The sequence below is a fragment of the Ursus arctos genome, unplaced genomic scaffold (assembly GCF_023065955.2).
Source record: "Ursus arctos isolate Adak ecotype North America unplaced genomic scaffold, UrsArc2.0 scaffold_3, whole genome shotgun sequence".
Classification (NCBI taxonomy): domain Eukaryota; kingdom Metazoa; phylum Chordata; class Mammalia; order Carnivora; family Ursidae; genus Ursus; species Ursus arctos.
The window spans coordinates 29993793-31147225 of record NW_026622985.1 but is presented as its reverse complement, the minus strand read 5'-3'; the positions used below and the strand labels follow the sequence as shown (position 1 = coordinate 31147225).

General features: G+C 36.9%; 3 protein-coding genes, 1 non-coding gene and 1 pseudogene across 4 annotated transcripts; 3 read left to right on the top strand and 2 right to left on the bottom strand.

Annotated features, from left to right (window-relative positions):
• Positions 1–346158: 346158 nt before the first annotated feature.
• On the bottom strand, positions 346159–1058439 carry ZNF804B (zinc finger protein 804B). Its single transcript, XM_057304168.1, has 10 exons — positions 1058350–1058439; positions 1053172–1053319; positions 1006817–1006904; positions 954919–954963; positions 886723–886806; positions 843994–844033; positions 664506–664578; positions 441321–441464; positions 356161–356291; positions 346159–350294 (listed from the first exon to the last, which is right to left on the bottom strand). The coding sequence occupies exons 7-10, from the start codon at positions 664506–664508 to the stop codon at positions 346637–346639; spliced, it is 3936 nt and encodes a 1311-aa protein (XP_057160151.1). The 5' UTR covers positions 664509–664578; positions 843994–844033; positions 886723–886806; positions 954919–954963; positions 1006817–1006904; positions 1053172–1053319; positions 1058350–1058439; the 3' UTR covers positions 346159–346636.
• On the bottom strand, positions 764583–767700 carry LOC130542042 (40S ribosomal protein SA-like; annotated as a pseudogene).
• TEX47 (testis expressed 47) lies at positions 805030–805791 on the top strand. Its single transcript, XM_026505139.3, has one exon. It carries the CDS (start codon positions 805030–805032, stop codon positions 805789–805791), a length of 762 nt encoding a protein of 253 aa, XP_026360924.2.
• LOC113267319 (U12 minor spliceosomal RNA) lies at positions 996398–996547 on the top strand. The gene has a single exon (XR_003320705.1). It is a non-coding gene; the product is annotated as a U12 minor spliceosomal RNA (small nuclear RNA).
• Positions 1058440–1076913: 18474 nt separating the features above from the next.
• LOC113266265 (60S ribosomal protein L35a-like) lies at positions 1076914–1077283 on the top strand. Its single transcript, XM_044389406.2, has one exon. It carries the CDS (start codon positions 1076914–1076916, stop codon positions 1077244–1077246), a length of 333 nt encoding a protein of 110 aa, XP_044245341.1. The 3' UTR covers positions 1077247–1077283.
• Positions 1077284–1153433: the final 76150 nt, after the last annotated feature.

Below are 1153433 nucleotides of genomic sequence, written 5' to 3'. Positions count from 1 at the left end.
TCCCTCTACATTTCTAAACCATTTTACTTGCTTTTTTCCTTTGAACCCAATTGCTCTTTTATGACCTTCAAGCCTGTGGGGCGATCATCAAATGAGAGGATTAACTTCTGAAGGTTAAGAGTGAAGATGGTCATGAGAATAGACTCTCTAATTATAAGGTTGAATATGGCATATTATACTACAAAATCCTAAATAGAATTTATTAACTAATAATTCAGTTCTAAGTGCTGCCTTCAGCTCATCGCCTCTTTTAGGGCACTGCGGGAAGGGGCTGTGGTGGGAGCAGTAAGTCCTGTGCAGTCTCTCGTGGTCATTCTGCTACACACTATACGATGCTCGTGTTTGAATCTGCTCCCTGTTCTCAAGACTCGCATCTCTCTGTCTGACATCTTTAGGTCAGACCCGCAGGGCACAGTTCAGGGTAAGAAATAGCCCAGACCAGGATGCCTGGGTGACTCAGTCGGTTAAGCGTCTGCCTCCAGCTGGGGTCATGATCCCAGGGTCCTGGGATCGGGTCCCGCATCTGGTTCTTGGCTCAGCGGGGATCCTGCTTCTCCCTCTGCCTCTGCCTGCTGCTCCCCCTGCTTGTGCTCTCTCGCGCTCTCTCTCTCTCTCAAATAAATACATAAAATCTTAAAAAATAAAAAATAAAAATAAAAAAAGAAATAGCCCAGACCTACTACAGAGAACACCTTATTCCATTTATTTTGCCTCAAGAGTTCACTTGTAAGTCTTGCGAGATGATGGTATTCAAAGGACTAGCAGAGGATTCGCTATCAGAAATGTTTTCCTGGCCAATCTGAGTTTGAGTCAGACTGTTGGTATTTACTTGGAAACCTCTCTTGGTGCCAGCAGCTTCTAATCTATTAAGAAGGGGATGCTGATAAACTCCGCCTCATAAACTCTGATATTCCAATTTAGTTCGATATAAACTCTGCAAGTGATTATCAGACATGCCTAAACTAACACATATAAAGCAGGACTTGCAGACAGTGCTGAAAAATACAAAGTAGCTTCCCCCAGCACAGGACAACAAGGCAGTGGCTTTGGCTTTGTAAACACTACTAAAAAAGACAAGCCCATTAAATCACAGAATTCACAAATTTGTCTGCAGAGTATAGACTTCCTTCAATAGAGGATGTATTGGCTATTATAGGAAATGCATCGAGGCACAGGGAAGATTGCATGAATGCTCTCGTGTTTGTGTGACATGACCATCTGGTAAAGGAAGCAAATAGAATAATACAGACTTGTATGTAAATTTGTTAGACTCTGAGTCTCCTTGCTATCCAAAGCCCACTTCTACTTGAATGTTAAGTGCCGGTAAGTACAGATACAATGTTAAAGAGAGTTCTAAATGACCCATTCTTAAACTCAACACTTGGAATATATTTTTGTGCACGGAACAAAATCATATTTATGGAAATGGGGTTTTGTTATTTCTCACTTATCGGTGATCACGTTTGAGTCCTAGCCTGGTTTCTCCTGCACATCTGTGGCACATGTGCATTAGTGCTTGCCATTTGTTGTTTTCCATTCTGAGCATGAGAACACAGTCCCATTAGGGATTCATTAGTCCCACAGTCCCATCAGTCCCACCAGTCCCATTGATGACATCTCAACAGTTCTACCTAGCTCCGAATGGGAGGAACATCAGAGTCCATAGAACTGCCAACATAAACTTCAGATTTTCTGTGTTTCTAAATCATCTTTGGTAGCACACCCCTGAGATCTTTCCTTAGAATTAGGTATTGCTAGCTTCTTAGATAGCATCCTTAATTTTTTTTTTTTTACCTTCATTTTTGGGGACAGGAAAACGCCACCACCAACAAAACCAAAACCTGCTTTTGCCTTCCTAATGACTCAAGTAAAGCAAAAGAAAACATAACCTAAGGCTGACCTAAAAGTCAGTTTCTGAACTTAGCTCAAGAAAGAGTCTGTGGGGGCGCCTGGGTGGCTCAGTCGTTAAGCGTCTGCCTTCAGCTCAGGTCATGATCCCAGAGTCCTGGGATCAAGCCCCGCATTGGGCTCCCTGCTCAGCGGGAAGCCTGCTTCTCCCTCTCCCACTACCCCTGCTTGTGTTCCCTCTCTCACTGTATCTCTCTCTGTCAAATAAATAAATCTTAAAAAAAAAAAAAAGAAAGAGTCTGTGTTTATGACCCAAATGCAGCCATTGAATGAAGAACTAAGCAGAAATAAGTCTTTCATAGCCAGTAGAGCAGAAGCAGTAACACTTTCCGAGTACAAGAGAGAAATTCTCTTCGTTCATTCTCCTCCTGCCCCACCCAATTTGAAAGAATCAATTACCTAACTGCCCATGTTATATGGGACTACCTATACATTATATAGACTTCTGTATAACTGTACAAAATATTCAAGAAAATCTGGTGCATGGTTTACATTCTGGATGCCTAATGCCAGCAGAAGTTTTCCTTTTCTCATGCCGCTTTTCAGGACTGTCTACAAGCATATATAATTTTTAAGGAACACATACTTACTTTTATACAATTTGATGTTTTGTTTTTTATTTTCAGCTTCATCTTACATCAGACACATTGTCTTGACTGCTATCTGCATTTCATACTATTTTTATGGCAGCATAATTGACCATTGTATTCATATGTACATAAATCATTTCTGGCTGATAGAACCTTCAGGCTGAATCTAGTGTCCTGTTATAGGTGATGCCACGATGAAGATATATGCTTGCATAGGGTACTTGCAGTATCTTAGTTTTATACAGTAACAGGATCACATCCTGTTACTCTACATGTCGTTTGGTCTTCTCTGGGGTTCTGGCTGGCTATTTCTGTGTTATAAATCACTCTCCATTTAGTGGCTTAAGGCCACAACAGTTTTATTATGCATATGGAACTGGTGGTCAGAAATTTTGACAGGACACTCTGGAGATAGAATGTTGTTTAGGGCCTCTGCTGGGAAGACTGAAATGGTGGGGGGTGGGGGGTAACTTGAATGACTGGAGACTGGAATCATCTAGAGGTTTCTTTACTGCCATACCTGTCTACTGGCCTGGGATGACTTAAAAGCTGGGTTCCACTAGGACTGGCCACCAGAATGCTTACCCACGGACTCTCCACATGACTCGGACTTCTCACAGTATGGTATCTGGGTTCAGAAAGAGAATGTCCTGCAAGGGAACAACTGGCATGGTGTTGCAAGTGTACAAAGCAGAACTCAGTCATGTAGGGCTTTGTCGGGGACAGGCTCCTTGAGACCTAACATTAGAAGTCATTGAAGTTGCCTCAGTTCCGTTCTCCTGGCTACAAGTGTGTCTGTTGGTGGAGCCAGCTGAGATTCAAGGACATTAGACTCCCTCCCTTAATGGGGGACTGATTAGGTCCCATTACAGAAGAACAAATGGGATAGAAGTTGCAGCCGTCTGGGCCATGCATGAGTTGTGACAGTATTATTTCTGGGGGGACAAGATTTTAGGTGTATATATTGTGTGGTTGAACTGTGGAACTGAAGTTTCATTTGGGTCAGAGGGTTTCTACAAACCACTTTCCCAACTGGGAGAGAAACATGGCTTTCATTCCGTTCTGTAAACCACTAACAGAATGTGGATTCCTTCAGCCTTCATCACTCAAACCTCAGAAACAACTTTTCAGTGGGGCCACAGTGTTTCTGATTCACCTCCTTGTTTTGAGTTGGAGCCAGATCTCTTCTCAACGTTCAGTTCTTTTTTTCCAATTATAAAAGTAAACATGCCCTCAGACATACGCTTATCATCTCCTCTTTCAACCTGAAAGCTGATGGCTAGGATTATGCAAAGTACCTGATTTAGTTGATTAAGTAATCCATTTAGTTCTTCCTTCTTGCATGAATGCACCAATACATACATTTATTCCTTTAACAAATGTTTATTGAGTAGTTTTTTGCTAAGTTAAGTACATTGTGAATAAAGGTATGATCCCCACTCTCTCGGAGCTTAATGGATTTTAGGGCAGGGTAAGAAGACATATTAAAAATGCATATCATAGTACACATACAGTAGCGTATTGTGATAAGTGCAGTGAAAGATAAGTGATGAGAGTGATGTGTGAAGAATGAGGAACCGAACTGGTAAAGAGGGAGAAGTAAAGTGTTTGGGACAGGAGACAGCATCTGGAAAGGAAGTTTATCACTGAAGAATGGAAGGCAGGGCAGTTTCACTAGTATAGCCAGTAAAGACAGAAACAGGGCAAAAGCTTAGTGAGGCAGGCGATGGTCTGGTCCTGCAGGTCGGTTGAACAGTCTGAATTCTATTCTCAGCATAAAGTAAAATTATTAAATGATCTGAAGGGAGAGGTGTTCTAATTAAAAAAAATTTTTTTATTGAAGTATAAGTTCTACTAAAGTGAAGACACGCGATGTTATGTTAGTTTCAGGTGCACAGCCCCGTCATTGGACAGCTCCGTTACGCTTTGCTCACCACATGAATAGCTGTCATCTGAGAGGCGACACAATTTGGCTTATTCCTTAAGGGCTATTTGGATAGAGAATAGTGTGAGGAAGGTCGGAAGGATTCCACAGAGATCGGTAAGGTACCAACCCAACAATTCGGTTGCAAGATAATCCGGGTTGGTTAGAGGAGGTAGAGAGGATTAGAAAGCTTTCAGGTGTGTCTTGACGTGTAAGAATATTGGTGATAAATGAGTTGTAGGGGATATGGATAAATTGCTCAGTGTGGCTCCTTCGGTGGAGCTATCTTTAATGACAGGCAAAGCCATAGAACGATGAGTCACGCTCTCCTCCACACCAGTCAAACGGCAGGTGGCGGCTAATGACTTGAGGAGGCAGCTCCGGGGTATGGAAAGGAAGATGCCCTGTGGGCTGAAGTTAAAACGTACTGCCAAATTCTTACAGGCTCCCCAAAGCCCTAAGGCTATTATGGCTGGAGGAAATAAAGCATAGGTGAGTAGCAGAAGATGAGGTCAGAGAGATAACAGGGACCCACACTGTGTCAGACTTTATAAGTCAAAATAAAGACTTAGAATTTCCGTAGGAGTAAGATGGGGAGCCATGGCAAGTTTTCATACAGAAAATAGGCATGATCTCATAATGTTTTAATAGAGTTAGTCTGTGTTGAAATGAAATTACAGATGAACAACATCAGATTGAGGGGCACAGATGAGGAGGAAAATGCAGAAATTCGTGGAAACAGATGACGGTAGCTTATACTGAGATGTTGGTCCTGGAGGTGGAAAGCAGGGGTGAATTTCTAGAAAATCTTTGTAAGCCATTTGCTTCAGAAATAAACAGTTTGGTAACCATAATTCCTTGCACTCTTCCAGAAAGCACAGGTTAAAAATATCACTCTGCGGTTTACTGAAACAACATACCTAGCAGGAGAAGCGTTGTCATACTTCGTGTTAACATGTCAAAGGATGATGCTACCACACCCATTTTGAGTATGAAAGTTAATTTCTTCATGAAAGCACTGAAAACAAGAAGCTGCGAATACTTTCCACTCGTGCTTTTCTTCCTTTGCAATGCAAATTTCCTATATGTATCTGTTTCAAAGTAGAATAAAAGGATTATTGGGGATATGCCATCGTATGCACGATCTTCCTTTAGGGGATAACAAAGACCTTACCGTGTTCTTAGCTGAGATGCTTAGAAGTTCTATGTGCAGTGTATATATCTTGTTGGATTCTGAGTCAAACGCATGAACTTAAAGAAAAAAATCTGGTAGGCAAATATAAGCAACTAATGAATATTTGATCATTTTAAGGAATTATAGTCATAATTTTAGGTATGATTAGTGATATCATAGTTATGTTTTCAAAATGTCCTTATCTTTTAGAGGTTCATACTGAAAAATTGACTAATGAAACTATAGAATGTCTACGATTTGTCTGAAAACAAGCCTTTATGTGGATGTGTGAATGTGTGTGCATGTGAGTTGGGAGGTGAAAGGAATGGGGATATACAAAAACAAGACTGGCCGTGAGTTTCTAATTGGCAATACTGCAGAATGTGTTTGTAAGGCTTTATTACACTATTTGGTCTGCTTTTGGTATTTTGCAAATTAAAAAGTTTTTAAAATGAGATGTTACATTTATAAAACAAGTGATGTGATAAAGAAAATGTATGAGATTGGCTAGCTGCCCAGGAGTATCTCGTAGTGTGATAATAATCAAAGATGATCAGCTCAGTCCGGGGTACAGCCCATAGGTTGAGAAATTCCATTTTCTAAGGCATCCAGAATTAGTGGAATGTATGTGACTGATTCATATTACTCAAGTTCAGAGCATTAATTTAAAATTGAAGATACTTTTTTCTAGGGCTCAAAATTCTTGGGCCTTTTGCTATATGTACCCCTTGCACACATCAGAATAGGAGGTTATAAATGTGCAAGGAGCTAGAGGAAAAAGAGGTACACTATTTTGAAGGATATGTTACTCATGGCATTGTGAGGACTGCTGAGCCCTCTCTGATCTTCAATAAAGGGCAACTCTCCAGGGATCAGAGGCCAGTATTGTTTCTCCAAATCACTTGGTCTGTGCTTGACATACACGCATTGTCAAATTCTATGCTTTTATATCCCATGCTTTCAGGCCCTTTTGATGATATTCAATGGTGAAGTTATTTAAGTGTTTTAGACAGATATTCTAATTTACTCACTGACTATGGGTCAGGAAGCACGCTAGCCATGTGTCCATGGGTTTCTTCCATAGATCTCATTCACGAATTGTTATTCCTAATATCATCTTGAGGTAGTTACCATGACATTTGGTCATGCCTTGCTGTTGTCACAGAGGATGGAGATCCAATGTATAGGTACCCTTTCATGTTTACAGATTTCATAGATGCGGGCTGGACATCTTTGGAAGACCATCTGTCCGCTAGAGTAATCCTGATCTACAGCCTTGCATCTGCATCTAAAATAACTACCCTTGAATTAAGTATGAAGTTACTTTATTGAATTTATAAAATCTCTATCTTTATGAAAAACATGCTTCCCAAAGGAAATAGTTGATATTGTTATGTTTGTAAATCTGGGTCTTTCAAGAATGTTAAGGTTATACTATTATTATTTTCATGAATACACATGATTTACTATATACATTTTACTATAAAAATTTACTGTATATATAATTTCAGTGTATAATTGGAAGGAAATTTTATACCAACTCTATTTGATATAGAAGTGTCCTAGATGGAGTCATAACTTTCATACTCATTTCCAGCTCCCCTTCCCAGTTCACTCTTCTTATAAACTCAGTATAAGACCAAGTATATTACTATCAACAGCCTCACATAGAATAAAATGCACATGTAAGAAACGGTAACAACTTGTCTACCTAGCATATGGTATGTGTGTATCATCATTATATATGAATTTTTGGAGGGATGGCAAAAGTAATATAACCTCTTTATAAAATTACAGAAATAATAATTTAGAAAGAGAAAAAAAAACCCTCAAATTCTAAATCCAGTGATAACCATTATTAAAATTGTGCATGAATTTTTCTGGTTTTCTTTTTCTTATGCATCTGTTTACATACATATTTACATATAAATATAGTTACATATTTTTAAACAAGAGTGATATTTTTTATTTATTGAGGTGAAATTCATATATAAAATTAAGCATTGAAGGTGAGCAATGTCATTGGCATTTAGTACATTCACAATGTTGTACAAAATCCATTTCTATCTAGTTCCAAAACCCTGGCATTTCCATCACTCCAAAATAAAACCCTATATGCGTTCACACATTCTCCCCAATTCCCTCTCCCCACCCCCACCTCCTAGCTATCAATAATATGCATTCTGTCTCTGTGAGTTTGTGTATTTTAGACAATTCATATCAAAAGAATAACACAATACCTAACTTGTGTGTCGGTTTTCTTTCACTGAGCATAATGTTTTCTTTTTTAATTTTTTTATTACGTTAGTCACCGTACAGTATATCATTAGTTTTTGATGTAGTGTTCCATGATTCATTGTTTGTGTATAACACCCAGTGCTCCATGCAATACATGCCCTCCTTAATACCCATCACTGGGCTAACCCATCCCCCCCCCCCCAACCCCTCAGTTTGTTTCCCAGAGTCCATAGTCTCTCATGGTTCATCTCCCCCTCTGATCTTCCCCCCTTCGTTTTCCCCTTCCTTCTCCTAATGTCCTCCATGCTATTCCTTATGTTCTACAAATAAAGGAAACCATATGATAATTATCTTTCTCTGCTTGACTTATTTCACTTAGCATAATCTCCAGTTTCATCCATGTTGATGCAAATGTTGGGTAATCATCCTTTCTGATGGCTGAGTAATAGTCCATTGTATATATGGACCACATCTTCTTTATCCATTTGTCTGTCGAAGGCCATCTCAGCTACTTCCACATTTTGGCTGTTGTGGACATTGCTTCTATGAACATTGGGGTGCATGTGGCCCTTCTTTCCACTACATCTGTATCTTTGGGGTAAACACCCAGTAGTGTAATTGCTGGGTCATAGGGTAGCTCTATTTTTAACTTTTTGAGAAACTTCCACACTGTTTTCCAAAGTGACTGTACCAACTTGCATTTCTACCAACAGTGTAAAAGGGTTCCTTTTGCATAATGTTTTCAAAGTTCTTCCACTCTATAGCATGTATTGGTATTTCACTCCTTTTTCAAGGCTGAATAATATTCCATTTCATGTATATACCACAATTTGTTCATCCATTAGTTGATTGATGGACATTTTGCTGTTGCTTATTTTTCGTTATTGTGAATGGTGCTATTATGAATATATGTACATACACATCTTTGTTAAGCACCTGCTTTCAATTCTTTGGGGCATATAACTAGAAGTAGAATTGTTGGATCATATGATACTTCTATGCTTAATTTTTTGATAAATAAGAGTGGCTTATTTCATACACATGATTGTGCAATGTGCTTTATCAACTTGATAAATACTAAATGTCTTTTGATAACATTCTATGTTTACTTTAAAAGTTCCTCAATTTTGGCCACAAGTGCTATGTAGTTTTTATCATGATTATAGTAGGGGAAAATATTGTTCTTTTTGTAAGCCTGTATTTCAGAGTATATCATCTGGAACTTAATTGAAATCTGTTGTAGAAAAAAATGTCTTTACAACAAGCATTCAAAGAAATACAACTGTTACCTATTTGTTTAGATAACAGAGCCATTGAATTCCATTTCATGAATTTTTCAATTTTCATGTACTGAATTGAATGAATACCAATTTTTTTTGATAGATACACCTTTTTCTTTTTATTCTTCCAAAAAAAATGGGTCCAAGGTTATAACATTGTATAAAAATCTTACCATTTACATCATTGTAGGTGGAACTGGAGGGTATTATGCTGAGTGAAATAAGTCAGTCAGAGAAAGACAATGATTATATGGCTCCTCTCGTGTGTGGAATATAAGAAACAGTGCAGAGGATCATAGGGGAAGGGAGGGAAAAGTAAATGGGAAGAAATCAGAGAGGGAGAAAAACCATAAGAGACTCTTAACTATAGGAAGCAAACTAAGGGTTGCTGGAGGGGAGGAGGGTGGGTGGGGTGGGGTAACTGGGTGATGGGCATTAAGGAGGGCACGGGATGTGATGAGCACTGGGTGTTACGTGCAATTGATGAACTACTGAACTCTGCATCTGAAACTAATAATGTACTACTTGTCGGCTACTTCAATTTAAATTTAAAAAGAAAAAAAAATACATTTGTCAGATAAAAAGTCAGTTGAAAAAAACGGAAGCTTGTCCCCACAGTTAGTGTATTCGGGCTATGAATCAACTACAAGAGTGAGAGCACTGTGTATATGTGTATGAGAAAGTACCTATACAATTCTTACTCATTTAAACCATCCAAACATTATTTGTCAACTCTGTGCCACATACTTTTGTAGGCAGTTGAGGTTCATCGGTGTTTAAGAGACAAACATGGTCTCTCTCAGAGACTATGTAACATGTTTACATTTTCCATTCTTTTAATAAGTATAATTATGATTATTGACATATGCTAAGGATATGGAGTTGGCATTTTCTTAGAAAATAATTCCCTTGACAAATGCAAAAAATCGAGTTAAATACAAATGTGTAACCTAAGAATCATTCAACATTTTGCTTCATTTGAGCTATCAGTAGTAAATCTGAATAATTCAGAGAAAGGACAATTGTTATCATAAGTCATATCTTTATTGTCTGTTATTTCTCAAAACCTTTAGTCTTCTCTTCCTATTTCAGAGAATGGCTGGCTGTTTCTCAAGTCAGTTTCACTCTTTTTTCAATATTCCTGGACTGCATTTCTCTGCCTCCCTTGCAGTTAGGTTTGGCCGTGTGAATGAGTAAGTGAGCAAGTGGAATGTTGGCAAACGTGCTGTGTACCAGTTCGAGCCATGGCGCATGCCAGTCTTCCATGAGAGATCTTCCTTGCTCTCTCCCTCCATGCCGGCTTGATGCAGATGGGCCCAGTAACCTTGGAAGCCATGTTGGATATGGTAAAATCAAAATCTGGAAGGAGCATGAGGGTTGGTTCTCCACTGGAAGGAGAGCCACCTGCTGAATAGAAATACCCACGGTAAACTTTGTTTTAGGACATTTTGTGCATAGCAGCAGCTGGAGTTACCTTAACTGTTATACTTCCCTCCCTAAATGGCAAAGGAAAGCAGAAGTGTCAATGCGTTGGAAAGAAAAGAGCTATTTCGTGGTTTAGAATTGAATATAAAAATAGGGTTGGTTGCTCTCAAAATCTCTTTTCTTTTTTTTAAATATATATGTAAGTAGGAAGCAACCTTGCTTAACTCGTTCCCTCAGAATGAAAGCTTAAAGAGAGCCAGACAAATTCATGAATTTACTTTTTAAGTTTTACTTTCATTTTTTTAGTTCTTTTAAAATTTAACTGAACATCTAAAGGAAGAGAACGAGGACACAATGAGCAGAAAATGAGACAAGTAATTTTCTATATTTTCCAATTGTGCAAAACTCAGTTGAAAATAACTGAAGAAATGCAATACTTGTAATCAATGTGATTTGAACTCAGTGGCAAGCAGATATAGGTGAGTTTCAACATATTAATAAAAATGAAATAATCCGGTTTAAAAAAATTTTTTTTAATTTTAGTGTCAAAGATGGTGTGAGTCAGAAGGTTAAAAATTAAGTGGCAAAATAAATGAGTAATAGGTCATATTGAGGGAGAAAAACCCTGAAAATTGAATTTTGGAGTTTTGGATTTTGTAAAGTAGTAATTGATAAAAAATAAAGAACAGTGGGATTTATAAACAACAAAAAATATCCAGGACTTTCTTTATTATTGTTCTGATTCTTAGATAGATGGGCACTGTATCTATTACTGGAAATGTCTGAAAATGCACCAGAAGGGTAAAGGTGGACAAGTAGAAAGATTTTCCAGATGGGAGTAAATTAGATTTCAGAAGCTGAGAACTAGAGAGTTTGGGGTTGATTTATGCTAACACTTTAGAATGAATTATTAAGCAAATGGCTTGAGTGTTCTTAGAAAAGAAAATACTAACCATTAGCTAACATCTTTAGTAAGTTCAAGTCTTGCCAAATTAACCTGCTCTTCTTTTTTAAAGGGTAATTAGGCTGACAGTTGAGGAAATTGACGGAGTCTTTATACATCTTAATGTAAGCCAGGCATCTCACAAAGATTGCTTATACACAGGAAAGAATCATATGCTGTATAATATCACCCTTAAGTGGAATTCTGGTCAATTTATAAGTGGATGTGGAAGCCACTGTTGCAAAGCTAACTAAAGTTGTGGTTTTTCTTTCTTTTTTTCTTAAGCTTACTTAGGAAAAAATTCCACATTCAGTGGAAAAATAATCTTTATTTTGTTTGTAAGAGAACATGACTATATATACATGATTTAATATTATAAAATAATGTTTTATGAAATTAGTAATTACTCAGTAATTTATTTTAATAGTATATTACAGTTTATTTAAATGTGAGAATTCACAAGCAGCATACCACAAATTAAGTGCCATTCTGGAAGTTAATTTGGTATAAATGTATACATATGTGTGTACACACACACACACACACACACACACCAGCTTCAGCAGTAAGAAAATACATGACTCACAAGTAAACCGTGATGTATACATATCTTATCTAACTGAAAAATCATGAACTAAAATATGCAAAAGATTGTACTACATATTGTAGAGATAGCAAACAATCCCACCCAATAATCTAATAATAATGGTGCAAAATTAATACTGCTTTAAAATCAGAAAGGAAGAATGATAGCAAATGAAAATTCAGATGATAACTTGGGACAAGAGCGATAATGCCTAGTCAACAGTGTTCATTTTGAGCATTTCAGAATTTCCAAATATCTGCACATGAATTGATCTGGTAATCTGCTGTGTGACAAATCACTTCAAACGTAATGGCATAAAACAGCTGTCATTTTATTATGCTCATGGAGTCTGTATCAAGAATTTGGATGGAGTCTGTATTTGTTACCTAAGGCTGCTGTAACCAGTTATTACGTAATAAAATATGGTCATTTAAAACAGCTGAAAGTTATTCTCTCATAGTTCTGGATGCCTGAGGTCTAAAATCAAAGTTTGTGTAGAGTGGTGGTCTCCCAGAAGACTCTAGAAGGGAATCTGTCCTTTACTCAATTTCCAAATGGAAAATCTAGAGATGAAATCATAGTAATTGAACTGGAAATTTCACTAGATGAAATTAACAGCAAATATGGGTTGGCAGAAGAAAGAATGTATGACCTTGAAGATAGATCAGTAGACATCTAAACTGAAGAATAGAGAGAAAAAGCCAAAAGGAAAATTAACAGAAACTTAGATGTTCAGATAACATGTGGCGAAAACCTAGTCTTCATCTTATGTTAATGAGAATTCCCGAAGAGGAGAAAGTGAAAGGACCAGAAACGAAGAAATAATGGCCCCAAAGGTCCCAAATTGAATAAAAATCATTAAATTATAAGATGTTAAACGAACCCCAGGGACAACAAATGCTAACACAACATTGTAATATCTTCTGGACATGAACTCATTCCTTGCTCCATAAATACTTTATAGATGCTGTGAAACAAGATCTCCTGAGTTTGACTTGTGTCATCCAGCCTCAATGTGCCACAATTTTTAAAATTACTTTCTTTTATTTAAACCTCAGACCATGATGGTAGTTTGGGTTTTCACTTGCAGTAGAATTGTTACTTGTCCCAATGAGTGAAGGGGCATGGGAGGTGCAGGACGTCAGTTATGGAATGAATAAGTCACGAGGATGAAAGGTACAGCGCAAGGAATTTGTGCAATAACATTGTAATAGTCCTGCATGGTGTCAGGTGGTGGTTACGCCTGTGGCGAGGGTAGCATCAGGCATAGCGTTGAGTCACTGGCTTGTATCCTGAAATTAACGTAACATCGTGCGTCAACTATACTCCCCCCCCCAAAAGTGAAAATGCAAGAAAAAATAGTACTTCCCAATTAATTCCATTTCTTTTCTTCTCATTTATCTAGGGCAGGAACTGGCAAACTTTTTCTGTAAAGTGCCCAGAGAGTAAATATTTTCAGCTTTGTAGGCTACGTGGTATCTGTTGTAACTACTCTATCATTTTCATGTGAAAACCACTGCCGACAATATGTAACCTAATGAGCAGGGCTCGTTCTAATACAGTATTTACAAAAATAGAAAGTGGGCTAGATTTGGCGTGCGGACAGGCTGTAGTTTGCTGAGCCCTGTCTGGGATAATAAAAGATGTGCTCATCGGGTGGGAAAAAAGGAGGAAATTTTAGCCCTGAAATGACATGCCCTTATCAAAAAAAAAAAAAAAGATTGTGATCCACATAATTTTGAAAATGCTTATGTTATGGTTTTGTGTTATTAGGAAAAGCATACTTTCCTCTTTAAAAGAAAAAAATGATCAAATTTGAGAAATACTGACCTAAAGGAAGATCTCTACTGGTGAACTATAAGGTGAACTTTTTTTTTCAGCAATTTGTCTCAGTAATTTGGATGAAGTTTAAAAAAAAAACATCTTTCAAAATGGCAAAAGACACAAAAATAGTAAAGATACGTAATATTCTGGAGAGGAGAACAATAATTCACCACAATGAAGCCATTAGAATGATCTCTTAAAAACAATTTAACATGGTGGGATATTGCATAATATAACATTAAGTGAAAACAATAGGATAAAAATACAGTAAAATCTCAATTGTGTACAAAAGGTATGAGGAAAAAACACCAAATTATGAACAGTACAATAATATATCTGGTAATAACAGAATTTACTATTTGCCTTCCCTTTTTAAGCAATTTATAAAGTTATTTAATGCTCACAACTAACTTATACAGAGGCTTTTATCTTCATTTCTCAAAATGAGAAAGCTTAGGCAAATAAATGACTTGCTCATAGTCCATATATGGATCTGGATTTAAATTTAGTTTTTGTTCTGACTATAAAGGCAATGGTCTATTTGCTAGACTTAAAAAGTGGAACTTTGGCAGACTTTACTTTTATTCTCTATATACCATATATATTTTTGCATCTTTTATATTATCTACCTTGAAAGTATATTATTTTAATAATAAAAATACAGATTTGTTGATAATAGCAAATTGACATTTTACAGTCATTAATGTATGAAGATTACTGAATTCATATTCTCAAAAGAAATTCAGCAGTACAGATCTGGATGGAATAACATTGTATTAATGTAAATTTGGTTGACAGAGTTCAGGGAAAGCATTTACTTTCAACAGTCACACAAGCATGGTTACGTCAGCTTAAATACAGCATCTGTTACCTAGAAAAGTACTTTCAGTCCACAAAAGTTCGTTACTGATTTATGATGAGATAAGGAAAGAAATTAAGAGAAAGCAATTGACTGAGTAATTTTATATGAGATCAATGTAATAAGAAACAGCTTATATTCTGCATCTTTTTTCTCTCCTCTACCAAAAATTTTTAAACGAAACCTTGGTCCTCAAATAAAGAGAGGGATAAAAGACTAGTGGTGTTTCACTAGAGATAGCATGAGATTTACTGACCTGGGAGCTACTGGGTGGTACTGGTTATACGTGTCTTTGCTACTTACTCATACCTGGAGTCCTGGTACTTTCAGAAAGGAGAAATTAGGATAATGCAGAACCTGGAAATGACATGGCTTGATAAGTGGTAGGATATGGAAAGGTAGCAACAGGTGGTCTGATTGAGGATTCAAAGAATCATCATTGAAAAAAGGAGTGAGAGCTTATGATGTGTAGCGAGAACTAGAACCAAAAGGTGGAAATTAGTAGAAGAAAGATTTTGGCTCAAAAATCAGGAAGAAGCCTAATTCTTAGAATAGTGAAAGATGAACTTGTCCTCCTGTAATATAAATTATTCTGCAACATTAGAGCCACTCAAATAATTTCAGGGGATAAGGTGAAAGACCTTTTGGATAAGAGTTTTTCTTAAAAGTTCTTGCCCACTTCCGAGATTCGGTGTGTCTCAAAATAGGATAAATAATCTGGTTTGGTAGTTCTGTACTGGCTTATGCTGACCGTAACTCTCATTGAGGTCTGAAACCAATCGTGCTGCTGTCCGTGTAACTTCCCGACCTACTAATTAATTGGGTCAATCTTTCTTTTGTGATATGTTTTGGTCCCCTTAGGGGTAGCATTTTGGCTGCCCTCTATTAAAAAAAAAAAAAAAAATGTCGCTTATCCTGAAATGGTATCTGTAATCTCCATACATTTTCTCTCTAAGTCTTGATTTTTGTTCAACAATATACTTCTGGCCTTGAGCTATGCAGATATTTTTCTCAACATTATATCCTTACTTTTGCACCTGTATTCTAAAAGAACAAGCCGGTCTTGAAATAGACTCGGGAACGAACCGTGAATCTGACAGCCCTAGGTATAGCTAAGAAAAAATGAAATATTATTTTATATCCTGAAATACCCTCCTCTCTTCTAAACTCTCATAGGAACTTCTTTATACTTTATTTTCCTCATTGCATTATATTCATCATTCTTCTGCAATAAATTCATGCCACAGCTTAGTCTTTTCTCTTCTTGGTCTCTCCTGAAATCAAAAGGCTCATATACAATTTTCTTTTCACATAAGAGGTGGAAAGCTCCCCTTGAATGGTAAATGCTTCTTCCCCTGCAATTTTTACTATTTTGGCACTCGTTGTGACCCTAAATGAACAGTGAATGTTTACGGAGCCATTGCTACATTGAGGCTTTGTGCTTAACATACTAATTGTATCTCACTATTTATCCTTAGTCATGATTTTGCTCTGCCTCTAACATGGGTAAACTGGTGATTAACTAGACTTTACTAAAATGAAACTTATTTTTGGTTTCTGTGTGACAAAATAGGGAGTTTGGAATCTTTTGACTTGCCCTGGGGGAACCACGTATATTTAAGCCATTTATATATATCTAACAGCTTTTACATCCAACAAGGCAGTGGTTGTATCATATTGTTACATTTTCTTAAAAGAATAAAAATCCCATACACGAGGATGACTCAATAAACATTTATTTTATGACTTATTAATTTTAGCCTGACATACAGATGGGTTGTATAAGATTCTCCAAGCCTGCTGGAGAGTTACACTCCACGGAGAAACCACCCCTACGTGGGTAACTTACAAAGCGGGGCCAGGGATATGGAGCAACAGTGACCATTTCTGAGAGTGGACCATTTGTAAACAGAGTGTAAGACTGCAGATGCTTGTAAAACAATCCTGAAGCTGAGGTGGAAATTGAATTCTGTGATCAGTCTTCTCTTGTCTTGCTGCCAATGCCACATTTACAGCACAGGCTTGAGACTCTCACATGCCCGGGCTTCTGTTCTATTTACACTGCTTAATTTAAGGATCCATAGACAAGTCATGTAATTTACCTGTTTCTCAGTTGCCTCATTGATAAAATGGAAACAGTAATACCTCCTTCAGAGTTGTGGTGAGGATTAAATGAGGTAATCTGGGTGAAGCAGAAACAGAGTATCCAGCACCTAGCAGGCATTCAGTAAATAACCCCCCCCCCCTTTTTTTTGTTCTTCCATAACTGATTCTGGAATATTTATTTGGCTCTGGCTCATTGTTCACCTATGATATTCCTGCTTCTATAAATCCTAATTTTAACATTTATGTTTTATTTTTGACCATATTCTAACTTCTAGAATTCATCTGCACTGCTTGTCTTAGCTCTTTTTGGTGGTGGTAGTGTTTGGCTTTGGGCGTTCAGCTTCATAGCTATCCATTTCTCACAACTTCATCTCACACAGTCCTCTCGAGAATGAAGGAAAAAATACACACTAACACAAACATAATAACACAAAAGAGATCTGACTTTTCTTTAGAGAGATATCTTTTATTCACTTGAATACCTGATGAAATCTGTTTTCTCTATGTATAAATAATATTTTAACAAGCCTTATGCTAGCTTCATAAAAGTGTCTGTACTTTTTTTGGGGGGAAGACTGTTTTGCTGATCATAAAATGATACTAACTGAATATGTTCTGATGTCTTTCTATTTATGCTGTTTTATCTCAATATTTTTCTGTTAGAGAAGAGTGATAATGACTCAGCCAGGTAAAACTTGCCAGTATGGGAACCTTGGATTTAATATAGATAAATGTTCTAGTTTATGTAGCTGTGTAATCATTGTAACCTGAAATTATGGTTTTGTGGACTTGAACTCTGCTTTAGATAAATATTGTATTTTATAAATGAATAATTGTGTAACATATTCAGTAACGTACCAAATTAAGGAACCTGAATATTAAATAGGTTTCCTTTAAGAAAAAGAGAATTTACAAAGTGCTACAAAAACTGGTTAGATAAGCCCATAAATCATTCTAGGTTTTTGTAGATTTCATGCATATCCAAAAATGACCTGGATTGAGAAATTGCAATTTATTTTAGTTTGTTTATTCTTACCACAAGGAGAGCCTCAAATATCAAGTATATTAAGCCTTTAAATGTAGTATGCATTTAAAATCAGAGAATGAAAAAGTATGGTGAGTAAGTATCAGTGGTTTATTTCGATACATCAAATACTCATATGAGACTGTAGTAAATGAAATATGTATCTATATTTTAAGTAAGAAATATTTATCAGAGAGCATCATAATAGAGATATTTTATTTTTAAGAATTTACCCTATTTACAAGTTGAACCTTACTGAAGAACTTCCAGGATAAAAGGAATGTGTTGTAAGGACTTGCACCTTACTGAATGAGTGTAGCCCTTCACCACTTTGCTTAAGTATTAACAGTTCACACAATACTGTTAAAGTTCATGTTTACGGCAAGTGCTTTAGTATAATCAATCTGAAAGAATCCTGTGATTATTCAAAAATGACAGTTATCAGGAGATAAAAATACCAGACTAAGTTACTCAGTTCTCAGTTGGTAATTTGAGCTGGGTTTAGCTGAACAGTTGTGGGATTAGTGAGGCTCCCTTATGCATCTACAAGTGTTTGGGAGATGGTGGTCTAAGAGATCCTTAATTCCATGGCCGACTCCCTTAGGCTAATCCACACTTGTTTACATAGAGACACATTTGAAGAGCAGCGAGAGACCAGTATGTTTCAAATCTGCGTACATATCATGTTATATTCCATTATATCCTATTCCACCCCATTGGCCAAAGCAAGTCATATGACCAGGCATGACAGTCACTGTGATAAGGCATCAATCAACGTGAGTACACAGGACAGCATGAGTCAGTTTGGGACTGTAACTGTAATAACGTACTATAATGAGGTCTGAGTCATTTACTGCAAATAATCTCTTCACAATAGAATAGTTAAAACACAAAATAGAAACATTCCTTTTTCAACTTGAATTTCATTTCAACTTGAATTTGCTTGATGCCAAAAATATGTGGTTGTTTGGTAACTTACCCCTGTAGAGATAAGCATTTCCTAATGACGCATGTATCTCCACACTGTATGTAGGAAACTCGAATCGTCTTCCTTACCCCCTTCCCTCCCTGCCATCCCTCTTTACTGACCCCTCAAAAAATTAAATATGTCTAATGTGTTTCTTCCGAGGTAAAATGAATTTCATACAACAATACACTAAACAACAAAATAAAAGCCCTCAAACTTTTACAAAAAGTTGGGTAAATGTATTTCCAGAGAACATTTACATTTAACGCACATTTTGTGTACCCACATTTCAAAATTATGGTTTTTTTTTTTTTAATTAGTTTCAGAGGTCGAGTTTAGTGATCGATCAGTTGCATGTAACACCCAGTGCTCATTAATTCAAGTGTCCTCCTTAATGCCTATCATCCAGTTACCCCATCCTCCTACTACCTCCTCTCCAGCAACCCTCAATTTGTTTCCTGTAGTTAAGAGTCTCTTATGGTTTGTCTCCCTCTCTGATTCCATCTTATTTTATTTTTCCCCTCCCTTCCCCTATGTTCATTTATTTTGTTTCTTAAATTCCACATATGAGTGAAATCATATGATATTTGTCTGTCTCTGACTGACTTGTTTAGCCTAGCATGATACTCTCTAATTTCATCCACATTGCCGCAAATGGCAAGATTTCATTCTTTTTGATGGCTGAGTAATATTCCATTTGTATATATGAACCACATTTTCTTTATCCATTCATCTGTTGATGGACATCTGGGTTCTTTCCATACTTTGGCTATTGTGGATGTTTGGCTATTATAAACATTGGGGGCCATGTGCCCCTTCGAATCACTAAATTTGTATCCTTTAAATCACTATATTTGTATGAACCAGCAGTTTACTACTAGGTATGGAGGTTCTCAAAATTAAGATTGTTTTTAAAAAGATTTTATTTATTTATTTGACTGAGAGAGACAGCCAGCGAGAGAGGGAACATAAGCAGGGGGAGTGGGAGAGGAAGAAGCAGGCTCCCAGCAGAGGAGCCTGATGTGGGGCTCGAGCCCAGGACCCTGGGATCACACCCTGAGCCGAAGACAGACGCTTACCCAGGCGCCCCTCAAAATTAAGATTTCTAACATGAAATTAAGATCCATACCAAACAAATTCCAGAATTTGGAAATTTTAGGTAAATGCTCACATATGGTAACTGTTGAGTGACAACTCCTTATTAATGTTTGGGGTTTGTTGAGGAAGTAGAGCTCATTAAGTACCTTGCTAGTCTAGCAAAGACATTTTACCGTCTTCTACCAGCACATTCCTTCTCTCATACTTGCAGAGCTTCTTCTCAGTATCTTCTCTTTCTGATCTTCATTTATTAACAAATAATTTTGATTGTTTACTGACCTGAAGATTTGGGAAAATATCTGAGTGAAGAGAGAACAAGAATTATAATTCAAGGGGATAATAAGGTCTCTCAGGAAGATTTTTAGATTAAGTAAACTGAGTGTGTTTGTAGGCAAAAGAAATGAATCAGGAGAAGAGTGAGGCTTTGCAAGAAAAAAGAGTGTAATTACGGGACGAGTTCCCAGGGAGCATAGAAATTATTCTTAGAAATAGGACAGGCTTCTTCCTCTATGGGAGAAGAGGAAGGCAATACAGGTGTAGAGTGAAGAACAAGGCTTTGCGGGAGAGCCGAGTGTGATGTAAAAGGGATGTGTTACATTGAAAGGAAAGACGTTTTTCTTGTTCATGCATCTGAGTAGGATCAGAGGTAGGATCACTTATTAAGATGGAAAGTCCAGTTCATTTCAGCTCACCTCACATTATCTGGGACTCTCTTAGGTGGCAAGAATCCTAGTAGGTACCTGTGTTTGAAAGAGAACAATGCACAGTCCCTGCTGTGAAGGACACTACAATCTAAGGGGAGGAGGGTCACATAAACCCAGTGTAATGTTCGTAGGGGCTCTCAGAGAAGATAACACCTATACTTGTTTTTTAAGATTTGTTTGAGAGGGAGAAGCGGGAAGAGAGGAAGAGGGGGTGCTCGAGCAGCAGGGGAAGGGCAGAGGGAGAGGGAGAGAGAATCTCCAGCAGACTCCCCAACGAGCATGGAGCCTGAGGTGGGCCTTGATCCCATAACCCTGAGATCACGACCTGAGCCAAAATCGAGAATCAGAGGCTTGTCTGACTGAGCCACCCAGTTGCCCCTAAGCTTGGTTTTAAAGGATGTCTAGACATTGACCATGAGAAAATGGAGAAAGCAATTCCAAGTGAAGGAATAGTAATTCCAAATCAGCCAAAATGGACAGATAAGTTTTCATTATTGATAGAAGTGTTTCTCAGTTGTTTTTCACCCATTATCCCTTTGATGAACTTGAAAAATGTTCGCATCCCACTGCCAGAGATACTGAATGGCCTCCCGCCAAGGAAGAGTCGATTTTCCAGTGTAAAACCTCGTGTTTCTGAGCGGTAGGACTCTGCCTGAGCAGACCGAACTGCCAGTAGGAATAACGTGTATGTCTTTTCATCAGCCGTTCTGTGGGGGCTGAATGCTGAGGGGACAGAGTAGTAGAGTATAAATAGAAAGGGAGTAGAACTGAGGGTAGCAAGACCTCCTACTTTTCGCTCAGAGGGGCCACAGATGACTTTACTGAGACAGTAAACCAAGGTGCTTAAAATGTTCTACCAGTAAACCAAGGTGCTTAAAATGTTCTACCAGTTGAATTCCAGTGTACCTCTCCGGAAATACCAGTTGATGAGAATAAACCACCACATAGGAACTGCATTCTTTGTTCTACATGTTTCAGAAAACTTTATGCCAATATTCTTTTTATCTGCCTATGAGGAAAGCCCAGCCAACACAATTCACTTGTATTGAATTGATCTTCTGGCTGTCAAACAAGCAAAACCCCAGATTTCCAAGTTTCTGTTAATTAAATGATTTTAGAAGCTGTTTGGGTAATCAATTTAGGCTTCTCTAAAAGCTACTCTTTTAGTGACGATCTCAATAGGGGAATAATGTCCTTAAGCCAGTTTCAATTAAACACAGTTATTCATAATACCATAAAGTCATTCTTATGTTATTCAAATATTCCATAGTTTTATATTTTTACATTTAAAAATCCGCTGACTTGGGTATTTTTACAGAAGGGGTAAACATCTGGACTAAATGGTTCACGGAGCTTACCTGTCACACCTATTTGAGACTCCAGAGTTTACAACATTGAAATGGGCAGCCTGGTTAGGTTGAGAAATCTTCTTTTGATGGTTTTAATATTTCTTTCACTTTCCTACTTAAAAAACTATTTTTTTAGTATCTATATTGAATAGAATCATCAAATCAAATTTGAATTTTGATAATCTATCTTAATTTTCACCTACCCAATATTGCTCTCCTGTGTCTGGAAGTAATCTAAAATGTAGTTAGGAACTTGAACTTTGAAATTAGACAAACCTGGATTTTGGTTCTATGAATTTAGGCAAATTTTAAATAATGCCTTTAACCTGATTTGTTTCCCTCCCTCCCTCCCTCCCACCCCCCTTCCTTACTTTCTTTTGTCTTTCTTTTTCTATATCTATCCATCCATTTACCTAGCTATCCTTATTTATAAAATTGATATAGTAGTACCTACTTTGGAGGGTTGCCATCATGATTTATGAGATCAGGCACAAAAAGTGGCTTTATTTTTTTGGTTTTGTTTGCTTGTTTTGTCTTGGCCAGAATAGACTTTCAATGAATACCAGCTGTTAATAATAAAATAATGCTGAACTTTCCTCTTTAGGCAAACATCTCCTCACTTAGTCCTGAGGGTATCATGCTCTCTTGATCCCCACTTTCTTGTGCATGGTTACTCCTTCTTTCTATTTATATTAGAACCCCTTGCTTGAGACCAACCCCAAACCCCACCTATTCCATGAGGCTTTGTCCCACCAATGCAGAATACACAAGTTTCTGAACATGCATATACTCTTCGGTCCTTAATTGGAGTCATAGCCCTCGATTGTTTGTTGATTTGGCCTTATAGATATTCTTTTCCTGAAGAGGTTTTAAATTCTTAGACCATAAATTACGCTAACAAAAAACAACAAACAAAACAAAAATACTAGCAACCAAAATAACCCTCCCCTGCAAGATACTTCCAGAATGTATTTTGAGTTTCAGACATTTACTGACTGAATATTTGAATGGCTGTCTTAGAATATTAGAAATGATTCTCAAGTTCAAAGGGGTATTGAATATACCTGAAATGCAATATTGTTCTTTCCTTAGAGTTCTTGTCAGTTAAACCTTTTATTGATGTAGAAAAGTGGGTTTACGTCACAGGGTAAAAGCAACCTTAACTCCCCCAAGTTGGGTGCTGCTTTTTTGTTGTTAAAGATTTTATTTATTTGAGAGAGAGAGATAGAAAGCATAAGTGGGAAGGAGAAGGAGAAGCAGGCTCCTTGCGAGCAGGGAGCCTGATGCGGGGCTCGATCTCAGGACCCTGGGATCATGACCTGAGCTGAACACAGACACTTAACCTTCTGAGCCACCCAGGCGCCCCTGGGTGCTGCATTTTGATGTGTGGGCTCCTACTAAGTTGATTGTGGCAATATGGCTGATCGTAAAGATGGGCAGTGGCTGGTTTGCTTTTGCTGGCTTGCTTCAGACCTCCTTTTATTACCTTTCGTTGCCTAGTAACAGATAAGGTTGCGCTAAGGCCAGATGATGCCATCTAGGCTCTTCCCTGTGCTACAGTTTTGAGTGTTCATTCATTAACCATATTTCTTTGATGTTCACATAAAGACCCATATTAGTGGAAAAATGGGAAAAGAGTGATTTGGCTAATGGAACAGCCGCACATTATTTGAATAATATGGAGTGAGTTTGTTTAAAGAATGTGCTGAGTAAACTTCTTTGATAATTTGAAGAAAAATAATTTGGTGGTGACTTACTATAATTTAAAAAGAAGTGGAAGTGATTTCTCTATAGGTGGTTTCTTTCGAATTGCAGGTTTAAAGGTGTCTGATCACAGTAAGGAACTAATTGTCTGGTCTTAACTAGGCTCACTGCTGTAAAAGATCTTGGAAACATTTCTTCTCCTGGTGTTTGTATCACCTTGAGCTCCATTTTAATGATGCCTTACTCTTTTTGTATTGAACTTCGTTTCAACAGAAAATGTGAACTACTTTGACTTTTATTTTAAAGAAAAGTTGTATATAAAAAAGTTTGAATTGGCTGGAGTTTTTCATTTGTTCTAAAAATTCTGCTCAGAGAGGTAGATTTGTCTTGTTAATTTTTTAACAGTTAATAATACTTCGTGACAGCCACTATCTTTAATAGCTCTGTGATATTTTCCTTTTTTATCTCAGAAATATAATTACCAGTGCCATTGGAGTATTATTGTATAACTGTATTGATGGAGAACCATGAGAATCTCAAATTTATGTAATCCAAATTCTAAAATTAAGTTTAAGGCGTTCTGTATGGTTTTATAACTGATTCTTCCACCTACCCAAAATTTAAATTTAGAATGAATAAAATCAGTTTGAAATGTTTAGTATTTTTTAAAAACAGCTGGCTTCTAATCCAATCCAACACCCCCTACTGCATGTTTGTTATGTTTATATGACTAAGTAAGGTATTTTAGTTCTTGCAAATATGAAAAAGACTTAGTCTTTGTTTTCGGGTGATTGATGATTTATGGAGGAGACGATAGTCATGCAGGTGAGTATAAAGCAGTGTAGAATGTGGTCACAAACAGAAACCTATGCAGGCGTAAACATATGTACTAGGTCCATTCAGGAGACAAAAGGGCTTAAGTTGTCTAGGACAGTGATTCTCAAACTTGCACACTGGACCAACCAGCAGTGTTGGCATCACTTGAAAACTTTTTAGAAATGCAAATTCTTGGGACTCATTCCAGACTACAAACTCAAAAAGTCAGGAATAGAGTCTGACTGACTGTTTTCACAAGCCTTCTGGGTGACTCTGAGGCATGATAAAATTTGAGAACCAAAGTTGTAGAGCAAAGTTGTGCAATATGGTAGCCACTAGCCACATGTTGCTACATAATTTAAATTTAAATTAAATAAAATCCGGATTTCAATTCTTCAGTTGTATTAGCCTCATTTCAAGTGCTCGGTAAGCATATGGGTCCAGCAGCCACCATATTGGGCAGAACAGATATAGAATATTTCCATGGTCGTGGAAAGTTTTATTGAACAGCACTGCTCTAGAACATGGAGACCTCATGGGAGATTATTGAGAAATGGAAGAAAGTAGATTTAGCTCAGATTGTAGAGATTTTTAAATGTACCGGTCGGTAAGAAGTTTGAGCCCTATCCTGCTATCAGGAGAGAATGATGAATTTTTATTTTTTTGAGAAAAGGACTTAAGAAGCCAGGGGCACCTCGGTGGATCAGTTGGTTAAGTGGCTGCCTTCAGCTCAGGTCATGATCCCAGGGTCCTGGGATCGAGTCCCCCCCTTTGGGGGGGCTTCTCCCTGTCCCTTTTCCTCTGTCACTCCCCCCTGCTTATACTCTGTTGCTCACTTGCTAAGATGCCTGGACTTTGTTTACAGAACATCACTCTTGCAATCAGGTTCCTGACGCTTCCTAGGAGGGTAAATGGAGGAAAGCAAACACCAGGTAGACTTGCACTGAGACTGTAATATAATAGTGGGAAGGGAGAGGAGAAAGTGTGTTGATAAAACATTGACAGACTAAGTAGGAACTATTTTTGAATAGGAATTTGTCAAAGAAGTAGAAAACTTGAACACGATTGGATTTTGAGTGATTAACTGGGATAAGATTAACGCCATTACCAATGACCAGGAAATAAGAATAGCAGTTTATCAGATTATGTGAAAAAAGATCATGGGTTTGCCATGCAGTTGTTTTAATCCCATAGTTTCTGTATTCATCCAGAAATGTTCTTCATTGCTCTTTTTTTTTTTTAAGGTTTATTTATTTTAGAGAGAGCGCAAGTGCTTGGGGGGGGTGGGGGGAGGCATAGATGAAGAGGGAGGGTCTTGAGCAGACTCCCGCTGAGCCCCAAGCTGGACATGGGGCTTGATGTCATGACCTGAGATCAGGATCTGAACTGAAACCAAGAGTCCAACACTTGGTCCCACCCCGGTCCCCCATCTTCGTTACTTTTAAACAGTTCCATTCTTTACTTTCCTTTGCTATCTACTGATTTTTTTTTGGATAAACACTTTTAATGATGAAAATGAACATTATGCCATAGATTATTCTGAATGATTTTTAAAGATGAAGGGGATGGAAGAAATTTTATCTATGTATTTGCTACAATATGTGAAAATAATTTTGTTTTTTTTGATAGAAAATACTTTTTCTGAGGGGAAGAGTTGCAAAGAAAAAGAACAACAGGTTATATATAATGTGTTCTAGGAAAATACTAGGTTGCTGAACATTATGGTTGGATTTTGGTGCAAAATTGAAATGATTTTCAATTTTGTGTGAAATGGACTATTTATTTTCAGAAATAAACAAAGTGCTTAGAGCGTCATGCATTGTTCTAGTTCTTTTTATCTCAGAAATTTCATATTAGTATACACCTTTATGCATATTTAAATCCCTGTGGGTTAATTTTATTTTTATTTTGAAGATTTTAAAAAATTATGTTGGCTCCCCTCCTGTGAGAATATTTTGTTCATATTAGACCAGTTCTTTACAGAGATAAATTAATTGGTATGACTTAAAGGATCATAGTAAGGTAGAGAAGAATCGTTCTGTTAGGTGTCTGGCCTCCCGTGTTCTTCTAGTATTTTTAGGATGGTAAGTAAAGAGTAAAATCCCATAGGCTAAACTTTCCCCATTTGTGAAATAAAGAGCTTGAACTAGATTTTCTTGCTTTTTCTGGCCTTAAATGGGACAAAGCGTGGGAACATAATTGCTTGCAAATTGTTTATTAGCTGTTATTTAGCAAAGAGCATGCCTCTTGGGTGAGAGCAAGGTACAGGGCAGGCAAGCTGCTGGGAAGTCAAGGAAAATAAGATTTGGGGCAGGTAATGGAGTCGATTGTGTCAGATTGGACAGCAGCAACTGGAGACTTTGAGGACTCTGAGACCTGGGGTAATGCTTTAAGTAGGGGAATTAATTTTCTTGTATAAATGTGATTCTAATTGGTAGTGGGTGGTATGTCGGAAAATAAAGGAGAATGTTACTTCGATAGGGTTGGCAGGAAGTGGAATGAGAGTTTTTTGTAAAGCTGACCGGTGTTCATCTGACTTGGCCCTGGCCTGCCTCCAGCTTCTGTGTATGCTGTTTAATGCCTGTAACTCTGCGTCTGTGTGATGTGGAGTGACTTGGCAGATACATTCACAGGTGAATATCTGATGGGGTAGAAAGAGCACTGGGGATGGAATCAGGAGGTCTTGCGCCAGCTCTTCTAACTAATGCCGTAGGGGGTTTAGGAGCTGCTTATGTTGACGCCTGGTTCTACGCAACTACCCTCTCCGTAGACTTGACACTCTTAGACGGACCCCAACATCAGGGAGAGCAGTCTCAGCAGCGGGTGGTTAAACTGCTCTAATTTCCAGCCAGGCTACCTCGTTCACGAGTTCATTGAAATTGGTAGCACCCCAGATCAGAACTCTTATTGGTAACAAGTAGTCCCAGCCAGGCCACGTGGATTTGTGAGGATTCAGAAGGTTGACATTGACTGTTTCCAAACTGGAAGCAACAGTAGGTTATGTGGAGGAGTCAGCAGTGACTGATCATTCGGATCGGTTTAATGCCTTTTATAGAATGCCTGATTTTTTTGTTTTGTTTTGTTTTGTTTTGTTTTGTTTCGTAATGTAGTCCTTCATCTGCACCACCAACACTTATTAAATTTCTCTCCAGGCCTTTCCAAAGGGGTCTTGTTAATTGCAGTTTCTGAGCCTCCTAATTAGTATTAACTGCATTTATGTAGAGTCATTTTGTGTTGACCCAAAGAGGATGCCTGTTATCAGGGAACCAGAGGGAGAGATAGGAACAGTTAAGTCTATGCTGGAACCTGGTCACACTCTGTGTTTTTGCTTTTCCCACTCCTTTGGCTACACATTGTACAGTGACAATGCATTTAGTCTTGTCCTCTGTATTTCACTGACCAGCAATTTCTCAGTGATCAGCAGTTGTGAGTCTTACTACTTTAAGAAAGAACTGAAAGTAGTTTTTCAAAATCATTTACAAGATTTTCCATAAAAGGTGTTACTTGTTAATTCTTAAAAAGAATTACTACACTGATATATTTTCCTTTATATAATCATTACTCTCATTTTAATGTAACACAAATCCTAATCCTCAATTCTTCCAGCAGCTTAATCTCGAGGCTGTTATTCCCCCCACCACCACCACCCCCGCAAAGAGAGTAGTTCAGATTTGGTGATCTCTGAGTCCCTTCAAGCTCTGAGACTAAGTCTGAAAGTTAAGGATGATAATAGGATTTTCCCTAGTTTCCCGAGATTGAAGTCGTGAAAAGTGTCTACTGTGCTGCTTTCTAAAACGTCCCTTAGATTCACTGAAGTGAATAGACCATGGCAATAGTCTGACACTGAATGCTATTTATCTTCTGATATTCATCAAATGGTTGCCTCTCACTCTTCCATGAAATGATTTTTCAGGCATTCAGTCCTTGAAGCAAGTGGCATTTTTCTAATTTTAACTCAGGTCAGTCATTTGGGTGCGTATTGATGAACAAGCATTTGTTAAAACCATGTCTCAAGTATGTCAATCTGGATTGAACATGTGCCATGCCTAAGAGATTTCTTCATTAACCTGCTGACACTGCCAATGAGAGTTCAATGTGGTTTCAGGAAAGAGTCCCAGGGGCACGTGCCCTTTGCTATTTTTACCATCTACTCTGGCAGTCCATGAATATCATGTCTTTTATTTTTCTTATGAAAGCTAAATAATTTATGAAGACCATTTCAATACATGATATTTCAATTCTTTAAAATGCTGATGACTATATAATGTTGGCTTGCTGGGCTATAGCTGTATTGAGATACAGGGATATGGAGGTCACCGTATAGGACGCAATGAGCTATTTCTAGGGTTTCGATTATTTCTTTATTCACTTATTGATTTTAGAAAGGCCTGTTTTGAAGCCACTTATCTGAAAAGTATTGCCTGAAAATCCTGTCCTGAGACCCTCTCCTAGGGACTAGATAATGTTCATTGTGTCATTTGTTTTTTATTGCAATATCCTATTTCAGGTGAACATCATAGTGATTTGATATTTTTCTACATTACAAAATGTTCCCTATGATGTCTAGTTACCATGTGTCACTATACAAAGTAATTCCAGTATTATTGACCATATTGCCTATGCTGTACATGACATTTCCACGACTTATTTTCTAACTGGAAGTTTGTGTCTCTTCATTGCCTTCATCTGTTTCACCTGCCTCCCAACCCGTCCTCCCTCTGGTAACCAGCAGTTTGTTTCCTGTGTCTGTTTCAGTTTTGTTATGTTTGTTCATTTGTTTCATTATTTAAATTCCACATATAAGCCATATCATACGGTATTTGTTTTTATCGGACTTATTTCACTTAGTACAATACTTCTAGTTCCATCCATGTTGTCACAAATGGCAGGATTTCATTCTTTTTTATGGCTGAGTGATATTCCATTGTAGTTACCTACACCACATCTTCTCTATCCATTCATTTGTCAGTGGACACTTGGTTTGCTTCCGTATCTAGAGTATCATAAATAACCCTGCAATGAGCAGGGGGTGCATTTACCTCTTCAAATCGGTGTTTTCATTTTCTCGGGATAAATACCCGAAAGTAGAATTGCTAGATCATACAATAAATTTATTTTTAATTTTTTGAGGAGCCCCCATACTGCTCTCCACAGTGGCTGCACCAATTTACAATCTCACAACAATGTACGATGATTCCTTTTTTCCGCATCCTTGCCAACATTTATTACTGTTTGTCTTTTTGCTATTAGGCAATCTGACAGGTGTGAGGTGATCTCTCATTGTGGTTTTGATTTGTATTTTCCCAATGGTTAGCGATGCTGAGCATTTTTCCATGACCATCTGTTGGTCATTTGTAAGTCATCTTCTTGCCATTTTTGAAAACAGAGCAACTGTTGCTGTGGCTTTCGCTCCGGAAAACCTCGTATGTGCCCATTTCCTTTTCTGTCAAATTTGCTTGACTTAATCTAAAAAAAACTGTAATAAAACATCATATATTCCACTAAAAAATAAAACTGTGTTTCTCAGAGATTAATGCATTAGTATCTTTAAAAAGTGGATAATTAAAATACAAAAAATCCATGGAGTACATTAATCCCAAAGGCACAGCTTGATGGTTTCTATATATATATACTACCCAGATCAAGATCGAGAATATTTTCCAGCTCTGTAAGTTTTCCTGGTGTCCCTTCGCAGTATGATCTACTTCCGTCTCCTGTTGAGGTAACAACTGTTGTGATTTTTATCATTGTGACTAATTTTGCAAGAACTTTTTATTCAGATGCAGAGACATAAGATAGAAGCTATTTCTGGCTCACAGTATGATGGGGGGAGATAAGAGCCACGAAGAAATTAGAGTACAAAAGTAACCCCTGAGTGCCATACATTTGTAAGGGTAGTCATGCCATCTCAGATTTTACAGTATTTTCTTTTTATAAATATGTATATCCTTGCAATCATAATCGACCCTCAGAACACTTCTGTACCATGAACGCCATTGTCTCCGTTTTACAAATGAGACAACTTGTGGTCATAGAGGTTAACTCACATGCCTGTATTCGTTTTCTGTTGCAGTGTAACAAACTAACACAAATTGAGCAGTCTAGAGGGATCAAATTTATTTTCTCACACTTTCTATGGGTCAGGAGCTCAGGCACAGGCTAGGAGGTGTGCACCGGTAGGCGGGCATCTCTGGAGGCGATGAGCCTACCACAATGTCAGCAGTGGTACACAGATGATAAGAAATGAACTAAACCTGGCTGCAGGTCCTACTTACCTTTCCGCCATTCTTCTCTGTGAATTCAGAATGCAGTGATATTAAAAAAAAAAAAAAAAAAAAAAGGCTCCTCTGGCCAGATAAATCTATCATTTATTGAATTCTTATGTTCCATGACCAGATTTAAAGATATTGGCAATCTTACGAGATAAAATTTCCGTCTCACTTTAAAGATATGGAAGCAGATGCTTGGAGAATTTAATTAACTTGCTTAAGACCACACAGCTTGTACACGGAGAAGGCAGGATTCTAACCTAGTTCTTTCTCACTCCACATTCTCTGCTCTTATCAACTCTATGACATGCCTGATAGTAATATTTGAACTAGCCTTCAAGGATATGTAGGTTTTCCACAAAGATATAATCAGAAATTATCAGCAAGAATCAGAAACAGCAATAAGAACGAAGGTAAGGAGTTGGGGAAGTGTCGGATACGATGTTTGGTCTGTGGCATTCCGCATAGGAGACCTGGACCGTACCAACCAAATTGTCACCTTGCCTTACGAGAGCATGTGATTGGCTAATGCTTTATTTTCATACCAAGGACATTTTTATGAATACTGCCAATGACCCTATAGAAAGGTGCGGTCTCACATGTACGGAAAGTGTTCATTTCCTATGCAACATCTTTTTCTTCAGGACTTTTGGGAGGGATTTCTTACTAGTTCTCAGATGAAAATGAGCTGAGCTCACTGAACTGAGATGCAGTTAGCTTTCCTCTCGGCTTGCTTAGAAATCTTGGCGCGGAATTTGTGGCCGATACTAACATGCATATGACTTCACGATCAGCGTGCTTTCCTTTTTGGTTTTACTCTCCTTTAATGTATTTCATCTCTATAAGCCGCCTTAAATTCTTCTTGAAATGAGTCAAGGTATAAATAAACAAGTATATGAATAAAATTTGGGTAAGCAGTTTATAGGCGCCACTTCCAAATTTGCGGGTAGGCAGAATTCCCGATGCTCAGCTCTCAGTCGTCCTGCGCTGAAGCAGACTGGGTGCCCTGGAATGCTAAGTCATTAGCTCGGTTGTTACGCTGTTGTCAATAGATCCCAATGGCAGGCCCAGACATTGCGTGACAAAGATTATGATTTGGACCTACTGATAAAGATTCCACTCTGGTGTCTTCTTCCTTTAACTTAGACAGTAATTTCATTCAAAGGATGTAAAATGGGCGTTGTAAGAAATTAAAGTCCTTCCACAATTACTTCAAAAGCTATGTCAGCTCAATTTAGATAAAAGTATGCTGGCACAGACTCACAGAAAGTGGTACATCAGCAAAGTGACGATTGTTACAAATAAAAGCTCACACCTCTCACATTTTCAGAAATGTAAACTATATTAGAAAAATGATGCGATACGACTCTGCTGCAGATAGGATGCAGGGATTTGTTGTCATGCTAAGCTGTTTGGAAGAGCTCAAGCAATAGCTAAACACAAAAACAGCCTCATGAGTGATCATCAGCAAACAAGGTTAGTTGGAAAATGTCGGTCCCCCATAAAAATTTAAGGAAACTAGAAGGAGGTGGGTTACAAAGTGGTTAAAGGATCAAATAATACAAAAACATGGAAAAGATGAGAGTTGAGAAGAGGTTAATGTCCTAGAAAGCTTTGAGGAGAGAAGCACAGTGAGAGGTGAGTGGGAGTGGCACACAAATCATATGGGTAAGGAAGAAGCAAGCAAAATAGTCAAGGAGACACTAAGAGGCAGCATTCATACATGCATTTGACATATGTCGTAAGACGAACAGTGATGCAGCAGGAAACTGAGTTGGAACAATAGCAATGTCACCTGTAGTTAATGTTCTTTCTTGTGAAATCAAGGGGAAGATAAGAGGCTCTTCTATAAGGGACACAGAAATTGTAATGTACTAGATTTCTTTTAACTCTGGACATTAGATAGCAAGACACTAGGGGACACCGATGTTCATTTAATCACCGTCATGAGGCTAATGGGCCCAGATGTAATAGACATTCAGTTCAGGCTTGCATTACTTTACTGTGGCTGCAGTTAGAAATTGTCATAAATGCCATGGCTAAAAGAGCAGAAATTTATTTTCTCAGAGTTCTGGAAGCCAAAACTCCAGTTTTCCTGAGCCAAAATCAAGGTGTTGGCTGGGCCACACTCTGTCTTAAGGCTCTAAGAGAAAATCTGTTTCTTGGCTTTTCCAGGTTTTGGTGGCTTCCAGCATTCCTTGGCTCGTGGCTGAAAAAAACTTCCAATTTCCATGCCAACACCTTCCAATCCCTGTTTGCTCCTCTGTCACATTGCTTTTCTTTTGTGTGCATAAAATTTCTCTCTCTGCCTCTGCCTCTGTATCTCTCTCTCTCAAGCATACGTGTGGTAGCATTTAGAGCCCACCTGTATGGTCCTTGATAATCTCCCCATCTCGAGATCCTTGACTTAATCACACCTGCAAAGTCCCTTTATCCAAATAAGGTAACATTCACATGTTCAAGAAGAGTAGGACCTGGTATCACCCGAAACCATTATTTAGCCTATGACAATGCCGACTTTGAACGTAAGATGGTGTCTTGGCAACAAAGTAGGACTTTGATGTAAATTTCCTTTTTCTTAGCCTCTTTAGGCCCTGATGAAGGTCATCCTTCACCGAATATGGTGTGATTTGCATGACTATCATTGTGAAAAGCGAGTGAAATCATGTTTGTGAAAGTGTTGCCTAGGTGATAAGGTGCTATACAAATAGAAAGCAGTGTAAATATTTTAATATCAGTCTATTATAGTCCAATACAATATGAGTAATATTTTGCTGGATTAATAATGTAATAACTGTGATAACATAATGATAGGATTTGAGGGAATCTGGGAAGACTTACAGAATCAAAAATAATCCTCTCCTTTGTCCTCTGTTTCCTTATCTTTCAAATGGGAATGATGATAGCACCCACATCCTAGGATTGTTTTCAGGATTTAATGAGATTAGCTGATGTGTATAAAATACTCAGAAAGAGTTAGGCCTATAGTACAGTTAGTAATAATGACAATAACAGCCAAAATGAACTAAGGCCTCTGGGTAATTGGTCTGAAATTTGGGAAAAAGGATATACATGGATATGCAAAGGAGACTCTGGAAGACATGAGATTGTCAAAAAATGTTTTGATATAACCCTCATGTGGCAAATATTGTTTTGGGTTAGCACTGTCTTTAAAACTTTTTTTATTATTTAAAACGAGCACATCCTGTTTTTAGTATTCAATATTTGTGTTAGTTAATTGCCTAATGGCAAAGAGAAGTGCCTTAAATAGAACTCGTAGAATACCACTTGGGTTCTATGCAGTCTATAAAATAGGCCATTGAGGGATTAGGATGGAGGAAGTATTAGGATTTTTGACCCTCATGTATCATGAGCCTATGACTTCCTACATAGAGTAGAAAAAAGTCACATGACACAAATACATGTAAATAAATCATTAGAAGACTATCGAATAAAGAAGCATTATGGGAATCCAACTATGGTAGATGGGCCAGAAAAATTTTCATAAAATAGATGATACTGGAACTGCGTCTAGAAAGGTGAGCCGGAGTGTACTTCTAAGGCAAAAGCGGAAGAACGTGCTTCAGGCTTAGTGGGCAAAATGCGGGGGCACGAAAGAGCGTGGTAGGTTCAGGACACTATGACTAACTGCTGAAAGTAAAGTTCCACGAGTATTTGTAGTGTTCTCGAAAATGACTTGGAAAAGAGAGCTGTCAAGCAGCTTGCAGTTCGAATGAGTCTGGCCCTTTTCATGAGCGGCGTGGAATATGTTTACATAAAAAAAATTAGGAAGTTTCCACTGTAGAAAGTAAAACTTGGCATTGGAATCCACCGCTCAAGATGGTATACGGAAGCCATGATACTTTGTATTATATTTCTCTTTATTTTCTACTAAATGCGTCAATGAACGTATCAAGAGTTAAGGCATTCTTTAATAGCTAGAAAACAGATGCTCCGCTCACATACATGGTATTTCCAAGCTTATTGTCAGTAAATGCTACAGTTGATATTTCAGGTGGAAGAAAGTCCCCAGGGGAGTGGGTAAAGCGATGCCTTGATTTCCCCCATCCACCTTCTCTAGAACCCCAGTAACATCTTTTAATTCAAAGTGAACTGTGAACAAAAAGTTGGACTTTGAAGCTATGGCAGGGAGTTGGGGAGAGGATTCCAGGCTTCTAGCTAAGTGCCAGAAGCTTCAAAGTGAAGAATCCCAAGGAAGTCACATAAACTTTGCTTGGCATCTGACTCACGTAAATAAATTTCTCTGAAATTGTAGTTGTCTTTGCCTAAAACTCTATCCCGTTTCCCATGGCATTCACGCTGGATCTTCAACTTTCAAAAAAAAAAAAAAAATTATAAAGTAAGCTTAAATTTTAAAAATTTTTATTTTTTATTTCTTTTATAGTTTGTTTTTATTTTACCTGGGCCTGAGAAAACTGAGATGTGATGACAATTGCTGACAGAGCTAATGATTACCAGTATTAAATTAGTTAGAATGAGTCACAGTCTACCCTGGAGTTCAACATTGTGGGCATCTGAGCACTGAAAGAACTTTGAATGAGAAGGTTTAAATTAAATATTACTTTAAATATTTAAATATTTCATTAAATGGTGAGAGTGACATTTACAGAGCATAATACAATACTAGCATGTTCCAAATAGAAAACTAAAGAGTTTGGAAATTAAAACAATGGTAATTGGAAAGATTCATTCCATGTAAAATGTAGCATGTATGGTAGGAGATGATTGATGAATTTGATGATTAGAAGGTGAGCTTGAGTGGGGCACCTGGGTGGCTCGGTTGGTTAAGCTTAGGACTCTTGATTTCAGCTCAGGTCATGATCTCAGGGTTGTGAGATCAAGCCCTGTGTGGGGCTCCATGCTTAAGATTCTCTCTCCCTCTTCCCCTCCCTCTGCCCTCCCCCTGCCCCCCCACTGCTTCTGCTCTTTCTGTCTCTCTCTCTGTCTCTCTCTCTCAAAAAAAGAGATGAGCTTGGAGAGGTTCATAAAATTCTGAATGATTGAGTTTGAAATTATAAGGGAGCACTAGAACAATAACTTAAAAAAAAACTAAGATATTATTGATTCCTAGAAGCATTTTTTTCCACATATACTCTGGAAATAGGATGTGTCTAACAGTCCATGCCCTATTATAATTCCTGTTGTCTGATTTGTTTTATGCTATAGTACCCGTGAAATTAAGTTAAATCTTATTGCGTATGGCATCATAGATTTGCTGAAAATGGGAACTAGCAGTTGCAGGAGTGTTAAAAGCAATTTCAAAATGGGGGAGTGAGGGAGGAGCAACAGTAAAAACTTAGTGATGAGAAAACCACCTATGAAAAGGCAAGGGACTCTGAAAGCTAGGAAGGATAAAAAAAAAAAAAAATAGACCCACAGTTGGATGTATTTTGGTAAATTCTGTTAATTTCCATGATGAAGAGAGAATCATGCAATCATACGAAGAGAAAACAGCACACACCTCCCCACACACACAACGAATGCAAGAATCAGTTTTTCATCAGATCGCTCATCCCCACCCCTTCCCATGGCCGGTGCTGGGAGCCCTAAAAGAGCACTTGTCTGTATTGGATCTTGCCAAAATCTTCCCGTAGGCTCTTTTTTTCCACTTACCTTAAACTGCATCCTCTCTTTACCTCATGTGATGTCTCATCAAATGATTGGAAAGAATACTGGACTGAAAATTAGAAGGTCTGGATTCTGGTTCCTGCTCTGTTGGAACAAAACTTCCCCATTTGCAATTAGTGTGTTGTCATTTGGGACTTCGGTTTCCTTGCATGTTAATCAATTTGAAGTAGTTGATTTATAACAGCCGTGCTACCTGTAACATTTTTTTTTCTTTTTGATAGTGAGGTGGTCCACAACATGTTCACAATTGCTACAGAAGTTGAGGAGTAACTTTGTAATTTGGAAGCAGGAACCAGAATGCCATGGATGTATGAGGATTTTTTTTTTCTTTTCTTTTTTTTTTCAATGATATTGTTGTTTCATTCAAAAGTGCATCCCAGTAATCTTCTAATACATCTCAGACTGGCCATAAGATATGGAAGCACCTATTAGGCTTACCCAGAGTTTTGGCATTATTGCCATAATTTTGACTTGAATAGAAATTTCTTGAAAGTAATTACCATCTGCAGTTTTAAGACCCCTGACTTCTAGACCAATTAACAAGCAATTTTCTGATTAGTAATATTCTAAGTCAACAAAAAAATGCTGAATAATTTAAAAGAAAAGCTAAGAAATCAAAAATATTTTAAGCAGTCTGCCTCATTGTAATGTTTTAGTACGGTGTTCAGTATTCCTCAGTGAAAGCAAGAATTTGATATCAACCAGTGTCTTCATAAAGAACAAGTTCCTTTCTTAACTTTTGTCTCTTTTCAATGAATAATAGCCTTTATATATAGTCATAACCTAGCTATTTTACAGAGCTCTGACGCTCCCTTCAAGATGAGTATATTTAACAACGCACCAGTGTCAGCATTTAGGATACAGCAGTCGAGTTTGGCATAGAGCAATCTTTCATCAGTGACTAAATGCTGGAATAAAGGCTTTGATCATTAAATTTATAGATTATCTCAGAGTGGGCAGGGAAGTAGGACCTAATTCCAAAGTTATCTTTATAAATTGGAGAGATCATCAGGAACCGGGCAGATTGAAGTTCATTAAAGTTAAACGCACCCCAGACATACGCAGTCGCCGAGCCTGCGGTTAAGTAGGCTGCTTTAGCCTGTGCGGTGTACAGTACGCAGATGCCACTTAGCCTAGACGACAGTACGAGAAGGGTAATTCAGTCATTGCAGTGGGCCTCGCTCTGATGCCGTGGGAGGCAGTGTAAGGAAAGGACTCTGTTTTAGAATCATTGATTTTGAGGACTTTAAATGACCTCAGAATTCACTTTGGCCAGTACCTTAAGTGCTTTTTACTATTAGCCCAAAGGAAAATCAAAAGTGAGAATAGGTCATTTATAAAAACCAACCTAGAATTTTAATTTTCCCCAAATGATTTTGGATTCACAAAGTACAAAGCAAGAATATATAATGGATAGTCTAATTGTATCAATAGCCACATGCTGTAACTCAAAGAATTCTTTGTCTCTCTGACTGATAGAAACAAAATCACTACTTTCATTCAGAGTGGTATCTATTAATGTTTAGCCACTTTAATTATAGAAGAAAGTAAAATGCATAACATTATATATGTTACATATCATAGTATCCTATTAAGTTGTAGAAGAATATTATTAATTTATACCCCTATATCCTCAAAACAGTTTTCTTATTAAATATTTGTAATAATGTTTGTGTATTTGAAATGCAGTTTTGGTGATAAATCCATAAAGAATTAAAAGAGATTCTTATATGACTTGTTTACTGATTTTCAGAGCTCTTCAAAAGTTAATAATAAAATACTCTGAATTTGTGAAATAAAGCATGTAATGAGAATGTCACCCAGCAGCACTTACACATTTTAAGCAGTCATTAAAGTGACTTAATATGATGGTGATATACAGTAGGGAAAAAGGAAAATACAATTCTTAAAATCAGGCCATCTACCAAGAGTAATAGCTTTCATAAGAGGAATTTGAACACAGATAGACAAAATATGCATGCACATTAAATACAACACTGCAGAGCTCAGGAAAAGACCCGCTAAACTAATAAAATATGATAATAGAACTCAGTTGGATTAGTAATGATCTTATAAGATGAGAGTTGCTGGTACCTGAATGTGATAGACCATATTGAATTGAGACCAGTATAAACCTTAAGTGCAATTATGCATTACTCCAAATGGTAATAGAATAGCAGGGGCTATTGGCTTATTTGGGGGGGACAACACAACTCTTCTCGGTCTCTTGAAGCCATTGTTAAAGATGCAATTCTGTAGATAATCTGCAAACATCCTATAACTGTAGAAAGAAAAAAAACAATCTTTTCTGCTTTTGAGCTCCATACTCTAAGTTTTCATAGTAAATATGTGTAGGTGATCGTCCTGTTACACCTCTGCTCTGTTCCCAGCTTTGGGATTTGTAGAAGGCGCATAATGAAGCTCTGTTACTACTAAAGGAATGAACGATCTAGTTCAACAAACGTTGATCAGTACTACATAAAGTAACAGCATTCAGTTTGGGGATTTAACTGCTCAGTTTTAGGATTTCACTACTTAATAATATTGTCATTCAGGCCTCAGGGATTTCACAGTCTTCTGGGAAAGTCAGGCTTCGAAACAAATTATAACAATATGGTGTGATAATTAAAGTTTGTACTAAGTACTCTGCCAGTATGGGATGTGCAACTCCTGCCTTGGCAGGTTGAAAAGACTTCCCAGTGAGGCTCTTCTTGAATGTCTGTGTCTTAAATGAAAATAAGTTTGATGAGTTTCTGGTAGATTTAAATTTTATTAGATAGAGAGTTAAATCATTGCCTACCCCTTAACTATTTATCCAAATTTATATCCATTCATTCGTGCCCCCAATTTTTTTTTTTTTTTTTTTTTTTTTACTATTTATGTTCCGGTGCTTGAGATAGATAAATGAAATGACTCCCCTAGAAACTAGATATTAAAAAAAATACTAATCATGTTTCCTATGAAATCTCTAAAGCAGAGGCAGGGACATAAGTCAATGCTATAAGACGTTATACGCTTATGTATAAGTTCCCAAGGGGGAGTTAACTCAGCCTAGTTGTGGGGTAAATGGTATGGAGTGGTTAAAAAGGATCACCAGATGAGATTATAGCTAAAATGGGACTAAAAGGAATTAGCAATTTGGCTAAGGAAGAGGGATGAAGAAAGGGTGACAGTGTCTTGGTTTTTTGCTTGGAAAACAGACAAAACCAATTCTTCTTTACTGAAATAAGTGGTAACATGGGGAAATTGGCTTACCTGGGGAAAACAAGTTCATTTGTGTATATATTGAATTTGAGGTGTGGATGAATCACCCGGATGAGAATGTTAAAATGACAGTTGGATATTTTTGCTGAAAATTTAGGAGGATGGTTTGAGTGACATTAACAAACACATGGTGTAGTACCACTTACGGGCATCAAAACCTCCCAATGAAAGCTCTCCCAAAGCTTAGTGATCTAGAACAAGTACTTACTTTTTGTTCCTGGACCGGTGGATTAGATGTGGCTCTGTTGGAGTAAGTTAACACTCGTCTTTGGGCTGTAACATCTCCGTACTACTTCATGTGTCTCCCTATCCTGGGACTACACATTTCCCAAGGAATGCTCCTCTCACGATGGATGGCAAAGATGCAAAAAGAGCTAGTGAAAGCCCATGATGTGTCTTAAAGCCTCACTGTACACTTAGCAAATTACCTTGTGTTCATCCTCCACTGAGCAAAACAAATCACAGGGCCCAGCCAGTCCTCAAAGGAGCCAGAGGACACTATGGAAAAAGTAGGGAGCATTCTAAACAAAAATACAATCTCCCGTATATAGTGTTCGGGTTAATAGCATTGGATGGCATCACTCAGTGAGAGGGGTAAAGTTAGAGAAGATGATGATAGCACACTCAGAAACACTAATGTGTAGGGAATAACCCCAAGAATGAAAATAAGGGATGGAATAAAATTAGGAAAATAGAGCCTCTGAAGTCAAAGAAGGGGAACTTCAGTGAGTAGGATAAAGAAATATTATCTCATCCTATGCAGAGTTCAAATCAGGATTGAAAGTGACTTGTTTAGTCATTTGGAATTAAATAAGAATATCAGTTTCTGGATAATGGAGGCAAATACAAATTGTAATAAATTGAGAAGTGGAAGGGAAATGGAGAGGGGGTCACTGTAAACTACCCCTTTGAAAAATTCGTCAGCAAAGGAAAAGTGTGTCAGAGTCTGAAATGGACAGACTACCTATGTTGAGAAAGTGATATTCCTCTAAAACCTCTTAAAATGTTAGACCAGTTGGAAAATAATTTCTTAATTGAAAATGATGATAAATCAAAAACTCTACCCTTTGATGGTCATATCTTGAAATACACTTAAGGTAGTTAACTGTATAAAAACCAAATTGATTTATTGTGTTTATCATAGAATTTAGTCACAAAAGTTTTATTCCTGTGTACCAAGTATTACATTATTAAGATGCAGATGTACAAATATAAATAAAACCTGATTCTGATTTCAAGGAAATTCCCAGATGAAATACCTGTGTGTCTAGAGTTATGGTAACAAAACCTGTGTGTGTGCCCATCAATTCACCTGAGAAATTCAACTATCTATATATCTATATCTATGTATATAAAGAGAAATTCAACTATATATATATATATATATATATATATATATATATATATGAAGAGAAATTCATGTGATTTACTCCAAATACTCATTTTCCAGATTTATTCCAAGGAATAAAAATTTGGACCAATTTTGAGGATTTCCATTACTATAAATTTATTACTTCACATCTAATATTTGTGGCTTTATTTTTTTTTTTAAGATTTTATTTATTTATTTGACAGAGAGAGAACACAAGCAAGGGGACTGTGAGAGGGAGAAACAGGCTTCCTGCTGCACAGGGAACCCGCTGCGGGGCTTGATCCCAGGGCCCTGGGATATGACCTGAGCTGAAGCCAGACGCTTAATGGCTGAGCCACCCAGGCGCCCCTAATGTTAGTGGCTTTAAAATGTAGAGTATGGTGACTAACATAACATAATAAAAAATTATTATAAAATGTAGAAATGTCAGCAAAGATTGCTGCTCTCTTTGGTGGAAACCATCAAGAAAGCAGGGAAATGTGTGGGAAAAGTGAAAGAGAAAGAAAATTTTGTGTTTCAAGTCAGGTCTGAAAGGATGAGTTCAAAGTTAATTATGCATACATATGCATATGCTTAAAAGTCAAGGCATTTGAAACCCTTACTTAGCTAGAAAGACTAACAGGTGATGGTATTTATAAAAATTACTGTTTTTAAATCTCTCAAACTCCCATTTATCGCTCCTTAGAAGCATCTAAATAGGCTTTTCCCCCCTCTAAATCTTTGATACTCTGGTTTATCCAGTGCTACCTACAATCACCCAATCATCAGATAAGAGTGATAGGTAGCTGTAACTTAAATTGCTCAGTTTCTAACATTCTCTCTTTTTTGCTCATGAGTTTCAGACCATCAGCAAACAAATTTTAACACTGAAATAACTAACAACTTGTCCTGATTTTTTTTTTTTTTAACTTGAGTGTAGTTGATATACAATGTTACATTAGTTTCAGGTGTCTAAAATAGCAATTCAACATCTCTATACATTATGCTACGCTCACAAGTGTAGCTGCCCGTCCGTACTAGACAAGACTGTTATAATATCACTAAAGGTATTCCCCGTCATGTGCCTTTTATTTCCATGACTTATTCATTCCATATCTGGAAGCCTGTATCTCCCACTGCCCTTCACCCATTTTGCCCATGTCCCCAGCGTCCTCCCCTCTGTCAACTGTCAGTTTGTTTTCCATAGTTATGGGTGTGCTTTTGGTTTGTTTCTTTTGTTAGATTCCAAATATAAGTGAAATCATATGGTGTTTGTCTTTTTCTGTCTGATTTATTTCACTTGGCCTAATACCCTTTAGGTCCATCTATGTTGTTGCAAATGACAAGATCTCATTCCTTTTTATGCTGAGTAATAATGCTCTGTGTGTGTGTGTGTGTGTGTGTGTGTGTGTGTGTGTCCAGGCGCACGTGCGTGATCTTTGGTGGACATTTTAGGTTGCTTCTATATGTTGGCTATTTTATTTAATGCTGCAGTAAAGATAGGGGTGCATATAGCTTTTTGAATTAGTGGTTTTGTTTTCTTTGGGTAAATACCCAGTAGTGGAATTACTGAATTGTGTGGTGTTCCTATTTTTTTCCACAGTGGCTGTACCAGTTTAGATTCCCAGTGAAGGAGGGTTTCTTTTTCTCCATATCTCTGCCAACATTTGTCATTTCTTTTTGAGTCTACTCTTTCTAACAGGTGTAAGGAGTTATCTCATTGTGGGTTTCATTTGCATTTCCCTGATGATGAAAAGAAAAAGAAAAATGCTGATTAATCCAATTTCATCAATATTGAGAACTTAATATTTGGCCTTTAAAAAAGTATTAGGGAAATAAAAGCACAAGTCAGACTGGGTGAAAATTGTGTGTGTGTGCTGACAAAACGCTTGCATTCATAACATAAATAATTTATTTTTTAATATATGAAGAATTCTTACTGAAATAAAGACAACCAATAAAATAAAGACAACCCAATAAAAATTTTTGAGTAAAATCCTCATAAAAATACTACTGGCAAATATGCATGTTAAAAGATATTCAACATTATTATCAGGCATTTCAAAGTAAAACAAGATACCACCACCCATCAACTTGAATGGCTAAAGTAAAAGACTGACAGAATGGCAGGCAACTGGAACTCTCATATATTGCTGGCAGGAGAGTAAAGTTTTCCAACTATTTTTAGTATGAGTTTGGTATTTTCTTATATAACTTTGTGTGGGGACAACTACACTTACCATGTGAGCATTTTGTCATGTGTATTGTCAGATCATTGCATTGAAGACCTGAAACTAATAAAGTATTGCATGTCAACTATATGTCAATTAAAAACAAACACAGTTTTAAAAAGTTAAATGTAATCATATGAAAAAAATAATAAATAAAAACAGCTCCAAACCAGAAACAACCCAAAAGAAATGTCAGTCAACAGGTGAACTGATAAGCACTTTTGTATATTCACACAATATAAAACTACTCAGAATAAAAAGGAATGCTCTATGTACTAAGTGTAGACAAATTCTACAACAGATGAAAAGAGTACATATTACGCATTTATAGAATTTTAGAACAAGAAAACCAATCTACAGTTAAATCAGATCTGTGTTTGAGAATATAAATAGAAAAGATTTACAAGGGAAATTAGAACACTGGGTGACAGAAACATTCTATATCACGTGGTACAATACTTAAATTGTACACTTAAAATGGGTACATTTATTTTTTGTAAATAATGCTGCAGTACAGCTGAAATGACCGTAAACAGAGTCAAAAGGCAACCACGGTGTCTCAGCCAAATGCTGAATTGTTTATAGGATAAAGATGATTAATAAAAAATTTAAATTCTTGGGGCGCCTGGGTGGCACAGCGGTTAAGCGTCTATCTTCGGCTCAGGGCGTGATCCCGGCGATCTGGGATCGAGCCCCACATCAGGCTCTTCTGCTATGAGCCTGCTTCTTCCTCTCCCACTCCCCCTGCTTGTGTTCCCTCTCTCGCTGGCTGTCTCTATCTCTGTCGAATAAATAAATAAAATCTTTAAAAAAAAAAAATTAAATTCTTATAACCCATAGAAAAACAGACAAAAAATACGCATAAGAAAGATAATATATAAGGAGATGTTCAGTACACCCTTAATGAAAATGTAAATGACAAGGAGGAAACCTGTTTACCTACATAATTATTGGACATCAAGACATTTGATTATACTGTCGGTAAAATTTAGGGAAATATTTTTTTATATATTTTTCATTGGATGGCATTTTGACAAATTTGATCAAAAGAGCCAGAATCTTTGAGTTAGACATTGTACATCTGGGACTGTTGTTGCCAATGAACTCCCATATGTCTGAGTTGATTTACACACAGGACTATTTGTTGTGGTGGTGTCTATAATCTCATAATGAGGGACATAATGATGCCCACAATAGCAGAATAAATTATGTAAAGTCCATGCCTTGGATTACTACAGGGCCATTACAAAGAACGAAACAGCTCTTCATGAACGCAAAGGAAGGAGCTCCCAGGTCCGGATACAAATGGTTGAGGGACAGAACCAAAGTGCAGGATTCTACACGCAGACATGCTTGCACACATGCACACTTACTCTATGTGCCAGGGGCAGTTTGGTCAGATAGAAAAGCTGAATATGCTTTTCTTTTGGCACTCTTTGCTCAGATCATAATGACAAAGTTGACTTTCTGAGGTGTCTTGAGATGGAGGGAGAATCCAGTTTTCTAGAAGAATTTATACTTGGAATCTTAACTAATTTTCAACACTCAATAACTGATCCCGGTTCACCCTTCAGATACGTATGCCTATGAGAACAGGACAGAAATACTGTATCATTAGTCATCACACATCACCATTATGCAACTCTCAGGGGCATTTTTCCTGGATTCATTGAGCCTTTTGATTCATTAAGAGTCCAGTCTTTGCCGTGGTAAATCCCTGCTGCTGCTGCTTGCAATGTCTTTCAATTCATAAGGTTATTTTGTAGCTTAATGTGGTAATCCAATCACGCGATGTCAGTTGTGCAAGGGGAACTTTGTAATTTACCTCTAAAAAGAGCTGCTTCTTTTTTTTTTTTTTTTAAGATTATTTATTTATTTATTTGACAGAGACAGAGTCAGCCAGCGAGAGAGGGAACACAAGCAGGGGGAGTGGGAGAGGAAGAAGCAGGCTCATAGCGGAGGAGCCTGATGTGGGGCTCGATCCCACAACGCCGAGATCACGCCCTGAGCCGAAGGCAGATGCTCAACCGCTGTGCCACCCAGGCGCCCCCTAAAAAGAGCTTCTGATTGTGCCAAAGGAGGGAATGTGCAGTTAAATTCTGACTGTATAGAATATTGCCCTAACTGTAGGTGTTGGTTTGCTGATAGTATAAATGTGCAAAATGCTTGAATGACTTTTTAGTGCATCCTGTTTGAAGTGTTTGTATTAAGAGCAAAGGAGGGGAAAGTCCCATTAGTGAAAAAAGAAAAATAGATTTGAGAGATTTAACACAATACAGTTAGAGTTATTTTTTCTACTTAGTTTATTTCTGACTCCAAATATTAGATAAAAATTCCACAAATTACACAGAAAATGTTTAAAACTGACAAAAGTCCAAGTCCTCATTCTTGCCATAAGATTTAATTATGCCAAAAGTATATTTTGCTACGTGTACATTAAAGTGGGGAAACTTTTTTCTATCGTAGGTCACTCACTATATTGTGGTATTGTAATGAAAGGGAAAGGCAAATTAATTTAATTAGAATTCCTACAAAGAAACCAGAGGTGACATTTTATTGATCTGAATTTTATAATAAAAAGAAAGTGAAGTGTTATTCTGAAAAGTACAATAAATATTTAAAGTTCCTTAAGGAGGTTATGGATTTAGTAAGAAAGAAAATACAAATTTGGCATTAATGTGAGAGAGGGACTCAAATTGCAGAGACAGACTCAGACAAATTAAGAAGTCAGGGAACAAACTGTGGAGGCACATTCCCAGAATTAAAGAGAATGAATGGAGAGAGGGTGGATAAATGAGGGGAAGGGAAGGCAGAGAGATAATTATTAGATAGACTCCAGAGGTTCCAAAGTGTTAGGTAAATTAGTCTTGTCAACTGTTTCCCTGAGGCTGTGACTTCAGGGTGTCATTAATTCTTCTTATCTGTTACTCCTGTTAAACACTCTAAGATTTCATTTGCTCTTTAGCTCAAGGAGTTCCCCTGGTGAAATGTTTTTTAATGACCTCTGGGTGTGACCACATCAATTCCAGCATAATGATGCCGGGTCAGACCTCCAGACTAGAACCTCATGCCCCTGCTCTCATTTTGCATGTTTCTCTTTCACTTACTGAAATTTAGGGGGTTTTTTTCTTTTCTTTTCTTTCTTTCTTTCTTTCTTTTTTTTTTTTTTTTCATCATAAAAGGAGTGGTGCATAGAAGGGACATTATGGATTGTAAAAGGGAAAAAATTAATTTATTATTGCCCAGGATCTTTGAAGCACAACGAACAAATATTTTCCTCTCATAGATTTGATTATATCTTTGGTTTAAAACCACTTTGTGTTGGTGTCTGGCTGGCGTAGTCTGTTAAGCATCTGACTCTTCATTTAGGTGCAGGTCATGATCTCAGGGTCGTGAGATCCGGCCCCACATTGGGCTCTGGGTGCTCAGCGTGGATTCTGTTTGAGATTCTCTCTTTGCACCTCCCGCTCGTGCACGCTCTCTCTCTCTCAAATAAATAAATCATTATAAAACCACTTTGTGGGGAAAGCATTTGAGCCAAAAAACCAAAGCTGTGCCTATTAAAGGTCAGGTGTAACATTGCCTTATTCTATTATTCCTTATATAGACACTATATATTAAGGTATAGTTAAAAATGAAGGACTCTCTAATTGGAGAGGATTGTGACATTTGGGGGTGAGTATGAAATGCTTATATTTCATACATGTATTGTCTAATTTTTTCTTAATTACATTTTTAGCACATGCCTGACTTGTACTAAATAGATTTCACAATAATATTGTAGTGTAGACTCCAGACCAAACTCCCACGCTAATGTACTCGGTCTCTGCCGCTACCTTTAAACATGTATTTGATATAAACTTTATGAAAACTAGAGGATTTCTTTAGACATCTTAAATCCAATCTGCCACTACTTAATGTAATTTAATTTCACGGGTTGTATTTAGAAGTCTTTTTTGTTAAACAGAAACTGGATTGAACCATTTGAAAATGTCATTTCTGAGAACATGTTTAAAAAATGGGAGCATCATATGGTTTAGTTGTCTATAAAATGATGTTTTGGGTTACATTCAGACATTCTTGAAGACAATATTCCTAAAAAAGTACAATTATAATAAATGACAATATAAACAAATATTATTCCTCAAAAACATATTTACACTGCATCCAACTACCTGTGAACAACTTACCATCTGGTCATGAATTAATTGATTTTAGAAAATTGTTTAAGGACAGAATTTAAAATTTGGAGAAAGGCAAATTTTATATCTGAGGAAAAGGGTTTGATTCTTGATTTTTTCTTTCCCACTCTTTCTCTTTCTTGAATTATTCCTCAGTATATTCAGCAAGTAAAAGATTTCCAGATCAAATCACTAAACCTCATAAAATGCACAGAGTCATTTCAGACCTCTCTCTGTTGGGTACCTTCCTTTATTTACACGATTCGTGTTTACGTAGGCAGGCAGTCCTATTGCTTTAAGAAAACATAAATGCAAATGAATTACGATTTTACAGAAAAGTCTGACTTCTTAAATTGTGCCAATACCTGTAAGTCCTTAAGATTTCCTAATACGTGATTCAAACCAAATCAAACCAAACCAAGACAACTTGTTCACCCAATGTCTCTGTTAAAGTGCTGCTTTCCATGTTGGCCGTACAGTTTGGATAGAGGAATCAAATGCTTATCAGATTACATCTGAAGACAGTCATCAACAATCATCCCAATCTCTAGGAGACAGTAGGTACCAATAAGCTTCAGTAAGAGGAACAAAGGGAACAAATTATTCTGGTCAGTTTTCATTGATTTTAGTCACTAGCACCATTTTCTCTTTCATTTGAAGTGTTAACTGTGTATGAATTATTGACAAATGTACCTTAAATATTAGCATTCAATCCTTTTTCCAGTTTGTGCCCATTGTTTAACAACATATTTCCACAATTAAAAAGATATGAGAAAAATAAGTGAGATGGTATATTAAGAGAAGATTTTTAACATACTCCTAATTGGCTATACCAACACCAGTCAGACCTTGCTGGAAAGAAAATGTATTCATTTCTTTTGATTGTGACCCAAAATATTCACACTGCATGATTGTGAGATACCTTTTGATGCTGTAAGCTTTGAGTTTTCTTCCTCATTGAGACATCAGCCCATTCTTCACAAAATATTCTGACCATGACTTGGGGAAGATGGAGGTAGTGAAAAGGGAGACGTGCCTTTTTTTTTTTTTTTTTTTTTTAAACATGGACAATGGAAAGGATCTGATTCATTAGAAGACACGGTGACTGTGTGCATGGGCATTTACTACGTATTCAAATAAACTTTCATGCGATAAATGACAGCTTCCTATCTGTAATGCCGTGACCGAGTTTCATTTAGTCTAGTTGCTGCTTTGTTCTAATGAAGCACAGGTGGTCTTAGTGCCGTGCGGTCTAAACAGTACAAGTAGGTTCTAATTCCCCTGTCCGTTGATCAGCGGCTAGTGGCTACTGGTTGTGTGGAGCGGGATCCTCAAAGCCGGCCTGGCCTCGCAGCATTCCATGTGCTAATTGCTTAGAGATGGATGATAGATGTGTGAGTGGTGGTACTCTTATCTTCCTATCTTACTTGGCATTTCTGATCTCGTACAGTTTTTTGTTTTACGTCCGGGGGACCGTGTTGGGCAAGATGGATGGCATTTATTGAGACAGTACTCTATTCTAGATCAGGCGCTCTGCTAAGCATGTTGTGGCTATCACTTCATTTACTCCCAATAGGAACGTTTGATGGCACCGTCTCAGCTTACAGAGGAGACGATGGAGTCTTACAGAGGTTAAGTTGCATGCTTAGGACATGGAAGTAAAGTCAAAACAAATTCAGTGAGGATAATTCCAGATCTCCTATCCTGAATCATTTCACTCTGCTATCATTACTTAAACTGGGTCAACAGTATCAGAATTAGAACCCTGTTTCTGGGTTAGGATCTACTGTTTTGTTTTTTTCCACTATTTTTTTTTAGTGATCACAAATAATTGGTCGATAACACATAGAGCAGTGCTATTTTTTTTTTATTAAAGATGCAAGTCTCTGGGGCGCCTGGGTGGCACAGCGGTTGAGCGTCTGCCTTTGGCTCAGGGCGTGATCCCGGCATTATGGGATCGAGCCCCACATCAGGCTCCTCCGCTATGAGCCTGCTTCTTCCTCTCCCACTCCCCCTGCTTGTATTCCCTCTCTCGCTGGCTGTCTATCTCTGTCAAATAAATAAATAAAATCTTTAAAAAAAAAAAAAATGCAAGTCTCTGGGGAAAAATAGAGGCACGGACTTGCCCTGTCGAAAGGAACTTCAGCTGTTACCTACCCCAACCATTGTTTTTATGCTCAAAACTTCCCTCCTCTATCATTAATAAAAAACCATGAAGCTAATGATTGAACCACTGTACTAACTCAAAACTGATTCAAAGAAACAATATTTTTATACTTATACAATATTTATTTTGAATTTAAATCATTTGCTTATTCTGCCAATTACTTCTAATTCTTAAGAATTTGTAAATATATTACTTTGTATCAAAAAACGTTCAGAAATGCTATTGGTGGAAAGAGCTTTACTCAGGGTATCAGTTAGGTAATTTCTAGTCCTGATGATACTACCTATCAAATTTGAACTTGTAAGTAGATCCCACCCTTAACCTAGGATTCTAATTTCTAAAAGATATTTGATATCTACTACCACTATTCCAGTCTATTCAATTCAGTAAATATTGGGGGTCTTCTGTGTGATGGGCATAATAGAGTTATGATATCACCTGAATAAACCAGAATCCTTGTTGGTGTGGGAAACAAACATGTAAATATAGAAAACTATTAAGTTTTGTTCTATGAGAAAGATGTTTATTATAAGGGGACATGAAGTAAAAACAAAACCTTAAGTATGCTCCTGAGCCTCAAGTAAGAATAAATGTTTATGTGCTTCAAGAATAAAACTACACAGACAAGTAAAATATTATAATTATCATTACCCTGTATATACTTCTTAGTCTCTTAGCCCCCAGAAAATAGCAGAAATTCATATTGTCTTGAGGATGAGATTAATTATTTTAAAAACACATGGAGGTGAGTGCAGTAGGAGCCACAATTAACATAATCATCTTTAAGAAATACTCTAAAATGATCGTGCCTTAAAATGATGGTGCTTTGGAGAGTGCAGTGGTCAAGCCATCACTCCAGACTGGAGAGTTTGCAGTTTTCAGGAAGTAGAATCTTCACACTAGTGATACAACATAAAGTTGTCTCTCTCTAATACAAAATAACACGTAAACAGAAAACAAATTGTGAATGCAAAAATTCATACAAATTTCATTATTCCTTGAAAACACATTCAAGTGAAAAGTAGAAACCCACAGTAATACTTTAATCTCATTGGTCACAAGTCACCTCTAAGATCAGAAGTAATATTTACCATTAGAGCATGAGGACAATCTAGTATCAAATGTACTTCATTTTGTTTTCTTGAACCCAACATGTTGATGTTTGTATGGAATTAATGCAGGCTGATCTGCTTTCCCTCAGCTGTAATTCCTCTTTCAACCAGTACCTATTGATCATCCTGTCTAGCCAGTGTTTCCATAATCTGGAATTAAAACGGACAGATCAGAATACTTACTATAAAGTAGTAGATTTGTATTCATCAGTTTGTATTCACTTAACTGATTGTGACAAAAAAGTATGGCAAAGTATCTGTCTCTGGTTAGAAAACACTGACCATTAAGTTACATATGTGTTCTTTCATTCATGCATTCTTCATTTAGTCAACCGTTCAACAAATATTTTTTGAACCCTGGGTGGGTGAACAGTCTCTGTAAGGTGTTAGGGACACAATAGTGAGGAAGGAAACTGACATGGCCTCTGTCTTTACAGAACTTAAGTCCATGGGAGAGAACCTAAACTTAACAAATAAAGGAGAATATATTATAAGTTGTGATATAGAGGAAAACAATATGAGAGAAACTAACAAGGATCTACTTTAAATGGGGGGTCACAGAAGGCTTTTGTGAAAATTGGTATTTAGTGTGAGATCTGTTGAATAGAAAGGAGCTCACAGAGTGTGGAAGAGAAGGTTAAAATGGAATTAGTCAATGTGGGTTGTATAATGGGCAGAGACATTTGCAAAATTACTAAGACAAGAATAAAGAATATTGACTTTGAGTAATTGCAAGATGCTTAGCATGCTGGAAAGTGGAGAAAAGGAGCAGGGGGAAGGCGGAAGTGGCTGGAGTCAGCTTACACAGGGCGCTGTTAGCCATGGTCAGAGTTGGGATTTTTGTTGCCACAAAACATGTTGAAAGCTAGAGGTCTGCACACAAATTGAACTCATGAAATCATTTGCGTGCCCTATATTGTACTTTTAAAACTCACACTCATCTTTTGTTCATTCACTAATTCATTAAGTCATTTCTTGATTCTTCCGTTGATTTTCTGAGTGCTAAACTCGAAGTACCAGGAATCAAAGAAGTCGCAAGATAGGTCTCTCCTCCTCCTTCCATGAGACCATAATCAAATAGGGAGAGGAAGATTTTAAAAAATACAAATTATATCATAATATAAATTGTGTTAATAATAAAATTGAATAATAAAATTGTTCAATATTTCATTAAACAAAGTGGTTAGACCATCAGGGATGGAATCTGGAGTCAGCAAAAGCTTTTTAGAAAAGATGTTCACCCTGGACCTCCTGAAGTCCATAGTAGATAATATGCCCAGTCAGTCAGGCATTCTACTCGGTGGGCCTAGCTCGGGTGAGTTTGTTCAGGGAATGCATCTGGCATGTCCTGTGCAAGAGGAGGAGATGAGGTTCAATAAATGGATTGGAAACAAATTCTTAACCTGTTTTAATACCAGTATCCATGTTTTTAATTGTAATCTATTAGGCCAAAGATTTTTCAGGTGGAAACATGCCTAATAAGGGGATGGATTTTAGGAGGAGTGCTCTGGCCTCTATCTCAGGCCACCATTTAGCTCCTAGAGTCTAGATGCTATTCCCTTCACGTGCATGTAGAGATTTTGTGGTACTCATACTTTACCATGGCTGTCTTCCTCATGAGATCCCTAAACAGTCACAAACCTAAATTCATGATGGACACTTGATACATAACTGGTTCTTGTGTTAGTTTCCTATGGCTGCTGTAACAAATTACCACAAACTCAGCATAAAAAACACAAGTTATATTCTGATAGTTCTCAAATCAGAAGTCTGAAATCAAGAAGTTGGCAGAACTAAAAAAAAAAAAAAAAAAAAAAAAAAAAAAGTTGGCAGAACTGTATTCTTTCTGGAAGCTTCAGAAAAAAAACAAACAAACCAAAAAAACCTGTTTACCAGCTTCTAGTGGCCACCTGAATACATGTGCTAATGGCTCCTTCTTCCATCTTCAGAGCTCATCACTCTAACCTCTGGCTCCACAGCCACATCTCCTTTTTCTGACGTGAACCTCTTGATGACTTTGGCCCACCTGAGTAACACAGGTTAGTCTCTCCATCTCAAGGTGGTTAACTTAATAACATCTGCAAAGTCACTCTTACCCTGGAAAGTAGCATATTCCCAGGACCCAGGAATGAGGCTGTGGACATCTTTGGGGACATAATTCAGTCCTCCACAGTTGTGCAAATTTCATTGTCCAATTGTGAGTTCTGGACGCTTGAGCCCAATACTTGATTGAACATTTTTATCTTCTCAACAGAGAGTAGCAAGGCAGAGTTTCAGAAGTGCCGAGTAGGAAACAAAAAGCTGCATGATTTTGCTTTACTTTTCTACCTCCTTGCATTTTACTAAAGGGACATTGTCCCATTGAAGGGGGTAAGGGAGCCTTTGAAATACTGCCATGTGCCGGATCCCGTGATGTTGAGATCCGGAAGAGCTTTCATTCCCATCGTTCTTCCTCAGAAGGGAGTCTGTCACTCTGCTGGAAGCCTCTTTGAAGCAGCCACAGCTTTGGGGTTGCTGAGTACAGGGACTTCTCAAAAAGAAAAAAAAAACCTGCTCTTTTCATTTCCTGTCAAGGAAAGGAGTCCAAGTTCAAAAGAATGCTCTCTCTTTCCTTGGTTTTTCATATGTCTATTAATAGGACAGTGCCAGGCTCTGACCAGGGTTGATAGTAGATTCATGGAACTAATGAGAATGGAATGAGGTTACTAGCTTTCTTGTCTCATTTGTGCAACTATGAGTAATACAATGGAGGTGTAATGACCCCATGCCTTTGAGTAAGATCTGATTCTTGAGGACACCAAGAAGCTTTTAAAAGCAGGAAGCCCCTAATCTTTATTCTATAATTGGCAAGCATGTGGGAAAACTGTTATTTCAAAAAAATAAAGGCTACATCTGGACAAGTGGCCAAATCAACCAGCCTGAAGATTTATTTTTTCCTCTTTTTTTTTTTTTTTAAGTTTAAATCATTTAGCACCATGTCTGAAACACATGTGAAACAAAGGAGTCATTGAGCAGGTCTACGCCTAGTTATCAAGTCACTGTGGCTGAGGTATGATAGCTCGTGTACCTGGAAAAAGCGGTCGCTATATTTGGAATAATAAATGAAGACTTGCTGAGTATTGAGAGAGTTAAGGTCAAGAATCTGGGTGTTCAAGTAAACAGCAAATATTTAGGAATAGTACAGTGTCTTACACTTTGGGGCATGGACATAACTCTTTCTAATTCCCTATTAAAGATAGGTGGTTCTGGACTTACTAGTTAATGACTGAGAAAGGGCCAGAAGCTCTAAGTACGGTTTATTAGGAGGTTAATAAATTGATTCCCAAGTCTAGAGTCCTCTCGACTCATTGCTTTTCCTGGTTTAATTTTAAATTTTACTACCAACTTGTGAAAATTTGATCCATTGTCCACAATTCAGTGGACTATTATTATGACTTTAAAGAAGTATTGATTTAAACCCGGTCCCTATCATAACCCATGTCTTCCAGATCAAGTCAGGAGTTTCAGATTTTCAATCTCCATGGCAAACCAAATATAGGTCCCTCATTCTCAGAATTGAATCACATTTTTCCTCAAGTTAAAGAGGAAGTCTAATATTCTATTAGTCAAAGTGTTTTCTTTTTAAAAAAACTTGTAACTTACGGCAGTATGTTTGGAAATCAGAACTTTTTTTTTCCAGGAAAATGTAAGTCATGATTAAGGAGATTGATAAGTTTTTGAACTCACACTGTGGCTTAGCTTGTAAGCCTCTGAGTCCCTTTGAGGTTTTTAATGAGGGAGGAGATGAGGTGTGAAGAGGTTCTAGTTTCTGGTGGAAGTGAAAATGGAGAAGGCATTGAGGTGTGTAGGGTTTACAAGTCAACAGGGACTTAGAAATAATTTTCCATTCAATATGACTTTTATTTCTCTGGGTAATAACCTCTGAGAGTCCAGCGTAAGCTGTGATAAATGGGTTTGCTCAACTTTGGTAGATGTTTTGGTAGACTAAGGGGATGCTGTTAAACAATCTTAGCACATTTTTTTCTTTCGTCCTTATAAACTGCTCGTTATAGGTAATGGGACTTAGGCATCCTACACTTTCCTAGAAGTATATTTGATTACATTCTTTATATTCTTCTGGAGGGTATTTTAGAAAAATACATCGAAAGGCTTAAAAATGCACATAATTTTTGAAGTAGCAATTCCTCTTCTAGAAATTTTTTCAAGGAAAATAATCACAGACACATGCAAAGATTTAGGATCAAAGATGTTGTGGGACGCCTGGGTGGCTGAGTCAGTTAAGTGTCTGCCTTCCGCTCAGGTCATGATCCCAGGGGCCTGGGATCAAGTCCCGCATCGGGCTCCTTGCTCAGTGGGGAGCCTGCTTCTTCTGCCTGCAGCTCCTTCCCCCTAACAAATAAATAAATGCAATCTTAAAAAACAAAACAAAACAAACAAAAAAAAACATTCTTTGTTTTTCTCATGAAAATAGTGGAAAAATTAGAAGCAACATATATGTTCACCATATGAATTAGTTAAATACAGTATACTTTTCTGGATCTAATCAGGAAATAAAACACATAGCATATTAAACGGGTGGTTTGATATAAAGAAATATAAAGAATAATTAAACTCTGATAAAGAGTAAATTTTACATGTATATTATATATATGTAAATATAACTATATAATTATATATAAATATATACAACTATATAAATCATACACACACATATATATACACAGACAGAGACAGAAAAAGAGAGGGGCACAAAGAAAGGGAGATAAAGAGATTGATTCGGACCTCATTGAAGAAGGTGTATTTCAGCACAGTGGACAGCAGAGACAGGCTGGAGCTGATCTGTGCTCACTGGACCAGCAGGAGACAGCAGGCATGGAGGAGGCCTTCAATAACTAACAGTAGACGTGTGCAGAGGGGTGGCAACACTGTGGGCTAGAGGAGAGCTATACAACGCCAGTGGAGGCTCAGTGAGAACCTTGTGGGTCATAGGCAGGCTGTGTAAGGGACCACAGAGAGAAAAACAACTCCCTGGGATCCTCCAGGTTACAGGCTTGCTGCTCAAGGAACTTCAGAGGGAATCAGGGTACTCATGTGGGTGAAAGGGCTTTAGAGCAACAGTTTTCTGGGTCAGGTGAGGCATAGAAAGTATCTACAGGCTAAGCCTGTAAGGTTTCCAAAAGCTCTCATTTTTTGGGCCAATTGCTAACAGCAGAACTCCGTGTAATATCCTGTCAGCCACATTTCTGACACGCCCACCCTGTGTTGCAGCTGGAAAATGCTGGAGCGCTCCTTCCTCTGCAGTTTCCCTCCAGCATTCTGTGAGAGAGGTTAATATCATGCTCGCATTAAAGGAGAAATATTTAAAGGAATTACACCTGTTATCCAGAACATATATTGAAGGGTGAATTCAAAGGTCAGAATAACTAACTTACACATGACGGGGAAGTATGAGATAGCATTATGTAACCTGTACAACCTTGGAATACATATAGTGTATATATCATGTATTCCTTTTGAGGCAAGAGGTTTTCTTAAAGTCCAGTATCAAAATTTTGACTTCCCTAAGCTGAGAATTTTTCTTCTGTAACACAACTCACTCTGTGTTCAGGTTTTATCTGACCCTCCTTGAGTCAACCTAAGAAAAATGGAGTTTGGGTAACTGACATATGGTGCTGCCATGAATACTAATGCACTTTGTCTTTCACCCAGGAGTGTCTTGTCTTCTGTGAGCAACCATAAAGATGTGACATTAAGATGTTAGGTTGAAAGTAACTTCTTGTTCTTGACTCACATTAACTACCTAACTAAATATACTAGAATATTTTCCAGAACCTGCCAGTGGTATTAAAAAGACAAAATAGAAGAATAGCACAGAATAACTAGGGGTACTGCCTTAGTGAAGTGGGTAAAAAAAGGTGCTTGAGGGCCAACTCAGGGTTGAAACATGAATAATGAGAAAGACAATGCCACAGTAAAATTTCAGTGAAGAGAATTATGTGACAGAGCAGATGCAGAGCCCCTGAGGGGGCATCAGTGTTGGCCTGTTTGAAGGACAGCTAGAAAGCTGACGTGAATGAGCGAATGACAGGCGTGAAATGAGCTTGGGAGGTAAACAGCAGGACCAAACCCTGAATATCCTGTAGGCCTCAGTAAGGATAAAAGCCAATGGAGGGTTTAGGGCAGGATGATCTGATTAATGTTTTTAAAGGTGACTCTGGCTGCTATAAACAAGTAGGAACAGAAGGATTAAGGGTTGATCAGGAAGCTGTTAGGAGAAAACCAACATAAGGAGAGTTTGGTGATTGTGGCTTGGATCAGCATTATCTTATCACTGAGAAAATAATCCAGTACAAAAACATTAACAGCAGCATTTAAACATAACGGGTGGGGACTTTATGACATAAGGTCTGAAAAGTAATGGCCAAGGAGAAACAATGATTTTATTATGACTCTGCAGTGTTGGAAGGTGCTTAACTCATACTCGGAGACGAAAAATACTTCTGTGAAAGACGATAAATCAGCAAATCCAGTAAAGTCTTAGAGGGTTCATCCGACATAGAAAATAGGTATGAAATGTCTTGGAGAGCCTATGTATTTGTAGAAAATTTCGATGGGGCTTGATACTTTTAGGAGAAGACAAAGAAGAGTTGTTAGAACTGATAGCACAGAAATACAAAGGATCATAAGACACAGTAATGAACAACTATATGCCAACAAACAGGAGAGCCTAGAAGAAGTGGATAATATCCTGGAAACCTGTACCCTTTACAAAGACTGCATCAGGAACAAATTGAAAATCTGATCAGACAAATACAGAGATTGAATCAAATAAAACATCTCCAAACGAAGAGGAGCCTAAAACCAGGTGACTTCCCTGGTGAATTTTACCAAACATTTAAGGACGAATTAACACCAATCCTTCTCAAACTTTCCAAAACATCAAAGAGGTGGGAACATCCCCAAACTCATTTTTTCAGGCAAGCAATACTCTGATACCAAAGCCAAATAAGGACACAAGAAAATAACGCTATAATGCAGTATCCCTGAGGAGTACAGATATGAAAATCCTCAACAAAATATAAGCAAGCTGAATTCAAAAGCATGCTCAAAGTCCTACACCATGATCAAGAATTCATCCTTGCAAGGCAAGGATGGCTTAATATAGGCAAACCAACAAATGTGCTACATCCAATTAATAGAATGAAAGATAAAAATTATATGATCATTTTTATGATTTTAATGATTTTATGATAATAGATGCAGAAAAAGCATTTGACAAAATTCAGTATTCATTCATAATAAAAACTCTCACCAAATTACTTACAGAAGGAACATACTTCAACATAGTAAAGTTCATAAATGACAAGTCCAAAGCTACCATCATACCTAATAGTGAATTATTGAAAGCTTTTCTTTTAAGAGGAGGAACAAAATAAGAGTGGCCACGCTGACTACTTCTATTCAATATAGTACTGCAAGTCCTAGCTAGAGCATTCAGGCAAGAAAAAGAAATAAAAAGACATCACAATTTTAGAGGAAGAAGTAAAATCATCTCTCTTTATGGACGGCATGATTGTATATACATTGAGAATCCTAAAGAATCTACCAAAAACTATTAGATCTAATCAATGAATTCAATAGTTACAAGATACAAAATCAACATATAAATCTCCATTGCATTTCTATATACGAAGAGTGAATTATCCAAAAGAAGAAATAAACAATCCCCTTATTGTAGCATCAAAAAGAATAAAATAGTTAGTACAAAATTTAGCCAAGGATGTTACAGAGCCATACACTAAGAACTATAAAACACTGGGGAACAAAATTAAAGATACAGATAAATGTAAAGATCTCCTGTCTTTGTGTTTTGGAAAAATCAATATTATCAAAATGTCCATACTATCCAGATCCATCTACAGATAGAATGTAATCCCTATCAAGATTCTAATAACATTTTTCATAGAAATTTTAAAAAAATCCTAAAATTCATATGGAACCACAAAAGTCTCTGAATAGAGCAGTCTTGAGCAAGAAGAATAAAACTGGGGGGCATCACACCTGATTTCAAACTATATTACAAAGCTATAGTAATTTAAACAATGATATTGGCATAAAAATGCATGCAAAACAATGGAACAGAATAAATGACTAAAAATAAATTTCACATACACATTTAACTAATTTTCATCAAAGTCTCCAAGAAAACATAATGGGGAAAAATAGTCTTAATAAATGATGTTGGGAAAACTGGGTAGCCACATACAGAAGAATAAAATCTGATCTTTATTTTACAATATATTTATATATTACAATATATTTTACAATATAAACAAATATCAACTCAAAATAGATGAAAGACTTGAATATAAGACCTGAAACCCTAACCTCAGAGAAGAAGACGGGGGAAAATCTTGATAATGGCCTTGGCAAGGGTTTTTGTTATTGTTGTTGTTTGTTTTTTCTGTGACACCAAAAGCAAAGGTATCAAAAGCAAAATTAAACAGGTAGGGCCACAGCAATCTGAAATATTTCTGCACAGCAAAGGAAACAATCAACAAAATGAAAAATCAAGCTATCAGGGGAAAATATTTGTAAAGCATTTATCTGACAGGCATTGCTATTTAAAATATATAAAAGAATTTGTCCCAAATCAACAGTAAAAACAACCCAATTAAATAATGGGCAAATGTCCTGAATACTTTTTTCAAAGAAGACAGAGAAATCACCAACAAGCACATGAAAAGATGCTCAACATCACCAATCTTCAGGGAAATGCAAATCAGAACCACCATAAGATGACACATTTGTTAAGATGACTGTCATCGAGAAGTAAAACGATAACAAGTCTTGGTGAAAATGTGGAGAAAGGAAACCCTTTTGCACTGCTGGTTGGAGTGTAAATTGGTGCAGCCATTACGGAAAACAATATGGAAGCTCTTCAAAAAATTAAAAATAGAATTACCATATGACCAAACAGTCCAACTTCTGGTTATATATCTGAAGAAAATGAAATTAGTATCTCAAAGAGATATCTCCATGTCCATGTTCATTACAGCATTTTTCACAGTAGCCAAGACATGGAAACAACCTAAGGGTCCAGATGAATGGATAGAGCAAACAGATGAATGGATAAAGCAAATGGAATTATCTATATTCAAATATACACATGCAATGGAATATTGTTCAGCCTTTAAAAAGAATGAAATTCTGCCATTTGTGACAATATGAATGAACCTGGGGGGCATTACGTTAAATGTAGTAAGCCAGACACAGAAATACAAATACTACATAATCTGACTTTTATGGGAAATCTAAGAAAAAAGGTCAAACTCATTGTAACATAGAGGAGAATGGTAATTATCAGAGGCTAGGAGGTAGGGGAAAAAGGGAGATATTGATTAAAGGGTACAAACGTTCAGTTATAAAATGAGTAATTTTAGGAGACCTAATGTAGAGCAAGTGACTACAGTTAATAATATACTGTATCTTGAAATTTGCTTGGAAAGTGCGGGGGACCACCGGGGAAGGGAGGGAAAACCGAATGGGAAGAAATCAGAGAGGGAGACAAAACATGAGAGAATCGTGACTCCGAGAAACAAACAGGGTTACAGAAGGGAGGGGATGGGGGGATGGGGTAGCTGGGTGATGGGTATTAAGGTGATGAGCACTGGGTGTTATATGCCACTAATAAATCGTTGAACACTACATCAGAAACTAATGATGTGCCGTATGTTGGCTAATTGAACATTAAAAAAAGTAGATCTCAATTGTTTTCACCACACACACATAAAGGTAACTATGTGAGGCGATAAGTATATTAATAAGCTTGATTATGGTAATCATTCAACAGTGTATACATTTGTCAAAACATCTCAAACATATATAGTTTTCATTTGTCAATCATACTTAAATAACCTGGCAGTGGGATGGAGGTGGGAAAAAAATGAGGCATTAACTGTAGAGTTGCCTTTATATACCTTACTACTCTCTTACAATCTGTACTTCTGGCAGTTACTTAAAGTTCAGTTGTAGATACTGATTTTCTGCTTAAAAGGTAGAGAATTAAACCTTTTTAATAGCTCTTGCCATGTTGTTTCAATTCCTAGTTGCAATTTCATACATGGATGCCAGGCAGGAACTTTAGGGTGTGTAGTCCTCTGGGGCCAGTGCCATTCAAGGGTGCATTTTCTTTGCTTTGTTCGCTGTAGCTCTAGGGGCTGTAGTAAAATATTTAGGCATATATATAAGACAGTAAAATGACTCTTCTGTCTGAAGGATTCACTGCCATGCTATAAAAGCATTTTAAATTATTGTTGCTCTCTGTATTTCATCACAAATGTTTTCACTGCAGAGTTAATTACCTTGACCTATGAAGAAGGTATGGCCAAATGAGTAAGACATTATCATTTACATCTTTCACAGTCACTGCATATAGCGTTGTCCATTATTGGAAGAAAAAAACAAAATAGTAAGTTTTTTGAACGCATTTTTGGATAAGGGGAGAGGAAATAAAATCTGACACATAATTTGACCTTTTCAACTTATTTTTTCAACAAGGATATTTTCAGAAGTTAGTATCTTATCCACCATCACATATTAGTTTTTATACGAATCTATCCATCCAAATATCTAGCACCCTTTGATTTATAAACTTTAAAGATCATATATCAGCAAAGGGTCAGATCACAAGGGCTGCAGATGGAGAAGAACGGATCCAGAATATATTCATGAATACCACCCCCCAAAAAAAGTTAAAGACAAGTTTGTAATTTACAGCTGCCCTGAGGCAGCAGTAGCTAATACACTGGAAATTTACCCATTTTATGCATCTATTTTGCTTGTTTTACTACTTTGCTTTTCATAAAAAACACATTTATTTCAGCAACTGTCACTTCTTCTGGCATTTATGTGATCTCTGAGCTATGTGTGAAAATACACATATTTCTACATTACAATTTTTATTGGAAAATTATTTCTTTTACAGATTTATGTCTGCGCTTTTTTGTTCCATGCTAGAATTATTTTCATTATTCTTTTTTTCCTATCAGTCACCTCAGAAAATCAGTCTTAAAGCTTATTTAGTTTAACATCTGCTTTAAATTCTTTTTCAATTGCTGCTTGAATGACATTTTATCATTAACTATAAAGAGAAACAAGTGGAAATGTTCAGAACACAAATCAGAGCAAAAATGATTAAGAATAACACTGTAAATATTGAAGTGGACACTACCCCATAAATACGCCATGCGGTTCACAGCTGTAACCTAATGAGTCCTCACATTGTTCCTGGGAGTCAGCGGAATAGTGTGAACGGTGATTACTTTCAGATATATGGTGATAGTATAAACTTGAGTAGGGTAAACAGAAGCAGGTGGCCCCGGTACTTCTCTAAAGAATGGCCATGAAGAAACCAAGGCTTGGATTTTATGATAATTCATTGAATAAAACTTCAGACAATAAGGAAGGGAATGGTAGCAGATATTTCCTGCTTTCTCTCCTTAGCATTAATTCTGACATCTTCTGGTAGGAGCGTCCACATTTATATTTCTTTTCAGATAGTGTATTTCAAATGTGCCTGTCTGTATCCCAGGTTTCAGAGATGGTACCTTGATGCAGGCCTAGTCCTTTAGAAGCTTACTTCCTATTAGACGTAATAACTGATTTGATAATTTACAAGTAATCTATCTCTTCACTGTTTTGTCTTCCATATCCCTCTAAGTCTTTCTTTGTGGCGTATTCCCTGTTGTAACAGACTTGAAAACTACTGAAGTCAGAAGGAGTCACCTAAAGGGCTTTGGGGTAAAGGGGGGAATATAGCTACCCATCCTAGGCTGTCATGCTTTGCACTTTCTGAGAAGTCTAGACTGAAGGCATTATGCTGAGTTCTTGACTGGGGAGTTGGGTAGTAGGGTGGTGGGTTGGCAGTAACACCAAAGCCTGTTACTAACAAAAACAATTTCCACAATTATCTGTAGAAATAGGAATTGTGATTCAACAAGGCCTCTGGGATGGAACCAATACAAATTGATCTAAGTGTTTGTAAACCTTGTAGGGAGTTGTATTGACAAGAAATTTGCATATAAAAAAGCTGTGGATTTTCATACCCTATAGCAATTCCTGAAAAGCAGTCCTCCATTCTTAACCCACATCAGAGTCAAGGAATTAGTAATTGGTAAATCTGATATCCACAGTAGGTTATTTAATGCCAGAAATTGGGTTTTTAGCAAATTTGCAGATTACATCACTAAGGCTGGGAAGCTCTTATTCATACACAATTTGCCACATGCAAAGAAAAATGCTCCAAAATCTTGGGATTGAATTTAAATGCAACTTTGGTGTGACATTGTATTGTCTGTCTTTCGGAAGTAAGTGAATACATTTTTAGTTACATGTGGAAATTTTGCAAAAGTTTGAGAAATATGTGCTTGTTAGGCCCATGCATTTTTTTAAAATGAAGTTTTTATTTCAGAGTAGTTTCATATTTACAGAAAAGTTGTGAAGGTAATAGCGTTCTGGTGTACTCCATGCCCAAGTTCCCCTTAGTATCTTGCATTAGTATAACACATTTATCCCAATCAGTAAAACAATATTTGTACATTATTATACACTAAAGTTAATACTTTATTCACATTTTCAAAGTTTTTACCTAGCTAAGTTCCCCTATGATCCATCTAGGATATCACCTTACATTTCGTTGTCATGCCTCCTAGAGTTCCACTTTGTTTTGACAGTTGCTCAGATTTTCCTTATTTCTGATGACCTTGACAGTTTGGATGAGTATTGGCCAAATATTTTGTAGAATATCTCTCAATTGGGATTTGTCTGATGTGTTTCTCATGATTAGATCTGGGCTTTAGGTTTTTGGGAGGAAGACCACAGAGATTAATTATCATTCTCATCACATCAAGGATATATACTCTAAACATGATTAATGACTGTTAATGGGTTGACCTTTATCACCAAGACTGAAGTAGGGTTTGTCAGGTTTCTCCAGTGTAAACTTACTCTTTTTTTTCCCCTTTTGGGGAAATTCTTGGAAGAAATTCACTCTTTGGAAGAAATTCATTGTTACACAGCACAAACTTAAGTACAAGAGAGTTACGCCTCACCTCCTTGGGAGAAGATTATCTACATACATTATGTAGAACTCTTCTGCAAGAGAGATTTGTCTATTCTTTGTTAATTTATTCAATCATGTATCTGTATCAGTATGAACGCCCAAGTATTATTTTATAATTTCAGTTGTAATTCAATATCACTTGTTTGTTTGTTTGTTTCTTGAATTGTTCCAGCTTTGGCTATTGGGAGCTCTTTAAATTGACCTCTGTGTCCCTTGACATAGCCTCATCATTGTAGGTTTTTTCAAGAGTACTTCTTTACTTTCCGGCATTATAAGACGCTCCGCACTCATTTCATAAGTTCCCTGCCCCAACGCCCAAATCAGCCATTTTTCCAAGGAGAGTTGGTTCTTTATGTTAGAGAATGGTGTTAGAAACAAAGGTCTGACTACTATGTATGTTTGTTGCTACTGGGGTGCTTCACTTGTCATATTAAAAAATCATAGCCAAGACCCATATCAACGACTTTTATTCCCATGTTTTCTTATAGAAGTTTCATGGTTTCAGGTCTTATACTTATGTCTTTTATCAATTTTGAGTTAATTTTTATGTGTGGTGTAAGATATGAGACCAGTTTCATTTTTTACATGTGAATACCCAGTTATCCCAGCACCATTGATGGAAGAGACTGTCTTTTCTCAATTGAATATTCTTGGCTCCCTTTTCAAATATTAGTTGACCATATGTGCTTGGGTTTATTTCTGGGCTCTTAATTCTGTTTCATTGGTTTGTCTGTTTTTATGCCAGTACTGTACTGTTTTGATGACTATAACTTTACAGCATATTTTAAAATTATCAAATGTGATTCTTCCTGCTTTGTTCTTTCTTAAGGCTGCTTCTTCTATTCAAGGCCTTTTATTCTTCCTTATAAATTTTAGGAGTTTTTTCTCTTTCTGTTAAAAAATGCCATTGGAATCTTGATAGAGGTTGCATTTAATCTGAGACTGCTTTTGGTAGTATTGACATTTTAACAAAATTTTTCCAATTCATGAACATCAATTCAGGGTCTTTTGTGGTTCTATAGAAATTTTAGGACTGTTTGTTCTAGGTCTGTGAAAAATGCTGTTGGTATTTTGATAGGGATTGCACTGAATATATAGATTGCTTTGGGTAGTATAGACATTGTAACAATATTTGGTCTTCTAGTCCATTAGCAAGAAATGTCTTTCTATGTCTTTGGGTCATCATAAGTTTCTTTCATTGGTACTTTATAGTTTTCAGAGTACAGGTCTTTCCTCACTGTAATTAGGTTTATTGCTGTGTATCTTACTGTTTTTAATACAATCGTAAATGGTATTATTAATTTCACTTTTTGCTGCTTCATTCTGTAGGAATGCAACAGATTTTGGTACATTGCTTTTGTATCCTGTGACTACTGAATTTAGTATTAGTTCTAGTAGTTTTTTGGGGGGAGTCTACAGGGTTTTCTATATAGAGTATCATGTCATCTGCAAATAGTGACCGTTTTACTCTAGCAATTTGGATGCTTTTTATTTCTTTCTGTTGTCTGCTGTGACTAACACCTCTAGTACAATAAAAGTGATGAGAGTAGACATTCTTGTGTTGTGCCTGACCTTACAGGAAAAGCTCTGTTTTTCACCATACAGTATGTTGTTGGCTAGGGTTATTTCTTATAAGGCCTTTATTTTGTTGAGGTATGTTCCCCCTAGACCTACTTTGTGTTGAGGATTTTTTTTTATCATGAATGAACACTATTTTGTCAAATGATTTTTCTGCATCCTTTGCAACCATGTTTTTATCCTTTCTCTCACTGATGGGATAAATCATGTTTCACAAATAATGAACTACTCTAGCATCCAGGGAATGAATCCCAGTTGATTGTGGTGTAGGATTTTTTTAAATGTATTACTGGATTTGGTTTGCTAATATTTTGTTGAAAAATTTTGCATCCATATTCATCAGATATATTGGCCTGTATTTCCCCTTTGCTGTGGTGTCTTTCTGTGGTTTGGGCATCAGGGTAATACTGGCCACATAGAATGAACTTGGAAGCTTTAGTCCCTCTTCTATATTTTGGAATAGTTTGAGAATAATAGGTATTAACCCTTCTTTAAATGTTTGGTGAAGCCATTTGGTCCAGGACTTTGGTTGGGAGTTTTTTGATTACTGATTTAATTTCACTGCTGGTAATTAGTCTGTTCAAATTTTATATTTCTTCCTCTTCTAGTTTTCACAATCTCTTAGAATTGTTTATATTTCTCTGGTGTCATTTCTTCTCTTACATTAATGATTTTATTTGGTTTTTCTCTCCCCCCCCCTCACCGTCTGGCTAGAAGTTTATTCATTTTGTTGATCTTTTCAAAGAACCAGCTCTTGGTTTCAGTGATCTGTTCTATTGGTGTTCTTTAGTTTCTATATCATTTATTTTTGCTCTAATCTTTATTATTTCCTTCCTTTTGCAGGGTTTTGTTCTTTTTCTATCTCCTTTAGGTGTTTTTGGTTTTTATTTTGTTTTGTTACTGAGACTTCTCTTGCTTCTTGAGGTAGGCCTGTATTGCTTATGAACTTCCTTCTTCAAACTGCTTTTGCTACATCCCAAAGATTTTGGACCATTGTGTTTCATTGCCCTTTCTCTTTATTTTTTCTTTGATTTCTTGGCTGACCTATTCATTGTTTAGTAGCATGTTATTTCTTTATTTAGTAATTTTGAATGCCTTTTATTAGGATGAAAACTGCAGAGGTTGTGGAAGACGCTAGGTACCATCCCTGCCTAGCATACCACTGACTTCTGGAGAGCCACTCCTGATTACACCCCTATAAAGGGAGAATTCCATTGCCTTTTAGGAGGGTCTCCCTTCCTGTAATTACTTTAGTTCAGCCTTCATCAGGCCTTCCTGGTTCTGTTTCAAGAAAAAAACATAGGAATAAAAAATCTTGAGCTTGCTTGCTTTGTTTATCCTACTTCTTTCCTCAACCAGCAACCTCTTCTAATCTTTCTATCCTGATAAGCAGAGAATTTTTACAGGACAAATTGTTCTTTTCCACTTTATCTGAGCTTGATTTGTTTTGGTTTCAGAAATAGAATTTAGTGACTCATCACTTACATGTAACACCCAGTGCTCATCACAACACGTGCCCTCCTTCATCCCCATCACCTATTTAGCCCATCCACCTGCCCAGCTCCCTTCCAGCAACCTCAGTTTATTCTCTATGATTAAGAGTCTCTTATGCTTTGCCTCCCTGTTTTTATCTTATTTCTCCTTCCATTCCCCTATGTTCATCTGTGTTTTGTTTCTTAAATTCCACATATGACTGAAATCATATGGTATTTATCTTTCTCTGACTGACTTATTTCACTTAGCATAATAGACTAGTTCCATCCACAGTGTTGTAAATGGCAAGATTTCATTCTTTTGAATCACTAATATTCCGCTCTGTGTGTGTGTGCGTGTAAGTGTGTTTACCACTTCTTTAGCCATTAATCAATCAATCAATGGACATTTGGGCTCTTTCCATCATTTGGCTATTGTTGATAGTGCTGCTATAAACATTGGGGTGCAGGTGTCCCTTTGAATCTGCATTTTTTTATCCTTTTCAAAAAATAGAAATGGAATAGAAACTCATCCTATTTATGCAGAGTTTAAGAAAAATAGGTATTAATTATTCTTTGAATGCTTGGTAGAATTCCCTTGGGAAGCCAGTGGCCCTGGACTCTTATTTGTTGGGAGATTTTTGATTACTGATTGAATTTCTTTGCTGGTTATGAGTCTGTTCAGATTTTCTCTTTCTTCCTGTTTCAGTTTTGGTAGTTTAAATGTTTCCAGGAATTTATCCGTTTCTTCCAGAGTGCCTAATTTGTTGGCATATAATTGCTCACAATATTCTCTTACAATTTTTGGTGTTTCTGCAGTGTTGGTTGTGATCTTTCCTCTTTATTCGTGATTTTATTTATTTGGGTCATTTCTCATAAGTCTGGCTAGGGGCTTATCACTTTTGTTAATTATTTCAAAGTACCAACTCCTAGTTTTGTGGGTTTTTTTCTTTTTTTTTTTATTTCTGTATCATTGATTTCTGCTCTAATCCTTATTGTTTCCCTTCTCCTGCTGGATTTAGGCTTTATTTGCTGTTCCTCTTCTAGCTCCTTTAGGTGTAAGGTTAGTTTGTGTATTTGAGAATTTTCTTGCTCTTGAGGAAGGCCTGTATTTCTATATACTTCCCTCTTAGACCACTTATGCTGCATCCCAAAGGTTTTGGACTGTTGTTTCCATTTTCATTTGCTTCCTTGTATTTTTTATTATTATTTCTTCAATTTCCTGGTTAACTGATTCATTCTTTAGAAGGATGTTCTTTAACTTCCATGGATTTGTGGACTTTCCAAATTTTTCCTTGTAGTTGACTTCAAGTTTCATAGCATTATGGTTGGAAAATATGCATGGTTGTTCTCAGTCTTTTAGTACCAGATGAGGCCTATTTTGTGACCCAGTATGTGATCTACTCTGGAGAGTGCTCCATATGCACTCTAAAAAGAATGTGTATTCTCCTGCTTTAAGATGAAATGCTGTGAATATATATGTTAAGTCCATCTGGTCCAGTATGTCATTCAAAGTCATTGTGTCCTTACTGATCTTCTGCTTAGGCTCTCTGCCCATTGCTATGAGTGCTGCTTAAAGTCCCCTACTATTTTTGTATTATTAACAAACTTAAACCCATTAATGTTAATTGATTTGTATATTTGGCTGCTCCCAAGTTAAGGGCATAAATATTTATCATTGTTAGATCTTCTTGTTGGATGGATACCTTAATTAGGATATAGTGCTCTTGTTCATCTCTTATTATGGTCTTTGTTTTAAAATCTAGTCTGATATACATACGGCTAGTCCACATTTCTTTTGATCTCCATTAGCATGATTAATGGTTCTCCACCCCCTCACTTTCATTCTGGAGGTGTCTTTGGGTCTAAACTGAATCTCCTGTAAAAGCAAAAATGAACTATTGGGACTTCACCAAGATGAAAAGCTTTTACACAGCAAAGCAAACAGTCAACAAAACTAAAGGCAACCTACAGAATATTATAGTGAAGATATTTGCAAATAACTTATCAGATAAAGGGCTAGGATCCAAAATATATAAAGAACTTACCAAACTCCACACCCAAAAAATAAATAATCCCGTCAAGAAATGGGCAGAAGACATGAACAGACATTCCTCCAAAGAAGACATCCAAATGGCCAACAGGCACATGAAAAAAATGCTCAGCATCACTTGGCATCAGGGAAATACAAATCAAACCCACAATAAGATAGATACCACCTCACACCAGTCAGAATGGCTAAAATAACAACTCAGGAAAAAAAAAAGCATTGGCAAGGATGTGGAGAAAGGGGACCCTCTTACACTGTTAGAGCCACTCTGGAAAACAGTATAGAGGGTCCTCAAGAAGTTAAAAATAGAGCTATAGTGTTACCCTCTGACCCAGCAATTGCACTACTAGGTATTTACCCCAAAGACACAAATGTAGTGATCCGAAGGGGCACCTGCACCCTAGCATTTACAGCAGCAGTGTCCACAATAGCTAAACTGTGAAAAGAGCCCAGATGTCCATCCACAGATGAATGCATAAAGATGTGGTGTACACATGTGTACACACACACACTGGACTATTAGCCATCAAAAAGGATGAAATCTTACCATTTCATTGACGTGGATGGAATTGGAGGTATTATGCTGAGTGAAATAAATCAATCAGAGAAGGACAATTATATGGTTTCAGTTATAGGGAGAATATAAGAATCAGTGCAGAGGATCATAGGAGAAGGTAGGGAAAACTGAATGGGAAAATATCAAAGAGGGAGACAAACCGTGAGAGACTCTTAACTATAGAAAACAAACTGAGGGTTACAGGTGGGGAGATGGTTTGGGTGATGGGGTAACTGGATGATGGTCATTAAGGAGGGCAGGTGATGTGATGAGTACTGGGTGTTATATGCAACTGGTAAATAACTGAACTCTACATCTGAAACAAATGATGCACTTGAGGTTGGCTAATTGAATTTTAATTTTAAAAAAGTCTCTTGTAAGTAGCATATTGATGGGTCTTTTTTTTTTTAATCCATTACGATATCCTGTGTCTTTTCATTGAAGCATTTTGTACATTTACATTGAGTAATTATTGATAGAAATATCTATCAATAGTGCCATTGTATTACCTGTAAAGTCATTGTTCCTGTAGATTGTTTCTAGTCTTTGTTGCTTTTGGTCTTTCTTTACTACTCAAAGTGTCCCCTTTAATATTTCTTACAAAGCTGGTTTAGTGTTCAAGAACTCCTTTAATTCTTGCTTGTCTTGGAAACTCTTTATCTCTCCTATTCTTAATTACAGTCTTGCTGGATGAAGTATTTGTGGCTGTATATTTTTCCTATTTAGCACGTTGAATTTATCATGACACTATCTTCTGGCCTGGCATGTTTCTGTGGCAGGTCTGCTGCAATCCTTATGTGTCTGCCATTGTAGGTTAAGGACCTTTCATCCCTAGCTACTTTCAGATTCTTTGTGTTTTGCAAGTTTCACTAAAATATGTCTTAGTGTTGATTTTGAGGGGAGTTCTTTGTTTCTTAGACATGAATGCTTGTTTCCTTCCCCAGATTAGGGAAATTCTCAGCTGTAATTTGTTCAGTAAACCTTCTGCCCCTTTCCCCCACTCTTCTTCTACTGGGACTCCTGGGATACAGATATGCTTGTGCTTTATGGAATCGCTGACTTCCTATATTTGTGATCTAAGAGTTTTCCTTCCCTCTTCTTGTCAGCTTCATTATTTTCCATAATTTTATCTTCTGTATCATGTATTTGTTCCTCTGCTTCTTCCATCCTCATTGTGATTATATCCTGTTGTTTTGAATCTCAGTGATAGCATTTTTTATTTTGGCCTACTAGATTTTAGGCCTTTTATATCTGCAGCTAGGGTTTCTCTGGTATCTTCTATGCTTCTTTCAAGCCCAGCTAGTATTCTTATGACTGTTGTTCTAAATTCCTGTTCATATATATTGCTTATATCTGTTTTGAGCAAGTCTCTGGCTGTGATTTCTTCTTGATCTTTCTTTTGGGGAGAATTCATCCAACTTGTCATTTTGACTAAGTTTCTTTCTATCTTTTGCATTTTATGAAGGCTTGTTATGTTTCCTGTTTCTGAGAGTAATGCTGTACTAAAAAGTCATCATACACTCTCCAGGTCCTGGCACTTCAGAAAAGGTTATGTATGCTGTGTGCTCTGCTGATGTGTTTTGACTGCTAGTTCCCACATGTCCATCATCTGCAGAGACCCTCCTTGCTTGCAGTGGGGGAGTTTTGGGCCTTTAACTAGATTGCTTTATTTGTTAAGATAAGCCTCATAAAAGAATAAACGAAACAAAACAATACCTAGTCCAAAAAAAGAAAAAAAGCCTGATCCATAAAATGACTAAAGGGAACAAAGAAACAAATAAAGAACTGTAAGTCCGAGTCCAATGAAAAAAGAAAAAAAAGGCAGGGGGCTTGGTCCTGTTTCCCTCAGGACTAAAGCTGATTCTGTGATCAGTCGTCTTGGTACATGTGGGGGGCCTGTGTTGGTGTCCGAGGGAGAGGCCAGCGGTGCTGGCTCACAGTTAGTCTTTCCCTGGTAAGGATGCCCTGCAGAGCACAGCAGGGCTGGGGTTGTTGGAAGCAGCGCCAGCCTCCGCTGGAGGTGCTATGCTTTTCTCTGAAGTCTGACCATGCTAGTGGGCAAGGTGGTGGGGGGAGGGGAGATGGACAAGGTGGTGGGGGGAGGGGAGATGGAAGATGGCTTCACATCCCCCCCCTCTCATCCTGGGGAGGAGAACATCCAGCTGCCACTGCTCAGGAAGCCCTCACAGAAAAGCCAACAACCTCCGCTCCTGTGGCCCAAGCCTCCCTCTGATCTCCGCCCTGTCTGTGCCTGGGCCATTTGCACATCCGGTGCCACAGTTCTGTGTTCTGAATCCCAGTTGCATGTCAAAACTCCAAATCTTAAAGGGCCTGGCAAGGTGGGGACCTGTTCTCCTCCCTTGGAGGAGAGCCTCCTAGGACTGGGCCTGGCGCTGCTTAATAGCATGCTGTTTAACTAACCTCATAGATTTTTCAGGTAATTTTTTCTGCTCTTTCCAGATTTTTTCTTGTGGTAGATTTCTAGTTTCATAGCATTATGGTCAGGAATGGTATGACTTCATCTTTTCTGAGTATGTCAAACCTTGTCTGTGGTGTAATATTGTCTATATACACTTGAAAAGCATGTGTATTCTGTTTTAGGGTGGGATGTTCTGAATTTTCTGTTAAATCCATCTTGTCCAGTGTGTCATTCAAAGCACTGTTTCCTTGTTGACTTTGTTTCGATGAACTGCCCATCCAGTGGGGGGTTAAAATCCCCTACTGTTTTTGTGTCAATCATCTCCTTTGTTATTAACTATTTCATTTATCTGGGTGCTCCCATTAGGTGCATAAATATTTACAATTGTCATGTCTTCTTGTTGGATTGTTCCCTTAATGATTATATGGTGTCCTTCTTTCCTCATGTCACAGTCTCTGTTTTAAAGTCTATCTTGTGTGATAGGAGTTTGCTACCCTGACTTCCTTTCGACATCCATTTGCAGGATAAATGTTTCTCCATCCCTTTCCTTTCAATGTGCTGCTGTCTTTCAGTCTGAAATGAGTCTCTTGTAGGCAGCATTTAGGCGGATCTTGTTTTGTTATCCACTCTGTCGCCCCATGTCTTTCCATTGGAGCGTTTCGTCCATTTACATTCAATGTAATTATTGATAAGTATTTGCTATTTTGTTACTTGTTTTGTGGTTTTGTTCTTTCATGGTTTATTGACTTTCTTTAGTGATATAGATTCCTTTTTCTTCTTTGCATATCTATTAGCGGTTTCTTCTTTGCGGTTACCGTTAGGTTTGTACATAACGTCTTCTGCATAAAGCAGTCCACATTAAGTTGATAGTCACTTAAGTGAACCCATTCTTTACTCCCCTCCCCCATTTTAGGATATAAAATATAACACCCTATCCCTTTTACTTTGTCAGTCCTTTGACTAGGTACTGAAATACTGAGTTTTACTTCTTTTGTTTTTTACTTTTCATACTCTCACTTATGGTCTGTCTTTTTTTTCTCCACTGAAAGAGTCCCCTTTAATATTTCTTGTAGGGCTGGTTTAATGGTCATGATCCCTTTTAGTTTTTGTTTGTCTGAGAAACTCTTTATCTGTCCTTCTACTCTGAATGGTAGCCTTGCTGGATAGAATATTCTTGGTTCTAGTTTTTCCCTTTCAGCCCTTTAAACATATCATGACATTTTCTGCTGACAGCCTCATGGGGTTTCCCTTGTTTGTAACTGCTTTCTTTTTCTGGTTTTGAATTGTTTTCTTTATCCCTAGTTTTTGCCGTTTTAATTACTTGTGTCTTGGTGCGGCCCTCCTTGGGTTTTTTTTTTTTTTTTTTTTTTAAAGAATCTCTGTGCCTCTTGAATCTGGAAGTTTTCAGCTATTATTTCTTCAAATTTTCTGCCCCCTTTATATCTCTTCGTCTGAGATCCTTTGAATGTTCCTAAGACTGTTGCCCTGTTGTGGGCAGTGTTTGGTTACCTGCAGTGGTGGAGTGCCTTTTCACGAGGTGTGCAGTGGTCCGCTTGCAAAATGTGACCTGATCATGTTGCCACCAGGGCTGAGGTCCTGCAAAATGCACAGGTCAGGAGATGCAGTGTTGGGTGAACCTAACTCTTCTCATTCATGTAAATGCTCTTCTGGACCAGCTACCTATTCTTATAGGAATGGGAGAGACAATGTTTATTCTCTTGGTGCTTTTACATACAGTGTTGTCAGAGGATACATTAATTCTTTTCTTTTTTATAATGGTAAAATCATAGTAGTTCAGAAAATGGAATTATAACAAGCCTGCTCCAGAATCCATTTTGGTCAAGTGGGTAAGGTCTGCCATCACCCACTACTTCTGAGACTAGTGTTGGTTTTATCCATTCACAACATTTTCTTGAGGGTTAATTTTCCCTTCTGTAGTAGTTCAAAGCATCCCATCATGATGCCATTCATCACTCCGTTCTAGAGGCACTGTACCTTCAGATCGTCCTGTCTAGTCATGTCCCTAAATTCATCAATATACCTCTATCCCTTCCTGTATTCATAATCACTGTTCACATGCAGCGCGCAAGCTAGTAATTCCTGGATGAAGAATAACTTGCAGCCGCTCTAACAGAATACCGTAGACTGGGGGGCTTACAAACAGAGCCAACTTCTCAGTTGCTGGAGGCTGGGACACCGAGACCAGGTTGTCAGCAGGGTGTGAGGGCTCTCCCTGTCTGCGGAGCGTCAAGTTCCGTCTCGCAGGGCAGAAAGAGAAGGAGCTAGCTCTCTGACCTTTTCTACTAAGTCACCTACAAACAAACAGCATCACCATGGGAATCAGATTTCCACATATGAATTTGAGAGAACATTCGGTCCCCAACAAATACATACATGCAAACATTCTCAATTGGAGCTAACTGACCTTTTTCCTTCAGTTACTCCCATACCCAAAAGTCCACAAATTGAAACCGTGCTTTAGCAAACTTATAAAAGACTTCGGAGTTGAAAGTCTGATTAGAAGTTGAAAATGGGTATTTCTTGTCAAATAACTTTTTGCTTTTATTGAAGAGCTAAAAAGAATGATTATAGAAAACCTTAATCATAGAAGAAAATATTTCACTCGTTTTCTGTTCTGACCCCCTTCACCCCCAACCTAGGCTCAAAGTTTAAGCAGGTCTAAAACCTTGTTTCAAGAAGAACGACGTTTATGGCCCGGCTTGCCCGCGGCAGACTGAGGAAAATACTGAAAACCGAAGCACTGCTGCTTCTGGCCTCTCAGACCGCCACACACACAAATCCAATGATCTTCTCTTTTTAGGATATTTTTTCCCCAACAGTCAGGTTAGCTTGTGCTTTAAACCGACTCTCACTTGTGACGTGCACTTGTTGTGCTGCTCTGGCATCCTCTGATGAGAGGGGTACACGTGCCCCTTTCAGAGAATGCTGCTGGACTTTTCCTCGTGCTGAACAAGTCCTCTCCGGCCTTTGAAGGAAGAAGGCGGTTCTCTCTGCCTGTTGCGCGAGTTCAGTTTAAAATCTTGTAGGGAGAATTTCACAGCATGCAAGCAGAAACAGTCTTATTGCCTCTATTTTCAGAATCTCTTCAAATTACAATAATACACCCAAGTATGTTGAGCTAAAGCAGAGCTTTTACCTTTTAAATCCAAAGAAATCACTTTGCTCTCTTAAGAGTTTTCCAATTTTAAATTCCACATTTCAGGAAATGTTACATTCTTGTGGGAGCAGAGAAAGTTCTATACATATTTGATTCTTACAGATTAAAAAATCCTAACTTACCACTTGTGTAAATAGGATAAATTTTCATATACCCCAAAATATTTTTAAATGCATATTAAACTCTTTATCCAGTATATCTTAAATTTATTTTCAGGGGCTCCTGGGTGGCTCAGGTCAAGGTCTCGGGGTCATGAGTTCAAACCCTGCACTGGGCTTGAACCTACTTAAAAAAATATTTTCAAATACATTATATATCACTAATTTTTATTCATCATCCATGTTTCATAATCCTCTACGAAGTTTTTCTTAATTTTCTTGAGGGAAATCAAAGCATTCTGATTTTAATTGACGTGACTGAGGATTATTATAGTCTAAATGAAGGTACAATGTTACATATTGTTTTTCAAGGGGTAATTTAGTCGCATGTTTTAATATTCACAATGAGAGGTAAGCCTGAAAATGAAAGTTGGATGAATCTGTGTAGAAAACTCAAAAACAGGCAACATAGGAGACAACTACCTTTGGATATTTGGGAGTTGATTAATCAATTTATTTTACACATCATCTATTCCCAGAGTGAGAAATGTTTACATATGCATTTATATAATGATGAATCCAGGCACAGGAAAATTGGGTACTAACGGACCAGGCAATGAGCAATTAGTAAGATACCCACTTCTTTTTTATCATCAGTAGAGTCTATAGAACTTTGCTAGGGTGGCAAGGCTCTTGAGAATGAAAGCCAGTATTTAGAGGCTCAGCCATTCTACTGCTAAGACTTCAAGGATTCACTCTTAAATCATTTTTCTGTATGGGATAGATGAAACCAAATTATTTTCTGATTAAGTACTTGGCCTTGTTTTGCAAATATAGAAAGACAAATCGTTTATAGCTTAGCAAAAATGTGAAAATAGATATCATTTTTGCTTTTTGGAGAAAAACTTTATAAACTGAATATTAGAATTATACCAAGCATAGAAGCAGTTTTAAACATTATTTAACATTAATATTTATTAATCTTTTTAAGACACTAACAACATCAGATCTCTAGGAAGTACCTAAAACTCTGAAATAGGAGGGGAAAAATCTTCCTAATAGTCATCATACAGCTTGTCTGATAAAACCAGCAAAAAATAATTTATACAACCCCATGAACAAAAAGCCAAAGTTTTTCATCTTTTAGATTTTATTCACTCATTTGAAGGAGAGAGAGGTAGACGGAGAAACAGTCTCCCTTGCTGAGCAGGAAGCCCGAGTTGGGCCTCGATCCCAGAACCCTGGGGATCATAACCTGAGCCAAAGGCAGACACTTAACCGACTGAACCACTTAGGCGCCCCCCAAAGCTTTTTTTAGAAGGAGGAGTCCTAATAACTTAGAACCAGAGATCTAGGTCTGTCCATCCATATTTCAAAGTAACAAGATGGCCTGTGTTGTGATGAGCACTGGGTGTTAGATGAGCACTGGGTGTTATATGCAACTAATGAATCGTTGAACACTATATCAAAAACTTATGATGTATTATATGCTGACTAACTGAACTTAAACATTGGTACTGGCATAAAGTAACAAGAGTGGCTATTTCACTTCCTAGCTCACTGCCAGGATAGTGGTACCAGGAGAGGCACCTGTAAGGATGAAAAGAAAGTCAGAAACCTGACTTTGCTTATATTAAGTGAGAAGGAAAAATTGTTCATCCCTGTGCTACATGGTCTCAGGTTACCTTAAACAGCCTAAGAAGTCCCAGTTACCCCAAGAATACCCCTGAATGGTGCCCAAGAGGAATATGCATAATGGTAAAAAGAATTTTTCGTACTAAAGGTTAATCTATTTTTAAAAACACATTTTTGACAACACCCACCTTTTTTAGCATATAAAAAGCTTGTACATTTATTACGTATCATTGCTCTGAGATCTTATTTCAAATGTTCTGCACTAGCAAAAATTAAAGTCTAAAAGTCTAAAATTACCAAGTGTCTTGACAATATAGTGTAATGCAAACTTATACGCTGCTGGTAGTGGTACTGAAAACAAGAATCAACTAGTAAACTTGGACATGTGTATATGTAGCAATACAACTTCACATAGAGAAAAATCACTCAAATGTATTTGGATTTTTGAAAGAAAATGTCCTTAGCACTGTTGTAACTCAAAGACCTGGCCATCACAAACATTGGTTAATAAATTATAGTACATATACTCAATTATATAATTCAAAGCAGGGAAAATACAGCTCTTTGTAGAAAACATGTACATATCATAAATTAACTATAATCTGATTCCATTTAGTAAGTAATATGGTGGGTTAATTTGTGGCAAAATACATAGTTGAAACGTACTCTGTGAAGAGAGACCCGATTTCACTGTATAGAAAGTTTACTCCAAAAGTAATCTCCAATGTGGGTTGCAGGTTATTTTTTGTTTTCTATGAAAACATTTTGTGTCACACATTTTTTGTGATGAGAGTTACTTTTGTTCTACTTTCAGCTGATAAATGTTGGCTCCTATATTTTATATATTTGATAAATATTTCTATAGATAATAAATTTATGAACTAATGCAGTTTGGATGTGTTGGTCAGTTTCACAGAGGAACAGCAGGAGGTTAGGCAAATGTTCTTAACAGTTACTTAACCTATAGTAAACTCAGTTTTTACAAGCTATAGCTGACCTTCTAATAGTATACATTTCCAGATGGTAATCATATTCACAGAGGTGAGGTGTGTGGACTCGTGGCATTAGAAAAGGGGGTATTGGAGAGAAGGCAAGTGTTATCTATATTTATTTTTAAAAATAATCCATATATCCAATATAAAAGATTTTCCTAACAGTGGTGCCATCTCTTGATCAGATAGTTTGATGCCAAATGGAGCTCCTGAGCTGTTGTAAGGAAAAAGTAGGTTCGTTATTATACAGAAGGGCAGTTTTCATCGCCATTCATTATAGTTTCTGTCATCTAGTTGCATTAATTTATGGATTATACTACAAACTAAATTTACCCTCACATTATTAGTAGTGTATGTATATTGTGTAATACGTAATGTAGATAGTAGTGAATAGAGATGGTGATTCATTTAGCTCCACAGTAGTCTCTTATCTCTATGTGAGATTAAAAGTAACCTAAAAAATAGCAAGAAGTCTGAAATTTCAAAGTTACCAAAAAGATTCTTGAGTAGTCTATGATTAACAATGAACCTTGTTACTTGTATTCACTGCTGAGCTAATGACAATATGAAGTCACCCTGATTAGTGAAGTTTTAAAAAGCTGAGCACCAGTAATGTGAGACGGAACTTGGGTTAGCTGAAATTATGTCAGCACAGATGTACTTGAGGGTATTTTCAGTAAACCTGATGATGAATGTTTAGCAAACCATTTACAAGTTTCTGAGTAAGGAAAGGTAAAATACCGGATCATATTGGAGAAAATTGAGTAAAAGTTCCTTAAAAGATACATTAAACAAACACTTGGTTACCTAACTAGTTGCATATTAGTTAGCATCTAGTGTTAGAAAACAAAACATTTCTGAAATTTAAAGAAACAAATATATTTAACAAATGTACTAAAATAATGTATTTTCAGCCAACATATAGCAAAACTCCCAAACTGAGTAACATGTTTTAATACAGATTGCCTTTTTCGCCTCATAAATCATTATTTTTCTATAGGATGCTAAAATACCAGGAAAAAAAAATATTGACAGTCACCATTTCACTTCATAATATAGTTTTAGGTACAAATTCGCTAATGTCATCATCAGTGTTTGAGCTCTTTTATCTGGGCCTTAAAAAATTTTTTTAGTATAAATTTCCAGCTGTAACTATATACCTGAAATGCATTCCTTACATCAGTCGGAGAAACACTTCACAAAGCGAACAAAATCCTGCAGGATATCATCTATATGGTTAGTTTTATAAAAACAAGGCCTTTGATAGTAATATCTTTAAAATACTCTAATGATATGGGGAATAGCTTAGAAACCTTTGTTATCTCAAAGAATTGGCAGAATTAAAGATAAGTTCAACATTTTCTTTTCATGAAACCAGGTATTCAAAATGAGCTGACATTTTGTGTGATGTTGTAGTTGTCAGAAATGTGCTAGATTTCTTTCCCTTTAAATTTAGAACAATTTTTCCCTATAAAATATAGCTTAGTCATTTTAATAGAACTTTTGGATAGGAAATTTATGTGGTTCAAAATGCAAAAATAGTATTGTAGAGTGAATACCTTCTTTTCTTATACTTCAACGAGACAGTTTCTTAGTCTTCCAGACATTGATTATATAAAAAAATAAGCATTTTCATCTCCATTTTTACACAAAATGTAGTTTTAGAGCTCTTTCCATATCAATATGTATACTTTTTTTTAAGCTGCTTGATATTCCTTTATATGGATTCACCTTAATTAATTTACAGTTCCCCACTGGAGAATAGTTGTGGTAGGTTTTGTCAGTGTTCACCAATATCCCTTTCCTATCCCTTGATACCACATTTCTCTATCCCTATGAAGAAAGACCCTATGAAGAGTGACAGAGGTGTCCGTTCTGGAGACACTTTTAGAGAGGGAGTGAATGGTTTGTCATGTGCTCGCCTCCTCCCCTCTCTTCCTTCACCAGACAGTGAAACCAGCATAATTGCAGATGTTTTCTCTTTTTTCAACTGGGGATCTAGAAGGAGTACAAGAATTAGGACCCATGTTAAACACCTGCTGTGAATGAGAAATATACTTATCCATGAAGAAAATATGGTATCGCAATGTGTGCTACCATAACATAGAGCCTATGGGTCATTTTTGTCTTGGGTAGAAAGAAAGGCGATGTTAAAGCTGGAAGGATGGAGATCTATGTTTATGCTTTGGAGAAACAGTGATAAAACTGTCACCTTCAATAACATGGAAAGTCAGTAATGTCTTTTATAGTTTGTTGGAAAACAGAATCCTAGTGTTGGCTATGCTTGAAAAGGAATTACACGAAGCGCTAAGCCCAAAGTAGAAATTGCCAGTTTGAAAGGAGAAATGAAAAGGGTGAGAGACAGTCCTAAAGGTTAGAACTTGAGGTTTGCAAAGGAGATTGTGTCTAACAGGAAAAGTTAAAAGGCTTTGAAATCAGTCTTGGAATGCAGGTTGTGTAAAACAGATGGACCATCTAACAATTGCTAACCTATCTGAACAGGATAAGTGGCGGGTAGTACATTCTTTTCATCGGAAAGGTGATTTTTCTGAAAAAAGATGAAGAATGTGACTTTCTTCAAGGTATCTGAAATTCAGTTTATGTAGAGAGAGGCATGTCTTGAGAAAAATTGTGAGTGTGGTGGTTTGTATATAATACTGATTGAAATTAGAGAAGAGGTCCATAAATTACTTGAGAGAATTATACTATCAAGAGGAACACTAGCCTGGACTAAAATAGACTGTTGTGCTCCCACCTCTCCACGGGCAGCAAATGGGCTGAGAAAGGTTTTCACCACTTGTAATGTTGTCGCACGTCGTCTTCAGTTGCATCATAGCATGATAATGGGTAAAAAATTACTTCGAAGCGAATGGATTCAAGGACCATCGACAACAATGGACTGGCGATTACCTTTAGGAGGACAAATCAGAGCCCCATTTCTGTATATGTGTTTCCATCTGAATGGAAGTGTTCATAGTAGGTATGCTCTGAATCTGATTGATCTGGCAGACAGTGTCTGCAGGTGATGAATTCCTAGAAAGAGGAAATGGGTGGGAGGGTTGTGTAATTTTTCTTGGGAGAAGGTGAGTATGTAAGCAAGAGAGGGAGGGAGCCCAAAATGTGCTGATCTGAAAGGAAGCCTGTGGTAAATCCTATTACAGTTCGAGAATTATGTTCAGATTCCTTGTCTCATTAGGGCCAAAATTGGCCCTATGCCCTGTTTTTGCTAAATAAATGTAAACAGAATTACTGTATAATAAGAATTTTTATATCATAGGGCATACATTGACATTCCTTTTTCTTTTTTCACTGCAACCCTCAATGTTCCAGACAATTCCTTTTCCAAAACTTGATTCTAGAGGGAGAATAAATTCTTTAAGCTGTAGCCCTGCAAAAACGTCCACTGAGTATATACCACAGTTACAAAACTTTACTGTTTTAAACCATTAAAATTTGGGTTGCCTCTTACTTGAGCATAACCTAGCCTATCCCGATACGGGAGTTATCTCCAGACTTTTGCTGTAACAGGCTTTGAAGACATGTCAGTGGACTTGAAGTTTATGAAGACATGTCAGTGGACTTGAAGTTTAAAATCTCAAAAACATAGTAATTTTGCTAGATGGGTGTCATATGCAACTAATGATGTACTATATGTTGGGTAATTGAATTTAGATAACAAACAAGAACAAAAATATAGTCTAATCTAAACATAGTTTCGGATAGATATGGCTGCACTGCCTCCAAACCCTGTGTTAACGTTGTTATTTACTGGGAGCTTTATTCAAACTTGCCAAGAACATGTATTGTCAAAATTTTAAATGAGCAAAGGTAAATTGGAGAAAGCATTTGTAAAATGGATATTTAAAATATTCTCACTCTTACATCATTTTGGAGCCAATACATATTACACGGAATATCAAAAGTCTCCTATGGATTTATCAGTGTAGACACATATACACAACTATCTAACATAGATAAAACCTGCCATGTGAAGAGTTTTAGTGGGTTTTAAATCTAATTTAGAAGTGTATAATGTCTGACTGGAAAAACTACTAATTTCAGGAGCTATACACATTTACTAAGCATATTAAGGTACTAAAGGAGAAACATATGATCACATTGCTAGAAGTATAAATAGTATTTGTTGTTAAGGTTGAACACTCAGTAGTGGAAAAAATCAACTAAAGTAATTTCCTTAATTTGATAAATGTTATCTGTAAAAAGAATGTTTGACAGACAGTGGCAAAATACTGAAAACCTTCTACTTGAGATACTTCTGTTAAACATCTTAACCAGTGCTGTAAGTCATGAAAAGGAAAAAATACAGAAGTGAATTTATATTAGAAAGATAAACTATAAAATGAATAGGTTAATTTAGCAAGGTCACTGGATATAAGATTAGTATATAAAAATCAACTACATGTTTATATTTCAGTGACAAAGTAGAAATGGCATTTTAAAAAGTTAACTGAGTAGGGAAAATACTATCTTACAATCAATAAAACCCAACAAACATCTGTGTCTCCACATCAAAATTTTTCAACAGCAACACTATGAAACTACCCAGTCCAATACAATACAAACTATACAAAAGTGGTGTAACATCAAGAGAAGACCTATATACGGGTAGTCTCCTTTTGAAAGTTTGCGTTCTACCACTTTACTTTTACAAAAGACTTACATTACTACTTTTGCTAATCAGAGAAGAAATCTTGAGGATTTTCACTTTTACAACAAAAAGTTGAAAAGGGAGGACAGTGCCACCAAGCATGTTCCTGAGACCTACACTTAGCATGTGTGCTTTATCTCAACCTATTTTATGCATCTGTTATAGCAAGATGTGTCCAGAAAAGCCAAAGATAGGTTATTTTGGGGGCTCGGGAATGCTCAAAAAATTTTCCATATAATGGTAATTGCTTCTTTGCTGTATGTCATTGCAGCATTCGAATTATTTCATGAGGACACTCTAAAATAACAAGGGAAACCTGTATAGGAATCTATGATGTTTGAAAGACTCAATAGTATAAAGATATGTCTTACAAAAATTGACATATAACTTTAATATAATTTCAATAAAACGTCTACCTGTTTTCCTTTATTTGGAAATTAACAAACTGGTTTTAAAATTTATATAAAATGCCAAGAAGGATAATTCCGGTAACAGAAGATGAATTTGATCTGCCCTGTTATTCTTGCACTCCCTAGAAAGTGCTTTTTCTCCTCGGAAAAATGAGGGAAATCCAATTTGGGGGGGCACCATAGTTTGTCAGAATACTTTTACTTCCTCTTCTCTGTTGACAATCTATCTCTGCAGTTCCCTTATTAGAGGGGTGAGAAACCACTTCTGTTGTTGTTGTAGTCTGAGGATTCTTTAGGGAAGGTGGGTGGGTGGATTAAAGCTTAAGGTTTTCACATCCTTAAAACTTATATTCTTTAAAGAATAACCTACTATATCTTATGGACAAAAAAAAAAAAAAAAAAACCCTGCTTGTAGTTCTACTTTTTTTTTTAACCGAATAATCAAATTAATACATCCCGGTAAGACCAACTAATTGATGTCTGCTTCCTAGAATCCAAAGGGCAAGAAATTCACAAAAAAATCCTGGCTTCTGATCTTGTGTGCATATATAGATGACTTTTACTTTCAAGAGTGCCTTTCCCAATAATTTGCTTTCTTCAAACTCCCATTCTCAATTTAAGATGAACTTCTGGGAAGCCATCTCATCCTGAGTTAGGTGCCGCTTCTCCATAGTATTTTTGGACCCTGCTTCTTTATCTTTCATGGAACATTGTATGGTAAATACTGTTAATAGGAATTTTAGATTCAATACACCTTTATTCAGTTCAGCTAAGTTCCAGAACCAAATGTCTCAGAAACACTAGAGGTTTACTGATCATTCAGATAACAAACAAAGGTAAGTAGATCTGGTTCTCATATCTTATTCATGCGCCGAAGCATCATCCACTCTCTCTAGGACAGAATCACTTGCATTAGCAGCAGAAGGAGAAAGAACAAGAAATATGCAGAGGAGGATGTTTTGGTCAGACTTGGAACTGGTACACTTCACCCTGGTTATACTTCCTTGCATAGAGCTCAGGGCCATGGTCCATACAACAAGGGACTCTGGGAAATGTAGGCTAGATATGAGGCTGAGTTACTCAGATCAATGTTAGAACCAAATTTTTTGTCTTTCCTGGTAGCATTTCTGTAGTCCTAGTTTAATTTCCCTTCACTCATTAAGATACAGTTTTCCTTTGACTCCATTTGACTGTGGAGTCAAAGGAAGACCAGCCAGCTCTTTGACCCTCTTCCCATCAACCTTCATTCGTCTAGATGATTCCCCCATTTGGATCAACATTTCTAACATAACCTATTTTGAAAGCCAGCTTGTTTGTTTTATCACCATATAAATGCTGCTTTATTAAAAACATTCTGCATAGTCTTAGCAATGACTTTAAAAAATCCACATCCAACAGCTTTTCTTCTCCTTACCCCTCTATACTCTGACCACAGGATACTATTCCCTGCCCCCTGAATAAAACATACAATTTTAGCTCTTAGATTTTTTCCTTTCTTGGCCAAATATAGTCTTTCCTTTTCCTTCTCTGCCTTCTTGATTTAACCGTCCTTAAAGGCATAACTCAAACATCATATCTTGTGCCAGGCTTCTATTTCTTAATATCCAACACATAATTTTACTCACATTTTCCTTTTTGCTCCCACAGGAAATGTTTATAATTGTTGTATTTATCCCTGTGAACTTGAATTGAAATTATTTGTGAATGTGTCTCTTTCTTTCCCTTCACCAAGGATAGACTGAGATTCTGGACAGCGGTTAGAGCTTTTTATCCATCTTGGTCTCTCCAGTATGTGTACAAAAATACTTTTCGGGACTTAATTTTAATAATCAAGGTACCTATTCATCAGTGTTTAATTTTTTAAAAAAAAAAACGCTTGTGTGTTTCTCCTTGATTCTTCAGAAATGGTTCTCAGGAATTAAGAGAACATTTTGTAAACAAATATAAAAATCCAGGTGTGAAAAGGGTAAAGAAAATGTATTACACATTAAGTGAAACTACCTAAATGAATCTTTTAGAATAGTATTAACTGTTGTAAATGGATTTTGCTTATCTATTGCTATAAAGCCATATGATCTAAGTCATGCGGACTTTACTAAGAGTATGCAGTATTTTAAAATACTTGAGTATATAAGTGATCTATACTAACCATATACTTTCTATGGTTATGAAAGAGAGAAAAGCTACTGGAATATATATGAATGAATACAAATTTGCTTTTAAAGGGCTTATGCAAGAAAAACTGGTAAGGCAGCGAGCTTAGTGACTGAAAGTCAGAGGACTTTCATAGATGCCAGAATTAGAGGTTGGAACAGACTTTGTTCAATGGACAATGCCAACTTCTGCCTTTCTCCAGAACTTCTCAGCCTCTACACACAGACTCAGCCTAACTAATCCCAACCTTAGTTAAGGAGTATATATAAGAGCTCCAGCTCTACCAGCTGGTGAGTATGCCAGAGGTATGTTGTCCAGTACATATAATATGAGCCTTGAATATCCACTTTGTCCCTGACAATCAAACCTTCACAACCCCATTGCCCTGGCCCGGGGTGCCGCTGAAGCCTCACCTTATTGTCTGCAGTTCTGACATTTTAACACTAAGGCCCTGTCTTCCAAGGTGATGAATCATTTTTTATACTTCCTAATACTAATGAAGACCTGATAGTGACAGGCTTTCCACCCGAGACTTGTTTTTCTCCATCACCTGCTTTCTAGGCTCCGTTGCCTATGGTATACATTCTGGTTCGGACCTCAACTTCTGACTTGATTTCTTAAGCTTTGTTTAGCATGATTCTCTTCTCTCTTCCCATCCTCTGTGTCTGTAGCTTGCCCTTTTATAGTATCTGCCTGTCTCACCCCTAGTTGAGAGGATCTCAGTGTAAGTTTCTGAGCCAATTTTGGTCTTAGTTATTACAGAACATTGTGGTTTTTATTTGCCACCACTCTCTTGTCTGCAAGTTGGCATATTTAGCCTCTTGATTCCTCTTAGACCAGTGACCCAGGGTTTCAGTTTGTGTATAATCATATTACCGTTTGCAGGCCTCTGCATAGCAGACGGAGACATGTTTATTAGCTTCCATTCCTATTTCTGTAGCAGAGGTGAGCTTATCTATTATTCTCTGACATGTTTCATGTCGTATTAATTTGTAGCTACTTTCTTTTCTCCTCATTCCTTCTCCACCCAGGCAGAGAAAAGGTACCAAGGTGGCTGGAATAAAAGAAGTCTTGCAATGGTGAAGAGAGCAGATTATGTTTAGTCATTGAATCCCAATTCAAAAACTGGCTTTGTTCCCTTTAGTATGTCATCTGCCCTCTCCATCTCAGCTTCCTTATCTGTAAAATGGAAACAATACTATCTTTTGTTATGGGGATTTTAAGACAAAGTGAAGAACCTGTTAGTATATGAAAGGCTTCGTGTTTGTTACATAAGTAGCTGAGCTCAAAGAAGAAATCAATAAGTGGAAACTTAGTCTAGGGAATATAAACAGAGTAAGACTATCTGTGTCCATAAAATCCAGGAAGATGTAAAAAGAGGAGGTATCAGAAAAACATTATCTGCTTCTGTTTGCTAGTAAGAAACAGGAGAAAGGTTATCAAACATAGGAAAGTTGGTAATTACAGATAATTATAGGAATGATGTCAGCATCAAAGTCATTTAAGACATTCGTTTAAGACATGATGCCTTTTAGTCACCCATTTTTAACAAAGAATAGGACATGTATTCATGATCAAAAGTACCTCTGTGGAAGTTGTAGGATCCAGCACCATATGCTGAGGGACTTGAGAGGCATCTTGCTCACCCGCACATCCAGTAACAGTCCAGTATGAACTGTGGAACCAGCAGATCAGCCAACTTGCTCCAAACCCCTCTTGTTGAGGGGGAAAAAAACCTGAGAGTGCTAACCTGGGCCGATAACCACAGACAAGAAGGAAATTTCAGAAGTCCACTCTCTCTGAAGGGAGATTCCAGCACACCATTGGCATGGATGCACACACGTGCACACACATATTACAAGTTTAGATGCAGTACAGGTGGTACATAGAACTTGACGAGCGCTCTCCCCGACCACCTGCACAGGCACTATTGCCTAATGCTGAACTATCAAGTGGCAGCAAGGGAAAAAAGAAGAGCAGTGAGTAAGTGCCTGGCTACCTCAGTGATGTGGGACACAGCTGGGAAAAAAGAAAGTTTCTCTCCAACACCACCCAAAGTACTGAGTTGGGACCTCCAGGGCTGGCTGGAGGGAAAGGTCAGGAAAAAATGCAGATAAGAATAAAAAGACACAGTTCCTGCAGAAGGGACTCTGGAGGAAGGCTACACCCAAGCCTTGGGGAGTACCATTCATGGTCATACAGTGGGGCTATCTGCAGGCACCTCTTAACATCCTGAGTGCTACCCACACCTCCTGAACTCTGCAGCATCTTGTAGGTGCTTCTGAGTGTATGGGTGAGAGGAAGCTGCAGTAGACAGAGAATTTGCTCAGGAAATAGGCCAAGGTCTCTATGCAAGGGAGAAGCCACAAGTTTGAGCCAAAATACCACCTCTGGAAAATAGAAGTTTATAGTAGCCTCTATATAGAACTAGAGAAGTCATGAAAGTTTAAGAATTCCCCAAGAAGGAACAATAAGAAACAGGTGTATTCAAAGACAGAGAAAACCCCCAAATATTATAGACAGAATACCACATCTGAAGGCAACTAACAAAGAGGTGGCTGATACTTCAAATGTGAAAGCAACAGCACAAGGAACATAAAAAAGAAACAAGAAAATAATTAGAAAATAGTAATACTACTCCAATAGGCATGAAATTTTATAATCTAGTTAATAAAGAATTCACACTGTTTTGAAGATACTCAACAAGCTATAAAAATTAAAAGCAATTAAATGGAATCGTGAAAAAAAAATCTTTAAAATGAGATATTTCCCAAAGAAATAGAAATCATGAAAAAGTAGCAACACACCAGTGTGGAGAAGATGGAGATCCGAAGCTCAGCTTCTCTCATGGATGCACCAACATAACAGCTGCATCTGTGCAGCTAACTCAGAAAATGACCTGCCAAGTGGCAGAAGAGACCTTCCACAGCTTATCGTAGAGACACAGATGCGAAACAAAACAAAAACCCAGCATGACTAACCACAAATGGGAGAGGTGTCACAAGAATGGAGGAGAGGATCGGACCACACCCCAGGCACTAAGGACTTTCATTGGGAAGAGGAGTTCCCATGCTGTCTGGCTTTGAAAACCAATGGGGCTCAACTCCAGGTTGGGCAAGGGGCAATAGGAAACTGAGGTATCAGAGCCAGCAAATAACATGGCCCAAGATGCAGCACAGAAGGAGAGGCTCAGAAAGTGCCTGGAGTATACCTGAAAGACAGTTATTGACTAATCCTAAAATGTGTGCCAGAGAAGCAAGGATCTGAGATTTTTCTAGGCACAAAAGGGCTAGTACGTGCCATTTCTCTCTACCACCCCCAGATAGATGATGGTGGCTCTCATAAGCATCTGAGTAGAAATATCTACCTTTTGTGGCACTAAGTCCCTGCCCCAAGATTGCCCTATGGACCCACCTCCATCCAACTCCACCTTCCTTAGCAGGTATTCCTCCAAAGTTACTTATGTTCCACCACACCTGCAGGCAGCTCCAGCTAGGAATGGTGTCATGCCAAAGTGACTCCAGCCCTGTGGAAGGGGAGAGAGAAGACCATTCACGAGCACGCCCACAGTTCCTGCAACTGAGCCCTTTGCTATGCCTGCAGAGAGGTTAAATGTGGACAGCTTTCCTGTCAACAAGCCCACAGACCTCTCAATAGCATGGGGAGTAAACCCTGCCCTATGTGCCCACAGCATGCAATGTGGGTCACTGCAGCCAACTGGACTGAAGGCAATTATGGCTCAGCCAGAACAGGAGGGTGGATACAGCCCCCACACACAGGGGGCACCTCTGGAGTGCCCAGTTTTGGTGACCAGGGGGGATTATACTATAGGGCACCTAAGGATCTCTTCTACACAACGCCACTGCTATAAAGACCAGAAGATGTAGCTGACCTATAGTATACAGAAACAAACACTAATACAAAATGAGGAGACAGGGGAATATGTTCAGAACGAAAGAACAATCACAGTAAAAAAGCTAAATGAATCAGAAACCAGCAATATGCTTGATGAAGAATTACAAGTAGTGTTCATAAAGATACTCATTGGACTACAGAGGAGAGGATGAACTCCATGAGAACGTCAACAAAGAAATAGAACTCAATAACCTAAATTTAAAAGTATACTAGAGCAAATCAGCAGATTGGAGGATGCAGAAGAATGGATCAGAAATCTGGAAGGGAAAACAATGGAACATAACCAAACTGAGCATCAAAGAGAAAAAAATAAATAATAAAAATGAGAATAGCTTAAGGGAATTTGGCAACATCACTGAGAGAAAAAAATAGCTGTAAACTTCCCTAATCTGGGGAAGGAAAAAGATGTCCAGGAAGCGCAGAGCCTGTAATAAGATGAACCTGAGGAGAGGCACAGCAAGGCACATAATTAAAATGGCAAAATGCAGTGGAAAGGGAAAATATTAAAAAGACAACAGTTGGGAAACTGCATAAGACTATGAGATTTTTCAGCAGAAAATGTGTAGGGTAGAAGAATGGCATGATATATTTAAAGTGCTGAAAGAAAAAAATCCCTGCAATCAAGAATATTCAGCAAGGTTATCATTCAGAGTAGAAGGAGAGATAATGAGTCTTCTAGGTGAACAAAAGTTAAAGTTCATCACCACCAACCCAGCCTTACAAGAAATGTTAAAGAGAATTCTTAAGTGAAAAGAAAAGGCCGTAACTGTAATTAACAACATTTTGAAAGGAAAAAATATCACAGGTAAGAGGAAACATATAGTAAAGGTAGTAGTATAACCACTTACTTATAAGGCCAATATGGATGTTAAAATGCAAACGTAGTAATATCAATTATACCTACAAAGTTGTCAAGGGCTACATAAAATGTGGAAGGGGTAGTAAAAATTTAGTTCTTGTAGAGTGTGTTCAAACTTAAGTAATTATCAACTTATCATGAACTGCTTAATGCATAAGATGTTCTATATAAATCTAATGGTAACCACAAATCACAAACCGGTAACAGATACACAAAAAGAAAGGAATTCAAGCATAGCATTAAAGCCATCAAACCACAAAGAGCAAAAGAAGAAACAAAACTACCAAAGCAACCAGAAAAAAATTAACACAATGACAATTGATAGATACCTCTCAGTAATTACCTTAAATGTAAGCAGCCTAAATGTTTCAATCAAAAGACATAGGGTGACTAAAGGAATTTAAAGCAAAACAAAAAACAGTCATCTATATGCTGCCTAAGAGAGACTGACTTCAAACCTAATGACACAAATAGACTGAAAGGAAGTAACAGAAAAAGATATTCCATGCAAATAGAAGCAGAGGGGGAAAAAGCTGGGTGTTGCAACACTATCACAAAATAGACTTTAAAACAAAGATTGCAGTAAGAGATAGATAAAGTAAGGGGCCATATAATGATCAGGGATCAAATCAAGAGAACATAAGTGTAACTATCTACACACCCAACATAGGAGCATCCTATATACATAAAAGAAATATTAACGGACATGAAGGGAGAAACTGACAGTAATACAAAGTAGTACAGGACTTTAACACCCTACTTACATCAATGGATAGGTCATTCAGGCAAAAAATCAACAAGGAAACAATGACTTTGAACTATACATAAGAGTACATGGACCTAATAGATACAGAAAAGAGCAGGGTACATATTCTCTTCAAATACACATGGAACTTTCTCCAGGAGAGAGAACATTTAGTACATAAAATAAGTATCCATACATTTAAGAAGGCTGAACTCAAACAAGCATCATTTCCAACAAGAATGTATGAAATGAGAAATTACAAAACAAAAAACAAAAAAAAAAAGGGAAAACACGAATGCATGGAGGCTAAGAAATATGCCACTGAACAACCAAGGGGTCAAAGAGGAAATTGAAAATGAAAACACAATGGTCCAAAATCTTTGGGAAACAGCAAAAGCAGCTTGGAAGTTTTTACTGCTGCAGGCCTACTTCAAAAAAAAAAAAGAAAAATCTCTACCTAACCATACACCTAAATAAGCTAGTAAAAGAACAAACTCAAAGCTTATAGGAGGAAGGGAATAACAACAACAAATAGTGGAAAAGATAAAGATCAACAAAATTGGTAAACCTTTCTTCAGTCTGGCTAGACGTAAGGGGGAAAAAAAGACCCAAACAAAACTGAAAGAGAAGAAATAACAACTGACATCATAGAAATACAAAGAATTCTAAGACAATATTATGAAAAATTATATGCCAAAAATTGGACAACCTAGAAGAAGTGGATAAATTCCTACAAACAGAAGGTTCTTCAAAACTAAATCAGGAAGAAATAGAAAATGTGAACAGACTGATTACTAATAATGACATTGAATCAGTAATAAAAACCTCCCACCAAACAAAGTCCCAAGACTGGATGGCTTCACAGGTGAGTTATACCAAACATTTAAAGAAGAGAGAAGAGGAAGGATAGCTTCCAAATTCATTGTATGAGGCCAACATTACTCTGATACCAAAACCAAATAAAGACACTACAAAAATAGTGAACTAAAGACCAATAATTCTGATGAGCATAGGTGCAGAAATTCTCCAAAAATATTAGCAAATAACATCCAATACATTTAAAAAGATCATTGACCATAATCAAGTGCCATTTATTTCTGGGATGCAAATGTAGTCTAATATTTGCACATCAATCACTGTGATATAACACATTAATAAAAGAAAAAATACCATATAATCATCTCAGTATATGAAAAAAAGCATTTGACAAAATTTAACACCTGTTCATGAAAACTCTCAGGTAACTGGTATTAAAGGGAACATATCTCAACATAATAAAGGCCATATATAAAAAAACCACAACTAACATCATGCTCAATGGTGAAAAACTGAAACATTTTCCTCTAAGCTCAGGAAAAGACAAGGATGTCCACTCTTACTACTTTGCTGCAGCTAGGATTTCCAGTACTATGCTGAATAAATCAGACAAGAATAAGAAATTAAGAGATCCAAGGAAGAAGTTAAACTGTCGCTATGTGGTATGATATGATGCTAGGTATATCGAAAATCCTAAAGACTTCACCAAAACCCTATTAGAAGTTACAAATGAATTCAGTAAAGTTGCAGGATACAATATTAATACAAAGAAATCAGTTGCGTTTCTGTACAGTAATGACAGAGTAACTGGAAGAGACATTAAGAAAACAATTCCATTTACACTTGCAATTGAAATCATAAAGCTCGTGGAAGAAAACATAGGCAATAATCCCTTTGACATCAGTTGTAGCAACATAATTACGGATATGTCTCTTCACACACGAGAAACAAAAGCAACAATAAGCAAGTGAAACTATATCAAACTTAAAAGCTTTTGTAGAGCAAAGGAAACCAACTAAAGTAAAAGGCAACCTAGTGAATGGGAAAAGATATTGCAAATGAAGTATCTGATAATTAACATTGAACTATATAAATAATTTACACAATTCAACACCAAAAAAATCCTATTAAAAATGGGCAGAGGACCTGAATAGTTACTTTTCCAAAGAAGTCCTACAGATGGCCAACAGACACATGAAAAGATGCTCAACAGCACTAACCTTCAGGGAAATGCAAATCAAAACCACAGAGATATCACCTCACACCAGTCAGAATTGCTAGTATCAAAAAGAGAAGAAATAAGTGTTCACAAGGATGTGGAGGAAAAGGAACCCTCATGCACTATCATTCTCTCGGGAGAAACCCTACAGGCCAGTTGAGAGTGGAATATCATATTCAACGTGTTGAAAGAAAAAAAACGAATTGTATCCAAGAATACTCTATCCAGCAAGTTAGCCTCCAGATTTGGAAGAGAAATAAGAATTTTCCTAGACAAACAAAAGCACCACTATACCCACTTTGCAAGAAATGCTGAAAGGATTTCTTCAAGCTCAAATAAGAGAGGCTAATCAGGGCCATAAAAACATAGGAAAGGATAAATATACCAGTATACAACACACTGGTAAAAGAAAATATAGAGTTGGACTAGGAAACTCTAATTTTGTAATAGCATGGTGTGTTAATTGCTTAACTATAATATAAAGGTTAAAGAAAAAGTGTTAAATATATTTACTATTAAATATATTAAAAAATAATACCTACTATAATTTGTTAATGAACAAATGATGAAATAATGAAAAAAGAGGTATATAGTCATATCAGAAATGTGCAAAGTGGGAAGACAGGGGTGAAGCTTTTGTACATAATCCAAGTTAAGCTGCTAACAGTTTTAAAAAAAGGCTATTTTATCTATGAGTATGTAAGCTTCATGGTGACCATAAAACAAGAACCTAGAGTAGCAAAACAAAATATAAAGGTGAAACAGCATAACATCACAGAAAAACACTAACTTACAAAGATATACAGAACCATGGCGGGCGAAGCAATGGCAAAATTAATTAATAAGATAGCGTTAGTAAGCCCTTACCTACCAATGATAACATCAAATGTAATGGACTGAAATCACCAAAAGACACAGAGTGGCTGGATGGATAACAAGACAAGACTCAAATACATGTAGTATACAAGAAACATGCAAAAGCTCTAAGGATACACAGAGGGTCAAAAGGAAGGGATGGAAAAATACTTTTATGCAAATAGGAAACAAATACAGTGGGAATAGCTACAATGATATCAGATAAATAGACTTTAAGCCAAAAATAATGAGAACAAGTTCACTGTATAATTACAAAGGGGTCAATTTATCAAGAAAATAATAACAATAGTGAATATATGTGTACTCAACATTAGAGCATCCAAATTTATTAAGAAAATTCTAATAGATCTGAAGGGGAAAGTAGCAATACGGTAATAGTAGGGACTTCAATAGTCCACTCAGCAACAGATCATGCAGACAGAAAATCAATGAGGAAAGGTTGAACTTGAACCATATATTACACCGAATGAACGTCACAGATAATTATAGAATATTCTCTTCAACAGCAGCAGCATACACATTCTTCTCAAGTGCACATGGAACATTTTCCAGGACAGGCCATATAATAAGACACAAAACAATTCTTAGCAAATTTGAGGAGACTGAAACTATACCAAGTATCTTTTCTGACCACAATGGTATGAAAATAGAAATTACCAACAAGAGAAAAACCAAGAAATCTACAATTATGCAATAATGAGAAAACATAGTCCTGACCAAATAATGGGTCAACAAAAAAATAAAAAGGAATTAATATATCTTAAGATAAATGAAAATGGGAACCCACCATACCAAAAGCTATGGACTGCTACAAAAGCAGTTCTGAAAGGGACATTTATAGTGATAAATACATATTTTAAAAAAATAGAAATATTTCAAATAACCTCAATTTACCCCTTAAAGAACTGGAAAAGAGAAGAAGCTAAGCTCTAAGTTATCAGAAGATAGGATATAATGAAGACCAGAGCAATCGTTAATGAAATTGAGATGAGAAAAAAAATAGAAAAATCAATAAACAGCTGGTTTAAAAAAAAATCTGACAAACCTTTAGCTAGGTTAAGGAAAAAAGACAAATAAAACCAGAAATGAGAGAGAAGACATTACAACAGAGCAAAGAAATACAAAGTTTCCTAAGAAACTACTATAAACTGTTACATGCTAACAAATTGGATAACCAAAAAGAAACGGATAAATTCCTAAAACCTACCAAGACTAAATGGGGGAGAAATAGAAAATCTGAATAGACCAATATGAGCAAGAAGATTGGATCAGTAATCAAAGACCTCCCAATATAGAAACCTCAGGACCTGATGGCTTCACTGACAAATTCCAATGAACGTTTAAACAAGAATTGACACCAATCCTTTTCAAACTCTTTTATATTTCCAAACTCATTTTACAAGACAGGATTACCCTATTATCAAGCTAGATCTAAGGACACATTTCTTAAACTACAGACCAATATCTTTGATACAAAACATAGATGCAAAAGTTCTCAACAAAAAATTAGCAAACCAAATTCAACAGCACATTAAAAGGATTATTCACCATGATCAAGTATAATTAATCCCTGGGATACAAAAATATCTCAACATATGCAGATCACCACATTAATAGACAGTAAAAATCATAAGATTATCTCAAGAGATGCAGAAAAATACAATATCCTTTCATAATAAAAATGCTCACAAGCTTCGGTACAAAGGGAATGTACCTCAACATAATACAGGCTACATAAAACAAATCAATAGCTAGCATTGTATTCAATGGTGAAATATTGAAAGATTTTCCTCTAACACAAAGAACAAGACAAGGAGACCCACTCTCACTCGGCTTATTCACTCTAGTATTAGTAGTCTTAGCTGTAGTATTTAGGCAAGACAGAGAAAAAGAAAGCATCCAAAGCAGAATAAAAGAATTTAAATTGTCTTTATTTGCAGATACTATGATCTTATATAAGGAATGTCCTAAAGATTCAACCAACAAATTGCAGGAACTGATAAATTCAGTAAAGTTGCAGGATATAAAGTCAACATACAGAAAATCAGATGCATTTCCATACACAAGCAACAAAGCTGAAAAATAAAGAAAACTATCTTATTCACGATAGTATCAACAACAAGAATAAATGTAACCAAGTAAAAACCTGTACATAAAACTTTGATGAAAAAACACACTTATTAAATTTATAAATACCCAAACACAAAAATATCCTGTGTTTGTGGGTTGGAAGAATTGTGTTAAAATGTCCATGTTACACAAAACTATCTATAGACTCAAAGCAATCCCCCCCATTCCAATGGCATTCTTTACAGAAATAGAAAAATAAATCCTAAAATATGTATGGAACCAGAGAAAACTCTGAATAGCCAAAGCAATGTTGAGAACCAAGAACAAAGCTGGAGGAATCACACTTCCTGATATTAAACTAACACTATAAAGCTATAATAATCAAAACATGCATAAAAAGATACATAGACCAAACAGAATTGAGAACTCAGAGAAAAAAACAAAACAAAACCCTTACTGCACATTTATGATCAACTAAGATTTGACAAAGAATCCAAGAACACTCAGGGGGGAAAGGATAGTCTCTTCAACAAATGGTGCTGAGAAAACTGGATAATCACATGCAGAAAAATGAAAATGGACCCCGTCTTACACAACTCACAAAAATGAACTCAAAATATATTATAGACTTTAACATAAGATCTGATACTATAAAAGTACTTGAAGAGTTCATAGAGAAAATGCTCCTTGATTTTGGTTTTGACAATGAATTTTTAGATATATATCAAAAGCACAAGCAACAAAAACGAAAATCAACAAGTTGGCTTATATCAAACTGAAAGGTTCTATACAACAAAAGAAACAATCAGAAAATGAAAAGAAAGACAACCTACAGAATGGGAGAAAAATATTTGCAAACTATTCTTGGATAAGGGGTTAATATCTAAAATATAGAAAGAATTCATACAATTCAACAGGAAAAAAAAATGGGCAGAGAAGCTTAGTAAGACATTTTTTTCCCCCAAAGATGACATCCAAATAGCTAACAGGTATCTAAAAAGATGTTTGAAATCACTAACCATCACAGAAATGCAATCAAAACCACAATGAGATATCACCTCACACCTATTAGAATGACTATCATCAAGAAGAGATGTGTTGGCAAGAATGTGGAGAAAACGGAACCCTTGTACACTGTTGATGGGAATGTAAGATGGTTCAACCTCTATGGAAAACAATATGGAATATCCTCAAAAAATTAAAAATAGATCTACCATATGATCTAGCAATTCCACTTCTGGTTATCTACCAAAGGACATAAAAACAGGATACTGAAGAGATATATACACTCCTGTGTTTATTGTAGCATTATTTATAGTACCCAAGACACGGAAACAACCTAAGTGTCCATCAGTGGATGACCAGATAAAGAAGATGGGCTCATTCCCTCTTTCCCCCATGCACACACTGGATTACTATTCAACCATGAGAGAGAAGAACATCCTGCCATTTGTGACAACATGGATGGACCTTGAGCATATTATCCTGAGATAAGTCAGAGACCGACAAATACTATATGGTATCACATATATGTGGAATTTTTAAGAAGACACACTCATAAAAACAGTAGAATTGTGTTACCAGGTGCGGGAGTATAGGGGAACTAGAAAGACACACTGTTTAAGGTACAAATCTACAACCAGTAGATAAATAAGCCCTCGAGCTCTAATGCACAGCACAGTGATTATAGACAACAACACTATATTATAAACTTCAAAGCTGCTAAGAGACTAAATGTTAATTTTTCCCACCACACAAGAAACTTCTGTGAAGTGATAGAAGTGTTAGGTAAAACTAGGACGGTAATCATATTGCAATATATAAATGTATCAAATCAACATGTTGTATACATTCAATTTATACAATTATGTCAATTATGTTCCAATTTAAAAAATACAAAACACCAAAAAAAAAAAAAGCAACAAATTATACAAACACAATATACTCTAGACCAGCCTGCTTAGTACAACTCTCCACGTTGATGAAAATGTCCTTGGCCTGCATTGGTAGCCACCAGGAAGAATTGAGTGTTTGAATTATGGCTAGTGGCACTAAGAGCAAAAATTTTTATTTTAGATTTTAATTATCTAGAAAAAGTTAGTGAGTAATAATAGAGAGTTGATATGTCTTGTTTCTAAAAGTGGGTAGCTAGCAGACTTAAAAATAGCACAGAATCTTTTAATATAAGATCCGGGAAAAAGCATGGTTTCTGAAGAAGAAACCGTAGCATCAGTAAATTTTACTTTTTTTGAATACAATCAACATATATGATGAGACATTAATTTATATTTTGCTTCAATTTTCTGACAAGTGCTGAAATGCTTTCACATCCAAAGACCAAACATTTTTTACTTATCATGCAGTTAGGGTAACTTTTTATTAATAATCTAGAGATTAATGATGTTTGAATATTCAATGGCATTTCTTTTCACTTTTTTAAGCCTCTATATTTACATCCCATTGACATGTGTAGGGTGTTTACTTTCAGAAGATTTTAAAAAATTAACTCTACCAATGCCCTCCCCTGTTAGCACTTATAAATTCTATCCTGTCTATAAACACTGAATTCCTTACTGCCTAGTTTAAGTAAATAACACCCACAGAATAAGGCGTTCTCATCTTGTGTTTCCATCACCTAGCCTCAAGTCCATTCCTTTTTTGTTTCCTCCTCTACTACTTTCTTTCTTCCATGCCTTTGGGAACTTACCAAGCCTTTTACTTAAGTAATTAATATTTATATTCTTTTAATCCATAGATACCAGTAGAATTTAAAGTTAATCTTAGAGAAAATAATATTCTCAGAATCATCTGTTAATACACATTTATTACATTCTTAAGCACATTAATGTAATAAAAGGGTTCTCTATTTCCACTTTATGTACTGAGAATTTATTTTATAAACTACCGATGCACTAACAGGAGGGTTTTAATTTGTCAAAATTTCAAGTTAACAAAGTACTTCAGTTCTCTGTTAACAATGCAGCACAGCAACTTTCCACTTGTCATTGAAAATTCAATGTGATTTCTCACAAGAGCATTCTGTTGATATTTAGATTGTATCAACAGGACTAAAAATGTTAGATCTATAATGCATATATGGTTTATGACATTTCTTTAATTCATTTATTTTTCCGTTAAATCATTTTTTTCTCTAGGCTTTTATTTTTTCAAAGGATCATGTTCTTTTTACTTTTCAATCATTTATAAACTTTTCATATCTCATGGTTCAGAATGTTAGACGTTATTTTTATTTTGCAACTCTCTATAGTTTTAATTCTTCTGAAAATCACAGTAAAACCTAAGTAGGTGGAAGAAAAATTGGCAGCTGCAAGAAAGTTTGAGTTTCAGATCTGCAACAGACTGTCTCTTTAAAATCAAGATCATGTACTGAATTTTCAGTGAGTTTATCATGAATATTAAAAAAATCCCTTTGACTCTTGGTTAGAAAATATCAAACTATATGCATCCCTGTGTCTTTTCAATTTTTTAAAAGACAGCAGGTGATTTTCATAAAGCTTGTATTATGTCTGTAGAGCTGTCTACATTTCTTTAAAGAACCTAAATACTGACCTAACCCAGAAAGGCATAGATTGAAACAGGCTTAAGATTTATTCAGCTGTATTACAAAATCCCTTCTACTCGGTCAGATTTAATGTTTTATAAGAAGTATTTTAGATCACAATTTTAAAACATTATTTCCTTAATATTATTGAAATTATTTGTTGTGTCAAGTTCATTCATTTCACAGTACACATGTATGACTATTGAGACATCCATCCTTGCTTCTCTCTAAACACAAACACTTGGATAATAGTGTATCCCAGGAAAGTCTGTCTTTCTGGGAAGTTATCATGCGCATCTAATCATACAGAAATTCATCCATGAAGTTCCAGCTTAGTGAAATAAATGAGAACATATGGAAGCACAGGTGTTCGGTTCTCCATGAATGAGTTATATCTACATCATGCATTATCTGTACAGAGAAACTTTTAAAACCACACTCAAGCCTAGGTCTAAAGCTTATATGATAACTATTTCACATAGTTCTACTTTTTTATCTACAGGAATTATCTTCACTGTAAAAGTAGCATTGGAAGAAATTGTGGGGGAGAGATCCCATAGAAAAATAATTTTATGTTGAAATGCGGCAAATATACAAAACTTCCATGAAACAGCAGTATAAATTCGTAAATGTTCAATTCATGGTTCTTTTTATTTTGCTAGAGGGCAATATTAAAATACTTTCATTTAGACACAAAACAAAGCAGTCATAGAAAAAACCCAGCTTCCCCATCTCCTCACGATGATCAGTGACTGGACAGCTATCCATGAACAAAAATAGCTCCACAAGACCTTGAAAGCACATTTAGGAAATTTTAACCACAGCATGGAACAACAACAGCAGCAGCAAAAAAACTAGAATAATTACACAAGAAGCAAAGGAAGACTTCATCTGACCTGCATCATCACACTTCCCAAGTTGGCATTGTTGTCCGCCAAGAAGGACTTTCCCAGCTAGAAAGAGTTCTCACCAGGAAAGGAAGAGTGGGGTGACTGACCAGCCTCTTTGGACATTATGCAAAGGTCCTGCTTTGGTTTTGTACCACCCAGACTGGCAAAGATGATAAATATAAAGCAGATTAGGAACAAACAAGAAAAGCAGAGACTATTATTAGCAGATAGGCAGGGGTAGTGTTGAAGGTTCACAGAGATCTGCTCTGCAGGCAAACTCAGCAGCTTCAGGCTCTGACAAAGTCACCAGCCAATACAACCACTGTGGACCCCGCACAGATCTTGCCAGTTCTGGTCCCTTAGGTGTTTGTGTTTGCTAATATACCAGATACCTCGGTCCTTCCCTGACCTTCCCACTGTGCACCTGCATATTCTCAGCCTGACCCTCATCACCACCCTCCATTACAGTGCACATGCCCAGAGGGAGAATGTGCAGACATAGGAGAGCACGTTGATAGCTTGGGCCCCCACAACTGCTTGCAGGCCCAGATCTGGTTCTTCCTTCTGTCACTGGCTAGCAAAACCATGACAACATACAATTAGCCCCTCCCTCCATCTGTGTACCTGCATACTCCCTGGTCTGACTCTTGTCACTGGCTTTCACTAGAATGTGCACACTCAGGGTTAGTCCCAACCCTAGGAGGGCACGCTGACAGCTAGGGCCTCCACAGATGCCAGTGAGCCCATATTTGGTTCCAGCTTTGCTCTCCGCCCTGATTTCCATCACTATGAGTGTGTCTGTAACTGGCCTCTGCCATGACATAAGAACGTACAGCTGGGCTCCTCAGCTAACTGTGTGAAGACCACTGGCTCTGGCCACCATTGCTCCCTGCCCTGGTTCCTAGCTACTGGACTTGAGCACCACTTAGGACCAAAGAGCCCTTGAAGTCTTAGGACCAAAGAGCCCTTGAAGTCTTTGTGGACTCCCCACAGTGACTGACAAGAACAACATAATTGTTGATATTATGTACCCCAGTGGCTTGAGTTGAAGAGACATCATACTCCCTGCAATGGCATGCTCCATGATTAGACCCAGGGTCACAGAATGATATAATATGCCCCTATCTTCAGGGGAAAGACTTCCATTATCAAAATCAGTCCATAAATCTGGAAGAGGTGATTGTTTCTTCAAATGTGCAGACATCTACACAAGGCTGCAGGAACCACAAAAAAATCAGGGAAACACATAGTCCAAAGGAATACAGTAAACCTGTAGTAACTGACCCCAAAGAAATGGAAATCACAAAATTTAAAGTAATTGTTATACAGGTGCTCAGGCTGTTACAAAAGAACTCAAGCAATTTAATATCAGAAACACAAGCATAAAATAGAAGTTCAATGAAGAGAAAGGAAACAGAAAAAAAGACCCTAACAAATCTTGGAGCTGAAGAATATAATGACTGAAGAATTCAATACAGAGTGTAATAGCAGCCTTGAATGAACAGAAGAATCATCAAAAGAAATATATGCATTATCGGAGTCACAGAAAGAGAATAGAGAAAGGGAGAAAGCTTATTTAAAGAAATAATGGCTGAGAACTTCTCAAATCTAGGGAGATTTTTGGACACCTAACTTCAGGAAGCTAATACGCCACCTTAAAATTTGAATCCAAAACCTTCTCAAAGACACACAATAAAAACAAAAAACAAAACAACAAAACAACAAAACTGTATGAAACTAAAAACAGAACATTTTAAAAGTAGCAAGAGAAAATAAAAGTCTCATAGAAAGGAACCCCAATGAGGTAATCAGCAGATTTCTCAGTAGAGTCCAGGGGAAAAAATGACATTATGTACTCAAAGAGCTAAAGAAATTGCCAATCAAAAATATTTCACCAAAGTTGTCCTTCAGAATTAAAAAAAGAAATAAAGACTTTACCTATAAACAAAAGCTAAGGGAATCCATCACTACTAACCTGCCCTAAAATAAATGTTAAAAGAAGTTCTTCAAGCTGAAGCTGAAGATCACCAGTTAGTATCATGCAAACATATGGAAATATGCTACACTGGTAATCATACAGGCAGATTCAGAATACCTTAACTGCAATATGGTGATGTGCTAATAACTACTTAACTCTAGAATAAAAGCTAAAGTGCAAAAGTATTAAAAATAGGTATAGCTTAAATGATTTGTTAATGGATACACAGTAAAAACTATGTAAATGGTGACATCAAAACATAAAAAAGAATTTTTGTTTGCAATAAAAATTTAATTGTTATCTGCATAAAATAGACATATATGATTGTTTAATATATAAAATATATATACTATATTCATATGTAAGATTTTTTCCTGCAAACCTCTTGGGAAATAGAAAAATCTACAATACATACACAAAAGATAAAGAAAAGATAAAAGCATACACTATGGAAAATCACCATATTATTTAAAAAAAAAAAAAAAAAGGCAGCAGAGGACCAAGGGCAAGGAAGAACCACAAAACACCCAGAAAACAATTAAAGAGATGGCTTTAGTAAATCTTAAATGTCAAATACTTTAAATGTAAATGGATTGAATTTTCTAATCAAAAGATACAGAGTGGCTGGATGAATTAAAAAAAAAGAAAAAAAAGACCCAACTATCCACAAGATTCACTTCAGCTTCAGGATGTATATAGGTTAAAAGTGAAGGAATGGAAGAAGATACTCCATGAAAGTGGAAACTAAACAAAGCGGGCATAGCTATACTTTTACCAGACAAAGAGACTTTAAGTTCAAAACAGTGACAAGAGAAAACAGAAGGTCATTATATAAAGGAGTCAATTCATGAAGAACATATAAGAATTATAAATATATAAGTACCCAATATTGGAGGACCTAAATTTATCAAGCAAATGCTAACAGATCTGAAGGGAGAAATAACAATACGATAATAATAGGGGACATCAATAACCCACTTTCAGCAATGGATAGATCACACAACCAGAAAATCAACAAAGAAGCTCTGGACTTGAGCTATTTATTGGTCCAAATGGACCTAACAGACAAATATAGAACATTCCATCCAATAGTAGCAGAATACACATTATTCTCAAGTGTACACAGGCATTATATAGGATAGATGACATGATAGGTCACAAAACACTTTTTTAGACATAAATAATACCAAATATTTTTTCTGACCACAATGATATGAAACTAGACACTAATAACAGGAGGAAAGCTGAATAATTTACAAGTGTGTGGAGATTAAACAACATACTCCTAAATAATCAACGGATCAAACAAGAAATCAAAAGGGAAATCCAGAAATACCTTTAGTCAAATGGAAATGGAAGCATAGCATATCAAAACTTATGGGATGCTGCAAAGGAAGTTCTAATAGGGGAGTTTATAAACCCCAACATTAAGAAACCAGAAAGATCTTAAACAACCTCACTTTATACCTCAATGAACTGGAAAATAAAGAACAAGCTAAGCCCAAACTTAGTAGAAGGAAGGAAATAGAGTTCAGAGCAGAAATAAATGAAATAGAGTCCAGAAAAAAAGGAACTGATAAAATTTTAAGAGCTGGTTTTTGAGAAAAAAAAAAAATCAACAAAAGTAACAAAACTTTAGACTAAAAAAAGAGGACTCAAAATCAGAAATGAGAGACATTACAACTGATAATATTGAAATACAAAGGCTCATGAGTTAGATTGCTATGAACATGTACATACCAACAAGGTGGATAACCTAGAAGAAAAGATATTCTAGAAACATAACCTACCAAGATGGAATCATAAAGACATAGAAAATCTGAATAGATCAATTACTAGTAAGATTGAATCAGTAGTCAAAAACCTCCCAACACAAAAAGATTATCTCACTGATAGATTCTACCCAACTTTTAGAGAATAATCTAGTCAACACTTCTCAAGTTTTTCCAAAAAATGGAAGAACAAGAGACATTGCCAAATTCATTTACATGGCTAGCATTACCCTGATACCAAAACCAGGTAAAAATCCTACAAGGAAAAGAATTACAGATGTATCACTGATGAGTATCAATGAAAAAAAATTTCAATAAATTATTAGCAAATCACATTCAGCAGTCCATTAAATTTAATTTACCATAACCAAGTAGGATTTGTGCCTGGGATACAAGGATAATTCAACACACATAAATCTATACATGATAACACCACATTAATAGAAGAGACCTAAAAATCCTATGACCATACCAATAAAAAAGCATTTGATAAAATATATCCTTTCATGATAAAAACACTCAATAAATTGGATATAAAAGAAATATACCTCATCAAAATAGAAACCATTTATGATAAACCCACAGCCAACATGATATTCAGTGGCAAAAGGCTAAAAGTTTTTCCTCTAGGATCAGAAAAATAACAAGGATGCCTACTCTTGCCGCTCCTATTCAACATATCACTGAAAGTCCTAAACAGAGCCATCAGGTAAGAAAGAAAAGACATCCAAATAGGAAAGTGATAGTTTTTATATTATATGATCTGTATAAAGAAAATTCTAAAGAAGCCACCAAAAATCTGTTGGAACTAATCCATAAATTTAGCCAAGTTGTAGGATATGAAATTAACATACAGAAGTCAGTTGTATTTCTGTATAAGAACAATACAACTGAAAAAGAAAATCCTTCATTCACTATAATATCAAACATCAATAAAATACCTAGAAATAAATTTAACCAAAAAAGTGAACTGTACAATGAAAATGACAAGACTTTGATGAAAGAAATGAAAAAATACACAAATAGATATCCTTTAATCATAATTTGGAAGAATATTGTTAAAATGTCCATACAACACAAAGCCATCCATCTATGGATTCAGTGCAATCCTTATCAAGATTCCAGTGGCATTTTTCACAGGATTAAAAATCTTTATATTTGTATGTAGCTAGAAATGACCCCCCCCCCGCAGTCAAAGCAATGCTGAGAAAGAAGAACAAAGCCAAAGACACCATGCTTCCTGATTCCAAACTATGCCGCAAAGCCTTAGTAATCAAAATAGTATGGTATTGACATAAAATAGACACATAATTTAATGAAACAGAACTAGGAGCCCAGAAATAAACCCCCACCTATAATGTCAACTAATATTTGACAAGGCAGCTAAGAACCCTTAATTGGGAAAGGATAGTCTCTTCAACAAATGGTGTTGAGAAAACTGGCTAACCACATGCCAAAGAATGACATTGGATCTGTCTTACACAGCTCACAATAATGAATTCAAAATGAATGAAAGACTTAAGTCCTGAAACCATAAAACTCCTAGAAGAAAATATAGGGAAAATGTTCCTTGACATGGGTCTCAGTAGCAATTAACTGAATATGACACCAAAAGCGTAAGCACCAAAAGCAAAATAAATAAGACTACATCAAACTAAAAAGCTTCTGCACTGCAAAAGAAATAATCCACAAAATGGAAAGGTAACTTGTGGAATGGAAACATATATTGACAAATCATGTTATTTGATAAGAGGTTAATATTCAAAATATAAAGAACTTTGATAGCAAAGAAATCTAGTAACCTGTTAAAAAATGGGGAGAGGAACTAAACATTTTTCTTAAGAAAATATGCAAATGGCCAACAGCTACATGAAAAGATGCTTAACATCACTAATCATCAGGGAAGTCTAATCAAAACCACCATGAGCTATCACCTCAAACCTGTTAGAATGACTTATCAAAACAACTAGAGATAACAAATGGTGACGGTATGAAGAAAAGTGAACCCCTTTGCACTGATGGTGGGAATGAAAATTGGTATAGCCTCTTTGGAAGACAGTATGGAGTTCCTCAAAAAATGAAAATAGAACTACCATAGGGTCCAGCAGTTTCACTTCCAGGTATATATACAAAGGAAACAAAATCAGTATCTCAGAGAAATCTCTGCACACCATGTTCATTGCAGTATTATTTACAATAACCAAGATATGAAAACCTGTGTCTGTCAATGTATATATCACATCTTATTTATGTATTCATATATGTACATACATACACACATATACGCATACACAATGGAATATTTTTCAGCCACGAGGAAGAAGGAAATCCTGCTGCTTGTGGCAAAATGGATGGACTTTGAGTAATCATACTAAGTGGAAGTGAAATAAGCCAGAGAGAAAAAGACGAATACTGCATGGTATCACTTACATATTGAATCTAAAAAAAGCCAAACTTACAGAAAAAAAGACTAGAATGATGGTTGCCAGGGACTGAGGTCAGTCAAAGGGTACAAATATCCAGCTATATGATGAATAACTTCTGGGGATCTGATGTTTAGCACAGTAATAACAGTTAATAGTACTGCATTATATACTTGAATACTGCTAAGAGAGTAGGACCTTATACATGAAAAGATTCTCAACATCACTCATCTTCAGGGAAATGCGAATCAAAACTACAATGAGATATCCCCTCACACAGTCAGAAGGCTAACATTAACACAAGAAACAGGTGTTGGCAAAGATGCAGAGAAAGGGGAACACTCTTACACTTTTGGTGGGAATGCAAACTGGTGCAGTCACTCTGGAAAATGGTATGGACGTTCCTCAAAAAGTTAAAAAGAGAACTGCCCTATAATCCAGCAATTGCACTACTACGTAAGATTACAAAAACACTAATTTAAAGGGATACATGCACCCCGATGTTTATAGCAGTATTATCAACAATTGCCAAATTATGGAAAAAGCCTCGATGTCCATGAAATGATGAATGGATAAAGAAGATGTATATATATATACAATGGAATATCACTCAGCCATAAAAAAAAATGAAATCCTGCCATTTGCAACAATGTGAATGGAACTATCGAGTATTATCCTAAGTGAAAGAAGCCAGAGAAAGACATACCATATGAATTCACTCAAAGGTGGAATTTAAGAAACAAAATAAATGATCATAGGGGAAAGAAGAGAGGCAAAGCAAGAAACAGATTCTTAATACAGAGAACAAATTATGGTTACCAGAGGGAGGCAGGTAGGGGGATGGGTTAAATAGGTGATGGGGATTAAGAGTGCACTTATTAGGAGGAGCACCTGGTGTTTTATGGACTGTGGAATGACTATATTGTACACATGAAACTAATAGACACTGTATGTTAATGGGATTTACATAAAAATTTTTAAAAAGTTTTAAATGGATGAAATAATTTTAAATGGAAAAAAAAGTAAGTGTGATCTTAAATGTCTTCACTGCAAAAAGAAATGATAACTTTATGATGGAATGGAAGTGTTAGTTAATGCTATGCTGGTAATCATTTTACAATATAGAAATGTATTAAATCAAGACTTTGTATGCCTTAAATTTACAAAATGTTATGTATCAGTTTTATCTCAAGAAAGTTGGGGAAGAGGGTGGGAAGACAAAAGGAAAACAAAAGAAAGCATAATTTCTTAATGAGCTCTACTATTAATTATTAGAAATCTACATCTTTCCAAAGTAATTTCAAACTTACAGAGAAGTTTCTAGAAAAGTCTATGAAATTGTGTATGACCTTCAACTACATTACACATCTGTTAATATTTTCCCTATATTTTATTTATCTTTCCATGTATAATTGAATATTTTTCTGTGAACTATTGGAGAATAAGTTGCAGATGGGACATTTCATTATCCTAATAAGTTATTATATATTTCATAAGAAAAAAATGTTATTCTCTTTTATAACCATTATGCCATGATCAAAATCAGGAAATTATCACTGATATAATACCACCTAAACTACAGACATTATTGATATTAAACAAACTATCCCAGTAACATCTAAAGAGAGCAAAAAAAGAGAAAAGTTACTGTGGTTCAGGGTCTGTGATTCACTTATTTTCATGCCCCTTTAGACTCGTTTACCACAGAACAGTTCAAGTTTTGTTTTGTTTTTTTGTTTCCTTGTGAGTTTTTTTGTTTTTGTCTTTCACATCTTTGACAGTTTTGAAGAGGCAGTTATTTTGGTAGAATGTCCAAAAATTGGATTTGTTTACTGTTCCTTATGATCAGAATCAGGTGATTCATATTTGGCAAAATTATCACAGAAGTAGTGTTGTGTCCTTTTCAGTGCATCTTGTCAGGAGGCACATATCTTGTCTTAATCCTGTTTATGACAAATTTAATCACAGGGTTGAGGTGGTGTTTGCCAGCTGTTTCTATTTCTGCTTTTGTAATTTATAAGCATTTCTTGGGGAGATATTTTCAGACTGTATCTTGTTCCTCATCAAACTTTTACTGTTAGTTTTAGCATTAATTTAGGGTCATTTTCTGAATAAATTAGTGTGTTGATTGCCAAAATGTGATTTTCTAACTGCATCATTTCTTCTACATTTATGAGTTATTATTCCACTGGAGGGAGCAAAGGAGGGAGGAAGAGGGAGAGAGAATACACACACAAACTAACTGGAATTCAATATTTGTTTAAATAAACTTTTTAATTTTGGGTGTTAGGATAAATAGTAAAAAACTGTATTCTAAATGTACTTGTGTTCAAAGTTCCAATTTTAGTTAGGATGTAGAATGCTGTAAAAGGTTCCACACCACTAAATATAAAATCTGTAACCTATGCAAATACTTTTAAAGCTCATTAGCAAGCTACTAACACCAAACAATAAGTTGAACTAAATTTCAAAGAAAATAAGACCTCATGAGGAGATGGAGAGAGAGAGAGAGAGAGCATATAAATCGTGTCTCTATTAAACAGAAGGAAGAAGTAACATATATAAAAGCAAGCGGGGGAAGAAAAAACAGTAAAAGTTTAATAAATTCTTAAATGTCAAGTGTAAGCCTGCCTGACAATTGGAAATCACTGGGAGTTCCAGACACAATAGGAGTTAGCATCTATTTGACAGTTTTTTAGAAGGCCTCGCCGGAAAGATTATGGACAGAAAAGAGAATGAAGTGGCAGAGTGACACAGACATGCACATAGTGCTTGGGTGATATGCTAACTTATTTGGTACCCTGAATCTTTTGCTCATATGAGGTAGAAAAAAAAAAAGGTTATTGCAGAGGGAGTAACAAAAAAACCTTCTTTCTTCTCTTTCCTCCTCCTAGTCTCTCTAGAGAGGGTCAGAAAGATGACAAGATGGCAAGTTCCTGAGCTCACTCATCCCATGAACACACCAAGGTAACAGCCACATTTTTACCACTAACCCCGAAAACAGCTGAAGACCAGAAGAACAGACCTTCAATAGTTAATCATAGGGAGGAAGCCACATTAAAAAGGGTAGGAGAGGCAGACACCTAGTTGGGAACGAAACTCCTGGTGAGACTAATCACAAATGGGACACCACAAGCATGGAGAAGCCAGAGGATCACTGCACTGGGATGACCACTCAGCCCGACATTAGATTTTGAAAACCAGTGGGTCTTAAATTCATGAGCTTTTAAAATCAGTGGAGATTAACTCTGGGTACTTTAAAAATCAGCAGGCTTAGCTCCAGGGAAGCTGGAGGGCAATAGGAAACTGAGTTCCCACCCTTAAAGAGGCAGCATAGTAACTCAGCTGAGACACAGGATAGAAGCAGCAGTTTTAAAAGCACTTGAGTTACATGTGAAGGAGTTATTTACTAATCTCAGAAAATACTTTAGAGGGGCAGGGACTTCAGAAGACTCCACCGAGAACAAAAGTACTGACAGGCAACATTTCTTTTTCACTCCCCTCCGCCTAGATAGTGGGAGACTTGAGTGAACCAGCAGGAACGCTCTCACACTCTCCACTTACTGCTAGTACTGAGTGCCCTGCCCCTGTGGTCCCCTGTGGATCTCCCTCATCCAGCCTGCCTGCCTCAGCGTGTATCCTCCAAAGCAGCTCCTGCCTTGACGCACCCAGAAAGCAGCCCAGGCTGGGACCAGTACCACTCCAAAGTGACTCCTGCCCAGAGGAGAGGGGAAAATGACCACACCCGCCAGTGCACCAGCCGTCTCAGAAGCCTAGTTTCCTAGCGGGCCATTTGGGGAGAGTACCCTTCCATTCAATAAGCCTGCAGCCCTAGAAAACAGACTGAATGCAGTTATCTGGTCTGATTCTCAACCCTGTCCACTGTTGAAAGTGTCTGAGGGAGATTTACAGGGAAAGTACACAGCCATTTGAGGCACATGCTCCTATGGCAGGTATACTGAGTGCACACAGCCAGCAGACTGCTGATATTACCTACCTACAAGCCTCTGGCAGCCTCAGACAGGACTTTTAACAGTGCAGGAACCAAACTCTAACCAGTGCAACCACAGCGGGTAAACTGCAGCTTACTGGACTGAAAAATGCAGTTTTGCCACACTAGTAGGCAGGCCACACAGGAGACACCTGTGGAGCACCTGGCTCTAGTGTCCAGAAGGCCTTGCACCACGGGGTGCCACAGGACCTTTTCTTCAGAAGGCCACTAATTTTAGACCAGGAGATGTAGTTGATTTTTAATACACAGAAACAAATACAGAGAGACAAAACGATGAAACACAGGAATATGTCCCAAATAAAAAAACCAAGAAAAAAAATCACAGCAAAAGACCTAAATGAAACAGAGATCAACATTATGCTTGATAAAGAATTCAAAGTAGTGTTCATAAAGATACTCACTGAACGTCAGAAAAGAGTAGATGATCTCACTGAGACCTTCAACAAACAGAAAATATTAAAAAGTACACAGAACTGAAGAACTCAGTAAGTGAAATAAAAAATACATTAGAGGGAATCAGCAGCAGATTTGACAATGCAGAACATCAGTGATCTGGAAGACAAGGTAATGGGAAGGGACAGAACAGAGAATAAAAAATCAGACGACGTTAAGGTAACTCAGTGATACAATCAATCGTAACATCTGCAGTACAGAAATCCGAAAAAAAAGAAGAGTGAGAGAAGGAGGCAGAAAACATATTTGAAATAATAGGTGAAAACTTTCCTAATTTGGGGGATGAAATGGACATTCAGATCTAGGTCTCACAGAGAGCCTCAAACAAGATTAACCCATGGAGGGCCACACCAAGACACAGAATTAAAATGGCAAAAACCAGTGAAAAACATAGAGTGTTAGTTAGAGAAAACAATCTGCATAGAAGAAATCTTGATAAGGTTATGAGCTCATTTTTCAGCAGAGAATTTATAGGCCAGAAGAGAGTGGCATGATATATCCAAAGTGTTGAAAGGGAAACAAAACAAAAAACAAAAAAGCCTGCAACCAACAGTACTCTACCTAGCAAGGCTATCATTCAGAATAGGAGAAATAAAGAGTTTCCGAGACAAAACAAATTTAAAAAGTTCATCACCATTAACCCACCCTTACAAGAAATGTTAAAGGACACTATTTGAGTGAAAAAGCCATAGCTACAAGTGAGAAAATAATGAAAGAAAAAAAAAATTTCACTGTTAAGTGTAAACTATAGTAAAGTTAGTAGATTAATCACTTACAAAACCAGTATGGAGGTTAATACACTAAAGCAGTAAAATTAATTTTATCCATAAATATCAGCCAAGGGTACACAAAATAAAAGGATGTAGACTAGGACATCATATACATAAAATGTAGGGTGAGAGTAAAATTTAGTGCTTTTAGAATGTAGTTAAACTTCAGCAACCATCAACTTAATTTAGACTGCAATACACAGAAGATATTATGTATGAACCTAATGGTAACCACAAATCAAAAATCTGTAATAGATACAGGAGAGAAAGGAATCCAAGCATAACATTAAAGAAAGCCATCAAGCCACAAGGAAAGAGTAAGAAAAGAAAGGAACAAAGAAGAACTACAAAATAACCAGGAAATAATTAACAAAATGGCAATTGGTACATACCTCTCAATTACTTTCAACATAAATGGACTAAAGCTTCAATAAAAAAAAATACGATGACTGAAGGGATTAAAAAACAGGACCCATCTATACGCTATCTACCAGGGACTCACCTCAAACGCAAAGACATATGCAATTGAAAGTAAATGGATGGGAAAATATTTACCCTGCAAGACTGTAGCAAGAGGCAAAGAAAGCCACTACATAATGATAAAGGGAACAATCCAAAAAGAGACTATAACAATTGTAAATATCTATGCACTCAACATGGGAACACTTAAATACATAAAGTGAATATTAACAGAAATAAAGGTAGAAAATTGGTGACAATACAATTATAGTAGGGGACTTTAACACCCCACCTACACCGATGCATAGATCACACAGAGTGACACATTAGACTACCTGGACCTAACAGATAGATACAGAACTTTCTATTCCAAAACAGCAGAATACAATACGTTCTTTGAAGTACACATGGAAACTTCTCCAGGGTACAGAGGCCACAAAACAAAATTCAAGAAGATTGAAATCATATGAAGCTTCTTTTCTGACAATATGATAAAACTAGATATCAATTACAAGAAAAAAATATGGAAAGAACACATAAAGGCTATGCAACATGCTACTAAACAACAAGGAGGTCAATTGAAAAATCAAAGAGGAAATTAAAAAATACATGGAATAAATGAAAATGGAAATACAGTGGTCTGAAATCTTTGGAATGTGGTAAAAGGAGTTCTAAGAGTGAACAGGCCTACCTCAAAATATAAGCAAATCTCAAATAAGCAACCTAAACTTACCCCTTATAAGAGCTAAAGAAGAAAGAAAGCCCAAAGCTACGAGAAGAAAGAAAATAATAAAGATTAGAGTTTAAAAAAAAAAAAAAAAGGAATACAGACTAAAAACTTAATAGAAAAGATCAATGAGGGGTGCCTGAGTGGCTCAGTCAGTTAAGCATCTGACTCTCCATTTGGGCTCACATCATGATCTGTGTCATGAGATCAAGCCCCGTGTCGTGCTCCAGGCTCAGCACTGCATTTGCCTGAGATTTTCTCCCTCTCTGTCTGTTCCTCCCCCAGCTCATGCTGTCTCTCTTTCTAAAAAAAGAATAAAAAATAAAAACAAAAGACCAATGAAACCAGTATCTGGTTCTTTAAAAAGAGAAAGAAAATTGATAAAACTTCAGCCAGACTCATCAAGAGGAAAAAGAAAGAGGACTCAAATAAATAAAATAAGAAATGAAGGATGAGAAATATCACCTGCCTCTATGGCTATACAAAAGGATTATAAAGGAATATTGTGAAAAATAATATGCCAACCAGTTGGACAACCTAGAAGAAATGAATAAATCCTTAGAAACATACAACCTTTCAAAAGTGAATTAGGAAAAAATAGACAATCTGGACCAACTGATTACTTGTAATGAAATTGAATCTGTAATCATCATCATTGTCATCATCATCTCCTAACAAAGAAATGTCCAGACTAGATGGCTGCACAGGTAAATTCTACCAAACACTTTAAGAAAAGTTAATACTTATTCTTTTCAAACTATTCCAAAAGAAATAGAAGAGGGAGAAAAATATTCAAATTCATTCTTCAAGACAATATCCTGAGTTCAAAGACACTACAAAAATAAATAAAACTACAGGCCAGTGTCTCTGATTAACAGAGATGCAAAAATCCTCAACAAAATATTAGCAAATCAAATTAAACAACATTTAAAAAATCATTTGCTAAGATCAAGTAAGATTTATTTCAGGAATACAAAAGTGGTTCATTATTTGTAAATCAATGTGATTATGTCAATAAGAGAAAGAATAAAAACTGTATGATCATCTCAATAGATATAGAACAAACATTTAACAAAGTACAACAACCATTCATGTTAAAAATGCTCAACAAAGTAGGTTTAGAAAGAACATACTTCAACATAAGAGCCATATATGAAAAATCCACAGCCAATATACTCAATGGTAAAAAAATTGAGAGTTTTCCTCGAAGTTCAGGAACACGACAAAAATTTTATAGTCAACACTTTTATTCAACATAGTACTGGAAGTTCTAACTATACCGACTAGCCAAAGAAAAGAACTAAAAGACATTCAGATTGGTAGGGAAGAATAAAACTGTCACTATTTGCAGATGACATAGAACTATATACAGAAAACCCTAAAGATTCTACCAAAAAAACCTATTAGAACTGATAAATGAATTCACTAAAGTTGTAGAATACAAAATTAATGCACAGAAATCTGTTACGTTTCCATACACGAATAATGAAACAGCAGAAAGAGAAATTAAGAAAGCAATTCCACTTATAATTTCACCAAAAAGAATAAAATACCTACGATTAAATACAGAGAAGAAACTGGTGGTTGCCAGAGGGGTGGTGGGTGGGAAGATGGGTGAGCTAGATTAAAGGGATTAAGAGGTACAAACTTGTTAGAAATTAAATGTCACAGAGATGCAAAATAAAGTATAGGGAATATGGTCAGTAAGATTGAAATAATATTGTTTGGTGACAGATGGTAATTACAGTTATTGTGATAAGCGCTGAATAATATGTAGAATTATTGAATCATTACATTATATTCCTGCAACTCATATAATGCTATAGGTTAACTGTACTTCAACAGAAAAAAGGAGAGCATTAAGACTCTTTCTAAGAGCATTAAGACTCTAAGTTCAGATATGCTGAGTCCATTGAAAATGGAGGTGTGAGCAGGAACAGAAAGGCAAAACATTCCCATATCCCAAAACTCAAACTAATCACAAAATAGAAACAGTCCACTGTTGGAGAAATGTGAAATGCATTATGCTAAAGGAAATTATAACAAGAAGAAAACCTAAAGCCAGACCAACCAGTGACTGGATTAATTAAACCCTCCATACAAATAGCCTAAAGAAGAAGAGGTGGGCCTATTTTTGTGTGTAAATATTATTTAAATCAGCCTCTACTTTTAATTACAATTTCTAGATTTTATTCCAAAATTTGAGGCATAAAATGTCAGGGAGGGAAAAAAGGACCCATTATCAAGAGATAAACCAATCCACGAAACCATACCCAGAAACAGCCCAGATAATCAAAACACCAGAAAATTTATTTAGTTAGTTAGTTAGAGAGCAGGGGAGGGGCAGAGAGAAAGGGAGAGAGAGAATCTTAAGCAGGCTCCACACTCAGTGCAGAGCCCAATGCGGTGCTCAGTCTCATGACCCTGAGATCATGACCTGAGCCAAAGTCGAGAGTTGGTTGCTTAACTGACTGAGCCATCCAGGCAGCCCCAAAACTTCAGAAACTTTTTAAAAAAAAACTGTGATTAATATATTAAAAGGTAGAGTAAAAAAAAAAAGGACAACATGCAAAAACAGATGGAGAATTTCATCAGAGAAATAGAAACTATAGAGAAACACAAGAAACTTAAAAAATAAAAAGGTTATTAAAATGAAATATTCCACTTATAGGTTCATAAGTAAAAATGGACATGTTTCAGTGTCTTTAAAAGAAGTTTAATAGAAATTATCCAAATTGAAAGACACAAAGAAAAAAAAAAGACAACTGAATAGAGCATTCAAAACCAGTGGGATATTATTGATATGAGAAAGTAAAGAGAATAAGAACAGGACAGACAGAACCACTATTTTTAGAACTAAGAGCCCAGCAGTTTCCAAAATCAATGAAAGGCATTAAGTCAAAAATAAAAGAGGCTCAATAAAATCCAAAAAAAAAAAAAAAAGGATAAACATGAAGGCAATCATACCTACGCATATAACAGTCAAAATGCTGAAAACAGAAAATAAAATCTTGAATGTGTACTGTGAATCAAAAACAAAGATAAGAATATAAACAGAAGTCTTGTGAGACATAATGCTAGCCAGAAGACAATGGCATGATGTCTTTAAAAATGGGAAAAACAAATAAAAAACCAATCAATCCAGATTATATACCAAGAGAAAATAATCTTTCAAAAGTGAGAAGAAATTAATATAGTTTCAGATTAACAACTTCCGAGACAATTGCCCGGATACCTGAATTATATTTTAAAGAAAGTTCTCCAGGCAGTAGCAGGACACCAGATAGAAATCTGAATACACGCACACACACAAACAGAAATGAGTTGGAGAAATAGAAAAACATGAGTATATTTGAAATACAATGATTCCTATAATTAAATGGTGTGAAAGGTGATTGTTTAAAACAATATAGCAATTTGAATACCAAATATTCACTGTAGGGTTGGTAGCATATACATAAGTACAATGCATTATAAGAACACCAGGAATGAGTGGGAAGATAAAAATCAAAGTATTATCAGGTTTATTTAACCTCTGTGAATGGGTATAATATCTGAAGTTGCATTGTGATAAGCTAAAAGTGAATTTTTAAACATCTATAGCAACTATTAAAAATAAAACAAAGAGGAGCACTTTAAAAGCCAATAGGAAATAAAATAGATTAAGAAAACAAAAAAAGACAGAAAAAGAAATATGGGACAGATTTTATTTTAGCAATATCAATTTTTTAATTACACATAAGCTAGTTAAACACTAATTCAGAAGCAAGAATTACTAGACTTAGCAAAATATGCTACCTAAGTATATGCTGTCTACAAGAAACTTACTTTGAAGAGAAAAAAAAAAAACAGGTAAAATTGTTGTGAAGTGATGGAAACTATGTACCATGCAAACATTAATGATAAGAAAGCTCGAGTGACTATGTTAACATCAGATAAAGTAAAAGATTGAACAATACATGACATAAAACAATCGATGAATTAAAAATAAATGTCCCAAATATACGTGCACCTAATAAGAGAGCTTCAAACCTATGAAGCAAAAGTGGTAAGCAGAAAGTGGAAATAGATACACCTACAGATATAACTGGAGAATTTAACACTTTTGTCTTAATAACTGATGTAACAGGCAGAAATCTTTGAGGATATGGGATACTTGAACAACTTCCAAAACAACATAACTAAATGATATAGATAATTATATCAAATATCAACAAAGGCAATTCTTTATAAATACATATGAAATAGCTACTATAATAGATTATATTCTTAGACATAAAGTACATCTAAAAGTTATGTGATCAGATATGATGCAATGTATGTTCTCTGACTATAACGGAATTAAACTAGAAATCAGTAATGGCAATCTGGAAAATACCCAGATATGTGCAAATTAAACAACACAATTTTTTTGTTTATTTTTTTAAGATTTTATTTATTTGAGAGAGAGAGAATAGGTGAGAGCAGGGGGAGAGGGAGGTGTAGAGGGAGAGGGCGAAGCGGACTCCCCACTGAACAGGGATCCCATCTGGGGGCTCCATCCCAGGACCCTGGGGTCATGACCTTAGCCAGAGGCAGACGCATGACTGACCCAGCCAGGCACCCCTAAACAACACGTTTTAAATAACCTATGAAACAAAGAAGAAATGACAAGGGAAAACAGAAAAATACTTTTGAATAAGTGAAAATAAAACACACACGTAAAATTATTTTGATTAAGCTAAAGGAATCCTTAGAAGGAAATTAATAGCTTTAATGGCTTATATTAAAATAAAGGGCTTAAATCACTTGAATTTTTATTTGAGGAAACTTCCATTTGAGGACATTAGAAAAATAAAAGGAAATTAAATGCTAAATTAGCAGAACGGAAATAGTATTAACAGCTGAAATTAGAGATTTATAGAACAAAGGAACAGACAAAATCAATGAAATAAATATTAGTACTTGGAAAATATCAGGAAGATTGAAAATAGTATTCACACTATCCAAATATGTGTGTATGAAAGAGACAGGCAGAAAGACAGAAGAAAATAATTACCAGTATTAGAAAATATCACCTCAGCTTCTACAGACATAAAAAGGATAAGGAAGTAGTATCAGAAACAATTTTTCACCGATAAATTTGGGTCAATTCCCTGAATGACACAAAATTCATTCAAGTAAACAAAGAAACACAACCAGAACTTCCCTCTATCTATTCAAAAATTAAAGTCACAGTTAAAAACCTTCCTACAACAAAGACTCCAGATTCAGGCGGCTTCAACTGTGAATACAAAATATTTAAAGAATAAGTAATACCAATTTTCTAAATAATAGAAGAGAGTAAAGATGCCTTGACTTGTTTTATGAGGCCAGCATCACTGTTTTACCAAAAGCAGACTAAATTACCAAGAAAGAAAACTAGAGAAAATACCTTTATGAAATAGACAAAATTCCTGAAAATTCTTTTTAGCAAATCAAATCAGTAAGGCATTTTGTTTTCAAAACATAGTGTAAGTCATGCATTAGTATGCACAATTACAATAGTAAAGGGTATGCGATCAATCTGGAGAGTCAAACACGGTATGGAGTCCAAGTCCTGTACTATTTTCAATTCAAATACCAACTATAATCCTGACCTCGTATGACCATGGAGTTTCTCTAAACCTCATGCTACATATCTGTATGACAATGATGAATATGTTAGGATTATTGTGAGGATTAAATACAGCGTTCCTAACACACTGTCTAGAACAGAGTAGGTGTATGTTTAAAAATCTATAATTAGACTGTAAGCTTACTGAGGTAGATCCTTCTTTGAACTCCCTAAGAGTCTTAGCACACAGTAACTTCTACAACTAACGGATCTACTGAATAACTGGTTAGCTGAAACAGAATTTTTCAAAGTGTATTCTGCTGATTTCTTAATTGCTTTTTAGTTTGTATAGAAAATAATTTTTATACAACTGGAAAAACAAATCAGATTCCTGAACATATTAAACAGAAGGAAACAGAAGGAAATGGGAAAATAAATGATTGACTCAGGGACCAGAAAATATTTTTTAAAAAGTAGGTGAAGGGAATACAGAATTAAATTTGCATTCTGGTCCCTTATCACAATTGAATAACATGTGTTATAGAATATTGTAAAGAAGAACACCAGACTCATAATTGAGAAAGCATTTGTTCTGACCTAAAACAAAATAAAACAAAAACTTGGAGGAAATAATTGTTAGGGAAGTTGAAAAACTTTTGACTGTATTTTCACTTTAATTATGTTTGAGGAGCTTGCATTTATTTTGAACCAACAGAAGTGGGAACTACTTCATCCAGGAGGCTGGTGTGCAACATTTAGAATTACCGGCAGGGGTAAAACCAGACACTCTGCATGCTGCCTTCAGTAGATTATCACATAATCCTTACAGCTACGCTGTGAAATGGAGATTATCATCATTGATTTAGTGATTAGAAAACTGAGGCTCAGAGACGTTTAGAAAATACGCCAAGCTCATATAGTTAACACGTGCTAGAGTTCGAGTTAGGACTCACATTTAAGTTTCCAATATTCTGTGTTTTTTGGGGATGCTGTTCTCATGTAGTAGTCTGCAATATTTTATTTGGTTTAAAACTTTACGAAGTACTCTCATAAAATCATCTTTAACCCCACAAAACTCTCTTCTGTGTAGTTAGGCTTTTATTACTTCATGGTTGACAAATACCGAGGTCAAGAGAGATTGAAACTAAAGGGAGGCTGGGAAGATGGTGGAGTAGGAGGACTCTAAGCTCACCTCGTCCCAGGGATACAACTAAGTTTAACACTGACATCAGTATACGTAACCCAGAAAATGACCAGAAAACTGGTAGAACAAACTCCACAACTAAAGGCAGCAAAGAGGCTACACTGAGGAGGGTGAAAAGGGTGATATATGGTGAGGAACTAAATGGATAGACCATCAGCAGGAGGGAGAGGCCTGTAAGCCCAGAGAAAGTAGAGAAACAGAATATCAGACCAGAGAGCTGCAGGGGGAAGATGAATCCACATGACAGCTGGCTTTGAACACTAGAGGGGTCAAATTTTTCGAGTTCTTACATCCAGTGGGACTTAAAGCCTGGAATTTCAAAAATCAGTAGGCCCAGGTCTGGTAAAGACTGGAAGGCAGTAGGACCTGAGTCCCCACCCTCAAAGAGACAGCACAACAAACAGGCCCGCGGATAGAGCACAGAAGCAGCAGTTTGAAAAACACTTGGGGGATACAGGAGGGAGAGTTATTTACTAATCTCAGAGTGTGTCCTGGAGAGAAAGAAATTGCTAGGAGACTTCTCCAGGAACAAAGGAGCTAGCAAGGGTCATTTCTGTCCTCTGCCCCCCAGCTTAAACGCACAGCTACCTGTGGGAAACAGCTAGACAAGAATCGGACATTCACTCCCTAAATTGCTTACACTAAGCCCTGCCCCACCAGGCGTCTGTGGATCCACCCTTTCCAGTCACGTTTGCCCCAGTATAGGAGCTTCAGGTCCCTCCCCCAGGAGGCCAGCACAAATCCTGCCAACACCACATTTCCCAACCCACACACGTTGTGGGGCCTTGGTTGCAGCAACAGCAGCAGTAGGCCCCCTCCTTTGGAAGACTGCATGCACCTTATTAAAACTGCCCCACCCCAACTGACCTGGTCCTGGTAGCAGCACATCCCCTCTCGCCTGTGCAAGACTTGTGAGCACTGTACGCCCTGTCCCTTCCAATACACTCTTGACTGGAGCCCATTCAAACGGGGGCCACAAACCTGGCAGTGTGCTAGCAGCTCTGACAGCCTCCAGTACCATTCCAACAGTGTCTCCTGCCCTGGGAAGAGGGGAAGAGAACCACACACACCTGTCAGGCTATGGCCCCAGCAATGGGTTGGGGGCAGAAAGTTGGTCTGATCGCAGGCCCTGCCCACCAGCAAAAAACTTCTCAAGGACCAACACAGGGAAAACACCCTGAAGTTTGGTGCCACTGCATCGCTAGCAAATACCTGACTAATCTCAAGCTCAAGGCGGCCCAAGAATGGCTTGCTAACATGACAGGGACCAGACACTGCCCACAACAGGCAAAGAGAGCCCTTGCAAATGACTGGACTGAAGGAAAAAAGTCACTCAGCTACAATAGCAGGGTACACACAACACACATAGGAGACCTCCTAGAAGTGCCAGGTTCCGGTGAGCAGAGGACACTACATGGCAAGGCATGACAGTACCTCTTCTTCCTAAGGCCATCACTTTCAAGAGCAGGAGACATAGCTGAGTTTCCTAACACACAGAAACACACACAGAATCAGACAAATTGAGAAGAATATGTCCCGAATGGAAGACAGGACAAAAACCACAGCAAGAGAGCTCAGAGAAATATTTAAGTAATATGCCTGATACAGAATTTAAAGTAATAATCATAAAGATACTCACTGCACTTGAGAAAAGTGTGGAAGACATCAGTGAGACCCTTAACAAATAGATTAAATAAAATCTATCAGAGATGAAGTGCACAATACACAAAATTAAAATACAGTAGATAGAATAAAGAGAAGACTACAGGAAGCAGAAGAACAAATCGGTGATCTGGAGGACTGAGTAATAGAAAGTAATCAGGCTGGGCAGGTGAGAGAAAAAAAATATGCAGAATGAGAACAGCCTTAGAGAACTGTGTCACCATCAACTGCAATAACATTTGCATTTTAGGGATCCCAGAAGAAGAGAAAGAAAAGGGGACAGAAAATTTATTTGAAGAAATAATAGCTGAAAACTTCCCTAATCTAGGGAAGGGAACAAAAATCCAGATTCAGGAGGCACTGAGATCCCTGAACAAAATCAACCCAAGGAAATCCACAGCAAGATATATAGTCATTAAAATGACAAAAAGTAGTGACAAAGATATAACTTTAAAAGCAGCAAGAGGAAAGAAGACAGTTATATACAAGGGAAACTCCATAAGACTATCAGTGGATGTTTCAGCAGAAATTTTGCACTCAACAAGAGACTGTAAGGATGTATTCAAAGTGCTGAAAGGGAAAAATCTGCAGCCAAGAATACTCTATCCAGCAAGGCTATCATTCAGAATGGAAGGAGAGATAAAAAGTGTCACAGAGAGACAAAAATTAAAGAATTCATGACCACTAAACCAGCCCTACAATGAAAGGTAAAGGAGACTTGTGAGTAGAAAGGAAAGACCAAACCGGGGATGTACTGTATGGTGACTAACATAATATAATAAAAAATCATTTAAAAAAAAAAAAAAAAAAAAAGAAAGGAAAGACCATAAGAAGGAGTAAGGGAAGAAGGAAGCACAAAAGCAGTAAAAATAAGTACACCTATAAAAATCAGTCAAGGACCTCACAAAATAAAAGGATAATAAAGTATCACACCATATACCTAAAACATGGGGGAAGAAGAGTAAAGGATGGGTTCAAACTTAAGTGACCATCAACTTAATAGAGACTGCTATATGCAAAAGCTCTTATATACAAACCTATTGGTAAACATAAATCAAAAACCATTAACAGATATGCAAAAAACAAAGAGAAAGAAATCCAATTATATCATTAAAGAAACCAGCAAACTATAAAAGAGAGCAAAGGAAGAAAGGATCAGAGAAGAACTACAAAAACAACCATAAAACAAGTAACAAAATGGCAATAAATACATAACTATCGAGAGTTAGTTGAATATAAGTGGACTAAATGCTCCAAGCAGAAATCATAAAGCAACAGAATGTATAAAAAAGCAAGACTTACCTATAGACTGCCTACCAGAGACACATTTGAGACCTAAAGACACATGCAGAGGGAAAGTGAAGGGATGGAAAAACCTTTATCATGCAAAGGGATGTGAAAACAAAGCCAGGGAAGCAATACTTCCATCAGATAAAATAGATTTTAAAGCAAAGACTACAACAAGAGACATAATATGGCCATAAAGGGGACAATCCAACACAAAGATACAAAAATTATAAATATATATCCACCCAATATGGGAGCACCCAAATAATTAGATAGTTAATAACAAACATAAAGGAAGTAATGGATAGTAACACAATAGTAGGAAACTCTAACATCCCACTTACATCAATTGTTAGATCACCCAAACCGAAAATCAACAAGGAAACAGTGGCTTTGAATGACACACTGGACTAGATGGATTTAACAGATATATTCAGAACATTCCATCTTAAACAACAGACTACACATTCTTTTCAGGTGCACATGGAACATTCTCCAGAATAGATCACATATTAGACCACAAAACAAGACCTCCAAAATTCAACAATATTGAAGTCTGTCTTTGTTTTCCCTTTCCTCTCTGATTCTTTTTTTTTCTTTTTAAAAATTGTTATTTAAATTTAATTTAGTTAACGTATAGTACATTACTAGTTTCAGGGGTGAAATTTAGTGATTCATCAGTTGCATACAACACCCAATGCTCATTATTTCAAGTGCCTTCCTTAATGCCTATCACTCAATTGCCTCACCTCCCCACCTCCCCTCCAACAACCCTCAGTCTGTTTCCTGTAGATAAGAGTCTCTTATACTTTGCCTCCCTTTCTGTTTTTATCTTATTTTTCCTTCCCTTCCCCTGTGTTCATCTTTGTTTCTTAAATTCCACATATGAGTGAAATCATATGATATTTGTCTGTCTCTGACTGACTTATTTAGCTTAGCATGATACTCTCTCGTTCCATCCACATTGCAGCAAGTGGCAAGATTTCATTCTTTTTGATGGCTGAGTAATATTCCATTTGAATATATGGACCACATCTTTATCCATTCATCTGTTGATAGACATATGGGCTCTTTCCATATTTTGGTTATAGTGGACATTGCTGCTATGAACATTGGGGTGCAGGTGCCCCTTTAAATCACTATTTTTGTATCCTTTGGATAACTATCTAGAAGTGTGATTGCTGGGTCACGGGGTAGCTCTATTTTTAACTTTTTGAGGAGCCTCCATATTGTTTTCCAGAGTGGCTGCACCAATTTGCTTTCCCACCAATAGCATAAGAGGGCTCCCCTTTCTCCACATCCTCACCAACATCTGTTGTTTCCTGAGTTGTTAATTTTTGCCATTCTGACAGGTGTGAGGTAGTATCTCATTGTGGTTTTGATTTGTATTTCCCTGATGCCAAGTGATGTGGAGCATTTTTTTCATGTGTTTGTTGGACATTTGTATGTCTTCTTTGGAGAAATGTCTGTTCATGTCTCCTGCCCATTTCTTGACTAGATTTTTTGTTTTTTGGGTGTTAAGTTTGATAAGTTCTTTATAGATTTTGGATACTAGTCCTTTATCTGATATGTCAATTGCAAATATCTTCTCCCATTCTGTAGATTGCCTTTTAGTTTTGATGATTGTTTCCTTCGCTGTGCAAAGACTTTTTATCCTGATAAAGTCCCAATAGTTCATTTTTGCTTTTGTTTCCCTTTCTTCCAGAGACGTGTTTAGCAAGAAGTTGCTGCTGCTGAGGTCAAAGAGGTTGCTGCCTGTGTTCTACTTGGCAGAATTTTGATGGATTCCTGTCTCACACATAGGTCTTTCATCCATTTTGAGTTTTTGTTTATCGTGCATCTTTTCTAACCAGAATGCTATGCAAGGAGAAATCAAGCATAAGAAAAAATCTTGAAAAAGCACAAATATGTGGAAGTTAAATAATATACTACTAAACAATGAATGGTCAACCAAGAAGTCAAAGAAGAAATAAAAAATTACATGGAGACAAATGAAAATGAAAATGCAACAATCCAAAATGTTTGTGATGCAACAAAAGCTGTTTTAATAGGCAAGTTTATAGCAATATAGGCCTACCTCAAGAAGCAAGAATAGTATCAAATAACCTAACCTTATGACTAAAGGATTTAGAAAAAGACAAACCAAACCCCAAACCAGCAGAAGGAAAGAAATAATAAAGATTATAGCAGAAATAATATAGAAACTAAAAAAACCCAATAGAATAGATAAATGAAACTATGAGATAGTTCTTTGAAAAGATTAAAAAAAAAATAGATAACCTCTAGCCAGGATCCAACATACAGAGAAAAAGAGAGATAGAGAGTGTGTGTGAGAGAGAGAGGAATCAAACATAATCAGAGATGAAAGAGGAAAAATAACAACCAGCACCACAAAAATACAAAGGAATGTAAGATTATGAAAAATTATATGCCAACTAACGAGACAACCAAGAAGAAATCAATAAATTCATAGAAACATATAATCAAAACAGTATGTCAATGGCACAAAAATAGACACATAGATCAATAAAAGAGAAGGCAAAACCCAGAAATAAACCCAAAATTATATGGTCAATTAATCTTCCAGAAAGAGGCAAGCATACGTAGTGGGGAAAAGACAATCCCTTCAACAAATGGTGTTGGGAAAACTGGACAGCTACATGAAAAAGTATGAAACTAGACCACTTTCTCAAACCATACACAAAAATAAATTCTAAATGGATTAAGGACCTAAATGTGAAACCTGAAACCATAAAATTCCTAGAAAAGAGCACAGGCACTAATTTCTCTGATCTCAGCCATACCAACATTTTTCTAGGTGCGTCTCCTGAGACAAGGGAAATGAAAGCAAAAATAAACTATTTGGACTTTATCAAAATAAAAAGATTCTGGACATTAAAGGAAACAACCAACAAAACTAAAAGATAACCTACTGAGTGGGAGAAAATATATTTTCAAATGATACATCTGGTAAGGAGTTAGTCTCTAAAATATATAAAGAATTTAGAAAACTCAACACCCAAATAGTCAAAAACCAAACAATCCAGTTAAAAAATGGGCAGAAGACATGAACAGACATTTCTCCAAAGAAGACATCCAGATGGCCAAAAGACACATGAAAAGATGCTCAACATCACTCATCATCAGGGAAATGCAAACCAAAACCTCAATGAGGTATGACCTCACACCTATCAGATTGGCTAAAATGAGAAACTCAGGAAACGCCCAGTGCTGGTAAGAATGTGGAGAAAAAGGAACATTTGTGAACTGTTGTGTACTGTTGATGGGAGTGCAATCTGGTGCAGCTACTGTGGAAGACAGAATGGAGGTTCCACAAAAAATTAAAAATAAATCTATGGGATGCCTGGGTGGTTCAGTCGGGTCAGCATTTGCATTTAGCTCAGGTCATGATCCCAGAGTCGTGGATGGAGTCCCGCACCAGGCTCCATGCTCGGCAAGGAGCCTGCTTCACCCTCTGCCTGCTGCTCCCCCTGCTTGTGCATGCTCTCTTTCTCCTTGACAAATAAATACAATCTTTTTAAAAAATTAAAAATAAAACTACCCGATGATCCAGTAATTGTTCTAGTGGGTATTTACCCAAAGAACAGGAAAATAGTATTTCAAAGGGATACATGCACCTCTGTTTATTGCAGTATCATTTACAATAGCCAAATTATGGAAGTAGCTCAAGTATCTACTGATAGATGAATGGATAAATATGTGGGTGTGTGTGTGTGTATTTATCTACCTATCTATCCATCTATACACACCCAATGAAGTATTATTCAGCCATAAAAAAGAACGGAATATTGCCATTTGCAACAACATGGATGGATCTAGACAGCATAATGCTAAGCAAAACAAGCCAGTCAGAGAAAGACAAATACCATGATTTCACTTGTATGTGTAATCTTAGAAACAAATGAATAAACCAATTTAAAAAAAAAAAAAAAAACAGACTTGTAACTATAGAGAACAAACAGATGGCTACCGGAAGGTAGGTGGGTCAGAGGATGGGTAAAGTAGGTGAAGGGTATTAAGAGTACACTTAGCTTTAGAGCACTGAGTAATGTATGGAATTGTTGAATCACTATATTGTATACCTGGAACTAATACAATACTATGTTAACTACACTGGAATTAAAATTTAAAAAAAAAAGAGCGAGAGATATTGAGACTCTTCTAAGCAACACTGTGTTGGAGAAGTAGAATTCAAACTCAATTTCTACCTCTCTGACTTCAGTCTGAATAATTACAGAATTTTCGGTTGAGAATCTCCCCCTTCCCAAATGCCTTTTACTTGTGAATCTCTGTAATTTCCTAACGTCTGGTCTCTTATTCTGTTCCTTCTCGGATTTTTTTTTCCCTTTAGTTGCCTAGGTGATAGCTATGGAACCATGGGGCAAATTCAGTGCAATGTAGAAGCAAGACTTCAGAAATGACCAAGCCCTGATAGCTCTTTATCTCTGCCCCAGGCAATGTTTCTGAGCTGTTTTATAAAGTCCAATTCTATGCTTACAAGGGCACACGAGATTATGAGATGCACTAAAATAATTATTAGGAATGCCAAACACAAATAGGAAACAGTAGCAGTTTCTAGACTGAAGGCAAGGATTATGAATCTCTGCTTGATAGGAAATTAAAAAGAAATAATAGTTCAATATTGATACAGTAAATATTTCTATATCATATCAATATGTTAACGTATTGCTATGATTTCATGTCACTTAAATGTTTTCTTATAAAACCTTTGAAAGGTGCTTTATGATAAACAGTAACATGAAATAATAATAGTATTGAAAACTCTACCTAACTTTTTACCTTTCTGTTAAGACTTTATATTAAAACATCCCTATCTGAAACTTTAACAGTTTGCTAATACAGGAGAAGACTAATTCACTGGGGGCTGCAGAAGCAGCTATGGCCTTTTCAAAGCTCCAAATCCTTTAAACCTCTTTTCTCCTTCATATTAGAAACACGAATAGCAAGACACAAATCTTGCAGCCAGATTTTTGCAGGGTATTTTTTTTCTCTCACAATTTGAGTAACATATTTCTTATAACAGTCTTTACAATAAGCAAATGCTTGTGGAAAAGTCAAGTGTTAAGGAAGCCATGCAAATTAACCATCTGGAGAGAACAACATTGTCTTGCCTAATATTGAGTTCAACAGATTTATAGGCTTATAAAATATCTTCATCTTTTAGCCTTTGCAATATTTTGGGATATATGACCAATTGTTATGATTCATCAAATATAAATTAACCTTGAGAGATGGGAAAATAGTTGACAAAGCCTTCATGTTTCCATCTAAGTATCAAGACAATTACTTTGAAAACCATGACTAAAATAATAGGCAATGCCTAAAAATATATTTGAGAAAAATATTTTATTTATACTCAATGCATTTTTTTTTAAGAAATACCTAAAACGTACCATAAAGCTTCCATGTGGTTGTTCGAACACATATATTTAAGCGCTCTGCTGATGGTAATTGTGAGGAACTTGGACATGATATAAACAAATGAGTATTTTGACTTGATGGAAAGGAAGCTCATGCATCTCAAGAGGCCAAAGAGATCCTACCATTTAAGGAGGAATCGTGGCATTTTTCCTCTCATGGTTTGTTGGAGACCTATCTGTGTACTTGTCTGAGAATGTTACTTCAAAGGCTAAAAAAGGAACGGAAGGGCAAAGGGAATAAATTGATACCCTATCATCTGTTCACAAATATTTGAGATGTTTATTCTGATATTCATGACCTCACTTGTTCTAACTCTGTTTAACATTCCAATATGTCCAGCAACAATTCCTGTTCGTTTATCTTTTGTTCTAGTCCTGACACTCAGCACGGCTCCATACCATACCATACACCATATGCTTTCCTCTCTAGGTGCCTCTGCTCACAGGTTTACCTTTTCCTATCTATCCCCTCTGGCCAGCAACCAATCTATATTCAATATTTATTTATTTAGTTAACGAATAGTGTAATATTGGTTTCACGAATACAATTTAGTGATTCATCACTTACATATAACACCCAGTGCCCATCACAAGTACCCTTCTTAATAGCCATCACCCATGTAGCCCATTCCCCACCCAACCCTCTTCCAGCAACCCTCAGTTTGGTCTCTATGGTTAAGTCTCTTACGGTTTGCTTGCCTTTTTTTCCCCCCTTCTATGTTCATCTGTTTTGTTTTTTAAATTCCATATATCAGTGAAATCATATACTATGTGTCTTTCTCTGATTTATTTCGCTTAGCATAATATACTCCAGCTCCATCCATGTCATTGCAAATGGTGAGATTTCATTCTATATTAAACTTAATGGGACACCTGGGTGGCTCAGTCAGTTAAGCATCTGCCTTCGGCTCAGGTCATGATCCCAGGGTCCTGGGATCGAGTCCTGCATCAGGCTCCTTGCTCAGTGGGAAGCCTCCTTCTCCCTCTGCCTGCCCCTTCCCCTGCTTGTGCTTTCTCTCTCTCTGGCAAATAACCAAATAAAATCTTAAAATAAATAAATTTAAAATTTATTGAAGTATGATTTACAAATAAGAAAATATACTGATTAAAATATACTCATATACTCAGTTCAATGAGTTTTGGCAAATTATCCCCACATTTGAAATATAGAACATATTGACTAAATTTTACACATAATTCTTACTATCATATCTGCTTTAACCCCATACCTCTTCAGACACACCCTGAACCCAGGGTGAAAACTAATGTGCTTTCTGACATTATGAGTTTTGTCTTTTCTGGAATTCCTCATAAATGAATTTTTGTAGTATATACTCTTTAGTATCTGGTGTCTAGTGTTTAGCATGTTTTTTTTTTTTTTTTTTGAGATTGATCCTTGTGGTTACATGTGTTAGTTTTGCATTCTTATTTATTCTTACTACTCCATTCCAATTATTTATCCCACAAATAAATATCACCAAAATTTATTTATCCATGTATTAGTGGACATTTGGTTGTTTCCACTTTTTTAATATTGTGAATTAGAGTTTTATGAGTATCATGTATAAATTCTTATGTGCACATATGCCTTTTATTTCTCTTTAGTAAATGCCTAGGAGTAGGATTGATGAATCATATGATAAGTGTATCTTTAGGCTTTTGAAAATTACAAAAATTGTTTCCCCAAGTGGTTGTATCACTTAAAATCCTACTCAAAATGTATAAGATTTTCAGTTACTATGCATATTCAACTCTTGATATAATGAGTCTTTAACCATGCTAATGGATGCCCAGTAGTACAACATTGTGGCTTTCAGTGTGCATCTTCCTGATGACTAATATGCCAAGCACTTTTTTTCATGTGTTTTTAAAAGCAATTTATGTATCATTGTCTTTAGTAAAGTTTCTGTTCAAATCATTTATCAATTTTTCCTGAATTGTTTTTATCTTGACTTTGTTTCTTCTTATGCATTCTTTAGAATTGGGTCATCTAGGGATAAAGACAGTTTTTCTGCTTCTTTCTACCAACAAGCCATGTGTATTTTCTCTTGTAATATTCCACTGGCTAGAGCCTCCAAAACAATATTGAGTAGAAGTATTGAGAGTAGATAGACTTGGCTTTCCCTTGATCTTGGGTGAAAACATTTGGTGTTTCAACATTAAACATAATAGTAGCTAGTTTGCCACAAATTATTGTTTTGTGTTTGATGTTTATCATCACCAAGCTGTTTTATTTTGGTAACACATTTTCTGTATATATTGAAATAATTTTAAGTTTTTTAAAAGTGTATTGATACTTTGAATTACACTAATTGTACTGTTAAACTAACCTTGAATTCCTGGAATTGCATATTTGTCAAAAATCTTTGAGCTGTACACTTGTCCATGGGATATTTTTTTTCATATATTGCTGGGTTCAATTTGCTAAAATTTTGCTAAGAATTTTGATTTTATGTTCACAAAGGATATTGAACTGTGTTTTAAAATTTATTTTTCCAGCTTTGTTAAAGTATAATTGATATAATAAGATATTTAGAATATACACATGATTAATTGATATACATGGTGACAGAATCTCCCCATCAAATTAACACATCCATCACTTCATATATATATATATATGAATATATATATGAATATATGAATATATATTTAAATATATATATATTTAAATCATGTCTGTTGAATTTTGTTATATGGTGACATTAGCTTCATAAAATTAGTTGGGAAATAGTTCCTCCTCTCCTGTTTTTTTGGTGAGCATGCATAGAATAGATATTTCTTCTTTATTTTATAGCATTAAACATTGGATCCAGATGGGTCTGGACTTCTCTTTGTTCAAGGTTCTAACCTACAAATTTAATTAACTTAATAGATAAAAACACTGAATAATTTCTAAGTGTTGGCAGTTTGATACTTTCCCATTTTTCTTATGCTGTTGAATTTATTCATAGGAATTTGTTCTTAATGACCTCTTATTATGTCTTTATCATGCTGGGTTTGTAGGATCTCTTTTTTGGAACACTGGGAGTTTATCAGGTTTCTTGATATTTCAAAAAATATATTTTGAAATTTCAAAAAATATATTTTGAAATAATATTTCAAAAAATATATTTTGAAATAATATTTCAAATTCATTTTCCTTTTTTATTTTACTAATATCTGTTCATTTAAAAATTCTTAACCCCTTCCTTCTACTAACTTAGAGTTTGATTTTTTTAATCATTTTTAAGGTGGAAATTTAGATTATTATTTTAGAGTTTGTTTTCTATGTAATGCTATAAATATTTTTCTAGGCATTAATTAAAATGCATCCTTCAAAGCTGAATAGTTTATGTTTTAACTGGCATTTTGTTCAATATATTTTCTCATTGTGCTTGTAATTTCTCCTTTGACCCATGGGCTATGTAAAACATTGAGAGCGAAATAAATGTTATTTGGAACTCTGAGTAACAAATGGGGTAGAAAATAAAGGAAAGTTGGCTTGATTTAGCCTACTTATAGCAGGAATGATGCTTAAGGAAACTGCATTAAAAACTCCTGATTAAAGTTACTAATTTTACTCAATGTAAATTTTACATACGTTTGTGTCAGGATTTTCACTACGTATTAGAATAGTAAGTAAAACAATCCCTCTTCTCAAAGTAACTCTAGTAGGGCAAAAATGGCAAACATATGGGGCAGTGGCTGCACACCAGAAATAGTTTTAATTTTTAACTTTGTTTAACTTCGTAGCAATGATATTAATAAAAGAGGTTAATAATAATACATCTTATTTAGCCTTATATATCTAAATATCATTTCAACATGCAATTAATATAAAATTAAGGAGACGTTTTATTATCTTTGTCACTAAGTCCTCAAATAGTTGAGAAGTATTTGATATTTCCAGCATATAATAATCAAATTAGCCATATCTCAATAGCCACAATGGCTGGTAGCTACTGTATTGAACCTCAGTATGCTTGAAATATACAGAAAGTGCTAATTTAGTTTTTACAGGAATGTATCACAATTGGACAAATTTCATGTCAAAGAAATTAAGTAACTGGTCCATGATCTTTCAGCAAATAAGTAAGAGATGTGATTTGAACCAAAAACTTTTAACTCCACATCTTGTGTTATTTTTATAACCCTCGCTACATCTACAGTTTCTGGTGTTCTTGCCTCCTATGAACTCCTCACTCTTTTAAACCAATATTTGACATTGTGTAATGAAAATTGATGTGCCTTAGAACTACTGGGCAGAGGGTTGCAGCAAAGAGCTCATCTCATTAATGTGAATACAGGGTAAGGACAGGAAAGTAATGACGCTTCTCTTGACGTGGCTAGGGAATCAAGCCCTATTGTTTCTATTTTCTTCATATCTCAAAGAAGTATAAAAGTACATTGCAAAGTTTTAATAGTGTTTTCTGGCTGTTCTAATGCTCAATTGGTTTTACTGCATAGGATTTTAAAGAATAATTGGGAAAATTCTGTTTGGACAAGCAGGATAATAAACTGGATTGTACTTGGTTAAAATCATCAAGATGGGCTTGCCTATACACAATTGGATAAAAAGTTTTCTTTTTTTTTTTTTAAGATTTTATTTATTTGACAGAGAGAGAGAGAGAAAGACAGCCAGCGAGAGAGGGAACACAAGCAGGGGGAGTGGGAGAGGAAGAAGCAGGCTCCCAGCTGAGCAGGGAGCCCGTGGATAAAAAGTTTTCTTATTAACCAAGAAGCTCAGAACAGTTCATAGATTTAAGGGCCTTAGACTTCAAGATGTCACTAGTATGGTCTAGACTTATTTTTAAGCAAATAGATCTATGTCATATTTTTGGGATAAACTTTATGTCCCTGGAAAGAAGCTTTTACATATTATGGATGTCACATCTGCAAAATCCCATGCTAAAAATAAACTGACTTGCGGAATAAATTTAGACTCATTAATCCAGCCATTGATACACGCACAATTGACTCTTGAAGAACATGGTTGGAACCATGCAGGTCCGTGTATGCAGATTTTTTTTCAATAAATACAGTAGAGTATTAGGAAATGTATTTTCCTTATAATTTTCCTAACATTTTATTTTCTCTACCTTATTTTATTATAAGAATATAGTATATAATACATATACAAAATATGTGTTAATCCATTGTTTATGTTATTGATAAGGTTACTTAGTCAACAGTAGGCTATTAGTAAATAAGTTTTTCAGCTCAAAAATTATATGCAGATGGGGAGGGGGTCAATGCCCCTAACCCCCGTCATTGTTCAAGAGTTAAGTGTATGCGTATTTATTAAGCATGACTGACTTGAGTCCTGGAATTGCTTACTGAAAGCACAAGAGTTCTGATTTCTAACGCTGCCTCAAGCTAAATGTCTGATTTTGAGAAATCTCTTAACTTCTTAGGGCTTTCTTCAGCCACTACAGCCTGAAAACTATGAGCCTATGGCTCATATTCCATTGAGCACTTGAGGAACAGACAAAAACATGTTTCCACTGCAGTCTAATGAGATGTATAGGCACAAATGATTGATTCCTCAAAAAAAAACTCCCATGAAGGGTTGTTTCTGAGATTTCTGTTTACTAGCCCTCAGATCTTGCCATACTCCTAAACTATGTGTTTTTAGCACTTTCTGAAAACTTTATTGAAAAATATTTAAAACGGCTAAATAAATAGATTGAAAAGCCATATTCTTGGTAGGAAAGATTCAGTATAGCTTATATATATATTTCTACATATCTAGATTCGTATAGTATATGTGTGTGTATGTACATACACTATATTCATATAGTATATATATGTGTATATATACACATATATAAATGTTAATTTATATAAATGTTATATATATGTAAATGTTAATTTCATTGACCTGTAGTTTGAGTGAAATTCCAATTAAAGTTCCTGAAATTTTATTTTGCTGCCTATAATATAAATTGTTCTTGGAACGTTTTATTCTAAGAATTCTGCTCATATAATAAATTTGTTTTGAACTGGCTAATGTTGTGAGATTTGACTGCTAGATTTTACCTCCAGGTCAGAATAAGAATTTTGGAGGAAAAATGCTGTACGAAAGGTGTCCACTAGCCCTGCTTCCTGAAATACTATGTAAGGCAGCTGACTAGGAACATCAATTGATACATTACAGTTAGTTTAACTCACTTCCGCTATGCTGTGGTTTTTTTTATATAATTTTTATTTTGTTATATTAGTGCTATGCTGTTTCTAAGCCAGTTTAAATTTGCTAAGAAAACCAAGTTGTGTGTTAGGGTAGGTTTAAGGACTAGTCCTTTATAGCTCATTTTGAGAACTAAAGAACTTTGCTAAACTTTAAGAATGAATTTCAGCATATAAAATCCTTCATCAAAATCCTGTTCAAGATAAAGCAGACATGTTGAAAATGGAGTCTTAAGAAAAATACTGATTGATAGATAATCCATGTAGAAAACAGGCATGATCTTACAAGTATTAAACAAAGCAGTACATGACTGGGTTCAGAGTGCTGTTGTTTGAGGCAATGAAATAGCTACCTGTGCTTGGGCAAATGTAGGTGAAATGAGGTGTAGAATGTGCTTTGCAAGAAGACATACCTAAGAAGAAGAATAAAGATGTGAACATTGAAATGGAGACAAATAAGGAAGGCAAATCTTATCAGAGCTGCTGATTATAGATACAGGTCATGAAACTGCAAAATAGCTTTTACAGGTAGCACCAAAAGCAATTTCACATGGCAGTATTCATTCAGATATAACCAGAATCATGCAAGCTTTTATTTCTATTGCAAAGATCATCTCTCTGCTAGTACAAAAGTATGCTCGGAAATACTGAATTTGCTAATCTGATAAGTTGCTGATACCTTCACAAGTGAAACGCCTGTTCTTTCGGGGAAGGTTGGGAGCTTCTGTGGGAAGTGATGGTGGTAACCATGGGAATGTCATGGGTGGAGGATATGGCGACCAAATACTGAGTTTATATTGCCATTGAGATGAACCAGAGAGAGAAAGCTGCTTAATGAAAGCTGTCCTTCATAGTCATGACTCCCAACCAATTATTCCTTCCTTCCTACCTAACTGCCTCAAACAAAACAAAACAAAACACACACACACACACATACACACAAACATCTCCGTATTAGTCATTGTTCTTAGACAACAGTGCACAAACCAGATAGTATTTTCTCTATCTTATAGAGCTTATATTTGAATCAGGACAGACTGATTACACTTAAAAACAGATAATATGTATTCATATGTAAGTTACTAATAAGTAAAATTTTAAAAGAGGCAAGGAAAAGCATGGTAAAGAGCTACTCCCCAAAGAGTCATCAAGGAAGGAGTCTCTGTCTAGTAGGGTGACATCAGACACCTGAATGAAGTGGGGAGTAAGACACCATATTTGGGGGAAGAAAGCATGAGGCAGACAGAACTTGCATATAGGACTTCGTTTATACTGTTATTCTATTATGTATGTCAGGAATGTTCTTGTATCTTCTCTGCCTACCAGTATCATATCTTTTAAAGCTGAAATTGAGTATTATTTCTTCTTTGGAATTTTTCTTAATTTCAGCCAGTTGATAATAGTTGTCACTTGTCAGGCTAATACAGCCTTTTATACATATGCTAGAATAACATTTATTTAATCACCAAATAATAAAGTATGTGCCAGAGACTGGGAATGTGAAAAATATGAGTTCTTTTTCTCCTTAAGCTAGTGAAATCACACTCCCCTCAGCGAACTTAAGCTGAATTTTAATTTTCTTTTTTTTTTTAAAGATTGATTGATTGATTGATTGATTTGACAGAGATAGAGACAGCCAGTGAGAGAGGCAACACAAGCAGGGGGAGTGGGAGAGGAAGAAGCAGGCTCCCAGCGGAGGAGCCTGATGTGGGGCTCAATCCCAGAACACTGGGATCACGCCCTGAGCCGAAGGCAGACACTTAACGACTAAGTCACCCAGGCGCCCCTGAATTTTAATTTTCTATCATCCTGTCCTCCTCTTTATGAGACTGTAAGCAGCTTGAGGAGAGAGACTAGGTCTAATTCATGTTAGTATTGCCATATAATTGTAGCATGCCATGTGTTGCAAAATCGTGTATAGTCTAAAAATACTGACTGATATCAACAGAGAATAACACTAATATTCATCTAGTAGTATCAAGAATTTGCTGTCGGGGGTGGGGGTGCTGAGGGCTCAATTGGTTAAGTATCTGCCTCTTGATTTCAACTCAGGTCATGATCTCAGGGTCAAGAGATTGAGCCCTGCACCAGGCTCCATGCTGGGTTTGGAGCCTACTTAAGATTCTCTCTTCCCTTCTTCCTCTGCTCCCCTCCCTCCAGCCCCACTCATGTGTGTGATCTCTTGAAGAAAAAAAAAAAAAAAAAGCAGCAGCAGCTGCATGTCAGGATATAGTTTTAGCTCTGGCTCTAATTAGAAAGTGGTTCTTTCTGCTTACAGAAATAAAATAAACTCATCTCCTTTACAGTGAAGAAGATAAACTACATGGAGGAAATTTAATGGTGGTACAGCTGAGATTCTATATAAAAGACATAAGGCTTAGCATGTAGAAAGCATTTTGAAGAGAGTATTGACAGGATCAAAGCTGCTATGGAAATCAGTTGAAAAAGTCCGTTCTTAAAATCAGCTTTGAACAACTGCGAAAGTGTAGACCAAGAATGCAAACAGAAAGAGCCAAATCCAGTGCAGAGGACTGTGGAACAAGCTTTACAGAGAAAGCTCAGCAGCAAGATTGCCACTTGTTCCTATGCAAGCTTCATTCACTGCGCAACAACAGGGGGCGATGTTAACCCACAACACTCTGAATGGGGCATTCTGGAGTTGTACAATGTGGCAGTTATGACTCTTCTTGCTCCAGCACAGCCCCAAAGCCTCAAAGTCCAGAACAGAATGCGACTGGTTCCTTCATCACCCAGGCTAAAAATTTTCCCCATTCATTCTGACGGAACACTTTGTAATTAGCATTAGAATTCTTTTATTCAAATTCATTTTCAAATATGACATTCTCTGTTTTCTATGTGATTATTGTCAATGTATAATAAGTTTTCTATTTTTACTTAATCTCACATTAAAGATTGCTTATTCTATTGTCATAAATTGCTTCCTGTATAGAGAGAACACTTCCTTATTACTATGGAAAAGATCTGGGAGCTCAGAAAAGGTAAAAACAATGTGGCAAGTTGCTATTTCAATAAAGTTTATTTCTGTCTAATGAGCTGCATATTACAGGCATTCAATACAAATTGTCAACTTAGGATGCTTCGACTTGCAATTTTTTGACTTTACAATGTTGCAAAAGCGATACACATGCAAGAAGGCTGGTGAGTCCTTTTGGGGAATATGGTGGAGTAGGAGAGCCCGAGGCTCACCGCCCTCCCATAGATATAACAAGAGAACACTCACATCAGTATAAATAACCTATAAAACGACCCAATGACTGGCAGAATAAACTCCACAACTAAATGTAGTGGAGGTCACATCGAAGAGGGTAGGAAGGGCAAAGACATGGTCAGTAGCTAAGCGGACTCCTAGGACTGTCCATGGAAGGGGTGGGATGCCACTGAGGCAAAAGAGGAGAGAAACAGACTTCCACACTAGGGCACATGCAAAGGGAACATGAGTCTCCATAACATTTGGCTGTGAAAACCCCTTAGAAGGGCTGCATTTCCCAAGTTTTTATGACCAGCAGGACTTCAGACCAGGAATTTTTAAAGAAATCAGTAGACTGATTCCTAGGAGAGCCAGAAAGGTGATAGGAAAGTGAGGCTCTGCTCTTAAAGAGAGACCACAACAAACAGCCCGTGGAGATACAGAATAGAAGCAGCAGTTTGAAAGGTGCCTGTAGCATATGGGAGGGAGTTATTTACTAATCTCAGAGGCTGGCGCAGGACAGAAATCTCTGGGGAATTCCTCCAGGAACAAAGGAAATGGCAGGTGCCATTTCGCACCCACTCCCCAGAATAAACACACAACCACCTGAGGGACTCACTCATTACCTAACTTGGTAGCACTGTCACCCGCCACACTGTGCCCGTACTGTGCTTCCCTGGATCCAGCCTCTCTGATACCTTCCTGGCCACATCCCAAGGTGGTGCCACAGGCCTTGCAGTGTACAAGCAGCCCTTACGATGGCCAGCACCACTCCCAAGTGACCCTTGTCCGGGGAGAGGAAAGATAACTACTTACGCCAGTCAGACTATGGCCCCAGCAGTGGGCTGGAGGCGGATAACTGGTCTCACTGCAGACCATGCCCACCCATGAAAGCTTATCAAGGGACCACACAGAGAAAGCACCCTGCAGTCTGATGCTACTGCCTTTCTGGCAAACACCTGGTCTGACTCAACTCAAGCTCCAGGAAGCCTCACACTGGCCTGCTAACACCATAGGGACAAAGCAGCGCCCATAAATGCAAGAGAGCAATTGCAGACAACTGGACTGAAGGACAAAGGGACTCAGCACAATAGCAGGGCACATAAAACACACATAGGAAACACCCCAGAAGTGCCAGGTTCTGGTGAACAGAGGGCATTACAGAGCAGGGCATGAGAGGACTTCTTGTTCATAAGGCCATTATTTTCCAGTGCAGGAGACAGCTGTCTTTCCTCACACACAGAAACACACACAAAGATTTAGACAGGAATTTAGAGGAATATGTTCCAAATGAAAGAACAGGAGAAAATCACAGCAAAAGACTTAAGCCAAAAGGATGTAAGTAATATGGCTGAAGGAAAATTTAAAGTAATAATCATAAACATTCTCACTGGACTCGTGAAAAGAGCGGAGGACATCAGTGAGATCCTTAACAATGAATTTAAAAAGAGAAGAACACAAAAAATTAAAAATACACTAGATAGTATAAGTAGTAGACTACATGAAACAGAAAAATGGATCAGTGACTTGGAGGACAGAGTAATGGAATGTAATGAAGCTGAACAGGTGAGAGAAAAAATATGCAAATGAGAAGAGACCAAGAAAACTCAGTGATGCCACTTAGCATAATAACATTCACATTATAGGGATCCCAGAAGAAGAGAAAGAAAAGGGGATAGAAAATTTATTTGAAGAAATAATAGCTGAAAACTTCCTTAATCGGAGGAAGGAAACAAATACAGATCCAGAAAGCACAGGGATCCCCCAACAAGATCAACTTAAAGAGGGCACACTGAGAAACATGGTAATTAAGATAGCAAAAAGTAGTGACAAAGAGATAAGTTTAAAAGAGACAAGAGAAGGAGTGGCTGGGTGGCTCACTCAGTTAATTTTCCGATTCTTGATCTTGGCTCAGGTTTGTGGCCCTGAGCCCGGGATCAGACTTTGCATTGCTGGGTGTGGAACCTATCTAAGATTTTCTCCCCTTCACCCTGTGCCCCTCCCCACCCCAGCTCGTGCTCTGTCCTCTCTCTCTTAAAAAGAGAGAGAGAGAGAGACACAAGAGAAAAGAAAGCAGTTCCATACAGGAGAAAACCCCTAAGGCTGTCAGCAGATTTTCCAGTGAAAACTTTGCATGCCAGAAGAGAGTGGTCTGATATATTTGAAGATTCAAAGTGCTGAAAGGGAAAAATGTGCAGCTAAGAATACTCTATCCAACAAGGCTATCATTCAGAATAGAAGGAGGAATATAGAGTTTCCCAGACCTACAAAAGTTATAGGAATTCATGACCACTAAACCAATTCTACCAGAAACATGAAATGGGACTCAGAAAGGAAAGATCATAAGGAAGAGTAAGAAAAGTAGGAAGCACAAAAGCAGTGAGAATAAATATATCTATAAAAACCAGTCAAGGGAGTCACAAAGTAAAAGCATGTAAGGTATGACAGCATATGCCCAAAATGTGGGAGGAGAAAAGAATGGGTTTAAACCTAAGTGACTATCAACTTAATATTGACTGCTATATAAAGAACATGTTATATACAAACTGAATGGTAACCAGCAATCAAAAACCAGTAATAGATATGCAAAAAACAAAGAGAAATGGATCCAACTGTATCACTGAAGAAAGCCAGCAAACCAAGAGAGAAGAGAATAATAGAAGAAATGAAGAAAGACTACAAAAATAACCATAAAAAAGTAACAAAACGGCAATAAATACATACCCATCAATAGCTACTTTGAATGTAAATGGACTAAACACTCCAATTAAGGACATAGTGTGATGGAATGGATTTTAAAAAGACCCATTTATATAGTACCTACAAGAGATTCATTTCAGAGCTAAACTTACGTGCAGATTGACAGTGAGGGGATGGGGGCACCTGCGTGGCTCAGTCCATTAAGCATCTGCCTTTGACTCGGGTCATGATCTCAGGGTCCTGGGATTGAACCCCACATAAGGCTCCCTGCTAAGCAGGGAGTCTGCTTCTCCCTCTCCTTCTGCCCCTCCCCCCACTCATTCTCTCTCCCTCTCTTATTCTCTTAAATAAATAAAATCTTAAAAAAAAAAAAAAAGAAGAAGAAGAAGTGAGAGGATGGAGAAACATGGGGGAAAAAAAAGCTGGGGTAGCAATACTTATATTGGCCAAAGTAGACTGAGCAAACTGTAACAAGAGACAAAGAAGGACACTATATAATCATTAAGGGGACAATACAATAAGAAGATATAATAATTGTAAATGTTTATGCACCCAATATGGGAGCATCCAAATACTTAAAATAGTTAAACATAAAGTAAATAATCAAGAGTGATACAATAGTCCTAAGGCAACTGTAACACTCCATTTACGTCATAGATAGACCATCCACACACCAAATCAACAAGGAAATAGTGGCTTTGAAAGACACGCTGGAACAGATGGACTTAACAGATATATTTAGAACATTCCATCTTAAAACAGCAAAATACACGTTCTTTTCAAGTGTACATAAAACATTCTCCAGAATACATCACATATTAGGCCACAAAGCAAATCTCAACAAATTCAATATGATCAAAGTCATTTCCTGCATCTTTTCTGACAACAACACTATAAAACTAGAAATCAACCACAAGAAAAAGTCTGGGAAGACCACAAATACATTAAGTAACAAACTACTAAACAACGAATGGGTCTATGAAAAAATCAGAGGAAATGAAAAAAAATACATGGACACAAATGAAAATGAAAATACCACAGCCCCAAATCTTTGGAAGGAAGTTGATAGCAATATAGGACTAACTCGAGGAGCAAAAAAAAAAAAAAAAAAAAAAAAAAATCAGATAACCTAACCTTACACCTAAAGGATCTAGAAAAACAAGAACAAGCAAAACCCAAAACTAGTAGGAGGAAGGAAATAATAAAAATTGTAGCAGAAATAAATGAATAGAACCTAAAAAAAAATAAGAGAACGGACCGATGAAACCAGGAGCTAGTTCTTCGAAACGATCAACAAAATTAATAAGCCTTAAACCAGACTCATCAAAAGATAGAGGACTCAAATAAACAAAATCACAAATGAAAGAGAATAACCAACACCAGAAAAACACAACAGGTTATAAGAGAATATTATGGAAAATTATAAAACAACAAATTGGACAACCTAGAAAAAAAAATCAGTAGATTCCTAGAAACATGTAACATCCCAAAAGTGAAGCAGGAAGAAATAGAAAATTTAAACATATTGATTACCAGCAATAAAATTGAATCGGTGATAAAAAAAACTCTGAACAAACAAAAGTCTAGGACCAGATGGCTTCACAGGTGAATTTTACCAAATATTTAAAGAGGAGTTAATGCCTATTCTCAAACTTTTCCAACAAGTAGAAGAGGAAGGAACACTTCCAAATGCATTCTTTGACGCCAGCATTATTCTGATACCAAAACCAGATAAAGGCACTATAAAAACAAAAACAAAACACAAAAACCTTACAGGCCAATATCTCGGATGAACATAGATGCAAAAATCCTTTGCAAAATACTAGAAAACTGAATCCAACAATATATTAAAAGAATCATTCACCACAATCAAGTGGGATTTATTCCCAGGACACAAGGATGGGTCAATAGTCACAAATCAACCAATGTGATACATCAATAAAAGAAAGGATAAAGACCATATGAGCATTTCAATAGATGCAGAAAAAGCGTCTGACAAAGTACAACATCCATTCATGATCAAAACCCTCAACAAAGTAGGTTTAGAGGGAATATACCTCAATATAATGAAGACCATATATGAAAAATCCACAGCTGACATCATACTCAGTGGGGAACTCCCCTATCATCACAAAGAAGACTAAGATGTCCACTCTCACCACTTTCATTCAAGAGTACTGGAGGTTCTAGCCACAGCAATCAGAAAACATAAAGGAGTAAAAGATATCCAGATTGGTAAGGAAAGAGTAGAACTTTCACTATGTGCAGATGACACGATACTATGTACAGAAAACCATAAAGACTCACAAAAACTGCTAGAACTGATAAATTCAGTAAGGTTGCAGGATACAAAATCATTGTACAGAAATACATTGCATTTCTATACATTAATAATGAAGCAACAGAAAGAGAAATTAAGAAAACAATCCCATTTATAATTGCACCAAAAAGAATAAATCAGAATAAACTTAACCAAGGAGTTAAAAGACCCACATTTTGAAAACTATAAAGCATTGACAAATGAAACTGAAGAAGACACAGATGGAAATATATTTCATGTTCAAGGATTAGAAGTACAAATGTTAAAAATGTCTATACCACCTAGAACAATCTACACATTTGATGCAATCCCTATCAAAATAAGAACAGCATTTTTCACAGAACTAGAACAAACAATCCTAAAATTTTTATAGAACCCCAAAAGACCCCAAATAGCCAAAACAATCTTGAAAAAAGAAAAATAAAGCTGGAGGCATTGGAATTCTGCACTTCAAGTTACATTACAGAGCAGTGGCGATCAAAACAGTATGATACTGGCACAAAAATAGACACATAGATCAATAGAATAGGACAGAAAGCCCACAGACAAATCCATGATTATATGACCCATTCATCTTTGATAAAAGAGGCAAGAATGTGCAATGGGAAAAAGTCTCTTCAACTAATGGTTTTGGGAAAATTGGACAGCTACATGCAAAAGAATGAAACTGGACCACTTTCTTACACCATATACAAAAATAAGCTCAAAATGGATTAAAGACCTAAATGTGATATGTGAAACCATAAAAATCCTAGAAAAGAGCATAGGCAGTAATTTTACTGACATCAGCTATAGCAACATTTTTCTACATATGTCTCCAGAGACAAGGGCAACAAAAGCAAAAATAAACTATTGGGATTTCATAAAAATAAAAAGCTTCTGCACAGTGAAGGAAACAGTCAATAAAACTAAAAGGCAACCTACAGAATGGGAGAAATGCAAATGACATGTCCAACACAGGGTTAGTATACAAAGTAAATGAAGAACTGCCTAGACCTCAACACCCAAAAACCAAATAATCCAATTGAAAAGATGGGCAGAAAACATGAACAGGCATTTCTCCAAAGATGACATCTAGTTGGCTTACAGATACAGGAAAAGATGTAAAACATCACTCATCATCAGGGAAATGCAAAACGAAGCTACAATGAGATAGGACTTCACACCTGTAAGCATAGCAAAAATAAAAAACACAAGAAATAACAAGTATTGGTGAGGATGTGGAGAAAAAGGAATACCCCTGCACTGCTGGGAGTTCAAACTGGTACAGCCACTGTGGAAGACCATGTGAAGCTTCCTCCAAAAATTAAAAATAGAACTACCCTACAATTACTACAAGTAGTAATCACGCTACTATTGCCCTCAAAATACAAAGACACTAATTCAAAGGGTACATGCACCCCTGTGTTTATTGTGGCATTATTTACAACAGCCAAATTATGGAAGCAGCCCAAGTGTGCATCAATAGATGAATAAAGATGTGTGTGTGTATATTCCACACACAATGGAATATTATTTGCAACAACACGGATGGAGCTAGAGAGTCTAATGCTAAGTGAAAAAAGTCAGTCACAGAAAGACAAATACCATATGATTTCCCTCTTACGTGGATTTTAAGAAACACAACAAATGAACAAAGGAAAAAGGAGATAAATCAAGAAACAGACTGTGTTAACTGTAGAGAACAAATTGGTGGTTACCAGAGGGGAGGCGGGTGGGGGATGGGGGAAATAGGTGATGGCGATTACAGAGTATAATTATCATGAGCACTGAGCAACATATGGAATTGTTGAATCACTATATATTGTACACCTGAATCTCACAGATCATCATATGTTAACTACACTGGAGTCAAAATAAAAAACTGAAAAGTGATACACATTTAGTAAAAGCTGTCCTTCAAATTTAGAATTTTGATCTTTTCCTGAGCTACCTGAATGTCATATTGTACACTTGTGATGCTGGGGAGAAAAGCAAAGCCGCAGCTCCCCGTCAGCCACACGATCACAAGGGTAATCAACAGATACATTTACAACCATTCTGTACACTTACAGCCATTCTGATTTTCACCTTCTGTATTCACTGAATTATATGAGATATTCAATCGTTTATTATAAAATAGGCTTTATAGTCGATGATTTTGCCCACCTGTAGACTAGAGTAAGTGTTCTGAGCACAGCTCAAGTAGGGTAGGAGTACTAAATGCATTTTTGACTTTTGCTATTTTCAACTTACAATGGGTTTATCTAGATGTAACCCTGTATGTCAAGGATAATCTGTATTTGAAAATCACTGAGCTTCATAATTGTTATAGCCAGCATGTGGCCCCTGAAAATCAGCCTGTGCACTGTGCTATGCTCTAGGCTTCCTGCTGTCGGGTCCTGATGTGCTTCTCCCTCCAGGCCAACTAAATGTGGCCATTTGCACTTGCTACACTCAGGTCGCACAAGCTGGAAGGTGGTTCTTGCTTCATGAAAAAAAAAAAAAAGTCTTCAAATGAAGTAGAGTGTTAGAGCCGTATCACAGGAGGGTAGATTGCCTTACTGCTGTTCACATCTCTTTGTCTTCAAGACCCACTTTCCTGGGCTAGATTCTGTCCTTTTAATTGTTGAGCCCCTGAATCCTGCTATGTCTCTTCCTAGGCCTTTGAGATTAACTGGTTCTTGCCAGTTCTGTCCGGCTACCTTGAGCATCAGTGACCACTCTCATACTTGAGTTCTAATTCCTCCTGGGTAGTAGGTCCTCAGCTCACCAGCCTCCAGACTCATGGACGGCCTTTCCCCAACTTTCAGTTCCTGCCTTCTGGGGATATCAGCTGGTTGTCCATGGCCTGGTACAGATGGCGGAATTGTACTATCAAATTGTCAAACATCTTGGTGCCATCAGGATTGACTCAAAGGTGATTCTGAATGAGGCTGTTATATAGTTCAAAAAAAAAAAAAAAAAAAAAGCTTTGGATCTTGGAAAAGATGAATAACCAGTAAAGTTATAGAATTTTGGAAGTGAGTATGATAATCTAATCAGTTCTCCTCTATATTCATAGGTGAAAAGATGTGTTTATGGTGCAATTTCAGTAAGGAAAACTTTTTTATTGAAATAAGAAAAAACATGAAATGTTGACTGTGAAAAAAATAAAGTCCTATGATTATATAGACAGAGGGTGTGTGTGTGTGTGTGTGTGTGTGTGTGTGTGTGTGAGTTTTCTGTGTAAAACTAGACATGCTAGTCTATATAAAGAGCCAAGCAGGGTTGTTAGAGCCAAACATTGTTCCAGGGTTTCCACACATACGGTCTATGTAACCAACCTGGTAGGTAGACGTGATTATCAGCCCAGTTGCAGAAATGAAGAACTACTGCAAAGAGAAGTAACATGCTCACATTTGCAGAACTGCCAAACAGCAGAGAGATTTGAACTCAGGCAGTCTAGCTGGCTGCATGATATGGTCTTAACTGCTCCTTATATTGTTGTCCTCATGCTAGTAAATATAGGAAAAGCCCATGAAGGATGTGCTCCAAAGCACTGTGTTCATTACTGGAAAGTAGATTGGGAAGTAGGGAAAGTATGGGAGGAACTTTAGTTTTTACTCTATCTAATTCTGATTTTCACTGATAATATACTTAAAAGAAAGATGTAAAAAAAAGTCCTTAAATTAGGAAGGTCCTTCCCATATCCTCTTTAATAAAAAGCTTTGTTTACATATTTATTTGACATATATTTGGTTATGCTACAGCATAATTCTTATTTCACTTGAAATATTTCTGGGGTTTATTTTTCCTACTTTTCTTATTAGACACTATTGTGAAATTTCACATATTCAACTTTTGAATAACTTTTTGAACATGGTACATCCAAACCATTAATTCTATAAATTTACTTTAATACATATTTGTATATCTCCATGACCAAATATGGGACTCTCATACATTGTTTGATGAATGAACACTGAAGATGAATGATTCCACGCAGAAAAATGGAAGTGCACACACTCCTTATATATAGTGTAAGAGTCAGAAATTAATACAGTTGATAAAAGGGTAAAAAATATTTTTATCTTGAAAACAGAAAACGTTTACCTTCAATGAGATGAAGGATTTAACTTATTGATGAAGTATGCAATTAAACCCAGAATGCAATTAAAGAATATACATAGTGTCTAGAAATATCTTGAAGATGATACCTAAAACATGAGGTGTAATTAAGAATGTAACATATCTGAACTCTCTGAAAACAAAAACATGCATTACAACATGCAAATATATCATCTAATGAGAGCCCACGGTTCCAGAAATGCATCATGTATAAAAGGGGGTGGTGGGCAGGTGAATTACATCTATGAGTTCTTTAAAATAGAGCAAAAAGGGGGCTACTTTCCACATAAGTTAGTATTTTTTTTAGTTTTTTAGTTGCAAATAATAGAAACTATTGAAGTAGAAAAAAGAATTGAGTGGAAAGAAGAATTTATTGCCAGAACAGCAGGTGACAATCCCCACTCATAAAGCCAGGGAGGAAGGCTTCTGAGCAGGGCTCCTCAAAGTGTGGTCCACCGCCCAGTGTTAGTCCATTCACGACCTGATGTTGTCTGTATCTTTCCCCAGCTTCTGAAGACATGAAAGTTTATCCTTATCAACGTTGTCCAGTCCTATATCCCAACACCCTGCTCTGAGCTGAGCCTCATAGCATGCCTTCTAAGGAGAAGCAGAGAGCTTGGCTTCTTCAAGAGTTGCCATTAATCCTCTGTGAGGTGGTAGCAAGGGTTAAATGGATTATTATACACCAAGGGCTTGGCCCAACCCTAGCTTGTAGAGAGCAGTCGATCTCTGCTATTATTATCCCAAGCAGCAACGACCAGCCAGAGTCCAGGATTGGGATTAGAGTGGAGTTATGGGGTCCAGCTTCCTCTAAAGAGACTCATTCTAGAGGTCCAGCAGCTGCAGATGTGCACTGAGGGCCATCCCCTCACTTCTATCTTAATTTTTATTGACCAGGATTTGGTTTTGATAGAGGAGATCCTGGATACTGACAATCACGAACCTACAGAAAAGTCACATGTGCGTTGCAAAGATTCCCCCACCCCCAATGTTATCTGAGAATTGTAACAAACCTGATGCCTTCATTATTTTAGTGTGTCTTTTTACAAACAATACATTTTCCTATGTAACCACAATATAACCATCCAAATCAAGAAATTACCATTGGTAAATTGCTGCCAATTAAGCATCACCCAGAAGTCATTCAGATTTCATCATCCAATGATACCTTCATAGCAAAAGAATCATATAACACATCTGAACAGTATTTGCCTTCAGTTTCTTTCAAAACTGAATAAGTCTCTCAGTCTTTCCTTGGCTTTTATGATTTTGACACTTTTGAAGATTACTGACCAGTTATTTTGTATTATGTTCTTCTACTTGGAATTGGCTCACATTCCTTAAGAAGTACATAAGATAGTGGTTTTTCTCACTATATCTCTTAAAGTGGCAAATTATTTCCATTTATCTGGCTATTGACGATGTTCACTATGATTGTTAAGTTGGTGTATGCCAGGGTTTTTCACTGTAAAGTTACTCTTTTTCTCCTTGGAATCAATTAGCATTTTGTGAGGAGCTGCTTTGAAACTATATAAATATCCCATTTCTCATTAAACGTCCTATTTTTCCACTTATTTATAACATCATAGACTTATAGATTATGATTCAATGGGCTATAATTAATTTTAATAGTTAACTATTTTTAATATTTTTATTTTAAATTGTTCCATATGTGACTTGTGGGAGTCACCTCAGGCTAGCCCCTATATCCTTTCGACACATCCCAAACATTTTTGGAGCACTTCTTTACTTTATGGCCCAAGATGTTCTGGGTTCATCTTTTTTTTTCCGCTGCCACAGTCATGTTCCTTTCTATGAAGTAGTACTACATGGACCCATTCCTTTTGAGGTGAGAAACATTGATTTTTCCTGAAAAAAATTGTGGAATCAACTTCTGGGTGGAATTTAAAACTGAGATGATATAATACAAGTATAGCTTTTCAAAGACAAATCTAAACAAGATTGACTACAATTCAATTTAGATTAATTCTAAAGTCCTTCTCAGAAACTGCTCTTGGAAAAATTTTATTTTTCTTCACCTTTATCATCACCAAGACTTTTGGTGTCTGAGGGCTCTTGACTGATAATAGCTACTATTTTAAATCTCAGGACCTTAGGAGAAACTGTTGGTCTAAAAGCCATAGACTAATACATAGATAAAGGGAGGACCCACAAAAGTGAGAAGATGGAGCACAGACCTATTTAGTCATTGCCCTATTCTTTGACCCAAACAAAAGAAACCAGTTTTCTGTTGATGTCTCTAAATATGACCTCAAGGCAAAATTGAAGGCAATTGAAGGCAAGGCTGAAAAGTAGTATTTATTTTCCTTTCTTATGACTTGCTGCAAAATCAATAAATGGCATTGAGTAAAAATTCTCAGTTTAAAAAAGAATCTCAGCCTGAATTATGAATAGAGAAATAGTTATTGACTGGTTTTCTAAAAATAGTGTTATAAACCCCCCCCCCCCAAATAAATGTCTCTTGGGTGTTAGGCAGCTGATTCTGATGCATAATAAATTTGCTAGATAGAACTATGATTTTTGTAAGCTATCCTACAATTACATATACTTTACCTAAAAATTCTGCAGTCTTGGGGTGCCTGCGTGGCACAATCAGTTAAGCGTCGACTATTGATTTCAGCTCAGGTCCTGATCTCAGGGTTAGAAGATCAAGCCCTACATCAGGCTCCACACTGGGAGTGGAACCTGCATGGGATTCTCTCTTTCCCTCTTCCTCCATACTCTCTCTCACTTTCTTTCTCTAAAAAAGAAAATTCTGTAGTGTTACTGAGTAATAGATAATGTAAAAAGGTTTCTATAACTAAAATATATACTCATGTATTTTATATTCTCCCTGAGCAACCTGGTGAGACAAATATTATTCATCTCATGTCACAGATGTGGAAGTGAATCTCCAAGAGTTTAAGAGATTTGGCCATGATCACTAAGCTATTGTTGGTAAAGCAGCATCTTCTAGTTCCAATTTTTACTTCTATACTTACCTCTACACATTGCTTCCCAACTTTTACCTTTTCCCAGTCCCCACTTGTTTTAAGACTGTTTTTCTTTTCTAGATCAGTATTAGGTTTACAACAAAATTGAGAAGAAGAGATTACCCATATACTGCTTGCTGCTACCCATACGTAGCCTCTCACATGATCAGTACACTGGCAAGAATGGTGCTTAAAAAAAAACAAAACAAAAAACCAAGGGTAAACCTACATTGATACATCAGAGTCACCCACAGTCCATAGTTTACCTTGGGATTCACTCTTGGTAGTGTACATTTAATAGGTTTGGCTACCACTCATCTTTTAAATTTTCCCCATAGTTTTGCTTTTTTCCAGAATGTCATACGGTTGGAATCTAAGTAAAGTTGACCCTTGAACAATGTTAGGGTTAGGATCATTGACCTCCCATGCAATTGAAAATACATGTATAATTTTTAACTCTCCCAATACATTACTAATACAATAATGTTGACTAGAAGACTTACTTGAACACAAACCATTGTTTAACACATATTCTGTATATTATATTATGTATCATATTTTACAATAAAGCTAAAGAAAATATTCTGAAAATCCTGAAAGTATATAAACAGTACTGTATTTGCCGAAAGAAATCCATGTGTAAGTGGACCCACACAGTTCAAACCTCTGTTGTTCAAAAGTAGCTATACAGAGGGGCTGGGGTGGCTCAGTTGGTTAAGTGTCTGACTCTCGCTTTTGGCTCAGTTCATGATCTCAGGGTTGTGAGATCAAGCCCTGTGTCAGGTTTGAGATTCTCTGTCTTCCTTTCCCTCTGCCTCTTCCCCTCCTTGTACTCCCACACACTCTCTCTCTCTCTCTCAAATAAAAAACTTAAAAAAATATTCAACTATACATAGCCTTCTCAGATTTTCTTTCACTTAGTAATGTGCATTTAAAGTTAGTCTTTGTTTTCCCATGGCTTTTTAAATCATTTTTTTGTAGCACTGAATAATATTCCGTTGGATATACCACAGTGTATTCACCCCTTCACCTACTCAAAGACATCCTGGTTGCTTCCAGGTTTTGTCAATGACGAATAAAGCTGCTATTTTGTGTGCAGGTTTTTGTGTGGATTTAAGGTTTTTGGTTAAGCACCAGTGAGCACGGTGGGTGGATCATAAGTTAAAAGTATGTTTAGTTTCGTCAGAAACTGCCAAACTGACTCCCAAAGTGGCTGCACCATTTTGCATTCCCACCAGCAAAGGGAGTTCCTGTTGCTCCACATCCTCAACACCACTTGGTATTGTCAGTGTTCTGGATTTTAGCCGTTCTCATAGGTAAGTAATTACTTCTTAAGAAATAACATTTTAGTAGAGTTCAGTTGGCTGGATTTGACAATTCAGCTCAAAGTTATCATCCAAGTAATATTAAAGCATTAAGAGGATTTTTAAAAAAGAAAGTTTGTGATCTTTGCCCCAAACAGGTAGAATCAGTAGGTCCATGATTGTTTCATACACAGTACCTCACGGGGCTTTGTAGTCATAAGAAGTGAACATTTCTGCTCTGTGAGCTTTTACTCTGAAAGAGGGGTGTAAGTTGCAGTATAGAGAGGAAAAAATGGAAAATTAAAACTATGATTTCTAACAGGAGTCACTGTGGCAGACAAGATTCTATAGATAAAGAATAGGCTGAGATCTGGCTACTCATGAAATTAGATGTTGATAATTTGTTTATTCTAAGTATTGTTTTAGTCTCTGGTATGTCAAGCACCATTCCATCTGTTTTAAGAAAGCACTTTAACAGTTAAAAGTCAAGAACCAATGGAGAACTTAAAAGCCATGTTTGTTTTAGAAATTTTAACTAATTGGACAAATAATTTAAAATACTCTTATCAACCAGTGAGTTAAAATGTCATATGGAGCCTCTTTGATCATATTAGGCCTAACGGGGGGGAACAAGACTTCACAGCCTTTATTTAATTAAGTGTTATCTTCACAGCATTCCCAAATACTCAGAAAGCTAAAAGATACATTTTCAGCATTGACTCCTTCTCCAAATTGTCTTTTCTACAGTAGAAAAATGAAAGACATGTTTTCTTAACTACCACATGCTGCTCAGAGCACCACAGTTTGTGAATTTTTAAGTGAAAATGGAAATTGTTTTTATTTCTCTGATTTTTATTTGCAAGTTTTATGCCCCAAACCTGTGTGCCTTCTGATGAAAAGTGACAGCTAGAAGTAGCAACTCACTGAAGAATGACATACTGTGTTACACTCAGCACATCTCCAGTTTAGGAAATTAAAGAACAAAAAATATGCAAACAGAGGAGGGAAGATGGCCATTTATCTTGATTTTCTTCCCCCTCTACATCCAAGTTTAAATAAAGGTAAACCTACATGCTGTGACAACAAACATGATTCAAAATAAATAAATGAATAGGGTTAGGAGCCCCTGTATACATCCCTTTTGCCTCTTTCTTGAATATTCTATCTCATTTTTTCTAAAACTCTCTCCCCTCAAATATAAAGAAAAAAAAGCCACACACAAGATTAGAGAAAGTAGGAAATATTCTCAAAGGATTATCTGATTTGTGTTTTCATCTGTAAAAACCAAATTGCCTTTGAACTTAATTTCTTTACACAGAGCTACAAAGGCATCATTTAAGTAACTTGAAATTACATCAAATACTGCTGACATGCTCAGTTTACAGATTAGTTTGATTGCATTTGATTTCTCAGTGTATATTAAATACATTATCCCCTCATTCTTATGGGAAAGAAAGGGGATTCATCATTCCCTATTTTTTGTTGTATTTTAAATTATTTTTTTAGGGGGATATTGTTTCTTCATAAATAATGCACGCAGAAAAAAATCCTTTATTTTTATCTTGGAACATTAGAATAATACAATTTTGTCTTGTGCATTTAAAGCATTTTAACAGGGTATCTAACATTTGGTTCTCCTGAAATACGTCTCGGTATTAAATATTTGAATAAGGTGGTGTTTAGGGGGAGGTAGTCCCAGAAAGGCAAACTGATAGATGAGGAGAGTAAAATGCAGAAGGAAAAGCAAATAAAAGCCTGTGTAAATTAGTTGGCCATCACTATGGCAACTAGCACTCTCTCACAGTTGCTTCTCAGAGGTCCTGTGTATCTGGAAACCATCTACCCAGGTGAGGAAAAGCAAACACATTTAACCAACAGTTTTGGATCACATGGTTGGCCCTGGAAGTGTTAATTACCGTGGACTTCCTGGGTACATGTGCCTGAGTGCTGATCAAGATGCTGTAGGGTTTCATACACAAGGTGTCAAACAACGTATCACAGCATAAAACAACACGTATTCAGTATGTTCTGATCTGCTTATTGGCCTATGCAATACATCCTTTAGTGATGTGTGTCAGCTGGCATTTGATACGCTATAGAAAAGAACTCATAGAATGCTACATCGAAAACTAATGATATTCTGTATGGTGACTAACATAATATAATAAAATAAAATTATTTAATTAATTTTTAAAAAGGCTAGAGAAGGGGGTGGAATTAGCTGTGACCAGCACTCAAATCTTGACAGAATGAATTTCTACTTGTAGAGGCACCCAAAGAAAAATCCCTAACAATGGCTTTATGCCTCTCTGTAGATCTAAGATGGTGACCCCACTGAACAGGGAAACTGGCGTACAGTTTCTGTTGACCCTGGAGCCTATTCTACTGCACCCAGACAAGGAAGTTAATTAGTAGCACTGTCTACTGCTGTGTGCCACCTGAGCCCCACATGACTAGGAAACCTGTGGCCAGAGCACCTGGAAAACTATATAGCCCAGAACTTGAGCTGAAAGCTGGTCAGCAGCACTGCCCTTTTGCAGAACAAAGCCAAAAGTCTTCTTTGACCAGGGAGCTTAATGCACAATTCTGCCTGACTTGGGATCCCAAAGAATGAGCTTTGCCAGACTTAGGGAAGATAATCTGTAGTGCCACTAAGTCATGGGAACAGCTTTCCCGAGCCCCACCTGACCAGGAAACCTAACCAGACCAACTAGAAAGCTGTATAGCCCATCTATGGAAGAGAGCAAAGAAGCCAGCCAGCAGCTCTGCCAGTCTGTAGAATGAAGACCAGTGGCTCTGTCTGGCCAAGAAGATCATTGCACAGTTCTGCATAATTTAGGTCTCCAAACAACAAATCAGGTCAGCCTTGGGTTTGAACTTCTACGCTGGCCAGTGAAGCTAATTCACAGGCCTGCCTACTGCTGAGTACAGACTAAGGAGCCTGACCTGACAATCCAGGCAACTTCATTGACCATTCCCAGGCAGAGAACCAGAAGTACTAGCCAACTTTCCCATCTAGTGGTACCACTTGCCCTAACCTCAGAGCTTCGGTAGTGGCCTCAACCAAATATAGCCCCTGATAGCAAGCCACACCTGACCAAGGTTGCTACCAGCTTACCAATCCAGAACCCCAAGCTAAGTTGACTGGTAAGATTCCACAAAAGCAAACCTGTGAAGTATGGAAAAGGAGACCATTTACTCAAATGCGCAGATACCAATATAGGGAATCAAAGATCATGAAGCATTAGGTAAACAAGATACCATCAAAATTATTGCAGCTTGCTGCAATAATTGACCCTAAGGAAATGGACATCTATAAGCTATCTCACAGAACTCAAAATAATTCTCATAAAAAAGTTGAGTGAACTAAAAGAACACAGACCAGGAGAGAATGGGATGATATATTAATAATATTGAAAAAAACCCTCTCAACCAAGAATATTATTCCTGGCAAAGCTGGCCTTCAGAAATGATGAAGAGATACTTACTCCAACAAATAAAAGTTGAGGGAGTTCATCACCACTAGACCTGCCTTACAAGAAATGCTAAATGCAGTTCAAGCATAAATAATGTTAATTAACATCATAAAAATGTATGAAGTTATAAAACGTACATGTAATAGTAAATATACAATCAAAGATTCTCTAATATTGTAATGGTGGTATGTAATTCAATACAACTTTAAGTTAAAAAACAAATGTATTAAAAGTAACCATAATAATTTCTTATTGGATACACAATATAAAAATAGATAACAAGTGTTTGCTGAGGATGTAGAGAAAAATAAAACCCTCATGCACTGTTGGTGGGAATGTAAATTTGTACAGCCATTATGGAAAACACTATCGATGTTCCTCACAAAATTAAAAATAGAAATAGAAATACCATATGATCCAATAATTCCACTATTGGATACATCTGCCCAAAGAAAATTAAAAGACTAATTCTAAACCATATATGCACCCCATATTCATTGAAGCATTATTTACAATAGCTAATATATCTAAGCACCCTAAGTATCCATCAATAGACAAATGGGTAAGGAAAATGGGGTATTATATACAACAGAATATTTCATAGCTATAAAAAAGGATGAGTTTGCACCACTTGAGACAATATGGATGAACCCAGAGAATATTATGCTAAGTGAAATAAATCATACTGAGAAAGACAAATACCTTATGATTTTACTCATAAGTGTAATCAAAAAATAAATAAAAATAAAAAACAAACCAAAAGCAGAATCATACTGATGAATACAAACTGGTATGCCAGAGAGGAGGGTTGGGTGGTTGGGAAAAATGGGGGAAGGAGAGAGGGAGATACAGGCTTCCCGTTATGGAATGACTAAGTTATTGGTATTAAAGTCACAGCCTAAGGAATACAGTCAATGATACTTTAATAGTGATGTCATAGGATAGATAGTCCCTACACTGGTGGTGAACACAGCATAATGTATAAACTCATCAAATCACTAAGTTGTACACCTGAAACTAATGTAACATTGTGTCAACTATACTCAGAAAATCAGGTAAATTGTAACTTCAATAACTTAACAGGTATGTGATGGGAGAGAAGTAAAAGCGTAAAGTTTAGGAATGCTATTCTAGTTGTTAACAGCTTAGAGTGTAATAAATATATTTCATGTAAGTCTCATGGTAACTACAAAAGAAAATTATGTAGTAGTTGTGTGAAACATTATGAGAAAGGAGTCAGAGCAAACTTCTACAAAAAGTTACTAAATTCACAAAAGAAGACAGCAAGATGCAATGGAACATGCATCTACAAAACAGGAGAAAAATGGCGAAATGACTATAGTCAGCTGTCACCTATCAATTACTTTAAACGTAAATACATTCTGTAAAGACAGTGTGGCTGAATGGATTAAAAAATATTCCAGCAATATGCTGCCTATCAAAGACTAACTAGAACTTTATTTTTTAAATTTTTATTATTTATTTGACAGAGAGAGAGAGAGTACAAGTAGGCAGAGCAGGAGGCAGAGGGAAATGGAGAAGGAGGCTTCCCCCTGAGCAGAGAGCCCAATGTAGGGCTTGATCCCAGAACCCTGGGATCATGACCTGAGCTGAAAGCAGCTGCTTAACTGACTGAGCCACCCAGGCGCCCCTAAACAGAACTTTAAAGACACCTAGTAAAAGGGTGGAAAAAGATATTTCAAGCAACTGATATCCAAAAGAAATCTGGTATAGCTATAGTTCTATCAGACAAAATATATTTTAACCTAAAAATGATCAAAAGCAACAAAGATGGTCATTATTAAGGGATTAACCAACCAAGAAAATGTAAATTTTTATGCATACAACATTGGACAACATACACATATAAAGCAAATACTAACAGAACAAAAAGGAGATAGAAATGTCAATACAAGAGTTGGGGACTTTTGTTTTTATTTACTTATTTATTAAAAAACTATTTATTTATTTATTTATTTATTTATTTAAGAGAGAGAGAGAGAAAGCACACAAGTAGGGAAAGGGGCAAAGGGAGAGGGAGAGAGAGAATCCTCAAGTAGACTCCCTCCTAAGCGCAGAGTCCAACTGGGGGCTCAATCCCGGACCTCAAGATCATGACTTAGGTTGAAACCAAGAGTAGGCAGCTTAACTGATTGAGTCACCCAGATGCCCCAAGAACTGGGGAATTTTAAAACTCACTTTTGACAATGGGTAGATTATCCAGTCAGAAAATAATAAGGAAAGAGCAGATGTGAACAACACTCAGATCAAAAGGACCTAATAGACATATACGGAACACTCCACACAACACCAGAGATCATATAATTCTCAGATGAACACAGAACATTTTTAAGATCATGTGTTATACCACAAAACAAATATTAGCAAATTTAAAAAGACTGAAATCATACCAAGTAGGTTTTCTGGCCATAATAGGAAACTAGAAATCAGTAACAGGAGGAAAGCTGAAAAATTCACAAACACATGGAAATTAAACAACATACCTCTGAATAACCAATGGATCAAAGAAGAAATGAAAGAGGGCATAAAGTTTCTTGAGACAAATGGAAACACAACATACCAAGTTAATGGTATTCAGCAAAAACAGCTCTAATAGTGGAATTTATAGATATAAATGCATACATCAAAAAATAGACCTCAAATAAACCACCTTCATACCTAGAGGAGTGGATAAAGAAGAGCAAATGAAGCCCAAAGTTAGCAGAAGGAAGAAAATAATAACCAGAACAGAAATAAATGAAATAGGGTACAGGAAAACAATAAAAATGTCAATGAAACAAAGAGCTGGTTGTTTGAAAAGATGAACAAAGCTGACAAACCTTAGCCAGATTCACCAAGAAAAAAAAAAGGACACAAAGTTATAAATGAAAGAGGAGACATTACAACCGGTATCACAGAAAGATCATAAAAAAACTATTGTGAACAACTATATGCCAACAAACTGACTAAAAGGGAAAACTTCCTAGAAACATACAACCTACCAAGACTGAATCAGGAAGAAACAGAACATCTGAACACTCCACTAAGTATCCCAAGAAAGCAAAGCCCTGGCTACACAGTTTCACAGTGAATTCTACCAAACATTTGAAGAACTAACAACTTTTCCCAAAAAATTCAATAGGAGAGAACACTTCCAAATTCATTTTACCAGGCCAGCATTATCACAATACTAGAGCTGTAAGAGGGCACTACAAGAAAACCATGGGCTAATAAACCTGATATATACGAATGCAGAAATTCCCAAAGGAATAATAACAAATCAGCAGAACATTAAAAGGATCATACACCATGATCAAGTAGACTTCATTTGTGGATATAAAAATGGTTCAATATGGGGTGCCTGGTGGCTTAGTTGGTTAAGTTCCTGCCTTCGGCTCAGGTCGTGATCCCGGGGTCCTGGGATTGAGCTCTGTGTCAGGTTCTCTGCTCAGTGGAGTCTGCTTCTCCCTTTCCCTGTGCCCCTCTCCCTGCTCATACTCATGCTCTCTCTCTCAAATAAATTAAGTCTTAAAAAAAATGAATAGTTCAATATAGGGAAATCAATCTGATAACCAATCTGATACCCTACATCTATCACCCCATCTGTCCGATACCTAATAGATATGATCTATCATTTGATTAAAAAATATGATCTCAATAAATGCAGACAAACTATTAGATAAAATTCAAGATCCATTTATGATAAAAACTTTCAACAAACTAGGTATAGAAGGAATGTACCTCAATATAATAAAGGCTTTTATTCTCACCAAAAAAATGTGAAGTGACAGATGTGTATGTATTAATTACCTAGAAAGTAGGAATCCCTATACAATGTATTAAAAATGATTTTAGAGGTATTAATGGAAATTTCAATTTGTATAATTTTCCCTCAGGGGCAGCTCCAGTTGTTCTGGAGACGCAGTATACAAAACTCTGATAGGAAACTCACCATCTTTCAGGTTAGAAGACCATAGGAGAGGGATTGGAGAAAATAAGGTAGTTGAAGAATGAAGAGGGGAACTTCAGAAGACAGAGGCAGAGAACTCCAAATGTAAAATCTACAATTATAAAATTTCTAGATGAAATTTAAAAAATTCGATGGGATAAAATCTTTTCGATGCTGGTTTAGACAAAGATTTCTTAACTACAACACTAAAAGTGCAATCCTTGAAAGAAAAAATAACAAATTTGACTTTACCAAAAAAGAACTTTTGTTCTTTGAGAGATGGTGCTAAGAATAAAAATCCCAGCTACAGACTGGGAGAAAGTATTTGTTAATTACATATCTGACGAAGGACTTGCAACTAGAAAATATAAAGTCCCCCAAATTCAAGGACAACAACTCAAGAGAAAAAAAAAAAGGCACAAGAATTTGAATACTCACCAAAGAATCTATATGAATGGGAAAAATGAAATGATGTTCAAAATTAGTCATAAGGGAAATTAAAACCATGATGATGTTTCATTATACACCAAATAGGATGCCTAGCATTTTTAAAAAAAATGTCCTCTCCAACTATTTGTAAGAATGTGTGAAGCTGGAACTCATATACACTGTTGGTGGGGTTGTTAAAATGAAAAAACTCTTTGGATAGCAATTCTGCCATGTTTAAATATGTACCTATCTTAGCTCTTACCATTTCAGTCCTAGGTATTTCCCAAGAGAAAAGCAACAACAACAACATATCCAAAGAATTGTACATGAATGTTTACAGATTTGTAATAGACAAAATTGGAAAATATGTGAATGGATGAACAAATTGAGGTATAGTCACATGATAAAATATTACTAAGCAGTGGAAAAATGAACTATTAATACTGGCAACTGTATGGTTGAATCTCAAAATAATTAAACCGAGTGAAAGTCCAGACAGAAGAGTACACATTGCACATTGCATTAGTTTTCTATAAAATTCTAGGGTATGGAAATGAATGTTTATTAGCAAACAGAAGATAAGCAGTTGCCTTGAGATAGCAGGGGGTGGAATGCAGAGATGCAGGACGTAGGGATTTCAAATGGACATGAGGAAACTTTGCAGTGGGGTATATGTTTCTTGTCTTAATAGTGGAAATTATTTCAGAATGCATACAAATGTAAAACTTATAAAATTATAAATTTTTTACATGTTTAGTTTGTTTTATTTCCATATATTTCAATAAACATACTTAAACGGTCACTGGATATAAAAAGAGAAGCTGGGAAAATGGAGTTCATGCAAACTTGAAATTCAAAATATTATTTCTAATTTTCTTAAAGAATCCAGTATAGAGGCTGGAAAGATGGCAGAGTAGGTGGACCTAAACTCGCCTCATCCCATGGATACAAGTAGATATCACTAACATCAATGTAAATAACCCCAAAAAAGATCCAAAGACTGGCAGAACAAACTCCACAACTAAAGGTAGAGAAGAGGCCACATTGAAGAAGGTAGGAAGGCCAAAGACGCGGTTTGGGAGCAAAACAGACAGTGGCTATCCATGGTGAGGAGGGAACTGAGGACACAGAGAAGACAGAAAACAGATTATCACACTGGAGAGCCTGCATGGGCAAGACAAATTCTCCTAACATTTGGCCTTGAAAATAAGAGGGGCTGATCTCATTATTTCTTACAAACAGCAAGACTTAAACCATGGAATTTTAAATATCAATCGGCTTGGCTCTGGGAGACCCTAGAAGGTGTCAGGAAGCTGAGTCCTCACCCTTAAAGAGACAACAAGACAAAGAGCCAGCAGAAATACTCTGTGGAAGCAGCAGTTTGAAAAAACGTTGTGGGTAGATGGGAGGGAGAGTTATTTACTCATCTCAGAGCATGGCCTGGAGAGACAGGGATCACAGGGAGACTACTTCAGGAACAAAGGAGCTGGCAAATGCCATTTCCCTCCTCTGCCCCCCAGCATAAACACACTGTTACCTGTGGTGACCAACATGGTGTGGACACTTGCTACCTAACTTGCTTAGACCAAACCCCCTCTCCCCCACCTGCTTTGGTGGTCTGCCCTTCCCAGTCACATATGCCTCAGTCCCAGGGGCCTCCTACCCCAGAAGACTGGTGCAAACCTCACCAGCACCACACCTCTGATCTGCACCATTTGCAGGGCCTCAGTTCCAGTGGCAGTGGTGGCAGGTCACATTTCACAAGCAGGACAGCACACACCTTGGTAAAATGTGCCACACTCAGCCAAAGACCAAACACTGCCCCGCAACAAGCAAAGAGAGCCTCTGAAGACAATTGGACTGAGGAAGAATAAGTCAGGACTCAACAGCAGAGCATATGCAACACACATAGAAGAGACTCCATGAAGCACTAGGTTCTGAGGAACAGAGGACACTGCACTGCAAAGCACTATAAGATTTCTTCTTCATAAGGCCATTACTTCAAGAGCAGGAGATGTAGCTGACTTTCCTAACACACAGGAACAGTTAGAGAGAGTTAAACAAAATGAGGACACAAAAGCCAGCAAACCACGAAAGAGAGCAAGAAAAACTACAAAAACCACAAAACAAGTAACAAAATAACAACAAATACTTATCAATCAATCAATAATTATTTTGAATATAAATGAAATAAATGTTCCAATCAAAAAACAGAGGGTGAGAGAGTGGATAAAAAAAACAAGAGCCATCTGTCTGCTGCTTACAAGAGACTCATTTCAGATCTAAAGACACCTGCAGACTGAAAGTGAGGGGATAGAGAAACATTTATCATGCAAATGCATGTCAAAAGAAAGCTGAGGTAGCAATACTTATATTGGAGAAAACAAAGTTTTAAACAAAGACTGTAGGGGCACCCGGGTGGCTCAGTTGGGTAAGCATCTGCCTTTGGCTCAGGTCATGATCCCAGGGTCCTGGGATCGAGCCCCATATCGGGCTCTTTAACAAGAGACAAAGAAGATGCTATAGAATAATAAAGGGGACAAAACAAGACAATATAAGAATTGGAAATATTTATGCACTCAACATAGGACCACCTAATACATTAGAAAGTTCATAACAAACAAAAAGGATCTAATTGATACAAGTATAATACAATTATAGTAGGGGAGTTTAACACTGCAGTTACATCAATGGACAGATCATTGAAACAGGAAATCAATAGGAATCAGTGGCTTTGAATGACATGCTGGATCACATGGATTTAACAGATATAGTCAGAACAGTCCACCCTAAAACAGCAAGAAACAGATTCTTTTCAAGTGAATGTGAAACATTCTCCAGAATAGGTCACATATTAGGCTGCAAAACTAGTCTCAAAAAATTCAAAAAGATCAAAATTATACCAGGCATCTTTTTTGAGCACAAGGCTATGGAACCAGAAATCCATCACAAGAAAAAATCTGTAAGAGTATGAATACATGGAGGTTAAATGACGTGCTACTAAACAACGGATGCGTCAACCAAGATATCAAAGAAGAAATAAAAAATAACATGGAAACAAATGAAATTGAAAACACAATGGTCCAAAATCTTTGGGATGCAGTAAAAGTGGTTCTAAGAGGAAAGTTTATAGCAATATGGGCCTACCGCAAGAAGCACGAAAAATCTCACACAACCTAAACTAACACCTAAAGGACCTAGAAAAAGAACAAGCCAAACTCCAAACCAGCAGAAGGAAGTAAATAGTAAGGATTTGAGCAGAAATAAATTATATAGTCAATAGGACAGATCAATGAAACCAGGAGCTGGTTCTTTAATATCATCACAATTGATAAACTTCTGGCAAGACACGTAAAGAGAGAGAGAAACAGAGAACCCAAATAAACAAAATCACAAATGAAAGAAGAGAAATAACAACAACCAACACCACAGAAATACAAACAATTGTAGTATCATGAAAAATTATGTGCCAATAAACTGGACAACCTAGAAGAAATCAGTAAATTCCTAGCAACATATAACCTCCCAAAACTGAAGCAGGAAGAAATAGAAAATTTGAACACATGGATTACCAGCAATGAAGTTGAATCAGTAATCAAAAAACTCCCAAAAAACAAAAGTCTAGGACCAGATGGCTTCACAGGTGAATTTTACCAAACTTTTAAAAAAGATTTAATATGTATTCTTCCCAAACCACTCCAAAAACTAGAAGGAAAACTTCCATATTCATTCTATGAGGGCATCATTACCCGATTCCAAAACCAGATAAAGACACCACAAAAAAAGAGAACTACTGCATATTCTGAAGAACATACATGCAAAAATCCTCTAGAAAATATTAGCAAACTGAATCCAAAAATACATTTAAAAAACTCTTGACCACAATCAAGTGGGATTTATTCCCAGGATGCAAGGGTGGTTCAATATTCACAAATCAAGCAACATGATATATCATCAGAGAAAGGATAAAAAACATATAAGCATTTCAGGGCGCCTGGGTGGCACAGCGGTTAAGCGTCTGCCTTCGGCTCAGGGCGTGATCCCGGCATTATGGGATCGAGCCCCGCATCAGGCTCCTCCGCTATGAGCCTGCTTCTTCCTCTCCCACTCCCCCTGCTTGTGTTCCCTCTCTCGCTGGCTGTCTCTATCTCTGTCGAATAAATAAATAAAATCTTTAAAAAAAAAAAAAACATATAAGCATTTCAATAGATACAGAAAAAGCGTTTGACAAAGTACAACATCCATTCATGGTAAAAACCCTCAATAAAGTAGGTTTAGAAGGAACAGACCTGAACATAATAAAGACCATATATGAAAAACCCACAGCTAACATCGTACTTGGGGAAAAACTAAGAGTTTCCCCCCTAACATCACAAAGAAGACAAGAATGTCCACTCTCACCACTGTTATTTAACAGAGCACTGGAAGTCCTCGCCACAGCAATCAGACACCAAAAAAGGAATAAATGACATTCAGATTGGTAAGGAAGGAGTAAAACTTTCACTATGTGCAGATGACATGATATTATGTATAGAAACCATAAAGACTCCACCAAAAAACCTAGAACTGATGAATGAATTTAATAAGGTCACAGGATACAAAATCATTGTACAGAAATCTGTTGCACTATACAGTAATAATGAATCAACAGAAAGAGAAATTAAGAAAACAATCCCATTTACAATTGCACCAAAAAGAATAAAATAACTATATGGTCAACTATATGGTCAATTAATCTTTGACAAAGGAGAGAAGAATATACAATGGAAAAAGTCTCTTTAACAAATGGTGTGGGGAAAACTGGACAGCCACATGCAAAAGAATGAAACCAAACCACTTTCTTACACCATGCAGAAAAATAAACTCAAAATGGATCAAATATCTAAATGTGAGACCCAAAACCATAAAAAATCCTAGGCAAGAACAAAAATTATCAATTGGGTCTACATCAAAATAAAAGCCTTCTGCATAGTAAAGGTATCAATAAAACTAAAAGGCAACCTACTGAATGGTAGAAGATATTTGCAAATGACATATCTGATAAATCGTTAGTATCCAAAATATATCGAGAACTTATACAGTTCACCACCCCAAAATCAAATAATCCAATTAAAAAATGAGCAGAAAACAGGAACACATTTCTCCAAATAAGACACACAGATAGCCAATGAACACAAAGAGATGCTCAAGGTCACTCATCATCAGGGAAACGCAAATCAACACGACAACGAGATAGCACCTCACACCACTCAGAATCACTAAACTCAAAAACACAAGAAACAACAGGTGTTCGTGAGGATGTGGAGAAAAAGGAACCCTTGTGCACTGTTGGTGAGAATGCAAACTGGTGCAGCCACTGTGAAAGACAGTATAGAAGTTCCTCCAAAAGTTAAAAATTATAGTACTGCCCTATGATCCAGTCACACCACCAGGCATTTACCCAAAGAATACAAAAACACTAATGCAAAAGGATACTTGCACCCTTATGTTTATTGTAGCATTATCTACAATAGCCAAATTATGGAAGCAGCCCAAGTGTCTATGGACAGATGAATGGATAAAGAAGATGCGATACATATATACAATGGAATTCGACTTGGCCCTAAGAAAGAATGAAATCTTGCCATTTGCAACAACATGGATGGAACTAGAGTATATAATGCTAAGTGAAAAAAGTCAGAGAAAGACAAATATCATACCATCATTTAAGAAACAAAACATTTAAGAAACAAAACAAAGGAACGAAGGAAAAGAGAGAAAGAGACTAACGAAGAAGCTGACTTAACCATAGAGAACAAACTGACGGTTACCAGAGGGGAGGTAAGTGGAGGATGGGTGAAATAGGTAAAGGAGATTAAGAGCACACTTAACCATGACGAGCGCAGAGTAATGTATAGAATTGTTAAATCACTGTATTGTACACCTGCAACTACTAGAACACTGAACGTTAACTACACTGGAATTAAAATAAAAAACTTAATAAAAAAAGAATCCAGTATATAAGAAAGTTTAAGGATAACGAGTCAGAATAAAAACAAAATATGGTTTTGTAGCATCTAAAGGGCCATTCTTTCCTTTTTGGTAATAGCATATTGAATTCTGTGTGGGTAATGGACTCTTCCCCATTATTGCAGTCCCAAAGTCTCCCTTCATTAGAGGGGAGGCACATAACCCAAATAGAATTAGTGGATTCCTTAATTCCCTCGGTGTTAAATCTTAAGAAATTTAAGAGTATGAAAACCATTAGAATTCATTGCAGAGAATAAGTAGAATGTAGTAGAGACTTAAAAAACAGAACAAAAACAAAAACAAAAAAACAATGAAACAAAACCAAATACAGGTGAGTTTCTGTAACTACAACTCTGAAGCTTTTCGATTTCCTATTGTTTCTGGTTCTATAGCCTTTTTAAAATTCTGTGAGTTAGTTGCTAACTTAATAGATTATTTTTATAATTTATCCTAGAAAAACAACAAAAATTGTTAAAAGGAAAAAAATGGGAGGAATGTGTTCATTTTAGTGTCTCCCATTCAATATGATTGAAACACATCTTTGTTTCCCTTAATATTTTGATGAGTAAAACAAAACATTTGTAAGGGAAATAATGAAGACTGATATGGTGGAGAGGAACAAGAGCTTTCAGCCTTCCTCAAGTTAGTAAGAGGTGGGTCAAGGCCATTAAAAGAATTCTTTCAGAGGAAGAGTAAGGCTATTTCTACTACTGCTTTTTTATTTTCTGCTTGTCTTTTTTGGTGATAATGATAGAAGTCAAGAGGCTTCATGTATGTTTACCAATCATTCCTCACTTTGGAACACTTGCTTTGCTAGGCTCACCAGAAACAAAGCTAGAGATTTACATGAAATCCATGACCTTTCCTTAGTGGTCTCCTTCATAATTATCTTCCCTTATTTATGCCCTGTATGTTTATTTTTGTACAGAGACACTTCGTGTTCCTCTTAGTTCCCTGTACACACCCTACTTGTGTAACCTCATCTATCTGTAGTCTTTGATAGCTATGTTTAACTTTGTGACCCCTAACTCTATTTCTCCCTTAGATCCCTCTCGGAGCTCCAGACTTGTTAAACCACCTGCTTGTTAGATATCTTGCTTTAGGGGCAACATGACTAGAACTGAACTCATCATCTATCCCTATACACAGCCTGACATCTATTCCTAACTTCGTGTTTACTGAATCCAAGGTACTCAGCTCTCTTTTTTCATACCCCAAACCAAATAATCACCAAGCATTATAAATACTCTTAATTTATATTTCTATTACCTGTGGTGATTCACTATTATATGCACAGTATATTGTCTGAAAGATAATGACTCTTCAGTGAATAACTCCTGAATGTATTAAGGAATGTTCCAGATGACTTTTTCCTCTAGCTTACTTTCAACCACCTATTAACTTTCTTCCTGCCTGTTTTAAGTCTTATTCTATTCTTATAGATATTCCATATTTTTTCCAGAGTGATTTTATGAAAACAAAGTTGATCACTCCTTTTTATAAGGCTTGCCAATTCCCTGCCCATTCCTGGCAGACTCCTTCGTTGGCCCTAGCTGAACACTGTTTCTCTTTCATCTCTTATCATCTTGACCCTTCTCCATTATGCCATCTGTACTTAACTGAATTTAAGTTTCTTAAATGAGTCTTAATTTTTTTTGTTTCAATAATCACCGAATATGATGTTTCCCTGCTGAAACAATTGTACTTCCTGGAAAACCCTTATCGCAATTAACATATCAAATTAAGTATCGTTCTTTTCCATTCAGCCTTCCTAGATTTGATTAAGTGGGGTCTCATTTTGATCTCCTATAGCCTTCTCTATTTCCTTGTGCTTAAATTAAATACCATTTCTAATTAAGAGCAAGTTCCATGAGGACAAGGGGCTGTGCTCATTTATTCACAGATACATCATGAGGACTTAACACAATGTCCAGTGCATAGTAGACCTTGTTTCAAGATTTTATTTTAGAGAGCAGGAGAGAAAGCACAAACAGGGGTGGGGGAGAGGGAATGGGGGGGGATAGGAAGAGGAAGAAAGAATCTGAAGCAGATTCCACACAGGGCTGATCCCATGACCTGAGCCAAAACGAAGAGTGGGACACTTAATCGACTGAGCCACCCAGGTGCCCGCATATTAGACATTTTTATCTTTGTTGTTAAATAGAAGAAATTATCCAAAATTATTTTAAATGTCTGTGTTTACAAAATTGAAAATTTAAATCATTTAAGATCTTTTACATTCTTCAATTTCATATGGTCAAAGTTGTAATTAGACAGTTTGCCTATTGTAATGGTTAAGGTTTATTCAGAAATTTTGGGACTAAGAAAATTACAGGAACAAATAAAATAAAAGCAATGCAGTTATTTCTTCAAATATATTTCACAGTGCCTAGGGATGTGGGAAGTGTTAAATCGGAAAACAATGGAACAAACTAATGGATGTGGTATTACTCATTCCAGTAGCAACATGAATAGACTTTTAGTCCCAATACACAGTTACTCTTAATATTTTCCCAGTGGTACTTAGGTCAAGTGCAAAAGATCTTGGTGAAAGTGATCCTAGAGGAAAGGGCTAAAAATTCAATTTCAGCGAACAAAGGAGTCAATAACTCAAAATCTTTTGATAGTTCAAACCCTCCAAATGAATTATCCAAAGTTCTGAATACAAGTTTTCAGTGCATTTGGTGATTGCTTTTAAAAACCTGAAAAGTAACACAACTTTGGATACCACCATCTTATAAAAAATTTGCAGCCCTCTTGTCAATAAACCAAAACGTTCAGTTTTATTTGTGTGATATAGTTAAATGTACCTCTTCCCTATTGTATTACTGTGAATTTTTTTTTAAAAAAAGATCTATAATATAAACAATCACATCTTGAAGGATTTTTTCAGCTTAACACAAAATGAATTATTTCAATTTTTTAGAAGTATTCTTATTCTGGGGAGCAATATTGATTCACTTTGTACAATTCTGACCTGACAAAAATAATGCAAAACCACAATAAGTAAAATATATAGGTTCCTTGTTCATTTTCTTATTAGAGTTACAAATGTGGAAAAGATTCATAAGGTCTTTCTAATTCAATTTTTATTGCTTTGAGCTATTTGACCTCATCTCCAGGGGAAGTTTTCTCCATTCTACCTCAACCATCCATTACTACATTTGTACCCTTTACGTTGACATCGTCAATAACAGAACACCTTCAACATTCCAGTTCCAAGCCCTACCTTGGGCTTTTCTCCTCCTCCTCCTCTCTCATTCCAAATGGATTAATTCACTACATTTTTTTTTTCCTAATCAAGCTTCCACGTTAACTACCAAGTCCAGATTCTACGTTTCATTATTAAAATCCTTCACTTGCAAAAATCTGTATCTCTTGACATCTTCCCTTCTTTTTGTTCACCTGGTTGAACTGCAAATCTAAGTAATTTAACACTTTTCTTATGTTAGACCTGCAACCAGGAAGGTGAAATTTGCTGTAGATCATTATACAGTCATGTTAAATGGACTTTCAGTTCATAACCACAAGTCACAAATTGGCACTCAACACCATCCAGACAATTCTGTTATATTTCCATAGTAAGTGAGAATTCCCATTCCCATGGACAACTATTTTATATTTATTCTCTCCTCAAATCTGTCATATCTTCCAGCAATTCTCAGATAATGATCTCACCTGATGTTTATTTACCAAGACAGAAACAGAAAGGAATGACTTAATCTTTCTGTAAACAAACCTCTACCTACTTGATTTGGTAGGTTTCTCTATTCCCTGTTTCTCTTCCTGACACGGTGAATATATGTCCATGGTCCTACTAACAGCCAATTCTGCACTTGTGACCTGAATCCTACCCTTTCCTGTCTTCTTATTTCAGTCTTTCCTTATCTTTTCTTTTTCTCTCGCACCAACAATTTCTTCTGCTTACTAAATAATTACACCAGTGTGCTCTGGTATTTCTTTTCTTTCTTCCTTTTTTTTTTTTTTTTAAGAGAGAGAGGGAGCACAAGTGGTGGTCGGGGCGGGGGGAGAGGAGCAAAGGGAGAGGGAGAGAATCTTAAGCAGACTCCGCACCAAGCACAGAGCTCAATGCAGGACTCGATCTGAGGACCTTGAGATCACAACCTGATCCAAAATCCGGAATCAGACACTTCACCGACTGAGCCACCCAGGGACCCCTGGTATTCCTAATCCTGAAGAAAAAAAATGTAATTTCATTTAAAAATACTACCTTTTATGCTGTAGTACAGTATTTGCTCTTTTCCTTACCCTTTTACAGCATAAGGTAAAAGCAGCTATAGGTGCTATTTCCTTACGTCCATTTTCCATTTTCTTTCAAATCCTTTTCTATCAGGCTTTTGTCTTTTCTGCTTTGCTGAAATTGCTCTCATTAAATTCACTAGTGATCTCTGTGCTTCTCAGCAGAATACAACTGCCAACTACCTCATTCCTGCTTTGTTTCATTTTTTGTGAAACTACACTTTCTTGACTTTTTTCCTTGCCTTTTTGGATCATTCTCTTCTTCTACCCAATCTTTGAAAACTGAAGCTCTATTCTGTTATTTCTCTAAAGAAGTCTCACCCAGTCACACTGCTTAAAACGCCAGGAACTGGGCAGTGAGTTCCAAACATATGTCCTCCTATCTAGCTTTTCCCCTAAGCTTCAAAGTCATAAACCCAACTGTTAATGACTAATAGGCATTTCAAATTAAACATGTTTAAAAATATCGCTTTGTGATTTGTGCTTCCCTTTCCAGCACGTGATTTTCCATCAATCTTCCCTATCCCAGTAAAGAGACTTTCACTCAGTTCCTCAAACCAAATATCCCTGCAGTCAATCTTAGTATCTTCCTTCACCTTACCACCACTCCCCTACGTGTGGGTGAGCGTGCACACGCACACACATACACACACACACACCCCACTATTAAATCATGTCAGATCTACCTCTAACATACACACCAAATTTGACTACTTTTTTCCTTCTTTACTCCCATCGCCCTAGTCTAAGTCACCATCATTACTCACTGGGCCATAGCACTGGCGCCTTAACTGAGTTTCCCACTTAAGTAAACTTTGCTGGATAAAGTTTAGTCATTGATAGCAACCACATTCATCTTTTACAATGAAGGTAAAAATTAGCTAATTTCAGCTTGCTGAAAACCTCTGAAGAGTTGTTCTGGGCAGTTAAAAAAAAAATCCAGATTATTACTGTGGTTTACACATCATTTTGCTCTAGGACCTCGGCCCCGCCAAGCTCTGGCACCTGACCCTTTAACCACCACCTCCTCCTCATTTTAGGTCTACTGGTGTCTGATTGGTCCCTCTAAGCCAGTGCTCTTGCCCAGCATCCTGCCTTTGCCTTTGCTCTCCCTCCTGCCTGGAATACACTTTTTTGGTTTGCTCCTTCTTGTCATTCCTGTCCCAGACTGACAACCATAAGCAGTGTGCCTTCTCGTGTCCTGCTTTACTGCCCAGCTTTAATTTCTTCACAGTGATTTCCAAAATCTAAAATCATCTCTTTGTGTATTTGTTCATTTGACATCTTTCTCCCTTCCCCAGCACTTCCTCCAGGATATAAATATCACAAGAGCAAGGACCTTGCCTGTTTCCTAATCCTATTTCGAGTGCTAACAACAGTAGTAAAAATTAGTTGAACTATGGAATTGGTAGAAAATATGCAAAACTATGGAAAAAAGGGTTCTTACAGGGATGTTCATTTCAACAGCCAAGTAACCATATTTTTGAAGCATTTGAAAACTTAATTTTGAACTATTAGAATTAGCCATTTCAAAGTGGTATTTTGTAATTGGGATGTTCTGCTTAATCCTAAGGATAATATTATTAGAAAGTATGGTACTTATGTAAAAATATCTTTGAGAAATATCATACACATGGGGACATGCATTTATATTATGTAACTATTCTTGATAGAATAGTTTCAAAAATTCTTAATTTTAATGATTAAAAATATCACAGGCATTTCTCCCTTTATGATACCTTTCCATAATATTTCAAGTAATTTCCTTTGCTACCACTCATGAATAAAGTGAAAGGCTTAAAAACAGACTTTTTAGATTACGGCAAACAACTTAATGTCCAATTTCTATCATAGCCATATCCAGCTGGAAGAACAACGTACAGAGAAAAAAAGGGAAATTTTGCTTTGCTGCTTTTGTTGAAGTATCTTTAGACATCTACAGACATGCTTGTTCAAGTCAAGTCAGGCTTAAGGGAGGGAATCAAGAGTTGCCAAACATGAAACAATGATATGTAAATTTTTGAAAATTTCTTAATGGCAAAGTTCCACATATTAAGTCACATTGACACTTAAGAGATTCAAGGAAACATCTAACATCCAAAGTATATGGCTGTAATCAATTAGTTTTAAAATAGTTTTTATTCCTGTTTAGCATACATTATACTTACTCATGGATGTCCCCTTTTAAAATCCTACATGTCAAATCATTTCTCTCTAGCAGTTGAAAGTGCTCAGCTCCTTATAGGAACTACAGGATGTGTCAGGATGTATATCAAAATTCTAACCTATGGGAAATATTTTTCTACAAATGAATTAAGGCACATTTAAGATATAAAGTTTTTAATTTTCTGAGCTTTAAAAATTGATATATAAAGTTCTGGGTTTTTTTTAAAGACAGTAAATACACTTTTAAAAATGGGTTTTTTGTAACTTGCTTGATTTCTATTCTTTAGGACAATGGAGATAAAAATATTATTGTCATACAAAGAGACTCGAACAAGTTAGCATAGCCAATAAATCTTGGAATGTTAGACTATTTCAAGAAAATCCTTCGTTTTGTAAAAGACACTTGGACAGCTTCCTTACCAGTATTTGTCTAACAATGCATGCAGCTTTCCTCTGCCAAGCATTAATTTATACCTGTCATCTGGTTCCTTTATTTATTAAATTATTTTTATTCTCTATTATTCATTTTGAACTAGGCACTGACATAGGCACTGGGGATAAACACACAAATGAAAAATACTGTTCTACTGGAGAAGTAGTTTAAAATCTAGTAGAGTCATAAATGTACCTAACATCGCGTACTACTACTAGCATTGCTGCAGCGTGTGTATGTGCTCACAGCATGTTTATCCAGTTTATGTCTATACATTTGTAATACAGTAAGAGCACAAGATAGGATCTCCTCATCTGCTCAGAGTAATCAGGGTCGGTGTCCCAGAACTTGCTCACACCTGTGCAGCCCAGCCCACCCTCCCTGGAAAGGAGTCTTGTCTGCTCCAGTGTGGGCTTTCTAAAAAGGACCGAAGGTGGCTTAAAGCAAAAACTGGGTAGCAAGGACATGCAGGAAAACGAAGGAACAAAACTGCAAGAACTAGAGACCAAAGCAAGTTGAGATTTCTCTCATCCGCACCAGCAGGCTGCAATTAGGTAGTATGTAATAGTTTAAAGAGTAGAGTCAGGATGGTGGTCAAGTGACTACAGATAAAGGGGTGTAAGGTGGCAGGCTTAGGGCACAGTCTCAGCAGCCAGGGAACCACCGTACTGCTGGCAATTTGCTGCTTGATCCCATCTGCCTTGTATCTTTCATCCATCTGACAACCAGCTCTGAAACAATGCGGTCACGTTTGCTTTTGATCACTTCAAACAACTGGGGAATGACTGTAGAAAGAATCAAACATCTTCCAGGCACAAGTTCTGACGGTTGTAGTTGTACAGAAGTAAAATTTAAAATCAAAGGCAGAGTATACCGCAGTAATCAAGTTCCAGAGATGCTGGCATTGATCCCGGCTCACCGTTAGATCCTGCTAAGTTCCCGGACCTTAGCCAGCCTCTCTGTATCCCACCTTGTACGTAGATCTGCTCTGTCTCGTTTTGCTGTACTACATTCGAGAGGATGCCCAGAACCTGAGCCTCATCTGAATGTGGTTTTTGGTTGGTGCCTTGGAAAGACTACATCTCCTTCATTCTCTATATCCTGGAGAAAGAGGACTCGTACCACTGCTATAACCCGGTCTATGCCTTTTTGCTTGTCTGCTCCTTCCTCTATCTATCTGGAACCAGTTATTAATGTTTCCTTGGATTCCCTCTCCAACAGTTTTTCATGTTTTCTAATCTGGATTTTTGCAGTGAGTAAAAATTTCTAATGTTAAGTAAGGATATCCATAAAACCAGCTGCTTGATTTTCTATATGGATATAAATACACTTACACACATACACACGCACACACATACACACATATATACAAATGTACACACATAAATGACCAAACACAGGCTTCCTACCCTTGTGCAGGTCATAGTATTAGTCTTTCTTTTATTCTTCTGTAAAATAATGCCCATATTGCTTACTCTGTACCACTACCGTTAACAATTCATGTATATTAACTCACTGAATTTCTCTAACAACCTTACTGAGTTAGCTAATATTATTATTTCTATTTTATACAAAGGGGGGGGGGAAACCTCTCAAAGCACTAGTAAGTGAACTGACTTTGTCAAAGTTCCAAAGCTGCTAGGTAAGAGAGCTAGGATTTACATCCAGGCAGTCTGGCTCCGTGTTCAAAATTTTAAGAGTGACTCCATCAGACAGGAGTTTTAGAAAATCCTTATGAAAGCACTAAAAATGGACTGGTTTTGAGGGGGAGAGAGATTATGATATGGAAGGGAAGAATGGAAATAGAGATAACAGTGAGACTACTTAAATCAAGGCAACATTTTGAACTTAGTGTCATTAGAGGGGAGAGAAGCACGGAGATGAAATCAATAGGACACAATGACTGACTAGTAATATGGTCTTGACTTGTCCTGACATTCTTGATGGCATAAGAATAATAATACAAAAAAAAATCAAGTGACTGACACAATTTCTGTCACATCAAGGAATAATACTTCACTTGGTTTCAAGAATTATTAAAAATTCCATCTCTCCTGTCCTCTAAGAATAGGTTGATACCTTTCCCCTCAGGGCTTCATTTCTACTAGTCTGATTAAACCCTTCAAAGATCACATCTAAAATAGTTTTTGCATTCCAGCTTTATGTTGAACTAAAACGAAACACACGAACAGTAAATGACATGGCATTTTGCACTTGTCATTGTTAACAGGTAGTAGATGCTATTTGAATACAAGAATTTAAATTTAATAAACGTGTCATTTTCAAACATGTTTGCTCATTTGATCTTTTAGATTCTTATGATTTTAAAAAGAAGAGAAGGTGTAGTATAGGTTCTATTTTATGTACAATTATGACAAGATAATAAATTAGTCATGATTATGTATTTTATTACATGACAACATCATTCTTGTCACATTTCTGTAGTTAGGCATTTTGAAAATACTTTTCTCTCAGTTTCCATATATGACAACCTTTATATGCTACAAGTAGTTAAAGAGTATCAGGGAAGTACTCAATTATTAGTTGAACTAGAAATACTCAGATATATTGAATAAAAAATGAGGAAAGTATTCCTAGCTCACAACAATCACAGCACTGTTATTATCTTTATTAAACTGCACATTTTTAGTTCTTAAAGCAACTGTATGTGCCAGTAGCTCTCACTGATTTTTAGTGGTATGGAGCATAGATTCTCTTTTTACAATCCTCCTACCATTCTAAGATGCAAATTCTTTTTAAAATAAACTTTGTCAAAATATCACAGCAAAGCAGAATGTCATAAATTTAGTAATTAAACAGTAAAAGATGTTTTACACTTTTCAATGCATTACATGCAAATTTGTCATTTAAAACATTTATAAAAACAAAGATAAAAATTAATCATGAAATTAAGGTAAAAGGACCACAAAGTAAATACTACCAAAACCGTGTTCTGGTGGCATCACTTTATACTCTAGGGCCTTAGGTAAGTTGTTTAAGCTTTCTCTGCTTTAGTTTATTACATTCAAAATGGAGATACTACTGCCTGCTTCAAGGGTTTATTTTAAATGAGTTACAATATCTAAAGCACTTAAAATAGTTCTTGGGACATAATGGATATTAAGGAATGGTTGCTACTGTTGGTATATTCTGGGGATAAATCTCATCTTGTAAATTGCTTTGCGAAATAAAAATGAACTGTGAATGATATAAAATATTTCTTTAAAATTGTATTCTAAGAACTAATTACATAAATGCATACTCATATGTTTCACGAGAAATCACTGTCCTGCTAAATCACAAGGACTTCTTAGCTTTTTGGGACAGACCCTAAAGAGGACAGATCCTAAAGAGGACACACAGAAAAAAATGCTCTGGGACAAAGCATAGTAATCAAGTATAAAAACAGTAATTTATCCCGGAAAATTTAAGATACTACAAAGTGTCCTAAAAAGTTAAAAGTGTGAGTAGACTGACTAGTATCTATTTCTAATGGTTAAGCACATGGGAAGTTGAGTAGAGAGCTAGGTGGAAGGAAATGTTTAAGAGTTAGCAAAGCAAGGCAGAAGAAAGGAAATCAGAAAATCAGTCAAGTTTCCAGAACTCTCTCTGCCAAGATCAAAGACAAAGAATAAGAATACCAGAAACAAAATAACTCAGTTAAGGATAAAGAAGAGAAAATATTCATAATACTCTTTTTGTTAATCAAAGTATAGACTCTTTAGTTTTTAATAGAGACCCTCTATAACCTAGCCGGTTATGGACCAGTTATAAATCTAGACCTGCTTCCTGAATAGGAAATGATTGAAATCTCTGAGAATACATCAAATTATCTAAAAAGGATTCTAACAGGCAGAGAGTTCTTAAATTAGAATTTCATATATTTAATTGATAAAATTCCTTCGAAAGAAAAATAACATTTTGTAAAATCTGTACATGATTTTTAAATTTATAGGAATCCTAAAAACTACGTATTTATTAGTAAACTTATCCCACTTCCACCATCCATGAACTGAACTTTGTATTTGGTAACTGCAGACATCTGTATGCATTTATGAAGATAAAATAGAGATAAATATAGTTGACTATATAATGGTAACAACTGATACGTAGATAAAGGGAATAATTGAACCCTCGGTAAAAATATACAGTATTTAATTTCTTAAAAATTTTAGTTGAAGTGTATTGATACACAACATAATGATTCAACATTTATGTACATTACAAAATGCTCACTGTAAGTATAATTAATGTGTCAAAATACAAAGTTTGTACAATAGTGACTATGTTCCCTAAACTGTACTTATCATTTCCATGACCTTTAACTGGAAGTTTGTACCTCTTAATTCCTTTTTATTTCACCCATCACCCCACCCATTATCACCTCTGGCAACCATCAGTTTGCTTTCTGTATTTATGAATCTATTCCTTTTATTTTTAAATTCCACATATGGGTGAAATCATACGGCATTTGTCTTTCTCTGACTTATTTCACTTAACGTAATACCTTCTGGATCCATCCATGTTACCACAAATGTCAAGATCTCATTCGTTTTCATGACTGATATTCCATTATACATGTACACACCCCATCTTTATCCATTCATGTTTAGGTTGTTTCCTTATCTTGGCTATTCAAAAATTCTGCAATAAACATAGTGGGTGTATATATCTTTTCAAATTAATGTTTGCATCTTTTTCAGGTCAATATCCAGAAATGGAATTATTGGATGTGGTATTTTCAAGTTTTCGAGAAACTTACATTGTTTTCTATAGTGTCTGCACCAACTCACGTTTCCACGAATAGCGTGTGAGGGTTTCCTTTTCTCCACATCCTTGACTACACTTGTTATTTCTTGTCTTTTTGATTCTAGCTATACTGCTGGGTGTAAGGGGATATCTCACTGTGGTTTTGATGTGCATTTTCCTAATGATTAATGATGTGCATCTTTTCATGTATCTGTTGGCCACTTATAGGTCTTCTTCGGAAAAATATCTATTCATAGGGTCCTCTGCATTTTTAAAGCAAGTATTGTTGGTGTTGTGTATGTTCCTTACATATTTTAGGTATTAACCCTTTACTGGATATATTGTTTGCAAATATCTTCTCCCATTTGGTAGGTTGTCATTTTGTTTTGTTGTTGGTTTCTTTTGCTGTGCAAAAGCTTGCTAGCTTGATGTAGTCCCACTTGTTTTTGCTTTTGTTTTCCTTGCATAAAGACACACCAATCCACAAAAATATTGCTAAGATCCATGTATAAGAGTTTCCTGCTTATGTTTTCTTTTAGGACTCTTATGATTTCAGGTCTTACATTTTGTGTTTACTTTTGTAAATGTTTAAGGAAGCGGTCTATTTTATTCTTATGCAAGTAGCTGTCCATCACCACCTATTGAAGAGACCATCTTTCCCCTATTTTATATTCTTTCCTCCTTTGGTGTAGATTAATTGATCATAAACACATGAAATTATTTCTGGATTTATATTCTGTTCTATTGATCTATGTGTCTATTTTGTGTCAATACCACACTGTTTTGATGACTACAGCTTTGTAGTATATCTTAAAATCTGGGATTATGATACCTCCAGTTTTTTCTTATTTCTCAACATTGCTTTGGTCATTCAAGGTCTTTTGTAGTTCCAAAGAAATTTTAGTATTGTTACAGTTGTTTGAAAATGCTATTGGTATTTTGATAGGGCTTGCATTTAATCTGTAGATTGCTATTTGGGTAAAATAAGGGCATTTTAATAATACTCTTTTAACCCATGAGCATGGTAAGTCTTTCCATTTGGTCATCTTCAATTTATTTTACCAATGTCAGAGTTTTCAAAGTCTTTTATCTTCTTGGTTAAATTTATTTCTAGGTATTTTATTTTTAGTGCAACTGTACATGGAATTGTTTTTCTCAATTTCTCTTTCTTTTTGCTCCTTAGTGTGTAAAAATTCCAAACATTTCTATATGTCAATTTCATATTCTGCAACTTTACTCATTTTTTTCTAATAGTTTTTTGATGGAGTCTTCATAGTTTTTTAATATATAATATTATCTACAAATAGTGAGTTTTTATTTATTTTTTTAAGGTTTGAGATAGAATGTGAGCGAGAGCATGAGCAGGGTGGAGGGGGAGAAGAAGACTCTACACTGAACAGGGATCCTGATGCAGGGCTCAATCAGAGGACCCCAAAATCATGACCTGAGCTAAAGGCAGTGGCTTAACCAACTGAGCCACCCAGGTGCCTCATGAGTTTTACTTCTTATCAATTAGTAAGGTTTTGTTTTTTGTTTTTTGTCTGATGGCTGCAGCTCACACTGTCGGTACTATGTTAAATAAGTGATAGATTCGTCTTGTTCCTGATTTCAGAGAAAAAGCTTACAGCTCTTCATTATGATGTTACCTATGGGTTTGTCATATATGGCTTTATTAGGTAGAGGTATGTTCCCTCTATACCCACTTTATTGAGTTTTATATCATGAACAGATGTTGAATCGTCAAATCTTTTTTTCTGCATCTACTGCAACGATTTTTAACTTCATTTTGCTGATGTCATACTGGTTGATTTGCATATATTAAACCATCCTTGCATCCTTGGAATGAATCCCTTTTGAACAGAATGATCCTTTCAGTGTATTCCTGAATATGGTTAGCTAATATTTTGTTGAGGCTTTTTGCATCTATGTTTATCAAGGATACTGGCCTCCTCTTTTTTTTTTTTTTTTTTTTTTTGGAGTTCTTTGTTGTTGTGGGTGTGATTTTGATATCAGGGTAATGTTAGCCTTACAGAATGAATTTGAAAGCATGACTTTCTCTTCAATTTTTTCAAATAGTTTGAGAAAACTATATAACAACTTTTTTTTTTTTTTCAAATGTTTGTTAGAATTCACCCATGACGCCACCTGGACTTATGTTTATTGGGAATTTTTTGATCACCAATTCAATTTCATTACTAATCAGGCTGCTCAGATTTTCTGTTTCTTCCTGAATTGGCCTTGGAAGTTTGCATTTCTAGGAAATTATCCATTTCTTCTAAGTTGTTCAATTTGTTGGCATATAATTTTTTTTGTAATTATCTCTTAAAATCCTTTATTTCTGTGATGCTGATTTTAACTTCATTTCTGATTTTGAGTACTCTTATTCCTGAGGAGTCTGATTAAAGGTTTATTAATTTTCTTTTCAAAGAACCAGCTCTTAGTATTACTGATCTTTTCTATTGTTTTGGTAGTCTTTATTTCATTTATTTCTGCCCCTATCTTTATAATTTCCTTTCTTTTACTAACTTTGGGGTTGGTTCGTTCTTCCTTAGTTCCTCTAAACGTAAGTTTAGGTGGCCTGAGATTTTTCATGTTTCTTAACGTAGGCCTCTATTGCTATAAAATTCCTTCTTAAAACTTTTTTGCTCTACCCCAAAGATTTTAGACTGTTGTTTTTTCATTCTAATTTGTCTCTGGGTATTTTATTTCATCTTTTATTTCTTCATCCACTCACGGATTTTTCAGTAGCATGTTATTTAGTCTCCACCTATTTGTGTTTTTTCCCCCATTTTTTTTTCTTGTAATTGATTTCTAGTATCATACCATTGTGGTTCAAAAAGACACTTCAGTGATTTCAATCTTCTGAAGTTCATTGAGGCTTGTTTTATGGTCTAACATGTGATCTATCCTAGAGAACGTTCCAAGCACATTTGAAAAAATGTGTATTCTGTTGGTTTTCGACAGAATGTTCTATATATATGTTAACTTTTTCTGGTCTCAAGGATCATTCAAAGCCACTATTTCCTTCTTGATTTTCTGTCTGATCTGTCCAATGATGTAAGTTGGGTGATAAAGTCCCCAACTATAAAATTGTCTTACTGTCAATTTCTCCCTTTATGTCTGGTAATATTTATGTATTTAGTCACTCCTCTGTTGCATGCATAGACATTTACACTTGTTATACCCACTTGTTGGAATGATCTCTACCACCATGTATGCCTTTTGTCTTGTTAGATCACGCAAAACAGATTTTAAAACAAACACTGATCATTGCTACCCAGCTTTCTGTTTCCATTTTAATGGTATATGTTCTATTCCTTCACTTTAGGCTGTATGTGTCTTCAGGTCTGAAACGTGGGTCTTGTAGGAAACATATAAATGGGTCTTTTTTGTTGTTGTTGTTTAATCTTTTTAATCTCCTGTCTTTTGGATTGGAGCCTTTAGTTTATCTACATTTAAAGTAATAATTGATAGGTATGTACTTACTGCCATTTTGTTAATTATTTTCTGGCTGTTTTTGTAGTTCCCTGTTCCTTTCTTTTTCTCTTACCTGTGACTGAAGACTTTTAGTGTTCTGCTTGGATTCCCTGGGGGTTTTTTTTTGGCAGGCCGGGGGAGGTGGTGGTGTTTATCTATTACAGGGTTTTGGTTGATGGTTACCATGAGGTTCATAAAGAACATCCCATATTTAGGATATATTTATCCTCTTTTCAATTGGTCACCTAAGTTTGAACACATTTCAACGCACCCTATTATATTCCTCCAATTTTTAATGTATATTAGGTCTTAATTTTTTTTGTGGTATCCTTTAATTTTTGTAGATGTAACTGAGTTTGCTAATTTTATCTTTTTACCTTCATATGCCAGCTTTAATTGCTTTACCCTTTTACTTTTTGTCTGCTTTTACCAGTGATAGTTTTTTCTATCATAAATTTTTTTGTAAGATTTTATTTATTTATGAGAGAGAAAGAGAAGGAGAGAGAGAGAGAGAGAGGCAGTGAGAGGGAGAGCACGAGCAGGGAGGAGAGGGAGAAGCAGACTCCCAGCTGAGCAGAGAGCCCAACTCAGGGCTCCATCCTGGGACTCTGAGACCATGACCCAAGCTGAAGGCAGATGTCCAACTGGCTGAGCCACCCAAGTGCCCCTCTTTCATAGTTTTCCTACTGAGTTCCTGAGTTAAGCCCCACTAATTTTCAAAGGCAGATGTTTTGGGGGCACATCTTCCCAACGAAGATATCCCCAAGACAGAGGGTTCCCAGTGCAGGGCTTGATTCTCTCCCTCCTCAGGGAAGACCTCTGCACCTGTGATATCCCTCATGCAGGTGGGTTGCCATATCCTGTTCCCAACTAGGTCTCTGCCCCTCCTACCATTCTCAGTGTGACTTTTCCCTTCTATCTTTATCTGAAGTAGAGCTGTTCTGCTAGTTTTTAGGTCATTTTCAGAGGGAGTTATGCTATATATTTAGTTGCAGCCTTGATGTGTCGGTGGGAGGATGTTAGGTCAGGATTATTCTACTCTACCATATTCCCAAACTCCCAGAGTGACTCATTTTTCAATGTCTCTAAAATTAAGTGCAGAAATATTAAAAATATTGAAGTGTTATTTTTAAAACTTCAGCTTTTAGAGAATTGACTGACTTCTTGCTATGAACTATGAAGAAATAGTAAACATATGCTCCTAGACACTCCTCTGTACCATCTTCCTCCAGGGATAAATATTTTTAATGTAGTTTTTTTTTTTTTAAGGCATTTGCAATTTTTTATAGGTCCATCAATTTAATCGATTTAATGCTCAATAGATTTCCCTCAAAATGTAGTTCATAATTGCTACTACATTCCTTGAGTCCCTTCATATTTGTGAATACCTAATTACATAGAAGCTTAAATACTTCTGATTGGATAATTTTACTGCATACTGTTCAATTATTTTTGGACATCATATGCTGATATAGAAAAGTCTGAGCCCAACTTGATTTTTTCTCCCTTGTGAATTGTTATGTCTGGAAGCCTTAAAAATTGTCTTGAAATAGAAATAGTTAATATGCCAGTATTTTGATCAGAAATGACATCCAGTAATGTCAACCTACATTTAAAAATCCTAAATATCAGTGGAGCATATAAGTGTATTTTTGGAGGTTAAGTTATTTGTCATACTTTCCTGAGCCCATCATGGGCTGTTCTGAGTTTACTCAAGCAAGTAAGTAATTTTTAAAGAACAAGATCCTCCAAGGAGAGACAGGGCAAATCCATTCTTTCACCCATGGCAGAAAGTGGGTGAAAGATGTAGCTTTTATACAAGCAATTAAGAAATCAGTTGAATTTAAAGACAATCTTAAAGGCCACACATGGGAATTTATTAAAGGTCAAGTTTAAAACACCTGAAGAACCCGGGGGCGGGGGGGGGGTGCGGGGGGAGAAAAAGAGGCCTTCGCATTCAGTTGCAAGCTCTTCTTTAGTGGCCTCCGAGAGGCACTTACAAGACCTGGGAGGAAGCAGGAGATCAGAAAGTCATAGCAATGCAGAGGCAGTTGCTAAGGGTGGCAGAGACAGACCCCCAAAGTGTTCTTTTTTCCTAGACCTTCATTTCAAACCAAAATAACAAAAAAATTGCTACTCCACCGGAAAGCAGAACTTTTCACCATCAGGACACAGGTAAAAATATTCATGATTCCAAGAGACATATGAAAGATCCTTTGGAGAAAAGGTATGAAACCAGCTGCAGCCTTGGAAGCTACAGAGAAACCCCACTGGAGTAGAGAGCGAACTCCTGTCCAAGAGGAAGCATAGATACAAAGCTCAGTTTCAGTTACAGAAGGAGACAGTATAAATGTATAAAAGGCTTTACCCCTGGGGTCCAGGTTCTTAGTTTCTCTGTGAGTCAGTAAGTAGAGTGAGATAACAGAAAATAACTTGTTTAAAACAAGAACCTAGGAGTAAGAAACATCCCCAGTCTTATCCTGAGGGAAGAGAAGGGGTGTAGAGACCCTTATCTGTAGCCCAAGTTTGAAGGAACTGCTAAAAGCTCAAACGGACTACTATGACGTTGAAACAAAATCCTCTGGCACCCCAAGCACGCATTAAGAACAAAATAAGAGGCAGCATACCATGGGAGCAATTGGAATCATGATAAATAATATTTAAGCCAAACTCACTTGACTAGATGGACTCAAATCTTATTCCAGATGCCTGATGGAAGAGCTGTACCCATTGATGTGCATAAACTTTTCATCGCGATTTTCTGTTCTTCATTATAGAATATCTGGCATTCCATTAGGAGCAGAGATACATAATCTAAGCAAGAAAATGTGGCCCATTGCCAATAAATGAACAATCACCATGATCAAAGTAAAAATGATCCAAAGGGTGAAGCTATCCATGTAGGATTTTGGAATAACTATCATTCATATTAAAGGATTTAGTGGAAAAATTGGAAAGCATGAATGGGCAGAGATGCAATTTCAGCAGAGGGATTAAAACCACAGACAAAGGCAAGTGAAAGTGCTTGAAACAGAAGCATGGGGTCATTGATGGCAAATTCCTTCTAAAGGATTATGAAAGAATGAACAAACCTAACAATCAGGAAGCTTCAATATATTGCAATAAAAATGACCCAAAGTGAAACAAAGGAAAAGAGTGAAAATAAAGTGAGTATCCATGAGACATTATTCAGACCATTTAAATCTAACATATGTATAATTAGAAGAAGACAGAGGAATATACAACATCAGACTTTTCATCAGAAAGGATGCAGAACAGGCATAAAACACTGAAAGATAAGGAAAAAAACACTTTCATCCTAGAATTCTATTCGAGCAAAAATATCTTTAAGAATAAAAGGACTTGGTTAGACAAAAACAAAAACAAGAAACCAAACACCTTTGAAAATGTACTGTCAAAGCTGTGCCTCAAGGTAAGTTAAAAGACATTCTTCCTTCACAAAGAGTAGGATCCTGGATAAAAACCTGTATCTACACAAATAGAAAAAGAGTGCTTAGCAATGTAAAAAGACAGTAAATATAGAATACCATTTTTCCCCTCCTTTTACTTACTTGAAAATATAATGGACTATCTAAATAAAAAATACTGTCTTCTTGTACTTACAACATATGCAAAATTCAAATTTATGACAGACATAGCATAAAGGAGGACATGGAGGAGAAAGTATAATGTTGCGAGGCTTCAACACTATGTGAAATGATACAATATTACTTAAAAGTAGACTATGATATATTAATGTTGTATTGTTTGTGTTGATGAAACCATTAAAATTTAAAAAGAGAAAACTAAAATCAATAGTAGAAATAACATAATCATGATAATCATTGTTTTGTTTTTGTTTTTTTGTTTTTTTTAAGATTTTATTTATTTATTTGACAGAGAGACAGCCAGCAAGAGAGGGAACACAAGCAGGGGGAGTGGGAGAGGAAGAAGCAGGCTCCTAGCCGAGGAGCCTGATGTGGGACTCCATCCCGGAACGCCGGGATCACGCCCTGAGCCGAAGGCAGACGCTTACGACTGCGCTACCCAGGCACCCCTGTTTTGTTTTTTAAAACAAGGATTAAGAGGAAAAAAGGCAGATAAGCACTAAAAACTAGCAAAATAAATTTAAATTCAATTTATTAAAAAGCTATAGTTTTATATTTGACATTCTAAACACCCAACTGGAAACAGATTGTCCAATTTAAAAAAATCTGTTTAAAATAAATCTACTTAATATATATAAAAAGAGTATGTTAAAATTAAAATTGGGAAAGACTCTTTAAAATTTTTATTTATTTGACAGAGAGAGAAAGAGAGAGAGCACGAGCATGCACAAGCAGGGGGAGCAGCAGGCAGAGGGAGAAGCAGGCTCCCCGCTGAGCGGAGAGCCCGATGTGGGGCTCGATCCCGGGACCCCGGAATCATGACCTGAGCTGAAGGCAGACACTTCACTGAGCCACCCTAGCACCCCAGGAAAGATGTTTAATACAAACAGTAATTAGGGGAGAGAGGAGTTGGCTATATCATTATGAAACAATGCAGACTTCCAAACAAAACATATTATCAGAGATAAGGAAGGAAAATTCATAATGAAAAAGAAATCGTTAAGAGAATACAATTTTATTCTCTCTATATAACTATGTATATTCACAGTTCCCTCAAAATATATAAAGAAACTGAGAGAAATGGAAATAAAAAACGTTTTACACTCACAAGTAGAGACTTCAATCCGCTCCGAGAGGCAGGAATACATGAAGACTATCATCGATCAACCTGAGCTAATTGAACATGTCAAACAACAGAACACACATACTCAAGCATTCACGAAACTCTCACCAGGTGACCATATTTTGGACCTTAAGATAAACAAATAGATTTAGAACATTGTAAACAAAAACCAAATTCACTACAGTAAGCAATAAAAAGATATCTCAGACATTCCCCATACACTTGAATATTAAAAGCGCACTTAATAAGATTGGGTCAAAGAGAAAATCACAGGGACGTTAGTAAACATTTGAATTGAATAAAGATAATGAATATTTTTAAGATGTGTGCAACGCAGCTGTAGCGCCTACAGTTTACACATCATATGCTTATATTAGAAAACAAGAAAAATCTCCAAGTAAATCTAATCCTGTACCTTAGAGGAAAATTAAACAATAAAAATTTGACCTAAAATGAATACAAATACAGCTATAAAAATAGAGAAGTGTTTGCCAAAGACACTGATAAGTGACTTGTACACAAAAAATATAATGAACTCTATAAAATTTTCCAAAGAGAACATAAACATCCAGTTTAACACACACAAAAAAATTATAAAAGGACAAAGACTTGCTCAGACATGCTGGCAAAGATACGGATAGCAAATAGGCCTATGAACATCAGTGTGCTCAGGAAACTAGTCATTAGGTACGTGAAAAACAAAACCAAAGTGAGATATCACTACACATCTATTAGAATGTCTCTAAAACAAAAGGAAAAAAAATCCCTGACAATTCCAAGTTCTGGTCAGGATGAGGTACAGGTAGGGCTGTCAGACAGAGTTGTGAGGATGCGGAAGGACAGCACTACCTTGGACAATATTTTTGCAGCATCCTATGAAGTGAAACACCCACTATTGTGTGTGACAGCAATCCCACTGGTAGGAATGTCCTGTTTCTCTAAGAGAAAGTTTTTCCAAGAGAAATGAAGTGAGACTTGCAAATAAAAACCTATTGCTGAATGTTTTTAGAAGCTTCGTCATTGCCAAGAGGAGGAGAGAATCCAAATGTTCACTGGTGAAAAGATAAATCGTGATACAGCTAAACAGTGACAGAACATTTAGCCAATGAAACAAGTACTAACACATGCAGTGACACTGACGAAACTCCACGACATTATGTTAAGTGAAGAAAGTGAAATTCAAAAAGTCTATGTATTTCAAGATTTCATTTATCTAACACTTTGTAAGAGGCAAAAGTGTAGGTATGGAATTCTTATCAGTGGTTGCCAAGGAATGTGAGTGGACGAAGGGAATGACCACTGACTGGCCCTCAGGAACCTTTTGATGTAACGGAAATATTATCTTCATCATTGTGGTGGCTATGCAAATTATTTATCAACACTAAAAACTGTACCTTACAGGTGACTTTTACTCTATGTAAAGAAATTACTAAAAAATAAGAGAACATGGGGAGAATCTAGGTGTTTTTCCCCCAAAGGAAAAACAAAGATCATCCCCCTAAAGGAAAATCCTTATGATGAGACCAAGAGAAAAAAGTTAGCAAAAGGCAAAAGAATTAAAAATGAATTAGAATAAAGTTACAAAGTATATCATTTTCCACTTCAGGGTCATGGGAGCAAGTAATAGACTCCAGATAAGATGCCCTATTATGAACCTTAATATATTCATAAAAATTCATATTTGTATTTACTTTCAAGTTTATATACTGCGTTTTACATATATTATCCCTTTTGATCTAAATAATTAAGTGAGGTAAATGGCATTACATTCCAGATCCAGAAACTGATGGACAGAGCAATTCAGTAACACACACCAGGTCTATAAACCAAGGCCTGTAACTCCAAATCCAAGTCTTTTTTTTTCTGTATCTTTCATATTGAAGAATATTCAGAAAGGTGCACATAGTGAAATGGAATGTGTGCTCAGAGAAATGCAGATAAAGGTACAGTTCAATGGATATTCACAAACACCCATGTAGCCAGAACAGAGATCAAGTGTAAGAACATCCCCAGCATACCAATGGTACCTCCGTCTTTTTAAGGGGGAGTCAGTATAGGAAATGAAGCCTTCATAAAATTTTAATTCTGTGGTGCTATTATCAATATAAATAACTCTCCTTTTAAGAGTTCTTTAAATAGTCAACTATTTTACTATATTTAAAATGATTACTTATAAAATATTATTTGCATATAGCCTTTTAGGAACATAGATAAAGGCAGAGCAATAGGAAAACAGCTCCCAAAAAGTATCAATGGGTAGTCACCACTTATAAAATTATTAACAGAGTATATTTAAAAAGTTCTATTGATTCCTTGTAACCATAAGCATGGTCAAAATGCATTGACTAACGGGATTCACTTCACTGGTCAAACACAATTTTTAAGATATTTCTTAAGCATGACTAAGATGACCTTAATGTTTCTTTCATCTTGACTAGACCTTAGACAGGTGTCTTCCTAACTATGGAAATAAGCCCAGAAATAAACTCATGCATGTAAGGTCAACTAATATTTGACAAGAGAACCAATAGTATTCAATGAGGATAAGACAGCAACTTTAATAAATGTTCTGGGAAAATTGGATCGCCACATGCAAAAGAATGAAAGTACATCTCTATCTTATACCATCAGCAAAAGTTAGCTCAAAATTAATCAAGCACTTAAACAGGAGACCTGAATCTATACAACTTCTAAAAGAAAATAGGAAAAAAAACTTCCTGACCTGTCTTGGCTATGGGTTTTTTGTTTGTTTTTTGTTTGTTTGTTTTTGGATAGGACATCTAAAACACAAGCTACAACATTAAAATTAAACAAATGGGACTAAACTAAAAAGCTTCTTCACAGCAAAAGAAATGATCAGCAAAATGAAAAAGCAACCTACAAAATGGTAGAAAATACTTGCAAACCACACATTTGACAAGGTGTTCATATCTAAGGTATAGAAGGAACTACTACAACTCAATAGCCAAAAAATAATTAATAAAGAAAAAACAAAACCCACAAATTACCCAATTTTAAAAAGTGCAAAAGACCTGAGTAGGCATTTCTCTGAATATACTCAAATGGCAAACAGGTACATAAAAAGGTACTCAACATCACTCATCAGGGAAAGGCAAATTAAAACCATGAGGAGATCTCTCCTCACACCTATTACAATGTCTAGCATCAGAGAGATAAGAGGTAACAAATGCTAGTGAAGACGTGGAGAAAAGGGAACCCTTACACACTGTTGGTGGGAATGTAAACTGGTGCAGCCATTGTGGAAAACAGTATGGAGGTTCCTAAAAAGTTAAAATTAGAACTACCACACAATCTACCAGTTCCGCTTCTGGGTATATATCCAAAGGAAACAACAATAAAATCACTATCTTGAAAAGTTATCGGCACCCTGGTATTCATTGTAGCATTTATAATAGCCCCAACCTGGTAACAACTCAAGTGTCCATCAATTTATGACTAAGAAAATGTGATACACACACACACACACTGGAGTATTATGTAGTCTAAAGAAAGAAGTAAATCCCCCCCCCCCAATTGTGAGAACAGGAATGGACCTTGAGGGCATAAAGTGGAGTAAGTCAGATTGAGAAAGACAAATACTATATGATTTCAGTTCTTATATGTGGAATCTGAAAAAACAAAACCCAAACTCCTAGATGCAGAGAGTATACTGGTGGCTGACACAGGTGGGGAGGGGGGTTTGGGGAGATTAGTGAAATGGGTGAAGGTGATTAAAAGCTACAAACTTGCAGTTAAAAGTTCTAGGGATCTCATGTACAACATGAGGACTATGGTTAACAGATTGTATTTCAAAGTTGATGATATTAGATCTTAAATGTTCTTATCCCAAGGAAAGAAAAATCATAGGAAGTGATGAATGTTAATTAAATTTGTAACCATTTCACAATACAGACATCAATCATTTTGTTACGAACTTTAAACTCACACCATGTTAGATGTCAATTATATCTCAATAAAACTGGAAAAAAAATTTTAAAGACCTGGAAACTATCTCCTGGAAACATCATCATCACAGAAGATGGAGCCCCTGTATCCCAGTGTCTGTGGGAGGGTGAAGACCCGACTTTGAGAACTGCCAATTAGCCAACATAGGTGGCAGTCACCACGTGACCAACTCCGCTCCTCCCGCGGGCTCCAGTACTTTTCCACTAGCTCACCCCAGTGTTCAACAACTCTCTCACATTTTGTTGCAGGGGAGTTGACTTTTCTCTCTCCCTGCCTTCAACAATCTTGAGGAAAGTTTTTCTTGCCTGTTTAATTTCCTCCGGTGCAATTCTTCTTTGCTAACCATCTCCCGTATTCTAGGTGATAAGTCCTAACCTCAGACTTTTGTTTCTACTCAGCCAGATAACTAAGCAAATAATGAGTGTGCAAAGTGCAATATTCACATTTACAAATATGCTGTAAAAAGCAGCTAAGCCAGGGTGTTCCCCACCCCCGGAGTACAAAGAGCTTTAAGTTACAGATTAGAAGACAAAATTGAACCACGAAGGATTTGGGGGGGGGGGGGGAAGCTTGCCTAGTATACATCCTATGAAGGAAATGCTAAGCCAAAAATATATGAATGACAACATGGGCACAGAGGTTATGCTGTTTGGGGAGGAAGAGGTCAAGAGTTGCTGTAACATAGTGTCAGGATGTTTCCTGAACCAAAAAGGAGAGTTGAGGTAGCTGGTAGACAGACCACATTCAATTTATGAAAATTCTAAGTAATCCTGAGGAATGAAGACTGTAGGAATTGCAAAGTGAGTAGAACTAGATCGAAAGTCAGGACGTAGGGGTATCTGAATATTCTTCTACTAGCCGTGTAAAGGTTGAGGTGCTGGTAGACCGACTCTTCAGCAGGATGTGAATGGAAGAAAGCCCTCACCTTGCAGACCTCCCTGGTGTAAATACTCTCACTATGGCTGATATCAAGCTGCCAATGGTTTAATAATCAGATTTCAGAATTCCCGACTTTTAACAATTGTGTTCTCATGAGCCAGTGCCCTTTGCGCTAGAATACCACTGGTGTCAGGGCAAGAGAATGGCCTTTGTCTAGGTGAAACGGTAAGGTTACTAATTCAAACAGCAGCTGTGGCTACGGGCAGGGGGGCATCTAATCAGGGGCATTATAAGAGTAAAGCCCACAGCCCATGTGAGAGGTATTATTCACATTATAAACAGTCTTTTTCTTAAGGGTCCTTTAAACAGTCAACTATCTAAAGGTCAAATAATGTGTGTCAGGGGTCAAGTAAGGCACCCATGGTCTCCAACTTTGTCAGAGGCAACGCCTAGATTTAAACCCAGTCTGCTTGATTCCAAAATCCCACAGGTAGGATTAGGAGCTTGACTCAGGTTCACCTGGAGAGTGAGCCTAATACATTGCTCTAACAATTAACATAAAATATATCCTAACCTAAAACGACACCTGATACCTGAAAACACATAGGAAAAGTCAGCTAGCAATATATTAATTACCACTACCCCGGTTTTGCCACACCCCTTATGTGTAGTGGCTTGTGTTAGGGTAGAGATGCAGCAATGAATCACGAGGTGTTAACACAGAAAGCAATTTTCTGTACTTAAAAAGTTTACAAGCTGGGGAGAACAGTACATTTAAAATACTGGGGATTTTGAATTTTCTTTCATAATCCTTTCTCCTCCGAGTATAAACTAAATCTTCTAAAACAAATCTGTGTGAATTGGAACATCAGCTTCTTTTCTAGCATCGCAGTGTGGGATAGGCTTGACTGGTTATGATAAGCTCATCAAACATTCCCTCGGGTTACAAGGTAAGATAATGGCCCTGTAAACAAACATTCTGTCTCCTACTGTCCTGCTAAAATCCGAAGTAGAACTGCCGTTTTGCGTTATGCAGGTAATGATTCATAATCCTCAAGTAACTGAAAACTCTTGTTTCCCCTGGAATACCTCCCAAAGGGGAAAGACACCAACGTTCGGCCCAGCTTTGACCACTGGAAATTACATAACCTGTTGTCCATGTCACACACCATTGAGTTCAGCATCCGGGCAAAGAGTTAGCTGCACCTCGGGTGAGGTAAACCTTTTAATCTACATAGAAAGTAAGAATCTTGTTGGCCACAGCTTTATAACCTCTGGTGCTGCGGACCCACAAATAAATCACCCAGAAGATAGAAAATTTGGCAGAAAAATTTGGACTCTAAAATAGCCTGCAAATTATTTAACTTTAGAAATTCAATAAGTGCTATCAAACGCGCATGATGAAGATAAATGTGTCTCCTTCAAGTTTCACAGTTTGGCACACCAGGGAGCACCGGAACGGCAAGGTCACCAGAGCTGGGACTGCGTTCGCACTTTTGAATTTGAGTCCTTGATAAATAAAATATCTTCACTCAGAATCGAAACACACATTTATGAACAAGAATCCGCAAATAAGGTATTGCTTCTGACTGAACAATACTTAATCCTCAATGCAAATCAACGCCCAAGAATGCGTGTCACATTAATTCTTGCAGGAAAATTGCTAGGTTACATAATTACATTCTTCTGACATTCAGTATTTTTGTTTAATGTTTATTATTCTTTATCGCCCTAAGTTTTAGCCTTGGCATAGACACACTCACTGTGAAAACAAACAGCAAGTTGTTATTTTGTTCTGACCAAAAATAAATGTACTACAGCTTTTGTAATAAAAATTAGAACTGCGTTTTGCATGTAAACATAAAAGAGATGTGCAACCAAAGCGTGATGTTCCGGAAAAAAAAAAAGTTATTTAAGTTTTGGCACAGAGGGCAAGTTGAATTTCTTTTCTCAGCAAGGTCTCAAGTGGAAAACAAATATTTGCCCTATCTCTGTAGTGAACTTAGATTCTGTTTGTTTTAAAGGAAAGAGGGTTCACAATGTGAGAATTATGTGAAGACTTTATATGGCATCTGCTTGAAATCTGTTTCCCCTAAACCACTTCAAACTGAAATTTTCATTCAAGTCAGTGGAGGGGAACTGCCAGTTGCCCTCACACGCTGTGGCGTGACTCTTTAATCTACTTTCTCCATCTTTTGCTCATCCCTTATGAAGTGGATTCTGACGAAGACCTTTTTTAAAATACAGCATAAGTATAAAATACAATAAGAAAATATCACTCACCGTTCCCCAAACGAGGAGGCAGGACAGGCCACAGGAAGCCACGCAGGCAAGCTCGGAAAGCAAGGTCCATCAGCAGGGCCTAGGGAGGGAGGGGAATTGTGGGTAGGGCTATTTATTGTTGTTTCCTCGGATAGGAACAGGTGAGACAGGGCAAGCTGATTTGCTACTGGCTTGTTTGAATAATTTCACTGGGCTCTGGGGCAAAGGGCTATCCCCAGTTTTCTGGTGCCTGGCCTTGGGGTTCTATAGGGGGTATGCGATGGCCTGGAGTATAAGAGCCCAATTGGTTGGGCATACGGACTCTGGATTGGTTCGTTTTATTTGAAAAATACATCCTCAGGAGGCAGACTCCTCCTGGAGAAGGGGGGTGGGGACGGCAGGGAGGCAAGGCAAAGTGATCTTAGCATCTTATCCAGTTTTCCAGAACGAGGCAGGTCTAGACATGCATGCAGGGCATGTTTACAAAAGCTACGAACACGGTGCACACAAAGGGGTGACTTCCTCTCACACAACTGAAGCCTGGAACACGCGTATGGGGGGCTGTTGGGAGCCCACTCTGACTCCCTTCACGGGGCTGTTGAATCAACACCACTGTGAGGATCAGCTGCTGAGAGCTCCCAGCTTTCTCCTCGGCAGATCTGCTCTCAGTGCGCGGTGCTCGGAACGTGACTGCGTATCAGAATCACCTGAGGAGCTCGCGAAACCTAGATCACGTGTGCCTACCCCCATGCCCCCGAGTTTCTGATTCAGCAGTTCTGGGCTAAGGTCCAAGAAATGATCATTTGGAGCAAGTTCCCTGGTGATGCCCAGGTGCTGGTCTGCGAACCGTACCTACACTGAGAACAACTGCTCTAGACCGACAGGAGTCACCTCCCCCAGGGATTATACCCTCTGGAGTCAAGGACTGACTGACAGCGGGTGTAAACGTCCAGCTCCCTTGCCTCAAATCAGGGTCGCTCTGCGCCGCCGTCCATTCTCCAAAGCTCCACAGAACAGGCTGTGGCGGCTGACGCCCACATTTCCCCAGTCCTCTTGCCCTCCCCACAGCTGCTTCCCTCAGTCCCTTAAGGGTTGCTCGTTAGTAAACCACGGACACGGTACAGACTACTGAGTTTTTGTTTTGAGGAAACCCAACTTAACACAGATTTTTACTCAAACTATCTTTTTACTACTGAAACTTCATCTGAGAATTGTTTTACCATTTTAAAGTTTATCTTCAATATTCTTGTTGATCCTTAAACACAGCAAAGGTTTTGAGGGTGGTCAGTAGAAGTCAAAATAGTGGAACAATTGGAGGTAATTGGGGCTATTTATTTGGACAGTGGAAGGCAAAAGGGGAGATTAGTTAGCCATCCCGGTCAAGAGCATCCCGGGTCTACTTACTGATGGCATTTTTGTTATAAGACAAATTAAAAAGCAATGATTCTACCTTCTGGCACTTTCCGCTATAAGGTATTGCCTGAAAATGAATTTACATTTTGGGAGGGGATGAATTCATGCATTCAGTATTGTGGGCAATATTTTGATATCTAAACTAACTCCCCACAGCAGATTTGTTTCAATTAATGAAATGTAATTAAATTATATGCATGAATGAATAAATGAATTAATATGCATTTAATAATCTAAATATATCAGATACCAGGCTAGCCACTTTTTCATATACCGTTTATTTAATTTTTGTGATTAAGGACTCTAAACAGGTTTTCAGAAAACAAAGAAATTTGGTGTATTTTTAAAAGATAAAGTAGAGAAAGAGCACAAACCTGTTTAGTGTTCCTGTTTTCCTGTCAATAATATAATTCTGTTAATACTGTTAAGTGATTTTAATGAATTAATATGATTAGTGTCATAATTAATGTTGCGAATGCCTGAATAATTAATGTCATGCCTACCAATGATTTTGGTAAAACAGTGCAAATTATGGGACTACCTCTCCTTCACCCTATTTCAAGCTTTTGAACAGAATTGACCACATTTAACTCCAACTCTAGAAGGAAAAAGGACAAGTATTTTTGACCTGTACTTTCTTATCAGAAGCCAGAACATGTGATGGGTGAGGTGGAATAGTATGAAACAAATTTGAGTTGATGCTTCTTAAATTACTACTAAGAACAATTCATGCCGTGGATTTATGCAACTCATGCCCCCACGCTATGGTTTAAGAAAAATAGTTTTAGTTTCATCAGACTGTTTTAAGATGCAGCACATCGTAGTGGAATGAGTCCAATATCATGTGTTCAAATTCAGGTTTTTGTACTATCTCTGTTTAATCTAAACCAAGTTATAATTGTTCTGGTCTCAACTTCTTTATCTCCAAATGGGTGATGATGATGCCCATCTTGGTAGTATGTTGTGAAGACGAAGTTGGCTACGTAAATTTCTATACACCATAACCAAAACATCACAGGTTCACAACAAACATTAATTTCCCCCACTTTTAATTCTGTCTTTAGCTCCTTCTTTTAATCAGCACATATTATGCGCTCCAGTCAAGCTAAACTACTGCCATCTGGAAACAACTCCTGTAGTTAGCTAGCCCTCGTACCTCTTTACACCTCATGCCACTCACCTTGATTGATTTTCTCTCTATTTTTTCCCAGCGTTTTTGACTGGCCTCCTTGATTCTCTAATACGCTGTGGTTTATTCCTCCTATGAATATCCAAGGATACGTCTCTGATGACATTTGACCCATTTTGCCATGTATTATTCTTGTACACACATTTTTTCTTAGATGCTATTGAGTGCAGGGGCACCTGGGTGGCTCAGGTCATGATCCCAGGGTCCTGGGATGGAGCCTTGGGCTCCTTGCTCAGCAGGGGAGTCTGCTTCACCTCCTCTCGCTCCCCCTGCTTGTGCACTCTCTCTGTCAAATAAATACATACAATCTTTAAAAGAAAAAAAAAGATTTATTGAGTGCAGTGTTTCATTCTACCAACAGCCAGTGCCCTTTGTATATGTCTCAGTTGAAATTATGACAAGAAATATCATAACTATACTAGTAGTTGTTTGTTTGTCTGCCTCCCACACTATATCATAAGCTCTTGGAAAGGATGGTGCATTGCCTCTACTTCCTCTTTATATTTTCTATTTCTCTCTGTATTTCTCTACATACTCTATTCCTCTATATTTCACCTCAGTGCTATACTTTCATTGCTACTCCCACTTTTGGAACAATATGGAAGTTCCATTGTAGAGGCATATATTTCCGAGTCTGTGTTTTATCTTGCCAAATTCAGTGGAAGTTTTAATATACTGAATAAGTTAATGGCTAAAATCAGTGGCCAGTAACCTGAAAGAGGGCCATTTGATAGCAAAGCTTCAGACATTATGGGAGAACTCTTATTGTGTTCAGTGTTCTCTATGAGACAATCATAGTTTATGGGGGCCATAAACAATTAGAGCCCAAGGGACCTGGAATCTCCAAGAAGCAACTTATAAGTTACAATCAGGTGGAGTCAAAAGTACCCACCAGGTCATTGGGGTCAGAGCTCCTAGGCCCCCTTCTCTTAGCTGGTGCCTGTCCCATCTTCCTCCTGATTTTCTTCAACCTCTGAAGCTATTCTTGCTGCCTTTTACTTAGTGGATCTGACTCTACTTCCCAATGTTTCTCATTATTACATGTTATCCTCATTTGGCTCTCCTGATTGCTGTATGTTGATTGGTGTGATTTGGACCCCATATTAATGCCTAATTCCAGACTGTTTTCCATTTTTCTTGTTTAGTACTGATCATAGTCTCACTGTTCAATCCGTCTTAGCATTACAACCAAACGTGATCTTTTTTTTTTTCTGTAAAAATAACCTTTTAAAACTATGGACATAGAATATTTCCCTTTCTTTGCCAGACATAACATAACTTGAACTTATTTGGGTCCTTGTCATCATCTTGACAAGAAATAACCTGAAGTGTCAGGTTATTAATTTTGTGTGTGATATTGGGAAAGAGGAATGTGCTTTTCTATAGACATCTTAGGGAATAGGGACTCTAGAGGCCTCCTCAGGTCCTCTCAGCATATAACTTTAGAAACTAATTCATAGGCAAAATTTGAATCTGAATCTGCCATGTCGAAACCACAAAGAAACATCTGGTTGAAATTGTTGAAAACATGCAAGCTGTGGCTATGTGTTTTCAGAATCACCCATAAAGAAGGCATAGGCAGTGTTGTCTCCGGCAAGCACGGTTTCCAAAACTGTAGTTATGACACCTCTAACAACACTTAGAAGTAAATGGTCAACATGCGTGGACAGGTAATAGAACACCTTTTGGCAGAAACACAATCTGAAAGCAGAAAGTGTGTTTGTTTGGTTGGGGTTTTCTTGAGAAATACGCAGCATCAAATTTTTCAATACAAACGTGGACTACAAAAGACTATGCATTGTACTGCTGGGGAATATGCTGAAGACAAATCTTCATAAGGGTAAATGGAGAGTTGAGGGGTATAACCAGATGTTTCAAGCAAAAGAACATCACAGAGAAGACATTTGATAGGTTATGTTAACATGAGCTACAACAAGGCCGAGACCAAGGCCATGCCCGCGGGAAAAAAATATCAGAGATGGAACGAGGGGTGAGCAGAAGGAGATGATGCCGTCATGCTCAGTGCTAAATGGCATAACCTTTTCATAGACTAAATCTGGGCATGCAAGAAAGCAGCACCATACCAAACAAAAATCCTCTTAGACAGCCCCACACTCCAACTTCAACAAAGTGACCAATTTCCAATTTTGGATATTGTATAAGCACGACTCCAAGCGTTCTAGATGGTTGTACTCCCATTGTTCTGCTGAGCTTTGTCTTTGTAGACAGATTGTCTGGGTCTCATTTGAACCTATAGCTCTTCTAATAAACATGTACATTCCACTCTCTGAAATGCAAATCACCTTCGTGATCGCTGGGGAAACACGAACTACAAGCTATTTTTCTATTTCATCTCATTAGCAAGAATTCATTTTCCCTTTAGATATAAATATGATGTTTGGGTAAAAAAATAAAGGATTCTGTGAGATACATATTTTTAAGTTATATTTGCGGTACAGTTATTTTTAAATTTAATTCCATTTTCAAAGGAAAATAAGGCAATCTGGTTCTTCATTGAAATATATTTTAACTTCATGAGTTTATGTGTCTTATAGACAAGGCTTGAATAATACATGAAAACTTGACTTCACCCTTTGTTTAAAACTTGAAATCAAGGTGCATTTTACTTTCATCTCAAGCATTAGTAGAGGAGGCGAGAAACATCATTTTCTTAACTCTAAAGTCAAACTGCATGGCCAATCAAGGTTGATTGATTGAAGATGTCTAAAGACTGGCAGCCGATATCCTCCAGTCTGCTGACCTTGCGTTTCAGAAGACAGATTAAAACAGGCTGTCTCTTTCTAAATTCAAATGGATTGGGGGGAAAAAATCTTTGTGCCTTGATCCGTTATGGGGTTTGTGCTTAATTGATCTTTGACTCATTACTGCAGCTGAACATCTTAGTGATGCTGACATGAATACTTGTTTACAAAATAGTAAGTCAGGATAGTAGATCATCTTCACCTTTAAAACAGAGTAACAACATAATAAGGCGATGAAAACAAACTATACAAAAAATTATAAAACAGCTCCGATCAAGCAGTACTCTATTCGATTACCTTCATTTAAGAAGTATCAATAGCAGTGATAGGTTGCTGACATTGGTACGCCCCATATCCATACACCTAGCATATTTGCTGATGACTTTTTCAATATTTAACCTCAATATTATTTTCAATATTTATCATCAGCTTGCTAGAGTACAAAAACAATTCCTGTATAGCTACTGTACAATGACCATATGTACTGTAACAACTCACTACTCTTTGGTAAAATAATGAGTTGTTTGCTTCTTCAAGTTACATAAGAACTTTGGATGGCTGTATAACCTGAAGTAATTTTTGGTGTCAATTCCATTTATAAAAAGCAATTCTTGGAGCACCTGGGTGGCTCAGTGGGTTAAGTGTCTGCTTTCACTTGGGTCATGATCCCAGGGTCCGGGGATGGAGTCCTGAGTCAGGCTCCTTGCTCAGCAGGGAGTCTGCTTCTCCTTTTCCCAGTGCCCTGCCCCTACTTGTGCTCTCTGTCAAAGAAATAAATTCTTTTAAAAAAAGTAATTCTTAAAAGTTTTAAGGTAATATTCTGATGTAGAGCAAAAAATTGCTAGTGTTCTTCCATGGCCATGATTTTCCTTTATTTACAGCAAATTGAAACACTTCTATTGCTTTCTATCAAATTATATATTCATGGTGAAATTTACAAGAATGTTTCAAAGTTACTTGATTGATAGAGGAATGAATTGTCATTGAATGGATTTGTAAGCTGAGCGTAATATGTTCACCATCAAATTATAGATTTTGCATGTAATAAGAAACATCCAGATGATATACCACGTGACTTTAGAATATCCTCCTTCTCAAATATCACGGGTAGGGCTTCATTCGTTTCCCATTATTTTATGTTAAGAAAATAGAATTCCCTTATGAGATCCTCAAGGATTCCCAAGAAAGAGTATTCAAATACTTAATACACTTAACGATGTGTGTGTGGGAGAGAGAGAGAGAAAGAGAGGAGTTATATTAATTTCTTCACGTGTGTGCTTCTGTTGTATAGTCACCATAATAAATTTCATTAGATCTAAAACAGCATCAATTAATTGCAAGACGCATTATTCTATTTACTGACACTAAAGAGAAGATCTGCCAATTAAACTATGACAGCACTGAGCTGCCATCAGTTATAAGACGCATCTGATTTCAGAGGTGTCAAACGTGCACAAGAAAGTGCATCTTAGACTACATGAACTATGGTAACTCCATCCTGCAGGTAACACAACCGTGCTCTTCCCACAGTGATTCCTGTGGCCGCTAAGAGTATGAATAAGGAGCACTACCCAGGTGCTCCTCCTACTTCATTTGGGCTCAGTCTCCTCTGGTGTGTCATCTTCTTCATTGTTCCTCATGGTTGCAGCGCTCCAGAGTTCAGGCCTCAGATGTCTCTTCTACTGTCTTTCACTCCATACGTGATCTTACCTAATCCCTTGCCTTTAAGTATCACGTATGTGGCAGACAGATCAATCTTCCATCGTGAGATCATTTCTAACCTCTCTCTGACCAGCTGCCAGCGTGATCCTCCCACAGGAGACCTGAAAGACAGCCCGTAATTCTGAATCTAACACAGAATTCTTGGCTGCTGCTACTTCTAGTTCTCCTAATCTTAGTAAATGGCGCCAGCCATCCAGCAGTTTAGACCAACAATTTAGGAGCCTTTCAAGATTGTTTTCTCAAACCCCCTATTCTCTCTTCTCAGGTCTAATTTCAAAATTGGTTCAAAATTGGTCAGCTTTCGGTCACCTCTGCCACCCTCACTCAAGTCCTAAGTACCCTCAGCTTTCTCAAGCGCTGCTGCCTTGGACTCTCCACTGGTCTGTTTCTGCTTCTATGCTTTCCCGTTCTCCGCAGTGTGGCCAAAGGAATATTTCTGCAAAGGCAAAGTAATGTGCTTCTGCTCAAATCCCTTCATGAGCCTCCAAACTTAGAAAAGTCTGAACATTTCTCTTCTATGGCATATAAAGTCCAACATTATCTGGCCCATGGGGACCTGTTAGAATCATTTCCTAGCACTCTTTTATGTGCACAAACACACACACACACACACACACACACACACACTCACCATGACTCCACTCAACTGTAGGATTCCCAATGCATGATTGCTACTGGAACTTGGTTTTATCTTATTTGCCCCTTGATAGCCAGTGCTTGAGACACTGACTGATATATCATAGATGCTGAATAAATATTGATGACTGAATGAAAAAAAAAATGATCGGATGGACAGATAAAGCAGGAAAAGGCTTTGTAAACACGGATTCACTGTCTCCCCTTCCCTGGGGTCTGGTGGAATACGGACTGGATGCAAATCTGATGCTGAGTCTGGGAGTGCGGAAGAAATGTACACTTATGAAAGTCAAAGGCTCTTGACTTCTGCCCAGGAATAGAGACATTTTGCTTAGAGAACTGACTCGAGACTGTTGGTGTTTTTAGATCAGCGCTGTCAACGTCTTCAGTAGCATGGTCAGTTACAATATTTGCTTTTAAAAGTCCCTAACTAACATTAAAAACATGCTATTCCAAATCTCAGGCACTCTTCAGATGATCGTTCCCCATGTTTGTCAGCCTGGCAATTGGGAAGTTAATGATCTGCCACCTATCAAGCATGGAGGCGGGGAAGATGTCTACGAGGCATTCAACTCGATTGCTGTCCAGACTGCTGAACCTAAGGCTAGGAATTTGATGTCAACGCTCCTCACCGCCGTCTGGCTATTAGGCTTGTGAGTCGCGGAATAACTGTTGTTATGAAATCCATCACAGAATGCTCTGTCCAAAACTTACATTGAGGCAGTCTGTGAAATCTGTCTCTGTGGGGCAGAGGGTCATCTGTCATTTTGAAAGAAGCTTATGTGAGCTCTGGGGCTCTGAAGGGGTTTCTCTAATATGAAATATTTATGTGCGAATGGGGATTGGGTGTGACTTTGGGGCTGTGGAGCAAATTATGGCACTATTTTTGCTGAAAGTCAGAATGTCATGGCAGTAGATAAAGCAGTCTGGGGTTCTGAATCTGTTCTGGTCACGTGGTTTCCTGGCTTGCAGCTCGCACCCAATGCTCTCTGCTCCTCCTCCATGGCTCTGAGCTTCTTAGCCTCTAACACTAAGGGCAACCACCAGCAGATCCATGCAAGGAGAGAGACACCAATTATGAAGACTCTCTAATACAAATGTCCATCTTCTTCCCTTGGTAGAAATTATGTCTCCTACAGGTTCGGTGATAGTAAGCTATCTTTATGCTGGTAACTGTGATCCATTTTAAAACCATTTATTTTGGGTGGATATGAGGACCTTGAAGGTTTGGGGAGATGGGGAACTGGTGACCCTATCTAGGGAGGCCTGGATGACTCATTTAGTCTCAGGATACTCCTCAGTCGAAGGAAGAGAAAACAAAAGATACCTTGAGAATTTGATGGGTAATTACAAGGGCAACCAAATGGTAACTGTTAGTGGAATAATCAGTTTGACAGAAATGACAGAGCAAGTCAGGCTCACTTCTCAGAACTTCTAGGAAGTTCTAGGTTGAGACCTGAACTTAAAGTAATTGGAGAAGGAACTGTGTCTCACAAACACTTTCTCGTGTGAAACTCTGGGATAATGATGGCTAATTCACAAAATTGTTGTGAGAACTGAAAAGAAAAAAAAAAACACACACATAAAAGTGCCTGGTAAATTGTGAATGACATAACAATATTTGAAAGTATTTTTTTTGTTGCTACTTTTGTTCAGTGGGAATGAACCTCAGTTATTGTCATAGCCTCCAGAGAAATGTTGAACTTCAGCTTAAGAAGGAAGCAGCTAATTGGACACATTCAGGTTTAGAGCATCAAACACAGTTTACATTTGTATCTACATCTCTCAGTCGCTCTCTCTCTTTATCTGACAAATATATATATATATATATACACACACACACATATACATATATATATATACACACACACATATACATACATATACATATATATATACACACACACATATACATACATATACATATATATATATACACACACACATATACATACATATACATATATACACACACACATATACATACATATACATATATATATATTTTTTTCTCTGTTCTTCTGGGAAGATAGAGATAATTGGTATGTGGTCTGAAGAAGGGACATTTACTTTAGGTGAGCCCACACAATAAGTTTTAACAGTTCAGTCTTAGAATGTATTTAGGAGAATATTTAAACTCTGTAGGTAAAGTATCTAGGAAACATGGACAGCATGTAGCAATACTTTCCTGCTATCTTCCTAGCGTGGGGCATATACAAAGTGACGCCGTGCGTACCGTCCACAGCTGTAACAAAGGAGGCTCCTCACAGCTGGAGGCAACGGGTTAGGTGATGAGTGGCACCTAAACTCTGCCAGCAGCCTAAAAGCCGAGGTGGGGCACCCTGCTTAGAGATCGCTGGCTTTGGATCTACAAAGCATCAGATGCCGACAGGGTCACTTACTACCTTGGGAAAGTAGCTGAATCTCTGCGAACCTGCTGCCACACTTGTGAGACTCGCGTAATAATCCGTTCCCCTAGGTACGCTACACGAGGTTCAAATGACACGGTGTGTGTGAAAGATGAAAAAGTAAAGCAATGTATAAATTTGTGATATTAATACCAAAGATCATTTGAGCTTTTTACTTATTTGTCAAGGTTTGGATGCAATTGAGCAACTTGGAGCTGTAACTATACTTAAAAATAAAGAAGTTCTATAATGGAAAGTGGGAAAAGCATATTGGGTAGGGTGGAAATGGAAGAAAATGAACACGATTTTATTCACACATTGGTTGCTGAAGTTGTCACCACGCAAATGAGGTGGAATTATAAAAAACGAAAGAACATTATTTCCCCATGTTTCCAAAACATAAAATTTCTGCTCTTATTTACCATCTTATATTTAAATATTTAGTCTCTGAATGTCAATCCAGAATATGCCATGTTGAAATGCTGGGTCAGCATCTGAATCCTGTTCTTTTTCCAAGAGGACAACTGCCCAATCTCCCCTCCAGCCAAAGGATAAAGGAAGGTTTTCTAAAAGAAACAAGTTAAACTTACTTTCTATTTCATACACTAAAAATTCCTCATTTAATTTCCCCAGTCAATTACAGTGCTAAAAGATTTACTCCAGGAGTCAATAAGTAGATTGGTTGAATAAAGGACTTACTATTTACAATCTCTCCCCACTTTTTCTTACAATACCAGCAAAAATAATAAAGGGAGGAGGGAGAAAAGAGGGGAAAAAATCTGTTTAAATTTCTGTCAAGCTGGCCCAGCTAAAAACTCCAGCAGTGAATGGCTTGATGGCTAAGACTGATGAGCGCCATCTCCCTTGGCTGAATATCAAGTCTTGTCTCCTTTGTAATTTTCTCAGCACCTTTGGCTAAGGAAGAAGCATTCTGAGGTTGATCACACCTGCTTCCCCCCTAGTCCCGGCGAGAGCAACCTCTAACTAGGCAGACCCTCTTGCCAGATGAGAAGAGAAAGCAAAATATACAGAAAAAAATCTAAAAGCCACACAATGCCACAGTGGAGAGAGCTGAAGAGAGATGACATGGTTTTATTATTTCATTTCTAACTTCACAGCGACTCATACGTGGATAAATCAGATATGCACTGTCATTAAAATGTAGAAAGCCTCTTTGGAGGTAGTGAAGAACATTTTTGCTAATAAAAGCAGTGATGGGGCGCCTGGGTGGCACAGTGGTTAAGCGTCTGCCTTCGGCTCAGGGCGTGATCCCAGCGTTATGGGATCGAGCCCCACATCAGGCTCCTCTGCTATGAGCCTGCTTCTTCCTCTCCCACTCCCCCTGCTTGTGTTCCCTCTCTCGCTGGCTGTCTCTATCTCTGTCGAATAAATAAATAAAATCTTAAAAAAAAAAGCATTGATAAATTAATCATGTCACCAACATGAAACTTTAAGTAGGTGTTTTATCATGGTCAGCCATGGTGTAATATTTTGAATTTGTAACAATGGAAAAAATAAGCCATACAACCTATATCCCAAATACATGATACGACATTGCTTTTAGGTTCTTTAATATAAGACGTATCATACGTTCACTCCACTCAATTAGAATAATATATGTTTGTTCACACAAAATAATCGCAAGGAAGAAAACTGTCTATGGATTACAGAAAATGGACTAGGAAACACTACAAGAACAGGATAGGAAACATATGGGGTCAAATATTCAGTCCGAGATCAGCACAATTTTGTTTCTTCAGCAAATTCTTGGGCCTTCTCTTTCAGGTTGCGCTGGAATCTCCCTTCCAAGTCACTACAGCATAAATCAAATTTTATCATTTGTACTTCTAACAAGTAGAAAGAAGATGAAGTTCTCGTACGCTGCAGAGAGTGTATCAGTGCCTTGCTAAAGATGACCACGTCTGTTTCCCACGTGTGGGTATAAGTGGAAAGAAAAACATAGCCCCCAGGGGTTTTATTTTACCAGTTGACATACTTACCGAGAAGGGTTATTTCTTGGTGATTTTCTTAATTTCACATGACTCACACATTTTTTTTTTAACACCATATCTTTAAGCTCTATGCACTGGTGAAACGCCTATGATGATATAAACTAGAAAGATGTTTCCAATGACCATTCTTAATCTTCTTTTATCTTCTCTTCTGAACTTCTGTTTCTTTCCTAATTCCACCATAAAACATACTTTTAGAAGGATCCCAGAGGAAGCAGTTAGTTTGGATAAGAGAAGATGAAGAAGGATCTTCGGAAACTCTAAAATAGGAATGGGGAGCAGAAAGGAAGAAAAACCAGGCACCCAGATTCAAAACATTATAAACCCGCTTTCTCTGGCCACTCAGGACTTTTGCTTAGGCAAGTACATTCGGGAAAATGACTGTGATTATTTATTTAGCTTAACAAAATAGATATTCACTCTGAGAAAACCGGTGACCCAAACTGATGGGAACCACACAGTTACCTGCCTTTGTGAGAAACTGCGTTGTCCAAAGATACGGCAGAGAGGAAGATAAGCAAACCTCGGCTCCCTGAAGAGTCTAATCACATAACTTACTTAGAAGCAACTTCAAAGCTGCCAGGGAAACAATCTGAAAAGCCTGCCAGTGAGTCAGATCCTGCTGCTAGTAAAAGGTCTTTCAAAGGCTGGCATCTGGGTCCTGTGATTGCCATTCAGAAAGGGCGGCTGGGACTTCATGCTTAATCTCTGGCGATCATGTGCTCCGGCCATTACTGGACTATTTGGACTGTGAAGACTGTTGTCTGGATTCACGATGAAAGCCTATCTTGTGGTTTCACTTCGGAATAAGATTCTCTCACGCTATCCTTTTAATTGACTTACCATTTTGCATTGACTTTAGCATGTGTTGGCTCTGTGCTATGAATTCAGTAAACTCTCTTCTTTACAAAACTGGGGCAAAGTTAAAAACCCAGCTTTTTGCACACGTTGGGCTCATAAATCTCATAAAAAATGAGCTTCACGGGGCTCCTGGGTGACTCAGCCATTAGGTGTCTGCCTTCGGCAAGGGTCATGATCCCAGGGGCCTGGGATCGAGCCCCACATCAGACTCCCTACTCAGCGGGGAGCCTGCTTCTCCCTCTCCCTCTGCCACTCCCCCTGCTTGTGTTCCCTCCCTCTCTCACTGTCTCTGTCAAATAAATAAATAAAATCTTTAAATAAAAATGAGCTTCACATCCTCTTTTTAAAATACTATTTTGAGACAGTTCTTTCATTATGACAAAGCTCACATTTGTTTTATTCAGAAATTTCTTTAATTCTTCTCCATATAGCAGCTACTATCATGTAGCTATTACAGACATTTGAAGTCATGAAAAAGCCTGTTGCATCTCCTGGTCCCTTCCCACCATAATACTCCGAATCATATCTCACGTTGACATGGTCTCCCCTGAAAACGGTTATGTCAGTAATGGAAATACTCATGCCAGTATTTTGGGGAAAAAATGTATTCTAATCTCTCTTAGGCTTGCCTAAGGAGGTTACCAAAACGGCACTTCCCCAATCAACCTGCATTTAGCCACCTGTGGAGGTAGCTTGCAGACAACCCAATTCACTCTCTTCTTTCTGCATGGCTCACTACCGCCGTCACCTTCCCTCAGCTCACTCCTAATGACTTGTCATACGACATCCTCCCCAACCGCACATAGTCCAGTAGACGATTGTATCCGCTTGGAATCCCTTCACAGAAGGTCCTACAATTCTCCTACAAGTGCATGCACCATTAACTGCCCCATATTTCAGTGGTCTTCTTCCTAGGTCTCAGTTTTGTTCTTGGCTACAGACCATCCTCTCTTTCCAAATCTCAGTCTGTGGTTTTAGCCTATTGTACTGAACCAGTCACAGTCTTGAGATGGGCTTCTTTGTGATAAGTCTCACTAGCTTGAGCGTTCTGCAATAATCTTCATGCAAGTGTGTATAATTCATATAAAACTAACATAAAATTGAGAAAACTCCACCTGAACACTGACACTTTTCTGAAGTCCATTAATTTTTTTTATTGAGACCATAATTATTATGCACAAAACTGTAGAGAATTACTGAACTTTAGAGGATTTTGAAAGATGACTGATTTCTAAGATATTTACCAACCAATATCCAAAGTTACAGAATTATAGCCATGAGACATGTAAATGTTATAGCTGTAGGCATTTGTTTGTGTCTTGAAAATTGTAATGTTAACTGAAGTTTCAACTCCAATTTAAAAGAGAAATAGGGCTGTAGATGAGGGTTTTGTGACCCTTAACTAAAATAAAACCCTTGACGTTCTGGTGTCTGTGGCTTTCCAAATACTATCATGACCACTTAGACCTGAAGCAAAGCATGATGGCTGATAGGCCACACCCATTTTTATAGCATGTCTAGCTAAACTGTTAATTTTAGTATGCAGCTGATTAGGGAAACAACTTATATACACAGCTGCGGTGGAAATATGTACCTGCTATTTAGATTAACCCAATTTTTAATTCTTAAAATATAACTGAATGGTCAAGTATAATTAGACAAATGAGAAAAATCAACAGCATTGGCTAGCCAGAACTGTTGACCCAAAAGACCAAAAATCTAAGAGGTAATTCAGGAAATAGAAGAGATTTGAAAAATTCCAATTTTTTAGAATCAAATGCTATCAAAAGGTAACAAGGTAACATTGAGGGACCAGGAAAGGGTCCTTTGAAATTAAAATAAACACACACACACACACACACACACACACACAGATTGAGAGAGAGAGGGAAAGAGAGAGAGAAATCTGGAAGAATGCAGAATGTAAAAACTGATAAAAAGGGGATAGAATCTTAGATATAGAAGATTAATACAGGAAGTAGAATATCCAGCTAATAAAAATATCAGAAAAAATTGAGGGGAATATTGTCTAAGAAATAATTGAATTAATTGTTCATAGTTGAAGAAAGACAAAAATCTTTAGATTATATGGTCGCCCAGGGGCCTGAAGAAAATCCCACATATTAATAAAACCTGAACTCTCAGAGTGCAAAGATAAGAAAAAACAAAAGATTGTAAAAAAATTTCCAGAGAAACAAGGCATGTCTCCAATAAATGTACCAGTCATCAATTTGCACTACAGTTTGTGATCACTGATGTGATACGTTGGAAAACAGAGTAGTATCTTCTGAGTTTTAATAGAAAATTTTGTATACCAAAACAATATAGCCTGGGTTATTTCATTTAAAAGAGGTAGAGAAGGAGGATTCATGGCTGTTTGTATAATTATGTAAAAATATATATATATAAAGACTCAATAGAACCTTCGTTAGTGTCACAGTATTACTATTTATTTATCTTTTTTTTTAAAGATTTTATTTATTTATTTGACAGAGACAGACAGCGAGAGAGGGAACACAAGCAAGGGGAGTGGGAGAGGGAGAAGCAGGCTTCCCGCCAAGCAGGGAGCCCAATGCAGGGCTTGATCCCAGGACCCTGGGATCACGCCCTGAGCCGAAGGCAGACCTTAATGGCTGAGCCATCCAGGAGCCCCACTATTTATTTATCTTAAAGATTTATTTATTTATTTATTTGAGAGAGAGAGAGAGCAAGCAGGGGGAAGAGCAGAGGGGGAGGGACAAGCAGACTCGTGCAGAGCAGGGAGCCCCACCTATGGCTCCATCTCAAGACCTTGAGATCATGACCTGAGCTGAAATCAAGAGTCAGTTGCTCAACCCACTGAGCACCCAGGTGCCCCTTGCAGTATTACTATTCAAAAAAAAAAAAAAAAAAGAATCTTGTTTATTTCAATAATCCTCACAATCCTAGTTCCCTTGTTTTTGAAACCGTGACCACACCTGTTCCACCAGCTGATGACATAGTTGTGAGGAGGATGTGAAGTCATCAGTTTGAAAATACTTTAATAACTGTTAAACATAGTTTAAAGATAAGTTTCTCACCTCTGTTTCTTGTAACTCTCACTCAGAAACAAGCCACTCACTCAATATCACTGTTTTATTTCTGGAGCATTCTTGGATAGACTGTTTCTTTTGAAATTTTGATCTTTAGATGTTAGTAAGTCTTCTGATCACTCGAATGGGCTGGTCACTATGGCATCAAAAGGGAATGCGAAGTGTTCTGCGGTGCTCTGTTCATTGTCCATGTTGTGTATCCATAAAAAGTCTGATTTTTGTTTCAAAATTTAGGTTAAAATGAACAAATACTACTGTTACCTGCTCACTTTTGAACCCATATTTTCTAGTCTTTTTGCAATGAACTAATGAAAATACAATACTTTCTTGGGTACTGAGATAATTCTGTGGCCTAAGAGAACTAGGGTGGCTTTCCTTCTCTCTAAAACACATGGGACAATTTGGGAGCACATACGGGATTCTGGAAGCGATGCAGATTGTTTAGCGTACAGTGAAATGTTTTTCCTTATCTTAAAGCCTTGAAACATCCCAGTTCTTAGAGACAAATGCCAGCCTGCTTTACTCAAGCCTGCTGGCCAATCTCTCTCTCTTTACAATTTCTTTCCTGTAAGAAGAACAGATGCATGTATCGCTTTCATTGAAATTTTAATCCACTTCCTGTAAGTGCTATCCAGAAGCTGCTATTTCTTATTCACTTGAAGGGTCACTGGTGTGTCAGTACACATCCCTTTAGCCATGGCAGTTGCTTTTTGATTATAAATGGATGAGGGTTTCAGATGGATTCCTTTGATTGGAAGAGTGCCGGTGATATATTGCTTTGTCATCAGAACATAATTTCCTTATAGGAATAGTGAGTGGCCACCGAACATTTTTCCTTTGGATGTCTACAAGTACAATGCAGATTCCAGCAGGAGGCTGAGTAGAACATATAAATAAGCTATTACGTGTTGAAAAGTAGTCAGAACAGGGATTAGCTATTATAGATTGTCTATATCGATAAATGGTTTTTGCATATAAGTGATTTTCTGTGGGAGTCTATGATTACCTAGATAATTTCCCCAATTTACTTACATTAAATTTCAATTGTCTTTTGTGTTTCAGCAATCCCTGAGGGGGGTTGGGTAGGTGGGTGTGTGCAGGTGCCCTTCAAAAGAAGTATCATTTAGTCTCTGCTTTCAAATACAGAAACGGGAACATAATATTCTTTGCAATAAAAAATCAATCTAGGGGCGCCTGAGTGGCTCAGTCTGTTAAATGTCTGCCTTCTGTTGGGGTCATGACCCTGGAATCCCGGGATCCAGCCCGCATGGCTCCCTGCTCAGCTGGAGTCCGTTTCTCCCTCGCCCTCCTCCCATGGGCTCGTGTTCTCTCTCTCGTTCATTCTCTCTCAAATGAATAAATAAAAATTAAAAAATTAATCTATATGGCAGCTACATTCTTTTCATAAATGAATTGATGTGTCATATTCAAAGCACTATATTGCTTTTCATCTAAGAGAGGGTGCTTTGGCCAGAAGGAGAAGTTACCCTGTACCATCATCAGCCATTCGTTTTATCAGGTGCTTTTGAAATGTATCAATTCTATCTGCTTGTCTTTGTGCAGAGCCCCTGGATGCACTTTCGCTTCTCTGGTGGTCACTTCCGTTTGAAGATTACATGTTTCTTTGTAAGTATACTCTCCTGATCTGTTCCCCATTATCTTTGTGTGACTGATAAGATACGTTACTTTTTTACCCTTAAGACCTTTGGAAATAAATAATTCACATGAATAAATTCCTTATGGGAATACATTAGGTAAGCAACTCTCTAATTTAAAGGAAGGTGACTTGTACATTTAATTGAATCTGATAAAGTAGTTGCAAAATACATTTTTCAACGGAATTCTTCTTATGTATATATTATTAATTCCCTGCTTCCTTACAAACATGTCTGTTGCAACTTTAAAATAAAAGACATATCAACAGATGCTAAGACAAAGGTTAAAGAATAAACCAGTATTATGTCTGCTTCCTAAACTGCACAGATATGTTCTTTTTGTTGTTGCTTGTTTTTTAGGGAGAGAGAGGGAGAGAGCATGCTCCTGCAAGGGGGGGGGGGGGGCAGAGAGAGAGAATCTCACAATTTAAGGTTCCATCTCACGACCCTGAAATCAGGCCCTGAGTCAAAATCAAGAGTCAACACTTAACCAATTGAGCCACCAGGCACCCCGCACAGATATGTTCTTAAAAAGCAACTTGGATAGAATACATGTAACTATTCATTGTCGTTATCCCTGAATCACAGTAATGTCAACAACTTAACTTTTCTTTTCCATAACTACTGCCTCAAAAATGTTCAGCAAGGAGCATGCAAGACTTTTATGATCAAGTTACTATTTTAAAAATGAATAATTTTTATTTAAAATTTAAATAAGGAAATTATTTGAAAAAAAGAAAGCTTACCTAAGCACTACAAAAAGTATGGCTGTGTCAAGGCCCTGCGGTCTTCTACTACTTAAATTATAGAAATCTTAGCCTATTAAGATCAGATCATGAAACTGCCTTTTTTTTTTTTTTTTTTTTTTTTTTTGCAGATGAGTAGAGTGAATAGGTGACAAAAAAGTTAAATTCTTTTTCCAATGGCTCAGTGGCTGGATCTAGGATTCCCAACCTCTGACAAGAGGTTTTCCATAATGAAAGCATCCTCTTGTTGAGGGAGATACTTCTAAGAATATGATAACAGCTTAACTAAAGAAAAAATTCATATTCATGCCTGACCTGTTATTCCTTTATTTCTTATGCTTAATTTTCATTCTCAAATAAAACTATCCATATCTGTCTCCACAAGAGCAGACAGTATAATAGAGAGATCACACTTAATAAATATTAATTTTGCCACGTATTTTCATTCATTTACCTCTTTCCAAGAGTCTAATACAAGTAAAGTAATGGGCAACAATGCAGGATAAGATGGGAAATACAGTGTACGTTGATAAGAGTCCGGGAAGAGAGAGGTAATTTAACTTTGCTTGCTAGCCGGAGCTCTCCGAAGTCGACTGGTGAGGGCGCATCTCCTCTCTCATGTCTCAGAGCCTGCCAGGGACGGGAGCCAGCACGGAAGCAGCAGCACACTCCCCAGAGCATTATTTAACTGCTTGAACCAAGATGTTCTTGGGAAATGCACATTCCCGGACTTTTCATTTGCCTGATCTTACAAAGTTCCTCCTGAGGTGTATGATAACAGGAGGGATTTTGTTTTGTTTGACCACTTTTATTTAAAATACTCTTTTTTTAAAATTCTAAATATTCTTGACAAATACATGGACCTTCTTGTTAGCTTCTGCATTAGTTTGCCAGGACTGCCAAAACAAGGCACCATGAACTTCGTGCCTTAAATAACAGAAACCTATTGCTTGCAGTTCTGGAGAGAAGGGCAAGGTCAAGGTGTCAGCAGAGCTGAATCCTTCGAGGGCTGTGAAGAAGAATTTGCTCCAAGCTTCTTACTTTACTTGCTGGTTTGCTGTCAATCGTTCATGTTCCTTGGCTTGTAGAGATCTCGCTCCAACGTCTGCCTTCCTCTTCATGCAGCGAGCTTTCTCCCCGCACATGGGTCTCTCTCCACGTTCCCCTTTTCATCAGGATACCAGTCATATTGGATGACGTACGGTTCACCCTAATTTCAACTTGATTTAATTTCAACTTGATTACCTCTGTAAAGACCTTATCACATTCTTGTCACATTGTGAGATCCTGGGGCGGGGGGGGGGGTGGTTAGGATTTTAATATATAAAATTTTGAAGGACATGATTCAACCCATAACAGCTTCTGCTTTAAGACCCAACTGGGCTGTGCCTTTCATACTTCTAACCTTCAGAGAAGTGAAGTCCAGAGACTCTCAAAATCTGGATGTCAGAGACAATTCCTTGTTTCTGCAATGCAGTTTTGAGAGTGACTGTTCTCCTAAGGGTTCCCTCCTTGGCTTTTATTTTGCCTTCTCTGTTTCCCATTCTTGCCACTGAGATTCAGTTCTGGCGTCTTCAGTTCCAGGGAGACATGTTGCCCACAGGACTTTTGGGTCCCACTGCTAGTCGCGGGCCCTCCTCGGGCAGCTGCTCTGCGTTGGGACCCAGCAACCGCCATTGTATCACATGAGTATGGACTGTCTATAAAATCGACCCTACCTTCCAAGGAAGACTATTTCAAACTCTATTTTCGCTTCCCTAGCAATCACCTTTGGGTACTTTGGGTGAGTTTGACAATCTACCTTCTCTGCACTTAGATCAAGGGTCACTTTGTGGTCTCCTTCGTGTACCCTCCCTCATTCCTGTCACCACTGCAAATGAGTCCGCCATTTTGTGAGCAGAGTTAGTCATTTCACTGCTTCCCACACCAGCAAGTTCTCAGGCACCCACCTGGGAACAAAACCAAGTCCACTTGATCTAATTGCCATTCATATCCTAGTTACAGAAACCAACATATATTTGCTTGGTGAAACAAACACTCTCTAACCCTCACTCTTCTGCTTTGATTTCTCATCTCGCCAAAGCTCACACAAACTAGCACTGAGTACACTTAATCAGTTAAACCCTTCCATAAGAGCAATAGCAGGAGGTGCCAACGATATGCAAGAAACTCTCTGAATAACACTTTATCGATATTACCACTTCAGTCCACAGAAGATGCTCACGAGGGATGCATTATTGTTTACTGTTTACACATGTCACACGGAGACATTACTAACATTTGTTGAAGGTTTACTACAAACAAGACACACGTCTACACATTTCACGTATCTTATTTAAGCCTTACCAAAAAACAGGAGGCAGGTTTAATTTGTGTCAGGCAGGGTCTCTGCAGGAAAAGGATGGCTCAAACTGAGATATTTTAATGCAGAGCTGTGACAAAGAAATAACACTGAGGTACCCAGATCATCTTGAGATGGTGAGATGTATCAGCCCTGAGAGCCAACTGGACTAAGGAAGGAAGATAATTGATAGAGCCAGAGAGCAGCTGGGGCCCCATGGGAGCCGGAGCATGATGTAAGGGTCGACTGGAGGTGCCAAAGTCTGGAAGGGATGAAGATGCTGTCGAAGATAAGACAGGGCAAAGAATGAGCAAATTATCTCTTTTAAAGACTGAATCCTGAGGTTGTGCACGTTATTTCTGCTTCTGCCCCATTGATCAGAACTTAGCCTTGATCCCATGTCTAGATGCGAAGGAGCTTGGGGAATTCAGATTCCACTGTTAATTATGGACAGTCATGTACCTAAATCAAATCTGGAGAGAAAGGATATTTGAAGGCAAAGGGAAATTTCAAGCAACTGGATTGAAATTTGTTGTTGCCTTAATTTATTCCAATACATTATTGCTCTTAGGATGAATTAGTTTCTTTCCTCTAACACTGACTTCAATACTTCCACTTTGTTTCAACTTTTAAAAACAGTTCTTCTCTGCTCTCCTTCATAAAAGAGTTTTCAATATATACACCTCCTGGACTTGTTTACTTTTGATTAGCTTCTAAGCACCTTTCACCTCTAAATTACAACAAAGGAAACATACACTAAAGAAGAGAGACCTTAAATAATTATAAATAAAAATGCATGTCTGTGTTCATTCTAAGGGCTCAGAACCATCTTAAACCTTTTTATAAAAAAATCTACTTAGTTACCTTTCACAGGTAACAGGTACTTGTCAGTAGATATGAGTTTCTTGTGCTAAAGAAAACCAGGGTTTATGCCTACTTATAAAATACTTTCCTGAACCCTGAAAGCCAATTTAGCATTTCATGTCACTTTCAAAGTTTTTCTCACTTCAACAAGAGGCACTCATGTTGTCTGGGATGTTTGGTAATTGAGTTTCTCAAGGAATATGTGACACATTGTGATGTAGTGTAAAAGGATTTTAGAGCTACCCATTCCCAGACCCTTCATACTCGGCTAAAAATATATCTGTGTCCCTTGCCTGTGCCTCGGGAGGCCCTACCAACCTCATATTTCTTAATCTGATCTTATTTTCTGGCCATCAATTTGATTTCTCAGCAACTGGCAGTGCCTGGTCTTTTTTGAATAGCCTCATGTCTATAAATCTTTATCTCTATTTTTTCAATTTTCCTCCCAGTCTCTGTTGATCTTAACCCCTAAATTTTTATCACTTGTAGCCTGAATTACAGGTGACCTTTTCATTGCTCTCGGTCAAGTTTCCACTTAATAAGGCTGGAATGGCCCTTGTCATTTAAAAAAGAATAATGAACAGTCCTGAATGAAAGGTGAGGAATAGAAATACCCAGGGAGAGGGAAGGAGGGAGGGAAAGAAAAAGAGAGAGGAAGAGAGAGAGAGAGAAGAAGAAAAACCCCAGGGCCTTAAAAGTTGAGTGCTTCACTGCCTGTGTATTTTTCCTTCTTCTTCATATTCAATCTACTCCACTCCCTGTTTTCTGGAGAAATAGCTGATAAACTTGAATCTCTCTCTTGAGCCACTGTGAATAGACCAAGCACTTCATATGGTAGATAAACTATGATTTGAGGGAGAAAAAGACTAATACTTTTTCTGTTGACCTAAATGTACCTTTTTATAATAGCAAAAAGTAAATCACTTATAATTTTGTATTTCCTGTGTAATTTTTTTGATATTTATGGAATGTTTTAAAAGTGCTTTAAAGAAGTGACTATCTCCTTGTATAAAACACGTCTAGTCCCTTCCAAGCTACTTTGAACCTGACAAATTTAATTATGATGCCGGAGAGCATGTGGTAGACATCACCCTATGCAAACAGTTTTCTTTTTAAGTGTTCACCTTCTTTCCTGATTCTCCGATAAATCTGTCAGATTTGTATTTCGTTGGTCAACATGCATGAAGCAGGCATTTGAGTGAGTCGACGGTAACTGCTATAAGATTAAACCACTGACAGGCTTCGCTGTCTGGGAATTTGGGCCCATGGGAAATACACACATGGTTAAACGAGTTCACCAGATGATGCTGATACTTCAACTTACTTCTTTAGATATAATTTTTGTTTTTGTTTTTTGAGATTTATCCATTTAGGAGAGAGAGAGCCCAGGAGGGGCAAAGGGAGAGGAAGACATTCAGACTCCCCGCTGAGCAGGGAGCCCCACAGGGACTCTGATCCCAGGACCCTGAGTTCGTGACCTGAGCCAAAATCAAGAGTCGGCCACTCAGTCAACTGTGTCATCCAGGTGCCCCTTTAGATACACTTCTTATTGCTTAATATATGAAGCAGTAACTTAACAATGTCAGAAGAAAATAAATCTACATGTTTCAGAATATTTTGGCAACATGAAAATCGTGCTAGATTGGAGTACCTGGGTGGCTGTCAGTGAAGCATCTGCCTTCAGCTCTGGTCCTGGGATGGAGCCCTGAGTCACAAGTCCGGCTTTCTGCTCAGCAGGGAGTCTGCTTCTCTCTCTCCCTCTGCCCCTCCCCCATGCTTGTGTGCACTCTCTCTCTCTCTTTCTCAAATAGATAAAATCTTTAAGAAAAAAAGAAAGAAACTCATGCTAGATTAAGATAATGACAATCAGTACAATTAGTAAAAAAAAAAAAAAAGATTATGCGCTTAAAGGGCCTCAATTTGAATTCTTGTTCTACTATCTATTTTAGATAGAAAGATGATATTTCACAGTCTTAATGAAGTGATAAATCTAGAAGAGTGATATAGTGTGATGTGTGTGTAACAGCCCCAGCAATGACCACCCCCCCAATCCCATTGCTGGGTAACCTCTCTTGAGCATTGTGGAAATGGGGCTACCCTGTGGCTTCATTCAATGCGTGTTTATTAAACAACCACCATGTATTTGGGCTTAGTTAGGTCTAACAGAGGAATAAAAATATATCTGGAAAACTTGCTAACTTGCGTGACAATCTGTAGCAGCTGTTGAGGGAAATGGTATATATCTCTAAAACGATCAACAAAGAACATGATCTCTGTCATCACGTCAAATACCATAGTGGGTAGAAAATTAGAAGATACGCCAGAGCACTGTGACATGAAAGAAACTAGAGCAATATTATCCAGACCACATTCCAAGGTATCTCGTAAGAAAATCTAAAAAACAAAAGTTCCAAGATCAAATATATGTGGGAAATCAGAGTGCTATAATACTGTTTTGGAATTCAAGACATGCCCTTGAGAATTGCTCCAGAGAGATAATCTTTTAATATTTGTGACTTGAATTGCTAGTATCTAAAATGGCATTTGCTTGCATTATATTATATATATAAAATATATAACATGTAATATATATCATATATATTATATGATATATTATATAAATAATATATCAGATACATATACATATATATCTTACAATATGTAATATTATAACCTATATTACATATAATAAATAATCTAAATATAATATATATAAATATATATATAATATACAAATAATATAAATCTAGGACTCCAAACAAAAGGATCTACTGTTTTCTGGGAAGCCCACTTGAATCATTAATCAAGATCCCATAAGCTCAAGGTAGGTGTTTATATATATTTTAAAATGCTATCAAGGAAAATGTCTATTGTTAAAACTATAAAAAAAAAATCCATGCTGTCAATTGAACTATAACACGTTTTCTTACTACAAAATTTCACTTTGTACTTACTGATATATTTTTATGGAACTTTATTACATATTACTTCTGTACATGCAAAAAAATATATCTGAAATAAATTGAAACTTTCCTAAAAAAATCTTCATATTTAGAGTTTGAAATTTGGAATCCTTGTCTGTCTAGTCGTGAATGTCCACATTTTTCACAAAATATCAAAAGCATTGGTGGCACAGAATTTCTTAAAATAATCTAGAAGCACTAAAAGTCCTTAGAGATGATTCCGAAGGTGGCTTTGCACCTGAATAAAGCTAGCCCGCTTGCTTTCTTAATTTGGGAATAAAGCACAGCCCTTCACTTGACCACCTGTTCCAGCTCAGCTCACAGTCTTTTGAGGGTCATGGTATCGTCTGTGAGATTCTCTTCTAAGCTACCGACACCCAACATGCACATTTTGATCCCGCACTGCACATGTGCAGGCAATGACAATCATCCCCTCACCACAAGTGTAAGACACATTTGATTTCAAGAGGTGGTAACAAGTGGGCAGAAATGCACAGCAGAACTAGGAATGCCCATCATTCCTTTTAAAAGTCAAACATGGCATTTGAATGGGGATGTTTTGGCCCTCTGAAATCAATGAGTGTGCAAAGGAATGATGGCAAATTTCCTTCAGTGAGTTTGACCTCAACGCCACTATCCTCTACCCAATGACAGAGGATTCCTCTTGGGGGGGTCAACATGAGAGCACAGCAGGAGATGATCTGTAAGAAATACTGTAGCTTCTTTCATGTATTTAAATGTGAGTAATTTGTTTCAGATATTCTCAATACCTATCTCTAGGACTTGCCATTAGCTTCAAGGAAAAAAAAGTTTTCTTTTTTAAGAGTTGATGTATTATTGTTTAATAATGACACATTTTTCAACTTATACAATATGTAAGTTACATTGAGCAAAAAAGTGAAATTAACATTTTGAATTTCTGAGTCCTTTCTGTGTAGAGTGGGTTAAACACAAGGGACTCCTAAGAGAAAAAGTTAAAATTTTTTTCAACATTTAATAGATCTACTTCTCAGAAATAGAAATGTGCTTGACTCTAGCCAACTTCTGTTTCCAAAAGGTTATAGTAGATGTATTGTTTCCTATTCCTCTCACAATACAAAAGAAAATGCTGGACATTATATATAAAACAATCATTCGAAGAGGCTAAAAAGTAGAAAAAAAACAAAGCAGATTGGCTAGGAAACTTGCAACCTGAAGAATGACACAGTGGTGTGTTCCCTGGATTTTCTTTTGGCTTCATATATCCCAGAGTGGGAGCAGAAGACATTGACAATCTGGAAATGCCAACAGGTGCATAGAAGAAAACAAAACAAAATGGGCCAGAAAGTGTGCTTTGTTTAGATAAAGAGACAAACTAGGGCAGTCTAGCAAAACACACTTTTAGAAAATAACCACTCTACTCCAGCCATACACTGCAGAAAAGAACTGGGGCTCCCCACCCCTACTCACCCAACTTAGCAATGGCTAAGTGGTTAGCCTAGACTTCTACCCTCATTGAGTTGTCAAAGGTGCCCCAATAACCCCTGGGTTAGTGTCAGAAAAGGTTAAGAAGGGAGGCCAGACTTCCATTCCCGTCAGCTGGTAATGAGGCTATTCCATACTTATGACATTGGTGTTGACCACATGGATACCTTCATGTCACCACCATCTGGCAGTAAGGAGGTGTCCCTCTCCCTTACACTGGGATGATGTGAAGGAGAGGCCTGGTGGACACTCTTAACTCCCACAATTTGTCCTTCCTTCTTGGTCATCGCAAGCTTCTAAGGGATGCCTCCTATCTCAAGAGGCCTTGTCTCCCGCATCTCTAGTCTACAGCTTTCAATGCTCTGCCTTCTGGCTCACAGTAGCCAGTGCTATGCTTTGTCAAGTTTCATTCAACACTGATGGCAACCGTAACAGTATGTGCTTTCTCTCTGGGCTGCCTTCTGTTACCTGATTTTGAAAGTTTTGTGCCAATATAGCCTGCAATGGAATTTTACTTTTTTTGAGAATGACTCTTCTCAAATGTTGGTTGTGTTTTGTTTAATGTAAAATTTTGAAAAAAAACCGAGGGGAAAATTTGAGAACAAAAGCCATTTACTGAGGAAGACTGAACAGAAAGCTTGAAGGAAGCTGGATTTTAAAGGTTCTGTAAGGACAACGGTGGATTGCCAACTTCTTATTGACGAAAAGAGAGTAAATTGACGAGTAACTTCAGCCACCATTGTACAGATTGTCACTTGAAGAGAAACGCAGTCCTGCTACACTCGCTGTTCTGTGTTCCTCACCCTTGCAGAGGTATGGCTTATCTCGATGTTTCCCTGAGCTCTTAAATTAAGGCAGTAAATTAGATTTGAAAGGACCCTGCAGTTATTTACATATTCAAGGGAACGGTATGAACCAGCTTTCTGGAGTCCACAATATTCCACACATGGACTAAGATGGGGTGTAGTTAAATCCGAAGTGAGATGAAAGTCCTGAATTTGGCTCCATTTCAGGAGAGTAACATGGATGTGTGACATTCTAAAAGAAACAATTCTGTGGTGGCTTGGGCTCCATCTCTTAACATCAGATTGACAGAAGTTATTTGTCAGTCTGAACAAAACCAGGGTATTCAGGGAGGAAGACACTGTGTGGCCTAACTCCCTTTGATTCTCAGAGCAGCACGGGGCTGAGGGACCTAAAAGTTCCTCAAGGTCACAATATGAATAAAGGATTACTGTGGGACTGTCCATGGGATTAGAGGGCTGCAGAACCATGGAACCCAAGTTAAAGGAAATTATAATTATTCTATTCTGAGTTTTTAATCTTGAAACAGTTGTTTTGTTCTTCCATAGATTATTGCTGTCATGAAATAGCCCCATTTTCTTAATGAATACCTATTCATTAGGAAAACTCCTTAGAAAATAAATAAACACCAGCTTACTGTTTCACGTTTTACACTCTCCTGTAGAGCAATTGTTGGAGCTGTACTCCTCATTTATTGGGTGGTACTGGGTCCCATAACTGTCACACTCTTTAATGACATATGTTCATTTCCTTCATGGCATCCATCATACTCTCAGGTTATTACACATATTTAATTACCTGCTTATTGTCTCATGCTTCCAACGTGAATATTAACTTTATCAGGGCAGAGTATATCTAATTTGTTCATCCTTAACTTTCCAAATCTTAACACGTAGTAGGTTCATGATGCATTTATTGAAGAAGTGAAGGCATGGGTTATTAAGCAAAAATGAAAGTCAGAATTTATGAGAAGCTATTAATTTCAGGAATAAATGTATAACTTTGGAATTACTGTGAAATGACTTGAAAAATTATTTGAGATCCTGACCTACCTGGTATTATAAAAACTCACAGAATCCTTAGTGGCATAAGAAATGGAATGTTCCTGCCGAGTGACCACTGTAATCTTTGAATATGCTTTTTAAAAAAACGTTCTAAATGGCTTAATAATACTTTCAATTCTTGTATGTAGTTTTGAGAAATGTGTTAAGTTACCTGGATTTAGTCAAAAGAATGTTGTTACAATGGCCAAATCTATCTCAGCTGGAATACTTTACTGCAAAGCTACATACACAAAGAGACTTGAATGAAAAGTGACAAGATAGCAGAAAACTCTAGTTGATTGATCTTTTTCCCCAAATTCACCTGAAACCATGTATCTGTCCTTTGAACGTAGTCTTCAAATCCATCATACAACTTCATAGTAAGAGAATTTTAGTCTTATTTGAAAACTCATGGGATTTCTGACAAGTTCCAAAGGGGGGGGGATCTATTCAAGCAGAATTATAAAAAAAAAAAATGCAATTCTACAGTCTACATATAGCCACAGACACAAAAATATTAACCCATAGAGAGTCACTCCTTTCTTGGGGAGAAAATACAATTTTTCCTCAAAGTTGGTTAACAGAAAATCATTCCTGTGTCCCTACATCCCATTGACATGTATGGTTTCCTGTGAATACTTTCAGGGAGATCTTTTGTTCTCTCAGGCAACATGAATATTACAAATGTGTATTTTGTGAAATGACAAGGCTTCTTTTAAATGGGAGGCTAAATAATTTACCAAATTCTGATATCGGACCATTATACACTTTCTGTTATTTTTTAAACATTTCTCAACAGACAGTGTTTTGTTCCGGATGCTGAGTGGCTTAAGAATAGGACTTATGGGTCTATTAATGTCACATTAAAGCCCCACCTTTAAAGCTTGAATTATAGTGTTGCCCAGAGATCTGTGTGAAAATCCCAACATAACACTTTGGGAAGAATAATCTATTAAATGTGTTCAGCAAATTCTGGCCCATCAGCCAAATCTGGCCCACTGTCTACTTTTGTACATAAAATTTTAATGGAACACAGCCGTGCCCGTTCATTTGCAAACTGCCTATGGCTGCTTTTGTGTCGTGAGGACAGGGCTGAGTAGGTACAACCGAGACCTTACAGCCTCAAAACTAAAAATATTTACAGTCTGGCCCCTAACAGAGAAAGCTGCTGACCCTGTATTAAACCGTTAGTGACAACTAACCTGACACTTAACTACGCTTTTGAGATTCCATATATTCCACGCCCTAGAGGACAAGTGAGAGTACAAAAGAACACTACGAATATGGGGCTGGCCATGCCAACTGGGAATCCTGGAGAGGCACATGCGGTACAGGTGCCCTCACGGGGTTAATGAGGAAGAGGGGTTGAAACCAGCGGGAATGCACCAAAAACCAACTTCAGCCACGCCATCATTTTGCCAATCAAGGTCTTGCAAAGCAAAGGGGTAAAATTAAAAACAACAACAATGCGGGGTCTTCAGTAAGTTTCTGAGTCACTTGGGTCACTACGGCTGTTTAATGATGCCCAAATTACACACATACATTTCTACGTGAAGAACAACACCAACGACATATCCAAAGACTTACACCATTTGGTTCTCTGCCAAATGAAATAAGATGCAAAAATTTTTTTAAAAAGTGATTAAAAAAATTAATACTACCATTATTTTACATTCGGGCATTGCACACTTTATTCGCTTACTCAAAGTCATGTGAAATTTAAGTTAAAGAACAGCTTTAGTTTTATAGCATCTTAATTAGCCATCAGAAGCACTTTCTAGAGTTTTCTCATAAAACTTAATAATCCACAACAATAGCATTTTCTGACGTTATCAACATATGAAAACATAAGGAAAGCAAGTTCAGATATGTGGTCTCATTGCAAACCCCCAAACTAAAATCCAATTGTCAGTTAGAAATTTATATCTCCTTTCAGGGGAAATAGAAGCATGTGTTTATAATAAAGAGTTGTTTTTTACTAAATACATGGAAGGAAAGCTTTCTTCAGGTTCCTGTCTACCTCCTGGGAAAAGAAAAGACAAATTCAAAAAGTCAAACTAACAATCCAACTACGTATGGATTAGCAGCTTTAGATGATTGGCAAAAATTCCTGGCACTGGGACACATGTCATCCCACAGGAGTGCCATTCGGGTGACAGCAGCAACTTGTGCTGTGACTCAGCAGGCAGATGGAAAGAAGAAGAAGAGAGACTATGAACTCTGGGAAACAAACTGAGGGCTTCAGAGGGGAGGGGGGTAGGGGATTGGGATAGGCTGGTGATGGGTATTAAGGAGGGCACATATTGCATGGTGCACTGGTGTTATACGCAAGTAATGAATCATGAAACATTACATCAAAAACTAGGGATCTACTGTATGGTGACTAACATAATATAATAAAAAAATTATAAAAAAATATATAGAAAAATACAACTGTTTTCCTTCTGAAAAAAAAGAATTGACCAAATGTCACTTAAATTTAAAAATAAGAAATCAACAACAGAAAGCTAACATCCATGCTCCAAGATATTTGGAATAAAGATAATCATGCACAATCTTCCAAGTAACTAATGAACCAAGTAACAAGTTATAGTAGAGATTGAAACATATTTAGAACTAAATTAGCAATGAAAACACAACGTGTCCAAACCTGTTAAATGTGGATAAAGCGGCAGTTTCACAAAACTTTTTGGTCTTAAAGTTTCTATTCAAAAATGATAAATATGGAGAATTAAACTTTTTTTAAAGATTTTATTTGTTTATTTCAGAGAGAGAGGGCCCACAAGCAGAAGGAGGGGCAGAGGGAGAGGGAGAAGCAGACTCGCAGACTTGCAGACTCTCAGGGGGTAACCTGAGATCATACCTGAGCTGAAGGCAGCCACCTAATCAACAGAGCCTCAGGCACCCTGGAAGATTAATCTTAACCAAGAAATCAGGAAAAAGAAAATAGAATAAACCTAAAGAAGAAGATGAAAAGGACCCCCCCAAAAAATAAGAGCAAAAATTAATAGAAAATAGTGAAGTGGCACCTGGGTGGCTCAGTCGTTAAGCGTCTGCCTTTGGCTCAGGGTATGATCCCGGAGTCCTGGGATCGAGCCCCACATCAGGCTCCTCCGCTACGAGCCTGCTTCTTCCTCTCCCACTCCCCCTGCTTGTGGTCCCTCTCTCACTGGCTGTCTCTATGTCTGTCAGATAAAGAAATAAAATCCTTAAAAAAAAAAAAAAGAAAGAAAATAACGAAAACACAATTTTGTATAGAAAGAAGAAATGAAACAAGTTGCTAAAAGATACAGAGAATGTATGATACTATGATACCGTTTATGCATATTTACACTCTTTCAGCAGTAATTCATATTACTTATGGACACATACAAATGCAGGTCACCTATAGGGCAGAACGTAAGGCAAAAGCAAGAAGATGAAGTGTTTGAAACATGCACCTAAGGTCTCTAACATATTATTTTAAAAGAAAAAAGGATTTCTGAATTAAATATGCAAAATGTTCTAATTTACTAAATAAAATATCAGTGATGTACATTAGATATCAGTTTCATTTTTTCATATTTCTATATTTTAACTGTTTGATAATTTAAATATTAGTTTTAATAATGATAAAATATGTATCAGAAGTTATTTAAACGTTCAAACTATTAATTAATTCCATTCTTGACAATTTATTCTAAGAAAATTACTCATTAAAAGAAAAGGAACAAAATCTATGAAGAGAATATATGTATTTCCTGAAAATCTCAATGATTTTTTTAATTCATAAATCATCTATGTTCCAAAATAGAGGAATAGTTAAGTAAATTATGATATATAAACTCAATGGACCGTTATACACTATGTTTTATTAAAGCAATGTAAAACAGTGGAAAATATTTAACATATAATCCTATTAAGCTAAAAGCACAAAATTGTTGATATTCTATTATTGCAATTATCTGATACTATAAATCCATGTAGGAAAAATGAAACAAAAATTGTTCTAATTAGAAAAAAATAGATGAAATATGAAAGCAACACTGAAGGGAGTGGGAAAATCAGTATGTAGATACACAGGTTAAAAGCGGATAAAAATATCAATATTACAAAGTAACATATGTCTTTGTTCTGAGCAGTGACAATCAAACTTTGGAAATGAATACTTTGCTTCTCTGAGTTTTGATTCTCCAGGAAAAGAATGAGGAATGTCAAAGCCCTCATCAGCTATGGTTTAGTGAGGTAGGTTGTGACAAAGTGAAATGTTATTTTATAGCTATAAGAAATATAATTATCACCTGAAAACTACGTGAAGGAAAATGAATGGAATCTCAGTTGCAGGGCACTGAGTGTGTAATGTTAATAGATACGAGGAAAACTTAGGGCTGCGAACTGACCTGGTCCCAGGGTCTAGAGTAGAGCAGGTTGGGTGATAGACCCCGCCGTACAATTTGCCAGAACTCTCCCAAACACAGCTGCTGCACAGACAATGCTTCACTCACCATCCTAAACAAATAGTATAATCATCTTCACCTTCACACAGGAAGAGCAAGTCCCCTGGCTTTCTGCCCAAACCCAAGCTAAATACCAAACGTTCTCAGAATACTCTTTAGTACAATGGTTTCTACTGCTATATTCGGAGTGTGTGAAATGGAAGCAAACTTTTTTCTTCTAAAAAAGGAATTAAGAAGAGAAAAATTGAGTTTAAAATGGAGTTAAAATTGACACATCTCAGGGTTGTTTTTGTTATTTCAACTCTATGACATACAAAAGCTGAAAAAACATCAATAAAATTTAAAGGAGCTATGAAATTGATTTGATTTGATACAATCCTAAGTGGTAGCTTTAAGTAAGCCTCCCCCTTTCTTGTAAATTACCTTGAGCAGAGCTTTTTATGAAATAATGTGCCATTTGCCAAAATCCTATCTTGGTGTTCTGCTCTGCTAGTGAATACCTTCCATTAAGGTTGGGCCAATTACAGAGTACAAACGTTTAATTTTTTTTTTCTTCTTGCCAACACAAAAGCCAAATGTCTGAGAACCCTTTGAGTGGAATGAATTTTCTTCTTGTTTCAAATGAGACTGTATACCTGTATTTCTTGGGATGCTCCCAATTTCTTTCTTTCTTTCTTTCTTTCTTTCTTTCTTTCTTTCTTTCTTTCTTTCTTTCTTTCTTTCCTTCCTTCCTTCCTTCCTTCCTTCCTTCCTTCCTTCCTTCCTTCCTATTTATAAAGATCTTATTTATTTGTCAGAGAGACAGAGAGAGAGGAAAGAGAGAGCACAAGCAGGAGGAGCAGCAGGCAGAGGGAGAAGCAAGGTCTTCACTGAGCAAGAAGCCCGATGCAGGACTCGATCCCAGGACCCTGGGATCATGACCTGAGCCAAAGGCAGATGCTTAACTGACTGAGCCATCCCCAGATGCTCCCAACTGTTGAAAAAGGCTTCTAAAGCTCACAAAATCATGGTGACACCCTTCTTCAGGCTACAGCTGAACAAGTGATGGGTTAGCTATACGGATTTTTGCATGGTGTAGCGACTCCTCTATCTAGTGGCATAGTGGGTAGTAACAAGGGTATTTCCCAGCAGAAATTGTTGGTTTTCCTTCAGTTAGCAAAATTAATTGAAGAGAAGCGGTAGCTGGCTAAGATCACTCTCTCAGCAAAGAGCTGAGAGATTTTTATTAGTAGAATTTCATGCAGTTGGATACTTAATTGCATGAGATTCTATTGTTGATATCTCTTTGGCTAGAATCTTTCTGACCAGAATATTTTACAGTATTCCAATCATATTTTTATGTGGTAATTTCATGCATTCCAGTGAATAGCAGATTTATATTTCCTATTTGGATATTGTGAAGAAAAAACTTAGATTTTTTCCTTCCTATGTAAAGAAAAACATAGTTCTTCCCCTATTATGTCTTTCTTCCCTGAGAATCTCCTTTTCTCCTCACACAGAACACTTCTGACACTTCTGGTCACCAAATGTGTGTGTGTGTGTGTTTTTCCCTGCAACGAGCCAGTCTCCAATATAGGTGGGCATCCTACAGTTTTCAATTCTGACGCTATCTACCTGGAGATACCATCAGATCTCACAAGCAGGGGCTCAGTCCCACAAGACTGCTCCCTGCCCCAACTTCAGATGACGGTTACCACCAGGTTTCTGACCAACTGGCTATAGATCGGAGCCTCCAACCACCTCCTATTCAGGTTTGATGAATTTGCCAGAGAAGCTCACAGAACTCAGGGAAGCACTTACTCAACGTTTATCAGTTTATTAAAGGATATGATGAAGGATACAGATGAAGAGATACGGAGGGTAAGGTCTGTAAGGGTCCTGAGTGTAGGGGCTTCTGTCCCTGGGGAGCTGGGAAGCATCACCCTCCCAGTGTGAATGTGCTGGCCAGGCTGGAGCTTTCCAAAGCCCCCACTATTATGATTTTGTGGAGGCTTCCTTCTGTAGACACAACCAACCATTAGCTCCATTTCCAGCCTCTGTCACCTCTCTGGAGGATGAATGGCAAGGCTGAAAATTCCAAGTTTCTAATCATGGCTTGGTCTTTCTGCAGACCAGCCTCCTTCCAGGAGCCCACCAAGAGTTACGTCAATAGAACAAAAGATGCCCCTAGTTCTGTTAGGAATTTATAAGGGTTTCGGGAGCCCCATGTCAGGAATGGGGTCAAAGACAAATATCAGAAAAGCAGATGCAATTAGTGTTCTTACATCACTTAGGAAATTATAAGGACTTTAGGAGCTCTGTGCCAAGAACTGGGGACAGAGACTGATATAGACATATATTTTTTCTATTATCTCACAGATACTAACCTCAACGACTTGAAATGATAAACCTTTTATAAATTGTATCTGAGAAGAGATGAGGGAAATAATAAATAAAAGACCCAATATGTTTAATATGCTTGATGAGAGGTTATCATTTCTACTGGGATGTGATCCCCAAAAGATTGACATTTCCATGTCCATAAAAACAAACTAGAATAGCAAAGCAAGTGTAGGGACACATTTAGTAAATTCCTGCAGCTGACTCTTTCCCATGACTGGTGTATTTCCTTATTCATTTGTGTACATACAAATTCAATGTTTCTGTCAGCAGTGGAAAGTTAGATACTTAATTATTCAATATGGTTTCACATTTGAGTGTCAATAAACATTCCTGCCAATTTCTAGAGATAACTTTGTGATGGCCCTTGAAAAATGTGATGAAAATGCTGTGTTTGGGCAAGCTGTGATTTCAGCGAACCCCCCTTTCCCGTGGCTAATGGAGTACCATGATAGCAGAGATAATCCAGGACACGGGGATAATCCTATGTCATATAGATTTGACTTGAAGAACATCATATTTTCTAAAGCAGATTTACTTTTTTGGTTCAGCTGGGTTGAGGCTAACAATCAAACGTGTTGGTTTTTCCTTGGAGAGTGAAAGCTGAACTATTAGGTGCTAGAGGAAATGAGCTTGTCACTGCTACGTCTGTGGCTCCCTGTCCACGGAATTGATGGGCTGTATTTGTTCACAAATGCTGTTCAAAATATATTAGATGATAATAATTTTCATTAACTTCATTGTTCTTAATGCATTTTAAAGCACTTTCAAAATGATCTCATTTGAACCTTTCACTAAATTAGTGAGGATTTAAATTTGGCTTTAAAAAAGAAACAATTCGAGAAAAATTTTAGCATATGTCGTGGCCATAAAAAAAATCCCCTTTTCGTATGTAATAATGCCACCTTTTTCTTCTAGAGAATTATTTCAAGAATGATCCTAGTAATGATCACCAAATTACATGGCACTTTTAACATTTCATGTACTCTGAGAGTTTGATAATTTCCACTGCAGGACTGTCAACTTTTCTGCTTGTCAGCACTGGGTCATTTTATTATATAAAATGAGAAATATCCTTGTCAGATGCTCATTTGTCAAACTTCTAGGAACATGATGATTCAGTTTCCTATAGGAAAAAGCATTATTGCCTACTCCAATAATCATGCCTCCTGTGTTTCTCACAGGTAAGTTCTTCTCCCTGTGCTGTGCCATTCTGGAATCCCATCACCCATGAGGTACCCTGATTCCCCAGAAGAATCTCTCACAGCCTCTGGGCAATAGAGGAGAGCCATCACTGAAATTCCCAATTTCAGATGCCTCCTTTATTAAAGCATTCCTTACTACTTTATAACGATTTAAAAGTTTCATGTAGGCTGACTTTGTACAAAGAGAAAGATTTGTCATTCTTAGGCATTACAAGGTAAATCCGTTTTAACTTTCCCAACTCCTAAAGGCTTCTGAGTCCTTCAACACATGTCAAAAAATGTACAGCATCTCGGCATCTCCGCCTCATTTGCTATAGGCTGTTCTCATGCTTAGGCTTCAAGGAGCCATTTCTGAAAATTATTCGGTCCAGCTATAGGCATTTATGCTGACATTTTGAATCCAGAGTCATGGGCAAATACACTCATATGAACGAATGATCTTCTATTTAGCTTTATCTTTCGTGTCTTCGGCTCTAACACCGTCAAGGCCCATGATCATGCATATTCACTCAGTAGCTGCTGGTTCATATCTTCCAGGTGTCCTCTTCCTTTCACACATTTATAGAATTGCTTTCCAGTGCACTTGGGACATGCTAAAATCTGATTCTGGTTATTGGCCTGGAGGCAATAAATGGTGGTGAATTTCAGGAGAATGGTAACATTCTAGTAGACACTGGAGATCTTCCTGTGGTTTCCATGTTGACTTCAGAGATTCAATAGTCTTGACTCATCCACTCAAATTTTCCCATTCTACCCAACTTTGCTATTATGATACTGGCATTGACATCAAAGACCTTTGGAGACTGCTCATTTATTTTCCATGGAGGCTCTGATAACTTTATGATCATAGCCTGGGCCTGACTTTAATCATGATCTGCTATGTGTCCGCACTATATTGGAATCTCCTTTAAACTGAATAAGTTTTCTAGCTTTCATAGCTTCCCTTATGTTAGCTGCATTGCTCCTATAATTTTATTTTGCAAGCTCTCCGATTTAATTAAAATGGATATCTCCAACCACAGTCTTCATAATTAGCATTGTCTCCATAGTGATTAAATGATGTGCCCATCTGATCTCCTTAAGCCTTAGATTCCACTTGCATCTCATCAAAATTAATGCACAGGTCAAAATTTCAGTAATTGTGGTGTCACTTCATGTCAGGGGTTACAATCACCTCACTTATCACAAGACAGGTGAGCAAGCCAACCCTAAAATCTCACTCTGATATCTGCATTTGTGGGATATTCCCAGTACGAATTGTCTTAGCCCAGATTCCTTAAAGTATAGAGCCTGAGGTAAAGATTGTGAGCTGTGGCTTTATTTGGAAAAGCAACCCTGGGGCTGCGAAACTAAAGAGTGAGGAAATGGAAGAGTGAGTCAGGGAAGAGAAAAAAAACAACACAGATGGGTGCATTACCCACCTGGCCACAGCTTCAAAAATAAAACACAGTTTCTAGGCCATGAGGGTCATCTTCAAGACGGGATGTGTGAACCCAACTCGGCTTGAACAGTTTTCCAGGAAGAAGAAATGAGAGGAATTGATCATTCATTTCTCTAGTCTGCTTTTGATTCCCAAAGTGGGTCATATTTCCCAGACTTCTGTGTTATGTTACAAGTCTCTGGGAGACTGAGTTAGGAAAACCAGATCCCATGAGCTGGTGGTTTCCAACTAACTCAGGAAGTGCTACAGGGAGCCAGAGACTCTGTGAGTCTGGCCAAGTTGTACTTTATTGTCACAGGTATTAGGAAAAGAGCTGAAGACAGTAATAACAAGGGATTTTCATTTATTCAAGATTTTGAGGAGGCAGAGATGACCTATCTGGAGAGACATATTAATTCATTTTGGTTCATTATTAATTTTTCCAAATCTCCTTACATTCCTTTTTAACTTCTTATACCATCTATATATTATGCAGATCATTGAATCAATTTTAATGAAACAGAACATATAGCACAAATTTGAGATGTCTTGAATTTGAAGCAAATTAATTATGAAGTACAGGTAGAGCACCTAGTTGAAGATTTCTGATATATAAGATGGGAATTCAAAGCCCGGGATCAGAGCAGAAGATGCAGATTTGAGAGTCAGAAGTTGAAGATGTGCATCTGAATGAAAGTGATGAAAGAGAGATCACAGAAAGAGAGGGGGAAACTGCCAAAGGCTGAAACTGTATATTTTAGTGTATCTGCTTATATGGATTTGCAAAAGTGCTTCTTCAAGTTTACACAGGTCTGAATTCTAGCAGTAAAACTAACTTGTGAATAGTAGTTAAGGAAACATTACCACAAGTATTATGTAATTATTACCACATATCTAAAAAATAAGTTTTAATGTGGTAAGTGCCGCGTATGGCCTCTGAAAATAACCATTCCCCTGCCTTCTAGGTAGAGAGGTTAGAAATTGAAAAACTGATTTTCAAGGGTTCCTTAATCTTGACTACTGGATATACATTAAGTTTCTCCAGTTAGTTTTACCGCTTGAAGTTTAAAAGACACAGGTGTGCTAGAGATGGTTGTCCTGGCGATATGACTGTGAAGGCTAACACAGATGCTGAGATCTGGAGATTTGGAAATAATTATGGTGACTGAACTCATGGATTCAGTGTCTGGTGAGCCAAAGGCATCACAGGAATCTCTCATCTTTCTTTTTCATAATTAGACCCCTTTCTTTCACTCCCACTCATTCCTTAACTCTGCAATGACTAATATGTTTTCCATTTCTGAATTTCCATTCTGAAATATTTTTTCATTTCAGTTATTCTATTGCTGGCTAAGGCTACCATAACCAAGCATCACAGACTGGGTGGTTTAAAAAAAAAAAAAAAAAAACAGCTTATTTCCTCATGGATCTAGAGGCTAGAAGTCCACGATCAAGGAGTCATCAGGGTGGGTACTTCTGAGGTCTTCTCTTCTTGACTTGTAGATGGCCATCTTCTCCTTGTGTCTTCACGTGTTCTTCCTTGTGTATTTGTCCCAATGTCCTCTTCCTATAAGGACAGCGGTTATACTGGCTTAGGGTCCATTCTAATGACCTCATTTTATTTCAATTACCTCTTTACAGACTCTTTTTCCAAATACAGTGACATTCCAAGTACTAAGGATCCGGATTTCAACAGACAGATTTTGGCTGGGAAACGATTCAGCCCGTAATAGTTATGTAAATGGAATCATACAGTATGTTATCTTTTGGATTGGCTTTTTTTACTCAGCCTAATTCTCTGGAGATTTATTCAGGCTGTTGTTGTGTTAAACAATTTGTTCATTTTATTGCTAAGCAATATTTCGTGGTATGCATATACAAGTTTCTTTACTCATTCGCTCCTTGAAGAACATCAGGGTTGTTACCAGTTTTTGACTGCTTGGAATAAAGCTGTCATAAACAGTCACGCACATGTTTTTGTCTGAACATGAGTTTTCATTTCTGTGGGATAAATGCTCAAGAGAGCCATTTCTGGGTCATATGGTAGTCCACTGTTTCGATTTTTAAGAAAATGACACAATATTGTTTTAGAGTGGCTGGACCATTTGTATTCCTACAAGCAGTATAGGAATGAACTGGTTCTCCGTATCCTCACCAGCGTTTGGTGTTGTCACTTTTTTCTTTTAGCCATTCTGATTGATGTGTAGTGATATCTAATAGTGGCTTTAATTTGCATTTCCTTAACAGCTAATGATAATAAATGGCTTTTTCATGCACTCATTTTACTTAGATCTTTGATTTTTTTTGATCAGTCTTGTTTAGTTTTCAGCATATAGTCACTGCAAATGTTTTGTTACACTTACACCTAAGTATTTCTCTTATTTAGCTTGTACACGGTATTACATCTTCGATTTTGGCATTCATCTGTTTATTGCTAATATGTAAAAATACAATTGATTTTTGTAGTTTATCTTGTATCATGAGACCTTACTAAACTGACTGTTCTAGGAATTTTTTTTAAAGATTCCTTTGGAATTTTTGCATAGCCAATTATGTTATCTGCAAATAGAGATAGCGTTTTTTTTTTTCCTTATCAGTGTGCCTTTAATTTTTTCTTGCTATATTCCACTAGCTACAACTTGTAGCACTGTATTGAATAAGAGTGAGGAAAACAAATATACCTGCCTTGTTACAGATCTTAGGGGGAAAGGATTCAAACCAGAGAAAAATGTTAGCTGTAGGACTTCTGTGGATGCTTTTTACCAAACTGATGAAGTCCCCTCATTCTTATTTTTCTGAGCACTTTTTATCAAGAATGGATGTTGAATTGTGTCAAATGAAATTTCTGCAATTGATATGATTATGTATTTTTTCTTAATTAGCTAATGCCGTTGATTGACTATTGAATATTGAACTAGTCTTTATCCCCAGATTAACTAACTATTGACCTAGTCTTACATGCCTCATCTTAACATCCCAAGGATTGGATTACTTGGTCATGGTGTATAATTCTTTTTATATATTGCTGAATTCAATGTGCTAATATTTTGTTGAGGATTTTTGGATCTATATTCATGAAGCATATTGGTCTGTACTTTTTTGTTTTTTATTTTGTACTGTCTTATCTGATGTTATTTTCAGTATAATGCTGGCTTCATAAAATAAAATGGGATGCTTTACCTCTTTTATTGTCTGAAGAGTGCATACAATATTCGTATGGGTAGGATTCATATTAGGCATTGTATGACAGTTTGGCAGAATTCTTCAGCAAAACTCTCTGGAGCCTGGAGATTGTTTTTGGTGGGGGGGGCGGGGTGAAGAGTAGTTATACTCATTAGATTTACTTAACAGCTCTGGGCTATTCGAATGGTCTATTTCATATTAAGTAATTTTTAGTAACTTGCGTTTTTCAAGAAAGGGTCAGTTTCATTCAAGTTGTCAAATTTTCTTTCTCTCTTTTGCTCAGTCTTACTAGAGGTTTGCCAATTTTACTGATATTTCCCAGAGTTATACCTTTGTTTTATTGTTTATACTCCATTGTTATTGCTCTCAAATTCATTGATTAAGGCTCTCATCTTCATTATTTTTCTCCTGCTACTTGGTTTAGGTGTATTTTGTTCTTCTTTTTTATGTTTTTGCGATAAGAGCTTAGAATATTGTCTCTTTTCTAATTTGTATATTCAGTGCTATAAATTTCTCTCTCAACACTACCTGTGATATGTCATGTAGATTTTGATATATTGTATCTTCTTTTATATTCAGTTCAATGTATTTTTAATATTTCCCCTGAGACTTTATCTTTTAATCATGGGTTATTTAGTAGTATGTTGTTCAGCTAAAAGTGCTCATTAAATTAATATATTAAGCTGTAGCTACTGTGCTACGTACCTGATTATGGGACATCAAGTCATTATGCATGATATGATAATACTGGCTGGAATTTATCTGTTGCTACATTATCATCCCATTAAAGGGTTATTTTTAAAAACAGTGTAAAGAAACATTCTTCCAGTGGCTAAATTTGTGAGCAGTACACTTGAACATCTACTTCATATGGAGAGAGAAACAGTCATAGATACAGATATGCACTCATGGGAAATAATGAACACCTTAGCTGTTTGGCCAGGAGCCTGAAAAAACAATGAAACATTAAAGCAAAAGAGGCCTAGGAAGAAGTGAATAGACTGACATAAATAGGCACGAAGTCTTCCGATCTTTATATCTTGTGTAGATGACTCCCAGAAGGCAACCACCGTAGAAGGAACTCTCAACGGGATCGACAGATGACCTGACCTCTGGAACTTACTCCTTGGCAACTTAATGTCTGTGTAATGGATCTACGAATGGAAGCATCACAGTGGCATCATTGGAAGCTGTACAAGCATACCTCATTTTATTGTGTTTCACTTTATTGTGCAGACACTGAGTATTTTCTTTTTAACAAATTGAAGATTTGTGATAATCCTGCAAACGTCTATCAGGGCCAGTTTTATAACAGCATGTGCTCACATCATGTCTCTCTGTGCCACATTTTCATAATTCTCATAATATTCCATACTTTTTCATGATTGTTACAGTGATCTGTGATCATAATCCTTGCTCTCACTATTCTAATTCTTCAGGGCACCATGAAATGTGCCTATACAAGACAGCAAACCTCATCGATAAATAGTGTGTGTGTCCTGACTGTTCCACTACCTGGCTGTTCCTCCTCTTCTTCTGCCTCCCCTGGGACCTCCCTATTCCCTGGGAGACACAACAATATTGAAGTCAGGCCAATCAATAACCCTGCAATGGCCTCTAAGTGTTTAAGTAAAAGGAAGAGTCACATGTCTCTCCTTTTCTTTCTTTCTTTCTTTCTTTCTTTAAATTTTTTGTTTTGTTTTGTTTGAGAAAGAGCATGCATGCACAAGTGGGGGGTGGGGAGGGTCAGGGGGGAAGAGAGAACCTCAAAGAGACTCCCTGCTGAGTGCAAAGCCTAACATGGGGGTCAATCTCACAACCCTGAGATCATGACCTGAGCCAAAATCAAGAGGCAGATGCTTAACTGACTGAGCCACCCAGGCACCCCACTCTCCTTTTAAATCAAAAGCTAGAAATGATTCAGCTTAGGAGGAAGTTGTGTTGATAGCTGAGATAGGCCAAGAGCTAGGTCTCTTATGTCAAACAGTTAGCCAAGTTGTGAATGCAAAAGAAAAGTTCTTGAAGGATATGAAAAGTGCTACTCCAGTGAACACACAAATGACAAAAAAGCAAAACAGTCTTATTGTTGATATGGAGAAAGATTTAGGGGTCTGGAGAGAAGACCAAACTAGCCACGATATTCCCTTGAGCCAAAGCCTAATCCCAAGCAAGGCCCTCATTCAATTCTATGAGGGCTGAGAGAGGTAAGGAAGCTGCAGAAGAAGAGCTGGAAGTTAGCCGAGGTTGGTTCACGAGGTATAAAGAAAGAAGCCATTTCCAGAATGTGAAAATACACAGTGAAACGATAAATGCCGATGCGGAATATGCAGTGAGTTATCCAGGCTGTCTAGCTAAACAATGACAGTGGCTACACTAAACAACATTTTCAATGAGGATAGAACGCCTTCTATTGGAAGAAGATGCCAGCTAGGACTTTCATAGCTAGAGAGGAAAAGTCAATACCTGGCTTCAAAGCTTCAAAGGACAGGGTGACTCTCTTATTAAGGACTAACGGAGCTGGTGACTTTAAGTAGAAGCCAATGCTTCTTTGCCATTCCAAAAATCCTGGGGCCCTTGAAAATTAATTGGAATCTAGTCTGCCTGTGCTCTATAACTGGAATAACAAAGCCTGGATGACAGCACATCTATTTACAACAGGGTTTACTGAATATTTTAAGCTCTCTGTGGGAACTCATACTCAGAAAATGAAGATGTTTTCCAAAATAATATTGTTCACTGATAATGCTCCTGGTGCTTCAAGAACTATGATAAAGATATACAATGAGATTCATGTTGTTTTCATGTCTCTTAACACAAGATTCAGTCTGCCACTCATGGATTGAAGAGTCATTTCAACCGTCAAGTCTTATTATTTTAAAAATACATTTTGTAAGTCTAAAGCTGCCATAAATAGTGATTCCCTCTGCTGGACCTGGGCAAAATAAAGGATTCACCATTTGAGATGCCATAAATAACATCCATGATTCATGAGAAGAGGTCAAAATACAACAGGAACAGGAGTTTGGAAGATGTTGATTCCAACCTGCATGGATGACTTTGAGGGATTCAAGGCTTCAGTGGAGGCAGTATCGGCAGGTATGGTGGAAAAAGCAAGGGGACTAGCCTGAGAAGTGGAGCCTGAAGACAGGACTGAACTGCTACAATCTCATCATAAAACTTAGAAGGATGAGTTTTTTGCTTCTTATGGGTGAGCAAAGAAAGTGGTTTCTTGAGATGAAATCTTCTCCTGATGAAGATGTCAAGGTTGTTGAGAGGACAACAAAGGATTTAGAATATTACACAAACTTAAACATTGGCAGGGTTTGAGACTACTGGCTATAATATTGGAAGAAGTCCTACTGTGGGTCAGATGGTATCAAACAGCATCCCATGCTGCAAAGAAATGATTCATGAAAGGAAGAGTCCATTCATGTGGCGAACTTTACTGCTGTCTCCTTTTGAGAAACTGCCATGGTCACCCCATCATTCAGCAAACACCACCCTGATGAGTCACAGCCATCAACATCAAGACAAGACCGTCCACCAGCAAAAATATTATAATTCACTGAAAACTCAGGTCATGGTTAGCATTTGTTAGCTATAAAGTATTTTTTAATTAAGGTATATATATTTTTAAAAACATAATGTTTGAACACTTAATAAACTACAGTGTAAGGTAAACATAACTTTTATATGCCCTGGGGAACCAACAAATTCATTTGTCTCACTTTATTGTGATATTTGCTTTACTGATGTGGTCTGGAACCAAACCTGTAGTATTTCCAAGGTGTGCCAGTTCATGACCCAAGCAACATGAATTCCCATACCTCCACTGATCTAACTACTGCTACTGATGACTACCCAAACCACTAGTATCATTGATAGACTGATACTTAACCACTGATATGGTACAATTCCTCAGTGAGACCAAATAGCTTACTAGGTGGTAGGTTGATTACACTGGACCATTTCTACCATGGTGGAAGAGATACATTATCTTTACTGATACATACTCCATTACCAGTGCCTCTACCAGCACCAACAACTGAGATTATATGAAATACCAGATTTAGGGGAGTCCTAATATCCTATAACAATGCTTCAGTTCAAGGGCTCATTTCATGACCAAATAGTTACATTGATAGATACGTGACCAAAGGATTTATTGGAGAAGCAGCCAGCTGGATAGATGCATGGAACTGCCTGTTGAAGACAGATCTTGTATCAACTGAGCTTAAACACATAGGTTTTGAATATTATCTTCCAGGATGTGGGACAGCATCTAAACCAATGGCCAATACTGTGTCCTGTGTCTGGGCCAATTAGAATAGATGAGTCTAAAACCTATGGGAGTAAGTAGGAATAATCTCCTCACTATAATAACTACTGCCTTTCTCAGGGAATTTAAACTTTCTTTCCCCCAAAGTTGTAATTTTTAAGCTCCAATAGAAGCTTTGATTCTTTGTCAGACACAGGGGAATTCTTCCACCGTAGAACACAATAAAGGTTTCACTCTTTTGATACCTGAAATTATCACCTGATTATTTTGACTTTTCATGCCAAAAGAATAGCAGGCTAAGAATGGAGTTACTTGACTGGAAAGGGAAATTGACTCCAATCTCTAAAAAGGCCTACAGTTACAACTACACAAAGAAAAGTCAATCCCAGTTGATTCGCTAGAATGTCTTTTGGTGCTGCCATGACCGGTAAAAACTGTGAACAGATAGATCTCTGAACAAGCAAGAAACCAGACTCCTCTGAGTTTGAATTTAACATCTAGGTCACTCCAGAAAGCAAGCAAGCCAGATGAGAGAAAGTAATGGCCAAGGAAGAGAGCGATCGTGAATGGGTGGTGGAAGAGGGAGATGATAAGTCTAAGTGTTGGCTGCGGGGCTAGCTGCAGCATTGCAGACCACAGTTTCAATTTTCTGAGATTCGTTAATACTTTAAAAGAGACAAAGCCTGTGCATTCCCTGTTAGAGAAGATATGATAGCATCCTGTTCTCACATGAGCTCTAGATATCATAAAAGGCTGTAGGCAGATCTGAAAGGCACAATGGTGGACTCTACCAGACTCGGTGTGCCTGCCTCTTCAATCTCAGTCTTGTGCTTAATGGAGAATCCTGGACTCCACTGCCTTCACGTCTTCTTCTGACACTACCCGCAGCGACAGCCTGCCTTGGGATAAGAACTGAAATTTAGCACAGCCCCTGCTGCTATGGTGACAGAGGGGGCTGCAGCAACTCTAGTAGTAAGTCTCATGAACTGGACCCACAGGGACTCTGTTTCCTTCCATCTCTTTCTGACTCAGCAGAAGAACTAAGACTCAGGATATAACATCTACCTCGTCCAGCAATTGCTTAGACAGGCTGGGAAAGGCAACCCAGACCAGGCAATTTAATGCCTGTGGAGAGAATCTTAAAATGAGGGACAGAAAATTCTGAGAATCTGGCAGGTGAATATCCTTCCCTTCCTCCTCCCAGTGGACTTTACTAAGGCAAAGCGATTCCACATGGCTTTTCTGGAAGACACTTTTCATGACAGACAACCAGCTGTTTGCCTTCCCTCATTCTTGCCTCACTTCCTTTCCCCCCAGTCCTCAGCCTGGAACTGCCCCGCTCAATAAAGTCCTAGCACACAAGCTTTCCTCATGCCTTGTTTTCCAGGGAACGCTTGATAAAGTAAAATAACAGAAATAAAGTTAATATGAGGTAAAATATGTAAAAAAGTAAAATAGTGTATTTATCAAACAAAATGCACATCTTACATTCTACAAAAACATTGGAGATAGGATTTTTAGAAATAAACATAAAGAAACAAAATCCTTGCCTAATTCAAATGTCCATAAGGTAATAAAAAACATACTAATCAGGAATTAACTGTACTCTGCAAAGTGGGTAAAATGGACAATCCTAGATTTCATAAATGACAGAAAGTACCTTGTCTTCTTCCATTTGTTTAAATTTGTGAGAACTAATACCATTTAGTGGTATCCTAGAGAGTTACCAGTTATTTTCATGAAGATTGGAAAATAATTCAGAGAGTATTTTGTATATGGAAGAAAAATCAATTTCAAAAAAAAATGTTTTATGTTAGGTGCTATAGTACATACTAGGTTCTGTTGAAACAAGTATTTCTGATGTCAAGAACTCATATAAACCAATGCATACATGTGTGGGTACATGTATAAAGTAGAATGGCATAGTTTCTAACTCAAGTACGTCAGGGAGCTTTGGGGGGGAGAACAGTGAATGGATTAGTTAGTTCTGCATGAGGACAGCAGGGGGGAAAAACACCACTTCACTAATGACGTGAACTGTAGAATGAAATTTGAAAAAGGAAATGTACAACCAGGGAAATAAATTGCACAGACACACACACACACACACACACACACACACACGCACACACACTTTTTGTTTTCCTGGCAAAGGGATCCGTGTGAGACATGAAACTGTGAAACATTTTGGGAGCTTTGAGGAACTGAAAGACGGACCATGGGGTCCCGGAAAACCAGCAGAATGGCGGTGGTGAGAAAGAATGTTTAATAGGTTAACAGGGCTGACTGCCAGATAGCAAAGAACCCTTTACACCACATCAGAATTCTAACCTTGTCCTTGGGAAATGGGAGCGGTGAGAGAGGATGTTTAACAAGTAAAGATACAGCAGGTAACACAGGACTGGTTACACCATGAAAGGATCTGTACCTTCCTGCTGGGAACCACTGAGGGGTCTTAAGCAGTGGGCTATAACATAAATTTCATTTTGGAAAAATCCCAGTGACAGTAACATGAAGAATGGAAATGGCTTTGGGAAGAGGTGGCAAAACTAGGGGCAAGAAATCATTTGGACATTGTTATGATAATCAAGCCAAGAGAGATGACAGAAGCTTGAATTAAGGTTGGATGGAGCGCTGGAGAAAGGAGCTGCGGAGCTGCTGGGCAGGTAATAGGGAGCGAAGCAGAGCGCTCCCTGGATGCAAAGGAGAACTCTGATAGGAGGCTGCTCATCAACGGAGAGCTCACTCGGCGTGCGGTGTTGCAGTAACCGCTCTGCATAAATTAATACGTTAATGTTTATCTTAGTTTGGTGACCGGATGGATGACAGTTCCATCTATAATTCAGCATACCTGGGAAAAACAAGTTTATAGGACTCACCACATTTCTTCCGCTTACTAGCAAAGTCAGACAACTCTGAATCTCAGTGTTTATCAGCTGAATATAATTTCAACCTTGCAAAATCACCGGGATAGTTAAAGGAGATATAATACAGAATGCGCCGTAACACACAGTAGGCTTTCAAAAATACTATTGTCCTCCCTCTCTTCTTTCTACTTTTTAATTTAAAAATTTATCTACAACAGAACGTGCTTTTTTGATAAAAGGAAGAGACTTTAATCATAATATTAAATGGCTAGATTATGCTAATATTGTGTCACGGTTTTCAAATTTGGGTTCATGACGGCAATTCCAGCTGTTACTACTACATATTTCAACTTGTTTTTTTTTTTTTTTTTTGGATAAAATTTTACTGGAATAAGTGAAAAAATATACACATTTTGAGTTTGAAGCTATAGCAAAGTTCCTGCAACATTATATCCCAGTAGGCATAGGACACATTTATTGTGGTTGTAGTACAGATTTTTTTCCTTTTATTTTTTTTATAAGTCAAAGCATAGCTTTGGATAAGTCTGAACGATTATGTAGCCTATATATCTTATTGGAACTGTAATTTGTGTTTAAATAATTCTTTCTTCTTTTCTTACTTCTTTACTTTCTTACTTTAATTTAACATCTCATTAGTCAGGTCAGTCGCTGTTTTACCCATTAAGCCTTTCATTTAAATTTACGAAACAGTCAGGCTGTTACGAAAATATGAGATACCATAAAACACCCTCACTGGGTGGGTAGCACGGCTTAATTGTCCAGAGCATGGATTCAATCTCCTTGAAAAGTACCGCTGCCCTGTGATAGCTCGCTATTATTGCCGAGTAAATTATGTCTGTGTCTCTAGCACCTGGAAATGTTAAGAATGCAGTACATCCATTGCGTGCATTCATTGCTGAAATGCTCATGACCTTGACTGAGGACAAACAGATCGTTTTTACAAATAATACTCTTTGTTCGCCAACAACTCTCTGAAGGGAAAAGAAAACATCCCGTGGAGTCCCCAGGGATGACCAACTCACCATTGAGTTCTCAGCCACCCTCTTCTGGCTTTCAGCTCTTCATAGATGGCCAGGCGCTCCTAACATGGCAAGTATTCATTGAGATTACAGTATCTCTTTTGGAACCTATGACCAAACTACCAATTAGCCCATTGTTATCAGCACGGACTAAATCAGACAAACCCTGTTTTTCTGAAAACAATCAGCTCATGGATATTTACTGAGGACAAACCGAGTTAGTCACTCTATGTGTCTTGGCGCAGACGTTCCAGAGGTAATGTGGAGATTTCCAAGGGAAAGCCGGCATCGTAAATTGTCAGGTACAAGAAAGAAAAATAAAACCTTGAAATCAATTATTCCTGGAGACTTCTGACCAACAAGGTTTTGTGGATACTAACTGGGAAGTGTCAAGTGTGAGCCAACACATCTATGTTAAAAAATACAGGCAACCTGTCTATATGATTAATCTATTTACACAGCTAAGATATTTATAGGCTTAGAAGCGATAATTCTGAAAAACAACTGTTACCTCTCTGGAGCAACCTAACCTCATGAGTCAACGTATTTTAAGCATAGAATTAGCTTCATCTTGCTCTATTTCCAAATTGAAAATAGTTGATCTGATTTATATATATGATTATTCACACTTTTTAAAAATTTTATTTATTTTAAAAATATTTATTTGACAGAGAGAGAGAGAGCACAAGCAGGGCAGCATCAGGCAGAGGGAGAAGCCGACTCTCCACTGAGCGGAGAGCCCAAGGTGGGGCCTGATCCCAGAACCCAGGGATCATGACCAAAGCCAGAGGCAGACGCTGAACCGACTGAGCCACCCAGGCGCCCCAGGTCACACTTTTTTTTAAAGAAAAACAGAACTCTATATACACTTTAGCTCCTATTATTATTATTAAATCATACTACACATCTCATCAAAATTTGTTTTGACCAAGAGTATCTGACTTATTAAGAATACTTCTGCTGGGGCGCTTGGGTGGCACAGCGGTTAAGCATCTGCCTTCGGCTCAGGGCGTGATCCCGGCATTCTGGGATCGAGCCCCACATCAGGCTCTTCTGCTATGAGCCTGCTTCTTCCTCTCCCATTCCCTCTGCTTGTGTTCCCTCTCTCGCTGGCTGTCTCTATCTCTGTCAAATAAATAAATAAAATCTTTAAAAAAAAAAAAAAAAAAGAATACTTCTGCTGAGGAACAATTAAGCCTTCTGTGAATTTTTAATGATAGAGCCAAAAAAAAAAAAAAAAAAGGACTAAAGTGATCTTTCTGTTAGTACCGGTGTTAAAATAAAAGTATCTATCTCGTATGGATACAGCTTAAATAACTAATTGCAGATGGTGCTGGATGCGGGCTACGTTCTTGTTTTAATCAATGAGAAGTTAGCCACAATAACAAGAAGAATTTTGTGCTCCTGCTAAAGGAAAGTTTATGTTTGGGGAAGCGACAACATGGAGAACCATGTTCTACAGTGTCAGTAGTTTTTTTGTTTTTTATTTTTTCTTAAGTCTACAGCAATCATCCTGCCGCAAGTTTCCAGCGGGAAATACCAGAGCTGATACTAACAAGGTACATTTGAGATACAAATTGAATGAGAACTAAATATTGCAATAAATAAAAGAGCCCGCTTTTCCTTAAGTGAACTGTGGGTAGGAACAATTCAGGGGGTAGAAAGTGGAGTCACTGTACATTTATTAATACTACCATCTTATAAAACATTTACTTCTTCCAACTTCTCAGCCCAGGAAAAGAACTGCTAATAAATCTACCTAGCATTTATTTATTTATTTATTTATTTATTTATTTATTTTAAAGATTTTATTTATTTATTTGACAGAGAGACAGCCAGCGAGAGAGGGAACACAAGCAGGGGGAGTGGGAGAGGAAGAAGCAGGCTCATAGCGGAAGAGCCTGATGTGGGGCTCAATCCCAGAACGCCGAGATCACGCCCTGAGCCGAAGGCAGACGCTTAACGCTGTGCCACCCAGGCGCCCCTCTACCTAGCATTTAAATTGTTTTTTTTCGGTTTTACAGAAGAGTTTCTGGTTTTGTTAGGGAGTCAATTACATCTTCTATAATGTGTCTCTTAACGTAATGGACCTTTCATATTGTAGCTGTATAATAAGTGCATTTTAATTGTATTTCACTCAGTTTCATAAAAGTGTAATTAAAGTATATACTATAGAGTACAGAGAGTTTTAATTTTCAACATATCACTATTGGTTAAGATGTAAAGGAGTCTGAATCAAAAACAGAATTTTATTCCGCATGTGTCCTGCGGTATGTTTCATAAAATTAGCATGTCTAAAAATAATCATGTCTTAGGGATAGGAATAATTGCGACCAATCAAAATAGTTACACCTATTGGCAAAATGCAACTGGAAGTTTTACTTCAAATATATGAAAACTTACGGGACAATATTACCAAGTCCAAAGCAAGCAGTCGTATATGGAGGGGCCATTATAAAACATATTATAGCTTTTTAGGTCATGCAGGAAAGTGGTATATGACACCCTTTTATAGAAATTCTTCCTTTTGGCTACCTTCATGATGCATAGAATAGCATTTTGCAGCATAGCGGAAAAAAAGAGATTTAGCTTACCCACTTGTGCAGAGAAAACATTTCCCTGATTTTGGAACTATGTCAAAATGTCTGGAAGTTGGGTCCCTGAATTAAGGCAGAATCCAGAAAACCATCAACACAGACTATTCTCTTGGATTCTGTGCCAAGGTCTCTTTTTCCAAAATTTCATCCAGTTATTTTCCTCTTTGCAAGATTCTAAAGTATTTATAATGGCTATAGATCTAGGTCCCTGATGCTCACGAGCAAAGGAAGGTTTTACAGATAAAATAGGGTTATGCATAAATTAGTTCATACTCTGTATATAAGATCATGTTACTGACTAGGAAGCCAAAGAAAATTCTGAGCATTATCTTCCTGGGTTTTGTGAAAGGATTTGACTGGCTCTGATATGAACAATTGGTGCTAGAGATGTTATCACACACGATATAAATGGAGTAAGAGATTTGTAAGCAGATCCAGTGACAACCGTGCGGCCAACATACGGAATACACGGTAAACCTGAGATAGAACAATGAACTCTGTGCCAACGTTGGTAATCATCATAGCTTCCCTCACTTTTTAAAAAAATGTATGAATTTTCGAGAAAAATAATGCCTCAAAGATTTTGTAATCAAATCAAATTGTAGTTATGAAAGTGATTTGTAAATTTTAAGGTCATTTATAAATTTTAGTTGTTAGTAAGGCATATAACATGGATAAGGACTTAATACCCAATAGCTGATAAACTTAGCTATGCACGTCACATAGGAAGCTATAAGAAATACTGATATGTGGGGTCCACTCCCACGTATTCTGGTGAATTTGTCTGGGATACAGCTGGACATCAGATCTCTCAGTAATTCTATTAGGTGCTCAAGGAGAAGAACTTCATTTTGAGCATATAATACAGACGAAGTAATTTGCCTATGTTATTTCTAATAACTTTAATGACTAGAAGTCACTATTATTCCCATTTTTTAGAATGAACAAACTGAAAATCAGAGAAGTTAAGATAAATTTTCAAGTCCACACTGGTAGCAAATACAGAATCTGGGTTTGAACCCGAGTATCTTTGTCCTTACACTTAATGTGCCATTTTGATTATATCATACTATATATGTGATTATAAAACAAAATATATATGAGAAATATTTCCTGGGTAAAATAATCAAACATTTAAAAGGCAGGACTTTATTGTTACTCATTGCTAGTGCAATGTGGATTGCTACAATCATTTTGGAAAGTCACTTGCAAAATCTGCGAAAATATTCATAGTTGTTTTATGATAATTATCAATAATTGCATGCTTACTCTTCGATGATCCATTCCTAGGCACTGCATTTGGATTACCTCATTTACTTACCACAGGAACTTTATAATACAGATGCTATTATTATTCCTACTTTGCAAAAAAATAAAAGAAAATGCTTGAAGGGTTTAATCAGCTACTTGGAAATAATACAGGCAATCAATGACAGAACTTGATTCAAACCCAATGGCCTACAGTTTGACCCTATTTTCTTTTAACCAAGTAATTTTTGTATTTATGAATATGCCCTAGGGAAATAATCCTGAATAAAAAACAAGCTATGCACATAAATATTCTTACTGCAATATTCTTTCTTAAAGGTAAAAAACAGGAAAAAAATATTCAGCAACAGTGGAATAGTCAAGTATTTATGCTTAATATTTAAAAATGGAATATTACATAACTACTGAAAATAACATATACGAAAATTAAAATTATGGACAAAAGTTTATGAGGTCACTTCCACCTGTCCATGGGAAGTAGAAAACTGTAAAGATGGTCTCTTCTTCACTTGCGATAAGAAAAACCCAGATAATCGGTAGAATCATAACTTTCAAGGTTCACTGATTCCAAAGATGGACAAGTCTTTCCAAGGAGATACAGGGCTTGCAAAATATCTCACTTGTGGCAGAGCAGGGTAGAAAGAGGTGGCTGCCATACAAATGAGTATGGAACATAAGAAGTAGGAAGATCGGTAGGAGAAGAAAGGGATAAAGAAAGGGGGGTAATCAGAAGGGGGAATGAAGCATGAGAGACTATGGACTCTGAGAAACAAACTGAGGGCTTCAGAGGGGAGGGGGGTGGGGGAATGGGATAGGCTGGTGATGGGTAGTAAGGAGGGCACGTATTGCATGGTGCGCTGGGTGTTATACGCAATTAATGAATCATCGAGCCTTACATCGGAAACCGGGGATGTATTGTATGGTGACTAACATAATATAATAAAAATATTATAATAAAAAAGAAGAAATTAACATTTTAATGAATTACTAAAGGTCAAATAGGTGTCAACTTGTCATTTGGACCTAATGGGGCCCCAACACTCACTCTACATTCACTTGAAAGCACTTCTCTGTGGGCATCTACCCGATACTCATTTAGTGCAACGCTCAACACTAGTAAAAGTTCCCTAAATTTGGTTGTTGTTATTAGGTGGGTGGGAGACAAGAGAAAGAAATCAGTTTAAATAATTAGTAGGTGCGCATTTGAGCTATTAGGAACATTATTATCTATTATAATATGAAAACCGTATCATTCCATGGTTTTGGTGTTTGCTCCTATTGCATATTCCATCAGCTTCAGGCGACAGGATTAGAGGTACCTGCCTTACCAAGGGAAGAATATTGACCTTTTTTCAAAGACTAATTTTTTTAGCAAGGTTTTAGGTTCATGGCAAAATGGAGAGCCAAGTACAGATATTTCCCTTATACCCTCAGCCCCCACATACGCATAGCTTCCCCCATTATCAACATCAGTCACCAGAGTGTTTTTTTTGTTTTTACCAAAGATGCACTTACATTAACACATGACAATCGCCCCAAGTTCACAGCTTACATTATAGTTCATTCTTGGCGTTGTATGTTCCATGGGTTTGAACAAATATATAATGACATCGCTCCAGTATAGTATCAGACGGACTATTTTCAGTACCTTAAAAATCCTCTGTGCCCCAGCTATTCATCCTTGATCTTTGCCACCCTACCCTACAATCTCGGATCTTTCTACTGTCTTCATAGTTTTGCCTTTTCTAGAATGTCATATAGTTGGAATCATACAGGGTGTAGCCTTTTCAGATTGGCTTCTTTCACTTACTGATGTGCATTTAAGATTCCTCGTGTCTTTTCATAACCCAATACTCATTTGTTTGTAGTGCCAGATAATATCCCATTGTCTGGATGTATCATCATTGATTTATTCATTCATCTACTGAAGGGCATCGTGGTTGTTTCCATGTTTGGACACTTATGAGTAAAGCTGTTATAATCATCCATATGCGGATGTTGTGTGGACACAAGTTTTTAACTCCTTTGGGTAAATACCAAGGAGCATGATTGCTGGATCTTATAGTAATAGTATATTTAATTTTGTAAGAAATCACTGAAATGTCTTCCAAAGTGGCTTTACCATTTTGCATCCCCACCAGCAGGGGACGAGGGTTCCTGTTGCCCTGGTGCTCATCAGCATTGGGCGCTGCTCTCTCTTCTGTTGTAATTTGCACTGCCCTGATGACACTGGATGCGAAGCTTCTCTTCATATATTTGTCATGCATGTATATATATTTTTTTTCTTTTTTCTTTTTCCTGGAGAGCATTGGCTTTTGTTTAAACCCTATTTATTCAAATCCACCTTGAAAGGAATTAGTGGTACTATAAATATTTGTAAGTATTATGTTCTAGGTTCTCTAATTCCATATTCTACAATGGATTTTGTCAGTTCACAAGGAAAAGCCAGACAGCGAATCAAATGATTGTTTACTATTTTAATTGCAACATGCGTGTTGTGATTTGGCTCCTTAAACAGTTAATTATCCATTGATTTAATTCTGGAACAACTTAGTGTAGTTTCAAAAGATGGCTATATTGTTTCTCAAACACGTTGCATATCCTCTAGTGGTGAGTGAAATCATTTCACATAGCGTTTGGCAATAAGATCGTCCTTTCAGGAAGGCTAAGATAATTTTTTCCCATTTTATTACATTGATAGGATAAAGAGGAGATGTGTTTATATGCAAATGGATCACCCAAAAGGAAAATCACATCTACACACACAGTAGGCACATATAATGTTACACCAGCACGAATTTTCTTGAGCTAAAGCTTTCCTAACACAGATTTGGGGTAATAGCATTTCTGCCATCTGTATACAATATTTAGAGATGGTGAGACATTGCAAATTCAGATGACAGTAAGTTCGAGCTCTTCACACTCATTGCATCTGGGAGACAGGTTTGAATTAATCTTGAGTAGCTTGACTGCTATGAAATAAATCTTCAGAATAAAACTGAATTGACTGTGTCTGTGTTTTTGCAAATGTCTTTTCAGAATAAAATTTGACACTTTTCCCTTCTCCAGGGGGTGGCGGTTTACTGCTGGTTGTCATTGCTGTTTAATGAAAGGGCTTTCAAATAAAGAAACTAATTACTGTATAATTTCAAGAGGCTTTCATTTTCCCCTCTCTCTCGTCCCCCCCCCCCGACATTCCACCCCATACATGCAATACAGGAGAATAGAGTTACATGTATTCATATCGAATAGAAACACAGTCTGACAATAAGGTATTTTTATAATGTATGAAGATAAGTAATTGAGAAGAGGTATAGTGTCAGTTTCTCAGGAACCTAAGCTTGGGTGTAGCTCAGGGAAATGTGAATGACATGGGAGTCTGCCCCTCTGGGCTCCCTTATGACTCTTTAAACTAGCAGAAGCCAAATATACCCTGGGTTTCTTTGAGCTGACAATTTAAATTCTAATTCTGGCTATTCATCTTTGAAGAAACAGGAGGCACCCAGCTCGGGCCCAGCGTGTAATTGGACCTAAGTCACAGTTTCTGCCTGTAATTATGTCCCTGAAGTCTGATGGTTTAAACTGAGATCAAGGCCATGTTTTTAGCTTCTTAAGTGTAGGCTTATATTTTTGGAATTAAAAAAAAAAGTTGCTTAATTTCTAGGATGTATGCCCTTTGAATATTTAAAACTGGACGGTTTAATTATAATAATTAGTAAACTGGAATCAGAGGTGAGGGGTATGAAGAATAAACATAGAGAAATAAAAACGAAGCACACCAACGAAAACAAGACCGGCTATTAGAATTTAGCTTTTGGAGAAAGAAATGGCGACGGACTTAGTCAATATTGAGATACTGTAGACCGGTAAACTATGCTGGAAGTTTATACTTGGAACGACAGGCTGGAGGCTTTGGATGTGGGCTGGAATTAGCAATTAGTTTTATTAATACTGGATTACACTGTGAAATCTGGACAGCCCATACGCACCAGCAGAGGTTCCAAACTCCAGTTTTAATCCATTCTGATAGTCTGAGAGACAGATTTTGATGAAGCCCCAAAGATACTCTCTCCATATCCCTTAGAAAATTCCAAAGTGGAGATAAATCCTATAGTACAGTAAGGGGAAGTACCAAGCTGGGTAAAGCAAATGGGGGACTAGGTAATGAGCACAGAGGTAAAAAAAAAAAAAAAAAAAAAAAAGCAAATACAGGTGGCATATCTTCTTAAGTTTGAATTAATCTTGAGTAGCTTGTCTACTATGAAATAAATCTTCAGGATAAAACTGAATTGACTGCGTCCATGTTTTTGCAAATGTCTTTTCAGACTTGCGGATGATTCCTCACGTTTACACAGAAACGGAGAATCGAAACTCTTCTAAATACTGGGAGCATTTCTCCTCTAAACCTCAGTGTCTCAGCGTATCTCAGTCCACAGTATATCAGTACGTCAGCCTAAGGGGAAATACCGTGACCTACATTCCTGCTTATTCTGGGAGGCTTCTAGGGCAATGGTGTTTTTAACAGTCTTATTTTTATCTTTTAGGAAATCTTACCCAAGGGGGTTGTGATTCCTAAAAATACTGAATTTCCTCTATATCTGATTTCTCTTCCAAAACAAACAAACAAACAAACAAACAAAAAACCCTAGAAATCATTGTTGTCATATTGTTAATCAAGTTAGGAATACCGTAACAACTTAGACTTATTGCCTATTTAGACTTTTCGCAATCCAATTCATGTGAACTCTTTCTATTTGAAAGGTAAGATTTATGGGACTCCTGATGGCTTTGGATGTTTACAGGAGTGATTTTACATGAGTAAAGAGGATGTCTTTACTTTTCAACAATTTCAGCTTCAAGTCATATTTGTATTTGACCTGTTTATATTGGAATTTGAGAGCTAATCAAGGAGGGTTAAAATGTTTGTGAAGGAAAGAAATTGTCAGTCATCAAATTAAAAATATTTTCTACTAATTAGAAAACTATGAAAGCAAAGGAGATAGAACAAGGTTTATGAACCAAATTTTTTCTTTTGCCAATCAGGAAACTAGTGTTGCAGCAAATGTGTGTACCTTCCTCTAAATCTCTGGGGCTTTCAATCCAGTCTATAGTCCCCATTAAAATGCTGAGCCGAGGTCATTCATTTACTTCCTCATCCCTCACACGTGTCCATCAACAAAGGGGTTTAATGAAGGAGATGTCGCTGCTATAGATACAAATAAGTGAGATACTGTGCAAAAAGTTCTTTGAATTAAATGAATGGAAGAAACAGTGTTAATTGTGATCTAAATCTCAGCAATATAGTTGATATTTCTATTTTAGAGGACTAGAAAAATAAATCCAGTCACAGATGAAATGAAGGGGTCTGAAGTCTGCTAAAGATTAGTGGAGATTTGAGGCTTTGGTCTATGGACTATGAGCCAGGAGCGAAACCAGACCCCCTCCTGGGTTGTACTCCCGCTTACATCACTGCTACCTCCTAAGAACAAAACAAAACAAAACAAAAGAGTGTTCTTCTGTGGATTCTTGGACGTAGGGCTAGTATAAATCTAATTTTCCCTGGTTTCTGCTTCTCTTTTAGAATAAAATGTTAGGTTAAACAGAATAAAACAACTTCTTTATCTTCTAAACCTGTGAGGCTGGGCCAAAGAGAAAGTTAAGATTAGGAAAGAAGTGAGGGGCTAACCCTGGCGTTCTCCCTCTATACCATCCAGGTGGAGGACGGCAGGCACCCGTGGATGGAAACCTCAGGCACCAGAAAACATTCACTCTTCTACAAGATCTGCAGTTCAAGTACTTCTGGCTCCAGATATCTGCTCATTTCCTACTTGTTATTGACTAGGTTATTTTGGCCAATGAGAGGCCTAGCAGGCTTCAGAAAAGAGGCGAACTCTACACACTGGACATATCTAATGGTTATTTTGCAAGTACTTCCACTAATTAGCTTAGACATGTGATCTACAAAGCAACACATAGCATTTTTTTTTTTATATCCACAGTCATATGCAAGGTCCCTTTTAATGTACCTGAGATTGCTCTGGAATATCTGGTCGTCCCACATAACTCAGCCAAATCAATGTTGCCCCTGTCTAAACAGGTCCTGCGGGACTGAAGGAGTTTTCTCATTATCTCTACACACACATCCGTGGAAGATACTGTGGGTACAACCCAACTCTCTCTTCAGGGAAGAGAACCGGCTGCCCCAGCTGCTGGGAGCGATGACAGCAGACAGTGTCTCCCCAGCAGATCCTTCAGGGACGGTCTTAGCTGCAGAGAGCTGCCCTACCAAGGTCATGTCCCTTCTTAGGATGATCCATGTGCAATGACTACACAACGTGGGTATGTACAAGCTTGGTCATCTCAAGCCACCTTGGACCAACTCTGAGGGACCATTTAAGTCCAGAACACCCTCGGCCAATCCTGTGGTTGGGACTGCACTGTACCCTCCCTTCTCTCGCTGCTCAATCCTGCTTTCATCCCTGCCTTTCCACAGGTGTTAGTGGACGCTCAAGTGCAAGGTCAGCTCTCTCGAAATCTTCCTGGTGAACATGCCTGTGACAGTATCTCACCATTTTTTTGTCTGCCTCAAGCTCCTTCGGCTAGGATCTACTTCCTTTTTTTTTTTTTTTAAAGATTTTATTTATTTATCCGACAGAGATAGAGACAGCCAGCGAGAGAGGGAACACAAGCAGGGGGAGTGGGAGAGGAAGAAGCAGGCTCATAGCGGAAGAGCCTGATGTGGGGCTCGATCCCACAACGCCGGGATCACGCCCTGAGCCGAAGGCAGACGCTTAACCGCTGTGCCACCCAGGCGCCCCCAGGCTAGGATCTACTTCTAAAAGCAAATCGTTATAGCTTCTGGAGAGGATGTCAACCTAAGCATGTCTGTCTAAGCATCTCTGCCCATCTCCTTAAAATGATTCAAACAACGTTCAGTAGAATCAAAAAATAAGAAAAAAAAATGCCACATAGCTAGATTCCAGAGATTAGTGGCAAGCAAAAATTGTTAGCTTAAAAAAAATAAGACAAGTAATTATGATCCAGAAATGCAAGAAAGATTCAATATTAGAAAATGTAACACTACTAACATACAGAGTTAGATATTAATAAACAGTATATGATTATATTATAGTTACAGAAAAAAGCATTAAACATATCTCTACATTGATTTTTAATTTAAATGATCATAAATGAGGAATGAAAAAACTTTCTTAATTTGATAAAATATATTTGCTAAGACTATAAAGAAAATATCTTACATAATTGTAGAACTTGAGACATACTTGCATTAAAGTTAAAATTGAGTAATTGTATTAGTTTTCAATTGCTGTATAACAAATTGTCATAATCTCAATGGCTTAAAACAATACTCCTTTATTAGCTCACAGTTCTGTAACTCATCATATATATTGAAGATCTGTATTTTAAAATGAACATCATTCTACCCAACAGCAACACTCAACTAAAAATATAGTAAGTGAAAAAGTTATAATCTGTAATAGTATACATTTTATATATTTTATCACTCTATTTTTTCATGTTCATAAATTGCATTTTGATAATTTTTCCATGTTTTATTTTTCAGTAAATACATGTATATATATTAATAATATATAATATTATGATTTTATTACTTATTTCATTGAACATAATATATAATAAAAATACAAATATATATATTAATGTATACATATTCACTGGGAAATAAATAAAACATGGAGAAATATCCGAAATTCTATTTGTAAACATGAAAAATCCATAATTTGGGGCTTATATCATTTCTGTTGATAAGAAGACTCAATTGGTCTCAAGTTATTGATGTATTTTACAAAAGGAGGATCGAATTTTTAGTTTTCCATGGAATACGAAAAAATTATTTTTAGGATGCCTGAGTGTCTCAGTCGGTTAAGCATCTGTCTTTGGCTCAGGTCATGATCCCAGGGTCCTGGGATCAAGCCCCACATCCTTGCTCAGCCAGGAGCCTGCTTCCCCCTCTCCCTCTGCCTGCCACTCTGCCTGCTTGTGCTCTGACAAATAAATAAAAAATCTTTAAAAAAGGAAAAGGAAAAAGGAAAAATTATTTTAAAATTTATCTAGAGAATTGAAGTTCAAACATCATTAAAGACTAGACTCGAACTAACAGACCCCTACCTTTTTCTTGGAAAAACATAATATAAACATACCTTTTAATGAGAAACTGTTCAATATTTCAACAGAGAAACAAACAGGTAATTAAAAGAAGAGGAAAGAAGAATGGCCAATAAAAGTATAAGTAATATACGATCACACAGGGAAATACAAATTAAACCAGTAATGAGATAAAATTTTATACCCACTGAAGTATCTAGAAAGTGTAAAAGCCTAATACTACTAAGTATAGTCAAGGAGATGGGGAAAGAGATAATTGCATATATACTCGTACACAAACACCAAAGTCTATTCTGGAGAGTAACTCAGCATTAGCTAATATTTAAATGTGCATAAATGATTACCTAACAATTACATTTTTTGGAATGTACTGTCACTCTCCAAGACAGTATAGCTACTAGCCACATGTGACTATTTAAATTATGTATATGTAAAATCGATGGGCATTAAGGAGGGCACGTGATGTGATGAGCACTGGGTGTTATACACAACTGATAAATTATTAAACACACGTCTGAAACTAATGATGTACTATAAATTGGCTAACTGAATTTAAATTTTAAAAAATAAAATAAAATCAATAAAATTAAAAATTCCATTCCATAGGGGTGCCTGCATGGCTCAGCTGGTTAAGCATCTGCCTTTGGCTGAGGTTAGAATCCTGGGGTCCTGGGATTGAAACCTCCGCATTGGGCGTCCTGCTCAACAGGGAGTCAGCTTCTCCTTCTTCCTCTGCCCCTCCCCACTGCCCGTGCTTGCACTCGCTCCCTCTCTCAAACAAATACATTGTTAAAAAATCTTTTTAAAACATTCCATTCCATAGTCTCACTAGATACATTTCAAGCCCTGGTGGCCACCTTATTTGACAGCACAATTTATAGAATAGTTCAGGAACAGGAAGTTCTTATTGCCCAGCCTTGGAGAGACCCTGAAGGAACTCTCATACGTGTATATTGAGAGTATCAATATATAATATTTTATATTTTGTCGCTGCTTGTAATTACACAAAAGTAAATAAGGGCAGAAAGAAAGGAAAACAAAAGGAAGGAAGAAAGGAAGGAACCATGAACCAAAAAAGTGGTGAAAGTTCAAAGTACAGTAAATTTGCGGAGGAAGAAGATAGCTATCAGTAACGCTGTGTGGGGCATGTTAAAGTCTGACATGCCCATTCATCACCCCAGTTAAGAATTACACAAGGTTAGGACTCAGGGGAAATGGGACTTAAGGCTGCAATTAATACAGTTCGATTTGTTCAATGGACCCTTGACAAAAAAGAAGTATTCATGAATGGGAGTTATATCCCCATATAGTTTTTTCCGTAAAATGAAATAAAAGATTCAATGTTTTATGACTTTTTCTTCCATCACTATCAAGAGGTAAGGGTTTGTGAGTGTGTGTGTGTAACTTACGCATACGTGCACTGAGGGGAATGGAAACAAAGTTAATAATGAGACTTTATTTTTTAAGTAGATACATTGCAATGCAAATGCTCCAAACCTCATTTAAAGAATTTCTTTACATATAGCAAACCTGCTCAAATGCTATATCTGCAAAATCACTCAAATGTCATATCCACAAAATGAAAAGGTGCACTGTACACTCTTCCCAAACATCAAATAATTAGAAATATTTGTTCTTTTCCCTATGAACGTGAGGTGGATGAAAGTGATGGGATTATTCTCATGTTCAGTTATTTTCAAACATGCAGGCAAAACACAGGAGTCCATTTCCATGAGGTATATATACTGGAATAAAACCTAAATCACTTTTAACCCTGTTTCAAAAACAGCATAGAATTTTACATCTGCTTTGTAAGGTAATCTTAAAAAGGCATGCTGGCACTGTGTCTAAATAACAGTATGAGAAATTCTGATAAAAGGCTTAAGGATGACTTTTCTTTTGACTACGAACAACGGTTTATATTGAATAATAGGTGAATAAAATATAAACCTCTGATGGCTTACAATGTAGCTAGAATTTGTTAGTTCTTCTGCTGATGTATTCTTTGTAAACAGCTTCCAGAAATGTGTTCCCTGAGGCTAGATACCACTGTTTCTCCCCCCTTTTTTTCCTAATGAAAAATAAATAAATAAATAAAACAGCAGGGGCTGCAAAATTCCATATCCCTTATTCTTATCTAGCTTCGGCCTGATGGAACTTTTGAAAATTTTCATTAGAGCAAAGATTATTTTTGTCACTGTAGTCAAATATCTATTAGTACTTCCATTCCAAAGTGCTTACGCCTCTGGTTTATAAATTTAGGTCTACACATGTGGCACGTGCCTCATAAAAGACTCTCCTGGTTTTCTTCAGATGCTCCCATCTGTTGTACACTGTTCAATGCTAAATACGGTAAATAAGCCGTAATTATGTGTTATGCACAATTCACTACACATCTTCATTTTGCAACATTAGGCAAGAAAACAATGCGCTTTCTCAAAGGAACTTGCCATCTGCATTTTGCACTCCAAGTCCGGAACAGTGAATGTAAAATGTAATACGATGCTAATGAAAATGTGAATTGTTATAGACCTCATAAATTACTGAAATTATCTGGCATTACTGCATTGCTGCTTGTATGTACCATCTATAAGAACCCCGGAGACCAGGAAAGAGACTGGTGCGCGCAGGCAGAAGGACAGAGGCGGTCGCAGCCACAAAACATGGCCTCCCACTTCCACTTCCTTGTTTTTGCACCGTTTCCTTTCCCTTTTTTTCCTCTTTGGTTCTCTTTCTCTTTCTGGGACTTCCTTCCACCTTCCCACCTTCCTCCTCAAACTCAAAAATGTGTGTGTTACTAGGAGGTTAGGGGGGACGATAATTATTACTCGATTCTCCATCCTGACTTGGAAGTTCTGGGTCGCTGTTGGAAGTGATTTTAGCTGCGATCTGTTCTCCAAGTGTTTATCATCTTGCTTCAGCCCAAAATCCACAAGTGGAAACGACACCCAGAGATGAGTTTCCACAGGAGGAAACCTTATCTTTGTGTTAGAACTGCTTCTTATCAGGCGGCTGAGCCTGGGTGGCTCAGTCAGGCGTCTGTCTCTTGGTTTCAACTGGGGTCATGGTCTCGGGGTCCTGGGATTGAGCCTCTGGGTGGGCTCCCTTGCTTAGCATGAGTCTGTTTGTCCCTCTGCCTCTGCTCTGACCCTGAGCTTGCACTCTGTCTCTCTCTCTCATAAAAAAATTTTAAAAAATGTAAAATAATAATAATAATAATAATAATAATAATTAAAAACCCCACCTGCTTCTTGTCAGTCCTCTTGTAACCCAATGGGCAGCATGTCTTTCTTTTTTTAGTCTCTCCTTAGGGAAAATGGAGTCTGAAATGACATAAATTACAGAAATAATTGAGAAGTGATTTCCAGTTTTTTTCCTAAACTTGCAATTCTTCTACCCAGGAAGTCAATTATGTCATTTTCTCATTTTTTAAAATTCACTAATAATTTGATGAATAAGTTGAAGGGACATTAGCCTATCAGCATAGGAGTCTGAACATGGCTGCATTAAGTCTTGTGTCTATGTGTTATTAGAACAATATTTTCAGAATTTATGATCTTTCATGGCATGCAATGCAGGTAGCTCTGTTTCCTACACATTTTTGGAACATGAGCTTATAAACAGTTTTGTCACAGACAGAAGTGGGGGGAGCAAGTAGTGGTGAGGTCATTTCTCAAATTTTAAAATATAATTGTTCACTCTTACTCATCAGCGCCCAGCTGTCTCTCATCCTGCCAATCAGTCTACTTCATAGTTTTGGGGGAAGGAGAGCCAGATTTTGTAACATTACACATCCTTATTTTGTCATCTAAGCATTACATGATGGCCCACATCTTTTGATATTCCAAGCTAAGCTTTTTGAACTCAGAAAACTCCTTTTTACCTTTCAAAAAGGTATATGATTGAAAAATCAAAAAAAAGATTTTGAAAGTGGTAACTTGCTACAAGTTACAAGAAATACATTTAGATTCTCAGCTAACTCTCTTATTTTTATTGGATTATTTTATATCTCCCTATCCCTGGGGCAAATGTGTGCTTCATAAAGTAATAAAGACTTTTAATTCAATAGGTGGTGGTTTGTGAGGCAATGGCAAAAATCCGTGAAGGAATAGCCTATGAACTCGGTGTTATATCCCCTGCCCCATTAACATTGTCATAACCCAAAGAACTAATGGAATCATCCTTCATGAAGGTCTCTTTGCTGTTCATCCGGACGGACCAAGAATTCTACAAGTTAGGTAGAGTGATCTCTAAGAAGTGTGGTGGCAAATAACTGCTTAACTTCCACCTTACTTCTTATTTATATTATTTCTACAAATAACAGTGTTTTTCAAACAAAATTATATTTTTTAATTACAAATAATCCATTGGGAAAAAATACAGACATTTCTATAGTATATATTAAGTAGGTAATGTTTAATTGATTTGTAAAGTAAGATAGTATGTTACCAAAATTAATATAATATTTGAAAATATATATATGCCTATGAATATTCTAAGATTTCTCCTTGAGTTTTTCTTGAGTTTGGGACACAATTTTCAGGTGAGACTTATTACGAAGGGGTAGGCTTCAAAGAAGAATTTCACATTTTTACCTGTATAAGAATTATATTGTTACAAGTACATGGAAGAGCAATTGACCATTTTCTAAGTTTTCATGCTTGTTAATGTTGACGTTTTAAGTTCAAGTGAACAAAAGTTCACTTGTTTGTGAAGGTTTCCCAGGACCCAATACAATAAGTCTCTTACTAGCATTCATCTCTTAATTGTCTATTAATGGGGGCTATACATTAAGCCCTATCTATAAACTTACTTATGCCTTATTAACTTGTTTTCAGAATATTGCTGGCAAGTAGCAAAGGTAACTAATTTTCCATCTTACCACTCTTTCCCTTTTCCTTATGGTGGACATAATAATCATTAATCAAATTATTAAGACACTGACAGCAGGAGATGAATACTAGTAAACAATAATAAACTGAATTATATGGAATTTAATCATTGAAAGCAAAATTCAAGAGATCCAATTTATGAGTTTTACAACTTCTTAAAAAGCTCTCCTTTATGATTAGATCTCTAGCTCTCACCTAACAGATTACTGCATGGTAAATCATGATTTAATTTTTCTCAAAGACATAGGTATTTTTCCAGGAAAAAACAGCCTGGGAGATCTTTGGAATGATGTTTACTTTTCTGACAAATTTTACTCCCTCCTTATAAAATGATCACCCACCAGCCCATGTTTTTTCTGCCTTCAAACTCCATTCATTCTACCTCTGTAACATTCATATCCGTCTCCTCTCTGTATTTTCACTGCTACAAAGCTCATTCCTTTATCTTTAGGGACAAATCAGTGCCATGGCTTCTTAACTAGACACCTTTCTTCTATGTTCCTATAGTCTCATCTCTTTTTTTTTTATGTTTTTTTATTATATTATGTTAGTCACCATACAGTACATCCCTGGTTTCTGATGTAAAGTTCGATGATTCATTAGTTGCATATAACACCCAGTGCACCATGCAAGACGTGCCCTCCTTAATACCCATCACCAGTCTATCCCATTCCCCCACCCCCCTCCCCCTGAAGCCCTCAGTTTCATCAACATAATCTTTGTACAGTAGATGTCAGATGACGTCCCTACTTAAAAAACTTTTTTTCATCCTCCTCATTAGCTGTTGACTAAAGTCCAAACTGAGTAAACGCATTTAAGAGCTCTTTGCAATATCTACTTCATACGTGAACTTTTCCGTAAAGACTTCCGCAGTCTCCATTTGTTTTATTATTAATTTGATTACTAATTTAGCATTTTGATTCAATTTGCGCTTTACTTTTGTGAAATACCATAAGGCAGTTTGTGGTATAACCACTTCAGTTATTACATATCATGCCCACTAAATATAACCTATTCCGGAACAGACCAGCTCAAACAAAATTACATATCGAAGGTACCAAAACATGCTGAAATATGCTTGTGTGCGCATGCGCTCACGTAGCCCAACTGATGACGTGTGACCTTTCGTCTTTGTAACTTCCGCTTGCTATATACCATTTCCCAGAATTGGATTCATTCAATAATCATAAATGTTCATGTTTTATTTATATAATTGCCTAGACGTCTCTTTTTTTGTTACTTATGATGAGGTTGTTCCCCACGGTGATGATACAATTTGAACAAGTAGGAATTGCCTGCCAAAATGATTATACCGAGTATGTAAGGCCCTGCTTACCATTTATTTATGTCTTTATTTTTCCATTTCAAGCACTGAGCTCCCAACATGTACCAGACATTATATTAGATTATATATATATGTATATATTATTTTGCATTATATATATGCATATATAATATATAAAACTTTATTTATCCCAACAATCCCATAACAGATATTCCCATTTATAGATACTAAAATTGAAGGGTTTTTGTTGTGTTTTGTTTTGCTTTTTGATTTAGAGAGAGGAGAGAGTGGGGTGGGGCAGAGGGAAAAGGAGAGAGAGAGAATCCTAAGCAGGCGTCAGGCTGAGCGCAATGCAGGGTTCGATCTCACAACCCTGAGATCATGACCTGAGCTGAAATCAAGAGTCTGATGCTAATTGACTGAGTCACCCGGGTGCTCCCAAATTGAAGTTGAGAGAGTATAAATAACTGCCCCACATCGCAGAAATGGAATTTGAATCTCCATTTTTCTGGCTTCAAAGCTTACGCTTACACATCATGCCTAAACTCTCTTTTTATGATTTTCTGCTACTTCTACTCTCCTTCTCTTGTTTATTTTCAGTTTTCTAACTTTTCCCATTCTATTGTCACTACTTTGAATTTCATTGCTACTGGCTAAGTCTTTTACCAAGACCCATCTTCTACAGAAACTTTCTCTGATTCTCTTAGTGCAAATGATGATGGAAATGATGGCTACTCTACTTTACACTATTTGTTGATGCTTGCTATGTGCTAAGACTTTCATATTCGTTATATCTTAACCCTTTCTTAGAATTTTGAGGATAACACAAATATCTCAGTTTGCAGATAAGAAAACAGGCTGAGAGTGATTTTGTAGGTGCTCAGTTCACCAACAGACATTATTTCTTTTCTTTGTTTTTTTCAAAAGACTCTATTTCTTATCTCACTGTAAGACCTATATCTAGCTACTGTTCATTTTTTAACCCTCCTTTAAGCTTGATTGCTAATTATTTTGTGTAATTTTAGCTTGATTTCCCAAAATGAATTGCAAATTCTTTTGGAGTCTAGATAACCTGAGCAAATAACAAAGGGGATATTGCACAATTTAAAAAAAAACTAGTTAAAAATTCTTACTTTTGGACACATTATGGACACACAGCCATCTAAATACATATGGTTAAAAGTTGTAATTGTTGGGACACCTGGGTGGCTTAGTTGGTTAAGCGTCTACCTTCGGCTCAGGTCATGATCCCAGGGTCCTGGTATAGAGTCCCACATTGGGCTTCTTGTTCAGTGTGGAGCCTGCTTTTCCCTCTGCCTGTCACTCCCCCTGCTTGTGCTCACTCACTCTGACAAACAAACAAACAAACAAGCAAATAAATAAATAAATCTTTTTTTCTTTTAAGTTGTAATTGTTAATAGTTTAGATTTTTTAAAATGAGAAAATTAACTTCTAGGGCTTAAAGTCCTAATGACAACATCAGGTTTGAGTAATTATTTGACAGAGAACTAAAGGCAATGAAAACCATGACCCCAAGAATGATATTTTTTTTCTTTAAGACGGTCAGTGATGTTTCCACCTGGTCACAGTTGGCATTCCTTCTATGTTCTGTCAAACAAGGGCATCTTTATTTGTGCAGGCAGTTCTTCAGTGGAAGAAGTAGGGCTGCACGTGTAAGAGGTCTCCATGGGCGCACCGAGAAGACTCTAGTTTCCCTGGTTCCCAGCCTAGAGGTGATTTATCAGCATAAAGCACACTATCAGCATTACATGGTTTAAATATTATCAGGAACCTATTTCGATTTCTATAAATAAGGTAGGTTATGATATAGCAACAATTAGACCCTCAAATGTCAGTGACTTAACAAATGCAGGTTTATTTCTTGCTCATGTTACGTTTAATGTGGATCAAGCAGCTCTCCCAAAGGGTTCTCCTACAAGGGATAGTTCATGAAGCCAAGACCCTCCCATCTGTAGCTACACGCTACCTGGAACACAGGACCACAAAAGCCACAGCAACAGAGAAAGAGAGAGGTGGAAGAGGCCATGGGATGTTTTAGATGGCCGGGCTTAGAAAGGGCTTATGTTACTTTCTCCCACATACTTTGGTTATGACGAAGTAGTGTGGCCCCAAAGAATTTCATCTGACGAGCACTCTCTCTGACACATGATATTAGTTTCTTACTACTCCTGTAATAAATGATCATAAACTTAGTGGATTAAATACAGATTTATTATTTTATATTTCTAGATATCAAATCTCTGGGTCTCAAGAGATTTGGACTGAAATGGACTGAAATAAAGGGGTCAGTAGGGCTGCATTCCTTCTAGATACCTTAGAGAAGAACTCGTATCCTTCCCTTTCCCAGCTGATGGAGGCTACCCACAGTCCTTGTTTTGTGACCTCTCTCCTCCATCAACATCGGGCCAATTCCACAAGGTACCATCTCTCCCGACTGCCTCCCTCTTCTACTTTTAAGGATTCTGTAATTACAGTGAGCCCACCCGGATAATCTAGGTTAATTTCCTTATTTTAAGATCTATTAATTAAATCAACTAATTCCATCTGCAATCCTAATCTCCTATGCCATGTAACCTAACAGATTCAAAAGTCCTATGGATTAGGAGGTAGCCATCTTTGGAAGGTCTTTTTTTTTTGCCCACCACACACATTATCATTTTATCTTCAATTTAAATGGTATGTATTCCAATTAAAGGGTAGAGATTACCGTATTGCATAAAAATAAGCAAGACTGAAAATATCCTGTCTAAAAGAAATCCATTTTAATATAAAAACATAGAAAGGTTAAAAGTAAAATAATAGAAAATGATAAAACTTGCATTCACTAAATAAAAAAGAGCTAGAAGACTATATTAATATCAGGGAACTAGTACTTCAAAATAGACTATTATAAGGGATAAAGAGAAATTTCATAATGATAAAAAGTGTATTAAGAAAAGACATAAAAATATCAAATATGTATGGAACTAATAACAGAGCTTCAAAGTAGGGTTGAACTTTGAGCAATGTTGGGGGTTAGGGGCGCTGACTCCCCCACAAAAATCTATATATAACTTCTGACTCCCAAAACGTAATGACCAATAGCCTACTGTTGACTGAAAACCTTACCAATAACATAAACAATTAACAAATATTTTATATGTTATGTGTATTTTTTATTATATTCTTCCACTAAAGTAAGACAGAAAAAAGAAAAGATTTTTTAAGAAAATCATAAGCAGGAGAAGTATTTTTATAGTAGTATACTATATTGATTGAAAAAAAAAGAACACATATAAGTGGACCCACGCAGTTCAAATCCATGTTGTTCAAGGGTCAAATATATATTAAAAATCTGATGAAACTAAAAGGAGAAATTGATAAAGCTATAGTTGTATTTGCAGAAATAAACACTCCTTTTTCAGTAATTGATAGCATAGAAAAAGTAAACAAAAATCTGCAAGAGTGTAGAAGGCTCAAACACCATCAACTAACGTGCTCAAATAGAGATTTACAGAAAATTCTATCCAAAAAAGCAGAATATGCATCCTTCCCAAGTGCACATGGAGCATTCAAAAAGTAAGATCATCTTCTGTGCCACTAAATAAATTTCAAAAAATATTAAAAATTGAAATCATACAAAGTAGGCCCCATCAATACAACAGAATTTAACTATAAATCAAAAACAGAAAGATATCTGGAAAATCTTCAAATGTTTAACAAGGTCACAGCATACGTCACCAGAGAAACTATTTACCCCAAATATGTGAAAATACATGTTGATGCAAAGATGTGTACTCAGGAGTTCATAGCATTCATAGCAACTTTATTTATTATAGCAAAAAATGAAGGGGAAAAAAAACCAATGTCTATCAACTGGTAAATTATACAAACGTACAATGGAAACATTCCTTAGCAATAAGAAGAAAGCTTCGTACATGCAGTGACGTGGAGAGAGAGAGATTGAGAGGGAATGTGGATATGTTTGTGTTTCTGGGGTAAGCGCAGGCTGGAAACTATCTACCTGCTTTGGACACGATTTTATTACCCATGTCACCTTTAACTAGATATTATGCAGTTTTCCCTATTGTCTGATACAGAATATTCTTTTCAAATGCTTGGTTGCCTTTTCTGCTTCTCCCAAAGAACCAATAAGAAGATATTAATTGCCTTAAAAAATTTCTCTCAACTGACACTTTACAGTCTAATCTCTTTTTTAAAAAACTGCTTGTATATGGGTGGGGTTTGGTTTGGTTTTCAACCTGCTAAGTCTACAGACATCAGCTTAATGGACTGGGAGTTCCAGTAACTTCTAGCTCAACTCACCCATGGCCAATTGAAAGCCATTCTTGTCTCCATCAAATGATTGCTTACATTCATGAGAGCCCTTATGATGTTTGCTCAGGAAGGAAAATGATTGTTTCTTTTAGATGGAGACTTGATTGTATGTGAAAACTGCAGGCATTGTGCAGACTATCTTTAGATTCCGTGGAGCCACTGGAGACACAAAGCATATGGAGACTGATGGAAAACTTAAAATTCTTCAGCAGTAAGGTAGGAGCACCGTCGCCATTCTTCACCTTTGTTTTCGTTGCCATGTCTTCACTCGGGGCTATTTTTAAACGGCTTTAAACTTTTTATTCTTTGCAGAAGTTATAATTTCTTGTTATTTCCAGGTGGCTGCAGTACCATTGAGAATCAAATAGTGGATTTATTTCATGATTTCCTTTTCTTGAGAACCTGTGAAGTCTTCTTACCCTCTCATTAGACTTTCACACATAGACTAGTGGAACTCAACGTGAGAACACCACAGTTCCAGTAATCAAGGAACAAGGATTTCAAAGACATTTATAATTTAACATACCCACGCATGTACACACAGACACACACATCACCACCATCGGCACCTTCACAAACACAACCAAAAACCTGGGGTTTGAAAGCTGAAGTGGATTTGCTTATTCAATATTTACAGTTTGTTTTTATGAAGATATTTTAAGCACAGTTTTTTTTTCTTTCCCGTTCTCAGTGTTTTATGAGTTTCTTTGGAATAAAGAACACATTTAAAAACTCTTTCCAAACATTCACAAATTGTTGCCAACTTATGAAATAAACAAACTGGGGAAGCAGTATTTTTTATTATTCTGTTGAACTTTTTTTATATCTAAATTTATAAGGATTTCTGAAAACAAGTATTCAACAAAAAGATATCCTCTTACATGACCAGATATACCAATGTCTACATTCTCGGTCTGCTTAGCATCACTATAAAGTTCTATGTGAGGCCCCCGTGAGCCACGAGCTGGGGTGCGCGCCCGCGCGCGCGCACACACACACACACACACACACACACACACACGCAGTGGACTGTTCCCTTCTGACTGATGCTGGACATCCTTTACCTAGGGATCCTTTACGATATCCTTATAGTTATATCCTTATTCTATTCTTTACATAATCCCTAACCCACAATTTTCTTAATTAGAAATAAAACCTTAATGTCAATATATCTGATAATGGTAACATGGAAAGGCTAACAGTGTTTGTAAGAGAACAGAATTTGAGTGTAGAAGACCTAAAAATTCTGAGAGTAGTAGAGAGGGTCTAATCTATAGTGAGAAATAGCACTGAACAGAGTACTGAGGAACCCGAGAACAGTCGTTACTTATCAAATTTGGTCGCGATTCAGCTTTGCCAAGGCATGAATGAAGTAGTAGAGGCTACTTATTCTCTCTTGAAAGGGTGCAAGTGCTCAAATATCACCTTACATAGAATATTCTGGAGGAGAGCCATCTTCGTCTTCTCTTCTTTCTCTTCCTCATCTTCCTCATCTTTTTTTCTCTTTTTACTTTTATTCTAGGCAGAAGGATCATGTTATCCAGAGGCGTAAGGTTATAAATAGAGTAACAGATCTCTCCCTTTCCATTTCAAATTGCAAGTTGTAATGGTTATTTTTAGAGGAAGATATACCCGGGAGAAGATTTCAAAATTTTAGTAATAACTAGTTATGACTTATTGAATATTACCATTGTACATTCTTTATATTGATGAATCAAATTAAATATCTCAACAGCCCTGCCTGTCAGGTATTAGTAGATCCATTTCACAGGTAAGGCAACTGAGATTTAGTGAGATTGTATAACTAACTGAGGTCACATGGCTACTGCAATATTCAAATTCAGTAAGGCATCTTTGTCTCTAAAAGCCATGCTTTTCTATGTAAGAATTTTAATTACTTTTTCTCAATGAGGAGAGACAAGTTTGTTTTGTTTTGTTTTATAGGGAAAGTACACATTTTACCAGGAAATTAGATGTTGGTATTTTCGTTTTGTCACTATGTTGGGATTGGTATGGGCAAGTGACACTCTCTAGAAAAATCTCTCCCCATTCACAGGATTCCCTGTAACTTTAATATTCATGATCACATTTTAGTGTTTTCTTTTACTATGCTTGAATGTCAATGGGTTGTGTAACCCAGATAGAGGAAAATGAGGATACTGAAGCATTACAGATGAAAAACTCTGAGTTCTTCAAGAAATGAGAGAATGTTTTACTTCAGAGACGATTCTTCTCTGGTTGGAACAGGTGGTGTGTGAAACTTACTAAAATGATGAATAATGAGTCTTTTTTCCATCTGCCTGTATTAAATTAAGTAACTTAACTGAGATTAATATGATCAATTTCATCTGACCAGCTTTATATTTTAAAGTAGAAATAATTGTACTCTTGATAAAATGTATTACTATTATGTTTCTCTCTAATTATCCTAGATTAAAAGAAAGGCTTCCATGAAAAAGGAGAGGAAAAGGAAGAAGGAGCAAGGATCATGGAAAAGAAAAAGCAGCAGCCATGGTTATTTTCTTTACTAGTACTGAATATTTTCCCATTTTTCAGGTCTGAGGTTCATTGAGAAGGTGCTGATTCTGGGACCATATTTAAAGTTTGGCTTATTTGTAAGAATTGATACTACTTCCTTTCCCCCCCTCCCTTAGGATTTATTTATTTATTTTGAGAGAGAGAGAGAGAGAGAGAGAAAGCAAGTGAGCAGAGGGAGGGGTAGAGGGAGAGAGAAAATCTCAAGCAGACTCACACTGAGCACAGAGCCTGACACGGGGCTCTTTTCACAATGCTGAAATCATGACTGGAGCCGAAATCTAGAGTCAGACACTTAACCTACTGAGCCACCCAGGCGCCCCTGAGGCTACTCCTTATAGAGGGAAGAAATCTGCACTGGGAGTGAGTGAGAGCTGAGTTGTGAGTCAACGACGTCAACTCCAGCACTCCCCTGACATACCCCTGCTCTCTCTTTTGTCCACCACACAAGGAGAAAACAGGAACAGAAAAAGGAACCTTGGTACTATTTTTCCTGAGTTTGATCAAAATATCTGAAAATGAGTAACAGACCGATAATTATTATTTTATCTTGTAGGAATATCAAAGACAAACTATGCTTTCAACAGTGAATGGAATAAAAACAGAATATGAGCTCTACTTCCAATTTTGGTCCAAACATGTATAGAGCTTATAACCTGTACTCTTGTCCTTACAACAAGAAAGAGTTAACAAAACAAAATCACTCACTTTTTTTGGACTCATCAGAGACTTGATGTTGAAGGGAAAAGCATTACCCCCATATTCAGAAAGTCAGACAATTCAGAGTCACAGGAGAGAACTGCTTACCAGGAGCAGAAGCCCCTGGCATCGTAATCTGATAGAAACAAGTTAAGTGGTAATCCTGAGGAACTTCTGGAGCCTGAAGGGGGATGACCCTTGGAATGAGAAATTTTTGAGGTCCAAGCTTAAGGGGTATTACCTCTAGGAAGCAAAGATTCCTGCCAAGCTCTGGTGGTGGAGGAGGAAAATTAATGATTGTAAAATATGCCTAACATATTCTCTGTTTCACTTCCCTTTTTTCCTCTCACTCCTTTTCTTAGACTCTGTTTTTGATGAAATCCTAGACTGTGGCCTCAGATAGCACGTTTCCTTTAGAATGGGATTTTGGATTTGGAATCTCTACCTGTCTGAAGGCAATAGTGACCACAGGGCTCATGGTTAATGAAGGAGGGTAATAACAGTTGATATTCAGAGGTAACGTAATTACTAATGTTTTGACCTATGGTTGATTGAAATTGAGTATAAACAGAAGGCAAGGCACTGGAAGATTAAGGGGCTGCATGCATTGATCATTATGGGGACAGTGATAACTGATCTTTTGGTACTATTGGAAACTTTGAGAAAAATAAAAATGACAGGCTTACAGCAGCTATTTCCCATGTAAACCAAAGTATCTTCACGGAAGCTTTCAGAAAGTCTCTCACATATTAGTCCTCCAGTAGATTGTGCTGAAAATTAAACCTAAGATCTGAATATAAACTGGCAAATCTGGAAAGGAGACTAAATGTGTCATCTTAATAAGCCTTATATGTTAAACCAGTCCTGGTTGGGAAAGAATGGGCCCCTAAAAGCCAAGACGGTTATGTTTGGATAAATGAGCCTGAGAAGGTCAACTCGCTGAATTTTCCATAATATTCTTGGTCTGTAGAGACAATCCTAATAGAACTTGACAGAAGAGAACAATCTTGCCCTTTCCTAAGAACTATGTACTACCTTGACCTAAAGCAGGGGTCTCAAAAGATAATGTTTTTTTTCTATAAAATCTGTCCCTAATATGCTTCACTGGCTCCATGCCAATCAACTCTCATCGCAGTCCAAACAGAGGAGAACAGGCTCTGCTTTGGGAAGAAAAGGGCTAAATGTCACAAAAGTGAAAGTCTGGTTAATGTGTGCCAACAACAGAGAACCAAACATGGGACTGGTCCTAACTAAAGGCTAGAGACCAGAAACGTAAGGCTGGATATGCTTGCCATTACACAATGGAGGCAGAATGGAGTATGTCTGGGTCCCAGGAGAGTCACTAGTGCATATTTTGATGCTTCTAAGCCCACTGAGGATTATGAATGAAAATTTTCTGCAGCTATGACCCAACAAAGGCAAGTGAAGATTTCAAACCCATGAAAAATGAGTGTTGTGTCACTTCCCGAGACAGGCGGGCACTGATTTGTGGAAGGGCTGTGAGAGGGTAAGGGAAGATCAGAAAGTTTGGGTGAAGAAGCATGATGGGAAATATTAATTCTATACCATGAATGGTTTGAATATGGCTTTGTTTTTCAAACCTCTTTATGTCTGTTTGGGAGACTGCACTGACCTTGAAAGACGAGATTTACGCCTCCCTTCCCAGGGAAGAATTACATGCAGTGTTCCCATGTGAAATCTGAAGATCATTAAAGTCTGTGAGTAAATAGGAGGGGTTTCTGCTTTCTGAATCTACTTGACCTCACCCGACGCTCAAGTCTTGGCAGTTTACCCATTGTGGCCCAAATGGGCTTAGGAATGACTCATGCCATTACCTCAATCATAAAGCCAAGGTCACTGCCACAGCCATCAGTGCCACCAGAACCATCACAAACCAAGTAACCCCCGTGCCCCAGACACACACATACACACAATCTTGGGGGAATCCATTGCACCAAGCACTGGCTGGACTGGACCTTCTGGAAGCCCTCATTTCCTCCATACTTGCCCTGAGAGCCCACGTGACACAACCTAGATGTAGAGGAGAAATAACTCATGAGCTGTGCTTTGGAAATAGGAAGCGGATGTCAAAGAGGAGTCAGTAGGCAATTCACTAGCCTTTCCTCCGTGCTTCAACCTCCAAGCACAAGATCTACCCAACCATAGAGTTCAACAACTCACGTAACAGAGCTATCCACTGTGCTGCTCTTGCAGCTGTGGCCCTGGGGGGTAATAAGCCAGCTTGTATTTGCTCTCCTTCCGTTATGGCCTCTCTTCCTTTTATCACTTACTTTCGTTACCAGGGATTGCCCCCTCAGCTACCCCCATTAAAATGGAAGTGCTTCACGTTTTGCCTCAGGTTCTGTTTTCTAGGAAACTCAGATTAACACAGTCTTCTTTCAGTCCTGGCCAAGCCAATAATAAATCAATGTCAGGGTTTTTTGTTTGTTTGTTTGTTTGTTCGTTTGTTTTAATGAAAATTGGTGATATAGCCAGAGCAATGCAAATTCACTCATAATACCTCTTTTCTATTATTTCTTAAAAGTCAGGACTTCTTAATTTTATACCATTTAGTACACTTTGAGTTTTATAATATTTTTTAATTTAATTATTTGACAGAGAGAGAGCATGCACAAGCGGGGGAGCAGCAGAGGGAGAGGGAGAAGAAGGCTCCCCCCTGAGCAGGGAGCCTGACATGGGGCTCGATCCCAGGACCCTGGGTTCATGACCTGAGCTGAAGGCAGTCATTTAACTAACTGAGCCACCCAGATGCCCCTAAATTTTATAATATTAATGTATTTTCATTCTGTTTTCTGGTCAGCTGTATGTCGTAATTTAGCTAGCTCTGTAGATAAAGATATACAGAACAATATAATTTCTATATATTTCTTTCTATATACATATGAAGGCATTTCTCTTAATTTTTAAGAAAATTTTTATGATTATTTTTTCTGTCACTGGAATCTAAATGAGAAATTAATCCATGTTAGTTTTTAAATGCTTGCTTTTTTTTTTAATTTTTTTTATTATTATTTTTTTTAATGATTTTTTATTATATTATGTTAGTCACCATACAGTACATCCCCGGTTTCCGATGTAAGGCTCGATGATTCATTAGTTGCGTATAACACCCAGTGCACCATGCAATACGTGCCCTCCTTACTACCCATCACCGGTCTATCCCATTCCCCCACCCCCCCCTCCCCTCTGAAGTCCTCAGTTTGTTTCTCATAGTCCATAGTCTCTCATGTTTCATTCCCCCTTCTGATTACCCCCCCTTTCTTTATCCCTTTCTTCCCCTACCGATCATCCTAGTTCTTATGTTCCATAGATGAGAGAAATCATATGATAGTTGTCTTTCTCTGCTTGACTTATTTCACTTAGCATTATCTCCTCCAGTGCCGTCCATGTTGTAGCAAATGTTGAGAACTCGTTCTTTCTGATAGCTGAGTAATATTCCATTGTATATATGGACCACAACTTCTTAATCCAATCATCTGTTGAAGGGCATCTCGGCTCCTTCCACAATTTAGCTATTGTGGACATTGCTGCTATGAACATTGGGGTGCATATGGCCCTTCTCTTCACTACGTCTGTATCTTTGGGGTAAATACCCAGTAGTGCAATGGCTGGATCATAGGGTAGCTCAATTTTTAACTTTTTAAGGGACCTCCACACTGTTTTCCAGAGTGGCTGTACCAACTTGCATTCCCACCAACAATGTAGGAGGGATCCCCTTTCTCCACATCCTCTCCAACAATTGTTGTTTCTTGCCTTGTCTATTTTTGCCATTCTAACTGGCGTAAGGTGGTATCTCAGTGTGGTTTTGATTTGAATTTCCTTGATGGCTAATGATTTTGAACATTTTTTCATGTGTCTGTTAGCCATTTGTATGTCTTCATTGGAAAAGTGTCTGTTCATATCTTCTGCCCATTTTTTGATTTATTTGTTTCTCGTGTATTGAGTTCGAGAAGTTCTTTGTAGATCTTGGATACCAGTCCTTTATCTGTAGTGTCATTTGCAAATATATTCTCCCATTCCGTGGGCTGCCTCTTAGTTTTTCTGACTGTTTCCTTGGATGTGCAGAAACTTTTAATCTTGATGAAGTCCCATAAAATTCATTTTATCTTTTGTTTCTCTTGCCTTTGGGGATGAGTCATGAAAAAGGTTGCTTTGGCCGATGTCGTAGAGGTTGTTGCCTATGTTCTCCTCCAGGATTTTGATGGATTCCTGTCTCACATCGAGGTCTTTCATCCATTTGGAGTTTATTTTTGTGTATGGTGTGAGAGAGTGGTCAAGTTTCATTCTCTTGCATGTAGCCGTCCAATTTTTCCAGCACCATTTATTGAAGAGACTGTCTTTTTCCCACCGGATGTTTTTTTCTGCTTTATCAAATATTAGTTGCCCAAAGAGCCGAGGGTCCATTTCTGGGCTCTCTATTCTGTTCCATTGGTCTATGTGTCTGTTTTTGTGCCAGTACCATGCTGTCTTTGTGATCACAGCTTTGTAGTACAGCTCGAAATCCGGCATTGTGATGCCCCCAGCTTTGTTTTTCCTTTTCAACAGTTCCTTGGAGATTCGGGGCCTTTTCTGTTTCCATACAAATTTAAGGACTGTTTGTTCCAGTTCTTTGAAAAATGTCCTTGGTATTTTGATCGGGATAGCATTGAAAGTGTAGATTGCTCTGGGTAGCATGGACATTTTAACTATGTTAATTCTTCCGATCCATGAGCATGGAATATCTTTCCATCTTTTTATGTCTTCCTCAATGTCTTTCAAGAGTGATTTATAGTTTCTAGAATATAGGTCCTTTACGTCTCTGGTTAAGTTAATTCCAAGGTAACGTATGGTTTTTGGTGCTATTGTAAATGGGATGGATTCCCTAATTTCTCTTTCTTCGGTCTCGTTATTCGTGTATAGAAATGCAACTGATTTCTGAGCATTTATTTTGTATCCTGTCACGTTACTGAATTGCTCTATAACTTCTACTAGTTTGGGAGTGGCTTCTTTTGGGTTTTCCATATAGAGTATCATGTCATCTGCAAAGAGAAACATTTTGACTTCTTCTTTGCCAATTTGAATACCTTTGATCCCTTTTTGTCGTCTGATTGCTGTTGCAAGGACTTCTAGTACTATGTTGAATAATAGTGGCAAGAGTGGGCATCCTTGTCGAGTTCCTGATCTTAAGGGAAAGGCTTCCAGCTTTTCCCCATTGAGAATAATATTTGCAGTAGGCTTTTCATAGATGGCTTTTATGAGATTGAGAAATGTACCTTCTATTCCTACACTCTGAAGGGTTTTAATCAGGAAAGGATGCTGTATTTTGTCAAATGCTTTTTCGGCATCGATTGAGAGGATCATATGGTTCCTGAGTCTTTTCTTGTTGATATGATGTATCACGCTGATTGATTTGCGAATACTGAACCACGCTTGCATCCCAGGTATGAATCCCACTTGATCGTGATGGATAATCCTTTTAATGTACTGTTGGATTCTATTAGCAAGTATCTTGTTGAGGATTTTGGCGTCCATATTCATTAGGGAAATCGGTCTGTAATTCTCCTTTTTGATGGGGTCTTTGCCTGGTTTGGGGATCAAGGTAATATTGGCCTCATAGAATGAGTTTGGTAGCTTTCCTTCTGTTTCTATTTTTTGAAATAGCTTTAGGAGAATAGGTATTATTTCTTCTTTGAATGTTTGGTAGAATTCCCAAGGAAAACCATCCGGGCCTGGAGTTTTGTTATTTGGAAGGTTGTTTATCACTGACTCAATTTCTTCATAATTAATTGGCCTGTTTAAGGAATCAATTTCTTCCGGTTTCAATCTTGGTAGTTTATAGGTTTCCAGGAAGGATTCCATCTCTTCCAGATTGCTTAGTTTATTGGCATATAGCTGTTGATAAAAATTTCTAATAATCCTTCCAATTTCAATGGTGCTCGTTGTGACCTCTCCTTTTTCATTCATAATTTTAATAATCTGGGTCCTTTCTCTTTTCTTTTGGATAAGTCTTGCCAGTGGTCTGTCAATTTTATTGATTCTCTCAAAGAACCAGCTTCTAGTCCTGTTGATCTGCTCTACTGTACTTCTGGTTTCTGCTTGATTGATTTCAGCTCTAATTTTGGTCAACTGCTTCCTCGTGCGTGGATTAGGCCTGTCCCTCTGTTGCTGTTCCAGCTTCTTGAGGTGAGAATATAAAAACTGCTAAATGCTTGCTTTTTAAGCTATAGACAGGGGGATTGTTAATAAAATTTTGAAAACTACAAAACTTCCAAAATGCAAGAGTTGGCTTATTGTGCGTACATGGGTGATGAAAGCATAATGAAAGACGTATGAGATTCTATAACAAAAAGGATTTTAGATACCACTTTACTTTAGTATTATGTTACATAAATTTATTTTATTTTATATAAAAGGATAATGCGATCCAGAAATAGGACTAGAAGTCAGGACGACAGCCCGGCATCACCAGTTTTTTGGCCTCCTTATTGCCTGGCTCCAGCTCATACTCATACATTTCTGTTGCCATTTTTTAATTAAAAAAAATAAAATGGGAAAGAACAAGAGATTTATTTCACAGAAAGAAAGCTTCATAGAAGTCCGGTACTGAGAAATGGCTCTGCTCTGCTCTTCCACCATTAGGGTAAAATTGAAAGATGAGATTTCTTTTGTGGCAGTATTTATTAAGAATATTTAAATAATGACAAATCCGAGGGGGCAAGTTAATAGAGACTTCTTGGAAATCTGTGCAGTAAACAGTGCTTCTAACATCAAACACAGTCCTCCCATGTACTGCGTGTTCACGAGTATTGCGGAGTGACAGTTTTCAGCCATTAGGGATATCAACATGCTTCTTTCTGTTTATCAGACAAGAGCATTGCCCGATGCTAAAGCCAAGGATCTTGAGATCCTCCCAAGTGTGTAGACTCTTCAGACAGGTTTTTAGGCTGTTTCTTCAAGTACCTTCTCACACTTTTTTTTTCTTTTTTTTCCCAGAGTTCGTTTCTCAAAGTAGATTAGGGAATGAACGATAATGGGAAAGCATGGTGAAAAGCTTCGGAATGTTTCACATTAGATTCCTTCTTTTCATGGGCATGGTATGTAATTCCCTTGAGCTCAGTGGTTTGTGAATTTTGGCTACCCTTCTTAAAGCTGCTTATTCCCACTATGCCTTCTCTGTGCAGAGTAGGCAAGTCCATTTCACCTGGCCATGAAGCTGAAGAAGTTTCTGACATTGTATCCTAATTTGAAAGGCATGCAGCATACACTGTGGCTATTGACCAACTTGGCAGCTTTCAAACTACAGAGGGCATGGTGATAGACACCCCGAGAAAGGCAGGCAAAGAAATAATTTTAACAGTTGGCTTTCTACCCTTTCCTTGGCATCTAGACTGTGTTCTTCCCATGAGCGGAGCCACCCAAATGGCAATTTGTTACGAATTCTATCCATTCTCAAAACAAACGAATTGAGATGATTACTTGAATATGTTTAGAAAACACCTTTAAGATGATTGCTTTGTGCTAGCTGGGTCGACAAAGCCAACTAGTGCTGCCCGGGTCGTTCCTCTCTCTTCACCCAAGGCTGTTCTCAATTTCTTTCCCAACAAATTGTGGAAGATGGCTCCTCTTGCCCAATCTAGACTCACAGGCCAAAAATCAAACACAAAATAAGCTTTTCCCCAAATGTCAGTCACCTTGGGCAGAAAAATATTGAATTCATTATGTAAATTAAGAAGCGAAAAATTATTTTCTAGCATTTGATCAAGAGCAGAAAATGGGAGGAGGGTCTAACACCTGTGTTCTCTCTGTTAGAGAGTATGTATTCACCAAATTTAAATCCCAAGAACATTGGTCAATCTAGCACCTATCCTCAGTACGCGGCCACAAACTGAGAGGGAGCTTGACTGATCAAAACAACACCCATGGTACTTTTTCTAGCTCAGACTCTAACTTGAGCTAGAGATATGAAATGGTAAAATCATACCACGCTCTGAAAAGCTGATGAAAAATTTGCAGACACTGCATATTTTAACACCACTCTCCTTTAAATTCTCAGAGGGAAATTCTCCTCTGAACTTGACGTTTCTGAAATAATTCCTTTAACTGAAACCGGTTAAAACTCTGGGAGGAGCTTTAATGCCCAGCATAGCTCCTGAAATGTCTGAGCACTGGTAGGGAATTATGATACCATGTTAATATTTCCTCATAGAGAACACAATATTTACCTTCGAACTTGAATGGAAATAATTTGAAACAGGAGATTAAAGTCCTACTCTTTTCTTGAAGAAATATTAGGAACACCCTCTTTTTTTTTTTTTTTTTTTTTACTAAAGACCACATCCTGTCCCTATGCCTTATAAAATTTGACATTCTTGAGGGATCATGATTTAGTTAGAAGTAAAAACAGCTAATAACATGGTAATATGATTTCTTGATCTTGAACATCTTCCTTATTCCAGAAAAATGGATAGAAGAATACAAAATCATTTAACAAGGTATATTATTTTGAAGTTTCAGAAAGAGATGCAGAAGTATCTAAATTTACTTGTATGTAGGATTACGAAAAGAGACGTTCGTATTGACTTTCTAAGAGTATCAATAACAAAATAGTAATACTAACTTTATTACTTTAAGTACCTACTGGGTACCATACCAAGAAATGTATTCATTATTTCATATGTTCTTTGAGATAGGAATGATTATTTCTACTTATAGCTGAAGAGTCTTTACCCAAGGCTATACTAACAGTTAAGTGGAAGAGGCAGAATTTGAACTTATCGTGTCATGATGCCAGTATATTATACATCCTGCCCTGCAACGTAAGCTCACTAGTTACACTTTATTAACTTAGTGCAACACGAAGTTGCCATGCTGATTGGAGGCTCATATATGCCCGCCCAAAGCCCACCACCAATAACTCCCTCGCGCTGTGTTGTGCTAAGGAACTGCTTGCACCGTTAGCCCTTTGGTCCATTAAAGAAGTCCATGTCTTTCCCCCAAGTCTGGTAGTATTCTCCATGTGATGGGAAAAGCCTGCTGATCACGTATTTTATCCAACATCCCCTGTATTTATAGTCCCTCACATTTTCCCTATACTGTTGAAGTATTTTACATATTTGTTATTGTTTTAGTGGTACATTTTAATTTTTTACATTTCTGAATATGACCTCTTTTCTATAGATATCTTTGTGGATCCCTGAGATTCCTAATAGTTGTAACTTTATATTGGCTTCTCGTTGGCCCCAGCCCTGGATGGCCAACATGTATCCAAATATGTAAATCCTAGCTTGTACTGGAGTGCTATGTGTCCTTAATGTTAGCTTCTGAGCTTTTCCCTCACCGGTATTTTCCAAAAACTTACAACGTCTACTAAACTTACCTACCAGTTGTATTAAAAGCCAGTATCTCGAGCTCATTCTCACACTACATTCAGGTGAGGGACATGTGTTGATTTATTCCTATCAGCTTTTATATCCCCCAGCTGCTTTGGAGAGATAGGGAGCCCTAAAATGATGCCAAGTTCAACACACACTCAAAACCTATGGGTTTTATCAACAGATACGAAGCTCTCAAGATACACTATAATAGGGAAACTCACAAAAAGGTTTCTTATTAAGCAACTTCTTTGCTTTTATTGTTGCAGTTAAGATTACATATTATTCTAAGCATCCTTCTCTCCTTGTAACTTCTCTGGCAGCTCCCGAGCTATGTTATGAAACAAACAAAAACATAAAAATTTTTTAAAAAGAGAACTAACATATATAATTGTGTAATTTATGGGAGCCTCCTAATTTGTTCCTTAGAGGTAATGCCTAATTTAATATTTAAAACAATTTTGTATAATATGCTTATTTTCCCTAGGGTTACAGATAAGGGAATTAGAGCTGAACATGAAAATCACTTCTGCATGGTCACGTGGGTTGTAGAGGGCGGAACAAAAGTGGAAACCAGGTCTGAGAGAGTTGGCATTTCATTGTCTTTCACTAAACCACATTGTTTTAAATAGAGGAGTGAATCTTTGTAAATGTCCAATTAATTCTGATTTTTGTTCACTCTTCCGATTGTGCATTGCTCATCAGTGTAGTTCTCAAGCTGTTGCTACTAAGCGTTACCTAACTGCAGAAGATACTGACATGAAACCTTGCATCAAAGGGAATTTGGGAAACTTACTCTAATTGTCTACAAACTTAAACTATCTGTAGGGTCTCCTGTAATAGCTTTAAAATTCATGCAAAATTTGCATCCTACCATATATCTCTTTATTTTAGTGTAAAAACTATTTTAAAGTTCTACTAACTCATAAAAACACAAAAACCAACCTTTCTAACCTGTCACACTGACTAAGGGGATTATGTTGTTAGATTCATCCTAAGGATTTTGCAAAATGGGCTGAACAAAGACTCAAATAGCATCCCACACATAGGAGTCCTTATTATGGTCTACAAACTCAGATGTGCTCGCCCTGGGCTATTTTTCAGACCTCATTTCCTCTAAATTTCTCTTGACTCAGTTCAGCCACATTACGATTTTGCTCTTCTTCAAATATTCGAAGCAAACTTCCAACGAGCACCTTTGCATTTATAGTTTCTCTGCCTGATATTCAGATAGTTCACTTCCTCTCTTCCTAGATTTTACTTAGGTTTAAGTGCTGTCCTCTGTGGGATTTCTGCTATTATCATGCCTTATAAAATAGTATCCTTTCTTTCTCTGTCCATGCTCTTTTTAAAAAAACAGCCTCATACTACATTTTATGTTGATCGGTTCATTAGTTTATCTGTGGCCCCTCCTGGGATGGCAGCCCCATGAGGTCAGGAACTATTTTCATTATTTATATAAATCGTGGTAGGGTTAATTGTAAAAGGACCTAATCCATAGTTACTGTAGGAAATAATAAATTTAGGGGCACTTGGGTGGCTCAGTTGGTTAAGCGACTTCTCTCAGGTCATGATCTTAGGGTCCTGAGAAAAGCCCCATGTTGGGCTCTGCACTCAGTGGGGAGCCTGCTTCTCCCCCTTCCTCTGCCCCCTCCTTCCCCCCACTCATGCTGGCTCTCTCTCTCTCAAATAAATAAAATCTTAAAAAAAAAAAGAATAAATTTTTTAAAAGCTTTAGGTTGCTTATGGACTCTCCAGAAGACAAGATTATCAGGTTCGGAAGCTAAGCCACCAGCAACAGCACTGCCACTATGTCACCACAGGGATATTCTGACAAAGCCCCACCCCCACTGAGGCCTGAGTCAGACAGTGCAATCTACACGCTGGTTACTTGCTACCCCTGGAAGCCCAGCTCCTCCGCTGTGGGCTCTGACTTAACACGTAAGACATTTCAATAGGTTCCCCTTTGACTCTTGCTTCCTCCAGTCATTTCTTTCAGGACCAAAGTCCTGAGTGAGCGCAGCTGATTAGCACATTCTAGGTCACACGGCTGAGCCCCCGATCAAGGGTGTCAAGAAAAGTGTTTCAGGTTTCTAATTTGAGAAGTGTTTCTTTTCTTTTCTTTTTTTTAAGATTTTATTTATTTATTTGTCAGTGAGAGCGCACAAGCAAGGGCATCGTTAGGCAGAGGGAGATGCGGGACTCCATCGCAGGACCCTGGGATCATGACCTGAGCCAAAGGCAGACACTTAACTGACTGAGCCACCCAGACGTCCCATGAGAAGTGTTTCTTAATGTAGGAAATCCTCTAGAAAGGAGAAAGTTGCTCGGAACGTGTGGCGTGGGCCAAAGCAAGAAGCACCCGTTACTGTCGCCACTGCAGTCCCAGCACCTAGAAGTGTGGGACACACTTGAAGTATTCCATCATGGTTGTTAAGTGAATCAATGAACACATCATGTTCACGTTCCAGGTAATGTATTTTTCTCACGTTGGGGTCCAAATATTTTGAAAGCTGAATTTACACGGATTTGGAGCTATATATGGTAACAGGTTTTTTTTCACTATTTTGGAGATTCGAAGTACTGCCAAATAAATAGAAAGGTGATGTTTTTCAGGTTTCCTTTTGGTGAACAGTTTCAGGCATCGCCTTGCTGAGTTCAAATGAATCGCACCTTCGAGTGACAGAAGTGAGCTGAACTGGCCGGTCAGGCCCGTTTACCATCTTAGGGAAGCCCACCCAGGTCAAAGATCTTCGCAGCCTAGAAAGATAGCTAATGACTCCTGTAATTTATTGTACATTCATCATCTGAGCAGGTCAACAATTTGTTTTCTCAGTTTGTGGGGCAGACATGCTTGGCTATTCAGAATTTGTAGATATCCGAATGTTTGTGGGTCCATACGCCACATATTGCATAACATTCTCAGCTGTGACGAGGGCAGCAGCCTATAATCGAGCCTGTTACTATTTCTGCAGCGAAACATAACATATCCTACTTAGTAAGATACAGACTATAAATAGCCTTACATCTGTTCACAGCAGGTTTTGTTCCCAAATAAGTGATACAATTGTTTTGATTTTCAGAAGATTTGGGATTTTGGAATTGAGGATAGAGTGCGCGGACCTGTAAATTTATCACGGGTCTGTGAATGGAGACACTGCATGCTCATTGTTGCTGGGATCGACACTCTTCATTCAACTACTCAACTTACTTTTAGTGCTCTGATTGGACATGGAAATTGAACACATCCCCCCCTTTTTTTACCTTTTGATTTAGAATATTCAGCTCAGAAAAAAAAATCAATAAATTTATACTTCCAACACACACTTTCCTCCCCTTAAATATTAAACTCATGTCTTACTAAAGCTTCTAACCGCATTCCGCAGTTTTCAGATTGACTAATTCTGCTTTACTTCACTAGCTCCTTTGAGTGCCTACCTGACACCATCATTAACAATTTTTTTTCAGATCTTCTTAGATTCTTGCATTACCTTACTCTATTTATTATTTGAAGATTATATTTGAATTTATTGCTTTTCAATACTTACTAAAGTTCCCAGATGACACATCAAGAGATGGTTTAAAAAAATAACATTTCCAAAATAAAATAAGGTATAAAGTGCAAGAATGAGCAATAAACCATTCTCGCACCTGTTCATTGCCCATCTAGCCAGAATTACCTCAAATAACACTGTTTCATGATCTGAAAATCTTTTTAGTAGGATATTATTTGGCAAGAATTGCATACCACACCATAATTATTAATTCTGATTTTCTTCCCTCTACATTATTAACTGATAATGACTGGAAATATTCCTTGATCCTCAGTACCCAAAGTATATCTCTTTTATTTACAGCAGTTTTTGTCATTATGTATTAAACAATGTTCACTGCTATTATCTGATCTCTACAAAGTGTAGTGCTGTTTGAATAGGAAAAATCAATTTCATTGTAACAATAGGCTTGGCATCTAATATTTTTAAACTATCAGTAGTGCAACAGATATTAAAGTCTTTCCTAGCATATCTAATTTCTAACTTTCATAGTGAACAAAGCTACTTTGGACGAGGCTTCCGAGGGAATGTTGACTACATGATAGTTTTATTTACATTTTACTGAATTTGTTTATGGTTTTGTTTATAGAGTCCAGAAATTTTGTAAATTAAATTTTTAGAAGACAGATGAATTCAAACTACATGGATACAGATATAATTTCTCTTTTTTGCCAAAAGTCTCAAAGAATTCTCCTTTGAGAGTAAAGAATTCTTTGACCACAGTCATTGGAAAAGAAAAGGAAAGTAGTTAAAACAAAATTATCATAAGTCCCACCTGCATTCTCTGAATTCTCTTGAATTCTGAATATCTCAACACAGACCAACATATCCTATTTCGAATACCGCCCATTGTCCTGAACATTAATATGTAAGAGGTATGGAGAGACACAAAGCCGGCCACAGGTTATCAAGTCTTGATTAAAGCCTCTCGATACTAATAATTGGACTTGTCACTTTGTTCCTTAGAAGTTTTTTCACTCCACCACCACGCAGCTCAGAAAGGTTTTGACAGGCTGGGGGGAAAATGCTTTTTTTTTTTTTTTTTTGTAGATTAAGAGAAGAGAAATTGTGAAAGGAAAAAGGGGGAGAACCAAGAAGAAAACTAGATGGCAGTTATATTTGTTAAGAAAAAATAAATATGAAAAATTTAAATTTGAATATTGTCTTAATATTAAAATATTAATATTGTAAAGGTTTTCTGTAACCCGCAGCATGCATATCCTAATTTGAAGACTACATTTTAGGATGACATTTATCCTACATTTTAATAATCTATTCTCTCCCCTACAAAACCCAACGCTTAAGTGCCTTGATTTAAAAATCCTAGATTTAGGGGCACATGGGTGGCCCAGTCAGTTAAGCACTGGACTCTTGGTTTCAGCTCAAGGCATGATTTCAGAGTTGTGAGATTGAGTCCTGGGCCCAGCTCCTTGCTCAGCAGGGAGCCTGCTTGAGATTTTTCTCTCTCCCTCCACCTCTGACCCTCCCTCCACTCTTTCTTGCTCTCTTTTTGAAAAAAGAAAAAAAAAAAAAAGAATCCTGCATTTAGATTTTTGACATTAGTGGAAATTGATTTCCAGACTACCTAGCAGGGCTTGTCATGGGCACAGAACCCAGATGTCATTTGTGTAGAAAGCCCTAGTCTTCCAGCCCAAACGGTGGTCACATTCTTTTTAAATATAAAAATGTAATAAAATAGATAAGGACTCCAAACTGTAGGTTTGTATAACTCTCATTCCTTCTTTCTTCTGTATGTGGTCGTTCTCTTATTTTTGTCGCAGGGCAGGTCACATCTTGTCAGCCTCCTTCCCTGGACTCCTTCTGACCTTCTATGTTGCTGGGGTTCTTCTTTCCACAATTCATCAGGTTGTCCCAAGAAACTAAAAATTCCTCAACTTTAATCATAGTAATTCAAAGATTTCTTTATCCCCATTGTGACTATGGAGAGGGGCACAGATCACATTTTAGACTCAAAAAGATTTTCCACAAATTTTCCTAAGGGAAAAGGAGTTGTCTTCCTAAGAGGAATTCTTAACATGAGCATATTCTGTTTATGCCTCTGCTCAGTACGGGTCTGCTATTTTTTCTTTCTTTTCTCTCTCATGACTCTTCATGTTCTTGTTTTGTTTTTTAGCTAAAATAATGCAGACCCTATTATCCAGAGAATTTTCCGTTATTGCAATATTTCGAATAATATAAATTTGGTCTTATGTGGATTCTATTAATGGACTTTCTAAGAATTTGGACGTTTGTTAAATCATTAAGCCCATGCAGAGTTTTTATTTTTCCTTGATGAATATTGTGTTGTGTGGAATGCTTAGTTTTGCTTCCCATTGTACACTAGCTAGTGACTTGGGTTTACACTTCTTCAAAATACTTTTTCTCCTTTAAAAACCTGAAAATTAAAATGACATTATGTTTGTATACACTTAAAGATCTCTTATGGGAAGTTAATATTGAATTATAATGTTTGATCTTTTAATTAGCCATGAAATGTGGAGGATCTAGATCCAAGAATATATAAAAATTAAAGTCTGGGCCTTTGATATGTTAATTATCACCTAAGAGTTTTGCTTGTTAATATGTTCTTTTAAGTATCTTTATGGTTGCTTTCCTGGGATGTACTCCCCTAAAACTGTGTATTTCAAGACTGGCTGCATATTGGAAACACCTAGGGGAAAATTAAAAGAATACAAATATCTGAAACCCCCGCCTCCCAGAGATTCTGAATTAATTGGTGTTGGATCAGGGCCCAGTTTTTTACAGGTTTTCTGTTTTTGTTTTTCTTTGTTGTTGCTTTTTTTTTTTTTTTTTTTTAAAGAAAATTAGGCATTTCTAATGTGCAGGAGGGTTGCAAATAACTGTTTTAAGGTGAGGGTATGTTTCCATTTTTCCCCCCATCATGGCAACTTCTAATTTTAAAAATTATTATTCACAATAGCATTGACTATATAATGAATGCAGAAAATAGCAAAATGCAAGAACTTTATGTGCAAAATTACAAAATGTTTCTGAAGTCAATTAAATAAGATCTAACAAATATTTGTGGAGAAGAAGGTTCAATATAAATATTTCAGTCTCTTCCAAGTTGCTGTGTTCTTTAAACACCAACCCACCAAACAGGGTTTTTTGTGTTTTTTTTTTTTTTAATTGTAAAGCTAATTCTCCAATGTATCTTGAAGATCAAACACTCAAGCCTAACATACTCTTAATGAAGACCAGGTAAAGGGACTGAGGTATAAAATATCAATTGATTATGAACAGTAACAGAAACAGCTTGTATCAGAATAACAACAGGCATGTGGACTATCAGTTCAGTACAATTTTACATTTTTTTCAACACCTACTGAAGTCTGATTTTGTTTAAGGTTAGGTGACACAACAACAACAGAACAATCAAAACTCCGTCCCTGTGGAGTTTAGGTGTATCTGAGAGATGGTAAGTAAAGCATATAATATATTAGCTGGTGGTAGGTGTTCTGGAGAGACACTGAGCAAGGAATGTGGGTAGAAAGTACATGCGTCTTTGTTGAAGGGGTAAGTGAGATTCAATTTTAGGAAGGGAGACCAGTGAAGGCCTCACAGGGAAAGTGCCACTGGGCTCAAAAACCAGTAGAAATGACCAACGACTGAGAGAACTCTGATACATTACAATGGACATCAGTAGAGAAATGATTATTAAATAAATGGTTCTGAGACAATATTTTCATGTTTTTCTTTACATTTTTTATTAAGGTCAATTAGCCAACATATAGTACATCATTAGTTTTCAATGTAAGTTCAATGATTCATTAGTTGCATATAATACCCAGTGCTCATTAGATCACGTGCCCTCCTTAATGCCCATTACCCAGTTACCCCACCCCCCCAATTCCCTACCTTCTGAGCCTCAGTTTGTTTGCCAGAGTCCAGAGTCTGTCATGGTTTGTCTCCTCTGATTTCTTCCCATTCAGTTTTCCCTCCTTTCCCTATGGTCCTCCGTGCTATTCCTTATATTCCACCTATTAGTGAGACCATCTGGTAATTGTCTTTCTCTGCTTGACTTACGTCACTTAGCATCATCCCCTCCAGTTCCATCCATGTCCATGTAAATGGTGGGTATTCATCCTTTCTGATGGCTGAGTAAAAATGAACCACATCTTCTTATCCATTTGTCTGTTGAAGGGCATCTCAGCTCCTTCCACAGTTTGGCTATTGTGAACATTGCTGCTATGAACATAGGGGTGCATGCGCCCCTTCTTTTCACTACTTCTGTATCTTTGGGATAAATATCCAGTAGTGCAATTGTTGGGTCATAGGGTAGCTCTATTTTTAACTTCTTAAAGAACCCCCATATTGTTTTCCAGAGTGGCTGCACCAGCTTACATTCCCACCAACAGTGTAAGAGGGATTCCCTTTCTCTACATCCTCACCAACATTTTTTTTTTTTAAGATTTTTATTTCTTTATTTGACAGAGAGAGAGAGAGAATACAAGCAGGGGGAGCGGGAAAGGGAGAAGCAGGGTCCCCACTGAGCAGGGAGCCCAATGCAGGGCTCGATCCAGGACCCCGGGAATGTGACTTGAGCTGAAGGCTGCCACTTAACCAACTGAGCCACCCAGGCGCCCCCTCACCAACATTTGTTATTCTCTGTTTTATTAATTTTGGCTATTCGAAGTGGTGTGAGGTGGTATCTTGTTGTGGTTTTGATTTGCACTTCCCTGATGGCAAGTGATGTGGAGCATTTTTTCATATATTCTTAAAAATATATAAAAGGTGAAATTTGTCTTCTCACATATTTTTAAAAAATTTAAATAAAAAAAAAACCCAATCGAATTCGCAAGTGTGAATGACGAAACCTCAAAAGTACAAGAAAACAATATTAAAATATATATCTGGACATTAGAATAGGGAAGGATTTTTAAAATAAGACCCTAAAAGGGTCAAACCATCAGGGTAATGATTCACAGATTGGACTACTTTAAAATGATTCATACTATAAGGTGAAGGGGATTTAGAAGTATGAATCTGCAGTTATTGAATAAATAAGTCACAGGGATAGAAAGTACAGCAGAGGGAATACAGTCAGAAGCACTCTGGTAACTTTGTATGGTGACACCTGGTGATGACACTGTGGTGACCCTTGCATCTTGTAGAGAATTGTCCAATCACTGCGTTATACACCTAATCTAACATTGTATGCCAACTGTACTTCAACTTAAGAAAAAAAGATACCCTAAACTTGGAGAAAAGGTTTTAAAACACTTTCAGTCAAAAAGGAACCGGTATCCAAAATGTATGAAACATCTTACAAATTAACAAGGAGCTAACATTAAACAGAAACTGTAATTAGGAAAATTAAAAATTAAAAATTAAAAAAATTAAATAAAAAAAAACCAAAAACCAAAAAAACACGAACAAGCATTTCACAAGAGAGGGCATATGAATGGTTACTCAAAATATGAAAAGACTCACAAGCTCAATTGTAATCAAGGATAGTAAATTTAATTTATAATGAGATGCCCTTCTGTACTGACTAAACAGGAGAACATAAACAATTCCATACAAAATCGTGGTCAGGTTATGGAATACTGGAAACTTCTAACAGACTCTTGGTAGGAGTGAATATTGGCACAATCATTTTAGAACACTATATAGTGTCTCTCTTAGATGTATCATTTTTCATAGGAAAAAAAATAATAGGCAGAGCTTCTAAGACATCAGGAAGGCTTTGGCTTTACCCACTGGAAGATAGGAACAGAGGAGTGCTGTGATCGGGCACGTGCTTTACAGGCACAGGCGGACTGGCTGCTCTTCAGACCACATATTCTAGAAGAGTCAGGCAGAAGTGCAGCAATTAGTTGGGAGATGCCTGGTTCTAGTGTTGTAGCCATGGAAATAGAGAAAGAGGTCCAACACTTGAAGACCGGATCTGGTATGCGAGGCAAAGAGGAGTTAATAACTCCAAGGCTTTTCTCTTGAATAACTAGCAGATAAATTGGCTACCTGATGTAAACCACACATTTTCCTTTAGCGTTCTCCTCCATATTATCTGCTAGGCTGGTGAGAACCCATTTCCCTAGGTTTATTCAGTAATAGAGAAATCACATCATTTTAATGTTCACTTTAATGACATTGGAAATTAAATTTTAAAACTTCTCTAAATTTGTGAAAATATGTGGAATTATAGGTACCCACTATTAACGTTACTGATAAACCTTTTCTAACCTTGAAGATATACCAAGCAGAGTTAGGGATAAAAAAGAAAACTGTCCTGTTCAGCTCAGCTTTGAGATCTCCCTTTAATAGAAATTTATCTTATTGAAAGGGAAGGACCAATCTCTGGGAATGGCTGGTGTCAGCTGCTTCAGGCAACAATGATTTCCTTCACTTGTTTCATAAAGGTCAAAAGACTGCAGGCAAGACCCCGCATGGCAACTAATATAATTAGAAGAGAAACCGCCTGCTCTCTAGAAAAGTCCACATCCCATTAGGTATTGTGCTATCATGTTTATGCCAAAACATTAAGACCAATGCAGGGCGTGAACTCACGACAGAAGAGGGCAATTTGGGACAGTCTTTTTTGTCTCCAGAGGGTGTGCTTCAGGGGAGAAAAAGGTGAGAGGCGAGGCTAAATGAGATAACGTGATTGAATTGTTAGCGGCTGTTTTACTGTTTTTGATCCATGTATTAGCGAACTGCATCAGAGTAAGGTGCTTAATATCTTCTTTTATAAAAATAAAATCTTTTGAGTAGATGTGAAACCAATTTGTAGACGTGGAACTGTACTGTGAGTGCAGCAGGATTTTGCCAGCAACAGTTTCCCAAGTCATCACCACTGATTAATGCTATTATGTGGCTCATTAAAAAAAAAAAAAAAAAAAGGTTTTCAGGTCTTCTGTACTTGAAGTCTCTTTTTAGAGGGGGTGGGGCAAAGGGAGAGAGAGAATCTCAAGCGGACTCTACACTGAGCACAGAGCCTGACAGGGGCTCGATCTCAGGACCCTGAGATCATGACCTGAGCAGAAACCAAGAGTCAGATGCTTAACAACTGAGCCACCCAAGTGCCCTGTAGAGAGAGAGAACCTTCAGCAGGCTCCATGCCCAGTGCAGAGCTCAACACACGGCTCCATCTCAGGACCTTGAGATCATGACCTGAGCCCAAATCAGGAGTTGTACTCTTAACCAACTGAGCTACCCAGGTGTTTTCTTTCTTTTCTTTCTTTTTTTTTTTTTTAAACAATCTCCGATGACTCCATTTCCCTGAAATTCCTTGATTGCTGCCTGAGGTTCCTTACTCTCTTCAGCCCCACGCATCCATTTTCTACTATAGATTAGGTCTCTATTCATCTTCATCATACTTGCAATTGTGCGTGCGTGTGTGTGTGTGTGTGTGTGTGTATGAGAGAGAGATAGAGAGACTGCTCTCCCATTATATATGCTTCTTGTGTAATCAGTCATGCAAAATTTCTGTTTTAACACTAATCCTTACTGACTGAAAGTCTCTTTCTTATTTTCTAAGCAAGAAGTAATTGCCTTTTCCCTTATAATATTAAATTTCCTCTTAATCTCTCCTGAGTAAAATAATATAAATCCTGTTTCAATGTGGTCCAGAGAAAACAAAAACAAGGCTATGGAGATACAAGTCAGCAAGTGGATTCTCTGCTGGGGGCAGGGATGGAGGTGTGGGGGGTTGTCTGGAAAGGAGAATGAGAATCCTTTCTGAAATGATGGAAATGTTTCACTTTGGATGGTGATTTCACAGGTTTTTGGACTACAAAAAAAATTACTGAGCTGAACAGTGAATACCTGCACATTTTAATGTAGGTAAATAAAAGAAATAAAAAGAATAGAAAGAGTATAAAAATAAATTTTAATTATTTTTCCTGTTCATCATTCTGCCTATTAACTCTTGTCTATTTAGCTAACACAGTCACTTCTTCAGGTGTCTCTATTGTTCGAAACACATTTTTGGTCTCTGCTTTCTCCAGACACACTTCATAGGTGGCAAATATAAGAAATAATAAGTAAATCATTTAAAGTAATTGGCAGGGACTGGACATCTGAAAAAAGACAAAATTATTGAAGATTCAAAACACATTTTATGATACCACACGAGTATCATTGCATATGGAAGTAAAAAGCAGCACAGGGAAAATCTCTCATTTGGTAGCTACAAAAGGCTAAATAAACACAATCACCCATCCCTGGAAATGCCCAATTTCCTTGATTGTGGATCAGAGAGGAAGTCCTCAAAATGTTTCTTCTAAATTTCTTTTGACCTATCCATGTCTATCGTCCTATCTGTATTTGTGTTTTATCTATATAAAGTTGTATAAAGAAAGAGATTTTTGGAGTTTAGAAAAATTATTAGGAATTAAATATCTAAGGTATAAACACAGAAATGAGTGACTGAGATGAACTGGAAGTCAAAGTCATTGGAGAAGAAAAGGTCAAGGAACTGAGAGGTCAATTTACTAAAAAATGTCTTCTAAATGAATGTGGAAAAGATTTGGACCAGAAGATACCATTATCTTTGATGATAGGGAGTTCAGCTTCTAAAGAAGAGGGCATCCTTTGGAACTCATGCCATTTAAAAATTTGCTTGGTGAATACATAGGACTTTTCATAGCCATGTGTATCTGTTAGCAACAACTACACTTGATGAATCACATTATATTGAGCCAAGAACTAAAATCACCAAGGAATGAGTCATCAGAGGTTTGTAGAAGACGGCAATGAGGGGAGTAGTCGGGACAGAGTTAACGGGCTGTAGAGCAGCAGCGGGGAGGAAGGCGATGGGTGCCAAGGTGGGCATCCGTCTTCATACTCAGGGACATAAGAGATGTAGAAGACAAAATGACCTCCACGTGAAAGAACTCTCATGAGGTATGACTCTCAGAAAACCGGGTCACAGTTAAAACAAGATACTTCGAGAAATATTCAGAAAAAAAATATTGAAGAAACACAAAATTGTGTGCATTATAATCTCTGAGGGCTAAGAGACACAGAATATTAGGCACTTCAGGAGGGATATAGACTAAGACCAGATGAGGTGACACTGGAGCTCCGGAACGAGGGTCTGACTAGAGAACAATGGCATGGCACTTTTTTTTTTTTTTTTTTGCACTTCTTGTGATGCCAGGATAAAATTCACCAAAGGAGACTGTGGTGGCGAGACTCCGGGTTTGGAAGAAGGTTTGGTACAGACAATGTTCCAAGAAGAGGACAGGAATGAATGATGAAGCTATCACAAAGATCAAATCATCAAATCAGACTCGTACACAGCAGGTATTACGCAGAAACACAATTTGCCAATTAATTCAAGGATACATTCAATTAAGACTCACAAGCAGCACAGGAGAAGTTTGGACTCTCAAGTACAGCTCCCCAAATCCTCATAACAGACCTGTACTCTGGCCAAGAGAAACGGATTTGATCTCTAATGATGTGTATGAGTTACATAATGAAAGAGGGAGGTTTTAAGTCATAAGACATATACGTTTTATACCCAGATAGCTATGCGGAATTTTCCATGGAGCCATGTCACCTGAATGAATAGATTCCAGATTTTTTTACTGTCAGGAATCCTGAACCAGGAGCAGCCCACTAAAAACAGCCCATCGTTAAGGACTCTCCGCTAAGCAAACAAAAGCAGTCTGTACGTCAGGGGGTTCAGTTAACATCAAATTTAAAAGGGGGCTAGACTGGGACAACTTCTTGCCTTCCCCAGAGAGCTTTTCTCCAGTGACAGGAAAGAAACTGATCACAAGCAGCTGCTTTAATGGCTTCCTCTAAGACAATTATTATTTAATGGGCACTTTTTCATTTTAACTTTCAAACCCGGTTATTATTTTCCCCATGAAGAGAAATGGTGAACAAATATCTGAGAGTTTATTTCCTGATATTGATATAAATCCCAAGTGAGAGCAACATGGAAGCTTCTTCTGATTTGGAGTCAGAATGAATATGTCATCTCTGCTTACAGTGGAGTTATAACGAATGATTTATTTGCATTGGAATCTTTGGGGGAAATAAAACTAAGTTCATATCAGCTAATAGCTCCATTTTAAGCCTTTGAGAGTTCATTCAAAATAGTTTTTATTTTTTAATTAATTTATTTTTTAAAGATTATTTATTTATTGAGAGCGAGAGCGCGCGTGCGAGAGAGCGAGAGCAAGCATGAGCGGGGGGGAGGGGCAGAGGGAGAAGCAGGTCCCCACTAAGCAGGAATTCTGACATGGGGCTCAATCCCAGGACCCCCATGATCACAACCTGAACCGAAGGCACATGCTTAACCAACCAAGCCACGCAGGTGTCCCTAAAGTAGTTTTTAATGACAAAAACTTACTGACTGATGTTTTGTAGAAGTACCTATAAAATTTGGGGGAATGACAATGTTATATATTGTTGAATATGTAAAACTGATGCAAGATGGACAATATTACACAAATTTGTTAAGTGTGGGCTGAAAATACTGGAAACACTTCTCCAATTTTTGACCATGCTTTTATATTCTGGTTTTTACTTAACAGTTGCTTGCCGGATTCTCTTTGGCTAAATGTGTATGTGTGTGTGTGTGTACATGCATGAAAGTGTGCAGGGTATAGCGAATACCATTAAAACTTCTATTTACCGTATTTTTTTTTTTAAGATTTTATTTATTTATTCGACAGAGATAGAGACAGCCAGCGAGAGAGGGAACACAGGCAGGGGGAGCGGGAGAGGAAGAAGCAGGCTCACAGCAGAAGAGCCTGATGTGGGGCTCGATCCCAGATCGCCGGGATCACGCCCTGAGCCGAAGGCAGACACCCAACTGCTGTGCCACCCAGGCGCCCCTATTTACCGTATTTTAATAATTTTGTTACCATATAAATAGCTCAGTAACACAAAGGTGTCCACTTATGTCAATAACATGTATATAACAATAAGATAAATACAAACTTTTAAACAGAACTTTACTTAAGATTTACTAAACTATAAAAAAACACATCTTTACCTTCAGACATTAATTTCCTGCTTTTACCAATACACATACACACTCATCAAAATATTTTCCTAAATATAATAAACTTGTAGAGATCACATGGACAAAACTGTCCTTTAAAAATCTCATTTTCTGCTTTAAAATTCTCCACATGCAAAGAATATCCAGATATCATGAAGATAGCAGAATAGCAACGAAGACTGAAGAGGTGGGGAAATGTGCCCCAGAATACAAATAAGAAGACTTGAGTTTTCATTTTGGTTTAAACACTGGACAGTTGTGGTCTGTGCCCATCAAGTGCGTTTATCCATTTGAACCTCAGAGTTTCAGCTGCTGCTGTTGTTCTGTTTTGCATTTTATTTATTTTTTTTATTATAATAATATTTTTTTATTATATTATGTTAGTCACCATACACTACATCCCTGGTTTTTGATGTAAACTTCAATGATTCATTAGTTGCATATAACACCCATTGCACCATGCAATAAGTGCCTTCCTTACTACCCATCACCAGTCTATCCCAATCCCCCACCGCCCTCCCCTCTGAAGCCCTTGGTTTGTTTCTCAGAGTCCATTGTCTCTTTTGCTTCATTCCCCCTTCTGATTACCCCCCTTTCTTTATCCCTTTCTTCTCCTACCGATCTTCCTAGTTCTTATGTTCCATAGATGAGAGAAACCATATGATAATTGTCTTTCTCTGCTTGACTTATTTCACTTAGCATTATCTCCTCCAGTGCCGTCCATGTTGCAGCAAATGTTGAGAATTCATTCTTTTTGATAGCTGAGTAATATTCCATTGTATATATGGACCACAACTTCTTAATCCATTCATCTGTTGAAGGGCATCTCGGCTCCTTCCACGATTTAGCTATTGTGGACAATGCTGCTATGAACATTGGGGTGCATATGGCCCTTCTCTTCACTACGTCTGTATCTTTGCGGTAAATACCCAGTAGTGCAATGGCTGGGTCATAGGGTAGCTCAATTTTTATTTATTTATTTATAATTTTTTTTTTTTAGATTTTATTTATTTATTCGACAGAGATAGAGACAGCCAGAGAGAGAGGGAACACAAGCAGGGGAAGTGGGAGAGGAAGAAGCAGGCTTATAGCAGAGGAGCCTGATGTGGGGCTCAATCCCATAATGCCAGGATCACGCCCTAAGCTGAAGGAAGACCTTTAACCGCTGTGCCACCCAGGCACCCCGTCAATTTCTAACTTTTTAAGGGACGTCCACACTGTTTTCCAGAGTGGCTGCACCAACCTGCATTCCCACCAACAATGTAGGAGGGATCCCCTTTCTCCACATCCTCTCCAACAATTGTTGTTTCTTGCCTTGTCAATTTTTGCCATTCTAACTGGTGTAAGGTGGTATCTCAGTGTGGTTTTGATTTGAATTTCCCTGATGGCTAATGATTTTGAACATTTTTCATGTGTCTGTTAGCCATTTGTATGTCTTCATTGGAAAAGTGTCTCTTCATATCTTCTGCCCATTTTATGATTTGTTTGTTTCTTGTGTATTGAGTTTGAGAAGTTCTTTGTAGATCTTGGATACCAGTCTTTTATCTGTAGCATCATTTGCAAATATATTCTCCCATTCTGTGGGCTGCCTCTTAGTTTTTTTTTGACTGTTTCTTTGGCTATGCAGAAGCTTTTTATCTTGATGAAGTCCCACAAATTCATTTTTTCTTTTGTTTCTCTTGCCTTTGGGGATGTGTCATGAAAAAGGTTGCTGTGGCCGATGTCGTAGAGGTTGCTGCCTATGTTCTCCTCTAGGATTTTGATGGATTCCTGTCTCACATCGAGGTCTTTCATCCATTTGGAGTTTATCTTTGTGTATGGTGTGAGAGAGTGGTCAAGTTTCATTCTTTTGCATATAGCTGTCCAATTTTCCCAGCACCGTTTATTGAAGAGACTGTCTTTTTTCCACTGGATGTTTTTTCCTGCTTTATCAAAGATTAGTTGCTCAAAGAGCTGAGCGTCCATTTCTGGGTTTTCTGTTCTGTTCCACTGGTCTATGTGTCTGTTTTTGTGCCAGTACCATGCTGTCTTTGTGATCACAGCTTTGTAGTACAGCTCGAAATCCAGCATTGTAATGCCCCCAGCTTTGTTTTTCCTTTTCAACACTTCCTTGGCGATTCGTGGCCTTTTCTGGTTCCACACAAATTTAAGGGCTGTTTGTTCCAGTTCTTTGAAAAATGTCATTGGTATTTTGATTGGGATGGCATTGGAATTGTAGATTGCTCTGGGTAGCATGGACATTTTAACTATGCTAATTCTTCTGATCCATGAGCATGGAATATTTTTCCATCTTTTTGTGTCTTCTTCAATGTCTTTCAAGAGTGATTTGTAGTTTCTAGAATATAGATCCTTTATGTCTCTGGTTAAGTTCAGAATTGATGGAGAGATAAAGACCTTCCAGAATTGCCAGTCACTGACCAATTTCGTAACCATGAAACCAGCCCTACAGGAGATATTAAGGGGGGTTCTATAAAAGTAAAAAGGCCCCAAGAGTGATACAGAACAGAAAGTCACAATCTATAGAAACAAAGACTTTACAGGCAACATGGTATCATTAAAATCATATCTCTCAATAATCACTCTCACTGTTTTGCATTTTAATTTACAATCTGAGAGACTTGGAAAAATTGGCTGTGAGCCCCTCAAGCACTAACATTCTGTACTTTTGTCAGGCAGGTATTTAGGCATGAGCGAGGAGGGATAAAGCAGATGCTGGCCACACCCTCGGAGCCACCTCTAAGGGCTAGCAGAACAGGAAACGCCTGGCCTCAGGACGGGCTCACAAGCCACAAGGGGACTTCCAAGAGCTGAGCGTGCACACACAAGGGGCAACTTGTCCCTTAAGGTCACAGCAGAAGCTCCTTAGAAACTCATATACAACACATAAATCAACGATAACAATGCATCATGGGTAGGCATATGCGCAGAACCTGCAATGTATATAACCACCAGCTGTCAGTCAAAAATGTCCATCAAAGCCACATTTACATGTACACCAAGCAGGCTTAAAAAGATGCAGCTAGAGTTTCTTGGTGCCACTGCCACTCTTCCTCTGAGAGTGGTCACTTTCTCTCTTGAAAGTGTACTATACTATCTGCTCAATAAACTCTAGCTCCACATTCTGGTCTTGGGTCTCCAATTCTTTGGTGCATCTGGGTCAAGAACCGAGCGACCCCGTAACACTTTGATCATCTGGAAAGTACTGTAGCTGGCGCAGAAGCACAAGCAGGGCTGATCTTAAGAATTCCATGCAGCCCATGTCCTAAAAAGCACCTACAATGGCCCTTTGAGAGTCTGTTTGTATTCTTTGGGTTAAGCCTTTGAATGCTTTTAAAATATAAATAACCCTGAGAACACCATTAGTATGTGTGTAAAGATTTCAGCTTTTTTCTCCAGAAAGATTTTCATACAAGGAGTGTAGTGAAGAGATTTTCAAGATTCTGGATGCTTAAGGATTGTTTGGGGTAAAAACCAGAGATGAGTGTAACCAGGAAGACAGGTGGGGGAAATCTTTCTCTCCACCTGATCGGTGTCAGGGTCTTCATAGAGATGAAGGGAGTGCTGAACCTTAGCCAGACTGGGCCATTGTCTGGCTGTAGGTGTGCTGCCCTTGACCTCCAAAGAGCCACAATACAGGCTATGACATTCCCTGCTGAGGAAGCCGGGGAGCAAGGCTCCTGTTGGACTCATGAGTGGGAGCCACTAACTCATTCAAGGAGAAAAGATAGCATCTTGTGACTCACTGAAATTTACCGAGCTATACTAGGCTATCCGGAGCTAGCAATTTCATCTTTAAAAAAGATGTATCAGCTCTGCTGTTTTTAGAACCCCTGTCATTCATTAGGTAATTGTGTATTTCCTTTGGTTCAAGAGAAATCTCACGTATCACCTGCTCCAAGCCCACATAACTGCAGATTCTCTTATTAGATCTAAAATGAGTCTCCAGTCACAAGGTGATACGTTAATGATGTGATATCCTATACCCTGAAGAACTTCCTCAATGCACAAGATTTCTATTATCTTATGCAGAGCGCAGTGCACCAGCCAAAATTTAACCCGCCCAGCCCTGTTAATGGTAAAATGCTAATGGAGGACAGGTTAACTTCTCATTCTCTTTGAATCCTGGATAATGTGTATGTGTGTGTGTGTACATGCGTGTACACTATACTATGGAGAACTAATCAAATGAAAGTAGAACAATAAAAGCTATATAAATTTTGGCAACATCCTACTGAATTGGTTTTTTAAATTATTTATGTAGAATTCATAAAAATGTAATTTAAGAGAAGAAAACATATTTTAAAAATTGCTCTCTGGAAACTTTTGGGAACTCTTTTTCAGCCAGCTGAACCATCTGGACAAATATCTCTCTGTAAGGTAAGAGACCACTGAGGCCAGAAATGTTACTATAAGTTGGTATTTAGTTTAATGACATTGCACAGAATGTTAAACTTCAAAAGTATCTTTGATATCATCTTGTTTGACCTTTCAGTTTAGGAATTTCTTTTACAACATCCTGCTGGAATACCTCATGTGACAAAGAACTCACTACCTTGCAGGACAACCCTGTTTATTTTTAGACAGAATTTAGCAATTATTATTTTTTTTAAAGATTTTATTTATTTGACAGAGAGAGATAGCCAGTGAGAGGGGGACACAAGCAGGGGGAGTGGGACAGGAAGAAGCAGGCTCCCAGCAGAGGAGCCCAATGCGGGGCTCGATCCCAGAATGCCGGGATCACGCCCTGAGCCGAAGGCAAACGCTTAATGACTGAGCCACCCAGGAGCCCCGGAATTTAGCAATTAACACTAAAATTAGAGCCACTTTCTTTCCTTCAAAAACTAAGTTGCTTTTTGATCTTTTTTGTTTTTTCTTTTTCTTTCTGGTTCTAGTTTTGCCCATTACAATTAGGCAGGGTAAGTTTTATTCTAATACCTAATTCCACTGAATTTTTTTTTCTTCTCTTCCTACATAAATATCTCTGTTTCTTTCACTTGTGTGCAGTCTTTCAGGTTATTACAGTTTCTACCTGGCTTTCTCTGGACACACACATGTTGGCCAATGACCCCTTAAAAAATATAACCTCTAGAAATTAGCCCAAAGAGATCAGCATTGGGCAGAATGTTATTTTTTTTCAAATAAATATAAGTTAAAAACATATAGCCAAACTGTGGAAGGAGCCAAGATGCCCTTCAACAGACAAATGGATAAAGAAGATGCAGTCCATATATACAATGGAATATTACTCAGCCATCAGAAAGAACGATTACCTAACATTTCCAGCAACATGGCTGGGACTGGAGGGGATTACGCTAAGTGAAATAAGTCAAGCAGAGAAAGACAATTATCATATGGTTTCACTCATTTGTGGAACATAAGGAATAGCAGGGAGATTGTTAGGAGACGAAACAGAAAAATAAAGGGAGGGTAAACAGAGGGGGAAAAGAACCACGAGAGACTATGGACTCCAGGAAACAAACTGAGGGTTTTAGAAGGGGTGGGAGTGGGGGGATGGGCTAGCCCAGTGAAGGGTATTAAGGCGGGCACGTATTGCACGGAGCACTGGGTGTTATACGCAAACAATGAATCATGGAACACTACTTCAGAAACTAAGGGTGTACTGTATGATGACTAATATAATGAAAAATGTATTAAATGATTATTATAAGTTTATCTTAAAACATTCACCAGGTTTGTCTCTATTCCCCATATCACGCTATCTTGTATTTTTCCTTGATTTGCCTTCCCATTGCCTCTTGCAGAACCGCATCCACTGGGATCGCCTCTCTCATTTCCATGAGCAAAGGACACTCCACCACACAGCGCTTAGCTAGTATACCCCAGCGGCATTTAGTGCTCCGGACCCTGCTTGCCTGCTGGAGCGACAAGGCCCTGAACCCAGAGAAAACGAACCATAACTGAACTGGGCATTTCCTTTCACTTGTTAAAACTCTGCCGCTGGGCTCTTAAGGCTGCCATCTGCTTCACTGTATGCTATACTGAAAAGGCAACTAGTGTGGGAATCCAGAACTCAGGAGTTTTGGGTTGACAGCCGTGTGGCCCTTCTTACGCCACTTGAAGTCTAATTTGCAGTGACATCATTCCCTCTCTTGCTCTCCTTGCCCCTCAAGCCCAGAGGTACAACGGCGCTTCACGGCTACTCGTCTTGTGCTCTGTTGGTTTCCTTAACCCTTCCCGTGTCTCTGTAAATAGCGCATTCAGCTACCTCTTTCACTATTGTTTGTTTCCTAACAGGGTCAGTCAAACAGGGTCCTGACTGACGACTTCTCTAAGCCACAGTGTTCTCATCTGTAAAACTGCATAACAATTCTACTTTATAGCATCACCCTGAGGGGTAGTGAAATGCTATGAACATTTAGCAGAGAAGCTATGTATTGTGTAATACATGTGAGATATGCATAGTATTACTGTTGTTATTAAGAAGCATTTACAGAGAATATATTTTAGCTATAAGAAATTTTCTTGGGATGGGGCGCCTGGGTGGCACAGTCATTAAGCGTCTGCCTTCGGCTCAGGGAGTGATCCCAGCATTCTGGGATCGAGCCCTACATCAGGCTTCTCCACTGGGAGCCTGCTTCTTCCTCTCCCACTCCCCCTGCTTGTGTTCCCTCTCTCACTGGCTGTCTCTAACTCTGTCGAATAAATAAATAAAATCTTTAAAAAAAAAAAAAAGAAAGAAAGAAAGAAATTTTGTTGGGAAAACTGCATAGTCCTTTCAGTACAATAATTTATTAAATATCTCACTTGTGATCCTTGCCCAACAAATAAACTCAGTTCTCAATATCAAAGGCAAATAGAGTGCTTAGCGATGACCATTAGGGTTATCAGTGTCTTGCAAGAATGCTATAGGAAAATTAAGATTTTTCGAGAAAGAAAAATGGCACTTTTTGGTTTTAGAAAAATCGACATGAATGTTTAGCCAGTTTCACAGTCATGTTCCATGGGAAAGTGGGTGTGTATTGCCAGGTACAGTAATGACTCTACCGAGTGAATATGCACTTACAGTCTTCTCAAAATTCCAGTCAATGCTTGGTCCATGTTCCCAAAGGGACAGCTTAGACTCCGGTGTTGTCATCTCATGGTGTGCTCCTCTGTGTCCCGGGTAGTTATCGTTGACCAACGGAAAGACCAAGATCCAGGAGTCCTTTCTGTAAGGTTCTTGTCTTTACATTTTATCGTCAGTTTATGTAGGGGTATGCTCCTTGCTAATACTTGCTGCGACAGATTTGTTATATACTTGGCAACCTGAAACTACTTTCCTACGTTTTCCTCTTTCCATCTCTATTGTCTGCTGCTTTCAGTGCTTTCACTGATGGCTGCACCCCCTCTCCCCATGGCTGGGGTCATGTATTCTGCTCTCTTTGGCAGGAAGAGCATTTGGCGTCTCTATTTCGCCTGAATGCAGACAGTCCACTGCCCGGCACTCAACACTTCTGACGTAGCAGCAGCATTAAGCATTCCCTCAGCAAGAGTAGTCTAGAAGCATTTCTGCTTAGCCGTCATGCCCACGGCGTGTGTGCTATACTGGATACTGAATGCATGTTCGCTACGTTGCCACATGCACATGTGGTTTTCACAATTGGAAAAGGAGGTGAGCCTCAGTAACATAAGAACTAAGAAAAGTAGAGTCGCTATTGATCTTTGAAATCCTGCTTGCTGTGTTAGCTCTCACCTAGCACTCAGGGCCGTGTGAACAGACTGTTGTAAATATTATAGTTTCCTGAAGCATCTTACTTTAGGCCTGCTGAATATAAAATATCAGCAGGAAGAGTTCCAGACAATCTATATTCCCTATTCTCAAGCTACATGTGCACACTTCCCGGGTATCACTTGCTCCTGGGACAGCACCTGTGCGGTGTGGGAGGTGGTTTATGACTTACTCGCCTGAAGCACGGATGTCTGGGCTCCAAGACAGGTCCACCCAGACCAAAGATCTCTGTAACAGTATTTAGGAGGGTTTGCTTTACCGCTGTTGTTTTAAAAATTCAGAATTTTATAAAATGAAACAAAACAAAATGCTCAGGTACAAAAGAAATAAATGGCCTGTGGAAGTGAGACTCGCTTGCACGTAAATGTATAGTCAGCCGGGTAACCACAAGGTACAAAGCTATTAGCATACAAGCCACTGCCATTATGAAGTCGTCCTTTGCTCACAGCGCTTTCTGATGTCACTGCACAAAGTAGCCTGTGCATCTCACTCCGTGGTGTCACGGCTATAAGGACTTGGATATGCCCCGAACCAGGGCAACCAGCACCTGAAACGGACTGAGTTACCAGGGTTCTTTCCCCTCCGAGGTCCATAAATTAGACCACCGACAAATTCAGTGAGATTTCTATGAGCAGAGGGACTAAGAAACGAAGATCGTAGAGACTCCCTGCCTCGCAGTGGTTTCATGGTGGCCATGAGGAGGCACAGCATGCTATCGGTGACAGACGGCGGACTTGGACAGAAAAGAGAAGGGAGGAAATATCAGAGAAGCTGAGAACGCAATCTTTCCGGAGTCGGTCAGAGAGGAACAAAATGCCAGCCCCAACCCCAAATTTATAAAGCCTGACACAAGGACGTACATTTCATAATTGTTTTCCTCTTCTTTGCTTAATCAAGAGTTTGTAAGATTTTATCCCTTGAATTTAAAAATCTTTTTTTAAAAGAGACACACTGAATTGCTATTGGGAGGAGTTCATATTATATTCTAGCATCTGTTTACTATGAAACAAAGTTTATTTGCACCAGACAAGGGTCTGAAAGTCTCAGCCCCGCCTTTATTTTCTTCTAGGTGACCACGTATAGTTCTTGTGTCATTCTTTTTTTTTAAATTTTATTTATTTATTTGACAGAGAGAAAGAGAGAGAGCACAAGCAGGGGGAGTGGCAGAAGACAGACTCCCCGCTGAGCAGGGAGCCAGATGCAGGGCTTGATCCCAGCACCCTGGGATCACGACCTGAGTGGAAGACAGACGCTTAACCCACTGAGACACCCAGGCGCCCTCTTGCCTCATTCTCGTTCCTCATGAGAAGTAACATTCTTAGGCCAGCCAGGGTGCTTATCTCTTTCTCCATAGGAACTTATTGTAAATTCATTTAGGAAAAAATAAAATAAAATAAAATAAAATAAAATAAAATAAAATAAAATAAAATAAAATAAAATAAAATCACTTGGGGATTATGATCTTAATTACTTGTGCTTCCACAGTCATTTACTGTTTTCCAGTGTTGTACAAAATGTCTGAAATTGACTATTTATGAAAAATATTAGTAGGTATGATATACACAGAAACAAATCTCAAAACATATCAAAGTGTATAGTGTAAAAATAGTCTTCTCTCACACCTCTGTGCTATCACCACTCATGCCTCCTCACTCCAGAGGCCACTGCTCCCTCTCAGACTCTCATCCACCCCCAAACTAACAATATTTTCAGTTTTTACAGTTGTTAACTTTAACATTTCGAGCTTGCACTGCACTGTGGTTCAAAAATGTAGTAACAAAAAATACACAATTTTTTTTTCTTTCACCCTTCCCCATCGGTCACGTAACTTTCTCTCCTGGGGGAAATTAATCTTACCATTTTTTGTGTACTCTTTTGGAATTATTTATTTTAACAGTTTTTTTTTTTACCAGTTTTGCAAAATAATGGATATACATCACTGTATAAGTTTAAGGCATATGGCTTGATTTACACATACTGTGAAATGATTACCACAAAAGGTGTAACTAACCTCTACCTTCTCAAATAGATACAACAAAAAGAAAAACGAAAACAAAAAGGACAGAAAAAAAAGGAAAAAAAGTCTTATGACAAGAACTCTTAAGATTTACTTTCTGAACATCTTTCCTGTATCTCATATGGTGATGTTCGCTACCGTCCGCGTGTACAGTACAACCCTAGTACTTATTTATCTCATAACCAGAAATTCATACCTGCGGATTACCTTCAAGCCCCCTCTTCTGATAACCACATCTGATCTTTTCTATAAGTTTGGTGTTCTGTTTGTTTTGTTTTTCAGTTTCTACATTTAAGTGAGATCACACAGTATTTGTCTTTCTCTAACTTTTCACTTAGCGTAATGCCTTCCAGGTATTGAGATGCGTAATTCCTTCTACGCCTAATTTGTTGTGAGTTTTTATCATGGATATGGATGGGTGAAATTTGTCAAATACTTTTTCTACATCCATTAAGATGTTTCTATGATTCTTTTGTTTCATTCCATTAATGGGATGTATCATGTTGATTGATTTGCATATGTTGAACCCAGGGATATGCACACTGGGGATAAATTCCACTTGATCATCGTGAATGATCCCTTTAATGTGCTGCTGAATACAGATGGCTAGTGTTTTGTTGAGAATTTTTGCATCTATATCCATCAAGGACATTGGCCTATAGTTTTCTTCACTAGTAGTGTCCTTTCCTGGTTTTGGTAATGGGACAATGCCGGTCTTGTAAAACGAGTTTGGGAGTATACCATCCTCTTCAATTTTTTGGAAGAGTTTGAGAAGGATTGGTGTTAATTCTTCATTAAATGTTTGGTTAAATTCACCTAAATTCAGCCATCTGATCCCTCCTGGGCTTTTCTTCACTGGGAGATTTTTGATCACTGATTCAATCTCCTTTCCAGTAATTGCTCTATTCAGATGTTCTCTTTCTTCCTTATTGTCTTGGTAGGTGGTATGTTTCCAAGATGTTCCATTTCTTCTAGATGGTCCAGTTTGTTGGCATTTGTGTGCTCATAGTAGCCTCCTAACAACCTTTATAATTCTCGGAAATTAGTTGTAATGTTTCTTTTTTCACTTCATAATTTTGATTTGGGTCCTCTCTCTTCTTTCCTTGGTTAGTCTAGCTAAGGGTTTGTCAATTTTGTAGATCTTTCCAAAGAACCAACTCTTGGTTTTCTTAAACTTTTCTATTTGTTTTTATTGTTGCTGTTGTTCTCTATTTTTTTCTGCTCTAATTTTTATTATTTATTTTCTTCTGCTAACTTTGGGCTTAGTTTGTTCTTTTTCTATTTCCTTAAGATGTAGAGTTAGGGTCTTTACTTGAGGTATTTCTTGCTTCTTAATATAGGCATTTACTGCTGTGGATTTCCTTCTTAGCATTGCTACTGCTGCATCTCTCATTTCTGGTATGTTGTGTTTTCTTCTCAAGAAACTTTTTTAATTTCCTTTTTTTTTCTCTTCTGTGATCCATTGGTTGCTCAAGAGAGTGTTTACTTTCATGTGTTCATAAATTTTCTACTTCTCTTTTGTTGTTGATTTCTATTGTGGCCATTGTAGTCAGAGAAGATTCTTAGCATGACTTCAGTCTTCTTGACTTTACTAAGACTTGTTTTGTGGCCTAACGTATGGTCTACGCCCCTCAGAAAATGTTCTTTGTGCTCTTGAGAAAAATGTGTATGCTGCTGTTGTTGAATATTCTTTTTTTATCTGTTAGGTCCATTTGGTCTATGGTGTTGTTCAAATCCACTGTTTCCTTATGATTCTTTGTCTCAATAATCTATCCGTTCTTGAGAGTGAGGTATTAAAGTCCCTAATTATCATTGTAGTAGTTTATTTCTCCCTGTAACTCTGTTTTAGCTTTAAATATAATTTTTTATTTAAAATGTTAGACACGTACTTTGAATTGTTATCTTCTTGATGGATTGACCCCTTTATCACTATATAACCACCTTCTCTATTTTTGCCATTTTTAGTTTTAAAGGTCTTTGTTTCTTCCTAAGTATAGCTACCCCTGCTTTTCTTTCATTGCCATTTGTTTAAATTTTTTTTTCCATCCCTTCACTCTTAGTCTATGTGTGCCTGTAAGGCTGAAGTCAGTTTTTTATAGGCAGTGTACTACTGGGTTTAGCCATGGAAATATTTTATGAATATACAGATTGTCTCTTAGCTTACCCCACTCTTAACATGAAGTGATGCTGTATTATGCACATTTATGTGTCCTTTGCTTTTTCTACTTAATATATCTTAGAAGTTATTCCATGATGGCATATAAAGAGCTTCCCCATTCATTTTTATGATTGGTGCTCCCGTGTTATGGATTACTTAAATAGCCTGGTGACTGGCATTTAGATTTCTTTCATTCTCTGGGAATTATAAACAGTGTTTCACATGTTTAGTTTACATTAATGTTATGGTCATTTGTAATATTGATAGATATTACTAAATTGCACTCTACAAAAGCTATATCAATTTGCTCTTCAACTATGAGTGTGAGTCTGTTTCCTCACAGTTCCTAATGTAATAGCATATTATCTATTTATGTACCTATGTATTAATCATATTATATAATTATATATTCCTAAATATATTATTAGATATAAAATTATTTGATATATAATTCAATATATTATCTTTGCTAATCTGAGAGGTAAAATATTATATCTGTAATTTTTTTTTGTTTTTTAATTGAGGCTTATTTTGTATATAATAAAAGTTCAACTCAATGAATTTTACATATGTGTACACCTGTGTAACCACCACCTAAGTCATGACATGCAACTTAACCAGTATCTCAGAATCTCTCTTGCTCATTTTCCATATCCAACCTCCCCAGAGAAAAACACATTCTGACTTTAACCACAATAGCGTGTTTTGCTTATTTTTTAATATAAATATAAATTACTGAATATAAACAAAATCGTGTAATATGAAGATTTTCATTTCCAACATTTTTATGCAACACAACATTCCTGCAAATGTTGGAAATTCATTCTTTTACGTTGTATATAGAATTCCACTTGTTAAATATATCAAATCTGTATCTTTAATTTTGTTTTTAAAGTTTCAAAATAATTTCTATTTAAATGAGATTGAGCTGGAATCTTGTTTCTTAAAAGGAACATTTGCATTTTTAATAAACTTTTGATAAGAGTTATTTGCTCCTTTTTCTATTATTTACAATGACTAAATATTATACATATATAATATACAATCATACATATATTTAGACATTGTTTATGTCACAACTATTTTTTTCCTGTTTGCCAATTATCTTTTAATTTTCTGTGTGGTATCCAAATATCTCACCTTTCTTATAAGACTTTCATCAATTTTTAACATTCTTAGAAAGATCTTCCTTATTCCAAGATTATTTTTAAAAATCAATGCTTAGTGATTTTATAGTTTTTCTACATTTAAATATCTGAAAAACTTAAACTGTATCCTACTGAAAAGTGTAAAGTATGAGTTCAACCCGTCCCCCTGGCAATTTCCCTCCTTCAGAACTTGACTTTCAGATCTTGCCTTAGAAGAAAGTTGTATGGATGTGGTCTCTGTGTTGACTACTCATCACACGGAAGCAAAATTCAGCCTCAATGTGAGATTCAGGCAGGAAAAAGGTACTTCTTTTCCTCAAATGAATTTCAAAACTGTGTAATGTTGTGTAATTAGACCACAAACTAGTACAAGATAATTGCTTCTGAATATTTTTTTCACAAACCCCACAAAAATGAAACTAGAAAAAAAAACACCAAAAACTTTCAGTAAGATACTACCTTTCTCCTTGCAAAAGATTCTGTGCTGAGTCCCAAATCACCTCACTTATTGACCATGGGGACTTAACGTAGCAAAATACCCCTGGTGATGAACAACTGGGAGTTTATCATGTATTATAACACTAGATTCATCAGTTTGCATTCCAGAAAACATGGGCCCAGTTATTTCAAAATAAAACCAACCAAAGGAAAAAAAATAAGTAAATAAAAGCTTCTCAGTGTCTATAAAAAGTCTTATGTAATCAATACATTCACCACAGAAACCAAGGAAGTGGAGGAAAGGAAAGAGATGAAAGTCTAAAATTGCAGTAGCATCAATCTGATGTGATTTATCTGGTATAAAATGGAATTAAAAGACCACTATTTTAACATTTAACTGCAGTATTACTCAATTTCTCCAAGCTGCTCTATCTCATATTTAAGTAAGATGTACTTTTGAGAAAGTATATCATCCAAAATCATTCTGTGAACATATTGGTCATTGGCCTGTGGCCAGTATTTTACAGAATGCACAGTATTTAGAGGAAGAATGAGCCCAGAAATTTCGAGAATGCACTGGCCTGAGCTAGAAGAACTATTTGACCTGGTCTGTAAAATATTACTGCAAGTTTCTCAAACTAGGTTAACATTTTTCTTACCATATGGTCTCTCTGTGGTTCAAACTAGAGGAAAGAATGTTGTGCATGTGAGAGGTGTATTAATAATCTGCCATTTGCTGAGCAAGCCCAATATGTGAAAATACTAAATTGCTCAGACACTTGAAGAAATGATTATCTTTAAACAAAGCTAACTTCAGAGTTCATCTCAAAAGCAAACTTCTCTGGTTTATCTTCAGGACCAATCCTATTACTAGGAGCAAAGTCTCTCACAGAACTTATGGAACAAGAAACAAGTCAAGTGCAATCATCAGAAAAAGGTGCCAAGGTAGGGTGGGTTTCCAAGCACGGCATGTGTAACATTGTTGGTTACACCGCAAATACTATTAGAAGAGACAATTCCTTCCCCTTGCGAAGTAAATGCCAGTTTTGATTCACAATATCCAATTGTGATTTTTGAAGAAGTCAATGAAAAAAGACATACTAAAAAGTTACCCATTTTTCAGTGTAAAGGGCAGATGACTTGTGAAAGCAACAACAAATGAACGCTGGTTACAATTTCCATGTAAAGGGCATGCACGTCATGGGTCTAGATGCTGTGACTGGGGCGTTGGACTGTGGCATATTCTGCGACCTAGTAAAGTAAATAAATGCCTTTGTTTCATGATAAGAATGAGTCTGATCTGGAAATGAATAAAGGAATGTTTGATTTTGAAAATGATGAATGTGATTAAGTATCAAGATTTTTGCTTCTTAAATTTAATTGTCTGAAACAAAGTTCAGTTCAGTGCAACAGACATACAAGGAAATGAATACGTTTCAGGCACTGTGTAGACACTTTAAACCTAAAAACTTTTTTTTTTTCATTATAAAAGTAATACAGTAATTTTCTATTTTTGGAAAGTAAACTCATGTTCAGATCTCCCTCACGTACATGCAACCTGAAAAATGACAGAAAATCTATGAAAATTAAGCTTAGTGATACACAGACAAACTCCTGAAAAGTAAGAGGGACTCGATTCAGAGGAGACTGTAGTTATAGGGCATGCCTGGCCAGTGATACTGCAGGGTCGGCAGGCCTTGGCCTTAGGTAAGCCATCCCAGTAGGTGGCAGTCCCAGGTGGGAACACTCAGAGGACAACCATCCCATGACATCGCCCACTACAGCGAGAGAAAACACTTACAGCTACTACCAGGCAGGATGTTAAGGATTCACAGAAATTTAGACAAAATAAATAAATAAATAAATAAATCTGAGGAAGGCCAATATTATCATAGAGGCACAACTAGAAAAAGATCTTAAGTTGAAAGAAAGTAGAGTTATTATAAAAATCAGAAGAGAGCTTTAAAATGACTGTGAGGGGCTCCTGGGTGGCTCAGTTGGTTAAGCATCTGCCTTCGGCTCAGCTCATGATCTCGGGGTCCTGGGATCGAGCCCCGCATCAGGCTCCCTGTGCAGCGGGGAGCCTGCATCTCCCTCTGCCTGCCGCTCCCCCTGCTTGTGCTCTCTCTCTGTCTGACAAATAAATGAAATCTTTAAAAAAATATATAAAAAATAAAATGACTATGTGAGAGATGAAAGGAATCATCACTGAAATTAACACAGGATGCTATAAAACACAGATGACAAGAAAAGAAATGAATGAAGAATTTAATTGATATAAAGACAAAATAAATAGGTAAAGAGCACATTTTACATAGTTGAAAAATTAATTAGCGAACCAAAGATCAAACCTAGAAATTCTTCCAGAATCAAACAAAAACCTAAAAAACAAACACATTAGAAATGATAAAAAACAAAAGAGCAGACAATTATGGAGAAAATTAAAGGTTGTATTTGAAAAGAACAATAACTTAGAAATTTGCAATTTAATCACTGAGGGAGAGGAAAGACACCAGGAGCAATTACAAAGAGGAAAAAAACAAAAACAGTAATTAAGTACCAGTAGAAAAACGAACTAAAAAATTGAAGAGCAATGTTGGTAAATTTATACCAGTAGAATTGAAAACCTAGTAAAGATGACAAAATGAATACATTTCTAGAGAATACCAATACTAAAAGCAAATTTGAAATATTAAAACCTGCACACATATACAAAATCACCAAAAGTGTAGCTATCTTTTTGAAATCTTCAAGGAAAAGATAATTATCATCTTACACAAATGGTTTCAGAACAAAGAACTAGTTCTATTACGGACCAATTGATTTTACAAGGGGCGATTTAAGGCATAGTACCCGCATCAAAAATAGACAACAACTGAATAAAAGAAAATATATAGCTTTCTCTATAAATGTAAGTGAAATGAATCAAATTTAAAATGCAAAGAACTAATAAAATTCAATAAGACTGCTGGATACAAATTCAACATTCAAATTCAATGGTCTCTATGCAAAAGCAACAACCAAATAAAACTTGAGAGTAGAAAACGATGCATGTCATCATAGCAACAAAACCAATGTATTGTACATTTATTAAATGCAAAAAAGTTTATAAATTTTAGTAAGTTGTACAAGTATTTTATGAAGACAATCCAAGAAATTTATAAGAAGACAGAAAGAGTCTTAAAGTCTAGAGTTAATATAATTATGGGGATATGTCAGTTCCATGTGGATATCAATTCTTTGTAAATCTCTCTATAAAGCCAAATTAATACCTTTTAAAATCCCATCAGAGTTTCATGGAGCCTCACAGCCTAGTTATAAAATTAACTGAAAGAGTAATTGTGCAAAAAATTAATCAGGAATTTTTTTAAAGCATGAGGATGGGTTGATATGAAATCATTTAAAGAAAAATCAAGATATGAAACTATACTAATTAAAACAACAGCATTAGAGCAAGAGGAGGAGACTAAATGTTGCTGAGATTGCTATTACTATCAATACGGATATTTATTTTATGCATAGTCATAAACAATCACATGTGAGCATATTTGCAATCTGTATGTATCTATCTTATACTCTGACAACTTGCCTTTATTTTTTTTTAAAGATTTTATTTATTTATTTGACAGAGAGAGACACAGCCAGCGAGAGAGGGAACACAAGCAGGGGGAGTGGGAGAGGAAGAAGCAGGCTCATAGCGGAGGAGCCTGATGTGGGGCTCGATCCCACAATGCCGGGATCACGCCCTGAGCTGAAGGCAGATGCTTAAGGACTGCGCCACCCAGGCGCCCCAACAACTTGCCTTTATAAAACATACTGCAGCACTCTTTTCTATACTCATAATTCTATTTCATACCTCTTGATGACAGTATAATATTCTATTTCACAGGTACAACTTTACATTAAATAATTTCATTATTTATTTACCATTACATTATTTTCAGTAAGCAGTCTTGTCCACAATCTTTCTACCTAATACTAGGACATAAATAAGGAATATTCCCTTGAGTGGAACTTCAGGAACAAGGATATACGAATTTTAAGTTATACAAAAGAGTATCTCATTTTCTTTGCAGAAGATCACATTTATGGTCCCACCTGCTGTGGTTATAATACCGTCTATTTAATACCAGCCTTCATTCGGCTTATCCATGTTGAGTTACACTGAGAAACTCTTTCCCTGGTCTATGCGTAGGTTCCTCCGTATGTTGTACTCAAGATACCTACAGTTTAATTCTAGAGGGTGACAGGAGTATGGCCTTCTATTATTTTTTCCCGTACAGCTGGACAGCTCTTGAAAAGTTTATTGAATGGTGGTTAATTTTTCCACTAGTATGAAATACTACCACTCCTACAGCTAAAGAGCCTTGTAATGTTGAGCTATACCATAAGTCTGCCTAGTTTCCTACTACCAAACTCTGTTTATGGTGACGTTTCATTTAATATATTTTAGTAACAGGTCGGGCTACCATATCCTTTCCATTCCCACATTCATAATCAGATTTTTTAGAGTATCTTTTGCATTTTTCAGTACTTATAAAATAAATCCATACCTTTTTTCTTAAAAAATGTTAATTTATAATATAAATGTTATATCATTAAAAATATGCCTAGGAATAAACTGAACAAAAATTTCAAAACCTATGTTAGAAAAAACTTTAAACGCTACCTAAGTACATTAAAGACAATGCAAGGAAATGGGAAGGCATTTTTTCTTAGAAGGAACAGTGGTATTATGTCACTTATGTATAAAGCAATCAATAAATTCATTTCTACCTCCAACAGATGAGCTAATAGGTATTTTTATCTTGATAAAATTATAAAATAGTTCCAGAATAACACACACACCCACACACACACACACAGACACACACACACACCACCACCACCACCACCACCTCTAACAACAACGGAATAGATGGACTAATTGGATTACATTAAAACAAATTCATGCAGTAACATTCGCAAGACGGCAGAAGGAAGGCTTCCTCACTTGTATCCCCCCTCAGGCATACTAGTTTGGAGCTACTCATGGACAAAAGCCCATTTGTGAGAGCTTTGGAATCCAGATTTTAGAGAAGGCAGGCCATGTGGGGTGGCAGGCTCACAGACTGCGGTCCTGGTTCGAGCCCTAGAAACTGTGCTGACCCCTGTGGATTCAGCAACAGCCTGTTTGACTTCGGTTCTGCCGCCAGTGCCATCTGCCAGGGACCTAGCTGGGAAGAGTCCTGTGTCCCTGTGCCTCAGCCAATAGGCTCTCCAACCTCTGACCTTGGTTTTGGCCCCGAAGCATCCAGTGACCTGGCTCTGGCTCCTCTCAGCCATGGTCCAGAAGCAGTACGGTCCTCGCAGGACAGCACAGAAGGAACACACACCCATACTCCTGAGGCAGCCCCATCCTGTTGTCTGACTGCTTATCCTGGAACTGCTCTTCAACTCTGCTCTAGGCCCTGTCCTCTGGAGTGTGGGAGTGGTCCTGACTGCACAGAACCCACGCAGGAAACACTCACCCACACCCGGGCAGGCAGACCTGCTGACCTCAGTTAGACAACACGGCCTGGATAAGTCCTATATGCAGCCCAGCCCCCCTCAGCCACGGTCTGGCAGCAGCACCGTCCTCTCAGAGATAACGTGGGAAACACCTGAAGACAGACACACCAGAACACAGCATGACTTCGGACCCTGAAGCAGCCATGTGACCGACGGGAGGCCAGCTCAGCCACGGTCTGAGAACATTCCTGCCCATCCAGGAACCTGGCGGGAGGCACTCTCATCCGTGCCCTGGAGGCAGACCTACGCACTGCAGCCCCAGCTCTGAGCCCTGAAGCAGCCCTGTGACCCTTTCCCAGCCGCTCTCAGCAGAGGTCTCGGGTCATCTGCCTACCCAGGGGCCTACCCCTCCCCGACCAGGCAGAAGCCACAGCCATCTGCACCCCTGGTAACGGGTCCGTGGTCTGTGGATCCAGCTGCAGACAACGAAGCAGACGCCCGTCCCAGTGCTGGCTACTGGCCAAGACCATAGATGCAGGTCTGTCTGTCCAGGAACCAGACAGGATCCATGGCCACATGAGGCCCTTGGAATCGGGTCTACCAGCCATGGACCAACCCCATAAGCGACAAAGAAGGTAGTTATATGAGGATATCATCAAGATGATATAAAAGTTGTAAACATATATGCTACCACCTTTAAGGACTTCAATGTATAAAGCAAATATTCACAACTGAACATGCACTATCTTAATATAAAAAATGAGAAAATAACCCTGAAGGTCTAAGTAAGAGTTTAGAGGTAACTAAAATACAATTATAATTGCCTTTTGTTATTGCATATTTATCACATGGAAGAAATTATTCCACTACTTGCCATAGTTCTAGAAACTTTTTCCCATACCCTTTCCTTTAATTTCAAGCCCTACCTAATCCTTTTCAGGGTTACTTTCTCACAAAGGAAAGGTTGAAGGCAGGCCTTAAAAAAGGCATCAAGGAAACAGCAATCAGTTCTGACATTAAGGAAGTGAAAACAGGCTCGCAAAATGGTAGATCATGTACCAAGTAAGCAGATTTCCTTAGTTAAAAATAACATCTACGTCCATCGGAAGCCTGGACGCAAGGTACACATACAGACAAAACTCTCAAAGTACATGAAATGTAAAAGTGTCATATGATCTGGTGATCATTACTAGTACCATCTTTGGCGTAACTAGGGGGACAAAAGTAACATTCTTACATACAAGAAGATGCTGTTTTATGACCACTAATATAAACTAAATTTTTCTTAAATTGTTTCTTTTTTCCAATGGTCAATTATAAAGCCTCACCAATTTATTGAAATATTCAAAGGAGATCATTTCGCACGTGTTTTAAAATGCTTTAAGAACAATGGATTTAGGGCGCCTGGGTGGCTCAGTAGGTTGTATGCCTTTGGCTCAGGTCATGATCCCATGTCCTGGGATCGAGCCCCATATCAGGATCCCTGCTCAGCAGGGAGCCTGCTTCTCCCTCCCCCTTTACCCCTAGCTCCTGCTTGTGTTCTCTCTCTCTCCCTCTCTTTCTCTCTCTCTCGCTTTCTCTCAAATAAATAAAATCTTAAAAAAAAGAACAATGGATTTAATGAAATGTATTATTTAATGTATTAAGAAAAGCCATACTATCGTTTGCTCTCATTTATGAACGAATAAAACCCAGCCGTTCTGTAGACAGGGAGCCACAGACATAGCAGTGACAAGCTCATTTCCTCTGGCACCCAATAGCTCAGGTTTCTCTCTCCAAGGGGAAAATGACACATTGACAACTAGCCTTAGCCCAGCTGAACCAGAAACGTAAGCCTGCTTTAGAAAATACAATGTTTTCGAGTCAAATCTATACGACATAGAATTATCCCTGTGCTCTGGATTACCTCTGCTGTTGCTGTACTTCACTGGTGACGGGAAGGGGGTGTTCACTGAAATTGCATCTTGTCTGTAGACCCTATTTTCATGATAGTTTTTCAAGGGCCTTCACGAAGTTATCTTTAGAAATTGGCAGGCATGTTATTTACATTCAAATGTGAAGCAGTATTGAATAATTAAGTATCTAAGTATCCGATGCTGACGGAAACATGGAGTTTGTACGTACACAAGTGACTGAGGAAATAGCCAGCAGTGGGAAGCAGCCAGATGCATTGGTTTACTAAATGTGTCCCTGCATCTGCTGTTCCAGTTTATTTTTATGGAAATGGAAATGTTAACCTATTGGGGATCACATCCCAATAGAAAAGCTAACCTCTAATCATGCATATTAAACGTATTGACTCTGTTACTCATTATTTCCTTTGAAACCTCTCAGATAGGGTTATATAAATAGTTGATGGCGTCAAGATGTTGAATTTGTATCCAAATAGTAACAGAAACCTGGTATTCATTGGAATGAATAAAATCACCACGTAAAAATATTATCAGAATACTATAATATATTCTGGTTGCAAAGACTCTAGCTGAAGATATGTCAATAGCACTAGAATCTTATGTAATTAAGTATAAAACTGCATGAAAATATATGAATAAAAATTAATGTGTCAGCTCTGTAATAAGATTTAAAAAATGATCTTAACTAGCTATAGCTTCTCCTCAATTAATTTTGCAAATTGAAGGAAAGCCAGCAATTTGTGCCGGGAAATCCCTTCTTTACCGTCCACTGTAGCACTAGACAGAGGAGCTGCTCCACCACACAAAAGTCCTTGTAGCTAACCCATCGCTTATTCAGCGGTAGCCTGAAGAGCACGGTTAACAGTGATGTTATGAGCTCTAATACCCTTCTCCAAGAGTTGGGAGCATACTAAGAAATACCGGCACAGAGTCTCATTTGGAAAAAGAAGAAAACTCATTCCACCCAAAGATTTCTCAGACATTTGACCTTTGTGTTGGCAGAAAGGGGAAAAAAAATTAAACAGCATTTGTACTCTGTAATTGGCACAACCTCAATGGAAGTCGTTCACTAACAAAGCAGAACATCAAGCAGGATTTTGGTAAATAGCACATTATTTCATAAAGAGCTCTGCTCAAGGTAATTTACAAGAAGGGGGGGAGGCTTACTTAAAGCTACCGCTTAGGATTGTATCAAATCAAATCAATTTCACAGCTCCTTTAAATTTTATTGGTGTTTATTTCAGCTTTCGTATTTCATAGAGTTGAAATAACAAAAACATCTCTGAGATGTCTCAATTTTGACTCCATTTTAAGCTCATCTTTTTTTCTTCCTAATTTCTTTTCTAAAAGAAAAGGTTTGCTTCCATTTCACACACTCTGAATATAGCAATAGAAACCATTGTACTAAAGAGTATTCTGAGAACGTTTGGTATTTAATTTGAGTGTGGGAAGAAAGCCAGGGGACTTGTTCTTCCTGTGTGAAGGTGAAGATGATTATACTATTTGTTTAGGATGGTGAGTGAAGCATTGTCTGTGCAGCAGCTGTGTTTGGGAGAGTTCTGGCAAATTGTACGGCGGGGTCTATCACCCAACCTGCTCTGCTCTAGGCCTTGGGACCAGGTCAGTTCGCAGCCCAAAGATTTCCTTGTATCTATTAACATTACACACTCAGTGCCCTGCAACTGAGATTCCATTCATTTTCCTTCACTTACAGCTTCAGGTTAATTTGGGGGTAATTATTACCTTTCTTGTAGTTATAAAATAAGAACATTTTGCTTTGTCACGGCCTACCTCACCAAATAATAGCTGATGAGGGCTTTGACATCCTCATTCTTTTCCTATAGAATCAAAACTCAGAGAAGCAAAGCATCAGGGTTGGTTTCCAAAATGTGATCATCACTGCTCAGTCTGTGCAATACCACCAGGCCAGAGACCCAGCGGAAGATACTTCTCTCTGTACTCCCAGGAGAGTCTGAAAGGGCCCTATCATTGATTTCCGCCCCTCCCAGCCAAAGTCCACAAGCAGTGATGTTGGCCCAGGGGCCAGGTGGGAAACCCTCACATCTGCACCTCAGGAAATCCTGAAAGTGTTCTATACTTAGTTTCAGCCACTCCATAATCTGTTAACAGATTCACAATATTTAAAGAAATAGATCAGATATGACCTCAATAGCGTAATATGTGGGGAATAGAGAAGGAAAACTGTACTTCTTGTATACAACTGAAAATAAGCTGTTATTAGCTTCAGATAGACTGTGAGATCTATAAGATGCTTCAAGGAAATCTCACGGTAACTACAAAGAAAAAACTTACAGTAATTACACAAAAGATGGAGAGAAAGGAATTAAAGTATACTCTAATAATAATGAATAACAAAGGAAGACAGCAAGAAAGGGAAGAAAGGAACAACAGAACAAGAATACAACAGAAAGTGTTAACAAAATGGCAATTTAAACTCCTTACGTATAAATGATTAATGTAAATGTAAATGGCCTAAATTATCCAATCAAAAGACACAGAGTGACTAAAGGGATTAAAAATAAGATCCAAGGAGGTGCTGCCTCCAAGAGATACACTTTAACTTTAAGGACACACATAGGCTGAAAGTTAGGGATGCAAAAAGATAGTCCACGTAAATGGTAAATAAAAGACCTGAGATGGCTATATTATATCAGAATAAACAGATTTTCCGTCAAAATCAGTTACAAGAAACTAAGTAGAACACTATATAGTGAAAAGGGTGAACAATTACAAATATATATGTTCTGACATTGGAGCAATGACATATTTAAAGAAAATATTAACAGAACTGAAGGGAAAACCAAACAGCAGTACGATAATAGCAGGTTATTGCAATATTCCATTTCAACATTGGATGAATCATCCAGAAGGAAAATAAGGAAACAGCAAACCTGAATAATATTATAGAACAAATGAACCCAACAGACATATATGGAACATTCTATCCAACAGCAGAATGATACACATTCTTTTCAAGGTAACAGTCTCCAGAGTAGAACATACATTAGGCCACAGAGTAAGACCTTAACAACAACAACAGCAAAAGCTGAAAGCTTTTCCTCTAAAATCAGGAGCAAGACTAGGGACCCATTCTCACCACTTCTATTCAATATAGTACGGAAGTTCTAGACAGAGTCATCAGGCGAGACAAATAAAGATCACTCAAATCAGAAAATAAAAGTACAACTGTCTCTGCAGATGACATGGTCATTTATATAGAAAACACTAGAGTCGCCATCAAAACACTGTCAGAACTAATAAATGAATTCAGTGAAGTGGCAGGATACACAATCAACAGTCAGAAATAAGTCACATTTCTATACAATAACAAACATTTGAATGATAAATAAAGAAAGCAATCCTTTTTATAACAGCATCAAAAACAATTAAGTACTTAGGAATAAATCTAACTAAGAGGTAAAAGATCTCTACACTAAAAACCATGACACCGATGAAAGAAACCGAAGACACAAAGAAATGAAAGATATCTGTGCTTGTGGATTGGAAGGAGTGATATTGTTAAAATTTCCATAGCACCCAAAGCCATCTGTAAATCCAATGCAATCACTATACAAATTTCAGTGGCATTTTTCACAGAAATCCAAACAGTCCTAAAATTTGTATAGAACCATCAAAGACACTGAAAATCCAAAACAAACCTGAGAAAGAAGAAAGCTAGAGGTCTCACACTTACTAAATTCAAAGTATACTACAAAGCGCAAAACTTACAGTAATGGAAATAGTATGGTACTAGCCAAAACAAAAAACCAGAACAAAATACCAGACGCGCAAACTAGTTGAGTAAAGTAGAAAGCCCAGAATAAGGCCATGTATATACAGTCGACCGATATTTGATGAAGGAGCCAAGAATACTCACTGGGGATAAGGCAGTTTTTTGAATAAATGGTGCTGGGAAAGCTGGAGAGTCACAGGCAAAAAAAAAATGAAATTGGACCCATATTTTACACCATTCATTAAAAATTAATTCAAAATGGATTAAAAACTTAACTGTAAGACCTGAAAAAAAATAGAGAAAAGGCTCTTGACATGGGTCTTGGTTACGGGTTTTGGAGTATGACACTCACATACAAACAAGAAAATAAAAAATAACCAAGTGGGACTGTATGCTTTAAGTGTCAAGTGGAGGGGTTTGAGAAATATAGCTGGAGAATTAGGCAAGGCGTCAATAATGGAGGACCTGACGTATGCCATGTTTGGAGGGTTGATCTTTTTCTATTGATTCTGGGTAGCTATTAAAAAGTTATGAGCAGAGAAGAGTCGAGACGAGATCTGTCTTTTAAATAAACACTACAGAATTAAAAAGGAAGTTTGGGAGCCCTGTGATAAAAACAGAATATGGAGATAAATTAATTTCTTTTCTTTCCTTAAGATTTCTCACAAGCTAATAAAGAGAAGTCATAAGAGATCAAGAGATACAAACATCATCTGGCTCCTGAATAGCCAAAAAGATGGTTTTGCTTTGAGTGATTTTTTTCTGACATTAAGCAGTAGTTCATGTTTGCACTAACTCACCCACACTTTATCCAATTTCCTGTTTATTAGTGACATATTTGCGAATAGTTTTAAACCATCAGCACTGAACACATTAGGTGCTCAATAATTACATTGTTGATTTGTTGTGGTTGCTACACAGGGTTGAGAACAAGGCATGGAGCCATGTAATAGTTGGGTTTTTTTTCCCCTCTGTGTGAAGTTAAATGGACTATGTAGAAATTCAATTCTCAACTTGGACTTAAAAAAAACACACACACACACAAAAAACCCTCTTTTTATCGTCTCAGTAGGAAACTCATTTTAGGCTTTTTAAGCATACTTTCATGATTTTGATGAGATTATCATTATCATAATCATTATTATTATCCCTCATTAAGCTCCTGGAATACAAGGACATAACATCTCAAGACAGGAAGCTTTTTAAATAGCCTTCACGATTTTTTTACTGCAATAATTACAGCAAATTCTGAATTCCAAGACTCTCTATATGGTCTGGGTTAAAATCCTTGGGTCCTTTGGTTAAGAGTTGTCTTCATTTTTATAGAGATATGTTGATAGCCTTAAGCAACCAAATAAGACTTTGTAAACACACACACACACACACACACACACACCCCTAATAACTGCTGTAGAAATATGTATAATGTATGATGCTTAACAGGTCTTAAGGAATAGGTTTCTCTTAGCTAAAATTCTGTTTCCAGTCTAAGCAGCTCTATCTTGTACAAAAAAATATAACAAACCAATATTATTCACATGATACAGGAAAAAAATAATCTAATATTCTTAACTGAACTCTGTGCCAGGATCTCTGCTTTCTAATCCAGACTGCATGTTGTCACCAACAAATGGAATGTCCCTGAGGCACAATTCTGGACACGTGCCCTCCCACAGCTGGAGCAATTCCAATAGATCCCTCTCATGCACCTGAAAAAGTGGCGTTCAAAGCCCTTTATTGTCAGGTGTCCACACAGTTACCATCTGCCAGGAACTATTCTAGGTGAAGTGGATATAGCAGTGAAGATGGCCGACTTGAAAGAGTGTGTATATGGTGGGGGAAATGGATGGCAACCATGAGGAAACATAAACTATTGCTCAGGGCCATGAAGACTACGAAACAGGATCATGGTATATGATGACACAGGAGGTGCCTTCAGTTAGGCAGTCAAGGAAGAATCTCTGAGGAGAGGATGTCTGAGTTGTGTCTGAAGGGTGTGAAGGAAAAATACATGAAATCATACAGATAAATGATATCACAAAAGGAAGGAGCATCGAAGACTTTGATATGGAACAGCCTCACTATAATTGAGGCAGAAAGACAAGAGTGGTTTGGCCAAACCTATCCTTCCACACATCAATTCTTCCTTCACTGAAAACCCAAACCCCAAACCCCAAACTGAAATATGTTTCTCACTTTCTCTAAGTGTTGCCAAAGGGGAAAAAGAAGTATAGCAGTGGAGAAGGAACAGAGAAATGGACACTTCCAGGTTCTTCCAAGGCTAGTGTTGTACTCAGCCTGCTAGAGGGAGATTAGGAAGCAGAGCAGATGGAAGATGAAGCGCCAAGCAAGTGTTCAGGAAGCAGGGGAGTCAGCAGAGCTCACCACTGCTCATGCCCAAAGGAAAAAAATATCCTCATTGCCATGATTCTCAAAAGGCCATGAGTGATGGGGATTGCATTTTAGAGAGCGTAGTGTATCAAGAATCTTCGTACTTACATTCTGTTCATGATCTGATGATTCTTGTGCATTTCAGTACATAGATCGTGTCTGGGTAACTTTATCTTGGAAATACATTAAAAAAAAAAAGGAGTGTTGGCTTGTGATATCTCCCAGTTGTGTTTGAAGGATATTAACTGAAGAGAGCTCACCTGAACTGTCATCTATGGTCCCATGATTAAGGGCAAGCAAAGATCATAAGAAGTGGATTTTTTTTTCTCTCAAGGCACTTCATATACCATTTTCTAATATCATGATTCACTTATTTACTTATGTATTAAGTTAATAAATATTGAGGGCTCACTATGTGCCAAAATCTATACTGTTGTCTGGAGATAGGATGGTGAGTGAAAGAAATAGTGGCCCGTGGTCTTTTCTTCTGGATGAAAACGGTCTTAACTTTAAGAATCCAATTTCACTCCTCATTATATGCCCCTGTATTACCTGTTCACACATTCATTTGGCAAGAACCTAATAAATACTCGGAGAATACCTGAATTTAAAAAAAGCAAAAAAAGGAAGAAGCATACAACGTGAATGTATACCTAGGTTCAAAGGCTACGCAGAAACCCTCGGGAAAGCTGCAGGCTTAGGCTCTGCTGTGGAAAAGCCTGGGCTGTTTTTAACAAATGCATTGGAATTTGAGAGGCAGAACGGGGACAACTCCTCTAAATGTATTGCTCGGGAAGTCCACAGGAGGGGAGAAGACTAACCTCATGGTGAAGCCAAGATTCTTAGGTGCTTTCTTGATACTCTTGCTGCATTGACATTCTGACTCCCAGATAGAATTTCCTTAGGAAAATGTTTTCATAATCAAAGAAAGAGGCATGTGTGTCATTGGTCTTATTTGCAGAAAGCTGCCTTCCAACAAAGTTATAGAGCGTTATGCTTACTTTAGGTTTCTAGTCCTGGGGACTTAAAATAGTTCCACTGTCATTTTAAGTAGAACCACGCCCCTCCTGGGGTTACACCGCCCCTGAACTAAAAAGCTAAGACTCATTATGACTGAATGGTTTGCGGTATTACCCACTGTCAACACAACTGAGATGTTCTGCATGGTGTGTGTGTGTGTGTGTGTGTGTGTGTGTGTGTGTGTGTGTTTAAGATTTTATTTATTTATTTATTTGACAGAGAGAGAGAGCGAGGGAGAGGGAGAAAGCATGAGCAGGGTAGGGGCAGAAGGAGAGGGAGAAGCAGGCTCCCCGAGGCCAGACGCAGGGCTGGATTCCAGGAACCCCAGATCATGACCTCAGCCAAAGGCAGATGCTTAACCAAATGAGCTACCCGGGTACCCCTTTAATACTATTTACCAACTACGTCAACTTGAAAATGCAGAGAATGTTTTTCTATAAAGAATAATTTCCTGATCCTCAAGAATACACTTCTGTTCATGAAAACAAACAAACAAACAAACCGTGTGTGCTAAAAGGCTGGCTTGCTCAGTATTGTTGAAGGCAAGGGGTGGAGGGGGGTGGGCGAGCTGTGTGAAGCCGGACTGCCGACGGTCGCCAGCCTGGCCCCAGATGAGGGAGGGGTTCTCCTGGGCATCAGCAGGCGTGGCCCCGAGCAGGGGCTGCTGCCTCTCTTAGATCCAGACATGTCCATTTCTCAGGGGTACAGTGGCACCCATGATTTTGGGGGGGGGCTCCTGAATGTTTCTAAGGGGTATGATTCCTAGAGCGGCCCCCGCTGCAACTCTTAGTTTCTAATGACATGTAAAGACAAAATGTGAGCTTTTATTTTACAGCCTTGTAAGACAGGTCATCTTGTGGTACTTGTGGTTTTGCGGGCAGGGTTTTTCACTGGAGTTGCTAGTATTCTTCACTGAAATCAGAGAGTGAGGAGGTTGGCCTCACTTGCTCCTCGTGCGCTGGGAGCAGCTCCTGAATCTGTAGGTCAGTTTGCAGCCCAAGGCCAACTGGGACCTGGGTGGTGGGCGTGCATTTCTCACACAAGTAACTACAAAATCATCCAGTTCGTGCATAACTTATGCTTAGTTACCTACTTTGCTAATGGAAGATTCCAGGTGTCTTACCACTGATAAACTTGTTATACTTAAGAGTGGAAGGATATATTATATTTGGATAGTATTTTATGATTTACAAAGATGTTCACATTGTATTATTTCAGATCATATACATGACAACCCAGAAAAAAGAAGATACTTTTTCCATTTTGCCGATAAGAAGCTAAGGGTCAGGAATGCTAGATGTTCACAGGAATACAATTAGAAATTGAAAAGGACTCAAACCCAGGCTAACAGCCTTGGGCGTCTCTCCTTTTACCTGCGCTATACCTTCTTTCTAACACGGGTAGAGCCCCAGCAGATCCCTAGTTATAGGATAACCTGCAGTGCACTTCTTGCTCTTCAGGGCCAAAGGGAGTCATCCAGGCTTACACCCGTGACCACACGCAGGAGGGGGCAGGAGTGCGCTGAGGTTTCCTCTGGGGCAGGAGGCGGGGAAACAGTGGGCGTGCCATCACGGAGCGGCCCCAGGAAAGTACAGACACTCTGCACGGGCAAGTCCGTATCTAGTGGCCCCTGAGAAGCAGCTAGAATGCAGTTTCGGCAGCCCCTTACGGTTCTTTCTAAAAACGGAATACTGATGGAGCACGGGCGGCGGCCCAGGACTCGCTGGGTGCTCTGGAGAAGAGGATGTGCTCTCTGCCCTGGAGGAGGCTATAATTTAGGGAACAAGACCAACACGCCAACTATGGAATTGTCTCCTAGCAGGGCGCGCCAGAGAGACAGCAAGAGGGACAGAGGCAAGTTTTCTCTGTTCGGATTTGCTACTTTGAGAATCGCTGCTGCAGTGCGATGTTCCATCCTGTCTGCGCCCTCTTTTCTGAGGACTTGAACAGGAGAAGCTATTTTTTTTTTCATGAGAAGAAATAAAACTTGCGGAAGCCAATATGACACACATTTCAGATTCCCGAAAGACGTGATATAACCCAGCTTCAATTTCGGAGCTGAGTTTTTATGATAAAATTAGACTACCTAGAAAACAAATTCGGCATCGACTGAGTTCAAACGGGGAAAGTTCACAGCAACCTTCTGATTGATGTTAAAAGAAATGCCAGTGGTTCAGGAAGTAGAAATGAAGCTGAAGATGGAAAGGCAACATTAGGCTTTACGACGAGAGCCTGGTGAGACTGGCCGCCTTTCATCTTAAGCAGTGAGCACTGGAGAGCGGCTCTCTAGACGCTTCTCTCTGACTACCATGCCCCATGGGGCAGGGGCCAAAAGGGCAGTGGCCTTCTGTGGTACACCAACCCACCCTTCTCATCACCAGTCCTCGGTTTGCTCGCAAGTGCACACCTCTCGGCTCCTTTTTGGGCTTTGGGCCATGAAGGGACTTCATGGCTGGGTGCTGAGCAGGCCTGGGGCATTCCTGCACCTGGGTGCACCTGGAACCAGAACGGCGCATTTCGCTGGAGCTCAGGTGCCTGCCGTCGGTATTTCTCACATGGGGAGCTTACTTTAAAAGCCAGACCTATCGACATTAAGGGTTAGAGAGTGGCAGCAAATTGGTGGCAACTGAAGTATCCAAGCAAATTGGGGGAAAGTACGTACTAGAAGTGTCATGATTTTTATTCCGTTGCTCTTCAACTTTCTAATGTAGCATGAACGTGGTGAGAGGTAAAGAAGTCCAGAGTATCCAAGCTATTTCCCGAGGGCACTGTTAGCTTTTGGTTCATAAGATACGTTTTTTTTTTTTAAATATTAAAATATTAGAATTTCAGAGTAAAAACCAGCATGTGTCCGTCCGGCTGCCTGTCGACCTATCTTGGTATAAGGCAGGTACTCATGACTATTACTGTGAAGAAGGGTAGAGCGGGAACTTCTGGCTGAATGTGACATCAGATCAGTTTTGCCAATAAAGTCTGACCTTTCTATCTGAAATCGTATATGTGTTAAAATGTATTGAATTAAACAGGTGAAGTCTGACTAAGCAGTATAGCGATCCAAGGCCAGTGAGGCCTCTGAGATGAAATTAAACCTAAGGGAGAAAGGGTCTACACTTGGGCATGGTACTCTATACCCTCTGAGTGTTAGGGCAAAGGGGGTTTGAACTCTGCATTGTAAGTGCCTACTGATATCACCTTGGGCGTCTTGTTGGAAAAACAACTGTGTGTGTGTGTGTGTTTTTGTGTGTTGCAGGTGTGTGACAGTCTTAATGACAAAGAAGTGTAACAGTCGGGGCTCAAGTGGGTTTTGCTGTAGGATTGCGCTGACTGAGCTGGGTGCCCGGGCCGCTCGCCAAGTGCTGGGAGAATCAGCAGACTCACATTAGCACCAGAGGCAGCAAGAGGGTCCATGGGCCTGCAGTGAGGGGTACTGCAGACAGGCCGTCGCCTCACGGTGACGTGCTTTAATCCGTAACCCTAAGATCCTACTTTGGCCGTGGTGGCCCTGGAAACAACCAACACCAGCAGACCAAGAGGTCACATTCATAGCAACTGGCTTGGAAGAACACCCCTGAAACCTCAATTTCACAGCACACCGCTTTCAGTGCAAAGAAGAAAGGAAATGCTGATCTTTGTAAAGAACTTGGGGGAGTCCATGAAAGAATTTGGAAAGAGAACACAGAAGGAAAAGAACATACCTGTGGCTAATTTGCAAGGTATTGTCATTCGACCTGCTGTGAACGTAGGCTTTGTTATAGATGGAGATCTGAGGGTATAACAATTACTCTATGTGATGGACTGAATGTTTGTGCCTCACCCCCCAAATTCACATACTGCAGCCCTGACTTCCAATGTGATGGTATTTAGAGTTGGGGCCTTTGGGAGGTAATTAGGGTTGGATGAGGTCATGAGAGTGGGGCCCCTGATGGGATTAGTGCCTTATAGGAAGAGACATCAAAGGGCTTGCTCTCTTCATCTCTCCACCTGTGCACGCAAAAAGGTCCTATAAGCAGGATGGTGGTTGCATACAAGCTCAAAATCCACAGCCTCAGAATGAAGCCTGTTTTGTTGGTACATTGATCGCGGACATCCTACCATCTAGAACTCTGAGAAATTTCTGTTGTGTTAGTTTCACTCAATCTGTACTATTTTGCTATGGTTGCTTGTGCTAAGATGCTACAGAAAAAATCCTGTGATTCTTTACCTTATTTGGGAAAATAGAATTAATAAAATTAATTGCAAAGCACTGTGAAATTAACTCTGAGTTTGTCTCTTTCTGTTTCTCTAGCCAGAGATTGACTACAAATCCTTCTTTTCATACATCATTTACAACTTGCTACAAAATTGTTCCGCATCTGAATGTTCTTGAAATGTTAATGCGAAAAGTTTGGCTATGTACATTTGGAAGCTTGGTAAGTTGATTATTTTCACTGATTTGAAGTTTAATGCTCTTTTCTGTAAAGTCAGTGTTGTAATTGACTTTATTATCATCATTGTTCATCATATCGCATCATTGCTTAAATTAGCAAACCCTGATGAAAGCGAAAGCAAAACTCAAGGGAAAGAGTACTGTTTATAGATTTGGAAAGACTTCGGGATGTTTGAATGTTCACTTAGTTTTACAATCAGATCACAAGCAGCATCAATGAGCAAAGCACAAGAGTGATGCAGACCGTTGCCTACACCCTGTTTCCACACTCCCATGTGCCTTTCTGAGTCTCTAAAGTTTCATGTGAGTAGTCCTCTACTGTAATTTGTCAGTCTTGGCGAAGATAAATGACAACCGGAGATCATGCTTGCCCTGGGAATTGTTATTTACATGCTGTATCTCTAGTGTTTGGCGAATCCTTAACCCTAAGTGAAAAATAATTTAAACCGCACAGTTGTCTTTGGAGTTTATTGTAGTTCTCATGATCAGAGTCATCAGGGGTGTCCTGGAAATAATTTGAGATGAAAGAAAAGACAAGGAGAGCAAAGCAGGGCAAGGGGGCTAAGACAAACTGGTGCCTGAGGAAAGGGGGTGAGGGAATTCCAGAATTGCAGAGAGGAGATATGTAGAAGAAGATTTCAAGCCCCAAGTGATTTGACAGCCATGAACTACTGTCTCATGTATCTCATGACAGGGAGCATAATTGACCGATGGACCCAGGTGACACCCTCAGAAATCCACTGCTGTGTCTGCTTCAGGCCCATGCTTCCGACCAGGTGCTCCCAGCCAGTGATTGAATGCTACAGGGACACCTAGCCAGGCACTTCCTGGGAGATAGGAGACTCCTATAACTGGTGACTTTGGCTCAAGTGTTCCTCGTTGGCTTTGCTAAAACTTTCTTCGAACTGCATTACACTCTAAGACTTTTCCTACTCAACCTTCCTTGCTTCTTTCTCTCTTTCATAGAAATTAGACCTGTATCTTGGTTTGACAATTCTCTCCATCTCTTCTGACTCCCTCCTGATTTTTCCTCATAGGCATTTTCCCCAATAAATTTCTTACACAGCTAATACCAGTGTCACATCTGCTTCTCAGAGGACCCTGATACATACAGGTGGGAAGATAATAAAAGTGTTTAATAATAAGATTCTGTGATCTTCGTTGTTATCAAGGAGATCAGCTGCCCATCTAGGAATTTTCCTCAAGATAATTAAAGCTGAATCTCCAGGATGTGTAAGGATGCTATTTTGTATATTAACACCAGTGTGATGTGGGTTTAAAGAAGCAGGTATGTTTGGAGCCTGGTCAATCAAGGCAGTTGAGGAAAGCAGGAGGTCCATTCTGACCTTACCGTAACATCCATAGATAAGCCAGGGAGGAAGACAGGGAAGAAATGAACTATCTGATTCCATCTAGGAGGGTAGAGAGGCTCATTGTCTTTTTTTTTCTTTTTTAAGATTTATTTATTTGAGAGAGAGCGAGTGAGTGCGTGTGAGCATATGAGCGGCGGCGGGGGGGGGGGGGGGGGATCCTCAAGCTGACTCCCCGCTGAGCACAAAGCCTGATACGGGGCTTAATTCCAGAACCCTGAGATCATGACCTGAGCCAAAATCGAGAGCCAGCCACTTAACCAACTCAGCCATCCAGGAGCCCCTCATTGTCAGTTTTTAAACACCAAACCCAAACTTAGGGTTTTTCCTCCAGTCTCATTACCTTGGTAAAATATTTTGTTTTTATTTTTTTTTTATTTTTTTATTTTTTTATTTTTAAAGATTTTACTTATTTATTTGACACAGAGAGAGACACCTAGCGAGAGAGGGAACACAAGCAGGGGGAGTGGGAGAGGAAGAAGCAGGCTCATAGCGGAGGAGCCTGATGTGGGGCTCGATCCCATAATGCCGGGATCACGCCCTGAGCCGAAGGCAGACGCCTAACCGCTGTGCCACCCAGGCGCCCCAAATATTTTGTTTTTAAATGGAAGGTGAGCAGTCTCATCAGTAGTCAATACTTACTAAGCCCTTGTATGTGCCAGACACTTTCACTAAATGACTTCAATTACAATCTCATGAGGCAGAAATTGTCACTACTACTCTCTGACAGGAAACAGAGACACACAGAGGTTAAGCAGTTTGCCCAGTTTCCAGAGCTAACAAAAAACTGATGGAATCCTAACTTGGGCAGTTGGAGCCCAAAGTTCTTGTTAACCTAGCACTAAGGCATATGTAGCAGAAGTTATACTTTCCAAATACAAATTTTGGGGGCAAAACAAATTAGTATTTTCAACTATCATGTACCAGTTTGTTTTAGTCCCATTGTATATAAAGTGCCCAAGACAATCGTTATCTGGAGCTTTCTGTAGCGCCCGCAATCCCAATGTTTCCAGAAATAGTGCAGAGACACATGCCTGAGGGCAAATACCTGCCTGGCACAGACTACTCACCCTTGAAATCAGCCAGAACTTGACCTGAATGTATCCTTTTAACTGGCTTAAAAGGCTATTAGCATATTATGCAAATTTGCATGGTTTATGAACAGTTTCTTTTTTCCCTGACATGTAGCCCAACATTATTTTTTGTTTTGTTTTTTAAATAGTGCTCAAATTAACTAGAGTGAGGAGGAAACAAAGCTATATGTTTCATAAGAGTGTGAGATTGAGAAACAGACACAATATCAAAATATTCTCTCAACTGATCTGAATCTGTTCAGGTCAGATTTTTTAAAAAGAAAATCTCAGTTTTCCCCTCGTTGGTTTTTAACTTTCCTTTCATCTTTATTTCTGCTTGAAACCAAGCTGTTATAAAAGAAAATGACTTTATAGTGTATCTTTGCATGTGTGTATATATCTATATATGTTTATGTAGATAAAAAATCCTAAATGAGAAGGAAACCAAATGGATAAGAAACAAAAGAAATATTTTGGGATTATTATTATTAACAGACCAAGACACTTCAAATGTATGGTTTTTCTTTGAGAAAAATTATCAATGTGAAATTTCATTGCCTTAAATTCCTACCATGTAATTTTTTAATGTATTTATCTGCTCTTCTATTAATTTTTGTTGTACTGATAATTCTAAGACACTATTTAATGTATATTCTGAAAAAAGTGGTGGCAATGTCTACATTTATCATCTAAGAATACACCACCTTGCTGGAAACCACTGACGGGAAGTAATTCTCCCCCCTCCTCCCAGCCTCTGGTTTTCACCTTTATTCCACATAGGCTTTGTCTCCAGGTATGAGATCTGCAATGATGATTCTGAGTAAGATTCTGCCTCCAACATTCTTACCCCTAAGACAGGCCACATGCCACAAAGGGTCCAATGTAGCCTTGACATCCTAAGTGCTCATTTTGGCAATTCTTCCCTTCTGCAACGCAAGTGAGATGAAGTTCTCATTGAAAGGGAACTCAGCCTGATTATATCTGTTCACTTGCCAGGGACTTGATATAAAATAAAAAGAAATATTACAGCCATAAGCAATGTTTGTCAATTATAAGTATGTAATTTCGTAGGTCAATTGGACAACACCAGGAAAATTCTTACAAGAATTGTAATAAAGCCCATGGTTGTCTATTGCAGAGGTTTTTGAAGTAAATCTGAAAGACGAGGAATTTCGTAGTGAAATGCTGTATTCCTCAATGAACTGGGAAATGTGGTATGGGAAATTTAGTAATGAATACAATGTTTAAGAAAATTCTACTCTGCAACAGAGCAAGGCTAGGTCTTTTAAGAAAAAAAATTTTTTTAAATAATATTTTGGAAGTACAAAACAGCACACGTCAGGAGAAAGGGTGGTGGGAGTCAGAGGCTGCGTCTCTGACCTGCTATAAAATAGATGCCTGGACCACCTCACACTATTGGAACAGCACGGCTTTCCATCCCCAACCCCAGGGTTTTGCAATTGTAGATTTCCATGAGACTACCCATCCCTCTACCCTCTTCTTCTTGCCACAGGATTTGGGCCAAGAGAAGGAGAAAGAATCCCAAGTACTTGGGTTTAGGAAAGCAAAAAAGACAAGGAAGGGAAAAGGCAAGTGGAATCTTCATTATTTTGTTTTTTGTAACTCAGAAGAAGAAATGAATAATTTGTGAGAATCAGAACGACTATTTCAGGCCCCTTTGGGAAGTCAGGGCAGGCAGCATGTGTGATGGAGCAATTCACTTTGTGATCTGGCTACTTAGGTTTCTCCCCGCTCCCACCAGTGAAATGACTCTTTCAATAGGCAGGAGCTAGTAGAAAAATGTCTGACAAACTCATCTTTTCCAAGGTAGAAATGGTTGAGGAGATTTTGCATTTCGATAGGGAATTAAGCCAGAAATGCCTATCGTGAATGTCTACAGTGAATATCAAAAGCTTGAAATTTGTATGGGGGAATTTTAGGCAAAAAGGTCCAGTCAGTGAAAAAGAAAGTTTTTTTTTAATGTGAAAAGAGCGCGCGCACACACACACACACACACACACAAAGAAAGAAAAGAAAAAAAAAAGAGAAAAAAAGTTTTCTTTCTTTCTTTTTCTTTTTTTTTTTTTTTTTTTCCAGTTGTGGTAGGCAAGAAGGGAGAACTTTAATGAAATAATCACTGGGCATTTAATTGTTATTGAGTATTTTCTGCATGGACTTAATGGGCCTTCAAATAAATTATATGAAAAATTAACAAAGAAATACATGCATTTTCTCTTTTCTTCTACAGCTGTGCTACATTTCCCAGCCTCCCTTGCAGTGAAATGTGTCAATATGACTGAGATCAAGGCAATGGAATGTGAGCTAAAATTACTTCTAGGTCTAACCCATATAAATACTTCATATTTCTGCCTCATCTTTTTCCCCCTTCCCTATCCACTTGAACTCCAAATGATACCCAAGGAAGCTTTGGGAGCCATCAGGTGAAGATCAGCTTGGTTTCTTGAGTATAAGAAGTCAGCCCCATGGATGTATTTATTCACCTAGTACTTCTATTAAAAATAAAGTTTACCCAAAGCAATCTACAGATTCAATGCCCTGCCTGTCAAATTACCAACAGTGTTTTTCATAGAAACAAAGAATCCTAAAATTTGTATTCAACCACAAAAGACCCCAAATGCCCAAAGAAATCTTGCAAAAGAACAAAGCTGGGATCACAATCCCAGATTTCAAGATATGCTACAAAGCTACAGTAATCAAAACAGTAAGGTACTGGGACAAAAATAGACCCATCAATGGAAAAGAATAGAGAGTCCAGAAATAAATCTATACTTATATGGTCAATTAATCTATGACAAAGGAGGCAAGAATATACAACGGAAAGAACACAATCTTTTTAATAAATGGTGCTGGGAAAAATGGACAGCTATATGCAAAAGAATGAAACTGGACACAAAAATAAACTCCAAAGGATTAAGAACCTAAATGTGAGACCTTAAACCATAAAACTCCTTAAAGAAAACATAGATAGTAGTCTCTTGGACATCAGCCTTAGGAACATTTTTCTAGACATGTCTCCTATGGTAAGGGTAATAAAAGCAACAAAACAAAACAAAAACCAACTATTGCAACTACATCAAAATAAAAAGCTTTTGCACAGCAGCAGAAAACAAAAAGGCAATCTACTGAATGGGAGAAGATATTTGCAAATGATATATCCAATAAGGGGTTAATATCCAAAATATAAAGAACTTATACAACTTAACACCAAAAATTAAAAAATTAAAAATAAATCCAGTTAGATTATGGGTAGAGAACCTGAAAGACATACAGATGGCCAATGAACACATGAAAAAACCTTCAGCATCACTAATCAGGGAAATGCAAATCAGAACCACAATGAGATATTAACCCCATACCAGTCAGAATGCTAGATCAAAAAGACAAGAAATAACAAATGTTGGTGAGGATATGGGGAAAAAGGAACCCTTGTACATTGTTAGTGGGAATGTGAATTGATGCAACCACTGTGGAAAACAGTATATAAGTTCCTCAAAAAAAATTAAAAATAGAAATACCATCCAGGGGTGCCTGGGTGGCTCAGTCATTAGGTGTCTGCCTTGGGCTCAGGGCATGATCCTGGAGTCCGGGATTGAGCCCCACATAGGATGCCCTGCTCCGCTGGGAGCCTGCTTCTTCCTCTCGCACTCCCCCTGCTTGTGTTCTCTTTCTCACTGGCTGTCTCTCTCTCTGCCAAATATATAAATCAAATCTTTAAAAAAAAAAGGGGGGGGGGGCTTGGTCCATTCAAAAAAAAAGAAAAAAGAAAAGAAAAGAAAAGAAATACCATCCAATCCAATAATTCCACTACTGGCTCTTTACGCAAAGACAATGACTATACTAATTCAAAAAGATATGTGCACCTGATGTTCACTGTAGCATTATTTACAATAGCCAAGATATGGAAGCAACCTACTGTCCATTGATAGATGAATGGATAAAGATATGACATGTATAACAATGGAATAGTACTCATCCCTAAAAAAAGAATGAGATCTTGCCATTTGTGAAAACATGGATGGACAAAGAGAGCATTATGCTAAGTGAAATAAATCCGAAGAGAAAAATAAGTACCATATGATTTCATTCATATGTAAGATTTAAAAAAACACAATAAATGAACAACAACAAAAACAAACAAAAAACAGAAAGAGAATAATAAATACAGAGAAAAACTGGTGTTGGCCAGAGGGGAAGGGAGAAGGAAGAATGGGTGAAATATGTGAAGAGTATTAAGAGGTACAAACTTCCAGTTTTAAATTAAGTAAGTCATGGGGATGAAAAGTACAGCATTAGAAATACAGTCAATAATATTGTAATAACTATATGGTGAGAAATGGTAACTAGTTGTGGTGAGCACAGTATAATGTAGAGAATCACTATGTTGTACACCTGAAACTAATGTAACATTTTATTTCAATACTTCAATAAAAAAAGAAAAAAGAAACTTTCATAGTTTATTAAAAATAAACTTCTCTTAAATATGCATCATTGTAATTTCTGGAATCTAATTGTTATGACAGAGAGCCCAGCATTCTATACAGTGGGGCACTGAGTCAGCTCAATTATTATTATTATTATTATTTGAGTCAGATCAATTATAAGAAAACCTAGAGGAAAACTTTTTATTCCTCCTCTTTTGCCAATAAAACATCAGACCTAAGTTTTAAATGATTATAGCTGTCATAGTTTCTTCCGGAAAAGGAGTTTCCAGACTTAAGCTTACTACATTGTAATAAGAACCATAGACGTTTGTGTGTCTATTTTACCATTTACTGTGTTTCCTTAAACAAACAATTTGAGAAAATAACCTTATAATAGCATCTCACAGAATATGCTACAGGTTAGATAAAACATAGTATGTGAACAAAACTCATAGCTAGTATTCTTGCTAGTATAGTTATCAGTCATGAAGAATGAGAACTTTTAATAATTGTAATAGCTAAAACTTGTGGAGCATTTATTGCATACCGCTTACTATTGGAAGCATTTTTACATATACTGAGCCATTTAATTCTCATAATAACTATGAGATATTGCAAAGATTTTTGACACCAACCACCTACAATGGTGAGAGACACCCCAGATGAAGGGCACAGTCCTCCCCAACACCGCCCTCCCTTTGGACACCAGTCCAGGGTCCCTAGGCCATCCTTACTTCTGACCGACCACAAATTCAGAGATTCCTATGACCTCCTCAAGTTCAAAAATTTGCAAGAATATGAGGAATACAATGGCAAGAGACAAGATCCTAGAAGATATTTGATTCCTGGTCAGTTAATTAGACACTTGGAGGGGTATAAAGTATAACTATGCAAGGCAACAATAAAAACATGAAGCATGATGATTAAGGCATGATGCTATCTGTAGCCTATTGAAGAGCAAGAACTATATGCTCTCACAAACATACTCATTTCATGTAAATTTCCAAATGTATAATACAACTATATAGTCACATAAAAATGTACTTAAAACTATAGTTAAATGTAGTTAAAAACTATAGTTAGGAGAATTTTTAAAAAATATGAGGGAAATGACATCACCAAGATGGCAACATAGGTCGTTCCTGACTCTGCTCCCCATCGAAAGAACTATTCATGCACAACATACCATGGCGAGAACCCTAGAACACAGAGGTGAGGCTGAAGCACCCCTCTGCACCACCAAGACCAAGACAAACTGCATCAGAAGGTAAGAGGAGGAGCCACAGGCTGATTTGACTGCCTCTCCTCCAGACAGGAAGAGTACCATGGGGGCTCTCCCCTGAGCTGGTTCCTCCAGTGGAGAAAGAGAGCATAGGATGAACATTCAGCTACCTCCTCCTACACTGTGGGTTGCTTTTTGGGAACATGCACTCTGGACTCACCCCACGGGGAATGCAGGAAAATCTGTGGGACTTGACCATAGGGCATCTGGTTGGGATGGAGAAGTGGGGGAGGGGCTTTCACCAACCAGCGCTCAGATTTTGGCAGACTGGGTTCCTACCTGCAGTGCCCAAGTAGGATTCCCGACCGGCAGCTTCTCATCTGCAGAGCCAAGACGATAGCGCAATCTCACCAGGAAACGTGGTGGGGAGCAGGCTTGCCTGAGTTAGGTCTGCAAACAAAGGACTCTGCCAACCCTGGAGCCTTGTCAGCCTTCCCCCGGCCCAGGCAGGGTTGCCGGGTTATAGTTTGGCCCCACTGCTGAGGGTGGCTTCCGGCCCCGCCCGACCAGAAAGCCTGATGGGGAACACCTGGAAGCCGCAGAGCGCAGCAGTGCTTGAGCGGAGGGTGTGGCAAGCAGAGCTGATCATCCACAGAGCAAATTCAGTGGCACCATGTGGCCAGGGAACTTGGGGATTGGGTCAAGTTGAGTGAAGACCACAGGCAAAAGGCTTTGCTGGGCTTGGAAACCTCCCTTGCCTCAACCTGCCTTGGGATCCGAATCTTAGCCTGGCCTGCAACTGAGTAGCTCCCAGCCTCTCCTGAGCAGAAAGCCTGACTGGAAACACCTGGGAGGCTGCTCGGGCGGGACTTCAAGTTCTGACCCCATGAAAAACCTGTCAGATCTAATCAACCAATCAGTCAAATTCCAGGATACAAAATTAGCATACAAAAATCAGCTGTGTTTCTATCCAACAAGGAATTATCTGAAAAAGAAATAAAATGATCCCATTTGTAGTAGCATTAAAAACTATAAAATACTTAGAATTTAATACTTAAAATAAAAAAAATACTTGGAATAAATTTAACCAAGGAGGTGAAAATTCTCTCTACTGAAAACCATAGACACTGATGAAAGAAATCGAAGAAAACACAAATAAATGGAAAGGAGTTCATGGATCGGAAGAATTAATATTGTTAAAAATCTCCATATTACACAAAGATTCAATTCAATTTAATCAAGATTTTAACTGCCTTTTTTAACAGAAGTAGAAAAAAATCTGAAAATTTACATGGATCCACAGAAGACCCTGAATAGCCAAAGCAAGCCTGAGAAAGAACAAAGCAGGAGGCATCACACTTAGATCACTAAGCAATTAGATCAAGCAATATTATACAGCTATAGTAATCAAAACAGAATGGTAATGACATAAAAACAGACACATTGACCAATGGCACGGAGTCAAAAGTTCAGAAATTAAACCATGCATGTATGGTCAGCTAATATTTGACAAGGGAGCCAAGAAATCTCAGTGGAGAAAAGACATCTCTTCAATACTTGGTGCTGGGAATATTGGATATTCTCATGTAAAAGACTGAAACTATTCCCCTATCTTAAACCATTCACAAAAAATTAACTCAAAATGGATTAAAAACTTCAATGTAAGACCAGGAAAGTATAAAATCCTTAAAAGGAAACACAGGAAAAAAGCTACTTAAAAACTTCAATGTAAAACCAGGAAAGTATAAAATCCTTAAAAGGAAACACAGGAAAAAAGCTACTTGACACAAATTTTGGCAATGATTTCTTGGATATGATTCCTCAGCCACAAGCAACAAAATAAAACCTAAACAAATGGGGCTAAGTGAAAACAAAAAGCTTCTGCACAACAAATGAAACCATCAACAAAATTAAAAGACAACCTATGGGATGGGAAAAAGAAATATTTGCAAGCCATGTATCTAATAAGGGGTTAACATAAAAAATATAAATAGAACTCAGACAATAGCAAAAAACAAATTAATCCAACTAAAAATATGCAAAGGACCCCAGTAGACATTGTTCCACAGAAGATGTACTGAAGGCCAATAGGCAAGTGAAAAGATGTTCAACATCACTAATCACTAGGGAAATGCAAATCAAAACCACAAAGGGATACCACCTCATACCTGGTAGAATGGCCATCATTAAAAAGACAAGAGGCAACAAATGCTGGTGGGGATGTGGAGAAAAGGAGACCCTTGTGCACTAATATCTGGATTTCAAAGTGGTACAGCCACTGGGGGAAACAGGAAGGAGATTCCTCAGAAAGTTAAAAATAGAACTATCATGTGATCCAGCAATTCCAATTCTGGGAATATATCTGAAGGAGATGGAAACACTATGTCAAAGAGATATCTGTACCAGCATGTTTATTGCAGCAGTATTTACAGAGTAGCCAAGACATGGAAATAACCTAAGTGCCCCTCAGTGGATGAATGAATGAAGAAAATGTGATCTGTATATATATCAGAATACCATTAAGTCAGTCATGAAAAAAGGAAATCTTGCCATCTGTGACAACATGGATGGACCTTGAAGGTATTATGCTAAGGGTAATAATTAAGCTATACGCAAGTAATGAATCGTGGAACTTTACATCAAAAACTAGGGATGTACTGTATGGTGGCTAACATAATATAACAAAATATTATTAAAAAAAGACAAAGACAAATACTGTATGATCTCATTTTTATATGGAATCTTAAAAAAAAAAAAAGAACGAAAGAAAAAGAAAAACCAAACTCATAAAAAAAGAGATCAGACTTGTGGTTCCCAAATGTCAGGGGTGAGAGGAGAGGGAATTAGATGAAAATGGACAGAAGGTACCAGCTTTCAGTTATAAGGTAAATAAATACTAGGGATATAATGTACAACAGGATGATTATATTTACCTCTGTTATATGATATACATGGAAGTTGAGAGAGTAAATCCTAGGAGTTTTCATCACAAGGAAAAAAACATTTTTGATGATGAACGTTGACTAAACTTATTGTGGTAGTCATTTCATAACATATGTAAGTTAAATCATTATGCTGTACGCCTTAAGTTTATATGCTACTGTAAGTCATTTATCTCTCAATAAAACTGGAATAAACTAACAAAAATAAAATAAAAATAAATATTTATAAGGAAAAAACAATACACTAACATCTTTTTATCTTAAGTTCCATATCATTATGGCATAATAATAGTATAGATGAAATAATAATAGTAGTAGCAAAATAATAATAATTGGCAGAAGAAGAAAGACTTGAATAAATTATAGCACATTACTGTCAAAAGTTTTAATGTATTTCGGACCTTGATAAAACTCACTGGAATGAAATTGGGTAGTGTACAAAAAAACAAAAACAAAAACAAAAACCCAGCAATATATGTGTGCTTTAATCCCCATTTCCAAGAACTGAATTTATATAGATAATGAGAAGAGAAAAACTTCGTTTAAGAAAATGTTCAGTGAAGCATCATTTATATTAGCAAAAAGGGGGGGAGAGTCTAAATAACAGTAAAATGGGGCAAGGTCGTGTAAATTATGGTATATTCACTCCATGCAACTTTCTGTGTAATCCAAAATGCTGATTAAGAAACAACGTAGCATGAAAGAGTTATAATAGTAGGTCAAAAAACAAGTAGGATACAAAATCACGAGTTATACCATTACTCTAGAGCTTGACAATCTGGGCATAGCCAAGTACCGTTTTTATCATTCTTGTGGGTCTAGATGGGACAAATAGATTGCAACAATTGTCTTTTAACCTTCTGGTCGGCTATGGTTGCTATGCTCTTTCCTGCTATCTATCTGCACATCATTATTGAGGAAACATGAGTAACACTGGCAAATTTGAATTAGCTAACTCTGTGAAAATATTTAAATGTCCTTCTCTCTAAAATCTTGACTAATGACAAGTCCCTCAAATGGGCACCTGAGCTCATTGTATCTTAATGAACACTGCCCACGGCACAGGATCCCACATGGAGACCCAAGCAGACAAAGTAATCGCCTGGTCCCAAACACTCAATCTTTGAGAATTTTTCTCCCTGTCATAGCCCGTTACTGAATTCTCATGCAAATACCACCTCCACAACCTCAGCCAGCAGATTAAATCCCCACTGGTCAGGGTTCAGGATGCATTTGCTTCTTCGAATTTGACACAATGATTGTGAAAAGTCAACTCTGACAGGATTGGCATGTGAGGAAAATTGATGAGGGCAGAATATCTAAGAAACACAAGGAGAAGAGGCATGCCCAGAATGGGCAGTCTCATGCTTCAAGGACATGCCAGAACTCAGCCCGAAGTGCCGAAACATCTCTATTAGTAGTGACAGAACCAGCCCTCGCTGCCATCAAGGTGGGACAGCTTAATTTGAAACAAAGAGACCAAGGCTGGTGCTGCAATTCAAAGTACGACCTTCCAAGGAGAAACACTGGATATGGACCCAAAAGACACCTTTGCCTGTGTAACAAGGATGCCAAAAAGTCTCACCTGTCAGCTAGAGTTTATTGATAATAAATTCCTTGGGGCGCCTGGGTGGCTCTGTCGGTTAAGCGTCTGACTCTTGACTTCGGCTCAGGTCATGATCTCAGGTTGTGAGATTGAGCCCCCCATTGGGCTCTGCGCTGGGCAGGGAGTCTGCTTAAGATTCTCTCTCTCTCTCTCTGTCCCTCTGTTTCAACCCCCACACACTCTTTCTCTCTAAAAATAAAGAAATCTTAAAAAAAAAAACTGACTAAAGGGTTGCTGGCTATCAGATATGTAAGAGAAGGGACTGCACATCAGAGACGTATGAAACAGTCATGACTTAATAATACAGCAGCTAGTTAAGCTGAAGAGGAACAAGTCCGGAGCACCTATCCTCTTAATGAAATGTAATTTCTCTGGAGAGTTTGCCAAAAGCTCAAAGTTTGCCTTGTACAAAACTGCTTTTCTAAAACCAAGATCTCAAAAGGCAACTTCACCTTTCTCTGAAATCAGACATTTTTTTCCCCTCCTTCTGGACACGCACTGATTGTTGACAACAGCAGTCGGAATCTAACTGTAACTATATATCTATGTAAATATGTCATCTGGCCATACGTTATTATTCTCTTTCCGATGCATATCCATCACATTTTAAATTATTCAATAGCAACAGATTTTGTACTAGTCACAGGACTCCAGTCTCAAAGTCAAGATAGGCTTAACATGAGTGACACCTCGGTAAAATTTAAGAAGATTCTCTGAAACCCATTGGAAAGAGATGGTTTTTTCTCATGATCTTTCTTTGAAGGAACTAACCAAACAGGCAATTATCTTTAATTAACCAGACAGTAATGTCTATCTTATACTGTTTCATGAAATAGACCAAATGTGGTTTTTGGGAACAAGACAGAGACCTAGGTACAAATACAAGCTCTTCCTTTATACACAGAGGGCCACTAACTTCTTTAGCACCGAATATTATTTATCCTAACTCACGGTTTGTTTTTTGTTTGTTTGTTTGTTTGTTTTTTGTTTTCTCTCTCTACTAAAATATAAGCTCCATATGAACAGAGCTTTTCGGCTGTTTCTCTATTGCTATATCTGAGGCTTGCATCTAGTGGCTACTTTATACATATTAGTTGAGTGAGTGCAAGTCACTCTCCAGAGAATTTCCAGCTTTCCCTACCACGTGTAGAGAGCAGTAGGAACATTATGTATGGGGAAGTAGAAATATGCACCCAAATGATACTGGTAACACGGCCCCTGACAGGATCAAACATAATCCCTGAATTTACAGAGGTTATATGGTAAGCACTTTTACAAATCAATGTAAAATGTAAAGAAGAACATTTTAACACTTTATGCATGTCTGGAAATTTCATGTCTTTAAGGAAACACATCATGACCTATGGGTAATTGAAAAATTAAAACAACAACAAAAACCAAACAACCCAACCTCTCAAATCTGACAAGTATTTTGTCAATTATTCAAGAAGTTTCATTTTTTTCCCCCACATTTACCCTTTGGTTGAAACTATATGGGGCGCCTGGGTGGTTCAGTCATTAAGTGTCTGCCTTTGGCTCAGGGCGTGATCCTGGGGTCCTTGGATCGAGCCCCACATTGGGCTCCTCTGCTGGGAGCCTGCTTCTTCCTCTCCCACTCCCCCTGCTTGTGTTCCCTCTCTCGCTGGCTGTCTCTCTCTCTGTCAAAGAAATAAACAAAATCTTAAAAAAAAAAAAAAAGAAACTATAGGCTTTAGTTTTGAAATTATAATCTATTTAACAAATTGCATCAAACTTGGCACACTGGTGCTCAGTAAAATAACATTGACTCAAATCAACCAGAAAGCTGAGAATCTTCTAGTTCTGCATTCATTATATTACTCAACAATTATTTATCTAGTGCCTAGTATGTTCCCAGTATGAGTCTCAGAAAGAAACAAAAAGCTTGAACAAAATTGAACAAAATATTGAACAAAAGAGGAAAAAATCCTTCTCCCATAAAATTTCTCCCTCCGAATTTTATTTCTTTTAAGATGAATTTTTAAAACGTATAAACAAAGACATAAAGTAAATGCATAATAGAATAGTATGGTATTAATTGTAAGAAACAATTCAAAGTGAAAGATATAAATAGTAAAGTAGATATTCTCTCTCTCTCTTTTTTTTTTTTTGAGATAGAGAGAGAGAATGCAAGCACACACACAATGGGGGGATGGGACACAGAGAGAGAGAGAGTCCCAAGCATGCCCCATGCCCAGCAAGGAGTCTGACATGGGGCTTGATCCCACAACCCTGAGATCATGATCCAAGCCAAAATCAAGAGTCAGAAGCTTAAATGAGCCACCCATGTACCATGTAAAGTAGATATTCTTTTTAGACTGGGTGGATAAGAAAGGCCTCTCTGAAGAGAAGTTATTTTTTAAAACACCTGAATGAAAAAAGGGAAGGAGTTGTGAGAGTAGCTGAGGAGAGAACAACGTCATCAGAGAAGACAGCAAATGCAAAGGCTCTGTGTGGCAAACGCTCCCCCCTCCAGAGCTTCCTTAGGATCCTAACCCTTAAAGTAAGGAAAAACAGTTCAATCATATTCCACCCTATCAGTCACGCTTGACTAAAGAGATTTCCTAGTGAGTTGAGTCCTTCTGGAACAAGAGCTTATTGGGGTTATTAATTAAAGTATTTTCAGAGTTTACATTAAAATTATTATAAATGTGAAGAATACCATCATGTCTATCTTATCACTTAGAGAATGCATTCCAGAAACTAAGCTTTGTTAGAGCATTTCAAAGTACTGCTTATTTTTGAAGCTACAACAAACAGAAGGACTTCACGTAGTATTTGTATAATGGGTTTCAACAAAGAATACATCTATAGAACTTTTAAAATCATATTTATTTTTAGTTTGAGGAAACAGCTTTATTTTAGAACACTAAAATTTTAAGAAATAGTCTAAGAAATCCCAGCCTTTAAATATATAATATAAATATATACAATAATAAATAAGATGTTAAATGCATTTTAAATTCAGTAGTGTAAAATACAGAATATTTCCATACCATTTTGCCTTTGATTTCATTTTTATATTTTGGTATGTTTTTGTTAGAAATGCATGACTAATACTCTTATACCATTAAGCATTTTATTGAAAAAAAATATTATTGCATTGAACTACAGTCCAAGTAATTTATTGAATAACCTAAAAAAGCTGCTTTGCATGTACAATAGTGCAATTTACTTAGCCACACTATAATTAAAAAAAACATTTTGTACAGAGAATACAAAATAAAATTATTGGATTATGCTTCATATTGCCAGACTATCATCCAGTTTAATTACAAAGTAAATACTTTAAATAGGATTAAGGTAGGAGTTTGTTTTAAACAGCCACATAACCAATTTACATTACCAACTATTTTATAATCTTCCACAAGTAGAAGGAACTGACAATTTTGAGCATGGTGGAAAGGAAATCTTTCTTGAAGTTGATTGTTTCAATAAGTGAATATGGTTTGAGAAACACGATTTCGAACACATTTTTTGAACAAAGATAAAGGTCTACAACTAAAGACTAGAGAATATTCATTAAGAACCACAGTGGTATACACACTCACATGTACATATACACGTATTTTGTATATTTCCAATTTGCCGGCATTGTGTTTCTGCCAAGATGATCTTGCTATTTAAGAAGGGCAGTGAGGTGCAAAAGGAAGGGAATTAGGAAAGTGGATTGGGAGGTCGTCCTCCGACACAAAGCTGCATAAAATGAAAAAAAAAAAATGACCCTTTGGCTTATCTCTCCAATATTGGTTTATTCTAAACCCTACCGATTCAGCCACTGCTTCCATTTTAATATAGCTTAATCCAAAGCAATACAACAATCACCTTCAAATGTCTACCTAATAGAAGCAGTGGATAATATTTTTGCTGGAATGAAATGATAACCTTTGAAAATCCTCTAGACCCAGGTTTATTGGCTGGGAAACTCATATTTTGGTAGGAAACTCCTATCTTTTGAAGTAGTTCCAGTCTGAGACACAAAGGGAAGTAAACTCTTTTCTCGACTACTCTATGGAAGTGGTCACTCACTTGCTTTTTAATAATTTTTCTATTTTCCAAGGAGAGCACATTTCTCTTCAGGAGTTCACTCATTTAAAGATTCAGAATTAAATCTCTTCATGAGTCCTGCTAAGCCAGAGATAAGCACGAGGCCAGTTTTGCCCCTAAGTACATTAGCTACATACACTGATGTGTGAGATTTGGGTTCTTTCTATTGTGCTTTTAGAAAATTGGATTTGACATTTACATATTTTTCTTCAGAATGTTTAACCACCTTTCTGAAAACTTGTGGGGAAATATTTGGGGAAAATTGAAAAATGTGCTACCTATTTGAGATGACCCACAATGTTATTTCACTAATAAGGAGGCAGCGAACTCCCCACGCAGCCTGGGGAGGGCGTCCGGATGTTTCGTTCATATATATCTAAAACACGGGGATAAAAAGTGGTCCCCTAAAGGCTAGAGCATCTTCATATCTCCCATTAGCGTTCCAAATGCTTGAAAAGCATAATATTTTTGAATCATTTAAAAGTATTATGGTAAAGTTTAGAAGCCGTGTTGCCTTCATTGGGACCTGTGCAGGCAAGCAACGACTTCACACACTAAGGAAACAGCCCAAACCAGCAATATGATCTTGAGTTCTTTTATTGATTAAATATTCCATTCAGTGGGAAAGTTTTTATAGGATTAATTTCTTTGAATATATTTCTATTCAGAGATAACAGGGAGATTCTAAGTCCTGGCAGAAACTGAAGGAAAAAAATGTCACTGTCAAATCCATGTTCTATAAATGAAATCAAAAGTTTAGGGGATCTCTCTGTGAAACGTCTAAGGAAGAAAAAAAAAAAAAACCCTGGGAACTGGGAACTTTCCAAATTGCTTCTTATATTCTAATCATTTCTTATGTGTTATAACATAATATAATATAAAGGTGAACTCATAGAGAATATTGAAATACAGTTTTTAAATCTCACGGTCTTCTTCCTTGCTGAAGTGGGCAGGGAATTAAGAACATGAACTTCCCCAAATTTCCCATTCCTTGTACAAAGAATTATTTCGTTTAATCACACCCTGAATTCAGGAAGGCTATCTACTGGTGGACTGGTTCTTGGTGTCTCAGAAAAAATATATAGCGTGCATGTGCATATGTGTTTGTACATGTGTGTGTAAAGATTTCACAGACTTTCTTAAAACATTTGCAGTTTTTAGTTAAGCATTTATCATTTAAGACAGATACAAAAAAGTACTTCAATGAGCCAAATGTGAAAGAATAATCCCATAAAGAGAATTGCTCCATAAATACCAGAGAATGGCCATAACAGACGTTGAATGCTGAAAATCAACTGTCAAATAATTGTGTAAATGAGAGGAAACAATCCTGAAAATATCATCTATCACAGTGACATTTTTAAAAAAGAGGATCCATTTTAGAATTTAATATATATTTAGAATTCTATTTCATTTTCTTCTAGACTGTGTTTCATTTAAGTAAAAAATAAATTGTTCAGACCCATACTCACTAACTGTGAGAAAGTAATTGGTTCAGAATATTCTCCATAGCAGGAAAGGCATTTTGAGTATTATCAGAAGAAAAAAATTAGTCCTAAACTAAGCACTATAAACCAGCCACTTGAAATTTGGAAATTACCCTAGAGGATAATTGACTAGGTCATTGGTCACGAGCAAAATTCTAGGAAACCTATTCTGAAAATCCTTAAGCATTTTACTCAACCAAATGTGCAAAAGTTCTTGAATATTTCAGTGATGGAAATTTTACAACTTTATACGAATAATTTGTCAAGGTTTTCTTCATGTTGAATCAAAACCTACCTATTTGTAGTGTGTACCCCTCCGGCCTAAAGAAAATAAAGATGATCTTCCACGAACACAGCTCTGTGCTGCTATCCGGATATCTAAAGTTAGGAAGGTTAATTCTCATCTTCTTTCCCCACCAAGTGTTCTTTTCTTTGGAAAATGCATATTAGTCTTTGTTTATCACATGGCATCTACCAGGTTCTGTTCTTTAGAACATTAGTTCTATGAGATGATCCATAGGGGGGAAAATGTTTCTGACATGATTATTTTTGGAAATTCAATATAGTCTATCCTCCTCCCGGAAAAGTCTGGTAAATATTGCCTCTCAAATGGTCTGAGATATGTTGAAGTAATGAAATAGGCCATGTAACTCAACATCCCCCTGAAATATACGAAAATTGATTTTTGTCAGTTAATTTTTGTTAATTCATAAAAACTCATATTATTTATGAGCGTAAAAATGTAAGATCGATTTGGTCTCTTAATCAGTCAAACCTACCATTTATGGACATATTTCAGTTTGCCAATAGCTCTCTTAAATTGTGGCCCAGAACAACACTTAGTTTTCCACAAGCGGTGTATTTTTTTTTTCAAGTTCTAAAGAACCCCCTTTTCCAATTCTGTATAATTTCTTTAATACAACCTAATACTTCAAAACTTTTTCACCAGACTTTCCACATCATTGGGTTATATGGACTTTATAATTTACTAAGCCCTTCATATTATTGATGAATCAGAATTAGGCTCTATGTATATAAGATTTTTAAAATTGAAAATAAATACAGGATCTGATATCTATTCATGTTAAATTCAACCTTTCAAATTTTGTCCTATTATATACCTTTAAAATTTTTTCACATTGTATTTGGCCATTCACTACATTTGCTAGTCCTTTTGGGTTTGTGTTTTTCTCCTCTTTGGTACATATTGTTCCATGATTTTGTCCATGTTTTATGAAAGTTTATATGACAGAGTACAAATACAAAGCCTCATAACCAATCTCTACAACCCTCTCTCCAGTTTGGAATTAATCTAAGTTTTACTACTCTCTGGGTATAGTTGTTTAGCTATAAAAACACATTTATCACACAGTGCTATTATCCATAAGGATATTTTTAAGAATCAGAAAATGTCTCTGTGTAAAATTCCCCATGTATTTCACTATTTTTTGTTCCAACCACTCCACCACAATGTCTCTAGGTAAGGCAGCAAGTGAACCCTACGTAACTGAAGGAATCCTTAATTCTCTATCATCTTCTTGACTCAGCAACATGTGACAAAATTGTTCATCCTTGCTTCTTTGAATCACTTTTGAAATTTGCCTTATGTCATCCTGAATTTTTCCTATGTAACTTGAAATTTCTCCATGGTCTCATTGTCCTGATTTTCTCCTACATAACTTGAAATTTCATCATGGCCTCGTTTCTTAGTTCCTTCCGTTACATCCATTCTTAGAGTGACCTAGGCTCAGTCTGCAAAACTTATATCTACCCTACCTACTCCTGATGACAGTATCCAAGCTAATGGCTTCTATATACTTACTATACATTGATGGTTCCCAAAAGTGTATGTCCTTTTCACACCTCTACTCAAACTTCAGACCCATATTTCCAACTACCAACTCAATACCTCCACTTCTATAACTTAAGGCATCTCAAACAGACTACTTAAACTGACCCTCTCCTACCCTGCCACCCCCCACAGTGTTCACCATTTCAGTTAGCAGTAAATCCATCCTTGTGCAAAAACTATTACATCATTTCTAATACCTCTTTGTCTCATACCTTACACTCAATATGAAGCACATTTTCCCAGCCCTACTGTCAAAATAAGTCTAGAATCTCAGCACTTCTCAACATTCCCACCAGACTATGGCTGAGCATGTCACTGAATTCTCTTGTCTGTTTCCAATCTACTAATCAGCCTCCCCACCCCAACCTTGACGCTCCTGGAGATTATTCACAACGCAGTAGCTGAGTGACCCTGGTAAAATCCAAGACAAATCACATTTCCCCTCTGCCAAAATTCTCCAGTAGATTCGCATCTTACAATAAAAGCCAGTCATTCCAATGGTGGCCAAGATCCTACGTGATTTTGCTCCACAATTATTTCTCTGACCTTATACTGTAATACTCTCCTGGAAACCCGGAAACCGTTCCCAGCCAGTGTTTTCCTGCCATTGCTTGAGCATAGTAAGCACCTCCAACAGGTTGTTGAAACTTTGTCTTGTCTTAATCTGGAATGCTCCCCCTCTCGTCTCCTTCAGGCTGAAAAGACACTTTCACAGTGAAACTTGCCCTAACTCTTTTTAAAAGAGTGCTTTACCCACTACTTCACCCAAGTCCCTTTATTTGCCCTTCTGATTTATCTTCCTCCACAGCATTTATCATCATCTGGCATAATATATATTTCACTTGTCTATTCTGGTTTTCGTTTGTATGACTCAACTAGAATTAAACTACATGACATTATTTTTGTTAGTTTTGATCATTATTATATCTCCAGCAGTTAGATTACTGCCTAGAGTATGGCCCTAAATATATATTTGTTGAATAAGAATGAAAATAGAGTGGACGAATGAGAAATAAATTATTTTTATTTTTGTAGTCTTTGTTCTTAATATTTACCGGTGATTATCTCTTCCTTTTCATTAAGCAATCTGCTTAACATTTTATTTATAAATATGCTAACTTTTAAATCAGTAATATCTGTATTTTACATTCCTACCTTTATAAATTTAAGATATTTGTTTTAGCTCCTCTTTGATTCTGCATGTTTTCTCAAGGACAACTGATACCATGATGCCCTATTTAAGCAATTCTGATTATCTATGGTAAAATTCTTTTAATCTGAAGATTCAAAATCATTTGTAGTGGCCAGGAAATAATTTTCGATGTTCCAAATTCCTTATCCATGTTTGTTCTACAATTTCTACTTTGAAAAACTTTCTGCTTAATAGAGAAGGTGTAACGAAATCAGATTTAGGTAACACTTCTTTCTTTCTTTCTTTCTTTCTTTCTTTCTTTCTTTCTTTCTTTCTTTCTCTTTCTTTCTCTCTTTCTTTCTTTTCTTTCTTTCATTCATTAGATTATCTTCCCCAGCAGTAAGCAGCAAGCAAAATATTAACTTCTTTTGATATTTCCAATAAATGAGATATTAAAAAGACATTAACTTAATCTCTGTTTATTTTGATCCATGGATGTATGGCATCAAACTCATATCTACCCTACCTACTCCTGATGACAGTATCCATATGCCATAATTTTATGGCATAAAAATTATTCTGAATGTTTTCCCCATTCATTTTACATTGGATTGCTTAAAGGACTAGCTTTTTTTCTCCTTATTGGGATATTTTATAGTTACCTTTCTTCATGTGATGCCACAACTTAAAATTTCTCACTCTGCAGTATAGGTTATCTCTTATTTAAATGGCAGAGTCTCTTTCTTTTTTTTTTTTTTTTTTAAAGATTTTATTTATTTATTCGACAGAGATAGAGACAGCCAGCGAGAGAGGGAACACAAGCAGGGGGAGTGGGAGAGGAAGAAGCAGGCTCATAGCGGAGGAGCCTGATGTGGGGCTTGATCCCATAACGCCGGCATCACGCCCTTGAGCTGAAGGCAGACGCTTAACCGCTGTGCCACCCAGGCGCCCCGGCAGAGTCTCTTTCTGATAGTCCAAGATAGTATAGCCAGTGAACACTGTCATCACTGATAATACAAGACAGTCATTTCCATGCCATCAACTCATATCAATCTGTCCTTGTTAGTCAAAATGAAGTGCCCAATAGAGGTTCTCTGGTCTAACCTTCGGAGAGATTAAATTGTCACAAAGACAATTATAAAAATTAATCAGGTACTTTCTTTTTCATAATAGGACTTTTAGTGTGTTCCCGTAATTACTCTGTCTTGGCTCTCCGTCAACTTTGCAATCTGTTTTAGGAAATTGTCATCTACATTATTTTTTTTAATCTGCTGGGCCATTTGTCATTTATTTTTTATAATAAATATTCTATTTATTTCACTTCAATTGGATTCACTCAATGTTTATTAATGTTCTTTTATAATGATTTTTATGAAGTTCCATGCAAATATAGAGGGCTTTCTTTTTTTTGCTATTTTGATGCCTTTCCTCATTTTTTAATATTTTTCAGATAAGTTAGACATTCTTACTGCCATATCTCAGTCAAAATCCCCATCCTGCAACTTTCTGGCAATATCTGGGAAACTACCTATTTTCTTTATGTTACAATTTCAAAATCATGTAATCTCCTTTCTCTGTCTCTGCCTCTCTGTCTCCCTCTCTCTCTCCCCAGGATCAAGAATGTCCTTTTCTATCATTTACTGAGTTTTAAGAATTTATCCTTTCAACTTCATTTTCCTCATCTGTACAGAGGAATGATAACATTGATCTCAAAATACGTTTGTGAAGATTAAGTGAAATAACAGACCGGGCGCTTAGCCTGACTGCCTGATGCACTGTGGGACTTCAGTGACGATGGCTCTCTTCCCTGCGAAACCCGGGCTGGATAAGACGCCCACCTCACGTAACAGAAGTGTTGACGTCATCATACATGCAGTCGATGGCTGATCACTCCATTTCTGTTTAGTTGACTTTCTCTGAAACTCGTATTTACAAGAAGTGTGCAGTCATACCAGGTTTTCTTTCATTTTATGAATAGAAAATAATAAATCTAGCTTGAGAGCATTCAGAATACCGATATAAGAAATGCAGATTCTGTGGGCCAGGAAACATTTTGATAAATGTTTAAGATCATTTGCAAAGTTATACGAAAGGTGATTTTATTCATCACCATTCACTGTGTTCTACTGATATCTACTACAATTGAGTAAAATACACAAAATAATTTATAAGATTTTTCTCGATAAATCCGTAAAAATTCTGACACTTCCAAACCTTCATCTCTCTACTTATACATAATACTGGCTGAGCACAGTAAGATTTCTTGAGTAGAAGAATAAAGAAAACTTAATATTTTAATCCCTGTAATGTTTGAGAGATTAAGCAATATATTCAAAATGGTATTGAGTATATTTTATTTTTTGTTTTGCATTATCAAATACTAATGATAGCTGATATATGTTTTCTTATACAAAAATTAAACATTCTTATTTTAGATGTTGGTGATTCTTAGTTACAAAATTCTCTTAACATAGATGTGTGTGAAACGAAGATAACCCAACTTTTCACAGAAACTCAATGATACAATCTGTGTAAAGATTGTTTTTCATTGAATAGCAATTTTCAACTTGAATTAATCAGAAAACTTCTTGCATCTCTTATTTCCTATGAAAATTTAAATTATTTTGATTGAAACAGATTATATTGATTGAAACCTTAGTCAGTAGTTAACCATAGGAGTTATTTTTAATAAGCAGTTTATTTCACTGACCTTTTATTATTTTCTGATGCATAAAACCAAATGTGCGATCCATTCATTCACTCACTCAACAAACACCTAGAACAGACAATATTATGTTCCCTTTGATTTTCTTTGTAATATCAATGATGGGCCTAATATCTTCTGTTATCATTTTATAACATTATATGAGAACTCATCCACACACACCTTTAACACGTTTTCCTCTAGCCTTCTGCAAAGTTATTTTAAATTTGCTCTGTTATTTATGTAAGTTAAAAGAAATTCCTAAAACACTCCTAATTCGATATTGACAATTCAGTTCATGTTTATATACTGGTCACATTTTGAATTGGCACCAACACTTAGAATCTTAATAATAATCAGATAGACCACTTTAAATATATCATTTTGTAGGTAGTGACAACGTGTTTTATTTATCTGCAAGAGGGGCTTCGACACCTATTAGTTCAAGTGCCCTGAAACATTTAAGGCCTCTTTTACTCCGTGTAAGGGCTGCATCTGACTGGAGCAAGAATGATGGCAAAGATCTTGACCCTGAAACACTGGTTGAATTAAAGGGTTCAAGTGGATGATGGAAGCTGCGGCTGGGTTTAAGTGAGGGCCAAACAACGCGGGGATCAATGCGGCCGAGGGCAGGGGCTGAAGCGTGATGTGAGGCGGGTGGAAGGGGGCCGCGGTGACCAAATGCAGGGGATGGCCTGCTAAGAAAGTGGGGTGCGCCGGGATGATGGTGGGAGTCAGAGGGGAAAACGTGAACGGAGTAAAATGTGGCTGGGAAAGAGGATGTAGATGAGCTATGGGGAGGGGACCACCATGGGAATTTAAGGAAGCAGAAACAGCAAAATGCTGCAGGAATGTGTGGTGGATGGTGGTGATCGATGCGTGCTGGTGAACCGGGACCGTCTGGACGGCTGAGGCCGGGGAGAAGGCAGCAGGCCCCGAAGCAGGCAAAACTCGAAGATGCTTCGATAGGAGCTGTTTCTGCATGTGCTGCTGGGCTTGTAGCTGCAGGAGCTTGTATTTATCTATTTCTTCGGGGGAGAATGTGATTGGCTGTTGAATTAAAGGGGGCGAGCTAGATTTATGGCACAGTTCTGATTCATCTACTTTGTCACGCTTCTGCATAGTTCTGTCAGAGTAAGAGTTTATACTCCCCTCTCCGTGATTCATAGGCATGCTCACATCCTGCAAGTCTAGATTTATTTGGTCCTCTTTGGTCTCTGTTGAATCAGTAATACCGGTATATCTGTTGGATGGAAGAGCACCAGGGAAATCATTTGGTACTGGGTCACGGCTTTGAATAAAATGTTGGACCTCACTAATTAAAGGTTTTACTTGTTCTTTTGTCGTTGGGTTCTTTTTCATGTTTGGTGACTGAGAATCTGCTACCACATGAATCAGACCTTTAGAAAGATGGTTATCACAATCAGGATCTCCTAAAACAACGACATTATTTGTCTGTGAACTTTTGACTTGGTCTTTCTCTACAGTCCTTTGATTCGCACCGCCTTGATCATTCCTTTTTTTACTTGTGTTCTGTGTTTTTTCAGACAAAGGCAATGCTGGTCGGTGACAGCCCAGTGGTGTGAACTGAATTGTGCGTTGAATTTGTGAATGAGCCTCTGATTCGTTTTTACGATTCTTTGAAGAGACCTCGAAATTAGTTGATTGTTCCTGACACCTCTTGGCTTGCACTCTTTCTAAAAGGCTTTTGGCTGTCAAGGGGGTCCTCTCTTCTTCTGTCAATTCTCCGGCTTCGGAAGGGCTGCTGGAACAGTTCCTTAAAAGGCAGCTGATGTTCCCAGAGTTATACTGCATGGCATTTACTTTTCCCAGGTCGCAAATATGAGGACCACCCAAAGACTCTTGACTTCTCTCGCTTTTATTTAAGCAATAAATACTCTCTCCTGAGTAAGAGCCCAATCTGCCGTGTCGAGGTCCCTGGCAATTTGGTGGTTTCTCACTGTTCCCGGAGCAGGACACCTGTGAGCTAGAATCACAGTGGGGGATTCTCCTGGATTTGGGCCCTGAAAACTGCTGTTGATTTTTGCCCAGTTTAGATCTCTGTCTGCAGCGACCGTATCTATGTGTGGAGTATTTTTCATTCTTCACTGAGCCCCACACCCTGCAGTTCCGATCTCTTTGTATTTCAGGTGGCAGGCAGGTGCCCTTTGCCATCTGCTCAGACAGGCAGACGCAGGTGTGTGTTTGGTGTCTCCCTCTGTGCCTTTCGACGGAGTTGTGTTCTCTTTTGCAAAAGAAGAGCAAATTACCTCTGCCATTCTCCCCTGACTTAGGACTTGAACAAACACTTCTCAGGCTGGATGTGCTGCCAGGGCACGTGTCTGAAGGGCTAGAAAGTCTGTTCAGAGACACGTTTGCAGAATCGCTCTTGTAAGTTTGGTTTCTACATCCAGAAACCCTGCTGGTCATGCTGATGTGGTTACTATTCAAAATTACACTAAAGTCCTTCCCATGACCACCGTGACCCCTTCCTGAGTAAGGACTCGAATTCCAGGTGAATTGATTTGCATCTTCAAAACCCGAATGTGGATCGCAAGGAATCAGTTTTGGCTTCTTAGTCCTCGAGATGTAGGGAGAAAAAGCTAGGCCCTCATTTGCCTCATTAACGACGACCCTTTGGCAGCTTTGCCAATGGGCCCTTGAAGGTTCCTGAAGTTCATTATCACTATTGTTGCTTTTGACACAATTCTTTAGAGACATATCAAGGTAAGCAGGCACTTCAGGATTTTTCATTTCCAAATCATTTGCACTAAAATTATGTTGACTCATATTTGGTTCAGAATCATTGTAGCCCAAATCATATTTTCTCTGCAAATTTTCCCAATCTGGATTAGCTATCATCATCTTTGGTTTCAGAGATTGATCATCTTCTTGGATCAATTTTTGTTGGTCTTCAATTAAACCTGAGACTTGGCTCTCTATTGTTGTCTTCATTTCTGAGGGCTCCTTCATCAATTCTGTTTTTAGGTCCTCTGAATCATGGTCACTCTTTGCGTTCCGAGAAAGCTTAAAATCAAAATACAATGGGTTGCATCCATAAGAGATGCAGGGCTCTGTTTTTGTGAAGAGCAGAAGTTCCGTAGGCCACTGGAGAGTGGTGTGGCCATCCTTACTTTGTACATGGAGAAAAGGCAATGGTTTTGACTTTACATCGTGGGGACATGCGTCTCTTATAAGCCTCTGTACATTTTTGCTAACTCCTTCTATTTCATCTGAAGGTTCTTCTCTCTTCTCCATTCTGGAGTTGGGATTCAGATGCACTGTACTGTTTGGCTTACTTGGCCCCAGTGATGGAAACTCATCCAGACATTCAAATATCCTGGCATCACTGTGCTTATAAACGTTTGGTGGGCTGGAGGAAGCATTTGCTTGGCATGAGCGATGAATGCAGTTCTCTGAAGTGTTCTTCAATATACTTCTAGTTTCTTTTTCTCTGTTGCAAGGAGTAAAATCCACATCTGAAAGATGAATATCAGATTTAGAGAATGAAGCATGAAGGCCAATTGAATCTTCTAGCATTTCATCGATAGAGTCATTTTTGTCTTGCAAGATTTGAGAGCTTATGGAGAAGGTATTGTGTAAAACACTTTCCAGATGGCTTGGTGTGATGTTTATATCTTTTCCCTTAGTGAGATGTGTATCCTCATTTGTAAACCTGTAGCACTTGCATTTCTCAGCAGTTTGTTTTGCTTTATAGATAGGTGACTTGTTACAATCGTGGGTTTCCTCTGTGTTCTCACTGAAAACGGATGCTGAAGATTCTAATTTCAGATGCACTTTTTTGGAAAAAGAAAATGATACTCCTGTCCTGTGGTTTGCATTGCTGAGATCTGAAGAGGTCTGTGGTACCCGATTTCCAAACAAATAACGTCTGTCCATTTGTAACTGGTGTCGGTTTTGCGCGGTGGACCGCTGTTTCTCAGAAATGCTTCTGGGCAGATTCTTTCCTTTAAGGAGAAGAGTGCTCTTCATGCACGATACCTTTCTGCCATTCTTAACTGTGAAAATTCCTTGCTGAAGTTGCTTTTCTATGGCTACCCTGGGAGCTTTGTATGCTGGTCCATTTCCAGAAACACTGTAAACACAATAAATATTTAAACGATTAAGACATTAGATTTGAAATCTTATCTATATGTGAAAGTTTGTTAGAGTTTCTAGGATGAGTTATGGTACTTATGAAACTGTGTCTATTGTAGTGTAACCATTTCACTGTGTTTCTACAACTCAGTACCCCCATGTTTCATAGTGACTGTTTGTAAACTGCATCACTTAAGTGTGTTCTTTTGAAATTAGGAGGAAGCAATAGCAGGTGAATATCTTATGCTAGTGCTGCAAAAGAAAATAAAGTGTTGCATTTACATCCTGAAAGATGTCCTGCAGAACCTTTTTTTTTTTTTTTGGAATGTGGATTTAACATTCTTTCACAAAGAGTTTTTCAATTGGTAACTTCACATTAAATAAGAAATTAAATGGAATTAAAAGTCACTTCCAAAGCATCAAAATATAGATTTCATTTACCTTTTTGCGTAAGGGCTACCAGTTTATAATTTTTCTTCCCCCAGTTTTAATTTTTTTTTTTTTTAAGATTTTATTTTATTTATTCGACAGAGATAGAGACAGCCAGCGAGAGAGGGAACACAAGCAGGGGGAGTGGGAGAGGAAGAAGCAGGCTCATAGCGGAGGAGCCTGATGTGGGGCTCGATCCCACAACGCCGGGATCACGCCCTGAGCCGAAGGCAGACGCTTAACCGCTGTGCCACCCAGGCGCCCCTCTTCCCCCAGTTTTAAAATTCCTTCCTGTTTGCTTCCCTTTGAAACAGTGTGGCTAATTCTTTCTTCATGACTGGTCACTACTTTGATCAATTATAACAAATGCATAATAAAGTAACACACATCTACAAGCCATCTCCATTGCTTCATTATTTTGAAATCTTTTCTTTTGCATCTTGTTCACCGAAATACTTTCTTTCTACCTTTTATGCATATATACGTTTTATCTATTTACAGTTTTATAAAGATTATTCATTCTTAAATTAGTAATTCAATCAGAAAACTGGAAACAGCGGTACACATAAGAGATGAAACTCTTTAGATTAATATTGTCTCTTTAATGTTCTACCTTTAAAACCTCTACTAAAAAACAAGGCCATCCTGGGGGAAGGGCAACGCAAATCACACCATGTATCTGATCTTTTACTTTGACATGGCTTTCTTCTCTTTTTCCTTTTCTTTTCCCACATGCTTGGACATGTGTCTGTTTGCTTTTTTCTAGTGCAGGTTTTTATTTTATTTTTATTCAGTCGTTTGTTACCTGAGTATACAATACTCAAACAAGTGATATCTTTTCCATATGGAGCTTCAACTCTAGTGGACAGTGTGTTTTCTGAGCGCTTCTCTGAGAAATTCTTTCTTGTTGTCTTCATGTATGACTATTTGGCCAAGCAGTGTAGAACTCTAGAATAACATTCCTTTTTGTCCACCAAATTTCATATACTTTGCTTCCATCTGTTTACATGTTTAATGTTGTAGAAAAGTACTTAACTAGCTTCCTTTTATTCATTTTTGAAATGAATCCACTGGTGCACTTGTATGATTTTGCAATTTTTCTTTTCACTTATGTATCTATATTTATTATGTTTCTGATCTATAATGTATTTTTATTATATTTACCATCTAGGATCTATTTTATTATATATATGTATATAAATATAATGCAAAATTATATATACAATTATTTATAAATAATATATATATATATATCACATTTTACCAGACCATAGTGACAGAATGATTTCTTTGGGTTAATTTTTGCTAGTACTGCTGGGTACTTTTAATTCAACTTCTTCAGTTCAGATATATTGTCTTCTGATTTCTCTGATTATTGCTTCTTCCCTGCTTAGCTTTTCATCCTGGAATTTATATGTTAAGTGTATTGGCTCTCCTGAATATATCTTTTAGGTCTTATTATTTATCTCAGTACTTTAGTGTCTTTAGTGTATTTCTCTCATTCAGAAAGAATTTCTTGTTTTTAATTTCTATTTTACCAATTTAATTTTTTACAATACCCAATCCTCCATTTACTATGCCCATATGGATTTTAATTTACAATAGTTTCAGCCACCATTCAGTCTTCAATACTTTCAGATTGTTCCCTCTTCATAAACGAATGACTGTAGCTTTAGAATTATAGCACTCCCCTGAATCTTGTGAAAAATAAATTTTGAAAATATCCAGTCACTGTTTCATAATGAAAACTTTCTTCTTATCACATTAATCTTCTTTTTTTGGATCATTTTTAAAATGATTTTTAGAGAGGGTGTTTTGCCATATTTAATATGAGGAATGGAAAGGAACACGCTAAGATAGGGCACTTGTGGTGGTGACTACTGGGTGTTGTATGTAGGTGATGAATCACTAAATTCTACTCCTGAAACCAACACTGCACTGTATGTTAACTAACTAGAATTTAAATAAAAACTTCAAAAAAGAAAGGAAAGGAACACTCTAAGGTAGTGTATGGCTTATTAAATATTTCATTCAAACATAAAGGAAAATAGAAAACACAGAGATTAATTATAGTTATTGGTCTTTTAAAGGGCCTGCAGTCTGGGGATAGAAGGATGAGGACCAGAGACATTGCTGCTCTGGATTTTGCCTCAACACCAAAGAGACGCTTTAGATTAAGTAGGAGCTGTGCTTCTGTTAAGTTACCTTCTCTAGGAACATCAGTTAATCTGATTCTACCTGCATTTAGCAGAAATTATTTCAAAAGCCCGATGTACAGATATTATCATTCTGCCTCTCATGATTCCATTACGCCTCAGATATTTTACTATTTTTATATTGTCTCTGTTTTTCCCTTAATAATATTTTTGCTTATTATCCTGGCACTGTTTTGCGTGTTTTCTCGCTTTGATTTATGTTAGTCTAAACGTTCCTCTCTGTATTGCTGTTTTATTTTACCATTTATCTCTCTAATGTGTAAGCTTCTTTCTTTTATATTCTTTTAAATATTTTTAATCCTCTTTACTCTTATTGTTTTTGTATTATATTTTGTTCTTCTTGTCCTTAATTCTTGTTCTCACTTTATAATCCAATCTACATTTATGATTATATTTTTTCACAAGTTTTAGCATTTTACCCTCATTATTAATCTTTTCTACCTCCAATGTTTCTGCTTTAAACTCTTTATCTTATTGCTTTCTAAACTTTAAATTCCCTTATCTTAAAATCTAGTTTATTTTTATTACTTTGGAAAATCCTACTTTTCTATCTTTGTGGTTTTCAATTCTATTATTTTAATAGAAGTTTATGCTTTTTAACATAAAGGTTTAATTTTCATAGTTATACCCTTATTTATGATTTTACTCCTTTTCCTAGAACTTTCTTTAGTTTCTCTCTGTATTTTTTACCTAATTGTTTTTATTTATAATAAAAAAGTGACTATACAGGTACACCTTTGTTCTTATTAAAGATTGTCCATTCCAATAGCTCTCCCAAAATTCTAATTCTTGGCAACTAAACACATGCACAATTTAATTATCTTCTGTGTAAAAGTATACTTTCCAAACAGGAAACAAGACATATCAAAACAACATAATTTCTTTAAATGATATAATATCCTAATGTCCCTCATTATCCAGTTCTTATATAAGGAATCCCATATTCTCAGAGTCAATGGCCTTATAATTTTTGAAATTTGGAAAAATATCCATATCAATATGCACTATACTTAAATTTATATGCGGTAGAAGTTTGCAAACAGAATGACTGCACCTCCACACGATAACTAGGCTTGCTGAGGAACCAGGTTGAGTTGAATTACCCAAGAGATGGGCAAACTTGACTGCCCTTCCTAAGATCCATTACCAGTTTTCTGCCAACGTTTTTTTTCATCAGTCCGATTCGAATATTCTTACTACTAGTAAATTCTCCTTTCTTCTCCAAAGGATCATACAAGAATTTTCTTGTTATCTGCATCATCCTGCACCATCCAGCCTTTGTTCTGAAGATAATGGACAGAGAAAGGTTGTTCAGGAGGGGGTAGTAATATAGATGATTTTTTTTTCTTTTTCATTCTATTTCTTCCTTTCATTTTTCAATTCAGCAGCCAAGATGAAAATATTAAATAATTCTATTAAGTGACTTCCCCTTAGGCCATGAGGCTGCTTAAACACAAAGAACAATTGGCTGGAGGGCAGACGGCAGGTAGCAGAAAAGAATGCAATAATTTTCCTAGTTCCAAGTTTTGTATGCGGAAAGCTAAACACCTATTATCTCCCTAACAATGCGGGGGGGAAAATGGAACCTAGAGAGTCTGTCTATTGTATAAGGTATGTGCTTGAGTATGTGTTTTTTTAGTTAATATGATTTTCAGCTCAATCTGAATTGTAGATCTTTTAATTTTTTTTAATTTGGAAGACACTTCATGAATAGCTTTGCAAACTCAGAACCTATAAACAAAAGCATCATAACCATCACCACTATTTCTCCCAAAGGAAAATATGGAATGGGTAAGTAGAAACGGAGAAGTGTGACAACTTTCTACTAATAAAATAACCAAAATTATGTTTATTAAGGCTACTCAGATTTTTTGTTGTACGGCCTTAAAGGACCTACCTAAAGGTTGTCTCTCTATAGTGAGGTTTGCCTCTTTGTTACAATCTTATAATACCATAATAAGTCACCAAAGATTTAACATATTCCTCAGATTTTTTCCTTCATGCTACCACAATTATCATTAGACTTTTCCTTCTGAGTCCTGTTTTGACAAGGACTATCTGTCGTCTTATTGATAGCGTGTTCAAATAGCATAAGATCCTCATTGTGCTGGTAGGTAGAAAGCTCATTACCAGTTGTGTGTCCCGTTTCTGTGATTGCAGAGGACCTCAGAGCACGCATTTTTATATTAACCTCACCTTTGGACACATAGTTTTTCACACTTTATTTTTTCTTTATACCAAATTTATCACTTAAGTTTTGCATGATTATCTTTTATGTATTTTGATAAGTTAATTAAATTATTCTGAAATAGCGGTACAAATACATGAATATATGTAAGGTGAATACTGTGTTTTAATTCATAAATTGATCCTTAAAATAAATATTTTCTTAGAATCAAATTTGAGCTCTATTAACTTATGGTACTCAATAATACGAGTCATTCATTCCCAAATTTCTTGCATGTTGTTTTTCATTTCAACAACAGGGGTTTAAATTGTGGCACAGAGCTATATATTTCACAATTCACCAGGTTGCTGTCAACGGCATTAATTAGCTACATTAGGTGTTCTGCATTATGATTCATAGGAACACAAATCACAACCTGCAAATTTAATTGAGTTCCAGGTAACAATCTCCTCACTGAAACATTCGGCAGTTCCAAGCTTATGTACAACAGCTATTTTTCAGCTACAAGAATGTATTAGTATAACGTGTGTTATAATTATCAATTTAAATGGCACGGTGTGTTAAATTTAACTGCATTAATTACATCTTCTTTTGTCATCCGGACAATGATAGTGCTATTTATTCCAGATTCAGGTGTGTACAGGGAAACAGAAAGATTAATTTTCTTCCCAAAAAGATGCACTGTTCTTTATGGTTTTTTAAATTATTATTATAAAACTTAAAATAATTACTAAAGATCTGTATGTGCCCATTTAAATAAATTGGATAGAATAAGGGCCAGCATATTAGAATCATTCTTAGATAATTTCATTAAAGAGCACATAAAATTAACAATATTGGGAAAGAAAAAAGTCAGATACCAAAGGAACTAACTTATGAGCCTTCAACGACTAGAACCATTTGCCCTCAAACATATCTTTCAATTAATTATAATTCGCTTACACTGTAACAGTGAGTCAGGTAAATTTATCTTTGACATTTCCCCGATGATTGAAGAGTTTTGAACGACCCGAGATACCTCTAATTCTTACCATTCTGACTGTTGTCTTAACTCAGCGAGCTGATGAAGCCGTTTAAGTGCTTTTTCCTGCTTCTTCTCATCTTTCCATGACTTGGAAGCTACGTTTCGAGCAAATTCCCGTTGCTTTAATTCCTTCAGTCTCTATGGACAGAGAAGAAAAGCAGAAAGGGTACTATAAATAAGTAATTTTTTTCCATCCATAAGGCTCCTTATTCAACTTTGTCCCAGGTGGTGCAGAGGTGACTTTCCGGATAGAGTAAAAAAGTGCCTTTTCCATCGATGTTATTCTCTTCTCCAAGACAGACGTAGTTGTCAACTGGTTTATTTATCAAAGCTTGTCACAACCACTACAGAATTGTGCTGCCAAGCTGAACCCCAGTTCTTTTTGGGACCACCCTGGCTACATATCTGCAATCATTTACGTGCCTGTGAAAACATGTCAAAAAAAGGGTGATATATGAATGAGTGAAGGGAGAGGAGGTTATAGGCTGCACTTTCCTCTTGAAACTGCCCCCGCCCTCTCACTTGTAAAACATAATTACTCTTCTTCATGAAAATTGATGTTATTAAATACACTTGGTGAAATGAGCTTGTTTCATTTAAGAGCATCTGTTACATTGTGAAAGATTTAGTTCAAAGCTCTAAATGGGATTCTTAACTCATTTTTTCCTGGTGGAGGTATTTATCCAATGCAGATTTCTATATTGTATCCAAGAGGATAAAAATGGGTCAGGGATTGAAACTCAGGATAGATGTTTGGCTTGCTTGATTTAAATTAACCTACCACTTCTTTTAATTAATCTTTTCTCTAAAACAATGCAAATTAGATGTTGCTCATTACCTGTTTGGATTTCTACTTCAGAAGTGGCCACTAAGCACACCTAATGATATTAAACAAATGGAGAAACAGCCACAATCAAATGAGCATCTTGAAGTTTGGCACTTAATCCTGAATTGAGATTAGTCTCTCTTAACCCGTACAAAATGATTTTAAACTGTCTGAAATCTATATCCATTTAATTTGTTTTCATTTTCCAAATCAGGTAGAGAAGATATTTCCCAGGAATGGCGAAAACCACATAGCTCTCCAGTGAGGTCATAATGCAGTACTGGACTATTGCCCATCCATAAAGCAAGAGCCCCAAACTTTAATGATCATCAGCTTTTTCCCGAAAGGGGACATGCCTACGGGAGATGGCGGCCAGATAACTATATCTGGGCTAAGTATCTGAAGAAGGAGGCAAGACCAATATTTCAAAGAGAGGGTATTCTAAGCACAAACAACAAGGAGCGCCTGGGTGGCCTAGTCGGTTAAAGGGCCAACTCCTGCTTTCAGCTCAGGTCCTGATCTCTGGGTCCTGAGATCAAGCCCCGCATTGGGCTCTGCTTGAGTGTCTCTTTCCCTCTGCCCCTCCCCCCAGCTCTCTCGTTCTCTCTCTCAAATAAATAAATACATAAATAAATCTTTTAAAAAAAAAAAGAGTTTCACAGAACTAGAAACAGCCACAGGGGGAACAGTGGAGTCAATCTGGATTCGATTTTTGACAAATGGTTCAGAGAATTTAAATAACAGAAAATTTCAAGAAATGAAATTATGGCCCATGTGTAAAAAAACTAACGCGAAGCAAAGCAAAACAAAACAAACAAAACCCAATCAACAGTTCTCTAGAGCTGGGTGTCTAAGCCTTAAGAGACAGCTATGGTCAGAAGGGAGAGAGGTTTTTAATTCTCCATTCCTACTGACCCTCTTACACTTCCTTAGCTTCCATATACATAATAGTATAACATGAATACTCTATGTTATATTTATTTAATATTTGATATTACTCGTATGTAAAACTTGAATATCCTAGGAGAGGAAATGTATTCATTTGCTCACAACAACTGACACTTGACTGGAATCTTGTTTGAAACTTCCAGGTATGCCTCTGTTTCTTTTACGAGCATCCCAGATTCCCGAACTGCACTGCTATCTCTGAGTTACAGAAATGATTGCGAATTCTGTCCTACTTACCCAACAACACATACTGTTAACTACTATATAATAGGGACATCAAATTGTCAAATCAATAGTTTTCCCTTCAAGGAAGACAGACGAGTGAATAGATATTTGTATAAGACGGTACGGAGTTTCTCAATACGAGTGGACACAAGATGTGTTTGAAGCATATAGGAAAAGTTAAGACAGACCGGGGACACAGAGATTTGTTGTGTTAAGGAAGTCAGCAAAGTTAAACTGTGTTTAAGGAACACAGAAAACTAGAAGGGATTTTGTTTAAAGACATCTAGCCACAGGTTTGGCTTAGCAAATGCTGAGTACTCAAGGCTGCACAGAGAAAAACCCCAGAGATCTACGGAGGGATCCCCTCTAAATTTCAGCAGGCTGAATTGCAGTGAAAAACTACTCAAAGCCGAGAAAAGGGACACCTGAAAGAATTAATGGCAGCAGTGCCTAGCATTCATATAGGGTCAGGAATAGCGCCTGTTCTCACCAACAAAACTGGAAAAACTCATGGAACATTGAATTTAGAATTCAGGGAAATTTTGGGGCACCTGGGTGGCTCAGTCAGTTAAGCATCCGACTCTCAATCTCAGATCAGTTCTTGATCTCAGGGTAGTGCCTACAAGCCCCATGTTGGGCTCCACACTGGGCATGAAGCCCACTTAAAAAAAAAATTTTTTTTTTTTCAGGAAAACCTTGTTTCAGTAGCGAATAATGTGCTGTGGGTTGAGCACTAATTTGGATTTGGTTAGCAAATCATAAAAGCAAGAAATCCAAGTATAAACGTGACTGCAAGTAACTTAACTGCATTTCAGAACCAAATTTAAAGAAATTTATATGAATACAAAAAATTCATCAAAAACTAGGAAAAATTAATAACATCTAACATCCAATCAAAGATTATCAGGCATGCAAAGATTATCAAGAAAGCACAGCTTAAAATGAGGAAAATAATCAATTGAGACCAATACAGAACTGACAGAGATTCTAGAATTGGCAGAAAAGTATATTAGGACAGTTATCACTGTATCCAATGTGCTCAAAAAGTAGATAAAAAATGGTGATCAACTAGACAATGGTGCAATTGGAGTCTCTGAAAAAGGGAGAGGGAATATTTGCAAATACAATGGGTGAAAAATTTTAAAATTTCCTGAAAATTAAAAACTCACAGAGCCCCCCAAAATCTCAAGCACGAGAAAACTATACCAACACTTACTATTATCAAATTTTTTAAAAATCAGTAAAAAAGTGGAATTTTTTAAAAAACATCTAAAGAGAAATGACATATTCGTATATAGAACAAAGAGTAGGATGGCAAAAGAGTTCTTATTGGAAACAATATAGCAGAGCAACATACTTAAATTTCTTGAAGAAAATTAAAAACTTCTCAAAATAAAATTTTATACTTAGTGAAAATACTATTTTTTAAGATTTTATTTATTTTATTTTAGAGAGAGAACATGAGGAGGGGGAGGGGCAGAGAGAGGGGGAGAGAATCTTAAGCAGACTCTGTGTGGAGCATGTATCCTGACATGGGATGCAATCTCATGACCCTAAGATCATGACCTGAGCCGAAACCAAGAGTCCGACACTTAGCCAACTGAGTCACCCAGGTGCCCCCCAAAATATCTCTTTTTTAAAGCAGATGATAAAAATATTGTAAGACAAGAAAAACTGGAAAAATTCAGGAGTACATCCAGAGAATATGTTAAAGAATATCACTGGGCAAAAGGAAAATAATACCAGAGAGAAATGAGCATCTGCACAAAAGAATAAACACTGGAAATAGTAACTACAGGATAAATAAGAAATATTTCTTAATATTTGAATGTATTTAGACAATTTAAGCAAAAACAATAGCTATGTTTTAGGGGACTTATAACAAATTCATAATTAAAATGTTTGACAACAATACCACAAAATCTAAGAGGGGAGAAATAACAAATATATTGAAAGGTCTTATTCAATACATGAAATGGCAGAATAACAATTGAAGGTAGACTGTGATAAGTAAAGAACTACACAATCTGCTCTATGGCCACCATGAGTATAATAAAACAAAGTGTTTTAGCCAATAGGATAACAAAGAAGATAAAGGGAAATCGCTACATTTACTCAATCCAAAAGAAGGCAGAAGAAAAGAAAAAAGGAAGGTAAAATAGATGGGACAGTTACAAAACAAATAGCAAGGTAACAACTAAAATCTAAACATATCACTAATCAAATTAAATGTAAAGGGTCTGAACACTGGAATTAAAAGTATCAATTTGGATTAAAAAGTAAGCTCCAGCTATATGCTGACTACAAAATCAAACTTAAAAATATAGATAAAATGGGTTAAAGGAATATAAAAAGATATAATATGTCAACAGCAGTGAAAAGAAAGCTGGAGGGGCTCAATCACAATCAAGCAGAGTAGATTTTAGAGCAGATTTATTACCAGGAATAAAAAAAGGGTTATTTCATAATGATATGGAGTAAATAAATCAGAATGACAAGCCTAAGTGTTTCTATGCCTAATAACAAAGCTTCAAAATAAGTGAAGCAAAAATGGGTAAAACCTCAAAGAGAGAAAGTTAAATCTACAATCACATTAGGAGTTTTCAAAGACCTTCCACCAAACAACAGAATGTTAATCGCGAATACCATACTTCTGGAAATGGTTACACCAAGGTGATCATGCCTATTATGAAAGAGCCTTCCAACAGCTGACTTGTCTAATGAGAAGAGAACTGGACAGATAAGGAAAAGTTCTAAGAGTCTACGGGTCAAATTTTGCCAACCTCATATTTTAGTTTGGGTTTTCCCAAATTTCTACTTTTCATCTCCCGTTCTAATAAAAATCCACTTACTTAAACAATGGCATGTACTATATTTGTCAGTTATCTTACTCAGATTAAACAGAAAACAAACCAGCTGGAAATAAAAGTTCTCACTGAGAACAGCGCAAGACAAAAGTATTTCAGAAAAAAACAAATTGCTACCTCACACATTTACAAAGAACTGTAGAAAGCTCAGTCATCGTTGCTTATCAGCAGGGACTCGGGGTGAATAGGTTAGAGCACCTCCCTGGGATGGGGCGTAAGGAAGACAGAGAGTAGCACCTAACAATAGGAGAGCAATAAAACAAAGTGTCTGGTGTTGAGAGGTGCTGGATGGTAGACAGCACGGTGCAGGGTTTACGAGAAGGATTCTGAAATCAGTCAGACTTGAGTTTGTATATTGTCTCTGTTACTCACTAGCTTTGAGTCTCTAAGGTTACTGAATCTTCCCAATCTTCAGTTTACACATTTGTAACTTGGCAAACTATCACTATTTACCATGTAGAGTTCTTGGAATTATTATTTGAGCTGAGAAAGGTAAAACACTGAGCACAGCACCTGATATATGGCAAATGATTGATGACTATGAACTCTGATCACTTTTCAAGGTCAGGAATGGTCTAATTTTATGGATGTTTGGGAAGCAGCAAAAATAAAAAGCCCTTGATTTACCTGGCAATTGGGGAGCCATTAAGAACCCTAGATTGATATTCTTTTTTTTTTTTTAAGATTTTTTATTTATTTATTCGACAGAGATAGAGACAGCCAGAGAGAGAGGGAACACAAGCAGGGGGAGTGGGAGAGGAAGAAGCAGGCTCATAGCGGAGGAGCCTGATGTGGGGCTTGATCCCACAACGCCGGGATCACACCCTGAGCCGAAGGCAGGCGCTTAACCGCTGTGCCACCCAGGCGCCCCCCTAGATTGATATTCTTACTGAAAACGTAGTGTTTGAGTGGTTTTCATCTGAATTTTACAAAACTGGTAGGTGTAGACTTTTCTAAAGGAGAAGACGGGAAAACAAAGCATGCTGGGTATGTTCCTCACCCTTGTCTTGAACAATTTATAATGTTTCATTGAAAAATGTAATTTCTGTAAGTCCATGATCTTCACTACTGAAGAAAATTATAAATTTTGGATTCAAGTATGATATATTGGCTGACTTCTCTTTGATAAATCTTATTTGAAGTTTGCTCTTGGGTATTACCAATATCTAAAATGAATCTCAATCAAGAAAGAGGGTAAAAGTATTTCCTAGAGGGAAATGGGGACAACTAGTTCATGTCCTTGTATTTTGTACAGGAATTTAAAAGAGAAATTGCAGAACAGATGGTCTTCCTGGTCCTGAAGAGAGGCTACCTGCCATGGTCCCTGCCCAGATCAAAAGCAATTTGATAAAGGACAGATGCAGGGGTCAAGTTAAAGGAAGTAAAGCAGTCCTCACGTAGCTTTTCTAGTTTCACAATGCATTTCATTTGCTCTCAACAAAAAGTAACATGAGGCTTATGGAGATATAGTTGCTAAAACACACTTATGAAATATTTGGAATTTAATTTCTCAGCTTCATTTTGAAAGCACAAACTAAGCAATCTTTATTTCCCTACCTGCCAACATGAGTGTTTGGCACATGAATTGCAAGTGGAATTCAGCCGTGAATAAATAAATGAAGAGGCAAATTGAGCAGGTCGGTGAACCTCTGTGTGCTCGGAATGGTAATATCCCCAATACTACTGCGTACCAGTGAGAGCATGCATGTGAGCCTCTGCCCACGCTGGTAACCACTCTCCCTTCACCTTCACTGGAGCAGAACAGCATGTGTGAAACAGATTTACTCATGTGTATCTACTTTTTTTCCTCTCTTAAATAGAATAATTCCTTCCATCCCTGCACTTTCGTCTATAGATCCCAGGGTACTTTGCTGGCATTCATGATTTTCTTCAGAGAGGAGCAAAACCCCAATGCAAAAGGTCAAAATTATTAGCCTCAGTTTAGAGACGAAGAAACAAATATAGAAGGTTAAATGGCATGATCCACGCCAAAGCAGACACTAAGCAAAGAACTGTGACTGGAAAACAGAAGGTCTGATCTTCATAAAAATAAGGTAAGTCAGAAGAGCTTATGTAAAATTCTAGACACTTACAATAGTTTCTCTTTGTGAAATCAAAAGTCTATCCAGTTCTTAGATATTGTTCATTGTTTGGAAATGTTTTTATCAAAATGATTTGGAAGACATTTATAGATAATTAACAATAACTTGAAACAGGAGAGGGCATAATTTAAACAATATGATCAAGATAGAAGAATTATTCTATATAAAAAGTCTTTGTTTATTTCTCAGAAGAGAGATAATGTTGAAATGGGACTTTCCTTATTTTCTGCTTTTTTTGCATGTCGCTTTTTATGTGATCTGGGAGCTATACAAACACAGATACTGAAATGAGCTAAAATATTTTAAGGTCTCCCCTCTTCTTAGAAGATACAGTCTGTGCTACTTACCAGGATGAGTCCCCTGCTGTGTTCTGGAATGAATGCATCTGAGCATATTTCCTTGGTAGAACTTACTCCGCTGAGGACCAGCAGAGCCACAGGCAAGCAGGAAATAGGTGAGAAGAAATGAACCCGGAGCTGATCCTCTGCCTGCATTCGTTTCTTCACAAATGCTAAGTTAAATACTTTACAGCAGTATCTGGAGGATTCTTCATATCCCTGCTGAAATAGGAATTGCTGGACTCTAAATCTAATTGCTGATGGTCAGCCCACTGTGCTTGGACAATCAGGACCTAGAGATGCCTCGTGGGCTTCTTTCTGGACTCTTTCACTGGCTAAGCCCAATATTCGGGAGAGATATGGCCAGGTCTGAAGACACCACTGATAAGTGCGAGTTTGGGGATATCTGTAGATTCTAAAATAACCTAAAAATGTGGTTAATATAAAAGACATTTCTTTATAGCCCCAAATAACCTGAGGTACCTCTGTGGCTTAAGGAGGGGAATATACTCAGGTGTGTAAGGCAGGTGCCCCTGACAAGCCACCATGCCACCTCCTTCCAAAGCCCAGGATCCCCTGAGAAGTCCTCAAACAGCAGATAGACAGCTCTGGTGTTCCCGTTTCTTCTGAGGAGTTCCGTTCATCCTCTAGCTATTAGAGGCAGGATTCAAGTCAGTTGTGATACAAGGCATGAACATTTATTGGATTTTTAATGGTACGATTTATTTATTTTCTGTACCATGGCATAAAGTTTTTAGTACTTCTGTGAGCCACATCATATTAGGCAAGAATATAGCCTGTAAGATAGCAATGTCAGTATCTCCAGCCATTGTTGTGAAATGATTAGCAGCATTACAAAGGAAGTGCTTTGGTGATAACGGAAATTGCTTTTCAAACTGGTTTAGTAGTAAAATTCAAGGAGCTTTTAATCTCCACCCTTCTTCATGTTTACAGCATGATAAGAACACACCTGCCATATACGAATAGTATTAACTCCCATTAAGTGTCTGCAGAAAGTATGTCTAATTTTGAAGAAATACAGCCTTTCTGGAATGAACAAATTGAAATTCATTAATTAAAGGTTATGACTTGTATAAGCATCTGATTAATGTTAGTTAATAAGACCTCAAAAATAATTTTGCATTCTATCACAGTCTAGACCACGGTGAATAAATTCAATGTAAGAAACACAAGAATGTAGATTAAGAAAATTCAGACACTTTTTCCTCATGCGACATGGTCTCAAAACTGCAACTATTTCCTTGGAGAAAACATAGAATGTCAGAATATCTCAGACATTTTTTATCGTCTAGTAGGTAAATTATTTATAATTTATCTTTAAAAAGTGTTATTCATGCTAAAAAAGAAAATGTTCAAGTAAAGTTTACAAATCTCTGTCTTTTAGAAACACCTCCAAGTGTCAAAATATAGAGTTAGAATGGGTCTCAAAGGGTTAACATGTTAAAGTATCAAATGGGTTAAGGATATTTTTGTGAGGTTCATGTCTATCTCTGGCATCCCTAGTCACATGTGGACCAGAACAAGGCCGTAGGGAATATTTTATCTGTTTATTTTTAAAGATCAAGAGAATTAGTCACGTTCTTTATGGGAAAGTTTTAGGCAATAACTGATTTGCACTGAGCCCCATGAGTCTGAAAAGGAAATCTTGATGAGAATCCCATGCCAAACGTCTGTCCTCCCACAGACTGTGTGGTTGCTGTCATGATGCCATCGTCATTTAGCAGGTTGTTATCTGCTCTGCAGCATTATTTCCCAGCTAGATGACTCCTTCATGGTCACCTGCTCCCCATTCAGTTCCTAAGGAAAACGTGACCCCATGCCCACTGACCCAACCACCCCACTGCTTCTTTAAGAGCAACTACTTACACGGCAGCATCCTGTACAACCTCACATTATACTGATGTTCAAAAGCTCTTTCAATTTCTACTTCATCCTCCTACTCTTTCACACCCGAGTTTAGGGTCAGCGATATCTGCTGAGAATATTGCAGGCACAATTATTTAATTCTGGACATACCTGCAAACAAAGACTGTCTTAGTACAGGGCAAGTGTTTTCGAGATTTCTTCGATTTCCTAACCAAATGCTATTTTGAAATAGAACTGTTTCTGAGAAGTAACTATTCAAATAGAAACAGAAATAGAAATGAGACATTAATGAAATTAGACTCTGGTGTAAAATTGAATTTTGGATCCCATCACTCTCACACGATAAACAGAGACGATATTTTAAAGCTAAAGATATCAGTGTTCAGTGGGGCTGTGTGTATCAGACACTTAGCTGCAGTTGCTTAATTTAATCAGGTTAATTTTACCCTAATCCAAGAATCTATACTCAAGCATACAGCACAGTCCTTCCGCCTTCTCTAGAAAGGCCACAGCTCAGTCTCCTTTCAGCTTCGAGTTTCCTCCAACTAATAAGACTTGTGGCTTTATCATCCTGGCTGCAATACACCCGAGAAATGTCAGAGATCAAAACTGCATTCCAGGTAAGAAGAAAGGGGAACTAAAGGCAGGAGCTGACGCTGTACTTTTTTTTCAAGTCCTATAAACACCAGCTTTTTGGAAGCTGCATCAAGCAGACTTCACTTGCATATCATTTGCTGGAAGGACATCACCTGCTGTTAGCATTTAGGTAGGGAGTAGAGTGAATGCAGGTTTTCAGCGAGGCATACGGCCACCCCTCAAATCAATCCCAGCTCTGTTCGTCAGGAGAGAGGGTGGACGGGACACTGACTAGGTAAACACAGCATCCCTTCTACTAAATTTGCTAAATGTTGACAAAAGGGATGGCTGCAGTTAGTGTTCAACTTAGGGCACTGCCTCTTTCAGATATAAAATCCCTTTCTACAAGCTCTAAGCCATTGGGCCGCGAAACAGGATGTGGAGAAGTTTCCAGACCATTTTACTCTCCAGCTTATAAAAGCCTAAATTTAAAGGTACCAATTCTCTTAAAAGATTTGAAATTGATTTACTGCTTTAGTGTATTGAGTTGGAAGCAGAGGTCAGCAAACTAAGGCCCCTTGGGCCAAACCCGGCTCTCCTCCTGTTCTATAAACAAAGTGATACTGAAACACAGCCATGCCCCTTGTTTACATCTCGTCTCAGGCCAATTTCAAGCAGAGTTAAGTTTTTGCAACAGAGACCATATGACTTGCAAAGTCAAAACTATTTACTATCTGACCCTTTCTAGAAAGTTTGCCAACGCCAGCAAGAGAAACAGTCCTGCTCCTGCTAGGTCAAGATGAGGGAGGTGGTTAGTTCTGTATTTACACACCACATGGGATGTTCTCACAGAGAGAAATAACGAGATTCAGGGAAAACAGGAAAACAGGTAATAGTGGGAGAAAGACATAATGGTATTTGGAGGGAAATACCAGTTTTATTTAATGGACAATAATAAATTTATAACTCTGAATGCGAAACTTCCAGTACTTCAAGGATAACGTCTAGTGTTCCTATGAGATGTTGACTTAGCTTTAACATTCCCAGTCTTCCTATGGGAAGTCTCACTGAATCAAGCCTGACCTTATTAACAAATCAAGCCCTGAATATTCTCACTGACTAGGATCCCGCAGAGCTATTAAATGCACAGCTAATTTTCTGAACTCAACAGATTGAATCATTTTTTATTTCAAGTGTTTCCCTGATAATGCTCCCAGAAAACATTAGGCAGATAGGAGATTCGTGGTCTTTTCTACACTTTGCCTGTCTTTGCATGGAGGTGCTGCTGAGGAAAGAAATGCGGAAAATGTAGTTAGTCCAGTCCAGAGTGTCCAGATGTGCCAAGAATAAAGAGCATCATATTTGAATAACTCTAAAAAGACTCCCTGGTTCTGGGGCATGGGAGTTTTGCAAGTGAAATTGATAAGTAGTCTTTTAAAATACTTTTATTCTGTTCCTGTTTTTCAAAAGTATAACTCCATTTATTAAGTGCATTATGGGAAACTCATGATAAATGCCGCATTGCTAATTGCAGAAGGTTTGGGAAGCTAAGGTTTTAGCTGAGTATGTACTTGAGAAAAAAATAGATTTTAGGCAAGACTGTGCAAGTGTCTCCTTTAATTTGACTCTTGATTTCTTTATCTCTTAAATAAACTATTTATTTTTGGAGCAAAACTTATTTTCAAATTTTTCATTTCCTAGACTATAAAAAAAACAAGTATTTCCTTAAGTCCACTTTAGTTATTTTCTCAATAATTAGTGCTTCTTTGACAAGCAAATAATTTGATTAGAAATGCATTATTTTAAAGATTTTATGTATTTATTTATTTGAGAGAGAGAGAGAGTGCACGCAAGCGGGGGAGAGGGAGGGAAGGACAGAGGGAGAAGGAGAAGCAGACTCCCTGCTAACTTGGGGGCTCAATTCTCATGAGCCGAAGGCAGATGCTTAACAGACTGAGCCAGTCAGTCTCAGAAATGTATTATTTTTAAAATCAAAATTATTGAATGTGTTGATTTGTATTATTTTTAAAATCAAAATTATTTGAACAAAACTTTATCAACATCCATAGTTGCTACTACTGAAAAATAGCATTTCATATGTTCTTTCTATTAGTGATTGCAAACGCTTCTTGGAAAAATACTCCAAATGAATGTATTATTACCACTAAGAACCAATTTATACTTTAATTTGAAGTGACAAGGCACTTCATAAATTAAACTTCCAAAACACTGACAGAGTTGCAATGTTTCAAAAGTGGCCACTCTCAGATATTTTAGTTAAGTATGACATTTAAACAGAACATAAGCATAAGTGCATTTATGAAAATTTATAATAGTTGTGTAAAATTTGACCAGTGTTTAACTGACTTAAAAATTTGATGAATGCTATTCACAATTTCAAAAATATTATTACAACAGATGAAATTTTTAGTTGTGTTTATGCTTTTTCTAGCATTGTATGCATTATTCATTGTGTATTTTATATCTTCAAATATATTTATGACTTAAAACTTCGAGGTTGAATGCAGGCGCACTAAAAAAGACTGCTTAGATTCACTTTGACTTTTAAAAAGAAAATAATCTCATTCACAAAGACACGTAATGTAACCATCAAAGAGACCACAGTTTTTCAATGATCAAACTAACGAAGTTATAATGTTTTATAGTACCCAGTAGCATTGGGTATGTGAGAACACAAGCACACCCATTCACTCTCGAAGTGAATTACAGGCTGGTGCAATCCCTTCGGAGGGTAATTTGGCGATAGCGATTGCATTTCTATATGTGCCATCCCCCTGACTCAGCAATTCTACCTAAAAATGCGTCCCTCAGATATAATTACACATCTGAACAAAGGCTGTTCCTTGTAATGTTGATGGAAGTACGTTTAGAAAAAAGGAAAAAAAAAGCTGTGTAATTCCTGAGTCCTGTTCTTAACCACTACACAAATCGCCTGTGATAGCTTCTTTTTGGGAATGATACGCAGTTTTAATCCCGTCTGTATGCTAGATTACTTTCTATTCCTTTTTATGCAAGTCTCTTCCTTACACTTGGTCCTGAGATTAGTCAAATTAAAGTTTTAAAAGAAGCTTAAAAAAAAAAAAGAGAGAGAGAGAAGTCTACCGTATTACTTTTCTTATTGCCTTAAGAAATATTTGAATATAGAAAAGAATTCTCCCAACTCAGGGCCTAAAGAATCAGTGGCCTCAAATTTTACCTTCTTTTTTTTTTTTTTGAATTTTACTTTCTTAAGACCAGAGTCAAATAATGTAATAGGCCAGAGTCAGATAATATCACAGCCTTTATTCTCTAGAAGCTTTAAACTTCTCTAGAAAATAAAATAAAATAAAATAAAATAAAATAAAAGCCTCAGTTGAGATGAGGATGTTTTAAGGAATTAAAAATTAAAATTTACAGCAGTGAGTCAAAGTAAAGTAGAAATAAGGATTGCAAGAGTTGGGCAGAGTAAGAGCAGGGCGAGATACAAGGAGATACAGGCGAGGTCAAAGGTAGGATTCTTGGCCTCAGTGAAAGTATCATGGGGTTCTTTCTATTTGCTTCCTTTGGAATGTCCAACTGGCTGTTACATTCAAATCTCCAAAAAATATCACAAAGATACAATTAATGGAATAAGATATTTAATGTGATAATACAATTAACTGAAATCTGTAATTCAAGCAAAAACCATCCACTCTGACATTTGAATTAGTTGTTGATTGGGGACAAATTATGGCTGGAGATGAACTCTGTTTGGATAATTCAGCTATCAACAGCTGTTTAATGATGCTGTTTATTTACCCCTAATTTCATTTAGCCTAGTTTTAACCGAATTCCCTAAACCTTACTAACCATGGTAATTTAAAATTTGGACAAAAATATTATTAAATTTATAAGAAGTGGTAATTTCAGAAGGCCTAAATTTTCCTAAAAAAAGTCATCTAACCATTAGTTGTTCTACAAAGTACTAGAATAAACATAGACATCATAAAAAAGCAGACATTGTTATTCAGTATAAATAAGTAGGTAAGAAACCAAGAATGCCTAAGTTTCACATGAACCTTCAAATGAATATGAGTGGAATCAGCTCCCTTCAAAAACTAATACCAAAAATAAGAAAATATATGAATTATAAAATACTCTGCTGAAGACTGAAGCCTTATCAGCAAAGCCTTTATTTCCTTTGAGTTTAGATAATATTTATGTTTATCATACTTATTATCATGATGAAAAATTGAAAACAATCCAGAAGTGCAAGAATAGACTATGGGTCAAATAAGTTGTGATATCGACATGTGATAAAACACATGCCACCAAAAAAATCTATGCTGAGGAAGAACACTTAATTACCCTGGACACGTAGATTGTGACAGATACACTGTTCCCTCAAATATTACATGCTCTTTCCTTCCATCTTCGCTAACATTACTTTTTTTTTTTTTGAGGTATCATGTAGATTTTTTTTTTTTTTTTAATTTGAGAGAGACAGAGAGCAGAACTAAAGCGATAGAGCAAGAGCAGCGGGGAGGGGCAGAGGGAGAAGCAGGCTCCCCACTGAGCAGGGAGCCTGATGCAGGGCTGAATCTCAGGACCCTGGGATCATGACCTGGGCCTAAGGCAGACACTCAACAAATTGAGCCGCTCAGGCGCCCCTGCAATTTTTTCGACCTCAGATGTACATGTGACTGTGGTATTGCCATGGTCATCACAAAATTCCTACAATTTGGCCATAAGAAACTCAAAAGAGATTTAGTTCCCATGTTCAAATCAAGTTGCCAGTGGCCACTATGTTCCTCCTTGCAATGTTTTAATATATTTAGAAGTACAATAATAAAGCAGGGCTGACATCAAAGTACTATGTACAAGGCTCAGTTAAAAGTACAAGTGCTTTAGGGGCACCTGGGTGGCTCAGTCAGTTGAGTGTCTGTCTTCAGCTCAGGTCATGATCCCAGAGTCCTGTGATCAAGTCCTGCATCGGGATCCTTGCTCAATGGGGAGCCTGCTTCTCCCTTTCCTTCTGCCTGCTGCTCCCCCTGCTTGTGCTCTCTTTCTGGCTGTCTCTCTCTGTCAAATAAATCAATCAAATCTTAAAAAAAAAAAAAAAGAACAAGTGCTTTATGCATATTAATTCCTTTTACCGTCACAACAAATCTATGATATAGATATTGTTATTATCATTCCCATTTTACAGATGAGGTGAAGACAGCTAGAGGCAGAATACTGGCACCCAGGTCAGTTTAGAGTGTGACTGGAACCAGCCAGACTGTGGCCTGTAATGCAAATCTATTTTGCAAACTAATGGAGGGAAATTCTTTCTAGGTGAAAATATGTTCTGCTTTTTTGAATTTCTAATTCTGCCCTTCTTCTCAGAACTTTTTCTCCCTTTCTCTTCCGATATAGGAACATGAGGTCCAGGGAGGATGCAGACACGTCTTTTGCAGAATGCCACTCTGTAAGTCAGTAGCCAAAAAGGACTTACTTGGACTTAGACTGCCTTAGAAACCTATCAGCTGTCGAGCCTCTGGGGCGGACACTTCCACGCATCCCTACAGCCGAGTTTTTGAAGTTGGCAGTATTTGCTGAAATATAGTCATTAAAATCTACTAAGAAACAAGTTTGAGGACAATGACTTTAAAGAGACTGAACTTCAGTTCCTCTTTAGAATTTTTAGCTAACAAACATTCTTTTACATCTACACACATACACACAGACACACATGCTCAAAAATATACCCTGTACTTTCATTTTTACCATAATTATATTTGTAGTATAAAAGAAAAAAATTGCACTGCACAGGCTAAACTTTATTCAAAACTATTGCAATAGGGAAGAGAAATTGAACACAACTTTGCTAAAAAAAAGGAAGGAGGATTTGTCAGTGGCTGGGGTGAGGTAATGGAGAAGAACTGGAGGACATTTCACGGAGGTCTCTCAATGTTATTAGGCCATCTGTGTTTGCTAATTATCTCTTCTTGAAGTTAGATTCCTATCCTCCCATAGAGACGTGGAGATTGGAGCTCTGTGCCCTTCAATAAATACATTCCAAAGGTATGCTCCCATGTCCTGGGAGAGACATTTTGAATTATGGAAGATTTACATCTCTAAGTGACAGAGAAAGAATGTACAGTTGCAAGTTTTCTCAAGTAAGTGTTCTAAGAAGAGGACAGTCAGGGCCCTACGGTCAGGAAGAAACAGTCTAAAGTTTAATCAAGCTGAGGGGAATGTGAAGGCCTTCTTGGTCAGGAGAGAGTTTGGAAAATGTAGTAGAAAGAATTAAGAATATGCATTACCCTTATTTCTTAACAAAGATGTCTATTAATATTTTCAATGATTATGCATTGCTTATTTATAAACATAAATTTTGTCATACATGCAATTTTATAGGCTTTCCCACCCAATTCTTATCAGAGCCATGGAACAAGTGAACTCAGGTGAAAATGTGTCTATAATGATTACAACAAAACAACAATAATAAACCTACATGAATTATGAGATTTTTACATGCCAGGCATTATGGTAAGCCCTGTACTTAAGTAATCTGATTAGGTTTTCCCAAAAAGCTTTTATTTTTTATTTTTTTAATTTAAATTCAATTAATTAATATATAATGTGTTATTGGTTTCAGAGGTAGAGGTCAGTAATTCATCAGTCTATATAATACCCAAATGCACATTACACCATGTGCCCTCCTTATGTCCATCACCCAGTTACCCCATCCCCCCACTAGCAACCCTCAGTTTGTTTTCTATGATTAAGAGTCTCTTATGTTTTGTCTCCCTCTCTGATTTTGTCTTGTTTTATTGTTTCCTCTCTTCCCCTATGATCCTCTGTTTTTTTTTTTTCTTAAATTCCACATACGAGTGAGATCATACGAAAAGCTTTTAAGTATTACTTGTGCCCATATCCCACTTTTTTACATGAGGAAATTGGGTCTAAGAGATGCTGACTAACTTTCTCAGAATTATATAACTAATGATCAGTTTTATAGAACTTATTTAGTTTTATAGATTTTACAGAATTGAGCTGCCTCACTCCCAAGCCCTAGCTAGTAACATCTATTCTTTATTTTCTCTGATAGATTATGTACTTTGCAACTTGTCATTAACTCTCCCTTAGAATGATGACATTGCCATCTTCACAGGACCAGGACTTTTCGATTATATTTCAAAGTTTTATTTTCTACTCCACATAAACTGTAGTTTATAAAACATACATCCATGAAAGCCTTGAAATATTCATTTGGGATTTAGCATCTGAAATTTAGAATGTTTCTGTGCCAGTAACATAGAAACATCTGCTTTCTCCTTGGTTAACAAATGAAACCTCTGGAATACAAATCAGCTTCAGAAAAATTATTATTTACCAGGGTAAGATTACGATCCAGGAAATATCCTTGTTTTTTTATTCCACATGCACATGACTTACTATAAGAAAAGCCAATTATACTCATTACTACTCTTTAGTCCAATTTAGTAATTCCCAACTCAGGTTAACCACAATCCAGGAGGCCTTAAGAGAAAATCTCAATGCTACCACATTTCTCAGAGGAAATTAGTTTGAATTCACTTTTAAATAAGTCTAATCCAGCACTGTGAGCAATATGGTGTTAAATTCAAGATTATCAAGAAGTGGTAAAAATAACCGAGCACTATCTGGATTGTTACTGCCATCCTGTGTGAGGCAACGAGGGAGGTGTTGCGGATGAGAGAAGATGAAAATATGGCATGCAGCAAAGAGCACGCAGAGGGAAAGGAGATCTGCACATGGTCTCCATCAGGAATGGTTTACTTATTAGCAAGAGAAACTACTAAAGCTAAGGATGGTTTCTTGGAAGGGCACGGGGTATCTTACTCAGAGACCTGGCAAGAAGGGTAGGTAGGTTGAATTATGGAATGACATCAGAACAAGAAAGCTATGACCAAGATGATTTTACCTGCCCATAGAGGATTGCATCCCATTTATGGGCATACAAATGACATTCCTCTGTCACTGTCCAGCATGTCTTTCTCTATTTAGGAATGTATTAGACTGGAGCATGGCCAGTCTAAACTGGCTCTTCTGTGCCAGTTTAGCCTGGTACTCTGTATCTGACTCTAATTTCTAAGTCATGGAAGGAAAGAATGTACCTAAAAGAACTAGGGCCAAAGCTTCATCCAAATCCAATTACCTGCGACAGAGTGGGTGAGAGCTGTGGCTTAACTCTCATTTAGAAGGAGGTGCAGGTACAAACAATGTAAAAAAGGGACATAAGCAAGTTCTCTAAGAATTGCATTGTAAGGCAGAGGAGAAAATGTTCAGCACAGGAAATTACTGTGTGCTTGGTACACACACAATCTTAACGCAGAGTGGGATGTGCTAAGAAGTATGCAAGAGATGTAGACATAGTGCTATGATAGTGAAAATGTAAAAGATTATTTTTGGTCATTTATACGTATATGATGCAGGTATTTATACAAACATATATGTACAATTATAACACATGACATATTCAAGTTGATAGTACAAACTGAGATCATGAGTTTTTCACATATAGTTATAGCATTTGAAATCAGCATTAATAAAGATATTGATACCTATCATTAATTTTGTGCCTAATTTATGTGAAACACCATTATGAAATACATTCATGTGTTATATCATCTCATTTTTAGAGCAATGCTGTAAGTAGACACTACTATTTTCCTCACCCTAGAGAAAGAGTAATTGACTCTTAAAAGAAGGTAAGAACTTGTTGGAGATTACACGTCTAGTAAGTAATAGAGGCAAAATTATAACCCAGGTTTCTTAAACGAATTCTCCTAATTGCTATGCATTACTGTCACTCCAAGCCCTGATGATGGTAGAACGTTTTTAGAGAGATGGCATTCTAATACATCATTTGGAAGACTATGGGAGCAAAGACAAAAGGATGGTAAAATTCTGGAGAACTCAAGGAACACAGAGGAGTTATTTTTAGCTGAAACATGGGGCGTATAAAGAGAAGAGAGAAAGCAAGCCTGAAAGACAAATCTGGTTCTGAGTTTGGCTCATGAGAACCATGTTGGGCAGGAGAAAAAATTAATTGAAATAATTCTTGAGGAAAGTGTGATTCCCCTGAAGTGAGAATAGGGTGGGTGGGGAGGAGAAAATAGTGAGTCATGAGAATCTGGTGAACTACTGCACTCTCCTGTCAAGATCAGCCACTGCAGTCCACTTTATTTAGTTGATGTAGATAATAAGCATCTTGTAGCCATTCATGAATGAATGAACTGTGTAGCCAAGAGATCAGCTAAACTAATAAGGTGAAAAACTGTCAAAATAAGTGAGTGGATGCTTAGGGTGTCTGTTACTGCTTCTTTTCTATCAGTTATTTCAGAAGAAAAGAAAAAATATAGAAAAATACCATTCTCTGAAATTTTCTGCCTAAATGCAAGGCAATTTTTCTCAACTTCCTATCTATCACCAAGTCCTATTTGACTTCACTTCCAAATTACAGCCTATATTAATAGCTTTTTTTTATCTCCAATGCTTCCACCTTAACCCAGTCATCATCATATCCTTCCTGGATACCATAATAACTTTCTAGCTAGTCTCAAAACTGCCAATTTCACCCTCCCTTATGTCTATCCCTGGTTCACAAAGCAAACAGAGCAATCAGTTCAAAAAAACCTTTCAGATTAAACCTCTCACCCGATCAAAATTTATCAGTGGTTTAGAAGTGATCTGAGATTAAAATCCAAAATCAGTGGAAAGGTCTGTGATACTGTGATATTGTGATTTGTAAGAAATATACATTTGGTGTTCATCCATAGTTTTTGGCTCACAGCTCCCAAAACTTTTGGAGTTACCTAAGTGTTGAGAGTGATAATGCTACCTTTTGTTATGTAAATGGACTTACTTTTGGGCTTCACCTAAGGGTGGGGGCTGGTTGCCAGGAGAACTAACCACTTGATTGGATGATTGGAAATTTAACTCCCACCCACCTGACCTCTGGGGAGAAGAGTGGCTGGAAATAGAATTAATTGCCTATGGTCAATTATTTAATTAATCATGACAATGTAATGAAGCTTCCATAAAACCTTAAAAGAACAGGGTTCTGAAAGGTTCTGGGTTGGTGAACATAAGGAGCTTAGGGAAAATGACACCGGAGGGGGCATGGCAGCTCTGCTTCCTTTCCCTACAGGTTGCCTTTTTTGGGGGGTGGGAGGTATATCTTTTTTCCTTTTTTTTTTTTAGGTTTATTTTTTTATTTGAGAGAGAGAGAGATTAATCAGGAGCAGGAGGGGCAGAGGGAAAAGGAGAAAATCCCAAGGAGACTCTCACTGAGCACAGAGTTCAATGTGGGGCTGGATCCCATGATCTAGAGATCATGACCTCAGCCAAAATCAAGAGTTAGATGCCCAACTGACTGAGCCACCCAGGTGCCCCTGAGTTGTGTCCTTTTCTAATGAACTAGTTTTCTAGTGGGTTTCTGAGTTCTGTAAGCTACTCTAGCAAAGAGGTTATAAAAACCTTTGATTTATAGCCAGCTGGTCAGAAGAATTGGTAGCAACCTTGACTTGTGATTAGTGTCTGAAGTCCAAGGAAGGGGTCATGGGAACCTCCAATCTGTAGGCAGTCAGTTAGAAGCACAGGTAACAACCTGTCTTGCAAATGGTATCTGATGTGGGAGATTCTTGTGGAACTGAATCCTTAGCCTGAGAAATCTGATGCCATCTCTGGATAGACAGTGTCAGAATAGACTTGAATCATAGGTGTATGGAGCATCGCTTGTTGAAATGTTGGAAGTCGGGGAGCCTCCCTACCCCACATTGAAATTGGGTTTAAGAACACTATGATTCAGACACTCTGTACTCTTCTAGATTCATCTTTTATCATTCTCCCTACCGTGGTCTCCCCATTCTATTGTTCTTCAGTTATACTGACTTTCTATTATTTAAATACTCCATAATCTTTCCCACTTCAGGGACTATGCCCTTGCTGGACTCTTCCCATTTCTTCTTAGATGGCTAATGTATTCTCATCTTTAGAATCTAGGACTATGCTGCAGAGAGGCTTAAACTAACCAATAATTTAAAACAATTTCCAAACTTCCACCTCCTTCCCCTAATTATTAATACATCACAGAAGAGGAGTATTCATTAACCCATAAAGAGCAAAAGCTACTGCACAGTGTTCAAGATTAAGGAAAGGACGTGCATAAAGATCCATGAGTAAGAGAGGAATTCTTGTAAGGCTAGAATATAGATTCAAGTAGAGTAGAGATAAAAAGTGGGGGAAAGTAAGAGATGAGATAGGAGTGGTAATTGGGATATGCAGAGCTTTTTAAGCCAACATAAGAAGTTAGGCTTTATTTTGAACTATACGGTGATTTAAGAGAAGAAACGTAATGAAATGCTTTAAGCAGAGGAGTGTGGCCATGATTGCATTTTAGAAAGATGAAGGGTACGAGTGTAGATAAAGGGAAAAGGGATAGGGAAGACTGGAGACCAGGAAACTAAACATGCAGGAGATGGTGTGTCCTGCCATAAAATAAGACGCAGTGTGGGGAGGGACTCGCAGAGGGGAATACTTTGGCTGCAGAATGAATTGTTGGGAGATTACTCACCAGTCAGAAATCTATTTGCACTCTTGACACTTCTATTACCAAAACAAATCGCCTATTTCAGTGAGATGCTTTGGTTTTGTTTTTTGGTTAAGGTCATTAACGGTTTAATTAAATGAGTAGCTCTATTCTTATCATAATGAGAAGGAGATATTGTGAACAGGTTGACACATTTATTTTTAAGAGCTAAAAGGGAGGAAGCAGTTAACTCTCAACCCTTAGGGAAAATAAAACAAAACATTATTTCAGGTGCTAGGGACTTTAGAGAAGTGTTGAGTCAGAGGTTTTAATCCAAAATGATAACTAGATATTCCCAAAACGAACAAATTGCTGAAAGGTACTCAAAATTATGCACCTGAGTCTTGCTGTTACTGTTGTTATTTTGGAATTTTTTTTCACATTTGATTTTGAAGTTTTAAAAACATGATATCTCACTTCTGAAAATGCTTTCGGTTGTCATACATGAATAAAACTTAAAGCAGAATCGGAAATCAGAATACTAGAAAGGAGGAAGAAGCAAGTATTTCCATTGTAAAGATCAATACAGATTTCAAGAGTGACATCACCCAGATGGTGACAGGGAGAACTAAGCCTTTAACCCCCCTACAAAGATCAACAATTAAATAGCTATCCAAGAACAAAAATAGCTCTGGGAGAGCTCTAGAGTCCACCTAAGAAACTTCAACATGGTAGGACAAAATACTTGAGAATAACTGCATAAAAAGAGAAGGAAGACAGCTTCATTTGCTTGCATCATTCCATCCCCAAGCTGGCGTTGCTCTGTGCCAAGAGGGAAGCCCCCAGCTAGGAACAGCTAGGAAGAGTCCCCCCCTCACTGGGAAAGGAACATGCACAGAGAGCGTGGCAAGTAAGCAGCTTTCCCATCATAGCTGAGATGTATAGAACTAGCTAGGGATAAGGAAAAAAACCAGGGGTTACCAATAATAGCCATGAGATAAAAGATTTATACAGATTTATAAGACAATGAGGAAAGAAGTGAAGAAGACTCAAAGAGACAGATATTCGTGTTCATAGATCAGAAGAGTTTAGATCATTAAACTGTCCATACTACCCAAAGCCATCTATAGTGTCAATGTGATCCTATAAAAAGTCCAATGGCATTTTCCACAGAAACAGAAAAAAACAATTATCTTGAAGTTCATATGGCACCACAAAAAGACCCGCATAGCCAAAGCATTCTTGAAAATAAACAAAGCTAGAGACGTCATACTTCCTGATTTCAAACTATATTATGAAATGATAATAATAAAAAATTATTGTACTGGCATAAAAACAGACACATAGATAAATAGAACAGAATCAAGAACTTAGAAAAATGCATGCACACATGGGCAACTAGCATTTGACAGAGTAGCCAAAAATACTGAATGGGGAAAAAATAGTGTCTTTGATACATGGTGTTGGGAAAACCAAATATTCACATGCAAAATAATAAAACTGGATTCCTATCTTATGTCACTCACAAAAATTAACTTGAAATTGATTGAAGACACAACTAGAAGAAAACACAGGGGGAAGCTCCTTAACATTGGTTTGGTGATAATTTTTTGGATCAGACACCAAAAGCACAACCAACATAAGCAAGAATCAAGTGAGACCACATCAAACTAAAAAGCTTCTGGGTAGCAAAAGAAACAATCAATAAAATGAAAACACAATCTATAGAATGGCAGAAAATATTTGTAAACCATACATCTGATAAAGGGTTAATATCCAAGATATATAAAGAACATATTCAACTCAATAGATGCTAATCAGTAATTATCAAGGAAATGCAAATCAAAACTGCAATGAGATATCACTTCACACCTGTTAGAATGGTTATTATTGAAAAGACAAGAGATAACAAATGTTGGTGAGGATGTGGAGAAAAGGGAACCCTTGTGCATTGTTGGTGGGGATATAAATTGGCACAGCTGTTATGGAAAACAGTATGGAGGTTCCTCAAAAATTAACAACAGAAGTGCCATACAATTCAGCAGTATCACTTCTTGGTATAATCAAAGGACATGAAATCAGTATCTTGAAGAGATATCTGTACTCACATGTTCACTGCAGCAGTATTCATCATAGCTAAGACATAGAACTGACCTAAGTGTCTGTTGATGGATAGAGGAATAAAAAAAATGTGGTGTATATCTACAATGGAATATTATTTAGCCAGAATAAAGAAGGAAATCCTGCCATTTGTGACAACTTGAATATACCTTGAAGGCACTATGCTAAGTGAAATAAGCCAGAGAAAGACAAATAGTGTATGTCCTACTTATACATGAAATCTAAAATGGTTAAACTCATGAAAACAATAGAATGGTCTTTACTGGGAGCTGAGGGGTGGAGAAACTAGAAAGTCATTGATCAAATTGTACAAACTTTCAATTATAAGATGTTCCAGGAGAACTAATGTACAGGATGATGAATAAAGTTAATAATGCTATGTTGTGTACTTGAAAGTTGCTACTGAGTACAGCTTTTATGTTCTCACTGTAACAACAACAACAAACTTGTAATTATATGAGGTGAAGGCTGTTAACTAACCTTATTGTGATAAACATTCACTATCTTTCTCTCTCTCTCTCTCTCTATACACACACACACACACACACACACACACACACACACACACATATGTATCAAATTTACATTGTATACCTTAAACTTACACAATGCTATATTTCAATTATTTTTAATCTAGATAAAAAAATCAATAAACTTTCAATCTTGAAACAACAAGAAAAAAATTAGGGCTTTATGTTAAATTGCAGATGGAAAACCAAATCAATTCTATGGTGATAAAGTAATATGTTCCAGATACCTGGTATTTGGCTGTCTAACCTGATAATATAAAATCACAGAATTCCTGAGGTAATGCAGGAATAGTTAGTCAAATAGACAATCTTCCTTGAATATTAATTTTCTCAGTTAAGCTTGTCATGAGAACTGGAGAGCAGACCATTAACTCTTAAGATCTTAGGCAAGAATGTACAGTGCCAGCAATTTATATAATTGGTAGGTCAGAAGTTTTGAAAAACAGAGAGGTGGAAAGAAGGGCTGAATGTTTATTATGAAATTTGAGAAATCTGACTAGTACTCTTATCAAGGTATAGGTATGTTTTCTGTGAAAATGGGTCATAAGGGTACCCAAGTCTAAACCCTCATTTTCTTAAGTAATTGCTCTGCAATTACCCCAATTCTAAAACAAACCACTTCTTGAATTTCTTTTTTTAACCTGTTCTAGAACTGGAAACTCTCACGCATAGATGGTAGGAATGCAAAATGAACTAACCATTTTGAAAACAGTGTTGCCAGGTTTTTGCAAAAATTAAGCACATATTTACTATATGATACAGCAATTCCATTCTTAAATATTTACTCAAAAGAAATAAATATGATACAAATTATACCAAAGTTTCAAAGCAGCTTTATCATAAAAGGCCAAAAGGGGGGGGGAACCAGTTTCCAAAAAATTAAAATTGTAATCAATAGCAGAATGGATAAATTATGATACATACAGAAAATGAAATACTTTTCAGTAATATAAACAGCTGGTACCTGCAAAAACACAGATGTATTACAAAGTCTTTGCTCTGAGCTCAAGAAGCCAAACACAAAATAACACATCCTGTATGTTTCCCCTCATAAGGAGAGCTGAGATGATAGAAATATTCTATATCTTTATGACAGTGCTGATTACAGAGGGCGTGTATTTGTCAAACCCATTAAATATATATATATATATATGAATATAACCTTAAAAAATAACTAAACAAATAGAGCATGGATTAGCAGTATTTCAGGTCAGAGGAGACTAAAAAGACATAAGGGGATTAGAAATTAGTGTTTATCTCAGTCTTAAATTTCCTGATGTTATAACTCTTCTATGTTTATGTGTGAGATAATATCTATACTCTTAGAAAATGCACACTAAAGTATTTTGAGCTAAAGGGGCGTAGGATCTCCAACCTATTCTCAAATGATTAGAAAAAATTACATCTATATTTCTACAGAGAAAAAATAATAAATAGTACAGAGAAAATAGAAAAAATTGGTGAATCTGGGACATATGGGAGATCTTTTACTATTCTTGTAAATTTGAAATTAAATTAAAATAAACTTTCCTCCCACATGGCCCAAGAAAATAAGTAATAAATATGCAATTGAAATCTCAAAGTTCTGTAGTATATATAAAATATGGCAGAGTTAATGTGAACCTAACCCCTTCTAGAAACTATTTTACAATTTACCTATCATAGATAATAGCAGAATCTCAGACAAGCCTCTGTGGACTGTGCTTAATCTTATGGCTGGGTTTCCAGAACTAATGTAGGACTGGAGTGAACAATTAATTTGGGAGAAGAGATTTTAAGGGTGATGACTATAACTCAGTATAATTAATAGTAAGTGATTCTTATCTACTTAAATATGAAGACCAGTTGCCTCCGGAAATAATTTGTAGTCCCTAAAGAGAAAACATTTCATCAACACAACACAGAGAAACACACATATTTCTAATTTTATTACTCCAGGATAGCATGTGTCCAATTAGTTGAACTTAGTAGGAGGCCACTAAAAATGAATTATAGAAAAAGGGAATTAAAACATAGTCCTAATATATATTTGCAATTGTGACTTGGTCAGGCCGAGAAACTGGCTACTATACTAACACAATGGTATTAAAAGATTTAGATTACATGAAAATAGTAATAACGCAAGAGCTATGTTAAGTGTATATTACTTGGCACCTAGCCCGATTGTACACAAATAGCTATGAGCTAATGCAAAGCAATAAAAGCTACAAGCAGTAATATTTGACTCTTAATTGATTTCTTAACAAAGTAAGTATATAACAAATCAATATTAAAATAGTTGAGGCAGAAACCCACGCTCTCCTCACTTAAGGTAGGAGACAGGAGTCTTGGGATAACAGCTCATTAAAGACAAAGCTGTGTGGCTCTAAAAAATGAAAGAGAATTCTGTGCATCCAAACATTTCCTAAAGATACACCTTAAGTTAGTATATCTTAAAATAGATCTTCTTTTTCAGCCCCCGACTATTACCAAACATATAGCTTTTAACACTGAAAATTAGATGAAAAAGATCAGGAAAAATATAATGGAAATCTAGACAAACGGATGGGAGAGTAATATGTCCAGACTCTTGTTTGTTTTATCCGGAGTAGTCCAGTTTTAAAATATTAATTGATTTAATTAACACGAAAGTTTAGTGTTCTAAAAAATCCAATTTTTACTATAAACAAAATATATGTTTTAAAAACCTTGAAGGGTGTCTGGGTGGCTCAGTCAGTTAAGTGACTGCCTTCAGCTCAGGTCATGATCCCAGGGTCCCAGGATCGAGCTCCTCATTGGGCTCCCTGCTCAGGGGAGAGCCTGCTTCTCCCTCTGCTTCTCCCCCCTGCTCATGCATTCATTCTCCCTCTCTCAAATAAATAAATAAAATCTTCTTAAAAAGAAAAAAGCAAAAATCTTGAGATTGATTCAAATTTGCATGCTGTTAATATAATCTGTTTTTCATTCTGCCCCAAAACCATTGAAATGAGAGAATTGTGATTTTATAAACTACTACATTTTTGATAACTGGGGAAAGCAAATAAACAAAACAAAAAGTCCTATTACGGTACCATTCTGACCATTTCAGGAAGATGAGAAACAGAGAGAAATCATTCAGTAGGTAATGGGAGCACAAAACAATTGCAGAAAAAGATGACCTCCAAGGTGAGAAAATTTCTAGGTCGTATGCAAAGCCCAAATCAACAAGAGAATTTTAAGAGTGAGTCACTGCTGAACCGCCTTTTCAGTAACCGTACTACCCAACATCTTGTACTGAACGGTGGGCAGCAGTGATATTTGTTCCTACATCAAGGATGCGGTACAGGTGTTGACCACGGAGGTGTAAAAAGGAGCCCCGCGAGTTACTGGCTCTGAGAAGAGGCAAGAAGCTCTTACTTTCCAAATAAAAACGATCAGAATTCTCAGATAATAACACATTGTGATCTACAAAATTACCAGAGGCAGGCTAACACACACTGAACTACCAACCAGTCAGCAGGAATTCTCAAATACAGAAATTATATACTGCCAAGAATAGTCAAAGAGTTGAGGAAAATTAACACCATGAAACTCTTCACACAGAAGAACCTGAGAAAACACACTTCTCGTTATCCAAATTGGTTACTAGGCTACAATGGAGCAGCATTATAAATGGTCTGAAGGAAAATGATTTTAAATCTCAAATTTTGTACTTGGTTAATTTAGCATTCACTTGTGAGGGCAAAATACAACGATTCTCAAAAACATTTGGAATTAAAATCGAAAATGGATTTTTGGCTTCTGCTTAGAATGCAGAAATCTGGCAAGGTCATGGTGTCCACAAACCATAAGAAAAGACCAGAAAATCTCAGTAAAATTAATTTCCTTTAATTTCCTCTTCTGATTTGTTTTGTTAGCTGTTTCTTTATTGTATTAGTTTCCTATGCCTGCTGTAAGGAACCACTGCAAACTAGGTGGCTTAAAACAACAGAAATATATTCTCTTATAATTCTGACAGCCACAAGTCTGTCATCAGTTTCACTGAGCTGAAATCAAGGTGTTGATAGGGCCAAAATCCCTCCACAGGGCTGAGGCGAGAATGCGTTCCTTGCTTCCTCCAGCTTTTGATGGCTGCCAGCATGCCTTGGTTGGTGGCTGCATCACTCCAGTCTCTGGCTCTATGATGATACAAGAGGGGAGCGTCCTCTCGTGTTCTTCCCTTAGAAGGATACATATAATTGTATTAAGGACCGACCCTGACAATGCAGGATAATGTCCCCATTTCAAGATACTTACTCAAATCTGCAAAGTGTTTTTTTTTTTTTTTATTTTGTTTTGGTTTTTGTTTGTCTATTTGTTTTATCCAAATAAGGTAGCAATTACTGGATGTGGGGATGAGGACCTGATATTGATATTCTGGGGTGCCATTATTCAGCCTATTACACCTATCATTTGATTTCTTCATTGTTTGGGTATTTTGTTTTGAGGCTCACTGGGAGAGAAAAGTCTTGTGTTTGTTATTGTTGCTTTCTTCTTTGTTTTTGTCAACTCTTCCTGTTCATCACTTCTTCTTCTTTTTTTTTTTTTTTTAAAGATTTTATTTATTTGACAGAGATAGAGACAGCCAGCGAGAGAGGGAACACAAGCAGGGGGAGTGGGAGAGGAAGAAGCAGGCTCATAGCAGAGGAGCCTGATGTGGGGCTCGATCCCATAATGCTGGGATCACACCCTGAGCCAAAGGCAGACGCTTAGCCGCTGTGCCACCCAGGCGCCCCCCTGTTCATCACTTCTTAAGCTACCTGTGTCAGGGTTTTCCATCCTAATCAGGTCTTGTTATGGCAATTGGCTTTTCAGTCTCCCTGTGGTCTGTACATTATTGCAGGCACCTGCACAGCTCCTAGTGATCAGGTTGGTAGTCTCCCTGTCTAGCAGCTTGTTAAAAGCAATAGGCCCAGTTTGTGCTTTGCCACAGTTTGAGTTATATTTTTTCAGTCTCTTTGATTCTTTTCTTGTGTGGGAAGCCTACTCCACGGCCATATTTCAAGCAGAGAGTTACAGACTCCATCTGAGTGGATTGCATTACTCTTTAAAATTGTGGAACTGATTTTGCTTGCTTTAGCATTCAGGGCCTATCAGGACAATGTCATCCTTGTGTTTCTGGTCTATTTTCAGACTACAGAGATGTTTATTTCATTTAGAATCTTGTTATTTCACTTTTATTGTTGTTGTCTATGTGAACGCTGCGCTTGGCTTTGCCATATGTTTGAAGCAGAGTGTTGGTGTCATAACCTAAACCTACTATGTGATCTAGACCAGGGTCTCTAGTTGTTTTTATTACCGTGTGGTCTTTAATTGTATTAACTAGGGGGAAAAGAAAAAACTAATATGAGTTTTCACAAATTATCCTAAATTATCCTGCTTGAAATGCATTCATGTTAATGTTAGATATATATTTCCTTAAGTGTTTCACTATAATTTAGAATTAGTTATAGACATTTAAAATGTTATCATAGCATTTGAGAAAACAGCGGTGAAAATCCAGTTCTCCAGAAGTTGCTAAGACTCTCACATAAAAAAAATTAACATAGAGCTATTGCTTTCTCTCCCCTGCAAGCCAAATAAAGGATTATGAATTAACATTTGAAATTCAACTTGGATAATAAATTTATAATCATGCCAACCTATCATTTATAGCTATCATAATATGCAGATCTTAACAAAGCCCTTAAAGAAATATATTCTACAATACAAATCCATTAGCACCAAGATATATGATTAGCTACACAGGACACAATTCTGCCACTAAATTCTCAACATCAATCATGAAGCGAAAGATGCAGATGGTCATGATATTTTTGAAGTTAACTACAAGACATTAATGGTTGAACAAAGATAAGATATTATATCACAGATACCCTAATGTAAGAATCTTGAATAAATTCTGTGTATGTTTCTGATGTGGGATCTTAGCATCATATAGGACTGATAAGACACGCATACATAAATAAAATACACACACACATGCACATATTAGTACTAAACCGAAAAAGTCAATGAAATTTGTCAACCAATCAAAATTGTTTTACATTATGGGAGTATACACACCCAAGTGCCTATGCAAGAAAATTCAGGTTATACATGTAGTCTATACACACACACACACAAATGTACTAAAATACAGATATAATATTTTTCAGAGGGAAAAAAACAACTTACAAACATAGCTTTTGTGATTTAGCAAATGCTATCTACATTATTCAACAGACTGAAGTGATAAAAAGACTCAGGGGTGTTGCAACATCCGTAGGTTCATACAAAGTACAAATACACAATAAAATTTTAAAAATAAGTTCTCCAAATATTTTAATACTAGTTTCAAAATTAATTTAAATATGGTCAAATGTCCAACTAAAGGGGTGCTGTGTTATAATCAAATTCTATTATAATTACTGGGTTAAATTCTTATGATTTTATTTTGACTGTCAAAATGTATTTAAATCCTTTCTCTTGAAATGCACTTACGATAGCTTTTAAAATATATCTTAAATTTACCTCAGAGTTTCCAATTGGATTGTACTCTCAAAAATAAACATACATTTTGTTGTGAATTTGAAATTAAGTTAGTGTTTATGTTTAGTGAATCCCCCCCCCCCATAAAAACACAATAGAGCTTTTGGGAATTTGCATTTTTGGGTCAATGTAACACTCAACTTCTAATTACTGGAAGTGAGTATACCCAAGTCTTTTATATTTACATAAATATAAATTATTATTACGTACATATTTATGTAAATATAAAAGACTTTTGTGTGTGTGTGTGTGTGTGTGTGTGTGTGTATTTACATGGGGTAATTTATGCAAAACCAATAGATCACTTTTAGAATGTCTAGTAGGTACTGGTAAGCCTTCTTAGATGGTGGGGAATACATTAGCAAAAGGAGCAAAGAATAATTTTTATCATCATAGGACTTACTTTCTGTGGGAAGAAGACAAAAAATAAATGAATAATTAAAATATATAGCATAACATGAAAATAAAAGCAATAATGTAGGAAACAAGAGATGTGAAATAACAAAGGGATAAGTTGCAAATTTAATAGGCAGTCAAGAAAGGACCTATTGAGAAAGAAGGAATTTGATCAAAGATCTGAAATAAATAGAGGAATTAGCTATGTGGGTATTAGGGCAAGAACATTCCAGGCAGAGAGAACTACAAGTGCAAGAGTCTGAGGGCAGGGTAGCTAGAAGGGATGTGTCTACAGAGCAATAAGTTAGAAAAAAGTAGTAGGAGGGGGTGACTTTGACTTCTACTTTGAGACTGATGCAAAAGAGTTGGAGGGTTTTGATCCAAATAATAAGAATGATTTGACTATTCTTTTGAAAATAGACTAAGTGGAGGATAGGCAAGAACAGAAGTATATTGACTGGTTAAAATGCTATTACAGATATTCGACAGGACCAGGGTGGTAGCCAACAAGGTGGACATGTTTTCCTGATTTCATGACCAACGAGAGAGAAAGAGAGAAGTCAAAGTTTTGGGCCTGAAAAGCTGGAAGCAGAAATTTCTACATTCTGAGAAGGGAATACCTCAAGGAAAAGCAGCTTTTTGAGACGAAAGATCAAAATAAGTTTTTTCATCTCTTTTAAGGATATTTTGAGATACCTATTAGAGATCCGAGGGCAGATACCAGTTTATTAATTTGCATAACAGTCTAGAATCAGAAGAATGGCTCATTCTAGAGGCATCAATTTGGAAGTTTTCTATTCCCTGTCTCAGGGAGACCAGGAAAAATCACCAAGGGACTACATAAAGATAGAAGAGAGAGAAGGGTCCATGGCCTGGGGGCCGGGACATTCCAACATTCAGAGATTGGGAGATAAGACGGAATCCACAAGTGAGACTGAAGAAGAGTGGTCAGTGAGTATGGAGAGACATCAGGGTAGATTCGAGTCCTGGAAGGGAAACTCGAGTAAGTAGATAGGTAAGTAGGCAAGAAAGGTGAATAGAGGACTTAATAGAAAACTTTGGATGGAGGTACAGACTTTTTCATAACTGGAGTGAAAGCAGAATAGGTGATCACAGAAGCAGACCAGTAGGTTGTGTGATATTAGGAGTTTGGGAAATTCCATTTCTAAGTGTATCTATTTTCTTACTTCAATAGAAAAAAATGTCATCAGCAGAGAACGAAGACTGGTGAGTAATGATGGTGATTTCAGCAGGGAGAAGATGAGGTGGAATAGTCCTCTGTCAGAGTGGGAGAGCACATGAAGAACAGACTTCTCATACGACTGCTCTTTTTGACCAAGACACAGGTTTGGAAGGTCCCCGTTTGGAATATTAGGTGCAGAATGTGGTGAAAAACTTAAAAAAGGAAAACCTTTCCCCGAGATTAATATATAACTTTAGTGATTCAGAAAAGAACTGCCTCAAATATGTAAAGGCGTTTTTATCATTCTTCAGAGAGATGCCAATACTTTGTTTTGTTTCTTCTTCCATGTTTCGTTGGTTGGAAATACTGATGACCTAAGAAGTGAGAATTAAATAGGAGCTCTGGGGAAAATGTGAATCTTTCACCCAAGACACCCACCATGCAACTGCAAATCAATAAAACATTAACTATTTGAGCTTTTAATATGTGCTAGGTATCAAGGTGAGATTTGCAAAGGGAGTTTCTTGAATAGGAAAAATATTCCAGAAATAGTAGATTAAGTCCCATTTATCTTTCTCAGTTGTCAAATTTCCTAATCACGTTATACTTGGCAAATGGGAAATATCAAACTGAGCAAATTGAGAGTTTCTGGCTGTAAATATTTATAAATTGCCTAATGTGGATAAAATTCTAATACTGAATCAGAACCTGGCCACTTCAAATAATTTGAAGTTGGAAATTAATTGTAACAAAGTGAAACATTTAATCAATAACCCCACCTAGCCATTTGCACTTGCCTTTCATCTGTAATCCAGGAGATGTCATTAGAAATCCTGATGAAAGCATTCTTTGAAAGAAAGAAGAGTAACTTAGTGCCTTTCTTTCATTAGACTTGGCATGATTTCCATTTTGATGGCTGTATTGTCTCATGTTGCCCCTTTGTAGTTAGTAGCATGAGGTCACTGCTTTAGTCTGTCCTTTGAAGTTGAATTTTTCTTTTAAACTCTAGTTTTAGTAAAATATCCTCAAAATTACTTGCAGAGCTTTGCTTATTTATGAAGACACAGTGCTTAGGGTTGTTCTAAAAACCAATTAATTCCTTTTTTGTAATTATCTACATGTGAGAAGTTGTCTTTTAAACAGCCGAAACATTTTTTAGAATCATAAGAAAGTACTGTTTTATTTTTTAAACCTGAAGCTATACAAGCGTTTGAGAAGCAATTTAACAGTATTTGTTTTTGTCTGCTTCACAAACAGTGTCAGAAAACACAAAGGCACCATAAATGCAACATTTCTCCAAAAATTGGGGAGTGGATAAATGGAATTAGAGTTGGCCTTTCCAAAGTTCTGGGGGAGTTAATTAAATGCTTCTTTGTTTTTCTTGATCCGATGGTGGGTGGTATACATAAATATTGTTTCTTTAAAACAAACAAACAAACAAACAACAACAAAACCTTCCACCTATAATCTAAGAGAGAGAGAGAGATGAAGATGAAAGAAATTTTTCCTTGTACAACTCTCAAAGAGTTGCTGTGTTAAAAATAAAGTTCAAAGGATCATTTTAAGAGTGACGGGCACGTAGAAGGGCATAGAGGAACACAGAGCCACAAAACTCAGTAAGTATTTTGTGGAATATACTAAAAAATCATACTCCAAGAAGGTATCTGTTGTTTTGAACCCACCTTCAATCTCAATTACCTTTATTTGGAATTAAACACCACTCCAATAATTAAACCATAGATGTGTTCATTTATTTTTTTTTGGCTCCTACTTTATGTTTATGGAACAAGTTCATCATGTTATGTATCACGTTACCACATCATTTAAACAGACAGTAGTCCCCCTTTTCCATGGAGAATACATACCATACCTCCAGGGAATGCCTGAAACTATAGATAGTACTGAACCCCATATATACTATGTTTTTTTTCCCCCTACACATACATACAATAAATATCCTTCCTTAGGATACTGTTCTGGGCAAAAGATACAGAATTTGCTTTTATTGTCACTTAGATATATTCAAATCCACAGAAAATAAATCAAGCACAAAAGGAGATTGCATATTGGAATAAAATATTAGAAATCTGGAGAACATTCATTTAATGAAGAGATAGCAGAAGAGCAAAGGAAATTAATTCAAAAGCAGGTATAAGTTACAAAGATATGCAGGATAGATATGTCTTATAAAGACTAAGGAAGGAAACAGATCCAGAAAAGAAGGAGTCTTGAACTAATGCCAAAGACAGTGTGATCAAGTACTATGAAGAAAGAAAAGCAGTCACTGATTTTAGAAAGGTTGGTGTCTTTAATAAACACAGGAGGAAGACTTTCAGGAGACTGTTGAGCCAAAAGATTCGTCACAGCAAGATGAGTAGCAAAAGGTAGGTGAAATGTAGGCAGCATTTAGATGTCCAACGAGAAAGAGGAGGTCATTTGCAGAAAAAGGGAATAATTAAATAGGGAGAAATATAGGAAGGTTAAGAAACAAATGTATTTAGAAGACTCCTGTATATCCCTTCTTCTCTTCTTGTAATAAAGAAACCTCCTTCTTTTGGGAAATAAATTCCTCCTGCATTCTGTTTGAATCCGGCAGCAGTTCTAACCCAGGGCACATTAGCCGGCTCTAGACAACCAAAGTCCTCTCTTGTCTGCAGTTCCTGGCTCGGAGCAAGTAGCCCAGAAGCCACACTGGATCCCATGTGAGACTAGACCATATTTGGTGGCAGCAAATCTGATCAACGTACAGAAGGAAATAAAGATGTAAAAGAAAGATGTTTTCACCTGAGCCCCTGGATGCAGTAGTGTCAAGTAGCTCTTTCTGTGGTCTTCAAATTCGTGAGCCAATAAATTCCCACATGTATTTATACTAGTTTGACTTGTCATTTGCTACCACCAGAATCCTGATACTATAGCCAGATGTCAAATAGCTCCCACAAATAAGGTACAATACACAAAACAGGGAAATTACAATGGATGGAGTCATTTCACAGAGGAGGAAAGAGGGGATCCAATCACAAGCAAGTGAGAAGTATATTCTTAAAAAGAAGGAGGGGCACTTCATAGTCTGAGGGGACAAAAAGATGAAACAAAGTGTCTCTATCAACAAAATGAAGGGAGGGAATACAAGGATATCAAACAGGGTTTAAAAGACTTGAGGAATGATAACAAGTCGGCCAAATTACTCCCAGTAGCCAACTCCTCTATTCTAAGAAAATTCCTTTCAAATAAGTAATGTGTCCAATTTCGGAGCATACTTCCATTCCAATTGAGTTTTAAGATACTGATGCAACTTAGTATACACAATTTTAGTAAAAGTCTTTGCATTGGTCCCCCCACAAATAGTATCACCAAATTTTTGAGCCCCTTTCTCACCTGTTTTACTTCTTGATGAAGAGATCTACATTTGTAAAATAATATATCTGATAAAAACTCTGCTTTTCACAATCCAATAATTTTGGAACCAAATAAACATAAAGAGAAAGGATGTGTGGGTCAAGTAATGAATGAAGTACAAAATCTGATTCCCCAAAGTGAAAACAGAGCTCACCTTGAAGTTAACTAAGAGATCAAGGTTAGCATGACACCTGTGGGAGGGTGGTTCATGCCAGAGGGACTTTAGAATTACTTGGACTATACTTGCCACTTTGGGTTCATGTGAACTCTATGATTAAAGGAACTGTATGGGAACACTGTGTTAGAGGAAAGAACACCATAACTGTTCTATCTGCATCTTTGTAACTATAAAGGATCATAGATAAGTAGCTCTTCTTACTGAGGTATATATATATATATATATATATATATATATTTACAGTCAATGCTACTTGCAAATTTGGGAGTTCATATTATTTATAATACACATTAACATCTGGTAGTACAGAGACTCAAAATTCTGAAATGTAAATATGACCTTTATCATGAGCTGTATGAGAACAGGAAAAAGAGAAAAAAGTAAGTCAACCTGGGTGCTGGACTGGTAATATCAGAAATAGCAACAATAAGTGTGTTAGGCCAGCTACTCTGGTGGCTTGTTAAAGACAAATAGGCAAGTTGCTCAGCAGAGGGACAGACCTATTCCAGAGTCATCGAAAGCCCTGACTGACATCTTCAGGAATCTATTTGGAAACCTCAAATCCTCTGACAAATAGTGGGAGAAAAAAAAAATCCAAGCATACAATAGTGTAAACACTTGAATCAATTACTTGTGCGCATGGCTGGAGAGAATCCAGAACACTCTCACTTCTTCCATTAGACGAGAAGTGTGCGGTAGAACAGAGTGAGCAGAGGTCTTTTCCTGAAGGATGGCGGTGTGGGAACTTACTCTGACGCCCTAGTGAAAATTAATGTAGCTGCACCCACTGGAAGGCTGGTTTCCATCTCCGCCTGAAACTACTGCAGGGGAGCGGGGGTGTCAAGGAACAAACAGATGGTGGGTGACATTGCAGATAGAAGATGTATTACTCCTATTGTTCCTATTTCTTAATTAAAGTGGAAAAACAATTTGTATTTTCACAAAATGTTTCTGTCTTCTTAGCACAATAATTATTAACGTTGTATCATTTTATCCTTTCAAATTACCTTGTAGGAGAATTTTGTTTTAAATAAATTTAAATGGAATAAAAAATAAATTCCAGTGATACAAGAAAGGATAGGATTCTATTATCTTTGTGTTAGTTTAAATACAAACTGTTTAAGTTGGCATGAATAGCCTTCACCAATTAGGGTCCAACCTAAACTTCTCCCAACAACTGCATTTGAACATGGGATTCGGCTCCTTAGTATCACCTCAATTCCACCATGCTCCTTTCTGATTTTGTTTCCACAGTCTAAAACACTCTTTTTGTCCTCATTTACTATAATAATTTATCATAAATCACAAACACACAAACACACACTTGCCCTCTTTTATTCTACGCTCCTGGAAAAGAGATTCAGGGCCAGATGCTGCCGTTCTCCCCTAGCCTGGCCATTTTGTCTAGCATCAGCCACAGCAATCTCTCTTCTGACTCTGGAGGTGACCTCACTATGCTTCCTAACCCTGTTCTTGAGGAAGCCCCTACAAATCACTAGGACTTGGAGATTGAGATAAAAACTATTTATCATTCTAGATACAATTTTTACATCCCCCACACAAGAATAAAGTAATTGCTTAATTGGGTACAATATTATGATATGGGACAGCACACAAAGAGCTTCTTGATGCAGACAATATTCTGGTTTTTTTTTTTTTAATTGTTTGAATAGAGAGTGTGTTCACTGAAACACATAACACAGAGTAACGGGTTTAGAGTAGAGAGAGGTCAATGTCAACGATAAAGGTCAAAGTTTGAAATGTCCTTGGATCACCCTAATGTAGATATGTAGGTGCCAGTTAGATGGTCAGGACTGAAGCCCAAAAACAAGTTCTAACTTAGAGGATATACTTCAGAGCTCCCAGTGTAAAAACTTAAGAAAAATCATGGGCATGGATGAGGTCATCCAGAGATCAACAAAGATGGAAACTTAAATAACACTCCTGATATTTAAGGAGGATCTGGGGGGGGAAAGAAGCCTGTATGTGATCAAGAGGGGACAGTTAGCCAGTCAGCAGAAACACGAGGGAAGGCTGAGTAGAGATTGAATCTCCCTGCTGGGAGCAGTGGTCAGAGTCTAATGCCAGAGTGAGGTCAATTGAAGTAAGAATCAAAAGTGAAAGTGTATTTAGGCTTTGGGAAAGTGTAGGGCACTGGTGTTGCTAGCTTTCAGAAGGCTCCAGAGAGAGATAGTACCAAGTTGAGATGTATGATGCAGAAAGGACAGTGACTGCGGGCTACTCTCTCTCAGAGATTGGCTATGACACCAAGGCAGAAGGGAGGGCGGAAGTTGGAGGATGATGTAATCAATCTGAAGGAAATTTTTTATTTGAAGAAGCCTTGGCCATGTTGATAGGCAAAAGGAAATCTCTACTAGATTATAAGGCTGGGCCAGTTAGTAAAGCGGAAGTAGGAGTGAAAGAGGGTCAACTAATACAAAACTGGCTTCCCATAATAGAAGGACAAAGGAGGTAGGTATGGATACAGATAAAAATACATTCATAAGTGATGAAGAGGAAACTGAGGAAGCTTTTGTGTACCGGACTTAATTTTCTCTGTTAGGTAGGAGGTGATATTTTCTGGTGCTGTGGATGTTGTGGGTATTCGTGGAGTATTTATGGAGGAGGGTCTCTGTGTTAGTTTTCTGGGGCTTCCCTAACAGGTTACCCCAAACTTGGTCCCTTTAAACAACAGAAGCTTATTCTCTCACAGTCTGGTAGCCAGAAGTCTGAAACGAAGGTGTCAGCAGGGATGCTCTCTTTCTGACAGTTTAGGAAGATTCCTGTCTTGCCTCTTCCAGCTCCCGCGGTTCCGTGGCTTGTGGCTGCAGAACTCCAATCTTTACCTTCGTCTTTACATGACCTTTTCTGCCTTCTCACTGTGTGCCTCTTACAAGGGCATTTACTGGATTTAGGGTCCATTTATATAATCTAGGATGATCTGATCTCAAGATCATTAACTTATTGACATCCACACAGAATTTTATCTTTTCTTTTCTCTTTCTTCCTTTCCTTCCTTTCTTTCTTTTCTTTTCTTTTCTTTTCTTTTCTTTTCTTTTCCTTTTCTTTTCTTTTCTTTTCTTTTCTTTTCTTTTCTTTCCGAGACAGAGTGGGGGCAGGGGAGGGGCAAAGGGAGAAGGAGAGAGAGATAATCCTAAGCAGGCTCCACACCCAGTGGAGAGCCCCATGCATGGCTGGATCTTAGGACACTGAGATCATGACCTGAGCAGAAATCAAGTCAGATGCCCAGCCGACTGAGCCACCCAGGTGCCCCCAGACCTTTTTTTTTTTTTTTTTAAATGTCTCACTCACAGGAGAGGGGTATGGGGGGGTGTATCTTTTTGTGGGTCACCACTTCAACCCACTATAATATCTACTGAATTCTGTTTCAAGAAGGAAGACTTGAATACATTTTATAATTTTCTCCCACTTCAAATTCATAGACATGATTTTATCATATATAAAAATAAATACATAGTCTCATGCAAAAATGGAAAGGAGTCAGTCTAGATGAACTGGAAATTCTAGCAAATCACTGAGAAATAGAAAGAGAAAAAAGCCACAGAGCAAACCACAGTAGCAAACTGTAAAAGCAACATCTTGATGGTCTGTGCTAGGAGGGCATGGAGCCTGTGAATATGAGGGGACCGAAGGGGACAGCAGAGTTATTCCTTATGGTGTCATAGCAGGAGCAGTCAGATGGGTCAACCTCAGCAAGAGCAATGGAAAGTTCTCCATTGTGAAGGAGATTAGGAAAAGAGAAGCAAGCACACACATATCCTGAATGGTTAGCATTAGGTTGTGAGTACCCCTCAGAAAATTAACTGCTAAGGGATGCTGCTCTCTCAATCACTGGGAAAGAGAAGAGTCACAGATTAGCTTGCATGTGTCTCTCTGAACAAGGAGGAGACAGTCATACAGGATATCTCAGTTACAAAGATAAGTGCACCAATGAGGAACAAATATTGAGTAGAATCCTGAAAAAGACACAGACAAGCTAATCAATGGAAAGCTTACATGTGTCAGAAGAGTCAATAGCAATCAGAATAGAGTTTTAGAAAATGCACTTAATATATATTAAATATTACTATCTACAGAGAGATATGGGAAAATATCACACCCACAACGAGAATAGGTCATTGTGAAATAAGAAATGGATAAAGATTATTGAAAAGTAAAAATACCATTGTTGAAATAAAAAAAAAAAGAACGAACCCAGACTAGAAAGGAAGGCGGACACAGCTGATAAACACCTGAATATCCCAAAGCTCCAAGCCAAGGAATAAGCTTACAGTTTAACTCCAAAGGTTCCATAGATGGAAGACAGGAGAGAGACATAGAGAATGGATGAAAAATTTGCACATCTCTATAAAAGTAGTCTTAGTTGTAATTAAAGTGAGCACTTGTATACTACTGAAAATGTACTAAGCACAGATTTAAGCAATTGACACTACACCAATTTATTTAGTCCTCAGAACTAGACTTTGAGGAAGAGAAGTTAGTGACTTACCTCAGGTCGTACAGCTAATAGACAGAGAAGCTGGGAAATGAACCTTTGCAGCCAGGCTCCCGAAGGCAGCTACTCACAGTGAGGCTAAGCTGCCAGAGCATGAAAATAATAAGCATGGACAGGAGACCTAACTGAATAAGTGATAGTAGAGTATCTACGGAGGCTCTCTGAGGACAAAAACAATAGAAATATAAAACAAACCAATTGACAAATGGCCCATCTCTAGTCCATTTTTTTTTTTCTTCTTTAGCATCCCAGACTAAAGGGATGGAAGAATGTTGTGTGTTTGGGTGATTCATAAGGTATTTCCATTTCTTTAAATGATTTTCTAAAACTACCGTCTTCTTTAAAATCAAGGTTAATTACGGGGATATGGTATAATGAGTATAATGACTACGGAATAAAACACCATCCCTCAGCACAAATACATTTATAAATTTTCTTATTATCTTTACCTGTACTTGATTCTCCAATTACAGACGGTGTTGCCTTGCCAATAGAATAGTTATTTATTCAATCCATTTGATATTTCTGAAATTATTTTATTTCAATGCAACTACAGGCACATCTCATTTTATGGTGGTTCACTTTACTGCATTTCACAGATAAATTGGCGTTTTTTTTTTTTACAAACTGAAGGTTTGTGGCAACCCTGCATTAAGCAAGGCTGTCTGCGCCATTTATCCAGCATTCACTCACTTCATATCCCTGTGTCACATTTTGGTAATCCTCACAGTATTTGTAACTTTGTCATTAGTATTAAATTTGTTCTGGTAAACTGCGATCAGTGATCATTAGTGTTACTATTTTAATTGTCTTGGGGCACCATGAAGTCATAGAAGACTACAAATTCAATCAATAAAGATCACGTGTGTTCTGACTGTTCCACCTACCAGCCATTTTCCCATTCTCTCCCTCTCCTCAAACCTCCCTATTCCATGAGACGCAACGACATTGAACAACTAGTAACCCTACAACGGCCTCTAAGTGTTCAAGTGCAAGGAAGAGTCACACATCTCCCACGCTAAATCAAAAGCTACAAATGATTAAGCTTAATGAGGAAGGCATGTCCAAAGCCAGGATAAGCTGAAAGATAAGCCTCTTACACCAAACAGTGAGCCAAATTGTGAATGTGAAGGAAAAGTTCTTGAAGGAAACTAAAAGTGCTAACCCAGTGAACACACAATGGTAAGAAAGTGAAACAGCCTTATTGCTGATATGAAGACAGGGTGTGTGGTCTGGATAGAAGACCAAAGCAGCTATAACATTCCCTTAAGCCAAAACCTAATCCAGAGCAAGGCCCTAAGTCTCTTCAATTCTCTGAAGGCAAAGGGAAGTGAAAGAGTCACAGCAGAAAAGTTGGAAGCTAGCAGAGTTTCGTTCATGAGGTTTAAGGAAAGAAGCCATCTTATTAACATAAAAGTGTAAGGTGAAGCAGCAAATGTTGATGTACACACTGCAACACATTATCTAGAAAGTTCAGCTAGACAAGTGATGCAGGTGGCTACACTAAACAACAGATTTGCAGTGTACACACAACAGTTTTCTATTGGAAGAAGATGCCATCTAGGGCTTGCTTAGCTACAGAGAAGTCAATGCTTGGCCTTAGACTTCAAAGAATGATCTGACTCTCTTATTAGGGGTGAATTTAAGTTGAAGCCAATGCTGTTACTATCCCAAAAATCCTAGGGTCCTTAACAATTATGTTAAATCTATTCTGCCTGTGCTCGATACATAGAACAAAAAAACCCCTAGAGAATAGCACTTCTGGTTACAACATGGTTTACTGAATATTTTAAGCCCACTGTTGAGACCTACTGCTCAGAAACCAAGATTTAGGGGCGCCTGGGTGGCACAGCGGTTAAGCGTCTGCCTTCGGCTCAGGGCGTGATCCCGGCGTTGTGGGATCGAGCCCCACATCGGGCTCCTCCGCTGGGAGCCTGCTTCTTCCTCTCCCACTCCCCCTGCTTGTGTTCCCTCTCTCGTTGGCTGTCTCTATCTCTGTCAAATAAATAAATAAAATCTTAAAAAAAAAGAAACCAAGATTTATTTCAAACTGTCATTGTTCATTGACAATTCACCTGGTCACACGAGTGCTCTGATGGAGGTGGACAATAAGATGAATGTTGTTTTCCTGCCTCTTGACATAACATCCATTCTGTTAACACAGCCATCCACCCATGGATCAAGGAACCATTTTGAAGTTCAAGTCTTATTATTTAAGAAATGCTTTTCATAAAGCTAGAGCTGTTATAGCTAATTATTTCTCTGATGGATCTGGGCAAAGTAAATCAAAAATCTTCTGGAAAGGATTCACCATTCTAGATGCTGTGGAGAACATCTGTGTTTTGCGGGAAGAGGTCAAAATATCAACACGAACAGGAGTGTGGGAGAAGTTGATTCCAACCGTCAGGCATGACTTTGAGGGGATCAAGACTTTAGAGGAGGAAGTAACCACACACGTGGTGGAAATAGCCAGAGGACTAGAATGGGGAGTGGAGCCGACTGTGACCAAACTGCAATGCCATGTTCAAACTTTAACAGGTGAGCTAAGAAAGCAGCTTCTTGAGGTGAAATCTAGTCCTTGTGGAGATGCTGTGAAGACTGCTGAAATGACAGCGAAGGATTCAGAATATGACATAAACTTAGTTGATCAAGCAGTGGCAGGGCTTGTGAAGATCGACTCCAAATTTGAGAGAAGTTCTACTGGGGGTCAGTGCTATCAAACAGCATCTCACGCTACAGAGAAATTGTTCATGAAAAGAAGAGTCAGGCAATAGGGGAAAGTTTTCCATTGTCTTATTTTAATAAATTGCCACAGCCACTCCAGGGTTCAGCAATCACCACCCTGATCAGTAGCAGCCATCAACATGGAAGCCAGACTCACCACCAGCAAAAAGATTACAACTCACTGAAAGCCCAGATGATGGCATCAATTTTTAGCACTAAAGTACTTTTTAATTGAGCTATGTCCTTTTTTTAGACATAATGCTATTGTATACTTAACAGACTATAGGAAAGTGCAAATATAACCTATAGGCACTGAGAAAGCAAAAATTATTTTGACTCAGTTCATTGCAATATTTGCTTAATTATGTTGGTCTGGTACTGACCCTTCAGTATCTCTGAGGTATGCCTGTATGTAGCCAAAATTAATTACACCATCATGCCATTATTATACATAGCCTCACTCCATGGACAAATGTTTATTTTCCATCAGCCCAAAAGAGCAAGATCCTGAGCAATTATGGGGAAAAAAAAGATATATTCTGATGCGGTATTATTCAAGGTTGGCATATTTGGATGGCATGACTTTATAAGGCACTGAGGGCTATATAATGCACCTAAAAAAGATGTAGGGCTTCTCATCGAAAAAGAAAAAGTGATTAAAAACAAATAGTAGTAATTCTTTTCATGTATAAAGGGAATTGCTGTTAGCATCATTTCATGTGACTATTTACACAACACAACAAGCTATGGGCATTAGACACATGATGAAATTAAAGTGGAGAGATTAGGTTTATAAAAACTAACATGAACTGAAATGAGGCTTCCTGTCCCCGTGTTCTTTCCACTCCACCATGAGATACAGCATTTTACTTAGGAACAACCATGCAGAACTTTATATGTAATATGCTAATTTCAAAGCAAATTTTAAAAGAATTGATAGAAGGATATTTGATAATTTCCTTTAGGAATTAATTCCAGTATTCAACGCCACTGTATAATTGAGGGAAATTTCTCCTGCTACAGGAGAGAATCCAGCCTCTTAGTTCAGGTTATTATGTGGGTTTTTAATTAAACTCAGCACAGTTGATGAGAAGAAAACATCCTAAAATTTGTTCTTTAATGAGCCATTTTATGGAGCGCTAACACCCTGGAAACTATGGCAACTTGTCTAACTCAATCACCTGTCCACAATGGCATCTGAAATTTCATATACATATACTATTTTTTAAATTAATTCTGATATCTAACCAATTAAAAGTAAGCTAAAATTAAACATATACAATTTAGAGAATAATAATTTTAAAAGCACCTATGAAATGACCACTGGATTTAAGCAAGTGAACGCTATCAGCAGCCAGCCCCCTAAAGGCCTCTGTTCTAACGAACTGCACTACTGTCCTAAAGAGTGTGCCAACCATTCACTTGATTTTCATTAAAACCTGACCACCTCTGTATGTAAGCCCAGACAGTATGTGGTTGCCGCACACATTTTGGAGATTTCCATGAACTGAATTAGTACTGTGTGCATTCTCCCATAAGCTGGTTTTGTTTGCTCATTCTTCTGTTTCTGAGGTTCATCCTTCTGGCTGTAGTAATGACAGGATGTTTATTTTCAATGCTTTATAGTATTTCACCGTATAACTGATGCTCAGTACATTTTGCCAGCCACTTTTGATAGCATATTGGGGTTATTTCCAGTTTCTTGCTATTAAAAGTAATTTTACAAGAATTTATCCTGATGAGTATCTCTGGAGGCAAACAGAACAAGAATTACTCTAGTCTATATGTATGGGGATGGATTTGCTTGGTCACAAACATACTCGCGCCAAGCGACTGGCAGTAAAACTCACTGAAGGATTTTTTATGATTTATATTTATCCTATCATTAATATTGAATGAATTTTTAGTTTTTGAAATTTGGTGGCTTTGATTTGGAATTGGGTTGTGTTTTAATTTCAAGTTCCCTGACTACTATTAGAAGTTGAGCTTTTTTCTTTTTTTTAAATATTTTTTATTATGTTAGTCACCATACAGTACATCCCTAGTTTTTGATGTAAAGTTCCATGATTCATTACTTGCATATAACACTCAGTGCACCATGCAATACATGCCCTCCTTGATACCCATCACCAGCCTATCCCATTCCCCCACCTCCCACCCCACTTTCAATGCCATCCCGATCAAAATACCAATGACATTTTTCAAAGAACTGGAACAAACAGCCCTTAAATTTGTGTGGCAACAGAAAAGGCCCCGAATCGCCAAGGAATTGTTGAAAAGGAAAAACAAAGCTGGGGGCATCACAATGCCAGATTTCGAGCTGTACTACAAAGCTGGGATCACAAAGACAGCATGGTACTGGCACAAAAACAGATACATACACCAATGGAACAGAATAGAGAACCCAGAAATGGACCTTCAGCTCTTTGGCCAACTAATCTTTGACAAAGCAGGACAAAACATCCAGTAGAAAAAAGACAGTCTCTTCAATAAATGGTGCTGGGAAAATTGGACAGCTATATGCAAAAGAATGAAACTTGACCACTCTCTCACACCATACACAAAGATAAACTCCAAATGGATGAAAGACCTCGATGTGAGACAGGAATCCATCAAAAATCTTAGAGGAGACCATAGGCTGCAACCTCTTTGACATCAGCCACAGCAACCTTTTTCATGACACATCTCCAAAGGCAAGAGAAACAAAAGAAAAAATGAACTTGTGGGACTTCATCAAGATAAAAAGCTTCTGCACAGCCAAGGAAACAGTCAAAAAAACTAAGAGGCAGCCCATGGAATGGGAGAAGATATTTGCAAATGACACTACAGATAAAAGACTGGTATCCAAGATCTACAAAGAACTTCTCAAACTCAATACATAAGAAACAAATAAACAAATCAAAAAATGGGCAGAAGATATGAACAGACACTTTTCCAATGAAGACATACAAATGGCTAATAAACACATGAAAAAATGTTCAAAATCATTAGCCATCAGGGAAATTCAAATCAAAACCACATTGGGATACCACCTTATGCCAGTTAGAATGGCAAAAATTGACAAGGCAGGAAACAACAAATGTTGGAGAGGATGTGGAGAAAGGGGATCTCTTCTACATTGTTGGTGGGAATGCAAGTTGGTACAGCCACTTTGGAAAACAGTGTGGAGGTCCCTTAAAAAGTTAAAAATTGAGCTACCCTATGATCCAGCCATTGCACTACTGGGTGTTTACCCCAAAGATACAGATGTAGTGAAGAGAAGGGCCATATGCACCCCAATGTTCATAGCAGCATTGTCCACAATAGCTAAATCGTGGAAGGAGCCGAGATGCCCTTCAACAGATGACTGGATTAAGAAGATGTGGTCCATATATACAATGGAATATTACTCAGCCATCGAAAAGAACAATTTCTCAACATTTGCTGCAACACGGACGGGACTGGAGGAGATAATGCTAAGTCAAGCAGAGAAAGACAATTATCATATGGTTTCACTCATTTATGAAACATAAGAAGTAGGAAGATCGGTAGGAGAAGAAAGGGAAGAAGAAAGGGGGGATAAACAGAAGTAGGAAAAAAAAGTTGAGGTTTTAAAAAATAAAGTTATGAAACATATTTCCTCCTCTCCAAAATGCCTCTTTATTAAATCTCTTACTCATTTTTTTATGAATCAACTATTCTTCCTGTTTATATTCTGAATACTAATTATCTGCCATTTATAAATATTAGAAATCTTTTACACATTATCACTTCTATTTTCCTTCTCTGCATGGTATCTTTTGATAAACATAAGTTGTTTCCTTTTTTCTATCATGAACATTATCAATCTTCTTTAGGCTATGTACTTTTCACTATTTGATTAAATATTTTTCTTCCACCACAATTATAAAGATGTTCTTTTATAGCTACACAGCAAAGACTTTAATTCATCTAATATTTATTTGGGGAGAGGGTGAGGTAGGAATCAATTTCATTTAGGTATTCTAATACACGACCAAATTTTCCAATATTATTTATTGAATAGACTCTCCTTTCCTCACTGACTTGCAGCACTCACTCTTCCATAAATCAAATCTGCATTGATGGACAGAATGCTTCCTGGGATTGCTATTTTATTCCATTCATTTACTTGTTTCTCTCTTCATCAACTCCACTATGCCTTAATCACTGTAATTTTTAATAAAAGTTGGTGCTTAAAAGGAAATTTCATCACCTTATTTTTCTTCTTTAATAGTGGCCTGGCTGTTTTGGTCTTTCATTCTTTCATATAAAATCACTTTTCCACATTGCACAGCAAATCCTGTTGAGATTTGGTTTTGTTTCCTAATTTGAAAGGGTATTTTAAGTTGATGGCACATATATATTATTGAAATCTCAAGTAGAAGAACACATTTCTTTCTTTTACTTAGGTTTTTAAAATACATCTTTCAACAAAATAAAAATAAAAAATCCCTTTCAATATAAGTATATATATTCTTCTGCCAAAAGGTTTAGTCCAATAATTAGTCTAATTATGAGGTATTTTACATTTTTGATGTTATTAATAATTTTTATGTTAATACATTTATATTTTCCAACTGATTTTTACTGTTGTAAACTCAACAGTAAATCTTTCCTTTAAATATTATTATCAAGTAACATGACTGTTTTCTAAATTAACTCTAATAATCGTTAAGTTCAATTATGCTATCTAGATGTAATGAAAGCACTATTTCTTCCTTTCCAATTTTTATACTTTTTTCCTATTCTCAAGACATTAGCTAGAATGGAAATTGTGATAATGAGAACCACTGGCTTGTTCCTTCTTTCTAATTTTAAGGGAGAGTTTTCAACATATACCATTAATATGGTATTCATTTTGTTTTAGTCAGAATCATTTACTATGGGACACCTGGGTGGCTCAGTTGGTTAAGCATCTGCCTTTGGCTCAGATCATGATCCCAGGGTCCTGGGATCGGGTCCCATATTGGGCTCCTTGCTCTACAGGGAGCCTGCTTCTCTTTCTACCTGCTGCTCCACCACTTGTGCTCTTTCTCTCTCTGTGTCAATTAAAAAAAAAAAAATCTTAAGAGAAAACAAGAATCATTTACTATGCTAGGAAAGTTCTCTTATGTTTTTAATTTTCTAAGGATGCTTATTCTCAATGGATAATAAATGTATAAATTTCCTCAAATGTCTTCTATAGAAATAATGAGGTGAATTACATTAATTCATTTTCTAGTAATAAATGGTCTCACATTCTTGGCATAAATCAAGCTTAGATTATGCTATATGTTTTTGTTTTATAAATTGCTAGATTTAGATGCAAATAATGTATTTAGTATTTTTGTATATGTTCATGAATCATTTTTAGCCTCTAATTTGCCTTTTCATTTTTTATACTCTCCTGTTTTTGTCAGCCTTTCTTTTTATCTACGGTCTGGAGGAGTTTGCATAAATTGAAATTATCTTTAAAAAACTTATGCTGCAGGGGCGCCTGGGTGGCTCAGTCGTTAAGTGTCTGCCTTCGGCTCAGGGCATGATCCCAGGGTCCTGGGATCAAGCCCCATATCAGGCTCCTCTGCTGGGAGCCTGCTTCTTCCTCTCCCACTCCCCCTGCTTGTGTTCCCTCTCTCGCTGGCTGTCTCTGTCTCTGTCAAATAAATAAATAAAATCTTAAAAAAAAAAAAAAAAAACCTTATGCTGCAAACCACCGGGACCTGTTATTACCACAATGAGATTTTTGAAAAATGTGTCTATTTTTTTGATGGTGATAGAACCATTCAGATTTACCATTTCTTCTGGAGTCAGTTTGGATGAGCTGAGTTCTTTTAAAATTCATTCATTTCATCTAATTTTTAAATGTATCAAGTTTTTATAATGTTTTTGTATTAGCTGCCTATTATTAACAGCATCTTTAGTCAGATCTATTTTGTTTTTCAAAGTGGTATATTTTGGGTGCCCTTTTTATTAATCATCCAGAGATTACAGATTTCCTTAGTTTATTCAAATAGCACTCTTGTTTGTGTTGATGCTTTCTGTTGCACTTTTTATTGATTTTTACATTTTATGTTTCCTTTTATTGGAATTATCTTTTTAAGTTATCTAGTATTTAATTTAAGTTGGTTACCTGGCTTATTAACGTTTAGCCTTATTTCTGTTCTAAATTAGACCCTTACAGGAGCCTGGGTGGCTCAGTCAGTTAAGCAGCCCACTCTTGATTTCAGTTCAGGTGATGATCTCACTGTCCTGGGATAGAGACTTGCATTGGGATCTGTGCTAAACTGGGAGTCTGCTTGAAGATTCTGTCTCTCCTTCTCCTCCTGCCCCTCCCCCAGTTCATGCTCTCTCTCTCTCTCTCTCTCTTTCTCTCCAAAGTAAATAAATACATCTTAAAAAAAAAAAAATCTCTTAAACTATACATTTCCCTTTAAGTACCTCCTTAGGACATGCCAGAAGTTTTGAAATGCAGTAATTTCATATTTATTTAATTACAAATAAATATTTAACATTTCTTTTAATTTTGATGCTTTGATTTGTGAGATTTTAGGTATAATTTTTTAATCTCCAAGTATGTGAGGTTTTCTAGTTGCAACTTATTATTGATTCCTAATTTAATTCCATTGTGATTAAAGACTGGCCATTTTAATTCCTTCTACTGTTTAAAGAGATATAGTCTTTACAGCTTATTCTTCTAGTAATTACCTTAGCTATTTTAACATGCACTCTAAACTAATGAAGCGCCACAATTAGTGTATTAACTCACTGCACAAAACAAAGGCTTTATATTTCAACTCTAATCTTACTCTCCTACCTTACATGTTACCTTTGCCTTGTATTTTAGTTGTTATTTCATTCCCACATTTGGGAGGTATTATTACTATTTTAGATAGTGATTTTTCTTAGAATTTATGCACACACATTTCAACACCTTTTTTTCCGATTTGTTATTACATTTCAGACTTTACTTCTGTTACCATTTTTCTTACATCTGAAATTGATTCATTGTAATTTAAATTTAATGTAGTAAGAATCTATAGGCAGAGCTCCTGGTTGGCTCAGGTGGTGAAGTGATGCCTTCGGATCAGGTCAGGATGCGGGAGTGCCAGGATAGAGTTCCTGCATCAGGCTCTCTGCTCAGCGTGGAGTCTGCTTCTCCCTCTGGCCCTTCCCCCTCTCTTGCTCTCTCTTTCTCATTCTCTCTCTCTCAAATAAATAAATAAAATCTTTTTTTTTTAAAGAATCTATAGGCAGCAAATTCTTTCAATGTTTATTTTTTCCTCTGAAAATTGCCTGCATCTGTCCCTTATTCGTTTTTTCTTTTAAAGATTTATTTATTTATTTATTTATTTATTTATTTATTATTTGAGAGAGAAAGAGCAAGTGGGGGGGAGGAGCAGAGGGAGAGAATCTCAAGCAGACTCCCCACTGAGGCTCCATCCCAGGACCCCAAGATCATGACCTAAGCCAAAATCAAGAGTCAGCTGCTTAACCAACTGACCCACCTAGGCAACCCATTTCTCCCTTATTTTTAAAAGATAGTTTCACTGCATCTAAAATTCTAATTTGACATTTATTTGTTTCAACATATTAACAGTAATATTTCATTGCCTTTTGTCCTTTATTCTTCTGAGAAGTCTCTTTTTCAATAATGTTGAGAAATTCTTATTTATCATTTCTTTGTATATAGATTTCCCCCCATTACCTATGGTAATTCTTTCTAGAATTCCAATTAGATACAAATTAGATTGTCTCAATGTCTTGCATTCCTTTTTCATATTTTCCAGACAAAAGTCTCTATGATAAATTCTGAGTATTTTTCAAATTCATCTTTTTCAAATCTCCATAAGATCATGGCTAATTTTTTGCTGAGGTTTATATTATTCTTATTCTTTTTCTTATTATTATTACTATAGTTCTTATTTCTAGAAACTTATTTTCCAAATATTCCTGAATCTCTTTTTACTTGCTTGTATTTTCAAGCTTTCCCTTCATTATAAAAATTCTAGTCATAATTAGGTTTATAATTTGCTGTGTGGTATTTTCAGTTTTACATCTTGGTGGGTATGATCCTAACATTTGTTTAACTCTCATTCATAGAGACCTTTTGCTATTGTACTATGTGACTTTTGTCTATGAGTTGTTCATTCTCCTCAGAATTTTATCTTACGTATTATGTGAGACCATTCTCTAGAAAAGCATGTCATTACATGTGTAAGTTACCTGGCATGATCTTTAAATAAGTAAATTTGAGATTTTTCATATCATAAAAATTGTGAATTACAATCCAAGAAGAACTTAATTTTTTTTTTTTCCCCAACTCCTGGCACCATGATATGATGGACAAGTTTCTTTGGAGTGTTTTTGGTCCATACTTTACAATACTTTAATTTTGCCCCCCTTCTCTCACCCTGCCCTCCCCTCCACCACCACCACACAGAGGATGGAATTGTTAAATCCCATGTTTATGTTCCGAATTCCATACCTGAGGCACTCCCCAGCCTTTATCTTTTGTTTCCAGGTCCCACAAAGCTGTTTTTGAAAAGGTCAGGTCTCCAGAACACCACAAAATTCTTCAGGTGAAGACTATTTTGATCCTCACTTTCCACGTAAGAGTTCTAGCTTTCTTCACATGTTGGCCTTTGTGAATTTCCCATTTTTGTGCAATTTTAGCAACGGATTTTATACCTTACTGAGCATTATCATTAGGTTGTACAGTGTATCTGGAGAAACAAACTATCTGAAAAGGAAAGACTTATGCCATTTGTCAAATATATTAATATCTTAAAGCTTATATATAATGTAATATGGAAGTAGCTAGGGTTTGCAAAGCACTAAACAGAGTGCCTTATGTGTAGTGAATTTTAAAGCATTTTATCTCTATATGATGATTATAATTGAGATGTGGTAGATGTTGAACATGCACAGCTATACAGAGATCACATGTATTCCTCCCAGTTTCACGACTGCTGAATATCACAAACCTACAGCGTTGCAAACAGCATCATAAATGTGCAGATCCGTGTTACATTTATATTATTAAATAAATAAAACAATTTGATGGGATAATATTTTCAGTTCTGGCTTTCCTACTTTCAATTACTTTATATACAAATGAAAACAATGAAAGAATTTTCAAAGGGTAGTAAAAGAGGAGGTGTAATCTCTTTTCCTCTGAATTTACTATACAATAGATGTGTTAAAACTAGTTAAAATGTAAACACTTTCTAATCTATACCATATGTATTCGGAAGTATAAAAAGCTGCCTGGACGTTTGATACTAGATAAATCAGCCTTGAAACATTGTTCCTTAATTTGCCTTTCAGTGTTTACCATGTGAATTTTTTTCTAACTTAGGTGTAACTGACATACAACATTATATCAATTCCATATGTACAACTACATGTGAATTTCTGACTCCAAAATAAATTTATATTGTATGCCCAACAGCAATAGAAAGCTGACATTAGAAAATAGCAAAATTACTACTCTTTTTCCTGTTAAGCTTAACATAATGGCTAAGATTGCATTCCAAACTTCCCTTGAAAAGATCTCAGATATTTCTTCCTTCAAGTTTCCTTAATTGCAAATTAATAAAGTTATTAGAATAATCAGCTTTTTAAAAATCCATACAACGTCATTTCCCTATATGTAGGGTTGCCTGATAAAACACAATGCCCAATTACATTTAATTTTAGATGAAAAGTGAGCTTTTTTTAGTGTAATTATGACCCATGCAATATTTTGAGCATTCTATACTAAAAAGTATTTATTGTTCCTATGAAATTGAAATATAGCTGAGCATCCTATTTTTGTTGTTGTTGTTATTGTTTGCTAAAAATAGCAACCCTACTGGTATGGCAGCATCCTATACTTGCATAATATGTATGTACACTTTTTCTACAGTACCAATAAATTATGTCCCCATATCCTTTCTTAAATGTTTAGCTGGCCCCAAATGATTAATTTTCTTATTTGTAACAGCTTGACCTCATTTATGTTTTAGTCATACATTTAAGCTTATTTACAGAGGCCAATTTCTACAATATCAAGAGTAATGAGAGGGCCTCTTTTAATTAATTAACAAGAATTTTACAAAAGGCCAGGTGTTTACATTAGAAAATTAATGACTGCATTAATCACATTGCATTTTGTAATCCCACAAAGTCAGCAAATACGATTCTCAAGCACTCATCTCAGCATCTATTAAAAAGAAAACAAAAACTTCTCTCATATATATCATCTCAAATATATGTAGTATAGACTATATGTACCATATATATCCACTATATATATATATACATATATATCACTATATCATATACCACATCTATACACCATATAATCATATATACCATATATTTCATCTCATATATATCATCCTGATAGCCAAATCTCCTAATACATATGAAAATTTTGATTTTTTTCAGATTATTGTTATATTCTTAATATCAAAATATATAGCTGGCAGATTTCACCTATGATCTTCATAACGACACAAGTAAGTTCAATAAAGATCCAGGAAAATATAAACTTTACATATTGTCCAAGAAATACAATGTATTATGGCAGGAATACCACCTACACACATGGGTAACTTGACATTCAGATTATGCCTAAATATCAAAATCACACCCTGAGAACTGTTGAAAAGTCTAGCAAGCATTTTATGGGTGTCTGTGTATATGTATGTGTGCACATGTGTAAACATAATGACTACCCTCTTATTTATTTTTTTAAGACAGGATTGAGCAGATCAATCCGTTGTTTAGGCATCAAGAAAACACATCTAATTTGCCCTTGGTATGCAATTATAAATGTATTTATGGAATACAAATCTGAGTGCCACTTATAAAAATAAAGGTTGTTATCAGAAGGGGATTCAGAAATCTAGCACAACCCCCTCACTGTCTTGATGACAGAAGCCCTGGGATGTTACCAGTCTCCTAGCGCTCAGGGCTGTTCCCCAGAGCCTGGGCTGCTGGCGGTCCCCCAGGTATTGTCTTCCTCTTATAAAGCTTCTTCTTGACTGTCTCCTTCTAGTTCATTTAAACTAGAAAGATCTGTGAGATAAGATGAAAATACACTTTTCAAATTATTTCGTTCATATGAAAAGACCGTCTTTTGGCTTCCAGTTTTGTTCATTGGGTTCATTTGAGGACAAAATAAGTATTATCAGGCTGTGAAAAGGTACCATGACATTTCACAGACTGTCTGGAAAGATTTTAAATGTTAGGCAACCATGTTACATCCCTGAGTGCCAGATTCAAAACTACTGGATTTTTGTTTGTTTGTTTTATTCATTCATTCATTTACTTATGGGTATATGCATTTAGTGAGGGGTAGTATGGTTTTCTTAAGAGCATATAGACTTTTGTGTGGACAGAAGAGGGTTTGAATCCCAGCTCTCTCTTTTTCAGTATTTGGCACTACTGACCTTTCTCTTTGTGTGGAATAGCTCTCCACCTTCACATACCGCGGGCATTTCTCCATTCCCTCTGGGTGCTCCATATAAAAATGCTGATGCTTCCTTCTTTAGCTAAACTTAAATTGTTGTGATTTCCTCAGGGCTGGATGCTAGGCCGTCTTTTGATTCAATAGTTTCTCCTAGGTGATCTTCGGCCTTAAACTATATTTAACTGCTGGTGACTTCCAGGAATCCTGACCTCTCCTTCTAAGAGCCATCCTACACGTCCACACAGACATGGAGCTGCACAGCTTGCTGCCTTTGGTCTAGGATGTACAACCTGCGCCACTGTACATGGAAGTCCTCTCTGAGACCTGGAACTCCCTATATAAGTGTGAATTTAGCAGATCCACTTGAAATGACTCATAGGCACTTGATTGGTACTTAGATCTTTGATCTTTATCTTAGAGTGAGAGTCATGGCTTGTTTAGAGTCTAGGGAATAGAGCTCACACACCCTCCCTAGTTACCTTGGTGAATTACAGCATGCTCTGCATATACTTAGTTTTCAAGGAAAAACCTAGCTTCAGCATACTGTGATCACTCAGAATGTAAGTTTCCATTAGTCATCAGTTTAAGGTAGCTTTTCTCACTGGGACTCATAGGGTAGACCAAACGTAGCTGGGATATTGCAAGTGCATAGTAACTAGGTGTTGAAAGAAATATTCAGCAAATGAAAAAACGACAGGTCAGGCTTGAACCAGCAATATAGAGACATCAAGACCTGAGAGATAGACTGACATGGTGGACCTCACTGGCATCTCAGATCTTCTAGCTCTTTCTAGTTCTAAATATGTGATGCTGGCCAGCATCGGAATGTCAAAAGGCTTTGTTAATGAGAGATACATACATGCAAAAACCCAAAAGGTCAAGGAAGAGGGCAGGCCTACCTTTTGAACTAGAACAGGATTTGGGTCAAAATCTCAGTGCTTTAGGTAAACTCTGTTACCTGAATTTACCCCAAATCTTAGCTGTTCACTGGGATACTGCTGAACAGTACTGTCACAGACATTGTTCTGGTACCACTCCCCCAACTAACACATTTATGGTTTTCAGAGCCAGATGTTTTTGTTTTGACTCTTTGGAAGAATGAAAACATCAGGATACAAAGGAAATAATACAATATTCTCTGCCAGTGAGGGTTGTCATTCATTCTGTTCTAAGTACGAAAGTCTGATAATATGTTTCTGTAATTTCTTATATAATGAAATACAAAGAATCATCCTGCAATAATTTGGCCATCGCTAACAGCTATGAAATTAACTGTCCCAAGGGTTTTTCCAATTTAAAGAGGGTTAAATTGCTCATTTGCATGTTGATTAGCATTCACTTTAAAAAGTGGCAAATGTAATTCCTCTGCATCCAACATTTAATGATAAACTTAGCATATCTAACCATTAAATTTAAAGGGATCACTACTCTGTTTATTAGATATTTTTTGGATAATAAGCTCATTATTCCATAGTATCTGCAAATATTAAAAATACTGATTTATTTGCTTTCCTTGACATAAGAAAAAAAAGTGTGGCAGGTACAACATTTCACAATAAAACCCAACTGTCTTCACAAATGTGTATGTTTAAAATAAAGAATCATGCAAGCTGACATTTAAAACTGGAATTTGCTGCCATAAGGCAAAAGCAATCACTGGCCTGTGTTCAGTGGCATTTGATAATTTAAGTTTTTCTCCCGCAGCACTGCTATAATACACAGTTATTTAATGAGCAAATAAAGAACATTATTTAACCCTTTATCAAACTCATAAACTCTACGTTTCAACATTTAGAAGATCAATACATAATTAAGTAATAAATTATTATAAACATAACACAAAAAATTAAATGTAATTTTCATGTTATATATGCTTTAGAAACAGTAAGCATCTTAAATCTAGGGTTTTTTGCTTTTACTTAAGCAGAGATTAAATTCAAATATTGTATACTTTTAAGTTGTCTTTTTAATTTTATTTAATTTTATTTATTTTATTATAGTGCCAGAGATAAGCTAAAGGCTTCTTATAAATGGAGTAAAAAATATTCACAGATTTACCACCAGAAAGTTCTACATTGGTCATACATTGGAAACAAGGGAAATTATGATTAATTGCTTAGTGACATAAAAGTAGGCATGATAAAAGAGAAGATAGGTAATTATCTATACCCATTTGAAGTAGTGGCAGAGCCAAATATTCTGTAACTATATAGATTTCATTGAAACCACTTGAAAATCTAGTAATAACTTACTTCCACCAATACTCATATACGTAGTAATGACTACGTATGTCTGTATGTACTCAACACTCTTCTAGGTGCTGGAGATGGAATAATAAATAATCTAGTATTACCAATTTCAGATAAACAAGAAGTTAAGAGTTAAGTAGATTACATGCTCTGAGAGGACTAAGTATTGGGGGCCATGTCAGTTTCCAGTAAAGGGATCAAGAATGCTCTGATGGATCAGGACAAGCTTGGTAGGGGACCTGTAAATCGAGTTTTACAAGATGAGGAGGAAACAGCCTGAGGAAGAGAAGTTGGTGGGAAGTGTGAAAGATCACAGTGCAACGCTTTTCGAGGGGGAAAGTTAAAAAGAAAAAGATGGGCTCTTCCACAGCCTTTCCCTGAATATTATCCTTCCTCTCTGTAGTGTTTGTAGTGTTTCAAAAGGACTGCAGGGAAAAGAGATTTCCACTGGATGAAAATGTATGACTGGTGATGGAATCATAGACCACAACATCAGAGAAATATGTGAACTCTTCATATGCAACCATCACATTTTGTCACACTGGGGACCACTAGCAGGACTGTGTCCATGCAGTGAGAAATAACTCCTCCTACTGGGCTACAGAGGAAACAAAATTATATCTGGGAGAGAGTACTCAGCAGTAAAAGGTAACATTTCTTTTAATTAGATGTGATGTTAATAGAAGATGCACTGTAAGCCAGGATTTGTAGTTATTTAATTCTTTCCAAATCTAGGTGTTTTTACTCCTTAATAAATGAGAGACCTATTCCTGCAAGAATATTCGTGAAACAGACTCTGTATAGGGATTTGAGGGCAAAGAGTGCATTTGGGAGGGCAGGGGAAAGCTGGCGGGGAGCAGGGGCGGGGGTGCAAAGAAGGGAAGAAGACCAGTAAAGGGTGTGCTAAGAAACTACCCTAGTGAGCAAGTGAAGCTTCATTGCACGGAAGGTCCTTGAGAAGGGAGGACACCCACGTCTCCAGATTTCTCCTGTTTACAGAGAAAGGGACTGGGATATTTATACTCAGGAGACTCATTTGTTTGGGATTCCTGGGAGTGGAATGGTGTTGTCTAGCCTCTTAACTCTTATACATAAAAACAGCATAGCCTTCTGTGGTTTCAGGTACAAAAAAGAAAACGAACGACTCAGGCACAGAGATGCAGGCACTGAGGGCTGGGAGAAAGTCCGAGAACACTGAAAGCTCTGAGTGATGGGGACGGGGCACTGCCACCATCTGCTACAGATACCGTACAGTTTGGAATAGACATTAAAAACTAAATAATAAAGAAAGTATGGCTAGGAATGAGTTAAAACACAGTGAGTCTATCGTGCCTTTAAAACAATATGCCGAGTACATTTTGAAATACTAAAGACCCATCTTCTTAAAACCAGTGGCTAAAGCAATTACACATTACAATGAAATAGGAAAAATTTTAAGCGCTGAGCAAGAAATTACGCTCTGCCCCCAAGGTTTGAGATCGTCTAATATTAATAACTTGGAGTAGAGAGTTGAGGAAGATGAATATGAAATTAGAAAAAAAGTCTAAGGTTACAAAAAAAGTAAAAGCAGTTGAGATATAGGAAATATAAAATGAAGAGAATATGCAGAAAGTATAAGAACTATATTAGTTATGAATCAAGCAAGGGGTCATTTAGGAAAAAATTCACTTCTAAATTATAAATAGCAGCCATTATTTAGAGAGACAAGATAACATGGCCAATGATAAAAAGATATTTCACTAAAAAAAAAAAAAAAAAAAAAAAAACGTAGCCATAAGACTTAATATCGGTGGCACAAAGCACACACTTTTTCTAGAAAAAGAAGAGAGGGAAAAGGCCTTTCACCTGACCATGTCTGTATAAACAATCATAGTCAAAGCTCACATAACCATGAGGGAATTTATAGACATATCCCTTCTAAAAGTACTTCAGGATTAATTCACAAAAATTGGAGGGAAATAAAGTGTGTGTATATATACATTCAATGTGTATATATATTCAGTATATATACATACATACACTTTATATATATATATACACTGAATATATAGATAGATATGTATGTATTCAAACTAGGAAAAAAGGCTAGGTTCTCTCAGTACTAACTAGAAAAATGACTTCAGAAAATTATTGCACATCTATAGGACCCAATTTCCTATTTACAAAATGATAGTTTGCTATCATCAACATGCTTTTTAGGGTAATGTTTAAGAGAGAAGCCTTCTAAACATACTAGTAATTAGAACTGGAACAATTTATTCAGTATATTTATAATTAACGACTTGTTATTTCATCTCCATTGAATAAGTAATTTATGGTAAAAGGATGCAGAAGTATATATTTTAATTTAGAATTTAGATATGATCTATCAATGTGAGAATGTGCTTGCCTAAAATGAAACACTCAATGAATAAGAAGAGAACATGTGTCATGAAAATGGTCTCAATAAAACTGAATATTTTCAATACAATTTTCAACACCACTGGAATAGTCAATCTGCTACATTCTATATATATATCAAGAAACTCCGCGTTGTTAAAAAAGTAGTAAAAATGCAAGCAAAACTTGTATTCTCCATGTCAGTGTATCTCTAGGCATAAATAAATTGATCTGTGCATCAGAGCCCCTCTGGTCTATCACGATTACCAACCCCAGAATCAGTGAGTCAAAAACAGCTTACAAATCAGAATGCTTTTAAAGAGCTTAATTTGAAATTCAAGTGACACATACCTTACTGTATGCACAAGCACCATAAACCAGCCAGTCTCATCCATCTGAGTCATTTAAAAAAGAACAGGATTGAGAACAGTACTTAGAAAAGTTGAAGTGTGATGTCCCTCTAAGGACATGGGAAGGGCTGAAAAACCATGATTTGATAAAACGCTGAAGAAAAAGGAGGAATGAGGATATAAACCAGTCATGCCCCTGAACCCTGGCGTACCAGCCCTCTTCCAAGGCGGGGCACCTCTTCAAAGAGAAAAGGTAGAGCTCAGACAATAAATCCTGTGGTTTCTACTTTGTTGCATGATTTTCATCTATGCTTGTGTTTGGCCTCTGCTGATTCGCATACCTATTCCATAGACTTTGGGCATCTGCAAACTCATTCAATTCTGTCCCTCGCAAACCAGCGCCTTACCACACTTAGAGCTTCAGCTCATTTATTGTACCCACCTTTACAAGTATCTTGGCCTTTGAGGCTCTCAGGTTGAGCTTCTACATTTAGACCCAAATAGATCCAAGCGGCAACAGCTGTCTTTAGATACATAAAAATCCTAATTGTACAGAAGTGAGGAGATATCCAAAGTGTGGCAGCAGAAGAGAGAACCACAGATATTACAGGTAGACATTAACAGGAGGTAAACTTGAGGCTCAACGAAAAAGATCTTTTCTAACAGCTAAAGCTGCTTAAAAATAAATGGTCACCCTGCACCAGTCTGGAAACTCAGGTCCGCCACCTTAGACCTAGCCTCAACCACTGCAAAGGCATCTTCACTTCCCCAACAATTAAGCCTCCACTGGGTCCAGTTTCTCACCTTTGATCAACATCACTAGCTCCTTTCTCTGTCTGTGCATCTGGCTTCCTGGGGGCCACTGGAAAAAGGCAGAGCATTGTAGTGACTAGTCCAATACAAATCTCAATCAGCAAACTGTATTCCAGCTCTATTTGCCTCCTGGCAACATTTTTTATTCAGTTCGCAGAGATTCAGTGGCTTTTGGAATTTTTTTTTGAAATTACACTCCACAGAAAGAAATCCATTTTATGTCACGACCCAGGATCTTCATACATATCTATTTAACTGTAACAAAAGTTTATGAAACAAAGTTTACTCTTATAAAAGGTAGTGCACTCTAGTATTTTCTGTTGTATTCTATTTCATTTTTGCATCTACTAGTTGCAACCCACAGAATGATTATACGACCCAATGATGAATCATGGCCCACTAATGGATCACATACCTTTGTTTGGAAAAGTACGTGTTTCATGACTTAGGCATGTACGTTCAGTAAATGACTCCTAAAGTCAAGATAAGTCATAACTGTCTTCATCTTTTTCTTCTATACTTCAAAACATACTTTTACGGATGCTCTTGTTCTCACAGTTCTGGTTCACCCCCTCCTCTCTAAATCTGCTTTGCTCAGCTTTGCTCTGATCCCACTTTGCCTACTGAAAACTTCTTGTTCTATTACTCCCATCCTCCTGGTCCCCAACTGCCCTTGTATCTTGGATCTCTTTTCCCCACTTCGTTCTTCCCCTCTATAGATAGAATTTGTTCAGGTTAGAACTCTTGTATTTTGACAAACATGAAAACAACAACAAAAACTTCCTTTGAGGGCACCTGGTTGGCTCAGTTGGTTAAGCAATTGCCTTTGGCTCAGGTTATGATTCTGGAGTCCTGGGATCAAGTCCCGCATCGAGCTCCCTGCTCGGAAAGGAGTCTGCTTCTCCCTCTGACCCTCCCCTCCACCATGCTCTCTCTCTCATTCTCTCTCTCTCAAATAAATAAATAAAATCTTTTTAAAAAGTCTGTTTAAAAAAAAAAACAACTTTCTTCGAGTCAGCCTTCTGTGAAAAGAACCTATTTTCTTAACTCATCATTTCTCAGTTAATTACTCTTGCTGAAACTTGATAAGTGGTTTTAAATCCTTTATTCTTACTATAATTTTTTGTGTTTGTGATTTCTCTGCCTGGATTGGAAATGCCTTGAACGCAGCAATGGCGTATTATAGCTCTTTGGTGTGTAACTTCCCTGAATCATATGATGCAGTGCGGGCAGCGATCAGCAGGCACCAAACGACTGGAATAGCTGGAAAATGTCATGACAAGCAGTTCCCATGGTCCAGCTTCTCTGGAACATATGCAACTCTGAACCCCAAAATTCTACAGGTCTTAGGCATGGAAGCCACTGACTACCTCACTCCAGTTTTTCTGGACTGTTCTCATCCCTACACCTCCTGCCTAGAACGAGGATACTACACAAATAGATTTCTTTAGAAAGCCAAGGTGAGAAAAATAACGTTTTGTTTGGAAATGTGTGAAGTAGTTTACCATGAATCATCTTGACATCATCATCATGTCAGCCTTCCCAATGAAGAGGGCAGATCTATGAGCCCCACTTCACATTTGAGGAAACGGAAGGGATTCATTGAGGTAGAAAGACTTGGCTCAAAATACAAAGCTGTCAAGTGATGGAGCCAGGACTCCAATCTAATTCTGAGTGTGAAATCTTGGCCTCTGTCCTATGTCAGGGTTCTTCTACAATCAGGAATCAACTACAAGCAGATTTTCTTCTAATCAACTATGTATATACGTATGTGTTTTGAAAATTACAATTTCCACATAAACAATGAGCTATAAATGTTTTGGCTATTCTTGTTCACATAATACTTCTAGTTTTAGAGCTCTCCTAAGTTTCTTCACCATTACTCTCTCCCTGTGGGATAAGCGAAACAGGTCTTATTACTATAGCTTTCAGGGGAAGAATTGAAACTAAAAGAAATGATGTAACTTCCCCAAATTCTCACTGCTCGTTAGCAGTGGGGGTCACAGTTTTAGGTTCATATCTGGGGTTTCTACTGACTTTTTCACATTACCTTTATGTCTTTCACAATGTTAAAATCCTTCCTAATGTCTAGCGTAGAAAGCCTGAGAAATAGATTTGAATTTTAAGAATTAATTAATTAAAAAACAACATTCTAACCCTAAAAACAAGACTGCAGAATTCTAAAATTACTGATCAGAATATTTCAATGGAACTGCAGAAAATACACTATGATATGGAATTTTCTAATATAAGCCTTATTCACTTTCTTATAAAATAGCATCAACTCTGAAATCCGAGAAAATTATTTTATAAAACTAAAATTATGCATGGTTATATATATATTTTATTTTCATACACATGAACATAATTTTATTTATTTTTTAAGATTTATTTATGTATTTGAGAGAAAGAGAGCATGAGTGGGAGAGTTAGAGGGGGAGAAAGTGAGGGAATCTCAAACAAACTCTCCACTGAGCATGGAGCCCAACATGGGGCTCAACCTTAAGACCGTGAGATCATGATCTAAGCTGAAATTAAGAGTTGGATGTTTAACCAATCGAGCCACACAGTATCCCCTACACATGAATGTAATTTTATTTTTATTTTTTTACTTTTTTAAAGATTTTATTTATTTGACAGAGAGAGAGAGGAAGAAAGCACAAGTAGGGGGAGCGGCAGGCAGAATAAGGGGAAGAAGCAGGCTTCCAGCTGAGCAGGGAGCCCGATGTGGGGTTGGATCCCAGGACCCCAGATCATGACCTGAGCTAAGGCAGACGCTTAACCAACTGAGCCACCCAGGCGCCCATGGATGTAATTTTAAATCACACTGCAATTTAGAACCCTGAAAGCCTTGTAGTTTACCAAGAAATGAACATGATAAAGTGTATATTTCTAATAATACTAAGTGGCCAGTGGAATGTCATATATACTTCAGATAGACTGGAAAGTTCCACTTTTAATTATCTTGAGAGAGAATCAATTCTTCTCTCTATATGTATAATGGAACTTTGCTCTATATTCGTGAATTGCATACTGATCCTGTTCTCCTTCCCTTCAATCTCCATGGAAAATTTGTAACTCTTATAACACTTGGCTTAGGATATTAGAATTACGTGTACAGTTGTCTTCTCCTGTTCTTCTCACCTCACTTCTCTAGGCATCTCCACATGTACCCAAAACTTCACCAGTCATCATGTATATACAAGCTTCCTGAAGACCAAAGACACATCTTACTCCAATTTTCCTCTTGAACCATGCTAGATCTCTGCAAATGGTAGGGGCTAAATAAACATTGGTTGAATTTAATGAAATTTGAATGCTGAACTATAATAATTTATTCATGGTTATTAGCAAATACAATTAGACTCACTGCACATTATAACTCGATTTGTATTTGAGAAGGTCCAAAAATGTAGGAATCAGCTGTAAAAGTAGACATGTGGTTATGGAATGAATAAGTCATGGGAATAAAAGGCACAGCATAAGGAATATAGTCAATGATATTGTAATAGCCTTGTATGGTAACAGATGGGAGCTACACTTGGTGAGCACAGCATATGTATGAACTTGTCAAATCACTGTGTTGTTTACCTGAAACTAATGTAACACTGTGTGTCATCTATACTCAAATTAAAATATTTATAAAAATAGATATGTGATCCCCAAAGAAAGATTCAGAAAGGAAGTGGTTTTACAGAGTGGTTTTGATTCCAAATATTTAAACACTTTTATTTTTTTAATAAATATTTAATTAGTACCTATTACTAAACACTTGTTCTGAGTGCAAAAACATTGTGAAAAGTGTTAAAAGAAAATCATTTCATTTCAGTCCAGCCAATTGTTTCATTCTTCAAAAAACATATTTTGGCCCAAGTTAAAAATCTATCAGGATTTTCCTGCACAAGAAGAATACATTTGCTATCCATAACCGCTTTTTAAAAGACTGTCGTAAAGAATAGGTGGCTGTCACTGATAGTATTATGGCCAATTAAGTCATTTTTTTACATTAGAAGTCTTGATCCAGAATGTTTTTGTAAAGGGCAGCTTTTACACAGCTCAAATTACACACATCAGCTTATTCAGAATTGAATCTCAAATGCATTTCAGTTTCCTTAATGAGGCATAGAACATATGGACTTCCATAAAGTCTGAGGATCATTCAAAATTTCAGTACAGATTAACCCCATATTTATCACCATTGCTTTATGGGAAAATCTCTTTTTGTTTACGTTCCTTTAGCTTGAATCTAGGAAGACTTGGCCACGAGGGAAGAAATGACAGTGCCGTGTACTACCCTGTCTCCTAGTACTCATTCGAGCTTTATACCTCAGGAGTCTTTCGGATTCAGACTCTTCCATATTTCTCTAGACAGATCAGGTACCAATTTATAGTACAGTGAAGAAAGTTTTGATTATCTTTGTATTTTTTAGCTTTATCATGATATATATATGATATATATATATATCATATATATATATATATATAAATATATAACTTTGTTATAAAAGTAGTATTTGTTGGGTCAAACATTCATTGAGTGAATTAAATGGTATTTAATTTTATGGAAATCCTATGAAGTAGGTATCATTTTCTGCTCAAAGAGGTTATGTAGATTATTAGATATAGGGTTAGGGCCTAGTCTGATTATAAGAGCCCTTAATTACTCTGGGAAGAAGTCAAAATAAATTTCATACACTTCCTCCCATTAGGTTGATTATAATAAAACAAAAGAGATTTGCCCACGTTAAAAAAAAAAAGAAGAAGAAAGAAAAAGAAAAAGGACTACCACCAAATAATAATTCAAAACAAAAGGAATAATTCTAAGTTTATATACCCCAACCATTAATGAGCTTATATAGGCAGATTTCTGAATATATTACCAGTGGTTCCAGGCCGAGGCAATAAAGCAAATATTATAATATAGTGAGTCAAATGGACTTTTTGGTCTCTCCGTGCATGTAAAAGTTATGTTTACACTATACCTTAATTAAAAAATACTTTTTTTGCTAAAAATGCTGATCATCATCTCAGCTTTCAGTGAGCTATAATTACTCTTTGCTGGTGGTGAGTCTGGCCTCCATGTTGATGGCTGCTGACTGATCAGGGTGGTGATTGCTGAACCCTGGAGTGGCTGTGGCAATTTCTTAAAATAAGACAATGGAAAAGTTTCCCCTATTGCCTGACTCTTCCTTTCATGAACAATTTCTCTGTAGCGTAAGATGCTGTTTGATAGCATCTGAGCCCCGGTAGAACTTCTTTCAAAATTGGAGTCGATCCTCACAAGCCCTGCCACTGTTTGATCAACTAAGTTTATGTCATATTCTGATTCCTTCGCTGTCATTTCAACAGTCTTCACAGCATTTCCATGAGGACTAGATGTCATCTCAAGAAGCTGCTTTCTTAGCTTACCTGTTAAAGTTTGATCATGACATTGCAGTTTGGTCACAATCGGCTCCACTCCCCATTCTAGTCCTCTGGCTATTTCTACCACGTGTGCAGTTAATTCCTCCACTGAAGTCTTGATCCCCTCAAAGTCATGCCTGACGGTTGGAATCAATTTCCTCCCACACTCCTGTTCGTGTTGATATTTTGACCTCTTCCCCCAAAACACAAATGTTCTTCAGGACATCTAGAATGGTGAATCCTTTCCAGAAGGTTTTTGATTTACTTTGCCCAGATCCATCAGAGAAATAATTAGCTATAACAGCTCTAGCCTTCTGAAATGCATTTCTTAAATAATAAGACTTGAACTTTAAAACGGCTCCTTGATCCATGGGTGGATGGCTGTGTTAGCAGAACGGATGTTATGTCAAGAGGCAGGAAAACAACATTCATCTTATCGTCCACCTCCATCAGAGCTCTCATGTGACCAGGTGAATTGTCAATGAGCAATAACAGTTTGAAATAAATCTTGGTTTCTGAGTAGTAGGTCTCAACAGTGGGCTTAAAATATTCAGTAAACCATGTTGTAACCAGATGTGCAATCCTCCAGGTTTTTTTGTTCTATGTATCGAGCACAGGCAGAATAGATTTAGTATAATTGTTAAGGGCCCTATGATTTTTGGAATGGTAACTGAGCATTGGCTTCAACTTAAATTCACCCCTAATAAGAGAGTCAGATCGTCCTTTGAAGTCTAAGGCCAAGCATTGACTTCTCCTCTGTAGCTAAGCAAGCCCTAGATGGCATCTTCTTCCAATAGAAGACTGTTGTGTGTACACTGCAAATCTGTTGTTTGGTGTAGCCACCTGCATCACTTGTCTAGCTGAACTTTCTAGATAGCATGTTGCAGGTGTACATCAACACTTGCTGCTTCACCTTACACTTTCATGTTAAGGAGTTGACTTCTTTCTTTAAACCTCATGAACCAAACTCTGCTAGCTTCTCATTTTTCTTCTGCAACTTTGTCATCTCCTTCATTTTTCATAGAATCAAAGAGAGTTAGGGCCTTGCTTTGGATTAAGCTTTGGCCTAATATTTGAGAATGCTGCAGCCGGTTTGGTCTTCTATTCACAACACTAAATCTTCCTTTATATCAGCAATCAGGCTGTTTGGTTTCCTCATCATTTGTGTGTTCACTGAAGTAGTGCTTTTAATTTCCTTCCAGAACTTTTTCTTTGCATTCATAACTTGGCTCCCTGTTTGTGTAAGAGGCCTACCTTTCAGCCTATCTCGGCTTTGAACATGCTTTCCTTACTGAGCTTAATCATTTCTAACTTTTGATTTAAAGTGAGAGATGTGTGACTCTTCTTTCACTTGAACACTTAGAGGCCACTGTAGTGTTATTAATTGCCGGGCTTCAATATTGTGTCTCAGGGATTAAGGGAGGCCTGAGGAGAGGGAGAGAGGTGGGGAAATGGCCAGTCTCTGGAGCAGTCAGAATGCATACATTTATTACGTTCACCATCTCACATAGGTGTGGTTCATGGTGCCCTAAAATAGTGACAATAGTAACCTCAAAGATGACTAATCACAGGTCACCATAACAGATATAAAAATAATGGAAAAGCTTGAACTATTCCAAGAATTACCAAAGGTTGGAAAAATGACACCAGTAAACTTGCACAACACAGGGTAGCCACAAATCTTCATTTGTTTAAAAAAAAAATGCAGCCTCTGTGAAAGATAATAAAGCAAAGCACAATAAAACATATTATGCCTGCCTTTGATAATTACATTTTGAGAACAGCTCATTATATTATATAGATATGTGTTTCATACTTTATTTGGGGGATATAAGTCAGAACACTATATCACTTATTTAAAAAATTTTAAGGTTATTTACTGAGATGACTTTATGGCTACGTCAAAGATGCAGCTGCCTTTTCCCAAACCGGTATGAACTCATTTTTAACAGTTTTCTGTCTAAAATTAATAGAGTCACACTCCAGGATAAATTATTAATATTTTTATTCTCTGCCCTGAAATAGACACAAAACTACGTATGAACAATCTTGGCCCTGTTTTTCAAGAGTTGTTCCAAACTACCGTTCCATGGAAGCCCATCTCCACACTGAGACAGACTTACTTTAGCTTTGCCTCTTTCATAGTAAGAATAAAGCACAGAGGCATGTCTTTACTCTGCATATGAAATGGTTACATTCAAACTTACTGAGAAATCCTCAGGTTCCTGGATGTGCAATATTTGCCAAAAGAAGATTTCACTATGCATTTATTTTTCTGCCCAGAATTACTTTGTAAGTCATACAACCACATATCTTTGTACCCTGGCACAATTTTATTGGTCATCCCATAGAATTAACTTTAAGAAAGCCATTGCTGTAGTTAGTCTAAGCCTTCAGGATTAGTGAAAAACCTTTTAGAAAAAAGAGATTACCAAATTTAAGACCATAAGGGTTTTTTCATAATATTCCTTTATTATCCCTTAAAAAATATTTTATTTATTTATTTGAGAGAGAGCAAAGCAAGAGAGAGTGCTAGTGGGGGGCCAGGAAAGGGGAAGAGGGAAAGGGAAAAGCAGGCTCCCCCATGAGAAGGGAGCTTGATGCTGGGCTTGATCCCAGGGCACCGGGATCATGACCTGAACCAAAGGCAAACAACCAACTGAGCCACGCAGGTGCCCCCTGTATTATCCTTTTAATATCCATGGAATCAGTAATAATGGGTGCTCTTTCATTTTTAATATTAGTAATTTGTGTCTCTTGTCTCATTTTTTTTTTTAGTTAGCCTAACTAAACTTCTATCAATTTGTTGATTTTTCCAGAATGAGTTTTAGATTTTATTGACTTTCTCTACCGTTTTCCTGTTTTTAATTTCATTGATTTTTGCTCTAATTTTTATTTCTTTTCTTCTGCTTGCTTTGGACTTAATTTGTTCTTTTATATCTATCGCTTCCTAGGGTGGAAGCTTAGATTATTAATTTTAAGTCTTTCTTCTCTTCTAATATAACATTCAGTAATATAAAACTGTATTATAAGCTCCACTTCGGTTGCATCTCACAAATGTTGATAAACTGTATTATATTTTCATTTAGTTCAAAATATTTAAAAATTTCTTTTCTAGACTTTCTTCTTTGACTCATACCATTGAGAAGTGTGTTGTTTAATCTCCCATTATGTGGAGGTTTCCAACTATCTTTCTGTTATTGATTTCTGGTTTAATTCCATTTGGTCTGAGGACAAATTTTGTGTGATTTCTATTTTCAAAATGTGGATGTTTTTCATGACCAGAAAGTGGTCTATCTAACTGAATGCTTCATGTGAGCTTAAAAAGAATATCAACTGATCAAGTTGACTGATGGCATTTTTCAGTTCAACTACCTTCTTAATTGATTTCCTGCCTGCCGGATGTATCAATTACTGATAGAGAAGTGTTGGTTTCTTGAAGTTAGTAATAAATTTATCTATTTCTCCTTGCATTTCTTTTAAATTTGTTTCACATCTTTTGATGCTCTGTTGTTAGGCACATACACATGAAGTATTGCTATGTCTTCTTGGTGATTTAACCTCTTTATCATTATGTAATGCTGTCTTTATCCCTGATGATTTCCCTCACTTTGAAGTCAGCTTTGTCTAAAATAAATATAGCTACTCTAACTTTCTTTTGATTAATGTTAGCAAGGGATATATTTCTCCATTACTTTGCTTTAAAAAATATATGTATCCTCATACTTAAAGTGGGTCTTCTAAACAACATGTAATTGGGTCTCTTCTCTTTTTTTAAATTAACTCTGACAATCTGTCTTTTAATTGGTGAATTTAGACCATTAACATTTAAAGTGATTATTGATATAGTTGGATTAATATCTGTCATATTTGTCACTGTTTTCTATACATTCCTCCTGCTCTTTGCTTATTTTTTGCTTTTGTCTTCCACTCTTTTTCTGCCTTTGCTGGTTTTGGGTTGGTTATTTTACAGGATTCTATTTTTTCTCCTCTCTTCACATATCAATTATACTTCTTTTTTACTCATTGTAGCAGTTGTCCTTGATTTTGCAAAAAAAAATTTTTTTACAACTAATCTGTCTTCTTTCACACAGCACTCTAGCACTGCATGGGGAGTGCAAGTATCCTATGACACAGTGTTTCTAATCCCTTCTTCCTGCTTCTTACAGAATTGCTGGCATTTATGTCCCTTATCCATAAGCTGTAACCACTGAATACATTGTTGGCAGTACTTGGAACATATGGTTATCTGTTACATCAATTAAGAACAAAAAAAAACATAAGACTTTATTTTACCTTCATCATTCCTTCTCTAATGCTCTCCCTTTCTTTTTGTAGATGGAGTTTCTGACAGACCTATTTTCTTTCCTTCTGTAGAATTTCTCTTAACAGTTCTTTTAAGGCAGGTCTACTGGTGACAAATTACCTCAATTTTTATTTGTCTGAGAAAGTCTTTATTCATTTACTTTCTCTTTGTCTGATTTTCTGCAGTTTGAATATGATACACCTAGTTGTAGATTTTTGTATTTTCTCTAAGATTCTGATTAGTGTCTCTGACCTTCCTGGATCTGTAGTCTACTGTCCATAATTAATTTTGAGAAATTCTTGGTAATGTTTACTTCAAATATTTCTTCTTCTTGCTTGATTCTTTTTTTCTCTCTCTCTTTCTTTCTTCTCATTCAGGTAATACCATTACAAGTATTTTATATCTTATGTAATTTTCCCACAATTTTTGGATTATCTGTCTTTTTCATAATTTTTTTTCTCTTTTCCTATCAGTTTTGGAAGTTTTAATAGGCATTCTTTCAAGTTCACTGTTTGTCTCCTGAGCTCTGTCCTATCTATTGAATGACTCAAAGGCTTTCTTTTCTGCTGCAGTTTTTAAAATTATTATTATTTCTAACATTCCTTTTGCTTCTTTATTAAAGTTTCCAACTCTCTGCTTACATTAACTACCTGTTCTTGTATGTTGTCCACTTTTTCCACTAGAGCCATTAGCATATTCATCATAGTTGTTTTAAATTCTCAGTCTGATAATGCCAACATCTTTGCCACATTTGAGTCTTGTTTGAATTCTTTTTCTGTCTCTTCAAACTCTGCTTTTCGTTGTTTAATATGTCTTGCAATTACTTTCTTGAAAGCCAGACATGATGTATTGGGTAGGTGAAACTGAGGCAAAGACGCCGTAAGGGTGAGGTTTTACGTATAACCAGCTAGGGATTTGGCTATTTCCTTTTCTTGAAGCTATAATTTCATCAGAGGCTAAAATTTCATCTGGTGTCCATGTATTTATCTCCTCTGTTGACTTTGGGTTTCTCTAGAGGTTTTTTAAACATGGTTGGAGATATGCCATTCTTTCTGCTGTATTCCTCTACCACTCTGCAGGAGCTCTACTGATGTGGTGGTAAGGTGTCAGCAGGAGGAAGAGAAGTGTTCTGTACTCCTGTGATTAGGTCTCAGCCTTTAGTGACCTGTTGGGCTACGACTTTCTCAAGTGTTTCTCAGGGCTGGCCTCCCCCTCCCTCGCCACCCTTAGTGGAGACAGGAAGACTAAAGGAGGAGATGGGTATTTCTCTCCCCTGAGGTTGGCAAAACAGTTTTTTGTTTTTCCTTGAGGGCATGTCATGTTAAGAAGCGCAGAATGCTCTGACACATTTTTAAATGGCTATTTTTCCTCTCCCCCTGCCTGAAGCAGAAGGGGATTTTTTTCTCTCTTTACTTTGAGAACAAGATAGGTCTCTCAGAGGTAAAATTTATAAAAGCCTGGTCTGCTTGAGATGGCCCTCCCTCTCCCACACAAATTTTACCTCAAAATTATCCGCACTGAGCCTCCAGCAATTTCTTAATTATAGGTTAGGTTTCCGTACACTCCTACTGATTTCCTCAAAATTCCCACACTTTAGCATTGCTAAGTGGTAATTTCCGAAATCCACCTGCCCAATTTTGGGGAAAGCAATTTGCTCTGTAAACCTCAGTTCTCTGGTAGATCCAGGAAGAGTTGTTGATTTCTCAGTTTGTTTAATTTTTGTCTGGTTATGTGGATGGGAGTGACAATTCCAAATTCTGTACATAATGGACCAGAAACTGGAAATGTGTACTTATTTTTACATCTACAGAATATACAGTACCTAGCGCAAATGATTTTTGAACAAATGACTGAAAGAGTGAATTACTGAATGAATGCCATATCCGACAGAATTACATGGAAATAAGAAATAAATAATTCATTAGAACTGATTTACACATCATGCATTGCCTTCTAGTCTCTGGCCTTATCGACACTTGTGGGCAATGAGCTCTGAACTGACCTACAGATCTGCAATATTTTGGCTATTTGATTTTAATGGGTATAATTTTATCATTTAAATTACCACGTTAACTTATATATGTATATATTAATTTATATATATATATCACTTAAATTATCAGATTAATTTATATAATACATATAACCAAATAATTTGTATATATTATCATCTAATGCCAGATAATTAATGGATAATACTTAATAGATGAAGAGAATAATATTGTCATTTGTAAATCTTGAATAATGCAATAATAGAAGCTATCATTAAACATTGCAGCATTAATTTTATGCACAATTCATTCAGTATGGAGTTGTCATAATATGCTGAAATATTATGTCGAGAAACTAGAACCGAAGTTGAAAAACTAAAAAAATAGGCTAGGAAAAGTGAACCTATAGATCTGCAAGTGCAAAAAGCATATACATGGTAAAGAACCAAGACTCTGCTGTATGGTTTTTCACGATATCTGACATCTGATATACATCAAAGTGACGTTGTTGGATTGTGTTCAGAAAGTAAAAGCCTGATAGGTGTTGTGTCTCCAAGGATCTAACACTAGCAGCAAATTACTTTTTTCCCACTGACAAGTCTCAGCCTGAGATTAAATCAAATGACCTAAAGTTGTATTTAACTACAAATTTACACAATCATAACTTCAGAGATAAAAGATTTATTGTTAAAAAAAGATTTCGGGCACCTGGCTGGCTCAGTAGGTTGAACGTCTAACTCTTGATTTTTTTAAAAAAGATTTTATTTATTTATTTGAAGAGATAGAGACAGCCAGTGAGAGAGGGAACACAAGCAGGGGGAGTGGGAGAGGAAGAAGCAGGCTCATAGCGGAGGAGCCTGATGCGGGGCTCAATCCCATAACGCCGGGATCACACCCTGAGCTGAAGGCAGACGCTTAACCGCTGTGCCACCCAGGCGCCCCAACTCTTGATTTTGACTCAAGTCGTGGTCTCAGGGCCATGAATATCTAGCCCTACGTCAGGCTCCACACTCAGTGGGGAGTCAGGTTGAGATTCTCTCTCTCTCTCCCTCTGCCCCTCCCCCCATGCTCTCTCTCTCCAGGTCTTCCAGGTTAGCCCCCGATTTGATGAAAGAATCCCTCAAATAATATTCTTGAGAAATGAGACTCTAGCTTCTTTTGGAAAGCACGCCTTATGCAATATGCCTCCATCTGCTTTACTGAGCACTTACTATATGCTAGGCCCTGGGTTAAGATTTTCATGCATTTTTTCACTAATTGTCACAATAACTTTCTGAGGAATAGAGTGTTGGCTCTATTTTACTAAGAAACAAAAAACATATTGGCCTACAGAGAAAGGAAGGAAGGAAGGAAGGAAGGAAGGAAGGAAGGAAGGAAGGAAAGAAGGATGGGAGGGGGAAAGGGGGAGGGTGGGAGGATATGCAATGTAATAGACAAGGCAGACTAACAGCCAAGAGGAGGGTAGCTGACATTAATCCAGCAAACTTTTGCTAGGGAAGTAAAACTGGAAAAGTGGAGGTTGGGACTTGAAATAAGAAAACCAGTTAAAGTTTTCAAAAGAGCAGAAGGCCCAGCATGTCCCCTAGCCTACTCTGGCAGAAAATTGAGGTTTGCTCTCTGGAGATACTGAACCAGGTAGGATTTAGTCTTAGGAACATCCTACAGCTTAGGACTAAGCTATAAAACCATTTAAAATAAGGAGATTAAGTGAAAATTTACATACAAGTGAGATTTCAAATTTCTTTTCTGTTCACGACTTCCAAAAGCTTCATAGATATTGACACTTGGAGGTCACTCAATGAAAAAAAAAATATTACTACCCTATCACACCATACTGAAGATTGCCATCTGCCAAACTCAACCCATGCACACAAACTTTCCAATCAAATTTTTGGTCCCTCAGTTATAAATAAGAGTGTCAGGTAAATAGCCAAGTATTACAAAATATTTGAGGAATGCCTCTTGCATGTGAACCGTGGATCAAACCAAATGTGCACTCACTTGCTCTCTTTCACTCTCTGTCTCTCACTGTTTCCCCATATACCTACACACACATACAATATGAAATAATGTTCAGTAGAAAAATTGGAAGATAGAATTGTGCAAATCTCCCAGAATGTTGACATAAACACTAAAGCACTGAAAATAGTAAGAAAAATAAGGAATTTGGAAAATTCACTCCGGAATTCTAATATCCAAACGAGAATTTTGGAAGAGAAGAAAGGGAGCAGATGAGGAAATCATCCAATACACTATTAGAAAATTCCCAAAACAAATGATATGACTTTCTTAATTGAAATGTTCCATGGCATGGCCTGCACGGTAATTGGAAAGTGACTCATACCAAAGTCATGGTAGGATGTTAGCAGGTGAGAAGTCTTTGGAACAGTGTGCATGGCCCTAATTCCCAGACTTCACATGTGACTTTCCCTCTGTCTGGAATATTCTCCCTCAGATAAATCAACGGCTCCCTGTATCTTCTAAGTTTTGCTTATTATCATCTTTTTATACAGGTCTTCACTGAAACCCTTACTTAAAATTCTATTGCCCACACCACTTCCTGCACACTATACTCTTTTATTTTCCTCCATAGCACATAGGTCTATCCAGTGCTCTATATATTTTATTATTTCTATCTCCCTCTTCTGTTTTCCGGCACTTACTATGATGTCAGCTCCGCAAGGATGGAGGTGATTAGAAGGTTTCCTACTCCCAGTATGTGGAGCAGTGTCTGGCCCATAGCTGGCAGTAAATAAACGTTGGTTACGACAAGAAATGATGAAGAGACATGTCCACAAGTTTTCAGAAAGAAAGGATTAGGACTGAAAATGACATATAACTTTGCAACAGCAACATTAAAAGCTGAAACCTGGTTGAAAAATAAATCAAGTATGAGAGTAGAATAAACACATTTACATTTACTGAAAGACATGGGCCCCGAATTTTACCTTGTATGTAAAGGAAGCTTGTGGAGACTAGGTTTCACTGAAAGGAGGAAATAAGATAGGGGAAGTCATGAGATCAAGAAAATGAGAAATACAATCTCGGGAAGAAGCAAAAGCAGTCACAGGATGATGATAAAGAGCACATAGCCGGGCAGCAGGAATGGCGTGCAGTCTACTCGGACTGGAGCTGAGAGTCAGAAGACTCTACCACGCATTTCAAAATAAGAAGGGGGGGAAATCAAAATAGAACTGATCTATTGCCCCATGTATTTGATGTTTTATATTAAGACTTTGCTATTATCTATGGTAGATAGTTCAGAGATAAATTAGTAACAAGCATAAAACTGAGGAAATATAAGTCTTAGGCAATTTCTAACTCCAGGAGAGAGCTGTGCAAGAAAGAAAACATCATAAAGTAATCATAGTACCTATGAAGCTCCAAAGAAAAAACAATTTACAAGTCACAATGATATAAATTCTGGGTATTGACTTAACAACACAATAAAATATAAATCTGTATGGACTGACAAGATATAAGTGAAAATGTATGAAGGCAGAATAATATATATAATATAATCACATTTTATATTTACATTTTAGACAAAAGTTTATGATTTGATGTAAATATTTAGAGATTTATCTAAAAAGATAGGGACCAAATTGTTACTATATATTTTTACTCATTGTTCTCTACTTCTGTATTCTTTAATTTTTGTGGGTTTTTTTTGTTTGTTTTTTTTTCATTTATTTATTTTAGAGAGAGAGAGAGAGAGCGGGTAGGGGAGAGAAAGAGAGAGAGGGAGAGTCTTAAGTAGACTCCATGCTGAGCATGGAACCCAACATGGGGCTTGATCTCATGACCCTGAGACCACAACCTGAGCCAAAATCAGGAGTCAGACACTTAACCGACAGCACCACCCAGGTGCCTGTCTTTAATTTTTTATATAAACAAGTATTCAGGGGCACCTGGGTGGCTCCGTTGGTTAAGTACCTGCCTTTGGCTCAGGTCATGATCTCAGGGTCCTGGGATTGAGTCCAGTTTCAGGCTTCCTGCTCAGCAGGGAGTCTGCTTCTCCCTCTCCCTCTGCCCCTCCCCCCTGCTTGAGTTCTCTCTCTCTCCCTCTCAAATAAATAAAATCTTTTAAAAAATTCTTAAAAAAGTAAATAAGTAAACAAGTATTCAAGCATTCCTTTTAGTAATTAAATTTTGTGTAAAATATAGATCCAAAACACAATTTTAATTTTTACAAAGCAGTCCACTTTACATGTGTCATAGTTTAGTCATAACGTTTTTTTTCATTGTATGTTTAGAAGGCTTCCAGTGTTTTTCCTTATACATAAATCTTGGAATTCATTTATTTTTTTCTAGAATACACGCCAGATGGAATTGTTGATAGAAAATTCCCATTTTAAAGCTTTTGATAAATAATCCAAACTGAACATCAGAAGACTGAAACACTATATCCTCACAAGGATTGTTTGACAGTGTTTATTTTCTCACATCTTGTCAATGTTGGGTAGTAACATTCTTTTATCATATTTGACAACCTTAAAAAAAAAAAAAACCTCTCCAAGTTTGTATTTAGGATTATCAGTGATGTAGCCCATGTGTTCATGTGACTCAAGCCACTGACAATCTCGAGTGCACCCCTTCTCACACTTTCTCTCCTTGTCACTGCTAATTGTTCTGATCATCTCTCGTGGGCTCTTAGCCTCATATCTGATCACAGAGCTAAACTCTCTCCTTGTGTACCATCCCTTAAACTGCTTCTAGATTTATTTTTCTAGATCACAACTCTGATCATATTATTTGCTTGCTTAGAAGCCCTTGAAGACTAGCAATTTTCTATAAAATAAAGTCTAAAATTCTTAAAGGGGCACACCACATCAGCATTTATAAGAGCTCAAATATTTTCTAAATTATAAAAAGGGGTTTTTATGACAACTTTTCTTCAATAATTACAAAGAACCTGGGATTGGAGGTCCCATCTTGTTTACTACACATTCACTCTCTCTACTTAAGAAGTGATTAAGGAGTGACATCACCAAGATGACAATTCAAGTTGTTCCTGATTTCACTTCCCTTCACAAGAAGAACAATTAGTAACTATTTAAAAATAAGATACCACAAAGAGAATCGTAGAAAATGGGAGTGAGGATGAAGCCCCCCCCTTCAGTGACCAAGACAGACCACATTAGAAGGGGAAGAGAAGCAGCTACATCTTGACCATATTGCCCCTCCCCCAAGCCAGTGAAGGACCATGTGGAGAGATCTCCCCTAATCCTCTGGTTCCTCCGGGGGTGTGTGTGGGGGGGAGAGAACCTAGGGGACAACCAGCACCAACAGCATTATTGGTCACTTGTGAGAGCCCCAACTCTGATCCGGCCCCACAGGTACTGCAGGGTACTCTGTGGTCTCAGCTACTGGGAATGTGGGAAGGGCTTGCACAATGAGCATATAAATCTTGGGGGACCCACCTGATATGCCCAAGTAGTAACCCAAACCAGAGGCTTTGCTCATTTGCAGAACCAGATCAGTGGTGTACTCTGGCCAGTGAACTCCAAATCCGCCTGATTTGGATCCTCAAAATGAGTTTTGCTGGTTCTAGAGCCTGGTTTGCCCAATCCAGGCAGGGAGCTGAGTCACAGCCCCATTTGTGGAGAGTGTCTCCAGGCTCCATCTGACCACAGGGGCTGGCCACAACTCGCTGAAGCTGTGTGGTCCAGGGATGCTTGAGCAGAGAGGTGCGTGGACAGAATGGATTGCCCCCAGATCAAATCCAGTAGAGGGCATACAGGCAGAGGGAGTAATCCATAGCCAAGGCTGAGGGTAGCCCCAGCTCCTCAGTGGGAAACCTTGTTCAAGAAATTTAGAGTTGCCTGAAGCAATCCCTTCCCTGCCCACCCAGACAAGGGAGCAGAGACACAATTCTACCCCTAGAAGAAAACAGGAGTAAAGCTCCTTGACATAGCCTTTGGCAATGATTTCTTTGATATGACACTAGAAACAAGCAGCAAAATAAAAAAATAAACAAGTGGGACTAAATGAAACTAAAGTACTTCTTCTGCACAACAAAAGAAACCATCAACAAAGTGAAAAGACAACCTATGGAATGGGAAAAAAAATATTTGCAAACCATATATCTGAGAAAGGGTTAATATCCAAAATATATAAAGAACTCATACAACTTAATAGCAAAAGAACCCAAATAACTCTTTAAAAATGGGCCAAAGACCTGAATAGACCTATTTCCAAAGAATGCGTACAAAAAACCAACAGTACAAAATAAAGATACTCAACATCCCTAGACATTAGGGAAATGCAGATTAAAACCGCAATGAGGTACCATCTTATGTCTGTTAAAATGTATATCATCAAAAAGACAAGAGATAACAAATGCTGGTGTGGATGTGGAGAAAAGCAAACATTTGTGCATAGTTGGTGGAATTGTAAATTGTTACAGCCACTAAGGAAAACAGTGAGGAGGATCCCTAAAAAGTTAAAAATAAAACTATCATATGACCGGCAATTCCAGTTCTGGAACAATATATTCAAAAAACACAAAAACACAAACTCAAAAGATAACTGCACCCCATGTTTATAGATACATTATTTATAATACCCAAGACATGGATACAACTTAAATATCCATGGACATTACACAATGGAACATTATTCAGCCACAAAAATGAGAAAATCCTATCGTTTGTGATGTGGATGAAACTTGAAGGTATTATACTAAGTGAAATAATTCAGAAAAAGACAAATATTGTACGATCTCACCTATACGTTAAATCTTAAACACACACACACACACACACACACACACACACACACACACACCACTAATAGAAAAAGAGATCAGAGTTGTGGTTACCAGATGTGGAGCAGGGGGAGTGGAGATTGGAGGAAGATGGTCAAAAGGTACAAAAGTCCAGTTATAAGATAAATAAGTACCAGAGATGTAACATACATGATAACTACAGCTAACACTGCTATATAATACATAGAAAAGTTAAGAGAGTAAATCCTAGGAGTTCTCACCATAAAGGGAAATTTTTTTCTTTTGTAATCATTTCACAATATATGTAAATCAAACCATCATGCTATATACCTTAAATTTGCACATTAATATATGTCAATTATTTCTCAGTAAGACTGGAAAAAAAGATGTAATTAATCAATGGTGGATGAATATACTGATGTAGGACAGAGTAGCATGGTCAATTGTAGAAACTTATTTGGTTACTCATTCTTTTTAAAAAATATTTATGAAGTCATTACTATGTGCTAGACACAGATCTCCATTTGAGAGAGACAGGGAGGCGTGGCCAATAGAACCAACAGTACCCTGCTATTCTCTCTGTAGTGCTACAGAGAGGGAAGAGGGGAGAGGATTTTAAAAAATCAAAAAGAAAAAAAAAGTTTTTACAGAGTAGTAAGCAATGGTGTGCTGGTATACCAACATTCTGGAAAAAACAAACAAAACCCAACAATCCCTGTTTGTAGTGCTTGTGAATTTCTCACCACATACCATGGCTGATTTCAAGCTACCGATGGTTTAAGAACCAGCTCACATTATTCTCATATGTTGAACAATTGGCTCTAGAGAGCCAGCATATGTTGAGTCTGACCACTAAGTGCCGACAAGATACTAAGATTTGGAGAACTGACAACTGTCCACTTGAGGTAGAGCGCAAAGGAGAGATCCCTCAGAGAAGGTGACATTGAGCTACCACATAAACGCAGAGAAGAACCAGGAAGTGGGGGGTCAGATGGAAGAACACTGCAGAGAGATATATGCTAAATGTCTCAAGGCAGGAAAGTACTTGGTACATTTGAGATACAGGAAGAGCCAGAATATAGATTTTTAATTTATTTTTCCTTCAGGAGACAACCTTAAGATCAAAACCCTCTTAGCCAGGGTGACAGCAGTATTTTAAGAGAGCTGAATGATGAGTTGGAAGCTAAGATCAGATTTGGGTCTTTTATATACATTGTTTTTTGGGGCTGATTCTAAGGGGTGGGGGCAGGGAGGAAGGAAGGAAGGAAGGAAGATATATATATATAGATATATATCTATATATATATATAACTACATATATATCTATATATATATCTCATATATATATCTATATATATCTCATATATATATCTATATATATCTCATAAAGCTGAGTTTATAGAATGCAAAATATAAACAGAGATAAGTAGTATTTTATTTTACTAACATATATGTTTCTGAGAATTTCCATTCCAGTTACTTGAGTTTACATTTCTTCAATCTTGCTGACCCTACAAATTAACTAGACCTTGAAGTTTTGTTGCCACATTAAGAGGACTAGTAACTTAAACATGCTATGCTGAAATATATTATCAGGCTAATTTGGGCAGTATCTGGAGAAAATATAAATCATATTGTAGGAACAAAGCAAGGCGTAATTGGACTGAATTTCTTTAGCAGTTTTGGCTGTCTTTCCTCTCGGAGACAAGATGGCAAAGATGATTCTGTTCTGTTATTTTATCCTGTGCAGGTACAGCTGGGGAGAATCCAAAACAATATTTTAAGAATGAATCAGTTGGAGTTCAAATTCAGGCTTGACAAGTGAACAGCTCCTCCTGAGTGAAAATAAATCCAATTGTGAAGCAAACGAAGATTAGGGGGATTAAATGTCACATGTGGAAGATCTAAGAGTGGATTTGTTTTTTATTATTAAAGATATTTTTATGGGTTATTTGTATGGGGATCAGCCTCCTTTGTTTTTTCTAAATTGAGATGAGCCAGGATGTCTCTGGGGCAGGAGCGATTTTTGCTGCATGCCAGGATGTGTGGTTTTCATTTCAGTATTATATGCTTGCGGCTCACCATCTTGAGAAAGGAATTATGACTTGTCGATAGTCTCACAAGGAATTAGTTGTTATTAACATGTTAGCTATATTAATAGTTACACTGCTATCTTCATCCAAGTGACTAAATTTGTACATACATTCAAATTGTTTTAATGGTAATGCTCAACATTTACGTGGAATTATAAGAAGTTCAAAGCAATAGTTAACACAACTGAGTTATTTTCAAAAATGTGAGTTATATGAGAGTTGGGTTGTCAAAGCTAAAAATTAATTTTTCCCCTTATTGAATAAATTTAAAAAATCAGCTTTTTTACTGATAAGCTATCCTTCTCTACCAATAATACCTAAGAAAAATATCTTTATTTTGGAATTATTTAAAGCTATGAATCTCAGACTATTTTACTTTATTCTTTAAAATTATGTATTGACTTACTTCCCTAGAATTACAATATATTCCTGAATAATATAATCTTTGAAATAAAATAACACATGATACTGCTATTTAGATACAAGACAATATAAAAGCTTTAGAAATCACTTACTAAACTGAAGGATCCTAAATAATTATAAGAATTCAGATTCGTTGCTTCCAGCTCTATGCTCTTCTATTAATGAGTAAAAGCATTAATTTCATGTGAATTTAGATTCACACTTCAGAGTATACCAAAAAGACCATCTTGTTGGAAGTTCAACAGAAGAGGCTAGATATTTTGTCTGAATCCACATGGAAAATAAAATTATAGAAGCTATTCATATTACTCAGGCCAAAAAATGCTCTCAGCCAAATCCTCACCACTATCATTATAATCATCATCACAATCAAGAAGAGCCCTTACTGAAGCAAGAACCAAATAGACATATTTAACTCTGGAATTTGAAAAAAAAAAAAAAAAGACTTGCATGTTTTACTTAGTGCATACTTCCCTTTTCTGTACATAAAATTCAGTTTCATTTAAAAGGGAAATTGTAAACTCAGCTTCATTTAAAATTCAAGTTATTGTCAAAATTTGGGGTTAAGAGAAATCTTTAGATAAAAGTATTTCAACATCACCCAAGAAAGCAGTCTTCCAAGGTCTATGGAAAATTTAATTATTCCATTGTTTTCCAAAGCAGGCAGCTTGGACAAAATTCTGCACAACGTTAATAGGTTTTGGTCAAAGAGAATTTGGAAAATGCTGCTAAATCCCCTTACCATGAGATTTCAGCTCTTTGAATATCCAGATATAAATTGTCAATCTATTCATTAAATACGCAGGAGCATATGTTGAAATACAGCCACGCGATGGGAGGACATCCCAGGCAGAGGGAAGATTACGAGCCAACATGAGCAGGTGGGAAAGCATAAGGCATCTTTTGAGAAACTGTAGGGAAATTCTGGAGTTGCAGGAGATAAATCTGGAAATGGAAGCAAAAGCCAGACTGTGGACGTTTTGAATTGAGAGACTAAATAGCTCAGACTTTTGAAAAAGTCAGTCATCACCCATTGAATGTGGTAGTTTAAGAAGATTAATTCAGCCTACATGGATAGCCTGGTTTGAAGGAGGGAAAATACTGGAGGTGGGGAGTCCAGTTCGAAGGTCCTAGCAGATTCAAGAGTGAGATTAAATATGAATGGTGAAAAGAGATTGCAAAATGAAGAATGAGAGCAAGCTATTGCAAAAGAATGACAGAAATGAGATACAGTTTCAAAGATTTTTAAAGAGCTCCTCAGGATATTGACAGTGACTTTAGTGGCCATAGTGGATATTTTGTAGTTTCTCTGTGTATCAGTCATGCCACATGTCCTGATAAAGGTTTTCTATCAGACAGGACCTACCATCCTTGACTATGTGGTTCATTTCTATTCATTCTTTAAGAATTCCAGCTCACTTGTCATCTCTTCTTTCTTAAATCAGATTTGTAGGTTCTCTTGATATCTTAGGTATACAAGTTCTAGAACACTTAAATCAGTGTGTTTTAAAGACATGTTGATGTGTCTGTCTCCCCAGTTAGAATGTAGGCTCTCTGAAGATAAAGACAAAATTGTTCCATTTTTTTACAACTAGCACAATAGCATGTAGCTGAAACTCAATCACTGGTAAACCTACAGAAACAAAACAAAATAAAACAAAAATCCAAATAGGTGCACAGATGAAATAGAAGGACTGAAGAAAGGTGGTTTTTTCAACATGTTGGAAAGCCAATGGAAAGAAGACTGAAGAAACTAACAAAAAGAGAAATTCATCAGGTAGAGTTTCAGAGTGCAAGGGAGGCTGTGGTACATAGATCAGGTGCAGAGAATTCATTCCCTTTGTAGTCCAAATACTTTCGACTGTTTTGAAAAGATGCCCTATGCTCTTCTATTTCCACACCTTAGATTCTTCTGTTTCCACGGTCAAGGATGCCATCCCATCTTCACCCTCTATTTCAACATCTACTTATGTATGTTTAAAGCACAGATCAAATGTAGCTATGAGTAACCATGAGAACCTTCTCTGGTTACTTATTTCTCTAAATTCCCAGTTATCTTTAGACACGGGGAATATATATAGTCTAAAGACCACCTATATAAAATCCTCTGGGAGTGATACTTATAGGAAATTTCTCTTTATAGACATATTACATCTAATAAATGGCAGAAGGATGATAGAATTAGAATCATCATTTTACAACTTCAAACGAAGTACGGGATTTAAACAAATGATCGTCTATGGCTACAAAACCATTAGTGGAAAAATGTAAGTGATGTGCTTAATGATGGATGGATCAAACTGGTAGCATCTAAACCCATTTCTCAAACTTACAGTCATAAAAATAGAGACAACTAGACATCATATGTCTCTCTATGGAAGGATACAAAATGCCTTGTGATATATTTTTGCCAAGAAAAAAATATGACCTGAAATTTGATCAGATCTCTATATGTAACAATCACTTTAAAAGAAATACAGAAGACACAGAAAATGAAAAAAAGACAGCACTGGCTTGTCTTCAACAAAACCCTGAATATATCCAGTTTTTTCAGCAGATAAATTTCAAGAAGTCAAATGGAAAGAGGGAATGGAAAACCTGTCATTTAAATATATATTAAAAGAAACTTAAAGACGTGTCAACCAAAAGTGTGGATGTTTCTGGATCCTGATTTCAAGAAACCCAAATTTAAAAATCATTTATGAAACAACTAAAGAAACAAGATCACCAACTGATATTAAGAAACTACTGTTACTTTTTAGGTATGATAATGGCTATGTCATGTAAGCACCGTTCTCCATCTTAAAACCCACTCAGACGAAATAACATGACGTCTGGAATTTGCTTCAAAATAATACACAGTGGTGGCAGGTGTGGGGGGGTGAGGAGTGGGGATAGAAAGGAAAGGAGATTGGGGCTGGAGTTGGATGGTGGTTCAGTTTTAAATATGCTTGGAAAATTCCATTTTGTATCATTTTGAAATGCAAGTTCTTGGGCCCCCTCAGAGCTATTGAATTACAATACCTGAAGGAGAGTCCGGGAATCTGCATTATTAAGTCCCAAAGTGATTAAGATGCACACTAAGATTTGGGAATCACAGTCCTAAAACAGTTTATCCCATGTCCTTGCTCTTGTCTGAGAAATATGGCCAATTATAGACACATGCTACATCTTTAAAGTTAGAAACCAATTCCTTACATCTCTCAAGGCCAAATATTTTTGGTGCACTCAGTAAATACTGGCAATGTTAGTCAAAATATTTATTGTTGCTTACTCTGAATAAATATTTTAGGTCTAGATTATACAAGACTTACCCACACATTCCAAGATATCAGGTCTGATTTGCATCAGGAGTGTGTACCTCCTTACAGCTCTCAGCAATAATCCTCTGGCCAAGTGGGATTTCTTTCTTAGAGGTATTTAAGCCCCCCAATTCCTAAATGGCCAGTATCTCTGTACCTCATGCAACAAGGATAAAATCTAACAGGATAAGAATAATAGCCTCCTCTTTCATGGAGAGATGGAAATAGAGAATATTAGTAGCCATGTATATAATATCTAAACAGATAATGTACATATATGACGTCTTAAGAAAAAGAAATGAAGCATTACTATCTGAATTACCTCTCAACTTAGTCTCCCCAAATTTTTGTTTGCTCATTTGCAATGGTTCATCTATTAAGTAACCATTTTGACTCTCTTAAGAGGGTATTTTGAGAATTATTTTTCCCACAGTCCTAGGATTCCCTAAACCTCAGAAGTTTTGAAAGAACCCTATAATAGATTCTATCAAGTTCTTGTTCTGCCACTGACTAGTTAGGTGGTTTTAAATATGACACTCTTTTTACTGGGTTCTGGGTTCCCCATACGTATAATTCTCAAGTATCAGTCTACTTTTAGATCATCTTTAAATTCATCTACAGTTCTATGATACTTCTAGGAAAAAAATATTTCACCTAACATTTAAACAGAAAACAACCTTTCAAGTAAAATAAATAAATAAAATGGTTTCACCGGAGTATCTTAGATGTCAATAAATAAGGCCAAATGCACACATTCTATTCTGAAGGTATAAACCTAGGAATGAGAAGGATTCCCCCCACTCTGGCTTACCTGCTTATGAGCGTGATCATAAGAATTAATATGATTGTCAAACTCCTGGTGCTTGTGATACTGCTTGTCACATAATTCACAGTAAAAGTTTGCCTTTACATCTTCCAGGGCCTTTGCTGTGGACTTCTCCTTTTCTGGAAAATCCTTTAAAGAAGGCAAAAATGTTGGTTATATTTCTCTAATAGCATAACCAGATCTCAGGTTAATCCAATTGTTATTTAATTTTATTGTGACTGAAAGAATATGGTGAGGCTCATCAGTTTTGGGAAAATAATGGCACGTTGGAAATAACTTTCAGCTCAGCCTTATTCCTAACTTACCAACAAATAATAATGAACTCTCTCAAAGAAGGCCATACCTGGGGCACCTAGGTGACTCACTTGGTTAAGCATCTGACTCTTGGTTTGGGCTCAGGTCATGATCTCACAGGTCATGGGATCGAGCCCCATCTTGGGCTTCCCACTCAGTGGAGAGTCTACTTGAAGATTCTCTCCCTCTTCCCCTCCCCCAACTCACATACTTGCGATCTCTCTCTCTCTCTCTCAAATAAATAAATAAATAAATAAATAAATAAATAAATCTTAACAAAAGAAGAAGAACCCCATAACTGCAGTCTGGTCATTCTCTTTCTTGCCATCCATTTTCAGATTGTGGTTCTGCTGACTCACTACCATTTCCTCTGCCAACCCAATAACTGATTTCAAACACAAGCCCCCACTGTTTCCTTGAAGCACCCATTACTACGAGGTCTCTTCATCATAGCATTAATTGGGACATTGATTACAATGTTTTATATCCTTCATCTACTGCTTCGTGTATTTTAGCCTCACTGAAATTGTCAGTGTTTAGACTTGCTATTCTCAGCACACAAAGTCTATTCCCATCTTGTTAAATTGGTGAGCTCCTACTCCTTTCCCAATACCCAGCTCTTTGTCCCCTCTGGAATGCTTTCCCATGACTTTACCAGGAGGACAAAGCCTCCATTTTGTTGCTTGTTACCAAACACATCTATGACCATTCATAAACATTTCCTCTTCTGATATTACCCCATATATTTCTGTGTTTCACACAATGCCATCTCAGCCAACTTATCTATCTACTCCATACAGTCTCCATGGGTGAACTTCATTCACACTATAGCTAGGCTCTTATTTATCTGTAGGCTCTAACTCCAAGATAAGTTCCTTCTACAAGCATTGATTCATGTTAGATGCTGCCAATGGGTTTACCACATATTTTTCAAAATTATTACCCTTACGATTTTGACTATGCTCTATCTCAAACAGAGTTTTGGTCACATCTTTCCTCTGCTTAAGCTCCTCCTGAACAGGAGAGAATATAGTCAGAGGAATTATAATAGCATTTTATGGTGACAGTTGGTAGCTACACTTGTAGTAAGCATATATAGAAAGATGTTGAATTACTATGTTGTATACCTGAAACTAACATAACATTGGGTGTCAATTATACTTCGATTAAAATAATAAATAATAATAATATAATCTTCTTGAATTCTCTCATTGCCTATAGAATAATAGCGATGAGTACTTACTGAGCATAAACTATGTGCCAGGTATTAAGCTAAGTATGGGATGAATTCTCTCATTTATTCCTCACACCAACCCTATAAAACTAAGTTCTTTTTTAACCTACATTTTACAGATATATTAATCAGCACTTAGAATCACACACTCATGGTCACTGAGTTAGTAAGTAGAGAGGGGATTTGAATTCAAACACCCTATGCCTAACTCCCTTGTTAATAAACAGCTGTACTTTACCATCTTCCTTAGGGCCAGTCCTCTTAATGCACCATACAAACTCCTTCCTACCTCATTAGTGTCATATTGTATCAATCCATGCCCCCATATTACTCCCCTTTGATTCTATCACCAGACCTGTCACATGATATTAAATGATCTGTTTTCAGGTCCATGCCCATAGGTCCTCTGAGGGCAGGAACTGTTTTATTCATTTTTGTGTCCACAATGCCAAACATATAGTCTAGCCCAGAGTTACCTATTTAATATGTATTACATAAATTAATGGATAACAGTAGCTCACATGTTCATGCCTCCCATCATTCTGCAAGTTCTCTATTATCTTTCTGCCTAAATAAAAGAATGACTGGCACATGGAGGATATCAAGTAAATACACATAACAAATGAATGGACAAAATAAAGGATGGATTTTAGTTCTGTTTCTCTAAAATGACTAACCCTCTATATAAAGAAGTCAGGCCATAAATCTAAATCTCAGAGCCACTGCTGACCAGATAAGAAAGCAAGCACAGGGAAGAGAAGCGGATTATCACAGGTTGGGTGAAGTGACGGAATAATTAATTTGGACAGGGGCACATAATGATTCAAGCCCAAATATAAGATGCTAACACACATGGCACGAAGGCAGGAAAGACATGAGTACGATTAGCAAACAACAAAACTAGACCAAACATCTAGATTGCCTGAGAGAGTTAAAGAAGGAATTTGGTTATATTATCAGCTGATGGGGGATATAAAAACTACCAACAGGATGTAACCAGTAATGAGAATGTGGACTTCAATTTCAGGACAAAAACCCAGTTGCTCAAAGAATTGAAATAATGGCATGTTAATGTTGTCACTTGAGAGTTGAGGCTGAAGTACAACATTGAGGTAGAGCTAAATCTTTGGAACTGGTAGGCTGACAATCGGGGAAATCATTAGTTCTCATCTCATCTTTCACACTAGGAATTTTTTTACATGTGCTTTACATATTGTGTACAATTTCAAAGGCTGGATTGGAACTAGGGACTACTTGGGTTTACCCATAGTTTTTCTTCCTTTATTATAACACCGGAATGACAGCCTTAGAAAAGTGACCATATGCCTTGGACACTGAGCACCTGTGCCTCAGCGCTCAAAAGTGCCTCAGCTTCATTAACCAGAGGCAGGGTGGCAACTGAGAACTCAGAGTGGCTAAAAATATACTTTCATATTATTCCAGATTATGTAAAGGATTTTATAACAACAGCTCAATGACCAGGGGTGAGGCTCCTTCAGTTACTCTTAGTATCTTCATTTAAACAACATTTATTTCTAAAACAACCTTTAATTATGACATTAAATGAATTTCAGTGTAAAATTTCATAATTATAACAGAGTTCTACCAACATTTTAGCCATCTTCAGTGAATGTTCACATTTTATAGTCATCAGACTAAATTATATATCCCATTTCTTACTTCATTTTCTTGCCAGGAAATGGTGCTGCTATTCCCATTTTCCTTCCTTCTAAGGGATTAATGATATTCCCCAGGATATATTCTAGTGTCCCTATTAAGAGAGGAGGAATACACACGTGGGATATAAATGCCATTAGCAAAGCATTCATACAGAGTTCACGATCCAGTGTGTCTATCAAATACAGAAGTAAGAGCATAAATTTAACAGCAGGTGACTGGGGGTCAGAAATGGGGAAGCTGAGACCTGAGAAGAGAAATCTCAGGCAAAGGAGAATATAAGCCAAGAGTTGGGTAGGGCTAGAGGAATCACAGAAGAAAGGAAAAAAAATAAGCTTCCTTAAGCATCTTTGGCAAAATTGGAAACTGAGGTTGGAGCTGTTGCTGACTTTCAGTAAAAGAACCGTGATCCAGGGGCCCATGACACCACCCAGTGTGAGGTGGGCCTGTTTTCAAGTGTGAAGTTGGAGCTGAGTTGGTCTAGCTGTATGTACCAGAAGGCCGGAGGGTAAGGGCTCAGTCTAGTAGACTAGTAAGGGAAGTATCACATAGTCTAAGTCTACCATTTAGAAGGCAATTTATGTTTAGTAATTTCATGAGTTCTATCAAATCAGGCAATGGTAAAGCAGGGCCCACTTTCCACTGTGTCATGCTGCTTCATCCCTCCATTGAAACACATAATCATCCAACTAACCATTAAGCATTGATATATTCAAGAATTGCTAAAAATAGAACTACTCTACAATCCAGTAATCACACAACTTGGTATTTACCCCCAAAATACAAAAGTACTAATTCAGAAGGATATATGCACCCTTAAGTTTATTGCAGCATTATCTACAATAGCCAAATTATGGAAGCAGCCCAAGTGTCCATCCATTGATGAATGGATAAAGATGAGGTGGTTTATGTATACAATGGAATATTATTCAGCCATAAAAGGGAATGAAATCTTGCCATTTGCAATAACATAGATGGAGGTAGAGAGTATAATGCTAAGCAAAATAAGTCAGTCAGAGAAAGACAAATCCCATATGGTTTGACTTACTTGTGGAATTTAAGAAACAAAACAAATGAACAAAAAAAAAAAAAAAAGAGAGAGAGAGAGAGAGACAGAGAGCGAGGCAAACCAAGAAATAGATTCAAGTACAGAGAACAAACTGATAGTTACCAGGGGGGAGGTAACTGGGGGATGGGTGAAATAGGTGAAGGAGATTAAGAGTGCACTTATCACGATGAGCACTGAGTAATGTATAGAATTGCTGAATCACTATATTGTACACCTGAAACTAATACAACATTGAATGTTAACTATACAGGAATTAAAACGGAAAACTTAATAAAAATGAAAAAATAAAAATAAATAAAAGTTTGTTATTTAACAACAAAAAAGGAAACTCTTATTAAGGATCTTCTAAATGTCAATTTCTTAAAGGGTCTTGACCTCAGAAATTTATAGTCTAAAGGGAAACAATTACATGTAAAATACTAAACAACAATAAATTGCAATAGAGTGATAATCACAGACTGTTATAGAGCATTACCTAATTTGGACTACTTAAGAATAATTAGAGGAAAAAGTCAAGGTGTTTTTTTTCTCTTTCTCCCATAGCATTAGATACACTGTCAGCACTCAGAATGTCTTGTCTTTTTGTTAAATGACAGGATGTTTTCACTGGTCAAATAACTTGGAAGGCAACTTAAGATGACAATTGTTCCCTGAAATAATTACACAATCTTTAAATATAGAGAGACACAGAACAAATATGAAAGAAGTAAAAATAGCTAGCTATTCTCAGTATCAATAAATTAAAAAAAATTAAAAATTGAATAGAATTCACAATAATACACTTGACACACAAGACTTAACATACAATTTTATCTTTGACTTGCTAGTTATTCAAAGTTCTCTTCTCACACTTTGCCTAGAAGAGGGGGCTTTAGAAGCTTATTTAACAGAAAAAAATAACATTTATGAAGTGAAAGAAAGCTCCATGTTAACTATTCTCAATGATTCATTAAAAGGTTGAAAATGAATTATAAATTGAATATGACAGTTATCTTAACAAGAGTCATTTTTAAAACATTGGGTATTGCCAGTGGGCATTTTATGTTTCAGTTCAGTAGAATTCTGTAGTAATTAATTACTTTTAATAATTAATATTTTGGGTGCAGGGAGAGAAAAATGTACTTTTTTTACACCAAGAATTTTACATTCATGCAAATAACAGGTATGTGTGTAATGTGGCAAGAATGCTGCCTTAGAGTAAGGCATTTAATTAGAAATATGGGTGTTCTGCCACCAAATTATTTTATTATTGTAATGATGATTACACAGTAACACCCACTGAGCGTTCACTGTAAACCAGAAATCTGCTAAGCGCTTCACACTTGTTAACTCCCTTAATCTTCACAATAACCTTATGAAGTATTATCTATTATTATTCCATACAAAGATATGGAAGGCAAGGCACAAGCATGTTTAGAAACTCACTCAACACTGAAAGGCAGAAACTGGATTAAGAATCAGATTTGCCTGACTTCAGAGCTATTAATCATCATGCTAAAGGCTGCCCCAATTACTTAGCCTTCATCCAGAGGCCACAAAATTTCAAGCTACCTCTGCTAATTTTTTATGGATTTGGGTGATGCAGAGGCCCTAGCTCCCAGAGAGAGTAAGGGGAGTAATTATAATTTAAAAAATCTGTTAAACTCTTGAAGCTGAGAGATAGGCACTAGGAAAATACAAGGTGGTCGTCTTGTTTCGACTGGTTGTGAACATGTGCCCTGATTATTAAAAAGGAAGATAAAAAAATCAATTGCTGTTCTTCATATCTCCTTGATGGTAATACCAGCTCAGAGCATTGAGGATTGAATTCATATTCTTTGTATGAAAGCTCACATTTGACCTTTCACTGTTACGTGTAAGAGATTGCTTTAAGAATTCTAATATTCCCGAACCTGTTCTATTGTATTGGCCCCAAACAAAATCCTGCTTCAAAGAGAGTGCGTCCCCCACCCCGATTAAGTAGCAGTGGATTCAGAAAAGTCTTTGGTCCAAATTGTCTTCCTGAATCTTTGCAATGGACTGGGTAATGGAAAACTCACTTGGGAGGGCTTTATTCACTTATTTATTTTATTTTTGTGATAAGGAAAAATTATTCCTTGGAGACTGACTAGCTTGAGTCTCAGCCTCTCCTAGCAGTTTCAGTTATTTCAGTATAAATTAAGGGAATAATGAGTGGCTTGTAGGATTGCTGTGAGTATAAAATGAGTTTATTTTTAGGGAAGCACTTAGTACAGTGCATGGTAAAAGTAGGAGCTTGATGTCCAGGGATTCTGTGTGCATATGTGTTTATGTATGCATGTGCGCACCATGATATGCATATGACACCAGAAAATTATTTAAAAAACAGTACCATTCTCCCATGAGTCTACAAAGCAACTTTCGTTTTCTGATGGAAATTTGAGCTAGTGAGAGGAGCCCTTCTCATTCTCACCCCACCATCTCATAGGAAAGCAGTCAATCCCTGCTCATAAATGCAAATTTGGTTGACATAATTGGGATTTTCAGATGTTTTTATCTCATGATAACTGCTTAACTTTTGGACTTTTTTGGAATACCACACATTGTCAAGAGATCCTCATATATGCTCAGTTAACATTAATATCGCTAATATTGATTTTCCCAAAGACGTGACTGGCTTCTTTTATAGAAAGAATGGTCTTTGCATTATACAACATCTACCATGGTACTTGTTACTTAGAAAGCCTCAATAAATACTTGTTGAATAAGTGAAACTAATGAATTAAAAAAGCAATGCTATTCCCACTACATAATAGTGTGGCCTACCCTGGCCACGTACGTCTATCATGAATTAAACTGTTGAGGTGATGGTAGAATAAGCAGATGAGGATGCTAAACACATGGAACTTTCAGATTTCTAGAACAACATCTTTTAAAAAAAAATGTAGATTCTGAGGTCTAAGGAGCTTATTGAAGAACTAGCGTAAAGGAAGGAAGGGGAGCTCTGCACACAGATTCACGAGTACAACTACAGATTCTTGACTTCAGTACTCTTCCCATTTGGCCATAATCCACTCTTCTTAAAATTCATTAAGAATCAAGTGTGGGTTCCCCAGATTTGAAATAGAATACGACCAGAGTTACACCTTTCCATCAATGCCCAGGGCGGTGTGATGTCAGCCACTTCCTAGATTTGAAAGAGTGCTTTTCCCATCTTATTAATAATTCGTTTAAGGTGCCCAGATTAGAAGATTAATACAACCACATTAAATATATGAACTTGTCTCTGGGTAGCATGGTTGGGAGATGATTTGGCATCCTTTCTCATTTGGAAAGAAATGACAGATTTCTGACTTACTAGCAAGATGGCAGAGTGATGATTGCGTTTCTGCTCATGAAGTAACAATTAAATACTTAAAGTTTGCTTGTATAACTGCTTATTTTGGAAAAGCTTTCTAATTGGCTGCATTTGAACAGAGACTATTTTTGACCAACACATGCATTTCCACTGGAACCGCTGTTCATCAGCATTCTACACCACCAACTACATCTTCCTCAGCATAAATTAATATACAGTTCTTCCACCAGAAAAACAATTTAGAAAGAGAATAAGGCAGTTCCAGATGCACCCTAAGATAATCATAATAGTAGCTATTGCTTCATTGCTTACCTGAGCTTGTCTGCCATGGAGGCACAAAGGGGCAGGTATAATTTCGAGATTGCTTATTGATCGAATACAGATGCTACAATGCACATGTTTTAAAGGTCATGAATTGGTTTACAGAGGTTTTTAACCACCAATGAAACAGTAAAATACACATAAGCTGATGAGCCTTGCTGGATACAATATAATATTAGCTCATCAAGGTGCAAGGACCATCAATCTCTAATGGAGAATATTCCAGCCCTCATCAGTAAAACCAAACAGTATACTTGGGTTGGGGAGAAAAAGAGGATGCATGAAAAGATATGTAAATTAACCCAGGGTCAGGGAAGTGGTTGAATCCATTAAATAGCAGTCCTTGGCCTGTGAGCATCCATTAGTGAATACATGAATGAATAAATATAGTGAGTGAAGGAATAAATACATTTGATTTCTTTCTCACTTTTTGCCTGGTTATTTATAGTGCTAAAGGGAAGAGAATTGGAATGTCTGAAATATGGATGGTGGTGTCAAAACCCATTTAACTGTACAACTCAAGAGTGAATCCTAATATAAAGTACAGACTTTGGCTAATAACAACATATCAATATCAGTTCATCCATTGGAACACACTAACCCACCACACAAATGCAAAATGTCAATAATAAGGGAGATTAGATGTAAGAGTTGAGATTATATGGGAATTCTCTGTGCTTCCTGCCCCATTTTTCTGTAACCTCAAACTGTTCTTGAAAAAATGTCCATTATTTAAGGAAAAAAGTATACAACAAAATCACAAAATCACAATTTAATAGACCTGCCTTCACTGAACTCAAAGAAAAACAATGAATGGTGTAAGAATAATCAAATCCATGCTATGTTATGCATACAGCTGAGCTTGAGGCATGCCAAATGACAAATGTGAGCTGCTTTGTATGGAGAGATCTTGAGACTCAGTTCCTCTCTGTCATTTTCCTTGAGACAAAGAGCAGCCCTTGCCACCCTTCCAGAAAAGCAGGACCTACTGACAGACCACATTACAATCATTCGATCCACTAGAAATCCAAGGGCAAAATTTCTATATTTGAAAGAAAGATTCTAGGATGTATCTATTGTGTGGGTGTGTAAAATATGATAAGAAAAGGAATTTTCTTCCTCCAGACTGAAATACTGTTCCATTTATAAAGGTAGTAATTATCACCCCATCCATTCAGCCCACAGATATGTATAACTGTAATGAATATAGACATATTGCATTCATCTAAATTGAATACATTTAAATGAATACATCCATTGTGCATTAGAAAGTACCCCCATTTAGCCATTACTCCTGCTGTAACTACTTATTGTAAAAATGCAATTAATAGTGTCTGACATTTCATTTTCGAATAAGAGAAATCGATGAAAAATGTCAGGTAACTAAGTTTTCTAGAAAGTTACAAGTGACACCTGCTCAATTAAAACCATTTTTTAAAATTCAATATTCCTAACAGTTATTGAGGGGAGAAATGGTCATTCAGAGATGCTGATCTACACGTTATTTCACCTTTGCTTGGGAACTGACTGCAAGCGTGTGCTCTCAGATATATTCAGGTGTTTGTCAAGTGAGTTCTCATTCCCAGGCCTTTTCGGGTTGTCCTGGGTCTAATCTGTATAGTTCTAAAAAATTGTGTTTACATTCTTTATGTACTAAAAACAGGCCTGGAAACTCCTGAAGCAATGGACTGAAAATAGTACAATGCCAATGGCTTTGCTTTTAAGGACATGCAAGCCAGATAAATGCCCCAATGCCCAGGGCATTGTCTCTGTTTTCCTGAATGTCCGCTCTCGTGTCTGATAAAAAGTCTACTACATTTGGTTTACTTGTTCTATAACCCAGAGATGTTTAAAAAGTGAATGTGCTCACAAAGACACTTCATTATTTCAAACTGGCTGCTCCAGGCTTCTATCTATTGCAATTCTAATAGGTAATTTACTTTCAAACTTCGAGAAAACTAGCAATTGTGAAAGAAGCATGCTGTATAGAAGCTCTGTGACTCAAATCTTGAAATATTAACTGCAACCTGGGAAAATGTGTCAAAGAAAGGAAAATCTATTAAAATGTGAGTTTGGGAAAAAGGCATTCACATGGGCTCAAGGAAATGCTGTAAACTAGATTATGTTCATTTCAAGGTCATGAAATGATGTACAAAAGCCTGGCTCCATTGTCATATAATTTGGAAGAAATATTTGTCACTTATATTTTGTCCATTTATTATTATTCTCATAGAACTTTGCAAAATGTGGTTTAGTGACTTCAGAAATCCCTAAAAGCAAAGTCTGTATACCAGTTTTATGGGTACACACTTGCTTCTTTGAAAACAACCTAAAAACACTTGCCAGTTGAAGTCAGAAAGCCTGGTTAGCTGGAAAGTGTGGCCAAAGTCAATTTGTGTCATAATGGTGGTACCAATGGCACATCCCACCCAGATTGTGGCAAATAGACTATAGTCGTTACAAATTTTCACTGCTTGAGAACTTGGAGAATTTGTACTTACTGTTAACACCAGGACCAATTTAATAAGCCATATAGCTGTGCTCCAAACTATGATGCATGTGTGTGCATGCGCTCACGTAGGTGCATGCACTTTGGATAGAGCCAGTCTAAAGACAGAGCAAGCTACAATAAAACAGAAGTTGTGGGTCCATCGTAAAAGAAGTGGCATACAAAAGTTAGAATCATTATAGAAGCATGTAATTGGGTAGACTTCAGAAACTCTTCTCCAGATAAAGAGATTTAATCCAGAAGTTTTATGTTTGCCCAGGCTGGTGTAGGATAAGGAGATCCAGGATGAGAACTGAAGTTGACTTCTATCTTTGAGACCAATGGTAGAACAATTAATATTATCTCTTCATATGGAAAATGAGATAGAACTAAGGGACTAGATTTTTGTGTCTCTGAAACTCAAGTATAAATGAATATTCAGTCTTTAAGCTGATAGAGATGTAGACATAGATACAGATATTCCCTTTCTTTTCTTAAAACCACACAATCAATATCTATTTAACATGTTTAGAAAATTACGTTCTTCCTCTTGTAATGCCAGAAATAGAAAATTTTCAGTTTTAAACCATCTTCTACAGAAGGAGAATCACCCTTAAATACAGAACCCCCCTTCTCCTTTTTCCCCTAAGCTTAAAAAAAGCATTTACTGTTGCATTAGTCCATAGACGGTTAATTACAGAGAGTTATTGGGGATTGAGCGCTGAATTTAGCCAGTGCTGAAGACTGACTCTAGAAAGGAAGAAGCCACCTTCTTTTCTGATATTGGGATGGGAAGGAAGAAAAAGCAAAAAACAAAAGAATTCATACCTCAGACTTTTTTTTTTTTAAACTTTTCTATGCTGCCCTTGAAGGAGTTTGGGGTAGGGTAGGGATTTAGTTGTGTTATGAAGATTTGTATTAGTTACTGTGCTATTCCACTGCACAAGATAATGCAACACACAATTGCTGTTTTCAAAGACTCTCAGACCACCTGAGGGGCTAGAATTAATTCACAAATTGCAAGCCACAACACAAAGGGATATATAATCATTTGGTGGGGGTTTAAAGTGCTGTGTGTATTTAGAGAAGGGAACTAGCCATCTGTTCTGTAATGTGCCTACTTACCTAAGCAGAATAATCCCTATTATGATAGAATTTTATAATGAGTCTAAATTAATAGTCTTGGATTTGACTTTTACATATAAAAAATGAATAATACCTGATGGACTCGTTAATTCCAGAGTTTAAGAAGGTACATAAAGTATTGCTGAAAATGAATGAACCTACATCATGTGATGTGAATAATACAGATTTTACTCTGTATACTAGTAAACAAGAAGCCCCCTAAACCTTAGGAAGGATGTGACTCCTATCCCCCATTTCCTCTTCTTTTCCAGCTGGTATTATTTCTGATCAGTAGGTCAGATCGGAATGATGTTCCTCTGCTGTTCCTCTGTACACTCCTTGTGATTATTTTCCCAGAACATCTCTCTTGAACTTTATGCTTCTTGTTTCAGAGTTCTCACACAAAGTCTGAGTTCACTATGAACTTCCAAAGCACAGTTAAGTGATTAAAAAAAAAATTGGATTCCTATAGATGGTTTCTCCTCCATCCATTATGCCATAGAAAAGCCTGACTGGCTGCTGTCTGCTTAAATACTCTGGCTGGAATCTGTATCCTTATTCATGACTGCATTTCAGAAATATCTATTTTGTATTAGCTGCAGTGATGGCAGGGGTCATTTATACCCCTTTTAGTAGAAACAAGTCTCTTTTGTAATATAAAGAGAAAAGAAAACCTTCCCTGATAGAAACAATGATGCCCTTAAACTTTGAAATAAATACATTAGGCATTCCCTAGGAGCAGCAGCAAAGATTCAGGCAAGAGCATCCCTCGTCATTTACTGAATGCCCAAATATCACAATGGTTTTACTTTAGGGAAGAATGCCAAGAGACAGGAAAATAAGAAATAAAACCTCGGTAAGGAATATGGACAAAGACCTGGAAGAGGAGAGAAAAGAAACACATGGAGTAAATAGAAGAACCTATATTCTACAAGGAAGGAGTGGGACAGAAGGCTAATGAGAAGGAAAGAATGAGATTTGTGGCATCGCAAAGTAGAATTTCAAAACAATAAACTGGAGGGGAAAAAAGGGATAAGTCATATTTTCCTTAGTCCTAGGTAGTTTTTTTTAGCCTGGGGGAACAGTGGAATGTAGATCTTTTAGGATTGTCTATGACGCGAAATTTATTTGTGGAGACTTGAAAGTATAGAAAGGTCAACAATATTTACATTGCATATGAATCATCTTGACCTTGACATTCTCAGACTGACAGAGTTCATATCATTGTTCCTCAATAGGCAACCTTTTGTCAGGAGATATTTTTCAGGAGTCAACACGTTTTGTAGTAAATTTGTCTCAGTTGGAGATTTAAAGACCAGGACAGGAATTCAAAGATTGGAAATAAATATTTACTAAGTTCTTACTGCGTTACTATTGGTGTGTTAGGTGCCACAGGAACCGTATAAGACCCAAAAGGTATTATCCCTAGACTAAAAGAATGTATGGTTAGCTACTGGAGGTAAAACATGAGGGAAATAAGGGAGCACTTCACATAATAAAGAGTAAAAGCATTTAGGAGGTACAGAGATTGGGGTCAGGAGTCTGAATCTTAATTCAACCTTTTGTAAACTCCATGGCCCTTCATTGCATCATTTAACTTCTGTAAAACAAGGATAAAAATGTCATTCTCACAGGATAATTGTAATAATTAAATAAGGTCAAACATAAAAAGCACCTAATACAGCTCCAGGCACCACACAGCAGTCACATAACTGTAAGTAGATAGAGGCAGAGATAGAGGTATGTGAATATAGAAAATAAATGTAGTCTTCAATGCTAAGGAAGTGGGCCAAATGGAAAGATGAAGCAGGAATGGTGTCTAGGAAGGCCTCAGTTTTGAAACTATTAACAGTGGAGGAGGCAATACGTTCTTGTGGTTAGGAGTATAGTTCTGTGTCGGGCAACCTGAGTATAAGCCAGAGCTCTGTTCTTCATGTGTGTAAAACACACAGCAATTCCAAGTGGATGTGTGCCTTCAACTATAAAACAGGAGTGTGAGATAATAGCAACCAACCCAGAGGGCCACTGTACTCATCATGGAAACAAACCAAATGAAATACTTGGCATAGCGCCAGCCTCACGTTGCTCTTTGTTTGGTTACTTCGGGTGTACTTCCTGGTTGGGGAGTTTGTTTGGTTTTCATTTTGTTTTTACAGAGTTTAGCAACAAATTGAAGAACATGGCATTGGATCTGAACGTGATATACTGTGACAGTTAAGGACAAACAATGGGCTGGTTAGAGTGGACATGTCTGAGACTGGGGGAGAGTCCTTGAGGACTGCACCAAAAATATGTTGGCTCCAATAGGGAAGGGAAAGCATGCCTCCCATAACTGCCACCCAAACAGTGTAAGTAAATAAAGAATGGGCCCACAAAGTCCAATAAAAAGAATTTCTTCCCACAGGGAAGAGATGTAGTTATCTGTACCCGACTGAGTGATGTACTGTGTAGATGACAAGTTTTTCTTCCTGTGGGACCTGTCTTTGTGTTGCAAACTAAAGGGAAAAAATTTAATGCAAAAACAAGTGAAGTTTCGGTCAGACACTTAATCATACTCCTATGAGGACACTAGTGCCCTTTATTGCTGACTCTTTTATTTCCAAACTCCCTATGGCGCCATATTCCAGATAAGTTACTTGTTAGAAATAATGTTCTTTGCATTAAACATACATTTTCCTTTCTGTAAATAGGCTCTGCTTTCTACTACAGATGTTGAGCTGAGCTGGCTTCCTGACCTGGCCTTTTGCTACCGTGTCTTTTGGATTTCTGCCTTTGGCACAAGTACAGATGGACTAATTTTTTTTTTTTTAAGATTTTATTTATTTATTTGACAGAGATAGAGACAGCCAACGAGAGAGGGAACACAAGCAGGGGGAGTGGGAGAGGAAGAAGCAGGCTCATAGCGGAGGAGCCTGATGTGGGGCTCGATCCCTTAACGCCGGGATCACGCCCTGAGCCAAAAGCAGACGCTTAATCGCTGTGCCACACAGGTGCCCCTGGACTAGTTTTTTTTAATGTACTTTTTTTGTTATTGAAAAAAAGCTTTAGATGTTTTCTGTTACATTTCTATTACTCTATACAAAGTGTAATTTCAAAGTTTATCAATTTGTAACATATAGGAATCTACCTGTTAGATAAACAATAAATAATCTTTACTCATTCTGCAATGGCGTGTATTAAATTCTACTACATTTATGTGAAAATATTACTTAGGTGTCATGACAAATAACCTCAAGGTCACTTTATTTTTTATTTAATATAAAACATGTGCACCTTCCAGTACCTTTCACTGATTGCAACGTGACCTTATTTATTCTATAATTCATTAAAAGAAAAAATATTCGTACAAATGGTATTAGTATTGGACAGAAAAAAGCATTCACTCAAGGTAACCACAAACTTGGAAGGTGATTAGAAATGATTTTGAACATTGTACATTTTATTATTAATAATGAATGAATAATGAATGAATGTAGGTTCTAACTACAAAGGCTATCCAGACTCACACCAACTATTTTGGTTCTTTAGCAAAACTTTCAAAAAGACTTATGTGTGTATATGTTTGTGCGGTAGCATTTCCATAAAATACTCCCTTTTAACCTGCCTTAAATCAACTCATTATTTGATCAAGCCAATCATATAATCAAATATGAATTTTAAAGGTTTAATTATCTGTGGATTATGTCAATTCTTCTGTTGTCCATTTAGTTAATATTTTCATGAAAACCTGGATGGTCTAAGGTCAGTGTTCTATTCATCAGTCTTTAATGACCAGATCTGTATGTTGAAACACACAAGATGTCATTATTTTACTGGATGTTTAGCAATGTCTAAGCATTCAATTTGCTAATCAATTGAAGAACAATTGATTCAGATAGAAACAAGGTCTTATTTCTTCAATATTCAAAACTAAGATGTAAGAGATTTTCCACTTTCTTGTGTCCCCATTTAACTAAATCAAATTTAATTTCACTAATGCATAAATTGTCTTTTCTAATGTGGAGGGAAAAAAAATCAAGAACCTAAGTGTGTTCTTAAAAGCTAACTATGAATTCCAATGAGTAATCAAGTGACAAGTATATTAAATTAAGAGTTAAGATTCTTGTTTCCTCATTAGTAAATTTTCAAAAACATTTCTCCTTTCTTATTTTACTGGAGAGCTAGAAACAGGAGATACACTGTGAAAACTCATGCCATATACAAAATATGATTGCAATCAGATAGCCAATGGGAGAAAAAAGGGAAAAGAAATGAAAGAGCTATGAGGCAGATATGTTTTTTGGTAGAGACAAATTTGCAAAAAGAAGCCATCAACAAATGGTGAGCTAGTGGTGTGACTAAAACTTGTACATATTTTGCAACTGCTTTTTATCCTCTTCTGGTCAGATTTTTGTAAGAACCTATATTAGCTCTAAAGGAATTCTTAAACTTGCTATAGTCAGGCACTAGGGACTTTACATTCTGTTTTATTTTGTTTTGTGTGGACTAGGAATTGAAGGATTTGAAGCTGAATTCTTAAACGCCTCACACACCTTACCAAAAGGCTAATTAAGTATTATTTGTTTTGTTGTCACTATAGAAGAGTTTTCATTTCTTAAGTTTTTATATAAATGGAAGCATGTACTCTTTTTGTCTGACTTTTCACTCAGTATAACTGTTTTGAGTTTAATCCATGTGTCTATCACTTGCTCATTTTTATCATAGGATGGTATTCTATTGTATGGCTATTATAATTGTTTATACATTTCCCCTTGATGGGCGTTTCGTTCTTCCTGGTGGTACTCTCAGCTGGGGAAGGAGTGAAAGGGTTGTAGGGGTAGAAGGAACTATAAAGGGGCACTAGAAAACATTTGGTGATATATATATATATATATATATAATATAAATAACCGAAATATATGAGATGATCTTGATTGTAGTGATGATTTCATGGGCACATACCTATGTCATAACTGATTAAACTGTACACTTTAAATATATGCAGTGCTAAAATATCAGTGATTAGTTTTTCTAATTTATTTTCCATACTCCTAATAAGAATTCTTGAATCTCCCATGTTAAGAAAAGATCTGGGTAGATATTATCTCAAACATGGCAACAGTAATGCTTCCTCCCAGGATATAATTATTTCTTCTTTATCTCATTCTAAAAATTAAAATTATTTTCATAGTTTTATATAAATGTCAAAAATAATTTTGTTGCCAGGTAAAATTTCATTCACACATTTACCTTTCCATGAGTAAGGTACAACTTACTATGGAAAATATGCTTGGAGGATGTACTTCTAAAAATCCAGTTCAGATTTCTCTCCCTGCCACTTGGCTACAACATTTTTATTCTGCTCCTTACATAATGTTCTCAGGCAATTATTTTTTTTCTCTTTTTCCATGTGTCCTGTTGGGCCTGGTGATATATTTTACCTTTATTTTATGGACGTGGTAGAGAATGTTTAAGCTCATGGTGTACCAAATGTCATTCAAACAATTTTCTAAGATATAGATTTCATGATTCATTACAGAGATAAAAATATTACTGAAGTGACAACGAGTGGTTCAGTTGAGGAAATAGTTAATTCATATACCTTGTAGGCATAGCCATCAGCTGATGAGTTAGTCATTCAGCATTTGGTTGAAAGCAAATTCGATAACCTGATGGACTATTTTTTGTACTCTATTAGTGTTTATGAGGCATTAACAATATTCAGGTGACAATTTTGGATGATACAAGATAATTTCTTGTACCTTATGGCTACTTGACAGTAAATGCTGATCATGACAAAGCAGCAATGAATTATATACTGAAACTAACTGCTCATTTGAATATTTTATAGATTCAAAAAGAATACTAAAAATTAAAATATTGACAAATATTGATACTCAAATTTCCAAACTTACTTTTGTGAAATACATATAATAATTTGGTATTGAAAACTAACATTTGGGGCACCTGAGTGACTCAGGTGGTTAAGCCTCTGCCTTCGGCTCAGGTCATGATCCTGGAGTCCCAGGATCAAGCCCCATGTTGGGCTTCCTGCTCAGTGGGGAGTCTGCTTCTCCCTCTCCCTCTCCCTCTGCGCCTCCCTGCCAGTGTTCTCTCTTGCTCACTCTCTCTCTCTCAAATAAATACATAAAATAAAATTTAAAAAAGAAAATGAACATTATAGGGATGCCTGGGTTGCTTGGTGGGTTGAACATCTGAGTCTTGATTTCAGCTCAGGTCATGGTCTCGGGTTCGTGAGACCGAGCCTCGCATCAGGCTCCAAGCTCAGAGTGTAGTCGGCTTGACCCTCTTCCTCTGCTCCTCCCCCCCAACTCTCTCGGTTTCTCCCAAATAAGTAAATAAATAAACTTAAAAAAAAAGAAAATGAACATTTTATAGGTTTCATATAAATTTGAATTGTTACTCTTGAGAACTTAGTTCTATTTAGGCTGATTTTTTTTAAAATTCTGTCTTTAGCAAACATTTATCTTACCTACCTAAATGGGACATATAAATTTTAAAAGTTATTCATATGAAGAAAATGCAATAAATGATGTGTGAGCCTGGTTTTGAGGTAGGAAGGGAGACCTAGGCTCTGTACCTAGACTTACCTCCAGCTAGATGTGTGTGACTTCACTCATTCTCAGTTTTCTTACCTTTAAAAAAAGGGTTTGATTGACAAGTTTCTTTTGAACTCTAAGATTGTACCATTAATTTTTGTCTTTTTGGAAGAGACTTCTTAAATACTAACATGTATGTTTGAGGGGAAAAAGATTCAGTTAAGATTCTCAGTTTTCTTACCTTTTCTTACCTTTAAAAAAAGGGTTTAATTGACAAGTTTCTTTTGAACTCTAAGATTGTACCATTAATTTTTGTCTTTTTGGAAGAGACTTCTTAAATACCAACATGTATGTTTGAGGGGAAAAAGATTCAGTTAATAGAATATTTCTGACAATAAAATGTGAAGATGAGGAAAGGGTTCTGGGGGGAGGGGAGGTGGAATTATTCAGGCTTGCAGGTTTCTGCGATGATTTACCCATTGACAGAACCCATGAATACTTACCTTTCCAACCCTGTGCCACTGTAGACAAAGCCCAGGGCACAAGAAGACATTTTACCATATGTCACCTGTCACACATTCTTAAGAGTTAATAACATATCAAAACCTTCCAAATATTTTACATCAAGTTATTCATGCCAAAATAAGGCATCTGATTATATAATTACAGTTTAAATGTGTTGACATCCACTCATTAAGCCTGTTTTTTTTTCCTTTACTTTGTTTTTATTTTCAATTTGTTTGGAACTGCCTTAGTTTCTACTCCATCAAGATAAATGACTGAAATAAATTAATATAACATTTTTATTGATGTACCTTCTCATTTGCAATCCACTAGTGAGAAAGAATATGATGGACTGAAATTTGTAAGGTGGAAAATATTCTTTCAGTTAAATGAACTTCTAAGTCAGAAAGAAAAAGAAAAAGATTTAGAAATTGAAAGGATCAATCCCAACCACTAAGAGCTAAAGTTAATTCCCTGCCAATGGTGGTGAATGCAGTGATTAGAGGAGATATGCCTTTGCATTTCCAAAGTGGTGCTCCACACAGCAATGTTCCAAGTCTAGAGTGAAGAATTCAGCCACTTTCCAAAAAAATCAAAAGCCTCTGAAATGTGTGCTTTTGCAAATAAAATGCTGAGAGTAACTTTGGAGTTATATTCCAAGACAGTCATCAGGGTTGACAGAATCTATCAGATCTTGACAGAAAGATTTAGATTAGAAAGGCAGGGGCTAGAGAAGTTGGTTTGTCCATCAAGGTCCTTGGAATGATTGTTTCCGTGGAGTTTAAATTGCAAAGGGCTCTTATTATTTCTAAAGTGAGCAGAAGAAAAGTGATTTTCTCAGTTGGCCGAAAGATGTATTTATAGATGCAATACAACTATTAAGCCGTATCACTCAAGGCTCATGTAGGTGAACATATATATTGTTTTCTTTTTCTAAACATCTTTTCTTAATCAAGAAAAGATTACTATTGGGAAAGAGTTATTTAGATGGTTGGCATAGGGCTTACCAGGAACTACTGCTCAGATATGGACAAGGTTGTGTGCCCTTTTCTATATAAAAAAAGAGTTGGGGCAGGGTATGTAACCTTTAAAAGGAATACAAATAGAGGAAAAGAATGAATTCTGAATTTTTTTTTACTCAGGTGTTTGGTTTTAGGCATTTGGCTACATGATGATAGTTTAATTTCTTTCTGTTTTTACCCTTTTTTTTTTTGCCTCTGATTTTGGGGGTAGTTCTTATAAAAGAGTATCATACAAATTTTACTATATCAAACAAGCTTTCTCTACACAAGAATAAAAATGTGTCATTTATAGTGAGATATCTTCTTATTCACTCAAAGACTAACTTTGAAGTAGCACAGAGTAAACTTGCTTTTAAAACGTTCATCCTTGAGACTCTTACTGAGGGTGGCTCAGTAGGTAATGTGTCTGCCTTTGGCTCAGCTCATGATCCCAGGGTCTTGGAACCATGTCCCATATCACGCTCCTTGCTCAACAGGCAGCCTGCTTCTCCCTCTGCCTGCTGCTCCCCCTGCTTCTGGGCTCGCTCTCTCTCTCTCAAATAAATATATAAAATCTTTTAAAAAATAAATTAATTAAAAAATTTAAAGTTCATCCTTTTTTTTTTTTAAACAGGAATTCGTACTTGAACTGTATTGTGTATAATGACATTTCTAAGATATTATTTCCAAATAAGCATCTAGGTTAATACCTACATTTTGGATTGTCTCCTGTGATTCTCTAGAGCAACTTGAGTCTTAGACTCTAAAAATGGAAACAAGTGTGTAGAGTAGCTTGCATGGAGAAGGATAAGAGTCATGCAAGCTAAGGACCCCGACAATGAAATCCTTGTCTCTAGTAAAGAAGTGTTGGGAGTTATATTTTAAGTACCAGAAAAAAAAAACCAAACAAACAACCAAGCACCAAAAAAGAATTATTTGTAAATACTGAAGTCATGAAATAACTCAAACACAAAACCCAAAGAGACGAGAACAAGAGAAAGGAACTGACATTTAAAGTTGACATACCCTATGTTAAATACCTTATAAAGACTATATACCTTATGAAGACCATTACATCATCCATGAAATGAATCCAAAACTGGAGTCTGTAAGCTGCTCTACTAGGTCTGCAGTTTCCACTCCTACTTATTAGAGGAAAATTCAGTATATTGAAAGCAGAGCAAAGGGTATTGCTTTAAATGAAGTGTGTGTGTGTGTGCATGTGCACGTGTGTCTGTGTGTCTGTGTACATAGGGTTGGAGTCCTACAACCCATGGGCTTGCCCAGAGCACCCTTGAGCAACTCTGCTCAATGTGGATACTACACAGCTAGGCCATCTCTAAAGACCCTCTGCCTCATAAACTCAATGATTTCATCATCCTATTCTGATCTTATTCCAAACCACCTTTCTTACATCTAATCTTAAACCAGACCAGGCTTTGCAGGATGGAGAGCCAGGAAGTAGTTTGCCTGTTTATTGGAATTTGCTTGATTTCATAGAGACAGCAGCTCATAAAAAGGCTAACTGTATAAAAGGTTGGAATGAAGGGCCCACAAAAAAATTTATCTTTGCCTGTCACTTCTGCTGTCTTCCAAATGACTCAGGCCTCCCAATAAGATCCCGAATTTGGAAGCTGCATTTTCAAATACCAGAAGGATTTAGACACGAATGTGCAGATGGTTGTACAAATAAAATGACTGTCACTGACTTATTTTTCTTCATAAAATGAGTGCTATGATTCTGGCTAATCTTGTCACAGCGATTTTACCATTAAGGCAGGCATTATTTGAAAATTAAAAGCATTCCATTTTTCATTCACATCTGAAATTTGCTCTATCTGAACTTGCAGATGTACTTAGAAATACAGGATTTGGAGCTAAAGAAAAAAAAATGAATAAGCAGGTGGAAAACATGCTACATCCTTCCTTAGGGGGAAAAATATATTTTTAAACAGGAAATTAGTTTTATAGATTTTTTTTCTACCAGTATTATCCTGACTTTTCTCCTGCATGGATGGGCAGACCAAGCTAGATTATTCCTCTGGGATTTTCAGAGTCCTTTGTGTGCTCCAATATAGCTCACGTATGGTTGTCCAATGAATAATGTCATTTGGGTCACTTGACTCATAAACAAAACACATATGCTTAATTCCTGCATGATCTGACTCTGGGACACTTTGCAGTCTTGTTCCTCACGGTGCTCCTGTACATATTCCTATCAGGATAAATGACTCATTATTTCCTCTCAATAGCCATTCTTTTCCCTCCTCTGTACTCCCTGCTCTAACTCTTCTTCGTGGAATGCCATTCTTATGCCTCATCATGTTTGTATTTCAGCCAACATTCAAAACTGAAATCATCTGCTATATCTATTCCGCAAAGCCTATTATTGCCAAAAGCAATCCTTTGCCATGAGCCCCCATTGCCCTTAAATTCTTTTCATATGATTTGTGTCAATTCTTCATTGCATATATACCTGGTCTTTAGTGTCTGTTTCTTGAAAACACAGATCATACCCATGTTTGGTGGGATTTAACACTTTTCCTAGTACAGAGGAGACGTTCAACGTATACACTTTTGAACTAACTTGTGGAGTTAGTACAGAGAAACGCTACCTGTAGCCAAAATACAATCCTGAGCAGAATCAGATAATTGGTAGATCAAATCAAAGAATATGGACCAGCAATGCAAATATTCCCCTCGACTCTGATCATTTCTACTGCAAAATAGTTTCCATAATCATGGCACAACTCTCTCTGCTACCCGCCCTTATGGAAACAGAGGCAGAGAAGGACTCTGGCTGCCTGTCGTCTTAGTTCTCAGGAGGAAGAGGCAAGCTTGTTTATTTACAAAGTAAGTGAATTTCAAGAAAAAGTGAATTTAATATTCTTTCTTTTATACTATTTAAACATGGTGTTTCCAAGAGCTAATTGTAAAACATACTCCTCCAGGAGTATTGGCCAACAATAAGAAGAAATTATTTCTTGGGTTTTACCTAGCACATGCTTATCACGGACAGCAGCTACAACTACACTAGTCCTCTCATACCATGTCTTGACTTCTATTACACTAAATTCTTCTACTGCCACACATAATTCTCATGAACATTATAGTATGCTGTACTTTTTGAATTTGGACTGCTGATAAGGTCAAGCTCAAATTAGCTTAGCCTTTCTTTGGAGAATGTGTTTTAACAATACCTCTAAGTGTCTCTTCATGTGTTATCACGAGTTTTGATTCATGAATGCCACCCACACTACTATGCTTCTTAAGAACAGAATGAATAAAAGCAAGTGATTTAATATCTATAATGAGGTAGCACACCACTGTAATAGCATCTTTAAGAAAGGGCAATTTCCTATCTGATCCTGTTTGAATTAAATGTCATCTGCTCAAAGTTAATTTGTAGGAGTTTCTATTTGAATTTATCCTCAATTCGGAAAGCCTACAGGTTGAAATATTAAGAATGTATTGTATTGATTTGGTGGCTACTAGAGAATAAGCTGGCACGTAACATGTCTCTTAGGAAGTTGCTCCTAGCAAGAACATTTACTAAAGTGCACCTTATAAAACATCACGTGCATACAGTCAGGGCACAAATCATCTCGATAAGTTTTTACAAAGTGGGCCCATCCTTTTAGCCGGCACGCAGATCAAGAAGCGGAGCATCCTCCAGCCTGCGGAATATCCATCAAGCCCTCCGACGGCCCCTCTCCTGCAAAGATCATCCATCTAACTCTACTACAGTCTAGCTTTGCCTGGGATAGATACTATCTTAGTGCATTTGAGCTGCTGTAACAAATATCATTCACTGAGTGATTTAAAAAGCATTTATTTCTCACATTTCTGGAGGGTGCGAAGTCCAAGATCAAGGCACCAACAAATCCAGTGTCTGGTGACGGCCCACTTCCTGGTTCAAGGAAGGCAATTCCACTTCAGAAGATATGTGGAAAATATTCAAAACAGTGAACGAGCAGTTCTTGCTGTGTTCTTACATGGGGAAAAGAGCAAGAGAACCTCTGGGGTCTCTTTCATAAGGGCATTAATCCCATTCATGAAGGCTCTATGCTCTCATGACCTAATCACCTCCCAAAGGCCCTACTTCCAAATACCATCACACCAGGAATTTTAACATATGAATTTTTGGGAGATGCAAATATTCAGTCCAAAACAGAGAGACAGAGAGATAGAGAGATAGACAGATTGACTCATCAGCATATGTGCTTTTGTATCTGGTTTCTTCTCAAAATTATGGTTATCACATTCATTTATATTATATATAAATATCTATATTATATATAGATAATATATATATAATATATTATATTTGCTTTCCTCACTGTATGGTATCCCATTATAGGAATATACCATCATTTATTTATCCATTCCATTTTTGAAACATACTTGTGTTGACTGTAGTTTGGGACTATATTGAATAGAACTTAAATGAATATTTTTAACATATCTTCTGAGGTGGAATTACTGAGTCTTAGGATATAAATATGTTCACCTTTATTAAATATTTTATGTATAGGTTTAATGTAACTATTTTTATACTTATATAATATTTAGTAGTCTATAATAACTATTAAATTATTCGAATATTAAAATTTGGGTAAATATCAGTGATACCTCTATAGAAATTAGTAAATACAGGGAAGAGATATTACTGTTGATTGGTTGGGGGTGGGATATAGAGTAAAATTCTGTAACTTTGAATCATGACTTACAGAGAGCCAGACACATGTTTCACCCAGTCAGGGATTAACTTTTTGAGTCAAAGAAGTAATACCATTAATTTTAGGTCCTTTGTTAAATAATGTGGAACAGAAAGAATTCGGGGATTAATTGATGTCCCAGGAGGACTTATAAAGCAGCCTCCAATTGTAATCAGTGCCTTGAATTGCTGTTTCTAGAAACCCTGGGTTTCCGTGGCACCACTGGAATCACTCATTACCTTCTGTTTAATACATTCTCATCAAATACTGTGATAGAATTAGCTCCATTTTTCAAAGTTTATTCATTTTGAGGGCATACGAGGATGAAATATACATTATTGGTACATCAAAAAGTTTGCTTAAACTTTTATTCCAGTCAAAGACCAATCCCACAGCTAAGATCATGTTTTAATACTTCAAAATTGGATGGAGTAGCAGGAGTGAGGGTGGGGAGAAGCCTGCTTTATATGTTAAATTATGAGTGAGATACAATCCCCTGAGTTTTGCTTAATCACAATGAATTCTATTTATAAACATCTATATTTCAAATACCACATTCTATAAATGTAAATTAAGTACGATAAATTTGCTACACTGCTATAAAACATACCTAGTAGGAAATCACAAGTTTATTCTCTATTTAAGTGGCAAGATAATAAAATAAAAAGTGACTCTCTAGTTAGTAAAACAGCTGACAAGGCAAAAGAGAAAAAGATACATTGGAGGGAAATAAATCAACAAGGAGTATGGTAGGTGACCTATTTACAGACTGAATTGACTGACATAGGTACAAGCACTCTAGACATAATTTTTGCTTAACAGAAGAGTTTGGGCTATCTAGCTAAACATTCTGAAAGACAGACTATACCAAGTGCTGTCACTTTCTCACTTCCCGCATACTCTTGTCATAAACCGGTGCCCTTTTCTATCTTCTGCTGAAATGATTCTCTCAAAAGTCATCAAAAATTGTATTTTCCAAACCAAATGCATCTTCCAAATCCTCATTCAGATATTTTTGTGTCCTCCATTTCTTCGTTTGGTCTGTGAGCATCTTGGTTACCCTTTCCTAACCTACCATGCTTCCTTTCTTTGACCAGTTTTATTTAAAATACAGTGCCACAAAATCAAAGTGGCCCTTCAGCTACAGGATTTGATGAGACCATGAAGTCTTTTGACAGCTGTCCCAAGAAAACAAGTTCTGAAAGGGTCAGGCTTTAATCCTCCAAATAGCCATTCCTGTGATATCAAAACCCAACTGCCTGGCATCCCAGAATTCCTTCAAGTCTGAAATGACTCAATTATTAACTGGGGGGAGCAGTGTATTTTAGGATTAAGATCTCAGACTTAACCAAGTTCAAACCACATTTTTGTGCCTACTGTCTATTTTACTTAGAGCAAATTATTCCTTGCAAGCCCTGCCTCCCCAATCCATGAATTATGGTGCTGTTAGTAACTCCTACCACATAGAGCTACTAGAAGGAACAAATAAGAAAATGGCTATAAAAGCCCCATGTGACTTGTACTCTTTAAACACCAAAGAATCTATTTGTTAGTTTTACTATTTTTTGCTTTGTTGTTTTGTTTTTAGGTAGAAATGGGGAGAGTAGAAACACATTTAGTAAACTAACCAGAAACCAGAGTTCAATGCAGGCTAGAATCAGACCTTATTGATCATTCATATAAACACCTTTCCTGGTATATTCTGTCCCATAGTGTTAATCTTACCATGAATAAACCCAGAATTTGATCATGCCAGATTTTCCAGGCTAAATAAAGGAAGACACCCTAGAGGTGTTGGCCTGTGGGCTGATTATTAAAAGGTGAGTTATAAATTGCTAGGCTCTTCAATTAGGGAAGAATGGTTGAGACAGAGGTGTAAACACTTCCTCCCCCAATTCCTTCAACCTCTCCATTCCCAGTTCATCCCCAGTATAAACTGGGAGAAATATACCTCTACTATTTCTGAATTCATAGCCTTAAAAAAATGACCAACCTGTGCTCAGAGGGGCCTAGAGGTAAAGTTGCCTGCCATTTTTGTTCCCTACTACAAAGAACAAGGATAAAGACATTAGAGAAGCCATCATTTCTGTAATGAGATGTCTATTACTAAAGGAAATTGATGAACACGTTCATCAACCAGGCATCATTCTGGGCCATGACATCAGATTTAAGGTATCACTACAACCTGAAAAAGATAAAATATCCATTTCCCACCACTTTGAAATGAAGAGTAAAATTCTGTTACTAATCACCTATTTCAACTCAATGCATGTTTTCATATGACCCTTAATGAAGAAAATTAAAAATTTTGTGACTTCATTTTAAAGTCAGTAAATACGATGTCTTCCAAATAACTATTTCACAGATTTGTTCAGTCTGGGTTCTAAGTGTACAAACAGAAAGTTGAAGTACATGTATTTGAAGGGCACTGAAATCTGGCTTCTCATTTTATCCAGAGGCCTTTAAGCTGTTCAGCAAAAGCACCCTTAACTGATCTTTAAAGAACCAACTTGAAGGCTTACCAGTAGCTTCTGGTCCCCTCCAGACCACACAGTCTGAAGCCTGGGATATGGTGAAGGCTTGTCCTAGCACACTATCCTCTGGCATTTGGGTACTTGACCTCCCACCACCCATGCCATATGCTTACATAAATTATTCATATTTCTTCCCAACCTGTTTATGCCCTTATTCCTGCTACTGTAATTATACTGTTTAATTGAATATGTTATATTGATAAAATATAAGTTTGAAATGAAGGAGCTATTTCTATGAAAACCAGATTTAATGCTTTGGAAAGGCTCAAGAATTGATGTTATTGAATTACATGTGAGGACAATGACATTAAAATATTGAGGGGAACAGCACAAATCTAGAAAGATGTGGCATTCTTATTGCTTCACAAGTAGCAACGAAATTCTCACTCTACTGTGAATAACCCAGAGAAACCGAGGATGATGAATTAGGATATGTTTCGTGTAAGAAGAGATAATATGCAAATATACTCCAATAAGTAGATCCAGGCTCAAAGGAAAGTACTTAGCTCTACTACAAAAGGTGAAGAAATATTCTGAATTAAAAATCTTCACCTCTATATGTGTCATGTCTCATAATTTCTGGATTTAATGGATAACTTTTTATTAACTAACAAACCAAACAACCACATGTCCCAATGGCATTAGCTAAGAAGGCTGCCTGTTAGAACTCATGAGGCACAGAGCAAACAACATCAAATTCCCTTTTAAATGCATAAATTTAAAAAATAATTTAGAGGCGTTAGCACGACTATAGCTCAATCCTTTCCAATTTTTTTTCCTCCCCCAATTTAGCTCTGAAATTTGCTAAAATAATGTGGTAGAACAGTTTGCTCACATATCTAAAAATAACCACTTCAGGGATTTCATTTAACTTCAGAAGGTCTGTGAACAAATACTTATTTTCATGACATTGGTTTGTGTTTTCATAAAAGGATTTACTACTGAAAAATCTTAGGGTAACCTGTATATAAATTCTATGAAGACTACAGACAGGAGAAATAAAAGAAAAAAGTCCATCTTGTGAGAAGGTAATGGGATAGTTATTTTCTCAGTGGATAAGCCTGTTTCTGTTAATAAGATTGTTAATTTCCCTAATAATTTCACTGACTACCATGTTAAATATGGATTTGGGGTACTCAAAGTTAAGCACATCGTACAGGTTTTGTTTGAATATATAGTGCATGTTATTATTAAATCTTTGTATCTGTGTTTTAATGACCATTTCATTTTACCAGTATTGCTAGAAAAGGTCTTTTTTGGTGATTTCTTTAGTTTGTATTTAAGATGCAATAAAACATGAGACTGCTTAGAATAATAAGAGATTTTATGACAAGCTGTATAATTTAATGCTCACCACTTGGGCCCCTCATTTTTCTGTTTGAGATTCAAGCCTATTTTAATAATGAATGCCATAATTTGCCTTCTTCCTGAGCTGAAATATGCAGAGTTCAATGAACTCTAAAGCATTTTTATAGCAGGACTTTTCTTTTACTCTCCTCATAAAAGTCAGTCTTTAATTTTGGCAACTCTTATCCCAACTGTTCACAATCTTTTAAAAGCGTTGTAGAAGCAAGTATACTCTGCATATGTTCTAACTTCCTTTGTTGGGAATGAGCTGCTTTGTTTAAAATACAGCTTGGTGATTAAGTTTCATGCTTTCTTGATGCATAGAAACTCATTTCACGTTGGAATCCCAATATACAAAAATGAATATTCAATGAAAAAATGGCATACTAGGCAGTATAACCTGAAAGCTTTGCATTTGTGGGAACCAGAGGATGTAATACCTATCCAGCACTTCTTCTTCTTCTTTTTTTTTTTTTTTAGATTTTATTTAAATTCAAGTTAGTTAACATATAGGGTATTATTAGTTCCAGGGGTAGAATTTAGTGAGTCATCAGTTACATCTAACACCCAGTGCTTATTACAAGTGCCCTCCTTAATGTCCATCACCCAGTTACCCATCCCTCCGCCCCTCTCCCCTCCAGCTACTCAGTTTGTTTCCTATGGTTGATAGTCTCTTATGGTTTCTCTCAGTCTCTGATTTCATTTTATTTTTTCCTCCCTACCCCTATGCTCCTTTGTTTTATTTCTTAAATTCTACATGAGTGAAATCAAATGACACTGTCTTTCTCTGATTGACTTATTTCGCTTAGCATAATACTCTCTAGTTCCAACCACATCATTGCAAATGGGAAGATTTCTTTTTTTTTTATATAGCTGAATAGTATTCCTTTGTGTGTGTGTGTGTGTGTGTGTGTGTGTGTGTGTGCCACATCTTTATCCATTCATCCACCGATATATATCTGGGCTCTTTCCATAGTTTGGCTATTGTGGACATCTAGCCCCTCTTCTGAAGAATTATGCAAACTATGATGGCATTGTGAAATCACTTCTTTTACAGAAAATAACCAACTAAAAGTTATTTTATAAACAAACACAATTTTCAAGGCGTAAATTAAAATATTTTGTAAAACTAACCAGAACACATTCTGATAACAAATACATGGGATGATACGTGATAGGTCGACACTGACTTGCAGTAATTCTATTTAGGAACTCCCTTATTGCTCTTCTTCTTCTTTTTTTTTTTTTTTTAAAGATTTTATTTATTTATTCGACAGAGATAGAGACAGCCAGCGAGAGAGGGAACACAAGCAGGGGGAGTGGGAGAGGAAGAAGCAGGCTCATAGCGGAGGAGCCTGATGTGGGGCTCGATCCCACAACGCCGGGATCACGCCCTGAGCCTGAGCCAAAGGCAGACGCTTAACCGCTGTGCCATCCAGGCGCCCCTCCCTTATTGCTCTTCTAACAGCATTTAACAACATTATTGTATATTTCGGTTGTTTTACCTCATAGCTCCTTAGAGAAGGTGAATCAAGTTCTTTCTAAATCTACTTTCACAGTCAAATCTCTAAACAGAATCTGCTGTTTGGAGTGCAAGATGTCTTTAGAGACTATATATAGAAAAAAAATTTGACCATACTTACAGTCTTTGTATTAATTTCAGCTGGACATGGGTTAACATATTAAGTATTTAAGCATGTCTCTGGAGATGTTTCCAGATGTTTCTTTTTCATGTCTTCATTCAGTCCTGGTTAAATTACCTCTTCTTTGGCTTTTTAAAATATGAAAACAAATCTTCCTGTAAGTTCAGTGCTAAAACTCCTGTCTTGGATTACTCCAGAGCTGCAAGTTGGACAGTTTTCTGACTTCCAAAAATATTAAAATCTCCATCATTGGACAATTGTGCCCAAGAAGACTTCTCATTTCTTTTAATTATTTTCCCTATTCTGCTTTGCAATTTTTTATGTTTTTGTGAAATACAGATTTATAATTATTTTATCAGTTCAATTTAACACCTTCTCAGATTCTTTTCTATTTATCCTCCATGTCGTGTATAGAACTCAGACATTTCATTATCTGTATAGTGCATGTCACATTAGCAGAATACCTAAAATTCAGATGTGCCTCAGTGGCAAAAGGAATGGCCTAGTTATACGTACAGTTCCATACTGGAGAAAAGGCAGAAAAACACTATAAAAATCAAACTACTTTTTCTTTTCTTTTTTCTTTCTTTCTTTCCCCTTTCTCTCTCTCTCTCTCTCTCTCTCTCTCTCTCTCTTTTAGCTTTCTAGTTGTAGTATAAGGCAGAATAATCAGTTTGAAATACAAGCTTTGAATCTGGGACCCCTGAATTTAAATCCTGATTATTCTACTCATTAGCTATGTAACAACAGGTAAGTTATTTGATTGTAATAAGCTACCATTTCCTCATATTTTTTAAAGATTTATCTATTTGAGAGAGAGAGGGTAAGTGCAGAGGGAGGGGGCAGAGGAAGAGAGAGTCTTAAGCAGATTCCACACTGGGCATGGAGCCCCATGTGGGGCTCAATATCACGATCTGCAATCAGGACCTGAGCCAAAACAAATAGTCAAATGCTTAACCCACCAAACTACCCAGGCACCCCACATTTCCTCATATTTAAAAGTAACATAGAAATACCTGTCGTATATGGCTGCTACGATGATTAGATGACATAACATATATAAACTGTGTGGTATAGAGCCTGACACATTGAAAACACTTTATAAACTGTCACTATTGAGTTTTTCTTCTCATTATTTAGCATAGAGATAAAAGATCCTAAATACCTAAAGGTTATAGACATATGGTATCAATATCCAACACAGTAAAAGAGGATTGTGCTGTGCATAAACCATAAAAGTTATATTCGTACAGTCTTTAAGAAAAGAGAGAAGCCGTTAGAAACTTTAGGAAGTCTGTCATCAAAGTAGTAAAGATAAGGCTAAGTTTGGAATTGAATAAACACATATAGAGAATATCTTTTCAGTATTGTTTAAAAACATGAAGAAGATTGTTACTGGTAACATCAACATCCAGAATGACAAAAAACACGAACCACATACCTACTGTGGCCCTATGAACCCACCACTCAAAGAGCATCACATAAACTCCAAAGTCTTCTGCCTAAAACTATACCTGTCAGTCTATGACAACAGAAATGGGATCGTTTTAGCATTTTGCTAGTTTGTAAAATATTGAATCTACCAAAGTTTATTTGCTCACACTTTTTCCTAACTCCCCATGATACTTTCCTTAGAAATGGAAAGAGGTAAGGCCCTTGTGAGATCTCGTGACTCCTCATATACAACTACAATCAGCTCTGTTTAGTATTTTTCAAATTGCTCATTTTGGGAACACAGTGCCACATGGTAGTAATGCGCAAGGAGAAAAGGTCTTTGTGCAGTTATTCTCAGGGCCATATGCTAATGTCAATGAGACTCTTCTACAGATTATGCAATATTATCAAAACTCATTTGATAATAAAATGAGGATTTTGAGTGACATATTTTATTTTTTTAATTTAAGGTTTTTTTCCTATTTTATTGAGACATAATTGACATATAATATAGTATTAGCTTTAGGCATATCATTATCTATCTAAATAAATAAATAAATAAATAATCCCTACAATAAGTTACTGTCCATCACCTCATATAGTTACAATTTTTTTCCTTGTGATGAGAACTTTTAAGATCTACTCTATTAGCAACTTTCAAATATATAATACAGTACTAATACCATTGAGTGATATATTTTCATGTTCTTGAAGAATGCTTGAGGAAGCATTGTTTGAGAGAGACTAGTTTAGTTATAAAAAAAAATCCTTTGAAACTAAAGAAATGCAAATTTGTTATTCCTTTGTGTAAAAATATCAGCTGATGTTTGCCAAGATATTTAGGGAGAAGAAATGGAGGAAGGAAAAAGGAAGAAAGAAAAGAGGGAAGGGAGGAAGGGGGAAGGAAAAAAGAAAGGAAGGAAGAGAAGAAAGGAGGAAGGAAGGAGAGATAGAAGACAGAAAGCAAGGAAGGAAAGAAGGGCAAGAACAAAGGAAGGAATGGAAGGGGCATCTTGGTGGCTCAGTCCTTTGAGCATCAGACTCTTGGCTCAGGTCATGATGTCAGGGAGGTGAGAGGGAACCTTGAGTTGAGCTCTGAGCTCAGTGGGGAGTCTGTTTGAAGATTCTCTCCCTCTGTCCCTCCCCCGGCTCCTGCTCTCTCTCTCTCTCTCTCTCTCTCTCTCTCTCGCTCTCTAAAATAAATAAATAAATCAAATCTTAAAACAAATAAATGAACAAACAAAAAGGAAGAAATGGAAAAAGAAAGTGGTTCTAAGTGATTAAAAAGACAATGCTGCATTTAGGGCAATCTTTTTTTTCTTTTTATTTGAAGATCTACGTGGAAAAGGTTTATGAAGCAGTTATAGATTCAACCGTCTGCTCTACTGGCTACCCAAACTCTACATTATACCTTGAAAATCCATAAATATTTCATAAAGATATCTTCATTCTTACAAGTGGACAACACTTTCAATTATAGCTGCTTTTTAAATTAGATTTACCACCGATAGCCCAGGAGCGATGGAAATAAAATAAGTAAGCAAAGGAAAGAAAGATGACACTAAGTGATGCGGAACTCACTTTTTTTTATCTTAGCCAAAAAGGTATATCATCACTGTGTTGGCTGATTCTTTAACATTTTCTCTGCCTTACAGAAAACACCACCCCCACCCCAAAAAAAGAATAAAGAAAGAAAAAGGAAAAAGGAGTTTCTCGATTCAAAAAGTGACATACATTAAACGAAACTTTTAAGTTAAGAAATACTGAGCTCCTATGTCTGTCTTCAAGTGTAAACATTCTTAAAGCCACCAGTGGCCTCTGCTGGCAGCTGTGATTTCACTACAGGAAAAAACAAAAGGGGGTAGTAAGTACAAGGAATTAAGTAGGATTTTTTTTTTCCCCAAACTTGAGGGAAATTTTACTTAAGATCTATATTAAATTGAATCATCACACTCCAACAACAACTGCACTATATTTTCCTAGAGTCTATTTTTGGCTCAAAAGCTACTGAGGAACTTGACTTTGGTTATATAGTTAAGATGCATTTGAAAAACTATTGGGTTAAATGATATCTTCGTAGTCATCTCAAATCCCAAATTTGAAATGCTGTCTGTGTTCATAAAATGAATTTATAATAAAGCTTCAGAACTAATTGCAGAGTTGAATGTCTGAAAAAAGAAGGAAAAGGAAGTGGACTAGGGAGATATCTATCTCTATTTCTTATTTCAAAACGGTGACCAGTTGTAGCAAATTATATTCACATTCAATACAACTTCTCTCTTTTCCCCTAACAGAGATGTTGTTCAGACTACAGTACACAGACACTAAGCTGACTCCATAATAATAGATACTATTAGAATGTCAAGAATAATATATCATGTGACAAATCCTTAATATGTTCCTTTTATCCATTACATTATGCAGTCATTATCTATATAGGCCATTATCAACATGCTATCTATCAGAAATTTTATTACATGTAACACGTGTGGATAAAATTCACAATCTCATATTGGTATAGACATTAACCATTTACAGATCACTATCCTACTACATTTCCTAGATCAGAAAAGGTTCTGAAATGTAATAAATATATGAGTGACTGCTTTCATAATTTAATATCTCTTCAAACTGGAATTAATAATGCTCACTTTTACCCAGATACTGAGATATTTTACAAGTTTTCCACAAAAAAGTAAGAAATTCTCTACAAAAACAACAACAACAACAACAGGTTTCTATTCAGCAAATAATACTTCAAAGCAAAAGCAATAAAACTTTCATTTCTTCAGTAACTGTAATTCTGCTTTAGCCACCTGTAAATTAAATACCAATAAAATCATGCATGCTTTTTATTGCACTAGCCATTGTTTCATGTACATTAGTTAATTCCAATAGAATTGTTTTTAATATAAAATTGCAAAGCATTGAGTTCATGTCACCTAGGGAATGTTCTGTGGGCTTCCATTTCAAAGCTTAGCACCAAATTTAGTATGTATAGGTTCAAGAAGGGTGTTGACAGGCCTTTCTCTAGATGAATCCTGCTGGGTTTTAGAAACTGCTTGATTTCAGAAGTCATGCTGTGCTACTAATCAGAGCAGAATTGCACAATATGCTTTCACATGCTACAAAGGTCTCTCCACACAGCTGCGGGAGCCAGGCCTCAACTCTCAGGCAGAAGCCACCAGCCCTTCCCCTCCTGGTGAATGGAATCCTCACCATGAGACAGTCTCTCTAGGAAAAGTGATTTGAGTACAGCAGGGTAAGGTGTCCTGGCAGGGTGTTCAGCTTTGTCTAAGGAGAACGAGTGAATAGCAGGACCTGGAAACTGCAGTGCAAATAGCACTAAATATCCAGATTCCAGTCTTAGTTCTGCTACTAAGCCATATCACTTTGGACTATGTGACTTTGGGCCTGTCAATTCCACTCCCTCGGCCTCAGTTTCTTCAACTAGCAAAAGGGAATAATCACACAGGATGGCAGCAAAGACTCTGTACTAGAATGTGCTTAGCATGAAGAGGGCATTCAGTTCAGAAGTCAGTTTAATAGCTACATAAATAATGACTATTTCAGGAGAAAGGGTAATCAAAAAGCCACCCCCCCCCCCAAAAAAAACCATACAAACTAAAGTGTCCTAATCTCTGATAAATGTCTTTATTTTTTCAGATCAGTGTCTCATAGCTCTGGTCTGCTTATTTATGTAAAATCTGGTTCACCTTGTTTGCAATATTTGGTAACTTTCATTTTGTAATCCTGTGTTATTTAATGGTTACTGATAAGTTTAATATGAATTTCTCCCAGTGATTTTGGTACTAAAGTTCTAAATTGTTTTTTTCATGGCTGGAGAATTTTATTTTGTAAGGTTTACTTCAACAATGGGGAAGTACACATGAGGTTTTGCAACCACTGCAGAGCATAATTTTTAAGCATTCTCCAAGATGTCACCACATATGGTTATTCATCACCACCTCCCAGAGCATGTCAAATTTTATTAGTGTGACATGATGGAATGTGACAGGAGAGATACTATTCAGCCTGATTTATTGCACACATGCACACATACAAAGTGTAAACAAAGATGTCACATGAAGTGCTGTCTCAAGGTACAGTTGCCAAAATTACATATTTTCTAAGCCAAATTACACTAGAATAATTATCGGTTAAGAACTCCCTCAGATGTATGTTTAACAATGAGATACCCTAAAGGATAGTGTCCACCCTGGAATTACCATTGTCTAAAGGTATCAAGCCAAAGAGAGAGTGATGAGTAGATATGAATGCCACAGCATCATTCGGCCACACAAACACTCTTACATCATCACTCAGCTGAGTAGCTATGTCTTTATATCAGATACTAGCTTGACTGGGACTCTTATTTGCTTTGAGTGCTCAGAAAATGTTCCATGGCCCTGTAGGAAAGGTGGCTGTCTGAGAAATTTCAAATATTTCATATTCCTTTAATTGGTTCTCATTTTAAGCCTTCCCTGAACTCATGCAGGATTGTAAACCCTGAATGGAAAGTTCTTAATCTACCCTGAATCTTTTCCACCTGAAGAATTATTGAGCAGGAGATATGTAAATACTTTATCTCAGGTCAGTGAGCATATTCTATGCTCGTAATTAAAGATTTCATGAATTAAGTACTAGAAGGAAGGAAGTACTCATTTATGGAAAATCACCAGACGTTAAACTCATGAAGTCAGTGAAGATCACTAATGGTCTGTAATGATAGTAGCCACTATTTAATATATACCCACTTTGTTCTGTGCTTTGCCTTCACCATCACCTTTAATTCTCCCAGCTCTCTATGGCAATGTAGTCTAATAAGCACTTTACATGTGAAGAAAATGGGGCTCAAGCTGATTAGGTAACATGTTCAAGATCACAGAAGAAGATGGTAAAGCCAGGCTCTCTCCATTTCCAAGGCCCTTGCTCAATTCAGTCTGTAGCATGGGCTCTTTGACACCACAAAGATCTGTAGGTCATGGGATTTCCAACTGCTCATTCACTATGAGCTTCAGTATGATCTGGCCCAAGCTGTCTCAAGACTTAGGCTGCAGATTGGGTCGGAGTGAGCTTGTGGACATGGATGGAAAATTGAAAGATTAATGGAATTCAACTTCTATTTGGTCAACACTCACTAATGCCCAGGCTTGTGCACGGCACCATCTTTAAGATTGGGAAAAAGAGATGACAAAGAAAATCCATGGCACTCAAAGTTACAGAACCTCTGGGACCCTATCCCCAGGATAATAACTTAGACATTTACGGTGAGTTATGAAATGCATTTTTGTTTAGAAGTTATAAGTGATTCTGGTAATCAGTAATTTTAGGAATGAGCTATATATTATATGATAAGATAAATATTTTTTTAAAAGCACTGATGAAGTTCACAGCAGGAAGTGGTTTATCTTCACTGGGCTTTTTAGGAAATGCATCGCAGAAAAGGGACATGTGAACAGGGTCTTCAAGAATGAGTAATCATTTTCCAGGTGGAGAAAGACCTATGTAAGGCTATGAAGGGAAATTTTTAGTAGAGGGAAATCTTTTTCAAAGATGTGGATGCTGAAAAGTTGAACTGCAGAAAAGAAGTGTAGGAGATGAACTCAGGAAATAGTTTGGGTTATATTATAAGATGATTTATATGCTTAACTGAGTAGAAACTGTAATTCATTGAGGAACAAGTAGGCATTTTCAGCAAGGGGAGAAGACTTTATTTTGGCAGCAGTTGGCAGTTAGAAGAAGAATCAGACTGGGGGAGAGCAGGACAAGGACACCAGTGAAGGTCATAGTAATAATCAAACTTTGAGAAGATGAGCACACAATGGTCCTGAGAATAGCAAAGAGAAAATAATTTCAGAGACGTTTCAGAGATGAACTTAGCAGAACTTGGCAATAGAATGAGTGTGGAGGGTTTAAGGGGGAATCAAGAGGAAAAGCAACTAAGATTGTTACCTGAGGAGGTTAAATGGAGGGCGGTACCTTTAAAGAGGATACTATATGATGATTTGCTTTAGGGAGATAAAATTCAGTGACAAACATTTTGAATTGAAGAGCTCTGTGGAACACTTAGGAGATGTTTGTACCAGAGTCTGGAGCTCAGAAAAGAGTTAGAGGCTAGAGCCAAGAAACTAATTCAAACCAGATTCATACCGTGCGTTTGTTGAGACATGCCCCTTTGTTAAGCCCCAAAAGTTAAGGTAAGGTTAACTTAGGTTTGTTGTCATAAGAAGAACATCCCTATGAGGCTTTCTGAAACGGACACTATATTCTAAAATAGAAGAGCAGGTTATTAATCTCCATTAATTGTATTTCATGCTATTAGTCATTAAGCTAAGTATATTTGGCAAGTTCATCCAATTCACGGTATCAACTTGCCATACATTTTCCACTTCAATTTCCATTACTTATTCTCAGTCCTTTTTGAAAGAAATTTTTCAAGTCAAACCTACTTTCTGGGTCAGCATCAAGTTCACACCTGACCTGTCTTTTACTTTCTCTATATCAGCATGCACAAACAAAAGAGAAGATGAAAAACATTTGAACCAGACACTAGAGAGACATTCGGACTGATGTGCCTCCCATTGACTTACTTTATGAGCTTATTTTCAAAGTAAGGCACACCTGGGGCATTGAGTGACGCACAGAATGGTTAAGTCTAGGAAATCTTGATGTTCATCTCTTTGCCATCTATTGTGCGACACTGTGACACTTGATCCTGATGAAAGGTGTCAATTCAGTGCCAGATCCAGGATTAAACTTTGGAGGTCATTAACATGAGTATAGGGCTATGCTTATTTCACTACAAACACAGCTTCTTGTATTTCAAAATCTTTCTTTCACCAACATCATGGATATTCTATTCTCCTTAACTTTATAATAACATTCGCTTTTGGATTGTCTCTTCCTGACTCAGAGAAAGATGACTGCCAAAGATAATTACTTGGTTGTGATTAATGGATCCTTTTCAAAATTGCAGTCACCAGATTGGAAGTCAGATAACTTTTATAACATCAAAGAATACTATTATCAAAAGACTTTATTCTTTTTCATTTTGTTGAAAAAAAAAATCTGATGTCCCATTACATTTTAGGAGGTGACAATATGTTCATCAAAGAAGTGTTTTAGTACATATTTTACAGCTTATAAAAAGAAAAATGACAGCTACAAAAATCAAAAGCTTTCTCACTAATTGTGGATTAAAAGTGATAGTTGAGAAAGATGAATCACTAATTAGCTTAGGAAATCTTGACATTTCCTTTTTATTAAATAGGATGTGTTAATTAATTTGTATTTCAGATACCATAATTTTGGTTGAAAATGATTTGAAAGAATAAGAGCAATTTTGATCCTAACTGTGCCCAACCTCAGTGAATCCCATCTTTACAGGGAGCTACCCCAGGTACATGTTTTCAGCAAGTCATATTTTATTTGCATCTTTGGCCTAAATATAAACAGCAGGACTAGCAGAGAGACTGTCCCACAGACAGTCTTGCTTCTGCCTCTCCTTGTGAATCTGTGCTAGTCAGTCTCAGTAATGATGGTGGTTGAAAAGCCAGAGCTGCGAGGCTGGAAGGGACAAGGTGTTCTCCCTCCCCCCACCTCCTTCCCACAATGGCTTCTCCCTCCCCCCACCTCCTTCCTCTGTCACTGGTTATCAGGTTCTGAATGGTTCTCACTGTAGCAATTAAATGCCAGGTAATGGCCGTCCTTGGAGAAGAAAGGTTAAGACACAATCACTTGAGCCTATTTTATCCTTGACTGGTGTAGAACTTCAGTCATTATTTATGCAGGTACCATTTCCAACTCTCATTTTTTGCAAACTTAGAGATAACTTCAAAGGGAAATATATTTTTATGTTGTCTGAGAGAAGTGGCACAAAAGCAAACCTTTAATTAAAGAAATTCTTCACCATCATCACCAACGCCATCATCCCTCCCGCAGAGGTTGGCTACTACAAAGATACAGACATAAGAAAAAAGAGTCAATGCTTTCTGAGTACCTGCTACATTCCCAGCATTTTCACATACCTCATCCTGAATCACTCTTATAGCAATGTTCAGAGGTCTGTTCTGTTACTCCCATTTTATAGCTGTGAAGTGATTATCACAGAGCATTATAATATGATAATTTTGCACAACTGGAAAATGTCTGCCAAGATTTCAAAGTCTTCTTCTACAGATACCGTACCACATCTTACAAAGAAATATCACTTCTCATTTATTCTATTTTGGGCGGGAACTGTTCTGGGCAGCCAAGAATTAGTCAGTCACTTGGTCCGTCCCTGGCACAAACAGGGAGCACTGATGAGCCCTGAAGATGGGGTTTGCTTTGTTAGCTTTGCTGTTTTGTTTTTCTGTGCCCATTTTTCCAGTCTCCTTTGCAGTAAGGTGTGGCCAGTGAAACAAGTACTAACCAGTACTCTGGACTTTCAGGAAAGCAACTTAAGCCTGAGAGGAACACTTCTTTTGCCTCTTGCTTTATTTCTTTTTCTTACTGCCCATTAGAGTGTCTGGCTCATAAGAGGTCCTCAAATGCTGCTTAGAAATTACAAAAATCATGCTGCTTCAATCCACTGCAAATTCAAGGAATCTAACCCAATATTTTAAGCTACTATTTTTTTCCCATTTTCCTAGATTATATAAGTGTTGTCATTATGAGTTCAAATTCTCGAATATAATGTACTCCATGTAACATCATCAAGTATTGATCTAACTTTGCTGATTCCAGAGCATTTTTTTTTTGGAAAACCAAAAAGTACTTTCTCTATATAGATATTTTCTTTTTTAAAATTCTGAAAAAAAAGTCCTAGAATATTAACAATATAGTTTCCATTCATTATTTTTTAGTAATACATTTATTTTTTGGCCCTGTTAGAGAATTACACAATAAGCAATGATTTTCTGTTAATCTATTAAAAATAGAGAAAGATAATTGAAAAAAACTATATTTCAATTGCTGAGCATCAAAGCTGATCTTGTGCTCAAAAGAAAAATGTAGAAAAGAAGTTATAATTTTCTCTCAATATGTCTAACTTCATGTTTATTCATGATAAAATACTTGGTTAAAAGTACTAAATAATTATTGAATAAAAATTAAAGGAGTAAAGTTGATTGTGTATTCTTGTTTTTTTAATAAGAGATGATTCAGATTGCAGTTCAGCCAGCATATTCATTTAACAGATTTCTTTAAACCTTTTGACATCTTTCCCGTATTTCTCCCACTCTTCACCCCCCGAGTGTTTATCCAAAAATGACAACAGTAACTCAAAAAGATTTCTGCATCCGTATGTTCATTGAAGCACTATTTAGGATGGCCACGATTTGGAAATACAACCTATATGTCCACCAATAGATGAACGGATAAATTTGTAATATATACATACACACACATATACACAATGGAATATTATTCAGACATAAAAAAGAATGCAATCTTGCCATCTGCAACAACATGGAGGGACCTCAAGGATATTATATGAAGTGAAATAAATCAGATGGATTTATAAATACTGTATGATCTCTCTTATACATGGAATCTAAAAAACAAACATGAAACCAAAGTCATTGATACAGAAAACAGATTTGTGGTTGCTAGACCATATGGTAGTTCTATTTTGAGGAATCTCCATACTGTTTTCCACAGTGGCTGGACCAGTTTACATTCCCACCAACAGTGCACAAGGTTTCTCTTTACTCCACATCCTTGCCAACATTTGCTATTTTTTTTTATAAGAGCCATTCTAATAGGTGTAGGGTCATACCTCATTGTAGTTTTGATTTGCATTTCCCTGATGATTAATGATGTTAAGTATCTTTTTATGTATTTGTTGGTCTTCTGTATGTCTTCTTTGGAAACATCTCTTTTGAGATCTTCTGCCTATTTTTTAACCCCCCCCCCCATTTTTTTTGCTGTTGCATTGTATGAGTTCCTTATATATTTTGGATATTAACTCCTTATCAAACATATCATTTGTAAATATTTTCTCTCATTCTGTAAGATGCCTTTTTATTCTGCTGATGGCTTCCTTTCCTGTGCACAAGTTTTATTAGTTTGATATAGTCCCACTTGTTTGTTTTTGTTTTTAGTTTTAGTATCAGAATCAAAAAATCAAGGAGTTTACTGCCTATATTTTCTTCTGGGAATTTCATGGTCTATGGTCTTATGTTCAAGTCTTTAATCCATTTTGAGTTGATTTTTGTTTATGGTACAAGATAGTGGTCCAATTTTCCCAGTACCATTTATTGAACAGATCGTCATTTCACCATTGTATATTCTTGACTCCTTTGTCTTAAGTTAAATGGACATATGTGCACGTATTTATTTCTGGGCTCTCTATTCTGTTCTATTTATCTTTGTGTCTATTTTTATGCCAATTCCATGCTGTTTAAATTACTACAGGTTTGTAATAGACTTTGAAATGAGGGAACGTGATGCCTTCACCATTGTTCTTCTTGTCAAGACCGCTTTGCCAATCTCTTTACATTCATTTACTCATTCTAGAAAGATATTTTAAGTACCTCCTACATGAGGGCAAATAGGGGTTTACAGAAATGAAAAACACAATTTCTGTCTACAAGGGGACTTGAATCTAGGAGAGGGAATCAGGCAAATGGACAAACAAATGAGTCACAACATAAATGCTACAAAGGAAGTAACACTAGGACGCAGCGGGGGAACACAGACTGGGGAAATAAATTCCTCCTGAGAAACAGGTCAGAAAACATCTTTTTAAACATCCCTTTTCTGAGGATGTTTAAAGGAAGTGCTGGGGAAAAAAGCAAGTGTTCGTATTCAGAGGCAGGCATTCTAGGCAAAGATCATGCAATAAGCAATGACATAAAGACAGGAGAGAGACTGCTATGTTCAGAAACCATGAGAAGTTCAGGGTGGTTGAAGCAGCAACTGCACAGCGGAGCGGAGAAGGCTGGTGAGTAAAGCAGCCAGATATCCAAGGGCCTCCGGTGTCGGGAGACAGACTCGATTAGCAGAACATGCATGCAAAACATGCAAAAACAGTGGCAGAGAACCAAATAATCAGGTTTGCGTGTTTGAAGCCACGCTGACAGCAGAATGGAAGACAATTCTAGGATCCAAGGCTGGAAGTGGGGACACCAGATAGGCGTCTATTGCAAATACCCAGGTGAGACATGATGAGATGCTCAGTGAAGACAGCAGCGTGAGTTCTGAGGTGAGACATGGTATTTTAGGGACATGTGGTGGTAACATTTACAGAACAAGCAGCTATTTGAACACAGGGCATTCGGCAAAGGGAGAAATCTGGGCTTACTCTCTTCTTTCTGGTTGGAGGATCAAGTGGGCGTGTTGGATCTATCCAGTGTGAAGAAACAGGAGCCAGCAGGTTAGAGATAGCAAACATAAGGCTGAATAACTTCTCCCTCTTTCCTTTTTGTGATCCCTGTTGATTTCAAACCTTCTGGAAGTCCAGCCTCCTCCCCTCACTTTCTCCTCTCCTCAAGTCCTCATTCCACAAGAGGTGTTGAGTGAGGGCATCTGATTGGAGTCCTCCCCAAGTTTCAAACACCATAGGATGAACAAACTTTTTGAGCACCTGTTATTTTTACATTGATGGTAAAATATAAAAACAGATGATATTTACAAAAGCATGATTTTGAGTCTTAGTTTCTAATAGTTTTCTGTTATCACATCTTTTGCTATCGTGGTAAATACACATAACCTAAAATGTATGACCTTAATCATTCTGAAGTGTACAGTTCAGTGGTACTGATTTCATTCATATTGTTGTGCAACCATCATTGTCTATCTTCAGAACTCTTTTCATCTTGCAGAACTCTGTATCCATTAAACAATAACTCCCCATGACCCCTGGTAACCACCAGCCTTCTTGCCTTCTTCCCTCCCTCCTCCCCTCCCTTACTTCTTTCCTTCCTTCCTACCCTTTCCTTTTTTCTTTCCTTCCTTTCTTCCCTCTTCCCTTCTCTTCTCCCCTTCCTTCCTCCCTCTTTCTTTGTTTCTTTCTCTTTTTCTTTTTTTCTTTCACTCATTCTTGTACCCCCTTTTTCTTCCACACCCCAGTCTCTGGTAACCATCATTGAACTGGAGGACATTATACTAAGTGAAATAAGCCAGACACAGAAAGACAAATACTACATGATCTCATTTATATGTGGAAGATAGACAGACACAAAGTCAAACTCATAATAATATAGCAGAATGGCAGTTGCCTAATAATAAAAATAGTTTAAAATCTTCACTTAAAAAGAGATACTATATCCTAGTTTTTGTTGTTAAAATCTATGTATACACTCACGGATAATATCCAAAAGGTTTAAAGACTAAGGGACATGGGCAAAGGCCAGTCAGAACATATGGCCAATGACCTAAAACAGACTCCAGCCTTCATATTCTACAGGTGCTTGTCATCTGGACATCAGCAGGCAAAAACTCAGAATATATACAGAGATGTCAATCAGCAACAGTAGTGATTTAGACTACATTTTGGAACAAGAAAATATCAAGGCAAATTTAGTTTAGTCACTATTAACAGCAAAAAAATGAGTAATTATATCTTGTATTCCTTTAAAGATTTTATTTATTTATTTGTCAGAGAGAGGGTGAGAGAGAGAGCGCACAAGCAGGGGGAGCAGCAGGCACAGGGAGAAGCAGACTCCCCGCTGAACAAGGAGCCCAATGCGGGACTCGATCCCAGGACCCTGAGATCATGACCTGAGCTGAAGGCAGGCACTTAACCGACTAAACCACCCAGGCATCCCCATCTTGTATTTTTTATAAATAGTAACAGTTTTGGTGAAAGAATGATGGATATTTATGAAAAAATTCAAGCAATAGAAAAGACTGAGATACTAAAATCCTAAATCACCTAAAACTGAGAAATTAACTATCATTTAAAATTGTGTGAACATTATTTTGAACACCTCTTCTTTCATATGTAAAGAATGTTCAATGGATTGAAAAATAGGATCATAGCCATACACAATTTTTAAATAAGAAAGATTTTAATTTTATTTGAATACAGCAAAAGAAAGTACACTAAATGTGAAGAAACTGCTGAACTTCAGACAAATGTTTTCTTAATAAGACCTATGAGTTCTTAAAATACCTCTCTAAAGTAAGAACGAATTTTTTGAAAAGCAAACTGGTAGTTTGAAGAAAAATGTGTTGTAGTTTGGATCAGCATTAGTTGACTCCTTGTTATAAAGATAATTAGCTCCTTTATGTTACTTAAAAATACCCAGCAAAACTCTAAACAAAATACGGCAAGCCAAATCCATATAAATATAGACAATGTAAATTATTTGTAAGTCAATGTAAATAATAGTGCACACTGTCCAAGTTGGGTGAATCCCAAGAACACCAAGGTTTGACGCAGATACTTCTACTAGTGTAATTCATGTGCTAAAAATTTAAAAGAGAGAAAACAGCAAAGGATTATCAAAATCGACACACAAATTTTAATATTCAACACCTGTACATGACAAACAGGCAAATAAACCAACAAACAAAACCAAATCTATGTCCTATGGTATGATCCTTACACAGCGTTCCTCCCTAAGTGTAAATGTTCAACGGTAAAGATGGCCCCTCCATCTCCCTCTTATGCGGGGGGGGGGGGGGGGGGGGGGCGGTTAGAGCTCTATTCATAGGCTCTTCAGACAGGGCTCTTGGGACTGTTTTCAGGGAAACTGCTTTTCACAGAAGATCAGAATAGGTTTACTTAGATGCTTATTCTCTACCACATCTTGTTCTATATTCTTGAATACTTAACAGTTTTACATTTCATAGTAAGTTCATTTCCTATCTCATAGCCAGAAACTCATTATGGATGATAAAACTTAATAATCATGAAAAACACCTGTCATCTCTCTACTCAATGAAACAAATTATTTTCCATGAGATCAGTTCTATATTGGTAATTAAATTATTTCTTGAGAAGAGACCATAAGTGCTTTTGATGTTTACAACTGAATTCCTAAATTGGAGTATGTATAATACAATCACATGGGAACAGATGGATGATGGCACCAATGACAGATCAGATTAAGTAAATTAATTAATTAATTGGATCAAGGAGTTTCTAATAAAATAATAGCAGTAAAATCCCTGTACAGACTTTACTAGTAATGAAGAAATTTCAAGGGTCCAGAAATAGCACATTTTGTTTTCCTCCAATTCTCACCTGAACATCAAATGTCATATTCCAAATTTTGTATTTGGTGGTGACTGAGAAGGGAGAGAGATTCATTTGAGTCTTCTACTTTTTAATTACTTTGAAAAATGGGTCAAAATAAATGTGATTATTTTTACAATCTAATATTTTGATTTTCTGATCTCTTTCATTTAAACTTTTTTTTCTCTCCAGAATGTCTATTCTAGTGTACTTTTTAACAGTTATACTGTTAAAAGTTGTGAAGTACTAATTTCAACTGAATATTTAATAACCTGACCTTTCTTTAGACTAGTACACCCTAAGCACAGATCCTAATTTCTCAAGGGCTTAGGGTGTACTCTAGCTTCATAAGTAGAAACTCACCAAATAATATTTAAGGGTCTCACAATATTCAGACACCATCCAAAGAGGATACCATGTACCCTAGGAAAGATCAGCTCCCTCAGAAAGGCTGACCAGGTGCTCCCTCCTGCACCTCTCCACAACATCGATCTATTTTGATCTTTTTAAAACTTTCTCATTTTGTCTGTGGGGGAAACACTTAATACCCCAACTCCATCTCTTGGCTGGTAACTTACCAATCACCACACTTGCAGATGAAGTGACATGCAGAGAGCACAGAGCGCCCTGCCTAAGCGCAGAGATTTAACTAAAGTAAAAATAGGACTGGAATTCAGGCCAGCAGATCCCTAGCCCTCTACTTCTAACGAGACAATGTTTCTCTCTGTGTTCACTGGATCATTTTAATGCAAACCAATGCATGTGCTTATATGTTTGTAACTTCCAGGCCCCACCACACAACCATAGAGTCAGGTTTTCCAGTAAGAGAGCCATCTGTAGTATTCACAATATTTGACAATAACTATGGCACAGATAGAGACCATTCAGAATGGGATCAAATCTAGTCATAAAGGACACCAGCTGTCAACAATGGATGTTTGGTAGTGGTATTTACCAGACAAATATCAGTGCTGACTTCATCCACTACTGAGAACCCTGTATAAGCCCCTTTCTCCTGCCTCTTTGGTGCTCCAAAATGGGGATCTACTATTTGTTTCCTTGTGCCAGGACTGCATGAATTTTTGCAAGTATGAAATCTCTGAGATTAAGTACTTACAATGAAAATAGATTTGAGGATTTTCCCCCTAACATGTTAAGTGATAAAACTCTTATCTCAAGTTTTAGATAATGACTATTTGATATTAAGATTTGAAAAGTGCCTTGGCATTTCTACAATAAAGACATAAAATACTGCCTCTGAATATTCATTCACTACACAGTATTTACCAAGAAAAATAATAACTCCGTTGTCACTATTGATTTATTACCAATACTAACCATATTAGGGTAACTGTAGGAATTAAAAGTAACTATAATTACTTTCAACAGAATGACAGATTTTATGACTTTCTTTATACAGTATTTTTAAAAAGTGAAATTCTTGGCCAAGCTTTTGTTCTTTTATTTTGAATGGATTCCATTTGCAAAGGTAAGCCATGTAAGTTCATGACCGGCAGCTCAAATTTTGTTCTTTTGGGCTTGTTTTCCTAGGAAACCCTTGGGAAATTGATTTGAAATACTGAATGGGAATTCAGTGAATAGACACTAAAAATTTACGATGGACAAATAAGATGTGACCTAGCCCAGAGAACAAAATGAAAGGTTCGTGCAGTAGGGTCAGTAGCTCTGACTTCAATTTCAGCTCAGTGGTAACCTTCTAATACTTTCTTCCATTGAGTGACAGGATAAGAAGCCAAAAGCAGAAAATCAGACTAAGTCTCCCGGGCAGAAAGTCAGAAGTTTCCAAAGAAGCCCTGGGAGTGACTCAAAAAGAGCAACATAATTCTCGTAGGCATCTGTCGACTTGATTGTTTACGGCTAGCTTGTTCCTTTTTTAAGGCAGCAACAGGGAAAAACAGAGTGAAACTTGAGACTTCTTTAAACAGAGATATTCATCAGAGAATAGAAAAGATTGAAGTGAGTTCACATAAGGGACATTTCAACAGATGTAGTCAATACAACATCACTTATTAGATTCTTCCAGGTATTGTCTGACCTGTGGTACGTGATTATTAAAAGTTCTATTCACAAACCTCTTAAAAGTGCCTGCATTTCAACAGCAGAAATTTTCTTGGGTAAATCAGGTTCTTTTGATTTATTTGGAGAAAATATTGATTTAATTCTCAATTAGTTTTTGTTTTATTCAGCAGACTACTGACATTAATATTTTAAAATAGATAACATTGTTTTGGAATTGCTTAAGTAATATAACCTACATTCTTCTTTGTTTATAGTAGAGAAAGTTAAAAGTAAAATACAAATAAGATATTGATTTTATAGGAGAATGAACAACTTTCCTATTTCCGTTCTCTTTTTTCTCATATACTCTTATTTGCTGTTTGTACGTTAGAAGTATCCAGAAGCCACACTGTATTTAGTTATACCATACACATTGGGAACACTTTCATTGGCAACTAATATGTTTGAATAATCAGAAGCAATAGGTAACATTCGTTGGAAAAGTACTATTTGTGAGGTGCCCTATTAAGCATTTCACAAGAAGTAACTTAACCATTTATCACAATCCTAAGATATAGGTCTTTCCCCCCCCAAGTTTTGGGTTAAATTCCAGTTAGTTAGCATACAGTGTAATATTAGTTTCAGGCATAGAACTTAGTGATTCATCACTTACATACAACACCTTGTGCTCATCACAAGTGCCCTCCTTAATCTTCATCACCAATTTACCCCTTGCCTCCACACACCACCCCTCCAGCTACCCTGCTTGCTCTCTCTAAAGATACAGATCATATATCAGGCACAGCCAGGAAAATTAAAATTTACAGAGATTAAATAATTTGTCCAAGATTACAGGCATCAAAGGCAGCAGGGTTGGACTATGAATCTATGTCAGCTTGACTCCTGAGCATACCCTCCCTACTCTACATTTCCTCTGGTTATATGTATGTAAAATTATATAATAATTGCTACTGTATTCAAGAAGTTAAAAAGTAAAGCTATTTAATTCAATATGACTAAAATTGTAACATTTCCTCCCTTAGTATTAGCACTTTTTGTATCATCTGCTAGTACTTGCTAACAGGAAAACAAACACAGGTGCAAGATGAAGGATGGGATCATTATCATCCTTTCATTGACAACAAAACTGTAGAAATCTGGACTTTGCTCGCCAATATCTGGGTTAGAAATTCAAATGATGATTGATCAGTGGTTGGAAACATATGGCTTTCCTATAATTTGAATTTTTTTTTCAGGCCTGCTTGTAGAATCACTTTGTGGTCATGCTATTTTTTTATACTTTTCATGTATAAACACCTTAATTATATTATTTAACACTTTTAACTTAATTTACAGAGTTCATCTTATCCTCTTTTAACTGAGCCCCAGAAGACACATTGGGACATGTCTGTCCCAATCACAGTTACCTTGACCATTCTGATTTCCTTATTTCCAAAAACATGCAGGAATTGTTTCTGAAATATTTTTAGGTATACCATTTTGAGGGTAGTATATTTATATGGCAGACTTTAGGAAGAAAAACTGTCAATGTCTGAATGACTTTATTTCTATGAATCTAGAGGACATCTATAGGGAAACTAACTCCAGCTTATCATTTACACCCATTGTTGCATTTTAAATGTATTGCAATTTAGATGCCTCCTAATTTCAATACAAGCACTCTTAGAAGTACTTGACTGACAATTTCTATTGCCATGTTCATTATCCCCACATTTAGATTAATGTCACATCCTAATATGTTTATAAGTAATTCTGTAGTTTTATGGGTACATTATTGCATCCTACAAAATGGGCTAACGCTATAAGATCTTTTTTCTGTCTCATTACTGATAAATGTTCATTGATTTTCTTCATCATCTTTTGAGTATGTTTAAATTTACCAAAAAAGTGGATCCCATCAATATCCCTGACCATGTACTGATGTTTACAGATGTTCCATGGTAATAATGTTTCTAGAGGATGATAGTTTAATGCTTCCCTGTTGGAGGATAATGAGTTTAAACATCATTTGGAAGCTCAATGATCTCTTTATTTGGAGACTGATTCAGAGTATGCCGAAGATCCTAGTTCACTTTGATTTCACGCCAAAAACTTCTGAGAGCGGTAAATGCAGCACAGAATTCAGGAAGTAAATGGAAAATATGTCTAATTTTTGTGACTTTAAATTTAAAGGTGAAGGAACAGATTTTATTTCCTTTAATTCCCTAAGTTTTACAGAAAAAAAAAAAGATCCTCTGAGTTAGTGCACTGCTCCCAAATCAATTATAATAATGAGTGTCTCTGAACAATCTAGGGAAGGAAACACATTGTATTCATCATTTCTGTTCACTAACATGGAGCATAGAGTCTGGTTCACAGTAGGTAATAAGTATACATTTGTGGAATGCATCACTTAATAAATTGATTATAATTTATGATTTTGTTTATGATTACAATCAGTTTATAAAGTATAAACCACTCTTTAAATCAAAGTCTGATGGTTTTAAAGGCTGAATAATACTACAATTAGAAAACCAAAGAACTGGTTGTGTGTTCCTACCTAACACCATACTGGACACACCACATATGTAAAATAAATATTTAATGTATGAATGCATTAGTGAAATCACCAAGCAAATCTAACTCCAGTGATTAAACTATCACACTATTTGGTCACAATATCACATCTTTACTGTTCAAATGATTGTCTTTTCAAGGAATAGCCATAGTTTCACTCCTAAATCTTGAAATATATTCATTTATTACATATGAATACTAGTTCTTTTTTGTTTTTTTCACAGTTCTCTGTGAAACATTGTTCTTTGGTGGTGTTTTTTGAAATATGAAATATTTAATCATATAAAATTTGGTTTGATTTTTTGAACTCTATCATCATTTTAGATTTCAGAGTCTTCTTGAAAAATAGAAGTTAAGGCTGATAGCAACCTAAAAAAGAAATAGTTATTTTTTAGAACAATAGAATAAAAGCAAACACCCTACTAGATATTATTCACTTTGATCTATTCATTATTTTAAAAGAAAAGAATGCATACTAGCCCAGATATTAAAGCTTACCACTATTTGACATTTTTTTCCCCCACAAAATAAAATGGCATGCATTTATTCATGGAAAATACAGAAAAACGTAAAGAGAAAATTAAGTTCATATGGCATGTCTGAATCAAATCAAAGTTTTTGTTTCTCTAAGCTAATTCAAATGTAGTTTCCCTGCTCTTGGGAAATTGTGATGGTTTCATAAACCCTACTAAGACTTTAGGGAGATAATTATACTTTTTTTCATTCACCAGGAGTAATTGTAAATAGATATTCTTCATACAAGGGGATGATTGAATAGAATGTGTCTATCGAATATTATTAGAGAGAATATTTCTACATGGTATGACTTCTATACTAGAAGTAATTTAGGGCAATTGCTACCAACTCATATTAGAATAATGGAAGGAAATGACATATATTCACTGTGTTGAAATTTGTAGGAAAAAAGTGTCCTTGCAAATCTCTCATAAATTATTTTGATACTTAAAATCTTTGATTTCAAAAGCAAAGGAAAACTTCATACTCATTAGAATAGCTATTATAAAAAAAGAAAAAAGAAAAAGAAAGAAGGAAGGAAGGAAGAAAGGGAGAAGGAAGGAAGAAAGGAAGAAAAGAAATAAAAACCAAGAAACTAACAAGTGTTGATGAGGATGCAGAGAAATGCGAGCCCTCATGCATCCCACAAATAAGTTCAAAGCTCATATATTTTGAACTATTTTTCAAGGTGAAAAATAATTCTAAGACAAAACTGCACTTGATACTTCTCAGTTGTATTTTTACTGTGATATGAACTATCAATAAAAAATATTAAAACAAACGAGAGCTTCATATTAATTCATGCCAATTTCAAATGTGTTTAGAACATATAAAACTCACTGATTTTTTCTTCTCTCTTGTGGTAAACATATCTAAGTTAGTGAGAGGTCTATTCACATTTCCTGTCAGACAAAAATATGTAGAAAGATGTAGATAGGAGGTATGTGATACCTTTTCTCATAATTAATATATATATATGTATATATATATATTTAGAGAGAGAGGAGAAGAGGGAGAAGGAGAAAGAGAATCTTAAGCAGGCACCATGCTCAGTATGGAACCCAACATGGGGCTCGATCTCATGACCTGAGATCATAACCTGAGCCAAAATCAAGAGTCAGATGCTTAACTGACTGAGCCACCCAGGCACCCCAGCTTAACCAACCAAGCCATCCAGGTGCCCCCACTAAAATATATTTTAAAATATCAAGTTTGGTAGTGAGAGTAAAATGACAATGAGCTAATAAAAAGCGTTCATCTAATCTGGTTCTAGGTACATTTATTTAGTTCAAACAAGTCCATAGGGTTGCCAAAAGAGGTACTGAAATATGCTAAAGGGTATTTAGTTTGCTTGTTTTTTTTTGGGGGGGGGCAGCTTCAGTTGTCTTTTTTTTTTTTTTATCCCCCCTCAGGTTGCGTGACTAATTTCATGAGAAAGTCAGCCAATTCACTGAGACAATCCTTTCCATGAAAATGAGCAATCCACTTCCATATAATGACAAGCCACATTAATTCCCTGTGACTTAGGTCCTTCTGCAAAAATTGAAGAAAATGATGCTTTTTGCATATTTCTCAAAGGTACTCTGGGTAGTAATGAGATAGTGTCTTTAGAGCACTAGGAGTTCCCTGAGGAGATGTACAATACAAACTCAAATTACCACTCCATTATGATTTATCTTTGCTTTATATAAACTGTTTACTGTTAGCAGCATTTTCCTTGTAGAAACCTTTTATATTGCTGAAGTGCATTAGCCATGATGTTTATTTCTACTCCTTGCTCATCAAGAGTCTGAGGCTACAAAACAGAGAACTCTCAACTGCATTAGGAGCAACTATTGTCTTCCAGGACTAATTTGTCCTTCTTTAAATGACTTCTATACAGCAAGCAGATTGGAAAATGTGAGCAAGAGCTCCCAAGAGACAAGTGAAATGCAACCAAGGGTAACAGGAAAGCTAATTTCCAATCTCATGAAGGTACTGGAAGATGGGCCCAGCTAACATCACAAAACATACAGAGACAAAGAGACTCTCTCAGCCTTGGCCTTATGTGCAAGGAGCCAAGGTCCATTTTGCACCCTCTCTCCAAGTCAGTCCTCCAGAAGCTACCATTCTCCTAGTCATCTGGGTTCCACCACCAAGAGTCAAAGTTGCTGTCTCTCACTTTCAGGGCCCAGGATAAAGTCTTCTCCATTTTTTTTTTTTTTTTTTTTTCCTTCTCAGGTGTCAGGGCTGCCATCTTAAAAGTTTATTTACCTCACCTTTCCTAGAGTATTCCAGCTGCCATCTGCTACCACCAGGCTGATTTTCCTGAATCTGAACTCTTTTCTACTTTCAACTCATCTAGTAAACTTGTATCTGACTCCTGCCTCAATCTCAGGATCCTTTATCATTTAAGTTCAAGCATAGTAATGCAGCAGTTTCAAACACAGGGGTGATGGCCAAAAGATTGCACTTCTAAGTATTGGCTGTTCTTTACTAGCTGCAGAATTTTCCAGAAAATTGTTTCCCTAATTCTCAGTTCCCTCAGCTGTAAAGTGAGAGAAATCATACTTCCCTCTCTCTCTCTCTCCAGGGGGTGGTTGTTAGGAATAAGAGAAAATGTAGGCAAAGTGTTGAGAAGAGTATCCATTTCTTCATCTATAACAAGTGGTAGTTGCTGTTGTTGTATAATTTGGCTTCATTCTAGCCACGAAAATCACATCTTTTAACAGTATACAACAACAACAACAACAACATAATAATAGTAGCTAACATTTGTTGAATACCTCCTAGATGTTGGGTCCTAGAAGAAGTGCTTTATATATGTCAACCCATTAATTCTCAAAATATTCCCTTAAAACAAATGTGATAGTTACTTCCATTTTACTGACAAAGAAGTGTGGCACAGAATGATCACATAATACTTAGGTTAAATCAGTAAGTCAGGGAGCTGGGACTCAAATCTTGTAAATCTGGCTCCACTGCACTGGTTCCCAATTCAATCTCTTTGCCATTCCCTCACTTGAACCTGTGGGCTATTATTTCTTTCTTGAAATTTCTTCCCTTTCAACCTCTAGATTCCCACACCGTATGCATTTTTTCAAGTTCCCCCTTTTCTAGAAAACCCTTCCAGTTCTCACTGCATTTATTTTTTTTTCCTGAATGTTAATAATCCTGTGTTATATAATACGGTACGTAATTACACATTGCATATTATTTTTAGAAATTTTCTCATGCAGGCTATTTTTTTTCTCTTAGTTCCTTCTATTACCTCTTCTAGTAGCCTAGACACGACTCCTTTATCCTTCCTATCCACAGTACAGTACTGAGTACATTTCAATCTGTTCTCAATGAATATGTAGCGATCGTTACACATCATAATCTTAGGCATAATATCACCTTGCCTGTATAGTGCTATATTACGCATTTTATATATGCTATCTCATTTGAAATTGCATGATTATTCACATACAAGATTACTCAATAAGTATTTGATGGGGTCTTAGCTTCACCTTCATGTTATCAGGCTTGACTGGAAAGCAAGTTGAGTATCTCTCTGGAACCCCTATACAAGCCCAAACTCACACAGTTCCTAAGTCTTTCTCAGAAGAATGAGAAGCTATGATGCATAAAAACAATTTCTCTGAAGTCTGAGAACACCAAGTTTGATCTACAGAATGCTTAGATAGGTCCGTTTTTTATTTAAGACATTTTGAGAACTTATAATTTTCTAAGACCGGTTCCTTAAGAGTCATACATAAGTAGAGCTCTTACCACCAGGCAATTTCCTCTGACATTTTTTTGAAATTTCCCATCGTTTCCCGTCATCAGATCACTCCTCCTTGCAGCTTTTGCTGTTGTGCTGGGCGCTTCCTTCCCCCTCCTCTGTGATTACAGCCTCTAACATGGCCAGGCAGTTAGGAAGTCCACCCTTTAGTCAACATTTGTCCGTGTGAGGCATAATTGGCCTTTTCATCTTACTAGTGATGATGAGCTGCCTATGCAGGCTGGCAACATTTTATTACTTCTCAGTAATATCTGCCCTCTCAAATTGAAATAATTTAATGTTTGGACCATTTTGGCAGCCTTTCTGATTCTCAAATAAATTGTGCTAAATATAAATCCATGTTTACTGAGAGACCTCCCACAGTGCTGAAGATATTTTGATTATCTTTTAAATTAGAACAAAGGAGACTTAGATATTGGGCTTTTTTATCTAATTCTCTATAAAATGTGGTGCATAAAGTAAATTTCAGATCTATGTTCCCTCAAATCAAAGATCTTCACAGATAGGTGAACTTGCCTTTATCCTTTCTAAGGAGGGCAGACATGATTCCAAAGCAATACCACCTCTGGGTTGTGAACTGAGTTTGTAACGGTCCAAAGAAGGGGAACTTTATAAAATGTGTTCTTATGCTTTTATAAAGAAAATATAAATGAGTCAGATTAAAAGTAGTTGATGTAACAGTTCTTCAAAACTACAGGCTATATCTGAGTTTTATACTTGGGCTCATAAAAGAATTTCATAAAACAGTCTTTCAGCTCTGAAATTACAGGAAGCTGGCATAACAAAATTTCTTTCATTTTTTCCTCTGCTAATAAAACACCCAATTTCTTAAGGGAAAAGACAAACATTTGTGAATGCTTCTGTGCCAAGCAGTGAGCTACACATTTTTCACAGATACTATCTAAATTTACCTTAGATACTTTTGGAAAAATGTTAAGCCTGTTCCACGGATTAGTGAAATAGGGGACTATCTTTCCCCGTGACATCACTGCAATCACAATTTTTAATATCAGTTTTCTTTAAAGGGACTTCAAAAATATATACATTTTAACTGTGACAACATCAGGGTCATTCAGTTGTGGTAGTTGTTGAACTAGTCAGGGAAGCTCAGAAAGGGGGCCTGTCTTCTCGCTGTTCCATTCCACCCGCTCTGTAGGTGAAGATCTCCACCCCCACCCCAACGACCTGGGATGAAAATCACCTCAGTTTACTTAGTTTCTCCTGTCACTCTGGGAAAGGAAATAAATACCCCTTTTGGTTTTAGTTAAAAAGAGAGAGAGAGAGAGAGAGAGAGAGAGAGAGAGAGAGAGAAGGAATCCACTTCTTTGTATTAAAAATGTTCAATGTTTAAAGATTTTTTTCCCTCTCTCCATCTTGGGCCAGTCCCAGTCTGTAAACCTGTAGGTGAAGATGCTTCTTCTCTGTGACTCATTTCACTTCCTTCCTCCCTCACAGTGCTATTTCTGACTCTCAAGGTCAGACCTGGTGAAGAGAAGATTCATGAAGAACAGCAAAGCCTGACACAGCTGGACAGTCATAAGCTGTATCTGATCATTCTCCATGGCAGTTGTCAGGTCTCTATTTCCTTCTCGGATGTGTTTGTGATTTTCTCGGAGATACTTTCTCTATGTCATCTACTGTATTACAATTCCCTTGATGGAACCAGTGCCTCCTCCAGCCTAGCTGCTTTGTTCCACCTAGACTGTTGGCTCCTCTCCTGAGAACGCTCAAAATTCCTGCAATGAGCATTGCTAAGAATGCAGGTGTTGAAGGATCACTGATAGTTGAAAAAAATTTTGCCAAGGTCCTCAGAAGTTGGTTATGACACTAGGCTTAGAGATTTTGTGAATATGGTGGAAAAAAGAATCAGTGATCCAAGTAAGGTTGTAAGAACTGCTTTATTGGATGCTGCTGGAGTGGTCTCTCTGTTAACTACAGCAGAAGTTGTAGTCACTGGAATTTCTAAAGAGGAGAAGGACCCTGGAACAGGTGAAATGGGTGGAATGGGAGGTGGTCTAGGAGGTAGCAGGTTCTGATATCTAGAATAGTGCTTTACCATCATTAATGAACTGTGAGAGGGAAGTCAAGGCAGAGCTCCTCAAGAGTAACTTCAGAGAAGTTGGCTAAAGGAAATGACCAAAAAGGCTGGCTGATGTTTAAGAAAATCACTACAACCATGGGGCACCTGGGTGTCTCAGTCAGTTAAGCATCCTACTCTTGGTTTCAGCTCAGGTCATGATTTTGGGGTCATGGGATTGAGCCTCATGTCAGGCTCCACTCTCCATGAAGAGTCTGCTTGAGATTCTCTTTCTCCTTCTTCCTCTGCCCTTCCCACTCACTCATGCACGCCCCTTCTCTCCCTCTCTAAAAATAAATAAATCTTTAAAAAAAAATCACTGCTTTGCCACCAACCTGCTAAGTAACCATAAGGAAGTTAAACTCTCCATGCCTGCTATCTTTTTTTTTTTTTTTTAATGTTAGTCACCATACAGTACTTTGTTAGTTTTTGTTGTAGTGTTCCATGCTTCATTGTTTGTGTAGAACACCCAGTGCTTATTGCAATACATGCCCTCCTTAATACCATCACCAGGCTAACCTATCCCCCTACCCTCTCCCCTCTGAAACCCACAGTTTGTTTCCTGGAGTCCATAGTCTCTCATGGTTTGTCTCCCCCACTGATTTCCCCCCCTTCATTTTCCCCTTCCTTCTCCTAATGTTCTCCCTGCTATTCCTTATGTTCCACATATAAGTGAAACCATATGATAATTGTCTTTCTCTGCTTGACTTATTTCACTTAGCATAATCCCCTCCAGCTCCATCCATGTGGATACAAATGGTGGGTATTCATCCTTTCTGATGGCTGAGTAATAGTCCATTGTATATATACATGCCTGCTACCCTAATCTGTGAAAAGGGATACTAATAAGTACTAGTGTTTAACCTCACCAAATAATATGGGGGTTTAATAAATATAACTGTCTTAGCACAGTTCCTAGCATATAATAAGCCTTCAAAAAGTGTTAGCTATCACTTCCATAAGAGTCTGGCACCTACTATATTATTCTCTGCCTTGGAGACCTCAAGCCCAACTAGAAAGAAAAGATATGTTTCTGAATATGTTTCTGAGAAGCTACTGTTACATTCGTTTCCTTGAATATAGCGTATTTATTTTCATTCCTTCCCTACTTCCCAGATGATTTGTGGTAGTTTTTAAGAAATGATAAATATGCAATAACAACATTAAAATAAGGATAAAGGCCATAAAGTCATGTATCTGAGTAAGGTAGATAATTATACCAGCAATGTAAACCAAAGGAATTTTCTAAAATTGAATATTAATTTTAACTTCAGACATAATGGAAGCCATAATGACCGAAGAAAATACAATGCTGGGTAGTTCTCAACTAACAAAGAAATAGCAATTTGCTGAGTTACTTGAACTTCTTAAAGTTTTGAATATGTAGGAGAGTCTTTTTCTATAATGCTTCATGTATAAAGGAAGGAGCACGAAAGATAAAAAAAAGCCTTCGAAAGGTCTTTTTTGAGACTACTGTCTTGAATATATACTGAGATTAATATTCAAATAATGAAACCAGGGGTTCTCAAACTTCAGCACATACAAGAAACAGCTAGAGATTAAATGCAGGTTCCTAGGTCGGCCCCTGGAAGTAGCAGGGGTGCAGAGTGATCAAGAATCAGCTATAGATGGGCACTACGATGAAGTCTGCTGCAAGGAGGGCTCAGACCACACTCAGAAACACTGAGACAAACGAGGGCATGGCTGCTCTCACTTGGCACCAACCATTTAAGAAACACAAATAATACACGGTTATGAAGTTCTAATTTGAGTGCATCAGGCTCTCTTTGGAAGGCTCAGATCCCATGCCCGCAGGCTCTCTTGTTAGTTTCAGGATGAAATGGGTACTGTTTAATGATGCATCAAATGCAAAGACAACAATTTAGTTACTTAGAGTAGAAAATACAGATAAATAAGAAAATATCTTTAATTACAAAGTGCTAATGTCCATTAGAAAAATATAAACAAAGTATACGAAGAGAGGGGGCATTAATGTATTCCACATGAGAGAAGGAATGGCCAATAAACATATGAAAAGATGTTTGACCTCATTATTAATAAAATAAATTCAGACTGAAATAAGGAAACATCACTTTTTATCTAACAGACTGAGAAAGGAAAAGATTTCTGTTAACACTTTCATAATAACAAGAAGATGGGCGAAAGGGCATTTCTGTACACTTATGTTGGAGAGAAAATTGCTACATTTTCTTAAAGGAGATCTAGAAATATGTTTAAAATTTTATAAATGCCAAATTTTGACAAAGCTTAACATTTACACATCTAAGGGCTTGAACCTGAAAAAACAATTGTCTAATGTACAAAAATGTTAGTTTAGCAATGTACATCAAAGTACTTTTTATCCTAGGAAAAATAATTAAAGATCTTAAATGCCCAACAATTGGAACTGGTTAAAAATTATAATATTCACACTGGGTGTTACATGCAACTAATGAATCGTTGAACACTACATCAAAAACTAATGATGTACTATATGTTGGCTAACTGAACATGATAAAAAATTCAAGAATTTTAAAAAATTATAATCATTACAATGCAATACAATGAAAATACTAAATACTATGATGTATAATTATGACGTCCACAAAAACACTCAAGAAAATATTTAAGTGCCAAAAAGTTCTAAAAGATCATGCATAGTATAATTCATTTTTCTAAAGAAAAACTGATTGCATGTGGTAGAAAAAAATCCTGAGGGTTTTACACCACAGGAGTAACTACAAATATTTTTAGATAAAGTAAAAATGGAATTTAGATGATTTTTCTTTTATCTTTAACTTCTAATTGCCTGAATTTACCAACAGAAAGTACAATTATATCTTTTTCCTTAAAATACGTTAATTATATTTAAAACATACGTAATTTGATCACATAAAATATATGATTTATATGAACATCAAAATATATTATTCAGTAGCCTAACACTATGGCTTTTCTCTGGTACCAAAAAGAAGTACATCTTAGCTGGGTTTACATTTCCTTCTCTTAACTACTTCCTTAGGTAGCTAGCTGTTGTAGAAATATCTGGGAGTTGTATAAAAATCAAAATTGAGTGCAAAGACACATTCTGACCTGTACTTTTAAAAGTATTATAGAACTTTCCCAAGAAGGAAACATTCTGATCATTGAGGCACTTTCAGTATTTTTTTCTTCAATGCCTCAGAGATTTTCACTCAAAAGAACTCTACCTTGAACAATACAATAACTTGGAAAACAAACAAACAAACAAACAAACAAACAAACAAACCTGTTTTGGGAACTGTGCTCTTCCAGTGTTGTAAGAAGAAAAATAGTACAAAAAAATAAACCCAAGACAAAAATAAACAAACAAAAACACACACAAAAAAAAACAAAAAAACAATCACCATTCAATTGTTTTACTCTCATAGTTTCTTGAAGAGCTCATTTCTGAATTTTCAGAAAGCTCCTGAAAATCAATATCAATATTTACTTATCTCTTCTAGTGTTTTCCCAAAATGAATAATGTTTTGAAGTAAACATTTGCCTTGACACAATTTGTATTTGAGCCAGAGAATGTTTTGTCTTTGGTTAACTTATAAGCTGCTCTATTTTTCAGAATCCATCGGGTACAGTTGGGACCTATGATCATTATCATTATTGAAGCTCCTTGTCTTTGTAGGCTGTATTGCAATTTACAAAACACTTTCATACACAATGCATTACTTTCATTTTTATTTTCTGATATCCTTGGGAGGTAGGTAAGCAGGTAGCACTTTCTTCGGAGAAATGCGAGTTACAAAAGTAAGGCTATTTATGTTAGATCTATTTATCATGTCACTACCTCAGTATACGAATGGTGCCTTAATGACCTAAAGGTCTTCATGCGGGATCACATAGTGTATCATTTACAGAAGAGACAGAAGATCTAGTCTCAAATCTTGGTAAGTAAAGAATCCACGGGCTTCGAAACTGTAGAAGATGAACAGCTGGGCCTATGTGTGTTCCAAAAACCACGGGGTCACCGAAAGGAAATCAACTTATTTTTTTTAAGAAGTAAAAAGCCCTTAAATTCCAACAATGAGGTATAAATTTTGATGCTTCTTTTATAATAATTGATATGCTCTTGACTGATATTCTTGCTTTTAGACATGAATAAGTTCCAAAAATTACTTACAAGTAGAGATTATTAATAAAACAGAAGTTCAACAATCTGTGTAAGGGATTACTTTGTATATTAATTGGAGATTGGTTTTAATCCAGAACTGGCATTACCCTCACTTCCCAGAAGCTTCAAGACCGTCTAATCTAATATTCTCCAAAAGATATTTTATGACCATGGAATCATCAAGAAGTTCCTCTTGAAAAGAGATTTAGGGTTGAATATTTTTAGAAAATCCAATATATGACACTAACCTTTTAGATACTCATAAGGAAAATTGGTATACTATAGACTACATATAAAGGAGCTTATGCAGTATGCACTGTCCCAAATATTTCAATTCCTTCTCATAAAATCTATTTTCTTAAATAATACCTATTGAAATTTCATGGAACCAGAATACCGATATGTTACTTGAGTCTTTTTAGCTGAGAAACAAACCAATTTTACAATAATAATTGAAGAAAACTATGTGTTGTAAAATACATTTTGTTCTCTCATAAGCATTGTATGATACTCATTTTAAATTATCTTAGATTATTGGAATTTCAGCATAGTGCTCTAAAATTACCAGTTGCAGTCACTTGGGAGCAAAGGATGCATACACAAATACTGATTGTTGTCATTTACTGACTCTGTTCTATAGCAAATATATCTAGACCTAGAGGCATGCACTGTAGGAAAAATAGGTATCATTCATTACTCTAGAAATAACAAAAACTTAGTCTTTAACCATTCAAAAAATAGTGGGCTTAATTTTTAAATTTTATTTAATAATTTAAAAAAATTAAAATGAAACCTGTGGCCAGGTTTCTTCCCTCTTTAAGGAAACACTTATGAATGTTTGGTAGTAACCAACATTGGTTAACTAAGACTACTAGTATCTTTTTTTTTAAATTAAGACTGAGATAAAACAGATTTACCTTAGTAGAAATTGGTTTCTTTGAACTAAAGGATTAAGGAGAATGACAAAAACAAGAAGTTTAGACGTCAATGCAAATACAACTTATTTTGATAATTTCTATTTCTCTCTCTAAAATTGTGGTTCATTAGCTTGTATATATAGACATATATCATACATAGTCACATCAATATCTACATCTGTACGATGCAGTAGAGTACGCTCATATGACCTCCTCAGGAAATGGATTACTTCTGTTTACAATGATTTTATTAGTATACCATTAAGTTCTAAACATCTATTTAGCTCTTCTCCTTGGTGCTACTCACAGATGTGACAGCCAGCTCATCACTGGAATCAGGCCTGCTGTTAGACACCCCCTAAGCTTAAGAGATTAAGAAGAAAGCCAAGTAGTTTCCCTGACATCTGTCATATTGACAGGCCAAAATTAAGTACAGCTGGAAAGAACGAGACAATCTTGTCTCAAGAGTTTTCTTCTTGAGAAGAGTGAAGGTCAATCATGATGCCAAATATTGATAAGGGGAGTAATAATAAAAAATATATATATATAGAACACTACCCAACCAGACCTGGAATTCCCTACAAATGTGGACAAGGGGAGGAAGGGTGCTTAGATGAAAGCAAGTCTTTCTGGGTTGAGACTGCAGCTCACATTTTCTTCAAGGACCTTGAAGTTATCAAAAACCAGAAAACTGTACTTGAGAATTGCCAACCAGATCCCTTTGTGCATTTGGTCCTAAATAAAAACACAAATCTCTACTGACCACCTATAGACCACACTGTCAAATTATAATCACTGATTTTTGAGACAGACTGATGGGAGCGTCACTATTTTCTCTTCATCTAAACTTTAACAAATGGTTTATCCTAAGGTGCAGTATTCTCAGCTATAAATGAGGGACCACTGTCATCTCACAGGGTTATTATGTGGTTAAAGGTTATATATGTGAAGCACTTAACACAATTACTGGTTTATAGTAAGTGCCTCATAGTAACTCATGTTACTATATTACTGGCATTCAAGTCTACCTGTTGCCCAAGCAGAGCTCAAGGAAAACATCTCTCACTCCTGTTATTTTGCTATGTGCTTTCACCTGTGGCTCATCAGTATCCTTCTCCTCAATTCCCCCAACCAAAGCTTCTTCCCTTGCATCCTCATCACCATGGCCAGCCTTTCTGCGCAGAACGGAGTTAATTTACAGCTAGACTGGGAAGGTGTTTCTGTATTTCTGGGGATGCTTGGATACCCGGCTTTGACCATTTTGAGAGAAAAACAGTGGGATTTAGGATGTGTTATTTAAGCCCAGAACTCCCTATGTGCTATTTAACTCCCAGAACCAATATGTTTACTGAAGCTTTTCATCCAGCATGACCTGTTAAAGAGCCTGGCTTGATTAGTGATAAGAGGAGCAAATGTGCCCTGCTGGTAACTTCTACCTTAGCTCTCCCCAACCCAAGGTCTGCTGCACTTAGAGATGGCAAATTGTGGGTGCTAAATGAACATTACCTCCCATTATCATCACAGTTATCTTTCATTTTTTTATGCCTTGTTCCTAACAAATAAATTTATCTTTTAAAGGCAGGTACAATGTCTTAGTCATCTTAGTATCCTCAGTTTCGAGCACAGTGCTTAACACAAAGCAAGCATTTTAATCTACTTTTTACACTGAACTGAATGGAGCCATGAAGAGCTTCAGGTACCACTTTCTAAGAGATCATCAAACATCTGCAATTATCTAAGCATTAGGGAGGATCTTGACATGTAGAATAATTTACTTGCTATAGTAATACATCTTCTTAAGTGTTCTATAGTCCTGAACATGTAACCGACATGCATACACTTCATTTTAATTGCTGGTCCTCTTGCCCCTACCCCTAACTTGCAACTAAGTTATTCAAAATAATAGTAAAACTCTCTCCCTTCTTCCCTTCTTTCCCTCCTTTCTTCCACAAATGTTTATTTAGTGACTACTCATAAGCACTGAACTGAGTCCAGGGGGCTCAGAATTGAATAAGATATTTCTAGTATCTTCTAGGAGTTTATATTCTCTTGAGCACAAGAGACAGACAAATCTACCCTTCACACTACTGTGAAAAGCAGTGTGAGCACAGTATACACTAGATGCTATATGAGCACAGAGGTGAGTCAGTGATGACTTTCTGTAGATGTTGAGGTGGCCAGAACCAGAGCAGATTTTGTGGAAAATAGATTGTAACGGAATGAAGAATGACTGAGAGACAAACAGTACCATGGAAAACCAGAATGTAACAAGAAATGTAATGGTTCAAGGTTGACTAGAGATGTCAGAAAAGCCAAGGTACAAGAAAGTGAATTTTCATAAGGGTAAGACATAGCTTGCTTAGATTTATGATGAACTGCCAATAAGTAGAGAAAAATGGATAATGGTTGTTGGAGCATGTTCCCTGAGGGGGTAGGAGAACCTGCCATCCAAACCACACTAATCATGATAAAGCCTGATGAAGGGGCTAAAGAAACTTTATATCCCACTACATATCTGGAAGAGATTAGATGAAAGCCATAGAAGCATTAATGGATTCCTGAAGCAGAGGCAAACCCAGGGCAGCCCAGTGGGAATGACTGTCCCCATGTAGGCAGTAAGGAGTGCATTGCCTATAGATAATTTTGATATAGTAACAATACCTACTAAAAGTTAGTCTGATTTTTATTAGCCCCTTGCACTATCAATTCTAAGCAATGTTAGTAATAAAGTAGTTCTCTTCAATAAAGTTTTGACTGATCCTAAGTTTAAATCAATGCTGCCCAATAAAATGTAATGAAATGTCAATGTTCTATATCTGTGTTATCCAACACTGCAGTCATTAGCTACCCATGGCTATTCAGCATGTAAATGAGGTTAATGGGACTGAGGAACTGAAATTTTAGTGTAATTTTAATAAATTTAAATTTAATATAAATAGCTATGTGTGGACAAAGGACATCACAGTTCTAAAAACTACTATGGTTACTGTTATGTTTCAATTACATAAGTAAATAAAAATACTATTATGTTCACACAATTCAATATAAAATAATATATATGCATGTGTGTATATATGTATATATACATATATATTTTAGTTGGCATGTTATTACTTATCTTGTAATAAACACTATGGTGTATGTATGGAAGTTAATTCAATAATTCCTAGTTCTTTCCTAACACATATAGACCCAGGCACATACTATTTGTTTTGCAAATAAGTTCATAGCAGTTTGGAATCATTAAAGTTTGTTCCTATGCAGTTTGTGTCTCTGTGGCACTATCTAGATCTGAATTCAAACAATAATTTATAAAAAGACATCAATAGCAAAATGACTACAAAAATAAAGAATGAGGAGCTGATTAACTTTAATTTTACCCTTATATAACTCTTTGCAGTCTATGTATTAAAACTTTGGAAGTTTGAGGAAGACTAGGAATAGAACTTGTAATGTTATAATCCACTATGATGATAGACCCATATGTAGTTCTTTTTTTTAAATGAAAACACATTAATGTAATTTAAAAATAAAATATATTACCTTTTGTACAATAACATTTATTTCTTCCTCACATATATTCATGTAAAAGTTCAGTAATAATTTTTTAACTGCATTACTTGTTTGGCCATTTTCATCATTTGTTTCATTTCATGATTACTACTAAAAATAATTCTGTAATAGAGTGGAAAATGCTTGAAATGAGCTGTCAGGTCTGCTAGATACACCATCCATACTAGAGTCATCTTCACAACTTACACATAGTCTTGAGAGAAGAGAGGTCTGACCAGGTAAAATTATAGGAAGAATTCATATTATCCTTATATATGGATCTAAGCCCTACAGGAAACTAGAGACTTTTATAACTTCTAACCTAAAAAGCAAATTCTTGCTCTAACCACAAACCAGTTAGCTCTCACTGGTTTGTCATAGTCTTGAGGAGCACATGGCATGGTGGTATGACATAGCACAGATTGTGAATTCACATCGGGCTTTGCCACCTCTTAGGCAAGTTCCTTACCTTTTCTGGATCTCAGCTGCTGCCCTTTTAATATGGGGAGATAACAGGCATGTTTTGTGATGACTAACTCAGATAATCTATGCACAATGTCTTAGACAGTAGGTGTCACATAAGTGGTGGCTCTATTCTTGTTAGAAAAAGCAATGCAGATTTCCAAAATATCTGGCTCAACACATTGAGCATTAATATACTCAAACATCTTCCTCTATTGAGAAGACTATTTTAAAATTATAATCCTTAATATTATTATTATTATTTTCCTTTGCAAAATATTTGAAGTATTATAAAAAAAATGTTATCTTTGGACACATAAACAAAATGGAAGTGAAAACAAACAAACAAACAAACAAACAAAAAACCCCTAAACTAAAATCAACTCATTGAACTTAGGCTAAGATTAAAGGTAGTTTGGAAGTTTTTTTGTTTTTGTTTTTGGGGGAAGAGTGTTTTTTTTTCCCCTCTTAATCTTTGTTTTTAAAAGGATAGAAGAAGGTACACCTGAAACAGTATTATTTTAAGGAAGTAATTCTCTGTGATATCTCTTCTGTGCCTCATGTGGGCCATTAGCTGAATTTTACTAGTATCTGCATATATCTGCATACCTGTTCCATCTCTTTTCAGTCCATTAGATGGGAAAAGATGCTAGTAGGTCAAAGGAACCCTACTCATGTGGGAATAAACTTTGCTGGTGGAATTGAACATGTTAAGTAAGCAAACAAAAAATAGAGAAAAATCAGCAACTCCTATTTTTTTGAATTATGTAATTTTAATTGCTTTTTATGCCTTAGTAGTTTCCCACATTGGGATTATCAAATAAGGTGGGTCCTGAGGAATTAGCTTGCTTGATGGAAGTAACTGGGCATAGCCAGGTGCTATGTATGTCTCATGTTCCCTATTCTAACTTCTAACTTTCTTCACTGGAATTCCCTAGATCAGATACAGGCTTTTGACTTACAGAAGGGATAGTAAATTGAGTACAGAGAAGACAAACTAAAGTGTATGAGAGTTAGAGGTGAGAGTCCTTTGGGTAAGTAGTTTTATGATTATTGATTCATTTTGATTATGAGGAAGAATGAGGAAAAGCAAACTGGATGAATATCTCATACCTCATACTTCGTAGAAGTATTTTTTGCTAAAATGGTGGTTCAGTGAAAAAAAGGTCTCCTGAATTTTATAAACTGACCAAACAGAGATAAACAGAATAACATTTCTACCTTGAAGCTGATGATCCTTCCCTACCTTAACTTCGTTTTTTTAATACACTTGGGAGACTTAGAAAAAAAAAAAAACAATACCTGTTTCAGCCCTCTTGAAAGATCCTGATGTGGTTTTTCTGGGGGTGGGGTCCAGGCCAAGCATCACTAATTTTCAATGTCTCTAGATAATCCTGTTGTGCAGCTAGGATAGGATACCACAGTCAGTGACACGAAAGACTACAGTGGTCATGAAATTATGGACGCCAAAAGCCCAGTCCAGTGCCTGGAACATGGGAAGTACTCAAAATGTTATATTCCTTTACTCTTTCATTGAAGTGAGTCTAAAAATGATGTCTTCGTTGAGGCAGTAGCTTATAAAATTTAAGAAGAGTGAGTATGTTGAAAGAAATCTGAATGTGACCTAGACATGACTGGGGATGGATCATAGAATTCTCCACAGTTGCACTTCCTTGTGTGTCAGATTTGTTATTGTCATCAACATCATCATCATCACCATTACCACAGACCTCATCTAATCTCTGTGGACTCCTTCCTACAACAAAACTCTAGCGTGATGAATGGGGAGGCGGTGGGACTTGGACAAAGTGTGACAAAGACAAATGTTAATGATGACTTGGGGTTTTACTGTGTGCTGCCCAAACAAGTTCAAGTCTGCTTACGTTTTAGTTAACAACAAAAATAAGCAAAAGATAATAAATAGCTTGTTCGTGCACTTTAAGATGGAACTTTATTTCATCGCATTAAAACTATGAGAACCAGAGGCACTTTAGGTAATGGCTTTTTTTCTTTCTTTTGAAAAACTCATTATACCGCACTGTAAAACTGAGGAGGTAACATTTTGCTTTTATTTCATCAACGCTGGGCCCTATTTCATTATTTACCGAATTACATTTTTCCTGCAGTTTCTGAGAGAAGATGGATTTTACAAAATGTGAAAATATTCAAAACTTTATTTCCTTTGTACAAAGCTAAATGGCTTAAAAACTATGAGATTATTGCAATAATGAACTAACTCTTGTCAAGGTAGTGCTGAATGGAGGCAGGAAAGACCTAGCTGGACCTGCCTCCCAGGTCTGACTTAATTCTCCAAGAAGAAGATATTTAATTGCTCTGAGCTTTAGTTATTTTAGCTATAAAGTGGGAACATGATACTTGATAAAATAATTTTAAGATTAAGAGTTTGGCAAGTGGTAGTACTTTTAAAAAAAGTACTTATGTCAAACTTCGAAAAAGAAAGTTTTTACTCTACATGTGAAACAAAGTGCATCCAGTTCCTTCCTGGTCTAAGGTAAGTTGTTCCTTGATTGCATTTTACTGTTCTCAAATGCAAAACCATTCTTCCAGGCACAAAAGAATTTCTCCTATTGTACATCAAGCCTACAACACAATCAAAAGTCTGCTGACAAATGGTACATTTTCCATCACTTTTAAAGGTAGTTGAACAGAAGAAAAAGTATTCATGAACAATCCTGAGAATATGTCACAAACTCAAACGCCAAAAACTTTACTGTAATATTCTTTAAATTTCAAAGTATGATTTTATATTTATGTGCAAACTATGAAGGAAAGCATCATGATTACAACATTTTAAAGCTTGTTTTTCAACAGTCACATGGTTTATGATTATGGAAATTAGAATACGAAATTTTCTCACTGCCAAAAATCCCGTAAGTTTAATATACCTACAATTCAGTCAAGACAGCATCAACAATATGGCTGAAAATCATCACAATTTGAACCTTTTCAAACTTCACCCCACTGAGCAAATTACTTGAACTTATCTAACTGGGTGTCATACTGGGTAATGACTGAGCCATGACTGGAGAAAGTCTTCTTTCTTCTTTCTTACAGTACAATCTTAATTATTTTAAAAGGTAACCGGGGAGCTAATCAGTTATGGTAAACAAACTATAAGAACACAGAATGTAGTTTTTAAAAAAAGATAAACTTGTAAAATTCCCTTATTTGGTTAATATTTGAGTTGAAAGAAACATAGGAGAGATTCAATCTAGCATAACATACTCCAGTAGCTGTCATACATATTTTTCTCTGTAGATGATGCATTGCACCTTTATTAGATTCTTAAGGCTCCAAAACCTATCACTACAAACATGGTAGCTTAGAACAAAAGAAACTTATTCTGTCACACTTTGGGAGGTCAGAGGTCTGAAATCAGTATCATTGGGCCAAAGTCAAGTTGTCCACTGGAGGACACACCCTCTGGAGGCTCTAGTGGAGAATCTGTTCCATGTCTCTTCCAGCTTCTGATGGCTACCAGAATTCCTCCTTTTGTGACACATTATTCCACTCTTCAAGGCCAGAATCTATATCTCTCTCACTCTCACCTTCACATCATCTTCTCCTCTCTATATAATCCAATTTGACTCTTCCTCCCTCTTATAAAGACAAATGTGATTACATTTAGGGCCCATCATGGTAACCTAGGATATAGCTCTGTCTCGATACCCTTAATTATATCTGCAAAGTCTTGGCCACATATGGCAACATTCACAAGTTCTAGGCATTAGGATCTGATATCTTTGGGGCCATTAATCAGCCTACCGCTGTGCTCTAGTAGAATCCAGTCCATTTAAAAGTCAACTCTTGTTAAAAGAGAGAGAGAGAGAGGGAAAGAGAGATTTTCCAAATATTACTTCATATTTTGTTGTTACAAGGAGATATAAAGAACTATGATAGTAAGTATACTAGGAATGAAGACCATGGGTATAAGTCACCTCCATGAAAATAAAGTCACTGCACAGTTAACTAGCTTAACTGGTGGGGAGGCTTTATTATCTCTAGACCTGAAACTTAAAATTAATTTTAGGTACAATTTATTTCATTTTTCTTCAGAGTTATACAAGAAATAGCTATAGGTAATTTTATTTTAATCACAGTGATTATGAAGACTCAAAAATACCCCATTTGGGCTTTAAGGACCAAATATAGAAATGGAGACTCATTCTTCTGAGGACTTTCATGTGGAGCAGAAGATATAAACACTCGGTTATAAGGAAACTATCTTGTTTTCCTGGTCTTTTAAGTAAGACAGAAACATAAGGTTTTTAATAACCATGCTTGTCATAAATCATACACATATTATACCACAGACAGCACAAATACTTTATTTAGGAGTCTGGTCTTTCTATTTTCAATTAAAAAAATCCTTTTCGTTGACCTTTCAATAATTGCTTAATTAATACTCACTAATAAGGATGACTGCAATTAGCCAAAAGCTCGATTGTCCATTAAGAAATTGACAAGGTAACGATAGGTAACACCCTGCAAAGAACTATTATTTCTTAACGTCACAGTACAATTTTCCTAGAGTTCCATCATTATTTAAATATGCATAATTTCTTAATGTAATCAAATGCCTGTCAAATCAGAGAACTATGAAAAAGCTAAGGGAGAAAAATCACAAATATTCTAGTATATATTAATACCATCAAGTCTACTGGGCTTGGGACACTGACAACACTAGCAGCTTAGAAAAATAAAGAAACATATTTCAGAAATTCTTTACCTACTATTTCCTAGGATAAAGAGCATATTGAAATAGTTGAAAAACTAGAAACAAGAAAGAAAATTTGGCCATGATGAGAATATATCACTATTGGTAGCTATTAACCGAAATGGAGGGGAAATTGTACCTACACTCAAAAATGGAGATTTCTTCTTTTAATCTATTTTAACTACACAGTTGTAGTTCTGCACAACATGCGCAGTGGTCAAATGGGAATAGAGCGGTTCGGGTTAAACAGAAATACTTTACTATTGTTTTTCCTGAGAATTTGAAGAATGAATCTGTATTAATGGTGAGGATTTCTATAGCCTTACGATTTGTGCATGCCTGTCTTCATGTTACACTTCAATAAATAAGTTTATTGAAAACATCTCTATCAAAAAAATTATAAGCATATAATGCCTTCCAGATCATTTAACTTTTTCTTGTCATTATATCTACTGAGTACTTAACAAATTTATAACAGTAGTTTAAAGCAATTTTATATTTGCAATGTAATTTATTTTCTCAAATAGCATAACATATTTTATGGATGTTTGACCTTAGGTAAGGTAGAATGATGCTATTTGGAAAGCCAAATTATGTGCAAAATATTTATGTCCATTTTGCTCATAAAGCAAATATGAAGATAATAATGTTTCTGAGATAGTATGTTCACTAGTTGACTGGATCTTGTCATTCATCCAACACATGGCAATAAAATTTCAGGGAAAAAACACATTAAGGCTAGGACAAAAGTATCAATGCTTGTTTTCAGCTTCAAATTAACTTATTAATAAATTATAATTAAATGAGATTATTAAGGATTGATATTAGGACTGAGACCAAACCAACTCTCATTTCTGAACCTAAGCCTGGGGAGGAGGTATGGGATTTAAGCAGAGAAGGACGGTGCCCTATCTCCCATCGGTGTATTTGGAGGGACAGTGCCCTCTGCTCCTGTGATGGGGCCATCAGAGCTGGATGGTTAGGGCAAAGAGAAGGCTTAAGATAGAGCTTGCACTTGCTCTTGGCCTGTGTCAAATAACACATTAATTTACCGGAAGCCTCTAGCTAGAGACAGAGAAGAGAGGATCTGAAACTTGAAAAAAGACCAGAGGTTGAAAGGAGCAGGCCTCAGATACAAGCTATGCACAGAAGAGACAAATGTCCCAACTTTAGCGGCTCAGAACCTGCTTGAACACATAACTAGTCATCAAGCAACCTCTAGGGCACCCTCAGAGGGGAGGTTGGGCTTCTTAAGGGAAGCCGGCCATAGATCGGACTATAGCAATTGAAAACATATCTTCACCACAGCACCCATGGAAGGAGGAGTGTGATACGAAACTTTGCAAGAGGAAGACCACATTAAAACTGAATTAAATTTGATCACTTCAAATTTCAAACCAATGATCTTTAAATTAAGCACTTCAGCTCCAAGCTACCCACACTTAACATTAATACAAATTAATAGAGGAATTCAGAGCAAAGTGAAAACATGAAAGATAATCCTTTTTCCCTTGTCTGCATGCTTTAGAGTGTAACTTTTCAGTTCCTTATGTAAGTTTTTAAAAGTTATCTCTAAGAGCAATCTACAAAGTGAAGCTTGCACATGTGTAGAAGTTCACTTAGGCTTCCCAAGAGATAGAGGGTTACGATATTTGTACAGGAATCAATTTTCAGGTGCTCAACCTCCATGTGTAATCTTTCTAAAATGCATCTCCTTGAGCATAGATCTGGGGTCAAGATGTCTTGCTCTTCTCTCCCATATTGCCTTGTCTCCCACTGTACAATTAGAAGCATAATTGCACCTATGTGTTATCTTAACATGGTACATCTCCCTAGGGTGAGAAAACCTTCAGGACAACAGACAGTGGGCCAGCGCAAGACATCAGTCTCTTCAAATCTTCCCAATAATATAAGCTTGTGGTAGATGTCTTCCTTATCTTTCTGTTAAGAGTAAAAATTCTGGCATTGGATCTTTGGGTTCCTGTTTGGGAAGTCCTGAATTCAAGTATACTGTTGAGCAGATGTCAGATGTTTCATTTAAAACCCTCTCTTATCCTAGAATCTCTTCAAAAATGCTCTTAGTGGAAAGTTCATTTTACCAGTCATCATTTTGTTTGCCCATAGTTGTCTTTCCTACTCCTTTGTGCTCTGCTGTGCATTTTAAGGGAGGTAGCCCCACCGTAAGCCACATTTTCCAAATTTCTTAGCTGAATTCCTTCCATTAGAGGAACTCACAGGAAAGAGGAAGATAGGGAGATAGGAAAAGGAGTCTCTTGCTACCAGTCTCTAGAGACATGAGAAAGTTAAATAGTCAATGCTTTTTTCAATTCCGGTGCTTACAGCACATACCCACATCCTTAGATGGCGCATAAGTGCTCAGTCTCTCAGAGCTCCCAGCACCTTCGTGGGGTTGCCTCTTCCCTGTGCACGGGCTCCAGGAAATCCTCCACGGTTCTGAGCACTGGTAACCTCAAACCCGACCATGCATCACTCAGCTGTGATCATTTATCCCTGCAGTTAAAATCTAAAATGTTTCTCTGTCCTCCTTTTTCGGTTCTTCTCATATCTACATAATATCAATGTTCTGCATTAATTCTCTACAACTGGATCCTAACTGATGTAGAGCAAAGAGAGCATCATTAAGACACAATAAAATCAATGTCTCCAGATTCCATTCAAGGAACAAACTCATGTTCGGACTCCATGCCTTATCCACCCATCCTTCTGAGAACTGGACTCCTCAAGATTTGTAAAAAAAAAACATGCTGGGAATACAAATTTGTGACAATATCTGACATTGCTGCATTGCCATTACTCTCAGTAATGGTGAGTTGCCTCACTGACCCACATGTCAATTTTACCTGCAGATTTTGCACGATTTCAGGGAGAAGGAGTTGCAAATTTCCACACTTTGCCTCCAATAAATCAGTGATAAGTTTTGAAGTAAAATAACGGAAATAGGTTAGTCGAAATTTTCTTGAACATTTATTCAGGATCAGAAGAGAAATATTTGTATTAACTTTTGTCAAATAATTATTAGATACTAAGAATTTATATTCATTTTTTTTAAACCAGGACCCAAATATCAAGCTTGCTGTTATTTTTCAACTAGTTCCCTATTCATTTATTAATGGCTTGGGAGAAATTTTGTCCAGGTTAATTCTTGCATTTGTGCTTGGACTCCTTTACATTGCTCTGGGAAAACACCTCTGTTTCTCATCTTCCACCCTTCTACTCGTTCTTTGCCCTCAATATATACACACACTCCAATTTATCCCAGCTAAGTAATGATGATCATAATGATGATAACGACGATTACGCTAATGGTGGCAATTCTAATGATAATGTCAAAACTCTCCCTAGCCCCTCTATCATTTCTCTTTAATTATACTGCCCCCTCTCCCAAGGCAAGCATTTTTTTAATGAGTTGTCTACATTCATGGTTCTATTAATTCATGTCCATGAATTACTGTTTTCCTTTGCACTTTTATTTTTCATGCTCTTTTATTACATTTGTCACTGCAGAAAAGTTTCTTTCTTGAAATTCTTTTTTTTGTGTGGCTTCCAAAATAATTTTCTTTCTTTTTTTTTTTAAAAGATTTTATTTATTTATTTGACAGAGATAGAGACAGCCAGCGAGAGAGGGAACACAAGCAGGGGGAGTGGAAGAGGAAGAAGCAGGCTCATAGCGGAGGAGCCCGATGTGGGGCTCGATCCCAGAACGCCAGGATCACGCCCTGAGCCGAAGGCAGACGCTTAACGACTGAGCCACCCAGGCGCCCCTAAAATAATTTTCTAATAGCTTGCAGTAGCCACCATAAACAGGCTCTCTCCCTGCCACCACATCCACCTCTATGTCTCCTCCAAGTGAATTCTGCACCGCCTACCTTCCAAAAGGTGGTCACTTTTCTACTTGTAGACTTGCAGTTTTTGTTGTCTCAGACCTCCGATTGACTTCCTGCGTGTTCAGAAGAACTTGATAACTATGTAGGGGTATTTGAGGGATGAGACAATCTTAGGGTTCTCCTACTCCTCCACCATCTTAACTCCCAGCTCCTCTGGTGTTTAATTTTTTTAATTTGTATTTCACCATATTGTATTTAATTTGTATTTCTGCCATTTTCACTATGGTTCCTTCCTGGGAAACTTGTCCTATATCCACCTTAAATTTTTATATTTTCTAACATCTTCTCATATCATATGGTCCCCCTAGGCAACATCATATATACCCATAGATACAATTATATTTATGTTGAGGATTTCCAAATATTTATATCTTGCCTAGTTCCCTATATTCCAGATCCTTTTATTCAATTGTATGTTGGTTGTATTTATCTGGTTTCCATGTGGAAATTCAAATTCTAAATATCCAGTATCTAATGTATCATTATCACTTCAAAATCTTATGCCCAACTGAGTGACAAGACCCCTCTAGTTGCCCTTATCAGAGATCTAGAAGTAATTGCTAGATACTGTATCTTTACTCTCCACTTAAAATAAGCATTGAGCAATGTATATAACTATAACTAATAATTGTAATGTTTATAAGAATCAACAACACTGTTAATATTGTCAAGATGTCAGGGCTTTCCAGCTTAATCTATTCAACACAATCCTAATCAAAATTAAAAACCTCTACTCTGAGAAAGACAGTGTTTAATATATATATGCTACAAACTGGGAAAATATTTGCAAAATACATATCTGCGGGAAGACTTCTATCCAAAGTATATAATTCTTAAAATTAAACAATACAAAACAGTGCAATTAAAAAGTGAGAAAAGATCTGAACAAATACCTTCTCAAAGAGGTTATATAGATGGCAAATAAGCACATGAAGAGATGCTCGACATCATATAGCATGAGGGATTTGCAAATGAAAACAATGAGACACCACATCTATTAGAACAGCTGAAATCCAGAATACTGCCAATGCCAAAAGCTGGTGAGGATACGGAGCAACAAGAACTCTCACCACCAGTGGGAAGGCAAACTGGTACAGCCACTTTGGAAGGCAGCTGGTCACTTTTTACAAAGCTGAATCTATTCTTACCAAACAATCCAGCAATCACACTTCTTTGTGCTTACCAAAACCGTTAAAAACTTAGGTTCACACAAAAACTGCACACAGATGTTTACAGCAGCTTTGTTTTTAAGTGTCAAAACTTGGGAAACAACAAAGATGACTTTCAGTAGGTAAAGAGATAACCTGTGGTATATCCAGACAATGGACTATCATTCAGTAAAAAGAAAAGGACTCTTAAGACATTAAAAGACATGGGGAAACTTTAAAAGTGCTTTGCTAAGTGAAAGAAGGCATCTAAAAAGACCACAGGCTGTATGATTCCAGCTTCATAACAAAAGGCGAAACTATAGAGACAGTAAAAGATCAGCAATTTCCTTTGATTCAGAGAGGTAGGGGGATGAAACTATAAAACACACGGTGGGCAGAGAAACTCTCCTGTGTGATACCGTAATGGTGGATACATTCGTTACACCATGCATTCCTGTGGGTCCACAGCCCATAAAACTATACAACACAAAGAATGAACCCAAATGCAAACCCTAATGTGAACTCTTGTTAATAATAATGCATCAATTGGGGTTTGGGTTTATCAACAGTAACAAATGTCCACCCTAATGCAAGAAGTTCATAATACGGAAAACCAGGGTAGTAGTTGACAAGGTAGATGGAATGCTCGGTACTTTCTGTTCAATATTTTTTTTTTTTTAAGATTTATTTATTTGAAAAAGGGACAGAGATGAGCAGTGGACAGGGGCAGAGGGAGAGACAGAGAGAGAGAGAAGTAGACTCTCTGCTGAGCAAGGAGCCCGATGTGAGGCTCAATCCCAGGCCCATGGGATCATGACCTGAGCCGAAGGCAGACGCTTAACTGACTGAGCCACCCAGGCGCCCCACTTTTTGTTCAATTCCTCTGTAAACCTAAAACTACTCTAAAATATAAAGGCTATTAATTTAAAACACCACACACACACACACACACACACACACACACACACACCTTGAGGTGTCCCTTAAATCTGTTCCATTAACTCCATCCATGCTGGCACTCCCTCTGTGCAGTCCCACGGGGTAGCTCACCTCTACGGCTGTAACAGCCCTCTAGCTGGCGAATTTGCCTGTAGTTCATTCAACTTAAATCTATCTTTCCAAAGTGCTTCCTTCTCAGCTGAAAATTTTATCATGGTACTTCTCTGTTTCAAATCTTGTAGGACCTCTCCGTCTGTTCACTATTTAGCCCGCATGGTCTTTCATCAACCATTTGGCATTAGCAAACTAATTACAGTTGTGCTGTGCTAGTCTATTTGTTTGTGACACCCCCAGCTCAACCACCCACCTGTGCCCCACACCCTACTTACCAGCTAAATTTTTCTAAAACATTAATTTGTCCTCTCATCTCTGTGCTATTTTTCTGAATTCTAAGTTGAAATCACTAGTCTTCTCATCTGCTTGCACACAAGACTGGTGTAGTCAAGGCCAAAGGCCATCAGTTTTTGCCCTTTTATCAGCTGCATGTGCATCTTTATACCAGCAGGACCTAAAACAGAGTTTAGTCCAAGTAAGCAGGTAATACATTCAGTTTTGACATGTGAATGTATTAAATATATACCACATGAGATGAGTGACTTCAGGTAGGACATATAGATTCTCTTTAGGGGCAGAGATGCAAAATACTCTTTTTTCTCCACTAGAAGAGAAAAAAATCAACAAGGGATAACAAAGGAGATGAGCAGAGGTGCTAGGGATTTTTGGAATAGAAAGTAAAATGATAAAAGATGTGCTTGAAGAAGAGGAACTAGGTATTGGAGTGAAAGGGAGGAGGAAAAAAGAAAGACACGTGACAGGAGATGCACTCCCTGACTTCAGCAATTATGCAAAAGTGGGGCAACAGAGTCTGTGGAAGGGAAGTGACCGTGAAAATGAAATCAGAAGGTGAAAGACTGAAAAGTTCAGCGGTTTCCGGTGACTGGGCCCAGGGACTGCATCATATGGCCCAGATTCTGCCTGGGAGACAGAGTCAGCCCTGGGACAGTGGATAACTTGCAGTAGCACCAGCAGAGAAAGCAATTCCATTTAGAGCGAGATATTTAATTTAAAATAAATTAAAATCATGAAAGAATATTTAGAGTAAAATTAAGAAGTTAGGGCTCTTCTTACAACTCTAAGAGAACAGGCAGTTCTTTACTATCTGACAGTATTCTTATTTTCCCTTCAATGTGCTGGTACAACAAGCAGACAATGAAATACATCACAAGCATCATGTATTCATTTAAAATAGGGAGGTGCATTAAATGGAATCATGTTGTCAAATTATTTGCAATGATCCAAGTATTCTCCCAGTAATTACACCTAATGCATGATTTATTCCAGGTCTATTAGATTAAAAATATTTTTCTCCTTTATTGATGCTCTCTTACTAATTATACCCAAACATGATTTACTTCATGCTTATGAATAGATTATAACTATTCATTGGACATTTTTTCTCCAATACTAATGACACGACTCTGCAGGAAAGCCTTTATTTATTAAATATAACTGTGGTTTAAACTTAACAGCAATTCCTAAACTATTTTTCTCCTCTGCCTCTAGTATTTTCAAACAATGTCTCTCTATTGGATTCTTCCTTTCTATCCTACATTTTAAATAGGTTCTTCTTGCTAAGTCTTGCCCTTTTGCTAACCACTTCTTCTGGAGGCATTTCTGCCCTTTTGCTTACCACTTCTTCTGGAGACATTTCTTTCTGTCTAGCCATTTCTTCCTCTCCTTCCTCATTTATTTTTACTTAACCCCTTACAATTTGTCTTTTGCAAGCCCTTGCATGGAAATGGTTCTCTAAAAGGTCATCATTGACCTAGATCTTGCCACATCCCATAGAATCATTCTCCTAGACCTTCTGTGGCATCGGACAGCATTCAGAGTGTCTGCTGTATCGTTACTGTTTCCAAATAAATACAATCATCTTTCCAGAGATGAACTATGAGATTGCTTAAAGAGAGTGAGATCATTCCAGAATAGGAAAAAGTTTCTAAAAGTGAGGCCCTTTTGAGCCAAGATGTAGAAATAATTATGTAATACTCTAAGTATTTAATATATCTCTTTCTTGAAATTCTTTCCTTATTCTCTTACCTCACAGATCATCGTTCTTTAGAAGCTACTGACCCCATTACAATTTTTCATTCTCCCCTCTCTGGGAATCCCCTGAAGGATCAGCATCCAAGCCTGTGCTTTTCTCTGTGTGTACTTTCTGAGATATAAGCCACCCATCCTGGCTCTCTATAGGCGGGAAGCAAAAGGAAAACACAACTACTTCATTTCATAATATCATAACTAATCCCCACTAATAGGTGAAAGAGATACAATATTCAAGCACTTTTAGTCTCAAATTGTTTATGCCTACCTTCCCTATTTTTCATATAGCAACACTGCATTCTATTATCAATTACGTGTATCAGTTCACGTGTATTATGACTGTCTTTTCTTCCCTCTGCTGACTCAGCCTCCTCTTTGACTTCCTGGCTGTGACAGTTGGTGGAAATTGGGAGGCTTCTTTCTCTAGCTCCAGACCTGTGACCCACTCTACAACTTCCCATTGCTTAGCTCTTCACTCTCATCAGTACCCTACTGGGAAGGACCCACTCTTTCCCATCTCAATTCACTACTCCACATGGAGCTCACAGAAAGTTTACAAATTAAGTCCCATGCCACTTAGTAGTAGCTGAGAGCTCTGGGAAGCTGTCTCTGGCCCTCTCTGCATCTCTCTTTTGTATTAATCAAGACTGAGACATAGGCTGCAACTCCACCATTCTCTCACACTTCCGACAGAATTCAGAGGTGTTCCAACCACCCAGACTCATGGCGTGGGGAACAGAATGTGTGTGACCTCACTGCATCTTTCTTTCTTCTCCACATTACTCACCCTCATCCCTCACTTTTCTCCAGTTCAGAGGGTCAACTATCTTGTCTGACAGCAAGGAAAACGATTTTGTGTCTTCAAATGTATCCCCTAATCACTTTATAACTCCTGCCTTTTAAACGTAGAATCTTAAAAATGTAAAGTCTTAGTTTCCAGCTATGGATACTTCCTAAGGCAGTAGGAGTCCTTCGGTAGAAGGAGCATCAGTGACTGAAACAGGTAAACTAGAATAAACCTAATCAGCTTATATTTCACAGAACACTCCATCATAGATACCTCACGCATATGGAAAATATTACAAATGTATTTAATGGCAGTGACTAATATAATAAAAATCCACTTAAGAGGATCACTTAACTTTTACACCTCTTCAGCATAGTCTCAAATAAACACACATTAAGAGAACAATCATCAGAAAAAAAATCATCATTATGTTAAAAAGTAATTCTCAATATCAAAAGAATTAGAAATCATTGAGCTAGTGAAATGCATACTTATGATATCAATTGTAAATAAAAAGTGGTTTGCTCACTAACTAACATTTAAAACTAATAGGTTCATTTCCATTTGGATTGCGTTCTCGAAAAACTCAACATTTTCTTCATTTTATTTTCCTTTTATTTACTATGCCTTGAACAACTAAAGCTCCATCTCCACTTAAGTTCTTGACCTGAATTCCATTACTGTTTTTACAACTCCTGTTGAACATTTCTAGTGGGAGTCACACGGTCATCAAATTCCTGCAGCTTCAAACCAAAGTAATCATCTTCCTCCTGTGAAAATCCTGGTGTCCTCACTATATTCAATAATATCACCTATCTCCCACTTGAAAACCTGGTACATCCTTTATTTCCCTACTCTAGTCCTTCCTGTTTCCATCTTATAAAACTGCACTGAACTGTCCCTTCATTCACAGATGTCTCCTATCACATCCCAGTCCAGCCTTTGTTAAACCTCATGCCTATATTGCTACGGTAACCTTCTACCTTGACTTCCTACCCTCTAGTCCCTCTTGGTGGAAGTAATGGACTTTCACAAAATACAGTTTTTTTTTCTCATTTTATCTCCCTTCACTGGGATTTAAAACAGCTTTCAACTGTATTACCAATTACTCATTCAGAAGTCTGATAGTCCAGCCTTTCAATAATGAGATCTGCTTCTCTCTTCTAACTCTTCAGTTTATCTTTGTAGGAATCCTCTGGTTCAGGCTAGCCTCCAGAAGCATCCACAATCATTTCCCCAACCCCCAAACCCTTAGTGTGTTATATATGTTGCCTTAAAAGCACTTTTTTTTCTTCATTCTATTCCTATGTATTCTTAAAGACTGAATATCACTTCTTTGAATTCTAAATGCTAAACTGAGTGGTACAGACGTATAAACTGTATGTGTCTTGCTGTATCATCTGATTAAAACACTGAGGTTGTAGCACATAATACTGAAAGTCACAAGTAATGTTGTAGTACTACAAACACTGGTTCCTAATACTTTTTCACAGAATACTTTAAGATAAGTGGTTATGCTTTTAACATGTGAACATGTGAACACTGAGGAAACAAAAATATGCAACATTAAATTATATTACAAATTATATATCTGGATATATACATAGGTGCCGAGATAGGTGCCAAGATATCTATCTATCTATCTATCTATCTATCTATCTATCTATCTATCTATCTATCTATCTATCAGCATATCTATCTATCTATCTATCTATCAGCATATCTATCTATCTATCTATCTATCTATCTATCTATCTATCTATCTACCTATCTCCTGGCTCCATGCTAGAAACTAAGTGAGTAAGACTGACACCATGTCTGCCCTCTTGGAACTTACATTTCCTTTCGAAATTATTTTAAATAAATTTATAATATTATATACAATCAACACGTGAAAAGCAAAATAATTTTCACATTGCTTTTATACCAGTTACTTAAAATTAATAACTTCTGATTTTACATACAAAACTGGTAAAATTTTGTGTATCTTTTTCTGTTGTGGGGATGTGAGCCTTCACTCCTTTTATAAATGTGAGTTAAACTTTACATTCTTAAAAGTGAAAAATAAGAGATTTGATTATTATAAAGAGATTGAATTTTATAATTGAAGGGGAATGGCTATTTACGTTCACCCTTAAAATCACACGAAGTTTATCAAATAGAGACTATCATGAAGAGAGTTTTAAAAATAGAGTAATACTGTCAAAAATGCAATATATCTGATAATAATGCAAAATATTCACTTCTGACACATCTGTCTGAAGCCAGCCTTGCCAAATTGGTGATACACACACCATGCAAATCGCTCAGAGCCAAGAATGCCTGCTAGAGGAGCTGGTGTATATAATGAATACAGATTATTGAGTTTTGCTATAGTGACTGTGAGGAAATGAAATGCTTTTGAATCAGTTTGTGTGTACTAAAACTGCTACATTAACGGATCTCATTCTGAAATTGCATTGCTTTTTGTATTCCATTAATGAATTCTGGTTTGAAGAAAAATGATTAAAATAGAAAGAACACAGTCATTTATTTCTGGGGGTGGTTTGATATGAATTACATTTGAAGTTTTCTGATATAATAGAGGTAAAATATGTATCTAATATCAATATAAACCTGATATATATACCATATCTATGATATATACCCTTGAAACTACCTTGATAATATGGCTTCTTAACATTTTCCTAAGGGAAAACCTATTAACAAAAAACCTGTCTTTGAAACATTGGTTTAATTAATTTGAGGTTATCTAAATGCACATTGTTCACCTCAACCTGGATTTAGGTCTTCAGAATTTACCTCTTCTTTCAGATGAACTGTAGGAACACCTAGGAACACCTAAAGATTGAAGCCTTTTCCAGATGAAAGGGGTAAAGATGGTTTTGTGTAACCATCTGGGGATCAGCAAGAGGTCATCCTTGTAATTAGTCTAGTCTGGACCTCACTCCTACCCAGTTAACATATCCAAGCTACTCTGCTTTGCATTTCCGACCCTGACCTTTGTCTTTATAATTTGTCTAACACTTCTAAAACTAGGGGTCTGCCTTATTTCTGACAGTTCCCCTGGGTGAGATGATGTCTTACCTCAAAGTCCCAGCCCAAACCCTACTGAGTGTCCTTCCCCAAGCAGAGATCTTTCTACCAGAAAATCATGGGCATGACATGTGCCTGAACCACCGATCACCATGCCTGCCCATCAAATGCAACATTTCTACTGTAACGGTTTGATACCCATGATGCTTATTGTCTACCCAAATTGCCAACTCCTCTTTGTCATATCTGAACACCATTTTCCTTTCACTGAACTGGAACTTTCCTCAGTCCCTAGACCTGGGTCTATTTCCTACTGGCTGCTGTTTCCAAGTGAACAGGTCGGTTTCAAAACATGTCTGCACACATGTAAGGCATGTTTGAAATGTGATTTAACAATTTTTGTAAAGTGCTTTGAATTTTTTCTTCCCTTTTTACCATTTGTTTTTTTTACATAGCAGTATTTAGATCATCATTTCAAAGAAAGGGTTCTAGGTTTTATATGATACAGTAGCAGAGCAGCCAGTTAACAGGTCTTAGCTCTAAGACCTGGGGGTATCCTCTAGGATGAATTGTCACAACCAAAATGAGCCTTTTCTGAAGCCTGTTGATTTTTCTTAAATAGCATTCCTCCATACCACCTTTAACAGGTGCATATGTGATATAAATATTTAAGTATATATAACTGTCTTGAACTTTTGAATTATATTTTTTCAGTCAAGACTTCAGTTTGCTTCTTAAAACATCACAAGTTATACAAACTTTTCCTTATAAAATAAATAAGTCATAGGGATGAAAAGTATAGCAAAGGGAATAAAGTGACTAATACCATACTAGGTAATAGATGGTAACTACACTTACCATGGTGAGCATTTCATAATATATGTAATTATCAAAGTCACTATGTTATACACCTGAAACTAATATGTCAGCTATCCTTCAATCAAAAATTTTTAAAAGTTAAAAAGAATCACAAGTTAATTTTCAATACAAAGTTCTCATCATAGAATCATAGCACAATCTACTGCTCTGTTCTTACTACATTTCTGAACAAAGTACTCAGTATAGACAATATTTTAATGGAATTGCAGGCCATTTATCATTAAAACATCTTAGGGACTATTCTCCCTCACCATGTTCCTAAATGTGCTGATAGAATTAAGGCATCTCACTTGGTGTGCCAGCTACATTCATGTCTTACTGTAAGGAAAAGTTAATTCATCTATGACAAAAGCTTTTGGAGGGATTGATTTGTCAATGTTCATTATGACAAGGTAAAAAAATTCAATCTTCAGTGGAGTTTGGGCAGGTATCTGAGCTAGCAAACACACAAGTGCACATTAAACTATGTATCCTAGTAGTTTACAGTCTAGAATCATTGATTTGTCTCCACCCCATTTTGCACACTAAGGGAGAAATGTAAGGGTTTGGGGACAGTATAAGACATATGTCATATAGAAAGAACATGGAGTTTAAAGTTTGACAAACTAGAATTTGAATCTGAAGGCATTTAATAGCCATGTAACATTAACGATATTATTTACCTGCTCTGTTCTTCAGTTTCTTCATTAGGAAGAGTTATTATGTTTTTTAGCTCTGTGAAGAATTTATAAGGATAATATGGTGATTAAGAAATGGATTCTGAAGGTAACCCAGAGTTTGAGTCTAGGCTCCATTTCCTACTGTGTGTGACCTCAGACAAGTTAGTTAATGTTGCAGTTCCACCCTTCCCTTTAAAATTGAAATATAAATTGTTCCTTGTCCATCCCTCAAAGGATTTTTATAAAGGTTTGAACTAGATAATATTAGTGCTTGCATCAGTGTCCAAGCTACTGCCTGAAAGCATTAGTTATAATTATTACATTATATAACTGCTGAGTATGTCTTGAATGCTAAGTATATGGCAGCTCAGTGATATAATGAAACACAATCTTATCAAAGTAGGTAATTTTACTGGAATGTTTCATGAACAGTTGACACAAAAATTAGGTGGTGTGTTTGTAGTAAAACAAAATGAATTTCCTTCAAGAAGATGCATAAAATAAATTAGAGTTTGCATCTTTGTGGGACTTTCAATTCAGTAAAACCTCTTACAAATTTAAGAAAATGAGAATATTTCTACAGTGATATTATCTGGGTTTTGTGTTGCAATTTTTTTCCCTGTTGTGATATGTATGCTCTTACAACATACAGAACCATTATTATGTTTCTATTAATTTCTTGTTAGGTTCTATCTGAGTTGATAGCTTCTATGATTTTCTATGATAACTTTCAAACCATATACTGATTGGACTGCTGATTCATGACTCTGGCAGATCGTCTCCAGCTTGGTTCTTTGCTCCTAAATCATTTAATATTTGTCTTCGTTTAAGTTGATTGGGTGCTTGTTGGCACTCTTACTCAAACCCTCTTCTCCTTGAATTGGGTTTCATTGCCCTTCGTTATTTTCTGTGCTTCCAATTCCAGCTTCATTTGCAGACTCAGAAATTTTGTTTCAATGCCTTCATCCAACACATTTATGTATATTACAAACATCTATGCTACTGAAATTAATCTACGGCCCACGTACAAGAATATTCAGCCTTCGAGTGAAATGAGCCAGCAAAAGTCACAGAAACAGAGCATGTGTTTTTCTGTGAAGCAGGCACAACAATCTTCAAAGTGCTTAAAAGGCAAATGGGAGAACCGAAGGAAGCCAGGGAAGGTGAGGTCCACCCAGAGATGCAGCTGCACGTTTCCCATTAATTTTGCTAGGGGACTCAGCATGAACCTGAATACAGGATTTAGCCTGAAGCAATCTGTGAGGCTTTCGGAAAGTTAGTCCTTGCAACTGAATGACTTTCATGACAAGCAAAGATTAAGGATCAACAATGCGAGGGATGAAATCTAGAGAGTGAATAATTCAACACTGCAGGTGTGAGGATGATCTGAAGATCTGAGAACAGCGTCTGCTGGGAAGGTCTCCAGCTGACCGAAGTAACAGCTTCATTGCATAATTTCAACTTGATTTCATTTCAAATAGGCATAGTTCCCTAAAAAGGACCTGTCAGCCATCTTGAGTAAATTACCTAATTAATTAATAAACGTAAAAAAAAGTATACATGTAATGAAAGTTCCTTGACTAAGAGTGCAACAGGAAGCCTGCATTCAAAAATATAAATAGAATAGATCGTCTCAATTTTTTAAAGGATAAAGAAAAGAATAAACATTTTTCTGAAATTCCACACTTTCTTTCAAACCAGATTATCTTAAAATCAGGAACTGGAAAAAATACCCATTCAAGGAACAATTAGGGAAGTCATGTCAGGGAATACAGGGCTCTCATTCCACAATACATAGATCACTTTGGGGCCAAAAAGAACCCAACACAACCAAAGAAGGCTCTAAGAAAGGCCAACAAAAAAGAGCATTTCATAAAAACCGCTGCGCAATTAATCTGCCTCAGGATTAGTTCTCTCACCAAGTGCCCCTCCAATCTTTGGACAATTGTTACCTTCATGGATCTTTTCTGCCTATCAAACTTTCCCTCCTGTCGCATCCTGGCCTGGTGACACTATGCATTTCCCAACATAAATTCTCTTCCTGCCTCTATCACCAGACCCGCCATACTTCTTTCCAGGGTTCAGTTTTGACACTTATTTGTCTGGTTAAGCCTTAGATGAATCCATTTGTCATTTGCTGGAATATTGATTTTCAAACTGGGCTCCACAGACATGAGTCTGTGTAAGTCCTGCAGAGAAGCTCTAGGGCAGCGGCCAAGTTTTGGCCAAATAATATTTTTGTATATAGTTTGAAAGAGTTTAAAATTTTGAAAGGAAACAAATGTAATGTTTTGGTTACCAAATTTTAACATGTCAGAATTCTCATTTGCAAACTTTCATAGTTACCTGATAATTTAGTTTCATGCAAAACTTGTAACAGTTTTTTCTGTCTTCCCATAGTATACATTTAAGCATAAATTTATCATTAAAAAGACTAATGATTTACACTGATCTTTGTTTTCTTTAATATTTGTACATTCCTGTATTTATCTAATAACAGGCAAGGCTCAGATAGATCTTTCAACACATATTCTCATTTTGGAATAAAACTCTCTCTTGTACAAGTATGTACAATAGAACACAACTGTATTGTCATAGTAGCACATCATAAGAATTTTAATGTTTATGTTTTGGGGGAAACCTATTTTTTAACTTTTACGCTTATATCAGTCCATGATAGATATTGCTAAAGACTTAACTTTGAGACAAATATTATTTATTGGTGTACCCCTTTAAAGCTACTCAATCAGCTTAATTTGAATCATACCCTGAGATTGTAAGGCAAACTATCTTTTTAGATCTGTTACCGTATACAATGACTTTTTAATGTAATAGTATTGTTATCAATACTTGATACGCAAAATAAAGAACTCAACTGATACTAAAACTGATATAAAAGTACAATCCCACACAGACTCAAAATGTATAAGCAAAGCTTTGCTATCAATAAGAACTACCTTGTAGGAAGGGAGGAGGGCCCACCAGTCAGGGTCTGAAAACTACTGCACCTCAATTACAAATGCAACATAATTTCCGGCTTTTTAAAAATATCTGGGCATATCCAAAAGATCCTCCCAGAATTGTTTCATGGGCAGCAGGACAGCAGTGGAGGTATGGTCTCTTGGGACACTAACATAGGAGAAAGATGACCCCACAATCCTCGGACAAGATTCAAAAGGTGGATCTAATCATTTAGAAAACTTGAAAGAAGTCACTGGAAAGAGGGACTGACATGACATATTTTAAATGAGGCCAAACATATAAGTGACACAAGATACTGCGTAAGCTTTAGGTATTCAACATAATGATACATGTGTGTTCTGTGAAAGGATTACCACAAAAGTTAATTAACCTATGCATCATATCATATAATTACAACTATTCTGTGTTTAGTGAGAACATTAAAGATCTACTCTTAACTTTCAAGTATGTAGTAGAGTCCTGTTAACTATAGTCACCATGTTGAGTATTAAATCACTAGAACTTATTCATCTTATTCATCTGAAAGTGTGTACCCTCTGACCAACATCTCCCCATTTCCCTCGCCCTCCCACCCCTGGTAGCTATCATTTTACTGTTTCTGTGAGTTTGGCTTTTTTTTTTTTTTTTTTTAGATTGCACATAAAAGTGAAATAATACAGTATTTATCTTTCTCTGATTTATTTCACTTAGCATAATGCCCTGAATGTCTACCCATGTTGCTGCAAATGGCAGGGTTTCCTTCCTTTTTTATAAGTGGATAATATTCTATTCTGTATATATACATCCATTTTCTTCATCCATTCATTTGTCTGTAGACACTTTGGTTGTTTCCATGCCCTGGCTGTTGTAAATAATGTTTCAATGAACATGGGGGTACAGAATCTCTTCAAGATAGTGATTTCATTTCCTTCAGATACATACCCAGAAGTGGGACTGCCATATCGTATGGTAGCTCTATTTTTAGTTTTTTGAGGAACTTCCATACTGTTTTCCATAGTGGCTGCACCAGTTTATATGCTCAGCACTAGTGCACAGAGATTTGCAGAGAATCGCAGCCCTCCCCAGTTGGATCTAGTTATGAGGATGTTGCTGAGTCTGCAGTTGGCAGGTGTTACCAGAAGCACAGGCAGGTAGCAGGGGCACAATGATCTGCTTTAGGCCCCACAGCTGAGACTTCAGATGGTAGGCCTATTACCAGATGTTCAGTGAGTGTAGCTTCCGCTAGATCCATGGGAGGGCTGCAGCCTGACCACTGCACGGGTCCCTGGATGGGCAGGACTGGCCTTGGACCATGGCTGAGAGGGGCTAGCTGAATATAGGGCTCTTTAAGAATCTACAGCGGGAACACATATTATAGTTCCTCCCTCTGGGACACTGGACCCCCAGTGCTGCTGGCCAACTGGAGACTGTGGCTGTAAGGAAGCTGGAGCTATGTGGACAGCCCTTTGAGGATCTCTGGGGGCACAGACAGGAATGTCTCCTATAGGGTCCCTATGCCAACAGAACCCTGCAGACTTGGCTGGGACAGGCTGAAGCCCACTTACAGAGCCTTTTCCGAATCTACATTCTGACCCAGTTTGGCAAGCTTACCTTCTGGGCCTCACAAACCACAACAGGAGAGAGGAGCTAGAGCTGGTTCACAGACCGTTTCAAGGTACACAGCCAGGAATGAGGTCTGAGGTCTGTATGTTACTCTGCACACAGATGGGTGTGATTCTTGCTGGGTTTCTTGGCCTAAGGTGCTGGTGCCAGACAGGACCATAACCAAGTTCTTCAGAAGTACAGAACTATTTCCACTTCTATAGCCAAGACTACAGTTGGCAAGTCAGCCACCTAAGTGCCAATCTGCCTTCTCAAAATGGCTCTCTTCAATCTTGGACTGCAGCATGGTTTCACAATCTCCTACCAGGATCCTAAAGTTCCAGACAGGCACTTTATCTGTGGATGGATGCCAAACTGTAGTTCACGGAAGGGGTACTTGTGGGAGATGCTTACTTGGCCATTTTGTCAATGTCATCATGCATATATTTGAAAGAATATAAAATAAACATTTGAAAACAAAGGAAGTCACAGTATTTCTTCAGAAGAAGAGAAGAAAGTATGGGAATTGATGATTTGTATCTGTGTCATGATGTTAATTCAACAAAATAAAATCTTCGTTAGTTGAAATTTTAGAACTTTTAGAATATGTGATCTGAAGGAACTAGAATGATATCTGCAATGTGATAGTTCTCAGTAAATATTGGCCTTCTCTTTTCCTTTTTCTACTCTTGCAAATGAGTTTGACAAGTACATGCAATGTCCTTGACTAAAGTATGCCCATATATTTATGGAATTAACTAGCAAACAGTAAGCCACCTATCAGGAGGTCTTCTGAGCCCTGTGCACTAGAGGAAGCTGCCAACAGTAATGAATGGGGCTGTCCCACAACAATTTGAGTGGTTTCTCAAAGACCTAACTCGGCTCCAGACAAAATGAGGCTATTTTATTTGAGTGCTCAGCTCCTGAGCTAAAAGAGGTTCTGATATCTAAATTACTGAAAAACCAACCTTGCACACTGTGGGCTTTCTGTGCCCACTGATGAGCACCCTCCCCAGGAGACCAGCTAAACAACTCATGGGCTCCTTCAGATACACTTTACTACTATGCATACAAGGGTAGGGGTCAAATGCCCTTTTTGTCTCCCAAGAAAGAACATGTTCTTGGCCAATAATAGAGCTAAATTACCAAATACCAGTTCCTAGGACAGGAATATACACAGGGAATATACACAGATATATAATGAATATACACAGGGAATTTTTAGGGCAATGCAACTATTCTGACACTGTAGTGGTTGATACACAAAGCTATACATTTGTCAATACCCACAGACCTTTAAAACACAAAAAGCCAACTTTAATGTATACAAATTTTTAAAAACCATTTAGAAATTTCAGGGAATCCAAGAATGGAATGCTCAATGTGAAAAAAAGAAACCCAGTTTATTACAAATTATGAAACAATCTCACTAACGAGTAGAAGGAAAGTATGCTGCCTAATTCGGAAATGAAAGGAGACTTCAAGATTAAAGGCAAAAGTAATGGACATAGCACTGTACTCAAGTTGATATTGTTTCCCACAGAGGTAAAGGTAACAGTTCCAAAACCATTTTTCATGTATACTACAACTGAAAAATTAAGTCAATGGATGGAGGATGGTTAGAACTAGTTTTCTCACTGTTGGAGTGGGAGGTCACACCTAAGTGATGGAGGGAAGGCTAGAATGATCCATGCAGTAATGGGTTAATGGAGATAACAGAATGGACTCATTTTTAGTCTAACAGAGATACAGATGGTTACATATAGATTTATAGATATATATGGCATGAGTTAGTACACACATACATATTCCTTTGTGCTTCCTGTTGAATTGGCAATGAGTATACCAAACAGTAGCAATGAGTACACCTAACGCTCAGATCTTGGCTTCTAATATCATTTTCTAATAAAAGGAGCCAGAAAAATATGGGAATATACAAGATGACCTGAAATATCTTGTAGTGCAAGTAAGGAAGTGCTTAAAATATAATAATAGCATCAACAATGATGGACTACGTAGATGGGCCCAAAAGCCAACTAAAAGATCTCCCAACAGCCAAAGCTAGAATAATTTGAGGAACAAAATGAATATAATAAATATTGGAATATAAACCAAAGTATAAAATACCTATCCTAAGTCTGTATAGACATAAATAGGAAGAGAGAAAAATTTCTAGTACATAAGAATTACACATGATTTAAACAGATACTGCCCCCTCCAGGAAGTGGAACATAAGACTAAATAGGCATAGGTTCATGAGGATAAGCAAAGAAAAAAATGTCTAAACTCAGTTTCACTAATTTACTGAAGCCCTAAAGTGAAGCCCCAACAAAAACTGTGCCATAGGAAGGCACTGTATCCTTGTGGGTGCTTTCAGTAAATAGAGTGGGCCACAGAGGGAAGGTGAAAAGATAAAAGCAAGCCATCAGCACTATGCATTGTCTATCTTTGCAAAATAAATTCAAAATTCCCAGGAATCAAATGCTTATTTACTCTTTTGATTATGACCAAGATTGTACCATGCTTTCATTTTTTTTAAACATACTTTAGTTTGATGGAGGCTAGTTATCTACACTCTAGTTACGCTGTGAAAACTAGTTTAAACTCCAGTATCTACTCAATACTTTCAGACTACTCAACCCAAGAAACTGAGGCAAATCCTGTACAAGAGCACTATAAAATAAACCATCTTCTTTTACAGTAGAGATGACATCTATCACTACACAGTTGCTTCTGTTGCTGTTTTAGCTAGGTCTTACCACGTTTTAAAGGACATTTTTCATCTCTCTTTAAAATGCTGTTTGATTTACATTTAATTTACATATAAGCTAATTTGAAAGACTTAGTTACTTCTTTTTTCTAATTGATATTATTCTAAGGTGACTGGCATCCTTAAATCCATGAAAGATGCTACAAATTGTTAACATCAATTCTTTATATTATTTAATGATAAAGCTATCGTCGAATTGTTCTGATAAGAGTAAAGTAGAATTCAAAAGAAGAAATGAGAGAGATAATGAAAAGTAGACAAAGTAGTATGTAAGATCATGTGGGGGCAAAATTTGCCACTCCAAAATGTGTGTCTTTGGCATGTGGATTTTTTTAGGCTGATTATTTTTAAGAAGCAGACTAAAGACTCAATAAAAAAGATGCAAGAAGTTTGTTTTTCTTTTTTATCTCCCCTCTAACTGCCTAAGAGAATTTAGATAGAGCAACTGTTCCCAGAAGTGAGCCATCACCATAGCTAAATACTTTTATACTATATTTATAATATGAACTAGCTGTGGGTAGACAGGGAGGAACCAGGCAAAGTCTATTGTTAAAATTAATCTCTGTGCCTCCATTGTTTCTGTGTGGCCCAGGAAATATTTGTTCAATGAACATTTTCCCTTTTTCATATTCCAATATGAATTTATTCATATTCCAAGTCCCACACTCCTAGCTTCTTCTCCTTAGCTCTGGGTGGATATATAAGCCTCAATTGCCTGCCTGTGGGCTTCATATTCTATGGAACCACTGCACATATGTAGGTAAATTTGATTTTTCTCCTGTTAATCTGTCTTATGTCAATTTAATTCTTAAACCAGCCAGAAGAACCTTAAAGGATAGAGTAAAATTTTTCCTCCTCAGCAGTCCGCCCTTCTCTCTTAATGTATGTCTATACTTTCCCCAAAATGTGTGTTACTTGCTGCCTAATTCTGATCACCCCTTTAGTTTGAATTGTATTTGAGACCCTCACTATTTTTGTGTTTGACTCAATCTGTATCAATCTGTGTTTCTTAACTGCTTTTTAAATGTTTTCAGTCCATTTATACTTTGTGTATGTGTTTCTATGTGTGTGCATAAAGGCATGCATGTGTATTTGTACTCATTCTACCAAAACAGATTACAAAGTTTTTAAGACCAGAATAGTATCTTTGAATTTTTTGAGGGGGAAATAGGTTTAAGAAAAGCCTTTCAAAAGTTGTATACTTATATTATGGGGGAACAGGGCAACCCAAAGTACTCAAATTATCACTTGGGTAATACTTGTCTTGATAAAGTGGACAGTAATGCTAGTTTTTTATTTTTTCCATCTTTATAGTCAAATAATCATCACAAGGCAAGTGAATATCTAGAGCAGTCTAGAAACTAAAACTCTACCTATACACAGTGTTTTGGCTTAAATGTATTTTATGAAATTTATGTTGATAATGCTGTTTTCCTATACACTAAACAGTGTACAATTAATTTAGGAGATAATCTAAGTAATCATATCCTGAAAATATCCTGGATATCTGTCATTCTCCCCTGACACTTTTTCTCTTTTTAAATTTCTTTTCCAACATTTAAAAATTTTTCATATTTATTCAGGCCACAAATATTTATTGAATGTCTACTATATGCCAGGGACCCTTCTATAAACTAGAGATGTAGCAATGAACAAAAAAGACAGAAATACTGTTCATATGGTTCTATCATTCTCTTCCCATTTCAATATTGAAATCATAATGAGAAAAGTTCAGCAGATAAAGTATAAATATAATCACTCATCCATTACTAATTAATGATAGTAAGAAGAGAAAGCCCAATTGCCCACTAGATGTTAAGATCTCAGAATATTCTCTGTGTTTAATTTCTTTTTGTTTCACAGTTGTGATGATCAGGTACATTTGTTTTGCTTTCTCTAAATTTAACAACTATTTTTAAAATATGAGAAAGAATTCAGGCTTTAATTATTTTTTCTAAACGATTTGTATACACAGATCTCTGAAAGGTTCTCCCACTATATTTCAGACAGCACAGCCTGGAATCCATTCTTAAGTAAATACTATCTAGCTGAGGATTATTCAGTATAAATTTCCATAAAAATCAGTACATGCAACATCTTTAGAAAGTAAAGTTAGCAGAAAATACAGCATCTGCACTTTGAATATTCACTTGCCACCTGCACATTTGCAAGTAGTATCAAATTAAAATAACATTGACCTGAGAATGAATTGAATTCCATTTTAATTATATTTGAATATTTATATTCTAACATATTTAGATGTTTGTTGGAAAGTGTTTCTGCCCTTTAGATAGGTGAGTGTGCTAGGGTGTGTGTGCGTATGTCTGTGTATAGTGGTACATGTGTACACGTGTGTTGTGTCTGTGTACAAAAAATAAAAAGTTTTATTTCCCTACCACTTACGAAACATTTTAAAATAAAAATACTTGATTTAGACTACCTCTCATTTTCACTTCACAAAAGGCATTATCAGGAAATTTTCCAGGCATTATTTGCTGTCACAGCAGAATCCAAGTAAGAACATTATATACTTAGGTGCATGGTTCTATATATGCCTATTTAGAGAAATGGGAAATGTTTCCCAAGACATAGCAATCTATAAGCACAGCACATTTTTTAGGCAATAAATACAAGACAATAAAGTATCATGTGTTGTTACAAGAGGACGGTAATTTGAACAGTGTAGAATTTCTTGTTCAAGAATTAGCACTGAGTTGAGAAACACAGTTTACTACATACAGTATCAATAAAAATCAGTTATTAAAGACAATTCTTGAAGGTCACTGCATGTAATCTTCATAGGACTCAAAGTGCATTCAGCTATTATGCTCTGTTTTAGCTTTTTTTAGTTTCCCTAGGAAAGAGAAGATATGGACACCCTTTATGTGACAGCACTTTGTGCAGGAGCACAGGGAACGAAGAGCAAGAACGGAGGGGGTGAGGAGGCAGCCGGGGGCGGGGGACAGCAAGTATAAAGGAGAGCGTTGCTGAGGTGACCACAGCTCTGTAAGGGGCCGGTGGATCTGTTTCACCAGACATCTTCAGAGAGCCATTATGTAGTGACTGCATCTTTGAAAAGTCTAGCCAGGGGATGAAGAAGAAAGAAGAGAGCTGCTCATTCTCATGTGTCATTTTGCAAACTCTGCCTCCACAAGGTGTTAATTTTCAGTGTGTTCAGGTGATGTGGAGCTGATCCAAAGCAACAAGGAAACATGAGGTAGAAGGCATGGGTCACTGTGAGTTTTGCTCCCCAAAACAAAAGCAATGTTAGAGGCAGCAGCCATGACCTTTCTCGAGGATGCAGGGATGGTGCAAGTCATTACCAAGGCCACTCTGGCCAGAGAACAAGGCAACTGCAAGGACCAGGGGTGCAGAAAGTATAAGGTGAGTCCAGTCCATGGGGTCTCTGCCCATAGGTCTAAATCACAACACCTCTCTTTGCTCTTCCTGGGAATTAACTACAAATCATTCTTAAAAGCAAGCAAAAACATGTCAGTAGATAAACAATACTTTATAATATATTTTAAGTGATTATCGTATATTTAAATTTCTTAGTGGTCTAAGATTCATTAATGTCTCCTCTTTCTACTGCCTTTATTTCCCAGGTTTTCATGGATAGGGATTTATTTGTCATTTCCCTTCCAGTATTTATTTGATTGTCTGATCTTGTTTCTAGGTATTTTCCCCTCCCTGTTTGACCTTGTTTCTCATGGTTTAACATTAATAATCCCCAAACTATAGAACTTAAAGTAAAGAATCAGCCCAGAACATTGGTGGGAATGCAAATTCTCCAGTCATCCTGACTAAGTTGGAATGCTGGCTCCATCTCTTGGAAGTTGTATAATCCTGAGGAAAATTATTTTTCCTTGTCTATGTACCAGACTTGTCGATCTTGGAGAGTTGTGGTGGGAACTCAATACATTCATACACAAAAAGCACTTAGGGCAGAACTGGCCACAATGTACGTGCTGTATCAACCTCTGCTATGTACTTGCTGAGCGATCTGTACGGCTGACGATTCTCTAATCAAACATGGCCATCTCCTCTATAATCTCTTCTAATTTGGGTTTAGTCAAGGAGAGAGGACTCTGCCCAGCATACAGTATTTGTTTCTGGCAATAGGTAAGAAGAAGAAAGGGATACAAGATTTAGAAAAGGGAACAAGTAGAAAGTGGAACTCATCACCAAGTTGTGTCTGTTATATCTGCAGACAAATCTAAATAGAACCCTTGAGAGGAAATGCCCATTACTAATGGGGCTCACATCTTACCACGATCATAATGAAGTCTAGTTTAACATTTGAAGATCACGAGACATTAAAAATATAGACTCGAATGTAGGATTTTTGTGGTGAAATCTATGAATAAAAAAAGCATTTAAATATATATCAGAACTATTTAAGTGATACTGTGCTTGCATATTCAAATAATATTCATATTTATTTGACATTGATATTGTGGGGGTTTTATTCATGTTGACATGTATTTGTTTCTTCTCAACCTAATTAATCAAAGGATTTGGGGATTTTGACTTTTGGGATTTTGAAACCTTATCTACTTAAAATATGGACTCTTCTTTATTTTTAAGATTTTATTTATTTATTTATTTATTTATTTATTTATTTATTTGAGAGACAGAGAGACAAAAAGAGTGGGAGAGTGAGCAGGGGGAGAGGGACAGAAAGACTCTTAAGCAGGCTCCACGCCCAGTGCAGAGGCTGATGCTAGGCTCTTCACAACCCTGAGATCATGACCTAAGCCAAAATCATGAGTTTGACGCTTAACCGACTGAGCCACCCAGGTGCCCCTAGAACCTTTTTTATAATCAGGAAATATAGAATAATTAAGGTTAGTGTCATAATACCATTTTGGCACAATTGTAATTTTAATAAGGGTAAATCAAGAATTGAAAATGATCACGGTTTGTCTTATCCATTTTCGTACTTATGCTTTAAGCCTCTTACTTACATTACCAAAGATGAAATCCATTTAAACTTCTGAGCATGAATCAATTTTGTCTTGCCACTTCACTGGTGCATTCTAAAAATCAATATACACTAAGTTCTTTTAAAAATTGTGCTTCCTTTCATTTTTGAGAATCTACGCTATGAACTAAAAAGAGTAATTTGGCATGGATTCCATTTTATACAAAGACAAATTTCCATTATAACAATATTGACAAATTACTTACATACAAGCTTCCAGGCAGAATTAACTTGTAATAAAAGCCCTGTACTAGATCTCACTTTAGCAAACTTTGAAAAATCACCCATAAATTTTTGCATCCTGGAATTCCACCATCTGCAGCATGATTCAATATTATATAACCTTTGCCAGACAGGACTATTAAATGACTCAATTGTACTTACAACTAAGATAGGGCAATTTAATCCCAATTTATTAAATATAAACAGGTCCAGAAACTCTATTTTATCTGTAGTCCATTTTTTTGCATTCTTATATTTTTGATATAGTTTTTACATCAATGAATTATACCCACTGTCCAGACACCTTGATTGGCATAATTTAGTAATTACATTACACCTTATAAAAGAGCTGTTTGGTAAATGCAGGAACTATAGAGGAATGATATACGATCTCAGGATATACATTTGTATGTAAATTGTAATTATCCTATGTAGAAGAGCATATGCAAGATCTAAAAATGTTCTCTTATAGAATAAATAATGGCTGAACATTACCTTTCCACATCATGAAATGGATAATAAACCATTTTTATAAATTCACTTTTGTGCTATCAGCAGACCCTAAAAAGCCTTACTTTGTCAGTACCTGAATCATTTCTTTAGGAAACTGCACAGTGAAAGCCTATTGCTTGTAAATTTAAAAAAAAAAAAAAAAGAAAAGAAAAAAAATCAAATCGCAGCAGGCAAGCAGAACAGGAAATGATAACAGACTCCTTCCTCACTGCCTCACCAACTATCTCATATTTAGTCAGTAGATTAAGTCATGGAAGATTAAAGCAGAAGCTTGCTCAGGGCATGTAGGAAATGCAAAATACTTGATTTGCAAAAATGTAAAGTGTAAAAGAGGAAAAATGGGTTGGAAAAGCAATCAAGTTTAAAAAGTCCCTGAAGAATCCAAATATCACTCTATTATATTTTTGAGGGATTGCCATAGCTTGAAGATAACCCATTAAATCTATCAAAGTAACCGACAGGAGGGCAATCCAAATGATAAAGCCATTCTAATGAAATGCAGACAAAGATGAAAAAGAATTAAAAGTGACAAGTAAAATCCTTTAGAGAACAGCCTTTAACTACTGTAATCAGAAGACGATTACTTACCTTGTCAATTAACAGCTGTGTGCCTCCTTTGCACATAGACAAAAGATCCTGCAAAGTGTCACACAGACACTTGTAAAATATACAAAATGCAGTCATTTGAGTGGTACACAGAGTATGCATGCTTCCAAGTGAAACATCCAAACATCCTTGAATCTACCAAGCCCACAATTAACTATGCTTCAATGGGTTAACAGTCGCTCTTGCGGCGTGAACATAGCAGGTTTGGGAAGTAATTAAAAGCCGCAAAAGAATTACATTTCGATTCATCAACTCCAAGAATGTTTCTCAACAACTAGAAAAGCTCTACTTAAGTAGCGGGAAAAAGTTTCTGCCCAAAACTATTCAGAAACTTTCACTATGTATCCAAGAGAAACAGTACATGAGATTCCCTATTTGGTGTACTTTAAAACTAAAAATCCAATCATTTTCTTTGGCAAACAACTGTAAATCTTAAAGAAGTAGGGGGAAGAAAGTAGGACTTCTTGAACACAGAAAACAGCTCAATTTGTAAATGCTCCCTGCTTTTTCAAGAGAACTTTGATTTGGACAAGCATATCCTAAACCCGCAGAATAAAAGCTGAACAGGGTTACCTGATTTTGGAAGATTAACCTTAGGAGAGTTGAAGGAAAATGAAATCAAGCACAAAATCAATTCATCCCCTGGAAATGAGAAAAAGCTATAAATTTTTTTCCCAAAGTCCATAGTTGTCTTTTCCACTATAATGAAATGATAGTGTAAATGATTATTTATAGAAATTGGCATACACCAGGTTTCACTATGGGATTTTTATTACAAACTAGTAACAAATAGTATTTCATTGAAGAAGTTTTAAAAATCTGATTTGAAAAAGAAAAATAGGAATATGTAAAATGGAAATCAGAAAAATAATGAGTTCTATTAGACAACTCATTTAATTTAGAAAAATTACTTTGTTAAATGTAACTAGTTGCTATTATCTAAGCATTTCAAGGCATTTATAGAGACTTTGTGAAGTCAGTCTCAGTCATGCATCCTGCTTACCTGACCTTTTTGATAGAAAAATCTATGTCGGTTGCAGTAATATAAGAATAAATGGTTTGAATTCCAATACTGATGGAATAAACCTATTTGCAAGTGTCATTGAGACCAAGTTCTCACACTCAGTACTGTTAACCCTTGCCATGTCAAGAAATATGATTAGGAGCCATCACCTGGGAGAGGTGGCAGGCTGGTATCCCATGTGTCTGCGGGGAGGGCCTGCGATCTATGGATCCTGCTTACCCGTATAGCACCGTTTATCATCCAATATCTCTTTCAGTATCCCAATTTCACAACTTTTGATTCTCCTGGGGCTTGAGGTTTCTCTTGAAATCTAATCAGCATGCTAGGCTTCTATCATTCTGTCTCCCACTCCTCAACCACTGTCCATGCACCCACTCCCACTCTTGAGACTGGCAACAGGAGGTGCTCACTGGCTGTGAAAACCTCCTAGAATCATGTTCCTTGCCACAGCTGAGTTACTCCATCCTCTGAGCTCTATCTTTAGATAGAGCTGCTCTGTGTGCCCACCCAGATTTTGAACACTTGCACAGTTCACCAAGACCAATGAGGTCTACAGACTATCTAGTTATCCTTATTTTAGTTCATCTATCCCCAGATTCTGCCATCTTCCTGTTTTCACAAGGCTTTATAATCAAACCGTCTAAACATATAACATGGCTGAAATCATGGTCCTATAGTGACTCTGAGCCTTAGGTCCTATAGTGACTCACCGCATAGGCCCTACCCACATATGAAATGCATTTGGAGCTCTTTCACCACCATACCTTTCCCTTCTCTGGGATTCAAAACAAAGACATACTACAGAAGTCAGCTCCTTCCTAAGGTATCAGCTTAATCCATAGGTTACAGCTTTGAATTTCTGAAAACAAAAATATCTTCAATGATTAAATGTCTCCACGTGTCATTTTATTTTTATGCTTAGATTAAGTTAGAGGAAATTTAGAATTTATATTGGTTGCAGTTCTTTACAACATTTACGGGTTTTGCTAAGCGGGAATGTGAAAAGGTCTTATTCAGCCACATAAAGTTAGACACACTTATCCTCAAATACATTTCTGAATAAGTATTATAATGACCAATTTGGGAAGAAGTGGAAAATAAGAGTGGAGTGTACAGTAACAATCAGTATCGTCTGTTCTTGGTTTGGTCCTTAATTTCTTTATAACCCTACTGAGTCTCTAACATTATAGCATTCTCCCCAACATAATTAGAAATTCAGAACCAGGAGAGTTCCTTTGGAAGGGAAGACACAGTCAGCGAACTCAATTTATTAACAAATTTGATTATAAACATCTACTATTTCGTACAAAGTTCACACCCCTTCATTAATTCCAAATAATTATACATATTCATTCAGGAAAACCTCATAACATTATATTTTTTTATTGTGGAGTGTGTGTGTGTGTGTGTGTGTGTGTGTGTTTACAAGTAGGCTCCATACTCTACTACCATTTTTGCCCTTGCTAGGCCAATTAGCAGAATTTCAAATTATGTAGCGGGCTAAAAATGTTTCTCATTAAAATCCTCTTTGTTGTAAAGAGGATCTTCATGTCAAGAGTTTACAAAAATACACACCCTTGGAAACTCCTGATTCCAAATAACACTGAACAGAAAAACATCCAACAGAACACAGTTGTTATGAAAATACTTCTGTTAATGGTAGATATTAGTCCTTAAGCTGCCTATAAACATGGTTACCTACAAATTGAAAATCAAGGGACTTGTCAAGTGCTGCTCATTTAATGGCAGAACTCAGATGTTACTGGTTGGAGAGTTCGCATTGTGCAAATCATGGTCTTTGTTCTTTGGATTCCCTGAGAAAGATTTACATAAGGATCAGAGCTCTAATAAAGACAGCCAGGAGGAAAGTAACAAGCACAAAGAAGTTCATTAAGGACAGTACACTCAAGGTGGGAGAGCAGGCCCAGTGGTCAGAACTGCCCTGAGGCTACAGGGGTCCTTTCCTTTTGTGTCAATGGGGTCTTGTGTCATGGACAGGGTGGTCTAATGGAGGCTGCCTCCAATTTGGGGGACTCCTCCCACAGGTTGGGAGGGGGAGTTTTTGACCCAAGATTTGTACTCTAACCATCGCGGCAGCCTTTCTCCATGGAGGGTGGAGTCGGGGGCGGGGGAGGTTGTAACTGCAATGCAAATGCATTATAATTTGTATAGGGGTTACCCCGCAGCAGCTTCGAAGGGGACCGTTCATGCTCTGCATCTGTGACTCTTTTTTTTTTTTTTAAAGATTTTATTTTATTTATTTGACAGAGAGAGAGAGAGCCAGCGAGAGAGGGAACACAAGCAGGGGGAGTGGGAGAGGAAGAAGCAGGCTCCCAGAGGAGGAGCCTGATGCGGGGCTCGATCAAATAACGGCGGGGATCACAGCCTGAGCCAAAGGCAGATGCTTAACGACTGAGCTACCCAGGCGCCCCCGCATCTGTGACTCTTGATCTGTTAGCCCCAGGGTTTAGAAGCACTAGGCTTCTAACACATAACTTATTTATCACCATTCTTGCCCCCAACTCATGTCTAACTAACTGTCTAATCTATCGTTCCCTCCTCAAGGACTTGGGACTCTATAATCTTTCAGGTCAAGGGATGATGTCTCCTCGGGGCATTCCTTTCACTACTCATATTTAGCGTCTCCCTAATGAAATTATCTTTAGAGGGTTAAATTTCCTTTATACCCCCCATGGGAATTCCATTTTTATATTTAGATCACTATGAATATTTTCCATTTAATAGTGCAAGATCTCTGGGCATCATATTTTTTCCAAAAAAGAGGTGTACATGAATTATGATTAATTTTATTTTTAACCACTTAGGTTAGCCCTACAGGTTAGCTTCATTAGAAGGAAAGTAACAGTGAAATTTCGGATCTAGGAACCTTAACCCCTCTCTCTCCCACCTCTAGCCACAACCTGATGGTGCATGGCATTTCAGATGAAGAGAGGTTTTTCTTCTTTTGTTACTTCATGTGGGGCATACAACAAACTGTATAACACAGTCTTCCAATCCTTAGCACAAAAAAGAATACAAATATTTTATTTTGAATTCTGGATTTGAATGAAAAAAATATCAAGAGAATATGAGAACAATAGCTGTTTGTGAGAAAAATAAAGGGATGCTTGAGACCAACTTTGCCCACTTCACAATTCTCACTTTGAGAAAGCCTAACCAAGAAACATATGTGGACAAAACAAGAGGATCTTTCATTGGGTAAATGATCTCTCTCGCATTTGAACATACATTTATATTTAAGTTTTAAAACAATTTTGTATGATTTGACAGTTGTCACTTTGTATTCACTCCATTTCATCAGCTCAATATTTTTAGTTAGTGTTTATTTATAGTCTGCAGGGAGTTTACCAACATCCCTTCATGTGACACTGGGGTAATATCTTGATTGTCGTGCAGAAATAAGTGCTGCACAGTTCTTCAACAATTAAGTCCCCAAATTTACAGGCAGAAAGACAGAGGAGAGGTTCACTCCACACTCCATCAAGAAACAATTCTTAGAATTGGATAGTGTTAAAGTTTCCAGGAAACTTAGAAATCATTCAGGTAAATTCACGTAGTTTGGAGGAAGTGAAGATAGTCTTTGAGATGTGAAGAAAGAAACAAAGAGTTTCAGGTATCAGGAATGTATCAGGGAAGAAACTAAAGTACAGAAAGTTGAGCATAACGTCATTTGCTTTTGATAAGTCAGACAGAATGATCCATAACACTAAAATTAGATTAAATGGTGAAGCGATATAAGAACAATCCATTTTCCAAAGTTGTTCACATTAGAGATCATGCAATTCTGCAGCTGTACCTTAGAATGGTCTTCATTTAAAATTAATGTGCTCAAATCTTGATCCTCTGATGACCTATTTTCCCTTGTTGTTCCCTCATTTCCTTCAACCACTGATTAAGTTCATATATATACTGTGTGCTGCACTTACGCGCAATGTCCATACTGGTGAACAAAACCAACCTTAGAGGAACTTATAGGCTTATAGTGGGTTGGAAGTAAACAATAGGGATCAAATAACTAGATAAATGTAAATGCCTTACTCTGATAAGGAAACATACAACAAGTAATGAGAATACCCAATGGAAGGAGGTATACCAAGTAGCAGGGGCTGGGAAGGCATTTCTGAAGAACACATGATCCTGCTGGGTTCCTTCCCTGCCTAGTTGCTAACTGGACTCAACACTACCTTCAATTTTGTTTATGTTTTTCTATTTTCCTGACACTAAATTTCAAATTTCTGACCCTGAAATTGACCAGTGTCCCTGATGAAGGCTGATTTTTTTTTTTTTTAAACCAAACATGAAGACAATCTTAGCTCTATTAGATACACAATAGCAACACCCAACTCCTCTCTATGGCTCCAACATTCATTGGTTAACTGTTCCCCACCTCTAAAAGTCTAGCTTTGCTATAGGTGATTGTAGATCTCCTTGCTAAATTTTATGTATCAAACAAAAGCAATAAGGATACAACAAACTCTTAACATTTCAATGTAAAGAAAACCATCAGTTCATTAATTTTTGACAATTCCTAATTGTGGATGAATTTTAGTATCTAGAGATTTAGACACTTTTGCCCCAATAAGTTTAGGGTGTGTATGTGGGAATTCTTTATTATAAAAAACAAAAATAAAATAACCCAACACATTGTTTTAGACATGTTACAAAACGCACTTAAAATGTATAGGAAGAAGACAGCTCTTTATCAGGGATCTCCTCTCCTATTCCTCAAGATTTCTAGATGATGCATGCTGAGCAGAACTGAACCTGTCCACTCATCAAGGAAATCTTCCCAGGACGCACAACCAACTGCCAAGTAGCTGGATTTCATGACATCCACAGATAAGGGGCCTGACCATGAAGTTTCGGTTGGATCTCTGCAAACTGTTATCCTTATTTTTTTTTTTAAAGATTTTATTTATTTATTCGACAGAGAGAGACAGCCAGTGAGAGAGGGAACACAAGCAGGGGGAGTGGGAGAAGAAGAAGCAGGCTCCTAGCGGAGAAGCCTGATGTGGGGCTCGATCCCAGAACGCTGGGATCACGCCCTGAGCCGAAGGCAGACGCTTAACGACTGCGCCACCCAGGCGCCCCAGACTGTTATCCTTATTAATCAAAATCCTAGCAAATGTAAATGAAAGAAATGTTCTTTGGATGTAAAAAAGCTTACTATAGGTTTTCCTATACTCGAAAAGGAAGGATTACCTCCTAAAAGCAATGTAATCCTGCACATTTGGTCTTTGATATGGTGTGATTTTTAACTAGATAGACTACATGATCCAAATAACAATAACTGGTATTGATTTGATTCTCACAACAGGCATTTCACAGAAATCCCACAAGGAAAGAGAACAACGAGATGCTCATTTTTTCCAGGTGACTAGATGGAAACAGCAGGATTCTTTTCCTTTGCTCACATTCCACAATAGGCCTTTTTGAAAATTTAATTAATTTCAGTAGGATTCGATTGAAGTGCCTTCTAAATACCCCCAAATTTTATCTACTTCTCACCACCGCCACTGCCCCCAACCTGAGCCAAGCCACCATATTTCTCCTCAATTATCGCAACAGTCCCTAATTATTTCTGGACTTTTCTACTTTCAGTGTAACCAGCAGCCAGAGTGATTCTGTGGAAACATGAGTCAAATCTCATGATGCTTTTGCTCAAAGCTTTCACTGGTGTCCCAGAACCTGCAAAGTGCTCCGTGATCTGGCTCCCAGTTGCTTCCGTTCCATCTTCTCACCTTCTGCTACCACCCCCAACCTTGTTCACTCTGCACCGGCCACAGTGGCCTCTTGCCGCCCCTTGAACACGCTACCATCAATCTCATCTCAAAGCTGGTGGATAGGCTTTTTCTTCTTTTGGAAAGCTCTTCCCCTAGATACCTGCATGGTAGTTCACTCAAAAGTCATTTTGCAGAAGGGCCTTCTCTGGCCACACTATCTAAAATATTTGTTCTCCTATATCAGTTCTTGTCCCCTTTCTATGTGTTTTTCCCTTGCATTCTAATATCTAAATTCTATATATTTTACTTTTCCACTTTTAAAAATTACCTGTCTGCTCCAACTAGAATGTAAGTCTCATAAGGGCAGAGTATTTACCAGTTTACACACTGCAGTATCTGCACACCTATTGAGTATTTGGCACAGAGGGAGTGTTTAATCAGTATCTGTTGAAGAAGTAAAGGAAGCTGCCAGATGTTAAACAATAGATGAAGGCCCTATGGCTAAGAGTGGAGGACCCTGTATTCAAATTAGGTCTTTCTTATTTCCTGGTGTCTTATTTATTAATTTGGGACACCTGCCTAATTTTCTTAAGTAGCACTTGCGACCTTCTAAATATAGGACTTCAGAGAGAATGTTCAAATATAAAACATTTACCCCGGAGCCTAACTGTGGGTTGTGAAATGACAGGGTAATATTTAATCCTCCAGTTCCAATGAGAACATCTAACAGCCATATTTAAGAAGCAGCTCCAGGCCTGCACTTTGATCCTTTTCTCCGCTGCTCCCAAATGGGGTCTCTTTGTCTTGTGCGCCTTGACGAAATTGTGTTCTTTGCTAAACAAGTAGATAGAGTTTGGAAAAATCAATGGAGATTTGATACACTTTAACATGAAAGTGGCAGTTAGGCTTTGAGCCTTTCAAAGCCAGAAGAGTTATGGATAAAACAGATAGAAATAAATAATTCAAGCAGAGGAAACGAGTCACAAGAGCCACAACCGCTCGTCCAGAATGTGCCCTAATAATAAATGGTTGGCCCCATGTTCCATCTTATTCCATCTCCTGAATGTATCAAGTTGGCCTTGCTCTAGCTCACAAAATCATGGTTGAAATCCAATGGACTTTTTGAAAACTCAAAAAAAAAATTTTTTTTTAAGGCATTCAGCGGTGGAAGGGAAATGAGGGAGGTTAAGGACCAATTTAATTTCTTAGACCCCCTAACTCCCTCTTCTTCCTTCTTCAGCTGTCATTTTATCTGCTTATAGAGGAGCACATAAAGCTGGGGATAGCATTGGCGGCAACTGAAAAGGTTCTCGTTAGAAAGAAAATATCTAAAATAAGTAATGAAATGTTAAAACACAGCTTAAGCGCAATGACAGTATTTTTGTTTTATACTGTACTCACACTTTTCATTTCATTTGTGTGACTGCAAAATATTTAGATAATATTATAAGGAAGAAAAAAAAACCCTTAGGTTCTCCTGTCATAGTAAATATCCCTCACTGATGGGAATAAAGTGTCATGAAAACTTGTGTACCGGCAGAGAATAACAGAACAAATACAACACATTCTCTAGTCAAGATTTAAAAAAAAGAAAAAAAAGATTTCATTTTTCTCAACAATTAATTTCAAAGACTATTGCCTGCTGATCTTTAGAGGATAGAGCAAGTTAGTAGCAAGACCAACAATTTCTAAAATTCTTAATTGAGTATTTCTAGTGAGTTGATGCTGCACTAAAGGGAGATAAAACTTGGGATTTGTTTTTCTTAGTACACAATGTACTGATTAAACTTCATTCCCTTCAGCACTCAAGTCACTGAAGCACTAATATATAGTGAGGTACTGTGGAAGTCTGGAAAAGTTAGTCTTCATGGTAAGATCCAACTTACTAATGAGAAATTATTTAGACACTTGAGATGTTCTAGCTCATTCTCTCATTAGTAGGTTTGTAAACATTTAGTGTTAACTGATAAAATCATGTCCTCATGACTCCCAATAGCTACAAAAAGCTGCTATTAAAGAGTAATGCCTTCTGAACAATGCCCTTACTAACGTTACTTATTTACCAGAGAAACTAGTTTGATACAAAAACAGTTCTCAAAAATGTGCACTTAATTAACCTGAATAAATGTGAGAACAACAGTTCAACTAAATGTCATATAATAAAGCTTCCCCAGAGACTTTTCTGTAAATATTTTTAAAGTAAATAGCACTCTAGGTGTTTTTATTTATATTGATATAGTTAAATATTTTTCAATGTTTATCTACTTAATTTCACTTGAATCCCCTTGATGAACTTAAGAAAAGGGAAAACTTGGGGAATGCTAATATAACATTTTTCATTTAAAAATATATATATATTTTTTAGGAAGAAGCAGCATTTCTAACATAATTGAAAATTTAAAAAAATTAAGTACCACACAGTATTTTCAAATTGATGATTTTTAAAGTTATTTTTTGAGCTTAAGCAAAACATAAATTGCTATAGTACCAAAGACCACGAGGTTTTCATTCTCTTTCTTTCCATTATTTAAAAATGTTACTGAGATTAATCCATTTCATTAAATCACCTCTCTCAAAACAATATCCAATTAAAAAACAGGCTGATCTAATTATTAAATGTGTAATTTTTGTAAGAGATGTTATATCTTACAAATCTTATAAACTTCTACATTAAACAAAATTGTCAGGAAATGAAATCAAAACCAGAATGAGATATCACATCACCTCTGTTGGGACAGCTATCACCAAAAAGACAAGAGATAACAAGTGCTGGCAAGAATGTGGAGAAAAGGGAATCCTTCCTCATGCACTGCTGGTGGGAATGTAAACTGGTACAGTCACTATGGAAATAGTATGGAAGCTCCTCAAGAAATTACAAATAGAACTTTCATGTGCTTTGGCAACCCCATTTCTGGATACATAAGCAATGGAAAACAAATGATCATCTAAAACAGATATCTGCACTCTCATGAACATGGCAGCATTATTCACAATAGCTAAAGTATGAAAATAACCATCAACAGATAAATGGATCAAGAAAATATGATATATATTTATATCTGTATGTAAATAATGGAATATCATTCAACCTTAAAAGGAAGGAAATCCTGCCCTTTGTGACAACATGGATGAATCTGGGAAGTATTGTGCTAAGTGAAATAAGTCAGACAGAAAGAGACAAATACCACATGGAATCACTTCCATGTGGGGGAAAAATGTTGAACTCATAGAAAGAGAGCAGAATGGTTATTGCCAGGAGCTGAGGAATGGGGGGAAATGGGGTGAGACTGATAAAAGGATACAGACTTCCAGTTACATTGAAGATGTTCTGAGAATCTAACCTATAGCATGGTCGATATATATATATTAAACCTTAGAATAATTGGAATTTATTGGCTCACATAAACATGGCTATATCCAGACACTTAAATAATATCATCACCCTTTCTCTCTTTCTCATCTTTACTTCTTTCAGTGTTCTGTTTTGTGTGGTGTTGTTTCCTAACGACTGGTATATGCCCTGTGGTGTCCACTGGCAGTCCCACCAACTGCATAATACTATTAATACCAGCAGAAGAGCCGATTCTAAGTGTTTGAAGGAGATTACGTGATCATCTCAGAATCAATCTCTGTAATCTGAGAGAGGGAATTCTAAGAATGGCACCACTTTTGATGTTATGTGAACCTCTATCAATAAAGTTAAAGATCTGGGAAAAAGAAAGAATGATTTTCTAATAATGAGTACATGACAAATAATTAACAATAAATCAACGGATCAAAATTATTTAAAGATCTACAGGCAAAGGTTAATTTACAGCTGAGTTCTATATAATTTCAAGTAAGAGGTATTTCTGATACAATACAAATATCTAATTTTATTATGAGTCCAACCAAACTGAAGATGACAGTGTAAAACAAAAAAAAAAAATAGACTAATTGCTAATTACAAATATAGCAAAAGTTCTAAAAAAAAAAAAAAAAACCCATTAGGAATCTAGCACAGATCAAATGCAGAAATGCAAGAGTGGTCTGAATAGAAAATGTAACAAAATGAAAGGAATGATCATATAATGATGTCAGCATATTCAGAAAACCCAGTAGAAATGGATAAAGATGTCACGCACACACACACACACGCACGCGCACACACACACACAATGGAATACTACTTAGCCATCAAAAAAAAAAAAGAAATCTTGCCATTTGCAATGACATGGATAGAACTAGAGGGTATTATGCTAAGCGAAATAAGTCAATCAGAGAAAGACAATTATCATATGAACTCACTTATTGGTGGCATTTAAGAAATAAAACAGAGGGGTGCCTGGGTGGCTCAGTCGTTAAGTGTCTGTCTTCGGCTCAGGGCGTGATCCCAGAGTCCTGGGATCGAGCCCCACATCAGGCTCATCCACTGGGAGCCTGCTTCTTCCTCTCCCACTCCCCCTGCTTGTGTTCCCTCTCTCGCTGACTGTCTCTCTGTCAAATCAATAAATAAAATCTTTAAAAAAAAAAAGAAAAGAAAAGAAATAAAACAGGATCATAGGGGAAGGGAGGGAAAAATAAAACAAGAGGAAATAAGAGAGGGAGACAAACCATAAGAGACTCTTAATCATAGGAAACAAACTGAGGGTTGCTGGGTGGAGGGGAGGTGGGGAAATGGGGTAACTGGGTGATGGACATTAAAGAGGGCATGTGATGTAATGAGCACTGTGTATTATAAAAGACTGATGAATCACTGAGCTCTACCTCTGAAACTAATATTACACTATATGTTAATTAATTGAATTTAAATTTTTAAAATTTTACAAAAAAGTTAGTTCCAGGTTCAGTCTGAACATACAGGGGACAGAGAGGTTATGGGGAGGCTACTTGGAGACTCTTATTGTAGTTTAGGTGAGAGATGACTCTGGCTTGGAATAGGAAGGTGACTCAGACAATCCCTTTTTCTTCATTTTGTTACATGTCACCATGTTTATGTGTGTCCTGGACTCTTTCATAAACCTGACAGTCAATAAGACTAAAATAATGAGGACTTAGAAAAAAAAAAAAGGAAAAGAAAACCCACTAGACAAAAATAAGAAGTCTAATATTATAAAAACTTGAGGTAGAATAGCACAGAATAGTTTTTTTTCCTACTGGAAATCTATTTTAGCAAGCATCTTTTTGGTCACCCATTACATGTGAACACACTTCCCCTACGTAGGAAATGACTCATCTTAGGAATTTATACCTCTCTAAGGTATTAGCTGAAGACAGTAAGCTTTACTTACTAATGGTATTTTGCAGAATATATACATGTATGATTTTCACAAATCAATAAAGGGTTCAATCAAAAGTGCTCTTGTGTTTTTTTTTCTTCCTGATTTCCCGTGGTCACTATTTTATTTTAGTTAACAGCTAATCTTTTAAAAATTCATTTTACATGTTTTGACAAATTATTATAAAAATTTCTGCAATTTATTATTTTATCCATTTTTAAAAGTGGGTCAGTAGATAGGACTTCAAACGTTGGCTCTCCATGATCTCTGATCAAAGATTTTTAACTGCTTCCTAATTTCTTTAACAACATCTCCAAATACCCTGACCTCAACACATTTGAAGAATCTGTTTGTCACCCAAGGGCATTTCTGAAGCTTGAGTTTCCACTTCAGGATACATAATAGAAGAAGATAAAAATAAAAGAGCTCATACCTGCGATTCCCAAGCAGTGCCTTTGTATTTTCTGAATATAGTTGAAACGAGAAAAAATAAAAAAAACAAAAAAGAATCTCTAGATTTCTTCCTAAATAACAGACTATTATGTATTGTCTTTCTGCTTGTATGTATAAAGGCTCAGGCCACTCTTCTGAACTCATTCTTCTTATTCATTGTGTGTAGAGTCTATTCATATTGTTATTATAAATCACTTATCCAGACACCTGAAGCGAGAGTACATGATCCGGTCCCCTCTGTGGCAGTGACCCAAATTTCAGGTATTAGCCTTGAAGAGAGGCTCAGTTTGAATGAGTTAATACAGGTTTCACACTCTATCAGATACCCACATGTTTAAACATTACTGAAAGAGTATTTCAAGGATAGTTCAGGACTCATTCTTATACGGAAAATGCATTTGTTGAGTAGTTACGCAATTTGTTGGGCAGGAGAAATTTAAAAAGGAACAAGAAAGTCATGGCAGTACTTTCTACTAGTCCTGACTCCTAAAGTTTGAATGGCAGCTACCCAAGTAGGAAGGGAAAAGGAAATGTTACCAGGGTCTCCGAAAAAATTGGAATAGAAAATATAAGATGCCAGTTACCCTTCCATCATTCATTCTTTCTCTCTTTGCTGAGTAATCTCATCTCTTCCTATTTCAGACAGAATCATTTTAAAGGCTGGGTCATGTTAACAACTTCTCTCAAGTCTCAGATCTCCACCCACAGCGGAGCTAAAACTCAACCTTTCTCTTTCCAAGTTCAAACTCTGGATTATGGTCTTTGGCTGACCCAAAATGGGACAAGTCTCGATACTGATAAACTGGCCCAAACAAGTAGACTTTATAAGAAAAATCACAACACTAACAAGAAGGACTACACAATTAGGGTGAAAGTAAGCTTTTTAAAAGGATGTTTTTGAAATAGAAATTCAATATATGTGTGTGAGTATGGACTCTCTTTGGCATACTTGATACCCTCTATTTAAAAAGATTTGAAAATATTTCTGTTCACAGAGAAGCATATTTCATTTTGTTAAAATGCGGTAATGTCAAACATTTTAAATTGGAACTATAACAAAATGAACCTGAATTTGAGAATGAGAAAATTGTGATCTAATGAGACAGAAAACAGGCTACAAGCTAGTGACTGAATTGGCCATTTACTGATTATTGCTGTGACTAATGTTCAGTGGAAAGTACTGCTTTCTGAGAGCAGAGTTTCATTTATACTTTTTCTTGGATGATTATGCCTTTGCCTGAGTCCCCTGACCCCACCATCAGGTGACATGACCCTGTACAAGCATTCTTAACTTAAAAACATGTTTAAGTCAAAGACAAAAATGTAATTATTAACATTTTTACCAAAGCATTATTTATGTACTAGTTTCCTGACTAAACCAGTGTCCACATTATTTTGAAATCTTGATGAGTAGGAATTTGGGATGATGCTATAATAAGACAGTAAGCAGTTTTCTCTTTCTCTACAACTATAGACATGAAGACCCATTTGGGAGCACCATCTTCTTTAGTTTGAGGGGGGAAAAAAGCATTAGCAGACTATTTGGCTTCATAAAAGTTGCATCTACAATTAGCCATAGAGGCTAAATTTTACTGAACTCTTAACTAGAGGCCATACACAATGGTAAGAATTGAGACATGTCGTATCTCATTTAGTTCTCACAACAAACAAGGAGGTAGATCCTCCTACTATCAATTTACAGATGAAGAAACCACGGGGGAGAGAAATTAGCTAACTTGTTCCCAGCTCACACAGCTAAGAAATAACTGAGATGGGATTAATAGTCAAAAGCCTAATTCTAATATTTATCTAGCCTCTGGACTTCAGCCCTCCAATAATATTACACTGCACTCAAGACCAGACATGAAGCTCCTTATCATGACCTGAGACAGGGTGGCAGGGGCACGTCAGTCAAGGCCTGGCAGGGGCCCTCCTGTCCCACAGTGGCTCAATTTAACTTAGTGTGTCCCAACAACTCATTGACTTGCTTTTTCTCAAATTTGCCAAATTTTTCCACAAATGAGAGATTTTTGCACTGGTTCTTTCCTCAGAACAATTTTTTTCCTGGATATTTGGGTCCAATAGTACCTAAAATATTTCTGCCCTCCCCCATTCCCACAAGCAAGGTTAATCTCTAGTACACTTTATCATTTTACTTCCTCCGTAACACAAAACATGATCTAAAAGCTCTTGTTTACCTTTAATTATCTGTGTGTTTGGAAACATACTTAGGCAGTAGGTATCAAGAAACAAAATATCCATACCCTTTGGAACAACTGTTATGCTTCTACCCGAGGGAAATACACTCAGTAATAATAGTTAACATTTATCAAGCACTGAGATGGTGGCAGGCATCTTGCTTACTGTTTTAAGCCTATCCTCTCATTTAACTCCCACTCCACCCCTGCCAGCAGGAACTATTATTACCCTCATTTTCAGAGGATACTGAAACTCTGTGAGAGAAATAATGCCCAATAATGTCCAAGGTCATTCAAATAATAAGTGGCTCAAAATTGAGTTTATCCAATCCTGGCATCTGTGCCTTTAAGCATAATGCTAAATACTGAAGAAAATGCTATAAAAAAGATATATAGCAATTATTTCCAATAGTGGAAAGATAGACTGCAGCATAAAGATCCAAATATAACAATCACAAAATGGAATATTGTGCAGTTATTAAAATAATGTTTATAATGATCCCAGAATAATACTCAAAATGCTTACTGAATACCAATGTTTAAAAGGTACAGAATCTTATATGTGTTGCAATTACATAAATGAAAAAAAATTAATTCTGCATTAAAAAATATTGAAGGAAATGAATCAAATCGTGATTGTGTTTGGGTGGCTGGATTATGAATGGTATTTTTTTCTACTTTTTAAAATTCCCTAATTATCCTTAATGAGCTCATAATAGTAATGGTGTGAATTTTTAATTTCACATACACAGTTTCATCTGAGACATTTAGATTTTAATGACACAGGAGTTTTCCTCCTGGTGGGAGAGCCCTGCCCTTCAAGCACTTTGAGGGGCTTCAAACCCTATTTAACAGAATCCTTCTGGATAAAGAGGTGTAAGAGGTTTTCTCTTTTAAATTGCCCACAGTCATGACAGGCAGGCCCCACACGTTTCCTTCTTGCATAAACAGGGCCTCATGATTAATCAACAGGCCAACACCGAAGACCTGCCCTCTTTTATCTTCTGCCTACTGGGTATTGGTAAGTCTGTGGTGGGTTTTTTGTTTGTATGTTTTTTATAAATAAATCTTTTATTTTTTTAAGATTTTATTTATTTATTTGAGAGAGAGTGAGAGAGAGAAAGAGCTCGTAGGAGCAGGGGGAAAGGGCAGAAGGAAAAGCAGACTCCCCACTGCGCAGGGAGCCGGATTCAGACTCCATCCCAGGACCCCAGGATCATGACCTGAACCAAAAGCAGATGCTTAACTGGCTGAGCCGCCCAGGTGCCCAAGGCTCCGTGTTTTGTTGGTATAGGAAAGTGCCTGCCCATCCTCTGTGTTGTCCAGTCACAATCACGCTCAATGGATCCAAATCCAGTCACCAGCTTTGAGCAGCAGATTTCAGGCCCTTATTTCAGAGGCACTAGCCTCTACCCTTGGGTCAAAACTCAGCTCAACTTCTGGACCAGGCTGTAATATTCCAAGTATCTCTAAGTATTTTTTTCTTCACAGTTCAAAGTTTCTAGGCTAGTTGGACACAACATTGACTCTTTTCTCAATGACACTTTCTTGGATGACTGTGAAATTAATCTGTTTATATAGAGTTTAATAGTGAGATTCCCAGTCACCATGCAGACTTTTAAATGGCAAATTACGAATTTTTAAAGATTAGAGATAGATCCTTTATCCCCCAGTACTCTAACACATCTAGTCCATGCCTTTATTTCTTCCTCCTCCAATACTTTCCTGTCCAGTCTCCAACCAGTGCAACTCAAGCCTCGCCTAACACATTTTGAAAAATGTAAGGATAAGTTTTTTTTTTTAAAACCAAGTGTTTCCTTTTAGTAGTTTACTAAAACTTCTGATCACATTCACTCTCCTTGCAGGGAGATCAGTGAATAGAAGTATCTATAAATCAGTAATAACCCCAGGCGAACATTTGGTTTTTAGTGACATTGTTTCTACTTCATAAAATATTCATATAACACAACAGGGTACTTCATTAGGTAGAATATAATATAAATAGTATCAGGCTGCAGTAATATATAAAGTTTTCTAGGTGTTATATTTATGTAATATACAGAAAGTCACAAAATTGAACATGTTGCTACAACTTTAAAAGGATAAAGATCAGTGTTGTTCCCATTCACCCTAACCTGTCACAATTTTCCAACGACGATTATAAAAATTAAATGAAATGGTATAAATACATTTTTTATGCTATCTGGTTCAAAACAGTTGATATTTAAAATGCTTTTCAGAGGCCCCTGGGTGGCTCAGTCGGTTAAGGTCTGCCTTTGGCTCAGTTCATGATCTCAAGGTCTCGGGGTTGAGCTAGCAAGCCAGCATCCAGCTTCCTGCTGAACAGGGAATCTACTTCTCCCTCTCCCCCTGCCCCTCCCCCTGTTCATGTGCTTTCTTTCTCTCTCTCTCTCTCTCTGAAATAAATAAAATCTTTTTAAAAAAATGCTTTTAAGTACTTTGTCATCCACACTGTGTTAAATATTTTGCATGGGTTATCTGATTTAAGCTTCTTAATTTTTTTTAACATAAATTCTGTAAGGAGTTATCATGTTTCAGTACCTTGCCTAAGGTCACAGGGATGTAATATAATGAAGCCCGGATTCAGACCCAGATTGTGTGACTTCAGAGCCCCTGTGGTTAACTACTGCATTAAACTGCTTAAATTTGTAAGAATTTACTTGTTAGGATACACATGAAGCTATGAGCTATTAGGTATAATAAGCATGAATTATGAGGACAGCAGTCCTTCTTATTGTTTCCAAAAGGGACAAGTTTAGCCAATAACACCAAGAATGTTACTATGGATTTCTGATGTGTCAACTTGACTAAGCTATGAGAAAGGAAGGGAGGGTGGTAGTCAGCTTGTAGTATACACACACCTTAGTTCAGTTATTCAATCTAAAACAAATCTAGGTGCTGCTGTGAAGGGATTTCTGCAGATATAATAAAAGTCCCTGGGCAACTGACTTTAAACAAAGGAGTTTTTCCTGGATGTGTTTGACCTAGGTGAGCCCTTAGAAGGGGCTAGACTCTTTGTGGTGATAGAGCCCCAAACAGCAGCTTGGTCTATGACTGCTGCCCCTTCCCTCATCTTCCCTATTGAGTTCAGACCTGCTTAACCTGCCTCCGCACACAATTACATAAGCCAATTACTTGTAATACATACCTCCCTAAAGGTAGGTAGGTAGGTAGGTAGAGAGATGGATAATTTGCTTCTCTATTGAAACCTGACTGATACAAGTTTTGTAAGTGTCTGATCTTCATTCTGTGGGGCCTAAAGCTTATATAGTTTGGTGCATGTGTGGATCCTCTTTAAGAAAAAAAAATATTAAAAAAAATTAGAAATTTAGGTATGAAAGTATTTAAGATGATAAAAAATCATAAGAAATAAATTTTTATTTTTTTATTTTTTTAAGATTTTATTTATTTGACAGAGAGAGAGACAGCCAGAGAGAGAGGGAACACAAGCAGGGGGAGTGGGAGAGGAAGAAGCAGGCTCCCAGTGGAAGAGCCTGATGTGGGGCTCGATCCCATAACACCAGGATCACGCCCTGAGCCGAAGGCAGACGCTTAACGACTGAGCCACCCAGGCGCCCCAGAAATAAATTTTTAAAAGGTGACAAATATGACAAACGTCACATAACACAGAATAATACAATATTTTTATTCTGAACTGCCTGTCACATTTCAAAATACTTTCTCTGCAATCGTTAACTGTATACTCCTTAACCATTTCCCATATGACAAAAATTCAGTACTACCCTTTTCTATAGAGAGAATTAAAAAATAGTCTTTCCTCTTGGATGGTTGATTGAAATCTTTTCTTAATGATAATTTTGATCAGATGTCAACAAAAAACAAATCTACACTTATCATTTTGACCTGTTGATGACTACAATCATTTCCTACCAAATGGCTTTGGGGTTCATATATTTCAAGCCCAGATTCTCCTCCACTACCAATAGACATAGAGTTCCGGGCACCATGGGACATATTTTTATTGCATTATGAACTTCAAAGCACAATGTTGAGTGGGTTGGCACAAGAGGCAACAGGACTACGCCTGCAAGTCACTCCCACACCCAGCAGCCAGCGGCACCTTATAAATACATGGTTGTCACTGTGAACAAGATAAATGTATCTCGTTAAAACAAAAGCAAATGTACCTTCAAGTGAAATCCTCTCAGAACTCAAAATGTCTGAAGGTACGCCAACACTACCAGATTCGAGGTGAAGTATAAAATCAAGAGGTAAAAGAGACGGCCATCTTAACTGCGTGTGACATACCTGACTTCTGCTAACTGTACACAGACATGTGATTGTGCTGTGGTACAACGAGAAATGACTGCCCAAGTTGCTCACCACCTAATGCCCAGGCCGTGAGAGTCACCTCATCTGACAGAAGAGCCTTTACAGATGCGATTAGACATTAGAGATGGGGAGAGTCTCCTGGCTTATCAGGATGTGGGCACGATGAAGTCATAACTGTCCTCATAAAAGGGAGGCAGAAGCTCCAAGGGACTGAAAGTGACATGAGGGTGAAAGCCAAAGGTTAAAATTATGGGAGGAAAAAAATGAGTCGAGGAACACAAGAAGCCTGTAGAAGTTAGAAAAAGCAAGGGAACAGAGTCCCCTAAGAATTCTGTAGAAGGAACACAACCCTGCCCACAGTTGTTTCAGGCTCCTAATCTCCAGAACTGTAGGAGAATAAATTTGTGTTCTAATCATTTCTGTCTGTCGTAACTTGGTACAGCAGCAATAGGAAACTAATACACCTGTGTGTGCATGGCACGGTCCCTTCCAGGCCTTTCCGAGGAGACCGTGCTAGTGAGGGGTTCTGAGGCTTCAGCTTTACAGATGATCCAGAAACAAAACAAAACAAAACAAAACAAAACAAAAACAAAATGAAACAAAACCTGTAGGTATTTCCATGAAGAAGCCCTAAACCTTGAGAGATAGTCAAGGTGGAAGAATGCTCTGGGCCATCTGGGAACATGGGGTCCCTTTAAATGATACATTTTGTTCAAAATTCATGTGAGAAGAAAGCTCACTATTGGCCCCAGCAGGCTCCCTTCAGGGCTGAGAAGAAAGGTAGCCAGTGGCAATGCCACTCTGAACAATTTAGTTCTACCTCAATGTGCCTGCTTCCAAACACATGCTCGGCAGTTAATTTACTGACACACATTAGAAAGCCTCTGCTCTAGCAAGTTCCTCTCAGAGGGTCCTCTCTTTTGTCAGGTGGCTCTTCAGTCTTTCTTCTCACTACCTACAGTACTCTTCTCAGAAAAATTATGGTGATCTTTTCCCCCCAAGTCATTATGTTTCTAATAATATTTTAGTGGCTTTTGTGATCTGACACCCCAGGCAATTGCCTTTCTGACCTTCTCCTTAGTTTTCTGTTCTGGAGATGACAGCAACTAGTGCCCACCCTGTTTCTTGTATTTTGGGATGGCTCTTAGATGAAACGAGCGGAGAACAGAGCATCAGCTTGCCAGTCAACCAGACAATATAATCCTGCTTCTGCCGCTTATAGTGTGGCCCCTTCATGGCCCTGAGCCTCAGAATAAACTTCTTTAACTGAGGCCCCTAATCTCTACCACCCACATTTAGTGAGGATTGGGGATCATGACAAGGGAGCCTCTAGTTTTCTATAGGCTTCTACTGGATAAAAAACAGATGCCACTAAACATCCTGCAATGCCTGGAACTGCACCCCACCAGGAAGGAAACCTAGGGTTCAGAAACCTTAAATCAGGACAAAGTTCATGGCTTTTCTTACCTGCCTAGGTACTTAGGATATACTAAGTGAATGAATAACCAAATGAATGGATGACTTAATGAAATACTGAGATCACAGATGTGAACAATTTTAGTCAAATCATTTGAAAGCAAGTACAATATTTTAAGCCTCATCATGGCCCTCCTCTTTCTCCATTTGAGGGTATTCTTTATTCTTTTCATTTTCTATAAATTATAGAGTTTAGGGTGGTCTACATACACTCTCCTGACTGTCCACCTTATTTGCTACCAGTGTTCCTCCATAATAATTATCTGAAGAGTATGAAACATCCCCCTGTGAGTCCCACGTGGCGTGATACCTAATAGGTATTTGTTGATTGATCATTTGTTCTGCTGATATTTCAGTTCAATTTACATTTATGGTGGGTCTCTATTTTGCTTTTGCTTCCAATCTTCATTCCAGATGAACATTTTGAAGGATGAAACCATCAACTATTAGCTCCTTGACTAAGGATTCCGTCTTATATACCTTTCTACTCTCAGAGTCTAGCACAGCATCTGACATACAGCAGGTCCCCCAAATGTCCCCCAATTCCATCCTCCTTATAATGGTAGAGAATAGATACACTTGCTTAGTTTGAATGGCATTTTCAAATTGTGTGTTGCCTGTGGGGAGGAGCATGTCCTCTGCAGTTAAGCAAATAATATTAATTGCTAACACTTACAAAGTCCTTGTTTCCGTATCCAACACTATACTAAGCACCACAGATTATCTTCTCACGATATATGAAATAAAGCTTACTATCATGTTCAAATTTCAGATGTATCTTAGAAAGTTAAAGCATTTCTCCTAAATCAAACAGCTAATCAGTGCTAAGTAAAGGTTCTAAATAGTCTTTCCTCAGACCATCCTTAATTTTCCATCACAGCAAGTTTCTTCAGATGACATAAACGTACTGTTCCATAAGAGAATCCTTAGAATATCAAAAAGTAGGAAAAAACTGTGACATTTGAATATACATATATATAGCTGACCCTTGAACAACACAGCCTTGAACTGTGCTGGCTCAGTTCTAGGTGGATTTTTCTTCAATAATTCAGCACAGTATTGTGAATGTATTTTTTCTTCCTTATGATTTTCTTCATGACATTTCCTTTTCTCTGGCTTACTTTATTTTATAAGAATATAACATACAATACATATAATATATAAAATATGTGTTAATTGACAGTTTGTCAATTAGTAAGGCTTCCAGTCAACAGGCTCTAAGTTAAGTTTTGGGAAAGTCAAAAATTATATACAGATTTTCAACTGTGCGGGGGATTGGTGACCCTAACCCCATGTTGCTCAAGGGTCAACTGCATTAGGAATTACATGTCATATTGAATTATTATTGATTTTACTCACTTCAGTTAGTCTGGAAAATAAAGAGTTGGCTTCATTTGGTCCACCCAGTAGGAGATACTGTTCAATCACGTGATGATTTTTTTTTTTACCATCTTAATTATCACCAATCAATTGCCCTGACTTATCACAGGTTATTTTATTCAAAAATTCAACAGACATTTATGAATGCCTACTGTGTCCGGCTCTACTCTATGTACCAGGAAACAAAAATAAGTTAACACTTTGCCCTCAAGGAGTGGAGTCAGGTAGAGACAAAAATCAACATATAAATAAGAAATCACAAAAAAAACAGGACAAATGGCAGATTAGAGGCCTCGACTGCCACAAAAGCACATCTAACTTTATTTGGGGGTGGACGGTGGATTGAAGTCAGGGAACCCTTCAGATAGGGCTCCACTTTAATGATGTCTGAGGAATAAAGAGGAAATAGGTGGATGAGGGAGTAGCTAGTAAGCACATTCTGGGAGGGGTCGCCAGAGACAAAGGCACAGAAGCTTGAGAGAGCACAGAATATCCAATAATATGAGTATACATTGAAATAGTGCTTAAGGCAAGGGGTCCAGCAGGTGGTGGGGGGCCAAAGGCAAAAGGGTGCTGGACAAGTAGTGACAGGGCTGACCACGAATGCCTTGCACTTCACATCAAGAAGTTCAAATACTCTTTTGTCAAGAACGGAGACCCAGCAAAAGATTTCTAAGTAGGCGACTGATGACAGGATTGTTTTTTTCTGGTACGTCTTTCTGAAAGATGGCTCTGGTGACACTGTGAAGGATGGAACAGAAGGGCCCTCAGGTGGGAAGCAGAGTTCATCTAGAGGTTATTATGGTGGCCCAGCTGGGACATGGCACGTGTCCAGCTCGGGCCTTGGCAGCTGGGCTAACAGGAGGCAGAGCTGCTGCACGCTGGAGGAACTAAGTGGGTGGGGGGATGTTTAGAGGGAGCAAGCTTCCTGACCTGGATAACAGTTGGCACTTGGTATAGAGAGGAAGAGACAGATGATGATGCAGACTGAGTTAGGTGTTTGTGAGACACCCCGATGGAGAACTAATATTAATGATAAATATAATCACTTACATAGCACTGTTCCCAGCATTTCATATATATTAATCCTTCTAATTCTTGCACACCCTTATGAAAGGACCTGAAGCACAAAGAGGTAAGGAACTCACAAATGCCTGCCTGTTTGTAACATGGGGGCTAGAACTATCTTTCAGAGCTTCCACTGTATCAAGGACTTTTGGTGCTTGGAACACTTTTAAGCAGACTCAGACGGCTTTCGGGAAAGATCTTTCTGCCCGCTGTGTAAGGAAATGGCTATGTGGGCAATATTGAAGGAGCAGCTGTGTTTCTTCATCTAAAAGTTAACACAACTGTAAACTGGCAGGACTGGCCTCCCATGCGTCTTGTCTGATTTGGTACAAGGGGGTGAGGAGAACTTAACATGGGGCCAAACACAATGCCTGGCACAATGGACACATGCAATGTGTCTTAGTTTCTCCCCATCCATTTCTAATTACCTTCTTTTCTCTTGACTTATTTAGAAGAAGAAGAAAAAAAAAGTCCCCGCTTATATGCTCTGTAATGCCAGCTCTCAGAAATGTTTGGCTCAGGAAAGAGCACGGACTCATTTGGATATGCACATTTCAGAATTAAAAAACACATAGATGGCCAGTGAATCTTGGAACACAGAGGAGCTTAAATTCACATTCTCTGATGTGGCCTTTTCCCTGATACAAACACACACACACACACACACGGAAGGTTTCATAGCACAGTCTCAATATATTTGCATGGGGCAAATGAATTTAACCAAAACAGAATTATTCGGCCAGAAATAAAAACAAAAAACAAAACACTCCAAGAGTTCTACGTAATTACCCCAAAGATACAGATGCAGTGAAAAGAAGGGGCATATGCACCCCAATGTCCACAGGAGCCAAACTGTGGAAGGAGCTGAGATGTCCCTCAACAGATGAATGGATAAAAAAGATGTGGTATATATGTACAATGGAATATTACTCAGCCATCAGAAAGGATGAACACCCACCATTTGCACCAACATGGATGGAACTGGAGGGGATAGTGAAGTCAAGCAGAGAAAGACAATTATATGGTTTCACTCATATGCGGAATGTAAGCAATAGCACGGAGGACCATAGAGGAAGGGAGGGAAATCTGAAGGGAGAGAAATCAGAGAGGGAGATGAACCATGAGAGACTAGGGACCCCAGGAAACAAACTGAGGGTTTCAGAGGGGCAGGGGGTGGAAGGATGGGGTAACTGGGTGATGAGTATTAAGGAGGGGCACGTGTTGTGATGAGCACTGGGTGTTACATGCCACTAATGAATCACTGAACACTACATCCAAAACTAATGATGTATTATACAGTGGCTAACTGAACATTAAAAAAAAAAAAAAGTTCTGAGGAATAATTCTGACTTCTTCCGGTGGAACACCATCTTCCTTTGTTCCTTGATCTTGCCCAACCTTGCTTTTTGTCGTTTTGCATCCTCCAGGTAAACCTGGTCAAAGCTAAAACCTTAAAAATGCTTGCTTTAAATATGAGCAGAATGTTTATTTAGCAGGAATGCTGTAACATGCTACTGAGTGGATAATATATTATAGTAGAAATACTAATCAGATGTGTGGAAAGTAAAATCCATTAAGATGCTTTTTTTGTGAATCATTTTATAGTGACAATATCAATATAAAATTATGTTACACTATAAAGGATCTTTCTCAAGCTTGTGCTGAATTTGCTGTTTTATGATCTTTAAACAATTAAAAAGCTATAAAGGTAGAAACCTGATGACAGTAATTATTAAGATATAACTGGAATCGTTAACCTCTACCATACCTAAGCAGTTTCAAAATGTCCCCATATTTCAACACATTATTTTATTTGCAGATCTTTAATATAAAGGTTGTTTCTGTAATAAATAGAAGGAAACCATCTTATGACCAGTTAATAAGGGCCAGTAAGCATCCTGAAGAATGCAATCAAGTCCATGAGACGGGATACTAATGAATGCTATTTTGAAAATATAAAGCCTGGATATTGACCTCCTTCCAGAAACTATGCAACACTTCTCTCCTTTCCTGGGACTGAGTATTGATAAATGCCTCTGTTTATAAATGCAACTATTGATAAAAGTTATTCACCTACACATGCACACTTAGTTTATGTCATCTCTGAGATTAGTTTTTGTAACGATGTACTTTTCTACCCACTCTTGGCATTTCTTTTATTTGAAATTAGATTCCTTGGCTTCATTCTCCAAGAGCAGTTTTCTCTCAAAGACAGGCACTAAACTCCTCAATCTGGGAAGGTACTCAAGAAGTTTTAAGACTCATGAGTTAATAGCACAGCATCAAATCACAGAATCGTTCAGTCATTTGAAAATAAATCATCGCTGCCCCCACCCCAAGCTCCCTCCACAGATACAATCACACTGTTTCCCTCAGTGGCTGTTTATCATCTGACTCCTTTCTGCCTCCATCCACGTTCCTTGCTCTATCCCTCATCCCACGTTTCAATGCGCTATTATTAAACTGGATGTTCATGAATTCAGGGATGCAAATGTAACTTATATAATAACGTAAATTCTATTTACACTCCTCTGTGCACAAAAGCAGACCTGGCAGTAAATATTTTTGATTAACAATTTTAAAAAATTGGGGCACCTGGATGGCTCAGTTGGTTAAGCATCTGCCTTTGGCTAAGGATGTTCCTTGGATTGAGCCCCACGTTAGACTCCCTGCTCATCAGCGAGCCTACTTCTCCCTCTCCTCCCCACTGTGCTCATTCTATCTCTGTCTCTCTCAAATAAATAAATAAAATCTTTAAACGAAAAAAATTTTTTTTAATTAAATGAAGAGGATTCTGCATGACCATCTTAGTCCTTGAACAAACTGACCCTCATTCTGGCCCATCCCTGGTTAGGTCTGCGCTACCTTTCTTGCCCCCCCGCCTTTTTTTTTAATCTATTCTTCTCCCTGTTACCCTCTGCTTAGACGTCTGCTTGGGTTCAAGGAATTAGGCAAATCTGGTCAGACCCAACCTCTTCTTGACAGCTAATTAATCTTCCATGCCATTTCAATTAGAGAAAAGTATTTTATTGATTTATTCTCTGAAATTTGAATGGTGTTGTGCTCTTCCTGCAGAGGGTCAGTCCTGCCGATTTCTGTGTTACAACAACAAAGATGTTTCACACAAAAGACATCTGCAACCAGAAGTGAAAGGAATTTTCTTGGCTGTCTAAATAGGCTACTAATTTTTATCGTAGCTTCCTCCTGACCATATGCCTACATCATAAGCTCCAGGAAGACATAGGCTATCTATTTTCCCCAAAGGCCCCACTCCCACTACTCTGTTGATTTTACTTCCAAAACATGCACAGTACCTCTCTACTTTTCTCTGTATCTCAGGGTAATATCAACAATTCCCTTATAGCTGAGCAACCAGGGTGCCGGTCTCTGGGCTTCCAGTGTAACTGGGCTCACTTTTGTCCACCTTCATCTTCACCCTTCCTTACAAGACAAGAAATCTGTGGGACCAACTAATCCTACCACCACCACCACCACCACCACCACCACCACCACCACCACCACGACCACTACCACCACCCCACCCTCACAGGCCCACAATGCCAATTCTATATCTCTTTCCAAATACAAGAGACCATGGGATTTCTTGCCCAGATGGCTGGATTATTCACTGGTGTAGTTCCTTACAGAGGGGCCAGAGCAGAAAGTGAAGGAGGTTGGTCAGCCAGAATCTTCCTTTTGTTCTCTTGCTCCAGGCCCAAATCTGTGAGAGGTGGGCCTGATCCTCTTAATCCCAATGCTCATGCATTCACCCCGAGCCCTCATTGATCTCTCTGTTTCCACTGCTGCTCCCCAACAGCCCATTCTCCACACAGCAGCCAACCTGCACATCAGATCTTAGCATTTTGCTGCTTATAATAATCTATTTGCTTCCCATTGAACTCACAGTGGCCTCCAAGATCTGGAAGATCTGGACCTACCCACTGCTCATCTTCCACCATTCTCTCCTTTACTCTCCACAGACCATCCACAAGGCCTTCCTTCCCCAGCTCAGTCCTTCCCCAGAAATATTTCTTCCTCTGACCCAGCTCTTTACACAAATGGCTCGTTGGTCTTGTGCAAGTCCTGTCTCAGCTAGGCCTTCCATGGCCACACTCAACAACACCCCCATCACTCTATGACTCATCACCCTTATATTTTATAGCAACAATCAATCACTATATTAAATTTTCACAATTAAGTGTTCGTTTTATTTTAATTTTCTGTCTCCCTACTATAAGATGGAAGATCGCACCGTGGTGAGGGCCTCACCCATTGTGTTTACTGCTTTGAACAGAGTCTGAAGCATGGTAGCCATTCAAAAAATAATTGTCAAATGAAAGAGGAGACAAGAAGAAAGAAAAGATAGGAGGGAGGGAGAAAGGACAAGGGCTGGCAGGGAGGGCTGTCTGAGGGTCTGTAATCTCAGAGAGGTAAAGATTAGCTTCCAGAAACAACTGACTGCTTCTCATCCCCACTGCAACAATCAATGAATGAAATCGGTTAAACTGTTAAAGCAGGCAGGACATTTGTTTACTGCAAGACTGGAATATCCAGAAACGAGAGTTGCCTTTTCCTAGTAACCTGTTTTAACTGAGAAATAACAAACATGAGCAAGGATTTACTCAGTACTTGGTCATCCTTTCCTGCTTCTCATGCCTGTTTCCTTCATTTCATTTCTATGTCACAACCACTTCCTTAGCAGCAGTATGCTCCAGGAATTTCTCCAAAAAACTAGTGTTTAAAAGAAAACTCATTTCTTTAAGACTTTATTTATTTGACAGAAAGAGAGAGAGCACAAGCAGGGGGAACAGTAGAGGGAGAGGGAGAAGCAGGCTCCCTGGTGAGCAGGAAGCCCGATGTGGGGCTCGGTCGCAGGACCCCGGGATCATGACCTGAGCCCAAGGCAGAGGCTTCACCGACTGAGCCACGTGGGTGCCCCAAAAGAAAACTCATTTGCCATGATTTGTGCATTCATCAAATATTTATCAACCTTGTACTCTATACGAGGTACCTTACTGACATCTGATTTTTTTTTTTAATTCCCAAGGTCCACTCGGTTGTATTGCTACATAGTAAACGTATACAAGGTAGCAATTAACTTACTGAAAAACAACATAAATGCCAGAGACGAAGAAGAACACTGAGAAGAGGACCAGGCTAATAAGGACTACTTTCTAAGGCAGTCTCCGCCTCCCAGGTGAGTCAGATCCCCTAGGAGACACGGCTAAGAATTCTGCATGAAACTTGGTGAAAAGAACAGTTTTAGGACTAATACCACATGGTAAGTAGCAGCAAGGGCTACAGTTGTGAAAATGTAACTGAACAAGGTAAAAAGAGGTTAAAACGACATGGGTGTTGAAAATGGACAGTAAGTGACAAGTATCACTTCAACACAGACAGAACTTATTCCCTACGTGCCCCCTGTCTACGGCAGTGCCATCAAGAGAGGACCAGTAACCAGCAACGTCCAATTATTTTGGAACTCCAATTTCTATCATCAATTCTCATATTGCTCTCATATTACTATCTTCAATACAAGAGGTTCAGTTCACAGGTCTCGGTATTTTTTTCTGAATCAATAAGAATGTCAGATTTGTTATAGTGAACAAAAGAAAGAAAAAGAGTAAGAAAAAAGTAATGGAAGGAGGGAGAAAAGGAGGAAGGAGATTTAAAGTAGTGATTGCTCTAACATGAAAAAAAAAAAAAAAACAACAACGATGAATACAGAAAAAAAAAATCCAAAAAGGTATAAGGCCCTGTCAAAAATAATAACATCTACGCAAGACTCTTCATTGATCCCTGCTGGAAAGTTCAAATACAAATTAGTTTACTTTTAATATTAATATTATTCTTAATATTGACTTCTGTAGAAGTTCAAACTGAATATGTCAAGAAAAAATTCACCCAAACCAACTTTATTATTCAACATAAGTCACCATTACATCTTATTTTCTACATGTTGGAGTTAAAAACAGAACCAAGATATCTGAGGGAAAGGGAAAATGACAAGAAACACCTCCAAGTTCAGCAACAAGACTCCAAATGTCTGTCAAAGTGGAATTTATGACTATACACTATAAAGACAATGAGGAAGTAAATGCAGGAAGGGCATGGTTTTGAGTAAGTAATGTCATTTATTCATTCATGTGACAGAATTTCCTTCTGACAGCTAGCATTGTAGATATCACAACCCAAAATGTCTTTTACACAATTCTCCCACAAGAAACAGATTCTATTCAATTTTATAAAACCAATATATTACAACACTGTTATATTTATACCTAATTTTAATGGTTTGTATGAACAGACACAAATTTTTGATTTTGGTAATTTCAAAAATATGTTTTAATGCTACAAAAGAAACCAATGATTTTGTTAACTACAGTTGATTTTAATGAAAACATACTTGAAAATAAATTTGGCAATATCTTTTTTTTTTAAGATTTTATTTATTTATTTGATAAAGAGAGCGAGACAGAGAGAGAACACAAGCAGGGGGAGCAGGACAGGAAGAAGCAGGCTCGCATTGAGCAGGGAGCCCGATTCAGGGCTTAATCCCAGAACTCTGGGATTGTGACTTGAGTTGAAGGCAGACACTTAACTGACTGAACCACCCAGGCACCCACAACTTGGCAGTATCTATTATATATTAAATTCAGTAGCAACAACTCTCTTGAAATTTTTTTTGTATTAAAAGCACATACACACATGTACGTGAGTGTGCACACACACACAAACACACATAAAATGCAGCACTGCTCAAAGAGGAGAAGAAAAACACAAAAACAATCTGAGGGTCTATGAGTAGGTCAATGGTTGAAGGAATTGATACATCTATGTTATGGAACACTATGGAGCCATTAGGAAGAGTGAGAAGAGTCTATATCTATTGACCAGGAGTGATACTCATATTTCTAAGTAAAAAACTGAAGTTGGAGAATAAAGTTTATGCTGTTCTTCTGCCTTAAGAAAGCCTAAAACAAAAAAATGTATCTATTTGTATATTTATTTATGAGCTTGGAGAATGATGTGAAGTGATATACACACTGTCAAAAGTTGTTACCACAGAAAGAAGGGCTGGAGTAGGGATTATTAACTTTTCTTCTATTCCTCTATCTTTTCACTTATTTTAATAAGCAAGTCTTGTTAAATGATAAATGAACCCTATTTTGAAAAAGAGAAATGGAAAAAAGTTACGATTTCATTGCAAGATTCTTTTGATAAGTAATATCCTGATAAAGATATTTATTGCACCTTTAAAACATCAGCACTGTGTTTGTTATTAAACTTTAAATCAGGGGTGCGTGGGTGGCTCAGTCTGTTAGGCATATGACTCTTGGTTTTGGCTCAGGTCATGATCTCAGGGTCCTGGGATCTAGCCTAGCAACCCGCTCCCTCTCAACAAGGGTGTCTGCTTCAAGAGTCTCTCCCTCTGCCCCTCCCCAACTCATGCACTCACGCACTCATGCTCTCTCTCAAATAAATAAATCTTAAAACAACAACAACAACAAATTTAAATCATCACAAGGAAGAATAGGATGTCAAAAATGAGTCCTGATGGATTAATAAAGTGACTCTTTGATCATCAGAGACATAAATCTATGGCTCATTCACTTCTGATATAAGGAATTAGCTGTAAAATCATTAGCCATAGACCAAGCACTGGAATCTTGCCAATTACCCATTTGAATTTTATTATAGATTGAAAATGGTGTGACTTTGTTTTACAGGAGCAATTATTTTAGACCACGTGAGTATTGATTTATTTTAAGACTCTGATTCCATGATTTCTTATGCAGTAATAAACTATAATCCCATTTCATCTGGGATGGGAAAGGAAGTCTTACAGAAAGTTCATGATACTGCATTAATGGATAAAATTTCATATGTAAGTCATTTGGTAATGATTACAAAATTTTTTTGTCATCTCCATTAATTTTTTTTTCTAAAATTTTAATCTGTCTTCTAAAATATCCTTTTAAATTGAAAGTATCAGCACTGAACCTAGAACAGCCAAGTTGTGGTAGCACTGCTCGTTACTGGGAAACATTATTTCTTCACATGCTTATTTCTGAATTTAGTGGGAAACTGTCAACTGCTCAAAAGGAATTATATCCAGAGTAGCGTAGTTTCTGCAGTACTTTTTTAAATTTCTTGAAAATTGATACTAAAATATATATATCTTGATCAGCATTCTTATTTCTTCTGGTAATAACTAAATTAACCAGAAGCCAGATTTTCTCAATCAACTCCTGAAGTCTGCATTCCTACCTCATAGTGATTAAATTTAGGGTTAAGTAACAATCACCTTGCTGGGGTAATGAAGTTGTGAAAATGAATCAGATACAATATCAGCTAATAAATGTTGAACAACAAGCAATTTGCGGGGAAAAGGGGCAGAAGTATTTTCTAATTTGTGTGGTATAAATACACACACTATGGCCAAGTTCAAGCTACCAAATATTTAAAGACAGGATGGCAAATGCCCCCCAAATTTGTCAGCTCTTAGAAACCAATACAGGACAGCTCCAGCATATCACTGAAGTGAGTTGTAAAACCATCCCCACATTTCAACTCAATCATGCTAATAAGAAGCAAAATGGCCATCTCTGTTTGGTGGATCATTGAGCTAAGTGAGAAAACTGGATTCTTACCAGTATGTCCCACATAACCTGCTCATTAACATTGTAGTAACCAAGGTGATTGCACATTCTTATTGTACGTATGGTACCTCAAAGAGTCCCAGAATATGGTTAATTATTAAGTGTTCACATAACATGATTAATGACATGATAATGACTAATTTCACAATACATAGAGGTGATTTTCACTGAGAAATCTGACTACAAGTACATTTGACTATTGATAAACTAAAAATGATAAAATAAAATGCATTTTAGTTTATGATAACTAAAAATGCATTTCTACTTTGTCACCACGTATTTCATACAGAAGCCTGTCCCTGAAACTGAAGCAAAGGGCAAGGCAATTCGTCATAGAAATTCCTTATTTAAGACCCTGCTTTGCTATCATTCTAGCTTGAACTTGGCCTTGATTTATCTCATGAAATCCACAAGAAGAGGTCAAGCAAAACCATTAGCTAATCCAAAGAAAGGATGTAATTAAAAGCAGTGGTTAGGGAATGGTGAGAAAGGTACTATAATCAGTTAAGTAAAAGATTTCTGTAATAAAAAAACTTAGAATTTTGTCTATCATCTTAGCACAATTTCTTCCCTTAATTCTAGACCACCTTTCAATCTAAGTAGAGGGCCTTATATTATAATTAAGTTACCTTATTAAGAATACAAATTAAGGACTTACTTTTTATTATATTATCACTTATTTTAATAATAATGATGATGATGTTACAAGTGCAAATCACTATTCTTGGTCTCTTAATACACATTATCTCTATATTTATGGTAAACCTACTAGGAAATTATTATTTCCCCTCTGAGTAAGTGGAAGACATCTCAGTTTGGAGAAATCAAGTAACATTTAAAATCCCACAACTAACAAGTATCACTGCTGGGATCTAAATTCAGATCTGCCTATTTTGATAAATTCAGATCTGCCTTATGCTATATTTTCCATAGTTTTTTGATAAGATAACTTGTTTTCTACATTACTGAGATTTGCCTTTGTTTAATGGCATTTGGTTGTTTAAATCACCCAAAAGTCAGACCTCCAATACATCATAAAGTCTAAGACATGAAATTCTACAACAGTGGTGTTTACTGTTGTTATGGAATTATCTGAGAAAGCTGATGTTTGTCTGCACAAAGGAGTGATGTCATTAATGTGAGATACGATATAAAACTTGGAATTAACTGAAGAAATTTAACACAACTTTAAACCCCAAAATAAAGGATAAACTTAGCTGTGTGTAAAAATTACCTGCCCTAAGGAATAGTCAGAAAATAGTTAACTAAAGGTTCAAATTTAAGTTGTTCAGGACAAGACTAGATCTAGACTCAAGAATATATGACTAGGTCTAAATATATGAAACTATTAAAGCAAGTGAGGAATAAAAGATAACAAATGAATTATAATTGATTATAATAACCAGAGTAGAGCAGTGTTCTAATTAATTACATTCTAACTTGTGGACATATTTGCATTAGAATCACTCTCTAGGGAGACTAAAAAACAAAATGTAGCAGGATAGCTCCAACTTTTGGGGGACTAAGAACTATATAGGCAACCTCAAATTATCTCAAATTTCCTAGTTTTTTTTTTTAATTGGTCAAAATAGAAAGTCCAACCTGAAATTTACAAGATCAAAAACATTCCTTCTAAATCATTTGCAGTACCAATACTTTATGATTCTAACAACTCTGAGCACTTTAGGGTGATACATTTATCTAGACACCTATCCATAATAACATCCACCTATCTAGACATTGTTTCAAATGTCTACAACCATAGGAGAGAGGTCTTTATTTAGTTATCAAAACCCTATTATTCAGCTTTTTACCATGAATTATGACATCAGCAGCATGTGTATCCTGTATGGCATTTATTATGCTGAGTACATTTTTCTATACCTAATCTGTTGAGAGCTTTTATCATGAAAGTATGTTGAATTTTGACAAATGCTTTTTCTGCATGTATTGAGGTCATCATATGATTTTTATCCTTCATTCTGTTAATGCAGTGTTTCACATTTACTGATTTGTGTATGTTGAACCATTCTTGCATCCTAGGGATAAATCCCACTTGATCATGGTATGTGATTCTTTAAATGTGCTATGGAATTCAGTTCGCTAATATTTTGTTGGGGATTCTTACACCTATGTTGATTAGGGATATTGAGCTATAATTTTATTTTCTTGTAGTGTCTTTGTCTGGCTTTGGTATCATCAGAATGCTAATGCTGTCTTCCTAAAATGAATTTGAAAGTGTTCCCTCCTCTTTGATTTCTCGAAGAATTCGATGAGGATTGATGTTCATTCTTGTTTGGTAGAATTCACTAGCAAAGCTATCTGGTCCTGAGATTTTCTTTTTTGGGAGGTTTTTGATTATTGATTCAATTTCCTTATTCTCTATTGGTCTGTTCAAGTTTTTTATTTCTTCATATTTCAGTTTTGGTAGATAAGTTTCTAAGAATGTCTCCATTTCTGGTATGTTATGTTTTTGGAATATAATTATTCATTGTATTCTATTATGATGATTCTATTTTTGTGGTATCAGTTGTACTGTTTCTGCTTTCATTTCTGATTTTATTGGATTCTTCTTTTTTTCTTAGCTTAGCTAAAGGTTGGTCAATTTTCTATCTTTTCAAAAGCTCAGCTCATAGTTTCATTTATCTTTTCATTTGTTATTCTAGTCTCTATTTCATTTATTTCTACTCTATTCATTATTATTTCCTTTCTTTTGCTATCTTTGGGCTTAGTTCGTTCTTTCTCTAGGTCCCTAAGGTGTAAAGTTAGGTTGTTTATTTGAGATCTTTCTTCATTTTTAATGTAAGCATTTATTACTATGGAATTGCTTCTTAATATTGTTTTTGCTGAATTCCATTAAGTTTTGGTATATTTTTCCTGTTGATAGCTTTAGTTAATTTGGCTTTAAATATGTATATGCCATTTATATCTCATAAAGTCTGCTCAGATAATCATTTTTCAAAAAGCAAAAGTAAACATGTCTTTAAGGTAATGTGGTAGTTAGGCAAAAGTTTTAGGGGGCCAACCTTTAATAAATAAGCCTTGGATTTCATAGCAGTGGATGTAACCGTAACTTTTAATCTTCCTATGGAAGGTGACAAGCAATTAAATTACAAGTGGGGATATTTTAAGAACTCAGACAAAATTATTTTGTTGAATTATTCATGTTTTCCAAAATGTACCAGAACTCAGTCTCAGAAACAAAAATATTTAAAAACCTATTTATATTGATCACAGTTAGTATAAAATAGATTGCAACATGTTGGCTTCCCAATTAGACCTTGATCTTAATCGTCCTCAATCCCTTGAAATGAAACGAAATGAGATGGGATTAAACAATAAGACATTCAAACTTTGCAGAAAAACTGCTCAACTGCCACTGTCTTTAACATGAGCCAGTACGGTAAGGCTTAGATTCTCTTTGTGCACTGTTTTAGGATGTGTTAAAGATCTCCTCAAGTTTAAGAACCACTCATCTTGTCCCACCATTCATTCTCAAGCTGGTTAAAATTCAGTGCCCTGTTTGATTCCAGTAGTAAATTAGTATAAAGTCAGAATTAAAATCTAGGCCTCCCAATGGCCAGTTATTCTCTCAACCAATAAATATGGGTCAAACAGGACAAAGCCAGAGTTAGCCTATGAAATACAAAGTTGAATAAGATACTGATTTTGTTTGAATATAGGAGAGTCAGAAGGGCAAATCATTAAGTGATAATACCGTGCAATAATTATACAAACCTGTCACATAAAAGGAGCTACAAAATACACAAAGAAGAGACCAAGTAACTATTTAAACAGGTGGAGACAAGAAGTATAATTTGAAGTAAATTAAATAATGGATATATTATCAAGCAGCAAAGATGGGAGGTCACTCAGGATGTGAAAGATCTGAAAACAAGGAGAGTAACAGGTAGCTGGGATATGACAAGAAGGTCAGAGAAGGGTTGATTAGAGACAGGAAGCAGGTCTAGAGCATATATTCAAGAATGCTCGTTAGGGAACCTTAAATGCTCTTTAACGAACAGACATTTAAGAATGCCAAGGGACTTGGACTTAATTCTGTGAAATAGGAAAATGACCTGATGCTTCAGGAAACACATCAGAGTCTGTGGTTCTAAAGTTCACTCTGGCTACGGTATGGAGGATGGGCTGAAGAGAGGGACAGCAGGTGAAGGCAGGAAAAGCACAAGGAGAAATAAGAGCAGAAAGGAAAGACAAATTCAAGATTGAGATTTGTCTCGGTATGAAAGAAGGCAGATGAGCATGGACTTCAGGATGCCTCTGAAGTCTGAACAGCTGGATACGAGGTAACACCATTAACGGACACAGCGTAAGAAAAAGAAAAAACCTGCAGAGTTGTGGAGAGGGGGTGACATATGTGTTTCTTCTAAGTCTGAGGCACTGGTAAGAAATATCCTGAAGATACAGGCAATAGGCATTCTTGCCACCCACTTTTGATGCCTTCTTTTCTACTAACTTATTTTAATTGTCCCTTATTATGTATTCGATGAAGCTGGTCTTATTACAAGGAGGTCACTGACCCAGTTTGGAGGGCGATTAAAGTCCTGAATTTAAACAACAATCCTCACTGTTCTTAAATGTTGTAGTTGTGTGTTCAGTGAGCACCTTCCCCTTAACTGGATCAGCAGAGAGAGGGAATCATAATTGCTTTTAACTATAAACCACACAGTGCTTTTAAATATAAACCGCAGTACATTTGTTAAAATGTTTAGCCATAAAGATTTATGGATTTAAAGAGTACATTTGCAAAAGTTAACGCAGAAGTCTTTTGAATGGCTTTCAGCGAGTTTCTTATCAACCATGACACTTTATGGCTGATGCTGTATTATGTTTCTCAATGAAATCATTTCGGGCACTTTCATAACTAAATGTACTCTATAACCCACTCTGAAATTATTCCACTTAATTAAACATAAAAATAATTCGATGTCTGTAATTAAACGTAGAAATTAGTTTTATTTTGCCATATTTGAAACAATAAAGTTGATGATGTACAATGATATAAACACTATGGTGTTTAATTGTATAAAATTCACTCTGAAGGACTTTCTGCCTCAGGCTGCAAGTATTTGTGATTAAACAATAAAGTTGGGGCACGTATATCTTTAAAATGACCCTCATTGTATATCAAGAAATTAAAAATTTTTTCTTGCTTATCCTACTAGTATGTCTCAAAGAACCCTGGCATTAATAAGGAGGAATGTCAGAGAACTATGAGTTGATTTAGAAGTCATTTTGTTTTTGTTTTCATTTTTTTTTTTAAAGAAGAATCTCCTTTCTTCTTTCAGCATTCTGAACTGAATTTATTTTATAGCTTTCTTGGTTTTTCATGTTAGTTTTACACATATAATTCCTGTGTGAAGAAGTTTATTAAAAGGGCATATTTTATATAATGGGGTACAGAAATGAATATGCTATCGTATTTTTTTTAGAAACAATTGAATTGAAAGTATCTTGTGTATATATTGTATGCAGTAGTTTGCTACCTCTTATCAAGATTTTAAAAACCTGCTCCCATCTCGTATCTGCACAATACAAATATATATTTTCATCTATGACACAGTGGTTCTGAGCTATTTTGTGCCTGAGAAGTGGGAGATGATCAAACTCATTCAGAAGCTCTAGATTTCAATGTCATCACTGATTTAATTGGGGAATCTAAGAGGGACTGAAGAACTCAATAAAGAGGACATATACCTATCCTATCCTTAGGAGTAGGGCCAGCTCTACACTGATCCCAAATTATTATAGCTGAAATCAGAGCTCATTTCACTTCGGAGTCTTTCTTCCCCCTAAGACTTAGGGGGATTGCAACTTCATCATGTAGGAAAACAAAGTTTAGAAATCATTAGCAATTCAAACCCTTAAATATCACACCGTGTCAGTAGTGAAAAATTTCATTTGGTAAATATTTTAAGACAAATTATTCTCACGATCTGAATCAATATCAAGTAGGTATGTCCTACATCTTCTCCAGTGTGAGACAACTTTAACCATCCTCTCCATGAAAAATCCTCAAGAAATTCCCCTAACAGGTTTCATTCGTCTCCCAAAGTTAGAGCTTTTCAGAGAGAACTTTCAGAGATGTCCTAACATTGCTGTATACAGCAAGCACAAGCAAGTAAATATTGAAGCTGAGCCTAATGTCCAGCTCCTGCTCGGCCTGAATCCAGGGCCGGAATCTGTGTTCTTTACCTAAACTGGCTACTACCTACAGCTGAGCTAAGCTAGAAAAAGTGTAACACATTCTCAGCCTTCTGTGATCTTTTTTTTTTTTTTTTTTTTTAATCACACTTTGACTCCACTGGCAGGAATAGTTTATTTAAAAAATAACTTTGGCTGGGTGGATCGGTTGGTTAAGCGTCTGACTCCTGTTTAGGCTCAGGTCTTAACCTACTGGCTCTTGAGATTGAGCGGGGGATGCGCTCCATGCTGGGGTGGGGGGTCCTGCTTGGATATCCTCTCCCTCTGCCCTTCCCCCACTTGCGCTTGGTCTCTCTCTAAAATAAATACATATTTTAAAAAATAATAATAAAAATTTTTAAAACTTTGAATTTTAATTTTAAGTCTTAAATAATATTATAAAATTTATATTTAAATAATTTGATACATGCATTGAAATGATTTGGTTCAAATACGAAAGATATCACAATCAACAGCTTTCTTTAGTGTGATGACATTTATTATGTGCTGGTGAAACACAACTAAAAACAAAAATCTGGCGTCATAGGAAAATGTCAACACTAAATACGAGGTAGTCTGTACTAGGAATATTAAAATGTGCAGTTTATTTTATTCCTACTATTATTTTTAGGAGCCAATGCTGGCAGGCCAGTTTGAACATAATTCTACTGCAATTCGGACTTTGTCCATAGACTTCACACAGACTTTTTTTCTTCTTCCTTTTTTTGGGGGGTGGTGGTTAGGATGATTTATTGATACCATCTGTCCTTAAATTTTCTTTAGGTTAAAATCTTCTCATCCATGTCATGTGGCAAGTAATTAAATATATTTGAAGATCATTTTGCAGGAAAATATCAACTATACCCACAGGCATTTCAGAGATTGACTAATGTGAGAATGTAGATGATGTCTCATAGCAAGAAAACAATTTTGGTTTCCACGTCTTTGCAAAAGAAAGCCAACTCCGGCTAATTCATGTCTGATAACGTAAAGCATATGCAGGTCACAGCAGTTAACAAACAGAATAGTACCTCTTCGCTGAACACGTGGAAGTGACTCCAGCCGGGCCAAACAGAGGCTACTTCAGACTCCCTGTGATTGGAAGGGGCAGCATAATGTGCTCAGCACCACCAAGTTCTCAGTTTATTATGTCTACTGTATGAGATTAACACAAAGTCAGGTGTCTACACTGTACTGTTTCAACATGTTGCCATGGAAAAGGCTTTTCTGTGTTATACATAAATACTAAGGTCTCAATTTCTGTGGGGAGTTGATAAAAGAAATACACATGCAGAATATATTCATGTGCTTTTTCGAATGTCATACTTAAATAAGGAACGTGTTACAGTAAAAGATTTCCCTTCAGTTCTCCCTGGACATAAATGATTTTCTGAATTTTGCCATTGAGGGAGGGAGAGGGAGGAAGAAACTCACTATATAAATGACTACACTTTTCTTTGTTGGACAGTATTAATATTATTATGATTATTATTCACTGCTAATATTCACTGAGTATGTAGAATGCGTGCAACACTTAAATATCTTATACTTAGTAATACCTGCAATTCTCATGGTGGTCCCATGATATTATTAAAATTATATTATTCAATATATCATATAATATAAAACCATATTATTAAATATTCTATTCTAGTATATAAAACTCCATTATTAAATATTAAATTTATTAAGATTATTTTAATTATATATAAATATTAAAAAGGGATTTTGTTATCCCTTTTTATGCTTGAAAGGTAAAGAAGAATAGAAGTAGACGAGTCAAAATTTCAGTCCAGGAAATCTAAGAACTATACATCCCAATATAGGTCTCATTTTCTTTGATTTTCAGGAAATTCAAAGTTAAATTTCAGTGCTCAACAGCAGTGAGCATTGTAGGGGCCTCATACGGTGTTTTGTTCTTTTGCTTTTCACTGGAATTCTGTGCTTAGTTTTAAAATCCACACCAAAAATTGTAGAGAGGAGAAGAGTTTCAAGCTGTAAATAACAAATGAGTCGTATATATTTGGAATAACTGCAAAGATCCTAGTGTATTGTTTTTTCCACATACTGTAGGCCCAATGTACTAACAAAATATAGTACTTGACTGTGTCCCCTATGCTTGAATCATATATTCATAGATTTTGGAATCTGCCAAAACTCCTTTTTCATTCATTGCATCTTGAAATAGGAATATGCCAGCTAAGCAATGTCTAGAAGCCTAATTGATTGTTAATTGATCAAGAAACTGCCTCGGGATAAGAAACACTAATCAGAAGCTTGTCACTTAAAGCCTCACCCAGAACACACACTTTGCTCCCAAGCTTTAATTCTCAAGATTTATGTCTCACTCAACTCCTCTATACCGTAACGTGTGATACATAACCACGCAAATTCTCCACTATCGTCAAGATAAAAAGCCAATGAAGGTGATTAAAAAAATACACCATCTTGTTATTCTAATAACACAATTGACTCCATGGCAAGAAATCAGAATTACACCCTGGGGAGGCTTTTGAACTATAATGAAATGAAATTAAACTCTATTCATTACTAGTGATGGAACCTACCAAAAGAGTTCTTTATTGAATTGCCTGTGACATTCCTGCTCATATACCATGCCCTCTGAATGGATAATTACAACAGCAATCATATTTGCTTTTTCTTTCTGAGCAGGTGGGTCTTTTCCAAATAGACTGTGCAATAAAGAAATCAGAGATATCTGGGTTAGAACACCAGTTGAAAATCTGGGTAAAATCCTGTCTTCTAAAATACTGCTTTTGCCATCCTATTTCTCCAGAATGCTCATGCACATATAATCTCGTCTTCAAAATGTAATTATCTATGATGATTCTGTGAATGTACAATGTGATGTTGGAGAGACTCAGTCCCTACAGTTCTCTGAATAGAAAATGTATAAGGGATAAACTATCAGATCAGAATTTTGTAGATGATGAGAGCAGGTAGATGGTTGAATCATCAATAAATTATGCAAGTACTTAATTTCATTTTTCTGATAAATGATACAGAACAAAAGAAGAAATGATGTATATTCAAGGATGCTGTTTAACAATATTTTTCTACAAATCTTTCGGAGTATAGGGCACAGACTGCGTGCTACTCATCTATTATTTCCATTCTCCACCAAACCTAGTACATGCAGTACTCAAGAAATGCTTCTTGAGTCTGTTAAACAAAAAATAACTTTGAAATTATTTGGCTGGGATTCAATGTCAAATACCAGAGATATGAACATATAGGAAGAGATCAATTATACTTCAAAAATTATTTAACATAGTATGTGGTTTTGAGAAGAATAATAAGCATGTATTTGTAATTGCTGATGCTATACTAGTGATCAGTAATATTTAAAATGATGCAATCAATGATATTCATAATTAACTCCTTAAAACTAGCTAATTGTTAATATCATAGCTGATATTACTGAAAACTTTGGAGGTTCAAGACAGAAGGGCTTCTCACAATTTATTAATACATTTCCTTTTACTTCCTTAATTGATATTCTTAACCTTAACCCTAACTACTTTTTAGAACAATATTTCTTTTTTAGATCTCTTTCATTATGTCATTCATCTAAGAAGGCAGTTTTTTTTCTTCACTAAGAAAATACTCAAATACATTTTTCAAAAATTCATGTTTTAAATTTCATGATAAATGCAAAAGGCAATATATTTGTTTTCTACTAAGGCAAAGGGTTCTGCATCCCCAGGTGGGTCACGTTTGAGAACTCTAACAACTTCACATCTATCTTCTACTCACGATGCCCATCCTGTTTTCAAACTGACTTGCATCCTGAAGGCTGCTCATTACATGAAGTCTCAGGCCTCCTCTCAGACCATGTATTTGCACTGCTTCTAACACCCAGCTTTATGTATGTGGTCCTGTTTTTAGATTTATGTGTATGGTCCCCTTTTAAGATACAAACACCCTTATTAAAGTGAGGGTGATCTTAGAATTTTCAAATGTTTTGAAGCTAAGATAAAGAAAGGAAAGCAAATAAATCTATATTGTCTGACTTGTGTAAAAGGAAACACTCATTACTGTTATTTTCCATTAGTTCCTGACAAATAATATTTACTTTAAAACCTAGTGGATTATTTCCAGAAATATTTCAATATTAATATATTTACTGAATCTAAGTTTTTTTCCCTTAATATATTCTCTCTATTCTCTCTCTCTCCCTCAATCTCTCTCTCTCCCTCACAACCGCACACACACACACACACGCCTCTCTCTCCTCCCCTCATACCCCCACACACTCATGCACACATACACACGCACGCACACACACACACTCACACACACTCTTCAGTTCTCTGGAATATATTATAAAACAATTTCAGGGCATACAATCGTCACAACTGAAGCCACAGAGATCTGAAATCCTTTCTGGCCTTCTTTGAAATACTTTTATCACTAGGACATAATAAACTTGAGGGAAAAAATCAGCCTCCTAAAATTGTTGCCAAAGATTAGCTAGTCCTATCATATTTAATAGGATGGGGTTTACTTCAACTCAAAATAAGATGGCTTGTGTGATCTTGGTCTGAAACTTAGCTAATATATTATTCATACTCCAGAAAGGAAAGCTTGCAAACAAATGAGGGACACAGTGTTTGCCTCCAAGCCACCGGCAGGTTGTATCAGGGAAAAAAAAAAATACTAGCACTTGTTAATATGAAATAAAATCTAGCTATGCCAGACAAACCCATCCCCTTTATGAATCTCTGCCTTGGAACCACATTGATTTTTAAAGAGGTTGCCTTTTTACCTCAAGATATAAATTCACCTTCAACAGTCCTTCTAGGAAGTAAGTGACTATTCTGAAATCTGAACTTTGCATGATATTATATAAATTTGAAAAACGGTCATGCTGCTATTTTAAGAGAGATAAAAAGTTTATTCAGTTTATTCCAGTGGTCTCAATATAGCCTTAAAATTATAAGATATTTGTACTGAAAAGGGACTTGGATATTATCTAATTCATGCTTTCTGTAAATCTGGGGAAAAACAGAAGCCAGCAGAGAATATTTGCGTTTTCTATACCCTATAAATTTTAACAGCACAGCAAAGAAAGAAATAGGATGTCTTATTTATGCACCCATTTATACTACTATGTTGATGAAGTTTTTCATTATTGTATAATGTAATTTGTAAATTCAGTTCAACAAAATTGTATTTATCTTCTACTCTGGGTCAAGTCTTTCGGAGATTAAAGTGAGGGAGTTAAGCGTGCTGTGCCCTTAAGTAGCTCAGGGTCTGTTGGTGAAGGCGGGTACATTAACACTGGATGGTCAGAGAGGGCGAGACTACTCTAACAGAACTGTGCATGGTGGCATGTAGGGGGGCAAGAGTAACTGAGCCTACGGAGACAAAGTCAGGGAGAGTTTCACAGCGGAGGGAATGCGTAAGCAGGGTTCTGAAGCACGAACCAGCATTTGACAAGTAATGAAGGCCAAAGGAAGGGCATTGCAGGAAAGGCTCGCGGTATACACAAAGGGACATCAGCAGGAAGCTGAATGATACATTTAACAGCTACAACTGTAGCTGAGCATAATGCTGGAAGCAGAAACCACAAGTCAATAAGACTGGAGTCAAGGTCAGATCCCAAATGGCCCTTTATTAAGGGTCATTAATGTTTAGTGAGTGAGCCCGGAAGTCCTTGGGAGCAACTGAACAGGACTGGTGTGACTAATTTGGGTTTGAGAATATTTTTCCTACATTGTTAAAAATAATTTAGGAAAAAGACAAGAGAAATAGAAGCCACTTTTTTTCCCTAAAACTTAATTGAAAAATGAGGCAGGACCAGATGGGGTAGGATATTTAAGGTGAGAATCATAGAACCCAAGACTGATGAATGAAGGGAAGCAGAAAAATGAGATCAAGGCAGGAAATCATGAGGCTAAATTATGGACCTACTATATTTCATCTTGTTTTCCTTGTTATAATCAACTGTACATGTTAATTAATGAAGTAAAATATTCTGTGATCTAGTAATTGATACAGGATGGGTAAACTTAAGTAGGAAAATCCAAACTGCTTAAGTATTCATGAGGCCTAAGATAGCACTAAGCTATTTTTCTCTGGGCTTCGTGCTGGTCTGTGGCTTTTGAGAAAGGCTGGTCTTGCAGGACAGCATCCAACCAGGATTCAGAACATTTGTCAACCTTTCTGCAATCTGCTGGTAGGATCACAGTGACTCATCTCCTCAGAAGACAGTGCCTGACTTCCTTCTGCGCCTCCTTCACCCAAAGAACTTAATTAACTCTTTTGTAGCACAGTCATGACTAATGCTTGCAGCTGGTAACTTAAGCATAACCCTGATATTTTTAGTTGTTTTGTTCCCAAAATAAGTCTCTTTATCTAGCTGATTTTTATATCAAAATCAAGCCTGGTGTTTTTGTACAGAATTCCTGCTCCCGTTACTTGGGCAAAAATCAGAATATTACTAGCGTCGTACCATGTGAAATTGTTAAGCAGAACCTCTTCCTCCAACGTCTACCACTGAGAATAATTACATTACTGGATGGAGAATCTAATTAAAATCAAAGTTACATTTTAGGAAGTAGAAAAAATCATTGTTCTTGAGGTGCTTTGTCTTCTTTTAAGTCCAACCAGTGGAAGGGAAAAAGTCACTACAAGGATGACAACAGAGACCTATGTGATAAAGCTGGTGGCAGTGGTGAGAATCATCACCAAACATCTACCTCTTTAGCGAAAAATACATGTCATCGTCGGCACAACTCCATGAGCTGAGTACCCTTATGCTGGTTTTGCAAATAAACAACTTGAAGCTCAGGGGAAGTTAACAACGTGCTCAGATCAGCCAGCTAGAAATTCAGTCTGATTCCAAAGCCTGTGTGTTTCTTTTTTTTTTCCCTTTTACCCCACATTGCATCTCAAAATGTCACTCACCTATTAATATTAGCTTTATACACACACACACACACACACACACACACACACACACACACTAACATACCCACTATCATTCACCTGCTCCACACTTAACAAGCGTGGCAGCTCGGTATCCAACCCTTTCCAAGCTCTTGAAAATATAAAGACAACTTTGATAAGTATTATGCAGTCTAGTAGGAGATGGATTCATGTAAATAAATGATGGAAATACAATTAAGTATAATAATTACAACAAGATCCTTGATAATCACAATTATTATGACTAATTTTAATTGAGCACTTACATGGTGCCAGGCACTACTTCAGGTTCTTTATGTGTGAACTCATTTAATCCACAAAACAGCCCTGTGAAATAAGCATTGTTATTTTCCATGTTTGACAGGTAGGGAAATTGAAGCACAAAGAACATAAGGAAATTATTGTGAAAGCGTCAGCACAAAGGAAGCATAATTTTAATCCTTTCAACAAACATTTACAGCATGTCTACTGTGTGGCAAACGTTGCTCGATAATTAGGAAAGGCTTCACAATGAATAAAGCATATGGGATGATTCTTAAAGGATCACGTTTCATTTAATGAATAAGATGAAGCAGAAAAGGGCATGCGAAGCCACGAGGAGAGCACCACAAATACGCCAACAGCACTGCACATCTAACAACTGCACACCATCAGGTCAGTCTATCACACTAGCTTCCAGCTCCCCTGGCTTTGCAAGCTGCCCAGCAAGCCTATTTCCCTTGCTCAGGCTTTCTCCCAAGTGTCACTTCATGCTCTCCCCTCATCCTGAAATCTCCAAATCTCCCACTGTCTTCTCACTCTTAGTACCTAATTTTGCTTTCCATGTCACAGGAGCTAAGTTATTGTTTGTAACCACCAAATATTCCTGCAAATAAATGGGGTAAGATTATTGTATAAAATACTCACTTCCAGGTATTCCTTACTACCGTGTTATTTATGCTATACACTGGTATTTTTTATATAAATCGCATATCATAATGAACCATTGTATAATCATGTGACTCCTATGTTTTTCAAAGGTCTCATGCTAGATAAACATGATAAACCTAGGAATCATGGGTTGAGTAAATGTTTTAAAAAATATTGTATTTATTTATTTTACAGAGAGAGAGAGCATGAGCAGAGAGAGGGGAGGGGGGAGAGGAAAAGAGAGAATCTCAAGCAGACTCCTCACTGAGCAGAGAGCCCAACGTGGGGCTTGATCTTACGACCCTGAGATCATGACCTGAGCCAAAATCAAGCCCAATGCTTAACAAACTGAGCCACCCAGACACCCCAATATTTTTATTTGTTTTTTAAAGAAGAGCTTTGTTAGACATACAAGAACAAACAAATTCAAAACAAAAGGTTGGAGGATTAACAATTTTACCAGTCTGGTACAGCCTTCTATGTCTGCAGAGAAGCCAAACAAGGAGCTGACCAACTGATGGGTGTTCCCCACTACAGAGCACACAGGATACAAGCAATTGTGGCAAGTAAGGTCAGTAAAGCCACTGGGCCGGGGAATAGCCTGACTCTCCCAGAGATGAGACCAACATTTGCATCTGCCTTGAATTGATTCATACAAGAATGATTTTAAGGTCCTGTCACACACACAAAAAGATCGTCTTCTCTGGAAACAGTTTCTTTCATGACATTCTCTTTCTGCATTCAAAGTACACACATGCCAATACAGACCCATCTGGGAAAGGTTCTCTCTTCCTAAATCTAACCAAAAAAGGAGGAAAAAGCCATACATATACTATTCCCTGTTTTGGCCACTGCATCTTCATAAATGGCTCCTGCAATTTTAGTGACTGGATGTCATCATTACAAAATTTAATTAGCCTCACACAGGGCAGGAAAAAGTGCTGAGAAATCTAAGTCTTGGGTGTTCCCCCCCCGCCCCAGTTATAGACTTTAAACCTACAACCCTAACTGCATCTTTGCTTATCTTTTGCTCTATTACAATGGAAGATATCTGTCTCCTACTTTAAGGTCAATCATTCCTCCTTTGTGCAGATGTTGTCCCATCCAGCATCCTGAGAGAGCTAATACTAAAGACTCTTCTTTCTCTATCTTCCAAATATTCCTTCTCTTTTAGTTTCTTTCCTCCAGCATTTAGACATGTTAATTCTATGATCAGCTTACTAGCAAAGAGTGATCTGCTTTTTATGTAAGCCAGTGGACACTTTTCAGTCAATGCTTTCTTTACCTTATTTGATCTTTTGCTCTTTGAAACTCTGTCCCATGGATTTTGTTGATCTCTCATCACCCTCTTCCTGCCTTTACAGTCACCCTTTCTTTATTTGTGAACTCTTTACTCTTTACTGATGCCTAAATATTAATATTTCAGATGGTATGATCCTATAGGTAGGAATAGAATATCCTGTTAAGATACAGAACTATTAGAATAAATGAATACAGTAAAGTTGCAGGATACAAAATTGTGTTTCTAGAAAAAATGAACTATCTGAAAAAGAAATTAAGAAAATAGTCCCATTTACAATAATAATATCAAAAAAATATTATGCTTAGGAATAAACATAACCAAGGAGGTAAAACACTGGTACACTGAAAACTACAAATTACTGATGAAAGAAATTAAAGAAGACACCAACAAATGGAAAAACATCTCCTATTCATGCATGGGAAGACAAATTCTTAAAATGTCCATCCTATCCAAAGTGATATGCAGGTTCAATGCAATTCAATCAAAATCCCAATGACATTGTTCAGAGAAATAGCTAAAGCAATCGTAAAATTCATATGGAACCACAAAAGGCCCTGAATAACCAATGAAATCTTAAGAAAGAAAAACAAAGCTGGAGGCATTAAGCTTCATGATTTCAAAATATATTACAAGGCAATAGTAATGAAAACAGTACTGTATTGGCATAAAAACAGATATATAGATGAATGGGACAGAATAGACAGCCCCCAAATAAACCCGTGCTTACATAGTAAACTGATCTGTCACAGTCAAAAGTGTGAAGAATACACAATGGGAAAAAGTCTCTTCAAGAAATAGTGCTGGGGGGGCGGTACAGGGGGCACCCAGCTAGCTCAGTTGGAAGAGCATGCGACTCTTGATCTTGGCGTCGTGAGTTTCAAGCCCCATGTAGGGTGTAGAGATTACTTTAATAAATAAAACTTAAAAAAACCACAAAAAACAAAAAACAAGAAATGGTGCTGGAAAAACTAGATATCCATAGTCAAAAGAAAAAAATAATAAATTTGACTTTTATTCTACACCATACATAAAAATAAATACAAAATGGATTAACAATTTAAATATAAGACCTGGAATTATAAAACTCTTACAAAACACAGATGAAAGTCATTATGACATCCATCTAGGCAACAATTTTTCTTGGATAGGACATCAAAAGTCCAAACAACAAAAGTCAAATTAGACAAAGGGGACCCTATCAAGATGAAAAGTTTCTTCCCCGCAATGGAAATAATCAACAGAGTGAAAAGATAATAGAAAGAATGGGGGGAAAATATTTGTAAACCATATATCTGATAACTAATAGTAAAAAATATACAAAGAGCTCCTACAACTTAATAGCAAAAAAACAAATAACCTGACTTTAAAATGGGCCCCGGACTTTAACAGACGCTGCTCCAAAAAAAGATACGCAAACGGCCAAAAGGTACAAGAAAGCTTGTTCAGAATCACTAATCTGAGGGAAATGCAAATCAAAGCCACAATGAGTTATCACCTCACACATTTGGGATGGCATTACAACAACAACAACTACCACACACACACAGAAAACAGAAAGTAAAACATGTTGACCAAGATGTGGAGAAGCCAGAACCCTTGTGTTGGTGGGAATGCACACTACACAGCCGCAACGAAAAACAGCATGGAGGTTCCTCAAAAAATTAAAAACAGAACTACCGTAAGATTCAGTAACCCTGCTTCTAGGTACACAGCCACAAGAATTTAAATTAGGATCTTGAAGAAATACCTGCCCTTCCATGCTCATTGCACATTATTCATAATAGCCAAGATATGGAAACAATCTAAATGTCTATCAACAGATGAAAGAAGAAAATAGGGTATATACATGATTGCTTGTGAAGGATAAAAAAATAATGGAGTTTCATTTTGATAAACAGTGAGGAAAGAGCAATCAATAGCATTCCAGCCTCCTAACAGTAGTCTGAAATCGCTCCACGAGAGAATACATGTAATTTAAAAAAAGTCTTAGTAAAGACACATTTATGTGAATCAACTCAGTGCAGCTTGATTTTATATATAATGCATTAAAGAAAATTATATTTAATTCTGGAACAGTCCCCCATATATGGTATCTTGAAAATCCAAAGAATAGCACGTGTACATGTAGTATGATGTAACCCAGTAGAGTTTGTTTTAACTGCTTTGTAGCCTGTCGGTTTCCAAGGTAGATAATAGTGTCATAGCAAATAACCAAACTAAGAGCTCAAACTATAACATGCTTAATTTATATTTAGATTTTAACTAATTATAGATAACCAGACCTACGCCACTCAGTGAGTACAACATTCACCCACTTAAATTCCCTTTAAAAGCAAAAAGTTGCCATGATTGAGTTGACTTTGCAGGTTTAAAACATCTCTCGGTTCTAGTAATTTAAACGCAATTTATGGGTACTTGAGAGTCAATAAAAAGGTTTAAGAATAATCATTAGATCACTTTTTCAAATTGTAGAGTAAGCACTGAGAAGAAAATTGAAGAGAGTTGAGAAGTAGTTAAGTGGGCAAATCACATACTATTATAGTGGGCTGTGTGACCACCTCAAGAGGCACAGTGTAACTTGCTACTTGAAAGCTTTCATCTCTAACCATTCCCTACAGGCCGGAAATGGGGACTGTATGTTTCTGTTCAGATACACTTCTTAACTGGTAGGGTTAACACAGGTATATACTTTATGGCCTGTTAGCATTAATCACCAAAGCACTTTGGTGCTGGATAGCAATACCTGCGTATGGTACAGTGATTTGAAATACCCTCCCCCCCAGGAAACCCCCAAGATAACCTCAGAACCTGAGTCCTCCCACCACCAAGCCTTTAGGGCTTTCTTTGAAAGAGAACTCCAAAAGGACCCTGCAGGGCAGAGACCAAAACAAAAACAAAAACAAAAACAAAACGCAAAGATTAGTGCATATTTGAAGATTCAAGCTAGAGCAAATGTAATGTTTTCATAATCCTGCCTCGGGCCACACAACTGGTTCTTAGTGCTTGTCAGGATGTTCCAATTCTCTCAAACATTTCTTTGGGACTGGTTTTTTATTTGTGTTATAAGAAGCAGTAACAATTTCAGATGTCACTCAGTATGTTTCTGTTTCTTTTCCCAAGGTTGATAATAACTGGGATGCATAAAAGGCTATGCTAACAACTGACTTGAAGAGGTACTAACATGGCATATTTGAATCAGAAACTGGCAAGAAATTTCAGTTAGTATGAGTTAATGTGGGGGGAATAAACATTGTGCCTTTCTCCTAATTCCAGTTGACCGTGTGGTCATCCTCCAAGCTGCTATTAAAGGGATGGCACCAGGCTCCTTCCTTGTGCTCTTACACAGTCAAACTTATCTCTGAATTCTTGTTGTGAACTTGATGGGAAGATTAGTTTGGAGAGGCAAACAAGGAAGGAGATAGAGTAGGGTAGAATAGGATGAGTCCTTTCCTAGTCTACCTGTTATTTTGGGTTTTCTTTATTTCTTCTAGTCTGGGGTAATTATGATTGAGACAGAAAAGTAGCTCCGAAGATATTTCCCATATTAACATATTAACATATGAGAATCTTTAATATGACATCTAACTGGAATGAGGGTTAGTTTATGGCTGTTTAGATCGTACAACTGTGTGGAAAGCATTCTCACTCAGGACTTCCAGACCACTGGAAGGACTGGACACTCTGCCTGGAAAAAAGATACTCCTAGACACTCTCAAAGAGGGAGACTTCTGTGAGAAGATCCTGGGAACTGCAAAAAGGCTAACAGCTTTCTCAGCGAGTCCCAGAAAAGAGGTGTCACAGAGCCTCCTAAGGGCTGTGCCACTGGTTATAAATGAACAGCCAAAGCTGTGTGAAGGTAGTGATTGTCCAGACACTGGAACAACAGAGCCCTAATGACAGTCACATTTTTACCTCAATGTGTCAAACAAGTATCATTTGCATGCATCATGATACGTAAAAGGAAGAGAAGCCCTAAGTTAGTGGGCCGAATTGTTGGTTCAGTAAGGAGATGCTATCAAAGTCTGCAATAATAAATTGGCAAGAGCTAAGCAATGAAACATAGTCCTCTCCTAAATATTAGCCTGAAAAATAAAAGGCCATTTAATATTATAAATAAGAATATGGGGTAAACTCCACCAAGAAAAGAAATCATGTCTGCTTTCTTTCAACCACAAATAAATGGTTATTCATAGTCTAGTTTCATGGGGTCTAGGTTACATCTCATTTATTCAACAGGATATTATTAGTCATGAGAGCTCTGCAAAATCACAGCTGCTTGGCAAAGAAGTCCTACTATTTTAATGTAAAATGTGAAGCATCTACAGGCAGAGTCATGGGGTGTGAGAAGACATATGGTGAGGGTCAAAGTGCAGCTCCATACACCTTGCACTTGGCAGGATCCTGTCCAGTTTGGCAGTTAAGAATCCTATGGCAACTTGGTTTCCTTACAATTTATTCTCAGTTTAAAACTTCCTATTCCACGGGGGAAAAGAAAGTGACAGGAAAAAGGAGGCAAGAATGATGCTGTGCCATAGCCGAGGGAACCCTGTGTACATGAGCTGAGGTCTGAAAAGAAGGTGCAGCTAAAATGGGAATCAAAAATGGTCAGATAAGAGATTTCATGGAAAAGCACTGCACAGGACATTACCTCTCCATGGATTTCTTGTGTGTTTTTCATGCAAATCTATGTGAATCTTGCATGTTTTTCATATGAACAAACAGATTTGTCTTTATCTAGTGAACCGGGAAGACTCTGAGACTAGGGTGGATTGCATGCCTTATAGGAAATTATTAAATTTTGGTAAACTATTCAAGTACATTGAAATGGTTCATAAAGGGACAGCTGGGTGGCTCAGTCGTTAAACGTCTGCCTCCGGCTCAGGGCGTGATCCCAGGGTCCTGGAATGGAGCCCCGCATCGGGCTCCCTGCTTCGCTGGGAGCCTGCCTCTTCCTCTCCCACTCCCCTTGCTTGTGTTCCCTCTCTCGCTGGCTGTCTCTCTCTCTGTCAAATAAAAAAATAAAATAATCTTAAAAAAAAAAAAAAAGAAATGGTTCATAAAGATGAATTAATCAATGTAAAGACCAAAATGCCATTTTTAAATAAATTTTGTTCAGCTGAACTTCATGAATGATATTATTTTATATCTGCATCCTCAATAAAGCAGGTTTTTCAAGGTATCTTACTCTGAGGTGGAGGAAGGGTAGTCTGTTCCTGTCAAGACGTACTGACCATCGTGTTCAGGGAGGGAAGACATCTATCATCTTATCACGTTTTCTCACAACGGACTTAAACACAAGGCTTGAGTTTCTTCAGTTGTGTATTTGGACAAATTGAGCCAATCAAGCTCGCTAGTGAGAAAAAAATGATAGGACAGACTCATACTACAGTGTTCAGTGCTGAGAGCGCATTGGAAATGGTGTCTACGGTGGCCACCACTCACCTATCCAAATATTCAAGACAAGGTCGTAGAATCGGCACAGGAGTTCCAGTAAATGAAGGAACAAATATTCCTATCAAATTATCATAGAGCTTTGTTTTGTAATATATATCTAGTATTTATGGACTTGGAAGTGAGACATGCGGATAAAGCTAACTTCCCTCAATGTCATTGATGACAAAATTCTGGGGAAGTCGATTCTTTGAGTGTGTATGTTTACTTATCTGTCTAGTTATTTTTTCTCTTAGAATATGTGAGATATGTCTCAGTATTTACAAGGATTAAGGTGGGTTATTATTTAAAATACTAGGTTCCCCTTCTAATTTCTTTCTCGAACTACTGTTTTCTACTTCTTAATTTTGTCTTGCTTTACCTACCCGTGGTACCCCAGGTTCTTTGTCACTGACAAGCAGAACAAAAAAAAAAAAAGAATGTTAACAAGAGTTAAGTATTTCTTTGGTATCTTGCCCTTATCCAAGAATTAAGAATGCAACCTATAAGCTTCCTTCCGAAGAAGAAACTCCTGATCCAGCCATCTTCCCTTAAGTCTAGAAAACACTGACTCAAAGATCTGCGTGCCCTTCACTACTCTTTCAGAAGTAAGCAGACCTATTTAAATTAGATTTTCATAAACAACTTGCAATTTCTGGAGAAAATAAAACAAAACAACAACCATCTAAAATGTGGCCTGACGATTAAGAGTCTCAGATATTCCTATTTGAGTACGTAAGGAAACGTATTTTCTACATCACTGGGGCCCTCATACGCACAGATGTTAGCTGTCCACAATCATGCAAAAATCAAAGATCACACGGTAGATTCAGTGCTTCATTTTCAAGCATACTATTCACCAGAGATTTTTTTTGTAGTGAGTACTAGCTTTCTAATTCCCACATGTTTCTTCTCTCTTAATTGCTCTCAGGAGCATGACTAATTTAAAATTACCTTTCTCCGATAAAATCTTATTACTCCCAGGGCAAAATACTGAAATAACTGTATTTTTATTTTATCAAAAATTTGTGCAATAATAAATTATTTCTCTACAACAGAACATCCTAGACTTCTCCTGTGCAGAACCATAGCAATCAAAATCTAACATTTTATAGAAGAAACATGTTCCAAAGTGGAATTTAAAAAGCTCTAAATTTTACATGACCTTTCCACAGTCTTAGACTCTAGTTTGAAACACATAATAATTTTAGCTCCCTAATGGTGGACAAGAAATGTAGCTCTTAAAAGAGAGAGCTTTATAGGATATAACTCTTCACAGCAGATAACTGCTCTGTTGTGGGTGGAAAAATAAAGCAAGTAATACTAATGAAAATTTTGTTTTTCAGGAGCATAGTGAGAAAACCCTATTAAATATTTTTGTGGAGACTATATTTTCAGTAAGCAAGTATTTTCCAGCCAATGTAGAAGTTTTTCAAGCCATCAAATCTTTAACTCTAAGAACTCTTTTGTCCCCCTCAGGAATTTTTCTGCTGCCTGAATATTACAAAAAGAGAGAGACAGAGAATCCCCATACCAAGGAAGAATTAGTAACTAACAGCTTTGGCTTAACATTTAAATATGGGTTTACATTTTTTTGCAGGGAATATCATTCTGATGACTAAGCAGTTGATTAGTACTATAATTGAAGCACTGAATGTGAATTTAGGCAACACAATTTCCTGTTCTATTTGTTAAAAGCTATATAACCTTGAGCAATGCCCCTTCACCTCTCTGAGCTTTAGTCATGAGATTCAATTAGAAACTAATTTGGTTCAGGTGGCCTATAATCTAGTTGAAAAGTAAAACATTTATACACAGAAAATAAATTAAAAACAATAAATATAATCCTAATCTAAGGATTTGGTGATGAAGTTGAGAATTTGAGAAATGAAACTCAGTAACATTGTGTATGGGAAATTAAAGTCTTTCTTCCCATGAGATTTGGAAGAATGTGTTAACATTGCTTGAAACTAGATTGACCCAAAAGGAATTCCCCATTTGTGAAGAGATACAGTGTTTTTGGTTTGAGATTTATTAAGTTTGCCATGAGAAAATGTTTATCTTGTGAACAACTGGAATTATGTGTCTGGAATTTGAGAGGTTCAGCATGGAGACAAATTTTGGTTCAAGAGTTGGAACGATGAAATTGAGTATGGCTTACATTTAAAGAATAATCAAGAATCAAGAGTAAAGGCTTTAAGATAAATGCCATATTAACTAGACAAAGGGAGTGGTAAAGAGAAGGCAGAAAACCAGGAAAGTGCTCTCTGTACTTCAGACGTAGGAAAGAAGACCGAAACCCAAATGCCAATACTGTAGGAGTTGGGAAAAAATTTTGACATTAAAGGACAACGTCTGAAAAGGAATTCGAGTAACACAGCAAACCTTTTAAAGAGGAACCTCACACTCCCGACTTATTTAATAATAAACGAGTACCTTGTGGAAGCAGCAGGATGGGTTCTCATAATCCAGGAGTTCCGCAGATAAATGAAGGGGAAAAAAAAAAAATCTTCGTAGTGAGAAATGTAGCTGAGCTAAGTAAGAATGGGCAATGTGAGAGAAACTTGACGAGGTTCAAAGGTAAAAAGGAAAGTGTCTGTGGGAGAGGAAGAGTGAAAATACTTAAGAATGAGATGTTAAACCTGGGACGTACTCAATGAGGCGGGAATGGAAAAACAGAGGGGTTTACTTGAAAGAGAAAAAAAAAAATCTTTTCCTCTTAGGCAGCGTAGAATCCTGTGAGGAGCGTTCTGAGGGCACGATGGGAATACAAGAGAGAAATCAAACCCATTGGCCCCAGCATTTCTCCTCATGTAGAGGATAAGGTCATCGGGTACAGGTGAGGCTGTGGTCAGCAGGAGAGAATGGAAGCTAATGAGAGAGACTCAAATCCACCCTTCAGCTGTATAGGCCCTGCTGGAATCAATGAATGATTAAGACAAAAACAATGTATGAGCATCAGTGAAGACCTGGTGAGAAATGCATGCCAATAATCTGTGTTTTTCAGGTCAACACAGCTCTTTGTTCGTCTCAGGATTCATTGAGGCTCACTAGCATGAGCATATACACTCTGTTGCTTGCCGAATGGCTAGCATACTGTATTTTGTCCCTTTTGAGCTCCCATAGATTGATTTCATACTGACTTAGGGTGGGCTTTCAAGATCTGCTTTTGCCAAAATAAAGAATTATATATACATAAAATAATTAAATGTATAAAAACACCATGGTTCATTCTTTGTATTTTTTTTTTTTTTAATTTTAGAGACCGGGCATTTGATGTAGTACATGCAATCAGACGTGTAATTTAGCAAAAGAGATCACTGGGTATCATTTTAGTGGAGTGGTAGAAGTTGTCTAGTGAATTTTCTGGGGGTTATCTCATTCAATAGGGATGAGTACCTTTAATTCATTTTCTTTTTAGATTTATTTATTGATTTGAGACAGAGAGGGTGTGTGTTTGTGGGGGGGGGCAGGGGAGGAGAGAGAGAGAATCTTTAGGCGGACTCCTCACTGAGCACGAGTCCCATCCAGGGGCTCAATCTCAAAACCAATGAGACCACAACCTGAGCCGAAATGAAGAGTCCCACACTTAACTGCCTGAGCCATCCAGGTGCCCCTAGTTCATTTTCTATTAACTAGACTATTAGAGAAGTTGAAGTTAACTTGTATGCTGCTGTCATGTAAATAATTCTTGTCCATAAAAATGCAAATATATTTCATCTGATACAATTGATTTCTTGGTTCTAGAAAACATGACATTTTATTGCTTTATAGCTTATTAATTAGTTTTACGTTTATTAGCAGACTTATTTTAGCATTTCCTATTACTTATATACTTTAACTTTCTCCTTTGAGTTATTTTAATATCTTACTGAGTCATTAATTTATTTGTTCCTATCAGCCACATTTTCTAAATATTAAAATGCTTTAAAATATTTAAAAATTGCAGAGATATCTATTATATATTATACATATATATCATACATACATATAATTGTATCATGGATAGCTTTTATGGAGGAACTCAGGTGACCTGCATGGCTTGAAGTCTCATGAAAATGTTCCTCCTTTCATAGTTTATGCTAACAGTACTTGCCAGTCAGAGAAGGGTTTATTAAAACTGAGGCCTCTTATCTCACTTTTCTTTCATACAAGATGTACAAATACTGACAGTAATTATTTGGAAACTTTGATATGGTCATGGCATTCAGCCTCATATAATTTTATTATATTGTTTTTAAATAAAATAATTGGTTATAATGTTTATAAAAACTGATTTTTGTCATATTTTTCAAAGTATCATTCCATACAAGACTGAAAATCAGATGAACAAAATACTGGTCCTTCACAGTGTTGGCGATGAATGAGGTTTCAACCTGATTTATCTTATATAAAGTTTCCATATATTCTTCTGGACAACTTTTTATGTGTGACTGGATAAAATATAGGGTGTTTTAGGAATGAACTGTATGATTCTCCCATCAGCGATAAAAGGTAACATACTGCAGTTATATCTCAAATATAAGGAATTAAGCAAAAGAGAAATATTGGTTCAGTAGATGAAAAAAGAAGAGAAGAAAGAAATGGAGACCTATCTGGACTATAATCTGGGAGATTAGGAAAAGAGCATATAGTAACAAAAATCATTATTTTATCTAGAACCAAGTGCTCTTGTCTTGAGCCACCCTTAAATCCAAAGGAATTGTTGCCAAATTCTAGCACTGTCTGTTCTACAATGGCACGATATATATGTTCTTATAAAATCGTCTGTTTTCAAAACTCTAAGTACAAAACCAGTTATTTTATGACTCAAAACAACCCAGGATTGTTCATTGTTGTTCCCTTCCCCTATCCTGCCAAAGAGAATATCTAGTCCAATTTTCTTTTTGCTTCCCTAAATTAAAGAAGACGAATTATGCCTGTGGAGAATTGCCAGGTATGTTTACATAATAGAGAATCTGGGGCAGAAAAAAATAAAAAACAAAAACAAAAACTCAGAGCTGATGGAGCAAGTTTCTGAGGAGTCTTAGGTCTGCAGTGTTGGAAGAAGAATTGTATTAGTGTTGTGTCTGGAAACACTTCACTCTTTTATAAGACATGTAAGTAAAGATTTTGACCTATTTGATACAACCTGATTTTTAGATTCTATTCCTTTGGTCATAGTGCTACTTTCAGATTGAACCAATGGCTCTAGGATTTATAAGAGTAGTTTTCATATAAGGAGTATTTTTACATCTGCAATAACTAAGTAAATTTTCCTCAAACATGAAGTCTCCCTAATGAAGGGTTTTATTTATTAAACCTTGAGTATTTTGTTAATGTTACCTGAGAATAATAAATTGGCTCATCAAAGTTAATGGCAATAATTTATTTGCACTTCAATCTCTACTTTCAGAAGTATTTCAACTGTACTGTCACCTTTGACTTTGACTTTGGAATTTTGCTCACAGCAGAGTTCATAATTATCAAAAGAACAGAAACAAAATCTGTGATGTACACTATAAAGCCTCAGCGTACCCTGTCACTCAGCGCCCTGCACACAGGCAGTGGGAGTCCCCAGAAAGCCAATAATGCTCCCAACTTAAAAAGTAAATCATTTTAGATTTACATTGAGCTCTACAATATTTGACACTAGGAGGAATGCTTAGTTTTAGAAAATGTTTTGTGATTAAAAAAAAAAAAAAATGCTGCCTTGGAATGGAGTCTGGCCAGAAGGGTTACTAAGAAGAGATGAAGTTGAAAATAATGTTAAGGAAGGCCTGAATGCCACTCAGGAGGGTATTTCCATAAACCAGACATGAGAGGTAAAGATCTCCATAAGAATGGCGTTCCTGTGAATGGGCTGGAAGGGAAAGTTTTTAGAAATCTCATGGTAAAGAACAGCAAGTAACTGAGGATTACAGTGAAAATCTAGAAAAAAAAATTAAGAAATGCAAATATTATAGCCTGAAAAATGTGGAAAATGGCAGCTCTCAAAAAATGAGAGACATTTTTTGTTTAAATCAGAAGACTCTTGTCGCAAATTTCCTTTTTGGTATTCCATACCTAAAAATCTAAAAGGAGGGAACACTATAAAATTATGCAACACTTTTTTTTAATAGAAATGACTTATAATTTCAGGTCCAAATTTTAAAAGAGCAAATAATAGAACCACTAAAAATATTCACTACTGCATAAAGCAGCAAAAATTGATTGAACAATAGTAGTAGTCATGGTTACCTGCATGCCATCACCACACTATGATTATACAATTCATTTCTATGGATAACACAATTATAGTCTAACATAATACAAAATAATCTTGCAACAAAGGTACAAAAAAAAAAAAAAGAAAGAAACCCACAGAAACTATTTAAATCAACAAGGCCCACAGCTTCTTAATATAAACTTGCATTCCCTGTGTGAGTGATTCAACTGTTCTGTATGCATCCCCTTAATTTTATGATCACACTTCATATAAATAATGACTAAATTATTCATGGGAGCCCAAGGTAGAAAAAATATTTTTCTGAAAGGATATTACCAAATTCAGAAGAAAAACAAAAAATTCACCCTTTCCTAAATAGGGTCAGTGTTATAACACCAATTGTTATTCATTAATGATGTTTAAGTGTTATTTATAGATCATTTAATTTTTATTGATTTACTTTTTCTAATACATTTAAAAATCTCTAAACATTTACCAATGCCAAGTCCACCAATCTTTGCCTACCATGAAAATAAATTTTGACTTGTTTTAATGTCCTTTATTTTAGGTGATTCAGTACTGCCTTTTTATATTGTGAGGTTCCTCTCATCGTGTTAGTTACTTGACAAGCTGAACATATATAAATTTCTGCACAATAGCAACACAGAATTGCTCCTCCTGAGACTATGGGATTCACAGGTAGTCAGAGTGGACTCTCCTACATGTTTAAACATAATTGATATAATCGAATTGGCACCATGGGTTTTCATCTACATGATTGATATCGTGGCTATGAAAACAGAACACTATTTATAAGGTGAATAATTGCATTGAATTTGTGAAGCTTAATACAAGAGGCAGCATGAGGTACGCAATAGAGCCCTGGGCTTTGAATCTGAAAATTGAGATTCCATTCTGACACCCATTTGACTTCAGGCAAGTCACTTAACTTATTTGAGCCTAGTTTCTTCATCAGTAAATCGAGGAGTTAATGCTAAATGACTCCTTCTGGCACTAAAACATTATGATTGAATGGAATTCTGACTACTAGTTACATAGCTCTTTGGTTTCTAGGCATTGCCTGTAAAAGTTTTGTGACTATCTTCTCTTTGCCAATTTGTCTCAGCTCTCGCATGCATCGGGCAAGTTTCAGATCACAAATTATGAGATCACCGAGCATTGTGAACCTGGCAAAGTTCAGGTTCTCTTCCAAAATATCTGGACGGTGTCCAGCAAAACAACTAAAGGTATTGTTTGGGCTTTCCGAAATCAAACATGTGGGCTTAGTCTACGGTGACTTAATCCCATCTTCAACCATAGCTCTCTCGCCTTTTGAGAACTCTGTGACATTGCTACTTCCTAAAGAAGCTAATGAACTTCTGATTCAACAATATATACCCCTTCCGTGCTTTTTATAGTTCAGAAAAACGTTCCCAGATAGGAAAGAGTTAACTATCTGCAAATGAAATTGAGATGCCTCTGTTTCCCATAACGCTGGCCTCTGAAAATTGGTAAGGAGTTGGAAAACAGTGCATGTTAGCCGTGTGAAAGCAAATTTCATCGGTGACCGCATGCAATAACCACCTCGGATGGCCACTGCAGACCCCTTCAGAGTTATGCTGAATTTCCGTTCCAGAAGCAAGCTGACTTCTGCACCAGCATAGATTCAAGCTGTGGCTCTGGAAAGCAGTTTGGTCAGCTGATTTTTAACCTCTACCTTTTTGAGTGACCTCTACCTTTTTTATTATATTGTTCGCAGTAAGACATTTGGCTTCCCCCCTTTTCTCCCCTCAGCCAAATGTTTATTATTCAGAGAGCTAGCTTGAAGATATCTTTTAACATGAGATGAAAAGGCTAGAACTGAGTCAATCCAGGTTAAGAACATGATACTTGAAGGTAAATAACCCTGGATTCCAGCCCCTTCTCTAGTGGGTTATAAAAAGGGACTGCATCTTTGGTATTATCACTTTTCTCATCTACAGAGTGTTTCCACAAAAACTGTACCTACTCTGTCGATTTATATTATAACCAAATGAGATAATTCACAACACACGTAAAGAGCTTAACATAGGACCTGAACATCGTACGTTCTCAATAATAAGTAAAGTAAGAGAAATGCAAACACATTACTGAAGAAAAAAATTGAGTTACTTTAGATGTTGTGTATGAATTTCTGAAGATTTGTAAACTTGTTCCCTGTGAAGCTCATTAAATCTTCCTATGTTTGCTTTATAGCTTAACTAAGTAAGCGCCAAACTCAAACATCACGACCCTATCTATACAATCACACTCAAAAATCTAGGATATGTGAGTGGCTTAAAAGCACTTTAAATTTAAGTATATGATTAAATTTGTACGTTTCCAAATGCTAGTTTGAATTCAGAGAATTCGGCTATTGTGCCCAGTGATATAGCAACATCCTCATCTATATCTAGACAGTTTGTAACAGTACTTTCATCTTCAGGGCACCTGGGTGGCTCAGTCAGTTAAGCATCTGACTTCGGCTCAGGTCGTGATCCTAGTGCACTGGGATTGAGCCCTGCATTGGGAGTCTGCTTCTCCCTCTCCCTCTGCCTGCTGCTACCCCTGCTTGTGCTCTCTCTCTCTGTCAAATAAATAAATAAAATCTTAAAAAACAACACAAAACAAAAAAACAACCAAACAAAACAAGCTTTCATCTTCTCTTTGTCTGCAAAAGAAATTGCTTGTTTCCGAACTGCCACTACTTCATGTCAGTGTAGTTACAGTCTCCTGACATTTTATGGCACACCCTGCTAATCTTTCCTGAAATTAGCTGGCAAATGGAATTCACAAGAGTAGCAATGTATTTTCTGGGACATCATGTGTATTGTACCATTATGTGAAGACACTTGTGAGAACCTACAGAATCCAAGGGAAGAGAAGTGACTTGCCCAAGGCCACAGTTGGCTCTGCTAGAACTGAGATCATCTGGGTCTTGGACCAGCCATCCTTCCCATCACATCAGCCTTTTGCTGCTCCCCTCACACTTAGTGGGAAGTGGAAAATGATGCATCCTTGCAGAGTATGGAGTCGTAATGATGTTCCCTTTCCATCTCATCTAAATGAGCCTGGCAGAGCAGAGAAGTAAGCAATTATCCCCTTTCTTCTCTACCTCGAGAGTCTCTAGAATGTATGAGGTTCTGTTAGAAGGACATGTCTCTCCTGTTCCCCTCCCTTCCCAGGACTATTGTAGGGTTAGATTGAAGCAGTTAACTCAATTCACAGAAAGGGTCTTCAGAGGACCAGAAGGGACCAGAATTGGACATAGAATCCTGCAAAGTCCTCCAGGAGGAAGTATCTATGGAGTCTTGCTTTCCACTTACTCATGTTCCACTCACTCAATTACTGTGTTAGCAACAGAAGACCACTTCCTCTATGGGACTTAATAACTAAAAATTAGGAAAGGTCTTTTACAAGATATATGTGTACCTTTCTTCAATGTATATTGTGTATATTATAGCTGTTTTAGGTTCTCAGTAAATAGTTGTCAAATGAATGAGCAAATGTAGTTTGTACTGACAGTGTTACAGAGCTAATAGCCTCCACTGAACAGTAGCTTGTAGTCCCCTATAAGGTGACAACCATATTTCCCCTAAAGCTTTCTTTATCGAGCCTTTACTATTTGTTATGATATATGGGACTAATATAACACCAAGTGGTATACTCAATTTATGTCACAAAAAGTAGAAAAAAAGGCAACTGTGGGGACACCTGGGTGGCTCAGTTAGTTAAACGTCTGACTCCTGATTTCAGCGCAGGTCATGAGATAGAGCCCCAGTCCAGCTCCTAGCTGGGCATGAAGCCTGTATAAGATTCTCTCCCTCCCTTTCCCTCTGCCCCTCCCCACTCCCAAAAAACAGGTAACTGTGACTAAACATGGGAAAATTTGATGTGACCATTACTGATATAAAAATAATTTGAAGAATCAATGAATTTCATAATTACAAATGACAGTCTTGCCAAAAGGTAAAATACATGTTAACAATGCATCTTTCCTCAAGTCAGACACTGATAATCATGGTATATTTCAAGACAAGCATATTTTAAATCCAGAGAAACACTACACAGAAAACTCACCTACTTTTTTATTTGTGTTGTATATATGAAAATATCTTGCATTAGGACAGAAGCAGTGAAAGGATATAAGTAACAATTGTTGCAGACCCTGATGCCCTTTCGGGTCCTCTTGGGATAACCGGATTGTGTTAAAAAGCCAAAACCATACCAAAAGTCTTCTAGAACCTTGGATTCTTTCTTAGCAAATAACCTATTTCTCACTCTTACTCAAGGAAATGATGAGAATATTGAATAAACAGAGGATTTCTCATTATGCATTGAGTAAAAAAGATATTTTAATGTTACATATCACTGAGAGATGAAACAAAGAATCTAGTTGTTAACAAATTTTCAAAGGGACTGGATTAAGTAGAATATTAATTATGTGCCTACAGAAAATATCTGGAAATAAATGTTTTATTTAGTAAGTGACTGTCAGAATATACAGAGCCAAACTTCTCTTTTGCTTATCCCTTTGTAATTTTTTAATTGAATGTTAAAAATTAAATAAGATTTTTATGAAAAGGAAAAACATTTTGATACACTGATTCATTCATTCCCCGTTCTCCATAAAGTGCTATTTTTAATTTCAAACAGCTATTCATTTTTTACTTACAAGAAATACCAACTATATGAGGCATAAGGCAATAAAAATGCTTTGATTACAATTAATTGTTGTGTGCAATGAATAAGAACTAGAATTCTTTATTAGGAAAATACTAATCAAAGCAGTAGATAATACAAAACAGGTTATGAAAAGTTCTTTAAATATGAATTGCCCTTGTCCACGGTTTTCTTTTTCAATAGTCCAGATTACAAATCCAATTGAAAAAAGTCAATCAAAAGTGAGGAATAAGTGAATTGCATTATTTTATTGAAGTTCGAATATTCTCATTAAATACACTAGTCTTTAAGCTAAAATAGGGACAGCAACTTTGCATACCATGGATATGGGACATTTTAATACTGATATGAAATATGTATTATTTTTATAAGAATGTTAGGTTGTGTTGTGTTAAATACTATCTAGTATGCTGTAGTATGATTCTCTAAAAATAAACTGGTAGTCTCTAAAACATAAGCTATTTGTTTTCTTGTAAAACTAATTGAAGTCTTATGATTTTTTCCATTTCACATTACTCAAATAATATTTTCAAGGCATCTGTGGTAGGTTGAGAAACTAAGAACAGAAGAGAATAAAGTAAACTGACAGCTAAGTACTAATAACAAATGATTGCTTCAGAAGAAAACATCTCACAGTTTCCCACATGTTTTCCTTAATGGTTAAACATATTTAACAAAATCTTGGTAATCTTACTGTAAAAGCCTTTTTACTCTTACTGAGAAGTATCTGCAGCTAGCAGAGTTAATGCAGGCTCATTAAGGAAGCCACAGTGCTCCCTGCATTAGGACTCTGCTCTGAGCCCCAGCTTTTAGCCCAATGATCCCATATTGGGGCATGACGAAGGACATTGGTCCCAGCCCCTGATTCTCCTGATTTTTTTATAACTCTGTGACATTACCATCAATTTATCCAGGGATTCTCAAAATTAACCAACCATAAGGGTCAGTCTGGAGCTTCTTAAAATCAGATTTCCAGGCTCCTTCCTCAGGGGACTGCAATAATTTTGGTTAGGGTGGGTCTCCTAAATCTACATTTTAACAAGTTGGTAAGGTACTTCCTATGATCAGGTAAATTTGGAAATAATATCCACTCATCTGCTCGTCTTATCTCCTGAAGATGACCTCTCAGCCCTTTGTGATTCCGGTCCATCCAGCACTCTTTCCTGGGCACATCTCCATGTAAGTTCCCTTCCATCTTCCTTCCCACCTCTGCTCCTTGGGTCTGCACCTAAATCTTTTCCATTTGCAGGGCAAATCTCACTTCCCCACTTTCTTCTAAACCCTCTGGGATTAGAGTATCTTCTCCCAAAGCTATGAGAATTGTGGAGAGGAAATGAGGGGAGGACTGGCTAGGATTATATGGACAAGGAGCATACTAGAAATAATAGATGCTCAAAGCAGAAGGACTAGAGGAAAAAGACAGGGAACAGAGCAGGGATGTGAGCAGGAAGAATGCAAGTTTACAAACCAGGGTGGAGACCTAAGGTTGTGGTCAGTGACATTACATGGAGGGCATAGTGCTCTGTGCCTGGTGAGGATGAAAAAGGTCAGACAGTTTGCTCCAAGAGAAATAGGCTAACACGGCACCAAGACAGATATACAAACAACTGTCATTCAAGGCAGAATATAAGAAAATCTCAAAAAAAAAATGTTAAGGTACAAGCATTCTGAAGAGGGAGAGATCACAAATATTTGAGAGGATTAGGATCAACTTAATGGCAAAATGGCATTTAATCTGAGTTCTGAAAGATATGTCAAATAGTGAAAGGTGGAATAGGAGAGCAAATTGTTTTGTTAGAATTAATTAATCAATGGCTGCATGAATTAATCAGTGAACAAATGAAATGAATTAAAGCAAAAATTAGTAACACAAATATAGCCTATCATTTCTAGATAAGTGATTTTTTTCAGGTTTCTGAATGGCTGCTCCTACCCATAGAAATACACTCCCGAACGCAGTACAGATGTGGGTGTCCCACAGATATTTTATACAGGAGTTTTAGGGATATATGTCACATGTAAGCATTTGGAAGCATCATTATGATTAGAATGAGAACGTTAGTTCCTATCTACAAACAAAGAACAACTTCCAGCAACCTCTTTAATAAGGATTCTGTGGTTCGATCATTAAAAAATAAAAGATCATGTAGTAGTTTAAATAAAACTCCTTGCCTTTTAAAGAAATATTATCATTTTCTTTGAAGCCCTAAATGAGGCTGAGCCACAGTTAGGAAAATAAGACTTGTGAAATTAACGTATATTTGAAAACAGTCACATCCTTTATTATCTGAATGTAATGATAACCACAAAATAAGGTGACCACTTTAAACATATAAGTGATGGCAGACAGTGTAAAAAAAAATGATGTTAATTTAATGGATGATTAGATGATCCTTCAGGTACATTCCAAATCTAGTTCTAGTTCTGGGTGAAACAACTATCTAGTTAATCGTTTGGGATAGTGGCCCCCAGCTCACACTTTAAGCATTCCAAATGTGTATCAGTAAAACACATTGCTTTTAAAAAGTGATGTAGGTAGAGCATAGGGAATACAGTCAGTGGTATTAAATTAGTGTTATACGGTGACAGATGGTAGCTATACTTGTGGACAGCGTAACATATAGACTTGTTGCACAATATAGACAATGTTGCACACCTGAAACTAAGTCACATTGTGTGTCAACTACACTTCAATGTTTACAAAATTTTTAGAAAAGTGTTGGGCAGGCCTGGGTGACTCAGTCAGTTAAGCCTCTGACTCTTGATTTCAGCTCAGGTCATGGTCTCAGGATCGTGATATCAGACCCCACATCCAGCTCCACCCTCAGCAGGAAGTCTGTTTGACATTCTCTCTCTCCTTCTCCCTCTGTCCCTCCCCCCACGCATGCACTAGCTTGCTCTTTGTCTCTCTCTCTGTCTCTCTCAAATAACTAAATAAATTTTTTAAAATGAATAAATAATTTTTTCAAAAAAGAAGTAAAGAAAAGATATGTGGAATATTTTTTTGGCTTTTTAAGTTTCTACTTTAGTTCCAATTTGGTAATATACAGTGTTATATTAATTTCAGGTGTACAATATGATTCAACACTTCCATACATCACCCTGTGCTCATCATGACAAGTGCACTCCTTTTTCACCTTTTCTCACCCATTCCCGTCCCCCCTTCCCTCTGGTAATCATCAGTTTGTTCTCTGGAGTCTAGAGACTGTTTCTTGATTTTTCTCTCTTTGCTTATTTATTTTGTTTCTTAAATTCCACATATGAATGAAATCATATGGCATTTGTCTTTCTCTGACTTATTTTGCTTAGCATTATACTTTCTAGCTCCAACCACGTCACTGCAAATGGCAAGATTTCGTTCTTTTTTATGGCTGAATGATATTCCTTATGCAGACCATTTTTAAGAAAGAATTGCTTTCAGTGTGCTATAGAATATTCAGTTTACACACACACCCCGTTTATCATACCTATCTGTTGTTGAGTCAGAAGGAAGGAAACTACAGATGTGGGTGTTCTCCAACGGGAATGTAATGGTAGCAAGGGCCTCAGTTCTGGCTCGATCTCAATCCCCTCTGTCCTTTATATCTCACTATGTCGAGATTTTCAAATTCCTCTTGCATTCACATGTTTGCTAATGCATAGAGTACTGATGCATTTTTTTCTTTGTCATTCTATATTGTGAATATTTAAAATCTTTTAATAAGAAAGAAGCCACATTATAGTTTTAAAGTAAATAAAATGTGATAACCAGATTCTTTGCATAGAGCACAGAGTTTAGATGCTGCCAAACGCAAACTGATATTTAAATGGTGTACTTCAAAACTTCCCATTCAGAGTTATCATCCACAAGTAGAACATATTGATTCAAGTAGGCATGCTAAAGGTAATGTTAACAGACAATTAACAAAAAAACAAAACAAAAAAAAAAGCACTTGAGGGGAATAGATGACTGTGTCTGTTCACTAAATTGTGTCAGAAGAAAATTCAAGGAGGATTAAATGTGAGGAGGAATTGCAAGCAGGAGCCAGTAAACAAGAACACTGTGGGCGTGAACACTAACCACGGAGTGGCCCAGCAGAAATTCACACAATAGTCTTCCCAAAGGAGGAAAGTTTTCACCTTACATAATGCAAGTTCCTTTAGGCAGAAACATATAACATCACTATTTTATGTAGAAAATAGAGGAAGGAGGTACAAGATATTTCCTTTGAAAAATGCACCTACTTTGTGTTCAGAGAAACTTTCCTTCTCCTTTCACGAACATCACGTTAGAATGGTGTGTTTGTAAAAATGAATGAACTGATAATACATATTATCTACTAAAATCCAGAGCTTGTTCAGATTTTCTTAGTTTTTACTTCATGCCTTTCTCTATTCCAGGGTTTTGTCCAGGATACCACATTACACTGAGTCGACATATTTTCTTAGCTCTTCTAAGCTATCACAGTTTCTCAGATGTCCCTTGTTTGGGATGACCCTGACAGTTTTGAGTAGTGGTCGATATTTTACAGAATTATCTCTCAACTGGGAATCATCTGATGTTTTCCCCATGATCAGGGTAGGGTTACGGAGTTTTGGGAGGAAGACCACAGAGGTAAATGGCCATTCTCATCAGGTCATAACAAAGGTATATATTATCAACATAATTTATCACGGCTAATGTTAAACTTTCTCACATGGCTGAGGTGGTGTTTGTCAGGTTTCTGTACTTCAAAGTGACTCTTTTTTCCTCCTGTCCATGTTTTACTCTTTGGAAGGAAGTCACTATGCACAGCCCAGATTTCAGGAGTGGGTAGGTGTGTCTCCCCTTCTGGAGGGCTGAATATCTGCATCGATTATTTGGGATTCTCCTGCACAAGACATTTGTCTATTCTCTCATTTACTTCTTTATTCAATCATTTATTTATATCATTATGGACTCGGGGATATTTATTTTACACTTTGGGTTGGAATCCAATACTACTTGATATATTTTGCTTCTCAAATTATTCCAGTTTTGAACCTCGGGAGCTATTTCAACTGAGTCCTGTATCTCTTTGACATACACCTGTCAATGTGGTTTTTTTGAGCTCTTCCTTGCTTTCTGGCATAACCAGGTGCCCCAGGATAATCTTGTATATTCCCTGACCAGCCCTAGAATGAGGCAATCATGCATTTCTCTAATGAGCCTTGGTTTCTTTTATTGGAGAATGATATTAGAAATCAAAAGACAGGTGCTAAGTGTGCCCACTGCTTTCTAAGCCCCTTCAGCAGAGAAAACAAGATAATATGTGTGTATGCTACTATGGGTGTGTGTGCTATATATACACATATATACCTAACATACTTCTCTCCTTGCTCATCTGGGTTTTCTACTTCAACAGTAAGAAATCCAGCTCCACCACTTGCCACCCACTATTTACTTAATTATTCAATTCCCCAATGATTCACTTTTAAGTTTAGAGCCAGAACCTATTGTTTCTTAAATTTGTATTAGGTTTAAATAACATCTAACACATAATTTAAGAAGTTAAATAGAGATATATCCCCTTTATTCTCTCAAGTCCGTATCACCAGCAACATATGTTTTAAAAACCAAGCAAGTCCTGCTCTGGGGTATGCTGTTGTCTTCATTTAGTCATATAACCAGTGGGTCCAAAATCACAAATAGGTTGTGTTCTAAGTGTTTGCCTTCCAGTCAGTCATTTAGAACTTGTGGCTTTTCTTTTAATTGAAACAACCTTATATAACGGTAAGGTTTCTAGGCGAGGCCACAAAGGTCTATTTAGCCCAGAATACGGTTGTAAGAGTATATATTTGCAAATAAAAATAATACAAAGTAATATTATTAAGAAGGGAAAGCATTAAAACAGTTAAGTAAGAAGTAGTGTTGTATTGATCTTAGATATAGATGCTTAGGCAAAGCTGAGAGAGGTTGAGTAGCAAGTCTATTAAATGCAGAGAAAACATCTGTGAAGGGGAGAACCAGCATGGTGACTTTTGAAATTGCTGGAACACACAGGGTGTGTTGTAGAGTGAATTTTAATGAGCCTGGACAGGCAAGCAGCGACTTAATTATTGTAGGCTTTATATGCCATGCTAAGAAGATTGGCTTTAAGTTTAGAAGAATGAGGAAATAATGAAGAATCGTATGCAAAGGAATGGCATGATCTGATTTGTGTCTTAAGAATTTACTCTGATGATAATCTTAAGGATGGAGAGGAGAGGGGTGGCAATGGAGGCAGGATAAATTAGGAAAATACTGAAATGATGAAAACAATAAATGAAGGCCTGAACCAAGTCAAAAATCCACTAGCTTTGAGGGAGAGTGGTCAGACATGAGAGCCGAGATACAGACACTTGTGCTAATGACTAGCTGCTGTTACTGAGTGAAGGAGGAATGAACCTCTATGATTTCCCTTTTACCGGTTTGAGAAATGAACAAGTTGGAGTGGGCAACTATTGGTCCATTAATTAACAAGAGAATATGGTAGGAAGAGCAGTTTGGAGGAAAATGTAACAAGTACTATAAAAACATGATTTCCACCAAGAGTAATCTTACCTTTCAGTATATGGTTCAAGTATTTTTATAGTAATTACTAATGGCAGTGATTTCCTAAGATACCTGGAAGGAAATGGACAAGAGAGAAGAGTAAAGAGGTGTTATGGAGAATTCATATGTATTCATAAGAAAAGATTATCAAGGATTTACCCTCATAACCATAGGCAGTGCCACACGGAAGAAATGAAGTAAAGATAGCACACACTGGATATCCCTGAAAGGGAAGAAACAGGTGGGACAGACACCCAATGAGTCAGCAGACCAGGCTCTAGGCAGGAGCTGGCCTCTTCAGTACAACTAGATAGTACTGGGATTTAGGGAGAGAATTGCCTGGGGGAAGAAATGTGCAGTGGGTTGTTGCTTCATACAAAATCAAACGAGTCAGATGAATGTTTTTAGGATCGTGGAATAACACCATAGATCATTTTAGTTGTGATTTCTACTCATAAGTGTTTCCTAGGGATCTCCTTGCAGTATAATTTGATAAAATTAAAATCTTCCTCGCCAGTTAGATAATGTGTCTATTATATGCTCTATCACTGCAGTGTATTCCATTTGTGATTCAGACTTCATAATGACGTATAATAACTATTTTTGTACCAGAGGTTCAATTTTCTAACCACTTAATCTCATCTTTGATTCATCTATTTTCCTACTTGGAAATCAAAGATGTTCCGTTTATGACACCTCTACCCTCCCTCTCTCCTATTGCTTCCTACACCTGTAAGTATAGAGAAAATAGAATCAAGCAATAGAAAAACAAGTAATGTGCCAAGATCCTGTAAATCTGAAACTCTAGAAGGACTAGTCATCACTTAGTACCTATTTTTCTGCCAGGACACAAAATAAAACAAATGACATTATCAACAACAAAATCAAACCATCACGTTCAAACTATCAGATGTTTCTTCACTTGTGTGTGGATTGATTCCAGTTCAGAAGGTGACATAGAGCCTGAAAATAATTGTCATACTTTGTTTCTTCCCTGTGCAAAATGGATCCACAGGAAACCGATGAATAGGATGAGGTTTTATATACTTCTCCTATGTTAACCTTATTATACTTATGAATATGATAAAAATAAATGAATGGGATTAAGACAAAGCAAAAAAATAATAATTTAATGAAATAAGTGTTTTCAAGAAACTGTGATGGCATCAAGGCCTGAGAACACTTGACATGGGTGGAAATGGCAAGAAAAGTATTAAAGTGCAGGCACAGGATATGGGTGAGACAAAATGGCAGAAAATGAGCCCAGTAATGTGGGTTGAGATTGACTGTACAAAATCTTGAACATCAAATTAAGGAGTATAGTTTTTGCTTAAGCTCTAAGCTCTTGGGAAATGATTTTATACATAATTATTTCACAAGGTCATTTTTTTTTTTTTTTTGGTAGGGAACTGTGTGAGTAGTGTGAAAATGAACTAATACTAAATATGGAGAAAAATGTGGGAAAGAGAAGATTTAAAAAAGAAAACCATGCATCCAGAGCCAATGACCTATTTCTCTGAGGCTGGGACAAGCAGGAGGACTGAGGAGATCAGATGTTCCCAATAGCACGAGAAACTGGCAGGGCCCTGTCCTGTCAGGTTTAAACAGTGCTCATACTTGGGTGTTGAAGCTTCCATAACTGGTGGAATTAAAGGGATTGTAACTCTCTGACCAACTGTGGTATATGAAGACTTAGAAGTAGCTCAGAGTCACCTGAGTGGCTGCCAAGGAAATAAAGGGGAAGGGAGCTAGAGATAGATTCTGAGACCTGCATTTTGCCACCCTTGCTTCAGTCAATGAGACTCTTTTGCTATTGACTTTTATTTAATTTTACATGCAAGACCTCCAATTAAGACTGATGGAAGAAATATTTCCATGGTTAAAAAACAATATTGAAAATCAATGGTGTGCAAGGCCCCTATTTTCCAAAACAGGTTTTAAAAACATTTCCTAAAGCATTCTTTTTTTTTTTTTTTAAGATTTTATTTATTTATTTGACAGAGATAGAGACAGCCAGTGAGAGAGGGAACACAAGCAAGGGGAGTGGGAGAGGAAGAAGCAGGCTCCCAGTGGAGGAGCCTGATGTGGGGCTCGATCCCAGAACACCGGGATCACGCCCTGAGCCGAAGGCAGACGCTTAATGACTGAGCCACCCAGGCAACCCCCTCCTAAAGCATTCTTGATCCTAAGAGATTCATTTAATATTATCTAAAGTAGCTTTTTTAAACACTTGTGAATTGTGTTAGATTTTCTCATTTTACCATGAAGATTTTTCCATGAAGCATAACAGGTCTGTGGACAACTATTGAAATGAGAGCTTTAGGAAAGGCAAAACTCCCCAATGTGATATTTACAGCACATCCCAACAGTGAAGATCAGATGTTTGGAGTACGTTGCCTTCAATGTCAAGCTGTTTTCAGGGGCTTTTTCTGGAAATAGATTTCTCAGGTTAAAATTGTGGCTTTGCCTTTCTCTTAGCAAAATTTTGGGATACATTAAGTAATCTCTGTGTCACTGCAGTTGTCCTATCTCCAAAACTGGGTAATAATAGTATCTCCTACTTAGAGTGAGAGTGAGGACTGAGTGTTGGAGCAGTACCTCTTCAGGGTAGGAGCTATGTTATTGTTCACTATTGTTATGGGCATTAATGTAAACCTTGGGTCTTATTAGGAAATGGAGCCAGTTTTTGGACTTTCTTTATCAGCATCTGCTCCAACTAGAATGCCATCTGGCAAGTTATTTGCTTATTGCGTGTCTCTCCCTACTGTCATGTATGCTCCCTGAGAGTAGAGTTTTGTCTGTTTGGTTAGTTGCAGTATCTCCAGCATTTAAAAGGGTGCCTGGAAAATAACAGGAACTCAGTAAACGTTTGTTGAATGAATGAATGAATGAATGAATGAATTCTTTTTTTTTTTTTTTAAGATTTATTGTACAGTGGCATACGGGCTGGAAGTGGAGCTTGGAGGCTGCCAGGGATGGGGCAGGTTCAGGCACTGAATGAATAAATTCTTATTCTTCTGAACTGAAACTAATTCAAGTGTTCTTTCAATGTGTCATGTATTGATACTCCTGAAAACTGAAAATAAACTACAAAGTCTGGGAAAGCAGGGAGACAGGTTTTTGTTTTTGTTTTTGTTTTATTTATTATTATTTTTGAGGGAGGTAGGGACGGATGGAAAGAGAACCTCAGGCAGACTCCTGCTGAGTGTGAAGCCCAAAACGGGGTCAATCTCACAACCGTGAGATCGTGACCTGAGCCTAAATCAAGAGTCAGACAATTAACCAACTTAGCCCCGCAGGCAGCCAGGAGACAGGCTTTTAAAAGAGATTAGGCAATTGCCTAGATGAATAGAAATCTGGGGCGAAATTCTAAGAGGTTTTTGAAAAGTGTGGTTGTGTGCAGTGTGATGGAATGCTTCCTTCCCCATCTCTTTAAGACACTTTGGTAAAACTTAAATTTTTTTTTAAATTTTTTATTTAAATTCAATTAGCCAACAAACAGTACATCATTAGTTTCAGATGTAGTGTTCAATAATTTTTCAGTTGGTTATAACACCCAGTGCTCATCATATCAGGTGCCCTCCTTAATGCCCATCAGCCAGTTACCCGCCCCCCAACCTCCCTTCCAGCAACCCAGTTTGTTTCCTATAGTTAAGAGTCTCTCATGGTTTTTCTCCCTCTCTGATGACTTAAATTATTTTAAAAGATTTTGGAAATCCTGTGGCATAATATCTTTGGAGACATGCCCTTACAGAGCAGGCCATCATGTAACAGTAACATGAGTGCTTTTTAAATTTTTTTCCTCTCCTGTTGTGCATGATAGGTTTATATTCAAAATCTACTTCAAAGTGTTCTGTATCATCACTAAATTAAATATTTAGGAACAATAACTTTGGGTGGGAAGACAGAAGGTCTGTGAGCTTTTAGGCACTTTATAATTTTCTAGGTATTTGGCAATTTTAGCAAAATTGCTATCTTAAATTTTCTTAAGAAATTGGTCAATTTTTGGAATTAAGTATTTAGAATCAAGTTGATTGTAAATGTCATGAAATAGTTTAAAAAACAATTTCACTTGCATGTTTTGATGTGTCAAAAGTCATAAAATAAATGCATAACCATTATCTTTGCACATTTAATGAATATGAAAGAGCTGCTACAAAAATAGGGAAAATTATAATAATACTGCCATTTCATTTTACATAAATACCCTGTGTCATATTATATTTCAAAATTTTCTAGGATTGAGTTCATTTGGCAGAAGGCAGTTAAATAAATTAATCAGGAAGAGTTAGCATCTGATGAAAGAATTAAATCACTCAGATTTAAAGACATTAACTCAAGCATAGCAAAAATTAAGCGTGAGATAATATTATTTATGATGAATTTCATGTAAGATGAAGAATCAATGAGGCAAAACTGATTTTATGAAGAAACTATAATAGCATAGAAAAATACTTGTTATAACATTAAGCGAATAAATCAGCCTATACATATATTATACAATCAAAACTATGAAAAATCTGCTGAGGAAAAAAGCCTAGAATAAACACATCTAATATTATGTTGACAGTGAAAGCTTTTGAAAGAGAGCCAGATCACTGTTTCCTTTCAATTTTTTTCTCTCCATTGCTCAGAATAACTCATAATTCATTTTATAAGAATAAGATCAAGTAAATAAATATTTTTAAATGAATAAAACAGAGCCTTGATCTTATAATGCCATTGCTTTTCTCAAAACCTTCTATGAGACCCTATATTTCTATTTCTACATTACAGAGAGGTTTCAGCATGCATGTCAATTTCCACAGGTTTGAAAGGAGCAGATGCTTGTTTCTGGCTGCTTTATTAGCACTTTTTTGGGAAGCTGGCTGGTAAGCTTTGGATGAATAGTTGGGAGGTGACAGCAATTCCATGTTATCTTTAGTGCAGGAAGGAACAACTCTTTTTGGATCACTGACCTTTTTCTTGTTCATTGAATTATGCAGGCCAAGTAGCTAATAGAAAGGTAATATTTCATTTTACTAGTTCTGAATTAAATCAACTGCTCTTTTCCTCTTAACTTTTTTTTGTTGTCAAATGTCAACCTAGCCTCATCTTGACTTTGCAAAACACTAATCTGATCTTTAAGGATTCGGTAAGGTTAGCAATCTGGCTCAAATTTTCTGAACTTCAGCATTCTTAGGAGATAAAGGTGATTCAAATGATTTGTAGACTAAGAAATAAATAAATTTATACAAAGAAGCTAGTGTAGTTTTGTCATACCTTCTTCCTAATGGTAATAAAAACATTTAGAAAAAATAAACGGAATGTTTCCTATGTTTTGAAAGCATTGGAATTAAATGTCAAATTTCATAATGCAAAAAACATGTGTAAAGAATACCAAAAACCTAAATATTTATAAATTAGTATTTTGTAAGTAATTCAGGCATTCCTTATGCTCTGCTATTTCCTTTTATGAAAATCATGGGGCCTTTATAACAAAACCAACAATTAAATACAAAGAAAAGTATCTTCATTTTCACTCTAGAAGTTTAAAAAGTATAAATATTATGTGATGACTAGAATAATCCCCTCACAAATTTCTATGAACTCTGAGAAGTGCTCTATGGCTATTATAAACAAAAGAGTTATACAAGCCCTGATGGTTAAACGTTTTCTGATTTAAAATAAGAGATTGTTGGGGCACCTGGGTGGGTCAAGCGGTTAAGTGGACAATTCTTGATTTTGGCTCAGGTCATGAACTCAGGGTTGTAAGATCTAGGCCTGCACAGGGCTCTGTGATCAATGGGAGTCTGAGATTCTCTCTCTCCCTCTGCCTCTGCACCCCACCCCCCCGCAGTCATGCTCTCTCTCTCTTAAATAAATAAATCTTTTAAAGAAAGTTACTAATCAATTGACATTGAGTTAATGAAAAATAAGATTATCAGTTATGCCTGAAATAGTCACATGTGCCATTTCAAAAAAGAGAGTTCCTCTCCTACGGGTGGCAAAAGAGGGAGTAAGAAAATGTATCCATTGCTGAGACAGGTGGGACGATAAGTTAGAGGTCTGAGAGCAGTTCCTAGCCAGCAGGCTTCAGGAACACAGAGACTTAGGTCCTGCAACCACAGGGAACTGAATTTTGTCAACAACTTAAATGAGCTTGGAAGCAGATTCTTTCCAAGCCTCTAGGAAAGAGTCCAGCCGGGGTGACACATTGTGAAACCCTGAGCAGAGTACCCAGTTGAGCTCACCCTGATTTCTCATCTACAAACTGTAAGAGATCATTAGATGTTGTTTTAAGTCACTAACCTTGGGTTAATCTATTAAGACACCATAGTAAAGTAATACAGAAATTTAAATTATTTAAACCTGGATGGGACCTTAAACCAAAACATGATTCTCTCCTCAGTCTAAGAGGTAAGGAAAGACTGGTAGGGAGGCGCCTGGGTGGCTCAGTCAGTTAAGCGTCCAATTTTGGCTCAGGTCACAATCTCAGGGTCCTGGGATTGAGTCCCATATCAAGCTCCCCCCTCAGCAAGGAGTCTGCTTGTCCCTCTCCCTCTGCCCCTCCCACTTAAAATAAAATATTTTATTTATTTGAGAGAGAGAGCATGTGGGGTTCAGAGGGAGAGAGAATCTCAGGCCAACTCCACACTCAGCACAAAGCCACACAGAGTTGGATCCCACGACCCCAAGATCATGACCCCAGCTGAGACCAGGAGTTGTACAACCAGTTGACTGCACCACCCAGGCACCCTCAATAAATAAAATCTTTATTAAAAAAAAAAAGCAAGCAAGCAAGACTGGTAGGAGGGAGGTGACCTCTGATTAGGACAGTTACAGAGCATTGTAAAGTAGAAAAAAAGAGTGGTGGTTAATATTTAACCACTGATTTGAAAAAGACTATTTTAAAGCAATATAACATATATAAAACCAAATTTTTGGAAGAAGAAAAGGGACTGGGATTTACTAGGATTCTTACCTTCACTTAACCCATCAATGGCTAGGTCTCATGTTGAACTTTTCCCCATATAGTCCATTCCTAAAACTGGAATCAGAAAGGAGGAGGAACTGATGTAGAGGAAGAAAAAGAATAGCCAGGGCTTTATGAGCCCTGAGGACTGTGGAGGAAAGAAGCAGAAGAGGGAGATGAACGTCAGGATTCTCATTTTCTTTCTCATTTTAAAAACATACCTGAAGGATTCTTTATGTTTAGCTCTTTACTTCACGCTATTAAATGAAAGGCCCTCATGGGTTGTGGTCAAACCATATGTGAACCTGGAAGCGTGAAATGTTGAAGCAAAAAGCCCTGATATTTAGCACTCTTGAGCCATTCTTGATTCCCACGTGGAAGGATGGTATCCTAGATCCTCTGAGGGGCTGGCTGAAGAGCTTGGCTTGGACACCCGGCACCAGATAAGCTGCCAGGGCAGAGCCAGAACCCTGGCAGCAAGGCTGTGGGATGGATCCCCTGTGGAAGGTCACAGAGTCATGCCCATGGGACCATCCACATCATCCACTGAGTCTGCTCAAGGAAGCTCCCAGAGGATCCCTGACTTCAGTCATAATGGTTTTATACTGCACAAGGGGACCACATCCAAGGGGATCCATTCACATGGTAAATCTATACATTTACTATGATGATTTTCTGACAGAGGGAAATCAAGTGTCTTAAGGAAGGGATACTTTGATGAACCATATAAAGGCATCATAATTTGTTTCCAAACAAATTTGTAAAATAACACAGCATACTTTTTTCAAAAATATCCAAAAATAATTCACCATAACTACTGAATCAAATCTTATGGTTCCCATGATGTATTCAAGAAGATCATACTTCTACAAAAGATACACTAATAAATATCAAGATTTGGTAACATTGAAAATATTTGTTACATATTTGTTAAATAAAAAGAATATGTTACAAAACTATATATATATATATATATATATATATATATATATATATATATAATGTCATACTAACATTTTTTTTTTTAAATACTAGAAAGGTGGAGAACCAAATAATACCAGCTATAATTGGCTGGAACCATTATAGATGATTTATATTCTTTCCATTTCTCTGAATTTTCCAAATTTGCTCTTAGTTCATAATAAAAAACTATAAATAGAAGAGAGAGAGAGAGAGATAGAAATAATGACAAAATTTCTTGTACCATCATCCTAAGAGGAAAGATCAGGGAAAGGGAAGAATAAGGAAGAATGTAGGTTCAAGCGACCAGTTTTAGGTTTTCTACTGATTCCTTGGTCAGGACTCCATTCTGAAAACATCCATGATGCTAGTTTGTTAAACTAGGCGGGTTTCTCCAATGGTTCATGTCAACTCTGCTTTGATTTCTCCCCACAAAAGAGCAAAATGTAGGTTATCTTTAGATATCACTAGGTATCACTCGACAAATGGCCACTGGAGACATCTGACTACAGCTATGTCCATATTCTAAAAACATCAGGTTAGAGGCCAAACGCATTCTTGACCATTTTTTTTACACAGGCTCGTTAAGCCTGCACATACTGTGGCTCCTGAGTGGAGCAACAAGAGCCACAGCTCAGACTATTCCTGAGAGTTTAGTTTTGGGAGAATTTTCACAGTTTTCGGTGTCCCTAATGGAGGGACACTAATGCAAAAAGACCATGATGAGCCCAATGTGTAGTCCTCTTATTCATGGGCAATGCAGGTGGAGGATGACTCACTCTTGACATGCTCAAAGTCCAGTTTCCTTTGAAATTACCTATGTGCAATGATTGGCCACCCTGGAGATAAAAGTAAAATCTAGGGGACTTATAACTGAATCCAAATCTCTGAGGGCAGGACCTATGCATCAGTATTTTGTAAAAGTTCCCAGGATATTTTAAGGTACACTGAACATTGGAAACCAATAATTTAATGGGATCTCTGCTCATGTGTGTATACAAAGAGAGCAGTCTTAATTCTTGGTGTATGAGCCAATGTTAAAAGATTTCTTCTCTCTCCTTCTCAAGTTTCCTTTAGTGTACCCATATCAACTTTCCTTCTTCCTACAGAGATAACCTTCTTTATCTTATGCCATTCCTATTTTCTACAGAAATAGGTTACAGAAATAACATTTTCAAGGAGATTTCATCAACCCTCAATCAGATTCTAAAGCTCCACATCACTTTGTTGTTGTTTATCAATAATATTGAAAGCAATATTAAAAAAATTCCTTGTAATTGACATAATTCCTCTTAACAGATTAGCTGTAGACTTCCTACTCCCTTTGTCTGATCTCTGCTCCTTTTGTTAGTCTAATAAAGCTCTGCAGTAGCTATTGTTATAATTAAGTAGTTATGCTGTATACACATCCGCGAATGCATAATGCTCTTTGCCTATTTGACAATGGTGTTTAAACTGTATGCTCCCATATCAAGTATCATTATATGCAAAAGAGAGCAGCAAATCTCTCTCTTGTTGACAAACAATTCAGACAATGACTCTGAATGACCAAATCTCTACATTTTCAAAGGAACAAACAAAGCTTGGATCTATCCCTGGTGATATTTTATTTTCATTCCACATCTCATTTGTTTGTCATTGGAATCCATCCTCTCAGGATACAGAGAGCTTTTCTCTGTTTCTTTTTTATGAATGGTACGGTTTTTAGTAGGTCCTGATTCTTCAGGCTACAACCGAATTTTGCTGGGCAAACTAATAAAAAATACGTTCTCATAATAAAATGTAAGTATGAAAAGGGAGACTAATGATTCTTTACAAAGCTAGACTATTGATGTTTATTATGTTCCTATCAGGGGGCATCCAGAAATGTTAGGTTTTAAAGCAACACAAAGACATATGGACATAGTTGCTTTATTTCTTGTGCTTGGAGTCCAGTTCAGGAAATTACATTTGAAAATTGTACACTTGAACATTCTAAGAACCATGTAATATAAATTCTATACAAATCGAGGCTTTAGCATGTGCACTCTAAAAGAGTGGCTGTTGTCATCTGGGTGTGCTTGATTGCTCTATGAAGGGAGCTAGAGCTGAAGGATACTTGGAAGGAATTATAAAAATGTACTGGTAAAGAAGAAAATGTCATACAAGTGTAACAGTCAAGCCGTTGAAGTCATGTAAGTAACCACCTTAGAGGAAAAGCATGAAAAAAAAAAACAGATTATATTACATATATATTCACATATTACATGAAAAAGTTTTGAATAATAGACCCAAGGGAAGGAATGACTCAAGTTTCTTCAAGTTAAGGAATTATCACCATTATTTCAAAAACTGATTTACTTGGAAATGAGGGACTTTTTTTTTTTAAGATTTTATTTATTCGAGAGAGAGAAAGAAAGTGAGCAGGAGGGCGAATCTGAAGCAGACTCCATATTGAGCTCAGAGCCCAATAAGGGGCTCGATCCATGACCGCAAGATCGTGACCTGAGCCTAAACCAAGAGTCAGGTGCTTAACGGACCAAGCCACCCAGGTGCCCCATTTGTTTTTTAAGTCTATTTATTAAGTATTCCACTTTGTCCAACTCTGTTCAGCTTTGGGTCCACTTTTCTTTTGAGGGATGAAATAGGCCTGATATAAGCCCTCAAGGTCCAAAACTAGGTTGGGGGCGCAGAACAAATGATAGATACTTAAAGATCCTGATACTGATCATGATGAGGTCAAAAGCAGATTGGTATCTAAGGTGAGTCAGAAATGAATATTAGAGGATGTACGGCAAGTAAAAGGGAGTCGAGGGGCAGGGGCAGACAAAAGAAATATAATATGGAAGATAACAACAGGGAAGAAAGCAAGCTACGGAGCAGAGCAAGGTGAAAGAGGGAATCTGTTTATGTATTGGGACCCCTGGAGTTGACTTTTATTGGACACATGGTTCTCAAGCATATTCTGTGGAGTGAAATGCTCAGCATTTGTGTAGGCAGTGAGCATTAAGCACTTTGGGAAGACGTTCCATTTTACTTCTTTGGATGAAAAGCTACACACAGCAAAAGCAAGAAAATAAATTGACATTATTTGTTTTGGGGGGAGGAAGTAAGTTCCACAATTACTAAAATGAAGGTGATTCACAAATCATTAGTAGTCACTGGCTCCCTTTTGCTCTAAAGAGGTTTGGAGGTATGAGAAAGAAAAAATTGACTGAGGGTGTTAGAAAGTAATTACTGTTGGAATAGGACTAGTAAAGGCAGAAAGAATTTAAACAATTAGGCAGTCTGTCTTGGCTCTGCTGCTTTGAATATTACATTAATGTATTTTACGACTATCAGAGCCTTTATGTTTGCCAGAACTTGCATATGCCCTGCCACATTTTGTAAATGGAGGACCCAGCCAAAGAAATAAATTACTGGAAATTATATTTCCAGTTACGTGGTTATATTTGAGGCACAGGATGCATCATTTTGAAGGAATACTTAGGTTTATTGGTTCCTATTAGACGAAAGTATATGCTCCCATAATGATATGGTTTACATCTGAATTTACTTCTGCTTCCACTCCATTAATCTTGGCAAGTATGCAATCAGTTTGTCAATGAGGAAGAATCAATTGATCGCCCATGGTGAGCGTAGAACATTTTTATATTGCCAAAAGGTATGTGGTCCCTGTGCCTGTAAAAATCCTGCAGTACTTCTGATTCTTGCCCCACATAGAAGGCACATCAATTCGCATCTTCCCATTCAAGGAGGATCTAACTTTTTAGGTAGAATTTCTATGTTTCTTCCTTTTCTGTAGTGGTAATCTTCCTAAATCAAATAAGTAAGGATAACTAGCTTATACACACAAAGTAACCATGAAGGAGCTTCTGCCGTGTGTTACATACTGAAATCCCCACGAACAAGGGGGAGTCATCAGATCACCTCTCTGCCCTTCATATCCTCTATGCTGTGGCCTTGCGTCTCAGACAAGCAGTTCTCTTTATCTAGGTCTCAGACTGCTGCCAAGGAGAAAGTCCGTGGGGAGAAAACGTAGGGTGAGGGGAGTGTTTTGAATTTTTAAGTAAAGATAAGTTTATGTTTTCAAAAGTTGGTTTTTATTTTGAGATGACATCCTTCCTATATTTTATTTTAAAAATATCCTTCATAAAATGACTGAGATAATGGGTACCCATTTTTTTGTTGTTGTTGTTTTTGCTGGTCAAACAAACACAAATATTTAATGACCTTGCATAGTGATATAAAAACCAATTTCTAATATTTTTTGGAAACATGTTAGTCCACTAATCCATATACCAATAAACCATTACTATAGACTACAGGATTTTAAAAATAGAGATATCCAGACATCTCAAAGAATATAATTATAAATATAAATAAATGCATATAAATAAATATAAACTATTATAATCTTAAAATACTCATCTTGACAGTCAAGTGAAAACTAAATGAAGGCAAAGAGTGCCTCTGATAAATTTAAGATCATTTCAACATTAGGGTTAAGTTCAAGGCAGGCCATTTATTGCATGCATACCTTTTCCTGGGGAAATACATATATATTATATAATATATATGTTGTGTGTATATATATATGTACACATATATATATGTATATATATATACTTATTTTTAATTATATATATATACATATATATATATATAATATACATTCCCTGTCCTCAAAAGGGTTACCTTCTAGTCAAGGAGATGGACAGGCAGTGGACAATTACAATAAAATTTAAGTGATATATTTAGAAGTATTTTTAAAGGTTCATAGGAATTTAGAAGAGGAAAATACTGCCTACATGTTTATGGGAAGCATAACAGAAAGCTTGAATCATTTAGCTCCAGAGAGATGACTTGGAATGTAATAGTCAAGGATTTTTTTTTTCCCACTGACATTATCTATTGCTTTGTACCATTTTCTGTGTTTTGACCACTCAGGAAGTCAGAGGGAAAAAAAGCTACTCAGAAGTCTGGTACAAATCTAGAAGAAAGAGCTAAAGTTAGAGTCCGGTTACAAAGAATGGATGTGCCTCTATTAAATATTTACCATAAAAATAATAATGACACAACATAGCCAATCATGTCCCAGGTCTGAAAACAGAACTGAGTTGGCATATCAGAAAAAGACAATTATAGTGTTTAATGCATTTAAAAGTACTAACATTTGCAGCATGAAATGTTAGACTTCTCCACTAAGAAGAAATGATTGCTTTGTTAAAAAAAAAAAAAAGCTGTTGCCAGACATATTTACCCTTATGTGAACCTCCTGCACACTTGAACTTATACAAATTTGAGCAGATAGTTTCCAAATAATCAGTAAGAACAAATTCTGCACATCATCCTGCTAGAGGGGAGGCTGCATGGTGAGGTGGAAAAGCGTGGACTTGGAAGTCAGACAAACTTGTCCCTGCATTTAGCTTGCTAGTTAGAGGACCTTTGGTAAGCTATTTCTCTTTATGTTTTTCATTTGGAAAATACAGATAATAACACCCACTTCATAATATTTTTGTGATCAAACAAACCACTGTATGTGTAACCCAGAATGTTAAAATTGAAATTTTCCCTGAGGTTCCAAGATCTGTGAGATACAGCATACCAAAATAAGATGCATGACCGAATAATAAATTTGCAAGGTAGGTGACCAAGAATCAGTTTCAGAAGCCCCTCAGGATTCTCTGAGCCAGATAGAGATTCAAATAAAAAGAGTGCTGGCTTGGGATCCTGGGTGGCTCATTTGGTTAAGCTTCTGCCTCTTGATTTCAGCTCAGGACATGACCTCAGGGCCATGAGATAGAGCCCCACATGGGGCTCTACACTCATCAGGGAGTCTGCTTGAGATTCTGTCCCTCTCCCTCTGCCCCTCCCCACACCCCCTATGTTCCTGTTCACACACACATTCTCTCTCTCTCTCTCTCAAATACATAAATAAATCTTAAAAGAAAGAGTACTGGTCAATAAAAACATAATATGAGCCATACATACAATTTAAAAATTTCTAGTAGTCACATTAAATTAGTGAAAATAAACAAGGTAAAAGTAATTTTAACAATACATTTTAATTCTGTTATAGTTAAGATACTAGCATTTCAATATGAAATGAACATAAATATTATAAATGTGATATGTTGCATTTTTCATACTACATCTTTGAAATCTGCTGTGTATTCGATAGTTACACAGCACATCTCAGCGCAGAGCACACTTCAAGTGTTGATAACACCACTTGACTATGGCTGGAGTATCAGACAGTGTAGGTGTAACACAGTGATTCTCAAGTGTGATTCCTGGGCTAGCGGTATTAGCATTACCACCGAACTTGATTAGAAGCGCAAATTCTCCAACCTCATCTTGGAACTACTGAATCAGAAACTCTGGAGCTGGGGCCTAGACTTTTGTATTTTAATAAGCTTTCTAGATGATTATGATGCCCACTAAAGTTGGAGCGCTGTTAGTTTAGAAGAACACTCTTCCCAACTGTTAATTTGGACACACATCACTTGAGGATCTTGTTAAGTGTGGAATTTGATTCAGTGGGCCTCACATGGGACCAGAGCTGCTTCATCTCTGATGAGCTTCCAATAACGTGACTTCTGTTGACCCAGATGACGGTCAGAAAAGTGAAGGACTGAATAGTGGTGCTCAACCCTGATGCAACCCCCAGGGTTGAGAACCACAGGTCTAAAATCCAAAAGAGACTGGGGAGAGATTTATGAGACAGATTACTGGAGGGAGAGCTGCAAATCTCACCCCCTCCCTGAAGGCAGGCTAGAGTGTTACTTCCTTCACCTAAAGCCTAGCAAGTGAGGCTTTAAAGAACACATGAAGACTTTCAGATGCTCCTCTTGGAGTTTGGAGGACCCAGCAATCTGGCATCAGATTCCCATTCTAGGTGGTAGAAGTGATGGCAGTGAGTTACTCTGGTAGGAAAGCCAGGGTGAATTGTGTTGTGTCTGAGAATAAATTGTCTCTTAAGGTGGGTAGATGGATGCTTGAGGGTTTCCTGTGGTCCAGTGTAAACCTAGAGGAAAGGAGCCCAGCTTCAAAACTTTTTTAAGTCCTGCCCCCAAGGTGAAATGTAAAAAATGCAAGAGGATTTCATAGTGAGAGTATGGGTTTAGTGGAGCAGCCAAAACTGTAGGCTAGTGGAGGTGGCCAGTCAATGAGGAGACCCAGGCCAGCTCTGGAAATTGCAGCTAGAGGGCCCGGCAGGGAGTCTCCAACAAGTCCATAACAGCACACATGAGGGAAAGAATCAGCTTGAATAGCTTATATTATCACAAAAGATTTTATACTTTATTCATATAGGATATATATTTCTCTATCTATTAAATATGTATTATTACATATTTGTTTAGTATTTTTAATATTTTTACAGGCCCAGAAAGTTCAACTAAGAAACAGCCTGAATCCTTTCCCTTCAGCCCCTGCATCCCAAACTGGGAAGGGTCTATCATGGCAGTTAGCTGGTGGGGAGAAAAAGCGGAGAGAAAGGAGGACCATGTGCCCACTCTCACTGCAGGAAGCCCTAGATGAGAGTGGAAACTATGTGATCTTAATCATTTGTCTTTGAATTATCGTTAGAAAAAATGAACTTGTGGGACTTCATCAAGATAAAAGCTTCTGCACAGCCAAAGAAACAGTCAAAAAAACTAAGAGGCAGCCCACAGAATGGGAGAAGATATTTGCAAATGACACTACAGATAAAAGACTGGTATCCAAGATCTACAAAGAACTTCTCAAACTCAATACATGAGAAATAAATAATCAAATCAAAAAATGGGCAGAAGATATGAACAGACACTCTTCCAATGAAGACATACAAATGGCTAACAGACACATGAAAAAATGTTCAAAATCATTAGCCATCAGGGAAATTCAAATCAAAACCACATTGAGATACCACCTTACACCAGTTAGAATGGCAAAAATTGACAAGGCAGGAAACAACAAATGTTGGAGAGGATGTGGAGAAAGGGGATCCCTCTTACACTGTTGGTGGGAATGCAAGTTAGTACAGCCACTTTGGAAAACAGTGTGGAGGTCCCTTAAAAAGTTAAAAATTGAGCTACCCTATGATCCAGCAATTGCACTACTGGGTATTTACCCCAAAGATACAGACATAGTGAAGAGAAGGGCCATATGCACCCCAATGTTCATAGCAGCATTATCCACAATAGCTAAATCGTGGAAGGAGCCGAGATGCCCTTTAACAGATGACTGGATTAAGAAGATGTGGTCCATATGTACAATGGAATATTACTCAGCTATCAAAAAGAACGATTTCTCAACATTTGCTGCAACATGGATGGCACTGGAGGAGATAATGCTAAGTGAAATAAGTCAAGCAGAGAAAGACAATTATCATATGGTTTCTCTCATCTATGGAACATAAGAATTAGGAAGATCGGTAGGAGAAGAAAGGGATAAAGAAAGGGGGGTAATCAGAAGGGGGAATGAAGCACTAGAGACTATGGACTCTGGGAAACAAACTGAGGGCTTCAGGGGGGAGGGGTGTGGGGGAATGGGAAAGGCTGGTGATGGGTAGTAAGGAGGGCATGTGTTGCATGGTGCACTGGGTGTTATATGCAACTAATAAATCATAGAACTTTACATCAAAAACCAGGGATGTACTGTATGGTGAATAATATTATATAATAAAAATATTATTATGAAAAAAATAAAATAAAATACAGTAAAAAAAAAAAAAGAAGATGTGGTCCATATATACAATGGAATATTACTCAGCCATCAGAAAGAACGATTACCCAACATTTGCAGCAACATGGACAGGACTGGAGGAGATTATGCTAAGTGAAATAAGTCAAGCAGAGAAAGACAATTATCATATGGTTTCACTCATTTATGGAACATAAGAAATAGCAGGAAGATCGGGAGGAGAAGGAAGGGAAGAATGAAGGGGGGGGTAAACAGAAAGGGGAATGAACCATGAGAGACTATGGACTCTGGGAAACAAGCTGAGGGCTTCAGAGGGGAGCGAGGTGGGGAACTGGGATAGGCCGGTGATGGGTATTAAGGAGGGCACATATGGCATGGTGCACTGGGTGTTATACGCAAATAATGAATCATGGAACTTTACATCAAAAACTAAGGATATACTGTATGGTGACTAACATAACATAATAAAAAATTATTATAAAAAAAAGAAATTAGACATTCAAACTTCAGAAGAGTCCCACAGTTGTGATTTAAAATAAATTTGGGGCTTTATAATTTCTAAGAAATCCCAGAAAAGTCATACACTTGGCAGTATTTTCTTACACGAACCAGAGAAGGGGTTGTGAGGAATGAAATAGTTGTGTCCACATCCTGAGGACATTTTGTGAGTCTTGCTTGCTCAATACAAAGACTATGCATCATGTAAAGTCCTGTAGCCACTACCTTCACATTCCTTTTCCTCATATAAGCAAATGCTAGATGAAAAAGGAAGCCAATGCTCATTAAGTCAATTACAAACAAAAGTCAGATCCTAGAAGTAACAGTGAACTTTATCATGGCATTATGAATAGTCAATAAAATACACATTTTCTCCCAAGATCAAGAGAGTAGGTCACTATAGCATGAAAGACTGTGTAAATTATTTACTTTGAAGTCTCCTGTTAATAGCATATCTACATTTTGTAGCGTTGAGTCAATAACTACTTCCTTAAAAAGGAAAAAAAAACCATTTCAAAGTGTTCTAGTAGAAAACATTGTCTGCTAGGAAATTAAAAAGCACAATTAAATAGGTTTGCTGGTCTTATAGATGAATGTTGGTTTTTGATCACAACACATCACCCTCCAGATCTAAAATAAAAAAAAAAAAAGATAAACAAGTAACTATACCAGGAATGACCTGTTTTCCCCGAACATCTTTCTTGTGGTTTTTAATTGCTACTATTCCATGTCTTGTGAGCTCTGAAGCAAGCCAGTGTGGTGTCATCTATCATGTACTAAACTTTATTCACAAGGGTACAAGGTCCCTCCCTAGTGAAGATAACTTTACTTTGTTAAAAGACATGATGGATTACAATATGTATAGAAAAACCCGCCACACTATTTCAGTGAATACTTGGCATCATCTGAGAAACAAGTGCTCTGGGAGTATTGAGTGGCAGAATGTTCTTCAGGAGAAAAACCTTAAACTACTGATAACTATTTCAATATTCAATCAATACATTGCATTAATCTCCTGCTAGAGGACATTTATATGCCATTCATTGTCTTAGAAGGTATGAATATTTACCTTTTAGAAATTATGAAATAAGTACAGTAAGACCATCTCATATCCTATAATAACACCTGGTTATCCTAGCAGTTTATAGAAATCAACCTGTAAGTATATCACTCAAAACACTATATTTACTCAAATAATCTCCTATCCCCAACACATCTTCCCTTCTTGGTTTAAGATCAGGTATACTAGTAGTAAAGTGAATAAAAGAAGACTCAACAGTCTTCAAATATTCTTGACATTATCAATCCTAACCAAATATTTTTTTAAATTACAATAAATTCCAAAGATGATTACATTTTTATCTAAAAGCATCCTCTTAGATTAGTATCTTCTATTTTTCAAAAGGATGCTATATTTTCTGGTTCAATGTGTATTTATGAAAAACTGATAATGAACAGCAGATGTTTTCCTCAATCACACTCTTCCATTAGTATTTCCTAAGTACCTATGCTATGCCAGGCAGGCACTATGTTGGAGCCTGGGGGGGGGAGGGGTTGGGGGAGGGTGAAATGCAGCTTCCTTGACTCAAAAAGCAAACAATTTAGGAAAAGAGTCTGACAAGTAAATACATAATTCACAATAAATTAAATTAGGTATTGCTACCAAGAGATGAATAATGGGCTATTTTAATGCAGAGATTGGAACAATTAGCACCGCCTGGAGAAAGTGGAAATAGTTTCAAAAAAAAGGGCATTTTAAGATGGAGAGAAAAGAGGCTGTACAGGCAGATGAGAACACATTTATGGTGTAGAATGACTGAAAGGTGGAGCAAAGGCACACAATTCAAATTCCTTGTTTACTGAAGCCCCGGGCTTGGTGTTGCCACTTAGCACAGTGCTAGACCTAGAAGAGTTTCTCAATAAATACTTGGCGAGGACATGATTACAGGGGCAGGAGGATAAGGAAACACTGACTCCTCATCCTGTACTTGCATCTGTTCACCAAATTTGACTTCTGTTAGAAAAACCTACAGCTCTGAATCCACAGCCCTGGTGAACTAGGAAAGAGGTTAAAAAACAAACAAACAAACAAACAAAAAACCAAAAACCAAAAAACAAAAACGACAGGTGAGAAAGTGAGAAGACTTCTATTTAATCACTTTTCCAAGCCCCAAAATACCCCTTTACTTTAATTAAGGGTGAGTGGGTCCTCACAGAGTCAAAGCACGTGCCACAAGAAAAAAATTCTAGTGCAACACAATTTCCGTTTAAAGTAGAATAAGGGGCACCTGGGTAGCTCAGTTGGTTAAGCCTCCAATTCTTGATTTTGGCTCAGGTCATGATCTCGGGATTGTGAGATCTAGCCCCATGTTGGGCTCCACGCTCAGAAAGGAATCTGCTTGAGATTCTCTCTCCCTCTCTCCCTCTGCCTTTCCCCTACTCACGTGCGCACATATGCTCTCTCTCTCAGTAAATATATGAATTAATGAATGAATGAAATCTTTTAAAAAAGCAAATTAAAAGGGTAATTTTTAAAAAAAGAAAAGCATGTATCTTGAGTTTAACTCTAAAAATATGTGTGAAGAAAATATAGGTAGAGAATAAAAAGAGAAAAATAAGAATAATTATGCTAGTAAAGCCAAAACACTATTCTTAACTTATAGCTATGTGTCCTAGTAGCTATGCATTTTCTCTACATATCTCAAAAGGTTTAAAGAACAGTGATTTCAGACGTTTAAGGCTACTGCTTCACTCTTCAGATAATATCACCTTGAAGAGATGGAAGTTGAAAGGTGCAAGCACAACTTTCATAGCATACCTTACAAACTGTATGAGTGACAGAATGATCACATCTCTATTAGAGTTTGGCACATTACATTAGAATGTATATCTGTACACTTCTTTATCATCAAGGGCTATCTTATCAAGTTTTGTTTTCTCATCACCTGGCAACGTACCTGGCACATCAGAAATATCTAAAAATGGCTAATAAAGAAAAAAAATGCCTAAATGATGAATTATCATATGAGACAGTGACCTTCCTACTAACAATATATGCCAGTTCAGTCTTTGAGGAGAAGGTCAAAATATCAAGATAAATGTATGCTCTAGTACAGTGATTGGCAAACTTCCGCCATTACGAGTTAGATAGTAAACATTTTACGCTTTTAAAGCCCTATGGTAACCGTTGCTACTAATCAATTCTGCCACTGTAGTGTGACAAGAGCCACAAGCAATGGTAAAGAAATAGATGGGGCTGCATTTCAATAAAACTTTATTTACAAAAACAGTTAGTGGGAAGGATTCCCACCCCACCTCATTTGGTCACTTTCTTAAAGATATGGGTGAGAAATAAAGCTTTAAAATATTCATTTTTCTATCACTAAAATCTGTTCTGATTTTGAAAAAACAATACATTCATATTAGATCTATAAATTTACAGAAGGAAATTTTAGAAAAACTGGACTGATTAGTATGAGATGTTTGGAATATAAACTTTTTTTTTCTCCTGCTTCTTTGATGTAGAGGCATACATAAGAAAAGCATGATGCAACATACCACTGAAGTATGGTGCTTAAATATCTACTTTCGCTGAAAACAAACATAGGCTCTGCACCATGAGTTGCCGCATTGTGGAAGAAAGCTGGAAGGAGCACAGCAACGAGGAAGGAAAGAGAGGAGGGGGAGAGGCCCAAGGGAGCAAAAGTTCTTGGAAAGAACAAGAGGAGGAAGAGCCCCGTTGAGTAACAATCCATTCAGGTTTTATATCTGCACTCCACTGTATTTGCCTGTCAAGATTCACACTTTCAGAAATAATTCTGTTTAATGTTCTATGACAATAGTAAAGCAAGAAGATTTTTACAACCCTGATATTTATGCAATTTATACAGAAAGTTTCTATCTTGCTTCAAAAATTGGAAGAAAGTGACTAATGTTATGATACAAAACACAGCTTTCCCTTCTCTCGAAGCAATCATGTCTACGGCATATAATTTTAACTAATAAACGCAAAGTGTTTCAGGTGCAGAGTACCGGCTGTGAAAATTTATTGGTTGCTTCAGCCACATAAGCATAATGAGCTTGACTCACAGGCAACGCAACTGAATGTTAGAAGTAAACAGTTTGTCCTCTTTTCTTCGTACTTCTTGTTTTTCTTAGATTTGAGTAGGGATAGAAGGAAAAAATGTCACTCTAATGACACTAATTGTTGCCTAATGGCAAGCATGCTGTCAAATGAGCCTAAGTGTCCATTTAAAAGCAAACTTTTATGTGGTTTGCTAAACTATTAAGGCTATTAGTCGAGACATGGAATTGATTTATTTTACCCATTGTATTAACCTCATCTTGCATACTCATCAGTTTCTTATACAGGGCAAAGTAAATACACCTTGATGCTTTATAAAATTGAATTTAACATCAAGCCATTCACTTTTAAAAGCTACACATGCTATAATAATAAGAGGCTAACGAAGACTGCCAGAATCTTTGTTGCTAGAAACTAAATGAAGCTTCAGCAATAGAGTCCATATGGAAAATGAATTTCATGTTGCTGTATACCAAATGTAATTAGTAGCAATTAGGCTTTATTTTGATGGGGTTATAGGCTCTCTGATCCATCAAACCCAGAGACAGGGACTGTTTAACCTAACTAAAGAAAGTTAGAAAACGATCAGCTGCTTTAACAAAAACCCTACTTTCATGTGACAATGAGAAAGAAAACACTTGATCTGATAAAGGGTTAACAGAAACACAGTGTATGCAAGACAATACATTGGATAAATGTAACATTATAAAACTATAAACTAGGAAAAGATATATATCCAAGAAAAATTCTTTATATTCAAAAATAAAATCTAACCCATGTAGTATGGATTGAGGATGTACACGGGATATAGTCAACTACCTAAGGTAGCACCATGCTTCTCCTGGTCATCACCCTTGAGCAGGAAACAGTTTAATCTTTATCAGTCCAGTCCTATTGCTATGATTAAATGTTATGGAGCAACATTTCCTGTTTGAATAATCTCCTTACATTTGTAGTTTTTATGTTTTTCCTTTCTTTAAATTCATTCATTCATTCATTGGTTCCTTCATAACCTAGTCCATTCTATGGAACCCCATTCACTCTAGGCGCTGCCATGTTTCAGGCACTTAGCATTTCAGTCTAAACAAGCCTGTAAATAAGGAAAGATATGAAATGACAATATATCAAAGTACATGAAACCATGAATGTGAATAAAACCAGCTGGATAATAGGAGAGCAAAGACTTGAAAACACAGGGAAACATTCACATTTACAGAAAGGGAAAAAAAGGATATGAATTAGTGACAGGATCAAAGAAGATACAACCACAAACAGAGATGATGATCCAAATGCATCATGGAAGGTACAGTTCTGGCACTGACTTCCAACCATTCAAAGCCTCATTGCTGCTTTACCAAAATGTATTGCTTTAAAAAACTTAACGCTGTTAGTAAATTTCAACATAATACATGGTCTCTGACAACTTAGTTATTGCCTTATTAAATATCATTAGCATGATAAAAATCTAACATTATTTTTTGGTAATTATTATTGGTGGGAAAAATTGTTAACATTATCTTAATTTTTATTCTTATGTTTCTGGTGTATCTAGAAAGGACTCTTCAATGAACTTATTTTAGAAAGGTTAGGAGACTAAGGTCATATTATTATTTTTTAAATGTTTTCATTAACTCTAATAAAGTTGGTACTAGAGAAGGGCTACAAAATTCTGCCACACTCTTCTCCAGCTTCAGAAACATTCTAGGGTGAAAGTGGTTGAAGAAAAATTCAAAATTTCTACTGTTAACAAAAAGTAACAGTAAGACACCAAGGAATAAACCTAACCAGAGGTGAAAAACCTGTATACTAAAAACCATTAAACACTGATGAAGAAATTGAAGATAAAACAAAGAAATGGAAAGACATTCCATGCTCATGGATTGGAAGAATAACTATTGTTATAATGTCCATACTACCCAAAGCAGTCTACACATTTAATGCAATCCCTATCAAAATACCAACAGCATTTTTCACAGAGTGAGAACAAACAATCCTAATATTTGTATGGAACCAGAAAAGACCCTGAATAGCCAAAACAACCTTGAAAAAGAAAAGCAAAGCTGAAGGTATCACAATTCTGGACTTCAAGCTCTCTTACAAAGCTGTAGTGATAAAAGCTATAGGATGGTACTGGCACAAAAATAGACACATAGATCAAGGGAACAGAATAGAGAACCCAGAAATGAACCCACAACTACATGGTCAATTAATCTTCAACAAAGCAGGAAAGGGTATCCAATGGGAAAAAGTATCTTCGATAAATGGTGTTGGGAAAACTGGACAGCAACATGCAAAAGAATGAAACCATACAGCTTTTTTACACAATACACAAAAATAAATTCAAAATGGATTAAAGACCTAAATGTGACATCTGAAATCATAAAAATCCTAGAAGAGAGCACAGGAAGTAACTTCTTTGACATCTGCCATAGCAATTTTTTACTTGATACATCTCCTAAGGCTAGGGAAACAAAAGCAAAATTAACTATAGGGCTTCATCAAGATAAAAAGCTTCTGCCAGCAAAGGAAACAATTAACAAAACTAAAAGGCAACCTTCTGAATGGGACAAGACATTTGCAAATGACCTATCTGATAAAGGGTTAGTCTCCAAAATATATAAAAGACTTACAGGGGCGCCTGGGTGGCTCAGTCAGTTAAGTATCTGCCTTCAGCTTAGGTCATGATCCTGGGTCCTGAGATCAAGCCCTGCATTGGGGGGGTGCGGGGAGGGGGGGGGGTCCCTGCTCAGCAGGGAGCCTGCTTCTCCCTCTCCCTCTACTTTTCCCCCTGCTTGTGCTCTCTATCTCTGTCAAATAAATGGATAAATAAAATCTTAAAAAAAAAAGACTTCTAAAACTCAACACCCCAAAATGAATAATCCAGTTAAAAAATGGGCAGAAGACATGAATAGACATTCTTCAAAAGAGTACATACCTATAGCCAACAGACACATGAAAAGATGTTCAGCAACACTGGTTATCAGGGAAATGCAAACCAAAACTACAATGAGATATTACCTCACACCTGTCAGAATGGCTAAAATCAGCAACACAAGAAAGAGGTGTTGGTGAGGATATGAAGAAAGGGGAACCCTCTTACACTGTTGGTGGGAAAGGAAACTAGTGCAGCCACTCTGGAAAACAGTATGGAGGTTCCTCAAAAAGTTAAAAATAGAGCTACCCAATGATCCAGCAATTATACTGCTATGTATTTACCCAAAACATACAAAAATGCAATTCAAAGGTATACATGCAACATGTTTATCTACAACAGCCAAAATATGGAAACAGCCCAAGTGTCCATCAACTGATGAATGGATAAATACTGGAAAATACAATACGGAATATTATTCAGCCATAAAAGGGAATTAACTCTTGCCATTTGCAACGACATGGATAGAGCTATAGAGTATTATGCTAAGTGAAATAATTCAGTCAGAGAAAAACAAATACAATATGATTTCACTCACATATGGAATTTGAGAAACAAAACAAATGAGCAAAGGGGAAAAAAAAGAGAAAGAGGCAAACCAAGAAACAGACTCTTACAGAGAACAAACTGATGGCTATCAAAATGGAGGTGGGTAGGGGAGTAGGAAAAAAAACTTCTGTTGTTAGCTTGTCTATCTATATAATCCTATTTGTACACGTAGTTCTTTTGGCTTATCAATTCTAGCCATCATTTATGACTCCCCACCCTGAAGGATAAGAACAGAGCCATTTATATCACTCACCAACAGCTTTCTCCTGCCTTCTCACTATTTTTATTAATCTTTTTTGGCAACACTATTGGGTACAATTTAAATCGTATCCTTAAATCTCTGCTTCTTATATCATCAACCTTAGACATTAACATGAAGTCGCTTTCCCTAGCCAATCATCTCCTTAATTCTGCACCCAAAATCTATTTGTTACACTTTTCCTTTTACACTATTGAAGCTGAAACTTTTACATTTTAATCTGTAAGTTATATGTCAGTTAAGAGGGTCCGAGGTGACAATTTAGAAGCTTGGTAAGTGTACCCTAGACTTTAAAGGACACCATGGACTAGTGTCTGATCCATACTTGAAAAATCTAGAATGCCAGATTCTGAGGAAAGAAGCCTTCTCTGATATGCAACAACCATTCAATCAACAAACCTGTGCTGTGGCAAGGGGGAGCTTGAACCTTGGCCAAAGCTGACTTAGAGATATTTACAATATTACACTTGTCTGGAAATATAATAAGGATATTCTGGGGGAGGGGGGTTGGGTGGCTTAGTCAGTTAGGCATCCCAAATCTTGATTTCAGCTCAGGTCGTGATCTCAGGGTCATGAGATCAAGCCCCGCTTCAGGCTCTGCTGCACTGGGCATGGAGACTCCTTAAGATTCTCTCTTTCCCTCTCGCTCTGCCTGTCTCCTCTCTCCCTGTGCTCATGCTCGAGCTCTCTCTCTCTTGCTCTCTCTAAAAAAAGAGAAAAAAAAAAAAGGCATTCTGTGTGTAAGTGTATGTGTGTTTATGTATGTAGCCAGATGACTTTTATTATTTGAAAATGACTCTAAAAGTCACAGAGACTACCCAAAATTCACACGCAAGAAAAGAATAGCCCCTCAGTGTGAGTCTAGAAGGACAAGAAAGAAATAAAGAAACCTATCTTGTCTCACTTATTCTACCTATGGGTTACAATGATAACACATATTTTAGTAGTAATTCTCTAATACGTAAATGCTGAAGTATCACTTGTATATAAACAAATATTTACTTGAGAAAGATTCTAAGAAGTCTTTTTAAAAATGCAGATGATGCTTAGCTTCACCCCAAACCTACTGAACCAATATTAAAAAGTAAAGTCTGGGGACACCTGGGTGTCTCAGTCCATTAAGCATCTGCCTTTGGCTCAGGTCATGATCCCAGGGTCCTGCGATCAAGTCCGCATCGGGCTCCCTGCTCAGCAGAGAGCTTGCTTCTCCCTCTGCCTGCTGTTCTCCCTGCTTGTGCTCTTTCTCTCTCACAAATAAACAAATAAATTCTAAAAAAAAAAAAAAAAAAGTCTGGACATCTTGGTCTTTCACAAGCCATGCTTGTGATTTTTAATTTTTTTAAAGATTTATTTATTTATTTGAGAGAGGGAGGAGTGGGAGGGGCAGAGAGAGACAGAGAAAATCCCAAGCAGACTCTGCACTGAGGACAGAGCCCAGTGTGGGGCTCAATCTTAACGACCATGAGATCACAACGTGAGCTGAAACCAAGAGTCTGACGCTTAACCGACTGCACCACCCACCGCCTTATGATTTTGATGTACGTCGGCTACAATAGTTTTAAATGAATCTTAGAATCACTTCAGTTAATAACTCTTTCGGAATTGTGCTTCCCTAGGAATTATGCACTTATTATGGACATTTGAGAAAGGTCAAAGGATTCTGGTTGATGACCGTATCAATCACTGTTTGCTTTATATTACTTGAAGATAAATACGTGCTCTTAGATCCCCAAATTATCCTAGTAAGTAGCCAACACCCTCAATTCACTTCTCTAAGGGAAAGCTGTGGCAGCAATTCACAAATGGCTTGTAAGGACAAAAGTTATGGAATGGTAGAGTGCTCTTAGATTTCAATTTACATGATTGACGCTTCTTTCAAATGCTCCACAATTCATACAGACAGAAACAGATGGGCCATCTGTTTTCAAGTTTCTCATCTCTTTATAGCTCAGACATAGTTGTGATAGCCAAACATAAAGGGGAAAAATGGCATTCCCCATATATGGTTTGCCATCTCTTATTGTCTCCCTTTCAAGGTTAAACTTTTTTATGAAAAGGATATTCCAACTTCTAAGAGCAGAGCTTCTATCCATACATTCACTCTATGTGTGGATTTATGCAGATTTATGTGGGACTATTTTGCATAATAGCGGTAGGAAAGTCCATTGATTCAAACTTCCAAAACAGAGAAGCCATAGAGAATCTCCTTGGTCTCTCATGTCTCCATCACCTCTGAACACATTTCAGTCTCTAACAGTCCAGGTGGGGGTTTAGTGGGGGAGGAGTTACTCTTGTAAGGAAAAAAGTGCTAAGTCAGGGGCAAATAAAGGGTATGACAATATGGTCTTATCAAGAAAATCAACCCTTATTAGTTACATTGTTTCTATCCTTAAACATTTAAAAGTGTGTGTTTAAATCCTCATTGGGTTTTTAAGACAAGATTTTATTCAGGTATTGACATCCCGCAGATTACAAATCTTCATATCCTATAAAATCATTTCTCAAACAGAAAAATCTCACCCAAGAGTTCTCTTGGAACAGCAGTGAAAATTTGGGCAAATCCTGGTGATACATTTGTTAAGAAGCTTTATACAAGTGTCTGTTCTCTATGCAGAATTTTCTTTTATCTATGGAGTTCTGTCCTCCTCTACTTCCTGAGGAGCTTCTGAGAGACTTTGTCTTCTCCACAGTGGTACGGAAAGCAAAGAGCCATAGTTCAAAGATGATAGGTCACAGCACTGGTTGTGTTAATACCAGAAATGTTGTTTCACACGTGCCTCCTTGGTTTTTTCCTCAGAGGTTTTTTTTCTGTGGTAAAATATGCATAACACTTACCACTTTGAAGCACATTTATGTGTACAATTCAGTGGAATTAAGTACATTCACATTTTTGGGCAACCATCACCACCAGCCATCTCCAGAAACTTTTCCTCTTTCCAAAACAATGAAACCATCAAACATTTGTTGTCCTTTCCCTCTTTTACTGTTCAGCACCTTATAACCACTGTCCTACTTTCTGTCTCACGAATTTGCCAATGCTAAGTACTTCATTTAAGTTAAGGCAGAGAATATTTCTCTTTTGTGTCTGGCTTTTTTCACTTAGCATAATGTTTTTAAGTTCCATTCATGCTGTAGCATGTGTCAGAATTTCACTCCTTTTTAAGTGTGAATAATATTCCGTTGCACATATACCCACATTTTGTTCACCTGTTTATCTGTTGATAGACATATGGGTTATTTCCACCTTCTGGCTATTTAAATAATGTGGCTGTGAACATGGGTGTACAAATATCTCTTCAAATTCCCTGGTTTTTCACATTTTGGGTATATCCTTATGAAAGTGGACTTGCTGAATCACATGGTATTTATATCTTCAAGTTTTTGAGAAATTGCCCTGCTCTCTTCCACAGTGGCTGCAGCAATTTACATTCCTGCCAGCACTGCACAAGAATTCTAATTTCTCCACATTTTCACCAATACTTCTGTTTTGTTTTGGTACATACTGGCCATCCTACTAGGTGTGACATGGTATCTCACTGTGGTTTTGATTCACATTTTTCTAATAATTAATGATTTTGAATATCTTTTCATGTTCTTAGTGGCCATTTCTTTCTTTAGAGAAAAATCTTTTCAAGTTCTTTGCCCATATTTTAACTAAGGTATTTTTTGTTTTGAGTTATAAGAGTCCATTATATAATATGGATATTGTTCCCTTGTCAGATAAATGATATGCAAACATTTCTCCCTCTCTAGAGGTTGTATTTTCACTCTCTTAATGGTGTCCTTTGATGTAAAAAACTTTCTAATTCTGCTGAAATCCAATTTATTGATCTTTTTCCTATGGCTATACTTCTGGTGTCACATCCAAGAAATCACTGGCAAATCCAATGTCACGCAGATTTCTCCTAAGCTCCGTTCTAAGAGTTTTATCATTTTCACTTTTATGTTTAGGTCTTTCATCCACTTTAAGTTAATTTGTGCATGTGGTGTAAGGTAAGGACCTAACTTCATTCTTTTGTATTTGCAGATCTGCTTTTCCAGCACCATTTGTTGAAAAGATGCCTTTTCCTCTTTGAGTGGTCTTAACACTCCTCAAAAATCACCTGACCGTATATGTCAGGGTTTACTTCTGGATTCTCTATTCGTCTATACATGTGTCTTTATGCCAGTACTACAGTGTTTGAACTATTATTATAACCTAGCAATAAGCTTTATAATCAGAAAGTAGGAGTCCTCCAAGTTTGTTTTTTTTCTGGATTGCATTGGCTATTCAGAGTCCACTTAGATTTCATGTGACCTTGATGATGGGTTTTCTACTCCTGAAAAAAAGAACCTTTGGAAATTTTGATAAAGATTGCATCGGATCGGTAGACCTCTTTGGGAGACATTGACATCTTAATATTAAGTCTTCTGATCCATGATAATGGAATGTTTCCCCCCTCCCCCTCTTCGTTTTTGAGACCATCCCAGACGTTACTTTTTAGTTGAATTACACTCCAGTAATTTCTCAGACTCAACAAGATCATCATTTTCTGTTGTTTTTTCCCTGTGACATTAAAAAAATGATCATAGAAATAGCTGTACCAGCTGGGTGCATACTTTTATATTAGCGCTTCACAAATTTCTCTGTTACAGAGAAAACTACTAAGCAAATGCTCAGATGAAATGCTTTCTCTCTATTTAAGACATTGGGACATTGATATAAATAATAAATGACAATAAAATTCTGCAAAAAATTTTTGATGTTTTATCAAGACAAGCTGAGATCTCTCTGTGTATAAACTATTCACATGCATGTGATATTATATAACATACATATGTAAATACATATATTTAAGCAAAAAAGAGAGATAACAGGCCCCAAATGGAATCACTTGTGGTAAGCCCCACATCAACAAACCACGACTTAGACTTATTATCTAACGTTATTGCAATTTCAGCCTCTCGCAGGAATGGCATCTTTAACCAGTTAATCTGGAATTACCTGATCAGCCCTAATGAGGTCATCTGCCTGACAGACTTCCCCCACCTACCCCCTGACTTTCCTTCAAAGGATGATGACCTTGCCTGAAACAATCCACTCTGCTAGGAACTTTCTTTTTCCACCCCTTTCTGCCTACAAAAGCCTTCCATTTTTGTACAGTTCTTTGGAGCTCCTTTCTATTTGCTAGATGGGATTCATAAATCACTGAATAAAGCCAATTGATCTTTAAATTTACTCAGCTGAATTTTGTTGTTTTTAAACTATATATGGATATATAAATACTATATAAATACTATATATATATATATATATATATATATATATATATATATATATATATATATCAATTTTATATTTGAAGGGGTTCAGGGCAGTGCCCTACCCTACCTCACCCCTGAATGTGCCACTTTGGCATGTGGATTATTTTGAGCTCAAGGCACTTGAGACCCTGCAGGCCAAAGAGAAACTTTTGTCCTGCCCTTAACTACAAAGAATCTAAATTGGGGGTCTTTCAGATAAAGAGTTAATAACAGAGACAAATTTTATCCTAGTGACCCATCTCTGTGGTAGGGCAAACATCTAATTACCAAACATCTGATTTTCTTATTGCCCTGTGAAGTGCATCCCTTTCCTCTGAAATCCCAGACCCCTGGCCCCTTCTTAGTTCAGAATGACATATATATTTCATTTGCCTGAGTGACTTTGGAATTTCCATTTCTCTGTGGGTTTCCCACACGTACACCAATTAAATTTTATTTTCTCCTATTAATCTGTCTCATGTCAATTTGATTCTTACTCTAGCTAGAGGGACTTTGATGAAACAGGAATTCTTGCCCCCGATATATTTTAAAAGTTTTATATGTTCAATCATATATGTAATTTATATATAAAATTAGATATTAAAATACAATTTTAGGAGTGCTCGACTCCATCTCTGAAAAGAAGGTAATGCCACAGAGGCACTTTTCCTAACTGCACACATCTACAAAAGAAAGAAAATTTCAAAAAATTTCAAACACACACATATACACACACACACTTAGGCATACTTCCTGCGTGAACAATGCTTCCTCCTAAATATTAATTAATGGCCTCTCTTCCAGGCACTGTTATTTCTGAGCCTTTTGAAACATGACCTAAAATGGAGCCATATTGAGTTTGGAGATGAGGAAGTTCAAATCTGATCATAGTCCACACTACTACTCCTTTGCAGGAACCTGGATAGTGATATATGACTGTTATTTTGATACGGTTCCATTTCCTCATCAGGCCTTCAGCTTGCTACATAAACTGAAACATTAGAAGGTATACTGAGCAGAGAGAAGAGCCCTGCAGATGCTGTGTGAAGAAGCAATACAACGTTCTATCCAAGCAATGTTCTATATAAATTTTACAAAAGGCAACTTCCTGATCCTTAAGGAAGTGAGTATGGAGACAATGCACTTCAGGTCTATAAAAACCTCAGGACAATGAATTGTAACTACAAGTTTCTGCAATGTAATTAAAGATATTGCAGTCGGAGACTGTTTTGACAATAAAACTAGACAGCTTTTACTAGGAGAAGCTTTTCCAGGCAGCAGAGTACGTTTTAATCAAATTCCCCACTAAAAGCTTATGTACTATAAAGAAAATTCTGAAGTAAAATTTAAAAGCCACCTTCTTTTGAAAAATTTACTGTTTGATATTCCCTAAGTGACAGCGAAGTCCCCTTTTCGTAGGAGAGAGTACTCAGAAAAGATTGATGAAATGTGGCAGGGCAGCATCAAGGCTTTAGGACCTTTCATTTAAAATGCCTTTCTCTCGCATCCTCTGGTGTAAATTGCTGAGCAATCATCATTTTTCTTTACCTTTTGGTAATATAGTTGGTGTCATGCCAGGATCATAGTTCCCTGACATTAATTATGAACCACTGAGATCTACTTCTTTACCTCATGCCCATGAGGGCAAATTCTGTGAGGAGATAGGGGATACAATGAATACTTGTACTCTTCGTGAACAATTTCATTTCAGCTCAGTATTTTACAAACCAGTGCTTGATTTTTTTTTTTTTCCCATTGTAAAAGCTGTGAAGGGGTCACTGCTACATTCAGGGATACTTATTGTTGAAAACTTCAAAAACAGAATAGTCACACAGAAGAAAAAAAAAAAAAGAGACATTCCAAAGGTGTTTCACTTGTGGGCACCTCAAAGTTAAGTTCAGGGCCATATCAATTTTCATCTAGCATCTAAACATTCATAGACCACACAATCTATGAGACATATTTGGAGAAGACCAGCAACCACCCACCTTAAAAATCAGAGAAGGGCGTTCTCACATCAAAAAAGATATATACTCTCCTTTTAAAATCGTAAGACACTAAGCATTCTAACAGTAATTTTTTAGTATGTGGATAAATATTTAAACGTAATCATTCTGCATGTAGAGAACCTTTCTTTGAACTGAAATAGACATGTTCAATTTCCTACCAAAAGTTCTGGGTCTTTTCTCATTGTTTAAGCATGCTTTACAGCATATGTGATAGAACTGTTGGGGGGGGTGTGTGGTTGACTCACATCCAATTATTTAATGTCTAAATTATTTTTCACGCACTAAAACTCTGTTAAGCAACTATTCAGAGTCATTATATTGAATAAATATTAATTTTTAAGGCTATTGGTAAATGACAAAATTATTGGTGCATTCAAAAGGGACAAAAGTATCAAACTATTTGTTTACTTTTATCTAAACAGAAAACAATGAATTTAACATTTTTTCCCCAATGTATAATGATTGTTAAAAATGCACTACACCCTGTTAGAGGGATAAATTTCTACTCAGAAATAAAAATTATATTGTATAGGTAACTTTTCAACTGACTATACTTTCACAAAGTTTATAGGATTCAATACTCCATCATGGAAAGACATCTCGACTTCATGAGAGTAATAAAGAAATTCAACTTTAAAAAAATCACAAAGACAGTGTGTTCAGTAAAATGATCTCTAAAGAGCTAATGGAGCTCTGTGTATTTTTTAGCAGAGCGTTTACCTAAAGTAGTGTTTCATCTCATTTGTCATCATTCCCCATTTCTACGTCCCTTCCTTGTGTCCTTCTCTCACTCTCCTTCCCTCTCATGTTCCAGTATCTCAGATTACTCCCTTCTCTAAGGAATTTCTGGGACCCCTCCCTCCACCTCCTTTCCAGGTTATATAACCCACTGGCACACTGATATAGCGTGGCTCAAGTCACACTATATCATCTCAGTTTGCTGTTCCCTCCCCCATAGTAGACTGTGCTCATTTTGAGCACAGGGTTGAGTCTTATTGTTGGTGCTGTCTCCCAGAACCTAGCAGATCACCCTCCATATCCTATCGACAACCAACAAATATATTTTTAAAGTAATCGATGAACAAATAAACTACTACAAGAATGAATATGTAACAACAACAACAACAACAAGTACTAAACATAAGAGGATTTACATAAAAATTTATACAAAGGACACTTTTATAAAAAAGAGAACCAATGGCCCTTTGTTCAAGAAAATACTTCCATTTTTTTGTTTTATTTTGAACAAATAAGTTAAAAGTAAAGTTTTCCATTATAGAGGGGGGCTGAGCTACTTTTTGTATACAATAAGCTATCAGGAAGTTTGGGGTTAAAACTTGGAAGTAGAGAAGAAAGAAGAAAAGAAGCCTGGAGGGGGAGCTTGCCCTAAGATGTTCACCTCAGCATGGAAAGGATGAATTTTTAAGTGATAGTTAATATTAAATTCTAAGTTGCTGCCCAGACTGGGTAGGGTTGTAAACCACTCCCATTACCCCAGATATTGAGTAAAATTTTGACTACATACAATTATCATGAGGTGTGTTATGGGAGGTGAAAGGAGATTATTGCATTTATGAGTGAACAATGTAGCTTAAAATTATTGGAGAAGTGATGAAAAAGAGACTCAGTGCAAGTTCTGAGACACTGACAACAAGAGGGTATCAGAGCAAGAGCTGAAGAAGAGAAATGACAGCTCTCAGAGAATGCTTGAAGAAATTCTTAAGGATATTATCAACAAGCAGGATAGAGATTCTAGCTTTTTAAAAAATTAATAGTAAAAATAAGAGTTTCCAAAAGGCTAAAAGATTTGAGGATAACAAGCCTGACTTATAAGTACACAGAAGCTTCTAGTCTGAGAAGAGTTTAAATGCCTTAGAGGGTACATTCTGATTAACAAAACATTCCTACAAAGGATTTGAACCCAGATATTTGTTAAAGTAGTAGCTAAACAGATCTATAAAAGGTATTTTTAAGGTAATGTAACAAAGCTGAATTGTCCTCCTCTTAAAGCACACTTGAAAGGGTAAACTTGCCATGAACAGTGACGATACATGAAACACTGTGTGCCAGGTAACAAGAAAAATATAGGACTCTTACTCCGATTGAAGGAAAATACTTCAGAGAGAACGATCTTGGTATGTAAATGAGAAGTCAGGGACCAGGCAACCTCTAGAGTGATGGAGTACATGAAACGGTGAACAAAGCTGAACACATCAGGCAGGTGAACAACTCTCAGAACAAAAGAGATTGAACTCTTTTTTTGTAGTCATAGATGAAGTGGGCCCTGAGAGGATACTGCATCTCTATCTAGGAACCACGATTTCACTTTCAGGGATTTGGTTGTAATCATAATTCCTCTGTGGGCAGACAGTATAAAGGAGAGAACCTGTCTGCCTCTCCATTTTTCAGATTAATGCAGAATGGAATGGGTGCAGCAGAATTCCTTCCAACACCATCGTTAATCTGTATTTGTCTTAGGCGAGGGAAAGATAATGAATAATGTAGGCATCTTACATCATGAGAACCGGCATCTGAAATGCAGAAAGTTCCAGTTGGGTGTGACATTCAATCTGAAAGTCTCCAGAGGTGAATTAAAGGCCATTCTGTGTCTCAGAGTCAAAACTATGATTAAATATACAGTAAGCTACAAGGTGGCCAGCCGTTTTTAAGAGTATTATACATACTTTACAATGACCGGAATAAACAGAATAGAGCAAATGCTATGAAGCCAGCAATATTTCATGATGACATCTGTGGATGACTCTGTGTATCTCATACCTGGCTATTTTTTCTTACAAAAGCCAAAAAATAGTTGTATAAATAAAAGAAGATATAAGAGAACTTTTGGTTTTCAAATAAAAGATATAACATGAGCAATGGAATTATCATTTAAATGTGTATTTTGTCATATGTATGAGGAAGTATTCATTTTTATGAATAATTTTCAGGATGATAAACCTTTTGGTTATATTTCTATGTGTTTGATCTATTGAATTTACAAAATAAAATATTCATATGAAAGAAATGAAAACATATGAAGACAAATTACCTACTGTCATCATCAATTGAACTTGCAAGGAAAATTCTAGATCCAATGGGCTTCAATTGTTTAGCTGGTGTTTTCCATGATAAATATTCAAGATTTGTGCCTTTGAGTTGGTGACTTACTTTTGCTACTAAGAAATCTACAATGGAATGAACTGTTGTCAGATTCACTGTTGTAGGATACCATCTGCCTTTAAGAAAATGTTGTCAGTTGTTTTTCTATGTGAAATTGAATAAATCTATAGCTACAGAAATATAAGTAGTACTCTAACTCAGGATATATACACTTACGTATGTGTGTTTATATATCTGTATTTATATGAAGGTAGAGACTAGCTCTATATTTTCTATATTTTCAAGGTAAAATACCAATTATAGGTTCCTTTTAGGTATATTTCTGTGCTTAGAGAAATTATCTTTACAGAGTTAAGCCCGAAAATAAAACTTAGGGGAGAAGAGAAGGAAGAACATTTAAATAACAATAAAATCAGTTAACAGTTGTATTTAGTTCAAAATAATAAATAGATCTTTTTTCTCAAAATCTTATCTGACTAAAAAAAATTACTTCAAATAATGAGACTGGTCTAAAAATCTTGAAAAATTTAACCACAATTTTCTTTCATATATTATGCTAGAATACTAGAAAATAAATTTTTTTAGTTACTACAAACTTTGAATATTTCTTTACTTAATTCATACGGTTAATAATTTCTGCATCAAAGAAAAACACACACAGATATTACCCTTCAGGTAATATTTATACAATAACATATGAGTGCATAATTGTGCTTGAGGTTATGTACATTAATCCACTTTAGCCTCTTTATTCTGCTTATAAATACGCATACACTGATACAGAAAGTATTGTTCTTACAGAAAATCATAATGCAGTGGTTGTTAATCAAAAGTTTCTTAGTTTTTTTGGAAAGACAGCAAAGTTGAAGATAGCTCATTGAATACAAACTTTGACTATACACTCTTATTACACCGCAGAACAGGTCTTCTGACAGATGCCATCTTTACTGAAGAGGAAGGAAACAAGGTACCAAAGAACTCAGAACCTTCCTTCTTCAAGTGGGCTTTCTTCCACACAGAAGCAATATTAATGTTGAGTCACAGACTGAGAAAGGCAAGGTGACATGTTCAAAGTCCCATTACTGACCTTTCCACTCGCTTACAATTCAAAGTGTTTCAAAGGAATTTATTCATCAACATGGGACAGTATTAAAACTCTCATTTTTTGGGCAATAAGCATCTGCTAAAAAAGAAAAGAAGTTGCTCCAATTAACGCAGCATGAATAAGACAATGAAGATAGTTGGCTGCATTTTAAATTGAACTTTCATACTATGAAGAGAGCAGGTGCAACAAAGGGAATCCAGTGTCATTAGCATTTATAGTTACTTAAGAAACACTGAATGGCATGGACTCTCACTATATGATTTGCATGGTATGAGATAACATGTAGAGAGTCACAATAATTCTATACTAACACGCTCATAATGAATTCTAGAGGGAAGTGAAATCAACTACATTTAATATTTCTCCTCTTCCTCTATTACGTTAAAAAACTACATTCAAGTTAGAGGTCGCCCACTTGAGAGTCATTTTCTTTGCTTTCAGATTACTTTAACTTAGGAAATTAAAAATTTAGGTGGCAGGAATTTCTCTAAAACTTATTATCAGCTTTCTTTACTTTTAAATATAAAGCAAAAAAATTTATAATACGGAAATAAAGAACATCATGTAATTGCTATTGTTACATTATTAATTTAAACCTCATAGGCAAGGTGATAACAGCTAGGTTATAATTTGATTGATGTGGAAGCTATCTAGAACATAGATTTACAAACATTCCTATTACTTTTCTCTTTAAGATCGGATCAAATATTACAGATACCAAGCATTGTAGGGCCTAAAACCATGAAAGAGTCTAAAAACTCGACTTGCTCTCTATCATTTTCCAGACAGCACGATTTCCGGTGCAGCTGTGCCACGAAATATAAGTCCAAACTAACAAACAAACAAAAATATTGACTCAGACAATCACTTTGACACTCTAATCCAGGGTTCCAGAAGACCAAGAAACAGCTTGACAATGAGAAAATGATTGACTGATACCATCGTCTAATTGAGAAAGTCAATGTCAGAAGGTTTGTAATATCATAGTGATGAAATGGTTTTATCTGGACAAAAAAAAAAAAAAAAAGATTAGGAATAACCTGTCACTAGACAGTACTGAAGAGACAGACATAAGAGGAAAATGGCATGTTTGATTCCTTGTTTATTTTTCTAATTAATAGACTTTCTTTTTTATTTTTATTTTTTTTAAGATTTTTTTTAATGTATTGGTTTGAGAGTGAAGGAGAAAGAGAACAAGATGGGGGGAAGGGGAGGGGCAGTGGGAGAGGGAGAAGCAGCCTCCCCCTGAGCAGGGAGCATGATTTAGGGAGCCCAATAAGGGGCTCCAAGCCCGGCTCCACACAGGGCTCCATGCTGGGCTCCACCCCAGAACCCTGGGATCATGACCTGAGCCAAAGGCAGATGCTTAACCGACTGAGCCACCCAGGTGCCCCAGACTTTGTTTTTTTAGAACAGCTACAGAGTTATAGGAATATGGCTCAGGGAGTACTGAAAGTTCCCCCAAAGATGCTTCCCCTGCACACAGTTTCCCCTGTTATTAACATACTGCTTGAGTGCGGTACATTTGTTACAATTAACAAACCCATACTGAGCACTTATTATAACTAAAGTCCATAGTTTACATTAAGGCTCATTCTTTGTCTGGTACAATTCTATGGGTTTTGACAAATACGTCATGTCATATATAAACCAGTATCATACAGAAGAGTTTCACTAAACTAAAAATCCCTCATGTTCCATGTATTCACCCCTTTTTCTCTTCCCCCAAGACCCTGGAAACCACTGATATGCTCATGGTCTCTATAGTTTTGACTTTTCCAGAATGTCATATAGTTGGTATCACATGGTAAGCAACCTTTTCAGATTGGCTTCTTTCATTAGTAATATGCACTTACAGCTCCTCCATGTCTTTTGGTAGCTCGACAGCTCATTTCTTTTTATCACTGAGTACTATCCCATTGCATGGATGCAACACAGTTCATTTATGCATTCACCTATTGAAGGGCTTCGTGATTATTTCCATGTTTTGACAATCATGATAAAACTGCTACTAACATTCTTGTGCAAATTTCTGTGTGTACACAAGATTTCAACTCAACTGGATAAATACCCAGGAACATGATTGCTGGATTGTATGGTAAGACTAGGATCACAAAGGCCAAACATTTTAAGCCTTCCTCCTTTTTTAACTGAGACATCTCTACAGTACAATAGGATTGATGTTTTTGCAGGGCAGCACATGCATTACATTTCTTTGCTCATGCCAAAAGATTAAGAAAAACACACACACAAAAACCCTGCTTTAGAAAGGTATCATGGAATGAGCATCCTTTTCAGAGAAAACAAAGTTTAACTTTGAAGAAAAGAGATGCACATCTCTCTAAGTAAGCTTCAAGTATTAAATTCATTGAACCTATGAGCAACACAGATACTGTTTCTTACTGGTATGTTGTGAGCCTAGTTTTTGCTGAACTTCATTTATTTTAAGAGTAACTTGGCAAACGAGAACAAGAGTGACAACTTGAAGCAATTCACATCCCTATTTTGGCTGAAATTGCTATAAGGTAAGACAGACAAATTACTTTTCTCTGGCTCTTCTTCTGGAAAAAAATCAATCTTTATTCACTTTAATAATGCAGTTAAATCAAAATTAAAACTAGAAAGTTAAACAAGTAGATTCAAAACTTCTAACCTTTTCTTTGAAGATCAGTTTTTTCATAACTGTCTAAAAACATAAATATTTTGGCAGTCAGATTTTCAAATAATAATATGGAAAATATTCAAAAAGCGGCATACAGCTTAACACAGCAATTTCATTCGAATGAATGTAGCCTAAGGTAATATTCAGAACTGTACAAAAGATATGTATACAGGGATATCCACAGAGGTGTACCACAAATATAGACGAGATGGAAAAAAACCCCAAAGAATCAAAAATAAGGGGTTGGTCGTTAAAATATGTTATATCCATGTAACAAAACATGACGCAGTCATTAAAAATCATGTTGTAGTATATATTTACATTAAGAAGAAAATTAGTGTTCATATTCTCTAGGGAAGGCGGACAGCCTTTCTTTTTGTCAGGGTTAGGATTCCCTCAGTGTTCCAAGGGGGTGTAAAAGGACCCCTGAGATTCTTTGATCTGGAACTTTTCAAATAATCACACTCATTCTATTGGAAAACCAAGTGCTATTATCCAACATTCATTTAGCATTTACTTACCAGGCACTTTCTCTGTGCTAGATTCATTTAAACAACAAAAACACACAAGTGAGTGAAGAAAACAACCTCTCTATTTACAGGGGCTTTAAATTCTAGTGTGAAAATGAGGGGGCGGTGAGAGAGAATCAAGGCAGACAATAAATACATAAACAAAATCACAAGGCAATTTTAAACAATGTGTGCTATTTGAAAGAAAAATTAGGTCAAAGAAAGGGAAGATGTTGACTAGATAGCTATTCAGAGGGCATAGTCAGGGAAGACCACTTGAGGGGTGACATTTGGGTTGAAAACTGGTAAAGATCAAAGAAATGAGCATTCCAGATATAGTAACACAGTCAATAAGCCCTGAGTTAATAATGAGTTTGACATGTTCAAGGAGCAAAAAAGAAAGAAGGAATATATAACTGACTCTTACTGAGCCTAAAAGTAAAATGATAGGAGACGAATTTGGAGTGGAAGCCTTGGAGCCAAATCGTGTAGGGTCTTGTAGGTTATTTAAGGTCCAAGATAAGAATGCGAAGGAGAGGAGAGATCAGAAAAGTTCTAAGTCTGGGAGACAGGGCATGCGATTCAATCCTGCCTCCAGTGTAGAGCTGATGTATGGCAGTGGGAAGGTATGGACCAGGGGACCAGGAACCAAGAGACAAGTGTTGCCAGGGCCATCAGAAGCATCCACAAGCAAGAGGATCCATCCAGGAACCAAGGTCTGGGAATGATGTATCAATGCAGCTGATTTCATAGCAGGATTCCTTTCACTGCCTATATCCAAAGCTACCACCTACAAATCAACCATCAATGATATTCTTAATGTATCTGCCATTCTTTCATTTATCCATTCAGGATGTGAGGACTCAGTCCAACAAAAAGCCTAGGGATAGGGTTCCAGACCTCATGATTTATAGACCCCCTTTTATTCCCACAGTGTTACTTAAGCTGGGAGAGACAAACAGATACAAAGTATTAAAAATATGGAATGAAAAAATAGGAAGGTCTCTTTGATATTTTTCCGCTCCAGTGTTTTCCAAGTTTTCTGGCAGGACAATGTTTTATTTTGGTAATTATGAATAAAAGCTATTCAAAAATCAATCAATAGAGAAAGGCTTTCTACTTCTTTAACCTGGTTTATTATTTGATTTATAAAAGCCTGGATATGCCGTTATAATCAGCTGCATCAGAATACTAAAACACAAAAAGAGATGTTAACAATTAGGATAAAGAACATCATAAACCAAGACTGCACAACAAAAACCAAATTCATTGTGTTCCGAACCACAATGTTATAATACATCCTTCCTAGTTCTCTAACTTGGTACCAAGTGTGGTTACTAATAAAATGCTTTTGTCTTAAAAATAAAATTGGACAGGTCATCAGTTTGAGGCCTTACCAACAGTCTGCTTCTCTAAAACCTCCAAAGCCAGAGAACAAGGAGAATACATACATATTAATGATACTAATGACAATCATTCTATCAGTGAGGCTATGGCATAAGCCCAGTCAAATTATGCATATAGCCTGGTCAACAAAACCATCAGGACTTTATAAGTCCCATTAATTTGAGAACTGAGCTTTACAGAGTCTGCCAAAGCACAGTCACATTTCTCTGCCCTGAACTCAGGGACTCCTCAACATGACATTTCCGAGCTGGAAACGCCATTGCTCGTAGCTAAATGAATCTTCCCCTAAGCATTTGCTTTTCAAGATATGAGTTTCCAGGAATGCGATACCACCCACTGCCAGCTGGGTACAGATATAAATAAAGAGAAATTTACCCTTGGATAAGGAACCAAATTTTTTTGTGTGTTTATGTATTTTAAACTTGGAGTTTCATCATTTGTTGTTGTTTTTTTTTTAAGTTGTCCTTTTAGAAGTTATTCAGAGATATGTTAAAGAGTGAATGACTTGCCTACATTTGCATTAATTAGGATTTTTAAAAAGTGTTTATAAAGTTCAGTGCAGTTGGTGAGTGCCCAATGGTCAATCAGCTCATCTCCAAATGCCAACCTCTTGTGTCCATGTATATATTCTTCCATATTTTCTCAGAAAACTTTTGTAATGAAAAAGATATGCTGTATTTTATGTAAAAATATTTTCAGTCACATGAAGTGTATCTTAAAGTTTTCAAAATTTTTTAACAAGATGATCAATAAAAGGTATTATTGCTGTCATGAGAGAATGATAAAGACAGTAAGAGATGTTATACATATATTATGTGTCAGTATATAGATACAGATAGTGAGTTTATGTTTACGAAATCTAATGCCCTTTGAAGCAGTAATGTAATAGGTAGGCTCTAAATTTATTTTCTAGTTCAAATCAAAATTAGCATGACTATTAACCTAAGTTTCTATCTTAATAGTAAATGTTGAAACAAACAACTACAAGTGCATACCTGTACATTTTTTCTTTAATTTTCTTTTCAAAAATGTTTGAAAGAAGACAGAGGAAGGATTAAAGCTACCATAGCAAAGACTGAGCAATAACAGAGGAAAGAAGCATCATCTTTCCTGCATATGGTCCTAGACACTTTAGACCCACTAGTCTTTTTGTTATTAGAGTCCTCTGAATAGTTCTTATTCAACAGAACTTGCACAGGTTTCTGCAAAGTATAAACATTCCTTAAGCATTATGTACATTTGGATGAATGGCATTTAAAAGATGACACTCTTAATCTCCTAGGAGCAACACCTCCATAATTGCTTGGTAATATTTTCAAAGGTACTTTATGTAACAGTAACTAGAATAAAATCATAGCAGCAAAAACACAGCTCACTTTCCTTTCTTCTTGAAGCTTTGAAGGTTCTATGGAAATTTTCTGCATCTCTAGAAGCACTGCCAATTCAAAAAAGTATTTATGGAGTATATACTGCATGCATAAACCATATTACTAGCATTTGTCTCTCATCTTACAGCTCAAAATATGATTTCATACACATAATCTAATTTGACCCTTGTAAGAAATATAAGGCTTCAAATATGGCTAGCAATTTCTTGAAAGCTGCAAAGACATGAAGAAAAAAAATTGTTTTTTCACACACATATAACACAATTCTCTTACTACTTAAACTGAACATCTCTTGCTGTACAAAGACTTAGGAATAGCACAGAGGTTTACAAATAGGAGGAGAAGGCATAGAGTCCTATATGTTTTAAGAGCTACAATCTACATGTAAGCCACTGAGAAGAGCTAAAGAGCCCTGCCTGTGTTTCCACAGACTCAAAGTTATGTAATTGCTATTTAGACTCCCAATACCAAATAAGATAATAAATGGTTGGACAGAAAACATTTTAAATCTTGTAATTTAAAAGAGACTTTAGTTAGCTGTCTTACTGGATGGCTTATTTTTCAAAATGTCTTATTGTAAATTATTTGATGGAGGAGATAATTTATAGTCAAGGATTCAACAGACGGTATGGAAATATTTCTACGACTGTAGATACAACATAAGTCTGCTCCACGGGAAAAATATTCCCCACTAGTAACGGACAGATGTGTTTTCTCTATTTACAGAATTATGTATTATTAGTAATTATTTTAAAACTGTGTGAGGAGTTCTGCTTACGAGTGAGAAAACCTCCTGCCCTAACAATAAGGAAAAGCTGGGTAATTTGCAACATCATGATTATTCTTGAGCTCCTAAGAAAGCTAAGATTGCTAAACAATATGAAATAATTACAATTACAAGAGGTATCTTTCCTCATACTGGAAATAAATTAATTTAGCAATCAATAGCACACTTCTAAATAGCCATCAATCAAAATGGAAGTCAAAAGCAAAATTGGAACATCTTTAATTGAATGAAAATTGAAGTACAACCTGTCAAAACTTGTGAGATGCAGTTCTTAGAGAAACTTTTATAGCATTAAATGTTTATTTTGGAAAAAATAAATGAGTGTCAAATTAACAATCAAAGATTCTACCCTAAGAAACTAGACAGAAAGAAAGAAAGAGAAAAGAAAGAAACTAGACAAAGTGGAAATTAAATCCAAAGCAAACAAAGGGAAAGCAACAATAAAGATATGGGTAGAAATCAGTGAAACTGCAATAGAGAAAAATCAACGAAACAAAATCTTGCTCTTTAAAAATTATCAATAAAATTGACAAATTTCTAGTCACACTGAACAAAAAATTACCAATATCAAGAATAAGAGAGTCATTATTAATGATAAGGAAAATGGTAATAAAGACGTATCGTAAGTGAACTAGTGCCAATAATTTTGACAACTTAAATAAAATGTACAAACCATTTGCAAAACAAAATAACAAACGCTCACTTGGGAACAAATAAATAAGCTGAAAATCTCCATAGAAAATTTAAAAAGTTGAAAGTCTTCTCACAAAGAAAGCTTCAATTCAGAGGGTTTTCCTGGTGAATTCTAAAACAAAAATTGAGGAAAAAATAATACCAATTCTACACAAACTCTTACAGAAATTTGAAGAGAAAACACTATGTGACTGAATATACGATGCCAATATTATTCAGATATCAAAATCAGATAAAGACATTACTCTAAAAGAAAACTACAGTCCTAAATCCCTAATGAATATAGACTCAAAGGATCTTGAAAATATTTGCAAATAAAACCAGCAATACATGTATATAAAGAGATAATATATCACCAAATGAGTCTTAAAAAGAGTGTAACATTGATTTAACATTCCAAATTAATGTTATTTGCCTTACTAAAAGACTAAAACAGCAAAACCATAGTCTCAATAGAGGCAAAGTAGAAGAGATGTGGAAAAATCATTTGACAAAACACAACACTCATCCCTGATTTAAAACTCATAGTTAGCTAGGAATTAAAAAACAAAACAAACAAACAAAAAAAAAACTTGAACTTTCTTAAAGGCATGTATCTCATAACAAAAAACAAAACAAAACGAGTAACAAAAATAACCTTACAGCTAAATATCACATAATGATCAGAAACTAAAGTCTTTATTCATTAGATGAGAAACAAAGCAGGGTGCATACATTCACCAATCAACCTTGTATTGGAAGTTCTAGATATTACAATAAGAAAAGATAAAGAAATAAAAGACATATAAAGCCTGAAAAGGAAGATGTAAGAGGCGAAAGATTCATAGGATCTAAAGAGAAACCAGAGTATGAAAAGGAAGATGTGAAGCTGTTTTTATTCACTGATGACATGATGACATGATTTTCTATGTAGAAAATCCTAAGTATCTAACAAATATTTACTAAATAATAAGGGAGTGTAGCAAAACTGTAGGGTACCTACTCGATATACAAAAATCAATTGTGTTTCTATATATTAGAAACAATTAGGAAACAAATTTTAAAACACCACTTTTAATAGCATCAAAAATAAGATATTTATGGATAAACAGATCAAAATCTCTGAAAGACCTACATACTAAAAATTACAAAATAAAGCAAGAAATTAAAGAAGATCTAAGTAAATGGAAAGATATCCCATGTTTATGGATTAGAAGATACACTAGTGTTATGATGTCAGTTCCCTCAAATTCAATTAAACATTCAAGGCAACCACAATCAAAATTCTAGCAGGTCTCACTGCAAAATTTGCAAGCTGGTTCTAAAACTTAAGTGATATAGCAAAAGGCCAGATTGGCAGTCTCAACCAGGGGACGTTTCCTTCCCAGGGGACATATAGCAATGTGTGAAGACATTTTGGTGGTTACACCTAGGGTAGCTGCTACTAGCGCCTAGTGGGTAGAGGCTACGGATGCTGTGAAACATCCTCTAATGCTCAGGACAGCCCGTCATAAACAAGAATTACCTGATGGAAAGTGTCAGTAGTTCCACAGCTGAGAAACCCTGGATCAGAAAAGCCAAACAACTTCAAAAAAGAAGAACAACAATGGATGACTCATATTACCTCACGTCCATGTGATACTGATGTAAAGGTGGATGCAGATATCAATAGAACAGAACAAAAATCCAAAAACTAATCCATATAGGTGAATAATTAATTTTCAGAAAGGGTACCAAGGTCTTCTCGACTTCTACTTCACATGATTTACAAAATTAATTTTAAACATATTTTAGATCAAAATGTAAATTCTAAATCTATAAAATTCTAGAGAAAAGATAGGAGAAAACCTCTGTGATCTTCAGTTAGGCAAAATTTCTAAAATAGGATTCAGAAAGCACAAACCTAAAATAAAAATCAATAAATACAACTTCATCAAAATTAAAAACAAAACAAAACAAAAAACCTATGCTCTTTGTAAGACCCTCTCAAGAAAATTGAAAGACTAGCACAAACAGTAACAAAGTATGTGTAACACCTATGTGGATATGTATCCAAAATAGATAAATTAATCTTGTAACTTAATACAAGACAAAAATTTAATAAAAATAAGTAAAATATTTGCACACTTTATAAATAAAGATGTATATCCAAATAAACGTATAAAAAAGATACTTGACATCATTAGTCATTAGAGAAAAACAAACGAAAATTGTGGGGAGGTGACTGACAACACAGGGGCCCATAGAACCTTTGTGGAATCATGGGAATATTCTATATATTGATTTTGACAGGGACCCTGTTTACAAATTTGTCAAAACTCATTGAAATGTACCCTAAAAAGGGTAAATCTTATGTTAACTGAATAAGTCAGACTAAGAGAGCAAACAAAAACTAGCTGTTGGTATTCCTATAAAATTGAAGAATCCAGATGTAGGAGCAATTAAAGCTCAAAACATTTGCAGTTCATCTACATTTTGCTGTTGTATAGCTTGGGCCCATACATAGCTGGAAGTTACAAAGAAAAGTATCTCAATATAAGGAAGTACTTGCTAACTAGCCCAAATGGAGCACATTTCTTGAAGAGGATATAGTTGTGTGTTTCTTAAAACATATTTTAGTAGCTGTAACAAAGAAAAAAATCCCATGGTCAAAAAAATCTTGGTTTAAACAATACTAAATATATATATTCTTTGCAGATCCTATTAGAGTCTTTAATTTGTGCCATGTGGGATCCCTGAAAGGGACTGTAATATCATCATGTAGTACAAAGGTGATGTTCTAGATGGCGATGACATTAAATGTCCTTTAAGGTTCTCTTCTAATGCTAAGACTCGTTAAGTTAAAAAAAAAATGCATTCAATGTCTTAGGCTGCGGCTTATAAATAATCACCAGAAATATAAATTCTTAATAGCAAGGACTTGTAGCATTCCACAGTGGCAGGGACAAAATGTTCTACTTCTTTCCTGTTCCTTATGATACAATGAAACACAGTAAATATTGACTGACTTAGATAGGAATAAAAGTTCCATCAATATGTAAACAAACCAAACACTGAAACAAAGTTGTATTGAAAGATCGTGTGGTATAGAATACACTATTCTTGCTATCTTTCCTAAAATATGTTTGCTGTTATATAAACTGTCTGCGCTCTCAGCACTGTTTGACTTTGAAAACATGGAAATGAGTCCACTTGACTCAGTATGAAGAGACACGTCTCAGGGAGGAAATCTCATTATTTCTTGTTCCTCCAATACCTGTGCTGGTAATCACACTCCTGTAGTTTCTACACCACTACTTTCGAGACTCAGAGAGGGGTGGAGGGACTGCTGCTGGGTAATGAGCTCCAACAGAGATAAGATTCCAACTTCAATTATAGAACATAGAGAAATATCTTTTCTGAACTAACAAAAATCTATTAAATCCTGATAAATTGTTTTTGATATTCAGCATTTAATAAAGGTAAGTGAAAGCAGAGAGAAAGAGGTTTTTTCCTCTTTATAATTTGTGATATGAGAATTATGAGGTAGCGTCTGTGATTTTGTTTACAACTGGCAAACGTGATGGTAGAATTCATCAGCATGCACCACAAGTCACACCCACACATTTATGTATACAACTGTCATTCCGGTCTTTGGGAAAGAATGCCATTAATGAACCTTATTGCATTTAAATGTTACAGGACTACAAATCAATTCAGGGAGATATGGCCCCTAAAAACAAGGTCTGCAATAGTCACTGCCATAAGATACTCAGTGGTGAATATTAAAAAGGCAGTGGAAAACGCACTTGAAGGAGAATGGAAATATTTAAGAAAAACATGTCAAGAAGAACCAATATGCATAATATATAAGAACTCAAGACTAGAAAAGACCTCTTAATATTTATTTTTACTTGATGGTAACACTTTGTCGAATCTAAGTATCTTTGGTCTTTTGTCTCATGTAATTCTTTGTTCTTTCATATATTTATTTAAAACTGTTACTTGGGCACCTAGAATATGCTAGGCTTTTTTTCCCCCCTAGGAGGAGGAGATACATCAAAGACAAAGACCCTCTAATAATGCAATGCAAAAACAAAAAGCCAAAGCAAAATAAAATGCAAATACCTACCCCAAAACACAATCTCTCCTCACTCTACCCACTCTGCTTCAGTCTCTACTGAATACACCCTTTTCACTCACGCACATTCCAGAATGAAATCAAGTTACTAATTTTAAAGGAGACTCCTACATGGTCTTACATATATTAGGAAAGAAGTGTCAGAACACTATTGGTTAATTTGTGCCACATTTTACCAAGCACCGAGGTTGTTTTAACAGTAGTGTTCTAAGGAGACCTGTGTACTTTGTTATGAAGGAAGGATGGATGGATGGATGGATAGCTGGAAGGAAGGAAGGAAGGAAGGAAGGAAGGAAGGAAGGAAGGAAGGAAGGAATTAAATCCTCCAAATTCTGGGGAGGATTAAAGTTTTGAAGACATTATTAATTAAATTAACTTCTAAATACATTGAAAAGAACAACTTTTACTTACTTTTTCAAATTATTGTTATTTTAATTGAAGTATAGCTGACACACATTGTAACATTCATTTCAGGTGTACAACACAATGATTCAACATCTCTGTACGTTACGCTGTGCTTACCACAAGGGTTAATTACCATCTGTTGTCAACACACACTATTACAATATCATTGACTATACTCTCTATGCTGTACCTTTTATTCCTGTGACTTATTCATTCCATAACTGGAACGAATTTTAAGATAATTTCCATTAAAACATAAGGCAGCTACTAAGAAAATGGAGAGTTAGAGCAAATGCACATATATTTAATTTTTTCCCTTTCCATCTGGGAAACATCAATACTTCTGGGAATAAAGTTTATCACAGTCTAATGATTTCTTAACATGTTTCAAATAATCAAATATAGCCAAGTATTTTGAAGTTGTTTAAATATTGGATTACTATTTCTTTTATTCACTCACTAATTCTTTCGACAAATATTTACTGAGCATTTTACTAGATTCCAGGCGAGGTGGTGGGGTCAGGGATTATGATGTGTAAAACGCGACTCAACTCTTGATTATGTGGAGCTTATAATCAGATGTAGAAGATAGACAAACATAATAAATACATATAGGATTATAAATGTGGTCAGAGTTATTAAAAAGTTTATGCCAGATAACATGAGAAAGATCTGTCCTTTTCCTTTATCATTTTTTTTTCAAGAAGAAAAAATACACTGGCAATTAACAGAATATTAGAGATTCAAGAAATTTCTTTCTATGATGGTGGGATAGTCTTCCTTACACTCTGCCTAGATCATCATCTAATAAAGTAAGCGGTCTTCACACATCAGTTAAACTGCAGACTCTGGTGAATTCAAGAAACAATAATAGTAATCCCACTGTTTTAGAGACACATGCATAAAATCTTTGTGCCGAAACACTGAACTTGTCTCAAATATAAATGCCAATTATTTACCTCTCTGAATTATCATGCATGAATTAGCCATAGATTTGATTTTATGGTTTCCTTCCTAAATTTAGATCTTCTGTGCTAACACTGGAATTATTTTATGAATAATTTTAAGTCTTATGGCGAAGAAGCAGCTTTCCCAGGAAAGTTTATACTGTATATGCAACTCCTACAGCAAGAACATCAATAAAACTGACTCGCTGAGGCAAAACACGCACATCAAATTCCCCAGAGCCAGCGACAAAGTAGACAGGTATGCAGAAACTATTGAATTATATATGCTACGGTTCAATTCCTAAGCTACTGACCAAAAGGAGAAGGCCGAGGTACTGGCTAGTGACAGCTGGGTTGTATTATCTATTGATGGTAGGAAGGACATTTTCTCGTAGGGAAAATCCTCTGATAACCCTCTATATTATCTCAGCACTTGCAGCATCATCTCATAGGTATAGTTACAACATAAAGGAGAACCTCTATGATGTTGGGTGGTTGTAAGAGGAAGATGCTAGAGTCCTTAATTTATTTGATGAATCATAATGCCAGAACCATCAAAAGTTTTGCTTTTTCCTAGTGAATGCTCCCTTGAACAACCCATAAAAGGTCAGCATGCTAGGCCATTAACACTCCCTTTCTCCCTTATCAATTACCACAAAACATAGTGTCTTAACTCACCGTGCATACACATCCAATAATTCTCTTTAATGGTAATGAAAGTTCAATACATTAATCATAAAGATAATTCAAGAGACATGAATCGAAGCACTTTTTAAATCAGTCTGAGACCTTTTTTGCAACATAAGTCTAGATTTACATTCAGATACTTGTTCAACTAGAAAATGTGGCAGATTTTTTAAAATATATTTTTCTTGCCAACTATCTCTCTGTATTACAGATGATCCGGCAGGTTGCCTCTTAAATTGTCAAAGGGTTAGTTGGCTATTTGTGATGAAATCTGACACAGAAACACTTTCCATTTCTTCTCAAAGATGTTACAGATCACTTACCAAATATTAATATTCTGAGATCCTTAACTGTTGCAACCGGATCCAGCAGGCAATCAAATAAATTTCTCTTACTAATGCATTTTTAAACATGATTTAAAACTTGAGACATTTGTCACAAAATATCAAAATGAAAACTAAGAAAAATATGTAATATTAAATGTTGCTACATTTGTACAGCTACAATTCATGTCCTAGTGATTTCTGAAAGCCAACCCTTTGGTTTTATGAACCTTTCAATAAGTTCTATAGAGAATAATAAATACGCAAAATTTTTAAAATTTCTGTATATTTTTACATGGACACTCCACAACTACACTGCATCTAACCCAGACATACATTTTGCTGAATCATCTTTCTTTAAAGAGAATCTAAACTAAATGCATTTTTGGAAATTGGGGAAAAAATCTCAGATCATCAAAAGCTTGAAATGATTTTGGACTCATAAACGTATTAAGAACAGATCTTTGTAAAATAAGAAAAGACAAATCACAAAATTCTAATCCTTGAAAATATTTCAAAACCATTATAGTTCTGATAGAATTGCAACAGAATCCATCAAATAGATTGTTTACAAAACAGAAATATTTTTTTGTTGTCAAATCATACCCTCTCTTGCCAGCTAGAACCTGGAAAGGTTTACAGAGACCTAGTGCTATCATGAGAAGAGAATGTGGATTTCATGCACATAAAGAAAGAGTAGATTTCTCAAGGAAGTCCTAGATGTCAAATGTCCTTACACAAACTGTAAAAGATAATGGCAGGCAGCTGTCATGAAAACAGTGGTTTCATAATCCATAGCACCATCAGAAGTCAGAGATGATAACTGTATAAAGATCTGTTGATGAGCCATACTCACATTTTATTTATTTATTTATTTTTAAAGATTTTATTTTTATTTATTCAACAGAGAGAGAGACAGCCAGCGAAAGAGGGAACACAAGCAGGGGGAGTGCGAGAGGAAGAAGCAGGCTCATAGCAGAGGAGCCTGGTGTGGGGCTCGATCCCATAACGCCGGGATCACGTTCTGAGCCGAAGGCAGACGCCCAACCGCTGTGCCACCCAGGCGCCCCCATACTCACATTTTAGCTAGAAATCTCTACTAATGAATAAACCTTTGGTAAATGTGTAAGCCTGAGATTCTTCCTGACCCACAAGTTATTTTTTTTTTCAGTACCCTAAGGATATAGTCAAAAGTAGGGTTTACTAAGATTTCTTGACTGGTTACCTCACCTTTATACAGGAGCACACTTAAACCCACCTCAAAACCATTCCCGTTTCCATACCTAGGGGGAAGTTTAATTTCTATTGAGAGCCACAGAAAATTTTCAGCCTAAGCTTTGCATATGATAAAGGGACATTATCTAGGAGCTCAGTACTACATTCAAGTAGAGAACAGAAATCAGGGAACACTCTGAGAATTAGTAATATCAAAACTAGAACCAAATGATAAATGTATCACACCTCATTTCTCCTTGCTTTTCACTCTTTACTCACTGAAATACTTAAGACAAGAATCTAAATGAGTATACTGTACAAAACATATGTGCCAGATATGAGCCAACCAAAAGAATTTGCCAGAAGGTTGGCAATGATCAGTCAATAAAAATAAGTAGGAAAACAATAATGGCAGCAATCACACTCAGAGCTGTAACCAAGAAACGAGATACTTTAATGTTACTACCTGTGCTTTATTGTTCATAATTGGATATTATATACCACTTCTCTTCCAAAGTTTTCCAACAATCTATGATTCAAGACTAATGTAAGGCATGCTGACAATTTTAATTTGAAGAGCAGAGAGAAAGGAGAGAGAAAACTTCAGAGATTACCTTGCTCACTAAAGGCATTTTTGTCATTTCGCTTCTTTTTTAGGGAAACACCCCTGGAAATCTTCAGAAATCAAAATACAGACTAAAAATAGGACATCTACAAATGTGTGCCAGATGTATCATATCTAGGGCTTTTCTCACCCCAGGGTATTTGCCAACTCCCACTTGACACATCCCAAATATTTTTAGCACTTCAAAGTCTCTTACTTATTGCTGGCACAGCTGGTAGCTAAAAATACTTATACTGTATAATGCTACTTTATAAATCAAAGATTATTTTTCTAAGTATCATTTACGCAGAATATGCTTTCATAATGGGAGCTCAGGTAGAAGCAGTTTATCTGAGAATGGAGAAGGTCAGAACAAGAAGGCCAAGCAAAGTGAAGACCATTCTACAAGAATGAAAGGGTGGATAGGACTCAATTTGCTACATTTTCAAAAGAATCCTAATGACTGGACTGTCTAGTGTAGCCAGAGTGGACCTAGCAGCTTGGAGATCTATGGATGGGTAATGATAACACAGATGAGATTAGGTAGGAGCTATGGGGGACACAGTAATGGATAAAGTGGGATTCAGGGAGAGAAAATACAGGCTCTTGGGAGGCTGAATAGTTCTGTTATGAGAAAAATTAAGCAAGTACAGCAAAAATGTAAATGCATGGTCATTTAAGGACACGGTTCAGACAAGGTACTGTTTCTATTACTATAAATGAGGAAGTAATGAGGGTCTGATTGTGAAGCCATCAAAGGGGGCAAAAGTCACTAGGAAATATATGTGCTTGAAAGAGAAGTGGTGATCACTTGGGAAAAGGCTAGAAACCAATTATTGTAAACTGTAATATCCAGATCACAGAAGAAACCAGGGAGAGGGGAGGAGACAGAGAAATTCTGCAGTCAGTGAACTTGTGTTCTATGACAGGACTCGTCTCAAGGACAGGGATAAGGTAAAGCCGGTTCTCAGGCTGCCTATAAGATGAGAAACACCTAGGGTCATGGATTCAAGCAGTTCTCCACATACGTTTCACTCAGGACTCCAAGTGCGCACGGTGTCTTGGCCCATCAACAAGGTGATGCTCCTCTTCACATATAGAAAGCATTGAATAAAAACCCCTCTGGGTTTAAACCACAATATTGTTTTCTACTACAAGCACTGCCCTTTGTTCCTTTAATAAGGTGAGCCGGCTTTCTCAGAAATGCATCTGAGTTTCTGAACTCTGTTTTGACCAAATACGTTTATTTCTATATGGAATTTAATCAGAGTCGTTAACAGCATTTGATTCTACAGAATGAATATTCACGCGCGGCTGCTCCGATGCATGCTTTGAATAGGGCACTTCCAAAAGCTGGCTCTGAACGACCGCATCCAAATGATAAAGTCTCAAAATTTGGAAAAACCAATCTGTCAATTTGGGCACTGCTTTCCTGACCAGGGCACACCTGGAAATACAGGAACACTTCCAACAGGATCTTGAAGGACCTCGTTCCTCTTCAGCCAACCGCCAGGATGTATGAGCTGCCACTCGCTTTTTCATTCTTTTGGGGAGACCTGCACTTGTGTAACAAACCACAAAGCAGCTGTTTCTTTCTTTTTTCCTGGCAGCCATCAAGCTCAGATCTGTACTTTAGCAGAAACTAAGATGTATGAATAAAACTGGATGTTCTCTCGTTTTTTTCTTTTTTAATGAAATCAGAGACCCAAAAACGTTTAGCAAAAATACAAGGTCTATATAAATGCAAGTTGCTGTGTTCTTCGATTGGTGTCACAGGGAATTCTGAAGCAGGATTAAGAAAATCACCCAGTGGTGGTATCATGGACGTTTCAATGTTGGACAGGGGGAGAGATGAATTAGGAAATGCCAGTTAACAAGAGTGGGGTACAGTATTACTCTCCTCTCACCTCCAATGAGGACTTTGTAAAGAAATCATGTCATGTGGATAATTTCTTTAGCTTTGAGCAGAGTTAGATACACCTGCCTCAGGTTCCCCAGAACTTGACGACTGAAATCCCTGATGGTCTCCACCCTTTACCTCAAGCTGTGCCTTGATCAGCTTTACCAGGGACTTCAGCTTGCTCTCTGGAATGGAGTGATACGTTCTAAACTGTCACATACTGCCACTGTCGCTGTAGTTCCTACTTGCTTCCTGCCCAGAACGGGTTTCTGCTTTAAGTTTTTGGCCTAGAAAACCCATTTCTTTCCAAGACCTGACTCCAGTCTATACGTCTAGATTTCCCATAGCATGCCTTCTATTTCACTCTGCCTGATAGGAATCATGCCACGATTGTGAAGATCATTTACGATCATGATCTTATACTGATTTTAGTCTTTTCTATGTGCTGGGCTTTCTCTTCTGCTGTGCTTTGACTTGTCTGCTGGATCGGAATCTTCGCCACTGACACCTGACCGCTCTTGGCTAACTTACCCTATCCTTTCTTCTCTGTGCTTTCAAGGGCACAGCTGCTCCTGCAGGGGCCAGCTGCTGCAGCCAGACTGAATTCCTCAGCTCTGAGAAGGGCATCCAGCAATGATTGTTTTCTCTTTTCCATTATCCTTGTTTTTTGTTTTTTTCTTTTTTTTTTTTTAATTTCAAGTACCTCTTGTACATGAGCCATCTCCAATTACAATAAAATACAGGCAAATAGAGGCAATTCTTAACTCAAATATGGGTTGTTTGCAGAATGGTCACTCAGGAATGCATTTTTCTCTCAAAAACAATGCTTTAATTAGTAATTATATCTTATTTTCAATTTATTATGTGCTAACCAAAACATTTAACTCCTAAGGAAACTAAACTGTGGGTATAAAGGGATACTGCAGAAGATTCCTGCCTATATCACTACTGTCCAAAGCAGCCATACTCTTTTCCTCTTATTCATAACCCCCTGGAAACTATGCTATCCTCAGGTACTACCACTGCCCCCACAACACGGTTGTGGGCCATCCACATCAGAAAAATCGGAGTCGATGAGAGCAAGGACCATCCAGAACTCCAGGCATATGCTGTATGTGCAGTGAGAGAGCAGGGATGCGGTACTGGATCGGTCTGCCAGTGCTGCTATAACAAAATGGTGTGGACTGAGTGGCTTAAACTATAGAAATTTCTGTTCTCATAGTTCTGGAGGCTAGACGTCCCAAGATCAAGGTTCCAACAGTTTTGGTTTTTCCTGAAGCCTCTCTCCTAGATTTGAGGATGGTCATTTTCTTGCTATGTCCTTGCATGGTCTTTCCTCTGTGAGCACAATTCCTTGGTGTCCCTTTGTATATATAAATTTCCTCTTTTTTTAAGGACGCAAGTCAGATTGGAGTAGGGCACAACCTAGTGACCTCCTTTTAACTTAATCACCTGCTTAAAGACTTTATCTCCAAACAGGGTTACATCCTGAGGTGCTGGCGTTTAGGACTTGAGCACATGAATTTAGGAGGACATAATTCAGCCCACCACAGCTAGGAAGCACCAGTCTGCTCAAAGGTGGCACAGGCCCTAGTATGGCAGGATCCATGTGTAAGTGATGATGACCTCAGAGCAGAGCAGTGACCAAGGTACTCGTGCTTAGCTTGTAAAACATATTTATTGCTAAAACCCTTACTGATGTGAGACCTGGGAATCTAATAAATAAAAATAATTCACTGGCAGAACATTGGTGACTAATGCTAAGTAGTACCTATATCACGACACACAAGGATTGGGGGAAAAGAAGTGTTTTAACCAAATGTAGACCCACAGCATAGTCCTAGATCAATTTTGTTACAAGTTACTTGAAAGAGTTCAGTGACTTCTAGACATTGTTTAAAATCATAGCTATCATCAATCAAAATTAAAAAACAAGTAATTTATTCATCAAATCTAAAGTATTTACCATGCAAGTCAGAGTTTCAGATGCTGGTTGCACAGGAGTGGACAAAACAAAGACGTTCTGCTTCTCATGGAGACTGTTGGGTAACAGAAGAGATCATGAGCAGAAAGGTAGGTATGTATTCACAGTAATTAGAAATACTATTTCTATGAATAAAAACAAAGTTGAATGTGGAGACAGAGTTACAATAGTGTTATTTTTTGTCCTAAATAAAATGAGGGAGCCGTGTGCATCTCTACAAAAGAGCTTTCCAGGTCGAGAGTTTAGTGGTGCCAAGGCTTGGTTGTTTGAGGAACAGTTAGGAAATTACAAGTGTGAGCCGGAAATCAGTAAGACACAACCAAGCAGAGGTAGACGACACCTTGATGTAAGGAGGCATAGGGAAAATAATCTTTGCCAAACATGTAACAAATAAATGGCTGGTGTTTATAGTACATAAAGAGCCTCTATAAGATGATGAGAAAAGTACAAATGAAGGCATAAGAATAGGGCAAGTCAGAGACAGGGAAATCTCACAGGTCAATGAAAATATCTCCAAGATACCATGCAGATAAGGAATTGCATATTCAAACAGTAACTGCATATGATAGTTTTTCGCACATCAGATTATTTTGGAAAAGGAGGAGGGAAGAACAGATAAGAAATGACAATATTTAGAATGGCAAGAATGCATGTAATGGACACTCTCACAAATGACTGCTGGGGATGTAAATGGCTTTAGCCATTTTTGAAGACAATCCAGCAATCTTTTAAACATACACACATCCTCTGGCCCAGCAGCTCCATTCTTGGAAATCTACCCTAGAGGAAAAAGTGTACCAACTGGAAAGCTGTCTGTTGAAACATTATTTGTAGTCTCAAAGCAAAAACACAGCTAGAAACAACATAAATGTGTATCACTACAATGGCCGCCTACATCACAGTACATACAACTTATAAAATATTATACAGCTACTTAAAATAATGTTTTAATTATTTTTATTGACCTAGAGGAGTATCTGTGATATCTTAAACAGAGAAAGCAAACTTATCTGCTATAATCACATTTTTGTAAAATAAACTTAAAGATACTTCCATTTTATACATGTTTATACTTATTTCTATGTTTGTATGAGGACAGATAGACTAAGGTAGAAGGACATATACCATATTGATAATATGTATTGCCTCAGAAGGAAAATGTGGAAGATGATAAAATTTATCAGTATTATTTTTTAAGTTTTTATTTAAATTCCAGTCATTTAATATATAGTGTTATATTAGTTTCAGGAGTATGATGTAGTGATTCAACACTTCCATTATCATCCTGTGCTCATCACGACAAGTACACTCCTCATCCTCCTCACCTATATCACCCATCCCCCATCATCTCCCCTCTGGTGACCATCAGTTTGCTCTCTATAGTTAAGAGTTTGTTTCTTGATTTGCCTCCCTCCTTTTTTCCCCTATGCTCACTTGTTTTGGTTCTTAAATTCCACATGAGTGAAATCTTATGGTATTTGTCTTTTTCTGACTGACTTATTTCACTTAGCATAAAACTCAACACCCAAAAAATGAATAATCCAGCATCTGAAAACTCTGACTTGCATGGTAAACACTTTAGATTTGATTAAAAAATGGGCAGAAGACATGACTAGCCCTTTTTCCAGAGAAGACATATAACTGGCCAACAGACATATGAAAAGATGCTCAACAACACTGATTATCAGGGAAATGCAAATCAAAAGTGCAATGAGGTCACCTCAAACCTGTCAGAATAGCTAAAATCAGCATCAGAAGAAACAGGTGTTGGTGAGGATGTGGTGAAAGGGGAACCCTCTTGCGCTGTTGGTGGGAATGCAAACTAGTGCAGCCACTCTGGAAAACAGTCTGGAGGTTTCTCAAAAAGTTAAAAATAGAACTACCCTATGATCCAACAATTGCACTACTAGGTATTTACCCAACGAATGCAAAAATAATAATTCAAAGGGATACATGCACCGCCAAGTTTATAGCAGCACTATCTACAATAGCCAAAATATAGAAACAGTCCAAGTGTTCACCGACTGATGAATGGATAAAGATGTGGTGTATATACAATGGAGAACTACTCAGCCATAAAAAGAAATGAAATCTTGCCATATTCAATGACTTGGATGGAGCTAGAGAATATTATGCTAATCACTATTATTTTTACGTAAAATAAAAATATGTATTCAAGAGATATTTGCACTAAATCATACCCTTTAAGGACACTTAAGAAGGGATACATTTCAACCACATTTTTTGTCTCCACAGCACCATATAAATGATTGAACGTTTCAGTAAATTGATCATTTTGAACAAGTTAAATCAGTTACTTTGTCTTAGATAAATGCAACCATAATTATGTAAATATAAAAGAGGGTTACATGAAAGACTTTTCCATTTATTCTGACAGCATTAAATTACAAGACAATTGTCTATAATTGACCACTGTGAATCTAGTTTTTAAATAAAACTCACCAATAAGCAGAGTTTAAATGGAAAAAACTTAATGGTAACTTGATCCACTAGTGGGAAATTATTATCAGGCAGTCCTGTAGCATAGAACCAAGATAGCATTCTAGAAGTCTATATGGTCTCTTACATACAAACAATAATGAACACATTCTCTCTCTCAGATTTCTTTATAAGTCAACTCATGTCATCCAGGATCCTACAACAGAAAGCCTACATCCATCTTATCTTTGTTTTCAGATACAAGTAATGAGATTCTCATATGCTGAACCTTGTAATTAAATGAGAATACAGGGGCATCTGGGTAGCTCAGTTTGCTAAGCATCTGCCTGCAGTTCAGGTGATGATCTCCAGGTCCTGGGATCTAGCCCCATGTCTCTCTCTCTTTCTCTCTCAAATAAATAAATAAAATCTTTATAAATAAATAAGAATATAAAGTGATGATGAACAGGAAAACTATGAAATATAAAGTGCTTCTCTGTGAGTTATTTTGTTCTCAGTAAGTACTTAATCTATTAGAATTGGATGTGGTTTAAAATCCTGCAGTTTTATATGTCCTTTATTTAGATACTCAAATATTTTTTTTCCAATTTCAGAAACATGAGATGGATAACTTACATCTAATTTATTAAAAGGCCATAAATTGAATTATTTTTTCTTGAAAGTATAATTGAAAACAAAAGAAGTGCAGCATTTAATTTCAGCCTTTTTAATCAATCCATTGCTATCATGAAAATCACATTGTATAACATTGATTGCTGTCACGTAGGTGGTTGTAAGGTTCACACTGTACATCCTTCACAAACTATACAATATATTTACCCATGAGGCAAATCAGAAAAAAATATTCATTAAAATTAAAATAAGGGCTAATTTTTGTAAGATTTGAGAAAATTACTTTTGATACATAAATGTCATTTTATCAACATATGTGTATACAAATGAATTACACAGATAACTCTCAGCATCTTCTCATAATAATTTTATAAATGCAACAGTCTAGTAAACATTGATCTGACTATCCTTCATAAAAACTGAAATTTCAAGGGCTAGACTGACTTTAGAATTGAGAGTTGTAATGACCACAGCATAAAGTGAAAGGCACAGGGTTTCTCATAGCTAAAATCTCAGGGAGAATGGCTATCAAATCATCATATCTAACTGAGAAATAGGACAGTTTCCAGGAAAAAGTGTTGATAAACTATTCCAGTGGTAAAGAATAATAGTGAGTTCTAAATGCACATCTCATGCTTTACTTCAGATATTAATCTTCACATCCAAACAGACAGTAACAGGATAGGAAGAACAGACAGGGTGAGGAGATTCTGAAACGTGTTGATTCTGAAGCTCTGTCATAATCTTGTGCCATTTCCTTCTCACTACAGACTGTTCCCAGAAGGTACCATCTAAGCAGGTATTCTGAAAATAAGCCAGAAGTGTCACTAAGTTTATGTCTTGTTCCCTAGGAGGAAAGGGTTTTTATCAGCTAGTGTCTGATTCATTTCTCTACCTGTTATTGGGGATACTTACAAGAATAAAAGAAGGCAGGTTGACCTGGTCTAATCTTCTAGTAAACACGCTGGCAACCAACCTCCCCAGAAACAAACAAATGGCATGTGTTAGAAATAGAGTCTTAATCCATAAAAGTCTTTTGGTAGGTGGTCCATGGTTTGGGATATCAAGATTTCTTCTAGGAAACAAACCCAGAACCTATGGATTTATGGAGTATGGATTCTTATAAATGTCACACAAGCTATAAAATTATTTACATATAAAAGGAGATGTTTCATTGTCCAAAAGGTTCCCTGATGAATGACTAAGGTAGAAGGACATACCTCAATATATACATCTTCCATTATTCTGGGCCAGAAGGTGCATTTGATGGGAAAAGGAAGAACCTTAAAGCTAATCATGGAGTCCCAGGGACCTCCAAGATTTACCCATTTCTCTACATTGTTTATGTCGTATGAATTGTTAGTAAACCTTAATATTTAACTTGACCATCCAGTTCTGTGTTAAATTATTTCTCCTCTTCCACCAGCTATATATTTCCCTCTCTGTGTATCTTTACCTTATCCATCTACCAGGTCTTAAGCACACCTATTCACTATCCCTCCATCATCCCACCTCATACTCACCCTTCTCTGATACAAGAGAATCTTAACATTGTATAGCCAAAAAGGTCTTGGTGACAATCTCATGCAGTTTCCTCATTTTATCGATGAGGATACTGATTCCCAGAAAAATTATGTGACCTATGATGATAATTTCAGGTGATACTGTAGCTCTTGCTAACCATGGGCTTTGAGAATTTATTCTCTGTTGATTTGGGTTGGTATGCAAATATTTACATATCTCATGTCTTTAGGCTATGGAGTCTTATCATCTAGGGACTATGACTATTTTATTTTAATTGTTCTCAGATAATTATATATCTGTAATAAAATGTTCAATAAATATGCACATGGATGAATGAATAATTTTCTGTATCTATGAGTTTTGCACTAGATGATGGCCTATGTACTTAAATCATCATCAAAATCCCCTTGTAATTTTGATTAAAGTTCAGTTTTCCAGTTTTTTCCTTCCAGCTTCCCCCTCCTGCATGCAACATAAATACCTACTTCCTCTGAGTAGATACAGATTCAACAGATTTATGGTAGATCCTGAAACTCTTATTTTATAATACCTCAGGATATTCTGATGCTGAACTAGGTTTAAGAGCAAATGAACTAGATGATTCAATAAGCTGACTTCTAAGTCTAAATTTAAGATTTAATCTACTTATAGAAGAAATTATTCTCTAATGTAGGGTTTATTCTACACTACGTGTATTTATAAAATGTGTTTCACTCATGAAGTTCTTCAGGCAAGTTGGTATAAGAATTTTTTATTACAAATAAAACTTAAATGTGCATGTCCCATTGGAAGTAGGTTACAAGCATCATCTATTTATAATATATTTACTTTAGGATTTATAGTAAGAAATGTAATATAAATCACTGTTATGTTGTATTCAGTGGAAGGATTAACTGTTTTTCCTAAAGGATGGAAGTTAGGCTTGTTTCCTTTTACGTAATCTGCTGTGTGTAGGGTTGGGGGTGATTTTGATCTTTGGCCTATCTGAACTATGAAGTGTATTTCCTGTAACAATTTTGCAGAACATTTATTAAAATTATAGCTTCCTCTTTATTAGGCCCATACGAGAAATATCTCTTATGTTTCAGTATTTCTAGATAACTGGTTTGTTTTTATCTAGTGAAGAGAATAAAACAAATGATCCTGTTTCTTATTCACATTGCTCCCTAGAGAGCTGAGAGTCAAATTTAAGGCTCACCTTTAGCAAAAATAAGCGCTTTACAACACACATTTGTTTTGCTAACTTCTCTCCTTGCTTCATTTTAAATTGTTGTAACCACATTCCTGTCTCCCCTAGATTTCATGTACTTACCTTTTCTCATTTAGTAGACACGGGTTTGCATACTGCCTTGAGTACTTTTTAGAACAGTAAAAGAACAATTAATTTCATAGTTACACCAATGCATTTATCTCAGGAGGCTATTGGATACTGTATCTGAAAACAAACTTGGGATTCAGTGGTCACAATGGACTGCAGTCTAGCTCATTTGTGAGTCAAGACTAATAGAACACTGACCCCCCTCACCAGATCAAAACCTGGCTGTAGCCAGAGAGCACAAGATCTTGAAAGTTACTAGGTGAATGTTAGTAGTAATGTTATATCCGTGGTAACAATGCTTAATGTGATTCTAGTATGTACAATTAATACCATAAGACCAGGAGCTAATTTCCTTCTGAATTATTATTCCTTCTGAATTATTAATACACTTTTATAGACTGCACTTTCTAAATTACAAGACAATTATTAAGGAAGGTCCTGATTTGTGATTATTTTTTTAAATAGTTCTAGATTTTAAAGTTTTTTTAAAAACCTTCTGCGCTAACTTCAATACACACGGTGGTTGTCTTTAGCATTAAGAAGTAATGCCATTCTTTACGATGCTTGGATTGTATTTATCCAAAGTTCTTTCTACATTTGTCAGGCTTCCCTCATAACATGCAGGCTCAGAGCTCTTGGATGTTTTCTTTTTTGAACTGCTTTGAAGGATGGACCTTCACCTCTGGTGGGTTCTGTACTTAACACATGTCTGAGTACAGATTCAACTACTTTTCTTCTCTACTGATCTGTGTAATGATTAGGATATAGGAGGTCATGACTGACATTTAGAATCAGGCTTGTCTCAGAATTTAGGCTGTTAATCAGAATTACTACACTAGGGAAATCTATTACTTTTGCAGTTTAAGTAATGCCACGGTAGAAGTGTATCTGGATCACAGATTTTTGAGTCAGTCTAGGACCAGATTTACGTGACGCAGGAAGCAGACTATCCTAAAACCACTTTCATTCAATTTTCAAATTTTGGAATCACACGAATAAAAATAGAGCTACTTGTGAGCCAATATAACAAGTCTTTAAAAAATATAAGTCATTCTCCTGCCTTCATCTTAAATTTTGTACTCACAGAGTGCTGCGTTTGAAGGGGACAAAATGGATGCTAACATGTCCTGCTTTAAGAATACTGCCCTTCTCAGTATATAGGATATTGGCACTCTTTTGTTCCAGAGTACAACGTCCTTTTCTGGTTAACAACTGAGTCTGACTTCCATTTTCTCATGCATCATTAAAATGTCTTTTCCTCTCTATTTCAATGAATGAATCTGTTTCATATTACCCAAATCCTAATTATTTTAAGATTTTTTATTTCATTGCACTTCTTTGTGAGCAATTATGGCTTAAAAACATCGACAGTTTATAAGAATAATCTCTTTCTAAGACTCTTCAAGCACAGAAAGAAGGATCTAGAAATACCCTTACGATAACGCCACAGTTATATTTAAACATGAAGCTCTAATGTGAAATATAACACATCCATAGATAATAAATAATATGAGTGAGTTTTGAAAGCTGAGCAATATTAAGGATTCCCCCAAAATTAAACATTATTTTAACGAACTTGATTTTCACAGCTCAAGTCAACTAAAAATTTCCATTCCTCTGTTTGTCTTTTGCTGAGTCTCATATATTTCTTTGAGGTGTTTCATATTTCCATAAGAAATATAGTCAGAGAATTCACTATAAAAGTAGATGTATATACATCCAAACTCACTAAGAAACACTTGTTTTACTACAGCATCAGGAAGAATCTATATTTTCTTCCAAGACCTTAGACACTGAAGCCACGGAACATTTTACTGAAATAAAAATTCATCTTGACTTACCAATATATGTACAACCAGTCTGACTCCCACTCTAGAAACACCATGTCAGGAGCATAGTCTCATTAATTACATTAACTTTTGAATATGAAGAGGCATGAATGACACTTAGAATTCATTTTTCATAAAGAGATTTTAAATCTTATTGCACCATTTTATTTTAATGTAAACATTTTCTTTAATTGTTGAAAACTGAAATAAGATTCCAGTGAAAAAAACACTCTTATTTCTCAACTCTGCTGAGCAAATAGAGCAATAACTCAATGAAAGAATAAGTATGAAATATAATGTAACAGATATCCCTTGAATTAATCAGCCAGTGGTGCTCCTGAGTTTTGACTTGATAGTAAGAGATTATAAAATCTCCTCATCATAACGTAACTGAACCAAAAAAAACTACAAATACAATTGCTTATATAATTCAAACACCGCCAGTAATTCTAATATTCTATACTTCTTTAAAAGCACACGCCAATGCATTCTCACGTTTCTTTAAAAGGATTTACTGAACTATGAAACCCAACTAAGGTTCCCTAAATGCTTATCTTGTCCTTTCTGCACCACATTAGCACCACTGCTGATGGCTTATCTTGCTGAGTTTCAAAATGCGCTAAGTGAAGAGAAATTCTATTATCTTCCCGAGAGAAATTATTCTCTTTTATTACTCAAGTTTCATTACCACGGTAGTTTTGGCTGATAATAATACCAGAGTATTTCTTACCTTAATTTATTTTTATTATTTCGAGCTAAATCTCAAATTAATAATTTCTTTCCTTAAATTGGTACTTTCCTCTCAATCAGATATTGACTAATTTTGAATTCTCCCACCCATTTCTTGACCTATGCATTCTGAACAACACTCATCTTTAAATCATCTCGGATTTCTTTCAATTTGCTCACAAATTTATTCTTTTTTTTTATTTTTTTATTTTATTTTTTTTATTTGGCAGAGATAGAGACAGCCAGCGAGAAAGGGAACACAAGCAGGGGGAGTGGGAGAGGAAGAAGCAGACTCACAGCGGAGGAGCCTGATGTGGGGCTCGATCCCATAACGCCGGGATCACGCCCTGAGCCGAAGGCAGACGCTTAACTGCTGTGCCACCCAGGCGCCCCTCACAAATCTATTCTAATTTAAAAATAAAATAGGATGGAAGAAGTGGCAGCAAGTTTTCAGAGCCATATCCCCAAATCCTGTGGCAAAGAACTACCACCACCCACATTTTTTGGTATTCTATCATCAAAAGTTAGTACTTAGTGATTACATGTAGCCTGGCAATCTTGATGCAATTTACAAGATCCTCAGAAAATATCTTATAATCATCGTTTTACTAAGGAAATAGTTGAGTATCTATGAGAGTTGTATAATGGGTGTCATTCTATTCTGAGAACAGAATCTTGGTCTCCTGATTCCAAAGATACACATAAAAAGAGCAAGCTGTTGAATCTCTTATTTCCACCTTAATCAAATAATATACCAGACAAAAATGCTGTACACAACTGGGGAAGATCCATAACAGAAACTTCAGCTGTATTTTCTGTTAGAATCATTACATTCTTCATTAGCTTCAACATGTACAATTGTGGCCTTTGTACAAATACCAGCACTTTAATATGTGCCAACATCAATGTCACTACTGTATTCAATGTGCTCAGCTCATGTAAATATTAATTTCTTTAAAGCACATTATATTTTAGCTAGTTTTTCAAGGTGAAGAATCTATGCCTGAATACGTGAACAAATAATCTCCCACTAAAAACAATACAATAAAACTCATAAATATACATATACCCTTAATATGTGTGATACCATATTTCTTTCAAAACTATACTGCATAATTTTCTTAAATTTTGAGTGGATGTTGATGATTCATAATACAAGATGTGTCTTAAAATATAGAGTATTCTGTTTGATAATGTAACAGACTAAAGTGTTACTAGATAAAGGACTTTATAATTATAACATTCCAATGTTATTATGACAGAAATAAAAGGCACAGATTAATATGATATCATCTAACTTGTATAAATTAAGTAGGTATTCCTCTAGATTTCTAAATAGCGAGAGAGAAATAACCAGTAGCACACGATGTTTACATTTTATTCTATGGAGTCAAAGACATAATTGCCAGTGATCTTTAATTTTGCTTTGTCAAAAGAAAGGCTACCAAGATCCATGGGATCTCCTAAGCAGTTCAGAAGCAACAAAGCAACAGTGAGACAATTATAGTCAATTGGACCACAGGTACGGCTTTCATTACTGATACCATCGCAACAGATTCCAATGTACAAGGTGCTCAGAAAATACCTTATACCTTTACTTGAGAAGTCCTTGAGTATTTATGAGAGTTGATTATAATTCATTCATAGTTACTAAGTGAGGTGTGACTGTTCACACCTGAGCTGTCTGTATTTTGACTCAATATTTGATATAACCTATCCATGGAGAATCTGGGATCCAGTTCTATACATTAATTTCGGTATAAATAACAGAACACATAAACTCAAACACCTCCCATATATTTTATACCGAAGTCAAAAGGGTCTTTGAAGTCAATATAGGTCAATAACTTTCCAAAAAAACCTTTCATTTTAAATGACCCGTATATTTTTTTAAGCCAAGAGAAATATTTTTCATTCTTTATAAGTTTAAGATGATTTATAATCTTAAATGTATATATTCCAAACATGTTATTGAAGCCATTTGAATTATTTTGATACCATTAAATAACTTTTTTTTTCACTGTAGGGCACAAATTCCTTTATAACATTTTTGGACATATTATTTTAAATATATTACATCATAGGCTTGTTGCAATATACACATTTCTGTGACAAACCTATAATTTCAGCAAGTGTCTAATTTTGGTAATGCACTTAACTACTACCATTAAATAAATAAGTACATTCCCATTCTTTCACTTCTTCTCTATTTTCAATATAACACTATTTAAATTTTTTCCAGATTTTCTTTTCTAGATCGTACTGCTAAGTTCCAGGTATTAAAAATAATTCACTCTCCATTAAACTACATTTCAGGATTCAACTTCTGCAAGGTCCTAAAACAGAAAGAGTAAATTTGAAACAAAAATCTATTTCTGAAAATTGGGTAATTCATAAATAGATACCTAATATAATTTTCTTCCATTATTCTTCCTTCTATTGTTGGATAATTCCAACATAGGCCATCTCAGCCATTAAATTCAGCTATGTAATTTGTTCATAATTTGTACTCATTTTTAATTTTCTGGTTAGGGTAGAATAGAATCTCTACTGGGAACATTTGTCCAAGAGCATTTCATGCATAACCAAGAAAGTATTAATATGTCACTGATCCTGTTTGTGACAATATGCACTTTGGGAATTTAGAATTCACAAACCAACACTGCTAATCAGAACAGGTAAAATTACTGGCAGTATCTAACCTAAGGACATGTATCTGGAAAATGTCTGTATTGTCAGGAAGTTATGCTATTAAAAGAAAGATCAATGGTAATAGAAACTCCCATTAAAGATAAGCAAGTTATTCTCTCTTAATACTTGGTTGATATTATCAAAATGGTATGCAGCTACCTAGAAGTATGCATAGAGTTTTTCTAATTCAACTCTTGTTAGATCAATAAATAATAATTGCTTGCTAGAAAAGGATGCGGAGAGATAATGCGTTACAGTTTTAGTTTTTTAAATATGGATTGGGTTAAATCTAAATCTATATATAACTCAAAAATAAGGTTCCCAGTTGGGAAAATTTTCAATTTTAATTTAGAGTACAGAATTTTTAGCATGAGAATGTATTACTGTATAGTCTAATAAATCCCTTGATTTATACTTTTTTCCTCAAATTGCTTAGTAAACAAAAGACATAAGCCAAAATAAAAATCACATTTAAGTTAAAACACAATCCATTTGCCAACAATGTCTTCCAAAAAACAAACCATACATTTAAATTACAAAGTGTGCTATTTCCATTTTTTATTTATGTATTAATGATTCCCAGAAGTTTCTATATAATTTAAATAGGAGACATAATCCTTAAAACATTCATAGTGAATTGTGCAAAGAAACTAAAATTTAACGTTTTCCGACCATTAGTTATGTGTAAAACTTTACTAATTACTATTTTGGTGTTTAGCAGTCAGAGGGGTATCTAAGTATCTCAGAGACTGATCAGGCACTGACTAGGATAAAAAACTTGTTTCACATCTGGCCTTGGTCATTTATCCCCAGCAAAGAAAATCTTCTAGGGCCACATTCATCTCATTTGTAACTAGGTGAGGAGGGTTAGCAGGGGTATTAGTGATAAAGAGGGGGGAAGAAAAGAGAGAGAGAATGGGGAGGTTGTGCCAAACATGGGCCTTTTCAGTAGCCGAAATGTCCAATGAAGTCCTGTCTCTAAGAGAGTTTAGATTGCCCTTGAATGTAATACAATGGAAGACAAAGTTTGCACGAAAGGAGTTTCATTTCCATTTTCAAACTTCTGTTGAATTTGTCACCCATAGTTACCTGAAGTTCTGAATTTAAAGAAAAAGTGGTGTAAGAGAAGTTATAGAGAAATAAACAGGGCAGAACATCTGCCCACAAAGCCACCCGATATCTAGCAAACCCTTAGGCACATTCAGTGGGAATCCGTAAGTCTTTTCCCTTGAACCCAGACTTCAATTACAATCAGTGCATTTGGTTTAGTTTCTCTTTTTGGAAGTCCGCAAGTTTCCCATGGCAACTTTGCTCGGTCAGCTCTATTTACAGCCTGCCCCTTTAGCAATACTATAATGTCATAGCCTCTTAGAAATCCTTAGGCACTCACAAAGTAAAGTTGAGCTTCTTGGAAAGCAGGTTATCTTTTACTATTTTTGCTAGAACAAATTACCATTTTGACAGTTAGCTAAATGATTTCATCAGTAAATCCATTTGTGGCATATAGACAGGAGGACAATGCATTTTCTAAGAGTGCAGATCATGCTTAAAATTGCATCAGATTCTAAGCTCCTTAAGAATAAAAATGATACTGTTCTTTGTGCCATTTCCAGAAACTGGCAGAAGTAATGAATTCAAGTAATGAATTTTTCTAAATACATTATATCTGCACTTTTTCATAAAAAGAGATATAGTGTTTTTAAAATATTTTAATGATCTCATTAACTTTTTACATTCCAACTTCACCTCTCCAGGAATCATATAGCAAAGTGAAATTTAAGTAATTGAAAATACACACCATCAAAACACTGAGACAACCTCAACAGATAATTCATTTCTTTCGTGTTACTAGAGGAGTATTGCAGTCTTCATTGACCACAAAACTACCTCTGTTGATACTGCAAACAACATGATCAAATGTTTTGAAAATATCAATACCAATCCAAATCCAGAGGGTTGCTTCTGACTGCTTCTAGTAAATACTGACCTTTCCTCTTATAATTTTCTCCTTTTGTTCCATCTACAACACTATTAGAATGGATGACTCATTTTAACAAATAAATCAAGGTAAGTAAAATCTAGGTAAGTAAAACTAAGCACTTTAAGCGTGGGAGTAACAATAATAATATTAATGCACCCAGCATTTGGAATTATCATTTCAAATACAGCATTCATAAAAACACAAAGGAAAATATTTCTATGCAAATCTACACAATGAAGATACAAATAAATATGAAAAACCAGCCCTGGTCCTCAACAGACTTAAAACGATGTTGAGAAGATAAGGCTTTCATGTGAAAAGTTGACTAACATAAAGAATTAAGCTGATTAACAAATTTGTTTAAAAAAACACACACAAGGCTTAATGGAGATAATTGAACTTTGATCTTTATCTCATTCAATATACAAAAATTAATGTGAAATGGGCATAGACAAAATATGAAGTTCAAAACCATAAAGCTTCTAGAAGAATACATAGAAGAATATATTTGTGGCCTTAGTGTCAGCAAAGGTCCCTTAAGCAGGACACATAAAGCACCAGCCCATAAAAAGGAAAACATAAATTATACTTTGATAACCATTAAAAACTTCTATTCACCAGAAAACATCAAGAAACTTCAAAAAGTAATAAAATGAAGAGGCATGCCACAGATGGGAAAAAAATATATTCAGTATATAACTGACATTCTGGATCATATACTGAATGTATAGAAAGCTTTTAAAAACAATGGAAAAACAAGCAACTCACTTGAAAATAGATTTAAGATTTATTTTAAAGATTCATTTGTTTATTTGAGAGAGAAAACAGTGGGAGGAGTAGAGGGAAAAGGAGAATCTCAAGCAGATTCCCTGATGAGATGACGACCTGACCTGAAATTAAGAGTTGGATGCTCTCAGAGGACCACAGGGGAAGGGAGGGAAAACTGAATGGGAAGAAATCACAGAGGGAGACAAACCATGAGAGACTCTGGACTCCAGAAACCAAACTGAGGATTACAGAAGAGAGGGGGTGGGAGGATGGGGTAACTGGGCGATGGGTATTAAGGAAGACACGTGTGGTGATGAGCACAGTGTTATACACAACTAATGAATCATTGAACACTACATCAAAAACTAATGATGTACTATATGCTGGTTAATTGAACATAATAATAAAAAAATATATAATGGGAAACAAAAAAAAAGAGTTGGATGCTTAAACAACTGAGCCACTCAGGCATCCCTAGACTTAAGATTTGAATAGACACTCCACAAAAGATATACCAGTGACCAGGAAGCACATGTGGAAGTATTCAAAATTTTACAACCATTAATTTGGATGAAATGAAAAAGTCTAGCAACAATAAATGTTAGCAAAGATATACAGCAACTGCATCTCTCATACATTTCTGGTGGGAGTGCAAAATAGTACAACCACTTTGGAGAACTGTTTTTGTGGTTTCTTTTTGTGTGTTTGTTTGCTTGAAGTTTTTATTTAAATTCTAGTTAGTTAACATAGAGTATAATATTGGTTTCAGGAGTAGAATTTAGGGATTCATCACTTACATATAACATTTTTATGTTTTCTTATGAAGTTAACACATACCAACCATTCTCTAACTGGAAACAACACAAACATGTGACAGGAAAATGAATAAGTAAATTTTTGTATATTCACACAATAGAATACTACTTGGTAACAGAAAGGAACAAACCTTAAAACATGACCACAAAGATGAACCTCAAAAATATTATGTGTTCAGACACTAATTTGAAAACTATATGCACCCCTATGGTTATCGTAGCATTATTTTCAATAGCCAGGATATGGAAGCAACCTAAACATCCATCAGTAGATGAAAAGATAAGGAAAATATAGCATGTGTATGTGTGTATATATATACATACACACACACATACAATATTCCTTACATAATGGAACATTACTCAGCCATAAAAAAGAATGAAATCTTGCCATTTAGAGCAACATGGATCAATCTAGAGTATAATGCTGAGGGAAATCAGTCAGAGAAACGTAAATACCATATGAGTTCACTCAGACACAAAACAAGTGAACAAATTAAAAAAGAGACAAGCCAAAAAAACAAAAAAACAAAAAAACAAAACACTCTTAACTGTAGAGAACAAACAGTTACCAGAGGGGAGGTGGGTGGGGGATGGGTGAAATAGGTGAAGAAGATTAAAAGTAACTTATCATGATGCTCACTGGAGTAATGTATAGAAACTGATGAATTATTATATTGTATACCTGAAACTGATATAGCACTATGTTAACTATACTGCAATTAAATTTTTTTAATATATACTTATATAGTTCAAAAGAAACCAGAGAGATAGGCACACAAAATACATGTACATATAATTATATATTTATAATAAAAAATGTACATATATAACCAGAAAAACTAATCTATAACAAGAGAATTCAGAAAAAGGGTGGGAAATTCTCTAGAAAAGGGTACTTTCTAGGCCCTTTCTAGGGCTGGGTGTGTTTACATGGATGTGTGTAACTGTCAAAATTCATCGAACTAAACATTTAAAAATTTTTTTCCTTTGTATGTAAATTATACTTTAACTAAAAATAGCAGCAAAAACAAAAGTCTGCTTCAAAATAGTAAAGAATTAATTGTATAAAGGATAATCAATCATCTGAGTGGACCAGATGAGATATACACTGGGGATGGTGTAGACTTGTAATTTATTAAGTTAAAAAAAAGCCAAATATATAATGAAATATAGAGATTATGATATATATGTATAATATATATATATATATATATATATATATATATATATATATATATATAATGTATGTATAATGAGATTTGTGTTGGATCTTAAAAAAGACATAGAATTTGAATGGTAGAATTCAGACAGAAGGTCTTCTTCAAAGAAGTAAATAAAGAAATATCAAATACTTAAAACCCTAATTGTGCCATTAAAAAAACCCAAAGACATCTTCTTATTGCTTCTTAAGGTAAAATTCCACTTAGGCTATGATTCCAAACCTTTCTGCAAGTGTCCTTTCACACTGATGTATATCCTGCTATTTTAGGCTCTAGTGTCCATTTTTACCTTTCTGCCTCCACATAAACTGCCTTCCAAACGTGATTTTGCTGGTTTCTTCTTTTATACCGAGGCCTCCATACATTTTTTCAAGACCAGGAATAAGATCACAAATTATCTCTAAATTTTCCATAATTATATGAGCTGCATGCTGACTACTCTCTTATCATATAAATACCAGCTAAAATACTGCTTCTATCCCAAAGATATTTCAGTGACACAAGTATTTATTACTCTTCTAGATCTCAAATTTTTTACTGCTTATGGTCCCTAGAACACACACTCAGGACAGAAGAAAGGATTGCTGAGGGAATACTGTGAATTTTCACAGTTGATAAGATTACCAAATGTAGAGAGACACTAATCTTATTTTGCAGAACATCTTCTGATTCTTTGATCACACTTGCATTGGATCTAGTCTCCATAAATATTGAGCAGAAAGGAGGATTATAGGACTGTCTGCTTAAGGTAGTGAGCAGATGAAGCATACTCTCACCTAAATTCAGAGAAGGAAAGTGTAAAGATTCAGAGTATGAGTCTCTTAAATTGTAAAAAAGATCCAAGGACAGTTTACCTACATTGAAAGAGCATCTATTATTTACCAGCCACAGAATGAGACCCTTTGTAGAATTAATTTTCCATGTTTTTTTAAATATTGTAGGGTTATTTGAGTGTTAAAATATTTACTAAAGCATGACAGTTTATGGAATTAAGCAAAGCTTTTCTTTAATCTAATCGACAGACATCCAATCAAATTCCTCAGAGAACTGTTAGGAATAAGGTATTCCAAAGAAGCTTCTACTTCACCTTGATGCAATTTAAATTGAGGGACCCTTCAGAAGCTCTGAATATGAAGAGTTTATGCAGTTTATCAGTGCTGTCTGAAATTACTTTCAGAAACAGAGAACAGTTTTAGTGACCTAGTTTATAAAAAAAAAAAAAAAAAAAGGAAGGAAGGAAGGAAGGAAATTCACAACGGTGAGAGATAAAGCTGATGTGCAGTTTCCGCCTGCTGTGTTTTAAAATCGCCTAAGGCCGTCTCCACAGTCATCTGTATCTACCCACTCAGGCTTTCCCTCAGTTATATTTTTAATCTGGCAGGGATTTTTTTTTAAATAAATTATAATGTACTTTATGATAATATATTTTTACATCCCAAGTTAGAAATAAGCAAAGATAAATTCAAACGACTGTGTGCCATGACAGCAAATGTATAAAACTGCATTAAAGAGGCAATTGTTTACATGAAGTCATTTAACAGTAGAAATGTGAAATACGTGAATGAAACTGAACTTTCATGTGGACATGAACGTAATTAGCACACTTATGCAATCTTGCAATATCAACAGGTCAGGAAGTAAATAGCAATCAAGTCAAATTGATTGCTAGGAAGTCAAGAAAAAAAGAACTCTAAGTGAAATTTGAGTGAAGAGAACTTACTAGGCTGCATAACAAATATCAATCAAACTAAATTGATTGCTAGGGAATAAGAGCATTAACAAGGCAATCAAGCGAACTCCAAGCCCGGGCAACATTAAATCTCCTGAATTAGAGAAAGCTGAACAAGAGAATTGGTGAATGACTGGAGTTAATAACAAAATACGAGCTAACTGTGGTATTAGAATATTTACTTGGAAATAAAATAAAGTCTATTCTGTAATTTTAGGAGAGGGAGGAAGAAGAGGAAGACCAAAAAAAAAAAAAAAAAAATCACCTATTTAATGGCCTGCCCTACCACTTTCTGCCTTTTCAGTACTTACCAAAGCAAAATGAAATACACTCTAGTAACTCAGGAATGTTACCAATACCCTATCAGGTTTGGAAAATAATTAGCAATTTGACTATAACAACCCACAGTGGTCAAAGAAACAGGATTCTTCACTCTTGTTCATCTTCTCATGCAGAGGAGGAAAGATACTTTCTCATTCAATGAGCATGTTTTAAATCACGGTCACCTTCCTAACTATGAGCAAAAACTGCAATTGAAGAAAATGCAGGGAGGGAACAGTTTAGTTTGGGGGTCTCTAACCATTTTGGTTATGTCTGGCTTTATTTTGCAACCAATATCTGCCGTGGACTTGGCTACCTAATTTCTTTAAATTAGTAACTTCTCAAAAATAAATGTTATTTTTTCCCATCTGCTTTCACTGAATGGTTATCCTTTCGAGGTCAGGATACTGGTGTAGATCTTTGAATTTCCCATATCAGCGGTGGTATAAATCTTGTCAGGGAGCAAGAATGTCCTGTCCTCTTCCAGGTCCTTCTATCCGGACTAAGGATCAAATTGAAATTAGAAAGATTAATAGGAGAAAATCAAATTTACATCCACACAGACATGGAATTTCAAAGACAAGGAAAATGAGGTATATATGTCATCCTGAACTAGGGAGAAGTATGTAGGGTCTGGGACTTCAAAAGGAAGGAATGCAATTCACAGAGCGCTAAGAAGAGTAGATGTTTGGTAATTAGATGTTTGCTCTGTCATAACCCTATTCTGGGGAAGACCCCCAATTTAGATTCTTCTATGTAGTTAAAAGAGGAGTAAAATTTTCTCTTGAACCTGCAGGGTCTGCATTGCCTTCAGCTCAAAATAGTCCACACACCATAGTGAGCCATTCTGGGCTGCCTGCCTTTGGCTGCTACAATCTCAATAAATACTTCAAAGAATGATAAAATTTTATACTTCATCTGGCTCACTGCAATCACTTACTAGATAGATAAACTGAAGTGTTCATGGAGAAGCAGAATGCTCCTTATCAAATTGTAAGAGAGTGGCAGATGGAGGATGGGATGGATTCCCTATTTCCAAGGCCATATTCTTCTCATTATGCCATACTACTTTGAAAGAATGAATGGTGAATAGATTTTTATAAATAATCACATATTCATTGTAAGTGAAAATGCTTCCCTTCTTCTCAAAAGTCTTCTATAAAGTCAGTGGGTTGGTGGCAGGGGGTAGAAGGAATTGGTGAAGACAGCATTTAAAGAAAAAGTTGTTCAACAGAAAAATTTAAAAATAAAGATAAAGGTCTGGAAGATTTTTCTTGAGTTCTAATAGATACTCTTTGAAAATGATGGCTGAAGACATGAACAAAGGTAGAAATGTTTGTAGTCAGTTTCACACATTTCAACAACCTTGATTCTGTGAAAATAAAGGAAACCTCATTTGAAGTGGAGTCACTTAAAATGAAGGGGGAGCTCTCACAGTACTACTCACAACAGCCTGTGTAACCAGTAGGAAGAAGGAAGATAGTAACTTTGACAAAACTGGGCGCTTTTCACATGGGGATTTATCTCCCACCTATAAGAAAAGGAAGAAAGACCCCTTCCAGCCCCAGCAACAACCAACCACTGCCCACAGCCAATGAGAGATGTCCCTAACCTCAAACTCCTGTTGTCTCCAGTGACCTTTTGTTCAGAAAAATCCTCCCATTTCCTCCTAAAACCTAATAAAAACTGACCTTCCCTTTGTCTCTGTACTTGCCTATGGTTCCCATAGCTTATTTGTCCTGAATTGTAATTCCTCTGCTATTCCAAATAAACTTTTTTTTTTTTTGCTTCAGTAAAATTGCTCTTTGCTCTGTTTAAAGTTAAAATTATAGATAATAAAAGATGTGTTTGGCCAAGTTTAATATTACTGTTTTTAGCCATACGTGAAAGAAAAGCTATGATATACATGTTGCTGTTGTTTTCAAATGATAACATGCAGGCTTTAATTATTTTCCTTGAGGCAAGTATCATTCATAAGAATAACAGGACTGAAAAACTAGAAAACCAACCAGAGTCTCTCACATATGTCAATTATAATTAGACTATGCAAACTATTTTTAAAAATATGGCTTATATACCATAAACATCTCAGAATAATATCATAATATCAAAAGTTTCAAAGGTTTGGAGATCAGGACTTTAAGTTTCCCACTGGCGTGCAATTAATTTAGCATGTAAGACCAAATGTCTTATATACTTTATTTTACCTTCCCAACCTCTGTACAGGGGAACAAAATATACCACCCCAAAATATGCCTTTTTAGGCATACTGTTTATTTTAAGCTGGTTATTTTTAAGAAAGCAGACATTGGAGAGGCTGTGAAAACTAAGTAGTAGTTACCCTTTTGTCAAGAGACATTTATATATACCAGGGAAATCTCCATTTGTGAGGGTGTCTCCCTCTCTGCACCAAGAAGAGGAAGATAACTCAATCCCTAGAAACTCTTACCAGTGGAGAACACAAGCCTTAAACGCACATAACAACCTCACTGTGCTTTCTTGGTAACCACTTACAATGGTTACCTGTAGGTGTTGTACCTACAATGGTTAACCACCTACAACTACCTGCAACATCTTTTGTCTTTAGCTAAAGATGGTATTTAAGCTGAAGATGGTATACAGGAGGTATACAGGAGATATACATGTCATCATACTTGTTTATTTTCTTCCTGTTAATCCTTTTATGTCAATTTAATTATTAGGCAGCCAAAGAACCTAGAAGGGAAGAAGGAAAAATTTTCTGCCCCTACACCTCAGAGGGCATTCAAGTAAATGTTATTGATTGACCAATAAAGGAATCTTACCAAGATTGCTTGTTCCCAAGCTTCTAATTCATAATAAAACTGTTTTTGCCTATAGTCCCAGCCAATGTAGTCAATTGGTCAATACAGTTAAAATAAAAAAATCCTCAAGTTAAAACAGCTCTTTGATTGAACAGACTGATTTTTCTGAGTAAATGAATGAAATCAGTTAACGAGGACTTATTTAATAGGTGAATAAAATCTACCTCTTAGCTAATGCATGGGTTTGGCAGAGGATAAATGAAAGCTAAAATTCAAGCACATGGGATTCAGTTTCATGTTTTGTTAGGAAAAAAAAAAGAAACGTGGTATAGGTATTGGCTTAGAGCATGAGCTCTGGAGCCAGACTGCCTAGTTTTAAATGCTAACATTTACAGGGTTAAAGTCTTTACAAACTTCGGGCTACTTAATCTGCCTGTGTCTCAACTTCATCCTCTGGAAAATGGACATTCATAATAGCACCTCACTCATAGTGATTTTCAGGCTTAAATGAATCCCTGGTACAAAGTAATGCTAAAGTAGTGTTAGCTTCTATTGTTATTACTCTTATATAGTAATAGCACTAGTTTATTAATATACAAAAAATAAATGACTCTTAAAATCACAAATTGGCATTCTACATTTGGAAAAGATTCACATTATACTAGTTGTTTGGAAAGATGGCAAACGCACCTTAGAATTTACTGCTTTTGTTTCTCCTTTTTACTGAGACTCAGAAATGAAAACACTCATATTTTAAAAGAATGTAGCCAAACTCTCATGCATTAAAACACATTTTCATTTACAATATGGAGTACTTAAATTTACTTTCAGAACTGTTGATATTTAGGGGCACCTGGGTGGAACAGCGGTTGAGCGTCTGCCTTCGGCTCAGGGCGTGATCCCGGCGTTCTGGGATTGGGCCCCACATCAGGCTCCTCCGCTATGAGCCTGCTTCTTCCTCTCCCACTCCCCCTGCTTGTGTTCCCTCTCTCGCTGGCTGTCTCTATCTCTGTCAAATAAATAAATAAAATCTTTAAAAAAAAAAAAAAAGAACTGTTGATATTTAAAGTAGAAGTAGGAAATTGTTTTTCTCAAATAAATATTTTTTAAAAAAATAAGCTCTTGAAAAAATTAATCACCCTTCCCTTAATGGACTCTCCACATTAACTTTTACTCAACATCAAAATGTCTCCATTTAATAGAATTTACTGAAAAAAGACAAAACTGTATTTTTATTGACTAAGGCCCATCACTTCTGCTCTGTGTGAGTCATGTACATCCAGAATCAGTAGCCTGTGTTTCTCCAAGTAATTTATCTTTTATCCTATTATTGTCTTTCTATAATTAAATTAAGAAATAAAAATATGTACTTGATTAAGAAAAGAAGTTTAGTGGTATTAATTTGAATGCTTTGGGAAGACTTTACAAAGGTGAGTTGCTTTATAAAAGACTTATCAAAAGAGATGTGGGTGAGATGATTATAAAATCTTTTGGAAAACAATAAAAACTTAGAATTACATCTTAAAGTTGCTTCTCAAAGACCTTTATCCCTCTCCACTTTAAATAAATCAAAACTAAAAACTTACATATAATGTATGAGGGATGTGGCCAACCATGAGAGTCTATGTGGCCCTCCCGAAGTCAGGAGAAAACCCTGATGTAAATCAAAAGAATGATGAATGTAGAAATACTCAGTTATGATTAATACTAAAATATCTAAGTAATGCATATATCTTTTTATGATCCTCTGCTGTGGGTGGTTTTGGCCCATCGGTTAAATGATTTTGTGTTCTAATCACATTTTAGGAGTCCTCCTCTAGAACTGCAATAAGGACATAGGCTCAAAAACAAGTTATTTTAGGCATTAGTATCATATTAATCTATCATTATTTAGGATAGATAGGAAAAGCTTACCACAATAAAATATATCTCTAAGTATTCATTATTATTACTGCATCAATATTTGACACACTATGTGACTTCAGTCTGAATCTTTACAAACTAACTCAAGTCAACAAACATGTATTGAGGGCCCGATTTACTGAAGGCCCATAATTTCCAGCTTCAACTCCTAAAAATTTGCTTTTGAACCAAATCTTATCCAGAACAGCTTCCTTTCCTATCTACTCACCCCCACCCAGGCTATATAACCACTTTAAACATCAAATAAATATCTGGATGGGTGATAGTACAGAAAAAGGAATTATCAAGAGAATTGCAAAGATTTTCTAGTTGAGCCTAAAGCTGTGTATAAGGAGAATGGAATGCAAACAGTAAAGTTGTTTCTGCTATCTCTTATTTATAGGCTTGCTTTATGCTGGTAATGTTATATATTCTATGGAATAAAGAGCAAATATTCTAAGATTTGGTGAATTCTTTAAGAACTGATTATTTTAAAATTCTGGAAATTTATCAGTAATTAAATGAAATAAGGAAATGAATCATTAATATACTGAGTGGAAAATAAATATGTTAAAGCCTTGGGTTTATACAACTTCATTTCAGACTAGTAAAATGGGATTAATGTACTTGATTCTAAATGATTAGTTCTTTTATTTCAGATTGAAATGCTAAGTTTGGGGAAAAAAATTGAAAAGGGATAAAAACGCTGACCTCTAATTCTAATGAATTATTTAAAAAAATAGCTCACTCATAAAATTTCAATTTTTTTTTCTGTTGAAAAAAATTCATTAAGTCAATATGATTACATCTTTTGAGTACTAAGAGATTGGTGTGGAAAAAGGCTAAAAAAGCCACTAACAAATTGAAAAAAAGCAAGTGAAAATGGAGTAGACAGATGATATTTAGAAAATATGAGGTCATAAACCACTACAAATATGTATCATTAAAATTACTTTTTTTGAGTGATCTTACAGAGTGGCTATTTTAAACATCTATTTAACTTTGTTTGCCTTGAACATAAATACAAAGTAGGACAATTTTATATAAAGTTTTTCTCCGTGGGCCAATCTGATAACCCAGCTAACCTCAGTAAAATCTAATAGAAATGCAATACCCACGTCTTTATTCATTTCCATTTAAATATATTTTATAAGGTATCAGAATGGTTCATCATGTTTAATGACTTTTAATCCAACCATCAAATAAAATAATCTAAATAAAAATGTAGACAAAACTAAAGGTAAGAAAAGTTATCAAGTTATCTGAATATTTATCACTGTGTAATAAATATTATGATATTTCAAAGATATCGTGGATCATTTTGCAAATATTTAGTTATGACTAAACACATTAGTTGTTTTGGTTTTTTTTTTTTAAGATTTTATTTATTTATTTGACACAGAGAGAGACAGCCAGCGAGAGAGGGAACACAAGCAGGGGGAGCGGGAGAGGACGAAGTAGGCTCCCAGCAGAGGAGCCTGATGTGGAGCTCAACCCCAGGACCCCGGGATCACGCCCTGAGTCGAAGGCAGAAGCTTAAGGACTGAGCCACCCAGGCGCCCCAAAACACATTAGTTTTAATGTCAGTGAATGGTCTTTATTTATAGTTAAGCTTTGAAAAACATTGTCCTATGCGTTGTAAGTTTGTACGTTCATGGTGATTGGATGGACATAAATATTTATGCATTTATAGATGAGCCTTATGTCTTCAAAGGAAGCCTGAAAAATAGAAATCTGGAATGCCATGCTCACTCTTTCACTCATGCCATTCATTCAGGCAATATTTATGAAATTCCTACTGTGTGCCAGGCCTCTTCTAGATAATTTGTATACAGCCCTGAACAAAACAGACAGAGCTTACTTAGTTTACATTCTAGCAAGGACAGGCAGGAAGGTATATAGCATGTCAGAGGACAAACACTCTGGAAATGAAAACTATGGGAATGAATAAAGCAAAAGGAGTTTTCTATTGATATTGTATGTTCAGGGATCGCCTCGCTGAAGTGCAGACAGGTAGGAGATGAAAATGTGAGCCGTGAGAATATACGGGGGAAGTGGATTTCTGGTAAGAGACATAGCAAAGAGGCAGGAGTGAGTCCGGTGTGTGTCTCCGAAACCCCAGGAAAGCCAGAACAGCAGAAGCGATGTGAAGGAAGGGGACAGAAAATTAAGGCAGAGGGATAACAAGGGGCAGACTGAATCAGTCCTGACAAAACAACAGAAGAATGTGCACTTTTTCTCTCAGTGAAATGAGAAGTCACTGAGGAGACACAGGATTTGACATTCATTTTTAAGTGATAATCTGCATATATGTGAATAGACTACGGTGGAACCAACAGCAAAGAGTTCACACATGGAAGTTGTTAGCATCTTAAATGTTTGCTTTTTCTATATTCTCATCACTTGTAAATTTTTTTTTGCCACATGAAGGTTTTCTTTTATCAAATCCTTATATGATGCCATGTAATAATTTTTAATCTCTCTTCTTCTTGAATTTAGATTATGTATATTTCATGGACAGTTGACCCTTGAACAACACGATTTGAAACGATCAGCTCTACATACACACAAATTTTTTTTTTATAAATACGATGTGGTACGGTAAATGTATTTTCCTTATAATTTTCATAACATTTTCTTTCCTTTTAGCTTACTTTATTGTAACAATACCACGTATAATACATGTAACATACCAAATATGTGTTGACTATGTTCTCAGTAAGGCTTCCAGTCAACAGTAGGCTATTATTTAAGTTTACGGGGAATCGAAAGTTCTACTTGATATTTTTCCTATGGCTGCGGTTTGGGGAATTGACATCCCTAAACCCTGTGTTGTTCAAGGGTCAACTGTATACGAAATACATAGAGATTACATATGTATTTCATATGTGAAATATATATTTCATTATTGGAGTGGTATATTTTTATCAATAAACTGTACTTCCTTAAATTTGTCTCAGTGAAGTAATACCCCCCAACTCCCAACAAGTCTCCTTGTTCCAATTCATTTTCCTCTCTTTGTTGCACCTCGTCCTACTAGGGCTCTACCTTCTTACATTCTTACTATTTCACCTTTGGGCTTGGCTCTCACAAAGGTGTTGAGTTAATGTCTTTACTCTGAGAAGTAAGCGACTGATAGGATTTAAAATGTTACCTTCCCATAGGACAATTTTTTTTTTCATTTTATTTAAATCACAGACAAAATCCATTTGTGACTTAAGAAAAAACAGTTTCATCACACAGATTGGAATGGATGTTTTGTCTGAATAGGAGAAATGGAGGAAATATGAGGATGAAACTCTATGAAGGAATATAATTTTTCAGTGTCTTTTTTTTATCCTTCTCCTGCCAGTCTCAGATATCACTGCCTTCTCCATATGCACGTTCTCCTAGTTACACAATATTAAGTTGAACAAAAGTCTCATGGTTCTGTACAACCCTACAGTCAGGAGTGCAAACCCTGTAATTCCACTATTTTACACTTTTCAAGACCTTACAAAATTATATTATTGCCAGGTAAGCAGATTGTCTGATAGCAAATTTCACTCCATGCATCCTAGCAGCAATACAATCTTTACAGCTCAGCAGAGGAAGAGTTAAAAGGTTAACCAGTAATAATTAAGGGAAATTACTCTGTCTGCTCTTATTTAGTTTTGAATTTTAATGGAATTCTAAGCAACCTGCAAAACTATGCTCTACTGGGGTAAAAATAAGTACTCAAGGTTGAGCCCATTTGAGACAACTGCTGTGTACCCATGTTATCCAAGTAACATTTAACTAGAACATTCCATCAGCCATACATGCCTGAATGAGTTCTATTATCAGGCCATAAAAATGATAATTTATGAGTGCATTCTAACATGCCAAAAGATTTAATAAAACTCCCCCAAGAGAAGGGGAGACTCATATTTATGAGGACATGGCATGCCGAATGTTATATATGTGCACAGAATCTGCATCGAAGGCGCAAGCTGAGTATTTTTAACCTCCCCTTATATGAGCCCACTGTAATTCAGAATTGGTTAACTTACTTGAGGTTACACAGCTAGACCCAGTTCCAGGTCTATCATTAACTCCAGGACGGTTTCCTCTGCACCACAAGGGGAGTCAATTTGCACAGGTGTTTCTAGAATGCCATGTACGATGTAAATAGATTTTGCTCAGATACTTTAATTGTTTTGAAATTCTAAGTCAAATGCCCTTCTTTGTTTTCTGCCTTTTGTGTCTCAACTTACACCATCTATCTTTCTGCCTTTTCCATTTGGCTCCTTGCTTCCTATGGGTCTTTTCCTTCTCCATCCAAAAGTTCCCCTTTACTTTTCCCTTTTCTTCCTACAGATAAGTTAAGACTTTGAGCGAAACAATCCAGGTTTCATCTACAAAATATCCAAATAAGTTTTAATTGTTCTAGCTGGTTCAGCTAGTGAGAGCAGACCTCTCAAAGAACAAGAAATTCTAGATGGTCTATAGGACCAGAAGACCTCTTCTGATTTCTTTTCTCTCCACTCCTTCCACCTGTTATTAATCTCTGCCTTTGATGTCCTCTCACAGGTAATACATTGCCTTCCAGGTTTCTTGTCTTTCACCTTTGTTTTTAAAAACATTTTTTCAGGGGCACCTGGGTGGTTCAGTCAGTTCTGCTCAGCTCATGATCTATGGGTCCTGACGTGCCCACATGGGGCTCCATGCTCAGCAGGAAGCCTGCTTGAAATTCTCTCCCTCTGATCCTCCCCCCTCATCCCCACGCGCTTGCATACACATGTGAGCACACTCTCTCCCTGAATTAAATAAATAAACAAATCTTAAAAAAACATTTTTTTTTCAGTTCTTTAAAGATAAAAATCTCTCTTATTCTTCAGGTAGATGTGCACATTAGTTATACTAATTCCTAAACAAGGGTATAAGAGTCATTACTTGCCAATACCTACAAATGTGGAGAAAAATTATCAAATTTCTTGATGGAGAAGATTTTTTACTTGTAGATAGAAGTGAGCTTAGTCATTAGACTAGGATAACTGAGACTCTATTACATAAAATCAAGTTGTAACAATTGAAACATAAGTGTAAAATCAACCAAACTTAACAAACATGTATGGTTTCATAATAAAATTAATTTTGAGAATGTTTAATACACATATTAATTTGTTCTTTTACTGAATATATGGGTATTCACTGAACCAAGTCTTAACTAAAACACAGGCCCAATATCATTTAATTCTTTCCAATTTACTTATTATTAAATGAACATATTGTAAAAGGAGAGAAATAACTGCCTTTAATTATTATAATTAACATAATAAACAGGTCCAATATCATTTAATTCTTTCCAATTTACTTATTATTAAATGAACATATTGTAAAAGGAGAGAAATAACTGCCTTTAATTGGCTTCTTAAAAAACTGAGTAGCAAGGTGCAGTATTTCCTTTTAATGCACTGTTTTTTTTTAAACTACAATCCATCACCTACTAGAAGGTCACAAAATCAATTTAGTGGCTCATAACAAGTATTTTTAATCATTTAAATTGGTATATTTTTAGATTGTAGTTAAATAATAAAAATATTTTATATTAATGTTGGCTTTATTTTAGTATACATAAGTTAAACATTACTTGAAAGTCATTTCAATTACATAGTATATATATTATACATAAAGGTAGGAATATGCATCATTTGGAATATAAAATGTATTCTTACTAGAAGTCTCAGACAAAATAAACAGTTCTATATACTATGCACTAAATATGTAGTGAACTTTATATAATTTCTTATAGAATATGTTTATAATTCTTTGTAGTTTATTACAAAACCACCGAATTAGAGAAAGTATTAAATTTTGAGGATTAAACCAACATGTGGGAGAGAGTAATAGGTAGGACTAAAAAAATAATTGAAATACTTTCTTAAGCTAATATATGTAAGAATGGGCCTGGTGAGAGGCTCTGTGATCATAGTTGTTATTAACCAGCATGTTTATTTTTGTGTTTTGTTGGCAGAAAGATACGGAACTGGGCCCATAAAATTAGATACATTTCCGAGCTATTTGTTTGCCAGAAGGGAAAAGAGAGTGGATTTTGGATTTTGGGAAGAATTTCTAGAAAAAACAATAATTAGGATTCTGTGGGGAAGGTCTGCATGGAGCCTAGAGTTTCTGTGCTACTCGGTATGTCATTTCTCCTGCGACACAGTGATGACTATAGTGAATAAACCAGGTGCTCAAAGATCCACGTCAATGGCACTGTCCTTGTCCAGACAGCTGTGTCAAGAAACCCCTGGGCTGAGAGACAGCAAGGTTCATTCTAAGTGGTTTCTGTCTGCTGGTTTGTGTTGCTAGTGATGGTGGCCACAATCTGTCACTCTCCCTGCTTCCTGCAGACACCAGGGAGTATCCAGCCTGCTCAAGGGTGTGATACGGGGAGTGAAACCCTTTTTTTTCCTATGCCTAATAAGCTTCATGTCCATCTTGGAATGTCATAGATTTTCTCTCCTTGTTTAAATCTGTAAGAATATTAATTCAATCCTGCATTCACTGATTCAACAAATACTTACACATTTCTTGAAAGTCTAAATGTCCAGACTGTACAAAAGGCACTAGGGAGCTAAAGATGATTTCAACATGATAAAATTCCAACATGATAGGGTTAAGATATGCACTAGTGAACTAACAAGTGCACTTAGAAAATTCAACTGGCTTTGCTGAGGTGTGCTGGGGAGATGGGAGACAGGACCAGTGTTTTAGCAATATAGGAGCAGAATTAAACCAAAGCAAGCAGATAAGGTGAGAGCAAAGGCACAAAACATAAGCAAACGACCTGATAAAATAAAAACCACAACGTCCTCACTACTGGTTCTATTTTCCTCAGGCATACTATTTGAACTGACCAAATACCACAGCGTTTTCCACAACTATATTAGTTTTTCTGGCCACAGTCCTCAAATAAAACTGAAATATTAAAACTACATACTCTTCACATTTTTATTCGCATTTTTATTTGGCATTTCAGTCTATCATAACTTAAGTTCAGGTTTGATTATTCAGGGCATGATTATCCAGCCAGTGTCTTTGCTTCTGGTTTTCCTTCTCACTCATGTCAATTACTTGGCCATTTTCTGTCTAGGAATACTGCCATCAGAAGGTAAGCAAGGCAGCCTAGTTGGATAATTTTCTTCTTTGTTTGTCGCTTAAAAATTCTGGTGAAGAGGGAATGACTAGAAACTTAAAGTTAAAATAGAGTTTTGGTGTATCAGAATTTTTCACTTAAGAATAATAATTTCTGGGACGCCTAGGTGGCTCAGTCAGTTAAGCATCTGCCTGTGGCTCAGGTCATGATCCCAGGGTCCTAGGATCAAGTCCCGCATCAGGTTTCTTGCTCAGCGGGGAGTCTGCTTCTCCCCAGGCCTGCTGCACCTCCAGCTTGTGCTCTCTCTCTCTCTCTGACAAATAAATAAAATCTTTAAAAAACAAACAAACAAAAAAAACAAAAAAGAACACTAATTTCTAATCTTATTCCTGTCAGCAACAAAAAGATTAATAGCTATATTTTCCCATTGGTTATCCCAACAAAGCCTCCTCCACACTGAACACCACAATATTTTTTCATATGTGGTAAAAATCTACACATTCGTTAATCTCAGCATGAATGACTTTATTTTTATTATGCAAGTCACTGGCGTTTAAATAGCTTACATTTTACAGGAAAACAAAGTTTTCTGAGATATTTAGAGTTTTGTAATGGACATAAATGTTTCATAAGAGAGACAAAGCTCAATTAATTAGTGCCACATTTCTCTGAGAATATATTTTATTTTAACTTATTTTTAATGAACCGCTTTGGATGAATTCCCTTCTCAATGAAGAATAGAACAACCAGTTCTTCAAAGTCTATGTATTATTACTTGGGTGAATAACTAATTCCACAGGGAAGACCCTCTGGGTTATTTCCTAAACTACCTTCTATTGTATAATAAATCTATTCAGGATGCATCTTTGTTTACGCACCATCTTGCTGCTTTATCTCATAAATCAAAAAGAAATCCAAACCTTTACATGTGCAGTAAGTGCACCAGCTAATCTTGTTGCTCTCAAATCGATTTTTAAAACCTGTATCTTGTGATCTCAAAGAAATTGGAACTCCCAACCTACAATGTTAAGCATCACTTTAGAAAATAAGCTGCTTGTTTCATTCAACTATTTGCAAAATTTGAATTTTGAGAAAAACCAGGTTCATAATACTTTTTGCCCCATAAAACTCAGTGTTTCATTCTAAGTGCATTTTATTCTACATATGAAAGCCATATGTTAATTAAATCATATAAACTATGTAAGCTAGCAATATAAAAGGTAAGGACTTGCATTTGTTTTCTCCTTTTAAAAAATAGATGTTTATTAGAATGCACATACTTTGGACTAATGTATTTTATGTACATAGAAGTAGATTTGGATAAATGAGGATGGTAGTACTGGGATTTCACACTGGAAAGCAGCTTGTAGCCCATTTCTAGAGGACTTTATATTGCATTTGTTGAATTACATGAAACTGATCCCATTAGTAATGAAACTGATCCCATTAGTAATGAAACATTTTTTTAAAAACTTAAGCAAAGGAGCCAATAATCCATTCTCTTTGTTTTGAAGAGAACTGTCAAAATAGCAGACTGATGGAAAAAGAGGAGAGTCGAGAGGCAAGAAGACTGGCTATCAGCTGAGGCAGTGTCTTAGGTGAAAGGCAGGGTAGACTTGGGTGAATACCCACACTGAAGAGGCACAGGGCAAGTCAGCTGAGAGAGAGAGAGAGAGATCTAAGCTATGTAATCAAGATACAAGGTAAGATAGAATGCCACATGAGGCAGTTTTAAGAAATTATGCAACTGTCTTGTCCATATATGGATATGAATGTAACCTGGAGGTTATATAAGGTGACAAGGTAATCCCTGTCCCCAGAAAGTTCTATTAGGATCTGTTACTTGATTTATTTTAGCTGCTCCTTTCCAGTGTTTCTTGGTATACATGGAAGTGTGCGAAAAAATTTAGGATACCATATATGAAGAACCCAAACTTCCCAGGAATAAAACATTCAATGTTTTAAGAACAAAATATTGATCTCTTCCTCTCACACTGCTCAAATATCAGAAGCTATGTCACTGTGGACAAGGCTGGTATCTGAAGAAAAGAAAGGGGCCCCAAAATGGAATTCACCATGAGCTGAGGGGGCGGGTAGGGATGTGTATCTAAGTCGTTGACTTGGGGTCAGAAATGAAACTTGAGAGCTAGGGTTTGGTTGCTTCTGGAAAAGACTATGGTTAAGATTGTATGCATTCAGAACTCAGCACCTTGACCTGTTTGTACAATTCTAGGAAACAATATCTGAGCAAAATGAGCGAACCAAGGGAGCCATAACCATGGATCAGGAACCCATGGACACCTTTGTGGCCTGTGCTGAGACCTGGACCAGCAGTGCCATGAACATAAACAAACACAGAGTAGCCAAGTCGACAAGCACCCAGGCCTCTCTTTAGCAGGAATATCACAGGCAGTGAGAAGCCACATCTATCTTTAGAAGAAAAAGTGACTCTCTTTGAACTGAAGCAGCTTTTGGAATTTTTTTAAAACAATTTCTAAGGGAAGAGGAAGGACTGAGGAGGGAGACTGTTGCAAATAATTTTAATAATAGTAGGAGAAGCTTCTAGATTGTGAGAGAGGGGAGTGAGGAAGTGAAATTACAATATAAATGAGATGTGATGCCCATATTTGGATTCCAACTAAAGAATTTTACATGTGAATAATTAGGATATGTGCACAACAGAAGGGAAAATCATGAACAACAAGGTTTCTAGCTGCGGGTTGAAGGTGCAGAGAGTATAAGGTGGATGATGAAGCTCTAAGAATATAGAGGCCATATAGGATATGGGGCAGATTTGAGAGTTTGGATAATATATTAAATCTGAATTCAAAATTTTGAAGTTGAGTTCAAAATTTTAAACATTTTTGGTTTTCTTAAAGGCTTTCAGGTTACTGAGCGGGATATGAAGATGTGTTGCCAAAAACTTAGATTATTTCATTTACTTCATTTACCATGATGTAACTGTAGGTTAAGTACTGTTACTCTACCCCATTTGTGTGTAGGAATCCGAGGCAAAATGGAGTATGATTCCTTCCCAAGATGTTAAGTAACTTTGCCTAGGAAGTGGTAAAGGGGGATTCCAATGGAGGCAGATTGGCTCCAGGGCCACTGGCTACACTGGACAGAGATGGTAGAGCTGAATGACTCTAGACTTCAGAGGAAGGGGAACGAGGATTCAAAGCTCAGATTCATCACTCACTAGCTAAGAGAAGCTGAACACATTCTTTAATTTTGCTAAGACTCTAAATCTAAATCTATAAATCGAGGAATCTGAGTCCCAATTTAAAGAATTCTTTCACCTCCTTAGTTAAATTTATCCCTAGGTATTTTATTCTTTCTGATGTAATTGCAAATGGGATTTTTTTTTCTTAATTTCTTTTTCTGTACACTGAAAACTATAAGATGTTGATAAAAAAAATTGGAGAAGACAAAATAAATGGAAAGACACTTCATGTTAATGGAGTAGAGGAATTAATATTGCTATAATGTCCATACTACCCAAAGTCCTCTACAAAGTCAGTGCAACCCCTATCAAAATCCCAACAGCATTTTTCACAGAAATAGAAAAAACAACCCTAAAATCGGTATGGAACCACAAAAGACCCCTTTCACTGAGCCAGTCTTGAGCAAGAAGAACAAAGCTGGAGGCACCATACTCCCTGACTTAAAACTATATTACAAACCTGTAGTAATCAAAACAGTATGGTGTGGGCATAAAAACAGATACATAGATGAATGGAACAGAATAGAGAGCCCAGAAATAAACCCACGTATATATGGTCAATTAATTTATGACAAATGAAAAGGTAATTTACTGAATTGGAAAGGATGAATAAAGAAGATGTGAGGTACACACACACACGCATGCACACACACGAAAATATTACCTATCCATAAAAGAGAATGAAATCTTGTCACTTGCAACAATATGGTTAGATCGAGAGGGTATTATGCCAAGTGAAATAAGTCAGTCAGAGAAAGACAAATACCATATAATTTCACTCATATGTGGAATTCAAGAAACAAAACAAACGAACGAAGAAAGAAAAAAGAACCAAACAAAAAAGATTCTTAAATACAGAGAACAAACGGGTTTGTTCCCCAAAAGGTAGGTGAGGGAGGATGGGCGAAGTAGATAAAGGGGATTAAGAGTACACTTACTTGGATGAGTACTGAGAGATGTATAAAACTGTTGAATCATTATATTGTATATATATTGTATCATATTATTTTATATTATTTATATTACAGTCATACTTATTTTTATATTTATATATTATTTTATCTATCTATATAAATACATGTGTACCAATGCAATGGAATAGTACTCAGCCAATTAAATCTTGCTATTTGCAAGAACATGGATGGACCTTGAGGGTATTATGCTAAGTGAAGTAAGTCAGAGAAAGACAAATAGCATGTGATCTCATTTACATGCAGAATCTAACAAAACAAACCAAGAAACACATCAAAACAAAACATATGGATATGGAGAACACAGTGGTGGTTGCCAGAGTAGGGGGAGGAGGAATGGGTGAAGGGGGTCAGGAGGCACAAGCTTCCATCTGTGAAGTGAATAGGTCATGGGGACATAGTGTGCAGTATGGTGACTACAGCCAATTGTATTATGCATATTTAAAGATTGCCAGGCCAGTGGATCGTGAAAGTTATCAACACAAGAAAAAAAATGGGGAGGGGGGTAACTTTTTACAGGATAGATGGTGACTAGATTTATTGTGATGATCATTTTGCAGGGTATACAAGTGTCAAATCATTACATTTTACACCTGGAACTAATATAATGTATGTCAATTATACCTCAATAAAAATAAATAAATAGAAAATAAATTTAAAGAACTAGAGAATTCTGGTGGGGCTTCATGACATAATGTATTAGTTCCCTATTGTCCTTGTAATAAATTATCAAAAACTTGCTGGTGTAAAACAGCACAAATATATCCCCCTAATTTCTCTATGTCAGAAGCCCCAAATCAGTGTCAGCAGAGCTGTGTTCCTTCTGAAAGCTGTAGGAGAGAATCAGTTACTGTGTCTTTTTCAGCGTATAGAAGCTGCCTATATCCCTGCATTCATGGACCCTTCCTCAATCTTCAAAGCACAACATTGTGACTTCTGATTCTATTGTCACCTCACTTTTCCTCTAATTCTCTCATTCTGCTCTCCTCCTATGAGGAGCCAGGTGATTACATTTGGCCCACCCATATAATCTTGAATTTTATCTCATCTGTGAAGTCCCTATGCCACATAAGGCAATATATGCACAGGTTCTGAGAATCAGTGTATGGAAAACCTTCAAGGGGGCACTATCCATCTTACCACAATATATGTACAGTGGTTGACCACATGTAAGAGTAATAATAACACTAACGATAGCCAGGAAAGTTTATTGAACATCCCTCTTGATTATCAATTCTCTACGGCTAGCCTTTGACAGGAGTTGGAAAGCAGTCAACCTGTGATTGAACTGATAATAGGCATAAATAAAATGTAGCTATTATAATCACTGTAAGCATTATTTGCTTTTATGAAGAGAATTAATATGCATAATTCTCAGACCATACCCTTTTAAATGCCCTGCCAAATAAATTTCTCACATCTGAAGGGTGCCCTTTCTAACTTTCTCTTAGAAAGTACTGAGCAAAACACACAATTACGTTTCATACTTTACCTTCAAATCCAAATTGATTGCAGCTACAGCATTCCAGTTAAATGCACTGGTCAACTAAGTAAGCATTGCCTACCAGAAAAACTCTCTGACTAACCAACCGACCCCTTAAAATTTCTTCAATCTCTGTGCCATTTCTCTTCAGATAATTGTTACTTTTTTAAAAAGTTGTAAAACACACAATTGGGCACCTGGGTGGCTTAGCTGGGTAAGCATCTGCCTTTGGCTCAGGTCATGATCCTGGGGTCCTTGGATCCAGCCCCCCTTCTCTCTCCTTACTCAGCAGGGAACCTGCTTCTCCCTCTCCCTGTGCCCTTCCTTCCTGCTTGTGCTCACTCTGTCTCTCTCAAATAAATAAAAAATCTTAAAAAATAAAAAAATAATAAAAAACAAAATACACATACATATGGTATGTGAAGTATATGTGAATATTAAAGATAATAAAAATATAAATACCATCCACTAAATAAAATATTGCCAATCTTTGTGAGGTCCCCAAGGTGCCACACTCCTCAGGTGATCACTATCCTGAATCATGATTTCCATACTTCTTTGATTTTCTGTGCAGTTTTAATAAGCTTTTTATTTTAGAATAGTTTTTGTTTTGAAAGAGAAGGAAGCACGCACATGCACAGCAAGGGAGGGACTGAGGGAGAGAGAGAATCATAAGCAGGCTCCACGACGCATGGCTCAATCTCACAACCCTGAGATCATGACCTGAGCAGAAATCAAGAGTGGGACACTTAACTGACTGAACCACCAAGGAGCCACATAGAACAGTTTAAATTTACAGAAAAGTTGCAGAGGGGCACCCGGGTGGCTCAATTGGTTAGGCATCTGCCTTCGGCTCAGGTCATGATCCCAGGGTCCTGGGGTTGAGCCCCGAATCAGGCTCCCAGCTCGCTCAGTGGAGTCTGCTTCTCCCTCTGCCCATCCCCCTGCTTGTGCTTTGTCTCTCTCTCTCAAATAAATAAAATCTTAAAAAAAAAAAAAAAGTCGCAGAGATAGTACAGTGTTCCCATACACCCTCCTACGCATTTTCCCATAATATTAGCATCTTATGTTAGGATAATCTATTAGACACAACTAAGAAATCAATCTTGATAATTATTTTAAACTAAACCCCATACTTTTTTGGATTTCCTCAGATGATTTTCTCATGGTTAGACCAGGGTAGTGGATTTTGGGGGAGAAGACCACAGAAACAGTGCCATCTCAGCACATTATACGAAGGGTACATTCTTTCAACATGACCTATCGCTGTGGCATTATTAATCACCTGGCTGAGGCAGAGCCTGTCAGCTTTCTCCACTGTACTTACTCTCTACACTCTGCTCTTCAAACACTCTACTTTTTAGAATGGAATTGCTAAATGTAGCCCACATGTAAGGAGTTATGATCCAACTTTTTGACAGGAAAAGGGTCTACCAAAATTATTTGGAATTCTTCAGCATGGTAAATTTGTCTATTCTCCCCATTTATTTAATTATTTAATCATTTATTTGTATCAGTACCAACTCAAGATAATCATTTTATAATTTTATTATAATCCAACATAGATTATTTTATTGCTCAAATTGTTTCCACTTTAACCACTGGGAGTTTTTTTCAGTTGGCTCCTGAAACCCTTTAACACAGTCCATTGTTTTGTTCCTTGAGCACTTCCTTACTTTCTGGCACTTACAAGATGCTCTAGGCTCATCTTGTACATTCCCAGCCCTAGTCCTAGAATCAGGCATTTCTTCAATGAGTTCTGGTTTCTTTAACTGGAGAACAATATTAGAAACCAAGATTTTGGCGCTGAATATACTCTTTACTAACAGGATATCATTGCTTCTAGGTCATTTGAGAGGACAGAGCCAGGATATTATATATGTACACTAACCCAGGTGTACACTAACACATAATGTACAAATATTTCCATACATATGCATCTGTATTGGTATTCTATTGTCTCCAACTCTAATCTATTAGCAGTGTTCACTCTAGCCTTCCCTCCTTCTCATCTGGGACTTCCGTCCTCAACAGTGAGAAACCTGGCTCCCACCATCTGCCATTCATTTATTGAACTGTTCAATTCCATACAGAAGTAGAGCGGTTCCACAATAGTTAACCTAAACTCCCTTCAGAAACAACTTTATCAACTACAGTATAGTATTTGTACAGTTTTTTTCATCTTTAGTATTAAGTCTCCACCAATTTCCTATATTACTTACAGGAGTTTTAAAAAGTAAAAGAAATCTGAACACCCCACCATTTCAATGAATTTGTTTTATGAATTTTAATACCATTCGATTCTTTTGTTATTCTGCATTCCTTCATGGATACTGTGATCTCCTGATTGATTTTTAAGCGTGCATACATTAAGGTTTGCTGTGCTACCTAGTTTAAGAAGTTTTAAAAAATGTATCAGGGGCACCATACAGCAGTTCACTATCATACAGAACAGTTTCCCAATCCTAAAAAAATTCCCTGTGATTCACCTATTCATCTCTCCCCACTTCCCAAACTTCTGACAACCCCAGCTCTGTTTTCTATCTCTACAATTTTGCCTTTTACAGAATGTCACAGAGTGGAATCATACAGTAGGAAGTCTCAGCAGACTGGCCACTCTCACTTAGCAATGTGCATTTAGGGTTTCTCCATGGCTTTTTTGTGGCTTGATAGCTCATTTCTGGTTATCACTCAATAATATCTTATTATATGGATGTACCACAGTTTTTTTTATTCATTTGCCTATTCAAAGACACCTTGGATGCCTCCAGTTTGGGGCAATTATTAAAACAAACAAACAAAAAAAAAACTCCTGTAAAGTTATCTGCCTGTAGATTTTGCATGAACCTAAGTTTTCAAATCAGCCAGATGACTCTTTAGGAACATGGTAGCTCAATCATATGGTGAGACTATGTTTAATGTTGTAAGAAAATGCCAAACTATCTTCCAAATTGGCTGTACCATGTTTTTTTTATTTCCACCAGCTGTGAATGTGAGTTCATGTTGCTGCACATCCTCACTAGAAAGTGGTATTGTCAGATTTTTGGATTTCAATACTTCTAATAGGAATGTAGTCGATTTTTGTACTGTTTTGCAAAACGTAAATGTATACATTTGCAGGATGTATAATTCACAGTTTATTATTTATTTGCTTCTTTTCAAAATTCTATAAATGGTATTATGTTGTATATAGCCTCTATAACTTTTTTTTTTAACTTAAATAATATTTTGCAGAGTCATCTAAGTTAGTGATACAACTGTAGGTCCTTCCTTTTCATTACTCTGTACTCTCCTACTATATAAAATTCCCATGCATAAAACTTATCTATCCCTATTGTAATTGAGGAAATCTGTGTTGTTTCCAGTTCTCCACTTATTCACAACACATAATATCTCCATATAAGTCATGCTCATGTAGACTTATTTCTAAATAGAGTGACTTTTTGAAGTCACTGTGCATAGTACCTTTTCAACTTTTTTCAATTCTCATCAACTAAGATATTTATTTAATATCTCCCCACCCCTTGATAGAATACAGGCTACTCAAAGTCAGGCACTGTTGTCTGTGTTGTTTGCCATTGTATCCCTACCACCCACAATGGCGCCTTCAATATTTACTATTTAATATTGACTAATATAAAAATGTAAATGATTTTTTCACGTTGTCCTTACATGTGATAACCTAGATAATATTTATTAATTCTATTCTACCCCCTGATGATAGCTATATCCATTTTGCTTTACTCTGTTGAGGCTGCTTTATTAGGGTGTACACATTTGTAATTCTCTCTTCCCAGTGAAATGAAATTTTAATCACTATGTATTTATTCCTAACAAAGGTTTTAGTTGAAGTCAATTTTGCCTGATATTAATAATAGCCATATCCATTTTATTTTGTTGATTATTTGACTATCATATCATTTTCCACATGTTGATTCAAACTTTATAAGACCTTATGCATTATTTGGGTCTATTATGACATTCATGTGTCTTTTTACCTGAAAAATGTATTACTTTTACCTTTATTGAAATCCCTGATCTACTTGAGAGCAATTATGTTATCATTGTTCTCTTTATATTTGTCCTCACTTTTTTTTTTTTTTTTAACTTTTGGCCTACTTTTCTTAGTTGAGGTTTTGATCTCCATCATATTCCATTTTTTCCTTCTTCCAGTTTTTTAGTTAATCATTAACTGTTTTGGGTACTTACCCAAAATATTTTCATGTGTAAATTTAACACATCAAAGTCTAAATCATATCTTTACCACCTTTCTTTACGACAAAATGTCCTAATGTGTTATATCCAACCATCCCACTATAACTTCAATGCTTTCATTATTGTTATTGTTTGGTACAGTATTTACTTAGACTTACATATTTTTTTTCAAAATTTCTTTGATTTCTATTTTTTCTAACATCTTAATGCTTTCTTCTCAGATAATTTTCTTTATGCTTGAAGTACAGACATTTATGTGGTGCTTTAGGAAGTTCTGTTTTTTTAGATTTATTTATAGTTTGTATATGAATGCAAAGATCTTAATACTACTTTCATTCGTGAAAAAAAATAGTTTTATTGGGAGTAATACCTCTAGCTTACTAGCAATTTTTTCTCATTCTATTATCTCTGCCCTCAAATATTTTTCTTGGAAAATCACTGCCATTCTAAGTGTCAATCATTTATCTGTAACACCTTTTTTCCCTGCCTCCTTTTATAAGTTCTATAGCTTCATTGCCTTTTGTCTCATTGTATAACTCTTAAAAAAAATTTATCCTTGTCGGGTGTGCACTGGACTTCCTGTAAAGGTAAATTAACATCATTCATCAGTCCTGCAATATCCAAGCCATTATTTTTTTTCAATATGCACTTTTTATCTAGTCTCCCTCTGAAACGTTATCTCTTCTACATGTCTCTTAAACTTTCATATCTTTTATCTCTTTGTCACTTTGTTCTTGGTAACACACATTAGTGGGAATGCTAATTTGGGATCAATTAAAATAGAACAGTTTTGTTGAATATATTGGTATTGTTACTTTTAGCCCCAAACTTGTTTAGATGTATGATTATGATAAGAAAGTCTTAAGGGAGGGATGCCTGGGTAGCTCAGTCGGTTAAGCCTCTGTCTTTAGCTCAGGTCATGTTCCCTGGGATCCAGCCTCCCCACTCAGTGGAGAGCCTGCTTCTCCCTCTCCCTCTGCTGCTCCCCCTGCTGTGCTCTCTCTCTCTCTCTTTCTCTTTTTCTCTCTCTCTCTCTCTGTCAAAGAAATAAATAAAATGTTAAAAAAAAAAAAGTCTTACAGGAAACTTTTTTCTACTTCTTTCATTGTTTTCCTTGTCAGAGCAGTTTTTTAAACTAGTTTGCGGAGGATGTTGCCCTTTATATGGGGTTTCGATGGTGATTTCTGATTTGACCTATTTGCTTAGGTTCCAGGTTTTACTTCATATCTCTCAAGTACTTTGGTCATTACATTCCAGAATCGAGGTCAGTAACTAGCAAAAGATAAGCTCCAGGGTAAATGCCAGTTCCAGCACTTGCTTACCATATGGATTACTATTTTATTATAGTGTCTGACCTCTGAGGAATATAGCTACTTTCTCACCACCTAAGCCAAGAATTTAAAAGGCTGTTCAAAATATGGCATATATCGTTTTGGGATATGCTTATAGGAAATGGATTAACCTGATGTTTGTCATCCATATTGCCTTATTATTTTCTCCTTAAATTTAATTTTTGAAATGATAGATGTGCTATGGTATATAAATCTGTTTAAAATTAATTTTAAAATAATGAGATGCCTGTCTTTGTTAAATATGTACTTTTTCTGCTACTAGTTTTCAAAAAAAGTATGTAAACTATAGGATTCTTAAAATAGCTCTAAAATATCAAAACCACATAGTAGAAGGTAAATTAACACACTAGAAACTGACACAAAGAATGTAAGTTAAATAGTGTGTCCAACTTAAAAGAACCCAACTTAAAACAACACAACCCAAAGAATATAAGTTAAATACTGTATTCAACTTAAAAGAACCCAAAGGCTATCAAAGGGTAATATCAGTCAAGAAACATAACAAGGAAAAATACTCAGACACATGTTCTTCTTGGCATCTGGCCTGAAAATCTGTGTGTACCATGGATCTTTATGTGATGAGACCCTTTGAAGAATAATGGACAAGAGTTTCCAATGGCCTTCTTAAGTGGCAGAAACAGAAATACATGACTAATTCTAATTTCCATTCTCAATGTCCATCGTTATCATTTGAAATCGACATTCATTGAAGGTATTCTTACAAGGAGTTAATTCAATGTGGACAAGGGATGGAACCTTCTGATAACTGCTTTAAAATAAGGAAGGACATGGAAAATAACATACATTTATTCTTAGCAAGTCCCTAAAATAAGCAGAATCTACATCGATCTACCTACCTACCTACCTACCTACCTACCTATTTACCTATTCTCCAAATGGACCTTTCAAGGTATTGAAAAACAGTTTATTTTAAATTTAATATTACCGTGACTTTCTCAATTGTGGACTTACATAAGTTAAATGGAAAAACTCTTTCAGCAATAAAATATTATTAATGTCATTATTGTAATTAGAAAACATTAAGGGAAAAACATGAAATAATACTTTTTTGTAACTTTTCCTGTATACATTCTTTGTCTCCCCTTCTGGATTATAAGCATCTACAAATCAGACACTTGTTCTCAGGAGTTTCTTTAAGATCTCCACAGCTCCTTTGCACTTGTCTTTTTCACAAAGAAAAATTCAACTAAAAAACTATGTTAAATTATCAATTTTGTACTAGATTACTGAAATATTTAACACATTTCCATATCATTAGAAGTTAAAATCTATTAGTTGACCAAGAACTGTTGCAAACCTAAGTAAGTTCATTCCCTCAGGTAATTGTGCTTATTGTAACATAAAAAATGAAAGGCAGTTATGTGCATTTTACTTGCAAAGGTTATTACCTGAGAAATACAGAATTTAAACTTACCAGTTATAAAAATACAAAAAATAATTTATTTACTATCATGCACACCAATGATTTTAGAATTTTATGTTAAAATTAAGAATACTGAAAAAAGTTGAGACAAAAATGTATAATTATTTGTAAAGAGTATCATTCTATCAGTATGAGAGCATTACTGCAAAATTTCCAAAATTACTCGTAATTCAAAATATATTGCAAAAGAACCTACTGTCACTGTAAAATTTGATTTTTTAAAATTTATAGTAGTAAGTTACAATGAATAGTTTTCGTTATGAGTAGCATTCTCTTTCTCCAATTAAAGGAAGGAACAGGAATCAGTACCCAACCTCTCCATAACACTTATTCATAAGTAAAAAAACGTAGCATGGCCAAAACAATAAAATGTTATTTACATAATATGGTATTTTTCAATAGGGCTGCTATCAAACTGGTAAAGAAAATGTGACAATAGGTATACATCAGCACTGAAATCTTCCTAATTTTGTTAAAATATTAAATCTCAGATATATATGTTTCTGTATGTAATATTTTCCTGTTTTTTTAAATATATGCATATATATGTATATATAAAACTTGACAATATCAATGTTGTATGTGTGTGTAGACTGGGTAGATTATAGAGAGCAGAAAGAAGAGAATATGTATAAGGTAAAAATAAATCTGTACTCATTTTTTTGGTTTTTTTTTTGCAATGAACATCTACAGAGTTTATTTTAATCCTCTTTAAAACGTAAACTGGGCCTGATAGAAGTATGATCATTATTCACAACTGGGGTTTTCAGAAAGTGCTCCTGTTTCTTAAGGAGCAGTATAATGACGGTGCTGCATTTTAGCAGCAAGAAGCAACAGTAGGGATTCCAAGGAACGAGTGCCTCAGAGGTGGGGCCTAGAGCTGACTCTGGGTGTGAAAAGCTGTGAGAGTGAGACAGACTCAGGATCTGCTGCATGTGCTGACCTTTTACGTATTTTAGTTTCAGTGTCTAGGTGGGAAGTGAAATGGCAACAGGAAGGAGAGTTGGGAGTAGTTTGTCCGGTATCATAGTATTTAGAAATTGTAAGCAATATTATTTATAAACCAGTCAAACAAGTAAATGGGTTTAAAGGTTGACCGGGTACTATCAGTGGTTGGGTCACTCAATTATATGGTACATGAATGTGTATGTAATATAGACATACATTACACTTGGAGTCTTTTCCACCTTGTGGGGCATAATTACAGATGTTTCTTTCCCAGTGAGCCAAGATGAGCAGGAGCTTCCAGTGCTGCCTGGGGTGGGAAAACAATGACCAGAAGGAAGGAGAATCACCAGAAATAGGATTATCATTCACGTCAGACCTGTGCTGTGGAGGGAATCACGGGCCCCCCATGGGAATACCTCTCAGGAACATTATTAAATCATAGCTTACTTTATGTCCAGGTTATAATAATAGTGACAATAATAATAATATAATAATAGTGACAGTAGCATATTTTTCAACCAGGTTCAATGTTAAAGTAAACAGATGACTAAGACATATTTCATGGCTTAGTATAGATGGTACAGAAAGAGCTCGTGTAGAATGACAGAGCCATGGAAATAATAAGCCACTATGGTTAAGTGGTATAAGGAAAGAATTCTTCTAGAAACTCAGATAAAGGAGCAATTAATATGCTCCTGGATGTTAAGGAAAGCTAAAGTTGGGAAGTGCCATTCACAGGTGACAAGTAGGTGACTGAGGAAAAAGGCAGAAATGGCATGAACAGCAGCCCACGGACGCAAAAATGGTAACATCTTCCCGGAACTGCTCAGCACCTTGCGGCTACACAGTAAGTTGTGTGAAGGGGAAGAGAAAAGGCAAAGAGGTAAATAAAACGGAAACTATGCATGAGAGATTTTCAAGTCCACACTAAGAAATCTGGACAACATATTTATAAGTAATCAGTAGAGATTCATAAGCAAAGAGACAAAACATCATCGCGTATAACATCTGTGCTTTCATGAGTCAGAGAACCACGTGAAAACTCCACTTAGCGGCAAAATGGGCATCAGGGGTGGAAGGCGGAGAAGCGGAAGGCAGAGAAGTCACCTACTTCACGATGAGGGAAAGGAAACTCACATAAGCCCTGCTTAGGTTCCAGGGACTGTGCTAGGCTTTGTTTGAGTATATGCTCACTGAACCTGCACAACAAACCCGTGGGAGCAGATATAATACCCATTTTATGTATCAGTTTACATTTCAGGAAAGTAGAACTGAAAGACATACTCCAGGTAATTCACCTGCTGCTACTTGGCGCAACTAATGGTAGTGACTTCTTCTGCTAAGGGACAGGCAATATTTCTTTCCAGAGCAGCAGATCGACTTCTGTCTGGCAAACTATCTTTCACTGGGTTCACAGGTTATGGTTCATAGAATAGAGTTTGAAAGAAAATAAAGAACTGAACAGTCTCTGATTAGAATGAGAGAGAATTGCTAGGTGACCAAGGTGCAGCAAGGCAAGAGGTAGGGGAAGAAGGTGACTTCAAATCCAAGTGTTGGGGAAGGGAGGCAATTGACGCTTAAAAAAAAAAAAAAAAAGTCACTGAAAAGATGGTGGTGGTCCCCAACTCCAAAAACAAGAATATTTAATAAGACTGCCATACGAAAGAATGTCTTATGTGAATCATCTAGGGGCAGTTCAAACAAAGCAGTCATATTCCTTTCCTGAATGTACATGGAGCCGAAACAAGAAAAGAGTCACGGAACAGGCAAGGTAGGTGAGATATGTATAAGGAGAAAGTTCCCATCAGAGGAGACCTGGAGGAATTCAAGATTCTCAAAAGCTCTCAGAGATAACAGGAGAGCAGGGGTGGGGGTGGGGGGAGCTCCACTAAATGTAGTTCAAGCAAGGTTTATTCAACTGTCAAAGAAGAAGGCAATTCCCATTAACATCTGGGTTTTAATAAGGAAAACAATGGCGAATCTCCTGGTTAATTTACCAAATGGGCCAGAGCACCAGGCACTTGTTAAAAGCAGGACCTCTGAATAACATGGACAGCTACCCAGGCTTACAAATCCCCTTTCCCTCGAAACGGGGAAACTCCATAGGATCTCTCTACCTTTACCACAAAACCTCCCAAACTTTACCTGCACTTTTGGAATAAATGCATGTTATATCTGTTCCTTGATTTGTGTTAACAATCCTATAAAGACACATCCTCTAAATTATTTTAATACTTTGTGGTCAAATTTAAAATATGCATATATTTGTGGTTAATGGAAAGTTAACAAAGTGCCTCAAATTCCTGAAAAGGAAAGATAGATACAAGGCCATTACATTTAAACTTTCCATTTATATATTTTCTCCAGCAAATAGATTTCAGAGCAAAAGGCTAACTTGATAATTCAATAAAGAACATTCTATTTTCTCAGTGACCTGAGTGCTAATATAATTAATAATGCATCATTTTATTTCACACAATATATGGGAATTAACTTCCAATTTCATTATAATGTTTCATCAGGTGTAAACAGATGCAGATTAGATGACTTTTAATATGGTACAGATTTAACTATGAAAAAATAATTTAGGTATTCTGGTAAGTAATCTTATGAAAGCTTATGGAAAGTAAAAATCCAATTTCTGAAAGAGGCAGACAAGAGACATAATTTTTAATAGACATATTCTTTTCAATAGGTTGCCCGTATCTGGTATGTTATAAAATTGCTCATTGTTGCCTTTTATACTCTTACATTTGTAATATAGTGTTACTTAGAAAAGATAGACTATTCTAGGGAGAAACGCTAAATCTCTAATAGGAATTGTTATACAGTTGTAGCGAATTAACTAATATGGTTCTCCTTTTAACCAGATTTTAGCAATATTATATTGTTCAACAAAAATCAGATCAATACCTCACTGAAACAGCAGCAGCCACAGAGAAACACCTGTATTATTCTATGAGAAAAGACGAATTAGTATAGTAAATGCAAACTAGTGTTCTCATTTATAGATCTGGACCCTAAACCTCAAGCCGTTCAATATTTCATTGAGGAAAAACAAAAGACAATTTCTATCCCGCATGGAAAATTCCTGCCCTGAGAAAGATGGCAGGTAAGGTAATGTGATCCCCAACTATTTTCACATTGATGGTAGAAGCCTAAGTACATAAACATAAACTCTGGATTTCACTCAAAAATAAGAATTACCAAATATGGGGTAACTAGAAATGAAACACTGCATTTGAGATCGGGATGCAATTATATACGCACTGAAATGCTTTCTCTTTTGCATTGGTTGACGTGACGATTGAGTGTGGTAATGTATTCAGGAGCACTTTTGAGCACAAAGTGGAAAAGCATTAAGAGAAAATTATTATTAGTATCCTTCTAGGAAGGAAATGTAGGCACCCAGATTCAACGGATAAGACTAATATACATAATTGTAGACTGCCACCACGGCAACTTCTGCTCCATAGAGGTCGCATTCTGATGAAAATACGTTTCACAGTAAAATAAGAAGTATCTATACAAAGCTGTTAATTATAAAGGATTTTCTTGCAAGCTTTAATATCTTATAGACAAAAGAATATGAAAGAATTTGAAACTGCAATGCAGTTTACTGGGTGAATGATATTGCAAGGAAGTTATTACATCCAAACACTTTTACTTCATCTGTCATACGGTATGGAACATAAATAGCCATTTCAAATATTGAATTTCCATAAAATGCCAAGCTATTTGCCTGAATGTATAATAATACCTCAACACACAAATAGGAAACCACTAGAGGGAAATCAAGGCCAGAGAGGTGTATATAGTATTGTACCTTTTTTAAACTTTAAAAAGAAAAAAATGGAAAGTTATTTTTAAAACGATGCAAACTAACTCACATAAGGCAGGCATGTAAATGAATAAGGTACAGGCATTTCACATTTGAAAGTCTGGTATGTTTAGGAAATTGAATAATAAGCTCTGTGTTTAAAATATATAAATCAAGTATATCTCTGGAAATAAAAGCCAGGGATTATTTTTCTGTAATACTCTGGATTATTAACATTTATCAGGGTTGTATTTTGTTCTCTTTGTTTTTTAAAGGAGATAAAGAATAAGGAGAGGACTCAGAAAAAAAAAATCAAAAGAAATCTTACAGAGATATAAAATAGTACCTTAAGGGAATGGCTGGTATTATTTGGCTTGAGATAAAGTAGCAAAATAAAAGTAAGATTAGACATCTGTTTTCTTTAGGATCTGAACTGAACTAGATGATTTCTTGAGATCCAATTTCCTTTTTCTGTGATCTATAAAACTACTTTCTTCTAAAGTAAATATGTGTGTATATATATATATATATAATATGTATATGTATATATTATATATATAGACACAGATATATAGTTTGATAGTTGATATATAATTGATAACATTAGCATTAATAACATTGCATATTACTTAAACACACACATACACACATTCGCTGTTTCTCAAAGTGTAGACCCACAATCACACAAATCAGAATCACCTGGTTACTTTTTAAAATACAGATTCCTGAATACCTCCTGAATACCTCAACCTAATGAATCAGGTTGGTGGTAAGATTTGAGAATCTGTAGGTATAATAAGCACACAAAATGATGGGTATATGCACTGAAACTGGAGAACCACGGACTTACAGGAAGATGTTTGCACATTTTTGCTGGCTTTTAAAAAGTTCACCATACTCATCGCTAGCCTGAAAAGGAAAAAGAGCTTGGACGAGTGCGTTGAAGAGTTATGAGAAAGGACTAATAATTGCCTTCTGCTCACATTCTATTGGCTACAATTCAGTTCTATGGCCACACCCTACATAAGGGTGTCTGGGAAATGTAGTGTAGTCATATACTCAAGAAGAGGAGACAGTAAGTCTCTCCCTAATTCTAACCACATGGAACACATAGAAAAAGATTCTTTTCCAATGTTTCACAAAATATGGTTGATGTAATTCCTGGAATTTCCTCATTCCACCCTGACCGGATTCGAATCCCTAGCAGTGGGGCCTATAATCAACTTTCTCATGGGGTGCCTGGGTGGCTCAGTCCATTAAATGTCCAACTCTTGATCTCAGGGTCATGAGTTCAAGCCCTGTGTTGGGCTCCATGCTTAAAAAAACAAAAACAAAAAACAAACTTTGTCGTGATATTCTCAGACATCCTACAATTTGACAGTGGCTCTTAGCCAATGCTTCTCTTTCACTCTCTAATTCTTATTGTCTCCCATGTTTTCTCCCAAGGGTAATTTTTAAAAATTTTCCTTCTGCTTTTCTAGAAAAAAGCCATTCTAAACATTATTTTGAGTACACATTTCAATGAAGAGTTGTACCAGCGTTAATTCTTAAAATGAAGACTTTCTGCATATAGACAATCTTAAATACCAAATGAAGAAAGAAGAGCCCATGAGCTGATGTCGAACACTTAGAGCTTCTATTGTGTTCCCTCCACAAAGGCCTTGCTCTGTGTGAAAGGGAGAATAGATTCAGTTATGGATGTTTCTGTTTTACGGACACAGACAAATACGTATCTACATTAGCTATTTTTTTCTACTCAAGAGCTCTTCTAAAACAAATGCTATTTTTTTTTTTTTTTTTTTTTTTTTTTTTTTGCTGAGGGATGGTTCTGTGACTCTTTCTTTCTAAGAAAAGTCACCTAATAGTTGTCTGTTTACTTGGCCATTCTATGTACATTTGGTAAGCAGATCATTCCTACAACATGTGTACAGGATCTAGTAATTTCAATTACCTCTCGTCAAGACCAATATCTTCAAAAATGACTAGAACATAAATGAAAAATTGCAAATCTATGATGATATTTTTGGAAAAGGAAATCTCCAAGTTCACTAATTCCTCCTCCTCCTTCTTCTTTAACCTAACATGAAGTGCAGTTCAAGTGTGTTCCCCCAAGCAATACCATGGATTAATTAGGAAAACATTTGTACCTTAAACAATTTCAATATGTTTTCTCAATAATCAATGAATGTTCTGAAACATGTTCAGGTGCCTTGAACTCAAAAATTTCTTTGTGAAAGCAGTAAGATAGTTAGACTAAATTCAAATTCTAACAAATATTGATGGAGAATTTACTAGGTGCCAGGTACCTGTGAGAGAAAATGTGCAGGACCACTGTTCCCATGAGTTTAAATAAGCAATATATTTCTATGGTGCATTCATAATTACAGACTGAAATCCTCACTCAGATCTAGTTTTTCATTGTTCAAAAAATATTATTTGCATGACAATGGCAGTTGTATGAAAAATAGTATATAATCCATTTATACCTTTTTATAAATTACCTATACTCCATTAAGAATCATTTTTTGCCAGCTGTCAAAATTTAAAATATCTCTATAATACTTTAATAACTATAAAGATATTTTATTTTATCTTTAAAACACTATTCAAAAAGTGAGGAGATCAATATACTAATTATATAATGAGAGAAAAAAGTTATGGGATGTTCTTTGTTCAGTGGTTAAATAATGATGATACAAGTCTTTAACCAAACAGTATTAATTCGCTTCTATTAATCTACCTCACTAAGTGCTTTAATGTTCAAGGAATTTTCAATTAAAATAATGCTCACTGGCCATTAATTCATGCAATTAATACTAGAACACTACAAGTATTAATACATGTAAGGATCACAAAAGAAGCAAAACTTCTAATTACCATATTAAAAATGGAAAGTCATCCATTTTTAATCAAGGTTCTCCATCACATATAACAAAAATTTAATTAAAATTGCCCTTCTTGATTTGGACCATTGTATATACTACCTAGTGTCTACTCTTACGTTGTTCTATCACATTTGGTAAATTTGGCTGCATAATATTTTAAACTTTAAAATGGCAAAAACTAACATGAAATTAAAGGAAATAAAATGAAAAGAATGAAGCAAATTGTTAAAAACAGTTGGAAATACATATTAAATCAAGTGATGTTTTCTTTGTGTACACATGCTTTTACATATCAACAAGAAAACGACAATCCAACAGAAGTTGTCAGAAAAAGAATTATGTTACAGCATTTCAGGAAAAGAATACAAATCAGACATCCTATATAGAATAAAATGTTCAACCTCTCTCAAAGTTAATTTCAAATAAAACAAAAAATTATCTAACAGATTTGTAAACATTAAAATATCCCTAATATTTAGGTTTGCTTAGCCCATGAAAATGTGATAGTCTCATAAAATATTGGTAACTGTGAAAATATATACAATCATCTTGAAAGACGACTGTCAACATCTATCAAAAGTTTAAATTTACCTTCAAATTTCTAATTCCATTCTAGGGTATACTTTTGCATTTAGTCAAAGAACCTCACTAGATCTTGTCTTCCTGGGTCCGTTTGCTTGTTTTTCTTTCTTTCTTCCTTCCTTCCTTCCCTCCCTCCCTCCCTCCCTTCCTTCCTTCCTTCCTTCCTTCCTTCCTTCCTTCCTTCCTTCCTTCCTTATTCTGCCAGGGTACATTTTCAAACAGCTTTCTTGAAGTAGGTGTGTGGGAGGAAGTTTCCTAGTTCCTAGCATATGTGAAAACATCTTTCTTTTGTCCTTCTAAGGGAAAAATTGTATCACTAAGATACATTCAAGGGTGAGATCATGTTCTTAAGTAGATGTAGATGATCAATCCAGTGGAATTTCAGCAACTTCTACAGTGACTTTATTTCCTCATGGGGCTTGGAGATACTTATGATAGGCAAAAAATATTTGAGAAAAAGCTATTTTTAAAAGAAAGGATGAGAGAGACTTTACTTAAGCGGGGAGCCCATCACTAAGATTTGGTCATTAAATTTAATGAAACTTAGGCAACTACTACCTACTGAGGATAGCCATGTGCTCATAGGCAGAGATCTCGGCTCCAGAATCTACATCTTTATTTTCATTTTCTTCTAAGGTTTGTTAACCCTTTGACTCCCCAGTACCCCTCCTCTTCCAGAGTCCCACCTCTTCCTGTATTATATCTTTAGGGTACTACAGGGTGTATCAGTCAGCCACTGCCCATGCTGTCTTGGGGCTGACATCCAGAAGGTATAAGAAAGGAAAAACAGAGCTTACCTAATGGTACTGCCTAGAGCTAAGCAAACGTGTATATTCTATTAGGATACTGCCTATAATTTATTATGTTACAAAAATATCTCAATTCAGAAGAGCTGCCTAAATTCATTGTCTCCAGTTTTTAATTTCAATGACCTACTCAATATACTCTCACCTGTTTTCAACCCCCCCCCATTTTCTTCACCAAAACACCTTTATGGAAAACTAATGATATCCATTTTATTAAATCCAGTGAATGTTACTATGATATTCTTCAACTTCTCAGCATCATCAGTAACTATAAATTCGGCCTCTAATTGTAATTTTTTCTTGTATCTGCCAGGAAAACACCGTATTTGCTGGTGTTCTGAATTATCTTCTATACCGGTTTCTTTGGGAGCTAATTCCACAAGGCTTAGTTATAGAACCCTTGCTCATTATATATGTCTCTCCCCAGGTCAGTAGCTTTTAACCCTGGCTGCCCTTTTGATTTAACTCAGGAAAATTTAAAAATGAGATTTCCAGAGAATGGGGCCCAGGAAGTGTTTTAAAACTCTCCAGATGATCTTACTGTAAAGCAAGATTTGGAAATCACTGGAGCTGGTGAACTCATCTATGTACATGCCTTCAATCTCTTTTTGTACACTGACTCCTAGAGGACAGATGACAGATAGACAGAAAAGGAAAAAAAAAAAAAAAGAAAGAAAGAAAAAAGAAAAGAAAGTAAGAATCTGAGGACAGTTTATCTGACCCTCCACTCAGATTACCCCTGAAATCATGCCCCATAGGGTTAATGAGGTTAAAACTAGCATCAAATTTAAAGTTTGTCTTTCAGAGAAGTATTAGATGCTAATCAGCAATCCTATCTTGTCATACCCCACTAAGAAATCCACTAGCTGTCTCCACAGAAGCCTGGATTCACGGTCAACTGATAGGGTTCCAGCCCAGAAACAAGAAAGGCCCTGTATTCCTTACCAGAGATAATGAGCCCAAGACCCCATCCCGTTTATACTGGCTCTCAGAGCAAGCCCACAGCCTCTTCTCCTTGTCCTAAGATAACCTCCTGACGTCAGGGCCTGAATTTTGCCTCATTCTGATGTTAAGCCTCCACCCAAAATGAACATGGAATGTATGTTACATATGTCTGCTCAGTGCACATGCTCTGTCTTTTCCTCATGAATAGTCATCAGTTTTCCCACCCTGTTCATCAATATGTATGCAATCTCAATCCCTGTGATTATAAAAAAACCCCAAAAAACCAAAAAACCAAAAGAAAGCCTCCCCACACACAAAGCAAAAATTTGATCTCTCCCCCTTCAGGGAGGCAGAGGCAGATCTGAGCCTTGCCCTCCTGTCTCCTCCTTCGGCTGCCTCGCCGATAAATCCTTTCCTAGCTATACACCTGAGGTCTCAGTGATTGGCTTTACAGCATGTTGGGCAGACTACTTGGGTTTGGTTACATCTTGAATCTAGATCTAGATCTATCTATCCCAGACCCATTCTCAGAGCTCTACCCTCTTTAACATCTTCACTTTTATTTTTTCATTACCCACGCTTCCCAAGGAGCCTTACAGACATTTTTTTCCTATTTGCCCCCACGAAATTTTAATCCTATATATGCTATGTACTATATGCATTTCTGTGCTTTGTGCATAAAAAGATTAAGATATTTTTCACTAACTAAGAAATAGTTTTCTCTCCTTTGGGGTTATATCACCCCCATTGAGACCATATGGATAAAATGGATCATGGGAATTTTAAATTGTGCAAACGTCACTGTTTCTCCTCAAATAAGATCCCTCTAAGAATTTTTACATATCGGTAAACGTCACTAACATCCAATTAACTACAAAAGCCAAACATCTGGAAGGCATCCTTGTTATCTCTGTTCCCCAGATTCTTATGCCAAACCACACAATCCTTTCTGTCTTACTTCCTGAATATCTCAGCAATCTGCCAACATTTTGCCACCTCCCTTTCCACTGTCCTAACATACCATTGCCTGCCTACAGCCAACAGAGTGACTTTTGGCCTTGACATATTAAACAATGAGTATGATTCAGACTGGCAGAGAAGCATACGGTATTTGGACACAACTGCATATGTTAAGATATGGAAACAGGAATTTAAGTGGTCTATTAGGAGATGGTGCAGACCAAAGATAATTGAGAAAGAGGGTAAATTAAGTCACCACATTTAAATAACATTTAAGTATTTCTAATTCTTATCAGTCAATATCTACATAAAATCCTATTAGTCATTTTGTTTCATTATATTTTTCCAAATATTCTTTTTATAATTCCCTGTACGACCTCAGATGATGTTTTCAAGGTGAAACTATGTTATTTTCTGTCTAAATTATTTTTTTAATTCATATCTCTAACATTCCAGTGTAATCAACATTTATTCCACCTACCATTTCAAATGCTTTTAAAATGGTCTTTTATTACCAATTCTAGCATACTTATATAAAGATCTCATTCAAGCTAAAGTAGCATGTTGACATCTCCTGGAAATTGGCTTATGTGCTAGACATTGCATGTAATTAAGAAAAAGAATACACCATGGTCCATATTTTCAAGAAGCTTATAGCCTCTTGCAGGAGACATGATTAAAAACATAAACTTCACAGCAAACAATATAAGATAGAATTCTACTAAGTGCAACAAGAGAGTAGAACAGTGAGGAAGCCAGTGGATTATAATGGACCTGGTAGTGAGAAAATAAGATGATAGAGAAGATAAGGCTTGGCTTGGGGTCACCAAAAATGCCTAGAATTTTGGTGCTGGATAAATGACAGAGAGACATATTTTGGTTAAAGGATAATTGTAAACAAAGGCATAGATGTTAGAATGAGCATTAGTTCATCTGAATTCCAGAATCTTAGGCTCATTAGAAGGAACAGGAATGCATTTAGAAGAATAGAAAATAAATTCAGCTAAATCAGATGCAACCATATTGTAAAGGGTTTAGAAAGAGAAGTTTTGATCTGATGTACAGAAAAGAGTTACTGAGGAGACCTGTTCAAGAGAAAGCAGTAATCTGGCAGGTTCAAAAGACTGAATAGAGTAAGAAAGCCTTGAGTCCAAGATGTTGTTATGATAAACAGGTTTGGCATGGTAGCTAAGAAAGAAGAAAAAGAAATGGACTTGAGAAAAACAAGAAGGAGATGTGATTTTTATCAGCAAACATGCAAATCAATTCTTCCGAATAGGAATTAGCAGTTAGCATGGTAGGAAAGTCATAGATTCTAAAGCACTATTTTAATTTTTCCTAGATCCACTACTTGTTATTTTGATAATATTTGCCTCTGCCTATTTAAACTCCCTGAATCTCAATTAAATGTGTTTACCTATTTTATACTATTTCAATAAAAAAAATAGCATGCAAAATTCCTAGTGGAGTTTCCATAAGACATATGAAATATTGTTTTATTTTCTTATTTTTTTTAAGATTTTATTTATTTATTTGTCAGAGAGAGAGAGACAGCCAGCAAGAGAGGGAACACAAGCAGGGGGAGTGGGAGAGGAAGAAGCAGGCTCCCAGCAGAGGAGCCTGATATGGGGCTCGATCCCAGGACACTGGGATCACACCCTGAGCCGAAGGCAGACGCTTAACAACTGAGCCACCCAGGCACCCCTGTTTTGTTTTCCTAATAAAAAAAAATTAATTATATTTGACTATGAACATTTTTCACCATGGAAATCAATTACATACCTCTATAAAGTGCAAAATTTCCTACATACTATTTACTTCAGTTTTCACTTTTATCATAGTTCTTAATTAGATAGGGCATTCTCAGATGGTAATTTTCAAATTGGGGGTGAAAATGAAAAATTCTAAAAGTAGTATCATACTGTTTAATGAAGTTTACATATATATTTTACTTATTTGTGTTTCTTTATTGTATTTGTATTTTCATCAGATTCACTGGAGTATAGTATAATTTTTCTGTTATACTTCATGCATTTTGTATTACCTTTTAATTGCTATTGATTAATTGAAATTTTTAAAAAACTTATTTCCTTTACTGTTTTCAGGACTTTGATATTGCCTTCTATTCCTAAGGTAACTTGCACTTAGACTTTTCTAATATAAAACAATATGTTTCCTTACCCTTTCCCCAATAGTTGTACTGGACTTAAAAGGCTTCTCACATGTCTGCCACAGGCCTCAGTTAAGATTCCTTTGCATTTGCATTAGAGTTCACAGAGATGGTTCAAATTACCATAATTTTTTTTAATAATAATTTTTTATTATGTTATGTTAGTCACCATACAGTACATCCCTAGTTTTTGATGTAATGTTCCATGATTCATTACTTGCATATAACACCCAGTGCACCATGCAATACGTGCCCTCCTTACTACCCATCACCAGCCTATCCCAATCCCCCCCTCTCCTTCCCTCTGAAGCCCTCAGTTTGTTTCCCAGAGTCCACAGTCTCTCATGGTTCATTCCCCCTTCTGTTTACCCTCCCTTCCTTCTTTACTTTCTTCTCCTCCCGATCTTCCTACTTCTTACGTTCCATAAATGAGTGAAACCATATGATAATTGTCTTTCTCTGCTTGATTTATTTCGCTCAGCATTCTCTCTTCCAGTCCCGTCCATGTTGCTGCAAATGTGAAATCGTTCTTTTTGATGGCTGAGTAATATTCCATTGCATATATGGACCACGTCTTCTTAATCCATCATCTGTTGAAGGGCATCTTGGCTCCTTCCACAATTTAGCTATTGTGGACAATGCTGCTATGAACATTGGGGTGCATATGGCCCTTCTTTTCACTACATCTGTATCTTTGGGGTAAATACCCAGTAGTGCAATTGTTGGATCATAGGGTAGCTCAATTTTTAACCTTTTAAGGGATGTCCACACTGTTTTTCAAAGTGGCTGTACCAACTTGCATTCCCACCAACAGTGTAAGAGGGATCCCCTTTCTCCACATCCTCTCCAACATTTGTTGTTTCCTGCCTTGTCAATGTTTGCCATTCTAACTGGCGTAAGGTGGTATCTTAGTGTGGTTTTGATTTGAATTTCCCTGATGGCTAATGATTTTGAACATTTTTTCATGTGTCTATTAGCCATTTGTATGTCATCACTGGAAAAGTGTCTATTCATATCTTCTGCCCATTTTTTGATTTCATTGTTTCTCGTGTATTGAGTTTGAGAAGTTCTTTGTAGATCTTGGATACCAGTCTTTTATCTGTAGTGTCATTTGCAAATATCTTCTCCCATTCCATGGGCTGTCTCTTAGTTTTTTTGACTGTTTCTTTGGCTGTGCAGAAGCTTTTTATCTTGATGAAGTCCCACAAGTTCATTTTTTCTTTTGTTTCTCTTGCCTTTGGAGATGTGTCATGAAAAAGGTTGCTGTGGCCTATGTTGTAGAGGTTGCAGCCTATGCTCTCCTCTAGAATTTTTATGGATTCCTACCTCACATCGAGGTCTTTCATCCATTTGAAGTTTATCTTCGTGTATGGTGTGAGAGAGTGGTTAAGTTTCATTCTTTTGCATATAGCTGTCCAATTTTCCCAGCACGATTAATTGAGGAGACTGTCTTTTTTCCACTGGATATTTTTTCCTGCTTTGTCCAAGATTAGTTGCCCAAAGAGCCGAGGGTCCATTTCTGGGTTCTCTGTTCTGTTCCATTGGTCTATGTGTCTGTTTTTGTGCCAGTACCATGCTGTCTTGGTGATCACAGCTTTGTAGTATAGCTTGAAATCCAGCAACGTGATGCCCCCAGCTTTGTTTTTCCTTTTCAACAATTCCTTGGTGATTCGGGGCCTTTTCTGGTTCCACACAAATTTAAGGGCTGTTTGTTCCAGCTCTTTGAAAAATGTCATTGTTATTCACAAGGAAAAATTTGGAAGAAACTCAAACACTTGGAAACTTAGAAACATCATACTCAAGAATGATTGGTGAACCAGGAAATTAAAAATCAATTTAAACAATTATGGAGACCAACGAGAATGAAAACACATTGGTCCAAAACCTATGGGACACTGCAAAGGCGGTCCTAAGGGGAAAATACATAGCCATCCAAGTCTTACTCAAAAGAATAGAAAAATCTAAAATGCAGTTTTTATATTCTCACCTCAAGAAGCTGGAGCTGGAACAGAAGAATAGGCCTAACCCACGCATGAGAAGGCAGGTGATCACAATTAGAGCAGGGATCAATGAATTAGAAACCAGGAGCACAGTAGAGGAGATCAACAGAACTAGAGGCTGGTTCTTTGAAAGAATAAATAAGATAGATAAGCCATTGGCCAGACTTATTCAAAAGAATAAAGGACCCAAATTAATAAAATTATGAATGAAAGGGAGAGATCACGACCAACACCAATGAAAGAGGAAGGATCATTAGAAACTTTTATCAACAGCTTTATGCCAATAAATTAAACCTTCTGGAAGAAATGGAGGCCTTCCTGGAAACCTATAAACTACCAAGACTGAAACAGGAAGAAATTGATTTTTTAAACAGACCGATTAATTATGAAGAGATTGAAGCAGTGATCAAAATCTCCCCAAAACCAGAGTCCAGGGCTTGATGGATTCCCCAGGGAATTCTACCAAACATTCAAAGAAGAAATAATACCTATTTTCCTGAAGCTGTTTCAAAAAACAGAAACAGAAGGAAAACTACCAACTCATTCTATGAGGCCAGTCTTACCTTGATCCCCAAACCAGGCAACAACCCCATCAAAAAGGAGAATTACAGACCGATATCCCTGATGAATATGGACGCCAAAATTCTCAACAAGATCCTAACTAATAGGATCCAACACTACATTAAAAGGATTATTCATCACGACCAAGTGGGATTCATCCCTGAGATGCAAGGGTGGTTCAACATTCGCAAATCGATCAACGTGAAACATCACATCAACAAGAAAAGAGTCAAGAACCATATGATCCTCTTGATGCAGAAAAAGCATTTGACAAAATACAGCATCCTTTTCTGATTAAAACCCTTCAGAGTGTAGGGATAGAGAGTACAATCCTCAATCTCATAAAAACCATCTATGAAAAGCCTACAGCAAATGTCATTCTCAATGGGGAAAAGCTGAAAGCCTTTCCCTTAAGATCAGGAACACAACAAGGATGCCCACTCTGCCATTATTATTCAACATAGTACTAGAAGTCCTTGCAACACCAATCAGACAACAAAAAGGGATAAAAGTTATCCAAATAGGCAAAGAATAAGTCAAACTGTCTCTCTTCGCAGATGACATGATACTCTATATGGAAAACCCAGAAATCTCCACCCCAAATTACTAGAACTCATAGAACAATTCAGTAATGTGGCAGGATACAAAAAATCAATGCTCAGAAATCAGTTGCATATTTATACATGAACAATGAGACTGAAGAGAAATTAGGGAATCGATTCCATTTACAATAGCACCACAAATCATACGTTATCTCGGAATTAACCAGAGATGTAAAGGATCTATATTCTAGAAACTACAAATCACTCTTGAAAGACATTGAAGAAGACACAAAAAGATGGAAAAACATTCCATGCTCGTGGATCAGAAAAATAAACATAGTTAAAATGTCTATGCTACCCAGAGCAATCTACACTTTCAATGCCATCCCGATCAAATTATCATACTTGATCTTACTTAAACACCTCAGTGAGAATGAAATTAGTACGTTTTGTTTTCCAAGTACCTTTACCTCACTGCAGAAGCCAATTCCATATATCAATTACTTATTCCTCAATGGCTCCTGAGATTATTTAAAAATCAGTTTATATTGTTTTCCCAATCTTAAGATCTGATATAGAATTACCAATCCTTCCATCAAAAATTGTTTGAAATTAATATGGAATTTGATATAATAAGAAGCGAATGATATTAAATCATTATCTCATCACTAAAACTTACTAACACAGTTAATATCCTTCCTTATGGCAAACATATTAAATATAAATATCTAGTCACCATCATCAGTAACAATTATAAACAGAAAAAATTTTTAAAAATAAAGTAAAGGTCCAAAACTAATGTTCTAGCTTATATAACAAATGATTCAGGAATATTTTGCTTATGTATATAACGCTTTCTTTTTGCAATGTGTAACCGTTTAGATCAGGGAGGTAAAAATGGTTCTTGATCACTTGCATTTTGAACAAAACGTCAAGACTGACTCCCCCTGGCATCTCTTCCGATACTTTTGTGTACTGTAGGATACATAAAGCTAAAATCTACATCGTCAGCTAAATCTCTGAGAATGACTTAGGATCTGATAATCATTTGCAAATTTTTTATTCAGATTTGAATTAAGGTTGGGGATGGAGGCAGTGGCTTGGACACAGTTCTTTTCAGCTGATATAGTTCTAAAAGTATGGCAGGACAGTCTCCTGATCCCTGAATCCCAGCCAAGACCAATAGGAAGTGACCATTTTCCAATTGCTTAGCTTTCTGATGGTGACAATTGACAGAATACATGGAGGACCTGCTCTATACTGGAGTAATGGTGACCAACCCAGAGCCCACTCCTTCAGCCTTCCAGCTACTTTATAATTGTGTATTTCCTTATTTTTAAACCATTTCTTCTTAAAATTGCTAGCCTGATTTCAATGCTCTGAAGTTGACTTCTACCCGATCCACTCCCCAAATCCAGGAGGAGCCTAGGTAATAAGAAAAGCCTTGGCCGACCCTGTGACTTGCTTCTTCTCAGGAAAGCATGGAGAGATTCTGCCTTCTCTACAACACCCCTCTGGTCTCCACATCAGTAATATCTTCAGACTGATCCTTGGATTAAACATGCAATTTCAGGGGTATTTATCCACAAAATACTTCACTACACATTTTCTTTCTTTTTTCTTTAAAGATTTTATTTATTTATCTGAGATAGAGAGAGATCACAAGCGGGGGCGGGGGGGGGAGAAGCAGGCTCCCCGCTAAGCAGGGAGCCCTACGCAGAGTTTGATTCCAGGATACTTGACCAACTGAGCCACCTAGGTGCCCTTCACTACACATTTTCTAATACCAAAAAATATATTTAATGGGGCACCTGGGTGGCACAGTGGTTAAGCGTCTGCCTTCAGCTCAGGGCGTGATCCTGGCATTATGGGATCGAGCCCCACATCAGGCTCTTCCGCTATGAGCCTGCTTCTTCCTCTCCCACTCCCCCTGCTTGTGTTCCCTCTCTCACTGGCTGTCTCTATCTCTGTCAAATAAATAAATAAAATCTTTAAAAATATATATATATATATTTAAGAGAGGCTAAAACCTCACATTGCCACAATTAAAACTTAAAAACAGAACTTAAAGTACAAATTTTGGTAAAATATGTATTTGGTTTATAAGCTATTTGTTTTGTCTTATGATTACACAAAGGAAAAAATAAATGATTGTCAGTATTCATTTTCCTTCCCTTATGGGGTGAGAAGAGGTGTTCAAAAAAAGAGGAGGTTTTCTAACACCCAAAGGAAGAAGTCAACAGAGATGGAGGATGTTGGAAAGTGCCATAAAGATCAATGGAGAGCTGATTAATACCTTGTTAGTTTTGCCTATAGGAAATACCGGTCAGTTTAAAAGTGACGGGTTATTGCTGTGAGCTGAAAGACTGAGGGATGAGTCCCAGGATAGGCTTGCCTGGTAGGGAATAAAAGGGACTGGAGGAAAGGTGAAAATGCATCAAAAATTAATGTCATATTTAACAGTTGGGGCTGATGCCAGCACTACTCTCCAAGGAATTACGGTGAAAAACTCAAAAATATCCAAAAGTCAGTATGAACACCTTAGTATGCTTTTGTCCCATAATTCTGATTAAGAATTATTTTATTAGCAAGATATTCTCTAAGATGAAAGCATGTGATTTTTACAAACATCTTGTTTCTTTACTATGTTATAGGGTTGAACTTAAAGAAGAAAAACAGACTAAATATGTGTATATAGCAAAGCATCTTCAATAAGTGATTCTTCTCACTTTACTAAAAAAATAAATGTGTTGTACTTGTGATATACCTAGACTTAAATCATTAAAATGAGGTTTCCTTCTTTTTTTTTTCTCCCACAAGGAACTGACATCTAAGAAAGCTTTGAGATCTTTTCAAACCAGTATTTCAAAAGCTACTTTGCTAGCTGAAATCTAGATTTGGCTTCACAGATTCAACCACCAACTTCAAAGATAGCTCTAAATTTGACCCAATATGTTTTCCTGTCTTTAGATATGCTGTAAAGCATCTAAGATTAATGGGAAACATGAATAAAAAGGTCTTGGGTCCTGAAAACATCAATAAGGGCAGTCAGCCAATTGAAGCTGAAAGTGGTTAGCCATGGTATTAGTCAAATAAATTGCCAATGGCAAAGAGCTGATGGATGGAATAGTGTTTAGCAAATGGGTATGCACCTGAAAGGTTAAGATCCACTTCTCCAACCCCTCCTATTCTGGTCTCTGCATATCTTCTGAAAGTGATGACAAAAGAGATAAAAATAATTTTTCCTACTTGGAAAACTAGGAGATAATAATTATTGGCTGGCATAATAGCAATGAACAAATAATAGATTTCGCTGCACTCAAAATGCCCTTATTCTGTCCTAACATCAATTCTTGCTCTCCAGTAATAGATACACATGGCCAGGTTGGTTCATGGGCTGACCAATGAGCAGTGAGGGGGACTGGAGAAGTTCATTATAATTACAGCATCCAGAGAAGGGATGGAAGGAGGAGAAGGTAGATGTGGCCAGGCTATCAGTAAAGGGATGCCATTTACAAAGGCTAATTATTACCTCAATATTCCAAAACACTCTGGAATGGCAGCATACGCTGCTAAGAAAAAAAAAAGCCTAATATACTTACATATATTAGGTGTTAACATCAGTACATTGACTGATGGGAATCAGGAGGAAGGAGGACACCAACAGGTAAGTTCTCTCTGCATGCTCTGTGATGAATACTCCCCCAGGGGCACATTTTCTGTACATTCTCTCTGGAGAGATCTCATTTGGCTAAGCATGTAGTGTGTCGGTCTGGGAGCCAACTGTGTAACATCATCTCATTCCACCTGGCATCACTTCCCACTTCCTTGGCTCCAAGATTGCACATTTCAATAACCACACTACCACATAAGTCTTACTTAAGGTTCCGTTTTCCAGTAAACCTCAACCAAGACAAAAACAGAATCCATAGCAGAGATAAGGCATGTATACATTCCTTGTTTCATTCATTGCAACAAATGTTTATTGAATGTTGATTAGCTCATTATGTCAGGCATTTAATCTAGCCATTTGAATTATGTAAATGAATCAGAAAGAGTCCTTACCCTTGAGACACTGTTAGAAGGGAGAGGTATAAAAACAAGTACAAAAAGAGTATTCTTCATGTTAATAAAAAAAAAAAAATGAATGCAGGAGCATGGACTTGCAAAGGGAGAGTGGTCAGTTCTATTCAAGGCGTGTGCAGGTGTGTGTCTATACGGTGCAGAAGGTCAGAAAACAAGGGGGGAGATATCAATATATGTCCAAACAAGATAACTGCTTAGCCAGTTTTAAAATGTGATTCAGGAGCGCAGCAGGGTGACAAAAACTAAAGGAGTTTATGACCATCAAACAGCCATGCAAGAAATATTAAAGGGGACTCTTTGAGAACAAAGGAGACACCAAAAGTGACGAAGACAAGAAAGAATCAGAGAAAATCTCCTGAAACAACGACAAAACAAGGAATAAAAAGGCAATAAATACCTATCTATCAATAATTACTTTGAATGTAAATGGAGACATAGGGTATTAGAATGGATTAAAAAAAAAAACAAAAAAAAAACAAAACCAAGACATATCTATATGCTGTCTACAATAGACTCATTTGAGACCTAAAGCCACCTGCAGATTGAAAGTGAGGGGGTGGAGAAACATTTATCATACAGATGTATGTCCGAAGAGAGAGTAGTAATACTTATATTGGACAAACTAGACATTTTTGTTCTTGTATTGTTTTTATCCTGCTTTGGTATCAGAGTAGAGCAGGCCTCATGAAATGATTTTGAATGTATTCCCTCCCTTCCATTACTTGTAAGATTTTGATTAAGATTGTCATTAATTATTATTATTTTTTTAATATTTGGCAGAATTCACCAATGAAACCATGTGGTCTTGGGCTTTTCTGTGCTGGGGAATTTTGATTCCTAATTCAACTTTGGTTCCTGTTACTGTTCTAAGATTTCTAATCTCTTGAATATAGGATTCATAATTCAATCTTGGTAAGTTGTGAACTTTTAGGAATTTATCTGTTTTGCTTTTTTTTCTAAGTTTTCTGATTTGTCAGTATATAATTGTTTCTAGTAATGTGTTATCACACTGTCTACTTCTGTGGTGTCTGTTGTACTGTTTTCCATTTCACATTTTGTTTTTTTTCTCACTGTATTTAGAGCATTGCCAATTTTATTTATTTATTTATTTTGGAAAAACTGGTCATTACTTTCAATGTTATGCTAGTGTTTATTCTGGTCTCTATTTTATTTCTGATTTGTTGTTGTTGTTGTTATTTCCTTCCTTTACTAAATTTCAGCTAAGTTTCTTCTTTTCCTAGTTCCTTGTGGTATAATGTTGTTTATTTGAACTTTTTGTCTTAATATAAGCATTTATAGCATAGATTTCACTCTAACATCTGCTTTTACTGCATCCCATAGGTTTTGGAATTTTATATTTTGTCTTTTGTTTTGAGACATATTTTGATCTGCCATTTGATTTCTTATTTGGCCCACTGTTTATGCAGTAGTATGTTGTTTAATATTTATATATTGAAGATGTAATAATTACATTGTGGATTTTCCAGCTTTGTTTTATTGTTGATCTTTAGTTTTATAACACTGTCATTGGAAAATATACTTGGTATGATTTCAGTCTTCTTAAATTTGTATTATTTGTTATATCTCTTTTTATGTGATTTAACAGAGGATTCTTCTGTGTGTACTTGAAGATAATGTGTATTCTATTCTTCTTGGATAGAATGTTTTATATATCCTTTAGAACCATGTATTCTGAAGTATACTTCAAGTAAAAAATGTTCTTAAAAATAATAACTTTAACTGAGGGTACTCGTTTAAAATAAAGCATATCAGAGGGGATGTGGTGAGGAAGGTTGGGTGAAACTGATGATGGGGATTAAGAGTATACTTATCATGATGAGCACCAAGTAACGTATAGATTTGTGGAGTCACTATATCACCTGAAACTAACATAACACTGTATGTTAACTATATTGGAATTAAGATTTAAAAAAAAAACTTAAAAATAATAAAGGAGGGGCACCTGGGTGGCTCAAGCCTAAGCATCTGCCTTTGGCTCTGTTCATGAACCAGGGTCCTGGGATTGAGATCCCAGGCAGGCTCCCTGCTCCCTCCCCGCTTGTGTTTTCTTTCTCTCTCTCTCTCATAAATAAATGAAATCTTTAAAAAAGGGGGGGGGAATAAAACGTGATTCTGTCACTGTTGTGTACCTTAAACTAATGCAAAATTGTGTATCAACTATACTTTAGTTAAAAAAAGAGAATGTGATTCAGTACAAGAAGCCTCAAAGACTAGGGTGCCTGGGTGGCTCAGCTGGTTAAGCGTCTGCCTTTGGCTCTAGTCATGATCCCAGGGTCCTGGGATCAAGCCCCGCGTTGGGTACCCTGCTCAGCGGGGAGCCTGTTTCTCCCTCTCCCTCTGCCTGCAGCTCCACTTTCTTGGGCTCTCTCTCTCTCTCTCTCTCTCTCGGTCAAATAAATGAATAAAATCTTAAAAAAAAAAAAAGCAGCCTCAGAGATAAAGGAGATGCAGTCTTACTCTTCAGACACCTGTAGTCTAGTGAAGGAGACAGGTATATGGTGGTGATTTTTCACAAAATCTGCAACACTGGTGTTCCTCTTCTTCCAACTGCCAAGCCTGATGCTGCCTCCAGACCGTGCACTGGTTGCAAGTTCTGCTGCCTAATCCTAATACGATTTTCTCCCCAACCTACCTCATCTCACTTTCTACCAAATCACCTTGTTTTATTGTTGTATAGTTGTATAGCAACAATGACTATGTGAAATTGCATTTTTTATTATTTGACTTATTTCCTGTTTCCAGCCATTAATATGTAAGCTCCATGAAAAATGAGAACTTGTTTGTCTTACTCGTCAGTGAACTCTAATGCTTGATACATAGAGTTCCATAATTACCTGCTGAATGAATAAAAATCTTTTAAAATGACAAAATAATTACAAATTGAGACTCAAGCTATAAACGGGCACAGCAAAGGCTAGAAAGACAACCACACTTTTCTGGAAGACAAGGGAAAGATTCTCTGAGGAAGGGTTTCTTGAGCTAAGATTAAGAAAAATAAGCATTAAGGAAGCCAATAAGTGGAGAGCAGAGGGGCAAGAATATTGGAACATTCTAGGGAGAGGGTACAGAATGCAAAAAGCCATGAGCCAGGAGGCAGCATAATGCATTCCAGAATCAGAAAGTAGGTAGGTTTAGCTGGGGTGCAGTGAGCAAGGGAGAGGTAATGAGATGAATCTGGAAGGAGAGATACAGATCAGGCTGCTGAAGGGTCTTGTAAGATGCTATAGGTCTTTTTCCTATGAAATCATACTCTGACTGCCGTGAGACATAAGGTGATGAGTGAGAGCACTGCATTCGTTCAGATGTGCAACAGGAGATTCTCAGAACGACACAGGAGTGACTGCAAAATGAAAAGTGGTGTGGGGTAGTGATGGTAGAATTAACATATTAAGGAGGAAAGGATAAAAATATATGCTAGTATGTGCAACCAAAAGTAAAGAAGACCACAGTCTCATTTTATAGTTGGCATCTGCGGAGTACAAGGGGAGAGGTTAGGCCAGTTTATAAAAATAAACGGATAAACACTAAAACTAAAATTTCTCTGACTGGGAAATTATTATTTCATCCTAGCCAACGCCACATGGAGATTACAAGGTGATTATGTACTTTATAAAAATAATATAAGTAATACAACGAGTAATGTATAAGGAATGATTTTCAGATCCATGGAGCAACTTGTCACCCAGAACATTCCATTACTTTCAGTTTCTGCATACCTACCTTTCATAATGTTGTTTTCTATGTTTGTTGGGCTTAAGTTTCCATTCTATTGTCTGTGTTTTCCATCATGATTCTTGGGTCATTGGCCTTGTCATGAGTAATTAGATGCTCTACAATCAGTGGGACAATTGTATCCCTGGCTCAATGGTGAGGTCCTCAAGGGCCTTTCATTTTTTGCATTCTTTGCATTACTAATGCCAGACACGGTGCCTTGAATCTATGAAGACTTTAGCGTTGTTTTTTTTTTTTCCAAATTTATGAAGATCCGGAGGGACTGGATAATCCTGAAGTAGATTATGAATTATCAAAAATATTTAAAATACAGGCCACATAACTTTTTATTACATGTCTTTTTATCTGCTTCTCTGAAAGCACATAATTCAATCTAAATGTTTTACTAAACAGAATATTTAATTTTGTAAAATGCTCCATTCACCAATTATGCCAGATAGAAGTCTGCTATAGAATCAACAGTGTAAATGTGTGAGTGACGCTGGCTAAGGAGATGCGGAAGTGATGGGACACAGCCCTTACTTAACATTTCTCCTCCCCAACACACTGCTGATTGTCCCCCAAAGAACCATGCTGCGTCTTCCTCTTGTACTCCGGATTCTCATCTTTCCTACTGAAAATACCCAAGGGATATCATGTTGGCTACTGGGACACTTTGCTTCTGTTCTCCCTTCTGTGAAATGGTGATAAAGTATACTCTACCTATCTCAGATTCTGCTGAGAATAAAATGAGACTTTTTATTCGAAAGCATACTGAAAACATAAGGAATGAGTAAAGAGTTAAGATATAAGGATTGCTATTGTGGTGAAAATATCCTAGAGACTGTGGGTATCAAAGATTTTAAGAACACAGTAGGAAACTCGACAGATACACACAAGGGATTGATAACACCCATACAAAGAAAAATACGTAGTGCCTTCCCATCTCTGCTAAGGATAAGTCCAATATCCTCAGCATCATATACTAAATGCTCTGCAATGTGATATTAACTGATACCTGCACTGTTCAAATTCTGGCCTCCATACCCTTCTGCAATCTGACTTAAGTGACTTTCCTCAGGAAAAAACAAACAAAACACAAAAACAACAACAACAAAATCTTCAGCAGCAAATTCCTCCCCATCCAGTGCACTGCTCTCTTTTTTTTTTCAAGCCTTCTGGGCCCAGCTTTTTTTTTTTTTTTTTTTTTTTAAATTTCAGGGCACTCTGTATATACCCACACACACTATGAGAATATTAAATAAGCTAATGAGATAATTTAATAGTGTCTGGTCTATAACTAGTGCTTAACATGGAAACTATCATGTTAAAAGTCTGCTGTTTTCAGGTACAGGATTTATCCTTCATTAGGCTGGGATCCCCATAGGGATGGGCAACATCTCACGCAACTGTGTGTTCCCTGGTCCTTAAAACAATGTCTGCAGCACTCTGGTGCTTTAATATATATTTGTTTAAAAGAAAGAAAGAAACTGTAAATAAGGTAAAGACTCATACTTTAAACCAAGGCAGTCAGCATCCTAGACAGGAATTTGGTGTGAATGACTAGTGTGACTCTATGATCGACTCTGACCAACTTTTATTTCTGCCTGGAATAAATAACTTACTTTGAATATGGAATGAGAAGCACCAATGTGTGTAACCCAAAACAACATTTTGTAATCAGTATTCTGGTGCTATTTTTTAAACTGGCATTTGGGAAAATGCCAACTAAAGACCAGAAAAATTTTTGAAGGCCCACTGTTTTATACAAATTAAATATTCTGATTCCTTTACATCACCTATTAGTTAATATAGTCACTAAGATATTTCTTTGTGTATTCCTATTTAAATGCATCAGGTTTCTTTTCTCCCTCCCTTTTCATTTTTCTTTTGTTAACATAATTCTTTCCAAAAGCAATCCAATTATTTCAGACACAGGCCTATAAATATGAAACTTAGATTCTCATAACTCAATAATCCTACTGAGAAAGAGTTCACATGAACTTTAGGTAATTTGCTCTCATCCAATTAAGGAGATTATTTATTTCTGAACATGGAAAATAAAAAAATTTTGAAGTCAAGGAACTCCAAACATGATTTTGCTACTCACCATAGTATGCATAAATATATTCAAATAAAGTTCACTTTACTTCACTTTTTATATAGCAATAAATATATCACTTGTAGTACTTTATGGGAAGTAGAAAGTATATTCCAGTAGTAAGAAAATAAATAAAAATTAAAATATTAAATCTGCTGAATGCCGCATGCATACATTGCAAGCTTAATTCTATACCTACTTTTGTATTTGTTCAAAAGTAAAAATTGTCAAATGTACCATTATCCTCCAGAATATTTTATATTGTAATAATCTAAAGCTAAATCTCACTGAGCAAGAGAATTTTCTGTTAGATCAAATCTGATACATTTTGATTTTCCAAATAATAACAAAGCAGAATAAATGATTGTATCTGAGGAAGTCAGTGTAATCAGATTTTAAAATTTGGACATAACACTATAGAGTTTGTATATAAACTTCAGAAATCAAATATTAATCTTACTTTTTCTATATTTCTATATATTTGTCAATTAATGATTTTTTCACTAGAGAAATTTACACACCCGGTCCTATAACTTTATTTTTTTGAAGTAGACTAGGAAGCTTAGATTAGTTTGCTATTTGAACATGAATACAATAGGGGCACCTGGGTGGCTCAGAAGGTTAAGCATCTGCCTTAGTCTCAGGTCATGATCCCAGGGTCCTGGGATAGAGTCTGGGGCATTAGGGTCCTTGCTCAGCAGGGAGTTTACTTCTCCCTCTCCCCCTGCCCCTCTGCTCCTCTGCCCCTCTGCCCCTCTGCTCCTGCTCGCACTCACTCTCTCTCTCTCTCTCTCAAATAAATAAAAATCCTTTAAAAAAATGAATGCAATGAATTTTAGAAAATATTCTTTCGACTGTAAGCACATTTTTATCTGACCACTCAATATCTTATGTAATATTCATTTACTTACTAGATATTATTTTACATCTAAATAAAACTATATCTGCATGTGTATATATGGATACATATGTAAATGTTTCCTTGGTCTTAGTTGCACAAAGCTGCTTATAAAAGATATTTTTGTCTTAGTGGATCTGATGATTTATAAACAATTTCACAAATTGTTACACCAAAATTTTCAGATCTAAATGAAAATGTATTATTTATATGTCTATAAATCATGTTTCCAACATGCTATTCAAACTAACGAGAGAGAACATTAAAGAATAGAATATGTTTATTTTTATTCCTCAAATAAAGTTTTGCTAAATCATGTCTGCTCACAAAAGTAGACTCAACTAACTATAATATTAATGCTTGGTAATATTACCAGTTAGAGTAAAGTCTGTGCCCTTTTATTTAAAATATGGCTTATATTAACTTCTGCAAAGCCTATGATAAGATGGCCTGACCCAAATTTTTGTGCTTAACTCATTGATTTTGGTAAATTGTTGAATTGTTTTGTAATTACTGATAAGACACCCCTCCTAAATATGACCTAAACATGTATACACACGTGCACGCTCACACACACACACACACACACACACACACACACTCTCCTGATGTAATATCTTCACATTCCCCTACGTCTTATTGATAGAGGAGTGCTATCTAAAAATAAACTCAATAAGGTTTATCTGCTCACTGGACAAAGTGGCCCAATGTTAAACAAATATATACTTACGTGACAATATTAAATGCTTTCACAAAACTGTTCATTTGTACATCTATCCCTCGACATTCAGGAAACATTTTTAAGTCTCCCCATTAATAATCTCTAACTCAAGCTGTTTTACTTCCCGAAACCGCAGTTGACAGTATGTCCACATTACAGCTATACAACCAGAAGAACAAAACAGATCTAGAAAATACTGGCACCATGAAGTTCACCGTTGCTGCTATTGTGTTATCCCAAATTCGTGATGCTAATAGTGATTTTCAAAATCATTCTTCTTTGGAACATCACTGTATTTTTCTACGCTGTGACATTTCTAAAGACTTTCAAAGGACACACTGTACATTTTATTTTAATATAAATATAACTCATTACGGTCTTATTGTTAATGGTTTTATCATGTCTGTAACTGCCTCAAAGTCCTTCACTGCATTCACTGTGTCCTAGGACTCCAGTTTTCTCTCCTTTTCATTTACTATAAAATACTCAGCAAACTAGCTGCATGTCCTATTCTCTCTGTCCTGTCTTAAATATGACCAACTGTATAAAAAGTGGTCAGCCTTAATCCCAGAGAAGGAATTATAACCCCACCCTCATCTCTCTTCCTTGACTTCAAGTTCGGTGAGTGCTTTTACTTTAAAAAAAAAGTGGTTTTTTTTGCAAGAAAAAGGATAGAAAGTTTATCACATTTAACTCCTACTGCCAGAAGAGGCTTTACACTTAAGAAAGAACTTTGAAGAAGGAAACCTAAGCGGGTGATACCCACCTAGAAAAGGCCAGAGATCAGCTGAGTGTAAGGAGGAAGGAGTATTTAGATCTCCTTGCTATTTACGAATTAGAGAAATTAGAGGTCAGGAGAAAGATTAGTTATAGGTAGAGAAATGCAGTTCTTAAGAGCATAGTCTCTGGAATCAAACTTCCTGATTTTAAGCTTAGTTCCCAATATTTTATAAATGTATAAAGGCTTGGTTCCCAGTACATTTCTAAGTGGACAAATGACAACTTCACTTCAACATCTATTTTGCATATATAAAAATGAAGATAAAATGTTTAATTCATCATAGAATTACTTGAGACTTACATAAGATAACTCTTAAGTGTCAAACACATTGTCTCGCTTACAGTAAACATATATGTTAGCTACTATTATTATTATTAGGCTGGAGGACCCATGAATTGTGGAAACCATAAATTTCTTGCACATTTAAAAAATTTTTTCCTGCAACTTTAGCTGCCCATATATGGGATCAAATTCTGGGGTTGAGAATTTGCAAGGGTTATCAAAATACTCAAAAATTAAATCCCACATTTAGTTTAAAAATAAAAGAAGTTGAATAAAATAAATAACCATTATTAGCTATGTGCCCTAAATATTTCCTTCGTGGGATTTCACGTTTAAAAAAATGTGCTAGGTCTAATTGCAATAGCCTTCGAAATATTTTAACTTCTTAATCATGATCATCATTAAACACACATATATTAAGTCCCCATGTAGGTTTAAAGTTCTGATAATTAGAATTAAATACACACAGTCTGTTTTCAAGGAAGTCATTCACCATCTTAAGTCATCACCATCTTAACATCTATGGCTCTTTGCCTATTTATTGTTATTTTACACTGGTCAATTCTTGGCCAAAAATTAAATTAAAAAATTTGAAATACTTGACATATTGCTAGTTCATTGAAAACATATGTACATGTTTATGAAATATCTGAGAGGACTAAATTTCTATATCTTTTGGGTTATTGCATATTAATCTAATATCATATCACTTATCCTATGTTTTAAATTAAGTGTTTTAGAAACAGAGATTGACTCTTTTGAGCACAGTAAATGTTTGGATAGAATGTGAAAAATTAATGTTAGCATAACCCAAATACCTCTCAGTCACCAATTCTTTGAAATTGGCACTTCTTCATTCCCCAGAATAAATCCACTTTACCAAGAACTCTTGGAGAGCGATGCAGTTTTACTTAAGATTTTGTAGAGACTTGACATCACACAACCCTCCCCACATAACAAAATAAATTTTTTCTATGTATCTTTTCTGCCAACTCTGTTGGCTCTACTTCTAATTGCATTCCTCCTTATTCACCCTTCTCTTGTTTGAGTGAATCTAAAATAGTCTCAGGGCCACTATTTTAGCTGTTCTAGTCTATATTTGTCTGAATGATGCAAGACTAACTTTCTAATTCTAGCAGGGAATAAAGCAGATTATCTTTTCTCCAAATAACGGAGTCTTTTAAGAGACACCAATTCACAGAATATGGTCACACATGTGCACATGCACACACACACAGTTGCACACACCCCTTTAATGTTGTCTTTCATTCCCCCTGAGATTCAGTTAGAGAGAGGTGCAGGGTGCAGCCTCTTATCATTCCGGCAGGGTACGGTGACTCCTATGGCACAGAAAGGGGTTGGAGGAGAGGGGAACCATTGTTCAATGATAACCATGGGTCCTAAAAAACTGTATCCCTTCTATTCTAGCAAGAATAGTTGGGTTGGTGTAGGTAAGAGGAAGTATAGTGTAAGGATACAGGATGTAGTGAAAAGGATAACCTACCTTGAAGGCCAACTGCCTGGTTTGAAACCAAGAGCCATCATTTGCCACCTCGAGGAATCTACACAGATACTTAAGCAATTTAGTCATCTCATCTATATAATAGTGACATACTGGCCTCATAGGGGTTATTTAGTACATGTGAGAGAATTCAGTGATATAGGATATGTAAACTGCTTACAATTGGGATGGAACAGAGCGAACACTAGTGTTAGACATTGCTGTCAGAAGCTACCTGTGGTTCCCAATGAGAACACGGAACACATCCTGGAGAGTTGGTCAGTGTGCCCTATTTTTGCAGAGGATCAACCAGCTTTAATCTGAATCTCCCTAGGAGCAGAAAGGTAATTCCTGGGAGTGGGAAGGTAACAAGAGTTGGGCAAAATTGCAATGTGAGTGTTGGGTACTTATAGGTCAGGCTACCTGAGCAAAACAGTCAGCCATTCAGGAACTTCAACGGAGGCAAAAATTTCCCTTGGCGTGCCTTGAGACACACAGTGGATGAGTAGAATATTTCTGAAAGAATACATCTAAAACTGTTTACTGGTCATTTGTAGGAAGGGAAACTAAAAGTCAAGGGGAGAGAAGTGGGAGAAAACTTCTTTACTGTACATCCTTTGGAATTCTAATTTTTAGACCTTGAGAATTTGCTGCCTACCCAGGACATAAGTTAAAAATATTAAAACATAGCTACAAGTTAATTGCATGCTTATTTTTAGACATAGCTTAGTTGCCTAAATTCTAACAGCTATGCTGCAATGACCTGGCATCATTCTATTTTTATGGCTGAGGTCAAGGACTTTACCTCTCCTCCGCGTGGTGACTTTCAAACTCTTTTGACCATGACTCACAGTAAGAACTATATTTTATATTACAACAGTATACAAGTGCCGGGTGGAAAGCCAGATATCAAATGGCACTTTCCTGGTCCCCTGATCTTACATCATGATTCATGATCTTGGGGGTGTCATGCCTCACTGTTGCCTCTGCAAGGAGAGCCAGAAACCCAGTTGATCTTTAGACTTTTGAGTCCTTCCTTAAGATAGAATTTTTCAAATTTTTCAAACTTTTTCATCTTGGGTCTCCTATCTTCCACAATGTTTACCATAATGAACTCCCTGCCCTCCCTCCACCAGCACATGCTAATTAGACTTGAAGACAGTGTCAGTGGAAAACAGAGACAATACTTTATTTAGAGCAGCCATTTGCATCTCTGAGGACTTCCTTACTGGATGGTGATCATTCTAAAGAATGATCGCACAGGACTGGTTGCTTGGGGACACTGTCTCTCTGGTTGTGTTCTCCTTTCTTCAGTGTTTTTTCTACAACCCAATTCCTAGAGAGAATGCAATACTAACTGTTTATAGACACAAAGTAGCTTGCCCTTCTCTCAATACTTGAGGGTGAGAAGGAAAACATCTCAGGCAGCTGTTTTCCTATCATTTGACCTCTGTGTCTTTCCTTTCACATTTCATAGAGTCAAATGTGTTCTGAAAAAGTACGGAAAATAATCTTTTTTTTCTAGACTTTTAATCCCTCTTTTCTTCAGTGTTATCTAGTTCCTAAGCCAAATGGCACATAAAGTTATGCAGAAATGACACAGTGGCCAATGTACCCCTGTCTAGCACATTCCTCTACATGCCTCTCTATGGTACTTGGGCAAGTAATGAAAGATGCACTGGGACGAGATGGGGAATCCAGGCCAGTTATGAGATTTAGACAAGGACAGCCTGTAGGAGTTCCAGGCCTTCCCACAGTCCACAGGGCTTCATGTTGATTAGTATGAACATAGTACATTTACTACCATCCTTTTACTTTTTCATTCATCCTTTACTTTTAATGTATTTGTGCCTTTACTTTTTAAATGGGTTTTCTATAAACAGCATATAATTCTTTTTTATCCAACCTGACATCGCCTGCCTTATATCTTTTTTAACTTAATATTTAATGAGATTATTGATATGAATGAGTTTAAAAATACCATCTTGATGTATTTTTTTTAATTTGTCCTAATTTTCCTTCATTCCGTTTTTTCCTTTTCTCCCTTTTGGATGGGGTATTTTTTCTAATTTCATTTTATCTTCCTAGCTACAATTCTCTGTTTACTTTAAGGTTTAAAGGATAGAACCTTAATTTTGCACAGGTACCATCAACTGGCAATATACTACTCCATATACAGTGTAAGAAGCCTACCATGGTATGCATGAACCCATTTTTTCCCTGCAAAACTTTGTACTTTTGTTTTCACACATTTCACTTCTGTGTATGGAATAAACTCCATGATGTACTTTCATTAGTGTTGTCTTAAACAATTATATCTTTTTTTTTTTTTAAGATTTATTCAGTTTAGAGGGAGAGAGAGGGAAAGAGAGAGAGCAAGTGCATGCGCTGGCACACAGGAGAGAGAGTGGAGGGAGGGGCAGAGGGAGAGAATCTTCAAGTAGACTTCCCACTGAGTGTGGAGCCCTATATGGGGCTCGATCCCACCACCCATGAGATCACCATCTGAGCTGAAACAAAGAATCGGACACTCGACCAACCGAGCCACCCAGATGCCCTAACAATTATTTCTAACAAGATTTAAATGATAAAAAATTCTTTATATTTATTCACATAGTTACCATTCCAGGGATCTTAATTTCTTTGTGGAAATGCAGATTTCCCTTTGGTAATATTTTTCCATTCTTGTAGTATGGGTCCGCTGGTGATGAATTCTTTCAGCTTTTCTATGTCTGAGAGTTTTCATTTCACCTTTGTTTTTAAAAGATATTTTTGCCAGGTGAAGAATTCTAGGTTATGGCTTCATTTTTTTTTTAGTATTTTAAAGATGTTACTCCAGTGTCATTTAGCCTGCATTGTTTCCAAAAAAATCTGCTGTCAACATTACCTTATTCCTCTCTTTAGTAATGTGTCTTTTTTCTTTGATACTTTAAAGATTTTCTTTTTTGTCGTGGGTTTTAAGCAGTTGGATCATCATGTGCTTTAGTGTAATACTCTTCATGCTTCTTGTGCTTGTTGAGGTTCTTGTATATGGAAGGGTCTATGGTTTTCATCAAACTTAGAAAATATTCAGCTACTATTTCCTGAAATATTTTTATGCCCCTGTCCCAACTTTGGGAACTTCAATTAGGCATACATCAGGATACTTCAAGTTGTATCACAACTTATTAATATTGTGTTTATATTTTTAGCCTTTTTTTTTTCCTCTCTGTGTTTGCCACTGGATATCTTCTATTGTTACTTTCAAGTTCACTAACCTTTCTGCAAGGTCTAATCTGCTATTAATTCCAACTTTTTTTTAAATCTCAGACACTGAAGTATTTCAACTCTAAAAATTCAATTTGTATCTTTCATGACTCTACTTAGCATGCTCAACTTTTCCTCTAGGTTTTTGAACATATAGAATAAAGATATAATAAGTTTTTAAATAACATTTTACTAATTCTATCATCTGTGCCATTTTGGGGTTAGTTTTGATTGATTGATTTTTCTCATATTTTTTTGCCTTTTTATATGCCTTACAGTTTTTGGTTGGATGCCATTCATTGTGAATTTTAATTTACTGAGCACACTTTTTATTCCTATAAATATTGATCCTTGTCCTGTGGCATAGTTAAGTTTCTTAAAAATAGTTTGATTTGTTGGCGTCTTGCTTTTAAACTTCTTAGACTTTTTGTCTTGGGGAAATTTTAACTGAGGCAAGAAGGTTCTGAGTACTATCTCTTATGAAATACAGAATTTTCCACTCAGGCTGGTGGGAGTAAGCACTATCCCCAAACGTTCTTTGTAATCATTTTGGGTGATTCTTTTCTGTGTCTGGTTGTTTCCACTCACATATGAACCAACCAGAACTCTACTAAATAATCACAAGGGTCCCTATGCAGAAATCTAGAGCTGTCTGTCTGTGTATCTCTCTCCTCTCTGGCACTTTTTCTTATAAAGTTTAGCCACCTTGGGTTCCCTGAACATCCAGCTCTATCTCCTTAAGTCAGGAAAACTGCCAGGCTTTACTTGGGCTCCCTCTTCTTGGGTTTATGCTTAGAAACCTTCTCCAGGCAGTACTGATGCAGTCATGTGGCACATACTAAACCTGTTTGTTTCCTACTTCATAGGGACCTCTGGCTTCATTGTCTGACATAAAATTTCTTGAGAGTAATTGTTTTAAATATTTTGATTATTTTTTTAAAAAAAACTTGTTTCAGACAGGAGAGTAAATTCAGTCTATTCTCTGAAGTGCAAGTCTCTTCCTTTTTTTATCATTTAATCTGTCTTGGGCTTAGGAAGAAACTTTGCATTGGTTCACACTCAGGTATTTTGCTGGTGCATTTCTATTATATTTGTAACAGAAGGCAAGAGGATGTCCGATTTTGTTTATTAGGCAAAAATATGAGAACTTAATGCCACAAGTTTTAAATAAAGTTGCTTAATTCTAATTATCACTTCAAAATATTTTTATAGATTTAAGTGAGACTTCAGTTGAAATGGCTTTGAATAAAAACCAAAGGCAACTTTACATTTTTAAGAAATAATTTTTAACATAGTACTTTTTCTTGCTCTCCTGTCAGTTATTCACATCTTGTTACCTATTCAGTATTTATGATAAAAGTATAAAATGTTAGATTGAGTCTACTTTTTTTAATCTTAAATTCCTTAAAAAATTTAAAGTATACCAAAAGTTCTTTTTGAATAGACAATATCCTTTCTTTTTGATGAGTTCAGTCTGAACTTTATTAGAAGGCAGGCACACCTTGTTTCATTGCACACATCACTTTACTGCACTTTACAGATAACGTATTTTTCACAAGTTAGTGATTTGTGGCAACCCTGTGTTAAGCACGTCTATCTGTGCCATTTTTCTAAAAAGCATTTGCTTACCTCATGTCTCTGTGTCACATTTTGGTAATTCTCACAATGTTTCAAAGCCTTTCATTATTATTACATTTGTTATGGTGGTCTGTAACAGTGATCATTCACGTTACTATTGTAATTGCTTTAGGGCACCATCAACTGTGCCCATATAAGATAGCAAACTTAACTAATGTTTGTGTGTGTTCTGACTGCTCCATCAACCAGCCATTCCCCCATCTCTCTACCTCTCCTCAGTCCTCTCTATTCCCTGAGACACAACAATATTGAAATTAGGCCAGTTAATAATGCTCTGGTGAGAGTGCCTGGGTGGCTCAGTTGGTTGAGCTTCTGACTCTTGATTTCGGCTCAGGTTATGATCTCAGGGTCCTGAGATCAAGCCTCGCCTCGGGCTCCCTGCTAGTCTTGGAGTCTGCTTGTCCCTTTCCCTCCTCCACTGCCCCTCCCCGCACATGTGCCCTCTCTCTATCAAATAAATAAAAATCCCCCAAAAAATAATGCTCCAATGATCTCTAATTGTTCAACTAAGAGTCACACATCTCTCATTTCAAATCAAAAGCTATAAATGATTAAGCTTAGTGAAGAAGGCGTGTCAAAAGCTGAGACAGGCTGAAAGTAGGCCTCCTTCACCAAACAGTGAGCCAAATTGTGAATGTAAACAAAAATTACTTGAAGAAAATTAAAATTGTTACTCCAGTAACAAATGATAAGAAAGTGAAATAGCGTTATTGCTGATATGGAAAACATTTTAGTGGTCTGGATAGATCAAACCAGCCATAACTTTCCCTTAAGCTAAAGCGAATCCAAGGCAAGGCCCTAACTCTCTTCAACTCTATGAAGGCAAAGGGAGGTGAAGATGATGCAGAAAAAAGTTCGAAGCTGGCAGAGTTTCATTCATGAGGTTTATGGAAAGAAACCATCTCCATAACGTAAAAGTACAAGGTGAAGCAGCAAGTGCTGATGCAGAAGTTACAGAAAGTTATCCAGAAAATCTAGCTAGGATAATTAATGAATGTGGCTACACTAAACAATGGATTTTAAATGTAAATGAAACAAACTTATATTGGAAGAAGACGCCATCTATCACTTTTATAGCTAAAGAGAAGTCAATGCCTGGCTTCAAAGCTTTAAAAGATGGGCTGACTCTTGTTAGGGGCTAATGTAACTGGTCACTTCAGGTTGAAGCTAGTACTCAGTTACCATTCTGAAAATCTTAGGGCCCTTAAAAATTATGCCAAATCCATTCTGTCTGTGCTCCATAAATAGAACAACAAAACCTGGATGAAAATACATCGGTTTAAAACATGGTTCACTAAATATTTTAAACCCCCTGATGGGACATTCTACTCAAAAATAAGATTCCTTTCAAAATATTACTGTTCATTGACAATCTCCCTAGTCACCCAAGAGCTCTGATGGAAATTTATGATGGGATTAATGTTGCTTTCACAAGTGCTAACACAAAGCCCACTCTGCAGCCCATGGATCAAGGAGTCCTTTTGATTTTTAGTCTTGTTATTTAAGAAATACCTTTCATAAGGCTGTAGCTGTCCTAGATGGTGATTTTCCTGAAGGATCTGGGCAAAGTAAATTGAAAACCTTCTGGAAAGGATTCACCATTCTAGATGCCACAAAGAACACTCATGATTCATGGGAACAGGTCAAAATATCAACAGGAACAGGAGTTTGGAAGACATTGATTCCAACCTTTATGCATGACTTTGAGGGGATCAAGACTTCAGTAGAGGAAGTAACTTCAGATGTGGTGGAAATAGCCAAGAACTATAATGAGAAGTGGAGCCTGAAGATGGGACTGAATTGCTGCAGTCTCATGTTAAAACTTTAAAACATAAGGAGTTCCTTCTTATGGATGAACAAAAAAGAAAGTGGTTTCTTGAGATGGAATCTATTCCTGGTGAAGATTCTGTGAAAATTGTTGCAATGACAACAAAGGAGTTAGAATCTTACATAAACTTAGTTGATAAAGTAGTGGCAGGGTTTGAGAGGAACAACTCCAATTCTGAAAGAAGTTATACTGTGGGGCAAATGTTATCAAATAGCATTGGATGTTACAGAGAAATTGCTTGTGAAAGGAAAAGTCACTCATTGTGGCAAACTTCAGTGTTGTCTTTATTGTTGATTTTAAGAAATTGTCACAGCTACCCCAAGATTCAGCAACCACCACTGATCAGTCAACAGCCACCAACACCGAGGCAAGACCCTCCGCCAGCAAAAAGATTACAACTCACTGAAAAACTCAGATTATGGTTAGCATTTTTTAGCAATACGGTATTTTTTAAGGCATATACACTGGATTTTTTAGACATAATGCTACTGCACACTTAATAGACTAGGATTTAGTGTAAATATAATTTTTATATGCACTGAGAAAACACAAATTCATTTGATTCACTTTATCGTGGTGGTCTGGAACCAAACCGCAATATCTCCAAGGTATGCCTATACTTAGGTCAAACTGAATCATGGTAAATGAAGTGAGATATGAAACAACAAAGTTGGAGAGAGTACAGAGCCAAGAGCAAAATAAATCACTGAAGTGTTGGGAAATGTGTCCGATGAGGAAAGGCCAAACGACTAAGTGTACGCACCTAAGAAAATTGAAAGGAAACTTAATAGCACGTTTCATGTATATAAAGGAAAATTTTATGGATGGCAGTGAGCATCTATTTTGTTTGTAAATTGAGGGCAGAACTTCAATAGTCTCCTGGATGATCGTCCTGTCACATGCCTCATTTTCTTCATGCTATGATCTACCTAACACAGGGCTGGAAACAGTATTACTCAAAGGCCATTTCCATTCATTTCTCCCCTATTCAGGAACTTACAAGGACTCTTTCTAACTCACTACATCAAATCTAATCTTCCAAAAACTAGCATCCAAAGCTTTCCATCAAGTAATGCTATACTTTTCTACCTCATGGCTCAATATTTCCTACACTAGCCCCTCCGTTTAAGCCAGATATTTCTTGGCACTATTCTTGACTTCTCTTGTCTCAAGGTTATTTCCCAATTTTACCCATCTACCTTCCCTTCCCAATCCTTTCTGGTAATCATGCCTATAATCTCTGAATTAGACACAGTCTTGTTTTTTTTTTTTTTTTCAAAAAAAATTTTTTTCATATTAAACATCATCTAAACCTAAATCTACTTTAATATCATTTCAGTTTCTGTGATTCCTTTAGTGTCTTCATACTTCACAGCTGTGAACAGATTTCTTCACTGCAACTGGTCATGGAGGTCATTATTTGTACAAGTAACTCCAGGGGAGACAGCATGCACTGTGACCTGTGTGGATACCTACCCTAGATTTGGGCCCATGGACACCACACACTGGAGCCATTGTGCATTTGGGCCTCCATCTTCCTTTTAATCTTTCATCACTGATGATACTCATGCTATTCATTTGCTCCTGAGGCTGGTATGCAGAACCGCCCCAACCCTCCATAATGTGGACACTATCTGCCTCCTCCCCTTTTATTTCTCCCTCTCATATCACCTCGGTTTCCATGCTTCATCCGAGGCCTTACCAAGCTTAGCATTATTGACCTTCTGGGTTTAGGTAATTCTTTGATGTGAGGGATGTTCTGTCCGGATTTTAGGATCTTTAATAGCATCCCTGACCTCTCCCCATGAGATGCTGTAGCACCCCTTTTTCAGAGCCAAAAATGTCTCCAGCCATTGCCAACTGTCCCTGTGGGGCAAAAATCACTCCTGATTGCTAGCCATACCAAAGGAGCATACCAAACACTGTACACTGAATCATATGTCTATGCCTCTGTCCGCATGAATCCATCTCCCTTGTACGTTCTTCCTGAACATGAAAACTCAAAGAACTTTATTCACACTTAGAAGACAAACCAACAATAAACAAAGCAGTAATTAAAAAAGACCCAAAAAAACCCCACAACTATCACAATAACAATCGTTTAGGTGTCACCACCTTGAGGAAACATAACTAGGTCCCCAGGCAGAATTTATCTTTCTCTTCTCTTTGCTATTATACATTTAGAGCACAAGCATTTTCCTACTGCTACTTCATCACATTTCCTCATAATTTACTTAATTAAAATCCATCTCACCTAATAGAATATAAGCAATGTAAAATAACGTCAACCCAAACCATCTCTATAGCCCCATGTCAAGTACATATGTAAGAGTTACTGAAGAAAACACTGAATAATATCTTTTGTACTGTTTAACCAAGCCACTACACACATATTACTCCAAGCTTACTAAAAACTCTCACTCTTCATAATTTTAATAACACTCTGGTTTAAAAATGAAGTTTTAAAAATCATTATCTATAAAAAAGAGTAACAGTTTAAAAATTAAGCTTCAAATGTTGAGTATTTTTTCTTTAAAATTTATTGAAGGAAGGAATCTTTCTATTTCTTAACCCAGAATTGCAAACTCAGTGTTTGTTCAAACAGATAGTTTTTGATTAGATACTGATATAATTGAGAAAAAAAATATTATATTCACAATTAGATTGAATAATTTTGAAGTGAATAGAATTTTGCTGAAGAATTTTCTGTTTCACTTTTTCACTTCACTTACATATACCAATACCATTTTACTATGTTTTCTTTTCTTTTTTTTTTTTTTTTTAAAGATTTTATTTATTTATGTGACAGAGAGACAGCCAGCGAGAGAGGGAACACAGCAGGGGGAGTGGGAGAGGAAGAAGCAGGCTCACAGCTGATGTGGGACTCGATCCCGGATCGCCAGGATCACGCCCTGAGCCGAAGGCAGACGCTTTAACGACTGCGCCACCCAGGCGCCCCCATTTTACTATGTTTTCTAAAATACAGGTCCTTTTATTAAATTTAATAAACTCTAATTTAGCCTAAAATCATCTTCAAGTATTCCAGATTCATTGTTAAACTGATAATGTTACTTTTGTTACGATCTCTGCCAAAAATCAAAGGATTGTTTCCAGTTTTTTTGCTGTCATTTTCTGTTTTCTTCTAAGTTTCTGGGGCAATATTTGTTAGCTGTTGTCCTTATATAATTGTGTTTTTTTCAAGATTTATTTATTTACTTGAGAGAGAGATTGAGTGTTCATGGGGGGGGGCAAAGGTAGAGAAACAATCTTGAGCAGACTCCTTGCTGAGCATGGAGCCCCACATGGGGCTTGATCTCACAACCTTGAGATCATGACCTGAGCTGAAATCAAGAGTCAGACACTTAACTGACTGAGCCACCCAGGCACCCCCTTACATAATTGTGTGTGTGTGTGTGTGTGTGTGTGTGTAGAAGTAGTAGTTCCACATATAGACTACTGCTTATTCTATTTCATCATCCCACTGAAAAGAATGTGAAGCCAAGGAAGAAATGAATCTCCAGCCTTCGTGTTCATCCTCATGCCTTGGAATAGAAGTGTGTGAGCAGCTGAGCTCCAATCCTGGTCACCACGCCCCCAGTTCATACCTGACAGTGCCAAGTCCCAAGGCATCCCAAGTGAGTGCGTAGAGAAATGCCTACTTACAGATTCTGACCAGCATATCCCTGAAGACCCTGAGGGAATACCAGATAATATTTGTCTTTTGGAGCCTCGTGTCCCTCACTCTTGGCTCCTCCCCTTTGTAGGAGCTCTGTAAACTCGAAGCAAGCTGGAGACTTTCTGGTCTCTCCTTGGAATCTTTCTTTCATAAATATTATTTTGGCACACAGTTATTTCTACTCAGCTCTTTAAGCATATCCAGTACTTACTAGTGACTTTGGGAGATTTGATGAATACAAAATGCTTTAGCCTCAACTCCAGTCTATCATACCCCAAAGGCTGCTTGTTTGAGAATTTAAAACAAAAAGAGACTTCTTAGACATCACATCAAGAGTTATGGGCATTATTAAGTTCATGTCATTATCCTTAAATTAAAAAGTTCAACTTCATGTGAAATGTTAAGTCAGGGTCAGAGGTGTCTTTGACTACGAGGACCTTTCCACACTGGAAATCAGTGATATTCCAAAGCCAGGGGCTTAAATCCCATCTCAGACCCCTATATCGATTACTTCTCTCCATTTCCCCTCTTTTCTCCTCCTCACCTCTTTTCCAATGTTGCAGAGGCTTACATTTTTTATTAATTCATGCATTACACATATCTTTATTGCTTACAGGATTCTAAGAATTGACTAGCAGAGATGAAAAAAAAAACATGGTACTTGACCCTGAGGGCTTCTCAGTTTAGAGAGAAAACAGTTACACTGAAGATCAACTGTGAACTGGTAAGTTCTATATTAAGAAGACAGAAGAAGGCCCAGGGAAGGCTTTAGAAATGAGATGACTTGAATACTGCTTTTGAAGGATAATTAAGACCTTCCGTGGCAGAAAAAGGAAGAAGAATAGTCCCAAGAGAGAAAAGCAAAAGCCTGAGAAAAACCCAGCAACTTGACATCATCAGTCCATTTGAAAAAACGATGAAAACATTTTGTGGCCCACGCTTAGAGCTTACACTAGCAAACTTTCCATGGCTGCCTACTGCCCCTCATTTTGAGAGAGCTGCAGTGAGGAGGACTGCCAGCTTCTTCCTCAGGGTGATGCCATTCAAGTGATTCTCTGGCTCCTACACCATGTACCAAATCCACACAGATAAGAGATGACACATTTTCTGTGAGCACACAATGTTATTTGTGACTTATGAATTTGTGTGCATTTATTCAACATTTAAAATAAAATTTTATATAGAATTAGAAGTCTGACATAAAATAGATCTGATCTGGCCAAGGAATGAACCGCCTGCTAGATGCTTTTCCATGATCCACCACTTGCCTTATCAAAGCATCGACATCTCGAGACCCTTGTAAGTTTTCCAGAAGCAAGCCCACCTCTGCCTGCTTTCTGGAAATAGAAAAAGGGAGAAACTAAGTTCTTTCAAAAATAAACCTCAGAAAAGGATTTCTATGATGCTCGTGCTTTACTGAGGGAACTTGCATCTTGCAAACCACAAACATTATGAGCAGTTTTATATTTTCTAGAAGTCTAAATTAGAATATGCCCAAAACAATCGAGGATTAACTCCCATGTCTCCTATTATAAATCTCAGAATTATGTGTCGTCAAGCTAGGGAAAATATAAATAGAATGAATACAGTGTGACTGGCAGAGATTAGCATGAAACTCAAAGTTAAAAATGTACAGCCTCCAGTTGTGCTTTCCACAGCAAGATCCAGATGGGAAAGAGAAAAGCACACTGTACCATGGAGAATCCAAGCTGTCACCACCTGAATCCACAGATCACTCAGCAAAATGAATAATGCAATGATTAGACTTTGTGTGTATCCAGATAGCATCACTTATAAGGGATTCTTCCCAAGATCCTTTAACCTGATTTTAACCAAGCTGCTAAATCTAACTTAGCGTTTCTCAGTAAGTAATAAAAGGAGTAAAGTCACATGATACTATGGGGCAGAGGAAGCCATGAAACATGCAGTTAGTGGGACCAGCTTTCAACAAGTCAATGTTAAAAAAAGACTGGTGGGGATAGGGAAGGGGGGAATGGGGACTAAAGAGATCAGAGAAACATACGAACTAAAAAGTGTCTTACCTTAATTGGATCTTTGTTTTAAACAAGTGAACTTTAAAAGATATTTTTTGCTTAACTGGTAAAATTTAAAAATGCAACTGATATTAAGGAACTTCGGTTAATTTGTTGGGGGCAATAATGATACCACCTGGTACTGTAATGGCAAGAAAAAAATCTTATTTTGGAGTTAATACAAAATTACTTAGTTTTGAGGTGTCATATCTACAAGTTACATATAAATTATTTGGCAGGAAAAAAATGAAGAAAGTCACAGGAAAAAACATCCAGTGGAAAAAAAAGACAGTCTCTTCAATTAATGGTGCTGGGAAAACTGGACAGCTACATGCAAAAGAATGAAACTTGACCACTCTCTCACACCATACACAAAGATAAACTGCAAATGGATGAAAGACCTCGATGTGAGACAGGAATCCATCAAAATCCTAGAGGAGGACATAGGCTGCAACCACTTTGATATCGGCCACAGCAACCTTTTTCATGACACATCTCCAAAGGCAAGAGAAACAAAAGATAAAATGAACTTGTGGGACTTCAAGATAAAAAGATTCTGCACAGGGGCGCCTGGGTGGCACAGCGGTTAAGCGTCTGCCTTCGGCTCAGGGCGTGATCCCGGTGTTATGGGATCGAGCCCCACATCAGGCTCCTCCGCTATGAGCCTGCTTCTTCCTCTCCCACTCCCCCTTGTGTTCCCTCTCTCGCTGGCTGTCTCTATCTCTGTCAAATAAATAAATAAAATCTTTAAAAAAAAAAAAGAAATAGCAAAAAAATATTCAAAAAAAAAAAAAAAAGCTTCTGCACAGCCAAGGAAACAGTCAAAAAAACTGAGAGGGAGCCCATGGAATGGGAGAAGATATTTGCAAATGACACTACAGATAAGAGTCTGGTATCCAAGATCTACAAAGAACTTCTCAAACTCAATATACGAGAAACAAATAATCAAGTCAAAAAATGGGCAGAAGATATGAATAGACACTTTTCCAATGAAGACATACAAATGGCTAACAGACACATGAAAAAATGTTCAAAATCATTAGCCATCAGGGAAATTCAAATTAAAACCACATTGCGATAACACCTTACGCCAGTTAGAATGGCAAAAATCGACAAGGCAGGAAACAACAAATGTTGGAGAGGATGTGGAGAAAGGGGATCTCTCTTACATTGTTGGTGGGAATGCAAGTTGGTACAGCCACTCTGGAAAGCTGTGTGGAGGTCCCTTAAAAAGTTAAAAATTGAGATGGAGGGAGTTAAGATGGTGGAGGAGTAGGGGTCCCCTTTTTCAGCTGGTCCCCTGAGTCAAGCTGGATAGGTATCAGACCATCCTGAACACCCATGGAATCAGCCTGAGATGCAGGAAGATACATCTGGATCTCTACATATGAACATCTCCTCCACTGAGTATTGAGGTACGAAGTGGGGAGCCGTGAATCCACGCACAGATATTGGAAGATAAACGGAAGGGGGAGGGAGCTGCCGTGTTCGGGTGCCGGGAAGCGGTAGCCACCTGCACGGGGAGCGGGCGGACTCGCAGACCGGCACCTGCGAGAGAGTTGACTGAGACCGTGAGCCTGGGAACGCGGCCACCAGACTGAAAACCGGAGCTCTGGAGTGGGTGCGAACCACACTGAAACGGAGCTCCGGAGCACGCGGGAGTGGTTGGCTGCTGGCGGTGCTAGAAACACAAAGGACAGAGATGTGCCAGCCCTAGAAGTGAGGGCTGGGACACCGGCTGGCTTCAGGGCGCACATCCCGGGACGCTGTAGGGTTTAGCAGCACCAACAGAAACAGAGTTAAAGCGGCCAGGAGAGCTCAGCGGAGAGCAGACTGCAATTTCTCTGTTCTGAGACAGAGGCTGGGATTTGGCCCTGCTGCTCTGACTCTCAGAAGAGGCACAGCAAACTGCCAGGGAAAGCCGCCAGAGAACAAAGGCCTGGAAATACCGGCTCACAGTGTGCCCATTCCCATCCCCCCTCGCAGGGGACACGGTGACTCTACCCAAACAGGGTTGCCTGAGTATCAGTGCGGCAGGCCCCTCCCCCAGAAGGCAGGCTGAAAAATCAAGAAGCCCACATCCCTAAGGTTCCTATAAAGCAAGTGCACACTGCCTGGGTCCTGGTCAATAATTTGGGCTCTGGACAACCCCGCAACCTCTCCTCATCAGAATGACGAGAAGGAGAAATCCCCCCCAGCAAAGAAAAGAAAATGAGTCTGTGGCCTCTGCCACAGAGCTGAAGAGAGGGATATAACCAAATTATCAGAAATGGAGTTCAGAGTGACACTGGTCAAGATGATATGTAGACTTGAAAAAAATATTAACGAGAATATAGAACCTCTAAGGGTGGAAATGAGAGCGAACCTGGCAGAAATTAAAAATGCTATGAATCAAATGCAGTCAAAACTAGGTGCTCTGACGACCAGGGTAAATGAGGCAGAAGATCGAATTAGCGAATTGGAGGATACGTTGGTAGAAGAGAAAGCTAAAACAGAAACTTGGCTCAAAAAAATCCAATCTCAAGAATGTAGGTTACGGGAGATTACTGACTCAATGAAACGTTCCAATGTCAGAATCATCGGCATCCCCGAGGGGGTGGAGAAAAACAGAGGTCTAGAAGAGATATTTGAACAAATTGTGGCTGAAAACTTCCCTAATCTAGCATAGGAAACAAGCATTCGTGTCCAAGAGGCAGGGAGGACCCCTCCCAAACTCAACCACGACAAACCTACGCCACATCACGTCATAGTGCATATCGCAAATATTAGATCCAAGGATACAGTATTGAAAGCGGCCAGGGCAAAGAAATTTATCACGTACCAAGGCAAAGGTATCAGGATTACGTCAGACCTGTCTACACAGACCTGGAATGAGAGAAAGGGTTGGGGGGGGGGGCATTTTTTAAAGCTCTTTCAGAGAAAAACATGCATCCAAGGATCCTTTATCCAGCAAGGCTGTCATTCAGAATTGATGGAGAGATAAAGACTTTCCAGAATTGCCAGTCACTGACCAATTTCGTAACCAAGAAACCAGTCTTACAGGAGATATTAAGGGGGGGTTTTATAAAAGTAAATAGGACCCAAGAGTGATACAGAACAGAAAGTTACAATCTATAGAAACAAAGACTTTACAGACAACATGGCATCATTAAAATCATATCTCTCAATAATCACTCTCAATTTAAATGGTCTAAATGCTCCCATAAAACGCCACAGGGTTGCAGATTGGATAAAAAGACATGACCCATCCATTTGCTGTCTACAAGAGACTCATTTTGAACCTAAAGATATATCCAGACTGAAAGTAAAGGGATGGAATACCATCATTCATGCCAATGGACCTCAAAAGAAAGCTGGGGTAGCAATTCTCATATCAGACAGATTGGATTTTAAACTAAAGACTATAGTTAGAGATACAGAAGGGCACTATATTATTCTTAAGGGATGTATCCAACAAGTGGATATGACAATTATAAATATCAATGCCCCCAACAGGGGAGCAACAAGATACACAAGCCAACTCTTAACCAGAATAAAGAGACATATAGATAAAAATACGTTAATAGTAGGGGACCTCAACACTCCACTATCAGCAATAGATAGATCACCTAAGCAGAAAATCAACAAAGAAACAAGAGCTTTGAATGCCATACTAGACAAGTTGGATCTCATAGATATATATAGAACACTACACCCCAGAACAAAAGAATACTCATTCTATTCTAATGCACATGGAACATTCTCCAGAATAGATCATGTTCTGGGTCACAAAACAGGTCTCAACCGATACCAAAAGACTGAAATTATTCCCCGCATATTCTCAGACCACAATGCTTTGAAATTGGAACTCAATCACAAGGAAAAATTTGAAAGAAACTCAAACACTTGGAGACTAAGAACCATCCTGCTCAAGAACGATTCGATAAACCAGGAAATCAAAAATCAATTTAAACAATTTATGGAGACCAACGAGAATGAAAACACAATGGTCCAAAACCTATGGGACACTGCAAAGGCAGTCCTAAGGGGGAAATACATAGCCATCCAAGCCTCACTCAAAAGAATAGAAAAATCTAAAATGCAGTTATTATATTCTCACCTCAAGAAACTGGAGCTGGAACAGAAGAACAGGCCTAATCCATGCATAAGAAAGCAGTTGATCAAGATTAGAGCAGAGATCAATGAATTAGAAACCGGGAGCACAGTAGAACAGATCAACAGAACTAGAAGCTGGTTCTTTGAAAGAATAAATAAAATAGATAAGTCACTGGCAAGACTTATCCAAAAGAATAGAGAAAGGACCCAAATTAATAAAATTATGAATGAAAAGAGAGAGGTCACAACCAACACCAAGGAAATAGGAAGGATTATTAGAAACTTTTATCAACAGCTTTATGCCAATAAATTAAGCAACTTGGGAGAGATGGAGGCCTTCCTGGAAACCTATAAACTACCAAGACTGAAACAGGAAGAAATTGATTTTTTAAACAGATGAAATAACTATGAAGAGACTGAAGCAGCGATTAAAAACCTTCCAAAAAACAAAACTCCAGGGCCTGACGGATTCTCTGAGGAATTCTACCAAACATTCGAAGAAGAAATAATACCTATTCTCTTAAAGCTATTTCAAAAAAAATAGAAACAGAAGGAAATCTACCAAACTCATTCAATGAGGACAATATTACCTTGATCCCCAAACCAGGCAAAGACCCCATCAAAAAGGAGATATACAGACCGATACCCCTGATGAATATGAACGCCAAAATTCTCAACAAAATCCTAGCTAATAGGATCCAACACTACATTAAAAGGATTATCCATCATGACCAAGTGGGATTCATCCCTGGGATGCAAGGGTGGTTCAACATTCGCAAATCGATTAGTGACAAGAAAAAAGCCAAGAATCATATGATCCTCTCTATAGATGCAGAAAAGGCATTTGACAAAATACAGCATCCTTTCCTGATTAAAACCCTTCAGAGTGTAGGGATAGAGGGTACATTCCTCAATCTCATAAAAACCATCTATGAAAAGCCTACAGCAAATATCATTCTCAGTGGGGAAAAGCTGGAAGCCTTTTCCTTAAGATCAGGAACACGACAAGGATGCTCACTCTCGCCACTATTATTCAACAGAGTACTAGAAGTCCTTGCAATAGCAATCAGACAACAAAAAGGGATAAAAGGTATCCAAATCGGCAAAGAAGAAGTCAAAATGTCTCTTTTCGCAGATGACAAGATACTCTATATGGAAAACCCAAAAGACTCCACCCCCAAACTACTAGAAGTTATAGAGCAATTCAGTAATGTGGCGGGATACAAAATCAATGCTCAGAAATCAGTTGCATTTCTATACACGAACAATGAGACTGAAGAGAAATTAGGGAATCCATTCCTTTTACAATAGCACCAAAAATCATACGTTATCTCGGAATTAACTTAACCAGAGACGTAAAGGATCTATATTCCAGAAACTACAAATCACTCTTGAAAGATATTGAAGAAGACACAAAAGGATGGAAAAACATTCCATGCTCATGGATCAGAAGAATTAACATAGTTATAATGTCCATGCTACCCAGAGCAATCTACACTTTCAACGCTATCCCAATCAAAATACGAATGACATTTTTCAAGGAACTGGAACAAACAGCCCTTAAATTTGTGTGGAATCAGAAAAGGCCACGAATCACCAAGGAATTGCTGAAAAGGAAAAACAGCTGGGGGCATCACAATGCTGGATTTCAAGTTGTACTACAAAGCTGTGATCACAAAGATAGCATGGTACTGGCATAAATACAGACACATAGACCAATGGAACAGAATAGAGAACCCAGAAATGGACCCTCGGCTCTTTGGGCAACTACTCTTTGACAACCAGGAAAAAACATCCAGTGGAAAAAAGACAGTCTCTTCAATAAATGGTGCTGGGAAAATTGGACAGCTACATGCAAAAGAATGAAACTTGACCACTCTCTCACACCATACACAAAGATAAACTCCAAATGGATGAAAGACCTCGATGTGAGACAGGAATCCATCAAAATCCTAGAGGAGGACATAGGCTGCAACCACTTTGATATCGGCCACAGCAACCTTTTTCATGACACATCTCCAAAGGCAAGAGAAACAAAAGATAAAATGAACTTGTGGGACTTCATCAAGGTAAAAAGCTTCTGCGCAGCCAAGGAAACAGTCAAAAAAACTGAGAGGGAGCCCATGGAATGGGAGAAGATATTTGCAAATGATGCTACAGATAAAAGACTGGTATCCAAGTTCTACAAAGAACTTCGCAAACTCAATACACGAGAAACAAATAAACAAATCATAAAATGGGCAGAAGATATGAATAGACACTTTTCCAATGAAGACACACAAATGACTAACAGACACATGAAAAAATGTTCAAAATCATTAGCCATCAGGGAAATTCAAATCAAAACCACACTAAGATACCACCTTACGCCAGTTAGAATGGCAAAAACAGACAAGGCAAGAAACAACAAGTGTTGGAGAGGATGTGGAGAAAGGGGATCTCTCTTACATTGTTTGTGGGAATGCAAGTTGGTACAGCCACTCTGGAAAACAGTGTGGAGGTCCCTTAAAAAGTTAAAAATTGAGCTACCCTATGATCCAGCCATTGCACTACTGGGTATTTACCCCAAAGATGCAGACGTAGTGAAGAGAAGGGCCATATGCACCCCAATGTTCATAACAGCATTGTCCACAAAAGCCAAATTGTGGAAGGAGTTGAGATGCCCTTCAACAGATGACTGGATTAAGAAGATGTGGTCCATATATGCCATGGAATATTACTCAGCCATCAAAAAGAACAATTTCACAACATTTGCAGCAACATGGACGGGCCTGGAAGAGAGAATGCTAAGTGAAATAAATCAAGCAGAGAAAGACAATTATCATATGGTTTCACTCATTTATGGAACGTAAGAAGTAGGAAGATCGGTAGGAGAAGAAAGGGAAGAAGGAAGGGAGGGTAAACAGAAGGGGGAATGAACCATGAGAGACTATGGACTCTGGGAAACAAACTGAGGGCTTTAGAGGGGAGGGGGTGGGGGATTGGGATAGGTTGGTGATGGGCATTAAGGAGGGCACGTATTGCATGGTGCACTGGGTGTTATATGCAAGTAATGAATCATGGAACTTTACATCAAAAACTTGGGATGTACTGTATGGTGATTAACATAACATAGTAAAAAATTATTTTAAAAAAAATGAAGAAAGTCAATGTGGCAAAACATCCGCATTTGTTGAATCTAGGTAATGTGTATGAGAAACATTTTACAATGTATATTTTCCCCATATATTTGAAAGTTTTCATAAAAACTAAGTTTTTTAGTTGATGCAATTATAAATGTGATATTAACTTGTGATGTTAACTTGTATTTTTAAACAGTTTCTTTGCTTTTTTTTTAACCTAAATGAACAAATGACGGTCAGTAGGATGCTTTTCATATAAAAGTGTTTCTAAAATAGTTAAAAAAATAGAACTTTATCATTGCTTATTGTGATTCAGATAAATGACCCGATAATGAGTTTGACATTGACCTCATTTGTTCATTCATTCCCTCATTTATTCTCCTCATTCCTCTCCCTCTGCCCCACACTGGTGGTGTCCCAGAGAAACCATTTTCCAGCACTCACTGGATTTTTCATTTTGATGCCCCATAGACCTATTGGCTTAAGTTACTAAAACCATCTGAGGTTTAATTTTGTCATCTGTAAAATAAGAATATTAATAAACTGTTCATAATTATATGAGGAATAAATAAGATACTAAATATTAAGTGCTAGAATTCAATGTCAACTAAGGGGTTGGTGGAATCATAGCAGTATCACTGACATCAGTGATAGACTAGGTTTCTTACTACTTTCCCAAAGATTCTTTCTGCTTTAGAACCTTCTCTAATGTCTGTTCAAACAACCGCCCATTGAAGAATCACAGCAAACTTTATAGCGTATGCTAGATTATTATTTCATAAAAAGGAGACTCAAAATCCTAATTTCTTCGTATAATTTAAGATTATAGAATTTAGGAGTATGGGCACATTTCAATGAAAGGGTTTTTTTCTATATTATAAAAGCCTTAAGTTTTTTTATGTTAGTGAGCATGTAAAATAAAAATTATAAAGTGCTCAGGAGTTTGTAGGAGTAACTTGCAAAAATTCTATTACATTTTAAAAGGGTACCCGATGAGTTCCCCCAACAAGTTTGGGTTAGAGACTAGATAATTAGAACAATGCAGTGCAATTATTTCTTATGTATATTCTTTTAAATGATGGGGTCCAAGTAATCTCTATGTTTTCTAAGTAAAAATGCCATGCTGTTTTTAGAAAGTCTGTTTCCAGAAACATTTGATTTCAGAAACAGACTACCTAATTAAGCAGCTCATGTGCAGGGAGATCAAGTGGCAACCTTTCTTAATTGATTTTTAACAATTCTGTAACTCTATCCCTACCATTTGTGCAGCTGTAATTAAAGGCCCAGTGTTTCAATTTCTACTTTTCATTTCCTGACCTGTTCATAAATATCTGCTGTAGGCTGAGGCCCACAGCGCAAGGTTTTATTAGTAATGGATTTGAGATATAACTGTCATAGAATTTATGTTCCCCCAACAGAGTTGGCAGTGTTTCACTTCATGGGAGAGCTGGTTTCTGTAAGCTCACTTCCCCACGAATGACAACAGCTGCAGTGGAATGAGTGGGAGCTAATCAAATGGAACCAACTTACTTGACTGGTTCAGTTCATTTGTGCAATTGATGAGGACACAAAAAATAATTACTCTTGCCATTCTCAGGTCATCGAGACAAGCTTAGGGAAATTCAGATGGAGTAAAATTTCCAAAAATGGTAAAAATTTTTATAAAAATGAGATGGATTTGGAATAGGATGTGACTATTCTGCCCAACTATTTATATTTTGTCACTTAATGAAAAAGTGAATTATTGCTATTTTATAGTCTAATCTGAATGGAGCGCATGACTGAAACTATGACCTATTCCTATCAATGAAATATCTGGAGTAATAAAATAATCATATTTCAGCTAGACATGTATCGTAGGTAATCAATAAAGACTATATTACTTGAATGTTTGATTATCTTTTCCTAAGAAATAGGAGACACCCAAATTAACAGTAAAACTTTTACTAACTATAAGTTAGGCTGAGGAAATTCAGAAGGCAATTCAGGATTTTAAAATGCTTATAATGTTTACTAAAAGTACCCAGAGTTAGCCAAACTGTGACATTCGAGGAAATGGTCCCCAGGGTCGCCCTTACTTCTAACACCAACTGCAAATTCAGGGGGGTTCCCCAAACCACATTCCATTTCTAGAAGGATTCACAAAAACTTCCTGAAAGCTGTTATACCTGTAGTTGCTATTTATTATGGGGAAAGAATACAAAGTAAAATAAGCCCAAACAAGAGATGCATGGGGCAGAGTCTAGGATTCCAAACATGAAGCTTCCATTGTCCACTCCTGGAACTGATGGGTAAAATTTGCACAGAGTATTGCCAAAATTAGAAAACTTACCCAAGTTTCTGTGTCCAGAGTTTCAATTGAGCTTCATTATGTAGGCATGATTGATTGATTGACTGATTGCTGACATGGTTGATCTCCGTCTTTAGGTCAACTTATTCTACTTGACTCAAAACCCCATGCTACATCACACTCTTGGTCTTTCTGGTGTGGTGAGCCCCCACCCTAAAGCTACTGAGTGTGGATGACCCCATCCTAAGATCCATTATAGTCAGCTTTGTACCTTAAACAAAGACACTCCTATCAGGTATGGAATAGATTATCTTCCAGAAGACTATGGCAAAGACCAGATCTTTCTTTGGGCAAAGCCAAATGCTTTACTACACAGTGAATATTAATGATCATTTTACATCTAAGTGTGTGTTAAAGATAATATGTAATAGACAAGTGTATTGTGATATCTCCAGTTTTATCCTGTGATTTTTTTAACTAAGATGGCATAATCATCCACTATTAAATATTCTATTCCCTAGCAGTCGATGACTATTTTGTTTATGTAGTTTGATGCCTAACCCTTCCACACTTGGGATTCATGAATCTTAATCTCAAGGCATTTTATTTCAATCAATAAATCTTGTTTATAGATTCATGTTTTCTCTGAGCTGTTTTCTAATTCACTAAGAAAGCTTTTCATCATACCACAAACCATTCCCCTCCACCTCCCCAAACACAAATTGTAACAATTCAAATTCTTGGTTCTCCCTGTGTCCAATCGAGTGACTTCTCAGTTAATTTATTCGGTTCAGTCTCATTTCAGTTTAAAACTATCCCTAGGAAGATAATTTAATCTGATGGAAAATAAGTTAATGTTCATCAAATAGAACCGAGTTAAGTATTTTAGGAATCCTGATTACTGAATCTGATCAGTTTCAACACATGATTACTAACTCTCCCATTTCTAAGGAGCATGTCTAAAAAGGATTAACATTTCCAAAACTAATAAGATTATCTGGTGACGCTCTGAAAAGAAACACAATACAAGGCATTATGATTTTATAAATGTTGCATAAACAAAACTGCATATTATTACTCCTCCACGAAAATTTCCATTTAGAATATATTTACCCAGACGGGGAATACTCAGCAGAAGACTCGCCAACAGGAAGAAATAAACTGCCAATCAAGCCAATGATCATAGGAAGAAAACACTTTGGATGAACAACTGATTGTGGGGTTGGGACCAGAGCCTAGCTTTGCCATAAATGGGGCTGAGAAACACCTGGTGTCTGCAGAGGACTGCAGGGATGCCGCTTCTATGACAGAACTTAGTACTCGCCTATAGGAGTATTTTTCTCTTAAGTGTATCTCCTAGGTGTATATCAATTCATATTATACTTCTCTATAGGATCACCTAAAATGCTTTGGTATTCACCACGGAGGGGCCAACACATGAAGGGATGAGCACTTTCAGAAATCTTGAGGACAAATGGCTTCTTTGCAACCTCTCTCTTAATGGAAAACAGCTATGACCTAAGTAACCAAAGAGTTCCACTATAACGGGTAAGATGACAAATGTTGAACATTTATTATATGTTGTGTGCTATGTATAGATTGCATAATTCAATTCTCCTGACTGTCCTATAAATTGGAGATTATTATATTAGTTTTTACTTTCAGATGAAGAAATGAGGTGTGCAAGGCTTGAAGAACCTGACCCAGATTAAGCTGCTCGAGTGGCGGGTAAAGGATTCAATCCTACTTTATAATACTCCAAAGATTGTTCTTCCCCATACTCTTGTCTGAGCTATTGCAGAACCATACCAATGACCCAACTGCTCTGAATCTAGTATTGTGAACAGCCTTATTGATGGAACTAATGATTTCAATATTTTTTCCTTGAAGCTAAGAAAGGTAGAGATGCTCATTGCTTTCAGGAAATGATATAGTCAGCCCCTCATTCAAGGATGAGGTGGTTCAAACCTCTGATTTGCCACTTAGTAGCTACACGACCTTGAACATACCACTCAACATTCAGAACAACAGTTTTCCTCTTAAGTAAATCAGGCATAACAGAACCAACTTCACAGGTGTACTATAGAGATTACATAAGAAAACACAAATAAAGCACTTAGCACAGTACCTGACATTAAGGCGTAGGCCAGCACAGCAGCCTTTCAGGGTGCCAATTATAAAGGAGGATCCTCTTACTAAAACTGATCAGAAAGTTGATCAGTTGCTAGGAACTCAAGGTTTTCTATAAAAGTCCTTAACAGGCAAACAAAATAGAGTTCTGCCAAATTAGGGTAGAGATAAGCCATGCTTAATTTCATCTATCTGTTCAACTTATTTTTTTTAAGCTTTTTATTTATTTGAGAGACAGAAAGAGAGAAAGAGAGCAGAGTAAACAAGAGAGAACATGAGTGGGGAGGAAGGGCAGAGGGAGATGGAGAAGCAGACTCCACAATGAGCAGGGAACCCAATATGGGGTTCGATCCCAGGACCCTGGGATCATGACCTGAACCAAAGTCAGACGCTTAACCGACTAAGCCATCGGGAGCCCCAACTTTTTTTTTTTTAAGGCTAACAAGAACGTTGAGAGTTAGAGTTGCAACAAATTTAAAATCACCCAACCATCAGACCTTGAAGATGGAAGACACAGTTAACTGCACACTTGAACTGAAACGGTGCTGGATCTAGTTACATTCAACTGAAATATTGAACTCAAGATACGTAAGGTCTGGTTCTAAGACTTTTAGCTCTACATAAGTAAGTTATATTAGTGACTGCCTAACACTATTTGGTTACTATAATAAAAATAGCTAATATGTATTGAAGGCTTACCATGCTGCCAGCAGCCTTTTAAGAATTTTTTATGTGTCAATTCAGGAGTTCTCACAATTTCTTAAAGGCTAGCTTCTATTATTATTTCAGTTTTATAGATTAGGAAATAGGCACACAAGAGTGTACATGATTTGCCCAAGGATCTACAATGTCAGAACCAAGGAAATTTGAAATATTGCTCTTACTGTTATATCATATTGACTCTCTAAGTTAGGAGTGGCTGAAAAATGTAAAACAAGAGACACTGAAGTCTATTAACCTACTTAATAGTATTGGTAACAAATATCTATTTCAAGCTTAAAAAGTAAATATAAACTTTTTATTTAGAGAAAATGACTATAAACTCCCTTCCAAAGAAACATAAAATTAATATTAAAAATCACTCTGACAAGGAGTTCCCATGTGCCTCAGTCTGGCCTTGCATATTTAAGAACTGAAAATTGCTAATACAAGCAAACAAAATTCAAAATCTACATTTGCCTTTGTTTTTAATCCTATTTTTCATATGGTCCTTTTTATTATCTGCCAACTTTATTGTGAAAAATTTTATATATTCAGAAAAGCACACTGAAAAGTATATTGGAATGATAGTACTGTAAGAATGGGTATATCCATACAGTCTACATCTAGATTCATCAAAGGTAGCATTTGGCCATTTTTACTATATTTCTATTTTTCTACATACACACACACACACACACACACACACGTGGGGTGGATTGGTGTTTCGTTTTTCATTTGATTTGCTCTACCATTTGACACTAAGTTGTTGACATAATTATATTTTACTTCAAAATACTTGCTCATGAATCCCTTTATAAAAAATAATTTTGTACTTTATTGGAAATATTGTTAATTTGATTTCCTGTATCTCAGTTTTATAAGTGAGTCTAAATCAAGAGATACCCCAGTCGTATACATCTTAAGGGATTCAGAAAGTTAGAATATGAATAGAATGGCCCTTGCATGCAATTGCTAGCGAAAGTGTCTGTGAGTCTTTAGTAAGTCCTCCTGCCACAGTCAAGTACTATCATTATCCTCAAATAAAAAAAGATGTACAAATCACAGGGTTGGTATATGCTCAATTCAAGTACAGCTCAAAGCTCTTATGTGATTCGCCCTCATTTTTACAATTATGTTTGGTATCCAGATGGTGCTCATCCTCAGCACTTCAGCTTTTGTGTATGGGGAAGAGCACTCACTACTCCCTCGACTTTGATATTCAATGTATTAGTCTTAAAACTCCACTAACAAACAATGTTCCTTAAACATTAAACTAAAACTATCCCTCAATACATATTCACTAAAGAAAAAATACCAACTTGTGAATTGGACAAATTACCTCCGATATTTAAAAACTGATTACAAACTTCACAAAACACCATAGGTATTTAATTTAAAACAATTCTAATAGAATTTTTTTGAATATTAAAACCACTGTAAGATTTAAACCAAACATAACACAGAATGGTATTTCAGAATGCAGCCTATGCAACCATATTGCCCATGTCCAAATTCTGACTTTTTCCACTTAATAGCTGTGTGGCTTTGGGGAAATTTTGCCTCATTTTCTCTATCTATAAAAAGCAGGTTATAATAACATTTACCTTATTATTCTATTGTGATAATTCAATGACTGAGAATATATTAACAGAATATATTAACAGAATATATTAACAGAGTTTGATAACACCAGGCATATGGTAAGTGCTTGAAAATGTTGGCTATACCCATAATACCACAATGATTAGAAAAGTAATTCTCTAACTTTCTGGTCTCTGAATCCCTTTACTGAGAATCTCACACAACTTTTGTTTTACATTGGTTATATTTGTCAATATTTACCATGTAAGAATTTTCTTTTTACCATGTAAGAAATTAAAGCTGAAAAAAATAAAACAGTAACTCATTTAAAAATGACAGTAATTACATTTTACGTTAGTAATTACATTATATGTTAAAGTAATTAATATATTTTAGAAGGAAATGAGCTATATTTTCTCCCCCTGAAATAATGAGAAGAGTGGTGCTATTTCACATTTCTGCACATCTCTTTAGTGCCTGGCTTCATAGAAGACAGAGATTCTCCTGTTTGCTTCTGAATTCAACATGTTGCAATATGCTCTTTTGTTTGAAGTATGTGAAAATCCAGACTCACACAGATATGTAGTTGGAAGTAAGAAGAGTACTTTAATAGACTTTTCAGAAAATTTTGGATATTCTTGATACTACACCAAAACTCTGGTAGTCTATTAAAGCTTCATTGCAATGTGCAATCTGAAACTAAATCAGTGAACACTGATTAACTCTGTTACCTTTTACTGTTACATTAAATGCTCTCTTTTGCACTTTGTTCTTTTACTCATATGTTTTTCTACTATTGATCACTTGAAAAATAATGGTTCACTGAGTTGTGCATTTATTTCAAATATTAATATATTTTATTAAACAAAGTAAAAATATATTTGTTGATATCACTACTGTCTTTATCAGAAAAGTTTGTAAGGATTGGGAAGCTCTCAAGCTCACAGTAGCTGTCACAAGTTTTCCAAAATTCGAATTTTCTCTTAAGAGCCTGAATTGTATCATTGGTAACAAATATCAGTTGATTTCCTTTGAAGTAACAAGATGACTTCTTTCATTTTTAAGTAAGTATTTACCAATGCCCAAGTATTTAAAAAAACATAGTTTGTCTGTCAGTTAATCTTTCAAGTAAAAATTGTGTTTCATGAAAAGAAGGGGACTGTTCAGCTCTCAGCTCAAGTGGACAATGTTTTTTCTTAAGAAAACCATCATATTTCAGTATGCAGCAGAAATGCTGTTTGTGTACTTCTCGTTTGGTCCCACAAAATATTAAACAGACTGATGCTCTCTTGCTTCTGGACAAGCTGGACCAACAGGGGCAGGATTTATTTTCCCCGGCGTAACAACAGTAGCAACAACAACAAAAAACACAATAGACAAAATATAGGAATCAAAAGTTTTCAAAACCACTGGACATCAGCCAATAAAGACCACTCATCCCTGAAAGATGGGAAACAAATGAAGCCAGCCCTACAAATGCCCTATTTCATTCTCTAGCGAATGTCCAGGTCATGAACACAGAGAGGAAATGAGGCAGGGTGGATGGACTTCCTGAGTTGAGGCATCTGAGATTCCAAGTAGCTAAGAGTTCATAGGAAAGTAGCATGAACCACACGAAGAAACAGCCCTAGAAATATTCAGAGGGACTCCCTCAAATGTTCAGTAGGGTGTTGATATGCAATTTATTTTCTTATTTGTTTATGTATTTATCCACTCATATTGTTATTATATTATTATTCCTAGTCTTATACCTTCTTAAGGGTTAGTATTTTAACTAAAAATTTTTTGTGGAAACTTCCTAGAACAACAATAATATCTCCTCTTAAAAATAGAAAGAACCCTACTTCAGATTTAAATGTCCTTGCTGGTTCTGGCTTACCGACCAAGTGATTCTTCGCATAACTCAGATGATTTGATTTGCTGCATAATGGGACAAGTCCAATCTTTTCACATCATTTCCAGAAAAGATGTGTTATTTAATTTTCAAGTGGCGAGTACCACCTAAGTCATCATCCTTATACAATTACCTATACAAGTCTTTCATTATGATCACAAATTTCTGTGGGCTCTATAACTTAAAATCATTAGAATGTCTAGCCATTTTATCTTCCAGCAAATGAAGGTTCAAATCCAACCCAGTAATTCTTCCCTTTGGAACATCTGGTTAAATTCTCTCAAAAGGTGATATTAATCAGTTAATTTGTAGGACCACCAGAGTTGATCAACAAACACACATAATTTCTATCTCGTTATCATACACTGGAATTATTTGGTAATTAGGCATCTGCTAATGTCTTGTAGATGTTTCGGAAGAATTATTACCTTTACAAAAAATATCTGTCTTACTCAAAATAAGTCCTGTTCACTCTGTCACATAGATTATGATTACACACAGATACATACAAATATAGCCTCCATATGCAGGAAAGACACAAGCTCCAAGTATTTATAGTTGCTTCCTTTTTTAGGCATGTGTTGCCATCTTGTTTATCAGTAATAATCCTCTATATACACTTACACTTAAACACTGAAACACAGGTATATGTGTATGTAGAAAACACGTACACATGCATTCTGTTTTACTTATTAAAATCAGTAACGAAAAGTCCAGTCATCTAATTTCAAAGTTACCTTTTTTTTCATATCACAACTACCCCACTGAACCTTTTGTTTGCACTTTTTCTTTGAGTTTCATTTTGAACTCACGGCCATTTCTAAACTCAAATTATTTCAATTACTTACAATTTCGAGCTTACATTTTCATCTCTTAGCCCGCGACAGCCTCCTTCAGCTGGATTATTTATCCATTTAGTAATAGCCCAGATATTTTTAAAAAGCTTTCTTGCTTTTTGGTAATAATGGAAAGCTTTATGTCCATTCTGAATTATCTCCCTCCTAGAATAGAATCACATCTTCTCTAAGTAAAGTTCCAGTTCCCTTTTTTGTAACTGGGATTAAAAGGATTAAAACTCAAATTCTTAGCATAAAGGGGCACAGGGGAGTACTGGGGGTCCGAAGGTGTAGCTGCTTCTGTCATCACCTCCCATTTTAAAGTAATATAAAAATCAGTTGTTTAGAACAAATGAGTACTATAGTTCTGTTCAGGAGTGAGACTACCAAAAGAGTCCAGGGCTATCTTCTACATGGGCATCCTTTCTTTTCTTTTTTTTTTTTTCCCCTTAACTGTTTATCTTCTGTCAACTTGGTTTCCATTTCCTGCTCAAAAGCCTATGGAAGAATAGTGTAAAACCACGCAGGGCTTGCTCTTACGCATTCAGTGGCCTGAGCAGTGGGTGCTGCAGACCAGTGCTTCGTGGTGCGCGGGGTGCGCCCGTCTTCAAAGAGAGGGACTGAATAAGCACAGGGGACCCCCGTCCCCCTTCACACCAGTCTGTGACCTCAGGTTGAGCAGAAGCAAATTTGGGAGCAGGAAGAGTCTACTCACCTTGAAATTCTTTCCTGGTCACAGCCTTTTCGGCGGCAGCCTGCTTCCTTTTCAGTCTCTTCGGGATCTCTGCAGGAGAGATCAGCCGGGACCGCTCACTGGCCTTCACTTGGTGCCTCGCCGCGGGACAACCTCCTGCGCCAGCACCCACCACATCAGATCCTCTGAGTGGCTCCCTTGTGGTAGCGCCAGAAGGCAGTGTCTACACAGCGCAGGAGAGTCCGTGTTACACAGAGCTAGCTGTGGCCAGCCCGTGAGCAGAAGCCAGCTCTGCGAGAGGCTGGCGGTCAGCCCAGGGATCAAGAAACACCACAAGTCGAGGCTCCCCGAGGGCTGCCTGGATCTGGTTAGTGAAGGTTCCAGGAGCCGAGTGGCCTCCAAGTGGAGTGACTCCAGCGGCAAGAGCAAAGTCCAGGAGAGCTTGTGGGGCCATACTGCCAGAGAGCAGGACACGGATCTCGGCCAGGTTTGCGAAAGAACTAGGGCACCAGCGACCAGCAGAAGCTCCTCCCAGATTCTCCTCAGATTCAGCACGCATGCGCGTCCTCGTTTTTCCCCCGCGTAGATGCAGCTCCATTTTGAAAGTCGTGGTTGTGTGCCAACTAACTGAATTCCCACTGCAAAGAATTTGAGGACATCCTCCTTCACTTGCAGAACATCAAGGGGGACATTATGAAAGTTTCCTTTTAAGCGATGACAGGAACCCAGGGCAGCGTTGTACGGGCGGCTCTCTGGGCAACGCCTTATGTAAATCGCTGCTGCTGAATTCTGTGGAGAGCTGGTGCCTTCCACAGACACCAAAACGTTATCATATAGTGTTCTAAGATATATTGCGAGTATTGCATCATCCCCTTTTTGAAGAATTTATTATTTGTATTTATTTCCCAAAGGCTGTATTTTTAGTAACCCAAGTATCAGGAGCTAGGAGACTGAATGAGGAACAATAAAGTATTTGGTAAACAGAGCATTTGACATCAATATCACGGCAAATTTCAACTTAAACTAACGTGTAAATCTACTTAAGTTATAACAAAAACAATAAAATGCATACATTTTAAATGTACAGTTCAATAAGTTTTGACAAATATGAAAGCCCATAATACTACAGCCACAATCACCAGAATCTATCAACCATTACAAAGTAAATGTCACTAAGGGGATTATGATTTTCTTTAAGAACTTTCTATTATTTTAACTCCACTGTCATGCATCTTCTCAATTCTACATTCTTAAGATTATTAGAATTACTTGTCTCTTAATTAAAAGAGCTAGTTCATTTTCCTTATGTAGAAATATTAGGATTCTGAAACATCAAGTAAAGTGTGCGTTTGGTTTATCATCTGAATATAGTTTTCATCTTTAGCTAAATGATCAGGTATAATAGCTGTGATAGTCACAACTCAAAAATAATTCATAATATAGCCTATATTCCTCCATCATTTTTATATTATTATGATTACATTTGGTTAAATTAATAGCATTTATAGAGATTTTTGTACACATTTCTTTTCTTAGAAATATATTTTTTTCACACAGAATTACCACTTACTCTCAAGGTATCTTTAATTTAGAGAGTTCAAATTATTTCTGATTATAGCCTCCCATTGAACCTATACTTCAGAGTGGCTAGAATTGACTGCTTTGTATTTAAAACTAAATAGATGCTAAAAACCAGCCCCATTCTGAAGGAGAATGCTTTCTCTGTAAATTTTATAAAAATTGTATTATTTACCTGAAAAGATTCTGATTTCACTTTCTTAATAGTGTTTCTGAGAAAAAAAAATCAGTGACTTTGGTTTACATGTCGAAATATCTAATAGTACATAAAACAACTAGGAACTTGGATCTAGCCCTGTTCTTGTCATTAAAACCCTAAGGAAATCACCTCAAATCTCTAGTTCTCAATTTACACCCTAGTGCTGTTTCACAAATACAGAATCAATTATTCTCAAGCTTTTTTTCTTTTTGGTTTTGTTTTACAAATAGCACAGACAGTTTGAGGACCTTGGCCTTCTCACACTAGGTCAATAGAATTAAGGCTTTCCATTAATCTAACAGTGAAACAAACATTCGAATAGGATGACAATGGATTTTTTCCCATTATATTATTAGCGGAAATAATGAAATTGAAACTGATGAGCGGTTAGAAGCCGAAACATGTTCACCTTTAGCCCAGAAGGCTGACCTATAGCCTGCGTAGTTTCGATAAGGATCAAATGTGTGCTGGTTGCTACCTTCTTAAAGGGTCTCAGGACTGCCTGTATATCTCACCGATAGTTAATATCGAACTGAACAAGAAGCACCAGAGAAATCTTGCGAAAGTAGTTTTACAAGGAGAAACTCAAAGAAAACATTTATGGTCTAATACTCCCTGCACGTCCCCTCCCCCTTCAGCACTAAGCATATAACCGCCAGCTTCCCACAGCAAAAATACAGCTCTTTCTGCCCAGGGGTCCTATCCCCGCGCTACCTAAATAAACTTACTAAGTTGCACCATACAACATCTCAAGAAATCTTAATTCTTTCTTGCCCTTGCACTCAATGACCCCACAACAAAACTATAACGCCTTCCTAGAACCAGTCTTTTTCAAACCCTTGGATTCTAAATTCCATATCTTTTATTGGTCCTAAAATTTCTTAGGTGCTGAGTTCCTACCTTCTTAATATTGTAATACCCTAGCAACAGGCCAGGCACAAGTAATCACTTAACTTTTTTCTTTTCTTTTCTTTTCAAGATTTTGTTTATTTATATGACGGAACACAAGCAGGCAGAGCAGCAGGCAGAAGGAAAGGGAGAAGCAGGCTCCCCGCCAAGCAGGGAGCCCGTGCAGGACTGGATCTGATCCCAGCAATCTGGGATCATAACCTGGGCCGAAGGCAGACACTTAACTGACTGAGCCACCCAGGTGCCCCATCACTTGTTTAATAATTGAACGGAAATACCTCAGTTAATCTCCACTACCACCTTAAAAGACAAGCTGTTTCCAATCCATTTTATTGATTAGGAGAAAAGGATCGGAAAGGTTAAGTAATTTCCTCAGAATCCATGGATTGTAAATGACAGAGGTAAGATTCCTCTTTTTTAAAAAGAGGAAGATAGGAGAGCAAAAGAAAGCAGAAAGGAAACATTGAAAGAGGATAGGAATTTTAAATTTGCAAATTTGTGTTTCTTGAGTATAAATTCACATCAGGTTAAAAAAATAATCAGACATTAGCACTAAATCATTTGAATCGGCCCAGTCTCACTATACTAATAATACTGATACATTTTCAAACTGACAGTCCAGCTTTAATTCCTCAGAGTTTATGGTTGTACACTTAAAAATTTGTTAAGAGGGTAATCTCATGGTAAGTGTTCTTATTATGATATATGTATATATTTTTAAAGGAAAAGAAATGGTTTGACCAGTTATAGAGCAGTACTGCTTCTTCATTCTGGCTACCAGATCTATTCCTAAGGAAAATATGTTAAGAGAAGACTATCATAAGAAAAATACAAATATCCAATAAATGTGGAAAAGAAAAATTTAAAATCCCTATTATGCAAAGTGTTAGAGGCACCTGTCAAACAGGATACTATTTTTCTAAATCTCTAATTCCAGTTTTTGGTAAAGGCTCAAAATTAGAAACACCTTTCAAATTTGTTTTGGCAAAATGTGACAAAAGCTTTAAAAATGTGCCTACGCTTCAAACAACTTAATTTCTTAAAATTTATCTTTCAGACATGAACAGAAATTCATTAGGATGTTAATCAACTGTATCACTTATAGTGTAAAAATCTGTATATAACCAAAATATTTAATAATCACTGATTGCTTAAATATTGAAGCATTACAACCATAGAGTACAATGCAGACATTTCAAAATACATTGTATGAGACCAATTGAGGATATAAAGAGAAACTTCCAGAATAGACAAATCTTTAGTGACAGAAAATTGGTGTGTATTATCTGAAATTTTAACTTGATTTTTTTTTTAAGTAGGCTCCACCACCAACGTGGGGTCTGAACCCAGAACCCCAAGATCAAGAGTCACATGCACCACCAACTGAGCCAGCCAGGCACCCCTAACTTGACTATTTTTATAATGGGGGAAATTTCTATTAAAATAGCATTAAAAATAATCTAGTAAGGGCTATGGCTGTAAATTCACCTGCAAAAGAACAGTAAGTGATCTAGACAAGGTCTTTGCATTTTTCTACTTATCTTTCTACAGTTCTATAATCAATCAACTGATACATATTATTTTTTTAGACAAATCAGAGTTTGCAGTTGCTGCTAGAATTTCCAGAAGGAAATTATATTTACATATAAAATAATGTATAACTGACTTCGATGTTCCATGTCCAACACACTACTTCAGAGAAAACCTGTTATGCATCATTCAATTTGACAAGCCTTTCTAAAAATATAACTTTTCATTCCTATGATAGATCACTTGGTGCTCTGTTAATTTGATCAGCATCAACACTTTAATTATATAATCTGAATTCCCCAGTGCCCTTTGGCAACACAAGCCTCAGCCTAATTTCCTTTTTAGTAAGCAAATCTGATTTGGTCTCTAAGAAATGCTCCAGACATACCTGTAGTATTTTTTCCTCTCTCCCTCACCCCAGCTGCATTAGAGCACACTTGAAACATGCCAGTGCAGCCCTGAGCCCAAATGTCAGTGGGCACACGAGAGATGATAAAATCATAACTCAGTGATGAAATAGCAGCTTAACTAACTTTTTTCAACAACTGAAATGTATAGTTTACAAATGCATTTAGATGTGTGAAAAAAAAATTTAAGGATGTAAGATCAATTAAGATGGTTAGAATCAGCGATTTAATTGACGATACTATTAAAATCATTTGTGCTATAACAAATTCAGAATAAATTATTATAGCACAACTTATGATTAAAATAACTAACACACCTGGGGCACCTGGGTGGCACAGCGGTTAAGCATCTGCCTTCAGCTCAGGGCGTGATCCTGGCGTTATGGGATCGAGCCCCACACGTCAGGCTCCTCCGCTGAGAGCCTGCTTCTTCCTCTCCCACTCCCCCTGCTTGTGTTCCTTCTCTCACTGGCTGTCTCTATCTCTGTCAAATGAATAAATAAAATCTTTAAAAAAAAAATAACTAACACACCTTTTATCTCCATCTCAAAGAGGATTTTATATAAAACAATAAACATCTTAACTCTTTTAGCATTTTAACAAATGACTGTTTCCAGAATATGCAAGATCTTTGGGGAGCTCATGAATAAGTCACATAAGCCATTATAATAACACATGACCTGTATTTTTACTGAGTTAAAAGCAATTGTGGGAGCTTAGCCATTTTTATTACATGAAACTTCCTTAGGAAGTTTCCTTCAGAAAGGGAAATTATTTAAATGATCAATTGCAAAGTTGAATCTCAAATTCTGGCTAAATAATTTTATTTTTTACTTTCCCTTTAACAGGACCAAACTGGTTCACTAGCTACTGCTTCAATTGTCTTCTTTGAGCTTTAGGATTCTTTACCACCAGAAAGGATGTCTCACCAAGGAAGCATTCCTGAAATGACTGATCTTTATTTAGAGAAGAGGTGTAGGTCAATGTGGCTTTGGCAGAGTGGATTCAGTACTTGGGTGTGGCTGACCTAACACTCACAGTGACATCAGAGACCTTAAAAAAAAAGAAAAGAAAAAAGAAAGACATCTAATCTCAATAATAGATAGGTGATAAAAGATAATGGATAAGCCCCAGCAAAATAATTACCTCCTCTTTCTCTTCTATCCTCACAATAGTTTAGCAGCTGAGTAAAGACAGACTTATTTTGTGGGGCAATAGTGGGAACACAGGGCCCTCCTACAACTACAAAATATTTTATCTGTCAGATAATCTAATTCTCTATTTTTCCTAAATCCCACCTTTGATAACATCTTGGGAAATTCTTGACTAAAAACAAAAACCAACTATAGCTCTTTCCGTGGTTTCAGGAAATGGTTAGAATGAACATCTTCTTCAAAACTGTCTTGTGCTGAATTGATATTCTTTAAAAAACAGGCCAGAGCTCTTATCCCTTTTTCTATGATTTTTTACCAAAAAATCCTATTCTTCAAACGAACTTACTGCTCATTAAAATAACTAATATTTAATGAGTAGCTACCTGGCTAGACACACTTTTAAATGATTAAAGAAATGGTGTTTAAACTGAAAATGGATGGGTGGGCGCCTGGGTGGCTCAGTCGGTTGAGTATCAGACTCTTGATTTCAGTTCAGGTCATGATCTCAGATCTCAGGATTATGAGATGGAGCCCCACGTTGGGCTCCCCGCTTAGCATGGAGTCTGCTTGGGTTCCTCTCCTTCTACCCTTCCCCCTGCTCTCTCTCTCTCTCTCTCTAAATTAAGTAAATAAATCTTTAAAACTGGATGGGTAAATAAGAGTTGGTAGGCACCGTGGCATGCGTTTGGGGTTGCAGGTGGGGAGGAATGTCTCAGGCAGAGGAAATAACATTGGGGAACATCCTGCATCTTCGTAAATAGGTCAAGGAATCTTCCACTGAACTGAAAAACACTTTGAATCATGGAAACCAAAAGGAGTAAGGTGGTGTTTAAGGTTGCCTGGGATGGCGCTCACAGGAACTTTCAAGGGTGATAGAAAATCATCTGTATCTTCATTAGATAGATACATAAATTTGTCAAAATTTAGCAAAATGTCCCTTTAAAATGGTTGCATTTTACTGTGTGTTAATTATATCTCAATAAAAATGATTTAAAAAATAGGGAATTTGACACCTGAAAAGTCTAGAGTGCTATAAACATTCTTTAAGACCTTGCAGGCCATATTAAGGATTATGCTATTTTACTTTAAGGAAAAAGCTATGAGAGGATACTGAGTGATGAAGGGGTATGATAGCATTTTTGTTTTTAATATCTGATGTGATGATGAGTGAAATAACTTGGAAAAGTACACTTGGAGAGATAATTAGGAGACTCTTACAACAGTGCATACAAAGGTCAGTAACTTAACCTATGCTTGTTGGCAGCAGAGATGGAAAGAAAAGGGTGGATTCAAGGGATGCTTAGAAGGTAAAATCAGCAGGATGTAGTAATTACTTGTCGATAATCAGTGAGAAGAATGGTCCCCAATTTTCTGACATGTAGAGTAAGATACTTTGTGTTTGCTGAGATGAGGCATGCTAAAGAAGAAGCAGTCCTAGGTCTCAGACATTGTGAGAGTGGAATGGAGAACATGGGCCATGGATAAAGAATTTAGGTGGTAGTCACATTCAGTTTTAGATAGTGAGACAGGTAAAAAATGGACCTATAGGGGCACCTGGGTGGCTCAGTGGGTTAAGCGGCTGCATTAAGCTCAGGTCATGATCCCAAGGGGTCCTGGGACCCAGCCCTTCATCAGGCACTTTGCTCAGTGGGGAATCTGCCACTCCCCCTGCTTGTGTTTTCCCTCCCTCTCTCTCTCTGTCAAATAAATAAATTCTTTTAAAAAAATTTAAAAATGGACCTACAGAGACAGACCAGAACATCAAAGGCTAACAGCATCATCACCAAAGTTCTTTTAAATATTTCCCCAAATGACTGTCAATACATAAACACACACACACACACACACACACACACACTTGCACAAGCAACTCAAACCACAAATATTTTTTAACTGAAAGTTTTATAAGATAACATAGACCAGAATTTAAAAATGCATGTTAACATTCTTTCTTTATAATTACTAAATGATATTTTCATCTGATCAAATTTCTTAAAGTTTCCCTGGTCAATAAGTTTATTTTAAAAACCGTGTGCTTTATTCCTCTCAAGAGCATCTCTTGTATACTAGAATATTAAGGTTCCTAAAAATTTGCTATGTAAAATATGACAATTTTGTTGAAGCCAGTGTTTCTCAAATTTATTTGAAACAATGCCCATTTTTGAGCAACAGGTTTTTGCAGATCTAGGTTGACAGAATATAATTTATAAAATAGTAATCTATACAATTTTCAAATTGCTTTCTGTTTTGCTGCTTATTTCTCTACATGATATCTAGCAAGAATAATGGGAACAACTCTTTTGTCTTGGAAACAGATTCAGTTTTATTATTTAAACCCCAAGTATTTCTTCCTGCCAGAAATTCTTCATATAAAATCTTCCAATTAATGAATCAGGTCCTTATATTGCCTTATTTTTAGCATCGTTCCTGTACCAGTAAGTCTGCATAAATTTTCCAGGATCCCTTCTGGCTCTAAAATTATGTAACCTCATGCAAAATATATTCATCATTCTCCCTTTTAAAAAATTCCTCATTGCCAGAGTCTTTCTATACTATGAACTTATAATAACAAATTGGTATGACTCTATCGTAAAGCAAAAATACTGGAGCCATGAAATAAAGATGCTTTGGAATTCACCCAAGCTTAGTAATATTCCTTAAAGCCACCATCCAACTAAGACTCATGAGAAAGACCTTAGCATAAATTGAATTTATATCTAAAAGCCCTAATTAGACCCCTGTCGAAGCCATTATCATTAGGCTTTCTATTGTGCTTGGCCGTTAGAAGAGTTGTTCTCACTGTGTACAATAAGTGAGGAAAACATTGAATCATAACATTTTTGGACTGGAAGGTTCCTTTGAGATTAGCTGTTTCAACCTCTTCAATTTATAGATGAGGAAAAGGAGGTGCAATGAGGTTAAGTGAATTGCTTAGAAGCAGTTTTCAAAATCGAAATTTGTTACATGAATTTAGAGTATATTGTGGGAACCATCAAAAGGTTTTCAAATGCTACAAAATATTTCCTCTAATCAAATACATAAAATCAGTTGCACAAAAGAAAAAGAAGAAATAGAAGTACCATCTCGTTAGATTTAAGTATGACGGCTAAGACGACAATGTTCATTCCCAAGTATTTTCTTTTTCCACAAAGTTCCTTTGTGATGACTTTAAGTGCACAGATCACTAAACCTTGCAAGAAAATGGAATCGCCTATGTTATGAGGTATCTTTCTGTTTTATTAAAAAGCAATCTGACCTGTCCTCAACAAACTGTTTGCTGCATTTGCAGTTCAAAACTGAATTTTCAAAAAGGAGATAAGTGAATAAAATAAGTGCTCTTCATTCTACATCGCTCTGTTTTAGATGAACCAGGAATGGGCCAGGTCAGTGCTGATTCAAAGAGGAAAATCAGTCAAACAGAATTTGGTGGATATCAGTTGAGACACAGGAAGGCCTTAAGTGAGAGGCATCATTGTAGAGGTACAAAATGGGACTGAGCAAAATTTGTTCAAAAACCCACAATGATCCACAGTATTAAAAGAAATAGAAAAAATTATCTAGACTTGACTTCTAGAGAAAACGGAGGTCCAGAAAGGAAAAGTGACTTACTTGGGTTTTCTACTAGTCAGTAGATAAGTTCAAAGTAGAGGCCAAGTCTCCTGGGTTCTAATAGTTTCGCCTCATCGCACTATGGAGACCAGAAGACACAGGTACCTGCAAGTTAACACTTGTGTAGAGAAGCCAGGGGTACCGTAAGAGGCCAGGGAGGATCTGGGCTGCAATCTGAGGATGTCCCTAGGGTCCCAGAGTATCTGGTTGGTACATCTGGTTCTCTGTATATTAGATGCTAAGAAGCTAGTGTCTTGTGATTTTTGGATTCCGTAAACTAAAGGCATTTCTTTCTCTTGCAATGTCTTCCTTAGTGGATTGCTCGATATGACTGAGCGAGGATCCCAGTGCATAAGCTGTGGTATTACCACTATCACCTGTGCTAGGACCTGTAGCTCTGCCCGGAAAGTACCTGACACCCTAAGAAATGTGATTCTACAAAATGAGATCAATATCTTTGCTTCTGCACCATGATCATCTCTCACAGGACCCTACTCATCTCTTCCCACTCTCCTGAATCCAGCCTTCCATCTGGATTATGATCCATTAAAATGGTGATCCTTTGAACACAGAACTAGATGAGGACAAAAATTTACCAGAAAAAAAACCTTTGTCATTGCTTTTTGGGCTTGGGCATTTCTAAGACATTCACCAAAACCACGACAATTGGATTTTCTTTCAGGGATATGGCTATACATGATTGATCTTGCCTTGTCCATTAAAAACTAGCCATCTGCCCTAAACTTCCTTCCTAGACTTACTTGAGCATTACTGCTGATTTTAAATCTCAATTCTTATTATTTTGGCAAACCCACTCACCTAAAGAAAGGACAAACCTCACTTGAATTCTGGAATAGGGTTCCAGGGTCTGGGATGGGTCAGATGTAATATAAAAATTGAGGACAACTCCAGAAAGCCAATGACAACACGAAAGGGAGTGTATTCAGCATCCAGATTAGAAGAAATTGCAGAGGCAGACAAAAGATAAAGCAAGGGGCCAGGAACAGGTCAAGAAGCAGTGTTTAAACAATATTGATTTGAAGGTGTAATAGAGAAGATTAGATTCCTACATCCCCGAATTAGTAGTCCTCATATCCCAGACACTCACCCTTCCCACTTTGTCTTTTTAGATCCTCTCAGAAAAGTGGGGTTTGTGGAGAAGGTACCATGCATAAACCAAACCAGAGTCAGAGTCAGCACAATGGTCCCCCACTGTAGCTGTGTCTCCCTCGTCTCCCTTCAGGGCTGCTCATTCTTTCTGAGGTCAGCACTGTGGGAACCCTGTATGTTTCTGTTGACTCTGGGGACTTGCCACCTCTCTCAGTAGTTTTCTTGTCTATGAAAGTCCTCTTCTCAGCTTTATCTCAAACCAGTAAGGAAACACGTTCCTGTTTTAGTGTCCAGCCATCAACAAGTCTATCATCCCCACTACCAGAAACTGTCCTTGTCCATCTAGTGCTTTTCAATTTGCCATAAGCTCAGGGTATCTAAGGGGCTGAGGGGGTTGTGGCCAAGTGTATTCAGCTTGCTGCCCTGGAAACCACTGCCATTCCTCCCCGATTGTCCTCCCCACGCCCTTCCTGCCCACCATTCAGGCCCGGATCCTGAGTCTGGCGCCTCCTTCCAAACTCCACACATGGTCATAGAGACCTTTTGTTCTAAAAATTTCTTCATGCCGGGGGCCTGGGTGGCTCAGTTGGTTAAGTGCCTGCATTCGGCTCAGGTCATGACCCCAGGGTCCTGGGATCGAGCCCTGCATCGGGCTCCCTGCTCAGTGGGGAATCTGCTTCCCCCTTTGCCTGCTGCTCCCCCTGCTTGTATGCTCTTTCTCTCTCTCTGTCTCACTCTGTCTCTGGCAAATAAATAAAATCTTAAAAAAAATGTCTTCGTTCCATCTTGAATTGTGGCTTCAGTCAGGAGATAACGATTTGGAAACATAACAGTATCTATCTGAACCCCAAGGAGGAAGGGACTTCATACTCCTCTAGGTGCAGGAAGGACCACCGCCCAGGCTGGGTAACAGCCATCACGGCGATGGCTCTGAGTGTTTCATTTTGAATGTTTTGCACTCAGAGGCCACCTCTAATGTGCACATGCACTATGTTTTAATTGAACTTTGATGAGTAGACTGACACAGGCGATTCTGTACCTTGCCATCTCTTACACAATTCTTTCTACCAGGTAAATGCTTGATTAGATACCTCTTGATTATCAAGATAATAGAACCAATGATGTGACTAAACCAAAATAGAAAATCATTTATACTGTGTTTGCTTATCTTATTTGTATTTACAAGTGGCCATGGACAGAGCTCTTCTTAGAATCTCTGTCACTTCAAAATCATGGTGCTACTGTCAAGCCTCATCGAATCGTATCATTTTCCACCCCACTTCTCTGTGAGATTACCTCTTTTTCTCTCTACCGTATTGATTAAGAGGATCAATTTTACAATTGAGGGAAAGCATCAGACTAAATAGAACTTTGTTCAATTGTTCCTAAGCTAAAGCTCACTATCTTTTGCCCATACTTTTCCAGGCTGAAAGAGGTAATTAAACATTTTACAATAAGAGGTCTTCACTTTCAGCACCAGCTGGCCTGTGGGTTGCATTTAGCAATAACTATAACCAGGGGTGGCAACAATGTTAATGAACTTGAAGCAGAGAAAATGACTAGATAAAGAAATAAGGATTACTTGTAGATAGACTATCATAAGGCTATCTAAACAATGTTTAGAGTCTTTGTTATTGTTGCTCCCATAAAAATAAAGTTTGCTCTTATTGTTTTACTTTTGTAAAAAAAAAAAAAAAGTCTTCATAAAACAGGATTTTTCAAAAGTCTCTAAAAATGCCAGTAAAAGACCTTTCTGAATGGTTCCATTGTCTTGAGAACTCTATATCACTGTGGTAAAACAAAATGAATAAAAATAGTACCTTTAGTTGGTCTTATACTCACATGGTCTTTCTAAACAGTATTGCAACTTGATTTGGATATGAGTCAATGACCATTCACACCAGCAACATACCATGGGGGAAATTTTGGATTTCCATCTATAGCAAACTATTACATTATAACAGAGAATGTTTCCAAAACCCAATGGTGCTCCAACATTTCTTCTCATAATAAAAAGAGCCTCAATAAAGTCAATTAGTATAAATTATGGCAGACTAAAATCAGTAGGAGAGCTGTGATCTAAATATGCTCTCTCTCTACATATATGTATATATATATATAATATATATAATAAATATATATTATATATAATAAATATATATATACATATATGTAGAGAGAGAGCATATTTAGATCATATATACATATATATATGTAGAGAGAGAGAGAGCAGGGTAGATTATGTTACATGTGCTATTATGATAATTTACTTTCCCCAAGTGACAAAAAAATATTTTCTTTAAGAATTGTAGTACTTTTTCTTGATTTTTGTAAAAATAATATTATTGGTTAGAAATAAAATTTTGAAAGAAAAGAAACCAACATTTTCCAGAATGAGTATTTGACTTTGGCACTTTTCCTTCAGAATTACCTGTGAGGGTTGGTTATGAGGCTATAATTCTAAATTTGTGCAAGCACATGGTAACCCAAGGATATTGTTTAGAGATGAGTTACTACTAATTGAGTAACTGTCATTGTGTTTGCAACTGCAGCCCCTTAGCAGGACCAGCTTTGGCCATACTATATTTTCCTCATTCTATAGTGCTACATATACAAGAGATACAAAGTTGGAAACACTGGGGATTTGTGAATACCATTTGTGGTTGTTGAAAACACACAGAAAAACAACTGAGAATATTGCATACAGTTACAAAGATTCTTTTTATCTGGTCATTTCTTTAAATAATTCTTCATTTGGAGCAAGATTTCAACAAATATAAATTGTAGTCTTGGAATTTCTATGAGCACCAACCAGGCCCACTACAGCTGGACTTACTGTTGATTTGACTTGGCTAGGAGCTATTGTGACCAGGGAATTACGGTTTACTGTAGTTTCTTTATAAACTCGTAACACAAAGGTGGTTCTTGACATTTACAAAATAGACATTTTTTTGTGTATTATAAATCCATGCCCTAAACCACCTTTCATGGGCCAAATTCAGAATTTCACACTAGCGTTGACTGAGAGTGATTTAGGGAAACCCACGGAGATTTGGGCAAGGGACGGGAGGTCAGCCTTCAGGATGTGGCTGCGGCATTTGTAGACTATTATTTGCAGCAGCACCAGCAAAGCCAAAAAATTAGAACGCTCTCTGACCATGTTCACAGCAGCGTGTCCACAGTCTCTTCTATCCTTCATTTCTCTTCTAGGCTGAGGGGTCCTATGCAGATTTGTAGGACTCTAGGATACCCCAAGTTATCAGGACATGAGAGTGTCCTCTTACCCCACTTATCTTCCCTTCCTCTCCAAACCCCTTCTTCCCCCTCACTGTTAACTCAACTCCAGGCTATGAGAGTAGCAATAAGAAGAGAAGGCAACTGGCAGTGCTCCTGTGCCGGCAGGTGGGGCGTCTCCTCAGCCCGGTGGCCCCACATGCGAGTGTGGGACACGTGCCCAACTTTCTTCCATTTTTACCATGCTCCAGAACACTACAGGCACCAAGTCTAGGTAATTCAAAGACTGAAGCCACTCAACATTCAGATCAAGGCTCTGGGGGAGAGACCAGACAGAGGGAGGAGTCGTGTGAGACGGAGGCTCATGGTTTGATGTCTCTGGTTCCCAGGAGGTAGCTGGCTAGTTCTGTCCTACAGTTGCTTCCCCATGTGCACACAAAGCTTCACACCCACCCACTGGAATGCCTGCAGGGATGGTATTTAACAATATAGCATGAATTTTTAGCTTTCCAGAAGGGGAACACCACATCTACTCCACTCAAAAAAAAAAAAAAAAAATCAAGTATTTCATTTGTTTTTCCAACACTGGATTTATTTATTTGAGAGAGAGGGGAGAGAGAGAGAGAGAAAGAGAGAGAATGAGCAGGGGGGAGGGGCAGAAGGAGCAGAAGCAGACTCCCTGCTGAGCAGGGAGCCTGATAGGGGCTCAATCCCAGGACCCTGAGATCATGACCTGAGCTGAAGGCAGACATTTAACCGACTGAGCCACCCACATGCCCCTCAAATATATTTTTCAGTAATGTATCATATAATAATGTATGGGCTGCCTCTACAGTGCAAAAGATGTCACCAGTTATCAATCTATACCTTAGAGTTCTTAAATTATTTTGAAACTAAAAGCTTCTTTCATTTCAGCTCTTACCTATACTGCTATAAAAGTAATTAGAAAAAAAAAAACCATTTATTTATTACTCTGCCCTTCCATGCATTTGGGAGAGCTTTCATTACAACTTCAGATAACACTAAGCTTAGAAAACTGATTAAAAATACCTAGGGAGCCTTCAAAATTTACCTTTAAAAAGCTAAACAGGACAAACTGTACTTCCTGGACAAAACTCTTATCAGTTTCTTGAATTTGTCAGAACATATGAGTTAACCATTTTGAGAAATCTTCAATAAATGTCAGACTGTCAATTAAGCAGGAGAATCCTAATTTTTTCTAGTCTTCAGAAAAATTTTGCTAAGCTTATTGGAGAACAGAACTTTTTTTAATTTATTTATAGATTTTTATAATGACTTTCTGCCTAGAATTTCATGTTCTTCATATAATTGTTCAGGGGGAAATTTTTTTTTTAAGATTTTATTTATTTATTCGACAGAGATAGAGACAGCCAGTGAGAGAGGGAACACAAGCAGGGGGAGTGGGAGAGGAAGAAGCAGGCTCATAGCGGAGGAGCCTGATGTGGGGCTCGATCCCATAACGCCGGGATCACGCCCTGAGCTGAAGGCAGACGCTTAACCGCTGTGCCACCCAGGCACCCCAGGGGGAAATTTTTAATAGATTTTTTCATCTTTATAGATTTTTAAAACTTACGAGAAAGTGTATAGACAAAGCACTTTTGTGTCTCTGGGACAAGCTAGTGGGGATGTAATATTCTAGCTGTATGTATCTTCTAATAAGCAGCAGGAGTTGATTGGATCTATCATATGGTGTCAGCCCTAAAATGTCCCATGTGCTCCACTCTTTAGGGGAACCAAGAATAAATGAAGGAGACATAGAAAGTGGGGACACACTTTCATAGCGTACCACAGTGGGCAGTAGAGACAATACAACCAAGCACTCAAATATCCCTTGCTGCTCTTTACTTACATAGCTTTATTTTTGTAAATACTGATGTTTAAAAACTCCCTGACGAGCCTAAAAATGTTCTGATTCTGTCAACCTCATTGTTTCTGACATATATCTAAATGAACAACATGTTGGTACCAACAATAGTATCATGACCAGCAATTTTATTTAATATTTTGATAGATCTAACAATCACTAAATAATTTCACACGCATTACTTCAATACAGGTGCACAAGTATCATTATTATTCCGATTTTACAGATGATGCCCTGGAAAGTCAGAGACAGAGCATAGCATCCAGATACTTAGGAGAAACAAAGTGACTGAGGAGAAAGTCAGCCAATGTTTCTGACTGAAAGTCCATATTTCTTTTCTATCTTGTACTGCAGAATCCCCTCAAACTTAATCTCCTGTTAGAATTTGCTGAGTATATTTTCTACATTATCAACCCATTATTTGCGCTGACACAAAATATTTGTTGAAATACAAAGAGGGAAAGAGAAGTAATATTTGCCAAGCATTCACTACATGCCAGGTGGGAAATTTGTATGATTCTCACAGATATCCTAACAAGTGCATTAAAATTCTCTCCCATCCCACATTAAAATAATTTTGGCTGGGGAAAAAAAAGACCTAATTACTGTTATTACTTTGCTTTTGAAATGATTGGCTATAAGTTATTCCTTTAATTAGGATGAGCTCTGATTTCTCAGCAATCATTTTGTCAAAAATCTAGCCTACAGATTGTTTTCAAATATAATGACATTTTTATGAATACCGAATTTAACTCATGAAGTTGACATAATATTATGCTTCCTAGACATTTAATAAAACATTTATTCATTTAGATTTTGCCATTTTCTTTTCATAGTTTCCAGAGAATGGTTCTTTTCTTGGTCTCCACTCTTTTTTTTTTTTTTTTTTTTTTTTTTTTTTTTTTTTTGCAGGCCACTGAAAAACTTATAGCCCCCTAACACTGTGCCTTCGGTGCTTGACAGATAAAGTGACATGGGCACTGTGCCAGGCACTTTACAGACTTTATCTCTTTAGATTACCGTATGTAAAAAAGTGAGTTAAAAAAACATGCTGGGTACAGATAATAGGTTACTATAGTAAAACATAAGGAGGATGATCTCCAAGGGAATTCCTAACACACCAGCAATTTTAGTGTTCTTCCATTTGAATAACAATTGAATCCTACGGGAGAAACTGCAATGAAGATAAAGGGTAAATTGAAGATACATGGGTAAAAGCCTTTTCTCCCCTTTAAACATGTTACTAGAAATGTTAATCAAGGATGGACATTATGTGACAAAAGTGTGTCAAAGTTGGTTCATTAGTTGTGACAAAGGCATCATACTAATGCAAGATCTTTGGATAGGTAAATTTGGTGTGGTGTATACCAGAACTCTCTGTACTATCCCTGCTATTTTTCTGTAAACCTATAACTATTCTAAAATAAAAGGTTTCTTTTTGAAAAGGTCATTACAATAAAAGTATTTTAAACAACAACAACAAAAACATCCCTAATAATCTTCTCTTTATGCTTTCCCTTTAGGGACAATTCAGTCATAAATTCTTTAGATGGGGCGACGCTAGGTGCCCATGCAGAGGGCAGCTCTTTAGGGAATAATGAAGCTCAAGCATGGTGAGAAGCCATCTACATGGAAGAAGGCACCAGATTTCTTGCTGTTAAATGAGTTACAAACATGGAGAGAAAACTAGATGCTATTTTAACTAGAATTGGAGGTATGAGCATGAACTGATGGTTCTCAGTATACAGAAATGTAGAGATACCAATGTGTGTGTGTATGTGTGTGTAAATTGCCCACTGAGAAGGAACTGGGGATCCGTTCCACCTTAATAGCAACCTAGTAGACAGATACGAACTTCTAAATATCATTCTCAACTAAAAGAAATTGGGGCTCTTTGGAGACCAGAGCAGATAGCAGGGCTGGGGCAGGGAAAGTACAAGATGAAACATCTATTGTGCCAGAAAGCAAGAAAGTGGACAAAGAATGACAGGAACATGTCAAAAGCATACAGTAGCTGGCTTGCAAGGGTTCCTATAGCCAAATGTGGGATGGTAACAGATAATAAAGTAATAAATAAAAAAGGAATCCAAAAGTCCATACTGATGTAAGTCAAAAACTGAATAAGCTAAAATTTGATGAAGAATTAAGACATTTAAATAGTTTTAAATTACCTTCCAGGATAGGCAGAGTGAGCCTCTCCCCAACACTCCTTGCCCAATGACCATGCCCTTATGACTTGTGTCATATTTGTGTATGTGTTACATTGTATGGCAAAAGGAACTTTTTATAGATGTAATTAAAAATTTTTTTAAATATTTTATTTATTTATTTTGAGACAGCAAGTGAGTGCAAGCAGGGTAAGGGGGAGAGGGAGAGATAGAATCTCAAGCAGACTCCCTGCCGAGCATGGAGCCTGACACAGGTCTCGATCTCATGATCCCAAGATCATGACCTGAGCTGAAACCAAGAGTCAGAGGCTTAACCAACTGAGCCACCCAGGTGCCCCACAGATGTAATTAAATTTACTCATCAATAGATCTTAAAATAGATTGTCTTGGATTGCCTGGATGAGAAAGAGAAATTCTAAATATGAAAAAGATGTGACTCATAGCTGCTACCTCTAGATTCAGAAGCTCACACTCCCATGGACTGGCCGGAGGTCTCTAGGAGCTTTTCTGTAAATTTCAGATTGTTTCAAAATGTGTGTGTGTGTGTGTGTGTGTGTGTGTGTGTGTGTATACACATATATACATACACACATATATATACATATATATGTGTGTATATATATACACACATATAAATACATCATATGTGTATGGTTATATAATATATTAATATACAATTTAATGGATACAATTAGGTATAACATACAATATATACATTGTGCTTATACAATGTATATAATATATAATGTAATAATATACTGTGTTATACGATATACATAATTAGCAATTTACTTATTTACATATTAATTATAAATATATGACCATATAATTTTATTAATAAACATATTAATGATAACATATCCTGACAATATTTTTAACATAGTCTAAAAAGGAAAGAATTTGACTTGAAAAACTGTATTGGGTTTCTGGTATTTAATACAGTAAACCAATTTTCTATGCTTAGCTTTTATCCAAGTTATATTCTGTTATGCTGAATTTCTACAGAATAATGTGATAGCATAGATTGCTAAAGAAAAAAGTGTTTATATTAAAAATATGAAGAAATTGGCCTGTGTAAAAATGGCTACATTAAGGGATTTTATTTAGTCAAGATAAGGGAATACAATAAAATAACATTTTAAATTTAAATGTTGTGCTTATGTCTGTAGGTATGTATTTATTTATATTTATGTATTTCACCAAGAAACTATCAGGACAAGTTTAATTTCCAACTAGATAACCAGGATGCATTCCACTAAAAGCTGAGGATGAAAAATGGGTTACTAGCCAAACTTTTTCCTCATCTTTCTACATTTAAGAACCAGTCTTTTTTTGCAACATAAGGAAAGCAAGGGGAAATAAAAGTGAACACTGTAACTTTCCAATAAAAACGTTAATTTTATTGGATGTCAAACATAACACTAGGCACTTAACATTATGTTTTGCTCTATACAACAATTCTAGGTAGACATGGCCATCTATTCCCATTTTAAAAATTGGAGAATTGTCTAAGAGACTTAATTCATAGCTTAAGGATCTAGTTGTAATAAAAAAAATAGAGACAAGATCTGAATTCAAACCTGTAGTCACATGAAATCCATGGTCTTTTCAATGAACTAAGCTGCTTCAATTTTACCTTGTAATCTCATAGAGTGGAAAAAGCAAGTGCTAACATCATTAACGTGCATGTGTGTATGAGAGAACAAAAAAGACTGATTAACAATCTTTACAAACATATAAAATACATATAAAAACAAACACATTATACACACACACACACACACACACACACTTACACATATAGAAACACTAAAAAGCATGCATAACCAGGAAAGTAACACAGCAAACTTAGTACTTCAGAATAAAATTTCATTTTTCTGTAACAGAGTCATATAAGAATTAAAATAACATATTATTCTATGAATTCTATATTCTTTCATGTATTATTCAATCTGGTTAGATAACAACCAAGTGTACATTTTATATAAAAACTGTCTGATTTTAGCAAACATGTCTAAGAGTATGTATACAATTTTAAATGAAATACTCATTTGATGAAAAGTTTCCCAAATACAAAATTTAGCTTTATGATATTAGCCAATATCCAAGAACAGGGTATGTAAAATATTAGAGCCCAAATCAAGTTTTATGTGTGTGTGTGTGTGTATAAATATAATATTCTGCACACCTTTCTTTCAAATGAGAATCTTCACAGATCCAAAAATGTCTTCTATTTCTTTTTTTGTTTCTTTCAGAATATTTTCGACTCCTTAGCCATGCATGTCAAGGAGTGCAGTATAAAACCTGTGCTAGTTCACTGTCTCTATTTAGCATTTAGAAACCCACATAAGGATACATGTAGGACTTTTGCTCAGGGTCTTACAGTAGACATAATTATAAAAATTGTACAACTCTTTTAGCATCTTTAAAAGATAAAGTGTTGTGTAGACAAGAAAGTATGTAAGTTTATGTGGCTCCTGATACTATGTCTAATTTGTAGTCTAAAAAAGGAAAGATTTTCACGTGGAAAACTGCACTGGGTTTCTGGTATTTAACACAGTGTGCTTATTTTCTATGCCTACATTTTGTCCAAGATGTATTTTTTTGTGTGTTGAATTTCTACAAAGTAATATGGAGAGCACTGATAGGTAAAGGGGAAAAATTTTATATCTAAAAGATTTAAAACATTGACCTTGCGTAAAAGGCTATGTTAAGGGACTTAACTTAGTCTAATTAAGGAAATACAGCAAAATGACATTTAAAAAATATTTTTAAATTTTGCACATGGGGAATTAGTCTAAAAAATTCTATATGATAATAGTGGAAAACTTATGTTCAAGCTTTTTTTAAATTGAGATATAATTTACATTACATAGAATTCACCATTCCTTTTATTGTGGTAAGAAACATATAACATAAAATTAACCATTCTAACCATTTTTTCACTATTACCTATATTCCCATTGTTGTGCAACTGATCTCCAGGACTTTCATCCTGCAAAACTGAAATGCTATACCCATTGAACAACAGCTCCCCTTCAGTCCCTCCCTCCCCTCAACCCTTGGTAACCACCATTCTGATTCTCTGAGTTTGACTACTTTAGATACGTCATAAGTGGAATCATATAGTATGTGTCTCTTGTGACCACCTTCCACTTGGAATGAAGTCCTCAAGGCTTCTCCCTGTTGTCACAGTCAGGATTGCCTTCCTTTTTAAGACTCGGTAATACTCCATTGTACGTATAAACCACATTTTGTTTATCAATTCATCTGTGTATGTTCATTAGGGTTGCTTTCACCTCTTGAGTGTTGTGAATAATATTATGAACATGGGTGGGCAAATATCTCTTTGAGATCCTGCTTTCAATTATTTTGGGTATATACCCAGAAGTGGGATTGCTGGTTCATCTGATAGTTGTATTTTTAATGTAGAGGAACCTCCATACTGTTTTCCATGGTGGTTGCACCATACAATTCCAGAAACAGTGCACAAGGGTTCAAATTTCTCCACATCCTTGCCAACTTCCTTGTTGCTTTTTCTTTGTTTGTTGGTTGGTTATTCTTATTTAAGTTTTATATGAAAAATTTTCAAATTATAGTTGATATAATATTAGTTTCAGGTATACAACAAAATGATTTGATATTTTTATGCATTACAAAATGCTCACCACTAAGTGTAGTTACCAACTCTCACCAAAGTTATTACGATATTATGGACTATATTCTCTATACTTTATATCTTCATGACTTATTTATTTTATTACTGGAAGTTTGTACTTCTTAATTCCCCTTCACCTCTTTTACCCATTCTCCTATCCTCCTCCTCCCTGGGAACCATCAGTTTGTTCCCTCTATTTACGAGTCTGTTCATATCTGGTTTGTTTTGGTTTGTGTTTTAGACTCCACATACAAGTGAAATCATATAGCATTTGTCTTTCTCTTTCTGACTTATTTCACTTAACACAGTACTTTCTAGGTCCATCCATGTTGTTGCAAATAGCAAGATTCATTCTTTTTTATGGCCGAATAATATATATATATATATATGCCACATCTTCTTTTATCCACCCATCGATCGATGTACACTTAGGTTGTTTCCATATCTAGGGTATTGTAAATAATGTTGTAAACATCAGAGTACATGTATCTTTTCAAATTAGTGTACTTGTTTTCTTTGGGCGAATACCCAGAAATGGAATTACTGGATCATATGGTATTTCTATTTTTAATTTTAATTCTATACTGCTTTCTGTAGTGGTTTCCCCCATTTACATTCCCACTGATAGTGCACAAGGGTTCCCTTTCCTCTACATTCTTGCCAATACTTGCTATTTATTGTCTTTTTGATACTAGTCGTTGTGACAAGCATGAGGTGATATTTTATTGTGGTTTTGGTTTGTTTTCATGTGTATTTTTGCCATCTGTAGGTCTTATTTGGAAAGACAGCCAAAGCAATCTACAAATCAAATACAATCCCACCACCATTTTTTACAGAAGTCAACAAACAATCCCAAAATTTGTATTCAACCCCAAAAGATCCCAATCCCAAATAACCAATCTTGAGAAATAAGAACAAAGCTGGAAATATCGCACTCCCGGATTTGAAACTAAACCACAAAGCTACAATAAACAAAACAGGATGGTACTGGCACAAAAATAGACACAGTTCAGTGACTCAGAGTAGAGAGTCCAGAAATAAACTCACACTTATATTAACCCAGTTAATCTAGGACAAAGGAGGCAAGAATATACAATAAGGAAAAGACAACCTCTTCAATAAATAGTGCTGGAAAAACCAGACAGCTCCATGAAAAAGAATGAAACCAGACCACTTACTTATCCCATACACAAAAGTAAACCCAAAATAGATAAAAAACCTAAATATAAGACCTGAAACCATAAAACTCTTTTTAAAAATCATAGGCAGTAAACTCTTGAACATCTTAGCAACATTTTGGGGGGATCTGTCTTCTCAAGCAAGGGCAATACAAAACAAAATTGAACATTGGAACTAAGTCAAACTGAAAAACTTTTGCACAGCAAAGGAAACCCTTAACAAATAGGCAACAAAAAAGGCAAACCTTCTAAATGGAAGAAGATATTTGCAAATGATATATCCGATAAAAGGTTAATATCCAAAATATATAAAGAACTCCTACAACTCAACCCTAAAACAACAAACAATCTGATTAAAACTGATTTATTTTTATGGGGCGCCTGGGTGGCACAGCGGTTAAGCGTCTGCCTTCAGCTCAGGGAGTGATCCCAGCGTTATGGGATCGAGCCCCACATCAGGCTCCTCCGCTATGAGCCTGCTTCTTCCTCTCCCACTCCCCCTGCTTGTGTTCCCTCTCTCACTGGCTGTCTCTATCTCTGTCGAATAAATAAATAAAATCTTTAAAAAAAAACTGATTTATTTTTAATGTAGGTAGTGGATACTGGATATCATATTACTAGAAATTTTATAGAAAAAATTAAACACCTTTTGGAATAGATAAAGGTCAACTTCTTTAAAACAGATGAAAGTCATTCTTCCTTAGATTCACAGGGATAGATTATTGGCTACGAAATCTATCTTTGTTGAGTTAAGGAAAGCTGTATCACTCCTACCAGATTTCAATTACTCTGGTAGAGGCTACAATAATGGGAGCAGTGAAGAAAGAGGGAGAGATCTTTAGGGTATATGAGGATGCATCACCAAAAGATATTGTTGCCTGATACAGTCATCGGAAATTTTCAGCCTGGTATTTCTGACAAACCCTAATGGCAGGACCTGTGCTGAATTTGCTCAGAATTAATACAAGAGCATCTCACAACTTAAACTCAACCATTTCTGGTAATAAATTAATACTAGTTTTTATTTAAAAATTTTTAAACCTTCTGAGATGTGGCATTCTAATTTTGATGGGTTTTTCAGCTTATCCCAAGAGTTTGTGATTTCTTTCTTATACCTAGTTTTGAATAAATTCAAAATTTAACCATTAAGGAACTCCTGGACATCAACTGGTTTGAATTTCTGGAGGGTACTTGACAATACGTGTCTAAACGCTTACAAAATACATAATCAATTTGTGAGATATTTCACATCTGGAATTATCTTAATGAAATTGTGCAAAGAATTAACAGAAATGGAGATTCAAAGATGTTCGAGGATGCTCAAGAGTAGGGAATGGTTAAAAAATGCATCTGAACATTAGAATCTATGCAGTCATTAAACATACTTCTATAGCTTTTTTTATGTTTTATTAACACTATTTTATGGTTTTTATATACTTTTATACAAGCTTTGTAGTATACATTTTATGTACTTTTAGTACTTAAGTATGTGTTATTAACACCAAAAGGTTTTCATAATTTATCAAGGTAGGAAGCCACAACCGTAAGTACAAGGTGAAAAAAGCATGTGTGTATGAGTGTGTGTAACACCATCACTGACATATGTTAAATAAAACTCATTACATGTTAATCTAAACACATACCTACACACAACTGCAATTACAGAAAACAATCACAAACTATGCATAATAATCATTAATTCTTCTGGATTGAGGTTGAGGTGAATATCATCTTGTTATCTTTGCTTTCTAAATTTTCTATAAAAAATGTATACACCTGTGCCATATAAATAATAAAAGGAGTGGATACCTGGCCTGCATGCAAGCCATTTCTCAGGTTGATCCAGAGTAGTTTGGCCTTGGTCTCTGAGATGCAGGGCTGACCACCACTATTAAAGATGGCAACCTTCCACTGCCAGGGGGAGGAATGGGCTGAGGGGCTGCGAACATCTGTGTAGGAGGCATTTGTTCTTAACTGTTGAGTGTTGACTGCTATCTCCTCACATTCAGGTAAGGGTTAAGATCAATCAATGTTGTCAATAAAAAGTATTTCTGTGTCCTTCAGAGGGAAGCTTCTATGCGTTGAAAAGACCATTCATAGGTTTACTTTGGTTTTAAAAGCTTAGTATTAAATTTAATGAAGTTGCAAATTCAAGAACCTAACTCAGCTTTAAGTTTTTACCATCAATTTATAAATTAGTCTAGTATATTTTATTAGTACCTTATAGGGAGATTTTAACTGATCACTGGCCCAATTTAAAAATTCTTTCTTTTAAACACAATTCCTTGAAAAAATGCTTATCTGAGAAACTGAATAGTTTAGATTAGGTAGCTAGATAGGTGGATAATAGTAGATTGCATATGCATACATGAAATCTTAATGTTCCAGTATTATATACAACTTGGTAAGGTTTTATCTTACAGTAAATCAATCCAGAAATCTAAATCAATTACTCGATTATACATCTTAAGTGGAATTAAAAGGCCAACTTATTACTTGGTAGGACATATTCTCTTAGACATTAAAAATCCTTAAAATACCAAATATGCACAGATCTCTTAACACCAAAAGTATTACTGCTAAACATTTAATTCTCTTAAACATTTTTACTGTAAATTATAAATCTTCCAAGGTTAAAAGATCTTTATCCAGGAAGGGTGCAAAGATAGCACTACAAACAGCTTTGAAATTCCCTTTTCAGCAATTGATGCTGATCGGGGATTTCAACCAAGTTGCTGACTGGATTTTTGTCAGTGCCACCAAGGGTCACCACGAGCCTTCATAACTTAATGAGGGTTGAACTCAAAACCTTTGAAAGCCACATAGCCTATATTACAAATTCATTTGTATCCTTACCTAATTTCTTTCATTCCACTAACTAGATCACTTAATGATAAATTCAATATGTTCAGTCACGGTTTCATTCAGTCCTGATTTTTTTTTTTTTACATTCTTTCCTTCCATTAGGACCACAATTCCTATCTATATTACACAACATTTGATTGAGTTTTGTGTCTCTCACAGCTAGTGGTCACAGTGTCTGAAGTCTTTCTCCTGACAACTGTATATGTGTGCACATATATCCTGGAGACAAAAAGGAGTGAAAAGATGGTTAAATCATTGGTAAACTGTTCAGTTTTGGGACACAGAGAGCTCATCGTCTTCTTGCAACCCTACCTTCTACCCCAGGCAAGTTGGTAATACAACACTTACTGATAAAACCTAGGAAATGAGTTCTACTTTAAAATATTATATTTATATATACACTATTTCATTCATTCATTCATTCATAAAGAAGTAGACCACTTCTCCAGCCCACCCTTTGGAAGAAAGAGTGTATTTAAGCCCAAGCTCAGCTGCTCAGTCTGAGATGCAGTGACGTGGGCATCTGGGGTCAGTGGCATCAGAGCTGTCACGGTGCCCTTAGCCCTGTGGCTTGCCTTGACAGCAGGATCCCAACACCCAGAGAGTTAAGCACCTTCACAGAGCCTTTTTCACTTCAGTTATTGCAACTCTGTTGACTAGAGAATGTAATAGTGAAGGAGAAAAATGCCTGGCTTTTCCCCCTGCCAAGAGCAGAAAGCTGAAATAGACTTAATTGTGGTCAAGGATTTATCTTAAAAACAATTATTTAGTGATTCTCAATCCCAAAATAATGCTGAAAAATCTAAAAAGCAGTCCGTCATCCTACAAAAGAGTTATAGTTGGGGATCCTTCGTATCGTAGAGCTCTCACCAATCTAGGAGGGCTCTGGCTTTATCTGCGCCATAAATAAAAAAGACACTGGCATCCAGAACCAGGATTATAATCTACCAACTCAGAAGATGATTAAGATAAATAGATGCTGGCTTCAGACACACGGATTGCATTTCCCAGTTACTCTTGCAGCAACACTCACTCACCTCAGATGTGATGAAGTATTCAGTGAGATCACTCTTTTCTCCTCACGTAACACAGAGCATTCAAGATGTAATCTAGCTCCCTGGATGGTAGAGTTGAATTTTATTCCGCTTTACCATCACCATGCCAACAGAAATTTCTTCCTCCTTAATTTTACTTTTCATAACATCAACTTCTTTTTGTTCCTTTCATTGCCTGCCTTTATATTTCATTAAATAAAAATGGCTTAGCCGCAAAATATAATAGTAAATTTATGCCACTTAAAACAAATTAATTAGTCAAAGAGACTGGCAATCACAACCTGATAATTTTTTAAATGTTGCAGAGCATGACTATGCTTTAATTTTCCCTGAAAAGATTTTATTTTTTCTAGAGATCAGCTTTTCAAAAGTACAGGTTATAAGTGTAAAGCTGTCTTTAGTAAAAAAAAAAACCACAACCCCCCCCCAAAAAAAACCCTACAGATTTTTAATTTTTTAATTCACAAAGAAAACAGCTAGTTGAAGGCAAAGAGGATATGCACTAAGCCAGAGGTCCGCACTTGGATTCCAAAAACATCATGACCAAGAAGAATTTTCCCCTTTTTATAGGCATAGGTCTTGGAGAATGACCTTATAAAACATGTAAGACTAGCCTGGTTCTCAGATACATCACTGGAAGCAAATTTCTAACAACCAAAAATGAGTTACTGAATCCAAATCACACCATTGGCCTCCACCTCTGGAAATTCATTAAACATCACTTACCACAACCCTGTGAGCCTGGGCCCAAAATAGGTGTTTAATCAAAAGCCGAAGCTTAAAAGTATGTTTTTTTGGGGGGGAGGGGGGTTACTGTTGCACTGTCTTATCATTAAAAGTTACACATGCACACATAAACACAGCTGAGAGATCTTGGAGATGGGTACATGGTAGCTAAGTACAGTATCTTGTGATCTGGTGAAGTAGATAAGAGATTTTAACCATCAAGCAATGGCTAGGCCAGGCTATTCTTCTACTTTGTAAAAAGATTTCTGAAAATTTCCAGATATAAAAGTTATCTTACACTTTCTGCTCTGTTTATGATAAACACAAAACTATCCTTCCCATCAAAACCATTACCAAAAAACATGTGGCCTCTCTCAAAGTCCAACTGTCCTTAATAAAAAATTATAAACACAAACAAATCTTTTTTTTTTTAAAGATTTTATTTATTTATTTGACAGAGATAGAGACAGAGCGAGAGAGGGAACACAAGCAAGGGGGAGTGGGAGAGGAAGAAGCAGGCTCATAGCGGAGGAGCCCAATGTAGGGCTTGATCCCATAATGCCGGGATCACGCCCTGAGCCCAAGGCAGACGCTTAACCGCTGTGCCACCCAGGCGCCCCAACACAAACAAATCTAATTATATCAAGTACAATCAATACTCAAGTTATTTGGCTAAAAGTTGATAATTCTAAGGAACAGGTGATCCAAATGACCTTAATTTTTGACCCTGAAGCTTACTATTAGAGTCTGAGAATTTCACCTTTATAGTAATGTTTTTATTCATCTTGTGTTATCAATAGCTGACTTTTTCTGAGTATATCACAACTAAACAGTAGAAATGGTTTAGCCCATGGAAAAGTGAAAAGTTTTACATGAATATAAAATATTCACATAGAAATCATAATTCTACTAACTAGATCATTGGGTTAGAAGTCAAGACTTTCCTACTTCAGCCATAATCTCATTAAATGTGATGTGTAGAACCTCTCGAGGCTAAAAGGGGGACAAAATCATCTTATCCATATTCCAGCACACAAAGGCACAGAATCCAAGACAGCTTTGCCTAGGAACTCTCCTGGAATAAGTATTCCTACCAAAAAGTTCTTCCATGAGGTCAACAGTGGTAGATATGTAGCTGAGAGGTGCCCGTCATAGAGACAAGGAACTAGATGAGGCATGGACCAGAAGTGCATTCATGCATCTCTAGCTGATGATGGCACTGAAGACTGATGATGGAGGACCAGATGCCAACACTTCCCCACTGCGAAGCTAGTGTAGACCCTGGAAATTTGTCCTCCCAAATGACGTAGTTACCCTGTACATGCTCATTCTCTAAAATTCACTTCACAAAAAAGTGACTGTAGCTTATGATTACATATATTCCAACAATGGTACTTAGAATCACACGAGGTTGTGAAATGTTCACAACTACTAACGTTAGTGGGTGCGGCTACTGAAGAAATATGGAATTGCCCTGAATTAAAACAGGCAAAAGGGCTTTAAATTTAGTATAGGCTGGAAAGGTTGCAGGATAATAAAGACTTGGATAGATAAAGGAAAATCTGTTTAGATACCTAGGACATAGCCAATTTCTCAAAATATTTCACTATGTTGTTCTTACCTATTGCTGCTCTGGATATATGAAGCAAAAAATGATATAGTTACTTAGACTTGGATTAACATTACTCTTAATTTAAAAAGAAATACTTTCCAAGGTTTTAAATTCTAGCCTAAATCTTCATTACATATATGGGATGCAACAATATTTTAGTCGGCACTTCTGACTCGAAAATTTTGCTTTCCTAAACATCCTGAATGTAATTATGAAAACCGTTCAGTGTGGCACCCGTCCTACTACTTCCCTGTGTAAAAATAACTCGTGGCTCTCTATGGAGCATCACAAAATTCAGATTCCTGTAACTGCTTTTTGAATAGTTCTGGCACCATTTTACTTATTGAAACATCTATCACATTTCCTGAAAAGTAATCTCGTAAGAAATATCATCTCACTGTTTCAGTATTTCACGTATGTATGTTTTTGTCAGCCTTGATATAAGGTAAGCAACTCGACGGCAGGAATATCAATTGGCCTCTTTGTGCCATGTTCTCCCTAACTGAAAAAGGAATATGCTATGTCGGTAGTGCCAAGTTTCCTGCCAACTGTAAACCTCTTTTAGTTCAATTTCCTCCATTCCGCACAGCACATTGATCAAAATTAAACCAAAAGCAAGCACTAAAATAGATACTAGCTTATTGATGATGTGTTTTAGCACAACAGATTATGTGAACAAAGTAGACGCTTGCACTGACATTCCGAAGCTACTACTCCAACCGTAATTACTGTCGTACGTGTAAGGCAACTTTGCTATTATAACTCAAAAATGTTTAAAGTCATGAAAAACTAAGATTTAGTTGTGTTTGTATCACATGACATAATGTGCACCAAGGGCGTTAGTAATTCCTGTGTCTTCAGAGCTCCTCTGTTTGCCAAAGCAGCACAAAATAAATTTGATATAAGAGGAAAAATAAACACGAGTGAGTTCAGTGTTGTTTGTTGTCTCCAGAATCTCTGTTGAGAACTGACGATCTTAAAATATTTTCAAAACTTGCAATATAGCTTTCTATTTTCAGACTCCACCTTCCTGGCTGACACAAGAGCAGTTTAGAGAAAACAGCAACAACAACAACAACAACATTGTGTGCTAGTTTCTAATAGAGAAAAACCTAGGATCACTATAGGATAATTGCCCTATAATCTTCTTCCTCTATAATTTACTATCAGAATGCTTTCATTCTTCTTACTGCCAAATGTTTTGGAGGAGTGGTCTACTCCTAGACCACTTATTCTATTTTGACTCAACTCAATGACTGCACCCTGGCTTCCCTCGATCATTTTACTGAATCTTTTTTTTTTTTTTTTAATCTCCAGGAGACTCGAGATTGCCAATATTAGAAGGTCACCTCAGTTCTCAAGCGTTTTGACCTCTCTCCTCCACCTACCTCTGATGTTCTCATTTGCCCACTTCTTAAAATTAAGGGTTCCACATGGTATTCTCTCTACCTTCTTCTCTCCTGTCATTATCTCACAAGCACATTGGTTCCCACAGTTTCAACTTTTTCCTCGGTGCAGATGACATTCAACTTTGCATCACGATCTTGATGTTTCTAGATCTTCAGACTCCTAACTGCATTTGTACTTGGATGTTCCCATGGTAAGTCCACTTCAACCTAATAGTTACAAACTGTTTTTCTTCCCAAATCTGGGCTTTCTCCTCTATCCTCCTATTTTAAAAATCTAAGTCATCCCAACTACTGACATTCAAATCCAAGAGTCATCTTTAAATCTTTCCATAGCTCACCTCACACATCCAGTTGACCAAATCACGTCTACCTTGGTGATGACTCGAATATATTCCTCAGTCTTAGCAATGGCCAAAATCTTCAAAGACTCACCTTTTTCTCAGTGGTAGCCTTTAGGCTAGTCATACAAAGATGATCTCATGTCATGAAAGGTTTTTCTGAACTGAAGCTCCTAGACTTTGTCTTGATAACAGCTCCATCCTCCATCTCTAGGTCTTCCTACTCTTAGTCTCAACCAGTAAGCCCACACATCCCTGAGTGTTGATGCTCCTTATTCAGCTTGGTCCACCATCTGCTGTTTTATAAGTTCTACCCATCAGCAGGCTCTCAAAGTAGACTAGCTCAGACCAAAAACAGAGCAACGCATGTATTACCTTTTGCCAAACCAGTACCACAGCTCATCGGGTTTTTTAATGTTTTTTTTTTCCTGAATAATAATGTAGACATGCTTAGAAAATTAATTAAAATGCAGAATGACTATCACCACCAAATTCTACCATTTTTTTTTTTTTGAAAGAGAAAAAGAGATCATTAGCTGGGGGGTGGGAGGCACAGGGCTGAGCAGATGAAAGGGAAGAGAATCTTAAGCAGGCTCCATGCCCTTCACAGAGCCCAACGCAGGGCTGGATCTCATAACCCTGTGATCATGACCTGAGCCAAAACCAAGAGTCTGACGCTTTAACCAACTGAGCCATCCAAGCGTCCCCTAAATTCCACCAATTTTAACATTTGGCTGGATTTCTGTCTGGTTTGTATTATCATTTTTAAAATAAAATGGGAATCACATATTATGCATAACTTTGTGTATTATATTATTTACTTTGAGAATAACTGTTTTCCGTGCATTTAAAATATTCTTCAAAAATTATTTTAGGGCATCACAGTATTCCATAATTAATATATCTATTCAATTTTTCAAAGTTCTCCTTTAATCCCTATAATAACCATCTTTACATTAAAATGTTTGTCAATAATTTTATTTCTTTATGATATGCACCCGGAAGAGGCATTACTTAGAGTATGAAATTTTTAAGCTCGTGATCCATATCACCAAATTACTTTCCAGAAGACCTGAACCAATTTGCTCCTCGACCAGCGGATAAGATCACTCATTCCCCAGCGGCAGAATTCTTAAAAGTGTTCTGGTTGCCTCCAGAATTGCCCATCCCTAACTCCTCTGCCCATCACAGGCAACTTTCTAAAACACAGTTATGATTACAGGCACTCAAAAAGTCCCAGTGATTCCCTACCACCCACAGAGTAAAACGCATACCTCTGAGCTTGGCATCTGAGTCCTCCACAAACTGGCTGCAACTTCCTGTTTCTCCTTCCCCAAGTCTCCCCCCTGCTCAGCCTCCAGCCTGGGCCAGCATTTCTACTCCAGGTTACACTTAAAATCACCTGGAGAGGCTTTCACAAACACATAGGCTAGAGTTCCTTTCCACGCTAATTAAATAAGAATCAGGAGCTGGCTTCTTTTTTAATTCTCTACCATTTGATTCTAATAGACAGCCAGCATTTAAATCACCACCAGCCAGCCCGTTCTTCCTTAAAGGGAAACAGGGGGAGACACTGGAAAGCATTTGTCTAAAATGAAAATTTCTGGACCGCACTTTAAGCATACTAACTCAGACTCTGGGGGGCTAGAGCCCAGGAATCTCTAATTTAACAAACCTGCAGATTCTATAGTTTGAGAACTGCACTCTCCTTCAACAAGACCACTGCCATTTCCTCAAATGCCACGTTTCCCAGCCCTACAATATATGCCTTCTGCGCTTTGTGCTTCTCATTTACAAAATCTGTTCTGTACCTTCCCTAATCCCCATCTCTTTCCTGCCCCACCCCAAATCATATCTTTTCTTATGCCCAACTTAAATACTAGTTCTTTCAGTCAGATTTAATTTTCCAGTATTTTTTGTTTTCTGTGTTCATTGTTTATGCCCTTATTATATTTCTGCTCTCCATCTCTGTACTAACCATAATCGTTTAGACGTTAAGATCTACTAATAGAATTGACTTTTTCGCATGTAGGTACAATATCTGATTTACAAGAATATCTCCACAGTGTCTGGCATGTTTTTCTACAAATAGTAGACATATGTTAAACGTTTGAATTGAATAACAAAGTATTTTTAGCCTGTGCTCTCCTTGATAAATAATTACCAAACACTGCTCTATAATGTTTTTGACAGAAACAATGCTGGAGAAGGTAATCTAGTTTTCTTTTTTTAATAAATCTTTAAATATCTAGTAATTTGACAACCTTTTTTTTTTTCTCTGCTAAATCAAGCATATTTTGTCTACCTAATTGTTTGGCATATGATCCTAGTAAAAGATTTTACCCAAGTTGTTAGCCATTTATTTAGAACATGAATTCTCTTACACAGATTATTTAAATATATCAAAACGCAGGAAAAGTTAGTGGAAATGATTAGAGTTTTCTGTTTTTCCAGCATACAAGCACAAGTGAGAGGTTAAAGTGGAATCTGGCATTCCAAGTAGAAAATAAGTCAGTCATTGCACATCCTCCCATTCTAGAGAAATGAAGTCAAGAAACATTCACAAAGCCACTTCTGAGCTCTGTTCCCCTGAAGACCATGCCCAAATAAAAGCTTTTTCATTAAGCTTTCCAAAAAAGCCACCCTTTCCACCTCAGGACTTCTAAAGCACTGATCATCATTCACATTGTATTTATGATGTTTTCGCCTGCCCTGTAGTCATTCATGGACATCTCAACACCCCTCACTGGACCCTAAACTCCTAAAATCAGGGACCAGCTGTTTTCCATGTTTGTTTTTCTTCCAGTGCCCATGATATTACCTGGTGCACCAAAGGTGTAGATAAACCTGAGATGAATGAGAGAATAAAGACAGTAAATCAATTTTGTTGAATTACAGGTATGAGGTAAGAGTTTTCAATTTCCTTTATCCAAACCACAAGGTAGTCTCCATTTCCAGAAAAATTGTCCTGTCATAGAGAAGCAAAGAATGGCACTGTGGGCATGGATACTGAGAGGGAATAATTTATCCGCTCTTTACCCTAGGTGGACAGAGGAGAGAGGTTGTTGAGAGCATGTGTGAACCGTGTGCATAAAGCACTTAAATAACTCATGCTTTAGTTTCCTCTTCTATAATTGTGGGCTGTTGTGAAGCTTAAATTAATTAATATGTGTAAAATCATCTAGTGTAGGGCACACGGTAAATAACCAGTTAATAATATTTAATCTTTTTAATCCTTTCCGTCTGGCTTACAAAGACAAAGGACCCTGGGAGTTTGTTTTTCAGAAACATTTGGTTCCAGAAAATAAAACCAGAGCATGAAGTATATGGTAACTATTAAGGTGCATGCTTGACACAAGTTCCAAATACATGTTGCGTACTTACGTGAGATGAGCTGGATGACAAGAGCGGATAGGTAGAGTATCTGGAAGAAGATTCCTCAGCATTATAGGTTTCCACTCGGGTTCTGCCACTTGTCAGTTGTTTGAACTTAGGTATCTACTCTAACAGATCACTCGGGGAGAACAATCACCAATGTCTTTTTATCCCATTGGACAGATAGAGTTCTTCTTCTGTTTGAGTTACCACCTAAAGATAAATCCCTGGCCCTTAATCGATGGAACACAGGACTGTGGCATCTGAGAATTTAATGTCCAGTGTCCATCGAAAAGAGCTTGTACAACTACATATATCAGCCAATAAAAAAATTGTCCAAAACGTATGTTGTTTCTATTCGTATCTGCTCAAAACTTTACTCCTGACCTAAGAGTGTGGTTGATGAAAGGCAAGAAAACAAGGCAAGTTGCCTTTAAATGTGACATGACAAAGAAACAAAAATGTGGAAGCAAGAATCCAACAACAAAACATTCATTGAGAGATGGAAAGCTACATGGGGAAGATATAGGTCAAACTACTATCTATGGTGGTAAAAACTACCAATTCTAAATGTATTCAGTTGAACTGCATGAAACTGAGAGCTATATAGAATTGTTGAATCATTATATTACACACCCTGAAACTAATGTGACAGTGTAAAGTATATGTGAATAAAAAAATTAAAATATAAAATAAAAATTGTCAATATCAGACAGTTTTTAACTTATAGAAATGACAATTTCATGTTGCAAGCCAACACCAATCAAGAAATCATCACTCTCTTGAAGAAGAAATGGTTCAGTGATATTGTGCATAGTTCATATGGGGAATTATAATGATAAAAGACTGTCATTTTTTTCTATTAGGTTTATATTGGAGGAACCAAGATATATGAAAGAGAAGGGAAATAAAAAGTGTACATGTGGCGAAAAATCACAACTGAGCTCCCTTTTATAGGGGTAAAAAGGTAGAAAAATCGTACTATAGATAAGAATGGTGTCATGAAGAAGAAAATCTTATCTATGTATAAAAGGTTAATTTGTGCATTCAAAAAGGGCTTCTGTATATGCCCTATAAAGTCTCCCACTGACTCTGAGCAGAGTCCTTGTTAGGTTACCAAACCCTATAGCGGCATGTCCCCATCTTCTCTGTTATAATCCATCATTGTGCACTGGAAGTAAGTGCCAGGAATCGCTGTGGACCTGGGAAGGGGAGACGTGCCTTCTAGCATTCTGTGGAGGGGCAAGTAAACAGGAAAGACTTCATAAAATAAGTATCTCCTGAACTTTATGAAGCAGACATGTCACATGTCCTACAGTTTCATGCTCTCAGCTGAATAGGTGAGGTGGAAAAACACTGAGGATAGGAGATTCTGATTATAACCCTAATAAAAAGCAAGGGCTATAATGCAATCAAGAACCTATGATACATTGCAAAGTAAAAATACTTCGTAACAGAATACAGTTCGCAAATAACATTTAGGAAACATGAAAAGATAAGACCAAGGATGTTGACCTAGGAGATGAGTGAAAAATGTGTAACTGAGACACAAATGGGGTATTTGTAAAGGGAAATACACAGAAAATAATAGTTAAAATGTTGGCATTTTAAATTTAAAAGGGTAGAGGTACATCCAAGGAGAAGAGTTATAAACAGGATTACAATTTAGGAGTCCTCTGTACAGAAAAATACTGGGCTGGAAAGTTAGTCTTTTTCTTCTTTGTCAACCCCAACAAACTGATGGTATCTGCCTTGAGCTTTAGATAGAGAAGGAGTCCAAGTCCACGGCTGGCCTCAGCAGGGAAGTCTAGATGGTCAATCAGCAATGTCAATCATTAAGTTTGGAGGCGAGACTAACAGCAAGGACCAGCCACCTGCCCTCACAAAAGATGGCACTAAGCTACTTGGGCACAGAGGTAGAATGAGAGATCTGCACGATGAGCCCAGAGCCTCAGCTTTGCCCAGAGCTGAGTGTGAGAGGGAACTGAGCAAGGCCATAAGTAGAGATTTGGGGAGAAATTCAGGCAGGCCCAGAGTCATAGAAACCGAGGGAGAACAGAAAGCCATTAAGGAGGTATCGTCGACACAATCACATTCTGCAAAGCAGTAAGAAGAATGAGGCTGAAAACAACCCCTAGACCCGGCAGTGACAAGTTCCCCTGTGCCTTGGGAAAGATCGTTTCATTTCAGGAAGTGACGAAGTGAACCCCGTGAGGAATTAGTCAATTTTTATGTACCACACAATTAAGGAATTATTAAGTCACCTCTCAGCCCCCACTTTTTGGGATAACTCATTACTATATATCATTAAAACCAGATCATAAGTTTGGATAACACAAACCTTGGGGGGGGGAATACTGTAAGGTTTACTTTTTAAAAATTGAATAAGGGTGTTTTCTAATCTTGTTTTAAAATTATGGTGAGAGTTCACATGAATGCAATTTCAAGATATGGTATTATTAAGTTTTATTGTAAAAACTAATCTAAATTTACATCAAATTAAGAAAACCTTACAGAAGAACTTTCTTGAAACAGAATCTGACATGTGTCCTTAAAGTACTTAATTAATGCATCAATACCCCTCTACCCTATGTGGACAGAGCAGGGAGGTTTCTGAAAGCATGTTTGAATTGTGTGTAAGATGTATAACTACTCCATGCTTTAGTTTCCTCCTCCATAAATTGTGGACAAAAAGTAAAAAGAAAAGAATATGTCTAGGAAGATATTCAGGTCCACCATCTGACTTACAAGGGCACCTGGCTAAGAGGAAGCCATTCCATAAAAGAAGCCTTCCTTTCCTCTTCTGTGAGGTTGAGGTGTAGAGATACCCTCATTAAATGAAGAAATGGCACTTGCCAGTGTGCTCTGGCCCTTTAAGACCACTGACAACCTGATTCACTAGGCACCATGGAAACGAGAAGAGAACACACAGGACAGCTGGCAGCACCCAAGACACTGGCAGTTGGAAAAGTGATGGCGGACAAATGGGACCTCAAGGACAAGTAAAAGCAAGAAGCACTTGAAGAAGGAAAGAAATGTCAAGATGACCTGGAGGGAAGAAAAAGAGATTTGTGAGAAGAGTAAGTGCAAAGAAACAGAATTTATTATTTGATACCCACAATGACAACAAAGGGAAGGAAAAAGGGCCATTTCTGACATTTGTTGATAGGAAAAAACCCCAAAGAATCAAAATTTGTTACTCCAAAAATCGACTGTTATTAGATAAAGCCACGGTATTAACTTTTAGTATCCTGAGTAAAGATGAAGGAAGCCAACTAGGACTTAAGAATTCCCCAGATTTTTTTTTTTAATTTACTGACCAGTTAAATTTTTTTTAATAAAATGGAGAGTTAACATAAAATATCACTTTTTTTTAAATTGACAAATCAAGGACAATCTGTAATTACCATTACATATATGCAAAGACATGTTAACGTGATCCCAATGCTACGGTGAGTGGCTGTCAGCAGATACGTTCCTGTGTGCATGTGTGCACGTGTACATGTGCATAAGAGCACACGCGTGATTCAGGAAAAGAGGGCAGAGAAAAAATTTAATATCAGTTGAAGGAGAAAGTAATAATTCAAACAAAAATAGAGTTAACTTGCTCTAGAGTACGTTCTTTCTTCCCCCCACTCACCAGTGTATTAGTTTTTTCCTACGATGTGAATGTTATTTCATGGTAAACTTTTAAACAATCTCTATAATTTGCATCTTGTTTAAACATTCTCCTTTACTGCAAAGACGGTATTGTTGATAATACTAGGAAGGGATTTTGCTATTCACTAGCATTTGACAGACGATAAACTTTTCTCTTTTTTTTGTAAGAAGAAATGAAAGAGTTCACCACTGAAGAGATATCCTGATAATGCAAACATCGTGATAGGCTAAAAACTGGAATCATCTGGAAGAACAAATAGGGCCCATCATGACTTTCCCAGGCCATGTCGGAAAGACCAGCAAAAGGACTTTTCCAGTGGAATCTCCTCTAATGCCACAAATTCCACGTGGCAATTATTATCATCTTCAGGAAGAGAAGCAAAGACTACAGCTAAAGAAATTCCTTCTTCATAGGATGTTTCTAGTGGCCGAGATAACAGCAAACACAGAAAAAAAAGATTTTGCTGACTACTATGAACAAGCATTTCAGTCGATTTTAAAACATCACCTAGGAGAGGCAGTGACAGGGTTTTTGCTGGTATATCCTACTTCCATTCTGCATGTCCTTGAGAGCTCCAATGGTACCCTTTACCGAATTCTTTTAGATTATCTTAACCATCGAAAGAGTGAAGCGGAATTCTTTATCCATGGGATGAAAATTATAGTTGTGTCCCATAACATCCCAACCAGGCTCTTCATGCAATGGCATGTTTCAGTAATAAAAGTTCCAGTCATGTATCTTGATGATATGACACAGACACAGTCCGTGGAAGAGGTCGTCACAGAGTTTCTCACTCAGACTCATAAGCTGGCACTGCACCTTTTAAAGACGGTTAAAGTGGGTGCTAAAGGACCGGGGGATAACTTGCACCAACTTGCACCTCAACTGCTCATCCCAGAACAAATAATAAAGTACTTGTGCAAATCTGAAGAATTCCTGGATCCGGAAACGTTCATAAACATATATAACAAACCCATACATGTCACTTTGGATTCCGAGGTGATCTGGCCTGCTCCTACCTATTTCTAGAAGTGAGAGACATGTGGTGGATGGGGTCCAATCTCTCCTGGAATTAATGCTACTTAAATAAAAGGAAAGTATTTCTAAAGTTACTCTTCTCTTTAAAAAACAAAGGACCAGAATGTCACAATATACACAAAGGTAATATATTAATCTTCACAGAGCATGTTGAGCTAAACTTGAAAATCAATGTTTAATTCTGATATTAAGTTCAACATGTTATTTTAATAGGGGGAGGATTTAATAAGTTAATAATTTTTCAAATGTTAACCTCAGTTTGATGAAATGGCTTGATTTTTTAAAGAAAAGTATAGATTAAAGGGCAAATTCAGATCCAGATTCTCATTCATTCTTTTTTTTAAGATTTTATTTATTTATTTGACAGAGAGAGAGAGTGCACGCACAAGCAGGGGGGAGCAGGAGAGGGAGAAGTAGGCTCCCCGCTGAGCAGGGACCCCCCCCCCCATGGCAGGGCTGCCCCCAACACCCTGGGATCATGACCTGAGCCAAAGGCAGAAGCTTAACCGACTGAGCCACCCAGGTGCCCCTCATTCATTCTTTCAACAGTCGAGCAGCAGCCACCACATAGAATCAAATTTCAGGAAAAGTCATTTTGTTCTCAGAATATAAATCTTAGGGGGAAAATACCATCATTGATTTGCTTGCAACCTATGTTTAGAAGCAAGTACATGTAAAAGTAAATAAGATATGGCATGATCATTACTATAGTTAGCAGTATGTAGGAAAGACTTGAAAGAATAATCTCTATATATTTCCTGAATTCAGAAAACAAAACCTAAACTTTGAAAACAGTTCCAAAGCTCATATATTCTCAACTATATAATCAAGAATTTTGAGGCTATTATAAAGCTGGAGAACACAGTCGATTTTTGAAACAACCAGAAAATACATTGTCAGAAGGCACTGTATTCTTTCATGCAAAATCATTTTTTGAGCACCCTTCACATGACAGACATTTGCCAGATGTTAGGGCTATGGCAGGGTACACAGAAAACACGATTTTTGCTCACTTGTAAAACATTTATAAATGATCCCACAGAAGATATACAAATTGGTTTTCTTTCAATTTACTTCCTATAAAGCAATTAATGAACATGCAATTTCTATATGACCTATTCTAAGTTGTTCTCTCCCTTACTTTACCTGGGATCAATGCACTTTTGCTTTATTTAAGATAGTATAATTTGTTTAAACTATTAAATGACATTAATATCTTGATGATTTCACTGATATTTACCCCAAATTATTTCAATATCCCATGAAACAGATTTAGTAGAAGAAATACTGTGTATCATTATACATTTTATTTAAATTATTTGATTTTCATTATCCTTAGGAAAAAAAAAAGCAATCTCAGTATACAACTCAAATTTGCCATATGCAGATAATTTGTCATCACTTGTTCCATCCATATCAAAATCAAATTTCAGGAAAGACTGCTTCTATTTTTAAACTCTATAATATAGATTTAGATACAGAACAATATTTTTCACTCTTATCTGAACTTGAAGTTCTGTTCACTTAAATTTAGTAACAGAGTACATTTTAGATTAAACATGAAGTAATTCTTCTGGTTAAGAAAGAGCATATAACTTACAAACATTTTATCAATTTAGTAAATATTAAACATCTCATATTCATCAGCAATGTGCTATTTACTCTGAAAAGTGAAAAAGACATAGGCATCCACCCATTCACCCATTGTTGAATAAATGTTCAACAACAAAATGAGTGGAAGTAAAAGTAAAGGCTTTCCAGGGGGAAAAAAAAAAAAAAAGCCATAGAGAAAGGACCCGAGGAAGTAAACCTTGATCTAGGCTTGTGGATGTGAGGAGAGGGTGGGGAGGGCAGATGAGCATATTGAGAACAGAGAACAAGCAGAGACAGGAAGGAGAAAATGAACCATAAATGTTCATTGGATCCGGTAGAATCCCTTTAGCAAGGTAAATTTTGTTTGTTTGGGAAGAGTATTTTCTAAAGTTAGCTAGTGAATATAAGTGCAGTTTACAAATAAAATTGTATATATATATATATATATATATATATATATATATAAAAGTACAGCATATTTTCCAAAAATGACCATGGCAATATATCGTGTCCCACATGCTCTTCTTACAACATGACCTTAACATTCCTACATGTCATGGTGGCCTCTAAGTCCCCTCCCCTTGAAATCAAGCAGACCTTTGTAATTGCCTTGACCAAGAGAGTACAACAGAAGTGATCCCATGTGACCCCCGAGGCTAGGTCATAAAAATGCAACATACTTTACCACGATCACTTCAATGCTAGCTCTTGGAACCACTAGACATGTGAGTTAGTGAACCTTCAGGTGATTACAGACTCTAGTCTTCCAGTCGATCCTGGATTTCAAGCCAGGCCAACTGATACTGTGTGGAATAGTAGAGATGGTGTGTTCCCACTGAGCCCTGTCCAAATTGCAGATCTGTGAACAAGATAAATGACTATGGTTGATTTAAGCTCCTATGTTTTGGGTGGGTGATTATGTAACAGTCTGGAACAATAATATATATGTAATAGGAATAATTATATATATGTGTGTGCATATAATTTCATATCATGTATTTTTCTTTCATCTATGCCACTAATATTTACAAAATATCTACTGGCAAATACTTACTAGAGTGCCAAGCACCATGCTTGCTATTGGGCATACAAGCAGCGTCAGACTCATAAAGTACTCTCAACCCAATGAGAGTTATAGTTTCCTTACAATAAAACTTGCCATGAAGCTAGAGTACAGAAGTTAACCCAAGCAGAAAATGAGTAGTTTAATACTGAACATATAACAATTAATGTTCTTTTAACAATGAACATACAACATACAATGTATACATATCCAGTGGACATGTAACATTTAAACTGGTGAGGCCAGTGCCATTATAATTCTTTTATTTTGATATGGATATCTTCACAGTAGACTGACAGGCCAAGGCTCTTAGGTTTGTTTCAGAGTAACCAAGGGCTTTCACGAAGGTTATGGTTTTCATGAAGGTTAACTAAAATAATGTTATTTGGAGGGAAAAATCCTCCCAGGGTGAACTTAAAATTTTTACTGTCTTTATTTTAATTAAAGAGGCATCTGGATTCCTTCATGGAGAATTATCACTTAATACAAACAGATTTTTACATTCAGTGACTTTATCATAACTTTAGCGACACAAAAGCACATTTAAATTCAGTTAAATCTATCTAGCAGAATTCCCCCAACTTCCACGAGGAAGCGGAAATGAGACAGCCTATCACCAAATTCGAGATTATTTCATATTGTAGAAAATGACTTAATGTAGAATTAGAGTTCTCCCCCTTGTGGCCAATTATGTAAATTTTCAGATTACCTGCTGATAGAACCCATGCAGTAAACACAGTACATAGTTTTTAAGAGAATATAAAGAGAACCCCCAAAGGTACTTTCCAAATGTCTGCTCTACTCTCCTTGTTTGGCAGATAAGGATTCTGAAACCCAAAGACATGAAGTGTTTTGCCAACAATGAAAGCAAGAATCTGTAACAGAAGTTTCCTATTTCCACTTCACTACTTTACATAGTCATGGTCATGGGTAGGGGTAGGGATTAAATTCCAGCAGTCTCATCACTGCGGCACCACACCCCTGCTGCTCTCCAGCCCTCACTAGTGCCTCCCCCGGATGCCCCCCTGCATTGCCACACGCATCTCCATCTCCATATGCTCTAGTAGAATGCATGGGTCCCTGTTCCCTGCACCGCCCTGCCTTCCTTCAACCTGCTCCCCCACCTGCACTCCCTGCTGCAGTAACATGGACCACTCTCCACAGTTGCCAAGTCAGAAACTTGAACATCATCCCAATTTCCCCTCTTCCTTGTTATCAATGACAGCCAATCAGTCCAAGTCCCACCCATTTTTCCCACAGAAAGTATTTCTAGTTGTCTGGCCTTGTGTTTGTGCTCTCCTTAGGGATCTGCCTCACTCCAATCTCCTCTTCCTCCTGCTAATCTGTATAGTATTTCTAGGAGTGTTAAAAGCAGGGTAGCACAAAGTTTAAGAGAGCCACCTCTGGGGGCCCCTGGGTGGTGCAGTGAGTTAAGCCTCTGACTGCTTGTTTCGGCTCAGATCTGGATCTCAGGGTCCTGAGATCAATCCCAACCTTGGGCTCTGCATGCTCAGCAGGAGCCCGCTTGGAACGCTCTCTCCCACTCCCTCTACAACCTCCCTCTCCCACTCTCTCTCTCTCAAATAAATAAATCTTTAATTTAAAGAGAGAGAGAGAGAGAGAGAGCCACCTCTGGTATCCAACTGCTGCGTTGAAACCTGGCTCAGGAACTTGGAGAGCCATATTTCGATTCTTCACCTCTCGACACCTCAGACTCCTCACCTACAAAGTGAGTGTGATAACAGTATCTACATTATAAGATTGATTAGGGGTGTTTTGCATGAAATAATGGTATAATAATCCCAGCATATAGTAAGCACTCAAAAAAAGCAAAATTCTATCATGACCTGCAAAGCTTTTATTCTTAATATTCCTTCTCTTTGTCTTTATCCTCTTTTTTTTTTTAAAGATTTTATTTATTTATTTGACAGAGATAGAGACAGCCAGTGAGAGAGGGAACACAAGCAGGGGGAGTGGGAGAGGAAGAAGCAGGCTCACAGCGGAGGAGCCTGATGTGGGGCTCGATCCCAGAACTCCGGGATCACGCCCTGAGCCGAAGGCAGACGCTTAACCGCTGTGCCACCCAGGCGCCCCTGTCTTTATCCTCTTGCCTCACTTCTCTCAGCAAAATTCTGCTGCTCGATTAAATTATATTTCCTCTGTGAAGCCTGGCAAACTCGAGAAACCCACGTTGTACGTGGTACTCAACCACATTCTAGCAATTCTCCTACCGTAGGCTGTTGTCTATTTCACACTCTTTTCCCTGCCAGTGATTTGTAAGCTATTACCCTGGGATTTTTTGGTATTCAGATCTTTAGTGTCTCGTTTTTAAAAAGAGGCCGTTAAAATATCTGTAAGACTTTTCCCATAAAGTTAATTTTATTTTCATCAAAATGGTTGTGATATGTCAATATATTAAAATGTTCCTATGTGATTGATTGGGTTTTGGTCATTGTCCATGACACTCTTCAAAACAGCAAGTGAAAATATAGTAGTTGCACCTTATCTGAAGTTTTCGGTTTTACCCACATATTAATTTCTTCCACTTTAATTTGGAAGGATACTAAGAATACCTTCTGGAAGTGATTCAGCAGAACTTTTGTATTTATGTATTACTATGCACTGAGCCAAGTATAGGAACTCATTCCCAATTCATTGGATTAAAAATAAAAATACTCTTTCCTAGTGGAGCATCTGAGCAAGCTACTAGTAAGGTATACAAACTTTATTCCATATTTTAAAGATATTTTCTTTATGTTCAAATCTTTACTTTACTTGCCACGCTTACCTGTTCTTTGAGAGATACGTGCTTAATAAGGCAAATATTTATTATGTATCTTTTCTTAGGTTACTATGATAATAAGTGAAAATCTGTTTCCATTTTAATTATGCGCTTCACATTTCTAATCTTGTTCTAAAATACTAAGCCATTTTTTTAAATACTATTTATAAAAGAGTGCATTAAATGTAAAGCCTTGATTTATTGAGGAAGAAATAAATGTCTGAATACTGAATACATTTACATTTTACCAAAATGCATTCTAGTGTAAAGACCTCCTGAGGGATCTCGTTCACTCATATCTCACCTTCCTCCTCTCGCTCTTGTTTTTACTAGACTCAGTTTAGACTAGACTTTGCTTTTTGGAAAGCACAAATAATAAACTACTCTACAACAAGGTTTATTTCATCAGAGTTAAAACTACACACCTTGTAGTATTTTGATTCATCGATTCCTCACTTTCTATCCTCTATAGTGATAATTCTTGAGCACATACCCTGTTCCAGCCAAAATCAAAATGACAAAATGAAAAGAACATTGAAGTGAGTAACTGACTTTTGTTATGTACTCCATTAACTCATTATGTGGCTCCAAACAAGTATTTTTTTTTCCTTTGGGGGTCTCTGTTCATCTACATCGGAGAACCTCTGAGCATTATAAAGAAGTATATGAAGCCCTTGAACTGTATCCAAAAATGTGTATCAAAAGAAAGACTTGTTGTCTTAGAATTAGGCATGAGGTTAGGATCAAGATGTTTGTATTAAAATGTTGAGGGGCAGCTGGGTGGCTCAGTCAGTTGCACATCTGCCTTCAGCTCAGGTCATGATCCCAAGGTCCTGGGATCAATTGAGCCCCACATCGGGCTCCCTGCTCAGTGGGGAGCCTGCTTCTCCCTCTCCCTCTGCCTGCTGCTCCCCCTGCTTGTGCTCTCTCTCTCTATATATATATCAAATAAATAAATAAAATCTTTTAAAAAAATAAAATGTTGAAATCTGGTGTCTGAATGAATGAATGAATGTCTGAATTCACCCACCCTATCAGAGAGTACCTGTGAGCAATACCAACATTTTCCTTTAAAAAGCCCATCCTGGATGCATTCATTTTAGTGCAAAGATGAATGGGAAACCGAAAAGCCAGCAATCTCTATATTAGATTATGACATATAAATAGCATGTTTGGTAGCACTGTACAGTCAGGAGAAACAGTGAAGAGTGGGACATTTTTCTTTAAGGCTGGTGGGAAGCCATTGAAGATTTTAAGCAGAGCATAATCAGACTGGTTTGGCCACTGAATGGAGAATGGACTGGAAGAGGACATGCTGGTGCCGATAGGCTCCTTAGGAAGTTGTTACAAGTCTTCTGGCAAAGGATGATAATAGATAGAACCAGATTAGTGACTGCAGAAATGGATCGAAGGGGACCAATTTGAAAGAAAATCAGGAGATAAACAAACCTAGGTTATGAGGGAGAGAAAAGCACCAAATATTTTAGATTTCTGGTTTTTACAAGATGGTACCATTCCTGAGGTAGGAAATATATAAGGAGTATAGAATATATAAAAGAAAATGGGCTTTCAATTACTGATGTATGACAGCTGCATCAGGTTGGAATAATTTTTGCAACTTCCATCATGAATATCTTTTGATAAGTTATAGAGAACATGCATCATACTAAATCTCATAGTTTGTTGAAATGGCTAAGTACTAATATGCATTTTCTGACAGAAGTAAGTAACCTCCAGGAAAGTCAAAACAATTTGATAAGTTAAAAAAAATACTAACGGAGAAATTGTCCCAGCAATAATCCTGAGTCTGATATTCACCACCGCAGCTATCATTAATATTGTATCTGCATTCAGTGGAGCCAAACACAGAATCAGCAGCACTCACTGAGCTCAATTCCTTCCCTTAATCAAATACAAGTCGTTCAAAACATTTCTAATTATTTATTGATTGCCACATACATTTATTGGAAGCCATGCCATTGTCTTTTATTAATATAAGGGAGCAAGCACATAAAAGCCTCCATAGGGCCCTTCCCAAATTCATTGGTATATTATTTATTCCATTTGCAATAAAAATTTGGGTAGAGAGGTGTCCTTTGGCATTCTATTGAAATGGTTTGCCTTCTGTTTCTCTCAACTTCTTGTAGGACAACATGACACACGTTGAATTTTATTCTCTCTCTGAATTTAATCATTCAGCAAGTGTGAACTGACAAATTGTGTCAAATCTTTATCAGGCATGGGGGTTTGGGGATGCAATGCAATCATGAGCAAATACACATCATTTCTACCTTAGAGAGTATGCAGTCTCTATCTCCCTCAACCCCAGACACACACAAAAATTAAACAGTTATAATTACAGTAATTATATTAATTAATATATAATAGCATATCATTATAATTACTGTTATCTCATATATACAAGTGGCAATGGTTTCCTAACTTTACCTAGTGTAGAGGATTAGGGGATGCCTCTGAGGGAAGAAAGATACAAGGATTTCTGGAAGTTGCATAGAACTGAGCCAAATAAAAGGCAAGGAGTAGGAGGGGAGTGTTCCTGGTGGAGGATATATTTATGTATACTCGATCAGAGGGATATGCTAACACCCAAAGGCAAGAAGAGCCATACTGTGTTGGGAGATGTGAAAGAATATCAATAAGGCAGAACTTGAAATACAAATGGAAGCATTAAGAGATGAGATTGGATAGCTAGGCATGAGACCAGATTATGCAGACACTTGGAGCTACAAAAGTACCATGACTTCATCTCAAGTGAAATGGGACAGTTTTGTTTTAATCAGAGAAATGCCATGATTAGATATGCATTGTAGAGGAACCACACTGAATTGGGAGAAGAGACCAGAAGGGTACTTGGTAACTAGACCAGACAGACACACCAGTTAGGAGGTTATTACAGTAATCAGGGAACGAGATGACAGGATATCTGTACAAAGATAATGACAAGAATAGAAGGCGCAATGCCATTCCGAAGACAGGCAATATTGGAAGAACAGTAGCTTGGGGATGTGCGGGGAGTAAGATGAAGCTTTCCATTTTGAACTTGCTCAATCTGAGGTGTCTGCAAAGCATCAAAGTTAAACCATCCAGTAGAGCTTTCGATACATTCTCCGAAGTGCACGAGATTGGTCTGGTAGAGACAAAGACTGGACATCATCACAGATGATGACTGAGGATTCAGGAGTAATCCTATCACCAGCACAAGTCGATAATGAAGAGAGAAGACAGTCTACCTCAAAACCCTGAGAAATGCTATGGGAAGAACAAGGACCCACAATGAAGTTGAAGACATTATTTAAATTGTCCAGAAGCAGAGAAAGAGAAGCAGATCAGGCAGTAACATGGAAGCCAAAAGAAAAGAACATTTCTTTTAAAAGAGAGTATTCAACAGTATCAACTGTTGTCTCTAAGTCAAGAAAAGGAATACAAAGTAGATTGAATGACAAAGAGATCACTGGTGACTTGGAAAGAGTGACCTACATAATATCCTGGAGACAGAAGCAGGGTACAGTAGGTTGAGGAGTGAGGGTTGAGTGAGGAAAGAGAACAAAACATAAACAACATTTCTACAAGCTCAGCTGTTGAGTTAGTTGTTAGTGAATTTGCAGAGTCAGTTTGGGAATGCAAAGGGCCCTCTGGAGATGTTAAAATTTTTATTAAGAGGAAGGGCAGTAGTTTATTCTGGTTTCAAGAAAGGGATCTGTCTTCTTATGTGAGATTAAACATCTAATCATGGCCCAAGGGGAAAACGGCTCTATCCAGTTTTGAATGGCAAAGATCTGGTCTTGGACCTTAAAGGTCCTCAAGTGACAATTTGTACAGTTCTGGAAAAGAATGATTGCTCAATAAACATTTGTTTAGATAAATGCACTAATCTCTGGGAGAAACCTAGCTATGCAGAAAGTGACTTTAGAATACCCATGAGCTCTGGGGTGCCTGCGTGGGTCAGTTGGTTGAGTGGCCAGCTCTTGATTTCAGCCCAGGTCATGATCTCAGGGTCCTGGGATCAAGTCCCACGTCAGGCTCCACCCTCAGTGGGGAGTCTGCTTCAAGACTTTCTCTCTCCCTCTGGCCCTTGCCCCGCACATGCTCTCTCTCCCAATCTCTCTAAAATAAAAAAATAAATCTTAAAAAAAAAAAAAGAGTATCTATGAGCTCTTATGTTACAGCTCAAACTTTGGGTTATTCCATTGGTATTTCCATGGTCAAACTTTTATAGTTGATTGCAAATTATGCCATTCCTTTATCTACTTTATGGATCAACCCCATCACATTTGTAAATTTTGCTCTGGCAGTTATCCAGACTGCTTCCTCCTTTGCCCAGTCAGGGCACGCTAGGAAATTGCAAATTACAATCAAATCTCAATTTTCCAAACTAATGATTTTAAAGAGCAGTAATGCATAATCCAAAATGAGGGTGAATTCATGAACCATTTATCTCTGTAATGTATATTCATTAAATTTGACTAGAAGTACAACTTATATGTCATTCATAACCAAATGATAAAGCATTTCAACTGACATGGCTCAAGAGTATCTGCAAGCTCTTCCAATTCCTCTAGCCCTGCTTCCTACTACAGCCTATTGTTCATATCACCTTTCATGTTTAGATGGCTCATTAAAATAAACTAACATGCCATGTTTTCTTTAGGATGGGGGAGATAATCAATAAGCAGCATTTCCTTATTATTGCCGTCATCCACTATAGCTATATGTCTCCTTTCTGTCTCTCTGAAAAGTTTCATTCACCGAAGAGAACAGTATAATGACCTCTATATCCGTCACCCACCTACAATAACGATCAGCGTCTCTTTTTAAAATTTGCTTTTTGTTAAGTGACATGACTATAATATCTCTCTGAGATATTATAGAATAAGAAAGGACACAACTATGAGAACTAGAAGGACTTTCAGTCACTGCCTGTTGCAGCCTCATCCCTTGGTGACAAAAATGGCCAGTTGAGGCTTGAAGCACAGCACTGACTGATGGGAAGGCAAGAACTAGACATCATCCGTGTCTTGCTTATTCCCTCAGATGAAATCAAGACTACATCTCTACTGCCTTATTCTTGGTACAGAACATTTCCAAAAATCCACACGTTACTAAATCCTGTTTTCCACCATCTTACAAACCACTAACTACAAACAAAAACTTGAAGTGTTTTAAAGTCCGGCATATTTGGCACATGATTATTGGGTTGATTTTTTAGGGGTGAACAGCTGAGTGATGGGTTGTAAGAAGCAAAGAAAATTCTCACCTTGGTTGTTTTTCAACCAGGACGTCATCCATGAATGTACTCCATACTTACCTTTTTTATGGGATGATTTCAGGAATTCCTGTATTCCTTTCACCACACACAAGGGAAGGTTATTACTGGTTTGACATTTCACTTTTGGTCTTCTTGTACAAGCAGCAAATGTTTTTGGATACCGAAAGATGTTTAGGGCTTTCAGATAATATTAAGCTGAAATGCATGTAATGTTTTCCTGAAGAGTCCTCTTGTCCATAAAAATTGCTTTGCAGGATAATTTTCTGAGGGCCACTAACTCATGTCTGCTGCTTGAGATGTTGACTCAGGGTAGCATGCCATGTCAGAGATATTGGAAACACACAGCTTACAGGCAGGCACCTTCTACTAACAGAACTGTCATCTTTTCTCTCTGGCACTACCTGGTTCTTCTTGCTAATATTAATCAAATTATAGTTGCATCAGCACAAACAGTTTACAAATGACAAGAAAACAATGTTTCCCCTTTCATATCATAGAAGAGACACCAAAATACCTCTTTGATGAAGATAACTCCCAGTTGATTAATAGGAATAAAATGCTTGCATAAATAGAATTATATGTGCATATTTGGAATACAATTATAGATTAGACATATTAGTACACACACACACACACACAGAGTATATACACAACTCTCTTAACCCAAACTAGAGAAACCAATTAAGATTCATAAAACTGCTCCCAATCAAGTGGGAGAACCAGGGATTTAACTATCAAAGTTTAACAGTGCAGTACAAGAAAATCCTTCTGTATAAACAATGTAGATCATTTCTCTACCAGTTATGTCCTCCCACCTCCTCTCTGACTCCCATCTGAGAAGCTGCCCATGCATCTTTCCCGGAGTGTCTCCTCCCATAGCTCCTGGTGTGGGCCACAGACCGAGTGGCCCTGTCCCCCTCTCTCCCACCCAATCTCTCCCCGCTCCTGTTCCATTCCACACGTGCACATGTGGGTGTGGGTGTGCGCACGTGAGCGCATACACACAGATACACAGGCTGGACTAGTCATCATCGGAGGCAGAAAGAGCCCATTTGTAAGGCAGCAAATGGTGAAGCTGAAATAAGAAAGAGAGATGAACTATCTGGAAATACCAGAGACAGTCACCTCAACCCCAGACTGCATTTCCCAGCCCTGACTGAGGCCCTAACATTTTCTATCCATGAATCTTTCCACTAACCAATGCTTCTCTTTTGCTTAAGTCAGTTAAAGTGCTTTCTGGGTTTTTTTTTCCTTGAAGCAAACAATTTCTTAGCAGCCTGACAAATGGTTTTCAAAGCAACCTACTCACATGTAGTACAGAGTTCTAGATTTCATATTAGAAGATTCATGTTCAGGCACCTGGGTGGCTCAGTCTATTAAGCGTCTGCCTTCAGCTCAGGTCATGATCCCAGGGTGGTGGGATTGAGCCCCACGTCGGGCTCCCTGTTCAGTGGGGAGCCTGCTTCTCCCTCTCTCTCTGTTGCCACTATCCCCTTGTGTTCTCACTCTCTCTCTCTGTCAAATAAATAAATAAAATCTTAAACAAACAAAAAAAAGATTCGTATTCGAATCTTATTTTCTGCTAGCTAACTGTGACGTTAGGAAAGTTATTAACCTTTCTGAGCCTGTTTTGTCACCTGTAAACTGAATGCGCACCCAATATGAAACGCGATAAACCATACATGAAAATAATCAGTAACTCAGTTAGCACTTATTGAATTCATCAGAGTTTAGAGTATGCTCTGCAAGTTTGCAGTTTCCATAATGCAGTTATGACAATAAGCTTGGTGACAAGGACATAAGATGGTTTGAATTCTGACCAGCAGCCTTGGGAGACCTCAGGGATGTCAGGCCAATTAGTCAAGCTGCTGATACATAATGCTTCTGCAGCAAGGATCCAGTAGTTTAGAGATCTTCTAGAAAATCCTCTAGCAGGATAAAGCACAGGGTAAGTCCTTCAGCTGGTTTTTGCTCCTGCTCTTAATATTCTCTAGAAGAATCTGAGCTATACTTTGAAAAATGCTTAAATGTCGAGTCAGACAAACTGGACTCTGATCAGTTAATTAACTTTTATTAATATGTGTTATGAATACCCTGCTTATATTCTTCAATGAGAATGTGAACATTAGAAAATCACTCACCACAGTAATTAAATGGTTTAATATACTTATGAAGGAATTTATTATTATTTTTATTATTTTTAAAAATTCAAATTCTAATAAGATGAAAATGGATGTATATCGGTTTTATGAGTTTTCTTTCTATTATATGTTTCTAAGAAGAAATTGGTTGCTTAATCACATGTACCTGAAGAAGTAAAGTAATAACACCATTATGCCTTGTCACCTGACATACATAAATTGATTTTTAATATTCATATTATGAGCGGAATTAGTATAAGATAAAATAAGAAAAAGTGCATAATAATAAAGGAAGCAAATAAACATTTTTAATTTCCTCCTATGAAGAGAGATAATTTGGGGTTTCCACCTTGAAGAATTACATTATTTACAATTTCTGTGAGATAAAAAATATTTAAAGTACCTGCTTCACTTTGGAAGTGTTATGCATTCATAGTGTCTTTGGGCTCTTGGAAAATGCCTTTATAGTTTTGCATAATTGCCAATAACAAGAGTTTTCACCATTAGCTTTTTACTAAAATCTGAACATTAGTTAATTATACCTACACACTGACTGCTGTACATATGAATATTTTGTCAAAGTTTTACCTGTTAATTGTGCCATGTGTGCAAAAACACACATTTTACATTTACCTGAGCTTTATATTTTCATTTTGACCCACTGTAAGCAACTAAGATTGGATGAAAGAATAAAAGAATGACCAAGGGGACAGAGTTTGATTGAGTGTCTGCTACACTACAGACCCACACAGCACCCAGGTGCTGTCATTTACCTGAATGAACACAGATCTTATTGCCAGGAGACTCAAAGAAGGAGAAACAGGGAGGTGAACCAACCACTGAAATGGCATTAGGTGGTAATAAAGGAAGGTGAAAACCATCCTAGTGGCACACAGAGAGAATCATCAATTCTCCATGGAGTGGTCTCACACCCGAGGAATCTGAAGGTCCTGGATCCAAGCCCAAGCTCTCTCTGCCACTCAGCGGTTGTGAAATGGGGAGCCTCATCTCATCTGCAAAATGGGAGATGGTAGTGCCTACATCTTCAAATCGTCTTAAATTTTAAATAAGACAACATATGAAAGGCTTGTTTCGGCCTAGTATGTCTGACATAAAATGAGTGCTCTTAACCTGTTACTGTGACTGTGAACTGAGAATTGCGGAGGTGTTTAGAATACCAGGGAAGCTTCACGGAGGATACCCACAGCAGTTACCAGTGGAAAAAGGAGAAGACAGAGAGTGTGCAAATCACAAAACCTTCCTCAGCCTCTGAGTTACAAATCAAGGCAGTATTGGTGAGTGGCCATTGGTTCAATAATTTCATGCTGTTAATGTGTACAACAGACTCATGGGCCTCTTCTTTAAGGGGCACAGCACAACCTTCCCTCCCCCTTGGCCCCTTGCAGCATTCTGATTCCATCAAGTCTAGTCTGGGGACCTCAAATCTGCAGGGTAACCCCATTTAGAAATAAATGATGAAGATGAGCTCTACAGGACGTTCTAGATTGATTTTACCACAAGTAAGTCAATTGCCATCTTTGACTTATAATTTAGCAGTCTTATTGTTCACCTTTATGTTCTGGAATCAGAGGAAAGTGACACATATACACACACAAAACAGTACTCACTATTGATTGCATTTAAATCAGCCACCTTGATGGTCTTTGTCTAGTATATTCACAATTTTTAACTCCAATTTTTGAAAAATGAACCATAATCACAAAGATCAGAAATGATCTCTTCTAGGCCATTTGTCATGCAGATATATTTGTTCAGTGTGTGTTTTCCATCCCAGACTGTACATTCCACTGGGGCAGACAACATGGGCACCATATTTGCATCAGTAGCTCCACCAATTCATACAACACCAGACACAGCTAATCAAGAAGCATTTTGTTTTTGGAAAAACAGAGGTAGGAGTGGTGGAAGAGGTGCAGGGCGGGGGTAGACTGGAAAAGTATTTAGGAATAAAATGATCAGAAGTACCAATCTGATGAGGGATTAAAGGAAAACACAAAAAATCTGATGAGGGATTAAAGGAAAACACAAGTTTCAAGCCTGCGGTGTTGGATGAAGATGATGTCCCTAACCAAGGAAGAACACACTAGGTGACGATTAACTCGGTTTTAGAGATTATGTGTTTGATAGGTCTATGAGAGAGAACAACCAGTGAATAACTACAGATGTATATGAACCTAAAATTCGGTAAACAGAATAACGGCCCCCATCGATGCCCATGATCAAATTCTCAGAACCCATAAATGCTATCTTACATGTCAAAAGGGACTTTGCAGATATGATTAAAACTAAGAACCCTGAGGAGGGGAGACGATCCTGGATAGATAGGCCCAATCTAATCACAGGAGTCCTTTAGCACAAAGAGTTTTTTTCCAGCTGCGGAGAATCAGAGAGAGGGTAGCAGAAGAAGAACTTGCTCTAAAAATGGAGATGGGTAGCCATGAGCCAAGGAACACAGGCAAATTCTAAAAGCTGGAGGAAGCAAGGAAACAGATTTTGCCTTAAAGCCTCCAGATACGAAGGCAGCCCTGTCTATACCTTGATTTAAATCCATTAAGAACTTTGTGGGACTTACAGAGCTAAAGACTAATAAATGTGTTGTTTTAAGCCACTAAGTTTATGGTAATTTGTTAGAGCAATAGGAAACTATACACATGAGGGCTGGGCGGAACATAAGCATTTGGACCATTCCTTGGATTTCTGTATAACAGATATAAAACAATTTCCTTCATGAGTTACTGCTCTGCCCTCCTAGTTCTGCAATCTTAGAGCATGTGGTGTAAATGCAGTGCTGGGTATTTCTCTGTTGTGGATCAGTTCTACTCACACCGTTCCTGCTCTCTTCTGGGACTTGAAGCCAGAAGGCTACAGCTGACCCTTGAACAACACAGGGCTTAGGGGTGCCGACTCCATTTAGTCAAAAATCTGTATAACTTTTGACTCCCCAAACTGTAACAACCCCTAGTTTACCGTTGACCAGAAGCCTTACGGATAACACACACAGGCAATTAACACATATTTTGTATATGTATTATATACTGTATCCTTATAATAAAGTGAGCCAGAGAGAAGAAATTGTTGTGAGGAAAATCATAAGGAAGAGAACATACATTTACAGCACTGTACTGGATTTAGCAAAGCACACCCGTGTATACATGGGCCAGACGGTTCAAACCTGTGCTCTTTGAGGGTTACCTGTACTCGCTGGAGACGGGTCAATGGCATATCCACAGAGCTCCTTGCCAGCCAGTTTCTGGTTCGGTCTGCCAGTGGGAAGCACTGGTGACAGAGTGGAAGTTAGAAAAAGGAATTCTTTTTTCTGCTTCTTGCCTGAAGCCACCTGGGTATCTTAGCACTCCTAGGTTCCGGTGGTGGTGGTGGCAGTCACCGGTCAACTGCTGGCCTGGGCGACAGTGGCACGATATGACAGCAGCCAGCCAGGGCAAGCACCAGCCATGTGGACAGGGAGGCCAGCAGAGAGAGGCCTGCAAACTCTTAGATGCTCACAGCGCAGACCCCTCTGGTGCTTTCAGAAGCAGCAGCAGTGGCAGGACTACCAGAATAAGGTTTCCAGGGTTTAGGGAATACCATTCCCTTTACTCCTTCAGCCCCAGGGGCTAGAGTGTCTTCTTACAATTACTAATCTCTGGGTAATAGCACCTTCTATGTTTTTCCCATAGGCTATTCAACACATTTGTAAAGAATTCCTTGCATTCTACACCCTCTGAAAAGCCACAAATGGTTCCTGTTATCCTGACTAGATGCTGACATAAATTCTTTTTGCAACAATGATATACATGAGTTGAATACTTTCAATGTGTGCCAAAAGCAGAATGTATGTGTATAAGAGTTTATATCTTATATCTTAATATTTGCTCATAATGTGAATCTATGTATACCACATGCAATCCTTAGTCACCTAGTATTTCCTCCTTTCAAATATTACTGTAGTAGGTTTTTATTGGGAAAAGAAAGTGATGGACGAAAAAACACCTGATTGGTTCATTAGAATTTCCAAAGGCAAAGAAAGATATTTAAACACAATAATGAGACTGGATGCTTATCAGCACAGAGACAGCAGCTTTAGATTAAATATCTATCCCTAATATAAAAGAGGAGAAAAAAAAATTCCTTCCACAAGGCAGCAAGATCATAACAATAACTCATCTACTTAACTCAATTTGCTTTGACAAAAACAACAGGAAAATGTATCATTGTCATGAATTAAAGCTGCATCGGGAAAGTAGGGCATACTGAGAATTTTCATTACGAAAGTTGTGAAAACATGGGGCTGCTATTTGCAACAGTTGTGTTCACCACAAAGCTAACTGGCCTCCATCCCTTCCTTCCATTCCCAAGAAGACACAACTCTAGTAAAGAGCCATCTGACAGCATCATCCAAAAGAACAACAGTTGCAACAAGTTGATATTGAAATGCCAAGTTCCCAGTCAGTGTGGAGAACATGTTAAGGGGTCAAGGACACCTGTCTGTGACAGAACGAGCCAACTGCTCTAGGAGTAACCAACAACTGCCTTTCACCGCACACTTGCTAAGTGCCAGACACTGTGCTGAGCATGTGATATTCCTTGGCTCGCTCACGTCTTACAATGGCCCTAGAAGACCAGTAATATCCTCAGTGAGCAAGCTGAGCATCAAAGTGGTGGAGCAGTCACACAGCTAGTTAGAGCCGGAGAGGGAGGTCAAAACAGGGTGGGTCAGTTCAACTCTAAAATCAACGTGGCTTAGCTACACCTCTACACTGAATACAAGAAGGGAAAATGTCCACGCTTTCACCTTAAAACTGCAGGGGTGGGAGGGATAAATGCATAAAACAAGACAAAATACATGCATAAAGAATACAACAAAACCCTATACACAACCAGTTTTTATCTTAAAATGTGAAATAAATATAAAAACATGTAACTTTTGTCACCAACCAGCACTGGGAGGGACTTATCTTTTAGTGGATATGGATGCATTTCAGAGAACTAAAGAAGTGATCATTGCATTGGGCCTTCAAAGTTATTATATTAATGGACTCTAATACCCTTGATCAAACTTCCTTAACAAGAGAGTTTTTATAATTGATTCAAAACATTCTTTAAAACTTCCATTTTCTTTGTTTTCTTGATGGAAATGTTATATTCTTTTAGAGCAAGAAAACTCTGATTTGGCCAGACCACCCCAAATTACCCTAAGAGAGAGAAGAGGAGTATTTGGGGTGAACTTCAAATCATATCATTCTTGTGTATATATTTGTGAAGTTAATTCTCAGTTTTCCTCTCCTTATAAGAAAGGGCCTAATTATAATGAATTTACTCCACAAGTAACTGAATTATGATGACTCAAATTTGGTACTCTTTTATCTGCTTGTTTATAAATCATTTCTGGTTTTGTGTGTCATGACAACAACAAAAGCCATGGTTACCTATCTTATTTGGTACAATCCACAGAAAGTAATGAGAAGTTCTCATGTCTACTGCAGAGTATTTAATTCTGTAGTGAGATTAAAAGTCACATTCTTACCTGAGATGATTTCCTTGTTACATGGCACACAGGATCCTACCTGGTTGGCCCTTACCTGCCTTGTCTTACACTCCCACCAGCTCCCCTGCCCAGATCCAGAGGAAGAGGAGGGCACTTTAACCATTCAACACTTGCTCCCCACCTTTAGCAGAAGCAGTTGTGTGTCTGTTGATTTTGCCTTGCTCTTAGGATTTCCTTTGAACAAAGCATACACACCAGTGCTTAAAAAATAAAACAACAACCTGAAAACCACTGGTCAAACATTACTGAGTTGTTTCCAAACAGGGAAGGAGGTAAGACATTTGGAGGTTGCAGTTTCTTTCCCTATTTCACCAAGCACGGCACTCATCAAGATCAGAAACCGAATCCTAGGCTAGCCTTATATTCATGACTTATGGAAGAATTTAAAACTTTACAAGCCTAAATTTTTGTCACACAAGCAGAGCACACATTGCATTCCGGTTAGTGTCTACTGAGTCTAATTCTAAGATCTTCATATTAAGTGATGCTTATACTACATAAATCCACCCAAGGCCACTCTTTATAAGTATCTTTATGCCAATCATGATTTCTCACTAGTTATGGCTTTTCACCTGTTCTGTTCCCTGGGAAGAACTAGTTTTCTCTATCACTTTCAAGGGTGGAGCCCACCCTGATGAGAATGGAAATGAGTACGACTTGAAAAAAAAAAAAATTCACAGCAAAGTGATCTACAATTGGAAGGAACACATAAGGAAGGTTTATTACTCTTTATTACTTTTCCTTTATAACACTGTTTCATAAATCTCCCTTCTATGATGATAAACAAATCATCAGTGGCTGTCACCAAAGATTTTCTAGCAACATCAGATAGAACTCTTGAACTCATACCATATAGCATATGGATATTGGAAGATGAGCATTAAATTTATTGAATATATACGGTCAGTTCTTTAAATATATTTAAATCCATTTAAATTAGGATTGATTAATATAAATAAGCAATTGTTTGGGTATTATCTGTAATCCTTTTGGCAATAATCCTGTTTCCATAGTAACACAAACTTGTATTTTATCTTTGTGCATGCGTGTGAAATTATAACAACTTTTGTAATAAAGTTTACACATCATTTGCACATAAATTTCATTTTTTATGAGAAGTCCAAGCTAGAGGTTTCTTTCCTTGAATCATTTATTGTCATCTCGCCACTAAATACATAATTCACATCTCCTCTCAAATAATGAAAACTCAACAGAGCCATTCCTAACCACTTGCAAAAGATTACTAAATCTACATGATGGTCGGATCTTTGCATTTCAACATGGAATATTAAGGAAAAGATAATGAAATACTTCACAGATGTCACCCTGGATATAATCCATGTGTTTTATTAGCATTAATCCATTCATTCTTACCTAATCAGGATTCTTTTGTTCATTCGTTTCAAATAGTTAACAAGTTTGCTTCCATCACTCGTAGTAGACAAATGAAGCAGCTGAAACAGTCTGTCGTTACCCACCCCGCTCCAAAAAGTGGGTCTTCATTCAACACTTTGCTGGCAGCTGAGCTACAAATATATGCATTCTTTACTAAAACTTACTTTGACATCATTTTTTAAAAAAATAAGGCAGTTTATAATCTGGTGTAAGGACATTCACTGCCTTTGGGGTAGGCGGTACTTGGTAAGGGGCATATCTGGGGCTCCCAGGGAGTTGTAATGTTCTCTATCTACATCTGAGGCATTAAAAAGCTGTATGCTTAAAATTTGTGACATTTAGGTATTATGTTACTCTTCAACACAAAATTTAAAAAATAACTTTCCATTTAGCTATGACTATGTCTAGCATAGAAAATTTGGGGGATTTCATGAAATTATAATTATTACTTCAATTGGTCCCATCACTTTTTATTTAAAAGTAATGCTTCCCCCCCGTAGGAATTTGCGAATGTCTAAATCAAAGACTAAAGAAACTAAGAAATATAGTCTTAAGATATGCCTTTGAAATGATCTGGTTTTTGTGTTCTTAAGTTCATCTTCCATAAAGATGATGGATACAGTATAAAATGGAAATATCTGGGGGAAGTAGTTGAAAGTGTGGACAGTGTTTTTCTAAATGCACGATAATGTTTTACTGAATTTACCATCTTACCAGAATATAAAAACAACAAGTATATTTCAAAACTTGCATTACATTAAAAAGTATAATAAAGAAAGCACTTTGAGTTGCAGAAAATTCAATTAATGTATGAGAAAACAATGCAATGATGTGCAGGGAAGATTAGTTCTCACAAATGTTTCAGTCCTTCACGTGATTTAACAATGAAAATCCATCCACCAGCTGTCTCTGAATGGTTGAAGGGATGCCATGCCCTGGGGGTAGATCTATCCTCTTTCTCCAGAGGGCAGAATGAGGAACAGTGAGTAAAAGCAAGAGGGAGGCAGAGACATCTGGGTAGGGGCAGAAGGAGACTCAGCATTAATTACATTAGTCTCACAAGAGGATCAGTCTATTTGGTGTGCAGAGGCTTCTCACCCCTGGAAATGTTCATCCATGTTAAGAGTGGTTGTGTTAATTTACTATGGCTGTTCTAACAAACCACTACAAATTTACTGGCCTCAAAGAACACAAATGTATTATCTTTCAATCCATTAAGTCAAAAGTCTTCCTGGGCTAAAATCAAGGTATAACAGAGCTGTGAGTTTTCGGGAGGCTCCGTGGGAGAACACATTTACTTGCCTTGTTGAGCTTCAAGAGGCTGCCTGCGTTCCTTGACTTGTGGCCGCTTGCTCTGCCTTTGAAGCCAGCAGCATAGTGTCTTCAAAGCTCTCTCTGACTCTGACACTGCTGCCTCCCTCTTATAAGGGCCCTTGTGATTATACTTGGCCCACCTGCAGAATCCAGGACAATCTTTTCAACATCCTTAATTTAGCCCCTTTGCCATGTGCATACAGATTTGAAAGTTTTGAGGATTATAACATGAACATCTTTGAGGAGTTGTTGTTGTCTATCATAGTGATATATTTTAAAAATATATAGTAGGAGCCTAAACTAGATTGCCAAGGGCCCTTCCAATATTTATATTCTATGAATAAGGCAAAGAAATCAAATATCTGCTAACAACTGTTTAAAAAGCTTATTTGTATTAAGAAACTGACCATACAAGAAATCTGATTTCTCCATCCGAGATAGTATTACTATCTCTCTGTATGTCCACCGTAGAGGGCTGGCTCTTTTAGCTAAAATACACTATTCAGAAGAAGTCCAAGCTTCTCTTATGGGCAGTGGCCACATCTCAGCTGACCCAAGAAAGAACAAGTGCTAACAAACGTTGTTGGAATATGTGCGACTAATAAGTTCAAGCAATAGGAGTATTGGCATTTATGCAAAAACCACCTGCGGGCCCTCCAGGATGGTGCTTCTCAAGCATTATAGCGACCACCAATCAGGGAATTACTGTCTCTCTTTCAAAGGAAAGAAAAAATGACAGAGAGAGAAGGAGACACAAGAAGGAGGAGGAGGAGGGGAAGGCAGAAGAGGCAGGAAAGAAGGAGGGAAGAAGAAAGGAGAGTAGAAAGAAGAGAGAGACAGAGAAAGAAAGAAAAGGTCTAAGAACCAGTTTTTTTCTCCTTATTATATACTCCTAAATAGAAAGGGAATAATCAAGTTCCTAACTTGTAATTCATTTCTCAGAAGCTATTAAATATGTGCCAATGAAAAATATGGCTTAACTAACTCATGTAAAAATTTCATCTATTCATATATAGCCAATCTTCAGTCTCTTGTGGCCTTTAACAAAAATGTTCTGAAATGGTTACATGGAATAAAGCACTCTGCAATTTGGGTTAATAGGAAGTATTAAATTATACTTGAAGCAATTGACCAAATGATCTTGGTAGATGTTAAAGCAAGAAGCATTACCATGAAAACAGTGACCACTTAATCCATCAGCAGAACTGTGCATTCTCAAAGATTCTGGCAAACTAACTTGGGAAAAAAGTCTCTAAGGAAAAGTTTTCTTCATGGAGGTACCGGCAGGACCAAAGGGAACATATTTACACCAATTAAATTTCTACCAAAATCCTTTTTGTTCCCTATTGAAATCAATAATGAACCACAAGCAGCGCTCAGCTCTAGGGATATAAGGACCTCAAGAATCTCACATCCCATGCCTGAAATGGAGACCAAGACACCACTCCAGTTCAGTAATAATCATGGTAAGCAATGGATGTGAGGGCAGCCTACAACAGAGGTGCCTGACTCACAGTAGAGAACTCAGGGTCGAATCACATGGGGACCCAACTCTTCAGGTAGGTCAGAAAGAATATATGAAACATGACGCAAGCTACAAAGGCAAAGAGAGGATTTGTGCCAGAGGGAACAGGATGTGCATGGAATAAAGGTCTAGAAACACTCATCATAGTCAAGAACTCTGAGTAGTTTGGTCTGGCTACAGCATAGGATCAGGTGGAAAAACAGAGTTAAAGCTAAAGACGTAGATCGGGGCTGGATCATGAAGACTCTTAGATACCATCCAGGGACTCTGCACATTTCAGAGAAATGTGAATGTCATTAATATGGCCACCAGGGTATCTCTTGACTTCACATTTAGATAAAGCAAATTAATAGGAAGGGACAGACCTAAGTGGAATTTCCATCCCTTCCATCCTCATTCCAAAAAAAGGGGGTCCAGTGGTTATTTTCTGTTTAGAATATGATATTTATTTCATTCACAAAGAGGAAATGCATCTAGCCCTTGCTTGCCAAGAAAAATGTTAGGGAATATAATTATTCATTGCAAAATGGAGATATGGAAAGGACATATGTGTGTGTGGGGAGGTACTGACTGTATTTGTTGCTCAGGAGGTAGAGGGGACAAGTGAAGGGCTGAGTAATAGCTGTGGGAAGGTGGGCAGGGGAAGAACACTGGTAGGTAGGTTCTGAATGGAGATATGGGGGAAGCTCTAAATTCTGAGCTAGAGATGAACATTAAATTCTGAGCTAGAGATGGTGAACAGAGAAGAAACTTGCACGCTTCAGTTGGGAAGCAGACAGAATCGGGTGATTCTCACCATTTGCAGGGGGTCTGTACCTCCGGAGTTAGACATACATGCCAACCTTCACACATAAGCCAAAAAAGATACTGGAAAAAACCCTGATAATCATGTTAATGAAAGGAATAAGGCTCAATGGCGAGAGGAATAAGAGGGAGGGAAAAGATTGTTTAGAAAAAAACAAACTGGCAGTATCCGTTTCAAAATAAACTATATCCTGCCTCTCACACCCACACTAAAGTGAAGTACAATTTGCCAAAAGAAATTTGCCAATTGTCAAAGCAAAAAATTGGCAGCCCTAATTATACTTGCTACAAATGAACAAAATGAATACTCCCAATTCCATGAATCATTGTCAAAGCTGTCCAGTACAAAATCCTGAGTGGCATCCTTATATTTAGATAGTCTACATTTTATTATTTATTTATAGCTGGACTTACAAGTTCACAACAGGACTAAGTCATCTGAAAGAAACTTTATACACTGAAACAATAAAATATAAATTTAAAAGAATAAGAGCCATGGTAAAATAAAATCAAAATAAAAGCTGAACTGGAAATAGGAGATGAGCAGGGGTGGGGACATTGTGTTGTTCTGGATGCCAATATTGGTCCCCATGGCTTTGTTAAGCCTCTGAGTTTCCTACCAGCCAAAGAAGGAAAGAAAAAAAATAGGGAAGTCTAATAGCTCTCTTTATCTGTGAGGAAAAGTATATTATCAGTTTTTCAAAAGTATATGTTGAGATTTTAGGTAACAAATTTGAATGAAAGAAGAGATTAGTTCAATGCATGTTATCAGGGGACAATCTCAGGAAATGTACCATCATACATGAGTAAATATTTCTAAAAGCTCTTTTTCATTTCAAATGCTATATAATATTCTTTTGCATTTTTTTGTCTTCAATAAGCGAACAAGGTCTTAGTTACAAGTGAGAATATTGTCTAAGGTATAATGTGACTCATCTTTCCAGAATTTCTTCTCAAGTTCAGTAAGCGCTTCCAATGCAAGAGAGACTGTGGAACTTGGTGATTGGTATATTCCTATCGTCAACATACTACACTTTGTCATGAAAACATATCAAACACTTAATTTCTCTCTCCACACCTTATCCATGAAGTAAACCCGACTCACAAAATCTATCTACCAAAGGCTGTCACCTGTCATTTTGTATGGATTACCTGAAAAACCGTACTTGTTAAAACCAAGATATTTTCAAGCAAAGTAGCATTTTTACTTCAATTTTGATTCAAATTACTTTCTACAAGATATGTGCATATATAATAAAGAATTATTCTGACAATTGTGTATTTTGAACAAACCAAATTCACACTGAAATGCACCTCCCAGAGTTATTTGAAATATAATTACTTTTCCTGCTCTTTGCTCCCAATACAGCCTAAAACCTCTCATATTTCAAGCTCTGTTAATACTTACCACATGAAAAATATGTATCATCGTGCATATACATTATACAACAAAGATCTCATAGCTACTCTTTCAACTGCAGTTGTATGTTAAATATCATCCTCATTTAACCTAATGCCAATTATGTTTTATTTTTATTTTGTCTCCAAATTATGGAGCAGAAATTTAAAATAGAGGTTATCTTAACTGTATGTCAAAAAGAAACAAATCAAAGGATTCGATCTATCAAATTTTAATCTGGAAATAAATGTAGTATAATCTAATAAAAGTCACAAACTATACCACTCAAATACTCATTTGATTCTTCTTACCACAGGAACCTTCCAAAGGCAGTTAAACACAAATTTAAGACCTAAAAACTTGACACTTCTGTTTGAAAGCATAAATGCCAACTACAAGTACCTGAAATCAGTTAGTTGGGGGAAAGAATAAAGGGTTGAAAAGGCAGTGAGAAAAAAAGGAGCTTGCTTAATACAACATTTGTCATAACAAAGAAAACATGTATTGTAAGAATCATACCTGAGTCTTCTTTATGGGAAATACCTACAAGTTTCAGTATGAAAGGCAGTATTAGCCTATTCATGAATCCAAAAGAGGAAGGGGGTGACTTCTCTATGGGAGACTACAGCTTCATAATTATATTTGGCACATGAAAAGTGCATCAGTTTGAAAGCATTTTTAGATGTGTTTAACATGCCCTTAGTAACCATAATGAAAACACACACAAGGGAAGACTACAGGCATTAGGATAAACAAGGCTGGGTCTGCACTCATTGTTTCATGGAAGGAGTTCTCTGAAGAGATGTACCTTCAAGGTAATTTGTTTCTAGAACTTCTTTCGTTTATACATATGAGTTTTTAATTTTTAAAAGGGAACTTTATATGATTTTTTTTAGTCCATTAAAATGCTGGTTTCTTTGTCTGCCACCTCCTTCCATCAGGCAATTTAGTCAGACACATAATTTAGAATAAGACCACTAAACAGAACAAAATACAAATAACAACAAAATCCAAGGACCCTGATCTGTTGCTCAATGAAGATCCCCCAAATTTCCTTCAGATCCAATGTTTTGGGGGGAAGATGATAGGCATCTCCAGAAACAGGTAATTCTAGACGTCTAACTATGGTACTCTTAGGAATAAGCACTTCGTAAGAAGTACCACTCTACGTAAGCATCAAGAGTGGTAATTAGCTAAAGGTGCACTACGGATAAAATATACAACGATGATGATTATTAATATTTCGTTAATCAGTGACCTGAATGATAGTCGTACTATTAACCACACAAAAATTAAGTAACAAACCATACTCAAATCTAAATTTGAGACATTTGTCATTACAAAAAAACTAAGAATAAATTCAAACATATTTTTGGCACTATGTAGAGGATATTATTTGTTTTGTTGAACTAAAAAATGGTGATAGAACTTAGAAGTCCACACATAAAAAAATGAATTCACCTATAGACTGTTTTCTTAATGAATACTTCAATTATGGTAACACAGTTTTACGGTAAACATATTTGATGGTAAAAGACTCCACAATGTAATACACAGGTGACTTCTTAGGTTTGAGAGCTGATAACATTGTATCTGCACCCTATGTGTGGGTACTGACCGGTATGGGTACACGTGTATGTGTATATCATATGGATACTCAAAATCATCATTCATTTTATTTCAGAATTGTGATAGGGTGGAGGATAAATATTCTAAAATGCGAGAGGGGGCAAATTTACATTCTAAAATTAGAGACTTTTACCATTAAGTATTATGTAATACTCAATGGTGTACAAAGTATTACTCTATCATTTTTCTTTTCTTTTCTTTAATCTATCCCTGGATTTAAAGTAACATAAACTATCTCATCAATTATTCACACTCTAATTGGAATGAAAAGCAGTATGTTATTTTTTAATATCCAGTCTGCAAAAGAGAAGAGATGCACCAGACAAGACATCTGCATGTGTTCACTTTGAAGATGGGAGCTGAATTTCACTCCAGGATTTCCAGTTTGCTGATCTGTGAAAACTGTTTGGGGGTAAAATGCTTTATTTATTTCTCAAGTATCCCACTAAGTATCTATTATAAGAATTCCATGTAATGATTCAATGTTTTCTAAATGAAATCCTTTGAAATAAAAATGTATATAAATATAATCATGTCCTTTGTGCTGTCAGTTTAATATAACATGTCCAGAGTCTACAGGCATGTGATTTGAATATGACAAATGTACATAACTACTTTAAATAAATAAGTGAAGAATTACATCCAGAAGACACTGAAATGCTAAATTCCTATTATCCAGATAGATATCAGAAGATAAATAAATAAATAAATAAATATATATATATATATATATATATATACACACACACACACACACACATACACACACACATATATAGATATAGATATATATAATGTAAGGAGATATATATATAATGTAATTTCTTCTGATATACCAGAAGAAATTCTCCTTACATCAAAGGGTTAATTGTGGCTTTTCTCCTTTCTATAATGAAGTTACAAAATAGTCTCATTCAATAATTGTGTTATGTGGTACTTTGAAACAGCTCTATTAAAACAGGAAAGTATGGACTAAAATAGAAAGGACACTTGGATTAAAAGAGTAAAAACCAAAGTTGAAGTATTGCAGACCTTAGTAAGAGTGAGTTAAATCAACTAATGATTGTATCCCAGTCCAGAGTCCCAGATAAACTGAGTCTCAGTGACTGGAAATAATCCAAGTCAATGATGTAGAGGTTAACTCGAGACATTCTGGGCACAAAATTTGAAAAAAATAATAAAAAGGTATTGTCTGAGTAGGTACGTATTTTAAGAAAAAATAAATGACTCTATCTGTGAGTTTCATATTTATGTTGATGAAAAAAATCAATAAATGTCTGTCAGCCTGAAAGTAACTGGGGGGTGTGTATTGCTCAATATAAAAAAAAGAAATGATGCATAACCCCAGTTTTTAGCTTCGTGCTTCACAACTCATTAATAAAGAAGACAAACATACACTCATCCATACTCGGAAACTATTACTTAAATGCTCAAGGGTCTAGGGTCCAGAAGGCAGTGAACTATTTTGATTTAGAAAGAAAGACTAACTGTCATGTAATGTGAAGGCAATGACTTGTCTCAAAAACCTGCCTGTGACGGAGAATGAATGAACATCAGTTCTTCACACACTGCCTAGCTCATGTGTGAAACTACCAAAACCTTGAAAAAGTCATTCAAATTCCATAGTAAAATGTAAAAGAAGATAAAATAAATCAGGTGTAGGAAGTCCATATACAGACTAACTTGGATATTTTTTGAATGATGCAAATGTAATTTAAGTACACTCAAATGTGTAAATATTGGAGAGAACAATCCCATGAGCCAAAGTGTAGCACCTAGATAAAAGTAAATGAATTAGTATTTTAGTAAAAATGAGCCCAGCAGTGAATGAGAATAGTGTGCTGTGAGTGTGAGCACCTGGTCAGCCGGCAGAGCCATGCGGGTTATGGGCTGTCTTGTCATAACCACATTCATATGTCCGTCCCTGGGGTGTCCATCAGGCTTCTGGGAGATAAGTGACCACAGAGGGGAAGGAAGGACCCTTTCTGACCAGGTGACAGAAATTTCCTCTACAAGCCCTTGAGATTTTGGAAGATTAATTCTGTATTCTAAGCAACTTAAATAGAACTGAACAATGTAGGAACTATGAAGTAATTCTTCCTTTATCCTGTGAACTGTTAAGGCATATAGACTATAACACACTACCCAATTCAGATTGCCATAACCAAAGAGAGGGTTTTGGAGCACAGCCACAGAGATTATTAAAGCGTTGAACACTAATACCTTGGAGAAAGGTGGAACATTCTAGGTTTTCAAGATGAAATGAGCTCATAGAAAAACTTGATAGATTTAAGTTTGCTATAAGGAAGATTCTGACACTGTGTGTTCTTAAACATTAAGGTGGTTTGCTGAGACTGCAGAAACTCCAATCCTGAGAATCTTTAAAAATAGAAAGGATTCAGACCAACTGCTCAGAAGGATTGAATGTGGGCTTTCTTCAACTAAAACTCCCAAAAGACCCCTCTAACCCTAAAAGTTTAATTGTAAGTGCCAATATAAACCATATATTCCATTCTAACACTCCTGCTTCGGTACCATGTAGTTGAGGGGGTGGGAGGGGTGACGCCCCACATCCACAGTGCATAAAAACGTGAGGCACTGGTTTGTCATAATTAGGAGTCCTAGTAATATCTCTGGATACTTGGACTTTCTCATTTTAAACTTCTCATACAAATCATATATAGCACTTAATCAAAAGTTTTAAAGATATGTTGCAGTTTTGAATAATTCATGCTAATGGAGCATTAAACCATGATGAAAAGTACAAAAAATAAATAAATAAAAATCAGGCAACTTCAGTTTTCTTTCTTTATATCATCCAGACTTAAAATACTGTTTTTTCTATTAAACTAGAAAACTTGTCCTTAGTCACTTATTAATAATCCAAAACCTTTTTTCCTAATATGTCATGATATTTTTTGAAATACATTTGAATCTGTAAAACATTAGTCTATAGCATGTACCAATTAATAAATTAATAATATACCAAAGTCCTAGAGTCTGGCCAAAATTATTTTATAAAAAAAATACTTGAATAAATCAAATAGTAAGCTGAACTGAATAGTGCACTAAGTGATCACTCTAAATGCACGTAAATACATTTGTACCTAATACCACAAACTCCACTTCATGTTTCCACAAAGGACTCTTTGACGTTCCTTAAAGAAACCTACTCAGTTAAGCATTAGATTTAATCAAGTGCTGGCATCCAACACCTTTCCCGTCTGCCAGTACCTTGATGTAAAATCTTGAAGAAGTTTATTTTCTTATAAAGTAACGGCAGTATTATTTAACTAAGCCCAACTGATGACTTCACAAAGCGTGGTTATAAAGTGCCATTCAAACTTTCTACACTGCCCAAATCAGTAGATTCATAACTTGACATAGCACACAGGAGCTACCCTCACAGCCCTGCAGTTAACTGCATTCGGTAAATATTTGCATCCATAGCACTACAGATGCTAATGACTGTGTTGAACATACACATGTAAACACACACCCCTAACTGTGTAACAGTCTGTCAATAAATTGTAAAAACAGACACAATATACTCATGGGTAAGGTAAGATACCCACCACCCACTCACTGTACCAGGACAGTATCTCTTTTTGTTTATCTTGATTTTGAACGTGTGTGTGTGTGTGTGCGCGCGCGCGTGTGCGTGTGCAGGTTACCGGAGAGGGAGATCCGTTCTTGCAGAGGGGCCCTCTGAAGACTCCTTTAATGCCCCGGTAGTGCCCATTGCTGAGATGTCTCGAACTGATGACCAGGTAACAAGCCATGTGGGTCCAAGCAGGAGGCGCAGAGTCTCAACTCCTCATCAGACCACCAGCCGTGGAAATGCGGGCTGGCTGCTCAGCAGCAACAGCGACTGCCACCTCCCGAGAAGAAGCGGCCAGCAGCAAGCAGGGGACGCGGCGGCGCGTCCCCGCTCCTGGCCCCGCGCGGGGCTCCTGCTGCCGGCAGCGGCTGCTCTGACGGCGGCGGCGGCAGCGGCAGCCACACAGCGCTTAGGGGACCCGGCGAGCCAGTCCACATGCTGCTCTGACGAGGTGGCTGCTCAACCGCGGGCCGGCGATATAATTTTTTTTTTAAGGACAACTTCCTGGGTCCGCCGGGGAATCAGGAACTCCTCCGCCCCCTTTCCTCCCGCCCCCCTCTTTCGCACCCAGCGCACTCCCCGGGATGCTCAGACGCGGCTCCCCGTCTCCTGGCTGGGGGCGTCCGCGGGCTGGGCTGCGGGCTGTGGGCTCCGTCGCCGGGCAGCAGAAGCAGCAGCAGCAGCAGCGGCAGCGGCAGCGGCAGCAGCAGCGGTGTGGCCCGGGAGAGTGGCGGGCGGTCCCGGGGAGCGCCAAACCGCTGCCCCCGCTGCAGGGGAGGGGGCGGGGGCGCAGGCGGCGGCGCGCGGGCTGGGGTGAGGACCAGGAGTTGGGGACGCGGCGACCTGTGAGCGGGAGCGGCTAGCCCCCCCGCTCTGGGCCGTCGGCTGGAGGCAAGGGGCGCGCCGGGCGGCCGCGCGAGGAGGTGACAGCTGCCGCGGCGGCGGCCGGAGGCTCTGGCGGCTGCGGGACGCGCCGCGCCGGCATCCTGCCATCCGCCGCCCCGGCTCCCTGGTCCCTTTGCCCCGTCTCCGGGCCAACTTTGAGCCGGGTTTGGGGGCGGGGGCCCGGGGCGACTGGGGAGGGCGGCGGCGGAGGAGCGGAGCAGGAGGAGAGCGTTTTCTTCACTCTTTCGCTGCCTGCCCGCCCTCAGCATTTTTCAGCACTCCGGCTGCCGGCGGCGTTCGCAGAAGCAACAGCTCCCCAGCCGGCTGTACCGAGGAGCTGTGCAGCCCCAAATAAGGCAGAAGGATTAGATGCGCTGTGATAGGTAATGGATGCAGGAGGAGAGAAGTTTTAGATAGAAAACTTACATAAGGAATAGAAACGAAACGTGCATACATGTGTGTGTGTCTCCAGAGGTAGAAACAGTCACAAGTCTTTTGGTGCCTTTAAAGAGGCAGATATTTTGGGGTTTGTATAGGACGTTTGTGTATCCACAACGCTCAACAATCACCCCTCAACGATGCTTCTTAACCGACGTTAGATCATTTACTGTAAATAAAGCCACCAGGGAGCGAGCTGCGCTGAGAATAAATGACCTGTGCAGAAAAGTGTTCTGAAAAGAGAAGGAAGCCTTTCCGGAGCCAGGAGACAGTGTGCGCTCTCCAACCTGCACTGACCTAGCGGTTCTGCAACCCCTCTCGTCCCACCGGGCGAGGTTTGTGCTGGGGAGAAGAGGAAGGGTGGTCTCCTTCCCCTCTTGCCTTAGCACTGGACTTAATGCAAGGTTAAAGCTGGTGCTCCCTGGCCCCTCCCCAGTTTTCTCCTCTGCTGTCGCCCGCAATGCTCCACTGGCATCCTGGTTGACCCTGAGGACCTTTCACAAATGACAGAAACAGGTCAAAGAAAACAGGTAATTTAGTTCTTCCTATTCAGGCAACTCATAAACTCTTAAGCAAAAAAAAAAAAAAAAAAAAAAAAAAAAATCCAATACATATAATTTTTTTAACTACCCAATAAAGACCTGGCTTTTTGTTTACATGATTACAATAGTTTATAGCCTTAATATTTTATCAAAAACATAGATGTATTTCTCACTTTAAGGTTTCAGATAGTCTTTTTAGAAGTCTTTATACAAGGTAAAATGCCAATTCCTTGCAAACTTTGAACTGAAAATTACTGAAACTAACATGGTGCAATGTAAATCTTGTAGGATTGTAGGATTGTTTATTTTTTAATTATGTTGTTGGTAAGAACTTCTGAAATAAAAAAAAAATACAGAGCAGTGACAATAGATACAACACATCCATGTTTTCCTTTCTATTAAGACTGATGTGGTTAACAATGTCATGTTTATTGAACTTAGAACTGTGAAATGTTACCTGAAGCTGAGAGTAAGTAACATTACCCATGTATAGACATTAGATACATTCTATACAAAGAAAACAAGGTATTTGCAAGCAGTGAAATCTCAAAATCAGGAAAAAGCTTTGCCAAGTAGAATTTTTAAAAGGAGATAGTGCAGCTCAGTCTAGACTGTTTCACTTTTCATAAATGTAAGCATTGAGGTCCTAAGTGTAAGAACCCTTGAATGGACTAGAAAAATCAAAGACATCACATGCTGTTACTCATAGCTCCAAGGATACTATCCCTTCATTAGGCAAGTGTAATTCCTAATAATGCTTAATTATTAAGAATCAGGTATGCTCTTCTGAAATGAAAGAGCTGACAAGTAATCAAAAAGTATACAACTCACATATACCATTCTATTGTATTATTTTCTTATTCAAAGTATTACGTTTATTCAAAGTATGACGTTCTTCTTCATTTGACTATATCCTATGTGCATTTGAGTTTCCCTACAGGAAACAAAGTAATCCCTTTTTATGGTAATGTTTCAAAGACTGTAGTAATTTTTCTAAGTTTCTTTAAAATTATTTCATTTTTGCAGTCTTTCTTCTTTAAAATGATGCCAATTCTTCTGTTAATTTGCTATATTTTAAGTGAGTTATGGTGGTCCTTTGTTTTCTAATTCTTTGTCATCTGTCTTAAAATATCGAGGCAAAAATGGAAACATTTGTTACTCTCAGCCAATTCTAAGAATAGTTTTTCAAAAACACAACAATAACAAAAACAACTCCTTTCTTCTCCTTGCCAAGTTGTGACTGATATCTACCTGTGTGATTTCATCATAGTCAACAACTCCCCATCACTGCTGGCCTATATTTCAGATGTGATGTACCCAATCTAACTAACAGAAACATAAGTGTTCTTATTTGCAGAGTTGCTATAGATACAAAGTTGCTCAGTTGTATACTAACTTCTCTCTTTGCTAAACGAGACACTTTCTTTCTAACTTCAGTAATTAAAAATTTTCAGAGAAAGTGAAAGGAAAGCAAAACACTTTAAGCCTCTATTAAATGAATCTTAGATACAGGTCAAATTCTATTACAACAAACATTATGAAAAGCAAACATCATGCACAATTTTGGAAGGCCCCTTTATATTAAAGTAATATTTGATCTGATGAGTTTTCACTCTATGGAAGGAGATGTGAATGGAAAGGGCATGGATTTCAGCCTGTAAGGAGAGAAGTAACCAATCTGACATTTCCACATATTTCCAGGTTCGTGGCTCTGTCACAGATGATTGACAGAGTGAGAAATCCTCTTTTCCATTACCTTTCTCAAACACATCCCAGTCTATCCCCTTATTTCCACATCTGCTGCCCAACCTTAGTCCAAACCATCATCACATCATCACCTCCTGCTTGGACTACTGCAGTATTTTCCCAACCAACCTCCCTGCTTCCAGTGTTGCCTCCATGTGTAATATATTCTCTGCATCCAACAGCCAGAGTGATATCTATATAGATATAGATATAGATAGATATATCTATATAGATATCTAGATAGATATATCTATATCTAGATAGATACATAGATAAATAGATCTATATATATCTATATATCTGTATCTATATCTATCTTTACTTTAGAGAGAGAACAAGAGAGAGAGAATCTCAAGAGGCTCCATGCCCAGCATGGAGCTGACTTGGGGTTCGATCTTGCAACCCAAGATCACGACCTGAGCAGAAATCAAGAGTCAGTGCTTAAGCGACTAAGCCACCCAGGCACCCCCAGAGTGATATTTTTGAAACACAGATCATATCCTAATACTTACCTGTTAAACTGTATCATACCCAGAATAAAAACCAAATGATACTGTGTTTAAAAAGCCCTGCTTACTCCAGTCTCTGCTTATTTTCTTCTACTGCCTTCCGGTCTCCCTCTGCTCCTTAGGGTGCTCAGAGAGGCCTTCCTGACTGCCCAAGCTAATGGAGCTATCTGGGATCTCTCTACCATAGAAAATGTTTTTTTTTTTTTAAGTATGTTAATAGAATTTAATTTTTAGACAAGTTTTAGGCTTCAGAAAGTTTGAGCAAAAAGTATAGAGCATTCCCATATATCTCTCAGCATCCCACTGTACACATATTTTTTCCTATTGTTAACATCTTGCTTTTGTTGTGGTACATGTGTTAGAATTGACAAGCCATTACTGATACAGTATTACTACCTAAAGTCCATAGCTTACATTAGGGATCACTCTTTGTGTTCTATATTCTATGGGTTTTTGACAAATGTATAATGACATGTATCTGCCATTACAGTGTCATTCAGAATAGTCTCAGTGTTCTAAAAAATCACCTATGTTCCACTTATTCATCCCTCCATCCCCCTGAATCCCTGGAAACCCACCAATCTTTTTACTCTCTCCCTGTTTTTGCCTTTTCAAGAATGTCATCTAACTGGAATTATATGGTACATAGCTTTTTCTGATTGGCTTCTTTCATTTAGAAATATACATTTTAAGTTTCCTTCATGTCTTTTAGTGGTTTAATATCTCCTTTCTTTTTATTGCTGAAATAATGGAATATTTTAACAGTTTTCTATTATATTCTGAGTTGAATGGTACCTCTTGCCCCCAAATATTGAAGTCCCGATGCCCTGTGAATGTGACCTTATGTGGAAAAAGGGTCTTTGCAGATGATCAAGTTAACATGAGCTCTTTACGGTGGGCAATAGTACAATGTGACTGCATTTTTATTTTTTAAAAAAGGGAAAATTTGGACAGAGACAGAGGCACAGGGAGATTGCCACATAAATACTGAAATGATGCTTCCACAAGCCAAAGATGCAGAAGATCACCAGCAGACCGCCAGCAAGGAGAGAGACATGGGACAGATTCTCCCTCACGGCGCTCAGAAGGAACCAGTTCGGCCAACATCTTGATTTCAAACCTCTAGCTTCAGAACTGCATGACGGTTCTAGTTGTTGAAGCAACCCCCTGTTGTGCTCTGCTATAGCAGCTTTAGGAAACTCACGCACATTGTAGGGATGTGCCCCAGTTTGTTAATCCACTCACCTGTTGAAGGACATCTTGGTTGCTTCCAAGTTTGGGCAATTATGAATAAAGCTTCCATAAACACTCATGAGCAGGTTTTTGTGTGGACGTAACTTTTCAACTGCTTTGGATACATACCAAGGAATGCAACCCCCTGGATTTTATATTCAGTTTTGTAAGAAACTGCCAAACCATCTTCCAGAGTGCTGCACCATCTAGCATTGGTGCCAAAACTGGATGAGGGTTTCTGGTGCTCCATGTCCTCACCAGCATCTGGGGTGGTCAAGTGTTTCATATTTTTAGCCATTCTAGCAGGTGTTTAGTGGTGAGATAATTTGTAATTCTCTAATGACATATGATGACACGTCTTTTCATATGCTTCTTTGCCATCTGCATATTTTCTTTGGTTAGGTGTCTGTTCACATCATTTGCCCATTTTTTAATTGGGTTGCTTATTTTCTTTTTGGTAAGTTTTAAGAGCTCTTTGTATACTTTGGATACCACTCCATTATCAAACGCTTGCAAATGTTTTCTCCCAATATGTGGCTTTTCTTGTCATTTCTTACCAGTGTCTTTGGCAGAGCAGAAGTTTTTAATTTTTTTTTAAAGATTTTATTTATTTATTTGAGAGAGAGAGAGCGGCAAGAGAGGGAACATAAGCAGGGGGAGTGTCAGAAGGAAAAGCAGGCTTCCTGCTGAGCAGGGAGCCTGATGCAGGGCTTGATCCCAGGACCCTGGGATCATGACCTGAGCCAAAGGCAGACGCTTAACAGCTGAGCTACTCAGGTGCCCCAGAAATTTTTAATTTTAATATTGTCCAATTTATTTTTTTTCATGGATTGTGCTTTCAATGTTGTACCTAAAAAGTCACCACCAAACCTGAAGTCACCTACATTTTCTGCCACGTTATCTTCCAGGAGTGTTATGGTTTTAGACTTTACATTTAGGTCCATGATCCATTTTGAGTTAATTTTTGTGAAAGATGTAAGGTCTTTGTCTAGATTCATTTTTTTCTTTTTTGCAGTTGTTCCAGCACTAGTTGTTGAAAAGAACTGAATTGGGGCGCCTGGGTGGCACAGCGGTTAAGCGTCTGTCTTCAGCTCAGGGCGTGATCCCGGCGTTATGGGATCGAGCCCCACATCGGGCTCCTCTGCTAGGAGCCTGCTTCTTCCTCTCCCACTCCCCCTGCTTGTGTTCCCCCTCTCGCTGGCTGTCTCTGTCTCTGTCAAATAAATAAATAAAATCTTAAAAAAAAAATGAACTGAATTATTTGTGCTCCTTTTTCAAAGATTTGTTGGCTGTTTTTGCATAGGTCTATTTCTGGGATTTCTAGTCTGTTCCACTGAACTATTTGTCTATCCTTTCACCAATACTACACCATTTTGATTACTGTAAGAACCTATTTTTAACATGTTAAGCTTTTATATATTTTAATATTTTATTGTGTATCCAGGTACTGATTATTTCTCATTCTTGAATGACAACTATAAAAACAGGCAACTCCTCTATTTTGTCCACTCTGTGGTTCTAACACTTAGAGCAATACCTTGTGAATAGAGAAGCTCTTAATGTAGGAAGTAAATGAATAAGTGTTTTCTATTTTAACCTATTAATTACCACAGTTATTTCCATAGGAGTATATTGTGTGTGTACATATGCACACACACACACACACACACAAGAAATTCTGAAATGTGGTTGCAATATTTTTGTTTTTTTAGGTCTAAGACACATTTGGTCAAATTCCACTAATTTTTCTACTTAAACTAAAATAATGCCACTATTATTAAACACTGTTTGAACTCCACTTCTCCCAAATTGCATGCATTGTATTCTGATTCTTGAAAAACTATGATAGAACCTATGTACCCAATTGCACTAAAGTATTTATTATTTGGTGGCCAGAGATTTGGTGTTGTTAAGGAATGACCCCCAAAAGACATTTGTTATCCCTCACACTGTTTAAGTCTATCAAGCCAAAAGAGGTCTGGTTAGCAGAACTCGGGCTTTAAAAATGGAAAATATCTTAGAGCATGATCCCATATTGGATGCCTATAGGACCAGGCTGGTAATGTGAAACTGTGAATTGTGTTGGTGTAGAAAACAATAGGGACCATGGTGGGCATCTCATGTGGGCAGCTCCTATAGAGCCTTAGGTATATGACATCTCAAGCAGGATGTTGCAGAATCCTTGTAGTATTTTAAAAGAAATCTGAAATCCATATTTTCATATAAAATCTCCTAGTATATAAAAATTGGCAACTAAAAGAATATATTTTTTCAATACTATGAGAATTTTCAACAAGAGCACCATATTATGAGTGAAAGGCAAATAGGAAAAGACAATACAGAGATACAGTAAAGAACTCCCATCTACAATAGATAAAGAACTCATATAAGTCAATAATTAAAAAAAACAAGAGAGGGACTTCAGAGACACTTCACCAAGGAAGGTATTGATATAGTCAATAAACATAAGAAAAAATATTCAATATAATTACTCATCAGAGAAATTCAATTTAAAAACAGCAATGACGTACCACTATACACCCTCCAGAATGACTAAAATTTAACAAACCTAAAGTATACAATGGTGGCAAGAATCTGGACTTATCTTACATTGCTGATAAGAGTTTAAATTGGAGAAACCCATTCGGGAAACTATTTAGCAATATTTATTAAAGCTAAACCTATTCTATGACCTAGCAATCTTATTCCTAGGTAAACACCAATGAGAAATGAGTACTTACATTCACCGAAGACACAGGAGTATTTACAGCTGCTTTATTCCTAATGGCCAAAAAATAGAACAATGCAAATGTTCATCAGCAAGAGAACAGAGAAGCAAAATTAAAACATATTCATTAAAAGGAGTATTACACTGCAACATAAAAGGAAAAGTGATTGCTGTGTATAATAATACTGATTAATATTACAGGCATAAAAATGAGCAAATGAATTGAGAGGCCAGTGACTAGAAATTGTCTGATTCCATTTATATTAAATTCAGGAACAGGCAGAAGTAGTCTACGGTGGAAGTCAGATAGTGGTTGTTTCTTGGGTGGAGTATATTCCCTGAGAATGGATATGAGAGAGCCTTCTTGAGTCTTGCCAATGATGTCTTGATCTGGCAAGTGATTATGTGTGTGCAAATGTGTGTGTAAAAATTCTTTGAGTTGTATACTGAAGATTCAGTGAGATACTAGGACACGTCCACCCGAATGGCTAAAATTGAAGAGACCCCCAGTACCAAGAATTGGCAAGGCTAAGGAATAAGTGTAACTTTAACATATTATATGCTGAAATTAATACAACTCTAGAAAACTGTTGGTAACATCTTCTAGAGTTGAGTGTTCATATAACCTACAACTAGTAATTCCATGGCACGTATACATATATCACCAAAATACACAATCGAGGACTTTCATTGAAGAATTCATTCATTATAGCCCCCAAAAGGAAACAACCCAAATATTCATCAACAGTGGAATAGATAAAAATTGTGGTATGTTCATACAGTAGAATATAATATAGGAGTAAAAATAAGCAAACTGCTACACAAAAGAAAATGAGTGAATCTCATAGACATCCAGTTGAACAAAAGCAGCCAAACCAAAGAAGTATCTAATGTACGATGCTATTTATATAAATTCAAACACTGGCAAAAACTAATTTATGATGTTGGAAGTCAGCTTAGTGGTTACCTTTGGGGATTAGTGAGGGAAGGGGAAAAAAGTTGGATCCTGAGGGACAAATAATATTCATCATATGATTTGCTCACAGCCTCAATGTAGGTTACAAAAAATCCCTCTCATTTTGCGGATGGAGATATAGGGCCCAGGAAAGCTTAAAAATAGGCAAGTCACACAAACTGGAAAGAGAGCTAGTCTCCCACTGCCTGGCTCTCTGGAGGGTTTTTTCTTTGTTTCTTGGGGTTTCCTCTCCTGTGACAGGTAGTTAGTTTACTTATTGATGCCATTCTTCTGCCACAAGCAAAGGGATGGAAGATCAGTATACTGGCCATCATTCGATACAAGTAAAACAGGTGAGCTTAAAGTCCCCTCCGCTTTTCTGATCCATGCGCACCAGTGCTGTGGTCCCCGTACCTGGGCGGCAGTCCCAGGTTCTCTTTATTCACCTTCCTCGCCAAGGGGAAGTGGATTCACATGAGGGTTAGGAATAGAATGTGGTTACCACCTCCCCAGCAATGGGGCTGGACCTGATGTGAAAATGGAGGTAAGCTGGTGAACTTCGATGTCTTGTGCTCTTCAGGGAAGCGTTCATCATACTCAGTCCCAGTCCGAGAAGCATGATGAAGTGGGTGAAGGCTTCCTCCCGAGAGCTGAGCCCTCCTCGGTGTGGGCACCACTCAACATATTTCCCGCTGTGGCCAAACAAAGGGAGCAGCCCAGAAACCGGGGACCTAGGCGCTGGCACCATGCTGACCGGGAGGGACCACCGCAGAGCCAGCAAGAGAAACAGCGCTGCATTTTCTGATTTCATTGTATGTGTACGTGAAAGAGACTACAGATATATTGTGATTCTGGCTTTCATTAAAATAAATTATCATGGTAAGAGGACTATGAAAAGCTATAAAATCTTTCAAGTAAATTCCTCAAGCAAAACACTTTTCGAGAAAGTCTTCAGAAAGTACAAATTGTAATATAGCTTTTTGTTTCCCAAACAGGGCTTCAACGAATTTCTTTCATTCTAAATTGTGTTATTTGGTTTGCTAATTGCACCATTTCTCTCATACTGGCCTTTTTTCACTTTTATAGGCCTGTTCCATTTTAGCCTGGTGTTTAGCTTAATAGAGGTTTAAAGTTTTGAAATTTAAAAAAGAGAAAAGCAACATTTTTCAACCATTTTTCAATATCTAACTCAGCTTTTGTCTCCAAATACAGCTAGTTATGCTCTGTGTTTGCCTCTAATCAGTATGTGATTCTAACTCCAACCACAACCCCGGGGACTTGGCCAACCCACAGCCGGGCCAAGCTCACTGAAGGGCTCCAATGAGAAGTCAGAATCACTGAGTGCCTGACTCCAAGGTGCCCCAACCACAAGGATCTCTTTTATCAGTCTCTCTTTTCCTAGGTCTTAACTGTTAGTGATGTTTTCTACTAAGAGTGACTGTTTCAAACTAGTTTCTTGCAGGCATGGTTTACCTGCACAGGCATAGGAAGTCCCGGTAAACAGTTGAAGACCTTTAGCATTTTCGCAGGGGTAAATCTGAGAGCAAATACAAACGTTCAGGTGTGAAGTTCTATTTGTGCTTAAAGCCATACCAAAAAAGAAAGAGGGAAAGATTAGAAGGGAAGGAGGGAGGGAGGGAGAAAAGGAGGTGAAGAGAGAGAAGGAGAGAGAGCATTCTTTCCTTAGCAGCTTCTTTAAAATCCCTATGATAGTGATGTGCCCCCCGCTTAAAATAAACCCAACAGGGTTACAAAGTTGAGACTGGGTAAAGGATCCGGTGGTCCCTGAAGCAGAAGGTGTACTATTTTCAGGATGGCCTCCTAGCAGATCAAATAACAAAGACAGGAATGATTATTTAATCACAGTCAAGAAAACAGTTTAGGGGAAGGTTCTCTCAGACTTAGATTCGATAACTAATTTTACAAAAAGACACCAGTAAGTCAGAGAGCTAAATTTATCCTGTGAACTATGAGAATACAGGGCAAATGATAAGAAATCAAACTGACCCCATAGATTTATTTAAAAAGTATTGCCAAGATATGCCTTTAGGTGGAAAAAAAGGTGTCAGTTCAGTAGCTTGGATTAATGAAAACGACAGCAGAGAGAAACCACTGATACCGACTTTGTTACCCTGAGTCATCAAAAGAAAGACATAGCATTCCTACGATAATTCTGAAACTCATAACCAAGCGAACAAGACCTGTCCATGTATCTCCCACTGTAAAGTCCCCAGTCCTGTTCCACACTCCTCCTCCTCAAGGAAGAGTCCCAGAAGCCCAGGAGGTAGAAAAAGACTTCAGATGATGGAATCAAAAGAAAGGGAAACCAGAGTCCCTGCAGTTTCTGCAGCATTTTGGTGTTATTTCCATAGTTCTAAAACTATGGTCCAGTTTGACAAAGCTGTGGAGAGAGAAGAGAACCTTGCTTCTAGCAAATGCCAAGAAATGTGGTCATCACCATGTCTTTTGATGCTCAGAATCTCAGAAGAGTCTGGAAGGATGGGAGGGCAATTTGTTGTAGCTGAGACTCTCTGCCAGCTTTTTCTGGAATTTTGCCATGTCACATTCAAGTGCAGGAACCATTTATTTAAACATAAGTTGCCTTTTCTAAACTCTATTCTTTCTGATTTCCAGGGGCCACACTTTAAAAATACAACCTTACTGTGTGTACCCTTCAAATTTAAAATGAATCTTGACATACTTGAAATACTATAAAAATCTGTTCTTATCACTTTGGAGATGATACAAGACAAAAAGGTTTTCAAGACCAGCAGACAGAACATTTCTGGGTTTTTTTCTTCCTCTCAATCTCGCTCTGCATATTGAAAAAAAAATAGCAAAAACTCACTATCAGTACAAATTGAGGGAAGGATGGAAAGAGGAAATAGTTACGGAGTACCATCCTCATGCCAGGTATTTTACATTTGTTCTATCATTTCCTCTCTACAACAATCGCTTTAATGTAGGTAATATGGCTATTTTTTTAGAAAGAAGAAGAGTGAGGCTCAGAAAATTTAAAGAGAATATTTAAGGTCACAGAATGAAATGGTAGAGCTAGGATTCACGCACATGAGCCTAAGTCTAGACTCTTTACACCACATTGCCTTTTATCCTCTATCAGTCAGCCTCCTTGGAGGATCAAAGAAAGATAAGTCACAGGGGGCTCCTGCTTTCATCAAGCTTGAAATCCTCTGGAGGAAAAATAGCAAATACAGATGTTTTTGTTAAATTAGAAGCATGAGAACCAAATGTAATGCATGATTCTGGAATGGATGCTAGGTTTTACAAAATCTGTAAAAGATACTCCAGACTGATAAGAGAAATTTCAATTGGAATAATATCAGATAATATTATTGTATCAAGTTAAAATATCTTGGATGGTACCTAGGTTATACAGGAGACACAAGCTGAATCATTTCAGGGTGAAATGACAAAATGTCTGTGACTTATTTTCAAATGATTCATAAGAAAAATGTATGTGTGTGTATGAATATATAGAGAGGACAAAAAATGCTGTAAAATAGTAATGGTCACTAAATTTGGTGAAGTCTATAAGAGTACTTACGTACTTTTTTCTGTTTGGGGAGGTTAATATGAGATTATGTAATACGGCTTGCAGTTGCAACAGCACTCACGTAGTTTCTAAAAGGAAAAATCTGCAGGAGTCCTAATCTAAAATAAGTGATGGGGATTAAGGAGCACACTTGCTGTGATGAGCACCAGGTGTTATAAGTGTGGAATCTCTAAATTGTACACCTGAAACCATTATTACACTGTATGTTAACTCACTGGAGTTTCTTTTATCTTGTTTTAAGATTTTATTTATTTGAGAGAGAGAGCGAGCACATAGGGAGAGTGAGAGGGAGAAGCAGGCTTCCCACTGAGCAGGGAACCCGATGCGGGGCTCGATCCCAGGACCTGAGCCAAAGGCAGCCGCTTAACAGACTGAGCCATCTAGGCACCCCCTAACTGAAATTTAAATTAAAAACTGTAAAAAAAAATATATTTCATTAAGAAAAAAAATTAAAAGTCATAAGACCAGTAGAAAACCAAGCCAGCCTCACTCTTGATAATTTCTGTTTGTGAAGCTTAAGAATAAGAAAGAAGGAATAATAAATCATACATTTTTGCAGAGGACTGAAGATTTGGATTAAAGGTAACTGATAATCTTAATACAAGAGAGTCTTGGATACAGTATTTGGTTACAGGCAGGACAGCTCCATAATTTGCAGGGCCCAGGGCAAAATGAAAAGGAGGGAACTCTTGTTCAAATATTACTAGTATTCTGGTATTATTATTACCAGAACATTAAACCAAGTGTGGGGCCCTTCACAGTGGGGGACCTGTGGTCCATGAAGCCCACCCTTATTACCAGTGGAAAAAAAATGCTAAATATGTCACAGCTTTCTTCCCATAATTATAAAAAATCCATAGTCACTCAACCAGAATAAGGATTGTATTGAACTACTATACCTTGTGTCAAGAACTATAGTTGAAATAAATGAGCTCTACAATGCATTCTTTCCACATATAAGTTCCATATTTTATTAATAGTATTTTGCATTAATAGTATTTATTATATTTTGTATTCCAAATATAAACTCATATATTGATCATTAATATCACATGACCTGGTGCTCTCATGTCTTATATTATATGGAGGATATATGAAAGCAGTTTGTCATAAGCCACATAAAAAGTCCTGTGTGAGTTGTAAAATGGATCTGGTCTTCTCAAATGTGTCCATGAGAATGTAGTCTAACAACTGAATAATATGCCAGAAGACATAGGTTTTTACTATGTTTATTTCCACATTTTCCATTATTCACAGATGAATTGGTTAGTAATGTTTGCACTTGTGCTGTCAAATTGTGCTGAACTAGATATTTGCCTGTGACTTTGTGCAGTTTTTAGAAAGAAACAGAACTGTGTGCCTTTGTCTAAGAAAACTCATGCCACAGGTAAACAAATCAAACTAATGAACATTGGCTAATAAGTTTAGCTTATTACCATTTCACATAGTTATGTCATGTCACAAACTTCCGTTGAATCGGGGTTTCTGTTGTTGAAATGCTTACCCCATAAAATGTTCTTTCATTAGGATAATTTTTCATCTTCTTCTACCTGTTAGACTATTTCTTTAGTTATCATTAATCACGCTTTATGCAAATCAACTGCACAGGCAAACTGCCAACACAAAAAGGTCTTAATGAAAATTTTAATCTTTATTTTTTCATAAAATACTTTCATTATGAATTAGACCATATTGGTTATAAGGCATAATATCTAATTAACTTCCAGATATAAATATAGTTCCAGTTCTCCAAAAAAAAAAAAAAAAAGCTGCATTTCCTGACCTCTTGCAATATCAAATATTTCATGTTTTAACCCTTGAGCTTTGTAAGATATCGTATCAAATCTTGAATGTTTCTGGACTTCCATATAAAGGAAATGCGGAATATAAGCAAAGAAGTTATCAGGGATGATAGGCATATATCTGGTGATATTTCAAGGAAGGCAAAATCCCTGCCACGTGTATGTGTATTTGAATTTAAAAATAAAGGAGAGCCTTTCATATAGTACTATTTATTTTAATTTTATCTTAAGCAATAATCATGTTTCTTAGTCTTCATTTTAAAAATACGTATTTTTCAAAAACAAAACAAAGACTATCAAGCTCATGGGTACAGAGAACAGACTGGTGGTTGCTTGAGGTGGGGAAGGGGAGGGTGGGCGAAATGGGAGAAGGGGGTCAAAAGTACAAATTTCCAATTATGAAATGATTAAGTCATGGGGAGGGACTATAGTTAATAATACTGTATTGCGTATTTGAAAGTAGTAAGAAGAACAGATCTTGAAAATTCTCATCACAGAAAAATAATTTTTAACTATGTATGATGATGGATGCCATCTGAACTTACTGGGATCATTTTGCAACATGTACAAATATAAAATCGTTAGGTCATACATCTGAAACATATAATGTTATGCCAATTATACATCAGTAAAAAAAAACAAACCTGTTGTTAAGCAAAATACTCCTTGAATATTTTATGATTCCTCTATAATGGAAATAGTGATCTAATGACTAATATCTTTTAAAAGGTGCTTTTACATATGTTGTTCTGTGAAGTTGGTACAATGCCCACTAAATAAAATAGTTCCCAATTGTTTTCCTGCCATTTAACAAAACTTTTTTTTAAAAAAGAAAAAAAAAAAAGAAAAGAAAAGAGATTATCAAAAATATTTTTAGTAGAAAAACTGTGTGGCAGGACTGCCAACCCAATCAAATACCAAGTCACATTTTAAAACAGTGATAATCAAAACAGTATGCTATTAGAACAAAAATAAGTATGAAGATAAATAGAACATGGTGAAAATGTCTGAAAAAAGCTTTAACAAACATTTGTATTTGACATAGGAAACATCCGGAAATTACAGAGAAGAGAATATTCATTAATAAATAAATGAGAAAATTAATTAGAATTTGTGGAAAAATTAATTTAGATACACAACTCACACAGTCTACATCAATCTAGTTCCTGACAGATTATTGAATTAAGTAAAAACAAGTCTTAGAAAATTTAATTAAGTACAGATCACCAGAAGGATGATCTGCCTATAATATATACAATTTATTCAAATCAAGACCCTGACAGATAAGTGAACAAAGATAATAAATGATTTACATTAAAGGAACTCACTTAGAAGCTCATATAAACTTCAATTTTGATACAGAAGAAATGCAAGTAAATTAAAATTAACATCTATTTTCTTTATAATGAAAAAAACTAGGGACACCTGGGTGACTTAGTCGGTTGAGTGTCTGCCGGTTCAGTGCAGGTCATGATCCCAGAGACCTGGGATCAAGTCCCACATAGGTCTCCTTGCTCAGTGGGGAGCCTGCTTCTCCCTCTGCCTGCCACTCCCCCTGCTTGTGCACTCTCTCTCTCTGTCTCTCTCTGACAAATAAACACATAAATAAACCTTTAAAAAAAAAAACTAATGTTAATATCAAAACATAATGATAGTGACTTTGGGGTCAAACTGGCTTATTCTGATGAGAGGGTCTGTATACTTTCTTTACGAGAGGCAAACTACAATCTGTAAGAACAATTGTAGATTTATTGCTACCTTTTCTCTGAATTCCCACATTTCCAAGAAATTCCTGTAAGAAATAATTTAACTTTGGAAATCTCTACATATAAAACAGTGTCTAACAGCAACATAACAATAAATAATTAGAAGTATATATAAGGTTTACTGATGAAGAATGCTACAATTACCTATTTTACATCTGCTGCAGCCTTAACTATCTTCCTTAAGACTTTTTAGGAAAATCTGCAACATGATCGAAATGGTCATGTTGAAGAATTAATGTAGGAGAACCTCTAGAAATTATTAGCAGATCCTTTCTAGTAAATATCAAAATTGACTGTAAACATTTGAGTATAATCTTATTTAGAAAGCATATGTGGAATCAAAAACGAACAAAAAGCCACAAATAAACAAACACACAAAAAGCAGAATCAGTCCTGTAAGCAAAACTGATGGTTGCCAGGAAGGGGTGTGTGGTGGGCAACATGGGTGAAGGGCAGTGGGAGATACAGACTCCCCCTAATGGAATGAATAAGTCATGGGAATAAAAGGCACAGTATAAGGAACACCGTCAATGATACTGCAACAGGGTTGCATGGTGACAGATAGTAGCTACACTTGTAGTGAGCATAGCATAATGTATAAACCTGTCAAATCACTATGTTATACACCTGAAACTAATGTAACATTGTGTGCCAACTACACTCCAATAAAAAAATGTTTTTAAAAACAAAAGAAAAAGAAAGCAGCAGGAATATCCTCACTGCTTAGACTCTGAGAAATGTACTTTAACAGAACGTATCAATGCTTCTAAAAACAAGTGTTATTACTTACCATAAAACAGCATTTATTAAAAGACCCTAAAATGTATCATAGCTCAAAACCAGTATTTTTCAGTCCACTAACGCCTGAGATGGATGTTCCTGGCCCAGTGAAAGGTAGCTCCCTCCCTAAGGGGCACCGGTTTCTTCTGCCCTTCAGACCTCTTCCTCTCTGGCAGCCCAGAGGAAAGAGGACTTGGATGAAGTAGATTTGCTTGTTAATGATCTTAGCCCAGCGATGGCACAAATGAGTCCCATTCTTTTATGCCACTGGCTAGAGCTCAGTTACGTGGCCACACGCAGCTGTAGGTGAGGCTGGGAAATGAACTTCTTGGTTCCTAGGAAGTCGAGAACAGAGATCTAGGAGATGCCTGGCACTGTCTGCTACAGCATATGCATTTTCTGAACCAGCAAATTCGCCTTTGAGTTATAATCCTGAAGAACTAATGATACACTTTTATAACGATGTATGACAAAGTATGTTCATTAATGGTGCTCATTTTAATAGTGAAAATAATCTCCAATGATAATAGTTTATAGATCAAAACAATGATGCACTACATAGACATATATACTATATAGAATAATGATACTAGCATAAAGTAATGGAAAATGAAAACTGCAACATACTATTATTGGAGAAATGAAAAAGTCAAGTATAGGATAATATGGTATGGTTCAAGATTTGTTATAATCAAAACTATAAATAAATATGGATGTAGTTGCAGGAATATGGATTCACATATACATATGGATATAGTCACATGAGAAAAATAAGGATATGTTCCCAAACTGGTTGTTTTTTTGGTCTGGTAAAATCAGGCAATTAATTTTTCTTTTTGTAAAAAAAAGTTTGTGTTTTCTACAATGACAAAGCATTTCTTAAATAATTAAAATAAAAAAACAAAAAATTGTAAATTTAAAAAAAATTGTTAAAATGTTAAACAGGTTTGTTAAAATGTTAAAAAAATTTGTTAAAATGTCAGATGTTAAAACTAAGCACAGTAAAGACAATTGTAAATCTATCATGATTACAAATATGTATTTTTACATAGTCATGTATATACACAAAGACATAAAGACATTCATGTAAATAGATACAAATTTTAAGTTTCTGTAATAATTTTCATTTACTTATTTATTTTCAAAGATTTTATTTATTTATTTGAGAGAGAAAGGAGGCAGGGGCACAGAGGCAGAGGGAGAAGCAGGCTCTCTGCTGAGCAGGGAGCCCCATGTGGGGCTCCAACCCAGGACCCTGAGATCAGGAACTGAGCCGAAGGCAGAAGTTTAACCGACTAAGCCACATTACATGCCCCTAATTTTTCCATATTTAAAATGTTACATTATTTTAACCATTTTTAATGGGTTGGGTCTTTTAATGAGAAGAGAAGTATCATTTAAAAACTAACTGTAATTTCCTCTAAAAGCCCTAGAAGTACTACAGAATTATTCTGAAGCGACAGAATTACTTTTGCCCTTTAAAGTGAAGTGGGAAAATACTTTCATTGTCTGTCTCTCTTTGTGAAAGCTGAGAAAACCGGTAGTTGAATGACAGCTTCCCCTCTGCCCCCCAATAAGACTGTATCTTAATTCCTGGAGCCTGTGAATATTTCCTTATTCAGACAAAGCATCTTTGTAGATGTAATTAAGTTAAGAATCTTGAGATGAGTTCATCATCCCGGACCCCCTAGTGTGTCCTATATCCAATGACAGTCTCCGTATGAGAGACAGAAGAGAAGACGCAGAGAAGAGCAGGCTGCATGACGAAGGAGGCAGAGATCACACTGATGCAGCCACAAACCCAGAAACACCCAGATCCATCAGAAGCTCAGAAGAGGCAAGGAAAGGAATTTCCCCTGGAGCCTTGGAGGAAGCGTGGCCTTGCCGACACCCTGATTTCAGACTTCTGGTTTCAAGAACTGTGAGAGAATAAATTTCTCTTGCTTTAAGCCTCACGGTTTATGGCATTCTTATAGCAGCCATGGGGAGCTAATCCAGAGTGGTTAGACAAAATGAAAGAAGTCACTCTGTGTAATAAAGTAGCAAGAATATAGACTATTCTCCTGATCATGGGAGAACGTGCCTGGGGTTCCTGCATGGGGAGAAGAGGAAGATATGGGGGGAAATCTCCAGATAGGGAATAATCTGGCACAAAGTGGCCAGCAGGACTAAGGTGGGTAAGACCAAGAAGCTGCCAGACTTGGTTTCACTGTGATGTTGTTATCTATGCTGTGCTGTTCTCTGGCTTAATCCCCATCCTTCATCCCACCTTCTTAGAAGAATGGTGCTGTGCAGATGGAGCGAGCCGGGTTTGTCCTATGTGCCACGGAGAAGCAGGGTAGGGAGAGAGCAGCACAGGGAAGGCGAGAAACAAAGAAGGGCCCCAGAATTCAGCAGCATGGGAACAGTAATGAGTAGTGAGCAGGAAAATAAAAACCTCACAACCTGCAAGGACCTGGAGGAGGCAGGCGACCTTTCATAGCAAGGCACTGGATCCAGGGAGTGTATTTAGACAGTCAAGTAGAAATGACCGCAGAACTGCTGGGTGCTGGAGGAGTATAGAACAGCCACACAAAGACAGAAGGGAAGGTCAAGGTCAATTTCAGCAAGAATTATATTACAAGTTTCTTTCAAAACCAAGCACTTATGGCCCCAGTTCTGACCTTCTCTTTCTCTCTCTTTCTCCTCCATCCCTTCCCATGTTATGATGCAGATTTTTCTTACTATGGTATATGGTAGGAATAGTCAAGTTCAATTCAATGGAGTCAACACCAACAATGTGCTACCCCACAGCAGGACTGATACCGTGAACAAACAATCAAAGCACAGAGAGATCATGAGGACACCACGTGAGGAAGAGTAATGAATTAAAATGGTGGTCTTTGAAACATCAAAGAGGGGAGGAAAGATGAAAACGGTAAGAGAGGCAAGCAGAAGAGAACCGTAAAGTCTAACAGAAGCTTCTAGAAATGGGAGGAGGGATGAAAAGGTAGTACAATTCAGGAGTAAAATAATAAATAAAATAGTAAATAGAAGTGTGATAAAGATCAAACCAACAATGAGGTAAGGAAAAGTCGTAAGAGACAGGGAAAGGAGTTCAGCAGGAATAAGAAGTAGGAGTGAAGAGGCAGAAAGAGAGCTTTGAATACAGAACACCATATCATCATAATAAGGCAGTTTATATTAAACAGGAATATTTTTAGAGCCTATATAAAATCATTTCAACTTTCTGGCTTTTAATGAGAAGTGCAGTCAATTTAAATTTTAATTTAAATAACACTTTCCAAAGACCATAAAATTTTGGACTCCATCAGGATTTATTACCCTCTAGAAGTTAGGTACTTTAGAAATGCATTAATTCCCTTACGACATTTGGCTTTTGCCACAGAACCAGTTGCTAGCTAAATGACTCTGTAACCTAAAAGAGCTCATTTATTTCTCACAGTGAATATTCACTCTTAGGAAGCATCTTTCATATTTGGAGGCCCCAGTTCAGGGTTGTGGAGAAAGGCTAATGATGAAACAGGGCTTGACTGCTCCTATCTTGAATAAATTATTAGTCTTTTCTAGTTTCAGCATTAATTTTGTTATTTATGAGAATTAATATAAACTCTGAAAAACAAACCATTCCATGTTATGAAGTTTGAAAAATGTGACTTTAGAAAACTTAGAGTCATCCATTTTAGTTTTATAGGAAAGAAGTTCTTTTCAAAATGATGAGATGTGAAGGTGATAAATATGTAATAATGTTTTCATACACTTGCCAATTTAATGTGTTTGCATAAATATTTAATACATCAATCTTTTCAAGAAGAACATGTTCTGCATTTCAATGTGTCTTTTCTTTTTCATTAGATTGACCTATTTCTAAAGTCCCCAGAGAAAATTCTATTATTTGGTGGACATTTCCAAGACAATGATCAAGTCTCCTTGTTTTGTGAGTGTACAAGAAAATTCGATTTTCGTTTAGACTCTATGCGAAATCATCACTATATATATGCATATGTGATTTATAAGAGTAAAATCTGCTTCCACGGATTTGTATTATAAAAAGTATGAGGAACATAATTTGAATCAAATATTTAAAATGAAGAAAATATGTTGAAATTATTTTAATTCTGAGTCCAAAGTCGGAAAGTTTCTGGTAAATGCTGACAGCACAATTTTGTCCAAGTTTGAGATACATGTATAAAACACACAAACTTTTTTCATGAAATTTAGTATAGCTCCATTCAAATTATTATCTTTTTAAGGTCTGTTCAGTTAAACATAATTCCTCATTAAACCAGTCTCTCTAAATCTCCTTCATGTTCAGTTATTTTTCCAGTGCGTCTTCTCAAATCCTATATATGCCTGATTACCGCACGCATAGCTCCGCTCAACAACACCTTGCATGTGTTAGTTTACTTCTTTATATGTACTCTTTGATGTTATATTTTATACATATGTGCTTGCTGCTTCATAAGACTATCTACTTTATTCCATGATATTGCTATTCTTGTTTCTTTTTTCTCCATACATCTTCTACTGGGGTATATATATTTTGAAACAATACTAACAAGGTGTGAACAACAAAACTACAGACCAGATACCAAATACTGAGCATCTGTCCAGATGTTCTTAAGCATAAGAGGTGGTGCTCTCTCAGCGCTCAAATTTTCTGCAAGTCCTAAAGGCCGGCAAGACACAGCCAACCCTCCCAGGACTCTGCACAGGTAGGTGGGTTCTACCTTCCCTCTGGGGAATTAATTCACTGGTCTGTAAGGCTGAGCTCCTCTGGGTGGCAGAGCATCCTTGCTGTCTCCTTCAACAAAGAAACAATTAGGAGGTGGAGAACCGAAGAACATTCAGGCTGCCATTTTCCTCAGAATCCCCTAGTAAAAAGGTTTGCTTAATTGTTGTAATATTTGAAGATATGAACAGGGGAGGGAGCGAGGGAGGGAGGAAGGAAGGAAGGAAGGAGAGAAAATTAACAAGAATATCTACATTTGAATGTAAAATATAAGGTTCTCAGGAGACAAAGATTTTTTTCTAGTTTACTATTCCTCTGTGGTTAGAAATGAGCCTCGTACATGCTAAATGCTTGTTAATGGTAAAGGAAATGAATTAGAGGAAGACAATCATTTTAAAGGGAAAAAAAAGACCAGGTTTGTAATATACCATTTTTAAGATCAAATAATAAAATGCATCTCTAATGGATAAAGTAGATGGGATTCAACAAGCCTAACCCCGAGGCATGTTTGGTAAAACTCCAGAGACTTGGTCTTCTCTGCAAATATGCTACCAAACGACAACAATCTCCTTGTCCTTGTACTCAGGGAGCTTTAGCTTTCTATCAGTCTATTCCACAAACACGTCAATGTGAGATCAGAAGAAAACACCCAATTAAACTAATTAAAGTTTATAAAATGTCTATTTCTGACAGATTTTCTGTTAAGAAATATGTGTGAGATGCCTTTGAACCATTGAGGCTGGAGGGAGAGCAATTCATAAAAAATAATAGACTTTTAAATTGAGTGCACAGCCTAAACTATGCGTTATAAATGTGGCCTTCTGTAAATCACTTGGACTTCCTTCACAGGAAGATTCTGTAATTTAAATTAAGCCATGTATTTTTTGAGTAAACACGGTAGTTCTGTTTCTAGAACTTAATGAGCACTGTATTGCAGGGACAGGTAAGACACACTCTCTAAAACTAGGTAAGCAAGCTGGTCACCATGAATTCTATGTATATTTATGGAAAAGGGCAGCAGTAAATTACTTTTTATTTTGCTTTTATATTTTACATTACTTCTAAAGAATCAGGAAATGAAAGCCCCAAGCACTCAAACATGGCTTTGTAAACAAGGACAACTTACTGAATAGAAAAGTCTCAGTTGTTTAGTTGAAAGGCTGATAACTTTCCCACAGATTGCTTGTAAATCACACAAAAATGCTAAAATATGAAAACTAGGAATTGATCAATGACTTTCATTAAATATGATAGAAAATGCTAGTGACCACAATAGCCATTAATGTATAATTCAACAATTGACTAAGGTACTTCAACCCAAAAGGAAATAACTGTTCTCAAATAAAATTAAAATATTCCATTACTTATAGCATAAGTCCATAAACTTTTTCTATAAATGATTAGATAGTTAATATTTTAGGCTTTTTGAATCTTACAGCTTCTGTTGTAACTACTTAATTTTGTCCTTGTCAGGTGAAAACAGCCATAGCCATGCATAAAAGATTGAGTGTAGCCATGTTTCCAATAAAACTTTGCTTACAAAGGCAGCCAACAGTCCAGATTTGGCCCATAGATCACTGTTTGCCAAATCCCATCATATGGCATAGAAGACTCTTCAAAATAGAGCAAAAATTTATATTAAGATTCCACATTTGAAACACATGGGGCCCCTCCCAAATTTACTGCGTGTTCATATTCTTTCTTCCTCTTCCCGTCCTCTCCCCCTTTCTTAGTCTGCATTCTCTCACATTCTGCAGTTGTTAATCCAGGGCAGGGGTGATGGTGTACAAAGGGAGAGGAGTATTTTTTGACTGATACTGTTTAAACTACTGGCTCATGGTAATAATAAAAAGCAGACTGACTTTAAGTTGATTTTATTTTTATTATTTATTTTATTTAAATTCAATTAATTAACATATAGTGTATTATTAGTTTCAGAGGTAGAGGTCAGTGATTCATCATTTGCATATAATACCCAGTGCTCATTACATCACATGCCCTCCTAATGCCCATCACCCATTTACCCCATCCCCCCACCCACCTCCTGTCCAGCAACCCTCAGTTTGTTCCCTATAGATAAGAGCCTCTTAGTTGATTTTATTATTGCCCTGAAATTCCCTATCATTTTTATTGCCCATGTTGCCTGCACTCAAGGCAGCCTGCTGCCACCATACCAAGTGCTCTTCTGTATCTTAAATGGAAAATACAATTGTGTGTTGAACTTTTCTCTGAATTAATAAATATTCTTTAACTCTTGTCTTGAGGTAATAGGATGCATCATAACTTACTTAATAAAGCCTATACTGATACACATTTAAGCTACTTCCAATGTTCCCTGGTACAAATAACGCTTCACTGCATATATTTGAACACTCATCTTTGCACACTTGTGAGAGTGTTTTGTTTGAATAAATTCCTAGCAAGTAAGTTAATGATACATTAAAAATTTTAACATATATTGCCACATTGCTCTTCGAAAAATCTGTGTCAATTTAAACTCTATCCAAGAATAATTGAGTACCATGAATAAATCCATACTTTCTCCAATACAGAATAAAATCAGGGTTTGCTATTTTTGCCAATTTTTAACTCAAATGTGATATCTCATTTACCTCAAATTGTATGTCTCTTTTCATAAATTATCAACCATTTTAAAAAAATTTTCCTCTGAAAATGCTCTTCAATATACAATGATGTGTAATTTGGGTTCAGTTAAAGGGAATGTCCACAAAGATGGTCTTACAATATATTCAAGTAGAGTACATTAAAATTGCACAGCTGTTAAGTTGGATCAGTCTTGTTAAGATTGATTATTTAGCCTCATTAGTTAAATGTGTTTGGACATTTCTGTCTTGTCACACTTAAAATCTCTTGCAGGCTTCTCAATAAATTAATTGTATTTTTGTCCATAAGAAATACTCATCGGTATTTTTGTTTGGCATGTGGTGCCAATAACTTCACTCTAATATGGATATGTTATTTTCTAAAGACATAAGTCCTCTCCAGGAAGCCATACTTCTTTTCTTTGACTTATGAATGAGGATAGAATAGACTTACACATGATCATCCATAATATTTAATAAGAAGATAGAAAATTTCTAATCTAATTTCATAGGTGTATAGTTTACTGTCTGTTATGAAATGACAACCTTAGACAAATATATGATGATCTTGAAACCCTTTTAGACATTTGACTTTTATGGGGAGAGTGTTGAGTTCTTTTTAAGTTTTAAAGTACTACTTAAATGAGATATGTGCACTCAGCCTTCCTACTTTGCGGCAGTGGTATAGCCCTCATCCTGGCTTCTTCCCTGTGGCCCCCCGCCTTAGCTTCTAGACACGGCTCAGCCCTCTTCACTCAAAGAGGAAGCTTTATCTCTCTTTTTATTTCTTCCCTGTTCCTGTCAAAAAATAGGGGCCTATTATTTTATCCTAATCATCATGCATAAAAAGATAATATCTTACACTAGAAAAAAAGTTCTCTGTCCATATTATACCAACTAAGGCAAAATTCTTACACCCAAATAATATACTCTGCCTTCTCCCGTTAGAATGAGTGAACTGTCCATGCTCTTATCTAAACTCAGATGTTGCACTCGTTCACTGGAGGCCAGCTACTCTTGTCTACTCAAAGAAATAACTTCTGCAGTCATTCTTCCTCTCTCACTCGCTCTCGTTCGCTCTTGTATCGCTGTACGCAATGGTGGCATGCCCAGGGCTCTGCCCTTGTAATCTTTATGGCATGTTGATCTACATCCGACCCCTAAATGTTTTCATACAAACTCATGACTTCAAATACTCTTAACCTTCTGAAAAATTCCTCACTTATACCTCAAAGCCAAACCACACTCCTAAACTCTAAATTAATATACTCAAGTTGTTTACCTAACATCTCCAGCTACATAACTAAGAAGCATCTTTAACATATTTTAAAACTGAGCTTTTGACCTTCCCTGTATCTTTCCCTCTCGTGGTTCCACATCTCTGAAAATGGCAATTCCATTGTTCCCAGCTGCTCAGATCAAAATATTGAAGGCACAATTGTGTTTTCTCTTTTCCTTAGAACTACATGCAACCAACAACAGAGTCTCAACTTTTTCTTCAAAATATATCCATATCTAATAATTCTGGATAATGTAATTCTAATTATCACCATGGCTACCACTTAATCAAAGCCACTATTTTCATTCAGTTCAACTATGTGGACTCTCCCACATTTGTTTCCATGCAGTCTGTTCTTCACACAGTAGCCATAGACAGGTCATAGCATGTCTCTCCTTAAGAATATCCCTTGGCTTTCAGCCTTCTTGGAGTAAAAGCCCAAGACTTGCCATGGTTTACAAAGCCCTATGTGATCTAGTCCAACAAGATCTCTCTTCGATCTCATCCCTTACCATTCTCCATCTTTTTCACTTCTAGTCACATTGGCATATTTCTATTTTCAGGAACACATCTGGCCCTCACCTGTCCTAAGAACTTGTGTTCCTTTGCCTGTGAATCTTCTTTCCACATAGATCAATAATGCAGTCTTCCTCACTTTCTTCATTTTTCTGTTAATTTATCATAGGGGTCTGATATAAAATAGAATATTAATAAAGACTAGACCATGCATAATAGTAAATGCTGGCTAAATCCATCATTAGATATTGTATGGAATCAGATGTTATATATAATTAGAGAAATATAGTTTCAATGTATGATTGAAATCAAGAAGATTTAAAACAGAATAAATATCTTCCATGTAATGGTGAAAGAGAAATACTAATAGCTAACCCTTAGTGAATGCTATTCTCCTAGGCATCGTGTTCCTTATGCATATTAAATCACTTAATCATTAAAGCTGCCCTGGGGAATAGGTAATATTATTTCCATTTTACAGATGAGACACCTGCAGAGAGAAGTAACTTGCCCCAAATCATATAGAACAGGAGCTATGATTTCCATCTAAGTGGTGCCTTCAAAACTATGCCCCTCACCACCACACTCTTAGCCATTTTCCAAACTATTTCCATAATCTCAGGTTTCTTTACAAGGTAAAATTCCTTTGGTAAATGCTTGGTAAAACAAACAAACAAACAAACAGTACCATCCTGAGGAGTGATGTTTTAATAAGGGGGGCCATGCATGTGTGGGAACGGGGTTTTATGAGAAGTTGCTATACCTTCCTCTTAATTTTGCTGCAAATCCCAAACTGCTCTAAAAAACTTTTAAAAAGAGGGGGGGGAAAGTTAAAAAGCCCAAATAAATTGTAAAATAAGATCCCAAAGGTAAAAAGAACTACGGTAGGTACAATTCTAACACAGTGCCAAGATTCCTGCCCCTGGGTGTACACTTCTGCAGAACCTTCCCTGTTGAGGGTAGGCAGGCTTTGTGAATCCAATGGGATAGTCAGTGCCATGACCGGGTAACACTACTTTGCACAGTTGACCTTAACAAAGAGAGATGATCCTCAATGGGCCTGAGCATAAGTGCGCATAAGTTAGGTGAGCCCTCTTTTTGGAAAAGAGATTCAAATGCTGGAATGCAAACTTGATGTGCAGGAAGTTTTCCACTGTGGCTTTGAAGATGGAGAGGGTTGCATGGCATGGGCCTGAGAGTATGAGAGTAACCTTCCAGCAGGTTTCTATTAAGGAACTGAATTCTGCCAACAACCTTAATCATCTTGGAGGTGGACTCTGAGCTTCAGGTGAAAACAGTTAACTGAGAACCTAGGCTCTCTGTGCCTGGGTTTATGACCTACAGAATTGTAATATCATATATTGGTATTATTTGAAGCCATTATTTTTACAGTATCACAATAGAAAACTTAGACACCAGGTATCTCAGTCATATCAATGAATATAATTCATTCAAATTCAATCAGAAAAAGAAACTAATTTCTCTGATTCGGTTTAAAAAAAATAAGAAGGGTACGTGAGGTGATGAGCGCTGGGTGTTATACACAACTGATGAATTATTCAACCCTACATCGAAAACTAATGATGTACTATATGTTGACTAATTGAATTTAAATTTAAAAAAAAAAAGAAAAGAAAGAAATATATTTTGCCCAAAAGAAATAAATCTAAAACAAAATACTATAGACATGTTAAAAAATAACAAAAAATAAAAGTTTCCCAAATAAAAGAAATAATAAAAAAACAAAAGTGCCAACATTAACAGAGTAGACTGAAAAAAAAAATTTCAGAGGCAATAGGACTGTTTATATTGACCAAAGGGTTACAATCTCCCATAATAGCTATAACAGCTATATACTTCAATGTGTTTGCTACATAAAATACCAAAATGAAACATGAGAAGTACAAGATGAATTTGACAGAAAGATGTTTGTGAGAGTTTTCAATACATCTTTGTCAAGCTCAGACAAGGTTCATAGAGTTTGTGTGCTTAAGGGATCATGGAGGTTGGTGGCAGCAAGAACAGATGAGAAGCAGCATGGATAGGGATTACTGCTGATAATTTTTGCTTAATTTCAGTTATGCCTTTGGTGTAAGGGCAACCCTGGGGTGAGGGCCTGAAGGGACACCAACTTCTTGCTCTTTTTCCCATATCTGGTTAAAATATATTGAAAAACCTGAGTGTTTAAACTACATTCAGAACCTTACATTTCTTTGACTTAATTGTATACCTCATCCTGGCTAATACACAGCAATGTCAGTGTTTGGATGAACATTACTGACAAAATATTGAATGAAAAATACATACAGTGTGATTACTATTAATATGAAATGGTCTTGTGACACATGGTTTATTTTGGACTTGACTTACTTTTATTAAAATTTGTATTCTTGTCCTGAAATTAAATACCTCACCTGTTAACTCATTTTAACTGGACTGCAAAGTCCACAGTGTGGCGTGGAGCTGCGATCTCCACACTAGGTTGGGTATAAATACACCAGAGGAGACACAAAGACTTTCTAAAGGGCTAAAGTTTCCAAAAGAAACTGCTACTTTTTAGATCCTTAACTTCTACATGGCTTCTTTTCTAATACTTAACTGAGAAAGAATAGGTTTTGCTGATTCTTCATTCACAACTCCCCGTTCATAACTCTTTGTCCTGCTTCGCACAGGAAATTATTCTCTCTCATTATCCAGAATCTTGCTATGCAGTGTGATTTTAGCCAGAAAACTATCCCAGGCATCAAGAGAAGAGTCAGTGTGATTGAAACACTGGTGTGGATGTTGACAAAAGGAAGGCCTTTAGTGACTGTTTAACAACTTCTTTTGCAAGTCAGTTGGATTTAAATTCTTTGTTTTCAACAAAATTGATGGAAGACCCAATAAAATCAATAACTTATATTATTAAAAATAATTTGTGTGACTTTTGGCATATTTCTATAAAAACTTCAGGGGAATTGAGTAATATTAATATTCCCATTCCCAGCCACTTAAAAATGTGGAAAGGATTTTACATTCATAAAAACAAAACCTAACAGACTTGACTGAACTCTGACTCCCTAACAAGTTTTATTATTCACCCAGAGATTGATTAAAAGTTTAATCTCTCATTTAGAAATGTTAAGACTGATCAACTTTGTCATATTTTATAATTATTTATCAGTCTCTTAACATGTTTATATTGTTCTGATCACATAAGAACAGAAATAGCACTGACAAATTAACTATGAAGATATGCCTTAGTACTTAGAGCCTTTTTATAGGAAATTTAAAAAATTAATTTTGATTTACATACACATATTTGTTGTAGAGAACTATAATGGGGTGATCTATAAAAGATATCAAATATAAAAAAAATATTAAGATAAAATTTTATGAATGTTGTATAATAAAACTCAGAGATCTAGGATAAAAAATGTGTTATATAAAATTCCTAAACATAACAAGAATGTCTAAGTACTTTTTAAAATCAAATGATTGTGAGCTTCAAATCACTGTGGTGCATAGGTTCAGTTGGGTGTTTTTAAGAGAGTTATCTGAATATCAATTGTTCAATGAAAATATTTGCAGTATGTCAAATTATATCCTTATGACTATTTAAATTTTTGATTAAAACTTTTAGCAGTCAAAAATAAATATAGCCATCAGCTTAAACATGCATGATGAGGAGCATATTTTTCACAATTCAGTAAAGAGAAAAGAGCAAAGAAGCTTGAAGGCATTACCATAGAGCAAGGGATTTTGGATTTGGTCATTCCTGGGATGTAATAATCTTTTGTACTACTTTCTAATCAAGAGCCTGTTTCATCAGCAATAAAATACAACTAATACCCTTTTCAGAATTGCTGGGAATAAATAAAATAATATTCATAACTGACTGACTCAGTACTTAGTACCAGCACCTCCCTCATATCTTCCACTACAGATAATGTGGTATCTAACCTATAGTACTATTCAGTAAATGTGTTGATTTAATTTCAAATAATCACCTTTAGCCATAACAATATCCATAGAGAAAGTTTCCTGTGAGAACAAAACCTGGTCTCTGACCAACATCTGAAGAGATGGATGTCATTAAAACAGACTGCTTTTCTGTTTTTAACTATATTATGTACCATCTAGATGAATTCGAATATTATAAAGAGACTCTCTCAACTTTACACATATTATCCATATACTATAAAACATGCTTATCATTAAAAATAATAAAAACTCATATTTTACAAGGAAAGATATAATGATGTTTTCTTTAGGAACTAGTAGACTTTCCCTAAAAAATGGTCCATGAAAACACTTATTCCCTGGGGTTAGCATACTCTATTATAGCTAGTAGAGATTGCAGTACAGAATGCTTTTTTGTTTGTTTGTCTAATGGGGAAATCAAAATGATCAACATTTCTTTGTATTTCACAAACTATAAGGCTGGAGTTTGATGAATACAGTGTATCAGTGATCTTTAAATAGATATGAGTAAAACAAGATATTGCAAATTTCGGAGATATGGACAACATTTTACACTAAGGGTTTCAGTAGGTCTTTCCAACCTAGGAATGGCAGTGAGAGACAGACCATGCTTCCCTGGACCTTATCCCTCATGTTAGGAGGAAGAATAAAGAAATTAGTAACCCTGAGGAGTGAATTAATAGGAGTCAAATCTGTGGGAAAAAGGACTAAAATCATATACATAAACCAGCAGACTTTTCCAACAGTGATTTTGGTCATGACAATCAACCACAATTTATTAAATTAGGGCCCTTTGTAAATTAATCAATCTAAAACATAACCTCTGGAAAATGGTTCATAGATTAGATTTCTTTTTTTTTTTTTTTTTTTTTAAAGATTTTATTTATTTATTCGACAGAGATAGAGACAGCCAGCGAGAGAGGGAACACAAGCAGGGGGAGTGGGAGAGGAAGAAGGCAGGCTCCCAGCAGAGGAGCCTGATGTGGGACTCGATCCCATAACGCCGGGATCACGCCCTGAGCCGAAGGCAGACGCTTAACCGCTGTGCCACCCAGGCGCCCCCATAGATTAGATTTCTGATTCATTATGACAGCTGAATGCCTGGGTACTATTTTTGATTCTCACAGAATCCTTAAATACTTCTGGTTAAATAAACTCTTGGCAAATACAAACGACAGATTCCTAAGTACAATTGTGACTTAAGCAGACAAAAGAAAAGAGAAGACTATCCCTACACCTACCCCCACACAAATAGAACTTTAATAAAAACATAATTTTCACCATCCTTCTAAAGTTTGTTTTTAATGTAGACAAGTAAAATTGGCCTAGAACTGCAGAGCTAAATATTTGGAAACAGATATATATTTCTTTGATGAATCTGATTAATTATGATTCAATCTTAGTAAGGAGATTTATACTCTGCTTATGTCTAATTTTATTTAATCACCTTTATTCGTGAATACATCTCTCTATTATACCTTGTCTTTAGGACTTTTATAAGAACTAACTGCTTATGCAAAAATGTAAACTTTTTTTAAAGCAGTCATTTAAAACTAAGCACTGGCAATTGAGAAAGTCAAGTGAACCATTCAGTACAAGCAAAAGGTTTATGCCCAGAGATTCTACAGCATTCATTTCTATGAAAATAAGTAAAATATATGTTAGAATATATATTCAGACTTGATTTTATGCACATGATGTGTTCTAATTATAACAATCTAATTTATAAATAATACATACTGTGGTTCTGACAGTAAGACTGTGATGAAACACAGAGTACAAATTTTAATTACATACAGTTCTAATACAGTGAGCACTGCAGCATTTCTGTCATCTTTGAAATGGTAACAGAATGAAAAAAGTTTTTGAAATATGAGCATGAAGGTAATGAGATCAATAAATGTCAGCTAGAAAAAGTAATCACAACTCCTGAGACTCACTGACCTTTCTACAAATTCCAGAAATAATAGAGTAGCTTGGGATGAGGAATTCTTTAACAATGAGAAACTGATACAATTATAAGAAGAAAGGGAAGCATAGATTGCCCTATGACAGCAAAAACATTGCCTATAAAGGTAATTTTGACACAATAATTTATTCCCTTGATTTTTCTTCTAAGGTCACCACCAACATCTATCACAAATCTTTGGTCTTTACAGAGAAAAAATTCACATTGAAGCCTTCTGAATACTGATATGCGTGCTTCATAAACTTTTAGTTTGCTTTGTAGTATTTAGCATCATAATAGAGGTTAATCATACAGTTAGTTAATTTAAATGCCCAAAGTGAAAAACATTCTATTTTGGTAGTTGTAAAATCACTCTATCAGTATCTGAATATAATTGGGAAAAATCCAATTTTGGAAAGTGTCTGAAGGAGTCTTTGGAAAGATTTAATCGTCATTAAATATTCAGCACTTGAATATAAAATGAAATGATATTATAAAACTCTGAACTATGATATTAAAATATTTTTAAAGTCCACAAAATTTTAGATCATACAGTAAAATAAGGCTTCCAGAATGGCTAAGTTTCTACAGAACCAGAAGGGACCAGAAAGGTGTGTTTTCATTTGTTATGGCTTTTATCCTGAATACAGACTGGAGATGGCACTGTAAAAGTGGCTAAAATTTCAAGAGAAAAGCCAGAGTCTTTCTACACTAGGAGATCAGAGAAAAGTTCAGGGAAACCACAGATATTTAAAAGTGAAGGTGAAATCAAAGAAATAAGAAAGCCAGAGATACGAGCCATAGATTCTGCTCATATACGTTGTCCATATGTTTTGCTGACCCCCTGAACTACACACGCACTGGGAAAACTCAAAGAAGTATGGATAAATACAAAAGAACTTAACTGAAATTTAAACTGCCAGCCAAGAGCCAGAATTTGCAACATGACTCCAACCAAATTAATTACCCCTAAAACAAGTCATCCACACACTTCTGAGAAAAATAACAAAATCCAGAGATTCCTCAACATGAAATTCATGATGCTCAGGACATAATTAAAAACAACTTGACTCATAAAGAATCAGGAATCCAAACAAACAAACAAACAAACAAACAAACAAAATCACCTGAGACCCAACACAAAAAAGAACCAGGGTTTGAAATTAACAGAAAGGATTTTAAAATAGCTGTTATAATTATACTCAATAAAAATATGATCCCAATGAACAAAAAAGCAACTCTTCGAGATGAAATAAAAAGCTATGAAAGAGAACTAAATGGGACAGGATTCTGAGAAGATCGTTAGATAGGAAGTACCAGGAATCTGTCTCCCCAACTAGACAAAACTTACACTGGCAGAATCTGTCTAATATAACTATTTAGAAACTCTAGAGGCTACTGAAGGTTGCAACTTTCAAAGGAAGGCTTGAATACTAAATTGCAATTAACTTTAGTTCTTAGCACAATAGCAGGTACCCATTCCACCCCCTAGCCCCATGGAAGGTACACACGTTCCTGAAGCAGCCAGCACAGAGCTTGTGGGACCCAGAGAGAGTGCATATATGGGATCTTCAATGAGTTTATCACCAGATTTCTCATCAGAAACTTTGGAGCCTGAAGGCAGTGAGCAGATATAATCAAACTGCTAAAAGAAAAAAGAAATGTCAGCCAAGAATCCTATATCCAACAAAACTGTCCTTCAAGAGTGAGGGAGACATTAAGACATTCCCAGATAAACAAAAGCTGAGGGAACCCATTACTAATAAATCTGTCCTACAAGAAATATTCAAAGAAGTCCTACAGGGTGACATGAAAGGACACTAGATAGTAATTCAAAGCTATATGAAAAAATAAAGATCTCAATAAAGGTACGTAAGTGGGCAATTATAAAAGCTAGTATTATTATAACAATGGTTTATAACTCTACTTTTTGTTTTCTACATAATTTAAGAGACTAAAATATTTTTAATTACTAGTTTAAAAGGCTAGTATTATCGTAAACTTTGGTTTGTAACTCCACATGTTGTTTTCTACATAATTTAAAAGACCAATGCATTTAAAATAATTATTAGTTTATGTTTTGGGACACACAATATATAAAGATATAATTTTGTGACATAAACAACTCAAAGGGGTAAGGATAGTGCTGGAGAGGCACCGAGGTTTTGTGTTATTGAAATCAAGCTGGTATAAATTCAATTTAAGATGTTATAACTTCAGGATGGTAAATGTAATTCCCAAAATAATCACAAAGAAAACAGCTATGGAATATACACAAAAGGAAATGAGAAAGGAATTTAAACATTTCACACCCCCAAAATCAACTAAACACACAAGAATACAGTAATGCAAGAAATAAAGAACAAAAATATAAGGCATATAGAAGCCAAATAGAAAAATGACATATGTATCTCCTTATCAGTAATTACTTTAAATGAAATGGAGTACACTTTCCAGTCAAAAGATAGAGATTGTCAGAATGGATAAAATCATGATACAACTATATGCTATTACTTTACATCTAAAGACACAAATAGATTGTAAAAGGATGGGAAATGGTATTGTATGGGAAAAATAACCAAAAGGGAATAGGGGTAGCCATACTAATATCTGACAAAATAGACTTTAAATCAAAAAAGTTTACAAGAGACAAAGAAGGACATTATATACTAGTAAGATGTTCAAAGTAGCAAGAAGTTATAACAATTTTACACAAAAACATACCTAATAACAGACCAACAAAATATATAAAGCAAAAACTGACAGAACTGAAGGAAGAAATAGAAAGCTCTGAGAATAATTGGAGATGTCAATAACTCAATCTCAAAAATGGATATGACAACCAGACAGAAGTTAAGAAAGGAAACAGAGGACTTAAAAATACAATAAGTCAGGGGTGCCTGGGTGGTTTAGTTGGTTAAGTGTATGCCTTCAGCGTGAGTCATGATCTCAGGGTCCTGGGATTGAGCACCATGTCAGGCTCCCTGCTCAGCCTCAGCGGGGAGTCTGCTTCTTCCTCTTTCTCTGCCTGCCACTCCCCCTACTTGGACTCTCTCTGTCAAATAAATAAATAAAATCTTTAAAAAAATACAATAAGCTAACTAGATCCAATAGACTATAGAGAACTCTACCAAACAACAACAGCATACACATTCTTAAGTACACATGGGACATTTTCCAGGAGATCCCATATGTTAGGCCACAAATTAAGTCTCAATAGATTTTAAAAGATAAATTTCATAAAAACTATCTTTTCTGACTATAGTGGGATGAATTTAGAAATCAATAACAAAAGTAAAACTGGAAAATTAAAAATTTTAGAAATTAAATAGCACACTCTTAAACAACCAGTGGATCAAAGAACAAATCACAAGAGAAATTAGAAAATACTTAGAGAAAAATGAAAATGAAAACATATCAAAACTTAAGGGATGCAGTGAAAATGGTATAAGGGAGAAGTTTAAAGCTTTAAATGCAGACATTAAGAGAGTTCCAGGTCAAGATGGTGATATAGGAAGATCCTGAAAGTTCCTCTTCCCACAGACACATAGAATCTACAGTTGTATATGCAACTATTTCTGCTGGGGGTGGGGGGCAAAACTAAAAGCTTGTGAAGCAACCCCTTTAAATCAAAGAAACAAGAAGGAAACCACATCAAAGAGAGTAGGAAAAGCTAAGACACAATCTCATCAGAAACCCCACTCGCAGTGCAGCAGCTCACAATGGGAAGGGAACACAAAAGTTAGAGCTTCTCCCTGAGGAGTGAAGGATTCATACCTCACATTGGGTACCCCAACTTATCAGACCAACATATGAGAGACAAGCCCCCCAAAAATTGCCTTTGAGGACCAATAGAACCCATGCCCATGAGTCATGTAGGGTTGTGGTAAACTGAGAAATAGCTCTTGAAGGATTCATCCACAGATTCAGTCACCCCAGGGCCCAGCACAGCAGCAGCCCTTTGAAAACTGCCCAGACTTTATGTGAAAGGCTCATTTGCTAGTTTTAAAACACTGGCCTGAGGGGCAAAGGCCTGCTGAGATACTCTCCAGGGACAGAGGCTGATGGGTACCATCTTCCTGCTTTCAGCTTGCTAAAGCTAGCAGGTACCATCTTTTTTTCCTTTTCATTTCTTCTTTTTAATTCTTACCTTTTTCTTTTTATTTTTGGGGGAAGTGTCATCTTTGCACTCCCCTTCTGCCTCACACCAGCCTGTGGGTACCACCTTCATACCCTCCCTCTGTCACACCCTAGAGTGCCAGTATCTCCTGTGGGGAGCTTCTACACATGTCTGACTTTCTAGTTTTTATGTCTGGTGACCCAGTATTGTGGATTCCATCCAGGGAATACCTCTTAATTGTCTGGCTCCAGAGACCAGGGAGGGACCTGTGTTCCTAGGTCCCATGGGACTATAACAATTGCAGAGATAGTTCTTGGCAGACTATCAGTTCCAGGCATTGCACAGACAGCTGACTGAAACATATCCCCAGTCTTTCTGGGAAAAGGGTCTATTTTCTTGTGCAGAAGCTTTAGCTTGAGGGGCAAATTCTGCTTTGGCACACTTACAGGGGCTTATTGAGGTGCTCTCAGGGAATGTAGGCTGGCCCACACCATATTTTTATTCTTCCTCTGCATTGTTCTAACTCACTGGTATCTTCCAAAGAGGAGCTTATACCCTTAACTGGTACCGTGATTTTTATGGCTGCTGCCAAGAGACACAACTACATTGCCTGGCTCTGGTGGCCAAGACAGCTTGTGTTCCTGGGGCCCATGGAATTGTAACAATGAGAAAGAGTTGTGGCAGCCTACCAACCCCAGGGTACTGCACAGACAGGAGACTGAAACACATCTTCAAACTTTCTGTAAAAGCCACTTACTTGACAGTCCTAGAGCTTTGGCTATAAAGACAGGCTTCAGGTTTGGCACACATTAGGGGTTATGGAGGTGGATGAGATCTCATGAGGTTTGGACTAAGATCTCATGCGATTTGGGGACCACTGGTTGGGGGATTCACCTTCAGGAAATAGAAAAAGAAGAACCAATGAAGGTCAAAGTTAGTAGAAGTAAGGAAATAACAAAAATCAGAGCAGAAAGAAAGACTATAAAGACAATAGAAAAGACCAATAAAACCAAGAGCTGGTTTTAAAAAGATAAACAAAATTAACAAACTTTTAGTTAGATTCGCCAAGAAAAAAAAAAGAGAGAGGACATATACAAATCAAATCAGAAATGAAAGAGGAATTGTTACAACTAATACTACAGAAATATAAAGTATCATAAAAGACTAATATGAACAGTTACACATTAGCAAACTGGACAACCTAGAAGAAATAGATAAATTCCTACATAATACAACCTTCCAAGACCAAGTCTGAGCAGACTGATTAAAAATCTAAGGAGATGGAATCAATAATCAAAAACTTCCCTTGGTGCTCCTGGCTAGCTCAGTCAGTAGAACATGCAACTCTTGATCTCAGGGTTGTAAATTCAAGCCCTAAGTTGGGTATAAAGATTACATAAAAATAAAATCTTTAGGGGTGCTTGGGTTGCTCAGTAGGTTAAGCATCTGACTCTTAATTTTGGCTCAGGTCATTATCTCAGGGTCATGAGACTGAGCCCCAATATCAGGTTTCACATTCAGCACAGAGTCTGCTTGAGATTCTCTCTCTCTCCCTCTCCTGCTCCTTCTCTCCCTCTCTCAAATAAATAAATTTTTAAAAAAATTCAAAAACTTCCCAACAAACAAAAGTCCAGGACCAGATGGCTTCACTGATAAATTCTACCGAACTTTCAAAGAAGGAGAACAACAATCCTTCTCAAACTCTTCCATAAAACAGAAGAAAGGATACTTCAAACTGATTTGACAAGGCCAGCATTATGCTGATATCAAAACCAAACAAGGACAACACAAGAAAAAAAATCATAGGCCAATATCCTGATAAACATAGATGCAAAAATCCCCAACAAAGTATTAGCAACCAGATTTCAACAATACATTAGAAGGACCAGAAACCATGATCAAGTAGGATTTATTCATGGAATGCAAGAATGGCTCAATATCCACAAATCAATCGCTGTGATATACCACATTAACAAAGGGAGAAAAATCATTGATTATCTCAATATATGCAGAAAAAGCATTTGATAAAATTCAACATCCATTTATGACAAAAACTCTTAATAATATGTATAGAGAGGAAATGTATCTCAACATAATGAAGGCTCTCTATGAAAATCCCACAGATAACATTATATCCAATGGTGAAAAGCTGAATGCTATTCCTCTAAGATCAGGAACAAGACAAGGATGCCCACTCTCACTAATTTTATTCAACACACTATTGGAAATTCCAGCAAGAAGCAATTAGACAAGATAAGAAAGAAAAGACATTCAAATTGGGAAAAAAAAGTTAAAACCGTCACTATTTGCAGATGACATGATATTATATATAGAAAGCTTTAAAGACTCTAACAAAAAACTATTACAAGTAATGAACAAATTCAGTAAAGCAGAAGAATGCAAAATTAACAACATACAGAAATATCAAATTGTTATATTGTATACCTAAAAGTAATATAATGTTGTATGTGAATTGACCTCAATAAAAAATACGAAAAAATGCAGACATTACAAAACAAGAAAGATCTCAAATCAACAGCCTGCTTTTACAACTTAAGAAACTAGGAAAAGAAGAACAAACTAAACCCAAAGCTATCATAATTAAAGTAATCATAAGAACTAGAGTAGAGTTAAATAAAGTAGAGAAGAGAAAAACAGAGAAAATCAATGGAACCAAAAGTTTTATCTTTAAAAAGATCAGCAAAATTGACAGACCTTTTGCTAAATGGACTATGTGAAAAAGAAGGGAGAAGATTCAAATTACTAAAATCAGAATTGAAAGTGTATATTTTTATTGATTCTACAGAAATGAAAAGAATTATGTGAGTATTATGAACACCTGTATGCCAACAAATTGGATAAACTTGATGAAATGGACAAATTCTCAGGAATATAAAACCTATAAAGACTAAATCATGAGGAAATAGAAAATCTGAATAGATCTGTAACTAGTAAGGAGCTGAATCAATAATCAAAAATCTCTTGATAAAGAAAAGCCCTGACAAAAAAAAAAAAAAAAAAGACCAGCACTTCTTAAACTTTTTTCAGAAACTGAAAAAGAGGGAATGCTTTCTTACTCATTCCATGAGGACTAGAATTACCCTGATGACAAAGCTGGACAAAGACACTACAAGAAAACTACAGACCAATATCTCTTCTGAACATGGATACAAAAATCCTCAACAACATATTAGAGAAAACCAAATTCAGCAGCATAATAAAAAGATTATACAAAAGGATCAAGTGGAGTGTGTTCTGGAATGTAAGGATAGTTCAACAAATGAAAATCTAACAGTGTAATACACCATATTAACAGAATGAAGGGAAAACAACACATAATCATCTGATGCAGAAAAAGTATTTGACAAAATCCAATCCCCTTTCATGATAAAAACACTTAACAAACTAAAAATAGAAAGAAACTACCCCTACATAAAAAGAAATATACTTAAAATCCATAGCAAACATCATACTAAACGATTAAAGACTGAAAGCTTTTCCTCTAATACCAGGAACAAGGCAAGAATGCCCACTTTCATCACTTCTATTCAACATAGCACTGGAAGTTACAGCCCAAATAATTAGGCAAGAAAGAGAAATAAAAGGCATCTAAATTGGAAAGGAAGAGGTAAAATCATCTCTATTCACAGATGACATGATCTTATCTGCAGAGAACCCTAAAAATTTCACACATAACAGAACTGTTAGAACTAATAAATAAATTCAGCAAAGTAGCAGGATACAAGTAAACACGCAAATATCAGTTGCATTTTTATACACTAACAATAAAAAATCTGAAAAGGAAATCACAGAAACAATTCCATTTACATAGCATCAAAAAGAGTAAAATGCTTCGTAATTAAATTAAACAAGGAGGTGAAAGACTTGTACAGTGAAAACTATAAAACATTGATTAGAGAAATTAAAGAAGATAAAAATAAATGAAAACATAGCCCATATTCATGAATTGGACAACTTAATATTGTTAAAATGTGCATAGTACCTAAAGAAATCTAAAGATTCAATGCAACTGCTATCAAAATCCCAATGATATCTTTTGCAGAAATAGAAAAACCCATCCTAAAATTCATATGGAATGTCAAGGGATCCTGAATAGCCAACAATTCTGGAAAAGATAAACAAAGATTTGTGACCCATACTTCCTGATTTAAAATCTTACTACAAGGCTACAGTAATCAAGAGTGTGGTAGTGGCATAAAGACGGATAAATACACTAATGAATGATATAGAATAGAGCCCAGAAATAAACCACATACACGTTCAAATGATTTTTGTCAAGGTTGCCAAGACCACTCAATGAAGAAAGGATAGTCTTTTCAAAATTGGTGCTGAAAAAATTAGAAATCCAAAATGCAAAATAATGAAACTGGACCCTTGTCTAACAACACATACAAAAATTAACTAAAAATGGATCAAATTTAAATGTAATTCCTAATACTATAAAACTCTAAGGAGAAAACAGGGCAAAATCTTCACAACACTGGATTTGGCAGTAATTTGCTTTGGATATGACACCAAAGGTACAGACAACAAAAGAAAAAACAAACGACTTCGTGTAAACTTTTTTTTTTAAAGATTTTATTTATTTATTTGAGGGAGAGAGAGAGTGCACATGAGTGGGGTGGAGGGGCAGAGGGAGAGCGAGAAACAGACACCCCGCTGATCAGGGAGCCTGATGCAGGGCTCAATCCCAGGACCCTGTGATTGTGACCTGAGCTGAAGGCAGATGCTTAACCGACTGAGCCAGCCAGGTGCCCCAAAACTTTTGAAATGTATACATCCAAAGACATGATCAACATAAATTGGCAATCCACAGAATGGGAGAAAATATTTGCAAATCATATATCTGATAAAGGATTAATATCCAGAATATATAGATAATTCCTAAAACTCAATAACAACAACAAACAACCCAATTCAAAAATAGGAAAAGGAATTGAATAGACATTTCTCCAAAAAGATACACAAATGGCCAGTAAGTACATGTAAAGATGGTCAACACCACTAATCATTCAGGAAATGCAAATCCAAACTACGACGAAGTAACATCTCACACCAGTTAGGATGACTACTTCAAAAAAACCATAAAACAACAAATGTTGGCAACTAGATCCCATGTGCACTGTTGGTAGGAATGTAAAATGACACAGTTTCTGTGGAAAACAATACAGTAATTCCTCAAAAAAGTAAAAACAGAATTGCCATATGATCCAGCAATTCCACTTCAGGGCATATATTCAAAAGAACTGAAAGCAGGGTCTCAAAGATATATTTGTACACTCATGTTCATAGCAGTGTTATTCATAACAGCTAAACATGGAAGTAACCCAGATGTCACTGACAGATTAAAACAAAATAAGCGAAGTGTGGTATATACATACAATGCAATATTTTTCAGCCTTAAAAAGGAAGACAATTCTGGCATGCTACAACATGGATGAACCTTGAGGAAATAATGCTAAGTGAAATAAGCCAGTCACAAAAAGACAAATACTATATGATTCTGTTATATGAATTTCCTAGAGTAGTTAAAATCACAGATATAGAGAGTAGAATTGTAGTTTCCAGGAACAAGTAGCGGAAGAGAATGGGAAGCTATTATTTAATGGATACAGAGTTTCACTTTCACCAGACAAAAAGAGCTGTAGATGGATAGTGATTGTTGATTATTGCCCAACATTATGAATGTATTAATATACACTTAAAAATGGGGGCGCCTGGGTGGCACAGCGGTTAAGCGTCTGCCTTCGGCTCAGGGCGTGATCCCAGCGATCTGGGATCGAGCCCCACATCAGGCTCTTCTGCTATGAGCCTGCTTCTTCCTCTCCCACTCCCCCTGCTTGTGTTCCCTCTCTCTCGCTGGCTGTCTCTATCTCTGTCGAATAAATAAATAAAATCTTTTAAAAAAAATATATACACTTAAAAATGGTTATGATGATAAATTTCATGTTAGGTATATTTTACCATACAAAAAAAAATTTTTTAGAACCAAATTAAAATTCTAGAACTGAAAACAACATCTGAGATTTTCTTAAGAACTGGATTTATTGAAAAGCAGAATAGAGAGGGCATAAAGATCATTGAACTTATAGACAGCTACATCAATGATTATGATCTAATTATCAAATGTGAAGAACAGAAACAAAAAAGATTAAAAAAAAATAAACAGTACCTTAGGGAACTCTTGGACAAAAGCTAAAGGTCAAACATACATGTAATTGCAGTCCCAGAAGAAAAGGTGATAAAAAATGAAGCAGTATTTAAAGAAATAATTGCTAACAAATTCCAAATTTAGTATAAGATAAATTTACAGCTTCAAAAAGTTCAGTGATGCACATGTAGGATAAATATGAAGAGAACCATGCCCAAGCACCTCACAGCCACACTTCTGAAAGAGAAAGGCTTGAAAGCAAGAAAACTGATAGAAGATCAACAACTTGAATGGCCAATAATTCATCAGAAACCACTGAGCCAAAAAACCTTAAAAACACTGAAAGAGAAAACTACCAAACCACAATTCTATGTTCAGTGAAAATATTCTTCAAGAATATAAAAGTAAAATCAAAATAATCAAAGATAAAATAAAACTAAGATAATTCATTGTCAGCAGAAATTCACTACTATCAGAAATGTTAAAGGGATTCCTTCAGGCTGAATGGAAATGACACTATATGAAAACTCAGATCTTTGAGAAGGAATGTAAAACCTTGAAAAGGTTTTTAGAAAAAGCAAAGGAAGCAACTATAAAAGGCTGTATTTCCTCTTAATTTCATTAAAATCCAAAGGACCGTTTAAAGCAAATATTACCTTATCTTGTGGGGTTATCATGAGTGTAAGTGTAATACATATAATAGCTACAGCACAGATGGTGGACAGGAAAGGGAGAAATACACATTATAAGTTTACCACATTTGACATTAAATGATACAATATTACTTAGAAGAAAATGCATATGTTAATCTCTAGAGAAATTTCAGAAAAAAAATGCAAGAAGGATAACTAAATAGTCAATAGTCAAACTAAAATAGTATGCAAAAATTATTCAAATAACCTAATAGAAGGCAGGAAACAGAATAGAGGAACAAAAAAAGCAAAGGGGGACAAAAAAGAAACAAATGGACTAACTACGACAATTAAAGGGCAGATAGAACATTTTTTTAAAGAAGAGCAAGACTTAAGGATTCGCCATCTTTAAGAGATCCACTTTAATATACGAACATATATAAGCTGAAGATAAATAGATGAAAAAGACATACCATGTAAAAAATAAACATAAGAAAGCTGATATGGCTATATTAATATCAGACAAAATGAACCACAAGACTATTACCAGAGACAGAGTCACATTTTGTAACAATGGAAAGATCAACTCATCACAAAGACATAACAATCATAAATATGCATGTGCCTAAAAACAAAGCTTCAAAATACATGAAGCCAAAAGCCATAAAACCAGTCTCAAATTTTGCAAAATAATGTCCAATTGAACTGGGAATCAAGACCCCTGAATTTAGCCACTTATCAGCTGACTGACTTTGGGCAATTCATATTATATCTCTGAGACATCGTTTATTTGTCTTAGTATAACAATACCTATGGTCAAGATTTGTTTGGGGGCTTGAAAATAATGAAAGTGAATGACCTAGGATAGCATCTAGCAGTCAACTGGAATCTACGAAATGTTTATCACACGTCTTGAATCAGAATTATTTTCTATTCTCATCACTGCCTAAATCAAGGTAAGAAATGAAGAACGAATAAGGAGTAAGTAACATGTTATTCGGTAACACTGCTGAAACACTTTTGCTGGGGCAGAGGGATAATGGGCTTTAATAATATTATTACAGAAGCAACATGGCCCTTTGTATCTATTTCTCAGCTGAGCTCCTAACCCAAAAGGGACTTTTCCCAAGAAAAGGATCTTCCTGGTCACATCTGTCCATCAGAAGCTAACAAAAGAGCACACATTTCAAATAAAATGAAAGCTGCAGGGCCTGACAGCAGCCAGTCAGGAGGCTAATAAATAAACAGGGGGATTAATAAACCACGCAGCCAGCATTTTCTACAGCATATTAGCAGGACGCAAACTCACTGTAGAGTTTACCTAAGTTACGGTATTTGCAGTCAATTCTGAGCATTTGTTAATAAAAAATGAGAATTTTTGACAACTAATAATAAAAATAATGACTATCACAATATCAAACTGGAGTACCAGAATGACATGGGACACACATAAGTGGGAAGGAAAAGACAGAATTTCACAAGGAGAAATGCCACTTAAAAAAAATAAAGTTTAAAAAAAAAGTTAACTCTTCAGCAGCATCATATTTAAAAGCTAAGAGGATACATAGGTACTGATGTCAGAAGGCACCTTATAATATTCAGTTTATTGCATATGTTTTCATAATATCAATGAATATTAAAAATTACATGGGTTTATTCCTAAATACATGTTCACTCTCAACCACTATTTTTGTTCTCTTAATAAATTCCCAAGGTAGATAACTGAGCCTATTATTGATATTTCTGGATGGCCCTCAACCTGAAAACAGTTAGGTAGAAGTCTGATGCTCAGAGCGATCAAAGACAGAATATTTTCACATTGCTTGCTTCTTTCTGGGGGTGCTATATATGAATTACCCCCCCAGAAGGATCTTTTTAACACAAGATAGTACATTCCTATTCCACAGTCATGTCTGATAGTTCTTATACTAGTAAAATGATGAAAATCTAGCATTCATGACAAGATACTAAGGCTTACACATTAACCAAATTTTCCTAGTTTCTAGAAACTTAAAAGTTGTTATAAGGGAATCTCTACTTTTCTGCAGAAAAGATAATTACCTGACATAGATGCAACCTCTGAAAGACCTTGGGGAAAAAAACACATACATCAACCTGTCATACTGTGATTTCTTGATAGGTCAAATTTCACTCCCAATGGCTTGCCAAGTGCTGAGCATATTACCACTTGCTATATAAGTGTAAAATAACATTAGCTTCAGTAATAACTCAGGCTCTACCCATGACTTTATAGGAAATCAAGCCCATGACAACTTTTTCATGAATCTGAGTTACTAATTCAATGGGAAAATTATAATTCTACCACAATAATTTATATACAATATATATTAATCTTAATGATTGATTTCCTGGTAATGAAAAAATACATGCTTAAGTGAATAGTCATAAGCAAAAGAACAATGTAGTTCTGTCATTCATGCTGGTATTGCGTATCTTCTATAATGTCAGTAACTTAAAACCATCTGAAAATAGTCCGTGTATTTCCATCTAACATACACATAGGCCACTGTGATTTTCTGCATCAGCTATAGATCCAAAATCACAAAATCCCTTAGAGATATTAAGGAGTGTAATGTGATGGCACTGACCTGCTGAGTGATGAACTAAAGAGGATATCCTATATGTGGCCAACAGTGAAAATTTTTATTTTTCCTTGAGCTTAAAGCCCACGAATGAATCACTTGATCTCATTAATATGGTTGCTAGAAATTTTGTAAAAGTGGTACTAATAGACTATACTGGCAAACAGTAACCATAGATATGGTGGCTCTGTTTGAGTCTAAATATCAGGCAACCTAAGGGGCAGAATCAGTAGCATGTTAGTAAGAGCTCCATAGGTGCGAGTGAGAGTCACTAAGCAAAGTGCTAGATTATACGTCACTCACAGAACACTTCAGGCCAACCCGCAGGAAGAATCAACAGGGGCATTTCTTTATGGACTAGCATAGTGTATGCATAGTTAAAATGCTTCCAAGTTTTATAATTGCCATTTGTAACATGGAGAAATAAGGTCAACAAGAATCAAATGACTGTCCAATTTCACACAGCAAGGCAGTTATGAAGCTGAATCTAGCCAACAGGAGAGAAAATTTATAGCTTTCAAATACCTGAAATATATCTGATGTGGTATAGAGCTGTTGCTTCATGCTGAGCTACCATTTGGTCTTTACTGTAGCACATTAAAAAAATAAATAAAAATTCAAAAAGTAAAAAAGCAAAACAAGACAAAAAACCCTCACAAACCTCTACCAAATGCACTATCGCCTTTGGATTTTCTTAAGACATAACCATTGGAAATGTTTATTTCAGCAATAAATGTGGTACTTTTCTTCCATGTTCCCACTGCTTTTGTTGGGTAAAAGCTTACATTTTACCATAGATGAACCCTTAAATGAAGGAAATGCACAAATTTTCCTTCAATACTTTAGTTCAAGTAGCATTAGGAATGTAATTATTGTTTTTGCACATACTCCAGTAAATGTTCTCTTCAAATTTGCTTGAAAAAACTATGTAGCATTTCATATTTCAAAAATGAAAGTTCTTTTTTAAGAAGTCAGCTAATAGTTTTTACCTATAATGGGCAAATCACTTAGATTTAGAACTGAATTACGGTACCCTGACTCTCTAAACTTACTTTTTTATACTGCTTTAATTCACTACATTTTAAAAATAGGTAGAGTAGCTAAAGAAAACTAGTTAGAAAATAGAAGGGAAAAACAACTTTCTTATTATAGTAGCAGCATTGTGTTTAATGATTAGATGATTTCAGGCATAAAAATGAGACTTTACCTTCCATGTAAACTAGAAACATCTACCTTCCACACAAACTATAAACATTATATACTTATTATATATACATTTAAAATATAGATATATATAAAATAGTTGTTATTCTTTAATTCACTAGCTAGTCAGTAGAGCATCCTATTATATAGTACTTCCTCCTTAAATTAGTACCTTCATGAAAATTATTTGCAATTTTTTATCCCATCTGATATAGCAAAGAACCACATTTTATATATGCAAAATGGAAATTTTCAAAGAAAATCATTTTGATAAAGGTGCATAATAGAAGCATGCATTAGTTTTTTATTTCTGACTAGCCATTAAAAATAGGTTTTCTCAATTACCAGAAATCATTATATATCCATATTTGTAATTTTATTTTCCAGGTTGAATATGAACCCAGATTCTTTTTTTTTTTTTTTGTAACCCAGATTCTTGAAAATTTTGTCATTAGCTTGATATCTCTAAAAACTATGTTTAAATCTTAAAAAATAACCAATGAATAATTGTTGATGAAAACATTATTTTGCCCACAAAATGATGGACAAACGCTTAGCACTTTGCAAACCATTAGTGGTAAAGTTTGACCTACTAAGAAATCAAAATCTGACAGTTTGACGTATATCGTCATTTCTTGAGTCATGTAGTCAGTATTTATTTTATTACGAATTAGGTAAATGCTATTCATGACTGATCTACATAGTATACTATATCTATTTTTCCTTTCTTGCACAAAATATTATTTTTCACTTAATAGTCTATGTATTTATCACCATTAGTCCCTAAACAATGCCTCAATTACGTAAATCTTGACTCAATATATTTAAACACATCAGGAACCCTAACAGTTCGTCTTCACAGAGACATCTCTGCCAGACACCTCTGACTTGCTCCAGCTGGTCAAGTTGCTCTGCAGTTACCCTCCTTATATATTTTTTCTCTCCCATCCTGAGATTCCCTTTACCTCTCCTTGACCTAGGTCCCCAATTTACTGGATCCTGCATATTCTCTTTTCCTCAGTTTATTCTCTGTTTGAGGCAGAGCACACACTTCAGTAGTTTCCTAGAAAAGGATGAAGGAAAGTTTTTTTTTTTTAATATCTTGCATGTCTGAAATGTCCTATTTTTACTTTTACATCTGATTGATAGTATAGAATTCTAGCTTGGAAATAATTTTCACTGGAAATTTCCAAGACCGTCTTCTACCTTCCAGCATTGCTGAGAAGCCAAAATCATTCTGCTCCTTAATCTTTTGAAGGAAACACATATTCTTTCTCTCTCTGAAAATTTGTACAGTTCTCTTCATGGAGCAGGTGCTTTCCCTTGAACAGATAGAACAAGAAGCATATTGTGATCAGTTGTCTCTCCAGCCTATGATTTACCTGTTTTGGCTCTCTCAAATTGCTTGCATGCTTAAGGAGAGAAGCCAAAGGAGTTAATTTGTGTCTTAAATATCTCATAAATCAAAAAAGGAATGATCTCAGAAGGAACACATCCTGGCTAAGGCTCTAATTAGTATTTGTCCCGATTCTCCTCACCATCAAAACCAGGGACTATTCTTCATTGGGCAGGCGAACTCCCACTAGGTTGTTACTTTGGGATTTCGTACTCATTGGCTTATTTAATCCTAAAATCCAATCAGAGGAACAGAGGTCTATTTTGGGAGTAATGAACATTTCACTGTGCTTAGAAACACAAAGCTTAATAATACTGAAAGCCAACACTTTATTCCAGTGGTCAGGTCATGGTGACCAACTCAGAATAATCTCTAAATCACTCTAATAACCATATGCTGATGATGCCTTGCAGGGCCCCTTTTCCCACAGAGAAATATTCAAAAAGATTTTTCTTTCATTTTGCACATTATTTTTTATTGAAGTGTAGTTGACATACAATATTATATTAGTTTCAAGTGTACAACATGGTGATTCAACATTTATAAACATTATGAAGTGATCCCCATGATAAATCTAGCTACCATCTGTTACCATACAAAGTTGTTACATATTATTACATACTATCAAAAAGATTTTTAAAAACACACACAGAGAGGAATTATAAAGAGAAGCACCTAGATGAAGGCCCAGGATATTAGTCTATTCTATCCTTTTCTCCATTTTATCTGCAAAATTATGGATTTTTTACATGGTTTCAGAAACAGCAAAAAATAAATCAATGTTCAGGGTAATGAATCAGAAGATAAACTAGGCATGTCTTTGAGATTCAATATATTTCATTTGCTTTATTGATAATATTCTTTTTAAAAATTCCAGACAAGAGGTCTCAGAACTCTTAATTCAGTGTTTTTATTATTTAGCATAATTTAAAGATTATCTTCTGTACATATTATCATGTGGACTTTGGAAGCAAAACAATGAACCCTGCTCTCTTCACAGTTTCCTGCAGAACTTTCTATATACTTGGTTTTCCTTATGCTTCAATGAAATCTTTATGTTCTAGAGAATAGTAAAGTAACTCATTTGTGGGAGTTTTTCTAATTATCCAAAGAAAAAAGAGCTTTATTTCTTTTTTCAGTTGAACAAATAATACACAGTATGCACACGATAGAAGTCATCTTCATTTGTCTACCTCATAATATTTAATTCTCACTTGACTACCGCACAGTTAATATTTTTATTCACATTTTGACAAATTCAAAAAACTGAAGCTCAGAGAGATTAGGTAACATGACCCGCATTCCAAAGTTATAAGTGGCAATGTTAAAATTTGCATTCAAGTTTTCTTTTATCTCAAATTCTTATGCTTTTCCAGTTTTGATGAGTAGATTTAAATAGAGTATGATGATGTTTGCTTGGCTTTCACTAATAGAACATTTAAATGTTCAAGACATTTTCCCTCCAACGGAAAAAAGGTGTAAGTTTAAAAAATTGCTTAAAACTTTACAACAATTACGAAAGTATAGAAAGGTCCTTAATAATATTAAATGGCCAGATATATCACTTTTATGATAGAATGCATTCTTCTTCTAAAACTGGTGAACCAGGAAATTCAGATAAGACCCTGACTAAAGATCCAGACTGAGAACAAGCATTTTCTCCAGAGATTCTGATAAAATACAAGTATAGAAGTAATCATCAAGAATATGGGTATGGGGTATCACGAGGAGGTCAAGAAATTTAACACTTTTGTGGAAGATGGAAAGCATACTGGAGTGTTTCTCTTGATAAAAACAGGAGAAAGAATACACCATATAGTGACCACAGGACCAGAGTTGCTCCCTTTGTCTGGTGAAACCCCAAAGGCAGCAGATGCAGTGGAGGGGTGGGAAGAGATATGGGTCTGAAAACAGTGAAATTAAGTGCAGGTATGTGCACCAAACAACTGGGGCAGATATGCCCTCATTCTTCTCCTCTATCCCAACTCAGGACACAGGCATCTGACACTTACCCCAGTCTTATCCCAATCCTAAATGACTCCTCACTAAAGAAATGATCCCAAAAGCTAGTGCATACATCAGCTTCCTAGAATAATATTCTCCTCATTCTGACATCTGAGGGCCTAAAGCCTGATCTCCAACTCCCCACTTGTTCATTCTGTCTAGAGTCAGTACTGGAAACAGAAACCATTCTGGATTGGCTTTTCTTTGGGGGCGGGGGAATTAAATAAAAGAAATTCGGTGATTATAAAAACAATGGAAGTGAAAGAGGAGCAAGATCTACAATTAGCTTTCAGACAAGACTCTCAGAACAGTAAGGAACCAATACATAAGAACACCTGCTACTTCTGCAAAAAGCAGAACTATGAAAACTATTGAGCTCGTGAACATACAGATCAGAAAACGGGAATCAGGAAAGACCTGCTGCCTATTCCGACAAGCTCCAGAAAGCTGCAGACGAGAGCCTGGAACATTCCTGCAGAGGTGCACCTCCAGCACCTTTACTGCCAACAGAAAATAGCTAAAAAAGAGCAAGAAGAAGGTTTTTTTTTTTATCTAATGTGCAGAATCAACTTTGCTCCCAGAATCCTGGCCACTGGGGAGTCTCAGGGAAGAGACAGTGTTTTGTTTTCCAGTCAGTGCAAAAAATAAGACTCACTAGAAGAAGGTGCAACTAGACCATATCCCCCGAACTCACCCCCAGGAAGAACTTGTGAACACTGCACTCCATTGCCTTATCCCACCGGGAGCTCCCAATCAGGGTATCAATCATGGCAGAGACCTGAAAGGAAACCACATCAATTGTGTCAAGAGCAAAAAACACCCCACACCACCCCTCCTCCCTTCATGGAATCAGCATTAAGGACAACCAAAGATCATGAGGCATAAGAGGAGAACCAACACTGTAAAAGAGAATGATGATCAAAATAAGAAAATGGGAAATTTAACATCACTCAGGAAGCAGAAGAGACAGCTCTAACATGATCAGGGAGATGAACTAAAGCTAGGATTCTTGGGAAAAGTGTCAAGTAGAGAACATGAAAACATTCTTAGAGATTTATGCTAAAACTGCTAAAATTGAACAGCATAAAGTATTTTAAAGCATAGAGAGGAAATTATGGACAGAAAATATAAATGAAAAGAGGTAAATAAAAGACCAATCCGAGAGATACAGCCTCCAAGGAGCAGGGGTTCTGGAATTAGAGAACACCCTCAAATGTAGCCCACCCAGAGAGCATCCAGGCCAGACTAGAGCAGAAAGATAGAGGGTCTTCAGGAGGAACAAATTCCGGGAAAAGGAGAACTCCTCACACTAGGTAGTATAATGTTAAACTAGAGAAGCTAGAAACACTTCTAAGAGCAATACAATTTTAGTAACATTGTTATAGAAATCTAATCCTAGCACACTATTCAAAAGTAAACAACAATATAAATGCTGCTCAATGATTCCTCACTTTTAGAGTCAACCCAAAATTACCCAGTTTTTAAATGTCAGCACAGACGTATAAAATAGTACATGGACCAAATAAAACACACATGTGGGATGAGTCCAGGCCCTGGGCCCAGCCAGCAACCATCACAGCCATCAGCCGACAGAACCTTCAAAATGGTGGTCTCCAGCCAGAAGTTTTCTGAAGTTGTATTTAATTTAAGAAGTTTGTAACCATTACTATGTTTGATCCAGAAAGTCAGGTTGGGGAGGAAAAGCATAGATAATATGGTTGTGGTTTCAGAAAAAGAATGTAAATGTCAACACTTTGAAGAAAATAAAAGTAAACCTATAGTTGACTGATCGTGGAAGACAGAAGTGGGGAAGGTGAAAGAAAGGGTAGGGACATTGGAGTCCTTGTCTTGTGAGTGGAAAGCCATGAGACACTGGTGGTAAGTTGCAAGTATACACACAAAAAATACAAGTGTAAACATTATATTAGAATTACTGAAAAGATCAACAGAAGAATTTAAAATAATGAAACTATAAATATTTGAAAGGAAGAGGACCAAATGTGAGCCAAATCCTCATTTTTCAGAGAAGGTGTCAACAGATGATTATTAAACACCTGCTCTGTGGGGCTCCTGGCCGGCTCAGTCAGAAGAGCATATGACTCTTGATCTTGGGGTCATGAGTTTGAGCCCCATGTTGGGTGTAGAAATTATTAAAAATAAAAAAAAAAAACTTAAAAAAAAAAACACTATTCTGTGCCAGGCACTAGGCCAGGTGCAAGGAGACAGTATTATACACAGGAGCAGGAGGGGGAATCTGACCATGACTGAAGAAATAGAGGTAAAATATATATCATCTAGGGCTATGGAGGTAACCATTAAGAAATACCAAAACAAGCACAGTAAACAAGGTTGCCTGTGGGTCATGGTATTACTGATGGGGGTGGGGGGTTGTGGAGAAAGAAGCTGTTCTTTCCCTGAAATGCTCTGTGTACTATCTAAGAGGCCACTATGGCTGAAACTGCAATGTCGCCCCTTCACTGACAGGCAACTGTTTCAGCTGCAGAAAGCCAATCCTCCCAGAGTAATATAGCTTCCCAGGCAGCCACACTTAATGAATGACTTATCCTGAAGTGGGCTTGGCCATCTCAACCCAACTTGGAACCGATCACTCTTCAGAGGCACTCTAGATCCTGAGAATCAGCGGATACTGTCATTGGGACTTCACTTCTATATGTTTCTGCTTCCCTTCATGCCCTTCCACAAGGGTTAATCCCAATGCTGTTCAGTAATAATCTATACACTACGCTCTGTCTCAGAATCTGCTTCCCAGGAAACCCATCTCTATGACAACCATTTGGTGGAGGCATTACGTTGATAAATACAAGTTTAAATGCCAGAAGAGAACCAGTGATGGCTTATTCATTGTAATATACAACAAATGAGTAATTAGCCACTAAAACAGAATATTTGTGACAACAGAATTTGCTTTCACTTTTATTAACATAAGTTTCATTTTGTTTTATTCCATTTTGTTCTCTTTTGTATTTTGGTCAAGGAAGGACTGCTTTTTACCAAATATTTAACCCCAAATATGAAATTGGAGTGTTATTTTGGATACACAAAAAACATTACTGGGTTTTTATTACTGTGCATTTCCTTTGTATTATACACTTTAATTCCATCAATACTTTACCTCATGACAAGATATTGTTCCTGACTGGGCAAAAGAACACATTTCAGTTATGCAATATGTTAACTCATACGTATGTATGTAACTTTACCACCAAAGGATAGTAAATTCTTTTTTGCAGTGTTATCTCAGCAAGGCAAAGATTGTAGCTCCATTATTTATGTATCTGATTCCTAAATATTTCATATAAGGCAGATGGCCAATAAATTTTTAAAGCATGAATGAATGAATGAAAGAATGGACTTGCGTCATACAATATTTCATCCAGAAATCTTTATACAATTATTAGCGACTTCTTGCTATGTTACTAATGATATTCTAAGTTCTAGGTATGTCAACCTCCTTGCAGTTCCTACACACTACAAGTCTCTGTTTCTCAATAATTAAATTCTTAAGTATTTATTAAATAACTACTCTGGGCCAGGCAGTATGCTGGTGTTGAGGATATAATAATGCTCGTGGGGTGGAAGGAGCAATGCTTGAAATGCATCTCGTTGTTCACTCTCTCCCTTCTGCCTGGAACACTACATGGTTTTGAATTTCTGGCAAATTTTTATTCTTCCAACATAAAGTGGTGGTTAAGAGTATGGATTCAGACTACCAGCATTCAAAGCCTTGTTCCATAGTTACTAGTTATGTGACTTTGAGCAAGTTCCTTAACCTCTAAGTGTGCAATTGTCTCATATTTAAAACACGGATAATAATCATATCTACCTCATACGGTTGTTAAAGAATTAAGTGGTGTAATGTATGTAAAGGTCTAGGTTAGTTCCTAGTTCATAACTGTTTAATAAATGTTAGCTATTATTGCCAAGATTACGATGCCCTGTTGCTAGAAAAAGTTGAATGCTGACAACAAATTCTAAGATATATTAGCTGCCACCAATGTGAGTGACTTTAGATCATCAACAAATCTTTTATTATTTTTTATAAAAAATATATTTTTTATAAAAAATTTTTTTGATCTGAAAAAAATATTATCTAGTATGTACAATAGAGCATTAATAATCAAGCTAGCTTACCATATTATCCAGAAATCACTACAATGTTGTGGAAGCACTAGAAAGAACAGCAAAATTTGGAAAGGAGAAAAGGAAGAGAACCCACATTGTTCTAGGTTTAAGGAAGCAAGTGTTTTGAAGCATATTCACCTTGCTTTAATTACTTCTTCCATCACTTCTGTGAAGTGATGTAAAGCTTCCACAGTTGTCCTCATTGGAACTCTGAAGACCCAAGAGTTAGCAACATTATATTGGTCTCATGGTTTCCTTTTATTATGGAATAAAACCAGTACTAGAAACCAGAATGTACAGCTTCTTGTCAAATGTTCTCTCTACTACCCAAAGTTCTTACATATGCACACACAGGATTTTAAATCAAAGCTTTAAAACGTTCTTTCCTGGGTCAAACTTAGATGCTCTAGACGGTGGGATGCCTGGGTGGCTCAGTCGGTTAAGCATCTGCCTTTGGCTCAGGTCATGATTTCAGGGTCCTGGGATCAAGTCCTGCAATGGGCTCCTTGCTCAGCAGGGAGACAGCTTCTCCCTCTGCCTGCCATTCTCCCTGCTTGTGCTCTCTCTCTCTCTCTGACAAATAAATAAATAAAATCTTTTTTAAATGATCTAGATGGTTAGTCACTGTGGTATCACTTATGTGAGTGCACAGATGTGCAGTCTCTCCATCAACGCAGCACAGAGTTCCATAGGAGGGATGATGTGGAAACATGTGTTGTCAGGAAGACAGTGGATTGCTACTCCTTTCTGCCTCCACTTCCAGTCAGGCAATCGATCACAGCATGTATTAAGCATCAATCATATGCTCATTCTGTAGGTAATCTAAGATATTGAACCTGATCTTAATTTACCAGCAATTTAGCTGAATGCCAAACTCTTCACATGAAACAGTGAGTATTGTTTGGATGAATAATAGTTTTTCTCCTTGGGGGTCTTGGATTCAAGTGCCTTATCTGTGGTAACATCTACCTTTCAGAGTTGTTATTAGAACATTGTCTAGTGCATAACAAGAGCTTAGGAAATAGTAGCTGGTGCCAAGGACAATGTGGGTATCTGTAAATTTTGCTAAATTTTGAATAGTTTAAGCCTGTGGGTTCCAATGGTAATGACATGCTCATGGAAGTATTAATGTGCATTAGTTTGATGTCCATTTTCAGAGAAAGAGCTAGTATCAGAATTTTTTTCCTGAAAGAACCTTCTGTATTCCTTTTTAGGGCCACCATAATAAAATGCCACAGACTGAGTGTTTGAAACAACAGAAATTTATTTTGTCACAGTTTTGGGGACTAGGAGTCAAAGATCAAGGTGTCAGCAGGTTTGACTTCTTCTGAGGCCTCTCTCCTGGCATACAGATGGCTGCATTCTTGTGTGTTCCCCTGGTTGTCCCTCTGTGTGTCCAAATTTCTTCTTATAAGGACTCCAGTCATATTGGATTATGGCTCACCCTCAAGACCTCATTGTAATCTAATCACCTCTTGAAAGACCTTACTTTCAAATATGGTTACATTCTGAGGCACTAGGGCTTTGGACTTCAGTATATGAATGTGAGGACGGCACAATTCAGACCATCACACCTTCGCAAGGTGGAACAGCCTCACAGAGATGGATTATGTACAACAAGCATTATTATTGCCTTGTTGAAGGACCCAAGTGGAAAAGAAAGGATAAGAGAGATAAGGAAACTCTGACCATTGCAGAAGAAAGTGGCACACACTTAAAGTACGGAAGAGTGCCTTGACACTCTATGGATGGATCTGCAGGAGATTTAGTCAATACAGAGGAAGGAGGAATGGAATTTCCCTCAGTAGGTCTCAGTAGGTGTGACTGCAGGGCAAGGAATGAGAACATGTCCTCATACCTCAGTGTCTGGAGAGATGATCATTGGAATAAGTCATCTCCTTCTTACAGGCCAGGACTGCTTTCTTTTCAGAGTTACCAGGCAACAGAGAAGAGGGTGCCTAATAGCATTTGGGGTGTCCATGCACTCAGGGTCTAGAAATGCCCAGGCAAGATAACTATGCCGATACTTTAAAAATACACTTACATTTCTTTTTTTTTAATTTATGTTCAGTTAGCCACTATATAATACATCATTAGTTTCTGATGTAGTGTTCGATGATTCATTAGTTACATATAACACCCAGTGCTTATCACAACACGTGCTGTCCTTAATACCCATCACCCAGCTACTCCATTCCTCCAGCCCCCTCCCCTCTGAAACTCCCAGTCTGTTTCCTGGGGTCCATAATCTCTTATGGTTCATCTCCCTCTCTGATTTCTCCCCCTTCAGATTTCCCTCCCTTCCCCTATGGTCCTCCATGCTATTGCTTACGTTCCGCGTATGAGTGAAACCATATGATAATTGTCTTTCTCTGCTTGACCTACTTCACTTAGCATAATCCCCTCCAGTTCCATCCATGTCTATGCAAATGGTGGGTATTCATCCTTTCTGATGGCTGAATAATATTCCATTGTATATATGGACCATATGTTCTTTATCCATTCATCTGTTGAAGGGCATCTCAGCTCCTTCTTCTAAGAATGAACAATTATGAAAGTGTCATTGCAGGTGTCACCACCAAGGGCTATTTTCCAGAGTGACCTTAGGCACCAGCAATATGGTGGTGCTCCGCAGAAGCTGTAATATGCAATGATTAACACTCCAGGCTCTTGCTCCAACGTTGCTGGCTCACCATCAGAAGTGATACTTATTACTGGGTGGCTTTGGGCAAATTCCTTGACCACCATTTCCCAACACCTTCATATCTCAAATGGGAATAATAGGGAAGCCTGGGTGGCTCAGATGGTTAAGTGTCTGCCTTCGGCTCACTCATAATAGCAGGGTCCTGAGATCGAGCCCCATGCTGGGCTCCCTGCTTCTCCCTCTCCCTCTGCCTGCCGCTCCCCCTGCTAGTGCTCGCTCGCTCTCTCTCTCTGTCAATAAATAAATAAAATCTTAAAAAAATAAAATAAAATAAAATGGGAATAATACGGATTCTTTCCTCACTGAGTAGCCTGAGAATTACATAAGTTAAAATGTGTAAAGTGCTCCCTCGGCTCTTTGGGCAACTAATATTTGATAAAGCAGGAAAAAACATCCGGTGGGAAAAAGACAGTCTCTTCAATAAATGGTGCTGGGAAAATTGGACAGCTACATGCAAGAGAATGAAACTTGACCACTATCTCACACCATACACAAAAATAAACTCCAAATGGATGAAAGACCTCAATGTGAGACAGGAATCCATCAAAATTCTAGAGGAGAACATAGGCAACAACCTCTACGACATCGGCCAAAGCAACCTTTTTCATGACACATCCCCAAAGGCAAGAGAAACAAAAGATAAAATGAATTTATGGGACTTCATCAAGATTAAAAGTTTCTGCACATCCAAGGAAACAGTCAGAAAAACTAAGAGGCAGCCCACGGAATGGGAGAAGATATTTGCAAATGACACTACAGATAAAGGACTGGTATCCAAGATCTACAAAGAACTTCTCAAACTCAATACACGAGAAACAAATAAACAAATCAAAAAATGGGCAGAAGATATGAACAGACACTTTTCCAATGAAGACATACAAATGGCTAACAGACACATGAAAAAATGTTCAAAATCATTAGCCATCAAGGAAATTCAAATCAAAACCACACTGAGATACCACCTTACGCCAGTTAGAATGGCAAAAATAGACAAGGCAAGAAACAACAATTGTTGGAGAGGATGTGGAGAAAGGGGATCCCTCCTACATTGTTGGTGGGAATGCAAGTTGGTACAGCCACTCTGGAAAACAGTGTGGAGGTCCCTTAAAAAGTTAAAAATTGAGCTACCCTATGATCCAGCCATTGCACTACTGGGTATTTACCCCAAAGATACAGACGTAGTGAAGAGAAGGGCCATATGCACCCCAATGTTCATAGCAGCAATGTCCACAATAGCTAAATCGTGGAAGGAGCCGAGATGCCCTTCAACAGATGACTGGATTAAGAAGTTGTGGTCCATATATACAATGGAATATTACTCAGCTATCAGAAAGAACGAGTTCTCAACATTTGTTACAACATGGACGGCACTGGAGGAGATAATGCTTAGTGAAATAAGTCAAGCAGAGAAAGACAACTATCATATGATTTCTCTCATCTATGGAACATAAGAACTAGGATGATCGGTAGGGGAAGAAAGGGATAAAGAAAGGGGGGGTAATCAGAAGGGGGAATGAAACATGAGAGACTATGGACTATGAGAAACAAACTGAGGACTTCAGAGGGGAAGGGGGTGGGGGAATGGGATAGACTGGTGATGGGTAGTAAGGAGGGCACATATTGCATGGTGCACTGGGTGTTATACACAACTAATGAATCATCGAGCCTTACATCGGAAACCGGGGATGTACTGTATGGTGACTAACATAATATAATAAAAAATCATTAAAAAAAATGTGTAAAGTGCTAAGAATATTTCATTACCAAGAAATCCAGAGCAAAGAAATCAATCTCACTAGAGGAGGGGAAACTTCCAAGATGTTCATTGTCAGATACAACAAATAAAAATACTGGGTGCCCAGTGAAAATGTATTGTCATATAATAGTAACTATTTTTAGAATAAGCATGTCCCAAATATTGCAGGGGCACTCTTACACTAACCATTTGTCGTTAACCTGAAATTCCAACTAAGTGGGCATCTTGTATTTTATCAGGCAACCCTAAAGGAAGCATACTGAGTGATAATGGGAAAGAACATCAAAGAGCAAAATACCTTGAAAGTCATAGTTGTTTAATACACACATGCCTTGGGGCCGCTTGAATGATTTGGTAGAGCCAAGGGGCTACCATGTAGAGAAACTGTGATAGAAACAGAACATTTGGATTGATGATGCATTAGGAAAACTAAGTACCTATTTAAAAGCCAAGGAGAAAAATGAATTACTAAGCATCATGAAAGTAGCCACTGAATTATCATCTCAGTTCTCCAGTAGAATTTATGCATTAGAAGACATTCAATAAAAACTTGATACATGAAATATAAGTGAATAATGAAACAAATAAAGAACAAATACTTCAATGAATGAAATATATGAGAATAGTGAAATAGAAAGTATAGAATAAATGAAAGGGACCATGGATTCGGGGAGATAAGTGAGGAATGGCTTGTGGGAATCTAGCTGAAGGAAATGAAGAACAATCTAGAATAGATGGAGTTGAAATGGAGAGAAAAGTTTCTAAAGACATTTCAAGATAAAAGTCACAGGACAGGGGAACTATGCACAAGCTTGACTATCATCATCCAGCTGTGAATACTCTCCTCAGAAATGTGTTGGTTCAGTTGCCTCGGACTTGGTATAAGATACATTCTATGGGAAAAAACATTTCATTTGAATCCCTCAAGGTTTCCCATTCCAAGGACTCTGGGAAGAGAACAATAACAAAACAAAACAAAACAAAACAAAACAAAACAAAACAAAAGTTGTTGCTATTGTTGTTGTTTGCTTTTTTTAAGCATGAAAGTTTAATCATAATCAAAAGTAAATATTCATTAGACAGTGAAGAGTCACACTGTTTCCAAGAGGACTTCTAAAAGTAAAAGGTAGGATGTATGTACATGACATTTGAGAGTCCCAATGTAGATAAGTTTCATCAAAGACTGTTGTTCCAGTATTCTGATCTGTACACATACCAGACATTTCCAAACACTCTCTCCTCTTGAATATAATACAAGAGAAAAAATACAGTTCAACCTATTCGAAGTGGCAAATCACAAAGGATTTTCCCTTTTAACGGGTACACACTTAGTGTTTATTAATGCCGTAGCATCACAACTGCTAACGCACAAACCAACAAAGGAATAAAAGGAATTGAAAGAAAGTAAAGTCATCATAAGTCTTCATATAAATGAAGTATGTCTCTCATTAGCACAGAGAGGTTTCAATTTTGAAGTTGGTCGGAAATTAGTTGACATTTCTTTAAACTTGACAGCTATGGAAAATGTGCAGCAGGAATAATTTGATATTTATTAAAAATAAGTATTATCATTAATAGGATTGAGTGATTTAGAATTCACAGAGAAATTGCAGTGGTTTATTTTTTTAAATATTTGATGGTTTTGGTATATCACAAAACAATTTTTAAAAGCATTGTTCTATAATCTTCAAACTCATTTATTTCAAAAAAAAAATGTAATCGTGTTTCTGATGCAATTAACCCTAGCTCAATTTTTGAACACTAATTGGTCTCATTAGCACAGATTTTTTACTTTTAACTCAGAGGGGGACAAAAGCTTTTCCAAAAACCCCCAAATAGTTATAGGGTTGAACTTTGAAATTTTCTCTGTGGAACTTCTAACAGAAAAGCAGGTTGTCTGATACCACACATTTAGTTGGATGGCATGAACGTATTGCTACAATCCCCAAAATGATCAGGCTTGACATTCACACTGTCCCACTTTCATCCCCCTCACAGTTTTGCCAAAGGATGTTGTTCTCTCACTGTCGCATATTTAGAAATCCAGTTTCATATTTTCTGAGTATTTTATAATCCAGCACTTTAGGAGTACAAGTGCAGCAAGGACAGAACAGAATTAAAGCAGAGAGCCAAATGGAAACACCAACAAGAGTGCTTCCACCACTATTTCTCCCTCAAAAGCATGGGCCAATTAAGTCTCTAGCAGTGACATGAAAGTGGAACGTTCAAGTTCAGCTCGTATTCTGTGATGAAATTAAGTACTGGCTGCTACTATCAGCCAACTAACATTAGGAATACTCAAAATGAGGAGCTAATAATCAAAAGAATGCAAAGAAAAAATATCTTTCAAACACTTAGGCTTATAATCTCACACTTAGACCCCACAAAATGTTGAGTTCCCTCAAAAAGGACTGCTAATATTGTTACAAGAGAGTCAGAAAGCAATAATAGTAATAAACCAAACTTTGTTTTTACCTACTCAATATTTATTAAACCATAGTTCAATGTGTTGGGAATATATTATTAATAAAAGTATATTAATTAATATATTACATTAAGTCTGGTACATAAATAAGTCTTAATATGGTTTCAAGAAGCTATTAACATAAAACCTAGTTAGAAGTACACACGTGAGGGGCACCTGGGTGACTCAGTTGGTTAAGCGACTGACTCTTGGTATCGGCTCAGGTCATGATCTCAGGGTTGTGAGATGGAGCCGCGGGTGGGGCTCCACGCTTGGCATGGAGTCTGCTTGGGGTTCTCTCTCTCCCTCTCCTTCTGCCCCTCCCCCCTTTTCTCTCACTCTCTTAAAAAAAATTTTAAAAAGAAGAAGTACACACACAATGATGGTCATGGGTGCCACACCATGAGTGCAGATGCTATGTAAGTCAACAAAGTTTAGTTCTTAGCCTGTGAAAACATCAACATTAGTTACCTAAGTTAATATATCTTCCTAAATTAAAGAGCTTATTTTCCAATAGAAATATCATGTTCCTATGACATTAAGGACAATCAAACATAATAAGTCACCGGAAAAAATAAATTAAAAAATGAGACATTTCAACGTGAAAAGAAAAAAAAAGGCTAATATGCCATATACCTAAATTCAGAATCTAAGCCTTGCTTCAAATGACTGTATAGTTCATCAGGGGAAATGACTGGTATCTAAAAAGCTATAATACAAGCTAGAACATGATTAAATGCCATAAAAAAGGACCAGAATATGAGATGGAAGTTCCAAGAAGGAAGTGAAGGTATCCAGTTAGGAAATGTGCCACATTCCATGGGGAGAAAGCATCTGAGTGTGTGTTGGAGCCTTTGGGAGTGTTAGGACTCTCTGGGCTGAGAGGGAGTTCTATGCAGAGGGAATGCCGTAAGCAAAGCTACAGAAGTGAGAAATTCTGAGACATGTACCACCAGGTCCAGAGAACAGTTCCATTGGCAAAACGTGCTCTGTATAAAGGGGAAATATGAGTAATAACAGTAGGGAAATAGTGAGAACATATAGGAAAATAAAATTTCCCTGATTTCTCAGTGTTCCTACAAAAAGCCTACCCTCTTGAGACATAGAAATAAAAAACAAAATGTTTGCTTTCACTTTCCCTAGAAACATTTTACCTTCCACACACCATTAAGATTAGATTGGCACTTATCTGTATAGTTAACTGCTCTGATCCATAATTATGGTAGAACTTCTCTTATCTCCCCTAGAGAGCCAAATGGTTACAATGTGGATTAGGCCCCTAGATTAAATAATCACGTATCAAGAAGGCTGTTTCCCTGGGGATTTATAATTCAAAAGGGATGAAGCCCAGAATTTGGATACATCCTTAAGTCATAAAAGCTGTGGAGTCCAGGGTTTACATGTTCCTTGGAAAGATGTGTTTACATTCTAAGAGGTTGTGACAACTCAGAATCCTTTCCATCTCATTTAAAGACAAGGGTTTGTTTGTTTATTTGTTTTCTCTCCTTTCAGAAGGGGAAAGGAGCAGCTGTCTTTCCCCTGAACATAGCCATTTTTCTCCATGTCTCCTCTACAGAAACTCATCACTTGCCTTGAAAGTGTCCATAGGAGTTATGTTGCCTACAGTGTAGCTTTGGGGAAGCAATGCTACAATGTTACTGTTGATCTGGTTGTGAGCATCAATACAGAACTATTTTCCTTCACCCAGATGCCTTGTATTTCTGTACTAACATATATATAGACACACATACTCGTATATAGGTTTATACACACACATATACGTAGATATGCAGTATTCAGGTATACACATACGCACACAAGGGAGAATATCTCAGAACCTTCATAGTTTTTGACAAAACAGGGTCAGATCATGAAGAACATTCACCGGCAAGCCAAAAGTTTTAATTTTAAAATGCTTCCTTGTGAACCGCAGGAAACACCTCCCAAAACCTGCAGGAAAGTCGTGCCTTATCCCTGCAGACATTACAACTGCTTCCAGCATAACATCATTTCAGTGAGGTTGTAAAATGTCGCTGCAGCCCACAACAGAGAACAGAGAGACAGGTGAAAATCAAAACAGCAGTTGCAACCCAAGACAATTTAGTTCAACAAAACTCAATTTTATTTAGTTAACTTTCCTCTTGGGAATTTGAGGATACTAAAAAAAAGATATTTTCAAGATGGCTTCCTTCAAGGAACTGTTTTTTTTTTTTTCTCGTGAGACAAGACAAATACACACTTGAACTAGACCAGTGCTAAGATTTTAGTTTAGACAGTAGTTGCTAAAAATATTTAGGAAAGGAGAATTCAGTGCACTTAGGAGACCATATTTCTGAAGGAGGTGTGTTCAGAAAGACTCTTCCTTCCCTACTTCGTAATGAGTCATTTCCTTATATTGTAGTTCCCCAAATGGAACTGATAATTCTATACCTACCTGCCTGCAATCCTCTACATTCTCCCAAAGCACCAGATGTCAATGAACACCAGGATAGGAAAGGATGGGTTGACCAGATTCAGAAATTATTTATAGGAGCATCTAGAATTCACTTGATTTTTCTCATTCAAGATCTTTGTACCTCTTGGCTTTGTAGTGAGGGAAGTTTGAGTTTGATCTTGGACAGTTTACTTAATCTCTCTGAGATACAGAATTTCTCTTCTGTGCAATAATGAGGCCCTGCAGATAAAATGAGATGCCAGGTATAAAATGACCATCATATCATCTGACTCATAGACACTCAAAAACTATTATTCCCTGTTCTCCTGAAGCCACTCCTCCCAGATATCCTTGATTCTAGAAATGGCTTTCAAGTGAAATGTGAGACAACAGGGATGTCATTGTGTTGGGCGGAGGTGGACAGTCAGCAGTATATAAGGACATAAAATTGCTTATGATTTTCTGCTTTAGTAATAAATATGAAAGGTGGCAGACATAGGAAAAATATTGAGAGAGTTCCCTATGGTATAGCAAGCTGCAAAATCAGGGAAAACATGAAAAGCAAGTGTTTGAATTTTTTCTGCTCAATGAAAAAGCAATAGCAATGACAGACATACGAGTGGAGAAAAACATGGATCCAAATTAATTTTTTAAATATGTAAACAAACAGGATTGTATTCAGTTATAGGAAAAGTATCAATATCATATAGGGTGATCAAAAATGTTTCTAAGCTAAAGGACAAAAAAAATTAAGAATAAATTCATCATCTCTTTTTGAAATTTTTAATAATGTAACTGGCTAAGATTTTCAATAAATTGCAAGGTTTTCTCAGGGGAAAAGAATAAAGAATAGAAATTAATCAGATACCAAAAAGTGAAAATTACATTTAGTTGAATAATAGCAATGAATCTGAAAATGTGCTGGAAACTCAGGGAAGTTTATCCACTGTCCAGTTTCTTGAATGACTGGATCTGGGTCAATAATCTTTTCTGATAATACTCCTTGTGTCTTTTACTTTTCAGTGCGTGATCATTGCCATCATTTGATAAAGAGAAATTTTTTAACTGTTGTGAACCAATGTGTTTTCATGGTGCTACATGGCTGCAAATCTGAAGTGACATCAGGCACAGGCTTTCTTTACTAATCCTAAAGTTTGGAGAAGCCAAACATCTAATTTGGTCTGCATACTGTGCTTTTGTTTTTCAAGAGAGACTATTGATGTTTGAGTTTGTTTTATATAGGTTTCTTCTAAAAATATGTTGATTTTACTGATTTGATGCCAAGATTTTGCTTTCTAAATAGGGAATTCTGAAGCTTCTCCTTTCTCATCTGATGACAGCTTCACCCGTTGAGGACAGGAATTTCATGGCTCACAGTTTTTCCCTATGTACCATATATTCAATTCAATAAGATTCTTGGTCAATTTCCCTTCTAAGACTTCAAGTCTCCTTAACACCTAGAATGCATTCACTGCTTCCCTCTATCTTGAAAAAATAGAAATAACAAATTCTTTGTGTTAATTACTTTCTCAAGTATATTTACCAATTTGCATAAATTTCTCAAAAAATAAATTTAGCATTTTTTAATAAGCTTGCAAAGTTCCTCTTAGAAGCAATTTGCCAAAAATGGCACTAGGCTGCTTTTAAATGCTGTGATTAAAGAGCAGAGGGGGACCTGTCCATTGAACCTGCTTCAAATGAAGTAATAAAATTACAATTAGATGAAATCAATGCCAAGGGAGGCTATGAGAGATCTTAGAACACCTGCTCCCACCTCAGGCATTTTTTAAATCTTTTTATTGAAATATAACATGTATACAGAGACATACACAAGTTATTAGTATATAACTCAAAGAAATGCCACAAATTGAATCTGCCTGTGCAATAAATAGCCTCTTGTGAATAACTGTTCTGGTCACTACTCCTCGAAGAACCACTATTCAAACCTTTAAACCACGGATTTTGGTGTTCTGAAGTTTATATAAATGGAATCGTAGAGTGTATGCTCTTGTGTACCATTTATTTTGCTCCATATTAGGCTTATGAGATTTATCTATGTCACTGAATATGGTCAATTCACCTTTTTGGCATAAAACTAGGTGTGGGGGAATCTGTGTATTCTGCCTCCCCAATTGGTGGACATTCCCAATCCTCCATATTCACATAGAATGCTTAAACCAGCATAGTAATAGTTATAAATTCTGTGAAACTCTAAACTTATTATGAAAATTTTTAAGCATATACAAAATAGAAAGAAGAACAAAATGAACCCACATGTAGCTACCATCTAGTGTCAGCAACTTCATCAACTCAGGAATTATTTTATTTTTTTAAGATTTATTTATTTATTTGAGAGCAAGAGAAAGAACATGGAAGGTGAGGGGTAGAGGGAAAGGGTGAGAAAGTCTTAAGCAGACTCCATGCTGAGTGCAGAGCCCCACTGGGAGCTCCACGCAGGGCTCGATCTCGGGACCAGAGCCCAAACCAAGAGTTGGTGGCTTAATCGACTGTGGCGCCCAGGTGTCCCCAGGAATTCTTGTTTCATCTGCAATTCCACTTGCTTCCCTCTCTTCAATTCACAATATGGGATTATTTTTTAAATACCCTATATCATTTCATGTATAAACATTTCAGTGTTTAACTCAGAAAGCCAGGACTCATTTTAACGTTTAGTTTAAATACTATTATCATACTTAAAAGTAAAGAATTTCTTACTCAGTGTTCTGGTCAGCATTCAGAAGTCCCAATTTTATCATTTCCCCATTTCTGTTTGTTTGTCTGGTTGGTTGCTTAAAGCAGTATCCAAACAAAGTCCATGCGCTTTAAATGGTTAATATGTCTCATTTAATCCCTAGTCACTTCCCATCTGGTTTCCACTTTTTCCTTGCAACTCGTTTTTTTTTTTTTTAATTTTAGAAATGAAGTGGTTTTGAAAATTCTGCCACAGTATGGATTTTAATGTTTGCCTTCCCTTGTTGTCTTTTTTTTTTTTTTTCTGGATTCTAGCTGGTAGTTTATTTTGTATATTTTTCTCCCAAGGAAATTAGCTTTCACATTTATTCATTAGTTCCATTGTTTTTATGTTTTTTCAACTCATCAACTTCTGTTTTATCTTTACTAATTCTACTCTCTTTTAGTTTACTCTTTTTCTAGTTTATTGAGCTGAGTGTTTAATCTATTTTCTTTTTTGTCTTACTTTATAGGCATTTGTACTCTACTTTTTTCTTTTGTAGTTATTCTACTGTTGTCCCATAGACTTTTGTATGTCATACTCCATCATTGTGAAAGAATTTTGTAATTTTATTTTTTAAATTTGACCCAAAGGTTTTTAACGTTCTTTTTTCTTTCCTTTGTAAGTTGAACAACCTACTTGATTTTCATTTTCTGGGTGGGTGGTTTATTGCTATTATTCTTTTGTTTTATAAGTGTGTCCCTGTATATTCTCCTTCGAATCTCTTACATTTTATGCTTTATGAATTTTTGCTGGGTTAGTGTACACATAAATATTAATAACTCTTAAATTTATCGTGATTTGTAGCCTTAAAGATTATAAAATATACTTATCTATCTCTGACGATTTTTGGTCTGACTTCTGCCTTGAAAGGTATGATTGTAAGCCCTGCTTTCTTTTGATTTGTATTCACCTAGTATATCTTTGCCCATCTTTTATTATTTTTAAGGTTTGCTGAGAAATAATTTATATACAATAAAACTCACCCTTTTAGGTGTACAGTTCTATGAATTTGGACAACCATAAATAGTCATGTTGCTGCCACCACAATCCAAACATAAAATGGTTCTATCACCACCAAAAGTTGCTGTTCTTAGTCAATTATTAACCCACCTCCATCCTCTGATCTGATTTTACCCCTACCAAGTTTTCTTTATCCTTTCCTTAAAGTTTTTATTTAAATTCCAGTTAGTTAACATACATTGTTATATTAGTTCCAGGTGTATTATAATATAGTGATTCAACAACTCCATACATCACCCTGTGCTCATCACAGCAAGTGCCCTCTTTCATCCCCATCACCTATTTCACCCATACCCCTATCCACCTCCCCTCTGGTAAACATTAGTTTTTTCTCTATAGTTAAGAATCTGTTTCTTGGTTTGCCTCTCTTTCTCTTTTTTTCCCCTTATACACATTTATTTTGTTTCTGATGAGTGAAATCATATGGTATGTATCTTTCTATGGTTGACTTATTTTGCTTAGCTCTACCCTTGCTTCTATAATTTAGCATAAAGCTTTTAAAAGCTATCCATGTTGTTATATGGATGATTAGTTCATTCATTTCTGGGGTTGTGTAGTATCTGTTTTATGGCATATACATTCACCAGTTGAAGGACATTTGTGTTGTTTCCGTAACTGGGCAAATAGTGAATAAAGCTGCTATAAATATTCACGTAAAAGTTTTTGTGTGAATATATTCATTTTCCTTTAGTAATTACCTAGGAGAGGAATAGCTGGGTCATACAGTAAATGTATATTCAGTTTTATGAGAAACTGCCAGACTGTTTTCTAGAGTGGTTTCACTACTTTGCATTCTTAACAGCAATGTATCAGGGTTTCAGCTGCTATCAGTTATATCTTTTTCCTCTTATTTTCCTTTGCTTTTCTTTATTTCCCTTCCTTGCCCTTTCCTCCCTCCCTTCCTTTCACAATTCTAATAGAGGTACTGTGTTTTTGAATAATGGATTTAGTTAGCATTTCCTATTGATTAATAACATTGGTAATCTTTTCATGTACTTATTGGCCATCTGTAATTCTTCTCTGATAAATATATGTTCAAATTCGAGGTCCTCTGTCATTTACTTTTTATGGAGCTGTGAGAGTTCTTCATGTATTTCAGGTATCAGATCTTAGATGTGTGTTTTGCAACTATTTCCTTCCAGTCTGTGGCTTGTCTTAATTTCTTAATAAAGGAATTAGAACAGCAGATGCTTTTAATCTTGATGTCCAGTTTATCATTTTCTTTTATGGTGTTTTTGTGTATGTGTGTTCTATCCAAAAAATCTTTGCCAAATCTGAAGTCACAATGATTTTCTCATGTTTTCTTCTAGAAATTTTATAACTTAATTTTTACATATAGTTCTACGATCATTTTGAGTTACTTTTTGTGTGTGGGTGTGAGGTATAGGTTAAGGTTCAATATTTTTGCATATGGATGTCAGATTGCTTCAGCACAATTTATTAAAAGACCATTCCTTCTGCACTGAATTGTCTTGGAAATTTGTCAAAGTTAATTGACCATATTGGTGTGGGTCTATTTCCGGATATTCTAATCTCTTCCATTGTGTCTATCTTTTTACTAATACCACATTCTCTTTATTACTGTTGCTTTCTAGTAAGTATTGAAATCAAGTGCAAACTACTTGTTCTTCTTTGGGATTGGGATTGCATTGAATCTACAGATCAGTTTGGGGACAACTGATATATTAGTAATAATGAATTCTCAGTCCAGGAACATGATAATTTGTTCATTTACTCAAGTCTTCTTTGATGGCTATGATTAAAGCTTTATACATTTTAGTATATAATATTTCACATATTTTGATAAATTTTATCCATATTTTATGTTTTGGCACAATTGTAAATAGTATTTTTTATTTCATTTTTCCATTGTTCATTGCTAGTATATAGATTTGATTTTTGCCTATTGTGCTTATATCTTGTGACCCTGCCCAAGTCACTAATTAGTTGTAGTAGCTTTTTTCAACATCCTTTGGAATTTTCTACTCAACGATCACATTGTCTGCAAAGATAGTTTGATTTCTTCCTTTCCAATTGGTATGTCCTTTGTTTCTCCTTCTTGCTTTATGACACTGGCTAGGAGCACTATGGGACATGAATAGAAATGGTGAAAGAAGACATTCCTGCTTTATTCCCAATCTTGGGTGGAAAACATTCACAACCAAATATGATGTTAGCTGCATGGCTTTTGTAGAGGCTCTTTTTTCAGGTTGAAGAAGTTCCCTTTTTCTCCTAGTATAATTCCATTACAGTCATAGGTCATATTTTGTAAGATTATAATCCTTTCATAACTATTTTTAGAAGTTTATAATATGGTCCATCTTGTTTAACATTCCATCATATATTTGAAAAGAGTCTGTGTTCTCTTGATATTTGTTATTCTATAAATACTGGGTTTAGTTGATTGATAGTTAGTTTGGTTAGTTGGTTAGGTTAAGTTGATTGATAGTATTTTTCTATGTCCTTAGTTATTTTCTGTCTATGTGATCTACTGGTTACAGAAAGAGGAATATTACATCCTCCAAGTATAATTGTGGATTTGTTTATTTTCCCCGGTCAGTGCTATCAGTTTTGCTTCATGTAGTTTGAAGTGTTATTGTCAGGTGCAAACACGTGTAGTGTTATTATGTCTTTTTGGTGAATTAGTCCACTTGGTGAATTATTCTCCTTTTATCTCTAGTAATATTCTTGTTCTGAAGTCTACTTAGTCTTATATAAATATAGTCCTCCAGCTTTCCTTTTATTAGAGTTTGCATAGTACATCTTTTCCACACCTTTCAAAAATTCTTATTTTGAAATACTTTTAGATATACAGGAAAAAAATGTAAAAAGAGTAGAGTTTCCTTCCCCATCCATAATGGTAATACCATACAAAACCAGAGAATATTTATGAAAGAACAGGAAATTAATCTTATACAAAACTAACAACGAATACACAGCTCTATTCTTAACTGGCTTTCATTTTTCCTACTAATGTTCTTTTTTTCTGGTACAGGATTCAATTCATGATCTCAGATTTCAATTAATTGTTGTCTCATCTTGCTTAACCTTGCTTGTTTGTTTGTTTTCTGTGTGACACTGACCCTATTGTTAAGTACTGGCCACTTATTTTGTAAAATTCCCCTCAATTTAACTGTGTAATATTTTCTCATGATTAGAATAAGGTCACTTATTTTTGCCAAAAACAAAACAGACAGAAATCATGTTTGGCCCTTCTTTAACAATATCAAGTGGTAAATGACGCTGGTATGATTTATTATCAATGATGTTAACATTGATCACTTAGTTGAGATGGTGGCTCTCATGTTTCTGCATTGTAAACTATCCCTTTTCATTTTTATATTTTTAAGAATCTTGTGAGAAGATGTTTCAGGTTCATGCAAATTTCCTGTTCCTCATCCTATTTTGGCCACTAATTTGAGCATTCACTTTTGATTCTGTTAGTATTATTACTACAGTGTTTGTCTAATGGTGGTTTTCTATTTCCATCATTTCATCTACATTTATTAATTATATTCTACTATAAAAATGTCCCTTTATTTATTCATTCAGTCATTTATTTACACCTGTATGGATTTATGTATATGTATTTTCTTCTGAGTTACAATCTAGATTTTTTTTCTCAACTTGTCCCAGATTTGGGCATTGGAAGTTAGAAAATTCATCCTATACACATTCCCTCATTATTTTTCAGTCCTTTTTTATTTTCTGAAAATACAAAATGTTCCAGAATGATCTTATAACTTACATCATTCATACTAAAAATCTTCAAGGAGCCCTCATCCCTTTTATCGGGAAATGATATTTAGAAATCATGTTCTGCATGTAAGGTTTGCTTGCTATTATTTTAATTCAGTGAATTTTGGTAATCAGAATGTCTTTAGGAAATTGTCCATTTCATCTACATTTTCAATTCTTTTTTCATAGATGCTTGGAATGTAATCTTATGATTTTTAAAAAACTTTCTTCTGATATAATGCTTACCTCTCTATTTTGTCTTAGTTTCTACCTTCATACTTCCTTTCTTTCTTTGTCAAGTTAATGAGTGATATGTCTTTTTTGGTTACTTTTTGAAAAAATAAGATTTTTGAATTATTAACTAGGTCCACTGTTTTTCTATTCTTGACCTCGTTAGCTTTTTATCCTTATTATTTCCTCCTTTGACTTTGTGGTAGGCAGAATAATGTCCCTCTCAAAGATGTACACATCCTAATACCAGGAACCTGTTATATAGCAGAAGGGAATTGATATTGTAGATGGCATTAAGGTTGCTAATCAACTGATCTTAAAATAGGGAAATTCTTCTTGGCTTATCTGAGATCAAGGTTTCTGCAAGGTTAATTCCTTCTGAAGACTTCTGGTGTCTTGCTAGCAATCTTTGACATTCCCAAACTCAGCCTTCATCTTCACTTGGTACTCTCCCAGTGTACCTCAATTTGTTCAAATTTTCCCTTTTTATAAGAACACTGGTCATACTGACTTAAGGACCCACCCTACTTCACTACGCCCTCATCCTAAGTAGTTACATCTACAGAGACCTCATTTTCAAGTAAGTTCACTTTCTGAGGTATGGAAGGTTAGGACTTCAACATATGAAGTGAGGTGTGGGGCAGGAGGCACCACTGAATACATGACAAGGGTAATCTTTTGTTTCAGATCAGTCCATTTTTGAATTTTTCCAGACAGATTACTTTCAGGGTGATTGCTAACTGATGGCTATAAATTTGAGGAGTTGATTTAGTTCTTTATTAAGCTCCAATTTGATCTTGAGATGCATTCTGCTATCTTTTTTTTTCAAAAATATTCAAATTCTAAAATTAAAGGATCAAGCTGATTCATAAACTTCATAATGCTATGTTGATTTGTACTCATGACCTTGGAGATACTGATATAAAGCTTAAGGAAGATTTGCCTAAAGTATAGCCTAAAAAACAATATGCATAACACCTGACCAGGCATTCAGATATAAACATAAACATTAAATAAATTATATTAAATACAGTTAAATTATTTTAATTATAATATAAATATTAATTTTATATAAATATTAAGCAAATCATTGTACACATAATTAAATCAAATTAATTTAAAATTTTGATAATTATTTAAATACTGATTAACGCATGTTATAAATTAATATTAGAAATATTTATACAACTCTATACTGCCCATAAATATCTGAAAAGGGGGTCTGGAAATCAATAGGATTAGCTGGGATTTCCCCAAATGATTGATGAAAAATGTGGGTAGAAATGTCCATATTGCATTCTCCTGTCAAGGAAGAGTAAACTTCTGTCATGAAATATAATACTCTGTCTTGGTTCTCTGTAATATATATTTCTCCAAGCCACTGTTTCTTGTGTAGGTGAAGATTCAGGGTGCAAATTATTTACCTAATGGTCATTATATATTTCACTTTCTCTAAAATATCCTCCTCCTGTCTCAAAAGTTACATATATGCATAAGGGTTGGTTATGAGGTTCCTCCCATTTGAAGTGGTTGGTTACTATATGGAAGTAACACAAGTAAGGAAGGATACAGTGGAGTCCTTTGGTCATTTTATTACATTGCCTTCTATCTATGAAGCAAGTTCTGGTACAAACAGAGCAGTGGCCTCTCTGGTTACAAGCAGCCCCACTTAATTATCAAAGAAACATGCTTGTTGTGTACTCTGAGTCTTGCTGAACTCCCATGAATCGTTTATCCGCTGCAATTCTGTATTCATGGGGCATGGTGAACACTAAATGAGAATGGAGAAGCAAGAACACTACACATGTTATCTTGTGTGTATGCTCCCATCATTCTCTTAGAAATCACAAATTCAAATATAAAATTAAGAATGTCAAGATGTTAACAGTAAAGCATTAAGCTAGGCATAGGGTCCTTCTGATTGTGGAGTCCTGTGTAGCTGCTTAGGTCATATACCCATGAAGTCATCCCTACTCTCAAGTTGGTTGTCATCCAGCCCTGACAAAAAGTGATGAAAAAGGCACATCATCTATATATTTTCTAAAAGCTCACAATCCAAGCCTAATGGTGAAAAATGTATCAGACAAACCCATATTGAAGGAAACTCTACAAAATACTGGACTGGCACTGTCAAAACTGTCAAGGTCACTGAATACAAGAAAAAGCTGAAAAACTATCAAAGATCAGAGACACTAAGAAATAAGATGACTAAATGGGATATGACAGACTAGACTAGATTGTGGAAGAGAAAAAAAGGCATTAATTTAAAAAGTGATAAAATCCAAATAAAGTGAAGTATTTAATTAAAAATAATGTCCTAATGCTAGTTCCTTAGTTTTGACAAATGCAGGTGACAATAGAAGCCGGTAACACTGGGGAAGCTGAAACTGGATGAGGGTTTTTAGCAACTCTCTGTAAATCTTAAATTATCCCCAAATAAAAAGTTTATTTTTAAAAGTTACTTTATCCCACTTTCCTTGCTAGCCATTATCCTCCCTCTCCATCTGACAAATAAATAATGATAATATTATGTTTTAAAATGAATTTTTCTCAGAAGAATTTTAATGACAAGCTACCAAGTGGGAATATAAATTATAAATATTTAAAGATATTATTAAATTATGTAGAAAAGAATATATCATTGAATGAAACTGTCCAAAACTTTAGTTTCCAAGACCCTTTAAATAAAGTCTATCAAATTCTGGATTACAGGAAAAAATAGCATTCATACAAGAAGCAATACGTTCTGTTTAGGTAATAACTTCAGATCTGCAACATGTTTAGGAAATTCACATTATGTCTTATTTAGCATTCTCCCTCTTTGAAATGGCAAATTTCACATTAATATCAAAATGTAGTAATCATTCCTTAGACCATTTTCATCTGTTTTTCAACAAAAGTTATTGAGATAACCGTAATACACAAAGAAGTACTGTTCAAGGTTAAGAAGAAAAAATGTGGGACGAGGATAAAACCTTTGTGTCACCAAGTTTTATAGCTGATAGCAGATAGAAAAATATTGTGCAGACCTTCTCAAACTGGCATCTCAGAAATCTTTTGTGTATGACTAACTGCCTTGATAAACTGCAATTACATTTGTAGCAAAAGGTCCTGGAGAGGAGAGGTATTGACCCAGGGAAAATGAAAAAATCCCAAGGCACTCTTTGAAGGCCATTTGTAGCCATACTTAAATAATTACAGTATGAACCCAGCCTTTTTAACCATGTACCTCTCGAATTCATGAGTCGAACCACAGGTGTATAGCATAGGTTAATACAGCTTTTACTTAGTAAGAGTATAGCAAATAATTCTGTAAATGAAAACCAAACTGTTATGTGAAGATATTGTACTCATGCAAATTTTAAGGTTAATATAATCATTTGAATAATGCAAAATAGTTTCCCTTCTTGGGGGATAATGGCATTTACAGGTGATCATTTAAAATTTTAATTCAAAGTTTACTAATATCAACCTTACACATGCACATATTTTCAAGAGTTAAATAGATTATCCAAGGCTTCTCGTAAGAAACAGCAGGTCCCTGCTTGACTCCATCCCTTTCTCCCAATCTTGAAATAACCAAATTCAATTTTTTTCAGATGATTCATTAGTATGTAAATCTGGTAAGGTTTTATATCTACATGCATTTATTTTATATTAATGGTAACATTAGGTTTCTGTATCAGAGGCAGACCAACTGTTTACTCCTAATACCCTCCCTTAGTTCTCCACACCGCATTTTATCCACAGGGCAATTATTTCTCGAGTTTTTGTTGCAGGCCGTTTTGAGGAAACCCAATATAAAATCGGGTCTCCCTTCACTTCACATTCAAGGGGTCAGTGTTTCTGATTTCAGAAATTATGAAATTGGGAGATTATACAGGAGCTGTCCCATCTGCCCCTCCCCCCTGCAGTAAGAGACACAGAGACAGAGATGGAAAGCCTTTCTTAGAGGAACAGGAGAAGGTATCTACCCTCAAGTGTTAAGTATTTGGCTCTGGTAAAGGTTTTATCAAGCTATTACCCTTTGAATGGGAGCAGATGGCTACTTGAAGGACACGTAGTTATGGGTCCTACAGCCTTAGGGGTGTGAAAAACCAATGGGTCTGGGGGGAAGAAGAGACATTCTCTCTCTTTATAGAATATTGATTTCTATTGTTTAGAAAGTCTCTACCATGCAGAAAAAGGAACATTTTCATATTGCTTCCTGATGTATTCCACATTTGTAAATACTATACTACGTTGCTATTTCTAATTTTTTAAAGTAGTTTTATCATCATCTTGGTTAGCTCAGTATTTCACATTTGTATTATTACTACCACATAAATGATACTATTGAGGCACCTAACAAACTATGATAACTTTCCTTTATTGCTCAATAATAGTCTTCCTTGCAGCTAATAATGTACTTTCCCCCCTATTATTGAGTATTCTATTCTTTTATCCATTAATCTAAGCCCACGCTCTCCCCTCACCTGTCTTAATTATGTTAAAAAAACAAGAGAGTCTCTCCAGTTCACTTTGTTGAGTAACTCTTCTGAAGAATCAGGACTTGCAATCTCAGAGAACAGCTCTGTAGGCATGAAAGTTAGGGACCTTCAGCAGCCACCTGTGCTTTCTCACCTCAAATTATCTCCACTTCTCTGATTTCAGCTGCAGCTGGAGTAGACTGTGCCCTGTGATCTCAGACTGACTTTGTTCTGGCATCCCTCCCACCTCAAGCTCTCTTTGTATGACTTTTTGCCCTCCCACTTGGTGCCTAGCCTACCCCCAAACGTGGCCCAGAAGTGAGAAGGAGTAACCTTCCAAGGGTAAGAGCAAACAACTGGGATGGTAGCCACTGAATGAGAGGTGCAGCCTCCTCTCTTGCAAGGGAAAAAATCCTTGGGGCCACTATAGATGCTTCTCACAGTGGTCCTCTGGAACTGAGTCTTAGTTGCTCACTGTAACCCTAATAAGAGTATTTTCACATTGGCTGTTCTTATTTCTTTTTCTCACTTCCCCATTCCCTCACTCCTGCTCCTCTGCGATTATCTCCCACATAAACCATTACTAAGTTCTTGCTCTGAGGGAATCCAATATATAACAGGATTTCCCTTCACCATCATCCTGACAATTTTCTCCTCCTTTCCCTTGGGTTGGCATTCCAGTTCTATGGATCCTTCTCTTTCTCCTACCCTCTTTTTCGTGGAACACGTCTTTCAATGGTCTCCTGAGAAATATTTTCCTTAGAATTTTGAAGACATTCTCCAGTGTTTTTTGGCTTCCAACTGGGCCTCCAAGACAGTGAATGCTTTATATTAGATACTGTATTAAATTTATTTTTCTCTCTGGAAAGTTTCAGGATCTTCACTTTTTTTTTAATTCTTATTTTTTCCCCTTAGTGCGCTGGAATGTCAGTTATGTGGTTGTGGTTGTCATCCATTCAGTTAGGAAACTAATAGAAAATTCTGCAGTCTCATACTCCTATTCTAGAAAATCTACTTGAATTTGTTAATGATTTCCTTTCCTCCATTTCTTTTTCCCCCTTTCTAGAAATCCTATTTCACAAATGCTGGGCTTCCTGGAATAGTCTTGTATTTTCTTTACAGTTCTCTTTATAGTGCTCTTCTACTCCTCATCTTTAAAAAAAAAAAAAAAAAAAAAAGTCCTGGAAAGTTCTTCAATTTTATCTTGCAATTCTTTGAAGTTTTAGTTTTTACTGAATATTGAAAATTTCTAGAGCTCTTTTGTTCCCTGAATTATCCTTGTTTTACTTCTCCATGAATAAAGGTCTTATTTACAGACTCTGTCATCTTTCACCTCATTGCATATAGTAATAATGGGGGCAAAGTGGTTTTATTTTTTCCTCCCTGATACTGTGTCCTTACAACTACTGTTTTTGACTTTCTCTCTTTCATATTTAATTTTGAAGCACTAGAAAGATGACTGGGTCCTTCTGTTTGTTGGTCACTAAATTTTCTGTAAGGTAACGAGGTCAGTCATTTTGTAAGGGTATCTCTCCTTTGGTTGACCCAAGCCAGCACTGGAGTATTGTCCTTCTCCTGCCTGGAAGGGTAAATCTGTCTGCCAATGTTCTCGACTAGAGTAGAAGAAAACTGGAGGTCTTAGACAATGCAGAAATTCTTTGTTCTACTATCTCAAGAGACTAAAACGACTTTGTTCTGCAAGAGTTGGAGAGGAGTAGTGAGTCCAGCACTGGAATGGGAGAAGGGATCTTGTGAACCCACCTTCTGTTAAAGAATCTTTCGACTAATCATTTTAGCCCCTCCTTTATCTCTGTCTCTGTCTGTAACAAGAAGTAACCAAAGCCTGAGCCTCTTGGGAAATGTTATTTTTAAGTCAGTGACCTCACCACTGCTGATACAGAATTCAGCATTCTTGCATCTGCGAGGTCATTTGCACTTTATCTGCTTTCCAGCTAATACGATTTTTATTACTTTCTTCTCTCTCCTCTCCAAATCCTCTGTCCATGTACCTTACACCATTTTAAAAGTCCTATTACTACCATTTTAGCAGTATTTTAGGAGGCAGTGATACACAATTGTGTGAGAAATGTTAGTTTCAATCGGATAGGCTATAGGTTCTCGAAGTTAATACAATGTTCTTATACAGAAATATCTACTCTCTTTTATTTATTTTCTTCAACAGGGTTTATCATAAATAATTTTACCTTTTTTTGCTAATTTCTGGCAATGTGAATGAATTATATGATTTTGGTACAATAAATGAGATCCTCAAGATTTTATTTTGTGATACATGAGGCTACATACCTTAAACTAAGTGGCCCCAAATTTTCCTAATTTTTCTTAAATTTTATACTTTTATTCTATTATTTTGGTTTATTTTTAAGTAATCTGTGTATCTCAGTACTGACAGGATGAATTAGTGGCTTCTATTCTACCTATTTTACACACAACATGGAAGGCTAGAGTGGTCCTACTTTACAAAGGCATAAAGTATTTAAAAAAAGTTTTTTAACAGGTACTTTGTTGGAGGTCCTAGCCCTCAATTTTTCCTCTCTTGCTTACATTTTTAATATGACTGGTATTATCATAATAGAGTCTTTGAATAAATAAGGCCTTGCTGTACCTTAATAACAATAATAAACATGATGATGGTAATGCTAGTAATAATAATAATTTCTAAAATTTATCGAGGACTTACTCGCAAGTACTATTTTAAGTGCCTTACATACATGCTTCATTACAATCTTACAAAGTATTAGTATTATCTGTACTATTGTACTGAAAAGAAAACAGAGGACTAGAGAAATGATATTACCTTTCCCTAGACTGAAAAAAAAAATGTGAATCTGGGATTTTACTTCCAGTCTGACTGACTCCAAGATCTGTTTTCCCATTACCATGCTATACTGACTCAGCAAAGCAACACAGATGTCACAAACGGACAACAGATACCACAAATGAATGCATTTGTATATAATTTATAAAGTTTACATTGCAGGCTAAGATTAAATCAAGAACAAGCAGCTCAATGAAAATAAACACTGCGGTCACAAGTGAATGCATGTGTAGTGGCTGCGAATTCCCAACCCTGCAAGTCACAAGCGGCTCCTGAGTGTTATATAGAATTTGATATAAAAGATGTATGGTGCACCTGGGTGGCTCAGTCGCTTAAGCATCTGCCTTTGGCTCAGGTCGTAACTGAGGATCAGGTCCTGGGGTAGAGCCACCCCCTCCCCATCTCATCTGGCTCCCTGCTTAGCAGGGGGTCGGCTTCTCCCTCTCTCTTTGCCCCTCCCCCATGCTCATGCTCTCAAATAAATAAAATCTTTTAAAAATATTTAAAATTTTTTAAAAAGGTGTTTAACACCCACTGTGATACTTATTAGATCAAGGCAATATGCACTTATTAACAATTCACAGTATAAGAAACTACGTGAGATAACTGAAAAATTCGGGATATAAAGAAAAGAAGATACATACTCTCTGCCTACAAGGGAGTTACAGTCTAGTTGGAAATAGAAAATTCCTATGAAAATGTGAAGAGTTTTACAATACTATAAAATGTTTCCAAGGTTTGAAATGCCTGCAGTACAGCGTTACTTCGAAAGAGAGTGCTCCGTGGGGAAGAGCTGGAGCACAGCTAGAGCTGCCTGGTGGTGGCAAGAGGCGGTTCTCAGATAGGGACGGACGGGTGATGCAGCTTTCCCACTGACAATAAGGAGTTACTGCTCATTGTCAGATGAAAGACAGAAATGAGAATTAAACAGGTAGTTGCAGTGCTGAGAGAAGGGGAAACAGCACAGAGGATTCTCTACCTAGGGAGGGGAGGGTGAGCGATACGGCGGGAGAACAGAGGCAAGGTGACAGAGTGTCATGTCTTGCACAGGGAGCCATTCCATAAATACTGGTCAGAACTGAAGACACCTGGCAAATCAGGCTGAGGAATCTGGGCAGTAGCTTTTGGTTAAAGGGGAGATTTCTTAAGTACTTTCCAAGAAGAATGACATAATGAATCCTCAGGAAGAATCATCCAAGTGGTAAATAAGATGGAAAGCAGAAGAAAGGCAGGAGCCTCTCATGGCTGGTAAGATATCAGAAGAAAACCACAGAAATCTGGGCTTGAGGTTATAATTGCTTGGATACACGAGAATGAAGAAATGCAGAATGGGGGTCTACTTATCTATAAAGGAAGAATTGTCAGGTGTCAGGGCTAATAAAAAAAAAGAAAGAAATAAAAAGTTAAAAATAGTTTACAGGTTTTCAGATGCAGTTATCAGAAATATTTATGAAGCTCCCAACACTCGGGACATATAACATCTTAGTCATCCCCACTGAACTGGCTCCGTGCCCCTCTGAACTGAAGTAGTATTTTTGATTAGGGCCCAGCTGGTGGTTCTGGGACACTTGCCAGAGGATCTGGTGACCAGCTTAATAATTACATGCTGATTAGAATATGTAATTTATGAAAACAACTTGAAAAATGAAACCCAAGACTGCCTGAAATAAAAGAAACCTTATTACACACATAAACACATTTAATTTATTAATTTTATTCTATCCTGAAAAGGAAAGAGAGTAAATTGTCATGACTATACAGAAAATCCAATAATTATTTATTCATTTATTAATCACTCAATTAAGCGAACAATATATCCATTCAACAAATATTACATGAAGCACCTACTACACGCCAGGCACCATACTAGCTATTGAAGATACAAATAATAGTAGGACAATATCCTTCCCCAAGAGGCTCACGGTTTGGTCAAAAGAATAACTCAAGATGCTGGGGGATCACAAAGAGGTGGCAGTTCCCCATGTCACCTCAGAAAATGGCAGGACTAAAAATTGGCAGGACTGATATGGAAAGGCAAGGAGTGTTGCATCATATAAGTGAAATTAGCTTTGCTTTTTTACTCTAAGAGTCTTTTTTTCCCTCTTACTCTAGAGTCATTTTTTATCTCCCTCTTTCTTTATACACAACATCCAATCCATTGGCAAATTTTATTAGGTCTACCTTCACAACGTATCCCAAATTTGATTGTTCCGCATATGATCCACTGCTATGTATGCAACTAGTTCAAGTTCCAGTTATTTCACATGTGGATGACTGCAGCAGTCTTTTCACTGGTCTTCGTGCCTCTGTCCTGGCCCCTAGCATCTCTTCGCCCAACATTCACAGTGAGCTTTTTGAAGGTAAGTCAGATCACGTCCCTCCACTGGTTAAACCTACGCTCATTCAGGGTATAATGCAAAGTTCTAACAGTGCCCCATAGAGCCCTACACAGACTGCATTTGTCTCCAACCTCCTCCCCATTCTCCAGCCCAACTTCCCATGTGCTATATGGCCTTCTTGCTGCTCTCCAGCAAACCAAGTGCTCTCCCACCCCAGGCTTTCATGCTAACTGTTCTCTTTGCATGAAATGTTCTTCCTTAGATACCTTCTTCTCGTACTTCCTTTTGTCTTTGCATAAATATCACTTAATGTAGCATCTTCCATAAATCTTTAGTGCTATTACTGTTTTATTCTTCTTATTTATCACATACTTGTTTATTGTTTGTCCTTCTCTGCTGAAATGAAAATGCCACAAGTGCAAAATAGTTGATACATTTTTGTTTGCTGCAGTATCCCTAAAATAACGTGTAGCACAAAGAATACCCACAGACAGTATTTGTTAAATTAGTGAGTCAAATGTAACTGACATGGCTTAAGGCTTTTTCTTATTTTCAGCCTACTTAAGTGGGCAAATAAACGAAGGATAAGTATTGAAGAGATAACCCTCTTTTATAGTCAGAGAGTCTTTAACCTGTAACCCCTGTAAGGTTTAAGGAGCCCGTAGGTTACTATTTTTTTTTAATTTTAACATTTACATAGGATTTTACAGAGATTTTGGACTAAAAGATTATATAGGTCATTCTAAGAAATTTTTAAAAATAGCAAAGTGTGCTTTAAAAAAATCACCTAGAAACTTATTTTCCTATGGTATCCACAGCTGATGTCTTCATGTGGGTCTCCTACTGTATGGACAATTTTACGCTCTGATTTTCATTATCTAGTATTTAGGTTTTTCTTAGCATTAAGCAATTAAAGTTCTTTGAAACTATGATATGTGTGTGCATTTGTGTGTTTACACACAGACTGCCTTCCAGAAAGGTTGTATCAGCATACACCTCAATGAGTACACTTGGTATCTATCTCTCCTTACCCATGACAAGAACACAGAGGCAAGGTAGTAGCATGGTTGAGAGTTCAAAAGCCAGGGGCATCTGGGTGGCTCAGTCAGTTAAGCGTCTGACACTTGATTCTGGCTCACGTCATGATCTCAGGGTCCTGGAATGAAGCCCCGCCACAGAGTCCACACTTAATGTGGAGTCTGCTTGAGGTTCTCTCTCTTCCTCTGACCCTCCCCCTTTTCTCTTTCTCTAAAATTAAATAAATAAAACCTTAACAACAACAACAACAACAAAAGCCAAAACCAACTGCCCAAGCTCCAATTGCAGCTTCACCATTTGTTAGCTTTGTGAAACCTGTATTAGCTCTTATTGCCTGTTTTCTATCTATAAAGAGGTCATAACAATGATATCGAGCTCATAGGTTTATCACGAGAATTAAATTGAGTAAACACATGCAAAGAGCTTAAAAGAATAACCTAGCAAATATTTAGCATATATAAATGTCAGCTGGGAATATGAAGAAAGTAAAATTCAATATTGTATATGAGTATTTAAAATATGAGGGAAAAGTGATATTATCCCATGTATCTTTGATTATAAATATATTGACTAATTTTTTACTTCTTCACATTTTCTTTTTTGTAATTAGTCTACTTAAGTCCTTTTCTCATAATTTATTCATTTGTAAGGATTATTTACATATTGAGATTAACTCTTCACATATTTATTGAAAATATTCCTCTAATGGGTTATATCACTGGTTCATTAATATTATGTATTATATTTGTAATGTACAGAAAATTTTAATTTATATTGTCAAGCCTATCAGTTTATGCTTTAAATTTTTATTTACGCTTCTATATTTTCTCCAGTATTTTATGACTTAAAATTTTATATTTAGCTCTTTAATTTATCTGGAACTTAGCATATGATAGGATGAGAATTTACCTTAAAGCTTCTATGGAGCAAATTTTCTCAATATCATTTATTAAAAAATTCATCCATATCCACTCTTTTGTAATACTTCCTTTATATTAAGTTTATATGCATGATATATACACACACATACCTATATACATATATATCAAAATTAAATTCTATATCTTAAAGATTATCCTACATTTTTGTCAGTATTTATAGAATAAATAAATGAATCTGAGTTGATGGATAGTAAGGATAAACATTGCATCGGCAGAGTTTTCTTTGGTCTGTCCAGGTAAGGCTAAATACTTCCTTCATAGGGAACTTTTCATACTAAATTCCAATTAAAGGTAAAAAGCAATGTGAGAACCTCCTGCAACATTTGCTGCATGCAGATGATCTGTGTAATGCTAATAGCTTCATACACTCAATGTGATTGTGCATGAGCCTGTTACTAATGAGCCCACTCAAATAAGCTGGCTAATGTATAACACAATAAATAGAACAATTAGAAATGTCACAGTGTCAACCAAAGCATTTGTGAAATTCTAATCTTTGTTTCTAACCATTTGGGCTTGTTTCCCTGCTGTTGTTTCTAAAGCTCACACTCTCATTAACACTGAAAAGAACAGAGGCTCTCAAGAGTTATGTAGAAGGCCTGCTGCTGATCACTTGACCTCATATTTTTAACAAGCCTGAGCATCTGAAACTAAATGAATTTTAAGTGCAGTGTCTTGAACTCATTTCAAAATGAGTATGCAGATCTCATTTTAGTCCTTCAGTTATTAGAAATAGATAAATGAATGATTGAATGGATAGATCAATCAATCAATCAATCAATCAGTCAAAAGGCCTTCCATTGCCTGCCTTGTACTGTCAGACTAGATGACTGCAAGTAACTGTTTGAGGCCCCTCCACTAGGGAGGAAGTATAGCCTTCCTCTGGGTACATGGAAGGACAGATGCTAGGACTCAGGCTAGAATGTTTTTGGATCACAATGGAAACCTAAGTGCAATAAACAATAAAGTTAAGGACACTTGCATCCAAATCACTTTATCTTTTTCTATTTATTTTTGGCCAATCTTTCCTGGTCAGTGTTGCTATAGTAAGATGAGCCTGCCTCCTACACAATTTTTTATGGGATATAAAAGCCAATCCTAATGCTTGTTTTCATTCTGTGGTGAAATGTCCTTAGTGTTTTCAGTAGATTTAAGCATACTATAGGCATTATTGTTTTGTTTGTTTGGTTGGTTGGTTGGTTTCACTTGTTTTTTCCAAAGGTTTTTGACCAATTTGTCCAAAAGAAATGTTATAACAATAAAGGACTTTACTTTGTTAAAATCTTCTTGGCCTGTGTTGTTTGTTTAACTCAATATAACATCATCTGATAACATGAATAGACTCTGATTAGGGAAAAACACAGAGATTCTGTTTTAGAAAGTAGACATATACTGTATAAACTGATGCTAATATCCAGCTTGCTAATCGGGAATACAGAGTCTCAGAGGACAACTTAGAGAAACATATGTCATTCAAAACTCCCTACAAAACAAAGAAACTGCCATAGCATTGCACCACATTTACTCCTCAGATGATGAGGTCTACAGACAGAAGAATGAGGTCTGTTATATTGTTACATTATATTCAAAGGGTCCATAGCAAGCTATGATGGAAAACTGGGACATGTGCAGATATGTCAAATGGTTAAGAAAAAAAAGATCAAAGTCTTTCAAGGTTGTGGTTTTGGAGGCTAATTCTGTGTTCCTTCCAAGTACATCATATCATAGCTACAATGCAAGAATATTGGGGAGGCTTGGAGTGAACTTCAAATAAGGCTCTTAAGTATGAATCATGTCCACAGGCTATAATCAATCAAGCATTCCATTTTCCCAGGAGAAATGTATTTAAATTATTAATCATGCCCAACCTATGAAGGACTGGTCATCAAGACTGCTTCTACAGATACTACATTATCTCTCACCAAGGAATATTCCAAATTTAAATACCTCACATTTGAATATCTGTTATCTTTTGCATGTTCTGATTTGTCATCAAGGCTTTCTAAGATTCTGAATATGATTGATTGTTTCAGTGAGGTGCTAATCATCAGGGTAACAAAAATAGAGAATGTAAGAGAGAATCATTCACAGAATCCTTTTTCACTTTACTACATCAGAAACCCAAGTGAGAAAAGAGAAATAGGAAATCAAACCTTTCAAGGGAATCTTTTTAATTAACCTCATCAGCTGCTGTGGTTCAGAAAATGTGGAAGATACACAGTTCCTTTAAAATATTTTCTATATAAAATATTTAAAACAATGATGAAGAGACTTCCAGGACTACGACATGCAATGAGATTAAAAGTTATCACACTCATCCTTAACAAGAAAAAGCTGGGCAAAATGAAAATCAATGACTTATTTTGGACCCATCAGAGAACTGAAATCACAATACAAACTAAAACCCCATCATCTAAAGAGATAAATAAACCTAGAGACACAGGCTAAATCTGCTTAATTCAAGCAGATGCCTCTGGAGCCGTATGTCAGTAATTCTGATGACTTGCTAGAGGTTTAATAGTCCTAACTTGTCAACTAATACATATATTACTAACAACACATAGGGTTAGCTGTCATAAAATTCACTAACAACTCAAGACCACACATAAGGATCCCCTGGTCCTTCACTGATATTTCTTAGACAGAGGTGCTTGGACTACAAAGCTGGACTTGCTGGTGGAAGGAACACAGCTCCAATTCACTTTACATGTTAATGGGCTAGCTCAGGAGTGGGAAGAAAACATCCAATTTTCTATGTAACAAGAGATCTCTTATCTCCTGACCCAGGAAATGGCCTTAAGGTACTCAGGATCTCATGACATCTACACTGCTGACATCAGTCAGAAATCTTGCTTTCCTTCCTAAACACTACTGTCAAGCCAACAAAATAAAATGATGGGAAGGGGGACCCATAGCCAATGAGATCAAGGATGAATCTCTCCACAGGAACTTAAAAATGCATATCCATAACTTTCCTACCCCAACTAAAACAAAAACAAAGCAAAACACCATGCTCAGGATCCTCGGTTCCAAAAACGATGAACTGCTTTACCGACCTCCCAAAAAGTTATTTCTTGATATGGGTCTCTCATAAAGAAAGATATTTTTTCAGAATGCCAAGAGGTTGGGGCTCCTGGGTGGCTCACTCAGTTAAATGTCTGCCTTCAGCTCAGGTCATGATCCCAGGGTCCTGTGTAGGGATCCCTGCTTAGTGGGAAGTCTGGTGTAGGTCTCCCTGTTCAGTGGGAAGTCTGCTTCTCCCTCTGACCCTCCCCCTGCTCATGCTCTCTCTTTCTCTCAATAAATAAATAAATAATACTAAAAAAAAAAAAAGAATACCAAGAGTTTATGAACTTTTCAGTCTATGCATACTACAATATATAATGACCACAAACAATTTTGCTTCTTGGCACGCAGAGAAAATCATAATACCTACACTACACACTGAACCAAATTGGAAAAAGTTTTGGAGTAAGTAGAGGGAGCTTGGTGTAAGAAAATAATTATATGTTCTTTATATCATATAACAAAAACACATTATAAAGAATTAACAGAGAAGTTAAGCTTTGAATTTATACAAAACTTGCAAAAAAATCTTAAATTCAAATTTAATGAGAAACATGAGGTTGTTTTCATTTGAATAACTTTTTTAATGCTTGGAATGTCTACATACCATTCCTGATTAAATATTTTAATAATGATACTGTTAAATCTTTGGTAGTAAAGAGTGATGAGAAACTTTCTTGCACGCATGATACAAATTGCAGATGTATATTTATTGCTTTATTGTTCTGTTGATGTATACTTCTTTTTTCCTATTAACATGATTTTGGATAATCCCAACTCTTATCATTGTACTTTAGAGTATGATCATTCTTCAACTTTAAGAGTTCTTCCTTGCTTTTCATTTATATATAAATGTTAGAAAATCTTGAGACAATTAAAAATGGATTTAAATTTCAATAGAAGTTTTACATATTAAATATTTAAAACAATGATGAAGAGACTTTCAGGATCAGCTATGACATGTAAAGAGATTAGAAGTTATCACTCTCATCCTTGAAAAGAAAAAAGCTGGGCAAACTGAAAATCATAATACAAATAAAAACCCATCATCTAAAGGGATATATATACTCAGAGCCACAAGCTATATCTATTTAATTCAAGCAGAAACCTCTGGAGCCATATGTCAATAATTCTGATGACTCATTAGAGGCTGAATGGTCCTAGTTTGTCCATTATCCTAGTTTGTCCATTAAGAAAACAATAAAAAATAAAATTAAATTAAACAGTTTGGAAACTAAGAAATAAAACCATTTTTATTCAAAGACAGTATGACTGTTTATATAGAACATCCCAAAGAATCCCCAAAGAAACTCCTGGAACTAATAAGCAAGAGTGCAAAATTTTAGGATAAAAAGTCAAAATAAAAAGTCAGTTGCTTTCCTGTATATCAGGATTAAACAACTGGAATTTGAAATCGAAATGCAATCCCTTTTACAATGGCATCCAAAAACTGAAATACTTTGGTATAAATCTAAAACAGTATGTACAGGATATACAGAGAAAACAAAACAAAACAAAACAAACAAAGCAAAAAACAAAACTGAAGAAGGAAATCAACGGGTCTAAAATAGCCAATACAAAACTGAAGAATAGGATTGGAAAATTTACACTACTTGATTTCAATACTCACTATAAAGCTATAGAATCAAGATAGCACATTACTGGAGAAACAATATATATATATATCAATGGAACAGAAATAAAACAGCAATTCAATGGAGAAAAGATAGCCTTTCCAACAAAAATGCTGGAACAACTGGATATCCATAAATAAATAAATAAATAAATAAATAAATAAATAAATAAATTTTTAAGATTTTATAAAACCCTACACCAGACCTCATATCGTACACTAAAAAAAGTAACTCAAAATAAATTTTAAACCTAAATGTAAAACACAAAACTATAAAAATTCCAGAAGAAATGCAGGAGAAAATCTGTTACCTCAGGTTGGGTAGTGAGTTTTGTTTTGTTTTTAAAAAAATTATTTATTTGAGAGAGAGCGAGAAAGAGAGAGCATGATAGAGAGAGATCATGAGCAGTGGGGAGGAGTAGAGGAAGAAGCAGCCTCCCCACTGGTCAGGGAGCCAGATGCAGAACTCGATCCCAAGACCCTGGGATCACAATCCAAGCTGAAGATAGATGCTTAACTGACTAAACCACCCAGGCACCCTGGTTTTTAGATAAAATACCAAAAGCAGAAATGGAGAGACAAGGCACTTCCAAGACCGGCAGAGACCAAAAGAATATGTGACCACCAAGCTGGCCCTGCAAGAAATATTAAGGGGGTTTCTATAAAAGAAGAAAGACCCCAAGAGTAATATAGACCAGAAATTTACAGAGACAATCTATAGAAACAAGGACTTCATAGGCAACATGACGGCAATAAAATCATATCTTTCAATAGGCACTCTCAACATGAACGGCCTAAATGCTCCCATGAAACAGCACAAGGTTGCAGATTGGATAAAAAGACAGGACCCATCCATATGCTGTCTACAAGAGGCTCATTTTGAACCTAAAGATATATCCAGACTGAAAGTGAGGGAATAGAGAACGATTTTTCATGCCGATGGACCTCAAAAGAAAGCTGGGGTAGCAATTCTCATATCAGACAAATTAGATTTTAAGCTAAAGACTGTAGGAAGAGATACAAAAAGGACATTATATCATTCTTAAAGGACTATCCAACAAGAAGATCTAACAATTGTAACAATCTATGCCCCCAATAAGGGAGCAGCCAGCTACATAAGCCAACTGTTAACCAAAATAAAGAAACATATTGAGAATAATACTTTAATAGTAGGAGACCTCAACACTCCACTCTCAGCAATAGACAGATCATCTAAGCAGAAGATCAACAAAGAAACAAGAGCTTTGAATGACACACTGGACCAGATGGACTTCATAGCTATATACAGAACATTCCCCCCTAAAACAACAGAATACTCATTCTTCTCAAACGCACATGGAACTTTCTCCGGAACAGACCACATACTGGATCACAAATTGGGTCTCAACCCATACCAAAAGATTGAGATTATTCCCTGCATATTTTCAGATCACAATGCTTTGAAAGTGGAACTCAATCACAGAGAAAGAATTTGGAAGGAATTTAAACACTTGGAAGCTAAAAGTCATCCTACTTAAGATTGTTTGGGTCAATCAGGAAATTAAAGAACTTAAACAATTCATGGAAACCAATGAGAACAAAAACACATCAGTCCAAAACCTATGGGATACTGCAAAGGCAGTCCTAAGGGAAAATACATAGCAATCCAAGCCTCACTGAAAAAAAAAAAAAAAAAAAAAAAGAAAAACAGAAAAATTCCGAATACACAAGCTAACCTTATGCTTTAAGGACCTGGAGAAAGAACAACAAATAAAACCTAAACCAAGCCAGAGAAGAGAAATAATAAAGATTAGATCAGAGATCAATGAATTAGAAGCCAGAAATACAGTAAAGTAGATCAATGAAACTAGAAGCTGGTTCTTTGAAAAAATTAATGATCGATAAACCACTGGCCAGATGTATCCAAAAGAAAAGAGAAAGGACCCAAATTAATAAAATTATGAATGAAAGGGGAGAGATTACACTAATACCAAGGAAATAGAAACAATTATTAGAAATTATTATCAGCGGGTGCCTGGGTGGCTCAGTCGTTAGGCATCTGCCTTTGGCTCAGGGCATGATCCCAGCGTTCTGGGATCAAGCCCCGCATCGGGCTCCTCCACCTGGAGCCTGCTTCTTCCTCTACCACTCCCCCTGCTTGTGTTCCCTCTCTCACCAGCTGTCTCTCTCTCTCTGTCAAATAAATAAAATCTTAAAAAAAAAAAAAAAAGAAAAACCATATTATGATCAGCAACTATATACCAACAAATTAAGCGGCCTAGAAGAAATGGATGCCCTCCTGGAAACCTATAAACTATCAAGACTAAAACAGGAAGAAATTGACAATCTGAATAGACCAATAAACAGTAACACAATTGAAGCAGTGATCAAAAACCTCCCAAAAAACAAGAGTCCTGGGCATGACAGATTCCCAGGGGAATTCTACCAAACATTTAAAGAAGAAATAATACCTATTCTCCTGAAGCTGTTTCAAAAAGAGAAACAGAAGGAAAACTTCCAAACTTGTTCTATGAAGCCAGTATTACCTTATCTCAAATCCAGGCAAAGACCCAATCAAAAAGGAGAAATACAGACCAATATCCCTGATGAATATGGATGCCAAAATTCTCAACAAGATCTAGTAAATAGGATCCAACAGTACATTAAAAGGATTATCCACCACAACCAGGTGGGATTTATTCCTGGGATGCAAGGGTGGTTCAACATTCGCAAATCAATGTGATAGAACACACGAATAACAGAAGAGACAAGAACCATATGATCCTCTCAATTAATGCAGAAAAGGCATTTGACAAAATACAGCATTCTTTCCTGATTAAAACTCTTCAGAGTGTAAGGATAGAGGGAACATTCCTCAATTTCATAAAAACCACCTATGAAAAGCCCACAAATGAATATCATTCTCAATGGGGAAACCTGAGAGCTTTTCCCTTAAGATCAGGAACACAACGAGGATGCCCACACTTGCCACTATTGTTCAACATAGTACTAGAAGCCCTACCATCAGCAATCAGACAACAAAAAGAAATAAAATGTATTCAAATTGGCAAAGAAGAAGCCAAATTCTCTCTTCACAGATGACATGATACTTTATGTGGAAAACCCAAAAGACTCCACCCCAAAATTACTAAAACTCATATAGCAATTTAGTAATATGGCAGGGTATAAAATCAATGCCCAGAAATCAGTTGCTTTTCTATACCCTAACAATGTATCTGTAGAAAGAGAAACTAGGGAATTGGTTCCATTTATGGTCACCCCAAAAACCATTAGATACCTTGGAATAAATCTAACCAAAGAGGTAAAGTATCTATACTCTAGAAACTACAGAATACTTATGAAAGAAATTGAAGAAGACACAAAAAGATGGAAAAACATTCCAAGTTCATGGATTGGAAGAATAAACATTGTTAAAATGTCTATGCTGCCCAGACCAATCTATACTTTCAATGCCATCAAAATACCAATGGCATTTTTCAAAGAGCTGTAACAATCCTAAAATTTGTATGGAACCAGAAAAGACCCTGAATCACCAAAAGAATGTTGAAAAAAAGAAACAAAGCTGGGAGCATCACGTTGCCCAATTTCAAGCTATATTACAAAAACTGTGATTACCAAGACAGCATAGTACTGGCATAAAAACAGACACATACATCAATAGAACAGAATAGAGAGCCTAGATATAGACCCTCAACTCTATGGTCAACTAATCTTTGACAAAGCAGGAAAAAATATTCAATGGAAAAAAGACAGTCTCTTCAATAAAGGGTGCTGGGAAAATTGGACAGTTATGTACAGAAGAATGAAACTCAAACATTCTCTTCACCATACACAAGATAAACTCAAAATGAATGAAAGAACTCAATGTGAGACAGGAATCCATCAAAATCCTAGAGAAGAACATAGGCAGTAACCTCTTTGATATTGGCACAGCAACTTGTTTCAAGACACATTTCCAAAGGCAAGGGAAACAAAAGCGAAAATGAGCTTTTGGGACTTCATCAAAACAAAAAGCTTCTGCACAGCAAAGGAAACAGTCAACAAAACAAAGAGGCAACCCACAGAATAGGAGAAGATATTTGCAAATGACATTACAGATAAAGGGCTGGTACTAAGCTCTATAAAGAACTTCTCAAACTCAACCCCCAAAAAACAAATAATCAAGTCAAAAAATGGGCAGACGACATGAATAGACACTTCTCCAAAGAAGACATACGAATGGCTAACAGACACATGAAAAAATGTTCAATATCATTAGCCATCAGGGAAATTCAAATCAAAACCACACTGAGATACCACCTTACACCAGTTAGAATGGTAAAAATTAATAAGGCAGGAAACAACAAATGTTTGAGAGGATGTGGAGAAAGGGGAACCCTCTTACACTGTTGGTGGGAATGCAAGTTGGTACAGCCACTTTGGAAAATAGCATGAAGGTTCCTCCAAAAGTTAAAAATAGAGCTACTCTATGACCCAGCAATTGCACTACTGGGTATTTACCCCAAAGATATAGATATAGTGAAAAGAAGGGGTGCATGCACCCCTATCTTCATAGCAGCAATGTCCACAATAGCCAAACTGTGGAAGGAGCCGAGACGCCCTTCAACAGATGAATAGGTAAAGAAGATGTGGTACATATATACAATGGAATATTACTCAGCCAACAGAAAGGATGCACCATTTGCATCGACATGGATGGAACTGAAGGATATTATGTTAAGTGAAATAAGTCAAGCAGAGAAAGACAATTATCATATAGTTTCACTTATATGTGACATTAAGGAATAGCATGGAAAACATAAGGAGAAGGAGGGGAAAAATGAAGACGGGGAAATGAGAGGGAGGGATGAACCATGAACCATGGGAGACTATGGACTCCGGGAAACAAACTGAAGGTTTCATAGGGGAGGGGGGTGGTAGGATGGGTTAGTCCAGTGATGGGTATTAAGGAGGACACATATCACAATGAGCACTGGGTGTTAAATACGCAAACAATGAAGCATGGAACAATATATCAAAAACTAATGAAGTACTGTATGGTGACATAACATAATAAAAAAATAGTAAAAATAAAATAATAAAATACCAAAACTACGATCCAATTAAGTAATACTTAGTAAGCTGGACTTTATTAAAACTAAAGCTTCTGCTGTATAAAAGACACCAGTCAGAATGAAAAAAGCAACCATAGACTGGGAGAAAATACCTGCAAAAAACATATCTGATAAAAAAAAAAAAAACTTTTGTACAAAATGCACAAGAACACCTAAAACTCAACAATAAGAAAGCAAACAATGCAATTAAAAAATAGCCAGAGATCTGAACAGACACCTCACGAAAGAAGAAACACAAACAACAAAAGATCATCTGTCACAAAGGAAATGCAAACTAAAATAACAAGAATCACTAAACAACTATTCAACTAGCTAAAATCCAATTTTGACAATACTAATTGCTGAACAGAATGTAAAGCAACAAGAACTCTCATTCCTTGTTGGTGGAATGCAAAATTGGTACAGCTACTTAGTAAGATCATTTAACGGTTTCCTACCAAACTAAATATACTCTTTACCATAAAATCAAACAATTGTGCTCCTACTTATTTAAATAACCCAACTGGTTTGAAAAACATTTCCACATAAAAACCTGTACTAGAATATTTATAGCAGCTTTATTCATAGTTGTCAAAAATCAGGAACAGTCAAGATATTCTTCGATAGATGAATGGATAAACAAACTGGTACATCCATATAATGGAATATTAGTGTTAAGATAGATGAGCTATCAAGGAATGTAAATAACAAGGATGAAGCTTATCTGCCTATTTCTAGGGCAAAAAGCCAGTCTGAAAAGGCTACATACTGTAAGATTCAATTTACATGATGTTTCGAAAAAGGCAAAACAATAGCTTTAGTAAACAGATCAGTGTTTGCAAAGGTTTAGTGGAAGGGGGATGCTGAATAGGTGGAACACAAGGGATTTTTTAGGATAATGAAACTCTTCTGGGTTTTCTGTAGTGGTAGCTGCACGACACTAGAGATTTGTCAAAACTCACAGAATTTCACAGTCCAAAGACTGACCCCTAGCAATATATATTTAAAAAATAATCATTTAGGAGGGATACCAGGATGGAATGCATATGGTGACAAAATAATCTAACTGTATCACAAGTGTATGAAACAATGTCACTGAAGTTGATGGGGAAAAAGGATGTCCACTGAAGTAATTCTGGAAATGAGTGGAGACTGTAAGACTAAAGTCAAAAGAGATAGTACATAAGTACTGCACTATAATTGATAGTTTTTTTTCACTCCACAGGAATACAGATTCCTGTACAGATTAACAATTTTAAAACTACTATACATATATACTTCACTTTAATAAGTAGGTAAATAGATGGCAGATGGTTGGAGATAGGTTTCTCAAGGCTGAAATGGACAATTACAAATAAGCAAGAATGAGGACTAGAATGATCCATGTTATATAGGATTAGAGTTGGAGACATCGATAAAACTCATGCCTAACTTCATAAAGATACAGATAAGATACATATAGAAATACAGAAATGTAGATACTTGTAAATACATGGGCTAGGAAGGAAAATACAATGAAGGTACGTCAATGTATATGGAAGCCAAGTAAAAGATCTCCTCAGAATCAAAGATGGAACATTTTTTGCCACAAATGAATAATGTGATATTCATACTGTTAAATTATAACTCTTAAGTGTAAATATCTATAAGCCCATACTAGTAAAAATAAATTATTGACTAAAGAAATAAAATGGGAAGAATAGTTTCTGTAGATAAATCCAAATAACTTATGTAGACACTGTGTGCTCAAAGAGCTGGAGCCTAACTTCCTACTCCTTAAGTGTGGGTGGTACAGTGACTTCTTTCCAAAGAGTAAAGTATGAAAAAGGCAGAAAAATAACTTTTACTGTAGAGAAATTTGACAAACACTACCTCAACTGGGTGATCAAAGATAACACTAATAGTGAAAAGTCATCGTGATAGTATGTACCCTTGAAATGATGTGATGATAACATCCCTTTACCTCCATGGTCTTTCTCCTAAAAACCCATACGCCAGTCTAATCAGACAAGGTTGATTAAGAAAGTTTCTATGAAAGCCTGGGTAGTAATCCTCAGAACTGTCAAGGTCTTCAAAAATAAGTCAGGCTTAAGAAATTTTCACAGCCAAAAGGGCTTAAGGAGACATAACTAAATGTAATGTGGTATCCTGGCTGAGATCTTGGAACAGAAAAAGGACATGAAGTAAAAGGTAAGGAAATATGAATAAATGTGGGCTTTAGTCAATAATAGTGTACAATATGGTGACAGATGGTAACTACACTTATTGTGGTGAGCATAGCGTAATGTATAGAATTGTCAAATCACTTTGTTGTGCATCTAAAACTGGTTTAACAATGTATGTCAACTACACTTCAATGAAAAACACTCAAATACCTTTAAAATAGAAAAACACATATGAATATACAACAAAAATTAATGAATTTCTAAAAAAATAATAAGGTACAATCCTGGTTCATTAATTGTGGCAAATATACCATACTAATTTAAGATGTTATTAATAGAGGAAACGGGTATGCAGTATATAAGAATTCTCTATACTATTTCACAAGTTTTCTATAAAGCTGTAACTATTTTAAAATTTGTAAAGTATTAATATATTTTAGATATAAGATAAACCCCTTACTCAATTTATGGTTTGCAAATATTTTTTCCCATTCAGTACATTGCCTTTTCATTTTGTTGACTGGTTTTTCTTTCTGTGTAGAAGAAAGTTTGATGTAGTCCCACTTGCTGATTTTGGCCTTTGTTGCTTGTGCTCTCAAAAAATCATTGCCAAGACCAATACTGAGGAGCTTCTTTCCTTATGCTTTCTTCTAGAAGTTTTACAGTATAAGGTCTTATATTTAAGTCATATAAGACTTCAGACAACTCAGTAATAAAAAAGTAAACAATCTGACTATAAAATGAACAGAGTAAATGAATAGATATTTTTCAAGAAGATATCCAAATGCCCAACAGATACATGAAAAAATGCTCAACACACTAAACATCAGGGAAACGCAGATCAAAACCACAACGAGATACCACCTCATACCTATTAGAATGGCTATCATCAAGAAGACAAAAGATAACAAATGTTGGCAAGAATGTGGAAAAAGGAAATCCTCATGCATTACTGGTGGGAATATAAAGTGGTGCAGCCACTAAGGAAAACAGTATGGAGATTTCTCAAAAACATTAAAATGTAACTATTGAAGGCTTTCATGCAGATAGTTTGAAGGGAACAAGGGTCTAAGCACCAAGCCTCAGCAGGTTCCTGTGCTTTAAATGTGTTTCTGGACTATCTCAGTTTCTAACTTAAGTCTAGAACAGCAAATTACTTCATTGGTAATTATTTTGGGTAGAAGCACATGTGTCTTGTCCCATGCTTAGATATTGGCCATCCCTCTCAGCAAGAAATGTCAGCACAAACAATGCAGATTACAAAATGAGAAAATCCAAAACAAAAGCACATGTACAAATCTCCCAGGTGTACAAAGAGGTGTACAAAGTGGGAGGACACTGAATGGGTCAGAAACGTCATGAACAAAGATTCAAACCCTACATAAAATGACCTGTTCTAGAGGTTGAAAAGCCAAAGATCAAGGAGCCTGCACACTGGTACGTCTGGTGAAGGCCACTTCCTGGTTCACGGATGGCCATCTTTTCACTGCATCCTCCTCATATAGTGGAAGAGATCCAAGAAATATCTTGGGTCTCTTCCATTTCTTCTTATGGATTACAGACATGGTGATGATCACGATCAGTGGGAAAACTCAACTATTTCTCTCTGAATTTGAAGAAATCATCTATCGTGTTCTCTGTTATCTCCCCTAAATACAGTCCATGAATGAATACAACTCTCTACCCCTCAGAAATTGATAACAGGAATATTATTATCTTTATGACTAATCCCTCCTTTAACTTAGATATAGGCATCAAATAAGTTGATTATGTCAATGGTCTGGACTATATACACAGTTTACATCATTCCATATGAGGCAGAAGTACAATAATCACCCTCAGATACTAAGAATGATCTTAGAAAGCAATCAGATTAAAAAATGAGACCTAATGGAAAAGAAAAAAAAAAAAGATACCATTGATCTAGCAATCCTACTTCTGGGTATATATCCAAAGGAAATAAAAACTGAATTATCAAAAAAATATCTACATGCCTATGTTCACCACAGCATTATTTGCAATAGCCAAGATATGGAAACAACCTAATTATCCATCAACAAATGAATGGATCAAGAAGATGTGTGATATTGTAATATATAGGTATTGTAATATATAGATTATTATTATTATAGGTATTATATTATAGGTATTATAGTATTATAGGTATTGTAATATTATATATTTATATATTATTTTATATATTTTATATATTTATATATTATATATATGAAAAAGAAGGAAATTCTACCATCTGCAACAACATAAATGAATCTTGAGGGGCATTATGCTCAGTGAGATAAGTCAAAGACAAATACTATATGAAATCACTTATATGAGGAATCTAAGAAATCTGAACTCGTAGAAAATGAGATTGGAATTGTGGTTATCACGGGCTGGGGGAAGGGGTAAATGAGAAGATGTTGGTCCAAGATTATAAACTTGTAACTAGAAGATGAATAAGTTCTAGAGATCTAATGCACAGCACAGTGATTATAGTCAACAATACTGTATTATTTATTTCAAAGTTGCTAAGAGACAAGATCTTAAATGTTCTAACCACAAAAAATAAATGATATTTATATGACATGATAGAGGTGTTAGCTAATGTTATGGTGGTAATCGCACTGCAATCAACACATGACACACTTTAAACACACAATTATATGTCAGTAAAAAGCTATACAGACGATACTGAAACTTTCCATGTAGCTTACATAGATATTTTTTTCCCTAAAAATTTTCATAATTAGTCTTCAGGACTCAAATTCTAACCCTAATTAAATATTATTAGGAAGCATTTTAACTTCATTTTTCCAAAGTTTAATTTTGACCATGAAAACACAAGCTTTTTCAGTATGCACATATAAATATATATATTTATTTATTTCTATTTATATATATAAATAATTGTCTTTGCAATTTTCTGTTAATTTAATTTGGATGTTCCCAAATTTCCATTAGATAAGTCATTTTTGGAAGTCAATAACTCTCTTTCAATAATGTCTCTTAAAGTGAGAATCATGCAGATACATTTGCTCCCCCGCCTACCCAGCAACACACACTCACAAGAATTCTTTTAATTTACAAACGCTTGATGAATTTCTTTCTTTTTGTAATCAGTGTTATTTCAGTAGGAAACAGTAGAGTATGGTGTTCTGATCCTATTTCTTTAAGTAAAGCTGGAAATAGAATTGAAATGTTGAGGCTTGAATTTTAATAGATTTATCATTTTGACAACATTATTTAATGTGGCTTCCAGAACTCCAGGCAAACCTTTACATATAAGAGATTCGGTGTGAATAGAAAAATGTATTACTTGATTTTCAGAGTTTTCAAATTGAACTTAATGTGTAAAGCTTTTACACCTACCTATCATTGCTGCAATACCATCAATATATAAACCTCTGCCCTGTTTCAATATGATTTTATTTTTTACAAAGGGCTCATCTCCCATGTGAATATGCCATTTCCAAAATCTGTTTTGTTCTTTCTTTCAAATCACTTAATGTTTCTCAGCATTTCTCTTAGGAAAGTCTAAATGAGAGGTAAGAAGAGTTAACTTTTTCGAGGCTGATCTCCTTTAGACTGGTCTTTCTGAGAGGGTGATGGCTGCCCACAGAGCTGGACCAATTGGAAATGCAAACCACTCCACAGGAAAGAGAAACAAAGTATTCAGTTCTGTAAGAATGCTAAGTCAGTAGTGGAGCAGGGTTGGAAGTCAATGATTTGTTGTCACAGATCTACAAGTGCAAGGATGGACCCAAGTCCCTGATCATAGCAGAGAGGCTTGTGCTCTCCTAACCAAAAATACTGTGGCAAATCAGTGCTGATGGCCAAAGTTCTATCACATCACCGAACCGTGACTATAATACTCAGCCCACAGTCTGGGTCATCTGATGGTGCTTCTTCTGCCAGGGGACTAGTGCTAGAGCCTGATATCTAGCTGTCTTATATTCCCATGTGCTTCTCCAGAGTGCCCTTTCAGGGGGAACTACAAATCTACTAATTCTCCTATATTAGAAGTTTCTCTCTATAAACATAATCCAGTCTGATGTGTATGTTATTGGGTCATTTATCCTCATTTGTTTGACAATTTAGTGCAGAAAGCTAGACATCTTGCCCCCAAACACACCATAGCCTTCGAAGAGTGAACCAAGGAATTAGAGATCAAGAACATATCCAAGGAAGGTTAAGAAAGTAGAGTTCTGGGGACAGTGGAGTCCATCAATGATAAGGATTTGAATTGCAGGTTACTAATTTGTTACTTATCTCTTGTACTGACTGTATCATAAACCAGGGACCAAAGATAATATTCTTTTGTTATTATTAATAATCTTGAAGGGATTTTCCCAGAAGTAAGGAGGCTCCACGAGGGAGAGTGGTAGATTAGAGCTACAATTTGCTAACTCATATGGGAGAAATGATGCTCTTTTGATTTCATCCTTGATTTTCTTCCGAAACTAAGTACATTAGTCCAAGACAGGATAGTACTGCTAGGGTGCTATATGTTTTATGTAAGTAGAAATGAAAATTAAAAAAGCCTAAAACACATGGCCTGCATGACTGTCCCTCCCACTAGAAAAATAGTTACTATCCAAAGGTACCAAGTACCCCGACAGAATCACTAGATACACTTTCTTAAGGAGTCTCCCTGTTGTAAAGGTGTAAAATAACTTGTAGATAAAGAACCAAATATGATGAGATTGATGATGTTTCCAACCCTAATTTACATAAGATAATAAAATAAAATACTAGGAGGTGAGAATGGGGGCTTCCTTCAACTGACAAGAGAACACGTGGAATTGCACTAACTGCTTAACACCTAAGATACAGGATATCTAAAGAGAGGACTCGGAACTTCCCACAAATGGAGACAAAAGGGACTTCAAGACTGTAGCCTCTCCCTATGAGATTAAGCTTATAAAGTTATTGGTCCAACAGAGTGGCCCCTGAAGAGTCACTAGTCTGATTTGCAGAAGCACTGCCTATCCAACTGTGGATACACTGATAAAAGCACTGGAGATATTCTATTTACCGTTGGCCTACCCAGATATCATCCAAACAAACAACAAAACGATCTTCAATGACCAGGGAACACAAGAGTCTAGTACTGGTATGGGATCTAGTATCATGCTCCATTTTAGTCACTGAGTACAGCACACAGGAGAAACTTACTCTAAAATCCTAGGAGTCTGTATTATGTTCTCTTTGGGATGAAGCAGAGGCTCCACCCAGCATCTCCTTCTATCTTTAAGTACAATTGGATCTACTTGGTCAAAGCTCTGAAGCCTCAAACTGTTGCAGATCCTTCTCTTATTCTGGGCCTCTTTCAAAATCTACAATTTACTCAGTAAATGAATTGAAAGAGCATCTCCAAATATGAAGTATGTTGACTGTGATATCCAAAGAAGCCCACCGATTATGATTCTTTCTTTTTATGGAGAAGTACAAGGTAGAACACCCTCTTTCATTCAAGGTACTATTCTGACATTTCTGAGAACATTCAATGCTTAGAGACTTTATCAGTGTGGCTGCCCCTGAAGTTTTATTTCCCATCCTCTGGCTTACATGTTTCTTACTGAGACATCTAGGTACTTGCTCATTTCCTGGTCACCAAATCCTATTAGCATAATGTCATACATGTAATGGACCATAGTGAGGATCTATAGGATGATTAAGGTCCCTTTATGATTATATTATGACCAAAACCAGGAGCATTTGCTACCTGGGGGCAAAATAATAAATGCATATATTGATCTTGGTAGGCAAAGGTAAATTGCTCCTGATTATCCTTACTAGGTGGTATGAAACAGCAAGTTTTTACTAAGATAATCAGTGTATAAATATGCCTTGAGCTGTATTGATTTTATATAATAAATATCATAAGAAACTACAACTGTGATTGGAGTCACCACTGGATCAATAAGACACAGACATTCTATAGGACCTATGTGGCTTTTCAACAACCAAATGGACCTAAAGATGGATGTTTTAAAAATGACCATCTCTGCATCTTTCAAGTATTAAGTCCATTATCCTTACTGAAATTAGGGAACTCAATTCATGGTAGTATCTTCCACCATATTTTTACTTACCCTCTGCAGTGAGTAACCACGGCAAAATTTTTCAAGGATTATGGTACTCTATTCACCAATGTATTTCTTAATTTCTTGGTGAAGGGCATGTCTGACAGACCTCCTAGATATGTAGTTAGGCAATGAGTGAACTAGTTGTATACAAATATGTGTACTCCAATATTTCTATTTCACTAATCCCTGGAACTTGGCCCTCTAAAATATATAAAGGAAACCCATTAATCTCACCTCACTCAACTGTGGGCAACAATTGTGTCCAAGCTTCAGTTAACCAACCCAGTACACATAATCCCACCTCCAATTGTTAGATCCAACAAATCCTAAGTCCCAGGGAGTATACTCACTGATAAATTCAACCTGATACAACTGCATGTTTTATACTCTTTAGTCTTTGGCCTAAGACTATTAAAATCTATCTCCGTATGTGTTCCCAAGTTACAATAGAGTTGGCAGGAATCTATAACTCCTTTGGTATATAGGCTAGCTTTCCAGGTATAGGCTTTACAATTATTCCTGTGAGATACAGTGGTATCAAATATTTGCCATTGGCCCAGCAAGGAATGAAATACCAAAAACAAATAAGGAACAAATAACTTTTTGTTAAATCTAATTAATAATTGACTATAAAATTATATTAAATGAAAGTAGGACTAATATTTTAGAAATAGATGAGAAAAATGAAAAGGCTTAATGAAAAATTAAAGTATACACAAATTCTCATTTTCTTAGGGGGAATGGTGATATTGTAGCCAAATGTAAAATTTAAGAGAAAATATTTTTAAATCTGAGTGTTAAAGAATATAAGAATAACTACAAAAAAAAAAATACAATCCGTAGTATCTAAACTAGCAGAGGAAACAAAGAGTTTAAATAAGGAAAAGATCACCAGATTCACTTAACAGAATATAGGAAAGATGAAAACAACTTAAGAGCATGGTAAACAAGAAAAAAAAATGTGGTGGATTAAGTCCATGTATATAAGTATAGTCATCCCTTGGAGATATTGTTAGTTCAGTCCCAAATCACCACAATAAAGCAAATACTGCAATAAAGTAAGTCAAGTGATTTTTTTTTGGTTTCTCAGAGCACATTAAAGTTGTTTACACTATAGTGTAGTCTATTAAGTATGCAATAGTATTTTGTCAAAAAAGCAAAAAAAATTTATTGCTAAAAAATGTTAACCATTATTTGAGCTTTCAAGCCATAATCACTGATGACACATGACCATAACAAAGAAAATACTAAAGGTATTTGAAATATTGCAAGAATTACAAAATGTGGCACACACAGGAAGTGAGCAAATGCTGTTGGAAAATGGTGCTGACAGATTTGCAAGAAACAGGGTTGCCACAAACCTTCAGTGTGTAAAAAACACAATATTTGCAAAGCACAATAAAGCAAAAACAATAAAATGGGGTATGACTGTAATAAAGATAAATGTAAATGAACTAATATTAGTTATGAAAGAACAAAGATCATTAGAGTGGAAAATTATTTGGTCTTTGAATTAACAAGACCTATTGTTTAGTGACATCTCTACCAGGGGGTTCTTAAAACAGAGACATGACATTCATTTAAATTATATCAGCTAGAAGGAGGGCTATGTGCTATTCATGTCATTGTCATTAGGGTTGCATATAAATAACAAATATAAGTTGCAATGTTCAAAGTCAGGTTCATCTAGAGAAACATTTTTGGGAAATAAAAGAAGAGGAGGAGGGGAAGGGAGAGGAGGAGGAAGATGAGAGGAGAGGAAGGAGGGAGGAGGAGAACTATTAATCAAAGGCTCATCATTATCTCCTTCCCAGTTGGTGGCAGTCAATATAATTCATAATTAAATTATTAAATTAAAATGCTGTTTAATGGCAGTTGCTACATAAATTTGAGTGTTGTACTAATTTGATTACAAATCTTAGCAAATAATAATTTCCTGGATCCAGTTATAGTGTTGTTTTTTTTTTTAAACCACCCACCCATTCTTCATCTTTCATACCTTCCCAGTTGTTGAGCCTTGTGGTTGGTTGTCTGTGTTTTAATGTTTATAAACATCTACACATTAGCCTCTTTTGCCCATTATATGTTATGTTCCTTGGAGTCGTAAAACATACATTGTTGTTTTTTTTCTTTCTAGTGCAGAGCTTTGCTCATAATGGATGCCTTTACGCCACTTCTAGAGGTGAGTAATAACAGCAACACTAGCATTTGTGGTAGGTGTCCACTAGAAAGCTTCATTCTCTGTAAGAATTGCTTTACTTTGTATGAGCAAGTACCACCATCACAATGATTTACTTACCTTGCCTCTACATGGGACTATACCCCGGGGGATTTAAATATGCATTTAAAATCCTAAATAATGGCAGTGAATTTGCCTAGGAATTATGCATGTGGGTTGTATAATGTTTTGGCATACCTCAAATTCATCATAATAGGTTTGGATACCTTTTCACAATAATTTACTTAGAAAAATACATTCAAATTTTCACATCCTTGGATAATGCAATTCATGTCAAGAAAAGGATTACTAATTCCCTTAATGATTCATTCTATACTCAACTCCAGAGAATGCAGGAGTCTAGAAGAAGGTATCATTTTGCAATAAATGTCAAAAACATGTTTTATCTAAATAGCTCAACATACAGTACTGACAAAATTTAGTTAGAGATAATTTATATCCTTCAGTGGCCAGAGTAATCTATGGGTTTCTTCAAATTGCTTTTGTCTATAAAATAAACTCAATTTGCTTTACCACATGAAGCACAAATTTAAAGCAATATTTCATAAATCTCTGTCACTGAAGATCAGAGTAATCTTTAATTTACAAATACTGCCATCAGCCTATGAGCTTTATGTTGCTGGGGTTTGAAAATTGAGTTAGACAACATAAAACTGATTTTCAACCTCACCTGCTAGTAAAGGCAAGATATCTAATAAAATAAGAAGAGATAAGCCACTATTAATTGTCCCTAAAGATATCATATGTGCACTAATATGGTTCTAAACTCTTGTTTGTCTGAACATGATTGTTTTAATAGAGCACTAGGGATAAGGCATTTAAGATGCGTCCACAGTTATCTGTCACAGTAACTCCACATGGTAAATTTCACATAATGTTTACATCTGCTGCATAAAGTCAAGGACTTACATAAGGTCTTTTAGCCCTTGAAGGAAAACACGTACTACCAACAGACTCTCTGATCTAAAATGTTGGTTCAACAGTATATATCAGTCGCCAGCCCAGGGTGAAATATAATAAAAATAAGCTTTATACTAATATATATATTATATATATGTAATATTTCCAGCAGTGTAGGGTTTAGCCACATCAAAAACTTCCATTTCAAATACAAATACAAGAAAATAGTTGAAGATCACAGCATAGGAAGGTCCTGAACTCATGTCCTACCACAGACATATCAAATCCATACCTACTTATGAAATAATTTCCTCTAAAATAGACCTAAAAAGTAGCTGAACATCTCCTTCACAATAAATAGTAAAAGGTCCATATCAAGAGGGGTATGAGCAACAGAGATATGGTTTCACCAAAAATCCACCCCTTGGCATGGTAACTCTAATCGAGAGGGAATCTCACAAATCTGGAGCGGCTCCCTGAAGGGTAAGGGGTTGTGTCTCATATCAGGGACCTACCTCAACCCTTAGGACCTACATCACAGGGATAAGCCCCCAAAATGTCTGGCTTTGAAAACCAATGTGGCTCACAACCAGGAAACCCAAAAGGCTGTAAGGAACTGAGATACTTCTCTTCAAGGGCTCAATGTACAAATTCACTTGTCCCAAGGACCAGCTCAAAAGCAGCAGCTTGAAAGTACCTAGATTCTATGTGGAGATTCATTTGCTAACCTCAAAGCATCTGTGGAGGGGAAAGGGCAGGGGCTTGTTGAGACACTGTAGGGATGGAGGTGCTAGTGGGAATCATTTCTATATTCTCCCCCTACCTTGATGGTGCTGGCAGGAACATGCTGGCCCTGAGCTCTATGCTGCCACTCTAAAGCTGGCAGCATGCCTCAGGCCTATGCTCTTCCACTACCTTGCTAAAGCCAGCAGGCATATGCAATGCACACAGGAGATGCTCCCTAATCACCTGGCTTTGGTGGACAGAAGGGCTTGAGTTCCTGGGTCCCAGAGGACTATTATAATTAGAGAGACAGTTATCGGTAGACAACCACCACCAAGGCAATGCACAAACAGCAGAATGAAACACATCCCAGGTTTTTCAGTGAAAAAGAAAGGCCCATTTACTTTTCTTAGATCTTCCGCCTAAGGGTCAGAATTCATGTCTGCTACACTTCTACAGAGGAACGGGTAATATAGGCAGGGAGACACCATTCTTGTACTCTGTTAGTCCCAGAAAGAAGCTTGTACTCTCTTCTGAAGCTCTAATTATTGATATATCACCCAGTGGATACCTCCAGATCACCTGGTCTGGTAGCCAGCAGGGTTATGATGCGGTCCCACAGGAACATATATATATTTGCATACTTTAAAAGCTACTGCTTGGGGGTCTGCCTTCCAATCAGCCAAAAACTAGGAACTGACTGAGAGCCTCCTTTTGTAACACTGAGTGATCTCAGCACACCATCAACAACTGGGAGGACCTATCCAGAATAAATCAGGATGCATAGACAATCACAAACATTTGAGAGACAGGCAAGAACTAGAAAAAGGTTGAAAGATAAGGTTCATCTCCTACACAAGGCCACTCCTTCAAGAATAGGAGAGAAAGCTATTTTGCCCAATATCCAGAAACACACAGAGTCAAGCAACATGAAAAAACAGGGGACTACATCCCAAACAAAAGAATAAGACAAAACCTCAGAAAAAAAAAAACTTTAAAGAAACAGAGGTAAGTAATTTACTTGATAAAGAGTTCAAAGTAATTGTTATAACGATGATTACTGAACTTGGGAGAAGAATGGATGAACATAGTGGGAACTTCAACAAAGAGCTGAAAAATCTAAGGAAGTTCCAAGCAAAAGTAACAGACCTGAAGAATCCACTAACTGAATTGAAAAATACACAGAAGGGGTTCAAGAATCCTAGATAACGCAGAAGAAAGGATCCGTGGCCTAGAATACAGGAGAGTGGCCCTTACCCAAACAGAGTAGCAAAAAGAAAAAAGAATTAAAATTGTAAAGACGGTTTAAAGGACTTATGGGATAACATGAAGCAGAATAATACTTGCATTATAGGGGTCATGCAAGGAGAACAGAGAGAAAAGGAAAAAAGAAACTTATTTGCAAAAATACTGGCTGAAAACTTCTCTAACTCGGGAAGGAAACAGACATCTAGATCCAAAAATCTCTGGGAGTTCCAAATAAAATGAACATAAGAATGACCCACACCAAGACACATTATATTAAAATGTCAAAAGTTAAAAACAAAGAATTTTAAAAGTAACAAGAGAAAAACAAAGTGTTACATATGAGAAAACACCATAAGACAACAAGGAGATTTTTTAGAAGAAAGTTTGCAGGCCAGAAGGGAGTGGAATGATATATTCAAAATGTTGAAAGAAAAAAAAAAAAAACCCTCCAACCAAGAATACTAAACCTAACAAGTTATCATTCTGAATTGAAAGTGAAATAAAGTGAAATAAAGAGTTCTCCAGACAAGCAAAAACTAAAGCAGCTCATCACCTCTAAACTGGCCTTACAAGGAATGTTAAAGGACCTTCTTTAAGCTGAAAAGAAAAGGCATTAATTAGTAACTATATATATATATATATATGGAAGTATAGCTGTCACTGGTCAAGGTAAAATAAAATAAAGGTAGTAATCACTTATAAGGCTAGAATAAAGGTTAAGAGATAAAAGTAAAAATAACTGTAACTACAATACTCAGTTAAAGAACATCCACAATTTAAAAAAAATGTAAAATGTGACATCAAAAACATAAAACAGAGGGAGCAGGGAGTAAAAATGTTGAGTTTAGAATGTGTTCAACCTTAAGTTCCTGTCAACTTAAAAGAAGACTGTTTTATTCATATATATACATGTGAGCCTCATTGCAACCACAAGGCAAAAACCTGTAATAAATAAAAATGGGTGAATGTACCTCAACATAATAAAGGCAATATATGACAAGCCCACAGCTAACATCGCACTCAAAGGTGAAAAGCTGAAACATTTTACTCTAAGAAAAGGAAAGACAAGGATATCCACTCTTGCCACTTTTATTCAACAAAGTACTGTTAGTCTTAGCCACAGCAGTTAGGCAAGAAAAATAAATACAAGGCATCCAATTTGAAAAGAAGAAATAAACTATCACTATTTGTGGACAACATGATTTTATATGTAAAAAAGCCTAAAGACTGTGCCAAAAACCTGTTAAAATGGATAAACAAATTAGGTAAGACTACAGAGTATAAAATCAACATGCAAACACCTGTTGCATTTCTATACACTAGCAATAAACTATCACAATGAGAAATTAAGAAAACAATTCTGTTTACAATTGCATCAAAAACAATAAAATACCTAGGAATAAATTTAACCAAAAAGTTGAAAAACCTATACACTGAAAACTAAGATACTGATGAAAGAAATTAAAGAAGACACAAATAAATGGAAAGATATTCTGTGCTCACTGACTGGAAGAATTAATATTGTTAAAATGCCCATTTGACCCAAAACAACATTCAGATTAAATGAGATCTCTATCAAATCCCAATGGCATTTCTCACAGAAATACAACCACCATAAAATTTGTATGGAACCAGAAAGATCCCAAATAGCCAAAGCAATCTTGAGGAAGAACAGCAAACTGAAAGCAGCATGCTCCTTGATTTCAAACTATATTACAAACCTATAGCAATCAAAACAATATGGTATTGGCACAAAAACAGACACACAGATCTATGGGACAGAATAGAGAGCCTAGAAATAAAGGCATCCATATATGGCCAATTACTTACAACAAGGTAGCCAAGAATATATAATGGGGAAGGGCAGTTTCTTTAATAACTGGAATTTTTTAAAAGGGGCAGCCACATGCAAAAGAATAAAATTAGACTAACATCCTACACCATACACAAAAATTAACTCAAAATCGATCAAGACTTGAATTTAAGAACTGAAACTATAAGAATCCTAGAAGAAAGCATAGGCAGTAAGGTCCTTGACATCAATATTGGCAATTTTTTAATAATCTGACTCCAAAAGTAAAAGCAACTGAAGCAAAAATAAACAAACGGGACTACATCAAACTAAAACCTCTGCATAGCAAAGTAAACCATCACTAAAATTAAAAGGCAACCTATTTATATGGGAGAAAATATTTGCAAATCATATATCTGATATCCAAAATACATAAAGAACTCCCACAACTCAACACTAAAACAATCTGATTTTAAAATGGGCAGAGGATCTGAATAGACATTTTTATTTTTATTTTTTTTATTTTTATTTTTTTAAAAGATTTTATTTATTTATTTGACAGAGAGAGACAGCCAGTGAGAGAGGGAACACAAGCAGGGGGAGTGGGAGAGGAAGAAGCAGGCTCCCAGGAGAGGAGCCTGACGTGGGGCTCGATCCCGGGATTCCGGGATCACGCCCTGAGCCGAAGGCAGACGCTTAACACCTGCGCCACCCAGGCGCCCCTGAATAGACATTTTTAAATGTCTGTTTAAAATGGGCAGAGGATCTGAATAGACATTTTTCCAATGAAACCATAGAGATGACTAATAAGCACATGAAAAGATGCTCAATTTCACTAATTATCATCAGAGAAATACAAATTAAAAGCACAATGAGATTTTATCCCACACCTATTAGAATGGCTATAAGAAGAGAAGAGATAACAAGTGTTGGTAAGGATGTAGAGAAGAGGGAACCTTCATGTACTGTTGGTGGGAATGTAAAATGGTGCAGCCACTACAAAAGACAGCATGGAGTTACTTCAAAAAATTAAAAATAGCACTACCATATGACCCAGCAAGTCTACTTCTGGATATTTATCCAAAGAAATTGAAAACACTAATTCAAAAAGATATGCACCCCTATTTTCATTGCAGCATTATTTACAATACACAAGATACGGAAACAACCTAAAAATCCATCAGTGGATGAATGGATAAGGATGTGATTATATATATACATATATATATATATATATATATATATATATATATATATGTATATATATAATGTGTATGTATATGTATATATAATGTATATGTGTGTATATATATATATGTGTGTATATATATATATGTGTGTGTGTGTGTGTGTGTGTATATATATATATATATAATGGAAAACTACTCAGCCATAAAAAAGATGGAATCCTGCCATTTGCTACCACATGGGTGGATCCTGAGGGTACAAGAGGTTATGCTAAGTGTAATAAGTCAGACAGAAAAAGATAAATACCATATGATTTCACTCATATGTGGAATTTAAGACACAAAACAAATGAGCAAAGGGAAAAAAGACAGAGAGGCAAACCAGGAAACAGGCTCTTAACTATAGAGAACAAACTGATTACCAGAGGGGTGGGGAAGATGGGTTAAATAGATGATGGGGATTAAGGAGCACACTTGTGATGAGCACTGGATGTCATATGGAAGTACTGAATCACTACATTGTATATGAAACTAATATTACGATTTATGTTAACCAACTAGAATTTAAATAAAAACTTTTTAAAAATGATTGTACCATTTTTTATTCCTACTAGCAAAGAGTTAGAGACTCTTTTGTTGCACATACTCACCAGCATTTGATGTTGTCTTAGATTTTAGTCATTCTAATAGGTGTGTAATAGTAACTTATTGTTGTTTTAATTTGCAATTCCCTGATGAAATATGATGTTGAGCATCTTTTTATAAGCTTATTTGCCATCTGTATATCTTCTTTGTTGAGATGTCTGTTCATGTGTTTTGACTGTTTTAATTTGGGTTGTTCCTTTTCTTAATATTGAGTTTTTAAGTGTTTCTGGTATACTTTGGAGACAACTCCTTTATTATATATGTTTATTGTGAAGATTTTCTCCATATCTGTGGCTTGTATTCTCATTTTCTTAGAAGGGTCTCTCACAGAGCAGAAGCTTTTAATTTTAATGAACTCCAACTTATATTTTTTCTTTTATGACTTTGGTTTGTATATAAAAAGTCATTACTAAACCCAAGGTCACCTCCTATGTGTCTTCTTTAAGTGTTATACTTTTGTATTGTACATTTATGTTTATGATTAATTTTTAGTAAACTTCTGTTGAAAGTGTAAGATTCTGTTGTTCTTGTTGTTTGCATGAGAATGTCCAGTAGTTCCAGCACCACTTACTGAAGACTAACCTTTCTCCATCAAATTTTTGTCATGAAACGGTATTAGATTTTTTCATTGTCTTAGATCCTCTATCAAAAATAAGTTGACCAATTTTTTGGCTCTCTATTCTGTTTCACATTCTATTTGTTGTTCCACAAATACCATGCAATCTTGTTCACGATTGCTCTACCATAAGTCTTGAAGTCAGGTAGTATCAATTTTTGACATAATTCTTCAATATTGTCTGGCTATTCTGGGTTTTTACATTTATATATAAACTTTCAAATCAACTTCAATATCCATAAAATAATTTGCTGGGGTTTTAACTGGGATTGTATTGAATCTATACATAAGTTTAGGAAGAACTGACGACAGTACTGAATTTTCCTACCCATGAACATAGAATATCTTTACATTTCTTTAGATCTTATTTGATTTTCTAGGTCAAAGTTTTCTAGTTTTTCTCTTGTAAATCTGGTATGAATTTTGTTAGATTTATACCGAAGTATTTCATTTTTGAATTACAATTAGTGTTGCATTTTTAATTTCCATATAAACAATGTTTTCTTTTTAATTTCAAATAAAGTTGGTTCACTACTGTTATATAGGAAAGCAACTGACTTTTGTATATTAACCTTGTGTCCTGCAACTTTGCTGTAATCACTTATTAGTTCTAGGAGTTCTTTTGTTGATTCTCTGGGATTTCCTACATAACCAATTATGTCATCGAGGAACAAAGATAATTTTATTCCCTCTTTCCCAATCTGTATTTTTTATTTCATTTTCTTGTTTTATTGCATTAACTAGAACTCCCTAGTTAATGTTGAATAGGAGTAGTGAGAGGAAACATCTTGCCTTTTTCCTGATCTTAGGGTGGGTGTTTCTAGTTTCTAGTTATTAAAATGTGATGCTAGCTGTAGGTATTTTTGTAGATGTTGTTTATCAAGTTAAAAAATTTCCTCTATCTTCCTAGTTTGCTCAGTTTTCGTCATAAAAAGATGTTATATTTTTTCAAACACTTTCTCTGAATCTATTGATATAATTACATGATTTTTCTTTTCTAGCCTATTGATGTGATAAGTTGATCAATTTTGGAATTCTGAACCAGTCTTGTATACCTAGGATAAATTCCACTTGATCATGGTAGATAATTCTTTGTATACAATATTCCTAATATTTTGTTGAGAATATTTGCACATAAAGTTCATAAGACATATTGGTCTAGCCTGTTCCTCCATTATAATGTCTTTGTTTGGTTTTGGTACTGGAGTATATCTTAAAACCATAATCTGATTTCAGAACCCATGGCTTTAACTACTATATTCTATTATCTGAATGGGTTAGCTACTATATTCTACTATCCCACTAAGGAAATTGATTTTAATTGCATTTAATTTTAATTAATTCAAATTTAAGTACTATATTCTACTATCTGAATGGGTTGAGTTTTGACACTTGACTTTCTATCATGAACAAGGCATTATTAGGTATTTTCACACATATTGTCTCATTTTGCTGAATCACATAGGAGGAGAAAAGATAATCCCAGCAAAAATAAGCAAATTTGTTTTATTTCTAAAATGAGTATAATAATAGTATCCATCTCATCAGGGTTTTTTTGAGGAATAAACTATATGATGAAAGATAAACACTTAAAGTAGTTAAACACTTCACATGTGTTCTTGAGGTGATAGTCATATCACAATTAAATTCTTTTGTGCTCTAAACCAGTATCTGTACTATTATTAGACATTTCTGCTTAGATGATGGATTAGTTGTTCAGAATCAGTCTTTCCAAATTAAATCTCTATTTCCATTCCTAAAACTATGTTACCTTTTTCTTTCATATTACCTTTCTCTTTTAACAGTTTATAAGCTGACCTAGACACCAATCTATAAAATGTGGGGTTATTTTCTTTATTTCTCCTTTACCTAAAACCAGTTGATGAAATCTTGCCTTAGTTTCTTCCCCAATTTTCTAAAATTCTACTCATATCTTCTATTGTGGTGACATTTGTTTTAATTAATTTTATTTTATTTGCTTTGATTTAATTAAATTTAATTTCTCCATACTGTTTCCCTTAACTATGGAAAGAGCTACCTAAGGCACCTCATTACCCTCATTGTTTCATTCAACTGATTTTATACCCTGCTGCCAAAATCATATTTCTGACTAAGGTCAAGAGTAAAACTTAAATAATAAAGTAATTTAATAGGTCATCTCATAACCTATTTTATTATAGCATTCAACAGCTTTAGCAAGCTACACAGATTAGCCACATATCTAGCCACATATCTTAACATCCTACCTTCACACTTTCTACTCAATCCAAACTATAATATCCATCTTTCTCATTCCAAGTATATACGCCATATATGTATTCATGCTATTTATTTTATACAGCATGGCTTGGCTTTCTATCTTACATTTAAACTATCCCTTTCAGGGGCGCCTAGGTAGTGTGCAATAGGTTAAACCTCCAACTCTTGATTTCAGCTCAGGTAGTGATTTCAGGGTTATGGGATCGAGCCCCACACCGAGCCCCATCATCAGCATGGAGTCTGCTTAAGACTCTCTCTCCCTGCCCCTCTGTCTCTCCCCTCTTCTAAAATAAATAAACGAATCTTCATAAATAAATAAATAATTCCATTCATCCATACAGGCCTGAAAGAGATGTCTCTTCTTTCCTAAAGATTTTATAGACATTACTCTAATATAGCTCTTTGCTCCAGACTTCTGTATTTTTTCTTGAACAATATAACATTTAATACTATGCTGTACAGGTTTATGTGCCCGCTTTCCTGCTACATGCAACTTCCTTGATATCAGGAATTAAATAACTGATTTTTGTATCCACAGTGCTCAGCATAGTTCTGGGCACACAGCTAATATTCAACAAATCTTGTGAAGCTGAATGCATAAATACTATAAATAATACTCCTAAATTTCATTTTCCTGTTTTTAAAGGAAGTTAAGATTTAAAAATTAACTAGTACTATTACAAAAGGAGATGGCTAAAGGAGAAATAAAAAATCCATTATTTTAAGATATAATAAGAAAAGAGATGATCACATTTTCATGAAGCAAAGTATGTACATGAATTTCAACTGTCACTGTTAAACATCAAATAAGATAACTTTTTTAAAGGAACATAAAGACCCTATAATCGATTCTACTTCACCACATTAAAGATGTAGAGGTTGACTCTTCAGATTAATTACAATAAGACTGTAACAGAACATAGAAACTTTCATCAATACTTATTTTCAGTAATGTATTGATAAATATCATGGATGAAAAAACTGATGCTTCCAGAGCAGTCATATTATAATACATTTCTCTCAAGTTCCGCCATCACTGAAATAAAGGATATGGCACTGCTCACCAGTGTGCTGTAGAGGAACTCTGCAGACCCAGTCACATTCCTTAGTAGAAGCAGAAGGGGACCATGCCACTCACTATTCTTGCTAAACTTTAAACATGAGACATAAGTACCTATTTTAGGATCAAACAAAAATTTTTACCAATGATCTAATTCTAACATCCAGTCTTGCTATTCATCAGAAAAGGAATGAATACTCTAGAGCAGCGAGAGCAGAGATAAACCAACTGTATCCAACCTGTAGCTTATTATGTACAATAATCCATGAGCTAAGAATGCTTTTAATATTTTTAAAAGTTTGTAAAACAAAGGAAAAGGAGAAGAAGAGGAGGAGAGAAAGAGGGAGAGGAGGAGAGCTTAAGACATAGACCATGCATGACCCTCTAAACCTAGAATATTTACTATGTGGCCCTACAAAAAAAGTTTGCCAACCCTTCCTTTTGAGCATCAGTGTCTAATAAAATTTCCTGTGATGGTGGTTATGCTCTACATGTTTGCTGTCCCAATATGGTAGTCACAAAACTCAGAGCTATTGAGTACTTGAAATGTTAGAGCCATAGCTGTCTGGGGGTTACCACACTGGACAGCACAGCTCTAGAGCACACATCTTCTCATTCCAGTAGTTTTGAGCCTTCAAATGGCATGAACAATGAATGAAATAGAATCCAAGCCGCTATTACCTGATCAGCTGATCAGTATTTGGTTATTTAGATAATCTAACTCCTCCCAAACATATTCCTTTCCTTCCATTTCATACCCTCAATTATTCCATCCCACCTATTTCCTTCCAATGCATCTCCAGCCACCTTGTGATCCCATTCTCTTGTTTTAAATTGGAAAGTAGAACACAAGAACCACCTAGGACCCTACTTCAAAAGCCAGATATACTTCTGTAAGACTAAGTCAAAACTCGAATTCATTGTCCTTAAAGAAATGTGGTAGATGAAGTTTAGATTCTTTTTTTTTCTTTGATACTTGGTTGAATGATACAGATCTGACAGACACATTGTGAACTGGCCTAAAGACCCAACCACCACATATAATGTAATTTGGAGAGAAATTTGATTCTGAGTTCTGAACATCTGACCTAAAAATCTACCACAAACTTTATGACAAATCAGGAATAAATTGTGAATAGCGTAACAATAAAAATCACTTACCAGTTGTGCAGTTCTATGAGTCATGAAGCGTATTTACATAAGTCCTATGGAAATTTGTATGCGACTTCATATGTAATACATACACTCTGCAGTTACAACTACTGAGTGCCTTAGTACTTGCTCGCCCTTGACAATCCTCTCTATTCCAGTCAGTTTTATTCTATCAGAGTGACATTTCCAAAATCAAACAAATCCTCCACAGCCTAACAGGTAAAAACATCTACTGCAAAAAGAACTGGAACATAATACTACCCTTAAAACATTTTCCAAAGCTGCATTCTTTTTAATATTTTACTTTTTTAATCACAAGGTTCGGAACAAGATTCTGTGTGTAATATAAGTGTGTTATTTCTTAGAACTTAGAATTACAGTTCCAGTTTGCAGATTCCCAAATCAATTAATTCAGAAAGTGAAAATTAATTTTTGTGCCAAAGTAAGTGTTTTTGTTAGATTTTCTTTTGAATTATGAGTTAGCCTATCTTCAATGCACTTCTTTGTTAGGCAAAAACATAAAGTGGGCAATAGATAAATGCTGAGAATATCATTCAATCATTTTTTTTTAAAGTAGCTGTCAAATGCTCTTTAGAAAGCGTCTCAAGGGGAAATGACGATGTCTAGAGTAAATGATACCAAGCATCATAAAAATATGCCAAATGATTTTTGTCTGTCAAAAATGGCTAGTAAAGGAAAAGTATAATTTCTGTTGGTGGGGGGAGAAGGAAGACCTATTCCTCATAATCCTTAAAATGAGAGGTTTTTGTGCAGTCCAATTATATGGGAAAATGAAGTGTGTACTTACATGAATGTTTGGGAATGCCAGAGTCTTTTTCATTAGAAAGACAATGTGCCCAGACAATTGGCTGATTTTTAACTTTTTCAGGATATTATACTATCATTAATATTTAGCCAAATTGTCCAAAAATGCTTGACAAAAGAAAATATTAAAAACCTAACACAAAAATCTTCTGACAGCTGTAAAGAATACTAATCACTGGCAAATTATTTGGGGACCTTGTATCCAGAAACATATCAATGATAATTTTGAGTTTAAAATTTCCTTGAGATCATGATCCCAGAGTGCTGGGATCGAGTCCCGCATTGGAACTGCTCAGCCAGGAGTCTGCTTCTTCCTGTCCTTCGCCCTCTGCTGTGCTCTCTCTCTCTCTCCCTCTCTCTGTCAAATAAATAAATAAAATCTTTAAAAAAGGAATAAAATAAAATAAAATTTTCTTGAGGAACATAAGGTCCTTCAAAGTTCCCATGTTTTATATTACCTGACATTTAGGAGATCTTATTAAACTGTATATTATTTGGGTGAATAGGAGAATTCTTATTTTTGTTTTGCATATGCTCTGGACAAGGAAATTCAAGGCATAATACTTCATTTAATATTCTCTCACAGATTTTGTTCTGTAAAAATGAGAAATTCAAATGAATTATAACTAGCATTCAAAGAATAATAATTGAATGGGAAAGCAGTAATAACTTTGGTTGGACAGATGGCAAATCTAAATACTCCGAGATTAAGAAGAGAATTAAAAAGGACCTCAGAGATCAAATAGTCTGTTTTTGTTTTACATCAGTACATGGATTTCTTCCATTATATCTTATATACAGTTTCATTTCCAATACTTCAATTAGCAGGGAATTCTCTACCTCCCAAGTCAGTCAATTCTACCTTTGAAACATTCTAAATGTTAGAAAAGTCTTTTTGGCAAAAATATAAACTACCCATAATTTTCTCCCTATGTTTCTCTCTTTAAATCCTGGTTTGGCTCTGTCAGATGCCAGTAGTAATCCAAAGAATTAACCCGAAGCTGAAACAGAGTGTCATATAAATCTATCAGGAGGCCTAAAAGTCCACCATGAAAATGATGGGTTCTGAGGACTGGGGATACAAATACGGTCCATTTCATGACAGATTAACCCAATAAAGATTATGAAAACACATTCGATGGATAAACTTTCTTCTGTGTCTATAATTTTAGTTTTGACTTTAATTTTCATTTACAAGGTTTTCTGAGGAAGTTATTTTCTTTCCTCAAACAATGCTATTATAAGGATTGGAGAAGATTAAAATTATTTTGGAAAATAGGTACTATAAAACCACTGACGTTATTTACTAAGTTATAGTGGTAGTGGCAGTGATGGGCTTTCTTTTTTAATGAAGGGTTTCAGAAGAATAGAAAACACATTAATAAAGATATGGGGATGGGAGAATAAAAAACCAGGACCAGTGTGTCTTAAATCATAAAGTACACAGAATTATTTGGGGACCTTCTTTAAATGCAGATTCTTTGTACCCTCCCCCTGCTGACTGACCCTCATTCATTAATATGTATTTCTGTATTTTACTCCCAGTAATAGACCACATTTTGGGAATCACAGTTTTGGCCCCAAAATAAGAGTCTAACTCTAACATAAAACATAAAAATGTTAATGATGAAATATTATTTTGTAAACATTAGAAACAGAGGAGGAAGGGGCGCCTGGGTGGCTCAGTCAGTTGTGTCCAACTCTTACTTTTAGCTCAGGTCATGATTTTCAGTGTCCTAAAATGGAGCCCACGCTCAGTGGGGAGTCTGCTTGAAGATTCTTGCCCTCTGACCCTCCCCTCACTTGTTCATACTTTCTCTCAGCCCCCCAGATAAATAAATCTTAAAAAAAAAAAAAAGAATGGGAGGAGCAATTTAGGAAACATTAAAGTCTATTGATAAGAATAAATTTATACACACGGATGTACAAGAATATAAAGAAAGATTGTCTACACATTTACAGATTATAAAAATATATAAAGAGATTAAATGTTCCTTTAATTATCTTAATATTTGACAGGGATTTGAAAAACCAAGTACACAAGCAATTAGGAGGAACATCCAAAAGAGAGAAAGGACAACATCAGTAAGGCTAATGCTGGCTCACTTACTTGGACAGTATCACTTCAATAATACGACAGATTTTTCTCAAAAGCCCTCAAAAAACAAAAACAATCCATGTGCTTCAAAAATCACACTTTGGCTGAATTACAAGTACAGGATTACAAGTACAAGTACTTGGGAAACATTTATATCAAAAGCTGGATATAGTAGTAGAAGTTAGTACTAATATTTACTATCCATGTGTCCATGGACAAGTTGCTTAGCTCCCAGGAACCTCAATTTTCTGTGTTGTAAAAAGGGGATCCTAGTATCTGTCCTTTTCTGCTTTAAGATGTTGTTGTGTGGATCAAATGAAAAATGAGTGTACTTTTGAAATGTATAAACACCACCACGTGGATGGTATATGGGTATATTCAGAGTCTTACTATATAACCACAGTCAAATCCATAGACACTCAATGGCTTTAGGAGAAGTAATGGCATATTTTGGAGACACCTTTAATCTCACATTTCTATAAGAGGGGCGGGAACCAATGAGAAGTATGACTTAAGACATACAGACACAAAATAAATTTTCACCTTCTGAACGGGTTTTGTAGTGACTTCTCAAGTGCAGTTAATGAGTATATCACCGTAACTGTAACTGACTCTGGGAAGAACACACACTGGGGCCCTTGGCTACTAAATTCTGAAATGTATCCCAACAACCCACCATTATTATGAGGTTCTCATTATTCTTATCAGTTCTTACCATAGAGTCCTAGTGATATTTGTGAACACAGCCTTTAAGTTCTCAGCTGAATTAAACTTTATAGACAAGCTTATTCCTGACTCTAGTACCTTGATCTTCCTTTCTTGGAGCATTTACTTTAAAAACTTTGTCACTGCAAATTCCTTCTCAGCCCCCTTTGAGATGTAAATTTTTTTAAAAAAAGCTATTGTCAGTGTTACAATCCAGGACTACCTGTCTCTAGGATCTGACAGCCATCCCTTTGACATGTCAATATCAAGGCAGTTCTTCGATCTCCCAGTCTCTGTGGGAGGACAGGGGCCTAACTTCACTGGATGCCCTACTCTAAGCTGTAAAATTACCTCTTATCACAAAAACAGGAGAAAATTTACTTTTCTTTTGGAAAAAGCAAATTAGCAAACACATATGGCTTGTGTTCTCTCTCACCCCAGTGCTTACAAATCTCCTTACCCTTTGTTTCAAAGGAAATGAGTTCAGACTTTAGACAGATCTCCCTCTTGACTACAATAAATAAAACCTTGAATAAAATCTTCCTTACCTCTTTAACTTCATTGAGTGCAATTTTACTTCGACACTCAGGGACCTGTTTAGGACAGAAAAAAGACTTCAATTTCCAATCACGGAAACAGCAGACCAGAAGGAGCGGTAGCATTTGATAAAGATATAATGTAAACAAACTCTACTTTGCGAAAAGGTTGCTGTCAGTCATAGGAATTTGCATGAAGCTTGGAATCATACATTTAAACAAGGTCTAAATATAATTGGTCTTGGGCAAGGAAAATTTTTGTGCAAAATTACAACACTTTCTAATAGAACCCGTACTCTATTTTCCAGATTGCCGAAACTCACTCAACACATGGCTGATAGCTGGAGCTTTGGCAAACATGAAAGAATGCTAAAGAAAATGTTGCCATCTGGTGAAAGAGAGAAAGGTGGTGGGCTGCAGTCTTTTCTATTTTTTTATGAGACTTTACATATTCTGTTAGACCAAAATGAACATATCGAGACAGAAAAAAAAGCCTACATTTTTATTTTAATAAATTTAAATATGAAGGAATTCATGAGGTTACTATGCTCCTACCACTCTTCCATGACTACTTTTAACAAGCTACAGTTCCATGTAATATGTTAATGAAGACATGATCTGGCATATGCACTGGTCTGTGTGAGCAGAGAGTGTAGCTGTAACTTCACGTAGCATGTTGCCTTTCCATTACTGTAATTGTAGACGATCCTTCAATGAATGTATTCATGTATTACATGGCTGATGAGTTTTAACTAAGCCTAAATATAAATCTCAAGTCATTTAAAAATTATCCTGTAAAGCATCTATCCCTTTTTTTAAATTAGTGCCATACTGTTCAATCTCATTACTAAGTAATGGCAGTTTGTCCACTTGAAAGTCATTTAACTTTACCTCCTTCTGTCATGTCTGACTGGTAGGGAGAGTCCTATTTTGCAGTTAAAGACTGTGTATGATTAATATCCATAATTATAAGATATGACTGAATTAAAATCAATAACCCTTTTATTTGCAGTAGATCTCTCTTAAGCCTTAATTGCTGATTTAGTAGTTAATTGAGAAAATCCTTGTTAATGATCTGATGTAGCTCTGAGGGAATGTTGAATGAGTGAGAAATTGTTCTCCGGTAGGCATAATTTTCCCAACTGCGTATGGCTGACCCTGGAGAAAGATGGACAGAACGGGCCATGGAATCAGGGTTCAATTTCTCTCAGACACACAGTCACGTATGACACACATGCTGAAAATAATTAGGAATTATTCATCTTCGTGAGAATCCTGATCGGTAGCACTCCTAATATACAGAAAAAAAACCCAGAAAGAATAATATTCCCTAGAACTTATTTTTTAGGAGCACATGGAACATACTTTATTACAGAATGCCTCTTTCTTTGTATTTTCTAAATTCATCTGCCTTTTGCTTGTCTAATTCTTGCGTGTGTGTCCCTCAGTGCTTACTTTGCTGCTGAGATAATTGCTCCTGGAAAGGAGATTGTTAATGGTTCTGGCGGCATAAATTCTCCAGAATTAAACATCTCATCTCCTCTGCGCTAGCCTTCTTCTGCTAATTTAAAAATCATTGCCCTTCACAGCCTTTACAGAAGGATCTCTCATTTTAAGTATGTGTTATTTAGAAAAGAAGTACAGTCAATTCCATGAGACAATCTCCCTTTAGAGAGGAAGGAGGGATAAAACAACATTCGATGAAGCCCAAAAGGCACCACACATTGTCCCAAGTATTTCCAATACAACATTTACCCTAATTCTGACAGGCATCATGAGAAGTGCTTATGAGTATTTCCACATTACAGATTAAAAAACAGGAAGACACTAAGGCTCACAGATGTTGGGTAACTTGCCCAGAGACCAACTGCCAGTGAATAATGAAACAAGTATTTGAAACATGACTTCAAATCTATGCTTTCCTCTTTGTTTTTCTCCCAGCAACAGGATGCATCTATAAAATAATCTGTATTTGGAAAAAAATTAAAACAAAAACAAAAACATTAGTGTTGAAAAATGTGTTTTGAATTAGGTATGCTTGGATGCAAATTGTAATGTGTTCAGGTCAAAATTCTTGGTATGTACCAAATAACGTATACACATGTTTTCCAAACTATGCAGCTGTGCCCTGGGATGTCACAGCAAATTCACCAGGCACTAGGGAATACCTTAAATTTTTAAGAGAAACACAGCAGTACTTGACACTTGTCAGAATGCTGCAAACAACTAGCTTGAGGTAGTTCAGTCTAAAGAGTAGATTGTGCTAAAATCCTTTCAACGACATCTCTTTGCATAGCTGAATTTTCAGTGACTGCTGGGAAGAAAACCAAGTACGAAACAAAAAAAAAAAAAAAAAAAAACCGATGTGGAACACAGGTTAAATGAGGGTCCCAGTGGTGTCTAGGGTGGTGCTAGTATCTTAGAGGTGTGTCATACTCAATAGATACATATATCCCATTAGTAATTGTGCTTATGTAAAAATTAAATTATTTTTTATAGTTTATGTATATTATTTTCTTCAGACATCTAATAAGCTGTTAGGACGTAAGTACTGAGTTATTGGACTTCACTGTGTGTAATAAATGGAATTTTTAATATTCCTTTTGGTCTGAGGACACAGTGACAACATGAATGAGGACTAAGGATCCCATGAAACAGGAAAGCTTGGGAATCTCAGAAAATATTTGGTATCTTCTTCCTCTGTAATAAAGAGGTCTTGTACATGTAACTTAATCATGTGAGTAAGCCAGAAATCAATGAAGATTTTTCTACTCATGCCCATCTGTCGTACTTCAGAGCTAAAGTCAAGGTAATCTCAGAGAAGACTGTATTTCAAAGGAATATTTATTTCAAAACGTGTCTCAAGTTGAGCATGTGGCCACACCTCCCAAGGCTTTGTGACTGGCAAATTTACCTTGTGAACTGGGTACTGCCATAGGTGCTGTATAGTGTAAGGGACAGAAGACTTGAAACCCAATTCAAGTTCTGTCATTTGCTAATAACAAAACTAGTAAAAAATTAGTCATGCTGTCCTCATCTGAGAATGAACAGAACTCAGTGAGAAGCCCTATTTCCTATACTTCTGTTGTGAGAATTAAAAATAATATAAGCCTGGTGATGGGTGGTAAGGAGGGCACGTATTGCATGGTGCACTGGGTGTTATACGCAACTAATGAATCATTGAACTTTACATCAAAAACCAGGGATGTACTGTATGGTGACTAACATAATATAATAAAAAATATTTAAAAAAATAAAAAAATAATATAAGCCAGTGTTAGTTCTAGGCACAAACTAAATGCTTAATAAACATTACTGCCTTCCTTCTGAATTCACCTTGCCATTGCAGAGAGGATCGATAATTAATACTGCCACATCATACCAAAGGATTGCCAACATTTCTTTCTATTTTATTCTAGCCTGAATATGCACTACAGATTAGAAAAACTAGTCTCAGAGAATCTCTCCAAGGCTTTATTCATTATTCAGTCAAGGTTTATATTGATTCTCGTTGGGTCATTTCTAGCATCTCCCAAATGACACCCCATTCTTCATCTATTCATCCCACAAATATTAAACCAATATCCCCAAAACACAAATTCAAATATATCATCTACCTCTACTCAAAAGTCTTCAGTAGCTTCCCATTGCCTATAAAATTAAGTCCAAATTATTGAGTACAACATCATGGCCCTACATTAGAGATCTCCCTATTTTAAAGCAACATTGTCCAGGGGTTAAGAGCAGACTCAGAGCTACACTTCCTAAAATCAGAACTTTATGAATTTAAGCAAGTTATTTATACTTTCCAGGCCTTAAATTTCTCATCTGAAAATGGGAAAAATAACAAGACCTACCGGAGATGGTGGTTGTGGAGAGTTAATGAGTAAAGGTAAGCACTTAGAATAGTGCTTGACACAGAATAAGTTCTAAGTGTCAGATGATTCCTTCTACTGTCCATACACTCTTAATTTCAACAAACAAAACTGCATGATAATCTCTGAACAAAGCCTGCATTTTGGATGTCTGATTCTCATGTTTTCCCTATATTTAAATTCCCTTTCTAGGCTTATCTCCAGCCCAAATCTTTGCAAATTATATCCACTTGTCAAAAGCCTCTCTATGAAGCTTTCCCATTTTTCTTTCTTTTGCCTCTTACGGGAATTAATTTCTACCACTCATTTTACTGATTATTTTCCCTCTTGTATTATTATCTGTTTATTTTCTTCACAGCTCTAATCATAATTTATAAGCAAATATTTCCTTGTTGGCTAACTATAATTATATTATTGGTATATTATTAAAATTCCAGAAATCCCTGTGTGTGTGTTTTGTTCACCTTGCACATACAGCTATCTTGCAGCAATACTGAAGTAAACCTAGGAGTTCTGGTCAATGGAATGTGAGCAGAATCAAGTATAAAACTTCTAGAACAAGCCTTTTCTGCTGGCTGAAATGAGGATACAGTGCTAGAACTGGAGCAATCATCTCTTTCCATGAGGTTATTTTGGGAACTGAGGTCTCTGCAGAGAAAAAAGAGAAGTCATGTGGTTTTCAGACTCTGTGGAGTACCATAGTATGTTTCAACTGACACTTCCAGACTCTAAGAAAGAAAGAAATTTATTATGCTTATTAAAACCAAGGCTGTTTAAGGAGGGCACATGATAGGATGAGCACTAGGTGTTATATGCAACTGATGAATCATTGAACACTACGTCAGAAACTAATGAGTATATGTGGGTTAATTGAATTTAAATTAAAAACAAAAACAAAAAAAGAAAACCAAGGCTCTGTGGGATTTTCTGCTACCTGTAATCAAACCTAACTCAATTAATACATATTCATAATCAATCAGATTGTTTTATTTTCATTTACTTAGAACTTTCTAACTCTAAGATCAAGAGAGATACAAAGTCCCCTAAATTCTTACTCATGATGCAGTTGCTACATGACCTCCCAAAATATAATACAGCTGACCCTTAAACAATGTGGATCAAGGTGCCAATCGCTTGCACAGTTGAAAACCTGCATATAACTTTCTAATTCCCCCCAAAAGACCTACTGTTGTTTGGAAGCCTTACCAATAATATGAAGAGTCAATTAACACAAATTTTCTGAGTTATATGCATTTTTTACTTTTTTCTTACAATAAAATAAGCTAGAGAAAAGAAAATATTAAGGAAGAGAACATACTTTATAGTACTATACTGAATATATATATATAAAAAATCCACATATAAGTGGTCCCGTGCAGTTCAAAGACATGTTATTCAAGGTCCACTGTATTTTAAGATTTCATTGATTTTAAACTTGGAATATATTACCAACTGCTTGAATTAAAATGAGATTACTTTGTATTTTATTTGGTATACTTTAGACATATTTTGCCTATTTCAGTTGCATCTAGCAATTCTATTCAGAAGAAATATTGACTCCTGGTGATCTAAACTGGACCAATCATAGTGTTTTCCCCAGCAACTAGAAGGTTGAGCAAAGGAGCACAAAGTTGGAAAGTGGTAGCTGAGTCACGCCAGGGCAGCACTGTAGCAAAGGGCCCCAAGTTCCTGCTGCTGTGACCCCAGGATGCTTTTGTTCCTGTTGGTGGCAGAAATTTTTAGTTGCCTTTCTAGAATATGCCTTCCCTTCCCCAGTACTAACAGTACCCTAATGGCCCATTCACGTAATTGGAATGGTATTATCTGATCTCTAGTTCAAATGTGTCCTAATTTGCTGAAGCCAACCACATAATTCATCCCCATGCCACAGTTTCAGTTTGGGTGGGTATGTAGCCTAGACCCAGCCTAGGTGTGTTGGAGCTAGCTCACAGCAGCTCCCCAAAGCCAACTGCTGAATTTCTTCAAAGTCTGGAAGTCAGTTACTACACAGAGCCATTATTAAAAATTAAATTATGAACTCATACTTAAATTATATGAAAATAATTAAACTACATCAATTCCTAGCCATTTTATGTATTTTACTACACTTTATTAGAATTGATTTCTTCAGATTTTGACAATTATTGTATCTCTATGGTGGAAGTTCTATGTAATGGTGTGCTACTACATACCGTTTCCCAACTCTGCGGTCAGTGACATAATGCTTGTAGCTCAATAATATATATTCTTCCAACATTTGAACATTATTGTCCAAATGAGCAAGTAATTCACTCACATCATCAATGAATGAATTAGTGAGATTTCCCAACAGCTAGGATGTTTTCAAATCATTATTGGATCGCAACCATAGGTTGACTATGATATAAGAGTTGAGCAAAAGTTGGGGCGCCTGGGTAGCACAGTCGTTAAAGCGTCTGCCTTCGGCTCAGGGCGTGATCCCGGCGTTCCGGGATCGAGTCCCACATCGGGCTCCTCTGCTAGGAGCCTGCTTCTTCCTCTCTCACTCGCCTGCTCTGTTCCCTCTCTTGCTGGCTGTCTCTCTTTCACATAAATAAATAAAATCTTTAAAAAAAAAAAAAGAGTTGAGCAAAAGTTAATAAAAGTATTCTGAGAGAATTAATAGGTCATATGGAATTTACATCGAAGATTATTGTGTATTTTTTTATTTGTGAATTATGAGCTAAACATCCTTTCCATGAGTAAAATGTACAATGATCTTATGTACATAGATACATGGTTATATTTTTTCAGAGAGCTGATTTTAATCCTTTAGCAGCAAACCAATGCCTAAGCGAAGTAGATAGTGTATGACTTTTCATGAATGAGCAGGTGCTAAAATTAGTCCAGTCACAGGGAAGCTTGGGACTTTTATTCAATGATTAAAATAGACATATTTCTCTCTCTCTCTCAGTCTCCCTCAAACACACACACACAAACACACACACACACACACACACACACACACACACACACTTGCTTTTGAAATTAACCAGGAAGAATGTATCCTCAGGAACCTATGGCTGCAGTCCTATGACACAACAGAAGGAGTCAACTTTAGAGTGGTACAAAGGAAGGAAAGAGAAATAGAAAGAAGTTAATTTCTTGGTGAAAGTTCTGAGGTGCTGGATCAAACCAACACTGTAGAGCCATATTAGTCAATGAATTTCCTCTTTGTTTAGGGCAGTTGGAGTTGGAATTTCTGTCCTTCCTGAGACCTAATCATCTAGCTATTTAACTTTGTAAACTATCTCATTTTCCTTTCAAGAAACATTCCTTCTTTCCTCATTTTTTTTTTACCAAAAAAATTTTTAACCAAAGTTTGTGACTCAATCTTCTAAAAGATTAGGTAGGAGTTGTAGAGAAGGAAAGAATTGTGATATATTGTTCTCATAGAAGGTACAATTTATTGTGAAATACACAGAAGATACTTTCTCAAGAGAATGTACTGGAAGGCACAAAGGTAAAAAAGATTTGGAGTGAGTGCTGCTTTTCAAGACTCTCCAGGTTGTTGTGGACAATATACTTAGGTTGGTAGAGATAGTATTCTCCTACTCAGGCCCTAGATCCCAATAGGTCTTGGGAAACCACAGGAAGGCTTCCCAGCCTTTTATACCATCAACTTTATGTCCCTGAAATTATAGCATAATATATTTTGTGATTGTGAAGTCACTTAGCAAGCCAGGTCAACTTGTATCTAACACCAACCCACATTTCATGTACAATTTTATATTATGCCACTGTCTGCAGATTATAAAGTAATTAAAATGTATATTATTGCGTTTACATTATATACAACATAGCCACATCATGATGGCCAGTCTGGGAATGTGGCATCAAAAGCCTAGTCAGGTACCATCACAACTATGTCTATTGCTTTTATTCACAGACACCTTAACAAATACAGAATTAGATACTAGGAGTAGGGCAAGGGCCACAGATTCTTAGAGAAATTTATCTTTTTTGCAATGTGTTATGTGGTTAACATGAAACAAAATACTGGGATACTTTCCCATTTTCCAGGACAGAGAAGTCCTAGCCCATGATGGTACAGAGCAGTGAGTTAGCCAATCAAGTTACTGAATTGGGTTACTAGAGAAATAACAAAGGATGGAAAATTCTATGGCTATGATAGTATCTTTACTATATCTAATGACTCAGAGTAATTTAAAGTGAGAAAACCCTAAAAACAACCCTTAAAAATCCTACTCCAAGATTTGGAGTGATACTCAGTTCCTGTATATTACAATGCTAAAACAAACAAACAAACAAACAAAAAAAAAACCCTATCTTTTGTCACCATAGAGCTGAAGCTACTAAATATCAAATATAGAAATTGATTCTAGGAGTGCTTAACTAAAGTACAAGTTAAATTCACAACCTCACTAACTCTTTTATATGGAAGATACACTGATAGAAAATTAAGGAACCCTGATCATTGAAATAAGGGTATCCTGGAGCATTCAAAGGATCTGGAACCTTCCAATTCCTCAAACTACTCTGTAATGTTTCCATTGTGTCTCTCGTGCTGTACAGATCTAAAAATTTACCCAATTCAAACATTTATAGCCTCTCAACTGCTCTAATTAGTGAAATACAAAATCAGAATAGAGAATAAAATCATTACACCCAAAATAAGTTTTATAGATTTAAAAGTTTCTATTATAAAAAATGAGAATTTGTAGAGGACTATTTTGCAAACACTAAATCATGAAGAGCAGAGTATGATTTTAGATCAGGCTTAAGTCTGCTACAGATGAACACGCAACAATTTGGAATTCAACAGCTTGCAGGTTACTAACAGTGATTCTAAAAATCTGTTGGTTTAGTCAAAACAAACCTAGATCAAAAGGTGACTCATGCTAAGTAATATTAAAAAGTCAGGAGTCCGATATAAAGGAAGGAAGTCAAAGACTATAGGAGAAAGTAATGTTAGATTAGATTCGTCCTGTACTTTTCACCCACATATCCCCTCCCTATTTTCATTGCCAGGGTCCAGACAACTCTTAACTATTATTTCCAATTAGGAACAGACCAATGATGGAAGACCTAGTTTCTCTGAAAAGTGCTTTACTGGGCTGAGAATTCTAGTGAACAAGGATAGAATAAAACTGTGATCCATGATCTCACTAGGGATGGAATAAGCCATGTCCAGCAGGGCCAAGTCTGTGTTACTACCCTCCAAAAACAAAATATTACCTGCCATAAGATTACACTGTTCCTATGACCTCCAATCTTCCAGATGTCTCAGCTCAAATTAAATCCCAGTGGCAGTAAATTTGATTATTCAAATGTGGCCCTTGTATCTGCCTGAGAATTAATCATTCAGTCATGGCTAGAAATAGGGCTTGGTTACAGTCACTGGGGCAACACTTTGAACACGATGAGTCACTGTACTTTGATCTATTTTGTTCTTTTTTACTTGATTCTTAACCCACACACACACACACACACACACACACACACACACACACACCCTTGTTCTCTTAATTCAAAAATGTCCCCACCTAGTAAGACCTAAATGGTCCCATGCACCAGAGCACAATTTCCCACCAGAGCACAATTTCCCACCAGAGCACAATTTCCCACCAGAGCACAATTTCCAACTATATCCTGCAACGCAACCAGAGTTCTTTGCCCTATAGAAATAACCCAAAACTTCCATTTTGCCTTCCCAGTGTAATAACTTGTATTAAAAATTAAAGGGAGCCAGTATAGGGATTTGTTATTTTCCTTGTGCTGGTAAATTGTTAACAACAGCTTTCTGGGGGAAAAATACATCCTGATTTGTAGTGTTTGTTTACTTCCATAAATACTTCCACTATGGCCAACTCCAAGCTACCAAAGTCAAGCACTGAACTACAGAGAGAAAGAGATGTACACCATCAACTCTGTAAGTAAATACAAAATGGCTCCAGCACACATATATGATTTTACAATCAAGAATTGGGGAGATCCTGGAGTTTGATACCCTATTGATTCTTGTCTTAGGCATAGTTAGCTCATTTTCATTTATCCTCTTATGCTCAAAATCTGTCTTACTAAGTAGAATTCACTGAGATTCTGTAACATCAGAAATTAGTGCAAGTATCAAGCCAGGATCCAACAGTCTCCCCCAAACTTTTTTCTCTCTCTTTCCCTATATATATTTACTAAATTAACCCATCTCATTTGAAGAAATATTGGAATAATCTTCATAGTATATACATTTAGCGTTATAATAGCATCATTTTCTTAAGCTTCCTCTTTTTCAAGAGGGGTGTTTGCTCTGTTCAGAAACATAGGTAATATAGGAGATCCCTCTGTTAGACTGTAATTCGTAAGTTTTTCTGAAAATCCAGTAGAGCTTAATTAACTTGATCCAGTAGGAATAGTCACGTTTATTTCCTTTGACCATATGATTAACTGACTGCAGCAGACATCTATTGTCAGACCACACATTACTCTGGGAGTACTGCACTGATCTTACTTACTCCCTATCCCCATTATGTAGCCATATACCTATTTGTTTCAACTTATGATCAGTATAACATAGCTCCATAAAGGCAGAGGTGTTGTATGTTTTGTTCCAGGAATAGTTTCTAGCATCAAAAGGAAGGAGGGAAGTAAAAAAGGAGGGAAAAGAGAGGGAGAAATGTTAAAAGAAGATATAATATGATAGAATTATTTGAACCTTAAAAGCATCTGATGTTATCTCATCCAACAGCTTCATCTAGAGATGAGGAAATGGAATCCTGGAGAGGTCAAAATATTTGTTCGTGGATAGTCCATCTACAATTGCCAAGTCAGAACACAAGTCCTGAATATAGAGATCTTTATCTTATAAAAGGCGGTCTACTCTTGGGAAAGGCTATAAAACTGAGATTAAAAAATGGACAACTGCCATGGAAATACACAGAGAAGTATACAGACAGGACAAGGAAAAACAGAAGAGATTATTTTCTTACATATCCTGATTGTATAAAAAGCATGTTATTTTTTAAATTGGAATAGATAAAATGAACCAAAACTCTTAGATTATTTCTTTCAGCTTCCTTATTCTGAGTAGACCTTAAAGTGATGAAGTTGACAACAAAGTTGCTTTTATCAAAAACACAGATGATGTCCCTCTGTGTGGCTTCCAGCACATTCTTTGCGGGGAGAGGCCACTCTGAACTGTGTTATTTTGGTATTGCTCTGTTTGGAAGGTCACAAACCATTCACAGAAGCAGGCAGATTTTACATGTGTGAAACAAAAAGCTTTTTATTATCTCCATTATCTTCTCCTGCACTGCTCCTACATAATCCAAATTTGTATACCCCACAATGGAAAGAAGAATGAATCATCTGATTCTATTCAGCAAGATCATTTTTTTAAAACACGAATAATCTAATACTAAAGTATCACTAAGAATATACTATAATAATAAAATAAAGTAGATTTTGTTCCTATATTTTGATCTATGAATCAAAATTTTTATCTCAATGTATAAATTGATCTTTGAGGTATAAATCTTGCTTTATCAAAATGCTACATTAAAGGAAAACAACCAAGTCACTTTGAATATCAGAAAAGACTCAACTCTCTCAATCTCATCTGATCATGAAATGAACCATATTATCATTGCTGGGTAGAACAGCCAATTAAGCTTTCTTAGAAATTGGAAGCTTCTGTTCTGGGGCATAGTTCTGTAATGACACTCAGTAGATGAAGCTTTCACTTTCCCTAGCTGAAAGCTGCTTTTTCTTAGAGAAGAAAATTGTGCCAATCAAATTTGAATTTTTCTAGAACAAGTAGGTGATTTAGGAAAAGACCAATGCATATCATTTGTAGCACTTAAAAAATTTATGTTATTTCAGTCATCCTCTCAATATAACTTAAGCTGCAAATGTACACAAAGGGTCTAAAGAGAAGTTATAAAAAGGGGTGGTTGGATGAGTCCAGGGAAGGAGTGAGTTATGGCTAACAAAGGTGACACATTGGAAAGAGTTTGAAAATTTGGGTAATAATTCACACAGTCTTTCTGTGATCCAGGTAATCCAGTTTCTCATTTATGGAATAATGATGAAGAGAAGGAATGAAAAAGAATTATTAACCAAGCACGTACTCTGCAAGGCGCTGCGTAAGTTACAAATCTCTCTGACATTAATACAATATTATTGAGAAGATATGTCAGAAAGATAAGATGCTAACAAAGAAGGAGCTTTGTAGGATGAAGTGTTTAGACAAACCTTAACAAATAATGTAGGATTGAACTAATTCCTTGAAAGTTCAGCAGGATATTTAAAACCAGTGAAGCAAAGGGAAAGGGTCATAATATTACAGCTTGGAGAAAAATAAAAGGGACACTATAGATCACACTTACATGGATTTGGAATCAGATGCCCTAACACAAGATAAAGGAACCTAGGTACTTAACCTCAAAGTAAAATAATAACAATAATAATACTGGGTAATAAATACTAAGTGCTTATTACCTGCCAGTAATTCTTTAAAATGTTTTTATGTGCATGAATTCATGAAATCTGTGAAGTCATTAGTTATGATTATCCCCTTTTTGTAGATGCTGGAATTGAGACATACAGACATTAAAAAACTTTAACCAAAGCCCATTCAGCTAGTAAGTGGTACATCAGGGATTCCAACACTCAATAAACGGAAACATTTTTTTTTACTTAAAATATTTTAAAATAATAGACTAAAAAGCTCTATAAAACACTAGATACAACAACTTTTCATATTGAACAAACTTTGTAACATCATAATGTTTTTATTGCAGTTTTCCCATTTTCTTCATTGAAATTAATGTATTATATATCTCTTATATAATGACGATTCAAAGGCAGAGCAGGTTCCATAGAAATGGAAATCAGCTGAAAATATTTGTTAGCCAGGAGTCATTGTTCTACTTGAAATTACTGGATATAGTAAATTAACCCAGGGCAGTATTGTACTGCTGTATCGAAATGATAAAAAATGTGAGTAATTTCATGAGTCATTTATCAAACGCAGCTGAATAAATTACTGAGAGTTCAAACAAACGATAGGCAACACATGTTAGGAAAAAATTAACAAATGCTTAATAAAAGGTTCAATATTATATGTACATATACTTGTAGGGGGTAGGTACATGTGTGTGTGTAAATTCACAACAATCTATATGCCCATTATGGGCTGTCTGTAAACTTTCATTTTTTAAATTCATTATAACATGCATTGTTCTGTGTGCTTGCTTCTGAAATGCTATTTTGTTATTTTCCACCACATAAACTAGGAGCATCAAGAGAAAGCAACTTAACAACATAACTGAATTAGATAAATGTAGAAAATATTCATGAAAACCCTGGTTATCTTCTTCAGTTATGAACAAGAGTTCCAAAAGTAGCAGTCTGCTCTTTAAACTTTCAAGTTTTATTCTCAACAAAGCTAAAATTTGTCTCTTCTTTTAGGAGACTTTTTCATGTTTAAGGCAAGGCATATAGTAATTTACTAGACACGTCAACTATCGTAGAACAGAATAGAGGTTATTTCTTTACTTAATGAGGTCTAAAAAGGATTTCACCCTCTCCCTATAGCTTTCAGGATAAATTGTATAATCTTTATCTATAACTAATACCCCTCCAGGGTCTGGTCTTCTGATGACCTTTCTTAGTCACAGTTTCCAATACTTTCCCACGTCACTTAGAGCACCTGCTTTAATGTATTATTTATTCCTTCAAGTGTGCACGAGTACTGGCACATGCTCTTAGGACAGTCTAAAAATTCTATCCTTCCCCCTCTTATTAATCTAGATCAATCATTCTCATCCCTTTACCAGGGTCCTCTTTTCCCCTTTTCCCCTTTTCATCAGTGCAGTAGGATTCTGCCCATGGTTCTAAAGAGTCTTACGTATCGTACCACTTGTACTATGTGGCACCATAGCAGATTTGGAGGGGGGGGGGGGGTCTCCTTTGCAGAACTAAGCTAGTCAAAGACTTTATGTCAGAGACTTATATCTTATTTGACTTTGCCCTACACAGCACCTGGCTGCTGCAGAATGACTTAGTGACCAATTTCAATAACTCAGTGTCTGGTTTAGTTCTTTATAACCGATCTACAGGGTACGAGTTATCTAAAAATGTGTTTTGTATGGTTTTTTAATGGAGCCTGAGATGTCCATTTAGTGGGTATGTGCACGAAAACAGAAAGAGAGAAATGGTACCACATCAATTCCTTAGTCCTTGCTTCTCCACCATACTTCCATTTCACTCTCTCTCATCCCAGGTTGCATTCTATGAGACACAAATGACCCTGCGCATGCTCTCTGAGGAAAAGTTGCAACTAAGAGTGGAAGTGATGTCAGTGGCTCATTCTTGATACAAGGACCCATCTTCCTAATTGTGAAGAGAGTAAAGTTCTTTCAGGAAATAGCACCGTAATGGAATAAATGTAATGGCAAAGGCAGCTGACTTTTCTTAGTACCCTTCAGAACTCTTACATATAAAAGTAGAATCTCAACCAGCCTCTCAACCAAATATTGTTACCTCAGAAGTAGCAGCTGAAATGCTTAATACTTTTTGATGCATTTCCTTTTAAGGTCTATTGGTTCAAAAACTTTATCAGTGACTTTGAGGGACAGATTTAATAAATGGGAACATTCTTCCAGCTGGGATCTTTTGAGACAGCATAGTTATATTTAGTTCCTGAACACATGGAGTAGAAATATTCTTATTTAAATGTTAATATCATTTTTTTTCTGTCTTTCCTTTCTATCTTCTTACCTTTCAGAAGGAGATCCCTTACACAGGCTTACCACTGTCAACTTTTTCTCTGTAACCCCCAGAGTAAGATAATCGAAAACAAAATACACAGAAATATTATTTTCCCTACACGTATCAGGTGCCGTTACTTTCCTAGATAATTTCTTCAGCTGTGGATGGAATCGTAATACCTTCTGGAAAACAGTATCAATTTGGCATCCACGTGGTTCTTGAATCAGTCTTTAATACTACACTCTAAGGAAACCATTCTGGAACAATTGTTAAAACAAGTCTCACCACAGCTCCTTGTCAGTAATGTTGATATGGTTAGTATTAAATAATGCCTCCCCAAATAGAGGAAGTGTATTTGCTCAAAAGGTGTATTATAAAAGATGCACTCAATAAATATTTCTTGAGTAAAGCCTGAGTAAACTACCAGATAAATTATAAAGGAATTGCACTGTAATTCCAAATCCAATACATACCATTTTATATATTAGTTTTTAAAAATGTTTATGATTAAATTTAACCATGCTTTGTTAAAGAAAATTATGGCTTTTCAAAATTAAATGAATGTTTTTATGAAGCCAATAACTACTCTCCAATTTGTTTCCTTTATATAACTTCTATTCTCCATTCTTACATTTATGATTACCCATTCCCTCTGCTCAATACTAGGGGATAAGTAAACCACAGGGAAAATAATGTCTGTTTGTCTTGTATAATTAGGTCAAGGATAGAAAGGTCATGAAGTTTTGGAAGATGGCAAAGAAAATATATAGTAACACGAGAATTGCTCTTCTTTAGTGCTGGAGGACATGAAAAGGGAATTTATGGTATTTGGGTTGTGGATCAGGACATCTTTTTTCTGAATAGGTCAACATGCATCTTTGAAAGAGTTATAGAATTCTGGGATTTGAATGTCTCCCAAATGTCAGAATATTGTCATCTGTTTCAAGCTTTATATACTATAATACTTTTTCTTTTACATAATTTTTACAAGATAAAATTCTGTTACATAGCTGTCAATCATTTTAAATTTCAGTGATTATCATGCAGTCTCAGATTCTTACATGAAATTTAGGCAAAGGTTAACTCTTGCCTGTCTAAATATCTGTTATTCGGAAATGTTATAAAGCACACATAATGCTTTAAACAATTTACTTCAGAATAAAAGAAGAAAGGACCTCACTAATTAAAAGCTAACACAAATCATAATTACATTGCTTAAGTGTAAATGCTACTAGTGGCTATCCGGGGACCGGGAGTTATGGATAACTTATATTTTTTCTTATTTTTTGATTTTTGTCATTTTCTTTAATGAAAATTACATCATTCTTATTATTCCTCCTCTTTAATAAAATTATTTCATTTCATTCTTCAATGAAAATTTGAAAATGTATGTTTTAAACAATGATCTCTTTCATTTAGATGATGAAAAGCAAACAGGATTAGTGCATAATTTTTATAAGCAAGATGACATATTTCAAATCTGTAATAGGAATATTGGCACAGGTCCTTATCATGACTCTGATTGACACTATATACACTGAGACACTAGAAACCATGTGGCAGATACTTGCACTAAGAAACCATCGAGAGGTAGAAAAACTGCAGTAAGAAAAAAGAATATTCAAGAGAAAAATGAGTGTCCTTTGCAAATGTGTCAAGGTGACAATTATGTGGCCAAAATGCTAGATCTCAGCAGTTTGGAGAAATGTTGGGATCATTAAGGCCACTCTAATCATTTTAACTCATATAAACTATAAAGAGTTACTAAGCAGTCATGGTAACTTTTTTTTAAATTGTTCTAATTACCAATTCCTCACTCTTCGGTTTCGGTGGTTTTATGTACACCTACAGAGCTAAGGATTTAAAGATATTGCCAAGAATGAAAAGTATCATTTTAAGGGAAGTCCATGGGTCTTGGTTTCTCAACAGAAAAATCAAAAGCAAACATGGAGTTCAGAAGAAATGTAAGGCTAAAAACTATTAAAAGCAATCAACTCTAGGAAGAACATAAAGAATCCACAAGGGTATGAAGACGGTTTTTAAAAGAGAAGAGAAAGTTGAAAAAAAAAAGTCCTTAACAAAAATTAAACATTTTCTTTGGTAAACAAAAAGGATAAGATAGCCCTAAATTGCTTACTCATATAATAATGGAATATAATGATGAAATTATTTTTCCCAACATGTTCAAATGGAGTGAAAGATCATAACATCAGCTAGTTTTACATCAAGTACAGATTTCCAAGGGGGTGAATTGTGGCTCTATTCCACAAAAATGTCTATCTATTAAACTTATGCTGTCAAAGCTGTTTTATCACCTTTTTCTCTCCAAAATTAAACTCTTCTGGCACATCAAAACCCAACTGGCACACATAGAAAGTGATTGATTTTAGTGTCAGTTCACATCTAAATATACAGAGCAATGAAAATAGAGGAAGAAACAACATATAGTTGGTTGCCGGATAGGTATAATAATGCTAATTATCACCTCCCACTAAAAGTAAGTAGCACCTGGAAACCTCATATGATCCCCCTATTAAGTAATATGTGTGATAACCATAATAGAAGATTTTCTTTCTTCAGACCCCACTTAGCATGATGTAGGCTTAATCTAACAAAATCAATGGGATCCTTGAATGTTTAATTCGTGCTGTCAGAAATTTATTAGACAATAAATGAAGTGTGATAATAGTTTTTAAAGTAGATTTGACAGGCATCAAAGAGAAAAGGTAATATTTAATTAATGAATTAAACATCTCAAAATTATAGAATCATGAGTTCTAGAGCTCAAGAGGAATTTAAAAATCACTTGGAGCCAGTGTCCCCATTTTCTCAATGAGATAAAAAACAGAGAGTTAAATTTACTTTAACCTGATCACACAGTAACATTTTGTGCTTCCCATATACTAACATAGTGATAATCAAGAAGAAACAAATCATATGGAAGAGTCCCTTCAGATGTATCACATTTGTTAGTTTACCTCTTTTTTAAGTTGAAGTCATATTTATAAACATCTACTTGATGGTGGCAAGGATCATGATTAGAAAATTCAGAATGACCTAAGAGTAGATCTTAGAAGAAAGAAACTCTAAGGGGAAAATCAATGTGAGCTAAGACCAAGACACGTCTAATCTGAAGGCATCCTTCTTCATGTTAGCTGTCTCTTCTGTTTATTCAAGAGGACTCATGCTAATTATTGCAGAATGTATTATGCACTGCTTTAAAATATTAATTCCCACCAACAAGTATTTGTAAAGGTATAGTCAAAGATAAGCCTTTACTGGGGCCCAAACTGAGATTGCTTTTATGGAGTCAACACCCACTCAGGAATCTAGACACATTAACAGTTTGCTTAAGAGGGAAAAGAATCAGTGAGAAGATTAATGCACAGGTTCTCTGGCCAGGGAAGAAAAAAAAGAAATGGAGATGACATCCCAGACTCTATCCACAGTTCAGTCCCATGGATTGGGTCTGAAATCTCAGGAGGAGAAAGCATTTATAAACTGGTTCTACTGCAGGAACTTGCAGGAAACAGCACAGTTTTTTGCATCTCAAAGGTCTATAGCGTGGGAGTTGCAGGAGACTGTACCTGGACTGAGGGGCAACTGGTCAACAGCAATAGCAAAGCTCTGCTGGATGTGGTGGAGGTGAGTGTCCATGAGAGAGATGCAGTGAGGAGCTCTGGCCACGGGGCAGACCCAAGAACTTCCAGAAATACACGGGTACAATTTTCAAAGAGCTGAGATTCTATTGTGGAAAAGTAGAAGAAATATGTTCAGTGAAATCTGGGTAGAAATGCTAACATAACCTTATCCGGCGAGGCTGGTGAAAGAGTCAAATCCAAGAAATACTAAAAAATCCAGGTTTATGACCACAGGTTATTAGAGCTGCAATGGGATTTACATGTTACGTAGTCCAGCCCCATCTGATTTCAGATGAGAGAACTGGGGTCTGGAGACATTATTTCCTTCTCAAGTTCACACAACTTGACAGAGCCAGAACTTGTGATGGCTGCTTCCAGTGAATCACGCTGCAGCTTTCTTTCACTGTTGGTCTGTTTCCTTTATTTAAAATAGCTTTGCATTTAGCATCTAGGGGTTCTTTAAATTTCTGAGAAGTGAGAATTTTTTTAATAGAATATGAGCTTTGCAGTTTTAGAAATACTAGTTATTGTAAATACCAAATGTTTCCCTGAACTAGCTCTTTGAAAGAGCTTTGATATAAAAAGTTCTTTCTAAAATAACTCCTTTGTAATACCACAAAGGGCATCTAAGGACAATTTATCTTTTCTATGCCATTCATCTAATATCTTTACATTTAAAGTGCCGGTACAGAGTTTTGATTATAAGACAAAAATGTTAAAATCGAATGCCTCATTGAGTTGAAAATGTGTCCAGTTCAATCTTGCGGCTGCCTCGGGCCTTTTTTTATACTTTCAGAATGAAATGGTTTAAAGTTAGAAAGAGGAATGCCACATGCCGACTGGGAAGTTAATGATAATTTCAAATTAAGTATCATATGCTAATGTGTAGTTAAATATTGAATTGAGAAAGATGTGGCCACCACTTATATATAGAAGCTCAGACTTCCTCTGTAATATATAATTAGCAGAGACCATCTTCCTTATCACTATTAGAATAAAAGAAAGAATTTTGAGATTTAATTTTAGCACACTTTCTAACTGCTTGGTTTTCTAGAAGAATATGTATGTAGAATTTCTTATCTAATATAAAATACAGTGTCACTGAAACTGGTCCTGATTTACAAAGGCGATAGATGAGTTACTGACATCCAATATAATATGGACTGGTATTGTCTCATACAGATTAAGAGCTGTTTTAGGTAACCGGGCAATGAGTAGCAGGTGTACTTTTCTTACCATATATATTTACTTCACAGTTCAGGAGATATGTTAACAATCAAATCAAATAATAAATGTGGAAGCTCACTTTAAATTTTAAAGTTCCATTGAGATGTAAGTTGTTGCTGTTATTACTCTTATTAGCTACTGAATAAATGTTCCCAAACAGCTTTTGAGGCTACTCTGTGGATAGCATTGCTCTGAGGGTAAATGAAAGGATAGGTTATTTCTATTTCATACTCAATTTATGTGTTGCTGATAACTTGACCAACTTAATCTTGACTCAGAGACATGACTCCACTCTCATCGGATGAATTCTGTGGTCACTTCTTTCTCCAAATCCTAAAATCTGCAGCAGGGTTTCATTTTTTTTAATTCTATTTTGCCACACTCAGGCACCCACAGGGGAAGGGAGGGAAAACTGAATGAGAAGAAATCAGAGAGGGAGACAAACCATGAGAGACTCTGGACTCCGGGAACCGAACTGAGGGTTACAGAAGGGAAGGGCGTGGGGAGGGGATGGGTTACCCGGGTGACAGGTATGAAGGAGGGCACATGTGGTGATGAGCACTGGATGTTATACACAACTAACGAATTGCTGAACACCACATCAAAAACTAATGATGGGCTATATGCTGGCTAACTGAACATAATAATAAAAAAATTTGTAAAAGCAAAAAAAAAATTCTATTTTGTATAAAAAACTTATAGTCTTATCCCAAGACTACTTAAGAGCGAGGAACAAAGGCAAAGATGGGCCCATCTAAAAGGAGTGCACCACACCCTGTTGAGTGGGAGAACAATACCCCAACAAAACACGGAGGGCTGTAAGGAGAGAGAGGAAGAAGAGATATCATCTTTTTTTTTTTTTTCTAATTACTGGTTCAGAGGAAAGATAACCCATCCTAACTCCCAACACACACACATACACACAATATGGTAAATCCAAACAATCATCAACCCATGGCCCCCAGGCAGCTGATCACAGAAATTAAGAACTCTCCTGACAGAATTCCAAACTGACTGTGATCCATGTTTCTGCTCCATTTTGGAGTTGCTCTTCCTTCACTGGTCATCACCTGATACCTAAAGTAACAGTCGGGAGTCCAGGCCATTAATATCACTCTACAGACAGATGGTGTGCCTTGCCCATCTGTCTAGGAGGACACTTTCTCAGGTATCTAAGTTTTTCTTGTCTTGACTGATGGTTTTTATTATGTACTACAAACAATTTTTTATCTGGCAATATATCAATATCCTCTTCATGCTTAACATTTTAGCCAACACCATGTTCTATCACCATTTGGGCAGTTTAGAAGACACCATATGCATAACACTTTCCATTCTGTATGGTATGTGCACTCATGTTTTCTACAAGCATTGACTTGTTATCTTTAGTATAGTCCCAATGAGCCAGCCTGATTATCCTAAATTAATTCTCCTTCTTCATCTATTTTTTTAAGCGGGAGGGATGAAAAGTGGATGGCAGAGAACAGTTAGCAGGCATTCTGCAATCTGTTGTCTATGGAAGAGAAGACTAGAGTTTGAGCTAGATCTGGGTAGTGAGAGTTGAGAGAAGCTTACAGATTTTACAAATATTTAAAAGGTTAAGTTTAGAGGTCAGTATCCTTAGCATCTCCCACCTCAAGTACCTGGGTAAAGTCCTTTTTGGGGATGCTCCCCATCCCCAACCTGCTAGAGGGCTGGACTATTTTTTTTAATTAAAATATAACTAGCATACAGTATTTTATTAATTTCAGGTATACAATATAGTGATTCAATAATTCTACACATTATTCAGTGCTTATCAAGATAAGTGTATTCTTAATCCCCTTCATCTATTTTATCCATCTCTCCACCTACCACCCCTCTGGTAACCACCAATCTGTTGTCTCTATTTATGAAACCTTTCTTGTTTCTTTTTTCTTTGTTCGTTGATTTGTTTTGTTTCTTAAATTCCACATATAAGTGACATTATATGGTATTTCTCTTTCTCTGACTGACATTTCACTTACCATTATACCCTGTAGGACCATCCATATTTTTGCAAATGGCAAGGTTCCATTATATATATTCCATTATATACATGCATATACATATACACACACACATATAAACATATACATATGCATACACATGTGCACGCACACACACACACACATACATACACAAACACATACACACCCCATCTTCTTTACCCATTCATCTATGGGTGGACATTTGGGTTGCTTCCATATCTTAGCTATTGTAATGAAGGAGTAAACATGGGGGTGTATTTATCTTTTCAAATTAGTGTTTTCATTTTCTTTGGGTAAATACCCAGTAGTGAGATTACTGGATCATATGGTAATTTTATTTATTTATTTTTTTTTTTGCAGAAACTCCATACTATTTTCCACAGTGGCTGCACCAATTTACATTCTCAGCAAGAGTGCACAAGGGTTCCTTTTTCTCCACATCCTCACCAACATTATTTCTTGTGCGTGTGTGTGTGTGTGTGTGTGCTTTATCTTAGCTATTCTGTCAAGTGCAAAGTGATATCTTATTGTGGTTTTAATTTGTATCACCCTATGACAAAAATACATAAAAGATAAATAACATGCTACTTAACAATGAATCAGTCAGTGAAGAAATCAAAGAGAAAATCAAAATGTACAAGGGATAAATGAAAATGAAGACACAACGGTCCAAAGTCTTTGGAATGCAGCAAAGGCAGTTCTAAGAGGGAAGATTATAGCAATACAGGCTTACTTCAAGAAAAAAGAAAAATCTCAAATAAACAACCTAACCTTACACCTCAAAGAGCTAGGAAAAACAAACAAAGCCTAAGCTGGTAGAAGAAAGGAAATAATAAAGATTAGAGCAGAAATAAATAAAACAGTGATTTTAAAAAACCAACAGAACAAATCAATGAAACCAAGAGCTCATTCTTTGAAAAGATAAAGAAAAGTGATATACCTTTAGTCAGACTCATCATCAAAAAAGAGAGAGGGGGGACTCAAAAATCAGAAAAAAGGAGAGGAAATAAGAACTAACACCACAAATATAAAGGATTATAAGAGAATATTATGAAAACTTACATGTCAGCAAATTGGACGACCTAGTAGAAAGGGATCAATTCCTAAGAACATAACTTTCCCAACTGAATCAGGAAGAAACAGAGAATTTGAACAGACTAATTATTAGCAATGAAATTGAATCAAGTAATCAAAAAATTCCCAACAAACAGAAGTCCCAGACCCGATGGCTTTGCAGGTGAATTCTACCAGACATTTAAAGAATTAATACCTATTCTTCTCAAACTACTCTAGAAAATAGAAGAGGAAAGGAAGCTTCCAAATTCATTCTAAAGGGCAGCATTACCTTGATACCTAAACCAAATAGGCTCTACAAAAGAATCTACAAGCCAATATCTCTGTTGAACACAGATGCAAAAATCCTCAACAAATTATTAGCAAACTTAATCCCCCAATACATTTTAAAAAATCATTCACAAAGATCAAGTGAGATTTACTCCTGGGATGCAAGGGTGGTTCAATATTTGCAAATCAATGTGGTACCTGACAGTAAAAAGAAAAAGGATAAAAACCATATGATCATCTCAAGAGGTAGAGAAAAAATAAATATTTGACAAAAATACAATATACAGTCATAATAAAAACTCTCAACAAAGTAGGTTTCAAGAGAATATACCTCAACAAAATAAAGGTCACATATGAAAAACCCACAGCGAGCATCATACTCAAAAGGTGAAAAACTGAGAGCTTTTCCTCCAAGATCAGGAACAAGACGCAGATGTCCACTCTCGCGGCTTTTAGCCACGGCCATCAGAAAAGAAAAAGAAATAAAAAGCATCCAAACTGGTAAGGAAGAAATAAAACTTACTATTTGCAGATGACATGATCAAAAGATTCTACCAAAAACTACTAGAACTAATAAATGAATCCAGTACAGTTGCAGGATACAAAATTAATACACAGAAATCTGTTGCATTTCTATACACCAATAATAAAGTGGCAAAAAAAGAAATTAAGATAACAGTCCCATTTACAATTGCACCAAAAATAACAAAACCTAAGAATAAACGTAACCAAAGACATGAAAGAAACTATAAAACTATAGTGAATTTGAAAACTATACTCTGAAAACTATAAAACAGTGATGAAAGAAGTTGAAGATGACACACACACAAAATGGAAAGATATTCCATGTTCATGGTTGAAGGAGCAAATATTGTTAAAAGGTCCATACAAGCCAAAGCAATTTTTCAAAGAACTAAAATAAATGATCCTAAAATTTGTATGGCACTATAAAAGACCCCAAATAGCCAAGGCAATCTTGAGAAGGAAAAACAAACCTAGAAGTATCACAATCCCAGATTTCAAGAAATACTACAAAGCTGTAGTGATCAAAACACTATGATACTGGCACAAAAACAGACACAAAGATCAATAGAACAGAATAGAAAGCCCAGAAGTAAACCCACAATCATATGCTTGATTAATCTATGACAAAGGAGGCAAGAATATACAATGGGGAAAAGACAGTCTCTTCAATAAATGGTGCTGGGAACCTGGACAGCTACATGCGAAAGAATGAAACTGGACCACTTTCTTACACCACAGATGAAAACAAACTCAAAATGGATTAAAGACCCAAATGTGAGACCTGAAACCAGAAAATTCCTAAAACATGCAAAGTAATTTCTTTGCCACCAAGGGTAGATATATTTTTCTAGGGAAACAAAAGAAAATATAGTTCTTGGGACTACAGCAAAATAAATTAAAAAAAAAAAAAAAAAACCTTTGCACAGTAAAGGAAACCATCAACAAAACAAAAAGGCAACTCAATAAATGGGAGATGATATTTGCAAATGATGTAACCAATAAGGGGTTAATCTCCAAAATACATAAAGTACTTCCTTCACCTATTCTTAATGAATGCTAGCTGATCACAATCCTCATAAAAAGCAAATGAGAGATAGGAGAAATCTACCATGGAGAAAGCAAGCAAACCAAAATTCTTTTTTTTTTAATAATATTTTTTTTATTATATTATATTAGTCACCATACAGTACATCCCTAGTTTTTTATGTAAAGTTCCATGATTCATTACTTGCATATAAATGGGTGCTATAACTCTAATAGAGCAAAGGGTCAGCTTGAATTCACCCTCCGAACTCTCTTGACACTCCTTCTTCTGCTTCCACTGTATTCTTTAAGGCCCAGTTCCTTGGGTACCTACTTTGTCTCATTTACCAGCCTCAAGGACAGAGAGCAACTTCTACCATCTGGGTAAACCTGCACAGTGCCCAGCAGGCCAGGGCACACAGTAATTATTTGATAATTACGAATTTAACCTTTTGAACTTACAGTGAGTTCACGGATAAACAACTCCTTATATTGGACTTATAACAAGTCACATATAAAAGTATCCAGTAAACTCTCTTAGTAAATAAAAAATATATAACTCAGGTTAGCCATATTTCCATTTGAAATGGCCATTTTATACATTTCCAACTGTGAAGTTCGGTGAAGGATACCTCAGTGTCAAGAAGGAGATAATCTGCATTCAACTAGTGAGCCATTCCACCCCCCTTCTCATCTGTATGATCAGTGGCAATGGAATATCCAAGGGGGGAAAACATAAAGCATGCTTGGATCCTGCAATAAATTCAATTACATTAACACCAAATTAAGCCTATTTTCATTTTGATAGTATAAAAAAGCAGCAGGAGGTTTGACTAGATAACTTGCTTTTACTTTATTAAGTTCCTTATGTTACAGTCAGCTGGATTGAGTGCTCCCTAGGAGTGAATTAAGAACATTTGGGCCCTGTCTTATTCAAAACAGTGTGTCTTCCACACAGGATTTTACAATTCACTTTCCTGGGGGCCGCCAGAGGGAGATTAAGGAGACCTCCCTAGTTCCTTGGCTGTTTATTGCCTTCTTTACGCAGAAGGATTTTCCTCCTACTTCAGGGCATGAAATATCATGCGTCAGCATTAGGCAAACAGAAGACTGACTTGTCCTGAGAGAACCATCTTGGTTGTCCAGGACGAATGTTATACAAGTTTGAGTTGTCTGCATCTCTGGCCATTTTACAGGGTCCTAAAACCTGACAGCCCTACCTCCTTTCAGTCAACACATATTTATGGCTGTTTTGCTCCACCTCAACAATGCTAATTAATTAAATGTTTGCTTAGTGGCCTGGAAGAGTTAGTGTACCTTCCAAAGCTTCAGACCAACACTAAGAGGATTTAGAGTCTGGCTATAAAGGAAAAAGTCATTTCTAAAATGTCAGAATCCTTATTTACAATGTGATGCTGGTAAAGGAGGGGGGGAGAGGCACTTAAATAAAATTGAGTCAACTTGAACAGTCCTTAAACAGTTCATCCAGCTAACATCAAGCATATCTCCATCATCAGCCAAGTCTAATGAAAGCTCAAATGTGCAGCTTTCTAATGATTCTGCCACTTTTCGTCCTTGGCTTCTTGTTTCTCCTCACATTGTGGTGTTCAAAATCTATTTCTGTAGTTGGTTTAAGACATTTCGTTTCAGAACAGTTGGCACATTTTGCCTGACTGCAACCATGTTATGAAGTCAGCCACACATTATCCTATCGTCAATTGCCAGGGACGTGAATCTTCTCATCTATTGTTAAGGATTAGATTTCCTCTAGTAAAATGTGCTTTCCTGTGGCAGCTGCGTCAGAGCATTCATTACAGCTGAAAAGGGAAGGCTGGGAGGCCAGGCCACCTACCAGCCGCAAAGCAAAGGGAACACTGGCGAGTCCAATGGGGCACTGGTCTTCCTTACCAAGATACGAACAGCATTTTTCTCCATGTGTTCCCTCTCAGAGCACACCTTCTAGAATTTTTGCAGGGCCAAATTCTGGCCCCAAGAAAAGGAAGGGGTACCTTCCTGTTCAAGAACAAAGTAAGGACAAATTTCTAAAATCATTGGTCAAACTGTAAAGAAAAGTCTCTTGATACCTAGTAATACAGTCCAAGAAATTTGAAATAAGCACAGAAAAAGCAACCCTCAATTCTTCATAGCATATTTTATATGTTTGCAGGTGGGACGCATTTAACTAGGAAAAAGAGACATCACTGATTTCAACACACATCAAAAAATGATTATGCATTGATGGGATACTCTGGATATATTATAAGTTGTGCGATGTAAGAATATTGATTGACATGAAACATTTTCACATTACACAAGAAAGTAGAATGTTCACTGTAATTGCTAATCACTCCTTTTCATGTCCCCTCCACTCTCTTGTTCTCTGTCACACCCACTTGACATCACGTTAGCCCTGCTTACATCCACCTGTCTGCCTAACCCATGCCTGCCCCTGGGCATCAGAGAATTGCTAATATGAAGGGCTCAACCCAGCTGACAGATTTCTCCTAATATTTTTAAGCACAAATCTCAAGGAAACCCTCAACATATCTCCAGTAATTTGGTTCTCCCACAAACCAAGATGTTATTTCAGATCTCATTCTTCAAATTGCCAGTATTCCCTCCCCATTCCCTCCTCCCTCTTAAAGACCATCTTTCCATCACCAAATGTGCCTGTTGGCCTCTCTGCAAGTGTATGTAAATGCTCTCCTTTCTCTCTGATTCTAATAAAACTTACTGTCGCTAAACTTGTATATACTTCACCTGCCCTAGATGCTCGCCCATCCTTCCTCTTTCATTCCAGGACTTTGCTTCTGCATTTGACCTCTCATCTACCACCATCGTTTTCTCTTTCTCCATCTCTTTATTACCCAGTCCCATGGTTTCAGTGTATCTATTCAATGACAATACAAAACACAATTACACAATTTCTGTCTCCAGCTCTGATTTCTCCCCTATTTATTTGTCTAAATAAATAAGAGTCGTATTAACTGTATTAACTAAGCATCCTTTATATACAATGGGCAATTCGCAAGTATTATAACCAAAAGAGAATTATGTATTCTCCACTTTCCCCCAGACAGCCTCCTCACTACTATTTCTTCTTCTCAGAAGATGGTACTGTCATTGTTCCTGTGGTTCACACTAAAAAACCTGGGATCATTCTTTACAATCTTCTTTTCCTCAAAGCCTAAGTCCAATTTGCTAGCAAGAATTGTATAGTTATGCAAAATATAGTCTAACAGCAGCTGCTCCTTACCTACTACTTAAGTTCAATTTATCATCATTTTCATCTAGAATAACTTTCTAACTGGTCAAGCTTTTCTGCTTTTGTTCCCAAAGGTCACTTCTGCACAGTATCCAAAGCAATCTTTTTGTACAATGTAATTCAAGTTCTATCAATCACGTGGCCATATCGTCCGATGACTTCATACTTGTAGAAATGTTAACAATTTAGTTATATTTTTTTCTTTTTAACATAATCATGGTCCTATGATACATACTGTTCTGCAGTGGTTTTTAAGATTAATTAATTCAACCATTTAGCAAATATTTGTTGAATCCCTACAATGTTCCAGGTACTATTCTAGCCTCTGGAGATACAGGGATGATGAAGAAAAGAATCCTTTAAGAAGTTCCCCTATTTCCTTGGATTTCCCACAGCGCATGAACAATTTACTTTTCCTGTTGACAAAAATAGTGCATGTTCACCATGTAAAATTTGAAAAATACAGAAAAACAAACAGGAGAAATGCACTATACTGCATGCTTCTATTAATACTATGTTCATTTTCCTCTCATCCTTTTCTGTATTTCACTTACTATATTATCCCTGTGGGCACAGCCTATGTTCTCTTTATTCTTTAGTATCTAGGTCAGGATACTTCATTCCTTTAGGGTTTTGAAATTTACTTCACCCCTCAGCTGGCTTCTCAATATCTAGATCATTCTTTCCTCACCAAGGTCTCCTACTCTGAAGGCCAAGCACGCACTTGTTTCTGCCCGTCTTTCTAGAGAACCTTCCCTTGAGGTATGTATCACATCAAGCATCCAGTAGGTACCGAGAGGTAGAGATACATTCATTATATCTTTTCCATCAGAAAAGCAAGAGCATCTCCAAACTTCACGCATGCATCTTACAGTTCTATTCATGTAACCTCCAGAGTAAGCAAAGGGAAGGACTTGGTAGTGGTTGTTCATTAAACGGGGGGAGAGGAAAACAGCCAAATCAGAGATCCTGGGGAATTTTTTGGTTGATTCTAAAAGTAGCAAGTTTGTGGTGCCATTCATACATAAAAAGAAATCGAAAACTCAGGCAAAAGCATGAAAATTTCAAATAAAATCAAAAGCCCTGTGAGCATGTAGTTTTACCACAGAACTACTGCACAGCCTAGAATCATAAAACGAAGCACCAGGAAGCTGATTAACTAGGGCCATGGTGACTGTAAGCTAGAAAATACATTTTCTCTTCAAATGCAGAGCATCTGATGACCCTGGATGATACCATGCAATGCTACAAACCTCAGGGACACCAATTTAAATCCAAGCAGGGTCATTTGCCAGAGCAGAAGTCATTTGTGTCTAATAGCATTTTATTAGCCCATGTGAAATGTTTCAAAGTTCTGAACCTAGTTCTTAGGGGATGTGACTACATTATCAAGCATACTACTCAATTTGGTACTTCCAACGATAAACCATGTCCACACAACTCAAGAGAACACAGTAGCAAATACCGGGTAGCAGAGCAGTTCAATTTTATAATAATTATCACAGCAACAGCAACAAACACACCTGGTATTTAGGTAGCACTCTACATTTCACAAAGCACTTTTCTGTTCACCATTCATCTCTTTTAACAGCCTTCTTAATTAATTATTTGAAATTAATTTACAAATATTACCACTTTTGTTTTACAGAGGTGGAAAATTGAAGTTCAGATTTGCTAAGTAACTTACACCTTGATTTATCACTGGAACTCAAATCCTAACCATCAATAGAACTGAACGAGGACTCTAAACCGGGCTTTTCGATTTCAAGTCTACCATCGTCTCTTGGACAGCATGTTGTCCCTTTTTAAGAGTCTCTGTAACAACTAAATTCTTTTTTTTTTAAGATTTTTATTTATTTATTTGACAGAGAGACAGCCAGCCAGAGAGGGAACACAAGCAGGGGGAGTGGGAGAGAAAGAAGCAGGCTTCCAGCGGAGGAGCCTGATATGGGGGTCAATCCCACAATGCCAGGATCACGCCCTAAGCCGAAGGCAGACGCTTAACGACTGCGCTACCCAGGCACCCCTGTAACAACTAAATTCTTTAGAATAAAGTAATTTCATCAGTGAACGATTTAGAGAATAAATGGTTGTCCGGATGGTTTTTTTTCCTAGCGTAGAAATATATTATTTCATAGCAGAGCAATTCTGTGGTACTTTTAGAATAATCAGTTGAGCATGCTAAGATTATTCACAGTGGAAGACTATTTGTTCTTTCTTCAAGTTTATAATAAAGCTAATAATTTAATAGCAGCCAACATTTACTGATTGCTTGGCATGTGACAATCTTTCTTCTTAAACCTCATACCAACTTAACAAAATAAGCATTATTCCCTATCTTTCAGATAGAAACTCAGGTATAAAAAGGTGAAGAAATGAGAACAAACCCAGAGAAAAAGTGGAACTGCTGGGATACAATTCCTATCAATCTGGCCTCAAAGCTTGCACTCAATCATTACACTTTTGCCAAGAGGATAAGAACGCACAGCAGAATCATTAAGAAACCTTCTCTGAGAAAGGTACAAGGCAAACCAGACATCAAAAACCTGCATGACTTTTTTAGGGTTCATTTGATCTAGAAAAACTACATAATACTGTTTTCTCAAGTACTATACTATTGTCCCAGGAAAATTATCAAACGGTATATATTTTACAAACACAATTACCTTGATATACTAACACACAGGACAAATTTACACATGACACCCATTTAACAGCAAACATTCAATGACTGTAAAATACTCTGAACTCTGTGGTCTTAGCAGTACAAGGAATTAAAAAAAGAAGAAAGAAAAGGAGAAGGAGAAGGAGAAGAATAGACATACCTGCAGTATTGGAAAGCCCTCGGCAGAATCACTGCAACTTACAACAAACTGCAAATAAAATACAGGTACTGAGAGCCATGGTTCTCAAACTTTAGTGGGCATCTGAATCACCTGGTGAACTTGTTAACAAGTAGATTCTTGAACCCCACCCCGAGTTTCTGATTCAAAAGCTCTGGGAGGGGTGTGAGAATTTGCATTTCTAACAAACTTCCAGGTGATGCTGTTGTTGCTGGTCTAGGGACCACACTCTGAAAACCGCCGTGATTTAGGTCCAACAGAATTCTGAGAGCATAGAGGAAGTAATAAGCCTTCCAAAGCAGGGGGAAAAAAATTCATGGAGAGCTTAGCCTTTGTTTTTTTGTTTTTTTTGTGTTTTTTTAAGATTTATTTATTTGAGTGTGTGCACCGCACTTGTGGGGAGGAGGGGCAGAAGGAGAAGGGGAGAGAATCTCAAGCAGACTCTGTGGTTAGCACAGAACCCTACGTGGAGCTCAGTTTCACGACCGTGAGATCATGACCCTGAGATCACAACTGGAGCCCAAACCAAGAGTCGGGTTCTTAACCAACTGAGCCACCCAGGCACCCATAGAGAGCTTAGCATTCGAACTGTGCTTTGACAAAGGAGGAGAATTTCACATATTGAGAGATAATGTGCTTCTGTCTCAAAAAGAGTCATAATCCTTCAGACTCATCCTTCTCTCATTTTAGTAATTTGGTGGCCTCACTCTACTCTTGCAGAATGAAATGAAAATTATGAATCCATCTCTCTTTGCCTAACAACTCAATATACATTGATATTATCTTGGCTTCAACTGGGGTCCTGACATTTCAGAAAGGAATGAAAGAATAGTTTTAACACATTTTAAGTCCTGTTAAATTTCTTCTTTGTTCCATTTCAAATGATTTCAGTTTCCTCTGAAATCTTCTCCTAACCTGACTTTCACATTCTAGGGATGAACAAGAATGTGAATGAGATGTTGGTCAAGTTTTCTTTTGTAGATTTATTTGATTGATTGTAATGGCTAAAATAAGTCACAACTTCCTAAGTATCCTTCTTATTCTTATCCCCAAAGGCAAAAGAATAAATGGAAACAATTCTAAAAGCATTTTAACTGTATGCTGGAGCTGGAGAATAATCAAAGGGATAATGTACTGACTCATGAGAATAGTTTTATTCCCCATTCCTTGATCATTTTACCACATGACCCTAAAGAAGTCATTTAAATTCTCACTGCTTTAATTTTTGCATTTGTAAAATGGAGATAATATTTGCCATGAGGTTTAGTTAACGCTTGAAAATGCTTTTGAGATCACTGGAAAAGGAGAGAATAAAATACTATTACTCTACATTGAACTTTGGAACTCAAACTATAAAACAAGAAGAATCTACACTCCTGCGGCAACCAACCAGTTGAGAAGGAATTTTCCTACAACTAAGCTGCTCACTGTCATGACAAATGTATATTGGACTCCAATATTGTCAAGTGCTTTACAATCACTCCTTCTAATGGTTTTTATTCCATTGCTCTTGCAGATGGAACAACTAATGGGAAGATAATTCAAATGCTATCTGTCAGTCTAAGAGTGAGAAAATCTTTTCCATAAGGGCCAGGTAGTAAATATTGTAGACTGCAGGCCACATATGAGCATGCAATCACATACGATCATGATTATGAGTCATGCTTAAAACTGGGATGAATAATCATCACTAATCATTATCGTTTTATATTTTCCCCTAAAATGCATCAGCAGTCCTTCCCTCTTTCATATTTAGTTTATTATTTATTTGGATTTATTTTATTATTACTGGGTCAGTAATACAGAATTAGGGAAAATCTGCTATGTAAATATTTGGGTTTTTAGTTTGAAATGGACCATTTTTTCAAATAATACTGTTGATTTCAAGTTCTGTTTTCCCAATAATAATTTATTAAATGAAGCTAGTTGATTTTAGGACCCCAAACACAAGCCATTCTGTTCATTCACATTTTCTATTTTGTTTTGCCTGCTGCTTCATTACTTGTGTTTCCTCGTGAGCCTTTAGAGAAAATAATGTTATTCCTTCGGTCGTGCAAATTGAAAACCTATTTTTAAAGAGCTGTGCTCCAGCCATTTTGATTATCCTACATTCCATTCTCCTCTTCATTTATTTAAAAAAGAAGGAGACTATCTATATGTCCCCATGTCTCTCCTGAGAGTTGTAGAAGCCTGTTTTATTCTTATTAACACATTTACACACATTTGTTTTCTTATTGCAGTGATAGTTTACCTTCCTGTTTACTTTTCTGTTTATATTTCCTTTAAGAAGTTTTGTCTAAAGTGCTCTATATAAAGATTCCTAATCAGGTCTCCTTTTAAAACTATATAAAGAAGAACAACGAGTTTCACGACTTAAGTTACCAGAGTTTACTAAATGGAAAGTAGCTTAAAGAGTTTCGCTTCCTTGTGGTTATAATTAAAATTTTTAATATTAGGAGCTTCTCCTTTAACTGAGATGAATTTCCACATAAAATTCCTCATAAATCCATGTTAAGTCAATCAAATGTTTCTTATTATAAGTTACTATAGTTTCTTATTATAGGTTAATATAGCAATTATATTTAGTCTTATGTGACAGAAAATGAGGAAGGCACTTATTTTTAATCTATGGCTATAATCTCACAACTTAATATATTTAAAGGCATTTTTTTCTGTTTTTTCTTTCCCTGCGGTGTGCACTTCTGAAATAAGCCTATCAGTCTTGACACATGGAAGTCGCACTATCCTGTTTTCCTCAGATTCGTGCCATAATTAGAAATCAATCAATCGTAGAAGTGTCTTCACAGCACTATGATTTAGCATTATGTCCTCAGCTTTTATTGAGGGCTGATATAATAAAGGGCTCTATGAAGAAATTCTCTGTAGTTCTGATAAAACTGCTACTAAAGACACTACCCATTATATTATTCAATATCTCAACACGAATACTCATATTTTATGTTTTTCTCAAGGCTCAGAGCAAGGAAAAAATGTTTCCTCTAGATTCTATTTGTACTCTTATAATTTAAAAAGGATTTAAACTAATAAATTCAACACTAAGTCACAGAATCAATATACAAACATTAGTTGTATTTCTCTACTCTAACAAATAATCTGGAAAAAAAATTAAGAAAACCTCCCTAGGGAAATACAATTCAAAACCACAATGAAATATTACCTCACACCTGTTATGACAGCCAATACCCCCCAAAAGCAGAAAATACCGAGTGTTGGTAAGGATGGGGAGAAATGGAAACATGTCGCACTATTTTTGGGAACGTGAAATGGTGCAGCCACTCTGGAAAACAGTATGGAGTTTCCTCCAAAACTTAAAAATAGAACTACCCCATTATCCAGCAATCCCACATCTGGATAGATATCCAAAAGAATTGAAACTAGGAGTTTGAAGAGATATCCCCCCCGCCCCGGTTCAGTGAAGCATTCACAATAGCCGAAATGTAAATGACCTAAATATCCATTAATGGATGAGTGGATAATAACATGTGGTGTACACATACAACGGAATATTATCAAGCTGTAAAAAAAGAAGGAAACTCTATCATATGCTTCAACATGAAAAAACCTTCAGGACATTATAGTGAGTGAAATAAATCAGTAAATGAAGGACAAATACTGCATGATTCCACTTATACAAGTTATCTATAAGAGTCAAACTCATGGAAACAGTAGAATGATGGTTGTCAGAGGCTGAAGAGGGGAGAAACAAGGTGTTGTTAAAAAAAAGTATTGATTTTTAGTCATGCAAGATGGAAAACTTCTAGACGCTAGCTATACAACATTGTGCTCATAGTTAACAATACTGTACTGGACATTTAAAAATTCAAGAGATCTTATGCTTTTTTTTACCACAATAAAAAATTAAACTACAAAACTTCAAGACGAAAACATAAGAGAAAATCTTTGTGACCAAGAATTAAGAAAATATTTCTTAAATATAACACCAAACCATGATTCATAAAACAAAAAATTGATTACTGAATTCTATCAAAATTATGTACTTCTACTCTTTCAAAGACACTGTTCTTTTTCAACATTTGCTGCAACATGGACGGGACTGGAAGAGATAATGCTAAGTGAAGTAAGTCAAGCAGAGAAAGACAATTATCATATGGTCTCACTCATTTATGGAACATAAGAAGTAGGAAGATCGGTAGGAAAAGAAAGGGAAGAAAAAAGGGGTGGTAAACAGAAGGGGGAATGAACCATGAGAGACTGTGGACTCTGGGAAACAAACTGAGGGCTTTGCGGGGTGGGGGGGGATGGGATAGGCTGGTGATGGGTATTAAGAAGGGCACGTATTGCATGGTGCACTGGGTGTTATACGCAAGTAATGAATCATGGAACTTTACATCAAAAACTGGGGATGTACTGTATGGTGACTAACATAATAAAAAATATTATTATTTTAAAAAAAGACACTATTAAGGGGATTAATAGACAAGCTGCCAGCTGAGAGGAAATATTTGCCAATCTAATAAAAAATTTGTATCCTGAATATATAAAGAATTCTGAAAATATAAAAAAAAAGTAGGGAAAAGGTTTGAATAGACAATCTACCAAAAAAAAAAAAATACAGGTTTAAATAGAAAGTACACCAAAGATATATATAGCATTAGTCATCAAGGCAATGAAACACCAATATACACTTACTAGAATTTCTTAAATTAAAAATTCCCACTCTACAAAGTGTTGGTGAGGCTGTAAAGTAACTTGAGAAGTAATAACCTGAACTCTCACATGTTGCTGGTCAGAATGTAAAATGTCACAAACACTTTTGAAAACAGTTGGGTAATTTCTCAAATAGTTAAATATATACACACCACATGACCTAGCTATTTCAGTCCTTGTATTCCACCTAAGAGAAACGAAAAAAGATGTTCATACAAAGACTTGCATCTCATTCAGAGATTTATTAAGTCAAAACTCAAAACACCCCAAATGTCCATCAATAGGAAAATGGATAAACAAAACTGAGGTATATTCATAGAATGGAATACGACTCAGCAATAAAAAGGAATAGACTCCTGGATGAATCTTGATAAAATTATGGTGAGTGAAGTCAGAGAAAAAAAAAAGACTATATACTGTATAATTCCATTTATATAAAACTCTATGAAATGCAAATTAATCTATAGTGACAGGAAGCAGAGCAGTGTTTGCCTGGGAATTGGGGTGGTGTGCAGTGGGGTAAGAAGGGCTAGAAGAAGTGATTCAGGGGGCACATAGGGGACCACTTTGTCAAAGGGTTAGGGAGGTAGTGGTTATGTTCATTATCCACATTCTAGTGAAGAATTTACAGATGCATACATATGTCAAAACTCATCAAATCTCATACTTCAAATAGGTTTAGTGTGTTATCAATTCCACATCAATAAAGCTGTTAAAAATGTTCCTCACGCAGCTCTAAAGTGATCTGAGTTGCACTTTGAAAGGGTGACTATGAAGCAACATTCTCTAAGACAAAAGAAAGGCTGACGCTAAGACCTTCGCGAGGAGGTAATCTGCAGTAGTCCTACAAGAGTTAATAAGAGACTGGGTTGGATAAATTGTGTGGGAATGGAGAAGAATGAATGATTCAGTACCGTTGGCTCACCTATAATGGCATTTCTCTAGTCTAAAAACAAAAGCTGAAAACTATTTGGCCCCAAAAGTCCATTGTAGTTTTATGAAGCATAACTGTTTTTCTCCTTCAGGTTCAGTCTCAAGTTTAAGATAATTCTCGGAGTCCAGAAAAGCAGAGGAATCCTGCATAAACTTCATCATATTAATTAGCTTCACTATCATGTATTCAACCAACAAGTATCTTTTGATTACCTTCTAACTCTGCGCAAGCCTCTTGACTAGTCACCAAGATATAGGGAGTTCCACACACAGATGCTGGCAGATAGGGACTGCCAATACATTTAGCAATATGAACAATTAAACGATTGCCTTTCAGAGCCAGAAGTGACTTACTGGCCTGGTGTTAATGCCCAAGGTTTCCAGGTTTGGCTTTTAATTTGTGTCCTATATAATTAGACATATAATTTTTAGGGTATCATGCATGTACCAATTACTGTGTTGACAGGTATAGTCCAAAAGTCCAACATCTATCTTGAGCGAAAGCTTTGTGCCCTACATCAACCTTTGTTTCTCATAGTCAGGTTGGCCTCAGGACAAATAAAATTACATATAAATGCACTCTGACTTTTATTTCCCCCCATAGGTTCTAAATAATTTGGCTGTAACTCTTTGGGGATGACATTCATGAAAAACCTTATAATCTTCGTTATTGTATTTCTCAGCTGCAGGTACCTCCAAAGCTGTGATTTATCTAAATTGTATTTTTGTCAAAGGGTTATAAGGGGATAATGTGAAAAGTCTATTGGGATATTGTTAGTAAATTTTGAATATTACTTTCTGTATCCAGTTAGACCAAGTAATTTTTTCACTCGTTGCTTTTAGGGCAGGCTTATGTATCACTGAACACTTCAAGGGAATAAAAGTTAAGCACCCAAACTAAAGATTCTTTGTCTAAAACCGTGTCTGTTAGGATGAGTTTATCATTCATGAAGCTCAAGGACAGTCTTCAGATGAGTGAATAATCTGAGCCTAAAGCTAGAAAACTACACCCAAGATATTTCCAGAATTCTTCCTCTTGCCCACTTTATACTGTTCCTTCAGATCTAGGAGTGAATTATTGCCCCACCACAGTGGCACATTCTCAGGGCTGCTTGATCCAACCAAGGCAGCAGTCCCTAGACTGGGCTTGACTCCAAAGAGAGGTTTGTCTCATATAATGGGTGCTCCTGAGCCCTGCTATGCCCTTCTGTGGCTGAAAGGAGATGATCGTACAAAACGCTAAGGAGGGTCTGACCTCCTCTGGTCTTGTGCAGGTGAAGTCCTACTGCATTCACAATGCCAGAGCGTCAAAGAAATTTTGGAATCTCACCAGAATCCTTGATGGTGTTAGGTTGAGCAGTCAGTGAATATGAACTGTTTTAAGCTCCTTAGTTCTGTAACCTTTAACCATATGTCTGGAACCTTTTCATCTTAGCCATCTGGAAAATTTCTATGGATCCAAGAGAAATGTAAAAGGCCTACGAGCCAGAAGTAGCTAGCATGAAGTCCAAGTGAAAGCTAGCTGGCACTGGGGGCCAGATAACCGTGCACTGCAAAGCAACAAAGTTTCAGCAACAGTTAGAACATCAAGCTGGGAAAATAGGAACTTCAGCGAGCAGAAGGAGTATCAAAACTGGATTAATTTCTTGCCTAATTTCTAAGTTATGTCCGTTTAGTTCATTTAGCTGTTGGGTTACAAAACTGAATAAGAAAAACAAGGAAAACTGATAACTTGTCCCAGCTCAGCAGAGACTAAGGAGACAAGAGAACTAAATGCAATGTGGTATCCTGGGTTGGATTCCGGAACAGAAGGAAATTCATGGGAAAACTGCTAAAATCTGAATAAAGTTTGAAGTTTAGTTCACAGTAATACATCAATGTTGGTTTCTTAGATCTGACAAATATACCACAGTAATGGAAGGTGAGACCATTAAGGAAGCAATAATGGATGGGGGCTGTACAGGGATTCTCTCTGCTATCTGCAACTTTTCTGTAAATCTAACATTATTTCAAAATTAAAAGTTTATTTAAAAATGAGTAAGACAAGATTCTTATCCTGGAGTAGAGCATAAGTGGAAAGATATTATAGTAAAGAGACCAATTCCATTCTAGCACAAAATGATTTAACAAAAATAATTCACAAGGTTCAATGGAGCATAGGACCAGCAGAGCTCTTCTTCCAAGCTAGAGTTTAATGAGAATACCTGAGATGGATTCTAAAGGCCTGGCAGGAAAAGGAAAGAGCGGCCAGAATTACAGGTAGGAGGAAGGGCATGAGGCATATGGAGAACTAACAGACAATTTGGGAGGGCAAAGGGTAAGATTAGAAATGGGACCTGATCCAACCGTGTGAGGCTTGCGGGCCCGGTTAAGGACCTGGAACTGCACCTGGGGATGACGGGGAGTAACATCGTCAGATCTGCAACAGCATGTGCATATATTTTTGGAGGCAGAGCTGAAAGTAGGAAGACAAATGAGGAATCTTTTGTAATGCAGTGAATGAGGCAGAAACAGTAGATATGGAGAAAGGAGCATACATTTGAGAATTACATAGGAGGTAAAACAAGCAGTATTTAGTGAAACTGACCTGAGGCCATTGAATGTGGAGGGAAATAACCTAGCAGACAAAAAAAAAAAAAAAATGTCTTTGGATTATCACTGTACAATAACATGATACAATAATTAATTTTCAAACACAAATAGCTGAGTTGTGAAAAAAAAGTTGAAACTCTGCTTAGTTACTTCACTGTAGATACGACAAAAAAACTTGCAGTCAACAAGGCACCAGAAATTCATGCTTTGAAAACCCATAGACTTGAAACAGAATAGTAATTGATAAAATATTAAAAAGGAAACCAAAAGCACATAGCTAGCTTGAAAATAAGTTAAGATCTCTGTGAACCAGAACAAAGACCTCAGAACTTTTCTTTTTTAAAAACACAAAACATTTCTAAAATACAAAATTTATATTTAAAAAAAGGAAATAGGAACATGAGTTTAAGAGAAAACAATAAATCAGAATATGGGAACCAAAATCACAATATGCATTTTTAAAAGTAATAAATGAAAGAAAAAATTTCCAAATTTCAAACAACACAACATTTGACAAAAGCAAATAGAGCATCCAGGTAGAAAATGCTAGCCAGCGTTGTATAACGTTGTATTAATCATAAAATATAAAATTTTATACGTGAGCAGTCATAGCCTTGTGTGTTTATTTCTTTGGGAAACTGGCCATTTCCATATGTGATCATTCTTTCAGGATATCATTGGTACCAGGATGCCTAACTGATAATAAATGACTTTAGCAATAAGTCTTCTATTCCTTTTCTTGAAGTAAATACTGCCATAAACCTAAGAATGCTATTATAAGGGCATTTAAAGCATTTCCATAGTGTCTGGCACACAGTAAGCCCTCAGTAAGTCAATTATTATTCCCCCAAGCATCAATGATATAATTTATTACTAGTATTATCATTATTCAGCATTCTTAGGTAGTGTTAGAGATGATACAAGTTGTGTGATAAACTATTTCCCCTTTCACTCCCTTCTATGAAGACCTACCTGTTCTTCCTTTGTTCTGATTTCCAAAGACCTCTGAATAGTTCCCTTCTCATTATTCAGTTTCACTTTCCAAAACACATTCTCCCCCCCCCCCTTTATTTCTTATTTTCCCAATAATGGAAACCTTTTTGATTACTCTGTTTCTGTAAATAGTGCCACCATTATTCCAGGCTTAAAACCTCAAACTAATCTTTTAATCTTCTATCTTCTTGTTCAATTCAATTAGCCATCATCCAAAAAAAAAAAAAGAAAAAAGGAAGAAGAAGAAGAAAATGTGTCTTTTAAATCTCTCTCACATCTGTCCATTTCTTTCTGTCATCATCATCAGCTTTAAGGTTTTAGAAGCTCATGGCTAGCTAGCTGTTATTACATCCCATCTGATTTGATTCCCCATGTCTCCTCATATGAAGCTTTCCCCTTTGCACAACAATAAATGCTGTATTCAGTGAGCTGGACTCAATAGGGTGCAAGTAGAAAACAGCATTATTCTTTCTTCTACATTCAAACATGCTCATGCACTAATTCTCTCCCTGCATCTGCCACAAGTCACCGGCAGATCAGAAAATTTTCTAGGCCCTTTTGGTCACAAACAGTCTCAATCTGCTCCAAAACAATTTAAAAATTTTCCTCTCCCTTCTCCCACCTTCCCACCCCTGATACGGTCTGTAACAGATTTAAGCCTGCAACGGAGGGTGGGGGCTTCTCCTCTATTCCTCTTCACTTTCTCCTCCACTTTTGGCTGCTATAATGGACACCTCAAGAGCCAGGACCCGGAAAAAAGGTAATGAGAGATAAACAGAGTTGTGACGGGTGATTAACTAAAGGCATTCCTCCTTCTGGATGTGATGGTGCACACACACTGTTTCATTTCCATTCATTTCTCATTTGGGGAGCACTTTTCTTTTCGAAGAGAGAGAGCACACAAGCAGAGAGGGACAGAGGGAGAGAGAGAAAGAATCTTCAGCAGGCTCTATGCCCAGCATGGAGCCTGACTCAGGGCTCGCTCTCACAACCCTGAAATCATGACCTGAACCTAAATCAAGAGTCCCACACTTAACTGACTGAGCCCAGGCACCCCTTATTTGGGGAGCACTTTTATAGGTGTTCTAAAGTGTCTCTCTTAGGACTGCTGACTGCAGTTATCAGGACATGGTCCATAGCGCCCCCTGCAAGGACGATAGATAGACCTACAGGCACCCCGTCCAGAGAAACTCACTCTGGTCTGTTGACCCCCACACATTTAAAAGATGGAAGTGAGCATCCACAACACTAAAAGCAATAGATTTCCAATCTGCTAGCATTCTCTGCATAGTCCTGCAGGACCCAAAGTACGTTTTCAACCCCTATTAAGGTATTGTCAATTTCCACTGAAATTATGGTAAGAAAAGTTCCATTTTCATAGTCTGTTAAAACTAATGTTTTCAACTCACACTTTTATGAAAAGTCCTCATATGCTCATAAGGCCCATAGGCTATTTTGTTAGTCTAAGATTCTTAACCTAAAGCCGTCTCTAATCTTCTTTGGTCGTTCTAATCTATTCCCTACTACTGAGCAAATCCAGATACCTGTGCTGCCCCAGATCTAATCACTGTTTTCTGAATTCTGGCATTGTTGCATCTCCAGCCTTTACTCCACTCTCCACCCCCAGTCAGGACTCTTTTTCAATCTTTATTTTCAATGAAACTGTAAATTTGATTAATTCACACAGAAAAGGATCTAACTGGAGGAATAGTAGAGAGTTCACAGAATCAACTGGAAAGCCAGAGAATTCTATGTGGAAGGAAATTAAGAAAGGAAGAAATCCATGCCTTAAACTTATGAGTAAGGAAAATAACAATTTGGGGTACCACCCAAATCCTCACTGCTAATGTGAGATGAATTTGTGAGTGCATACGGGTTGCCCCTAAGGTGATCCACCTACTTGGTAGGATGCCTGGGAGTCATGATCTGCCCATCCCCCTTTAACACTGGAAGAGTAGACTAGTTAAAAAGCAAGTTAATAAGCAAGACTGAGAAGGTGCTTGTTTCCTACAAAGTAATAAACAGGGTTAATCCAAGGAAGGGAGAGAGGGAAGGAGGGAGGGAAGGAATCCAAGATTATTTCATAGGAATGATCTGTTGGGGAGACCCTCAATGTTATCATTCATCATTATACCACTGGGCCCTCCAGTCTTCTGCAATCTCAGCAAATGATCTCTCTCCCTGGCCTTTCCCTTTGCTTTGTTTTCACAAGATTTAGGCAAGAACACACACTTAGCCATGGCTGACTCACATGCCCACAACTCAAAAACCATGAGGCAAGGGAAAGTTACTTAGCATTAGAAATTAGTCAAATGTATTATTTGGGGCACATAATATCATTATTCTTATAAAATCCCAAGAGAATATATTAAAAATAATTTGAATTCAAGGGAGATATCCACAAAGCAACTGGGCATATATGCAAAAACTCAATGTTTCCCTTATACAAAAACAAAGAAAACTGCAATGACAAGGACATCAATCACTTAAAAGGGAAAAACAAAATATAGACCCTTATGAAGAAAACTATAGGGGCGCCTGAGTGGTTCAGTCAGTTAAGCATCCAACTCTTGATTTCGGCTCAGGTCATGATCTCAGGGGCCTGGAATTGAGCCCTCAATAGGGCTCCACACTCACCAGGGAGTCGGCATGAGGGTTCTCTCTCTCTCACTCTCGCTCTCTGCCCCTCCCCACCTCATGCACACTTTCTTCCTCGCTCTCTCAAGTAAATAAACCTTTATTTTTTTTTAATTTAAATTCAATTAGCCAACATATAGTACATCATTAGCTTCAGATGTAGTGTTTAATAAATCTTTTTAAAAAAGAAAACTATAAACACTAAATCAGATGTGTAACAGAATTGAGTAAATAAAAACATTCATTATTTTTGGGTGGAGAGACTGAGTATTTTAAAGGAGCTCTTTTTTACTTTACCTATAATCCAGGATGAATCTGGATTAAGATCTATAACCATGCCCCACCTTATTGAACAACAGGAATTTACTGTATGAATTAAATTTGGTTAACTTGATTGAGCCTGTTTATTTTTTATGTGGGGAAGGAGTGGCATGTGTGTTCTGGAAATGATTTGAAATTTGCCTATAGACATAGATAAATAGAGAATTTACAGATACTCAGACTAACATACTTGATATTAAACATGAAGTAATTAAACAGAAAAAAATATCTAAGTTCATGGTAGAGTCACAGCATCCACATTTCTACCCAACGAAGTGTTCATATTTTAAATCTGAAATCCCACTAAAGAAATCATGTTAACTTTGTGCTTATTTTCCAACCTGTCAACCATTAAATATGGTCACTTATTCACAGACAGAGTCCATTGTATCTTCCATCTCATTCAGAAACTAGAAGGTTAGATTATTTTTAGTTTTTATGTGTCCCTTTGTTCTGTTATTCGGGGTCTGGGCAGATGAGAAGATCTAAGATCTTAGACCTTAGGATCTAAGATCGTTAAATCTCATGTTAAAGAATCTCCCATCTAATTATCAGGTTATACTCCAAACACAATGACATTACTGATGGAGATTTAATGAGGGTTGGGAATTGAAGCAAAAATAAATAAAGTTGAGAACAATTAGGGAACTATCATCAAATTGCTGGTCAATATAGTGTATCCAGTGGATATCTAGAACAAGACTTGTTTTTTACTCCTCTGATCCTAACAGCTTCCCTTTACTAACTTCTGTGACTGAAGGATATCAGAAGGTCAAAAATCCTGTGTGAAACCCCAAAGCCCTGCCTGGTATCAATGTTCCTGTTCTCAAGGGCTTTTGCTGTACCTCCAAATCCTCACACATTGTCCGCTTGGTCTAGGCCACTGGGGGAGGCCAACTAACCTTGCTGCACCCCAGTACGCCCTAGTCTTCACATGCTCTGAAGAAGAACACGTCAGTGTGTTCTCGCTATTCGTTTTTTATCTTGCTAAAGTGAGGTGTGGATTTGTTTACAGAAAAAAATGAAAACAAAACAAAGAGACAAACAAATAACACGGGAGTGTTATTCACCTAAACATCTCCCCCTCAGATACAGATAGACTCCAGTGGATCCATTGGTTACTTGAGTCCTTCCTGGTAATCCCTCTTGACTGAAAAGATATTTCCTACATTAACTAAGAATGTTTAAGCTCCTTTGGTTTGGAGAGAGAATATAATGTAAAAAGCTACCAGAGCCAAGTCCCTTTCTAGTATTTCATGGTGGTCAAAGTAGTCCCTCATATAGAAAGGGTGGCCCCCCCCCACCCACCCATTCAGAAAAAACAAGGCATTCATTCACTCATTCAACAAATATTTACCGAACAAGTACTAGTGCCAAACACTGGAGACTTGGGGTGGGGGGATAAAAAAAAAAATTCATGTCCACGGACTTTTACACTCCAGTGAGGAGAGACAGACAATAAACTAAATAATAAGCCAATCTCTGGCTCTACATCAGCCTATTTCAACCACAATGTTCCTTGAGGCCACAAAGATTATGGTATATACTGACTTTTGGCTGGTCGTGCTCTTGTTTCTAGTCATTTTCTCTGCTACTTTTCTTTTTTGCTGGTTATCTCTGCTCCAAGGGTTTTTCTTTGCAACTACATCCAATTCTAGAAATGTCTGCAATTTAATGAGCTTCTGCTAAAAACAATACTACCCCCAGCAAGGACCATTAAACACATAGAGATGCAGTGACTGGAAAAGACCACTGTTTATTATATTTCAAGAAGAAATAAGCTGGGGTTGCATTATTTATGAAATGTTTATGATGTCATCCAACACTAACATAAACATAGACTGACAAAACATAATAAACACAGCAGCTGTTCCCTCCACCACTTCACTGTTCAACTCTTTTAATTGAGAGTTCAGGTTTTCAGTTTTTCACTCTTTAACCTTTTATGATACTGATTGACCTAGTAATATGCTAATCAATCTTCATGCCAGATCTCATTACATAGCCAGTTAAATACAATAAATCATACATTCAAGATGTAAAAAGATAACACTATTTTTGAAACAACTTTGTTAGAAAGGAAAGTTATAAAACTTTATTGGGCTCTGCAAATAAATCTGGTGGGGGTGAATGCACTAAGCTCTGAACTCCAAAGCTAAATTTCTAATTTGGCTTTTTTTGAAGTGATGGAGTTCCTGTCTATTTTAACATGTCTGCTGTGAAGATAAGTCTTTGCAGATTTAGAGATAAGTGAACATTGCTTTGGAAGTATTTGCACTTTATCTTTCTGGTAAGTGTCTTTTAAGAACAATAAAGAGATTTATTTCTGTCAGGTAGTAGTGAAAATATTATGAAGGCCGTTACTGCTTTGATATTTCATGAAAGGCATGGTGTACCTATGGCAGTTGAAACCCAAAAAAAGAGGAACGAGACAATATCTATTGAGTTGAGCAACAGATACGAGGGCAAGGAGGGGAGCAGAAGGGAGATGACATATCCTCCATTTAGCTTTTCCTAATAGATGACATATTTAGGAAAATCAAAATAACCATATATGTAAGAGAATGTCTCTTTAAAATAATTCATTGATTATGGTAATTTTTATATTTCTAGCATAAAGCGCAACCATTTTTCAGATTATAATTCTGTACTAAGAACTTTGCTTTATTGAAAATATGAGCTTGTCATAAAATATTAACTGTAAATTTATCCTGACTATAAAATTAAGCATGTTACTGATTTATGATAGAGAAGCTACCAATGACCAGTAAACTATTTAGGAGTTGAAAATGGTAGAGTAAATGTCATTCTAAAGAATGAATTTGGGGGTACCTGGGTGGCTCAGTTGGTTAACCATCTGCGTTCGGCTCAGGTCGTGATCCCAGGGTCCTGGGATCGAGCCCCTAATTGGGCTCTCTGCTCAGCAGGGAGTCTCCTTCTCCCTCTCCCTCTGTTTCCCCCACCTCCTGCTCTCTCGCTCGCTCTGTCTCTCTCTCTCAGATAAATAAATAAAATCTTAAAAACAAAACAAAACAAAAAGAATGAATTTGTTCAAAATTATCTCTCTCTTCTGGGATACAAACTTTCAAAACACAGTAAGAGTTGATGTAAGTCAGCACTACCCACCCTGCTGCCCATGACTACGAGCTACAGGTCCACAACAGGATAGGAGAGGAACTGAGAGGACGTTTTTCTAAGGTTCTATAGTTACTTGGAAGACTAATTTTATAACTGTTTAATGTCATAAGAACTATGGAATTATACTATTTATTTTCTACATGTCATTTTTCTGTTAACTTATTTTACAAAAGTAAAATTTGTGAAGCATACGGAAATTAAATACAAAGAAAATGAAGAAAGGAAGACTCACCAAAGTTAGAAAACAAATAAACAAACAGAAAAACACCAAAGAAACAAAAAGAGTAACTGTGAGGAAATGGAGATTTGGCTTTGCTTTGAGTTGTAAAGAAAAATTTTTGACAAAAATTCTTAACAGAGGTTAAGATAACTTCTTGGAGGACTTTTTAAATTTCCTTCCTCCTCTCCAGTCCCCGATTTTCTTTCGAGTGTAGGTATCTCACTCCAGCATTGATTTGATTGGGTCAAATATATTGCTTCCATTGGCTTCAATAAAGCAGATTTTTTTTTCATTTTATTTCATTTGTTAATAATCTCAACAACTTTCCTTTAATTTTCTCACATAGGCACATATTTCTAATAGAAGTTTTAGGACTGAACTAGAGCCAATTTCAGATCCTTGGTATTATAGCAGGTAATTGGTTGCTTATCTCTCTTTGTCACTCCTGCCATAGATTTATCCATACTCGGTGAGTGTCAGTTGCAAAATGTGGCTACTCTTTGTCAAGCTTTCCTTTCACAGGCCTTCGGTGGTTTAGCATTGGAATTAATGGAAACATTCTTACAATCAAGGGACGATACTCCCACCACTATCACACAGCTTCAGGACAGAGGCAAACAGTCATACATGTCCTTCGCGCCTCTTCTCCAGCCTGTGTATTGCCACAGCTGTCTGCACATGGTCAGTATATTTAGGGAGCAAAGAAAACAACAAGTGAGAAAGGCTAAATATTTTCCACCCCGTGAAATAATCAAGTTCTTTACCTAATGAGCAAATTCCTACTGTAGAAAGGACAAGCAGAAGTTAGAGTCTAAAGAACAACTAAGAAAAACACCCTCAGACAGCAGATCCTAATATTTGAAAACTCAGTGAAAAAAATCTACCTACAATTTTTCCCCACTTTGTTTAAAAATGCTCTAGATTGGCTTCACTCTCTCTTTTCTGTTTTATAACCTATTTTCGGTTTTTATTTTTTATGTATTTTTTCAAGTTTTTGCTTTAATTCCAGTTAACATATAGTGTTATTATATTAGTTTCAGGTGTACAATATAGTGATTCAACAACTCCATACATCACCCTGTGCTCATCACAGCAAGTGCCCTCCTTCATCTCCATCACCTATCTCACCCACCCCCCACACACCTCCCCTCTGGTAACCATCAGTTTGTTCTCTATAATTAAGAGTCAGTTTCTTGATTTTTTCTCTCTCTCTCTCTCTCTCTCTCTTTTTTTTTCCCCCTTTCCTTGTTTTGTTTCTTAAATGGTTGGCTTTACTCTTGAGCAGAGAAAGAATTACAGGGGCTTTCAAAAGGCAATTCTTTAGTATTGGCAATAAAGACTGAACAGCTGATACAACAACATGGATGAATTTCAGGAACATTATGTAGAGTGAAGGAAGCCAGACACAAAAGAATATACATAGATCGAATTCATTTATATGAAGATGTACCAAAAAACTATAACTGATCTCGGTAGCAAAACACATCACCATAATGAGTACGTCCTGAATGTGAGGGGTAGAAGTAGGTTCTGACTTAGAACAGAACTTTCTGGAATCATGGTAATATTCAATAACTTGATAGGAGTTTGGATCACATCTGTGTATGTATTTGTCAAACCTCATCAAATGGTATGCTTGAGATGTATGCATTTCCCTGTGTATAAAAGGTACCTTAAAAATAGGAACATAACAAGTATAGAACCCATTAATTATATGCATGGTGAAGTGTCTAGAATCAAGTATACAAATGTCTACAACTCCCTTTGAAATTTCATTCAAAAACTGAGATAGAATGATGGGTAGATAGAGATAGGGGACAGATGGATAGATATGTGATTAAACAAATACAGCAAAATATTAATTGTAGAGTAATGGTGAAGACTATAGGTGTTCACCATACAATCCGTTCGACCCTTCTGTATGTTTGAAATTTTTTCATAATAAAAGGGAGAAAAGCAATATTTTCCTCTCTGAGCCCAAATATATCTCCCCAAAACTCTGTCAGGTCCTCTGAAATGGCCCCCATTAAGTACTACAAGACTTATTAGATCATTTTCCAGTATCTTGAAATGAAAACTCAGATACGATATAAAAAAAAATTACTGAGAAAAAACCCCACGATTAAACAACTATTCATATACCTGGTACTGGCAATATCTCATTTAATTCTTGAGAAAACTTCTTAAATTAGGTTTTGTTTTGGGTGCCAAGATTATGTTTTAGTAACAATAGCCACTTAAGTTCTATGGTTACTTAAAAGAAAACAGAAATTAGTGTTTCACACAACACTATAGATTTTATTAATGCCTTGAAGGCTTTGGGGGCAATGGGGACAAAAAAAATTAAAAAGCACCCAAATAAACATTCTGAAGAATCACTTTTAAAAGAGAAAAACACGGGGCATCTGGGTGGCTCAGTCATTAAGCATATGCCTTTGGCTCAGGTCATGATCCCAGGTCGTGGGATCGAGCTCCACATCAGGCTCCTTGCTTAGCGGGGAGGCTGCTTCTCCCTCTTACTACTGCTCCCCCTGTTTGTGCTTTCCCTCTCTCTGTCAAATAAATACATAAAATCTTTAAAAAAAATTAAAAAAGAGAAAAACAACTTTCCCATCTTTCCATCATAATACAATCCCTTCTCATTGATAGGGAATATTAGGAGACCCTTGTCTACCTGCTCGTGATCCTCAGCAATGTTCAACATTTAAGCCAACATCTTGGTCCTTGATGATCCTAGTCAAGCCAAGTATTGATCTTTAAGATAGAAGAATTGCGATTGTACAATGTCTTTCCTGTGTCCCTACCTTAGACTCTGGAGAACGGCAACTGGTTTCAAGCAAAGGAGCAAAAGGAATGGAAGGAGTGATGTTCTGTGAAAAAATCGATTTGGTTTGGGAGAGAAAATGTCACATTCTTGGCTTAAGCTACTAAAACTGGGGTAGAGGATAGATTCTGAAGTTCATAGCTCTCCAAGTTGGGTCTCTAGAAGGGTTCACTCCCTTCCACCTTAAGCCCATAAAGAGGTTTCACACAGAAATTTACAGAGAAATCACACTTTAGAGAGCTTATGAACTTACCCAGCAAGCGCAGGGAACTGAAGCTCAAACACTGAATGGTTTCCTCCGCGTGGAGTCAGGATCTATACAGTGTGAACTGGTTTACTAGAGCAGTTTCTAGATACGTTGTTGAAAAGTGAGCACTGAGGATAAGAGCAGCCTTCCCCCAAAAAGAAAACAACACTGGAACGTGAAGCCCTCCCTGGAGACGGCAGGACCAGATGGAGTATTGGGAGAGCTGGAAGCACAATGAGAGAGAAAACATCAGAAAAGGCCTAAAGACTGTAAACAGGAAAAGAGGAAAGGCATCAAAACTCAACGTCACCCATTTCCCAGTTACACATTATTCTAATTGGCTATTTCCACAGCAGAGATGGGGTTAACATATATTGCATTTTGTCCAGGACAATCCTGGTTTGTTCCTTTTGTCCTGTAGATTATAAACTTTGTGGACACCCTCTTTAGAAAGCAAAGATTTATACTGAGAAATGATTCATTAGAAAAATGAATCTCTTATGAGAAGGGGCCTTTTTTAAGTCGAATGTGATTGTAATTAAATTATAGCCAAAACTATTTTGTGTAGCTACCTTTTTAATAACCCCACTGTTGACTCATTGATCTATTACCTCTTAGAGAATCAATCCAATTCGGATGACGTTTTATGGAGAAGCTCTGAGCTCACAGAAATTCTGTTGTTATTCTTTCAAAAAGCGGTCTCTCTGGTCTAGGCATACTGCCCAGATTCCCAGTAATTTTTCCCCATCTATCATACTTACATTATTATATAAATGTCTATTTCATGTTCAATATGAATTTTCATTTATACTTCCAAATATGATATGAAATCTGTTTAAAGAATGGGAACCATCATCTCTGGTTCTCAAATTTTAGTCCCCAATTTACTTTGTACTTACATCTTATTTTATATACGTGGTGAAATAAATAGTCACGATGTTTTAAAGATGAAATGGACTGAAGGAAATCTCATTAATTCCCTGCAAAAGCTAGATAGCGTTTCTAAGTTTGTTGAGCTATTACACAGTGACAGTTTATTGCAAGTCATTTATACTTTGTCCAACTGCTACAAAGATGTGTGTTATCTGCATCATGCAAAAGGATTCCTCCGGCAGAGTTCAGAATAAATTTGGATTGTGCATGCCATGTCACTGATAAGGCTGATAGGTGGAGGAAGGCAGTGTGGGTGTGTCTCCTCCTAAGGAATCTTAGTAGGAACTGGAGCCCCTCTACTGTATACATCACAGCATCAACTACCTATATAATCCTGGACACATCATCTCATGCCTCTAGACCTCAGTTTCCTTATCTGTAGAATTAAGAAGTTGGGTTTAAGACCCTCCCAGCTGTAAAACAATGTACTATTTGGATCACAATCTGAAAAAAAAATCATTCACATATCTTAAGCCTTTTGAATCTTTAACAACAACAACAAAAAAGTAAATATAACTTTAGGACATACTAAATGCTCAGTGTGATCAAACACTGTGCAAGTACTTTCCTTATGTTGCAGCATTTGATATTTGAACTAATCCTGTGAAAAGCTGAGGAGGAATGACATACCTAAAGATAAGAAGCTGAAGAACAAAACTGAACGAAGATATTTAGAAAATCATCCAAGACCATATAATTAGTAAGCGGCAGCACCAAGAGTCAAGGCCAGGCCTCTCAATTCCACACCACATATTACTAATCAATATGATTTGCCCCGCCCCTCCTCCAACCCCCAGTTGGGACTCCAAAGAACAGCTATCTTTTGCTTTGACACTAAATAACTAAATAAACATTGACAAGACTTTTCCACCGGGGCCTCAGTTTCCTAATTTTTAAGTGACAGACTCAACAAGATGGCAACGAAGATCTAAACATTTCTTATTCCATGGCAATCATTTGACTGCCTACCATGTCTAATCTCAAGTCCTTCTCTGATGCCCATGAAAACATGACTTAAGAAGTTACATAAATCGGGACACATGGGTGGCTCAGTCAGTTAAGCATCCAACTCTTGATTTCGGCTCAGGTCATAATCTCAGGGTCCTGGGATTGAGCCCCATGTCGGGCTCCCCACTGAGCTTGTCTCTCTCCTTCAACCCTGCTGGCTCTCTTTCTATCTCTCTCTCTCTCTCAAATAAATAAATAAAATCTTAAAAAAAAAAAAAAGAAATTGCATAAATCACTTCCTTATTGCAATGACCCAAGCAAATAAGTAATAGTTCAAAACTGGTTATTTACAGGGAAGACAGACAAGAGTGAAGAAATTTGAAAGATATTTAGGAAAAACAAAGTCTACAGAACTCAGTTACAAGTTGGCTATAAAGCATGAGAGAAATGGTAGGAGGACCCTTGGGTTTCTGGCTTTTATAAAAGGCTGATGCAGTGTGATTCACAGTTGGCCAGGAGTATTTGGTAAAGGGACAATAGACCTAACTTTCAATTTCATAGTTAAAATTTTGCATCTAATACAAGATTTGCTGCTGGTCCTTCACAGTGAGAGAACAGCAGGTCTCGTGGGAAAATACACTTGCATAAAAATCTGCAGAAATAGAGCAGTAAGGGGACCTAAGAAATAAGAAAGAAAATGTGTCTCGGTCCTTTCTCCTCTATCTATAGACATGATTATATAGATAGATATGGATTACATATCAAAGATCCATGATTAGAACCCTATGAACATGGTTCCTGCTCTCAATCTAGATTCTCTCTACAGCTCTGCCATCCTCACGTGCTGAGTGTGTCCTTTGGATCAGGCACAGCCTCCCTCCCAGGCTGTCGTGAAAGAAACAGGATTAAAATTTCACTAATTATGGGCACTTACTGGTGCTTGCCTTTTCTTCCACACAGCTCAGCCTACATGTTTCAGATGTCAGTTCATAATCTTACATCTGTTTTCATGGGATGATGTTCTGTTGAGGAATATGCAAGAGGAATAAGATGGTTGGCCCTCTATGATACTCAAAAAACAGGAAAAATCTCTTAATAATGATAATACTGCCAAAAGCCCTAAGTATCTATTTCAGAATTTCTCCATAAAATTCCCCATGAACATTTTTCTTCAATTCCATTTTCTTACTACATCCTTTATTTGGGCCAGGCATAATACGATAATTAATATTCAAACTTTGCAGCTGCTTGGGAAGGAAGGAGGTTTTCACTCTGTAATTCGACAGCTGTTATAATTGCTGCTACAGCAGTTCACTATTTCTGATTTTCAGCAAAATAAAGATTCAATACATAGATCATCATCTCTTAGTTTTCAAATGTCACTTTTGATGGTGTCTAGAGAATATTTTTGAATTATACTTTTTAGCAGTTGTTAACAGGAAGAACCTAGTGGCTTATGATTTTCTTTTCTGTAACAGCCAAGGGAGCATTAATACCAGTAGTGGGAAACAGCACATAATGTTAACACACACAATGTCATTGATACAGACACATCATTATCCAAACGTATAGAATTTATACCGTCTTATTGGTTTTTTGCAATATTCATATATACCTTTCTTATTAATTTTTCTTTGACTTAATATATTTAATTCAACATATTTATTTATAAAGAAAACTATATCACCATAGTTTAAGTGAAAACATGAGTTTTTTTTTTCAAATATGTACTAAAATAAATTTATACTTTTTTGTGTTAGACTGCTTTTAAACATAGCCCTTATTGATCCCCAACTCCTGACCTTCAATCCCTCATATAATCCCCTTCCTTGAGTATGGATTGGTCCTAGTGACTTGCTCCTAATGAACAGAATACAGCAAAAGTGATATGATGTCACTTCGATGACACCCAGGCTGAACCCTGACCAGCACAGTTAAACTTGAACTTTAGGAGTGGGGCCCAGGCATAAGTAATTCTTTTTAAGGTCTCTCAGTAATTCTACTTGCAAGTTGAGAAACACTACCTGCAATTTAGGAATGTGCCAAGGAATGGCCCCCGAGCCTTCTCTTTTCTCTATCAACCATTATTCCTTTGGTGATCTTACCAGAGAGTTTCACTGCTTTAAGATCCATGTAGGTGCCTAAGATTCATATTCTATATATCTATATCTCCAGCATGGATTTCTCCCTTGAAATCCAGACTCCTATACACAACTACCAACTCAATTGAACACCATTACAAATAAGCATTTTAACACTGTGCTCTTGACCTCACCTCCAATTTTGTTCCTCTATTTTCTTCCCCTCAATAATTAACAATCCACCCTTCAAATACTCAGGGGAAAAAAAAATGTGTACCCCATATGTAATCCCTCTAAAAAAAAATATGTAATATTTTTTTTTTAGAGGGAGAGACGGAGTAGGGGGAGAGGGGCAGAGAGAGAATCTTAAGCAGGCTCTAGGCCCAGCACAGAATCCAACACAGAGCTTGATCTCACAACACTGAGATCATGACCTAAGCTGAAATCAAGAGTCAAAGGCTTAACTGACTGAGCCACCCAGGTGCACCAGTGTAGGTTCTATTTTAAAAATATATCCAGATTTCAGCCTTCTCCTGTTACCTCCACTACTATCATCCAGGTCCAAGCCATTGTTGTATATCATTTGATATATATCAAAAGCCTCTTAACTGCCTCCATTGCTTCTTTTCTTTCTCTTTACACTCTATGATCCACACCGCAATCAGAGCAATCTTTTTAAAATATATTAAATCATTTTACTTATGAGATCAGTGGTTTCCACTCTCACTAAGAGTAAGCCAAAAATCATTACAATGAAGTATAAGAACCTATAAGATCTACTTTTCCCAACTGTGACCTCCCTGACCTCATCTTCTATTACATAACTCCAGCCACACTGGCCAACTGACATTTACCACACACTCTAGGTTTACCACCTACCTCATCGCCTTTGAATTCTATAGTCATACTGCCTGAAACATTCATCCTTCAGAAATCTGTGCAGGCATTTCCTTCTTCTAATCTCTGCTAAAGTGTCACCTTCTTGGTGAAGCCTTCATAGACCCTATTTAAAGCTGCAACCCCCCCCTGAATATGATCCTTCCTTGTTTACTTTTTCTTAATAGTTCTTATCACTAGTTAAACATGCATACACACATACAAACACACACAGCTGTGTGTGTATATATGTATATACACTGTTGGGGAGAAATAATTTTCTCTACACTTGAAGGTTCTTTTGTCTGGTCTAAAAATTAAACTGACACAAGACAAATTAACTGGAGAGAATCACATTTAATTATATACATATAGGGAATCCACATAAACACGAGAGATTCCAAAGACAGGCAAAATGAGGTATGTATGTTCTGGACTAAGGGGTAGGGGGTAGGGGTCTGGGGCTTCAAAGAGAAGAAAGGAAATTCACAGGAAGATGAAAGAGTAAACATTTGGGAAACAAATGTTCGCTGGCCCATCCAGAAGCAATGGGACATAGGACTTTGATCATACAGGTCTTGCTGGGTTCCTTCCTGTCTATCACACCTAGTTCATATTATACTGTCGTTATCTATGGTGATAGCTCCTGCTTTGGAGCAGCCCCTCTGTCTAAATACTTTTAGGCAGTTAGGCGGGGAGGAAAAAAAAAATCTTGAGTCTTCTGTTCCTTAAAAATAATCAGTCTAAAATAATCCAAAAGCCAAATAGGCACATTTTGGGGTAGCAGACTTTGCTCCCTTACAACACACATACAGACATACACATTAATATTGTCTGCCTCTGTCTATAAGAATGTAGAGTCCTTAACATAAGAGACTTCTGTCTGCTTTGTTCACTGTCAGTTTTGTTCACCAGAACAGTGCTTGACATACAGTAAGCACTTTATTAGTATTTGCTATATTTTTAGTGATAAATCTTGTTTGCTTCAGGAAAAAAAAAATGTGATAAACATAATTTTACCATTCCCCTAAAGAATGGCAATTACACAAACCTTGGGAAGGAAGATCGTTTAGAATTTAGAGATAGATTTTATTACATTTTTCATGAATTTTAATTAGCCTTTCATTTGAGACTGTGGCCATAGACTTTGTGGGCAACTTCTCATTCTCATAGATGTACTATACTATATTCTTCTGCCACAGTTTACATTGCTAGGGTCATCCATGGAGTCCAAGCCATTGGCATTAAAATAAATCTATATAAATGTTTAATTACAACCAGCTTCCCATTCCTGTCTTGTGAAGTACATGTTTTTATACAGTAAAGAAAAACGGTAAGAACCACATACTTTATTATTAATCACCATTGATTCTTTTGGGTTCCTTACTTGTCAGTAACATCATTTTTCAACCTGATATGGTTGTACTCCAAGTAACTAAGCCATCATCTAAAAACCCACTGCTATTTTTCAAGGTTATAATCTTTAAAAATTAACTAATTAAATTTCTACCAAGCCATCAGCTAAGTCAAGGGGATCTGTTTCTTATTTATTTAAATGGTATTTCTCATTCTGCAGATTAATGTTCCATAAGAACATAAGCCCTTTTTCATCTGAAAAGCAAATTTTGTGATAGAATGTTGTTGTCAAAAATCTATTTTAACACATACTTAAGTGATGGTTTGCACTGATAGGTTAGAGAAAATTTTCCCAAGATAAATTATTCTGAATAAAAGAGGTTGAAGAAATGATTGCATCTTTGCAAACAGACAAAGAGAACTCATTTATAATATGATAATGGTTACAATTTACACAATGCTAAATATATATCAGGAATTTCATACATATTTACTCATATATCCCACAAAATATTCTGAAAGATGAGTCTTATTATCCCACCTTATAACAAAAAAACAAAAAACAAAAAACAAGGCTTGCCAAGATCACAGGGCCTATATGATATCAAGATTCCAACAAGTTTTCCTTCCAAACTTCTTACCCTTAGGCACTATGTTAATTTCATTGTCAAAATACAAATAATTCAAAACCAGCTAAGGACAGACTTGCTTACTCAAAGTAAAATGTATGACTGTGCTGTTATTAGCATGATTTAGACCAAGTTCCCCACTAATTAAAAGATTTTGAGTCTCTGTATAATTGAAGGTGCCACAATCCAAGCAAAATCAGCCTTGAACTTGGGCACTATTTCAAGTCAACTACTTTGGTATTTTGCAAAAGGCAGAGAGGCCCTCCATTTCTAGTGACAATGTCCTTACCGTCAAGCTTTCCGATCATAGATATGATTTTTAACAGGATTCTATCTGAATCTCCTATTGATGCAACTTCCTAGTAATATCTTCCTTGGTACTTCTCTCACCTATTTATTTCTCATTTTAAAGTTTATGGAGCCAGAATCAGTTGCAGTAACAACAAAGAATTGGAGTTTTGAAAGCACATTTGAAGTGGGATTAATTTTTCTCATCATGTGGTTATCAGTTGGGAGTAACAGAATGAGAGAATGAAGCAGGTGGGCATTTTGTTTGGCACTACAAATCTCACCTGCATGTGGGCCCATAAATTAAAGGCCCAGTTCTTACTAACAACATAGGTTTGTGAGGGTAAGAATTTATACCAGAAAAACAAAACATCCAAATCCTTCTAAAGGATTTCTATCAACCACAGAGATTGGTGTATGATTGTTACTGAGCTCTGGGAGGCTTTATCACAAAGAATGCTAAGGTCTTGAAGGAGGAAGCTGGGTTCAAAACAGAAAGAATTGTGACCTGGCCAAAGGGTTGGACCACAAGGCAGTGGCCAGGAACCCAGTATTCTGATAGTGTTCAAAGAAGCATAGTGTCTCCAATCAAATGCATGAGTGTAAGGTGAAGCATCCCAAGAAGGTTTAGCTGGCCTTGTCTCATGGTTTTTATAGAAGGAAGTTCTTCCTCACGATAGAAAGTATTACTATCTAATAACAACAACAATCACAACATGAAGTATTTATTTACCATGTGCCAGATACTTGACTACATGCATTCTCATTAGAGGGTCACAACAGAGCTCTGAGCTAAATATGGATAATATCTCATTTTACAGATAAAGAAACCAAAAGAACTTGTCTAAGTCTATAGAGCAAGGAAGTAATAGAGGCAGACTTTGAAATGAGGCTGTCTGACTCCGGAGCTGAATAATATACTACATGATAGTATACTACCCTTATTCATTCCCATCACCAGATTCACAGCATCTGGCAACAAGCCTAGTAAGGATTCAAGAACCATCAACTGAGCACATAAATGACAGAGGCAATATCCGGACCTAATAACATGTAAAGTGTCAAACCGTCATTCCTTTAAATAACTTAAGTCCACTAACGAGCAAGAAGAAAAAAGGCTAAACATATACTAACATAATTTACCCAGAGACCACCTCTAGACCAGGGGTTGGCCAACTTTTTCCATAAAAGGCCAGAGAGTAAGTGCTACAGCCTTTGCCGGCAATACAGATCTCTGTAGCACTCAATTCTGCCATTGTAAGGGGAAGCCAGCGAAAAACAATACACAAATTAGTGAATGTGGTATGTCACAATAAAATTTTATTTATGGACACTAAAATTTGAATTTATATAACTTCCACAGGTTGTGAAATATCCTACTTTTGATTTTTTCAACCATTGAGTAATGCAAAATTCATTCTCAGCTCATGGGCCATATATACATAAACCAGGCAGCAGTCTGGAGTTAGCACACGGGCTAGAGTTGGCTGGCCCCTACTTTAAATCACTTTTGCAGTCTCCTTATAAATAGTGAGATTTTGAAAGACAACGGAGATGTGATTCCGAATTCAATGAGATTCACCCAAACATGCGGTGTTGTTTTGGGATTTTTTGGTAAGAAATGACATACACAAAGTAGAACCATTTAAACCTCAGAGTTGTGACAATGAACAAGGCAAAGAGCAATGAAGTAGTAAAAATGAGAGGAAAATGCTGGTATCCAGTTAACTAGCAGGAATTACGTAATTTATAAGATAATGAGAGAGACAAGAGGACGCTTATTTTAAGCACCAGACACATTAAAAAACAGACAGGTCAGAAAGATAACATCAGTCACCTAAGGCCTAACTAGATCTCCTTCAGTCATAAGGGCAATTAAATGATCCTTTTAAATGAGCTAATTCAAATTCTTCATGCTCGGTCATTAAAATGTACCTCGATAGTTAATAAAAGAAGAAACACTACAGATCTGGTGTTCTATTTTCCATCTACATCAGAAGACTGAAGAGGCCTCCATTTCTGTAACATTTTTCTCCCCCTCCTTCCAAAAGAATTTCTGCACCCAGCCCAAGATGGCTGACCAGGGTGGAGGAAACCACCCCTGCCCCTTTACCACCCCAGGTAGGACTGAGGCAAAACCTTTTATTCTCCCCCACTCCCCACCAGATCCTTCTCCCTGTCCTCACAAAAGCTAACCACAGTTCTTCACCTTCTCAAGTGCTAACCAACCCCACCCCCACTCCTTCCAGTTTTCCTCTCTGCTGATGACCTTGTTTCTGTTTCACAGAGAAACTGAAGCTGTCAGAGGAGAAACAGCCTTCAACTTCCTGCCCTCTCAGGGACAAACCTCAGGATCTAGTGCTCACCCCTTTCAAGTCTCAGAAGTTGAAGTGTCCCTTTGTCTTGTTTCAGGCTAGTCCCTCCCCCTGGGACCTCCACCCACCCAACCCTCCCATGTCCATCTCACCTGGAACAAGGACTTTGTTCCATCTCTCCTACCCTGCCTTCTGTATTTTCCAATGTCCCCTCTTTCCCTGCTCCTTCTGCACAGCCTGTAAACACACCTGGCTCTCTCTCAGGTTGTAAACAAATTCATGAACCCGGATTCTCTCCACCTGGTGTTGGCCTCCAGCTCCCCTCTTACCTCATGTAGCCTTCACATTTGTTCCTTCAAAACACTCAACCTTCTGTCCACATCCTCACCTTCCATTCACTCCCTGGGCCCCCCCACGGTCCAGGCCCACCATGGCATGGAAACATCTTGGGCAAATATCTCCAAGAATTTTTCTCCCCTGCATTAAAGGTGTAATCCCATCACCATGTTCATGGAAAACTGTAAATATAATCCCCTATATTTTTAATTCTTAGGTTTGGTCTTACTATTTTAAAATTCTCATTAAATAATTTCAAACTGAAAATTACATTTTCATGAGGCCTTCATAAAACCTCTGGTAAAATGTTATCCAATGAGAATGCAGTAAGTCCATTTCCATGTGTTTAAGATAAGTTGAGGTCTAAGTTCACCCAAATTTGGACCACATTAGTTTTACCATAAGAGACGGTCAATCATTCATAACAGCAGTGCTTCAAACACAGAGCAAACAAAACATGTTGGTTTATTTTCTCCTTTTTCTGAATTCTTCATTTTTCTGGGTTTTCAGTAATAATTATAATTCATAAATGCAGGAAGTAAAAGCCTTTCCATACTCTTACCTCCCCAAAACAGCTCTTATTATAATTGCCATTAAGCCTCCTAGACCTTCATCCATAAAGAACATATGTATATGTATGCGTGCATAAGCTGGTTAAAAGATTCTAATTCTTTTCGGGTCTCATTTTCCTAACATCTTAACATCTGACACAATTAATTCCTTCTCTTTTCTTGGTACACTCACTTTTCTTATTCAATGAAATTGATCTTAAACTCTTAAACTCCTTCTTTCCTTTAGCTCTATATTTCAAACACTGACCAAAATCTGCCAATGCTCCCACCTGACTATTCCTCTTACGTACCATATTCTAAGAGATTAGATTAGGCAGTCACGTTACCTCAGCTGGACAGCTACATTCAACTTCTCACTGGTCTCCCTGCCCCTATTCTTGTCCCTCTCTAATATATATTTCATACTGCCATGAACACAATATTTTTCCAATGAAATATGATCATGTCACTTCTCCAATTGAAGTGCTCCAGTGACTTCCTTGTACCTACAGGATGAAGTTCATGCTTCCCAACACAGAATGTCAGCTCACATGTGATCCAGCCCCCGTCTAACTTGTCATCCTTAGCTTTCACCAAGCTACCCTCTCATATCTCATGATCCCACAAAATGAAACTAGAGTTCTTTGAACTTGCTCCTTCTACCTGGACTGCCACGATCACATCCTCCCCTAATTCTGCAGCCCGTGTGAGACAACTTACCTTTCAACACTCAGTATAAGCATCACCATTTTGATGAATGCTTTCTTTTCTCCTTAGATCTCAGGTAAAACTCGTCATTCTTGTTCTGCAGTTTCTTGTATTTTTCTAAAATTTTCAAGTCTATCTATACCTAATGAGTTATAAGCTACTCGAAAGAAAAGATTGAGCCTAAGTTATTGCTATATCCCTAATAAATATTTTCGGGATACTGTGTTCATCTTTCTCATAATGGAGACTATGTATTGGGCACCTAGAATGATTTAGATATTATTCTAGACATTTTATATTCATTATCCCGTCTAATATTCATAATAATCCCATCTCTACTTTACAGAATTAAAAACAAAATTAAAAATTATATGGTCTAAATAACTCAAGCACAGTTACACAGCTAGTAGGGAGCCAGAATTCAAGTATGGCAGTGCCAACACGGTTTCTTCTCCCACAAAAATAACTCAGACTTAGCATTTGATCCTATTACTATTTATTCTGTCCTATGTGATTTATTCCAAATTTATGCCCCATCCTCATTAAGAGCCAATGGAGCCTTTTGGCTCTCTTCTTTTGGTTTGAGAGATTACTCAATATACAATCTTTCCTTTTACCACATCTGCCTATATAGAAATCAAAAGAGATGAGTACTTCCTTTACAAATCCCAGATTATAGGTTACCATATTCTAGTTATAATTCTAAGTTTCTACATATGTCCTGGTTTGGCTCTAATCTGTTCACTATTATTTTATTGGAAAAGTAGCTAAGTTGCTGTTACAGGAAATATTTGTATTCAATTAGCATCATAATATTGAACACTTTTGAGGTTTGAATGTAGAGTAACTGAAACCATAGAAACCTCTCTTTACAACCTTCTTGGTGGTTTACTGATGTTTACTAAGCATGATTTCTCTAAAATTATATATTATCTCATCATTCTTTCTATGCCATTTAAGTCATTCATAACATTGTCTATACATGTTCACTTCCACATTGGACTATAACACTCCAGCATGGACACTGAATATATTTATATTTATGGTATCAAAAAAAGATAAAGAAAGTATTTTTAGGGGCACCTGATGGCTCAGTTGGTTAAGCATCTCTTTTTTTTTTTTTAAGATTTTATTTATTTATTTGACAGAGAGACAGCCAGTGAGAGAGGGAACACAAGCAGGGGGAGTGGGAGAGGAAGAAGCAGGCTCCCAGAGGCTCCCAGCAGCTCCCAGCAGAGCAAGGAGCCTGATGTGGGGCTCGATCCCAGGACCCTGGGATCACACCCTGGGCCAAAGGCTTAACCACTGAGCCACCCAGGCGCCCCAAGCATCTGACTCTTGATTTCAGCTCAGGTCATGATCTCAGGTTTGTGAGATCAAGCCCTGAATTGGGCTCTGTGCTCAGCTCTGCACTCAGCATGGAGTCTACTTGAGATTATCTCTCTCCCTCTGCCCCTACCCCTGCTCGCTCTCTTTCTCTCTCTCTCTCTCCCCCACCAAATAAATAAATAAATAAATAAATAAAATCTTTTTTTAAAAAGAAAGTATTTATATTTGTAAATGGGAATTACATACAGAATTGCCCATTTCCAAAAATGCGCAATATCAGTGTGCCAAGAGAACACCAATTAAGATCTAAATATATAATATACTCTGAGCTGGGCATTAAAACAATCCACTTTATTAATAAATATATAGTGATCTTTTTTAAAATATAAAATTCAAAAGACATTAGTAACTGCTCTTTTATTCATAAAGAGAAGTTAACTATGTTGTGTGTGAATAAAATGTTTAAGAAAATGTAAACTCTTCAGTATAAAGAGGGAAAATACTCCCACCAGACACAGTGGATCCCATCAAGGTTTACAAAACAATAGTTGTTTATATGTTATGTATGTTATATGTAACAATAAGTTGTGTGCGCGTAACCTCTTTGCCTCAGGAGTAGCTATTTTATTCTGGAGAGGCAATATACGTAGCCAGAGTAATGTTTTCCATTATTGGATCTAAAGAAATCATTAAAAATTCCTTATCCTTAAAAAATGTGCTTCTATATTCACTGAATAGTTTCTTATGTACATTTGACTTGTTACCAATACATTACACCCACAACAATGACGACTGAATGCCTACTAAGTATCTGGAATTTCTAAATCAATCTTTCTGTGTATTTCCAATAACTTTATGTCGACTTCTAATTTTCTTTAATGTTGACTGAATGTCATCTCAATAGAAGACAACATAATAAAAAAAAGGCCCTTGCCGCTAAAACACTAGGATCAAAATATCCTGCTTTGATCAACTACTGTGCATGGGCTAAAGTCACTATATATCATAAGTCTTACTATACCAGAGCTTTTAATGCTGTTGGAAGTGGAGAAGTAAGGGATTATGGAAGTTGACTATTACACAAAGCAAGAAGCAATCCAGATGTTGCTGGGGTCCTCCAGAATCATTAGCCATTAATTTAACTAAGCAAGAAATTCTGAGCTATTAAGAAAAATATGAAATAAAATAATTTTAAAAGCCACAATTAGAGTCTGAAGCAACCTTTTTATAGCAGTCTATTTCATGAGTTTCATTCAGCATCTACCACCAAATAATTCATTTACGGATCAAGAATTCTGAAAAACTTTCTTCGTGTGTGGTATAAAAAGTCTACTTTTTTAGTGATCTAATTTCAATAAAGTATTTTACATGCTGAGTAGGAAAACATTTACTTCTCATTTGTGTTGCTCTTTTTCTTTCAAACTACTAACACACTCAAAACACTTCTGACACCAGATATGTGGGGTTTTTTTCCCCCACACGAAGCAGTTCTCTGTGACACCAGCCAGGTATCCCACAATTTAATTCAATTCTGACACTGAAAAGAACTAGCGCAAACCCCACAGGTTAAGGGCTCAGTCACACAAGACTGCCTGCCCCGCCCCCATTTCAGATGTCAAATGCAAGTAAAATGCCCTCAAATTAACCACAATTTCATGGGTTTTTTTTTTAGATTTTTTATTTATTTATATGCCAGAGAGAGAGAGAGAGAGAGAGCAAGAGAGCACATGAGAGCACACAAGCAGGGGGAGAGGCAGGCTCCCCACCGAGCAAGGAGCCCAACACAAGACTCCACCCCAAGACCCTGGGATCAGGACCGGAGCCCAAGGCAGACACTTAACCAACAGAGCCACCCAGGTGTCCCTCCCACAATTTCTGTCCGGCTTGGTTCCCATGACTCTCCCCTTAGATTTGATTATTTGCTAGAATAGCTCGCAGAACACAGGGAAACACTTCTATCTACCAGTTCATTACATAGCAAAGAATATGATAAAGGATACACGTGGATGCTAGATGAAGCCAGATGAAGAGATACATAGAGCACAGGAGCTTTTGTCCCTGTGGTGTTGGGGTGCACCACCATCCCAGCACATAGACGTGTTCACCAACCCCGAAGCTCTCTGAACCTCTTTGGGGATTTTTATGGAGGCTTCACCATGTAGGCCTAATCAATCATCAACTCCATTTCCAGCCCCTCTGCCCTCTCTGAAGAATGGGAGATTGGCTGAAAATTCTAAGCTTCTCATTTGGCTTGGTCTTGCTGGGGACCAGCTCACATCCAGGCGCCCATCAAAAGCCACCTCATTAGAACAAAAGACACTGCTATCATCCAGGAAATTCCAAGGGATGTAGGAGCTCTGTGTCAGCAAACAGGGGCAAGAATCAATGTGTATACCTATTTCTTATTATTTCACACAGGCCTAAACAAATTATTTTTAAATCCCAAATCCATCAGCTAACATATACACAATTCATACAAATTCTTAACCGCAGCTTTAAAAATAATGTAAAGAATACTCATTCTGTTCTGGTACTATGCTGTGAGCTTTAGCTCTAACCCCACCTTTGAAACCCTAAAAGAACCATATGAATTGATACCAGTACAACCCCAATTTTACAAATAAGGAAACTGAGTCAAAAGGCACAAAAATGTTTTCAATTTAAAATTTGAACACAAGAAATCTCACTCTCAAAGCCCATGCTGTTGATAAATATATTATTCTGAGAGCAATCCAATAGCCAAATGAGGAATATATAGAATGAATGAGTTATATGATAGATAGATAGATAGATAGATAGATAGATAGATAGATAGATAGATAGGCAGGCAAGCAGACAGACATGGCTTCCAGGCCTTTAAATTTATTTATAAATTTCTATCAGATATACTGAGTTGCCAAGACCTATCAAATACTAGCTCCATACTTTATGATTAATAATACACTTGAGGAAATATTCAGCTTCTGCTTTTCTGAAAAAATTCAAAGATATTCTATTCTGTATATTATTTGCCTGGCCAAAATTAATGTTGCAAATGGAAATGTTAGTAACTATGTTTAAATGTATTTACATTTATTACTTAATAAATGCAAAACTCTACATTTCAAATATTCAATCACCAAAAAAAGCTCTTTTTTAAATCTAGTACTTGGTGGAAAGAAAAATAAAAGAAGATAGTCTCCCCCATATTAAATTATTAGACACTTATAATAACCAACATTAGAAACTATCTGAAAATTATCAAAAATCGGCAATAAATGTGACTTTCGTTTCGCTCTTATAATGCCCCAAATTTATTTATGGACCTAATGGAACAACTGAAATTTTGTTCTATTTCTTAGACTCCTGTTTCAAAACCCTGTTGCCTCAGCTGAAATTAACAATAGCCCTTCTAAAACCTCATAGCCATCATCTAAAACAGCAGCTCTCAGAGTATGTTCTTGAGACTTGCATGACCCTATGTGGGGGTCTGAAAGCTCAAAACTATTTTCAAAATAATACTAAGACATTATTTGCATTTTTCACTCTCATTCCCTCCCAAATCTACAATAAATTTTTCCACAAAGCTACACAATGTATGCTACCATGACAGACTAGTGCAGAAGGTAACGTGAAAATTCAGCTATCTTCTGTTAGCCAAGACATTAAAGAGTTTTTTTGTTTGTTTGTTTTGAAAACTATACTTCTTTTTAATAAAAATGTTATTGATGTTAACAAGCAATGAATATATTATCATTTTAAAATTAATGAACAGGGGATCCTGAGTGGTTCAGTCAGTTAAGCATCCAACTCTTGATTTTGGCTCAGGCCATGATCTCAGGGTCATGAGATCGAGCCCCATGTCATGCTCCATGCTGGGCATGGAACCTGCTTAAGATTCTCTCTCTCCCTCCCCTGCTCAGATGCTCTCACTCTCTCTGGCTCTTTCTCTCTCGAAAATAAACAAATAATATATTAAATTAAATTAAATTAAATTAAATTAATGAACATATAAATATGTGTTAAATTTTCTGTTTCAATTACCAATGCAGCAAATAGAGATAGTTATTATAAATAAAAACTCTAATTCTTCAAGGCGGTCTTGAGAACCACTGATCTAAAGTACCCATCATTTGTCCTCCTCGAATTCCTTTATATTCTTTGAGTTTATATTCTCTTTATATTCTTTATATTCTCTGAGTTTAGCTTATTGACTATGATCATCCCTGGTGTGTTGTTCCATTTTTGGTTGTCTGTTACCTTACAAAATCTAAGAGAGTACAAAGTCTTCTGATTCCTACTTTTGAACAGACAAATTAGTCTCAGTCAATAATTCCATCTGAGGGTATGATACATCAGATGGTGCTATTCCATAGACAGACTTGACAGAATGTGTTCTGAACAGTGCCGTGCTTTATCTGGAACACACCACACCATCATGGAAGTCTGGGAACTTATTGTTAAAGAGAAATTGATTAAACTTTATTGCTAAACTTCCTGATGTCTGAGAATTTTCAAGTTGCTATTGTGTAAGGTGACTGAATTATATTAAAATTATGTAGACCCTGAGCACATCAGACTCCATACTGGGCCTTCCACAGGTTCAGCCCAGATTGTCCATATGCCTTACATGGAGCCTGGCCTAAGTGGCTCAGAACAGAGGTAAAGGGCATCTCTCAGAAGCTCTGAGTACTTTTAACTGTCCATACCCTAAACAAAAGTCTTTCACAGTGATTTCTCCTTAGCCTTTCTCACTACTCAACTCACAGGATGAGAACTTCCATACCCAAGTGTGCAGGTATCAGCTATATACAAATGAGCCTCAAAATACAAGTCTAGCCTTGACTTTGCTATGACTGCAAGGCCTCAATTCCTAAAGGACCATTAAATAACTCCAGATGGATGTTTTGCTAGCTCCTCTCATAACATACAAAACCCAACTCATTATTTACCCCGACAAACAATGAAACTTAAAATTGCTCCTCTCCCTCTGTGTTACTAGTTCTCAGCCATAGGTGATTTTTCCCCTCTAAGGAACATTTAACTATGTCTGGAGACATTTTTTGGTTATCAAAACTGGGAAAGGGGGTGCTACTTGCATCTAGTGGCTAGAGCCACTGATGTTGTTACTAAGTATCCTACAATGCACAGGACAGCACCCACAAAAAGGAATTATCTGGCCCCAAATTTTAATAGTGTTGAAGGTGAGATGTACTTCTCTATTTCCATCACTTGTCTACCTTCTCTCTGGCCAAGCAAATTGACCCATGGCTCTGGCACAGATCTGGCTACCAGGAGCCTCACAGCTGAATTTGAAACTGAAGCAGCTGGAGGTCATGGAGAAACAAGGGCCTGAATACAGTAGGATGGTCTCTAAGGTGAAAGTGGGTTCAAAAGTTGAGTGGATGGTAACTGAAAGAAATGTTAAGTTGGAAAGTTCATCTGAAATATCAGCATCTAATAAATGCTGCATTTGAAAGGGGATGCTAGACTGTAAGACATTTTTCAAAAGATTGAGTAAATTATTGACCCCATGAGTCTTTCAAAATATCTCAGCCATTTTGAAGGTTAAAAATAAGCATGAGAGTGGAAATAGAGAGCATTCTGGTATGGAAGACACCTTAGGGCAGTACATTTGTACCTGGGTCCCACCTCTTGAGGAGCAAGGTGAAGGTGGGTTCAAAAATGCAATGGATGGCAGACTGGCAGATGCCTGCTCATCATCTCAAGCTAGTGAGAGGGAGTTCATAGGGATTACTCAGAGTTTGGTGCGTCTTCTGTATTTGTGGAGATGCAGTAGTCTCCTGTTTGACTCCTTCTTGGGCAATCAAGAGGGTGAAATGGACTAGACAGCAGTTTTAGAAGCAGCACACTGCTGAGTTAGTATAAATTTGTTCTCCTAGAGCCTGTCTGGGCCAAGAATGTGTTTGTGCTTTCCATCGACCAAATGAAGGTCAGCCAGCATGCGAGCTGTAGTAGAGCCTCTCCTGTAAAGACTTCCTGGGTTGAGCACTCAGCAGACATGCTCAAGATGCACCAAGGAATTGCTAAGAGTTGTAGACATAGTAACTAACTAGCTGAAATAGGGAAACTTGCATCTGCATTAGGGGAATTATAGGTGAGGTCTCCTATATATGCAAAGGTCTCCAAAAACCCCACAAAAGCTCTTACAAGAGAATCAACTTTATTCATCTGACAGGCTGAAAAGGCAGAGTCGTATTATAATGGTAGCAAAAAGCAACAACTTTTGCATCTCCCTTATATCTCCTACCTCCCCATGGGTCTAACAAATTAAAGGAAGGGAAGACAAGCCAGGGGTGAAGCTGCCAGCAGCCATTGCAAAGCAGGCCCCCAGCTTGGCAAGGGAGAGTGGGAGAAGGTTTTAACTTTAAATCACTTTCTGAGTTTTGCCGTCATTTGACTGCACATGCTTCTTATTGAACTAAGACAAATTATTTAAAGCAACTATAATTTTTCCTCTTACCTAAGAATGAACAGTTATGGAGTCTGCCCATGTTTGTATCCAGGGACATGGAGAGTACTATCCCTACTGAACAGTATAAAAAGATCAGTGGGACACTGTCTTTTAATGGGGTTACTTTTATGATTACAGTTCCTGCATGTATATCGATTCTGAGGTGTGGGCAGTGAGGCAAAACCTAGATTTAACTGAGGTATCTGGCATCAGTCAGTCCAACAATACAAATGCATTTACAAGGAGAAAACTAAAGAAGGGATCAGGGACATTCCCTTAATTTTTGGGAGTCATTGAGCAACTACTAGATGAGGGGAGCATAACCTTAAAATGCAAAGATTTAGACATCACCCAAGTTGGATCACCCCACCCAGTCTGCCCCTCACACTGTATATGTAATCAGTCACCAATCAAATCTACCTCCACAATATCCGACAACCACCCCTCTCCATTCCCACTATGCTGGTTTCACTTCTCAAGTTCTCATTCCTGGATCTCCCAGCTGGTCATTCTTCCATAGGATCTAACCACAGTCATTCTGGACTCAGATTCAAAAGAGTAGAAATGTGGTTACTGGGGGGCAGGGAGACAAAGGAAATGGGGAAATGCTGGTCAAAGGGTCCAAAGTTGTTATTATGTAGGATGAAAAAGTCTAGAGATCTAATGTACAGTATGATGACTATACTGTGTAATACTGTATTGCACTGGAAATTTGCTAAGAGAGTAGATTTTCAGGTGCTCTCACCACACACACTCAAAAAATGTGAGCAAATGAAATGCTAATTAGTGAACCACCTGGGTGGCTCAGTCAGTTAAGCATCTGCCTTCGGCTCAGGTCATGATCTCGGGGTCTTTCTCTCTATCTCAAATAAATAAAATCTTTTTTAAAAAAGAAATGCTAGTTAGCTTCACTGTTGTAGTTATTTCACTACATACATCAAAACATCATGTAAACCTTACATATATACAATTTTACTAAAAAACATAAAAGAGCTATATTCTTAAAGCACAAGTTTACCATTTTCCAACTTGACATTTTGGGGCATTTATTTTGGAGAGTAAAATCCAAACACCTCAGCATGACATTCAGGGCTCCTCAATCTCTCCTGCTGTACTCATCTCCTAATACACACACACACACACACACACACACACACACACACACACACACTGTAATTCCCTATCATTCTGGACTGTTTGCCATGGCCCAACTTGGTCATACATTTTCTTGTCACTATGCTTCTTTTCATACTTTGACTTCAATTCTAAATACTCTTTCCCCAGCCCCACCTTCCACTGTCTTCCTCTCCTCCAGCTTTTGAAACCCTATACATTGTTCTGAGTCCAGCTTATGATAAAGCAAGTGAAGCATTATCTGGGCTCCCAGTCAGAATGACCGCTCCTTCCTCCATGCCCCAGCTATTTTTTACTACACTTATTTGCATCACTTGTTTTCACTCTAGCTTATAATATAGATCATTTTTGCTTGTCTGTCCCCCCCACCAGTTAGTAAATCTCTTGATGACTTACATGCAACAATCAATAGATATTTGTTGAACTGAATTAAATGCTACGGACAAAAGCAGTTTCCTCCACACTTTAAATTTTTCTAGACTATACCATTCTCAGGTTTTATTATCTACTGGTCCTTCCTGTTTCAGCAAAAATGACCTTGAAGAAGCAATACATTTCTTTTGTATCTTTACAGGACTAATTTTTTTTTAAATACATGGAGGTGAAGCAGAATTTTTTTAATGAATCTTTTTAAATCAAGTACTACTAAAGGTAAATAGATGAATTTCTAAGAACAGAGATGTGCTTCTCTATTTGAAACAAAGGTCTGTTCTTAGGGGAAAACAGCTTGAAAATAAATTATCTTAACTTGCTTTTAAAGATACCCAATAATTCTGATGGCACAGCAAAACAATTTCTTTCCCTTAATAGAATCAGCACATAGTCGTCTTTTTTTTTTTTTTTAAATGGCTGACTTAGGTGTTACCTGTTAAGTGGACGAGGCAAAGATTATGTGATTAAAAAAAACTCAATAACTTTAGAACTCCAAAAGCCTCATGATCTACAGCCCATTTCATCTGTGCTATTTTCATTCTACCCCAGCCCCATCTTCTGTGGCAAGCATGAACTAATCTCATCATAGTAGCGTTCTGTTTTCTTTTTCTCTATTGAATTTTGGATGCCTTGAGGACAAAGACTTCCCTATTCAGGTTTGCACCCCTAGCTCAGTAATTAGCATTTTATAAGCACTCAACAAATATAAGTGCTAATTAAATGAAAGAACAAAATGATGGCAATGAAGCTGAACAGCAATCTGACATCCCGGATAAAAGAGGGTCTTTGGAGTAAAAAGACTTGAATATAAATATTACTTCATAGTTTACAAAAGATTTTTATATACAAAGCCCAAGAATCCTATGAAGTGATAATATAGCCATTAGTACTGTTGGCAAAATACTTCTCTCTCATATATTTATAATAGATTTCATTTCCTGGCACCCATGGGGGTTGAGTGGGACCGTATGACCAGCCAATGAGTTGAGTATGCAATTGACATTTGTCATCTCCAAACTGGAGCACTTAGTTGACAATGTAAGATTCCTGAACCCTCTCTTTTTCTTCTGGCAAAGAAACAGGTAGCATTCCATATGCTGTCAGCTCAAGTCCCTGAGTGACCATGACAAGAACAACCCCACCCTCTCTTGCCAGTCTTTAAAGAACACGTTGCTTAGGTGAGCAAAAATTTTAAAAAGGTTCTTGAAAGCCACTGAGATTTGTAGGTCATTTGTTAGTACAGCATAACCTACCCTATCTGAATGATATAGGCAGGCAAAATAATCACTGGTCTCCACATTTAATAGATAACAAAACTGAGTTACAGAGAAACCAAGGGACGTTTTTCAAATTGTATTAGTCAATAGCTAGAAGGGTAGTAAGTAGCACAAATAGAGTTCATTACAAGCACAAACAGAATTCATTACCTATAAATGCAGGTAGGTCATTTGGATACCAGTGTTTAAGGGAAAAAATGTTTAGTGTATTTTTTTAATTGAACACAATTGTGTATGTATGCATGCGTGTGTGTACTATGTATATAAGCACACATATATACAATTTTAGAACAGATGTGAGGTAAGATAGAAGTAATAGGGGTACCTGGGTGGCTCATTTGGTTATGCGTCTGCCTTTGGCTTAGGTCATGATCCCTAGGTCTTGGGATCTATCCCCAAGTCCTGCTCCCTGCTCACCTGGGAACCTGCTTCTCCCTCTCCTCCCCGCTCATGCTCTCTCTCTCAGTATCTCTGCTTCTATCTCTCTCTCTTTCTCTCTCAAATAAATAAAATCTTTTTTAAAAAGTAATCAAAATAATAAATTCAAGAATAATTATATTAAAATATTGTTTAGTTTTAGTCTTTAGTGAAAATTTTAAATTTATTTATTTTTTATAGTAATATTTTTTATTATGTTAGTCACCATACAGTACATCCCTAGTTTTTGATGTAAAGTTCCATGATTCATTACTTGCGTATAACACCCAGTGCACCATGCAATACATGCCCTCCTTAACACCCATCACCAGCCTATCCCATTCCCCCACCCCCTCCCCTCTGAAGCCCTCAGTTTGTTTCCCAGAGTCCACAGTCTCTCATGGTTCATTCCCCCTTCTGTTTACCCCCCCTTTCTTCTTCCCTTTTTTCTCCTACCGATCTTCCTACTTCTTATGTTCCATAAATGAGTGAAACCATATGATAATTGTTTTTCTCTGCTTGACTTATTCCGCTTAGCATTATCTCCTCATTGTCTATAATCTTAATTTACAAAAAAGCCTGAAATTTTAGAATTGTTTATACATACCAACTATCTTGAGTTTTTGAAATCATGTCCTTGTTTAGAAAAAAATACAGATTTTTTTTTGTTTATTTGGAAAATGAACTTGGTTTCTAATGAAGCTATCTTCAGATACTCTCTAGTAAGTAGACACCTTATAATTATATATTCTCATCAAAGTTGCTTGCATCTTTTAGAATTGTTACCAGAATAACAAGAAATATTTTATATATTTACAATTACTAAACAGAGTATTATGTGGATTATGAACTATAATATACTTTTCTGTTTTTGTTATAATAACCTCAGAATTTGCATTTCTGTTGTTGAAATTCATTATGCTTTTTCTTACTCTCATTAACCATGACAAATAATAAACAAACTAATCTTTCTCTTGAGCAATAAAAAATATTTTAAGAATGTTAATTAAATATCATTTGTACTGTGCTGCATAAGCTACCATGACTGTCCTTCCTTTTTCCACCAGTGATTTCTATCTTTAGGCAACTGGAAATATTTCCTCTAGTTTTCATCTTACTCTTCTAGTATATTATACAAATACACTGTGGAACAATGCACATCATTGAGAAGCCATTTCAATTCAAATATATCCTTACACAAAACCTGAACCCCTGAATGGTTTTCATGATTACTGTAGTCCCCTGAAAAAAATTAACCACTTAATGACCTACAATCAATTGACAAAGTACCTGTTCAGATGCTTCAGAGAGAAAAAAAATCTACAAAACAATAATTATCAAATAAGTAATTTATATTCCTACACCATAATCATCCCCCAATATACCAATTTCAGAATGCTAGAGAAGTATAACACTAGAAAAGGATGGTAGGCTGAATCGGTTTAAGGATCTGTGACTGAATGTAACAGAAAACAACCGTAGTTAACTTAAGAAAATTGAACACATTGGAAGGATACTGAGTATCTCACAGAATCCCAAGGACAAGTAAGGTCTTGGGAAAAACAAGGACAGGTAGTTTGGGGTGCTTCTAGTCCATAACAAAAGGAGTTGTTACCACCACCAGAACAGATTGGTTCAAAATGTTTGCTTCCTTGTGATAGGGTCAAGATTCCTACAAGGAAAAATCTAATTCTTCTAGCCTTAATCACATGCACAAACTCTGGCCAGGGTATGGGGTGTGGCTCCTCCACTGACTGTCCTACCAAGACCAAGTAGTATGGGGTGGGTGTGGAGGGGTGGGCAGGGGATCCTCTTGCAGGGGACAATTGGCTAGCAAAATAAGAGGGGATGGATGCTGAGTATTCAAAAATCAGATGTCCAGCTGTTTTAGAGCTGAAAGCTGAAAGATGGGGCTTTATTTATGCTCTCCTCTTAATCCCTCTGAGATACCCACAAAGTTTTGAAAAATAAGACAGGGTAACAGATAGGGTTGAGGTACAGAGCAGGCTTATTTTCACACACACCCACAGGATAAGACTCCACCTTTATGATTCTGTAAAAAGTTAACAAAAGCTGTGATGAGTAATGAAGGCTTCTTTTCACTGGTTCAGTTTATCTAGTAAACTCTGGGATCCCAGCTAAGGAAACACCTTAGCTTACTGGCAATGATTCTATTTCCAAGCAGGATCACATTCTAAAAACCTGAGAGTTAGGGTAGCCTGGGTGGTTCAGTCTGTTAAGCATCCGACTCTTGATTTTGGCTCGGGTCATGATCTCAGGGTCATGCAATGAGGCCCCAAGTCGGGCTCCGTGCCCAGCGGGGAGTCTGCTTGCGAGTCTCTCTCTTCTACACCCTCTCCCCCTACCTTCGGCAAATAATAAATAAATAAATCTTTTTTAAAAAATAAATAAATAAATAACCAAGAGTTAGGACTTCAACATATGAATTTGGGGCAGGGGGTCACATTTGAACCAATAACAGCAGGATTCTGGCCTCATGATGTACCAAAGCTTATTTTGCTCATTATCCAACTTGTAGCAACTAACTTATCCTGACAGCAGATGATCTGTGGCTTCCTGCTCACTGCGCTTTTGACTGGGCATGAGCCATGTATTAACATTTCACTCTTTCTAGCATTCCCACTTTATAAACTACCTCCCACAATGCTTTGCTGGTGTACATATACTGGTACCCCTTAACTGCACTGGTTAAAAGCAAAGAGAAGGGCTAGGACTAGACTCAGGGAAAGGTATTCAAATTCCTAGGTGATGCTGAGAGAGATCCAACATCTTGCATCTGAAAAATGTCTAATTCTCCACAGTCACACTACTACACAGATGTCAGGTGCTCACTCCTCTATTCACGTACAAAAACTACAGGCCATCTCCGCTGAGAAATGCCCCGATTCCCAGTCATAGCAGACACTGTCACAGACTTAATAATCTCTCAGGACTCTTCAGAGTCCTAAAAATTACTAGGCCTTCCTGCCAGGTCTATAAACTACTATACTAGAATTGCTGCTCTAGAAATCAGCACCTTAATATAGAAGAACATCATGAACACAGATATAAGTATACTCCCTTTTTATTGATATTGACTTCACTGCAGAGAAAATTCCTCAAAAGTCCATACTTTGCTGTTTGGTTCCTTTACTTGGCTGTTCATATAATTTCTGACTTGGTAACATGTGAATCTCTATACTGGTATTAGGATGGTAGCTCTAATAATATTGTTTAATTTATTCCAGTTGCTTAGAAATGGTCTCAGTGACCAATCATATTGGGAGAAAAAATATATATATTTCTGTGTTTTTAAGGACTTTATTTATTTGACAGAGAGAGAGAGAGAGCATGTGTATGCTCAAGCAGGGAGAGCTGCAAGCAGAGGGAGAGGGAGAAGCAGACTCCCTGCTGAGCAGAGAGCCTGATGCAGGGCTAGATCCCAGGACTCTGAGATCATGACCTGAGCAGAAGGCACACACTTAACCGACTGAGCCACCCAGGCGCCCCTATATTTTTATTTTAATGTACTGAATATCTTCTAGGAGAACTTCTCCCACCAATTTTTTAAACTTAATCTTATAAAATCACTTTTGAACTCCTTTGTGTGTAATTAATATTATGTTCAAAATTTGTGTGGCCTCTTCCAGGATTAGAGGAAAAAGGAGAAACATAACGAAGAAAATATTCTACTTATAATTAGATCCCAGGGAAACACTTGCACTAAACCTCAGATTACTTGAAAAGATCCTTGCTTTGGCTTTGTAGCTGAATTTGAAATCAGTAAGACTGCTTCTGATTAGTTTTAAAACAGAACTGCAGGATTAATTGCTATATTCACTAGAGTTTTCAAATGGGAAAAGTTCCACCAAATCATCCTAAAATGGAAAAGTATATGAAATAGCATTTATTCTACGGGTGCCATTTATGGGGTAGTAATTGTTAAGTCATCCTTGTCAAACACAAACATGAAAGATATTGGGATCAGATCAAACTGGGAATAATTTCATCCAGAGGCAGTAAGGATTAAAACTTATAAATATATGTATATAACTTGGTTAATCAAATTCATTATTTTTGTGAGGTCACAGAGAGGTAAAGTATATATTTAAATCTAATACCTACTTCATTTTACGTTTTTCGAAGTGCCTTGAATGGTTTTCCTTAGTTATTCCTTGCCACTCAATTGTGTAGAATTTAAATGCTTTCCACTTTACCTTTTCTTAAAATAAAAAAGGTTGACAACATAATCATGGAGTAAATTAATATAAGTTTCATCTTCCTCTCCAGATCCACTCTCTATTCATTTTCACTCTGTTCTGTGCAGGAAGAAGGGTCACTGCCCTGGATCACTGCAATAACATCTTCCTGTGGACTTGAGCAACATTAGGCACCATCAGGAGATGGCAGGAAGGAGCAGAATTGGTCACAGTACTTATTCCCCGAGTTCCCTCCTGCACGGTTGCCAAGGGCTGGCTGTGTCTGTCCAACAAAAACCCAGTTCCTATCAAGCAACTCCCTCCATATATGTACAGCTGTCTTTATCTCCAGGTACTAGTCATCATATCCTCTCTTCACACTTCCAGGTCTAGGATTAGTAAAGAACCTTCGTGTTCCCAGCTCCAGCATGCTGTCCTCTGTACTTACTTCCTTTCTGTACCTTTGAAAATAGCTCTTTATGGGGCACCTGGGTGGCTCAGTCAGTTAAGTGTCTGACTCTTGATTTCAGCTCAGGTCATGATCTCTTGGTCATGGGATCAAGCCCCACATAGAACTCTGTGCTCAGCAGGGAGTCTGCTTGAGACTCTCTCTCTCCCTCTCCTTCTGCCCCTCCCCACCGCTCTCAGTGGAGCATGCTCTCTAAGATAAATAAATAAATCTTAATTTTAAAAGAAAAGAGGAAATAGCCCTTTATTAAACTCTATCCAAGATATCCTAGTTTGAGTATCCCATCCAATCCCTGCTGGAACCAGGACTGTATACTGTAATCAATCTAACAAGATATATATATATATATATATATATACATATATACTGAAAAACTAGAGAAGGAATGGTTACTCATTTAGGAAAACTGAGAAAACTGAATCGTAAGCTGACAGTTGAGTAAATGACAAAAAAAAAAAAGACTGACATAGCAGAATCTTAAAATGTAGATGTAAAGATGACCAAAACTAGGAAGAAAAATTGACAAACTTGTTAAAGAACCATTTGGACTGCTGGGTCCCATCCTCCCTCTCCATGTAGCCTGGTAGCTCCCTCTCCTCAGCCCAGCAGACCAGGGGTTTATGGAAATAAGAGTCTCACTTAAAAGCATGTAAACTTTAGAGCAAACATAAAAATTAAGGGAAGATTAATACCCTGAAAAATTAGGGTACTTCTTCTCCAATTTGAGTCCCAGAACCCTGAAGGCAAGAGTTTAGAAAATCACCTAGAGAATCCAAAAACCTCCAGACATGAGAACCCAAAGACACTGAAAGCAGGAATTTCTTAAGGAAAAGGTAAATCTAGAATTATCCTGTAGAGAATTCCACAATTGCCAAGCCCCATCCATGAAAAACAGAGCTACCAATGTTTTTTTAATGTTCCATTATTAAATATGAATATATCTAGTAAGAAAAACCAGATTTGAAAAATGTCTCTACTATGAAGGCAAGGACCAAAACAACCTACAGAAATACGCAACATGGAGATGACACAAATGATGCATAGAAGGAAACTTTTAAAAAGCCCACCAGTAATATCTTCCAATAGGCGGGAAAAGGTCTTACATCCCTGAGCGAGAACAGAATGCTATAAAAACAAACATTTGGGAAGCAAAAATATGAACACTTGGACATTTAAAATACGATAGCAGAAATAAAAACTCATTTGGAGAGTGTTAGAGGATAAAATTGATGAATTCCCCCTGAAAGTATAGCAAAATTCGAAGTTATTAAAAACAGGAGACAAGGGGCACCTAGGTGGCTCAGTTAGTTAAGGATTTGACTCTTGATTTTGGCTCAGATCATGATGTTAGGGACGTGAGATGGAGCCCTGTGTCAGCTGTCAGCCTCTCTCTCCCTCTGCCCCTCCCCACCCCTGCTCGAGCTCTCCTTCTCTCTCTCTCTAAAAAAAAAAAAAAAAGAGAGGGGGGGGAAATTAAAAAGAAAACAAAGAGAGGACCAATGCAGGAAATCTAATATCTGCATAGTAGTAGTTACTGGAAACAAAAAAATGCAAAAGCAGAAATCATCAGAGAATTAATGTAAGAAAATTCTCTATAACTGAAAGATACGAGTTTTCATACTAAAGGACCACACCGAGTAACCAGATCAGAGGATCAGAAAGAGGCCAAAGAACATTTAGAACACCAGGGATAAAAGGAAAACACTACAAGCTTACAAAGAAGGGGAGAAAGCAGTTATAAAGGTCTCAAAAATTATGTCATAAGATTCCTCAACAGCAATCCTAGATACTTGAATATAAAAAACCAAAGCTTTGAACAACATACAGGAAAATATTGTATGACTCATATTACTCAGCCATCAAAAAGAATGAAATCTTGCCATTTGCAACGACGTGGTTGAACTAGAGGGTATTATGCTAAGCTAAACAAGTCAGTCAGAGAAAGACAAATACCATATGATTTCACTCATATGCAGAATTTAAGAAACAAAACAGATGAACATAGTGGAAGGGAAGGAAAAATAAAACAAGACGAAAATTGAAAGGGAGGCAAACCATAAGAGACTCTTAACTATAGAGAACAAACTGAGGGTTGCTGGAGAGGAGGTGGGTGGGGGGATGGGTTAACTAGGTGATAAGCATTAAGAAGGGCACTTGATGTAATAAGCACTGGGTGTTACATGCAACTGATGAATCACTAAACTCTACCTCTGAAACTAATTAACTAACTAAATAAATAAATAAATAAAAAGAATTCTATATCTAGCCAAATTCAGACATTCAACTGTCTATAGAGGTCAACCAGTCTGGGTAGAAGCAGTTCAGAACACTGAGAAAAACTTCAACAGGTGTTGCTGATATACCCGAAGGGAATGAATACCTTGGAAAGAGGATTAGATATTTGGCAAAGAATTTGAGATTGAATTATCGATAAATATATTCTTTATTTTTTTTAATTTTATTTTTATTTATTTATTTTTTAATAATTTTTATTTTGTTATATTAGTCACCATACAGTACATCCCCTGTTTTTGATGTAGTGTTCCATGATTCATTATTTGCGTATAACACCCAGTGCACCATGCCATATGTGCCCTCCTTAATACCCATCACCAGCCTATCCCAATCCCCCAGCCCCCTCCCCTCTGAAGCCCTCAGTTTGTTTCCCAGAGTCCACAGTCTCTCATGGTTCATTCCCCTTTCTGTTTACCCCCCTTCATTCTTCCCTTCCTTCTCCTACCGATCTTCCTATTTCTTATGTTCCATAAATGAGTGAAACCATATGATAATTGTCTTTCTCTGCTTGACTTATTTCACTTAGCATAATCTCCTCCAAACTAAGCACAAATGATAGAATCATTAATACTATAGGTGAGGTTGTATTAGTGATATATATGTTTTAAATTAAGCAAAAACAATACAATTAACTACAAATAAGCAAAAAATAAAGGGTAATCATAATTTACTACACGGCTCCACTCCGAATAATTTACATATCCTAGGAAGATACACATGAATATTAATATAACCAAATGATGACAGAAATATATTAGGACCCTGGAGAAATGGGAGGTGTGTATATGAGTAATGGCAGAATACAAAAGAATTTGGTAAAACACAGTTAAACCCTTAGTGGAAAGTCAAAAGATAGAGCCTACAATTTTAAAAACAATAAAATAGCAATCTAAACATGTTATTTTATTTAGAGATATAGAGGTTACTACCAAAAGTATCAACTATTAAATCATTAAAATTTCAATAGCTGATTAATTATCCCTACTTTCAAATCTGGAATTACACTCTCAGCCTCTCACTGCCTTCAGCCTACTCTACCACTTTTCCGCTCTTCAGAACAAGCAATGGTTAATTCAACCCACACTTTCCAATCCAAGTTTTATGAGCCTAGATCTGCAATGAAAGTGATTTAATTGAATTTACTCATTCATTAATATATTTGAATTATGAAAATGTATTTCTTCAACCTAAATTAGTCTCAGTGGCAGTCAAATATGGAGGATCCAGCCACGATTTCTGCCCTTTCCTAAGCTCTCCACCATCTGACTCTTCAGAGTCAGTATAATGTTATTTGGGAGTTGGCCTTGTTAACACACTTCTCAAAATTTCCTAAGACATGAGAAAAACTTACAGCAGTCTTTCTTTAAATGCTAGAAGTTGGGTTTTTGTGTAATCATTTTTTGATGTTTAGCAAAGTTCTATTACGCTTCATAAAAAGTTTCAATATCAGAACAAGAAAGGGATTATTCCTAATTCCCATACTAAATATGGTATTATGTCTCCATGAACGGTTTTAACCAATAGTCAAAGAGGACAAATGTCTCAGCTGTACACAAGTTATTCAGTTCCCTGTCATCAGGTAGGAGTGTTACAGTGTCAGACTTCATGAGCAGAAGATGAACAGCCGGGAATAAGCAATCTGTAAGAACTTTCCCAGATGTGTAGTCAACCCACTTTCTGCCTGCCCCTAATTTTACATAACTTTCCATACCTCTAACACCTGGATGTAAAATGCAGAAGTCAGGGATATTGCATGGATTTATGGTCTTTTCTGGAGCACTGGGGAACTCATGCCCTGGCCAAGGATTATAATCATTCATATACGTAGGGTTTCTTTTTCTCCTTCTGTGGCAAATGTAACATTGACTTCTTATTGCAGGAAGTCACTTAAACATGTTTCAAGTCAAAGATATAAGTGAGAAACCTATTTAACTATTTCTTAGCCCAAGTATAAAAAATACATTGAAAGGAATGGGGGACATAAAATGGCTTCTGTAGCAGGTGGCAAAGCCTTTAATGAAGTAGCGACATCATAGTTTCCCTGGGGACAATTACTAGCAATGAGTACTATAACATGGGGTTATGTACTTTACTCCTGATGGTAACAGGGAAACTGGAGGAGGCAAAAGGGAGGGGGAGGTGGTAACTTTGGTATTTGCCAGCTTCAAGTTCAAACCAAATCCAAACATTCCACATTTCATGATACTTCCTTAAAAATCCCCGAGGCCACATTTATGACACTTGTACATTCATGATACAGTGATCCTGCAAAGAAAGCAAAAACTGGATTATTTAGTCAATTACGAGCCCTTCTGATTCCTCAACTGATCTATCAGTGCTGGGCTCTGATCTGGGTACTTCACATAAATTATCTCAAGTAATCTCCACAAAAATCTTTGAGGTAGGTACTGTGCTACTCTATGTATGAGAAAAATCAGTTTTGTAGAGGTGAGTACTTTGCTTGTAAGTGTGATAGCCATGATCAGAAATCACTTTGTGGGGCGCCTGGGTCATTCAGTTGGTTAAGGTGTCCAACTCTTGATTTAGGCGCAGGTCATGATCTCAGGGCTGTGAGACTGAGTACCATGTTGCGCTCCGTGCTGGGTATAGAGCCCGCTCAATATTCTCAGGCTCTCTTTCTCATTCTCTCTCTCTACCCCTCTGCCCTCTCCCCCCCTTCTCTCTTTCTCTCTCTGAAATAAATAAATAAATACTTAAAAAAAAAAAAAGAAAGAAATCACTTTGTTATATTGCCGACTCCTCACACATCAGTGACATAATCACTATGATCAGTGACATATCATGGAGGATTTTTGTTTTCCTGAGTGAAGTCACATATCCTCAGATTGCTGCCTTCGAAACCCACCTTAGAAAGAGATGATCTCTCAACCCTGAATACCGTCCCTCTTTTATCTTACAACCATCTGGAACATAGAATATGAGAAAGAGAGGGAAAATAAGGTTGATAGACACCGAGGACAGGGGAAAGGAGATGAGGGAGTAGGGTTTTATGTTTTACTTAAAAAATATGTACATAAAACAAAAAAATAAAGCAAATATGGGAAACATCAACAAATGCTAATTCTAAATAGGTGGCATATTGGTTTCTGTTATATAATCTTTGTATTTGCCTATATGTTTAAAACGTTTTCTATTAAATTTTAGAAAACATTTATTTAAACTGAAAAGTAGGTCTGGGCTAAATTGGGACCAAAATGTTAACATTGCACTGATAATTTAGACTGTGGTCTTAAAGAGGTAGTCACTGAAGTTTTCTTAAAAGGAAATGACAGTCTTGGGACTCTGATCACTCTCACAGCTGAGTGAAGAATGTATTGAAAAGGGGAAGATGATGGTCAGGGAAATAAGTGAGCTAAGCCACCAGCACAGTTATGAAAGAAGGTGACAACATGAGGCATGGAGAGAGGGCAGAGGGAATTGAGAGGGAAGGACGGAAGTGAGAAATTTCTGGTAGTGAGTTCCCTGTGACTTTGTGACTGATGAACTATCAAGGCTGGGGTAGACAGAAGATTCAGACAGAATTCTAAGTTTCCCAGGATAGTTGGTTAAACTGACATAAAACCAAGGAGAAAGTGGCACAGGTCTGGAAGGAAAAGTTATGACTTCAATTTGGCACTCCTATTTCGAAGCACTGACAAGCTATCAGAAGCGAGACATCCACAGGCAATTAGGAGTTGGGGTCTAGGGGCGCCTGGGTGGCATAGCAGTTAAGCGTCTGCCTTCAGCTCAGGGCGTGATCCCGGCGTTATGGGATCAAGCCCCACATCAGGCTCCTCCGCTATGAGCCTGCTTCTTCCTCTCCCGCTCCCCCTGCTTGTGTTCCCTCTCTCGCTGGCTGTCTCTATCTCTGTCAAATAAATAAATAAAATCTTTAAAAAAAAAAAAAAAGGAGTTGGGGTCTAGAGCTCTAGAGAAAGATCAGGGCTGAAGACAGATAATCCAGAAACTTCTGCGCAGATATGCTCATTCAGGCCATGAAGCCAAATAAAGCTGTTCAAAAAAGAGAGCAGAAGAAAAAAAAAAAGGGAAATGATAGAGAATGGGGGAAAAAGTTTGGAAGTCTAACTATACAATACAGGTGAGAAATACCTGCCTCATGTGAATACACCCTCAGCAAGGAAATTCTCAAAACCTTGAACACATCCTCAGGGAGCCAGGGCTGGAGAGAATTGCCAGTATATCCATCATGTCCCAGGAACGTCGGTAAGTGTGCGACAGGATGTTACTTTTCCCTCACGACAGCCCTCCAAGGTGATATGATGATGCCAGTTTTATAAAAGAGAAACCTGAAGTTCAGGGATGGGTCAGATTTTCACACAGCAAACAAGGGGCAGAGCTGGGGTTCAAATCCACATTTGAACGATTCCAGAGCAGATATTCTTTCCTATGAATTCTGAAACAATCCATCTGGGGAGCAATTTATGTTTCTGATAAGTCATAATTCAAGTGTGCTAAATGAATAGCATGGTTAAAATACTTCATTATTACTTCAGATAACCATTTGTTTGCATTTCGATTGAGCCTATGACTTAGTCATTTTTCTGTTTTTTTTTTTAAGGGGTGGGTGATTATACAAAAAAAAACCTTCGCATTTGGTCCAGATATTTGTTTCCCTAACAAGAGAATCACAGCAAAATATTTGTTTCAAGTTTTTCTTCTATGCTGAAGTGTTCGGTCAAAACAGTAAGTTAGCAGCAAACTGTGAAGCCTTAGCTCGGTGCAGGCCCCATGCTCGCCAGCTGCGCAGAAGTAAGTGATGACTGAGAAAGTGAAAACGAAGGTCTCTGAATCAGGAGGAGGAAGAGGATGGACTGCGGTATAACGATCTTTAGCAGGTACCCACCAAGGTTTCCAGCCACTTTAACACGCCCTAAACACACTCTGCAATCCAGAGAACTGATGAGAAATACGCTTTAAAAATAGCAGTCATAAGTGCAGTTTCTCACAAATAGAACCCATGAGTGCCCAGGTTTATTAAGTCAACAATTAGCATTTACAATTTTGAGTCTCAACCCATTCCAGGTGGCTCACTGGCAGCTCACAGTCAGTGCAGCAAAGGAGGTAAAACAAAAACCAAAATCAAAATCAGGACCATTGCTACCATGCCGTCAGTAGGCAAGGTATACCAAGGATCAAAGCTCTGAACAATCAAGAGACATAATGAAATGAGTTACATTCCAAATCTGTGGTTGGTTCATGGTACTGCCCAAGAGGTGGAATAATACAGACCAGGCCTGAGCTCTCCACACCAGTGCTCAATCAGTAACATTGTCTTTTAAACCCCAAATTTGAAAGAGTCCACTAAAAGATGTCCTTGTAACAATAGGCCACACTCTGACAATGACTCCTTGATACTGCTTTGTCCTAAATATCCTGAAATTCTGTGTCACCTGTGTGGCTCAAGAAAACCATGACCCTTAGCCAACCTAGGTACAGAATACATTTTGCATACAGAAGCAGAAAATATTCTGTACCTTGATCGTTGACCTTGAAGGATGGAAGTTATGAGAAAACTAAAGTACTTCATGGATTGCTACCAATCTATATTTGTTTACTGCCATTCTAAGTCAGCCTCATCACAAATAGCCTAGAAAATATTTAAAGGACATGGGATGGATCTGGAAGAAGACTCTAAGATTGAACTGTTGCCAACACGATGTTAGTAAAGTACACAAATCTTTCCAGACAGACTAAAGAACTATGCAAACGTCAAGTCATTCTTTTCTCTCATCTGGTGTGGAAGTGATAAACAGACTGAAAATCAACCTTGTGTTGATTCCTCACTTTAATGTGCTGACTTGTTAATCTAATAGCTTAGTTTTATGGGCCAGCTATTTCAAATCAAGAGTCGCACTCCACAAGCCCATATTTCACAATACCAACTGTGCACCAGATATAAACAAGTACAGTAAGCACATGAATCAATGAGACACATGAATAAACATGTCCATGTGGCAGGAGACTGCTGTTAAAAGAAAAGGAAACAGTAATTGAAGAAAAAAAAAATATCTCTGCTTAGGAGAATTTATATTCAATCTTCCTCTCTTTAATGGTTTTGAAAATTGAAAGCAGAAAGATGACACATTACCAAAATAGTAAATATTCCTGTGTGATGTTTTGCATAAAGTGTGACTATTCACTTTGGTTACCTTCAATCCCCTATTCTTATAAACACTGGCTCAAATCAAAGGAAATACTGACCCATTTGAGGTGCTTTGCAGAGCTTATTTTAATGTTTTAGCTTTACATTAATTAAGTACTTTCTGTAAACTATATGTTCTGTTTGAAGCCAGTTCAGTAAACTATCGTGCACACATAGCCATGAGTACAAGTTTTGAATATTTTAAAAAAAAATTCTGACTTGCTAGTGCCTTAGAAAAACATCAGAATTTGAATGTGGATTGAAATTCAGCAACTTAATATTGGTTTAGTTTCAGGACATGGTTCATGTCCATGATCAAAGAACATTTCTGTGGAATGTACAGTCCATACTAATTTTCCAGATTTGGCTGATTTGAAGAAGAAGCCTACTGGTACTGCCAAGTAGGTCTGGGAAATCATTAATACAGCTCAGAAATATGGATGGTCTTGCCTGCTGCCTTTCTGGTTTAATCTCAAACTATCCCAACTCATGGGTGAAGGAAAAAATCAGACTCATCGATTTTATTACCATATTTCATCAATTCTAAGACATTTTTACATATTTAACCTCCTGAAATTGTGATGTGTCTTTAATCTATAGCATCTCAGAATTAATTAGAAACATTTTTCTTTCTTAATGGCATATAAAATAAATGTGTATGCTACTACTGTTGGCATTTTGGATTAGATGAAATATGATATAGCTACATCTCACTATTTTCTAGTATAATAAATATCACTTCAAATTAGTGAAAGCAAAAGATCTGAATTGTAGAGTGTTTTTAAAATACAGTTTTATTACTTTTAACCAGTCTTAATAGCAGTTTGCGACTTAAAAACCTTAGAGGAATTTTAAAGCATGAATTTGCTAGAGGGATGATATTTAAGTAATAACAGTAAATACAATAAGTGGTTCATATTTACTAAAGTCTATATTATAACCTTTCCAAATGCATTTTTTTTTTATTTAGCCATCTTAGCAACACTACTTCTCAGGGGATTTGAAGGGGAAAAAACCTTTTCCATGCCTAAGTTACGAACCAAACCGAAAAGCAAAATGAACAGTAAGAGAGATGGGCCATCCAAATACTAAATACTGCCTTTGCTGTTGATAGGGGCATTGGGTGAGAATATGGCCTACGGGCAGATAACACAGCTGATACAGAAAGAAACAGTAGGGCAGGAAAATGCTCTGCCAACATATATGAAGCAGGAATAATAGTCCCATGATAAAAAGGACAATTGATATACAGAGACGTCTGACTGTCAGATGCTAGACTGTAAAAACAAGAGTGACTTTACTAAAATCGGGTCAACAGTCTCTCCAGTCATTAATTTGTTCTTTTTCTTCACAGATACGAGGATGACTTTCATGCCTGCCCTCCTAATCCTGAGAACACTGGGCAAATTGCTTAACCTCTCTTTGCCTTAGTTTCCTCATCTATGAAATGGAGAATAGTAATACGATCTACCTGAAAGGGATGTTACGAAGAAGATGACGGATAGCAGATAACATGCTTAGAAGAGCCTGACAGTAGTAAGCACTTAGTACATACTCGCTACTTTAAGTTGAACCATACAAACTTGTCTTTTTCAAGTAAAAAATGGCCAAAAATGAGCAATTTCTTAGGTTTCAACCCACTGTCATCTGAAAGAACCACATTTGGCTAACATTTCAGGGTTAAACATGGACTCACTGGAATATCTTTAACAAAAGTATGTCATATTTATGAAAATACTTCTGTTCTCTACAGTTCTTCAGAATTGAAACTGCAAAGTCAGAGTTCAAGCAAAATGAAAGAAGTTATTCTAATATAATATAATCTCATCCAAATGCCTCACCAGATCATGAAGCTATTGTGATGATTAAGAGGGCTGGCATTTAAAGATGTGCAAGGAAGCCACTGTCCATCCTGTATTGTAAACTGTAACAATTTAATTAAACCACTAAGAAGCAAGCATTACCTTTCCATTGAAAAGTTTTGTGTTTCAAGTTTGGAAAGAAAATCAAATATAAATGAGCATTTAATTTATTTTCCTTATCTTCCTCAAATGTTCAGAAATAAAGTAGTAGAAACAAAAACATTTTTAAAATGCTAATCATGTACTTAAAGACCCCTCCCTTCAACTGCCCTTTTGTGCAAATAATGCTTGATCTTTTAAAATTTACTAATGTCAATTTCCAGCTTCCAGGTATTTGCATTTCTTGTTTTTTTAGAATCTTAGAGACTGGAACAATTCTCTTGTGACTTCAGTGATCATTTGCATCTTTGACAGCTTAAGAAAAGGTTATGCTCACACCATTTTCCTTGTCACAATATTTTTTTACCTGATTTTGTTATTTTCATTAATTCCTTCCCCTATTTCATTCATTTCATCTGTTGGTGTGGGATGTATTATAAAGTTAAATACTGAAATACACAAATTTTTTTTTAATTTTTTATTTAAACTCAATTTAATTAACATATACTGTATTATTAGTTTCAGAGGTAGAATTCAGTGATTCATCAGTTGCATACAACACCCAGGGCTCATTTCTTCAAGTGCCCTCCTTAACGTCCAATACCCAGTTACCCTGTCCCCCCACCCAGCAACCCTCAGTTTGTTTCCTATACTTAAAAGCCTCTTTTTTTTTTAAGTACATTTCTTTTTTAAAGATTTTATTTATTTATTTGACACAGAGAGAGAGAGAGAACCAGCGAGAGAGGGAACACAAGCAGGGGGAGTGGGAGAGGAAGAAGCAGGCTCCCAGGAGAAGAGCCCGACATGGGGCTCGATCCCAGAACTCCGGGATCACGCCCTGAGCCGAAGGCAGACACTTAATGACTGAGCCACCCAGGCGCCCCCTATACTCAAAAGCCTCTTATGTTTGCCTCTCTCTCTGATTTTGTCTTATTTGATTTTTCCTTCCCTTCCCCTATGTTCATCTGTTTTGTTTCCTAAATTCCAATATGAGTGAAATCATATGGTATTTGTCTTTCTCTGACTGACTTATTTCACTTGGCATAATACCTTCTAGTTCCATCCATGTCATTGCAAATGGCAAGATTTCATTCTTTTTGATGGCTGACACAACAACAAAATTTTTTAAGCATCCATTTCTTTGTGACTAGTAAATTCAGTATTAACTTAATGGAAAGGGATACCATTTTATTTTATGCCTCGCTCCTTGTCATTCTGGTTGTCATTAGCCATATTTAGGTATTTGAGAGTAAGTGCCAAGGAAAATATTACATGAATACTCCCCCTTTTCAGGCATCTAGATAAGTACATATTTCTTATTTTCTCTCCTAATATTTATCACCATTTATTATGGAAATATTTAAAAGTCGAGGTCTTAGAAAATTTATATTCCCCATGGAAATGAGCACAGTTGCAGCATATTTTATATGCTCAATACATAGTTAAATGCTCAATGCATAGTTATATGCTCGATGCATAGGTGGTGAATGAATCATCTCTCAAAAGATTCTGTACAGCTGAATCTGTTGGGGAATTTCACCTAATCTCATTCTGACTTTACAAGATGACTTGGGGGTTGGTTTCCTAGTGGAAATGAACTTTCAGTGGTATTTTGAACATCTGAAGAGGAAACTGAAAGCCAAACTTGGGAAAAAGAGCAGGAAACCATCTAACAAAAAAGTAATGAGAAAGACAACATAGGCATGAAAAAGTAAAAAATCATATTGGCATGAGATGGCTGGCCAAAAGGGTTAAAAACAGGGCCATTACTGAGGAACAAATAATAAGGGGCCATGGAAGATAATGTGACAGGATCAGACAAGCTTACCAGATACCTAGACTACTTAATCCTTAGAAAGCACTATATTCTTCCAGCAGCAGCATCCATACACTGAATGAATGTTGGGCTGATTGAAATAAACACCCATCCATTTTAGTGGAGTAACAACATGGCATTGATGACATGGTTTGATTGATGGGTGCTGCCATCTGAACTTTACCACCATTCTTTTGTTGTATATTTCTATTAATAGCTGTGTTTTTCTGAACTCTCTCACACATTTTCTAGTCTGGGAGCTGTTTACAGGGGATATTTTAGGAGAGGACTACTTCTGTACATTAAGTAACAAATTAGCTTTGCAGATAGGGCTTTTTTAGATACACATATGCAAACCAGATTTTTTGGAAAATTTCTATTAAGGCACTTACTAGTGTTGTAAAAGAAAACTCTTCAAGTTCCAACTCGAAAACAAATTTTCCTATAGAGTACAGATCTAGCCAAAGAACTTCTTATAATCAATTATCTATAATGTTTAATCTATCCTTAGAGAAGCATTATGAAAAGACACATTCAATAAATACTTATAAATCATATAGTCTTATAAATGTGAGACATTTTACATAGAAAGGTTCTTTAAGAAGAATAGCATTTGAAGTATTCCAAGAAAAAGGCTGTCTATTGAGAGCATTTTTTTTTTTCTGGTTGTATAACTCAAAATAACATGCAAAGTAGTGAGAAATGTTGCTTACATCATGAATCGAACCAAAGATCTTCAGAAGCCAACTAAACTTTGAACCCCTCTTTATGTTAATGCATTTGGCTTTGAGGACAACTCGTATGTTTATATACTGACTATGTCCCCTAAATTTCATGAGGAAACTCATATGTCCAAATACATACAGTAACTAAGCATGACATCATTGTTCCTTCATTAATTGTTTATAATTTAAATATAGTAACCCCACATGATATGAGACTAAGACACAACAGAATTTTGAATGCGGCTGAGACGGTAAATTTGAAAGCCAAACCTTTATATATTATATTATTTTTGTCAAACACGAAAATAGCAGAAGTAAAGTTACTCATGGCCTAAAGAGATGTTTAAGGGTGGCAAAGGACACAGGATTTTGTAAAAATCACATCATTGTTCAACATCTATTTCCATCTTTGTACTTAGTTTGCTATATAACGTGGCCAAATTATTTAAGTTCCTTTCACTTTGGCTCTTTTCCACCAAACAGAAAATTGGCAATTACCCTGTGAGCTGGTACTATGTGGTCAGCAAGAGAATGTGGGTTAATAAGTGGGATTTTAATCCTAGATAATCCAGTGACCCTATCTCTGTGTATGGAGATTTTGCATTAGTATATGGAAGAACAATTAACTTTCAAAAGACAGATGGCATTACATTACAAATAACACCAAACTCCTCTAAATAGTGCATGGAAGTTAAATGAAAGGACAGCACTGTGTTTTAATTCTGATATCTTAAGAAGTCTCTGGAAATTAGGTAGTCAAAAAAAAAAAAATACCAGACAGTTGTTTAAAATTTATGTATTTTAGGAAACCTCAAAATACACTAGACTTCAGAGTTACTCACCCTTGTGTTATTTATTCAGAGACACTATGCAGTTTGTCTTTCTGATTGACCCTGTTCCTACTGACTCGAGGAGCCAAGCCTTGGCATGGATGAGTGTCGTCCTGGGATGCAAGTTCCAAATGTGCCTGTCATGAGCCCCACCCATAAGGGCATGATCTTATGGCTCCCTACCCAAGTGCAAATTAAGAACCCACCATTTGCCAGGCCCTAGAGATGCCATAGTCAATAAGGAGCTCACGTTTCAATACTTTCCTATATATGATTTAAGACAGAGTACTTGCCCTCAGGGAAGTGGCATGAAGAGGCTAGTCTAACAGCTGCATGCAGACAGATATGAAATCATCTGAAGCAGCTAAATCAAAATAGGCTCACTAATCACTGCCACTGAGAAAGGGGTCTCTCTGTATGGCCCTCCCTTCCATGGGGTCATGCTACACCTTGGGGCTCTCCATGGCTAAACTGCACTGAAGATTCCTACTACATTATAGGATCCTTATATAGTGATACCATGTTCTCTGTGATTTTAATAAGTTTCTGCCGAGCCACAAAAAGTGCTGTTGTCACTAGATGCTCCACACAGTCATTTTATAAACTCCACAGAGAGACTACGTGCAAAGCATGTGCACATGCCAGGTTTGAGGACAGGGGATGCAATAAGGAGCCAAAGTGAGACCCTAAATCCTAAGGCGTTACATTTAAAAGAGGAGAGACAGATAAACAATAATGTGATACAAGCTATTCATTATGGGATTATAGAGGAGAAAGTAATTGTATTTATTTGTGGGGATTTATTTGTGGGGCAGATTTATGAAAGCAGCAGCACTGAACTGAACATGGGAGAAAGGGCAGAATTTTGCTAAGTAAATGAAGAGGAAGGACATTCCAGGCAAAGAGAATGTCATAATTATGTTCATGGAGGTAGGGCAGCACCAGATGTTTCCAGAGAATAAGAAACACCATATTTCCTTTTGGCTGGTTAGCAGCAAGAAAAGAACGAGATGATGCTGGAAATGCAGTTTGGAAGCAAAGCAGGAAAACCTTTGAATGTCATGCTTAGGCCTATGCAGTACACTGTACAGGCATTAGGAAATCAAAGCTAGAATCAACTTCTTTGCTGGGAGCATTCAGCCCTACCCCTCATGGTGGAGATGACGACACTAAGTCAGAGAGGGATCTGGCTGACATCACAAAGATGATTAATAGCAGAACCACCAAACACTTGTCAGTACAAGGTCATAATGATCTGGTTCTACTTCTGGAATGTTATTTTTAGAACACATTATGGAATGAGGTAGAACACAGAGAGATTGAGAATGGGAAAAACCAGTTAGAGAGATCTATCAGCCACTAAACAAGACATAATGAGAACCTGAAATAGGATATACATGAAAACAGAAAGGAGATTATAGGTGACCGTGATGATGATGATGATAGCAGTGATCACTGGGCACTATGAAATCTGTTATGTTGTTAACACATTTCGTTGTCATCACAACCTGACAGGGAGATGCTATTATTACCCTATTTTACAGAAGAGGGAATATAATCACAAGAAATAAAGTGATTGCCAAAAATTAGAGCATTTAACTGGAGGACCCAGGATTCAAACCTGGCATTCTGGCTCTAAAGTCTAATTTCCAAACTAATGGATGTGAGAAACCCCATGGAATACAGTCCACAGGGAGAACTAGGTATTGATATTGGGGTTGAAAGAGGAGGATTCAAAACCATGATAAAAGGTTCAAATTTGGATGACTGGAAAAATGGTATCTCTTTAAAAATGAAAACAGGGTTGTCCTTAAAAGAGTACTTGAGATATGTTTAGTTTTAGATGCTGGTGTGATATCAAGGGAGAAAGGCAGGCATTAAGAAATGTAAGAGTTGGGGGGCGCCTGGGTGGCATAGCGGTTAAGTGTCTGCCTTCGGCTCAGGGTGTGATCCCGGCGTTATGGGATCGAGCCCCACATCAGGCTCCTCCGCTAGGAGCCTGCTTCTTCCTCTCCCACTCCCCCTGCTTGTGTTCCCTCTCTCACTGGCTGTCTCTATCTCTGTCGAATAAATAAATAAAATCTTAAAAAAAAAAAAAAAGAAATGTAAGAGTTGGGACACCTGGGTGGCTCAGTCGGTTAAGTGTCTGACTTGATCTCGACTCGGATCTTGATCTCAGGGTTGTGAGATTGAGCCCCATGGTGGGCTCTGGGCTCAACAGGGCATCTACTTCTCTCTCTCTCTCCTTCTTTCTCTATCCCTCCCCCCACTCACACTCTCTCTCTAAAATAAATAAATAAAGCTTTAATTAAGAAAAAGAAATGTAAGAGTAAAATTTAACAGAGTGATTTAAGAAGAGTATATGATGGAGATAAACATTGGAAGTCAATCTTGGAGAGGTGAGAGTTCAAGTCCCAGGCATGAGTGAAATCCTCAAGGAAAAAGAACAGAAAAGAACTTATCACTAAGGAGTGAATGGAAAATGAGGTCATGAAAGATTCTGAGACCCTTTTAGAGACTCAGGGAAACCAAGCAAGTGTGGTGTCATGCAACCCAGGAGTAGAACATTTTGAGAAAGGTCTTGTGTTGAGCAGAGACCAATCAAAGAAGGGGAGAATGATACAAGGTGATGTGATTGGTAACTAGGAGTCACTGGTGACCTCTGATGGGGCCAGTATAGGACAGCTGTGGAGGCAGAAGTCTGATAGGGACTGTTTAGAAGGGATAGGGAGACCGTGATATTGGATATCCTGGTGATATAGGAAAGAAGAGGAGGGGGCTGATAACTTGAAAGCAGTAGAGAACCATGTGAGGTTTCAGAAACTGCTGAAAGCCACTCATATCTGTAGACAAAAAATGTCTGTATTGGCCATGTGACTTTTTTTAATAACATCATTAATATAAATCCTAAAGAAGGTACCCAAATTACTGAATGAATTCAGAGAGAATCTAACATATACAGAAAATTAAATAACTGTTCAATAAAACTACCAACAAAGTAATGACGATATTAATGCATTGCTTAAATGCAAAGTCCCTAAAGGAATTTAAATTCTGGATCAATTAGAATTGTTTCTACACAAAACAGGATATCAAGGAAAGCAACAGAATATGAAAATATTTAAGGAAGCAAAAGTAAAATGGCAAATCATTGTACCGTCAGCAATACCACACCCACCACCAACGTAGGAAACTGTGTCATCTTTCCTCTCCATTTTCGACATTCTTGTAATACCGCACTCACCAACAATCTACTTCTATTAGATTCTTGCTTCAAGCAAAAATGTCTTCATTCCCATTCAGAGATTAAAAGAATGTTTCCTAGATTGAACTGTGCCAGTTACAACAGACTAGAAAAGACCAGCTTGGTGCTTGGGATAGAAAATGTAAGAACCACAATTCCACCCTGCTGAGGGCTTTTATCCATGGAAAGAAAAGATAATATATAACATTTAGGGGCATCCCAGCTACAGTATCAGAAAGACCTGGCCGTAAATCGCACCCCTCTTTTGCCTGTATAAGCAACCTAGGAAAAATTATTTAACTTCAGTAAGTCCCCAGTTTCCTTATCTATAAAATAAGGCTAACACGGTTAATGATAATGCCTTTCGACAGCACTTCTGTGAGGTCTGTATGAGGTAGTGCACGCACAGTGTTTAGCACAGATCCTCACACATTTTAAACTCTATCACTGTTAACTATTAGGTTTTCCCCTTTGTCCTGAGAGTAATACTGGTACAGCACTTCAGTGACCATCTCATCATATTTTCTTCTTTTTTTTTTAAAGATTTTGTTCATTTATTTATTTATTTGAGAGAGAGAAGGGAGAGGGAGAGAGAGAGAGAAAGAACACGTGAACCAGGGAAGGGGCAGAGGGAGAGGAAGAGATTCTCAAGCAGACCTCCCTTCCCAACCCCACAGCTGAGCACTGAGCCCCTTAAGATCATGACCTGAGCCAAAATCAAGAGTCAGACACTTAACCGACTGAGCCACCCAAGTGCCCCTCATCATGGTTTCTTCTATCCCCTCTTTGCCACTGCTCCTCCTCTTTTTCCTCATCCTCCTCCTCTTCACGCAAGTCCTTCATTCTTTCTCCCCCACATGTCCACCCCCATTTTTCAAAAGGTATGATATCATAAGGTTTGGTTAAAGGAATAAAACAAAGTTCATTTGTTTGCTTAGGCTACTATAACAAAAAATCACAGACTGAATGACTTCAATTGGAAATGTATTTTCTCACAGTTCTGGAGGCTAGAAATCCAAGAACAAGGTGTTGGCAGGTTTGTTTTCTTCTGAGGCTTCCCTCCGTGCCCTGCAGATGATCATCTTCTCACTGGACCTTACAGCAATGTGGCCTTCCCTCTCTGCATGCTTCCCATGCCTCTCCCCTTTCTTAGAAGGACAGCAAACATATTAAATTAGAGCCCACTCCTAGGACCTCATTTAACCTTCATTTCCTTTCTAAACATCCTAGTTCTAAATATACTCACATTCTTTTTTTTTTTTTTTTAAGATTTTATTTATTTGACAGAGAAAGAGAGACAGCCAGTGAGAGAGGGAACACAAGCAGGGGGAGTGGGAGAGGAAGAAGCAGCCTCAGAGCAGAGCAGGGAGCCTGATGTGGGGCTCGATCCCAGAACGCCAGGATCACGCCCTGAGCCAAAGGCAGACGCTTTAACGACTGAGCCACCCAGGCGCCCCGAAATATACTCACATTCTGAGCACTGGGAGTTAGGACTTCCAACATATGAATTTGAGGGGACACACAATTCAGTCCATTACAAAGAGGAAAAATATTTTCCATTCTTTAGGTCTATATATTGCTTAAACTAACTTAAGTAGGAAGAATACCATTTTTTTTAAAGATTTTATTCATTTATTCGACTGAGAGAGAGACAGCCAGTGAGAGAGGGAACACAAGCAGGAGGAGTGGGAGAGGAAGAAGCAGGCTCCTAGCGGAGGAGCCTGATGTGGGGCTCGATCCCATAACGCCAGGATTACGCCCTGAGCCGAAGGCAGACACTTAACCGCTGTGCCACCCAGGCGCCCCAAGAATACCACTTTTAAGAAATAATCTTGGGGTGTTTGGATAGCTCAGTCGGTTGAGCATCTGACTTGATTTTGGCTCAGGTCATGATCTCAGGGTCCTGGGATCAAGCCCTGGGTCAGTCTCCATGCTGAGTGAAGAGTCTGCTTGAGATTCTCTCTCTCCCCCTGCCCCTCCCCTCGGTGCACTCTCTCTAAAATGAAAATAAATAAATCTTTAAAAAAAGATAATGCTGAATATTGTTAAATAGATCATTTGTTTCCCTTTGGTCAATATCATTGTTTATAATATAAAATATATATACAAAGAGATTGAATGTAATTTCTCTATTGTAAAAAAGTATCCATTTTATAAAATATGTTTTAATTTACTCTAGTATTTATTTGGGGGGGGGAGTATAATAGCATTAGCACATTTAGAACTATATCAAAGATACTGAGATGAATGCCTAAGAACATTGAATAGATAGTTGCATTTCACTTCTACTTTGTTGATTAGTGGAAAGAAAATGCCAGTGTAAATACACTGCTTAAATATAAAGCATCAAAAAGGATTTTTTTATGTACAACAACTGGCAAAGTGTAAACACAGAATGTTGATGTTTTTCATGTTTCTCTTAAAATGCTGAATCAAGTTCAGTGCCAAAGGCAGAGTGCCAGGCTATCGGCTTTGACAAGCTCAGCTGAAGTAAAGCCTGTCTTCCAAATGGGAAGGGCAAGGAGCCCAGAAAAATACCTCATCCCTGAAACTCATGAACACTTTAAGCACTTGACTTTTTCTTTATACTCATCAGCTTTGCAGCATATCTAGAGAAATTATTTTAATACATGAATATGCTTCTGCGAATCTTATAAATGTTCTTTGTATTTAGTAAACACCAGGCATTAAGTCAGTGGGGAGTATCCTTCTAACGTGAATGGGAAAAAAGAGATCTTTGAACCAACCTTTAAGCTCTTCCATTATTTAATCAAAATTAAGTTTTCAACATATAGTTTTCTTTAAGTTATACCTTGACTCTGTTTAGTACTATATTTTGAAGAACATCTGAAAACAAACACCAGGATATCGTAGAGGATAAGGAAAAATCACAGAATATGTTACTCTTGATGGCAGCTTATTAATGTCAAAAGAGAATCTGGCACAACAACAACAACAACAAAAGAGAATTTGGCACAAAGCAAATTTTAAAAAGCAAATGTAAAGATGGTATTTTTGATGGTAGATTTTTTTTAAAAACTTGAACATCCACCAAGAATCTTTTTCAAAAAGTGGAAAGGTCTTAATTTGGTCAATTTCCCATATAAGTAAAATCATTCTAAATTCAAGTGAAAAAATTTAAGAATAACATTAAATGACATAAGATAAAACTCAGCTGGGAATTTACAGTTTGCTGCAATAAAAGCTACTCCTATTAATTTAAGTGTACTGAGTTAGCAAATTCAACGAGGCTACACATCTCCAAACAATAATTGAATATTGAGAGCTCAATTAGCAAAACAGACCAATTATTTAGTAGAAGAGTCATCCCCTCATAACCACATTATCTCATCTCTCCATTTCCTTTCACTAAAGCACTGAGGCTTTTCAAAGTAATTGGACTCTCCAAATGAGGAACGGGAGAAGCCACCTTTACTGACAGGTCTTCATCAGCCAAAATGGGATTAAAAGGTAAAAGCTCATCTGCGTCAATCACATCCTTGATGGAGGCACGTAGTAGTGCAGTTTGTTTCACCGGCCCAGCTACTGGGCCAGTAAAAATGGAAAAGGAAAACAGAGTGGGAGGTAAAGAGAGGATCAGAAGGAAGAGGAGAGAAAAAGTAACTCCAGTCAACTCCAGACACCCAGAGCGAAACGGCATGTTGAAAGCAGCGGAGTCATCCCCAGACTTTGATTTGTATATTATCCAGGCCTGCTATGGTTAACATGTATAGAAATGGCATAGGATTCCCATTCATATGTTGCCAAAAGGCAAAAGTAAGCCCCCTGGAAGCAATCGCTAATCAGCAATTATGCTCAGGAATGTAAAGAGGAGGGTATGTTAAAGCAACCTAGCTAAGAACGGGCACTCGATCCATGATTTATAACAGACCAGTAACAAACAACGCCAATTCAATTTGTTTAACTGTCTGTGCCCCTCCTCAGGGAAGGGAAGACTTATAAATTTTGGTGGGCTGATAAATGATTTGTACTTAGTTGGAAGGCTGTGTTAAGTTGTGCATCATTATTTCCTCAGCTATCCCAACAGAAATGCCCTAAGCAAGTGGAATGCCTAGAATGTTCTTCCCATCTTATGCGTATGAACTCAGGCTAGCTTGAAATTTGACGAGGATGGTAAAGTAGACTAAACTATATAGGAATTACTGTAGCAGTGACCCTGATATACTAAATTTAGCAACGTTATAGTTCCAAATAAATTTTCTGATATCTGCTTATACACACAACCATTTATATTAGACATTTAAATAAACACATACTTTCTTCATTCAACAAGCATCTATCAAACATCTTCTAGGTGTCAGAAGAAGTACTACTTGCTAGGAATAAATAAACATCATTCTTGTCTTCAGAGAAGGTGCAAGAGAAAGGGAACTATAATTTATTGAGCATCTCCCATGTACCCGATGTGTATGATCACAACACTGTTGTGAAGCTGGTACTTTTTTCCCCATTTTACTGATAAACTAAGGTTCAAGGAAACTGCTTGTTTATTATTAATTACCCAGTTAAATAGCAAACTATTTCAACCAAGATCTGTCAAACTGCAAATTCCAAGCTGTCTCAACCAGATTGCCAATAGTTTCAGCAGAGAAGATGGGAAAGTAAACTCTTGTAATAAAAAATTTATAGTATAATGGAAATGTGTACAGTATAAAGCAATAGCAAAAATAGGGTAGTAAATCGTGCTTGGGGTAAAGGAAAAGGATAAAAGTCTGCTAGATCTTTTCCAAAGAGACAATATTTGAACTTTGTCTTTTAAAACAGACAGTAGCTCTCTACCACTATTGGAGCATACAGGGCTATGCCCCTAGTAAACCTTTGCAATTCCCAAAATACACCATATTCTTCACCCTATTTTCTCTTGGCCTATACTGTGTGCTTTATGAGAAATATTTCATCTTTGTCTACCTGGTGAATTCATACAATGAAAAATCTAATGGACCTACGGAAGTGAAAATTTATAGAAATCTGCCCAAAGATTTATTCATTCGGCAGATATTTATGAGTCCTCACTTATATTCTGAACATTTAAAGACAAGAACCAACAAATCCTTACCTGCTGAAAATCTAGTCAGGGAAATAGAAAATTAAAATGACAATTATAATAAAATACTATCTTAAAAGGAAGCACAAGAGATAGGACAGAACAGCAGAGGCCACCAAGGGAGTTTCCCCAGAGAACACCCTGATCTGCATCTTAAAGCCTAAGTAGTTGTTGATATGCAGAGAAAAAGAGAATTAAAACAAAAGAAACTTAACTTCTTGGTGTGTTTGTCTTGTTGGAAAATATCATTAAAGTCTTGGCAGCACTGCATTGAATTGTTAATTATGTAATGAACAAAAGAGTTGATTAAATGCATGAGACCAGCAAAGCGACACATACCGTAACAGTCCCATAGTGTAATTCATGTCTTCCCTATTCACCAGCCAGGAGACATCTGACAATGATGTGTTCATTGGAGGAAAGAAACTTCTGAACCTAAGACTACATCACACTCAATTTGCCAGCAATATCGATTTCCTGATACAATCTGCAAATGAAGAGAAATTTAGTTGACTGGCATCAAAGAGGAGAAATAATCATGACGACATTGACAAATGGAAAGATAACCCTATTCTCACCTGAAACACATGTATATGGGAAGAACTTTTCTAGAAAGGTTAGCCCAAGGAGAGGACATTTATTCCAGGTTCTGTGTTTTTCTCTTCCTCTTCCTCTCCTTCTCCCTTTCCCCCTCCCCTCTCTCTAACGCATATATAACATGCATATTACATATGCGTGTGTGTATTTACACACTCCTTTCCTTCTTCATAGTCACTGAATCACTGCAATGAATAGTAACTGGTATTGAACTATCTCAAATCAGGAACTGAGAGGGCAGTATCACTGATTTCCTCACTTTCCAATTTTCCCAACCAGAGATGTTAGCATTCACCTTATAGCTAAAAGGTCCTCTTTAGTACGTAGTGTATATGTTTTTAAAATCACAGATGACTCTTTTTTAAAATTCAATAGTAAATAATAAGAAACATTTGGGAGGCACTACCTTGTTCTACAATTTTACTTGCATTTATTTTAATCCACCCAACCACCCTATTAGGTAAGTACCACTATGATCCCCATTTTACAAATAAGGACCTGAGCTACAGAGAGGTTCAGTGACTTGCCAAAAGTCACACAGCGTTCACAAAGGGAAAAAAATGGTCAGAAAAAAATTGGCCCTGATGCTCATTGCCTTTCCCACATACTAAGTTTGCTGAAGAGAAGTATAGGGACTTTGTGCTTTTTAAGGGGTTAAAAAGGAAAATGACAAACAGTATTCTAGAAAGATAGACAATGTGTAGCCTAACAACAATAATTTCCTTTGGATTTCTCTTATCACTACCTAATGTTAAGCATTTTAATTTTCAACATCTCAGTCCCGAATAGCTTCTGGCTCCTACACCTGAATTATAAGAACAAGCCTGTAATTCGCCTACCTTTGCAGTGAGGAATAGCTTAGCTTTGAGGCTTCTCACCTTTGGGTTTAGATTTTCAAATATGAGGATCTTACTTCCATTTTTTAGTGTTTTTTACTATCAGTGAATACTATATTATTTTTCTGATCAAGCACTCTTCTAAATAAGTGTGCAAATTTATTTGCAAAAACACCAGTGTGTTATGACTATGGTAACACCATTTCAATTATATTATAAATATCTTCATCAAGTAACGATTCTGTATTCAGGTCTATGCCAACAAAGTAAGGTATAGTTATAACTCAGTAAAATTCAAAAAAGGGAAGGGAATGAATAACATATGACTGCTAGAAGTGCTAAGCAAAAATATGCACATTCTGCTTAAGATATCCAGATAATTGCTTCAAATCTTTGTTTTCGTTGCTGACATAGACCTGCCCCATATCTCTAAGATCACTTCATAAGATTTTTCATGAAACATCAATGATAAAATTCTCATTATTTATGCATATTTTTAGATGTTTAAGCAAAAGGTAAAAATGAAAAGCCTCAATTTTAGGATTTTGGAAAGAAAAAGCTAAGTCATCCAATTAAACAAGAGGTTTATTTTACATTGTTATATGTTAATAATGTGACATCTTGTTTATTTAGAAAAAAATGTTCAATTATCAACTAGGCACTAAGCAACAGTACAGAATTTAAAATCTGGAAGACTTTCCATAGGAAACTGAATCTTAATAAAGTGCTGGTATATTTTCCCTTATAATTTTAGCACCAAAGTATATTATATACTCCCCAACATCTTCCGAGTACTCAGACCCACATTCCTACTGATGTTCCTCAGAAAGACAAACTGAGACACAGGCTGGCAGCTTCCTGGAAAGATGAAAGAGACTTTGGAGCCCAAGCTGTGCATCTGGCCAGATTCCAGGTGAGTGGTTTCTTCCTGAGATGAGGCTGAGTCAGCCAGGAATAGCCCAGAGGCAGGAACAGTGAATGGCAAATAAGTAAAATGCAGTAAAATGACTGAAGATAAAGGGAAAACATAATATTTGATCTCTAATTTTATACCAAAGACTTGTTAATTATGAAAATCTGGTCCTTTGATTGTGTTTGTTGCATTTATGTTCAGAAGTGGTTCAAGGGAATGAGAAATGTGTGTTACAGAGCAAAACTCAATGAGTTTTCTTCATTTCTTCAGCATCCTTTCCTCTTAAAATGAAAAGATACTCATTCTGAGAAGCAAACATAAAACTGGTTTATAGGAGTAGGCCCATGGTGCCAGAAAAGAGTTTGCCTCATTTTCCAAAATAGCTGTTAAAAAATCATCAGTATGTGTCTTAGTAAGAGTTCTCCAGAGAAACAGAGTGGTGCATATATACGTATATATAAAGAGCTTTATTATAAGGAATTGGCCACACAATTATGGAGGCTGACAAGTCCCAAGATGTGCAGTCAGCAAGCTGGAGACCCAGAAGAGACACTAATATAGTTCCTTTCCATAGGCCTGCAGACTTGAGACTGAGGAAGAGCCAATGCTTCAGTCCAATCCCAAAGGCCAGGGAGAAAAGAAAGTTCCAGCTCAGGGAAGACAAGCAGGAAAGTCCTTCTTATTTGCAGGAGAATCAGTTTTTTTGTTCTATTCAGGCCTTCAACTGATTGGATGAGGCCCACCCACATTAGGGAGAGCCATTGGCTTTACTCAGTTTATTGTTTCAAATCTTAATATCACCCAAAAATACCCTTAGAGACATACCCAGAATAATGTCTGACCAAATGTCTGGGCAGCCCATGGCCCAGTCAAGCTGACAAATAAAATTAACAATTACAGCATGGTAGAACACAGGAAAAAAAAAAAAAAAAGACAATGAATCATTTATTCAAACCTTTTTCTTTTTTTAATTTCTGAATGCTGAGCTACCAGCATTTCAAAGGATTGAAGCTAGAATCAGATCATATGTATGCCTTGACTCACAGAACTATGTAAATTACACCACACTAGCTTTCAGAAAAAGTATACTCAAAACTTGAAATGGTCCCTTGTCCTTTTCTCTTTCTTTTTTGCTTTGTTCTCATTAAACATAAGAATACTTTCTTTAGCAATTTGAAACTATTTTAATCAGTTTTCTAAATTCACATTGACCATCTTTTTAAACTCAGAAAATAAAAACTATTGACAAACAATCTCATTAGACTGCTCCCAAACATCTCCTCTCACTAAGAAAGATAAAGTGCACTCTAACGCCACATACAACAAATGCTTGAGTTTAGTCTGAGGCGGTCTGTTGTTCCAAAGAGATCAAGCAGCTCACAGGAGACAGAAAACCAATTTCAAAAACAAATGATGCAAACCCATGTGAACAAATGTCTTTATCTTTCTCTTCCCTGTATGATAACAGTAAGCTATCTTATGAGAGGCGAAGTAGGCCACGGCCATGCTGACGTGAAGGAACAGGCCCACAACTCAGATTGCTGAAATGTTACCTTCATGTGTTCAGGCTTCTACAGACGCAATCATCACTTCTTAAAACTGCCTGAGAATCACTGGCCAGCCTAGAGAACCCTTGTGCAATCTGGACCTGGGATCTGCTGCCCCTTTCTATGCGCCACCACTAGCAATGGTGACACTGGCGAGAAAAGAGTAAGCGTAGCTCTAACTCAGTAACCCCCACCCCATAAATTCCCTCACGTTCACCCAGGGCTGACCGTGCCTGGGCTCCCGCATCAGCATTCATTCTGAACTTACTGCACAGACACTGAAAGGCATCAGCTCTTAGGATGAAATAAAGTGCCACAGGATGCCCAAAAGAGGAGGATGGTGTTTGCTAATGTTTGTATATTTTGAGGAATCGGAAGAAGGCACAGCCTTATTCCTTACGTGGACATGAAAAAACATTTTCAACAAATTCCCCTTCACATGGTCTAGGGGGTTCTTCATCATGGGGTTGGCATCGGCTCCAGCCCCATCTCAGGGAATCTCACTGTCCCCTTCTCCACTCCCACCACATGGGCCCTGCTCCTTCCCACCTCAGGGCCTCTACACGCTGTGCCTTCTGCCTGGAAGGTCTGTCTCTCCATTTTAAATATTCCCTAATGGTATTTTTTCTTGTCTGTAATTTGAATTTTTCTCTGCAGCTTCTATATCAGGGCAAATATGACTTTAGTACTTGTTTCTATTGGGAGTGGAGGGCAAATACCTTCCTGGGAATCAGAAGGAAATGATTTAGGATCATCACTGCCCGACAGGAAGAGAAAATGAAAAGACAAGTCTGAGGGGAAGAAGGAAAACCCTACACAATCCTCCAACATAGCCCCAGAGTCAAACGGGGAGACGGGGGCAAGGAGAGGAGAAATTATGATTGTAAAAATATGCAAATAGTTCCATAGAATTCTAGAATAAGGGAGTTTGCTTGCATAGCCCGACACAGCCTCCAAAGACACATGCCTTTCAGAGGAACCCTGAGAGTGTCATGGGGCCATATGGAACACGATGCCTCAATGACAAGAACAGAAATGACTGAGGGGAGGGGCTAGGTAGATGGGCCTGAAATTGCTCCCCATTTCCTCTCAGCCTGTGCATGACATTTAGGGGATCCAGAATTCCCTCTGTGACCTCCTGGTGGATTCAGAAGACAGCTAAAGCTACAAGTTCACCATGAAAGCTGTGATCCTCTAGCAGAAGGACACATGTTCAGTTCCCCAAACCAGGAATGGAAAAGGAGAGCTCTGGGAGTCTGCAGTACCAGTGAGAAGTGGTGGTCGGCCTATCTGGGAGCAGTTACTGTGGACTGTCCGTGCTGAGGGAGGATGGTACAGGTAACACCAGCCATCAATAGATCAGCCACAAGGGCAGCAAGGACAGAGAACATCGCCCAAAGAGCTGGCAAGAGGTCAGAGGTCAGCAGGAGCCAGAGAGCCCCACTCCCCATTGCTATCATGTTCTATAAGCTTCCTCTGGGTCCTGAATACTGGCGGGAGATGGGACTCCGGTGGCGGTGGTGGTGGAGGTTAAGATACAGGCTGGAAGCAGAGGGAGGGATGTAAAAAGGCCAGAGGGGAAGATGCAGAGAAACTGAGCAATGACCCAAGAGACTGAACTCACCAAAGAAAGACGAAGTTTTAAACTTTAAGAGACTTGAACATGTTCAGCAACAAGACCAAGGTTTTTTTCTGTTGTTGATAACAGCGGCCAACACGCAAGTCAAAATCAGCTAGGGGAAAGAAAGAAAACGTAGGTGGCAAATAATTTCTCATGTGTAAATTTCACCCCAGATCTTACTGGAAACCCTATTCAAGTGTGTTAAAAATCTATGCGGGACATATTACCTTGTACATGGGTGATTTACAAAACCTAGACTTGAAACACAGCTATCCTCAGAACAGTGAGGTGACCCAGTTTAAGGAAAAAAGCAGACATTAATTACAATCAATGTAAAGACAAAAAGGAGGGAGGGAGGGAGGAAGGAACGAAGGAGAAAGGGTGGAGGGATGAGACAGAAGAAAGGAGGAAGGGACACAGGAAGAGGTCAGGAAGATGGAAGAAGAGGAAATGGAAGGAGGATAGGGGATAAAAGGAGAGGAAAAAGGGAAGGGTTGGGGGATGGGAGAACTGGGGAAATGTTGGTCAAAGGGTACAGACTTGCAGTTAGAAGATGGACAAGCTCTGGACATTTAATACACAGCACTGTGATTAGAGTCGACAATACTGCATTATGTACTTCAAAGCTGCTAAGAGACTAGAACATAAATGTTCTCACCACAAAAAAGAAATGATAGTTATGTCAAGGGATGGAAGTGTTAGCTAATGCTATGGTGGTAATAATATTGCAAAATATACATGTATCATATCAACACATTACATACCTTAAACTTAGCGTTGTACAGCAATTATAGCTCAATAAAAAAATTAAAAGACGGCTGGAGTGTGGGTCTCCATAATAGGGCTGCACTACCGGCCAACCACAACCTAAAACCTGTTCTGTGTCTGAGAAAATGAAGTTCCCTCAGTTTAAGCGCTGTTTTGAGTTGCAGCTGAATTCATGTCTTAACCAACACAATAGTGTTGACCTCTCATTGACTTTTGTACCCAATCAAGAGTGTCATCAGTGTCCACAGCCATGCATGGCAGTCAGGGTGTGTGGATTTTATCAGTCCTGGGCGGCGCAACAGAAAGCGAAAGGCAAGGAGTTAAATACGATGTCTGAGCCTGAATTCACTGAACAATGAGTTTTATTCTATCATTTTCTCATATTAGTGAAGCCAGATCATTTTAGGGGTTTTTGTATTCTTTCTAGATGCGACATAATTCTTTAGAAGATGAAAGCAAAATAATTTAACAGTCCACTAACTCTGACTTTCTCCAAGCAGTTGGTCATTTCCTTTCTTGTTACTATTATTATGACTGTTATTACTATTAAGATATAAAGTTCTTATTAAATTTAATACGTTCAAAATGTTAAAACTATGCACTTTCAATTATCACCGCCATTTAACAGATTTTTTTAATTGAGACCCAAAGAAGCTAAATTGTATCTAAGCTCATCCCTTAGAAAATTTCAAATGTGTTCAAAACACAAGACTCTTGGATGCTGGTACCTGGATCCTGGGTTTTCCTTATTCAAAGAATACCTGAAAAGGTTTTTTTTTTAAATATATTTTAAGCAATTCGTATGAAGCTCAGTTCAGTCTGAGCATTTTCCCCCATATTACTAGTCATTGGTGGACATGCCTTTTACATTCATTGAACATGATTTTTTTACTTTCTGTTTTTTTGGTTTTTGTTTTTGTTTTTTTGAGAGAGAGAGAGACCGAGAGAGTGGGGTAGGGGAAGGGACAGAGGGAGAGGGAGAGAAAGAATCTTAAGTAGACTCCACACCCAGCACAGAGCCTGACACGGGGCTTGATCTGACGACCCTGAGATCATGACCTGAGCCAAAATCAAGAGTCGGATGCTTAACCAACTGAGCCGCTCAGTTGTCCCTTAACTTTCTGTTTATCAGGATGCTCACTACACATATATATCTTATATATTTAAATGATTTGAATTTTTCCTATCCATGATCTGCTCTGGCCCTAGAACTTTCTAAGCTTAAAAGTAATAGAGGACATCACAATAGAAATAGTAGATATAATTATCTACATTGAAAGTCTAAAATTATTTTATTCACTAACAACATATGAAAAGCAAGCAAAAAAAAATGAGAGAAAAATCCTTATTTTAATATTCACATTAAAATATTTACATTAATATAGCAGGAAACATGGCATTATCCATAATAGACAAATAACTCATAAAATCAATTTTAAAAACACAAAGACCACACGGGATAAGTGGGCAAAAGAAAGAACAGATGCCTCACAAAATAGGACATCGGTTTGTGAAAAAAATATTTACTCAACATAGTAGGAACTTCTGGTTCCTGCCCATATGGCAACTTAACATGGGGCTTCTGGCTCCCTCTGTAAAATTAACCCTGGAATAACTATTGAAGTAAGAGGGAAAAGTGTATTTCAGAAACTAACCTTTCCATAGTGACACTAAGCTGATTCCAACGATGTGTTGAGGGGAAGTAGTTGTATAAAGCTTAGGACAGAGGGCGGCTGAAGGAGATGTGGGAGGATATGTTAGAATACAACTCTCTGAGGACCTCGTTGGCCTCTCCTGTGCTGTTTGGGACGATCATTTCCTACACCTGCACCATAAACATCACTGGCAACCTTTCAGATGTCAGTACCCATGTCCCAAGGTATTATCTATCACAAGATTGCAAATTCCCCATCAGGATGTGTATTATATATAAACAGGTGCCCACAGAGCTGTGCCCCCCCACCCAGACATTCACTTTTACCCCCTCCCTACCCAATCCCCTGGAGCAGATGAGTAACAAACTGAGCAGGTAGCCTCCCAGCGCTGTTTCTCCTTGAAGCTTTACAGGAGGCAAATGGGAGTAATCTAGGAGTAATCACAACTAGGTCCGCCGTGCCCAAGGCTCTCGCACTGGGGTTCATCGCCTCCACCCTCCTCAAGTTTGCCAAACCAGCGAACACTGGAAGCCAGTCTTCAACCCTTTCTTAACTCATTACTAAACACAATAACTCATCTTCAAAGTAAGAAGTATTAAGTATCTCAATGAAATTTTTTTAAACTGGATAAAATATGCCAACTGATCTTTTTTTTTTTTTTTCCAAAAAAGTAGGCCAAAAACTTAAAATAAGCTTGAACATGTATTGAGACGCTAAAGAAAGAGTCACCCAAATTTAAATAAAAGACTATGGATTGAGAGGTCCTCCAAGTGAGAGAGAAGGGAAAGTGCTACGAAGACATATCAAAGTTAATAAGGCAAGTTTAAGTGCTTCCAGAAAAGGTAGATCTTGGGGCGCCTGGGTGGCTCAGTCGGTTAAGCGTCTGCCTTCGGTTAAACATCTGCCTTCAGCTCAGGTCATGATCTCAGGGTCCTGGGATTGAGCCCCACATTGGGCTCCCTGCTCAGTGGGGAGCCTGCTTCTCCCTCTCCCCCTGCTTGTGCTCTCTAGCTCTCTGTCAAATAAATAAAGTCTTAAAAAAAAAAAAAAAAAAAGGAAAAGAAAGGGTAGATCTTTTACAAACAAACAAGATTCACCTTGCCATCAGACTTCTCAACCACCTTCTCTGGATGTAAGAACACAAGTGAGAAATAAATTATTAAATCTTAAAAGAAGTTTAAACCTACAAATCTATATGTAGTATATCATTTACATATAAGAGTTTAAAAAAAACAGTATGAGAGCAAAAAAAATAAGTTCAGGTATATGCCCTCAGATTTACTACCAAAAAAGCCCACACTGAAAATATTTTTGCAGGAAGTATTCAAATAACACAAACACACACACACACACACACACACACACCCCACAACCTAGCAGAGACTGCAAAAAGTATAGAAATTAGAGTTTCAATATCTTGGTAAATTGACTACTATGTTTTTAAAGATAAGATCAGGGGCACCTAGGTGGCTCAGTTGGTTAAATGACTGCCTTCGGCTCGGGTCATGATCCCAGGGTCCTGGGATTGAGCCCCGCATTGGGCTCCTTGCTCAGCAGGGGCTTGCTTCTCCCGCTCCCTCTATCTGTTACTCCACCTGCTTGTGCTCTCTCTCTCTGTGTCAAATAAATAGATATAAAATCTTTAGAAAAAATAGAATAAAGCTAAGATCAGAGAACAGGAAAAGAGGATACGCAAATAATACCCCCAAAATTGATTGAGATAGGGCTGGAGAATAATTGGGAAAATAACAATCATCTTCAAAAAAAAACTCCAATAGATATGAATAGGTAATTAAAAATGCACACATGCATACAAAAAGCTAGCAAGCATATCACAAGATGCTAAAAATCATTGATATTCAGAGAAATGCAAATTAAATCACTGAGACAATACATATTTTAGCCTGGAAAAATTAGAACACCAAGTGTTGATGAAGATGTAGGTATACAGAAAACTTATTGTATTCCTTTTAGAAATAAATTCTATGGTTCTATTTAGTCAGAGTAACTACAGCAAACACAACACTCAAAAATTCCAGAGAAATTTACAAGAACTTCCATCTGGAAGACATCCAATATAAACAGGGTCATATCAAAGACACGCAGGAGCTAACATAAAGGAATTCCATTGATCAAAGACAGGCAACTGGAATATCAAAAATAATATAAACTGTATATGAAAGTGCATTCATGCATCGTGAAATTAGAAAAAGCAAAACACCTCTTTGGTCACCATTAAAGATTATTCAGGCATTAACTCATCAGAAAAAGTGAGAAATACAGGGAAAGAATCAGCTCTCATCTGTACAAACTCTTGTCAGGAGAAACCAAACTGTTAGTGAGGGAAAGTTCCTGGTGGATCACCAACACAGAAGGGAAGGTAGAATTAGAAAATTAACATTTTGTAATCCCTAACAAAGTTATGGAATTAGCCAATCCTCATCAATGGATGTTAAAAGGATTAAAAAGAAAGATTGAGGGAAGCTCTATTGGGCTGACACCTGATCTATCTTAACATGGCTAAACGTGGGCAACCAGATGGTCCGGGCTTCTGACTGCAATGCAGTAAGGAGGAAACAACACGAACTATGACATATCCTTGACAAAAAGAAATTGAACCTGACTCCAACCAAGTCTCTAGATACAACTACTAGTTTAGAGTAAATATAGGGGTAAGGGGAAGAAAAACAAATCATGATGAATCAATCAGTCAAATCAAGAATGTGGAACACACTATCGGACAAATAACCTAGTCTCTTTCCAAATAAATGACATAAGAAGTGGGGGTCTGGGAGCTTCTTAGAAATAAAATGAGATTTAACATGCATAACAACCAAATGCAGTGTTGGCTTCTATTTTAACAAACCAACTGTAAATAAAATATTTGTTGAGACAGTTGGAGATATTAGAATATAAACTGAGTATTGCATAAATTAAGAAATTATTGCCACCTTTTTAAGATATGATAATGGTATTTTAGTTTCATAAAAAAAATTATCTGATATATATATTGTGATTAGTGCCAAAACTTGTGCATTTGTTATACTGTTTCCTCTATATCTATGTGTGTTGGAAAATAATCATTAAAAGTTTGTTGTTGTTGTTATTGTTGTTTTTGAATAATAAAATCAAAGGGGTTCCTGGGTGGCTCAGTCAGTTAAGTGTCTGCCTTTGACTCGGGTCACGATCCCAGGGTCCTGGGATGGAGCGCCACCTGAGACAGGCTCCCCACTTAGACAGGAGCCTGCTTCTCCCTCTTCCTCTGCCACTCACCCTGCTTGTGCTTTTTCATTCTCTCTCTCGCTCTCTCTCTCAAATAAAATAAGTAAAATCTAAAAATAATAATAATAAAATTAGAAGTGGTACATCAATTTGGTAGCTTCATACGTTATCCAAAAATGGCATTTTTATCAACTTTAATAATGTGGTGAAATGTGTTTTCTATAATGATATGCCTTTTAAAAAGGCTGAAAACAAGGGGCGCCTGGGTGGCACAGCGGTTAAGCGTCTGCCTTCGGCTCAGGGCGTGATCCCGGCGTTATGGGATCGAGCCCCACATCAGGCTCCTCCACTGTGAGCCTGCTTTTTCCTCTCCCACTCCCCCTGCTTGTGTTCCCTCTCTCGCTGGCTGTCTCTGTCTCTGTTAAATAAATAAATAAAATCTTAAAAAAAAAAAAAAAGGCTGAAAACAAAATTTTAGTATGTTCTCACATAAGAGCCCAAAAAGAAATCTAAAAAGTATTCCACCTTCATTTGGTAGGATAATGAGTAATATTTTTTATTTTTTTATATAATTCTCTATAGTTTCCATTATTTTCAAATTTCTAACTTTTATCATGAAGAAACACTTTTAAGAATAGCCTCCTTTTTTTTTTTCCTCATTGGAATGAATGAAGATTGTCAAATCAGGATTTTATTTCTGGAATTTCCTCTCTCTCAAGAGCCATATACTTTTAAAAAATCCTCATCACAGCAAAATACCTGTGTTTCACTGACCTTTTTGGAACAGGATTTTCTAACGTCTCAGCTACAAGTCAAAGCACCTTTTTAAAAATCCTTTACTGAGTATATTGAGCTTTAAAATTGCCTGCTCATTTCCTCCCACATTTCTATTACTTCATAGAGCAAACCAGTTTTCCATAGTAGGTGACTGAGCTACTGAACCACAATGTCTAAACACTAATACCTGAGACACCAAAATTGCAATACAACTGACCCTTGAATACATGTTTGAGCTGCAGAGGTCCACTTAAACCCAGATTTTTGGGGCGCCGAGGTGGCTCAGTCGGTGAAGGCTCTGCCTTCAGCTCAAGTCATAATCCCAGGGTCCTGGGACTGAGCCCCACATGGAGCTCCTTGCTCAACAGGAAGTCTGCTTCTCCCTCTCTCTCCCTCTGCCTGTCATTCCCCCTGCTTGTGCTCTCTCTCTGTCAAATAAATAAATAAAATCTTTTAAAAAACAAAATAAAATAAACCCAGATTTTTTCCCATACAGAGTACAGTACTATATTTTCTCTTCCTTACAATTTTCTTAATAAAATTTCATTTCTCTAACTTTATTGTAAAAATATAGTATATAACACACATAACATACAAAATATGTGTTAACTGTTAATGTTATTGGTAAGGCTTTCAGTCAACAGTAGACTACTGGTTAAATTCAGGGGGGGTGTCAAAAGTTATACATGGATTTTCAACAGTGTAGGGGTTGGTACCCCAACCCCAACCTCAAAGGGGTCAGCTATAATTTTTTTTAGTCAGTATCATCTTTTGAGTCCTAGCTATATGACTAACATACCATGATTAAAATGTTATGTAAAATAGTAAACATGCCATCTGATAGAAATCTGCTCCTTCATCAAGAAATCATGTCAATTAAAACTTAAAATATACCTCAGGAGGGAGCACTTTTATTTAGTTGTCTGAAGACCTTTCAGCAATGTTGGCAGGGCACCTAGTGAGAGAATCTGCCATTCCCTTAGCCAAAGAAGTCCTGGCCTTCAACAATCCTTTTCTTTTGCTAGTAACTTCCTCGCCCGGCCTCCTTTCCGATAAACACCTTCCGTGTTGTGTGACTCCACTGGAGCATCTCTCTAATTGCTAGACGGGATGCTGCCCAATTTGTGAATCACTTGATAAAGCCAATTAGATCTTCAAATGAACTCATTTGAATTTTTGTTCTTTAACAGACTGTAGATGGCAGTGGGTGTGTGAAAATTTATAATAGGATATTATTTATGTTAGTCAAAACGTACACATTTTACCTGCACTATAAATTCTCCTTTCTAGGCTGCCAGAGGAGAGAAAGAAAGGCATTAGCTAAAACACTAGCTGAAAATATTAAGGCATTAGCTAAAATATTATACATGATAAAAATGTTATTTAATAATACATATCACGTTATATATATATATATTAAGGGGAAAAATTAGCTTAAGAGAGAATGAGGGAGAAAAGTGCCTAGAATACTGAGAAAATAGTAAGTTCAGCCCTAAGTCAGAGAGGAAAAAAAAGCAAAACAGTTCTTGTTACTGATTTGGTTTGAACAACTGTCTCAAAATATAGGCTTCTGGTTTTCATTTCATATGTCAAATGCTGCTCTTTGGAGGGGTCTATTAGGGTGTTCTGAGACCTAATTTCCAATTGGCGGGTGAGGGGGCAAAGGGGGTTGCCTACACCAAAAAAGTAATTGTTCTGACATCAGCTGGGTGTCCTACAATTCAACTCAATTCTGACACTATCTATCCAGAGATAGCATCAGATCCCACAGATGAAGCGTTCAATTCTACAAGACAGTCCCCACTTGACTATAAATCAAAGGTTCCCACAACCCCCTCCTCAAGTTCCATTAATTTGCTAGAGCAGCTCATAGAACTCAGAGAAACATTTTATTTACTGGATCACCAGTTTATTACAAAAGCATACAATTCAGGAACTGCTAGGTGTAAGAGAAAGGTAAGGTATGGAGCTCCCATGTCCTTTCAAGGTACCCTTCTCTCCCCACATTTCCATGTGATCACCTATTATTATTTATATATATTTTCATTATATATACACACACTATTTATATACTATTATTTCTTACCCAGAAGCTCTCTGAAATCTGTCTTTTTGGGTTCTGATGGAGGCTCCATTACCTAGGTCTGATTGATAAAAATCATTGCCCACTGGACATAGAACTCAACTTCCAGCTTCCAGCCCCTCTCCACTCCCCAGAGGTTCAGGGTGATACTGAAGTTCCAATCCTCTAATCACTGGCAACAAGCCCCCATTCAGGTGCATTCTAAAAATCACCTCATTTACCCAGCAAAAGGCTTTATTGCTCTTATCACATAGAAAATTCCAACAGTTTTAGAAGCCTTGTGCCAGAAATGGAAACAAAGACCAAATATATAATTCTATGTATAAATCACAATATTACAGGGAATATAAAAACCATAAGTGATTCAACTCGGTGAGACCACTTTGTGAGACATTTTTACCTTGTCTCCTTCCCTCCCAGAATTGTTCTGAAATTTTTGTAGTTTCTGCAGCCTTTGAGCCCAATAGTAAGGAACACACACACAGGCATCTTGCCCTTCCCCTCCCTATTTTTATTACCCTTCTCTATAAAAAGAAGAATGGAAGGGGGATTTTACAGGGCTTAACAATGCTTAAAGAAAGCTAAATCTTCATTCCCAAGCAGTAGAGGAGCAAAGGGTCATTTCGAAAGGAAACTGTATGCCCTATTTGGGATTATGGATTTTGAATTCAAATCCAGTTCAGGAGGACATAGAATATCTTTAAGTCAAAAGAGATGGGCAACCCAAGAAATCATATACCTTGCTTATAAGTATGTACTTTGATATGGTTTGGGATGTTTTGTTTTGTTTTTGTCTGTGGTTTAATTTGGTTTGATGTCCATGTGGGAAACAAAGGCAAAAGAAAAAATTGAATTTCCTTACTCCTTACAGCCCATTGACAAGTCCTTGAAACAAGCAGAGTGACCTTCCTCTAGGAACTCAGGGGCCTCAATGTTATTACATTGCTAAGGGCAAGAGTCAATCTTAGCCAGACCCCCAGGATCCTGTAAGTCTTCTTTAACATATAAAAATTCCTTTGGAAACTTTCTCTCTACCCTCCCCCGCCCCCAGATATATGATGGCAATCATCCCCCAAGTATATGGCCCACTGATATACATCTGAAGGGTGTCATGACTAGGGTTTTATTAGACAGTAATAAATGACCTCCTCCTAACAATAGCTAGCCCCCTCAAGGTCCTGGAAACCTTGCTTCCAAAATTCCTTAGAGATTTATGTTATCCCTAACTCCTTCCCAACTTGAAAGTGTATGATCAGTCACTTGTCACAACCCCAGCTCTGTTCTTTCTGCACACGGGGTCCTATCCCCGTGTTTTAATAAAACCACCTTTTGGCACTGATGGTGTCTCAAGAATTCTTTCTTAGCTGTCAACTCTGAACCCCAACATTTTCCTACATCAGGTGTGACACTGTATAACGTGGTTTGGTTTATTTTTAATAAGAGGTTTATTCTTTATCTTTGGAATGGTCACTTAAGGAGTTTAAATACAAATTTAGAATAAACATGCATCCACTCTTTGAATTAGGGTGTACGTGAGGGCTGCTACTACCTTACCCTTATACTCAGAAATTACCGATAAGGCAAAATAAGGCCAATCTGTGGGACCCAAGAATCTTTTAGAATTAAAAAGCATTTAAAGCCTAATTTCTACTCTCTGAAATTTTAAAGCAGAGCAATTTTTTCAGGATGTATTAGTTAAACCTGACCATAGTTTGGAATCAGTGTATGGTTATGGGACCCTTAAAATAATATGACCATCAAGGCTGGTGACACTGGTTTCATACTAAGATTACAGAGGAAGAGCCGATTTCAGAACAGTGCAATTCTAATGCTGGAAAACCTTCAGGGTCCAGCCAGCCTGGTGTGGTGACTAGGAACAACAAGGAAAAATGGCTAAACATGGCTAAAGAACTGTGGTCCTGGGAGAATGAGTGTTGAGGCCTTTAGGCAGTGCTTATAATGTGGCAGGGGGGTTCTGGGTGGAGTTCAAACTTTTCCCATAGAAGAACCACACCTGGACTAAGTGTCCATGGGACCACAGAGACTTGGCATCAACAGTGACACCGCGATTAAGTGAGTTCTCATGTTCCTGGAGCAATATGGCAAAGGAGACCGTGCTCCTGATGCAAATGCTAGACACCATGCTAGTATAAAGTTTAGGGGTCAATGAAGCATCTGTGACAATATGAGGAGTAACTGCATTTGTTGTTTTAAGTTTGAGAAGCAGACCACATTGATCATACACATAATTTCAACTATTCAGGAGTCCTCAGTATTATTTTTTGGACATAAACTGAGACTATCCTTGACTATAATTATTGGCTTTCACAACTACTGGGACGTGAATTCTACATATGATGACATAATTTATAGTATAATACACCAGCTGACTCGAATGAATTAATATTGGTAAAGACTGGAAAGTCCTACATAAGCTTTTGCTATTATTTGCTACATTTGTTTTTTCATGCTGTTATGGGTTGGAAGAAAACTGCCCATAATGCTCAATTAAGTCTTTGATGTGTTTTAAAATAGAAAGTCATAGAAAACCATCCATTGTGCTCTATTTTGCATGTGCTGGTGAATATTTTTATTACTGATACAAGTGGAATTGAATATGATATATATTCTGATACATCAGTACCACTTAATAAAGTTTCATTCCATGAACTATTTGATGACAGGCACTGAAAAAAGTACAAAAGATTTTAGGCTACTTATGCTTTTAAAATGCACTAAAAATGTGTTAATAGTAGTAAGAAGCAAGCTTCTTACAAATTTTAAATAACTTACCCTGGAAAAATAAAACTATTTTTGGACTATTACACCTATGAACCACCTTTACAATCCTAAAATGGATGTAACATTTGTGTTCTAGATAAAAGGTTTCATCATTTATTGAAGTCTTAAATTGTTATACACAGACCTAGTTTTTAAATGGTTTTCCATTGACAGAAGACTATTATTTCTCAGAAGTTTCTGAATGTTTGATAATTGTAAATAAGGCCCAGTCTAGTTATTTTGAAATGCTACTCCAATCTAAGAAAAATTGTCCTAGAGTATTTGAGATTCCTACAGTCATACACACAAGAAGAAATGTTCGGTATTTTCAGTAAAAACAAAAGGATTTTATTTTTATTAACTAAAAAATATTTTTGCTATTACCATAGCTTGTCTTCTATATGAATTTGTAAGGTTGATCTTAAAACTGAAGTCCATACACAGGGTAAAGAATGATATCTACGTAACAATTAGTAAGATACATTTGAGAATAAAGAAACGTTTCCAACCAAGATAAATTAACTTTATCTTCTTTCCCAGAAAATGCACAATTCTACCAAGAAGAAGAATGTCACTGAAATCAATAAACAGTTCTTAATTTTCTCTAACTGGAGGGGCAGTGAGCGCTACTCTCCTGCATAAACTTTACTATAGAGTTCCCTTTTAGGCTCCCTGCCCTTATTTGTGTCCCTTGACAAACTTCTTAGCCACACAGGTAAAATGTCTAAAATGAAAATCTGATCATGCCTCTCCTATTTCTAGTCCGTCACTGGACTCCAGTTCCCCACAGAACAAAATCCAAATTCTCCAGCATTACATGCAGAGCCCATTACAATACAGACGGATGGACTGATTTTCCAAACTTAGCTCTGCTACTCCTTTCTCACGCTTTCTGCTCTAGCAATTCAGAACAGCTTACAGCATCTGAAGCATGCCATATTGTTTACACGTTCACATCATCGTCCACATCATCGGGCAGCTCCTGTCATTTGCAAATCATGTTGCCTCTCCTGGAATGCTCCCCTGTTCATGCTCTTGCCCCAAGCCACACTCATACACACACCTGTGTTCTGTCTGGACCTTTCCTTTTCCAATTTCAAAATCCAATTCAAGAGCTGCCTCTTTCCAGGGGCGCCTTAGGTGGCTCAGTCATTAAGCGTCTGCCTTCGGCTCAGGGTGTGATCCCAGTGTTCTGGGATCGAGCCCTGCATCAGGCTCCACCACTGGGAGCCTCCTTCTTCCTCTCCCACTCCCCCTACTTATGTTCCTTCTCTCGCTGCCTGTCTCTCTCTCTGTCAAATAAATAAAATCTTAAAAGAAAAAAAAAAAAAGAGCTGCCTCCTTCCAAAAGGGTTTTACTGTCAGTTGCCCTTCTGGTAACTCGAAAGAGAAATAATCATTCCCTGCTCTATGTAACTCCGTTTCCTCTAGATGCATTTCTTATTGCAGTTTTTCAGGCGCTAATAAGTATACTCTTTCTCCTGCATCAGATTATTAGCTTCTTAGAGGCAGAGCCTGTGCCTGATTTGTATTTACCCAGGAGCACATGGAAGGCACTCCGTCATAGGTCTGCTTGATTGGCTAGATACAAAGGAACCTTTAAAGAATATTTTCTTGCTTGTGTTGGCTTCCAAGTCACAAAAGAACTCTGAGCCCTCAGTAGGCCTTGTTCTGTAACTGATGAAAGGCTTTTATCAATACTGAGCCATTGAACAAAGAAGCTTTTTCTGAAAACATAAGAACCATCTTCACTTACTTAAATTTCCAAAAACTTGCAGTAGCAAACCTACCAATGGCCTCTGAGCAAATTACACAAACCTATTTCCATTTCTGAACTTCTTGTAATTTCTAAGGGCAGATGCAAGGAGAGAAATACAAACGCTTCAGATAAAGGTTGTGAGCCTGCTTTAAATCACTTAGAAGCTCTGCTCTATGGGGCAAAAAATCATATTGAAACAAAATATTTTTACCAAGAACGGAATTTCTAAGATACTACATCCTTCAAAGTGACAACATAATGGGAAATTATGACCCACCAAACTCAGAGGAGCAACATTATGTCTGAAGAAATACAGATCAAATCAATGCTAAGCAGTGAGTCTTTTTCATGGAAAATTAACAAGGCAATCACCCAGGCTTCCGGGTGCTGAATCACTTGCTACCTGATGGAGGACCAATACTAGCGAAGAGCAGTGAATCACCTTAGAATGCCCCAGGCCAACCATGAGTTGATGTATCGTGACAGGAGTCATCAATAACCAATATATAGGTGTCAGTATATATATGCTGAGGACTGCAGAAGGAAGGCCTCGTGAATAATAACCAAGTGATACAAAACTTAATCCCTGCTTTCAATGAGTTTATAGTCTGGAAAGGGAAATAAGGCTTAAACAGAGAAAAGCAAATAACATGGAAAGGATGTGATTTTCAAACACAATGCAAGGTAACAAAAGATTAACTTTCTCCTTGATTCATTCCACCAACATTGATCGAGTATAACTGAATACCTAATACTTTGTCTCAGAGTGATACAGACCATAGGAACAATGAGATTTCTGAGGATAGAGACGTCTGTATGTGCACCTGTTGTCGGAAGACTCCAGGGAGAGCTCTGAACTGTGTTTTCAGAAGTAGGTAATATTTAGATTTGCAGAGAAAAAAAGGGAAATGGCCCAAAAGTAGGAAAATGGATGTGAATCAAAACACATTACCAGGTCATGTTTTTAATGTGAATTCAAATCCTATAGTGACTTGGGTTTGCTGTGTTTCAAGTCCTGGACTCGTTCATCTATACACTGTGCATCTCTCCATTCCTTCATTCTTAACACTGACTCTTCAACATTACTGGGCTCTCTAATTCCACCCACTTTCTTGCCTCCCTAACAACAGAAAAGGAACAGAAGAAAATTTTCCTGAATTAAGAGAAGATGCACACTATAAATGATGCCTGTGTGAGTTCACGGATATGTCAAGAGAGATGGACACACAAAAATAATCTGGCTTGAATGTTTATTTGCTGAAAATTTTGAACATCCTCTGTGGTTAACAGGCTCATCTGATAAACATAGTCAACACCTCAATAAATAGCATCTATTTCTACTTGCTTCTTGGCAATTGCTTTCAGCCAACTTGCTCAAAGCTCTTCAAAGATGGGGAGCCAGACTTTCCACAGTTCTAAGTCACTCCCTGGGGGTAATTTGGGTGGTTCAGGGGACACGTTAATTCTTTCAGGCCACAAGGGGCCCATTTCCTGAATATATACTGAAAAACCAAAAGAGAAACACAATTCCCCTGAGCCCCAACGATGGGTGAGAACTTTCCACTGGGCCTTTGGGCCACATCACACTACCTACAGCATGGTGATTAGCACAGAGCAAGTAGAATTTTCCATTTTGTTTTAGAAAACGCAAGGAGAATGTCCACTGATGACTGACACTCTTATTCTGAAAATAATAAGTTCTTCACTATTTAAATCTTGTGTAAGAAAAACTTCCAGCTGCAACTGTGGCAGCCTTTCAAAAACACCAACAATAAAGATGAATCGACACAACAATTTCAATGATAAACTGTATCCAAAGTTTAGAGATATCAATAGTTTTGTTAATTGTATTGTTCCTACACATAGATTTTATTTTGCCTTGCTTAAATATGAGGCAGTTTTCAAAAACGATGACCTACCCCAAAGGCTTCCTACAGACATGTCAAGGGTTTAGAGACTTTTTCAATTCTGATCTTGAAAGCACCTTGGAGTATCATTTAGCCTTGAGAAAGCAGATCCAGACAAGTACCCACTGAGAGGCTAAAAAATTAAGATCCTCTTCTCCAGCTGGATTTGTGCATAACTCCTGCTAAAGCCAGGGCAAATTTGAATCATAATGAGAAGATCATGTCCTTCAACTGGTTTACGGGGGCAGAAAAAACATTAAGATTTATGCTTCAACCAAGCCCCCTACTCTTGTCTTGTCGGGTCTATTTTTAAATCTCAAATCATTAGAAAATGACTGTTAAGAATTTTTTCACTTAATCACTTCAAATATTTATGAGCATTGGTGAAACTGCATGTAACTAGGGAGAATAAGGCAAGAATATGGAGAAAATGATGGGTTTGCACCACTTTTTGTGATTTGTGATTCCACAGGATTTGGTTATCAAAAATCACTCTGAATTTCTTATCATTAATCTGTTCCATTTTGGAAAATATAATTCTATCAACATAACCAGTAACAAGACTTATAACTTACTTTCTATAAAGGTGCTTAAAAGGCATCTACAAATTAGGCTGATCCAGTGTATCATTAGGTAAAGACAAGGAAAATGTAATTTAACCCAGGTAGGTCAAGAGAAGGTAACCACTTACAGAGATGTGGGAAGAGCTGAAAACAAGAAAAGTTAAGGTGACCAGAAAACAAGAAGTTGCTACCATTTTTAGGGCAGGTGAGCAAAGAGAGCAGATAGTATTACCAGAGGCAGGGAGAGAAAGCCTGCACGCATGAGCTGGAAACAGGCAGAGCTGGAAGCAACCAGGAGGGAGTGGCTTTGTGACTGGATCTAGAACCTTGGAGGAGATGCAGGCTCGGTGTGAAACACCACTAGAAGCACCGTGGGCTTCTTCCCAACCCCTCTTGCCAGTGTTCTGGCAGGTCCTCTCTTTGGCCAAACATAATCAGAAACCCTCTTTGGCTATGGGAGAAATAGAGCTAGATATTAGCGACCAATTCAAAGCACATACGGCATCTTGTAGGACAGCACCACCAACACACAGTGTATCACAGACAGCTGGAGACATACTGGGTTTTCAGTAGGCTAGTTCATAGTTCTATGAACCCAAGTTTTTCTGGGTGACAAGGTAAATGTATGTCTGAAGGATTCTGTGGCCCTCTGGCTCAATTCTGCTGTGAATTATTTCCTTGGTCATATACACAATTGTGTGGGATAACTTTATTCTGAATAAGTCATTCCATGAGCCTACCAATGGTATGTCAGGAGCATTTTTCACAGAAAGGCTGGATGACATGCATGAGGAACTCTTTGTACTATTTTTGTAATCTTCTGTAGATTTGAAATTAATTTGGAGTAAAATGTTTAAAAATAAAGAAGGCTAGGTAGGAGAAGAGGAGTTGTTCCTGCCAACAAGGAGACTCAGGAGGAAAGAGAATTCAATGTTTAGCAGGTTCAGGGAGAAATATATTAATCAAAACTGCATACCTTCTTTATGTTTAAAATAAGTAATTATTAAACACACTGCTGTAACATAGCATTTTAACTTATTACAGACTTTTATTTTCCCCAATCAGGCCTATTCAAAATATTTATTTAAAGTATTTTTTGTTTTTTCTTTTACTTAGTTGGTTTATTCTTTTATTACCAGGGAAATATCTTCTCTATAGATTTTGTTCTGCATGCAGATTTTTCTTAAACTTTTGAGAAGGATTACTTTTGACAGGGGCATATATTTTCCAAAAAGAGCTTAAAATTTAAATACCAAAACAAACTCAGTCATTCCTAATGAAGTCTAAGGAATTTGTATTCTTTTCCTTTTTTAATTTTTAAAAAAATTTTTTTACAGTTCATTGTATTTCAGCTAAGTCCTTATCTGATTGTTCTCTGGGTTGCTAATTTGCCCTATCACTTCAACTTGCAACTTGAATCTCCTCTACCCATGAAAAGTGCTCAGTGGATAAGCCAGTGTGTAGTACCAGTGCTCTGCTATACTTTTATTTTCATACAAAGGCATCATCCCCTTTGGAAGGAGAAACATTTTTTTTTTATTTATTTTTGCCCACTTATTAAAGGAATTACTCTTAGGTTCCTGAATTAACTGGTTTCCTATTTCCAATTTACTCTAATCACATTTTAGCATCTTCAATTGACTGGTACCCGGACTAGCCACCCAACTGACCTGCTCCTTAATCTGGCATCAGCAAAGAAGGAATCTAATTATGAGACTGAGACAGTCTAGTCCCTGATATCACTTGTCCATTTTTAAAAAAGAATGCAACACTTAACTTGTGTTCACTTGAGGTTTCTTGGCAATCCAATTCTTAAGCCACAGAAGGATCATTGGTAAGTGACGAGGAAGGTAGAACAAGAAAGCCAAGATGACCACATGATGAAACAGCCAGGACACAATGCTAAATGCCTTGAGGAATTTAGATTTGAACTTGATGCACTGAGGAGCCAGGAAAGGACATCAGGCAGAGGAGTGGTTTGAACAGACTGGCATTTTCAAAATTTATTCAAAATGACAAGGTTCTTTTCAATATGCAAATGTACCTCAGAAGTTAAGTCTCTGTCATTCAAACTTGCGGTGAGATATTTTGAACTGCTAATCAGAGGGCAGCTGGAGAGGACTAGGTTTTGAGGAGGTGAAGATGGACAGTGCCAAGAATAGATTTTGTCTAGAGACTGCTGTCTACAGCACATCACTCTGGAAAATTGTCCCCGGTCACCTGCAGCAAACGCTAGAAGTCGTATATTATCTATGAGTTTAAGGCCAGTATGCACAATGTTGCCCCAGGATATGGTTCTAAAACAAGGCTTCATTTTTTAAAATTAAATTAATTTGGGGATTAGACTGATTGGAATGTGATTCAATCACAAAATATTATGAGTGAGGGGCCCTAGACATACAACCTGGCTCAGAACAATACGTAATCTGACCAGCTCACACCACCTTTCCAAAAAAGTAAACCTTTCCCTGATAAAAACCTACTAAATATACTACCAGCATACTTTTAAAAGCAGGATTTCAAAGAACAAAGCCAGAACTTGTTGAAGCCAGAGCTGATGTCTTTTCAATCAGTTACTTTGCTGAACTTTAGGAATGTGTAACTAATAAGGGCGCCTGGGTGGCTCAGTCAGTAGAGGGTCTGACTCTTGGGTTTTGGGTTTTGGCTCAGGTCACGCTCTCATGGGTTAAGAGATTGTGTTGGGCTCTGTGCTGGGCAGGGAGCCTGAGATTCTCTCTATCCTTCTATCCCTCCCCACCGCTTGTACTCTCTCTCTCTCTCTCAAATAAATAAATAAATCTTTAAAAAGATAAAAAGAATGTGTAACTTATATATATATATATATAAAAAAAACACTTTCTTTTTTTAGCCTTTCTCTTTCCACCATCTTGTGAGAATAGTGACAGACAGGCTAAAGAACAGAGGAAAATGATACTTGAGGGAAGAGCACAACGTGACGTGACAGAAAGGGTTTTTGAAGCTGTGTTTGGAAGCCTGTGCAGGGTGCCCACCTGTGGAGGCCTGCTAGGAACAGGACTCCTAAAACGACACTATGTCTGGAAGGCTGTGGTCCAAGGCCATTTTTGCTAGCTGTAAGCAGGGTGTCTGGAACCAGAGGGAGCACACAGCTTTTCTTAAGACTGAAGGGGTTTATGCTCTAGATGAAACTGAATTCTATCTAGGCAAGAGATGTGCTTATGTGTATGAAGTAAAGAACCACACAGTGACTCCTGGTGGCAAACGGAACAAAGCTAGAGTAAATGGGGGAAAAGGAACTCGTGCTCATGGAAATAGTGGCACAGTTCATGTCGAATTCCAAAGAAACCTTCCAGCTAAAGCCATTGGCCACAGAATCTATGTGATGCTGTACCCCTCAAGGATTTAAACTTAATGAAAAGTAAATAAATAAAGGTGTAGATTTGTTCTCTCGTAAAAATTTTTTTTTAATTTACTTTCTATATTATCATTTCCTGAAAAAAGTAAAATGTCTCTGTGATACCTTTATAAGCAACTCTAAGTTTGACTGGTAATTTGTGCATCCAGATTATGCTCAGCAAAGCATGAATCATATAGATCCCATTATGTGATTATGCAAATGCACACTAAATATACAATTACAAGCATATATGGGCAGTGAAATTTAATTAATCATTATGACTTAGTTCACTTGCCCAATGTAGTTTTATTAACTAACAGTCCACAGATGTGTTTCCTCTCTTGATTCATTTACATTTTAATGCCATGTAGAAATGATAAATTATTGTAACAGCAGACGATAAAAACAGATGGAATAAACATAATTGAACCCAAGATGATTTACATAGGTTTGAATTGAGCAGTTTGTGTATTTAAGTCAGTATTAAATGCTTTATTCTTATATTGTGGCTATTTAGGAAGAATTTCACACACACACACACAGGCATTCAAGCCAGCCAAGGGCATTTATAAATGCATATTTAGGGGCACCTGAGTGGCTCAGTTGCTTAAACATCTGCCTTCGGCTCAGGTCATGATCCCAGGGTACTGGGATCGAGCCCCGTGTCAGGCTTTCTGCCCAGCAGGGGAGTCTGCTTCTCCTTCTCTCTCTGCCCCTGCTCCTATGATCTCACTCTCTCTCTCAAATAAATAAATAAATAAATAAAATCTTTAAAAAATAAAATAAAATAATAAGTAAATAAAAATGCATATTTAAAGGATATTAAATAGCTTTTAAAATGATGAGCAACCACTAATTGTACTTAAAGGTATAAATAATAAAAGAAAAATGTGATCAAAAGGATCAGACAGAGTAACCTAGTGATTATAAAAATTATCAATAAACACTTATGCTAAGTGAAGTGAACATTTGACAAATTACCAGGTATAATTGAAAATCTCAGCCACTTATAGATTACATTGTCTCCTGGAGGGCTGCATTCCAAACTTAAATAATTGATGATCTTTCTAAAGACGAAATCTAAAACCATCAGAATCACTTCATTCCATTCCAAAATAGTATTTGTGTGTGTGTACATGTGTATGCATCCCCGAGTCTTTTAATGGGCATACATTTGAATTGACATACAGAACTATTACTCTTGTTTCTTTGAAATCCCATCAAATAAAATTGCAATTACATTAAAAAGTCAATATTTGGGGCATCAAATTTCTCTGGTGTCAAAAAAGTGAAGAAAACTTGTTCTCATTTGTCAAAAAAAGATTACAGGAACAGCAGAAGACAGGAACTGGTTACCAGAAAATGACTGCTCAGTGGTCCGTGGAAAGCCTTCCTTCCCCTGTTTATATCATATGATATTCCTGGCGGAATCCTCCTTTGGTGGGAAATAGAGGATTATAAATGTGTGGACTTCAAACTACCTTCGCTCTCCTTGAACAGTTATTTTCACCATAATTCATCTCTCACGTGGTATCCTCAACCTTAATACTTTACTTCTAACTTTATGTGCATGGTGCTAAAAGAAAGAGCCTAAAATTGTGTGAAAAACAGAAGAGCATTTTCTTCTCTTTTTTTTTTTTTTAGGATTTTATTTATTTGTCAGAGAGAGAGAGAGAAAGAGAGAGAGCACGCGCGCAAAACCAGCTGAGCAGGGAGCCCAGTGCAGGACGCAATCCCAGGACCCTGGGATCATGACCTGAGCCGAAGGCAGATGCTTAACCAACTGAGCCACCAACGCATCCTGAGAAGAGCATTTTCTAAAACTGAATTAATTTAGAGCCAAATATGGATTTTTTTTTTTAACTTTAAGGATAGGTATTGAGCTTCATCTTGCCATATTGCAGAAAAGAAATTTTTTTTAGCCCTGGACTGCCCAGAAGTATTTGAGAACTGGGTTTACCCTTTCAGGTTAAAAAGGTCAAGTGTGTCTGCTATGAAGTCATTAAGGCTAATGAATATTGCAATGTCAGGAGAAGTGGGTCTTGAAAGCTACACCATCTAGGGAACAAGGGCGAGCTGGAGACAAGTCAGCTGTAAAGTTAAGATTGAGGTTCATCAGAAGCAGCAGAACTAAAGTGGGCGAGAACCAACCACTTGGCAAACAACAGACAGGGGTGTTTTGTTTATTTTGAAACTTGCAAAAAATTAGAAAGCCAAGCAGGTACAGTAAAATAGTTGCACTAGAAAGAAAATGATAATTACTATTTACACGAGGAAATCACATATTGTTCTTTGGCCACAGTCATCATTGGTGCTTGAGGTAAGTACAGTGGCTTATTTTTTATTTCTAATTCTATTTCTGAAATAAAAAGATACAATGGACTGTGGAACATGGATGCCCCGTCTCTCTCCATACCCACACCTCAATCTGCGTTCGCTGCCGTAACCCCTTCCTGCACCATTTGTATGTTCTCAGTGCTGTCAAGGAGGCTCTGCAATGCTTGAAAATAAAACAAAATAGTTGTGATGAATCAGATACGAAAACTAGCTACCTTAGATCTTCATGAAAAACTTAAAACCTGGTAATTTCTAGGCTTTATATCTACCCTGCGTTGTTGGCAAATACGCATTTATTAGCTTACATTTCCTTAAGTAACCATAAGAAGGTCTTAAAATCCTGCCAACATTTTCTGGGAATTATCAAACTTTTCAGTATTACATACTATTAAGCTACTGTTATTGGTAGCGATGGAAATTTTGCATTTTCAAAAATAAAAAATAGTTTCATAACAGCAAGTCTTTACTCTCTACAGTAATGCTTGGTTTCTAGAAACTTTGATACCCATAATGAAGTAAGTAAATTACATTTGATAGTGTTATCACACCATCTTTGTGCCAATGCTCAAAAGCTGGGTGAAGACCTCAAGCCAATGTCCTGTATGACTGGACTGATATGCTGAAGGGACCATCAGAGCCACATTCTATCTGTACTGCCAACTCTGCCTGCATTTGCAGTGACAATTTCCATCTCCACTTTACCATTGTAAAGAAGTGTGCTCAGAATGGTTTCGATGTCAACCATGGAAAATACTACCTTGCAAATTCCCTGTTCATAGGTATATTTCCAAACATTATTAATTGAGTAAATGTATGATCTCTATCACAGAATCCTGTTTTTGCCTTCATTCATAGAAATTTAAAATACTGTTGTTGCAGCACCTTTACAAATTTGATTCGAAACTGTGGTAGCCGTGCAGGGCTCCAGCAATCACGCAATCAGACTACAGATTATTTTGCATATACAGCTTCTTTGGGTTTCCAGAGGTTTAATAATTTTGGTAATTTGTTCCGATTGGCTTTGTTGCTGTTCTACCTTCTAGTTCTTTGGCATTTTTGTTGATTTCTGCTCAGAGCAAACTGCGTTTTTTGTTAGATTATCATAGCTCTACATCTTCCATGATTTAATATGCTAGTTTCTCTTGGTTGTCTGAGCCCTTCAATTTATCAGCATTTTGAGATTTTTTTTTTTTTTAAATCCCAAAAGACCAAAAGAGATCCAACTCACCCGCAGTTAGAGGTTTCTGGGCAACTACATGCCCTGTGGAGTTTGACATTAGGCATTTCCTTCTGAACTACTTGGTCCACAACACCTTGAGGGAAACTGGGGACATAATTCTACCAATCTATTTTCTGTCTCAGTTGGATGCATGTTCATTGGTTGATCCTTCACCTTCAACTTAGCCATAAACAAATGGTGCTGACTCCAAAGTCAGTGATGTAATTTTTGTGCAGAGTGTGCTAAATGAAATATAACTTCCAGATCTGCGCTGAATGCTTAACACGCCTCATTTTATGACTGATCATAGGCCCTCTCCAGAATTCACCGCTCAGTGCCCTCCAGCTGTGTTATGCTCGAAATTTCTGCAGCCACTTTTCCTTCCTTTAACAAAGGAAGTTCATTCCTGCTCTAGAAATACAGCCGCTGTTTCTAGAAATCTCTGCTCCAAAATCTTCCTTACTTGCACCTTCCTACCATTTCAGTCTCAGATGAAATGTCAGTGGTGCCTTACCTGATTTGTCATTCAGAATGAGTATCCCCACCCCTCACCACACCGCACAAATAAGGAAGTTTCCAGGCAGTTCCAAGGTAGAAGGCAAGAAGGACTAGCACCCTAAGCTGATAAACAAGCCATTACTTTGTAGGGTCAAAGCTCTGAAAGTTAAACTTTTTCAGAGTTTCAGAAGTTGATATAAGGTTAAAGTCTGAGCTTTTTCATAATACAGTCTGGAAGTGCCTTTCGTAACGGAATGATGACCCGTATTATTTTCATGAGGAGGCCATTTGATTTCATTTTAATTGTTTGCAAAACAGCATTCTATGTGAAAATTTTCAGGAGATGAAGAATAAATCGGAAATGATTTGTGAAGGCACCTAGCCCTGCGCTCGGGACACAGCAGATGATTAATAATACTTGTGACTGACTACACATGTAGCATATTTAAAAATGACAATGACATTCTCTGACAGGTTATACAAGTCAACACTGTAGTATGGATTAAGGGCTGCTGAACTGAATTACAGCCACAGAATCTCTCTCCCACTCTGCTGCTACCAAGAGTATGTCATTTTGTAGTCATTCTTTTCCTTTTCCATTGGGAGCTCTTTTTGGAAGGCAAAGACTTAGGGAGACTGTAGCAAACCCCTGTTGGGTTGTATATTCAGGCTCTCTTCAGCAAGAAATCCCCCCTCCCAACTTGATGTCAACCAATAATGGGGCTCCTGAAGCCAAGCGTCTATATGATTTTGCCCTAACTAGGCCAGTCAGACTTTTTCCACATACTTAAACTTCTGATATAAAAGATAAAAAAGCTGACAGTTGTGAATATTGGTAAGATAAACAGTAGAGTTCTATATCTGTCCAATATAGAAGCCATTAGTAGGTGGCTACTTAAAATTAAATTTCAATTTCAATTAACTAAAATTAAAAATTCACTTCCTCAGTTGCGTTAGCCACATTTCAAGTGCTTAATATTATAGGGCCTCTCCATCACAGACGATTCTATTAGACAGATTTGCTCTAGAAGAAAACTCAGCAAAGTACATCCCACAGACCAAATCTTTTTGTATAAACCATGAGATAAGAACAGGGTTTTTTTCATTTTAAAATGGCTAGAAAAAAATTTTAAAGAATATTTTCAGATATGTGAAAATTATGTGAAATTCAAATATCGGAGTTCACAAATAAAATTTCATTGGAACAGAGCCATGCACATTCATTTACATATTATAGATGGCTGCCTTCATGCTACAGTAGCAAAATTAAGTATGTGCAACAGAGATCATATGACCAGCAAAGTCTAAAATATTTATTATCTTCTCCTTTATAGAAAAAGTTTGCTAACTCCTGCTTTAGAGAGAGGTGCTAAGGTCTCTAAAGCTTTCTCAGATTCTGAGAATTTGTGAAAAGACCAGATAACACATACACTGGCATGCTAATGACTTTCAGTTATGTGGAAAGGCTTTTCATTTCTGTGATGGGGATTGGAAAGGAGAAGGACCACTGTTAAGAAGTGGTGTTGGAGGAAATAAAGGGGAAGAGTGTCTTCTTCCCCAATATCAACAGGCAGGTGTTGGAGCCTCATTATTTTACTGTGCTTACTTCAGTGTACTCAGGTCTCCAACTGCCTAAAAAGGAATACAAAAAAAGAAGCCCTAACATTTCCCTCATCTAAACCAGGGGCTCCTAGATCTCCCCTGTGACAGTCCTGCTAAGTTCCCTTTAAGTGAACACAGCACCAACTCCCCCTGCAGCTGCACAGCTAGACACACAGCCCAGAGCTGATGGGCATAATTAGGCTTCAAACCAGGTGTAAGTGCAATTGGGGTGGAAAATATGCCACAGCATTCTTGGTGAACTATGAACTCCTCCCTACACCAAAAGGAGGTACACTGGTTATGTGTGACTGTTTCTTGAAAAGATGTCATTACATCAGGGTAATCACAAGTCAAGAAATGTCCAGGGTCATCCACATTGTATGAGTTATACTTTACGGGGACTTGCCATAAATTGACAGAAGAAAAAGAATCCTAGGCAGAAGAATACAAGAGATCAAGAAAGAATTCCTGAAATGGGTACAGATATGAAATTGTCTAGGGGCTCCAAAGAAAGTCTGAGCTTCACGGAAATTCTGGGTCACTTGCTGTGACAAGTAATTCTCGACTCAGGACTCTCACAATAGGAGACTCCAGAGATTCTTCTCTCTAATAATGAGCCTGACAAATCATGTTTCATTTTCTCAAGGAGGTGCCAGGTAATCATTTTGCCTCTAGCTCTAATATAATCACTATGGTAAAGTGGGTTAGAGCACCAGCATGATATCAGATGACCTGAATTTGAATCCTGTCCCCACCACTTAGTAACTGCCTCATTTATCTCAACTGTAAAATAAGATACCTACTTACAAATTTGTTTGGATGAATAACCAAGATATAGTTCAAATGAAAGTGCTTACCACTGAAATAGGCAAGAGCAGTAAACATGGATGCTGATTTGGAAGATATTGCTAATGGCCTAGCCAATGTCAATCACTGCCACCACTTTCTTTGCAGATTCCTGAGAATGTTCAGTCACTGTCTAGATCCAAGCAACAGATCATGATCTGTTTAAATCCAATTTGACAACCTTGTGTCAAACTTTCCCAGCCACCCTTGCAGTTACGGCTTGTCAGGTGTTCCAATTCTAGCCAGTGAGACCTTACTAGAAAGTGCCTGGATGAGGGATGGGATGGGGGTAGGGGGGAGACAGGTCTGGGAAAGCTTTGGTTTTCTCAGATGGAAGGGGGCACACAACGAAGTAATATATATGAAGAAGAGGCCACAAGAATTCCAGAGCCTCTTCCGTAATACCCCACAGCCGCTGGACCAATAGCCAATACTCCAGACTCCCCGTGTTGTGAGAAAAATGAACCCCTACCTATTAGGCATCATCTTACTTTCACCCATTCTTAAAAATGGGTTAGATAGAATAAAAGTACCCAAACTGCACTGATTAATTTTTTCTCCTAGAAACGTGCAGGTCACCAATATGGAAATGGGAAAAGAAAGAAGTAAAAAGTGTCACCTAGGGTTCCTGTCCCTTACAATTACCTTCTAGAGAGTGTGCCTTTAAGTCCTGATCCTCTCCTACCCCATTAGCAATCTATAATGCCATGAAGAGGTCATTGTGGATACCACAAGCAGCCACATTTCCCGCTGGCTGAAACCATCTAATGCTACTGGGAGACAGACACAAGGACAATAAAAAGTAGCTAACACTTTTCAAGTATTTACTATATGTAAGGATCTGTTCTAAAATGGTTATACATATTGACTCATCTAATACAATTCTCCACTGACATCCAGTGCTATTATTAACCCCAATTTAGAAAATGGAGAAACTGAGGCACAGAGGAGTTGAGTGATTTGCCTAAGGCACCAAAGCCAAAAGATGATGGAACCAGGATCCAAACTCAAGCCAAATTTAAGCGCTAGGTGCTAGCACCTCTCCCTCTGAGGTGGCAGTAAGCTTGAGGTTCAGCAAGGTAAGGAGTTAGATGGATTTCGTGAACTGAGCTAGCAGACCTTTGAAAAACCCCAATCTCTTATTTTGCCAAGTCATCTCTTTATCAAGCTCTTCTACCTAGGAGAGGTAATAGGGTAAAATAGGGTAAAAACAGGTCAGTCGGTTTAGAAAGTTAGCCAACCTAAAACGCCTATCAACTACTAGAAGACAGTGGAAGGTGTTTAGCTTTGAAAATAATGACGAAGAGACACACCTATGGGGAGAGGAACTCCCCAGAAGAGAGATCTAAACGTAGCACTCCTGAATTTAGAAGGTAGGACGCCATTAATGCCCTCCTGAATCAGCGCTCGGGCTGTCAGGATGCAGCCCTTACTCTACCCTCTCCCTTCACCCCAATACCAAGTTGCCATCTGTCCAGCAGATCTGTGCAGCATCTAAGCACCTAAGCTGGGGAACTGCCCTCGGCCTGCTGAAGCAACAGTCTTGAGGAGGTGTGATCTAAAGCTCGTCTAATTTGACCCAGGCCTATCACGTGGGAGCAGAGACACAACATTAGTTTTGAGCTCAGCTGTCCTCTTTGGGATGAATAACTCAGCTGAACGAGACAACTGTAACACTTCCTTTTCGTATCATCCTGAAGTAAATTATGTATAACTTCATTTTAAGAGAAAGGAATGGTTTAAGTGACCAGTAAAAGCACCTTTTGTTTCTACTGGTTTTGTTTCTACTGCAACATTTCTAATAGAGCCCAAATTCATGTTTGCTTACATACTCATTTGTTTAAGATACAAACTACTGAGTTCTTGCAATGTGACAGGCACAATGTAAAATTATATTACCAAAGCAAGAGATGTGCCCCATATCCCTTCTATTTCTTTCTAGAGGTTTTAGGAGTGGAAACTACATTTTATGCTGGTACATTAATGTATCTTGTATTTGTCTATACCTGGGAAACAGAACCTTGAATTCTCTGATAAGCATGATGGTAGCAGAGTACAAATAGGCAGCTCTTCTGGAGAGGGTCTATTTGGAAAGTGATTAGCATTTGAATTGAGAAATGATTGATGACTGAGGACAATAAAATGTTTAAGGCAAGGGTTCCAAAAAAGGAAGCCTGACTTTTAAAGCATTTGATAAATGCCTGACAGATTTTACCTCACAGATCCACTCTTTGTTATTCCAAAACATATATTCCTTCCATTATTCCATCCCATCCAAAGACTGTCTACTGTCCCCCAGGACGCACACACACACACACACACTCAAACAAGAACTGTCACCATCCACCCTCACCCCTTTCCAAAAAACACAGATTTAGGGAATTAAAAACTCTTTTCTCCTCACATACACACACGAAGCAAGTCTGCTGAATTCATGTCATCACGAAATTGCCTGTTTTGATGGGTGGTAATTGTTCTGAAGGAAACTGTCTGTCTGTATCTTATTGATCATCTTTAAGGAGCCCAGGAACCTATAGAATTTCAGCTGCTTTTTCAGGAACAGACACAGGTCATGATTTTGCAAATTATAAAAGGGCACCCAAGGGCTATTTTTAAGGAGAAAAAACCACATTGCATACTTTAAGAAAAGGAAGACACCATCCAAGGTTGTGTTTAACCTAGGTAAAAACAGACAAATTAAACTCAGATGTCCCCCCCCCCCTTTTTTTGATAATAAGAAAAAGAAAGGAGTCTAGGGCCATGAAGAGCACAATTACCTCCCTATCCTGGAAGAATGACACCGGATGAGTTATAAAGAGACCATGTGGCAAGTCAAAACACAAGTTTATCTTTAATCTGGGATGAATGTGGATGTCATCTTCGCGGCGGCTCTGTGACCATTACTTGGTCAAAAAGCCTTACAATCAGGTATCACTTCCTGAAAGCACAATGTAAAATGTTTTTTATACCAACTCAGTAGATTCTCTGCAGCCCTCATGGAAATGAAGGAGGCAATTCAGGAAGAAAGCTATAGGTGGTTACACGGTTCACCTCTCCTCTGAATTTACAATTGCTTTGTGTTTAGGTTTTCAACCCCTTTGGCAGTGCCATTTGCCAGAAATACTTAATAAAGCTGAAGAGAAGCAAAACTGTCAGCTGCAATAGAAGCCACAACAGATGAATAATATATTTCCAAATTAATTGAGTATGAACAGTTGGCCATGTCTGCCAGGTTTATTTTATTGTATGATTTGCAGGCTAATAATGAAGACTGAGTTCTTAATTATAAGATTTGCATTCCTCCGCTCCATCATAAAGGCTCATACAAAAGCTGTTTTTTCCTTTAATGAAATAAGGATTTGAATGCATAATGGGGAAGGGATGGGGTTGGCAAACCTAAAGCCTTCCTACCTAGTGTTTAAGGTCTAAAGTTCCCTCTCAAGTTACCAAAAACTATCAATAATAAAATTCAACTCCTGGCCTCACAATTCTAGATGTTCCATTTTTTGTACTACGGGCAGGAAAGAAAATGTGGTATACTTTTTTGAATATATGAAGAAACCCATGTTGGGGGAAGATGACAGAGTAGGAGGGCCCTAAGCTCATCTTGTCCCATGGATACTAGATAACACCACATCACTGTAAATAACCCAGAAAACAACCCAAAGACTAGCAGAACAGACTCACCGCAGCTAAATGTAGTAAAGAGGCCACAACCAAGAGGGTAGGAAGGGCAGAGACACAGTCAGGACCTAAAGGGACCTGTGGGACTGTCCACGGGAGGGAGGGACACCACAGGAGCCAACAAGGAAAAGAAATAGACCTTGATACCACATACCCAAGGCATGGGGAATCCCCACAACATTTGGCTTAGAAAACCAGTGGGGCATAATTTCAAGAGTTCTTACAATCAGCAGGTCTTCACACCTGGAACTTTATAAATCAGCAAGCTAGGCTCTGGGAAAGCCAGGAGAGTGACAGGAAACGGAGTCTTTGACCTTAAAGAGACAGAACAAGAAGCAGCCCTGCTGAGATAGAGCAGAGAAGCAGTGGTTTGAAAAATGCCTGAGGTACCCCAAAAGGAGATTTGTTCACCAATCTCACAGTCTGTGCTGGAGGGGCAGGGATCACTGGGAAACTTCTCCAGGAACAAAAGAGCTGGCAGGTGTCATTTACTCTCTCCCCCCGCCTCCCCCCGCCCAGCCTGGACACATGGACGCCTGTGGGAACCAAGACAGGACCAACCCTACTTAACTTGCTAACAGCACACCCTGCCACACATTCTTCTGCAGACATGACCCCTCCAGCCAGACCTCAGCTCCTCTCTCACTGCACAACTGGGCAAACCTTGCTAACAACCTGTTCCCTGCCTCTGCCTCCTCCTACAGACCTGCCTCCTCCAACATCTTTGCAATGTGGCAAAAGTGGTTCTAAGAGGAAAGTTTATGGCAACACAGGCCTCCCTCAAGAAGTAAGGAAAATCTCATATAAATGACTTAATCTTACACTTAAAGAAGCTAGAGAAAGAACAACAAACAAAACCCAAATCCAGTAGAAGGAAGGAAATAATAAACGTTAGAGCAGAAATAAAATAGGAAATTAAAAAAAAAAAATAGAACAGGCAATGAAACCAGGGGCTGGTTCTTTGAAAAGATCCACAAAATTGATCAATTTTTAGCTGAATACATCAAAGAGAGAGAGAGGATGCAAATAAACAAAATCAGAAATGAAAGAGGAGAAAAACAACCAACACCACAGAAATACAAAGGATTGTAAGAGAATATTGTGAAAAATTATATGCCAACAAATTGGACAACCTAGAAGAAATGGATAAATGCCTAGAAACATATAACCTCCCAAAACTGAGTCAGGAAGAAATAGAAAATCTGAACATACTGATTACCAGCAACGAAATTGAATCACTAAAAAACTCCCCCCTAAAAAAGTCCTTGGCTTCACAGGTGACTTCTACCAAACATTTAAAGAGTTAATACCTATTCTTCTCAGACTACTCTAAAAAACAGAAGAGGAAAAAAAGCTTCCAAAATCATTTTATGAAGCCAGCATTACCCTGATACCAAAACTACATAAAGACACTGTGAAAAAAAAAAAAGAGAATTGCAGGTCAATATCTCTGATGAACATAGATGCAAAAATCTTCAACAAAATATTAGCAAATCAAATCCAACAATACATTAAAAAAACATCATTCACAAAGATCAAGTGGGGTTTATTCCTGGGATGCAACGTTGGTTCAATATTTGCAAATCAATCAACACGATACATCACATCAATAAGAGAAAGGATAACAACCATATGAACATCTAATTGATGCAGACAAAGCATCTGACAAAGTACAATATCTATTCACCCTCAACAAATTAGGTTTTGAGGGAACATATATGAAAAACTTATAGCTAACACCTCACTCAATGGGGAAAAACTGACAGCTTTAACAACAAAAAGAAATAAAAAGCATCCAAAATGGTAAGGAAGAAGTAAAATTTTCACTATTTGCAGATGACATGATACTCTATATAGAAAACACTCAGACTCCACCAAAAACCTACTAGAACTAATGAGCGAATTCAGTAAAGTCACAAGATACAAAACCAATACACAGCAAGTCATTGCATTTCTATACACCAATAATAAAGTAGCAGAAAGAGAAATTAAGAAAACAGCCCCATTTATAATTGCACGAAAAATAATAAAATACCTGGGAATAAACTTAACCAAGGAGGTGAAAGATCTGTACTCTGAAAACTATAAAACACTAAAGAAAGAAACTGAAGATGACACAAACAAATGGAAAGATATTCAATGCTGATGGACTGAAAGAACAAGTATCGTGAACATGTCCATACTTCCAAAGCAAACCACAGATTTGATGCAATTCCTATCAAACTACCAACAGCATTTTTCACAAATCTAAAACAAATAATCCAGAAGTTTGTATGGAAACATAAAACACCCCAAACAGCCAAAGGAGTCTTGATAAAGAACCAAAACTGGAGGTATAACAACCCCAGATTTCAAGATATACTACAAAGCTGTAGTAATCACAACAATCACAACCACAACAAAAAATAGACACATAGATCAATAGAATAGAATAGAAAACTCAGAAATAAACTCACAATTATATGGTCAAATAATCTTCAACAAAGGAGGCAAGAATATGCAATGGGAAAAAAACATTCTCTTTCAACAAATGGTGTTGAGAAAACTAGACAGCTATATGTTTAAGAATGAAACTGGACCACTTTCTTACACTATACACAAAAATAAATTCAAAATGGATTAAGGACTTAAATGTGAGACTGGAAACCATAAAAATCCTAGAAGAGAGCACAGGCAGTAATGTCTCTGACATCAGCCATAGCAACATTTTTCTAGATATGTGTCCTGAGGCAAGGGAAACAAAAGCAAAAATAAACTATTGGGACTACATCAAAACAAAAAGCTTCTGCACAGAGAAGGAAACAATCAACAAAACTAAAACTACTTAATGGGAGAGGATATTTCCAAATGACATATCCCATAAAGGGTTAGTATCCAAAATATATAAAGAACTTATACAACTCAACACCAAAAAACCCAATAATCCAATTAAAATGTGCACAGAAGACATGAACAGACATTTCTCCAAAGAACACACACATACACATGGCCCACATGAAAAGATGCTCAACATCACTCAACATCAGGGAAATCAAAATCAAAATCAAAATCACAATGAGATATCACCTCACACCTGTCAAAATGGCTAAAATCAAAAACACAAGAAATAACAAATATTGACAGGTTGTAGAGAAAAAGGAACCTTCATGCATTTTTGGTGGGAATGCAAACTGGTGCAGCCACTGTGGAAGGTAGTATGGAGGTTCCTCCAAAAAATTAAAAATAGAATTACCATATGATTCAGTAATTCCACTACTGGCTATTTACCAAAAGAATACAAAAACAGTAATTTAAAAGATACCTACACCCCTATGCTTATTGCAGCACTATTTACAATAGCCAAATTATGGAAGCAGCCCAAGTGTCCATTGATAAATGTATGGATAAAGAAGATGTGGTATTTTTTGTATGCAATGGAATATTACAGCATAAAAAAGTCTGAAACATGGATGGATCTAGAGAGTATAATGCTAAGTAAAACAAGCCAGCCACAGAAAGACAAATTCCATATGATTTCACTCACATGTGGAATTTAAGAAACCAAACAGATGAACAAATAATTTAAAAAAAAGAGAGAGAGAGAGAAACCAAAACAGACTCTTAACTACAAACTGATGGTTACTGGAGGGGAGGTGGGTAGGGGAATGGGTGAAACAGGTGAAGGGGATTAAGAGTACATTTATTATGACGAGCACTGAATAGCATATGGAATTGTTGAATCACTATATTGTACACCTGAAACTAACATAACACACATACACTAATTATACTGGAATTAAAATATAAGGAAAGAAATCTATGTTATCTCACCATCACTTGAGATAGGCACTGAGTCATTTCATGGTATCGATTTTAGTTTGAGCTACACCCCAAGTGTAAGTGATTTGGCAGTTATGAGGTGACAGGTTAAGAACAGGGATACTTCCCAAACTCCAGAACAAAATGGATCTAACAGGTTCATGGGTAACCTCGAAAGCCCTTTGATGCAACATGCTGAACAACTGCATACACCTCCACCCACCAGCATTGACTCACTGGTGCACAAGCTACAGCCTGATACAAATGTGTGGGGTAGACCAGTTGTGGTAAACCAAAGTATAGGGTTGGCCATTGCCAATATTTTAGAAAGATACAAAGGGAAAGAAGACACAACTTGTTCCTGGCAAGTGGATTTCTTTGGAACAAAGAACTGGAGAGAGGCCACCACTCAAGAAGTTTCTTGAGGAGAGAAGAAATCAGAGTTTGTGAAAGGACTGGGTTTTAAACTTTAGGTACCAGTCAAAGGGAAAGGTTGAGTAGAGAGCAAGAATCCATAGCTTTCAAAGTGACTGAAAAACAAGACCGGAATATCCATTTCAGTGGTTCTTGAACATGAGCATGCATCAGAATCTCTGGGCCCCACTCATTAGGAGGCCCAAGTGGAGGCTCAGGGTGCACATACCTAATGAGTTCCCAGGTGATGCTGAAGCCGCGGGTCTGGGAACCACATTCTCTGAGAACCACTGACCTACACCAGAGTTTCTCGATCTCAGCGTTATTGATATTTGGGGGCCAGATAAGTCTTGTTGTGAGGGACTGTCCTGTGCATTGTAAGATGTTCACCATCATCTCTGATCTTTATCCACTGGATGCCAGTAGCAACCCCCATGCATGTGACAACCAAAATGTCTCCAAATGTTGCCAAATGTCCCACAGGGGGAAAACTGCCCATTGAGAACCACCGATCCAGATAGATCGCAAAAGAATACCTTTTTTATCGCTGAATGTAAATTTTTCTTTTTTTTTTTAAGTGAGGAGGGTCTAATTTTTATTTATCTATTTGGTAACTGTAAATAATCCTTTTACTTAAAGGTCAAGTGGGGAGATGGGACAAAATTTCAGACTAAGAAAATAAGATTGATGTCTCAGTCCTGATTTATGAGGCTACCGAGGACACAAAGCAACCTTTTGCTACTCATTCTATGACATATGGTCTTTCCCTAAATCTCAGATATTTGGATATGATTGAGGTGTATTCCTTAAGGTGCTTTCAAATTCAAATATTTTACCCAACCTAGAGTAATCACTAGAGAATAGATTCCAGAGTTACCTTAAAGCAGGAAAATGATGCTGAACACAATCATGACAAAAGAGAATTAACATACTTAAAAAAAAAATTCCAAAGGGTCACCTGAGTGGCTCAGTCGGTTAAGTGTCTGCCTTCGGCTCAGGTCATGACCCCAGGGTCCTGGCATCAAGTCCCACATCAGGCTCCTTACCCAGCAGGGAGCCGGTTTCTCCCTCTGCCTGCTGCTTCCCCTGCTTGTGCACTCTCTCTCTCTTTCTCGCTGACAAATAAATAAATAAAATCTTTAAAAATAATAAAAATAATAATAAATCCCAGAATGAAAGAATATTATCGAAGGCAAGTTAACTGTATAGGAGGGAAATAAGACACACTGAGGCTAAAAGCAAATATAATGCAACAGTTCATACACTAAACTTAAGTCTTTGGGATGGAGACACTACTGAACATATAAACAACTCCAAACCAACTGCCCTAGAGTAATGCAATATGCAAATATTTCTTCTTTAGAGTTTATATAAATGTTGTTCCTTTAATATTAAATTTAACTTTAAAGATTAGAAAGATTACTGGTAAAAAGTGCACCAAAAGTCATTCCAACAGTGCACAAGCCAATGGCAAGCAAGATTTTCTGTCCATCCCTGTATCCTTTCTAGCACAAATTTCTGGGGTTTTTTGGTAGAAGGAACTAATCAGGTTTATCATTATGTTAGGGTCTTAGTGTACATATTATGCTAAAGGTAACTGTTACAGTAGGAATTCCATTTCTAATTCAGTATCTTTCCAATCATACCTCTCTTCTTCCTTTACTTCAGAGCACTCCTATTTCACAGTTTGCTGTGTTTTCTATTATTTGTTCAGTCTGTTTAGTGTCAATGAACATGTTCAAACCACACACAGAAAAGCCCTATAAGATTAACCAGCAAACATAACAAGCCAAGGTTTCAAGAGATGCTCTGGAGCCTTGAGATATGCCTCTAAACTATAAGTTGATGACTTTTTAAAGAGGAAAACTTGGGAGAGAGATTTTAATTTTTTTTCCCCTACATATACAGGTTGGCCATAAGGCCCAGAAAGAGTGGTAGAGTAGAAGAGTGAGCAATGTGCAGAAGAAATTCGTCAGAACCTTGAGGAAGAATGAGAGGACAGAGGATCCACAGGCCTCAATGGGCCTTGGACTTTGGAGCCCACCTAACTCACAATCTAGTGATACGGGATTGAAAGTCAAAACATATTCACATTTATGGTTCAAAACAACGGTTACCAGTGTGGCAGGAGGAAAAAGGGTGGGAAGGTAGAAGAACAGTCTTCACACTGCAAAAGACGCTTTACACATGCTGTGCAACTGAATTATTTTTAAATATCTCATTTTATTTTTTAAAAAAATAAAGAATTCTAAACAGGTGTTTTATCAGATGTGCCTGGACCTAAGTGGTTCCTAGCAGCCATCAGGTCATTATTTCATTTTTCCCAGGAAAAACAGACCATCTGTGTTAGCGTCTATTTGGAACACTACTTACTAGATAAAAAGGGGATGTGGCAGCCATCGAATTTACCTCCTAATTACATATGCCCCAGTGTACTGAATATTGCTTGAATGCTTTTTGGTCCTTGAGTGTAGAATGATAGTTTCAAGGGATGTTAGCAGATATTAGGTAAATAAATTAATTAATTAAATAGTTTTCTTTTCACATGGAATTAACCACTGGATTTAACCAATTTAAACATATTTCTTTACTGCACAAGTTTTCAGACCTTTAACATCTCAATGTTGATTTTGACCCCTCAAAAGTGATATACATTATGTAAAAATTCCCCAAATCATTTCATCATGAGCCTCCCTTTGTACACAACACATCCTGGGAGAGCACACGCTTGTAGAACACAGCCTGGAAAACACTGAAGGGTGTATCTTTGATCGCATTTTATATTTCATCACCATTTTCATTTTGGGGATAAAAAATGACAATAGTACATGCAGCATTCAGTAAATATTAGCCCCTATCTTTCTTCTTTTGTCCTCAGAGGATTTCATCCCTGGCCTTATCCTGATACTCCTGGGTGTACAACATTAGTGCTGAAGAAACTGAGAATTTTGTCTGTGTAGGGCTTTCTGGATTGGACCCAGAGGTTTTTAACTGCTTTAGTCAATTACTTGTTCCTCAAAGCCTGGGGCATCACACCAAAATTGTTTAATTGAGTTGAAAAAGGTTATTTACAGTATTTTCCACATAACTGACTTTTTCAGCCAATTGATTTGCATATAGTACAACATTGCTAATTTATACTAATGACTGAGAGAACACTGGAGATTACAACTTTAAGAATTAGCAAGTACAGTAAGTGAAAGCATGAAATTAAAAGCAATTAGAGCTGTCTCATCACAAAGGGACTTGATTAGTCCATGGTTATTATTTATGGTGGTGATTTATAACACGCTATCATTTATTTTGTAACGAAACCTTCGTGATGTGACATTTTACTATCAGCCTACAAGAAAGATGGACAAAGCTGCCAGAGAGTTGGTAAAGCTTGTCAGCTTTCCTGATGGACCCATTCATTCTCTCAGCATTTACTGTACTATGCTCCTGCCCTGTGCAGAGTACCTTTAAGCACAATTTTAATGGCTTTGGTCTATTACTGTAAGACTAATAGACTTTCACTGGAACCTCAAAAGCACTGAAAATACAGAGAAGGAAACAGAAGAAGAACACCAATAATCCCATCCCCTAGAGATGACCACTGTTAACATTTGCTCTGTTTACTTCCAATATTCTCCTATTCATATATGTGAAGCAAATGTGAAGTATGTAAATATGTTTGCATAACTGAGATCATACTTTACTTTTAATTTTGTGTTCTGGTTTTTCACTTAGCTGTTGATGAGAACACGCCAAATCATACACATAACTTAATTATTGCTGCATATTTAAAGGGTATCTTAAAGTCATTTATGTCAGCCCAGTTAATACTTAAAAATCAGCAGTTGTTTAGTTCTAATTATTTGAAAATAAATTAAAATAATTCCGATAGTCTAAACTGGTTTTGTATCATTAGAAGTATGGCATGTGTATATTTTTCTGAAGGGCTGAAATTAACTCAGTTTAGAAGACTAGGCAAATTCAACTCAAATGCAGTCTTACTCACAATTGCTACAGACACACTCCGCGAGAGCAGCAGCAATGTCAGGGGAACAGGAACCCAGCTCTGGCTCAGTCCATACTTACCCTTCTCATGAAATCGGGCTTCCTCAGTTGTTCAGTTGCATGATAATTTCCATAGTTAATTTCAACTCACTTCTATTGTGGGGAGCTTCCATTAGAAGTTCCAGAAAAAGAAGTCTTATTCTCACTGTGTTAAAATGTTACTATTTCTATTTCACAGGTGAATTAATCGCAGCACTAAATGGTAGGTGACTTTTACAGGACTACATAGGAATTGAATTTCTTGCCATTTCTAAGGATTGTTTCTTGGCGGGTTTTTTGTTTGTTTGTTTGTTTTTAATCCTAGATGTCCTACACACTCTCTCAAATGAAGACTGAAGTTGTGCCTGAAAGAAACAGATGTGGTGCAGTCATTCTCAATTGAAGCTATAGCCACATGAGAATAACTGGCATTAATTAATGTGTTTAACAGCTTTAAGCTGACTATGCATTTGCACGACTCCCTAAAACCTTCCTAACAGTATTCTCTGAATGTCCCTAACAATCTCTTAGAAAGTCCCTTAGAAGTTCTTCAGTCATCTTGGCAGAAATATTTTGCCCAGCGCAATGAAAGCACATTCATGTTTAGTAGTTCTGGAATCCACAAGTCCCGTCTTTTCTACGCTCAATGCCACAAATCACCTCAAACCTGCTCACAGTAGGTTCTCAATAAATATGCACCATCACATATTCTGAGAGAAAATTTAAATGGCTACTGAGTTCTTTTCATCTCCAAAATTGATGATTTGCACTCTTTTCATGTATATTCCCTGGAAAGTTGCTATGGTCTTGTAATTTCTATTGTAAATCTGAGGCATTCAGAGTGCATAAAAGAGAAGCAAGAAGTTCTTTGTCGCATTTCTTCTGGTTCATAAATTAATCTCTTTAGTGTATGTTCAGATATTCAGGCAAGTTAAAGTCCTTTGTGATACCCAGGAAATAACATAATAGGAGTAATGCAGAGAGTTCTTTCTCAGGGAAGGAAAATTCGCCCTTAGTGGTCCTGCTCTGCACCTGCCTTGGGCTGGCAAATTTACCCTTCCTACAGAGCCCCACAATGCCTTACAGTGGAGACAAAAGAAAGCCCAGAGCTGTTAAGTCCAGGATCCGACCTGATCCTTCATCTCTCTGACTTCAAGCTGTATTCCTTCCACCTCAACATGGACTATTTAGCAATCATTGCATAACCCAATAGATTCCCAATGCCACAATCTATGCAATGTGACCATGAGGTCCAGGAATCTGGCTACAAAAGAGACCAGCTGGTTCCCCTGCTCCCCAATAAGTACATTCTAGAACTCATGTCGCTTTACATGAATGTATGGTCGGTCTAAAGTCTGGAGCTTTTCCCACTCATTTGTTAATGCACCAGATAGGGTGCTAAATGTGCAGGATACTTCTGGAAAATCTCAGAAAAAAATACTTCGTAGTCTTCTACATGAAAAACATACTGGGCCAGGGATCCCTAAAAGTCCCCCCACAATATTTGATGACTCTCTCCATCAAAGAATTAATTCATCCCAGGAATAGATAGCCTCAAACCCCAAGTGCCCCAATGTCACCTAAGTCTATAACTGCAAACCTGGGACAGCAAGGTTCCTAAAATCATTTATTCATTCAACAACTCTGTTTTGAGCATCCACGTTATGCCTGGTACAATGGCAGGCACTCTGGATATTCTGTCAGCGAACAAAACAAAAGAAGATTCTAGCCTTTGAGAAGCTTACCACTGGCAGGATAGAGACAAGAAACCATAGACACAATAAATACACAAATTACACGTTATGTATCAGGAGGTGATTAGGGCTAGAGAAAAATATCCAGTATTGCAAGAGGCCTTGGGAACGGAGGGGTGGCACGGTTTACAATTTTAAATAAGACAATTTTAAATCAGACAGTCAGAGTAGAAACCATTGAGAAGTTGAAATTTGAGCAAAGTCTTAAGTGAAGTAAAGTGGTTAGCCATGGGCACTTCACAGAGAAGAAACTTCCTAAGAGATGTACAAAAGCCTTAGGACACAAGAATGCCTGAGGTGTCTGAAGAGGCAGGGAGGCCTATGTCGCCGGAGTGGAGTGGACATGAGGCAGGGTAGGGTAAGACAGAGAGAGAGATGGGGTCAGACTGTGAAATGTTTTGCAGGACAACGTCATGACTGGGCTTTATCCCAAGTGGGATCTATTGCTAGATTTTTGAGCAGAAAAATGATATAATACGACTAACACATTAAAAAGACTCACTGTGGGTGCTGTGTCTCAAGTAAACAGTAAAGCAGGAGAAGGTGGTCAAGGGGATATGGGCCGTAGCAGGAAGCCCATGGTACAAGGCTATTCTAGTAATGAAGTTAGGAGGTGATGGCACCCTGTACCAGGGAGAGCAGTAAAAATAGTAAGAAGAAGTCAAATTCTGGAATACCCTGCAGAAAGAAATAACTATGTTCTGCTAAATCAGAGGTGGGGTATGGGAGAAAGAAGAGTGAGGGTTGGCTCCTCTGATCTAGGCCTGAGCATACAGAAAGATGGATTTGCTGTCACCTGATGGGAAGAGAAGGATTTCTTAAAAGGTAGGTCAGAAGTTCAACTTTAAATACATTGAATTTGAAATACCATCTAAGCACAAAAGAACTAAGTAGTCAAAAATACCACTTTGGGGGCCCTTGGCTGGCTCAGTCGGTGGAGGATACCACTCTTAATCTCAGGGTTGTGAGTTTGAGCCCCACGTTGGGTGTACAGATAAGTTAAAAATAAAATCTTCAAAAAAAAAAAAAAATACCACTTTGGAACTAGTAAGAGATGCCTGATAGGATGAAGCAAGTGTGGGAGTGATTTTTCATTTGTTCATTCATGTAAGCCACAAGATTGCCTGAGATCAGAGATGCAGGGAATGCAGACAGAGAAGGCATCTCTGGAAGGACTCCTCTCTGGGCATGCTAATATTAAGAGGTCTGGGAGATGAGGAGGAGGCCATAAGGCAGCTGAGAAGGAGAAGTCAGTGAAACAGAAAGAAAATAGAGAACATGCTATCCTAGAAGCCAACAGAAGAAAGTTCGTTCACAAGAAGAAAGAGATCAATGTGTCAACCGCTTCAGAATTAAGATGAGAACTGACCACTGTATTTAACAAGGCAAACATTGGTAAGGCAGACAAGAGCAGTTTGGGGACAATGGTGAGGATAAAAGCCAGACTAAAAAGAGAAGGGAGGAGAGAAATTGGAAACTGAGTTTAGACAACTCTGCTTCAAAGAGTTTTGCTGCAAAGAAAATGGGCAATAGGTGCTAGAAGTGAAGTCATAGAAGAGGGGTTTTTTATTTTTGTTTTTGCTGGATTTTTGTTTTTTTTGCTTCTTTTTGTTTTGCTTTGGATTTGGGTTTTAATATGGTAAAATGGCCATGGGTTTGAATGCTGATGGTAACGACCCAAGAGACCAGTAAAACAACAACAACAACACAACAAACTAATTATGTCCGAGAAGGAGGAGAGAATTTGTGGAGGAATGTCTGTGAATAGGAGAGAGAAGATGGGACTTGGCTCAGCTCGTGGTACAGACTAACCTCCGGTCACCGCTACGACAACAGTGTGCGGGTGCACACGCTGGAAGGCTTTGAAAGGACGTGTCATGAGAGGCTGTGGCAATCCTCTTCCAACATTCCAAATGTCTCTGTGAAAATGAAGGAGGAGATGAACGTACTGAAGCTTTGCAAGGAGGAGAGAGTAGAACAGGCATCTAGAAGAGGAAAGAAGTGATTGGGCTAGCAAAGCTGGGCATGAAGGTCAGTGGGCATTTAGAATCAGCCGACATTCAAGGTCATGAATTTAAAGATAGACTAGTCAGCCCAATTGTGTAATTCTTCCTAAGCCATCTGGGTGCTGGCCTGGAGAAAGTCAAGATTTGGATTTGACCAGAGTTGTGGTTTAGAGAAGTGAGTAAAATGAAGGGGATGGGACAAAAGGGAGATCAGCGCTACTGAGCATGAAGGTTCAGCTGGACATGGGACAAGTAAAAAGAGCAGATCACTGGTTAATTGATTCCTCCTCTTTGACAGGTTCTAAGAAGGAAACCCAAGATGGCATGTGTTGCATTCCTAAATAGTTACTGGAGACCCCGTACCTTCGGGCTCTTGCACCAAAGCTCTGAAGGCCTGGACTGAGCCCACACAAGTTTGCTTCTGAACCACTATGCATCTTTGCCCCAATCATGTTATCTCTGTGAACCTTGGTCCTCCTATCTATGATTTAGAAATAATGTCTTCCTCACACAATTCTGAGAACTTAAAGAAAACATGGGTAAAGATTCCAATCCTTGAGTGAAAACATAAGTATTATGATAAATTAAATTAAAAATTAAATTAAAATGCTTTTATATTTGCATTCTTTGCAAAGGTATGTTTTCCACACAGTCTATACAAAAAGCTTTATCATTATTATTTGTATACCTAAATCTTACTACTGACATCAATTGTTTCAAGTGCGTTTCTTCTAAATTTCCTTCATTTTTGCCAATTTAACATCTTGCTGATGCTGAGATGCCAAGAATCAAGGGCAGAATTTAGAACAGACATACTAGTTTCCTGCCAGATTTATTATATTAAAAAACAAAAGAAAGGGAAACACTAGTAAAAGTGAAGTACACGTTTAATATTCATTTTAATGTTCAAAATGCTGCTCTGGGTTTGCTATTATCAGCCTCATTTTACAATGAAAAAAACTGAGCTCAGAAAGAGTAATTTGTCCAAAGACACACAGATTGTAACTGGGGAGCCCAGATTTGGACACGGTTACACATGATTCCAAATTACATACCCTTTCATGCCATCCTATTTCAATACAACTCTAATGTATCCAGTGGAGTAAAGTTAACGTGATTCCAGTTTTCAAAGAACGTTCCCAAGATGTAGAAACTGAGAATTCAGAAGAACCCATGCTATACTCTTTAGGGAAGCTTTAATTAAGTCTCCACACAGAATTCTGATGGCCTCTCCCCACCCTTAGCTATACCACTCATATACTCACCACAGAGGAAGAGGGTCCCCTGTGAATGGGAGAAAAGGGAAGTACTCACAGAAAGAAATTCACAAAAGTACTTACTACCAGTAGTATGGGAAACTGTAGGATTATTTGGCGGTCAGGCCACACTCCGGAAAATAAATCTAGATTTTGGTAAAGGTCTGGACTCTGGCCAGCGCTTAGCACTGCATGCTCAGTAAGGATCTGTTCCATGGGGTGGGAGTACTGGTCACACTGGTGAGAAATGAATGCAAACATGAGTTCAACCTGTGTGAGTGATTTGGGATGTTTCACAAACTGAATTCCATTTTGATTTTGTTTTCATTGTTGTCTCTGAAGGATGGTTTACGTTCTTGAATGTAAGGGCTCTACATCATAGACTAGTAAATGGGGGGGAGGGGTGTTGTCACACTCAGGGCCAGCCAGTTTCCCAAATAGCTGCAGCCAAATTGTGAAGTGTTTATAGTTGGGAGAAATCTAACTGAACCAAGCTAGGTTGGTGATAGCATCGCTTAGCCCAGCACAGTATTTCATAGTAATTTACAAGTACTTTAATAGTGTGTCTAATTCTTGAAAACCAAAACTCCTTTCCTGAAGCAACGAGCTCTCCCTAGCAAAAGCATTCATGCATCTTTCATGTATCTGTCAATTCCTAAACATTTTGCCCTAGAAATAACAGCATTATATCTTCATAACAAAGTGCATTAAAAGTGGATTCTATTTGAATGAAGCAGAAGACCTGATACAGAACAAAACCAAAGCTGTCTGAATGCTTTTTATTGGGACATTAAGGTAAGAGTAAAATTAAAAGGATTTGGATGGCCAGGATGCTCTAGTTACATTCATTTTATAAAATGAGAATTTCCTTAGGACAGGTACTGTATAAAATCATGGATTTACTACAGTCCTTGTCTGTCCCAAGAGAATATATTTTCTTTTATGTTAGAAAGTCTTGTAGAGCAAATTATCCCACAATTCTCTGCAGGAGGGAAGGGACGGGGCAGGCGGGGGCATAACTATGCTGTTGCTTCACTGCCCCTCCATGTAGACAAGTATCTGCCACCCCATGGGCCAGACACGACGCCCGCCTCTCCTGGAATAGCACGGACACTGACTGTGTCAGCAAACACCCACTTGCATGCTCATGTCAACCAAACAGACCGTTTTATCCAGCCAGGAAAGTAAGAACCCAGCTTTAAGCCCGACCACCTCGTCATAATTATCAAACCTTAAGAAAACCTGCAGTGACGAATAAATGCTCATGGTTCAAAACCGCCATCTCCTCATTCTTATCAAATGCAAGGGTGCTTCTCTCTGGAATCCGTGCTCCAAGCAGAGAAGTGTTTTTTCAGCACATCCTTGAATTAAATCAGCACATAAGTGCAGGCAGCCCAGGGAGCCATGAGGCACCGCTTTGCCATCCTCATCACATTCTCCCCCAAATATATCCCTAGTGAGGCTGGAGAGCCCCACAAAACTGCTATTGCATTCAGTGTGCAGTGCAAATGGAGCCCCTGTCATTACAGAGGCGGATGTTCTCATTTCTTACCAGTTGCTCTGCATCAAAGGCCCCATTCTATGTGGAATGTCTATTACGTTGATAAAGGCAAAACAGTGTCAACTTAGGAACAGCACAGGCAGTTTTCTGGGTCCAGTGACAGATCTCAGTTTAGACCGGGTCTGGCCACAAAACTGGCTCACATGCTCCAGGCAAAGCATCCCTGCGGTTCATGCGTGTTCCTTTCCATGTAACCACACAAGGGTGTGGGCATTCCTAGCACCTACAGCTGATGGTGCGCTTGCATACAGTGGGGAATGATGAGGTCTGGGAATACAGCAAAACCCCAGGCCCCGCTCATTATGCCAGGCACTCAGTAACTGAAGGTCTCCTGTGGTGCTTTGTTGACTGGTGTGTGTGATACTGTTTATTTTCTAAGAAGGCATAGCGCAGTTGTTCTTTACCTAATGACGGGATGATATATAGTAACCTTGTATCACTGTCAAGAGACTTCAATAATTTAAAAGACTTTTCTTCATAGCCAAACAGTTCACATAAAAGATGGAAACAGTCTACCAAAGACTACTAAAAAGAAAAAAGAAAAAGAAAAACAAGTATATTCAAAGTCTTGGCTGACTCCTGGTGTAAATACCTACTGAGAGGAAAGAGGAAAATGCCAAGTAGATAAAGAGGAAGGATGCTGAAGAAAGTCAACTGTTGGAAGAAATCTAGCCCCTTAATTCCTAGACTCAAAGAAAAGAAAAAAAAAATATCACTGAGACATGACTGTCCTAGTCAATAAGGATGCGGCACTCGTGGACTTCAAATCAAATCAAATCATCTGCAGAGAAGATTGGATTATGGCAAAGAAATGTCCTGAGGAGAATGGGCAGCTGGAATAGGATGGTGATTCTCTAGAACAAAAGAAAAACTTGCCTGACTTCTCCAAAGAAAAAGCCAATAAGCACACGATGGATGAGCAGCCAGAGAATGGGGGTCTACAAAATGCCCAGAACTGCGCACCCAATTATTTCACCAGTATTTTGTGGCTTTCTTGTAACCCACTGTTCTGAGGGCAGCAAACACAGGACAAGGTATTTTACAGATAGATGATAATGGCTTTCATTGTTTCTCAAATTGGCTCAAAGCCCATACTGTGTAAATTGCTAAAAGCCCATATGTAATCCTAAACTACTTGCAGGCCCAGAGACTCTGGGTGCTGGTAATAATTACACAGACTGGATAATTAACTTCTGACATAAAAAGAAATGAAGGTGAGAGAAGAAAACGCAGACCTTACCAACTTTTACTTAAAGCAAGAGCACACACTGACAAAAAAAAAAAAAAAAAAAAAAAAAAAAACAACCTGGGGCATTCATTTAGGAAAAAAATCATTGTAGTCTGTCTCTCCAATGTTTTCTTACAAGAATGGGAAGAAATTTCTCCACATTCACATGATTGTTCTTTTCAGATATTTCCCAGTGTTACAGTCTTATTCATTTTAATTTTTGTTTAGACAAAAATGCCTTATCAATTCTAAGACTCATTAGAGAAGACATGGGCCCAGGGTACACGAGAGCATGGAGTGTTCACACTCCCTCAGGGACGAAGATTGAGCTCTGCCTGCAGTAAGCACAGAAACCGAGATGGAGCCGTGTCCATCATACACAAGGGTGAAGAGCTGTCACTTCCATGAAAAAAGAATTTGAAAAGCCTGGGGAAAGAGCAAGAAGTCTGCCATCTGTCCAGGGCTCTATGGGAGGATAAAAATAAACTCATGAGACATCAAACCCCAGGAATGTGGGGTCTCAATCTACACTAATTAGAAGGTAACGTGTCCTGAAGACAGAAATTAAGATACAGCCCTCTCCACAACCCCTGAAAATATTAAGGCTCTGGAAGAAGTCTCTAAACTGCTCTCGGAATATTTTCACAACCAGGGTCTCAAGGGACTCCTATGGGGGAAAAGTAGCCCAGCTGAAGAGGCACTTGCAGCAAAAATTTGAAATCACCTAAGAAAAGGAAGTGCCATGAGGGACAGAATAGACTCCAAAGCAGATGAGGTTGAGCACTCAGAGCTGAAAAAGACAATAAAATAAGCTTTTTAGAAATATTAAGAAGCTAAAAAAATAAACTATAACAAAAGACCAGAACACTATGAAGACAGCTCCAGCTGAGCTTTAATAAGGAAACAGGACTTCTGTGAACGTAAAAATGGAGTCATTATCATTTAAAATTCAATAGATGACAGTAATCTTCATAGCAGATTAGGAAAACATATTTTCATGAGTAGAAATAACAGCAAGGTAGAAAGCAGAATGGAATGAGAGATCTCCTAAGTAACAGCATTGAAAAAGATGAAATACCAACAATTAAACGTAAGAAATGCACAAAACCATTACGAGAAAAACTTTAAAACACTACTAAATGACATAGAAGAAAACAAGAACAAATGGAAAGATATACCAATTTCTTAAGAGGAACGACTCAATAATTTTAATTCTCCTTAAAGAAATGTATAAACTTAACACAATGCCCCCAGATTTACTTTTCTTAACCAGATGAGTTAATCTTAGAGTTCATATAGAAAAATAATCATTCCCCCTTCTGTTTACCACCCCCCCTTTCTTCTTCCCTTTCTTCTCCTACCAATCTTATGAAAGACTGTGGACTCTGGGAAACAAACTGAGGGCTTCAGAGGGGAGGGGGGTGGGGGAATGGGATAGGCCAGTGATGGGTATTAAGGAGGGCACATTAAGGAGTGCACACATTGCATGGTGCACTGGGTGTTACACGCAAGTAATGAATCATGGAACTTTACATCAAAAACTAGGGATGTACTGTATGGTGACTAACATAATATAATAAAAAATTATTATTAAAAAAAAAGAAAAATAGTCAAATAGAGTAGTCAGAGGAAAAGAGCTGAAAGAAGAAAGAGACCAAATGGGGGGATTACTACTACCAGATATTAAAACATTTTATTAAATATCATTAATCAACTCAGTGTTGTAATGGTACATGAATAGACCAATGATGTAGAAAGGAAATCCAGAAATAGACTCAAATATCTATGGTAATTCACTGTCTGATAAAGATGGAAATCTCACACCAATGAGGAAAACAGACTAACCTAGAAAGTAAATCATGTTGGGACAATTCAGTAGTCTCCTGGAAAAAAATAAAGTTAAATCTGTAATTCCCACATCACATTAGGGTAAATTAAAAATGGAACAAAGATGAAAATAATTTTTAAATGAAGTAATAAAAGTAACAAAAGAAGACATGGAAGAATTCCATTGTAAGGTCTTTCTTTCTATGACTCAAAATCCAGAATCTAACATGAGATAAGATCAATACATTTTAATGAATCATGGAACATTGCATCAAAAACTGGGTATGTACTATATGGTGACTAATATAACAAAATAAAAATTATTTTAAAAAAAGATCAATACATTTAATTACACACACACACACACAAACTTTAAATGCCTTTGGCAATAAAAATTATAAGCAAAGCAAAAGACAACTGAAAAAGAAAAACGGAAAAAAATACTTTTCAACTCCTATTGGAGACAAAGAATAACCTCTCTAATATACAAAAAGTTCTCAGACATCAATAAGGAAAAGAAAAATTCAATGTAAGAATGGCTAAAAGATACAAACAAGGAGTTCACATAAATATAATGACTCTCAAACATATGGAAAGATGCCCAGTTCACTTCAAGTACCAGAAATTAAGATAGAAATACACTCAAACTTTTTCACTTGTCAGGCTGGCAAATTCTCAAAAGACTGATCAAACTTCAGTTAGTAAGACTGTGAGAAAACAGCGCCCTCCATGTATCTCTTCAATAAATTGGTACAGCACCTAAAGAGGACAATCTGACAAGATTTATCAAAATTATAAATGAATATACTTTCTGACCCATCAAATTCACTGCCACACATTTGAAATGACTCAAACCCAGGTATAATAGCAAGAGTAAGGAAACAATCCAAATATCTACCAGTAGGGGCTGGTTACAGAAAGTATGGCACAAGGGTATCATGGAATACTACGCAGCAAGGAAAAGAAATAAGGGCCCTTTCTATCTACCATTATAGAAACATCTCTGAGCTATACTGCTATGTGGAAAAAAAACATCAAAGTATGAAATAGTGAACAAATATGTTAACGTTGGTGTGTCGGAGGGGAAGAGGGAGAGAAATCTAGTGAAATACCAGTATGATATTCAAATATACATACAAAAATACTGGAAGCAAAGAAATTCAATAAAAACAGTGGTTACTTTTGAGGGGGTTGGAATTCAAGAATGGAGGAGAAAATTTTCTTTTAAAATAATTAAAATGCCTTTAATACTTTCTGGTTTTTGAACAAAGTAAATGTATTACTGTATTCAAAAAAATGTTTAAACTCTATGATAACAATTAAGTTAAAATTCAAACAGTAATATACTACCTGTATCTATAAAATTTGGAATTATTGTTAATGACAAATCAATTTCTGTCGGCATTGGCCTAACAGAAAAGAGCCAGCTCATATACAGTGGCAATAATACAAACTGATACACTCTTTGGAGCAATTTTGGCAAGATTTTAAATCCTTATACTTTCTGACTCATCAGGTAGAGTTCTGGAAATTTATCTTAAGGAAAAAATATGCACATGGATTAAGATTTGCTTTTGAGAACATGAGAAGGGAAATGGAAATTGAAGAGGTTAGAATCCAAATGACACTTAAATTTTATCTATAACATTTTATTAAAAATAAAAGAAATATGAATTAAATACTATAACACAGCAACACCTATTAAATTCAGGTGATAGGTATCTGGGCATTTGTTATGTTATTCTCCCTACATTCCTGTACATTTTTTGTTTTATATTTAAACTGTTACACAAAATTACCCACGTAAGTGAACAACATAGCTTTTTTTAGTATATACAGTAAGAAATTTTACTCCAGGAAGACAAGAACTATGATATATACATATTTATATATTATTTAATACTGTGAGGATATCTCTGAAATATTAAATACATTTAACACATTTAAGTGTAATCAAACAAAGAAAAACTAAATAACTTGAAATTCATGGAGAAGGGTAGAGGTGATCTAATGCCATATAGCTCAAAAACACTGGTGAACATCAGCAACAGTGTTTCCATGAATTACAAGGTCCAATATCTAATCTATAAAATCTGTTCTCCAGAAAGATTGGTAGGTAATATATTCTAACAAACTCCATTCCAAAGTCTGAGGCTCATGGGTCAAAGGAATAGAATAGTGCTTCTTGAAGTATGGAAAAGCAACACATATCCAGTGCCTGAAAACATTATAGGTTCCTTGATCCTACCCAAGATACTTCTCATCTATCCCTCTGATACTGACGCCCTGTGAATCTGCTTTTTAACAAGTACCCTAGGTTATTCCGATACAAGGTTTTAGAAATACTGGTATAGATCATTGATTTATTTTTTCTCACTTAGAAACAACTGTGCTCAAGATTGAGCTGGAGGGATGAAGGCTCAGCGTGAGGCAAGAACTGACTAAATGCCAAAAGGTGTTTCCAAAGGAGATTATCAAATCTGTTCTGGAAATGCTGAAAAATGCAGTCTTGCTTGGTAACAGAAGGCTCTGGACCTCCAAAAACTTTCATAGCCCTATAAGGTTGGAGATAAATTAAATGCCCAAAGGTAAAGAAGAATAAGAAACTGAATAGGTTGGGGACAATAATAATACAATATGGGCTAGGTCAGGGACAAGTCTGGTGCTCCTTTGAAGCTGCACAACGAGTTTTCAAAAATTTTAGGCCTAAAGAAGTGTGTGAGAGCCAGCGTGGTAGCTGAAGCTCCTCAAGTGACCCTCTGAGAGAACGGGAGAGCAGAACTCGTGCAGTGCTTTCTTCCAGCTGCACAGCCTGTCCCGGCCTGAGCTGAGCCGGTCATTGTTCTCTCACCTTCCCCCAAGCCTCATTACCTCCAGGTCCTGGCAAACATAGCGTACACAACTGGATCTAATATATGCACACGCACACATTCAGAGCTTTCCCATGAACTTCTCTTTCCCGTGACAAATAAATCTGAATGGCCTAAAATTGAGAGAAGGAAGATGTTAATTTTCATTAAGCGCAGAGTCAAATTTTTTGCTGCCCTGCTGTGACTGTATAAAGGGGTGATCAGTTTCAATCACCCTTTGACCCCTTTATGGCATCCATGTGTGCTCATGTACACATACACACACACACACACACACACACACGTTTGCACACACATACACCAAGAAGCACATTATTTGAAAAACAAAAGCAGCTGCATTGGACTGAAACAACCAATCCCATGTCCCTACCAACCCAACTACATTTAGTTTCAGAGACTGAAAACCTGAGTAAATTGTGTCATAAAGGAGAGGAAACAGGCCTTAGAATTGAAGCTCCGAGTTTAAATTCAGATTCTCGCCTTCACTAGTTATATCATTTATACCCTACTACGTGTCTACAGCAGCTTTAAAATGCATTCAGCGTAAGATTATTCTCAAGAATAAGTGAAATGGAGCAAAGACAAAATAAGACCAGAAAATGAAAAAAAAATCACTGTTAGATCAACCCTCAAATAATGTCATTATTACCTTATTATTTTGTTATTATAGGTCACAAATTTGGTTCTGAACCTTCTGGAAGGCAAGACAAGCGAAAATGCATGCCTAGTCACATAATTTACAGCATCCATAATACTAAAAGTTTTTTATTAGGAGTGCAACTATTACTGTCACCGAATCCAGAGAGACTTTTTTCCCATTGGGTTTTTATAATGAGGACTAATGCAGTGAGCAAAGTCCTCCAAATAGCCTTAGAATAAACGCAAGAATGAGTTTCTTATCACGTACCTCATGTACCTTAATGTGAGCCAAAGTACAATGTTCCAAAAGCACAATGCTAGAAACCAGTTCTACACAAGAGACTAAATGATGTGTTAGGTACAGTTCCCTGCCAGGGGCTTCAAACGCCTGGAGTGAAGTCACAGACAGGCAGAAAATAGGCTACATCTAGCCCACAGATGTATTTTCGTGGGTCTGTGTGGGGTTTATTATTATTTCCCACATTTAAATTGAAAGTTCCAAATAAGATCTGCATCCAGTACGTGCTTGATTTTACTCAGCAGAGCTGCCCCACAGGGCCACATCCCCACCTGAGGATGTCACCAGAAACGGGAGCGCATCTATCTCGCACTCGCTGTCCCCTCTCTTACCACCTCAGTCATCAACTCCACCTCCTCAGCCCCCAGAACTCACCAGAATTTGAAACTCCTCGCCTGGAGGGATGAGTAGCGTATATTTACACTCAGACAGTACAGTCTCAATATTTCTCTCACCAAGCTTTGGATAAGCATCAAGAAGCCACAAAATTCACTGTGTGGCCTTGAGCAAGTGATTTAATCATCTCTGGGCCTCCATTCCCTCATCTTAAAAAAGGAACTAATAATACCTACTTCTCGGAGTTGTGAGAATTAAATGAGATGTTTTCAAAAACACTTAATAGCTAATTACGATTCAAATGAACTGTATTATCACCAGAAATGATCCACAATGCTAGTTTACCTTATCTCAATCACAATGGGTTTTTAGGAATACTTTCTTCACCAGATGACTGCTGATTTTTTCATAAATCTCAGTATTTTGTTACTTATTAGAATAGATTTTGCCTGTGCACCTCTTCAGACTCTCTTGGTCTACCTTTTGCCCCAGACTCCTACAGAGATAAGTTCAATGGTGGTTTCAGCAGCTTAGGGCAGGTACCACCTGACAGCTTTTCACCTGGGATCTGCGGGGCACTCCTCTTGCTTCCTACCTCTTCCAATACGCACCGTGGGATGCTATCAGAAACCAGCTTGGCACTCACATGCATATCCCAGAAGTTAATACCCTTGGGAAGTTAATACCCTTAACAAGTGGGTGGTTGGGAACTGATAGTTAAATACTCCTGCCTTTTGTCCCACAGATAAACAGCTCTTGGAACACATTTTATAAAGTTCCTCAGAAAGTCCCAGCAACGATCAAGTGCCAGTCACCCATACCAGTGGCTACCTCAATTACACATCAGGCTTTTGTCTTTTCCTCCTTGCTCCATCTCTCCATCCCTCACTCTTGCTCTCTGAGATTACTTCCAAACAAATTACCTGTATATAAGCTTTGTCTCCAGTTTTGCTTTCAAGAAAGGCCAGGCTCAAACACCCTCCAAAATATGCTCTTAAACAGAAATTATCCTTCAAAGGACTCCATTAAGAAAATGAAAAGATAACCCAAAGAATGGTAGAAAACTTTTGCAAATTATAGATATATAGATCTGATGTCAGATATATCAGATATCTAGATCTGATAACAGATTTGTATCTAGAATATACAAAGAACTCTTAAAACTCGATAATAAAAAGTAAAAAAAAAAAAAAAAAAACCCTAGACATCTTTCCAAAGAAGATATACGAATGGCCAATAAGCAAATGAAAGGATGCTTAACATCAATAATCATCAAGAAAATGCAAATCAACACCACAATGAGATACTACTTCATTAACCACTAGAATACCTATAATCAAAAAGTCAAATAATTAAGTACTGATGAGGTGAGGAGAAGTCAGAATGCTCAGACACTGCTGATAGGGAATATAAAATGTTGCGACCACATGGACAAATAGTCTAGAAGTTCTTCAAAGTTTAAAAAACAGAGTTACCATATGATTCAGCAATCCCACTCCTAGGAAATGCCTAAGAGAAATGAAAACGTATGTCCACACAAAAACATATGTGTGAATATTCATAGTAGCATTATTCATAACAGCCAAAAGGTAGAAACAACTCAAATGCCCATCAAGCGATGAATGAATAAAGTACAGTATAACCTTACAACAGAATAGTATTCAGCAATAAAAAGAAATCAAATACTGATAACATACTTCAACATGGATGAACCTTGAAATATCATGCTAAGTGAAAGAAGCCAGTCACAAAGGACCACATATAGTTTGATTCATTTATGTGGAAGGTCCAGAATAAGCAAATCTACAAAGAAAAAAAAAGCAGATTAGTAGTTACCTAGTGCTGATGGCGATGGAGGGATTATGGGGAATAGTGAAGGGGTATTAGGTCTCTTCTGAGGTAATGAAAATATTCTAAAATTGTTTTGTGTTGATGCATGCACAACTCTGAGAATATAATAAAAGTCACTGAACTGTACACTTCAGATGGGTGAGTTATATGGAATTTGTATTACATCTTAATAAAGCTATTAAAAATAGAGGTCACCATAATTTTTAACCTATGACAGCCTATAAATTGTGGTTGCTGGACATTTTTACAAAACACCACTGGATTCTCCATTTGCCTTTTTCTTTGCTTGCTGGGTAATTTTCAACTACTTCAAAGAGTAGTGTCCAGAACAGAGAAAGTTTCTGCAACATTGCTCACCTCTACCTTCCTAGTTTTCTCATATTCCTGTGGTATTTCTGTTACCTATTATGTAGGACATCTGAAATTTGAAACTAACTCACTAGGATTGCACACAATCCTAGCTGTCCCTTATACTCCCTAAACTAAAAGACAACCACATCTCATCCAGCCCCTTCCCACACCCACATGTCACCCATCATCATCCTCCTCTCCCACACTCTTGTGATTTAATTCATACTCATATACTCACAGCTCTCTCCCCACCCATAATTAAATTCAGGTTTGGAATACTTCGAGACTATTGCTGCTGATGACTGAACCTATAGAAATGAGTGATAAGATAGCTACACACACAAATACCAAAACATGAAATAAGCAGTGTAAACATCCCCATTTAGTCAGAAATGACATGGGAAGAATGGAAAGGGTGATGAAAAATATATTGGTTTGACTATACATCACTCATACCTTGGATTCTACTTTGTATCTCATTCTCAGTGGAAAAGAAACAATAAGTGTTCACCCCTTCTGGAAAATTATTATTTACCATGTTTCAGCATAACAACAGACATTTCTGGCATTTATCCTAGTCAGATCCAAATCTTCTGAAATTCCATTGATGAGTATTCTTAGACTTAAACTGGAAGAAATTTATACCAAGAAATTATTGTCACAGTAGCGAAAATAAAAGATGTATTGCCTACAATCTTAGCTATTGTAAAAGAATAACTATTCTTTGAGATAGTTTGAGAATTGCAATGGACCTAAATTTTTCAATTTTAATATCAGGAAATACTGTTCCAACAGTGATCCCACATATCCAATGAGTTAAAATGAGCTAACTTAACTGCTCGATGTCAGCATGTAAGCCTGATCCAGGAAAGATGCTCATGAATTACGGTAAGTTTCAGTGGATAACACTGATTATTACCACTATCATCCCTAGATTCTGTATTTCCTTCCATCTGGGCCTCAGGCCAGACCTGCTGGGAAACTATAAGAAAGGAGTAACACAACTTGTTTATCATAATCTCTTTTCAAGCTGGGTATGGAGTTATCACAATTTAACTTCAGCAATAGCCTAACTTAACTGCAAGAAGGAAGCCTATCCCTCACTTCATCTTTTTTCAATCTCAACCCAAGAGTGCTTGGAAATACCGTTTTTTACCTTTTCAACTTCTCCAAACATTAAAAAAAAAAAAAAAAAAAAAACCTTAAAAAAATGCACCCCATCAGAAAAATAATCTCTCACCCCCACATATGTAAATATGTTTATTTATAAATTACATATTAATTACTCATATTACATAAACTATCAACAGATACAAAAGTAGAAACTATAAACAAAAATATTAATATGGCATACACAATACTTTTACCTATTAATAGTACCAAACTGCTTCCCTCACACTAAAAATATTTATAATGTTTCAGTGAGGTGAAATAAGGGTGGTGTAATCACTTCATAGTTAAAGGGAGCTCAAATCGCAGAATAGGGAAAGTGTCTGTTCTGCCATTTACTTGCTGTTCATTTGTGTTGGGATTATCTTCAATTCATAGTTGCTTTCCTAAAACATTAAGTCATTTAGCCATCTTGTAAAGGTTAGTTTAGCTAAAACTAGAGAACATAATCTGCAATTCTTTGTAACCAATACAAGCAACATGCTTATTGTTGCAATATGCTAAAAACAAACCAAGAATGGAAGGTGTGACCACCAATCCCTTCCACACTGTAAAATTTTCCTTAGGATACATGATTGTTCAACATACAGAGCCAAGGTACACAGTCAATTCATTAATTAAGTATGAGTAAATCTTAACTTCTATCTTATTGTATTATTAGATTTTTAAAAGAAATGTTCTAATATTTTCCTCCGAAATCTCAATGTATCTTATACTTACTGTGGTATATGCTTATTCATTTTGGAAATCACTGCTTTAGAGTTCGGTCTAGCTACAAAGTAACAAGTCTTTGATTACATATGAAACCCTTAGAATAAATATACAAGTGGCATCAGAAATGGATTTTCCTGCATGGTACAAAATGCACATAATAGAGTGGCTTAAACAAGACAGTTCATTTGTCTGAAGATAAGCAGCCAAGGGCTAACTTGGTACTCCATGATGCTGATCCCCTGCTTGCTCCTCTTCCATCCCCACACATGCTTCCCTTCAAGGTCCAAGATGGATGCCTGGGCTCCAGACATCACAAGTAAATTCCAATCAGCAATGCAGAGAAATGAACAAAGAAAGAAACTTTTCATAAGTTTCACACAATAGTTTGACAGCATCCCATTTGAGAGAAATTACTGCAAAGTCTACACCTAGCTACGAGGAATAATCAGAGATTCTATTATGAAAGAAGACAGGCAAGAGTCTCAGCCACAATGCATAAAGATGTATCAATACATACACAAAGAAAGAGAGAAGAAATGTTGACAAGGTTCAGGTCTAAGATGGCAACCTAGGAAGACCCTGAACTCACCTTCTCCACAGAACCCAAGAAATTACACGTATTTATAGCCCAATTCCTCCTGAAGAAGAACCGAGGGCTGACTAGACAGCTTCTACATGACAAAAGATGGAAGAGCAAAAGAGAACAGTAAGAGAGAAGAGACTCAGTAACAAAGAGAATCGCCGTCTCCAGTGCTGCAAACTATAGGGGAAAGCGATAGCACTGAGGAAACAGGAGCACATTCCTCTGTCCTTGGGCATAGAAAAAAAGCCAGATTTAAAGGAGCAACTAGTGTATAAAAGATCCAGCCCTAGACCTCTGCCAAACAGTGGAAGAGCATCTACAACTCTCCCTGCATCAGAGGGACTGGTGACCGACACTCCCCCCTCCACCTTGAAGAGTCAGACCAGAGCAGGGTTCAGGCACCCTAACCAGCCTGCTGCCTCAGTGAGCTCCAGGACCCTAGTCTACACGAACCCTCGCTATCCCACTAAGGTGGCCACAGGACTGGTTAGCACTCACCATGACTCCAGACTTCACACCAGGGTAACAGGTGCAGATCACCCTGGAACACTCCCGGCCCACAGCACTTCAGCTTCTGACAGTGAGCCAGGGCACCCCTGCAAAGAGCACTTCTGCACCTCCCAGGGAACACCTGCTTCAGACCCAGCACTCTGGAAACCTCAGGCCATGCCCATTTTGGTTTCAGCCACCCTGCCAGGGCACCCTATACAGAGTACCCTAGAACTTCCACCCATGCTGGCCTTGGCTCCAGTCACTTGGCCAGGACACCCCCTGCATCGAGCACCCCAGGATACCCCAGCTTGTGCCATTTCAGCTTCAACTAACCTGCCAGGGTACCTACTGCATGGAAAGCCCAGGGACCTCTTGGCCTGCACACTGCCTCAGCTCCAGCTGTCTTGCCAGAGCACCTACCGTGTGAAGTACCTCAGGCACCCCAGCTTTCACCCACTTCAACTTCATCTGTCTTGCTAGGGTAGCTTCTAGAGGGAGAATCCAGAGACCACACCAACCTTGATGCACCACAACTTTAGCTGTCCTGCCATATCAAGGTTCCAGTCTAAGATGGCAACCTAGGAAGACCCTGAACTCACCTTCTCCACAGAACCCAAGAAACTCCACTACATGGAGAGCCCCGGGACCCCTAGCCCATGCCAGCCACAGCTTTAGTCAGCCAGCAAGTCACCAAGCACACAGTCTACGTAGGGGATGACCATACACAAGACCATTCTTTCAAGCTTAGGATAAGTGGCTGTTCCACCAAATCCATAGAAACAAACACAGAAAATCAAGCAAAATGGGGAGACAAAGGAATAGCCTCCAAAAGAAAGAAGAAGACAAAACCTCAGAAAAATAATTAAGTGTTAGGGAGATAAACAACTTGCCTGATAAAGAATGTAAAGTAATGATGATAAAAATGCTCATCAGGCTGGAGAGAAGAGTGGAAGAACTCAGTGAGACCTTCAATAAAGAAATAGAAAATATGAAAAACAGCCAGGCAGAGTAGAAGAATACAATAACTGAAATGAAAAATTCATTATAGGGAATCAACAGTAAATTAGCAGATGTAGAAGAACATATCAATCTGGAATATAGGGTAAGGGAAAGCACTCAAGCTGAATAGGAGAAAAAGAAAAGAATTTTTTTTTTTAATGAGGGTAGATAAAGGAATTTCTTGAACAACATCAAGAGAACAAAGCTTCACATCATAGGGGTCCTAGAACAAGAGAGAGAAAAGGACAGAAAACTGATTTGAAGAAATAATGACTGAAAATTTCCCTACCCTGGGGATGAAAACAGACATTCAGATCCAAAGAGCCCAGAGAGTTCCAAATAAGATGAACTCAAAGAGACCCATACCAAGACACATTAAAATTAAAATGTCAAAACTTAAAAACAAGAAAAAAAAAAAAACCTGTAAAAGCAGCAAGAGAAAAACAATTTGTTATGTGCAAGGGAACCACCATAAGACTATAAGCAGATTTTTCAGCAGAAACTTTGCAGGCCAGAAGAGAGTACCATGATATATTCAAAGTGCCAAAAGGAAAAAACCTACAACAAAGAATACTACACCTGGCAAGATTATCATTCAGAACTGAAGAAGAGATAAAAGAGCTTCCCAAAAAACAAAAGTTAAAGAAGTTTATCACCACTAAACCAGCATTAGAAGAAATGTTAAGAGGGCTTTTTGGAGTGGAGGAGAAAAGACCATAAGTAGACTAAGAAAATTATGAGTAAAAAGATGTAAAATATGACAGCATATACATAAAACATGGAGGAGGGAGTAAAAATAAATACGTAAAAGAAGCTGGTTTAGAATGTGCTTGAATTTAAATGACCATCAACTTAATATAGACTACTAATTACTTAGAAAGTTATATATGAACCTCATGTATATATATGTAACTGCAAACCCAAAGCCTATAATGGATATACAAAAAAATAAAGAAAAAAAAAAGCCAAACATAACACTATAGGGACTCATCAACCACAAGGGAGACAGAGGAAGACAAGAAGAAAGGAACAGAGAATAACTACAAAAACAACAAGAAAACAGTTAACAAAATGCCAATAAGTACATATCAATAATTACTTTAAATGTAAATGGTCTAAATGCTTCAATCAAAAGACATAGGAATGCAGGATGAATTAAAAACAAACAAACAAACAGACCCATCTATACACTGCCTACAAAAGACTCACTTCAAACCTAAAGACACATACAAACTGAAAGCAAAGGAATGGAAAACATTCCTCCCATATGCCATGCATATGGGAGCAAAAGAAAGCCAGGATGGCAATACTTATATCAGACAAAAGAGACTTTAAAACAAAGACAAAGGGCATTGCATAATGACAAAGAAATCAAGGCACAAGAAGATATAACAGTTGTAAATATCAATGCACCCAACACTGAAACACCTAAATATATAAAGCAAATATTAGCAGACATAAAGAGAGAAACTGATAGTAATACAATAATAGTAGGGAACTTTAATACCCCACGATATCAATAGATAGATCATCCCGGCAGAAAAACAATAAGGAAACAGTGTCCTAAAAAACTAGATGGACATAACAGATATATGCAGATCATTCCATCCATAAACAACTGAATACACATTCTTTTCAAGGGTACATTCTCCAGATCAGGTCACATATTAGGTCAAAAACAAGTATCAATAAATTTAAGAAGATTGAAATCACACCAGGCATCTTTTCCAACCACATGGTATAAAGCCAGAAATCAATCACAAGCAAAACATTAGAAGAAAACATTAACACATGGAGGCTAAGCAACATGTTACAAAACAACCAATGAGTCAACAAAGAAGTAAAAAAAAAAAAAAAAAACACATGGAGACAAAAAAAAAAAAAAATGGAAACAGTGCTCCAAAATCTTTGGGATGCAATGAAAACAGTTTTAAGAGGGAACTACAGTTTTATAGGCCTACCTCAAAAACAACAAAATAAAGCTCAAATAAGCAAAGTAAACTTACATATAATGGAACTAGAAAAACAAAAAAACAAAAACAAAACTAAGTTCAAGGTGAGTAGAAGCAAGGAAATAATAGTGACCAGAGCAATAATAAGTGACATAGAAACTAAAAACAATGGGAAAAAAAAATCAATGAAACCAAGGGGCTGGTTCTTTGAAAAGATAAACAAAAGTAATAAATCCTTAGCCATACTCACCAAGACAAAAAAAAGAAAGGACCCAAATAAATAAAATCAGAAATGAGAAGTAACAACTGATACCACACAAATACAAAGAGGTATAAGAGAATACTAAAAAAATTGTATGCCAACAAATTGAACAATCTAGACTAAATAGATAAATTGCTAGAAACACACAATCTTCCAAAACTGAATCAGGAGGAAACAGAAAATCCGGGGTGTTATATGTAAGTGATGAATCACTAAATTCTACTCCTAAAACCAATATTATACTATATGTTAACCAATGAGAACGTAAATAAAAACATTAAAATAACTAATTAATTAATTAAAATAAAAAGAAAATCCAAAGAGACCAATTACTAGTAACAAAATTGAATCAGTAATCAAAAAACTACCAAAAAATAGAAGTCCAGAACCAGACAGATTGACAGGTGACATTTACCTAGTGAATGGGAGAATATACTTGCAAATGATACAGCTGATCAGGGGTTAATATCAAAAATATAAAAAGAACTCACATAACTCAACACCAAAAAAACAATCCAATTAAAAAATGGGCAGAGGACTTGAATACACATTTTTCTAAAGAGAACACACAGAAAGCCTATAGACACATGAAAAGATGCTCACCCTCACTCATCATCAGGAAAATGCAAATCAAAACCATGATGAGATATCACCTCAACCTGTCAGAATGGCTAAAATAAAAAACACAAGAAATTACCAATTGTTGGCAAGGACATGGAGAAAAGGAAAGCCTCATGTGTTGCTGGTTGGAAAGTAAATTGGTACAGCTACTGTAGAAAACATTTTGGAGTTCTTCAAAAAATTAAAAATAGAATTACTGTATGATCCAATAATTCTACTACTAGGTATTTACCTTTAAAAAATGAGAAAACTAATTCAGAAAGACATGTGTACCCCTATTTTTATTGTAGCATTATTTACAATAGTGAGGATAATGGAAGCAACCTAAGTATCTGTTGTTAGACAAATGGATGAAGAAATGGTGTGTACACACACAAAACACACACACACACATACATATATATATGTATGTATGTATGTATGTATGTATACAAATACATACACTGGACTATTATGCAGCCATAAAAAAGGATGAGCTCTCCCCATCTGCAGCAACATGGATGAACCTACAGAGTATCCCACTAAGTGAAATAAGCCAAACTGAAAAAGACATATACCATATGATTTAACTCCTGTGTGTAGTCTAAAAACTAAAACAAATGAATATACAAACAAAAATCAGACTTGGGCCAATAAATACAGAGAACAAACTGATGGTTGCCAGGGGCGGGGGAAGGGGGGTGGGCAGATGGGCAAAACGCATGAAGGGGAGTGGTAGATACAGGCTTCCAGTTATGAAATGAATAAATCACAGAAATAAAAATTACAGCATAGAGAACATAGTCAATGATATTATAATAGCCCTGTACGGTGACAGACGGTAGCTACGCTTGTGATGAGCACAGCATAATGTATAGAGATATTGAATCACTGTGCTGTACACTCAAAACTAATGTAACATTGTGTATCAATTATACTTAAATTAAAAATAAATTACAAAAAAAGAAAAAAAGAAAAAAAACAGAGGAGATCTACCTTTTAAGTATCTTCTTTTTACCCTACCACTGTGGTCCATCTGAAAAAATGTCTTGGCCTGCAAAAGCTGTCTGGCCAAAATGGTCTATGGACAAGGATGTCTCTCAAAAATACAACAATCCAATTGTGAAATAATCAAATTCCACAAAATACATTTATAGTTCTCTTGATTGCAATCGAGTCTGAGAACTATGGAAGTATACTGTAACAGAAAGCTTTTATTTTTCCCCAAAACAACTTTATAAGCCATCTAAGAGAGTACAAAAGCTCTGTTTTAATAAGCACCTTTCTGAGCTTGGGTCTACAACATTACATGTGGGAGTCAGGCCAAAACTGAATCGCTCCACAGAAGAGAGCAAAGGTGCCAACTGAAGGAGGGCAGAATGCAGATTCCAGCAACAGCAAAGCAGAGTACTGACTGGGAAATGGCCAGAGAGTCACTCTCACTGGCAGAACTACTGAGAAAGGACTTTGTTTAAAATGGATTTTAAATTGTGTTCTGTGGGATGCAAGACATAAATCCCCTCCTTCCTTCCTCCTTCAGTAAAATCTACTTTGCTTACTTGTTTGTGTCTTTCTTATAACTGAGAGAAAGTTGAAGAAGTTCTGAATTCTGTGTCCCATTGACTTTGGGCTCCAATAGACACAGAAATTAGAAGACAAGGAAGTATCAACATGAAAATGACAATAATAATGTGAAAATAGAGCACGTCACATTCTCATGAAAGCCAAATGTATATATGATTAGGTAAAATTGGCAAGAGATTTTTTTATCCTCCATGTTCCCTCTAATAGATCCAGAAATTAAATATAGATTTACTTACATGCTCTGAAACATTTTTAAATGCATTTAAAATTTACATTGAATATTTTGCTTTAGGTTAGAAAGTTTCACCATGCTGTAAAATCTCCAGGGTTCATTTAAATGAATGCACTGTAGTTTAAAGCATTGAATAAGAAATTTCCTATAAATAGGATCTGACTGAACAAAGCAGAGACAGGAGAAAATGGGTGGAGAGAAAATGAGGCTGATTCAGGGCAGGGGGGAGCAGCAGCACACTCACAGTAGAGAGAGAGCCAGGCAGGTCCACACAAGTGAACTGAAAGTCTGAAAAGCCCACTCATCTACACAGGATCAGACTGGATCTTGATCAGGAGAGATCACTTCCAAGAGAGCTAAAATAAAAAGTCAGCATAGATAAGCTGAGGGTTAGGACAAATGTCCCAGTACCTAAGGAACAGGGTCTGTGCTGACACTGCCGGGTGACTAACCCAATTTCACTTCTATCCACGGCGTATCTCTCCCATCCAGGGACTGGGCTAGTGGTGATCATGTGACGAGCCAGCAAGTGAGAAGCAGAAGTTACTGGGTAGGGCTTTCAGAAAAGCTTTCTCAAAAGGAAAGAAGCAGATGGTATACACATTGTCTCTTTCTCCCTTAAAAGTAAAAGACCCCAAAGCCATCTTATCACCATGTAAGTAAAAAGCACATGTTAAGGATGGCAAATCATGACGACAGACAGAGCCTGGATTACTGAGAGTATCTCTGAGCAGCTACATTAGCCCTTGGACTACGTATTTCCAGACACCAAAAACAAACAAAACCCTTACCTGCTTAAGCCAGTATTAGGTTCTCTGTTACATAACAGCTGAATGAATTAATAACTGATTCTGAGAGAATTTGGTGTCCAAAAGCAGGGTACTGCAAGTAACAGACCCTAAAATAGAGAAGTGCCTGAGAGGAGGTATTAACTGATACTAAGACCCAGATATTCCAGGCCGCAATGCAGAGGACTTTGTTACATGGGGGCAGCACACCAGGCCAAACTGTATCTTGACTAATTTTGGAACACAGCCCTGGATTTCAATACAGGATATAGTTTTAAAATGGCAGGGGCAACTAATATAACAAAATAAAAATTATAAAAAAAAAATGGCAGGGACATTTCAGAATGTGGAAACATGATGGTTAGTTCTTGTAATTTTCAGCCAAGTCCCACAACAACAACAAAAGGACAAACTCAGACTAGAGCAAGGCATTCTGCTCACAGAAATAGAAAGTAATACAACATTACTGAGATACACTCTTCCTTCAGCAAACAATCTAGATTGACTAAGAGTCCCCAGTTAGGATTCTTGCAGGGTGAAAAAGCCCATTGCTTCTGTACCCCATAATAAAGCTCTTACAAGTTGTGAAGTGCAGCCTTGACAGAAAATGAGGTTGGTGACCCTGGGCTTGCTAAGCACATTTCATTAAAAGTTCTCTGGAAGAAAAAGGGGGTTGGGGGGTAGGAAGTAAGCGTACCGTAAAGGTGGTCATTCCACCCAAGAGGATACTTCAAATTGTTACAAAGCAGCAGCTATTAAGCTAATGAGAGGGTTCAAAACACAGAAGCCAAAAGCCCAAAATTCTCAAGCTTCAAATTTAAATTTACTGCAGCTCTTCATACTTAAATCTACTGGAAGGGGCTAGACTAGAAGCCTACTAAGTCTCTGGGGGATCCAAACACCCAAAAAAACCCCAAGTCTCTCTGGTAATAACCAGTAACTATATTACTCTGATAATCAATCACCAGGGCCATAAATGAGAATAGGATGCCATCAACATAAACAAATTCAGGGAGGGGCGCCTGGGTGGCTCAGTCGATTAAATGTCTGCCTTTGCCTCCAGCTCAGGTCATGATCTTGAGGTTCTGGGATCAAGCTGCGATCAAGCCCCACATCAGGCTCCCTGCTCAGCGGGGAGTCTGCTTCTCCCTCTCCCTCTGCCGGCCACTCCTCCTGCTTGTGCTCTCTCCCTCTCTCTCTCTCCCTCTCTGCCAAATAAATAAGTAAAATCTTTAAAAAAAAAAATTGAGGAACGAGAGAGAGAGAGCTTTAAATTTCAAACATAATAACAGATTTTTTAAAAATTCATTAGAAGAAGAGGAAGATAAATTTAGATAAATTTGAAGAAATCAACCAGAAGGATTTTCATAAAAAAGAAAAAGACATAGGACTAGAAAATGGGAAACAGAAAAAATACAAAAACGATCAAGTCCGGAGAGTCCGAGAATCAAATTACAGGAAAATCAAAAGCAAAGAACAGAGAAAGAAAAAAAACATTAAATAAATTGTTCAAAAAGTGCTGAGAACCAAAGATGGTATGTCCAAATTAGAAGGACCCATCAAGTTCTCAGCACTACATGAAAATAGATTTCCACCAACGCATATCATTGCAAAGTTTTAAGGCTGGAAACAAAGAAGAAATCCTCCAAGTGTCCAGACTGGGGGGAAAAAAAAAACAGATCACAGTCAAATGATCAGGAGGGAGAATAGCTTCAGATGAGTAACTGAAAGCAATGTTTCAAAATTCTGCAGGAAAAGTTATTTCCAACCTAGAATTCTCTATCTAGCCAAAAATCCAGTCAAGTGTGTAGGCAGAAATAAAGACATTCTCAAACTTGTAAAATCTAAAATTTTAACTTTATGCATCCTGGAAAGTAACAAGGATGCACTCCATCGCAAAAGAGGGAGTAAATTAAAAAAAGGAAAAGTTGAGGTACAGGAAACAGGAAATGCAACACCAAAGGAGAGAAGAAATCACATAGATAAGAATAAAGCAAGATCCGAGGACACCGTCTGTGCTCCAGGAATAAAAGCCTACCAGTCCACCTACCAGTCCACACTGCAGGAGGTTATAACTCTCCCTAAAAAGAAGGAAGATGAATTTGTTAGAATACCTCATATGAATGAGATTAGAAACCTGGAAAATAATTTGAAGTTGAGTTATTGATAAAGACATAGAAAACTAAGCAAATCAGGAAAAAAGGCAAGTTTGAGGAAAAAAAAAACTTTCAACCAGGAGAAACAAAAAATTGTGCAAGAAAGGAAACTGATCATTTGACACAAAATGCATAATCATAATAATGCAAACAATGGATACTGATTTAACCAAAATGATGGTGTAAATATAGTATGAGAATGGAGAGATGAGCAGATGGGTGCCGGGGAAATAATGGGGGGAAAGAGCGGCATCTTCATATTCCATAGCAGAAAATCAATTGACTAGTATGTTTTAGAGATGTGGAAATAAATGCCAGAAAAATCAACTTTAAGTATTGAAAATGGTTGCCTCTGAGGAAGAGGAAGTAAGAAGGCAGGAAGAACGGAGAATACAATCTTTAACAAACTATTCATTTAGTGACTCCTTAAACTATGTACATATGTACCTTTGGTTAAAAATAAATACATTAAAATTCAATAAGAAGACAAACATCCTAGTAGAAAAATAGGTAAAGGAAACTGAGACATTTCGCAAAATAAGAGCTAACATATAAATAACACTAACATTTTTAAATGTTCTCAGTCTCATTAGCAATTGAAGAAATGCTATGAGATACTTTTCATATTACTATATTTAAAAAGATCAACATCAACAATAGCCACTTTGCATAGGATGCATGGAAACACACACTGATAAAAGTAGAAATTGATATGGCTCTCAATAGAGTTCTTTAGCAATATTTATGAGTCTTAGAATGTTCATAACCTTTCACTCAATAATTCCAGGCATTGCAATTTATCCTGAAGAAGTAATAAGAAATGTGACAAAGATTTATATACAAGGATAGTTATCACCACTTTGTTCATAACAGCAAGGAGCTGGAAACAATACACCCAACAAGAGCAGGATGTATAGAAACAATAGAAAATGCAATATTTTATTACCATTAAAAGTGATGATGTAGATCATATTAGCCTGGAGAAATGTTCACACAAATTTTAGCTGAGAAAGGATTACAAAATCATATACATAATGGGATCTCATTTTTGTTAAAAATAACTGCGATACTGCATAAATAAAATCAAAGGACGTACAACAAAATTCCTTGTGCCTCTGTACACAGTGTTTCAGATTTTTTTGGTTAATATATGTACAACACCTAAAATAGGACCCAATATATAACAAGCACTACCCACAAATGTTGGCAATGACTAGCTATGATCATCTGTAGAAAAATTAGAAAATTTTTCTACAATGACTATTTTTTATTTAGTCATTTAAAACTATAAATGGAAATTTTCAAAAGTAGCAAGGATGCCAGTAAGGGCATAACTGGCATTCTCACCTCAAAAATTTTGATATCCCCGTAGAACACAGGGAGTCCTATGTGCATGAAGACCACGAAAGTCCACAGACTAAATAATGACTCTGACTTATGGAAATCATGAGTCTCTCAAGCATGAAGACAAGGGCTACACTGATGACTACACTAGAGAAGGTAGAGGAAAAGAAACAAGTAGAAGGTTGCATTTCTATACACGAATAACGAGACCGAAGAAAGAGAAATTAGGGAATCCATCCCATTTACAATAGCACCAAAAACCATACGTTACCTTGGAATTAACTTAACCAGAGACGTAAAGGACCTATATTCTAGAAACTATAAATCACTCTTGAAAGACATTGAGGAAGACATAAAAAGATGGAAAGATATTCCATGCTCATGGATCGGAAGAATTAACATAGTTAAAATGTCCATGCTACCCAGAGCAATCTACACTTTCAATGCTATCCCGATCAAAATACCAAGGACATTTTTCAAAGAACTGGAACAAACAGTCCTTAAATTTGTATGGAAACAGAAAAGGCCCCGAATCTCCAAGGAACTGTTGAAAAGGAAAAACAAAGCTGGGGGCATCACAATGCCGGATTTCGAGCTGTACTACAAAGCTGTGATCACAAAGACAGCATGGTACTGGCACAAAAACAGACACATAGACCAATGGAACAGAATAGAGAGCCCAGAAATGGACCCTCGGCTCTTTGGGCAACTAATATTTGATAAAGCAGGAAAAAACATCCGGTGGGAAAAAGACAGTCTCTTCAATAAATGGTGCTGGGAAAATTGGACAGCTACATGCAAAAGAATGAAACTTGACCACTATCTCACACCATACACAAAAATAAACTCCAAATGGATGAAAGACCTCAATGTGAGACAGGAATCTATCAAAATTCTAGAGGAGAACATAGGCAACAACCTCTACGACATCGGCCAAAGCAACCTTTTTCATGACACATCCCCAAAGGCAAGAGAAACAAAAGATAAAATGAATTTATGGGACTTCATCAAGATTAAAAGTTTCTGCACAGCCAAGGAAACAGTCAGAAAAACTAAGAGGCAGCCCACGGAATGGGAGAATATATTTGCAAATGACACTACAGATAAAGGACTGGTATCCAAGATCTACAAAGAACTTCTCAAACTCAATACACGAGAAACAAATAAACAAATCAAAAAATGGGCAGAAGATATGAATAGACACTTTTCCAATGAAGACATACAAATGGCTAACAGACACATGAAAAAATGTTCAAAATCATTAGCCATCAAGGAAATTCAAATCAAAACCACACTGAGATACCACCTTACGCCAGTTAGAATGGCAAAAATAGACAAGGCAAGAAACAACAATTGCTGGAGAGGATGTGGAGAAAGGGGATCCCTCCTACATTGTTGGTGGGAATGCAAGTTGGTACAGCCACTCTGGAAAACAGTGTGGAGGTCCCTTAAAAAGTTAAAAATTGAGCTACCCTATGATCCAGCCATTGCACTACTGGGTATTTACCCCAAAGATACAGACGTAGTGAAGAGAAGGGCCATATGCACCCCAATGTTCATAGCAGCAATGTCCACAATAGCTAAATCGTGGAAGGAGCCGAGATGCCCTTCAACAGATGACTGGATTAAGAAGTTGTGGTCCATATATACAATGGAATATTACTCAGCTATCAGAAAGAACGAGTTCTCAACATTTGCTACAACATGGACAGCACTGGAGGAGATAATGCTAAGTGAAATAAGTCAAGCAGAGAAAGACAACTATCATATGATTTCTCTCATCTATGGAACATAAGAACTAGGATGATCAGTAGGGGAAGAAAGGGATAAAGAAAGGGGGGGGTAATCAGAAGGGGGAATGAAACATGAGAGACTATGGACTATGAGAAACAAACTGAGGACTTCAGAGGGGAGGGGGGTGGGGGAATGGGATAGACCGGTGATGGGTAGTAAGGAGGGCACGTATTGCATGGTGCACTGGGTGTTATACACAACTAATGAATCATCGAGCCTTACATCGGAAACCGGGGATGTACTGTATGGTGACTAACATAATATAATAAAAAATCATTATAAAAAAAATAAAAAAATAAAAAAAATTAAAAAAAATAAAAAAAAAAAAAGAAACAAGTAGAAGAAAATACAAAAACAGGTGCCTCTACTAGTCAGACCCCTGGTAGGGAACAAAGGGCACAATCAAATGGAGTAATTGAGGACAGTTCATTGAAGCAATCGTTTACAAAAGTGTGGACAAGGCTTAAGAAAACCAACAAGAAAGAAATGGTGCAGTGTCCAGTCCAGCAACAGCACGGTGTTACTACGACACTTCAGCCAGATGCATGACAAGAAGGAGCAGTTACAAGCACCCTGAGAAAATGGCCATCTGGAAGGGGTCAAGATCAGGAGCTGTGGCTTTGGGTAGAAGGTTACAACCAACCCACAACAACTTGGCAGTGATGGAGCCAGCAGACCAAGTACACCTGCTGCTTCTCCTCTCATTACTGACCATCTGATAGTGCCTCCATTGCCCAGGCCTCATCAGACACCAGAAATCAAGGCAACTCACAAAGGTCAGATTCCCTGTGCAGAAAGTAGCACAGAGAAGGATACAGAGTGCTTCTGGTGGAGCAAATGTGAAGTATTCGGCAAAGTATCCCGTATTGGGGTATGGGCTGCATTAGAGAGGAATGTACTTGTCCATTCCTCAGCAGTAGCATTAGTTGCCACCCTAATCCTAGCAGGATATATCAGATATCACATAAAAGAAATATGCTGCCATGTGCCTGTTGTTTCTTAAGTGCCCTTACTGGCATCCCAATAGTCACCCCCATTTGTTTCCCCATCTTTGCAGTATAAACCATTGATATCATTTCATTCTCATTAGCTTGATGTAAGATCTGATTTCTCCTGACCTTGGCCTCCAGTTCTTTCCCAGATATACTTTCTTCTCTCCTCTTTTCATGGAGAATATTGCTCTGAGCTCAGCTGAAATCTTTTACAGGTAAATGCCTACCTGACCACTTGAGCCTTGTGCAGGGGACCAGAACACTCCCTCCCCCGCTGAATCAGCTAGGATGAGCTAAGTCGAAGTATGCCAATGAAAACACCAAAATCTCCATGGCTTTAAAAGAGCAAAGTTTATTTCTTGCCCACTCTATCATCTATAAGCCAAGGAACTCTGCTCAACGTTATCACTCAGGAGCCCAGCTAATAAGACTCTTTCTCAACACAAGACTCTTTCTTAGAGGCAGGGGGAAAAAACATGGTGAATTATAAATGGTCCTTAAAGCTTGTTCATGGCAGCAGCAAACATCAATCATTCTGTTCACATTTTATTATCCAAAAGAAGTCACATGACCAAGGCTAAGTCAAGCTGGCAGAGAAAAACAATCCCACTATTACGCACAGTGAGAGAAATTTCATTTTTAAGCAGACCGTAATGACTAACTTGTATGTTCTTTTTGTTCCATGTTTTTCTTAGGGGACCATAACATTGAAAAAATAAAATAAACCACACTGTGAGGTCAAAAATTTGTCTTTAAAGTAGCAAAGGTTATAAGAATTTATTATAGGTGTCAGCAAACACTTGCAACTGGTCTACCAAGCTGAGAGATTTGTTAGAAGCTAGATAAGGTCAAAAGACCTTCACAAACTAGTTCCTCCCTTCAGATTTCTCTTGAATGCAATAAATATTAACACTGTTGGTCATCCCAGGAAGCAGCAAATCATGGGAAGAAAATGTGACCTTAGAGAGTAAGCGTTAGAACAGCAACAAAAGGGATCATATTATTCTCTCCGATTTAACAGGGTGTGGGAAATGTGGACTTACCCTCTCCACGTAGCAATGGGACTTTCTTTCTCACTCTGGGCGTCAGGAAATGCCATTTGGTCAGAGACACCTAACTGGCCCACTTTCTACCCAACAGCATCCCTTCCCTCGACCCCCTCAATCTTTTCCTCTGCTTAACAGGCCTTGTCTTATAACACTATCACTGATTTATATGTTTCATATTTACCTCTTTCTTCCTACCCACTAGAACGTAAACTTTGAGTGCAGGGATTTTTATAGATCTTCAGTGTCTAGAAGGCTGCTTAGCACATAGAAGGTACTTATTAAATATTTGTTGAATAAATAAATGACTACATCAGAGTTCTACCAGGTGTTTGGAGGAAAGGCCAGCCTTTACCCAGGGGAGGGACTCAGCAAGACATTTTCCCTTTGGAGGAAGCACATGCAATGGGTCTTAGGCTCATAGACTGAGTACATCTATATTGCGCATCCCATTGTAAGAATTTCTGAAGTAAAGTGTTAAATCCTATACACTGATAATCCCATGCCCTCACCAGGGCCTTGCTAAACTATTTAACCTGGTTTCAACTATTCCTTCATTCAATGGAGAATAATGGGATTACAACATATGCATTTATTACTCCATAGAAAATGGCTCTGGAGGAGAGCTAGGTCTGTAGCCAATGACTCCCTTAGCACTGCATCCATTCTCCTACAGCTTCCATAAAACCTGCAGTCTTTCAAGTCTCAGGTGAGTCACTTACTCAAGAAGCATTTTCTTGACCCTAAACTAGGTCAAGTGCCAGGACTAATGCTCTTCTTGCGCCTTGTAAACTTCCTCCTTTGCACATGCTTCTTGGAGCTCCAAGAAGCTAGGAACCAACCTGGTTGGCCTCCTCTCTAGACCCACTCTTACACAATGTCTGGCATATAGTACTGCTCTGTCAATACACGTTAAATGAAAATTTAATGTGATGAAGAATGAATGATGAAGAACCTAAAAGAATCCATGTGCTCATCAGACATTATCTAGATACTGAATATTTCCTTAACTGTGCTACTATTATTCAAGTCTGGAGATGGTTCTGACACTAATGAAACACAAATGTATTTAAAAGGTTTATTGAGGAGGGCACATATTGCATGGTGCACTGGGTATTATACGCAAGTAATGAATCATGGAACTTTACATCAAAAACTAGGGATGTACTGTATGGTGACTAACATAATATAATAAAAAATTATTATAAAAAAATACAAACTGAAAAAAATAAATAAAGGTTTACTGAATAGGGAATAAGTTTTTGAAATTATGTATTTCCTCAATTAATGAATGCTGAAAACACTGTTATCATATGAGAATTCCAGGAATGTTCTGATTTTTTTTAGAAAAAGATTATTATACTCTAAGAACTTGCAAAATTAGTGAGCCAGAATAAGACAGTATTGTGGCTCAGTTGTTTAAGCCTCCAACTCTTGATTTAGTGCAGGTCGTGATCTCAGGGTTGTGAGATCTAGCTCCAGGTAGGGCTCTGCACTCAGTGGGGAGTCTGCTTGAGATTCTCTTTCTCCCCTGCCCCTCGTCCCACTCATGCATGTGTACTCTCTCTCTCTCTCTCTCTCTAAAATAAATAAATCTAAAAAAGACAATGAAATTAAATTCACATACAGAAAGGTGGGATATAGGCTGAAAATATACTGATCCTACGAAGTATGCATATGAGGTTTACAGAAAACCACTTCAGTCATGATTTGACTGACTCAATGTAAATGGAGAAGCAGACTCATGTTAATTCCTCTCACAGACCATACATTTTCATTTCCTTCTGATGGGACTGTCTCCGATGCAACACAGTTTTATACATTCTCTTCTAATGAATGTAACAATCTCCTTTTCACCTCCAACATAGACAAACACACAGCAGCAGACTGTTAGGCAGTGTCACATATGTTAGAACCAAACACAAACTCCTAAAGCTTTGAATCTATAAAATGAGAGGATCTAGTCAGAGAATCTTTAAGGTCTTCTTTTTAGGTTTAAATTTTATAAATTCCTAAGAAACTGACTTGAATGGCTGATTTCACCATTCCTCAAGGGAGTTTATTAATTAAAGCAACTGTAATATGGTTAATCCAAAATTATTGCAAAGCCCATGAAAATAAGCACATAGATTATTCATGAGCACTATTCTTGCCTTAATCCTAACAGAACTGAGTCATTTTTTCAGAGGGGTGGAATATTCTGCATCAGCAAGCTACTGCCAAACTCTGTAACTACAATGGTCTGTTGGAGTAAAGCACTTACTAAGCACAAGTTTGGAATCATGCAAACCAAGACTGAAAGCTACTTCTCTGTCACTCATGAGCTATTGATTATTGGACAAATCACTTAAGACCTCCAGGACTATTTCCTTCACTATAAAATGGAGGTCACAATAGCCACCTTGTAGGACATAGCACAGTGCCTGACACTTGGGAAAAAAACTAAATAAATGGCACCTTCCAGATAGATTTTGACCTCATCTAGCATTTTACCCAGTCAATTCCTTCATTTCTGAGCTATGGAATATGTTGCGACTTCGATACCTTGAAATGAGTAATGGTCATTTTTTAAGTTCCTCATCAATTATAAATAAGTTCGAATTGTGTTAATTACAGGACCGTCCTCTGAACACTGGAATAAAAAGCTCTATATCGTCATCCCCTGGATTGTATGTTCAGAAGACTCTAAAAAGAAGAAATTCCTTTCCTGGGAGTCTGATAGCTTGTCATTGAGAGAAGGAGAAAAAAAATCCCTTCCAAGTTTTTACACAGGAGCCTAATATTTTATGGCATGACCTCAGCAAAGAGACAAACACTATGTTCATATTTTGCTAAATATAAGAAGACACACATGAAGTCACATACACAAAGGTATGTGATAGGTTGCAAACACACTTTGTCTCCCCTGAGTAAAGATACATAGAATTTATAGCAAATTAATTCAGTCATGATTTTGATGACTGACTCCATGTAAAAGGAGACATAGACACTTGTGGAATTAAATGAAATCTTATATTTTCATATCTCATCAACTAGAAGATTATTTACTGATATCTCTCTCTCTTCTCTCTCTCTCTCACACACACACACACACACACTTTTCACTTAAAAATTTTCCATAATAGCCCATAAATCTCTATGTACAGGGGTTTAAAAACTAAAATACTCTAAGAGACAGCTGTACATCCCAGGGATGTTTCTGCAATTTCTCGACTGAGGTCTTAAAATTTGAAGCCACCACTGGAGGCCCAAAGTTACATAAAGGAATCAGGTGAGTGAAATCCTTTTTGCAGAAGGCTCTGGCCAGATGACGCTCATGGGAGAATCAATCTGAATTCTAGCCCCAAGGCTAGAAATGGAAAATAATAGAGCAATTTTTCCCTGGAGGAGAAAGCTTTTGATCCTAACACCTATAAAATGCTATTGCCTCTGTTCTTTGAAGATTCTGATTTATCCAGGCTCTGAAAGGGCTGACTCTCAAACGTAGATGAGGTAGCCAGGTTTATCAAATACCTGATGCTCCTCTTTTCTGCATTACCTGCAGTCCACTGGGTTACTTTTAATGGGTGAAAGTACTTAGGTGAGTTAAGAATAGTTCCCAAGTTTATTTTGAGCCCAGAGCTTTTTAGACTGCTCCCTTCTAACAAATATATCTTCCTACCACCGTATTCTTTAAGTTTTCTAACATTCATACATATTTAATCAATTTCTAGTTACTCTGACATTGGAATTCGAGCAAGAAAATGAGTGTGTGTGTGTGTGTGTCTGTGTGTGTGTGTCCATAGTGTATTAAATGTATTCTAAAAAAAATATTCTAGCATTTCAAGTACAAAGCCCTCATTCTGAAAGAGAATTTCATACAAAGAATAGATTGCTGAAGGCATTTAACAAATAGCAAAGAAGAAAATGAGAAAAATCAGAGAACAGAAAGATGGGGATATTGGCAAGTTTGCTTTCTTAATACTTCGCCTCTAAGAGAGATCTGGTCATTTTGCCAGAACAAGAAAGTGTCGATGTCAGTTGAGTAAAGCAAATTCATAATAGAACACATTGAGAAGGGTCAGACTACTGGACAAAAGGATATTTCAGAAGGAAATAAAACATTTTGAGGTTACTGAATCAGTTATCTAAGTTTGTTTAATAGTTGTGTGATTGGTCATCGGATCTATCCTATTGGTTATTTATTATACAGTTGAACTCAAATATAAAATATTCTTAAACATAGTAGCTAGATAAAAGGGGGGGGAATTTTTTGTATTGATTTCAGTATTTTTTGTATTGATTTCAGGGAGCCTAATAGAAAGATTGTTTCATTTTAAACATTGATGAAAGCATACCATGTTTTTACAAGGCTTCTACTTCATTATTGTCTCTTCTAAATGCGGTATTTGTGTCCTATATAATGTACTAGTTGACTGAACTGTCAATTGACAGGTGCACAATGTACCATATAATTATGCATATGACGTTTTCAATTTCAGTGAGTTATTTCCTAAACATTGTCTGCAATTTGCATTACCTATTTGATTTTAAAACATAGCTGGGTTTCCATAAATGTGTGGTTCTCATCACATAATTTCAAACTAAGGTACTGGTATCAATTGGGCACAACACTAGTGAAAATATACCTTATCTCCATTTCTATATTAAAAGAAAATGTATGCATATTAAAATGGGTATATCAAATCTATGGATTTGAAACTCCTTGATGCCAGATCAACTTAAATTGAGCCAAGAACAGATCAGCATATCTGCATACTCAGTATGTGTGCATATAGAACCAGACCTTTCCACCATGGTCACTGACCAGAGTCTGCTACATGGAAGCTCTATAGAACAAAAATTTACAGAACAGATGGGACGTAACTCACCAATTTTCTACCCAATACTGTGTATTCAACAATGATCTTCCTATTAAAATACACGGACATGGTTGAAGGTAATCTAAAGAATTATAGTTACCACTGCTTTCCTCACATTAGCTTGTCAGTAAAACTAACATCATTTAAATGTAGGCTTTTACTTCTGAATTTTGGTGACAAATCACGAAACAAAAATATATTATATACTTCATGGAAGTGGACATCAGGATACTCTGATTGATCAGTATTTGAATCCTCTAACCTTGACCTCCCTAAAAAAACAACGTAAAACTCTTCTGTAAGTGAAGTATGAATATGGTGCGAGAACAGAACAGATGCATCTAATTATCATTTATTCTCTCAGGCAAACAGTCCCCTCAGAAAAACTTTTGTTAAGGCAGCATAGCTCTAAGGTAGAAGTTTAAAATTTTAGACTTTTAGGGGCACCGAGGTGGCTCAGCTGGTTAAGCCTGGACTCTTGATTTTGGCTCAGGTCATGATCTCAGGGTCGTGAGATCCAGTCCCACAATGGGCTCCATGCTCAGCAGGGAGTCTGCTTGAGATTTTCTCTCTCTGCTCCTCCCCATGCCACTCATGTGTGCACGTGCTCTCTCTAATAAATAATCTTTAAAAAATAAAATAAAATAAGGGGCGCTTGGGTGGCTCAGTCAGTTAAGCAGCTGCCTTTGGCTTGGGTCATGATCTAGGGTCCTGGGATCGAACCCCGCATCGGGCTCCCTGCTCAGCAGGGAGTCTGCTCCTCCCTCTCTCTCTGACCCTTCCCCCTGCTTGTGCTCTTGCGCTTTCTCTCTCAAATGAATTAAAAAAAAAAAACTTAAAAATGTTTAATAAATAAAATAAAATTTCAGAATTTTAGAATTCATCCCGTTTATTGCCCACCTTCTACTCTGCTTATAGTCTGGTCTTATATCTAGTTGGGGCTCCCCAGCTTCCCCACATGGCCCTAACCTCTGCCACCGCCCACCTGCCTGAGCAGCCTGTTTCCTATGGTGTGAGTTACAGCACAGCCATTATCATCTCATGTATCATTATCCGGAAGCAGAAGCATTTGATCATTTGTAGTTCTCACCATTGAGTTGTTAAACATCTATGTATTTCAAGACTGTTCTATGTCAGATACTTTTCTTGTCACTGGAGACACAAATGTAAAAAAGAAACTTCGACTTGCTCTAACAGCATTAGAAATGCCACCATTATACCAGCTCCCATGCCAGTGGGGCTGGGGAGGAAAGAGGAGAAGACAGGGGAAGTGATGATTGGAGCCCGAACCCCAGCCTCCATCTCCAGTGCTGGGAAGAAGCCAGGCAGTAGTGGAATGTGTGAAGCAGCCGTCGCTGTTGTTGGCCGGCTCTGTCCTTCTCATCCACTGAGCTGCCAGCCAGATTTCTAGTGCCCACTGGAAACGGCCTTTAGCAGTACCCTTACTCACACTCCAGATTTCCAACGCCAGCCATAATGCTCAATTTCAAATGTCAAGCATCCTCTATTTTCAACTTAATCTTTTAAAACATGGCCCAAGAAGGAACTGAGTCTTCAACTTCTTTTATAACTTTCCAAACAACTCCATTCAGTTCCCCAGCACATTCCCCAGGGATATGATACACTTAACTAATTACATTTTTTATTGGACTTAGTTGAGAAAAGGTTTGCACTCATTCAGTTTTACATTTCTTTCAAGATCCCGGAATCTATATGAAACAAAAATAACTAGTGAGTGCCTGGATCTTGTTTTTTTGTTTTTTTTATGGTGTGTCCCATTTTATACCTCATGGTTACTTGAATTGAGCTGATAATTTTATACATAATAGGAGGTTCATCCTGTACCTAATTTGTGGATCTCTTTTGTTTTGGAATGGTCGGTACTCATTTAACCTGCTATTAAAAATACGATGGTACCCAGAGAGATGAATAGCTTGAGAAACATTATCCTTTCCCTAATGACAACAAACAACATGAGAAGTTAAGACATATGAAAAAACATTGGGGAATATGTGTGTATCAAAATGACTAGAAATGTGTATCAAAATGACTAGAAATGCCTTAAAAATATCATGAATGGGCCACTTATTTACATTCCCAGAATCATGGATGTTTTTAAGCCTATGACAAACTTCACTTTGAGAATAAAAATAGGTGCTATCTTCAAAATTTATCAACAATTCAAATAGAATTTACATGTATAAATGTTTCTAATTTGGGAGCATTATTAAGCCTATTGTTACTATGTTCTAACATTTTAAGTTATTATCCTAATAACTTAAAATATGTATGGAAATAAGACTTCATAAAAAAATATTTGAGCTTTCATACAATATATTTAGCCAGAACATCTGTGCCAAAAGGGGCACAAAAGATATTTTTGCTTTCATTCTTATATTAACTTTATTAACCTATAATTTACAAAAAATAAAACGCAACTATATTATGGGTACAAGTCCTCTATATTTTGATACATGTGTACAACCATTTGATCAGCTAGTCAATAGCACAATCCAGATATGGTACACGTCCATCACACCACAATTCCCTTATACTTCTTGGCACTCAAGCCCCCAGTCCCCAGCCCCAGGCTACCACTAATCCACTATTGCCATAGATTGGTTTCACCTATTCAAGAACTCCATATAAATGGAATCATGCAGCACATATGCTTCATGTCTGGTTACTTTTACTCAACGTAGTACTCTTGAGATTCATCCATATTGTTGCATGCATCAGTAGTTCACTCTCTTTCATTGCCCAGTGGTATTCTATTACACAATATGCCACAGTGTGTTTATCCAGTCACCTGTTGATAGACATTTTGGTTGTTAGATATTCTGTCACGGCATGCTGGTCATTGTTCTCCCTATAGCTGTGTGCACACGCATGTGCGTGTTGTAGTGAAGTGAGGGATGTGGGGCGGGGGGGGTAGTGTGTGAAATGCAGTGTCTTTGGTCATATATAGGCTAGAAGGAGAGTGAAAGAGAAGAAGGAATATTTTTAGTTACTCTAACTATGGAGTTCCTCCCCCAAATTAGGCTCCTTGGGAAATTCCCTGACCTTTGATTTGCTTAAATAAACTCAGAAGTCTTTTCTGTCTTAAAATTTTTACTAGTGCTGGTTCAGGAGAGCAGCTATGGATGACTGGGCTAACACCAAAGCTTAATATGCTCCGAGTCCTAACATGGTGTCCTTGAACGATCACCCCTGACGCCCTCCTGAGATGGTCACGTCTACCCTGCCTCTGGTCTTTCGGGAGAGCTATTTAAGAGGGGAAAAGTGTTGGTTTTCCATGAAGAAATCTTGCCAAGGACCTGAGGATGCCAACGAAGTTGTCTGCTGACCTACGTGGCATATTTCCTTTCCTGAGACTCTTTAGAATAGGTGACGGTCAATCCACTGGGCCTCTACATCAATTTCCTAGGGCTGCTGAAAGAAATCACCACACGCCGAATGCCTTAAAACAACAAATACTTACTTTTTCACAGTTCTGGAGGCAAGGATTCTAAAATCAATATGTCGGCAGGGCGGCCCTCCCTCTAGAAACTTCAGGGGAGAATCTGTTCCTTGCCTCTTCTCACTTCTGGCATCTGTGTCATTCCTTGGCTGTGGCCACAGCTCTCTTGGCTCCAACCTCACATTCTCTTCTCTGTGCATCTGTCATCTTTCTTCGCTGCTCCTCTCTCAGAAGGACACAAGCAACGGCATTTAGGACCCTTCCCAGACACTCCAGAGTTATCTTAAGATCCTCAGGATAATGACATCTACAAAGACCCTTTTTTCAAGTAAGATAACATTTAAAGTTCCAGGAACTAGGGCTTAGTATCTTTGGTGAGCATTATTCAACCTAATGCACCCTTGGCCAGTTTCTCATAGCTCACAAAAGCTACTTGGCCTAGCTGGGACTCAGTGTTCTCATAGACAAGATAGTCCACATACAGTGCTTTACTCTCCAACTTAGGCTCCAAGTTCACCTGTTTATAGGTCAAAGTGGCCAGAGAAACTTTGTTTTTGCACGCCCCAATGCATTTCTACAATGTAAGAGTGTTAGTCTGTACCTTCAGAGCTATCTATACATAATCCCCTCCAAATATATTCTTTTCCTCCATGCTGCCATGTATGTATGAATTTATTAGCTCATTCCACAGATCCTTATTTGCCTATTCTTTGCCAAAAACTTTCTGAAGCACCAAACAAGATCCCTGCCCTCATGGAGTTTATGTTCTAAAGAAGACAGTCTCTAAGGAAACGTGCTCTCTTGCAACTGAGTAAGATAGCAAAGGAAGAAATGCCAATAAAAGGATGTAGTATTGAAGTAGTTGCTGGAGAAGTGGGGCACCACTCTGCCAGGACCGTTAGGAATGCAGCTCATAACTGTCCACTGGAAAGACAGGAGCCTGGACTGGTTCACCACAGGCTCCTTTCCACCATTGGGTGAGAGTAGTCTTCAGGATATTAACTTCCTTGCACTTTTGGGCTGCCTGTAGGTATGGTCTGAGCAAGCTCCTGCCCATCCAGAAAAGCTCTGGGAAGAACACACGGCACTCTTGAGGGTGACACTAGTATGTGAGGGGAGTCTGTGCCTGCACTGTCTGTCCACTATGGCTGCAGTGGCAACCAAAATTGGACGGAGGGGACATGACTGGGACACCAGAGGAATCTGCTACACTTATCTGACAGGCATTTCGCACATTCTCTCCACCTCTGAACTCACTGCACGCAATGCAGTTAATCATACTTGTGATACACTCAAAACTAAGCACAAAGACTACATACACAATCAACTATGAGCAACTACGGAGGACCCGAGAAGCTACACCGTGCACACCCACCATCGCCATCTGTTGGTGGAAAACAGAACTGAAATGCTTTTATTCTCCAAAGTAGCTGTTCGGGTTAGCAAATGTTTATAATTAAAAGTTGGTAAGCAGAGGAAATTCTGTGATTCTTTTATCTTACTGGGTTTTGGTGAGGCACAAATAATATAATTCATGGGAAAGCACTCTGTCTATTATAAAACATTATGTAAATGTTAGTTTTTACAAATTTACAGGAGGGTTTCAAGATGGGGCTTCCTAGCCCAGATTAAAAGGCCCCTTGTAGCCAGATACCCAGCAGGATCCCAAAGTTTATAGAATGCTGCTCTTACTTTTTTGCCTTCTACCTAAAACATCCTTTCTGTGATATCCACTTGTTAAGAGTCAAAGTCCAGAGCAGATGCCACCCAAGAAAAAAGATCATTTCTTTTCATTTGTTCCCTTTGCATCATCACTAATAGAGCACTTACCATATCGCACTGTAGTTCATTATAAACATTTCTCCAGCCTCATTCAGTAGTGAACTTCTTGAAGGCAAAGACTATACCTGATTCCTCTTTGTATTCCTAGCACGTAGCATTATATTTGGCATATAGTATGCATTCGATAAATGTTTGTTGAAATTGTTGAATTAATTTGCCATCAAGTAACAACAGCCTCCTTCCTACTTAGCTGTGTCTCACAGCAAGCAGCCAGGCCCAGCAGGGTGGAAGAGATGAAGGGAATTCATCTAAAATCAATTTATTTGGGGAGAAAATGTACTGTATTCAATGAAATGATTCAGTTTCATCTTTTTTGTACACAGCTTCAGAGCTGTACATGATCATAATTTTATGTCAAATATCAAGTCCCTTAAGTCATGTGGAGATATATTACTTTTTGGTATGTAGTATAACACTGTAAAAATAATACTAACAATCCCACAGGAACTAAATCTCAGAATTATAGAAAGTGAAAATATTAACAGCTCACTTGGTAATGGCTGGATTTTATATTGCTTAAAAAACAAACGAATGGAGGCGCCTGGGTGGCTCGGTCATTAAGCGTCTGCCTTCGGCTCAGGGCGTGATCCTGGCTTTCTGGGATCGAGCCCCGCATCAGGCTCCTCTGCTGGGAGCCTGCTTCTTCCTCTCCCACTCCCCCTGCTTGTGTTCCCTCTCTCGCTGGCTGTCTCTCTCTGTCAAATAAATAAATAAAATATTTAAAACAAAAACAAAAAACGAACGAACAAACAAAATGCTCCTACAAACTTACAGATACTTAGATAATGCACATGCTCATAAAATTATCAACATTAAGAAAAAGAAAGACATCTCTTCCAAAGGAGAGAAAAACCTATGGTTCATTTTGAAGTCAGTAGGCTCCATTTTAATTAAAAAAAGATTGTAGACCAGAAGACCACTTGATATTGTTGTGATGAGTTCATGAGATTCTCTCCCGTCTTTTCTGAAACTAATGAGAAATACTTAGGATACGTCAAGCCATGGATTGGAAAAATATGTAAACCTGACTGTGTGATAACAACTTTGAACTGGAAAAAGGGCTTGTTGAATGAAGCATCCTAACTGACTGCAATGACACCCAAGAGCAGTTAGTTTCATGTAGCCATGCTATAGAACATGTTTTCTTACCAGGAGATTAAAAACAAATGCCAAGGAGGATTTAGGAAACTTAAAAAATAATAAAATAAAATAAAAAATTTCCCCTTTGAAGTTCAGTGATGGTCTTCTCTCCTCAAATATCAAGGGCTTGGCTAGTTCAATTGCAATATCATTTTAATATAGGCAAAATCAACGGCCTTATAGTAAAGAGTCTCCCCATCCATTGGAGACAAAGCTGTAATGCAGTGGGCCTTCTGTTCACGGCTCTCCCATTCCTATGTCTTCATCTGCCACTAGGCTCAACAGTCCTCTGCTGAGGAGGGGCAAGGGCAAAGCCAACCCGCTCCTCGATCACTTCACTCTTCTATGCATTCTGACAAAATGGGCTGACCTCAATCATGGTTCATGCCCCAGTCCCTTCCAACTTACAGCTCCCCCCACTGGACACATTATTATCAAGCAGGTATTCACTCATGTGCTATGGCCTCAAAGGCAACATTTGTTTTTAAAAGCTGGAAACCATCATTAGAGTCATTCTAAACACAGCTTCATGTCAAGCCAGTGAGGACGATATTTTCTGAAAGTCCTTTTAGCACCTCCTAGGTCACACCATAAACAGCTTGTCACTCTCCCTTCTCCCAGGGGAGACTATCTGATCAGCCAACAGAAGGACAAAGGCTCTCAGGCCTTGATGACTCTCCAGGAGCACTATGAGGGAGGCCCTGGGAGGGGGTCCCCATCTCCTTATCTCTTTATTACTTTCATCCCATATTCCTTGCAAACTATTCATGAGGAAATAGTGAAGCAGGGCCTAAAAACCTGTTAATAAAATTACTGCCAAGAATCAGCCAGTAAAATTCATAGGTAATAACTCATTGTTGCTGTTTTCACAAAGTAGCATCAGGAATGGCTTGGGGACAACGGATACATACTCCTTCTTTTTCCCAGAGGAGCAAAGGGAATGTATAGCAAATGCAACTATTTGGAAAATAATATCAAAAAACAAAACAAAAAAAATTCAGGAAGAGGGAGCATCCTTTTTTTTTCCCTCCCTATTATCCCTCCAAAAGGGAAATGTAGTTTACTCACAGCCGTGCTTGTGTTCTCTGAAGTCATCTAATTATCACCTGTCTTTTCTCTTCCTTCTTTGCAACTGTCTTGCTTTCTTTACATCAGCTTTCAGAACTTCTGGAAAAGGCTGGATGGGAAATGGAGTTCTGGGACTAAGAGGGACAACCATGACCTTCATAGAATATGTGCTCAGGCCCAACACCTCCACACATGTGCCCCTTCCACAAAACATGTTAGCCTTGCTTTGTCTAGGGTTTGAAGAATTCTAAAAAGAATGTCCATGAATGTGTAACTGCACACACTGGAAACACTAAACTCAAACACAGAGAAATAGTTATCCTCCCAGGGAAAAACAAGTCTGCAATTGTGTTTCAGGAAACTGATGTTAACCAACTGCATTCTGACCTTTCAGGGAAAAGGCAGAATATAAGATGGATAGTCAACATAAATATAGAAGAAAAATAAAACCTAAAGAAATTGTAAGACCCTAAGGTGACAGTTCACCAGCATTTTCCAGGTGAGGACACTCTGAAGGTGACCAAAAGAAGCACAGTTATCTGGATAGTGGAAACTAATTCCACAAGCTTCACAGTGGTCTAGAATAAATATTTCTTTTTTTTTTTTTTTCCTGAATCCATGACCTCAAACATTCTTTTGACAATAAAATTGAATTGAATTTTCTAGGTCCTTCAATACCAGGAAAATAGATGCTCTGGGTAACAGACACAAACATTCTATCATTGGAAAAATTTACCACCCTTTGGGTACTAATGAGTTAGCCATACGGTTTATATGTCTTCTCATGCAAGTTTGGTTAATTTATGGCTGTTAATACTCTGATTTTGCACCATGTGACCTCACTCATATGTGGAATTTAACAAAGAAAACAGATGAACACATGGGAAGGGAGAAAAATAAAAAGAGAGAGGGAAACAAACCATAAGAGACTCCTAACGGTAGAGAACAATCTGGGGATTGCTGGAGGGAGGTGGATGGGGGATGGGCATTAAGGATAGCATTTGTTGTGATGAGCACTAAGTGTTGTATGAAAGTGATGAATCACTGAATTCTACTTCTGAAACCAATATTGCACTGTATGTTAACTAAGTAAAATTTAATTTAAAAAAAAGGATACTCTGATTTTGTTCCTATTTCAAAGGTGAGGACCATACCCTTATAACTTCCCCCAACAAATAAAAATAGCTATCATTTAACTTCTTCTTACTATATGCCAGACATTCTCCAAGCAATTTATGTACATTAACATATTTTACCCTCACAACAACCCTACACAGTAGAAATTATCATTACCCCCATTTTACAGATGAGGAAAAATGAGGATCTTGCTTATGAGAACATAGCTGGTAAGTGGCACGATGGCTCCCCATCCTGTGTACATAAGCCCCGCCCAAAGCTGCTATTAAAGCTGCATGTGCCTTGGCAGCCCTTGTCTGGACCTCTAGCTAGCCCATTCAAGTGCTGCCCCCTTAAGTTGGGCAGAAATATTTTTAATAAAAAGCAATTTATTAAATTTTGAGTAAATATTATAACTGACATGAAATAAATAAAACTTTTTCTCATGTTTTACTCAGTAATAGTTGACACTTACAAAAGAATATATGTAGCATTGTAAGTTATAAGCACAATCATCTCCACTTAACTACAACGTAGCCTTTACCACTGCATCCAACTGTGTGCCCTGTCTAGATTCTAGCCCTTTGTCTGGGGATCCCCCATTTCCACCCCATAGAAGAAATCACCATGTCAAATTTTGTGTTTACAATTCCTATCTTTTATATTGTGGTGTGTGTGTATGTGTGTGTGCACACATATACATGTGAACACACACATTTCTGAGCTTTAGAAAATATATTGCATTTATTCTGCTCTTTTCTTTTCCATTCCAACTTATTTTCAAGTTTCATCCACATTGTTGCATGTATTTGTAGCACATTCAGTTCACTGACTTCCCCTAACCCTTCGCCAGTCGGGAAAGTTAAGTACAAAAGGTTTAAATAAAAGTTAACTCCTTTGTAGAGACTCCACGATGGAGGGATAACTTGAGCTGATTCTTAAAAGAGAGCTGATCTGCCTGAATGGAAGGGAAGAAGGTGAACATTTGAGAAAGAAAAAGAGAAGCATGAGAAAAGCACAAAGGCAGGAAAGATCTGTTCCAGTGAATATACACGTTTGCTTGGAACAGTATGTTGAGGCCAGTGGAAGACAGCGAGCCAAGGGGACTGGCGTGAGTCCAGGAGCAGGCGAAAAGCTGAGAGGAAAACAGGGAACGTGGTGTTTTCAGAACAGAGCAAGGTCTGGTTCAAGAAAGAAAGGAGATGGCCAACTGAGTTGAATATGAATGAGAAATAAGTACCCATGGATTTTTCACCACCACCATCAAGCCATCCATTCAACATTCAATTCATCTACTGGCCCTCGTGCTAATTCCATAGTCACCCAATCACTTTCTGATTAAGAACTGATTTTCCGGGGCGCCTGGGTGGCACAGCGGTTAAGCGTCTGCCTTCGGCTCAGGGCGTGATCCCGGCGTTCTGGGATCGAGCCCCACATCAGGCTCCTCCGCTATGAGCCTGCTTCTTCCTCTCCCACTCCCCCTGCTTGTGTTCCCTCTCTCGCTGGCTGTCTCTATCTCTGTCGAATAAATAAGTAAAATCTTTAAAAAAAAAAAAAAAAGAACTGATTTTCCATGTAATTCTTGTAGAGGGAGAATTCATCAATAAGGACTTCAAGTATCGCTAGTCCCTCTGCTAAGATACCTTATAATAAATGAATAAAGCTGTTACTGCATATGAGTACTTCCCATACATGATTGCAGGAGTGTTTTATTCATCTGCTTGGGTTGCGAAAATAAAATACCGTAGACAGAGTAGCTTAAAAAAGATACTTATTTCTCACAGGTCTGTTGGCTGGAAAGTCCAAGATCAAGATCAATTCAGTTCCTGATGAGAGCTCTCTTCCTGGTTTGTTGGAGGGCATGTTTTCTGTGTATCCTTACATGGTAAGTAAGAAAGCACTCCCTTTTCTTCTCCTTATAAAGCCACTAATCCCATTGGGTGGGCCTCACCCTCATGATCAAATCTAACCCTAATTACCTCCCAAAAGCCCATCTCCAAATTGTATCATGTTGGGGGCTAGGGCTTCAACATACAAATCTTAGGTGAATACAATTCAATCCCTATCAGGGAAAAATGTGGGTGTTCCCACATGACCATAATGTCTCAGTATGGGGGCACATGGGTGGCTCAGTCGGTTGAGCATCTGAGTCTTGGTTTCAGCTCAGGGCATGATCTCAGGGTCCTGGATGGAGCCCCATTTTGGGCTCTGTATTCAACAGGGAGTCTGCTGGGGTTTCCTCCTCCCATCTTCCCCTCATTCACAGGCACACTCTCACACGCTCTCTATCTCTAAAATAAATAAATCTTTAAAATTTTTCTTAAAAACTAGTCTCAGTACAAACCACTACACAGGCATCCATGTTCTAATCAGCACTGAACACATAATGTAAGTCCACCTCAAGGCCCTAGCATTCATTTCTGGCAAAAAGCACATCTCTGGCTTCATAGCGTTAGCAAAACCCTGGTGTTCAGCACCTGAACAGAGTCAGTACCAGGTGGGAATTGGCCTGTCTCCAAACAGCTTTTCACAGGTAACAATCAGGTGAAATCCATCTACTGGACTGCAGAGAGCTTCAGCCTCCCTGCATAAAAAGACTTAAACACACTTCCTTCTATAAGAATGCCAATAGGATGTATAAAGCTCTGAAAGCCATTTCCAACTTCCACTCTCGAAGGAGTGGAAGCAGCCCCTTAGTCACAGCAGTCAGAGCGGACTGCGCTCTCTGTCTGGATCTATACTCTACTTTCTGTCCTGGTGATCTTTTTTGTGTGCCCTGTGCAAGTACGATGCTAATTTTTCTAGCTAATTACACAAAATGTTTCATTGTTTCATCACTTACCCACTGCTTACAGTGAAATCACTAAGCACCAGGTATGACCCATGATTTACACTTTGCCTTCCTCTAACATACTCTGTAAAACCCTGGCTTCCTCCTCTACTTGCCAAAAGAAAAGGCTGAATGAGTCAGTGACTTCGTTTTTTCCAACCAACCTCAGTACCTTAGGACTTTGTTCTCTCTGCTGTGATCAGCATTAGCATTCTTCCTATTTTGACAGTTCCCAAGTATTTTTACCCTTTTTTTCAGGAAATGTTACTTCCTGTTTGATGTCAAAACTGAAATGCTTTCTTCCTCATGGTGCAGTGCAGTGCCTGAGTCTTCACATTAATCAACCCTCTGCCCACAATACCCAACCCCACCCCACATCTGCCAAAAGGGCTCATATGGCTCAGTAAGGTTTCATTTATATATATATATTACACATGTATGTTAATATATATTCATATTCCATAATATGCTAATATGTGTTCTTTATCTCAAAGAAAATAATTTGTGAAGAATTGATTTAATAATTTTATTCCTAGACTCTTGAAGGCTACTTCTGGGCATGTTCTCACAATAGCATGTTTTTGCACTTAGTTGAGCAACTTTTTTGCTTTTATAAATTTCAGTAGAATATTTCTGAATTTTTCTACACAGAGCCTTTCATTTCTACATTTCACTCTTTGGTCGCTAACTCTCCTAAGTTTCTTCCCCCTTTGAGGTGCAATATTTTGCTACTTCCTCAGGATTCACCTATAGCACAGAGCTGATCTGCCCATTTTTCATGCCTTCGAAGTGATTTCTTAAACTCATCAGCTCCATCAGTATTCCATTTCTCAAATATTTATCTGCAATATAGTGACATGTCAAGTCTATTTTGTCACTGCCAAGATTTGGTCATTGTGCAACTGATTTAGACCTAAATGGTATCATTCATTTTGCAGAAGCACAGGGCTATGACAGTTTCTTGTAACAAAATAATACTGCTTACTGGTAAGAAAATCTATGAAATGCAGTTTCCTTTTCTTGATTCTAATGATGCTTTTTCTTTAAACTAAAAATTAACTATAAGATTTAATTGTTTTTTTCTTAATTAAATGTATTTTTCCTTTATGGTTTCAGCAATTGGTAAGCAAACTGTACTCCAAAGTAGTATAGTTTTCAGACTATCTATTCTCATAATCATATATCACCATGCTCATTCTTTTTTTTATAATAATTTTTTATTATGTTATGTTAGTCACCATACAGTACATCCTTAGTTTTTGATGTAGTGCACCATTCTAATGCTTGACTTCTCTGAGAGGATATAATATCACCCAGATCCTGCTTTCCCAATACCTTTTTTTACTAAAAGGAACCGGGGATCCTTGTAGAAACAGCTGAATCTCACAACTAGAACTCAAAATGCATTCATAATATCTCGTAGCAGAAAAAAGTGAAGCACTCACAAAACCATAAGGGAATAACCACAAAACATAGAAGCCAGCTTGAGGAGTCTCTCATACTTAAAATCGAGGATAATTTTATCATAAAAATAAATACACCAAAAAACCGGCACATGAATGTTTAGAGCAGCTTTATTCAAAACTGCCAAAACTTGGAAGGAACCAAGATGTCTTTCATCAGGTGAATGGATAAATAAATTGTGATCCATCCAGACAATAGAATATCATTCAGTGCTTTAAAAAAAAAATGAGCACTCGAGCCATGAAAGACATGAAAGAACCTTAAATACATATTACTAAGTAAAAGAAAAACAATACAAAAAGGCTACACACTATATGATTCCAACTCTATGATATTCTGGAAAAAAATTCACTATGGAGACAACAAAAAGATCAGTGGTTGCCAGGGGATGAAGAGGGCAGGGAGGAATAAATAGGTGGAGAGAATTTTTAGGGCAGTGAAAATAGTCTGTAGAATACCTTAATAGATCCATGTCATCATACATTTGTCCAAACCCATCACCAAGACTGAACCCCAATGTAAACTATGGACTCTGGGCGATAATGATGTGTCAATATAGGTTCATCATTTATAATAAGTGTCCCACTCTGGTGAGTACTACTGATAATGGGGGAGGCTTTCTGGGGCAGAGGGGATATTTGGGGTATTTCTGTACCCTCCTCTCAATGTTTCTGTTAACCTGAAACTGCTCTTTAAAAAATATTTCAAAATAATAATAGAGAGCTAATACATTATAAGCCATTGAATTCAATAAGAATCACTGGGTCCTTGTTTATAATAAACACATGAATAAACAACCAAACAATAGAAACAAAACCTCTTTCTTATAGTAAAATGCCAACTAATAAAGAAGCAAAACCAGATTTCAAAAAAATCACCATTTTAACAACCATCTTAGTAAAAACTGACCCAGGCAAGAATCATCAATGGGTGCTAAATCTGCTGGCAAAAAAAAATGTAAAAGGAACAGGTTATTTCTGTGGCCTCAAAGTAATTCTCACAAAGTACATACACTAGCTTTAAAAGAAATAATAATAATAATAATAATAATAATAATAATAATAATAATAAGAGGAGAGTGGGGAGATGGGCAACACCTTAACAAAGTGATCAAAAGTAACATCACCCACTAAGGTGTGCTTTTAAACGTGAGAAGGAAAAGCAATTCACATGCAGTACTCCACCAAAAATATATAACCTGGATGTAATCAAAATATATAACCTGGATGAAACATCAAAGACATCCAGGTAGAAGGCCATTCCGTGGAATAATTGTCCTGTGTTCTTAAAAAACATCAATGGTATGAAAGACAAACAAAAGCTGAGGAATTCTTCCAGTTTAAAGAAAACTGAAGACAGATGACAACTAAATGCAATACATGATCTTGAACTAGGGAAAAAAGATCTGTAAAGGACACTGTATTAACACTCTCCAGAGAAAAAGAATGAACAGAGAGAGAGAGAGAGAGAGAGTGTGTGTGTGTGTGTGTGTGTGTGTGTGTGTGTGTGAAGAGAGTTATTATAAGGAACTGGCTCAGGCAATCATGGAGGCTGGCAAGTCCCAAGATCTGCAGGGCAAGCTGGCAGGCTGGAGACCCAAGAGAGCCAATGGCCCAGTCTCAGCCTAAAAACCTGCCTGCTGGACACCCAGGGAAAGCTGGTGTCTCAGACTGAGCCCAAAGGCACGAAAAAGCTGATGTTCCGGTTCAAAGACTATCAGACAGCAAGAATTCATTCTTACTCTGAGACTGTGAGGGTGAGCTTTCTCGTTCAGTGCAGGCCTTCATCTGATTGGATAAGGCCCACCACATTCGGGACAGCAATCTGCTTTATTCAGTCTACTGATTTAGATGTTAATCTCATCTAAAAACATACTCACAGAAACACCCAGAATAATGTTTAACCAAATCTCTGGGCACCCTGTGGCCCAGCCAAGCTGACACATACAATTTTAACTAACATAGACACTATTGTCAAAGTTGACAAAATCAGAATATGGTATACAAATTAGATAAAAGTATTATACAAATGTTAAGTTTCCTTAATTTGATTACTGTAATTTGACTATAGAAGAGAATATTCTTTGTTTAAGGAAATGCACACTGAAAAATTACTGAGTAAAGAGGTGTGTTATATGCAACATATTTTCAGGGCAACCAACCTATGGCATAGGAGAAAATATCTGCAGATCATATATCTGAAAAGGAGGTAATATCCAAAATACATTTAGAAATTCATTCAACTCAATAGCAAAAAAATAAATGAAATAATCTAATTTTAAAACGAGCAAAGGCCCTAAATAGACATATTTTCCAAAGAAGACATACATAAAAGTGGTCAACAGGTAATAAGAAGATGCTCAACATCATTAATCATCAGGGAAATGTAAATAAAAACCACAGTGAGATATAACCTCACACTTATCAGAATGGCTAAAATCAAAAAGACAAAAAATAACAAGTGTTGATGAAGATATGGGGTAAAGGCAGCCCTATGCTCTGTTGGTGGGAATGTAAACTGAATCAGACACTATGCAAAACACCACAGAGGTTCCTCAAAAATGACTAAATAGAACTACCATATGACCCAGCAATCCCACTCCTGCAGACATATCTAAAGAAATGAAATCAGTATCTCGAAGAGGTAACTGAACCCCCATATTCACTGCAGCATTATTTACAATAGCCAAGACATGGATACAACCTAAGTGTCCATCAACAGATGAATGGATAAAGAAAAAGTAGTATATACACACAATGGAATATTATTCGGCCACACAAAGATGGAAATCCTGCCTTTTGTGACAACACAGACGGAGCTAGAAGGCATTATGCTAAGTGAAATAAGTCATACAGAGGAAGAAAAATATTGCACTTCACTTATATGTAGAATCTAAAAAAGCTGAACTCATAAAAATAGAGAGTAGAATAGTGTTTGCCAGGGGCTGGGTTGTGGTGGACATGGGGAGATGCTGGTTAAAAGGTACAAACTTCCAGCTATAAGATTAAGAAGTCGTAGGATCAAATGTACAACGTAATGATTATAATTAATAATTCTATAGTGCATTAGAGAGTAGATCTTAAATGTGATTACTACAAAAAAGAAAAAATGGTAATTATGTTAATGGTGGAGGTGTTAACGAACCTTATTGTAGTAATCATTTCACAATACATATGTGTATCAAATCATCAAGTTGTACACCTTAAACTTATATATGTAACATATCAAGAATATATCAATAAAGCTGGGAAAATATAAATTTTTAAAAAATGGTCAAAAACAAAAAAATACATACTTATAAATAGTTCAGAAAAAAATTTCAATATATATAGATAGATAAAATAAATGTAAAATGTAAAAAATTGTTGAATGTAGTTTAAAAAGTATAATTGAGTTTTTGTAACTTTTCTGTAAGATTTAAATTATTTCAAAACAAAAAGTTAGAGGGAGAGAGCCCAATCCCAGACCTATAGAATCAGTAACACTAGAAGTTCTTATGTAATTGATTTGGGGTGAGTCCTGTATGTGGAGTTTTTTAAAGCTGTCCAGGTGATTCAAAAGCACAGCCAGACTTGAGAATCATGCAACTAAAGGGACCTACTGTCACCTATGAGGTGGTCCCACAATATGTCACATTGAGTTTAAGCACTAAACTCTACTCCTCCCCACCCTCATTTTTTTAATAAGACCAAACATCATTATTATAATCAATAAGTATATATTGGCATATTATACTAATAAGGCAAATATCAGATTAGGCATTTCTGGGGCTCACTTTGTATATGAAATCCAGAATCCACCACTGTGAGTCTTCCTCTCATACAACCCATGGGGTCATTACACACAGACTGAGAGCACTGAAGCCCAACGCTCTGTGTGGACTGCACTTCATTCCGGGGGAAGAAAATCGCCCTTGCTTGAGACTGTGGGAGTGACAAGAGCTCGTCTTCCTAAGCATGACAGTTAATCTTGAAACAACCAGCTGCAGACAACCTAGTGAGTAATGAACTCGAGCAGGTCAGGAGAGAACCCCATGATTTACATTCATTAAAACTAATTAAAACCACAGGCAGGAACTAAAAGCTGGGGACTTTTATAATCAACAATTATTAGACTGCACCACAAACTACTTCTAACAACTCTTAAAAACTTTCTTCTCTAACTAGTTAACTCTCTCTACCTCACACCCTAGACTAGGGTTTAGTGTTGGATTTTGCATTCTGCCAGGGAGGTTATTTTATTATTCTGGAATAGGGACCCCAAAAATCATGACACTTATCTCCAGGGTAAAATGTAAACAGTCTACGCAGAGGTTTATGACTTTACCAGATCCAATGGAGATATGGTGTCTCACAAATCCCTTCATTCTTTCCACAAACATTGTTGAAACCTACTCTCTGAAAAGTCCACTATAGGTATATTTGTGATCTGAGAACCACAGTCTTTGGAAGGCATGCAGAGGAAAAGTTTGGCCTCCGAAGCCATCTGTGAGGACCATTAGATCCACTTTTCAGTCAGTGCCTCAAAGTAAAGCTCTGATTTAATCTCTAACTCAACCTTATAATCAATCCTCAAGTGAAGTTCTTTAACTAGATAATAATAAATAGCATTTCCAACTCCAAGAACTGTAATGAATGCTGTGACATTTATAAACTCAAACAGTGCATTCCAGTAAAAAAAAAAAAAAATGGGTGATACCATGGATCAAATTTTAATTCATTGTTCAGTGATTATGATTCTGTATCTTTTAAATAGATATTCAGGGAGTGGTATAAATGGTACACTGCAGGACTCATGAGAGAGAGAAAGTAGAGAGAGCAGTTAAAGAAGATGGCCAAGCCCTTGGAAGTGATAAACAAGCTATGTTATAATTTACCACACACCGGACCTCACAGTTTCCTAATAGCTGCATGAACTGTCATATCTCTATTCCTTGACACATCCTATTCTTCAACTGCGAACCCCCTTTCCCTTCTCTCCCTGGACAAAATCCATACCAACTGAAGTGAAGTCTCCATTTAAGGCACCCTTCAGTAATTCACGTTACACTTAGTGGTTTGGGGTTTTGATTTTGTTTGTTTGATTGTTTTTGTTCTTTACAAGAACATGTCACCCATATATTATTAGCTCCTATGGGACTGGACAGAGTCATACTCAGCTTTATAACCTCATGTGCCTAGCAAAGTTCTTCGCACAGTGCCAAGCCCCAATAAATAGTTAACTAAATTTGAACCAAACTGAAAGGAATAATATTCTGAATTACTAAGACAAAGATTTTTCAGGTCATTGAGCAGATCCTGTTAGAGAAAAAAAAAAACAACATTTTTAATCTTATCTGCCCCCGGGGTGTCCTGGTGGCTCAGTCAGTTAAGCATCCCACTCTTGATTTCTACTCAGGTCGATCTCAGGGTCGTGAGATCAAGCCCTCTGTCAGGCTCCGCAATGAGCAGGGAGCCTACTTAAGATTCTCTCTCTCTCACTCTCTCTTTCCCCCTCGGCCCTTCCCCCCATTCAAGCAAAAAAAAAAAAAAAAAAAAGAAGAAGAAAGAAAAAGTATCTGCCCCCAGTGTTTGACAGAAAGAAAAGAATGTGGTAGCAAATACTGCTACTGTTCAACAAAATTAGCAAGACATCTACACAATACACTGTACACAACCCGCCGCTTTTAGAAACTCCTTAAGGAATTACACAACTGCTTTTCCCAGTGAGATGGAGCGTACAGTTAGCTTTAAACAACACACTGCGGTCTGAGGCAAGACACAACATTTAATAACACGTACACTGCAGCAGGCCACATCTTTTCAGCTTTGGGCTGTAGATTCAAATAAAGAAAATCAGTTCCATATTCCCCCTAGGAATTCAAACCAAGTCAACATTATTAATAACCCTTTGGTCCTGGAACATTTACTGATGCGCCACTTCTCTTAAGTCAACAATACACACTTACCTTGTCCCATAAAACTGACAATCAGAGAGTCAATCACACCTCTGTCTATGGTCAGGATGGCCAAACAAGAAGCCATCCTTTGTTTCTTTCTCTTTTCTTTTAACCCTTATGATTTAGCTTACATATCCTATGACTGTCTCTTCAGCTAAAACTAAAGATGCTAGTTCAAACCCACTCTGTAAACATTCTTTAACTTTTCCAAAAAAGAAAATTAAGAACATTCTTTAACTTTTCCAAAGAAAAAAGATTACATCCAAGCATTCATCTTTACTCTGTTCTATTTCAAAGACATCTCCATGGCTAATTTAATGCCTTTCGTTATTTTGAAACTAACACAGTTTTATAGAAAAACATCTTCATACAGTTTCAAAGAACCCATCTTTCAACTCCAGGTGAGTGTATTGTGTTCACTTAACAAACCAAAGCCCAGTTTCTACAGTTGTGCCTTGTTAGATTATTCATATTGAGAATACCAAATGAAAACAATTCAATGACCTTCAAAGATCTGGTATCATCCAATAATCCTAAACAAACACTAGTTATTCATAAATGTACTCAGTGTCATTATAACTTGATATAAAACATAAACTTATTTTACAATCAAAATTTTTTAACCTGAAGAACATAAGGAATATGACCAGTAAACGGCTTAAATGCCAATGTTTCAGATAAAATAAAACATTACTATAAGAAGAAAGCCCAGTTCTTTATCAATGTCATGCTAAACAATGTATGTCACAAATGAGAATTCATTACTGCATTGTGACTGAAGCAAACATTGAATTTCTTTCTTCTGTTCAATTATTTTAATGACCTAAATTGATTGCCATTCTTTTTTCCATCCATTCCACTTCTGCAAATCAATACCAGATCATGGTGAAAAAAAAAAAAAAAAGGTCTAGACAGAATGAAAGATGGAAACTTATATTCCTTCAAATATATTTTGTGCCCTTCCAGTTACTCTAACTTCAACTAGTAATTCACAGCACACAACAAAATTCAGTAATGAGAAAATTATATTTTATCCATATAATTCCCATACATATTTTCACTTCAAATGTGAAACTGGAAAATGACCACTACAGTATTCATTTCAAATAGAAATTGGTTGAAGGAAGGGAAGAAACAAAAAATTTTTAACTAGAAATGTATGTGATTCTAAGAGTCACTGTCAATTCATCAGAAGTTAAATTCTAGGAGAAAATATTCCAGGCTTAAATGAGCCATTGTAGCTCATAATTTGTTTGAAATATTTGGCTAGACAGTATTTAATCCAGGGTGATAATAGTAATAACTAATCACTCTAAACGCCTCACAGAACCAAAAAAGATATGTACTATCACTCT

Coding starts and splice junctions, on each gene's coding strand:
- ZNF804B (XM_057304168.1), bottom strand. Junction 356,292..441,320: donor ATGATCACGCTCATAAGCAG/GTAAGCCAGAGT, acceptor CTCTGTCCATAG/AGACTGAAGGAATTAAAGCA. Junction 350,295..356,160: donor TTAAGACAACAGTCAGAATG/GTAAGAATTAGA, acceptor TTGTGTTTACAG/TGTTTCTGGAAATGGACCAG.
- TEX47 (XM_026505139.3), top strand. CDS start 805,030: ATGACTTTCCCAGGCCATGTCGGAAAGACCAGCAAAAGGACTTTTCCA.
- LOC113266265 (XM_044389406.2), top strand. CDS start 1,076,914: ATGTCTGGAAGGCTGTGGTCCAAGGCCATTTTTGCTAGCTGTAAGCAG.